Raw genomic sequence first — 1063447 nt, 5'->3', positions numbered from 1 at the left:
ATAAATTACTCTTGCGATCAGAATGTTTTGTTTTATGAGGCGGTATGGATGTCATCTAGGTACACACAATTGAATAGAACATCAGTGCCTTAATCACAGTACACTTTCTGAAGCATAAATATAAATGTATATAAGTGTCCTTCAACATGTATTGTAACCGAGAAGAACATAGCCTACGGTCTGTAAGAGAAACATAATGAGATAAGTATGGCAATTACATACCTTAATGCTGGCATCAAATTTTATAAGATCATCTCACTCTGACTTATATTCACTTCTCTAAAACAAAATATATAAAAAAGTAATAACTGCCTCTAAGGCCTTTTTGCCATTACTTTTGCAAGTCGGTAGTTCGTATCGTCAACAGATAAGTTCATTTTTACAGGCAATATAGAAACTTACAGGTGGTGAAGCTCATTCGCAATTCTAACTATCGCCAAACAAATTCTGCCATCTTCCTTTCCCGAACTGGTATTACAGCGAAGGTTGATGATCTATTACACCGGTTTATTGCGTTTTCGGAGGAAGAAACCCATTCGCCTGCAGCAAATCTAACTCAGGAAACGGCTGAAAGAGGGGCCTAAAAAATTTCTTTCGTGGGCAACTAAAATCGAACCTACATTCATCTTTTTATGCATCACAGATGTTATCAAGAAGCCACACAGGAACTGCTAAAAATTTTCATGTTTTTTGGAACTACTTGAGATTTTTGAAGGCAAACGTAGTTTCTCCACTATTACTAACTTTATCTCATGTTTGTTTCTAGCCTAAAAGTTATATCTGATATGAAATTAAAGGTGTGAGTGTGTGGGGGAGGGATATAGCATAAAGAGGCATGAATCACATGTAAGGTGAGGGAAGAACATACGAGAAACTACAGTTCTGAAGAAATTCGTGACGTTGAGGAGCGAACCACAGAGAGTTCAAAGTGAAGTAAAGAAATTATAAAATAATTCTTTTTGAACTGTGAGAAAGGGAAAAAGCAGAATATTGGAACTAGACAGGCAAAGGCAAAGGCAAGGAGAATGGGGCTGAGATAAACAGATAAGCAAAGGCAAATAGTTTGGCAATAAATTAGAAAGCTAGAAAAGAAGAGAAATATAATGATTGAAGGATGAGAAATCAGGAGAAGGAGTGGAAGTTAGAGTAGAGTTCTGTTGGTCGGAATTATGGATGAAGCAACATAACGGAATATTATGTATGTTTGTACAGAAAAGGAAAGAATGGCTAAAAAATTGTTTTGCAAACTAAAACTCATAGAGTTGAAAAGCTAGAAGAAGTAGAATGTATGTTAAGTGAGTGCATTCTCCAGCAATGTTCTTTATTATTATCATTATTATTATTATTATAATATATCGCTGGAGACCCAAACTATCCACACAATATTTATCATACCTCTTCTTGAACTCATTGACAGACGAAGCACTCACAACTGAATCAGGCAACGCATTCCATTCATTCACCACTCCCCAAGCAAAAAATCTAGTCCTCACATCATGTTCTTACAACACTACCCCATTGCTCAAATATAAAAATCTTTTAGTAACTTAAATGTTTCTATCATAACCCCCCTCTTCTCTGCCTATCAACTAACCTCTGTAATACACAAACGCTCAATTCGTCAATGTAAGGATATCCTTGCACCACTCACCAACTTGGTCACTCGCCTCTGAATCTTTTTTCACACTTCCTCATCTCCAAGGAATCCAGGCGAACAGACACATTAATTCAGATGTGGACATATCAATGCCTCATAAAGAGGAATAATAGCTTCTTTATCTCTGCATGTTAATGTGTTCTTCAATAATCAAGTAATCCTACGAGCTATCTTGGCCACCTTAGCAACATGCTTCTGAACTTCGACTCTCTATTCCCAAGTCCCTAGCCTCGTCAGTCTCTTGGAGTACAGTTCCATCAATGTGGTACACAGCTTGTAATCTTTTAATTCCAAAATGCATAACTTTACACTTTTCAACATTAAACTGATATCCATTAATCTTTTGCCCGTATTGCCAGCTTATTTAAATCATCTTGCATGCTTTCTACATCAACTTGATTAATTATTGCGCTACCCAACTTTGCATTATCAGTAAACATTTGAAATAAACATTTAATTATCTACCTTCAAGTCATTTCCTATATCATTTATGAACAAACTAAACAATAATGGTCCAAGCACAGAGCCTTGCAGCACACCACTGGTCTCCTGCTTCATCCTGGATTCTGCTCCTCCATAAACTACTTTTATCTTGTCTCTTATCCACATCAACAGTTTAATATCCATTCCCATTTGTTCTAATTTGCGTAACAGTATCCATATGGTATCCTGCCAAAAACTTTAGCAAAATCCAGCAGTATCACTGCGTAACCATCCCCCTTGTCCAACTCAGCTGTCACTCTATTATAAAAAGTTAATAAATTACTAAGGCAAGACCGACCTTGAACAAAACAGTGTTGGCCCTCCATATAGTATCATATTCTTATCCACCCATTCCTGAATTCTGTATTTAACCAACTTTTCCGATACTTTTACCACCACTCCTGAGATGGTGATTGGTCTGTAATTTTCTACCGCAGTCTTTGATCCTCCTTTATGCAAAGGAACTATTTTACGTTTCTTCCACTATCTAGGGATCTTTCCTGTTTAAAACTAAAAAAACGGCCAGTGAGAGATGATAAACCCTATTACCTCCGCATGGCTCAAGCATATAGAATTGGGTGAACGATTACAGTTTTTGGTAGAGGTAAGGTGTAAGGGCGAATGAGTAAGCTGTTGAGATTGTAATACAAAACCAGGAAATCACTCGTTTAGTATTCTGTTCTGCACAAATCGCAAATCATAGAAATGCCATTATGAAGCACAATGATGCTTAATGCGAATGACTTGAGAGTAAGTAAGAACCTAGCTGCAAACAGTTTGCGAACAAGTCAGATTGTGCAGAAAAAGAATGGAGGTAGAAAATAGAAAGCGAGTTGCTATAGCATGATGATACTAGCTGCTTGTAAATACATGAAATGAGAGCTAGAACAGGTAGGATAGAGAAGTTTAGAATATATGCAGTATGGAGTGCATTTGACAGCAGAAAAGTGCTATATGCAAGTGACGTATAGCAACTGAATAGGAAGGGTATAAGCATTTTAAGAGGTTGCTGCTCGGTAATATTTGGAGTCAGAAAAACTATAGTTGCTAGGGTAGAAGATGACATAGATGGCCACATATACTCGTGCTATGGCTTGGAATACAAGATATTGCACGGTATGTTGCAAAGAACAATAAATAATAGGAAAGTAATAACAGGTATGAAATTAAAGACTTCTGGCAATACACTTTATATATACAGGGGGAGAGAAAATGACGTGGCAATTTCTGCCTATTTTTATGACGAAACGATTAGCGACAGAAAAATGCAACATGCAGTAATTGAAAAAGAAAATCAGTTTCAGATCGCGCATGCGCAAGAATGCGTTTCGATAGCTACCACTAGAGCATTCGATCATTGATGAAAAAGACAAGATTGCGAGTGGATCAGAGCGTGCTTTTTGCGTTTTAGAGCTTCATAACTAAAAGTCTGTTATTATTGTGCAGCGAGCATTTCAGCTGCGAATTCCATTCGTAAGTGATACAATAAATTTCAAGAGACCGGCTGCATCTGTAAAGGGAAGAGTCCTGGTCGACCGCATGTGCGTGTGACCGAACAGTTGATCATGTTCGACAGTCTTTTCTTCGAAGTCCGATGAGGTCAACACGACTTCAGCAAAACTTACCACAGAAAACAGTGTGGCAAATTCTGCGGAAATGCTTTGCTCCATATCGATTACACTTACTACAGGCTAATACGCCAAATGATAAGCTGGTTAGCTTCTCTTTTTGCTCAGACATTAAGGCCTGCATCGAAGAGGAAGAAACGTTCATGTCAAGAATGCGTATCAGCGACGAAGCCGCATTTCATTTGTCAAAAAAAGTGAACCAACACAACATCTGTGTATGGGGTTCTGAAACCTCCACATTCAGCTATTGAATATTCAAGGGACAGTTCAAAGGTAAATTTGTTTGTGCCTTGACAGAAGATAAAGTTTATGGATCTTTCGTATTTGCTGAAACAATTGTACCCGAACTGTATACTGTGACATGTTGGAGATATGGCTATTGCCACAACATCTGAACGACAGACCCAGTACTGCCTTTCAGCAAGATGGGGCACTGCCGCATATCCATCATGAAGTCATATCCCTTTCGAACAACCACCTTCCTGAAAGATAGATAGGCTGAATGGATCATACAAACTGGCCTGAATGGTGACAGGACCTTATGCCCAAAGATGTTCTCCTCTTAGGGTATCTAAAGGAAAACGTTTATGTGCCACCTTGCACAAAACTTGGTTCATCTGAAGGAACGCATAATCAGTTTTAGAAACGACTGATTGCCAGATGTGGTTTCTGTGCTGCAAGAAGTCACGCGCAATCATTTTGAGGTGTTCTGTGCGACACGTGGGATGCACATCATAGTTTTATAAATCAGGTACAAAAATTCTCAGTTACTATTTCAACTAATGCAAGTTTCGCATTATTGTGTTTAATAGAGTTTGTTCAATAAATGTTTCTAATCACACATCATTTTGACTCACATTGTACACACACACACACACACACACACACACACACACACACACACACACACACACACACACACACACACACACACACACACACACACACACACACACACACACACACACACACACACATACTGCTTGGAAAGAAAAGAAAATACCCCTTTCCCCTCCACATGGGCAAGGTGCATCGTGAAGTGCGAGTCAAAGGATAAGTTTAGGGAATATGATGCATGCTCCCAATCAGTAAGACTGTCAGCGGGTGAAATAGCTGAGAGAAGGGAACTGATTGTGTATCAAAGAAATATTGTGATACGATGCCATGCTGCAGCCTACGTGTTCTGCAAACTGTTGAAAAATTGGGCCATCCAGGTCAACAAAAAGTGAACCATACTGGGATGAAAGCACAGGGTGTCAAATGTAAATACTATCCGCAGTGCATGACCCAGCACACTCAATAAACGTGACTTTAGGTTGCTAAGGATAATATGTAAAAATCGCCATTCATCGTCCGATACGTTGAATGCGGAGTTCCGCGCATCGAATGGAATACGAATCTGCACAAAAACATTCAGAACTAATGCTCATAACATGGGTTTCCATGGTAGGACCGCAATATGCAATCGCCACATTACTCGAACCAACATGCAGCGTCATCTTTAGTGGCGCAAAAAGTGTATACAGCGGGACGTGGAAGCTTGGAAAGCTGTCATGGAGTGAAGAATCACGCTGCAGCCTCTACCTACAGATGAATGGATGTGGAGATGCCCACTGAAAGTCTCTTGTTAGTGTGCGAAGGCGGTGATTGATGATATGGTCTTGTTTTCCTGGATTGGCTTTGGACCTCTGTTTGTGGTGTCGCGAACAATGAAATTCGAGACGTATCTGAACATTCTGGACAATGCAATGCCTCTTACTTTATGGCATTTCTACGGAACTGATCATTGTCTCTTTCAGCAAGACAATGTACCGTGTCATAAGACTATTGGTGTAACTGCGTAGTTTGTGTCGTGGACATGAAGGCCACCACACTCGACTGGCCGCGACAGAGCAGTGATCTCAACCCTACTGAATAAATACGCATAAATACCAAGTACTCCTATAGATATTTCTAGTGCAATCATATATATATGATTGCACTAGATATATATCTAGTGCAATCATAGATAGATGGGTCTCTGAAACCATGCAGTACTTTAAACAGAGATGACATCTCGTTCTGGATTCAAAAATGACATTTTGACTATAACACTGGACAGCCTCATTTAAAAAATCAAAACAGATATGTAAAAATCAATAATTGCTCCCAGGGAATCTTTTATTCCATAAAAAGTAATGGTGCAAAGTACAGTCATTTCCACCAACTGGATCTGTCTACTGTTACGCACAGAGTTTATTAAATTCAAGTTGCGTTTTAGCCTATGATGTATTTAAGGATTGTAGAATTTCGTTTTAATTAAACAACATGAGTATTCAACTGATCATGGAGCAGTTATGCTCACATATTTATCAAGAAAAGGTTGTTCGACATTAAGTTCAAGGATACAACTGCATCCGTTAAATATTGGAGACATGTCCTTCAACAGATAGAGGTTGTATCTACTTTTGCAGAAGGATTGCCGTTTCGATAAAGAAATAATAATGGGAAATTTAATTCACCTCGACATGGACATTTTTTTGGATAGTTACAACTAATTATCGTCTCCGTAGCTCAGTAGGTATAGACGAAGACCTTTGGATGGAACAACCTGGGTTTTAATCTTATTTAGGACGCGAAGAATTTATATCAGGTGTTTTCAACTGAGAGTGAGTTAGCCGATCTCATACGAATGTAATAGTCGTCCTCCTGGGAAGTCGTTTTTTTTGTCTGCCAATTAGCAAACTGGCTAGTCGAACACACGCAATTTACAGACAAAAGAATATTTGTAGGAATAGGACAAACCACCTTATCTGGAGTTATGGTTAAGAAATCCAAAGATACTTGGAAGGACATGGGCGCTTAAATACCTGTTAGACCCACTGATGGTGATTAGAACTAACTGTTTAGTTTGATTCTTTTCTCGATAACCATATCGTTCGTTTTGGGAATTCTGGATCTCGAAAGCTGTCATATTTTTCTAAAAAAAAAAAAAAACTCTATGAGACGAAATTTTTGATTTAATGACTAAAAAAAGTAAGAAAATCTATTTTTGAAGGTTTAAAAGAAGCTGGTTATTTTCATGTGTCAGTTTATGATCCACTTCCATGCCTCTGATCTTCTCATACACTGCTTGGAAAAAAGTCAACGGACATAGTATGAGAAACAAACAGCCATGGCAACTACCTTAATAAGACGTAGGACCTCCTTTCACTGCGATGCCCGCAGCAATTCTACGGAGCATAATATCCCCAAGCATATGATAGCGATCAATGGAAATTTTAGACCATTCTTCCTGTAGGCATATAATGAGGTCCTGAACTGTAGTGGGTTGGATGTCCCTTGACCTCACCCAACGCTCCAGTTCATCCCACAGATGTTCAATAAGGTTAATGTCAGCGCTCTGTGGAGACCAGTAAGTGTGGTGACGTTCATGTCCACAAACCACGCAGTTACAGCAGCAGCTTATCATAGAGTGCATTGCTTGTTGAAAAAGACAATGTTCAATTGCTTCTTCCACAAAGAAGGAAGACTGCAGTGTCCGAGAGATATCTGAACTCTGAAAGTTCAGATATCTCTTGGAGTTCAATTTTCGTGGTACCACAGAGGACCGAGGCTAAATCAGGAAAAACTGGATCCGACCATCACACCGCCACCTCCGAATTTCATAGTTGGGGTTACGCACTCTGGTAAGAGACGTTTACCGGGAATCTTCCATACCCATCCATCTGACAGGTTGAAGGTTTAGCGTTTTTCTTCGCTCCATGACACAGCTTTCCAAGCTTTCACGTCCCACTGTTGCACCACTGAAGACGACGCTGCATTGGTTTGGGTAATGTGGGGATCGCATATTGCGGTCCTACCATGGAAACCCATGTTGTGAGCCTTAGTTCTGAATGTTTTTGTGCAGATTCGTATTCCATTCGATGCCCGGAACTCTGCATTCAACGTGCCGGATGAGGAATGGCGATTTTTAGATATTATCCTTCATAGGACCATTCGGCCACGTTCGGTGAGTCGTCCACTGAGGATAGCACTTGCAGTTGACTCCTTGCACTTCCATCTCCATATGGTATTAGTAATCTCTGGTTCCCCTACTTTTCCTAAAAAAGCTTGCTTGTTCCTCGGGCATCTCTGCCTCAATCTTATTTAGCATGAGCTTTAATAAAATTTTGCTTGCATGAGATATCAAACTAATAGTTCTATAATTCTTGCATGCCTTCATATCACCTTTGCCATAGAAAAATATAAATTCAGACTCCCTCTGGTAATGTGTTTCTTAGATTACTCTACAGCTTTTGACTGTGTTGAGCATGTGAAACTATGGGAAGTAATGAAAAGAATGGGTTTTCCTCAACACACTATCAGGTTGATAGCCAACTTGTATAAGGAGCAAGAAGCCACAGTAAGAATAGGTGTTGGATTGACAGACTGCCTTCAAGTTGGAAAAGGAATTAGACAAGGATGTTTACTTTCTTCTCACTTGTTTAGTATATATGCAGAGGACATCATGCGTGAAGCATTGGATGAGCTCAGGACAGGAATTAGGATAGGAGGTAGATTGATCAGTAATCTGAGGTATGCTGATGATACAGTACTCCTTTGTAATGACATGGAAGAATTAGGACTAATTCTTAACAAAGTTAACAAGATCAGTAATACCAGAGGACTTCAACTCAATTCTAGCAAGACAAAGATCATGGTTCTCAAAGGAAAAACAAACAGAGAAGTTCTTGAGAAACAAATGTATCTTAATGGAGAAAGAATTGAGGAAGTCAGCAAGTTTGAGTACCTGGGATCCATTATTAATGTGAAGAATTGCTGTTCAGAAGATGTCAGAAAAAGGTTAGGAATGGCTAAAACAGCAGTCAGAGACCTGTCTAAAATCTGGAAGGATGGATCTATCTCCATGGGAACAAAGTTGAGGATTTTAGATGCAGTAGTTTTTCCAACAGCGACTTATGGATGCAAGACTTGGAACCTAAAGAATTCAGATAAGAAACAGATATCTGCTTTTGAGATGTGTGTTACAGAAGGCTGTTGAGGATATCATACACTGAAAGGCGTACAAATGAATGGGTGTTAGAAAAGATTAGTAGAACTTTAGGGCTCCTTAAGGATACTGACAGAAGAAAGTTAAAATATTTTGGATACATAGAAAGGATGGAAGGAGGACTTCTCCGAACAGTAATAGAAGGTAAAGTTCCTGGGAAAAGAGGCAGGGGTAGACCATCAATGAGATGGATTGATGGCGTGTGTGGAGCGGCTGATCTTCAGAGAGTTGAGGCTGTCAGAAAAGCAAACAACAGGACTACATGGCGTGGCGTTGTGTGGAACATCACCGAGCATCGGAGTGACCATACGGCATCTGTAGATGCCCAGTGAACATAGAGAGAGAGAGAGAGAGAGAGAGACCTGAGATGGCCCAATTTGTCAACAATTTGCGGAACAGATAGGCTTGCAACATGACATTTTAACACAATTCCTCTTTCAAACTCTGTCAGTTACCTTCTCGCAGCCATTTCACTCGAACGCAGTTGTACTAACTTGGGAGCATATTCCTACACTTTATACCAGTTACAAACACGTGACTCGTTAGAAGACGCGATGCACTTGTATCGTTGACTTCTTTCCAAGTAGGATATATTGATCAAATAATTCTTATTGTAAGATATGTGTCTGTTAATGTAAAATGGTCATCCTGGTTTAACTTCCAATCGAAAGTCATTCTGGAGAAAACATGACTAGTTCGTGTTTAAGTGATTTGTACTATTGCCATTTCGATGCGCCAGAGATGAAAGGAAGGTCGTGCGTAATATTCCATATCGGATCGTACTAAGACGTATTAAGAGTCGTATAAAGAGGCAAAAATTACTTCCTTATCCTTATTAAGGTTCATTTCAGTAATGCAGTTATCCAAATGAGTTGTATTTGCAGTATTTGCTATATAATCCTTATATGTTAACTTTCTACCAACTAAAACTCCTACCTTGATCAGTTTCTTCTAGCATAATTTTTGTGATCATTACACCAAAGTGCATAACTTTATATTCACTAACATTGAGTCAATAGCTATTTTCACATGCCAAGAATTCCAACCTGTTTAAATCATTCTGAAAGTATTCATATCAACCGCATTCCTGATTACCTTGCTTATCTTTGTGTCATCAACAAACAGATGTAAATCGTCTGGAAATTCCTTTCAATGTCATTAATATAAAGACTGAATAACAATGGACCAAGGATTGATCCTATGGAACACCACTGGGGCACCTTAAATCTTACAGACTCACACTCCAATAGTTTATAATCCAAACCCCCAATTCTCTAAGTTACGTCTTCCATGCAGTATCCAGTCCTTTAAATGCCTTTACGTAAGTCCAAATGTATCACGCTGTATTCATTTCTCTTGTCTAACTCAACCGAGACATCATTATAAAATATTAGCAAGTTGCTGAAACATGACCTTCCCTTGGTAAACCCATATTGTTCATTCCAAAAATATAAATATTCTGTCAACCCATTTTTGTAAGCGAACCTTAGAAATAGGTTGAAGAGCTCTTACTAACTTTTCCAAAATCTTACTACTCCAGAGATACTGATTACATCGAAAGTTAGACATGTCAGTCTTTGCACCACCCTTGTGCAATGGGATTACCATACACTCCTTTTACTCTTGTGGAATTCTCTCTTCTAAAACTCAGATTATATATCTTGGTCCAAGCAACATATAGTTCAGCTGAAGGCTCTTTTCGCATGCATAATGATATTCCATTAGCCTTTCTTGCCGAATACTTATTCATTTGGTGCAACAGTTCTCGTATCTCTCTCATCATAACCACTGAATTTCTTCATCCAGTGAAGAGTGAGGTCAATGTAACATATACCTGCTATCAACCAGGTGTTGTAACATACAGCTGGTTGATAGCTTTTAGCAAAATTGGTACTAATTAGTTGAACAATCTCTTCTGCATCTGACACCCACACACTATCCTAATTCAGCAGAGTTATTCTTTCCCATTCATTCTTTCTTCTACTTGCAGCATAACACGATAGAATTCTTTTGGTTTGTCTTTGGCTTGCAGAGCTAATTCCATTTCGCACTCAAACTTAGGTTTTTGTACAACAGTTGAAACTTCTTCTGACCTGCACCTTATAATTCACATAACTGACACCATCCTTCATATTAATGATGGAAATGCACAAGATATTGGCGATATTTCTTCCAGAGAAAAATTTGAGATAAAATATTTCATTCCTATTATAGGTAATTAGAAAGTCACTTACAAAGAAGGGCTGAAGTTTATAAGAATTGTTCTCAAAAAGTTCAATTTTCATATTAGATAGCGGGCTTCTGAATAGTGAAAGTACTACCTGTTGATTGCATTTCCCATTATCTCCAAGTTTTTGAACCTATTAAATTAGGATAGAGCAAAAGAAGAAAGAAAGAAAGAAAGAAAGAGATATCTGTCTTAGGGGCGGCTCGTGCATAGGCACTGCAGAACTGCAGCACCCCCAATTTTTCTCGATATATAAATATATTTATTAATTTATTTATATTTGCTTGTATTATTTAATTTTATCATCAACAATCCTACAATTCTCTTATTTTGTATACAAAATAATAAAAATCCATCTTATAGCACTAGGAGGGCGAAGGACGCTAGCAGCACTTTGTTTACCACAGTGTCATATTGCTAACGCGCGCAAGCATAGCACGTCATAGTGAGACGCAAGGTATTAGCATAATGCGGCACTGTCCGTCGCGTAGTTCCACTGTTGTTTATATGCAGTTTGCGCCAGTAGTAAAGTTTTAATAGTGCTTATCGTGTTTACTCTCTCTCTTTAAATATTTGGACATTACAATTAAAGGCATAACATTTGTTATAGTTTTTATTTTAGAACATTATTGGGGTTATGATAATGGATTTTATTTTTAAGTAATTTTGAATTATACTAAACTGCATAATTTTATCGATAATAAATATTTTTTCATGTTTAATTTTTTTTTTTAAATTTTTACCATAATTTTGATATTTTATCCAAACACCTATACACTGTACTTACTGTGTGTATGTATATTTCGAAAGTTGCAGCATCCCACGATTTGAAGCCACGAGTAGCCACTGATCTGCCTTCTCTAAGACAGACAACGCAGCTATTTCTTTCCCGTTTTAGACATAGGTGGGGACTAACTTCCAAAATATAAGTTGCACAACAGCAGAATCAGAGGCTGCACAAAGACGATATAAGATAGAGAATAATATAATTCGATCTCAAGTTTTGAGCAGAATACTCAGCGATTCTAATGGGATATGAAAACTTCCGTTCTGTTGAAGGATCAAAGGAATGCATCATTGACATCGTTTTGGGTATGGACTAAGATACTTTAAATGGATGCATGTAAAGTTAGAACAAAAGAAAGATGCCAGTAGGTCAGCTTCGTGTTTAAGTGATTTGTACTACTGCCATTTCGATCCGCCAGAGATGAAAGCAAGGTTGGGCGGAAGTTGCGATCAATGACCTTAACATTCAGAAGGTCATTAGAGACTTAACGTTTGGACAGGAGGGAAGTTTCCTGCTTTGTCTTTATAACTTGGATTTGACTTTAATTTATTGGTAGTTTTCCTGTAAGCCTATATAAAAGTATTAAACGTGTAAATGAGTAACCGTAATTGACTGCTTTGCAAATCAAAGTTTATTTTATCTTATTTATTTATTTATTTTTATTCAATTCAGGGACAGTTTGAAACAAATCATACAGCCATTCAGTGTTTTGAATTTCAACGTCAGATTTCATAAATTATAATAAAATTTAATACTAGTAGATTAGATATAAATTTTACACGAAACAATTTGATCTACCATCTTATATAATCGTGGTGTTCAACCTTTTTTACTACGCGAGCTACTTTTCTATAAAAAGTTATTCGGCGATCTACTCTCTTATATAGATCACGTTCCACCAATCTGATATCTGATTACGCACAAATAAACAACTAAAAATAAACAACTAAAAAAAATACACAACTAAAAACTTTATTTGTGTATTTAAAAATTTATTTATCACTTATAATTATTTTAATACAAATTTGAATAAAATATTTATTTCTCTATTTTGGAAAACCAAAGTTAGAAAAAAACAACAGATTGATTACAAACTTACAAGTTACAGGAAATGCTGGTTGATTTAAAAAAAAAAAAAAAAAAAAAACTTAATGTGAAATTTGGCATTGTTTGGACCTCGCAATCTTTTCATAGTCAAGTTGATATGAAGAAGTGGCCAATCGCAGACAATCATCCAAATGATCATTTGTAATTTGGTTTCTTAATTGATTTTTTATGACGGTCATATTTGAAAAAGCGGATTCTGACAAGTATGTCAATCCGAAACACGACAGAATTTTTCGCGCAATATCAGGTAATATTGGGAATTTTTCATGTGCATACTTCCAAATGACTTCATTGTTTATTGATTTTAAATGTAAACTGTTCTGAATGTTTATTATCTCAAGTTCTACTTCAGCTTGGTTTATATCACACAGCCCACTAATTTTATTTGAAATTTCTGTGATGTTCAAGTTTTCTTGAAATGGATTATTGATAAAAGATACAATCGTTTCAGTTTTATTAAAATCTTTAAATCTTGAATTTATTTCTTCCTCAACTAATTCTATTTCACGAATAAATTCTTTTAAATCATAGCGAAGCATTTCTTAATTTTTTTTTTCTTTAATAAAAGTAAGTATTGTTGGAAAGTTTTTATTGAACTTAACATGTCAATTAAATTTTTATCTCTACCTTGTAACTCTAAATTTAAATTGCTTAATTTCGTACAGAAATCTACTAAAAATGATAAGTATAAACCATCTTTTATCACTCAATCGTGGATAAATATCTCCTTTTTTCAAGAAAAATTTTTATATCGTTAATTAATACAAGAAATCTTTCTAAAAATTGACTTCTGCTGAGCCAGCGAAAACATTATTGTACAACAGAAGTTCCCTATCATCATCTGCCTATAATTTAAATAACTGGTGTTGCAGGGCTTTTCCTCGAACAGAATTTACAATTTTAAATGTAATATCCAAAACATCTTTTGTGTTTAATCTTTTGCTACACAGTACTTGTTGGTGAATAATACAGTAGTAAGTTTAAAAAACTGGATATTTGTCATCATTTTTACATAATGAAATGAAGCCTGATTCATTACCTATCATTGCAGGAGCACCATCAGTAGTAATAGACACAAGTTTAAAAAGCGGAAGTTTGTGTTGTTTCACAAATTCATCAAATGCCGAAAAAATGTCTTCTCCCCTAGTCCTTCCCAATAATGATATAATTTTCAAAAGTTCTTCTTTACTTGAATAATCTTGAAATACTATGCGAATAAATACTATTAACTGAGCAATATCAGTGAAGTCGTTAGATTCATCAAATTGTAATGAAAATGCAACACACTGGTGAATGTCTGACATTAACCTGGCCTGGAAACTTTTCTCCGGCAATTGGAACTCTTCCTTTCGGCAATTTGAAACCTTGTCTGCAGCATAGAAGTAGTCTCTCTCTAGCGACGTCTCGAACCGAGAAGCTCCTTTCTAGGAGTGGGAAACTCCTCTCTCAAGCAATGTGGATGTGGTCAGCCTCTCTGACGGCGACTCTGGACCGGGCGGTCTCCTCTCTGACAGCAATTCTGGAACCGGGACCACTTCTGCTTGCTTCAGTCCCTTTTTATTAGGCCTCCTCTGAGACCTCGCATGAAGTTTTGCAACCCCAAAAGAATCGGTATGAGTCTTACATCTTAAGTTTCAAGTTCGGCACGCCTTTGGTTCTCCTCCGCTTTCTTTTGATTGTAAGTTGCCGCCATCCGAAAGTTTGCTTGAACTCTTTCTGACTGACTTCGGAGATGTTTACACTTAGAGCCTGCAAGCCTTTCTCATACATACAAGTTTCAATAACAATCTTTCTAATGCCGACATGTACAGCTTCGGCGACAAAAACATTGCGTTTGTTTTTAACACTTTGACATATTCTTATTAAAGCAGTATATACAGTTAGCTTCAAAAGTATTATTAAGAAAACATCTAATACAAACTATACCGAGACAAAGAAAGTTTATTTTTTTACAATATTCACATGGGACTTAACCTAAGTAAAGAATCGATGTAATGTGCTTTGGAATATTTAATATTTAAGCTACAATCGAATTTTTACATTTTGCTTATAATCGTATTCACTCGGCTCGCTGTTTGTCTTCCACTGATCCAAATTTTACCCGGACTTATAAGAAAATTACTGATTTGACAATTTTAACGAAAAATAAATAAACAATAGCAATACACTTAAAGCGAATTAACAATAATACAAAATAATGATAAATAAATTATTATGTTTTCAGTTTTAATTAAATTTGTAGGTAAGGAGGAATACACAAGAGATTGACCAAAAATCGCTCGGCGATCGACGGGTTGAACACCCTGTAATATATAAGATCATTATTAACGACGTCATGGATATCTCTGTGACGCAGTCAAAAGAATGCAGCGCATTTCGACTGGAAAGATGCAAAGAACAGGTTTTAAAAAAAATATTTTCAGCCAAATCTGAGTAGCTGGTCTCAAATTCTTATCAGTTTTTTTTTTTTTTTTTTAATTGCACTTTAGACTTTTGGATTTAAATGAATTGTAGTTTTGGTGTAACTGAATTGTTCATATTAAACCTCCATAGATACACCAAGCAAGCGATTTTTGGAGTTTTTGAAATATCTAACTCATGCTTTATTCCCGTCATTACCAAACGAATTTAATTATAATACGAAGTTCAACTTTCATTCTTGTTTTGAATTGTCACTTTCTGTGTCCTAAGAACAAATAAAACATGTATTCTATTGATTTAAAACAGATGTTTCCATATGAGACACACTGTAGTGGGAAAGCAGGCATTTATTTTGAATATAATAAATGCTATTTTTATTTATTCGAAGCACTAAAAGTTAGTGATATTAGAGGTAATTTTTTTTTAAATTTCATCATTTGTATCCAATGTGCAGGAAATTAGATTATTTCAGATAATTTTTTTACATTTATCATTATGATTTATTCTAATAAAAAACGTTTATTTTACAAAAATCTGATACAGTAAACATAATTTGGTATACATGCAGAGATGAAAATCACGTTTCATTCATTTAGTTTCTGAGGTGAATTTTTAATTCGATACTTCAGAAATGTAACGAAATGTAATTTATATATAAATTTCAATACAATTAACGATTCATTTTTATTACGAGTGTGAAATCGAATTTTCAAATGTTTTGTCTATTGACAGGCATTTTTTAAACTTTGTTTTAAATTTCATTATTTGCATCCAATGTGCAAGAGGTTAGATTATATCAGATACGTTTTATACATTTATTATGATGATTTATTTATTCTAATAAAAAAAACATTTATTTTACAGAAAGCTAGATTTTTCTAATGACTACTCATACTTCATTCCTCCCTGTAACCCATTTATAGGGAGGAAAGGGCAACCACATTGTTGCATTTGGCTGAAAAGATTTTCCCGTCTAGGAAGGGAAATATTTTATAAGAATTATTCAACTGAAAGGGAGTTAGAGGGTGGCAGGGATTTTCCTCTTGGGAACTTCAGTTTTCTTCCTGCAAAACAGACAAATCGGTCAGAAAAACACAAACGATTAACATACATAATATAGTGGTCTGATAAAGTTGGGTTGTTTGGAATTACTTTGACTGCAATTTCAAACACTCTAACCAAACCAAAGCGTGTTATTGAGGAATATCCCGATAAATGTTTGGTGATGTTGAATTGATTTCATTTCGTAGAAAGCGTATTCACATAGAAAACTGTACTTCTAACCGGAGTTAATAGTTTATAGTACACATATGGGAGGGATTGAGACAGCCTTCCCGTGCCTCCCCCCCCGCCAGTAGTGTTGTCTTGTGGTACATTGTTGGTGCTTCAGACAAAAGAAGCCCCAGAGATGAATCACAGGCAACACGAAGATAATCTCAAACAAGGCGTCCAAAGGACTCAAAGCCTCCTGGACTATTCACAATTATGATGAATACAAAACATAAAAAAGTTCCATACTGGTTCGATCGTGCTCCGGAATAACAAGGATCGCGTTGCTTGTTTAGGTGGAGGGCAAGCTTCGAAAAATATGTTACAGTCCCCTAATCAACACTACCTCAAGATATGTTTCCTAAATATAGAAGGGCTATCTAAATCCAAAGCCGAAGTCATCGGCAAAATAGCCAAAGATAAAGCAATTAACGTCTTGGCTCTCCAGGAAACCCATGTGCCTGACATAGACTAAAGATCCCAGGACTCATTCTCGTGTCTTATAACTGCCACCTTAAGCATGGCCTAGCAACCTATATCCGGCCTGGTCTCAAGGATATAATTCAAAGTGTTCCTGATATAGAATACTCCATAGGTATTAAAGTTCAAAATATCACCATATACAATGTCTACAAACCTCCATCGCAATCCTGGTCTGATCAGATGGACCGACTTCCTCCTCACCCTGCTATCTATGTTGGTGACTTCAATTCCTATCACACCATGTGGGGCTATTCCTCTAACAACCAGGATGGTAATAATCTAGCTAACTGGATGGATACATATAACTTGTATTTGAATTATGATGCCAAGCAGGACGGCACTCTTTACTCAGCCAGAACAGAACAAAACCTACACCCCCAGATCTGTGCATAGTTACTAAAGACTCCGACGACCACCCTCTACCGTCAACCACAACCATCCTTAACAGATTCCCTAATAGTCAACATCGTCCTACATTAATAGAGATAGGAACATCGATCCCAGTCATCAGCGGAACGCCAATCGTTAGATGGAATCTCAGCAGGTCCAACTGGACTGCATTTCAGAAACAAATCGAGCAAACCATTCGAGCAATTCCACCCACTGCTAATTGCTATCATAGATTTGTGAAGCTACTCAAATCTGCAGCAAAAGCCTCTATCCCTAGAGGCTACAGAAAACAATATATCCCATGTTGGAGTAGAGAAAGTGAGGAACTCCTAGCCAAATATGAGGAAACTGAAGATCCAACTATTGCTAAAGAGCTCATATCAACCCTGGATAAAAATAGAAAGGAAAGATGGATCTCAACCATTAATGAACCTAATTTCGTCACATCTAGTCGGAGAAGCTGGTCACTTCTGAGAAAATTAGGTGGAGCAGAGCCAACAACACGCAAAACAACAGAGATAACTCCTGATCAAATGACTAACCATTTATTGAAACCTCCAAGATTTATCCCAGCTCTACCAGGAAAATTGCTGTAAACTTCCACCAGACAAATCCTGAAGATGGAACCCGAGCTTCATGAAATCGTACACCCAGTATCTCGGGAAGAGGTACAAATAGCCTTAAAACTTACCAAGAATGGCAAAGTTGCAGGAGTGGATGGTATACTCCCTGAGTTCCTAAAACATCTTGGTCAACATGGCCAAACATGGCTGGCTGCCCTTTTCTCAGAAATCATGACTGGTAAACTACCAAAGCTGTGGCGGGAAGCCAAAATAATTGCCGTGCCCAAACCAGGGAAAGATCCAAATGATGTGAAAAACATGCGACTTATCTCCTTGCTTTGCACCACCTTTAAGCTCTTTGAAAGAATTCTCCTTAAAATAATTTCACCACTCATCGAAAGAGAACTCCCGACTGAACAAGCTGGCTTCAGGCCAGGAAGAAGTTACTGTGACCAGGTCCTGGCTCTGACAACTCAAATTGAAGCAGGCTTCCATAAGAAGCTTAAATCTGGAGGCACTTTCATTGAGCTAACATCAGCTTATGACATATGGAAATATTATAAAGTGTAAAAAAACTTTCCAACTTTTTGATTCTATTCTCACCAACAGAAAGATCCGGGTCCATATTGGCGGAAAAAAGAGGAGGCCCAGATTCCTTCACAACGGTCTTCCTCAGGGCTCTATGTTATCCCCTATACTTTTTAACATCTACGTGTATGATCTACCTCATACCAGATCAAGCAAGTATATGTATGCCGATGACCTAGCGATCTTACATCAATCCACCTCCTTTACCAACCTAGAATCAACCTTAAATACAGACCTGAACACCTACTTTAAGCAATGGTACTTGAAGCCAAATCGAACGAAAACAGTGTCCTCAGTATTCCACCTGTACAACGCAGAGGCAAATCGACAACTCAACCTTTCATTCTGTGAAAAAATGGTAGAAAATGAGCCTCACCCAAAATACCTTGGGGTGATCCTGGACAGAAGCCTAACCTATAAAAGGCACATCATCAACCTCTCCAATAAAATTAAAACCAGAAATAATATCATTTCAAGGCTTGCTGGAACAACCTGGGGGTTGTGGTGCAGAAGTCCTAGGGTCGTCTGCACTAGCCCTCACATTCTCTGCAACAGAATATTGTGCCCCTGTCTGGGAAAGAAGCACACACACTGACATTATAGACACCCAGCTAAACTCTACCATGCGCACAATTAGTGGGACAGTGAGAAGCACCCCCTTTCTCCTGGCTGCCTGTTCTATTAACATTGCTCCACCACACATACGGAGAAGACAAGCCTCGATTAAGGAATTTAATAAAGCAGTGAGCAACCCACTCCTGCCCCTACATCAGACGCTCATAAACCCACCTAGTCTACACCTGAAATCTAGAAAGCCTCTCTGGTCCATGGACGAACTCTCTTCAGCTGCGCTGCCATCAATATCTGACATATGGAGAGAACACTGGTCCAACAATATACCAACAAACGGCTTCCTGGTAGAAGATCCCTGTGCTCCGCAGTCTGGTTCTGATCTTCCTAGGAAGATTTGGTCATCAATAAACAGGATCAGAACTAGTCAGGGTAGATGTGGCTACCTTCTACATAAATGGGGCTCTCAGATCACCCTTATTGTGATTGTTCTCCCGTGGCTCAGATGATTACTCATATTGTGTACGACTGCCTAAGGCGCCAATTTCACGGTGGTGGCCTACCGGACATCCACAAAGTGATGGATGAGGCCTTGAATTGGCTTTTCAGCCTGGACCATAACCACCGCCAAACAGTTGGTTTGGCGGTGGTTATGGAGGAAACAGAAGATCACGGTCCCGTCTCACCATGAAGACGTTATTCTCGTAGTCACTCTCATAATCCTCGTCATGGTATCAACAGAACTCCTCCTCATGTTAGAAGATGATGATGTAATGTGACATTCTCCCCCCCCCCCCTCTAATGGATCAAGTTTTCTCACACAAGACACAACTGCTCTCTAATTAAACCTAGGATACAGCTACATTTATGTTGTGAAGTGTGGTGAGAACATGCAGCCTTGTCATACTTGTTACACTAGGGCGATAATTGTCCCTGGCTTGATTATGACAAGTTACTTTTGCTTTATTTAAAAAAAAAAAGAGGAAAGACTTAGAAAGCTGGTTGTGCCTTTTATGTAATGAACTTTTATATGTTAAGATTTTCATCATTTGTTGCTGGAAATTGTGATTGTACTTTTCATTTACCATTTTCATGTAGACATAAGCATAAATAAATAAATAAGTACACATATCGCACAAACTGTCCTCTCACTTATTTTTATAGTCTTGATTCTTAAAATAATAATGTATATTGCTGGAGGTTACACCCCCTTTTTTTTCTTTGAAGAAAAAGTATTCTGAACATGAGAAAATTTCGTTAAAAATATCGCATCTGTGATGGATCGCATCAAGCTCAAAAAAGCTCTCAGGAAAGAAAGCAGAGCTTGATACGATCTGAAAGCTTGTTACCATGAGGTGAGAGAAAATCGTAATATGCCACTGCATTCCACAATGTTTCCTTTAAAAAATGAAGCGTTCTTGACAAAACTTCATCAGTGAATGTATTGCAGTTACTGGACATGACTGGTGCTAAATTTTGTTAACAGATATTCAGTCAGTTCTAAATCTGTATGATTCACAATTTGCATGACGTAAGTGCATCTTTTGCGAGGTACTGTGGTAATACTTCAAATGAGTCTGAATCTGAATGAAATGTCACCGAAGCAGTTTCGGATTCTGAAAGAGAGAGAGAGAGAGAGAGAGATTATACTGGTTAGTACTAGCTTTGTATGGATTTAGATGAAATTTGGCATTTCTATGTATGTCGGAATATGTGATGTCCATTCAATTCTATTTACTTATAAAGTGAATATTTTTAATGTAAAAAAAACAAAACGATTCGACATGAAAACCGCTATGATGTCGAATCATCACAATTTTGATTTCAATCGGACTCTTTGACACAAACAAGTATGGGAGTGGTCGTATATACATTCTTCTATGAATATTATTATCATGTCAAATCATTTTGTTAATAAAACGATCAAATTGTATCATTAAAATAAAAAAATCAATAAATCAACAAATCAATATACAAAACTAGTATTGAATGCAAGGCTGAAAGTTTGGCCAAATTTACAAACATATCAGTAGGTTCTTATAGATGATTACAGCGGCATAACTGGCCGAGTAGTTAACGTATCCGCTCTTCGGAGAGGTTAACTACTCGGTCAGTTAACAGGCAGCGGGTTCAAATCCAGCCGTGGCATGAATAGTGATATCTGATGAAATTCGAGATAGTGATATCTCGAATTTCGAGAGAAATTCGAGATATCACTATTACTATTGATGGTAAACCATCAAAACCATCAATAGTAATATTGATGGTTTAATGATCAGATTATTACATCACAATACGCAAAATAAGTTACTGCTTTATTATAAATATTTCTCCTCCCATTATTGCATTCCAAACAGGATTCTACCCAGGTCTTAACAATCGAAGTTGCGACATCTTCGAGATTGTGCTTATGGAAGCTTTCTCTCTCTCTCTCTCTCTCTCTCTCTCTCTCTCTCTCTCTCTCTCTCTCTCTTCTCTCTCTCTCTCTCTCTCTCTCTCTGCATTCCCTAAGGACAAGTATTAATGCTTGTAAATCTGTGTGTTCACGGGGCCAGCTTGCATGTTTTGTGGGACGAAAAACTTTTAGGGGGAAAAAAAAAACCTTCAATTCCGCATGAGATCGGCTAACTCATCATTTGATTGAAAGCACCTAATAAAGGTTCATCACATCATAGATGGAATTCAAACCAGGATCTTTCTAACCAAAGGACTCGTCTATACCAACTGAGCTCTACGGAGGCTCGAAGGATTTTAAAAAAATAAATAATAAATAAAAATCATAAAACCCCATTCATAAAGAGTGTGAACATATGTTCTGTTAATCGGTTTTTTATTTGATTTTATGTTTTATATTAATTTATTAACTGTGTTTGATGGATTTTTTTTTCCAATCAGCACGACTGCTGAAAACAGAAAAATTTACATTGGAGGGGTCTGATGCCACTAATAATTCTTTATTCCACTTTTTGAAAGTCAGATTGTGTGTGTGTGTGTGTGTGTGTGTGTGTGTGTGTGTGTGTGTGTGTGTGTGTGTGTGTGTGTGTGTGTGTGTGTGTGTGTGTGTGTGTGTGTGTGTGTGTGTGTGTGTGGTCAGGGATATTTTAAATGCTCATTTACAAGTGATTTGTACCTTGCATTTGTTGAATATTTTTTCAATATATTGATTCTTTCAAAATATCTCTAATGTAAAAGGCTGTTGTTGCTACTACTACCAACAGCCTTGATAGCAGTGGTAGTAGTACTACTACTACTGCTATCAAGTTCTCTGTTAAGAGTCAGTGATAGCAAAAAGGAAGCAAATTAATAATTTTTCTCTCTCCTCCTCTTTTTGTAAGACTTTAGTAGTGAAGCTAAGATGCATTCTAATCCGTTTTGGAGTAAATGGCTTTAGCTCTGGTTTATGTTTTTTTTTTTTTTTTTTTTTTTTTTTAAGTATGCTAATATTTCTAAGTATGACAGTATGGTTTAATATTTCGGTATCTATCTGCTATTCGATATGGTTTTTTCGTTTATAGTAAGAAAGAAAGAAAGAGAAAGAGCAAACAAGCCAGATATCTAGGAGTTTAATGACGTAAGCGTCTATAAACGATAAGTAGTAATTATTTTCTATTGACACTGTAAAATATATTCTATGGATCTATTAGGAGTGAATATCACAGTTCACTTTGATTTCTGATGTTATTGGAGCACATGCGTCAAACTCTGTGTGCTAGTTTTCGCAAAGCCATATTTCAGTGTATAATAATGTGAAATAATATTCCGGTTATTTAATCTTGTTTTGTGTTTTTTTTTTTTACATAACTTCGGAAATAATTGCATATGTCTCTCAAGATTATGGTGACTAAAATGTTTCGAAACGATAAGCAGTTTTTGTTTTCTGTTTCTACTGTAAATCTAGGATTAAAGCTGTTTAAGTGCATACACTAAATATCTAACCTGTCATTATAAATTTGTCGCACGGTCTAGACATGTCAGAACCGGGCCTTGTGGCCAAATTTATAAAGCGGAGTCAAGCATCTCTTCATTAAACCACTGCATTTGCGAGCGACCAGCATTATTAGCTTCGTCAAGTATGTTCGTCCACATGAAACAACTCGAGAACGGGTGAATCGATTTCACAAAACCTAATAGTCAAGAGAGGAAAAATTGTTGATAAATTTTAATTTTTGTAAAAAATAGGAAAAAAATAAATGTTTACATTTGAACCAAAAATAAACTTTTCACTTCCCCAATGACGCACTTAATGGAGTGCGTGATTTTTTCACGCCAGAAAAAAGTATCTATGTGGACTACTAGTCCTAAAGCGATAGCAGTAGGTAAATATTAGTATACTGAGTATAAAAGATGCGTTTGCTCAAATCCGTTTTGTAACGGACACCTGTAGAGAAGAGGGAGAAATGGGGAAAAAAGTGCAGACTTGAATTCAAGTTGATTAATCGAAGTTTGTTATTCACTGCATATTGTGTATACAATACGATAGATTTTTGATACATGATCAATTAAAAAATTATTTCGACTTGATGTTTATTTCGATTTCGACAGTGGACTAATTTTTATAATAGTACAAAATATTAATACGGGTTTATTAAATAAAGCCACCCTCTCCAACATCAGTTTGCTGTGAGAATACAATAAAGCTAAACGTATTTGGTTTCGTGGAGATTTTTGCGTCTATATGCCATCACAGTACCATCTAAATATCTCATTATACTCGTAGCATATAGAGATACATACTACTGTCGGAATTTTTTTTATTGCATCAATCATATATACGAAAGGTTGTAGCATCTTCCTCTTAAGTTCACACAGCACATTAGTATTGTGTAAACAAAAGATAAAAAGAAAGCAGTAGCATTCATATTTTAGTATTTCCGTGAAATTTTTAAGAGGAGGAGAAATAGAATAATCTCAATTAAAAGTGATCTGCGCTCTTAACTACCATAAATGCTAGAAAAGAAAAATCTCAGTAAAAAGCGCGCATTTTGGAAGATATACCCAATGTTAACAAAAATATTTTGACACCTAGTTCTGGTAAAAAAAAAAAAAAAAAAGCGTTTTAATTACATTTCTGCCGAGTGAAACCACCTTCGGCCTGAATGACAGCAGCTATTCTTCGGGGCATGCTTTCATCTAATTTTTGATACATGGCAACAGGAAATTTCTTCTATTCCTCTCGCAAAACTACTCCGTTGCTGATGCTGATGCTGATGACGGTCACTGTGGTCTGGAGCGAATTCGGCGTTCTAATTCTTCCCAAAGATATTCGATGGGGTTTGAGGTCGGAACTCCGGCCCATTCCAACACTTCAACGTTGTTTTGTGGGAACCAGTCTCGGACACGCAGTACAGTACGGCATGGAACTGCAAGGAATAAAGCATGCAAGGATCACTGCCAAACTACTTGCGCAACGTCGGATGCATAAAGTTATGCAGGATGTCCAGGTAGCCATCAGGCATCATAGTTTTGGGCATGTCTACCAATGGACCAACCCCTGTCCAACTGAAACACCTCCATACTATTACCAGGCCTCCACCAGACTTGACAGTTGGAATGATGCTATCTTTCCGGAACCGTTCCTTGGGCAATCCTCAGATCCAAAGATCAGTATCCAAACATGGCCATCAGAGTGAAACATTTGGAAGCGCGATTAGTCGCTCCACAGAACCCTTTTCCAATCATCTGTGGTTCAGGAATGGTATGAAAGACACCAGTCCAAATGTCGTTTGGCGTTGAGGGATGTGATGTGTGGCTTGTTCGCAGCAGCTCTACAGTGGTAACCTAAAGCATGAAACTCTAGGTGGACAGTTCCAGTGCTGACAGATCTCTCTGTAGCATTTTCTAGGTTGACTACGAAGTCCCCCACTGATGACATGAGTGATGTCGAACATTTCGAGAGAGAGCTCGTCGATCTCGGTCAGTGAGTGTCCGTTGCCTCTCAGGGCGTTTTCTTTGGCATGTCCACCAATGGACCAAGCTCCATCCAACTGAAACACCCCCATACCATTGCCGGGCCTCCATTGATACGTTGGGGCAGTGCCATCAACTTTCCATCTACGAATGATATAAGCAACGGTGGATTTCGATATACTGAGACAGTAGCAATGTCACGGACAGAAAGACCACTGATGTGACACCCAGCTACCATCTCACGTTGGACGTCTGTCAGTTCAGCTAAACGTGGAATCTTGACATCGAGTACATTGCAAAACATGCAACACTACCCACTTTTCATTACCAGACTTAGAGGCACTCCCTGAATATGTGGATGTGACAGGATCCGAAATTTTTAAGGTAGGTAAGGTGTCCAAATACTTTTTTCAACATTGTGTGTGTGTGTGTGTGTGCGTGCGTGCGTGTGTGTGTGTGTGTGTGTGTGTGTGTGTGTGTGTGTGTGTGTGTGTGTGTGTGTGTGTGTGTGTGTGTGTGTGTGTGTGTGTGTGTGTGTGTGTGTGTGTGTGTGTGTGTGTGTGTGTGTGTGTGTGTGTGTGTGTGTGTGTGTGTGTGTGTGTGTGTGTGTGTGTGTGTGTGTGTGTGTCAGATAGCAAAAGAGGATGGAATATCCATGCGCTTGTGCGACTTATTTTAATAACAATATAAACATGAGCACTTTGTAGCTAAATTTCTGTGCCAAAAAATGGAATTCATCCAGTATAGCACTGACATATTCGTCGAACTTTTTCTGTACGGCTTTTTTCATAATCTAGTATCAGTTCAGATACTTTTTTTTTTGAATATATCACGAAAAGATATATCTCTGCGTTATTATTATTATAACATCTAAAAGACACTGTAATACAACTAAGCCAAAAAATTGGCGCTTCCATTGAATCAAAAGATATCCAGTCAGTACACCGGTTACCACAAAAAAGAAAAAGATAAAATAATTTCCGTCCTCCTCCCGTCGTTGTGCGACTCACCTACAGCCCAACAAATATTACACTTATAAAAGCTAGCAGGATTAAAAAACCAATAGTCAAGGATCTGAAAGGAGCCCACGGCAATTCCCCAATATATTTGTCCGAATACTTAACGCCTTATTATCAGAAACTATTTTACCAAGCAAGGAAAGTAAAAACAGAAACAAAGTACCAGTTTATATGGATAAGAGACAGCAAAATATTCCTTAGAAAGACACAAGACACAAAACCAATCCAAATAAAATCCATAGAAGACCTCAACAAGCTGCCACATTAAAAGATATTGACGACTCGTAAAAAATGGAACAGCACACCAACCTACATGAATGAAGACCATCAAGCAGATGTAATCACCCATTAACATGATAATTGCCACATTCTGAAATCAATAACAGAATGGAAACAAGTGACTATCCCCAAAAAAGGAATATCTACTCTCCACATCAACATAAGAAGCATTCGAAAATACTGGCTGACCCTGCAAGCTTATCTGAAGGAAGATATAGACAACATAGACATTTTAATATTGACTGACTACGACAAACGAAGAGGCAACCATCTACCAAATGCCACACTTCCAACAACACAAACACTGAAGACAAACTAAACGAGGAGGTGGTATAATAATATTTACCAAACATAAACTAAGAGTAACAGAAGTAAATTATAAACTAGAATACGCAGAAAACATATGCATCGAAATTAAAAACATCAAACAAGAAAACTCCTTGACATTAACCGCAATATACAGACCACCCAACTTAAGCACCACAAATTTCCTAGATGAACTAAACAGATGGCTCTCAGCCACGAAAGAAGGCGCCTTAGAATAGAGTACGATAATAATAGGAGACATGAATATAAACATTAGGAACATAAATAACAACACAGAATAATACCTAGACCTCTTATCAGCATATAACATAATCCCATCCATACAGTCGTACACACGAGAAGAGATAGTCGGAAATAAAACAACCTCATCCTGTATTGACCACATAAATATACGGACCCCTCCAAACAGCCACACAGAAGCCGTCATAACATGCAGACCGCTACTTCACAGCATTACAGTTACACACTGAACCAGAACCCATAAAACTCACTGAGACTACAAAACAGTATTATAGCATTCTAAATAAAACAATAGTAAAATCAGAAAAACCGAGTGGATGCAGATAGCATCTTCAGACTCTGCTGAAGCTGTATATAATAATCTTAAACTTGCATTAAAAATATATATATAACAAAGTATTAACAAAAATAAAAATACGCTCCGAAACAAAATAAAATCCATGGATAACAGACAACATATTAACAGACACACAAAGAAAAGATGCCCTATGGAAACAACTTAAGAAGTCACCGAACAATATCGCTTTAAAAGCTGAATACAAAAGAAAACGGAATCTCTTAAGAACACAGATTAGAACTGCAAAAAGAAACTACTATAGCAACAAATTAACAACAGCTCAGAACGACATAAAGGAAACCTGGCACCTGATTAATGAAATGCTGGACAATATACACAGAACCACTGCCTCAGAAACAATAAAACACAGCTTTGCTTGCTACCCCAAATCCCTCAACAAGTTGGCAAACAACTTTAATCAGCACTTCGTGAACTCTGTCCAAAAACTACAAGAAACAACCTTTCCTCACACAAACAAACTCTCTCCACTAGGTCCACGAGCAACCCAGTAGATGTGGTTCCCCACAGTAACAAAAGAACTATCACTGGCAATTGAACAAATTAACCCTAACAAAGGACCGGAGATAGACGAAATCAGACCAAAAGACATCAAGAAACACTCAACCAACCTCCTTCCAGTTATACAAAAACTGTTAAATAAAATCTTCAAAACAGGACACATACCTGAAACACTAAAGACTGCATTAATCACACCCATACACAAACATGAAAAAGAAACATTATAAGTAATTACAGACCCATCGCCAAGTTGTCTGTAATCGCATCGTGCATCACAAACTCTCCACATATGTTGAAAAATTTCAAATCATACCCAAAACACAATATGGCTTTCAAAAAAAAAAAAAAACATACATGGACAACAGGAAGCACATTACACGTATAGGATCAGCGTACAGCAAAGAGGTACCGGTAACCTGTGGAGTACCGCAAGGAGCTGTCCTATCTCCCATTCTATTTAACATATACACACACGACATGAGCCATCTTCCCTTAAAAAGTAAAATCTTCCAGTACGTAGACGACACGGTCATAGCATCCATTCACAACAATGCAAATATCGCTTACACAAATATGCAACACGACATCAATCAAATCACTAACTGGTTAACCGAAAACGGCGTATATATAAACCCAGGAAAAACAAAGCTAATGATATTCAAAAACCCCTAAACCCTGCCCACAGAAACAAAATATCTCACTATCCGACATTCACCCACCTACAAAGCGCTGAGCCTTAAATCACAACCATCACACAGGTGAAAACAACAGGCTATCTCGGACTTCACTTCGATAATAGCCATATAAACTACCTACACACCAAGCTTAGGATAATAGCAAGCAAACTATACCGATTAAAAGACATAGCCCAGACACACATAAAAATACTAATCTATAAAGCATTATGTGAAAACATTTTAAGATATGCAATCATATCATATGCATTCTGCGCAGACTACAGACTTAACAGATTACAACGGTTGCAAGATAAAATGGTAAAACTGATATTCTGGGAACAATCCACACTTATGCAGCCAGCATGGACTCAACACAAAATATTTAAGGTGAAACACTTATGCCACTACAGAGTCATGTTAAAACATTACTACAGCCCAACCTATGGAGTAACCAGAACAACATATCAGATAACAAGACCACAGTCAACAAACTACATAACATATAAGTACAACAATCACCATGGCAGAGCCACCCGAAACTTCTATGTACCTGACATGATTAACAAACTGCCGTACGACGACAGAAACCTAGGGACATACAGAGAGCTTCAACACGCACTATTATAAATATTATAGCGAGAATGAAAATTAGAGAAATTCCTGTTTTTCTCTCTCTCTCTCACCCCCCCCTCCTATGACAAACCCCTCTCAAAAAAAAAAAAAAAACTGCAAGGACACAAACAAACACACCATGTCCAAATCCAACCCTACTTGCCAAAAAAAAAAAAAAAAAGTTAAATTTTGTAACAGCAGTTGAGGCCTTCCAAGCACGTACCAACAAACAGTAAAATCAACGCCTGGCTTGCGACCAGTATAGAAACATAACCACGAAACCACCACCACCATCTATTATCTTCCTCAGATAAGCTCTGCAAAGCTTCGAGGAAGAAATCAGAAATGTCTCCCAAATTATTATTATTATTTAAATATAAAGAGCCAATAGGCTTCATTTCGACGATATAAACATTATTTAAATTAAGGGGATATTAAATCCAACATTGTTTTAAAACCGAATAAGAAATTCAAAGATTGGAATTAGAGAGTTTCATGCCGAATATAGTACAATAAACTATAAAAGTATCCGCGACTACTAGCGTGAGCTAATGCAAGTAGTCCAAGTACATAGTTCAAACTCGGTCAACTCGCAGCAAAGGTAGTGAAGTTCTGATCGCCGTTCTTGGTATTTTCCATAATGTAAAACACATTTCCTAGGAAATGTATGCTGTTATTACATTATCGTGGGAGGTCACTACCCAGAACATTTTCAGCCTTTATTGAGGCTTCATCAGTGAGTAGCTTTAGTGAGTAAAACCTATTCGGTTTTAAAACAATTTGGGATTTAATATCCCCTTAATTTAAATATTATTATTATATTAGTTATTCACTCAAAAAAAATCTGTATAATCATCACTGTTAATATTAGAACACGCGTTGTAAATGCGCAATACAGAGGCAAAGAGTGTTATTAAAATTTTTAACTGAAATCCAATGTAGAAAAATTTTGTAAAATTATACCCAAGATAACTATTGTATATATATGTGTAAATATTTTAGCAACGAACAAAAATATTATTTATTAAAAAATAAACAACAAAATGCCACTAACAGCGACAGAAGATTTTAAAAAAGCAGCGATGCATTCAAACGTTATGCGCTAGTTCATTCTAACTGGATATTATTAAATGAGATAGCCTGCCAAAACATTTCGACTATTCATTTAGCAATTTAAATGTACTCAATCAATTAAGGTCAGGAGCAGAACACATTAAGAAAACCTGTTTAAATGTGCTGTACATAAGAATGTTCAATTCTGGTAACTTTACGCAAGGCATGTACTTACATAGAAAAGAAAAAAAAAGCGATTTCCCCCGTACCCTGTAATCCACTTTTATGAATTTTATTTTATTTTATTTATTTATTATTATTTTTTTGTTAGTTTTATTTGAAGCCAAACTATTATTAATAAGCAGAATAAACTGTAAGCTGTTACGGTTATCAATAAACATTGGAAAGACACCGCTAACTACCTTGCCTTAACATTTTTAATGCCTTCCCTCCCCTCTCTCTCTCAAACACACACGCAGACAAAAAAAAGTTATTTCTCTTCGTTCTTGATACATACATGTATTATTTTTCATATCGCTGTAGAGATCGCCTGTGGACAGTTCATTGTACGACAAACGTTTTCTTGAAACACGAAAATAAGCAGCAAACCAAAGAAGTGCAACATATCCAATCAAAATTAATAATAATACAAATGACAAGAGAAAGAAAAAGTGGGATCAACGTATGCATACAGTACGAATTATGACACAAGCATAAGGATAATTTATTATACCAGTGGTATGCAGACTACTTTGTTGACATGGTTACAGATTGTAACAGTAATAAACATTTGGGATGTTCTGTTTCGCTATTAGAATATCAATATATAATATAATAGAAATTATTTATTTCTTCCCCTTTAAACTTTTGCAGCATCGAAATATGCTTATCACATTCATCACACACACACACACACACACACACGCGCACATTTTATATGGCGTGTGTGTGTGAGAGAGAGAGAGAGAGAGAATGGAAACATTAACCAGTAGCTGAGATCAACAGGTAAAGACGCATAGTTTCAAGCGCGTGTGCACAAGAGAATTTATTTAAAGAAAAGCAATTCTCGTGATAAGAATAAAATAACCGAAACGCAGTAAAACAAATTACGGTTCAACTGAACTGATATCTCCTCGGAAACGCCTCACATATAATCCTTATTTTTAGGTGACCTGCATTATATATGACCCCCACAGGGAATTCTCGTTGCTCAATCCATACATTCCGATGCGTGTTTGATTTATATTAAAGTGTAGTACTTATTTTCTAAATCGGTTTATTTATTTTTCCATTTTCAAGACAATACTGCTCGTCCTGGAGTTTATTTTTCTAATATAGCTCGCTCGAATGATATCTAGAAGTGCCCAGCAATAGATCAATAAAAATACAAAAAGAACTGAAATCACGTCTTTGCTGCACGACACAAGTTTATTACTGTTTCGTCAGAAATAATCCGAAAGTTCAATCATCATAATACTTTTTGATTTCTTGCTAGAGACAAAAGAAGTTCTGAAAGACAGCTCGTCAAATAAGTTACAGACACTAAAAAAAATTAATTAATCAAAATAAAATAAAATAAAATAAAGGAACAAATAATTAAGAAAATAGCGTTACCTTTTTAAAATAAAATTTTGCTAAAGTTATAACAGCAATAGTTTTTAAAAACTACCATTACTACTACTACATTCTTAAAAATACTGAAATGCCACGGGATATTCACAAGCAAAAACTATGTTCATTGCAAAATATATCTTTAAGTATTATATTTAAAAAAGAAGACCATAACCAACCACATATGATGTCGCAATGAACTGAAAAGATTAAGCATAAATTAAGCAATTAAATTATAACAAAACTACCACACTGTTTTAGTATGCGTGACGAATTATCTTTGAAAAGGGAAGCAATTCTCATAATTAGAAATCACTACCAACCTGGATGTATTTGGGAAAGGACTAGGGCTTCATGTAGTTCGTTAACCGTAAATTTTATTGGCCAATGGGAAACGTTGCTTCCTGCATGTGAAATCTTTCTGAAGTTATAATGAACAGGATATGAAAGTCTACTTTTCTGAGTAAACTTTTAATTATACGTATGAACATCCTTTTAAACATGTTAGCTGCACTGTCTTAAAAGATTGATAAAAAAAAAAGTGTCTTTTTCTATCAATGTTATAATCAAAATCAAAACATGAGGGGGGAGTGTTCAGATTATCTCTAGTCAATTGAATTAATCATGTATCAGCTAAATACGACGATATTAAAGAATATGGAGGAAAAACAGGAAAACTAAATGATGGATGTGTTACTGAAGTAGATAAATACAGTCGAGGAATGACTGTGTTTATCTATGACAATAAATACATGAAAGTAAATATCGAAGGTGGAAAAACTTTTTGGAGATCTAGAAAAAAATACTTAAGTAAAGAAAGTAGAAGAAATCAAAGAAATAATATCGAAATCATTATAAAATCTATTTTGAATATCAGGCGTAGTTATTAAATACGGCGACAGAAACAGTGGAAAAAAACATCAAAGAGGAATGAAGCCATGAATGTACAAATGTACATTCATTTGTACATACTAAATGTACAAATTCCACTAGAAAACCGAAATGCGCGAAGGTTCAACTAAAGTTTTTAAGGTCGGAAAAATAATACTGAATGCAAGAATTTAAAGGACTTTCCTTACTGAGAATTTCACGAAAGATTTATACAGAGTATACATGAGAGGCAATGTTAGATAATAATTTTTGTGTGATTCATAACTTTGATAGTTTTGATAGTTTTTTAAAATAGAAATTTGCAGTATTTTTTATCCAATTTCGTTGGATCCACTGGTGGCGGGAAGAGACTAAGAAATTAAAGGCACAGTTAACGAGAAGACTAAGTTGTATTCAAGCCTTTAGTTGCCAAAACGATTTGTTACGTTAAGAAAACAATAAGAGCATGAGTAGAATTTCTATTTCCAAATAATATGAGAATTACGAGGAATGTTAGATGAGGCAGAACCAGCATAAAGAATAGAACTGTATGGAAAATGAAGATTAAAAAAAAAAAACTTGGTATTGTTAATTTCGTCTGGTTAATTATCAACGCACAAGCAACCAAGACAACGAATCCAGTATATAATGTTTTTACTTGTTCTCCGATCGGTGTGCTCTTGTAAAACCGAAGTATCCAGGAAGAAAAACTGAAAAGCACTCAACCGTTAGGAGAATAGGTTACTCTCCTTCAGCTGATTGGTTGTTTTTTCAAATTTATGGCAGAAACAAATAAGATTAGTGTATCACTCTAATGTATCACTAGGCATAATACACTGGAGGCTAGTGTATCATGTCTATAAACTGCGTGTGTTCTTCTAGCCGGTTTGCAGGAGGAAAATCCCTGCTACCTCTGTACAAGACTCCTTCAGCTCTAAAACTTGATGTAAAGGTCCTCGAGTCATCTCTGAGATTCGAACACATTTTTCTCAACCGAAAGGTAAATGTTGACCAAGATAATTACTGATATTTACTGCAGGTGGCGGCCTGGCTGGCCGAGTGGTTAGCGTATCCGATCTCTAATCAAAAACCTGCAGGTTCGAATCCCGCCGTGGGCATGGATGTTTGTGATTGTTCGTAGAAATACTAGTGGCGATGGTCGGCGGTAGATTGAGTGGTGAAGACAAAGCTGTAAAGTAGGTGCCCTCCCTCGATGAGTCTTTGGAGTCCTGGGAGGTGTCAAATAATAATAATTGTTAATATCCAAGGAAGAGTAAGCGGAGCTAGAAATGTTTTTTTTTTTTTTTTTTTTTTTGAGATACGTGTGCCATCAAGTCTTTGAAAATTAGCATGAGAACACAACAATCAGGAAATAAACTTTAATAGCTGAATATTTCAAACTGAAAATTACATGTCATCATCAATGGCATAAGGCTAACTTAATACAAAGTAGAACGGGAACAATGGATTATTTAAAATAGAGAGCAGCATGATGTTATAAACAGAACAACGCAAGTGGATGAGAGAAGACGCATTAGATTATTTTAAAAAAATATTAATGATGTTTGATTTAAATAAGACTTTCTCATATCTTAGATATAAACAATCGTTCGAACTTGTGGCTGCGTTAATGGAGTTAGCATGTTTCATACCAGAGGACATTGTGATCGGTATTAATTCCATGTTGTACCAAAACAGATTTTTTTATTAACGATATAAAATATGTAATATAATTTTACAACCTTTCATGAATGGATTCGTTCATAAAAATATAGATATATACACATACCGACCAATGAATATGCATATGTATGTAAACGTCACTTACGCAGCGTATATGCAGAATATTTGATCACATGCGTCACCAGGCGCTCTAGCCGACTATTTCAGAATTCTGCTGGTCAGTAATCGTTAACAGTTTTGGTCACAATTGGAAAATCAAAGGATCTTTCGGAGTTCGACAAAGGCTTATTGTGGGTGGAACTACGATTCTGAAAACAGCAGAGCTCACTGGTTTCTGAAAAAGTGAGAGATCCCGTATAAATCAGTGGAAAAATAATCCACACTGCTTGTTTAAGAGGCGTAACTGTGATCCTGATACAGTCTATCAGAAACGGGATCGCCGTCGTCTGAAATTCCTGTGTGCAGTTGACAAAAGCATTTAATGAAGGCTGTTCCCACCCACATGCGCAGGGAATTGAAGAGGATCAGTATTGGCAGTCGGTAAACATACTGTATATATATATATATATATATATATATATATATGCAGTATGTTTTTTGTTCTCAGCATTTCTGCATTATCTTTCAATGCACCTGTGCGACTTGTGCGACTTTTATTCCTATTTTCCATGGTCAGACTACTAATTTCATTCTTCTGATCCAGATACCTGTTGTGATCTTGTTACAGAAATTAATCCGTATTGGAATGGAAACGTTCTCCAACCCATTTTTAAACCATGATTCTCCAAAAAGTGAACCAGGACTGTCAAAGAAAAGCAAACAGCCTTTCACAAGTGGTTTGAGAGAAGAATATCCGCTTCATTCACAGGCTACAGAGTTGTCCGCAACACTTGCAAAACCACCACTAAAAGGGCGAAGTCTAAATTCAACAAGGATAAATCAAGAAAAGTCTCTGCATGTCCCGCCAGCAGTCGCTCCTTCTGGTCCCTCGCCGAAGCCGTCGGGCGCAACTTTTATTCATCTGTGCTTCCTCCTCCTCTTTCTTATCCTAAAGGTAGCATTGTAACATCACCTAAAGGCAGAGCTGATGTCTTGGCTTCATTCTTCTCATCTAACCCTTACATAGACGACCATAGCAAATTACTTCTTCCTTACCTAGAACATTCAAATGTTGCTCTTATCTATGGGATGGTGCGTCTAAGACCTCACTGAAAATTCTTGATGCTGTTCAGAAAAGGACAGTCCGGTTGATAAATGACACTTTCTCTCACAGGTTCTCTTCAGTCACTATTTCATAGAAGATCAGTTTCAACATTGTATCTCTTCTGTTCAACAAAACTATCATCCATTATGCCCCATATTTCTGCCAGATCGACAGGAACATGTGCAACAGCTGCTCAACATCATTTTACAGTCAAACTGCACACTCATGCAACTGCTATTCCCACTCATCTTCATTCTTTCCGCCTCAATTCTATGCAACAGATTTGAAGCTTTTCCAAAGGACTACAATCTTCAACAGTTCAAGAAGAATATCAACATTAGTGTATTCCAGACCCTGTCCTTACATGGTATCTGTTTGCTGCAGAGTCTTCTACCTTTCGTGTGTGGGATAAATAAAAAAAATACCTTAGGTTGGATCTCATATAACAAATATCATAAATAAAATATATCAAGAGAGTTCATAATAAAGCATATCATGAAAAATAAGAAAAACATGTGGCAAGGGTGGATGAAAATGGATTAGTTAAAAAAAATGTAAAGAATATCACCAAGGGGAATGTCTATACCCACCTTTCAAATCTCATCAATATTTCTGTTTTTTTTTTATTTTTTTTTCTCGAATAAGCGACTGCTGATGCATATAGTAGTTTTTCTCCTAAAAAGTTCAAATCATTTGTTTTTATCGCGGAATTTCAGAACAAACTGACAAACATAAGTTTAACACTTCATTGCCAAGCGCGAAGAACTATTCATTTTTTTTTTTTGTAGGATAAGGTTACCTCCTGGCTATTCGGGATCAGTTTAAGATGTGTTGAATTCTTAATGTTTAATAATTGTCGTGTTTGAAAACATTTTTTGCTTTTGAATGGCAATATTGAGATAATGACGGTTTATTCATGTCTCGCGGAAGAATATTAACTTCGATTTACTTTCCGTAACTTTTTTAGGAAATAAACTAAAACGCTTTAAAGTATTTTATCTTGAGAGAGAGAGAGAGAGAGAGAGAGAGAGAGAGAGAGAGACCTTGTTAATTCATCCATATCTTTCAGAATTGATTGCTTTTTCCTTGCAGTCATATCTGTTTCGTTTATATTTTCTGCATGTAAGTCCCAAAATTTATGTGATCCAGTTTCCTCTTCTGCAGTATGCAAGAGGGAAGAAAAGCACCCAAATTATTAATTATTGTGGTTTAAATGGCATTCATAATATTTTATATTTAAAGAAAATTCATAAGGAAATTTAATCATGGATTTAAGACCAACTAAACTTGTTTTCAACCGATTCGTTCTCATATAACTCATAACCATAGTTTAGCATGTTAGTAATAGTCTTGCTGAATTTGAATATGGAAGATAGAAGAGTTTCGTAATAAAGCTATCAATACCCATTAATAATATTCCTCCTTTAGACTTTTCACTTAATACGAGGAAGACAATTTATGTCTCATCTCTATCAATTATTCCCTATTTTCTGTTATCTCCAAAATTTACTCAACAATGAAATGGGCAAAATTAGGAAAAGTGATATAATTATTAGTATAAATAAAATTCTCTCATGTAGTAAACTGAACAATATGGGGTGGATTATTATTCTTTTTATCCCATTTTGAAAAAAAAAAAACAACCCGTTTTTTTTCGCTGCTTTTCTCCTAGCCATTATTTTGGATCTGCTAGAAGGAAAACCGACAATGTAATTAGATATTACTCATCAGGACATCTGCCATTTGATGCTTCACAATAACATTAGTGGAGTAATAATTTCATTCAAAAGACAGTTTTTCTTTTTCCTGCTTTCCTCCTATCCATTATTCTGCTAGGAGGAAAACTGACAATGTAATTAGATATTACTCAACATTACGCCTGCCATTTGTTGCATCAGTATATTTGCGTCGTCGTTTCCTTCATTTTTACAATGATAAGAATCCAGAATGGAGAAATAATTCTGACAATAATCTCAGTTGAGTAATAACTTCATTCAAAAAAAAGTATTTTGTTTCATTTCAAATTAAAGTTATTTCTTCAAGACAGCAGTTCTCTCCATACTTTTGCCATAAAGAATCTTTGTCATCTTTTCCTAAAACGTTTAAATCCTCATCCTTAATATAAAGATATTATGAATAAGAATCCAAGAAAAATGAAGATATTGTGAATATGAGTCTCCAAGAAAATGTAAAGATATTGTGAATATGAATCCAAGACATGTACGAGGGCGGGGTCTGGATAGTTCTGATAAACACCTAGAACAAAAACGATATTAAAGCAACTGATATAACCACAAGAAAGAACATATCTTAAAACCCTTTAACCCCCATGTTTCATCAAATTGTAATAACTAGTTCCTTCTCTTTCTTGAACAAAAATGATATCTTCAAAAATATCATTTTTGTTCTAGGTGTTTATCAGACCTTTCCAGATCCCCCCTCGTATAATACAGACTTCTTCTGATACACTGATGGATTATTTCTGAAGAAATTAATAAATAGTTCTACAGGATGTATTTTATATTTGCAAAATCATTTAGAAATTCAATTTTTTTTTTAACCCACTCACAAAATTCAGAAACTTACAGTACACGTGCCATGCATGAATCAAAAGCTCGTAAACAACAAAAACAAAAAGAAAACATTCTAGTAAACCAAGAGATTAAATATTGTCTTTTTATATAACTTCGCAAACTTATAATTCAGACCTCAATAGGCAAGCGGAAACTACACCCAAAAATTGCTAGGCAGAGACAACATGCCTACATGGGTGCAAGAACGTGTTGAATTTTATTTCAAGAAGTTTGCTTGGCTGGTTCATGTGACCGATACTTCGTGGTATTCAGTGCATCAAATAATCACGTTACATATTGATTATTTGATGAAAATCTTTCTTCTGCTGATCAAAATAAAGTTTTCTAGTTCTTAGAACCATGTAATCAATCGATCGGTTAATTCGCGTAGTCCAATAATTATCACTTGACATCTCAACCCTAGGATTAATTGTAAGATGACGTACACTTAACCATGTATTCTTGTCTGTTAATGGTATATGCTGTTTGGTCAGTTATCCTTCCCATATGGGAGGGAAAAATCCGTGTTTCTCGGAGAGAGAGAGAGAGAGAGAGAGAGTCCACTTTATGAGAGCGAGTAATTCACCTCAAAATGAAAGGGTGAATTAGTCGCTCTTAAATGAGATATAAACTCAGGTGCCTTTCAACTAAAGGGAACATGGCGATAATAACAGAATGAAAGTATCATTCTTATAAAGATCTTGCGTAGATCAGTATCGACGATGAACTTTGCATGGAAAGAAATTTGTTAGAAGTCTCTAGAACCCGAAGAATCTTATAAGGGATTTTCGGTTTAAAGTAAGTTTAGTCCATCTCAAACGGAGGTGGAAAGGTTTTCTTCGGAGAAATGCGTATCTTTAAAATTACAAACCAGCGAGAAGAACTCCTGCAACAATTAACAGGCATAATACATCTCATAACCATAGTTTCTTCGACCGTAAATCCAAACAACACAATAGGGTCCTTATAATAAGTTCGCATGATGAAAACTAGAAAACATATTTCTGTAGCAAGATGCAGAACAGGCTGAAGAAGCGATACATTCGATTTCAATGCGGAACTATAAAATTTACCTAAGGAAATCCCTGAAATAGGAAATTCACGAACTCTCCTATTCGTTGGAAGATTATGTTAATTATAAATGTAACCAGACACGGATTTATTTGTCAAAATAAGCAGAAGCGACTTCTGTTTATAGGTGAGCGAATGATTATTTTTTTAATAAGCAAGGAATTTCATATATTTAAAAGCACACGGTATGAGACTTAATTGTTTTCATTTACAGTTGCATTTGTATCATTTCTGCTTTAATATCAATATTAATATACCATTAATATCATTATTTAATATCAATATTTATGAAGGCCGCCAGAATATCTACCAATTAGTGCTGTTTTCAGCATGCTGGTTTCTAAATACGACAGTCGGTCAAACATTGAATGGGTATATATATATATATATATATATATATATACACAGTAAAACCCCTTTTTTTACACTTTTTAGGGGACTGATGAAAAAAAGTGCAAATAGCAGGAAATGTAAAAAAATCATTAAAAAAGGCTAAAAGATGATTTACTGTTAGTATGCGAGTCTACACATACTAGATTTCAAAATTTAATAACTGAAAATAAATGAATTTACAATTACTTACATTTATCTATTTAAAAAAATCTTTAATTGTTGATTGTTTTTTCTTTTTCTGCACGCTTATAAGTTCCGCCTGCCTCTCCACAGTGTATAAGGCATTAAATGCCCTATCGTCTCCTGATGCACTTGCAATATACCGCCTCAAAACAGAGATAGCTTCCATTGCTTTTTTACTAGTAGGGACGGTAGGTTCTTGATCACAGTCTTCTTCAACCACTTCTTCCTCTTTTTCTTCTTCACCAAGGTGGTTGGAAAGGATGTCTTCTACACTTGGTACCATTGATGTGATCATACCAGCATCAACATCAACATAGTCTTGAAATGAGGAAGACTCATCCATCACATACCAGTTGTTGGTACTGACATATCTTCTTCCTCCTGTAGTTGTTCCTCCTCTTCTGCAAACATAATTCCTGCCTTCCGGAAACAGTTGGATATAGTTTCAGGAGTAATATGCAACCATGCTTTGGCCACATAATGCATGGCATCAAGGATTGATATGGTCATTTGTTTTGGGTCCATACAATTATCATGCATAAACACAGCTTTTTCAACAAGCATTTTTCTATATTTCCATTTAAATGCATGGATCATGCCCAGATCTAATGGCTGAACTCACTTGTACAATTAGGGGGAAAGAACACTAATTTAATGTTTCTGAGCTGCAGATATTTAGGGTATGCAGGATATTTGTCTAGCAGTAGTAGTATTTTGCGGTGATTTGTCCCTATTTTAGCATCCAGAACAGCATGGATGTGAAGATGCTGCTAGTCATTCATGCTGTGCTGTTGGCATCATACTTAGTAGGCAGATTTTTCACGTTCTTAAAACACCTTGGCTTTTTGAATTTATTAATTACCAGTGGAGGTAATTTTTCTGATCCATCAGCATTGTCCATGAGCAAAACAGTTGCCCTCTGCTTGCTGAGTTTTCCACTGTGACACTTCTCTCCTTTAAAACACAATGTTTTACTTGGCAGAATATTATAAAAGAGCCCAGTTTCATCAACATTGAAAATATTTTTTGGTTCGTAGTCCTGAATAATAAGTCTTCAGTTCATGTTTCCACTGGTTTACAGTTCCCCCCTGCAACACTATTACTTTCTCCGCACACTTGATTATACACAAATATTGTGACGAGTCTTGAAACGAACAATCCATCCATTTGACGCAGTAAAACCATTAATCCCTAACCTCGCAGCAAATTCAAGGGCTTTCGCTCGGAGTATAGTACCATCGACTGGAATACCCGACGCTCTCGTAGAAACAAACCACTCCGCCGCAAGTTTATCCAATTCATCGTATGTCGATGTCCGGATATATTTTCGTTTTTTGACATAGCTCCAGATTGCTTTGCATTGAGTTCAATGATTGACCTGTTTTTTACTATCGTGTTCAAAGTGGACACGGAGAGACCAAGATCTTTTGCTAATTGAACACGGGTTCTGGCATGCCAATCTACATGTCGCAGAATTGCCATCTTTTCTTCTACCGAAATACATTTTCTGTCTTTTTTCTCCATGTTACTAGAATGGATAATCTACCACCGCAACTTGCAAGCAACTATCACACGCTAAACTACTTACCAGAAATTCTGCAATATCAATTCGTACTGTGATTGAAAAATCACGGTATCGCTCATCACTACTGCAAGCGTGCAACCACAGTCATGGCGGAAACGAAACTACAGCCGAAAGCAACGCCACCTGAGAACAGAAATGCGCAGATTTCCGCAGAAATCTATTCGAAAATTGGTATTGCCACCCGAAAAAAAAAAAAAAAAACCCGCAAATCACAGGAAATTACGTCCACATGAAGTTGTTAATGGCTGGAAAACAATACATCGTGAGAATAGGACTTAAGACAGGACCAACGGAAAATGACGTAAATGGCAGGAAAACGTAAATCGGGAACGTAAAAACGGTGTTTTACTATAAACATTAAAACCCCGTTTTTATAAAGACTATTCTCACGATATATTATTTTCCCGCCATTAACAACTTGATGTGGACGTTATTTCCCGTGATTTGCGTTTTTTCTTGGGTGGCAATACTGATTTCCGAATCGATTTCTGCGGAAATCTGCACATTTCTGTTCCCAGATAGCGTTGCTTTCGGCTGTAGTTTCGTTTTCGCCTTCACGGTGACTTGCACGCTTGCAGCAGTAATGTAGTGATGAGCGATAGCGTGATTTTTCAATCACAGTACGAATTGATATTGCAGAATTTCTGCTATGCAATTTAGCGTGTGAAAGTTGTTTTCAAGTTGCGGTGGTGGATTATCCATGTTAGTAACATGGAGAAAAAAGACAGAAAATGTATTTCGGTAGAAGAAAAGATGGCAACTCTGCGACGTGTAGATTGGCATGCTGGAACAAGTGTGCATTTAGCAAAAGATCTTGGACTCTCCGTGTACACTTTGAACACGATAGTAAAAAACAGGTCAAGCATTGAACTCAATGCAAAGCAATCTGGCGCTATGTCAAAAAAAAAAAAAAAACGAAAAGCAAAAACAATTAAGAATTAAAGATTTTTTTGAATAGATAAATGTAAGTAATTGTAAATTCATTTATTTTCAGTTATTAAATTTTGTAATCTAGTATGTAGATTACATACTAGATTACAAAATTTAGACTCACATACCAGCAGTAAGTCATCTTTTAGCCTTTTTTTAAAATGTTTTTTTTTTTTTACATTTCCTTGTCTGAATTCGTAATGTGTAGTGTTCGTGCAAGCTCCAGATAAGATAAGTATCATTTTCAGTTATCGATACAAATTACTTAATATTGTGTAGTTTTGTTTTGTTTGCCTTGCGTATTTTAGTGCGTCTATTTTTGGTGTGTTATAACGTATAATTTGACAAAACACGTTACAGATAAGTATGGCACGTGTGCGAAGGAAAATGGCGGCCAGTAATGAAGGTTCGCCATCGTTATCAAAGAACGGTAGCATAAAAGAAATGAGTCAGTGTACTAGATGTGAAATGTACGCTTTGCGGAGTGCGGTCGGAGTGTGGTTAGATGATAATAAAGGATTGAATGTGTGTAGAAAATGCAGGGAGAATGCGGAATTGAAGTGTATTTCGGATCGTGAGTGTGATATTTTTGTCAACCTTCAGAATGAAGGAAATAGGGATATGACAAGAAACGGCAAGGTTGTACATGAAAATTGTGAGAGTGTGAATGTAGAAAGTGTGAATGATAGTATAAATGGTTTCTCAGAAAACAAAAAAGATGAGATAGATGCATTGAGTGAGATCGCGTTGTTGAATAATGCGATAGAAAGAGCAAAACAGCAGCTAGAGTGCATGAACAAAAGTAGACTGAATGAACCAACCGATAATAAAAGGTATGACAGGAAAAATAGACGTATGAATGTAAACATGAACAAAATGAAGGATAGAGTGCTGTATGGAGACTCGTTAGTACGAGGTGTGTTAGTAGAGGATTTGACAAAATCGTACCAACCTGATGCGACCATAAAGGACGTAACTGCGTCTATTAGAGAGTAAAAGGAAAGGGTGAAAGAAATGATTGTTGTGGCAGGTACGAATGATTTGAAAGGAGATAAAATGGAAATGATAGAAGACCTGAATGAATTGTTTGAGGTAGCAAAAGAAAAGAGTGAGAGAGTTAGAATGATTAGTCTTTTGCCACGGTATGACAGTGAAATGTTTAAAAGGAGGGCCATAATTGCAAATGACTTTATGCGTGGGTTATGTATGACGAGTGGTGTGGAATTTGTGGATGTGTGGAGTGAGTTTGATGGGCGAAAGGATCTATATAAGATGGATGGCTTGCATTTGAATGGTTACGGTGTAAGAAGACTTGAGAAAGTATTGCTGAATGTAGTGGATGTGCAAATTCAGGGAAACTAGATTTGTTAGGGGGGGGGGGAGTAGAGATACAGTCCTTATGGAGGCAGTTGAATGTAAGAATGAATATAATATGCCAGAGCAAATAAGGACAACAAATCTGAGTGGGATAGTTAATATAAGGCATCAAGGTAGGGTTGGGGCTAATGGGTGTCTTAAATACATGTACACTAATACTAGGAGTATTAGGAACAAGAAGGAAGAGTTTTTGGCCATGGTTGGCACTTCCAGACCAGGTTATAGGTATTAGTGAAACATGGCTGACTGTAGATGATATAACTAGTGGGATTGAATGTGATGGGTATAGTGTGTTCAGGAATGACAGAGAGAATAAAATGGGGGGGAGGAGTATTGTTGATGATAGCTGATGAGCTCCAGCCAAGGAGAATAGATGTTGAATTGCAGGATAGAGAAAAGAGCACATTTGAGGCCATTTGGTGTGAGATTGTGGCTAGCAGAACTAAATATACAATTGGGTGCTGCTATAGACCAGGTGATGGAAAAGATGGTGGTGATAGTATGCACAAGCAAATAGAAGAAATGGGTGGAAGGAGGGTGATTATTATGGGAGATTTCAACTATGGTCGCATTGATTGGAGTGAGGAGAGGACACACGGGAGGAAGGAACTGGATTTTATGCGGTTATTAAGGGATAACTATCTGCGACAGCATGTAATGGAAAATACTAGGGGTCAGAGAGTGCTTGACCTAGTAATTACATCTGAGGATTTGGCTGTAACAAATATGACCATTTTGCCACCAATCGGTGAGAGTGATCATAGGGTCTTAACTTGGGAGGTGGCTAAAGGTGTAGAATTTTCAATTAAGACAGGGTACATGTGGAATTATCGGGCTGGAAAGTATGACAAGCTTAGGAGTTTGATTGGTTCAGTGCCATGGCATGTACAACTGCAAGGACTAGAAGTTGATAGTGCATGGGAGGTAGTTAAGAAGTGCTTGCATGAAGCAATGGCTGACTGTATACCTAGAGTCCGAATAATAAATCAAGTAGGGGTTAAATGGATGAATAACACCATTAAGCTTGAGTTGTAAAAAAAGAAACAACTATGGAGGGAATTTAAGGAGAAGGGTGACCGGCAGGCACATGAACGGTATAATGCGCAGGCCAGAAGGGTGACGAGTGTGGTAAGAAAAGCAAAAAAGGATTACGAAAGAACATTGGCCATGCAGGCTAAAGACAATCCTAAACAGTTTTTTAGATATGTAGCAAGTAAAAGGAAAAATGTACATGGCAGATTGATTTTAAAGAATGCCGATGGTAGGGAGGTAACTGAATCAGTTGAGATAGTGTTGAGTTACTGAGTGAGCACTTTGCAAAAGTATATCATCCAGGTGGTGACATTGCAGAAACGAATAAACCAGTAGATTATACGGGAATTGTGGTTAATGAAGTGGAGGTGAGTAGTCTATTGCATAACCTCAATGTCAATACATCTGTGGGATTGGATGGTATACCAGCTCGTGTTGTACGAGAAGCAGCTAAAGAATTGTCAGTACCCTTGACCATTTTGTTTAATTTGAGTCTCGGGTCTGGGTTAGTCCCGAGCGGGTGGAAAGAGGGGAAAATAGTTCCACTGCATAAAGGTGGTTCCAAGACTGCTGTTGTAAATTACCGACCGATTAGCATATCAGGAATCATTGTCAAGGTCTTAGAGAAAATAGTCAAGAGGAAAATACAAGATTGGATAGAAGAAAATGGGATACTGTATCGGGGACAGCATGGTTTTGTGAAGGGTAGGTCATGCCTCAGTAACTTGCTCACGTATTATAACACAGTGACGGCTGAACTGGATAACGGTAATGGGTTTACGGTGATTCTACTGGACCTTGCCAAGGTCCAGTAGAATCACCTTGACAGGATTCCACATGGAATAGACCTTGACAGGATTCCACATGGAATTCTAATCAGTAAATTGCAGCATATGGGAATGGACATAGGGTTGGTGAGATGGATAGGAGGGTGGTTGACGGAGAGATATCAGAGAGTGGTTTACTCGGGAGTAGAGTCCACAAGACGGCCTGTGACTAGTGGTGTGCCACAAGGATCTGTTCTTGGACCACTGCTGTTTAATTTGTTCATAAATGATATAGGAAATGATCTGAGAGGAACAGTTCATTTGTTTGCGGATGATGCGAAGTTGGGTAGGGCAATAGTGAATGCAGATGACGTCAAAATTTTGCAGGATGATTTGGATAGATTGGAGGTCTGGGCTAAGGAGAATGGATGTCAGTTTAATGTGGCAAAATGTAAGGTTATGCATTTTGGGGTGAAAAGATTGGCGGCAGTTTACTGCATTGGTGGAACCCTGCTCCAGGAAATTGATGAGGCACGAGATTTAGGAGTGTTGGTAGATAAGGAATTGAAATTTAGGGGACACATTGCAAAAGTGACCAAAACAGCTCATCAAATCACTTGGTTGCTGAAGAATACGTTGACAAGCAGAGACAAGCAGGTTATTGTTCCTCTGTATCGAGCCTTGATAAGACCCCATCTAGACTACTGTGCTCAGATTTGGTCACCTAGGTTTCTTCTTGATGGGGAAGAGGTGGAGAGGATCCAGAGGCGAGTGACCAAGATGATTGCAGGTCTGTGGAATGAACCGTATGAGAACAGGTTGAGGATTTGCGGGTTGCAAAAATTGGTTGATAGGCGGAGAAGGGGAGATATGATTGAGACATTCAAATTACTGAAGGGTTTCTATAAAATTAATTCAGAAGATATTTTTGAGAACAGGGCTGGTTGTGGGAGGACTAGGGGACATCCATGGAAACTGGGCAAAAGTGTGGTTAGTAAAGGTGTTAGAGCTGGGTTCTTTACTTTTAGAGTAGTGAATGAGTGGAATGCGCTCCCTGAGTCTGTGGTGGATGCTGTGACAGTGAATGAGTTTAAGGCGAGGTATGATAGATACTGTATGAATGTCAGTATCTATCATACCTCATATATATCATACCAAATCATATTCATCAAATAGTTGTGATGAATATGATTTGGGGCCTCCCTCGATGAGTCTAATGACTCCCTGGAGTTGCCCGTAATAATAGTAATAATAGTAATAGTAGTAACCATTTGTACCAGAAAAGGCTAGGGATTAGTATTAGTCTGAAAAGTCTTGACTGTTAAGCTGAACGTTATCAAGTGTAATGGAAGAAGAATTAAGGTCTATCTGCGCGAGGGCGCGCGAGAGAAAGAGAGAGAGAGAGAAGCGTTTTAGAAGAATGTACGGTAACTAAGTTGTTAACATCCCACTTAAGGATGGTATGGAGTGACGGAATGCTTGCAGATGAACCCTAAGATGTTTGTCGTATAAGTAGGAGGATAATGAATGCTATCACTGATCCTCTCTCACTGACCTCAAACACACGTCACAGTTTTGCGCATAGGTTTGAGGTCGGACCCTGTGTGCATAGGGTCTGATCTCAGTCGCGCCTAGGTTTGAAGAGAATGAGAGAATATCGTTTATTCATATGAGGAAAAGAGTGGATGAAAAGGTAATTCAATGAGAATAAGAGAAAATGGAAATAACATCAGGACAGTGCATAATAGAAGAAGAAAAGTTAGCGTATCTCGCGAGGCGCAAAGGAAATGGCAATAAAATCATTCTGTTCCACGACTATGAAGAGACAAGAAGGATTTCTTTACTTACCACTACTCCTAGTATTGTAAAGGATATGTTCAAATGAGTTGATATGCTGATATTGCTATTGTTAGTTATCAGTTCGTATTATAAGTTACTGATAATTAATATCATGAATGTCAAGAGATTAGCTAATCTGAAAAATAATTAGCACTGCTGATCATGCATGCTAGTATTGTTTTGTACATAAATAAAAATTAAAAAAATGAATAAAAGGATGGTAGTGATTGGGCTTGTGTTTTATTCACACTCCATCCGTACGAAGTAAGATGAGAGAAAGAGAGAGAGAGAGAGAGAATCGAGTTGTGTACCGGTTTTGTTGGACCACATGATAGTAAAGTTAGTATAAGTATCTCTTCGCTGTTTTTCTTTCCTCCAAGCAACTGGGTTAGTAGATCTACAATTGTAGTTTTAAGGTTTTCTCATGTGCTCTGTTACACACACATACACATATGAAGTGGCCAAGAATTGGAGAAAAATGAGATGACAGGACTTGCTCTAATGAATCTTCTAAATAGGTGTTCAAATCCATTTTGTAACGTAACGTTTACTTTCGTCCACTGTAGGAATTCGGATATTTACGAAACTCTGAATTTATTATTACCTTCTGGTGGAAGGTTGGAGTAATAATAATACTACTACTAATAATAATATAGTTTTAACTGTAATAATAATAATAATAACATAAGACGAGCTGTCGAAGAAAATCTATGTGACCCATTTAGACACGTTATTATGGTATTGTCTTGTATTTTTGTTGTGTGTTACATGGCAATATTTCTATTAAAATTTATTAATAACTGTTAGCATATAATTACCTGCGAAATTAAACTCTAATGTGTGGAGAGATCTTAACAACTGTTAGCATACTTTATCAAGAACTATTTGTAAAACCGATTTACTTGATAAACGGTCCTTATAACAAATAAATATTCATAAAATCAATATATTTTGTATCGCTCATTTTCAGCTGTAAAAGTAAGATTATGCACTTTGCTGAGTGACTTAGCATTCGGTTTGAAGTTATCAGTATTTACAAATATAAATTCCAGATTATATACAGTATATTCTTATAAAAGCAATATTTGTGATGGTGAAGTGAACAAGAGCTACAAATCGGGTTAATCTAGAATTAATATTTGGGAAGGAAGCAAAACATCGAACGAAAATATATAAATACAAGATCATGCTTGCAGAGGAAAAGAACTGTATTCTCACTAGTGTTCAAGATCAACGTTCGTCAACACGATGTTCGAAAATGTCTCCTATTGCCGAGATTGTATTGTACACCTATCTTCCCTATTGCGGATTAAGTAGATAACACATTTATGTTTTTGTTATTATAATAAGTAGAGGCGCGTTTCATTTATCAGCCGCTACTTCTTTTCGAAGGAATGCTTTTAAAGAGACGAAACAGCTGATCAGTCGATAGTACGGAAGCCTGATAGAAATGAGGTTACTATGTCACAAACGCAGAGAGAGAAACAATCCATCCTTATGGCGAACACTATTGCCCGTATTAACTAGTGTTGCGAATAAGCAACTACACGTACACATTACGCTGTTACGGTCGACTCCGTTGAAACAGTGCAACCATTCTGGACGTGCATCGCTTACTTGCCATGAACAGGACACCATTGGCACCGCGTAGACGGCGAAAAATATGAATCAATAGCTAAGACTACAAATAAGGGTGCTGTTGTATGCTCACAGAATCACAGTCTGCTGTCTCGTTAAGTGAGAAAATGAATCGCACGAGTTTTTAAAGCAGCAATTTACAATTCAAATATATAAATTGTAAAAATATTACGAATTATTAAAAAAAAATCTCACCCAGTAATCTTTTTTTTTTTTTCATAATGGTTAAGGAATATTAAAAATTACAGGTAATAAATCCGAACAGTGCTTAAGTATGAATTCGATTTTTGAACAAAGTATACTTGCTATCATTTGCTGAATCACGTTCGCATGACTAATATTAGATACTACATTTACAACGTCCTCTCATATTTAAATGCATGTCATGCCATATACAGTACGATTAAAATTTGCTGAGCCAATAGTGTCACAGCTTTCCAAGCGAAGCCTAGGTCAACAATCAACAAATAAAGAAACAGGCAGGAGAAGTGCAGTCATGAAAAAAAAAAAAAGAAAAAAAGAAACTTTAGATCCAATGAAAATATGTACGCCAAGTTTTGAATGATGGAAGAAAATACAATATTCTATTTTTTATTTTCATGGCTTCAAACACCAGAAAATATCAGTGATGAAAGACAGAACTCTAGAGTTTAGTACTGCATTTAGTGCATAACTTCATTGACGTATATTATTTTTCTCCCCTTGAAGTGTTACATTTGTTGCAAAAAGTACCCTCACGTGATAAAGTTCAATATATAGATTTCGTGATCATCGCATCTTTCGAAGAATTTCTTTTCATGGAAAACAGAAACAAAAATTAGCATTATAAACCTGAAAGGATTAAGGCAACTATCGCCACCGTTGATGGTGAGAAGAACTCGATGTCTGAAGCGATCGACTCTAAGTTGGGATTCCGAATAAACTCAACAATATGCTTTGATTTCCTTGTATATCCGAGTCAGTCACTCATCCGCAGTATTCTTCTCTTGCTACGTGAAGTAATCATGGTATGCCTTAATTACCGTGCGTAGAATCGGCCCTGGATTTTACAAGAGAAAATCTTTATCACTTCCGTATGAAATCAGCTAACTCGCCTTCACTTAAAAAGCTCTTATAAAGGTTCTTCGCATCCTAAATGGACTCGTAGAACTCGTTAGAACAAGGACTGAACTATACGGAAGCGCATACCCTCTGGACGTAAATGGATAGGACTTCGTATAATTTTTTTCTCCTCAATTCAGAGAACCTTGGAAAATATGGCTAGTGCTAAGATTTCTGACATCTGAAACTAAAATATAATTCAGTACTCTTTTTCTTTTTTGTAAATTACTTCATTTTATTTAACTGTTAAATTGCCGCTTAAAGTAATAATTTTATTTATATATTTACATTTTTAACAAATAGTTCGGGAATATTGTAATTAATATAATTTTAACTGGTATATTTCATGGAACTGACATAAAAAGTATAATTTATGTGTTGTTATTATTAATCATCATGATAGTAATTCATGGGGAAACTGTTTGCATTTAGAAATTTACATTTTACTATTACTTTTCTGTTAATATACAGCACAAAATGTAATTTTTTTTTATAATAATAGTTTGATGACAAAAAATACTGCCATTTCTTTTCAACAGTACTACAGACGGTTTTTTTTTTTTGAGCCTACAGTTGTAAATCATAGCTACAGGAAGAACAAAAAAAGAAAGGATGGGAGGAAAATAAAATAAAGAAGCATAAAAAGAGAAGACGGAAAATAATAAAATTTTATTCATTAATTAAATGACAGAACAATAATAAATTTTCTGTGGAAGGCAAGGAAAACAAATAATATGTACAGAAAGAGAGAAAAGTATATGTAAATAGGGATAAAATTCACTGTCCTAAGAAAAAAAATATATATTCGTTAACGATTTTTTAAAATTTATGTTAAGCCCATACATGAGAGGTTGGTTGGTCAACTTATAGTACGTTAGTACATTGTATGGGTGGTGGGTTGGGAGAGAAGGTACTTGTTCATATTTGATTTGAATGACTCTATATCCTATTCCTTGGGGAATACAACAAGGGGAAAACTGTTCCACAGCACAGCAGTTGCAGGGATGAAGGAGGCGGAGACGAAACTTGTTCTGTGGATTTCAAAGTAAACTGTGAAGGAATGTTGAGCAGCAGCTGCACGTGTTCCAACGAGCTTAGTACTAGGTGGGGGAATTATTGATGCTATTTCAGATGAACATTTTCAATGGAAATATTTGTAGAATACACATAGTGCGGAGACCGATCGTCTGTGCGAAAGTGAGGGAGAGTGAGTTAGTAAGAGACTTATTAATGACCCTCTTAATAATTATTAAGAGCGTCATTAATAAGTCTGATTGCTCTCCTCTGTATTGAGTAACGCATTTTGAGGGAGTTGTGAGAGCAGTACTCGATGGTTGGAGATTTGTGATTTGTATAAGGTTATCAGCTGTTCGAGGTGGAGAAGTAACATCTTGAGCGAAACAGAAATCCTAGTTTTTTTTTAGAGGCTAAGGATGCATGCAATGATTGTTATGTATTTATGCCAGCAGAGGCTTGAGGTCAGGGTAATTCCAAGAAGGAAAATCACAAATTGTCTGGAAATTTGGGTGTTGTCCAAAATAATACTGGGAGAAAATGGTTCTTTTTACTGAAAAGGGTAATTAAGGAAGTTCAAGGAAAAAGGTAATGAAAAGGATGGTAATTATATAAATATAAGGAAATGATATACAGCTTATACAGAAATGATCTGAATGTAATGGTAGTAATAATGCTATTCATACTGTAACATTATAATAATTATCTTAGAAGATTATTAGAACATTATAATCATCATCATCATCATCATCATCATCAAATTCCTGCCATTTACCCTCAAGGGGTGTACAGGATATCATAGTACTACATGAAAAAAATTACATCATTACTAACTTCCTATCTACAATTTTCCTCCAAATCAGTCTGTTACTTGTCAAGCCTCCAACATTATCAGATCTTATATTTCTATCGTCTAAGGCACTTTGTACCGTATCAATCCACCTATATCTTGGTCTTCCTCTGGGTCGTTTTGCTGCCAATCTGGCAGAGAACACTTGTTTTGCTAATCTTTCTTCGCCCATTCTGTTTAAGTGACCATACCACCTGAGATTAGCTCTGCTAACGCATTCCTGGATGTTGACAATGTCAAGTTCTTTCTTAATATCCTCGTTTTTAATATGATATTGCCATTGATGCCATCTGTTCACGCCTCTAATCTTTCTCAGGACTCTCATATCTGCGGTCTCTAGTCTTTGGTCAAGTGTTTTACTTCTGACCCAGCTCTCAGATCCATAAGTTAAAACTGGTTTGAACACTGTCTTGTATACAGCTAATTTAGTGTTCCGACTAATTTCTCTCTTATTCCATATGAATTTATTCAATTGACTTCCCACAATACCAGCTTTGCTGATTCTGTTGTCTATTTCTATATTTAATTTACCAACTTCACTAAAAATCATGCCTAAGTAACTGAAATGTTTTACTTGTTCCACAGGTTCTCCATTCACAACACAGTTTACATTTTCAACGATTCTGCCTATTTTCATTGTCTTTGTCTTTTTATTGCTGACCTTCATACCATACCTATTACTACAGCTATTCAATTTAGTCAGAGAATCTTGCAGACTTGCAGACTTGTAGCGGATTTATTTAGAAGTATAACATCATCCGCATAAAGCAAAGAGCTGACATTAACATCTCCAATTTTGATATCATGTTTAATACCACTTTCCTTCATAATGTGATCCATATAGATAATGAATAACAGAGGGGATAATGTACATCCTTGTCTCACACCAGATTTAACATTAAATCATCTTCCTGTACGTCCTTCAATTCTAACTGCTGACTTACAACTCAAATAAAGACTACGTATTGCTTGATATAATGCCCCATTGACACCGTATTGAATCATACGCCTTTTCCAAATCGACAAAACTTAAATACAGATCCCTGTTATATTCCCATGCTTTCTTGCCTATTTGTCGTAAAGTGAAGATCTGATCCTGACACTCTCTATTTGGCCTGAATCCAGCTTGTTCTTCACCAAGCTTTTCTTCCACAATTCTTCTCAACCGTTTCTCAAGTATACTTGCATAGATCTTGCCAGGAACACTCAGTAGGGAAATACCTCTATAATTTTCACATTCAGTTTTATTTCCCTTATTATATATAGGTACTATGAGAGCCCTACTCCAATCATCAGGAATTCGTCCCTCTGTCCAGGCTTTCTGAACTATGCAGTGCAGCCACTGTAAGACTCTTATACCACCATACTTCAGCGTTTCTGGTCGAATATCATCTACTCCTGCTGCTTTTCCACATTTCAAGCCTTTGATGGTTTTTTCTACTTCAAGTATGGATATGTATTCCCGCCTGTATGCTGGGTTGAGTGTTTTTAAACACTGTGCTATCACTGCTTGTTTCATTTAGCAATTTTTCGAAGTAATTACTCCATACTTCAAGGATATCTTTTTCTCCGGTTTTCATGTCACATTTATCATCTCTAACTCCTTTTACAGCACTCTTTCCTCCATTCCTAAGCTTCTTCAACAACCTCCAGAATATTTTGCCACCTTCTTGATATTTATTTTCTATATTCTTGCCAAAGTCCTCCCATGGCTTTTGTTTAGCTAGTTTTACACAGTGTTTAGCATTCTTACATTTGTCTCTGTATTCTCTAAGAGAACAAGCTGACTTATCTGACAGGAACTTTTGATATGCTTTCTTCTTTTCCTTCACTGCCTCTTTAACTTCCTGTGTCCACCAGGGAGTTCTGATTTTTTTATCCTTGCAGACAACCTCATCACATGCCTCTCTGGCAGAATCAATCAATGTTTTCTTCAGAGTTTGCCACTGAATCTCCAAGGTTTGATTCCTGTTCTCAAACTCTTTCATTTTTTCCTGAATAATCTTTGTGTATTTTAGTCTACAATTTACATCTGAGAGCTGCTTAACCTTTATTCGCTTTAAAACTTTCTTACATGTTATTCTTTTCAATATGAAATTCAATTTTATCCTGCTCAAGACTAAATAGTGATCACTTCCAATTTCAAATCCTCTGTACACTCTAGTGTCCTGCACCAGGGAGAAAACATCACTGTCAACAATAACATAGTCAATGAGACTTTTCTTATTCCTTGCCTCTTCTCTCCATGTGAATTTGTGCACATTTTTGTGTTGAAACATGGTGTTAGTAATAACCAGTCCATGTCTTGAGCAGAAATCCAACAGATATTTGCCATTATTATAATAATTATCATAATAATAATAATTATTATAATTATAATTATAATTATAATTATAATTATAATAATAAGAATCACTGGCCACAACACCATCATTAAAATGTATTTTGAGTAATTTTGATAATAACAAAACGATATTTATACATCATCTGCAACATTCACCATCACTATGGCTCTCACGTGAGCTGAATTTCATAACTGAAAGTCCAAGAGAGAGAGAGAGAGAGAGAGAGAAATTTAAGCATTGCTGTTATAACGAAAACATTTCTGTTGCCAGAAAGCCCATATTTATCCGAATGTTTTAAGTTGTGGAAGAATATTGGACAGAATGGATATGAGATGCTTTTTCATCACAGCTGAACGTGTGTATTACTGTAGTGCCTTGTCGAGTAGAGAGTTGTGGTAAGCTGTATTATGAGGTATGCATCTCTGCGTTAATCATTATTGAAGAACTGTTCACTATCATTACATAGTCTCAGGTTTGATGCGCTTAGAATTTTATGTGCGGCGATTAAATAGTCAGTGTTTCGTGTATATTGGAGTCACCAAAACATCGTAGAAATGATTTTTCTATGCAATGATTTTTCTAATTCTACAGAAAAAAAATAATAGTTAAGAATGGTAATTGTATAACTATAAGGAAAATATACAGATTATACAGAAACGTGAGCTGAATGAACAACTGCTTCTTAGAAGACTGTTTGTAGTGTATGCGGACTGTTATGCCATATCTTAGATTCACAGATTTCACGATAGATAATTTTTAGTATTATCTTCCATCATATCTTTTACCCGGAAGAATTTGGCAGAAATAATGAGAGGTCTCTTATGAAGGTAGAACAAGAGTACAACTGCTGCTATCCCTGAAGTTCTTGATTTTAATTCTTGTGATTACTAGTTATGGGGATTTTTCAAAGACCATGTATTTGTCCACTGGCCACAATACCGTTGCAATTCAGAGAAATAATAGTGGAAATGAAATATATCAGAGACTATAATAGTGAAAATTAAATGTGTCAGAGAAATAATTGTGTGAATTAGGCTATTTTGACTAATAGTGTAAAGCGGCCTTTGTCTCCGAGTGTTGTAACAATCTGATGCGTTGTTTGCACGCAGTGTTGGAATTGAAAGGGCAGCATACCAAATATGTTTTTCTTACAGAGCTTTTTTTCCTGACAAACCTATCTATCAGCAAATATCAATTATGCTAGGATATTTAATAAATTTATAATTTTGAAAAATAATAAAACTAATCATTTTATGGCCCATCTTGTAACTGTTTAAAAATCAATCTATTCCTTAGCTTTAATGTGCATGGTGTACTACTAAACTTTACAAATCCAATAATTATCTTCAATAAGAAACTGTATCATTTGATTCTATTAATGTCCGTTAATAGCACGTAGAACCAATAAAAAACAAAAACAAAATTTGGTACAAATCAATCACAAAAGACATCTGAACATCATCCGCAACACGATCAACATACTGTGGCCCTCTTAATGTTGTCAGTTAATTTTCTGTGGTTCTTTGAATTTTCAAACCTTAAAGACCAAGAGACCAAAAAATTCACTCATCGCTGTCATAAAGAAAAAGTTTTGTTGCCTGAATTTACTATATTTACTATACACTTGTAGAACGGATGATGTCATCATCATCATATACATTTAATATAACGACAATCACATCAGTGAAAAAAATAAACAAAATATGAGCCAATTATATATTGCTTTAGAATCGCACATGAACAAAGAAAAATGAGAAATGTTGCTCCCTCCTTTATTACCTGTCATATGGTGTGTTACCATAGTAGCAGTAATAATAATAATAATAATAATAATAATAATAATAATACTCCCCTATAAAATCAGAAAACTCAAGTCAATTTCGACAATGCTCTTTGGTAGTAAACAACTGGATTCGAATCCTGTCTGGGACATGAAGAACTTTTACAAGGCCTTTTCGACTAAAAAGGTGAGTTGGCCGTGAGGCAGTTTCTTCCCGGAAACTTGAGTTTTTTCATCCCATAATACACACAAACCGGCCAGAACAATATATTAAGAGACATGATACAGTCTTAGTTGCTTCGACAATAAGTCCGAATAGCTAAATAGTCCCTTGAAAACTATGTAGGCCAGCATTCCCTAAATGGGTTGTGACTTCTCTCAGAAAGAGAGGCAAACACCAAGAGAATTTTTCCTTCATTTTTTAAATACCGAAATTTAAATTAAATGCACTATTAAAAATAATAATATAGATTATAGACCATCTCCTTAATCAGGAGTAGATTAGAGGAAAATGAAAATACTCGTGCTAATTGGCGTGGAACGTAGTTCAAATAATTCAATAAGCTGTGTTGGAGATATAAATCGTGCATCAGACAGAGAGAAAAATTCAAGCGACCATAATTCATACTGCCAAAGGAAAACTATTTTCTGTATCAAATAAGATATTTCTTTTCTGATAATATTTAAATATATACTCAAGCATATTAAGTATATATTTAAAGCATATATGAAGTATGCTAGCATTAGCATTAGTATGTTAATTCTAATAAACGATACCAAAATACTGACAATTTAAAAATTGGCTAGCAGCAAGTTAATATTCTCAATCTGAAATATTGCGCCAGATTAAGAAATCAGAATATCGATTTAACAAAAAAATATAGATGTAGTTACAATAAAAGAGAAGTAAATACTTCTTTCATTTAATTAATCAAAACTGAAGGACATATTTCTCTTCAACTATAGTGCTTAATTAACTTAATTAATAAACATTAAAATAACGAACGATTATAAATAAATGATCTATATATTACCATTGCACATAACAACACATATTACTTTAATAACGATTATGAAATTAAATTATTTTAACTAGTATCAGAAGAGGACCAATAGACATAGAAACCATTACAAACCGATTCAGACATGCGTTAGAACGATGTGATGACAATAGTCAAATAAACACGCGATGTTTTACAATGAAGTTACTGTGATTGTGTGACTGGTGTTAAAATAAAATAATATTAAAAAAATCATGTTGCTTTTGCGGATGACAACTTTTCATATCCTTGAGATAGAGAATAATTTTTAGACTGTCGGTTTGAAGCAGCTGCAGTATAATGAGTTACGTGTTTCTGCTTTATTATGTGATCCGTAGTCAAGCCATAGTCCATAAATTAGATAATATCCATATATTCTTTCCTTCTAATTTTTACAGACTACCCCATCTTGTCCATGAAATCCTTACCCTATTTGTATAATATATTATATTTGCTATGAGCGACAGTTATATAAACGTTTCCGATTAATGGATCGTAGGAATCATTATGAACATATCTTTAAGTAAAAGTGGATTTTCTATAGTGATAGAGCCAATTACTACAACAGAAAGTTGATTTTTTTACGCCATCAAGAAATGGGAACGAATTATTAATTTTTTTTTCAATAGTGAACTTTATGCTGCGACATATACCATTGATTTTATTCAGAAATTTATCAAATTCGCTTTCAGATGAAGGCAAGACAACAAACCCATCCAGAAATCAAAACTGCTACGAGGTCGCGGAAAATTACTACAGCATAATTGTTCATCAACGTATTATAATATACGAGTAGTCGATGAAATAGAATTTCCTATTACAGTATTTTCTGTTAATTTATTTCCCCTTTATAAGGAAATAATTCTGACATAAATTACAAATCAAACAGATGAAAAACATCAACAGGAAAGTTCTGTTCCTTGTACAAATCCAAGCATGCCTTGTAAATTAAATGAGATAAAAGAAGCTATCAGGTAAGTTTTTAAAGATCAAAATACTGATTTAGAGAATAAATGATAATTTAGCATTCTCTCTCTCTCTGTGTGTGTGTGTGTGTGTGTGTGTGTGTGCGTGTGTGTGTGTGTGTGTGTGTGTGTGTGTGTGCGCGCGTGTGCGTGCGTGCGCGCGCGCGCGTTAAAATCATACCGCGTAGCGGCTTGCTTGCTTTCTGATAATTTTCAAACACCTGGCCTGAATGTTAGGAACTCCAAAAGTTCAGACATGCGAATTTTAGGATTGCCGAAAATATCGATGTCTTTCTGTGATCCTAATGCTGCCAAAAAAGCGAAAGCCATTGATGCTTATTTGCTTATTTGTTCTATGAATATGAAAGAAACTGGGTGGGTCTGCTAATTTACATCAAAAAGAGTTGTATTATGGCCCAGAAGACTAGGATTGGTGCTTTACCAAGTAGCTATGTTTCTATAATGCAGATAACATCAAATTTAAATTATATTGGCTGAAGTCATTTTATGTCAAGAATGACATTATCAACATTTTTAATCAGACTCATATACTGAAAAGAGAGAATTCTTAAACAATGATGAGTAACTCCACAGGAGTTACAGTTCAAATAAATTATTAGAGTTATGTAAATTGATCATGCGTACTTTTTTAATATTAATATATTAATGTATGAAGATAAGTTAAGTTGGTGCACTAAATGATTTTATCGGCATCTCAAAACCTATCAATTAACCAAAATCTACTAATATTTATAAGAAAGGATAGTGAATTTAACTCTTCATTCTTATAGATAACTTGATATTTCTTATTCAGACAAAAACTTTTATTTAGTTTGTTTTCGTTGCCTGGTATTATAAGTCGTTAAAATGAGGATAGTGTTCATTCACAATTTTCGCTTGCCTGAAGTAAAAAGTCATTTTTTTTATCTCACATTTTCTGGTATTAATTTTTTATGTTTAACATTTAAGTTACTGATGCAGGTAAACGTTCAGTTAATATAGGTGCATCTTTAAAACTTAGCAACGTCTAAAACAAGTCCAATTATGAGAAATGCAGAGCAAATAAGATCTTCTGCAAGATATTATTTTGTCTTTTTCTCGACCTCAAAATTTTCAGCAAGAAAGGTAAACCGTTTTTAGTACGTTCTCGTAAAATTATCTCAGCCACTCAAATTATGGCCCAATTCTTAGAAAATGATCGAGATCATGAGAGGGACACTAAAGGTCGCCTGGGTGTTATGGAAGCAATCATAAGCGAGCCTTAATGGCTACGTCTTCAAGATGCCGAAACGCTTTTACAAGACGCTCAGCCCAGTTCTGAATCTACAATGTAAAACTCTAATAAAGTTTATATGTTATAATATTTTTGTACAGAAGTTTAATACTGTCTTCATGTTTGTGTTTTTACTTATTTACGTAATTTAAAGTGGCCCCATTTAGTGCTGTTTCGTTTAGTTCTAAGAATCTATCCTGAATATTACCGGGGTTTTATTATATTTCAGAACATAGAAGAAGCAAGATGTGGAGTCAAAATTGAGTAAAAATGTGGTTATTATTACATAACACCTCCAGGGAGTCCAAAGACTCATCGAGGGAGGGCACGTGCTCTATGACTCCGTCTCCACCACTCCACTAACCGGAACTACCTTCATCATCTACACCAGCGCCATTTAATGCCGACCACCACTAATATTCCCACAGACAATCACAAACATCCGTGCCCACGGCGGGATTCGAACCCGCAGCCTTTTGGCTGGAGAACGGACACGCTAACCACTCGGACAACCAGGTCGCGGATGTGATGACTAGATTTTTCGCTCGGAGAGTAGTGAATGATTGGAATGGGTTGCCAGAGTATGTTGTAAGGTGCTTTGTTAGAGATGACTTCAAGAAGAGGCACAATAGATATTGCGTGGATTTAGGTCTTCGGAGATGAGTCTTTGGGCTACATAATAATAATAATAATAATAATAATAATAATAATAATAATTTTTTTTTATTTATAATATTCTTTTTTTATTATTTTATTTTTATTTATTTTTTAAACATTTTATTATGTCTCAGTATAAATTACATACAATAATAATATTTACAATAAGGTTTATACAGAATTTTTGAATTTAGAATATAATAATAATAATAATATATATATTTTTTTTTTTATAAACGACTTATTTGTTTTTGTTTTTACAATGAAAATGATAAGGTTTACTATCACACAGAGTATCTGCACACACACAATGAAAAACATATTATCTTTTCTGTACAGTACGAAAATTCGATATACAAAATGCAGAGTACATTTAATAAATATGAATATACATTTTTTTTAACTAGCTAAATATGGATTGGCACCAATGTGCACACAATTCACGATACAATGCAGTAATGCAGCATACACACAATTCAATAATAATAATAATATTTTTTTTTTTTTTTACATTTTATTATGTCTCAGTATAAGTTACATACAATAATAATATTTACAGTATTTACAATAAGGATTATACAGAATTTTTTTTTTTTTTTTTATGTCTCAGATGAATTGCATACATAGTTGCTGTAGTAATTATATGTATATATAATATTTATAACGCATTACAAGTGTGTATAACAAATACTTGCAAGTTAGTAATTTTCTTCCTCGAAGCTTAGCAGAGCTTATCTGAGGAAGATAATAGATGACAGAGGGTGGTGGTTTCATGGTTGTGTTCCTATAGTGGTCACAAGCCAGGTGTTGATTTTACTGTTTGTTGGTACGTGCTTGAAAGACTTCGACTGCTATTACAGTTTAACTTTTTTTTTTTTTTTTTTTTGTGAAAATAGGGTTGGATTTAGACATGGTGTGTTTGTTTCTTTGTGTTCTTGTAGCGGTAGTTTTTTGAGAGGGGGAGGGTTGTCGTAGGTTTGTGTGTGTGTGTATGTGTGGTGGGGGAGAGAGAAACAGGAATTGCTCTAATTTTCATTCTCGCTATAATATTTATATAGTGCCTGTTTCAGCTCTCTGTATGTTCCTAGGTTTCTGTTGTCGAACGGCAGTTTGTTTATCATGTCAGGTACGTAGAAGTTTCGGGTGGCTTTGCCGTGTTGATTGTTGTACTTATGTATATGTTATGTAGTTTGTTGACTGTGGTCTTGTTATTTGATATGTTATTCTGGTTACTCTATATGTTGGGCTGTAGTAGTGTTTTAACATGACTGTGTAGTGGCGTAATTGTTTCATCTTAAATATTTTGTGTTTTGTCCATGCTTCCTGCATAAGAGTGGGTTGTTCCCAGAATATCAGTTTTATCATTTTATCTAGCAACCATTGTAACCTGTTAAGTCTGTAGTCTGCGCAGAATGCGTATGATGTGATTGCATATCTTAAAATGTTTTCACATAATGCTTTATAGATTAGTATTTTTATGTGGGTTGGGGCAATGTCTTTTAATCTGTATAGTTTGCTTGCTATTATCCTAAGCTTGGTATGTAGGTAGTTTGTATGGCTATTCGAACTTTGATCTGCATCGAAGTGAAGTCCAAGGTAGCGTGTTGTTTTCACCTGTGTGATGGTTATGATTTTAGGTTCTGCACTTTGTGTATAGGAGGATGAATGTTTGATAGTGAGATATTTAGTTTCTATGAGCAGGGTTTGGGGGTTTTTGAATATCATTAGCTTTGTTTTTCCAGGGTTTATATATATGCCGTTTTCGGTTAACCAGTTAGTGATTTGATTGATGTCGTGTTGCATATTTTTGTAAGCGATTTTTGCAGTGTTGTGAATGGATACTATGGCAGTGTCGTCTGCATACTGGAAGATTTTACTTTTTAGGGGGAGTTGGCTTATGTCGTGTGTGTATATGTTAAATAGAATGGGAGATAGGACAGCTCCTTGCGGTACTCCACAGGTTACATGTACCTCTTTGCTGTGTGCTGATCCTATACGTGTGATGTGCTTTCTGTTTTTCGTGTATGCTTTAAACCACTGGAGTAGACGACCTCCAATTCCGATATGGGTAAGTTTCGTTAACAAGGTTTTATGTGTTAGTGTGTCAAATGCTTTTGTTAGGTCAATGAATACCACTAATGTTATTCTGTTTTTATCCAATGCAGCGTTTATTAGATCTGTGAAATCTTCCAGGAGTGTTGCTGTTCCTTTATTTTTTTGAAAGCCATATTGTGTTTTGGGTATGATTTGAAATTTTTCAACGTATGTGGAGAGTTTCTGATGTACAATGCGCTCCATGATTTGGTTGATTACAGGCAGCGTGGCGATAGGTCTGTAATTACTTATTATGTTTCTTTTTCCCTGTTTGTGTATGGGTGTGATTAATGCAGTCTTCAGTGTTTCAGGTATGTGTCCCGTTTCGAAGATTTTATTTAACAGTTTTTGTATAACTGTAAGTAGGTCGGTTGAGTGTTTCTTGATGTCTTTTGGTCTGATTCCGTCTATCCCCGGTTCTTTGTTAGGATTTATTTGTTGAATTGCCAGTGATAGTTCTTCTTTTGTTACTGTGGGGAACCACATCGACTGGGTTGCTCGTGGACCTAGTGGAGATTGTTCGTATGTGTGAGGAAAGGTTGTTTCTTGTAGCTTTTGGACAGAGTTCACGAAGTGCTGATTAAAGTTGTTTGCCAACTGTTTGAGGGATTTGGGGTCGCAGGCAAAGCTGTGTTTTATTGTTTCAGTGGCAGTGGTTCTGTGTATATTGTCCAGCATTTCATTAATCATGTGCCAGGTTTCCTTTATGTTGTTCTGTGCTGTTGTTAATTTGTTGCTGTAATAGTTTCTTTTTGCCGTTCGAATCTGGGTTGTTAGGAGATTCCGTTTTCTTTTGTATTCAGCTTTTAAAGCGATATTGTTCGGTGACTTCTTAAGTTGTTTCCATAGGGCGTCTTTTCTTTGTATGTCTGTTAGTATGTTGTCTGTTATCCATGGATTTTGTTTCGTTTGGGGGCGTATTTTTATTTTTGTTAATGCTTTGTTGTATATTTTGTTAAATGCAAGTTTAAGATTATTATATACAGCTTCAGCAGAGTCTAAAGATGCTATCTGCATCAGTCTGTTTTTCTGATTTCATCGTTCACTATTGCTTCGTTTACAATGCTATGATACTGTTTTGTAGTCTCAGTGATTTTTATGGGTTCTGGTTCAGTGTGTAACTGCAATGCTGAGAAATAATGGTCTGCTAGTTTGCATGTTATGACGGCTGCTGTGTGGCTGTTTGGAGGGGCCCTTATATTTATATGATCAATGCAGGTTGAGGTTGTTGTGTTTCCGACTATCTCTTCTCGTGTATACGACTGTATGGATGGGGTTATGTTATATGCCGATAAGAGGTCTAGGTATTGTTCTGTGTTGTTATTTATGTTCCTAATGTTTATATTAATGTCTCCTATTATTATCAAGTATTTTGAGGTGCCTACTTTCGTGGCTGAAAGCCATCTGTTTAGTTCTTCTAGGAATTTTGTGGTGCTTAAGTTGGGTAGTCTGTATATTGCGATTAATATCAGGGAGTTTTCTTGTTTGATGTTTTTAATTTCGATGAATATGTTTTCTGCGTATTCTAATTTATAGTTTATTTCTGTTACTTCTAGTTTATGTTTGGTAAATATTATTATACCACCGCCTCGTTTTGTTTGTCTGCAGTGTTTGTGTTGTTGGAAGTGTGGCATTTGGTAGGAGGATGCCTCTTCGTTTATCGTAGATACTTCAGTCAGTATTAAAATGTCTATTTCGTCTATATCTTCCTTCAGATAAGCTTGCAGGGTCAGCCAGTATTTTTGAATGCTTCTGATGTTGATGTGGAGAATAGATAGTCCTTTTTTGGGGATTGTCAGTTGTTTCCATTCTGATATTGATTTCAGAATGTGGCAATTATCATGTTAATGGGTGATTACATCTGCTTGATGGTGTGCATTCATGTTGGTTGGGGTGCTGGTCCTTCTTTACGAGTTGTCAATATTCCTTTCAATGTGACAGCCTGTTGAGGTCATCTACGGATTTTATTTCGATTGGTTTTGAGTCTTGTGTTTTTCTAAGGAATATTTTGCTGTCTCTTATCCATATAAACTGGTAATTGTTTTCTGTTTTTACTTTCCTTGCTTGGTAGAATATTTTCTGATAGTGTGGAGTAAGGTATTCAGACAAGTATATTGGGGTGTTGTCGTGGTCTCCTTTCAGATCCTTTACTACTGGATTTTTAATCTTGCTAGCTTTTATAAGTGTAGTTTTTGTTAGGCTGTTGGTGAGTCGCACTACGACGGGAGAAGGACGGGTATTATTTTCTCTTTTCCTTTTTTGTGGTAACCGATGTACTGACTGGATGTCTCTTGGTTCAATGGGGGAGCCGATTTTTTGGCTTAGTTGTATTACAGTGTCTCTTAGATGTTCCGTAGCTATTTCTGGGAGACCATTTATGAGGAGGTCATTTTTGTGCTGCTGTTGGTTTGAGAGCTCGTACTGTTTCTTTAGAGAGTTTAGTTCTTGCCGTAGGTCCGTTGTCTCTTTAATTAAATTATGCTGTCTTTCAGTTAGCTCTTTGATGCAGTTTTTAATTTCTCTAACGGTCTGTAACATATCTTCTATCGAGTTATTATTAAACTTAATAAATGCCTCGTATTGGTTAAATTTTTCTGTAATTTGTGCGGTATGTTTTTTAAATAGTTCTCCAACAAAATCAATTAAACAGTCTTTTAGGTTTTGTAATCTATTTTCAAGTAATGCATTTAAAGATGGCTCACCTGGGTTTCCGTTGTTGTTTTCTTTGTTTTTAATTCCCTCTGTTGTTGATAGCTGTTTACTGCCTGCGGTTGTTTTCTGCGTTGGCTGTTTTCCGCCTGCGGTCGAAGGCGACGTTCCTTTGTTATCTCTGCAATGGGGACACTTCCACTCGTCACGATTCTTGTTTGATTTTCGCTGCCAGGTAGTCTCGGACAATCCTAAACATAAAAAATGCATGTTTCTTTGGCAGTTCCTACATGTTACATGGTTTTCTTCTTCGCCCGTTAGGTCTTCTTGGCATTTGTAGCACTTCATACGTCTTGTTTGACGATCTTGCTGTATTTTCTAATATGGCGTCCTCCTTTGTTCTCTTCTCGCGTAGTTGACCAACGTATACTTCGAACTTTGAATACTTATATTTTACTTATTACTTAACAGATACTTACAGTTTTTACATCTATATGTTCGTCTTGAAGAACGGAGTTCACTGATGTACTTTAAATTTTAATTCACAAGAAAAGATCTACTTTGCAACTTAAAATATGGGAGCATCGAAATAGCATACTTGCGACTGCTATTGTAGTTAAATTTGATAAGCCTTTTAGAGCATGATTTTTTTTTTTCAGTTCTTTAATAGTCCAACCATTCTGACTGTTGTTGATATTTTAGAACGGCAGCAATTATACATATAATCTCTGGGGGGGGGTTTCCTAAGCAGTTTTGGGATTCCTTTAGTTTCGATAACTTTAATTCGATTTCCTCAATTACTGGACATTTCACAAGGCTAAATGCTTTCGTTAACTCTTACATTTCATGCTTAAATGCAAAAACTGGATTTTACACGACGCTTACTAGTCTCAAGGAGACATTCATAGAGCAACTGGTTTTTCCGAGGGAAACCTTGATATGAAAATATGCAATTACTGTTGTTTTTTAATGTTTTTGAAATTTTGATGGCATTTTATTCAAGGAAGAACCTTCAATAAAATCGAGGTGAATAAACTGCACAGATTACTTAGCACACATAAAGATCTCGTTTAAAAAACGAGACATGTCAAAGGTCATATTTTTCGTTATTTACAAATTATCGCATACACTAATTACATCTTAACAGAGATGCGTTTAATTTAGTGTATGCGTAAAGATGCGTATTAGTGTAAGCTAGTGTATGCGTTTTATTCAGGTTCCGAGAATACAGACAAAGACATCATTCGTTGCATTTCATTTCCATCCAGAACACACTATTGACGTCACTCTGATGAAGTCATCTTCCTCTGAAAACCTAATTATCTGAAAACAGATGTCACAAAATATAGAAAAAATGTTTAATTTAATACGACGTGTATATTCTGAACCAGAATCCATGTCAAATACATCAAACCTTAGAATATGTGGGAAAAAAAAAAACATCTAGTTCTCTCTCTCTCTCTTACTCCCACTTTTCCATCCAAGAACGGCTGATTGACTACCTTGCTTAGAGTTTTATCTTGGATGCAGCCAATTTGCCATTCTTCTACTGCGTCCTCTAATGACAGAAGCGTTTATGTTTGCAGATATGAGTTCAAGGAGTCTGTCTACTTGTGGAAGAAAATAACCTGAATTGCGGATTTATAGTCTAAGATATCATTACATGCCTACAGGAAGAACAGTCCAAAATTCCATTTATCGATGTCGTACGCTTCCGGAAAGTCATGGCGCCCATCTTAGTAAGATGTAGACCCTTCTCTTGCTGCGATGACTACAATCCTACAGGGCATACTTTCCACAAGCGTACTATAGCGATAAATGGGAATGTTGTACCATTCTTCCTGCAGACATGTAATGAGGTCCTGGACTGGTGTGGGGACGGACGTCCTTTGACCTCACCCGAGGCTCCCGTTCATCCTATAGATGTTCAATAGGACTGCGATCAGAGTTCTGTGGAGGCCAGTCAAGTGTGGTGACGTTCATGTCTACAAACCACACAGTTACAACAGAGCAGCCTTATGACACGGTGAATTGACTTGCTGAAAGAGACAATGGTCAGTTCTGTAGAAACGGCACAAATCAGAAAGCATTGCATCTTTGCAATGCTTTCTACTTTATAGAAAGTAGAAAGCTTTCTACTTTGTTTCTACTTTCTAGTCGTTTATGCCATTCTACTTGATGTTTTGTTTTTGTTGTATGTACTGCCATCCATGAATTGTGCTTTCTTTCATTTTCAACGTCCTTGAAGTGTTCTGATCGGCATATTTCACCCGATATGTCAGTCTCTACAATGTAGTGCAGACCACAACTGCAAATGACTTTGTAGACACCTGTTTTTTAAGTGACGAATGTGGAGGTTCGAGAGGTTTTAGGTGTTCAGAGATGTTGTTGATTGGGTAGAAGGCGACCTTCAAGTTTTGTTGGCGAAGCAACTTGCTATTTTATCTGTGACTGTATATAGGGAGGAATCACTGTTCCTTTGTAGTCTCAGTTCTTGTTCTGATTGTTTTGGAGGTTGAAATGGAATTTTGTTGGAATACTCAGTAGAGATCATTAAAAAAAGGAAAATAAAACAATGTAGGAATTCCTGTGAATTCTCACGTTGTTTTTCTTACTTTCTTTTTATCATTTTCTAATTCACTAAATAATTGACCCATAATAGCATCACTCGATTCTCCGTTATGACACTATTCTTCCACTTTTAATTTTAGAGCCTATATGTTCATTACAACACCTGTCTCAAATTTATTCCCACTACACTATTTAATGAGTCATTAATTACAAAATTAATGTCCTTCCTTATACTCACTCCTTCCCTTTTTTATTACTCGGTCTCTCCTGACAGTACTATAATTTCCCTAATGTAATTCTTAATCATGAAGAACCTTTCCATTAGGCCAAGTTTCCGTAACTCATTATATGCATTTAATATTCTTCATTTAAACAACAAAAGCTTATTTTTTCGAACTTCATGCTTTAGTGTAAATACATGGCGACCCCTCAAATGATATACTCATATTTGAAAAACGATTTCCTTGTTTTTCCACCATGCATCCTGGCCAACCTTTATCAATCGCTTCTTTCTCTTCTTGTCAGTTATGGTGACTAACTTTTCATTTCTCCTTTAAATTTATTGCGCACGTCACAGAAGTTATGACCTTTCCCAGCTTGGCAGAATCGACACTCAGGTGGCTGCCTTCTGTTTCAGTTTCTGCTAATAATAAAACGACACAATACAATGAAGAATTCACAATCATGCCTTGTACATAATCTACTAAATAACCAATCTGCTACCATTGCACTCACTACAGATTCTTAAACCTAGACAAAATCTTATGAAAGTTACTTCACTCTTGATTTTGCAGCCGAAATAGGTTTTGAAAAATCACCCCATAATGTCTTAAGTAACTCCATTTTAAGTCATTTATTCTAACTAATATGTATATCTCAGAATTTTTTTCATTTTCTTTATTAATTTGCTTCCAGACTCTTAACCTTCGCGTCGGACATATACTCAAAGAACTCTCATGGTCGTCGATTCTGGTTAATATACGAGTATATCCGATTCCAAGTATAATGAAATATCCATAAACGACAGAACCATAAATGGTTCTGCCTGATGTCTGATTATATTAACATCGATGTTAAAATCAATCATTACAAAACGATTCTGTTAAACTTGCATGTTAAGCCAGTTTAGTCTTTCAAAATCCAGCTGCTGATCGATATCAGCATTCGTGCCTTCTACTAACGATTTCCCTTCTTCGCAACAGTACTTACACCGAGTGATTTCTTGTTCGTAAATCTTACACATAGTTTAACTTCATCCCACCACGCCCCCCCCGCAGTGCATCAGTTGTAAAAAGGTTTTTACAATTGATGCACTGCGCAGAACTTCTTGTTCAGGGCATGTACAATTTGCTTTAATTCTTCAGACACTGTGCAATGTTACAAACACGTGGCGTTCGTTCCTTGTCAGTACCATTATTATGCTTCACATAATAATAATAATGATATTATTATTATTATTATTATTATTATTATAAAACAGAAAATACTACACGTTTCCGTGGACTAAGGATTCATAGATATTTATGAGACAGAATTTATATAACTTATATTTATATTTAAATTTATATAAAAGAGTTTATATAACTGCAAGAGAATCCTCCTACGCAGTCTACCAATATAGCATTGACTCTCCACATCCTTTAGAGAGCAAGATTTAAAATTAACATAGTATTCTCCTGCATTCAGCTTGTAACTTTTTCTGAATGAAAAATTCATATATTATATTTAGTCACTTACCAGGTCAATGCATACGATACCTGTCATCAAAGAGGGCGGGGATGAAAACAGTCACGTCTTTAACTGAAATCCCTCTAATACTATAACCATGTCTAAACTCTTTTACCTCGAATTTCTCCTATAAATTGCTGCTTGAAGAGGTTGTCGCATAACTCAATAAATTTGGCTTCATTCTTATCATGAGATTTCACCGCTACCAATCAATGTTCGGATAATTAAAGTCGTCCGCAATGATAACTCATTTAACACACATCAGGTTCATTTGGCAATACACGTCACCAGCAACTAATCTACTAGGTCTGTAACAACACCCCATAAGATTTAATCTTGTTATGCTTTACTTCACACTAGCTCAAACTCGATACTACTTGGAAAAACTCGTTCTAGCATTTACTTTCTTTCTTTTATTTTTTGTGTCCCCACCCAAGAAAAGGTTTTGCCACCAATAAGTGGGGAGTTGGTTTCACATCAGGTGATGAAATTCATCTCTCACCTAAAGACTTAAAAACATCCATGCTAATGATGTGACTTGAATCTCAGTCTTTTGGTTGGAGGGAGAGAGAGAGAGAGAGAGAGAGAGAGAGAGAGAGAGAGAGAGAGAGAGAGAGAGAGAGAGAAGACATTGACATTGCCACTCAGCTAACCGGCAAATATTTTAATATTGTAATCATACTTTTCTACCCTAGATGTACTCAAATTATCTGATATCATTAACAGCATACTCTTTCTCTCCTATCTGTCCTTCCTAGAAATACTGCACTTTTACGTTAGATTCCAGTTAGTATATCTGCTTCTGAAAGATAAATCTCACTAATACATAGAGTGGTGGCCATAACCTATTCACCAAGGCAACAAACTCCCCTCCCCCCCATTGCTCTTAGCACTTGTGTACAGAGACATAAGTTACCTCCAGGCTTTTTGTATACTGACCTTTGCAGTCTGCATAACCCAGTTGACAACTTGCAGATCTCTATTCTGTCTAATGTCTCACTCATGCAAATACTTAAATACGAACCCGACAAGCACACAATCATAATCCCATAATGATCACATTCGTGATAATTCAGTCGTATCATTAATACTGTTGCATAACTTAGTTACTCTTATTCAGATTGTCAGTTGTCTCGTCGTGATCTTGTTTCCCTTACTCTCGTAATAGATCTCATACAATACATAATTTCTCCAGACTCCTGATACTAGATGCATTCAAGTGCAGGTCATCCGTCCCTCTTGTATAAATTATTCTGTCATCAAACTCACTCCACACATCCAGAAAATCGCAGCCATTCCTTCTATACAGCTTGGTCATTAAATCGTTTGCCAGCATAGTCCTTAATTCAGTACTATGATATTTTGGTAACAGACACATTTACTCTCTCTCTCTCTCTCTCTCTCTCTCTCTCTCTCTCTCTCTCTCTCTCTCTCTCTCTCTCTCTCTCTCTCTCTCTCTCTCTCTCTCTTCTTCCTGCAATCATTTCGTATCCTCTCTTATACTGCATTTATCATTAGTTAAAGAGTTTGTACCTGTGAGAATAACCATGTCTTTCACTTTTTTTTTCAATTTCATTCCTCATATTTTGATATTTCGCGCGGAAAACTCGAAGTGGTAAGATGGTCTTCAATAGCATATTCTATAAGTGGATACATACCACAATACAATGTTTTTGCCAACCTTTCACGATATATAGCCTCGAACCCATCCTCAATAAGACTCCACTTAAACCCAAACTCGATATTCAAAAAGGCTTGTTATGTGACAATTATAACGCAGCTTTTCTCTTCCTCGCAGTCTCTGTCTTTGAAACCTCTCGTACATTTTTATCCTAATCTTTCTATCCATATTTAATGACACTTCAAAGGAGCATTTAGGTTCTACGTTATTTTACTTACTACCTTAAGTTTGCGCAAAAATTAGCATTATCGAACAGTAAGAAATAACAGTTATTTAAAATAATAGAAAGAAAATAATAGATGATCAGATAGTTTCTGTCGATCTATTAATCAATCAGAAGATTCAGATTGTGCCATTAGGAGAAAGGTTTGCACATGTTTTGTAACTATTTCACATTTCCTCCGTTAATATTTATGATATGAATGAATGTATATATGACCTAAATCTGAATGCCAATTTTTAACAACATTTTGGGGTATTTTTGGTATATATAAAAGTGCATTTAGTATATAAATTTTTTTAAAACTATAAAATCCGTTATTACGGTTTTATTTTTTTCATAATAAATATAATACTTTTACAATAATTTCACTCTCTGATTCCATTTCTTTCGTTTTTCTTCTTTTTAAATTTTGCTTTCTATTAAGAAATACCTGACTCAATAAAGATTTCCAAACCTCAAAGCTTAATAACATTCCACTTTTGATGTCATTCAAGACAAATGTGTAAATACTAAAAGCCAATGAAATTTTGAGAATAGAAAAGCTTCAATAGAGATTTCATATTCTCCATGTAGACTCCTTTTCACATCTATACTTTACCTATAACATTTTTATTCGATTTTATTTTTCTTATTTGCATATATGGAAACCAACAGTTTTTCACTTACAAAGATGACTTGCCAAGTTTCCAAAGAAACTTGATATTGATTCTCTGTTTGAAGAACACGATAACACAGCATGAATACTATTTTCCAAGGACACCAAGTGTAACTCGTAGGCATGTGCGCAGAATCGGTTTTGCTTAGTATAGAGAGTTGGATTTATGCTTTTAGCGCCCAAAGGCTATTTTTCACGTTTTCTTTTTCTTCTTAAGACATAATATGCAAGCTCAACATCGGTTATATATTTATAATAACTGAAGTTTACTACGCTAAATTAAAAATGTTTATTAAATATTTTAAATGACCTATTTAAAAGAAAATTTAAGCGTTTGGTATCCTAAGTTTACACATAACTTTGCGCATGTAGTTAACAGCAAAACTAAACTGACATGAATATAGTTCATGCTATTTCAAAACAGGGGATAAATATTTTAGATTAAATTTAAAGTTAGCTGTTCATTTTAAAAATTTATGGAATTTACAACCGTGTTAAAAAACTTTTTTATTATCCCGACGTTTCGATCTTCACATCAAGATCATCATCTGGAGCATACATCAATATACAAGACAAGCTGAGTTACATTATTAACTGTAAGCTAAGGAAACAATGATTTGATCACATGTTATTCTTTTGGCATGACCTCTAGTGAAAGAAAAAAAATTATAAATTACATCAAGCTAAATTCTATTTACGATGACAGGAATAAACATTCTTTCAGAAACAATGATGTCCTATTTTTAGTATTACAATTCTTATTTTTGCTTTTAAGATACTGGAAAAATCCAGTATCTTAAAATAACATTTTAAGATACTGGATAGAATAACATGTGATCAAATCCTTGTTTCCTTAGCTTACAGTTAATAATGTAACTCAGCTTGTCTTGTATATTGATGTATGCTCCAGATGATGATCTTGATGTGAAGATCGAAACGTCGGGAGATAATAAAAAAGTTTTTTAACACAGTTGTAAATTCCATAAATTTTTAAAATGAATGGTGATCACCGTGTAACTCTAAAAGAAATGATTAAAGTTAGCTGTATTACAAGTTTAGAAACATACAGCCGGGCAGTCAACTAAATTCCCTCTCTTAATAACTATCTATGATATGGACCACTTCGTGACTGCTAACATACACTCGTGCTTTAGAAAAACACCACAAACTGGATTTCCTAAGTAAAGGCCAACAAAATAAATTTCCTAAATTTGATCATGGAAAAAATATGCTACTTCTATTGAGAAAACTGCAGACTAATTCAGAGAAGAAATGTTTTAATATTACTTAAAAATTATTTAACATGTAAAATGACTGTTATGCTACATTACAAAATTCGTCCATTCTATAGAAATGCTTCTTGATTTTGTCAAATAATACATGAATTGCTTTTCTCACTTTTAATTTTGTCTCTATACTGAGCGAAGGACAAACGTTATTGACGTCAAATAGATGAACTACTGGTGTTCCCTGGAAAGTTCCGGATAACATTTTACAGAAGCTCTAAGTAGGACGGCAGAAAATCAATAACTGAGGACCGTAGAAACTTCATATGGCGTTATTATACGCCGCTTTGTGAGTTAGTTGGATCATTGTTCGTTTGTTTGGTTAGCTAGGTCAGGGTTGCTGATATAAAACTAGTAGGGCCCAGCTTACAACTTAACCATTTCGGCCCTGAAAACGTGTGCATTCTTATAGGAACATTCAACTCTGAAGTCGCAAAGAATGTAGCATTTCAAGTCTGATAAACACATACCAAGGCCAGGATATAACATGAAGAAATCAGATGCAAGCCTCTTTCGGTGACTCTCCAACAAATTTTGAATTGTGGCGACAATCAGTAGTAGCCTCAAGTATTACAGCCCAAGTGGCTGTTGCTTTTGACTCTCTCTCTCTCTCTCTCTCTCTCTCTCTATACGAAACGCACACCATGCTTTATGCTTCATACTTAAGAAATTTATTTATTTTTTAACAATGTTGGCAGCCGAATGGATTGCCAATTTTTTTCGTCTTTCTTTCTAACATCCAGATTTTGCTTGTCGCAAGCAATCACGCAATCTAAGAAAAAAATCTTTGTCGTTAGTAAATCAAGAACAATATGTTATAAAAACAAGTAAGCAACAGCTTACTCAACATTTCACTCGAATATAGTAGCTCAAAGACAAAACTGTTGAGTGAGACTAACTAAAAAAATAAAACCAACTGAACGTTAGATCGGGACCTTACGGTCCCGTTCTACACATCGAAATTACACACAATCCTATCACTTCAAGCAAAAAATATGTAAATAAAGAAAATGTCGCAGGAGAAATAACAGAATACATGAAGTGGGAATGTTTAAGAGTCAAGGAACTAAATATCGTGACGTTCCTAGTATACAGTTCCATATATAATATTAAAAATATATTTGGCTAGTTGCCGCTAGTTTTTATAGATTTAGGGGGAAAAGTAGGATTATGGATGCCAATTTGTTTGAACACAGCCCTAGGAGATAGTGAAAAACATAAGGCATAAAAATTGTCTATGTAAATGTATAAGGAAGATATAGGAAGCACTAATGTTGAACACAAGTAGACATAAATTAGCCATAAAGTAAACATAAAGTACACCATATCAGCAATGGCTTCTCTCTCTCTCTCTCTTTTTTTCTGGGTGTGTGTGTGGGGGGGTGCACGCGCAAAGCAAAATCGAATTCCGCTCTGACTTATTCCGTGCTACAAATAAGTACCTAATGTTGAACCACAACAGACATTACCTTACGTAGCCTAATACAGTCATTCCTCGACATACGTCCGTTCGAGTTACGTCCTTTCGAAGATGCGTCCGTGATCCCATAAGGAAATAAATAACATTTTCGGCTATTCTTTCGAAAAAGCAAGAGAGCGTAAGATAAAGCATGCACAGCGGCAACCTCCCTCGGCATTCTGCACGTGTCTTCAACAGGTCCTCTGTTGATTTTGTGTTTGAGAAATAGGTTATTTGTGTATTTATCGTTAAATATTTCGCGGTGTTTAGTGCAACATGGCCTCTATATGCACAATCAAAAAACCTAGTGAAGAATCACAGAAAAACAGGTGCGCAATTGATCTTGCAACGAAGTTGCAAGTTATAAAGCTACATGAAGCTGTTAAGCCCGTAAATGTGATTGCACATGACTTCGGATGGTCTCATTCTATAGTGATGACCATTTTGAAAAATAAGGAATAAATCGTAGAGGCTGCGAAAGGATCTGCTCCCATTAAATCGACGATAGTGACGAAGCAACGAGAAGGTCCTGTCGGTGATGTGGAAAAGCTACTTGCATCATGGATAGAGGACCTGAACCAAATGTTAGCACTGTGACCATAACCGCTAAGACACTAAGTCTCGGCAACATGAAGGAGAAAGTAAAACCCGATTATGACTACGAATTCAGCGCTTCTTCCAATTTGTTCATGAAATTCAAGCAGCGTTTTGCACTGCATAATATGAACATGTATGGGAATCTGCAAGTGCTGAGAAGGCTGCCAAAAAATTTGTGGAAAAATTGGATAAAATTATTACTGAAGAAAATTATTTGCCACAGTGTATATTTAATATGGATGAGACGTCTTTGTTTCTGGAAAAAATGCCCGAGCGGACATCCATCCACAAAAAAGCTAAATTCTATACCTAGTTTCAAAGCTCTTAATGCCCGTGACGGATAATGATGTGGCTGGATATAAACTGAAACCATTTGTGATATTGCACAGTGAGAATCCACGAATCTTCAAACAAAATTAGGAAGCATACTCCCAGTTCATTATCGGAGCAATAAGAAGACGTGAATGACTCAAAAATTGTTTGAGGATGCATTAATCAACTGTTATGCGAGTGAAATAAACGCTATTGTGTGAAAGAAAATGTAGAATTAAAATTTTATTAATTCTAGATAATGCTCCAGGTCATCCGTCTTATAGCGGTGATCTTCATCAAGTTCAAGGTCATGTTTCTCCAACAAAAACTACTTCAACTCCCTGATCCAACCGATCAGCGAGTTGAACACTACAAGAACTCCCTGATCCAACCGATGGATCAGGGAGTTCTTGCAATGTTTAAGGCTTATTATCGAAGGAAAACTTTTTCACAAGCCATTTCTGCTACTGAAGGAAATGACCAGACTCTCATGCAATTCTGGAAAGCATTCAATATTTATCATGCTATTAAAAATATTGGTGTGGCTTGGGACGAAGTGACCTCTCAATGACATATGGGTGGCATATGGAGAAAGACATTTAAAATGTTTGTGCATGATTTTGGAAGTTTGTAATTAATCTAACCTGTAATTAATCAAACAATCTGAATCTCTAAGTGAATGATGACGACATAATTCAACTCAGAGAAAGTTCCCCTGAAGAGTTGACCAACGAAGAATTGGTCGAACTGGAGGAAAATGTTGCAGAAGAGCAAAAACGAGAAAAGGAAGAGGGGAGAAAAGAGAAACAGGATAGGTAATTAAAGAACAACCCCAAACTTTACAGTGAAGGATCTTGCAGAACGGTTCTTTGTAGTTAGCGATGTTCCCAAAATGGCGAGTGAAATAAAAAGAAGACATGGACCCCAATCTTGAATGCTACTTAATAATAGAAACGAAAGCATGATGCGTTTGCTTGCTATGAACAAATTTATGATGAAGAGAAGAAGAGGATAAGCAAAGTACATTGGACATTTTCATCAAAAAAACAAAGGTTACACCAGAAGAGCCACAGCCTGATCGTTCACACAGGGAAGGTAATGAAGATGTGATTATGGAAGAAGATTTGGGATTATTCTCCTGTTTTATAGTGGCAGTAACATACAGTACAGTTTTATAATAAGGTTTAAAAATTAAAATGACAGTATACTTATTACGATTAAGTCCCTAATCCCTATAACTCTGTCAATTTAATGTATCGACTTACATCCTGCCGGATGGAATGGAACCTGGACGTAAGTCGAGGGATGACTGTATATCCGGATATTTTGTTACCACATATCATATGAAACTGCAGTTATACTGACTATGACTATGTGAGCAAAACGTTATAAGGCTTCAAAGTTATTTCATTTCGATGTAGACCTATCTGTATATGTAAATAGAGATACTGTATATATATGGCAGATAGGTTGGTCGAGTGGAGATAACAATAGATTTAAATCCCATGTGGATTTCGTTTGGTTTGTTTATTATGGCTGAATCAACTAAGTCTACGAAGCCAAGATTATGTTACATGTATTGTTTTCATCGAATTTGCCTGCTTTGAGGGATTAATCTTAAAAATAAAAAATGCGAGAGTAAATTGGAATTTAAGTGATTAAATCGATATAAACTATATATACTGTATACAAGAAAAAAAGCTGCACAAGAACATTTTATGTGATAGAGCTGAATAAATCACATTTAAAAATAGCAGATACATAATTAGTTGAAATTTTGCATTTGTAGAGATGAATATCTGAGAGTCTGGTAATATTGGTAAACTTTTTAGAAATTCGCAATAATAATTTAAATCCTTTCAAAACCATTCGTATTTTGTAGGAATTGTGAATCAGATTCATGCTTCACATGTGAATTCTATATAATAGAACAAGAGACACTGAAAGCAAATCATTGTGCTTGTCTCTATTCAGTAGTATTATGCTATTTGAATGGAGTGAAAAGATATGGCTAGAAGTTAACAGCGTTGAATATAACTTGATATTCGATGTTCTGTTTAGTTCTATTAACCCAGTGACAATGTGTATTGTAGAACAGAACTAAATCCCTTTTTATTCCTATTTATATTGTTTGAAAACTAACTTAATTTTACACTACTAAATTTTTATTACTTGTATTATGTGTTGACTTATCAGTAGGCAGAAGTAAAAGTACACAAAGTAACCCTAGATTTAAATTATAAAAGAAACATTTTCCTGTTTTGGTCGCGAAAAAGAAAAAGTTGTATTTTATGATTCCTTGCTTTGCATAATAATTCAGCCTATCTTTTCATAAAACTAAAGTCATAAATAAATATGTAAAGATTAAATTATCGGATTTCTGTTTAAAACATTCATGTTATTGTGTGTATTTCCTATTTTGTTATAAGAAAGATTTCCAAATAAAACATATTATTCGGAATAAATGCAATTATTACACAATAAATAACCCCCAACTCTCTCTTTTTTTTGTTAAGTATTTTGATTCTAAACTGGGGAAAGTTCGAGGTCAGAAACAGAGGAGTGACTTGACCTCAAAACAGAAAAATCAGTTTATCGGTGTGAGAGCGCATGAAACTGATGAACATAAAGTATTATCTTTCCACAAGACATTAAACATCGTTCCGATTGTAGAAAAATGAATGCGACTACTCAAAATGCAAATATTGTGACCTAAGATCGGGAGTTCGTTCGGAAGTCATTTCAGATTTCTCCACCAAAGGCTGAGTATACCTAAACCTAAAGAATTAGCAGTGCTTCACAGAGGAGTAAAATTATAACTCCCATGAGCTGAGAACACTTCTTGAGAATGCTGGTTACTGCAGCTCGCGTTCCGATCCCCCATGAGAGGGGGGGGGGAATTCCTTGAATTATCAGGAAGAACTGCAATCCACAAGCCTTTGTTAGAAGCAACGAATACACATCGTTAAATAGGTACGGTCCAAAATCTAAGGGTCCTCGGTCCTGTGGAGTGATGAGCGATACTTTGTTATTCCAGTCTGGTGGGAATATTTTGAAAATGCTTTTAACTGTCTTCTCCCAAGAATGAAGTTAGGAGGTAACTGTGCAATAATGTAGGAATTGCTTCTCGAGGTATAGATTACTTCCGCTGACTGCACAGATTCATAAATGCTAGGTATACATTGATTTTCAGGACAAATACGCGTGTCCTATATTATGGAAATTTTGGTCCGTACATGATGGAAATGCTGGTCTGTACATGATAGCACTTCATGGATTCAGCAAAGGAAATGTTAACACGGGCTCGAAGAGAATAACATCGGGATTGCAGTGGCAGTACAGATACCGGTCCTGAACCGGTAGGAAACCGTGAAATGCAGTCAAAATTAGGTCATGGCCAATAGGTTTTCTTCATTAGTGAAAACTTATTAATTCTTGAAAGGCCGCCAGATTATTTTCTTAGTGATAATTCCTTACGTAATTTTGTTAACTATCCTCAGCTGTACAGAGGCCTTTAATTATTAATTTATCGTTTAAAAACTTATGCAACGGAGTTATTACACAACATTTTCTCAGGTTTTTTTTGCTCTCCTGGAAAATTTAGAAACTCCGTAGCTCAGTCGGTGTAGACGAAGCCCTTTGATCGGAAAGACCTGGGTTCGATTCCCGTCCAAGACATGAGGAACCTTTATCTGGTCTCTTTCGACTAAAGGTGAGTTAGCTTGTCTCATATGGAGGTGGGGAGTTTTTTTCACCCGAAAATTCGGGTTTATCGCCCCCCCCCCAGAATAGGCAAATTGGCCCCGTGAACACACGCATCTACAGACATAGGACACACCGGCTTCGAGGATAACCACCTTACCCTCGAAACGGTCGCGGTAAATCGTAATAGGCCATGCCTAAAACGAACGTAACGGGCCACTAGGCTTAAATACGGGAAAGAAGAAGAAGGAGGAGGGAAGGAGAGATTTAGTGGGATGGTATGAAATGGAATGGAATCATATCACAATGTTTCTGATGCCCGCAAGCTGTACTTGGATCAAGGGGAGATTGGCATTTGTTTTGTATCTAAGTTTTACTGTGATCGATTCGTTTCTTAAAATGTGATTATGCAATCATAATTAAAAATGAATTCACTTATTCATCATGTTTGCATAGTGGTCTTGCCTAAAAAGCAGAATGGGAAATAAGTCATGAAATTGAGTTATACGATTTGTTTCGCGGTGTTTTTTTTCCAATAGTATCGTTGCCGCTGATGTAATTCTCTTTGTATTTATATTATCACTTTAATGAATATTAACGTAGTTTTATTAGAGAGGATTTTCCAGACATCGTCGTACTTTGATTCCTAATTTCAGTTTTTATAATTTGTCGTTCTTAAAAAGTTTTAATTTTTCATATTTTCAATTTATTTTATTTGTTTTTGTTCTATGAAAAAAAAAGTTTTTTTTTTTTTTAATTTTGTTTTTAAATTAGGCTTTTACATCTAACGACGCATGCAGGTGCAGTGTCATTTCAACCTACACTATTCAAAAACAAAGGGATGAGACATGCACCATATTGTGATCTATTTTTTTATTTTATTTTGTTGCGCTTTAATTTACTTTTAGTTTAATTTTATTATTTTAATAATTTTATATAAATTAACAATTTCTTTCTTCCATCTTACCTCCTTTTTTAAATGTCGCATTAACCATAACGAATTTATCGAATGGATAATTTTGGAAACTTGAGGCTTTGGTTACGTTCTATGATTAAAGTAGGATTGCACTTGAGTTTCATAGTTCTCGTTGTACAAAATAAAACTACTGGTGATAAGTACGGTGTATAGAATATCCATATAGTTATAACCGAGTCAAACTGATTACGCTGAAATTTATTTTTATTTTTATCATCCAGGTTTTAGGTTCCTCTAAGAAGAGCTTCAGGTTTTCATTAGGTAACCGTTGTGTGTGTGTGTGCAAACCATGTACTCATCACTTGGAGGAAAGCTGTAGATGAATGACGAAGGGGAGGCATCATTTTACGAAGGACAAAATTCATGTTTAGAAAATAGATCGTGCTGTAAGATTTAGGCAACTATGGACATGGTTAATCAAAGTAGGATTTGTTCGAACTTTAGATATTGAAACTTACAGTTTGCCTAAGACAAGACTTATGCTGTGAAACAGTTTTTTCCCCTCAGGAATTACGTAACCATTCAGTATTTGTGTGTATAATACCATAATAAATGGACGCAGAAAACCAAGGGACAACAATTTATACTATATAAAAATAAATAAATAATTAATTAAATTTAATTTAATTTAAAAAAATAAAAAACTTCATTACAGTATTAATTTATTCTGTTCGCGCGGTTAGCCTAGTGGCTATGCGCTTCGTAACCATATGCCTGGGGAAGAAGTGTCCTAGGTTCGATTTGCGGTACCTTTTTTGGATGAGGAGGTGGTTACGAAAGGGTTAAGTGTGTTTAGAAAATGTTGAGGATTATCTGATATTTTAATTCGGTAGATGAACGATTTTGTTAGTTGTTTACTTCCAACTTGATTCTTGAAATTAGAAAAGGAATGCCAACTGGAGTTGTAAACAAAGAGGATCGATCATTTGTGTGGGTATTTGGACTACAAAAAATCAAACTGAATTCAAATATATAGAGTGAAACAGATCAATATGCTTTTCAGAATTTCGAAATGAATTCAACAACTTGCAAAAGAAACTTTTGAGTTGGAACAGATTAATAATAATAATAAAGTTGATTTCGGGTTTGGTATTCTCTGACACGAGATGCCACATCTGATTGATAAACAAGTATCACCTTTGTGATGGATGGAATCATGTAGTGTAATTGAAGCAGACAACAGTAGCTGAAGCATAAGCTGGATTCTGTGAGAAATAATAAGTGATTTCGATACCTGTAATTAGTGTGAATATCGTTCATGTCTGTGTGAAGGCCACGTATGTTCAAGTGGATGTGGCAATGATTTTTTCTTATACACTTTTTGTTTTTGTTTGATTTTGGTTGAATTTTGTCGTGTTTTTTTATTTATCTTATTTATTTATTTTTTTTAGCATCTTTGATAGATTTTTTATGTAGGTGGAGATTTTTTTTTTCAGACCCACAATGATTTACGTTGTCTTTCATGGTTGATGATGGAAAATAGTTAATTTTAGAGTGGGAGATGAATATCATCGCCCGGTGTGAGACCACTGCCCACTTATCGCAGGCCTAAAGTGATTTGAAAATGTTCTACGTTTGGTCTTTATAACATGGTTTCTGGACTACGTAAAAAATAGAGAAGAAAATACAAAAAATACATAAAATTAGTAAAAATCGAAAAAATGTTTTGACCACTAACGGTACAGATTACTATAGGCGCACAGCTTTTCATGAGCGGGAGTCACATAAAATATGAGTAAGGGCATGCAGTGTTGAGACGAAAGACTCGCGCTTGGTTCTCCCACACCCCACCTCACATACACAATTGACCCAGACTCCTGTCCATGCGTGGCCAAGACAGGATTCTCCCATCCCCTAAATATTCCGCCATACGCATTCTTTTCAAGGCACAACAGCAAAATAACTGGCAGCAAAATTATTCGCTAGCTAGTCAGAGCCTTTCGATGCATTACTATCAGGTTCAGTCTAGTGTGGCATCCAGCGCTGCTTGCGGAACCTCTTTACTGCTGTATTCTAATGGGAACGGGTCTGAATCTTTACAGTGTGTGTTGTAATGTCCTTGAAAGGCGTCACCCTCACAGCATGTAAGTAGAGAGAGAGAGAGAGAGAGAGAGAGAGAGAGATAAAGAGAGAGAGAGAGAGAGAGAGAAAGAAGACGAGGGGGGAGTGGATAGGTCAGCAATGTCATTTAAGATGTATCATATGGAAATCATGCCTTTTTACTGCAGATCTCTAAAGTTTGGGAGTGAAAAAAAGGTGTGCTATAAGTCTTGATACATATGTTTTGATGCATATGGTGAGAAAACCATTAAAAGGTGTTTTCCATAAAAAAAATATCCTCAAGCGAAACAATATCAGTTCTCGCTCAAAAATATTCAATAAATGTAACTCACGATCTCCCCAAAACTTATTCATATTTATGTGATACACACAAATAACAGGGCACTTTAGAAAGGGAATCCTTCTCACCCAAACTAAGTTTCTTCCACAGCAATACAGTTTGCTCATCGTTTCTACCACTGTGCTGGGAACCATTTATAAAAATCGGTTTTCTGTATGAACGCAAATATATCACTGAATCTTGTTTTATGGTCTTAAACTGTTTCGGGCCATGCCTTGCGAATATTTGACGACTGTTATATTTATTGGGCTACGTTTTTGATCAAAACAACAGAACTCTGCGCGTATGAGTCGTGTTTAAACTTCGATTCAGGTTTCTTGATGAAAATTGAGTTGCATGAATCCATGAAAGTTTCAGCTTCTTCTTTGCTGCTCATTAAAGGTCAATCATTTTGAATGAAATTAGGCAAATTTCCCACAATTTTGCGATATACTGATATTGATGGTCATCGGAGCTCGAATCACTTTTAAATGAGGTTCACCTCCTTTTAATCAATTTTCAATTTGTAATCAATGGAGGCGCGTGTACTCGCCTCCATTGATTACAAATTCTTCGTCAGAGCATTAAAATTGTCAGAAATATTATGAAAAAACTCATCAACATGGCAAGAAACAACGTATATTCTACATCAGATTTGGTCATCTATCTGACCCTATATCGATTCATATATAAAAAAAAAACTTGGCATCCACAAATTTAGGATGACCAGCATTGCTGACTAGCGAATCATGATATACAGACGATAATATACGAATATTCTCTTCACCGTCGCCTCCTTCTACAGTTCTTAACGGGCCCTTAAGCGCCCATAACTGTCCAAGATATCCTTGAATTTTGTAACCATTATTCCAGGATAAGATTATTGGCCTTATACTTAAAGTTTATTTTGTTTGTAAATTGTATTTCCGGAGGAAAAAACACTTTCGCTTCCGTATGAGAAAGACTAACGGTCCTTTACTTGAAAAGCCCTGATAAAGGTTCTGTGTGTCCTAGAACGGATGTGAACCCAGGTCTTTTCAACTGAAGGGTATCGTCGAAACCGACTGAGCTACAGAGGTTCCACGTAATTTTCACCTAGTTAACCTAAGCCCTTCCCCGGAAGCGATGCAATGCGTTGCAACATTGTTATTATTGACATGATAAACAAACTGCCATTCGACGACAGAAACCTAGGGACCTACAGAGAACTGAAACAAGCGCTGTATAAATATTATAGCGAGACTGAAAATTAGACGGAAATTACTCTCTCTCTCTCTCTCTCTCTCTCTCTCTCTCATCTCCCCCCCCCCCAACAAACCTATAATAAATCCTCTCAAACACCATAACAAGGACACAAACATATTCAAATTCAACTCTAACTCTCCCTTGCAAAAAAAGTTAAACCGTGTTCAAGCAGTGGTAGTCTGGGCGCGTGTACTCGCCTGTACACATTAACCTGAAAAAACTATATATATATATATATATATTTTTTTTTTTTTTTTTTTTGACTGACTGAAACCGAGAAAATAGATAACAAGTTAATTTAATGTCATACAACATGTTTCGTCAAAACGACTTCTTCAGGTGTGGTAACACTTAAAGCAAATTTAAAAAAACAACAACATAAAAACAGTGTGCCATTATAATAACAGACGTAAACTGAATCTAAGTTTGAATTGTCGTTATAGTCCGTTCTGTAGTTTTGTTGTGCAAATGCGAGCGCATGAGTTCACGAGTACGCCAGTATCTAATGGCAGAACTATGCGAGTCAGGTAGACTATAACTGAGGTTGCTGTTGATGTGAGAAGGGTCTAGGACAATTTCTTGGGATTCAACTATGCGCAGTTCCACTTCATCGTGACAAATATGCCAATCCATATGTAAATACGGTGGATAAATAATTAGTTTTTAAAAAATGTATAATTATATTTATAAAGAAATAAGTACTCTGCATTTTGTGCTGCATCCTTGTACTCTACAAAAAATATATCTCAGGTATATATACGTAAATACTCTGTATGATAATAAACCTTGTCATCATAAAAAATTACTATTATTATTAAATACGTTTTTGCATTTCTTATGCTCAAATTTTACTGAGCGATTGATAATTGTGAAACATTCCTCAAAGAATTATCAATGGTCAATATTTAAATTTATTTACTTATAAGTTGCTAACTTAAAATAGAAACTTTAGTTGATTTTAAAATATGCCCTAAGTTTCATTCACTTAAGGTAATAATTCTGATATCTATTAAATATATCAATATATGTTACTAAAATTTTCTTATTATAATCAATTTACACTATTTTAAAATTGAAAAGAACATTGTGCTTGCTTTTGCCTTTGGAAAAACTCTGGATAACTCTGGATAGAAACTTTTTCGTCTATTTCTCGAAAAAAAAAAGAGTTCTTTAGTATTACATTCTTTTTCTCAACATGTTTGCACTTGTTAAAAATGAAACAAGTTAAACACAAGAATAACATAATACCCTATGTTAACATTCTCCAGAATTTAAAAAAAAAAGTTAAAAAAAAATTGATGTATCATCACACAGAACTCATGCCCTTTCGCGACAGAGTGAAATATCTCTCTCTAAACTTTCACAAGTTTAGAGAGAGATATTTCATTTGAGATCATACTGATATTTTGTTTCAATTATTTTTACTATAATATAGATCTTTTCTAGTAAGTGATAATATAGATCTTTTCTCCCCTTTTCTTGTATTTTTTCCAAGACTACTACCTCAGTCGAATTAAGTTTATTACATACACTCAATTTCAACTCTACACACTCTGATGAAATCCTGCTGGATTTTTTATTATTATTTTTTAAAACGAATTACCTTTATAATGCTTATTCGATGAATATGAAAAAAAAATTCTGAGGGCAATAACTTTCCAAGTGAGCTTTCTTTAAAGTCCATAAAATATTTAATCTGATTTGGATTATGTCGTGGCGTCATTGCTCTGGTGAAAGAAAAGATCGATTTTTGCTCCTTATTCTGTCATTCGAAATCTGTCGTCGAAGATTGATTTCCCTTAAACGCTCTCCATAATTGTGCGCCTTTCTTTTCATTATTCTGCCAGATTACATACAAAGAGCACCTAATTTACTGATGTCACTTATCCAGCTGTTAAGTATTTATTTAGTAATGTTCACAAGGTGCTTGATATATGTCGAATAATCCATTTAACAAATGCTGGAGTGGCCGATATGCATCTGAATCAATAACATGCACAGTTAATCGAAAGAGACATTTATTGCATTCAAAACGCAAGCACTACCTTGTGTGTATACAACATACACATAATTACAGCACGCACACAACAGCACGCTTTTAAAATATGATACAAATAGTTGTCAATTGAAACTGCACCTGTTTCCGGTGTATGTGTGACAGTTTTAGAAAAAATATGCCACGAGTCAGCCCAAAACTTCTGGAACAGTCAGATGAAATATGAAACATTTATGTCACCGAAACTATCTCATTTAAAGCGACACATCTGTTTACCAGCTGAAACTAGAGACTTGTTTGGTGTGGGAATGTAAAATATAAAAATGATATGAAATAATCAAGACTAATATTTAATCAAGTGGTGGTACTTTCGTAAGATCTTTCGTCTAAGATCTTTCGTACGAAACAATTACGTAATTTCATCGGAAAATGGAGTTTATGTGCAGTCTATAAATCGAAAATGTTTCCGGCAGTTAATGATATGCATTTTCGTACTCACGACTTCATCGGTTAGTTTTAATTTCTCTTTAAATTATCACCTTCACAAACTGTTAAATGCGATTGACATGTTAAATGCGATTTAATCCACAATACATTTAAATGGACAATTATCTCAAAATAGTGTATATTGTGCTTGCGCTTTTTTTAAAAATAAATAAATAAACAAATAACACGTTTTGTTCTGAGTTGTTCATCTCTCTCTCTTCCTAGATCTATAAAAACTTTTGTTTGTCATTTCCAGACAAAAGTAGCATCATGAACATTACTTTTTAATTTGTAATTTATCCTTTTTTACATTACAATTCTGATGTGCATTCTAAACCCAGAGAATACTTATTGTAATATATAATTACAGCACGTTGCATCCTGTAAAGAGGCTGATTAAAATGAATAGTGATACAGCTTGAGAATTTTTTGTAAGAGTTCCCAATATCAAATATTAATAAAGAAAAATCCATACAGCCAGAAATCAAAAATAACATGCGGCGCTGAAAATGAATCTAATTAAGGCGCTTAGCGTTTTCCGAAAAGCAACCAAAAATGCAAATTAGATAGAAAGCAAGAGATCGGGTCCAAAGTTTAAAAGAGACTGTTTTGTTAACATTATATAATGGTATTATTGTTGTTGATGTTATTTTAATCGTTATCATTACCAATACCCGTGAGTTCAGCGCCCGTAGCTACAAAAAGATTGAGTTGGTTCCTAATTATTTTCTGCATTATATTATCTTTCTGGTATAAATTTCTATATAGTTCTTCGTTCGGGTACCTTTTGAATCCATCAAATTCGTAGAAATTTCTTCAGCAGTGCCGATATTCCCCCGCAGAGCTCCTTGTTTCAAATGTAACTGAAAGGTAAACAGTACTCATTATACACTGCTTGAAAAGAAGTCAACGGACACCATTGTGTGATGAACAAACAGCCAAGGCGTCCACCTTAATAAGATGCAGGACCTCCTTTTGCTGCATGAGTGCAGCAATCCTACGGGACAAACTTTCAACAAGCGTACGACAGCGATCAATGGGAATTTTGGACCATTGGGTCATGTAGACATGTAATGAGATCCTGGACTGTTGTGCGGTGGACATCCTTTGACCTCACCTGACACTCCCGTTCATCCTACAGATGTTCAATTCAGTTGAGAGCAGGATTCTGTGGAGACCAACATGACAATTTCAAGTGTCATGTTGTTTACATCCATATACACTCATTTACAGCAGCAGCAGCAGCCTTATGACACGTGTATTGTCTTGCTGAAAGAGACAATGGTTAGGTCTGTAGAAATGCCGTGAAGCATTGCATTATACAGAATGTTTACATACCTCTTGGAGTTCAATGTTTACATGACCTCATGACATCACAGAGGTCAGAGGCCAAACCAAGAAAAACAGGACCGTACCATCACACCGCTACCTTCGAATTTCATGGTTGGAGGTTACGCACTCTGGTAAAAGACGTTCACTGGGCATCCGCCACACCCATGCCTGTTCACTTGCTTGGTAGAGGGTGTAGCGTCATTCGTCGCTCCATACCACAGTTTTCCAAGCGTCCACGTTCCACTGTACACGCACTTTGCACCGCTGAAGACGACGCTGCATATTGGTTCGGTTAATATGGGTCTTGCATATCGCAGTCCTACCATGGAAACCCATTTTGTGAGCCTCGGTTTTGAATGTTTTTGTGCAGATTCGTCTTCCAGTTGATACCCAGACCTCCGCATTCAACCTGCCGACCGACGAATGACGGTTTTTACATATCATCTTTCGGAGCATCCTACGGTCACGTCCGGTTAGTGTGATAGGCCGTATACTGCGGGTGGCACTTGCAGTTGACTCTGCGCTTCCATCTCAGTATGGCATCACTGACTGATGACCTGGGATAGCCCAGTTTGTCAACAATTTGCAGAACATGGCCTCCTCTCACAAGGCCTGTTTCAAACTCCGCATTACCTTCTCACAGCCATTTCTCCCGGACACAGTTACACTGACTTGAGAGTATAATATTCCTCCAATTATATTGGCTACAAACACGCGACTCATTACATTACATGACATGATGCACCTTGCCCGTGAGGTTGTTCATTGACTTCTTTACAAGCAGCGCATTAAACGTATGGAATCAACCATCATTTTTGATTCTTTGTTTCGATTTTTACATGGTCATACTCAGGAATGTATACACACTATATTAAAGAAATTAGCATCGTACTACTGTAGGCTACATACTGTTTAATACATTAATATATCTAGCCTTACCTCTTACAATGAAAAGAAAACAATCAGAAATTATGCCTGCCTGCTATTCAAAAGTTCCTATTTTTGACATCAAGTTATTAAAACCTCCTAATTAGTCCTTCCATTTTATATTAATGGAATTATTTCCTTACCCTGTAGTTATTGTATTTAGCATAGATCCTTAACAAACTTCGCTGTCTTACTGAGCTTTCTTTATTGATGTAAACTTGTCAAATTTCAGTAATCAAGAGCTTATGGGATCATTATTTTCGTTTACAGAGTTTCATGAGTTTCAGTTTAAAGTCACTGCAGTTTGGTACTCGAAGCAATCTGAGGATAAGCGTCGTTGTGAGTAACTGTATTTGTGTTTACCGACTCTTAGAAATTTTGAGACGATTATTTTTGTTTAAATTCGTTTATTTTATTATGATTTCACAAGCATCTTTAAATTTCCTTTTGCACTAGTTTCTTCTTTGATGTGCGAGGTTGTATATCTTTCCAATTAATCATACGGATTATCTCCAGAGCATGATCAGAAAGGCCTGTTTTCTCATGGTAGGTTAAACAGATATGGTTTGTGTTCTTTCCGTTCATAAGTGAAACTTATGAATGGAATGTAGTACGAGCACATTTAACGTGATAATTCCTGAATGTGAGGGAAGGGAGAGAGGGGCCCGAGATTTGACGAATAAATGTTTTAATTGTATAGGAAGTTTAAAAGTAGTCCTGGTGTTGTTTAGATTTCCGTAAATACCATCTTTTTTTTTCCCTTTCGAGTAGCCTTTTAATATACTGAAGAGATATATCTTTGCTGAAATCGTTACTGTTGTTGCTTTGGTTTGTTACCTTTTTCTTTTATCTGTGTTATATGGGTTATCAATTTTCTTTTTTATGTCCGTTTTTTATAAAGGATCTAATGCATTATAGTTCTGTATTGCAAACTGAAGCAAACTTTTTCGTTAATTTTCTGGAGATACAGGAGCAAACTGAAGCAAACTCTCACTTCTTTCTCGATAGTAACAAAAAAAAACAAAACTCCTTAACATCCGTCGGCAAGTCTCTCATTTAGCATATACCGCAAACCTAAGCATAGAGGTCAATATATACATACTCTTGTCATCACCCAACACGGAAATTAGTAATAATAAACACACTCAGAGAGAGAGAGAGAGAGAGAGGTAACAATTTCAAATTGCTCCAATGACAGCGAACGCAAAAGCAAAAACGGGCATAATAAAAAGAAAATGGATAATATACTGAACAAAGAGATAACACCAAAACCACAACGAGTTTCCGTCCTATCTCTTGCCCTTTTCACATTCAGGAATATGCCAAACTAAATGCACGTGTAACCTTCCGTATATATGTGTAACTGGATGCACAGTAGATAGAAAAGAACACATTTCCTTAACGCACCATACATAAACAAACTTTTTCGTTAATTTTCTGGAGATACAGGAGCGAATGGAAAGAAATCAAACAAGAAACGTGGCTCAAAAGAAAGTTTAAAGAAGTTTCTGAGACCATAAAACAACCAAATAATTTAAACAAGAATGATAGTTTCAAAATTTCTAAGATCTGTTCAACACAAATACGACCCTGACAATAACGCTCACCATCAGTTGTCTAGTGTACCAAACTTCAGTAACACTACGCTCAGGCTCATCAAACTCAACAAACGAAAATAAAGAAAATCACATCAGTTATTGACGATCCGAAATTTGAAAGAACATCAATAAAAAAAAAAGAACTGTAAGACAGACAATTTTAAATAACTCTAAATACTATAACTATAGGTCAGGCAAAGAATTAAGAGGACTCTAAACCAAAAATGATTACATCAATATAATGTAATCATTCCAAGCTTCGAGTCAGGAATAATTATATTAATATAAAGTGGTAGGACTAATTAGGAGGATTTAAGAACTTGATGTCCAAAACAGGAATTTCTGATGGGATAAGTTAATTTATGATTGTTAATGTTTTTTCACCAGAGGAGGTCGGGCTATGTAGGTTATTTAATATTACGTATTATGTAGCCAACAACAGCACGGAGCTAGTTGCTTTATAGTAGCGTGTATACAAGTATACATTCTTAAAAATCGAAACGTAAAATTCGATGTCATTAAAGTTATTTATATTTAAACGGTAAGTTGATTTCTTGAATCTAATATAATGGATTCACCGCACAGAGTGTTTGCCCACAAATATTTTTATTTTTAAGTAGATTTTTCTCAATTAATCTTAACATCAATATTTGGTGCATTGTACTCCTGTCTCTTCTGATTTCTGCTTACTCGTCTTCCATACTTTTTCCATTTCTTTCCTCATTTTTTCTATTAATATCGCCACATGTATACGTAACCTACTTGATTCGTTGGAGACTGATATCTATGCAACCTTTGTACTTCCTTTTTTATGAATAAGTATTTAAACTGCTCGCCCAATCTTTTGGCACTGTGTCTTCTCTTCATGCAATGTTACACGTATGATAAACCAGCTACCAACATCTCATCGCCATGATTCAGCTCCAGTCCACGCGAACTCAATATTCCCAGCAGAGTTTCTGATGCTTCCTCAGATGGCTTATTTTCTTTACTCTCTCTCTCTCTCTCTCTCTCTCTCTCTCTCTCTCTCTCTCTCTCTCTCTCTCTCTCTCTCTCTCTCTCTCTCTCTCTCCCTCCCTCCCTCCCTCCCTCCTTTATGTGCCTGGAGGCGATTGTTTGAAGGCGATAAATCCTATCAATTTATCGATAAACGTCTTTTGGAAATCCACATCTCCCTGAGTCTTTACATAACTCTGTGCAGCATCGAGTCCATCGCTTTCATTTTTCTTCCGTCTTCATCAAGAACTCAGTTTTTTTTGCTTTTTATGGTTCTCTGCATTGGTTCAATATGAAATGAGCTTCAATTTCTCATTTATATTTCTGGTCATTTGTGTACTTCTCTTGTTTTTGTAATATATAGTATTTGTAGATATCATCTCATTGCTCCTCTGAACATTTTCCTGTTTTCTGCCTTTTTTACTCATATTGCACTTAACACTATACCATTCTTCCTCTTCCAGGAAGATGTCTCTTCTAATCTTTAATGCTGTTTTTATTGAACTATTTTCAAAGTTTCTTGTGAAATCCACGTATGCTTTGACTACTCTGTTTCTGGGATCATTGCTACTGTTCAGTTCATTGCAAACACTATTTTGTTTCTTCCATAAAAAGTTTTTCTCAAGTACTTCCCTGTGATTTTCTTATTTCTTTGGCTTTGAATTTGTGCCTTCCCTTGTCATTTGAGCTCTTTTAGTTTGATATTAGCAAATCATCAAGCTATGATCTAACCTTCTGTACAGCATTCTATGTTGTATTTAATTTTATAGATATCTCCAGTTTCTATTTATGGGAGTAGATTTTGCTAATTATATGCAGATATGGAATAATTATAATAATCATTGTACACTTCATTAGATGCACATAAAATGGACACGGGTTCAGATTCTATGCATTCTGTGTGAATTCTAAGAGTATTTACTTATTTACTCTTAGAATGCATACACACTGTTAGAGAGCAATCGTCATATTTGTAATAAGTCGGACTCAAAGCAGGGAGTTTTTAAGTGGTAAGACTCGCTGCTCACGTATCTTATTCTTGAAGATCTAAGTTGGTTTTCATGGCAAAATGTAAGGATTATATTGCATTCATCTTAAACCAACAAGCAAATAAAAATGTTAAATTGTTGAATTCAGAGAAGAAGATAGAACTGGGGAAAAAATTAATCTATAGGAGAGTGAAATTAAAAAAAAAAGAAAGAAATGACAAATGAACAGAAATGTTTTTTCGGGTCTTAAAAGAACTAGGAGTCTAAACTAAGGCGATCTATACAGCATAGTTATTGAAAGATGAAGAGCTGGAGGAGGGAGGGAGAGAGAGAGAGAGAGAGAGAGAGAGAGAGAGAAGGTGAAATATTATTGGTTAGGCAGAGAATACGGAATATGTAGTATAACTGGGTGATCGAAGTATTTTTAATTTCAAAGTCATAAGTTCTTGGGAGTGAATTTATTTTCTGTCAAATGAATAAAAGACATCGATTTCAAATACTGGATGGCATTTCAGATAGTTGGAATTTAAAACAATTCCATAATATCCAACTGAATTACATTCTTGCCCAACATCCTCCCTCACTTTATCAATATATGTCAGCTTAGCATGGATTCTTGGTTTTTAAAATATGAACTGGGAAAAAAAACTAAACTTTATATTCGTCCAAATTTTCCTTCTCTCTGTCTTTTTCTTAATTTTTGTACTGTCCTTTTTTATTCCTCATCTGTCTTCTTTTTCCCCATTCTTGTCTATTTCTTTTTCTACCGTTAATATTTTTGTTTCTTTCTCCTCCTCTCCTCTCCACTGTGTTTTTCCTCTTATTTTTCGGTATCTTTATTTTCGGATTTGGTTCCGAACACCTGCACGGTAAAGTGTGGATTCAAGTAGCAAGCGGCGTAAATGAAGAAGGATTTTGAGTGTTGTATGACTCGCTTCTCACTATTCTTGATTAAACTACTTTAAATTGCTTAATTAAACACTTCAACTTTTTTTTTTTACTTGGATTCAAAATTATCACCTTTATTAGTACTCCTCCAAACATGAAGCCGATGTTCCTATATAACCGCGTAAACACCTTTCTTTTTTATTCCCATTTTTTTCTTTTGTTTGGAATGTATAATTGTTTGCTCTGTATGTAAATTTATTTTTTATTGTTGCTTACCTTACATTTAACTTGTATTTATATAAAAGGTAGTTAATTTTAATCGTGAAATCTTTCGCCAACAGTTAACAGAGTTCTTGACGGTCTATTTCATGAGCTTATTCGACCCATGTATAAATCAGCAGAGGTTATAAAATAATTATAAAAAAAAGTGCACTTATTTATCCTTTAGATCACGTATATAGATCTATCTAAAAAATGGAACACTGGAATTTGGAAACTGTATCGTTTCGTCGGCGTGTTATTTTCGGGAAACTTTCCTAGTATCTTCGCCACTTCGTACAAGAGGGTGACTGAGAGAGAAAAGTAAGGAAGTCAGCTAGAAAACGAAAGTTAAAAACTCGGAAGGAAATGTAAGTTATATTAATAGCCTGAAGCTGGACAACGTAAGTCCGACTCAAACTCTTTTCCATACTTCCCACTTTTTTGTGCTAAGTTCATTGTACTGTCACTGTGCGGATCGCTGCATTACATTAAAAACAAAAGATAAAAGCAATAAAATCTATGAATGCTGGTATTCGAAAAGTAAAAAAGGAGGATAAATATTTTGAAATTCAGTGTGTAATTTTTCTGAATAAAAAAGTAATATATATATATATATATAATGACAGATTTATTTTCTTATATCAGAGACAGTCAGAAAGAATGAAGCCGCATAATTTTGTGCGGCTTCATTTTTAATGAGGTTAAGATTTTTAATGAGGAAAATCAGCTAAAGTTTTATATTCTATCTATCTATCTCTCCCGTAGTCCTTAAATGACCGTTGGGTCACTTATGGCTGAGCCATGAATGTCTAATAGGCAGTGAATTATGACAGATGGCGCCCCTCTCCTCTTCTGTCTTCGTCTATATATCCTATGGCTGTATCGTGTATGTTCACGGGTCCGTTTGCCTGTTTGCGGGATGAAAAACCCCAGGATAAACTGGGGAAAAACCCTGCTGTCCATGCCCAAGACCGGCTGACTTGGGTATGGCTGAGAAAGATCCTTCAGCTCCTCACGTCACCGACGGGAATCGAACGAAGGATACTCCTTCCCCAGGCATATGGTTGCGAAGCGCACAGCCACTAGGCTAACCGCGAGGACAGTTTTATATTACTGCAGGTTAATTACAAGCGAGTGGTAATGTTCACAGTAAGCGATAAAGAAGTAAGTAAGAGAATTTCCTAAGTAGAATCCTCTTCGAGGAGTATATACAGGGAATGATGCTGTCAAACAAACTATTGATAGAAGCATATTTTAGATCTTCGTTTCTGTTCGCGTTTTCATTAAAACAAATAATATTTAGACATAAACTACAAGTATTATGTCCAGAAACGAAATTTTTAATATTCCTTTAGAGAATTTAAAATTCAGAATGTGACCTAGTTTTCTTGTACTCTATCCATTTGCAGATCAAGTTTAACACGATGGTTTAAAAGTTATAAGTTCATGCGAAAGTATAAGATGTAATTTCTGAACGAAATTGGTTACGTTGAATGCAGCTGGAAGATTCATGAAAACAAAATAAATAAACAAAAAATTAAATGGGAATTTTTTTCTTCTAATCTATTTTTTCTTCTCGGAAAACTGCACTTCTAGTCCTCGTTCCACATAATCAATCAAAAGGCGTTGTATTTTAAATATATTTACAATATCTAAAGCGTGACAAAGATTTCCATTCATGCCGAGGTGGTCAGATTACTAAAACTATCCAGTAAAAATTTACCAATTAATTATTAAAAGAGGAATATAATGGGTATGAAGGAAGACGTTGCTTGATTCATCTAGCCCCCATTGCAGCTGTTCTGATCTTGTTCAGAGAATCTGCTGCTCATCATTGAATCCGTTAGTGTAATTTGCGGATAAATAAAAACAATAGTCAGAAATAATCCATATTGTTTAAGAATTTCTTAGATGATATGCAGGCAAAAATTATTCAAGCTGTATAAAAACATTATAAATCTGTCGCCCGGTGTGAAACCACATCCCCACCTATTGGAGATCTGAAGTGGCTTGAATAAATTTGATCTCTAAAGCAGGATTTCCGGAATCTCTGATCCTTAGTTCAGTTCCAGGATTAGCACTGCGACTGAACTAAGGATCAGAGAATCTACCAATAATGCTAGCCTGGCTGATCGGGGTAAGTTCTCCAACTCACAGGCTGTAGGTTCGAAGCCCACCGTGAGCATGGATATTTGTTATTGTGTGTACGTGGTAGATGAATTTCACTGCTCCGTGTGAGATCGCTCACCCCCGCTTATTGGAGGCCTGAAGTAGCTTGAAAAAGTTTCACGCTTGGCCTCCAGAACAGGGTTTCCGGACTCTGTGAAAATTAAATTGTAAACAAAGGGAAATAATAAAAAAATAATAAAATATTCCACTCCACCCACAGTGCTTACCTTTTGTTGGTTGGGATTAACATAATAAATAAATAAAAGGAGCAGTGTCATTTGCTGCTGAAAATTTATTTATTATCGATCATTTCTGTATTTAAGCATGCCCAAAACATTTCAAAAAAATTAAAAAAAAAACTGTAAGCATTGAGGAAATAGAAACATTATATTCTTTGAGATGGGAAAAAACCTCTTTGACATAAATCTTAAATGTGTGCTTTTGATTGTGTAAGAAATTCTTTGGCGCCAAATGTACTTAACTGGTCTCCGAATGAAGAGATCAAGAAAGATCTTAAGTGCCTTAAGATCTTTCTTGATCTCTCCCCACCTTGTTACTAACTCTTCACAGAGATTAAAACACTGTTATTTTAATATATGGATTTCCACACCAAAATTTCATCGTTCTCTTTCTCTTCCCAGTATAGGTTTATGTTTATATCACCCAGAGTTACTGAAGTATGGATTCAGCCATGTTCACAAATAATTTCTTATGATAAGAAGAATGATCGTTGGGCGAAGTCATGACTGAATACGATTGGCCTAGTAACGACAGCATAAGTTGTCAAGCGTACTATCCCAAAACACCCAGAAGCTCTCATATAGCCTCGACTTCCATCTATTACTTAAATGTACGGACATTCGCATGCAAGTATGAAAAATCGCCACCTAAATAAAATTGATATATGTAAGATTCTGTAATTATGTATATAAGTGTAAACACAATTCCAATGGCTATGCAGTGATGGCGGAAAAGCAGTTCTGTTGACACACTCACATATATATCCTGTATATCGAAATGAGCACAAGTTACTTCTTAAAGGCATATTTTCGTATGAGGATGTGAGTGTGTGTTTAAGGCTGACAAGCTTTGGTGAAAAATTAGGACAAACTTAATTTAAAGGGCATTGCATCGGTGAGGGCTAGACAGGACATTCAACTCGTGTACGTGAAACTAAAAGAAGCGAACAAATTTCCTGTAGTGTACAACTAATAGAAGGATAACTTTAAATAATTGTGACGAAAGACCCAATTGCAACACATTCAGTAATGATAACAGTAATCCACTGATAATAGGAAGTTAAGAAAAGTGCAACATTCATGATATTTACCTGTCATATTAACTAAGTAACTTATACAAAACTAATCTTACAAGTGGGATTACAAGCATTGTCGTGCTTGTAGCTAACTTCCTCACTAATATATATATATATATATATATTAAGGAGGAAGTCCTGCCGCACTCCTCTTGTCTGTAATGGAATATTTCAGCGTCCTCATTGAATGAATGAACTAGTGACACCAAGGGCGCCACGTTTTTCAGACCACGGTCTTCACGGAGCCGAGTATTTGATGATGGTCGATAACGCCAGGTGGCTCCCTGACGTCATCCTGGTCGGTAGTATAATATCTTGCTCTCTCTCTCTCTCTCTCTCTCTCTCTCTCTGTTACTTACACAAGTACACTCGCATGCACGTCCGCCCGCACACGCACCTGTAGTGAAGGATATTATGTTTACTCTATATAGCCAATAGGTAGAGAATTAGCAGAAAAAAAATCTAGCAGTTGAAAATGGAATGAACAAAAAAAATTGTTGACTTAACGTTGCTAGGAGACAGACTAGTTAGTGATTTCAAAGTGATGACACATACACACACACACAGAACTAAATCTAAATACGTTTAGTAGAAAATGCTGTGTAAAAAGCTTTGTGAAGGTTCGATACTGAAATGTGAGTCATCATTACAAGGAATTGATTCTCCCGCTAGAACGAATGGATTCAGCTCACTAAATCTATTCTTCATAATGAGAGTAATGTGATAACATTGCAGTCAGCAGACGCACAAAATAGTTATAACAATATTCAGCAATACAGTACAGTATATATTGTAACTTTTAGTATTCGTGTAACTTGAATAAATCGTGAATGAAGTATATTTCTTGGAACTTTCGTCTTTCTTGAAGTTATTTAAATATAACACGAGAGAGAGAGAGAGAGAGAGAGAGAGAGAGATGTCGGGAAATGCTTAAAAATGCTCGAGAAACTACTGAAACATTTTATTATAAAATATCGAGAAAATTAAAATAAACTTAACTTAGAATGTTCAAGATGATTGAACACATCTCATCAGCAAGAAAATCAACGGGGAACACTTTTCTCAAGTGTTAATGCAAAATGCAGTAGCACAGGTTTGCAAGTGACTTTTTTGTAATTATTTACTTATTTTATTGTACTGTACTTATATTCGATAAGAATGAATGCATGCGATTCTTCCTGTGTTGTGATAGATCTGTGTGCTCCATGGTAACTATTATTGACGTGAATGCGGCAATCACGGCATTAAGTGTTGTATACAATGGTACAATTTCAAACACTTTCTGTATACTGTATAGTTTATGTACATGGTTTCTATATATAGTCTACAGAAACCATAATGATAATTCATGGACAGTTTATTTTCTTACGATTAGTGTTAGCTTCCACAGTCGTAACACAACGGAATATTTTAGAAACAAATTAACAATTTGTCCAATTTGTTCTGTTTATCTATAATACACAGCATTAGATCATGATCTAACATAAGCGTTTCCTTGAAAAATATAATAGTCATGCCGTTCACTGAATAATATCGGATAAATCAAAAGAAATCCTCAATAATTTTTATATAATTAGTTAATTTCTCCTGGAAGATTTATTCTACCACGGAAATACTATATAATTGAATGGTCAGATATGAAGAACACGCCAGTTAACAGTCCCTTTCATGTTCTTCGGACTAAGTGCGATATTTTTGTGGACACAAAAATATCTTCCACTCAAAACCACTTTCTCAACTCATGTTTACTCTTTCATCCGTACAAAACAGTGATAAGCGTGACTGGTCACTACACTGGCATCATATCACATGCTTTCACGTTGCATACTCCCAGTCGTGGATAAACCATGAAGCATTGCAAGTCTGCTTAGCGCGGAAATGAAAGATTTACAGATCGATACACGACAATCACACGTCTTTTCTTTCAAGGTCTTGTTCATTGTACCGGTAGAGATTGATAGTGGAGTTATTCTCCTATTACAGAACAAATCACTTAGTTTAGCACTCTGACTTTAGAAGTCGAACGAATAATCTTCTTCAAGACCTTTTAGCCATAGCATAGCCAAGGACTACTCTTTTATAGAATGAGGATTCAAAAGCAAAAGCTATTAAAAGTTTTAAATTAATACTGAAAATAACAAACATGTTTCAGTAGGATGTACATGTATAAAATGTTCCAACGTGTACATATTCTACGTTCTCCAGTCCTTGACTACTCTCAAAGAGCTTCACAATATTTAATACAATTAAAACATGATCACCTTAGCCACTTTACGTGATCTGATTTCGTGATTGACTTAATGGTAGTTTGAAACTCAAATACATTCTTTTATTTCGCTTAACTGCACATATAACAGGTTTCACGTATTTTCGTATTTTAATTCGAATATACATCGATTTCAAAGCGTCTCACAAGGTTATATAATCTTGTGAGACGCTTTGAAATTTTATCAAGTCCCAGTTAATTAAACAAGGAAAACGTTTTCGATTTTCCTGTTTACTACATTTGATTAATACGGAAGCAATTGGTTATGAACACAGTAAAAAAAAAGCATTTGGAAAACTAAAGTGCATACTTCTTTCGGCAGTTGTAAAATCAAAGGCTATTAAAGAACTTTAAAATATGGCATTAAGATCATCATCATTAAAATAACGTTAAGATTATGTATCACTCATTAAGAATGATATACAAAATACGTGAGAACTGTGTATCGTTTTGTATATCGAATTTCCTCGTTTAAAAGAGATTTTAATACTACCTGAACCGGCTCAAAAAAAAAAAAAAAAAGCGGTTCCATATTTGGTCTGTAGAGCAGGATTTCATATTATCTAGCCAAACGATGCAATTGTTCGTGGTTTCACATAAAATAAAGTATTACTTTCAAGTTCAAGAGATATCGGACCCGTAAGCCTGTTAAGGACACGTTACTTACGTGTAAAGTGGTAAATCAATTGTGCTTGTAAAATGCGTGTATTCTCTAGTCGCATTCTTTGTTTTTAGAAAAACCACCCGTTTAAAAGTCATTATCAATGTTCCTCTTGTATTAACGGAATTCGAACATAGGTTTTTCTAACGTAGATCATCGCGGTACCGATGTAATTATTGTCAAACGTTAAAGTGTCATGGAATTTTCTTCAGTAAAATATTTACGCACTTGCGCAATTCGCATCTTTCAGGAAAGTAATTTCGGAATTTTAATTACACCCTTCCCGCTCCAACATGCACAGTTCATCTTCCATGTATAACATGAACTCCGCTGCTTCTACTAGCAGGATATTAATGAACATCTTGTATTATCCTCTACCATTGAGTGATAATCCATGCATTTTTTATGACGCAGGATTTAAATTCAAATGAAGAAATTAAATTAAAATAGGAACAAATTCTGCTGACAGAGTTTTTATTTTATATTTAATTGCAATATGCACAAATATTGTCTGCTTAGCAATATACGACACTAGAGCGCAGAAAATAGATCATTACGGATTCGATTCCCATCGCCGACTAGAGGAACTTTTAACTGCTCATTTTTTCCATCCAATTTCAGAATTAGTCGATCTTTGGTGAAGACAAACAGTAGTTTTTCCTCCCAGAGCTGTGTTTATAATCTTTTAAAACTCAGCAAAATCGATTGCAGAACGCACGTAAGACATATCAGACACGTCACAGTGTGGTGGAGATTTGTTACCTAATGATTTCCTGTTGGGACTAAAAAAAAATACCGCCGCTCCATTTTATGAATAAAATTCGGGTTAACGATTTATTTATTTTATTCATATACCAATATATATCCTCCCTAGGCTCCGTATCTGGATTCGAATCCTGTCTAGAACGCGAAGAGTCTTTATCAGAGATTTTCAAATGAAGGTGAGTTAGCCGGTTTCATGTAGAGGTAGAAGGGTGTTGCTTCCGGAAACTAGGTTTTTATCAATAAACTAAGGAAACCGGCCAGGAGAATACAAGCAATTTACACACAAAAACATATATTTAGGAATAAGCTGGTCACCTTATCCTAAAATTATGGCTACGGAAGCCAATCTAGGCTGATTGTGGGTTGTAATAACTGGAATTATTATGATATACTGTATATGTATTCTGTCAAGCAGTTATAATCTTTAAATAAAAAGGGTTACTTTAAAATAAAAAAAGTTTGAATTAAATATTAAATCGTTATTCTCGAAAATCGAAAAATTTATGCTCCGAAACAACAGGAACCTGATATTGAAGTATGTGCTGGGCACATCTTATTTTCAGAAATAACATCACGCATCAGTGAAATTCAAACTTAGAGAACATCGCGATCAGTTCAAGAATAACTATTTCAAATAAACGAACAAACTTAAACTACTGATAAGCTTTCTGAGAAAATATGTTTATCTTTCCATTTCTGTAGTGAGAAAAACATCCCAGTATTGTTATTTTTTAAACTGTATCACACATGGATATCAAAATTTTCCGATATGATGAACTGTACAGAGTGAAGCTATAAACAACGAAGAAACACAAAAATAAAGCAGTAAAAAGGAGAATTTCTCTCAGAAAACTTTTGAATCGAAATATGAAATGTTTTTTTCCATGTTAAAATTAGTAGGATGCAATTCAGATTTTTTTAAAACTTGGGAAGGATGCAGTCTGAATTTTCACAACCTATAATCTGTATATTATCAGGAGAAGAATCGGTTTTTTTTCGGATTTCAGTCGAAAAGACAAGAAATCGAGCATTAATATTTTGCTTTTATTTTCCTATACTTCTTTTATTGAAAATTATTGAAATAATTAAAACATCATTTTTGTACGCTGTTTATCATGGATGCTTGATTCTATGCAGTTCTTACCGTCTCGAGCATAACAAGCTAAGAACAAATTTAAAGTTGGATTAAAATGAAAATAGTCACTAGCCAGATAACTATTTTCCTTAGCTGACGTGAGTAAAGAGTTCTCAAGAAGAACGCTTAAGAGTTCACAATCATCACCTTACTATGGTGTGTCACTGGATATCCACCTATACGGTGAATGAATGGGACTGCATTAGCTGACCAAATTGTATTTGGTTGTAGCTTAAACTGCTCTATATGATGATTCATGATCAAATATCATCCAGACTGTAACGTTACCAGATTAATTAAGGCCTGTGTTGTTTTCGTCAGGAAAAGAGGCATAATCAAAAAGAAGTATGAACGAAAAACAGGTGAAGCAAACAGAAGGATTACAAAAATACCATGTCGACATATTTGAGTGTTATCGAGACAAAGAATACTAAGGCAAGGAAGATGCTTCTAAAAATTTTAAAAAGTGAAATCGGACGATGAGAGACTTATTTGTGCCTATTGTCCTACACAATTTTGAAGAAGTCGATGAGTCTTCTAGTCTTTAGAGAATGAGTGATATAAAACTGAAAAATTCTTCGAGACCAAACCAGCAAAGATATGAATTCCAAACATACAGAAATGTTTTGGGAAAATAGGAAGAAGGCAGAGACACTAATATTAACGGTAAATACCTGATGGAGTTCTGTTCAAGTGAAGGGATACTTCTTAACAACATTTTAATCCCGTAAACATGTGCATAAATTCACATTCACGTGAAGATAACGCACAAGAAATAAAAAATGCCATATGGATTGTGTTATTCTAGTGATATTATTAGACAAGTATAAGATACCAGAACAAACAGAGTATTTGAAACAGGAAGTAATACCCTGTAAAGAGAAATAAGTAGAGAAGGTTAAAAGTAAATAAAGTAGAGAAATAAAATAAATAAAGTAAATAAATAAAATAAAATAAACAAATATTATTAGAAAAAAAGTGAAACGGTTCAAAAACGAGAGAGAGAGAGGGGGGGGGGGGGACTGTGGAGATTCAATAACAAAATTCGAAAATATTGCTTGATTGATTTAGCCAGAGAAGCATGCAATGGTGATGCGCATAACGATAAAATATTCAGAACTTCATGGCGGACTCAAGAAATTAAACAGAAAATCCTGAAAAAAAGAAGAAATCGTATCAAAAAAGCTAAGTTATGTATAAAAGTAACTAAACAAAAGTTTTGGGAATATTTTGGAAAGAAGAAAAAGAGATTGCCAGGATCAGATATAAAGAAACGGTAAGAAATCAAGGGAATGTAAAAAGAAGGTAATTCTGGAAAAACATAAAAACATGGGAATGTAATTCTGGAAAAACATAAAAACATGGGAATGTAATTCTGGAAAAACATAAGGTGCATAGTAACGTTTTGGAGTAAACATGTTAAATGGTTGAAATCAGATAAGTTTAGTGTATATATATATATATATATATATATATATATATATATATATATATATATATATATATATATATATATATATATATACACACACACACATCTATATATACACTGAAATATTGTTTAGTCTATATATATATTTCAAGTCAGCAGTACGAATGGAAGAGTGCGCAGAAGATGGCATCAGTGGTAAGACAAGGGCGCATGCTATCTCCTCTATTATTCATGAGATGTCTCCCAAAGTGTAATCCCAGGGGAAACGCAAAAAAGGTCTTCAGCGGTGCAAGGCACTTCTTTAAAATTTTGATTACCTTTTTTTTTGCTTTTATAATTTTTATCGCGCTAAATAAAATTAAACTAAATATGATCAGAATACAAAATGTCATTTTGGCTAAGCATTAATAATTATGAATATCCAGGTTTGTCAGCGAAGTTAGCCGAGTGGCTATGCGCTTCGCAAGCATATGCCTTGGAAAGGAGTGTCCTGGGTTTGATTCCCGTCGCTGACGTGAGGAGCTTAGGATCTTTCTCAGACATGGCCAAGTTACCCGGTCTTGGGCGTGGACTGCAGCGTTTTTCTCCCCAGTTTATCTGGGGTTTTTCAACCCATCAAGGAAAACAAGCAAACCAGCCTTGAGAACTCAACGCTTCTACAGACATAGGATACACCGAAGCATAGGGCTAACTACTTTTTCCTTGTATGCGGAAAAAGTAGTTAGCTAAAAAAAGTTAGAAAAAGTAGTTTTCCTTGTATGTACTGCGGTTAAATGAATAGAAAACTCTCGACACCGCAAGGTAAAAAGAGGGGAAAAGAAAGAAGAAGGTTTGTCAGAAAAAAACTCTGAAGTATCCTAGTTCATATCTTTGCAAAATACGTTTTTAGCGCTTGACCTAAAAAAAAAGAAAAAAAAACCGTCCTCTTGACCTGGAGCTCCATTGCGGCTGAAAATAACAAATAAAGAACCGGATTTCGCCAAAGTAACTTCTTCCAAACAGAAGCAATTTCACTGTCTCATTAAACTTTTTATTTATTTATTGAAAATATAAATTTCCTATTTTTTGTTTTGGATTCGTATAACTAACATGTATGTAATAATTAAAAAAATTATTTCACATATTTGTAATTTATTATACTGCAAATCACAAAACATAAATACGTTTATAATTATTCATGTTTCAACGAAATATTATTATTATTATAACTTTCCAATTGCCTTTGCCTGAGCGGGGTATGCCAATGTTAATAAAATTTTAAAACAGGTAAGCGAGTGCTGAAGGTTTAGGAAACACTGATCTACATGGATGGAATTCGCATTAATAAACACAAAATACCAGTGACAGCTAGTGGAAAGAGAGGATACATGCAGGTGTGTTAAGGAAAATTGCTAGTAAGGAAATGTTTCTATGTCTGCAGCATTTCTTTATTTGTCAGATGACGTTTAGCACAACGGAGATGATCGAGATAAATGGAAATGACTTGCATGTTGGAAGGAAACTGGGTTTCAGTACCAGGAATTGGGAATTGGTGCTTCTGGTACGCTGAAATACCGCTTGCATTTGATAAGTTGAGCAAAAAACTTCTCTTAAAAGATTGATTATATTACATAAATGAATAAATCTTCCATTAATTTTAATAATCTTACACATTTCATTACATTAAAATTACCAAATAGTAAACAAAAGTGTAAAAATATTCAACATTATGCATAGTTTGTTGCATTCGCGTTGCGGCTATGCGAAATGCTTATTTAGTATGATATGCGACACTCAAATTTATTTATTTATTTTGCAGTTATATAGCTATTGATGTAATAACGCAAAGTTCAGTTGACAACGATCACAATGGCGCACACGTCTGAGACCGACAGCGGGAACATTTTCGAAAGGAAAGAAAAGAGTTTTTTTTAAAAAAAACTCTTTTCGTCTTGGCAATAAACACCTGTTTATTTATTGCCAAGAAGACTCAAAGAAGATGAAGGTCTAAGTGGATTGAATGAGCCAAAAGCATTTAGAAGAAAGAAATGTTAGATACGAAATATAAACTAATAAACTAATTTGGATGAAAACTGTTGATAGCAAATTAATAATAATGTAAACTTAATCATGGACACCCTTTGAGGGGTACATATCAGGAAATTTCTGATGATGATGAAACTCGATCATGTTCTGTCACTTGCGCAAAAATGTCCTAAAAGGGAACACACACATGCATACAGACACGAAACGGATTATGTTCAGTGTTAAAAGACCCAAAGATAAAAATAAAAATAAGTGAAACATACATTTCAAATTATATTTTGGTTAAAAGTTCCCATGCGGATAAAAACGATAGTTTTCGCTAAAAGGACATTGAAAATATAAATATCATATATTTATATTTGTATGTTCACAAAAGTGAGGATATAAAATTAGCAAACCGACATATCAGGACGAAAGGGTAAAGACCTGTCAGACGGATGTCTAAAGTTTAATTATTATTATTAGTAGTAGTAGTATACAGGTATCTCTATGGAGTCAGAAAACTCATCGTGGGAGAGCCATCATTCACACAATACCTATCATATCTCTCCTTGAACTCATTCACTGATGAACCACCCGCAACCATCTCTAGCAACCCATTCGCCATCCTCCAAGAAAAAAATCTAGTCTTAACGCCGTTGCTGACTCTTAGACAACTTACACTGGTGAACCATTCTTCTCTCCTTTCTTGCCATGTATTGAAAGCAAAGTTTTCAGTATCAATCTAATAAAACCTCTTTAATAGCTTCAATGCTTCTATCATGTCCCCTTTTTTTCGCCTATCAGCTAATTATTGAAGCCTACAAACCCGTCAATCTATTTTCATAGGGAGAATAGATTAACGGTCTATTCTCATAGGGAGCATTCCACAGACCTGTCTTAGCTTTGTCACTCGCCTCTGGATCCTCTCTACAACTTCTAATTGCCATTATAAGATCCCTCCTATCCCGATGCTTTGAGTTGTAGCTTAAGGAAAATTTTATATATTATCTCCTGTACACAGTACTAACTGAAATAAGAATGAAAAATAGCATAAGTAGTCACTAGGAATTCTGCGATGTATAAGACTGTTTGACCATAGATATAGTACAAAATGTCTGGAGTACATAACGTAATTCACTTTGCTGCATTATTAAAAATATATACCTGATTGCAGTCGTCATTTTATAGTATATCAATAAAATGTATTGCTCAAGGTAATCTGCAATAAAAGCAACCTCAGATTTCTCAAAACTAGAATTTCTAAGTCATGTTTGTGATCAGTGTTTGTTTCTTTAGGCATTACCGCAAATGCACTTATGTAGTGTTTTCGTCGGTTTTTCTGTTCTGTGCGAGGAAAAATCCTTACGTTCCTGAAAATAGTTAACTGACCTTCAGCTGAAAGCATTTCTGTTCTTTGCTTGCTGAACGGGATTCGAACCCAGACCATTCCAGCCAAAGGACATCATTTATACAGGCGGATCTACGGAGGCAGCTATGATCAGTGATGAGAAATTTCATCATGGAAAAAATGAGTTTGCTGAAAGCGTGTTTGAATGCTGTAGGTTTTTTCGAATGCAGAATAGGCTAAGAAAGTCAACTCGGGTTGACTTTCTTAGCCTATCCTGTTATAAATACATCCACACGTCCACGGACTCCAATTTATTTTTTAATCTGAAGCCATTTTAAGTGAGAAAACATTTCAGCAATATTTTTCGAGTACTGAATCTTCCCCATAATACACATACCGACCACTGAATTGGGAACTTTTATTTAATGATGTGTTGGACCTCCTTTAGCGACTGTCAATACCGATCCTCTTCGATTCCCTGCGCCTGCGCATAGTTGTGAGATATGGGTCGGAACAGCCTTATTTAAATGCTTCGGTCAATTGGGGCACACAGGGTTTATCTGTACAAGCCTTCTCAGACGACGGCGATCTTGTTTCTGATCGTTTTCAAAATCATGGCTTCAGTCAGAGGAGCACTAACAGTAAGCCGTTTATCGAACTCCGAAAAATCCTTTGTTTTTTCCATTGTGATCAACACTACTGACGTTTACTGACCAACAGAACAAGCGATGCACGTGACCAAGTATTGTACATGTACGCTGCGCAAGTGACGTTTACACATTTGCAGAAAGGTTCCTAATTTAGAGGCCGGTATGTGTATGATCGCAACAAAAACTTCCTAATATACAAGTTGTTTTTTTACATCATTCTTATTCAGGAAAGGTTGTAACCTTACAGCACATTAGTAATAGCACCGTGTGTAGACTAAGTATAAGATAATCTGAAAAACCTGTTATAGCAACTAAATAGGGAAATTGGCTGACACTGGGAAATGTAATTCATCTACTATATAAAGACCTAAACATCCATACTTATAGTGGAATTCGAGCCCAGGTCCTGTTGGTTTGAATGAAAGTACTCTCCAGTCGGTCATTATGTTCTTCAGCTAAATTAATATTTATACATTAATGTAATATACACATACAGTCTATCTATACACGACACATAATGCACTAGTTTTTTCAATCTTGTGTTGAGATCCGAACACACACACACACACACACACACACACACACACACACACACACACACACACACACACACACACACACACACACACACACACACACACACACACACACACACACACACACACACACACACACACACACACACACACACACACACACACACACACACACACACACACACACACACACACACACACACACACACACACACACACACACACACACACACACACACACACACACACACACACACACACACACACACACACACACACACACACACACACACACACACACACACACACACACACACACACACACACACACACACACACACACACACACACACACACACACACACACACACACACACACACACACACACACACACACACACACACACACACACACACACACACACACACACACACACACACACACACACACACACACACACACACACACACACACACACACACACACACACACACACACACACACACACACACACACACACACACACACACACACACACACACACACACACACACACACACACACACACACACACACACACACACACACACACACACACACACACACACACACACACACACACACACACACACACACACACACACACACACACACACACACACACACACACACACACACACACACACACACACACACACACACACACACACACACACACACACACACACACACACACACACACACACACACACACACACACACACACACACACACACACACACACACACACACACACACACACACACACACACACACACACACACACACACACACACACACACACACACACACACACACACACACACACACACACACACACACACACACACACACACACACACACACACACACACACACACACACACACACACACACACACACACACACACACACACACACACACACACACACACACACACACACACACACACACACACACACACACACACACACACACACACACACACACACACACACACACACACACACACACACACACACACACACACACACACACACACACACACACACACACACACACACACACACACACACACACACACACACACACACACACACACACACACACACACACACACACACACACACACACACACACACACACACACACACACACACACACACACACACACACACACACACACACACACACACACACACACACACACACACACACACACACACACACACACACACACACACACACACACACACACACACACACACACACACACACACACACACACACACACACACACACACACACACACACACACACACACACACACACACACACACACACACACACACACACACACACACACACACACACACACACACACACACACACACACACACACACACACACACACACACACACACACACACACACACACACACACACACACACACACACACACACACACACACACACACACACACACACACACACACACACACACACACACACACACACACACACACACACACACACACACACACACACACACACACACACACACACACACACACACACACACACACACACACACACACACACACACACACACACACACACACACACACACACACACACATTTTGATGAAAACGGGTGAAAAATCGCTTACGGAATCCAATAATCTATCTACATACATATTTAAAATTTATGGACTGATTGCAATCTTTGTGAAATTCGTGGGATCAAAATTCCAAATGTTCCAATGATCAGCTTGTGAATATTATAAGTACGGCAGAGATAGAATATAATTTAAAGGCAGCTGAAGAGAAATTATAGGAAAAACAATAAGAATCGCTGCAGAAAAGAGTGTAATTACACTCCAGCAGGTAAGGATGAACTTAAACTGGAATGACTCACCGCATATGGCACAAATGGAACCTTTTTTTATATAATATAGTTAATACGATCAATATAATCCATTTTATAACATAGTAATTTTTTAATAATTTTTCAAGGGATTATTGTGATACTTTTGTTAATTGCTTTTAATAAATAAAGAAACGATACAAAACAAAAAATTAGATTGATAGCAAAAAATTAAATTTAATATTCGGATATTCTTATCATGTACTACTCAATTGCAAATTCCACAAAAATAATAAAGCCATGTAAGTGATTTTACAGAATTTTTTACAAAATAAAAAATAGTCATTGTTATGAATCTAATTGGTAATTTTCAGCTATAAAATTTGCTTATATCAGTTGGTCTTATTTGCTTCTTATATCGGTTACAAATAAGCGCACTTATTAAGCCTGTAACTCAGAGAACATAACTATATAATTAGTTCACAGTAATAATGAAGAGAAGCACGAGTTAATCCTTCAGAAATGGAAAATGGGACATCATTTTATTTGCTTTCATCATTAACGCTGTAATCAGTTTCTATTTCAAATCATATGGCAAATATTTCTGTTAAGGTCTGGTAATGATGTAGTGCTGCCATCTGGTGATTTCAAATGAAACTGATCAATATTACTTCCATAAAGCATTGCATTCAACTATTCAGAATTATTTCCAGACGAATACGAAACGGGGAAAAAGGCTATATATATATATATATATATATAGCCTTTTTTCCACGTTTTTATATAGTTCATATATAAATAATATAGTTTAATATTTAATATATTTAATATATATATATATATATATATATATATATATATATATATATATATATATATATATATATATATATATATATATATATATATATATATATATATATATATATACTGCAATGCATTATGAGTGGGGTCACTACCCAGACCGGTTTCAACCTTTTTTGAGGTCTCCTCAGTGAGTAGCTAGATCCCAATCCTAATCCCAAGTATGCAAACTTAATTGTTTGCATACTTGGGATTAGGAGTTAAAATAACAAAGTTTATAAAATAATTTGGTTATCCTAATATACAATATCCCCAAGGTAAAAAATTATTATATATATATATATATATAGAGAGAGAGAGAGAGAGAGAGAGAGAAAGTTTGTTTTTTATCTTGGGTATGTACTATGTTAAAGATACCAAGCAATTTTATAAGCTAGGTGTTAATCCTTTTTCCCAAGTAAGCAAACAGACAAGTAAGTCAAGTTTGCGCCTGCAAGTCTGAGGCAACTCGTGGTAAAGGTGGAGTAAGCTCCGATCACTTTCCTTAGTATTTTCCTCTAATGCAAAGCACATCCCCTTGCGGAGATGTATGATGCTATGCATCAGTGATTTTCAACCTTTTTCATAACACGGCACACCTAGACTAATTATTAAAATTCTGCGGCACACTAAAAATATATTCTTTTAATTTTTTTGATGATCTGGCAAAAAATAGGCATAATTTTGATTGATTTAAACACACAAGATGGAAGACCAGACACTATTAAATAAATGCGCAACTCACGACATTATTTCTTTCAATTAATTTGTTTTCATAAATCTCGCGGCACACCTGAAGACCTCTCGCAGCACACCGGTTGAAAATCGCTGCTATGCATTAAAGGCAAGGGTCACTACCCAGACCGATTTCGACGTTTATTGAGGTCTCGTCAGCGGGAGCCAGACCTAAAAATGCCAAGGTTGAAGTAATGCAGAGCTTATAAATTTTACCTAAACAAGTTGTCACCTTGTAGCAACTTGTTTAGGTAAAAGTCGTCCAATTGGGGCGAGTTGAGTCCCCTCATGGGGGGGTTAAGTATTTATGGCTGTAGATCCATGTGTTCAGGGGGTCGTTTTGCCTGCTTGTGGGATGAAAAACCCCAGATAAACTGGGGGAAAAACCCTGCTATCCACGCCCAAGACGGCTAATTTGGCTATAGCTGAGGAAGATCCTTAAGCTCCTCACGTCGGCGACGGGAATGGAACCTAGGACACTCCTTCCCCAGGCATATGGTTGCGAAGCGCAAAGCCACTAGGCTAACCGCGCGGAAATAGATGAACTGAAAGTACGTGACAGAAACTGCGAATATCGGCGAGTGTACCGAGCAATAAACTGCAGGCTTTCTTTCTCGGTACGCTCGCTGGTGTTTATATAAGCAAATACAAATGTAGCAAGTACAGATTAATGAAAGAAGTAAGGGTGGATCCGCACAGTATAAAGATTAATGGCAAGTGAATAGTTAAATACCAAAATGTAAGATTCGGATGAATACGGTGAGGATTTATGGCTAATAATATTATATTGTCATTCACTTCCATTCTTAATGTAAGAAACCGTTCTGCTAGCTTATGTTCACGTTCTGTAAATGGAAGCTGCAACTTTTCAGTCCCTACTTCAATGACGCTTTCCACATCTATTCACACAAATTTGTGTGGCCATGCAGTTTAGAAGTCAAACCAAGAGGTCGGGAAAAGCAAACTTAGCTATTTTTAGGATGAGTGAAATGGGAGGGATGAAATATTTGCTCTCATATACTGATTATATTAAATCAAGTCACTGTGACGATCGTCTAGTTATTAAGACACCACTCTCAACAAACAGTGTTTTGGTTGATGGCAGTTTAAACGTAGCTGTTTAAACCAACTGACTGATTCACCATTACTGATCAGATAGAAAGAAGAAAATATCAGTCGCCGACGAAGAGGGAAAAGTCTGAGGGGAAGAAAGTTGGGAAATATATTAATTTTACAATCAGTATATTAATATCATGGGCAAGCTAAAATAATCCGGAATCTCAATTCTAAATAACTCATGCTTTCTGAAATGCGTCTCCCGCATGATACAGGTCATTGAAACATCCACTGCACGCGTCCTTGGGTACAAGAAAGTGCAGCTGCACACGAGGGTAATATTTATTTCAGAAGATTGTATTTCCAATAGTACGTTTTGTAACTGTTTGTTAAATCAGCGATGACGAATTAATTCAAGAACGAGAAAAACTTACGCAATAAAACAAATGTTTCATTCATTTTTTCTATGTATTTTTTTATTGTATACATTGGAATATACAGGGTGTTCGGGATAAATTTGACATATTTATAATTAATTATATTTTTCCGTAAGTTACATGTATTAACACACACTTCTCTTCATTTAAAAGTTTGGACCCTTCTTCATTCATATACAAGATGTCAGAAAGGATGGATAGCTGGAACCCACCTGAATCATGGAAGAGAATAACTTGTATCATGATGATTCGTGCCCGCCATCAAAATAAGGATATTACGACTGCTGCCCAATGCTCCCTGAATACAGTAAAAACAATCAGGCATGAACTAGAGACTTGCAATGGTGACTACGAGGATGTAGCAAGAAGAAAGATCCCTAGCAGACGATCTGATTGCGTTCGTACAGCAGAATTCCTCGCAAATCTGCAGGAACAGGTGTTGAAGAACCCTGGCATTGGAATTCGGGCTTTGTTCGTGGAGTTGCTAACTGTAGTCAAGCCCTGGATAACAAGGGTAGCCAATGGTAGGCCGTATGTATGGCAGCAGGATTCGGCCCCTTGCCACACCTCTGGGAAAAGTCAAAAATGGTTGTCTGAAAATTTCTACGACTTCACCAGTCCAAATGTTTGGCCTCCAAACTCCCCAGACCTTAACCCCATGGATTATTTTGTATGGGGCGCAGTTGAAAAAGACACCAATCGCACTTCCAGTAATACAAAAGCCCAGTTAATGGATAAAATTAAAACAGTTTTTGCGGCCCTTCCCAGGGAGACTGTAGCATCAGCTTGTTCGAGGTTCCGAAGCAGAATTGAAGCTGTGATCGATGCTAATGGTGGTTATTTAGAGTAAATCTTGTTGATAGTATTGTAATTAACTCTGCCTGTAATGTTTTTTTGTCAATTCATTAAATTTAATAGATACAAAGAAGATTTTCTTTTTCCTTACGAAACTGTCAAATTTATCCCGAACACCCTGTATATATTTTTAATTATTAAATACGTTATTGTCTTTTTATTAAATAATACAGATTTTCCACAAAAGAATGCCGGTATAAATGGAAATATACCTTTTTCAAACCTTTTCAAATAAATTCTTCAGAATTATCTGAAGTGAGATAATTTTACGACACATCATAAGTACATCAACAATAACAAAAGGCGTGTATTTTATGTTTCGCTTAATGGTAAATTTAGCAAACAGTATAATCAATTTAAAGAAACTCGCAATATCGAAATACCAATGTCTACAGGAATGTCGAAAACTTCCCCAAAAGAGGTGGTTACACGAAAAAGTATCCTACCATATTGTACTTCCGATCACATAAAAAGGCAAATTGGAGATGCTAATTAGCTACAAGTACTAGAAATACTGGAGCACAAGTGGCAAGACTTGAGTTGCAGGTTGGATGCATGTCGAGACGCATAGGACGATTCCATTATAAACTCTGCAAACATAATTTGAGCAGTTAAATTTGTTTTTTTAAAAAATGACACTCCTTATATTGTAAAAATGTGTGATTTTATTTTTTCTTCACCCCTCCCCATGTATAGCTCTTGATCCAATAAAGTTTCCCTATACTCATCTCTAAACCATCTTGAATTACAGTTTACAGGTGAATGGCACCGAGAAAACGTTTTCATGGAAAATTTCCAGTTTTTTTCTTCTTTTTTTCACTGTGCAAAACAGGCAAACTGATTGTTTAAAGCCACGCAATTTACACTCTTCCTGCATGCTTTTGAGTTTGCGTCCTTGACGAAATTCGTGAGCTTCTCTGAAACGATTCAACCCACGCTATAAGTAAATATATATGGCACAGGCGGATGATCATCTTCTTGCTTGTTCATTATTTTCATCACTTATAGTGCTCTCGACTTGTTTTAAATACGTTTAAATGCTAATTTATATATCAACATCATGAAACAGGTAAAGTGCTCAACAGATCGATCATAAATTAGAAAAATTGGAAGTGACAAGCAATCTAAAATATCTACCTAGTAATATGAATACGACTCTGAAAATAAAATAAAAATAATGAAAATAAAAACAATAACAACATCAGTCAAGAATTTTGTAACTATGATCGACTAGTAGATTCTGGAATTTTAAAATGGAATGTTTCCCCCTGCACGCAGGGTTCATTGCTAGTAGTAAGCCAAAACATACGCTTAGCGAGATATTGTTCAACGATAAAAGATTTAAAAACATAATTATCAATTACAAAAAAGAATGTGTTTTGTAAAATGAATGAACAACTGTCAAAATATATGTATTAGAATATTATGCTATCTTTACAATAAATAAGAAACTTAAAAAAAAAAAAAAACTGTTGAAATACGCCCACTTAAAAGCGCATACAACATTGGAGGTCTCTGTGAAAAAAAAGCCACAATAGTTCGCCATTCCATTTCCCCCCGGTGTCGTTGCTCCATTATGTCTTGATGAAACAGTTCACTAACTTGCATCAAAGTTTACAAAAGAGAAGCCCAAGTGAGAAATAAGAAAGCGAATTCTTACCAACAACATGGTCCCACCATCATGTGGTGCTTTATTATAAATGAATCAACTTGCTATTTAGAATTTGAGAGTTTGATAGCTTTATCGTTGTCTCATAACGCTTTGATAATATCCGTGAACTGTTCTGTATTTTTTTGTTTTTTTGACCGATTTGCATGTCTTACACATGAAAAATCCGATCCGGGAGGGATAAACCTGCCACTACAGTACAAGACGAGCTGACTCACCTTAAGCTGAAAAAGTCATTATAAAGGTGGTTCTTTGCATTCTACACGAAATTTCAACCAAAGAGCATCCCCGTTACCGAATGAACGACAGGGTTCTATTTCCGTTCAAGCTCCATTGTTGAAGGCGAGAACTAAACAGTTGGGATGACTGTTCTGATAAATTTAAATATCTAACAAGATCGTTTAATTCCTTCTGTTCAATGAGATGAGATTTTCTGATTGACAGCTTCAAAAATGCTTTTATCTAATGATGACTTCTCCCCAGTGAAAATAGAAGATACGTAATCTGTCAGTATACCACATGTCTTGTGATGAATTAAAGCATGTACGTACTCAAGGATTGACTTCTACCAGTTTCTAAAGTTGGATACGTCAAAGGCAGTGGAGGCCGGTGAAAATTTTAAGTGGGGGGTGCTGCATATACAAAATAAAATAAAATAATAATTTTTTTCCTAATCAGTAACCAATTTATTAATAAATAAATTTACATATTAAAAAATTGCTTTATTAAAAATATTTCACCCTCACCACGAAAAAATACCAATAATAAAAGTTTCGTATCTCACAAAAAATATACGATACAAAACAAGCAGCGTCGGAATGGCTTTTAACGTGCAATCACAAGCGCAAACGAATATCGGCGAGATGGTTGCATTTGGCCAAACGCGATAATTCTGACACTGCGTTAGATCGCAGTGTATTTGTTTCCTGTAACGATAATTGAAAAATATAATTCTTTTCATATTTTCAACAGTGACACTCGTCATAATTCAGCCTTGTATCTATAATAAATAAATAATTATTATGTTATTTTAACAAAATAAAATAAGATTTGCAAAAAATAATTCACTCTCAGCACGGACACGCACCAGTAATAAAAGTTTCGTATCTCACAGAAAAAACGCGCGCAAGCATACGATACACTACTCAAACCAGAAGTGTCGGAATGACTTATAACGTGCAATCACAAGCGCAAACGAATATCGGCGAGTCCGGCTGCAATTGGTCGAACGTGATAATGTCGACACTGCGTTGGATCGCAGTGTATTTGTTTCGTAATCTAAAGCGTTAATGAACAATTCCAATTATTAACTATTCAATGTCAAACATAAGCTGTAACTTTTAACACGTTGTATTGCATTTATATAATGTTGTAAGCATTGTTATTATTTATAAACACAAACAAAATTTAAATTTTTCATTTTTTCCTTGGGGATACTGCAGTGTCGCAGTGCTTATGTACGGGCCGCCACTGATCAAAGGTTTATTTTTCATAGAAAATTGAGATAATTATTAAACAGAAGTGACAATCTGTTACATGTTCTTTTCGTTCTCCAAATCACTGGTACCTCAAATCATGGATCAGACGCCTCGAAGTGACTAAGTCAAATTAGCTTTACAATAGCAATAGTGAGGTGTCCACTTTTTTATCTATTTTTTTCACCCTGAAAGTAAAGATAGCATGCAGCCCTTGTCGCGTGAGCGACGTTGTCTGCTTAATACGTGTAACCGTATTAAGTACCTCACACACACACAGAGCGAGAGAAAGAGAGAGAGAGAGAGAGAGAGAGAGAGAGAGAGAGATAACCAGTAGTCAAGCTTGTTTTTACAGCCTCTTCCTTACATGATCGAATTTTTGGTCTCTAGACCTAGCTTTCAGGATTATGTAAAAAAAATAAATAAAATACAAAGGATTAAAAAAAATTAAAAACCTCTTGGACCACCCATGGAGTTATGTGTATAGTTTTGCAGCCTTTCGAGGGTGGAGACACAAAAAACATGTAGTATGTTATGGAGACGCAGGGCTGTCTACTGATTCCCGTTAAAAATTAGAATAGTGACCCCTTTTCCCTTTAGGGAGTGAAAAGGAGTTACAGGATTCTATTTTTATTTATGCCGAAGCGCTACTAATAATAGAGAGTTCTGCAAGGAATAGGAAGGTTTTTTTTTTTTTTTTACCTTCGCTGTAAAAGATTTAATATATATTTTATATGGATCTTATTTCCGAAAGATTGTAAACTTATAGTGCATTAGAAGTGGACAGATTTACAGATTAAATAATCCGTAAACCGTATTTTCGAGAAGACCAAACAAGGAAATTTTTTTTCAAGCCGCCTTATAACGCCGCTAAATAGGATAGCGGTGTTTCACAAGGGCGATGAAAATCATCTAACCTAAAAACCTTCACAACTATCGATACCATGGAAAGGGAAGTTTTGCTGATGAAATAGAATCCGAAGCTGTTGGGAAAAAGAAAATATCATTTACCGACCATGAAGAATTGTTAACACAATATTAATAAACATTATTTTGAATGTACATCAGTTCAAAAATGTTAACTGCATGCAGTGCGATTTGTTTTCTGCAGAAAGAAAGCTTTTTGTTTTATCTGATCCACACACGAAAGGCTATACACGGCACTGTTGTGAAGTGTGTGGCCAAGAGGAATAGAAGAAAGTTATCTCCACTCTGCTTTCCCCAAATATTTGGGGACAGGAGACTGTTCCAAAGGACAGAAGTAGATGGAATTAAAGAGGAGACAGTGAAGTTGGTTCGGTAAGTTTCAAGATGTCTGCTCTTGTTTTCAAGCAGTTGCTCTTGTTTTAATGATTCAGGAGAGAGGGGAGGAAAAATTTTGTCAATAATAGTATCTGTAGACGAGGCACAAAGCAGAAACTGAACGTCTGTGAGAGAGGGATCATTAATTAGCCGGATTGCCCTTTTCTGAGTAGAATCCAGCAATCTTAGAGAGAATATTGGTGCACCACCCCAAAAATGGGAGGGCGGATTTGGGCTTTTAATGCAGTTAGTAGCCATTGAGGTGTGGAGTAGTGTCTTGTGCGAAAAAGTACGCTAAGTTTTTTGGCGGCGACAGAGGCTACAGTCGAAATGTGGTTGTGCCAGGAAAGATTGGAGGTGCAGGTCAGTACAAGAAGAGAAATCTGATCGTGTTTGGATATCACAGTATTACTGAAGGCAAGGGGGAGAGAGAGAGTGTGAGCTCTCTCTTGCGAGAGATCAGATAGAACTCAGTTTTGGTGGCATTGAAGTTTACAAGGTTGTCCTTGTCCCACTGGGATATATAACTAGGAGATCTGAGTTCTGGTCCGTGGTCGTGGTAGCTCTTAAGCACTAACAGGTTCGTCGAATGAAAATGAGGAATGGAGTGTACTGTCATCAGCAAAGTTATGGATGGGATTGGAAGTCTGTGAGAACAGGTCATTTATATACAAGAGGAAGAGAGTGAATAAAAAGAATACAGAAAAAAAGAGATGAATAAACACTAAATTTTCAACAAAGAGATGCAATCACAATGTCTAAATGAGCTGTGGATGCCCCTTCAATATAATGTCGTAAATGTAACCAGAAGCTTACCAACCGCACCAATACCATCTTAAACAAAGAACGCACAACATTATTTGCATACGGAAAGCCACAGCACTAGCTCTCCGCATATTGCACGCAATCCAGCCAATAAATAGAGAGGTAGCGTGCAATCCATTAGCTTCCGGACAATATGTTTTAAAAATGCACTTATCGAAAGGTGAGTTAACACACACACACACACACACACACACACACACACACACACACACACACACACACACACACACACACACACACACACACACACACACACACACACACACACACACACACACACACACACACACACACACACACACACACACACACACACACACACACACACACACACACACACACACACACACACACACACACACACACACACACACACACACACACACACACACACAAAAAAAAAACTTACACGACATATTTGGTATGGATAGAACATTTACGGCATGCTTATTTGCCTTCTTTGTCTGCTAATGTATTAACCAGCATATAAAACATTAAAAAAAAGTGCAGTATATTGTCGATCTGCATTGCTAGGTTGGCACAAAAGTAAGCGAAATATTTTACAAACTGAAGGAGCAACGAATCGAATTTTCAAAGAGCAGAATTTGCCCATGTCTTCTATATTAATTACGGTTTCTTTAATAATAGACGGCAATCTTACTGAAACACTTAGTTCTTCGAATTAGTGAGTTCTGTTACCTAGTGAAGGTGGCATATAATAAGGGAAAAAAAGTTAAACTCAATCTGCAAGCAGTAATTGCTTTTTCAATATAAGTAGTAAGGAGAGTTGCGTTCTGTTTTTACTAATATGGAGATTCTTTTCACTTTGATTTATTTACAGCACAACACTGATATTTCAAAATATATTCCCATATCAAAACAAAAATGCCAAGGATTATATCATACACGATACGCAATTTAATTATAAAATAATTAACCGGATTTAATTATTTTATATTTATAAGGGGGAGAAATGAAAGTTACAGTCCATTTTTTAAAAACAAATTTCAAGGAATTTAGTACACTAACCGATTCGTAGAGGAAGGATTGAGGAAGAAACTGAGAGGAGGATAGAGATAGGAAAGGAAAGGATTGCATACGAAAGAGGATCTATCTGAAAAAGTAGCTTTTTACCTACCATGAAGACTGCTTAACAAAATATTAATAAATATTATTTTAACGTAAATTTATTAACGATACTGCGCAAAATCTATTGGAATTAAAATAATCCATAAGAAATTTAATGCTATAAAATGCACAACAAAACGAACAAGCTATATAGTGGATTATTGACAAAATAAACACTAGCTATGTTTATTTAGTTCAATAACTCAGTAGCGTATATTTTGTCATGAAAAATGAGCAAGTATTTTTTTGTCATTTTTCAAGAGGATAATACTTTGTTAACTAGAATTAGCGCTTCGTAACATGTAGCATTATCAGTTGTTTTCCACTGAATATCCGTTATCAGATATTTTTCTTCATTGTGGTTGAGATGAGGTATTGATATTGTTTGCTTAGCAGTTCCTGAACCTTTATTATTTTACTCTATTTTGTATTGGCACACGACTGTAAGATTTTTTTAAACAGAATAATACATAGCATGCTTTACTTAAACTGACGAAGTGTATGCTGTGATTGTAAGCTTCTTCGGTTGTTCAAAATGAAGAAAGAAAAAAAAAGAAAAAACGTATGAATAGGTTCCTTCTTTCTTCGAGACTAGTATCCGATACGGTAGTACGGATGTACTACAAGTTTTGCGACTTCTCGTGTGTAGAGATGTTATAAAACAAAACAAAAAAGAGCAAACTTTGGAATGTGAAGGTTGTGTTACGAGAACATTGTGCGACATGCACTTGTAAAATCTAAGCGGTTTAATTCTTGGTAGGAATTAATGAAATGCAATGCAAGTAGCATGAAGTAAAGTACTACCAGCTTATATTATTAACAGATCAGATTAAATTAGTGTAATTTAATAACAGAAAATTAATTATATAAAATCTTAATATTCCAAAAAAATCCTTAGGATCAGTTTCCTCTCCCGCCTTCATCTAGAAATTACGAATAAGTTCCTAGAACGTAGAGGACACAAAACATTATGAGGCTGTAAGAGTTAGTTTAGAAGATATAGCGTCCAAATTCACTTACTACACTTTTATGTCACTCCTACCACCGGAGTTTTGTTTTGGAATTCCAGCCGAAGCAACTAAGGTCATGTGATCAGCGTATCATATCTGTTAATCGTGGGTGTTCTTCTGGCCACTTTCTCTGTGTTGCTGGAAAAAAAATACTCTGTCACCTTCGTATGAGACCAGATATCTCTCCTTCAGTTGAACATTTTTCATACTACACGAGTTTCGAACCCAAGGCTTTCTCATCAAAGGGAATCGTAGTTACCGACTGAAATAACGGAAGAAAGACAGGATGTGAACCTGTATTATTAATACCATCATTGATTAGCGTATCCGCTTTCCAGCCACAAGGCTGTGGTATGGGCGAATTCTCCATGCATGTTATGTTTGCTGCGCAAGCTCATTAATTAAGAAAGAAGTTTATTAAGACGAGCCGATGCTTGCTCGTCTAGCCAAAGCTACCTTGGCTTGCTCGGTTGTAGGAGCTTCAAGGTCCTCGCAGCAGCATTGTGATTTCATGCGCGCGCATAGCCATTTCACGTCGTCTCACTCTGTTGCGTAAACACAAGGCCATACACAGTCAACGTAGCTCTAGCCAGTGAGCTTCAGCCAGCCTTTACAAGTGTGCGTGTTGCTTGGGAAAATTAAGTTACAACCAACTTTTTATGACGCTGTTATTGACCAGTTCATAAAGAAGAACTGTAGAGTAGAATTTGTATTCAAGTAGCTAAATTGAAAAAGATAGAATATCATTTGTAAAATAAATGTTGTATTTGTATGATTAAATGTACATAAATTTCTAAATATATAGTTTGAAATGGTCAGTAATTTATTATTCCGCTAATCAGACTTCAATCACACCTCTCACTCCCTGAATAATAACAAGAGCAAGCGTGAATTTCAAGACCGGCATTCCCCTCTGGGCTGTGGGTTCGAATCCCGCCGTGGGTGGATGCTTGTGATTGTCTTTAAAAATACTAGTGATGGTGGCGGTGGTGGGTGGTAGATGGTGTTGGTGTAGTTGGTGGATTGAGTGGTGGAGACAGAGTTGTAGAGTAGGTGCCCTCCCTCGATGAATCTTTGGACTCCCTGGAGGTATCATCATAATAATAATAATAGTAATAATAATTTTTTTATATTTTTTTTATTAATGTTTTTATTGATTGCTAAAATATTTATGCATACAATAGACATTTTGTGTGACATTACACCTTATAATTTTACAGAGTTCAGCACTAAGTGCTGCAATTCCTACATTGGATTTCAATTAAAATTTTTAATAATACTTTTTTGCCTTTATATTATGTATTTACAACACATGTTCTTCTAATATTAACAATGAAGATTATACAGAATTTTCTGTATAATTTTTTTCTTTTTTTATTTTATTTTTATTTTATTATTTTTTTTTAAGTTTGAAAAAGAGAAAGAATGATTATACATACAGATTTCTGCATTTGCTTATAAGGATTACTTGTAGATGAGTGAGGCAAATTAATCCCACCTACTTCGAAGCTTGGATTAGCTTTTATGAAGAGAGTGGAATTTAGCCTTCACTATTTGTGTTGTTGCTACTGTTTATGTATGGGATGTAGGCATTGGATGCTAGTGATTTGTGATGTGTATATTAGTGTTAATGGTTTCTTAACTTTGTTGGTATATTTTCCAGAGTTCGTTTTTTAATGTTCTGTCGTTATCTAACGTGTTTTAACTTTCTTGGTAGGTTGTTGAGTTGCGTGGGTATCTGATGTGATCTCACAAAAGAACCGTATGAGTTGTTGAAGGGTGTGGGGATGTAGAGAGTTGTTGTAGGTCGTGTTAAACGATATGTGTCTCTGTTGTTTCGATAGATGATGTTGAAGTAATTCCTTGTTAATGTCATGTAGTGTTTCAGGTTTTCAATGCTCAGAATTCTGTGTATCGCCATGTGCTTGTCGGATATTGGTTGTTGCGTGTAAGGTGTCCAGATCAATGTTGACACGATTTACCTGTGTAGTGTTTCTAATTTTGTTAGGTTGCTGTGTGATGTATTTGTATAGACTGTTATTCCGTATCTGAGTAGGGATTCGCAACCGTGATATAGGAGTTTATTTTATGTTGGGTAGAATAATGTCTTTAACTTGGAAGAGTTTTGCTGCGATGATCCGGAGTTTGGTGTGTAGGTATTCTATATGTTTTGTCCATTTAAGGTGGGAATCTATATAGAGACCGAGGTATTTTGCGTGTGTTACAGGTTTGATTTCGGAACATTGGCAGGGTATTTTTGTTGTTAATGCAGCGGTATGTGTATAATAATTTTTTTTTATTTTATTGTTCTTTCAAATATTTACATATGTACAATGATCATCTATTCAGTATATTATTTTACAAGGTTCAGCACTTTGTGCTACATATAATGAGATTTAAATAGTAATGCTGATAACAGTTTTTTTTAAATAACAATCATAATAATAATTTACAATTATATTGTTCAGAGTTACATAAGTAGTATTATATTAAATGTTGAAGTTTACTATTTTTTTTTTTTCAAATTTGAAAATTTGATTATATATGATACATTACTTACATTTGTTTACATGTGTTACTTACATTACGTACATTGGTTTACATATAATACATACGTTACATACATTGGTTTTCATGTGATACGTACATTACATGCATTTGGTTACATATGATACATCTTGGATGAGAACTAATTTCTTTGCTTTCATCCTCGAAGCTTATATGTAAGCTTATCTGAGGATGACACTAGTTGGTTATTATGAATTGTTTTTTTTTTTTTTTTGGCTGTGTTGGGAAGCTGCGAAATCTATGATTGAGAAATTCTCGCGCGCGCACTCACACATACAACACACGCACGCACAATAACTTGGAATACATTGATGCATCGCTGAACTGGAAGCCTGAACGAATATATTGTGTTTCATTAATTTTGTATGGTATTTTGGGTGCGTGTTTCTTGTTCATAGTATGTCCTTAGAGCTCTTTTCAGGCTATTGTAATTTGTAAGGTTTCTGTATTCAAAAGGTAATTTGTTTATCATGTTTGGGATGTAGAATAATGTTTTAGCAAAGCTGCATAGTGACATAAATGTTTTGCTGTCAGTATTTTGTGTCCTGACATTGCAATGTTTATAAGGTCATGATTTTCTCTTTGTTCCCAAAAGATCAGTTTTATCATTTTGTATTATAGCGACATTAATCTATTTAATTTGTAGGGTGCGCAGAAAGCATACGTTATTATAGCGTATCTTAGTATATTTTGGCATAGTGCTTTGTATATTAGTATTTTTAGGTGTATGGGAACTATGTCTTTTAACCTGTAGAGTTTGCCACTTATTGTTCGGAGTTTGTTGTGTAGATGGTTTATGTGGCTATTCCAGTTCATATCTGCATCGAAGTAAATTCCAAGGTATCGTATTGTTTCAACCTGAGTGATTGTAGTAGTTTTGCTGTTCTGTGTGTTTTGTATGTTGGATTTCTCGATTGACTCGAGTCAGTGGATTTCTGAATATCATTAATTTTGTCTTTTCTGAGTTTAGATGTATGGAGTTTTTCGTGAGCCAGTCTATGATCAGATTTATGTCATGTTGCATATTTGTTTGGGCTATGCTTGCGTTATTATGGATGGATATTATTGCTGTATCGTCTGCGTATTGGAATATCTTACCTTTGAGTGGTAGCTGATTAATACCGTGCGTGTAAATGTTGAATAGAGTTGGGGAGAGTACAGCTCCCTGTGGCACTCCACAGGTTACTGTTAGCTCTCTTTGCTTCGGTTTGACCTGATACGTGTGATATGCTTTCTATTTTGAAGGTAGTTTGTAAACCACTTGTGAAGAGGCTCGTCTATTCCAACATGCCTCAGCTTTTCTAACAAGGTTTGATGTGTAAGTGTATTGAATGCTTTAGTTAGATCAATAAAGACTACCATGGCAATTTTGTTTTTGTCTAAGGCGGTATTAATTACGTCTGTAAAGACTTCCAAGAGAGATGTTGTTCCCTTATTTTTCTGAAAACCATATTGTGTTTTGGGGATAATATGAAAGATCTCAGTGTATGCTGTGAGTTTCTTCAGTATGATCCGCTCCATAATTTGATTGATAATTGGTAATGTTGCTATGGGTCTGTAATTGCTGATTAAATTTCTTTTTCCATGTTTGTATATGGGTGCGATTATGGCTGTCTTTAGCATACTTGGTATCTGTACTGTTTTAAATATTTTATTTATTAGTTTTAGTAGGATAAAACTAGTTGCATGTTGCTTTATATCTGATACCATCTATTCCTGGGCATTTGTTTGGTTTGATTTGATTTATTGCAGATGATGATGATGATGATGATGATGATGATAATACAAGAAACTTGCTCAGAGACCAAAATGGATCTTAAAATAAAACGACTTCAAACCTTCGTTAAGCACAGTCGTGATTGGTTTCAAACTGAACGAAGTCTCACTTATTCTTGATCGAGTTGTTTGGAGAGTTTTTTGTTACTTATTTGTTTTATTTTTGTTTGTAATGGAATTTAATTATCACATGTTTTAGTTATCAAAACAACAAGGATTTCTAAACCAACCATCACAAAACATAGAGTTTTCTTTAAAACCCGAACGCAAAAACATATTAAAGTTCCTTGGTGATTACTGATAAACTTCAACATCCGGTGATACTTTAATTTCAGGTCACATTCACCAACTACGTGTTATCATTACAATCAACCATTACCATTTTCTATATTGCAAAATGAAAATAAGCAAAGGACTCGACTTCTTATTCAAGCAGCTAACCAATAATGAATATAGCAAAAAATATCACATACAAATAACTCAGCGTATAACCACACAGCAGGCAGATTCATATTAATGAAGCAAAATATTACTACTAATAATAATGCAACAGAAGTCGCTTCTTCGCTTGATAACTCATACCATATTGTTGTATAAATTTTCTCTCTACACAAGCACTATAATAGTCCCAATATCAGGGTCTTCTCTTTCTATACATGGTTAGACCACTGTTTCTATATTCTTGATCTAAACACTTTTTGGACGAGTTACTGAAGTTATTTTCGAATTCACTCCCTACTCTATTCATAAGCTTTCATTCACTATTTTATTCAAAAATTCCGTCCGCTATCCAAGCTATAAGTTTCACAACAGGTATGTCAATGAAGTCCAACAGAAAAATTCGGCAAGTGACGTAATACACAAAATCAATCTGCATTGAAGCATGAAAAATGCAAAATAATCACAAAGAAATCGAAATGTGATTGAAAGATCCAAATATAGAAAACTTGTCTCTTGTACGAATGGCATTCGTGCCAATTTGGGTACCTTATAAAAGGCCATCGGAAGTAATTTCTGCTCATCTGCGTTTCCATCCCATTCTCACCCAGATGGTACCATTGCAACAACATTTAAAGATAAAGCTAATAGCTTTTAATTCCTCTTCTCCAACTTCTGAATATACCATCAAGGCAAACCGCCTTCCACCATACCGAAAAAATGCACTACATATTCTGCGGTGTTTCGTCAGAACGACATTAAAATAATCGTAAACAACTTAGATACCAAACATTCTCCTGATCCTGATGGTATTTTTCCAGTTGTACTTAAACCGCTCCAGAACTAACACCTGTCCTACATCGTCTCGACATTAGTCAGCATTTTTCCCATACGAAGAAAGCATATATTCAGCGCATTTCAATACCAATTAATACCAATAATGGAAAAAAGTCATCAGCAATCAACTTCACTACTTGGAGATTCATCAGTTAGTCAAAGACATTACGAATTCCACACACTATAGATCTCTTGTTCTACATCGACTACCTCTGGACACACGTAACGGAAAGGTATGGTGAAAGCTGTGCATTTGATTAGATCTGTAATCGAGGCCTGCTCAGTAAACTGCCATCCTCTGGTTTAGTTTCCTCTCTCTGTAATTGGGTAGCCAGCTTTTCTCTCTGGTCGATCACGGCAAACATGTTCGATGGCTTGAGAGTTCCTCACCAATCCAAGAGTGCCCAAGACCCCGTTCTGTCACCCACCCTCTTTGTCCTATACATATACACAAATGACCGTTTCTCACTGAGCAATAATCCAATCTATAGATTGGATTATTGCTCAGTATATGACACTCCTAAACTCCATTCCTCTTATTCAATTAACAGACAACCTCGTAGTGCCCAAACATCTAAAGCTTCAAGAACTTTTACAGCTAGTGCCTTAGACATGCTATTCTAAGATGGAGTAAGGATAACCTTATCATCTTCAATGTTACCGAAACATAGTCCTGTATTTTTCAACAAAAGATTCTTAGTTCACATTCCCTCGCCCTTGATAATACACAAATCACCAGAGAGGATCAGATTTCTCTATTCTCTTATTGACATTTACTTCTTGTCTTTCCTGATACAAACAACTGCTCACATCTGCGTCCTCAGCTTCTCAGAAACATGGAATCCTTTTCCGCTGAGGCTACTCTTCATCCATCCATTTACTAACTCTTTATAAATATCAAATCCGTCCAATCTTAAAACACTGTTCTCAAGTCTGCGGCGGTGAGCCAAGGACCTCCGTAAAAATCCTTGATGCTGTTCGGAGGAGGGAAGTTAGGCCGATTAATGATTTCTCTCTCAGTGACTTACTTCAACCACTGTCTCACAGACAGTCAGTATGTCTTGTCTATTCTGGAAATATTTCCATGGACGATGCTCCACCGGACTGGTGGTTTCCATCATTCTTCCGCTTTCCACTAAGACTGTTAAAACAGGTGTAGTAGGTGCTGTTCAACATCTTTTTACAATCCGACTTCAAATTACAATCCGGCATTCCAAACGCACCAAGCCTCTTTCATTCAAGCTTCCGCCTCCATTTTGTAGAAAGCCTTCTCCATGAGTAATCCACCAACTACAACCTCAAAATAAATAAATAAATAAATAAAAATAAATAAACGTGCATTTTTGTATGTGCTTGTGTGTGTGCGTGCGCGCGCGGTGTATCACTTGGTGACCAAACAGTCACCAAGTAATACACCGTACCACAGCTTTCAAATCAATACACCTGCTGTTCATTCATGGCAAAGTCTGTCTGCGTTTAAGTATTACAGAACGTTCCTTGGAGTTATGATTAGATTGTAAGCAGCCCTTTATTGGGAATCAAGTCGCTGAATTCGTTGACAGAATTTTTTGATTCATGATGATCCACAGTGGATTCTGCACAATCAGAGTAACGTTGAAAAGAGACATTGGAACAAAAAAGGACTTTGAATGGCAATGCACAATCTTCTGCAGCATTCCACTGTCTCGTTCCGTTAATGTATGGTCTGCCTTGTGTCTTGGGTTTCTTTTCACAATCATGTTTCCATTTTTTTTCTTAATGGTATTCCAAAGTTGATGTCGGATTAAAATGAGCTGCAGTTGCACAAAGTGACTGATGACTAATACAGCAGCCTATGATAATACCTGTGTGGAAGCCAGCTAATTTTAAACCAAGTTCTGTTTCCGGCATTGTGCGCAGTAACAGTAATTTTTAATATCGCTTACGTCTTATATGCCACGTGGTTTTTCAAACAGTTTATGGGCATTATTTTGTATAACTGAAAACTATCTAATAGTGCCGAGAATTTCATGAGAATGGAATGCTTTGAACGACTGTATCACAGCTTCCTCTTAACGAGTTAGGAGCATGCCAGGACTGCTTAGTAATAAGTTATGGTCAAATAACTTGGTTCTATATAACTTAATTAATGCTACGATAGGATGACAAGTCTTATCTACATTGTCTGCTATATCTGACATTACACTTCCTCATCATGGCATCGTTTCCTACGCAATGGTATGGTAATTTTTTAAAACTTTTAAATGTTAAATGTTTTAAATTTAAATTTTAGATGTTCAGTTATCAACTATTGTTTTATTTATTTACAAGCAAATACAAAGGTAATATGGAATTAAATAATGGCGATACAAATAATAATAATAATAATGTGAAATTAATTTTGATTAAACTAACGGAATTAGTGTAGAGCAGGGGTTCCCAACCTTTTTGTTTCCTAGAGCACATTCTAAAATACCGATAGGGCGACGGGCACCATCTAGTTTTTCAAACAAATTTTTTGAATTCGTGTTAAATGAATACATACAAAATTTACATTATAATCAAATGTTTTATTACTTAAAATTTTACATTATATAAAAATTTAAATATATATATATATGTAAGTTAGTGTGATCTTTGGCATTGCATTTCATTGGCCAGTGCTTCATAATTAAGAGAATATGATGATATTCCAGTTCTTAAACTGGAATGAACAACTTCGAATGCGCGTCTACTTTACATTGTATGCGTTTAATACTCGTCATGTGTCATTAACGCATGCCATGAATTGTTGCGTGATTATTTCAAACTATACGGCACACGGTTGAACAGCGGCGGGCGCACACAAATTGGTCGACGAGCGCCATGGTGCCCGCGGGCATAGGGTTGGGAACCCCTGGTGTAGAGTAAACGTACGCGTGGCACGCGTGGCACGAATAATATCGTGTGGGAGGAAAGATGGAAACATGAGTTGATTTTACAAAATCAAGCCGAAGATGAATCAAGCTGAATTGATGTTGAATCGTATCGTATGAGTGGGCCAAACTTGCTTTTAGGGCATGATTATTTTATTTTATTTATTTATTTCAGGGCCGCCCCTAGGAATTTAGCCGCCTCGTGCAGTAGCATATTTTGCCGCCCCAAAAAAACTTGTCGCCCCGTGCAAATACACGTCTTGCACCGTCAGTAGAGCCGGCCCTGTTTATTATCAATGCATTTTGAATAGTCAACTGCTAGTTCAGTTCAGTCGAGCCAGATAACAGAATTCCTTTGATTTCAGTGACTGCTGAAAAATTTATCGCATAAGATGACTGAAAACATAACTCTCTGTAATCTTGCTAGTAACACATTGTACACAGAATTACTTTTTAACCCATTGACCAATTAATTAAAATGGTTCAATCTTATTTATTGAATTAACTAATTTAGTTGATTAAACTACATTAAAATAATTAAATCGAATTTTAAATAAATCCGAATTCGCAATCATTCAATCTGTAAATCGCAGGTGCTGATTCTTCTGTGTCTACTGATAATACTGGCACATTTGGAGAGTTAGAGAAGAGTCGTGAAGAATTTAAAAAATAAAAAGCATTAAATATTTAAACGCAATTATCTTATCGTAATGAATATTTTAAAGAATCAATGCTTGTTTGAACTCTAATGGCGCCTAGGATGTGGTCCACTATTTTATAACACTAACATTTTAAGGTGATAATGCAAGCATAAGCATATTGCCTAATTATGTTCAGCATTCTTTTTCGTTTATCCCAACTAACTGTGGAATTTATAATTTATCTATTACCGTGTAGGCTATATATAACAAATTATATATATATATATATATATATATAATTTGTTCATTAAGAAAAGTAGGTAATTAAAATTATTTCATGTTCCTAATAGGTATATACATCGTCCAACGATGTAGAAAGTAGACTTTCTACATCATCGTTGGACCGGAAACCACCTCCGACACGAAGCCAAGGGGACGCTTGAATACAGTGAGGCAGTTCTGGTAGCAGTGTAGTGTAGTCTGAGCGCCAAGATTGCTAACTTCTGGTAATGTAATTTCCGCAAGTTTTGATATGTAATGTCTAATTATAACCATGCAGTCTCAGCCAAAGAATTTGGGCAGATAAATAATCGTTTTTTATTGTTTAAATGATTGCAATATGTGAAACACTATCTTACTTAACGAAATGTGTTGGTACCTGTCGTGTGCAGACAGCGGTTGCTGTTACTTGTATATATATTATTGAAAAGTATTCAGTATCAGTTTTACGGTGCAGTATCAATTCCGAAGTTGTTTCCAATAAAATGTTCTTAATACTAAAATTCTGATGTTTTTTTTTTTTTTTTCAAAAGAAATTAAAAAATGCTTTCTGCTCTATAGCTTTTTGTATTCATTTACGCAGTACATTTTTGCCTTCTTCACGGGAAAACCTATATGTATTTGACTTATTTGTTTATTTATTTATTTTTTACTGCTCCTGAAAAGAGTCCAAACAAAACGAAAAGCAGCCCAGTTAGTGAAACCTCTTAAGTATGCTACAGTGAAAAAAAAAAAAAAAACGATGACCTCCATTTGAGTTCGGTTCATTTAATTACGGCAGTAGTAAAATACAGAGATAACTCTCATGCTGAAGGTATTCATATACAGCTATGGTTGTATCGAAAGTTTAATATCAAAAATATGTAATATCTTAATTGCTTTAGCTGGATAATTGCCATTATTAAGAAACTAGTTTTCTCTAGTCGCTTAAGGATTACAAAAAATACTTATTACATTTGGTACATTTTTAAGTTTACTATTTTAATATGTATTATTTTCCCGTTCACTATGTTCCCGTTCACAATGAAGATGTTTAAAATATCCAGAGAGAGAGAGAGAGAGAGAGAGAAACAAGAAGATGCTTTAATATTCACAGATTTTCAAAACTCGGATCTGTTAGCATGGTGTGTGTGTGTGGGGGGGGGGGGGGGTATTTAGCAAAGCAGAATAAACATCCATATTGTGAAACTGAACAAAGGAAACAAATATTTTCATAAAGACCCATGAGAACCGCTCTAAAATAATGCATGCAACAACTCGTAGAAAAGACAAGCTAAGTAAATTTCAATTGATATATCCGTTTCAAAATATCGATTTGCTTACCGATGCCTTAGGATGAAATATTACATAGCATTCCAATACACATACGCTCATGAGCCAAAACATTATCCCCATATCAAGAAATCAAGAAATCGCCACCCGATTGTGGCGGTATTTTTAACATGTGAATTGTTCTCATGGACATCACTGGCTTCTCTGATCTCCAATAAACAGACTTTGACCCCCCTGTTTCTTATATGGGGATTGTTTCGGACCAGGAATTCGTCCTATAATGGTGACAATACTGCTCGATGAATCTGTAATCATTCAGCAAAACAACGTCCTGTGTCACGAGGCTCATACTATACAAGAATGGTTGGAAGATTCTGTGTACACTCAACGCCACCTAATTCTAATTTGAATACCATCGAACATTTGTGGGATCATGTGAAGCGCAGCATTCGCCGGCTGACGCCAGTACCTCACTCGGTCGCTGACCTCTGGAACATTATTCTATCTAGTCGGTCAAGAATACCTCGACACCTTCCTTAGTGTAATGGAGTCAATGCCAAGACGAGTAAGCGGTTATCTTGGCCAAAGTAGGCCCAAAGCCACTAAGAAAGTGGATATCTTTTGGCGCATAAGTGTATATGTATATAACAGAGGAGAATGCTGGTCTTGTAATCATTCAGGGAGTGAGAAATATGATTGAAGTCTGATTAGCGGAATAATGAATTACTGACCATTTAAAACCATATATTTAAAAATGTGTGTACATTTAATTATACAAATACAACATTTATTTTACAAATGGTATTCTATCTTTTTCAATTTAGCTACTTGAATACAAATTCTATCCTACGGTTTTTCTTTATGAACTAGTCAATAACATCGTCATAAAAAGTTAGTTGTAACTTAATTTTCCCAAGCAACACGCACACTTGTAAAGGCTGGCTGAAGCTCACTGGCTAGAGCTACGTTGACTGCGTATGGCCTTGTGTTTAAGCAACAGAGTGAGACCACGTGAAATAACTATGCGCGCGCATGAAATCACAGTGCTGCTGCGAGGACCTCGAAGATCCTATTGGCTAGACGAGCAAGCATCGGCCTTCGATACACAACGCAAAGATCAATTATTACCGCGCAAGCTTAAGACGTCTTCTGTCTACAAAAATGAAAGCCTAAATGGAATGCTTATACATGCATGCATTTATTAACAAATAAATATTACTTCTTTCTCGAGTAATAAGCTTGCGCAGCAAGCATGGAGAATTCTCCCCTGGTATATAATCATTTAACGGCATTTCATTCTTCAAATGGAGAAGACAGCACTGTTTCGAAAGTCAGAAAGTAGTCAATTAACACCTTTCGTTATCAGCAATTTATAAATATGAGGTATTTCCTAAAACTAACAAATCCGTTTATAGGTACTCATGTGAGTTCTGCGTTTGTTTGATGAGACATGACATACGGAAGTGAAACGTGGATTTTGGCTAAAAACTTGCCCAACAAGTTCTGGATTACCAGGAAAATAGAAAGATTATTACTCGGTATTACCATCATGGATAGAAAGCACAATATTTGGGTCAGAGCTCTGACTGGGGTGAGAGACATTATAACACCCATTAAATGATCCAAATGGCAATGGGAAGACCATCAGGGGCAAATGCTGGTCTTGAAATTTACGCTTCCTCTTGTTATTCATTCAGGGAGTGAGAGGTGTGATTGAAGTCTGATTAGCGGAAAATGAATAACTGACCATTTCAAACTATTTAATCATACAAATACAACATTTATTTTACAAATGATATTCCATCTTTTTCAATTTAGCTACTTGAATACAAATTCTACCCTACGGTTCTTCTCTGTGAACTGGTCAATAACATCGTCATAAAAAGTTGGTTGTAACTAATTTTCCCAAGCAACACGCACACACTTGTAAAGGCTGGCTGAAGCTCACTGGCTAGAGCTACTTTGACCGCGTATGACCCGTGTTTAAGCAACAGGGTGAGATGACGTGGAGGAAGCGGAAATGGCTATGCGCGCGCATGAAGAGAGGACCTGGATGCTCCCACAACCGAGCAAGCCAAGGTAGCTTGACTAGCGTCGGCCTTCGATACACAACGCAAAGATCAATTATTGCCGCGCAAGCTTAAAACGTCTTCTGTCTACAAAAATAAAAGCCTAGATGGAATGCTTATAAACACATGCATTTATTAACAAATAAATAATACTTCTTTCTCAATTAATGAGCTTGCGCAGCAAGCATGGAGAATTCGCCACTGCAGACCATATTGCAAGACGTAACACTCAAGAATGAACAGAGTTGGTCAAAGTAGACCTGATGTCTGACTGGTGTCTAGAGATATCTGAATTGTATCTAGAGCTGGAAATAGACCTATAAGCAGACTAGAGACGGTGAGAGGATGAGATTAAAGAAATGGTTGGAACTCTGTGCCATAGAAAAGCACATGATAGGACTAAATGGAGGAATTTAGGAGAGGCTCCTTCGTCCAACAGTGGACAAAAAATGGCTGATGAAGAAGAAGATGAGACAAACATGATGTAAAATTTAGTAGCAACAATAAGTAGCAGAATAAATTACTTACATAGTTAATATGCGCTAATATTTGAAAATAGTGCATTTAAAATATAAATACAGATTTCAAAATATAAATATCCAGCTTCTAAATGAGGAATACTAGATATGCTAACGTCAATAACTAGCGCTCATATAATTAGCCGAAACTAGAACCAGTTTGGGCCAGTTATATGAGCATCTTACTCGTACTTCCTACAGAAAATATCTTAGGCTATTGATTATGACTCGTTTATAGTTGAGATGATTTTCATTCCAAAGAATGCTTCGAATTCTGAAGCTCTTTTCATCTTTCTGCTGCTGATAAGTTAATCACTCGATTGAAGTGCAACCTTTTATATATTTTTAAATATTTTTATTTTTATTTGTGAATAAAAGTAATGGATAAGTTTTTGACAGTAATGAAAACAAACCCTCAAACTGATCAAATTCAAGAAAGTGCTATGAGCTGATCATATATAATATTTAGTTTTAGAAGTTTGCGCAACCTCAACCAAAGAATAATTTCAAAGTGTGATGCTCCTAGATATATTACTATCCTAACGTTAAGCTAACATCATAACTAATAAGCTAGAGTATCATGATTCTCATATGAAACATTTTGATACTAAAGAGAAGCATCTATAATTAAAAAAAAAAGTTATTGAAAACTACCAGTTTTATCAAAATTGCTTCTAACATTGCATAAAATAGCTTATTATAATTTTAATAAGACAGCTTAATTATAAATCAAACTATAAAAATTAATTTCTATAAATTAAAACGTTGCTTTTCATTAGAAATTTATAAAATTATGATCACCAATTTTATGGTTATGTCAGTTCCGTCCATGAAATGTTTGGTAACCTATTTGATGTATGTCGAGAACACTGAGTAGGCTAAAGGTTAGATAATCCAGGGAAAATAAACATAATACTACTATTTTCAATCTACTTCAGGCGTCCAATAATCAGTGATAATTTCACAATAGGCGAAGATTTTCGTAGACCCCTGGGAAATATATTAAAGAAGAAAGGAAAGTTGAAAATTAGATAACTTCGCAAAGGAAAAGAATGCATTTGAAAAGAAAAAAAAATGAAATGTTTTAATTAGACTTAATACTGAAGTCATATATTGACACCATAACTCCAATTACTTTTACATGAGTTTGATGTGTTTTCAGTTTATTATTTTTATTTTCCCCCCCTTTTTAGATGGGTTGGTAAAGTTCTTCATTTTTGCGCGAAAGTAACTGACTTGACCATTTTTCTGTTGAAAATAGCCATTTACCAATTCAGTTATGTGAAAATCCTAATAAAAACAGTTACTGTCATGTGGTGTCACTAAACACATTCAATTTAGCAGTGCATTATGTGTGACACTATATGTTAGTGTTTTATTGTACAGGATTATTCATGTAAATATAACATGAAGACAATTACATAGGATTGGGTATAGCAATATATTGTTATTATTTTTACTACATTTTTTGTTAACACGACAATTTCGAAAACCAAAGAGAATACAGCTCAAAGCGTAACACATTTAAATGAAATCGAGAGTAATAAACAACACTCTGCTGTCACAGCAGAAGTCCTTGAGGAATGAGACGAAGAACGAGTTGTGTAGGAAGCACAAAGACATTATGAAGAAGATGCCTGAGACAATTAGTAGAAAGGGATGTTGCTAATAGAGAGAGTTAACGAGACGCGAAGTAGTTAGACACTGAAGACCAAACTATGTGCTGTGTGTGTGTGTGTGTGTGTGTGTGTGTGTGTGTGTGTGTGTGTGTGTGTGTGTGTGTGTGTGTGTGTGTGTGTGTGTGTGTGTGTGTGTGTGTTGCTTCGTTTTATGAATGGCAAAGCATAAACAAATAATGTAGCCTAACAAGATGATTAACCTCAACTAGCACAATATTCCAGCATATACTGTTGCCCTTAGCACATACATTTCTCACGACACTTAATAATAAATAATTACTGTAAACTTTCCAAATGGTTCTTGTCCTTGCGCTTAAACTGAAAAGCAAAATAATAATAATAATAATAATAATAATAATAATAATAGGAAGAAAATCTACTCGATCTATTACGAACTATAATTAGGAATATTTCGCATTTTTCCAATTGGCACTCAGGACATTTAAGGACATTTTATATATACTTGTTTTTGTTTACATTTGTTTGTTTAGTTCAGAACGAGATACAACTTACCCCCCCACCCCCTCTTAATCAAGCAGTTGCAAACAAAAGTTTGCACTATAAAACGAATAATTTGCATAAACGACCAGATACTACTCGACAATGTTAGTTTTTCTCAAAAATAGGTTCTCGGTATTACACTATAACTAAAGTGGCTTTTTTACATTCCTTGCTTGAATTAAAAGCACGTGCTTAAAAAGATGATACATTTTTTAACAAAATAGCTAAGCTCATTTTATGAAAAGTTTAAGTGGACTGTAATTACCAGCACTTTCTTCTAAATACGAAAGTGATAATAACTTTAATTATGCCACGAACTCTTAAGAATAAAATAAAATTTTCAATAAAAAAGAAAACTGTTATTCCATGTAAAAATCGGTGAGAAATATTACCATCTGCTACTTGATGGATATAGCGGAAATAGGCAAAGCATTCTGAGCTGAGTGGTATTGCATAAGTTAAATAGTAATGCATATAATTTAGAAATTACAAAGACATATATGTATTTTATTTTATTACTAATATCTCTAGGAATACTGCAAAGACAGAAATCTGCATAACATTTTAAGGTTACTCAAGGTTTCCGACACCACGCTTATAAAATGTTAAATATCCAAAGTTTAATTTTAAATATATATAAGTTAAACATTTTAGTTAAGTAGCTTAAAATTATATTAAATCAATCAATATATTATTAAAATATTATGTAGTATAATTGCTACATATTATTGAATATTACGTCTAAATAGCATATCATTATTATACAAATTATATCATAAGTATTTTTATTTATTTGTACAAATGAGAGGAAGACTAACCAAAAAATTGCCCGAGGGAGTGACAAAAGTAAAAATCCGCTGTATCTACAGGTTGATCTGTTATTCTACTAATTACTAGATAAACGCATAGATAAATCATAAATGGAGTTATGACAACTAGATGGCAGCACTTACTTATTCAAGGTCGTTGGTAATTTCGTTGTTTTGAAAGTTTTTTACATATTTAAAAAAAAGAAGCATTTAAACAACAACTTTTTGTTGTTGTTATTGTTAACTTGTTTTAAAAAATTAACAGAAACATTAAACGTTTTTCGAAAAAAAAAACATGCAAAAATTATCCTATTTTTCTCTTGCTGAGAAATTTTGAAAAATTAATTATTTTTCAAAAGCAAAATATATAATATAAAAAGAAATACAAGAAATATTAAAACACTCGTTTTAAAGTACTGTATTTGCTTTTTTATGTCACTCCTAAACACGATAGCGTGTTCAACGCATAGTAAAGAACCAGGTGTGATATGTTAAGTATAATCCACTTGCATTTTAAAGTACTGTACAGTATTTTAAAGCTTCATAATTTTGAAGACTGATTAGAAACAAACAATGAGCATGTATGTACCCTAAAGCTGAACGTGGCATGAATTTAATTGCTGAGATCCGTATACAACTTGAAATGCATTTCTCATACTACACTCAGTGATCCAAAGATTCATGCAAGTTTAAAGAAAATTGCTAACTACATTTTAATTGAAGATTTGTGGATTTATTTATTTTCCTTTATTTATTTTAAATTGAAGATTTGAATTGGAAATTTTTTGTGATGTAAAATTTTAAATGCATTTAAATTTAAGAAAAAAAAAGTGCTTTTGTCTGTATGGATATTTTGTCAGGACTTAACAATCTTCCATCCTTTCTTTCACAGAGTTTTAGATCTTATCCCACCTCCTGTAAATGCATGAAAAATTTTCAGAAAACTTTCGAACTTGATTATCTAGAGATAATAATAATAATAATAATCACAAAGCTAAACTTGCAATTGTGAAATAATCGTTGAAATCTTCCCGGATTTTTTAGAAAATGCATTGACTCATTTGTGAAATGACATCGTTCTTTATATCTATTACATTCGTCATGATATTCGCCATTACAGTTAGAGTTCAAGACAATCTTTAAGAATGAATAGTATTTAATGGTATATTAATTTAATCACATAAAAAAGTTCATGGATTTTTTGGGGAACTTTTTTTTTTTTAAATACGAATAAATATTAATATGTTTGACGTACGAGAAAAACTTAAGAAAAGAAATTGTCTGGAGGAGGGGTGTTATGGTTAATAAAGTTGTAAACTAAGTTGAAAAAACTTATAATGTTCGTACGTCAAATACATGAAAAAGCATCCATTCCCACGGCTGGATCTGAGCCTCCGCCTGTTGTTGGAGAGTGGATATGCTAATCACTCGCCAACCAGGACAGAAAATTATGATTCAAATTATTATCATCAGTGGAAATTGGAGTAAATTATATTTAAAAAAAAAAAAAAACGAGAAACGCTCCTTCTGATATTTGTTAATAATCCCTACGAAAACTATAATCGAATCCTCCACAGAAAGGAGTGAAATTTAGCTGTTATTTAAGTTTGTATTATTTACTTTTCTGTTGTTCGTATAAAAAAGATATTCATGTTCATTCTTGCAACGTTCATTTTTGTTTAAATTTCAGTTTAAACAAGAATGAACGCTTGTGATTGTCTTGAGGTGGGAGATTAATTTTATTAGCCTGTCTGACCCCCCACCCCCCAACACAACTTATTAAACGCCTGAAATGTCTTGAAAAAAAAAGTTTCACTATATATTCCTCACATATATATATTCCTCATATATATATATATATATATATATAGTTTTATGAAGAATTAAAACTATGTATGTTAACCGAGTCAATGATCATTCTGTCATATATATATATATATATATATATATATATATATATATATATATATATATATATATATATATATATATATATATATATATATATATATATATATATATATATATATAGAAAGTTTTTTATGGGTGTAATATATGTTAAAGATACCAAACTATTTTAAACCTGGTTTTAATCCAATTCCCAAGTAAGCAAACAGACAAGTAAGTCAAGTTTGCGCCTGCAAGTAGTGCAAGTCTAAGGCAACTCGTGGTAAAGGTGGAATAAGCTCTGATCACTATTCTTAAATGCAAAGCACATCTCCTTGAGGAGATGTATGATGCTATGTATTAAAGGCAAGGGGCCACTACCCAGACCAGTTTCGACCTTTATTGAGGTCTAATCAGTGGGAGCCAGGCTTAGAAATACCAAGGTTAAGAACAATTGCCAAGCTATTTTAAAGCTGGTTTCAGGTTTAAAATAGCTTGGCAACTGTTCATTAATTTTTACATTCTAGCTTATTTCTTTTCTTGTGTAATGTAATTAATATCGATTTTCCCATATTGGTGCATTTCCATAAGCATACTTTCGCAACCATATTTAATCGTTTCTCCAGTGGGGGGGGGGGGAACAGGTTTATATTTAAAATATAAACTATGTATGTTAACCGAGTCAATGATCATTCTGTCACATATATATATATATATATATATATATATATGTATATATATATATATACAGGGTGTTCGGGATAAATTTGACAGTTTCGTAAGGAAAAAGAAAATCTTCTTTGTATCTATTAAATTTAATGAATTGACAAAAAAACATTACAGGCAGAGTTAATTACAATACTATCAACAAGATTTACTCAAAATAACCACCATTAGCATCGATCACATATAGCTTCAATTCTGCTTCGGAACCTCGAACAAGCTGATGCTACAGTCTCCCTGGGAAGGGCCGCAAAAACTGTTTTAATTTTATCCATTAACTGGGCTTTTGTATTACTGGAAGTGCGATTGGTGTCTTTTTCAACTGTGCCCCATACAAAATAATCCATGGGGTTAAGGTCTGGGGAGTTTGGAGGCCAAACATTTGGACTGGTGAAGTCGTAGAAATTTTCAGACAACCATTTTTGACTTTTCCCAGAGGTGTGGCAAGGGGCCGAATCCTGCTGCCATACATACGGCCTACCATTGGCTACCCTTGTTATCCAGGGCTTGACTACAGTTAGCAACTCCACGAACAAAGCCCGAATTCCAATGCCAGGGTTCTTCAACACCTGTTCCTGCAGATTTGCGAGGAATTCTGCTGTACGAACGCAATCAGATCGTCTGCTAGAGATCTTTCTTCTTGCTACATCCTCGTAGTCACCATTGCAAGTCTCTAGTTCATGCCTGATTGTTTTTACTGTATTCAGGGAGCATTGGGCAGCAGTCGTAATATCCTTATTTTGATGGCGGGCACGAATCATCATGATACAAGTTATTCTCTTCCATGATTCAGGTGGGTTCCAGCTATCCATCCTTTCTGACATCTTGTATATGAATGAAGAAGGGTCCAAACTTTTAAATGAAGAGAAGTGTGTGTTAATACATGTAACTTACGGAAAAATATAATTAATTATAAATATGTCAAATTTATCCCGAACACCCTGTATATATACATATTTGATATTAGAGTGCCGCAAGGTTGCTAGTACTGTGGTTAGTTATATTAAACGTTGGGGAGAAGATAAAGATAATAAGCTGTCAGATTGATGAACATAAACTTTCTTTATAAAAATTTTAAGGTTCACTAACGAGCTATTGAAACATTATTAATGATCCGATTCAGCATTATCATGTATGCAGTTTCGAATACTATTTGTTTAAGTATCCAATTAGTTCCGTCAAAGTTCATATTTTTCATACGTTTTTTTTTTTAATATAAATTCCTCTGTTATTTATCTTCTCTTTTAAGTTAAGTGTTACTGTATATTTTTGCCTTTTCAAAGCATAATATAATGTAAACGAACAGTACTGATATTAATAATTATTTCTGCTAATAATACTAATAATTTCAGGGGCGGCTCGTGCATACACACTGCAGCACCCCCAATTTTTCTCGATATATAAATATATGTATTAATTTATTTATACTTGCTTGTAATATTTAATTTTATCATCAACAATATCCTATATAGAATTCTCTTATTTTGCATAAAAAATAATAAAAATCCATCTTGTATCACTTTGGAGGGCGAACGACGCTAGCGGTACTGTGTTTATCACAGTGTCATATTGCTAGTATTTGCTACGCGCGCAAGCATATGCAAGTCATAGTGAGATGTGAGCTATTAGCGTAATGCGGCACTGTCCGTCGAGCAGTTCCACTGTTGTTTATATGCAGTTTGCACCAGTAGTAGAGTGTTCGTAGTGCTTATCATGTTTACTCCGTCTCTTTAAATATTTGGAAGACATAACATTTGTTATAGTTTTTATTTTAGAACATTATTGGGGTTATGATAATGGATTTTATTTTTAAGTAATTTTGAATTATACCAAACTGTATAATTTTATCGATAATAAACAATATTTTTTCATGTTTAATTTTTTTTAAAAATTTTACCATAATTTTGATATTATATCCAAACACGTATACACTGTACTTACAGTGTGTATGTATATTTAAAGTTGCAGCATCCCCACGATTTCAAGCCATGAGCCGCCACTGATAATTATTACAGTCAAGGAAGTTAAAAATTACGAAAACAGTTGTCTATATTAAATAATCTTCATAAATTCACATATTAAGACGAGTGTTGGTTATGTTTTGCTACCTGGTATACAGGTTAACAGGAATGAACTTCGCAACGAATTTAACTAAGCAAAATTAACAAATTTTGTACTTAATAAAGGAAAGACAGTAGACTGTTGGATCCATGGGTAACCTTTAGTGCTGAAATTTTGACTTATTATAGCCTATTAATTGGCTTCATCGCCTCGCATCTCCCCGTTTATTTTATTTTTTATTTTATTTATTTATTTTAAGATATATGAAAACCTTGTGTCGTCCTCCATGATAATAGGTCTATAGACTAGAGATTACAGGTTTAGCTTTAGTTTTCGACTAAGGAAATTTTTTCTAGGTCTTATTTCAGCTTTTGAAACTCTTGTATTATTTATCTTTTGTTATATTCAAGATCATGTGTACATATGTTTTTGTAAAATTTGAAGGACGCACTGGGAGGAAGCAAAGGACGCAATTTACAATTGCGTACTTTGCTTCCTCAAGTAGGATAATAACATTATCATTAAGGTTGCCAGAAAAATAGCCTTTTGGCTATTTTTCTGGCAACCTTAATAATAATGAAAACATCAAAGGATTTGTATCCCCTTCATTAAAAAATACTGTTGGTGGTGGTGGGCGGTAGTGGCGTTGTGTTGTAATTAGAGAATCAAGTAGTAGGGGAAAAAGCGAGTATGTACTGGAGTAGGGTAGAGTGCACTCCCGATGAGTCTTGGGACTCCTTGAAGGTATCATGTTGTAATAATAATAATAATAAACTATGATAATAAAGAGTACTAATAATATTTCAAAAATGTCACTTAGGAGTAACAGATACCAGCCTATTTAGCAACACTGTTATCCTACTAATGAAAAGTGCTTAATTATCCATAGATTAAAAAAGGGGTTGATTCTAGACAATCCCTGTTCAATCAACAGGCATCGCTATTAACATAGATGAAAGGGTTTATTTTTCCTCTTAATATCATTAAGTGTGCGAGGAGATCAAAATATTGACTGTGTTTAAATTTTAGGCTGACAACGCCAGTTCATTTAGCTAGTAATGAAAAATAAATTGCATTACTAAAGCATTAGTTTATAAAGTGAAAAAATATAAAAAATGAAATATTAAAAACAAAAAAAAAGTATTTTTAAGAAAGGGTGCACAAAATTTGACAATATAAGAACGTGCCTCGATAATATGAGCAAGTCGCCCAAAGGGGTGGAAGTCTAAAATCCCCACTCCCTTCAAACTGAAGATAAACATTTCAGCGGGATGTTAGACCATAGTGGACTGCAGAAACTATACGATACAGCGTTAAAATGCCATTGCATTTTCCTCATAAAGCGAAAAAGTGTTGCATTTCTTTTACATTTAACACAGAAATTAAGCAAATTACAAATTAAGTATATTTAAAAAATGGATATTAAAATACTATTAAAGAAAAATCTGAAATAATGCTGACTAAATATCTTTTATAAATGCTCAACACGTATTTTTTCTATGAAATGTGATATTTCATCTACTTACTAAATTAATTAACTTTTTATATTTTCTAAATCGTAAAGTTTAATTTATGGTAGGCATATGTCCGTCTGTGTTTGTTTAGACGAGTAGGGAAAAAAAATAAGCCAAAGCTGATGGGCACAAAGTGCCGCAGGTTTCCCACCTCTATTCTTGACCTAAAACAAAAAAACAAACACGTATTATCTGTGCCTTATCTCAGTTCCACTACAAAGTCAACGTCTAAGATTCGTAAAAATAACACAAAAAAAAAAAAAACGATAGATGTTATGACTACGAACCTCTTCTTAACCGACCTGTTTCCTGGCGAAACACTTGTTTAGATTGTTTACATTCTGAATGCAAATAACACGTGCACATGAACTGTGGGGTAACATCTTTTACTAGATAACATAATGAAAGAGTTAGGACTTAGGCTTCTGTATGGATGTCACGCACATTTCTTGTGGGAAGAGAGAGAGAGAGAGAGAGAGCTATATACAAAGTGCCTAACAGCAAGATTTGCAAGTTCGACAAACAAACTGATAGACACAATTATTTAATTAAAATAAATAATATGAGGTAAAACTAAAACCGTTCGTGACTTACTCTGGATTAGAAGTCTCCCCCCCCCCCCCCCCCAATATGGAATGTTAGTAATATAAAGAGAAAATCATTCAAATAAATTTGATTCAACGAAATTTCAGGTCTGGAGCTGAATATTCTCATATCAACTTTCCAATTTGGTATGAGAATATTCAGGTCCCGAGCTGAACTTTCTGTCGCCTGAGGTAGTATAATTCTGCGCTTTTAAATTAATCGGAGCTTTGTTTTGTTTTAATTAATTTTTTTTTTATTTCTTAATTTGACAAGAAAAGCCCCTACGTATCCGTCTCCAGGAATACTAACTAAAACTGATGAATACATATAGTTGAATATCCTAATTAACTTAAATGATTAGCTCATTAGTTCTGTTCTTCGTACTCCAATGACACATGAAAGGTCAAGAAGAGTCGTGTAACAGCTTCACAGATTTTTAAATGGCTATCATAATCATATCAGTGATATTAGCACATCTGCACATTTTCTTTGGTTATTACAGTACTCAGTATTCCTGATAAATGTCATCAAGGGGAAAGAGGCCGGCCTGGTTGGCTGAGTCCTCTTTCCAACCAAGGGGCTGCTGGTTCGTATTCCGCCAGGAGCATGGATGTTTGTGAGAGGTTGGATGTCAGAGTAATTCCAAGAAGAAAAATCTCAAACTGTCTGGAAATTTGGGTGTCGTCAAAAATAATACTGCCTAAAAATGATTCTCTTTTATGAAAAATAAGACAGAACTGGGTTTTATTAGCATTGAAATTGATGACGTTATCTGAACGTCATCAATTTCAATTTATGACGTTCAGATAACGTCATAAATTGAAATTTATCCCCCATTGAAGGATGGTTAAAGATCAGAATTAAGGGTGGTGATGGTGGTTGATGTTCTGTAGGTTGGGGTGAGTTGTGTAGAGTATGGTTTATCAAATGAAAGGGGAGGGGAGTACAATGTACTGTCATCTGCGAAAAAACTGTGTATTGGTTGGAGATCAACAAAAGTAAGTCATTGATATATATATATAGCAAGAAGAGGGTTGGTGAGATGACAGAACCTTGTGGAACTCCGGCATTAGTTGAATGGTGAGAGGATAAGAGACCATCCACCATCACACACACAGTGTGCGTCCAGACAGAAAGCTGGCAATCCAACTACAGAAGTCATGTGTCAGACCGAATGATGGTGGTTTGCTTAGTAAGCCTTTGTGCAAGACCCGGTCAAAGGCTTGGAGATATCAAGTGCAACCACTTGGGATTCGCCAAACTTCTCCATGGCATTTGTCCAGAGATGGGTGACATACGTGAGCAGATCTCCTTGATCGTCAGCGATGGAAACCATACTGACGGTCATTTATTAGGCGGGTGCCTTAAAGGTAGTGTAAGAGTTAGGAATTGATGATTTTTTTCCATTACTTTAGACAGGACTGAGGTAAACGAAATAGGACAATAGTTTTGAGGGCAGTGACTTGTTGCCCTTCTTGGGAATGGATTGAATAGGCCAATTTCCAGGTTGTGGGATATCAGTGGAGTAAGAGAGTATATACAGGCAACATAGGATAGGAATCAGTTCTGGTGCACAAACTTTCAGAACAATTGGGGGAATGCCAGGAGACCTTTTTGTATCTAATTTGGACACTATTTTTCTGATCTTTTTCTGGTAAAAGGATATAGGGAGCATTGTATGTTGGGCATCTGGAATGGTTGGGGCATTTACCATTGTCAGTTATGCATGAATTGGAAGCAAAGTGTGAGGTCAGAAGATTGGCTTTTTCTGAGGGTGATGATGCAATAGAGTCATCTGGGTATGATAGAGGTGGGAATAGTGTTGAGCAGAAGTTTCGGCCAATAGCTTCGGCGAGAGACCAAAAGGCTCGGCTATCGTTTGGATAGGCTGCTAGTTTCCTGCTTTTTGCTTTTTCGAACTCTGTTTTGGAAGCATTGATTGTTTGTTTGTTTTTTCATCTATTTCGGGCTTCACTACAAGTTCTAAAGGAGGTTTGAGCCAGTTTAAAAAAAATGAAACATGTTTCATTTTTAATAGCCATGGCACATGAAATATGAATAGATACAAATATGGATTTATCTATTTCTATAGTTAAACCATTTTCTCTTTACTTATAACGTCATTATGAATTTGAAGCACGTATTAGATAAACTTATATGGCGGTGTTGATTTTTTTTAAAAATATTATATTAGCTTATTCTGAATTACGATGGAAGCACCAAATATAACACACTTATATATATATATATAGAAAAAGAAGTTCATTCAATGAACTTAAGTTTCTTTCTACTTTATCTTTCATTACTATGAAAGTAATTGCTCTAAGTCAGGTTCTTAGATGAACATTACATCTGCTGCTTTTATTCCACATACAACAGGACATAGTCTGCCAAATATGAAGCATTAACTGATGGATGAACTAATGAACCAACTAATAAAAATAAAAAATAAAAAAACTAAAGCGTTTGTGAAAACAGCGTCTTTTCTTCTTCGTTTCCTTCTTTCTCTGAAGATATGAGAAACCTCTACAAAGAAGATATTTCTGCGACACCTATACAAGTCGCATCGATTAGCCGATTTTGATCAAATTTGGAAAATAGTTATTTCTTATATTGCTTATTTCTGTTATTTCTTACAAGAAAACATTTCAACATAACTGGACCAAAATGGAGGACAACACTTTTGTAAATAAGGGAGAAATGTCGCTGCAGATTGAACTGTTTCGTTGAACACCTTAACTGGTTTACTGTTCTGTCTAAATATTACAGTAATATCATATAGCAGGACGCTATAATATAGAAGCAGCTATTTGGGTGGTATTACTGTTTTAATTGCTGAAAATTAACATTCCACTCTGATATTTAAGCAAATAATATAACGGCTGCGGTTTTCAATAAAATTTGCTATATATTTGTTTCTTACATAACTTAAAATATTATAAGAAAGTCAGTATCAATAGGACAAAACGATGCAAGGGAGGAGTTCTATGCGGAGGGAAATCACACCATTGAACAGTTTTCAACTAAATTAGAATATACATACTGTATTTCTTACGTTGGTTGAGGTCCCCTGAAGAAGAAGGAAGAAGAAGAATGAGAATTACCATAGATACCATTACAATACGCATCGTTTAACCGATTTCGACCACAATATTTCATATGAAAAGCGGAACTAAGTACTGAGTAATTAGGAGGTTGGTTGCAATTTAGTAGCGCCTACTTGATGGCATTAGTGCCTTAATTGTTAAGAACTTGAATTTCCCTCTTAAATTCAACTAGTAACAGCAACAGTAAAAATAAAATTTCTAATAAATATGGCAATAAAGTAGCTGTTTTTAAATTTAACTACATTAGCAGCCTTCTGTCTTCTTGGCTCTTTTTTTTTTTTTTTTCCATAAAAATCCATTTATTACCGAACTCACAAAGTTTCTAGATGAACTTACTAGAGAGAGAGAGAGAGAGCAATCAAATTAGTCTAGTCAAAATGAGAAACTAATGACATATTCTAATACATGAGATGCTTTGAAAGAAATGGACGAGTATTACTAGTATCAAGAAAGTACTAAGTATAAAGAATGAAATACTTTTACTGAATGTGAGAATTTTTTGTCTTATTTTGGAAAAATTACAATACAAGGAAATTTCATTACTTAAAACTTATTAGAAGTATAAAAAAAAGGATCCAGTTAAAATATTCTATCTATCTATCTCCCTTCCATCTGATTCAGACGGGTAGGGTCTCCTCCTAATGAGGAGTCACGGCGAAATAATGCAGCCGGTACGCCACTCCTCTGCTGGATCCATATGGAGGTATTCATGACTGTAGTCCGTGTGTGTTCACGGGGCCAGTTTGCCGGTTGAAAAAACCCAGTAAAAATGGGGGAAGGGAAAACCCTAGTGCCTGCGCCCAAGACCGGCTAACTTGGCTATGGTAGATCCTTAAGCTCTTCACGTCTCCGACGAGAATCGATCCTAGGAAACTTCCTGAGGCATGCGGTTGCGAAGCGCAGAGCCACTAGGCTAACCGCACGGACAGTTAAAATATTACGGACTGGATAATGCCGAAAGCAATAATAAAAGTTTATTCTCGAAAGGAAATAAGCATTAAATTAGAGAACAGTTTTGATTATACATTGCAAGTCAGTACAAGTAAATTACTCTGTGTATCCTCGTAGGAACATAAATGACGCTCCAACATCTGTAGGAGAGGAATTCCCCCCCCCCCCCCAAAAAAAAAGGTTTGATATTACTTTCAGGCCGTTTTTTAGTCGATTGCAGTCAGCCAATCCAAGACGCAGGACAAAATATGAAGTACAAAAAAGTACACGGACAAATAATTCTTGAAAATTAGGAACATTATCTTTCAATTTCGTGCAGCAGCTAGTATTTTTCTTTATTTATATTAAAAAAAGAAAACCGTGACTTTACAATTGCATTGCTTCATAAAGCAATACACCTGATTTTATAATTTAAAACCAATTGTGAAAATTACAGTTTAAATGTGTAATTGTAAAGTCGCTTATCGTACGCAAATTAATATAAAGTACAGCAAGCCAACTATGGTACACAATACATAAGAATTGATATCCAGATCATAAAATAGAAAGATGAGAATGTTTTCCTCATTTAAATTTTTTTACATCTTATTTCTTTATATGACTGATAGCTAAATATGTTTTTTTCCCTATTATTCCTATTTAAAATGCGACTTTAGAGAATTATAAGTGATTTTCAGTCCACTGATTTTTGGAGAATATAGGATCTTCATTTTTTTTTTAAAAAAAAAACATGATTTAACGATCTAAACCACAAAAAAAAAAAAGGATATTTCATTATATTCAGAAAGGATCCAGAATGTTGTTATTTATACGTTTTTTGATTATCTGAAGAGAAGGGGGAGAATAAATGCTGAATATGTGAAATACTGATATTTTGTTTTATACCTTGAACTGTCTACTGCTATAACATATTTTTGTTGCTGTTGTTGTTCTTTTTATTCTCTATTTTCAGCTCTTTTAAAATTCATAATTTGCTTATTTAAATATAAAGAGCCAATAGGCTTCATTTCGGCGATATAAACATTATTTAAATTAAGGGGATATTAAATCCCACATTGTTTTAAAACTGAATAAGAAACTCAAAGATTGGAATCAGAGAGTTTCATGCCGAGTATAGTATAGTATAATAAACTATAAAAGTATCGGCGATTACCCATTGGCTCCGAGTTGCCGGAGTTTGTACTACGTACTAGGACTACTTGCATTAGATCACGCTAGTAATCACCGATACTTTTATAGTTTATTATACTATACTCGGCATGAAACTCTGATTCCAATCTTTGAGTTTCTTATTCGGTTTTAAAACAATGTGGGATTTAATATCCCCTTAATTTAAATAATGTTCATAATTTGCTTTATTCGTTTTTTCGTTAATGGTTTTATTTCGCGTTTTTCGAATATCTGTAAAGCATTTTCAACTTGACAACTTCTAATTATATTCCGTCTCAACTCGAACAAGCATTATGCTTGTAATCTCATTTAACTAAGATCATTAGCCTAGTTGTGATAGAGGGGTACTCCATACTAAAATAGCTTTACTTTTTTTTTAGTTTGATATCAAATATTATTATGAACGTCGTGAATTTTTTAGTTAATATTCAGATAATTTTTTATTATTATATTTTTAACATGGAACGAACTTAAGATGTATCAGATTCCTGTCCTAGAAAAACAATATTACCCTTCTAAGAAAGTAGGTTTAATTGAATTCAGTTTTTATATAAGCTGCTCCTAGATGGCACCACAATCCAGAGGTTATCGGACGATAAAAAGAAAATTGCAAAATAAGTCTACATCCCTCGCAGACTTCATTCGATTGTGAGGCACTTAAGGGTGACGTGTATTGGAATAGCATGCTAGCAAACACATGCAATCCTAAGTGTGAAATTTAAATGATCCTCGATACGTGAGTCGACAAGATCTGTCATTTTGTCGCTGACAAGATAGGTCTATCTGCTGTAAACATGTGCATTATAAAAAATAAAAAATTGAGATTTTTGTTTCACTAACTCATCTGTCCATAAGTTAAATGCAAGTATATTAAAGAAAGAAAAAGCAGCAAACACCAGGAAACAATAATAAGAAACAAACTGATTTAAATTAAGAAAGAAAGAATTAATGAACGATTACAAACATTGCTATAAATTCTTTATGAATTGTACTTTCCTTGGTGGTAGATGATTTTCGTGTTCATGTTTGTTTTTTAAAGTAACATTCCCGAGTCACTTAACCCTCCGATACTAATATAAGATAGGCTTGTAGCCTTTTATGGATAGCATTCATACACAATAACAACAAAATTCCACTAAAACAGTCGATTTTACCAAGTTCCACATCGTAAAATGTGCACGTTATTTCCTTCTACTGAACATGTAAATGAAAATGTAAAATATTTCGATGGGATATCCAGAGGTAATGTCTCATTGAAACCTTCCACAACATGAATTCTGAAAGCTTTTTTTTTTAATTTTCAACGTTATTGTACAAGTTTGTATCACGATTTTGATTTCAAGATTTCGAATGCTAGCTATTTACAGTTACATTACTATTACAAACTTGAATTTATAAAATTATATTGCAATGCACGTCTCCCTTTAGTCAAACTTTCAAGCATATCAGAGTGTGTATATTATAATGCGACAAGCAAAAATGGTCGCATCGCTGTTTATAAAATATTACTGCAATTACATCATGTTGTTCCTTTTCTAAATTTTGGAGCAGGTTCGCTGATTTTTCTCTCTGTTTTTCGCTGACTCTCTGTTCTAGATACAGAAGCACATAAAGGGCTCAAGAATTTTAATGACACCTCAAAGCAATTGCCTAGAAATTTCTTTTGAATTCAGAAACAAACCCACTGATATATAACAATGATTACTGTTACCAAGCACAAAACTATATAATCCGGTAACGCTCTATTTCCGGAAAGTTAGGCAAGCTATTAAGTTTTCCTATTCAAAGGTAATACGTGACAGGCTTAAAAACATGTACATGCTTTTTAGCGATAAAAAAGGGAAATTGGTTATTAATTACTTTATTAACAAAAAAAAAAAAAAAAAAAAGCCATGCGCGTTCTGAGTGCTCGTGCAAGTTTCTGTGGCATCACCGATCTAATTTCATTTTTCGATTTCCATACCCTGAAATCGGCTGACTTATTAATTCTGTTTAACTTCCTGGAGTTCGAACATCTGTATGATGCCAAAGCATTCACCTTTTTTTGTAGCTTTTGAAAATAGTTTGGTGACAACGATGAAGGAAAAGAGGGCAAATCCCATGCCTTCCCAGGAACCGTTTAAGCAAGAATGAAGAGATTAGTTATACTGATTATAGTTAATAACTTATTACACAATTATATATAATCATTATACAGTTACATTATAACCAAAGAATCTAATTATACTGCAAATATATTTCTGCATACATTTGCAGTGGCATAACTATGATTTTCTCCTATTCAGGGTGCATGCCAATTGGACTAACCATTCTACATTTTCAATGTAAAATGAAAATGTAGAATGAATGAAAATGTAGAATGAATTCAGATAACCAGATAATAAAAATTCTCTTTGTTTTCTACAGTATGAATGCAGTCACAATTAGAATCTAATTGCACACAGGAGTCTACTTAATTTGCTTTTATTGTAACTTGTTTTTATTTTAATAAGCAACCGAATCCTGATAAAGCACATTATGCTAGTCTGAAATTCTGTTATCCGGTAATTGTAACATTTAAATATAGGAAAATGATTTCAATTTAAAATAACTATATGGAATTAAGAATTAAAGCACTCTGTATACGTAATCGTGAAAACTTAATTATACAGCTTTCTAGCATACACAGAGCGAAGTTTATTTTTAAAAAATCAATTGACGACTTCCTATTCGTCTTTAAGCCAAAGTATATAAACTGAAAAACAACGTATTTAGACGCTAGGACTTCAACAAACAACGAAGTGAATAGCCTATGATCAGGATATTTCCTGCCCAAGTAATTACTACTGCAATTGTAACTTAAAAACAACAAAACTACTTACCTGAAGAAGAATGCATATCCATATTCTGCTGTATTTTTAAAGCCAAATGTCAATACTGAAGAATATTTATAAGTACAGGATGATAACAATCCATTATCCAGCAAGTTACTCTAAGTCACATTTAAATAAAAATCATGTAGCGAATATACCAGATTTCCAAATAGCAAACTGATAAAAACTTATGAACAGCCATCGAACAGTAATAGCCTACGATGTTGGAACTATTTAGTAAACAGCATGCAGATTTACAATAAATAAATACATAATATTAAAAGTGAAGATTCACAAGACCTTAATTATATATGGGATCGTTTAAAATATAATAATTCAAAACATAACAATATAAAAAGCGCTCGTTTACAAAAATTAAATTAAAATAGCCGCATTTGTTTTTCTCTCGTCACTAGAGACGCTAGCTTCGGATATGATTATAACAGTTTAATTTTAAAAATAATAATTTAATATATATATATATATACATATATATATAAAGATTGAATGACTAGAACCGAGAGAAATGAAAACAAAGTTTATTAGTACTACACAACTAGTTTCAGCTTGTACCAGCCTTCGTCAGGTGCAAATTAAAAATGAAATAACCAGTAAAACATGGAGGAAATAACTGTAAACAACAGAAAATTAGTGTATATATATTTCAACGTTGAAACGTTGAAGTCTGCGCATTCAAAATTGTTCCATCGTTGGCTTCATTGTTGGGCGTATGCATGCGTATAGCATCTCGTGAACGCCAGTATTTGACCACAGCACAATGACAGTCTGAAGGTTGTAACTCAGGTTGTTGTTGAGATGTAGGGGATTGAGAATGATTTCCTTTGATTCTATTATCTTCCTTTCTACTTCACCATGGCAACTGAAAATGTTATTAGACCTGTCCCATAGGACTGTATGGTTAGGGTTTTCTTCGTTAGAATTAGCCGAGAATAGAACATGACTAGACAAAGCATTGGTTCGCGTTCTCTTGTAAGTAACGTCTCTCTTGTGCTCCTCAATGCGTAACTCGATTGACTTCTCTGTTTGGACAAAGTAAGATATGTCACAGTTGCACCAGATCTGGTAAACATATTTAACATTATGATGCTTAGGTTTCAGATGGCTCACTAGGGAGCGGATTTTAGGAAGAGAAGTAAATAAAGTTCTTATGTTGTATTTTCTAAGAACCTTGGCTAATTTGGGTGAGACAGAGCTTATGTATGGAATAGAAATATTACCTTTTACACTATTAGTCTCTTCATTACTGCGGCCGGGAGGATTAAATAGGAATTTATCAGTAGTTTTTTGAGAATAACCATTTAGTTTAAAAGTAGACTTGAGAAAATTGAGTTCTTCATTAAGTTCTATCTCATCATCAAGAAGAGAGCGAACACGATGTCCTAGAGTAGAAATGATTCCAAATTTTTGAGGAGGATAATGATGGGAATGAGCGCGGAGATATCTGTTAGTGTGTAGGTTTTCTGTAAATGGAGATTTTAAGTTTTTCTGAGGAACGAGTCAGTCTGACTTTCAAAATAGGAAGAGAACCATTAGCTTCAAACTCAGCCGTAAATTTTATGTTTTGGTGTTGACTATTTAGATGTTCAAGGAAGTTCAGAAGAAATTTACGGCCATGTCTCCAAATCAGGAAAATGTCGTCAATATACCTTCTTTAAATTCTTGGTTTTAAAGGATAGGAAGAGATAGCTTTAACTTCTAGATCTTCTAGATAGATGTTAGCAAGTACAGAAGACAACGTATTACCCATTACAAGACCATGATTTTATAGATGGTATCCTGAAATTTGAAGTATCCTGAGTTGATGCAATGAGTAAGGAAGGCCATGATCTTTTTAGATAATTTATCCTTGAGTAGAACATGAACTTCTTCTGTAGGAACATTGGTGAATATGGAGACTATGTCAATGCTTGCCATGATTTCATCTTCCTTAATAATGATATATTTTATACATGACACGAAATCCGCGGAGTTTTTAATAAAGGACGATCACTTACGGGAAAAATATTTGAGAGATTTTGCCAGATATCTGGAAAGGTTGTATGTTGGAGAGTCAATTCCTTCTACGATAGGTCGAAGTGGGGGTATTTACCTTCTGAATTTCAGGACGTCCATATAATCGTGATATAAGCGCATGGCGAGAACGAAGAGAAAGACAAATGTTTCTAAGTAGTTCAAAGGTAATTCTCAGTAAATTATTGGTCCGGTTGTGGAGTTCACGAGTGGGATCTCTCTCGAGGATCGAGTAAGTGTCACTCCGTAACAATTCCATTATCTTATTTTGATATTCATCAATGTTAAGAACAACTGTGGCACCGCCTTTATCTGCGGGAAAAATAATTATACATTTGTTGTTTTGTAACTTCTTAAGAGTCTATGGTTCTCATGAAGAGATATTGTCTGTAGGGGGTTTGGCGTTATTGATAATCAAAATGGATTCAATGCGGAGTAGGTTTGCCTCTTGGATAGGAAGAAGGAGGTAGCTTTTTCTATCTTAGTAAGTAATAATTCTTTCGGAATAGATCTAGGAGATAAAACAAAATTTAGGCTTTTACTGAGGATACTTTTCTCTGTATCTGAAAGATTACAAGTTGATTTGTTAATCACAACTTTGTCAGAATGGAGGTGTGGTTTCAAAGAAGTCAAATTGCTTTGTGTTTTTTAAGGGCTTCGAATTTTTTAATAAGTTTCAATTTATTATCATTTTGAATTTTGGCGGCTTGAGATCTCTCTAATAAGATTTCAACTGTCACTACCTAGAGATTATTCCATTTCCTGAGATAGCGTGGTTTTTTTTTGCTAAATAAAAAAGTGAGAGTGTGTTTTGTATCAAATATCCTCTCGGCGAGATCTAACTTTGCTCTCTGATAAATCCTTTTAGCTCGTTCTTTTAATGTTTTCTTTAAAGGGGATAAACTGGTGCAACTATGACATACCTTACTTTAGCCAAACAGAGAAGTCAATCGAGTTACGCATTGAGAGGAGCACAAGAGAGACATCACTTACAAGAGAACGCGAACCAGTGCTTTGTCTAGTCATGTTCTATTCTCGGCTAATTCTAATGAAGAAAACCCTAACCATACAGTCCTATGGGACAGGTCTAATAACATTTTCAGTTGCCATGATGAAGTAGAAAGGAAGATAATAGAATCAAAGGAAATCATTCTCAACCTCCTACATCTCAACAACAACCTGAGTTACAACCTTCAGACTATCATTGTGCTGTGGTCAAATACTGGCGTTCACGAGATGCTATACGCATGCATACGCCCAACAATGAAGCCAACGATGGAACAATTTTGAATGCGCAGACTTCAACGTTTCAACGTTGAAATATATATACACTAATTTTCTGTTGTTTACAGTTATTTCCTCCATATTTGTATTGGTTATTTCTTTTTTAATGTGCACCTGAAGAAGGCTGATACAAGCTGAAATTAGCTGTGTAGTACCTAATAAACTTTCTCTTCATTTCCATCGGTTCCAGTCATTCAATCTTTTTATAAAAATGTACAACAACCGAGAAAATCAATCTTCATATATATATATATGTGAAGAGCCGCGGACCAGTGCTTTTGGGACTGGTGATCCCATGTGAAAATATTGCCGTTCACCAACATGCACTTCTTGACCAGAGTTGTGAATTTATGGCCTAACCTTCCAAGATGAATCCGACAGAAATAAAATGGCCCTCAATCCCCGGAGGCCGGATTGTTACAACATATGGCAGCAGGCAGTTAAACATAAAGGCAGAGGGTGCTAAGAATCCCTGGGTGACCAGATCATGCTGCCATTGGAAACCAGACCTCGGAACATTAATCTGTAGGACTGTGAGCAGTGAAGCACAGCTAACTGAAGAGCTAAAGCGACTAAAATGAGACATTCTTAGACTGTGCGAAGTTAACCGTAATGGCGAAGAAATTCTTCAATTAGAAAATGGAAGCATACTATATTATAGAGGCCAAAATAAGTAAAAAATCAGTGTAGTTGGATTCTTGGTCAACAAAAAACTGAAAAACAACATAATAGAATTTGACAAAGGCCTGTGTAGCTCAGTGAAAGTGGCACTTGCATCCTCTGCGCTTGGCCGCTTGATGTTAGACCTAGGTTCTAGTCTAGTCGCTGACTGGAGGAACTTTTTCTAAGCCTATCTTCGACCGGTTCCCGAGTTTGTCGATCTCTGGCACTGGCAAGCGGAATTTTCCTCCTGGAAACTCGGGTTTTTCGTCCCGTAAACTCAAGAAAATCGACCGTAGTACCCACATTATTTCAGACAGTGACATATCTTGTTAGGGTTAGGTACCAAGAGATGGCAGCACTTGTTTTCTAGCCTCTTCATCGGTCGCTGCTATAATTAGTGATAGACATGGGTTAGCTATCTCTGATTGGCTACCGGTGGAGATTGAACTGCCCACTCAGTCTCCAAAAGCTAGATAGGGTATAAAGGCCTCGCCTTTATACCCTATCTAGGGTATAAAGGCCTCGCCTACTCCCTATTAGGGAATAAAAGGCGTTAGTTAATTTTTTTATATTTTTTATTAGAATTTGACACTATATCCGATTGAATAGCAAGTATTGTTGTTCAAATCTCCAAAAGATGCACTCTTAAGATCATCCAAGTATATGCACCAACAATAAATCATACTGACGAAGAAATTGAAGCCTTCTATCATGATGTGGCCCAACTCTACAATAATGGAAAACATCATTCAGAATTGTAATGGGGGATTTTAATGCTAGAATTGGTATACAACAATTAGATGAAAGCTCAATGGGAAATTTTGGATATGGCATGAGAAACAACAGAGGAGCAAGATTAATAGAATTTGCAGAAAAAGAAAACCTGTGTATCATGAATTCCTTTTTCAAGAAAAAAAAAACACATAGAAAGTGGACAGGAACAGTCCAAATGGAAAAACTAGTGAAATCGATTTTATCCTCAGCAATAAGAAGTCTCAGTTTTATTTCAAATTCCATTTGCTTCACTTTAACTATACATGTAGAATCCAAGTTAGCCTCTCTCTCTCTCTCTCTCTCTCTCTCTCTCTCTGTGTGTGTGTGTGTGAGGTAGAGAGAGAGAGAGAGAGACTCTTATTTCTTAAAATGATCACTAATGATATGTTCTTAATTTTTGGTTGCACTCTCTCTCTCTCTCTCTCTCTCTCTCTGTGTGTGTGTGTGTGTGTGTGTGTGTGTGTGTGTGTGTGTGTGTGTGTGTGTGTGTGTGTGTGTGTGTGTGTGTGTGTGTGTGTGTGTGTGTGTGTGTGTGTGTGTGTGTGTGCGCGTGTGTGTGAGGTAGAGAGAGAGAGAGAGAGAGACTCTTATTTTTTAAAATGATCACTAATGATATGTTCTTAATTTTTGGTTGCACTGTATGCTCAGAGGCTTAGATTCCACTTCGCTACCGTGTAATTTCGATGATAATTACAGTACCTGGAGTTTCCTTAAAGGCAGGATAACTTTCTTGAAAAATTTAACTGCCCTAGCAAATGAAATTACATTATTATTATTACAAAAATATTGCTATTGGCTGGTTAATATAACAACAGGAATGCTTGCTTGCTGCAGGCGAAGTCGAATAACTTTGTGCCTTTTCGCAGTGACATACAAAGTAAGAACACTAGAACACCAAATATAAAGCTCATTGTTTATGCACTATGTCGAAAAACAATTAAAATGATATTTATTATTTTCTCCAGAATTAATAATAAAATTATACATACCAGGCATCATTAATAGAAATATTTCATTTACATTAACTTAAAATAATTATATGAAACGAGCATATTTGTTTCAATAAATTATCTTGCAATAACTTTTATTATTGTTAAAGTTATTATTATTAACACAAATATTTTCTATTACATATATTCGTAATCGAAGACACACCGTGTGCGTTAATTAAGCGATAGCAAACAAACTAACAGGTTTAATAGCTCCCATATTGTTTATATCAAAAAGAAAATAAAAAAAACACGTATGCTTTGTTTTCTTACGAAAAATAAAACAAAACGATTTCTTGTTCTTATCTTCATTCCTCTTTCAATCTTTTGAAAAATATACCAGGTATCTATGTGATAAACTCCTACTAACTGTTTATGTCTTTATGATAATATTCCTTGTCCTTCTCTTTGTGAGTAACTACTGAAATATTTTTAAGGTTTGTTTATGTCGAAATCCATGCGATTAATTCTGCATGCAGTCGTCTACATGTAATCCAATTGAAGCTTTTTACAGTGGAACACTTATCTCTGGCAGTGTTCTTCTCATTATTGTAGAGTTTCTTAGTATTGCAATCATATCTTCACTTCTGCAGTATGTTCCCCCTAAACTTCAATTCTCCCTGTCAAACATTATCTTGAAACCCAATATCTCATTTATCTCTTACAATACCACCAATAAAGTCTTACATTTATTGAGTTTGCTTTTTTTTTTTTTAAAGAGAAGAGCCTATCTCTTTAAATCATTCCAAAGAAAAGCTACATTACTGTACTGTTAAATATTCTGGAAAGATGGATTTTTGGACCTGTTGTTCTTTATCCCGTTGTCGTATTTGCAACGAAATTTCTCGATTAATGAAGGAAATATTATTGAGCACTTTGCTCGCCCTTTGTGGGCTGTTGACTTTATTAACTACCAGTGAAGTTTTTTAACTACTAGTTCATTTTTGGGGGGGAGGGAGGGGAAGGGTGATCATTGTTCTGAAGTATTTGTTCGCTTTGGTCTACTGCTAGGTGTTAAACCTTAACGGATTTGGAATATTATTAAGCCTTTGTTTCGCCCATTTTGGGCTTCTGGCAGCGGATTTTTTTTTTTTTTTTTAAAAAACGTACTTGTTCAGTATTGTCTTGGGACGTTTGTGTTTTACAGAGTCATGCTCACTGTAGTCTACCGCTTGGTGTATTAGTGAGTTAGGGTGGATAACAGTATTTGCAAAGTTGCAGCCTTTCGCGTAGTAATTTGATATCAGGGATATGGGTTTCTCGGTAAAGGTGTATGTTTCGTAAGAATCATGGTGCGTTAAACGCTATATTCATAAACATTTATTTTGGATTATCTATAGTATGCCAATCCCTGATAGTTCACCCACCTAGAGTCAATCCGCTGTTTGACTCTAGGTGGGTGAACTATCAGGGATTGGCCTCACAAACATCTTATATAGGAACAGTTGAAGTTTCGTGCTTAGCCAGCTACGACGATTCAGTAACGGGGATGGATAGCTACCTCTTTGTCCTATTTGCTTTTGAGTATGTATATATATATATATATGATTGACATGAATTTAGAAGCTAACCCCTTTATCGAGTTGTTTCCCTAAGTATTTCGCTACCGGTTGCCATGGAATAGGGTGCCAAACATGACAACTTAGCTCTCCGAGATACGTGTCTTCTTGTGAATAGCTCTGCAGTGCTCTTGTGTGCATTAACTTCAATTCGCCATTTTTTGAGCCATTGTTCTAGTTCTGAGACTGCGTTTTACCGTTTTCAGTTGCCAATCTAGGTTGCAAGGAGCAAATCATTATTGTAGTATCATCTGCGTATAGAGTCATTTGTGATGGCTGCAAGTGGATGCCAACCATATAGATAGCAAAGATCAGAGGTAATAACAAGGAACCTGGAGAATGTTGCATTCAGACGATCTAATTCCATATATCTTCACTCGGAATGTGCGAACGCTGACGTGCGATTTGATAAGTTTGAAAAGTCCTAGCGGAAATTTGTCCTGCAGGAGTTTAAAAAGAAACTCATTGTGCCATATTTTGTCGAATACTTTGGCAATGTCCAGGAAGATTGCCCCTGTTTACTGTTTCCAATTGAACCCTACAATGATGTTTTCCACGACTGAGAACTTGCTCTTCTGTGGAGTGGTTCTCTTGGAATCCAGATTGCTCAATCAAGGATAAGATTTAATTCTCTAGTGACTTTCTGCAGTCTTATTAGTGTTGTAAGAATCGGTTATCAAATTAATTTTGAGAGAAAAATATATTATATAAATTAAAAATAAAAGTATATACAAGATATTTGAAAATTATCAATTCAGAATATTTTAGAGGTGAATTGCAGACCTTTTGTAGATATTCTTACATTATTCAAGGAAAAAATTAAATTTTTCAAAGCAAGAAACTTCGACCCCCGAGGCAAACTCCGGAAAAGCATTTCTATGAAATGCTTTCTTCAGAGTCTGCCTAATTTCTATGAAAAATTGCTATCGGGAAAGTGGATAAGAAATAACACAGCTCACGAAAGATTAGAGACTACAGTATGAGAGTACTGAAAAAAAAATAAACAGATTGTCTGAATGATATTATCATCAAAAATGATAGAATAATTAATGTATGGTAGAAAATATTCAAGAGAAGTGTAATCACAAGTAAATACAATACTTTGGGTAGAAATAGACATCAGAAATCAGAATTATAATAAAAACAGCTAGATTAATGATATTCATCTAGAAATGCTCAAAACATGGAAGTATAAAAGTTTTACCCTGTTATGTGCACTGCATCATTCAGAAGGCCTAGTCAACAGGTTGAATTCGGGATGACAGGATTTGAACTCTCAGAATACCTGATTCTAAAAGGGAATTTTTTATATGGTTCTCTCCTACGAAAAGCTATTTGCAAACCTATAGTATGTATCGTGAGTGGGCGGAGGATATTTTTTCATTTTTTTTTATCAATCTTTAATATATTTTTGTTTTATTTTTACACAATCTGTAAATCCTGCTTATGAGAACAAACATTAATCTTTTTCAAGCTACTTCAGGCTTATAAATATGCAGGGTGGTGATCTCACACCACGTGATGAATTTCATCACAGTACCTAAAGGCAATCACACATATCCATACCCACAGCGGGATTCGAACCGGAGACCTGTTGGTTGGAGAGCGGGTACGCTAACCATATTTATAACATATCAAGAGTTCAACAAACAGCCCTTTAACTGGCTCCGATTTGATGGAAGAGTACTTTGCTCAAGGAATTGTTTTACTAACATGTCTCGTATATTCTCAATGGGGTTCCGATCGGGCATTTTGATGGCAAGAGAAGAAGGTGGAAGTTGCTGTCATGCTCGATGAACCACTGCTGGACAATTCTTACGCAATGGACAGTAGCATTGTTGTCCTTGAAATAACCTGCTGGATAAAAAAGTCAACATTGCAGGACGGATTTGATCGGCAACAGTGTTCAGCTATTCCTTGGAGGACATCCGCCCATTTAGCAATATCAGGGTACCCATTCCATACCAAAAGCATGCCCCACACCATGACACCGCATCCAGAATCTTCAGTTGTGTTTACAAGACAAACTAGGTTCATCGCTTCATGGGGCTTCTGCCAAACTCTCTGCCGACCGTCGGTACAGAACAAGGTATATTCCTGACATCACTGTTTATGAATTTTCCGGTTCTTCACAGAAATCCGTGGTTTCCATATAATCTAATGAGGCTCTTAGTACCGATTCTCTTCAATTCCCTGCGCATAATTCGGTGAGATATGGTTCGGGAACAGCCTTCATTGAATGCATTAGTCAATTGCTGCATATTAGGAAATTCTGTTTGTCCGGAAAGCCTTCTTAGGACGTCGGCGATCTCATTACTGACAGTCTGTCTTAGGACCACAATTACTTCTCTTAGATTAACAGTATAGGTTATTTTTCCGCTGATTAAACATCCGAGATATCTCATCTTTTTGCGAAACCAGTCAGCTCTGCTGCTTCCAAAATCGTGGCAGCCAAACGGGCACTTACAAATAATAAACCGTTTATCGAACTCCGAAATATCCTGTTTTTCCCATTGTGATCAACACCATTGACGATTACTAACCAGTAGCATTCTTAAATAGTTGCCTAGAACATGTGGTGAAGCACATGACCAAGTATTTTGCTTATATGCTTTTCATATATGTTTCTAATTCAATGGCCAGTATGTGTACATGAATCAATTTCAAGGACAGCGGTAAAAAGATATTTATTTCTCACGAGTTTCGCTAGCGTCTAGCGTTATGTTCTATTATTTCTTCGAAAGATTATCTGAAAAATATCAAAAATGGTTTTGCTTTTTTAGTTTGCTATTATTTTTATTTTATTTTATTTTTTATTTTAGCGTATAATACATAATAAATGAGGGAAGAGGTCGCTGTTGTCGTCCTCAATAAGTATATGGTCTGTTGCCAAAAGATTTTTTTATTTTTTAAGAATTACGAATTTGTGGTTTTGCACGTAAATCTTACTTATCCAAATTTAATTAATTGATTCATTACGGTAAATATATTTATAATATACCTGTAATTTTATTTTAATATTATAAGCAACAATTTGATTAAATCAAATCACATATGTTCTTTTATTATTTATAAAAGTTACTTTCTTTGATGACAGCCGTAATTTTGTTTATATATTTGGGAGATTGCTTATGATATTGAAAACATAAGAATTATTTAAAAACTATCACTGGTTTGTCTTATTCAAATGGGAATGAACCCATGATTGCTAAACGAATAGTCTACTTCCGCATTGGTTTTACAATATTATGTAGCAAATAAGAAAGTAAATGTTAAATAGATCGTTTATCTACAGCGTTTAGTAATAAATTGTACAAGTTAAAAACTTGATTAGTACGTGTTATAAGTGTTCTAGCTTAAAATTAATGAATATGTTAACGGAAAAAATATACATATACATATATTACACACACACACACACACACACGTAAACATATATTCTTCAAAATAGTCCCTCTGCTTTTTTTAGGAAGGGGTAACCTATTCTGTTATTTTTAAAGTAAAACACTTATAATGCATATTGATTTATTATAATTAATATTAGTATTATTATAAAAATACCTCCTGGTGTCACAACTCATCGAGATAAGTAATATTTATGTTCGAATTCTTAAATGTCTCTCTAACCACTACTTAAAATGTGCTAATAACTGTGTTATTAAACTAAGAGATCTAATCAGATTTCTTCTTCTTCAACCATCTGTCCCTTAGGAAGTTATTATTCCTCTTTATAAGGCTTTGATACTACCACATCTTGGGGTGGGGGGGGGGGGGGGTGGGGGGGGGGGGGGGTGGGGGGGGGGGGGGGTGGGGGGGGGGGGGGGTGGGGGGGGGGGGGGGTGGGGGGGGGGGGGGGTGGGGGGGGGGGGGGGTGGGGGGGGGGGGGGGTGGGGGGGGGGGGGGGTGGGGGGGGGGGGGGGTGGGGGGGGGGGGGGGTGGGGGGGGGGGGGGGTGGGGGGGGGGGGGGGTGGGGGGGGGGGGGGGTGGGGGGGGGGGGGGGTGGGGGGGGGGGGGGGTGGGGGGGGGGGGGGGTGGGGGGGGGGGGGGGTGGGGGGGGGGGGGGGTGGGGGGGGGGGGGGGTGGGGGGGGGGGGGGGTGGGGGGGGGGGGGGGTGGGGGGGGGGGGGGGTGGGGGGGGGGGGGGGTGGGGGGGGGGGGGGGTGGGGGGGGGGGGGGGTGGGGGGGGGGGGGGGTGGGGGGGGGGGGGGGTGGGGGGGGGGGGGGGTGGGGGGGGGGGGGGGTGGGGGGGGGGGGGGGTAACTTTTCGAAAATGTTATGATAAAAATGATCCATTTAGAACAAATACTGAACCGTGCAGAGTGAGGAAGCAATGTTACTTTAATAGGAAATAACTATAGAACAATATGGTTTCTTATTGTCTTTCCTGTCCGATAACTGTTTCATGTCTTTTCATGGGACTGATTTGCCTGTTTCCGGGAGGAAAAGCCCAGCCTATGCAGGCTCCATTATTATTGTTACTAGTAGTAATATGCGACTTCAATACAGCAATTATTATGGGATGAATTTTATTCATCCCACAATAATTCAAATAGAATTATTATGGGATGAATAAAAGTTTGAAATAGCGAATCTGAATCAAATTCTATTTGAAACTTTTACAAGAAAATGTCGAACCGTTCCAGTTTTTAGTTCAACTATATTCGGGCAACAAAGAAATTTTAACGTGTCCAAATTATGCATTACAATAACTCTCTGACTTAGCGGAATTAGTAGAAGTTGTCGGTACAAGAAGCTGTCTGCACAGTTCAGTTTTTGTTCTAAATGGATCACTTTTATCATAAGATTTTCAAAAAAAGTTTCGAAATGATATTAGCAATTCAGCTTTGGCTGGATCAATTTAATGAAATTTTAGTTAAAATTTTCGCTGAATTGTTTTTTCGATGAACTGCATTTTCGACGAATTGTCGTTCGATGAAGTGTCTTTCGATTAACTGTTTTTTCGATGAATTTTCATGGAACCCAGAGGTACAGTATTCATTCCGGTAGTATGGGGGAGATTAGGATCTATTTATATATGGCTATGTTTTCTTCAACTATAATCACATCTTCTCCCCCCCACCCATACTACCGGAATGAATACTGTACCACTGGAACCGATAATTCTCTTGGAAAGGCTTAGACGGTGGTTATGCATTTCATGGAATGAGCTTCAGCCCAAAGAAACGATCTAAACCTCAACAAATTTGGCTGCATGAGACTTCCTCAAATTTGGGAAACCTACATCAGAAGACCTTCAGCCTTGTCGCCCAAGAATGCCAACATTGCCCACTAGAGGGCACAATCAGGACTTTATAGGAGAAATAACAGCTTCCTACTTCTTCCTCACTTACTGTTTTGTTGTGCCTGCGTGCACGTGTCTTGTACTTAAGTTCTTGAAAATGGCAACGTGACGTTGCCGAAATATTGAAATATATTAAAATTTATTTTAATGTATATCCTAGTACGTTGTAATTTCCTTAAATTATATAGTGAAAATGGAACCGATAATAAATCAAATTCTTAAATTAAAATGTACTGTTGTTGAAAAAAGTGTTTCTTTTTTGTTTCTTTGTTTCACTGACTTTTTTATTTCAAGTCATTTCTAAGTGAGGCAGAGTTAGTAATACATGGTACCGCGAGAGACTGAAATTCTATGAGTTGCTTCAGGAAACTCTTGTTCTTATTTTTTATAAACGGACAAGATGGATTCGAAATTCATTTCTTAGATACACTATAACAATCGGACGGTCTATTAATTTAGCACACCACGATCAACCTGTTAAAAAAATAAATCCTAGCTATCACTTCATTCCAGTAATTTCATTAATAGCCGTAGATTGCAGCAAATATATCATAAGCATTCAAAAGTTGTATGTAACTGTCACAGCTATGCAGTTAATAGTACAGCATAGAATACAATCATACACATAACATGACTTGGTAAGAAGAGTAACCAGAAGAGCAATGACTTTTACCTCTATATAGACGGTGCTACATCTGAATTGGCACTTTTTGAGGTTAATTGTTTATTCTAAAAGTCTTCAGGGACTTCAAATTAGATTTTAAGTCCCAGACAAGATGAAGTTATTTTCGAGTCTCTCAAACGCTCTTGTTCGGATATAGTCATTTAGCTCGTACCAATCTGCTTTGATCGGTACTGGTTGTGTTTAAAGTGAGATATGCTATACCGAAATAGCTAAGTCGCTTCTAGACTATTATCAGTGGCTTACACATGGAAGGCCATTGGGGAATCAGTATCCAGAGGTATACTGCACCCATCTACTGAAGAAGGCTGATGCATGCCTCTCGATCGAGAGATACAGTCCACCTTTTCATTACCTCATTTTAGCAGATTTCGTCATTGTACTAAATTTTTCTTACTACTTACTGATATACTGGTAGACAATAATAATAATAATTTTGCAAAGTCAGACGCTCTCCATTCACAATGACATATCAGATCAACAAAATTAGATACACTCGATTTCATCAGATTTCAGATCAAACAAAATTAGGTACTCCCCATTTCATCAGATATCAGATCCTATCGGATCAGATATCAGGACATATTGGATCCATGAACCTTGGGAAATTTTTGAGCGCACCGCTATTTTTTCTTTCTTATATTTATTGTCGCTCTTCATAAATCAGTACATACAATTTAGTATTTCCAGGGTTTACATTGTTAATATATGATTAACATTTTAAGTCTTCAGATATTATCTATATCTTGGAAACAAATAAAATTTTATCCATTATTCTTTCATGGTCTCTATAGTCTCTACTTCATGCAATGAGAGAAAATGTCTATGCTTCCGATGTAATAAACATTGCTTAATACCCATATGTATGCTATAAATGATATGAACAGGAAATTAATTAACTGTGGTATATTTCGTGCCGATTGAAAATTAAATATATTTATAAATTTTTAGAAATGTTATTATCTTATTCATCTTTCCTACAAAGAAAAATCTAATATCACCGTTTTCTTTGATTTCATGCAACCATTATTACATCTGACTAAGAATTTTCAGAATAAGTCTATCTCTCTCTCTCTCTCTCTCTCTATGATTTGTTGTTAGGCTGGTTGTTACTTGTTGCGATGAAGAATACGCAATATTATTGATTGCAACTAGTTCTCCAAGGTTATATTACAGGTTTTAATTATAGTAAACATATTGAAATTGTGAGATTAAAATATGAATTGAAAGATATATAAGTGCCAAATCTTCAATATTAGAACAATTAGCATAAGCTAACTGTTCTAATATTGAAGACACTATAAACTTGCACAAGAAGGAGACAGGTGGGGTTATTTTTCCAACTATGCTGTATTCGTAGAGAAACTCGTAGTGCAGTTAGTTTTTCTCCCCGCCCCCCGGCTAAAATGCAGGTAAACTTTATGTACATTTTGATTTAACAGGCTTATAATATGGAGGAACATATGATTAAAAGTATTAATAAATTGATTCTTTAATTGTTAGTTTGTTGACTTAAATTTTTCTCTAAATGTATTTCCCTGCTACCGCTTCAAAACAAAACAAATCACAGAATTGATGCAGGATGATGTTTTGACTGCTGGCATGTTAAAAAGATGAGCCTAACGTGCTCTCCGTTAAACTTGTCTGGCGCCCCATAGCCGAAAATTCTTTGGGAATTTTCCACTTTTCTTTGAAGCTGGGAAATTCCCAAAGAAGAAGAACGCTCCGCACATACCTTACCGTAATGGTAAGGTATGTAAGGAGCGAGACTGATTGCCAGAGGGAATTGAGTGCATTGTCAGCGGTTTAAAGAGAGATCTGATAGGCATGGTGAGAATAACGATCGATGCAGACCTGACGCAATGAGTCCATAGGACTCTAGAAATTCTGGGATAATATACTGTATATACATATATATTATTATTGATAATAATAATTTTCGTCTTCGAGAATAGTTACAAGTACTACTACTAATAAAATAATAGTATTAAGTTTTTTTGTTTTTTTTAATAATAATAACAACTTTATTATTATTCACATATAATATTTACAATACGTACTTGCACACTATTCTGCATACAGGTATTTACACGTACTACTAACATATTTTTTAAAATAATAATTTTTTTTTGTATACAAGTACATTCTGTATATATCCATATCCATTTACATTATATATAATTTTTTTTTACATTTTATTATATCTCAGATAAATTACATACATACAATTTTTTTTTTTAATCGATCAAAATTTTTATTGTTCACACATATATATATACACTATCTACAATGTATACACGTGCACATATGTGTATATAAGTAACATGGATATAGATTACATGCATACTACTACTACTACTACATAATAATAATAATAATATTTTTTTTATAACATTTTATTATGTCTCAGTATAAATTACATACAATAATAATATTTACAATATTTACAATAAGGTTTATACAGAATTTTTGAATTTAGAATATAATAATAATAATAATAATTTTTTTTTTTTTTTTTTTTTTATAAACGACTTATTTATTTTTACAATGAAAATTATAAGGTTTACTATCACACAGAGTATCTGCACACACAATGAAAAACATATTATCTTTTCTGTACAGTACGAAAATTCGATATACAAAATGCAGAGTACATTTTATAAATATGAATGTACATTTTTTTTTAAACTAGCTAAATATGGATTGGCACCAGTGTGCACACAATTCACGATACAATGCAGTAATGCAACATACACACACAATTCAACGATAATAATAATAATTTTTTTTTTTTTACATTTTATTATGTCTCAGCATAAGTTACATACAATAATAATATTTACAGTATTTACAATAAGGATTATACATAATTTTTTTTTGTCTCAGATGAATTGCATACATAGTTGCTGTAGTAATTATATGTATATAATATTTATAATGCATTACAAGTGTGTATAACAGATACTTGCAAGTTAGTAATTTTCTTCCTCGAATCTTAGCAGAGCTTATCTGAGGAAGATAATAGATGACAGAGGGTGGTGGTTTCATGGTTGTGTTCCTATAGTGGTCACAAGCCAGGTGTTGATTTTACTGTTTGTTGGTACGTGCTTGAAAGACTTCAACTGCTATTACAGTTTAACTTTTTTTTTTTTTTTTGAGCAAATAGGGTTGGATTTAGACATGGTGTGTTTGTTTCTTTGTGAAACAAACACACCATGTAGTGATAGTTTTTTGGGAGGGGGGGGTTGTCGTAGGTTTGTGTGTGTGTGTGTGTGGTGGGGGAAGAGAGAAACAGGAATTGCTCTAATTTTCATTCTCGCTATAATATTTATATAGTGCCTGTTTCAGCTCTGTTTCTGTTGTCGAACGGCAGTTTGTTTATCATGTCAAGTACGTAGAAGTTTCGGGTGGCTTTGCCGTTGTGATTGTTGTACTTATTATGGGTTGGGCTGTAGTAGTGTTTTAACATGACTGTGTAGTGGCATAAGTGTTTCACGTTAAATATTTTGTGTTTTGTCCATGCTTCCTGCATAAGAGTGGGTTGTTCCCAGAATATCAGTTTTATCATTTTATCTTGCAACCATTGTAGCCTGTTAAGTCTGTAGTCTGCGCAGAATGCGTATGATGTGATTGCATATCTTAAAATGTTTTCACATAATGCTTTATAGATTAGTATTTTTATGTGGGTTGGGGCAATATCTTTTAATCTGTATAGTTTGCTTGCTATTATCCTAAGCTTGGTATGTAGGTAGTTTGTATGGCTATTCCAACTTTGATCTGCATCGAAGTGAACTCCAAGGTAACGTGTTGCTTTCACCTGTGTGATGGCTGTGATTTTAGGTTCTGCACTTTGTGTATAGGAGGATGAATGTTTGATAGTGAGATATTTAATTTCTATGGGCAGGGTTTGGGGGTTTTTGAATATCATTAGCTTTGTTTTTATAGGGTTTATATATATGCCGTTTTCGGTTAACCAGTTAGTGATTTGATTGATGACGTGTTGCATATTTTTGTAAGCGATTTTTGCAGTGTTGTGAATGGATACTATGGCGGTGTCGTCTGCATACTGGAAGATTTTACTTTTTAGGGGGAGTTGGCTTATGTCGTGTGTGTATATGTTAAATAGAATGGGAGATAGGACAGCTCCTTGCGGTACTCCACAGGTTACATGTACCTCTTGGCTGTGTGCTGATCCTATACGTGTGATGTGCTTTCTGTTTTTCGTGTATGCTTTAAACCACTAGTGTGTCAAATGCTTTTGTTAGGTCAATGAATACCATTAATGTTATTCTGTTTTTATCCAATGCAGCGTTTATTAGATCTGTGAAATCTTCCAGGAGTGTTGCTGTTCCTTTATTTTTTTGAAAGCCATATTGTGTTTTGGGTATGATTTGAAATTTTTCAACGTATGTGGAGAGTTTCTGATGTACAATGCGCTCCATGATTTGGTTGATTACAGGCAGCGTGGCGATAGGTCTGTAATTACCTATTATGCTTCTTTTTCCCTGTTTGTGTATGGGTGTGATTAATGCAGTCTTCAGTGTTTCAGGTATGTTTCCCGTTTCGAAGATTTTATTTAACAGTTTTTGTATAACTGTAAGTAGGTCGGTTGAGTGTTTCTTGATGTCTTTTGGTCTGATTCCGTCTATCCCCGGTCCTTTGTTAGGATTTATTTGTTGAATTGCCAGTGATAGTTCTTCTTTTGTTACTGTGGGGAACCACATCGACTGGGTTGCTCGTGGACCTAGTGGAGAATGTTCGTATGTGTGAGTAAAGGCTGTTTCTTGTAGCTTTTGGACAGAGTTCACGAAGTGCTGATTAAAGTTGTTTGCCAACTGTTTGAGGGATTTGGGGTCGCAGGCAAAGCTGTGTTTTATTGTTTCTGTGGCAGTGGTTCTGTGTATATTGTCCAGCATTTCATTAATCATGTGCCAGGTTTCCTTTATGTCATTCTGTGCTGTTGTTTTGTTGCTGTAATAGTTTCTTTTTGCCGTTCGAATCTGGGTTGTTAGGAGATTCCGTTGTCTTTTGTATTCAGCTTTTAAAGCGATATTGTTCGGTGACTTCTTAAGTTATTTCCATAGAGCATCTTTTCTTTGTATGTCTGTTAATATGTTGTCTGTTATCCATGGATTTTGTTTCGTTTGGGGGCGTATTTTTATTTTTGTTAATGCTTTGTTGTATATTTTGTTAAATGCAAGTTTAAGATTATTATATACAGCTTCAGCAGAGTCTAAAGATGCTATCTGCATCCAGTCTGTTTTTCTGATTTCATCGTTCACTATTGCTTCATTAACAATGCTATGATACTGTTTTGTAGTCTCAGTGATTTTTATGGGTTCTGGTTCAGTGTGTAACAGCAATGCTGTGAAATAATGGTCTGCTAGTTTGCATGTTATGACGGCTGCTGTGTGGCTGTTAGGAGGGGCCCTTATATTTATATGATCAATGCAGGTTGAGGTTGTTGTGTTTCCGACTATCTCTTCTCGTGTATACGACTGTATGGATGGGGTTATGTTATATGCCGATAATAGGTCTAGGTATTGTTCTGTGTTGTTATTTATGTTTCTAATGTTTATATTAATGTCTCCTATTATTATCAAGTATTTTGAGGTGCCTACTTTCGTGGCTGAAAGCCATCTGTTTAGTTCTTCTAGGAATTTTGTGGTGCTTAAGTTGGGTGGTCTGTATATTACGTTTAATATCAAGTTTTCTTGTTTGATGTTTTTAATTTCGATGCATATGTTTTCTGCGTATTCTAATTTATAATTTATTTCTGTTACTTCTAGTTTATGTTTGGTAAATATTATTATACCACCGCCTCGTTTTGTTTGTCTGCAGTGTTTGTGTTGTTGGAAGTGTGGCATTTGGTAGGAGGATGCCTCTTCGTTTGTCGTAGATACTTCAGTCAGTATTAAAATGTCTATTTCATCTATATCTTCCTTCAGATAAGCCTGCAGGGTCAGCCAGTATTTTTGAATGCTTCTGATGTTGATGTGGAGAATAGATAGTCCTTTTTTGGGGATTGTTAGTTGTTTCCATTCTGATATTGATTTCAGAATGTGGCAATTATCATGTTCCGAGGTAATTACGTCTGCTTGATGGTGTGCGTTCATGTTGGTTGGGGTGCTGGTCCTTCTTTACGGGTTGTCAATATTCCTTTCAATGTGTCAGCCTGTTGAGGTCATCTACGGATTTTATTTCGATTGGTTTTGAGTCTTGTGTCTTTCTAAGGAATATTTTGCTGTCTCTTATCCATATAAACTGGTAATTGTTTTCTGTTTTTACTTTCCTTGCTTGGTAGAATATTTTCTGATAGTGTGGAGTAAGGTATTCAGACAAGTATATTGGGGTGTTGTCGTGGTCTCCTTTCAGATCCTTTACTACTGGATTTTTAATCCTGCTAGCTTTTATAAGTGTAGTTTTTGTTAGGCTGTTGGTGAGTCGCACTACGACCGGAGAAGGACGAGTATTATTTTCTCTTTTCCTGTTTTGTGGTAACCGATGCACTGACTGGATGTCTCTTGGTTCAATGGGGGAGCCAATTTTTTGGCTTAGTTGTATTACAGTGTCTCTTAGATGTTCCGTAGCTATTTCTGGGAGTCCATTTATGAAGAGGTCATTTTTGTGTTGCTGTTGGTTTGAGAGCTCGTACTGTTGCTTTAGAGAGTTTAGTTCTTGCCGTAGGTCCGTTGTCTCTTTCATTAAATTATGCTGTCTTTCAGTTAGCTCTTTGACGCAGTTTTTAATTTCTCTAACGGTCTGTAACATATCTTCTATCGAGTTATTATTAAATTTAATAAATGCCTCGTATTGATTAAATTTTTCTGTAATTTGTGCGGTATGTGTTTTAAATAGTTCTCCAACAAAATCGATTAAACAGTCTTTTAGGTTTTGTAATCTATTTTCAAGTAATGCATTTAAAGATGGCTCACCTGGGTTTCCGTTGTTGTTTTCTTTGTTTTTAATCCCATCTGTTGTTGATAGCTGTTTACTGCCTGCGGTTGTTTTCTGCGTTGGCTGTTTTCCGCCTGCGGTCGAAGGCGACGTTCCTTTGTTATCTCTGCAGTGGGGACACTTCCACTCGTCACGATTCTTGTTTGATTTTCGCTGCCAAGTAGTCTCGGACAATCCTGAACATAAAAAATGCATGTTTCTTTGGCAGTTCCTACATGTTACATGGTTTTCTTCTTCGCCCGTTAGGTCTTCTTGGCATTTGTAGCACTTCATACTTCTTGTTTGACGATCTTGCTGTATTTTCTAATATGGCGTCCTCCTTTGTTCTCTTCTCGCGTAGTTGACCAACGTATACTTCGAACTTTGAATACTTATATTTTACTTATTACTTAACAGATACGTACAGTTTTTACATCTATATGTTCGTCTTGAAGAACGGAGTTCACTGATGTACTTTAAATTTTAATTCACAAGAAAAGATCTACTTTGCAACTTGCAATAATAATAATAATAATAATAATAATAATAATAATAATTGTTTTTCATGTTTAAACATTTGATTATGTCTCAGATAAATTACATACATAGATACTGTAATAATCATAATACATTACAATTGTGAATAACAGATACTTGCAAGTTAATAATATTTTTAAATAATAAAAATTATATATATATATTTTTTTTTTTCTGTATAATTGTTATATTCTTTCTCTGGGAGGAATTTCTGATTTCTTCCTCGAAGCTTAGCAGAGCTTATCTGAGGAAGATAATAGATGATAGATGCCGGTAGTTTCATGGTTATATTTCTATACTGGTCGCAAGCCAGGTGTTAAATTTACTGTTTGTTGATACGTGCTTGGAAGACTTAAACTGCTATTACGATTTAACTTTTTTTTTTTGCAAGTAGTTGGATTTAGACATGGTGTGTTTGTTTCTTTGTGTTCTTGTAGTGATGGTTTTTGAGAGGGATTTGTAATATTTTTTGTGTGTGTGTGTGCGTGCGTGCATGCGTGCGTGCGCGCGCGCGCGCGTGTGTGCGTTCCTGCGTGGGGGGGGGTAGAGAGAGAGAGAAACAGGAATTGCTCTAATTTTCATTCTCGCTATAATATTTATATAGCGCCTGTTTCAGCTCTCTGTGTGTTCCTAGGTTTCTGTCGTCGAACGGCAGTGTGTTTATCATGTCAGGTACGTAGAAGTTTCGGGTGGCTTTGCCGCAATGATTGTTGTACTTATATGTGATGTAGTTTGTTGACTGTGGTCTTGTTGTTCTGGTTACTCTATAGATTGGGCTGTAGTAATGTTTTAACATGACTGTGTAGTGACATAAGTGTTTCACCTTAAATATTTTGTGTTTTGTCCATGCTTACTGCATAAGTGTGGGTTGTTCCCAGAATATCAGTTTTACCATTTTATCTTGCAACCATTGTAACCTGTTAAGTCTGTAGTCAGCGCAGAATGCGTATGATATGATTGCATATCTTAAAATGTTTTCACATAATGCTTTATAGATTAGTATTTTTATTTGGGTTGGGTCAATATCTTTTAATCTGTATAGTTTGCTCGCTATTATCCTAAGCTTGGTATGTAGGTAGTTTGTATGGTCATTCCAACTACTTTGATCACATCGAAGTGAAGTTCGAGATAGCGTGTTGTTTTCACCTGTGTTATGGTTGTGGTTTTAGGTTCTGCGCTTTGTGTATAGGAGGATGAATGTTGGACAGTGAGATATTTAGTTCCTATAGGCAGGGTTTGGGGGTTTTTGAATATCATTAGCTTTGTTTTTCCAGGGTTTATATATATGCTGTTGTCGGTTAACCGGTTAGTGATTTGATTGATGTCGTGTTGCATATTTGTGTAAGCGATATTTGAGTTGTTGTGAATGGATACTATGGCCGAGTCGTCTGCGTACTGGAAGATTTTACTTTTTAAGGGAATATGGCTCATGTTGTGTGTGTATATGTTAAATAGAATGGGAGACAGAACAGCTCCTTGTGGTACTCCACAGGTTACATGTACCTCTTTGCTGTACGCGGATCCTATACGTGCGGTGTGCTTTGTTTTTCGCGTATGCTTTAAACCACTGGAGTAGACGACCTCCAATTCCGATATGCGTTAGTTTCGTTAACAAGGTTTTGTGTGTTAGTGTGTCAAATGCTTTTGTTAGGTCAATGAATACCATTAATGTTATTCTGTTTTTATCCAATGCTGCATTTATAAGGTCTGTGAAATCTTATCTTCCAGGAGTGTTGCTGTTCCTTTATTTTTTTTGAAAGCCATACTGTGTTTTGGGTATGATTTGAAAATTTTCAACATATGTGGAGAGTTTATGATGCACGATGCGATTACAGACAACTTGGCGATGGGTCTGTAATTACTTATAATGTTTCTTTTTCATGTTTGTGTATGGGTGTGATTAATGCAGTCTTTAGTGTTTCAGGTATGTGTCCCGTTTCGAAGATTTTATTTAACAGTTTTTGTATAACTGTAAGTAGGTCGGTTGAGTGTTTCTTGATGTCTTTTGGTCTGATTCCGTCTCTCCCCGGTCCTTTGTTAGGATTTATTTGTTGAATAATTGCCAGTGATAGTTCTTCTTTTGTTACTGTCGGGAACCACATCGACTGGGTTGCTCTTGGACCTAGTGGAGAATGTTCGTATGTGTGAGTAAAGGTTGTTTCTTGTAGTTTTTGGACAGAGTTCACGAAGTGCTGATTAAAGTTGTTTGTCAACTTGTTGAGGGATTTGGGGTCACAGGCAAAGCTGTGTTTTATTGTTTCTGAGGCAGTAGTTCTGTGTATATTGTCCAGCATTTCATTAATCAGGTGCCAGGTTTCCTTTATGTCATTCTGAGCTGTTGTTAATTTGTTGTTGTAATAGTTTCTTTTTGCCATTCTAATCTGTGTTAGCAGATTCCGTTTTCTTTTGTATTCAGCTTTTAAAGCGATATTGTTCGGTGACTTCTTAAGTTGTTTCCATAGAGCATCTTTTCTTTGTATGTCTGTTAATATGTTGTCTGTTATCCATGGATTTTGTTTCGTTTGGGGGCGTATTTTTATTTTTGTTAATGCTTTGTTATATATTTTGTTAAATGCAAGTTTAAGATTATTATATACAGCTTCAGCAGAGTCTAACGATGCTATCTGCATCCAGTCTGTTTTTCTGATTTCGTCGTTTACTATTGTTTCCTTTAGAATGCTATAATAACTGTAATGCTGTGAAATAAAGGTCTGCCAGTTTGCATGTTATGACGGCTGCTGTATGGCTGTTTGGATCCTGTATTGATATATGATCAATACAGGATGAGGTTGTATTTCCGACTACCTCTTCTCGTGTATACGACTGTATGGATGGGGTTATGTTATATGCCGATAAGAGGTCTAGGTATTATTCTGTGTTGTTATTTATGTTCCTTATGTTTATATTCATGTCTCCTATTATTATCAAGTATTCTGAAGCGGCTACTTGCGTGGCTGAAAACAATCTGTTTAGTTCTTCTAAGAATTCTGTGGTGCTTAAGTTAGGTGGTCTGTATATTACGTTTAATATCAAGTTTTTTTGTTTGATGTTTTTAATTTCGATGCATGTGTTTTCTGCATATTGTAATTTATAGTTTATTTCTGTTACTTTTAGTTTATGTTTGGTAAATATTATTATACCACCGCCTCGTTTTGTTTGTCTGTAGTGTTTGTATTGTTGGAAGTGTGGCATTTGGTTGGTGGATGCCTCTTCGTTTATCGTCTATATCTTCCTTCAGATAAGCTTGCAGGGTCAGCCAGTATTTTTGAATGTTTCTGTTGTTGATGTGGAGAATAGATAGTCCTTTTTTCGGGATTGTTACTTGTTTCCATTCTGTTATTGATTTCAGAATGTGGCAATTATCATGTTCCTGGGTGATTACGTCTGCTCGATGGTCTGCATTCATGTTGGTTGGTGTGCTGTTCCTTCTTTACGAGTTGTCAATATTCCTTTCAATGTGGCAGCCTGTTGAGGTCTTCTACGGTTTGGATTGGTTTTGTGTTTTGTGTCTTTCTAATGAATATTTTGCTGTCTCTTATCCATATCAACTGGTACTTTTTTTCTGTTTTTACTTTCCTTGCTTGGTAGAATTTCTGATAATATGGCGTAAAGTATTCGAACAAGTATATTGGGGTATTGTCACGGTCTCCTTTCAGATCCTTGACTGTTGGTTTTTTAATCCTGCTAGCTTTTATAAGTGTAGCTTTTGTTTTTTTGTTGAGCTGTTGGTGAGTCGCACTAAGACGGGAATTATTTTCTCTTTTCCTTTTTTGTGGTAACCGATGTACTGACTGGATGTCTTTTGATTCGATGGGAGAGCCAATTTTTTGGCTTAGTTGTATTACGGTGTCTCTTAGATGTTCCGTAGCAATTTCTAGGAGACTATCTATGAGGAGATCATTTTTGTACTGCTGTTGGTTTAAGAGTTCGCACTGTTGCTTTGAAGAGTTTAGTTCTTGTCGTAGTTCCGTTGTCTTTTTAATTAAATTATGCTGTCTTTCCGTTAGTGCTTTAACGCAGTTTTTAATTTCTCTAACTGTCTGTAATACCTCTTCTACCGAGTTATTACTAAATTTATAAATTCCTCATATTGATTGAATTTTTCTGTAATTTGTGCGGTATGTTTTTGAAATAGTTCTCCAACAAAATCGATTAAACAGTCTTCTAGGTTTTGTAATCTATTTTCAAGTAATGCATTTAAAGTTGGCTCACCTGGGTTTCTGTTGTTGTTTTCTTTGTTTTTAATTCCCTCTGCTGTTGATAGCTGTTTACAGCCTGCGGTTGTTTTCTTCATTAGCTGTTTCCCGCCTGCGGTCGAAGGCGGCATTCCTTCGTTGTCTCTGCAATGGAGACACTTCCACTCGTCACGATTCTTGTTTGATTTTCGCTGCCAAGCCTCTGACAATCCCGAACATAGAAAATGTATGTTTCTCTTGCAGTTCCTACATGTTATGTGGTTTTCTTCCCCCGTTAAATCTTCTTGGCATTTGTAGCACTTCATATTTCTTGTTTGATGATCTTGCTGTAATTTCTAATATGGCGACTTCCTTTGTTTTCTTCTCGCGTAGTTGACCAACATATACTTCGAACTTACTTATATACTTATAGTTTACTTATTACTTTACAGATACTTACAGTTTTTACATCAATATGTTCGTCTTGAAGGATGGAATTCACTGATAAACTTTAAATTTTAATTCACAAGAAAAAAAATCTGCTTTGCAACTTAAAAATATGGGAGCATCGAAATAGCGTGCTTGCGATCGCTTCATTTGTGACCGCAAATGCACATTAAGAAATGTGCAATGAACATATTAACATGAATAGCAAGACAGCATATGATGATGTGCAATAACATTTGCATTGATAATGTAGTTATATTTTAACATTTGCAATTTGTATTGTAAATTACTCAGCTATTATTAACATATCAAAAGTAAAATTATCGTTTTTTTTTAAGTTTAAAAGTAGTACATGCATTTATAGTATTTATTGCACAGTATTTACATATATACAGTTAATATATTTTATTTTCTGATTAGTACAAACAAACAGTGTAGCGTACATTTATTATTTAGATAAATGTATATACCAGTAGCAATAATAAGTTATTATTATTATTATTATTATTATTATTATTATTATTATTCACCCTCCTATACGCAAAGCGCTGAACCTAAAACCACAACCATCACACAGGTGAAAACAACACGCTATCTCGGACTTCACTTCGATGTGATCAAAGTTGGAATAGCCATATAAACTATCTTCACACCAAGAGTAGGATAATAGCAAGCAAACTATACCGATTAAAAGACATAGTCCCGACATACATAAAAATACTAATATATAAAGCATTATGTGAAAACATTTTAAGATACGCAATCACATCATATGCATTCTGCACAGACTACAGACTTAACAGGTTACAGTGGTTGCAAGATAAATGCTAAAACTGATATTCTGGGAACAACCCACATTTATGCAGGCAGCACAGAAAGAACACAAAATATTTAAGGTGAAACACTAATACCACTACACAGTCATGTTAAAACATTACTACAGCCCAACTTATAGAGTAACCAGAACGACATATCAGATAACAAGACCACAGTCAACAAACTACATAACATATAAGTACAACAATCAGCACGGCAAAGCCACCTGAAACTTCTACTTACCTGACATGATAAACAAATATCCGTTCGACGACAGAAATCTTGGGACATACAGAGAGCTGAAACAGGCGCTATGTAAATATTAGAGCGAGAATGAAAATTAGAGAAATTCCTGTTTCTCTTTATCTCGCCCCCCCCCACAAAACCTATGACAAACCCCTCTCAAAAAACACCACTACAAGGACACAAACAAACAAACACACCATATCCAAATCCAACTCTACTTGCAAAAAAAAAAAAAAAAAGTTAAACTATGTAATAGCAGTTGAAGCCTTCCAAGCACGTACCAACAAACAGTAAGATCAACACCTGGCTTACGATCACTGCAGAAACATAACCACGAAACCACCGCCATCTATTATCTTCCTCAGATAAGCTCTTTGGAGACATTTCTGATTTCTTCCTGGAAGCATTGAAGACAATGCTTCCAGGAAGAAATCAGAAATGTCTCCAAAATTATTATTATTATATTAGCTATTCACTAAAAACAAATTCTGTATAATCGTCACTGTTAATATTAGAACATGTGTTGTAAATGCATAATCCAGAGACATTATTAAATCGATTAATATTATCGAGTGTTATTAAAATTATTAACTGAAATCCAATGTAGAAATACTTTGTAAAATTATACTCAAGATAGCTATTGTACATATATGTGTAAATATTCTAGTAATGAATAAAAATATTATTTATTTAAAAAAATTACTATTATTATTATATAAGCCTAATAGGAGATATTAACGTAAATACTCTTGACCATGCTTCTTCAACCACTAACACATACTTTGATATACTAAGTCAGTACAACATGAACCCTACCATAAACTCCCAACAAGAGAAGAAATACTCAACAATTCACTAACAATCATGCCTTGACCATATCAAACTGGTTTCCATCGATACATATACCTCATAAATAATTAACACCAAAATCGCTGATCAGTTTGTCGCAGCTTCGTTTCATTACTTCTTTCATTGTCAGAAGATGGGAACAAATCTGTATCTAATCATTTATTATTTGTAGACTTGGGAACTGCAGAAAATCTTGCAATGCTCTGCTTGTAGAGCATTGCAAGACGAGATACGAGCATTTATCATTTCCTTTGCTTTAATAAGATTCATGTTGCTTCCCTGCAATTCGATCATTTAATTTGGTGAAAATATCGAAAAGATACGCACCGTCAACCTTTTCCTTTTTTGGAACATTGCACATGTTCTCATCACGTGAATTAAGAAATTCCAAAATACAGCATCATAGAGATCATTAAAGCTTCGCAGACCGTTTCCATTTGAGAGCCATCTAGCTTCAGTGTGAAGCAAAAGACGCTGAAATTCTTCATTTCATGGCAAAGTTCCCGAGGGTATTCAATGACTGGGTATTCTTGTTGATACTGAACTATTGTTGAGAGGAATTGACAACGTCATATTACTTTTACTGAGCCAATCATCTTATCTAAAACTTCATTTATAGCTGGTAAGATGAGAGCTTCCTCGATAGCATGTGGCTTTCCACGTTTGGCAATTAATTTTGAAAGTTTGTGAGACACAGCAAATTCCTTCTCTTGTTGGTTACTCTGTTTTGCAACCAACACTTCAAGACCAGGACAATTTTTAAATTTAGTCATTAATTCGCGAAAGTACTCCACATCCTTTTTTGTTTTATTTGTATGCTTTGTTCTTAAATGTTCAATTATTCTTGAAACCTTCATTCCTTCGATTGAGAAAATTTTTTCACATATTAAGTACATTGATAACTGCTAATTATTTGTAGACAGAATAACTCCATATTTTAAATATTCGCTTGAATATTGTCGACACTTTTTTTTCATTCATTTTAATAATTAAAAAAATTGCTACAGTGCTATACAATATCAGCGAAGTGCGTCACACGATACCACGGGCTAGATGTAAACTGCAAACCAGGGCAGATAAGAGTTAGGAAAAATAGAAGATAAAGCTTATAAAAGTAGTAGATTCTGCTAAAAATAGTCCAAATTAATTATTTTCAATGTAGAAAATTTAGACCAAAAAATAGCCCAGTTACTTAACTTTCAATGTAAGAATTCTAAAAAAATAAGTAGTGAATAAATTTGAACAGTGTTGCCAAACATACAATATAAATAGGAATGCTAGATTAACTACGGAATTTTTTGCTTTTATTATATTTGTAGTATTATAACGCTTAGGGGCCCCTCAGCGTCCTCTAACGCTTACCTCCCCCCCTTATGGTTCACAGCGTCCCCAGTTAAGAACCACTACTATAAACAAAAACCCTCGATAAAAACAAGTACGCTGTTCTATACTTCTTGACCTAACAAAGCTTTTGATACACTTGAACATGACATACTGTTGACCAAACTATACATAGTCGGAATAAGAGGAACGCCGCATACCTGGCTCAGGAATTATCTCTCAAACAGAACACAAGTAACAAAAATAGGCACACATTACAGCCAGGGTATACAAATAAAACACGGTGTCCCACAAGTTTTTCTTGTTTTATCTCATATGCATGTTATATTTTGCTGTATCTTGTTACGGTAAACGTTACTGAAATATTTTCTTGGTACTATCACTAAGATTATAGTAGTTATATATATGATTTTTTACGTTTATTGGCATCATGTCTTTTTGCTTGGAAGAATTTTGCAGCAATGGCGTGGAGTTTGGCAATAATAATAATGATAAGAAATATCAAATACATGACTGAGGAAAGTCGGCCTTTTTTGCCAAAGTTGGCAACTTTAAATGGCACTCTTCGCCTTTGAAAATGGGCAATCTGATAATAGTTCGTAACTTGGGACGTTGAGAATAAATGCTAGGTATTTTATTTAGTAGTATTAATTATTTTCTAATAAATTGTCGGTATTGAATATTTCTTAATAAATATTAATATCAAAAATTTATATGAAAATTTTAAATGACTCGTGTTTATTTAGGCCGCCACATTGCATCTGAATATTTTTGGTGATAATTTTGATCTTACGTTTCTTGGGAATATCAAACTTAACTACTCACAGCATCTCTAGAATGAATATGAATTGTCGTTCTGGAATATTTTGATAAACATATAGATAAACATTTTTATCTCATATACGTCAATATTTGCGCGCGATTCGCAAATGTTAATCACTATTACATTCGTTTTGACTACCATCTGTACTCAAGATATTCCGGGACTCTGATTACAGGGATTTTATTGGAATTTTTACAAAACATTTATCGATTTTGTTTCAATCGAACTGTTTGGAGGGCCACACTAAGACAAAAACCTTTGGAAATTACATAATGCAAATAACTACATTTTTACCTAAATGCAATGTATTAGAAGTGGAAATTAAAAGGTACACAAGGCGATGTCATGTCATGTGGAGTCAGGAGCAGACGAGTAACTGTTTGTCACTCGCTCCCGATTTATACACAAGTACCACGGTAGAGTTCTTTGAATAATGTAGAATTGTAGGCATTATAACTCTTCGAAAACAGTGGAAATTTCAACTCAATTGCATTTATTCTAAACAATTATAAGACCAGGACTGCAGCCATGTGAATAGGCTGCAGTCCTGGTCTGGTTGGCGGAATGGTTTGCATGTCTTCAAACAACAGGCTACAGGTTCGAATCCCTGTGGGCGTGGATATTTGTGATCGTCTTTAAGTGGGAGATGAATTTCTTCGTCCTGTGTGACACTACCGCCCAGCTTATCTGAGGAATGATTTAGTTTGTCTATAGAGCCGCGTTTCTGGATTATGTACAAAATAAATAAATAAAAGTAAAATAGAATAGCATCCCTGGCTCACCTACACTACAATCTGTTGTTAATCCACTTCTAAGTTCAGAACTGTTCACTTATAGATTTTTTTTTTGTTCGTTATAATTCTGCGCTATTAGCAAAGCGACCTGGAATTGTTTTTATTAGTGAAAGAATCCTGATGATGAGTAAGGAAAGAATCCTAATGAGTAGTAATGGTGCTAGATTGATGAAAAGTAACACATTTTGGAATAAAGATAACAAATTTGTTGTTTTGTTTTTCCATTTTAATTGCAAAACTAGGGAAAACAGAATTTTTATCTACAGTACATGTCCTAGAAATGATTCTAGTCTAATTATAGTGAGAACAAACGGCCGCTATGAAGAATGTAATTACGAAATGTGCCTTTTTTATGAGTGTCTGTTATCATTTTCCATTTCTTTACTTGTTTATATAACATATGTAGAAGCATCAGGAAGTATTTTTGTTATTATTTACACTCTCTTTGAATAAAGTGTTTACTTTTCTTATGTTAATTGAAAAAAAGAAAAACAAAAGAGCAAATAGTATTCGCTTTTTAATGTTTGTTTTTCAATGTCTGCTTACAGTGAAAACCAGTACGATGCATTATTTAGGATATCAGTTTCATGCATGATAGGCCTTAGCGATCATATTGAATGAAATATTTCTTACTCGAAATTGCTGAAAGGGCTGATGTATTGCATTATTCTTTTATATGGCTCAACGGGTGCACGTGCAGATTTCTCTTCTGTGCTTTCAATACGTTACAGCAGCATTCATAGAAAGCCTGTAAGTAAAATCGATTTTTTTCGTACTTTTTTTTTTCTTTTGTAACTTGATTTTTGTCAATCCTCATTTTCAAAAGTGAAGCATGCGTGTGTGTTGGAGGACTTAAAATCAGGTTTTATTTTTTAGCATTAAAATTTAATATAATATGGATGTTTTTATATTTGAATTTACTGTTGACCATTTCTTGGTACGTGTGTGAGCGATAACAAAAGAAGGATATCTGTGTTCATCCGTATATGAGCTGAATAGAAGTTGTGTGCCCATTCGGTTTATCCTAAGTTGCCATTTTTTGAAGTATGTTACTATAAAGTGCCAGTGATATTTTTGCATTCAAATAACTTCATGTTATGTAGCACTCAAGAAACTCTGTCTTTTAATGGACACAGTTGGATGACATATTAAGAGTACCTAATATGTCATGAAAAAAGTCTAATTTATTTGTTATTTTTATATAACTAACCTAAATAGCTTCATTAAAGATCATAAATCAGCTTAAATGATCAGCAATATAGGGCCTGGCACACAAAGAAGTAATATTTCGATTCCAAGTAAATATTAGGAAGACTATTGTGCTGAGTCTCCCAACTTAACTATTGGAAGGGTGTGGGCACTAACATTTTTTAAGAACTAAAATGCCGACCCAAAATGTAACTCGAGGTAGCGACTACCTTCTCTCTTTTTTAAGACAAAAATAACTGTTTTTTTCTTGAATCAAATTAATGAGTATCGTTTCGCTCTCAAACACAGCAACAACAACAAAAAAAAAAATGATGTTCACCTTTGCGCTGCACCACTGCGAACATTCTATATTATTTGTTTCCTTTCTCTAGAAGTTGTATATGATGCTTATTAGAGATTAACTAGAATTTTACCAGTACTGGTTTATTATTGTACATTTGAGAACGTTGTTAACTGTATTGCTGTGTGAGCTGTTGACTTTATAAGATATGTCGGAAAAACGAAGTGCTTTTTTTTTTTCAAAGACTATGTCCTGCTTTCTTTATAGAAACTAAAAAATATAAAAAATGAATAAATCACATAAATAGGCATTTACATTAACCAAGCAATCAACTCTGCTTCAGTGGTTATCTGTACCAGTACATCTCAGCAGTCTTGACTTTCTGAAGCAATGTGAGTGACTGGTAAATGATGGTTACTGAGTGTCACGTAAAACCATACTTGACTGTTTTTCGACGACAAATGAATTTGATCTAAATAGCTGCACTCCACAATTTATTGATTTATTTTTTTATTTATTTACCAGGTAAGAAATGACATCATCCAGCAAAAATTGCTTCTCAAGTATTGTTTGCAAAAATAATACCGCCTATCGTGAACACGCATACATTGAAGCCACTGAAAAATGAAGGAAATTATTTATCATCCAAAACATTTGCTTTAATTAATATAATATATAAAAGTGAACTACCGGTTTATTTTTATTTATTAGTTAACCAGGTACTTGATTAAGTACCTGGATGAAGTCTTTGAGAGTGATATCGTCTATTAAGTTGATTGTCATATTTCTGTATGGTTGAAAATAATAATAATGCATGTATGGGGGAAGAAATGTAACATTCTGCTACTGGTGAGCATATGAAGAAGGACATCATGATGCAGTCGAAGTATATTTTAAAATTCATAAAAATACTAGAAAGAATTTATAATACCTACTCAATACAAATAGCAGCTAGTTATTGATTTATCCAGGTGAGTTCAATATATAGTAATGTGAATATTATCTTGTGTCATTTCTGGAAAATTTAAAGGAAACCTTGTGTGTTTTGTGCTTATTTCTTCTTATTATTATTTGTAATGACATGGAAGAAGGTAGGAAATGTAAGCTCTTTGACACCTTGAGACCCAGGGTACAGTGGGTTGAGAAGTCCCACATAACTATGAAACACCATATCAGGATGCTTCTTAGCAACAAAGTTCTCGCTGGCAATAGTGGCATATGCGAGGGTGGTCTAAAAAGTTCTCGGCATCGACCATAGATGGCAATACTATCGGAAATATTTTTTTTTCTAAATTGGTACATTTGGCATAAGCATCCATGTGAAATTGCAAGTGATTATATCAAGTAGTTTGTTTTATACAGCTGTCTGAAGCAAAAGTGTTGTCTGTGTCTGTCCCTTGAAATGGATAAAATTGAGTATCGTGCGGTTATAAAATTCTTTGTGAAAGAAGGTTTAACGCCAAAAGAAATTCATTCGAAGTTCATAAAAGTTTATGGGCACTCTTCCCCTTCGTTTTCGACAATTAAGAAATGGGCTGCCGAGTTTAAACGTGGCCCTGCTAGCCTTGAAGATGATCCACGTGAAGGACGTCCAAAAAGTGTAACAACACCAGAAATCATTGATCAAGTGCACGATATGGTATTGGATGACCGGCAAGTCAAAGTGCGTGAAATTGCTGAGACTATAGGCATCAAACGAACGTGTAGGATATATTTTGCATGAAGAATTACATATGAAACAGCTTTGCGCAAGATGAGTACCACGCTTGCTCATAGCAGATCAAAAACGCACTCGCATGAAAATCTCTGAACAGTGCTTGGAGCGTTTTAATAAGAATAAATCTGATTTTATGCGTCGATTTATTACTATGGATGAGACTTGGATTCACCATTACACACCAGAATGCAAACAGCAGTCAAAACAGTGGACAGAAGCCGGTTGTTCAGCGCCAAAGAAGATAAAGTCGGTTCCTTCAGCAGGAAAGGTCATGGCATCGATGTTTTGGGATGCTAAAAGCATTTTGTTTATTAATTATCTTGAAAAGGGTAAAATAATAACCGGGGAATATTATTACGATCGGTTAACCAGACTAGACGGAACAATTCGTGAGAAAAGACCCGGTTTGCAGATTCATCTTTCATCAGGACAATGCACCTGCCCACAAAAGTGTTTTGGCAATGGGAAAATTAAGGGATCTGCACTATGAATTGTTGAAAATTCACATTCCCCAGATTTGGCTCCCTCTGACTTCTATCTCTTCCCAAAACTAAAACTCTTCCTCGCTGGTCAGCGTTTTGTTTTTCTTCGAATTAAGAGGTGATTGCAGCTGTAGAGGGGTATTTTGCAGATCTTACTGAGAACCACTATAAGGACGGAATAATGGCGCTGGAGCATTGCTGGAATAAATGTATTAGTCTTAAGTGAGAGTATGTTGAAAAATAAAAATAATTTTGAAATTATAAATTTGTTTTTTCATTGTTATGCCGAGAACCTTTCAGACCACCTTCGTATATTTATAGGAAGAAAAAGATTATGAGAAGTTAGTTCGGAAAGTTTGGAATTAAACCGTGTGTGGATGTTGACCAGTGCCTGTCATATTCTTACTTGATTAAGTACCTGGATTGAGTCTTTGAGAGTAAGATCGTCTATTAAGTTAATTGCCCTTTTTCTGTATATCGAGAATTCTAAGGAGGCGCTTCGGGTGCACCATCCCGAATATGAGAACAATGTTCTAAGGTTGAGAGGATGTGGGATTTAAGTATGGTAAGATCACTATTTAAACTACTATTATAAACTATGAGGAGATCAGTGTTTAAGCTACTAATATAAACCGCAATAATAATATATTAAACGTTGATCTTCCCACCATTCTCAAGTTTTAAGATATTATGTGCTAATGGTTAAGCTATTAGTATATTGCATTATTAACATACTCCTCGAAATTATATATTGGGTAATTCTGTATGATTACAATTTAGCTTGAAAGCTTTTTGAAAGATTGATTTTTAGCTTCACACGAAGTTGACGTAACTAAACTAAAATAGATTAATATCTGCTGCTATTCATGCTACGTTCCTGATAAGTTTTTCTTTTATATATGAATCGTATTATTCCACATGTTAGCTTCAGTCACTGTAGTGTCGCTAATTTTTCTCCCCTGCGAAAGGCAGTGGAGCCTACTGTATCTTAGGACAGTTCAACGCCGCCTTTCATTGGGAACTCCATGACTCCGAAAACTGGTATTTTTAGCACCTGTGGTACAAGCGCGACCTAATTCGTGCTATCCTATTTTCTGCGTCTCCCACTTTCTTTATTGTTCATGATTACTGCATTTATGTAACCTAAACTCAACCACATTCATTTTTCCTGAGACTTTTTTTTACAGAAAATCTGCGAGGTGTCCAAACGATTTATTTGTATGCTCGTTCATCCATTTAATGGAATGTTTTCATTCCATTTAATGCAGAACCTTTGCTAATTCCATAAAGAAGAAAAGTTTTTGTATTTAGCACGTTGTATCTTGTTAACCATTGCATGATCTAAGCTGACATGTTTAACTTATAAGATTACTTTAAAATTATATGAAGCCATTAACACTGAAGTTTCATTATATTAATAAAATAAGGGGAGGACTTCAAACTTCAGATACGAATGATATATCACACAATTTCCGAACTAGAATCAAATTGAAATTAAAATTAGCATTTAAACCGTTCTTCCAATTAAAATGTCAAAAATGTTTAAGACAAAGATTATCGTTGAAAGACTATCCTTAAAAAATCTGCTTTCTGCAACATATATCATAAAATTATGCACTACGTTTCAAGACAGTAGAGAGGAAAACACACCATTGCTACTAAACTTACAACTATCTACAAATAAGCGATATCGAAAAAAATCCCTTAGCAAGATTACTTATCGGTGGCATAAGAAAGTCAGTGCATTTGAAACCTTTTTGGAAATTGAAAGGAGAGAATAATCTTAAAAGTTTTACTAGTTACGAAAAATTGTTGTTGTCTTAACATATCAAACATTTAAGAAAAATTAATTACAAGAACAAAATAAACTCATTTTAAAAGATTCTATTTCTAGATTTCACAGATGAAATCTAGAAATAAGAGAAATCGATTAATTAAATTAAATTAAATCGAGAGAGTCCTAATATATTTCAAGTAATAATAATCGATAAATCACAGAGTGAAACTACGGAACAAAGTAGCATTTAAATCATACGCCTATTGCATCTTAGTCGGCTCGGTGAACTGGGATTTCCTTCAGTTATTTCATTTTATGGTTGTGATTCGTATCACAGGCATGAAATGAAATAACGTTATGCACTATATCGTTTTTTTTTATTATTTGATACAAATATTGGTGCCGTGGAGTGGTATATGACTTTCATCACCCACTGAAACACCACTGTCACCTTGCTTGTTAGAGATTTGAAGTGACTGCCATATTTGTTCTCTACAGTAGAATTTCCGGCCATTTGTGCTATAGAGCATGGATGCGCGACATACCAAGCACACTGTGAAAACCGCGAAACTCTCCCATTCGAAATTACAGTAGTAAAGCAAATTATATTATTGTTTAATCCGTCATCCAAGTGTAAGCAAACGAAGATTGTGCGTGAAGTATCTCCACGACTGGGCTACTTGTGTATTGAGGCTGTTGACTTCACAGCCTCCATATACATTGTTCCGCGTTTTCAATTGCCTAAGTATCCTATAGCGCAAAACACACTTCATTTCGTACGTGTTGCCACGCATATACACGTCCAGACCGGACCGGACTTTCTGCGGATTTCATTACTTCAGTATCGTCAGGATTCCAAAAATTGATCAGTGACCTAAAACTTTAACAAAAACTCTAAAAATCTTAGTGACCGCTCTGTCCAGAGAACAGGGGATATTATCATGGCAGGCAAACATTATAAATATCATCATTTGGCGCTAGATCTAAAAAGACTTGTATGTTTTCCATATCCAAGGAGTGAAAAAGATGTATCATCTTATTATTAAATATTCTAGACCATAGTAAGGTATAGAATATTTAACAAAAACTCTTTTTTCATGTATTTACAAATTAAAGTATACTTGACAAGAAAGTATATTCTTGTTTAATCCTTTATCCAAGTGTAAACAAACAAAGATTGCTCATGAATTATCTTCATGACTAGACTACTTGTATATAAAGGCTGTTAGCTACCTTTCTGATGTATATATTGATGCGCATTATTGTAAGGGACTATATGGAAAATATATGACTTTAACATGAATTCAATCAAATTTAATTCAGTCTTTCACCGGCTAACTCGGTTAGTTCGTCTCATATAGGAGTGGCAGGGTTTTCCTCCCAGAAACTCGGGTTTTTCCTCTCGCATCCAGGAAAATCCGCAAGAAAAACATACGCAATTTACAGACAAAAGATTACAACCAATCGTAATATATTGGTTTCATAAGATGGTGCTGATTGCCCATGTGGACATTCCAGACGTTTATTTTAATATCATACGCTAAATGATACTTGGATAACGGAATAAAGAAGAATATAATTTCCTGTGAAGTATAATTTACCTTATAACTAACCAAGTGAAAAAAAAAAATTTCTGCAGCTATTTCTGATACAGTAGAGTTAAGTAATTCCGTTCCTCAAGCCTTTACTATAGTGCACGAAGCCTAGCCCGATAGCCTTAGACTTGCCAGCCAGATAGATATCTCGTTGTCCGGAAGGAGTCAGGTTTGCAGGGGGGGGAGGGGGAGAACAGGCAGATATCATACAATGATCAGGAGATGGGCATCACTGGCATGGATAACACGTTCACGAGTCTTTCGGACTCATTATATTCCCCTACTCTTTAATTAACTCTTCGGCATGGCCAGATATAAAAATGTCTCGCAAATCATTGCAATGCCACTGCGTATAAAAACCAACAAAGTACCAAAAATCTAAAAAAACTCAACATACATTGTTTTTTTTTATGTCTGATCCATACAAAAAGTATCACGATGGGGATGGTACATCATTGCCATTTATGAGCAAGTGTGTAAGAAGAAGAAGAAATAATCTGTTGACTTGTTTTTCAAACACTGTAGTCTTTGGTGGAATGAAAATGGTGGAAAAGAAGCTTGTTCGGAGCTGGACTGTAAATGAATTTTGATCAGCAGCAGTCCTTGTTCTTATAATGTTTGAGGAAAGTGAAGGAATGATGGTGGCTAGGTTGTTCAGAGCATTGTTTATGAAAGAAAGGAATTGGAGTGTGTCTGTTCGAGAGAGAGACATTATTCTGTACATTATCATGGGGAGTGTCCTGTTTTCAATCAAGCAAGCGTAGAGATGCTTCTGTTCACCACTCCAAATGTGTAATCAGTATTGTTACATGGTTTGGCAGATTTGTGATTTATACAGTGTTAGCAGTTGTATAAGTGAGAACGATTGCTGTGAGTAGAAAAGTACAATCGGGTTTTTTGGCGCTGCAGAAGATATTTCGTGGCAAGAAAAGCCCAATTTTATTTGCCCAATAAGAGACACTATGTTCTGATCATGTCACTTTCCGTTATTTATTTAGAGTAATGGGAAGTGACCTAAGAACTTACTTAAGAAATTACACAAACAATTACACCATCACCCTTCTCAACAATATGGCATTTTAAAAACGCTAACCCACAGAGCGAGAGCAATCTGTTCCAATGACAATGCTCTTGCTGCTGAACTGGCTCACTTACGCCACACCTTCTTGGTCAATGGCTATAATCCCCATAAGATAAACAAAATACTAAACGCCCCTAAGAAACCCCTCCCACTGTCCACAACATAGAACTACAACAAAACAGTCACCATCCCATACATTAAAGGCACATCCGAAAAGATTGCAAGAATTCTTAATAAACATGAACTACGCACCACATTCAGACCGTGTGGCAAATTAGCAACCCTTATCCGCTCACCCAAGGACAGCATTCCCCCTCTATCACATCCAGTCTACGGAGTACCCTGCCTACTACGGTCAAACAGGAAGAACTGTGAACATCCGCATCAGCGAACACAAAAGATACGTCCGGCATTATCACTATGGCAAGTCGGACCTAGCAGACCATGCTCTGAATACTCCTGCACAAAAGGATCAACTGGAAGAACCCAAAAGTACTGCACAGAAGCTCTTACAAGTCGGAGAGATTGTTCTTAGAGGCAACAGAAGCCCTGAAACACACTCGAAATCTAAACAAATATGGCTTTATAAATTTGCCTACAATCTGGGACAGTCATCTTAAGAAAAAACTAGTACCGGTTTTATCTCTGTTTAGGACTCTAGTCTTATGTGATAGCTGCATTTTTTTTTCAGATAGAGGGCACCAAAATCAGGACTCTAGTCTTTGTGTTGCTGTTACAATTTTGTTTATCTAGTCCGTTGATTACACCATGTTGTTATAGTCTCACGTATTGTAACAAACTGTGTTTTGTGCTCTGAAGATGCGGGCTATATCACCAGCGAAATATCAGCAATAAGTTAATAAATTAATTATTTACTTATTTTTCTGTGTTCTATTATATACCGTTAAGATATAAACAACATGTACGACGAACACATAAGTCTGTCCACTCGTTTATTGTTGCTAACTGTTCACTCCAGTCTGTGGCCTCCAGTCTTTGATTAAGTGTTTTATTTCTAACCCAGCTCTCTGATACATACGTTATAACTGATTGGAACACTTTATCGTATACAGATAATTTGGTGTTTTGAGTAAATTCTCTCATATTCCATATACTTTTTTCAGCTGACTTCCTACCATACCCTTTACTAATTCGGTTTTCTATTTCCATATTTAATTTACCATCTTCACTAATAATTGTGCCTTAATAGCTAAAATGTTTCAATTGCTCTATTAGATCTCCATTCAGGATGCAGTGGGTGTTTTCGATATTTCTGTCTATTTTCATTGTCTTTGTGTTTTTATTGCTGATTTTCATACCAAATTTATTACAGCTGTTATTCAGTTTAGTTAGGGAATTGTAGAGACTTGAAGTGGATTTGTTTAGTAGTATAACATCATCTGCGTAGAGCAAAGAGGTAAATTGGATATCTCCGATATCGTGTTATATTCTCACGATTTCTCAACTATTTGTCTTAAAGTGAAAATCTGATCTTCACAACCTCTATTTGGCCTGAACCCATCTTGTTCTTCTCCAAGTTTCTCTTCCACAATCTTTCTCAACCTCTTTTCAAGTATGCTTGCATATCTCTTACCTGGAACATTTAGTACAGTAATTCCTATGTAATTCTCACATTCAGTTGTATTCTCTTTTTTATAGATGAGTACTATTGAGAGTTCTACTCTAGTCATCAGAAATTCGGCTCTCTGACCAGGCCTTCTGCATTATACAGTGTAGCCACTGGAAAACCGTTACATCTCCATATTTGAGCATTTCTTGTTGAATATCATCTACTCCAGTTGCATTCCCACATTTCAGGTGCTTAATGACTTTTCTACTTCAGGTATTGACTGTGTTCCTGATTGCATTCCTGTTGAGTGTTTCACTGCTTGCTTCATTAGAAATATTTCAAAATAATTAATCCAGATATCTAGACTAACTTTATCTTTAATTTTTATGTCACCTTTACGATTACTGATTCCTTTTACGAGTAATATTTTCCCCATTTGTAAGCTTTTTCAATAGCCTCGAGAATATTTTGCCAGGTTCCTGATATTTCTCTTCTATGTTCATACCAAATTATTCCCATGATTTTTGTTTAGATAGTTTTGCACAGTGCTTTACTTTTTTACATTTGTTATCATATTCTTCAAGAGCTCAAGCTGATTTACTTGTCAGAAATTCGGTATGCTTTCTTCTTTTCATTGACTAACTCTAACTTCCTGAGTTCAGCAAGGATAGAAAAATCAGAAATCCATGATGACACCCTCACCACAAGGCTCTCTAGTGAATTAATCAATGTTTTCTTCAGGGTCTGCCACCGAATCTCTAAGGTTTGACTGTTTTCAAACTCTTTCATTTTTTTAATTTTTTTCTTGAATAACGTTTGTATATTTGAGTCCACAGTTCATCTCTGACTTTTGCTCAACTTTGATTCGTTTCAAAACTTTATTATATACTCCTCTTTCTTATATGAAATTCATTAGTAAAAGCTGCAGTTAGTACCACTTTTAATTAAAACTACAACTTGGTTAAAAGTGGTACTATGCATTTGTTGAGTGGAGTGTTTCGTTAGTAATGATTGACATTCAGTTCTAAAGGCGATGTTATATGAACAGACTATCAGAGATGAGTTGCATTTAATATACATAATGCTTATAAATTAGTATTACAATTTAAGCACAATTAATAAAAAACAGAGTACATATATCTTGGTTGGAGAGTGAAGGTGTTTCTTATTTTTTCCCCATATTCATATTCAAGTTATCACATACTACCATCGTAAACGCTCTAACTGTCGAAGCCAAAATGGCAATTTATTGGAACGGCGCAAGTTCATTCGGTATGTTTTTTTGATTAGAAGAAGCTGTGGTATGCAAGTTAAGAGAAACATTCGTTATCAATATGATAAGGATTTATTAGTGGCGAAAGAATTTGGTTTCGACAGGGGCTTGTGTCCGTCCTAAAAAAAAGTAGGCCATTTTTGAGGATAGAGTGGACCAGTTTTTAGAAAAGTTCTGCACAGAGTCATCTCAACACTATGGAAAGTGTTACAAATACGATTAATCTAAATCTATATAAATTTAGATTATTAAAATCATTACAGATACTAATGTAAAGCATCATCATGCATTTCTTGATGAGATCTTGCAGCAGAATAAAATTATGGATTGATTACTCGAGGCTGTTATTGTAGTAAAGAATGCATATTTCATGTCAATTTATATTTGGGGAAATGAATATTCTCATATACATGACATTCAATTAAGGACGATTATATGGTCTTCACATTCCAAATTTTTATTTTTAGTTTATTTATCTGTTTTAATTTTGTGCCACGAAAATAAAAATGCGTGTGGCTTCCTTTTCGTAAAGAAAAATATTACCGATATTGTGTAGCTGAACATTCTCCAGAATTTTCTCATCCCCACAAATTGATGAAGGTTGTCAAGACGTTATCATTAAGATTGTGCTCTTTCTCTTATGTATTCTGATGTGTATCAGCGCCTGTTCCCCTCATTACAGATGGAGTGGAGTGATGTGGTCGAACTAGTCCGATTTGGTGGGTACCTTTTTTCTAGAGTTAACTCAGCTAGACTTGTGCTTATTTGTAAAAGATGAAGCGTACGTGACACTTAATGATCATGATGATGTGAGAGCAAGAATCACAGGCGTAATTGTAGAAGTTTGCCTGGAATGAAATTTACTTTCCGTGGTGTTACATAAATGCGCATTTTATTTTTATGTAATTCATATCAGTAGGCTTATCAATCAATAGGCATCAAAAGTTCCCGTAAAGTTACTTTATAAACAATGTTTATTTTTGTTAACCAATTGTGTATGGGTGTTTTTAAATTCCGACGAATCAGAGAAGCTAGAGAAGCTACAGTTTTAAGTATGATATTATTAAAATGGGAGCATCATTTTTTACGATTAAAAGCCACATACGGTTCGCAAGCTACGAGTTTATTTCTAAATGTGTGTGTGTGTGTGTGTGTGTGTGTGTGTGTGTGTGTGTGTGTGTGTGTGTGTGTGTGTGTGTGTGTGTGTGTGTGTGTGTGTGTGTGTGTGTGTGTGTGTGTGTGTGTGTGTGTGTTCGTGCTTGCGCCCGCGCCTGTTAATCTCAAACTTTATGTTTGTTGTCTGTGCGTTTATAATAAGGATCCAGCTTTTAATAATATTGAGTTAATTAATCAATCTTAAACTCGAATATCTTTAAAATGAGCAAATATACACAGTCCAGTCCAAATATTATGACCACTACCCTAATAGTTCATAGGCCATGCGCTTGCTGTTAGAACCCGCTACTGGCAGTTACATAGACTATAAGACTTCTGAACGTTGCAGGCGGTAAGCTGTACCATATCGTCAGTATCGCTCTCCGTAGATCTGTAAGTGTTCGATATAAAGGATTCAAACACTGTATCTCTCGATCCTACAGGATTCAATGATGTTCTATAATATTCAGTTCGGGAGAAATTCTGGCGAATTCAGCGGTCGTGGTAAGTAATACCTGGAAATCGTTGACATGATCGGTGATCACTCTCGAACGATACTGGCAACGTGGCACGCCACATTATCTTGCTAGAACAAACTTGTGTCATCTGAGAAGACAATCACGACGAAGAGTGTACCTGATTAGCCCCATTGGATAGATGCTTTGTAGTATTCATACTAAGATATGTCTGCGGGTTTCGTTGGGAGGAATCGAAGAGATTCCCAGGATAAAATCTTTCGTGGTATCAGCGTGATTTCCATGTGCAGGTTTTCACGTAGCAACCATCCAAATAGCTTGTCCGCGCGGTTAGCCCAGTGGTTATGTGCTTTCCAACCATATGCTTGGGAAAGGAGTGTCATGGGTTCGATTCTCATCGCCGACGTGAGGAGCTTAAGGATCTTTCTCAGACATGGCCACGTTAGCCCGTCTTGGGCGTGGACAGTAGGGTTTATCTGGGGTTTTTCATCTCGCAAGCAGGGGCAAACCGGCTCCGTGAACACACGGATTACAATCAGGAATACTTAAGACCCAGCCTGATAGGCCTGATTCGTCAGCTTTGCCAGTCCCGAGCCCGGATAAAATTTGGGAGGATTGAGATGGTGCCATACTTCCCCGTAAAAGGGACCTCACGGCCGTTATATCCGGCCGAATAAATAAATAAGCTGGAAACGAGATTAATCAGAAAAGGACTGTTTTTCAGTCTTTAGCTCGACCAAGGGAAGGAAACACACACACACACACACACACACACACACACATATAGATATATATTGGTCGTATTTTAAATTTATTTTTCTTCCTCAGATCTCTCTCGCACTGCCATTTTTGAAATAACTTTTTACTTTTATCTCTTATATGTTCCATCCCGCAGCTACTCAAATGTGATGTTTTCCTAATATCCAGCCCATCTAGCGCTACTAGTGGTTTCAGGTCCAATCACTATTTTTATTCAGAATAACCATAAAATACACTACGAATATCGGCAATTACTGAAAAGAATAAATGTAATAAAATTTGTGTGGACACAATTGAGGAAAAACGTTTTCTTGTTAATAATAAACAGTTTATTATCTTTTTCATACATTGAAAATTTGCTGTTCACTTAACAGCTATGATGATGTGATAAAAAAAAATAGCAAGGCACAAAAGTTTACTAAAGTAACTCTCACCAACAGAACCAACAGCAAAATAAGTGAAAAGTATACAGTTATTTCTTTTCATATCCGAGTTGAGCGTTGATGTGCCTTCACGGAAACTGATATTCTTAAATTTGTCCATCAGTAAATTTGCTTTGACTTTCCGATAAAATATGAAATGAGTATGTATACTGACCATCTTACCGCCAATAATGATCATTGCTTTACATAAAGAATAGAACTCGTAATTTTTTTCCACATACCTTCTTTAGCATTATACTAGGTGGCTAAACTTACTGGCAAAAGAACATCGAATATTTGGCCACAGCATATCTTTGGGTAAAACCTAAGGACATATACCAGTTAACAAACAGAATATTGTCTCTAAAATAAAGCGCTGATTTAAAAGGTTGCCATTTGTCTATTTTAAATGTAATCGTACCATGTGAAAGCTAAAAGCCCTTCCCCATAGTAAAAGCAGGTAACACTTTGCAAACACAAAGTGATTTCCTCGTAATCATGCAGGCTGCCGTTGAAGTGAGGGATATAAATGACTTAATTTAATGCATTAAATGTAACACGTGTAATATACAATGAGTTGGTGTCGCATTTCCATTCATTCTTCTGATGCTACATCTGCTTTATCACACAATATATTTGTCACATTCGCACAGTAGATGACTAAATGCAACAACAGAAAATGCTTTTTAATGCAAACACATTAACTTTCTGGTTTGGATACCAATGTAAGTTGTAGAGTATATGGTATTGATCCTGAGGACAACAGATATTACCTATCCTTGTGTTAAATTCTTTCGACTGAACAATACATTCTCGAGTAAATCTGTCGAAAGAAGAGAGATATCATTAAGAGGTCTTACAATTCCGTACATCAGGTTAAGCTCTCGTTAATATACAGCCACTGACATCACTATCATCTGAGTCCCATTGTAAATATGAAACTAAAAAAAATTCCCTGATTTATCAACCTGGAAATCAACTAGTAACAAGTTGTCCTTCTCAACGGAATAAGAATCAACAATAATATAACGTTTGAGCTTATATAGGCCTTTAGGTAGATAAACCTCAATGATTTTTTACTTCGTTCTGTTTCCTGTGGGTAATAACGCCATTTGATGCACCATTCGACCAAGATGCTTTTCCATTTTGAACTACACCGTTCCTGCCATTACTTATTCCATTCTTCATATGACCATTACTGACACCATTTACTTTTACCTCTTCCTGTATTTGTTCTTTCTTTTGCGCTCCAATATAAGCTTTTCTATAGAAATTATAGAACATTATCCAGAATAGGACAGCATGACCCATAACGGCATAAGCGAATCCTGAATGGTATTCACACCAATCTAGAAACAATGGGAGCATGGCATGGAAGAACGCGATCACAAACTGAGTCTGAAATGAAATATCAAATTATTAAATAACATATTTATTGGTACATAGGCAATTTAATGAAAATTATTTCAACAACAGCAACAACTACAGTACTGACCAAAGTTATTGGAAAAAAGAACTTAAAATATTTGACTACAGATGTTGCCTGGGCGAAGCTTTGAAATTAAAATGATGTGCAGTGAAAATTACAGATTCTCTCCAGTCGTAAGCTTATAAAAATTCTCACAAATGCAATGTGTAGTTTGTAAATTAACTGAAAAAAAGAAGAAAAACCACAAAGTTCTGTGTATAATTTAGCATTTTATAATTCGTTTCAACTGGCAGAGCGCTGAAACGCCATGAAAATTTAATATAGTATTTATAGCTTAATTATAATATGCACAACTTAATTTATATTAACGTAATATACGCAACTTAATTTATATTATTTTATTCGATTTACTTCTACGAAATTTAATGAATTAATGATTTATGATGTCTTACCTTTGCGAGCAAAAGCAAATAAGTAGAGATCCTTGTATTATCTTATCGCAAAATAAGTAAAATAGTATTAGATTGGTTCGTCCGTCCGTACGCATATCACATCTTCAACATCTGAATAGATTTACGTTAAATTTGTGTTTGTAATCTCTAATACTAATTCCAGTGATTTAATTTTGATTTACATTGTAGAATTATTTCAGTGAAAAATAAGGCAAAACTATTCGAAATGGTGCAAGCGTTTGTTCCGAAAAACGTAACGAAATAAACTGTACAGTACATAAGCCAGACGATAAGTTCATTTGCTATAATACCGAATAAGGCCACCATAAGAATGTTATGGTTAATAAAATTTTTATTACTGTTTCAGATTTTTCCTATACTTGTTTTCTTTACTTCAAAATAACTCCATTATTAAGTGCAATTATATAGTTCCATGTTCGTTTCAGGAAAGTACCAACGAAATGAGATTTGGACATTATTCATCACATTTTATGTGCAGTATGTAAAGATCTTTCCCCGTTTAAGAAATAAATACTTTGATGAGAAGTTCTTTCAGCAGAAAGTTATTACTGTGATTTCCATAATTTTTGCTATTCGATGGTTGTGAGGAAAGAGTTACTCGTACATGGCGAATGTTAAAACAGCCACACGAGTTTAATGCCCTCTGCGATTCCCGGTAACATTGACTGTCTGACGGGAAGTGCATGATCAGTCATGATAAATCTGCCAGACAGGTTTGGTACAAAAGGATCCTTCTCCAAAAGAAAAAAAAAAAAAACACGCAAGTATAATACCATCATATTACACGCCAGATATTCAATTGTTTTAAACGCGATATTGGCTGGGGGTGTCATGGTTTGACGCTTTTTTTTTCCACTCGTTGCTAAAAGGATTAAATCATAAGAACCTCTTGAAAAACATGTAGAGAACTTTGTATTTTTACTATTTTTTATGTCAATTCCACCAGTAAAAGGATGAAACGCATAGAACATTTAGTAAATGAAGGAGTATAGATTTGATTTTATGTGAATTTTACAAGACAGGTGTTATTTAAAGAGTAATTAAGTACTATGACATTGCATTATAACATCGTTCTTAGATAACGATAACTGCTATTTGAATTTTCCATAATCAGCTAAGAGTTGAATCATTGAAATGTTTTAAGCTCCTTCTAGAATTCCAACATCAACGGAAATTTTTCTAAATCATTCTATTAATGGGATCGGTTTTATTGTCAGTTGATCACTAGCCACCAGTTATTTTCCTCCGGGATAGCCAGGATCGCAATTTCAAAAATAAATTAATTAATTAAAATAAATAAATTAAAATAAATTAAAATACAAAATTAGTATTAATATAAGAACATTGAATTTCATTAAGGCTCCATTTGGATTCGACTTTTCATGTCGTATTTGTATTTGTTATCATGATAGGAATTTGACAGTGAAATCAGCTCCAATTGTTGCTAACAGAAAGTAAACTCCATATCGTGTACAATTATAGTAATAAGTACTATTAGTATACAAGAAAACTGTTTTAGTAACTTAACAAAAATATATACATATTCATGATTTATGCGAAATCAGTAAATATTAGAATGTGCTATAATTTTGTGCCAAGATGTTTTGAATAATTATCTAAAATATATCGGAATTCCTTTTTTTATTTAATCAAAGGACGTGTGTGTGTGTATATATATACACGAATTTTTCTTAGCGTAATAGTTATAAATGCGAGCTCTAAACTTATTATTAGAAGAGCATCTCCATAAAGTTCGAGGACTCGTCGGTGACGACCCACTCTAACCATTTTTCGCATATTGCCTTTTAAACTGTTCTCTTCATAACCGTATTGTCTTACTAGTGTGACGGATTGCGCGAAGTATGATAAACTAAAATATATTATTTCCATTCGAAAATTATGAGATATTTTCCCACACCAGATGTACTTTCTAATATCACCCCAAGAGCAGCCACAGAACACTGAACATAATGGTGTAAATAAAACAATTAGTTTAAAAAATCTCTTAGGCTCCTCCATTTTTCTTTATGATTACTTTCATTGAATCTAATCGAGTGACGAATAATCTTTCGGCCAGAATTTGCAGTAAAACTACTATCCATATATTTTCGCTGCTAGATTACATGGTTTCATAAGTCAATTCTCTTATGTAAATATATCTGTAACTTCTTATTATGTACTTGTTCACTCTACTGATGGAACCATATCATTCAAACGTATAAAGAAATGTCATACATTTGAATTTCTAATTGTCTATAAACAAATCATTAAGTAAAGAACTTAAAAAAATTACAAATGTATTTACTAAAATAAAGAGCAAAAAAGGCTTCAGTTCGGCGATGCAAAAATTATAAAAATCAAGTGCATATTAGATCCAACATTATTTCAAAGCCGAATGTAGAAACTATGAAAGTTTCGTAAAGATAAACCAGAGAGCTTGCGGGAATACAACTGCCAGCATTTACGAGTCGCCCTAGCGCGAACCACTTTACAAACAAGAAAGCGAATATATGGACGCCTGGCTGCCCAGGCGTCCATATATTCGCTTTCTAATTGGTCCATTTTCTGATAAAGTTTCGCTGGTGTGACAGCTGTTTTGAACTGATTGGTTCTCTTCAGAGACCAGGCAGAAACCTTAAGAGCGCAAAAACTCTCTTTCAGTACTAAGGAACTTGAAACACCGGAGAAGTGTATTTTTCGTAAGCGAACTCTCGGTCGGTGCGTAAAAATATTTACTAAAATAAAGAGCTACAATAAAACTAAAACAAAGTGGTCCCCGCTAGAGTGACTCGTAAATGCTGGGGGGGGGGAGTGCATTCCCTTAAGCTCTCTGGTCAACTTATTTTTACGACACTTTCATAGTTTCTACATTTGGTTTTGAAATAATGCTGGATCTAATATCCATTTGAATTTTATAATTCTTGCATCGCCGAACTGAAGCCTTTTGGCTCTTTATTTCAGTAAATACTTTTACTCACCGTCCGAGAGTTCGCTTATGAAAAATACTCCTCTCCGACGTTTCAAGTTCCTTAGTATTGAAAGAGAGTTTTTGCTTTCTGATGGTTTCTTCCGAGTCTAGCTCCCGGTGAGAAGGGAGGGGACCTTAATATTTCGGGGGGGGGGGGTGCCTTGGGAGAGCAACTTGAGTCTCGGGAAAGTGCTTTCCAGCGTGGCTCGTGTGGGGTTTTTCCCTGGAATATGAGCGGTTCTACTCAGTGGTGGGGTGAACCAGTCGCTGAGTGGAACCAACGCTGAGTTGGACGATCTTTCGGTCACTCGTAGGGAGTGGTCAGGGGGGGGGGGATCGCCTAATTTTTAGAGAGGGTTTTACTGAAATATCTGCCTAATCTCTGAAGAGAACTAACCAGTTCGAAACAGCTGTCAGGCCAGTGAAACCTTATCAACTTATCAAAAAATGGACCAATTAGAAAGCGAATATATGGACGCCTGGGCAGCGTTCATGTTTTCTAAAGTGGTCCGCGCTAGAGCGACTCGTAAATGCCGGGGAGGGGGGGGGGGTATTTCCGTAAGCTCTCTGGTCAACTTATTTTTACGAAACTTTTATAGTTTCTACATTCGGCTTTGAAATAATGCTGGGTCTAATATCCACTTGATTTTTATAATAATTACAAATGTATTTACGTCTGTACGAATTTACTCAGCGTTATTAGAGTAACTTGACGTCGTTTTGCGAGCTTTGTTGCAACGAAATTTTAAAAACAACTCATGCATCAGTATAACATATAGGATATTCACAAGCCATGGATCTATTTTGTTTGTTAATAGAACTTTTCCTAGTCATCTTGCAGAGGAAATGCAGTCTCACATTTATCCAAAATGAGACTATTTGAAAGACTCAGCATATAGCGCAATCGAAAGTGACGACGGTCTTTAGTTGGATTCCAATAATATTTGCAAGGACCTTCATGTGAAGGTAAGTTAATCAGCTTCATACAGAGGTGGCAGGTTATGTCCTCCTATAACTCAGAAATTTCCATCATGTTTCCAGCAAAGGAGCAAATGCTGTTCTTAAAGTAGGCTTTTGAAAAGCCAACGTTAATTATAAAACCTACCAATTAAAAGCTATAATTAGTACTATGGATGAGTAAATCTTAATTAGATAATCCGGAAACCCTGTTCTAGACCAACCCGAACATGATACGTTTGGCCTGTGGTAAGTAGGATGATTGTAGTCTCACACTTGACAATGAAATTCCCCTGCTACTTAAAGACGTTCGCAAGAATCCATATCCACTGTGAAATTGGAATCCACAATTTGTTGGTTGGACAGCGGAAGCTCTATCCAGTCGGCCAACCAGACCGGCATTATTTGGCCTTAGAAGAGTTAGAATGTGGATCTTACACGAAGTATTTCATAATTTCTTTTCTATGCCAGTAGAAAAGAAATTATGAAATAATTTCTTTTCTACTGGCATAGAAAAGAAGTTGTAGGCCTAACTCAAGTGGCAGTTTTAGGCAATATATATATAATTATAATTTATTGTTATACATTGTTGGATTTTTTATGGCAGTTCCATTCACAAGGACCTTAATACTGTGAGTGGACAAATTGTTACATTATCAGGGAACGTTCCTTCCCATGCCAACTTTTTTTTTTTCATGCATATTCAAAATAAAGCCGATTGGCGGTCTCATACTGGACAACAACAACAACAACAACAACAAAAAAAAACCACCTAATGATTTTCGCAAACCTCCATATTACATTGCGATTCGAACCATTAACCTATTTAACAGAAAAGCAGAGGTGATTTGCATTCTGCCACCAATACCGGATTACAACAAAGATCTGTATCAATAGAATACAATTTCAATTCATCAATTAAACTATATAATTACCATCTGGAAAATTGTTAAGTATTTTTTCCACCACAAATACTTTCTCATACTAGGTCCAAGAGCAGCCAGGCAATAGTAACTGTACATAATCATGTGGACGAAACAATTGATGAAAGGAAAAAATGCGTTGTGACCACCTGTAAACAAATAAGTAAATAAATAGAGCGAGAGAAAATCAGTTAGATTAACTTTAGTTTAATCAGTTTATATATTAATTTTATTTCAGTTATGTAATTGATTTTAAAAAAAAGGCGCCATAAACTGAATGAATGAATGGCTGAACTTCACCTAATTTAAACTAAACTTGAGTACTAGATTACAAATTTTTTTCCCTTATGTGAAATTACTTAAATAATCAAATATATTATTCTTTCTTCCTCCCTCCCCCGCCCACACACACATGGCATCAATTTGCTATGGGTTCTAAAGACTTGTTTGACGATAAAAAAATACTCGTGAAAGTTTCCGAATAAACATAGTTTTGAGAAGTTTCCAAATGACCAGTGATCAATAAATTTTATTTCAACAATAATAATAGTTGTTTCCCTAATACGGAAGTGGCAGGTTTTCCCCTCTCGGAAACGCTGGTTTTTCATCACGTTGAACAGAAAACCCGGCTAGAAAAACACGTAATTAAATAGACAAGCCGGTTTCATAGCTTTCGTTACTTCAGCCATTGTTTAAAACATCCCAGCCCAATCCTAACACTAAGCCGTTTATTAAGATTATTAAGTATGATTTTGATGATATGTTGGTGAGGACCTATCGGATAGATATGGGAGAAATATTCCACAGAACAAAGTAGGGGTGATGGCGAACAAAAGGCCATTTCTGAAAGATACACGTGTCTTAAGGTTACGAAATGGGAGGGTAGGTGGGTGAGTGAGTGAGAAAATGCGTTGCCTGAGCAGACGAATTTTCAAAACAAGATACTCGTAGGCATTGTAGTGTAGAGAGTAAGGACCGTTAACAACGAGTCTGTAAATTCTTGGAGGTCTGAAATATCATACTGATATTGGTGAATTAATTTCAAATCACATCTTATATATTAACTATTACGATTCCCTAGCTCAGTCGATATCGACGATGCCTTTTGGTTGAAAAAGACCCGTTTGTTCGAATTCCGTTTAAGACACGAATAACCTTTATAAGGACTTTTCAACAGAGAGGTGCAGGATTTTTTCCTCACAGTACATCGAGTTTTTATCCTACAAAAACAGATAAACCGTCCATAGAATACATACTTTGATAAACATAGCAGATATATAACGCGAATAGGATTTCTCGGCGTATCTTTGACATTAAGGTTTTTATGAACGGTGAAAGAACACCGAACTTTACACGTTAAAGAGGAGATGAAAATATTAACAGTTCTTTGCTGAAAAAATATTGCAATGAATATTTTTACTTATCTGTAGATCTTAAAGTTATTCTAAGTATTGTCTCCTGTTGTTCACAAACAAATAGTGAAAAGTAAAGATTTAATAGTTTACTAACAGTTTAATAGTTTATTAAACAGTTCTGATCTTAAGGTCTCTAAATATTGTTGTTATTTAGAAGTCCGGCTGAAGTAACTAACGCTGTGAGCCCTTGTATTATGTATATTAATTGCCTTTTTAGGAGAAAAAAAAACGAGTTCCGGGAAGAAAATCCTTTCACCTCTATTGAAACCGACTAACTGAATTCATTTGAAATGTTCTTCTAAAAGGTGCCTTCGCCTCCTAACGGGACTCGAACCTAGGTCTTTTAGACCTTATGCATTATTGATTTCAAAGTGCTTGATATCGATTATATGAAATTTTCTCTCTAAGTCATTGCTACATATGAGACCAACTCCTAAGGAGAATTTTGTAAAAAAAAAAAAATTTCAAAATTCATCAGATATTTAAAATATCTCATTAACTTTTGTTTATTTAAAATTTTTGTTTATTTATAATTTCACAAGATAAACACCAGGAATTAACATAACATTAAAAACAGATTTTCATTAAATTCCTTAAAATAGATATTTATTTATGAGGAAAAAATGTGCCCTCACGTACACTGAGCCGTTATGTGCTATAATAAAAAAAAAAAAAAAAAAAAAAAAAAAAAAAAAAAAAAAAAAACTGGTTATACGAAGTTGGTGTCATGAGACTCCGATTGCTCTCGGCGGTTCTGGATTCGTAAACTGTTCTAGCAAGTCAATAAAATATGAAATCGAAGTATGCAATGACTGCGCGACATTCCTTCTTTCACCATTCTGCTTGAGCCAACCGCAAACAGAGATCAAGATATGCTTGATGGTCTTTGCCTAAAATAAGGACTAAAATTGCTGCAGAGCTCTGCAGCAATTTTAAGCTATAAGAATTTTGTAACCAATATTTTGTTACTTTCGGTAATACATCGAGTTCTTAAGATGAATGAACTTCCGAGAATATACCTCATCGACTAACCTGAATGAAATATTGATGCTGCTGTAATACTAAAGACAAAACCAATTAACAGACATCGCTTAAGAGAAAATAACTAAAGTTACTTACTCATATGTATCCTTCCGTTTTACTAATATTCATAATATGGTGCTGGAAATAAGTTCATGTGGTGGTTTTTCCTTATTTAATTCGAATCTTTATCTCAGAATAGACATAACTTGATCAAATTTTAGACGTAAAAGATTTGACATCAAATCATTAAATAGACCGATAAATGTGGTGAGAGTCTGTGAAAATTTTCTATTTTATTTTATCAGTATTTTTACATACAAAAGAGAAGGACTTATAGTTCATTAGTACCTCCCTCCACTTTTTACTATATATGCATTTAGTAAAAAGTGGGGGGAGGAATGCATTTATCGACTTTTTTTTTCTTGAATAGCTGTGGATTGTAATTACTCTTTATTTATTATTTTTTTTTTTTGCGGTGGGGTCGTTCTGAAAACCAGCTTGGAGGACACGAAAGAAACTGATTATAAGATGGGCTCGATGAATTTAAAGTTGTCCCAAGTTGAATTATATATGACCTTTTTATTGTTGTTTTTGTGTGCATGTTTATGAAGTTTTAAAGAACATGCAGGTATGTAAATATTAGTTCACTTAATGGGTGGTGTGTGTGTGTGTGTGTGTGTGTGTGTGTGTGTGTGTGTGTGTGTGTGTGTGTGTGTGTGTGTGTGTGTGTGTGTGTGTGTGTGTGTGTGTGTGTGTGTGTGTGTGTGTGTGTGTGTGTGTGTGTGTAAAAGACAAAGAATCGGAAAGAAAAACATCATCCTAGAAATACTCAGCTCACTTTATATATATTTCCAATCCTTACCTGCGCCAAATTTCATGCCAATCCACACACCCCAGGCTACTAAAGAATGATGTACAACATGTAGAACCGTGATATGACTAAATTTCTTTCTGAGCACAAAAAAGATCTGAAAAAAGGAGAAAATGCATTACATAAGGCAAATAGGATATTAAAACATAATTGAGTTATATGAGCAATAACAAATATTACATTAAATTATATTTGATAAGAAATTTCTGTTCAAGGGTTTTATTTTCTAAGTGAAAAAAAAAATTACAATTTATTACATGTCCGGAGTATTTTTCAATCAATAAAACGGTACCATATTTTAGTTGCAGCAAAATCTACCGTGTCGAAAATGCTATGAGATAAAACTTCATTTCTATATAAGCTTATTTTATAGCATTTTTTAAGATATTTCATAATCTTCAAATTTATTTTGGTCAGCTATCGATTGCAACTCAATCTCATCAGAAGCATATAACTGTTCGCAACTGAATACACGTCGCTTCCTAGTTTGTCACAGTTTTAATTCCTAGTTTGTTTCGCCTTGTTGATGAAAATGATTTTAACTTGGCACTGAAACAACTTGAAAGAATTCTGAAGTCCATCCTACCCCCTGTGTCAACATATTTATTAATACCAGTTATATTTATCTGCCATTTTCTATACACAAGTTGTATAACTTATATAATTTATATAAGACGGAATCAATCAAAAAAACATTTACAGGTGTAGAACCTGTAAAAGTTTTTTTGATTGATTCCGTCTTGGCCTGTTCATGTGTACTGATAGTCTTTGCTAATGCCTTTGCCTTTCGAAGTTTAAAAAAACTTCGAAGGCAAGCTGAAAAGTTCATTAATAATCACAAAAGTATATACCATATTGTAACATCATTTAAGGGATATTCTGTTATACTGTCAATAGGAATATGAGAGTTACATTGGAAACTCATTAAGAATTTATGAGTAGCTCAAAGTGGTCTAAACTCATTCTCTTTTCTAATTGATGGTCAAATATTACATCATCCTTGGTACTTCGCTACGTACACATTTAACCTGAATGGAAATATTCTTCCTCACCGTTAGGTATTATTAGCCAACAACCTCTTAATGTTTTCTGATTGTGTAGTTTTATTATTCATTTATTTCCATTTACATAATTTGTTTCTTCTTTTTCTTATGGTTTGGTAAGTCCTTATGTGTCTATAACCTTTAAGATAGGGTGATTGGCCCTATACCTGCTGTATAGTATATTTTGTAATTAAATTGCGTGTGTTCTGATGTGTTTGCCGGTTTTGTTCGATGAAAAATCCGAGTTCCCGAAATAAAAATCCTGCTGGCACCATACGAAATCAACTACTCACCTTCAATTGAATAATATGGATAACGATTTTTGCGTTCTAGACGGGATTCGAACCTAGGTCTTTTCTTTCCATCTGAAGAACATCGTCGAAACCGATTGCTTACGAAGGGCAATTTGCTTCTTGCTATTTCCTAATCAGATATTTAATGTCCAGATTGTAATAAAATTCAGGAAAGTCTGGAAAGAACGTGTTTTGAACGTGTACTTATTCAACTTGAATAGGTACATTCTTTAGACTCAATATTTCATTGGTGATAAATTGAATCCTTTCAATTATTTATGTTGTCTTAATTCTGATATTTAGTAAATTAAACATATAATAATAAGCAAATTTTTTATAAATGAAAAATAAAGATGATTAGGCTAAGATGAAATCAAAAATTTCATATATATACACATACGTACATAACATACCGAGCTTCCCCTTCCCCTTAATTACAGATGGATTTCTTTCTTTCTTTTTTTTTTTCTTTTTTTTTTTTCTTTGCTGATGGGGTGAGAATAAGGAAAAATCTTGCTGTACATATGTTACATATCAATAACTTAGTAATTTGTATATCTGTATTTGGGAACTGAAAAAAAAGTGTTAGCATACATCATTTTTTTTTTTTTTGTTTTTCGTTTTGAAATTCGGTTTAAATGCTAGACTGTCTTGTAACTTGTCAATTCATGTCACATCTGTTTTTATATATATAAAAAAAGTGAAGTGCCCTGAAGCACTCGGGAATGAAAATCCCGAGTGCTGCAGGGCATGAAATTTGTTGTGATAGACATTCATAAATACCGCATGGTTAATTTCACAGTTTCGTGATGCAAGAATGAACCGACTCAACAATTTTAGACAAAAGTCCGTATATTTTGCTCGGCAGATAATTTGGGACTTCCTACTGAAAATAATCTGGTCGCTGCGTCACTGTACATTAAAGCTCGCTCCATAATAATACTGCTTCCTTAATAATAGTAATACAGCCTTTTACTATAGAAAGCCCTTAATGTTATTTTCGTCACTCACCATCCGGTAGTCTACGACAATGCAGATTTTTTAGACAAATAGTCCAAAGACGGATATTTCAGGGCGTCTAGGGTACATAAATCGTTCGTTTATTATTTTGTACAACTGATGGAATTTTTAACTAGAAATGCGTTATCATTTCTTCTCGAAGATGTCACTAATGTTTTTATTTGGCTGTTCCGTTCAATAAAATTGCCAAAATTACTTCAAGGAGGAGTACTTAGTAAGCTTACTGCAATATTTAATCTGACTTCAAGACCAAACATCTTATAGCCTGAAATTTATATTTATAGTAAACAAAGAGACGTGTGCTCTGTGTTATGGGCGCATGGTAATTTGTAGTAAAGTCAACTGCTCTCATTATGCAAGTATCTCTGGACACGAAGATAATACTTAATGTACAAACTTTTATTGTTTGCTTTGAATTAGAGTAAAATATGAATGAAAACATGAATATAATTTCCTCCAAGTAAATTAAACTGCCCAACTTAGTGAAAAAAACCTGCTGGAATCTTACTTCATATTTCGATGAACTAAGTAACTTGTTTTTTCCTGTTGTCACTGTCTGCAGTTTAAGTGCAATGCTTCCATAGATAATTCGAAAATTGATATTACTAAGAGATAAATTTGATTATTTTATCGGATGTTTATTTTATCGTCTTTTTTGCATGAGAAAACCGCTGATATTTTATCTTTACCATTACGCTTTCTGTTTTATTCCTCCCCTTTTACTCTTCAAAATTCCAAATGCATACATAAGTATACTGGACATATATGAAATAAATATTTCATGGGGATGTATTGACTAATTGATTGATTGATACGCTGTATCTCTTTAATTGGAAAGATGTGAGATTGAATCGTGTCTAGGACGTGTACAATCTTAAGGCTTTTCACCTATCCCGATTTATGCAGAAATGACTAGTTTTTCCAGTCTGGAAATTAAGCAGCCTGCAGCAATATTTAATCTCACTTCAAGACCAAATATTTCCTACTATTAAATTCATATATTGTATATAGATAAACAACCAGACGTGTGCTTTGTGTTACAGTGGTAGTTTTTTCCTACGAAACAGACAATGCAGCCAGCTAACACATACTGATTGACAGACATAGCAGATTTTCGAGATAGAATCATCTTCTTCATCATGGCATATATTAGGTTTGGTCGTGACTAGCCGGATGCAACATGTTAAAAGAAGATGGGATAGTTAATCAATGCACATCGACAAACTATGCGCTGATTAATATAGCATTGCATCGCTAGTTTATTAGGTGGTAGATTATTTTAATTTCCTGGTGTGATATCACCACGTTGCTCAGAGGCCTGAAGTGGGTATTTTGTCTAGAGAGTAGGGATTCTGGCTAACTGAAAATTCTGAACTTTGCAAAACCTTCGCATTGATACAATTGGTATCAGCATTTCGATGGGCATTCAGCACTACAGATTATCTTAAATTAAAAAAAAAATATATATATATATATATATATATATATATCAAAACTTAAAAAATAATAATATCATCTACTGAACTAAATGGTCATTTTGAATTAAATCATTTTATTTATTTTAGAATGAAATACGTCAAGATTTTTTCATTGTATCAATGAAAAAATACATCACTGTGTTTTTATATAGCTAATAATATCTTACAGTATCGAGTAAAACAATACTGATTTCAATCAATGAAAATTAAAAATGGTCATTATCTCTATAAAACGTGTCTCGGCTTGTGTGCGTCTTCAAAGATTTCCAGTTTCTTACCCTATTTATATTTAAACTTTATATTCGTTTTTAAACTTTTTTAGTAAGCCAAGATGTAATGCGAATTATTTTAGGATGATAAAGCAATCTGTCTATCATTTTAAGAAAGCGTATTCTTTTGCTGATACAATACTTGTCATTTGTATTCGTGCATGAACTGTTTATAATATATAATTTATTTTCTTTTTAAATCCTGCTGAAAAACATACCTGATTTGTGAAGTAAGAATCTTATAGCTGTCTCAAATTATCATTATACTCTGAGAGATAAGCTTAGTTATTTGCCACACATACCAAACCTATTGCTATAGATTCGGGTGATGACACACACACACACACACACACACACACACACACACACACACACACACACACACACACACACACACACACACACACACACACACACACACACACACACACACACACACACACACACACACACACACACACTACATCGACATCATTACTTACTGTATCAGCAAACTCTGCTATCTTCAACAAAAGATACCACCATCCCAGCGTTACAAGCTGAAATATAAATAATAGCATCAATTTAAAAAGAGATCTTAAATTATAAAGTTTGTACATGCATTAACTATACGTTTTCATACAAAACCCATGATCACTTATTTAAACCACTAGTTTCTGAGTCAGAAAAAATAGGATTTCGAATTATGATGTAATGAAATGATAAAATATAATTTATATTAAATATGTATTATGTTAATTAAGTTAATTGGTTTAAAACACTTTCCTTATATAAATTATATAGAATATATGATATTAATGATATATATGTGATATAACTGACGGGATTTCAGCACAGGTGCTAAAAAAGTGTTCAGCTGAACTGGCTATTCCTTTGACCAGGCTGTATAATTTAAGTCTCAGAACAGGAAATATTCCGCAGGAATTGAAGGAATGTATGGTAATTACATTGCACAAGGGTGGTGCAAAGACCGATGTATCCAACTATCAACCAATTAGTATCTCAAGAGTAGTGGTGAAGATTTTGGAAAAAGTGGTTAGGGTTTGCATTCAGAAATGAGTTGACAGAGAAACTCTACTTTGCAATGTAAAGCATGGATTTACTAAGGAAAGGTGGTCATGTTTGAGCAATTTGCTCACGTTCTATAATAATGTTACCGTTGAAGTAGACAAGAGGAATGGATACACCATGATGCTTTTGGATTTTGCTAAGGCTTTTGATAGAGTACAGCATGGAAGAATTGTATCCAAACCCATATATTATAATCTGTAAGATTATAAAATGTTAGCGTGGATAAGAGAATGGCTGACTGACGGATATCAAAAAGTGGCATCGGTAGGATCTGAGTCTGTAAGATTTAAGGTAACTAGTGGTGTACCACAATGACCAGTCCTTGGTCCACTGTTATTCAATCTGTTTCTTTACAGGTATTTGCTGATGACGCAAAGATAGGTAGGGTAATCAGGAATGCTGCTGATATGCAGTATGTGCCGAATGATTTGAATTGGCTGGAATTGTGTACATGGGAAAATGGATGTCACTTCAATGTCAGTAAATGCACTTTGGCATGATTAGATATCCAGTGTCGTATTATATTGGTGGGATTATGCTAGAAGAAACTGATCAGGCTAGGGATCTTGGAGTGTTAGTAGATAGCAAGTTGAAGTTCAGAGGCCATGTTGCAAATACAACTGAAAAGATAATTGTAATGCTGAAACGAACTTTCACATGTAAAAATATGGCTGTCATTTTGCCTCTTTACAAGACCTTAATTAGACTTCACTTGGACTATTGTGCGCATGTATTTTCTCCTGGTTTCCGTTGTGATTCTGATATATTGGAGAGAGTGCAAAGGAGAGTGTTAAAATAATATCAGGATTGTGGAATATTGATTAAGAAGACAGATTAAAAATTTGTAGACTGCAGACACTAGCAAACAGGAGAAAGTGGGGTGATATGATTGAGACTTAAACTTCGGGAAAGGGTCATACAGAATTTCAGTTGATGGAAGTTTTCATTTTATGGAGGGTGGGGAAAGGACAAGAGGGCATTCTTGGAAGCTGAGAATGAATGCCGCTAAGAAGGGGATGAGGGCTAGATTTTTCTCTCATAGGGTGGTGTGTGATTGGAATGGATTTTCATTAGATGTTGTGTGTGCATGTGCAAGCAGTGTGAATGAATTCAAGAATAAGTATTATACCTGGTGTATGCAGTATATAGCCTCCCTCGATGAGTTCCTAACTCCCGAGAGGTCTCTCTTAATAATAATAATAATAATAATAATAATGTTATTATTAAATTAAAACCAAGCTATTTGTGCAATCTAGTAGCCTCCCCCCCCCCTTATCACAACTAGGTTAAAATACACATATATGTATTTTACCCATAAATATATTCCATTTAAAACATAAATTCAATAGAAGAATTTGCATAGTAGTATATATATGATTAAATGAGATTTATTTAATTAAGAAAGGATTATTAATTTGATATACCTTTATGCAATTTTGAAGGTAAAAATATTATATAACTTGCTACAAGATTATATAACTTGCTACTTTATCAGAGCTGAGATGGTGTATAATTACAAGTGCTGATCATAAGGAATCGATAACTGAGGGTAGAAATACATATCAGATAGCTGGAAAATTAATAAAACAAATAACGAAAAAATGAATCAAGCAAACGAATCTGAAAATAAACATTAAAAGAAACAAAAGAACCCCTTGCTATATATACGGCAAGCAACATGCTGGTCATTTCGTTTAAAACATCATCAGATGTAAAAAGTCGTATTGTACCGAGAAATGCACACAAGTATGCCCAATTAACAATCCTCCTTAATTAAAGACAACTCATTTAATATCTCTTTTAACCTAGTTGTAATAAAGGGGCTAGCTACTCCATTGCCAAAATAGCTTTACTTTTTAATTTAATATTAAATAATTAGGAGCTTCATGGATTCAGATAACTTTATGATATTAAATTTCTAAAGATTCCTAGAAACCGTTTATTGCAATAATGTGTGTAATGAATTTTATTTTATTTATTTATTTTTTTTTAAAATTATAATGTATTCTCTGCTTTGAACAACAAACTGAGTATGTATTCAATTTAAAACAGGAATTCAATGCAAGAATTTGCTTAGCATTAAGTTATTTCCTGCAAGTTGGTCTTAACGCTAAAATGCCATGTTTTAGTTATATGGTTACGTGTGTATTTGCATACATGACAGGTGACTACCAATTCAAAAGCATAATTCGTAATAATAAGTATTGATTTTGATTAATTGTATGAAAAAACTCAGTCTGACATTGCTGATTTAATGATTGAAAGAATAATCTCTGTGGTAATAAAATGGTCAACATTTAAAACGGCAGGTTGGTTATATCTTACGCGGTATTACATTCTTATTACTGCGTGATAACACAACGACTGTGGGGCCCATATGAGTAGGTATGGCTATATTATTAAGTTAATGTATTATTATTTATTATAATGTAATATTTCGTCTGTAAATTGCGTAAATACTCTACCGGTTTGTTTTAAAGATCAAAAAGCCAAATTTACGGTAGGAAAATCGTAAGCGACCAATTAATTCACCTTCATTTGAAGAAATCAAAAAAAAAAAAAAAAAACGGATAAAGATTATTTGCTTGCTAGATAAGATTCCAACCAAGATCTTTCAAGCCAAAGGCTGTAGTCATTAACTATAGATTCATGACTGCTACATTTGATGTGTAACAAAACCAAAAATATGCATGTGTGTGTGTGTGTGTGTGTGTGTGAGAGAGAGAGAGAGAGACAGAGAGAGAGAGAGAGTCAGGGACTGGATATTGAGAAGGAAGAACTACTTGACGCTTTTCGAGCTGCTGGATCAGCCACAAAAAGTTATAGAAAAGTTAGTCAGATGTAATGAAGTTAGGGAGAATGAAAGAAAAGAACTAAGTGATATGGGTTTTGAGCTTTTATTTCCCTTTTCTGTATTTGGATACTGGGTGACTTTCATAATAAACGATATATATCTTGGTAGAATAAAACCAGGTACTGAGCAACACCATACAGAGGAGCAATCTTTTAGTACACGTGCTTGGAAGGTATTATTGGAACAGGACTTTTTTATTTGATAATACCATAGCCAGTCAAGATTCATCTTATGCCTCTACTAAACCTAAACGAACTTAATATTCAGATTCCCACCAGTTATTTATATCTTATACGTATCATTCTAACAGTTAACAAACAAATCATAAAGATAGTGGTATTAAGGTACTTACAACTTGTGTATAATTAATACATAATTAATAAAATTACAGACATATATACGTATATTAATTTAAATTTTACTATAATAACACTTCATGTTAATATGAGTAGTATAAAATATTATCATATAACCAATCTGTGGCATATAAAAATGGATTATGGGGAGAGAAGGAGAGAGAGAGAGAGAGAGAGAGAGAATATTCTGAGTGTGATAGCATTATGTCATCTTGCAAAGAGCTTGCAGACTTTGGCATGAGAGCATTTGGTACTGCACTACCTTACAAGATACGATCCAAACTCTTGGTTTCTCTCCCTCTCTTCAAATAACTGTTTTCATTTGAAATTGATGGCAATATTTATTCATAACTAAGATGAAAAGCCAAACGGCTATTTTTCTGGCGAGGTTGATAAGTTAAGGGGATAAAAAAACACTATTGTTTTTCAGCCAGTAAGCGAAACTAAGATCGAAAACTACGATCTGAACGTTTCATGCCGACGAACTGTCGGCGGATCCAAGCGTAAGTGACCACTTGGTAGTGCCACAGTTCGTGGCACTACCAAGTGGTCCATCCGCCGACCAAGGAACATCCGCCGACAGTTCGTCGGCATGAAACGTTCAGATCGTAGTTTTCAATCTTAGTTTCGCTTACTGGCTGAAAAACAATAAGGGATTTTTATCCCCTTAACTTATCAACCTCGCCAGAAAAATAGCCGTTTGGCTTTTCATCTTAGTTATAATATGTTATAACATAATATAGTGACACACCTTTCTGGCATTCGTATAGCGAAAGTATGTAAGTTCTTTTCACTTAAATTCTAATATTCTAGGTCTAGCCACTCACTGATGAGACCTCAAAAAAAAAGGTTGAAACCGGTCTGGGTAGTGACCTCTCCTCATAATGTAAAGCAGTACTACATCTCCTAGGAGCTGTGTGTTTTTACATTATGAGAAAATATCAAGAATAGTGAGGGAGCTTGCTCCACCTTTCCAACGAGTTGCCTTGGTGTGGCACTACCAAGTGGTCACTTACGCTTGGATCCGCCGACAGTTCGTCGGCATGAAACGTTCAGATCGTAGTTTTCGATCTTAGTTTCGCTTACTGGCTGAAAAACAATAAGGGATTTTTATCCCCTTAACTAATCTTTATTCATGATATGATCTTCAAGTATTTTGAATTTCTACAGTTCAGTGTGCAGTTTAGTAAAAATGATGAAAATACGGTAGTCTCTAAGATATTATAATTCATAATTTTAGTACATTTTATGTTGGTTATTTTATGCTTCTAATAAAAATGCATTTTTATATCAATGTAACACACTCGAGAAGTTGCATGAACAATACACATCAGTGCATGTGCAAGTAGTTAAGAATATAGTGTCTTGATATGTTTTAGAATACCTGGAGGTCACATCTCCATAAAAACAGGTTGAGGAAGGCTGTGCCAAAGAACAAAAGCAGATGGAATGAAAGAGAGGGACGCGAATTTAGTTCGATAGACGTTAAGCAAGTAGTGAATGGATGTTGACCAACTAATTTCTCGTGTTCTTAAACACGAGTGGAAGAGGACTGAAAGAGAGGAATGGAAGAGGACTGTTCATCCGCTGCATCCCTCTTGGGTTGCAGCGGATGAACAGTCCTCTTCCATTCCTCTCTATCTCTTGCTTCTGTAAGACTCTTGTCTGTCCAGTCTTTGATGTTGTCTTTCGGGGTCTTCCTCTTCCTTTCTTTCCCTCCACTTCCTTGCAATATATTCTGGAGAGCTCTCCAGAAGAACTCCTCATCAAATATCCTGCAAATGCTATGTTTCTTCTTCTTTGGATACTAGCCATATAGTCTCTTTTCACCTTGAATCTTTTGAGAACATCTTCTTTGCTCACTCTTTCAGTCCAGCTGATACGATCCATTTTTATATCTTATTTATTTATATCTTATTTATCCAGTTATTTATATCTTATACGTATCATCCTAACAGTTAACAAACAAATCATAAAGATAGTGGTATTAAGATACTTACAACTTGTGTATAATTAATACATAATTAATAAACTTACAGACATATATACGTCTATATGTATGTAATAACTCCCCTGCAATATATTCTGGAGAGCTTTCCAGAAGAACCCCTCATTTTTCTTCTTCTTTGGATACTAGCCATATAGTCTCTTTTCACCTTGAATCTTTTGAGAACCTCTTCTTTTCTCACTCTTTCAGTCCAGCTGATACGATCCATTTTTCTCAAGCACCACATTTCAAACGCATTCAACCGGTCAGTCATCTCCGTATTGATCGTCCAGGACTCACATTTATATGTCCCCACGCTTCAGATCATTGTCTTGAGGATTCTTAACTTTTTGCTCAGATTTCTGCTTCCTAATATGTGGTATATTTGGAAAAATGCTACTTTTGCTTTTTTAATTCTGTTAATTTCATAATTAGATCTATTGTTATCTGATATCCAGCTCCTAAGGTATTTAAAACTTTTTACATTCTCTATTCTTTGTCCGTTTAAAGTGATTTCCATTCCATCATTTCCTTTCCTTGAAATCTTTATCACTTTTCTCTTTTGAACGCTTATTTTCATTTTATATCTCTCATTTCCAACCCTGTTCAGTCTATTCAAAATCTTTGCAAACTCTCTTCTGTTTCGCTCATAAGGTACAATATCATCTGCGTATCTCATATTATTTATCAGATGTGCATTTATCTTTATTCCATCCTTCAGGTCTTCCAAGGCCTCTATCGTGGTCCATTCACTATAGACATTAAAAAGGAGTGGGGACATCCCACAACTTTGCCTCACTCCCTTCCTTATGGGGATCCATTCAGTAGCATCTCATTCAAATCTAACCCTGACTTCTTGAGTTTTATATATTCTGAACAGCAGTCGGATGATTTTTTCCGTCTCTTCCTATTTTATGCATAATATCAAATAAAACAGAGTGATTAGCATTATCGAAAGCTTTTTCGTAAGCTACAAAGCATAGATATAAATCTTTCGATCGCCCTTTTCCCCAAGTATTGTGATAGCATCCTTAGTTCCCCTGAAATCAAATGATGCTTCATTTAATTCTCGCTTTCTATCATCTATATATTATATTGATTAGGACTTTTGCAACGTGAATAATCAAGCTGATAGTTATGTGAATATTGCAATCCATCGTTCTGTAGTCTTGGGAATAGGAACAAAATAGATCTTACGAAGTCTTTAGGTATTCAATCCTCCTCCAGACTTCTGTTAAAATGATGGATAGAAGTTTCATTCCTTTTTTTTTCAATGCCTTCAGCAGCTCCCCTTGAATATCATCCACTACCGGAGTTTTCTTATCCTTTATTCTTTTGATATCTGCTTCGGTTTCCCATTCCTTAATTTCTGGGGTATCATCAGTTTCTATCTGATCACATTCCAAATTATCTTCATCCCCATAAAGTTCTGTTACATAATTCCTCCACCTTATTATTTTTCATGTTTTTTCCAACAAGATATTTCCTCTTTCATCCTTCAAAATGCCGTTTTTTGTCCTTCTCTTCTTTCCTGAAATCAAGTTCAAACCTTCATAGGCCTTTCTCATATCCTTTGCTGTGTCATATTTCTCTATTTCTTTGCAGACCTAATTGCCATTCTCTCTTGGCCTTTTTATCCTTTTTATATGTCAGATATAAAGGGATCAATTGTTTATTGATCCCTTTATATCTGACATAGACTTCGTCGTTGTTCTTATTCTTCCAATTTCTTCTTTCGTCCATTTTATTTCTCACTTCCTCAGTAATTAAGGGCTTCCTCCCTCTCCTCTCCGCCTCACCCAAAAGACCTTTAGCGCATTTCTTGATTTTCTCTCTTAAATCAGTTCCGATTACTTCCAAGGATCTCTAAGTATCAATATTGCTGACCTTATTTTCTAGTTCAGCTGGATATTTATCTCTTTTCTTTTTAGTCCATCAATTCTTATTTTTCTAGTTGTACTTTCTTTATTTATTCGTTTTAATCTGATTGTACTTTAATTGTGAGCAGGTTATGGTCACTATTGCAGTCTGCTCCAGGATACGTGTTTGCATTTTTTATTATATTTCTTTATCTTGAGTTAATTAGTATATAATCAATCTGATTTCTCGCTTCTTCACCTCTCTGTCCAGGTACTCTTCTCTCATGTTGTTGAAACCAGGTGTTAGTCACTATCAATTTGTGTCTTCTACAGAACTCTACCAATCTGTTCTCCCCTTTCATTTCTTTCTCCCAAGCCCCAAGGGCCCACCAGGCCCATCCTCTCTTCCTTTTCCTATCTTAGCATTCATATATCCCATTACTATTAGTATATCTGTTCCTTCATCTATTTGTTCGTAGATCGCTTCGACTTCTTCGTCTATATGATCTGTTGTAGGCAAGTATACTTCAATTATAAGGATATTTTTAGATTTGGCTTTTATTCTCGAAGCAACTCTTTCAGATCTCTGCCAATATCCCTCCAACATATCGGCTATCCTTTTATCCAGCATTATTCCAACACCCCTCTGATGTTCTTCTCCTCCTGAATAAATAAATCGTGAAACTACCTGTGGAAAAAAAGCATAAAGGAAGCACAATGTCTATGAGAGCAAGATCGTCTCTTAACCAGATTGGCCTCTTCTATACAGCATCGAGAGGAGAGTCTTCAGTGGAAAAAGATAAAGTTTTTTTTTTTAGATATACATGTATCACATACATAGCCTCCGCTATATATTTGTGATTTGCGAACAGAAGAAAAGAGATCTGATGTCTGGAAATTTGAATACTATCAAATGAAAGGGAAAGTGAATGGGAATATTTCTTACTAGAAATAAGACAGCATTGTAATAAGTTTAGTTTAATCCTTTATCTAAGTGTGAGCAAACAAAGTTTGCGCCTGAAAGTATCTTCAGCATCTGCTTTGGTGTCTCCACTATTGGGCCTGGCTCCCACTGACGAGACCTCAATAAAGGTCGAAACCGGTATGGGTAGTGTCCCTTGCCTTAATGCATAGCATTGCACATATCCGCAAGGAGATGTGCTTTGCATTATGGGAGATACTGAGTTGGGAGTGATGAGATCTTTCTCCACCTTTGCAACAAGTTGCCCGGTGTTGTACTACCTTACCCCAGTCCTGAAGATATTTTCAGGCGCAAACTTTGTTTGCTCACACTTGGATAAAGGATTAAACTAAACTTATTATAGTCTAACCAAGTGAAAAATAAACTCTCAAGACAGCATTGTGTTTTGGAAACACTCGGGATTCGCTGTGAGGTTGTCCTCATCCCGCCGGATTGAATAATTGACCTATTCATAAAAAGTTAATTAACACAGGAATGAAAATATAATTAACCTGATATTTAAACATTTATAGAAATGTTTGCAACACATTACGTATCATTATCATTTCATTTCTGTATTAATTTGTGAATCCTGATTTACTACTAGCTTCCATTTGTTAATGGCATAATTATAACATAATTAAAGATAGTATATATACTTCATGGAACCAGTTTTCTTACCTTTAAAGACTTTGGATCGGTACTGTAACTAATTGGTTCACAAATCCAGTTAAACTTTCCACTAGGAGGAAGATAAGTGTAACTTCCACCCTAAAATATAAAACGTTTCAGGTTATAGCTGTATTATTATTACTATATATTTTAAGTTTTTTGGTTTATATAGCGCTTGGTTTGTAAAACAATAAATACCGGTATACATGATTGTTAGCTGGAAAATCTGAAATTTAAAACGATACCGCATTCATGTCACGTGTCACTGTTAATAAATGTGCCGGTACGACGCACCATCCCTCCAAAACAGCACCGTTACTATGTTTTTGCATTTATTCCCGTTAAAGGCTCCCCTAATTGTTTCCAGACTTCGCGTGATTCCTAAAGTAAACACAATATACTAATGTTTCAAGAGGACATTTTTCGACGCTTAAACATTGTCACATTCGCGTTAATAGCCTGAGTGTCCGTTCAAAATACATACACCTTTGAGCCCTTTGAAAATATGTACAGATAGCGCAGCGGGTCAAATTCTTAGCGTTCTAGTAGTTTTAAACGGCGCAGAAGGCGAGGCAGTGTGAGCTCTGAGATATTAGCACCTAGAGGCTGTGATTGGTTATTGTGTCAACCAATGCAATTGAACTTTGTCATTTGTCATAAGTTGCTGTTTTTGTTTTCTGAGTTTCACCTGTTTTGCGTGCGTGAAGTGTGAACTGACGTGGTAGGCAAGTTTTTACATATAATATAGACAAGTTTTTTAATATATAATTTGATAAATTTATAACTTTTTTTCCATATTTACAATGAGAAACAGTATTGTAGTCGAAGGAGGTAAGCTTCTTCCTCCTCTTCCGAATTTTACACCTTTGAGTAATTCAAATATAGCATTCTCCTTCATTATTGTTTTCTAATATACAGTATCTTAAAACAAACACAGTGTCCCCTACTCTGCACAGATTTGGTCACAATTAATTGATAAATTAAAGTATTCAAAGTTATCTTACAATTAATTTCATCGGACCAATTAAGATGAGCACTGTGATGTACTGTACACTCTTAAAACTTCCATACATCGATAATATACATATATATATATATATATATATATATATATATATATATATATAATTATTATTATTATTATTATTATTATAAAACAATCAAGTAAGAGATAATTCAGGGTTCAAAGTTGTATAGATTCTCAATCATGCTATTCTATTTAAATCGCATGCTTCAGTGATGAGCGATCATTAAACAGATGGTTCAACAGGTTCCAATAAACTTATAATCACTCCTCCATGCCCTCTCCTCTCCCTTTCCCTCCCCTCCCATATCCTCCGCACGCACAAGTAACTGAAAAGAGATTTATTTTGTATTCATTTGAAATAACAGTTTTAGTTATATAGGGTGGCCCATAAAACACAAAGGGGTTTAAAATATGAATAACTTTTTGGATTATTAATTTTTTTCATTATATTTTTTTCATGTATTCTAAGAAATATTGAGAAATTAATCATGGAAAAGTTCACAACCCAACAACAAACCAAAATCGTGCAATTTTATTTTGAAAATCAGCATTCGATATTCTAACAAAAAGAGCGGATAATTTCGCGAAGATCTGCAATTAATTGGCCTTCACGTTCTCCAGATCTGACGGCTCCTGACTTCTTCCTATAGAGTTGCCTGGTGTATATGAAGCTCTAGGGCATAGACAATCGAATAGCTAAAGGAGAACATTCGTGCAGAAATTAGGGCGCTACAGCCAGAAACATTAGCAGCTGTCATGGAACATGTTGTAGAAAGGGCCCATCTTTGTGAACAGAAAATGGAAGGCAGCATTTACGTGATGTAGTTGTCCATAACTAATAAAAAATCTCCAGGTTCTGTATTTCGTTATAACAAAAAATAATAATTAATAAATAAAAAGTTATTAAATGTTTAAACCCCTTCGTGACTTATAAATAAACTTTTAATAAGTACTAAAAGCACTTTTGAGTGCTTTTAGTACTACAGTACACCCTGTAGTACTAGTTCAAGCCTTTAAAAATAAAACATTATTAAGAATTCGGTATGTAAAGATTTAAGTAGCATTAAACCATCAATAAACTTTATCAATGAATGTTTAAAGTTTAGCACTTACATAAAAAAAGAAGAATGCACTAAGAATCACCATCAGAACATTATAAGCTACAATGATGCCTTCGATCTGGAATGGTTTTCTGTGTTTCATCCATGCTGGACCAATAACTTTGACAAAGTATACGTAAGAAAAAATTATTGATAGCATTGGAAACGGGCTTCCTAATAACGGCCAGCTGCTTGTCCTTGGATCTAAAGAGGGAAAACATTATCTATTATAAAATAAACAACTTATTATTCAATAACAGATATTTCAGTAATTAAGCATTACTATAGAGTGGGAAAATGATCTGAGTCCTTTCTTCTCATATAGTGTGAGAAACATTATTCAGGGTTTATGTGGAAAGTAGCAGATTTATTCAAGCCTGATTTGGTTACTATAGATTTTTATTTTGGTGAGATATAAACTACTGCACTTATAAATAACTTTCAAATAACACTAATCTGTCCTTTCAGATATGTTTCATAATTCAGCTAGAGAGAGAGGAAATTGAACCCATTTTAGAAATTATTCTCAGTTGTATTCTATATTTAATTACTGTATTAATATATGCATTTTCGTAGCGCGGAATGTAGAAATGTAGCATATCGGTTACTATTTTTGGATCTCATTTAATTTCTAGTTAGATTATAGAAAGCTATAATTATATACTTATTCTAAGTAAAACGTAAACGTATATAGAATACACGAACATAAAATTATTCTTTTTGGGATAATACCCAATCTCACATCAACGTTTTTAAACAGAGGCACTCCTAAACTGAAGCAGGCAAAATAGCCGTAATTATAATAATTCTTTAAGCTGTTCAGCAATAACTGGAATACAGTACGTCTATTTCTGAATTAGTCTTTACAACTTAACAAAGGTGCGAATAGATTTTTGCATTCACATGCTGGGCACAAACAGTCAGTGACTGAACTAGGCTATGTAATATACATTATATACAGCAAGAAACATTGAGACCCAAAATGGAATGTAGACAAACAAAAAATATATATATTTACATATTATTGACGAAGGTAAGAAAAATAAAACAAACATAATGAATAATCATAGTTATACAAAGCAAAAGAGGAATATAGGAACTGAGTTAATCAGATTATATGTTGCATATCGTATACGTTACATTTTCACAATATTTGTTTTTGTTTGTTTCAATATGCGTGATTGTCTTGCCAATTTGCTCATGTGTTTTATTACCGAGCTTTAATAATATTTTCTGAAGTAGGTTTGATGTTTTATTATTCAACCGCGAGATAAGAAAATACCTCATCGCACAAATCACCTAGCACTGAGACTTATTTACGTGGACAAGTTTCGCACTACCGACAAAGATCGGAATTGAGGAGAAACTGGGTAACAGCTTTACTCTCACCGTGTGCTTCTTTCGACATGGCATTAACAATACTCATTTGGCAAAAAGGGATATATTTTGAAATGAACACACACACACACACACACACACACACACACACACACACACACACACACACACACACACACACACACACACACACACACACACACACACACACACACACACACACACACAGTATTCTTTAATGTCATTAGTTGTTAATAAAGTGTTTGCAATTTCCATGGTAAAAGATTCTTTCTGTCGTTTGCTATCATGGAGAGATAGGTAGTTTGTGCATTTGTCACCAAAATAAACTAATCGACAGACATATTCATTATTAAATCCTAAGATAAAATACATTGTGATATAGCATCATTATACGAGTAAGTTAGTCGCTAATAATCACTGATAAGCAACTATGTTCACCCGCGTAAAATAATTTATTTTAATTATTTATATGGAGTTTCCTCCCTTTTCTTCCCCGTCCCTATTGGGACGAGCTGAGCCCCTCATGGGGGGGGTAAGTATTTATGGCTGTAGATCCGTGTGTTTACGAGGCCGGTTTGCCGGATGAAAACCCCCAGATAAACTGGAGGAAAAAACCCTGCTGTCTACGTCCGGCTAACTTGGCTATGGTTGAGGAAGATCCTTAAGCTCCTCATATCGACGACGGGACACTCATATCGAACCCAGGACACTTCTTCCCCAGGCATATGGTTGCGAAGCGCAAACCCACTAGGCTAACCGCGCCGATACGCGTAAAATAATAATAATAATATACAGTACTGATTCATAAAAATTTATCCCGATATCTTCTAAATGGAAGGGCATCAAGACAATAGTAGCCACATAATTCACTGATACTTATGCTTATGCTTAATAACCTCAGATATTCAATGAAAAATGAGCCACTTTTTACGATAAATCATTATTTGTCATTTAATCTTTAATCGTTTATTATGATAGATCAAACAAGCCCAATGGAAACTGAATCCTGGTTTGATACTTTAGTATAACCAAACGTGCCAAAGTTCATTAAGCATTTTTGAGAGGAGGAGGAGAGGGGTGGGGAGGAAGAACGTCATGAGTTTGAACTTTAAGATAATCACTTCAGATTTCTGTATGTCGTATTTTACTTTTGAAATCGTTGTCCATTTAAAATAAAACTTCTATTCAATTCCGAAGGTATTAACATGTGCCGTCAGAAAAGCAAGTTCTAAATTCCTCAATTAAAAAATAAGACATTTCAGAGATTTTAGACAGAGGGGGGGGGGAAGAGAGAGGTATTTATCACCATAAAAATGCTATGCATTGAATATTGATTTTTCTTCTAATTGCATTTTCTTGTCTGTATGTTTATGTAAATTTCACCCACGTACAATAGTACTCGAGTGTAATGTGGAATAAGGATCGCTTCGGAACCACTGTCATCAAACATAGAACTTTTTCAAACCACTTCAAGGCATCCAATAAGCAGCGTGGTCTCAAAGGGTAATTTAATTCATCTCCCACCTAAAGATATTTGCAAACATCCGTGTATGGGATTCAAACCCACTTCAAAATAAGTGGACTGCTTCAGACCTAATGCAACTGTAACTGTTTGTGAATAAACAGAATGAAAGGACCTTCATGGCTCAGATAGCTCAGTTTGTCTCGACAGTGTCCCTTGATTAGAAAGACTGGGTTAAAAATCCGTCCGGGACGTGAAGAACCTTTATAATGACTGCAACTTAAGATGAGTTAGCCAACCTCTTACAGAGGTAAAAAGGTTTTTCATCCCACAAAACAGGTGAACCGACCAGAGGAACAAACTCAACCGAGAGCATAATACGCTATGCAAATAGGATTAACCGCCCTATCAGAGCATTCATTAGGTTTCGAACTAAATTCCTTGGCTGTGAAAGACTGTTGACTTAACACGCAATGAGAAGATGGGATAAACAGAATAGATGAATACTTCCACTGAACCGCATGCTGTATAATAAAACACTGTATTAATGCTCGAAAGTGATGATTAAAATATATCTTATCTGGTCTGGTCTGCATCTGTTAAAAAAAATATGTTCTTCGGAACTCTCGTTCTGAAGAGATCTTGAAAATTACAGCGACAAAAATCTTCCAAATGTTTTACCTCTAATGTATCATTATCGAAACTCCCACTTAATCTGAAATGACACATTGATAAAGAACAAAACAGAAAGTGTTTCGTGACATTCTTTAACTGTGATAAAGAGGCGTGATCATAATTGCATGTTTGTAAAACCTCTTGTCCACATAACATGAAGCATTGACAGTAATAAAAATTTATCCTGGTTATGCTTAATGGGAAAACATTTTCCCCATGACCATCTTTTTAATCTTCCACATAAGTCATGATTAGCAACCATTTTCCTGTGATCTTTAAACCCTTTTTCTGAGGACGAATAATGTTTTGTTGCATAGCATTTATTTGTTCGAAATAAACTGTAAACACGAACATCAATGATATATTAGCTAGTGAAAGCTGAAAATATGAAGTTAAATATGTCGACAAAGATTTGCTTGGACATAATCATTATGATTATTCTAGGCACTTGGCAACAAGGATCAATAAATGCATCAATAGTACTTCAGAAGTTTTGTCACTTTGCGTACAGTATGTAAAACTATGATAAATATCTAATATTAATTGATCGCGTAAATCGTTTTTATTAATTAAATACATGCATATATGTTAATTATCGTATTTCTTCATTACTATGCGAAATTTAGAGCTAGTTGCTTATTAGTAGCATCAAAGTATTAATTTCGGCAAAATACTCCTCCATTACTATCTGTAATATTCAAAGCTTCTCGGTATATGAATAGTACCGGAATAGAAAAGTATGTTCCGCAACAATTTTTAACAGCGTAACTATCGTCCTAACTCAGAGTTAGATATACACGCTAGGAAAACATGAGGCAGCAAAGTGCAATGTCCTGTTTATTGTTTAGCTAACCGTGTCTTCCTTCCTTGTGGTCTCCTGATGATTAAGGAAGTTTCTGAAGCATTCATATGAGGACAAGTGGAAGGTGAAGGTTACCTATATCAAGATATACATCGCCCTACCACTGGATCTAAAGTTGGGTCAAGTACACACACACACACACACACACACACACACACACACACACACACACACACACACACACATGCAATTCAGCAGGACAAGAAACATAACTTTATCTTTCTTACTGCTTTTAGTTTAAAAAAGGAAAGATGTAGCGATAACAGCTAAGAAAGACATCTTAATTTTACTATCTATTTCCTTGTTTCATTTAATCTGTCTTCTTGAATGCTGTAGGCAACAATACCGAAGCGTAGTAGAAACAAGTTCCGTATGGTTGGAAAGACCCAGTTCAAATCCCGTTAATGACTCAAAATACTTTTTTCTTGGCTTTTTTCAGCTAAAATTGGTAACCTGTCAGTTATAGGCGAAAAACTTTTTTTCTGCTGAAAACTTGATTTTCTTCTTCCGCAGAACAGACAGATTACCCTGCGAATACACGCAAGTGATAGATCATTTCACTCACTTCATGACCTCGGTTTCCTCGTTGTTAATTCTAAAAAACATTCCTACACAGCTATAAGTAATACTAATTTTTTATTTTCCATTGCTCCCCAACTACTACTCTCTCTCTCTCTAGCAGTGAAGTATATCTATGTGCATTCTTTTTCATACCTATGATATCATCTTGATTTGCCTTCTTTCTTTCTCTCTGAGTGCACACCACCCAGAGTAAGAAACACATTGCTATATACTAGTGGCTTTGTTTATTTTTCTTCCAAAATCTAATATAAATCACTCCTCATGGATCCTCACAGCTTGCTTTGCTTAAAACAATTTAGTTCAGTATTAATGTAGTTACTGCAATTATGCATAATTGCAGTAACTACATGTTTTGTGATAAAAACATGTTTTCAGTAAATGATTTACTTTATGACAAGAGTTATCTTTAAAAAAACCAATTACTAGTAACTCATTAATTAGAAGATTGCACGTTTTATCTTCGTCCGATTTTCAGTTCTTACCATGAGGTGTCAGTGCGTTATGAGCATTGTCTGTGGTGTCTGTGGGTTAGACTTGTATTCTGTAGGGCTTCTCATATTTGGTTGGAATTGCATGTCGCGTATAGTAGCGTAGTAAATAACAGTGTACATATTTTAAGAGAATTTTTGGGTCAGTGAGAAGTGCAGTAGTTGTGCTGTATTTCTATATTTATCATGACAAAAAATAGAAAATAAAATACTATTTTACAAGAAAGTGTTGTTTAAAATATATCAAAAAAGTACATTGAATTAAGATTTTCATAACTTATTTTTTCTTTATTTGTTCTCGCAAACTATATATGAGCCTTCGTAGCTCAGTCGGTATAGACGAAGCCCTTTGGTAGGAAAGACCTGGGTTCGATTCTCGTCAGTGACGTGAAGAACCTTTATCTGGTCTCTTTCGACGATAGGTGAGTTAGCCGGTTTCACACGGAGGTAGGGTGTTTTTCACCCGGAAACTAGGGTGTTTCGTCCTCCCGAACAGGCAAACCGACCCCGTGAACATTTATATTATTATTGCCCTTAGGGAATGCAGTAAGTAGTGTCGAACCGGCCGCATTAAAAAATAAATAAATTCGTCCTGAAACCATCAATAGGGGACTCTACCCGTCCTAAAGGGATGGATGAGACTAATCAATCAAACTAGATATCCTTATGGATACTGCCTCTTTGTATTGTTCTGCTATCATGGATATGACTACTGTCCTTTCCAAGAGAAAATGAAGTATTCAAAAAATTTACTGGGGATCAAAAATTATATCGAAAACTGATAGGGCATTTTTATCGTGATTCTATTTTAAAATAACACAGAGTTTTCTAAAGCCATTTTCCGACGGATGTTGGTTCCCTCATAGAGAGGAAAACTGAAGATCTCTTTCGGCAGTCAGGATTATCACATAGTGACATATCGGACTTCCATTCTGTTAGTCTGCTGTGTCTGAAGATGCATTTATTCTCTGAAGAAAACTCGAGTTTTTCAGGAAGCCCTGCTATCATTATAGTATTAAACTGGTTACGCATTTTCACTTGAATAACCCCATAAAAGCTCCTCGCAAACTTTGCTTCTAATCAGCTTCAGGGACTCTTCAAATAGTAGCATTCCAATCATTAAAATAGTTTTCAACTTGTCCATGAAATAAACTGACTTTGAGTCTAAAATAACTCTGTCTTTCTTTCTATATTATTTGCTGTTTTATTGATGCTAAGGATAGGTGCTTCTTCTCGCGCTCTGAATACAACAGGTATTGAAAAAATATAAAGCAAAATTCTCGTCTCAGTAGTTTTTCATTGTTTTAATTAACTGAGGGCCTTAAAAGAGCTTCAATCAAATAATAAACAGAAAATTTCGGCATAATAATACGTCAATAATATCCGCGTGAATACTCGTGAATCTGCAATCAGAAGACGCGAAAAATAAGGGAGAATGAAATACGGTAGCTGTAAATGTAAATTTGAAGACTCTTAACCTAGGTGCACAGGTGGGAAGAGAAAAGCGGTATCATAGGAGTCTGGCTATAATTTGAACTTGATTCTGCTGGGAACTCCTGAATTTTCCAATGTGGCAAAAATTACACAGCTTGATAAACGCATCAGATGGGAAAGGTTTAATAACTTTCCAGAAGATGATGATGCAAAGCTGGAAAGTTAATCGAAATGTTCTTAAGACATTCGAAGAAGAGTAAAACAGAACCAACTGAAGTTGGTTCGCTCTTAATCTTCTTCGCCGTTGTTATTATCTATTAATTGCATTTGTTCTACTTTTGTTGGTTCATCTCACAAAACACTAAGACTTATCCCTTACCAGAAACTCTGAATTTTTGTCGATCTAAGTTTTCAAAGGGTTTCAAATTTTAAAATGCCAAGGGAATGAATAATCGATCCTTAGAAGAAAATTCATAAAAAAACTCAGCGAGTCTGTAATCTGCAAGTTTGTATTTTTAAGAATCTGTCTTCTAGACTCTGTTAAATTCATGTTCCTCCTTACTAATTTTCGACTAATTCATGACCTGACATTCTTGACTTCACTAATTCGTACTTCGATTGATTAACGGCGAATTTTAGTTCTTTTAATTTAATAATGTTCAAAAACGCTCGTTATATACCTACATATATATGCATATACTACGTTTTAGATAATAAGAGTACATTTTCAGTATATTTGTGTATGTATTTACTACTTGATAGTGAAGTAAATTAAAATTATTATTAAAATTGTTATTGTTTTAAACTTTAAAATTGTTATTAAACCGAATAAATAGTACAATGAAAATATAATACAACAGATGCAGCAAGTATTTATAATAATACAACTGATAAATATTATATTAGTAAAAAGTAATACTACATACAGGTTACTAAAAATACAATGTAGGCGATACAGTCACTAAACATTTAATGACTGTCTATGAAGACACACTAATACATACATAAAATAATCGAGACATAATATATAACAGTTAGAATACTTTTCTATAATATGCGTTTAAAATAAAAGTAAAGGTTATTTAGTCCCATGAGGTAGTCTTTTTTCTCAATCTTTTTCTAAAAGTGTAGCCTGATGTTACAGACTTTAATGCATTAGGAAATTTATTGTATCTGCTTGTTGCTAAGTGATCAAATGATTTGTGAAAAATTTCTTTGTTTGCCTTGGGAACTACCAGCAAGTTCAGGCTACAACGAAAACTATAGTATACGTTATAGAAAAACATTTACAGTTTTATTTCTTACATATAGTATACAATTATATTAATAAAGTTTCTATAATAGCAAGCAGGTTACTATTGAATATGCGAAATATTGGTAATGGCATAGCTGTGATTATTTTATTTTGTGTTCGAAGAATCAAATGAAGCAGATTATTGTAGTAATCTCCACCCCAACAGGTGATACCATATTGCAGTGAAGAATTTAACCATGAATAATATAAGCATCTTAGGAATACCGAATTGACAAATTTTTTAACATAAAATATTCTTTAATTACGAACCTCAACTTGTTTGTTAAAAATGTGATATGGGAGTTCCATTTCAGGTTGCTGTCAATATAGAGATCCAAATACTTGACTGATTTTGTGTTTTTGATTAAATTAAACACTTGCAATTTTGAGTACCACTAGAATTTTTTCCATGCTATATTATAGTTATATCATGATCTAGCGTATCAGTTAAGGTGAAATGTATGTATTATTATCAGTATTAATTTTAAAGCCATTATTGTTAGCATATCATAATTAATCCTGTTTTCTAAATTATCAAGGGTCGTTTCAGTATATTTTAATGCCATGTCATCAGCGAACGATATCATTTTACCAAAAAAGTTTGTACTCACATAGATCACTTACATAAAAATAAAAATAAAACAAATCTTTTCAGGCTGCGGTGTCATGACAAGAGACCACACAAAAACGTACCATACCTTTAGATAACATGATGAATGCATTTCATTCCCTCATTCTCAGGGCCGTACTTATGCAAAGGCGCATGAGACTATAGCTGGGAACCCCGAAAAATTAAGGCCAATTTAAGTGCCCCAAACAAAAAAGGGCCCCCATCCGCCTTGAGAAAAGTGTAAGTACGGCCCTGATCATTCTTTGCATTATAAACGTAAATATATACTTGAAATCTGTGAGCATTTCGCGAAGCCATTCCTCTCTGATTTTGCAGGAGTACTCTACTTTGTAATAAAGCAAATGTCCGAATGATAATAATTTGGAGCTGACTTCATCGAAAATAATTTACGGTGTGTTATATTTTTTTATCTGATAATTATTTTAATTAGAATGAACAGCATGGATCTAAAACCAAACTACAAATAGAATCTGTACTTTAATTTTTTTCCTTATTTTCCAAATCTGTTTGCAAAATGAAATAAGTACCACGAACTTTCATTCATATTTCAGAAGTAAACAGTTCAACTTATCTTGATGTATCACATTTCAAGATAACTTATCTCATTGAGAGGAGATAACTGTATGCCAAAAATATAGGATTATTTCTTAATAAATACTTTTGGATGCTTTTCTTTAGAAAAAATTACTATCATCTATAATCTTTTTGTCTCATATTTAGTTCTACAATTGTGTAACGTCAGTGCTTTGAAATATGCACTGACTTCGAAACTTTTTAAACCGCATGATGATCATCAGCAGCAGGTTTTTTTTTTCATGAACATTATTTCACAAGTTCTTTTCTTCTTTTTTTATGAATCTTCTCTTATCTACTCTCTTCTTCATTATCACCATCACCATCTTCTTCTCCTTGGTATTTTTTCTGAATTCAGTCTTTTTTACATTTTTTTTTCCAAATCGTTTTCTAAGTGCTAAATTAAAGGTTTAAGTAAATCACGTGTTATCATTTATCACGTGATAAATGATAACATGATTATCCTCCATAGATAACAGATTTCCAAAAATCCTTGCTTGAACAATTGTTTTAAATATCAAATCTTTATAGGTGGTATGATTTTTATGACTCCTTGCAATTCGACACACTACATTACTTATAGATAATTTTCGTTTGGAAATGATATGCAGTACTCGTTTAATGATTTATAAGTTAGATTGCTTTCCATTTCTTTATGTTTTAAATTTCCCCGAAGGAAACAGAGTTCCATATATTTAGGTAAGTGATTTTGGAAGGTACAAATGACCTTTCATAGCTTAAAATATTGTGAAGATTAAATTAAATATTCAAACGATGAGCAATTTACTTATAATTGTCTGGTGAATATATTAATTCCAGTGCTGGCAAAAAAGTTACGATTAAGAGAATTTCATTCAAGATATGAAAATTTAGAAACGCACGTACGAGAACACACACACACACACACACACACACACACGGTGTCCTAGAAACCATTCATCATTCTTTAATATGTATCAGGCACAAGTCAGTTACGCTACTTTTTGTGTTTTGTTTTTCTTGATGCATTGTTTCTTTATGTGAATCATATGTGCTTGCGTTCTAATCTTTTTAAATCGATTATTTTATTATGCGTGACTAACGTGCTGTGAATGTATTACAATGGGCTTAAGGAGTATCGATTTTACAGACAGTGCTGATTTAGATCAGGTTTGAGTATAACAGTGTGTTCTATTGCACATTCTAATAAACATGACTTATATACTTATGCTTAAATCGATTCCACAAATGGATTTAAGCATAAGGAGATTTATGTGAATTCAAGAATGCAGGCACTTGTTAAAAATATCTAATTTAAGAATTGTTTTCGATTTCTTAAATGTCTGCCTTTTTAAAGGTTTAAAATTACTTCAGAGATATGAAATATTGGAATGGAGCATAACGGATACAATGTGGAATTGATTGGCCTCTTTGTGATGAGTCTTAGTGGCTCCATGGAGGTGCCGGGTAATAGTACTACTTCTACTACTACTACTACTAATAATAATGATAGCTCGGAAATGCAATTATCAAGCATTTTTTTTATGGACCTGTCAAAAAGTTGTTTTTCGATGCATATTCTTAGATATTACAACTACCTATGCAAACGTTCACGTTGCGTATTTGCCGCAAGCATCTTAGTGCATTTCTGCAAGATGCATTCACGCTCTAGAAGATTACGTGGTTTTCCGTGTGAGGCATCCAAGCGATATACAGTGATACGTAATTTTGGGAAACAATTGAGATTTTCTTCCGGCTTCTTAACGTTCCAAGGACTTGCGTGTTTCGTGTACTTGAACTTTCTCTCTCTCTCTCTCTCTCTCTCTTGTGAACATGAAACCTTAAGAAACTATAACAGACTATTAGAGAAAATTAAGACAGAAAAGTAATTTTAGTATGAAATATTGAACTAATAATGACACAAATTGGTCATTATTAGTTCAATATGACATTTGCTGTTAGTGAGTAACAGTATATCTATTAAAATGTATCATTTAGTTCATGATGCATAAAAAAACGCCCAACGAACTGAATTTAATGTATTACATATTCATTTTAGCACTCTGACTAAAGTATTACGCAGCACGCAACAGCACGTTCAAGGACTCATCGCAGGAGACCACTCTATACTGTCGATGCACTCCACAAATGTATTTTTTTTCTGTCTGTTACTTGCGTACGTTTTCTTGTCATTTTGTCTATTTTAGGGAAAAGAAAACCTAACTGTTATGCAAAATACATTTCGATACTTTAGACATTTCATGATACTGAATGAACAGGCCGGAAAACTAATATATGGTGTCTAAAAAGGGCATAACAATGCATTCTCGAAATTAAATTAAGCTTGCCAAGAAATTATCATTCTTGTTTTATCCTTTATCAGAGTGTAAGCAAACAAAGTTTGTGCGTGAAGTACATTCATAACTTTTTATTCAACCTTAGTATGTCTTTTGGGTATGGCTCCCACGATGATAGCTCAATAAAGGTCGAAACGGATATGTGTAGTGGCCCTTCCCATAATGCATAGTATTATTCACTCCGAAAAGGTGTGTTTTGCATTATGAGATACAAAGGCAATTAATGTGAAGACATTGGCTCCGATATACAAGTAACCTGACGCGCAAACTTTGTTTGCTTACACTTGGATAAAGGACAAAACAAGAATATAATTTCTTGGCGAGTTTAATTTCATTTGTAACCAAGTGAAAAAAAAAAAAAACTTTCTATAGATGCATTCTTGAGTTATGCAGCAAGAATCCTCAAATGTCGGCCGCGAAAGAAATTTTCATATACGCCAGATGATGATGACCAAACTCAGTAATTTTTATATATATAAAGTCAATGGTTTTTGATTCCTCGTTCGGTATACCAAATGTGCACCATTTGCATCACTAAATTTTATAGAAGTTTTAGAAATTTTAGACTATGTCTGGAACTCAAAATTTTGATACCCTGTGAGAAGTTTTATCCCTCAATATGAATTTCTAAGTAGTGTAATAAAGCGTGTAAGCATTTGTTAGAATCATTTTGTCAGCACGCATGCAAATTGTTATTCCTGGCCGTAACTGAACGGATTTTGTTAAAATTTGATATTTAGAATCCTTATAAAACATTTTCTAGCCGTCTCAATTTTTGTTTCAGTCAGTGACATAATTTGCAGGTAGAAAAGTTTGCAAAACCAAGTCGAAATTATGTTAGTATTTCTACAACCAACTGGATGGAATTTAATAAAATTTAATATTTAATTTTTTATCGCAATTTTGATTTTAATCCGAGAGTTTTATAACTATAGACGTAATTTTTCTTGCAAAATTATATGTATATGTCTGTAGTACATATACCAAACTACTCTTGATTCAGTTGTCATGATAATGATGGTGCCATTATAACGAATTATCGTATTACGAAAATCACTTGCCGATCATTTCGTTGTTTATTGGCTGTCAATTGCTGTTCGGCAGTTGACATAGCTACCATTCAGTATTTCGCACAGAATTAACATTTCACTATAGGAAAACTATAAATGCTTGGACCCAAAATATTCGAATAATGAAAAATCAATATTTGTTGTCATTCATTAACGGACTTCAAAGTAGTTTTGGATATTCCTAAGAAGGGTGATAAATCTCTGAGATCAGTTCACTTTTCCTTCTGTTCTCTCATTTCTAGACTGTATGGAAACTTTTAAACTAGTAAATGATCTCCATTTGTCGCTCGACAAGGGATTATCTTGCCTATGTCACGCCTCTTTGGCCAAATATCATAGAAGAGTTTGGAAAATTAAAGCGATTGCACATTTGATCTGATTCGACAAAGGTCTGTAGTAATTCTTCATTGGAATGAAGTATATGAGTATAGATGCTCTGTATTTTGCAACTGGGTTGTCATCTTTCCCTCCTCCCCTCTGGTTGTGCTTTATACATCGTGTACATCTCTTTATGCTAAAACTTTGCAACTAGTAATGGAACCACGTGACTATTCTTTCACGTACTTGCTTCCTTTTGATGTTCTTATTATAAAGAAATACTCTTTTTTTGAGAAAGGATTTTTATATCAAACCCAAACACGAAAGGTTGAAAAATCTTTAGCATATTAGTATCGTATATGGAGGGAAGAAAATTTGTTTTTCTTCCCTTCCCCTAAAAAAACTTCCCCCTGTTTTCCAAAAGAAATATAATTTCTTTAGGAAAAAAACAGAGAGAAGAAAACTTTGTAAAAAAACAGAGCGAGGAAGGCTGCTTCAGCGAACAAAAGGTAGTGAAATAAAAGAGGAAGAGGAGAAGGTGGTTCAGTTGGTTTGAAGCCAGACAGTAAGTGGATTGTGAGTAGCATCTATTCATGTTCTTAGAGTGTTGGAAGAGACACATTTTGATTTCCTCATAAACTTTAAACAACAAACGTGAACAACTTTAGCTTTTTTGAGATGATTCCTTGTGCCTGTTTGGTTCCAAATGGGTCTTCAGAATTGTTCCAAATACTTTTTTTTCTGAAAATTATCTAGCCTGGATATTTTCTAAGCATTTCTGTATTTGTTCAACCGTTTGTTCGGCTTTTCTCTTGTCAAATGATTCATTGAAAATTATCAGGATGCTAAGCTGAGATAATTCCACTCTGCTCAGTGGGGATAATTTTTCTGATATGCAAGACTAACTACTCATTTTCATGGGCTGCTGCATTCAGGGGTCGTCAAAAAGAAGATTATTCTCTACTGATTGGCATTCTTATTTTGAATTTCTTAGCGATATTTTAGTGATCTTAGCGATCAAATGGATTCACCTTTAAATAATAATAAAAAAAAGATCATGATCATGGTAAGCTTCGATGTTACTAATTTATTTACAAACGTTTCAACTTAAGAAGTGGTAACACTATTGGAAAATAAACTTCCATAAAAGTTGTGGTACTCTTGAAAAAAATGTGTAAATCCAGATTGCTTTCTATACAAGGACGCTGTTCACAAACAAAACTCTGCGACAGATAATCCCTTATCTCCAGTGCTAGCAACTATCAGTAAGGAAACATTCGAAGAAAGGGCCTATAGCCCTTTCTTCGAATTACTTAGTATCAAGTCTCTGGAAAAGATACACTGGTGATTTCTTAATATGCAGTTATGCAGCATTATCGTAATCGAGTCACATCCAAAAATCAAATTCATGTCGGAGTTAGGAACCAATGGTTCTCTTCCCTTCTTGGATGAAATAAGTTGAAGATTACAATAATAATAATAATAATATATTTACATGCTCAGTCTCATCATTATGGATCGATGCCTAATTATGCATCGTATCAACACTAGGAGTTCGACCCTGCATTCTCATTAATAACGATGAAATAATAACCAAAGAATTCAAATTTCTTTCGGCGACATTCAAGAAAAATGGCTCACAAAAGACCTATTACTAGACTTTTGTTCTATTCACAATCCATGAAATTGATAATAGCGAAATAAGAGGAATATGTCCGTCTCCCGTAGATCAGCTCCGTTACAACCAGCTTATCGAAATTTTCAAAGAAATACAAAACCCGAACCACATGTACCCGTCTAACCAAAGTACGTGGACCAAGTAAATCAAATAAAGCCAAAACTGGAAGCCTGGAATAATAAGACTTTTATTGCATTTGATGTGATTGCAATGTCCCATACGAGATCAATCACATACGAGAGATTTAGGGCCTCAGCTCTATAGTCATGTACTAAATCAATCAAATCCATGCGATAAACAGTCTTATGGACATGAAGATTTATAATACTTAATCCTGATTATTTGAATGCACACCTCAGCCACACTTATCACGCCGATATTCAACTGTAATTTACATATGGAAATAACGATACCATTCACACGCGCTCAACAATGCTAACAAGTATCCTTTTGGGGATGCAATCTGTCACCGGACCTGTTCAATCTCACACTGGAAGAAGCAACCAGTAAGGCCTTAAACAAAGAAGACTCCGGAATCAAAATATATAACATATATTTTGATTCCGGGAAAAATATAACAAACTTAAAATTTGCAGACGATATTTCATTACTTGCAAGCACGGAAGAAGATCTACAACGAATTTCTGATAAAATAAAGGAAGAATGTATGAAATTTGGATTAAACCTAAATATAGACAAAGCAACACTTATGCAAATAGGAAACAGAAACACCAATCTGGAAATGGAAATTGATAGTAAGAATCTAGAGCAGGTAGGAAACTTCACCTACCTCGGAGGAGTAATTGACTACAATGGTGAAATTACAAAAGATATAAACAGACGAATTAGCCAAACATCGCAAACGTTTGGATGACTAAATAAAATAGGGAAGTCAAGAGACATCAAACAAGTAACAAAGGTAAGAATCTATGAGACAATGGTCCTCCCAGTACTTCTCTATGGAAGTGAATGCTGAAATCTCAAAAAAGCTGAAGAAAAAAAATTATTAACTACTGAAATGGGTTGGCTAAGATTGCTTGGAGTATCTCTGCTGGATAGACTAAGAAATGAAGACATAAGGGAAAGACTAAAACAAGAAATAACGATAACAGATAAAATCGAAGAAAGAAGACTGTAATGTTTTTGTCACGTGACCAGAATGGGACCAACTAAAGCCCTGTATACAACGATGGAAGGTAAAAGATCCAAAGGGCGACCCAGAATTAGAAAGATAGAAGTGGAAAGCGTTCATTCGGCCTCATCATCATTCAAATAGATGATGTAAAAGAGAAGTCCTTTTGGTAATAATGACAGTTATTGTATTTCTAATGGGTTTTTGTGTTTAGTTAAATCCTTTTTTTCTGTGTATATTTGCATCAAGTGAAGTCCTTGAGAGCAGGACGAAATTATTCACATTCTATTTTTTTAATAAATAATAGTTTACAGTATTTTTGTGTTTCTCTCTGGAGAGAAAGAAATACTCCTACTGATGCCACCATTGTTCATTGTGCATTGAGTGTTGTACCTAGGTCGTACAAACTGAAAAATGAATAAAGTTACGAACAGAACAATGTGTCGGACAGCGATGTGAACACCACACTTTCAGAACACTCCTTGATATAGAAACAAAATATAAAGTAAAATAGGAAATATCTCAAATACTAAATCGTTGCTATGATAACATGTAGAGAAAAATTCTTGAATCCGCGAAAACGTCTACTCGGAGAAAGTCCACAACATACATTCTAGATATATATATTCTAGATTTAATTCTAAATATATATTTAGAACTAAATCGGTACTTATAATTACTTTATCATCCATAAAATTACAAGTATATAAAAATCTGGTTATTAAATAGACTAGGTAATATTTTACTCCTTTTTTAGAGTGTTCATTTCATTTGGAGGTTAAAAATAAATGACCATATCCTTCAAGTTATATTTTGTATTGCTTACAAAATATTTTGTTGTGAGCACTGAATAAGTTTAATAATTGCTGCTTTTCCCATTTTATGAAAAACATTTTTTTTTCATACAGCAGAAACTACTCGGTTAAAATAGTTTCATGGCTGATGAATAACTTTTTGGATAATAGATGATTTAATTGCCTAGGATAACATTGAAATTTTAATTAAACGAAAAGAGTTTTGTCCGACCTTACAGCAAAGTTCCTAGTTGATCTCACCCTTGGCCCATCTTGAATACACTAACCACTCGGCCAACCAGGCCGGCACATAGTTTGTGTACCACATAAGATACATTGTATGAATTATCTTGAACTATACCTTTCAGTTTTTACAATTTTAAGAAAATTTACCAGCGCTATAAAAAATCTGTTGCCAGTAATACTATTTGAAGATCATTTTGGAACTTAAACAAAATGAGTTGTAATTTTTTTTAAAATTCATCTGACAGCTGGAAGCCCTTTTGTTTTTAATGGCTTTTTTTAAAAGTAAACTCTTGTTTACTTAAAATATGCAGTTGCAGAAATTATCAGATTAACCTATTAAACAGTATCCTCTGATGTAATCTTCACATTTATTAGTTGTTATGTGCTGCTCTAGTGAAAATATTGATAAATTGCAGACTAGCCTGTCCTTATCAAGCCTGCAGGATCCGCTTAGAGAGGAAAATTTCTCTCTCAATCTCACGCTAACAAAGGTTTCCAAACCAGTGTCTATCTGACGACCTAAGCTAGCAGAAGGCGCGACCTAAAGCTCACTTGTAGGCCACCGTTCATTTTCCTGCAGGGTGTGTGTGTGTGTATGGGGGGGGGGGGAAGAAGATGCCATCTAGCATAGCGGGAATAGTCGGAATTGTCTAGTACTGGAAACCGCAATGACCCGCTAGACAGGTTCCGCATGTGCTCATTCCTCCCCACTTCATCAGCATTTCATTTCCCCCGTTTCTTCGTCAACTTGACCTTATGGCGGATAATATATACAAACCTCCTCTGCTGTTCCCGAAACCAGTCACAGTGCTGCCGGAACTGTGCGGCCCCATGCGGAACTGACCTTTACTACTAAAGTACGAAAGGAACTTAGACTCCTTGGCTAAGACTGCAGAGTCAACGCGTGTTTGTTGAGTTAAAAGACGTGTCGTTTACTTACCGCCCTTGGAAATCATCCACTCATAGAACTGGAAGGGAGCTCGAAGGACTGTGATCACGTGTTCCATGGCGAGATATTCCCGTCACACTTCTGAGTTCTGCCGGGAAGTTGCAATCTCCTCAAATCTGTCCAAATAAAAATTGCATTTGCATTCCACGGTCTTAAATTGTATTAATAATTAAAGTTTATCACAAATACCTGCTAAATAAAATGTATAGAAAACATTTTGAAAAAATTACAAATGTAAAGAAGATTATAGAATATTTTAGTAATAGTGTTGTATTGATATACATGTAACCCTTATACATGCAATACAGAAATTTTAAAGCAAATTATTTACATATATTTTCCTCCGATTTTTTTCGAGAAATTAATCAAAGATATTTATGAAATATTCTAGAAATAAATTTTTAAAAAGTAGTTCTAGAATTTCAAAATCTGTATCAAAGTATTTGTCATTTGAAAAGTATTTTAAAAAAGTATATAAAAGTCGAATATTATGCAAAGTATAACGCTTGCTTTAACGAATGAAAACGCGAATATTTACTGCAGTTGGAATTCGAGTATATACTTTAAAGGTAATAACTATTAAACTGTTTACGTGTTTACCAATATATAATATATAGCGCATATTTAAAATAGATAAATAAACTAAATAAAATAGATAAATAGGTTCCTTCGTGGGAATAACTTAATCAGAATATGAAAGCTCAGCCACTGCCGAAATTCCTGAACTCAATGTCGCTGCCATCTTCTGTGTGTATACCAGCTAACAAGCGAAAAACAAAATATTGTGTGACTTCAACATATCGGCTTGCCTTTTCCTTGTGGTCTTCGTCTTTCATGCGAACTGTCAACTATTCTAAGGAGAATAAAAGCTAACTTTATGATTATGGAATCATAATTTAAGCTCTCTTTATAACAGATGTTAATATATTTCTTAAATTCTTTAAAGTATGGTCTTGATATCTGATGACATTAAGCAACATGAACTATGACATAGTTGGAAGAATAAGTATCAGTCGCTTGGGACCAGAATTCAAATATTAAATTTCGATTCTAACTTTGTCTGGATTAGTTTCAGGTGGAGGTAATATTCATTGTGACGAAATTCCGGTTCTTCCTTCACAAAAACAGACAAACCGGCTGGTGAACACACGTAATTGATTTTTACTCGTCTCAAAGATGTTGATTCTTTGGCGTTGATTCGAAAAAAAAAGTCTATCCAAAGCATTCTGTGTACTACGAGATAAAATACTTGCGATGCTACTTCTACCTGAAACATTTATCTAGATCTCAATCCTTTTCTACCGTTTAAGACAACTATCATTACCAAAAAGGCAAACTGAAAGGCTTACGAGCGAAGTATTCTTTCTAGTTCATATTCCAAATCACAGATCACCAAACTGAGATCGTTTATTTTACATTTAACAAGCAGTAACCATGTTAATAAAGTCAACAGTTAGTGATTTTTAAACAACAGCAGTAAAAGAATGCAAAATGAGTTGACCTACAAAGGAGGCACTGAATTTTTATGAGTTTTAAATTTGTTTTGAAATAAAAAAAAAAAACGTACACAAAAATGCAGCTGCACAGTACTTTACCCCTTGCTTGCGATTCTCATTGCGACATGTATTTATCAGAGCATTTAGCTACTGTTTGTGACTAACAGGCCATATTATTATTCTTTCTGCTTTTAAGAGTGAACTCTGTTTCAATGAACGTCACATCTGCTATTTTAAGGAATTCGTCTATTATATTTCTTTCTCCCGCTTGCGTGTATTTATTCAATTCATTTAAGCAGAGTAAGTTGACGAAAAAAATGCTTAAAGCAGGACGAAATGAAGAATAAAATGATTATAAATAATTTAATTTTTATAATTATACATGTAGGTTACTCTGCACTTTTGGTTCGACTGCGAGGTCATAGAGTTCAGTCCAGGCAATACAGTGTGTTTCCTGAATTAAAAGAAAGGAGTTCAGGCCTCCGTATCTCTCTCTCTCTCTCCGACTTGCACGAAAAAGGGAGGAAGCGGTATTATCACCCATCATGAGTCACGTGCCTACCGTTAATGGTAGAAACAGGTTTATCTCATTCCTTACACTGATGTGACTCCTCCCTTCTGGTTCTGGAAAGAATTTTCCAATATCTGTAATCGGTACATGATTTTAGGTTAACTAGAATAGTGGTAGTGTTGTTGTTGTTTTTCTTTGAGATATTTTTCATTCAGTAGTTGATTGATGACATTTTTTAAACAGTGTTTATATTGGTATCACTCGCAGCACTGTTCCATTTACGATATCCATCTGTATACAGCCAGATGATTCATACAGCCATATAAAGAATCAAATCATTTACGAAAATTATTAATGATCACCGGCATGAATATACATGAGCATGCATTTATAAACGGAAATCAAATTAGGTTAAAGTTATACTAAACATACGGAAACAGAAATTCTTTTTTACTCTCTCTCTCTCTCGTGTGTGTGTGTGTGTGTGTGTGTGTGTGTGTGTGTGTGTGTGTGTGTGTGTGTGTGTGTGTGTGTGTGTGTGTGTGTGTGTGTGTGTGTGTGTGTGTGTGTGTGTGTGTGTGTGTGTGTGTGTGTGTGTGTGTGTGTGTGTGTGACAGACTAATCCTTGAGAGCAACGGTTAACTGTTTAAGACTAATACATTTGAAACTTAGGATCTCAGAAATTATTCATCGGGTTGTTGATTATTCATCTCCTAAATCGAAAAGATAGAAATAAAGTGACCAACTATGGTTTGTTACCATATCTCTGAATATGTTTAAGCAATCTGTAGTGCATGATCAAAAATTCGATAAAATAAAAGTTATTTTGCCATTAGTGAAAATGGGGGTTTGAGAAATTGATGTCTTAATAGTTTGTTACTACCAAATAAATCATTTAGGAAAGTTTTTTTAATTATAAATGAGTGAATTTATGAATATGCATTTGTGAACGAGAATAAATCGAGCTTATAGTAAACATACCGAAACAAAGATATTTCCGTCATGAAACGCAGAACTTTAATTTTTTACTATTTTTTTTTCTGTAAAACTACTCGACAGCAAACGTGTCTTGTGGAATTTCGATATGGAATTTGAAATATAAAGCATGCTACTAAGATGGCTTAGTTGCTCAGCACAATTAATTATTAAGTTACACTGGAGAGACGAACCAAATAACCTGTAAATATTTTTATCGAGATAATATTGAGTACAACTTCTCACGTTTATACTATAATATTGTATATATGCATTTATTTATCATTTGTGCACATCTGAATAACATGGAAGGAACAATGGTCATTTGGTAATTAACTTTCTATCATATTTCCAGAAAATGTTGACGATTATTGGGATATTCCCATTGTGTTTGATATTACTGAACTCAAGACCAGAACTTTAAAGAGAAAAAAAGTAAACATAATTAATTATTGTACTTAATTCGTTACGGAGGAACTTACGTGAAAATATTTATTTCAATAAAATTGCGTGCAAAGCATCAAGGAACTGTCACTATGAAATTCAAATTAAACAAGTACAAGTGACAAAAGGAGCCTCTGTAGCTCAGTCAGTACAGACGAAGCCCTTTGGTTCAAAAGACCTAGGTTCGATTTTCGTCTGTGACATGAGGAAACAAACCTGCTCTCTTTCGACTAAAGGCGAGTTATCCGGTCTCGTACGGAGGTAGGGGAGGGGTTCACCCGGAAACTAGGGTTTTTTTTTGTCTCCCAGAACAGGCAAACCGGTCCCGTAAACACACATTGATTACAGTCATGAATACGTCCCAGGTATATGTTGGTCCCCAGTCCGGATAAAATTGGGGGATTAGGGAAAGCAATGGTGAACTACCCTACAAAAATCTGAGGATAGGAATACTTTGTGGGCAATACCTACAAAGTCACCTACGGTCGAAATGACTGAAAGGGAAAACCAGTGACAAAACGATGATTCAACATTGTAAACGTGTGATGCAAGATCTAAAGTGTTTAAAAATGGGGTTAGAACCTAAAATTACTTTCGACCTATCTATGTCATTTACATGTAGCTCACACTTTCTCATTGTTGAAATCTTCGTTTAGTCATTGTGTTTGTTTCATTTGAATTTGATAATACCCTTGATACTTTGGAAATTGTTATGGAAATAAAATTTTAATATAAGTTTCTCCCTTGATGATTAATGAGTTTAACTCAATGTCTACTTACGTTCCTATTCTTCGTTCGTAACTATCGAGTTTATCTGCTATTAGAGTATAGAGATTAAGGAATTGTTTAAACAGTATTCTTGAAAAAAGTGGATTCCTTCATCACCACAATTTTTCAAAATTGTTGCATACCTCATCAACAAATAGGGGGATTTCTTTCGCTTATCTTAAAAGTTGCGATACGCTAAACATCAACTGACAAGATACGCTAGTTTATGCATAACGACTGAAACTAATTTATAAAAGAAACAGAATTGATAATCTTACAATCGAAGCATTATAAATTTGGTAAAAAATTATTATATAAATGCGTGTTTCTTTCAAAAAGCATGGCGTAAAGCTCATGTTAATCAAGCGAGTGTCTTGAAGCAACTAAATCTATAAGGCCAGTGTGTGTTCTGTTTGTTGACTGCGTGTGTTCTTCTGCCAGTTTTAATTTCTATACGAGGAAGAACCCGAGTTTCTGAGAGGAAAATCTCCCGGCCAACTTGCCTTCAGTCGAAAAGCACTTACAGGGGGTCCCCCGTAGATAGGAATTGAGCCAAGGCGTCTTTCCGACCAAAGGGCATCATCATTAACTACTAAGCTAGGGGAGTATATCTGCATGAAGTACAACTGTACTGACTTGCATACATTTTGAACGATAATACATTAGAAGGTACTTAAATGTCTATGGCAACCTAGTATCATAATTTGCTACGAAATGTATGTACGCAGAATGTTGGTTAGTCTGTAAGTGAGAAGTAATTTGTATTAATATTCTCCAAATTATGTTTTCAGATCCTACAAAAAAGGAAAGGATTCATTAAAAAAATTAATCCTTTCCTTTTTCCTTTAGAATCATTGTTATAAATGTATTGCGAAGATTTAATTACTTAAAACCCATTTGCTAGGAAAATAGTGATTCTAATCTGATGTAAGATTATTTTTGGATAAGATCGTTCAAATAATGAACCTATATTTAAATTGTATGAAGCGTTCTCTTCTCTTTAGAATGCTAATTTATTCATATATGAAGTCAGCTATTTATGAATTGGAACTAATGTGGATGTAGGACTTCAAGAAGCGAAGTCGTGGGAGATGCGAAATTTAGCCTTCATTTGGAAAGATCTAGATTCGAATCCTTCTAAGACGAGAATATTTTATAAAGGTTTTTCAGCTTAAAGTGAATTAGCCGAACTCATAAGGAAGTAGCAAGATTTTTAGTCCTTCAAAATAAAATAACAATATGGAAACCAAGTGGCCTTGGTTGCCTCTGTCATAAGTGCCAGCTAATGTGGAACTAATAATCTAATATTTAAATGAAAAACTGGAACCGAAAAATTAGTGAAACTCTGGATACTCTTACATGAACATAGTAAGTTTTTAATTATAATTAAAGAAAACATATGATAAACAGTTGATATTCGAGTATAGTACTCTTTCAAGAGTCAGATTACGTCAGAATATAGAATAATGAGATAGCGTTTTTGAATTCGCTAATTAAAAAGATGCTTGCAATTATATGCCATGAAAAGCTTCATTATAGTGAAGCGTTTCGTGACATATATTTAATATTGCTGTATATATATTCAGCAATTTAATACAGCTGGCCTGCCGTTCCTCTAAGGGTAAGTATTTTACGCCTGTACATATGTGCGTTTACGGGGATGGTTTACCTGTTCGCGGGATGAAAAGCAGTAGTTTCCGGAAGTCAAAATTCTGCCAGATCCACGCGAGACGGATAGCTCACAAAATTCCAGATAAAGGTTCTTCGCGATTCGAACCCAGTTCTTTCCAACCAAAGGATTTCGTCTGTGCCAATTGAGCTACAGAGGCTTCGCAGATGCTGCCGGAAATGAATATTACAAATAATAAACAGAAAATATAATAATTTCTATGGACCTACCTTGAATCAGGAAGAAATACAAAGAATATGTGATTGATTTTCACTGGAGGTACACGATGCTATATACTATAAGGAATTGTGGGCACTACACGCTGCTTCACTGGACACACAGTCAACCGTAGTCACGAAATTCTTTTAACACTTTAAGAAACACCGGATGCTTTATCCTTACGTGAAAAGCCCGGGTGCCATAAACGCATGCGCGCTAACTTCTTAGATAACTAAGAAGAGTATCTTCAGCGTCTGTGCTTCTCATTATATTATGCCTGGGAAGCTGAATAGAGTTAGAGTATGAACATGACCTTGAATGCGATTGGACCTTAGGTTGAAGGTTCTGAACGTCATACGTGACGCCACACCTGTTCTGACATTTCACTTCTTTTTCACGTGCTACTGCTTCTGATAGTAATTTGTTGATATTTTGATAGAGAATGACATGTCACGGTCCGCTGAAATACTTCGGCAGTTAAGGAATTGGCATTCCTTTCTACATTCACTAATCTGGAACACTTACTTTACTTTTCAACATCAACCAAAAAAAAAAAAGTAACGTTAGTGTCTTGAAGAAATGGAGTGAAAAAACTTGACGGGCGTGTCTCTTTGCCGGAAAATATGCGTTTGATGTTACAGGGAGGTGAAGCCAAGACGGATATTTGTAAATCTCACAACTAGGACCTCACGTTTTAGAGAGACACATGCATCACTATTTACATATTTGTGGGAGAGAATGGGGAATTAATATTTATGAAATGTTTACATTTTTTAGCATAACACTACAAGTGAATAGAAAGAGAGAGAGAGAGAGAGAGAGAGAGAGAGAGAGAGAGAGAGCAGAAAAGAGGACCGTGAAAGAATAATTATAAAGCAAAAAAGGGTATCTGCTAATACATATTTAGCATTGCTGCACTTCTAGCGATTTATAATTAATACAGATTTCGATTATCTCATTCTATTTAACAATTTCTTAGTTTGTTCTTCTTAGGATAACCAGCTTTTCATTTTTTTTCCTTACTTAACCTCACATGGATCATTCTCTTAGCAAATCCAAGCCTGAGAACCATTATAAAATTCAAGTTGAACTAAATTACTATTTGTGGGAGGAAATTAATCAATGAAAGTAACAAGAATGATTTCATTAACATTAAAAAAAAAAAAGCTGTCGAAATACGTCTTGAAACATTTTAGTAACATAATTTGGGTTGTCAGAGTCTTGCACAATTAGTTATATAATACCGGTAATGTCCGGTTGTCAGAGAGCATCATACAATATCATATAATCCCCATACATATCATAATATTGGTCTGGACATTATGAAAACTGCAATACAGATAAATTAAATCGTAATATAACAAAACATAAAGGCGACTACGAAAATAAAGCATTTATTTTAAAATTATTAAAAAAAAATACTGAACTACTAAAGAAGTACTTGAAAGTTATTACGCCTAATCAGTTAGCTTTATTAAGCCAGTGGGCATCATTTTAGCATGTTTTGGTCTTGTGTATTTATTTATTTATTTATTTCGACAAAAGATCTGTGGCGAAAGACTTGCGATTCTAAAAGCTTTGCTGATAATCTTGACGCAAATCCCATTTATCTGTTCTACCCCTAAGGAAGAGGCCCATCACGATTGATGGGATATCCAAGGTCAGGAGGATAAACGAAGTTGGAATTAAGTGGATGAGTAGGGATATAAAGCAATATCTGCAAAAATAGAAAACATTATGGAGGAAATATAAAGAAAAGAGTGATCAACATACTCATGAGCAGTACAAGCAAAAAGGGTGACTAGGATGATAAGGAAGGCCAAGTCAGACTTTGGTTATGTCTAAGCTTCTATTGCGAAAGTGAATAGCAGCCGAATTGGTTTCTGAAAATTTATGCATTCTTTGCGATGGCATTATGATTTCATACCTGATGTTTATTTATTTAAATAAATAAACCATTTATTTATGGTTTTCATAACCATAAATAAATGGTTATGTAACCAAATTGACAACCGTTGTGACCTTATTTTATTTATATATTTATTTTTCAAAAAGAAGTACAGCCGTATAAAACTTCTACAGTGAAAATAACCATAACATTGAAAGCGGAACAAAGCCATTAAGCGTTACAGTAATTATGATCAACAATTCAGCTTTCTGTATAAGTAATATATTTCTGCAATGATTTATTATGAATTAAGAAAATTACATTTAGATGTCATAAAGATATTTCTCGCTTTGAAAGTTCTAACTAATCATATAAAACAATTTCACGAGTGCTGCGAACATCTTATTTCATTATATCTCGATATGCACAAAGTATTCGAACACGCCGTACATATTTAATTTGGTACAAACTCAATGAGTAAGAGGAATTCATTTTATTATGAAATTTGTGTGTGTGTGTGTGTGTGTGTGTGTGTGTGTGTGTGTGTGTGTGTGTGTGTGTGTGTGCGTGCGTGCGCGTGTGTGTGTGTGTGTGTGCGCGTGTGTGTGTGTGTGTGTGTGTGTGTGTGTGTGTGTGTGTGTGTGTGTGTGTGTGTGTGTGTGTGTGTGTGTGTGTGTGTGAAGATAGAGAGCGATCCCCCCCTTCTCAAGCAATTAATAATACTGTTTCTTCAATTTGATTCGATGTTTGACGTTTTATGGGTCATCTCTTCGCGCACTGTTAATGTTAATGGTTATGCCTGAACACATTCAATCACACGCAGCTAAGGATTTCGAGCAAAAGCAGTTACTCTACCTGATTTCTCTAATTAGTATTATTTTCGATAAGAAAAAAAATTGAGGAACTTCCATTTTAGTGAAATGTTTGATTTGGGGAATAAAAAGCGTTAGCGCATTATATTATTATATTATTATTATATATCATTAAATTATTATGGGAGACATTAACTATGGGGACATCGATTGGATGAAGGAAAGGGGGCCTGGCAAGATGGAAGTAGGATTTATACAGTTGCTAAGTGATAATTACATGAAACAACATGTTATAGAAGGGACAAGGGGGTTGAGGATGTTGGATCTGATGATAGTATCAGAAGATGTATCCATAACCGAGGTAAACTCTCTGCCTCCAGTTGGGGAGAGGGACCAGAGTGACCATGCGGTCTTGTTCTGGGTTTTTGTGGTCAAGAAGGGATTTATGTTCAACTCTAAGGCTGTTAATTATGAGAGACTCAGAAATCATCTTGGAATAGTGTCATGGCTTGAGAAGCTACAAGGAAAGAATGTCAGTAGTGCATGACAAGTGGTCAGAGATTGCTTGAGAGTAGCAGTATCAGACTGCATACCCAAGTTCAGGAGGATAAACCAAGTTCTAATTAAGTGGATGAATAGGGATATAAAGCAAGATCTGCAAAAAAAAAGAAAACATCATGGAAAACATAAAGAAAAGAGTGGTCAACATACTCATGAGCAGTACAAGCAAAAAGGGTGACTAGGATGGTAAGGAAGGCCAAGTCAGACTATGAGAGAGAGAATTAACCAAACAGGCCAAAGTAAACCCAAAAGAGTTTTTTCGTTATGTAGCAAGTAAGAGGGAAATGACTATGGTAGAATGACTTTAAACAGTGCTCATGTAGAAAGGTGACTGAACCAAAAGAAATAGATAGTTGCTGAGTGATCATTTTGCAAAAGTGTATCAGCCAGGTGGAGATTTTACAGTTGCTTATGTTACAGAGATTGTATATCAAAATTGAGATAGAAGAACAGGAAGTGTTCAGCATATTAAAAAATATGAATGTGAACACAGTAGTGGAACTAGATTGCATATCAGCTCGTGTAATACTTGAATGTGCAAGAGAATTTGCATTGCCCTTGAGTTGTTCAATCCATGTCTCAGCTCTGGCAGGGTTCCAAGAGAGTGGAAAGAAGGTAAAATAGTACCATTGCATAAAGGTGGGTGCAAGGCAGAGGTAGCAAACTATAGACCAATTAATATATCAGAAGTGATTGTTAAAGTATTGGAAAAGTTGTTGAAAGGAAAAATACAACAATGGGTGGATAGGGATGCAAAACTCTATAGTGGACAGCATGGCTTTGTAAAGAGGTAGGTCCTGTTTTAGTAACTTATTCACATGTTGTACTAAAGTGACTCCAGAATTGGATAAAGATAATGACTACACCACGATACTGCTCCACTTTCCCAAGACATTTCACAGAATATCACATGGGAAAACTATTAAAAAAAACTGGAGCAAATGGGAATGGACATGAGACTAGTTCCATGGGGTGGCTGACGGACAGACACCAGAGAGTAGTGTATAATGAAGCGGAGTCTAGGAGAATGATAGTGACTAGTGTAGTACCTCAGGGTTCGGTACTAGGACTACTATTTAATTTGCATATCACTGACATAGGGAAATATTTTTAAGAGCGGATATTCAGTTGTTTGCTGATGATGTAAAACTGGGAAAGCAATAGTTGATAAAGATGATGTAGATATCCTGCAGGATGATTCAAATAAATTGACATTGTGGGCAGAGGATAATGATTATCAATTTAATGTTGCAAAATATCAAGTTATGCGCTTTGGGTTGCATATGGTGTATCATATTGGTGGTATTAGTTTTCAGGAAATTGATGAGGCTAGAGACTTGGGGATAATGGTGGACAAAGAGTTAAAGTTTAGAGGTCATATTGCAAAAAAGTTGGTAAAATAGCTCAACGAATTACTAGGATGTTGAAAAATATGCTAACAAGTAAAGATAAGGAAGTTATTATCTCTCTTTATAAGGCTAAATTCGCCACATCTTGACTACTGCGCACAGATTTCGTGACCTGGGTTTCTTGGTGACCAAGAGGTGGTCGAAAGTCAGAGATGAGTGATCTAGATGGTGATAGGTCTGGGGAATAGACCCTACGAGGATAGGTTAAAGGTTCGTGGATTAAAACGTTTAGTTGATAGGCGGAAAAGAGGGGACATGATAGAAACTTTTAAAATATTAAAGAGGTTTTATAAAATTAATGCAAGTTCAATATATGACAAATAGTCAGAGAACTAGGGGCAATTCGTGGCAGTTGTGTAAGAGTGTGGTTAGTAGGTTTGTGTGGACCAGATTTTTTTGCGTGGAGAGTGGTAAGTGGAATGGGTTGCCAGAATTGGTTGTGAGTTCCCCGACAGTGAATGGGTTCAAGGAGCGGTGTGATATGATTTGCGTGTATGATGGTTGATTTGAGTCTCCCACGATGAGTCTCTTGATTCCATGGAGATGCCTAAAATAATAATAGTATTATATTTTTGTCCTAAGAAATTGGAGAAAAACATTCACTTAGTACATTTATTTTCCCTTTTATTAGGCACTCTTTATCAATAGCCTAATTGAAATGCTTGCAGTTATACTTTATAACCATATTCTTCAAACAGAAATGTTTTGATATTTATCCCTTTTCCTTGGTGCATTCAGAAATGTTCCGCTCCTAAACTTAGGTAATGTGCATCTAAATAGTTTAAAAGATGAGAAGGTAATAATGGGGGTATAAGACTTATGTAATTATGTGGCCCTGCTTTAAGCACTAAACAAGAAGAAACCTTTTCAAGCTATCTCAGGCCTCCAATAAGTGGGATGGTAGTCTCACGCCAGGCAATGACATTCATCTGCTAGATGAATTTGTCAATTACCGCCTAAAGGCATTCACAGACATCGTGCCCATGGTGGAATTCAAACACACAGCCTGTTGGTTGGACACACTCACAAGTAGCTACTAGCAATAGAATTTGAACCGATGACTTGTTCGAAGAGAGGAAACACTGCCCTCTCTGTCGACCAGGCCACATTACTGAACGGGGAAAAGTAAATTCCCATTCAGTAATGGGTAGATATTTCACTGAAAACAGCGCCTTTCCTTTTAACTTTATTCTGCAATTATACGCAATCATTATATATCATATATCAGTATATCATATCTACGGTTTGACCGCGCGCGCACATGCACACACTTTCGCCAATATTAATTTCTTGAATATGCCAGAAATGATTGTCTTCTTAATGGAACTATATTGTATCTTAACGTCATCTGACACGAACGAATGTCCTCTCAAATGGAAATAATATGGAGCTCTGGGCTGAAAATGGTGGGTGTCCAGAGAAGTGAAACTGAAGCGAGAATCTGCAGCTATTCGTGAAGCCAAACATTGTTAGGTTTGAGGAAACGATGCTACATGTCAGAACGAAGCCTTCCAATCTGTGCCTTAAATTTTTGCAGTTAGCATTCACTTACTAGAACGTAGTATGTCGTCAACAGAGGGTGTGCATTTTAGATTTAATGCACAATGTGTTGCCAGCACCAAATCTTGGGCTTTAAGTGAAGTTCAATTATAGCACGCTTATTAATTTTCTTTATTTATTTAACGTATGTTGATACTACGACCGAGAAGCTTATTCAGCGGGTGCGGTACAATTTTATGAAACCAATATAATGCTATTAGTTGTGATGAATTGTGTCTATAAATTGTGTGAGTTCTCTGGCCAATATTCCTGTAAGCAGGACGAAAAACCTGTTTCCGGGATTTAAAACCCTGCTACCACCGTTGAGATAGGCTAACTCACCTTTAGTTGATAAACCCAAATAACGATCCCTCTGGTCACAACGAGAATCGAAATCAGGTCTGTTCCAATTGGAGGGATTGCTGCACGCCGTTTCATTCGAGTTAGCGTCATATTCCGAACTCTACTGTTTTCACTAGTCCCGAGATCTCTAGCGAAAGTACTCTGAAATTCACTAAAGGTCAAGAAAGTGTAATGAATGAGAACAGGTTAGTTAACATCGCTGCGGGAATTTGTTTCGTAAAAAATTAAATTCAGTCAAACTTTGTTGTAACGAGCACGGAAATAACGAAATCACAGCTGCAATGAGCAAAAAGGTATAATAATTTTAATTTACGTATATTTCCATACAATTGCTAATTTTTATAACGAGCGTACTACAAGGATCAAATTTTGATAACTATGCAAACATTCTTAAAGTGCTCGGGTAGTTCTTGGAATAGACGAAAATGAAAAGAGTGGCTTAGCTTTTTTGACTACTTGCATCCGATTACTGACCGGCTTATAACTTAATGTTGTTCTTAGGGACCATCCCCTGTCTACCTACCTCTCCAGTGTCTAGCCTCCGGCCTTACTCCCTCACTTTATCCTAACACAGCAGCGACTATAAAATCAGTTAAAATCGAACCTTTCCTTCAGAAATACACCGTCTACTAAAAGAAAGTGTCTCTACATTCGCGAAAAAGTCAAAATTATTCGTGTGCAAGAACGTGGTCCGATAAATGTTGAGGTGTGTAAAAAGTTTTCTTTTTCCTCTTAAACAGCAACAACATTGTGGAAGAATAAAGATGTTTACATATCCGCACTGGAAAATAACATAACCAAAACTAAAAAAATTTAGAAAGTGCGAGCTTACAAACGTCGATTTGCGCCCGAATTATTTTGCTAAATAATTATGGACAAATAAATTGTGTTTAATATTAAGTGTACTGTAGTTTATACAAGCATATTCATACAAATGATATTATTTTAATCTATTTTTTATCGAGTTATTGAAAATTTAAAAAAAAAATAGAAAATAGATTTAACTTATCACTGATAGACTGATTAATGGTAATCAAGACGAAGTTTTGTCAATCCTGTGGTGCTCTTTATATCATGTTTGACTTTAAATAAATGATAAAATAAAAGGAGAAATTACTTTCCAGAATGTTTTATTATAATTTTTACAGTATTTATTTTGAAAAGTTTTGTTTGATTCCGAATATCAGCTAATTTTCCGGAATCCTAGCTAAAGCGACAAGCACATCCACTGAACAGGACCCTGGATTACCATCAGGGTCTTGTTCTGTGGTTAGGTCATTCAAGATAAGAATACAGCACATCAGAGTTTGATTACGGTCAAATTCTTTTCACTTTTGGCTTATGCTAAATAGGTTAATAATTCAAAACAAAATATTGCTGTTTTGTCTGGGAAAGAGTCATAAACAGAGAAATCTTACATTTAAAATAGCAGTAAGTTCTAATATCTTACCACTGGCCGCACTTTTAGTTCAATCTCAGATATTACAAATGAACAGCCAGATTGTTAGCATCCACACGGCTATATTATAATGACAGAGTATAAAGATTAAACTAGATTGCCTGAACTTCGGCTTCATCCCTTGGTTCAGTAATCTACGCATATCTCTTTGAGCATATACGAGTACAAAAAGCAATGTACTAGTTGTCCCCATTAATGCCCATATATGTCGAAAGACTGTGTTAAAGCGATTTACGTTGCTGAAGTGGATGCAGAAATATATTTTGGAGATTTGGATGTTTTGCTTTTTTTATTATATATATATATATATATATTTTTTTTTTTTATTTGCTTAAAATCGAGATTAGATTAGGAAGAGTATAGTATTTTCCCATAATGTAAAGCACATCTCACTAGAAGATGTATACTGCAATGCATTATGGGTGGGGGTCACTACCCAGACCGGTTTCGACCTTTTTTGAGGTCTCCTCAGTGAGTAGCTAGACCCTAAATACCAAGGTTTTAGTAATACAAAGCCTTATCAACTTTAATTATATAAGTTGCAACAAGGTGTATTAAGTTTTAATAAAAATCTCTGGAGGAGATATTGATGGGAATAAATGAATACAATGAGCTGCCCTGGTGTTGTACCATCTTTAGACTTGAACTTTGTTTCAGGCGCAAACTTAATTGTTTGCACACTTGGGATTAGGAGCTAAAATAACCAAGCATATAAAATTGCTTGGTTATCCTAATATACAATATACCCAAGTTAAAAATTTATTCCCATCAATATCTCCTCCAGAGATTTTTATTAAAACTTAATACACCTTGTTGCAACTTATATAATTAAAGTTGATAAGGCTTTGTATTACTAAAACCTTGGTATTTAGGGTCTAGCTACTCACTGAGGAGACCTCAAAAAAGGTCGAAACCGGTCTAGGTAGTGACCCCCACCCATAATGCATTGCAGTATACATCTTCTAGTGAGATGTGCTTTACATTAATGGGAAAATACTAAGAATAGTGATCAAAGCTTTAACCACCTTTACAATGAGCTGCCCTGGTGTTGTACCATCTTTAGACTTGAACTTTGTTTCAGGCGCAAACTTAATTGTTTGCACACTTGGGATTAGGAGCTAAAATAACCAAGCATATAAAATTGCTTGGTTATCCTAATATATATATATATATATATATATATATATATATATATATATACACATACTGACTATAACTGAGACTAGAATAACAATTAAATTTATTCAAAACGCAACATGTTTCATCGGATTGTCCAACTTCTTCAGGCGAAGAAGTTGGACAATCATATAGGAACATAGAAAGCAAGTAAACACTATAAGAAACATCGTATCACTATAAAACGACTATTATGAAATCAGTTAGCTTTGAACTGTAGCTACAGTCCGTGTTGAAGTTCTATTGTTAAGTAGCTGCATGCGTCTGATTTCACGCGTGTGCCAATATCGGATAGCAGAGCTGAAAGAGTCCGGTAGATTATATCTGAGATTATTATTTATGTGATGAGGGTCCATAACAATTTCCTTAGACTCAACTATGCGTCGCTCCACCTCGTCATGGCATATATGAAGGTTTGAGGTTGTTGTCCAGTTTATCTAATGTTGACGGCCTTCATCATTTGTGTTTACTGAAAACAGTACATGGTTTGACAGGGCACTTGCTCTAGTTCTTTTGTAGGCAATGTCTCTCTCTGATGTTCTTCTAGACGTAGGCAGATGGATTTTTCAGTTTGGCTATAGTATTGCTTCCCGCAGTCACACGTGATTTTGTACACTCCTGGGAATTGTAGATGGTTGTGAGCTTGTTTGTATTTGCTTAAAATCGAGATTAGGTTAGGAAGAGTAGAGAAACAGGTTTTATGTTGAACTTTCCTAAAATTCTTCTTAGTTTCGTGGAGAGCGAGCTGATGTATGGTAAGGAGATATAACCTTTTGGATTGTCTTGTGTTTCTGAGTTGTTTTGATGGCGGTGGTATAGATGATTATTATTAGTTTTCGACGAGTAGCCATTACTTATGAAGGTTCTTTGTAGATGTTGTAGTTCATTTTTTAGATCTTCATCATCTGATAGTATAGCTCTAGCACGATGTGCTAGGGTTGAGATGATACCCACTTTCTGTGCAGGATAATGATGTGAGGACGCATGCAGGTATCGATCTGTGTGTGTAGATTTTCTAAAGATTGATATTTTAATAGAATCAGATGACTTAGTAGGTCTTACGTCCAGGAAGGGAAGAGATCCATTTTCTTCAACCTCCATTGTTCATTTGATATCTTGGTGGAAGTTGTTTAAATGATTTTAAATACTATGACCAAACTGAAAAATCCATCCTCCTACGTCTAGAAGAACATCAGAGAGACATTGCCTACAAAAGAACTAGAGCAAGTGCCCTGTCAAGCCATGTACTGTTTTCAATAAACACAAATTATGAAGGCCGTCAACATGAGATAAACGACAACAACCTCAAACCTTCATATATGCCGTGACGAGGTGGAGCGACGCATAATCGCGTCTAAGGAAGTTGTTATGGCTCATCACATAAATAATAACCTCAGCTATAATCTACCGGACACTTTCAGCTCTGCTATCCGATATTGGCACACGCGCACGCAGCTACTTAACAATAGAACTTCAACACGGACTGTAGCTACAGTTCAAAGCTAACTGATTTTATAATAGTCGTTTTATAGTGATACGATGTTTCTTATAGTGTTTACTTGCTTTCTATGTTCCCACGCCTGAAGAAGTCGGACAATCCGATGAAACATGTTGCGTTTTGAATAAATTTAATTGTTATTCTAGTCTCGGTTATAGTCAGTATATATAAATATGAACATATCCTAGTACCGAGTTAATACTACAAATTGCTACATATATATATATATATATATATATGGTGATCAGCTTTTACTCGGTTGTTGTGATACATTTTAAAAAATATAGATTTAATGACTTCAAAAAACCGAGATAACTTATAAAGATTTTAATGAGATCTTTATAAGTTACCTCGGTTTTTTGAGGTCATTAAATCTATATTTTTTAATATATATATATATATTATTGTTCATAATTTTACTCGGTAGAAAATGCATGTAAAAAAGAATTTAAATGACTCTATACCGAGAAAGAAAAGTTTAATGTTAAGATACGACTAGTTTCGTTGAAAATTCAACTTCTTCAGGTATCACAGGCAAAGAATTAAATAAAAAATAACAGAGACATGATAAAATACATTAACAGATCTAGTATAAAACACACAAGTATTAAAAACAGGAATGCGTGCTTGAGTTCCAAATGAAGTTGACTACGTGCGTGAGCTGACACGAGTGCGCCAGTATTGGACAGTGGCAATGTGTGCATCAGAAATATTGTAGCTAAGACTGTTATCAATATGAGATGAATCAAGCGATATTTCTCTAGATTCAACTATTCTTCTTTCAAGTTCATCATAGCACACATGGATATTAGAAGTTTGTGGCCAGTCTACGAGGTGTTGACGGCTTTCATCCGAGTTGATAGAGAAGAGAACGTGACTAGAGAGAGCACTGGCCCTGGTTCTCTTGTAGGAAATGTCTCTTTGGTGTTCTTCCATGCGTAAAAGGATGGATTTAGCTGTCTGGCCATAGTATAGTTTGCCACAATCACACAAAATCTTATAGACTCCTGGATACTGAGTAGGAAGATGTTTCATTTTAGGTCTACTTAGTATGGATCGAAGTTTAGGAAATGTAGCGAAGCAAGTTCTAATGTTGAATTTCTGAAGCATTTTGGCTAGTTTTGGGGAGAGAGAGAGATGTATGATAACGAAATAAAAGCTCTTGGTGGAGAAGAATCTTCAAAAGCAGTTGAGCGATGGACAGAGAGAAATTTATTAATCTTTTTAAGAGAGAATCCATTGTTAACAAAAGACCTTTGAAGAAAATTGAGTTCATATTCAATTTCTGTTTCATCTGTTAATAAAGATCTGGCTCAATGTGCCAGGGTTGAAATAATACCAAACTTTTGTGGAGGGTAGTAATGGGAAGAAGTATGAAGGTATCTGTCTGTGTGAGTGAGTTTTCTAAAAATGGAGATTTTGATGTTTTCAGCGCATCTCGTAAGTTTTAAGTCCAGAAAAGGTAGACAGTCGTCGGATTCTAGTTCACATGTGAAATTGATTTTCTGATGAAATTTGTTGAGCTGGTCCAGAAAAAAGTTGAGGTTGTCGACACCGTGTTCCCAGATGAGAAATATATCGTCAATATAACGGTACCATACTTTAGGTTTAAGAGTCGAGGAATTAATTGCTTTTTCTTCAAAATCCTTAAGAAATATGTCAGCAAGAATCGGAGAGAGCGAACTGCCCATAGCTAAACCTGAGTTTTGTTTATAAATCCTATTATCGTATTTGAAGTATCCTGAGTTCACACAGTGAGAAAGTAAGGAAAAATTTTTTTGGATAGTTTCTTCTAGAGAAGGTTTAGGACTTCTTGAGTAAGTATATTCGTGAAGAGGGGAAACAATATCGAAACTTGCCATTAAATCTGATGTGTTGAGTTTGATGTCTTTTATTTTGGAGACAAAATCAGCTGAATTTTTTACATGAGAAAAGGAAGGACCACAAAGGTTTTTTAAAACGGATGCGAGGAATTTAGAAAGGTTGTAAGTAGGGGAGTTTATGCCCTCAACGATTGGTCTTAATGGAGAGTTTAATTTATGGATCTTAGGGTGTCCATATAACCTAGGGATTAGAGGATGAATCGACCTAAGGGAAAGACGGATGTTTCTTGGTAACTCTCAGGTGGTTTTCAGTAAATTGTTGGTCCTATTGTGTAGTTCTTTTGTAGGATCACTATTTAGTTCAGAGTAAGTGTCAGTGTTTAGTAGTTCCAAAATTTTGTTATGGTAATCCAACCTATTTAAGATGAGAGTAGCATTCCCTTTGTCTGCAGGGAGAATAATGATGTCATTATTGTATTTCATACTTTTAATAGCTGATCTCTCAGAATGAGAAATGTTATCAGAAGGCGGTCTTGCATGATTTATGGCGAAAATAGCTTCCATACGAAGAAGGTTTGCCTCTTGGATTGGTAATAAGGATGCTGCTTTTTCTGTCTTCGTTAAGAATAGTTCTTTAGGTATTGAAGTAGGAGCTATAACAAAATTGAGACCTTTAGCAAGTATACTTTCTTCAGCCGTTGAAAGTGGATGGGAAGAATTATTTATAACAACTATTTTTATAAAGGCAGAATTAAAATTGGAAGAGTGACGATCCTGCATACATTTTAGAGAATTAAGTTTTCTGATGAGATTAATTTTATTTGTATTCTGGACTTTAGAAGCTTTTAGAGCGCTAATATCTTTTAAATTGTTCCAAGATGAAGAGTCTAGAGAAGTAGATAAACGGACTTCAAGAGCGGTCTTCTTAGAAAAATAAGCAGCCAGACTACGTTTGGTATTAAAACTTCGTTCGGATAAAAGCTCTAATTTAGCTCTGCGGAAAATTCTTTGAGCTCTGGCAGTTGTAATGGATTCTTTAAAAGTAAGAAAACGGGGAATAATAGAATGGAACTTACATCTTTTGAGAAATATTAGTCTGTTAATGAATAATCGAATGGTCCTGAGATTTTTCTGATAAAAATTTATCAGAATTTGAGAAATTTATCAGATTTTTATCAGAAAAATCTCAGGACCATTCGATTATTCATTAACAGACTAATATTTCTCAAAAGATGTAAGTTCCATTCTATTATTCCCCGTTTTCTTACTTTTAAGGAATCCATTACAACTGCCTGAGCTCAAAGAATTTTCCGCAGAGCTAAATTAGAGCTTTTATCCGAACGAAGTTTTAATACCAAACGTAGTCTGGCTGCTTATTTTTCTAAGAAGACCGCTCTTGAAGTCCGTTTATCTACTTCTCTAGACTCTTCATCTTGGAACAATTTAAAAGATATTAGCGCTCTAAAAGCTTCTAAAGTCCAGAATACAAATAAAATTAATCTCATCAGAAAATTTAATTCTCTAAAATGTATGCAGGATCGTCACTCTTCCAATTTTAATTCTGCCTTTATAAAAATAGTTGTTATAAATAATTCTTCCCATCCACTTTCAACGGCTGAAGAAAGTATACTTTCTAAAGGTCTCAATTTTGTTATAGCTCCTACTTCAATACCTAAAGAACTATTCTTAACGAAGATAGAAAAAGCAGCATCCTTATTACCAATCCAAGAGGCAAACCTTCTTCGTATGGAAGCTATTTTCGCCATAAATCATGCAAGACCGCCTTCTGATAACATTTCTCATTCTGAGAGATCAGCTATTAAAAGTATGAAATACAATAATGACATCATTATTCTCCCTGCAGACAAAGGGAATGCTACTCTCATCTTAAATAGGTTGGATTACCATAACAAAATTTTGGAACTACTAAACACTGACACTTACTCTGAACTAAATAGTGATCCTACAAAAGAACTACACAATAGGACCAACAATTTACTGAAAACCACCTCAGAGTTACCAAGAAACATCCGTCTTAACATTAAACTTTTCTTTCTTGGTATAGAGTCATTTAAATTCTTTTACACACACACACACACACACACACACACACACACACACACACACACACACACACACACACACACACACACACACACACACACACACACACACACACACACACATGTATATATATACGTACATTTCGTGAGTGGGAGTCACATAAAATATAATAATAAAAATATTTGCCGACCCGAGGAACCACTTTACTGTTGCCTTCTCGGATGAGGGGAATGCACTAGTCCCAGGTTTATTTCAGTATTGTTATAGACTTGCCCTTGAATGGTGCCACCGAACTGAATGTAAGAAGAGAGGGGAAAACAGAAAGTTGGTCTAGTTCTGGCAACTAAACACAGAAACAGCCACTTCAGGGCTCCAATAAATACAAGGAAGTAGTATTTCACTAGTCGATGAACGTCATTTCTCATCTAGGGTTCTGGCTGGCGTTTCCTTCCAACAGTAGAAGAGGTGTGCTTTGCTTTGAACGCTTTTGTTTGTTTGTTTGGGTGTACTGGCTCAAGGACAGCAGTGGTCATACTTTGTCAATACGAAAGTTAGAGCGATACCCCAAGTTAAGCTTCGAAGGCTACAAGGTGGCTGAGTTGTTGCTGTGAAACAGAATACATTTGCTGCACATCACCAGCCTATTAGTGGTCCATTTAAAAATATTAAGGGCATAATGGGTATTTTCGTATTTTTTTAAACATAGGGTGGTGTGATAAGTATCACATTATGATATGTCATGAGATCACCGAGTTTCAGATCTCTCATCTAAAACTCAGTGATATATTTTGACAGAGATAGAGATGGTTTCAGGTAAAAACAGTGCGACTTTATTTAAGGATGACTTATTTGCTTGCTAGGCTTTTTTTTTTTTTTTTTTAGTTATTTCAGTTTAATATTCTACGCCCAAAACGAACAATTCTTGAAATATAACATGTTAAAGCATAAGTAAGCAATGGTTATTCTGGAAAAAGATATACTGTATATACATTCCATAACCGATGGTTACGCACTTCGCTTTTCCCCTGAGATGTAACCACAGTTTTAAGAGCATTCACACGTAGTCCATAGATTTCGCCAACAAATTTCAATATCGCTTCAGTCATGAGTATATTATTATTATTATTATTATTATTATTATTATTATTATTATTATTATTATTATTATTATTATTATTATCATCATCAAAGAGTAACAAGAAACTTGAAACAGCATAATGAAATCTTTGGCTTGCAAATGAGTCGAATTCGCACCTTATCCAAAGGCCTAGGAATCGACTAAATATCGTCGTAAAATGTGAAATGCCCCTAAAAGTGCCATTTTCTGGAGTTGAGATAGTGTTATATCTGGAAGGAGACTCGGCTTTTTCAGATATTTCATAAATTCTCTTGGTATTGCACCTAGCACTCCAATGACAATTGGAACTATTGTTGCTTTCTTATTGCAAAGTCGTTGAAGTCAATCTCCAGATCCCCTATACTTGGTTAGTTTTTCATGCGCGTTTTCTTCTACTCTACATGTTCCCCGGTATTGCACATCAATAAATCATACATTTTGTTCGACTACAGTGATGTCTGTGTTTTATGTTCAAAGCATGAATCGGGTGGCAAAAACTGTACGCTGGAGCTTGCATAGGACGTATGGTTTCCCAAATTGCAAAATCTCTTGGGGAACACATAGCTGACAAAGTTATTGAAAATAATTAAAATGCCAAGCTATTATTGGACACTTTAAAATTCAGATGGATAGACAGTTTGGACTTCAGAATTTTTCTAACTTTTTTCAGATATTCAGACTGTTTTATTTTGACTTCTGAACTCTTAATGTCCTCAAGAATTCCTAGGTATTTATAGGATTCATTCTGTGACAAATTTTTAATTTTCCAACCATCTGCAAATATGAATCCTTCCCTGTCTGTTATTTTTCCTAGAACCATGGAGAGGGTTGCGCATTTCTGAAGTTGAAATTCTACAAATATCTTCATGGCTCGAACTGTATGGAGCATTGACTCAATTTCTCTGAATGACTTTCAGTATAGTTTAAGCTCATTCATATATAATAAATGTTAGGTTTTTTCTGCTTGGTTTGAAGTTTGATATCCAAAGCTAGTTTTCTTTAGAATTACTGTTAGAGGAATCAGTGCTAGGATGATTAATAGAAGTGATAGTGAGTCACTTTGAAAAAATTCCTATCCTGATATTCACTTGTACCCAGATTATCTGCATTAACTCTTAACTGAGTTTTTCATGTAGTCATGATAGTTGTTATGAATTTTCTGATCATTTTACTCACTGCAAAATTTTCTAGACATTTTCTAATTCAAGTATGTGGCAAGGAATAGAATGCTTTCTGGTAATAAATCCATGGCATATATAAGTTGGCTTTATCCATCTTTATCCATCTGAATTCTATAAGCTATTGCTTTGAAGTTATGATTCTAAAAATCTTTTCGATTTTTTCAAAATCATTTTATCAATTAACAATTGGTCTTTTATTATTATTATATAACCCTTCCATTCAGTTATCGGAAGTTAATATATTTGATGAATTGCTAGCTACAAACTAAAGAAGATATGGGATTAAACTGAATTTCACTTAAGGAGATTTATGCTGCTTTACCTCGAGAATCAGAAACTGCTTGATTGACAAAACTTGTATATTTCGTTATATATTTACGATGTAAATAATTACCTTTAAAAAATCAAAAAGCGTGTTTACGAATTCATCGGCTAGAAAGCAAAATAAATGTTGTGTTTCTTCCGCGAATAATTAATAGTTAGTGAATTTTCTAATTAAATTTCAATTTTCATTCACAGGTCACTAGCTTCTGAAATACATGCTCTGTTACATACGAAATGAATCAGTTTGCAAGCCATGTGGAACAATTCAATAAGCTATTGCTTTGAAGTTATCATTCTGTAATATGTAACACACGTTATTTCATAATAGCGCCATCTGCTGACAAAATATTTTGTTACTCTTTTTACCATTAAATAATTGACGAGTTTATAATTAAATTATGTTAAATAGTATTATTCAAAATTTTACTAAATGAAAAAAAAAATGAATGAAAATAAATAATTGTGTGTGAGTGATGTTCTTCTGTGGAGTCGACTTTGTTGAGTTGCGGAATTTAGAATTTCTTCGTGAAGAAAAATGCCTATGCATAACTCTGCGGTCAGCTGAAAAGTACCTCTGCGGTCGGCTGTAAAACGACCTAGAAAAAGTTCCATTAGTCGGTAACTAGAATTGGATCAGTGCTATTTGCTATCCTAAGTACTGTAGTGTGAATGGAGGCCTGTCTGCGGAGACCATGTATGTAGTCACCAGTTATGTGAATTCCATCTTAAGGAATTCACAAAGCAAACCTCTGGTTTGTGTTAAGTTTTAAAATTATTATTTTTAATTATAATTAAAATTTCTAGGATAAAACGTTTAGGGAATGATATACAAGAGAATCTGTTATCTACAATAAATATAATGTTATTTATTTATTTTATTTTATTTATTTTTTAATAGGAATGAGTTGTAAACAGTTACACTGTACAACTCTGAAATTTGCCTTTAGATGAAAGTAGGTAGCATTAATAAATGTACTTAATACAAAAATGAAATACAAACATTCACGCTGTTCCACATTTAAAATTTGCATAAGGAAACGTCTTTTGTTCTACATAAATCAGTGGTATTCAGTTACATTAGGTCAAGTTTAAGGCTCGGTCTCTCCAAAGCATGCAAGTGCGTAAGGATTTCGTAATCGCATCATAACACTCCCGTGTGTCACGGTCACTCCCTAGTAGATAGCTTTATTCATATGTCTGGATTGCACTACCATATAAATAAATAAATTAATTAATTAATAATAAAACGAGTGCAGGCAAATATATGACTACCACTTTTGTGCCATGTCTAGTTTTGCAATACGTTTATCATTTACTTCCTCTTAACCGGCGTTTTGCATTTAAAGTACTTTTTGGAGTTCATTTTGGTATAGTTGCTCATTTATCAATGCACAATGGGTAAATATCGTAAGTTTGATCACTGTCTGATGCTGCTGTTTGTATAATATCTGGTAAATGTATGAACAGTGCAAACTTATTTTTTATGCGTGTGTCTAAATAATATTAAAATGTGCAAAAAAAAAAAAAAAAAGCTTTCGTTCTTCAAGTTTTCTTCTTTTTTTTAATGTGAGTTATACTTTGAGTGTATAGTGAAAGATCAAGACCAGACCTAGACTCCTCACATTACGTTGCGCCAGGTGTGAACGGTAACGGAAGCCTATAGATTACACAAGCGATTGCTATTTCTTTTTATATCTCTGGCTTTACTGCACAGTCCAAGCAAGTAATGAAATACACAAATGTTAATAAGTGATATCTGGGAATACACTTGTTTGTAGGATTAGGTCTTAAATATGAATAAAAAGATTACATTTAACATGTTTCGCCGTCCGACGTCGAACAGCATTTAGAAGTTTTAATAGAAAAAAAAAATTAAATAATCTCTGGGGATTCACAAAACCTCTGAGGATGTCAGTACAGTTAATCATGCGATATGTTTAAGCATACTTGCTGGTGCAATCCATTCTTACATATTTACATTTCACCGGCACTAGAGAAAGAGAGAGAGAGAGATCAAGAACAAAAGATTAAATTTACTAATCTGCATAAGTTTTGTTTACGCTTGGATCCGCCGAAACTTTTATAGTTTCTATACATATAGTTCTATATTCGGCACGAAACTCTTGTAGTTTCTCTATTCGGCTTTGAAATAATGTTGGATTCAATATTCACTTAATTTGAATAATTTTACATCGCCGAAGTGAAGCCTTTTGGCTCTCTTTTTTTTCAGTAATTTAATCTTGTTTTCTTAATTCGTTTTTAAGAGGCAATAATAAGAAAGGACAGTCATTCCCCACTTCGTAATTTTTCAATGAAAATATTACATAAATTCATATTCACATTCATATTGTATAAATAATTTTATAGTTGAAATTTGGTATTCTGAAAATAGCATATTAGAATAGAATTCGTTGTATTTTTAAAAAAAAAAAAAAAAAAAAAAAAAACGCCCTCATGATAAACTGGCGATGAAAGACTATTTGAAAGACCAAAAATTGCACATTTTTTATGGCTGTAATTGAAATTTCTAATTTATATGATTGGGTTTTTGCAAACGTTTCATGATAGTTCGATGAGCATTCTCGAAATACTATTCAAAATATCTGTATTATATGATTAATTACATTTTGTTGGCTTGGACACGCTATGTGATACTGTGTGTCATTTAGAAAGGGGCTACCACTGAAAAAATATATATCTTCTGGAATCGAAATTTATATAAGTTGTTCATGGAGAACAGTATACAAATATAACTAGTATTAGCAAATACTGTGTCAAATATGGTGATTCTAGTAATTTAAAACAAAACAGCTCTGTGCATGTGCGTGTGCATGCCTGTTGTTGTGTACATGCTCTCGCTTGAGAAGTTGTCATCATTTTACATCAGTCAGAAATATAAAGACTAGAATTTAAGTTCGAATGACTGGAATTTATGACTATATGATATCTATAGATTCTACGATTTTTCTTTTGGTCCCTTAGTAGTAGCACTGTATGAATGCTGATGTATTTCAGAATACTTGATGTTTTTCAGCTTTGTCCATTAAAATAGTAGGCTGTGGCGCCTAGACTGGTGTTCTGTATCGAACGACGTATCGTAGAGCAGATCAGATCCTCGGACCACATGCAATAAATTCCAGGATATTTTAATGAATAATTTTACATTCTGCATCAAGCTGACCAAAGATATCGTTAAGATGTAATTACCCACTTAACATGATTATGGAATTGAATAAATTTCAATCCTTCTTAATCCAAGGATATAGCTTCATGAAAAAATTACCAGCTTTTCTGTAAGTAGATGACTTTTAATCTAACAAAATCAGTTCTCGAAATAATAATAATATTATTATTTCAGGAACTGATACTATTAGATTCAAAATTTCATTTTTTATGGAAAACACTGCTATTTCTCTGTTCATTTTATTGTGAATTTATTATGTCACAACGACAGACTGGATTACATCTGCGCTTCAAGTTAGAACAACGAAATAGCAAAAGAGACCGGAAATCTCTTGAATATGTAATAGCATGATGCTGCCATAACATCTCCTAATATATTGAGGTACCAAATTGTTTTGCCTGTTTATCGCACAGTTGATCTGTGGTGATCAGTAAATGACTTAAGAACGACTGCCAAATTTTCCATATCTGGTAGCTTCGTTACTGAAGTGATCTTTATTTCCGCAACGATATTATTATCTTTTTAGTCCCCAAGAAAAATTCCGCGACATATTGCTTTATCTTTTCATACATTGGGAACCACTGCTCTAAAATATTAACTATTCTTTAACTTATTAAACTAAACGTGTGTACTCTTAAAATTGCAAATTCCAAACGAAAGAAATATTTAAACGTTAGTCTGTGTTGTTTCATTTTTTATTGCTTCTATGTTCTTTTGCATTGAACTTGCTTCACTAATTCAATTTATATACGACTCATTGTGATTAATAAACGAGAGGCGTCCATTGATCATGGGGTTTTCAAAAGGCAAAAACAAGTTTTTTTATATTCACTGGTATTCTTACTGCTATTTCTCTAGACAGAATGATTGATAGGTTCTCATAACGATTAATATTATTAATCTGGCCAGACATGATTCTACTGCAGTTTCTTTTATGTAAATTAGTTATCGAAAAATTATTAACTTTTACATCATTCATCGTGATTACCTATTTTGTATACTCTATTTTATTTAATTTTTTCAGAGAAGCTTTTCATAGAGAATTGTCGCTCAAGTATGGTTTGCATTATCATGGTCAATACAAAGAGGTCAAACATGTGGAGAGGAAGGGTTGAATTGTATTGTACTGTATTATATCAAAGAAATTTACTGATAGAGTTTTTCTTTTGCATATTAATAGGATATTAATAATGAAGCTGAATTTACGTATACATCCCGTGGTGTAATATTAGAATTAATCTTGCAGGTGCAGACTTCCGGATGTTGTCAAAATGTTTCCCAGGAAGAGATTAAATACCTCACGACATAAAATCTTTCAGACATCAGATTATACTTGCTTACAAATGGACTGTCTTATGTGGAAAAGAACTCTAATTTTGAAGGTGGGTAGATTTTTAGACACAACTCGGCAATATGCACTACATGTTTACTATTAAATATTATACTAATTGCAATTTACTAGAGTAAATGACGTCTTTTTCCAATGTGATTGTGTAATTGTTCAGATTTTAAACTAAGGTAGTTTCGAGGCATCTTTGTGTAGCAGAAAGGACCGACAGCCCATGTACCCATCGATTTGAAGAGATCTGAGTTAAAATCCTAACAATGAATCTTTATGGGGGAAGAGTTAAATGAAGGTGGGTTAGATGGTCTTCACAAAGACAACAGAGTTTTTCTTTGTGGAAATTCGAATTTCATGGGTGAAAATATCGTGTGAAACTCTTCCCATAAACAAAAAAAAAAAAAAAAAAAAAATAGCCCGCGCGCACGCGCACACACACACACACACACACACACACACACACACACACACACACACTAGTAGACATTGCCCCATCCTAATTCCGAGAAATACAAGTCAGGAAGTTTTCAGTTTATTGATAAATGCGACCAAGCTAAAACTGTATGTAAAAAGAGATGTTACTCAAATAAGAGGACCTAAATGTGTAGAGAAAAAATGGGAAATATGGTTATTCGTTCTGCAATTATTCTCTCCCTGTGGAAAACCTTTAATGTGTTTTTTTTTTCGAGCATTTAAAATTCAAAAATAATTGAATTACTCCGTAGTCCTGTTGAACGCATAAAATAAGTTTTCTGCTTTTAAAAATTCTATAATATTTCATATTTTAAAAATGAAATTTCACAAACTAACAGTAGAATTTCTGTTGTCTTATATAAATTTACACATCATACTCCCTTCCCCACGAGGACGCTCAAAAAGTACTGTATTCGGAATAGATATATACAATAAAACCCCGTTTTTACGTTCCCGCAATTTACGTTTTCCTGCCATTTACGTCACTTTCCGTTGGTCCCGTCTTAAGTCCTATTCTCACGATGTATTGTTTTCCCGCCATTAACAACTTCATGTGGACGTTATATCCTGTGATTTGCGTTTTTTTTTTTTTTTTTTTTTTTTTTTTCAGATGGCAATACCAATTTTCGAATTGATTTCTGCGGAAATCTGCCCATTTCTGTTCTCAGGTGACGTTGCTTTCGGCTGTAGTTTCGTTTCCGCCATCACGGTGACTTGCGCGCATGCAGCAGTACTGTAGTGATGAGCGATACCGTGATTTTTCAATCACAGTACGAATTGATATTGCAGAATTTCTGGTAAGTAATTTAGCGTGTGATAGTTGCTTGCAAGTTGCGGTAGTAGATTATCCATGTTAGTCACATGGAGAAAAAAGACAGAAAATGTATTTCGGTAGAAGAAAAGATGGCAATTCTGCGACATGTAGATTGGCATGCCAGAACACGTGTTCAATTAGCAAAAGATCTTGGTCTCTCCGTGTCCACTTTGAACACGATAGTAAAAAACAGGTCAAGCATTGAACTCAATGCAAAGCAATCTGGAGCTATGTCAAAAAAACGAAAATATATCCGGACATCGACATACGATGAATTGGATAAACTTGCGGCAGAGTGGTTTGTTTCTACGAGAGCGTTGGGTATTCCAGTCGATGGTGCTATACTCCGAGCGAAAGCCCTTGAATTTGCTGCGAGGTTGGGGATTAATGGTTTTACTGCGTCAAATGGATGGATTGATCGTTTCAAGACTCGTCACAATTTTGTGTATAATCAGGTGTGCGGAGAAAATAATAGTGTTTCAGGGGGAAACTGTAAACCACTGGAAACATGAACTAAAGACTATTATTCAGGACTACGAACCAAAAAATATTTTCAATGTTGAAGAAACTGGGCTCTTTTATAATATTCTGCCAAGTAAAACATTGTGTTTTAAAGGAGAGAAGTGTCACGGTGGAAAACTCAGCAAGTAGAGGGTAACTGTTTTGCTCATGGTCAATGCTGATGGATCAGAAAAATTACCTCCACTGGTAACTGGTAAATTTAAAAAGCCAAGGTGTTTTAAGAAAGTGAAAAATCTGCCTACTAAGTATGATGCCAACAGCACAGCATGAATGACCAGCAACATCTTCACATCCACTATGCATGTTCTGGATGCTAAAATAGGGAGAAATCACCACAAAATACTACTACTACTACTACTACTAGACAAATGTCCTGCACACCCTAAAGATCTGCAGCTCAGAAACATTAGATTAGTGTTCTTTCCCCCTAATTGTACAAGTGAGTTCAGCCATTAGATCTGGGCATGATCCATGCATTTAAATGGAAATATAGAAAAATGCTTGTTGAAAAAGCTGTGTTTATGCATGATAATTGTATATACCCAAAACAAATGACCATATCATTCCTTGATGCCATGCATTATGTGGCCAAAGCGTGGTTGCATATTACTCCTGAAACCATATCCAACTGTTTCCGGAAGGCAGGAGTTACGTTTGCAGAAGAGGAGGAACAACTACAGGAGGAAGAAGATATGTCAGTACCCAACAACTGGTATGTGATGGATAAGTCTTCCTCATTTCAAGACTATGTTGATGTTGATGCTAGTATGATCACATCAGTGGTACCAAGTGTAGAGGACATCCTTTCCAACCACCTTGGTGAAGAAGAAGAAGAGGAAAAAGTGGTTGAAGAAGACTGTGATCAAGAACCTACCACCCCTACTAGTAAAGAAGCAATGGAAGCTATATTGCAAGTGCATCAGGAGACAACAGGGCATTTAATGCCTTATACACTGTGGAGAGGCAGGTGGAACTTATAAGAGTGCAGAAAAAGAAAAAACAATCAACAATTAAAGATTTTTTTAAATAGATAAATGTAAGTAATTGTAAATTCATTTATTTTCAGTTATTAAATTTTGAAATCTAGTATGTAGGCTCACATACTAACAGTAAGTCATATTTTATCCTTTTTTAATGATTTTTTTACATTTCCTGCTATTTACACTTTTTTCATCAGTCCCCTAAAAAGTGTAAAAAAAGGGGTTTTACTGTATATATTTCGATGTTAGATTCATGCTCTCGTTTAGGTGAGCACCTGTAAATGTAGTTTCTGTCTATCCATCCAAACACCAGTGATTTCGAGATTCTCATTCGATGGGTGTTTACTCAAATATGATACTTGAAATCATGCATCGTAAATTGTGGAAGTTACGATAAGATCAGTTTTACGATAAGATTAGTTTTGACTTCATTTGGCACATTTTTATTAGAAAATTTTGGCAATAGAATTTCGAACTGATTTTAATAATTCCGTACCGTTTTTTCGAAGTCGCTTAAGGATCAAAGCTAGATGACTGGAAGGAAACATTTCCATAGCCTTTTAAAGAGATACGGCCAACCAACTGAGGCTTCTGAATTAATATCTAATTCTCACTTTATCGTGGTGCACGCTCCATTAATAAGTATCTACTTGGATACTTAATGAACGGGATCGCATAGCAAGTTTCAGATTTTGCTGATCAAACTGTATTCTGTATTAGTTTAAACCAAAAGCAAATAATGGGATGATAGAATGCCATGACCGATGGGGCGTTTTTCAGTTAAACCAGCTTCTCCCCCCCCCCTCCCTCCACATATATACTTTTTTCGTCAGGGGAAATTAGAGCGGAGAAGACAGTGAAAAGACAGCTGCTGTAACAAACTGAAATTCAGCATTACCACAATTAAAGATAGACACAATCAGCGTATGAAGAACGAAAGGAAAAGAAATGAAACTGGCAGAAGAATTAGAGAAATACCACACCAATGTAATTAGTATTACTAAAAAAAAACAGAACTAATTTTCAGACAATAGTGATTAGGATAAGAAATAGCTTTGGTACAGCAATAAACATACAGATAATTACAATGGCAGACCGTTTCAATTAGATTGATGTGGACAAACATGAAAATGGAGAAATTCGACAAAGAGACGTATTATCACAGCAAGTTCTACTAAGGAAGAAGCAGAAGAATTTTTTAAGTGAGAGATGGCAGCTGGCATAAAGAAAAAAAATGAAAAGTTGGTCCTTGTTGGGGATCTAAACAGCAGAGTAGGAAATGAATCCTAGGTATATACAAATGTTTTGGGAATGTTTGAAGAAAAGACCAAGTTCATCATAATACTAAGAATCTGTGGATTTCTGCTTGTTACATTGACTAAGCATCACTAATACCATGTTCATATAAAGATATACAAATTGCACAATGGAGAGAAGACACAAGAAATAAGAAACATATCGTTGACTATATTATTGTTGATATTGATATCAGCATGACAAATAAATTAAATATGGAAATTGGTAGTAGAATAAGCAAAGCTAATATAGTTTGGAGTCAAATAAATAAATTTATATGGAATAAGAGAGAAATTAGTCTAAATTAGCTGTGTAAAAGACAGTGTTGAAACAAATATATAATCTGAGAGCTAGATTAGAAATAACAATCAGAGAACTAGACACCACAGAAATGAGAGTTTTGAGAAAAAATAGAGAATTGACAGATGGCATCAGTAACAGAATCATATTAAACACAAAAAGTTTAGGAAGTTGACATTGTTAGCATTCAGGAATGTATGTGCACAGCTAATGTAAAGTGATATGATCACTTAAACAGAAATGGAGAAGTAATGCTAGCAAAATAGTGTTTGACAACAGAATAACAGGGGAAAAATCTAGAGGGAAAACAAGATCTAGGTTGATTGATGACTTGGAAGTGCCTTTAGAGGACTGAAATATAAGATCTGAGACAGTGGAGTCGTCGTGACAGATAACATTCATTTAGAGGAACATTGTTGATGGGATGTTAGTAATAATGTAAGTTTATCATGTAGTACCATCATAATCCTTGAGGTACATATCAAGAATTTGATGACGGTGATGGTATTTTTAATCATCATGTTGTACCATCATTTTGTTTAGGTCCAGGTAGAGTGATGTAGTTAGAAGTGCCTAAGGCCAAAATGTAAAATTATACAACATTAGAGTCCTGAGAAGTAACAGATTACTTTGGAGGAAAACCATCAGTAAGCAGTTAATGATAGTACAAATTAACATGTCGTACTGTCATAGTATTCTGTGCATCCTTTGAGGATACATATCAGAAATTGGATTATGATAATCATGATTTTTATGTGAATCCGAACCACGAAGGCCTTTTATAGTTCATTAATATTAGTACCAATGGACGAAGTTTGAATTCAGGCGGATTAGAAGCCACATCCTGTTCGTTGGAGAGCGGATACCAATAGGATCTCTGCTAAAATCTGAAAATCTGTAGAAGCATTTCATTTTTGGTTTAATTTGCCCATTTCATTATAGAAAAACTAGGTGAAACAAAAACTTTGTTCCTGATGCACAAAATTTTGAAAAGCTAAAGTAAATTCAATATCTTGAAACGTATTTCGATAAATTTTCCAACAGTGAAAGAAAATAAAGTAAATGTATTAGAAGTGAGTCCTAAAAAAAGGTAGGAGGTTACTTTACATTTAGAAGAGGCTCCACTTATTCTCCTTATTAGCCTTATTATCTCAAGCCTTCGCAACCCAGGCAGTATAGACGAAGCTTTGGTAGGAAAGACCTGGGTTCGAACCCCTTCCAAGACGTGAGGAACCTTTATCTGGTCTCTTTCGAATAAAGGTGAGTTAGCCGATCTCATATGGAGGTAGGGGAGTTTTTTTCACCCGGAAACTCGGGTTTTTCGTCTCCCAGAACAGGCAAACAGGCCCCTAACACACAAGCATCTACAGATACAGGACACACCGGAAGGCATAGGGTTAACCATCTTATCCTCGAAGCGGTCTAGGTTTCAAATCTTGATATATGTAATAATACGAACGTAACGTGATATGGCCTAATACGTGAAATGAGGAGGAGGAGAAGCCTTATTATCTTAGTTATTTGGAATTGACCTTTCGAATTCTTTCACTTTGTTCTTTCCTTGTTTGGTTAAATGAAAGATCGCACGACCTATAGCATATTAGTACCGCGTGTAGACAAGAAGAAAGAAGGAATCTGTTAACTTTATTTTAATGCGGAAAGCGCAGTCTCTTGTCGGAAAATAGAGTGAGCTGTTCCAAAGAACAGAGATCATTTTTTTATGTGGTTCCCACTCATAAGTTATTAGTAAATCTATAGTACTATTTAAATTATACATATTTCGTCATAAAATACTTAAAAACGAGACTTTTTGTGGTTATGAGACCATAGGTACTTTATTAATATAATCCCGCCTACTAGTTTCGCTAGCGACTGTCTAGCTTTGTCAAGGCTGAACAGTACACACAAAAAATATGAGAGCATTCAGAAGCGTTGCTAACTGTTAGGCAGTTAAGTTCGAAACTATGCGTGACAATGCGTGCATGTGTTGAGAAGCTTCAGTCAGTATCATGGACACGTGTTGTATGTACACGTGTTACATGATTTTTCGCGTATTGTAGTTCCGTTAAACTGAGTGAGTTGATTAAGTTTTTCCATATATCTTTCAGTATGGCACCCTGATTTCTGTTGAGGTTGTTACCCGTTCTTAATACCACTGCCGCTTCCTTGAAAATTCTGTAACCGTAATCATCATCCAAATACGGCATAGAGCTATTTTCCCAGTCAATTGCATGGTTGGAAGTTGCAAAGTGATGTACTAAGCCTGAGGAGACTGTCCTGTTGTGATTGACATCCCCAACATGCTCCTTCTAAACATCTAAACCATCGATATGGTGGAGATACGTTGATGATATTTTCATCATTTGAAATGAAAACATGGAAAACCTACAGGTGTTTTTAGAGAGAATAAACTCTCTTCACAACAATATTAAATTTACTCTAGAAGTTGAAAAAAACAGACAACTCCCCTTCCTAGACATACTGTTGAAAAGACAGGAGAATAATTTTAAACTTTCCATATATAGAAAATCCACAGATACTGGACGTTATTTACATTATTCTTCCATCATAGATCACAAAAACATAGCATCATTCACATGTTACGGAACAGAGCCAAAAAGTTTATTTCAGACGAAGAAAAGGTACAGACATTACTTTCTCAAATTGCTATAACACTATCGCAGAATGGTTTTCCTACAAACATCATCAACAAGTTCCTTAATAAAGACAACCTCCAACAACAAGGAACAGTCACCCAGTACGTTTCAACAGTAGTCATCCCTTATGTAGATTCAGTCTCTTCACGATTAGCGAGAATGTTAAAATCTCACAACATGAGAGTGGTATTTAAGCCTACCATTACCATCAGACAAGTATTAAGATCTCCTAAAGACAGTGTACTATTTTTCAAATATCCAGGTGTTTATAGAATTCCATGTACGTGCGGCCTTTCATATATTGGGCAAACTTCAAGAAGCCTGGAAATCAGACAGAAGGAGCATGTTGGGGATGTCAATCACAACAGGACAGTCTCCTCAGGCTTAGCATATCACTTTGCAACTTCCAATCATACAATTGACTGGGAAAATAGTTCTATGCAGTATTTGGATGATGATTACGGTTACAGAATTTTCAGGAAGCGGCAGTGGTATTAAGAATGGGTAACCACCTCAACAGAAATCAGGGTGCCATACTGAAAGATATATGGATAAACTTAATCAACTCACTCAGTTTAACGGAACTACAATACGCGAAAAATCATGTAACACGTGTGCATACAACACGTGTCCATGATACTGACTGAAGCTTCTCAACACATGCACGCATTGTCACGCATAGTTCCAAACTTAACTGCCTAACAGTTAACAACGCTTCTGTATGCTCTCATATTTTTTGTGTGTACTGTTCAGCCTTGACAAAGCTAGACAGTCGCTAGCGAAACTAGTAGGCGGGATTATATTAATAAAGTACCTATGGTCTCATAACCACAAAAAGTCTCGTTTTTAAACCTACAGTACATTTGTACCATGGATGGGCTAAGGATTTTTTTTCCCATTTTTATACATTTTATATATTTTTTGTAATATTTTATTTATTTTTACATAGTCAGGATGCTCTAGAGACCAAACATGAAACTTTTTTTCAAACCACTTTAGGCCTCCGATAAGCATGGAGGTGGTCTCACACCGGGAGATGAAATTCATCTTCCACCTAAAGACAATCAGAAACATTCCATTCCCAACGCGGGATTCAAACAACGCCTTGACCTGTTGGTTGAATAGCGTGTACGCTATCCACTTGGCCAACCAGGCCGGCAGATGGAATGGAATTGAGAAGGTAGAAAAGTTCTGAAAATTTGGAGCAAGACTATAAATGTCGACAAGTAGCTATTCTTGTTCTTACGGAATGGCCAGTTCAGAGAATACACTGCCCTGAAAGTATCTGTACAAAGGCAGAAACTGAAACATGACTCGTTAATAAGAGGGCTCATTAATGAGCCGTGTTTCCTCCCCCCCCCTTTTTTTTGATAGCATTAAATAATCTTATAAAAACCAAATGTGTGAGCAGTATTCCATGATTGGGTGGATTTGGAATTTGTACCAAGATAGCAGCTGTACAGATGAAAATTAGTGTCTTGATCGGAAAAGCACCGAGATTTTTACGGCTGTGTAAGCTATGGTGGAGATACGTTTGTGCCAGGAAAGACTAGAGGTTTAGGTCAGCCTGAAGAAAGGAAATCTTAATGTGTTTGGATATCTGGGTATTTATCGAAAGTTAGTGGAAGGGGAGAGATTTTTCTTGCAAGACATTAGATAGGACTGAGTTTTGGTAGCAGTGAAATCTACAAGTTTGTCCTTACCCCACTGATATGGGATCAGAGTTTAGGACATTGGTTATGGTAGATCTCTAACAATTGAGGACTGCAAGGTTTGTCAAACGAAAAGGGGGAATGGAGTGTATGTATGTACCCGTCATCTGCGAAGCTATGGATAGGATTTGAAGCCGGTAAGATTAGGTCATTTATATACAAAATATACAGGAGAAAGAGAGTAGGTGAAAGTAAGGAGGCCTGGGATAATCCTGCATTGGTGAAGAAATCTGAAGAGAGAAAATCATTCACTATCACTCGTAGTGAGCGAGCCGGAAATCTGCCGATCCAGTTGCAGACAGTGGAAACCAGACCATGAGATGATAGTGTGCTGAGTAGACCTCTGTATTATCCGAACAAATACTTTAGAAATGTTGAGAGTGACGACTTGAGTTTCTCCATAATTTTTCCATGCTGCATAAACTGCAGTCTTCTCTTCTCACTACTACTAAACATGTTATTATTGGTCTTTCTGTTCTCCTGTTCCTTCTGTTTACGTGTAATTATTGTTCCTCTAATTAGATCCTCCAATCATATATTATAGCTGATCTTGCCACATATAATAGCACACTGGCCTGTAGTCATCTATTCTCAGTTTTGTTTGTGACCTGACCATTAATTACCCCATTATTCTATAAAACTGCACCTAGGTACTCAAAATGATTTTTCTGACCATTAGACTGCTTAGAAGTTTAACCCAAATAATATCTGTATATACTTTGTATATACCTTACTTCAAAGACGTTCATTTTATATTCTAACTAATCTTTAACCCTTTAGTTTTCTACCTTTCCTTTCATAATTCCAACTTATCATTTAATTCTTTCTTGGCGTCAATCAATATCACAACTTCAGCAAAACCATCAAACATCACGACACGGTGTCTTATTAACTCAGTCAGCTAATCCTCCCCTATATAGATCCATCATAATGGAAAACACCTCCGCTTCTTCATAAGCACTTCCCACACTTCCCATGATGTCAATATATTTGCAGAAATTCAGTTGGTGAAAGAACTGGATCCCTTTGAAATTTTTTTAAAAAATCACTTTCTCCTATGTGTCTCATATCAGTTAACCAAATACGATCGAATTTGAAGCACAATAGATTCTTATTCTTACACTGCTTATGAGACTTTCATCACAAATAAATTTTTCTATTTAAAAATTTGATCATCCTGAAATTGTTAAATGGATAATAGGATTCCTTTCCTCATAGATACTTCTTCTAAGTGCATTGTTCAAGTTTCAGTCTGATTTGGAATAAACTGATTTCTTAATTAAGTTAAGGGATATTACATCCCATATTATTTCTTAGCCCAATAAGAAACTAAAAGAGTTTCATACCGAATATAGAAACTATATAAATATTGACGATTCCAAGCGTAAGCAAATACCTGGATAGTGCAACACCTGACCCATTTGGTGGTGCAAACTGAGGCAACTCATAGTAAGGGTGGAGCAAGCTCCGATCACTATTCTTGGTATTTACTCATAATGTGAACTTAGCTCCTAAGAGCTATATTACATTTCTTATGTTTCTCATAGTTCCACGAGAGTAATAAAATCAAAATAGAAAGGAATTACAGGAAGAGGAAACCTTTCGTCCCAGACCCCCAGACCACTACAGGCTGTTTCATTTGAAAACTAAATAAGAATAATGTAACCAAAATATTACTTGTAAATTTCAGGCAACTTCTTACTTTCTCAGTGTTTATCACCTTTTTTGTGCATATGCTTTTTAAAAGTTTCTTGTAGTACGAATAGGTCAATGACTGCACTATTTGACTTAAGAATCTTGCATTGATTCGGACATGTGCTGCTGTTTTATTCACTCTATTTTATTAACTTATATTTTAATAAGTTTCGTGATTTGCTTTTATTTTGTTATTCATTATGTTTTAATGCAGTTCATTTCTTAGGTTTTGCTTTCCAACAACAAAAAAAAAAAAAAGATTAAAACATACAAAAAAAAGTATTTCATAGTACAAAACATTTGAGCCAGTGACACATAGTGTAGTAAGAATTTGTGGAAATTTATGTGACTAACTCATCTAATGATACATGTATTAATCTGCAATATTGAGAAATGTAAATCCACAGGACGCGGAGAACTTATCAGGAAATAGTGATTAGATGCAAAATGATTTTCTGGCTACCTCCTACTTCTTCCGACCTTATACTTAGATTTTTTATTACCTTATGTAAATAATAAAACTATATACAACGAAAGTGACTTGACTACTAGAATTGATAAACAAATTAGATATAGTAGCTGCAGTAGTTACTCTGGAAATGTTGGAACATGTATGGCAATAGTTGAGTTGCAGGCTGGATGCATACCAAGCTATACGTGGCATACATCTAACATTTAACTTGTTCATATCAAAATGATGATGATGATGATAATAACTTTGTGTTCTAAAGTATCAATATTTGTTACTATGGTACTTAATTTCTTTCAATAAACTGCATTTAAAACACCGACAATTATTCCTTTCGAAAACCCTGTATAACAAAATTCAGCATAACATAACATAATGTGCTATCTTATATGAGTTTGTTGGTATTTTCAAAATTACACGATATTCATATTTTATTCATTTTTTGTTTTTTGTTTTTAACATCGTATTCTCTCTCTCTCTCTCTCTCTCTCTCTCTCTCTCTCTCTCTCTCTCTCTCTCTCTCTCTCTCTCTCTCTCTCTTCCTTTTTTCTTTTTTCTTTCTTTCTTTTTTTTTTGGTTAGGAACAAAGCAAAAGAAAAATCACAATCGCTTTTCAATATGAAAAAAAGTATTAAAATACGTGACGCAGTAACTCGACTTGAATTTCAAATATATGTCAAGGGAATATTTTGTGTTATCTCGTGGGTAAATTATCTCGTGTTTTGTAAACACGACTACTGACGTTTTGTAATATTCAAGAAGTCAATTTGCCGTTGTTCTTGAAAGTGGCATTGTTTACTGAAAGTAAATATTTTTTCTCGCTAATATATCTCTTAAGAGTTCCAAGAAATCTGTAATAGCTTGCGGTCTTGAGAAAGAAATTTAATAGCTTCGCTTGAGGGCGAGAAAGATTACCATTTCATTAGCAGTGGCAAAGATTAAAATTCATTACACTTTGTAACTAGAGCTTAATTTACAGAATTTTAACTCTTGGAGTAAAACCCTTGTAATAGGGAATTTTACTAAACTTTTCAGACGCATGCTTCTTAAAAGCAGCAAGAAATACGTTGCTCTAACTGACAGCGTTTTCGCACTTCTATCCTGCATTTCTTCACTGCCACTCTCAATATTAAATTCACCTTATTCTGTGAGCTAGCTGTTCTGCAAATAACAAATGAGACCCACTGCAAGAGTGGTGTGTCTGATAGCGCTCGCACGAAATTGAACATATTTTAATCTGCCATTGATCACACTGCCACCTGCCTTCCTTTTGGTCATTCAAAATTAAAGTTAAGAAACATCCGAAACCTTCCAAACCTGGCTCTTCTAGATTTGGAAGGTCCACTGAGCTGCGTTGGATTCTCCAGATTGCCAAAACAACGAAAATCAAACATCACCGTATGCATTTTTACATCGGCCACTGAATTAGAGCCATTTATTTAATACCGTGTTGGACCTCCTTTAACCTGAATTACAGCACATCTGCAGTTTGTCATAGATTCTACAAGGTGTTGGATTGCATCTAAGTCTGTAACATACCAGGCGCTTACCAGACAGTGCTTTAACTGGCTCAGATTTGACGGAAAAGGACTTTTCACCCAGATCTGTTTTTCTAACATGTCTCATACATTCTCAATGAGGTTCAGATATAGGCTCTATGGTGGAGAGGGAAGTTGGTGGAAGTGGATTTATACTCGCTGAACCCACTGCTGAACAATTCTTGCGCGATGAACTGTAGCATTGTCGTCCATGAAACAACCATCACTTGGTGGAAAAAAAGTCAACATTTTAGGATGTGCTTGACTGGGAACAATGTTCGGATATTCCTTAGAGCACATCAGACCGTCTAACAATATCACCGTTCCATACCAACAGAACATGCCCCACATCATGACACCACCTCAAGAACACTGAGTTGTGTTTACAAGACAAGCGGTTCGTTTCTTCATGGGGCTACCACCAAATTCTTCCCACCATCGGTACAGAATAAGGTGTACCCTGACTCGTTGGACCGCATGACTTTTTTTTCCAATCTTCCAGTGTCCAGTCACGATGTTCCTGACACCACTGTAGATTAATTTTCCGGTTCTTCGGAGAAATCAGCGGTTTCCGTATAGGAATGCGACTGCCAATAGCTACCCTCTTCGAATCCCTTCACAGAGTTCGGTGAGATGTGGCTCGGGAATAGTCTTCATTAAATATTTCAGTTAGTTGCTGCACATAGGAAATTCTGTTTGTCCGTACAGCCCTTCGCAGATGTTCTGACAGAAAGACATTCTGTGGTCCTAAGACAATCTGTCAGAAGCGTCTCGTTTCTGACAGATTATCTTCCGCTGATTAATCACTCGGGATGGCTCACCTTTTGAGAACCCCATGTATATATATATATATATATATATATATATATATATATATATATATATATATATATATATATATATATAGAGAGAGAGAGAGAGAGAGAGAGAGAGAGAGAGAGAGAGAGAGAGAGAGAGAGAGAGAGATTTATTCGGCATAATAAGTGATGGAATACCTTAAAATGGAATATCTTAAAAGATATTCCATTTTAATGGAATATCCTTTAAGTAGAGCTATTCCAAGGTCTCCCGTAGCAAAGGCAGAACAAAGTTTTTTAATATCAAAAGTACACAGAAAAGGTTTAAAAAAAAAAACTATAGCACATCGATTTCCTGTGTATATATCGACATAGTATCTTAATGCCACTACGAGTATTTTAAGAAATGTTGGTTTTCTTAGCTTGAATTTTAAGTTAGTGTACTTTGATAAGAAATACCGATATCTTATTCTTCACTGAAAAGTAAGTGAAATTTCAAACCAAAGCTTTTAATAGTAAGCAGTAATATTTTGAGGTAAGTCATCTAAGCACGTTGGGAACTTGAAAAAAAAACCAGCTGTGTGAATGGATAATTAAAATGTCAGATACCAGGAGACATATTATCTGAAATTTTAATCAGAAATCTCATCATCCTCAATGATATACCGAAAATATTTATTTCGTAGCATAATACAATAAATACATTTATTTTCAGAGTAGAATCTGAATGGACAGATAAAATAATATTCAAAAGAATGCAAGATCTTTGTAAATATATGCTAAGATAATTTTATTAATAATATATTAAGTGGACAGCGATTAAACATAAATGTCTATAATGAATACATTTTATAATAGTCATTAAAATATTCTACCTAATGTATACTAAATATTTTATTTTATTTTAGGAATACTTCTAAATACTACCTAATTAATATTTATAAACTTCCTATATTATTTTTCCATTCAATAAAACCGAAATCTGAAACAAACAAATCTGAAAACAAACCCCAATTCAACATCACCAGAGTTAAAGATCGGTACTATCAACGTAAGAAACCTGAATGGCAAAGAAATGGAGCTGGCTGAGGAATTAGATAAGTACCAGATCGACATAATAGGGGTGACTGAAACAAAAAAGACCAAAACTGGTGAGATCTTTCTGAGCAATAAATACAAAATGTTATATTCAGGCAATGACAATCAAGGAAAAGAAGGAGTAGCCATAGTATTCAACACAAAATACGAGGCTAATCTTCTTGAATGGCAGTCAGTCTCAAGTAGAGTAATGTGGGCAAATATGAGAATGGGGAACTGGACAATGAGACTTATTTGTGCCTATGGTCCCACAGAAGGTTCTACTAAGGTAGAAGTGGAGGAATTTTTTGAGACTTTAGAAAAAGCAACTGACACAATGAAAAAGGAAAAGTTGGTCCTTGTTGGGGATCTAAATAGCAGAGAGTAGGAAATGATTGTGAGACATACAAAAATATTTTGTGAAAATTTGGAGAAAAGAGCAAAGCTAATAATAATGGCAAATATCTGTTGGATTTCTGCTCAGGACATGGACTGGTTATTACTAACACCATGTTCCAACATACAAATGTGCACAAATTCACATGGATAGTGATGTTTTCTCACTGGTGCAGGACACCAGAGTGTACAGAGGATTTGAAATTGGAAGTGATCACCATTTAGTCTTGAGCAGGATAAAATTGAATTTCATATTGAAAAGAATAACATGTAAGAAAGTTTAAAAGCGAATAAAAGTTGAGCAGCTCTCAGATGTGAACTGTAGACTAAAATACAGAAAGATTATTGAAAAGAAAATGAAAGAGTTTAAGAACAGGAACCGAACCTTGGAGATTCAGTGGCAAACTCTGAAGAAAACATTGATTGATTCTGCCAGAGAGGCATGTGGTGAGGTTGTGTGCAAGGATAAAAAAATTAGAACTCCCTGGTGGACACAGGAAGTTAAAGAGGCAGTGAAGGAAAAGAAGAAAGCATATCAAAAGTTCCTGGCAAATAAGTCAGCTTTTACTCTTACAGAATACAGAGACAAATGTAAGAAAGCTAAACAGTGTGTAAAACTAGCTAAACAAGTCATGGGAGGACTTTGGTAAGAATATAGAAAATAAATATCAAGAAGGTGGCAAAATATTCTGGAGGTTGTTGAAGAAGCTTAGGAATGGAGAAAAGAGTGCTGTAAAAAGAGTTAGAGATGATAAAGGTGACATGAAAACAGGAGAAAAAGATATCCTTGAAGTATGGAGTAATTACTTTGAAAAACTGCTAAATGAAATAAGCAGTGATGACAGCACAGTGATAAAAAACACTGACCAGGCATGCAGTCAGGAATACATATCCATACTTGAAGTAGAAAAAGCCATCAAAGGCTTGAAATGTGGACAAGCAGCAATAGTAGATGATATTCGACCAGAAATGCTGAAGTATGGTGGTATAAAAGTCTTACAGTGACTGCACTGCATAGTTCAGAAAGCCTGGACAGAGGGACGAATTCCCGATGATTGGAGTAGAGCTCTCATAGTACCCATATATAAAAAGGGAAATAAAACTGAATGTGAGAATTACAGAGGTATTTCCCTACTGAGTGTTCCTGGCAAGATCTACGCAAGTATACTTGAGAAACGATTGAGAAGAGTGGAAGAAAAGCTGGGTGAAGAACAAGCTGGATTCAGGCCAAATAGAGGCTGTCAGGATCAGATCTTCACTTTACGACAAATAGTCGAGAAAGCATGGGAATATAACAGAGATCTGTATTTAAGTTTTGTCGATTTGGAAAAGGCATATGACAAGGTGCCAAGAGAGAAGCTATTCAATACGCTACAGTTATATGGTGCCAATGGGGCATTATATCAAGCAATACTTAGTCTTTATTTGAGTTGTAAGTCAGCAGTTAGAATTGAAGGAAGTACAGGAAGATGGTTTAATGTTAAATCTGGTGTGAGACAAGGATGTACATTATCCCGTCTGTTATTCATTATCTATATGGATCATATTATGAAGGAAAGTGGTATTAAACATGATATCAAAATTGGAGATGTTAATGTCAGCTCTTTGCTTTATGCGGATGATGTTATACTTCTAAATAAATCTGCTACAAGTCTGCAAGATTCTCTGACTAAATTGAATAGCTGTTGTAATAGATATGGTATGAAGGTCAGCAATAAAAAGACAAAGACAATGAAAATAGGCAGAATCATTGAAAGTGTCAACTGTGTTGTGAATGGAGAACCTGTGGAACAAGTAAAACATTTCAGCTATTTAGGCACGATTTTTACTGAAGATGGTAAATTAAATATAGAAATAGACAACAGAATCAGCAAAGCTGGTATGGTGGGAAGTCAATTGAATAAATTCATATGGAATAAGAAAGAAATTAGTCGGAGCACTAAATTAGCTGTATACAAGACAGTGTTCAAACCAATTTTAACTTCTGGATCTGAGAGCTGGGTCAGAAGTAAAACACTTGACCAAAGACTAGAGACCGCAGATATGAGAGTCCTGAGAAAGATTAGAGGCGTGAACAGATGGCATCAATGGCAATATCATATTAAATACGAGGATATTAGGAAAGAACTTGACATTGTCGGCATCCAGGAATGCGTTAGCAGAGCTAATCTCAGGTGGTATGGTCACTTAAATAGAATGGGAGAGGAAAGATTAGGAAAACAAGTGTTCTCTGCCAGGTTGACAGGAAAGCGACACAGAGGAAGACCAAGATATAGGTGGATTGATACAGTACAAAGTGCCTTAGACGATAGAAATATAAGATCTGTTAATGTTGGAGTCTTGACAAGTAACAGACTGATTTGGAGGAAAATTGTAGATAGGAAGTTAGTAATGATGTAATTTTTTTTCATGTAGTACTGTCATATCTTGTACACCCCTTGAGGGTACATGGCAGGAATTTGATGATGATGATGATGATGATGATGATGATGATGATAAAACCGAAATTTGTTCAAATTTTGACAAAACATTTTGGTTAGGAACTGACATTTTATTCACGCGTGTCATACAAGAATTCATCAAGTATGAAGGCACGCTATTCACTCCCTCAAGAGGGCCAAGTTTTTCAGGTCATCATAGGTGATTTTCCTTCTCACGATAAATAACTGCTTGTAACGAGCTCTCTCTCTCTCTCTCTCTCTCTCTCTCTCTCTCTCTCTTACACTAGATATCTTCATAACACATTTTTGTTTAATGAATTTAACGAGTAAATTGAAACGTGCAACTCATTATTTTTAGTCTGATACGAAACTTTTAAAAAATTTCAAATTGAAAATCTTGTGCTTTTCACAAAATACTATTGATGGATAGCACAACATATTTATAAGCAGGTTGTTGCTGTCAAATAATGCCAAATACTAACAATCTAAACTGCGTTTATATTTGACTAACAGACATGGGTGAATGTCAACTTAAAGTCAACCATCCTAAAATTATTACAAAATCAAGCGTCACATTTCGATTTTTTAACAACTTAAGATTTTGATCGAAGCAATCAAATTCTAGGATGCGCAGTATAGTACCTTGTTTATGTTAACTGATTATTCTGTATCAAGCATTCTTCATTATATTATTATTATTATTATTTTGTATAAATATAGATAAATTACCCATTGAAAGGCTACAAAATAGTTTATTTTAAAGTTTTAAAAAAAATGGATACACCAATTTATGTAAGAACATAAACTTCGGCATTCGCTGCCTCTTCATCACACTGATAAAAGACATGCTCCTAAGCGTCCGAATACTGTAATTTCTGATAAGTTTCTAAATCAAACTTTGCTGGACGATCGCTTTCATACATATGTTATTCATATTAATATCAACTGTGTGTGTGTGTGTGTGTGTGTGTGTGTGTGTGTGTATTGTTTCGAGAGGTATTTTTGTTTTTGTCACCGAGGTTAAATCAGAATTTCCAGGAGTAAAAAATCCTCGCAATCCCCTTAAAAACCGATTAATTTAATCCCTTTAAAAAAAAATAAAAGAATATAAATTCTCATCCATGACGGGATGCAAACCTGTCTTCTATCGAAGCCGCCCGAAATGCTTCATTTGAGCTTTTAGTGAAACAAAAGCATCAAAAAGGCAAAATATTTCAATGATTACTTCCACAGTTGATTTTATCGTTAGTCTAGTGTAATAGAATGATCGGGGAAAAATCCTAGCCGAAACGAGAAGAAATCTTAGTTCTAATATGCACCATTGGTTAAAGAGATTAGTATTGGGCAATAAAAGTGGTTTATGCAGTATGTAGTTTTTCGCTTTGGGATATGATGGAGAAAGTACAATAATGATTGGGGATCATGTGCATTCTTGTGCACGCCGTTAAGTGATATCGACAACAATATTTAAGTTTTAAAAAACTAGCAGTTGGTGAAGCCAGCCTTATATGAGTTCGAACGAAACTCATTGTAGCATGGAAGTTTGTGAATGTTTTTAGGTACTCACTGCCCCGACTTATTCCTATTTTTAGCTTATTAAAGTCCTCTGTTTCCTCTGTAGAATGTTATTTGTGGGTAACATTTCCTTAAAAAATTGTTTAGTTTCCCCCACCTCCCACACACACACGTTCACGCAGCACTGAGATTTGCGATAGCACTGAAATAATGCCTCATATGAAAGTTGCAGCAGTTAATAATCACCTTTAGCTCTACATAAATTAAGAAGCATTTAGAATTATCGTAAAGTAAAATAAAAGTATGAAAACTGTTCAACGTTCTTACATTTCATGCATCTGATCTCGATACATGTAAATAAAGAGCAGAGGTTTAATCTCAGACATAATTTTCTTTATTGAATATGAAGATTTTATTGTGATTTCGTAGCGATAAAAGAGCACATTGGTATCTTGGACTTTTTTGTGTGGAGGGAATCAAAAGCTTTCTTAAACCAATTTTATCAGAGTGCTAATTAAGGTTCCAATATTAAACCAATGGCAGTATTGCTCTGTAATGAAAAGTATCGCTTTTTTTAAATCGTTCGATATGCATTATTATTCACGTGTGTGTTAGTCTACTTAATATTAGAAAATAAACGATCATTTTTATTAATTAAGAGGGAGATGTTAAATCCCGTTTTATTTTATAGCCGGGTACGAAACTCGGGTCGAAATCCATCGACATCTTGATCATTTTTATTTTTCAAATAAAGTGTCGTAAGACAGATTTTCTCACATGCTTAAAGGTCTTTACACAGAGCCCTTATTCCTATCTAATTTAAAGGTAAGAATATTGAGAGAAATGCTGCATAATACGTTCAGTGTACTGGCTGTCGAACATTGACAGATCAAGTTGATAACACTAAACGGAATAAAAATTGCTTTTACGACCTTCAAAACAGTCTCATAAGATATGGTTTTCCCTACTTATGAGATTGAAAATGGCATCTTTCTCACGTACAACTCATTTGTAGTAAAAATATAGTAATTAATATGAACACTTCTGCAAATAAACAAGATATTTGTTGGCCTTATATTTAATTAAATCTGTTTAAAATTCTCATTCTCACCTCCCTGCTGCTTATAGTTCTCGTAACTAATGAGTGATGACCTTGGAAATAGTTGGATTTTATTTCCAAGTTCTCTTATCCCCCTACCCCCAGTTATTATCTTTCATTTGTGATCTTCAGTTTTAAGTAAACAACCTCGTGAAAACCCCTCTCTGTTCTTGACAGTGTAAGATTTCCTTAATAAGGGTGAGGATTTGTTATACTTTCTAGTTAGTAAAATTTCAGCTTATGGAATATTTTTTACGAAAACAGTAGGGCCCGCAAAAATGCAATTCGCTTTAATGAAGCATTCCATTTAAACAGCAACAAGAAGAGAAAAGAAAAAAAAAGTTATGCACGCATCAAGAAATTCCCATTCTTAAATAATATTAACTGGAAACTTGTACCCACAAGCATTTACATTCTACACTGGTGTCCAAAAGCTAAGGACGAACAGTATTTCTGAAGATTACAACTGCAAATTCAGACCAATCAACTTGTGGAAATTTGTATAACTTTCTACTTCGAGTAGAAAGCTGGTATACATTCAAAATTTCGAATCTCACGCAAATTGGTCATGTGGTAGCACTTAACAGGAAAAAAGGCAAAAGACTGCGTTAGGCAAATTGTTTTTGAAAGACACTCTTTTCGTGAAGGAATAAAGTTGCAAACTCGGATGTCTTGTAATGTCTCAGAGACATCATCTAGATCAGGGGTCGGCAACATTTTGAGGCTCACGGGCCGCATTCAACTTTTATTTTTAATAATCGGGCCACAAGCGTTTAATTAAGAGAAAATAGTGAGTGAAAAATACTTAAGTCATCAATTTTTATTATATCAATCTTAAAAAAAAAACGCAGAAATATTTAAAATACGAGATATAAAACAAGCATGAAAATGAAGCTCAGTGAAAATTATTATCACGTAAAAACAAAGTAACAGAGTTTATGCATCACAATATGTGTGTCTCCCTGCTTAATGTGACTTTTGTGATTGTTTTCCCTTAGCCAGATTATCTAGATCCACAACCTGAGGTGCAAATTCGAGTCGAAGCATGCAAATGTTCATCAGTCAATCGAGAAAAAAATTTATTTTTTCTAAAACTCATGGCAGAAAATGCTTGTTCGCAAATGTATGTGCTTCCAAATGCAACTATCATCTTTGCGAAACTGATTAATCCTTCACATTTTTTTGGTAAGCATCGATAAAATGTTTGGATATTTTCTAACGAAAATGCGTTCTTTAATGTTTCATTTTGTTGTAATTCCAAAACTTCCATCTGTAGTTGGTTTGGTACGTCATCAATGTCGACATTAAAAGGGTTTAAAAAATAATCGCATTTCGATACTATTTTTGTGAAAATCCTCAAATCTTGTTGATTATTCCTTTTGTAAATCTTCAATGATACCAACAAAAGTTTCCTTTTGTGTTTGTCATCCAACTGTAGATGCAGATTTGCAACATATAGAATGATGTAGATTTTCTTCCATCATATGTTTCTTCAACAGACATAGTTTGTTGAAAAAACATTTACGTTGGCCCTGCAGGTTCAAATTAAGTTCATTCATTAAATTAGGTTGTAATGTCTACCATAAATGCAAGAGACATAATACATTTTTTTATCAGATAGTTGGGTAACGTCCTTATACTCAACCGATTCATTATGAATACTTTGCTTCTTAAATATGTTTTGCTGAGCAATCAAAGAAGCTTCTAATTTATTAATGATTTTTTCTAAGTTCACAGTTCAAACCCTTGTATTGGCTTTCATGTTCATTCTCGTAATGAAGTCCGATATTATATTCTTTCATAACAGCAACACTTTTATGACAAATAAGACAAAGGGGCTTATCCCCATTTTAAACAAATAAGTACTTGCTGTTCCATTCATCATTAAACCATCTTCCTTCATCTGCAATTTTACGTTTTCTTGAACCCATTTTTGAAATTATTTTTAACAAATATATATATCCTCTGAAAATAATAGTTGATGTTATTGAATTATATTAAAAGACGGACCAGGGAACGCGAGTGCAAAAGTGCGCCAAAATCTCGGTTGTCGTCGTCTTTGTTATCCCAGCTCGTAATGATTGACACGGTTGACTCGCGCCAAGTTGCGGGGAGATATCACGAAGTATCGGTATCAAATTATTTTTAATTTATTATTCATATTATAAAATGTATTATTTAAATAATTCAACATACGGGCCACATGCCATGTAAGTATGGTCAACCTTTTGCGGGCCGCATGCGGTCCGCGGGTCGCCGGTTGCCGACCCCTGATCTAGATGATTTCACGCCGGGAAGAAATATTAGGAAGCTTGAACAAGGCCGCAGAATTACTGATATCGCAAGATAGTTTGGAATCTCACATAAGAGTTGTATCCAGGCTCTGGAACAACCAATGGAATGTTGTTACAGACGTTTGTTAAGAGTTCGCCCTCGCTCTACTACAGAGCATGAAGACAAGTTTTTGGTAATAACAGCAAAACGTAACACCATGGCAGGTCACCTTGCAAATCTGCTCCATTCAAGCAAAAGTACGCAGATATCTCGACAGACTGTGGCAAGACGTCTGTGACAAGTAAGCCTAGACGGCCGAAGGCCTGTAGTCTGCTTCCCCTTATCCACAGCTCATCGTAAGCACCTTTTCAGTGGTGTTGTATCCATAAAAATTGAGGCTAATAGGCTAATGTATGCTTTACGGATGAGCCATTTTATTCTTTCCTACGATTCTAGACGACACTTGATCTGGTGTGAAAGTTGCACTACTTACCATCGCGAGAATGTTCTTGAAAGGGATAGATAGGTGGTGCTGGGGTCATGGTGTGGGGAGGCATTATACTTAATGGATGCACTGAGCTACAATTGCTGGAAAAAAGGGACTATGACTGGTGAACGATATTGCAACGAATTTCTTGAACGTCATGTTCGATTTGTTCTGTGGTGCTCTAGGCAAATAATTCTTTTTTTATGAATGACAGTGCCACACTGCAGTGGCGCACCAGAGGGGGACCAAGGGGCTCTGCCCCCCCCCCCCAAAGAAAAAGGAAAAAACACTAGAACATTTTCCAAAAATATTTTCCTAAGTAATGAAATTCATTTTTTTTATTTATGTTGTGTCGTGTCTTCTATTTCTATACTACTTATGAATTAGCGATCATTGCAGATGCATGCTCAGTCATAGGTCGTATGCGATGCGTAGTGTGTATTCTCAAATCGTCTACTCAACTCGGCCTCCCCCAAGATTAAACCTTGAGTGCGCTACTGCCACACTGCATCTTACACGAACAGTGGATATACTTCTGGAAACCGAGGATATTAATCCAATCGAGTGGCCAGCACGTCCCCAGATCTGAACCCCATAAAACACGTTTGGGATACAATATGGAGACGCATTGCTGCTCGAAATTCTCCTCCAGAAAACAAACTAGGCTTTATCCTTGCTCTGAACGAGGAGTGGGCGAGTTTGCTTCAAGAACGCCTGAATCACTTACTGCTAAGCATGGTACGTCGTTGTGAGAGCTGTATCGCAGTTCGGAGTGGATATATTCCATACTGAAATGTCTCTCTACATAGTTTCCTATAAGCGCTGTACATTAATTCCTTAACTACCTCTTTAAGAAATTTGTAACTTTTGCTAAAAACGTTAATTTATGTGCACATGAATTTATGTCCACATTTGGCTGTAATCATGAAAATGTTTTCATATACAGGTAAAATGTAGTTCGTCATTAGCTTTTAGACACCAGTGTTTAATGCTTTAGCATCGAAAAAGCTGAAGCTGCCCTTTTTCTCATCCCATGGAATAACATAGTTCCATGGGGGTGAATGGGTAACTGGTATACAGTATATCATTATTTTTTGTTTATTTACAAGCGTGACTTGCATTTCTTCTCCTAGCATTGTTCTTTGGTTGGAACGACGTGTATCCGAATTCCATCTACGACGCCAGGAACAGTTACAACCCTCGCGGCTGAAATCTGTGAAGTTTGAATATAGCGATCTCTTGTGAAAGCGGCAGTCTTTACTCCCAGAATTCTTCCATTCCCACAAAACAGACAAACTTATTAGAGAATACACGAAATTCACGAAGTAATCGGATTGTTACGATTTCGGATCTTGCAAACTAAACAGTGCATTTCAAATGAAATGTAATGTATTCGTATAATTATATACGAATTCTCAATTAATTATATCCCTTGTAATTTTAAATATCCCAATGACACATGTGCTTTATAGTTTTTGTTTTATCACGTACACCCACCACCTCTTTTCTCGACTGTTCTTGCTAACCACTATGACTGCTTTATCAACTAGTTTGCCATTTTGATTTTAAAAACCGTATTTTTGTACTTTATCATTTACTTGTAAAAAAAAAAAAACTTCCTAATCTCTTCAGCATCATTTATTTTTCTGATAAACCATGTATTAACTGTATAAAATTATAGTTTCGTTGAGGATTTTTTCCCCTCAGCATCAGCTACATTAATGTGATTTAAGGACTAACAATATCGTCAACTGCCAGAGTCACCCTTAGGAATGTGCGAAATATTTTCTTCAGGAGAAAGCTCACCTCGGAAGAAAAAAAAAATCGCTTTTCAGGTATGATTAATAAGCTCTAGCGCGCGCGCGCAAAATCGCATTAGAAGAGCTGATACCTTCTCCTTCCGGGCAACTTAAATGCTCTTCGATGCGGAAAATATAGATTTTTACACCAGGTAATCTCACTCAATAAGTAGCCAAATCCTACTATTTAACTTTGCACTTAATGGAATTTGAAATAAAGTTCTTAACAAAACTTATGGTATACTTTCATCTCGTGAGTTCCTTGCTTTATTCCTCATCCAAGTTGTAGTACGACTTTGTCTTTACACTTATTAGTGTCAATAATAATAATTAAACAGTTGCATATACTGCGCTATACTTTTAAAGCGAAATGTTTATTTGTTGACGTAGAGGTACAACTTTTGATACCATACTGGTTCTTGTATCTGAACTATCTCGTTGAGGTCAAGATATCAAGGTCAAATAAAAAGCTTATCTTATTGTATGTTTTTTCTTGGAAATGTGCTGGGAGTTATTATTGGAAGACGGAACTTCATTAATTGACCTCTATTATATAGTCACTGCTTTTGTATTATATGATGAGACTTCATCATGGTATGATATGCTAATATTTCTAATTTTGTTTGTATTTTCTTACGGTTTGTGGATTTTAGGTAAACCATATATCTAAGGGGGGGGGGGACAAGAACTGAAATGATTCATGTTTTTGTAACATCTGGCAGTTAGGAAGATACTTTTTTAAGTAAGCTTTTTAATTTTTTTAACCTGCATTTTGGTTTGATCATAATCTAGTGGGATGTAGGTAGCACAATTTCAAAGAATGATATCCATGCTATAATACAATAATATCCACACATACACAATATCCATCTTGGGTGACTTTAGTCACCGACATGTTTCATTAAATGTTATGTTTGTGTGTTACAAGTGTTATTCACACTCCCTGAAGATGTCTCACTGACAGTCAAAATATTGGAAGCATTAAAATTTAAGAATATGCATAATGGCAGAAAGTCTTGCGTGGAAGTAGAAGTAGATGGAATACTTACAGACTTCTTTATCATTGAAACTGGAGTTAGACAAGGTTGTGCTCTATCTGGTCTATTATTTATAATTTTAATTGATTGGATTATGAAAAACTCAATTAATCATCAAAAGAGAGGAATATGTTGGGACTTTACATCTACACTGGAAGACCTTGATTCTGCTGATGACATAAAGCACAAAATTGTTTCAGGTCATTAAATAAATTATAGAAAGCATCAAATATTACACTTAAAGTGAAAATTAATATCTATAATTCTATTGAGCGAGCAGTACTGTTATATGGCTCTGAAACTTGGAAACTTACCAAGGCACCAAGTAATAAATTGGACATTTTCCAAAACAAACGTTTAAGAAGAATTTTAAAAATCTTCTGGCCAAATGTAATCACTAACGAGGAACTTTTAAAGAAAACTTTCTCCAAGTCAATAGATGAAGAGATTCACCTAAGAATATGGAAGTGGACCGGACACGTTCTTCGCATGGGGATAAACAGAATTCCCCAAGTAGCACTGAGTTGGGCTCCAGAAGAGAGACGCTCTAGAGGTCTCCCAAAATTAACTTGAAGAAGAATGCTGGAATCCAAAATGAAGGAGGCAAGATGGGCGAGCTGGGCAGAAGCAAAAGCAGCTGCGAGGAACAGGGGAAGATGGAAAACCAGCATTGCAACTTTATGTGCCAGTAGGCACGGAAAGAGTTGATGAAGAAGCAGCTGATAGCACCGTGCGTTGGACGATTAGAGTAAGAAAACTTGGTAATCTTTGCTCTAGAGACTTAACATGAAATTTTTCACTTCATTTTAGGCATCCAATAAGCTGGCGATCTTCATCCATAGGGTGAAAATTATTATCTACCACCTAAACACATTTAAATATTTCTCCTTTACTAAATTTCAACTCAACGGCCTGTGGATTGAAAAGCAGAGACACTCTTTGCTCGGTCAAATCTAGATGAACCGATGACATGTGAGACAGTATTTATTAGCACGCATTTTCCACCACCTTGTCCACATGAATAAAGGGAAAGATGACTGGAATTCAAGGATTCAAATACAGATCACTTGTTTTTTGGTGAAGAATTTTTGTGGGTATGTTAGATGAAATCTTTGTAAATAATGCGATGCTATGCTGGGATGTTTTTGGCACGTTAGGTACGCCTGGAGAAGGTTAAATCGATTTTCATAATTTATTCTGAAATAATTGTTTACTGCTTAATGGTGAAAAACTATCAGAATAAAAAAAAATAAAACCTTCCAGCTCCCGATCGTTGTCAAGCACTGTTTTTTTTTTTTTTTTTTCCAAAGCACTACTATTGTCTGTAATTAAACTTTGCTACTCATTTGGTGTCTTTTTAACTGAAACGATGCCTCGCAATTGGATTTTAAAATAACAACAGTAGTAATAATAAAAACAAGAAATATACGTACTTTCTTTTAGAGAAACTTGTTCCATACTTTTATGAATTATTTTCATAAAACACAAGGTAAAGACAAGGTAAACACAAGGTAAAGGTAATAATTTTCATAAGTTATTGCCTTTTTAGCTATTATAAATACTTTCTCATATCAAATTCACTATCGAAATCGAAAAATACAACAAATTATCTTTTCTAGACATTTTTCTCATCCACTCACCATCAGGTGATTTAAACATGTTGGTTTATCAAAAGCTCACTTTCACTGGACGCTACATTCTTCAAAAATCTGTACACCATCCTTCTCAAAAGACAGGAATCATAAAGTCTTTAATTCGACAAGCTTTAATTCGAGGAGTCGAACAAGACTAATTGTTCGACTCCTCATCAATTACAGGAAGAATTCTCAAATATCAAACAATATATGAAATTAAATGGCCTCTCAGAAAGGACTACACAACATTTCTAAAGATATATGATTTAATAGCTACTTTTATCATCAATAAACTCTCAACTTATTTCTCCTCTTCAAAAGATAAACACTCTCCGATGTTTCTCCCGGATGTATACCAAGTTCTTTGTGACTGCCGTCTTCGGATAAACTGGACGCTCCGTAGAAAAAAATAATACAAGAACATCAGTCATATATTCACCACAGGAAATCCGATAAATCTGGATTGGCTCAACATGGATTAGACACAGACTACAACATTCTTTGATCTTAAACACGCCTACTACATCGCTGTTGATACAAATTTGAACGTTTATTTATTATTTCAGGAGAGTGCTGAAGCTTTGTTTCACCGCCCGAACTTGAATCGGAATAACTGCCTATCGTTATCAAAAATATGAGAAAGTCTGGTTAGAATAACGCATCGCTTTTTTTTTTAACCTTCTCCTCAGAACATAACGCTACTGGAAATATAACATCACGCGACTTTCCATTTCAAATAAATCCATTGTTTGCATTCTACTACCTTGTATCAACTGCTTTTTGCCACTGAAGATGGACTGTAATTTTCAGACTGAAATATATGGCCGTATAATAAATTATTACTTTACCTTGTGTTTACGTGTAAATAATTCATAATATACGTACTGTCTAACTTCCAGGGGCGTTCGAGATATGGTGACATATTATTAACGACTCTTACATAATGGACAAATAACAACAATATGGGTGTGAGATTACGTTCACTGCTTGCGATTAATATCCTGAAGAAGCCAATAAAATCACCGATGCCCAAAAGTAGCTCCTCTGCATATGCATCATTGGCGCAATGAAAACTATAGTTTAGTTTTCACAAACCTAATGTTGCGATACAGCAATTAATCCTATCTGCAAACACTGTATTCTGTGAATTGCGTGTATTCTCCGTCCGATTTTTATCTCTATCATTTTATCTTTTCAAATGTTGAAAAGCCATTTCTAACATCTCCTACGAGACTGGTAACTAACTTTCGGTTGAAAAGCCCTTATAAAGGTTCTTGGCGTGCTGGACGGGATTCGAACCCATGACTTTCCACCAGGGTGCATCGTCATTACCAATTGAGCTACGGAGGTTCATATATTCGTTATTAAATCTTAAAATAAGAAAAGTAATTTCGAACAGCTATGTTTTATTTCCCTTAATGGATAAATTTGGGCAGTGTTTTCATCCAGTATCTCCATGTGAAAATTGCATGATTCAAGCAACTATCTATAGAGACAGTATCTTAAAAAGTTTTCATAAGACACTATCTTTATACTAGTATAATATCGTACTAGTATCATGAGTCAAAATCAATACATCTCATTATTCGTCTATAATCAAAGAAATCGGTTAAGAAATGTCTAGGTATATAAGAAATAGTCCTGTGTGCATTAAGTTATATATTCTCACTATAGTAATTTGTGCTAACCACTGGAATATTTTATTATAGTATATATCATTTTTGCCCCTAACAAGGCTTTGTCAGACGTTTTGTTGGCTATAACGGTGTTTATTGCACTGAGTTTTTTTTTTTTTTTAAATGTGATTCCTACTCAGGAAAGGTTGTTAGCCTAGAGTACATTAGCACCATGAGTAGGTTAAGGATTTTCTTCTTTTTTTTTATTAATTTTATATATATTTTTTGTAAATTTATTTTTTTATTTTATTTTTACATAGTTCGGACACCCTGCTCTAGAGACCAAACAAGAATCTTTTTTCAAGTAATTTCAGCTCTCCAATATGCAGGAAGGTAGTCTCAAACCGGGCAATGAACTGAGTATTGAACTGAGTATTGAGCAGCTTAGATGGATATGATGATATTAGGGACACATTGCAATGCCTGAGCATATAAATGGTCTATCAATAAGAGAATTCACCTATGACAAAGTATAATTATTAACTATCTGATGATCGCAGGAGTTCCTTCTGTGATTTTAGAACACCATATTAGCGAAATGTTTTGGATTACGCGGAGCTAGCTTAGACCAGTGTATTGTCTGTCAACTGCGTGTTGGTTTTCCAGCTGGTTTTTCTGATTTGTGTATATGTGTGTGGTTTACACAAGCTTTAATGGGAAACCTTTATCCTCCTATTGAGATTAGCTAATTCCTTTTCAGTTGAAAAACCCTTATAAAGTTTACTTGCTAGACTGAATTCAAACTAAGATTTTTCCAACCAAATTTGAGGCATGTGACCCTACCGACTGTTAACGAGTGCGTGTAACATCATTTTCACTTAATGCATTTTTATTTTCATTAAGCTTCGATTCAGGTCCTTCCAAAAACCACCCGGTAATTTATAGTGTATGTGCTCAAGATTTTCGCTATCGTCTTAACATCACCATCTTGCTTATTGAAGCATGAACCGGAATGATAATGATCGTGTAGAGTCACAACAGGATTTCTGGTTTATATAACCATTGGTCCATCCAAGGTACTAATATGCTTACTTTACGCTGGTTGACGCGAATAAAATGACATTTCCACTGAATTTTAAGTTTACGCTCTGATTATGAAAACTCTGTTGGTAAAATTACAATTATGTAGTTGACTTCGCATAACGAGTTTGCGTTTCATACAAACAGGTCAGAAAATGAAATTATTATAACTGGTAATTAGTTTACGGAATTAACAACGCATATAAAGTATATTAATTAAAGGTAACTTTAATAAATAACTTCTATATTTCGGCTACGTCACGGTGCCATCTTCAGGAACATAAAGATATGGTATGTGCACGCAGGCACTAACAAAAGCAAATGAGGAAGAAAGCAAGAAACTAATATTGTTCCTAAAGTCCTAATGGTGCCCTCTGGTGAGCTAATTTGGTTGACTTGGCAGTTGGGCTGAAGTTCTCAAAATGTAAGTCTCCCAAATTTGGGGTAGTTTCATGCACCCAAATTTGTTGAGGTTAGGAACGTTTTTTAGAGCTGCTGAAGATTCCTTGAATAATCTCTCGTATTTAAACTTGCTGCGGTGTATTATTTTTGTTTTCTTCCAACGAATTCTATGGTGGGTATCTAAGGCATGGTCTGCCAGCCCAGAGCAGCTGTACTGGTGGAACCGGATGTAGTCTTTGTGTTCTGAAATCCTGATATTTGTTGTTCTGCCTGTTTGGCCAAAGTAGGACAATTTGCAGCTGCAAGGGACCTGGTATACACCACGTCATAAAGTATCGTCCAAAGATCATGGCCGAGTGTATTCGAAAGCTCTTCCTCTAGTGCCCATACGGTTTTTTACCGCGATGCGCGTTCTCCTTGCCGACGTAAACAAAACCGTACGGGCGCTAGAGGAAGAGCTTTCGAATACACTCGGCCATGAACTTTGGACGATACTTTATGACGTCTCATGCGCATCGACAAGAAAAGAGTTCGAAAAAATACGAAGTCGGCACTTGAAAAAATACGAAAACCTGACAAAGAATTCTACTTCCTTACCACAGCCGCCACTCAACACAGTAGTCAACCTCTCGTCTGTAGTTTTAAAGTCTGAGGCACTCACCGCACTTTCACGTGGTCACAATTTCGCCCTAGCTCCTAAAAGAATACCTGCCGAAGATATCATGATCCAAATAGAACGTGGGATTCGCAACCTGCCTAACCATATCGCCAACAACGTCAGAATGGATGTAGTCGGTGTTCTCACGAAAGCCAAACCTCCAAAAACCAACCTATCCAAAGACGAATATGCAGCCCTACAAGAAATGAAGAATAACAAAAAAATAGTAATCACCAAAGCGGATAAGGGAAACGTCACTGTGGTGCTAAATCAAAAGGACTACAAAGGTAAGCTTAATGCTTTAGTACTAGACCATACTACTTACCTCCCTATTGAATATAATCCTACCAGCTCTCAGATTAGAACTCTCCACAGACTCCTTAAGAAAGTCACTTTTTGGCCTGTGGAAGTCACTAATAAACTAAAACCTTATAACTCTAGACCCCCCGATTATATGGACTCCCAAAAATACATAAACAAAATGTGCCATTACGTCCCATAGTGGATGGCATTGGTTCCCCCACATATAATTTAGCCAAACATTTCGCCAAAACGCTCACACACTATACTGGCAACACACCATCACACATAAAAAACTCAGCCCACTTTAAAGCCAGTGTAGAAAACTTCTCACTACAACACACTGACATAATGGTCAGTTTTGACGTCTCCTCCCTATTCACTAATGTCCCACTCAAAGAAACCCTAGAGCTAATCCAAGCCAAGTTTCCTCCCGATATCTCAGCCCTATTTCAGTTCACAATGAACTCAGACTATTTCGTTTGGCAAGGAAAGATCTACAAACAGATAGAGGGGACAGCCATGGGTTCACCACTTTCCCCACCCTTGGCCAATTTCTTTATGGAGACCTTTGAAGAGAAAGCCTTAAACTCTGCCCCACAAAACCCCACTATTTGGCTTCGTTACGTGGATGATGTGTTCGCTATTTGGCCACATGGCTCAGACTCACTCCACTCCTTCCTAACACACTTAAACAACCAACACCCCAGAGTCCAGTTCACCTTAGAAAAAGAGGAAAACAACACCCTCCCCTTCCTAAACACTTTAATTACCTGCCAGCTTGATGGGTCTTTGGTTTTCTCTGTTTACAGAAAACCCACCCATACTGGCAGATACATTCACCAGCAATTCCCCCCCCCCCCTCACAACAATATGGGGTTATAAAAACACTATATAACGGCAAAATTAATCTGCTCAGATGACAAGGCCCTAACTACTGAACTAAACCACATCCACAACACTTTCTTAGCCAATGGCTATAAACTCAAACCAGTAAACCATCCCCCCACCCCCCCTCCACAATAAAGATTACACCAAATCTATCACCATCCCCTATATCCAGGGCACCTCTGAGAAAATAACCAATATACTCAGAAAATATGACCTTACTTCCTGTTACAGACCATATAAAAAGTTGCCATCCCTTATCCGCTCTACCAAAGACCAACTACCTGGTGTATACCAGGTCCCTTGCAGCTGCAAATTGTCCTACTTTGGCCAAACAGGCAGAACAACAAATATCAGGATTTCAGAACACAAAGACTACATCCGGTTCCACCAGTACAGCTGCTCTGGGCTGGCAGACCATGCCTTAGATACCCACCATAGAATTCGTTGGAAGAAAACAAAAATAATACACCGCAGCAAGTTTAAATACGAGAGATTATTCAAGGAATCTTCAGCAGCTCTAAAAAACGTTCCTAACCTCAACAAATTTGGGTGCATGAAACTACCCCAAATTTGGGAGACTTACATTTTGAGAACTTCAGCCCAACTGCCAAGTCAACCAAATTAGCCCACCAGAGGGCACCATTAGAACTTTAGGAACAATATTAGTTTCTTGCTTTCTTCCTCATTTGCTTTTGTTAGTGCCTGCGTGCACATACCATATCTTTATGTTCCTGAAGATGGCACCGTGACGTAGCCGAAATATAGAAGTTATTTATTAAAGTTACCTTTAATTAATATACTTTATATGCGTTGTTAATTCCGTAAACTAATTACCAGTTATGTATGACCAACGTATAAGCCTTGCTATTAGAAATTGTTATAAAGTGACGAAATGCAAAATGTCATCCATGATAATACTAGTAAACAGTTTAGTAAGAATCTTTTTTTACTAAGTTTTTTTTTTTTGAAATCCCAAGCACCTCCTTCCTCCCGAACTTCTTGGGCGTTTCATATAATACATACGTAAGCATATTTCATATTATACGAAATATGAAAATATATATCATATCATATATCAACCCAAATAGAATCCAAAATTAATCGATTTGCTAATGGAACAGAAATCAATAATTCGCTAGAATTTAAACTATTGACAAAAGAATAATGCATATTATTATTTCACAGAAAGCTGTATGACCATTCACTCGGACACAGAACAGAAAACATTATCCAAGTACTTTCCAATTATTCGAATCGTTGTTAATTTTAAACTGGGATTAGAGATATCTCCATTACTTCCCTCGCAGACATCATATAAACTGCATATTAGTTCCTGACATATTTAAGCATCAAACGTTAGAGGGCAATTTATGAAACTTCGATCTTTGATATTTATTGAAACCAAGTTTCAATAAAGTCAATTCAGGTAAAGCCAAAATAATATGCGTTAAAGATGGACGAACAAAACGAATCTAACAGATGCTTAAGCATTTTGAAAATGCACCTAAAATTTGGTACAGTTTTATGCATTTTGCAAAATTATTTAATTGGTGTTGAATTGAGCTTAATAAAGCATTTCATTAAAACAATTACTAATGTCATTGATAATTTCAGGTATATTATTATTACATGTTTTAGTACCAGTGACGCAAAAACCAAAAAAAACAACATTGTAATATATTGTGGACCAATATATTACAATATTGGTCCACAAATAAGATATGTGAAAGCTCTGAATCAGACGCTTAGATATCTTGTCGAATTTCAGTAATTCTTTAGGTAAAAAAAAAAAAAAAAAAAAGAGGCTACCAGTCGATCATGAAGATATGAGTAATGAAAAATTCAGTTACGATATTTGTATCATGGAGAAAAAATATTAAAGGATATGGAACCGAATACGTCAAACAGAGTGCTGCTAGTCGTTGACCACAGGTGCAAGGTAATAGTAGTCAGGCCTTCCTCTTTAGAAAGATTAGCTAAGCTTTATATTCAAGTGCCATATCTAAGCGCTTAGATATCTTGTAGAATTGTATTTTGTAGTACATGTGTGTGTATGTGTGTGTGTGTGTGTGTGTGTATTGTGTGTATTATTGCCGGCTTAGTTATTCGATTGATTAACGTATTTACTCTCCAACCAATAAGGTATGGTATGAATCCCACTGTGGGCAAATGGTTTTTAAATGTTCTCAGGTATGAAGATGAATTTCATGTATATATGAAAACTATAATAATTTATATTCTAGTTTTCAAAATGAATTTCACACACAGATACATACATACACATACACTATCTACCAATACTTGTTTTGACACTTTAGCAATTTGCAATTGTTACTAGCAGGCGAACCTTAATATCGGGTATGTCCACCTATGGCTTTGATCATCTCCTGCACCATTTGATAGAGGCTTTCACCAATGTGCGGCAGACATCAGGTGGAATTTATCTCCATTCCTCCATCAAAGCAGCACTGAGTTCAGCAACAGATCGAGGACGTGCTGCTTTGGACCTCAATCGCAGCTCCAATTCGTCCCACAGGTGTTCAATGGCGTTGAGGTCAAGACTCTGCACAGGCCAGGGCAAGTCGTTTAACATCCTTCATACCATTCCATAATAGCTGCAGCTTTGTGGAATGAGGCATTGTCTTCCTGATAGTAACACGGATCCGTTCCATAAAAACTCCACAGTTTAGGCAGCACCTGATTATCCAGAATATCATGGTACTGAGCTGCCTTGGAACTACGGACGACCAGTAGTCCCACTCCAAATCAGCTGAATGCACCACACACCATTATTCCTCCACCACCAAATTTTACTGTGGGTACAACACACTTTTTACAGTGGTAAAAAGCGTTCACTGGGCTACCTCCACACCCTGCCATTTGACTAAAAACAGGTGAACCTTGATTCATTGCTACCGTTTTCCGGCTTGTGTGCCGCTGCTCTTCCATGGAAAACCAGCAAATGGAATCCTTTCGTACAGTATTAGTGCTCACCATGGTGTTACTGGCGTTCTGGAACTCATCACGGATGGTCTATGCCGATTGTAGCCGATATTTGTGTGCCACCCGTTTTAATACCATCCTATGCCTATCAGTAATTTTGGGCGCCGCCGTGGCTGTTTTCCTGCATTAGTGATGCCAGAACGCCTCTATTTATGTGGCATATCTATATGCCACCAATGTGACAGCTCACGATGACACCTCTCTCGAAGTCACTGAGTTCACTTCGTGTTGCCATACCACCTGTATTCACCTGCGACGACGAAATATGCTTTCTACTATCTGTATACCGGTTTTTATGTTATTAACAAACCTGGACTGTTCCATAACTTCAAATAACAGGGATGTCCAGACAATTATTGGTATTGGTAGTAGTAGTAGTAGTAGTAGTGTGTGTGTGTGAGAGAGAGATTCATTTTGAAAACCAGAATATAAAGTATTCTGGTTTAAAGAATTTATACCATATAAAGTATTCTGGTATTTAAAAAAAAAATAAAAAATAAAAAAAAAATTGAAATAATCTCATAGTGGAGAGAGTAGTTCTTCAACCTTAGACACTGCGTAGTTAGAAACGAAAATATTATAATATAATGATAAAAAAAAAAAAAATTCTAGTGTCATGCTCAGCTTCAGAATTTTAAAATTCATATAAAACTTCGAGCGTAATAAAACTTAAAACTTATATGCAATTCTTCCGGTAAAAAATAATTATAATTTGCTGTCCAGCGTTAATTTAGTTTGTTAAAATAGAAGTGAAGACTACCATACTTCAAGAAAAAACTAATCAACAGCTTGCAGTTATTAGTAGTCAAGCGACCTTCCGCATTCTCCTTTGTCCTACCTGTTGCAAGGTGCTCGTGTAACTAACCGCCTGCAGGCATTCGGTAAAATCTACCGAAATAACCACGACCTAGGCGAAGGTCGATGACCGCTCACAGGGCGTGGAGTAAGGTCCATTCTTTCCCCCTCACAGCTTGCTGCGGGGGAATTTCTTTCTAGTTTAAGCGACCACATGAAAAGTAAAATTATTACAAGTGAGTCAATCAGTTTATCTGTCTGTGTGCCTGGGAGTTCCTTGCCCCCACGCATCAGGCGCTCATCCCTCGTGATTCATACTTATTCAACACTAGTGTTTAAATATCCTAGTAAGTTTTCTGCTTCAAACTAATTTTAAAAATTGCGAAAAGAGAGGGAGGAAGTGATAGAGACGAGTTGGTCAGTATTTATGTCAGAAAAGAATGGAAGACCACACTGTTAACAGAAAATCACAGGGAAGAACCATCATAAATGAGCCTCCTTCACGAAATGCAATGTGCGAATTAAGTAATCTCATCTGCTCAGCGTTTTGCTTCAATGCACATGCTAAGGACTTTTAAACAGCGCATGTCTCGCACATGCTTTCATAACTGGGACTGCACTAATTGCTGGTGTGTCATATGGTACATTTTAAGTGAACCTCAGCGCGTACCATACTAACTTTTTGAAACTTCTGATTACCATATATCTGTAAGATTTTTAAACATACTAATTGTAAATAGTGAGTCATTTTGTTGGGATTCAATTGACATTCGTTCTGTTTGTATATATTGGTAACTTGCGTTTTTTTTTTTTTTTTTTGGCTGGTTTATATATATTTCTTATGTGAAAGAACACTTCCACTCAGTATGAGCTTGCTCACCTTTAGTTGAAATATAAAAATCCTTTATAATATTATTCTGCTACTTCGAAAGAAACTAAAGTCAGACCTTTACAACCAAAAGACGTTCGCTACCAATTATGCTACGCCAGCACATACATCAAAACGAAAAACCAAATTCTTCTTCTTCTCTTCAAGGATTAGGCATTGGCCTGTTCGGGCTTCACTGGTCTTTCCATTTTGCAGTTGGTCTTCCTCTCACTCTCTGTTTCCATTTGGTTTGTATCTATCCGCTTCTTTTCGTAGCCGATATCTTTCCATCCCAAACAGACGTTCTTTCCATTTCTCTCTATATTTCTTGATCCTTTCATTTACTTGGTAAATATCTAGTTCTTTTCTGATGTCTTAATTTCTTATATGGCCCAATTTTGTGCATAACTGCAGCTTGTATTTTACTTTCATGTTTCTGAACCACGTAGTAGAGTGGGAATGGCCATGACTTTATAAAATTTTACTTGAGTTTCTCGGCTTTTTTTCTGTTTTTTTTTTAATTCAGTGTCCTTTTACAGAGATTTTCTGAAATTCCTTTATTTTTTTAAAAAAATCTATATCCTCATCTTTTAGATATGTTATTATGCAGCCTAAATAATTAAACTCTGATATCTGTACAATTATTTTATTTATTTTTGAAGGTCATCTTCATTGTATTGATAATAGTTCTTCTGGTTAACTGGATACCTTGTTTTTTTGTTGTTTTCCATATTTTAGCAATCTGATCAATTTATATATTGAATAGAGTTGGAGATAAGCTAAGAAACGCCAAATTAAAAGTGCGTTTCAGTAAACTGAAGATTAAATATCTAGTTTAATTTAATTAATAGCAATAAAATAAATACTTTACAATTTAGTGATCGACGCAGCTCTATCCCCCCCCCCCCGTTGTACTGAATTTTTGTCATTGTGCAACCTGCTCTCCCTGTCAAGATTGGAATGTGATGTGTACAGTGGTATTATCAAATGTCGCTATACTTTTTTTTAAAACTATTCGACAGATTGGTAAATTATACCAGATGATTAAGAACATGGCCCGGTATAAGACGATAAAATTTATCTTCCCCCCCCTTCAATAAACATGAATTCTTAGTCGTTGTATTAAGTGGTTAGCACAAATTTGAAAAGGAAAGTGGAAGTGACTAACAAAACCAAAACTTTAACTATAGTCTCCCCCTCCCCCGAATATATGCACTACCAAAAATCCATAAACAGAATGTGCCATTACGTCCCATTGTGGATGGGATTGATTTCCCCACATACAAATTAGCCAAAGTGCTCACACAACGTCCTGGCAACACGCCTTCACACATAAAAAATTTAGCCCACTTTAAAGCCAGTATAGAAAACCTCTCACCCCTATACACTGACATAATGGTCAGTTTTGATGTCTCCTCCTTATTCACTAATGTCCCACAGAAAGATACCTTTGGACCTCATCCAAGCCAAATTTCCTCCCGATGGCAATGAAAATTCTACAAATAGAAGGAACAGCCATGGGTTCTCCACTCCCTCCACCCCTGGCCAACTTCTTTATGGAGACCTTTGAAGAAAAAGCCTTAAACTCGGCTCCACTTAAATCTACAGTTTAGCTACGCTATGTAGATATGTTCGCTATTTGGCCGCATGGCTTCGATGCACTCCACTTCTTAACAAAGGAAAAACAATAACAATCTCCCTTTCCTAGACACTCTAATTACACGCCAGCCTGAAGGGTCCCTGACTTTCTGTTTGCAGAAAACCTACACATACAGGTAGATACATTCACCAGAAATCACCCCCCCCCCAACAATACGGGATTATAAAAACCTATATAACATAACAGGGCAAAATTAATCAGTTCAGATATCAATGTTCTAACTACTGAACTTAACCATATTCTTAACAACCCCAAAAAAATCCAAAAAATATTAAAACCAATTAACCACAATCCCCTTTCATAACAGAGATTACTCTAAATCCATCATTATTCCTTATATCTGGGGTATTTCTGAAAAGCTAACAAAAATCCTAAAAAAATATGGCCGGAAAACTTGTTACAAACAATATAAAAAATTGGCATCTCTTATCTGCTGCACCAAAGACTAGCCACTTCCCATAGACCTACCTGGAGGTCTAGGGGAAGGCCCCTGTAGTTGCAAACTGTCATACTAGGGCCAAACAGGCAGGACAGCTAATATCAGGATATCTGAACATAGACAATATACGGTTCTACCAATACAGCCACTCAGGCCTTGCTGACCATGCGTTGGACACCTGCCACAACATACACTGGAAGAAAGCCGCTCTACTACACTGCAGCATGTATAAATATGAGAGATTATTCCTGGATCAGCCTCAGCTCTAAAAAAACTCCTCAAACCTCAATACATTTCGATGCATGAGACTGTCCCAAATATGGGAAGCTTGCATTCTTAGAGCTTCAGCCCAACAGCCAAGACAATCCAATTTAGCCCACTAGGAGTGACCTTTGGGACTGACTTCAGTTGTTTTCTTCAGCCATATTTTTTTTTAGTGTTAGTGCCTATGTGCACATATCATTACTTTTATGTTCCCTGTAGGCAGTAATGTAACATTGCCGAAATATAGGAAGCATTAATTCAAGTTTTATAATTAATATTTTAGTATACTTTGTCTTTCCCTAAAATCTGACAGTTATGTAACTTGGAAAATAATAGTGCAGTAGATAGAAGACAGGGGAGTTGAGAAAATAAGGAGTCGAAATTAAAAGATATGTTGTAAAAGTGGTGAAATTAGCATAAAAATGTGCTAGTATAGATTGGGTGAGAAAGAATGAAATGCTAAGGACTATACTCTAAGTGGAGAAGGCCAAACCAGTGCAATAATCACAGGAAAGTTATACGGAAGAGGCTGACTACATCATCACTGTATGATGTCTTAGTTGTACTTGGTTCTTGATATGAGCGGGATCTGAAAATTTCTAATAAACACCTAGAACAAAAATGATATTAAAACAACTGATATAACCAAAAGAAAGAACATATCTTAAAACCTTTTAATCCCCATGGTAATAATTGTAATAATTTGTTCTTCTTTTAGGATAGAGGTTTTGAAGAAATTCGAAGACACAGAGGTGCGGGGCCATCAAAGTTTTCGTGCTGTGAGAAAAGTCCGCAACTGAGACTCACCAAAATTTGTCAGAGACTTTAGAGGACTGTACCACAGCATATCCAACACTTGCCAAATGGGTAGCCAAGTTTCAAACTGGACATCCTGAGACAACAGATGCCAGACCTAGCACCATCTGACTATTTCCAATTCCCAAATTTATCACAGGAAGACCTCCACAGCGATCACATGTGAAAACATCGATGCAGTGCATGCCATGATCCTTGATGATATACGAATACCAGCCAAAACATTGCAAAATCTCTGGGGATATCTAGGGAATGAGGAGGAATCATTATCCACTAACATCTGGGCATACAGAAGCACTCAATGAAGTAGTTCCCCAAATGTTTGAATGCTGACCAAAAGAGAGCATGTGCTGTCATCTCAAGGGATTTGGGGTCATTTTGAGAAATCAGGCATAAATATTTTAGCTCTTATTGTGACTTGGTGAAACATGGCTTCATTAATATGACCCAGAGACCAAACAATCAATGGAGGAGGAGACACAAAGGTTCTCCACAGCCAAAGAAGTTCCGAACCCAACATTCAGAAGGGAAAGTTCTTGCCATTGTCTTTTGGGATATGGTGTAATCTTTTCAAGAAAGATGAATCTGTTACAGCAATTTATTCAACAACTCTGAAGGAAAAATGCTGCGGGAAACTGAGTAGAGGCATGCTGCTTTTGCAGGACAACGCACCTAGTCACACTGCTCATGAAACCCAACAGACAATACATAACTTGGGCTTTCAGTGTGTGCCTCACCTACCCTATTTGCCAGACCTAGCACCATCTGACTATTTCTAATTCCCAAATTTACCACAGATGAAGTCATATCTGCAGCTGAGGACTGGTTTGTGCAACAAGACTTTTTTTCTCAAAGGGCTGCAAATGATGCAGAAGCATTGTATTCCCCCATGAAGATTAATGTGGGGAGTGTAGAATAATGTTTAAGTTACATGGTTCTACCTCAATTCCTTTATGGTGATTATCACTTTTCAGCACACTCTCATATATTGAGCACTATACGAGCATAAAGAACTGGTCAGGTAAAGCTACCATCCAAATCTTTTATAGATGCACAAGACAGAAATGAGAACCATGATCTCTATTCTATTTTTTTTTACAGATGGCACTAAATGAGTAAAGAATGACTAAGAAACGGCCATTCCTTACTTGCCAAGTAAGGAATGTGAGCATAATGAGGAATTAGCCACTGCCAAGTAAAGTATCTGTGCCGCATGGATTTTAAGATGAGCAAACCTTTGAAAGGGTTCCAATGTGGATTCCAATAAAAGTTTGGATCTGCAATGTTGGCTATGAACATAGGTTAAGCAGATGTAATTTTCAGTCTAGTGAATAGAATGAGGAGAGATGGTGTGACAGAAGCTTAAATTTTGAGATGTAGAAATTGTGATTTGCAGACAGATACCGTGATATTTTTTGTATGGCTAAAGAAGTGGAGAGGATATGGAGAAGAGACTATTCCTGAGAATTGTATAAAGTTGTGCTGAGTGCAGCATAAATTTTGTGCATGGAATGCAGCTGACTAGTGGACTGCATTGTCCTAGTGAGAGACAGATTGCATATCAGTTTCAGGCAAGGTGTCATAGATATTGTGCCTGTTAGATTACTTACTTCTCTAATAATCTCCCACACTGTCTCTGATTACAAATGATTATTTGTAATAGGTGGAATGTGCACATAAGCAGGTAGTTGAAGATGGATAGAACCTCAATGGTTTTTTTTATTATTATTGTGAAATGTAAATGTTATTGTTCTAACTGGGCAGTGCTAATTTGTTAGGTAATATAGACAGTAAGTAAAATAGAAATTTTGATTCAAACTATTATTAAGTATAGGTATGGAGAGAGAGATCAATAAAAGAATGCACAAGAATTCTTTTCATTTTCATGCAACATAGATCGTATTAAATATGTAAACATAATGAAAGTATTCAGGAGGAATGTATGCTATTTATAAGCAGTGTACAATAAGTGAAGAATTAAACATAACTGCTGACCTGGTTGGGCGAGGGGTGGATAGCGTCTTCCAGATAATAGGCCGTGGGTTCGTATTCCGCTAGCCTGTATGTTTATGGTCAGAGATGAATTTCTAAGAACTGCCATCCTGCTTACTGGAGGCCTATAGTGGCTCGAAAATGTCCAACGTTTGGTCTCTAGAGCAGAATTTTTGGATTTAAAAAAATAATAATAATGCCCACCCAAAGTACTAATGTAATTGCAGGTTTACTTTTCATGGGCAGGACATACATAAAAAAATGGTCAGATCTAAAGAAAGAAGCTGACATTGTGCAGCGCAGTAGTTGTCAACTTTGAGAAGAAGAAAATTCTTATTTTGAAAGAAAAAAGATTGCTAATATTTCTGGCTTTATAAGTAGCTAGAGTTTAAAGACAAAAATGGAATAAAACAAATGATAATTTAAATTGTTTATAACAATGTAGATTTTAACATTGATGTTAACATGATAGATATCATAGTAGATAGAACTATTATAGTTTAAAGATTCTGTGGTATGGGCAGTCAGAAATAAGAGAGTTGCTTGGGATGCGAGCCAAATGCTGGGTAAAAGATCCAAAGGATGTTATGTCTAAAAGCAGACTCAGGAAGTTTAATAAGAAGTTATGAAAAAGAAAATGACCAAACAAACAAAAAAAAGCATATTGAAAGTTCCTAGCAAGTAAGTCAGATATGTGTGCATAGAAAATACCGAGAAAAAATGTAAGAAAGAATTGTGCAAAAGTAGCTAAATAAAGTTTACGGTAAGACTTAAGATATTGTCAGTGCATTGGATTAAAAAAAATAAATAAATAAACTTAAAACGATGCCAGTAACTGGAAAGTGTCCCTAGAGTGTGAAAAATAAATAGGGTAGGAGTGAAATGGATATGATATATTATTATAATATTAAGCAAGAGATTCATAAGAAATAGACAATGTGGAGGAAACATGTGCACAAGGATGACTCAAGTTATGAAAATTATAAGATACAGGCCAGAAGGGTTAACAAGTATTGTATGGAAATTCTTATAATGCTTATAACTCTTGGAAAGTCTTAGTATGAAAAGAAATTGGCTGTGCATGGCAAACACAATCCCAAAGAATTCTATTGTTATGCTGCAAGTAAAAGAAATAATGAATGTGAAAGAATTCGATAAACTACATTTGGTCCTCAAACAACACAAAATCAACAGTTTATAGACCTCTGAACAGAATCTCCACTTTCCTCAGACAAACTAAGGACCAACAGGATCCTCTCTTCTTCCAAGGTGTTTGCAGCATCCTCCTATCAATGTGGGATCCAGTACATTGGACAGACAGGACGTACCATCATGATAAGAAAAAAGAATATAAACAAATTTGATATCAAAAATCACAAACCAAAAAGGGGACTAGAACAACATGCCTTATATGAAGACTGTTCCCAGAAGTGGCTCATGCTACAGAATTCAGTGAAATGTAACAAACGATTTATGTAATGCTACATAAATTTTGCACACTGCTTGTCAGCAGCAATCACAGAACATCATTGCACAGACCACCACTGTTACCCTTCATACTCGACTGGACTTGCTCTGGAGGTCATTTTAAGTTTAGTTTTCACTGAGTGCATGTTTTTGATAATGCTAGATTGAGATGGTAAAATGCCAGGTTGTAAATATCTAGTAAGTAAATGATTTATTTCATTCCTGTTTCTCTGTAGTTTTTTTTCTTTTTTTCTGGAAATTTCAACATGAATGTGAAAAAATAACTACTGAATTCAGATAGTATGCTGGTAGCAGGTGCTGAAGAGATTGTTCAACCAATGAGTGCCTGTTTTGCTAAGAGCTGTCAAACTTTGTGTATGCAAGCTGGATCTCAATGATTCCTCCACAATGGATCAGAAACTTCTCATGTATGAAGAGAAGATACTAGAGCAGCTACATAAACTGAATAAGAATGCAGAAAAATAGGGGCTGATGGGATATCAGTAGGGATGCTAAACAAGTGTCCAGCTGAAATGGCTATATCTTTGAATTCAGTTTCAGGGCAGGGAAGAGAAGATTCCACAGAAGTGGAAAGAATGCATGATAATCCTATTGCACAAAGATGGTACGAAGACTGTGTCTAAGTATCAGCTTATAAGTATCTCCTTACAAACTTATAAGTATCTCTGGAGCAGTGATAAAGATTTTGGAAAAGTTAGTGAGAGCTCACATGCAGACATGGATTGACAGGGTATCTATACTTTGTAGTGAACAGTCTGGGTTTTCTAAGGAAAGGTTATACATGAATAACTTGCTCACATATAATAGCCAGTCAAAAGCTTCAGCTTTTGACAAAATACAAAATGGAAGACTGTTGCATATGTTGAGGGATATGGGATTGGATTATAAACTATTAGCTTGGATACGTGAATGGTTGACTGAGAGATATCAAAACATGAAATATGGAGGATGAGTCTGCAAACTATAAGGTGACCCATGATGTATCTGAAGGATAATTCTTGGTCCATTATTATTATTCAATCTTTATATTAATGATGTTGGAAAGTATTTGATAGGAGACATACAGTAGCTTGCTGATGATGCAAAGATAAGCAGGATAATCAGGAATGCAACCTGACATGCAACACTTGCAGAACTGTTTGAGTAAGCTGGAACTGTAGGCATGTGATATGGTTGTCAGATATGATGAGATATCCAATTGTAGATTACATTTGTGGAATTATGCCAGAAGAAAGAAACTGATCTGACTAGGGATCTTGGAGTTTTGGTAGACAAGAAGTTGAATTTCAATGGTCATATAGCAAAGATTGTAAATATGATTAACATATGATAATGTGTCAAGGGAAAAGCTATTCAAAACTACAATTCTGTGGTATCAAAGATATGCAGGAAGATGGGTCATATTTTAGCAGAAAGTGGCACTATATCAAAATTGGAAATTTTGATCTCAGTTCTTTACTTTATGCAGATGATATCATACTCAAATCCAGTATAAGTCTCCAGGATTTCTGAACTAACTTGAATAACTGCTATAATATTTGGTATGAAAAGCAGCAATACAAAAAACAGGCAGGAACACTGAAAAACATCACCTTCACATGAATGGAAAGTAAAATATTTTTCAGCTGTTTTGCACAATTTTTAGTGAAAATGTCAAATTAAATATGGAAATAGACAAGAGGATAAGTAGTGTTTGTATAATAATGAGTGAACTAAATCAATTTATATGGAATAAGTGCAAAATTAGTCAAAACACCAAACTAGTTGTATAAAATAATGTTCAAATCAATATTAATTTATTGTTTTGAACTGGGTTAAAAGTAAAACAGTTGATCAAAGATGTAGAACATCTTTGATCTCCCTCACCATACTTTTCTCATTTTTCAAATTCATTTCAGCCAAAACAATCCACTGTTTATACTCTTTTGCTTAATTCCTCTCTCTCTCTCTCGCTTTTCATTCATTCACCTTTCTTTCTGTTCTCAGCTGAACCACTTGGCAGACTTTACTGCATTTGCTCTAGCTCACACTTCATCATGTGTTGCAGCTCCACGTAGCTGTGCTATCTTCAACTTTATGGCCAACTCTTCATTTTTCACATCTATCATGCTATTATTCTTTGAAATGTCACTTTCACTCTCTCTCAATCCTATCTTCTGCTGCACTGTCACACACATATTTCCTGTTACTCCATTGCTTCAATCACTTGACTCGCATTTCTAAAACTCACTTTTGTAACATTCTTGGCACACTCTCACCACCCTTGCTTTCGAAACAAAGCCCATTCATCTTTGATAACGAGTATATTTTGTAGACACTGCAACGAATGACGTCCCTCTAGTTGAATTCCTTGAACAATGATGCTTTGGATGCCATTGTTCTGGTTTGCATCGGTGCTACACTAACTCACTGCACAAAATAACATATACTTAAGGATAAATTTAACTGAAGTCTGATTAACACAACAATACAATCAACTTCTAATACAATCCCTAAATAATATTGATAGTTTTTCTAAAATAAACAACTCAGCTTTTGGAGCTCTCTCTGGACACAGAACTGCTATGACTGTATTTACTGGTAGTATCCCATAATAGAAAGCAGACATCCATTCAAGTGTGTATAATGTTGGGAAGGACTACTATCCAGACCATTTATGACTTTTATTACGGTGTCATCAGTGGGAGCCAGATCCAGAAGAGATAACATGGTTCAAAGTGATGTAGAAGTCATTAGCCTTTTTATAAGTAACATGGTCAGGATACTATTTCATGTACAAATTTTGTTTGTTTACATTTGGATAAAGAATTAAACAAGAATTTCTTGGTAAGTTTAATTTTTATTATAAACAACTGAAAAAGTCCATGTGGTTAGCCTAGTGGCTCTGCATTTTGCAACGATATGCCTGGGGAAGGAGCATCCTAGGTTCAATTCCTGTTGGTGACATGAGGAGCTGAAGGATCTTCCTCAGCCATAGCCAAGTTAGACAGTCGGGCGTGGACAGTAGGGTTTTCCCCCCAGTTCATCCTGGGGTTTTTCATCCCACAAAGCAGGCAAACTGGCCTTGAGAACTCAACATAGAATAACCGGGGTTATTCTATGGTGTAGGGCTGACCACCTTAATCCTGTGAATGGTTTTGAGGTCCGATGATTAATAAACCCTTGACACCGCAAGGTAAAAGAGGGTATAAAGAAGATGAGATGAGAGAGGACAACTGAAAAAACTGGATTCCACTAGTGCTAATCCAGAGTATTCTAATAATAGGAGAAAGGATTACACAAGAATATAATTTCTTGGCAAATCTAATTTTTATTATAACCAAGTGAAAAAACTTACTACTATTAGCTCTAACCCCAACTATTTTAATAATAAGTGTGACACTTTTTCCCTACTTGTATATGGGAAATACATGACTTCTGGATTACTTGAACTTTGTTATCACTTCTGGCTCCCACTGAGAAGAGCTAATAACGTTCATCTTTGGGTTTGCTTACTTCCTGGGGAGTAGAGAGACTCTGCTCGGTGTCAGGTTTCTGCCTTACCGAATGGAGCCACCACTGAGTTTCTTCTGTCCTGGAATAATTCAGGTCAGGAGTGATGAGTTTAGTAGTGATCCTTTAGGGTCAACTCAGTGAGATTATTATTAAATCTCACTGATATATTAAAACTCTGAGTGATCTTACAGCTCACTCAGTTTTTGGAGAGGTATCCCTGCACTTTAACATACCTCAATAAAGATGGAAATCAGTCTGGGTAGCAGCCCTTCCCATAATGCCTAGGATTATACACACTTGAAAGGATGTGGGCTTTGCATTATAGAAAGCTAAGGCAATTAATGTGAGGTAATTAGCCTCTATATATATATATATATATATATATATATATATATATATATATATATAAAATAACCAAGCATATAAAATTGCTTGGTTATCCTAATATATATATATATATATATATATATATAAGTAGCCTAGTCATGAAGATACTTCACATGTAACATGGATAAATGTTTAAACAAGAATATAATTTACATTTAAGATACCAAGTAATTTTATAAACTTGGTTTTAATCCTTTTTCCCAAGTAAGCAAACAACAGACAGGTAAGTCAAGTTTGTGCCTGAAGTATTTTTAGGTCTGAGGCAACCGTGGTAAAGGTGGAGTAATTGCCTCAGACCTGAAAATACTTCAGGTGCAAACTTGACTTATCTGTCTGTTTTGCTTACTTGGGAAAAAGGATTAAAACCAAGTTTATAAAATTACCTGGTATCTTTAACATATATTTCTTGGCAAGTTTAATATAAGAAATGCAATTTGGTTAGCTAAGTTTCATCCTTGTTTGTTCAGAATCTATGTAGATATCTAATAATGGAGCACCACAAGCAAATAAGGACTGGATATCAGATCAAACATGCAGTTCATTCTCTATGTAGAAAGGCTTATACGTTGGCAACACATGACTGTTAAATTATTTAAGGAATTTACGATGTATATTGGAATATTAATTAAAAGAAATTTTAATAAATACTTCCTGTATTTCGGCAATGTCACATTGCCATCTTCATGGGAACATACAAATATGGCACGTGCATGCAGGCTCTACAAAAAGCAAATGAGGCAGAAGATCAGAAACTATTGTTCCTAAAGTCCTAATGGTGCCCTCCCTAGCAGGCTATATTGGGTTGTCTTGGCCATTGGGCTGATGTTCTCATGATGTAAGTCTCCCAAATTTGGGGCAGTCTCATGCACCCAAATTTATTGTGGTTTGGAATGGTTTTTAGAGCTGAGGCTGATTCTATGCATAATCTTTCGTACTTAAACTTGCTGCAGTGTATTACTTTGGCTTTCTTCCAATGTATTCACCAACGCTTTGACCAGTACAGCCCAGAGTCGCGGTACTGGTGAAAGCGGATGTAGTCCTCATGTTCTGAAATCCTGATATTTGCTGTCCTGCCTGTTTGGCCAAAGTGGGACAGTTTACAGCTGCAAAGGACCTGGTATACCCCAGGTAAGTCTAGGGGGAAGTGGTTGGTCTTTGGTAGAGTGGATAAGGGATGCCAACTTTTTTATATGGTCTGAAACAAGAAGTCAAGTCATTTTTTTAAGGATTTTGGTTATTTTTTCCAAGGTGCCCCGGATGTAGGGAATGGTGATAGTTTTAGTGTAATCTTTATTGTGAGAGGGTTGTGGTTTACTGGTTTTAATATTTTTTGGGGGTTGTAGCCATTGGCTAAGAAAGTATTAAGGATGTGGTTTAGTTCAGTGGTTAGGACATTGTTATCTGAACAGATTAATTGTCCTTGTTATACAGTGTTTTAATAACCCTATATTGTTGTGAAGGGTGTGTGTGGGGGGGAAATTGCTGGTGAATGTATGGCTGGGTTTTCTATAAACACAGAAAACCAAGGATCCATCAGGCTGGTGAGTGATTAGAGTGTCTAGGAAAGGGAGGCTGTTGTTTTCCTCTTTTTCCAAGGTGAACAGGACTCTGGGGTGTTGGTTGTTTAAGTGTGTTAAGAAGGAGTGGAGTGTATAGTTCACTATATTGCCACATGGCAATATAGTGAACACATCATCTATATAACGAAGCCAAATAGTGGGTTTTTGTGGGGCAGAGTTTAAGGCTTTCTCTTCAAAAGTCTCCATAAAGAAGTTGGCCAAAGGTGGGGAAAGTGGTGAACCCATGGCTGTCCCCTCTATCTGTTTGTAGACTTTTCCTTGCCAAACGAAATAGTCTGAGTTAATTGTGAACTGAAATAGGGGTGAGATATTGGGAGGAAATTTGGCCTGGATTAGCTCTAGGGTTTCTTTGAGTGGGACATTAGTGAATAGGGAGGAGACGTCAAAACTGACCATTATGTCAGTGTGTTGTAGTGAGAAGTTTTCTATACTGGCTTTAAAGTGGGCTGAGTTTTTTATGTGTGATGGTGTGTTGCCAGTATAGTGTGTGAGTGCTTTGGCTAATTTATATGTGGGGGAATCAATACCATCCACTATGGGACGTAATGGCACATTTAGTTTATGTATTTTTGGAAGTCAATATAATCGGGGGGGGGGGGGGGGTCTGGAGTTAAAAGGTTTTAATTTGTTGGTAACTTCCACAGGCCAAAAAGCGACCTTCTTAAGGAGCCTATGGAGTGTTCTAATTTGCGAGCTGGTAGGATTATATTCAATAGGGAGGGAGGTTAAGGCCCGATCTAATAATAAAGCATTAAGCTTACCTGTGTAGTCCTTTTGGTTGAGAACCACAGTGGCGTTTTCCTTATCCGCTTTGGTGATTACTATTTCCTTGTTTTGCTTCATTTCTAGTAGAGCTGTATATTCATCTTTGGATATGTTGGTTTTTGGTGGTCTTGCTTTGGTGAGAACACAGGCTACAATTTTGCCTTATCTCAAAAAAGAATACCTGCCAAGGAAATAATGATCCAAATAGAATGTGGTATCCACAACCTTCCAAACCATATCACCAACAATGTCAGACGATATGGTTTGGAAGGTTGTGGATACCACATTCTATTTGGATCATTATTTCCTCAGCAGGTATTCTTTTTTGGAGATAAGGCAAAATTGTGGCCATGTGCAAGAGTGGTGAGTGCTTCAGGCTGCTGCAAATTTGGGAGACTTACATCATGAGAACATTAGCCTAATGGCCAAGACAACCTAATATAGCCAGCTAGGGGACACCATTAGGACTTTAGGAACAACAATAGTTTCTGATCTTCTGCATCATTTGCTTTTTGTAGTGCCTACGTGCACGTGCCATATTTGTATGTTCCCATGAAAATGGCAATGTGACATTGCCGAAATATAGGAAGTATTTATTAAAGTTTCTTTTAATTAATATTCCAGTATACATTGTAAATTCCTTAAATAATTTAATAGTTTGTTCTCTATATTCCTTAGAGGATACATGGATGTGTTTTCTACCTGTTATCTAGTTTTAATCTTATGCAATCCACAAATGAAAATCACACTAACCCAATTCTAGAGTTATTAAAGAGTTATTATCTAACTACATGTCAGTGTCAATGCAGTCATTATATCATGATTTTTTTCAGTATCCATTGAGTAGAGAAATGCGTCAGAGAGTAAGATGGGACATTAAAAGAAAACAATGATCAGAGGATACAAAATAATATTATGCCGTGATTATATTTCTTTGTATTGCTCATGAGTCCATGATTTCCAAAATTATTGAAAAACATAACAAATGTTTTACCGCATATTGGTTTTTTTTTTTTTTATTTATTTACAAAAATAAAAGGACAGCTTTAGCTTTTCATCAAGGTTTTTCACTCTATTGTTCAACTTACAAAAAATATTTTCAACAAGTCACAAAAATACATAAAAACATGTTTTAAAGATGACCTGGCCACAATAAAATTTACCATATAAAATTTTAATAGCATTTTCTCACATGTCTATAACTTACAGGAGTCAAAACATTTATTACTTTACAGACCAAGAAATGAGGTATGAAGAATTATGAACCTAGTTTCTCTTTCTGAACTTAGTTAAAAATATCTTGGTTTAACATGATGTGATGGATTGCAAAGTTTTGTGAAAAATATTAAATAATACAAGCTAGACATTTATGATTTCATCTTGCATAAGAAACGAAGTTGAAGCATTTTAATATCCCCTTGATCAAGCTTAACTACCCTTCACTGCCATCAAGGCTTATTAATGTTCCTGTGGATTCTCTATCTTCACCCATTATCACTTTTACCTGAAATGAAAATAATAATATAACTGTTAGTGAAGCTACAGTAATTATGTTCTCGAATTAATAAGTATGAAAGTAAGTTTGGATATGTAACAAAAGTTTTAATATACATGAAAGTTTTAAAAATAATCAAAGCTTTTAGAAGTGCATTTTAGACTTAACATAAACAAAAGAATGAATGCTTGTTTATTAACCAAGCATTCAAACTTTTGATCAAGAAAGCATGAGATATACTCAGGAAGCGGAAAATCAAACTAGACTTGTGCTTTCTCCAGGTGTTGACAGTATTTAAGTGGATGGTTAAGGGCTTCATATTGTCAATGCCATTGCTATGCCAGTGGTATGAGAAGAGCCTAGAGACTATGCAAATGATTACTATTTGTGTTTAGCAAATATCTCCAATTTTACTACAAATCTAAATGTAATCTGCCATGAAACATGGATGGTAGAAAAGAAAACTCTACCAACTAACACAAAATTGTAGCACTGTGACGTGTTTCTCATCAAAAGAGTTCAGATTTTCAAATGTCAGTTATGGGATGGATCTCATTTAATAACCCAAGCCAAGTAGGAACCAACCTCAAAAGAGGGCATGCATATTATTTTAAAAGCATCAGCCTACTATTATTTTTTAGATTTTAATGTTGTGTTGCCATGGCAACACAACAAATCTACCTTTTGGCAACAACAGACAAACAATTGTATCAAATTGCACTGCACAAAATCACTTTAAATATCCAATATCATTAAGAGAAAGCCAATGTTAAAGTGCGCAGGCACAAAACCAGCCATAGCACTTAGAGGGAGAACCATACATCTGCTTACTCTTCATGGTCACAATTGCTGCATATCAAAACATGATCACAGAAGTAGTACTCATAGGAATGATGCTATTACATCACATATTAACCCCCCCAACCGGCCAGGATGTATATATACGTCCAGATAAATCGGGATACGATTCTGTAACACCTATTGAATAACATGACAAGAACTTGCAAGTTGGTCTCACTATTTCATCCAGCTCAGCCAGTAGAGAGGTTAAACAGTAGCATGTACCACACACACAATAGATAATAGGATCTTTGCACACCTGCATATTCTGAAAAAGTGTCAACCTTAAACCTAGTTGATATTGTAGTCGACTCTCACTACAGTAAACTGAGAGGGACCATTGGAATGATTTATTATAGTGGATAGTTTTCTATAGCACTGCATTTCATACCAAAGATCCATAGGTATAAACTTTTCAGTAGTTGTTACAGTGAGTGAGTAGGCAATGTTTGCCTATCACAAGTTTGTTGTAGTGAGTGTTGATTGCAACTCAATGCTACTAATTTATGTCGTAGCATTAAGTAATTTCTCAAGTGAACTGCAGAACAATATAGGTGTTCTTCTGGTATTCAGATACAGTTATGTTAAAAATAACCCTGCTTTTGGCTAAATGCAAATTTAAGTGTTGTACTAAGTAATGCATGCTAGTTCAACACCCAAAAGTGTATGATTATGAATTTCAGATTGCACGCAGTGTGTGTGTGTGTAGGCTGAAGAATCTAGACTCCATGTGTTAAGGTTTAAGTGCTGGGAGGAACTAATGGTAACCTCTCCTTTTCAGGGTACATGAAACCCACTCACACAGGTAGATTCACAAATTTTCCCATCACTCCCCTTCTTAACAATATGATATCATTACAACACTAACTAACAAAGATTATAACTTTTGTTGTTCCAATGAGGCTTCTCTTGCAGCAGAACTCAATCATATACACATACACATTTCTATCTACAATTCCTACAGAGAAAAAAAAAATCAATCTATCAATCCTTCCTCCAATCCATGGCCTTCTCTTCGGAAGGATTTTAGTAATGCTATCACCATTCCTTATTAAGGGCCAACTCCTCCTCTCTCAGTTCCTGGTGTATATAATTTCCTGTTCCTCTGAGTCGGCCTACTATAGACAGACAAGAAGATAAGCCACCATCTAGATAGACAGGCAAAAAATGCATCTGCACTCATGAGTATGGTCAATGGAGCCTTGTCATGCTTTGGATAGTTCAGACAACCAATTGGAAAAACACCACCTGCTCAATTGCAGCATATTTAGATGAGAAAATACTGTTTTGGAATTTGCAGCTGCTCTCAAAATTCGGCCCAACCTAAATAAAAATGGTTGCATAAAACTTCCCAAAATATGGGAAACACTAATACTTTGAAATCCCAGTTCACATATGAGGCCTCCAACAGGTGCTCACAGAGGGGTTTCCTACCTAGGTAGGACTCATTAGTCTTTCATGATGTTTCACTTAGTTTTGGGCTGCCTTTGTGAGTGTCACAAGTCCCATTGTATTTCTGAAGATGTCTCTGCGACTGAGACAAAATATTATTTTTAATCCTTTCTCAGTACTGTGCATGAGATATCTAGACTCAGAAAGATTGTGGACAGGAAGTTCAAGGGGCAAATTATGAAAGAGATAAAAATAATACAAAGGATATCTATAATGCTGGCATATACATTGACAAGAATGGATAGAGATGCTACTGTGCTTAGATTTGGTTGCCTGTGTTTTTGTGAAGATGATGAAGTTGTGGAAAGCATTCAGAGGATTTTAGTATATAGGGAAAAATAAGGGGGATACTATATGCACACAAAAAGTTAGTAAAAGAATTTTATAAAATAAAGATGAAGGAGAAACCTTTCAATATATTGTGGGTCAGTGGGGAGAGAATAAAGTAACAGCACACTTAACAAGAGTTGGGAGGACTAAATTTTTTTTCTTTTTGTAAACAAATAGAATGGGTTGTCTGAGGAGTGATTTGGTTTAGTTGGGATTATGGCAGAAGTAACTAAGGCTATGAGAGCAGTGTATTACGGAAGCAGTTCTCCCATGGAAGTGTCTGAATAATAATAGTAGTAGTAATAATAATAATACAATGGTTACATAAGAATATTCTAGGTGTGACAATTACATTCCTCTCTTCCTCACCAATTATTTAATGTTTATTTGGTGAATGATTCTTCAGCCATGATGAGACTTTATTCAGCAGTTGTGCACACAAAAAATCCTGATGAATAATAAACAAACTGCTGTCAATATAGATCAATATCTTATCAAAAAAAGCATAAAGAACTAAAAGTTGTCAAGAAATAAAATACAGATAATTATATTTACCCTATCTCCTTTTAAAGGTACTACTGGTTCTAGGTGCTCGCTCATAATGTTTACTACTCGATCTTCTTTTAACAGAAATACTGGACACATGCCACCCTGAGAATACATGGAATTGTATGTACATCATGCCAATACATAAATACACAATTCATAAATAAAAAAAATAGCAATAAAGAAAAATTCCCTTTACTAAATGTTTTTAGTAAAGGAGATATACTTTCATATATATGGCAGTTTCCTTTAGATTAGTAGATGCTATTGCACATTTTCAGATTCATTCAGGAAAACAACAGATTTTCTCCATATGGTACTGGCTTTTGCAGATGGAAAGTTAGGATACCCTGCTTTATTTTTGCTTCTTCTTGAAAAACCCTCAACTTCTGTAAGACAGAAATGGCATTCTTCAAGGTGGCTGGTTTATGCTAGATAATGGGACAGCTAATGGCAGGCTGGCTCTTCTACTCTCCTTTTATCTATTATATTAGGTGCTGCAAGTTATGAATTATGTGTGCGCATGCACACACACACAATCTTGGTATCTCATATGACAAAAATTCAAATAATAGGCTTGTTCATTTTTTTTTTTTTGTGTGTGTGTGTGTGTGTGTGTTTTTTTTATAGATCAACATTGTGTTTTCTGCTATAAAATGTCCATACACATAGCATAAATTATCTGTCAAATGCATATAGTAGAATCATGTATTTTCTCTATTTCACAAAGTCAGAGAAAAACAACTGAACGAATACAGAACCAGCCTCAACTTCACATGATCTTGGCATCAGTTTATTCTTCCAACTCCCTGAGAATACATCTTGCCCTTCCACAAACTGCTAACTGCATGCCTCCTCTGAACTTTTGCCAGAAAACCCCTCATTAATTTTGATACTAATAATCCTGATCCAGATGGCATTCCTCCAGAATGGACCATTCTGGATCACCTATATAAACTATCATATTCTACTGGCATCCACCCAATGTAAGCAAGCTTACAATGCATCCACTGCAATGTAAGCTTACGTCCAGCCTGTAACCAAAAAGGAAGACAAAACTCAGTCATCTAGCTACTGACCCTTTGCCCTCAACTCAGTACTTTCAAAAGTGATGAAGAAAGCTATCAACAACCAGCTTCTCCATTACCTGGAGACTCACCAGTTAATCGGCAATCACCAATATGAAATTCCTCCATTCTTGTTTTACAGCCAACCTCCTAGATAATCTCACCCACCTTTGGACATAGGCCATGAAAAGATTTAGAGAAACTCGTTATCATTCTCAATATTTCAAAGGCATTTGATCATGTCTGGCACCAGGGCTTCCTGAACAAGCTACCATCTTATGGCCTTCCTTTTACACTCTGTGACTGGATTGCCACCTTCTTCACTAGTTGTTCATTGTGTGTCATAGTAGATGGTTTCCTGTCATCAGATTTCATCACCAATACTGGAGTGCTTCAGGGTTCTGTGCTCTCACCGATGCTCTTCTTCCTTTACATCAATGACCTCCTTTTGGTGACTTCAAATCCTATTCACAGCTTCCCCAATGATAGTACTCTTCATCCCTCTTCCTCATTCGATAAACCTTTTATTATAAGCTTTTATTATCAACTCTTTATAAAAGAGTTGATAATAAAAGTGACATTATAAAATCATTTGAAAATTGACAAAAACAATAACTGATAATTTCATTTTAATTACTCTTGATGTAAATGTTCTACTGGCATCAACTAGTAATTAGATATGCAACTTATACTAGAGTGGCATAAATAATTTAAGTTATTTTATAAACCATGCTGCAAATGCAGGTATCTTCAAAATGATTATTTCTAATAAAGCAAAACCAAATAATAATAATAAGCTAATACAAGTAAGGAAATTTAAAACCAAGTGTGTTTTGTAAAAGCATTCTTGTATAGTGCTGTCATTATATTATCATAAACAAGTGAACTTAGAGCCACATGTAAATAATTTTGTTCAAAACAGTAACATAAGACCCTTTCTGGTATATTATTTTATAAGGTTGTGCATCCATTTACAGTAATTATCTAATACTAGCAAACTGGTAAAGATCAAAGAAATAGTTTGTTATAGTTATGGTAAGAACTCACATACAGAAATGGGTAGACAGACAAGCTATATCCCACAAGGAACAGCATAGGTTTACTAAAGTAAGGCCATGTTTTAGCAACCTGCTCATATTTTATAACAGTGTTACAGCTGAGTTGGATCAAGGGAATGGATCATCATCATTGCCCATGGGTCCAATGCCCATTGGTATCTTATTTCACTTCTCTCTGTCCACTGCCAGATGAATTAAATCCTGCAAACTCTTTCCACACCATTTACCCACTCTCACCTTGGCTATCCTCTTCTATTTATTCTAAGCATCAAGGTTTTGATTATTTTACTGTTATCCATTCTGCAGATATGGCCAAAAAACCTCAGTTTCTTTTGAATTATTTCTGCATTAGATTTCCTGTGCAGTTTTTCATTTGTTACTTTTTGTACCTATCCAATTCAAAGAATTTTTCTATAACATGTTCTTTCAACAGCCAATATTCGTTTCATAGTGTTTTTGACCAGTTACCCATGATTCATACTTTTGTTATGCAGGATCTCATTTTTTCTTACAATCTAAATAATGCACCATGTTGCTCCCTAGATATGTGATGCTCTTAACCTCTTCCAGCTCTTGTCCACTGACCTTTAATTTCCTTTTCATCCTCTTCTCTCTGAATATTATTATTTTGTTTTATCAATGTTCATTATCAACCCACATCTCTTTCCTTCTTCACTTAACTACAACACTGTTCTTTAATTTTCTTCAATAACGACTATGTCATCTGCAAATCCACAAGTTGTTTATCTTAGTACCTTGAATTGAAATTCCCTGTATATTATTCTTTATCACATCCATTGTTCTTTCTAAAAGCAGGACAAAGATGTTTGAGAATATTGGGTCTCCTTTTAAAAGCAGCCTCTCATATCATATTCTTGTCCATTCCATAAGATTTGAGCACAGTCCATGCCACTTTTTGATCTATATTATTGAACGCTTTCTGAAAGTTAACAAAACAGATATAAACATTTTTATTTTTACGTAGAAGCTTTCTCCACAATTAATCTTAACATTAGTATGTGTTGCACAGTACTTCTGTCTCTTCTAAATCCTGCCTGCTCATCTTCCAGATTTTCTTATATTAGTTTCCTTATGATGATATTCTGTTAATATCATCATGAGTACTTTTCCCCACATGATTTATTAGAGCTATTATTCTGTAATTTTTGCAGTCCATTTTGCTTCTTCTTTTTTTTTTTTTTTGTGAATAGGTATTAAGGTATCTTGTCCATTATTTTGGTATTTTGCTTTCCTCCCATGCCATGTTACATAACTGGCACAGTTTGTCTATTATAACCTCGCCACCATGTTTCAACATCTCTCCAGTGATCTCATCATTCCCAGGGCTTGTATAGTTTTTCAGATGTTTCACTGCCTTTATAACCTCATCTACCTCATACATTGCAGAATATGGGATTGGAATATAAACTCTTGACTTGGATCAGTGGATGGTTGACAGAGAGAGGGAGAGATCAAAAAGTCATATTCGGTGGGTGTGAATATGCCAGATTTAAGGTAACCAGTGATGTACTTGTTATCTTAAATCCTTAAAGTCCTTGGGCCATTGTTCTTCAATCTATACATTAATGACATTAGAGAGGATCTAACAGGAGATATACAACTGATGAAAATAGCTATTGGTAGTAAATATCACTTTGGCATGAGGAGATTTACAGTGACATATTATATTAGTGGGGTTATGCTACATGAAACTGATGAGGCTAGGGATCTTGGTGTAATGGTGGATAGGAAGTTGAAGCTTAAAGGGCCCATAACAAAAATTGCAAATACAACTTAGAGAATAACTATGATGTTGAAGCGAACCTTGACATGTAAGGATAAGGAAGGTCATTTTGCCACTTCATAAGGCCTTGATAAGATTGCATCTGGACTATTGTGTGCAGATTTGGTCTCCTGGGTTCCAAGAGGATAAAGAAGCCGTGGAAAGGATGAAAAGAAGAGTTACAAAGATTATATCAGGATTATAGGATTTAGATTATGAGGACAGATTGCGAATATGTAAATTATGGACTCTGATTAACAGGAGAAAGAGGAGTGACATGACAGTGGTCTATAAATTTCTGAATGGGTATTATAGGATATCATCTAATGAAATTTTTCATTATAAGGAAGGTGGGGAGAGAATATAGGAGTGTCCATGGAAGTTAAGTTTGTTCACAGTCGAGAAAGGGCAAGAGCTAGGTTTTTCTCTCACAGAGCATTGAGCGAGTGGAACAGTTTGCCTTTCAAGGTAATGAGTGCATCTAATGTGAATGAGTTTAAGGGAAGGTATGATAGTTGATTTGGGTGATGTATAGCCTCCCTCGACAAGTCCTTGACACCCAAGGGGTCTCAGATAATAATAATAATAGTTTATTAAAGTTCTAAAAAAAACAAATCTGCTAACTCCTTTTATTTCCTTATAGGGAGTAGATGAGGCTGCTTTAGCTCTATCTCACTTTTGGAGAATGAGTGGGCAATTCAGTCTTCACTGATATCCAATCAAAGATAGCTGACCCAAGACTATCACTAATTATAAATGCCAGCCAATGAAGAGACTGGCAAAGAAGAGCTGCCATTTCGCAGTCCCTAACATGATATGTTATTGGCTGAAATAGTGTGGGTTCTATGGTCAATTTTTTTTAGTTTACTGGATGAAAAACTGAATTTCTGAGAGAAAAAAACTACTTTCCTGTGCCAGAGATTGGCTAACTCAGGAACCAGTCTTAGAAAAAGAGATATTTTTTCTAAGCTATTTCTAAGAATGGCTTAGAAAAGTACCTTTAGTCAGCAACTAGACTTAAATTTAAGTCTGTTTTCAGGTGGCCTAGCATGGAGGATGCAAATGCCACTTCCACTGAACTACATGGGTGTAGTTTGTTAAAGACAGTGCAAAAGGAAAACTGAGAACTGATAACTTATAGTACCCTTGAAGTTATCTTTTTACGTATAGCAAGCTGAAGTCCTAGTTTTCAGAAGTGTGATTAATAAGTCAATTCACTGTAGATAGTAAACACAGTCTTGTAAATAAAGTATATAAATATAGTGGAATTCAGATAATTATACTAGGTATATAGTGAACTTAGAATCCTCTATAGCAGGCATGGGCAACCTTTCCTAGTTTGGGGGCCAAATTATCATTCTGTCTCCGAGTCAAGGGCCAGATCAAATTATTAAATAAAATAAATTAATATTAAATGAATTAAAACAAGTTGCTACTTCATATTTCATTTATTTATAATATAATGCTTTGGTATAAAGCTCTACATAAATTTTATAATATAATGAATGACATAACAATTTAATGCGAAGATTGGCCTTGTACTTCAGCTATGAGACTATCAATATTGACGTTAATATTACTTGAGGATAATCGCATAGAATTTTTGAGATTTTCGTCTGTTATTCTTGTCCGAATTTTTGATTTATTGTATTTCATCCTCGAAAAAAACTGTTCACATATATATGTGCTGCCGAAAAGACAAATGATTTTTCTTGAAAAGGCGTGTAAATTTGTATATTTTTCTTCCACCAAATAAAATTTATAAAAATCTGTCAAAGCAATGTTGTTAAATTGTGATTTTAGCACTAAATCCGCCTGAAGCTCAATAAGTTCCATCTGTAAGTTTTCTGGCACATTATTTACATCAGCATCCATCAGACGAGCAAATATAGCAAATGTGGAGTCTTTATTTTTGAAGTCAGCAAGCCTTGTATCAAATTGCTCTATTAGTGCCTTCAGTTCATCTCCATAACAATTATAAGGGATATTTTTATGAGTCGCTAGAGTAGGAAAATGATAACAATTTTTAGCTCTTATCTGACTTTCCAACAATCTTAGTTTATTACAAAAAGCTTTGACATGTCCATGCAGTTCATGAACTAATTGTCCTTGTTTTTGCAATTTAAGATTCAGTTCGTTTAGGTATCCAGTGACATCTACAAGGAATGCTAAATCACACACCCACTCATCTTTTACTTGGTTAATTGTGTTTCCTTTTATGTCCATAAAATCTGCAATCTCTTGTCTCAGATCATAAAATCGTTTTAACATTTTACCTTTACTCAACCACCTCACTTCGCAATAATAAGACACATCTTCATAATCCGAAAATAGGTCTGCCAAATACCCCTTAAATTGGCGGTGATTAAGTGCATGTGACTTGATAAAGTTAATACTGGCTACTACAACTTCCATAACATTTGTGAATTTAATCGATTTTGCACACAGATTTTGTTGGTGGATAATGCAGTGAAAATTTGCTAAATTTTCCAGATGGATCTGTAGTTCTATTGCTCTTTCATGAACTATTCCAATAAATCCTTCTGTGCACCAACCATTGCAGGGGCTCCATCAGTGCATATGCCAGACAGTGAACTCCATTTAAGCCCAAATCTCTCATAGACTGTGTTGACTGTTTCAAATATATCTTCACCGGTAGTTGTTCCTTTTAACGGCTGAATTCTTCTGTGATGTTGAAATTTGCATCAACTCCTTGAATAAATATTGCTAGTTGTGCTGTATCGGAGGAATCGGTGCTGTCATCCAAAACAATTGAAAATGCTTCCAATCTAGCAATCTTCTCTTTTAAACTTTTTTTGGTATCATCAGCCATAATTTCTATCTGTTGCACAACAGTCCGTCTCGACAAACAAATATTCTCGAAGTCTTTTTTCTTTTCAGGACATATTATACTTGCAACATCCAGCAGACATTCTTTGATAAATTCTCCTTCACCAAATGACTTAGAATGCTTAGCGATTTTTTCGCTTACCACAAAGCTGGCTTTGACAATGCTGTGGTGCTGCGTTCTTTGCTTGTTGAACATTTGCTGCTGGTTATCCAAGTTCTTCTTCAACTTCCGTTTTTCATCTTTCCGCGGTTGTCCATCAATTTTTGGGTGATCCGCATGTCTCGAAGTAAAGTGTCTCTTCAAGTTGTATTCTTTGTTGACGGATACGGATTCTTTGCACAGCAAACATACAGGCAAACCTTTATTCAGAATAAAATAATAATCCTCCATCCAGTTGTCTTGAAATTGACGATTCTCTGCATCTACTTTTCTTTTTTTTGCAATAACCCCTAACATTGTCCCAAATTTATAAGCGATATTCAGAACTGTCAAACAAAACTGTCTTCTACACTGCAGGCACTGAACAGAACACAACATGAACGCAGGAACCAAACAGAACATAACATCAATGTAGGCACTGAACAAAGCACAACACCAACGCAAGTACCGAACTGACACGTCGTAACACGTTCACACATGCCGCTAGTCAAAGTGAGAAAGAGACCTTGGTTGGAGAAACCATAGTGTGGTTTGCGCAAGTCATATGACGTCAACTTAATGTGAGTTAGTAGAACACACCATGTTTTCTCCCACCATGACTCAGACAAACTTCACTGAAATAGATTAGGGCCGGATCAAAAGAAATAGAGTGCCGGGGATTGCCCATATGTGCTCTACAGTATCATGTGGAGTCAGAAAAAGCAACAACATATTCTGGGATTCTAGGATATTGTAAATGATTAAAAGCAATCCCTGAAGTTCTGATTTCAGCATGCAAAACACTACTGTGATGTCCTAAGTCCTAAATTTTCTTGATTATATTGTGTACTAAATACAGCCATTTTTCTCTTAATTACTGAAGCTGGTCAACTGATTGTCATTATAGTGAATTAAAGTTGAGGTTCAGATTCAGGTCCAAATACTAGAAATTTTTAACACAGCATTTTTATATACTCAGCCTAAATAAAAATAACAAGAGTAATTAAATTAAGCAATTAATCTTTCATCTTTGCAGAAAATAAATATAATATAATAGTAGTATAGTAGTAGAGTGAACTTTGTACACAAATAACTGATCTTTAAGAAGAAAATAATCTTACTGATATTCCTCGAATAATGCCCCGCTGTCCAATAAGACCATCATCATCATGCGTTTCCCTAATGCATACTTCAATATCTGTTGTCTGCCACTCAACTGACATTGGTTCTATTCCTGAAAATTAAGATAATTAATAGTAAAAATCACAGAGAATAAAAATCCACATGAATAACATGAGAAAAAAAATTCAATACTAATACTGATTTTTATTAAATCAGTATGAGAACATTGCTAGTTCATATTGATACGGCAGTCATTCCTTACTGCCCGAAAGACTTCTAGTGGATTTATTTAAGAATATAACCTGTTATAAAGTAAAGAGCTGACATTAACTGATAACAGGTTTTGTTTAATCTAATTTTCTTCATAATGTAATCCATGCAGATGATGAATATTATGAAATCTGCACCCTTATTTGCCACTTGATTTTACATTAAACCATCTTCCTGTACATTCAATTCCATTTCTGACTTTCAAATTAAGTATAAGCTACATATTGCTTTTTATGATGTTCCATTTACCCTATATAACTGCATTACAGGTTGTTTGAAATTAAATTAATTACTCCTATTCAGGGCAATCTGTAGAGAGAATCAGTAGATTGATGAAATAGCCTCAAACATGGTGGGCCTTGACCAGATCATGGGGAAGAGATTTTGACAATAAAAAAATTTGGTTAAAAAATGACTGATAGAGGAAATATGGCACTGTGAGCGATAAAAGATAGTGAATTTTGCATACATATGAGCTGTAAGGTGGTATAAATGAAGCGAGACTGACTTTACAGTCATCCAACTTGAATGATAGATCTCACTTTGCCTGAATGTGCCTTGCTTGTCAAGTGTTTCTATAGGAATGGTGAAAATGCTGCAGTAATACTTTGTGAGTATAGACGCTCATGACTCAATGATACCAAATGCAATGTGATGCATGGTTTGTCAATCTGGCATGACCAGCAGTTGAAGAGGGCAAAAATATGAAATTTGGAAATGATTGAAGATGTTACAACTGAAGTTGATGAGCAATCAAAGGAGAATACTCTAAGTTCATGCAGTGAATGTTATTATTATTATTATTACGTGACACCTCCAAGGAGTCCAAAGACTCATTGAGGGAGAGCACCCAGCACTAGTCCACAATTCTTGGTCTCCACTACTTAACCCACCAACTACAGTGAACCACAACTACCATCATCATCTACACCAATGTCATCTGCTGCCCACGGCGGGATTCGAACACACAGCCTTTTGGCTGGAGAGTGGATACGCTAACCACTCAGCCAACCAGGTTGGTAAAATGTGCCACAGAAAGTCATTAGATTTGCCATATACAATGGTATAGAGAATCTTATGTAAAGCGTTGCAATGCTATCCATATAAACTCAGCCAAATCCAAGAGCTGTGAGTGGGAGATGTCAGTTTCCAAAGATTGGCCTTGGAACATCCTATGGAATGATAAAGTGGAACTCAAAATCGTCTCATCTGGGCTAGAGAATCCTCATGCATTTCAATGTAAGTCCCCTCACATTTGCTAAAGGTTACAGTATAGATAGGATTTATAGCCAAGTTTGTCATTGAGGTATTTTCCTTTGAAAAATTCATGAAATCAGGACTACGAAATGCACAGTCCCAACTGCACATTATTAAGACATGTTGAGCAGTTTCATTACCCTGCAACTTCAGCAAAGGGGATGGCTGAATACATGTTGATGCAAGATGGAGCACCCCCCCCTGCCCCCCAAAAAAAGACTTTTGTGGTCTTACACAAAGGCCAATACATTGATCATCCGGATCCCTTCACAACATGTCAGCTTGATATGTTGTTCTCTGTACCATATTATTTTATGAAATTAGTGAAATAAAAAACATCATCGAATAACTTCACAATCATTCACATTAATGTAATTTTCTCCCACTCACAGCAGCATATTTCCCCTATCAGTCATTTTTGAACTTTTTTTTTTTTCTTTTGTCAAAATATCTTCCATATGATTTGGCTAGGGTACCTACCAAGTTCGAGGGTATTTCATCAACTGGTTCTCTACATATTGCTCTGAATAGGGATACTTTACTTTGAAACATCCTATATTTGGAAGGGCATTGGTCCAAAGGAAGAGCATTTCTTTTGGCACTTTATCAAATGCCTTTTCAAGATCAACAAATATTAAATACAGATCCTTATTATATATTCTCATGATTTAATAACTATTTGTCTCAAAGCAAAATATGGTTTTAATTATACGAAGGACGTCCAGAAAGAAAGTTCCGTTTTTAAATATTTTCGCTGCGATCGCAATGGTGCACATGTGTGCTGAGTTTGTTGATTTGTTAGCAAGGCGCTGGTGCCATTTTCAGCCATTCTCGCAGTGCGCATATTCTTGGTGTGTGTTTATAATGTCTAAGAAAATTGAATACACCTTCCCCCCCCCCCCACTCCATATGTGAAATTAGGTCAGTTATCCATTTCTTGAAAGTGAGGAACATTAAAGCAGCTGAAATTCATCGGCAAATTATTGAGGTTTATGGGGAACATGCCCGCCTACACACAGCCGGAGTAACACAACTTCTCACCACCTTCGGCTGGGAACAATTTTAACATCCCCCAAATAGTTCTGACCTCGCGCACAAGTAACTTTCACCCGTTCAAACATCTGAAATCTTTTCTTGGTGGCCGGCGGTTTCAAGATGCCGACGAGGTCAAAGAAGCAGTCAATATGTGGTTTGCGTTACAGACGGCAACCTTCTACGATGAAGGTATACAACTCTTGGTGCTCCATTATGATAAGTGCCTGAACAATGGCAGAAATTATGTAGAAAAGTAGAAAGATGTCTACTTTAATTTCCAATAAATTTTTTTTGTAAGTATATTTTTGTTTCTCTGATAGTCCATCGGAACTTACTTTCTGGACGTCCCTCGTACATATTTGACCTGTGCTCAGCTTGCAATTCCCAGGCTTCATTTCCATAATTTTTTTCAGCCTTATTTTCAGTATGCTTGCTTGCATAAATTTTACCTCATACACTAGCATGGATATCTGAATCACATCAATATACACCCTCTGTCCAAAAAGAACAGAAGAAACTAGTGGCGCCACCTGTTGCATCTTTTTGTTGTCGAAAGTGACAACCTTCATTAGTGTTGTGTCAACTGTTTCTGACATTTGTTTCATTAGAAGCTGAGTTACAGTGCCAAGAGTGACAGTTTTATCTTGCTTCAAAACTTCGAGATAAAACTCATTAATTAGCTTTTTGGCCAGGTGGAACGAATTCTTTGTGGATAATGCCCTTGGAATTGTAGAAACAAATCAGCATTGTCTTTACTTTTGACTTTTTCAAGCGACTTTTTTCGGATGCTCCTCTTCTGGTGGTCTCCACTCAGCACTCTGGTGCTTTGTTTCTGGCTCATACTTAAAACACCATGTTTCCAGTAACGATCATTTCAAGGAAGTTTGAGTCCTTATGAGGAGTTTTAATGAGGTCCTTGCAGTGTTCAATTGGATACATTTTTTGGTCGTTGGTCAACTTGTGGGGAACAAATCGCGAATTCAATTTATGAAGGCCCAAACTCTCAATCAAAATGTTGTATACAGTTGATTTTGGAATCCCCAATTCATCTTCAATCAATCTCATGGACGATTTCGGGTTTTCTTTGATGAAATCACGCATTTTGGAAGTTAACTTTTGCTCGGTCCAGTTTTTGGAAGGCCCGGCTTTTCATTGTCCTCAAGCGTCTCACAACCACTTTGAAATCGCTTAAACCACTCGTAAACTTGAGTACGGGATAAGCATTCATCACTGTATGCTTTTTGAAGCATTTCACGCGTTTCAGTAAAACTTTTACAAGTTTAACATAAAAGTCAATCGCAGCTCTGTTTGAAACTCATTTTCTGACCGTTCATCAAAACACAGTCACTCTTGGCACTATAACTCAGCTACTAATGAAACAAATGTCATAAACAGTTGACACAACACTAATGAAGGTTGCCGCTTTCGACAGCAAAAAGATACAACAGGAGGCACCACTAGTTTCTTCTATTTTCGAAAAGTTCGGTTTCTTTTTGGACAGAGGGTGTATATATATCACTTTATTAATAAGGCACACAGATTCTTGATCCTGTCTTATTTCATGTAATATACTCCTGATATATTAACAGGCCAACCTGCACACTCCTTTTGGCTTCTATTTTCACTTTATCCCCAAATGTAGAAGATTATTTAAAGGCTAATGAGTGGCTGTTCTTTCCTCTTCCACTTTCTTACAGTTTTCCTTCTTGTCTAATCCTTAAAAATGGACTCTATGCAACACATAACTGACCGGCCAGCTGCAATATTTTGCCTATAAATAAAAACAGTCTTAGAATGTGTTCAATATCATTGTATTCATTCTATGCAAGTATATTAGCTCTCTACTACTGACCGACCTAAACATGTTTAGATTGGTCATCGTTAGTATGGCGACTCAAACTGTGAATCTCTGTAGGTAGTACTGGTTTCACGAGAATTGTGTTCAGCAGCATCATGCATGCTTTTCTTCATGTAATTCCCGACTCTCCAAATTCAACAGAATGAATGTTATTGTATTAAAGGAATTAAACAGGTCTCAAAAGACTACTTTAGGGGATATGAGAAGTGGTCAGTAAAGAACATTACTAACACCCTATTATTAAAATGCTCTGCATTAGAGACATTGAAAGTTTTTTCTCTTGGTTATACTATAAATTAAAGATGCTAAGAAATTATATTCTTGGTTTCATCCTTTATCCATGTGTAAGCAAACAAAAATTTGTGTGTGAAGGCACTTCATGACTGGGTTACTTGTATATAGAGGCCAATGACTTCACATGAATTGCCTTTGCACTCATAATGCAATGCACAAATCCTTAAGGAAATGTATAATGCTATGCATTATGAGAAGGGCCACTATCCAGACTGGTTTCGACCTTTACTGAGGTCTAATGAGTAGGAGCCAGACCCACAATTGATACCAAGGTGAAATAATGCAGAAGTCATATTTCCTTATACAAGTAGCCAAAAGGTGTCACATCCTATTACTAAAATACTACGGATTAGAGAGAGATGCTGAAAGATTTTCGCTTGCTTATACTATAAATTAAAGATGCCAAGAAATTATATTCTTGGTTTCATCCTTTATCCATGTGTAAGCAAACAAAATTCATGCATGAAGTCACTTCACAAGTGGATTGCTTGTATATATAGAGGCTAATGATTTCATATCAGTTGCCTTAGTATCCCATAATGCGACACGCATATCCTTACCGACATGTATAATATTGTGCAAGTTCAAGTCTCTCATCATTCGCTTTTTTGGGAATAAAAGTGGTGCTGAGATTCAGCAGAGAGAGAGAGAGGAAGATCAAAAGATAGAATGAAATATGAGGCATGTTCAAAAAAAGACCAAACATTTTAAATTGTGTGCCAACTCGCACAGAGCATAGTACAGCTACTGAGTGCACCTAGCAGCAGGTTTTGATCACAAACTGCCATTTGTCCCGTTCTGCTACGAGCATTAGTCATTGAGCTACATCCACTGAAGTGAGCACATGCACAAGCTGTTTCATCAGATCAGTGACAAAGTGAAAATGAAAGATCTTGAAGAACAACGTGTGTGTGAAATTTTGCTGCAAAATTGGTAAAAATTTTGCAGAGACATTTCACTTGCTTAACCAAGTACATGGAGAGGACTGTATGAGCTGAATGCAGTGCTTTGAGTGGTTTAAGCGTCAATGGGGAGTCGGTCAAAGAATTCACATCAGTTTGCGTAAGGTGATGTTGGTTGTGTTTTTTTATTGGAAAGGCATTGTCCATTATGAATTTGTATCACATGGTCAGATGGTAAACAAAGAGTTGTACCAGGAAGTTTTAGCATCACAGTAAGTGCATTCCAGGAAGTACGTTGGGAACGGTGTATTGCCAGTAGAGTGGACTACTCTGAAGAGGACATTGTGATCTGTGTTTTCTACAAGTACTTCAATAGTCAATACTACATTGAACTGGCAACCATCATTTTCCACTCTCCACTTTCTACTGGACCTGTTAAAACAAGAGCAGCAGCAGCAGCTGCCCAGCATTCCTTTTCAGTGCAACTACAAACATATCAAGCATCACACACATGGCACTGATGTGTCATAGATTCTTCTACCTCTCATATATATATATATGCCATAATGGATTTACTCAGCTGAAAGACATATTTTTTAAAAATATTAATAACTGGAAGCCGAGAGATAGAAATAAAACACTGTTTTTATTCAGTATGACTAGTTTCGTCTTTAAGAAGACTTCTTCAGGTGCACAAAAAAGAGAGAAACAACCAAGAAAAACTGTAAAGGAATAAAGTCTAAACAACAAAGCGTTAGTGTGAAAAAAAGTTTAATATTAAAGCGTTAGTGTCTGAATATTCAAAGCTGTTCTCTGTATAACCTCACTGTTGGGCATGCGCATGTATTCAAGATCTCATGAATGCCAAAGTTGGATGGCAGCACAATAACAGTCTGAGAGATTATAACTAAGGTTGCTGTTAAGATTTATTGGATTAAAGGAGATTTCTTTAGATTCTACTATTCTTCTTTCAAGTTCGTCATAGCAATGAAAGATATTATCAGATTTGTCCCATAAAACTGGGTGGATGAGGTTTTCCTCATTAGTGTCAGAATTTAAGATTGTCATGCTTTTGTTTTGGCCAGCTCAGTAAGGAAAGGAGTTTTGGAAGAGGAGTGAATGAAGTCCAGATGTTGTATTAAAACTAAAAAAGCTACCTTGTTCCTTCCTACTCCAGAAGCTTACCTTCTCCGTATGGAATCTATTTTTATTATCAACAATGCAAAAAACCCCTGCAGGCAATATCTTTCCAACAGAACATTAAGCTATTTAAAAACTACAACAGAACCAATACAATCATCCTTCCAGCTAATAAAGGTAATGCTACTGTCATTCTAAACACTGAAGATTATAACAAAATATTACAATTACTGCAATCAGATACTTACTCGATCCTTGATAGAGATCAACTCAAGAACTCCACAACCATACTAATAACCTTCTTAGAACAACTACAGAATTTCCCAGGAATATTCGATTAGCCCTTCGCTCACTTCATCCAATAATTCCTAGATTATATGGATTACCAAAAATCCATAAAGAAAATGTTTCATTAAGACCTATTGTAGAAGGAATTGATTTGTCCACTTATAAGCTTTCAAAATATTTAGCTAAATCACTTAAATGTTTTTCCAGCTCGTCCTCTTCTTTCATTAAAAATTCTGTTGATTTTGTCTCCAGTACAAAAAACATTAATATTAAAAAAGAAGAAATTATGGCCAGTTTTGATATTGTCTCCCTGTTTACCAATGTTCCTACAGTTCCTACAGAAGAAGTCCTTATGTCTTTATTAACTCACTGCATTAATTCTGGCTATTTCAAGTTTAGAGACACTATTTACAAACAGAAATTTGGTTTAGCCATGGGCAACCCATTATCACCAATACTAGTAAACATATATCTAGAATATTTTGAAGAGATATATAGACAACATCTTTTTAATCTGGAGCCACAGTCCTGAATCTCTTCAGAACCTCCTTGACCACCTGAACAGTCAACACCCACATATAAAATTTACTATTGAATTAGAAGTTGATGGCTTCTCCCTTTCTTAGATGTTAGATTCACACTCATCTCTGAAAAATTAAAAATATCAATTTACAGGAAACCAACTCACACAAATAGATACCTCCACACACAGTCCCACCATTATCTACTACATCAAAAATTCCTACAGAAGAAGTCCTTATGTTTTTGTTAACTCACTGCATTAATTCTGGCTATTTCAAGTTTAGAGACACTATTTACAAACAGAAATTTGGTTTAGCCATGGGCAACCCATTATCACCAATACTAGTAAACATATATCTAGAATATTTTGAAGAGATATATATATATACGACATCTTTTTAATCTGGAGTTGATGGCTTCTCCCTTTCTTAGATGTTAGATTCACACATCTCTGAAAAATTATAAAATTGAATTTACAGGAAACCAACTCATACAAATAGATACCTCCACACACAGTACCCACCATTATCTACCTCAAAAATTTGGAATCATCTCTACACTAGGCAATTGTGATCGCTCGCTCCTAGGTGAAGAAGAAAATATCAACAAAGAGCTTAGTTTCTTCTTACTACTTTTCAACAGAATGGCTATTCCAAGAAAACAATTAATACATTTCTTTACTAAAATAAAGAGCCAAAAGGCTTCACTTCGGCAATGCAAAATTATATAAATTAAGTGGATATTAAATCCAACATCATTTCGAAGCCAAATACAGAAACTATAAAAGTTTCATGTGAAAACAGGCCAGAGAGCTTGCGAGAATACACTCGCCGCCATACTATGAGTTGCCCTAGCCAAACCTTATAGGAGCAATGGACGCTTAAAGCACCCGTATATTTGCCTCCTATTGGTTCATTTTGATAAGGTTTCACTAGTCTGACAGCTGTTTCAAACTCACTGGTTTTCGTCAGAGACTAGGCAGAAACCTAAGAGAGCAAAAACTCTCAGTACTAAGGAATTTGAAGAGTTGGAGAGGTGTATTTTCCATAAGCAAACTCTCAGACAGTGCGTAAAGTATTTACTAAAATAAAGGGCCAAAAGGTTTCAACATCGGCAACACAAAATTATATAAATTAAGTGGATATTAAATCCAACATCATTTCAAAATCCAAATACAGAAACTATAAAAGTTTTGTGCGAAAACTGACCAGAGAGCTTGCAGGAATACACTCACTGCCAAACTACGAGTTGCCCTAGCCAAACATTATAGGAGCGACGGACGCTAAAAGCGTCCATATATTTGCCTCCTATTGGTTCATTTTGATAAGGTTTCACTAGACAGTGATTTCAAACTCATTGGTTTTTGTCAGAGACTATTATTATTATTATTATTATTCAGGCCTCCAAGGAGTCAAAAGACTCATCGAGGGAGGTCCTTCCTAAGACATAAATACTGTCAAGACTCATCGAGGGGAAGTCCCCCCCTGAGAAACACAAAGTTTATCATACCACTCTTTAAAGTCACTGACCGTTCTCGCTCCCACCACTCCATCAGGCAATGCATTCCACGGCTCAACCACCCTCCACACAAAGAAACCACTCCTTACCCTCTTGCTCACAGTTTCCTTTCGTAACTTCCAGGGATGGCCTCTTGTCATCACTCCTTCCCGCTGATCAACCAAGCGAAAGAACTCCCCAGTGTCAACCCTGTAACCACCTCTCAACAGTTTAAAAGTCTCAATCATATCACCTCTCCTTCTTCTATCCGCCAAACTCTGCAGTCCACATTCTCTCAGCCGATCCTCATAACTATCATTGTACAGTCCTGAAACCATCTTTGTCATCCGTCTTTGTATCCTTTCCACAGTTAATTTATCCCCTTCAAATCCTGGGGACCAAATCTGAGAACAATAGTCCAAGTGTGGTCTGATCAGAGACTTATACAACGGAATGATAACCCTCTTATCTCTGCAGGTCAGTGTCCTTCTCATAATAGCAGCAATCCTCTGTGTTACCTTCACCACCTTTGCAATATGTCCCCTAAACTTCAGGTTTCTATCAATCATCAACCCCAGATCTCTTGTCTCCCCTACTTCCTCCAGCATAACTCCTCCCATAGAGTATGCAGCATCCCATCGATGTTTCCCAAACCTCAAGACCTTACATTTTGCTGCATTAAACTGACACCCCCATTCATTTGCCCATCTATCTAGCTTATTTAAATCCTCTTGCAGGGCTACCACATCTGCGCTATTACTAATAATCCTTCCCAGCTTCGCATCATCCGCAAACAACTGAATATCCCCCTGCAATCCACTGGCTATGTCATTGATATAAAGGTTAAACAATATAGGTCCTAGTACTGAGCCCTGTGGGACCCCACTTGTAACCCTCTGCCTCCTGGAAACTGCTCCACCATACACAACTCTCTGATACCTATCAGACAGCCAATCCTGAATCCAGTTGACCAATCTGACATCCAGACCCATGTGCTGCAACTTAAATATCAGCTTATCATGTGGCACCCTGTCAAATGCCTTCGCCAAGTCTAAGAAAATTGCAGTATATGCCTTTCCCTCATCTAATGCTCTTGTAACTTTATTATAAAAGGCTAGCATATTGCTAAAACAAGAGCGTCCTTTCACAAATCCATGTTGATTCTCACAGATAACATTACCCTCATCTGCCCAATGCTGTACACGGTCCCTCACTACTTTCTCCAAGATCTTAACAACTACTGATGACACACAGACTGGCCTATAATTAGACACTTCCAGTCTGTTACCACCCTTATGCAATGGCACTATCTTACCTTCCTTCCATTCCCTGGGCACCTTTGCCAAGCAGAAACCTAAGTGAGCAAAATCTCTCCATACTAAGGAACTCGAAGCGTCAGAGAGATGTATTTTCTGTAAGCGAATCTCGGAAGGTGCGTAAAGTATTTACTAGAATAAAGTTCTCTCCTCGTCCACCATAAACTGAAAAATTCCATCAATTGAAGTCTTGTATGAGCTTTCAAAAGTTTGTAAGTCTCAATCATATCATCCCTCTTTCTCCTGTTTGCTAGTGTTTGCAGTCTACAAATTCTCATTCTGTCTTCATAACCAGCATTCCACAATCCTGATATCATTTTTTAACACTCTCCTTTGCACTCTCTCAAATAGATCAGAATCACAATGGAAACGAGGAGACCAGACCTGCACACAATAGTCCAAGTGAAGACTTGTAAAAAGGCAAAATGACATCCTTATCTTTACATGTGAATCTTTGTTTCAGTATTGCAATTATCTTTTGAGTTGTATGAGGGTGGTCTGAAATGTTCTCGGCCTAACAATGAAAAAACGAATTTATAATTTCAATATTATTTTTATTTTTCAACATAATCCCCCTTAAGACTAATACATTTATTCCAGCGATGCCCCAACGCCATTATCCTATCCCTGTAGCAGATCTCAGTAAGATCTGCAAAATACCCCTCTACAGCTGCAATCACCTCTTGATTTGAAGAAAAATGCTGAACAGCAAGGAAGAGTTTTAGTTTTGAGAAGAAATAGAATTCAGAGGGAGCCAAATCTGAGGAATAGGGTGGATGTTCCAACAATTCATAGTGCAGATCCCTTAATTTTCCCATTGCCAAAACACCTTTGTGGGCAGGTGCACTGTCCTGATGAAAGATGATTTTTTTCTTCTACAAACCGGGTCTTTTCTCACGAATTTTTTCGTCTCAAAAATATTTCTCGTTAAAAGATCGGAATAATATTCTCCGGTTATAGTTTTACCCTTTTCAAGATGATTAATAAACAAAATGCATCCCAAAACACCAATGCCATGACCTTGCCTGCTGATGGAACAAACTTTGTCTTCTTTGGTGCTGAACAACTTGCTTCTGTCCACTATTTTGACTGCTGTTTGGCGTGTAATGGTGAATCCAAGTCTCATCCATAGTAATAAATCGACGCAGAAAACCACTTTTAACCTTGAAAAAATGCTCCAAGCACTGCTCAGATATTTTCATACGAGTGCGTTTTTGATCTGTTGTGAGCAAGCGTGCCACCTATCTTGCACAAAGCTTTTTCATTTGCAATTCTTCATGCAAATATATCCTACACGTTCTTTTGAAATGTCTATAGTCTCAGCAATTTCATGAACTTTGACTCGCTGGCCATCCAATACCATATCGTGCACTTGATCAATGATTTCTGGTGTTGTTACACTTTTTGACATCCTTCACATGGATCATCTTCAAGGCTGGTACGGTCACGTTTAAACTCAGCAGCCCACTTCTTAATTGTCGAAAATGAAGGAGAAGAATGCCCATAAACTTTTATGAACTTTGAATGAATTTCTTTTGCTGTTAAACCTTCTTTTACAAAGAATTTTATAACTGCACGATACTCAATTTTATCCATTTCAAGGGACAGATGCAGACAACACTTTTGCTTCAGACATCTGTATAAAACAAACTACTTGATAGAATGACTTGCAATTTCACATGGATGCTTACAACAGATGTACCAACTTAGAAAAAAAATCTTGCTGATAGTGTTGTCATCTATGGTCGAGGCTGAGAATGTTTCAGACCATCCTCGTATTTGCAATTTTGCTACATGGCCCCTGAACTTCAACTTCCTATGTAGTAACGCTTCAAGATCCCTAGCCTGATCAGTTTCTTCCAGCAAAACCCCACCAATATAATATGACACTGGATATCTAATCACACCGAAGTGAATGACTTTATGTTTACTGACAACATTTTCCCCCCATGTCCACAATTCCAGCCTATTCAAATCATTCTGCAAATACTGCATATCAGTAACATTCCTGATTACCTAGCTATCTTAGCATTGTCATCAAATAGCTTTATGTCACTTGTCAGATCCTTCGCAATATCATTAATGTACAGATTGAATAACAGTGCACCATGCACTGATCCTTCGGTACATATACCACTACTTTAAATCTTGCACTCACATCCCCCATGTACCACTTTTTGAGATCTGTCAATCAACCATCCTCTATACATGCAAATATTCTATAACCCAAACCCATACTTCCAATTTATGCAAAGTAACAAATCCAAAAGTATCATGATGTATCCATTCCCCTTGTCTAGTTCACTGGTAAGATTGTTATAGAATGTGAGCAAGTTGCTAAAACATGACTTTCCCTCAGTAAACCCATGTTGCTCATTGCAAAGTAGAGATTCACTATCAACCCATTTCTGAATGTTAGCCCTAACCAATTTTTCCAACACTTTACCACCACTCCTGAGATACTAATTGGCCGATAGTTGGATACATCAGTCTATGCACTACCCTTGTGCAATGGAATTACCATATATTCTTTCCATTTCTGTGGAATCTACCCTGTTCTAAGACTCATATTAAACAGCCTGGTCAAAGGAATAGCGCCAGTTCAGATGAACACTCTTTTAACACACGTGCTGATATCCCATCAGTCCCTATTGCTGAATTCTTATTCAGTTTTTTTTAGGCAACAGCTCTAATACCTCATCCTCATACACGTGAGCTTCATCCAGTGAAGAGGTAGCAGTGAGCTCAATGTCATGTACACCAGGTTGATAGCTTTTAACAAAATGGGCACTCATTAGCTGAACAACCTCTTCTGCATTTGTAACCCTCAAGCCAACTACATTTAGAAGAGTTATTCTTTCATATTCATCCTTTCACTTGCAACATATCGATAGAATTCTTGTGGGTTGTCTTTAACATGCAGAGCCAGTTTCTTTTCATACTCAGACTTTGCTTTCCGTACAATAGTTGTGACTATTCTAGCCTGCTTATAACGTTCATAACGAGCGTCATCCTTATGCAAACGGTATTCATTCCACATCGTCCTTTTCTTATGAATCTCTTGCTTAATAAGATTACACATCTATTTGACTCCTACCCTATTTATTCTTTGAACTCTTGGGACACATTCTGATATCGCATCATTGAAGTATTGTTTAAATGCTTCCCATGCATTTTGATATTCTTTCCATGCAGCAACCGATCCCATTCCACTGAACTCAGTATACTCCTCAGTTGGTCATAATTTCCTCCTTTGTAGTTCAGCCTGTAACCTTTTCTGAGTGGAACATTCATAAAGTTAGGCACTTACCAATTGAGTATTGTATGATCACTGTCACCAATTGGAGGCAGAATAGTTACATCTGAAATGCCCTCTGACACTAAAATCAAATCTAACACTCTTTGACCTTGAGTTCCTTCTGTGAAATGCTGTTTGAGGGAGTTGTCCCGCAATAGCTCAATAAATGCATTTTCATTCTTCTCATGAGATTCTACTGCTACCCAATCAATATTTGGATAATTAAAGTCTCCCATTATGATTACTCTTTTCGCGCTCATCTTTTCTATTTGGTGATGCATTTCTTCATCACTAGCAACTGATTCACCAGGTCTGTAACAACAACAACACCCCACTATGTAATTGATCTTGTTAGATTCCACCTGATGGCTTCAAACTCACTGCCACATAAAATACTGTTAGTAGTAGTATTACAATCATAGGTCTAGGTCTCACCTCAAACTGAATTCAAGCCATCCAATATCATTATCGGCATGCCCCCTCCTCTCCTATCCTCTTTATCCTTTCTAAAAATAGTGTATCCTTTACACTATTTTTACCTGCATGTTCTTTTGTATATGCTTGTCTACATCTGCATGACACAGTTGGACAACTTGCAGATCTCTATTCTTCTCTAGTGCCTTATACATGTAGACATCATTGCACACGTTTTGACGGGTCTGAACTGGAAGAACACAAAGTCAAAATTATTCTCTCCTCATCAACATTTCCATGACAAAGCCCATTCTAGTCATCAACACAGTTACATAACATTGTCGCACTTACACTCACATTCTCACCATTCCTCCCTTTATAATTTAATTTCCCAATATATATAGTTTACTCTTATATCATAAGGTCCTTATAATTTATAATTGTAGTTTTAAAGATTATTAATGCTAGGGTGAATGAAAGATCCCATGTTTGTATCATTCATACTAAATTTTATATATATATACAAAGAGTTGGTTAATGTAATTACTTGTAGAAATAAGCTAAAATATTTAATAATATGGATTTATGTTCATAATTTCTAATTATATGATGCATCGGTAAATACACTGATTATGATAACAGTTTCAGCTTTAGCAATATCATGCTTTCATATGCTTATTTTAACACTATTAACAATACCAAAGAAACTATTTTATAAACAAGTTATTAACTGACTTATATTTCACTGAATTTCAAATCAACAGCTTCAGAGCACAAAGCAGCATATTATAATTTACAAGTGATAATAAGTAAGTGAAACAGTTCAAATTGTAATGGACAAAAGACCTCAAAGTCCTAATTTGGCATTCTCTAATGTTGTCAAAAAAGAAGTACCGCAACTATGTAGGAGTTAAGATAAGTCGCCCAAAGTTTTGGCAAATTAATGTAACCATATTTGTTCAGGTTAGGAGAATGTTCACAGTGCCATGGCTGACTCTTAAAAATAACTTTTCTGATCTGAAACAACTTCTAAATAGCACATCATTTTTCTTCCATCTAATCCTGTTTTAAGGGGTATCTAAAGTGTGGTTCTGCTAGTCCTGACTTGCCATAATAATGGTAGTGAATGTATTTTTTATGCTCTCCAAGGTGGATATTAACAGATCTTCCTGTTTGCCCATAGTAGGCCAGGCTTGTCTATTATTTAGAATATAATGCTTATAAAAAATGAAAAATGATCCCTTTCTCCTTTTCCTCACCTATTTCCAAATTATAATTTGAAAATATGAAAAAATATGAAATAAGTCAGGAGACATTTAATAATTATTGAATGTCTCCTGACTTATTTCATGCAAGAAATACCACACTTTACCTATCCTCTTTCATAATATCCAGATCTCCATGCAAGATCAGATATCTCTTTTTGGAATGCCTTGCACCTACACCTCTCCTGGCATAAATATCACATTCACAGCCTCCTATACTCCCCGCCCCCCCCAAAAAAAATTATGTTTCCTTTTCTGCTCAAGACATTACTTTTGCACTTGCAGAACTCTGAACACTATTTCTTCTTGACCCACCTGCTCACACATATCTACAGGTTCTGCTACCTTTCATGTGTATGGAGTCGGTTTTTATAAAAAAAATAAATAAATAAATAAATAAAAGTAGCATTGTATCCAATTCAGAGGACTTCCACAATGATAAAGCCATCAAAGGATTCACATCCATTTCATAACATCCAGTTTACAAAATCTGATGTATATTTGGATCAGACAGATCATTCAATGAAAATAAGAAAAACAAAATATAAAGAATATTTCCATAAAATGAGGATGATAAATTAAGGTTTCACATCATCCCACTATACAGATGCATCATTGTTAAATGGAATAACACTACCATGCCTTAGTTTTGCAATCTAGAAAAGCTGCATAATGTTAAGAAAACCTCACCAAATGTTGTTATACAAGAGAGCACACTAATGAGATATTCAGTGTATATACAAGCAAAGGAATGGACTATTCGGGGGGTGTGGGGGGAACTCTTCAAATTATACAAACTGATTTTTTAATTCAAAAACTATTATAACAATTTTGCAGATCTTATGTAGGATTATATTCAAGTCTTTCTAATCAAAGGGAATGATTATTTTGCTGTGCAATGTTATAATGCAGATATTGCATAACAGTTAATGTAAATGGTCACCACCAGTTAATTAAACAGTATAATAGTTTGTTATACAAGTCATATTATCACATTATTACGACAATCAAAAAATAAAAGACATTCATCAATTTCTTCAACATTCCCTCACCAATATTTGTGGTATAAACATACCACAAATATTGGTTGGTGAGTATAAATACCACAAATATTGAAAAACCAAAAACTTAAATGTGCATCATCATTACCTGTAGACATTCAAATCTGATAATCCAGTTTCTGGCCAAACCCCAAATTATTGCCACAAGAACAACCAGAGCCCATCTTAAATGTTCAGACTAACTAAACCCTCTACAATTCCTTTTGCCACAAGGATAGCAACTTATATAAAACTGTCATGAAATTTTATTCTTGTTTAATCCTTTATCCAAATGTAAGCAAATGAAGCGTGCACGTGATGTTTCTTCATGACCAGGCCACTTGTATACAGAGGCTATATATAACGACTTCACATTAATTGCATTGGTATCCCATAATGCAAAACACACATCTTTTCAGGTGAGTGTATAATGTAAGCATTGTGGGAATGGACACCACTCAGACTGGTTTTGACCTTTATTGAGGTCTCACTGGTGGGAGCCAGATCCAGAAGAGATACCAAGGCTGAAGTAATGCATTAGTCAAACATATCCCATATGCAAGTAGTGAAAAGGTGTCATACCTTATTATCAAAATACTTTGGATTAGAGTGAATTGTAGCGCTAATGTGAAGTCATTAGGCTATATATACAAGGAGCTTAGCTATGAAGAAACTTCATGTTTTTTTTTTTATTTATAACCAAGTGAAAAAGTTTCTACAAGGATAGCAAATGTGCTTTTGTGCAATTCAGTATTCCTTTTCAGAGTGTGCCTAATACCGAGTCTGTGGCTTAAGGTTTCCTTCCCTCATTATGTATTATTCACAATACATAATTCTGACCTCTCTGACTTTTTATTCCTGAAACTTGATTTTACCCAATTACCCTAACAATGAAGTTATCTTTCTTGGTGCCCTTTTAATGTCCACAATCCCAATTGGCTCCCTGTTTTCAATTCCAGTGCCACGGTGCAAACTGTGCATATCTCTCTCTCTCTGCTCACCTAACATACTAAGGAACATAGATGATTGCTTGTATTGACAATTCAAATCACAATCACATCTAGAGTTCACCTTTAGTGGGATCTGCTGCTCCCAGCATTCACAACCTCATGTCCTTTAGCACCTAAAGAACTCTAAGTGGTAAGATTTCTGAGACTTTTAACTTTCCATAATCAAACCACTGTTTCCAGACCTGTGATCTTGTTACAGAAATCTTCTGTGTTGGAATAAGGTCCTTCATTAGCTATTTTATTCAAAATTCCCACTCAACATCCAAGCTATGATTTTCAAAAAAGTGTGCCAGGGTTGTTAAATACACCTTATCACAAGCAGCTTGAGAAAAAACTCCAACTTCATTCACTGCCTACAACACAAGAACATTCATCATCAATAGTGCTAAGTCTGACTTTGAAAGGGCTAAAAAAAAAAAAAAAAAAAAAAAAAAAAAAAAAAAAAAAAAAAAAAACCTGTCTTGCCTTCTAGTCCCTCGCAAAACCATTGGGGGCAACTTCTGTCTACCTGTACTCCTACCTTTCTCTCACCCAGATGGTCGTATTGTAACATCACCTAAATATAAATTTGACTTCCTGCATAGATGACCAAGACAAATAACCTCCTCCTTCACATGGAACATTGTATCACTTGCCTCCTGTGGCCTTCTTGCAGAAAAAACATCAGAATAAACTTGAACAATCTGGATACCAAAAAGGTTTCTGGTCTTCATGGTTTCCTGCCAACTGTATCCAATGTGCTTTGAAATAACATCTGTTATAATTTCTGCAATATATTATACTCAACTGGCATCCAATGGAAGTAAACCCATGTACATCCATTTCCAAAAAAAGGTAAGTTTCTATCATTAAACTATCAATTGCTCTTACTTCAGTATTATCTAAAGTAATGGAGAAGGTCATCAACTAATCAGTAACCCCCAATATGGATTCTGCCAATCAAGATGCACAGCAGATCTCCTTGTCTATATCATCCACCACTGGACATGCCATGGAAAGGTTTTGAAGAAATCTATGCTGTTGTACTTGGCATTTCCAAAGCATTTGACAGGGTTTGGCATCTTTTGCCTGCCTTCCTCCCTTTGTAACAGAATTGCATGAAATAACAGGACTCTGTTATTTCATGCAATTTCACACACACACACACACACACACACACACACACACACACACACACACACACACACACACACACACACACACACACACACACAGAACAAAACATCAGAGATATGGATTATGGGAAGTTGACACACCGGCATCTCCATGCAGAGTGAAACGTATCCAAACCAAATGCAGACGGTAAATAGGCAGACATCAGGGCTTCCCAACAGCATATCGCAATTGACAAACATGGGTAAATGTGGCAATCTTAGCAAATTTGATTGTGGATGTATAACTGGCACAAGATAGATAAGTCATTCTATCACCCTAGGGTTCTTGAGGCAACCGTATCAAGGGTCTACTGCGAATATACCATCAATGAATAAACCAGAGCCCAGCAAGCAAGTGGTGACTCCATGCCACTGATGACCAGTGTTGAAGTAGACTGTCCAGGCTCGTACAGACCAACTGCAGGGCAATGACAACACAAATCACATCCAGTTTCAATGTCGGAGGTCCAAGCAGCATCAGCGAGCAAACAGTACAGTGTATCCTGCATACCATGGGCTACAGGAGCTGATGCTCTAATTGTATACCACTGTTGACAACTTGTCATTGGGCATTGTGTCTCGCCTGGTGTCTGGACCATCAAAACTGGACCTCTGCAGAGTGGACCAGAATCATGTGGTCTGATAAATCCTATTATCAATTGTACCAAGCTGACAGGAGGGTGCAGATATGGCATCAACATCATGAAGCCATGGTCCTGTCATGCCAGTCTGCTGCATTCAAGGAGGTGGTGGTGGCTCTGTGATGATTTGGGGAGCATCCTCATGTGACACATTAGGTTTCTTAGTGTGTCTGAAGAGGTCCTTAAATGCTATGAACTACCAGAATGCAGTGGTTGATCATCTACACACTTTCTACAGCCTTTACCATCCTGCAACCAATGGCCTGTTTCAGAAGGACAATGTGCTTCCCCATCAGGCTGGAACAACCCAGGCATGGCATGAGGAACGCTCATCTGATTCTATACTTACAGCAACATGAGCAACAGCTGCCCAACATCCTTAACTCACTGAACTTACTACTCTGATTCATCTTTCATTCCATCTACTTCAGTTCTGTGGAACATCCATGAAGTATTCCGCAAAGATTACAACCTTCACTCTTCAAAAAGAATATCAGCAGATTACTTTGCACTTAACCCCAGTTCACAGATAGTATTTATTTACTATAGGCCTTGAATCCTGTCATCTGTGGTAGTGATATTAAAAAAACTAATAAATAAATAATAATAATAATAGTGAAATTTGTATTATTTTTTACAAATTTATAAATTGCTAGAGCCTAAATCTCAGGATTTGTCTTTTGCTTGATAATTCTAGTAATTACAAGTCAAGAACTATCTTCTCCACTATCCAGTTATTTCAATGAACCAATTCCACATACCAAACTCTTACTGTAAGTGATACGAACCTGCTCCTGGAGTTTGTGGATGAAATGGTGAGGGAGCTCCAGGTGTCATGGGACTGTATCCATAACCTGAAGGAGAAGGCGTTGTTTGAAATCCTGTAGGACTAGGTGTGGGTACATAACCAGATGGACTCGGAGTACCTGTTTGTGAAAACAGACATCTTTCATTAGAAGAAATACACAACAAGATTTTCTTTTATCAAAGCTGACATTTTCATAGACATAACATATAAACAAATCCAAACAATTATTATAATCAAACAAAAGTTTAATTTAAGCAAGCCAAAACCAACTGATTTTTTAAATCCTCCACATACATTTCTTAAGAAAATTACACTACCCCTGCCAAACAAAATTATGTCATTAAGATACAGCAAATTCGATTTGAATGAATGAATATATATACACATATATATTTTTTTTTCATGAAAGGTTTTAAAATACTATATTATTACTATGAGTGGAGTAAGTATTTTTTTTAAAAATATTATTTTATTATTTTTTTACATAATCATGAAACTCCATACTACAAACCAAAGATGGAAATTTTTGAAGCTACTTCAGTCTGTAATATGCAAGATGTTTGCCTCAACACTGGCTGATGAAATTCAACTCCCACCTGAATGGCATTCATAATCATCTTTGCCCATATTGGGAATTAAACCTGCAGTCTGTTGGTCGGAAAGTTCGAGGCTTGCCACTCAGTCAACCATGCAGTAGTTAGATCATAATTTATACTGCAATGTAAAGCAATCAAACTAAAGCCTTCTTCTTCTTCTTCTTCTTCTGCAGCTTCTCCCACTTAAGTGGGGTCACTGTTTATTAAACTAAATCAAACTAAAGCCTACAAATTGCAATTGCTCTTTCATTCATGGGAATAGCAACTGTAATGAATAATATTTGTGATCTTATTTTGTTCTAAGAAAATTAACTTAAGTACTAGTTATTATCATCATCATAGTTACTAGTTATCCTGTGTACTGCTATTCTAAATTAACTAAAAGTAACTCTTTAAAAATAAACAAAAAGCAATTTAGAAAATTACATTAGGATTCAATACTTATTTATTGAATCCTAATGTAATTTTCTAAATTGCTTTTTGTTTATTTTTATACTTACAAATGTTTCAAACTTAAAAATAATGAAACCAACTTGGTGATATGTTGAATAATTAAAAATAGATATTAAAAATTTTTGAACACATTGACTTAATTTTAAATCATCAAAATATTTGTTATATTAAGTATGCAGATTATACTGCATACTGTAATAAAGATGTGTTAATATGAATTTAATGCTGAAAATACAGCTTTGTCAATGTATGACATAAAAGACTGATTTATTAATCATCATACATAATTAAATAAAAGAGAACAAAATGGTATTTTTAAAAAAGAATTATTTGCCTCAGTGACTTTATTTCAGTAGATGTATCCAAAATTACAGTTACATGGCCAAAAAAGTGTTAAGATTTATCCTGAAGTGAGCAGCTCAGAATTACCTCAATGATAATTCCAGTGGAAAGACTTGTAATGGATTGCTTTGATACATAGAGGTGTTGTACCAGAAATGACATATTGGGAACAACTGTGTGCACATTTTGATTTAAATGTATTTGAAAAAATGTTTTTTATTTTATCAAGAGAAAAGCTTAGAAAGACAGAAAAGATACCTATAAATTACACTTTTGTCTATTTGATATTTAGACTAATGCAATAAAAACTATCGTGTTCAAATGGAGTACAGGTAACCCTCGTATAATGTGAATATTAGGTTCCATAGAAATGCTGCGTTATATAAATCACGTTATGCGAGATTCAGATCATATAGAAAAAGTTGGGTTATGTTCCGAAATCGTTTTTTTTTTATAGTCATATAAACAATGACATATCCAAAAAATATATTTTTATTTAATTCAGGTAATTCAAGTAAGTTAAGAAAACATATACACTATGAAACAAATACATAGTATTGTTATAAAGGGGGAAAGTCTTTATTTACTATTTTATTATTACTAGTGTTGTTGCACCATCAATTCTCTCGCATATATGTCTCTATGTTGAGTAGACTTGCGTTGTAGTTATGCGTTCCACATTAGTAAAAACAAACTAAGCCTTATGTCGCGTTATGATTTTCTCACTTAACTTAATCTTTAGGAACACCAGAAGATTATCCTTTCCCTGAATCCTATATATTATCCTTATTACTGAAACAAATTTATTTTTTGCTGCACCAGCTTGAGCATTAAAGTTAGGGATAGATTCTAGCTTTAGGTTAACTATAGAATCACAGGTGTTACTGGCAATATAATTAAATTCCTAGAAACTTGGAATCTCTGGCATAATCTTATTCTTGTTTGCAGTCGTGCCCTTACTTTCACTTACGGTATTCCCGCACACTCACACTTACTCAGGTTCGATTTTTATGAAGGGTCGGAGTCAGTCAACATGATCAGATACACATAAATTTAAAGAATCAAACATTTATTAAATCCAATTGATGATACTACACAAATTAAATTGATTATCAAATTCTAAGGTTAAATTATTGCCTCTCATTCACTCTCTCAGTCATTAATCAATTTCAGTATTCTACCTTAAAGTATCAGCAAGTCTATGTCTCAATATCTCAATACATAATACACTTACGACTACAATGCATTATTAGCACTAAGTTCAGAATACAAGCAAAATTTCAATATCTCAATGACTCAGAACATGTTACTCTTAAAGTTTACAATTTACTTTGTACACTAAATTCAGATTATCAGTAAAACTCAACACTTCATTAACTCAGTATACGTTACATTTAAATTTACAATTCATTTTTCTCTCTAAGGCACTTTAACACACTCTTCAAATTCTCTTAGAACAATCAATGCAGAATCTTTATCGGGTTGAAAATTCCAAAAGTTCGTCTCAAGAAAACGTAACCATTTACATTCAGATTTAAACTTTTCACTCTTTCCTGTAATGCAATCTTAAATTCCACTCTCTTAAATATAAGTCAATCTCAAAAGGCTAGAATAAGTGAGAGTACTTATCTAATTCTTTTATCTTCGGTTCTTGCCGTCCTTTGTTTTCGAATCTGGATTTTCTCGATACCAATGCCACGCGGTTTACACGTGCTCGTTGGGGTGGACGCTAGTCTCCTGCCTAGATTTTACGTAGTATGGACTTCTACTACGGCCTACGGTTTTATCTTGCCGATTCTGCTACGGTGACATACTGAGCTCTGTCGAAAGTCAGCCCTCAAATATGAGAGCTGAGCCGCGAAGACTTCTTGAAGCACACGAAACTCAGGAACAAGAAAAAACGGGGGGGATTTCCTTCCGTGTTACGGGTTATACAGGGTGTTCGGGATAAATTTGACAGTTTCGTAAGGAAAAAGAAAATCTTCTTTGTATCTATTAAATTTAATGAATTGACAAAAAAACATTACAGGCAGAGTTAATTACAATACTATCAACAAGATTTACTCAAAATAACCACCATTAGCATCGATCACAGCTTCAATTCTGCTTCGGAACCTCGAACAAGCTGATGCTACAGTCTCCCTGGGAAGGGCCGCAAAAACTGTTTTAATTTTATCCATTAACTGGGCTTTTGTATTACTGGAAGTGCGATTGGTGTCTTTTTCAACTGCGCCCCATACAAAATAATCCATGGGGTTAAGGTCTGGGGAGTTTGGAGGCCAAACATTTGGACTGGTGAAGTCGTAGAAATTTTCAGACAACCATTTTTGACTTTTCATAGAGGTGTGGCAAGGGGCCGAATCCTGCTGCCATACATACGGCCTACCATTGGCTACCCTTGTTATCCAGGGCTTGACTACAGTTAGCAACTCCACGAACAAAGCCCGAATTCCAATGCCAGGGTTCTTCAACACCTGTTCCTGCAGATTTGCGAGGAATTCTGCTGTACGAACGCAATCAGATCGTCTGCTAGGGATCTTTCTTCTTGCTACATCCTCGTAGTCACCATTGCAAGTCTCTAGTTCATGCCTGATTGTTTTTACTGTATTCAGGGAGCATTGGGCAGCAGTCGTAATATCCTTATTTTGATGGCGGGCACGAATCATCATGATACAAGTTATTCTCTTCCATGATTCAGGTGGGTTCCAGCTATCCATCCTTTCTGACATCTTGTATATGAATGAAGAAGGGTCCAAACTTTTAAATGAAGAGAAGTGTGTGTTAATACATGTAACTTACGGAAAAATATAATTAATTATAAATATGTCAAATTTATCCCGAACACCCTGTATACCATCTTCAAGAGCACCACCTTTTCGCATTTGAAATTTTTCCACCGCTTCGCCATTGGTCTCTGTTTGGGTGACTACACTGATTTACGTACGGGACTTTTTGGTTCGGGGAACATATGAGTCAGCGTGCTTTCTAAGATATAGTGCCCTCAGGTATTTTTCTGACCTTACTGCATTTAGGGTGATCTTTGCCCTATATCGCTGAAATAGTTCGCATTCTTTTTTTGCATTATTTTGTTAATAATTCTCTCTTATTCTGACCTATATTTATTCTAGACACTCAGGTATAAGTTTCAAAATTCACAAAAATCATTATACAGAGAGTAGTTAAAAACAAGAAACACATTTTTTCTGCTAAAGGATAGGTATGTAACTCTGTTTTAATATAAATTGTTAGATTCTGGAATGGTGATGTTAGAAAATTCTGAAGGCGCCGATTTCAGATCTAGCAGGTATAAACATATAAAAATAGAAATTGTGTGTAAACTTCCTTGCACATAATGCATAAATGTTTTAGGCAAAATAAAATGAAGTGCATATTTTAATCATCATCACTGTCTTCAAAAATAACATTTCATAGATGTTCTTTATTTATGAGTGGGCCGGACGTTGTCATCACTTGGACATCATTTGTATAATTCTCATTGCGTACTTCGACTGGTTTAGTTATCAAGAAGTCAGTAATAAGACCTTACTTACCACTATGCTGCAATTTTTTTATGTTCAATATTTTTCAATGTGACAAGGTGTTCAATGCGGATTCATCCGCATTGAACACCTTGAATATCGCCTACACAAGCAATGCGCTTTGCACTTACCGCTGACTCAGCAATAACACTTTCTCAGATTTTATGTTCACTTTGTTTGATCGTTCGAATTATCGATTCATTTAAATTCAGTCTTTGCAACAACTCCTGGTCCATTTTTCAACCAATCCAAAATTTTAATTTTTTCTTCAAGAGAAGTGAATTTTCTTTTCAGTGTTGGTTTTTTCCCTTTCATTGCAGTTTTAGTGACCATTAGTATAAAAATATTTTTTTTATATAAAAAAAGCATTACATATTAATTATGTATGTAACTCATCAGAAAATAAAGTGATCAGCTTGAGATTAATACACTTATGATTTTTTAATGCACTTTCCTGGCAGAAAACGAAGACAATTTTCAAAATTAAATGCTTTATACGGTAAACAACTGATGTACATGCATGCTGAAGGGTATTTTCCCTAACATAAATTTTCGACTTATAACTACATGCGCAATATGGGCAGACGCAAAATTAATGAAGATAAAATTTGTTTTTAAGTCACGTGGTGAAAAATATATGAAAAAATAAAGAGTTACTAAAAAAAAAAAGTTACTACAATTTGTAGACCGTGTTATATTGAAACCGTGTTGAACAAGGGTTACTGCAATTTGTAGACTGTGTTATATCAAAACCGCGTTGTATAAGTACTGCGTTATATGAGGGTTATCCGTACTTAATTTGTTTTTCTGTATTCTCTGAAGGTTTTTCCTCCCTACTTAGTGACAAATTAAATTAAACTTGCCAAGAAATATTCTTGTTTAATCATTTATCCAAGTGTAAGCAAACAAATTTTGCATGTAAAGTAGCTTCATGATGAGCTACTTCTATACAGAGGCGGATGACTTCATATCAGGATTAAACAAGAATTTCTTGGCAAGTTTAATTTAAACTGTATTCTCTATATTTTCTAGTTCTTTGGTGCTTGAACTGGTTAACTGACTTAATATCAAACATTAATGTTCATTGGAAAAAAAAAAAAAAATTCAGGACAACTATTTATCTTTAAATTGAATTAGCTAAATTCTTATCTGTAATTTTATAATAGATGTTTTATAGTTTTGGGTGTCTCCATGGCATAATTGGAAGAATAGCAGAAAATTGCACCCTTCAACTGGCAAAGACTGAATTCGATTCTCATCGTGACGAGGGGAATCCTTATATGGGCTATTTCAATTGAAGGTGAGTTATCCGATTTAACTCACCTTCAATTTCATCCTGTGTACAGACAAATTGGCTTTCAGAACACATTAAAAAATTTGTCTGTAAATTTCATGTTTTCATGAAATTTACAGACAAATAATACTACTGTTGGTGATGATGGGAAGTAGATGGTGTTGATGGTAGTAGTGTCACAGTAGGAGATAACGTGAGATGTATTTAGCAAAATAGAGTAGAGTGCCCTCGCATGTGAATCCTTGGATTCCCTGGAGGTTTAATGTAATAATAATAATTATTATGAAAAACTACCATTCTCATGAAATTAGATTTTGAGCCATATCCACAGGTAGATAAGATTCTACTGATACAGTAGGAACTCATCACCAAATTCCTGATATGTACCCTCAAGGGGTGTACAGGATATGATAGTTCATGAAAAATTTACCTCATTACTAACTTCCTAACTACAATTTTCCTCCAAATCAGTCTGTTACTTGGCAAGACACCAACATCATTACCAGATCTTATATTTCTATCGTCTAAGGCCATATCACCTGAGATTAGCTCTGCTAATGCATTCCTGGATGCTGCCAATGTCAAGTTCTTTCCTAATATCCTCGATTTTAATATGATATTGCCATTGATGCTCTGTTAACACTTATAATCTTTCTCAGGACTCTCATATCTGCGGTCTCTAGTCTTTGGTCAAGTGTTTTACTTCTGACCCAGCTCTCAGATCCATAAGTTAAAACTGGTTTGAACACTGTCTTGTATAAGCTAATTTAATGTTCTGACTAATTTCTCTCTTATTCCATATGAATTTATTCAATTGACTTCCTACAATACCAGCTTTGTTGATTCTGTTGTCTATTTCCATATTTAATTTACCATCTTCACTAAAAATCGTGCCATCTTCTTCTTTCGCTATGCCTTATCCCATGTTAAACGGGGTCGGCATTCCCATCTTTTATCTTCTTCTTCCAGATCCAGGGCATCTTCCCGACTCCATCCGTTCTCCCTAAGATCCTCTGCCACCTTATCCCTCCATCTGAGTTTGGGCCTACCTCTTTTCCTCCTTCCCTCCCTCCATCTCCATATGCTCCACTCATTTACCAACATACTTGTCACTCCTTCTTTCTACATGACCGAACCACCTCAATCTGCTTTCTTGTACCTTCTTACCGATCGGTCCCACCTTGATCGTCCCTCTGATGTAGTCATTCCTTATCCGGTCCTTCTTTGTCACACCACTCATCCATCTCAACATCTGCATCTCCACCACCTCCATCTTCCTCTCCTGTGCCTTTGTTATAGACGTCTCTGCACCATGGAGCATCGCTGGCCTCACCACCATCTTATACAGCTTTCCTTTCATCTTACAACTCACTCTCTTGTCGCACAGGACCATGCTTATCATCCACCAGTTCATCCAGCCGCATGTTATTCGGAGCTGTATTTCCTCATCCAGGTCACCATTCCTCTCGACGACTGACCCAAGGTACTTCAATTTCTTCCCTGAAGTCGTATGATCATATCCTCGTCACTCCACATTGACATATATTTGGTCTTTACCCGATTAATTTTCATGCCTCTCTCCTCCAACACCTTTCTTCACTCTTCCAGGGTCTTTTCAAGCTTCTCTCGGGATGATTAGTAGAGAACAATATCATTATCAAACATCATGCTCCCTGGTGCCTCCTTCTTGACGCCCTCCACTAGTACATCCATGGCCAGATCAAAGAGGTAGGGCTCAAAGTTGATCCCTGATGGAGCCCAACGACAATGGGGAACCCCCCCCCCCCTGTCATGCCGACACTAGACCTGACCCGAGTTTTCGCTCCCTCATACATCTCCTTCACCAACCTCACGTACTTTTCCGACACCCCCTTCTTTCTCATACACCTCCATACCTCCTGTCTGGCCACTCTGTCGTACGCCTTTTCCAGGTCTATAAACACCATATGTAGCTCTGCCTACATCTCCCTATATTTCTCCATAAATCGCCTTAGCGCAAATATTGCATCTGTTGTCCCTCTTCCTGGCATAAATCCAAACCACTCCTCACCAATTTTTGTTTCCCGCCGTATCCTTCCTTCAATTACTCTTTCCCATATCTTCAACGTGTGTGACATAAGCTTGATCCCTCTATAGTTGCAACAATCTTGAACATCTCCTTTTCCCTTGTAGATTTGGACGAGAATGCTTTTCCTCCATTCCTCTGGTATCTTTTCCAGTTGGGTTATTTTCCTCGTCAGATCCCATAACATGTCTATGCCCTCACTGCCCAAGCTTCTTCAGGTATCTGGTCCTCACCCACAGCCTTTCAATTCTTCGTTTTTCTCAGTGCCCAATACACTTCCTCCCTGCTTATGTCCTGCACCGATTCTTCGTTTGCCTCTCCATCCTTACACCTCTCTCTTGGATTCTCTTCATTTAGTATATTACGAAAATATTCTTCCCATCATGCCTAAGTAGCTGAAATGTTTTGCTTATTCCACAAGTTCCCCATTCAAAAGACAGTTGACATTTTCAACGATTCTACCTATTTTCATTGTCTTTGTCTTTTTATTGCTGACCTTCATAACATATCTATTACAACAGTCATTCAATTTAGTCAAGGAATCTTGCAAACTTGTAGCGGATTTATTTAGAAGTATAACATCGTCTGCATAAAGCAAAGAGCTGACATTAACATCTCCAATTCTGATATCATGTTTAATACCACTTTCCTTCATAATGTGATCCATATAGATAATGAATAACAGAGGGGATAATGTACATCCTTGTCTCACACCAGATTTAACATTAAACCATCTTCCTGTACTTCCTTCAATACTAACTGCTGACTTGCAACTCAAATAAAGACTAAGTATTCTTGATATAATGGCCCACTGACACCATATAACTGTAGTGTATTGAATAACTTCTCTATTGGCACCTTGTTGTATGCCTTTTCCAAATCGACAAAACTTAAATACAGATCTTTGTTATATTTCCATGCTTTCTCAACTAATTGTCGTAAAGTGAATATCTGATCCTGACAGCCTCTATTTGGCCTGAATCCAGCTTGTTCTTCACCAAGCTTTTCTTCCACAATTCTTCTCAACCGTTTCTCAAGTATACTGGCATAAATCTTGCCAGAAACATTCAGTAGGGAAATACCTCTGTAATTCTCACATTCGGTTTTATTTCCCTTTTTATATATGGGTACTATTAGAGCTCTACTCCAATCATCAGGAATTCGTCTCTCTGTCCAGGCTTTCTGAAGTATGCAGTGCAGCTATTGTAAGACTTTTATACCACCATACTTCAGCATTTCTGGTCAAATATCATCTACTCCTGCTGCCTTTCCACTTTTCAAGCCTTTGATGGCGTTTTCTTTTCAAGTATGGATATGTATTCCTGACTGCATGCCTGGTCAGTGTTTTTTATCACTGTGCTGTCATCACTGCTTATTTCATTTAGCAGTTTTTCAAAGTAATTACTCCATACTTCAAGGATATCTTTTTCTCCTGTTTTCATGTCACCTTTATCATCTCTAACTCCTTTTACAGCACTTACACTCTTTCCTCCATTTCTAAGCTTCTTCAACAACCTCCAGAATATCTTACCACCTTCTTGATATTTATTTTCTATGTTCTTGCCAAAGTCCTCCCATGACTTTTGTTTAGCTAGTTTTACACAGTATTCAGCTTTCTTACATTTGTCTCTGTATTCTCTAAGAGCACAAGCTGACTTATTTGCCAGGAACTTTGATATGCTTTCTTCTTTTCCTTCACTGCCTCTTTAATCTCCTGTGTCCACAATGGAGCTCTGATTTTTCTATCCCTGCAAACAACCTCACCATATGCCTCTCTGGCTGAATGAATCAGAATTTTCTTCAAGGTTTACCACTGAATCTCCAAGGTGTGGTTCTTGTTGTGAAACGCTTTCATTTTTTCTTCAATAATCTTTGTGTATTTTAGTTTACAGTTTACATTTGAGAGCTGCTCAACTTTTATTCGCTTTAAAACTTTCTTACATGTCATTCTTTTCAATAGGAAATTCAATTTTATCCTGATCAAGACTAAATAGTGATCACTTCCAATTTTAAATCCTCTGTACACTCTGGAGTCCTGCACCAGGGAGAAAACATCACTATCAACAATAACATAGTCAATAAGACTTTTCTTATTCTTTGCCTCTTCTCTCCATGTGAATTTGTGCACATTTTTATGTTGGAACATGGTATTAGTAATAACCAGTCCATGTCCTGAGCAAAAATCCAACAGGTATTTGCCATTATTATTAGCTTTGCTCTTTTCTCAAAATTTTCCCAAAACATTTTTGTATGTCTGACAATCACTTATTATAACTAATATTTAAGGAATTGACAGCGTATACTAGAAATATAGATTAAATAAACTTTAATTTATACTTTCCGATATTTCGGCGAACGTCACGTTGCCATCTTCTTGGGAACTTACTACTAAGACACGTGCACACAAGTACTAATAACAGCAAATGAGACTAAAGCTAGGAAGCTAGCATTTTCCTAAAGGCCTCATGGTGCCCCCTGGCGGGCTATATTGGTAGTTCTTGGCCTTTGGGCTGAAGTTCTTCTGATAAACGTTTCCCAAATTTGGGGCAGTCTCATGCATCCAAATTTGTTGAGGTTTGGCATGTTCCTAAGGGCCGAGGCTGATTCCATGAATAGTCTTTCATACTTGAACTTGCTGCGGTGTATTACTGTGGCTTTCTTCCATCTTATTCTGTGGCGAGTATCCAGAGCGTGGTCTGCAAGCCCAGAGTGGCTGTACTGGTGAAATCGGATGTAATCCTTGTGTTCTGAGATTCTGATATTTGCTGTCCTGCCTGTTTGGCCAAAGTAGGACAGTTTACAGCTGCAAGGGACCTGGTATACACCAGGTAGGTCTAGGGGGAGTGGTTGGTCTTTGGTGGAGCGGATAAGGGATGCCAGTTTTCTATGTGGTCTGTAACAAGTGGTCAAGTCATGTTTTTTTAGGATTTTATTGATTTTTTCCGAGGTGCCTCGGATGTAGGGAATGGTGATGGATTTAGAGTAATCTTTATTGTGAAGGGGAGGGGTGGTGGGTTGTGGATAACTGGGTTAAGTATTTTTTGAATTTTTTGGAGGGGGTAGCCGTTGGCTGAGAAAGTGTCACGGATGTGATTTAGTTCAGTGGTTAGGGCTTGATCATTAGAACAGATTATTTTTGCCCTGTTGAATAATGTTTTAATAACTCCATATTGTTGTGAGGGGGGGTGGTGGGATTGTTGGTGAATGTATCTGCCTGTATGGGTGGGTTTTCTATAAACTGAGAAAACCAAGGTTCCATCAGGTTGGCGGGTGACTAGTGTGTCTAGGAAGGGGAGGTTATTGTTTTCCTCTTTTTCCAGGGTGAATTTGATTCTAGGGTGTTGGTTGTTTAAGTGTGTTAGGAAGGAGAGGAGTGAATCTGGGCCATGTGGCCAAATAGCGAAGACATCATCAACGTAGCGAAGCCATATGGTAGGTTTTTGTGGGGCTGAGTTTAAGGCTTTCTCTTCAAACGTCTCCATGAAGAAGTTGGCCAAGGGTGGGGAAAGTGGTGAACCCATGGCTGTCTCCTCTATCTGTTTGTAGAATTTTTCCTGCCAAACGAAATAGCCTGAGTTCATTGTAAACTGAAATAGGGCTGAGATATCGGGAGGAAATTTAGCTTGGATTAGCTCTAAGGTTTCTTTGAGGGGGACATTCGTGAATAGGGAGGAGACATCAAAACTGACCATTATGTCATTATGTTGGAGTGTAAGGTTTTCTATACTGGCTTTGAAGTGGGCTGAGTTTTTTATGTGTGATGGTGTATTGCCAGTATAGTGTGAGAGCGCTTTGGCTAAATGCTTGGCTAGTTTGTAAGTGGGGGAATCAATGCCATCCACTATGGGACGTAATGGCACATTTTCTTTGTGTATTTTTGGGAGCCCATAGATGCGGGGGGGGTCTAGAGTTATAGGGTTTTAGTCTGTTGGTAATCTCCACAGGCCAAGAAGTGACCTTCTTAAGGAGCCTATGGAGTTTTCTAATTTGTGAGTTGGTGAACCGCGTGTAGCGGTAATTCATCTCACAGAAAGCTCTCCGTATTTACAAACCGCGCTAGCCAGGCATTACTAAGGGAGCAAATTACCGCTACACGCGGTTCTCTAGCCGACATAAACAGAGCTATTTCAACGCTAGAAAATTAGCTTTCACTTACGCTGAATCACGAGCTTTGGTCGATCCTACATGACGTCTCGTGTACGGCAGCTAAAAAAGAATTTGAACGAGTACGGAGCCGACATATCAACAAGTTTGATAAATTAATAAAGAACTCGGCGTCCAAACCTAAACTACAAACCAACACTGTTGTTAACCTTTCGTCAGCTACCTTAAAGCCAGAAGCACTCCACGCTCTGTCACATGGTCACAACTTCGCCATTGCTCCTAAGAAATTACCGGCCGAGGAAATAATGATCCAAATTGAACGCGGGATTCGCCAACTTCCACACCACATCGCCAACGATATTAGATTGGATGTAGCCTGTGTTCTCAATAAAGCAAAACCTCCAAAATCCAACATATCCATTACTGAATACAAGGCACTACAAGAATTGAAGAGAAACAAAAAAATAGTGATCACCAAAGCGGATAAGGGGAACGCCACTGTGGTACTCAATCTTAAAGACTACACAGGTAAGCTCAAGGCTTTATTATTAGATCGTTCCACTTACCTCCCCATTGATTACAATCCCACCAACTCACAAATTAGAAAACTCCATAGGCTCCTTAAGAAGGTCACTTCTTGGCCTGTGGAGATTACCAACAGACTAAAACCCTATAACTCTAGACCCCCCCCGCATATATGGGCTCCCAAAAATACACAAAGAAAATGTGCCATTACGTCCCATAGTGGATGGCATTGATTCCCCCACTTACAAACTAGCCAAGCATTTAGCCAAAGCGCTCTCACACTATACTGGCAATACACCATCACACATAAAAAACTCAGCCCACTTCAAAGCCAGTATAGAAAACCTTACACTCCAACATAATGACATAATGGTCAGTTTTGATGTCTCTTCCCTATTCACGAATGTCCCCCTCAAAGAAACCTTAGAGCTAATCCAAGCTAAATTTCCTCCTGATATCTCAGCCCTATTTCAGTTTACAATGAACTCAGGCTATTTCGTTTGGCAGGAAAAATTCTACAAACAGATAGAGGAGACAGCCATGGGTTCACCACTTTCCCCACCCTTGGCCAACTTCTTCATGGAGACGTTTGAAGAGAAAGCCTTAAACTCAGCCCCACAAAAACCTACCATATGGCTTCGCTACGTTGATGATGTCTTCGCTATTTGGCCACATGGCCCAGATTCACTCCTCTCCTTCCTAACACACTTAAACAACCAACACCCTAGAATCAAATTCACCCTGGAAAAAGAGGAAAACAATAACCTCCCCTTCCTAGACACACTAGTCACCCGCCAACCTGATGGAACCTTGGTTTTCTCAGTTTATAGAAAACCCACCCATACAGGCAGATACATTCACCAACAATCCCACCACCCCCCCTCACAACAATATGGAGTTATTAAAACATTATTCAACAGGGCAAAAATAATCTGTTCTAATGATCAAGCCCTAACCACTGAACTAAATCACATCCGTGACACTTTCTCAGCCAACGGCTACCCCCTCCAAAAAATTCAAAAAATACTTAACCCAGTTATCCACAACCCACCACCCCTCCCCTTCACAATAAAGATTACTCTAAATCCATCACCATTCCCTACATCCGAGGCACCTCGGAAAAAATCAATAAAATCCTAAAAAAACATGACTTGACCACTTGTTACAGACCACATAGAAAACTGGCATCCCTTATCCGCTCCACCAAAGACCAACCACTCCCCCTAGACCTACCTGGTGTATACCAGGTCCCTTGCAGCTGTAAACTGTCCTACTTTGGCCAAACAGGCAGGACAGCAAATATCAGAATCTCAGAACACAAGGATTACATCCGATTTCACCAGTACAGCCACTCTGGGCTTGCAGACCACGCTCTGGATACTCGCCACAGAATAAGATGGAAGAAAGCCACAGTAATACACCGCAGCAAGTTCAAGTATGAAAGACTATTCATGGAATCAGCCTCGGCCCTTAGGAACATGCCAAACCTCAACAAATTTGGATGCATGAGACTGCCCCAAATTTGGGAAACGTTTATCAGAAGAACTTCAGCCCAAAGGCCAAGAACTACCAATATAGCCCGCCAGGGGGCACCATGAGGCCTTTAGGAAAACGCTAGCTTCCTAGCTTTAGTCTCATTTGCTGTTATTAGTACTTGTGTGCACGTGTCTTAGTAGTAAGTTCCCAAGAAGATGGCAACGTGACGTTCGCCGAAATATCGGAAAGTATAAATTAAAGTTTATTTAATCTATATTTCTAGTATACGCTGTCAATTCCTTAAATATTAGTTATCATGTTTATCCAGCATATAAGCCTCTCAACAAGAATAATCACTTATTACTCTGCTATTTAGATCCCCAACAAGGACCAACTTTTCCTTTTTCATTGTGTCAGTAGCTTTCTCTAGAGCCATAAAAAATTCCTCGGCTTCTACCATACTAGAGCCTTCTGTGGGACAATAGGCACAAATAAGTCTCATTGTCCAGTTCCCCATTCTGATATTTGCCCAAATCACTCTACTTGAGACTGCCTGCCACAAGAAGATAAGCCTCGTATTTTGTGTTGAATACTATGGCTACTCCTTCTTTTCCTTGATTGTCATTGCCTGAATATAACATTTTGTATTTATTGCTCAAAAAGATCTCACCAGTTTTTGTCTTTTTTGTTTCAGTCACCCCTATTATGTCGATCTGGTACTTATCTAATTCCTCAGCTAGCTCCATTTCTTTGCCATTCAGGCTTTTTATGTTGATAGTGCCGATCTTTAACTCTAGTGATGTTGAGTTGGAGTGTGCTTTCAGATTTGTTCCAGTAGCTGATTTTTCGCTGTTCGCCCTGGTTCCCTGGCGAAAACAACGGGGGCCTTGTTTAACCAGGCGACGGCCCAGCTGGCATGAAATTTTGTCATGTTGTACCATCATTTTATATATTGGTTTAAGCCAATAAGAATACAATTTGGTCGGCTAAATCCCAAATTGCCAGCCCATCCCCATTCGTTCAGTATCCAGGTAGATACTCAACAGGGTGCATCACGAGAAGGTGAGGATTGGACATTAGGTCAGAAGTCCTGGTCGGTTCTCTGCATTCCTTTAAAGGCTATGTGGAGGTCTCCTCTCAGTTATACACCTTTGACCCTTAAGCACCCCACAGTAGGAACTGGATAATTTTAATTCCCTGAGCTCCTATTTACTGCTATTCTAGACAAGTTCATCAGCTGAGGGAAGGCTTAGAATAAGTTCCTCTCATCAAAAAATAAAAGAATTAGCTAACCTTCAGATTCTTACTGATTAAAAAGATATCTATATGGCCATTCTAAGAATAACAATATGAGCTCAATATATAATCTTTCTCTTACATTAATATGTCTTCTCACAATTAAATTTGTTGTCGAGAGATTCAATTAATATTCAGAAATAAGGAATACAGTATTTAGCTGAAAGTTCTGTAGTTTAACTATTTATGAAATTTTTTATACTCTATATTTTAATACTGTAAAAAAAAAACATGAGTTATCTGGAAGAAGAAGACAAAAAACAGGTGAGGTGCTAAATGATAAATATAAAGTGGGACATATTTTGACAAAAGTAATCAGGGACAGAAAAGAGGGCCTGTAAAATATTCAGCACTAAACATGAAGTTCTTTGAATGAAAGATGATTGAAGACTGTGCAGCTAGAAGGAGACAGCTACAATTTCCTCAACTTTTGGAAGTTAAATAAAAACTATTCCAAAAAAAAAAAAAAAAAATTTAAGACTGTTACTTGAAACATTTTGCCAACATAAAATATTCATATAAATACACCTTTGAGTACTGTTATTAAGGTAAAATCCTTTTTCCTCAGAGCTGGATGAATTTTCAAAATTTGGGACCCCCCCGTTTTGCATCAAATTAAGGTAAATAATTAAAATAAATAACAAATATATGATTATTTAATTATGATTATGTAATTCTGATTATCCACCTAAATCAGAATTATGGAAAAGCAAGTTAACTGCATTAAAATCATCAATAAATAGCCAGCAGACATCATTGAAAACGTTCAGTATGGGAGCCAACACAACAAATGAAGTTGATTTAGTCTCATGCTAAACACCCACATTCTGATGATCAATTTGTTAAGGATATAGATCAAGTTGTTGCAGTGATAGATCCAAATAACACAAAACTTCAGCAACTAATAGCACAAACAACTGCTTCACGAACACTGCCTGCAACACAGAACACACACATCACAATCACGTGATCACAAGCCACGGCCATAAAACTAACATTGTCAGCACCAGCTTGTACGATTACTGATTCTCCAGCATAATTCTTCTGTAATCCTTGCTGATTTGAAATTTCATTAATCCCTAAATCTAGCATTAAAATTACTATTTAAATTCTTAAATCATGCTAAACACCCATATTCATCATCATCAGAATATGGGTGTTTAGCATGAGCAATATTCCATGATATAACTAAACCAATTTCATTCGTCCTATTGGCTCCCATACTGAATGCTGTCTTCTGGCCAATTATTGTTGATTTTAACACAGTTAACTTGTTTTTCTGTAATTCTGATTCAGGTGGATAATCACATGAAATGTTTTTGTGATTTGTTTCATAGTGGGACATAATGCAGGATTAACTGCACTTATGAAAAGTGATCCCAGCTTTCTTGTTCACTGCATCATTCATCATGAACACCTGGCAGCCAGATATTTTAAGCATGAAGATATTATGAAATCTGTTCTTGAAATTATCAATTTCATATGCTTAAATGGGAAGATCCAATGACAGTTCAAAAATTTTATTGAAGAACTGGAGCATGAAGATAAACCCAATAATGTATTTCTTTTTCTGCATCGTGAGGTCTTAAATAGGTTTGTGAATCTGTTGGAGCCTATTATTATTTTTCTTGAAGAAAAGAAAAGATTTTATCCTCAACTGGAAAATGATGAACGGATGCAAGATCTAATGTTCTTTACTGATATAAATAATCATCTACAAACTCTCAACTTGGCATTCCATTGAAAAGATAAGATTGTTTCTAATCTTATCTTTCTCAGAGACAATTTTCAGCATTCAGAATAAAATAAGTTTTTCAAAGAGAGATATTGTCAAGAAATTTCAGTCGCTTTCCCAGTCTCAAAAGAAGAATAAATACATTCCCTGATATTGAAATAAAAGACCACAAACCAGAAGAATACAGAGATAAATTACAATAACTGTTTGATAATTTCATAGACAGGTTTGAGGACTTGCAGAAGCTGAACCTGCTTTGCCTTTCTTCTAAATTCATTCATGGTTGATGTGATCAATGACGGTTGTCCAATTCTCTAGTTACAGAATCATCTGCTGTGAAAATGGAACTAGGAGAATTAAAGGAAGACCTCAGTCTAAAGATGATCCATAAATCCCAGTCTACAATTGAGTTCTGGAAGCAAGTTCTGGAAATAAAATACCCTAAACTGAAGCAAACCAGTATGTGTGTATGACTCATTTCAATTTTCAGCACAATATACTGCTGTGAATTACTCTGTTGAAGTTTATGAAGTCAAAGTATCATGCAATCCCTGCAAATCAACACCTGACAGAGCTAATTCGTACATCCTTGACAACATATCAGCCAGATTTTCAATGACTCACAAGACCTCTACTACAATAAATAGCTAGATAATTGTACCAATGGCTGTTTGTGTCATAAAAATATTACAATAAGACTATAATTTCGTAATGCAGTGTCTGATTAAAATATCTCTAATTTTATTTGTTTATATATTTTCCTCCATGTTTTGACCAGATATTTACTAAGATAAATAAATATCATTAAAAATATCTGTTTTTGCCACTTTTAATTTTATTTTTGGCAGTCTCATTTAAAGTCAGGTTCCATAAAGGCTTTAACACACAATTGATCATATTCATGCAGTAAAACAAATAACAGAAAAAGCAGAAGAAAACCAATTGCCTCTCTGTTTAGCCTTTATTGATTATGAAAAAGCATTTGATTCCATCAAAACTAATGCAATAATCTAAGCACTCCAGAATCAGGGAGTTCCTGGAGAATATATGAACCTCCTTCTCCAGGAAATATATCACATTGCAACAGCAACAATCAAACTTTACACGAGTAGCAATAAAATATCAATTGAAAAAGTGTCCAACAAGGAGACTCTCTATCGCCCAAAATCTTTAAAGCAGTCCTTCAAGAAATATTTAATAATATAAACTGGACAAACCTTGGTATAAAAATTAATAACAGAAACTCAACACACCTAAGATATGCAGATGATATCATAATTTTTTCAAGCACTCCAGAAGATCTTAATATAATGATAGAAGACTTATATCATGAAAGCAGAAAAGTTGGTCTAAAAATAGACAGAGAAATAAAACTAAAATCATGTTTAATCATTTTATAACACCAAAAAACATAATAATAGAAAAAAATTTCTTGGAAAGAGTCTCTTCATATACATATTTAGGTCATCTCATTGATCTAAACTGCGGACTCCAAAAGGAAATAAATAGAAGAGTTCAACTTGCCTGGAGTGCATTCAGAAAATTGAAAAGCATTTTTCAAAACAATGATGTCCACTCTGTTTAAAAAGGAAGACATTTAACCAGTGTATACTTCCAGTCATCACATATGGTTGTGAAACTTGGTCGCTAACAAAAGCACTGACAAATAAACTAGTAACAACTCAAAGAAAAATGGAGAGGCTGATGCTAGGCATCACATTAAAAGATAAGAAGCGAAACACCTGGATAAGAAGCCAGACTCACATAACTGACATCATTCTGCACCACAAGCAACTAAAATGGAAATAGGCTGGACATCTATCCAGAAGAGAAGATGAGTGATGGACCACCATACTAATGAATTCCAAAAGAATGAGGCCAAGGACGTTCTAAAAGAAGGTGGAGTGATGAATTGTCAAATTTTGTTGGGAAAAATTGGTCAACCATTGCCAAGAACAGAGAAAGGTGAAAGGAACTGGAGGAGGCCTTTGTCCAGCAATGTACAGAAAATGGCTGAAAAGAAGTAGTAGTCTCATTTAATGTTCATGAAATGAATTTGTATATTTTTCTTAGATGTTTCCACATTTCATTATTGTATTAAATAAGCTCAATATAATTAAAACAATGATCAGTCAGGATTTTGGAAACATTTGGCACATATATGTGTGCGTGTACTTGGTGATTTTTGAAACCAATACAGATTAACAGTTTAAAAACTACATACATGAATAAATATTATTATGTATATGTATTTCTTAATATTTGTATAAAGTTTTTGTGAAGATTCATGTTCCAGTCAATGCTCGGAACTCTACATTTAACATGTCAGCTGATGAATGGCGATTTTTGTATATTATCCTTTGTATCACCTTTCGGTCATGTTTGGTGAGTGTGGTGGTCATCCACTAGAGGTAGCACTTGCAGTTGACTTTCTGCAGTTCCATCTCAGTATGATATCACTGATTGTTTACCTAGGACGGACAAATTTGTCAACAATTTGCCAAACATACAGGCCTGCAACATGGCATCCTATCGTAATGCCTCTTTCCAACTACAACAGCTTCCATCTCACCAAAAACACAGTTGCACCAACTGGGGAGCATCATATTCCTCCAGTTTATACCAGCTGTAAACATATGATCATTACATGGCACATAATGCACCTTACCCATAACAGTGTCCATTGGCTTGTTTTCCAAGCAGTGTGTGTATATATGTGTGTGTTTATACACCACATACATATATAAAACTTGAAATAATTTTGAATTACACTTGAGATATTCGATATTATCAAGGCAAATGCTAATTTTAGAAATACATTTCTACCAAAAAAAAAGGTGCAACTACTATGATCTTTGTGAAAATGCAACTGCCTAAAGTGGAAGCAGTATACATTCACTAAAGCTAGTTGCTGGCAGCAGTTTATGCAAATGCAGACACTGTCTGGTGTGAATGTTAAGGATACTGCTATTACCAAGAGTAGTAAGATGCTCACTAGTTAATGTTTGTTACCTTGGTGGGATTCATTAATAATATGAAACTGATTTCTGATAAAATTCAAAATAGTTCTGATAAAAACGGTTTTCAAAAGCACTGCTTTGCAATGATTTAAATAACACAGGATTTATTACAATTATCATTTATTACTTTTCTGTTCACTAGAAATTAAATATATCATTTATACCTTGAAAACCAGTAGGTGATGGGGTTGGTTGATAAGGGGAATAGGTATGATCTGAACTGTACATCCCTGTACTTCCTGGTGTTTGTGGAGTATAAGGTCCCTGTGGGGTTTCAGGCTGGTAGCCAGGAGTTGCATGGTTATAACTTGGAGATGGAGAAGGTTCATCAAAATGATAATCCTCAAAATCACCAGATCTGAAAGAAAATAAATGTGAAAATTTACAGTGTAGCTTAAATAATGAATAATAGACAAACAATGTTATGTAAATGAGTATGATATAACATCTGAAGAATAACTCCTAAGATAATAACTGGAAAGTTTCAGCAAGAGATACTACACTAATAAATAAGGACTAAATGTCAAAACTGACCATGATGTCAGTAGGCTACAAGAATAAGTTTTCAATTTTTGTGAGAAATTCTGATGCAGTTTTCATAGAAAGAGCATGAGGGGGTCTGTAGTTAATTTATATCATATCTTAGCATTTCATATGTTGTCACTCTAGTGAGTGGCTCATGTCGATTGAAGAGAAAAACAATTCATTGGTGTTGCTCCACCTTTTGTATTCTACTGTGCACTCATGATCTCTTAGATTCAAATTGAAATATCTTTACATTTATTAATTTCTTGTGTCTATGTGTTTCTATACCATTACTATACCATGAAAAATTCATGAATGAATGAATGGTTTAAAAAAAAACAAGGGGAACTAAATTAACTTTTATGTATAGGTACATAAAGCAACAAATGTCTAATCAAAGGAACTCTAATTTAATATATAATTTAATTGCTTTTACAATTAACTTCATTTCATATGCAGGAGAGAATTCCATTTTAAAACAATATGATTACTGAGGGTTCTATGACCAATGTGATTTTAAAATCAGAAATGGTAATAATATAATCAAGCAAAGAGTAGGATATGAACAGGAATTATATAAAAACACTAAAATTCTCATGTTCAAACCTATTAGTAGTGAGTACAAGTAATTCTATTATCTAGCTAAGTAAAATGGGATAAAATAGAATAAAAATTTATAAGCCCTTCAAACTGCTGCAGGGCACTGTTCTTTGAAAATGTAAGCAATATGAAATTACATTCCATGCATAGCTAAATTACCAGAAAAAAAAAAAAAAAATTAAAGCTTTATTCTACTTTTACATTAATGATGTGATATGTAAAAATTCTCAGTATGATTATTTTTTACTTTTTGCTTACTTGATTGACACTACTTTAGTCCTCCTAAAAAAAGTATGTCTTGATAAGTGGATGTACTCCTAAAATTGCAGGTATTTTCATTTTCTAACGAGTGTCTAAGCTGAAGAAATGAAAATAACAGAATGTAACAGAATGGGTTAAATTTTTTTTTGTAGCCACCTATCAAGAGTATCGCTCACAAAAATTTTATTTGGTTTCCACACATAACTTTTTTTTTTGGGGGGGGGGGGAAGAGGCTCACAGTGGTAGAGCATGGGGAAAAGAATACTTGACACATCTACCTATCTATCATGAAAAAAATTAGTTTTATCTGGAAATGAAAATAAAAAATCAAAAAGTACATACCTTGAGTATTAATAATCAAAATTTGGACAATTTGGAAATAAGCTGTGATTAATTTTAAAGCTGCCTGAAACTGAAAATTCTGTAGATCCAGTGAATAAAAATAACCATCATAATTAACAGGATGCCAGAAAAATGCTTTAAAAAATTTCATCCATCAGGGTGAGAAAATAACTTATTTTCAAGTTATGCAGTGCCCTGATCATTTCATTTGGAATGACATAAGATATAGGAAAAATCTTACTTTGTTCATATGAGTATACAGGAGATATGAGACAGAAAGAGATTAACTTACACACAACTAAATTAGTCAAAACACTAAATCTAAGACAGTGTTTTCTAATCAATTTTTATTTATAGATCTGAGCAAGGTTAGAAATAAAAAAGTTAACCAAAGACTAGAGACCACAGCATACTGTGGTCTCCAGTCTTTTTATCAGAACTCATAAGTTCTGATAAAAATCAGGTGAGTGAAGCCTTCAATGGCAGAAACTTGATATGGTTAACATGTGATCGAAGCAAATCAAAGACACTGGTGGTCATGTAAACAGACGGAGAGGAGAAGTTAGAAAAACAAGTATCTGTTGCCAGAATGGCAAGAAAAATACCCAGAGAAAGAATTTCAGAAGACTTAAACGTAAGTTGTTACAATATGGGAGTCCTCACAGACAATGTCTTAATTTGGAGGGAAATTGTCGACATGAAGTTAGTAATGACGTAAACAATTTGTGTGTCACTATCATAATATCTTGTATACCCCCTGATAGTACACATCAGGAATTTGATGATGATTATTTTGATTAATACACAGTGTGAAGAGATGCAGAAACCATAATATCATTCCTAAGTTTCTTATTTTGAGAGAACAATTCCATTCAAGACGAGCTAAGCATATATACTTCAAAACATCTTTGGCACTTTTATGTGAGCGGATACAAAATATCAGATTTGAACTAAACCAAATAGACATACAATGCTATCAGATTTACGAGGATATCTCCAGTACTTTAGACCAAAACCAAATAAAAAAATTTAATATTCTTTACGAAAAACATTTTCGGTCAAAACCTGCTTTACCGGACAACACGGTGATATGTAATTTATCTGATCACATTCTATCAAAACGGAAGTGAGTATACTCAAAAAAGGCTTCAATTTTTCTATTACCCCCGATCTAATTCCTAAAGTGGACATCTTATGCAGTGTAGAAAAGGCCGTTTCATCGCTACCAGAGCCCATAGCTAATGATCTCAGACTAAAAAGCAGTATCATTCTCTCTTCTGCAAGAGCTCCCCACAAAAACATCACTCCTCCAGAGAAAAGAGCTATGTTTAGGTTAAAGAAAGATAAAGAAATCATCATATTAAAAGCCGATAAAGGTAACTGTATGGTTATCTTAAACACTAGTGATTACAAAGATAAGATTGCCAACTTACTATCTGATACATCTACTTAACGTGTTCTAGATTCGGACCCCACTTTAAAAGAATCATAATGATACCAACGATTTATTATGTAATATGGATAGCTGGCCAACAGATTTCAAACGAAGATTGAAGTCTGTGCATCCACTGACGTTGAGACTATATGGCTCTCCAAAAGTTCACAAAAATGGTATACCGTTACGTCCCATTGTTGACAGTATTAATTTGCCTACTTATTTATTATCTAAACACCTTGAAAGTCTCCTCAAAGCACACATCTGCAATTCAGATACTTATATACAAAACTCACAACATTTCGTGGAGAAATTAAAAAACATCTTGATATCCAAGACAGTTCTTTTAGCAAGCCTGGATGTTACATCTTTATTCCCCAACATTCCAGTAGAAGAAGTGATCGATATTTTAGGAAGCTTATTCCCTCAAGACATCACTTCTTTATTCCATCATTGTTTAACATCTAACTTTTTCCTATGGAATAAAACTATTTATCAGCAATTAACAGGCCTTGCAATGGGAAGCCCTCTTTCACCACTGTGTGCAGATCTCTTTATGGAGAAATTTGAAAATAAAATTTTATCTCAACTAGACCCTAAACCCACAGTTTGGTGGAGATACATTGATGATATTTTTATCATTTTAAAAATACAGAAAAGGATCTGTTCGATTTTCTAAGCAAGATTAACTCTTTTCATCAAAAAATTAAATTCACTCTAGAACTTGAGAAAGATAACCAATTACTATTTCTGGACATTTTAATCAAGAAACGAATAGATGGTTGTATCAGCCTTACAGTTTATCGCAGACCCACCAATAAAGGTAGATACTTGCACTTCACTTCTTCACATCATATTTCTCAGAAACTGAGCATTGTACACATGCTAAAAAATAGAGCCTCTCTCATTATGACAGATGATCAAGACTTCCAAGATGAACTGTCCCTGATATCAAATAACCTTACGAAGAATGGTTATCCTAGAAAATTGATAAACAAGATTCTTTTCTGTGATTCCCCACAAAGACAACCTGATGATATACAATAGAATTCTACCATAGTGATTCCATTTATGGAGACAATTTCCAATAAGATTGTCAGATTCCTCAAGCTGCATGGAATACGAGTGGCTTTTTAAACCTGCACAGACCATTTGCCAATTTTTACGATCTCCAAAAGAGAGTCATCCATTTTTTAAATATGCCGGTGTTTACAACATACCCTGCTCGTGCGGCTTGAACTATATTGGCCAGACTTAAAGAAGTTTTCAAATCAGGAAGAAGAAACACATAGAGGATGTCAATAATAATAGAGAAGACAAATCGGGGTTAGCCTTTCATTTTGCTAGGACTAACCATATGATAGAATCGGATAAATGCTCAATGCCCTACTCAGAGGAGGACTTCCGCTCCCGAATTATAAAAGAAGCCACAACAGTTCTCCGTTCAGAACAAAACCTTAATAGAAACCAAGGATTGATTTTGCCCAAGATCTGGAAGAACCCTCATTAGATCTTTCAACATGCCAGAATTAAATTTTGCTGCCAACTACAGAACGTTCCTACATAACAACTAGTAGATCATACACGCGCTATCCATGTGATGTACGCGTTCTTCTGCTTTTATAAAAATGCAATTGTATTCAGTTCATTTTATGGTTTTAGTGTAAACAGTTTTTAGCATTTAAGTGTTCTTATTTTTTATAGATCTTTTACCCTGATGAAGCCAACAGCCACAGTTGGCGAAACTAGTTGGTATAACTTAGTTTTTAAAATAAATTTGATCAAAAAAAAAAAAAAAATAGTAGTCATTCATTCTCCTATAATTCTTGTGGTCAAAAATAACCGTTTTATCATCACACAGTGTGCCTGTTAAGAAATGAGATTGAATTTTTATAGGCCTGCCCTTTGAATAAAAGTAACAAATGTGTTTATAGTTCTGACTGCTGGAGTGTGTTGTAATTGCAGGTGCAACTTTCATCTGCAATTATGACATTCAGGTGATGCAGCAGTTTTTGTGTGTCAACCATTGAAGTAAAAGTGTGTGAGTGGAGTGTATCAGAAGTTGCATCATGGAGCAAAGAGCTGTGATAAAATTTTACTGTAAATTAGGAAAGACTACTACAGAAGTGTACCAAGACCTAAAAAAGTTTATGGCAATGACTGTCTGAGCCAGGAACAGGTATTCTGCTGGTTTTCAATGTTTAAAGAGGTGAGGGAGTCTCTGGGGGATGAACCACGCTATGGACGGCCAGTTTCTGCATGGACAAATGAAAATGTGGTGAAAGCTATGGAAATTGTTGCCCATGACAGGTGAATAACCACTAAGCTACTTGCTGTACAGTGTCAGTAAGGAAACAGCGAGATTAATCTTATAAAGCGATCAGCACAAGAGGAAGATTTGTTTGAGGTTTGTGCAGCACACAATGACACAAACAGAGGACCGAGTTGCATGTTGTCAAAATTTCATCGATGCAGTTGATCAAGATCACAATGTGTTGCAAAAAATTGTCACCAGTGATGAAAGTTGGTGTTTTCTGTTGGAATGGCATGGAACATCTCCCCGGCAGAAGAAAGGCAGGTTGCAAAAAATTATGTGTCATTGTTTTATTTTGATACTGCTGGAATTATCCACTGTGAATTTGCTCCATGTAACATGGCAGGAAAGAACTGCTCCACAACAACAATTGGTTTCTGTTGCACAATAATGTGCCCATGCTCTGCCCTGTTTGTGGAGCACTTTCTGGCTTCAAAGTTGATCTGTATGATCAACGCCCCCCCCCCCTTTCTCCCATTCACCAGATTTGGCTCCTGCAGACTTTCCCAAAGATGAAGTGTGCCTTGAAAGGGGAGTGCTTCAGTGACATTGAGGACATCACGGTGAGACCCAGACACTGAAGTTCCCATTCAGGATTTCCACTGTGCCTTCAAACGCCTGTTCAACAGATGTACATGCTGTGTGAAGTTGGAGGGAGATTATGTTGAATATGTGTAATAGACAATTCCAAATATAGTTCTTTGTTTTGATATAATAATTGTTGATTCATTACTTAAAGGTTGAACCGTGTATGCTACAAGTCTTCAAAAGTTGGTCTTTAGCCAAATAATTATTCTGACAAAATCAGTATGAAATTCAGTAATACAGAAATTGGATAAGAAAACAGAAAATATCAACTGCAGTCTCAGTAATAATGTCTACAGAACAAGTTAGATATTATAACAATTCAGGATTAGTTTTTAGTAATGATGGCACATTAAATATAGAAATAAACAACTAGCTAGTACGGTCAGAAACAAGCTGCATAAATTCATATGGAACAAAGAAAAATTCTGTCACAACTTCTTCAAGTCGGTAATATAAAAGATAGCGGTGAAACCAATTTTAATTACTGACTGGAGAGAGCTGGGTTAAAATACAAGTCTGGAGACAACAGCTGAGAGAGATATCTAAATTAAAATGACAGGAAAAAACAGAAGACATCAATCCGGGACACCAGATATGGTTGATTAAAGAGAATGATACACAAGAGCAGCAAAACGAGAAAGAGAAATAGTAGCATAAAGATCCAGAGGCAGACCAGTATAGGCATCTGCTGTACTGCTAACTACAGATGTGATTCATATCAAATTTCATTTCATTCATTTCATATGAATGAAATGAAAGCTGTTCCAATCAGCAACACCTAACAAATAATAGACCAGTTTGAAAGAAATTGGCTGACAGGAAATCAGTATGAAATATTGTTGGACTAATAATAACAAGGAACTATTTTTTAGGAGAGAAAACAATCCCACATAAATTAAAGGCAACTAGTGATGCATGGCACGTGTCACCTGTCTCTCTGTAAGTTTACACTAATTGTTGGAGAAGTCTGAAGTACTGATATATGTCAAGAGATCTGATTAGTAATTTTCAGACATTATTGAGGATAAATCCTTGGTTTTCGTTGAGGAAGATGTGAGCAAATTTCTCCTGTGGATTCCATAATCAGTTGAGGAAAAAACGTTTTCTTCTAAATAGGGCATAGTGGCTGTATCCTAGTAGCAGTGTGATTTGTAGTTGAAGTATAATGAGCTAGCTTAGACTTTTCTTCCCTTTTGTGATCCACATCGCCAACACATTCTTTCTTTCTTTCTCACATCCAATCTTCAAGCTTTAGCCTATGTGGGCTTGACCAAAGGAACATGGTGTCCTATGAACACCCAATGACTGCAGAAAGGAATATCATCCATTGAAGATCTGTGGAGGCTACAAATAGTTTAAACGCTCTTTGAATGTTGTGATCTTTGAGTAAGACAACCTTTATGAGGAGATTACCAATATATGGGATGGAAAATGAATCCCTGTACTAGTGGATATTCTAAATTTGGCAAGGATTACACAAAAATAATATTTTGTTGACTGAGTTTTGGGAGTATCCATTAAGAATGAAGAAATGGACAAGGTTTGCACCTCCTCCTCAAGTTAGTCTTCATAATTCAGAACAGAGGTTGTCCATTTCTTAAAGGTGTGGATATGTCTTAGTTTTCGAGATGGATGGTGAAGGAATGAAGCATGAAGATAGAGTCCTGCATGAGAAGGCTAGCAGAAGACCTTTAAAGAAACACGATCTGGTTCTTATCACAATGAAACCAGATAATGAAACATTATCTGGTTTCATTGTGATAAGAACATCCCGAAAGCGAAGTTTGCTTTCTTTCTCTAACTCTGCTGCCAAATTTATATTAAAATTGCACGAATTAAGAAATTAAAAAGGTTATATCCTCCTCCATTTCCATGAAGGTGGTTCAAACTTTTTCCATTCCTTGATTCTTAGGGGGGGGGGGGTGAAGGAAGATAAGGGACTACCCACTGCTAATCCAAACTGTTATCTATAAAGACCAGTGTTCCAAAAGAAGAAGTCAGAGAGAGAAAGAGAGACAATGTTCGAATAGCCTACTGATATCCAGTGAGAAGAGATCTAGAAGGACAGCATTCTCTTCTACAAGCATCTCAGTGTTTGACTATCATGCTCCTGTGGTCTAGCTTACATAGGCCAGAAAAGCTGAAGTAATTTCGAGGTGAGAAAAAAAGAAGATGTTAGCAATGTGAATGACAAAAGGGAAGTAAAGTCTGGACCATACTTTGACTAAAATCACATTACTGACTAGGATACATCCACCACATCCTATTTAGAAGAAAATACTTTATTTTCTTCTAAATAAAGTATTTTCTCGAACAAAACCAAGGGTTTATCTTAAATAATATCTGGAAATCACTAATCAGATCACTTGACAATCAGACTTGAAATTTTTCAACAATCATCTACAAACTGTACAGAGAGAGAGAGATAGCTGACACATGACATGTATCAACAGCCATATTTAATTTGTGTTAAGTTATTTTGTCTTCTAATGATTTCTTTAGGTTTTTAACAACTTCTTTCTTCATTTCTCCCATACAAAAAAAAAAAAAAAAAAAAAGCTCTAATTGAAGCCACCAGATTATAAGTGTTTGCAGAACTTATCAGTTATGACTGTTTCTAGTGTACTGTCCAACGACTAATTAAAAACGTTCATACTACTTAAATACATTCAAAAAGTTGTGTTTTGAGTTATCATAAAATAAGGATTTTTGTTTTAAACATTGAAAACTGTCAAAAATTCACTGACATTACATTCTAATTGTCACAAAAAAAAAATCATTCAACAATGAATCGAGCATGATTAAAAATGAAAAATGAATGAATAGAGCATGATTAAAAAACAGTCTTAAAGTAGTAAAAACAATTAATTTTTAAATAAATCTGACACTCACCTAGCTGGAGTATTAGAATTTGAAGGATCCCAAGCACCACCATGGCTAGGAGTCCGGCTACCTTCATGAAGTGGGGTCTGGCTGCCATAATGTGGAGTACGATTACCAAGGTTACCTATATATAAATCAGATGTTTTTATTATGAACATGAATAACAAAGCTTACTTTTCCATGAGGTGTCTGCTTGAAATCTACTTTGATTTGCAATACAAATAAAAATTGAGCTGTTACATATTAATCCTACTGATTTGAAATGTTTCCTTGTTATTCATCTTGTGGGCATTACTTATGTTCTAAAAACTGACAGTGCAGCTTACAACTTATTATTTTAAGTAAGCAAAAATTATAGACACCTTGATAAGAATTCAAACATTAAAGAAACTCGCATTTTACAATTGGACTCCTGTATGTGTGCAGGTACATACGAGGGTGGTCTGAAAAGGTCAGTGAATGATCTGATATCTCAATGGCAACATGGGCAAGGTGCACATACATGCACGTGACTATCCAGAGGCACGTCGAGAAGCGTTACCTAGATGGTGTACCCGTGACCGTCAGGGTAAACCCGCCGCGGGCAGTCGAACGTAGTCAGTGTGAGAGAGGTAGGGTCACAGTGCAATGGAGTAACGAGTGAACATCAAGTTCTGCTACAAATTGGGGAAAACGGCAATGGAGACACATGAAATGTTGGTGCACATGTACAGGACGGAAGCCGTGAGCAGAAAATGTGTTTACGACTGGTTCAAACGCTTTCGCGACGGGAGAAAAATGACTGAGGATGAGCCACGTTCGGGTTGGTCGTCGACAAGCAGAATCCCAGACATGATCGAGCGAGTGCGACAAAATGCTGGCACGAGATTGGTGACTGTCTCTACGATTACTGGCAGAGGAATTGGGCATTAGCAAGGACACAGTGCGCACTATCGTCCTCAAAGATTTGGGTAAGCGGAAGATCTGTTCCTAGTTTGTGCCACACAAGCTGATAGACGAACAGAAAGCAAAACAGATGGAAACCTCTAGAGATTTCATTACCATGTGTGACCAGGATCCATCCTTTCTGCGAACCATCGTCACAGGAGACGAGACCTGGTGCTACCAGTTCGATCCGGAATCCATGCGTCATGAAAGGCGCACGTTTTGCAGACATGGCGGCAATCCAAGAGCGTGTGAAAGCAGTTCTGCGATTGATTCCTAAAGAGGCATTTGCTGACAGTTTCCAGAAGCTTTATGAACGTTGCCAAAAGTGTGTTGTGAAGGATGGTGATTGTTTTGAAAGCCAGTAAAGGTAATTTGTTTGTATCTTCTGTTTTGTTTGTTTTCTGATACCATTCACTGAACTTTTTAGACGCACCTCGTACACATACACTTTACTTTTTTTGTTATGTTAATCAAAAACTTACTTCTATTAATAAAGCTACTTGAATCCTAATTTTGCATTAAAGTTAAACAAGTTAGTCATAAATAATTTGTTTGTTTCTGAATAACCTCTATTTTAAATCTGAAAGTAATAACTGCAATAAGTTACATGCCATCCAATCTTCCAGTTCCAACTGAAGATGAGTAGAAAAGTTGATGTTCAGTTAATTCGTGAAATTACAAATGATAAAACCATTAGGAGGATACATTTTCAGGCTTTCCTAATATTAGGTAAGGGTTTCATGTTTGGATAATAGATAAAACTGCAAAGAATGACATCTGGAAAATAAATTTTCAGACGTGGGTCATAGTTAGAGAGGAGAAAATTTATTGAACTTACTAATACTTTGCTAGTTTTCTAGTTGAGTTCTTGTCACAAATACTGTGACAAGAACTCAACTACATCATTGTAGAAACCATTCAAATTATAACTGAAAAAGAGTTTTGTACTGTTGTGGTAATTTTCAAATGTCTAGCAAAAGCAAGTGATGTAACAGTGAGTCCAGTAAAAAGAAAACATTAATGGATAATCCAGTTAACATTACTGGATGAATTTTTCTATTATAACTGATTCTCACTATAGGAAGTACCATTGTTAAATGTGTTTATTTTAAAATGTTATCAAATGTTTTTCAATTATATCTTGTCTTCTGCGCCTTTGTAAAAACTATAGTTTTATCGTTTTAACCTTTCTTCTTAACCCTTACTATACTTCTGACTTATGGCTGCAAATAATATAAAGCTCACGTGTGCAAAACTTACAGAACAAAGAAATCGCCTCTGGCTGGAGCCAATCTCTTTGTCTGACCCACTGGTGTTTATTCTCAACTGAATTTGGAAAATTTATTTAGTTTCTAGCCTCACCACCAAATTCGTGGGTGGGAGGTGAATCTCCCTCCAAAGAATAACACACAGCAAACCACACGGAACTTTTCTCTCTTATTTCTAAGTAAATCTATCAACTAAAATTTTCTGTTATGCAGTTGTGACAATATTTATTTTTAAGGCTCACACAGATTCGAGTTTAATGAGTAGTGCATTGGATTAGAAATCAGGCAAGTTATTTAAACACGAAAACAATTTATTTAACATCAATGAAATGTACAATGGGTCAATTTTAAGTACTAAGTAAATTAGCATCTATGCTTCAAATCATAACTAATGACTACGTTTACAAATTAGTTCCTCATCATATTCAATTCTAGTAAGACCACGTGTCTATAATTTTCTCTCATTAAACTTGGTTATACTCAGATTAATCTTACATAATATTCCACAGGCTTAGGCAATAGCTATAACATAAAATACATGATATTTCACTTTAAATTTTTTTACCAGACCTTCTCTCACATATAACAAAATATCTCAACTATCAGCATAAGGCCTAAAGTCCTTAAGTATCATAAATCAAGTTCCTTAATTAAATCACCGTCACACCTTCTCTAGCTAAACAATGAAAAGATCTTACTTGAACAGAAGTCTGTACCTCTCTGAATGATCCTTGAAATTTCCTTCTGTTCCCATTTGACTTTAGCATTGAACTGGGGTACCTTTTTCTGGGGCTTGTGAGATCCTTCTTAATTATCAGCGGACATCAGGAACTTGGCGGCATGGAAACTCGACATCTAAATTCTTCTAAAACAGCTTATCTTAGTCGCGTCAGTCCCTCGGCATTTTTCTATCTGGAACACAGGCCTCCGATGGCAATTATAAATTATCTCCAACGATGTTAGCAAAACTCTGCTGCCGCAGCGTACATCGTAACTTCAGGTCAGAACCCCAAGTGACCTCGAAACAGGAATGCATACTGGATCGACTCAAACTCGTACTCCAAGAAAAAGGCAAGACAAGACCCATTTCGACATGGCGAACTGCTATTTTTATAGTCTCCTGATGACCTTCATTTTTGCTTATGTCATCGTCCGCTGGGTACCGTAAATTTTCTGCACCCGACACCCACATCTATCGGTGCAATTAGATGGGAGACCCCTGTGTAACATTGCACTGCACGTGTACAGCAGCCTGAGGTCATGACTTAATCTTAATCATGTCTGGAATTTTTTTGTTCACTATGGCATACTTAGCCACAATACAATCTCCTTTGTTCTTACACAAAACTATTGATAATACATTATTCATAATTAAAAAAAACAAACATTTTTTCTATTACAATTACACCAAGTTTGTTCATTGATATACAAGTATTTTAGCAAGATTTAGTATACTTGTAAAATCTGAATAAAAGGTATTATATTACTAAAATCCCTTTTATTCAAGATTTAACACCATTATAACATACTAATGAAGAGTCTTTACTGAAGTCCCACAGGTCTGATGCTATTTTAAATGAAATTCAGTATTGAAAACTCAATACTGAATTTCATTTAAAATAAAACTCAACTGTATTTGCATCATGATTTAACATTTAAGCAGAGAAAACTACATCTACAGACATCTTGCAGAAGACAATAATATCACACTTTTTTTTGAAGAAGTATGATATTATGTATCACACTGGCGAGTATAGATAAGGAAGTTATAATTCCTCTTTATAGGACCTTGATACATGCAAATCTGGATTATAGTGCTTAGGTCTGGTCTCCTAGGTTTCTTGGGGATGAGGACGTGGTGGAGAGGATTCAGAGGCAAGCAACCAAGATGGTGAGTGAGTTGAGGATGTGTGGCTGCAGAAGTTGGTTAATAGACAAAAAAGAAAGGATATGATAGAAATATTTAAGTTATTTTAGGGTTTTATATAATTTATGCAGGGGAAATGTTTCAGCACTGACTACAGGGGAGAACAAGTGGTCATCCTTGGAAGTTGAGTAAAAGCGTGATAAGTAGGGATGGGAAGACTAGATTTTTCACTTGGAGAGTTGTGAATGAATGGAATGAGTTGCCAGAGTCAGTTGATAGTGCTCTGTCTGATAATGGATTCAAGGAGAGGTATGACAGATTGTGTGGGTCTCATGAGTCCTCGGGCTGGAGGTGCCCATACAATAATAATAATAAAGAGGAGTAATGAATGTTGGAAATGAGACACTGCTGACACTATTCGCAACACCAGAGAACTCTGGACAATAGCCATAGCTATTCAAGCAACATCTCATCACACAACCTTTCACTCTATACATGTCAAAAAAAAAAAAATCGGAATGAGTTAGTTTATGATTTCAATGTATTTCCTGATATCTCTGACAAACTGAAGTGAATCATGAAATTAGTCAAAGAAGTCAGACAGCATTTTGAAGAGGCTGATATTGACAGGATCAAATTGCAAAGAGGCAACTAACTTGAATAGGCCTGTTGCAATAGTGAATGAGAATTCAGAAGTATGAACTCAGCTCAAAATCAAGACATGGTGAAAGGTCTTAAAATGGCTAATTATTTCTTCCAAAAGGATGACTTAATGAAGGGAAGTATAAGTTCAAGAGAGCCATTTAGGTTGCTAATGGAACTACTGGATGATTTATAAAGAACACAGGAAATTAAAAAACTCAATAAATAAAATCAGTCATCTCATTCTTCAGAGACAATTGTTTTCAATATTTTTTTTTTATGTGTGAATCCCACTTACAAAGGTTTGTAAACCTATTGCACAATGCTCTGTAATTCTCAAAGATTTTGTGGTGGGATTCACTTAAACAAATAAATATAAATAAAGCTTTAGTGGTGTACATAGGTTGAGGGTTAAATAATTTTGAAGTCCATGCTCAGATATTAAACATATTTTTTCATGCCTGCTTCATGCTTCTAATAAGCAATATAGTGGTCTTTCATTAGCCATTGATAGTCATTGCCCACTTCATGACATTAATAAGTGCCCACACCACAGCAGGATGTAGGCATATAAGTTGGAGGGTTGAGACACTATTGACTTGCCATCAGGCTGGCAGTTTTGCTCCATATGATAAGAGGCTTTAATTCTTATAAAGTACTGCATTGGGTATTTTCACATCTCATAGCATTTAGAAAAATCAATTTAAAAGGCAAAATCTATAGGGCAGTAGTGAGACCAGCTATGATGTATGCTATGGAAACTGTGACCCTGAGGAAAAATAACATCAGCAGAATGGAGATAGCAAAGATGAGAATGCCTAGGTGGATGTGCAATGTGACCAGAAAGGATCGTCTGAGACATGACTATGTGAGGGGAATGGTGAAAGTTATGAACTTAGGAGTGAAGATACAGGAGGCAAGGTTGAGATGGTTTGGTCATGTGATGAAGAGGAAGAACAAATATGTGGGAAGAAAGGTCATGCAGATGGATGTGCAGGGGAGGAGGAAGTGCAGGCGGCCAAAGAAGAGATGGAGGGAGCTGGTGGAGGACTTGAGGATGAAGAACTTGGATGTGGTTACAGCCCAAGACAGGAGGATGTGGAGGAGACTCACCAAAAACAGCAACCCCACTTAAATGGGACAAGCTGCAGAAGAAGAAGATAGCATTTAGAAAAATATGCTTTGCTGTGCACATGTTGGTAATTTTTGTGCCCCGGTGATGGGCAAGTTCATAGCGCACAAATAAAAAAACCGAGTTTGCAAATCAAGAAACTAATCCATGTTTCCAATCTTTCATTTGTGTATCAGTTTTCCAGGAATATGATCTCCACAAACAGCAAGGTCTATTGAAGAAGTTAATCTATTATCTTTTCTGCAAGCTTCAGACTGCAGTATGAACAGTTTATTTAGTTTATTGAATTACTATAAGTTTATTTAATTTTGTTTCTTTGTTTAATGTAAAATAATATCAGAATCATCATGAATACTTTTAATAATGTTTTAGATAAGCAGTTTAAAAATATTAAATGGATGTAGAAATTTATTTCACATGGTTATAAATTAAAGTTACTCAGAAATTATATTATTGTTTAATCCTTTATCTAAGTGTAAACAAAGTTTGTGCATGAAGTATCTTCACAACTAAGCTACTTGTATATAGAGGCTTAATGTAAAGCACACATCCTTTGGGGTATGTATAATGCTATGCATCATGGGAAGGGCCACTACCCAGATTGGTAGTGATTTGATCCAAGTTCTTTGCTTACAGCACCTGAACTGTCAATAACTTGATTTAAATTCAAATGTGTGCAACTTGGATCTTCTTTTAATCAAACAGTATTCTCTGAGCCTTCTCATCAATAATTTCTGCTGACATATTTGTATCTTTTTCATGCCTATCTACAAATCATTTCAGCAGCTTTTTTTCAAGAAGAAGTAAATTTTCTTTCTCTAGCTAAACCACTGTTATGGAACTTTGTACATGCAATGAGCAGGGGGGGGGGGGATAGACTAAAAAGTTCTGATAAACACCTAGAACAAAATGATATCAAAGCAACTAATATAACCACAAGAAAGAACATATCTTAAAGCCCTTTATCCCTCATGTTTCATCAAAATATAATAATTTGTTCTTTTTCATTTAGAATATATAAGAAGCCATGTCAGAGGTTTAGAAGAAATTCAAAGAGAGAGGTGCGAGCTGTCATCAAGTTTTTTGTGTTGCAAGAAAAGTCCGCATCTGAGATTCACCAAACTTGGTGTGATGATTTTAGGAGACTGTGCTCCAGCATATCCAACAGTTGCCAGATGCCCCCCCCCGGTCAGGAAGACCTTCCACAGTGATCATACCTGAAAACATCGATGCAGTGCATGCCATGATCCTTGATGATAGATTAATACCAACCAAAAACATTGCAGACTCTGGGGATATTCAGAGAATGAGTTGGGATCATTATCCACCAACATCTGGACATGATGAAGCTCTAAGCAAACTGGGCACCCAAATGTTTGAATGCTGTCCAAGAGAGAGAGAGAGCGAGAGAGAGAGAAAACGTGTGCTGTTATCTCAAGGAGTTTTGAGTCATTTTGAGAAATCAGGTGCAAATTTTTTGGTTGTATTGTGACTGTTCATGAAACATGGCTTCATAACTATGACCCAGAGACCAAAGAACAGTCAATGGAGTGGAGACACAAAGGTTCTCCATGGCCAAAGATGTTCTGAACCCAAAATTCAGCAGGGAGAGTTCTTGCCATTGTCTTTTGGGATATGGATGGTGTAATCCTTACTAAGTACATCAAAAAAGGTGAAACTGTTACAGCAGCAGTTTATTCAACAGCTCCGAAGGAAAAATGCTGCAGAGAAACTGAGCAGACGCATGCTGCTTTGCAGGACAATGCATGTGCTCACACTGCTCATGAAACCTAACAGACACTACACAACTTTGGCTTTCAATGTCTGCCTCACCTGATTCCGTCTGATTATTTCCTATTCCGAAATTTAGAGAAACACTTGAAAGGAACAAAATTTACCACAATCATCAGCATCATCAAATTCCTGCCATGTACCCTCAAGGGGTGATACTAATTTCTTATCTACAATTTTTCTCCAAATCAGTCTGTTACTTGTCAAGACTCCAACATTATCAGATCTTATATTTCTATCGTCTAAGGCACTTTGTTCCGTATCAATCCACCTATATCTTCGTCTTCGTCTAGGTCGTTTTGCTGCCAACCTGGCAGAGAACACTTGTTTCGCTAATCTTTCTTCACCCATTCTGTTTAAGTGACAATACCACCTGAGATTAGCTCTGCTAACGCATTCCTGGGTGTTGACAATGTCAAGTTCTTTCCTAATATCCTCGTTTTTAATATGATATTGCCATTCATACTATCTGTTCACGCCTATAATCTTTCTCAGGAATCTCATATCTGCAGTCTCTAGTCTTTGGTCAAGTGTTTTACTTCTGACCAAGCTCTCAGATCCATAAGTTAAAACTGGTTTGAACACTGTCTTGTATACAGCTAATTTAGTGTTCCGACTAATTTCTCTCTTATTCCATATGAATTTATTCAATTGACTTCTCACCATACCAGCTTTGCTGATTCTGTTGTCTATTTCTATATTTAATTTACCATCTTCAGTAAAAATCGTGCCTAAGTAGCTGAAATGTTTTACTTGTTCCACAGGTTCTCCATTCACAACACAGTTGACATTTTCAATGATTCTACCTATTTTCATTGTCTTTGTCTTTTTATTGCTGACCTTCATACCATATCTATTACAACAGCTATTCAATTTAGTCAGAGAATCTTGCAGACTTGTAACGGATTTATTAAGTATAACATCATCTGCATAAAGCAAAGAGCTGACATTAACATCACCAATTTTGATATCATGTTTAATACCACTTTCCTTGATAATGTGATCCATATAGATAATGAATAACAGAGGGGATAATGTACATTCTTGTCTCGCACCAGATTTAACATTAAACCATCTTCCTGTACTTCCTTCAATTCTACCTGCTGACTTACAACACAAATAAAAACTAAGTATTGCTTGATATAATGACCCATTGACACCATATAACTGTAGCATATTGAATAGCTTCTCTCTTGGCACCTTGTCATATGCTTTTTCCAAACCGACAAAACTTAAATACAGATCTCTGTTATATTCCCATGCTTTCTCGACTATTTGTCGTAAAGTGAAGATCTGATCCTGACAGTCTCTATTTGGCCTGAATCCAGCTTGTTCCTCACCAAGCTTTTCTTCCACAATTCTTCTCAACCGTTTCTCAAGTATACTAGCATAGATCTTGCCAGGAACACTCAGTAGGGAAATACCTCTGTAATTCTCACATTCTTTTTATATATGATACTATGAGAGCTCTATTCCAATCATTGGGAAATCATCCCTCTGCATAGGCTTTCTGAACTATGCAGTGCAGCCACTGTAAGATTCTTATACCACCATACTTCAGAATTTCTGGTCGAATATCATCTACTCTTGCTGCCTTTCCACATTTCAGGCCTTTGATGGCTTTTTCTACTTCAAGTATGGATATGAATTCCTGAGTGCATGCCTGGTCAGTGTTTTTTACCATTGTACTGTCATCACTGCTTGTTTCATTTAGCAGTTTTTCAAAGTAATTACTCCATACTTCAAGGATATCTTTTTCTCCTGTTTTCATGTCACCTTTATCATCTCTAACTCCTTTTACAGCACTCTTTCCCCCATTCTTAAGCTTCTTCAACAACCTCCAGAATATTTTGCTACCTTCTTGATATTTATTTTCTATATTCTTGCCAAAGTTCTCCCATGACTTTTGTTTAGCTAGTTTTACACAGTGTTTAGAATTCTTGCATTTGTTTCTGTATTTTCTAAGAGCACAAGCCGACTTATTTGACAGGAACTTTTGATATGCTTTCTTCTTTTCTTTCACTGCCTCTTTAACTTCCTGTGTCCACCAGGGAGGTCTGATTTTTTTATCCTTGCAGACAACCTCACCACATGCCTCTCCGGCAGAATCAATCAATGTTTTCTTCAGAGTTTTCCACTGTATCTCCAAGGTTTTATTCCTGTTCTCAAACTCTCTCATTTTTTCTTCAATAATCTTTGTGTATTTTAGTTTACAGTTCACATTTGAGAGCTGCTCAACTTTTATTCACTTTAAAACTTTCTTGCATGTTATTCTTTTCAATATGAAATTCAATTTTATCCTGCTCAAGACTAAATAGTGATCACTTCCAATTTCAAGTCCTCTGTACACTCTGGTGTCCTGCACCAGGGAGAAAACATCACTATCCACAATAACATAGTCAATGAGACGTTTCTTATTCTTTGTCTCTTCTCTCCATGTGAATTTGTGCACATTTTTATGTTGGAACATGGTGTTAGTAATAACCAGTCCATGTCCTGAGCAGAAATCCAACAGATATTTGCCATTATTATTAGCTTTGCTCTTTTCTCCAAATTTTCCCAAAATATTTTTGTATGTCTCACAATCATTTCCTACTCTGCTATTTAGATCCCCAACAAGGACAAACTTTTCCTTTTTCATTGTCAGTTGCTTTTTCTAAAGTCTCAAAAAATTCCTCCACTTTTACCTTAGTAGAACCTTCTGTGGGACCATAGGCACAAATAAGTCTCATTGTCCAGTTCCCCATTCTCATTTTGCCCACATTACTCTACTTGAGACTGACTGCCATTTCAAGAAGATTAGCCCCGTTATGTTGAATACTATGGCTACTCCTTCTTTTCCTTGATTTTCATTGCCTGAATATAACATTTTGTATTTATTGCACAGAAACATCTCATCAGTTTTTGACTTTTTTGTTTCAGTCACCCCTATTATGTCGATCTGGTACTTATCTAATTCCTCAGCTAGCTCCATTTCTTTGCCATTCAGGCTTCTTATGTTGATAGTACCGATCTTTAACTCTGGTGATGTTGAGTTGGGGTGTGTTTTCAGATTTGTTCCAGTAGCTGACTTTTCGCTGTTCGTCCTGGTTCCCCGGCGAAAACAACGGGGGCCTTGTTTAACCTGGCGACACCCCAGCCGGCATGAAATTTTGTCATGTCGTACCATCATTTTTTATTTTGGTTTACCAATAAGAATACAATTTGGTCGGCTAAATCCCAAATTGCCAGCCCTTCCTCATTCGTTTAGTATTCAAGTAGATACCCAACAGGGTGCACCACGAGAAGGTGAGGATTAAATATTAGGTCAGAAGCCCTGGTCGGTTCTCCGCATTCCTTTAAAGGCTATGTGGAGGTCTCCTCTCAGTTATACAGCTTTGACCCTTAAGCACGAAGTCATATCCACAGGTGAGGACTGGTTTGTGCAACAAGGAAAATAATTTTTTCTCAGAGGATTGCAAATGATGCAGCAGCATTGTAAGAAGTGTAAGAAGTGTAAAAAAAAAAATTTATTTGTTTAATAATGTGTAAGTTATATGGTTCTAACTCAATTCCTTCATGGTGATTGTCACAACTTTTCAGCACACGCACCCTCATTAGCATAATGTCTTTCATAGTTGATACTGATGCACATCTCTTTGTACTATGAATGCAACCTCCTGACTGAGAGTGGCCTGTGTAGCACATAATGGTAGAATATTTTCTTTCATTTCTTTTTCACTTTGCCACTACCCATATGACACTTGTTAACTTGTTATAATTGCTACTTCAAATTCATATGGATTTTCTGATAACTATATAAAAAATGATTTCATTGCATTTTGTTCTAATGGAGTTAGCGTAATGTTAGGAAACAAATCAGGTGTTGCAATCAAACTTCTAGAAAAATTTCCCAACGTTGTGGCTTGGCATTGCGCTCATCGTTTACACTTAGCATTAGACGATTCGATAAAAAACATTAAAGAAATAAATCATTTTGAAATATTTATAGATAAATTATATGCTTTTTATCATCAATCACCAAAAAATCAATGAGAATTAAATACGATTGCAAAAGATCTTGGTATCGAAATTTTAAAGATCAGTCGTGTGTTTGGACCACGATGGGCAGTTTGCAGTTTATGAATGGCTCTTGCTTTGTGGAGAAATTACCCAGCTTTATGCAAGCATTTTGCATCGATATAAGGGCTTTTTAAACCGACTTCTCAATTTGGAATTTTTAAAAGATCTAGTATTAATCATTAGCATTAATGATTGATATCCTACAGGAATTACCATATCTGTCAGAAGCTCTACAAAGTCGCAATATAAATGTTATAAGGGCTGAGTTCGGCTTTTTTTTTTTTTGCTCGACGATGCGAGCCCTTTGTTAAAATTTCCGTATCTCACCACTGCTCCTAAGTATATATCAGGTCATTCCAAAAGTAACATCATTTTTAACATTAAATTTTGAAAGGATATAAAAAATAAATCACTTGCTAATTTAAATCACTTGACTCAATAATGCTCTTCCAACATTGTGAAAGCTGCATAACGGCATTTCTATAGAATTCGGGAAGCTTGGAGACAAAGAAGTCGCATAGACTCAATTTCAGTGTTTAATGTATCGTATTGTTTTTCATTAATGAAATGTTGCGAACTTCAAAACAGGTGGTAATCTGACGGTGCAAGATCAGGAGAATACAGAGGATATGGAAGCTTTTCCCAGTCGAGTTCCTCAATCTTGGTACAGGTAATTCTTGCACTATGAAGGCATGTGTCATTATGGTGAAAAACAACACCCTTTTGAATGACCAGAGAACACCTCTTTTCTTTCAGTTTTTCATTCGATCGATCGAGTTGTTCACAGTATACTTCAGCTGTGATTGCTTGGTTTTGTGACAAGAGGTCAAAGCATATAATACCGGCCATATCCCATCAAATGCTTAACAAATCCTTCTGAGGATGAAGGTCTTGTTTTGGCTGAGGTTTAGCTTGTTTCCCCCTGAATGAACCCACTGCCTTGTAAAGTATCCACTTTTCATGACTGGTGACTACACGTCACAAAAATGGAGATTGAACCTCCCGAGAATGAAGAGCAGTGCAGATGTTGACGTGTTCTTTCGATTGTTTTCATCAATTCATGAGGAACCCACCTGCTGAGCTTAGACATTATTCCAAGTTCTTGCAAATGATGGATAGTCGACTAATGATGATAAATTAAGATCTTTTGCTAAATCTTCAACAGTTGAATTGGCATTTCTTTCAATCACAGCTTCCAGCATATCATTATTGAGAGAAACAGGGCAATCAGAGTGAGCGGAATCTTTCAAACAAAAGTCCCCTTGTCGAAATTTTTGAAACCATCACTGGCACTTTCATATGTTCAAAACATTATCACCATACACTTCTTGCACATTTTTACAGTGTTAGCAGCATTGTTGCTTTTTTAAACTCATCAAGCACAATGTGCTCTTCAGAGATTATTTTCATGCGTTTTTTTTTTTTTTTTTTCCTATTTCACTTCTACATGCCAGCCTGGTTGGCCAAGTGGACAGTATCTGTATTTTCTGTTTAATAGGCTGTAGGTTTGAATTCCATTGTCAGATAGTGCAAATATCTGTGAAGGTTTTTCAGTGCTAAATGAATTTAATCATCCAATATGAGATAACTTTGTTTACTAGATCCCTATTAGAGTTTTATGCTTGATCCTTTAAAGCAGAGTTTCAAGATTACTAACCCCACAGCACTAATGTACCATGACAGATTTACAACCTGGAATTTATATGTAGATAAGCTTATATGTTGGTTATACATAGCTTCAAATTTTTCAGGAAATGACAACATATACTAGAATACGGCCAAACAGGCAGGACAGCCAATATCAGGATATCCAAACACAAGGACTACATCTGGTTCCATTACTACAGCCACTCAGGTCTTGCTAACCATGCATTGGACACCCACCACAAAATATGCTGGAAGAAGGCCACTTTATTACACTGCAGCAAGTACTATAAAAATATTCTTTATTATGTTATGAATATTTAAGATATTGTGGATGTGCCATTTGTTATTCCTTTACACGTGTGCTTTAGGCTTAACTCACCTCTTCTACTTTACGCTAATAAGACAAAAATCTGCCTAAGATAGACCTCGCTTTTAATCCCTTATAATTTCCTTTATGTTCCCACTGTTATTAGATGACCTTTGTCATTAGTCTATCAACGATAAACAGGGTACCAACTCTCAAACTATGCAATTTAGAAAAATTTATTTGTTTAATGACTGCAGCATTCTAAATATATAGCTTGAGAATTTAGGTATGGAACATATGCAGAAATCAAACTTAATATGCACAATCCTTTATAGCTAGTCATGGTGATTCTTAATCAAACAAGCATGCAGGTTCACTAATGTTTTTGGAGACAGTGCTTGGCAATAGATCAGGCAAGATAGTTACACAAACAAATAGCAGACATTAACTCTCTAAGGCCTTTTACATACAAAATACACAACTGAACATTATGCACACAACACTTAGTTAACTCTGTCACAATGCTTAGTTATCTAACTTAGACATGTAGCTGCTTCTTATGTTACACTTAGCTAAACTTCATTCACTACATGTATAAGATAACATTCTTCCTCCTTTTCATTACCATAACTTATTACCTAACTAAATACTACCAATTCCCTGTAAGCATACATACAATTCTCAGTTGTAAGCTTTCAAGACATTAACAAAATTGTGCTTACTTCCATTGACTTTTTACAAACACAGTTCAATCAACTTGAACAAAGCTCAGCTAGTTAGCTTAATGTTGCTTCTTCTTCCTGGGTACTGGCTGTTGCCTGGACGATCCTGGAGGTTCTGCTGTAGAAGTTTTTCAGAAGTCATGTACCTGGAACCAAAATCTAGAGACAACAAAAACCGAGAGCCCCTAGAGACCATCTTAGTCCGCTTTTATATTGTTGCAAATCCTTTGTTCTCCATGCTGTAGTTTCCAGGATTACCCGTCAGCACGATTGCGTCACTTCGGCTCCCTCCGTTCTTGGGCGCATATTCTATGTTCGCAAGACCTTGCAAACTATTGTTTTTACTTCGTGATTGCTATAATCTGGTTTAATCCTCTATTACTTTCAATTTTACATATACTCCAATGTACATTAAATTATGCATTTTAACAGTAGACATATAGCATTCATTTTATTACATTATAATTTCTATATGTTCAGAAACCTCTGTAAAATCGATCTCGAAAATTGAATTAATAAAATTTATCACGAGAGATTTTTCAGTACAAGTACGAAAGATTGTTCCTTGAATCAGCCTCAGCTCTGAAAAACTTCCCAAACCTCAACAAATTTGGGTGCATGAGACTGCTCAAAATTTGAGAAGCTTACATTCTAAAGTCATTGGCCCAACTGCAAGACAACCCAATTCAGCCCACTAGGACTGACTTCAGCTGCCTTTCTTCAGTCTCATTTGCATAGTGTGAGTGCCAGCATGCACATATCGTTTTGTGATCCCTGAAGATGGCTTTGTAGCATTGTCGAAATATAGGAAGGTACTGATTAAAGTTTTTAATTAATATTCTAGTATATGTTGTCATTTCCTGAAAAATTAAAACTATGGAATTTATATGGAAAAATATTCACACATTCACATAAGAAAATATACTTTGTACAGCTTCAAATTAACTGTATACGAGGTACTACAATTTCAGATTTTTGTTTTCTTATGTAATCGAAATTGCATATATTAATAAGAACTTACCTGACAGAAACATAAAGAAATAAGATACTATTCATTGTAGTCTTTTGAATTCTAAAAAGCGAACAGCGAGTGCAATTAACCTTTTGATAAAGAACCATAACTGTTGCAAATAATAAATAAAAAATACTAATACCAACTTTGAACAATCCAAATTAACTTAGATTTCCTAAGTGTAAGTAAGATCTCTAATGCAAATATTAAAATTTCATTTATTTTTTTCTTACCATCATATAAAGGTGTATGAGATCCATATATAATGGGAGTTTTTGATCCAGCACCATACATTGGAGTCTGACTACCATAGACAGGAGTACGGCTATAACTTGATAATCCGCCCTTGGTGGGACCACTATTAAAAACAACCAGTTTGTGATTTTTCTCTTCATATAACATTATGTATTAAAATGAATTATAGCACTATAGTGTAATTTATATATTGAAATAACTGTACTACTAATATTATTACTGTGTAATCCAAAATTAATATTTTGAATAGTTCAAAGGGTTAAAACTATCTCTTTGTATAAACAGGAATGATTAGAGACAATTACCAAAAAGATGCATTCTATAATAGCATTTGTCTATGGCAGGGGTGGCCAACTACATGTCTTTTTGGAGCCAAAATAATTCCAATAAGACTTAGAAGAGCCACAACCTTTGACTGATGGGATGGTACGGAGTAAGTGAATGTGCACATGGTAAGGTGAATGGTGGGGATATAGAAGCTATGTCTGCCTGCCACAACACGTTAGACTTCTGGCGCTCATCTATCGGTATTCCTCAACATAGTGTTGTGTGAGTCCACTGACAGCGCCTGTTATCGTTGAAATCTTTTTCAAGTGCTTAGAAATGTCGCATAAAAAACGTAAATGTGAAGAGGAACACAGAAGTTTTAGGCCAGAGTGGGAAGAAGAGTTTATTTTTGTAAAACGACAAAGCAAACCAATGTGTGCTTTGTCGTTTTGTGTGCCAAATAACACTTGCGCAATTCAAAACCAGCAATCTCAAGCGTCATTATGACAAGCATCACAGTAATTTTAGTAAAGAATTTCCTCTTGGCTTTGATCTGAGGCAAACTAAACTTCAACTTTGAAAGAACAACTCCATGGTCAGAGTAAATTGATGTCCGTGTTTACTAAAGAGGCTAATGCTACTACTGAGGTTGGTTTTATTTTAGTGTTTAATATTGCACAGGCAAAACATCCATACACGGAAGGAGAATTTGTCAAGAATATTGCACAAATAATTTCAGTTTTAGACCCGGATAATAAAAAAACAACTCAAACTGATTGAACACATGCCAGTCTCCAGGCATACAACTGAAAGGAGAATTTCCATGATAGGTGCTGACATTGTAAATAACTTACAACATAACCTTGCAAAACTGTGCTGCATTTAGTCTGGCTTTGGATGAATCTACAGCTATTAAGGACAAACCACAACTAATTATATTTGTCCGCATTGTATCTCACGACCTGGACATCAAGGAAGAGCTATTGGACTTGACAGCGTTAAAAGATACAGCATGTAGCTCTGACATCAAAGAAGCTCTCAATGTTGCACTTACAAAAGCTTTGGTATCGCGCAAAAAATTCATCAGCATTGCAACTGATGGTGCTCCAGCTATGAGGGGTAAAACTAAAGGGTTCATGGACTCCTTGAAAACAATTAATCATATCCTGCTTTCCTACCTGTGCATTGCATTATTCCCAGGGAACATCTAGTTGTCAAGTGTTTTAAATTTGAACACATAATGGAAGTAGTTCTAAATTGTCAATTTTATTCATTCAAGTGCTAAAACACACAACAATTCAAAAGCATTCTCGGTGAGTTGAATTGTAACAAGATTCCTAATGATGTATCATGGTTTAGCTTAGTAAGGTGGCTCTCAGTTAGCAATGTATTAAACATTTTTTTTTGTTGTTGTTGTTAGACCCAATCAAACAGTTTCTCAGAGAGAAGGAGAAATTTTTTCCTCATCTCGAAGACACTCAATGGTTGTTAGACATGGCATTTTTCACCGATGTTTTCCAACATCTACAGATATTTCACTTCAAGGGAAAGAAAAACTAATAACCGATCTCGCACAGACCATGCTAAGCTTCCAAAGCAAACAAACTGTAACTTTTCCAGAGAGACTTCGAAAATAAAACTTTCAATCACTTTGTTTGTCTGATGAAAATACTGACAAATTTGCCAGAAGTGGCATTAGAAACAGCATCTTATGTTAGTAAATTAAATGATCTGGCCGAAGAAATCAACAATCGATTTTGCGACCTTCAAGAACTTAAGCCAACATTTGCATTTTTTTGGAAAATCCTTTCCTCACGAATGTACCTGAGCACGGTTGTCCTATTTCAAAATGAGTTGTGATGGATGTCACAGCTGCAGAACTGGAGCTTTTGGAACTTCAAGAGGATAAAGGACTGAAGTTAGTGAAGCAAAGTGGATGTTCCATAATTGAGTTTTGGAAGCAAGTTCCAGACCAATGGTATTCAACAATTGAATCAATGTGCCAGAAAATCGATTTCCATTTTTGGGACCACGTACTCCTGTGAAGCGCTGTATTCGACTCTTAAATTTATTAAATCTAAATATACATCTGTTTTTAATGATTAACATTGTAACAAGCTTGTAAGAAATGCTTTGACTAATTACACCTAATTTTAAGGAGCTTACTAAGAAAATGGATACAAGGAAGGACTCTACTAGTAAATAAGTAACTAAAATTATTGTGTTTCTACTTTAAAATTATTCTAATTGTTCAAGGTAAACGTCATTTAATGTGTTTTGAATTAAACTTTTTTATTATTAACTCTGTTTATCTCTACCTCTTCTCTCTTTTTTTTTTAATTTTGTTCCTCTTTTTTGTCGTCTCCTCTTCTCTTTTTGTTTATTTTTTGTCTGGTGGAACGTGAAGAACCACATGACGGGTGCTTCATGCAGCACATGAGCTACGTTGTGGCCACCCCTGGTCTATGGTAACAACATTAATAATACAACAATTCTAGAGTTATTTTTTTAATAAGTTCAGTAGACACAATTTTGTCTTTTCTGAGAGATTTTTTAAAAGGTTCTACCACTTAGTTCACTGTTGTGCTTATGATCAGCTGCAGCAATGACTGGAAAGCAATCAGAGAAAGCCAACTCAAGGCAGTTAACATACATAAAGCCAACCACCTGGATACCAGTCATCTCTGGATTTTAATTTTCAACTGGTCTTTTAGTTGTCAGGTGCCATGAGATTGATGAAAAAGGAAAAATGATAGCCTTTGGCTACATGATGATATAAAAGAGCTGAGGCCTTTCTATCTCTCTCATTCTTTTTCTTAATACTACTGAACTCTGCTGCATGATATTTTTGCAATATGGAAAGGTTCATCATCCAAATTAAAACTATTTATTTCAAAAATAAATATGCTTTATTCAATAATTCAGTTTATCTTAGAAGCAGAGAAAAACAATCAACTAGCCTTTTTAGATATTTTAATTCTTCAATAACCAGATGGTGGTTTACAATTTTTAGTTTTTAGAAAAGAAACTCATACTGATTGTTATATCCATGCTACTTGTCATCATTCTAGTCAAAAGGTTGAAACCATTAGAACATTATTACATTGTGCTCATAATATTTGTTCCACTGAAGGCCTTATACAGTAAGAATTGAATTATATCAAATAAGCATTTATGAAAAATGGATTTAATAAACCCCCAGTCTATAGATCTCCTGAAGATATCACTCGGATTCCACTCCCATATATTAAAGGAATTTCTGAATGGGTGAAGTTAAAAAACCTTTTAATAGTACAGTATCCTTTTGCTTTTGTCCTGCCAAGAAGATTTCCATCTTCCTTTCATCACCTAATGACCAGATTTCTCCGCTCAGCCTTGCAGGTATCTACCAGATCTTCAGCTGCCATGAAGAATATAAATCTTATATCCACTATCTGGAACCTGAGCAGTCTAGCCAGCAGAACATGCCATCTCAACTTAAACAGATCTGATGGTCTTCATTTATCTCCTCTATGGGAAATATTATGTCATTTTTATGCAAATTCCTGATTATTATCTATTGTATTTTTTTTTTTTTTTTTTTTTTTTTATAAGTGGAAATTTACTATATATTGTCCTATTCACAGTGCAGTGACGCATTTTTTTTTTTTAAATGATTCTTTTATCATCTCATCATCTTCAAATCCCTGATATGTGCCCTCAAGGGGGTGTACAAGATATGATAGTACTACATGAAAAACTTACATCATTACTGACTTCCAATCTACAATTTTCCTCCAAATCAATCTGTTACCTGCAAAGACTCCAACATTATTAGATCTTATAATTCTATCTTCTAAGGCACATTTTACTGTATCAATCCACCTATATCTTGATCTTCCACTGATTTTTTTCCTGCCAACCTGGCAGAGAACACTTGTTTTGCTAATCTTTCCTTTCCCATTCTGTTTAAGTGACCATACCACCTGAGATTAGCTCTGCTAACAATGCTAAGTTCTTTCCTACTACTGTAGTTTTTAATAAGATATTGTCATTGATGCCATCTGTTCACACCCCTAATCTTTCTCAGGACGCTCATGTCTGTGGTCTCCAGTCTTTGGTTAAGTGTTTTATTTCTAACCCAACTCTCAGATTCATAAGCTGAAATTGGTTTCACCACCGTCTTGTATACAGCTAATTTTGTGATTTGACTAATTTCTCTCTTATTCCATATAAATTTATTCAGTTGACTTCCTACCATACCAGCTTTGTTGATTCTGTTGTCTATTTCCATATTTAATTTACCATCTTCACTAAAAATCATGCCTAAGTAGCTGAAATGTTTTACTTGTTCTATAGGTTCTTCGTTCACAATGCAGTTGATATTTTCAATGCTTCTGCTTATTTTCACTGTCATTGTCTTGTTATTACTGACCTTCATACTAAATCTATTACAACAGTTATTCAATTTAATCAGGGAATCTTGCAGACTTCTACTGGATTTATTTAAAAGTAAAACATCATCTGCATGAAGTAAAGAGCTTAGATTAACATCTCCAATTTCGATATCAGCTTTACCACTTTTCTTCATAATGTGATCCTTATAGATAGTGAATAATAGAGGGGATAATGTACATCCTTGTCTGACCCCAGATTTAACATAAAACCATCTTCTGTACTTCCTTCAAATCCAACTGCTGACTTACAACTCAAATAAAACGTAAAGATTGCTTGATATAATACCCCACTGACACCATACAACTGTAGCGTTTTGAATAGCTTTTCTCTTGGCACTTTGTCATATGTCTTTTGCAGGTCTGCAAAACTTAAATACAGATTTTTATTATATTCCCAAGATTTCTCAACTATCTGTCGTAAAGTTAAAATCTGATCCTGACAGCATCTATTTATCCCTGAATCCAGCTTGTTCTTCACCAAGCTTCCCTTCCACAATCCTTCTCAACAGTTTCTCAAGTATACTGGCATAAATCTTACAAGGAACACTCAGCAGGAAAATACCTCTATAATTCTCACATTCAGTTTTATTTCCCTTTTTATATATGGGTACTATGAGAGCTCTACTCCAATTATCTGGAATTCATCCCTCTGTCCACAGGCCTTCTGAACTATGCAGTTCAGCCTGTAATACTTTTATGCCTCCATACTTTGAGCATTTTTGGTCGAATATTATCTACTCCCACCGTCTTTCCACACATTTCAGTTTTTTGATGGTCTTTTCTACTTCAAGTATGGATATGTATTCCTGATGCATGCCTGTTGAGCGCTTTTTTACCACTGTGCTATCACTGCTTGTTTCATTTAGCAATTTTTTGAACTAATTACTTCATACATCATGGACAACTTTTTCTCCAGTTTTCATGTCACCTTTATCATCTCTAATTCCTTCTATAGCACTCTTTCCTGCATTTCTGTGCTTTTTCAACAGCCTCCAGAATATTTTGCAGCTTTTTGAAATTTATTTTCTATGTTCTTACCAAAGTCTTCCCATGACTTTTGTTTATCTAGTTTTTACACAGCGTTCAGCTTTCTTACATCTGTCTTTGTTTTCTCTAAGAGCACAAGCTGACTTATTTGCCAGGAACTTTTGATATGCTTTCTTTTTTTCCTTCACTGCCTCTTTAACTTCCTGTGTCCACCATAAGGCTCTGAATTTTTTATCCTTGCAGACAACCTCACAACTTTGCCTCTCTGGATGAATTTTTTCTTCAGGGCTTGAATCTCCAAGGTTTGGTTTCTATTCTTAAACTCTTTCATTTTTTTCTTGAATGATGTTTGTGTATTTTAGTCTACAGTTCACATCTGAGAGCTGCTCAACTTTTATTCGCTTTAAAACTTTCTTACATATTCTTCTTTTCAATATGAAATTCAATTTCATCCTGCTAAAGACTAAATGGTGAATCACTTCCAATTTCAAATCCTCTATACGCTCTAGTGTCCTGCACCAGTAAGAACACATCACTATAAACAATAACATAGTCAATGATACTTTTCTTATTCTTTGCCTCTTCTCTCCATGTGAATTTGTGCACATTTTTATGTTGGAACATGGTGTTAGTAATAACCAGTCCATGTCCTGAGCAGAAATCCAACAGGTATTTGCCATTATTATTAGCTTGGCTTTTTTCTCCAAATTTTCCCAAAACATTTTTGTATGTCTGACAATCACTTCCTACTCTGCTATTTAAATCCCCGACAATGACCAAATTTTTATTTTTCATTATGTCAGTTGCTTTCTCTAAAGCCTCAAAAAATTCCTCTACTTCTACCTTAGTAGAACTTCTGTGGGACCACAAGCATCTTTTACCTTTCATCCTGGCATAAAACACCTGTTTTGCTATCCTTTCCTTTCCTTTTCCATTCTGTTTTGAAGAGAATATCATCTGTGATTAACACTACCCACAAATTCTTGAATGTTAACAACGTCTAGCTGCTTGCTAACTTACTTCTACATTTTTAATATGATTGTGCCAATGATGCGATCTAATCACTCTCCTAATTGATCTTGGAATTTACATATCTGTAATCCTCAGTCTCTGATCAAATGTATTATTTCTAATCCATCTCAGTTCATTAAGTTCAAAACTGGTTTGGGTATTGTCTTGTATTGTTTGATGAATTTCTCCCTTCGAAGAATATAAATTTATTCAAGCTACCTCTCTGCTATATTTAATTTGCCACCTTCAGTAAAAATTTTGCCTAAAAGAGCTAAAATATTTCTCTTGTTTTATAGGTTCTCCATTCAGGATTCATCTAATTTTCATACTCTTCGTCTTGTTATTGTTGATATTCATATCAAATTTGTTACATAAGTTATTCAGTTTGGTTAAGGAATTGTGCAGACTTCTTCTAGATTCACTTAGGAGTATAACATCATCTGCATAGAGTAGAGGACAGAAATTCAAATTTATGTCCAATTTTGATATCTCCTCCGAATGCCATTTTCCTTCATATAATCCCCAATGATGAATAAATAGAAATAGTGTGCACTCTTGTTTCTTCCACTGATTTTACATTAGATCATCCTTCTCTACCTCCATAAATTCTAATTTTGACTTAAAACTTAAACACACATTACTTATTGCTGAATATAACATCCTCTTTACACCATATAAGTGTAGTGTTTTGTTCCACATTGACAAAATCTAAATAAAGATCCTTGTTATATTCCCATGATTTTCCAACTATTTGTTTAATTCCATTATTCCTCTACAATTTTTCTCAGCCACTTCTTAAGGAAGCATACATGCATAAATCTTACCTGTAAAACTCAATAAGGAAATTTTTCTGTAAGAGCCTGTCTAGCTTAGTGGATGTGGCATTTGCACACCACAGCACTTGACTGCACAAAGGAAGACTTGCTTTCGAATCTATTCGGAGACTAGAGGAAATTTTTCTAAGCCTTTTTTCAACTGGTTCCTGAGTTAGTCAATCTCTGGAAAGGGCAAGTGGATTTTTTCTCCCAGAAACTCAAGAAAATCGACCATAGAACCCACATTATTTCAGACATTAAATAAATTGTGTTAGGGACCAAGAGATGGTGGCACTTGTTGAGCCATCTCTCTTCACTGAGTGCTGCTTAATTAGTGATAGCCTTGGGCCAGCTATCTCTGATTGGCTGCCAGTGGAGATTGAACTGCCCACTCAGTCTCCAAAAGTTAGATAGGACTAAAACGGCCTTGCCTACTCCCTATATGGGAATAAAAGCTGTTAGCTGATTTTTTTTTTTTTCACACATTCAGTTGAAAACACTCATATGAGGCTTCCTTCCTCACATTACAGATGAGATTCAAACCAAGGCCAAATATCATGATGTTCTCACGACTGCATTACAGAGGTGCTTGGTAGGAAAGGATGAAACTGGTGTTTAGTAAAGAGGTTAAACTGAAGCTAAACTAAAGCAAAGAGCATTATGCATAACTTAAAGCTCACCTGCACTTCTAGCCCCCCCTCCAATGGCATTACTCCACTCCTCAGTTCCTGCATAGATGCCTGAGGCAAATCACCTCTTATCATACCAGAAACAGGCACTCCTGTGGTTTTTTTTTGCAAAAAATACACTGAAAGAATGTTAATAACTTCGATACTAAAATTTCATCCAGTGTTGATGGCATCTCTTGAACTGTGCTCAATAAGTAACACTTATCCTGTATTATACATCTCTACAATATTTTATACTCAACTAGCACTTAATATTAACAGTTGTCATTAACAGACAACTTCTCCACTACTCAGTGTCTACCAGTTAATCAACAACAATTAATCAGGTTTCCACCCTCTTATACCTTCCAGCCTATTACAGTTTTTTATTATTTTTTTTTTTTTTATTTTACACAGTTTTATTTATTTTATTTTTAGTTATTCCATATAAAATAATTCAACTGACCTGCCCACCATGTAGGCTTTGCTTATTTTGTTGTCTATTTTTATATTTATTTCGCAATTTTCACTAAAAACTGAGCCTAAATAACTGAAATATTTTACTTGTTCTATAAGTGTTCTCCATTGAGAATGCAAACGAAATTTCTCAATTATTTTTTTAATTCCTGATTTTCATGTTAAATTTGTTACAGCTGTTATTCAATTTAGTTAGAGAACCCTGGATCCACCAACCACCACTGGATACATGCCATAGAAAGATTTAGAGAAGTATGCTGTCACTCTTGACATTTCCAGAGGATTTCACTGTGTCTGGCCATAAAGGCCTGATAAGCAAATTGCCATCCTTCAATCTACCTGCAATCTTCAGTAACTGAGTAGCCAGCTTTACCTCTGGTCATTCACTGCCTGTGATAGTCAATGGTTCCTTCTCTTCAGGCTTCTTCACCAATGCAAGAGTGCCTAAAGGCTCTGTTCTATCAGCTAAACCCTAACTTATGAACATAATGTGCTCCATACAATGTGTTCGGAAGTTGGACATTTTTATGCTGAATTTTTTTCATAAGTAGAATCAATTATATTAAATTTGTTAATGTGTTTATGAAATAAACTAACTTTATACACAGATAGTAAAAATGCATAATTAGAAAAGAAATAATTTGTTCTAAAAAAAAAATACACAAAAGTTTATTGTAAAAACATAATCTGAAAAGAATTATCAGACCCAATCAAGTTAGAGTTCTTTTCTACTTTCTAGAGGAAAGTCTCAAGAGAACAGCTGCACAAAACACTTCAACTCGCTCATTTCTATGTACACTTGTTTGTAGCAAGCCAACTATATTAACACCTTTGAAGACCGTACATCTTTCGTCATTTTGGTCCTTATTTTACAGTGCCTTTAACGCAATCTCAATTTGATTTAAAGAATCAGCAAGAAGTGTGTCAAAATCTCGTAGGACGATTCATTCTGCTTCTTCTCTGAGCTGTATTGCAATTAGCTCATCATTTGTTAGTTTAATGTAATAAGAATCAATTAATGCTTCTACATATGAAGATTCCATTTCCAACTTCAATGCCATTTCTATAACTTTCTAGGCAATTTACTCAATAATCTGTTCAGTTCAACAGTCTAACATTTCTGTCTTCTAGGGCAGCGCTTCCCAAACTGTGGGTTTTGTTGAGGGGGGGGGGGGGCGTGAAATAATGAAAACAAATTTAAATGTTTTAAGACTAAGTATATTTTTTTTTTTTTTTAAAAGAAACGTATTTAACTTTTATTATTTCTTTTTTGTTATTTTTTATATTTTAATGGAAAAATTCACACATTGGTGTTGGTTCACAAACTTTGCTTCCTGCGTATTTCGGCGCTTAACGAATATTAGTAAATATTGCTTATTCATATGTTTCATTTCAAAGCAATGGTTAATTGTATTTACTTCGAATGTTCTCCAGGGAAGTTCCAAATCTTTCTGTCCCTTTCATAATGCGTTCGTAATCAGGGACTGTTGATATTGACTTTATATACATATCAAAACTCGTTTTATATTATCACTGTCATCCGAGCTAGTTTTCTGTTACCAATAAAAGTTTCGCATATACTTCACATGTGAAAAAAAAGCTTAAACAAGTTCATGTGGGGAGATAGTAACTCGCTTGCAGTGGTAAACAACACGCCCTCCCTAAGAGCCACTATACTGCAGAGGCAATAAAAATAAGTACTTTTATTATGCCAGTGAATAAGGTATGAGGAGTCTGTGTAATATATTTCTCAACAAATAGTGCAATTAGAGACAACTGGGATAAAAACACACTAATTAATTAATGAATCACATGTCCCCTCATACAGAAACTATGCTGTACAGACTGAAACAAAACCATATGTTGCATGGGCAAACATAGTATCTAACTAAAAACTATTGTTATTAATTAGATGTATGTGAGTTCGATTTCCCAAGGCAGCAATAAAATTCAACTGAACGTGTTAAAACTAAGTAATATATATATATATATTAAATGTTATGGCAGTTTCACATATGGAATTCGGTTGAAGAGAGTTAGCATTTCAACTCAATTGTCAGCTATGCTTTTATCTTTCGGCTGCGCGATCTTTTGTTAATACCGCACCAATCATATGCACGTTTTAATAAACAGACTGCCTTTGCTGTGTTTCGCGTTAGGCTTAATTACCGTAAAAGGAGAAAAGTCACAAAAGTGAAAAATGTTCCTGGTCCGGGGATTCCCGTATTCAGGTAATATTCAATAATTTCATGTTATCAGTGGTGTGCCAGTATTGGTAAGTGGTGATATTATTTGATCTATTCTACGTTAAAAAATTTAACCCTGAGATGGATAAGTGGTTGATAAAAAATAAAAAAAAAATCCCGCGAACAATCAGAAGAAGCAGAAACAGACTAAAAAAAAAAAAGGACAGTATTTCATATTTTACCAGAACAGCCCGCATCGTCTTCAGAACCAAACGGTAAGAGGCAAAAAATGTAATACATGCATTTGATTTTTGCAATATTCGCTGTGCATGTTTTGTATTGAATATAAATACAATAAATATAATGATAACATATCTTTATTACGATTTTTTTCGAGGGGGGCCGTGAAATATTTTAATTTTTGCAAAGGGGGCCCTGACATCCAGAAGTTTGGGAAGCACTGTTCTAAGGTACTTCTCACCGAATTAATCCACCTAGATCATAGTCTTCCCATGTATTCTTTCCTACCATGTTAGCATAAAATACCTATCTTGCTAGCTTGCCACTTTAGATTAGCTCTGCTCATACATTCTTGAATGATGTGTTGTTGTTCCTTCCTAATATCTTCATTTGTTAGGGTGATTTTGCCATCCATACCATCTGTTCAGTCCTAATTTTTCTCAGAACTCTGATATCTGTGGTCTCTAATCTTTCTTCAGGTGCTTTATTTCTAATATAACTCACAGATCCATAGGCTAAAGCTGGTTACAACACTGTCTTATACAGTGTTAGATAAACATTTTGGCTAAATTTTTAGTTATCCCATATAAATTAATTCAACTGACTGCCCACCATGTGAGCTTTGCTTATTCTGTTGTCTATGTTTATATTTAATTTATTTAATTTGCAATTTTCACTGAAAACTGAGCCTATATAACTGAAATATTATACTTGTTCAATAGGTTCTCCATGAGAATGCAAATGAAGTTTTCTCTATTCCTATTTTCATAGTTTTTTTTTTATTTAAAATTCCTGATTTGCATGTTAAATTTGTTACAGCTGTTATTCAATTTAGTTAGAGAATCCTGGAGACTTGCACTGGATGTGTTTATTAGTGCAACATTATCTGCATAAAGCAAAGAGCTAAGTTTGATATCTCCAATCCTAATATAAGATTTAATGCACTTTGTTTCATGTGATCCATGCATATAAGGAATAATAGTGAAGTAGTGCACACTCTTGCTTACATCTGATTTTAATCAAACCATCTTTCTGTATTTCCTTCAAATCCAAATGCTAACTTAAAACTTAAATACAGATTACGTACTGCTCTGTACAATGTTCTATTCAGCCCATAATTTAATTGAAGTGTTTTGAAAAGCTTTTCTCTAGGCACTTTTTTCATATGCCTTTTCCTAGTTCTACACAAAGTATGCAGATTACTTACTTAGATCCTAATTATATTCCCATGATTTCTCAATGATTTGTCATAAAGTGATATCTGATCTTGCCAACCTCTATTTGGTCTGAATCCAGTTTGTTTTTCTCCAAGTTTCTCTACCACAATTATTCTCAATCTCTTTTCAAGTATGCTTGCATAAATCTTCGCTGGGGCACTTAGTAAGAAATTCCCCTGTGATTCTCATATTCGGCTTTATTCCCTATTTTACAGATAACGACAATGAGAGCTCTTCTCCAATCATCTGGAATTCGACCATCCAACCAGTCCCCCTGAATTTACAATGTAGCCACTGCAAAACTTTCATACCTCTGTATTTGAGCACTTCAGTTTGAATATCAACCACACCAGCTGCCAATTCCACATTTCAGTCTTTTGATAGCTTTTCTGCTTCAAGTACTAATTTATTTATTTTATTTATTCGTGTGGAGACACTGCCAATTCAGGCAGCCTGTCTGGAAGGTTCCCTGAAAACTGTCAAACAGCCTTCAGAACATTTTTCCACCTTCCTGATATATATATATATATCTTCTATATTCTTACCAAAGTCTTTCCATGACTTCTGTTTAGCTTCTTTTACACACAGCTTAGCTCTCGTACATTTTTCTTTACATTCTTCGTACATTAGAGCATCAGTTGACTTATATGCTAGGAACCTTCAATACTTTCTTCTTCTTTTTCAGGACTGCTTTAAATTCTTGTGTCCAATATGGTGTTTTTATTTTTATATCCTTGCAGACAACTTCATCACGTCTTTCTACATGAATCAATGTTTTTTTCAGAGTTTGCCACTGAGAATCCAAAGTTTGGTTCTTGTTTATGAACTGTTCAATTATTATTATTATTTTTTTAATAATGTTTGCATAATCTACAGCTTATCCATAAAAGCTGCTCAAAGTTAATTTTTTAAAAACTTTTTTATATATACTGTTCTTTTCCATTTGATATTCGTTTTTCTTCTATTTAAAATTAAGTGATGGTCACTTCCAATGTCAAATTTTCTGTATACTCTTGAATTCTGAATCAGTGTGAATATATAACTATCAATAACAACACAATGAGACTTTTCTTATTTCTTCTATCTTCCTTTCTTCATCTTTATGATGGAACATGGTGTTAGTAATGCCTAGTCCTTATCCTGAGCAGAAATCCAGCCAGTACTCTTATCACAATTATTAGCCTTGCTCTTTTCTCCAAATTTTCCTGAAATCCTTCTATATATGATCAACCTGTTTTCTACCCACTATGGGGGTGAAGGCCTCTCCCTTTCTATATGCCTGTGTGTGCTTAATTTCCTATTGTGCAGTTTAAATCTCCAAGAACCACTTTCTCAATTTTCTTTATGTCTTGTTCTAATGACATGAAAAACTCATCTACCTGTATAATGTAAATCAAAGTGTTTGAAGACTGCAATTATTGTTTCGCCAACAGCAAAAACACCACACTTACATTTAGATTTAAGTTGGTTAATGCTGAATAATGTGGGTGTATTGTCAAGGAACAACAAAACTTTTTTTTGAATGCTATATTATTCTCTGTGCAATATTTTTCAGTAAATGGAACAAAGTGATTTCAAATTATTCATGGAAGGTTGTCAATGTTACCCACAATTTTTGTATTAGAACTTCAAATAATTGGCAATGTCACCTTGTCCATACCCTTCAAGTTCTCAGATTTACAGAGTAGTAAACTACAAGTTGCTGTAGTTTAGTTTCCCAAAGAATTCCCATTAAGCAGCAGGGTAACAGAGTTCTTCAAAATTTAGAATCCAGGAAATTTTGTCTCCTCAAGTTGCAATAAAAGTCTGTGACAGCTTTCTCTTCAAAAATTTTAGATTACATCAAAAAAAATTCTTCTGCTGCATCATTATTCAGCACTTGCAGACTCACCAGATAATGAAAATTTTTCAAATTTACTATTTTCTTGAATCTAGCAAATCACTCAGCCCTAGTCTTATAATTAACAGAATGATGTGCCATTCCTCCCATGCAAATTTTAATCTTGAAAAGTACTTCTAACATTATCCTGAATTAACTTGGTATTGATTTTTTTCTTCTTATTTTGATTATGAAATCAAATTGTTAAATAGTATTCCATTTTCTGAATTTTTTTTTTTTTAAAGAAATAACAGATGAACAGAGCTTGAATTGGAAGCATAGTCTTTTAAAATCATTGCAACTGTAGAATGAATGATGTAAATGTGACCAACCGAAGCAAAGTAAGCAAGCAAGTCATCATATTCAGAATGATTATGTCTGTTTTAGCTTTTGCAAACACTATATTTTTTGTTTATTTTCAATATTTCAAGGGTAATAAAAACTAGAATTAAACATTTTCATTTGTGCATCATGAAATATTGTTACAAGTGAACTTCTCATATTTGTATGTGATTCACTTGATCTGCATTAATAATAAATAATTAGGTTTTAACTTGTGTTTTTTTTATAATTTATTTATACTAGATATATTTCTTCGACATGGTGGTTCATTGTCTATGTGGCTAACAGCAACTTTAGGAGGTTACTTAACATAAGTAAAAAACTAACAAAAAAAAATTTGAATGTTCCCAACAGCTGCTAATATCACATCATCAAATTCCTGACATGTACTCTCAAGGGGTGTACAGGATATGATAGTACTACATGAAAAATTTACATCATTACTAACTTCCTATCTACAATTTTCCTCCAAATGAGTCTGTTACTTGTCAAGATTTCAACATTATCAGATTTTATATTTCTATCTTCTAAGGCACTTTGTACCATATCAATTCACCTATATCTTGGTCTTCCTCTGTGTCGTTATCCTGCTAACCTGGCAGAGAACAACTGTTTTGCTAATCTTTCCATGCCCATTCTGTTTAAGTGACCATAACACCTGAGATTAGCTCTGCTAACGCATTCCTGGATGCTAACAATGTCAAGTTCTTTCCTAATATCCTCATTTTTAATATGATATTGCCATTGATGCCATCTGTTCACGCCTATAATCTTTCTCAGGACTCTCATATCTGCAGCCTCTAGTCTTTTGTCAAGTGTTTAACTTCTGACCCAGCTCTCAGATCCATAAGTTAATAAATTAACATAAGCTAATTTAGTGTTCCGACTAATTTCTCTCTTATTCCATATGAATTTATTCAATTGACTTCCTACCATATCAGCTTCATTGATTCTGTTGTCTATTTCCATATTTAATTTACAATCTTTACTAAAAATTGTGCCTAAGTAGCTGAAATGTTTTACTTGTTCCACAGGTTCCCCATTCACAACACAGTTGACATTTTCAACAGTTAATCAATTTAGACAGGGAATCATGCAAACTTGTAGCAGATTTATTTAGAAGTATAACATCGTCTGCATAAAGCAAAGAGCTGATATTAACATCTCCAATTTTGATATCATGTTTAATACCACTTTCCTTCATAATGTGATCCATATGGATAATGAATAATAGAGGGGATAATGTATATCCTTGTCTCACACCAGATTTAACATCAAACCATCTTCCTGTACTTCCTTCAATTCTAACTGCTGACTCACAACTCAAATAAAGACTAAGTATTGCTTGATATAATGCCCCATTGACACCATATAACTGTAGCATATTGAATAGCTTCTCTCTTGGCACCTTGTCATATGCCTTTCCCAGATTGACAAAACTTAAATACAGATCTTTGTTATTTCCCATGCTTTCTCAACTATTTGTCGTAAAGTGAAGCTTTTGTTCCACAATTCTTCTCAATCGTTTCTCAAGTATACCTTCATAGATCTTGCCAGGAACACTCAGTAGGGAAATACCTCTGTAATTCTCACATTCAGTTTTATTTCCCTTTTTATATATGGGTACCTATTAGAGCTCTACTCCAATCATCGGGAATTTGTCCCTCTGTCCAGGCTTTCTGAACTATGCAGTGCAGCCACTGTAAGACTTTTATACCACCATACTTCAGCATTTCTGGTCGAATATCATCTACTCCTGCTGCCTTTCCACATTTCAAGCCTTTGATGGCTTTTTTCTACTTCAAGTATGGATATGTATTCCTGACTGTATGCCTGTTGAGTGTTTTTTTACCACTGTGCTATCACTGCTTTTTTCATTTAGCAATTTTTCGAAGTAATTACTCCATACTTCAAGGATATCTTTTTCTCTCATTTTCCTGTCACCTTTATCATCTCTAACTCCTTTTACAGCACTCTTTCCTCCATTACTAAGTTTCTTCAACAGCCTCCAGAATATTTTGCAGCCTTTTTGAAATTTATTTTCTATGTTCTTGCCAAAGTCCTCCCATGACTTTTGTTTAGCTAGTTTTACACAGTATTTCGCTTTCTTACATTTGTCTCTATATTCTCTAAGAGCAAAAACTGACTTATTTGCCAGGAACTTTTGATATGCTTTCTTCTTTTCCTCCACTGCCTCTTGTGTCCTGTGTCCACCATGGAGTTCTGATTTTTCTATACTTGCAGACAACCTCACCACATGCCTCTCTGGCTGAATCAATCAGGGTTTTCTTCAAGGCTTGCCACTGAATCTCCAAGGTTTTGTTTCTATTCTTAAACTCTTTCATTTTTTTCTTGAATAATGTTTCTGAATTTTAGTCTACAGTTCACATCTGAGAGCTGCTCAACTTTTATTTGCTTTAAAACTTTCTTACGTGTTCTTCTTTTCAATATGAAATTCAATTTTATCCTGCTCAAGACTAAATAGTGTTCACTTCCAATTTCAAGTCCTCTGTACACTCTGGTGTCCTGCACTAGGGAGAAAACATCACTATGAACAATAACATAGTCAATGGAACTTTTCTTATTCCTTGCTTCTTCTCCCCATGTGAATTTGTGCACATTTTTATGTTGGAACATGGTGTTAGTAACAACCACTCCTTGTCCTGAGCAGAAAGCCAACAGGTATTTGCCATTATTATTAGCTTTGCTCTTTTCTCCAAATTTTCCTAAAATATTTTTGTATGTCTGACAATCATTTCTTACTCTGCTATTTAGATCTCCAACAAGGACCAACTTTTCCTTTTTCATTGTGTCAGTTGCTTTCTCTAAAGCATCAAAAAATTCCTCCACTTCTACCTTAGTAGAACTTTCTGTGGGACCATAGGCACAAATAAGTCTCATTGTCCAATTCCCCATTCTGATATTTGCCCACATCACTCTACTTGAGACTGCCTGCCATTCAAGAAGATGAGCCTCGTATTTGGTGTTGAATTCTATGGCTACTCCTTCATTTCCTTGATTTTCCTTGCGTTTTTTACGTTTGAAGCTAAATTATGTCTACAATATAAATGTCATTTTATGATTAACTGTATTTTGCTTACTTTTTTGGTCTCTGTCATAAGATATTTATGGGATAGGGGAACATTAATGTTATTTCCCTAATTTAGGATCCCTCTCTCTCTCTCTTTCTCTCTAACATAAAAAAAAAAAAAAAAAAAAACAGGAAAAAAAAAAACAGTAAATAATATTTCATTCTTATGTGTTTATCTCTTGTGTGCATGCATTTTCATTATTCCTTTCATCATTTGCTGTATTTACTCTATTTGCACAAATCTCTTCTTTCAAATGGTTTTATTAAATATAGGAATATTTAATAAAACCATTACATAATAATTACAACTACCCAGCCTCCTTTCCTCCCCTATCCAAATAAATTAATAGTTTTCCAAAACTGTATTTGTTATTTGATGCCACACCTTACATTTCTGTTTTATTAGATGAAGATCTCAATCAGTATCAATTCACAAATGCTCATATCATGTGAAAACTTAATATACTAATACATACCCAACAACTGCAATTCTTGTCCTATCAACAGATATTGTCTGACATTTGGAGTGAAGTTCTACCCTTGCTGTTGATTCAGTTGCATCCTTCACAATACCAATATGACCTGTACACAAACACAACAAAAAAATTTTTTTTTTTAATAAATAAAATAACACTTTTTAAAAATTTAAAATATAATTTTATTACTATAGATAATCTTGTTTACAAAGTATATTAAACGATGTATCCCTTCAACACAAACAGTTCTCTCTATTTTCATGTGGGGCAAGGTATACATTTTAATAACAGATTTATAGAGTATAAGGACTTTAAAAAGCCATCTAGCAATTCAAGTATACACTGAGCAAAAGTATGCCCAGTAAGTAGATAAAGCAGTATACTGCAATGTACCTAAAGGAAGGCCAATTAATGGTATGGGGGTATTTTATATACTGTCACAGGTACACCATTTATGTTAATTTACTTATTATTTATCCTGTGATGGATGTCATGGAATATATAAATAACTAAACAGGTTCATATCTCCAGGCTTGTGCATATGGTCTTCCATTATGCTACATATCGAAAAATTAAGTTTTCAGGCATTTAAATGAATCAAACTAAAATATGTCTTTCAAGAGTATTTTTATTATCAAAGTATATATGAGAATGAATCATAGCAAAAAAAATATTAACATTATATAAAATAACATCTTTTTACTCAGTCACACACATATTCAAACCTTAAAATTATGGATCAAGCTTTTTGAATTAGTTCTAATATGTTTGCAGAGACAAAAATAACATATTCAGTCCATGAATGAATGAATTATACACAAAAATAGTCAAACAGTAAAAGAAAACATGACTAATCTTGTCCTTGAAATATGTGATTTTCAAAATGGTCCTTGAGCAATCTGAATTAATGGAGACTTTCCAAAGGAAACAGCAAACAGCAGCAGTTCCTTAAACACAATCAGAAAAAAAAAAATAAATAAAAATAAAATTCGGACATACCTTTTTGGGATTTTGTTGGCTTTCTTCTTATTCAGTGGCATCCCAATATGTGACGATATACATTCATTTGCTGTTTAGGGAAGGGAGTATGATTGAAAGGAATGGGGTTTTGGAAACGGTGGGGAAGAATTAACAATGTGGGAGAATTATTGGTGAGGCAAGGGGTATGTGAATCTTAATGATGAACCTATCCCATCATATCCTTCCTCTTCTCCAAAAAATCGTTCCTATTTCCACTCCCCTCCCAAAGTATTCTCTGCCCCACCCTTAATAATAATATATATAAAAACTCAGGTTTTTCAAAAAGATTCACATATCCCGCCTCACCAATAATTCTCACATTGCTCTACCCCCACGGTTTCCAAAACCCCCTTCCTTTCAATCATACTCCTTTCCCTAAACAGCAGATGAATGTAATCGCCACACGCTGGGATGCCACTGAATAAGAAGATAGCCAGCAACATCCTAAAAAGGTATGTCTGAATTTTCCCTGTTATATTCTTCATATATATATATCTATGTAAGACTTCAGTAATGCCCTAAAACTGAATGCCAATGACATCATAAAAAGGAGCATTCCTAAAGAAAAATAGGCTAAATTGCCATAAAATTAATATTTACTCAGAGGAGTAACATGGGAATTTTTCCAGACATCCATGCCCACAGCAGAATTCGAACCCACAGCCTTTTGGCTGGAAAGTAGATATGCTAACTTCTCGGCCAACCAGGCTGGCCATTTATATACATTATTTATTCCAATTTAATAACTAAAAAATATTTCGTAGACAAATTATGTAAAGATGCTTAAATTAATTCAAATGCTGGCAAAGAATACTACAAAAACTGCAATTTGTGGAGGAGTTGCGTGAAATTTTTCACATGTATGGCAGAACAAAAGCAATCTATTAGAGCATATTCCATGGGTGGTGGTGGGGGGGGGGGGGAGTGAAAGTAAGGAAACCACTGCTACACCTCAATTTGTTTAAAGAGCTGGTTGTTCTAGCTAAAATACCCTGATTTCAGATAAAGCTTAAAGAGTTTGAAATGTCAAGGGGATAACATTCTGAAAAGGAGAACTAATGTTGTTTATAATAAATTTAGTTTAATCCTTTATCCAAGTGTGAGCAAACGAAGTTTGCACCTGAAAGTATCTTCAGGACTGGGGTAAGGTGGTACAACACCAGGGCAACTCGTTGCAAAGGTGGAGCAAGATACCAACAACTCCTGTCTCAGTATCTCCTATAATGCAAAACACATCTCCTTGCGGATATGTCTAATGTTATGCATTAAGGGAAGGGCCACTACCCAGACTAGTTTCGACCTTTATTGAGGTCTCTTAAGTGGGAGCCAGGCCCAAGTTGAGATACCAGGCAGAAGCTGAACTGAGAGAAATTGGATTTTTAGATGATCAGAAGTGTTTTCTTGAAATTCATTTAATCGTCTTAGCATCATACAATGTGTTTTTAAAAAATTGAGCTTTGAGAATGCAAAAAAGTCTCATATAGTCTAATTCACAAATATGGTATTTGAGAATTCCATACTCTCATTTCCTCTAAAGCATTTGTGAAATGTTCACACATTCAGCAAAAATTTCCTCACTGATTTCTTTGGTGTTGAACATATTCAAGATGCACAACCTTTCACTACAGAAACTAATAACATGAATTATGGGCAGAACTTGAAAAATTTCATGATCGCTAACTGGTCAGGCAAATATCTCACTTGTCAGATGTTAGCGTAGGCGTACTTTACCATGGCTAATATATCATAGGCATATGTTTATTCCTGGATCCCATCAATTTATAAGCTTTTATTAATGCTTATGTTTACTTTTAGCTCTGTATAACTACCAGTGTTGAAGCGGATATGTTAGCTACTTATATAATGGCATGCTTATTGATTTGTGAAAAAATATTCATGCATTTTATAAGTGATACAAGACCATTTATTATTCTTTTTTTATTAATAATACCTCTTTTTTTTTTTTTTTGCTTCTAACATCTATAATGGTTCGAATAGCCTTAATGGAAAAAAAAAGCCAACAATTTATTCTCTATGATTAAAAGTAAACACTGAAAATTTTCAATATCATAAAAACTCTCAAGAAAATAAAACCCTTAGGTATCTGATTGGTGCAGATACCTAAGGGTTTTACTGGCCCTATCAATCCACTGTTGGATTGATAGGGCCAGTAACGTCATATGACATGGTGGAAAGTCAGAAAACATTTAGGCTAGAATCAATATAATGAAATATTTTGGGAAAATATATACTTCTTTCTCAACTGTCCAAGTTTAAGTATTCACTATCAATAGGCAATTACTGCTGTCTGTTGCATATCTAGTTCAGGGGTTGATATTTTGCAGTTATCTTATGCTGAGTACTCTTATAAGATAAAATTATGCATGCATATCATATCCTCTCACTGGTTGTATTCCACTCATAATACAATTTAATGAGATAACTACAATACAAAGAGAAATAATTAAACAGTAGGTTTAATCATTTAAATATTTCATCTCTGTCACAGAGGCCTTTTAGAGGAATACAATGTTAAAATTGTGATATCACACACAATAAGTGGAAGGAATGAAATTAGATTATATAAAGACCAAAGTCTTATGAGAGGTGCCCTGTATGGATGCTTTTGGCTAACTTTAGTTGATGGGTGGGAGGTCTAAGAATTAGTTCCCAAATCTTGGGGGAATTTAACACAACTGTATTTATTAAGATTAGGCTGTTTCTTTTTTTTTTTTTTTAATCTGTTACTGATTCTAAAATGAGTCATGTTTGTATTTACTGTAATGGAGCATAACAGTTTTCTTCTCATCTAATTCTGTGTAAGGTATCAAAGGCATAGTCAGCTAGACCTGATTGATCATAGCTGTGGTGGCGGATGTATTTTTGTGTTCATCTAGGAGGATGTTAGCAGATCTCCCAGTCTGCCCTAATATGATAAGTTGCAAGAACAACATACCTTGTAAACACCTGGAACAGAGAGAGGAGGCAGTGAATGCTTAGGAGAGCAGAGAAGGCAAGCCAGCTTCAAATGAGATTTGAAAGCAGTGCCAAGATTATATTTCTTTAAAGTTCTGGCTATCATGCATTGCATTAAAATTTCTAAATTTCCAGGGGAATGATCAGACTGCATTAATACAATTCTAAAACATGAAAGAGAATCGGCATTATGTAAATAAAACTAATGATTAAAGTAAAACTTCTCAATTTTTTTTTATTTTTTTTTTACTTAACTAAAAATTTTCATTCATCACAGACAAGAGCATTTTTCAAACTCTGATTATGAGCAAACATTGCCCATTTGTTGATGGACGATGATACTGTGACAAAGATAGAATGTAACTATACTGTATTTTCAGGGAGGATAGAGAAAATGGGATGGGTTAGGGTACTAATGACAGTAACAGAACTGCAACCAGCAAAAGCAATTCAGAGAAGTTAAAGGAAGCAGTGAATTTAAAGCTATCTGGTATAAGATAAGAGCTAATAGGAGGAAATATAAGATTAGCTGTTGCTATAGGGTAGGGGTGCAAAAGAAGATGTGGTTGATAGTTATCAACAATTAGCTCAAACATTATTGAGGGGCAGGGGGAGGCGCTTCAGATACAGATACATGGATTGGAAGAAAGGAAAAGCACATGGTGGAAATGCAATGAAATTTATGCAGCTACTGAGAGAATATTACCTAAAACAGCATATAACAGAAGGGACACCAGAGGTTCAATAGTGTTGGATGGTGATAGTCAGAAAATTTGTCCATAACCACTTTGCCTTCAGATAATGAGGGTAATCATGTAATCTTGATATGGGAAGCAGCTAAAGTATGTGGAATTTAGCTGTCTCTTTATACCTTATAAAAGACAAATTCAAGAGACAGCTTGGAGTAGCGATGAAACATAAACTCCGAGGGAATGGTATTAGTAGTGCATGGGAAATGGTCAAGGAGTATTAAACGAAAGCAGTACCATATGGTAGGTAAAAGGAAGAATGATTAATGAAAGAATAACTTTAATGAATGCGGATGATAAAGAGGTAATATAACCAGAAACAAACAACTGGGTTGGATTATTTTGAATGATGACTAAAGCAACAATAGCTATGAAGGCATTACATATTTAGGCACACCAGCTGGAAGAACACACAATATATATATATATATATATACAGGGTGTTCGGGATAAATTTGACAGTTTCGTAAGGAAAAAGAAAATCTTCTTTGTATCTATTAAATTTAATGAATTGACAAAAAAACATTACAGGCAGAGTTAATTACAATACTATCAACAAGATTTACTCAAAATAACCACCATTAGCATCGATCACAGCTTCAATTCTGCTTCGGAACCTCGAACAAGCTGATGCTACAGTCTCCCTGGGAAGGGCCGCAAAAACTGTTTTAATTTTATCCATTAACTGGGCTTTTGTATTACTGGAAGTGCGATTGGTGTCTTTTTCAACTGCGCCCCATACAAAATAATCCATGGGGTTAAGGTCTGGGGAGTTTGGAGGCCAAACATTTGGACTGGTGAAGTCGTAGAAATTTTCAGACAACCATTTTTGACTTTTCCCAGAGGTGTGGCAAGGGGCCGAATCCTGCTGCCATACATACGGCCTACCATTGGCTACCCTTGTTATCCAGGGCTTGACTACAGTTAGCAACTCCACGAACAAAGCCCGAATTCCAATGCCAGGGTTCTTCAACACCTGTTCCTGCAGATTTGCGAGGAATTCTGCTGTACGAACGCAATCAGATCGTCTGCTAGGGATCTTTCTTCTTGCTACATCCTCGTAGTCACCATTGCAAGTCTCTAGTTCATGCCTGATTGTTTTTACTGTATTCAGGGAGCATTGGGCAGCAGTCGTAATATCCTTATTTTGATGGCGGGCACGAATCATCATGATACAAGTTATTCTCTTCCATGATTCAGGTGGGTTCCAGCTATCCATCCTTTCTGACATCTTGTATATGAATGAAGAAGGGTCCAAACTTTTAAATGAAGAGAAGTGTGTGTTAATACATGTAACTTACGGAAAAATATAATTAATTATAAATATGTCAAATTTATCCCGAACACCCTGTATATATACTGTGTGTTCTTCTGGTCGTTGTGCCTCTTTTGTAGAATGAAACAGAAAAACAGAATTTCCAGAAGGAAAAAACAGTCCTATTTCTCTCTCTCTCTCTCTCTATATATATATATATATTTTTTTTTAATATTTATTTCACACATGAGAGGTACATGGACCTATAGCACACTAGTGCCGTTTGAGGTGCAGAGGTAGATGAAAGAAATGAGGAAGAGAAGTAGGTTTGATGAGTTTGCAGTTGTTCTGTAAAGGGATGTTGGACAGAAGCTACTCTTATTTTAACAAGTGAAACAGCAAGTGAAGGAATGATGTTTGCCAATTCACTGGAGCAGTGACCATGGAAGTATCTGCAAAAGTGACATAGAGCTGAAACATTGTGTCTGTTAGATAAAGGTTGAATGAGTCTGTGAGGGAAGGGTCATCTATGAGCCAAACTGATCTTCTCTGAACAACATCGAGATTTTTAAGGAGATTTTAGATGCATCACCCCAAATGTGTGAACAGTACTCTAAGGATGGACAGATTAGGGATTTATACAGGGTCAGTAGCTGGGTGGGTGTAAAACAGCTTCTCAAGCGAAAACTAATGCTTAGTTTTATAGAAGTTGAGGAAGCTATTGATGTGACATGTTTATGCCAAGAGAAGTTGGGAGTAAATGTCAGTCCAATAAGACGTAGTTCATCTTGTCTAGTGGCATGTATTACTGAGGATGAGGGAAGATTAGCTGAGATCTATTTTGTGAGAGAAAATGCAGGTCTGCATTTTAGTGATATTGAAGATGACTAGGTTATCTTATCCATGTCCCACTGAAGGGTGATATGGAGATCAGTGTTTAAGGTACTGGTTGCAGATGATCTTGATGTAAGGGATGTCTGGGAACATAGTTATTCTCAAAGGAATAGGATAAATGGAGAATGCTATTGTCAGCAAAACTATGGATAGGATTTGTAGTGATTTAGAGCAGGTCATTTATATATAAGTGGGTAGATGAGAGAATGGAACCCTGAGGAACTCCTGCATTGGTGGAAAAGCTTGAGAAGATACCATCTACCATGAAATTATTATTGTTGGCGTAGTTGCAGTTAGTCTTTGGACTAACCGCAACTACACCAATGCCATCTACCGCCCACCACCATTAGTATTTTCACAGACAATCACAACATCCATGCACACGGCAGGATTCGAACCTGCAGCCTTTTGGCTGGAGAGCGGATACGCTAACTACTTGGCCAACCAGGCTGGCAAATGCAGTCAACAACCAGATTGACGGAAGGTGGTTTGCAAGGCAGGCCTTACAACTGCCTTCCTTCAATCTACCTGCCAAGAAAATCAAGAGAACCAAGACAATATTTACTTATAAATATGAAACTTAAAAAAAAAAAAAAAAAACACTAACAACAATTATTTCAAGTGACGAAGAACAAAGTAATGAAATTACTGAAGCAACTTATAAAGTAGCATATATATACTAGGGAGAAAAGGTAAGTTATATAGTGATGTGGAAATCATAAAACAGTGCATTGTCGAAGTTGTAGCATGTCTGGATTAGCATAAAGTTAATAAACACAAACAACTACCTCTTTCATGAAGAACTATAACCAAACAACAACAACAACATGAATTAGCTGTCAATGATACTGAACAGCTTCAAAAAATATTTGCCAAAATGAAGATACTTATTTTTTGATTGTTCACCGATATTACTGACCCAGCACAAATTTTATTTTATATTCGTGTTATAACTGCAGATGTTCAGTGTTATGAGGGGTTACTAAAATTGGCTACTCTCATGGGGAGAATATGTGGAATTGATGTTCTTAATATTTTTAAAGATAAATGTCAGGAAACAAAGCTTAATTTGTGTCATTTAGTAAGTGTATGCACAGATGGTGCTCCATCTATGGCAGGAAAACATAAAGGATTTGTTACATTGCTACAAAATGAAATACAAAATTCTGATAACTCTGTTGCATTTCATTTCATTGCATATTACATCAACAGAATCTTTGCACCAAATTTACTCCTTTAAAAGACACATTAAGGAAAGTTATTGATATTGTTAACTATAAAGAAGCAAATATTTCAAAGCATCACCAGTCACACAAAAATGTAGCATTTTTATGTGACTAAATGCTAAAGCAAAACCAGCTAAATGTTTGTCTACAAGGTAAGACTAAATCAATATATGATATGTGGCAAAATATTCATGCATTTAGGAAGAGTTGATTTTTTTTTCCCCTTCAAAACTCTTCTTTACAAACCTGTAATTTCATCCAAACATTTTCCTGAATCGGCAAAGGTAGCTAACGAAAGTGCACTAAAAAAACCTTAAGAAACTGTGATATTAATGAATACATCAGTGTCTTAGACTAACTGATCAAAGAATACAATGGCAGGTTTAAAGATTTAAGAACCATGATCTCACACTAAAACTGGCTTTCCAACCACATTTGGTTGATGCCTTTAGTGCACCTGCAAATTTACAAATGAAGCTGATTGTCAGAAGACAATATTCATCATCATCATCATCAGATTCCTGCCATGTACCCTCAAAGGGTGTACAGGATATGACAGTACTACATGAAAAAATTACATCATTACTAACTTCCTATCTACAATTTTCCTCCAAATCAGTCTGTTACTTGTCAAGACTCCAACATTATCAGATCTTATATTTCTATCGTCTAAGGCACTTTGTACCATATCAATCCACCTATATCTTGGTCTTGCTCTGGGTCGTTTTCAGAGAACACTTGTTCTGCTAATCTTTCCTCTCCCATTCTATTTAAGTGACCATACCACCTGAGATTAGTTCTGCTAATGCATTCCTGGATGCTACCAATATCAAGTTCTTTCCTAATATCCTCATTTTTAATATGATATTGCCATTGATGCCATCCGTTCATGCCTCTAATCTTTCTCAGGACTCATATCTGCAGTCTCTAGTCTTTGGTCAAGTGTTTTACTTCTGACCCAGCTCTCAGATCCATAAGTTAAAACTGGTTTGAACACTGTCTTGTATACAGCTAATTTAGTGTTCCGACTAATTTCTCTCTTATTCCATATGAATTTATTCAATTGACTTCCCATCATACCAGCTTTGCTGATTCTGTTGTCTATTTCTATATTTAATTTACCATCTTCAGTAAAAAATCATGCCTAAGTAGCTGAAATGTTTTACTTGTTCCACAGGTTCTCCATTCACAACACAGTTGACATTTTCAATGATTCTGCCTATTTTCATTGTCTTTGTGTTTTTATTGCTGACCTTCATACCATATCTATTACAACAGTTATTCAATTTAGTCAGAGAATCTTGCAGACTTGTAGCGGATTTATTTAGAAGTATAACATCATCCGCATAAAGCAAAGAGCTGACATTAACATCTCCAATTTTGATATCAGGTTTAATACCGCTTTCCTTCATAATGTGATCCATATGGATAATGAATAATAGAGGGGATAATGTACATCCTTGTCTCACACCAGATTTAACATTAAATCATCTTCCTGTACTTCCTTCAATTCTAACTGCTGACTTACAAATCAAATAAAGACTACATATTGCTTGATATAATGCTCCATTGACACCATATAACTGCAGCGTATTGAATAGCTTCTCTCTTGGCACCTTGTCATATGCCTTTTCCAAATCGACAAAACTTAAATACAGATCTTTGTTATATTCCCATGCTTTCTCGACTATTTGTCGTAAAGTGAAGATCTGATCCTGACAGCCTCTATTTGGCCTGAATCCAGCTTGTTCTTCACCAAGCTTTTCTTCCACAATTCTTCTCAACCGTTTCTCAAGTATACTTGCATAGATCTTGCCAGAAACACTCAGTAGGGAAATACCTCTGTAATTCTCACATTCAGTTTTATTTCCCTTTTTATATATGGGTACTATGAGAGCTCTACTCCAATCATCGGGAATTTGTCATTCTGTCCAGGCTTTCTGAACTATGCAGTGCAGCCACTGCAAGACTTTTATACCACCATACTTCAGCATTTCTGGTCGAATATCATCTACTCCTGCTGCCTTTCCACATTTCAAGCCTTTGATGGCTTTTTCTACTTCAAGTATGGATATGTATTCCTGACTGCATGCCTGGTCAGTGTTTTTTATCACTGTGCTGTCATCACTGCTTGTTTCATTTAGCAGTTTTTCAAAGTAATTACTCCATACTTCAAGGATATCTTTTTCTCCCGTTTTCATGTCACCTTTATCATCTCTAACTCCTTTTACAGCACTCTTTCCTCCATTCCTAAGCTTCTTCAACAACCTCCAGAATATTTTGCCACCTTCTAGATATTTATTTTCTATATTCTTGCCAAAGTCCTCCCATGACTTTTGTTTAGCTAGTTTTACACACTGTTTAGCTTTCTTACATTTGTCTCTGTATTCTGTAAGAGTAAAAGCTGACTTATTTGCCAGGAACTTTTGATATGCTTTCTTCTTTTCCTTCACTGCCTCTTTAACTTCCTGTGTCCACCAGGGAGTTCTGATTTTTTTATCTTTGCACACAACCTCACCACATGCCTCTCTAGCAGAATCAATCAATGTTTCCTTCAGAGTTTGCCACTGAATCTCCAAGGTTTCATTCCTGTTCTCAAACTCTTTCATTTTCTTTTCAATAATCTTTCTGTATTTTAGTCTACAGTTCACATCTGAGAGCTGCTCAACTTTTATTCGCTTTAAAACTTTCTTACATGTTATTCTTTTCAATATGAAATTTAATTTTATCCTGCTCAAGACTAAATAGTGATCACTTCCAATTTCAAATCCTCTGTACACTCTGGTGTCCTGCACCAGGGAGAAAACATCACTATCAACAATAACATAGTCAATGAGACTTTTCTTATTCCTAGCCTCTTCTCTCCATGTGAATTTGTGCACATTTTTATGTTGGAACATGGTGTTAGTAATAACCAGTCCATGTCCTGAGCAGAAATCCAACAGATATTTGCCATTATTATTAGCTTTGCTCTTTTCTCCAAATTTTCCCAAAATATTTTTGTATGTCTCACAATCATTTCCTACTCTCTGCTATTTAGATCCCCAACAAGGACCAACTTTTCCTTTTTCATTGTCAGTTGCTTTTTCTAAAGCGTCAAAAAATTCCTCCACTTCTACCTTAGTAGAACCTTCTGTGGGACCATAGGCACAAATAAGTCTAATTGTCCAGTTCCCCATTCTCATATTTGCCCACATTACTCTACTTGAGACTGACTGCCATTCAAGAAGATTAGCCTCGTATTTTGTATTGAATACTATGGCTACTCCTTCTTTTCCTTGATTGTCATTGCCTGAATATAACATTTTGTATTTATTGCTCAGAAAGATCTCACCAGTTTTGGTCTTTTTTGTTTCAGTCACCCCTATTATGTCGATCTGGTACTTATCTAATTCCTCAGCTAGCTCCATTTCTTTGCCATTCAGGCTTCTTACATTGATAGTACCGATCTTTAACTCTTGTGATGTTGAGTTGGGGTTTGTTTTCAGATTTGTTCCAGTAATTGACTTTTAGCTGTTCGTCCTGGTTCCCTGGCGAAAACAACGGGGGCCTTGTTTAACCGGGCGACGCCCCAGCCGGCATGAAATTTTGTCATGTTGTACCATCATTTTTTATTTTTGTTTAACCAATAAGAATACAATTTGGTCGGCTAAATCCCAAATTGCCAGCCCATCCTCGTTCGTTCAGTATCAAAGTAGATACCCAACAGGGTGCACCACGAGAAGGTGAGGATTGGACATTAGGTCAGAAGCCCTGGTCGGTTCTCTGCATTCCTTTAAAGGCTATGTGGAGGTCTCCTCTCAGTTATAAAGCTTTGACCCTTAAGCACCCAAGACAATATTCTGAAATCTCTATTTAACAGCGAAGATCTCATTGAAATATGGAAGAATGCTGTAGAGTATCTAAAAGTATTTAATTTGATATTTTATGATGCAAAGACATCAAGGGCCAAACTGCACCTGGACACAGGTCACAGTACATATGGTAATTGGTTAGTAGGACTATCGCAAACATCTCTGACCTTGGCAGGATTCAAACCTGCAGCCTTTTGGCTGGAGAACTGCATAGTTCTCCAGCCAAAAAGCATACTTCAATAAACAAAAAAGCTTCAAAAGCCAAAAGCATACTTCAATAAACAATGTGAATCTGAGGAGTCACCTTCAGTGCTACTTTGTTTCAGTAGCACTGAAGGTGACTCCTCAGATTCACATTGTTTATTGAAGTATGCTATGGAGATCAGTGTTTAGGACACTGGTTATAAATGATCTTGAAGTAAGGGATATTTGAACACAGCAAAGTTTGCAAATGTGAGAGGAGAAGGAATTGAGTATGTTATTTTGAGTAAGCATTCACCCTCTCTTATGCCTGATAAACACCCAGTTCTAAAGATAAGACTAGATCTCTCCTCCCATTCCTGCACTAACATTTCGTTTCCTGGCAAAACACTTATCAGCAGATTCCTCGGTCTCTAAAAACTTGGCATCCTCTTCCTCTAAGATGCTACTTTTGACCATCTAGCTACTGTTGCTGTAGAAAGCTAAAATCTAGCAAGACTTAGAACTGCTCTAGAGTAGGGCACAAAAAAAATTATGCCCCCTCATTTGCAAATGCACTCTTTCTGCTGTGTGCCTTTTTTAAGCACTTTCACGAGTGGAAATATGGTGGAATAATTGATGCCAGGACTGATATTAATCATTTCTCCTGTTTCTACTAGGCCTAAGGAAAGCACAGTAGCTACCAACATGCACGTACAGTTCAGCTGCTAACCCACCAACCCTGCTTCTCTTTAATTCCATCTCCCTCCATTCTTGGAAAAATTCTCCATTAAGTGTTCCTCAAGGATTACAACTTGCAGTTGTTCCTCTTTCTCTTAAGGCTACTTCACTATAGACTCCGAATCCTCGCATGTGTGTTTGTGTGTGTGTGAGGGGGGATATGACACACACATAAGCAATCATTTTATTGTAGGGATGCATATAATTAAGCACTTCAGGAATGAGAGATATTAAACATGTACTTGCAATGACTTTTACTTAAACATTGTCTACAATGTCTTAAACAGTTTAAGACAATTTGGTGAGCTATTCATCAGAGGAGAAGGTTTTATATAACTATAAAAAGAACTTGCCTTTATATGGTCCTTGAGTAATTTTAATGGTCTGCCCAATGAGCTCATTGTCTCTTCTGCCACGGCCTCGACCTGCACCTCCTCCAGCACCTCCTCCAAAGCTTGGACTCCTGCCCCCTACTCCTGATGGATGCATAGGACTGGATATACGTGGGGACATTGGACTAAATCCCCCAATTGCAGGCCCAGCTGAAGGCTAGAATATATAAATTACTAAAACTAATTAATTAATATAATAAAATGTAATAAATTAATGTATGTAAAACAACATGATAATCAACATTTAAGCTTCTATACTAGATAATATGTTTAACTAGAAGTTCGAATGAGTCAGTCATCTCCAACTTTGTTTAAAACAAGGCTGATGTAATAAACAATAAGTGTGCTGCTTAATATCAATAGGAACCACAACACTTTTGTTTGTATTATAGAAGAACACACTATTTCATAATGCTGTGAAAGTTAATATTTTTAAATGAATGGATTTGATGCTTTAAGGAAAAAGAATATGGTGAAGAAAAATTGCATGATAAAAAAGTATTTCTACTGATTTTCAGTTAAATCTCAAGATTAGTTCTAGTAAAAATAAAACTACTGTGAATGTGACAGTTTCAAAAAGTCTAGTGTTCCCTCATGTGCAGCTAAGCAAAAGACTGATGAGCATATTTCCAACATGTTCTGTTTTTGTACGTAGTGATGAACATAAATTTTATATTGAGTATCTTGAAGCTGAACAATTTTGCTTTGCTGATCATACCATCTGTAATAATCACATAGTCCAGTGGAATAAGTCAGAAATTCTACATAAGTGCTAGATTGTCCACATTTAAATAGATCTGATAGCCTATATATGTATATAAAACTTCTTGTCTTTATAACAGCATCTTCCTGACATCAATTTGGATGTTGGGAAGATGCTATTTGACTTTGAAGATTTGTCTTCTCAGTTCGTTTTAGGAGTCATAGAAGAAAAGAAAAGGAATTCTTTATTCATTTTCATTTGCCCACAGAACTAGTTTGTTCAAATCAGTCTGCAAATCTTCATCAGTGGCAAATAACAATATTACTATTTCGACTAATCCCAATATCTACTGATTTGGAGGAAAACTGTAGATAGGAAGTTAATAATGATGTAAATTTTTCATGTAGTACTATCATATCCTGTACATCTATCTCTTGGACTGGTTAAAGAACTGATTCTTTGTCTTACTTCAAAATTTTGATATGATAGGAGTTGTCTATAGCACCTCATTTCAAATGCCAGCAAATACTGCTTGTAATTATGCCAATTTGCCATTAACTTTTTATTTAAATGAATTGGCTTTAAATTGGTAGGAAGAAAAACTCAGCATAAAAAGTGAGGAAAATTTGTTTCAGTTGCTAACAATAGTGATCTCTTATTGGAAAGACCTGGATTCAACTCATGTCCAGGATGCATAGTACTTTATACATAGATCTTTAGAGCTAAGGGTGAAATAACTCCTCTCACAGAGGAGGTAAGATTTCCTTCCCAGAAAGTTAGGTTTTTTCATTCTGAAAAAGAAAAAATCATCCAGAGATTATACATTCCACCGGTAATAACATCTGTTGCGCTTTATCAGATCTTACTGGTGGCATAGAGCGACTGCTCTATAACACCAGCTAATTAGGATAAACAATTCTATAATGCAATTAATTGGCTGTGATAACAGGTGAGTGCAAATTGTGAGTAAAGCGATGGCCTTTATTTTCATCAAAAAGGGAGTAAAACAAAACTTAATACATACCCTCTGGCTTCCTGCAAGTACTAAATGACGAGTCTTGCATACAAAAATGCCACCATTTTCCAACATCATGCGAGAATGAAGAAAGGCAAAATTCCTATATAAATGTTTGATCTCTCCTTGTCGACCCTAAAAAATAAATAAAGATAAAAATGAATAAAAACATACTTTTATTCATTATCATGAAAATAAAGTCAAAAAATAATTAACTGAGAAGTCCACGATTAAGAATTATTGGAATGCAAGTAATTACTAACACAATATTAAATGACAAAATACTTACAAAGAATATTTTCACTATTGTGGCAATAAATTTCTTCAATACAAATTACTACTGCAGAGTGATTCAACAAATTATTTGTGATTTTTATTAAAGCTACAAAGACTGTCGGGCATTTTTTCCAAGAAAGTTGCATGATTTATTCATACTCACAAATAATGAAATATAAAACACTTAAATTTCTTAGATACATTTCAACATGCCCTAATATTCAGGACATACGAGCGTGGTCTGAAAAGTTCTCGGCCTCGACCATAGATGGCAATACTATTGGCACGATTTTTTTTTTTTTTTTTCAAAGTTGGTACATCTGTCATAGCATCCATGTGAAATTGCAAGTCATTCTATCAAGTAGTTTGTTTTATACAGCTGTCTGAAGCAAAAGTGTTGTCTGTATCCCTTGAAATGGATAAATTTGAGTATTGTGCAGTTATAAAATTCTTTGTAAAAGAAGGTTTAACGCTAAAAGAAATTCATTTCAAGTTCATAAAAGTTTATAGGCACTCTTCTCCTTCATTTTCAAAAATTAAGAAACGGGCTGCTGAGTTTAAACGTGGCCGTACCAGCCTTCACGTGGATCATCTTCAAGGCTGTACCAGCCTTGAAGATGATCCATGTGAAGGATGTACAAAAAGTGTAACAACACCAGAAATTATTGATCAAGTGCACAATATGGTATTGGATGACCGACGAGTCAAAGTGCGTGAATTTGCTGAACAATAGCATTTCAAAAGAACATGTAGGATATATTTTGGATGGAGAATTGCAAATGAAAAGCTTTGCACAAGATGGTTAGACGCTTGCTCACAGCAGATCAAAAACGCACTCGCATGAAAATCTCTGAACAGTGCTTGAAGCATTTTAACAAGAATAAAACTGATTTTGTCCATCGATTTATTACTACTATGGATGAGACTTGGATTCACCATTACACACCAGAATCCAAAATCCAGCAGTTAAAACAGTGGACAGAAGCCAGTTGTTCAGTGCCAAAGAAGACAAAGTCGGTTCCATCAGCAGGAAAGATCATAGTACCGATGTTTTGGGATTTAAAGGCATTTTGTTTATTAATTATCTTGAAAAGGGTAAAACAATAAACAGGGAATATTATTCCGATCGGTTAACCAGACTAGATGAAAAAATTTGTGAAAAAAGACCCGGTTTGCAGAAATAAAAAATCATCTTTCATCAGGACAATGCACCTGCCAAAGGTATTTTGGCAATGGGAAAATCAAAGGATCTGCACTATGAATTGTTGGAACATCCACCCTATTCCCCAGATTTGGCTCCCTCTGACTTCTATTCAGAGGGAGCCAAATCCTCCCTCTGTTCAGCATTTTTCTTCGCATCAAGAGGTGATTGCAGCTGTAGAGGGATATTTTGCAGATCTTAATGAGAACCACTACAGGGATAGGATAATGGGAGATTATGTTGAAAAATAAAAATAATTTTGAATTATAAATTCGTTTTTTCATTGTTAGGCTGAGAACTTTTCAGACCACCATCGTATAATGCATGATATTTCCACAAGCTGATAATTCACTTAAAATCATCATTTTAATATTCAAAATAAACTAAAAATAAGGCTTTGTATTATGTAAACCTATTGTATTATATCATAAATCAAAATAATTACATACAATAATATCCCAAATTAATCAAGTGATATTATCATCATCAAATTCCTGATATGTATCCTAGGCAGGTGTACAAGATAATTATCATAGTACTACATGAAAAAAGTTACACCATTGCTAACTTCTGATTGACAATTTTCCTCCAAATTAATCTGTTATCTGTCAAGATTTCAATATCATCAGCTCTTATATTTCTGTCTTTTAACTCAATTTTAATGTATCAATCCATCTATGTCTTGGTCTGCCTCTGGGTCTTTTTCTTGCAAATCTGACAAGGAACACTTCTTTTGCTAATGTTTCATCTCCCATTCTGTTTACGTGACCATATCACCCGAGATTAGCTCTACTATGCATTCCTGCATGCTAAGAATGGCAAGTTCTTTCTTAGTGTCCTCATTTTTAATGTGATACTGCTATTGATGTCATCTGATCTCCACTAATCTTTCTCATCTCATATCACAGGTTCACCATTTGGGATATAGTTTAGGTTTTCAATGTTTCTGCGTATTTGCAATGACTGATTTTCATACCAAATCTATTACAACGGTTATTCAATTTAGTTAGAGAATCTTGCAGACTTCTGCTGGATTTATTCAGAAGCATAACATCTGCATAAAGTAAAAAAACTAAGATTAATATTGTAAATTTTGATATCAGATTTAAAACCACTTTCATTCATAATATGATCCATATAGTTAATAACAGCAGAAATAATGTGCACCCTTGTCACACACCTAACTTAACATCAAACAATCTTTCTGTACCTACTTCAATTCTAACTTTTGACTTACAACTAAAATATAGACTATGTGTTGCTCAATATGAGTATAATGTCTCATTTACACTGTATAACTGTAGCGTTTTGAAAAGCTTTCCTCTTGGCACCTTTTCATATGCCTTTTCCAGATCATTGCCACAGTTTATTCACAATATGATACAATGTGAAAATGGAAAAGAGATTTACATAAAAAAAATTAAAGATTGCAAATTATGGTCTTCCAAGTCTCTCTCTCTCTACCTTGAGCTAACTGGTAGACGTTAGATGGAGTTTTACAGTTCTGTCTATTGATGGTTTCACAGATGTATTTCTAAAACTGATTGCATGGTCTTCCTCTATGGCAATTACCATCTTCTAGTTTGTACAGAATGAGGGATTCCAAAAAGAGTGAGACTTCAGGATGTCCAAGCCATCAGAGTTGTAATTCTTTGGCTGTATTGACAAGTGGTTTTTGCTTAATCAGACTTAGCAGTAGAGATAGTGACACAGTTCATCCAAGCGTATCCAAGGATCAGTCTGAAAGAGTTAATAAGATCTGTAGTTTTTTTTTGGTGCTTATTGTCCAGGTTTGAGAACCATAGAAGAAGATGGATCTGCTGATTGTATGGTATACTATTAATTTTAGTTTTGAAGGAAACTTGTGCCATAGTATTATAAATTATCAACACATAAACAAAAGGAAAAGTATTATTTATTAAATATACTGCCAGTTTTGGCATTATTAGCATAATGCTATTAGCAATTAGGCTGTTCTAATGGTAAAACCAAGTCTTCTGTGTTGATGGACCAGAAGATGTAGTCCATCTGCTACATCTACAAGATGTAGCATACCAAGAACAAATTTGCTAGCACATCATCTTGAAGGCCTTCTGTTGTCATCAGAAAGATTCAGATGTTTCTGTTTTAAAGATTACTGTAGCATTGTAATCTTTTCCAGATCAACAAAACTTAAATACAAATCCTCATAATATTCCCATGATTTCTCAACTATTTGTCATAAAGTGAAAATCTGATCCTGACAACCTCTATTTTTCCAAAATCCAGCTTGTTCTTTACCAAGTTTCCCTATCATAATTTTTCTTAGCTATTTCTCAAGTATACAAATTTGCTAGCACATCATCTTGAAGGACTCCTGTTTCTCAAGTATACAAATTTGCTGAGTGTTCATGGTAAATAAATCTTACCATGAACACTCAGTAGGGAAATACATCTATAATTCTAACAGATCAGTTTTATTTCCCTTTATACAGATGGGTGCTATGAGAGCTCTGCTTCATGCATCTGGAATTTGACCCTCTGACTGACTTTTATACCTACATATTTGAGCATTTGTAGCCAATTTTCATATATTCAAGTTGCCTTTTCACATTTCAGGTTTATGATGACTTTTTTTTACTTCAAGTATGAATATGCATTCCTGACTACATTCCAATTGGGAGTTTTTATCACTGTGCTGATACTGCTTGTTTTATTTAGTAGTCTTTCAAAGTAATTATTCCAGGCATGTAGAATATCTTCATCTTCAGTTTTCATGCCACTTTTATCATCGCTTATCCCTTTTACAGTACTTTTTCCATTTCTAAGCTTTTTCATAGTCTCTAGAATATTTTGTCTCCGTCCTGATATTTATTTTCTATGTTCATACCAAAGTCTTTCAATGACTTTTGTTTAGCTAGTCTTACACAGTGCTTTGCTTTCTTACATTTTTCTCTGCATTCTCTAAGAGCACAAGCTAACTTACTTGCCAGGAACTTTCCATATGTTTTCTCCTTTTTCTTCACTACCTCTTTAACTTCCTCTGTCTCCACATGGAGTTCTGATTTTTGTATCCTTACAACTTCACCACATGCCTCTCTGGCTGATCAATCAATCAATATTTTCTTCAGGATTTCTCATTGAATCTCCAAGGTTTGGTTCTTGTTTTCAAACTCTTTCATTTTTTCTTCAATGATGTTTGTGTATTTTAGTCTACAGTTTACATCTGAAAGCTGCTCAACCTTGATTCATTTTAAAACTTTCTTACACACGCTTCTTTTCAATATGAAATTCAATTTTATCTTGCTCAAAAAGAGATAGTGATCACTTCCTATTTCAAATCCTCTGTATACTCTTGTGTCTTGAACCAGTGGAAAAAACATCACTATCAACTAATCACATAGTCAATGAGACATTGCTTATTTCCTGCGTGTTCTCTCTATGTGAATTTGTGCACACTTTTATGTTGGAACATGGTGTTAGTAATAACTAATCCATGTCCTGAACAGAAATACAGCAAGCATTTACCATTATTATTAGCTTTGCACTTTTCTCCAAATTTTCCCAAGGCATTTCTATATGTCTGGTGATAATTTCCTACTCTGCTGTTTAGATCTCCAAGAAGGACCTTTTCCCTTTTTTCAGCTGCCTTCCTTAATGCCTCAAAAAATTCCTCCAGTTCTTTCTTGGTAGAATAATTTCTGGTAGAACTATAAGCACAAATATGTATCATTGTCCAGTTTCCCATCACTCTACTTGATATTGCCTGTCATTCAAGAAGATTATCCTCATATTTAATGCTGAATACTATAGCTACTCTCTTTTTTCCCTGATTTTTATTGCATGAACATAACATTCTGTATTTGTTGCTTAGAAAGATTTCACCTGTTTTTGTCTTTTTTGTTTCAGTCATGCCTATTATGTCAATCTCTTCTTATCCAATATTTCTGCTAATTCCATTTCTTTTCTATTGATGCTGCTTATGTTGATAGTACCAATCTTGAACTCTGTTGATGCTGAGTTGGTACGTGCTCTGGGGTTTTTGCTGTTCGTCCTGGTTCCCTGATGAAAACAACAGGGGAGGGGGGGGGGGGGCTTGTTTAACTGGGTATACGATTTGTTTGTCTAAATCCCAAATTTCCAGCCCATCCTTGTTCATTCAGTATCTGTGTAGATACCTAACAACCACGAGAAAGTGAGGACTGGACATTGAAGAAGCCCTGGTCACTTCTCTGGATTCCTTAAAAGGTTTTGTGGAGGTCTCCTCCCAATTATACAGCTATGACCTTTAAGCACCCCAGAGCCTATGTTTGATTGAGGGAAAAAATTATAATAATAAATAAATAAAATAAAAAATTAGCAGTTATGCCTCATGTATACCAGCACTTCATAAGTGCTGAAGATAATCAGATATCTTTGGAACTTTTGTCTTCTCTCATCTTGTAGTGCAGACTTGGTTTTTTTTCCCTGTATTTACCATGCACTTCTCAAATCTAAACTAAGTCATGGACCCCAGGTCTGTGCTTATGCTAAAAACCTTATCCTCAAATGGTTTTGGATCATATCCATCATCCCTAGCTAGTCCTTTTGTGAAAGCAAATGAACAGTCACTGGTGCTGCTTTGATTGCAGCAGCTGTTTTTGCAATATGCTACCAAAATCCTTGCCAGACCATTCCCATCCCTTAGACCAAAAATATCTGTCCCCACTAAGAAAATTCTGTGCCTCAGGTCAGACTGCCATATATTCCTTTCTTTCAGCCTGCATATTAAAAGAACTGCTACAAGCTCTAAACATAGTAAAATGTAGGCAACAAGACACACACATCACAAAATTTTCCACCTTAATATACCTGTATTCTATCATGCGGTTTTATGGTGATGAAGAAATGGCATTTCCTGCCATTTAATAATGTCATAGTAACTTAATCCAGAGATACCAAGTTGGCAGAAACAGTTGCAATTTATATGTTCTTGGTGCATAACCTACACTAAGTGACCCAGTTTGACCATATTAATTGGGGCCACATGAGTAAAGTAATGCAAGTATACATCAGGAAGAGATCAACAATGTTTTTTAGAAGGAAAAAGAAAAGGAGATTTTGAATCTGAGGAGAAGATAGTAATCTGGAATTTTGGAAAGACTTTTTTTAATCTGGAAATTTCTTAGAATCCCAGTGACTTTTTCAGAAATATTATTAACATATGGAACCATTGTAGAAAGTTTTTCTCACTTGGTTAGAAAGTGTATTTCACTAAGCCAGAAATTATATTCTAGTTTGAATCTTTTATCCAAATGTAAGCAAACAAAACTGAACATGTAAAGTATCTTCACAACTAGGCTACTTGTATATAAAGGCTGTTGACTTCATATTAATTGCCTCATCCCATAATGCACAGCACTTCTTTTCAGATATGTATATTGCTATGCATTATGGGAAGGATCACTACTCAGCCTGGTTTGACCTTGGGATCTTATTATTAGAAACTAGCTAGACTCATGGAGATATTAAAAGATATTAAAAGCTGAATCAAAATCATTTATTTTCTGTCAGGCAGCAAAATGATTTATCACCTTATCATTACAATATTCTGGATCTGAGATGGATATGTACATTATACTAGACCAGTAGCCTAGAAATTTTTGTTTGCTTATGCATAGTAAAGGATTAAAACAAGAATAATATATCCTCATTTTAGTGTATTAATATACCCCCATCAGAGCAGATAACACAGATTTTCCATTGTAAGAGTTTTAATGACAACAGATTTATGGTTGAAGAGTTGATGAGAATCAATATAAATATCTGGTGAAAGTAGGCTTTCTATAAATGAAAAAAAATTTAATGATCTACCAGAAAGACAACCTATGAGACAATAAGATAAGGTAAAGAGTTATTTTCAAGTTCTAAAGTAAATTTGAAACATGATGGTGAAATTCTGATGTTTAAAATGAATCACAAAGAAATTGGCCAAATTAGGTGAGTAGGGATAAACTCCAGCCACACCTCCCAGTAGGCTAAAGAAGCATGTTAAGGCCAATCACCTGATATGTGGATTTATTACTGATTAATAAAGGAATAAGAAATGCAGAAAAATCATGTAGTGCAAGAAGAGGTGGAAGCTCAAAACATCAACTCTGGAGAAATCCACTCATATATCCACTTACAACGTTTGTACCCTCTTGAAAATTTCATGAACTTCACACTGAAGCAAAGTTAGCAAGCAGTGATGCAGTCTGCATTCAAGAATGAGGTGAAATGATTTTGAATGGAATGACGTCACATCAAATTACAAAAAATAGACTTTCATTTTTATGAGCAGACAAATATAGTAATGGAGGAATCAGAATCCTAGTCAACAAAAGCATCTATAGTCACATCTATCTCCAATGTCTCCAAGAGAATAATGGCAATAACATTAAACTCTAACCCAAAGGCAACAATAGCCTGTAGCTATGCACCCACTGAGACTTCAGATGATGACTCCAAGAATGCTTTCTACAATCAACTCTCAGACTTTCTCTACACTGTCCCAACACATAATTTTCACATCATCGGGATGATTTTAATGCACACTAGGATCAGATGTTTCAGAAATCAAAAAATATACAACTTTTCATCTATGACAATGCAGCAAATGAAAATGATATCATCTAGCTGCATTATACAACTCATAACCTCAATCTATAGAGCAAATTTCTACACAAACCTGGAAAAAAATTGACCTGGGAATATCCAAATGGAACAAGATCACAAACTGATCATGTCATAATCAATGGACAGTGACGAGATCAGCTCAAAAATTGCAGAGTTAACAACAGTGTGGAACTAAATGCAAACCATAGAATAGTAAATGCACATATAAAACTTTGTCTCAGTGCTTTTAAACCTAAAAAAAAAGTATAACAAATAAATATCACTGGAATGACCTAACTCTTCCTACTATAAAAACTCAGTATGAAGTAGCAATACAAAACAAACTAACGGAAGGCCCAATGCTTGAAGAACCATCCCAGAGCCTTTGTTCATATAATTCATCCATGAAGTAGAAACAAAATTCTAGTCACCAAGAATTCTCAAAGGAAATGGTAACACAAACCACTGAAGAACTAAAGAAAGATGATTATATTAAGCAGCAATATAGGAATCAAAGCAAGCACAATCTATATACTCAACTAAAAGAACTAGTATATATATAGCCTTTTGAAATGACAAGAAGAACCACATCAAGGGCTAAAACTATATTAAATCACCTATAAAACCAGAGAAATCAACTAGGTAGCTAATTCCTTATGCACCTAGGAAAGGAAGCCTAAATGACTAAGAAGAAAAGCTAAAAATGACAAGAGATACCTGCAGACAAAAATGAACTCCTAGTGTGGAACCATTTCGAAAAACTATTGAACAACTCATCAGTAAACTTCACTACAGGTGCTTTGCCAGAAATAATGTGTTTGAAACTGCACTAAAAATCCAAAACATCAAGAAAGCACCTGGATTGGATGGTATAACATTAGAAACCATTAAACACAGAGGAAAATAGCTTTGGAAACAACTGTTAAATATCTGTAATACAGCTCTAACTTCATCCAATATTCCAGTGTTTCTCAACCTGTGGTATGCGACGATGGGACAGGTGGTCCGCAGCCAGACTTAAATTAATTAAATAAATATTTTTTTTAAATTATCCAAACAAAACAAATTAAAATTGAATAAGTAAGTAAAAATTATTCAAATCAAATGGAGCCTTAAAAAACAAACAAATAGCGTCAGAATCTTCAAATGCATAAGCAATAAAATTATATTGTTTTTTTCACTTCACCCATTTTATTATTCTTCATTCTGCCGCTAAATTTGTAGCTGCAGAATGACGAATAATAAAAGAGGGGTAAAGTGAAAAACAATTTAGTTTATTGCTTCCACCTCCCCTTGCTGTTTTGTCAGATTTGAAGTGAACATGTGTTATCCACATTTCAACCAATTGCTTGTGTATTGATTTTTATTATTGAAGGTTTCCTTCAACCAAGGCTCAGTATATCTTCAGAAGTGTTAAGTGATACTTGAACAAAGTGTGTCGTGAGTTAACCGCAATATTTATATATTTTTCAGAAAGTTTTTTAATAATGGAAAAGTGGCTTAGAACTAGGACTTTGAAAAGAAGAGCAAATGAAACAGGTAATGCTAACCCTAATTGTAATACACGTATTGTAACGGCCAGTGAATCTGATACTATTAAAGTAGAAGAAATAAGCATTTCAAAGAAAAAATACAGTAGGAAATATAACAGTGTATATTTGGAATTCAGGTTTACTTGGTGTGGAGATGAAAGCGAACAGAAACCTCAATGTGTTTTGTGTTATGAGGTGTTGTCAAACGAGTGCATGGAACCTGCGAAACTCCGATGACATTTAGAAACTAAACATTGTGATGTGAAAAATAAGCTAATTGAATTTTTTCAGCGATGCTTCATCATCATCATCATCATCAAATTCCTGCCATGTACCCTCAAGGGGTGTACAGGATATGATAGCACTACATGAAAAAAATTACATCATTATTAATTTCCTATCTACAATTTTCCTCCAAATCAGTCTGTTACTTGTCAAGACTCCGACATTATCAGAACTTATATTTCTATCGTCTAAAGCACTTTGTACTGCATCAATCCACCTATATCTTGGTCTTCCTCTGGGTCATTTTGCTGCCAACCTGTCAGAGAACACTTGTTTTGCTAATCTTTCCTCACCCATTCTGTTTAAGTGACCATACCACCTGAGATTAGCTCTGCTAACACATTCCTGGATGCTGACAATGCCCAGTTCTTTCCTAATATCCTCGTTTTTAATATGATATTGCCATTGATGCCATTTGTTCACACCTATAATCTTTCTCAGGACTCTCATATCTGTGGTCTCTAGTCTTTAGTCAAGTGTTTTACTTCTGACCAAGCTCTCAGATCCATAAGTTAAAACTGGTTTAAACACTGTGTATACAGCTAATTTAATGTTCCGACTAATTTCTCTCTTATTCCATATGAATTTATTCAATTGACTTCCCACCATACCAGCTTTGCTGATTCTGTTGTCTATTTCTATATTTAATTTACCATCTTCAGTAAAAATCGCCTAAATAGCTGAAATGTTTTACTTGTTCCACAGGTTCTCCATTCACAACACAGTTGACACTTTCAATGATTCTGCCTATTTTCATTGTCTTTGTCTTTTTATTGCTGACCTTCATACCATATCTATTACAACAGCTATTCAATTTAGTCAGAGAATCTTGCAGACTTGTAGCAGATTTATTTAGAAGTATAACATCATCCGCATAAAGCAAAGAGCTGACATTAACATCTCCAATTTTGATATCATGTTTAATACCACTTTCCTTCATAATATGATCCATATAGATAATGAATAACAGAAGGGATAATGTACATCCTTGTCTCACACCAGATTTAACATTAAACCATCTTCCTGTACTTCCTTCAATTCTAACTGCTGACTTACAACTCAAATAAAGACTAAGTATTGCTTGATATAATGCCCCATTCACACCATATAACTGCAGCGTATTGAATAGCTTCTCTCTTGGCACCTTGTCATATGCCTTTTCCAGATCGACAAAACTTAAATACAGATCTCTGTTATATTCCCATGCTTTCTCGACTATTTGTGAAGATCTGATCCTGACAGCCTCTATTTGGCCTGAATCCAGCTTGTTCTTCACCAAGCTTTTCTTCCAGAATTCTTCTCAACCGTTTCTCAAGTATACTCGCATAAATCTTGCCAGAAACACTCAGTAGGGAAATACCTCTGTAATTCTCACATGCAGTTTTATTTCCCTTTTTATATATGGGTACTATGAGAGCTCTACTCCAATCATCGGGAATTCGTCCCTCTGTCCAGGCTTTCTGAACTATGCAGTGCAGCCACTGTAAGACCTTTATACCACCATATTTCAGCATTTCTGGTCGAATATCATCTACTCCTGCTGCCTTTCCACATTTCAAGCCTTTGATGGCTTTTTCTACTTCAAGTAGGGATATGTATTCCTGACGGCATGCCTGGTCAGTGTTTTTTACTACTGTGCTGTCATCACTGCTTGTTTCATTTAGCAGTTTTTCAAAGTAATTACTCCATACTTCAAGGATATCTTTTTCTCCTGTTTTCATGTCACTTTTATCATCTCTAATTCCTTTTACAGCACTCTTTCCTCCATTCTTAAGCTTCTTCAACAACCTCCAGAATATTTTGCCACCTTCTTGATATTTATTTTCTATATTCTTGCCAAAGTCTTCCCATGACTTTTGTTTAGCTAGTTTTACACAGTGTTTAGCATTCTTGCATTTGTCTCTATGTTCTCTAAGAGCACAAGCTGACTTATTTGACAGGAACTTTTGGTATGCTTTCTTCTTTTCCTTCACTGCCTCTTTAACTTCCTGTGTCCACCAGGGAGTTCTGATTTTTCTATCCTTGCAGACAACCTCACCACATGCCTCTCTGGCAGAATCAATCAATGTTTTCTTCAGAGTTTGCCAATGAATCTCCAAGGTTTGATTCCTGTTATCAAACTCTTTCATTTTTTCTTCAATAATCTTTGTGTATTTCAGTCTACAGTTCACATCTGAGAGCTGCTCAACTTTTATTCGCTTTAAAACTTTCTTACATGTTATTCTTTTCAATATGAAATTCAATTTTATCCTGCTCAAGACTAAATAGTGATCACTTCCAATTTCAAATCCTCTGTACACTCTGGTGTCCTGCACCTGGGAGAAAACATCACTATCGACAGGAACATAGTCAATGAGACTTTTTTTATTCCTAGCCTCTTCTCTCCATGTGAATTTGTGCACATTTTTATGTTGGAACATGGTGTTAGTAATAACCAGTCCATGTCCTGAGCAGAAATCCAACAGATATTTGCCATTATTATTAGCTTTGCTTTTTTTCTCCAAATTTTCCCCCCCAAAAAAAAAAAAAAAAAACGCTTAGGGACATTCAATCATGGGAAAGATATAATTTCAGCCATGGGTTCCATTAATAGCAAAGCTCTGGAAGCATCCTATCTCTTAAGTTTGTGCATAAAACAGGACCTCATTGTATCAGGGAAAATTTACTACTTCCAGCTATAAAAGATGTGGTAAAAACTATGTTTGGCAACAAGTTACTAAAAGATGTTGATTTCATTCCTCTTTCAAATGACACTGTTGGTCGCAGAATTTATGATATGTCAGGTGAAATAGAATCTCAGTTAATCGAAAGAGTAAAGAAGAGCCCTTATTATGCGTTACAAATAGACGAGACTACTGATGTTACAAATGATGCGCAGTTAATATGATACATAAGATATGCGCATGATAACAACATTCATGATGATATTCTGTTTTGTAAAACTTTATCATCCCAAACAACTGGAGAAGAAATATTTCACACTCTCAATAATTACATAATACACAAAGGGATCCAGTGGGAAAAATGTATAGGCTTCTGTTCAGATGGAGCTCTTACAGGCAGGCATAGTAGGGTTGTTTCTAAAGTCAAAGATGTCATCATCATCATCATCAACTTCCTGCCATGTACCCTCAAGGGGTGTACAGGATATGATAGTACTACATGAAAAAAAATTACATCATTATTAATTTTCTATCTACAATTTTCCTCCAAATCAGTCTGTTACTTGTCAAGACTCCAACATTATCAGATCTTATATTTCTATCGTTTAAGGCACTTTGTACCGTATCAATCCACCTATATCTTGGTCTTCCTCTGGGTCGTTTTGCTGCCAACCTGGCAGAGAACACTTGTTTTGCTAATCTTTCCTCTCCCATTCTATTTAAGCGACCATACCACCTGAGATTAGCTCTGCTAACGCATTCCTGGATGCTGACAATGTCAAGTTCTTTCCTAATATCCTCGTTTTTAATATGATATTGCCATTGATGCCATTTGTTCACACCTATAATCTTTCTCAGGACTCTCATATCTGTGGTCAAGTGTTTTACTTCTGACCCAGCTCTCAGATCTATAAGTTAAAACTGATTTGAGAACTGTCTTGTATACAGCTAATTTAGTGTTCCGACTAATTTCTCTCTCTATATAGGTCAAAGAAGTAGCTCCAGATATGAATTGGGTGCATTGTTTCATACAGAGGGAAGCGTTAGCTTCCAATGGAATGCCACCAGAATTTAAAACTATGCTATAGAACACTGTCAAGCTAGTTAATTTTATTAAAGCTCGACTGTTAAATAACAGGTTATTTTCAGTACTCTGCGATGAAATGGGCAGTGAATATACACAACTTTTGCTTCATTCTGAAATTCGCTGGCTTTTCAGGGGCAAAGTACTAACAAGGTTATTTCAATTAAGGCACGAAGTTTTATTATTTGTAAATGAACGTAATTCTGATTTTGCATCACTTTGACGAAGCATGGTTATCAACACTATCCTATCTTTCAGACAATTTTTCGAAATTAAAGGAACTAAATCTCTCCCTTCAGGGAAATTTTTTACCTGTTCTTGATGCCTACGACAAAATAAAGGCATTCGAGAAAAATCTGGTTTTATGGATTAATTATGTAAAAGACAGACAATCTGCACCTTTTCCAACATTGGAATCCTTTTTAGTGGAAAATAATATTTTTGTTCATTCTGAGTTTGTGGAAAGGGTTTGTGACCACCTCAAAAACCTGAAAAGGAATTTTGAAACATATTTTCTGAATAACTTTTATAAGAAATTTCTGTGGGTTCACGATCCATTTCAGGTTTGCAGTCACGAGAACGATCTTTCGTTATCGAAAAAGGAACAGTTAATTGAGCTTTCAAGTGACAGTGGACTTAAAATGCACTTCCGTGATCTTGGTTTGGCTCGATTTTGGATCTCGCCTTCAGTGAGAAGTGAATTTCCGAAATTATCTGAAGAAGCAGAAAATCGTCCTGCAGTTTTCTACAACCTGTCTTTGTGAGAAAGGATTTTCATCGCTCCTTCAAATAAAAACAAAATACAGAAATTGTCTTGGTGTGTGTGTGTGTGTGTGTGCCGATCTTCGACTGAAGTTGACCAATATTGAGCCAGATATCCAGCAACTCTGCAAGGGCCAAGAAGCTCAACCATCTCATTAAAAGTAAGTAGTATTATAATTATATCATCTTATTTATTTGTTTAATAAAAATTAAAACTTTGTTCAATGATGATACACTCTTAATCGTTTACTTCCAATTTAATTATGTTTCCATACGTATTCGAAACATGCTTTTAGATTTATTGTTATAAATGGCACAGTTTTTCCGAACTTTGGTAATTCCTACATAGGTTTTTTTAAAAAAATTACAAAAAAGTCAAAACGACGTATAGGGAAATAAATTAAAAACACTATGTTTATTTTTGAAGTAAAACTTTAATTCCAACATTCTAAAATGTTATTTTTCTTGCTTTTCTGTTGCAAAATCGTCGATCACATTGTCGAAATCTATTTCATCACTCAGTTGCTGTTTTATAGACAATAAGGCAAGATTTCATAAACGCCAAAGAAGGCACTGCCAGGGGTGGATTCCCCCCCCCCTCCAGCTACGCCTCTGTAACTTAGTGGTCCGCAGAATTGTTTTAGGCATTTTACAGTTGAGAAACGCTGCAATATTCCATCACAATGGAGAGAAGGCCTCATAATACCCCCCCCCCAAAAAAAAATCTGAACAACGCAGAAAATTATAGAGAAATCATGCTACCTACTACACTGAAAATCTACAATAGGTTGCTCCTAAACTGAACGAAAGTTATGTAACACCTCTTCTACTCAAAAAATCAGGCAGATTTCTTGAAAAAGAGAAACACTATTAAACACATCCACTGCCTTAGAAGGTTGCTAGAATGATCATTCTAGCAACCTCAAAAGCCTTCGATTCAATCAACACAATGGATGTTAAAAATTCTCACTTATTATGGAATATACCCCTAACAACAATCAAAGTAATGGCATAACTGTACCAGAATTATCATGGAAGAGTTAATGGAGAGATGACTGAGAGCTTTCTTTCCATTAGATTCTTCAGGGAGACTCTTTGGCACCATATCTTTTTTATTATTACCCTTGATTATGTATTCAGATTCACAGGAAATGAGTATGGAATAACTTTTGAAGAATGCAACTTAGAATCCACCTTCATCTACATTCAGTGCTCTTGTTCTCTACAGGCCAACTAATGGACACACAGAAAGACCAAGAAAACAGTTTTGGCAATACATAAGCGAACTTCTTTTTGAATATGAGACTCTTGAACTATCTTCTATACCATTCTTTAAACATTGTTTTAGAAGCAATCACAGGAAATATTTTTAGCACAAGAGTCAACAAACAGTACATTTAAAAAGTCCTACATTCTTTTTTTATCATAAAGTTTTGAGATAAAAAATTTGTTAAAATTTTTTATAATGTATTAGTAGATTTGTTTTAGTAATAACTGTAAACCTGATTAGAGAAAAGATTAATCAAAAAGTATAAAATGCTTACTGAATGTGGGCCATCAATAACTTTGACAATGTCACGTACTTGGATATTATTCTGTTCAGAATCAAGAGCAACAGCTCGACGAGTATCTTTTTTCTTTGTAACTGCTTGATGTTTGACAGTCACTTCCTGAAATAAAGACAGGTAACTGAAAAATAACAACTACTAACAGTAATAAGTCTACACAGCCCAGTTAATAAATTCAAGTTCCTTTCATTGAAAAAAATCTAGGTTAAAATTCTATCCAGAATGTGAAAGGCCTAAGGACTGCTGAAAATGAGTTACCCTGTCTTATATAAAGGTGGCAGTGTTTTTACCTCCAGGGAATTTTAGTTTTTTTGTTTTGCAGGAGAGCAAAACTGATAAATGCAACTGGTAAGCATAGTAGAAAGGCATAACCATGCTATCTCAATAATTAGATGAATACATATAGTCAGTTACTGAGCCATCACAATCCACCGAGCCTAACACACACATTCAGGTGAAGAAGATGACATAATAATATATATATAGACAAGATAAGCTATTGGCAGTGCTTCATCTTACAATCAGCATTAGTAAAAACAACATCGTAAGAAAAAGTACTGTATTTAGCTGCTAATATTAATGGATTTCTAGCATCTTCAGAGAACAATAAACTGGCATAACACACATAGGCACTAACAATTACAGAGTAGTGCAAACAATTGAAAACTGTAATGGTCATAAGAAAAAGAAATAACATCCTATTCCGGTGAAGTGAGATAAAAAAAAATCCAAAAGATAAGACAAAAATCAAAACTGCATTCTGATTTGGCTAAATTGTACTATTATACATTATAATAGTACAACATAAGACATTGTACCCAAATATGTTGTCACCAGGTTACATAACTCTCATGTCTCCATCAAAGAACTAGGCAAACACTGAAAAGTCAGCTACTAGAACAACTTCATACTCAACAGAATCGAAAATAGTTACCATCGATGTCATTAACAAAAAGTAGTGGCGCTAAAAAAGAAACTTTCTTTTTTAGCACCACATTGATAAAAAGAAACTGTAGATAAAATACTAAGTCAAGAGTGCTACTCTTTAACACTATAACATGTTATAAATGTGATAGCATAAACAGTATATTCCAAGTAGCTTAATAACAGATTCCTAGTACCATCTTTTAAACATTGTTTTAGAAGAAGTTGCAGGGAATATAATTACTTCTTCAGCAATTAATATTCCTCAATATAGCTTTTATGCATGATGCATAGAGTTTCTGAAATATTCCTTTCTCAGCCAGAATAAATGGTGAGGTCTTGCTAGAAAATGGCTACAGTGATCAGCAGTAAATAAATAGATACATTTATTGAATGGTAACCACTTTCATGTACAATGATGTGGCAAAATTTAAAAAAATTGAATTTGAAATAATGTAATATTCAGATTTATGGTCCCATGAATGGTTGTAATATAGTAGACAAATTTTTTTATTACAGAGGACATAAAGAAAAAGGAAGTTCTTGTTGGAAACCTAAACAGCAATGTTTCAAAGACAAAATGTTTTGGGAAAACCTGGAGAAAGGGTAGGGCTAATAACAATGGCAAGTACTATCTTTGTTAGATGTCTATTCAGAGCATAGCTCTTAGGACATTATTAATACCATATTCTAACTTAAAAATGTGAATAAATTGATGTGGACAAAGCATATACAAAAGAAGAAAAGTCATATTGAGAAGCTACTTTACTTTGCTCAAAATTTCTTTATTGTATAAGTGGATATTAGATCCATCATTTCCTTATTGCATTTTGTAACATTAATTTTTTATCCTTATCCAACAGGAACAACATCTGGTATTTATTGATCTGGAGAAAGCGTATGATAGAGTGCTAAGGCAAGAAGTCTGGAGGTGTCTGAGGGAGAAGAAGGTATCGGAGAAATATATCAGGTTGGTAAAGCAGATGTACAGAAATGTGAAGACAAGAGTTCAAACCTGCTGGGAGAGACAGAAAGTTTTCCAGTGACAGTTGGCTTGCATCAAGGGTCAGCATTAAGTCCGTTCCTGTTTAATATTGTGATGGAGGTGGTGACGGAGGAAGTGAGAGAAGACGTGCCTTGGACTATGTTGTATGCAGATGATATCGTGCTGTGTGCAGAATCAAGAGAAGAAGTGGCAGCCAAACTGGACAGTTGGAGGAAAGTATTGGAAGAGAGAGGTATGAGACTGAGCAGAAGTAAGACCGAGTATATGTGCTGCAAAGTGGATGGCAGCCAGGAGACAGATCTGGAGCTGGAAGGAAATGTCATCAGGAAGGTCAGTGACTTTAGATACTTAGGTTCAACAATGAAAGAGGATGGTGAGGCTGAGAAGGAAGTGGGATGCAGGATACAAGCAGGATGGAGGAACTGGAGAGAGATGGCTAGAGCGCTATGTGATAAGAGGGTGCCAATCAAACTAAACGGCAAAATCTACAGGACAGTAGTGAGACCAGCTATGACGTATGCTTTGGAAACTGAGGAAAAATAACATCAGCAGGATGGAGGTAGCAGAGATGAGAATGCTTAGGTGGATGTGCGGTGTGACCAGAAAGGATCATCCGAGAAATGACTATATAAGGGGAACAGTGAAAGTTATGAACTTGGAGCAAAGATACAGGAGGCAAGGTTGAGATGGTTTGGTCATGTGATGAGATGGGAGGAAGAGTATGTGGGAAGAAAGGTCATGCAGATGGATGTGCAGGGGAAGAGGAAGCGCGGACGACCAAAGAAGAGATGGAGGGAGATGGTGGAGGAGGAGGACTTGAGAATGAAGAACTTGGATGTCGCTACAGCCCAAGACAGGAAGTTGTGGAAGACACTCACCACAAACAGTGACCCTACTTAAGTGGGAAAAGCTGCAGAAGAAGAAGAATTTTTTATCCTTATCACTCTCCGAATTCTGAGAAGTGATCACAGAGACTTATCTTTCACACTTGATTTTCTTCATTTCAAACCTCCAGCATGCAGTTTTTTGGGAACATTTTTTTCAAACAACTACTTGGACTTACTAAGTACACAAATACTTAGTAAGTAATTTGAACTAACTGGTTAATAAACAGAACTGTTCAGTTTTTTTTTTTTTTTGAATAGGAGCACCAAAAAAAAAAAAAAAAAGTAAATAAAATAAAATACTGAGACATGAGAGTGCTGTGAACTGAGAAAGTTTGGGAACCTCTGAATTCAGCATGTCCTATGATACTTAGGATGAAATATTTACTTATTAAAACTTATTACTGTGGTTACGTGTGTTTGTTTAGTTATGAATTCTCCACAGGCTTCATTGTACAATAAATGAAATGAAGAAAATTAAGTGTTGACACAAGGACTACATCCGTTTTCACAAGTAAAGCTATTCTGGTCTTGCAGACCATGCTCTGGATACACGCCACAGCATACGGTGGAAGAAAGCTACAGTCATACACCGTAGCAAATACAAATTCAAAAGACTATTTATGAAATCAGCCTCAGCCCTAAGAAACTCTCCAAACCTCAACAAATTTGGTTGCATGAGACTGCCCCAAATTTGGGAGGCTTACATCAGTAGACCTTCAGCCCAACGGCCAAGAACACCTACTTAGCCCACTATAGGGCACCATCAGGACTTTTAAGAGAACAATAGCTTCATCACTTCATTCTCAGTTACTGTGTTGTAGTGCCTACGTGCACGTGCCTTTTTTTGTAAGTTCCTTTTGAAGATGGAAATATCAGAAATATTTATTATAGTGTAATTTAATTTATATTCGTATCTACATTGTCAATCCCTTAAGTGATTTAGTTATACAGTAATTAATTTAACATTTTTATTCTAGTCATTTCTTTATATGTATGAATTGTGAAGTTCTGATAACATATAATGTGTGTTTATACATTATTTAATTATTTAATTATTTCTAGTCTCGTTTCTGTACTACTTTTGCTAATACCCCAGATGATGTCAGTCTGATGACTCGTGAAACCTTAGAGTTATATTTTATTAAACTCGTTAATTATCTTAAAACAAGTGATCTCAATACCGGCAACTATCTACGGAATCTGAAATCCTGCTCCAAACATCCATCTTTTTCAAGATTTCAAGCCATTTCAAGATTCCAATAAGCAGGATGGTGATCTCGCACCAGTGTATCGCCCACCTAAAGACACTGATAAATATCTGCACTCGTAGTTTGTTTGATGGAAAGCAGGTACTATTAAATCAGCCAACCAGGCTAGAAAACTTGACATGGTAATATGATAAAATGTATGTAAAGGGTCATTATTGTTATAGCAAGCAAAACACCTTTAGTCTCTTCAAAAGCAACCTCCTTATCATTCTGCAGTGGGATCAGAACAATCCAGAACTTCAATGCTACCAAATAACGGTCCTATAACACTTCTCATAAGAAACAGCTCATTTCACTCTCCTTTACTTTTGACAATATTCAGATCTCCAGTAAGGATCAGATTTATCTTTTTGGGCTGATTTGCACCTGGGTATTTCCTGACATGAACATATTAAATCCACAGCCTCCTCAATCTTGAAAACATTTGGTGTCTCTTTTGTTCAACACCATACTCTTACTCTGTATACAAGGGTTGTTTGGAAAGTTGGATAAAAAAATAACTTAAACACATTTTTTTGGAAAAAATTGTCGTGAAAATACTAGCATGGTGTCTATGAAAACTGTAGTGGTGGTGAGCAGTAGATGGCGTTGGTGTCAATGATGCAAGTTGTTGTGGTTCATTGTAGTTGGAGGATTGAGTGGTGGAGACAAGAGAATTGTAGAGTAGTAGAGTAGGTGCCCTTCCTCGATGAGTCTTTGGACTCCCTGGAGGTGTCATATAATAATAATAATAATAATAAAATAATAATAATTTTCTCCAAGTCCTATGATAAACCACCAGGTGTTCATATAACACTTCAGATTTCTTCTATCTTTCTTCCTTCCTGACCACACATAGTACTCTTATTCATAATAGTGTTTTGTAGTATAAACACCACCATTAGGGAAAAAAAATTATTTATTGAACTTACTAATATCTCGCTAGCTTTTTACATGGCATCATCAAAGCATAAATTACAACTGCAACCAGCATATAGTACAAGAATAGATAATAGTAGAAACAATTGATATTGAAACTGAAAAAGAACTAATGTCCTAAAACCACCCTCAAAGAGCAAATTAACCATAAAGTTAATTTGGAGAAATCAGGTTATATTTGGTCTCAGAATGACTTTTCCCAGATCCTGGGCAAAATAATACAGCTATGGCAGTTGAGGGAGTGCTTATAGCTGATGTTGATTCTAAAAATAGTCTCGAGACCTGTAGTAACTTCTTTATAGCACAGATGTCTTCTTCCATTTAATCTTGTGTGAAAAAATATCAAGAGCATGGCCTACCAGTGCTGACTTGCCATGTGGATGATTCTGGTTGTAGTTTGTGTTCTTCAGGGTAGATGTTAACCAATCTACAAATCTGTTCAAAGTATAAGAAACTTTATGCACTCCAGGATGTGCAAGAAGTTAAAGATGATTCTTAGGAGAAAGGATGAAGGTAGCTAGCAAAATAAGTGGTTTGAAAGTGGCATGGAGATTATATTTCTTGGAAACTTGAACTATCTTTTCTGATGTACCTAGAATATAAGGAATTATTTTGCTGTGATCTTGTATTAGTTCTAAGGAGGATTTTTTTTTCTTGGGAGGGAGAGTGACCTATGAAAATGTGTTTCATAGGTATAGGTACCTGAGCTCATTTCCAAGAGCTGTGTCATTTGAACAAATAGCCATAGCTCAAGCGTTAAGTTTTTTGAGAATGCTATACTGTTGGGCTGAGGGGTGATGTAATTGCTTATGTAAATATCTTCCCATATATATGGATTTTTTTTAAACAGAAAAGGATAATGAATCATTTGGTAATCAAGTCAGTAATGTCTAGAAAAGGGAGACAGATCTTAAACAACAAAATTATATGATAACACAGTAATAAACTGAAAACAACAGTACATCATCAGTGTGCAGAAACTAGCAAATCAAAGAACAGGAATACATGGTTAGATACAACAATTGGTTTACCAATTAAACATGATTGCCACAAGCTAGAAATTAATAAAAAAATGTATTTTTAAAAAATATTTTTAAATATTAATAAATTTAATATATCAAAAATATTAAAACTATTTTTGATGTTTACATTGCGTAGTAGTGGAGAGATTGGGGATATTTATGTCCCGGTGGATCTGGGCGTTCCCCTGATGAACCACGGGGCATCCAGTATCATTCGCAGGCACTTGTTCTGTAGTCTTTGTAGCTTGAGGATGTTTGTCTTGGAGGTATGGCTCCAGGCTGGGGAGGCATATATAATTGTGGGATGGATCACTGTCTTGTACAGTAGAATTTTGTTTCTTGAGCTTAGTTTGCTGTGTCTGTTGATCAAGGGGGTATAACTGGGCAATAACTTTTGAAGCTAATCTCCCAAAATTTTGGGACAGAGACAATCGTTCTGATTCAGGTCAGGCCGATGTAAAAGGTCTTCACAACTTTCTATGAAAAGGCATTCATATTTAAAATTGCTTCTATAGAGAAGATGAGCTTCAATCCCACCAGATACTGTGTTTAGCATCAATACTAAAAGCCAGACCTGACTTTTGTGGTTTCACATATTCAATGTAATAGTGATGTCCATTATTTTTTTTCCAGAGAATGGCCTGTCTGTCCAAAGTATGTCAAATTACATTCACAAGGAATATGGTAAACATGGCCGATATGATGTAATAGATGTGAAATTTTGTTCGTAGAATATGGGAGAATAAAGTGCTACTTCTTCAAAATTCTACCAATGACTTCAGAGATACCAGAAATATAAGGGATCCCTTATTTCTGGTATTTTAGCTGACGTTTACCAGATTCCTTGTGAGTATAATATAATAAACTTTGGGTGAATAGGCTGTTCTATGGAAAAAAGAATAAATGAACATCATTACAACACTAAATACATGAAACCTCAAAAGTCTGGTCTGGCACAGCACAGTACTGATCCTAAACACAGTGGGATGAAGCTAGTCTTCTTCATAGGAGCAGTTTAAAATATTGCCTTTTAAATGAACACCTTTTAAAAGAAAGTTGTGAAGCCTTTTTAGATTGGCATAACCTGAATCAGAACAATTCTCTCTCGCTCTCTCTCCCAAAATTTTGGGAGATTTATATAAAATGAGAATGTTCAAAATAGTTTTATTATTTATTAACATTAATTTTGATATCTAGCTCACAGCAACCATTTTTAATTGGTAAACCAACTGTTGTATGTATCTTGTATTCCTGTTCTTTGATTTGCTTGTTTCTATACACTGATGATGTACTGTTATTTTCAGTATTAAACTTTAACCATGGTCATCATGTAATTTTATAGTTGTTTATAGTTATGCCATAGGTAAAGAGGAGATGGATGTTGCTTTCTTTTTCTATCTTAAAATGTATTATTGGATGTTGGTTCTTTAAATGGGCTAAAATTGTATTTAATGCATCAAAGGCCATAAAGCAAGTAGAAAACTACATCATCCATACAGCAAAACCAAACTAATGGTTTATTTAATATGTATTGAGTGCTTTGTTTTCCAAATCTGATTTTGAAAAGGTGAATTGTAGAAAATGTGCATCCTGCCCAGACACAGTTGAGCATTTAGATCCCTTCATGGCCCAGGCATAAGATTGACATCCTGGCATGATCATTACTGGAATCATGGCTTATGAACAAGCTAGGTTCAGAACAAATAGGGGGTTGTCAGGATAAGATTTCTACTTTAAGACAAACAGTTGAGAAATCATGAGAATACAACTGGAAAATGCATACAATAAGGTGACAAGAAAAATGATCTTCAGAACATGACTATCATGTTTTGTAAATGAGATATTATACAAAGCAATATCTACTCTACATTCAACATTATAATTAATTAACAAATTAGTTATAATTAACAGTTATTTAACAGTTAATTAGCAATTATAATTAACAAATATAAAAAGCTTTAATGTGTTTACATGTCAATAAATACACAAATGTGAGTTGTCCATTGAAATTAATATAACATGGATACAAAATAATTATGCATGAAACATTTAATATATTTCATTATTATGTCTGTTTGGGTGATTAAAGGATGTGCAATGAGGTGTATGACAAGAATAATGCTAAATAAATCTGGTACAAATCACCACAACCTTGTTAACTAAATAGAATAACTGCTGTAGCAAATTTGGAATGAAAATCAGCAATAAAAAGACAAAATCCTAGGAAAATAGAGAGGGGGGGACATCGAAAAATTGACTGCATTTTAAATGGAGAACCTTTCCTATTTAGACAATTTTTCTGTTAAAAATGGCAAATTAAATATAAGAAAACATGCAAAACATAGAGTTGCTGCTACTGATGTAAATACGAGGGTGGTCTGAAAAGTTCTCGGCCTCATCCATAAAGGCCAACACTATCAATACGATTTATTATTCTAAGTTGGTACATCTGTCATAAGCATCCATAATAAAATTGAGTACCGTGCCGTTATAAAATTCTTTGTAAAAGAAGATTTAACGCCAAAAAAAATTCATTTGAAGTTCATAAAAGTTTATGTGCACTCTTTAAACGTGGCCATACCAGCCTTCAAGATGATTCACGTGAAGGACGTACAAAAAGTGTAACAACACCAGAAATCATTGATCAAGTGCACGATATGGTACTGGATGATGACAAGTCGAGTTGAGTGAAATTGCTGACACTATAGGCATTTCAAAAGAATGTGTAGGATATATTTTGCATGAAGAATTGCAAATGCAAAAAGCTTTGTGCAAGATGGGTGCCGCACTTGCTCACAGCAGATCAAAAACGCACTCACATGAAAATCTCTGAACAGTGCTTGGAGCGTTTTAACAAGAATAAAACTGATTTTGTGCATTGATTTATTACTATGGATGAGACTTGGATTCACCATTACACACCAGAATCCAAACAGCAGTCAAAATAGTGGACAAAAACTGGTTGTTCAATGCCAAAGAAGGCAAAGTCGGTTCCATCAGCAGAAAAGGTCATGGCATTGGTATTTTGGGATGCTAAAGGCATTTTGTTTATTAATTATCTTGAAAAGGGTAATTGGGGAATAATATTCCCCGGTTACACTTTTTTATTTATTATTCCGATCTTTTCACCAGACCAGACAAAAAAATTTGTGAGAAAAGACCTGGTTTGCAGAAGAAAAAATTCATCTTTCATCAGGACAATGCACCTACCCTCAAAAGTGTTTTGGCAATGGGAAAATTAAGGGATCTGCAATATGAATTGTTAGAACATCCACCCTATTCCCCAGATTTGGCTCCCTCTGACTTCTATCTCTTCCCAAAACTAAAACTCTTCCTCGCTGTTCAGCATTTTTCTTCAAATCAAGAGGTGAAGGTGATAGCAGCTGTAGAGGGGTATTTTGCAGATCTTACTGATAACCACTACAGGGATGGGATAATGGTGCTGGAGAATCGCTGGAATAAATGTATTAGTCTTAAGGGAGACGATGTTGAAAAATAAAAATAATTTTGAAATTATAAATTCGTTTTTTCATTGTTAGGCCAAGAACTTTTCAGACCACCCTCGAATTATCTTTTTTTCAAAGTTGTCTTTTTAATGCAGAAAATCAGCAAGAAAAAGACAACTATGCAAAAGGGCTGGAACATATAAAATATCAGTTGCATTCTCAATTATTTATAGAACTAGTTTAATATTTCACTTAAATTAAGTATGAAAATACCAAACAGAATATTCAGAGAAGTCATGTTAATTAATTAACACAGAATAAAGATAAATCAGCAAAAACACTAAACTATCAGTGTATACAAAAAACCTTGACAGTAATTCTCACTTAAAGATCAGAGGTGGGTTAAAAAAAAAAAGATCAAAGATTAGAAACCACTGATATGGAATGATGCAGTTAGTAGTATCTTAGAAGACTGAATTGTATAACCTGATAATACTTGAGATATGACAAATAGCAGATTAGTTTTGAACCAAATTGTTGGAAGGAAGCTAGATGTAAACTAAATTGTGTAATATTATCAGAGTATCATGTACACCCATTGAGATTATGAGAACCATGTAGCTGTACAGCTACACAGTTCTCATAATCTCCCCACTGTATGTTAACCCATACAGCTATACAACTCTCTCTCTCTCTACTGATAAACATGCAAATATTGGCTGCACAGCACCACTAATGGGGTACAAAAACAACCTACTGATCCCAAGTGTTTTAAGTGTGAGAAAACAACAGGTTGTTGTATTCCAACTTTGTGAAGTGTTATTACAGCTACACAGTTCTCATAATCTCCCCACTGTATGTTAACCCATACAGCTATACAACTCTCTCTCTCTACTGAAAAACACACAAATGATTGGCCATCTGGAAGTCCTGATCCACTGGAGTTCAAAAATTGTGGTCAGAGCTTGAGAGAACAGCCTGCAAGAAATAGCATGCCAGTATTGCTAGCCTGAAGGTGGATTTGGAGTGAGCAGTGGCAGGATGTAAAGTTTTATTTTTTTTTCTTTTTTATATTATATATGTTATATGTCCTATGTATTTGTAAAATTGACTAAAGTTTTTACCTTTATTTCTTCACTCACTTGCGTTCTATTAACTTTCCCTTTCTTCTACTTCCTACCTTGCTTTAATCTCTATCGCACGTATGGTCGACTTTATTTTTGATCGCCGTCAGCTTTATGTTTATGATGTGCCCAATCTCTCACACTCTACAGTCTAGCAAAATTTTTTTTTTTCCCAACTGCACCAGCCAGACTGTACTTTTGAGAGTGAGTGATCGGGATATAGATTAATGACAATACAGGGATGCGAAACCTTAGTCGGAGCTATCTCTTTATCTTATTGCATCATTATATCAGTTGTGACAACATAATACTAGCACACAGGTTTGCAATTTTTTTGAGATATTTTGGAGATAGTGCATTGACAAATATCAGATCAGCGTGGCACCAGATTCCTCGCTGGGTTCGAGTATATTGACCTTATCAGGACGAGGATCAATGCCCTACCCACTCGAGTCTGCATAACTCGATGGGGTAGTGACGACTCAAACTGTAGGGCTGGCTGCCACTACAGTGAGACTTTGTCACACACAGCCTAGTGCTGCTTCCGCACCCATGGGGTCCACACGTGGAGGCACGACGCTGTGGTCTCCATTCTGAACAACCACTTTAAGAACAAAGGTTGGGAGACCACGGTGGAACCACATTATAGGACCTCCATGGGTTTGCATAAGCCAGACTTGGTGATTAAAAGAGATGGTGATGTTTAGGTAGTTGATGCACAGGTGGTGGGAATAGGGTGCCCACAGCCTATAGCCACAATAATAAGGTAAACTATTATAAGAATAACCAAGATCTAGTTAGTAAGAGACAGGAGGAGCATGGATCAACTCCGAGGGTTACCAGCGCCACCATCTCTTTACATGCCATATGGAGCGCAGATAGTTAGAAGAAGGAAAGATAGCACAGAAGGATATAAAAGTTCTTTCCTTGAGGGCCCTACAGGGCACACTGGTGGCATGGCGTTGCCACCAGAGAATGACTACAATGATAACCAGAACAGGCATAGGTTAAAACACTTGTAAAGGCATAGGCCTATATCAAATATGGAAGAGATGTCTGGCCGTAATGTAAGGGTAGTACTGCCCATAACCAGTACAAAGATTAATATAAAAAAAAATAAAAATAAATAACAAGTGGTGTACCACAAGGATCTGTGCTTAGTCCACTATTATTCAATCTATACATTAATGACATTGGAAAGGATTTGGCAAGCGACATACAGCTATTTGCTGATGATGCAAAGCTCGGTAAGATAATTGGGAATGCTGCTGATATGCAGTACTTGCAGAATGATTTGAATAGGCTGGAATTATATGCAGAGGGAAATGGATCGTATTATATTGGTGGGATTACGTTAGAAGAAACTGATGAGGCTGGGGATCTTGGAGAGTTAGTGAATAGGAAATGGAAGTTCAGGGGCCACGTGGCAAAGATTGCAAATACAACTCAAAAGATAATTGCAATGCTGAAACGTTCACATGTAAGATAAGGCTATCGTTTTGTCTCTTTACAAAGCCTTGATAACATCTCACTTGGTCTACTGTGCACAAGTCTGGTCTCCTGGTTTCCGTTGTGATTCTGCTATATTGGAGAGAGTACAAAGGAGAGTGCTAAAAATAATATCAGGAATGTGGAATACTGATTATGAAGACAGATTGAGAATTTGTAGACTGCACACACTAGCAAACAGGAGAAAGAGGTGTGATATGATTGAGACTTACAAACTTCTTAAAGGGTCATACAGGATTTCAATGGATGGAATTTTTCAATTTATGGAGGGTGGGAAAGGGAGAAGAGGGCATCCTTGGAAGCCGAGAAGGAAGGCCACTAAGAAGAGGATGAGGGCTAGATTTTTCTCTCAGAGGGTGCTGCGTGATTGGAATGAATTGCCATTGGATGGTGTGAATGCAAGCAGAGTGAATGAATTCAAGAATAAGTATGATAGCTGGTGTGTGTAGTAAGTGGCCTCCCTCCATGAGTCTGATTCCCTGGTGGTCTCTCTTAATCTGAATAATAATAACTGCCTTTGTTAATGACCTTCTGTTTGACCATAGGTACACATTGTCCAATTCCCCATTTCGATGTTTGATCATATCACTCTACTCAGCATTGCTTGCCATTCAAGATGATTATTTTTAATACAGAAAATATGTTAACTCATCTCTTTCTATCAATCTTTCTCCTGTTTTCTCTTCCTTTCTATCAATCCTATTTATAACACTGAACAGCAAGATGAGAAAAAGAAGATTTCACTTATGGTGTTACATGACTGTAGTTAATAAATAACATTTTCAAGCAGAAAAAGAAATTCAGATAGAACTATCATTAACTTGACCAGGGATCTTTATTAACTCAATTTGGATTTTCATCTGCTTGTGGAGCTTTTCCATTTTTCATTTGGTATATAGCTTCATGTACTTCTTTATAGATAATTGGTTGTTCAAAATTATTTTCAATATTGGAGTTACTTCTATTGTCCCATACAGTGTTATCTGATTGATCTTTATGAAGTTCTTTGTAAAATTCTTCCAGACTTTTGATAATTCCTTTTGGATTTCTTGTTACTGTACCATTATTTTCTTTTATTGCTACTAAGTGTTTGTTTCCAATCATCAGGCTTCTGCTTAGAATTTTTATATTTTTGTTATTTTCAGTGATTAGTTCGATTTTCCTAGTGTTATAAGTTCTGATTTCATGTTTTACTCTTTTCCTGATAGTTTTGCGTAATTCTGATTATTCTATTTTTGAATTAGAGTTTTTATCTTGTTTCATATCTCTTCTCTTTTTCATCATATTTATGGTTTCCTGTGAAAGTTTCTTTTCTTTTATTCTTTCATAATGAAATTTCTTTCATCATCAAATTCCTGACTTAAACCCTCAAGGGGTGCATAGGATATAATAGTACTACATGAAAAATTTACATCATTACTAACTTCCTATCCACAATTTTTCTCCAAATAAATCTGTTACCTGTCAAGACTGCAACATTATCAAAGCTTATATTTCTATCTTCTAAGGCACTTTTTACCATATCAATCTACCTATATCTTTGTCTTCTTCTGGGTCTTTTTCCTGCCAACCTGGCAGAGAACACTTGTTTAGCTAATCTTTCCTCTCCCATTCGGTTTAAGTGACAATACCACCTGATATTAGCGCTGCTAATGCATTCCTGGATGCTAACAATGTCAAGTTCTTTCCAAATATCCTCGTTTTTAATATGATTATTGCCATTGATGGCATCTGGCAATCTCTAGTCTTTGGTCAAGTGTTTTATTTCTGACCCAGCTCTCAGATCCATAAGTTAAAATTGGTTTGTACACCCTTTTGTATACAGCTAATTTAATGTTTTGACTAACTGCTCTCTTACTCTATATAAATTTATTCAGTTGACTTCCTACAAGACCAGCTTTTGTTGATTCTGTTGTCTATTTCCATATTTAATTTACCATTTTCACTAAAAATTTTGCCTAAGTAGCCGAAATGTGGAGAACCTGTAGAAGAGGACTTGTTCTACAGGTTCTCCATTCAAATTGCAGTTGATATTTTCAATGCATCAACCTATTTTCATTGTCTTTGTCTTGTTATTGCTGACCTTCATACCATATCAATCATATCATATCAAGGGAGGAATGGGAAATATGTGTGTAAAAGTTCAGCTATGGTATACAAACGTGATAATGATATAAATGCCTCTGAACATGGTTATGAATGTGGCAAAGGAGTGGAAAAATATGCTTTGGGTTCGGACCTTTTAAGTATGTCTGGGGAGGGAAAAGAGAAAATTCTAGAACAAGACCAAATACACTGCATATCAAATTATAAGAAGAGGCTAGGTTGTAATTTATTATGTCTATACACAAATGCCAGGAGCATTAGAAACAAAGGGGCTGAGTTTGTTGCTTTATTGAATACGATGCGGCCTAAGATTGTTGGCATTAGTGAAACCTGGCTATCAGAATCATATATGGTAAGTGAGATCGAGTGTAATGGATATACTATTTTTAGGAATGACAGAAGAGATAGGAGAGGAGAAGGAGTGCTACTAATGATATACAAGAAAACAATGATGCTAACACTGTCCCATGTAGCGATGAGTTTGAGTCTATTTGTGTGAAGTGGAGGTTAACAGAATGAAATATATGGTGGGTGTTGCTACAGACCTGGTAGCTCAGTTGCAGGGGACGAAAAAATGCATCAGCGATTTACCCTTATGGGTACCAGGCGAATGATCATTATAGGCGACTTTAATTTTCCAAACATTGCTTGGTTAGAAGAGAAATCTCATGATCAGAAAGAACACGAATTTATTGAATTATTTCGAGATAGCTTTCTCAAGCAGCATGTGAAAGAAGGAACTCAAGGTCAAAGAGTGTTGGATTTGCTCATAGCATCAGAAGGGATCTCTGTCAAGAATATGGCTATTTTACCACCAATTGGTGACAGTGATCATGTTGTTCTTTCTTGGGAAGTATCTACTTGTATTGAAGCTCTGATTAAATCAGGCTACATGCTGAATTACAAAGCTGGAAATTATGATCAACTCAGAAAAATACTATCTTTGGTCCCATGGTATCAGTTACTGAATGGAAAAAATGTCAGCAATGCATGGGAATCTTTGAAAAAGTGCTTGAATAAGATGGTATCTGAATGTATCCCTAGTGTTTGAAGAATAAATAGGTTGGAAGTGAAATGGATGTGCAACCTTATTAAGCTAGAAATCCACAAGAAGAAGATGATGTGGAAAGAATATCGTGAGAATAAGAGTGAGAGGAGTTATGAAATATATAAAGCTCAGATACAGAAAAGTAATGAGTACTGTGAGAAAAGCTAAAATGGAGTATGAAAAGAAATTGGCCATGCAAGCTAAAGGCAATCCAAAAGAATTTTATCGTTATGCCACAAGCAAAAGAAAGAATGAATATGGAAGAATAACTTTATTGAATGCAGATGGTACACGAGTGTCGGAAGCTAAGGAGATTGTTCAGTTAATGAGTGCTCACTTTGCTAAAATATATCAACCAGGTGTATGTAGTATGGTGCATGGAGCTACTGCTACGTTGGATGAAGAGTTAGAGGTTCATGAAAATGAGGTTGAAGAGCTCTTACATAACCTAGATAAGAATTTGTCAATAGGGACAGAAAGTTTAAAGGAACGTTCAGCTGAATTGGTTAGGTCTTTCACACATTTGTATAACTTAAGTTTTGGCTCAGGAATGATACCCAGGAATGGAAGGAATGTATGATAGTTCCATTGCACAAGGGTGGTGCAAAAACTGATGTTTTGAACTACCGACCTATTAGTATCTCTGGTGTGGTAGTGAAGATTTTAGAGAAGTTGGTAAGAACTTGCATACAGAAATGGATAGACAAGCATTCTATACTCTGCAAGGAACAGCATGGGTTTACTAAGGAAAAGTCATGTTTTAGCAATTTGCTCATATTTTATAACGATGTTAGGGCGGAGTTGGATAAAGAGAATGGATACGCTATGATAATGTTGGATTTTTCTAAGGCATTTGTTAGGATACCACACGATAAATTGTTGTGTAAACTGGAGAATATAGGATTGGAACATAATCTATTGACTTAAATCAAGGGATGGTTGACAGACAGATATCAAAAAGTGGCATACAGTGGGTGTGAATCTGCCAGATTTAAAGTAACCAGTGGTGTACCTCAAGGTTCAGTCCTTAGGGCATTATTGTTCAATCTATACATAAATGACATCAAGCAGGGTCTATCATCAGATTTCCAATTGTTTGCTGATGATGCAAAGATAGGCAGGGCAATCAGGGATGCTACTGATATTCAGCAATTACAAAATGATTTGAATAGACTGGAAATCTGGGCAAAGAAAATGGCTGTCAGTTTAATGTTAGTAAGTGTAAAGTTATGCACTTTGGTGTGATTAGAGTTCCAGCAGCATATTATATTAGCGGGGTGATGCTACAAGAAATTGAAGAGGCAAGGGATCTTGGTGTATTGGTGGATAAGAATTTAAAGTTCAGAGGTCACATAACAAAAGTTGCAAATAAAACTCAGAGGATAATTGCTATGTTGAAGCAAACCTTGACATGTAAGGATAAGGAAGTAATTTTGCCTCTTTATAAGACTTTGATAAGACCACACTTGGATTACTGTGTGCAGATTTGGTCTCCAGGTTCCAAGGGGGTAAAGAAACTGAGGAAAGGGTGCAAAGAAGAGTTACAAAGATTATATCTGAATTATGGGATTTAGATTATGAGGACAGATTGTGAGTATGTGGATACAGACTCTCTATAGTTTATAGAGGTCTATAAACCTTAGAATGGCTGTTATAGCATTTCAAATGATGAAATTTCTAGTTATATGGAAAGCGGGGAGAGGACATGGGGACATCCATGGAAGTTAAGGTTGTTCTAGAAAGGATTAAGAGCTAAATTTTTCTCCCGGAGAGCAGTGAGTGAGTGGAATAATTTGCCGTTACAGGTAGTGAGTGCATCTAGTGTAAATGAATTCAAAGGAAGATAGCTGGGTTGGGTAATTTACAGCCTCCCTTGATGAGTCCTTGACTCCCTGGAGGTCTCAGATAATAATAATACTATTACAACAGTTATTCAATTTAGTTGGAGAATCTTGCAGACTTCTAGTGGATTTATTTAGAAGTATAACATCATCTGCATAAAGCAAAGAGCTGATGACATTGACATCTCCAATTTTGATATCAAGTTTAATACCACTTTCCTTCATAATGTGATCCATATAGATAATGAATAACAGAGGGGATAATGTACATCCTTGTCTGACACCAGATTTAACATTAAACCATCTTCCTGTATTTCCTTCAATTCTAATTGCTGACTTACAACTCAAATAAAGACTATGTATGGCTTGATATAATGCCTCATTCACACCACATAGCTGTAGCGTTTTGAATAGCTTCTCTCTTTGCACCTTGTCATATTCCTTTTCCAGATCTACAAAACTTAAATACAGATCATTGTTATATTCCCATGATTTCTCAACTATTCGTTGTAAAGTGAAAATCTGATCCTGACAGCCTCTGTATGTCCTGAATCCAGCATGTTCTTTACCAAGCTTCCCTTCCACAATCCTTCTCGACTGTTTCTCAAGTATACTTGTGTAAATTTTATCAGAAAAACTCAGCAGAGAAATTCTCTGTAATTCTCACATTCAGTTTTATTTCCCTTTTTATATATGGGTACTATGAGAGCTCTACTCCAGTCATCCAGAATTCATCCCTCTGTCCAGGCATTCTGAACTATGGAGTGCAGCCATTGATCGAATATCATCTACTCCTGCTGCCTTGCCACATTTCAGGCTTTTGATGGCTTTTCCTACTTCAAGTATGGATATGTATTCTTAACTGCATGCTTGGTCAGTGTTTTTTTACCACTGTGCTGTAAATGATTATTTCATTAAAATTTTTTCAAAATAATTACTGCATACTTCAAGGCTATCGTTTTCTCCAGTTTTCATGTCACCTTTATCATCTCTAACTTCTTTTACAGCACCCTTTCCTCCATTTCTGAATTTCTTCAACAACCTCCAGCATATTTTGCCACTTTCTTGATATTTATTTTCTATGTTCTTCCCATGACTTTTGTTTAGCTAGTTTTACACAGTGTTTAGCTTTCTTACATTTGTCTCTGTTTTCTCTAAGAGCACAAGCTGACTTATTTGCCAGGAACTTTTGATATGCTTTCTTTTTTTCCTTCACTGCCTCTTTAACTTCCTGTGTCCACCATGGGGTTCTGATTTTTCTATCCTTGCAGACAACCTCACCTCTCTGGATGAATCAATCAACGTTTTCTTCAGGGATTGAATCGCTAAGGTTTGGTTACTGTTCTTAAACTCTTTCATTTTTTCTTGAATAATGTTTTGTATTTCAGTCTACAGTTCATCTGAGAGCTGCTCAACTTTTATTCGCTTTAAAACTTTCTTACATGTTCTTTTTTTCAATATTTCAATTTTCTTCTGCTCAAGACTAAATGGTGATCACTTCCAATTTCAAATCCACTGTACACTCTGGTGTTCTGCATCAGGGCAAAAACATCACTATCGACAATAACATAGTCAATGAGAGTTTTCTTATTCCTTGCCTCTTCTCTCCATGTGAATTTGTGCACATTTTTATGTTGGAACATGGTATTAGTAACAACCAATCGATGTCCTGAGCAGAAATCCAACAGGTATTTGCTATTATTATTATTATCTTTGTTCTTTTCTCCAAATTTTCCTAAAAGTATGTTTGACAATCATTTCCTACTTTGCTATTTAGATCCCGAACAAGGACCAACTTTTCCTTTATCATTGTGTCAGTTGCTTTCTCTAAAGCCTCAAAAAATTCCTCTACTTCTACTTTAGTAGAATCTTCTTTGGGAACATAGGCACAAATAAGTCTCATTGTCCAGTTCCCCATTCTGATATTTGCCCACATCACATTAGCCTTCAATTTAGTGTTGAATACTATGGCTACTCTTTGTTTTCCTTGATTTTCATTGCTTGAATAAAACATTTTGCATTTATTGATCAAAAAGATCTCACCAGTTTTTGTCTTTTTTGTTTCAGTCACTGCTGTTATGTCGATCTGATACTTATCCAATTCCCCAGCTAGCTCCATTTCTTTGCCATTCAGGCTTTTTATGTTGTTAGTACTAATCTTGAACTCTGGTGATGTTGAGTTGGGGTGTGTTTTTGAATTTGTTCCAGTAGCTGACTTTTGATGGTTCACCCTGGTTCCCAGGCGAAAACAACGAGGGACTTGTTTAACCGAGTGAAGCGCCAGTGGCATGAAATTCTGTCATGTTGTACCATCATTTTATATTTTGGTTTAAGCCAATAATAATACAATTTGGTTGGCTAAATCTCAAAGTACCAGCCCATCTTTGTTTGTTCAGTATCTAGGTAGATACCTAACAGGGTGCACAATGAGAAGGTGAGGATTGGACATTAGGTCAGAAGCCCTGGTCGGTTCTCTGCATTCCTTTAAAGGCTATGTGGAGGTCTCCTCTGAGTTATCAACATCCACTTCAAAAATTTTTTTATTTATTGTGTTTCTATATTTTTTTGTTTTTTAATTATTGTCTTAGGGTCAAGTTTTTTGGTTGTATTTATTAATTTCTTGCATTCTGATTTGATGGGCATCATAACTTTAGCTTTTACTAGTCTATGATCACTTCCTGTTCTGAACTGATTTATGACTGATACGTCATGTATTATGTATTTCCTGTTGCAGAGGATATAGTCTATTTCATTTATGGCTTCATCATTTGGACTTCATATCCATTTTGGGTGTTTCTTAAAGAATGTGTTATGAAATTCTTCTTTATATAACTATATGTAGGTATACTTGCTATTTCTTCCTCTACTCCTTAACTGTTCAAAATGCTTCAGAAAATGTAAAGTACATTGTTTGTAATTAAACCTGCCATATACAACTTTGCAAAATTTGCAATTTACAGTGAAAGACAAGACTTTAACATTACCAAATGATTTACTGTCTTCACCAAATTTTTTTTAATGCACTTTTTTTTCCCAACAATTCCAAAACAATGTGTGTAGTATACACTGATAACGTAAGTCACAAAATAAAATTTTGATGCAAAATGCCCAAATTAAATTTAAAATATACCAGAAGTAAACAAATGTCCATTTTTAACAAGCTAAGAGATGTTACTTGGGTACAGACATTGCCACCTGGTGAATATATGGTAAACTAGAGGTGGTTTACCAGGTGAGAAAATTTAATGCAAATGTAGTTACTGAGGATTCTAATGTATGATGTAATTTTTGCAAGATATTTTTGTCAGGAGTACTAGGACAAGCATATTTCTTATGATATATCTTGTGAGGCAGTCAAAGTGAATGCACCTATCATGACACAGATTCTGTGTTAATGCTAGAAATACAGATTCTGTGTCATCACACACACACACACACACACACACACACACACACACACACACACACACACACACACACACACACACACACACACACAGAATCTGTTCAATGCTAGAAATTCGTATTCCAGCTAAGATCCATCAGAGAAGATGAATATTCGGGGGCTCAAGGCATCAATGAGCTGAGTCTACAGCTTCACAAAACAAAATCACATATCCACTACCGTTATTGACACTAATATCGTCCAAAAACTACCTGAAGATTAGGAACAACTTTGAAAGGGATAAATGCACCTTGTTAGTATGTTTTAATATCTAAATGTTGATTTTTTTGATTAAGATATTTTGAAATTTTTATGTAAAATTTATAATTTCCTACTTTATTAAGCTGTCATCCTAAAAAATGGTATAATAAATCAAGTACCAGATCTAAATTGACTTTACTGTCCTCATAATACACTGGCAATGCTTAAAATGGCATCACTTCAAAACTTGAAAGCTTATGGTGTAGGTTTTTAGATGTTTTCAGGCCTCATTATTTTATCTCTGGGATTCACCTTTCAAATTACAAATGCATTTTTATATATATGAGGGGAGGTCTAGAAAGTTCTGATAAACACCTAGAACAAAAATGATATTAGATCAACTGATATAACCACAAGAAAGAACATAATGGATATAAAAATATAAGAACATAAGTAACCTTCATAACTCTGCTACTAGCATGATCTTTCTTGTTGCTTTAATATCATTTCCTATGGTACATGTTTATCAGAACTTTCCAGATCTCCTCCTTGTAGGTATGTACTGTACACAGCTGAATATGGTAATACTTTTATGCTTGTTTCTTGGAGTTAAATGTTAAATCTATGTCACTCCAGACTTTCTGGGAATTATCAAGAAAGGTTGGCCTCACAATCCTGCCACCCACCCTCACACATATACTTAAAAGTATGAAAATGTGTAAAAAAGTTTTCCCCAAGTTGTTAGGAAACATATTTCTTCTTTCTTATAAACCACCTGCTTACACAGCATTAATGTTTTAATAGGCTTTTACATCCTCATGCATGGGTTGTTATTCAAATCTTGAAAAAAGACAAAGACTGCTACAATGTACGTATTGCAAAAATGAATAGATGGAAAAGAGATGAAAAGCAAAACATGTGGCAATTTACACAGACTATCTTAGCCAACAAATGATATGACTGGATGGTCTGACACAATGGTAGTGCATTCTGCCCTAACAATATCTGATGATGGGTTAGAATCAGCTGTGGCATAGATGTTTGTATTTCTGATTTCTGTTTTACTTCTATGCATTTTCAAGTAGCATCTAGCATGTGCAAAAATTATAATTTTCTTTAAAAAGTAAAATGTCTTGCTTAGAATTCATAATGAATAAGATTATCTTAATATTATTTAAAAAAAAAACTTTACAAGTGATCAATCACTTTATATCAGTTTTGCTCAATATATTGGATTAACTTATCAATTTATAAAGTTCTGTCTTTTGGCAATGTCTTACCTTTCCATGCATATTCAAGATCTGGAAGTTTTCTTTTTCTAGTCGTACAATGACACCAACAGTCTGAGGACTATAAAAGAAATTAAATTAAAAATACTATAATTAAAACTATGTATTTCTTATCTGAACTTGTACTTTTAAATATTCAACTCAATGTACAATGCCTAAGCAAGAAAATGAAAAACTAATTCTCTCAAAGAAACTGCATAGATAACTATCTGTTCAGTGCATTATAATAATACAATGAATGGATTAATTAAAAATGCATATCACACAAGTACAGCATTAGAGGAAGAAAGGATGGCAAATGTCATATGAAGCAGCAGAGCACAGCATATTGCACGGTCTTTAAACAAACCTAAGCATGGTTATATTCTGTTATTCTTTCTAGATTTCCTATGTTCAGCAATTACTTAATTCCGATCAAGGTGCACAAGAAACATTTGCCCTGCAGTTTCTTGCTGAGACTGAACTGGATGACGACAGGCCATGAAACATGTTCTGGATTGACGAAGGTCACTTCCATTTGGAGAGTGCTATGAATATGAACAACAACAAACCTACACATCGTGCGACAGATTCCTTCATTGAAAGTTCACTGTTTGGTGTGGCTTTACAGCAGAATTCATTATCAGACCATTCTTTTTTAAGGAGCTCGGTCCCACTGTCTCATTTCCTGCACTGTTAATGGCCAGCAATATGCATCTCTCTTAGCCAATCAGGTAATTCCAACATTTCAACAGTTTTTATGCAGGATGGTGCCCCTCCTCACATTGCCACCTCTGTCAAACAGTTGCTTCAGACACATTTTACTGAGGTCAGAATCATCAACTGCTGTTTTCATACAACGTAGCCAGCACACTTGCCAGATCAAAGCCCCTATGACTTTTGGCTGTGGAGACATCTTAAAGACACTGTCTATCGCAGACACATAGCCAACTTAATGGACCTCAAGATCAGTGTTACATGTCATATCCACAACATTTTGAGTGAAACTCTGTGGTTGAGCATGCAATTTTAGCATGTTACCAACAACGGAGGCATCATCATCTATTGCATCATCACCCACAGAAAAAGCCAATCTCCTGGCCAATCACTTTGCTTCCAATGCATGCATAATTGACAATGGTAAATGTTCCCCAACCATTCCAGATGCCCAACATACAATGCTCACTATATCCTTTAGCCAGAAAGAGATCAGAAAAATACTGTCCAAATTAAACACATAAAAGTCTAATGATCCTGATGGCATTCATCCAATTGTCCTGAAAGTTTGTGCACCAGAACTCGCTCCTATCCTATGTCGCCTGTATATACTCTCTTATTCCATTGATATCTATCCTACAACCTGGAAATTGGCCTACACACAACCCATTCCCAAGAAGGGTTACAAGTCACTGCCGTCCAACTACCGTCCTATCTTGCTTACCTCAGTCCTGTCTAAAGTAATGTAAAAAATCATCAATTCCCAACTCCTACACTACTTTGAAGGAACCCACCTAATAAATGACTGCCAGTATGGATTCTGTTGCTGACATTCAAAAGGAGATTTGTTCGCATATGAAACCCAATTCTGAATAAATGTCATGGAGAAGTTTGGAAAATCTCAAGTGGTTGCACTTGATATCTCTAAGGCATCTGACTGGGTCTGGCACGAGGGCTTACTAAGCAAGTTGCTATTCTATAGTTGGATTGCCAGCTTTCTGTCTGGAGACAAGCACTATGTGTGGTGGTGGATGGTTCCTTATCCTCTCACTATTCAACTAATGCTGAGATTCCACAAGGTTCTGTCCTCTCATCAACCCTCTTCCTGCTATATATCAATGACCTACTTCAGCTGACCTCCAACCCAATACAGTTTTTCAGATGACAGCACATTGCACTTCTCCCTTTCATTTGATAAACCTTACTATACACCACTCATCTCAACCTACAGAACATCAACCACCACTGCCCTCAATTCTGATCACCAAGCCATCCTCTAATGGGGGTTCAGATAACCTCATAAATTTCAATGCTAATTAAACCCAGTTCTGTCTTATTTCCCATAAAAAAAAAACCATTTTCTCCCAGTATTATTTTTGACAACACCCAAATTTCCAGACAATCTGAGATTTCTCTTCTAGGAATTACCCTGACATCAAGCCTCTCCTGTCATAAACACATCACAACCACTGCACCCTCAGCTTCTAAAAAACTAGGATTTCTCTTTCATTCAAGATGTTACTTCACCCCTGAACAGCTGTTTTCTATACAAATCACAAATCTGTCCAGCTATTGAATATTGCTCTCACATATGGGGTGGGGCCACCAAAAGCTCCCTCAAAATGCTTGACTCAATACAGAGGAGAGCAATTAGACTTATTAATGACCCATCTCTTATCAACTCACTCCTCCCACTTTTGCACAGATGATTGGTCTCTGCAATATGTGTATTCTACAAATATTTCCATGGAAAATATTCATCTGAAAAAAAAAAAAAGCATCAATAATTCCCCCACTTAGTACTAAGCTCGTCAGAACACGTGCAGTTGCTGCTCAGCATCCATTAACAGTGCACCTTGAAACCCACAGAACAAGTTTTTTTCCTCCTCCTTCATCCCTGCAACTGCTGTACTGTGGAATAGTCTTCCCCAAGGAATACAATATACAATCATTTAAATCATATGTGAACAAGTACCTCCTTTCCCAACCCACTACCCATACAAGGTACTATTGTACTATAGGTTGATCAACCAACCTCTCATGTATGAGCTCAAAAGTAAAGACATATCAAACATGCTGTTATGTAACCATACAATGCACAGTGTGATCTACATTTTACGATGTTTTGAATTACCCACTATGGTTTATTTATTTATTTATGCTTATGGCTACATGAAACTGGTAAGTGTACAATCACAATTTCCAGCAACAAATGATGAAAATCTTAACATATAAAAGTTCATTACATAAAAGACACAACCAGCTTTCTAAGTCTTTCCTTTTTTTTTTTTCTTTAAATAAAGCAAAAGTAACTTGTCATAATCAAGCCAGGGGCAATTATCGTCCCACTGTAACAAGTATGACAGGGCTGCATGTTCTCACAACGCTTCACAACATAAATGTAGCTGTATCCTAGGTTTAATTAGAGAGTAGTTGTGTCTTGTGTGAGAAAACTTGATCCATTAGAGGGGGGGGCCCCATTTCACATTACATCATCATCTTCTAACATGAGGAGGAGTTCTGTTGATACCATGACGAGGACTATGGTATGGTATCAACATGAGGAGGAGTTCTGTTGATACCATGACGAGGACTATGAGAGTGACTACAAGAATAACGTCTTCGTGGTGAGACGGGACCGTGATCTTCTGTTTCCTCCATAACCACTGCTACACCAACTACAGGTCAAGGCCAGGCTGGAAAGCCAATTCAAGGCCTCATCCGTCACTTTGTGGATGTCCTGTAGGTAGGCCACCACCATGAAATTGGCACCTTGGGCAGTCATACACAATATGAGTAATAGCCTGAGCCATGGGAGAACAATCACAACAAGGGTGATCACAACCCCCATTTATGTAGAAGGTAGCCACATCTGCCCTGAATAGTTCTGATCCTGTTTATTGATGACCAAATCTTCCTAGGAAGATCAAAACCAGACTGCAGAGCACAGGGATCTTCTACCAGGAAGCCGGGTGGGGTGGGGTGGGGGTTGAGACAGCCTTCCTGTGCCCCCCCCCCCCCCCCCCCCATCACCAGTAGTGTTGCCTTGTTGTACATTGTTGGTGCTTCAGACAAAACAAGCCCCAGAGATGTCTCAAACAAGGTCCAAAGGTTTCCACTCCTGGACTACTCACAATTATGATGAATACCGACTATGGTATTGCAGTATCATGCATCATCCTAGTGGCATCTTTTAGAACTATTGGTTTCTGTAGAAAATAAAATTCCATTGCTGCACACATCATAATGTTAAATATTAAATTGTTCCACTGAGTAGTTACCCAGTTACAGCCTTTCGAAATGTGAACTTTAATTATAATCACCCTGCATATGAATCACTGAAAAAAAATTCTCACTTATGAAAAAGATTCATTTTCTATTTCACTTTAAATTCTCTCCTTATTTAAGCTTGGTTCTTCAAGAAATGTGCCAAGGCTGTTTAAAAAGAAAACCAAGCATATTGCAATTGGCTTTCATTGAGTTCTCTTTCTTTATTGTTATTTTAGATTTAGGATTCTGGATTACCTACAGTCCTGTTTAAAGTTGACTCTTAGAGAGAAAGGTTCCGTGGGTAGAATATGAGCCTTCCATATGCTTGGGATTTTTAGACCATCATTATTGTTCAGATTGGGGTGGTTGATAAGAATCTCACAGGCTTCCTTAAATTTGCATTCATACCATGTTTTGGGGTGATGTAAACAACTGGTGCTTTTCCAGTCAATTCTATATAAAGTGTTCAGGACACGATCAGAAAATCAGATTTCTGATCATGCCATTACCAGGACTCTTGTTGTGTTTTACCATTCTATTGCTTTTTTCTACCTCTCCTCTTAAAATGTCCATATCATACTCATTACCTGGTGGTGATATCTGCTTCGATTCTCAAGTCAGTTTCCCAACAGTGTCTAAATCTAGTTTTTCTTCATATAACTCGCTACAGTATCTTGTCCATCGCTGTACAACTTTTTTCTTTACTCATCAATACTTTGCCTTTTTCATCTTTAATTGTGGTCAGTTTTGGCTGCCACCTTCTATTAATGGTTCTCATCATTTTGTATACCTCCCTAGTTTTATGCTCTCCATAGTGCTGTTCTATATTATTGCACTGGACTTCTAACCATTTCATCTAATCCATTCTGACTGCTTTTTTCACCTCTTTACACTTTCTATTTGTTCTGACGTATCCCTTCTTATCTTCAACATTCTTTTCTCCTGTACTAACTTCAGCATTTCTTGTTTAATCCACATCTTGATCTTCTCTTCTTCTGGTACTGTTTCTTCAACTGCATCTTCTATCGCCTTCATTACTACTTTCACTCTTAGATTTGTATTTTTTCTTTGTCCACACTTTTAAATTTCTCTTCTAACACTGTTCTGTACCTTTTTCCTATTTCTACTTCACTTATTCTTGCTGTATCTCTTCGTTTCTGATGATGGGGGTTTATATTTTTCTTTTTAATTTCAACTTGATGTTTGCAATCACTAAACTATAATCTGAGTCTATTCGCTCCTTGAAAAGTTGGACACTGCTGTACTGATCTTATCCATCTTCTTTTAATCGTAATCATATCAATCATGTTCTTGGTTTTCCCATCATTTGATCGCCACATCCATTTTCTATAGCGCTTTTGTTGGAATCTTGTGTTACAGATCATAATCTCGTGGTCCACAGCAAATGCTAACATTTTTTCACCTCGTTCATTTTTTTCTCCAAAACCATATTTTCCCATGAAGCTTTCCCAACCAGACACAGGAAGTTAAAGAGACAGTGAAGGAAAAGAAGAAAGCATATGAAAAGTTCCTGCCAAATAAGTCAGCTTGTGCTCTTAGAGAATACAGAGACAAATGTAAGAAAGTGAAACACTGTGTAAAACTAGCTAAACAAAAGTCATGGGAGGACTTTGGCAAGAACACAGAAAATAAATATCAAGAAGGTGGTAAGATATTCTGGAAGTTGTTGAAGAAGCTTAGAAATGGAGGAAAGAGTGCTGTAAAAGGAGTTAGAGATGATAAAGGTGACATGAAAATGGAAGAAAAGATATCCTTGAAGTATGCAGTAATTACTTTGAAAAACTGCTAAATGAAACAAGCAGTGATGACGGCACAGTGATAAAAAACACTGACCAGGCATGCAGTCAGGAATACATATCCCTACTTGAAGTAGAAAAAGCCATCAAAGGCTTGAAATGTGGAAATGCAGAAGAAGTAGATGATATTCGACCAGAAATGCTGAAGTATGGTGGTATAAAAGTCTTACAGTGGCTGCACTGCATAGTTCAGAAAGCCTGCACAGAAGGACGAATTCTCAATGATTGGAGTAGAGCTCTAATAGTACCCATATATAAAAAGGGAAATAAAACTAATTTTACAGAGAATTACAGAGGTATTTCCCTACTGAGTGTTCCTGGCAAGATCTATGCAAGTATACTTGAGGAATGGTTGAGAAGAATTGTGGAAGAAAAGCTGGGTGAAGAACAAGCTAGATTCCGGACAAATAGAGGCTGTCAGGATCAGATCTTCACTTTACGACAAATAGTTGAGAAAGCATGGGAATATAACAAAGATCTGTATTTAAGTTTTGTCAATCTGGAAAAAGCATATGACAAGGTGCCAAGAGAGAAGCTATTCAATACGCTACAGTTATATGGTGTGAATGGGGCATTATATCAAGCAATACTTAGTCTTTATTTGAGTTGTAAGTCAGCAGTTAGAATTGAAGGAAGTACAGGAAGATGGTTTAATGTTAAATCTGGTGCGAGACAAGGATGTACATCATCCCCTCTGTTGTTCATTACCTATATGGATCACATTATGAAGGAAAGTGGTATTAAACATGATATCAGAATTGAAGATGTTAATGTCAGCTCTTTGCTTTATGCAGACAATGCTATACTCCTAATAAATCTGCTACAAGTTTGCAAGATTCCCTGACTAAACTGAATAGCTGTTGTAATAGATATGGTATGAAGGTCAGCATTAAAAAGACAATGAAAATGAGTAGAATTGTTGAAAATGTCAACTGTGTTGTGAATGGGGAACCTGTAGAACAAGAAAAACATTTGAGCTACTTAGGCACGATTTTTATTGAAGATGGCAAATTAAATATGGAAATAGACAACAGAAACAACAAAGCTGGTATGGTAGACAGTCAACTGAATAAATTCATATGGAATAAGAGAGAAATTAGTCAGAACACTAAATTAGCTGCACACAAGACAGTGTTCAAACCAGTTTTAACTTATGGATCTGAGAGCTGGGTCAGAAGTAAAACACTTGACCAAAGACTAGAGACCGCATATATGAGAGTCCTGAGAAAGATTAGAGGCATGAACAGGTGGCATCAATGGAAATATCATATTAAAAATGAGGATATTAGGAAAGAACTTGACATTGTCAGCATCCAGGAATGCATTAGCAGAGCTAATCTCAGGTGGTATGGTCACTTAAACAGAATGGGCGAGGAAAGATTAGCAAAACAAGTGTTCTCTGCCAGGTTGGTAGCAAAACGACCCAGAGGAAAACCGAGATATAGGTGGATTGATACAGTACAAAGTGCCTTAGACGATAGAAATATAAGATCTGTTAATGTTGGAGTCTTGACAAGTAACAGACTGATTTGGAGGAAAATTGTACATAGGAAATTAGTAATGATGTAAATTTTTCATGTAGTACTATCATATCCTGTACATCCCTTGAGGGTACATGTCAGGAATTTGATGATGATGCTTTGGTATTGTTTCTATTGTCTCTGTCAGATCTTTGTATAATAAGTGAATATCCTCATCTGTGCTGTCAGATGTCATCATCATCATCATCATCAAATTCCTGCCATGTACCCTCAAGGGGTGTACAGGATATGACAGTACTACATGAAAAAATTAAATCATTACTAACTTCCTATCTACAATTTTCCTCCAAATCAGTCTGTTACTTGTCAAGACTCCAACATTATCAGATCTCATATTTCTATCGTCTAAGGCACTTTGTACCGTATCAATCCACCTATATCTTGGTCTTCCTCTGGGTCGTTTTCCTGCCAACCTGGCAGAGAACACTTGTTTTGCTAATCTTTCCTCTCCCATTCTATTTAAGTGACCATACCATCTGAGATTAGCTCTGCTAACGCATTCCTGGATGCTGACAATGTCAAGTTCTTTCCTAATATCCTCATTTTTAATATGATATTGCCATTGATGCCATCTGTTCACGCCTCTAATCTTTCTCAGGACTCTCATATCTGCGGTCTGTAGTCTTTGGTCAAGTGTTTTACTTCTGACCCAGCTCTCAGATCCATAAGTTAAAATTGGTTTGAACACAGTCTTGTATACAGCTAATTTAGTGTTCCGACTAATTTCTTTCTTATTCCATATGAATTTATTCAATTGACTTCCCACGATACCAGCTTTGCTAATTCTGTTGTCTATTTCTATATTTAGTTTACCATCTTCAGTAAAAATTGTGCCTAAGTAGCTGAAATGTTTTACTTGTTCCACAGGTTCTCCATTCACAACACAGTTGACATTTTCAATGATTCTGCCTATTTTCATTGTCTTTGTCTTTTTATTGCTGACCTTCATACCATATCTATTACAACAGCTATTCAATTTAGTCAGAGAATCTTGCAGACTTGTAGCGGATTTATTTAGAAGTATAACATCATCCGCATAAAACAAAGAGCTGACATTAACATCTCCAATTTTGATATCAGGTTTAATACCGCTTTCCTTCATAATGTGATCCATATGGATAATGAATAATAGAGGGGATAATGTACATCCTTGTCTCACACCAGATTTAACATTAAATCATCTTCCTGTACTTCCTTCAATTCTAACTGCTGACTTACAAATCAAATAAAGACTACATATTGCTTGATATAATGCTCCATTGACACCATATAACTGCAGCGTATTGAATAGCTTCTCTCTTGGCACCTTGTCATATGCCTTTTCCAAATCGACAAAACTTAAATACAGATCTTTGTTATATTCCCATGCTTTCTCGACTATTTGTCGTAAAGTGAAGATCTGATCCTGACAGCCTCTATTTGCCCTGAATCCAGCTTGTTCTTCACCAAGCTTTTCTTCCACAATTCTTCTCAACCGTTTCTCAAGTATACTTGCATAGATCTTGCCAGGAACACTCAGTAGGGAAATACCTCTGTAATTCTCACATTCAGTTTTATTTCCCTTTTTATATATGGGTACTATGAGAGCTCTACTCCAATCATCGGGAATTCGTCCCTCTGTCCAGGCTTTCTGAACTATGCAGTGCAGCCACTGTAAGACTCTTATACCGCCATACTTCAGCATTTCTGGTCGAATATCATCTACTCCTGCTGCCTTTCCACATTTCAAGCCTTTGATGGCTTTTTCTACTTCAAGTATGGATATGTATTCCTGACTGCATGCCTGGTCAGTGTTTTTTATCACTGTGCCGTCATCACTGCTTGTTTCATTTAGCAGTTTTTCAAAGTAATTACTCCATACTTCAAGGATATCTTTTTCTCCTGTTTTCATTTTACCTTTATCATCTCTAATTCCTTTTACAGCACTCTTTCCTCCATTCCTAAGCTTCTTCAACAACCTCCAGAATATTTTGCCACCTTCTTGATATTTATTTTCTATATTCTTGCCAAAGTCCTCCGATGACTTTTGTTTAGCTAGTTTTACACACTGTTTAGCTTTCTTACATTTGTCTCTGTATTCTGTAAGAGTAAAAGCTGACTTATTTGCCAGGAACTTTTGATATGCTTTCTTCTTTTCCTTCACTGCCTCTTTAACTTCCTGTGTCCACCAGGGAGTTCTGATTTTTTTATCTTTGCACACAACCTCACCACATGCCTCTCTAGCAGAATCAATCAATGTTTCCTTCAGAGTTTGCCAATGAATCTCCAAGGTTTGATTCCTGTTCTCAAACTCTTTCATTTTCTTTTCAATAATATTTGTGTATTTTAGTCTACAGTTTACATCTGATAGCTGCTCAACTTTTATTCGCTTTAAAACTTTCTTACATGTTATTCTTTTCAATATGAAATTCAATTTTATCCTGCTCAAGACTAAATAGTGATCACTTCCAATTTCAAATCCTCTGTACACTCTGGTGTCCTGCACCAGGGAGAAAACATCACTATCAACAATAACATAGTCAATGAGACTTTTCTTATTCCTAGCCTCTTCTCTCCATGTGAATTTGTGCACATTTTTATGTTGGAACATGGTGTTAGTAATAACCAGTCCATGTCCTGAGCAGAAATCCAACAGATATTTGCCATTATTATTAGCTTTGCTCTTTTCTCCAAATTTTCCCAAAATATTTTTGTATGTCTCACAATCATTTCCTACTCTACTATTTAGATCCCCAACAAGGACCAACTTTTCCTTTTTCATTGTGTCAGTTGCTTTTTCTAAAGCCTCAAAAAATTCCTCCACTTCTACCTTAGTAGAACCTTCTGTGGGACCATAGGCACAAATAAGTCTCATTGTCCAGTTCCCCATTCTCATATTTGCCCACATTACTCTACTTGAGACTGACTGCCATTCAAGAAGATTAGCCTCGTATTTTGTGTTGAATACTATGGCTACTCCTTCTTTTCCTTGAGTGTTATTGCCTGAATATAACATTTTGTATTTATTGCTCAGAAAGATCTCACCAGTTTTGGTCTTTTTTGTTTCAGTCACTCCTATTATGTCAATCTGGTACTTATCTAATTCCTCAGCTAGCTCCATTTCTTTGCCATTCAGGCTTCTTACGTTGATAGTACCGATCTTTAACTCTGGTGATGTTGAGTTGGGGTTTGTTTTCAGATTTGTTCCAGTAGCTGACTTTTCGCTGTTCGCCCTGGTTCCCTGGCGAAAACAACGGGGGCCTTGTTTAACCGGGCGACGCCCCAGCCGGCATGAAATTTTGTCATGTTTTACCATCATTTTTTATTTTGGTTTAACCAATAAGAATACAATTTGGTCGGCTAAATCCCAAATTGCCAGCCCATCCTCGTTCGTTCAGTATCAAAGTAGATACCCAACAGGGTGCACCACGAGAAGGTGAGGATTGGACATTAGGTCAGAAGCCCTGGTCGGTTCTCCGCATTCCTTTAAAGGCTATGTGGAGGTCTCCTCTCAGTTATACAGCTTTGACCCTTAAGCACCCCGCTGTCAGATGTGGGGGTAATATATCTGGACTATTGATATATTAAATGGTTTTGCTTGAAATCTTGCTACTAGTCAATGATTTGTTCATTGACTAGTTTGTATCCTAATAGTGCTTCTCTAGCTCTTTTGTTAAGAAGGAAGCCAACTCCTGCTTTGTGCTTGGTGTCATGTCCTGACAATATGACATTGCATCCATTTATCTCTCCTGATGATATCCATCACATCTCTGCCACTCCTAATATATCACACCAATATCTCTTCATTTCCTCGCAAAGTAGTTCTAGTTGTCCTGATGTCCAAAGTGTCCGTACATTCCATGTTCCTATTGAAAGTATATACAGTTATACAAATTTGACCCTTAAGCACCCCGTGATGGTATCAAGGTGGATGAATTGGTTATTTAGAGTTATGCTAAGGTAGTTAAGTGTTCACTGACTGGTCATATGTTTAGTGAGTGGAAAAATCTGACTTTCACAAATGGGAGAATCCTGCCACACCACATCAGACTGGATAAATTACCTTCCGTTGAAAAGACTTTATTATATATTGCTTGTATCACAGATGATATGCAAACCCTGGTCATTCCAACCAAAGGGCACGTTATCCAGCACATGCACTATTTAAAGCACTTTCAACAAACACTGAAAATCAACTCCAAATTCAATCTATAACCTAAACATTTACGATTAGAAGATGGACTTAAATAAACTTTTCCATCATTTGGATCAATCTCTAGCTTTAAAAAAAAAGATCTTAATAAGTGCATTTAAAAATCAGCTTTAATCATATATGCAATAAAAATCTCAGCCCAATATCCAAGGAAACATTCAACTGAATCTAACCTAAAATTTATTCATCGTTACTTCAATAAAATTTCAAAGTTATGTAAATATGCAATCTTTGAAATATAATTAATTCGCTACTTACTCTAGCTGAACAAGATCACCCCACTGGAACTGGCCAAGGGAATCTACACCTGTAGCCATGTCGGAACAAAGCTGTAAATCTCTCGGAAGAACTCTTAACTGAAATAACAACCAACTATCTTTAGACATATTCAGCCATTACAAGTAACTTCTTAAACATAACACACATAATGTTGAAATATGTATTAGACACCCTCATTCAGAATGAAACACACTAATGTGTATTCCTGTGGGTATGTGTGGTCCACAGGAGCCAAACACACACACACACACACACACACACACACATTATTATTATTATGTGATACCTCCAAGGAGTCCAGGGACTCATCACAAGAGAATGTTCCACTCCACACAACCCACCATCTCCACTACTTAGCTCTTCATCTACAACAAAGCAGCATTATTCAATCATAAACATCATTATCGACCCATAATATTTTTTGTTTGTAAACTGCATGTGTTACCTGACTGATCTGTATGTACATGAGATTAAAAATCCTGCTACCTCCATTTGAGATCGGCTAACTCATCTTCAATTGAAAAAGCATACCCGTTAAATCTAATCCTCCTTCCCCCTCACTGGATGTTTTTGAGTTTATTTAGAAGAAGAGGTTACCTGCTTCTTGCTTAACACCCAACTCAGAAGATCAGAGTATATCTCTTAGTTTGGCATCTCTTCCTTGTTCATAATGATTTTCTGGTGTGTGTGTGTGTGTGTGTGTGTGTGTGTGTGTGTGTGTGTGTGTGTGTGTGTGTGTGTGTAAGTAAGAGCCTCTGTAATGCATTTGGAAGAACAATAGAACACTGCACCTTTTGATCAAAAAAAGACATAAGTTTGATTCTCATTGTAATCAGAGGAATCTTTATTCACTATCTACCAATAATTGTCCAGATACTCCTGTTATTTGAAGTTATAGAACATTCCAGGTTTGTTAATAACATAAAAACGGGTGTACAGATAGTAGGAAGCAGTATTCCATCGTAGCAGTTGATTACAGGTAGTATGGCAACATGACATCAACTTGGTGACTTCAAGAGAGAGGTGTCATCGTGGGCTGTCACACCGGTGGCATGTCCATATGTGCCATTGTCGCTCAACTGGAACATCGAAAATCAAAAGTTGGCGATGTAATCAACAAATGGAGATGTTCTGGCATTCACTAGCACAGGAAAACACTCAGTGTGGCTGCTGAAAATGACTGACAGGGACAGGAGGGTATTAAAATGGGTGGCACGCAAAAACCGGATTCAACTGCCACAGACCATCCATGATGAATTCCAGAGCACCAGCAATACTATGGTGAGCACTAATACTCTACGTAAAGAACTCCATTTACTTGGTTTCCACGGAAGAGCAGTGGCACACAAGCCGAACATCACAACGACAACAAACAAGGTGGCTCGTCTGGCCTGGTGCAAAGAGCATGTGAAAATATAAACATTAGTTGCAATAAATATATGCCTAGCATTCATAAATATGTCTTCAAACCACATGGGTAGCTATACAATATAGTACTACTGTGCTAGTAGTATCATGCTGTAATTGGAGAACACAGGTTTTTTTTTTTTTTTATTTATTTATTTTTTTTAAATGTAGCTTCCACTCATGAAAGGCTTCTATAAGCCTATAATACATGGGCAAGCTAAGAATTTTTTTTTTTTGATTAATTTAATATTATTTGTGTATTTTTTCATTTATTTTTACATAGTCTGGAAACCCTGCTCTAAAGTACCAAACACAAAACTTTTTCAAGCCACTTCAACAGTCTCAACGTCAGGTGATGAAATTTATCTCCAATCTAAAGACAATCATAAACATCCATGCCTGCAGTGGGATTCAAACCCACAGCCTGCTGGTTGGAGAGCATATATGCTAACTATTCAGACGACCAGGCTGGCTTTGTACTTTGTTCTCAGTTTGTTAATAATTTTAGGAAGCAGCAGAGATCATACAAAATGGAACTGAAGCAGTTGTTAATATTGCTAACCAATAGCAGCTTGAGGGCTCTACAGCTGATGTTGCTGATCTGCTCCAATCATACCATGGAGAGCTCACAAAAGACCTCCTTGAAGTGGTAAAATATGAGGAAGCTAAGGAAGAAGATTCAATAGCTGAAACTCCTCTTTGTTCTTCACTCTCAAGGGACTTGACAAAGCTTTTCAACACAGAAAAAGCAACTGAGATTTCGGAATCACAAGATTCAAATTCGAGCACACTAGAAACATTACTAAGATTTAAAAAATGCTTGCACACATGATCATGAAATTTATAAAGAAAAGAGAAGACTGTCTCGGAAACAAATGACTCACATAATTTGCTTGATTTTAAAGGCTGTTTTCATAAATAATTCACTGTTTTGTTGACCTTTATTTAACATTACTATGATCAAATTCCTGTTGAGAACATAACCTGTTTTTAACATTACAGCAATGGGAAATAAATTCATTAACTACCTCTGTGTGTGTGTGTGTGAGAGAGATCAGATAGTGTACGAAATATTATGAAAGTCCAATACATTTAATGTAGTTAATATTTTATGATTAGTTTCTGAGCAATCCATTTTTATCAACTGATTACTATTGGTTGGTTCTCTGATGTGATCAAATCTTACATCCTGATCTTAGCAAGCACCCATAACTACATTCAACATAGTAATTAAATACCTGAAAAATCTGGTATGAGTCTTCAAGAATCTTGAAGACGTACCATATTTATTGAAGAGAATAACATCATCTGCATAAAGTAAAGAAATAAAATTATGTCTGATTTTTCATTTTTAATACCACTTTCTAATGGCAGAGACCATGCCACTTACCTTTATTCTTGACAGGATCTTCAAAAGAATGGTACTGGTACTAATCAGAAAGTTCATAGAAGTTTTAAGATAAAATTAAAAGACCAACTCCCACAAACCAGTCAATTTTAAGAAGCAAAGAAATTATTCAAGTCTGTTTCCAATATCTATGATTCAAATCAATGAAAGCATATATGATTATCATAGCCACCATAAGAAAATGTGATAACCAGATATTCGGAGAATATGGAAGGTGGGACATAATTTCCTAACAAAGGCTGGTATGGCTGTCCTACATTTGCACTATATCAAGTTATGTATCAAACTATATCATGGTCCTGAAGGAACACAATGTCATTCTGGTTTTATTTATGCAGAACATCCTAAACTCACTTCTGTGGTGGTAATAAGACATTCTCCCCCATGATCATATGATAAAAGCTCATAATGAATAATACCAACTATATTCCACAGATGCATAGCAGGCAGTTCACCTTCTAACGCAAATTTTTGGGCCACTTTTTTTTTTTTTTACTGTACATATTTTGCTGGTTACTTGCAAAGCATTTGTGATTAGTCTGAGTTATGTTTACTTCATGAATAGAAATATCTGTAACTGGAATAGCCTTATTTTCATTACTTTTTCACTATTTTACAGAACAGTATTTCATGCTTAGCAAGTATTATCTTTATCTGACTCAATTACATTTCTTCTGAAGTGCATCAACAAATATCAGAAAAGAAGATATGACAAAAATGTGCAAATCATTAAAAAAGTTCTACAGAAATGATGCAGAAGAAATTTTTCAGTAGATAACTACAGGGAGAACAAGTGTTCGATCTTGGAAAGTGAATGAGACTGTGGAAAGGCAGGAGCCAAGACCAGATTTTTTCGCTTGGAGAGTGGTGAGTGAGTGAAATAGTTTACCAGAATGTGTTATCACTGCTTTATCAATGAACCAGTTCAAGGAAAGGTATGGTAGGTACAGAGTGTCTTTGCCATCCATGAAGCAGTCCATCTAAAAATTCACAGCTTGTTTTTTAGAGTTTCCTAAGATGAAAGAATAAAATTGAAAGTAATAGAATATGTCCTTCATACTTCAATAACAGTAATAACATGCTCTAAAGTAGATGCAAATGGAATAATATTTCTTCTTCTTTTGTTAAATTTCACCCAGCAAAAGATTGTAGACATATAGTGCATAGGTGGAATGGATGGGTTAAGAATTAGATAATCTGGAATGTGATCAAACATGGAACTTTTTCAAGCCACATCAAACAACTTGCAATAAGAAAGGTGGTGATTTCACAATGAGTGATCACTTATATGCCACTTAGGGTCATTCACAAACATCAATCAATGTCTGCAGTGAAATGGATTTAAGTATCAGCAAACTGATAAACATTTCTTGTAATACAAGTTAACCTATGGACATTCCATAATGAGACATAATTTTGATTTCTGGAATAGCATATTCTATGAAAATTGAGCTTTAAGTTCTTTCATGAAATATATGCATTCATCAGAGAAGGAACTGATCGATTTTCACTTACCAAAAACAGGAGTAACTGAATCAATACACTTACCTCTGCTTATTTTGTCTTTAGAATTCAGTATTTCCCAACATGGAGCGTATGCCCCACATGGGAAAATTTGAATATTGGATTGATTAGAAAATAATTGGATTGATTGGGGGATTAGAAACTGATGTTGTATTCATCACCTCATCACTGATATAGTCAAAAAATCACCATTGTCGACAATAAATTATCGATGTTGCAACCCTGACTTTCCAAGAAAAAAAGCTGGCAACACTAGTACAGCAGTGAACATAAATACAGGTAGTCATCGACTTACAACCTATGGGCTTTATGACTGATCGACTTATGACTGCATCTCGCACCACGTTTCAGTATGAACTACTGTAACAGATTTTCTACTACACTCGCACGCCCTATCCGTGTGGTCCCTGTAGCCCCGAAGCCTAGTGGGAACAGTTGTGTGTGTGTAGCATCAGCCCACTGCCCAGTAATGTGTGTTTGCTGCGATTCATGCGTCTCAATCTCTGTTTGCATACATATTACATTCACTATTTTAGGTTCAGTTATAATTTGTGTTACAATTAGCATTTTTTTAAAACCCCTAAATATGTCAACCAAGAGGAAAGTGCCTTTGTCTACTCCTAGACGTGTCAATAAAGCAAGAAAGGCCATTGATTTAGACACAAAATTGAAAGTGATCAAGTAGCATGAAGAAGGAAAGAAGTTGAACGTGATCACATGTGATTTTAAGTTATCTCTTTCTACAGTGTTGACGATTCTGAAAGACAAAGAAAGGATTTGTGAAGTTGTTAAAGGTTTGGCACCCATGCGAGCAACAGTGATAACGAAACAACATACAGGGCCCATCCATGAAATGGAAAAATTATTGTTTCTTTGGATGGAAGATTAGATACAGAAGAGAACACTCTTAAGCCTTCTTACAGTGCAGTCGAAGGCTAGAAGTCTCTTTCAGATGCCTGAGGAACATGCCAGAAAAGATTACACTCAGACATTTATAGCAAGTACAAGATGGTTCAAAAGATTCAAAAGAAGATTCAACCTTCATAGGGTTTGAGTCACTGGAGAATCAGCAAGTGCGGATGTGGAAGGAGCTCAAGAGTTTGTTAAAAGTCTGGATGAAATAATTACGGAAGGAGGGTATCAACCAGAGCAGCTTTTCAACAAGGATGAAACTGGATTGTTGTGGAAAAGGATGCCAGAACGCACTTACATTCACCAAGAAGCCAAAAGCATGCCTGGTTTTAAGGCACTTAAAGATAGGCTGACTTTGCTCTTTGGCGGGAACATCGCAGGTTTTAAACTGAAGCCTTTTTTAATTTATCATTCTGAAAATCCCCGTGCGTTCAAGAATGTAAACAAGCACACTCTGCCTGTATACTTCTGTTCAAACTGAAAAGCCTTGATGACTCAAACATTGTTTTTTTTTTGAAGACTGGTTTCTAAATTGATTTGTACCTCAAGTTCGTGAATATTGTTTCGAGAAAGAAATTCCTTTCAAAATTGTATTAATCTTAGATACTGCACCTGGCCATCCATCTCACCTAGACCACCTCCATCCAGATGTAAAAGTTTTTTATTTGCTGCCAAATACAACTCCACTCATTCGGTCTATGGACCAAGGGGCGATTGCCACATTTAAGGCGCACTATCTTCAAACCGCTTTCACCTAAGCTATAGCTGCAACAGATGCCGACCGAGAACTATCTTTGCGAGAATTTTGGAAACAGTACGATATTTATAAATGCATCAAAAATATTGCAGCAGCATGGGAGGCTGTGACAAAGAAATGCATGAATGGAATCTGGATAAACTGTGTCCAGTGTTTTGTTAATGATGAATTTGATAGTGAACATGAACTTGAAATGGTTACAGAAACACTGACAAATGGATTTTCTTTAGACATTGAAGTGGAAGATGTTGAGGAGCTGCTAGAGCAAGAATCTAGAGAACTTATGAATGAAGAACTTATTGCTTTGGAAGAAGAAAAAATGGCTGAAGAAGAAAGGAATGGAAGAAGAGAAAAATGAAGATGAGGAAGAACCAAAAAGAAAATTCACCACTAGAGGATTATCTGAAGGTTTTTCTCTACTAAATAAACTTCTTACATATTTTAAGGAAATGGACCCAAACATCGAACGATTTGCAGGAATTGAACAAATGGAATAAGATGCTTTTCGGCCATACCGTGAAATTTATGAGCAGAAAAGGAAACAAACAATTCAGACAAAAAATCAACATGTTTATGAGAAAAACAACTCCCACTACATCAAGTGGCAGCACTGATGACCCGCAGCCGAGCACGAGTGGTCAGTAAAATATTTCTTATCTATTTTCTACATATGTTTTGTTTAGTTCTTTAAGATAAAATATTTTTTAAGTTTTATGCAGTATTTGATATTATTTTTGTAAATAGCAAACCAATTGTGTTGTACACAGTGTCTGATTTACCTAAACTGGTCCGACTTATGTCCAGATCGCTTTATGACATGGTCGTAAGTCAACGACTACCTGTACTTGACAGCCTAAGTATTTTAAGGTTGTATCATAGCATCTGTCACTTCTGAAAAGTAAATAGTGCCAATTTAACTTAGTGCAGTTTTTGTTGTAGAAACAACGAGGCAGGTTTGTTTAATTTGTTTATGTATTGTCAATGTTTTTTATGATAGCAGGCATTTCTTTATGCAACATTTTTACATGTTGTTAGTTTTCTGGTTACTCAAAATTTGCGCTACTATCAATTTAAATAAAATAAACACTTTGCCACAATTGTATTAGGTTCATTTGACAGTTGAAAACATAATCTCTCATATTTTGTTGTTTCTTTTTCTTTGCTTGTGACATTAGACTTTTAAAATTTTACTTTATTAGTTTAACTTTTTATTTATTATATGTGTTTGTAGTAGTATAAATACATGTTATACCCCATTAAATTTCTTGTATAATCCACACATGCATACAGCACACTTTATAAACCTATTTTTTTCCTTTCAGTTGCTAACCTCATGCATAAAATGAGTAGTGCAAGCAAGAAAAAAAGTTCGACAGTATTCAGATGAGTATTTGAAGTTCAGTTTCATACTTGCAGCTCAGGATGAATGGTCACCATTCTGTCTATTACGTGAACACTGTTTGACCAACAAATCAATGAAAAAAGGTTGTCTCGAAGCACATTTGAAGGCGAAACATGGCACTTATGTGAATTATGATTTGAACCAATTTAAGTCTCTAAAAGAGAAGTTTGAGAAAAGATCAAAAATAGATTCATTGTTCTCTGTACATACTGTTACCCAAAATCATACTCTTGAAGCTAGTTATGAAATTCCTTTGCTCAGAGCTAAATCAGGAAAAAATCATACTACAGGGCATTTTTTAAATTTAATTAAATTAAATTAATTAATTAAGCAAGCAATATCAACTTTTCTCAAAACAGTTCTGGAGAAAGATGACAAAGATGTCAAAGGAATGCCACTGAGCAATAACACTGTTAGCAAAAGAATAAATGAGATGGCTAAATAAGTGGAAACACAACTTGTTGAAAAGTTGAGATCAAAGAAATTCTCAATACAGATGAATGAATCAACTGTAAGAGACAATGAGGCTGTATTGATGGCCTATGTAAGATATTGATATATATAGTAAACTCAAAAATTATTTAGATGAAGCTCAAATATCAATGAAAAATATTACATCTTGTGCTACAGATGGTGGTCCTGTTATGATGGGCAAGAAATGTGGCTGTTTAAAATTACCGTATTCTTTGATAGATAACACGTGCGTTATCTATACAAAAAAAGGCTAAATTCATTAAAAATGAACATGCGCGGTATACATTTGAAAGGTATGAGAGGTAAATCAAGTGTAATAACAAAATTAAGGCAGAAGTATTACTTAATATTTATTGAGCATTACACTATTCAAATCCCAAAAATTCTTCATCAAACTCAATATTGAAAGAATCAATTGCATTAAAAATTTTCTTTGATATTTCTTCAGCTTCATAATCAATGACGGCCAATTTGGAATATTACTTACAATTGTTTTAACTTCTGCTGTCATGTGTGCCCTACATGAATCCAACACTAACAAAGACTTTGGGTTGAAAATTGCCATTTTTCTCTTTTGCCACACATTCTCCAACCAAAATTTCATAACCTCAAAATTTATCCAATCTTTATCATTAGCAGTAACAATAATATCTTTGGAATCACAACCTTTCATTACAGTCTTTCTTTTGAAAATTGTTTCTCTTCAACAATTTTCTTGTAACTTCAACTAATTACAAGAGAACGATGCAACCCACGCAAGTTATCTTTCGGGTCACACAAAAAGTCATAGTAATGTCACAGTGCTCTCCAATAATGTGAAAATTGTAAAATTTTGAATTTAAAAAATCAACCACTGCTACTAGCAACACACGTGCTTTTAAAGAATTCCTCTGTCCTCTGTCTGTACTTCCTAACTCTATCACTAGTTGGCACATGAGCATTATCTATATAGCAAAAGGAGTAATGAAAATGTTGGGGGGTACGCATTATACATTAGGTGCGCATTATCTATCCAGAAATACAGTAATGAAGGATGACAATCCTGAAATGTTGCTTGTGCATTGTGTTATTCACAGAGAAAATTTAGTTTCCAAAAAACTTTCACCTGTTCTAAATGTGATATTGAATTCAGTTATAAAATATATCAACACTATCAAAGCTAATGTCAAATGTGAGCATCTCTTCAAACAATTTTGGATAAACTGCTGACCATGTAAGACTACTGCTTCACGCCCAGATGAGATGGCTGTCACAGGTAAATTACCTGAGAAGAATCATGGAACTATTTGATATTCTTAGTGAGTTAGGAAGTACACTATTCAAATAGTGTACTTCCTAACAAAGACTTTGGGATCAATGCTAGTGACAAACTTGAAATGAAACTCCTACAAACAGTTGATGGTCAAGCATTTGTGAGTTATTTGACAGATATCTTTGAATGGCTGAATATGTTAAATAAACAACTGCAGAGAGAAAATAAGACCCTTGTTGATGCAAAGGCTAAGATATTTGGTTTCTGCATTTCTACAATTATGTCAAAAGAATGTTTCAGCCAAAAAATTTGACCAATTTTATTGGCTAAATAAGTGTGAGGTAATTGATGCTGCTGTACTTGTTACTGCAGATCACCTGAGCAAAATGACCTGTGATTTAAATGACTGATTTTCTGATTTAAAAAAAATCGATTTTCCATCTTGGATATTCATCCAATGCTAGTGGACTTTGTTGTGGTCATGCAGTATCAAGAAAAACTCTCAGAAATGCAAAATGACGAATCTATTAGAACTTTATTCAACATAAAAGGAAAAGTGGCATGGCTATGTGATGAGACAGAAAGGAACATCCAAATTCAAATAGTTTTGCAAGAAAATTATGTTGCCCTTCCTGTTGTCAGATTTAGATGAATGTGACTTTAGTACTGTAAATGACTGGTTACTGAAAAAAAGAAATCATCTGGATATCACAAACCGTGGGAATTTGAGATTGAAATTGACTAAATTAGAACCTTAAATAAAAACTCTTTGCAGCAGACATCAAGCTCAAGGATCACATTAACTTGGATTTTATTTTCCCAAGTTGAGTTCAATTTATGTTTTATACTATACACAAAGTGTAATATAAAATTTATATTAATTGAAGAAAGTCAAATTAAAAACAGTTTTACCTATGTTCCTTTTTTATTTGAAGTACTTATTTATATTATACTTTTTCAGAACTTGGTTGACTATTATGCTAAAGGAGGCATCAAAATCTTTGAGGTGTTGAGGCAAGACATGATCCAAAAAAGGTTGGGAACTAATGCTTTAGATGATATTATTGTGGTGTCATTTTGGAGATATATGTTTATGGGAGGGTAACTAGATCAGAGGAGTTCTTGATCATCATGAAATTCCTGACATATACTCTCAAGGATGTACAGAATTTTATGATAGTACCACATGAAAAGTTACATCATTACTAACTTCCTATCAACAATTTTTCTCCAGATTAGCCTGTTATCTGTCAACATTGCAATATTATCAGATCTTATATTTCTGTCTTCTAAGACACTTTTTGCTGTATCAATCCACCTACATCATGGTCTTCATCTGGGTCTTTTTCTTGCCATCATGGCAAAGAACACTTCTTTAGCTAATCTTTCCTCAGAACTCTAATATATCTGTGGTCTCTAGTCTTTGATCCAGAATTTTATTTCTAACTCAGCTCTCAGAACCATAAGTTAAAATTGGTTTGAACACTGCCTTGTATATATACAGCTAGTTCAGTGTTTTGACTAATTAGCTCTTTTATTCCACAAAAATTTATTCAGTTGACTTCCTACCATACTAGCTTTGCTAATTCTGTTGTCTATTTCAAAATTAATTTGCCATCTTCATTAAAAAAAAAAAAAAAGTGTGCCTAAATAGATGAAATGTTTTACTTGTTCTATAGGTTCTCCATTCAGGATGCAGGTAATGTTTTCAATGCTTCTGCCTATTTTCTTTTGTCTCTGTTTTTAATGTTGATTTTTATGCCAAATTTATTACACAAGTTATTGAAGTTGATCAGGGAATCCTGCAGACTTGTCCTGAATTTATTCAAGAGCATAACATCATCTGCATAAAGTAAAGAGCTGAGATTAACATCTCCAATTTTAATATTAGGTTTAATACCACTTCCCTTCATAATGTGATCAATATAGATGATAAATAATAGAGGAGATAATATACACCTCCGTCCCACACTTTTTTTTTTTTTTTTTTTTTTTTTTTTTTTTTTTTTTTTAAATATTGAGCCCATATGCAAGAGATTGGTTGATCAATGCATAATACATTAGTACCATGTATGGATAGTGGGTTGGGAAAGAAGGTACTTGTTCACATTTGATTTAAATGACTGTATATTGTATTCCTTCGGGAAGACTGTTCCATAGTACAGCAGTTACAGGGATGAAGGAGGAGGAGAAGAAACTTGTTCTGTGGGTTTCAAGGTGCACTGTGAAGGGATGTTGAGCAGCAGCAGTTGCATGCATCCAACGAGCTTAATACTAAGTGGGGGAATTATTGATGCTATTTCAGATGAACATTTACCATGGAAATATTTGTAGAATACACATAGTCCCATTTACACCATATAACTGGAGCATTTGGAACAACTTTTCTCTTGGCACCTTGTCATATGCCTTTTTCAGATCTAAAAACCTTAAATACAGTTCCTTGTTATATTCCCATGATTTCTCAACTATTTGTCTTAAAGTGAAAATCTGATTTTGACTGTTTAGCCTGAACCTAGCTTGTTCTTATCCAAATTTCTCTTCCACAATTTTTTTAGCTGTTTTTCAAGAATGCTTGCATAAATCTTACCAGGAACACTCAGTAGAGAAATTCCCGTTTAATTCTCACATTCAGCTTTATTCCCTGTTTTACAGATGGGAGACTATGAGTGCTCCACTGAAATCATCTGGAATTTCACGTTCTGTATTAATGACAGAAGTCTGAAAAAGAAATTTCAAGAAGTTTCTAGTCCAAACTTTAACAATGATTACATCCACTTTTTAATTCCTGAATTGAGTCAGGATGTGTTTTTGTTTACAATGTTTATGGTCAGGTTTTTAGATTTTCACTAATTCTTCATGTTTCTCAACCTCCAACCCATCCCTACAAAAAAATTTCAGAGGTTGGAGTGTATTCCATTTGGCATTGGTTCTTGCCATCACTGTATTATACTCATGATTCCATTTAGATTCCATGTAAATCATGCAAGAATAAAGTGATAAAACCTTTACAATTATGTCTTTATTTTCTTTATATAAGTAAGTTGTTTTCATTTTCTTTTCTCAGTCTACTAATTCATTAAACAAATCCTTTATTTATGCTGTCTACAGAAAACCAGTGCATACTACAAGATACCATTATACTATATTCCACCACCATCTGGTGTGAGCAATTGCATGCACACACAAAAACATTTCCCAAACCCTACATGACAGTGCATACAAAATTTCAAGTGACAATGATTGTCCCGCTACACAGAACATAAAGATCACTATAGAAAAATTCTCATGACCAAACACACCCATAAGGATTAATCTAACTGGCCAATATTACTTACAATAGTTATATATGGAATTCAAAGAGGTATCTGAAATGTTATGCACTTTCACCCAATGCATCAATGATTCATATTAAGACATACTTTTCATTTCAATTTCAACAAAATGATACTGCTACATGTATATAGTTGTTTAATAAATGGTCCCACAAGAAACCCAAACCTAGCAAAATTAATAACTTTTTAAAGAAAATTAACTGCTTAATTTGATAGCAATTAAGCAAACCAGAAACTAAATAAATAAAAAAAAGATCTCATGTACTGATGATACAATAAAAGTAGAAACAAAAATTAATTACTGTTATGCAAGTAACAAATAACTATTTAGTCATGGAAAAACACAATATTGCATCACTTCAAAACAAAAACTTTTTTTTTATTAATATAAAGACAACTTTCCCCTCCTCAATAAGCTCTATTCCTATTTTCAAATGACTGCTACTTCAATCTCCAACTGATCACATTAATCTACTTACATGCTTTTTCTGTATATCACATTTTAAACATTTTCTTTTAAAGCTTATATTTTTGTTGACATTAAAATATTGTATGATATGTACATAATGCAACGATAGTGATTTAGAGTGCTGCTACTAGTCCACATATATACTAAAATACAATATAGGTATGCTAAATACAATACAGGTACACATATAAGTGTATCTATCCTTTTCCTGAATTCAAGATTTCCTGAATCAGCAAAATTCATGTGGTAATACAATATTTATGAAAACAGTTTTTAATAAAATAAGTCTACTCACCTCGTGCATAGTAAGATCTGAAAAGAGAACAACTATATTTTCTTCGACTCTTACAATTAATCCAGTATCACCTTCATACCTTCCTGCGATGACTTTCACATGGTCTCCCATTTTAAAATATTTTCGTAGTTCATGGGATTGGAATTCTAATGGATCCTGAATAAATTAATAGATATTGAAAATTATTAATACAGAATAATCACATGTTTAGATCTGCTGAACAGAATTAGTTATGTGCAGCTGAAGATTAGGTAGCATTAAAAATATGTTTTAAAAACTAAGTTAATTTTTTTAAACTTGAAAAACAACATGCAAAAATTTAGTTGGTTTAATAAATTATATTTATTAAACCAACCAGCTTCGTTACTTTAGGCAGTATTTTCCAAACACTTATAACTGTACATATCCTTTTAAATTTTAGTAAAGATGGCATATCCCCTCTAAAGCAAAAGCAACTGGAAGAAGTTATGTTTCATTCAAACACAAATAATTATAAAGGTGTTTATTTTTTAATATTTGCATTATAATAAATTACAAACACGTGAAACAATTAAAGATGCCAAGAAATTTTATTCCTGGTTTAATCCTTTATCAAAGTGTAAGCAAAGAAAGCTTGCATGTGAAGTATCATCGCAAATGGGCTACTTGTATACAGAGACTGATGACTTCACATAGATTACCTTAATATCCCATAATACAAAGCACATCCCCTTTTGGATGTGTATAATACTATGCATTATGGGAAGGGCCGCTACCCAGACTGCTTTTGACTTTTACTGAGGTTTCAATCTGTGGGAATGTGAAACAATTTGTTTTTAAAATTAATTAATACATTTTTAGTTATATGAATTCAATATGCATACAGTAGAAACAAAAATTATGAAATTTAAATTTTCAATAATAATAAATAAAAGTTGGCTAAGAAAAAGGAAATATAGCAGAGAGTTTCTGCCATGTAGTTGAAAATATTTGAAAATGTAAACTTTTAATGCTAACAGCTCAAACCATGGTAACAGCTGTTCGAATATGATCATGCCATCAACCAGATGTATGAGGTCATTTGATACTTGCCAAGAGACATTTGGTTTAGAACTTCCTTTCAATTTTTTAGTTATTAAAAAATTAATTACAGAGTAGACTTTCACTTATTTATAACAATATGATGAGTAAACAAAATTTTAAAAAAATGGCCTTGTACTCCTTAAAGACCTTTTGCACCCCCCCCCCTCCATCATTGGTACACATACTACACTTCAGGAAACACTGGTTTAGGATGTGTAAAAAACCATGAACACACACAGTAAAGTACGGATTATATTTAAGAATTTATGAAAATAATCACTATTAAAGTAAAATTCAACTTTATTTATGGTTTAAAAATAAAATTGCCTCTGTGCTGAGATTATTTTCATTCAAACCTTCAATAATACATCTGGTACCAAGTGTTGGCATGTGGTAACATTTAAATTATTAACATGCATATCCGTGTAGTCCAAAGATTCACTGTGGGAGGTGATCACTAACCATTATTCACACAATGTTAATCATATCTCTCCTTTGAGTCATATACAAAACAAAGAATGGCCATCTATTCCATTCATTTATCACTCTCCAAGCAAAAAATCTAGCCATTACACCATTGCTAACCACACCACACTCTTGCACAACCTTTTATTCTCATCCACCAAAGCAGATGAGAATAAAAAAGTTGTGCAAGAGTGGTCATGTATTGAAAAATTTAAATTTTTCAATAAAAATTTCAATAATTTTAAATTTAATTTATAATAATAATAATTTTCAAAATAATTTTAATAACAACAATAATTTTCAAAAATTTCAATGAAAGTTATGCAAGAGTGTGGTCATGTGTTGAAAAGTTTAAATAAATTTTTCAATAAAGTCTTTTAATAATTTATGTTTTTCTGCCTATTAGCTAAACATTGTAACCATAAACTAATTGCCATTTTGGTCACTAGCCTCTGAATGCTTTCTACCACTTCCACATCTCCAAGAAACCAAGGCAACCAGATCTTTACCTAAGTCTAGTTCAATAGTTTGCATTAAAGCTATAATAAATAGCAATAAGGTAGTGTTCACCCCCCCCCTCCTGAAGTGCATAACTTGATATTTTGGCACAGTGAATAGGCAACCATTATCCTTTGCTAACTATATTTGGCAATCTATTTATATCCTACAGAATCTCCACATCTTCACTGACTACTGTTCCTCCAAGTTCACAAGGGTGGCAATTCTTCCATGGGCAGGTCCATCCAAGTTCTATCATTATGAATAATAATAAAATGCACAAGATGGTATTCTTTAGGTTTTGCATCTTTGCCAGACCATGATACATTTATCCATATTTTGGCAGAGTCACAAATTCAGCACAGTCTCTAACTGACGTAAGAGTTAGTTACGTTCCACAAACTTTATGTAACTTGAATTTAATATCACTTAGATTTAATTCCTTCACCAGTTAATCACATGTGTGGCAGTGCATTAACGTTTTAAAGGTTATTTTTATTAGTTATTCCTTCACAGGGTGCACACATAAGTTAGATTTCAGTATGTGATTACTAATGTAAAGTAACATAATAAAGTATAAATCTTCTTCTTCAGCTATCTGAACCTCTAATGTTCTTTGTTGCCTTTACCAACTTCTTCCATTCCTTTCTGTCTTGACCTTGATTCTGGAAAGGAAACTAATTTTAGACATTTGGTCCTTTAAAAAACAGATTTAAATTTGTTTCAAGATTTTCTTGCATGTGTTACAAGATGCATTGTAAGCTGAATGCAAAGTTAGAGATCTGACCTTATCACACTTGTCTGAGAAGCAATGACTGAATAGCAGTCAGAAATTGTAGTAGTGTGCTGAGGATATTATTTAATCTGAGGTGTTTGGATCAGGAAAGTATAAACAGCAATCTGACCTTGGAGAAGAAGATCAGAAGTTGGAAAATAACTTGGTTTGGTAAATTTGGAGATTATATTTTGCATCTTCGTAATTCCAAAAGGCATGAAACAGAATCAGTTAGTGAAATATGTTCTATAATAAAGAAACTTCAGTGAAGTTGTGGTATGAGTTGCTAAGTGGTGAAGTGACATCTGCAGTGTATCTGGAAGGAGAGCTGGCTAAGAAAAGTCAAGAGTGAAGAGAATTATCTAGTATTCTGGCATGTAGATGAACTACTTGTGATAGTTTGTTATTAACAGCAAATAGCACAGCATCACCCCCGCCTCAGTCTGATAAGTTAAATTAAAGAAGGAAATCCAGATTAAATAGTGGTTCAATGACATAAAGACAGCAAAGATCATAATGCGTCATTTGAAAGGTTACAGCAGTACATGAGGTAAAAAACATTATGTAGTTAAATTAGTAAATAACATGTTTATTGAACAAGAAACCAAGAAACAAATTTAAAAAAAATTAGCAATGCCATCCCTACATATGAATAGGATTCATGATCGAACATGTTGGGATAAATTAACCCTTTGTAAAAGTTTAAAAACTATATGCAATTCGTTCAAACTGACAAGATTTGTGTGAGCATACAGTCAGTCCTTGACTTAGATGGAGTTCCATTCTGACATCAAAAGCTAAGAAATCATCCAAACTTTAACTACTCTGATTGCATTCTAATCTCCAAGTTAATTTCTATTAACTGTTCATAATTTTTTAATTCCTTATTTATTTTTAATCTGCACAAACTTTTACAACCCTCACAACCATCAAAAAGGTTGGAATCAATAACCATAAGGATATGTTAAAAATTAACATGCCTGAATGAAAAATGTGTAGGTCCATTTTGCTATATTTTTTTAACTAATTTTACTTCCTTCAAACCAGCTTGGGAACTATCTTCTTTCTTATCTACAATGGATATATTACCATCTAAAGTACCCTACTCCGTCATCCTTGCTATTTTAGACAGACTGGTTGCTCTGATTAGAATCCATGAATATCAAAGACTACACTGAAGTTTCAGAAAATCCAGCCTTGCTTCTCATGCTTACTGACACCAGGCACAGAGTTCTTTGGAATGAAACAAAGATTGTTCATTCCAACAAGTTAAAATTTGATAATTTTCCTCAATTGGAGGCAATGTAGCCACCTCCAATTGAGGCAAATGATCAGTGAGGGGTCTTCTGATCCTACAAGATATGACACTCAAAGTACGAGTCCCTTCCTTCACATTCTGCTTCAATTATCTCTCAGTAAGTGTATAAATTCTATTTCCTTCCTGCCATGTGATTTTCCTCCTCCTAATCTATGCTTCTGAAGTTGAAGTCCACAATAATAATTACTCGACTTGTACTCTCATACTGATACTGATCTGTTGATGGATGCCTCCTGCATCATCCCTGGTACCCCAAGCTTATAATAGCAACCAATTTTATATTTTGTTCTATTTGCCTCCATCTCTCACCATATTGACTCAAAAGAACTGCCATCTGCACAACTGACTCCTACTCTTGTTGGCTGTAATTCATTTGTCATAAGAAGTACCCCATCCCCTGTCCTGTCTACTCTATCCTGGAAAATACTAAATTCATCACATTCTATTCCTGTAACTACATCATCTGCTGTTAGCCAAGTCTCACTAATGCCTATATCTTTTGATGAAGTTGCACTAACCAATGCCAAAATCTCCTGCCTCTTATTCCTGATTCTACAGTATACAGAAACTGTAACATTCCCTTAGGCCAGGTCTGCAACCAACTCTACATCATGAATTGACTAATCTATTCAATATTGTTCCCTGAGGGACTAGATTCTGGAATTTTTCTTCATTCACATTATGACAGAGGTGAGAAGGACTGAGAACAGAGGATGATGAATTAGAGGTACTTAGGATATTATAACTATTTGCTGATGATATACAGTACTTGCAGAATGATTTGGAATGAAGGAAGGGACTGAATAGGCTGGAATTGTAGGCATGGGAAAATGGATGTCAGTAAATGTCAAGTCATTCACTATGACATGATTAGATATCCAAAGTCGTATTATATTGGTGGGATTAGGCAAGAAGAAACTGATGAGGCTAGGGATCATGGAGTGTTAGTAGATAGGAAGTTGAGGTTTAGGGACTATGTAGCAAAGAATGCAAATACAACTCAAAAGATAATTACAATGCTGAAACAAATGTTCACATGTATAAGGATGTAATTTTGCCTCTTTACAAGGCCTTGATAAGACCTCACTTGGACTATTGTGCGCAGGGCTGGTCTCCTGGTTTCCGTTGTGATTCTGATATATTGGAGAGAGTACAAAGGAGAATGTTAAAAATGATGTCAGGATTCTGTAATACTGATTATGAAGACAGACTGAGAATTTGTAGACTGCAAACACTAGCAAACAGGAGAAAGAGGGGGTGATATGGAGGGTGGGGAAAGGACAGGAGGGCATCCTTGGAAGCTGAGAATGAATGCCACTAAGAAGGGGGAGCTAGATTTTTCTCTCATAGGGTGGTGCATGATTGGAATGGATTTCCATTGGATGTTGTGAGTGCAAGTAGCGTGAATGAATTCAAGAATAAGTATGATAGCTGGTGAATGTAGTATGTGGCCTCCCTCGATGAGTCCCTGACTCCATGGAGGTCTCTCTTAATAATAATAAATCTTGATGGCTATAAACAAATATTTTAAGAAGAAAAAGAGTATTAAAAATAAACAAAGTTTTACATACCTTTAAATCTTCATGTTTCGGTATCATAGTAATTTTGTTACCATCTATGCTGATTATTCTTCCTTGCAAGTGGATTAATTCTCCTTCCGACACCTCTACATTGTCACCAGGTGAAAAATTATGACCTTGATCTTCTCTGCCACGACCTTCAACCACTAATGAAATATTTAAGTTAAGGCATACCCAAAATTAAAATATTTTCAGCTTATCTTATGAAATTAAGAGCAAGTGTCATTACTTATAAAACAAGTCCCTATAGATACTACATTTGCAAAAAAAAAAAAAAAGGATGTGGCAATGGGCTGATGTCGTATTCTCTTTCTCTGTCTCTCTTTCATGCACATATCCCATTTAACATCAACTCATAGGTTGGTTTTTGATGGTTGTAGACTGGATGTAGTCAGTGTTCTGACCAAAGCAAAACCATCAAAAACCAACCTACCCAAGGAAGAATATAAAGCTCTACAAGAAATGAAGAGCTACAGAGAAATAGTAATTATCAAAGCAGATAAGGGAAATGCCACTGTGGTTCTCAACCAAACAGACTATACAGGTAAGCTTACTTCTTTATTGTTAGATTGGTCTACCTCTCTATTGAAAATGATCCCACCAGCTCCCAAATCAGAACACTCCAAAGGTTCCTTAAGAAAGTTACTAACAAACTAAAGCCTTTTAACTCTAGACCCCCCCCCCAATTATATAGACTACCAAAAATCCATAAACAAAATGTGCCATTACATCCCATAGTGGATGGCATTGGGTCCCCAACATACAAATTAGCCAAACATTTAGCCAAAATGCTCACACACTAGAGTGGCAACACACCATCACTCATGAAAAACTCAGCCCACTTCAAAGTTCAGTATTAAAACACCTCTCACTCCAACACTGACATAATGGTCAGTTTTGATGTCCCCCCCCCCCAGCCAACTTCTTTATGGAGACTTTTGAAGAAAAAGCCTTAACCTCAGACCCACAAAAACCCACTGTTTGGCTATGCTACGTGGATGATGTGTTCACTACTTGGCCACATGGCTCAGATACACTCCACATCTTCTTAACACACTTAAACAAGCAACATCCCAGAATCCAGTCCACCTTGGAAAAAGAAAGACAACAGTCTTCCTTTCCTAGACAATCTGATTATATGCCAGCCTGATGGAGCCTTGGCTTTCTCGGTTTACAGAAAACCAACCCATACAGGTAGACACATTCACCAGCAATCCCACCCCTCCCCTCACAACAATATGGAGTTATAAAAACCCTATATAACAGGACAAAATTAATTTGTTCAGATGACAATGCCCTAACCTTTGAACTAAACCACATCCTTAACACGTTCTTAGCCAATGGCTACAATCCCCCAAAAATCCAGAAAATATTAAAAACCAGTTAACCACAACCCCTCCCTCCCTCCCTTCATAACAAAGATTACACTAAATCTATCACCATTCCTTACATCTGGGGCACCTCTGAAAAGTTAACCAAAATCCTAAAGAGATATGACCTGACAACCTATTAAAAACCATATAAGAAATTGGCATCCTTTATCTGCTCTGCCAAAGACCAGCAACTTCCCGTAGACCTACCTGTAAACTGTCCTACAATGGCCAAATAGGCAGGACAGCTAATATCAGGATATCTGAACACAAAGACTACATCTGTTTCCCCAATATAGCCACCACAGAATACGATGGAAGAAAGTCACTTTACTACACCGCAACAAATATAAATACTAAAGATTGTTCATGGAATCAGCCTCAGCTCTAAAAAACTTCCCAAACCTCAACAAATTTGGGAAGCTTGCATCATGAGAACATCAGCCAAACAGCCAAGACAACCCAATTTAACCCACTAGGGGGGCACTAAAGTCCTAAAAACCAACTAAGGGCGCCTTTAAGACTCTAGGAACAACGTTCCTAGACTGTTGTTCCTAGACTCCTAAAGATACTCTCTTCAGCCTCATTTGCTCATTGTTAGTGCCTGTGTGCACGTATCACAGTTTTATGTTCCCATGAAGATGGCAATGCAACATTGCTGAAATATAGGAGGTACTGTTTAAAGTTTTCTTTTAATTAATATTTAGTATACGATGTAATTTCCTGAAAGAAGTTAATAGACAGCATTATATTAAATAAAAAGGAGGGAGGGGGGGCATATGCCATTGGTTACAAATTTAATTTTAATTTTGGCTTTAATTGTAATCTTATTTTATAACTACCAAAAAGGTAACATTCCAGCATGTCGCTCAGCAATGTAAATAGGATTAATGTTTTTTCTTCTAGCTTCACCTTGTGATTATCCTAATGCACTTATGATGGTCAATTAGTTTCTAATTAAAATATTTGCAACAATTTCTGGCTGAGTTGCATTAACTCAATCAGGAAGGATAATCAAATAAATATTACTGTCACTATGGTTATATTAAAAAAAATAATAATAATGATAATAATCACAAATAATATCAAAAATACAGAAAAAATGCAACATTATTTATTTAATTATCCTTGTGAATATTTGTGTGTCTAATAAACTACTGTCACAAGTGCTAATAAAAACTCATTGAATGCTATACAGGAAGCATTTTGGAAATGAAATACTGATACCTTAAAACAAAACTATAACCTAAGCACCAATACACTATTTACAATTAATTAGTCTTTAGTAAATGACATATGCAAGTTGTTGTTGCTGCTGCTACACATCATCTAGTCATTTCTGACTAGTAGTGACTTGTGAATATGGACCTCTCTGTCTTTTATTTGTTCTTTTAGCAGTTGTATTTCTTATTAATAGGCTAGTTTATGTTGATTAAGCTCTCATGGTCTTCTTCTCTTTTTTATGTCCTCAACCTTTTCTAAACTGCTTTCAATAATTCATTTATTTACATGTGTCCAAAGCAAATTAATTTCTATACAATAAATGTCTCAATGAGCATTTCATCTTCGTATTCTCTAAAATTTTCTTGTTAGTCGCTCTTACTGTTCACATCCATAATTCAAACGAGTCAATTCTCATTTTGTCTTCTTAGTGGTCCAGCATTTACATTAATCTGTCACCAAGGGAAACACCATTGCTGTAATTTTCATGTCCTTACTAACATCTCTATTTTTCAGAATTTTTGTCAAGTTTAACATACCTTTCTGCCACAGCTATCCTTTTAATTTCAATATTTAGAGCAGTGGTTGCCAAAGTGGTCAATATAACGTTGTTAGGGATCGATTCGGGCTCAGGGGTCGATAGAAAAATATAAGACATCATTGTACAGGTAATATTTAATTCGGTAAACTTGGATTACCTCCATCCTGAATGACAACCCAATTAAGAGTGAATCGTGGGAACAGTGACATGAATATGACCTGTAAGATGGAGCAAGGTCATGAAAATAGTTACGGAGGCCAATCGTGTAAACCAAAATGACGTATTTACCAATAAATGGATGTCGGTGGTTTCGGCCTGGCGGGAGAGGGATTGCAACAAGTGAGTGGTTGCTTATTTATTTATACTTACACGTATTCGATCCCAGTTCTCATTTTTGCGCATCGACATACAAATGAGCGTTAATGTTCTAAAATTCATCAACATACATATTATAATTCAATCGTTATTCATTCACGAACTAAACTAATCTATGTTGAAGAGTTGAGCAGGGCTGGTAGTTTTGTACATCCTATATATATCTATAGGAAGATTGTATTATTGTTATATAAATTAAATTTTATATTTTATATATATTATTTATCTCTCCTATCAAATATGCAATGTTAAGAATGACGTCAAAAACAAAAATGTATCTGTTTGACGTTAAGCCAATATAATAATATATACTATATTACACATACAAGAAACACTGCAACTATAAAATAAACAATCTAAAAACTCACATAAGCGTCTTTTCTGCTTGTCCTATTATAATTACGTAATAGTAAAATAGAGGGGGTCGATAAAAAGTAAGAAACTCTTAAAGGGGTCGACGGTTAAAGAAGTTCAGCGACCCCTGATTTAGAGTGTGGCATCCATTTTAATTCCAGATCACAATAAATCAGAACTCTCAGCCACCTCTATCTTGTCTCTCTCAATCATCAATTCATCCAAGACGTTAGACAACCATAAATACAGGAATGCAGCTTGATAGTTAATTTGGATCTATAAATTCATAATATGTTTTCAAAGTTACTTGTTATAACTCTCATCAGACTACCATACTTCTCTATCAATGTTTTTCTTGGAAGGCACAGTTTTGCTGCTTGAATTCCTATCTCTAGAAATAAGAGATGAAGTATAAGTAATTATCTTACTTCTTCAGATCGTATTTCAAAAATTAGAGAGCAGAAAAACAAACTGCACTCAACTAACATAAATCCATCTGTTTCTTTTGACATATGTTGCTGTCTAATTTAAACGATATTCTACCATCTCACCCCCCCCCCCCCAAAAGGCGATGCACAATATATAGCTTCCTCACTCTTAAGTTAACACTGCCTTTCTATATAGCTTGTTCTGCAAACATGTTCTGGCAAGGCAAGTACTGCCATCTTATAAGCTTATCTTCCACAGTTTGAAGAAATGCCAACTAGACAGCGGAATAACTCATCAGCCAGTGACACACCACTGTCCTGCTTATTGGAGGAATGAAGTGGTTCCTATCCCTCCCACTTTTCTTTCTTATATGCATTGTAGTGGCCTTGCTGGACATTTTGAACACACTGTTATTAATAAATTAGGGAACCAGCATCTCCCCCACTTGAAGTTAAGCAGAATTTTACATAATAAAGTGATTTCCACAGGACAGTAACTAGACATGATAAAAAGATAATGCAGCTGGAGGAATTCATTCAGCTGGAAAATAATCATGTTACTGGTTATTTGGCAAGTTGTACCCAAAGTGAAGTAAAGGAACATTATAGAGGCCAAGCTGGAACTGAAGTCTGGGCACTTCCTGCATGGGAGTTATGTGCACAAGTCCTTAATCTCTGCTGCATGATATTTTCCAGCATTAACTCAACCAGGAAAGATAATCAAATAAATACTAATGTCACTATGGTTATATTAAAAAATAATAATAATGATAATCACAAATAATACCAAAAATACAGCAAAAAAACAAAAAATGGCACAAAATAATAAAAATATACTTAAAAATTTCAAAAGTAACAAAAATATATCTAAACCAAAATTTCACACTACAAAAAGCATTTCATGTTCATTTCAGCAGCATTCAGGGGATCAGTACCAATACTAATAAGGTACACTAACACTTACAGATCTGCTGTTCCTAACAGAATTCAAAATGGCATCCACTATAACTAGCTCACCTCAGGCTATTCCTTTCTGATTATCTTCTAGGAGACTTTAATGTTCAAAACTCAAACTTGCCACTCTTCTCTAACTTCACAGATCAAGATGGAAGGAAAGTCAAATCATTTGCTAAAAGCCATGATCCACTGCAAATTGTTAACCTACCAATCCAAATAACAGATAATCATTATCATTCCTCCAACACACACTAGACCTTTTCTTAATCAGCTTTCCCTCAAAATACACTGTAAACTTTGCCTCTCCTCTTGGCAAATCCAACTATAACCTTAACTGTTTCCTTTTCTACAGATCAATATCCTCCCAGTCAATCTGTGTCTCAGACCCTATTATACACTAAAAACAGTACAACTTAGATGACTTCTAGGATTTCTATGCTTCTTTTCCATGGTTTGATTATTGTGTCTGCCTCTCCTAATCCAAGTAATAATTTCAGTAAAATAACTGAAAATTATTCTTGCTGGGTACCTTTGTTTCCCACCACATGACTCCCTCTCTCCAACCACAAAAGTCCTATCCAAGAATTGGTTCATCAAAAAACATGCCAAAGCAGTTCAAGAAAAATATTTAGCATGCATTCAATAGTTAAAAACTACAGCTTCTCACTCAAACTCATAACAACAACAACAACAACAAAATCAGAGTAGATTTAATAAGAGCCAAGCAACAGGCTTGCCTTCTACATAGTGGCAATCAAGCCTTCTAGACCCTCACTAAGGTTGTTCGACATAACTTCTACTCTTCCTTGTTGCCATTTCTCTGTCACACACCTTGACGGTACCATGATAACATCATTTGCAGATAAGGCATCAGCTTTTCCTCCATCTGTTGTACAGATAACCAGAAGAAAGCTCCTCCTACAATACCATAAACTGCTCACAAAATGTCTCTTCTTGCCTTGTAACCAGAAAATAATAAAAAATCCGCACTATCCAAAATACCTATATCTATCCAATTCTTCTCAACACTTGTACTTTAGAATTAAAACCCATCCTGTATTTCCTATATAGCTTCATATTCATTTAGTGCCTACCCAACAACATGGAAGCAAGATTTTATCCAGTAGTCCCTAAAAAGGGAGAAAAGTCATCAAACACTTATCATTTCACTGCCACCTCAATACTCAAAGTGATGGAGAAGGTCACCAGCAACTAGCTTCTTAACTACCTGGTGACCCATCAGCTAGTAACGACCAGGCTATGGAAAGATTTGGAGAAACTCATGTGGGCACTCTTGATACTTCCAGGGCATTTCATTATGTGTGACATCGAAGTCTTTCCACCAAGGTATCATCTTATCTTCTGCCAATTTCCTCTCTGGTCATTCATTGTGCATCATGGTGGATTGCATTCCCTCATACATTTCTTTATCAATGTTTGAATATCCCAGGGTTCTGTACTCTGGCCCACATTTTTGATCATAGACATCAATGACCTTTTCTCTGTAAATTCAAGTCCTATTCAGTTTTGCTGATGACAGCAATTTCTATTCCGCTTCTTCATTCAAGGAACCGTGTAGTACTCAAATGATTCAAGTTTGATGATCTTCCATAACTACTATCTTAACCACTGATCTACTAATCATTATAATGATTAGTATTATTCATTGGTTAGTATGATTAGTATTATAATTCAGTAGATTATCATCATCCCACTTGATAATTATCAAGTGGGATGATGATAATCTACTGAATTTCGGTGCCATAAAAACAAAGTCCTGCCTCATTACTCAGAAGAAAGATCCTGCTCACTCCCCCACTATCACACACACCACTTTCTTTTGATATCAATCTGATTTCCAAACAAGATCAGTTTTTCTTCTTGGGCTGACTTTCACTCTTGGCTTTCCTGGCAAAAACATATCACATCCATAGCCTTCTCAGCCTCCAAAATATATTATTTTTATTGCTACATAGCATTTTTGCTATAACCATTATTTATAAATATATTGCTAATAATTTGCAATTCTTGTTTAAGAGCTTACTCATTAGAGAAAATTGTTTTTGAGATTGTTAATGACTCCAAGGGTGGTGATATAAGTTAGCATGTATATATTGGCCGGTATGTGTAGACTTGCAGTAAATAGTGAAGGATAAACTGCCAGAGGGAAGATGTGTAACCAGTGTACCCAGGAAAGGAAGGGAGTTCTGATTTTCAATTTTAATAGTAAATTATATGCACTCATGTTGTTTGTATACTCCAGATGATGACCTTAACGTGAAAGTAAAAACATCAAGTGATTATTTTGGTTTATATTAAACTGAAGATTTACACTCTAACACGGTAGTGTTTCCATAATTTTTTATAATGAATTATGATCACCATGTAACCATGAAGGAAAGGATTCTCATAATCCATAGAGATGTTACTTACTGTAATAATTGTGTCACAATTATTACAGTAAGCTAAAGATACGTGTTTCACTTTTGATCAGTCAGTTGGCAAGAAGCGTAGAAAGCAATCTTATTCCTAACTGCATTAAGCTGAAAGAGAAATTTACTTCTGCCAAAGCACTTCATATCTACGCATGTACAGAGAAAGCAATACTTAGGGAACAAATTCAAACAGCCTGCAAAAACCTAGCAATGACTCCAAATTGACCCCATTACATCTATAATCTGCATTCTCTAGTTATATGAATCCAGATATTTTGAATGTGGTTGAAAGAATCACTGATAATTCAGGTAAGCATATTCTGGTAAGTATTAAAGAAAAACTTTAAGCTAAATTTCATATTTTAAAACAATAGTGAAATATGAATGTCAATCACATGAATCTAACCAATCAGGATATCTCTTCCCTGGCAAATAACTCTAAAAGTGAACAACAAACAAGTGAGATGAGGAGTGACCAATCAAATGCAGGCAATATTCATGTGATCAACCTATCTAGCCACACTCGAAATAACAGTGAACTTTTACTACTTAATAAAGGCATAAACTTTGCAGTAGCACCTAGAACTGTTAATAAACTGGATGTTATATACCACACAGAAAAAGGCATTAAGTCTCTTCCAAATAATATAGCTGATAAAATTAGTTTAGAAACCAGCAATGTTTTGAATAAAAAGAAAGCCATATGTAGCAATCTTACAAAAACAGAACTAGCAGCTGATTAGCATTGAAAGCTAATCAGGATATAATTGTAACAAAATTGGACAAAAGTAATGCTACGGTTGTCTTAACAGATCAACATATATTTATTAGATGATCAACTAGTCTCCAATAACAGCACTTAACAACCTGAGAACTATAATCTGACTAACAGAATTAAGAAAAAAAACAGTTAAATTACTTAAGTCTGTTACTTCTTGGCCTTCAGACACTGTTAAAAAACTATTACCTCATTATACCCGTTCTACTAGAATATATGTGTTCCCAAGGTACACAAATAATGTTCTGCTTTAGCTGATAGTTGAGGGTATAGACAGCCCAAATTATCACCTAGCCAAGAAATTAGCGTCAACACTCAAGGAATTTGTAGGTCATTCACCCTCCTATATAAAGAACACACAACACTTCATAAACAAAATTAAAAACATAACACTCAGCAAAGATGATTTATTAGTCAGTTTTGACATTTCTGCCCTTTTCCCCATCCCAATCAGTGACACAATTCTTCTCTTACAGAACAAATTTGCACTCGACATTACAGCTCTCTTTGCCCACGTCCTACATTCCTGTTACTTTGTGTGGCAAAATAATTTTTACCTACGAAGGTACAGCCATGGGCTTACCACTATCCCTTCACAATTGATAACTTTTATATGGAAGCCTTTGAGCAACATGCCCTAGATTCCTCTACTTTAAAACCTACAGTTTAGCTTAGATACATTGGTGTTTTTGTTATCTGCCCACACAGCTGCCAAACGTTAAACATCTTCCTCAGCCACCTGAACAAACAACATGAACACATACAATTTACTTGGATACACTGGTCACACATCTTCCTTGAGGCAGTCTATCTCCTTCACTGTTTACTGCAAGCCTGCACATATTGGCCAATATATACATGTTAACTCATATTGCCACCCTTCACAAAAGCTTGGGATCATTAACACACGCAAAAACAGCTATAACAATTTTCTCTAATGAAAAACTTTTAAACAAGAATTACAAATTATTAGTATATATAGCAAAAATACCATCAATAAAGTACTTCAAAAATATATATAATATAGATTACATTAAAGGGTTATCAGAAAAATAAACAGAATTCTACACATTATAATCTTGATGCCACTTTTAAACTACCTATGAAATTAAAAAACATATTCAATTTCTCTAAGGATCCTTTCTCTCATTAGCTCACCTTGGAGTTTATCATATCTATTGCACCTGTAACTCATCTGATATTAGTGAAACTGGACATACAATTCCTATCCATAAAAAAGAACACAAATGACACATTAAATTTGACAATTTTGGTGAAGCAGGCCTCTTAGATCATGCTTTTAACACCCTACACCAAACTGACTGGAAAAACCGCACGTTCTTTACATCATACAAAAACTTGATATGAACAGAAATTTAAAGAAGCCTGTGATTTTGATTACCCATCCTAATCTTAACAATAATGGTGGCATAAAAATCCTAAGAATTTTTATTACCCACAAGTTTTCCAGCAAACCCCAACTTTAGGACACTAAGCAATTATGTTTTAGTGGCCGCCATCCAAATGGTTTTATTTTAATTTAATTGTATACTACTAATAATAATAACTGGACTATCATTCATGTAGTACGGTTTTTTCCCCACCAGAGGTCAGGCCAATAGTTTTAACAGTTGACTAAATCAATGTAACTTTAGCATACCATATAGACTGTAGTCTATATGGTATGCTAAAGTTACATTGATTAAAACCGCTTATTTCTTTGTATATGTGTGTATACTCCAGATGATGACCTTAATGTGACGGCTGAAACATCGAGTGATTATTTTGGTTTATATTAAACTGAAGTTTTTACTCTAACACTGTAGTTGTTTTCATAATTTTTTATAATGAATTCTGATCACTATGTAACCATGAAGGAATGGAGGAAGTGTTAACTAAACTATTAGGTGGTAGATGATCTTCATCGCCCAGTGAAAGAGCACCACCCAGCTTATTGGAGGCATGATGTGGCATTCAATTTTTTTTATTATTTGATTGGAATTATAAAGCTTTATTACGACATGTTCATATCATTTGCTCTATGCTGCAACAACTTTTAAATAACAAACAATATATGAAACTCAATGACTTCTCAGACTGGACCACACAACATCTTTTGGCCCTATATTCCTAGTTCAATTAACAAGGAAATGGTACATAGAGTACCTATCCCAAACATTACTGGCATTTCAGAACCAGTTTCTAGAATTCTTATGTACAATCTGGTGGCTGCATTTATCCCAATCAATAAACTATCATCATCATGGTTCCAATCTTCTAAAGATAAACAATCCCCTCTTACTCTTCCCATGATCTAACAAGTGAGTGTAACCTTTCGTATTTTGAATGAACTAGATGTTGGTGGAAAAAAGAATAGACAGAAAATCCGAGAAATTGGGCTCAAAATATGGACCACAATATCCTATGGTCTGAAATACACTTACTCCATCATTGTCACTATAAATTTGAATGGTTATTTAAAGAAAGTGCTGAAGCCTTACTTCATCACCTGAACTTGAATTGAAATGACTGCCTCTCAATATCAAAGACATGGGAGTCTTATTTTAATTACACATAATTAAAGTTTTAATAATACAGTTAATTATTAACTGATATAATGTTCCTTAGTTAGGTCTTTGTGCTGTGTCACGTATATCATCACACAGCTCTCACCACTTCAAATCACTCCACTATTCGCGTTCTACACTGTATTAAACTACCTTCCGCAATAATGATATGGTAATTTTCAAGCCAAACTATATGGCCTTTGAATAAATATTATTCACTTATTATTTTGTGTTTTTGTGTGAAATGGAGAAACCACATGGCACAATTATCTTTAAAAGAAAGAAGCAGCAAATGCCATGTTTAAGTCTTCAGAGCAATGATTTCAATTTGTTTTTTGCTTCCCATCTACTCTGTGCACTGTGAAGGATATCTTTCTAGGTCATGCTAAACACACTTAGAGACCCACAGCCTCTTCCATTTCGGGGACATATCAATTAAAATGGCAGTGCCACAAGCCAACTAACAAATTTTGCATATGCTTGAACCTGTCAGTAATGAGTCAGGAGGCTTCCTGGTCAGCTGGTGCATAATCCAGATGTCGCATACTCTGCCAAGTCATGCCTAGAGAGGAAATCCGAGTAGTAGTATGTAGGAGGCACGACCTCACCACTGACTATTTAGCCTTACATGCTGAAGGTTTAATGGAATAAATACAGCACATATAAATAAATAAACAACACGTTTAATCACTCCTATATTTCATCCCAGTCACTGAGACATTGTGAGGGAAACAATATTAAAATTGCAAAAACACATACTAATTTGTACAAACCAATAAGTGGAAAAGATTAGACTGAAAGCCTCAAGTTCTATGAGGGGCACCCTCTCGGGTACTGTTGGCCAACCTTAGCTGTGTTGGGACCTAAGAATTAAAGTTTCTCACTTTTGGGGAAGTTTAATACAACCATATCTGATTGAGTTCTTAAATCTGCCGCTGATTCTAAAAAAAGTTTTTCAAATTTGTATTTTCTGCTGCAATTATCATTCTCTAAACCCTGATAACCACGTGGACCTCTTCACATTTCTTTCCAGGAAACTTGAACCTATAATCCAGCTATTCAAATAATGAGGTTATCTTTCTAGTGATCTAAATGTCCACAATTCCACCTGTCTTCCCTTCTTCAACACCATACCCAAGCCAGACAATTGCTTATGGCAGAGACGGATATCTTTGCCATAAGCAATGATCTCATGCAAATTATATATCTACCTACATGAATTCCTCATAACCCTCTTCACTTCAATTCTGGATCTTTTTTCAAACAATAGTCCTTGTAGAAACATCATAGAGGTCACACCTCTCCTCACAGCAATTCAGGTAACAATTTTATGGGAGTCTCCTCCCACAGATTATTTTTCTTCAACCCACTCCCCACTTTGCACACGCTGGCACTACAAAGGTGCCAATGGGATAACCTCTGGAATTTTTACTCCTTTTCTTCGTTTGATTATTGCTCCACTCATCTGACCCTAACACCTACATAAAACGAGTCACAAAAATTATCCTCACTGACATGAAGGCCTTTATCCCTCATTCTACCCCAAATCTGCTTGTGAGCCCTGATACACAGGAAGTTTATTGAAGCAGTTGAAGAAAAAATTCAGCTTTCTGTACATGGCTAACATCAAGATCCCAACTTACATACATACACTGCCTATACCAAAGCATTCAACAAATGCAAAACAGTCATCAGCAGATCTAAATCTGATTTCATAAAGGCAAAGAGCAGAAAACTTGCCTCCTGTCCATATGAAAGCCATGCCTTCCAGTCCCTTGCTAAGGTCATTGTACATCTTTGTACAACTTCTTTGTAAGGTCATTGTACAACTTTTGCTCATCTGCACTTCTACCTCTCGCTCTCCCTCATTTAAATGGCACAACTGTTACTTTACCCAAAGTAAAGCTGATCTCCAAGCATCACTCAATTAGTCCATAGATCACCAAGTAATGGTCATCTATGGAGAAGTTCAAAGATGACCTTCGTGGGGGAAAATGGACTTTTCCCACAAGCTCCAAAGACGACGCAATGTTGAAATGGTTCACACCCCATTACTCCCATCCCTAATCTTGTTCCATCATATTCTATCCTCCTTTCCCCAAAATATTTTCTATTTTTCACCTTCTTCCCAAAGAATTCTCAGCCCACCCTTAAAACCCAGGTTTTAAAATTCACACACCTCTTGCTTCACCTGCAATTCTCCCCATCTTTCCATCTTCACATTTCCAATCCCCCCCCCCCTTCCTTTCAGTCATACTTCAGCTGTAGTACAAATGTATATCACTATACACCAGATACTGCTGAATAAAAAGACAACCAGGAACATCCTACAAAGGTATGTCCAAAATTATTCTTCCCATATATTCTTCATGTATCTGTCTTTAAAACATTAGTAATGTCTTAAAAAATTGAGTAAAAAGCCAATGACATTATAAATAGGGTTACTCCTAAACAAAAATAGGCAAAAATAGCCATAAAAATTAATTAAAAGGATATTAAATCCCACATTGTTTTAAAACAGAATAAGAAACTCACAGATTGGAATCAGAGAGTTTATCTTTGAGTTTCTTATTCGGTTTTAAAACAATGTGGGATGTAATATCCCCTTAATTTAAATAATGTTTATATCGCCGAAATGAAGCCTATTGGCTCTTTATATTTAAGTAATAAAAATTAATATTTATTTACAGGAGTAATATGGAAAATTTTCCAGAAATAATACCTGAAAAATAAATATTTTATGTTATGACTACTCTGATGCAAGTAGTCTGACACATTGTTATCCCTTGAATTTCTATAGAAATATTTATATTCATTCTTATTATTGAACTATGAGCAATAAAAAAGAGGATACACTCTAACTCTATGCCTTCTGGTTGCTCTTCAAATTTTTCAAGTTCAGAAAGCGTAGGTTTCACCCCATCTGCAATCTGAAACAAATAAAATTAGTCCATTATTGTTATAACATATTCATGAATACTTCATATGCATATTCAAAGAATTTACACCAGTTTGCATAATATGTATAACAGTAGAGGTGGAAAAGTTTTGAGAATTTCATGAATTTCAGCATTGGATAATACTCTGAAGATTGCATGCAGATGGCAGATTACGTTCGGTTTTCAAAGTATTCTGAACTATATTATATTTCAATGTCACTGAATCAAAATAACTCATCATACTGAAATATTGTTATCCCTTGAGTTACATCAGAGTAAATTGGTGTTCATGAAATGAATTTTTTTAACATTGAGTTAATCCTTTCTGCCACAGTTTGCTATATCTATTAATTCCATGCCATAACTAAAAAGTCCAATAAAGTTCCACACACTGACCAGGATTTAAACCAATTATCTTTCCCAGGCACATGGCAAAACCACTCAGAGGAAGGTTTAGCATCTTGATTACACTGCACATGCACGCATTTATGTGTGTGCATGTGTGTATGTGTATTATACAGGTATCCCTTGATTAATGTGGTTAATTAATCCCTCAATGTTACCGCATATATCAAAAACCAATGATAAAAAGTACAATTCGTCCACAATCGATTACTGTATTAATAGTTCGTTTTATATGGTACTCTTTTAGGAAAAATAAAAAATGAATGCAAAGTAAATGTTTAATAAATGCTTGTACCTACATTAGTTACTGCAATTTTTTTATCAAAAGAAGTTATCAAGAGTCGTTTGAACAGTTTTAGTTTTTTTCTTATCGGCATAAATTCTATGATAACAAGCAAAATTACTCTCCAGACCTCAGCAAACAAGCATTCTTCGATTAACATCTGGATCCATATCCATTACTTGCTGCTTAAGTGATTCTAAACTGCGAAATATTCCATTCAATTGTTTGACTGTTATCTCCTTTGGAACTTCATCTTCACATTCCATTTGTTCATTGTCTTCATATGAGCATTGTTGTTCAATTTCAAGAAGATCGTCGTCACTGAAATCTTTTGAATTTGAATCCAATAATTCTTTAATATCTTCTGCGTCAACACCATCAAAATCAAGGTCTTCACCAATTGCAATGAATTCTTCAACCACGTTGTTCACAGGATTTTGAAAACAACCTAAGTCATTAGCGCATTCTGGTAAAAGGTTTTTCCACACAGCTTTCATGCAGCTAGAAGACACTTGCTCCCACAAGTCATGAATGTTTTCAATTGCGTGATTTACGTTCAATTTTTTCAAAATTCTTGGAGCGTAATTGCATTTTCTCCCGTTGTTGTTTCTACCGCAACAAATTATCAAAGTTAATCTCAAAATTAATTTGAGAATGTCATTTTAAGAAAATAGGCTTTGAAAGTTGCAATGACGCCCATGTCCATAGGTTGTAGCAATGATGTCGTATTTGGTGGGAAAAATAAAACGTTCACATTCTCACACAGATCATTGAGAGAATTTGGATGACCAGGTGTGTTATCTAAAAGCAAAAGAGCTTTCAAAGCTAAATTATTTCTCTTGCAATAAGCTTCAACTGCCGGGACAAAATAAGACCTAAACCAATCTTCGAATAGACTTTGGGTAACCCAAGCCTTCTGATTCGCCCGCCAAATTACAGGTAAAGAGTTCTTGTTACATCCTTTTATTAAAGTCCTTGGGTTCTGAGTTTGATAGACAAGCAGCAGCTTCAATTTAAAATCTCTATTAGCATTCCCTCCAAGCATAACAGTTAAGGGATATTTTGATACTTTATAGTCAGGCTGCACTTCTTTTTTTGATATAAAAGTTCTAGATGGCATTTTTTTCCAAAAGAGTCCAGTTTCATCTACATTGAAAATTTGGCGGTAATTGTAATCATTTTCTTCAATAATTTTCTGCAGCTCAGCAGGAAATGTGGATGCAGCATCTTCATCAGCACTTGCAGCTTCACCTGTTATTTTTACATTCTTTAGTCCAGCCCTAAATTTAAAATTTTCAAGCCAGCCTTTGCTAGCTGCGAATTTTGAATTGTCTTCTTTTTATTTAGTCTCTTTAAGTCTTGAAAACAGGCTCAGAGCTTTGGCCGTGATATTATAGGCACTAATTGGAATGGAAGACTGCAAACAAACTTTTGATTGCAGTCTTCCAGCCTAATCAACAGATCTTCCATTTCAACTATTATAGCAGTCCGGTTACGTGTGCATTGCATACTTGCAGATGTGGATGCAACTTTACCTTGCTCGCAATACTCATCAGCTTTGGATAAAATAGTCCGTACTGTAGACTCGTTAAAACCAAATTCGCTTCCGATCTTACTTTTACTTTCATCATGTTTAAATATTTTAATTATATCAAGTTTTGTATCTAAGGTAATTACTTTCCTCTTCTTTTTTTCACTTAATGACCCAGTTGTGGGATTGCTCTTATTCTTCGACATGATTAATGGGCTGTAAAATTTATGAAGAATGTAATTTGTTAATACGTACAGCAAAACAACTGGAGCTTGTAATACACCCACTCTTAATGCTGGCAGCAAAGTAACTGGCTGGCACTCAGGTTCTGGAAGCACAACTGCATGGGAGAAATGACATCATCATACTCACGCCACAAGGCGTGCATGTTTTTGGGTGGCAAATTTAAAAGCGCGTCAATCAAAACTCTTGCCATGTATATCAAGGGACTGCCACAATAATCAAATCCTGCATTAAGCAAGGGATACCTGCATATATTATGCAGAAATCAAGAAAATGGATGAAGTAATTTATATAATTAAAATTACTGTGTAGGTATAATCAAGAAACAGATATTAAAGAGCAGTTTATGGGGGAATTGAGTCCAGGAGGAAGGCAAGTGACCAGTATCATACCACAGGGCTCAGTAATTAGTCCTCTGTTGTTTAATTTGTACATCAATGATATAGAAAATGATTCGACAGGAAATATTCAGTTGTTTGTAGATGATGCTAAACTGGAAAAAGCAATGGTAAATGAAGGTAATGCAGAGATCCTGCAGAAGACTTAAACAGACTAACATACAGTATGGACAAAGATAAATGATTGGCAGTTTAATGTGGCGAAGTGTAAGGTGATGCACTTTGGTAAGAGATCACAAGCTGTGTATTATATTGACAGAACTAAACTGCATTAAAATGATGAGGCCTGGGACTTTGAGGGGTGGTTGTGGATAGGCAGTTGAAGTTTAGAGGGCATATTGCAAAGGTAACCAAAACAGCACATCAAATTACCTGGTTGTTGAAGAACACACAAAGTAAGGATAGAGAGGTTATTGTTGTCAGCAAAGACTGTGTGGAGTGTGGTTATCAAGGATGTTAGAACTAGATTTTTTGCTTGGTTGGCAGTGAATAAGAGGAATGGGCTACCAAAGGTGGTTGTGAATGCTTCATCAGTGAATGAGTTTAAGGAGAGATATGATAGATATTGTGTAAATAATGGATGCCCCATGATGAGTATTTTGCTTCCATGAAGATACCTGTATAATAATAATAAACCAAGAAAATGAACTTTAATATTTTATGGGAGGAAAATGCTTATTGGATAATAACACAGTGGTTGCTGAATAAAAAAAAAAATAAAATGTTATTATTTATTTTTTTATGGTAATTCCAGTTCAAACCACAGTACCTTATCATTATGGACAGGCAAAAATATCAAAAGAACAAAGAAACTTGTTAATACTCCTTAAAAAATGTGCAAGTCAGAAGACTGCATCCAAAGGACAACAACAGAAGAAATGAAGAGGTGTTGAGTGGTCTCCTCTGCATAGATGTTTTAACAGTTTTAGAAAAGGTGCAGAAATTACTGATGCAAATAACAATTAACAGTGTCTGTGGAAATATTTGCAGAAATGAACATAGCATGAAGTGAACATCGGTGAAAGAGATGTGAAGAAAATTAATGACATATTTGATATGATTATTTGGTCAACTGGAAAAGCAGCAGTTATATTAAGCAATGTAATTGCTCCTTTTAACACTGAGCTAAAGATTCTTAGGAGCTCTTATAGAAGCACTAGAATTATCCTAAATGTAAGAATAGTTAATGACTGGATAAATTTGTAAACTGTATAGAATTAATAGCTGTTCACCTATCACACATTCAGTGAAAGAGAAAACCTACTTTATTGTATGCTGAGGAGATGATACTTCATTATATTAAAGATTGGAAGTTAAGAGTTCTCCCAAGAAGAGAAATTTCAAAATTAAGCCTGGAAGAATTTTTTTAGAGTAAGATTCTGACAAATGTAAGCACTCAACAAGCACTTGTTGAATATTTGCACATCACGCTTGCATTTGTCAGAATCTCAATGAAGAAACAGTTGAGAAATGAGAATCTGTGTTAGCAGAAGTAGATAATATTTTGGCAATGTGTGTACTGTTAGATTTGTAAAATGATAAAAATGGAATGTCATCTATGGGGGGGGGGAACTATCTTGTATGAGACCAGCGGTATGTTTTATCCATCCACCGGTCTCATACAGAAGAAGGGTTTTTTCCCCACCTGGAAACTCAGGTTATTCGTCCCCCAGAATATGCAAATCGGCCTTCAGTCAGGAATGCTTAAGACGATTCTTCCAGCCATTGGTCTGATTTGTCAATGCCAGTCCTGAGCCTGGATAAAAATAAGGAGGGATTGAGATGGTGCTGTACCTCCCCAAAAAGGGGCTCATGGCCAATGAATCATCATACAAAATAAATAAATAAATAACCTGCCTCTGACAAACATGGAGTTGGAGAAACTCAAATGACCCTTAGTCTGTTCTCTGACTGAGTTGCCAACTTGCTCTTTGGTCACACATTGTTTTGTTTGATGGTCACTAGAATTTTCTGAAGCTTTCAATTAATTCTAGAACAAAAGCAAAAGGCTTAATGACTTAAGCCTTTCAATTTCTCTCCTCTGTCTGCACATCAGTGACCTTTTCCAGTCAACCAAATCTAATCCATCGGATGACGTTCCAGGTTTATCATTTGAGTTTCTCCAACTCCATGTTTGAGAAACTCAAACTCTGATATAAGAAAAGATTCCCCCTCCCCTCCTCTGCCAAATTAATTGAGAATGATAGAATTCATACTGGTGATATTTGTTAGCTGAGAAATTTCCAGGTTACATAAAACTTGACAGGTAATGAATTTCACCGTTACATTGGAAATATTAGAAAGAGAGTAACAGGCTGAATATAGATTTAATCCAAGCTGCATCATAAATACCAAATGCAGAAGTACTAGTATAAAAAAAAAAGTCTGCAAAGTAAAATAATCTTGAAAAAAGAAGTCTTTTCCTCATTTGGATAGCCCAGACATTAGGAAGCTTGCAAGCAGCTTGTGAAAGAAGGAACTAAAGATCAAAGAGTGTTAGATTTGTTCATAGCATGAGAAGTGGTCTCTGTTAAGAATATGACTTTTTTACCGCCAGTAGGTGACAGTGATCAGCTATGCTTTCTTGGTATTCTGAATGTATCCCTAGTGTTTGAAGAATAAATAGATTGTGAGTGAAATGGATGTGCAACATTATTAAGCAAGATATCCACAAGAAGAAAATGATGTGGAAAGAATACCATGAGATAAGAGTAAGAAGAGTTATGAAATATATAAAGAGCAGGCCAGTAAAGTAACGAGTATTGTATGGAAAGCTAAATTGGAGTATGAAAAGAAATTGGCTATGAAGGCTAAAGGAAATCCAAAAGAATTTTATCATTATGCCAAAAGCAAAAGAAAGAATGAATGTCGAAGAATAACTTTATTGAATATCGATAGTACTTTAGTGTAAGAAGCTAACGAGATTGTTCAATTAATGGGTGCTCACCTTGCTAAGATATATCAACCAGGTGTATGAAACATGGTGCACAATGATACTGCTACATTGCATGAAGAATTAGAGGTGCAGGAAAATGAAGCTGAAGAGCTGTTGCATAACCTGGATAAGATTTGTCAATAGGGACAGATGTAATATCAGCATGTTTGCTAAAGGAATATTCAACCGAATTGGCTAGGACTTTCACATGTTTGTATAATTTCAGTCTCAGCTCAGAAATGATACCACAGGAATGAAAGGAATGTATGATACTTCCATTGTACAAGAGTGGTGCAAAAACTGATTTGTCTAACTACCGACCTATCAGTATCTCTGGCGTGGCAGTGAAGATTTTAGAGAAGCTGGTAAGAACTCACATAAAGAAATGGATAGACAAACAAGCTATACTCTGCAAGGAGCAGCATGGGTTAACTAAAGGAAGTTCATGTTTTAGAAATGTGCTCATATTTTATAGCAATGTTACAGACAAGTTGGATAAAGGGAATGGATACACCATGATAATGTTGGATTGTGCTAAGACATTGATAGGATATCACACGAAAGGCTGTGGAATAAAATGGAGAATATGGGATTGGAATATAAACTCTTGACTTGGATCAGTAGATGGTTGACAGATATCAAAAAGTGGATAGGAATTTGAAGTTCAAAGGGCACAGCAAAAGAAGCAAATACAACTCAGAGGATAACTGCAAAGCTGAAGCGAACCCTGACATGTAAGGATGATGAAGTCATTTTGCCTCTTTATAAGGCCTTGATAAGACTGCACCTGGATCTCCCACATTCCAAGGGGATAGAGAAGCTGTGGAAAGGGTACAAAGAAGAGTTACAAAGATTATATCCGAATTATGGGGACAGATTGCAAGTATGTGGATTACCGACTCTGGTTAACAGGAGAAAGAGTGATATGATAGAGATCTAAAATTTTCTGAATGAGTGTTAGAGGATATTGTCTGATGAAATTTTTCATTATATGGAATATGGAGAGAGAGAGAGAGAGAACATGGGGGGCATCCATGGAAGTTAAGTTGTTTGCAGTCAAGAAAGAGGGTAAGAGCTAGGTTTTTCTCTCACAGAACAGTGAGTGAATGAGTGGAATAGTTTGCCTTTAGGAGTAGTGAGTGCATCTAGTATGAATGCATTTAAAGAAAGGTACGACAGCTGGTTTGGGTGATGTATGATCTCCTTCAATGAGTCCTTGACTCCGTAGAGGTCTCAGGTAGTAATAATACTAATAACATGGGATGGTCTGCAGGAAATTTATTTTGGTAATGTATAAGAGGCAGATGCTCACATTAAAGCAATGAGGGTAGCTTCATTTGCTGAAACATAGCAACCAAGGAGCAGTGAAGTTTGAAATGCTCCAGTTTGCAATTCATATGGCTTAATGAAGAGCAGGGTTCAACCATTGCAGTCTGCTCTCTTTCTGTCTCTGGCAGAAGCACAGACATGGTAACATAATTTGGTCTCGATATAATCAGTACAAATGGAGCAAACAATCCAAGAGGTGGAAGATAGGGTGCAAAAGATGTTTATTGCTTTATGGCACTTATCTCTTCAACTGACATATGTAAATGAGAACATATAAGTCCCAATAACTTGGCTTGTGGTGTAACCAAGATTATGTGTGACATGTGAGGCAGAAATGCATGCAAACTGTCTTCTGCTATGAAAATCTGAATCCATTTGCAAGCATCCATTTTGAAAGATGGTTAATGGTTAATGACACATATTATTTCACAAAGACAGAATTTTTATGAGGGTCATAAAAATTCTGTCTTTTTATGACCCTCATATTACTTGAATAACAGAAGATCGTGAAGTCATCCACATAGAGAGCATTACTTACATTTGGAGGAAGTTGTACCTCTATCGAGTTAATCTTGACTGCAAAAAGCAGGACACTGGAAAATGAACCATACAGGGCTTCCTCCTCTTGAGTATGCAGTTGGGACAATGTGGTTCCCACCCAAGAACGATTCAGTGATAAAAAATGGGAATTACCACTGAGACCAAAGTTGGGTAGGTCTTTCATTATTTCAAATCTCCAAGCAATGTAATATGCTTTTTTTCACATAAAAAAAAAAAACTATACGAATTGCTTTCGTATAGTTTTAGGAAGGCATTTCTAATGAATGCTTTCATTCAGAGCAGATGATCAGTTGTTGGGTATTATTTGCAGAATACTATGTTCTGGAAGGAAGAGAAAAAAAAAAGAAGAACAAAAAAAAAACGTTAATCTCCAGAAATCATAAAACATAAGAAGTTGCCATTTTTTACCCAAAATCTTACACAAGCAGGTAGTCAGAATTCAGAACAACTGGTGATAGTGCGGATTTTGAATCCTTCCCTGGCTCAGGAAATTCAATAATGATCACCTTTTACCAGTTATCTGGAAATGTTCTCAAAGAAAATTCTGTTGAATAGGTATAGCAGTTAATCTGTGGAAGATGTCTGATCACCACATAATGGATGTTATCTGGTCCACAGGCTGCTAGACAACATTTAAGCAAAACAGCTTTCATTTCTTGTTTTGTGAATAGCCTGTTGTAATCTTCTACTGGTTGAAGAAAACAGAATTTGTTCTTTCTCTGCTTCACATTTCTAGTCAAGGAACTCCAGAGGATAAGAAGATATTACTGATGTTTTGGAAAATATTTCCACTAGTGTCAGCAACTGTGATTGGATATGCAAAGTGTGTGGATAAAAAATCTGTCCATTTTCAGAATTTATCTCAGACTTCTTTAGTGTTGGTTGCTCTTGTTAAAGAAAAATGTATACAGGATCTAGGATTCCCCTTGCATTTGATGATGTATGTTGTTCAGGCTCAAGTATGTTTGAAAGCAACATTTATTGTTGTGGAGTATCCTTAGAAAATACCCCAAGCTTTTTTTTTTATTATTGTTTTTTACTTTCTTGGTTGTCATGCGTCAACATTTTGCATTCAGTTTCTACATTTAGGGAAAATGTGGAAACCGACTAGATGTTTTAGGAATTGCAGCTGTGGCAGCTAGTATAATACAACTGTCACATGATTTGTTGCATCACTGATAAGATATGAGCTGACCATCACAGAACCCAATTCTCCTAAGGAGGAGAAGGTGAGTCATTCAGCCTGATCAATTTTCCATTGGGATATCTGTAATATAGTACATAGCTGCCTAAGAAAAAAAATTTTGATATCACGAGGAAACAATCACTCCAGGATAAGTTATTGTCAGGCTCTTGCTTTAATAGTGGGAGGGTAAGCAGACAGTTGAGTCAATAGCAGTGAATGTTGGGTAGGCACATAGAAAAATATGTGGCTTTCTGTATTGAAGTGGGAGAGACTGTCAAGTAAAACTCTACAAACTTTCCTCTGATGTAAGTTCAGGCACTATTCCACAGTGTTATGTCTGTTTAAATCTCCCCATGAGGGAGTAAGTGGGATGATCCCCTTCACAATTAAATTTTGTCACTAAACTGAAATTAAATTTCAGTTTGCGTATGTTTGTGTGTGTATAGATGTTTTTCATTTCTTCCTGAAAATGAGACTTGACATGACAGATACTGCAACAATACGGCAACTTGTGGCGAAAGCATTGTGCTTTCCAAAATATCAGTTTTAATATATTGGAGGTTTTTCTGCTTTTTTTTGGGAGGCACATTGGGATTGCTCCACCACTGTCAACAGTTACCAAGTTGTCTATAAACTCATTCTACTTGGGGTACCACTTCTTGGTTGTATATACATATATCTACTCTATAATATAAAATGATAAGCCTCTTTTGTAACATTTTTGTCTCACGTTTTTTGTCAAGTTATTTGAAACTCAGGGGTTACCCTGAGTGTAGAGTCTTCAAAATTCGAGTCATCAGAATTCAAGGAGAACTGGCCTACCAGTCTAGAACTCGGGGTGGGGGAGACCCTGTACGAGTCTTCAAAATTTGAGTCATCAGAATTCAAGGAGAACCGGCCTACCATTCTGGAACTCGGAGGGGGGGTTGCTGTAGGCGCCGGGGGGGGGGGGGCTTGTGTTTGTGTGGGTGTGGGTGTCTACACACACACACAGTAAAGGAGATAAGATGTGTATGTGTTGTTACATTATGAATGATCAAATTTGGAAAGGAATTAATTCACTCAGAGTCTAACAAGTCAAAAATGTAGACAATGAGAAACGCGTGCTTGGGCGGGAAAGTAGATACACATATATTGACCTTAAGTAGAGCTGAAAGAGCATTGATTTAGAGATGTGAAATTGGTTCTGTTTACACAGGGTCATGAGGAGAACTTTGTATAGAAATGTGGTTAAAATAGAATGTCCTATGGGGTGTGTGTGAGTTAATTAGGTGTGGGCTAGGGTCTAAAGGTCACGTCTTGGCCGTCCAGTGTAACTTGTGGCCTAAGGCAGAGAGAAATTATATAGAAGATGAAGCTCGAACGCATTCTCGGAAGAGGCCATGTGCGGAAGATGCGTGCCATGCGGAAAACCGTAGTGAGAGAGAGTGCCAAAGGAGGTGATATAAAAGGGATTTTCCCCTCCTCTTTCAAGGCTTTTTGGTTCCTGGTTTCTGTTTTTTTTTCGTGGACGTTGGCTCTCTCTCCTCCCGCCAGCTGGGTGATTCTGGATCGGCCATAGAAGTTATGCGTCGTCTCCCGTAGATCGAGTGTCCTGACTAGCTAACCCTACATAGCAGGGCAGCTGAGCAAGACCGAAGAACCAGCAATACTGAAAACAGTAAACGGTAACAGAGCGAGACCAGGGCGGCACATCGCCATATCGTTTCGGAACGACCATATCAGGCAATCATCGTAAGTGACCACGTTGGTGAAACCCAGCGGAAAGATCGAGATGTCTAGACAAAACTGTGAATGTACCAGATAATCATTCCAGGGGATGGTAAAGTAGAGAATTTATTTTGTTTCCAGTTAAAGAAATGAGTGGACACTATGTAATTTAGAGTGTGAACATTTGATAGTGAACTTTTAAGAGATTACCATATTTGGCAGCGACCTGTCCCAACTGGAAAGAAATGTCTGAGAAGGAAATTGTATGTGATATAACAATGATAAATGTGAGAAATATTAAGTAACTCAGAAATGATTGAGGTGATAAAATTATAAACTAGAAATTTTGTATTTTAATGTGCAATACAGTAGAGCGAGTTATTATTCATGTTCAAGAGTATTTAGCTGTGTTATCTAATTCTTTTACTTAGAATGAAATTGAAATAACCATGTGTTTGGTGCATTCCTTGTATATAAATTTTAGACCTCAATAAACATGTTTTGTATTTTATAACTGATATTGGCCTGAGATATGAATTCAAATTACCACTCATAAAACTGAACCTAAGCAGGAGGGATATAGAAGTATAGTTGAGATTTATGAGCTACAACTGCATACTAAGTTTGATATAGGTGAATTGAATTAGATTATATATGAGTATAAAGTCCTAGAACTTTCACCGCTGTATATTATTCTGAGAAGGTCTCCTTGGATAAGGGTCTCATCTATCCAAGGATATTGGCTGAAGCAGCTTTAAAAAATAAATGCGCCAATTATTATAATTACGGCTATTTTGCCTGCTTCAGTTTAGGAGTGCCCCTGTTTAAATGTCATTGGCTATTTACTCATGGATTCTTAGGTCATTGTAGATGTAAATTTACCAAAAGGTATATGTAGCATAAGGAAGAGAAATTTACACATACCTTCTTCTGGGTGTTGCGGCTTTTCCTTCTTTCTGCGATGTCCAAAAACTACTGAGTGTGTGGAGGGGGGGGCAGGCAATTTGGGAGAATTAAATTAGAAAAGCCCGGGTTTTTTCCCAGTAATATATATATATAAACATATATATTATATTACTATATTATATAGGGTGGGGGAAAAGGTGAAAGGGTTATTTTTTATATAGGGAAGGGGAAAAAGAGGGTTGACAGGGTGTGGTCCATTTCGACTAATTCTTGGTCGTCATCTGAACACATTGAGAAAGTGGATACTATGTCAGGTCGGGTAGGTGCTTCTGTTTTTGAAGTGTTTGCGTTATTGCCTATTGGTCGGAGTTGTGACCTCAATTTTATGTTGTGAAGCTTCCAAGCCTCAGAGATTATGTAGGGCCTGTGTATGTTGATAGAGTTCACGTCACATTTTATGGCTATTGTTTCCGATATTCTTAGCATTGTTTCATTGTCTTCTCTATCAACTATGATGGCCTCATCGATCTGCGGGGTATGTTTTTGTTCAAGGGCGTGAACAGCTATTTCCGTTTTTCCTGTGCTTTGTATTCAATTTTTCTTTTTGATGTTATTTTTTAGTGATTAAATGTTCTGGAATAGGGATGCTACAATCACGGAAGTGTTCTTGTAGTCTTGCCCATAAAGACCTGATGGTGGAACCTGTGTAGGTGATATCACAGCCTTTTTTGGCAGGGAAATTTATAGACTACATAATCTCCGAGGTTTGGAAGCTTCACAACATAAAATTGAGGTCACAACCCCAACCAATAGGCGATAACACAAACACTTCAAAAACAGAAGCACCTACCCGACCTGACATATTATCCACTTTCCTAATGTGTTCAGATGATGACCAAGAATTAGTCGAAACGGACCGCATCCCGTTAACCCCCTTTTTCCCCTTCCCTATATAAAAAATCAACCCTTTCATCTTTTCCCACGCCCTATATAATATAGTAATATAATATATATGTTTATATATATATTACTGGAAAAAAACCCAGGTTTTTCTAATTTAATTCTCCCAAATTGCCTACCCCCTCCACACACTCAGTAGTTTTTGGACATCTCAGAAAGAAGAAAAGCTGCAACACCCAGAAAAAGGTATGTGTAAATTTCTCTTCCTTATGCTACATATACTTTTTGGTAAATTTACATCTACAATTCCCTGCCAAAAAGGCTGTGATATCACCTACACAGGTTCCACCATCAGGTCTTTATGGGCAAGACTACAAGAACACTTCCGTGATTGTAACATCCCTATTCCAGAACATTTAAACACTAAAAAACGTAACATCGAAAAGAAAAATCAAATACAAAGCACAAGAAAAACGGAAATAGCTGTTCACGCCCTTGAACAAAAGCATACCCCGCAGATCGACGAGGCCATCATAGTTGACAGAGAAGACAATGAAACAATGCTAAGAATATCGGAAACAATAGCCATAAAATGTGACGCAAACTCATTCAAACATACACAGGCCCTACATAATCTGTGAGGCTTGGGAGCTTCACAACATAAAATTGAGGTCACAACCCCGACCAATAAGCGATAACACAAACACTTCAAAAACGGAAACACCTACCTGACGTGACATAGCATCCACTTTCCCAATGTGTTCAGATGATGACCAAGAATTAGTCAAAACGGACCGCACCCCGTCAATCCCCTTTTTCCCCTTCCCTATGTAAAAAATCAACCCTTTCACCTTTTTCCCCACCCTATATAATATAGTAATATAATATATATGTTTATATATATATATTACTGGAAAAAACCCGGGTTTTTCTAATTTAATTCTCCCAAATTGCCTATCCCCCCCCTCCACAAACTCAGTAGTTTTTGGACATCGCAGAAAGAAGGAAAAGCCGCAACACCCAGAAAAAGGTATGTGTAAATTTCTCTTCCTTATGCTACATATACTTTTTGGTAAATTTACATCTACAATGCCCTAAGAATTCATGAGTAAATAGCCAATGACATTTAAACAGGGGAACTCCTAAACTGAAGCAGGGAAAATAGCCGTAATTATAATAGTTTATTAAGAGGAGTAACATGGGGGTTTTCCCAGAAATAATATACATAAATGTGCCAATATTTGATCAGGAGACAGTCTCAGATAATAGAATTAAGGGTTTCCTTATGCTACATATACTTTTTGGTAAATTTACATCTACAATGCCCTAAGAATTCATGAGTAAATAGCCAATGACATTTAAACAGGGGAACTCCTACACTGAAGCAGGGAAAACAGCTGTAATTATAATAGTTTATTAAGAGGAGTAACATGGGGGTTTTCCCAGAAATAATATACATAAATGTGCCAATATTTGATCAGGAGACAGTCTCAGATAATAGAATTAAGGTTTAGTTCCTAACTAAGATAAAGCCTCTAATATTTAAAGAATATACGTGACTGGTCTAAGAAATGGCCCAAATTATAGATTTAGTAGAATACAGGCAGTGATAGATGCAAATTGAATTGATTGTTAAAGATAATCGAGAATTAGAAGAGAGTTAATTATAGTATAGTAAGGCAAACAAAATAGAACTAAAATATAGAAAAGTATGAACTACGACATAACAATGGCACAGCCGGTAGGATGTGATTAGATCCCGTAAATTTAGTAAATAGATCAATCACAGTGAGTTGGTCTTGAATTCATATCAGGCAGTCAGGAAATTATTGAGGAAAATAGAAAATTTTGAATATTTCTGTGAAATTTTATTGTAAGCTAAAATACAAGCATATTTCTACCTACAAGCTCTAACATGAATGACGAAGAATTTTTTAGAACAATAAATCCCCAGCAGGTTTCCTCTCCACAGTTTTCTGAAGAGGAAACTGATGTGGTCGCATTTTTTGAGTATATTGAGGAACTGAGGAAGATTGGCCGATGGAGTAACTTCCAACAAGTTGTTTTGCTACGCAGCAAGTTAGTGAGGAATGCCAAAACATACTTCTACTCATCTCCAATCCTGAAAGAGACCCTTGACTACAATAGGTTTAAAGAGATCCTACTCTCACAATTCTCCAAGGTAAGAATGTAGGGCCAAACCTATGGAAGCTCCAGAAGATGGTACAAGGGGATAGGGAGAGTGTATCTGATTTCCATGACAGATTACTAACTCTCTCTCAAATACCTTGAACATCTCCAGTGAGAACAAACACCACTTGGACTGGGCAGTCTTCCAGCATTTTAGGATAGGTCTGAAAAGGGAACTGAGGGAAACAGCCTTTGGAGGAGAGATATCCAACCTGAAGGAGTGTTATGCCACAGTAAAAGAGAGAGAGCAACTGCTGGGATACATCTGTCCCGCAGCCAATGTTGGATCCGTTAATATGATCAAAGAAAAGAGAGATAGTAATAGGGATCCTAGTACCGTAAAGGAGTGTCAAGAAAGGAAGGAAAGACCGAAAGCACAGAAAGAGAACGAGGAAAGTAGAGCCAAGTCAGTTTGCCAGGTTACTGCTAGCATTCCCAATCTAAGCGAAATTCGCTCATTGATCAGACAGGAGGTGGAAAAACTACAGCGACCTATGATGGAACGCCTCAATGCAGTGCTTGGCCAACTGATGACATCCTCTACGAGAATCCAGGAGAATTCTTTCCCTAAGGATGAGAGAACAACTGATCTAGTTCACAGGGAAGTTGAAAATGGATTCTGTAATGCAAAGATTGGCAGAGTTATCCACCAGAGAAATTCTCTGGTGGATAACTAATTCTCCTTTGTCCTTGGACGGAGATTATGAGAAGGGTTATCACAGAGAGCCTCCAAGGTGCTACAGTTGTAATAAGCTGGGGCATCTTGCACGGAATTGTTTTGCCAGACAAGGGAACTCGAAAAGGGATTATCACACAGAGTATAAGTCACACATTTGCACCAAGCAAATATGAAAAGGGAATCGACGAGGTCAGGGACACTTCCCTGGAATCACTGTAGAAGGAAGGATCTGCAAAAGAAGGTTCAGGGCTTTGGTAGATGCCAGTTTCCAAGCTTCTTTCATCTCAGAAAACTTCTTCAGGGATGTGAAGGGGAGGGTCAAACATCTGAGAAGACATAAATCTATTGGGAATATCCCCCCCCCCCTCTATTATTCATGTGACAAAATCTGTGAGATTGAAGGCACAATTACCTGATTTTGGCATGTATGCTTGGCATGAGTTTTTGGTCTTGCCAAGAAACTCTCCCACGCATCCAAAGTTGATATTAGGAAATTACTTCTTGACAAAATATGAGTTCTCGTGTGATTCTTCCAGAAAGGAAATACGCTTTCTAGGAAGAAAGAGAGATACGAAAGGATGAAAGGGGTCACAAGCCCTGAATGCTGGAGTTGCTCCTATGAAATGGAAATCCCAAAGAACGAATAAAGAGAAGCCCTCTGAGGGAGATGCTAAACATACTGCATGTAACAAAACCTAATGAGGTCTCCTGTTCGAAGGATCCAAATTTAGGCAATCAAGTAGATGAAGGGTTACTCGCAGATCAAGAAGTTACATGTGAAAGTGAGCATGAAAAATGTAAAGAGACATTGGCAGTTAGCTACATTTGTAATGAAAGAAAGACAAAATCTTCCCTCAAGCTACAAAAGGGTGACAAGTATATAACTCAAGAAAGACAAGGCAGCCTTGACAGTACAAACTGCAAGTATAAGGAAGTGAGAAAGGATACAGAGCATGTCCTGCCTGAAATCCAGAAATTAGACCCAAGAAGTGCCAGGTGGTTACTCAAAGAGAAGTGGAGGGGAAATCTATAAAAAAAATTTTGAAAAAAAAATTTTTTTTTTATTGAAAGGGGGACCCTTTGTTACATCCTGAATGATCAAAATTTGGAAAGGAATTAATTCATCCAGAGTCTAACAAGTCAAAAATGTGGACAATGAGAAACTTGTGCTTGGACGGAAAAGTAAATACACATATATTGACCTCAAGTAGAGCTGAAAGAGCGTTGATTTAGAGATGTGAAATTGGTCCTGTTTACACAGGGTCATGAGGGGAATTTTGTATAGAAATGTGGTTAAAATAGAATCCTATGTGGTGTGTGTGAGTTAATTGGGTGTGGGCTAGGGTCTAAAGATCACTTCTTGGCCATCCAGTGTAACTTGTGGCCTAAGGCAGAGAGAAATTATATAGAAGATGAAGCTCGAATGCATTCTCGGAAGACGCCACGTGCAGAAGATGCATGCCATGCAGAAAAACATAGCGGAGAGAGAGTGCCATAGGAGGTGATATAAAAGGGATTTCCCCCCTCTCTCAAGGCTTTTTGGTTCCTGGTTTCTGTTTTTTTTTCGTGGACGTTGCCTCTCTCTCTCCCGCCAGCTGGGTGATTCCGGATCGGCCATAGAAGTTATGCATCGTCTGCCGTAGATCGAGTGTCCTGACTAGCTAACCCTACATAGAAGGGCAGCTGAGCAAGACGGAAGAAACGGCAATGCTGAAAACAGTAAGCGGTAACGGAGCGAGACCAGGGCAGCACATTGCCATATCGTTTCGGAACGACTACATCGTGCGATCATCGTAAGTGACCACGTTGGCGAAAGCCAGCGGAAAGATCGAGATGTCTAGACAAAACTGTGAATGTACCAGATAATCATTCCAGGGGATGGTAAAGTAGAGAATTTATTTTGTTTCCAGTTAAAGAAATGAGTGGACACTATGTAATTTAGAGTGTGAACATTTGATAGTGAACTTTTAAGAGATTACCATATTTAGCAGTGACCTGTCCCAACTGGAAAGAAATGTCCAAGAAGGAGATTGTATGTGATATAACAATGATAAATGTGAGAAATATTAAGTAACTTAGAAATGATTGAGGGGATAAAATTATACACTAGAAATTTTGTATTTTAATGAGCAATACAGTAGAGCGAGTTATTATTCATGTTCAAGGGTATTTAGCTGAGTTATCTAATTCTTTTACTTAGAATGAAATTGAAGTAACTATGTGTTTGGTGCATTCCTTGTATATAAATTTTAGACCTCAATAAACATGTTTTGTATTTTATACCTGATGTTGGCCTGAGATATGAATTCAAATTACCACTCATAAAGCTGAACCTAAGCAGGAGGGATAATGACAAGGTGAATTGAATTAGATTATATATGAGTATAAGTGCTAGAACTTTCACTGCTGTATATTATTCTGAGAAGGTCTCCTTGAATAAGAGTTTCATCTATCCTAGGATATTGGCTGACGCAGCTTTAAAAAATAAATGTGCCAATATTTGATCAGGAGACAGTCTCAGATAATAGAATTAAGAGTTTAGTTCCTAACTAAGATAAAGTCTCTAATATTTAAAGAATACACGTGACTGGTCTAAGAAACAGCCCAAATTATAGATTGAGTAGAATATAGAGAGTGATAGATGCAAATTGAATTGAGTGTTAAAGATAATTGCGAATTAGAAGAGAGTTAATTATAGTATAGTAAGGCAAACATAATAGAACTAAAATATAGAAAAGTATGAAGAGCTACGACATAACAGTGTGTATATCAAATCCTATACATATATATATATATATTTGATATATAGGATTTGATTACCACACATGAGAGACATGTGGTGAAGTTGTCTGTAAGGATAGAAAAAAATCACAACTCTATGGCGGACTCAGGAAATTAAAGAGGAAGTCAAGGAAAAGAAGAAAACATATCTAATGTTCCAGCCAAGTAAGTCAGTTTGTGCTCTTCGGGAATACAGAGAAAATTATAAGATAGCAAACCTCTGTGTAAAACTATGTCATGGGAAGACTTTGGTAAGAACATACAAAATCAGGGGGCTATTGAAAAATCATAAAAATTGAGGAAAGAGTACTGTAAAAGGAATCAGAGATGATAAAAGTGACATGAAAATTGAAGATAAAGATATTCTAGATGTCCGGGGTAATTCTTTGAAAGACTACTAAATGAAACAACCAGTATCAACATGTATCATCCATACTGAAAGTAGAAAAAGTCATCAAAAACCTGAGATGTGGAGAGGCAAATGGAGAAGGTGAAATTCTGCCAGAAATGCTCAAATATGGAGGTATGAAAGTTTTACAGTGGCAGCATTGCATAATTCAGAAGGCCTGGTCAGAGGGTCGAATTCCAGATGATTGGAACAGAGCTTACATAGCACACATCTATAAAAAAGAAAATAAAACAAAGTGCAAGAATTACGAGGTATTTCCCTACTGAGTACCTGGTATGAGTTATGCAAGTAACTTCAAGTAATAAAAAAAGCTGGATTCAGGCTAAACAGAGGTTGCCGGGATCAGATTTTCACTTTAAGACAAACAGTTGAGAAATCATGAGAATATAACAAAAAGAACTATATTTTAAGTTTCGTAGATCTGAAAAAGGCATATGATAAGGTGCAAAGAGGAAATATGTTCCAAACGCTACAGTCATATGGTCAATGGGGCATTATATCAAGCAATACAAAGTCTCTATTCTGCAGATCTTCAGAGCCCTGTTTTTTAGAGTATTAATGATACCTAGTTTTTGTGCTGAGTGGTGGTAGGAGTTTATGTGTTTATGTGTCATTAATACTCTAAAAAACAGGGCTCTGAAGATCTGCTCCAGTGAACATGCACTGAAAGACAAATTTAAATTTATCAGCAATACTTTTCAAAAAAATTGGTACAGCTAAAACACTATTAACAAAATTCTCTACAAGACCTCAATAAAAAAAAAAAAAGACAAACCAGACAACAATAAAACTATAACCATTCCTTACATTAAAAGGGACATCAGATAAAATAAAATAAACAGAATACTACAAAAATACAACCTCAAAGCCACCTTTAAACCTCCCAAAAAATTAAAAAGCTTACTCAACTTATCCAAAGACCCACTCCCTCCACTGGCACACCCTGGAGTATACCGTATTTATTGTGCCTGTAACATACCACATATAAGGGAAACAGGATGCACAATTCCTATCAGACAAAAAGAACATTAACGACACATTAAATATAATAATTATGGTGAAGCTGGCCTTTCTGATCATGCCCTGAACACCTTACATAGAATTGACTGGAAAAGCACTAGTTGTCTACATCACACCAAAACATGGTATGAACGCAAATTTAAGGAAGCCTGTGAGATTATTATCAACTACCCCAATCTCAACAATAATGATGGTTTAAAAATCCCAAACATATGGAAGGCACATATTCGACCCACGGAACCTTCCTCTCTAAGAGTAACTATAAACAGGACTGTAGTTAATCCAGGATCCTAAATCAAAAATAACAATTGTAATGCTAAAAATAGGACATCATTGTTACTAAAAGAAAACTATCTATAAGAAAGAATATTTATTCATGTCATCATAAATAGAATTTAGCTTGATAATTTCTAAATAATTTATTTATTTTTATTATATTTACGGCTATTTGCCTGCTTCTGTTTAGGAGTGCCCCAGTTGAAATGCAATTGGCTCTTTTCTCATGGATTCTTAGGGCATTGTAGATGTATATTTATCACTAAATATATGTTGCATAGAGGACAAGAAATTTACACATACCCCTTTTTCTGAGTGTTGTGGCTCTTCTTCATTCACGTTGTCCAAACTATTGTGTGTGTTGGGGGGGGGATGTTGGCAAGTGGGAGAATTGAAATAATAAATGGAAAAAACCCGGGTTTTTTGAATACCATATATATACATACATATTATAAAGGATGGGCGGAGCATTTTTTATATTTATATGAGGTGGGAAAGGGTGAAAGGGGTTGAAAACAGCAACTGATTTTTAGAGAGTGGGGGGGAAGGGGGTTGACGGGGTGCAGTCCGTTTCGACTATTCTTGGTCATTGTCTGAACACATGGAGGAAGTGGATGCTATGTCAGGTTGGGTGGGTGTTTCTGCTTTTGAAGTGTTTGTATTATCGCCTATTGGTCGGGGTTGTGACCTCAATTTTATGTTGTGTAGCTTCCAAACCTCAGAGATTATGTAGGACCTGCGTATGTTGATAGAGTTCGCGTCACAAACCCACAAAGACGAGTACTATCAATGTACACAGGCCCTACATAATCTCCGAGGTTTGGAAGCTACATAACATAAAATTGAGGTCACAACCCCGACCAATAAGCGATAACGCAAACACTTCAAAAAGCAGAAGCACCTACCCGACCTGACATAGCATCCACTTCCTCCATGTGTACAGACGACGACCAAGAATAGTCGAAATGGACCGCACCCTGTCAACCCCCCCCCCCCTAAAAATCAGTTGCTGTTTTCAACCCTTCACCTTTTCCCACCACATTTCCCATATATATGAATACCATATATATGTATATATATGGTATTCAGAAAACCCAGGTTTTTTCCATTTGTTATTTCAATTCTCCCACTTGCCAAAATCCCCCCCACACACACACGTACACAGTAGTTTGGACAACGCGAAAGAAAAAGAGCCACAACACCCAGAAAAAGGAATGTGCAAATTTCTTGTCCTCTATGCAACATATATTTATTGATAAATATACATCTACAATGCCCTAAGAATCCGTGAGAAAAGAGCCAATGGCATTTAAACTGGGGCACTCTCCTAAACAGAAGCAGGCAAATAGCCATAAATATAATAGTTTGTTAAGAGGAGTAACATGGGAGTTTTCCCAGAAATAATATCTATTATTGTATTTTTTTTTTCACCAGAGGTCATACCAGTAGAATAACCTATGATCAAATCATTGTTTCTCTAGCTTACTGTATGTAATGTAACCCAGCTTGTCCTGTATATTTGTATATGCTCCAGATGATGATCTTTTTATTATTATTATTATTGTTGTTGTTGTTGTTCCGGGCAACTCCAAGGAGTCGACAGACTCATCGAGGGAGGCCCTAACATCATGTCAAGAACAACTATTCGACATTGACACAGTATCTATCATACCTTGCCTTGAACTCATTCATGGTCGTAGCACCCACAACAGACTCTGGAAGCTTATTCCACTCGTTCACTACTCTCCAAGTAAAAAACCTAGCTCTAACACCCTTGTCAACCACGCTCATGCCCAGCTTCCATTCATGGCCCCTAGTCCTCCCACCACTAGTCATATTTTCAAAAATATCTTCTGGATCAATCTTATAGAAACCCTTCGGTAATTTGAACGTCTCAATCATATCACCCCTCCTTCGCCTATCGACCAATTTCTGCAACCCACAAATCTTCAACCTATTCTCATAAGGTTCATTCCACAGACCTGCTATCATCTTGGTCACTCGTCTCTAGATCCTCTCCACTTCCTCCCCATCACAAAGAAACCCTGGTGCCCATAACTGGGCACAGTAGTCCAGATGGGGTCTTATCAAGGCTCGATAGAGAGGAACAACAACTTGTTTGTCTCTGCATGTTAAAGTATTTTTTAGAAGCCAAGTGATTTCGTGAGCTGTTTTAGTCACTTTTGCAATGTGCCCCCTAAACTTCAATTCCCTATCCACCAACACTCCCAAATCCCTGGCCTCATCAATCTCCTGGAGTATGGTTGCACCAATGCGATATACTGCTGCTATTCTTTTCACCCCAAAGTACATAACCTTACACTTTGCCACATTAAATTGACATCCATTTTTCCTAGCCCAGTCCTCCAAACTATCCAAATCATCCTGTAAAATTTTGACATTCTGTGCACTCACAATTGCTCTACCCAACTTTGCATCATCAGCAAACAAGTAACACTTCCTCTCAGATCCTTTCCTATATCATTGATGAACAAATTGAAAAGTAGTGGTCCAAGAACAGAGCCCTGCGGCACACCACTAGTAACAAGCCGTCTTTTAGACTCCACTCCTGAATAAACCACTCTCTGGTATCTCTCCTTCAACCACCCTCCTATCCATCTCACCAACCCTATATCTATCCCCATCTGCTCCAGTTTACTGATTAGGGTTCTATGTGGTATCCTATCAAAAGCCTTGGCAAGGTCCAGTAGTATTACTGTAAACCCATTACCCCTATCCAGTTCAGCCATCACTGTATTATAAAACGTGAGGAAGTTATTGAGGCATGATCTACCCTTCACAAAACCATGTTGTCCCCCATACAATATCCCATTTTTATCTATCCAATCCTGAATTCTTTTCTTGACTAATTTCTCTAAGACCTTGACAATGATTCCCGATATGCTAATCGGTCGGTAATTTACAACAGCAGTCTTGGAACCACCTTTATGCAGTGGAACTATTTTCCCCTCTTTCCACCCCCTCAGGACTGACTCAGACGAGACTCAAATTAAACCAAATGGTCAAAGGTATTGACAATTCTTTAGCTGCTTCTCGTACAGCACGAGCTGGTATACCATCCAATATCACAGATGTATTGACATTGAGGTAATGCAATAGACTACTCACCTCCACTTCATTCACCACAATTCCTGTATAATCTACTGGTACATACGTTTCTGCAATGTCACCACCTGGATGATATATTCTTGCAAAGTGCTCACTCAGTAACTCAACTATATCAACTGATTCAGTTACCTCCCTACCATCGGCATTCTTTAAAATCATTCTGCCATGTACATTTTTCCTTTTACTTGCTACATATCTAAAAAACTGTTTAGGATTCTCTTTAGCCTGCATGGCCAATGTTCTTCCGTAATCCTTTTTTGCTTTTCTTACCACACTCGTTACCCTTCTGGCCTGCGCTTTATATAGTTCGTGTGCCTGCCAGTCACCTTTCTCATTAAATTCCCTCCATAGTTGTTTCTTTTTTTGCAGCTCAAGCTTAATGGTGTTATTCATCCATTTAACCCCTAGTTGATTTATTATTCGAACTCTAGGTATACAGTCAGCCATAGGCTCATGCAAACACTTCCTTACCGCTTCCCATGCACTATCAACATCCCTTGCAATTTTACATGCCATGGCACTGAACCAATCAAACTCCTAAGCTTGTCATACTTACCAGCCCGATAATTCCACATGTACCCTGTCTTAATTGAAAATTCTACACCTTTAGCCACCCTCCCAAGTCAAGACCCTATGATCACTCTCACCGATTGGTGGCAATGTGGTCATATTTGTTACAGCCAAATCCTCAGATGTAATTACTAGGTCAAGCACTCTCTGACTCCTAGTATTTTCCATTACATGCTGTCGCAGATAGTTATCCTTTAATAACTGCATAAAATCCAATTCCTTCCTCCCATGTGTCCTCTCCTCACTCCAATCAATGCGACCATAGTTAAAATCTCCCATAATAATCACCCTCCTTCCACTCATTTCTTCTATTTGCTTGTGCATACTGTCACCACCATCTTTTCCATCACCTGGTCTATAGCAGCACCCAAATGTATATTTAGTTCTGCTAGCCACAATCTCACACCAAATGGCCTCAAATGTGCTCTTTTCTCTATCCTGCAATTCAACTTCTATTCTGCTTGGCTGCAGCTCATCAGCTATCATCAACAATACTCCTCCCCCCATTTTATTCTCCCTGTCATTCCTGAACACACTATACCCATCACATTCAATCCCACTAGCTATATCATCTACAGTCAGCCATGTTTCACTAATACCAATAACCTGTGGTCTGGAAGTGCCAACCATGGCCAAAAACTCTTCCTTCTTGTTCCTAATACTCCTAGCATTAGTGTACATGAATTTAAGACCCCCATTAGCCCCAACCCTACCTTGATGCCTTATATTAACTATTCCACTCTGATTTGTTGTCCTTATTTGCTCAGGCATATTATATTCATTCTTACATTCAACTGCCTCCCTAAGGACTGTATATCTACTCCCCCCCCCCTTAATAAATCTAGTTTCCCTGAATTTGCACATCCACCACATTCAGCAAAACTTTCTCAAGTCTCCTTACACCGTAACCATTCAAATGCAAGCCATCCATCTTATATAGATCCTTTCGCCCATCGAACTCACTCCACACGTCCACAAATTCCACATCACTCGTCATACATAACCCACGCATAAAGTCATTCGCAATTATGGCCCTCCTTTTAAACATTTCACTGTCATACCGTGGCAAAAGACTAATCATTCTAACTCTCTCACTCTTTTCTTTTGCTACCTGAAACAATTCATTCAGGTCTTCTATCATTTCCATTTTGTCTCCTTTCAAATCATTCGTACCTGCCACAACAATCATTTCTTTCACCCTTTCCTTTTGCTCTCTAATAGACTCAGTTACATCCTTTATGGTCGCACCAGGTTGGTACGATTTTGTCAAATCCTCTACTATCACACCTGGTACTAACGAGTCTCCATACAGCATTCTATCCTTCATTTTATTCATGTTCACACTCATACGTCTATTTTTCCTGTCATACGTTTTATTACTGGCTGGTTCATTCAGTCGACTTTTGCTCATATGCTCTAGCTGCTGTTTTTCCCTTTGTATCGCACCATTCAACAACGCGATCTCATCTTTTTTATTCTCAGTAAAACCATTAATACTATCATTCACACTTTCTACATTCACACTCTCACAATTCTCTGGTACAACCTCGCCGTTTCTTGTCATATCCCTATTTTCTTCATTCTGAAGTTTGACAAAAATATCACACTCACAATCCGAAATACTCTTCAATTTCTCATTCTCCCTGCATTTTCTACACACATTCACTCCTTTATTATCATCTAACCACACTTCGACCGCACTCCTATCTTAATATGAAATTCGAAACGTCAGGAAATTAAAAGAGTTATTTATAACATGGTTGTAAAGTCCATAATTTCTAATATGAATGCTGATCACCATGCAACACTAAAAGAAAGGGGGTATACTATCATCAGCAGTTGTGGATAGGATTAGTTGTGATTAATCTAATAAGAGAAAGAGAGTTGGTAATAAAAATAGCCCAGTCACCATCCTTCACTGGTGGTGCAACTTGAAGAGAGGGAGCCATTCACCATGACACATAGTGAATGACCAGAGAGAGAGAGAGAAATCCAACTACCAAACGATGGGAATTTATTTGGAAGGCCTTGATGCCAGACATGATTAGAAATTAAAAACTCTGGAAATGTCAAGAGTAATAACACATTTCTTTGAACCTTTCCATGACACATGTCCAGTGGTGATGGTGATGGAGGCTAAGAGGTTAGCCATGGATCTATATTACCAGAATCCATGCTGGTGGTCAATGATTAAATGGTAGGCTTCCAGATAACAGAGAATTTGACTGTTGATGATTTCTCCATTATTATGGAGAGGAGTGAGATGATCACAATTGGTCACTATTTGGATGGAGAGTTTATCTACCTTTATTTGGAATAGGTTAGATACATGTGTGTGTCAAACACTGGGAATAGTGCCAGCTGAGTATTGAAGACTGTACAGATGATATAGGAAAAGTTTTAGTCTGGAGCATGATGTTTGAGTACAATTGGAAAGCTGCCATGAGGAGTAGCATTTTTTTATTGTCTAAGTTTTTTAGTATTCTTCTGTCCTTTTGCTGAAACACAAGAGGAGACATATGATGCTTAGTTTGTAGTGTAGAAGATATGCCTTAGTCATCTATGCAGGAGTAGGAAGGGAAAAAAAGCTATGCCAGGTTAGTTTCATCTTTAGGTGCTGTAAAAGAGGTACCATCTGGATATGAAAGATGTGGAAGAGCAGGTGAGCAGATGTTGCATCCCATAGCCTTTTCATAGGTCTGAAGCACATTTGGAAAGGAGGCAAGTTTTCTCCTGCTAACCTTTATTAAGTCGAGTTTTGATTTGCTGATGGTTGTTTTGCATTTATTGCATCTTCATCAGAGGCTGAGTGTGAAGTGGGGTTCTTCCTGCAAGCCACAATAAGCTGAGTTCGTCATCAACTGCTCTGGTATGCCTTCTGCTGACCCAGAGATCTTCAAAGTGGACAAGAATTCTGGATATTACAGGGAATAAAGGCTTACAAACAGTAAGGATAAATTCTGTGGTTCATTAAGAGCATGTGTTTATCACAAGAGTCTAACCATAGAAAGGAAGAGAAAAAATTCTTCACTTGTATAGCACCATTTGTATAGCACCAGAGGACATGAGGTTGAGAGTGGTTGGACAGAGGGCATTCTGGAGTGGAAACTTGCACATTTTGATCTGAGTTACTGAGAGGAGAGGTGGCCTTTATGGTGTATCTGGAAGGAGAACTGTTAAAAAGATATTAAGGGTAATTGGAGAGGAGGTGGGAGGAGGGAAAATTTTCAAAATATAGGTTGGTAGATGTATGATTGAAGCAAAAACTTCCACATCTCATCCAGCTTGAAAAGTGGTTTTGGAATAGGAAGAACCTATTGGAGTTACAGACATTAAAGTTGCTTAGGAAGATGACTTTACCACAGTAATCTATTGTATATCTGAACTTCAAAATAATGATTCTTCTCTTAATTACTCTTGTATGTCAACCAAATTCTGGTACAGAACTATGAAAATATATCTTGATTAATCTGACATTCAGTTTTATCTGAATGGCAAATTACTTTTCAGCTGTGTTCAGATAAATGGTGAATTATTGTATTTGGATAGCTGAATTGCACAATGCATTTCATAGATAGGAAGGTGAAGAAGTCAGAGTGGTTTTTGGAATCTGAAGAATGGTACATACAGCAGATGAATGTTACTGAATGGGACAAGGAAACCTGGAGCCAGAGAATTCCAGTAAAAAGCAGGGGGATTCTAAATCAGGCATTCTCTGACAATGTGACATCTGGATTATTATAACAATTAATTTATGCTTTGTATTCATGTTATTTTAATAGCATATCCAAATATCATTTTAATTTCGATGGGCACTTTGCATCCATGTAATTATTCATTGTCAAGGCCAGTAAGGGGGTTACATCCTCTACAAAACTTAAGAACTTATTTAACTTCTCCAAGGATTCTTTTCCTCCTTGGCCCACTTTAGGATCATTCCCTTGATACACCAAACTGAGTAGAAAGATGATTGTTCCTTTTAGTGTCCTGAAATATGATATGAATGCATATTTAAAGAAGCTTGTGAAATTCTAATCAATAATCCTATTTTCAACAAAAATGTTGCCTAAAAATTTCAAGATTATGGAAGGTACACAGTCAATCCATGTGACTTCTGTTTCAAGTTCTTCAGTAATTCCCTACTTCAGGACCCTATTTCAGATACTGATTTGGCCACCACTAATGCTGTTTTTAAATTTAACTGATAGTGATCACTAAACGTGTTAATAACAGGATCTAGTTTTTTAATATTTTTTTTCCACCTGATATCAAGCTAGTAGTGTTAATTAATGGTTAACAAAATTAATTACACTGTGGCATACTGTGTGTATTGTAATGTTTGTCACTTTGTGTATATGTATGTACTCCAGATGACTTCGATATGAAGGTCAAAACAAGGTAATTATCTTGGTTTATATTAAAGTTATTACTCCTTGTGGTAGTTGTCTATAATAAATGCAGATCACTGTGTTACTAAAATAAAGGATTTTAGTGGTTTGTTATAGTGGAATTCATTTTAGTGCATGGGTGCTGTATTATTATTTTATAACATTTACTTTATTTTTTTAGATCAACAGAGCTCAACTACTGGTATATCTAGATGACAACATTCCAAAATTGTGTTGTTGGAGTTATGAAATGAGCTTAAAATAGCACTTATAGAAATTTTGATGATTTGTTATAGTGAATTATTTTGTCACAGAAAGGTTCACTATAGCTTTATTTTCCTCAAGAATGCACTTGATGTTGGACTAAAGACAAGCTTTTTCCAAGGAAGAAATCAAGAGGTTTTTTTGTGTTTCATGGAAGTTTTTGTGTTACATTTGGTTAGATGGAAGCATTCAATAGTTCTATTATTTGATACATATGATTTAATCAGTCATTATATTTCTATTTTCAAAGGAAATTCTGGACTCTAATCAGTTATATATTCATCTTTTTTTTTTTTTTTTTGCATTATTTTCTTGAAAACTTCAAACAATACGTAAGTTATATACTGTATTTGCCAGCGTATAAGACATACTTTTTTCTTTGAAAATAGGTCTGAAAAACAGGGTACGTCTTATATGCCGATACTCAGTTTTTTATTATTTTCATTTCTGGAAATTTTCTCTGTTCCGAGTTACATGATTTCTTTATTGCTTCCTTGCAGTGTGTGTGAAAGCATTCCAGTTATGTAGAGCAGTGTTTCTCGAACTTCAGACATCCACATTCATATGATTGGTGTTTCAGATATTATAAAAGATCGTGCTACTAAATGACAAAGACAAGCCGACAGTTGAGTTGAAATGCTAATTCTCTTCAACTGAATTCCTTATATAATATCTGAAACACATTCATTATATATTTCTTCGTTTTAACACGTTCACTCAAACAAAACCATATGTTGCAACGACAACATATGGTTTTGCTTGAGTCATGCAGCATTTTCTGTGGGAGGGGGACATGCGATTCATTAGTTAGTGCTGTTTTTATCCCAGTTGTCTCTAATTGCACTGTTTGTTGAGAAACATATTACACAGCCTGCAGATGTCTCTGTACCTTATTCAGTGATACAACAGGAACGTTTTACGATCTTGAACTTCACGGACACATTGAATTTTATTCTATGCATTATGATGCATAGCCGAAAATTGCCACGGACCCCCTGAAGACCTTTCACATACCCCCGGGGTAAGCGTACCACACTTTGAGAAACACTAATATAGAGTTCAGTGGATGCGCATGCGCTGTCATCGACGTTCATAGCTGTGTCCTGTTCGTTTCAACTTTCCAATTGTTGTCGCAGTTGTGAACGGTGATAAATTTCTGCCATTAAATTTTCTCTAAATTTCTTGGCAAATTATGGCTGAAAAACGTCGGCATTGTTACAATATTACATACAAGCTACGTGTGATTGTGTATGCTAAAGAACATGGAAACAGGGCTGCAGAGAGGCATTTTGGACCACCCCAACTGAGAAAATGATAAGAACTTGGCAAAATCAGGAAGAGGATTTAAAAAAAGCAACTCACAGTAAACATAACCTATGAAGTGGAACTGCAAAATGGCCAGAACTTGAGGCAGAACTGAATACTTGGATTTTAGACCACAGAAAAGCGGGACTTTCAGTGTCTACAAAAATGATCATTCATCAAGCGAAAGCGATAGCCACTAATAGAGGGATCGCCAACTTTACTGGATCAACATCATGGTGTTCAAGATTCATGAAGAGAAACCAGCTATGTATGCAAACTAAAACAAAAATATCACAAAAGATGCCAGCTGAATATGAAGAAAAAATTATTGAATTTCATCGATTCGTCATTAACGCAAGGAAACGAGAAAATTTTGAACTTGCGCAAATAGGAAACATGGACAAGGTTCCGCAGACTTTTGATGTGCCCTCAAACAAAACTGTAGATTACAAGGGCACTAAAAGTGTTACTATTAAAACTTCGGGGCACGAAAAAAACTCACTACATGGTTGTTTTATCCTGCTGTGCTGATGGGACAAAATTGCCGCTACTATTGATTTTTAAAAGGAAGACGCTACCCAAAGAAAAACTGCTTAAAGGAGTGTTTGTACATGTTCATGCAAAAGGCTGGATGGATGGAGGAGGAATGAAGTTATGGATAGATAAAATTTGGTCTAGGAACCCTGGTGGACTGTTGAAGAAGCTTGCCATGATAGTATAGGATCAATTTCGTTCTCACAGAACAGACGATGTTACAAATAAACTCAAGGAATTGAAAACTCGGTTAGCTGTAATTCCAGGAGGTCTAACTAGTCAGCTTCAACCTTTAGATGTCTGTATTAATAAACCATTTAAGGGATTTATGAAGGAGAAGTGGAACAGTTGGATGCAGTCTTCAGATTTTGAGGTTACGCCATCAGGAAGAAGCCTAGCATTTCACAAGTTTCTGAGTGGGTCAAAGCTTCATGGGATGCTATGAAAACTGAGACAATGGTTAAATCATTTAAGTGTGGAATTAGTAATGCACTGGATGGTACAGAATGCAATTTGTTGTATAAGGACTCAGATTCTCATTTAGAAGAGGTTTCAAGTTCTCTTCATTTAGCTCTGGAGATGAATTTCTGGGTTTTGATGATTAAAAGGTGGGTACTCTTTCCTAGTTAGATTAGGTATTTGTTGAAAGTAGACCTACTTATTACTTTATATTTGAAATACTGTAAATTCATTATAATATTCGGTGATAAAGTTTTTTTCCTAAAAAATGTGTACAAAAAAGGGGATGCATCTTATACGCCGGCAAATACGGTATATATATTTAAAAAAGATTAAATGACTGAAACCCGAGAAATAAAAAGTAAAAAACACTGTTTAATTCAGCACGACTAGTTTAGTCTTCAAAAAGACTTCATCTTGAAGAAGTTGGGCATGTGTTCAAAATCTCATGATCGCCAAAGTTGGATGGCAACACAATGGCAGTCTGAGAGATTATAAATGAGGTTGTTGTTAGCATGTATTTGATTAAGGACGATATCTTTAGATTCCACAATCCTCTTTTCTAGTTCATCATAACAATGAAAGATATTAGTGTAAGCAGAATTCATTACATGATTCGACAGAGCACTAGCTCTTGTTCTGCGTATGTGATGTATCTTCTATGTTCCTCAAGACATAATTCGATGGATTTTTCCGTCTGGCCAAAATAAGGTTTATCGCATTTGCACCAAATTCGGTAAATGCTCGGATATTTAAGGTTATCATGTCTTTGTTTGGGCCTACTTAGCAAGGAACAGAGTTTCAAAAGAGGAGTGAGTGAATGAAGTCCAGATGTTGTATTTCTTAAGAACTTTGGCCAATTTGGGCAAAACAGAGCTAACTATGGCTCTTATTGTTTGTTTCAAATAACCATTTTGTTGAAAAGTAGTAAGAAGAAACTGAAGCTCTTTATTAATATCTTCTTTTTCACACAGGAGTAAGTGAGCACATTTTCCTAGCGTAGAGATAATACCAAGTTTTTGAAGTGGATAGTGATGGAACTGTGCATCGAGATATCTATTGGTGAGTTGGTTTTCTGTAAATTGAGATTTTTAATTTCTCAGAAATGCAAGTGAGTTTAACATCCAAGAATGAGAGAGCCATCAACCTATAATTCTGCAGTAAATTTGATATTTGGGTGTTGACTGTTGAAGTGGTCAAGGAAGTTCTGAGATTCAGGACCATGGCTCCAGATTAAAAATATGTCATCGATATATCTTTTCCACATTTTTGGTTTCAAAGGAAAGGAAGTGATAGCTTTTTCTTCAAAAGATTCCAAATATATGTTTGCCAGTATGGGTGATTACGGTTACCCATGGCTAAATCAGATTTTTGTAAATAGTGTCTTTAAACTGGAAATAGCCAGAGTTAATACAGTGAGTTAATAAAGACATCTTTTTTTTTTTTTTTTTTTTTGATAATTTACCTATAAGCAGCAGCAACAGCATAAGAACTTTATCTGTAGGTACATTTGTGAACAGGGAGACAACATCAAAACTAGCCATAATTTCTTATTTTTTAATATTTTTATTTTTTTTACACTTCAATCAATGGAATCTTTTGAAGAAAAACCTATCTCTCCTTTCCTTTCTGTTATGTTCTCAGTAGATAGGTAGACACTGCACAACAGTTCGTCTGCAGTTTAGACAATTTTCCCAATATTTAGATGTGTTAATATAATTTTTCCGTCTCTTTGCTGTAATTCACCATTTCCAATTTTTAACAATTTTAAGGAAAAGGAGACTCTAATGTGCATTAATCTCTCCTTTTCATGTAAGTGAACATGCATATTGGTTTTGAGAGAAAACTTCTCTATATCATGTCATATTGATGATTTCTTAAGGCAGGCATCGACTTCGTCCGACTTGGTTCCACAGGATACAACAGGCAGTGTTTGTTGAAAGTCACCCGCAAATAAAAGTTATTCCACCCATTCTTTGATCATCTGATCTGATATCCTCAGTGTTCTGTCAATCACTTCAACAGATGTTTTATGGGACATTGTACATTCTTTCCAAACAATCAAAGAAACCTTTTGTAATATCACAATATCTAACAATAGAATTTAACAATATCTGGCCACAGATATTGTTAAATTCTGTTAATAATATCCGTGGCCAGTAATCACAATATCTAACAACAGAATTTAACAATATCTCAAAAAATGTAACAATATCATTGTTACATATTTTGAGATATTGTTAAACTGCAGTAAGGGCCGTGAAGGGAGGTAAAAAAAAATTAATCACTGCTCCATAATCTGGAGGTGTACATTGATGAAAATGCATCGATATATATATATACATATATACACATGCATACACGCTTTCTGTAGGGGAAAGATTTCAGACTGAATGTCTATTCATTAGGATATTTAAAAACATCCATACACCAAAATCAATTTTTTAACTGTTAGTATGAAAAAACTTAGACATTTTTTAAGTATTTTGTTTTCTTTTGAGAATAGTTTAGTAATCAAGAATACAAATACTCACAATTGCAGACATTGCAAAAACCTTGTAAAGGAATCCTTTACGGCTGTATCTGTTTCCCTCAAATATTAAGAAATCACCATCAGTAGTTACTTCTCCACCAATTGCCCTAAAATCAAATAAACTGTTTCTAAAACACTATAAGGAAAATGGTTCAGAAGAAGCACTTCTAGATTAGGTTGTTTAGATAATCCAACACAGTTATATTTTCTCACTGATTTACTATCAACAATTTTATTCCAAACTGATCTATTGTTTTTTGGGTTCCTAATTTGATCACTCCTTTCTCTTTCATATTTTGGGGAAACCTTACATCTTACTAACAATCTGCCTTTGAAGTAGAAGAAAATTAATGCACAAAAAAGAACACAAGGATATGCTAAGCAAAAGCTACTGGTGAAGTTCAAATGAGACTCTGATTTTAATAATTTATTATTTCATAAAAATAACAAATATAGAGTCAATTTTGATTATGGAAAACCCAATAAAGGTCACAAAAATAATTCGTCAGAACAGATAGTTTGCTATATATTAATTTCATTCGGAGCAACATTGTGTATAAGAGGTATTGTTAGGACTTTCTGGAAGTCTGTTACATTGAGAGACTTTCTTATAATCATATTTTCTGTACTGAGAGATAACTGCAAATTTCTTTGAATCAAAAATGAACTTGAACACTTATTATCATCATACCTGCCTTCTAACAGAATTTAACCAGGGATGGCAATGGCATAAATAACACAAAATTACTAAAATTCACATTGGGAAAATATATGTAACTACTATTAAATGTGTTTAAAGTCTATTGTATTGTTTGTTAGAAGAAAAACCAATCCATCAGACACAGTTTGAGACCAAATAATTCGATGCTCTGAGAGAGAGAGAGCAACTGGACCATATATTAAGCAATTATCACTGTGGTCAAACTGATATGTGTAGTGTGAGATCTGCCACCAACAGGGCTGGCTTGTGAATGTTCACTTGCAGTTCTTATCTTGTCTGCCTGCTTCACTCTTTCATTCTATTACATTTTTTTTTTTTTTATATATATATATAATTTATTTATTTTGCAAACATTTATCCTAAGACTATTCAGTCCATTGCCCAAGAATGCCCAATCAGGCCCCCTAGGTGGTGCAATTTAGGAGTTCAGGCATTGCATTTCTTGTATTTATCCTTGTATTTCCTTGTATATCCTTGTATTTCTTCCCATTCATTTCTCTTACTCTGTATACCTGCTCTTGATAATGCTAATCTGACTTTGGTGAAATACAGAAAACAGTGGTAAAATTATTTTAACATTACATCATCTCTGTTGTCACCTCATTCTTAAATTTACTAATATGAGCATCAATCACTGCACACCTAAATTAATATAATGCAATGAAAACATGACATCATCAGAATAAAATGAGATTAAATGTTTTAACAAACTATTTTTTTTTAAGAATCCTAATATTATAATTCATATAATCAATTAGTATATGGGTATCCAATGGAGTAAAAAGACTGATCAGAGTAGATCCACATGACTCACCATGTCTCTCCTTCAGCTTAATTCATTGACAAAGCTCTCATAACCATCTCTGGCAACCAATTCGCAATCATTCACCAATCATCCAAGAAAAAATCTTGTCCTCACATCCTTCTTAACCACACTCTTGTTATAAACTGCAGGGATAACACCTTGTTCTCTTTCTCTCTCCCTTTTCTTAGCACATACAGAAAAATATTTTGTGCATCAATTCTGTAAGATCTCTTTAGTACCTTACATTATTATCATATCCCTCTTTACCACTTATCAATAATTTTGTGACCGAAAAACCTGCAATCTATTCTCATAAGAAGTATTCCACAGAAATGTTATTGTTATTCACCTATCCACCATTTACTCATCCCAAAGAAATCCAGTTAACCAAACCTGTACACACCAATTCAGAGATGCCTTATAAAGAGGAGAAACTCATCTACTTTTTTGTATGTGAATCCTCACCACAAAAAAGGATGTAAAATGTGGTACATTAGTTTGCTATTTAGAAGGTTGTGTTTTTTGTGCCATTTCATGATACATAAAAACATCTCTGCCCTCTTAACAACTAGTCAACTTGTCAACTCCATAATATATTAAGCATTGCTAATCTATTTGTGACAGTTTCCTCTGTCGCATCCAATGCAAGTATCCTCCTCCCACACACAGCACCAAATGACTATATACAAGGGTGGTCTGAAAAGTTCTCAGCCTTGACCATACATGGCAACACTATTAGCAAGATTTTTTTTTTTTTTTTTTTTTTTTTGTACATGACAGATGTACCAACTCAAGTCATAAGCACCCATCTGAAATTGCAAGTCATTCTATCAAGTAGTTAGTTTTACACAGCTGAAGCAAAAGTGTTGTCTGTATCCCTTGAAATGGATAAAATTGAGTATTGTGTGGTTATAAAATTCTTTGTAAAAGAAGGTTTAACACCAAAAGAAATTCATTCAAAGTTCATAAAAGCTTATGGGCACTCCTCTCTTTCGTTTACGACAATTAAGAAATAGGCTGCTGAGTTTAAACATTGCTGTACCAGCCTTGAAGATGATCCACCTGAAGGACGTCCAAAAAGTGTAACAACACCAGAAATCATGAATCAAGTGCACGATATGATATTGGATGACGGGTGAGTCAAAGTGCGTAAAATTGTTGAGACTATAGGCATTTCAAAAGAACATGTAGGGTATATTTTGCATGAAAAATTGCAAATGAAAAAGCTTTGTGCAAGATGGGTGCTGTGCTTGCTCGCAGAAGATCAAAAATGCACTCGCCTGAATATCTCTGAACAGTGCTTGGAGCATTTTAACAAGAATAAAACTGATTTTGTGCTTCAATTTATTACTATGGATGAGACTTGGATTCACCATTACACACCAGAATCCAAAATCCAGTAGTCAAAACAGTGGATAGAAGCCAGTTGTTCAGCCCGAAAGAAGACAAAGTCAGTTCCATCAGCAGGAAAGGTCATGGCATCGGTGTTTTGGGATGCTAAAGGTATTTTGTTTATTAATCATCTTGAAAAGGGTAAAACAATAACCAGGGAATATTATTCCGATCTTTTAACCAAATTAGATGAAAAAATTTGTGATAAAAGACCCGGTTTGCAGAAGAAAAAAATCATCTTTCATCAGGACAATGCACCTGCCCACAAAGGTGTTTTGGCAATGGGAAAATTAAGGGATCTGCACTATGAATTGTTGGAACATCCACCCTATTCCCCAGATTTGGCTACCTCTGACTTCTATCTCTTCCCAAAACTAAAACTCTTATTCGCTGGTCACCATTTTTCTTCGAATCAAGAGGTGATTGCCTCTTGATTTGAAGAAAATCAGACATTATCCCGTCCCTATAGTGAGAACCACTACAGGGATGGGATAATGGTGCTGGAGCATCCTTGGAATAAATGTATTAGTCTTAAGGGAGATTATGCTGAAAAATAAAAATAATTTTGAAATTATAAATTCGTTGTTTCATTGTTAGGCCAAGAACTTTTCAGACCACCCTCGTATATAGTCTGTAAAAATTTATAAGATAATATGCATTCTATACAATGTTTGCTTGTTAACTGTTTGGATATAGATTTTCCATTTTAGATTATAATCCATGTGTATGCCCTGATACTGGTAGCTGGTGACACTCTGAATAGTTTTGTAACTGCATTCACTTCTGGAATCACAGGAAGTGGTATGGTATGATATTTAATTGGTAGGATTGCTTTTCTACTCTTCAGTTCAAATAGGATAAAGGTAGTTTTCTGAATGCTCATTTGGATTTTGTTATCACCGAACCATGTAGGCTTAATAAATGAGATTCCATGTTATACTTTAAGGTTAGCATGTCGCTTGATGAGGAAACTATTGCAGTATCATCAGCATAGCTCATTAAATTCCCTTTTGATTCCAGTGAACAGAAATCATTTATATAGATCACATTTAAAAAAAAAAAAAAAAAAAAAAAAAAAAAAAAAAAAAAAAAATGGTATTTGCTAAAGATAATGTTTATCTGAACTGTTTGCCAATTGTTTTCTAAATAAGTTTGAAACCGTAGGTGATGGAAATTCTCAATAACAATTTTTCTTTCTAATCTAATTTAACTGAGAAGTAACCTAATCAGAATAAAAAATATTTGCTAGCAAGCAAAAACTGCGATAGAGATAAATTATTCAAATGCATACATTCAGCTTACATAACTGGGAGTACTTAATTAAACAACTTTACAGCTGATCATAGCAGTAAGCATATGGCTAAGCAGTTACAAGCAAACTACAGTGTAACACTACGGCTCCTGGTATGAGAATAAACCTTTTATCCCCCACTTGGCAGTCTATAAAAGCAAAGGCAGAGCATGCTGTTTATTTTCTTAAAGGGATTATAGTTCAGAAATTAATTAGAAGTACAGGTATTTAGAAGATATCTACATACGGTGAGAACCAAGGAAGGTAGTGGTGGAAAAGTAAATCCAGTGCACTGAACAAATCTCTTACAATATATAAAAGGGCTAAGAAAAATTGTGAAAGGCAAGCTTAGTGAAGAATAAGCGAGATTCAGTCCAAACAGAGGTTGTTCAGGATCAGATTTCACTTTAAGACTGAAATAAATCAATGTAAAAGGCACATGACAAGGTGCCATGAGAAAAATAAATTAAAAACATTACAGTTATATGTGTAAATGGGACATCATATCAAGTAATACTTAATCTATATTTGAGAATTATAGGTCAGCAGTTAGAACTGAAGGAGAGGAGGAAGATATTTCCATGTTAAATCAGGTGTGCAATATGGGTACACATACACTATTATTCATTATCTATAAGGATCACATTATGAAGAAAAGTGGTATTACACCTGATATCAAAATTGGCTATGTTAATCCTTGCTTTTTACTTTATGCAGATAATGTTATAATTCTAAATAAACCCAGTACAAGTCTGCAAGACTAACTAAACTGAATAACTGTTGTAATAATTTGATAAAAAAATCAGCAATAAAAAGACAAAAAAAAATGAAAATAGGCAGAAACATTAAAAGCATCAACCATATCCTAAATGGAGAAAAGTAAATTACTTCAGTCATTTAGGCATAATTTTTAGTAAAAAATGCCAAATTAAATATGGAAATAGACAACAGAATCAGTAAAGTGGGTAAAGTAGGAAGTCAGCTGAATAACTGAGTCACATCCAGAAAGTATGGTCCATTCAGAATTTACTGCCAAATAACATACGGGAGAGGTGTCGTGCATTCGTGGTAGCATAGAGTAACTCATTAGCACTGTTGATCATTTTACTTTCATTCCATTATCATTTGTTGTCTTCTACGAATATTTCATAATGAGCGCTGTAATAAAAAAATCCTGCCAGTTGCGAGATTCGTGGTGTGATAGAGATTTTGCTAGCAGAAAAAAACAGTGCTGTAGAAATTCACCAACAATTGTATAAGGTTTATGGGCCTAATGTAACGAGTAACAGTAAAGTTAGACAATGGTGTTGTTTGTTTAAAGAAGGATACAACAATGTTCACAATGAAGAGCGCAGTGGTCAGCCAAGTGGTGAAAAATTATTTGGTGGACACAGTGAACATGAAAGTTAATTGTGATTCCTTGCTGAAGAAAATCAATGAGAAAGATCAATTTTCTGTCCCAGACGACAGTGGCCAACATTTTTTGAATGAGAATAACTGATTTTTTTTTTTTTTTAAATAGGTGATGAATGGCACTATTGTATTGTTCTTTTGATTCGACGTTTGCATATGAAATTTCACCACAATATGAGAAAAATGTTTATTTCTTTCATTTTCGTAACACTTCAAACATTTTGGAACTGATTCTACTCATAGCTGTTGATGCGCATTGGTCAGCATTTGTGGGACATATCTGGCATAGAATTTCTTATATCCCAGCTTTTTTGTCACAATTTCATGAATGACTGAAACTTCTGGGAATTCAAAAGAAAGTTCAATAATTGTGAAACGACGATCTCGCGAATTTGTGTTCACTCTTTCCACCACATTCTTTATTGTGAACATTATTGTGCTCTTCTTTAAACAAATGACACCAAAGCCTAACTTCTTCTGTCATGCATTACATTAGAGCTGTAAACCTTACACAGTCGTCAATGAAGTTCTGCAGCACTATTGTTTTCTGCTAAAACAAACCATATCACACCATGAACCTCAAAACAGACAGGAATTTTTATCACAGCACTCATTATAAATTATTCACAGAAGACAACAAAGAATAATAGAACAAAAGTAAAACAGTAAACAGCTAGCTAATGAATCATGCTATGACTCATTGCCGTTTATGGGCTTACAGGCTTACCCATAATTCTTAACCTTATATCTTATTTGGCAGCAAATTTCGAATAGACCTTACTTTTTTGTATGTGCCCTGTATATGGAATAAGAAAGAAATTAGTCAAAACATTAAATTAGCTGCATACAAGGCAGTGATCAAATCAATTTAAACTTATAGATCTGAGAGCTAGTTTAGAAATAAAACACTTGATCAAAGACTGGAGATCAGAGATATGAGAGTTCCGAGAAAAATTAAGAGTGAACAGATGGTATCAATGGCCATTAAAAATGAGGATATTAGGAAAGAACTTGCCACTATTAGCATTCAGGAATGTGTCAGCAGAGCTAATCTCTGATGGTATGGTCACTTAAACAGAATGGTAGAGGAAAGATTAGAAAGGAGCAAAACAAGTTTTTTTTTTTTTTCAGGTTGGCAGGAAAAAGACCCAGAGTAAGACCAAGATGTAGGTGGATTGATACAGTAAAAAGTGCCTTAGAAGACAGAAATATAACATCTGATAATTTATCAGATCAAAGCAATCTATTATCTTGGAAGATAACAATTACTTTGGAGGAAAATTCTCAATCGGAAGTTAGTAATGGCTCCAACTCAACATCTAAAAGAAGAATAACCCCAATATTAGATGAACTGAGGATAGATAACATCAATATAAGAAGTGTTAATGGAAAGGAAATCAAACTTCCAGAAAAAATTGAAAAGTATCATGTGGACATAATTAGCATTACTTAGACAAAGACGACAAAAAACATTCAAATCTTACTAAATAATAAGTATAGCATGTTATATTCAGGAAATAATGTTCAAGGAAAAGAAGGAATGGCGATAGCATTCAACAGCAAACATGAAGATAACTTTCTTGATTGGAAGGCAGCTTCAAGTAGAGTTATGTAGGCACTCTTCAAAATGGAAATGGACAAAGAAACTTATTTGTGCTTATGATCTCACTGAAAGTTCTTCTAAGAAAGAAAAAAATGGAGGAATTTTGAGTCATCAGAACAGGCAGCTGACATAAAGAAAATAGAGAAAATGGGTCCTTAGAGATCTGAACAGCAGAGCAGGAAATGAATACAACCAGGCATATTATGAACATCTTGGGAAAATTTGGACATAAGGGCAAAGATGATAATAATAATAGTAAGTATTTATTGAACTTCTGCTCAGGACAATGAATAATCATTACTAACACTATGTTTCAACATAAAGATATGCACATCTTTATGTTGTTCATAAAGATGTGCATAGAAAGAAGACAAGAAATAAGAAAAGCCTCATTGACTACATCATTGTTGACAGTGATATCATCATGCTGGTTCAGGATACACTCTTGTATCCTGAACCAGCATGAGGATTTGAAATTAGAAGTGACCATTATTACTTAGTACTAAGCAGGATATAAATGCATATCACATTGAAACAAACAGTAGGTAATAAAGTTTTAAAAAGAATTAAAGTTGAGCAGCTTTTACAGGTAAATTATAGACTCAACTATACAAACATTGCTGAAGAAAAAATGGAACAAAATTGAAAACAAGAACCAAACCTTGGAGTCTCAATAGTAACTTTGAAAAAGACATTGACTGATTCAGTTACAGAAGTATGTGGTGAAGTTGTCTGCAAGGATAGAAAAATAAGAATACCGTGGTGGACACAAGAAGTTAAAGAAGCATGCCTGGAAAAGAAGAAAGCATAACCAAAAGTTCCTAGCAAATAAGCTGACAGATACCCTAAAAGAATACAAAGAAAAATGTAAGAGAGCTTAGCTATGTGTAAAAGTAGCTAAACAAAAAGTCATGGGAAGACATTGATAAGAGTATGGAAAATAAATATCAGGAAGGCAACAAAATGTTCTGAAGGCTAATAAAGAAGCTTAGAAATGTATGAAAGGGTATTGTAAAAGGAATCAAAGATGATTAAGGTAACACGAAAACTGAAGATAAGGATATCCTAGACTGTGAAAGGAACCAAGTAGTGAAAGAACCATGCTAAAAATTTTCAAGAGGAATGCAAAAAAGGGGTATATATCAATATTTGAGGAAGAAAAGCCATCAAAAACTTGAAATGTGAAAAGGCAGCCGGAGTAGGTGATATTTGACCAGAAATTCTCAAGTATGGAGGTATAAAGGTCTTACAGTGGCTGAACTGCATAATTCAGATGGTCTGGTAAGAAAGTCAAATTCATGATGATTAGAGTAAAGCTCTCATTGTGTCCATCTTTAAAAAAACGGAATAAAGCTGAATGTGAGAATTACAAAGGAATATCTCTACTAAGTGTTTCAGGTAAGATTTATACAAGCATACTTGAAAAGAAGTTGAGAAAGATTGTGGAGATTCTACAAACATGGAGAAGAACAAGCTGGGTTCAAGCCAAATAGATGTTGTCAAGTTCAAATTTTTACTTTATAGTTGAGAAATCAAAGTTGGGGCTTCTGACCTAATGCCAGTCCTCACCTTCTCGTGGTATGCCCTGTTAGTTGAGCAGCTTTTACAAGTAAATTGTAGACTCAACTATACAAACATTGCTGAAGAAAAAATGAAACAAAACTGAAAACAAGAACCAAACCTTGGAGTGTCAATAGCAAAACTTTAAAGAAGACATCGACTGATTTAGTTACGAGGATGGGCTGGGAATTTGGGATTTAGCCGACCAAATTGTATTCTAATTGGCTTAAACCAAAATTTCAAATGATGGTACAACATGACAGAATTTCATGCCGGCTTGGGCTTCGCCAGGGAACCAAGTCAAACAACAAAAACTCAGCTACTGGAATAAATCCTAAAACTTACCCCAACTCAACATCACCAGAGTTCAAGATTGCTACAATCAACATAAGAAGCCTGAATGGCAAAGAAATGTAATTGGATAAGTACTAGATCGACATAATAGGAGTGACTGAAACAAAAAAGACAAAAACTGGTGAGATCTTTCTGACCAATAAATACAAAATGTTATATTCAGGCAATGACAATCAAGGAAAAGAAACAGTAGACATAGTATTCAGCACTAAATACCAGGCTAATCTTCTTGAATGGCAGCCAGTCTCAAGTAGAGTGATGTGGGCAAATATCAGAACGGAGAACTGGACAATGAGACTTATTTGTGCTTATGGTCCCACAGAAGATTCTACTAAGGTAGAAGTGGTGGAATTTTTTTTAGGCTTTAGAGAAAGCAACTGACACAATGAAAAAGGAAAAGTTGGTCCTTGTGGGGGATCTGAATAGTAGAGTAGGAAATGATTGTCAAAGATACAAAAATATTTTGGGAAAATTTGGAGAAAAGAGCAAAGCTAATAATAATGGCAAATACCTGTTGGATTTCTGCTCAGAACATGAAATGGTTATTACTAATACCATGTTCCAACATAAAAATGTGCACAAATTCACATGGAGAGAAGAGGCAAGGAATACGAAAACTCTCACTGACGGTGTCATTGTTGCCAGTGACGTTTTCTCCCTGGTGCAGGACACTAGATTGTACAGAGGATTTGAAATTGGAAGTGATCACCATTTAGTCTTGAGCAGAATAAAACTGAATTTCATATGGAAAAGAAGAACATGTAAGAAAGTTTTAAAGAGAATAAAAGTTGAACAGCTCTCAGATGTGAACTGTAGACTAAAATACACAAATATTATTCAAGAAAAAATGAAAGAGTTTGAGAGCAGGAACCAAACTTTGGAGATTCAGTGGCAAGCCCTGAAGAAAACATTGATTGATTCAGCCAGAGAGGCATGTGGGGAGCCGGAGAGGTTGTGAGCAAGGATAGAAAAATCAGAACTCCATGGTGGGTATAGGAAGTTAAAGAGGCAGTGAAGTAAAAGAAGGAAAACTTTTGTATCAAAAGTTCCTGGCAAATAAGTCAGCTTGTGCTCTTAGAGAATACAGAGACAAATGTAAGAAAGTGAAACACTGTGTAAAACTGGCTAAACAAAAGTCGTAGGAGGACTTTGGCAAGAATATAGAAAAGAAATATCAAGAAGGTGGCAAGATATTCTCGAGGTTTTTGAAGAAGCTCAGAAATGGAGGAAAGAGTGCTGTAAAAGGAATTACAAAATTTTCTTCCTAAATTATTCTGCTGTATTTTCCTTTAAAATACACTTATATTGCCCTAAAAATTTTCTTGAGTAATAAAAGCCAATGTATTTAAAATAAGGGACACTCCTAAACAAAAACAGGCTAAAATAGCCATAAAGGTAATGTTAGATATGACAATATCCCAGTGATCACATACAGAAGATTAATTTGGAAGCAAATTGTTGATAGGAGATTAATAATATTTAAACGTAATCATGTAGTTCTCTCAATAGCAACCAGCACACCCTTTAGGAATACACATCAGAAGATTGATGGTTTTTTCCTCCTTTGTATTTTTATTTATTTTTTAAGTCATCATCATGCTTGTCAAGGATTTAGGCCTAGAGCAGCCTGTTCCAGTCTTAGAAGTCATCATTGACTCTCTTAAGAGGATGTCCTGGTTTTCTTTTTGTTTTCATTCTTTCAACGTGTTCCATCCATTTATGTTTATATTTTTTAATTTTTTCTATTACTCATTCTTGAATTAATTCTTTCATAATTTCTTTTGTGATCGAATACAGTGTGCTTGGAAGTTTTTTTTATAAACTTCATTTCAGCTGTTATTAATCTTTGTCTTTTTGTTTTATTACTTATTTTTAAGTAATCTGGAATTGCTATTTGAAAAACCAGTCACGAAACTTTTTCGTTGTTTGGTGTCTAGAGGTAAGGAAGCTTCAAGTAATAAAAGGTCAAAACAGAGAATTCTATCTTTTAAATTCTCCAGCGTGGAACAGCAAAGCTTCACATCACAAGTGTAGTTTGTACTAGTGATATGTATTGTAGTTATTGAGATTGAAATTTGAGATTCAGTCATCCATATTTTGTTTCGTTTTTCCATAATTTACTTCACCCATACCAATGTGGATGAAGAGAATGTGGATTTTTTTTTTTAATCAGTCCCATACATAAGTGGCTGCAAGGACTACAGCAAATAAATGCCATGTATCTGCTAAATTATACTGAACCTATGGCTGATTGTAATTCTGTTTATGGTTCATTTTCAAGAACATATGAAATAAAGTAGGGATATGCAGTGAGAATCTGAGAGAGTGTGGGGTTGATATAAGATACCCTCTTGCACATGTATTCATTCAAAGAGGAAACCCCATCCCAAGCATATATGCACACACATTAGTGCTCAGACTTCTCATCATCAAATTCTTGACATGTGCCCTCAAGGGATGTACAGGATATTATGATAGTGCTACATCAAGAACTTACATCATTACTAACTTTGTATCAGTAATTTTCCTTTAAATCAATCTGTTATCTGTCAAGACTCCAACATTATCAGATCTTATATTTCTGTCTTCTAAGGCACTGTTTACTGACTCAATCCACTATTCCTTGGTCTTTCTCCTGCCAGGCAGGCAAAGAACATTTGTTTGGCTAATCTTTCCTCTCCCATTCTTTTTAAGTGACCATACCACCTGAAATTAGCTCTGCCAACACATTCCTGGATGCTAACAATGTCAAGTTACTGTCTAATATCCCAATTTTAATATGATGTTGCCATTGATGCCATCTGTACATGCCCCTAATCTCTCTCTGAGGACTCTCATATCTGCAATCTCTAGTATTTGGTCAAGTGTTTTATTTCTAACCCAGCTCCCAGATCTATTAAGTTAAAATTGGTTTGAACACTGTCTTGCATACAGCCTAATTTAGTGTTTTGACTAATTTCTCTCTTATTCCATATACGTTTATTCAGTTGACTTCCTACCATACCAGCTTTGTTGATTCTGTTGTCTATTTCCATATTTCATTTACATCTTCACTAAAAATTGTGCCTAAGTAGCTGAATTGTTTACTTGTACAGGTTCGCCATTCACGATGCAGTTGATATTTTCCATGTTTCTGCCCTATTATCATTGTCTTAGTTTTGTTATTGCTGATTTTCATACCAAATTTATTATAACAGTTACTCAATTTAGTCAGGGAATCTTGAAGACTTGTACTGGATTTATTTAGAAGTATAACATCGTCTGCATAAAGCAAAGAACTGACATTAACATCTCCAATTTTGATATCAGATTTAATACCATTTTACTTTATAATGTAATCCATATAGATAACGAATAACAGAGAAGATAATGTACATCCTTGTCTGACACCAGATTTAATACCAAACCATCTTCAAGTACTTCCTTCAATTCAAACTACTGACTTACAACTGTAATAAAGACTAAGTATTGCTTGATACAATGCCCCATCGACAGCATATAACTGTAGCGTTTTGAATAGCTTTTCTCTTGGCACCTTGTCATATGGCTTTTGCAGATCTACAAAATTAAATACAGAACTTTGTTATATTCTCATGATTTGTCGTACAGAGAAAATCTGATCATGACAGCCTCTATTTGGCCTGAATCCAGCTTGTTCTTCACCAAGCTTCTCTTCCAAAATAATTCTCAACCGTTTCTCAAGTATACTTGCATAAATTTTACCAGGAACACTCAGTAGGGAAATACCTCTGCAATTCTCACATTCAGTTTTATTTCCCTTTTTTATATATGGGCACTATGAGAGCTCTACTCCAATCATCTGGAATTCGTCCCTCTGTCCAGGCCTTCTGAACTATGCAGTGCAGCCACTGTAAGACTTTTATACTTCCATACTTGAGAATTTCTGGTCGAATATCACCTACTTTGTCTGCCTTTCCACATTTCAGGCTTTTGATGCTCTTTCTGCTTCAAGTATGGATATGTATTCTTGAATGCATGTCTGGTCAGTGTTTTTTACCACTGTGCTGTCACTGCTCGTTTCATTTAGCAATTTTCTAATTACTCCAAACATTAAAGATATCTTTTTCCCCAATTTTCATGTCACCTTCATCATCTGTAATTCATTTTACAGCACTCTTTCCTCTATTTCTGAGCTTCTTCAACAACCACCAGAATATTCTGCCACCTACCTGATATTTATTTTCTATATTCTTACCAAAGTCTTCCCATGACTCTTGTTTAGCTAGTTTTATAGAGTGCTTAGCTTTATTTCATTTGTCTGTATTCTCTAAGAGTACAAGCTGACTTATTCGCCAGGAACTTTCAATATGCCTTCTTTTCTTTCACTCCACTTTAACTTCCTGTGTCCACCATGGAGTTCTGAACTTTCTTACTTTTCAGACAAATCACCACATGCCTCTTCAGCTGAATCAGTCAATGTTTTCTTCAGGACTTGACACTGAATATCCAAGGTTTGGTTTCTGTTCTCAAACTGTTTCATTTTCTCTTGAATAATGTTTGTGTATTTTAGTCTACATTTCACATCTGAGAGCTGCTCAACTTTTATTTACTTTAAAACTTCTTACATGTTCTTCTTTTCAATATGAAATTCATTTTTATCCTGGTTCATGACTAAATAGTGATCACTTCCAATTTCAAATCCTCTGTACACTCGTGTCCTGCACCAGTGAGAAAACATCACTATCAACAATAACATAGTCAGTGAGCTTTTAGTATTCCTTGCCTCTTCTCTCCATGTGAATTTATGCACATTTTTATGTTTGAACATTGTGTTAGTAATAACTAGTCCATGTCCTGAGAAAAAAATCCAACAGGTATTTGCCATTATTATTGGCTTTGCTCTTTTCTCGAAATTTTCCTAAAAGTATTTCTGTATGTCTAACAATCGTTTCCTACTCTGCTATTTAGATCCCCAACAAGAATAAACTTTTCTTTTTTCATTGTGTCAGTTGCTTTGTGTAAAGCCTCAAATAATTCCTCCACTTCTACCTTAGAAGAACCTTCTGTGGGACCAAAGCACAAATATGTCTCATTGTCCAGTACCTCATTCTGATATTTCCCCACATCACTCCACTTGATATTGCCTGCCATTCAAAAATCTTAGTCTCGTATTTAGTGTTGAATACTCTAACTACTCCTTCTTTTCCCTGATTGTTATTGCCTGAATATAATATTTCGTATTTATTGCTTAGAAAGATCTCACCAGTTTTGGTCTTTTTTTGTTTCAGTCACCCCTATTATGTCAATCTAGTACTTATCCTATTCGTCAGTCAGCTCCATTTCTTTGCAATTAAGGCTTCTTATGATGATAATACCAATTCTGAACTCTGGTGATGTTGAGTTGGGACGTGTTTCAGGATTTGTTCCAGTATCTGAAATTTTGCTGTTCATCCTGGTTCCCTGGCAAAAACAACATGGATCTTGTTTAACTGGGGGACACCCAGCCAGAATGAAATTCTGTTATGTTGTACCATCACTTTATTTGTGGTTTAAGCCAATAAGAATAAAATTTGGTCAGCTAAATTTCAAATTTCCAACCGATCCTCGTTCGTTCAATATCCAGGTCGATACTTAACAGGGCGCACCACAAGAAGGTGAGGATTGGTCATTAGGCCAGAAGCCCTGGTCAGTTCTCCACATTACTTTAAAGGCTATGTGGAGGTCTCCTCTCAATTATACAGTTTTGACCCTTAAACACCCCATGCCTTCATTATGATATTATAAATATTTGTTTTACATACACGCACGATCATCAAAATAAAAAAGCACTATTCTTTTCACTCTTTATCATGGATAAATAAAAAAGTCAAGGGATTCTTTAGAAGCAGGGTTTTCTAGTGTTTTTTGAAACATTCTTCAAAGGTCTTTAATTATAATTCTAAAATCACAATATGTAGAGCAATTAATCTGAAATCTTAAACATTTAAGTTACAAAATGTGCCAAAGAATCAATGTCTACTTAAATCTTTATGTGAAATTTGCAGAGTGTCTGGCAGTAAGATTTTACATCAGTTGATTGGAAAGCTTCCTAATACATTACCATCAGGACTGGTCCTATCATATCTGAAAGTGAACCTAAGAAACTGCTTTACTGCTATAGACTAGAACAGATGAGGCCTGGGTTTTCCATAGCATGTTCAACATGTCCTTGAACGAATCCACACCCCATTAAAAATCAAACAGGAGGAAGAGGATAAAACTGAAACTCCTGTTCTGGAGACAAAACATGGCACTAGCCACTTCAGGCCTCCCCAGTATGGGGTGTGATGGTAGTGTTATTGTAATTTCAGCAGGTGATGAAGACATTATTGTAGATGGTGCCTGCTCCTATGAACTGGTTCTAAGGAGCAAACACCCTCTACAACTAAGAAAGTTCTGATTAAGGCGTAAAGAGCAGTCCACCTCTTTCCAGAAGAGTGTAACAACTGTTTCATCATCATCAAATTCCTGACACATACCCTCAAGGGGTGTACAGGATATGATAGTACTACATGAAAAATTTACATAATTACTAACTTCCTATCTACAATTTTCCTCCAAATCAGTCTGTTACTTGTCAAGACTCCAACATTATCAGATCTTATATTTCTATCGTCTAAGGCACTTTGTACCATATCAATCCACCTATATCTTGGTCTTCCTCTGGGTCGTTTTCCTGCCAACCTGGCAGAGAACACTTCTTTTGCTAATCTTTCCTCGCCCATTCTGTTTAAGTGAAAATACCACCTGAGATTAGCTCTGCTAACGCATTCTTGGATGCCGACAATGTCAAGTTCTTTCCTAATATCCTCGTTTTTAATATGATATCGCCATTTATATCATATCATATTTTTAATATGATATTTCTCAGGACTCTCATATCTGCAGTCTCTAGTCTTTGGTCAAGTGTTTTACTTCTGACCCGGCTCTCAGATCCCCAAGTTAAAACTGGTTTGAACACTGTCTTGTATAAAGCTAATTTAGTGTTCCGACAAATTTCTCTCTTATTCCATATGAATTTATTCAATTGACTTCCTACCATACCGGCTTTGTTGATTCTGTTGTCTATTTTCATATTTAATTTACCATCTTCACTAAAAATGTTTCACTTGTTCCACAGGTTCCCCGTTCACAACACAGTTGACATTTTCAACAATTATACCCATTTTCATTGTCTTTGTCTTTTTAATGCTGACCTTCATACCACATCTATTACAACAGTTATTCAATTGAGTCAGGGAATCTTGCAAACTTGTAGCAGATTTATTCAGAAGTATAACATCGTTCGCATAAAGCAAAGAGCTGACATTAACATCTCCAATTCTGATATCATTTTTAATACCACTTTCCTTCAAAATGTGATCCATATAGATAATGAATAACAGAGGGGATAATGTATATCCTAGTCTCACATCAGATTTAACATTAAACCATCTTCCTGTACATCCTTCAATTCTAACTGCCGACTTACAACTCAAATACAGACTAAGTATTGCTTGATATAATGCCCCATTGACACCAATATAACTGTAGCATATTGAATAGCTTCTCTCTTGGCACCTTGTCATATGCCTTTTCCAGATCAACAAAACTTAAATACAGATCTTTGTTATATTCCCATGCTTTCTCGACTATTTGTTGTAAAGTGAAGATCTGATCTTGACAGCCTCTATCTGGTCTGAATCCAGCTTGTTCTTCACCCAGCTTTTCTTCCACAATTCTTCTCAATCGTTTCTCAAGTATACTTGCATAAATTTTATCAGGAACACTCAGTAGGGAAATACCTCTGTAATTCTCACATTCAGTTTTATTTCCCTTTTTATATATGGGCACTATTAGAACTGTACTCCAATCATTGGGAATTCGTCCCTCTGTCCAGGCTTTCTGAACTATGCAGTGCAGCCACTGTAAGACTTTTATACCACCATACTTCAGCATTTCTGGTCGAATATCATCTACTCCTGCTGCCTTTCCACATTTCAAGCCTTTGATGGCTTTTTCTACTTCAAGTATGGATATGTATTCCTGACTGCATGCCTGTTGAGTGTTTTTTACCACTGTGCTGTCATCACTGCTTGTTTTATTTAGCAATTTTTCGAAGTAATTACTCCATACTTCAAGGATATCTTTTTCTCCTGTTTTCATGTCACCTTTATCATCTCTAACTCCTTTTACAGCACTCTTTCCTCCATTTCTAAGCTTCTTCAACAACCTCCAGAATATCTTTCCACCTTCTTGATATTTATTTTCTATGTTCTTGCCAAAGTCCTCCCATGACTTTTATTTAGCTAATTTTACACAATGTTTTGCTTTCTTACATTTGTCTCTGTATTCATTGCGAGAAAAAGCTGACTTATTTGACAGGAACTTTTGATATGATTTCTTCTTTTCCTTCACTGCCTCTTTAACTTCCTGTGTCCACCATGGAATCCTGATTTTTCTATCCTTGCATACAACCCCACCATATGCCTCTCTGGCTGAATCAATCTGGGTTTTCTTCAAGGTTTGCCACTGAATCTCCAAGGTTTGGTTGCTGTTCTCAAACTCTTTCATTTTTTCTTTAATAATCTTTGTGTATTTTAGTCTACAGTTCACATCTGAGAGCTGCTTAACTTTTATTCGCTTTAATACTTTCTTGCATGTTATTCTTTTCAATATGAAATTCAGTTTTATCTTGCTCAAGACTAAAAAGTGATCGCTTCCAATTTCAAATCCTCTGTACACTCTGGTGTCCTGCACCAGGGAGAAAACATGACTATCAACAATAACATAGTCAATGAGACTTTTCTTATTCCTTGTCTCTTCTCTCCATGTGAATTTGTGCACTTTATGTTGGAAGATGGTGTTAATAATAACCAGTCCATGTCCTGAGCAGAAATCCAACAGGTATTTGCCATTATTATTAGCTTTGCTCTTTTCTCCAAATTTTCCCAAATATTTTTGTATGTCTTGCAAACATTTCCTACTCTCTTATTCAGATCCCCAACAAGGATGAACTTTTCATTTTTCATTGTGTCAGTTGCTTTTTCTAAAGCCTCAAAAAATTCCTCCACTTCTACCTTAGTAGAACCTTCTGTGGGACCATAGGAACAAATAAGTCTCATTGTCCAGTTCCCCATTCTCATATTTGCCCACATCACTCTATTTGAAACTGACTGCCATTCAAGAAGATTAGCCTCGTTTTTTGTGTTGAATACTATGGCTACTCCTTTTCCTTGATTGTCATTGCCTGAATATAACATTTTGTATTTATTGGTCAGAAAGATCTCACCAGTTTTTGTCTTTTTTGTTTCAGTCACCCCTATTATGTCGACCTGGTACTTATCTAATTCCTCAGCTAGCTCCATTTCTTTGCCATTCAGGCTTCTTATGTTGAAATCTGAAAACAACTGTTTCTTCTTAAGAAAATAATCTAGATTTCCTGTTGGGAATGGACGTTCATATTTTTCTTTTATCTAATCCATTCATTTGTAAATGCATTTAGTGTAGATTATTTAGCATCCTTTGTTTTTTTCTAGTTATAATTTTAATTAAATTATTGTATTTTTAGTGATTTGGTGGGAGTAGGAGGGCTAAAATACAGAAATGCTTCTTTAGTTTTTTATGATAACAAGTTAATGATAAACTTAAGAAATATATACATATACATACATACATACATGTGGGGAAGGGGGCTTAAAAGTTCTGATAAAAACCGAGAACAAAAATGATGATTGCACAGTTAGCCAAGTGACAATGCACTTCGCAACTATATACCTGGAAAAGGAGTGTTCTGGGTTCGATTCCCATCGCTGATGTGAGGAGCTTAGGATCTTTCTCAGATACAGCCAAGTTAGCCAGTCTTGGGCGTGGACTGCAGGGTTTTTCTCCCCAGTTTATCTGGAGTGCTTCATCCTGCAAAGCAGGCAAACAGGCCTTCAGAACTCAACGTTCTTACAGATGTAGGATACGCTGGGAGGCATAGGGTTAACCACTTTATCCTTGTGTACGGTGTGGTTAAATTAATAGAAACCCTCGACATTGCAAGGTAAAAGGCAAAAAGGAAGAAGAGAAACAACAAAGCAACTGATATATCCACAAGAAAGACCATATCTTCAAACCCTTTAACCCCCATATTTCATCAAATTGTAATAATTTATTATAATTTCTTTTAGGATACATAAGAAGACATGTCACGTCAGAGGTTTTGAAGAAATTCGAAGACAGAGAGGTGCGGGCCGTCAAGTTTTTCGTGCTGCAAGAAAATTCCACAACTGAGATTCATCAAACTTTGTGTGAGACTTTAAGGAACTGTGCCTCGGCATATCCAACAGTTCCCAGATGGGTGGCCAAGTTTAAAACTGGGTATCTTAATACAACAGATGTTCCCAGGTCAGGAAGACCTTCCACAGCAATCACACCTGATAATATTGATGCAATGCATGCCATGATCCTTGATGATAGAAGAATACCAGCCAAAAATGTTGCAAAGACTGGGGATATCCAGGAACAAGTTGGGGGTCATTATCCACTAATATCTGAATATGAAGAAGCTCTCAGTGAAGTGGGTCCCCAGATGTTTGGCTGTCCAAAAGAAAGAGAGAGAGAGAGAGAGAGAGAGAATGTGTGCTGTCATCTTAAAAGATTTTGGGTATTTTGAGAAATCAGGTGCAAATTTTTTCATGAAATATGGTTTCATCACTATGACCTATAGGCCAAACAACAGTCAGTGGGGTGGAGGCACAAAGGTTCTCCATGGCTGGAGAAATGATATTCCAAACCCAAAAGTCAGCAGGGAAAGTTCTGGCCATTGTCTTTTGGAATACGGATAGTGTCATCTTTAACACGTATCTCAATATAAAGATGAACCTGTTACAGCAGCAATTTATTCAAAAGCTCTGAAAGAATTGAAGATGGCACCGAAGGAAAAATGCAATGGGAAACTGAGCAGAGTTGTGTTGCTTTTGCAGGACAACACACCTGCTCACACTGTTCATGAAACCCAATAGTCAATATAAAACTTGGGCTTTCAATGTTTGCCTCACCCACCCTATTCATCAGACATAGCCCAATCTGACTATTTCCTATTCCCAAATTTAAAGAAACATTTGAAAGGAACAAAATTTACCACAGATGATGAAGTAATATCTGCAGCTGAGGACTAGTTTGTATACCAAGGGAAAGACTTTTTTTTCCCTCAGAGGGTGGCAAATAATGCAGCAACATTGTAACAAGCTTATAACACTTCGTGGGCAATATATAGAATAATATGTAAGTTACATAGTTTTACCTCAATTCCTTCATTTTGACTATCATAACTTTTCAGCATACCCTCGTATATATATAAAATATTTTGCTAAACATTAACATTACTGTTGATTAAGCCATGATCAAAACTGATTATCTAAATAATCAATCAGAGGTAATTCAAGAAATGTTTTTGCTTTCCAAAGTGAAAATAAGTGGATATTAGATAGAATACTGAACAACTCAGAGGTGCTCCCCCCTTTCAAAAGTTGTGTTATTTGCAGATTTTTAATTTCTAGATATTCTATACAAGTTGCTCTTATTCTATTTCAAAAAACCAAAATGTTGAAGTTGTGAATAAGGAAAGAGAAACTGACACTTCAAAAGTATTACAGAAGCAAGCATAAACATTGCTCTATGGAGTACATAGCCCTTGAAGAGTACATGTAATAGCAATACAGTTTCCTTATAAAAGTTATACTATTGAGGAATCATGCATTATAGAGTCTGGAAATAGCTGACTGAATGCATGTACATGGATAATTTTCATCTTGGAAACAACAAACTCAGTTTAATAAAATTGAGTTTCCACAGTGAGGGAAAGACTCTTAATATATAGGTATTATTTTGGGGAAAATCCCTATCCCTGATCTTATCCCATCATATCCTTCCCCTTCTCAAAAATTTCTATTTTCAAACCCTCCCAAAGTATTCTCTGCCCACCTTTAATAATAAAAAAACCAGAGTTATTTTATAAAGTTCACATACCCTTTGCCTCGCCAATAATTCTCCCACATCTCTCCAACCCCCATTCCTTTCAATCATACTTCCTTCCTTTAACAGCAGATGAATGTATATTGCCATATGCTGGGATGCTGTTGAATAAGAAGACAGTCAGCAATATCCTACAAAGGTATGTCCGAATTATTCCTCCTATATATTCTTCATACATTTGTCTATATAAAACATCAATAATGCCCCAAAATTTGAGTAAAATAGTCAATGACATTATAAAAGGGGCACTCCTAAACAAAAATAGGCTAAAGAGCCATAAAAATCATAATAAAAAAAATCAGCAGAGGGAAGACAAAGTGAGAATAATAAGTCAAAACACAGACAAGAATTAACACAATTTTGCCAATGCTTATAAGTTACTAGTAATCAATGTGAATGACAATTGTATACATGCTCAATGTTTCCATGCCTGTCATCCTACAGGCATGAATAGTGTAAGAGATGCGCACAGCAATGAAAAAACAGCTATTTTTTACATGTGTATGTGAAAAGAGAATGATATAAGAAGAAATGACACGAGAGAATTATAACTGTAAACTAGTATACTAAGAATTCGTTTAAGTTTTAAGTCATAAAACAAGTACTCAGTTATTTCTAAATTCTAATATTATAAACAATGATCTGATTGTTTACAAGATGCAATTAATGTCAATATTTAGTTTATCAGATTTAAAATAAAACATACCTGATTGCATCAACAACAAACAACTTAGATGGTGGCCTTTTATTCCTCTTTCTTTTTTCAGGTTCCTTAAATTAAAAAAAAAATAATAATAAAATAAAGAAATGTTTAAAATCAAACCACAATGGTTATTATTTATAGGATAAATACAGGAATTCAGGCTTATAAGCACCTCATGTGATTTTATAAAAACAATTCAGGTCTTTCCATAATAATTACCTCAATTTTATTTATTTATTTTTATATCAACCCTGCACAGCAGCAGGCATACAACCAAAGACATGAGTGACATGTGTGGACTAATGGTTAGAGAGAAAGAAGAAATCTAATACAGCAATCCCTTGATTAGTGCACCTAATGCGTTCTTTAAAATAGGTGTATTAATCAAAAACGCACTAATCGAATATAATAACCTATAGGAAAAAGTATAATTTGTTCCTCAAATTTCTTTTTTTTGAACCTTAATTTTTTTATAAAAGTATTAAGGTATGTCTCAGGGCCTAGTTAAAGGAAAACCATGAAGCTGAAAGACAATAAAACATATTCAGAATATAAATTTTATTATTCTACTTCTTAAAAAGGAATTGAGCTAACATAGTTTGGCAGGCATTTTGTTTCTTTTTTTCATACAACCGACAGTATGGCCCTATTGCCTCTTCTGCAAATTTTACTGATTCTCTCTTCATCACGGTCAGCCTCTAAGCATTGCTGCTTAAAAACTTGGTACGAAAAATATTTTCAAATTGTTTCTGTGAAATCTCTTTTGGCTGACTATTAGTGGTTAAATTTTCTTCATATTCTTAGGGATCTTCCTGCTGTGCATCTAAATTTAGCAGGCCAGAATCGCTCAATTCTTCAGAATGAGATTTAATTAACTCTTGGATGTTATCATTGAAATGGAGAAAGAATGAAGGAAGTACGAATTGGTCACCAATACGCGAAATCACGTGCTTTATAGATAACATTTCCCAACTGTTATACAAGCAAAATAGTTACCACTTTAAAAACTACAATGATCATAAAAGAGAAGTTAATTTTCTGACATGTAATAATAAGCAACTCATCCCAGAAGATGGATTGATTACCCTATTATTAGAATGGATTCTCCTTTTTGTGACATGCGCAGAAGTGTCAAAGGGTCTTGAATCTGTGGGCGTACTATAGCAGACGACACAAATTTTGGCAGTAAAAATTCGGAACATAGTATACCATTAAAAATAACTTTGTAAATTGTTTTAAATCGGTAACTAAATTATTTCATTCTGGTGAGTGATTTTTTAAAATAGTCAGCCATAAAAATGTATAGATAGAAAATTTTTAAAATCTGTAACATTTATTTTTAAGATGAATATAGGCACACTAATTGATCCTTTCTTTTAGGCTTACATGGTGATCCGAATGCATTTTTGAAAATTATGGAGACAACTACTGTGTTTGAATAAAAACTTTAGTTTAAGACTGCCTTCAGGCAGTCTATCCTTCACGGTCTACCGAAAACCGACACACACTGGCCAATACATACATGCTAATTCATACCACCACCCATCACAAAAATATGGAGTCATTAACACCCTTAAAAACAGAGCCACAACTATTTGCTCTAACTAGCAAGCTCTGAAACAAGAACTAAAAATCATTAGTGACACATTCATAAATAATGGCTATAACAAAAATACTGTTAATAAAATACTCTATAAAACTACAACAAAAACGAATCTAGATTACAGTAAAACCATAGCCATCCCATATTAAAGGGTTATCAGAAAAAATCAACAGAATCCTACAACATTATAACCTCAATACCACCTTTAAACCACCCACTAAACTTAAAACCATATTCAACTCCTCTATGGATCCTCTCCTCACATTAGCACATCCTGGAGTCTATTGCATCCGCTGCACCTGTAACTTACCGTACATTGGTGAAACAGGAGATGGACAATCCCTATACGCAAGAAAGAACACATTAGACACGTTAAATATAACCATTATGGTGAAGCAGGCCTCTCAGACCACGCACTCAACACCTTACACCAAATTAACTGGAAAAGCACCTGCTCCTTACACTGCACAAAAACCTGGTACGAAAGGAAATTTAAGGAATCCTGCAAAATCCTGATAAATCATCCAAATATCAACAACAAAGATGGCATGAAAATTCCAAGGATCTGGATGGCACACATTCAGCCTACCTAATATGAAAGATCCAGCATAAGTCAGGACTCTAGCCAATCCTTAGCTAGTATTAGAAACCATTCCATACCAACTGGCTGGAATGATGTTAATATATGTATATAGTAGACAACACTAATAATAGGACTCTAGCGTTGATGTACAATTTTTTTATTTTATTTTTTATTTTATTTATTTATTTTTTTGTTTTGTTTTTGTTTTTTTTTTCTCACCAGAGGTCAGGCCAACAATTGTTGTAGCAGTTGGTCAGTGTCTTTAACAAACCAGTTTGATTGTAGTATAGCTTGTTTCCTGTGTATAGTTGTATGCTCCAGAAGATGACCTTGAATTAAAGGTCGAAACGTCGAATGTAGATTTTAGTTAATTTAAACTAAAGTTTTTATTCAAACACGGTAGTTGTCTCCATAATTTTCAAAAATGCGCACTAATTGAATTTGGGTATCGAAAAAAAATGACGCACTAATCGAGGGATTACTGTAGTGTTTTTTGAAGAGATGGAAGTTGTATTCATTGCAAAAATGGTATTGTGGAGGAGTTCTTGCTATTCTAAAGGCAACTAGAATAATGAAGGATGAGAACTTGGTTTAATAAGTTCAGAGCAGAACTAAGTACAAATGAATACTAGTGGCTGCTCATGTTCTTATATGATTAGAGAAAAATAGAGGACTGGTAGTGGCCAATTCAATGTAGAAGCACCAATGAAAATACCTACAAAAAGACATAAGAGACATATGAGAAAGTTTGAGAGGGTGATCTATTAAGATGACTGCATTCTCCTGGATAACTCTGCCATAGGTAGAGCTTATACTCATCCCTATGTTGGTCCTAAGCCTGGGCAAAAGAGGAAAGTTGAGATGGACTAATCATCCATTCTCGTACAACAATCCCCAATTACAGAAACCATAAGTGAAACAAAAAATCCCTCGGAGCAGGGTGCTACAACTCGTGGCTCCCGAACAGATGACTATTTACAGGACTTTGGAGAGGAGCTAACAACTATGGTGCAGGTGGGGGCAGAGCTTTATGAAACTTCACTTGCGGATGAGGTCAATCACTCACCCAAAAATTAAACTTAAAATCGGAACATGGAACGTTCACAGAATGTATCAAATTGGAAAAACTAGGCTGACAGTTTAACGAAATGAGTAAATACAGTATTGATATCTTAGGAATTGCTGAATTAAGATGGACAGGCTTTGGCGAGATAAAAACAACCAACAAATACTGCATATTGTATTCTGGAGATGATGAAAGACATGAGAAAGGAGATGCAGTGATTATAAGTGAGAAAACAAGGAAAAGTCTGATGGAATGGAACTCAGTAAATAATCAAATAACTAAAGCTAGATTTTTCTCCAAGTTCCCGAAATTAACCATCGTACAAACATATGCACCTACAAAAGATGCTGAAGAAATAGAGAAGGCCCAATTCTATGATCAACTCCAAAAAGTAATTGACAAAGTTCCTAAACACAACCTACTAATTGTGATGGGAGACATGAATGCACCAAGTAGGAAAAAGAAAGACGGATGATGAACGTGCTATAGGAAATGAAGTAAGCGGAACAAAATGAAAATGGAGAACTTTTTTACATCCTTCTGTGAATTGAATAACCTCATCATAGGAGGCAGTATCTTCAAACATAAGGAAATTTACAAAATAACATGGATCTGTCCTGATGGAGAAACAAAAAAACAGATCAATCACATTGCTACATGTAATATATTCGAGAGGATATTACAAGATGTAAGGGTCAAAAGAGGAGCTGGTGTAGCTTCAGACTATTTTCTGCTAAATGCAGTAATTAAATTAAAGCTAGCAAGAAATTCAAAACTAAGAAAGAATAATAAAATTAAATAAAACATTAATAAACTGAAGGAAAAGAAAACAAAAGAAAAATTTACCAATGAACTGAAGAATATTCTCAGTTTTGGAAGAATCAAATGAAATGACGAGGAAAACAAGATTGAAGCCAACTGGGAAAAATGTAAAGAAGTCTTCAAAGAAACTGCAGAAGATATTTTAGGAATAGCAAGTGGGAAGCACACAAAGAATGGATTACAGGAAATACATTAAAACTAATTGAAGAACAGAAGAAGATAAAAGAGAAAATAACTCCAAGTCAGAAAGATTACGTGGAGAATATCAGAAGCAATACCAAGAAATACATAAGATGATGAAGCACCTCTGCAAGGAGATGTGCTTTGCATTATGGGATACTAAGGGCAAGTGATGAGAACTTATACCACCTTTATCACAAGTTTCCCCAGTCCTGAAAGTACTTCAGGCACAAACTTTGTTTGCTTACACTTGGATAAAGGATAAAACCAAATATATATAATTAGTAGCATAGCCAAGTGAAAAAACTTCCATAAAGATGGTGAAGCACTCGGCCAGAAATGACAAGAGAAACTACTATCAGCTGTTGGCTGAAGATGCTCACAGAGTGAATGATACCAGAAATCTCAGAGAAGTTTAGAAAATTATAAAGCAACTTGGAGGAACCTACCAGAACAATGAATATGGGGTTGAATAAGTAGTTGACCGTTATAGATGAAAACGGTCAACTACTAACTAAAGAGAAAAAAGTCCAACAAAGATGGAAAGAGTACTTTGAAGAACTATTAAATGTTAAACACGATTCTATAAATCCAAATATTGAGTCCCCTTTTGAAGAGATACTAAATGAATTTGATGTAAACATGGGCGAGATCACAGTGCAAGAAATCATGGAAGCAATCAAGATCCAAAAGAATAGAAAAGCAAGTGGAAATGATAACATTAGTGCTGAACTGCTTAAAGCTGACCTAAAAACATCAGCACCATACCGTATAAACTGTTTAATTTCGTATGGGCATTTGAGAAGGTTCCAAGTACCTGGAAAGAATCACAAATAGTCAAAATTGCAAAAAAAAAAAAAAAAAAAAAAAAAAAAAAGGTGATCTTTGGAGAGGAATCAGCCTATTATCAGTAGGCTGATAATAGGCTGATTATCAGCCTACTATCAAAGATCTTCACTAGAATCATAACAGAATAGAATAAAAGAGAGCACTGAGAAAATACTGAGAATAGAACAAACAGGTTTTAGAAATGGAAGAAGCACACTGAATCAAATTTTTATCCATAGAAATATAATTGAACAGTGTTGAAGTAAATTCAACTATATATCTCAACTTTATTGATTTTGCTAAAACATTCGACAGCACAGACAGAGAATGTCTATGGAAAATCCTGAAGATTTATGGATTTCCTGACAAAATAATAATTATAAAAGATTTGTATGATGAAAGTAAAGGATAAATTCTAGTAAATGGAACAACTTTTGAAAGTTTTGACATCAAAACCGGTGTTAAGAAAGGCTGTGTCATGTCTAGAACACTTTTCATCATTGTCATAGATTGGATAATGTGGCATACCCTGAAAAACCTGAAAACTGGAATAAGATGGAACACTGTCACCACATTAGAAGAATTGGACTATGTTGACGACACTGTACTACTATCATCAAGATTTGAAGACATAAAACTTAAGACAACAAAGTAGGAGGAAACTGCTAAACAAATAGGCTTATACATCAACGAGAAGAAAACCAAAATATTAACAATTAACAGTAATAAAGAATGACCCAATCTTTATAAATGGAAATCAAGTAGAAGTGACAAACATTTTTAATTACCTCAGAGCAACTGTCGACACAGAGGGTGGTACCAACGAACACATTGCAATAAGAATTAAAAAATCTTGCTACGCAGAGAAAATTTGGAAATCAAATATAAAAACAAACTTAAAGGTGCAAATTTTAATTCAACTGTTAATTCTGTACTACCTTATGGAAGTGAATCATGGAAACTAATCAAACAAGAAAATAAAACTGATGCCTTCCAAACAAAATGTCTTCTCAAAATTTACTGGCCAAATAAAATCTCAAATATTGAAAAATACAATAAAACAAAAACCAAACCCATTACAATAGAGTTAAAGAAATGCAGATGGACATGGGTAGGCCATGTACTGAGAATGCCAACATCAGAACACATAAGAACAGCATTGACATGGGAACCTGATGGTAAAAGGAAGCGTGGAAGGCCTAAAATGACATGGTGCCGGATAATAATCGAAGGACGAAACAAACTAGGATGGTCAAGTTGGGGGAGAGAAAGAAAAGAGAAGCAGCAATGGACCAAAGGGGGAAATGGCACACTAAACTCAAGGCCTCATACATCTCATAGGTGCATAGAGCAATAAGGAAGTAAGCATTCTCCTGGATATAAGGAGGCATTCTGCAATTGAGAACATATGAGATTTATAGTGTTGAGAGTTGTACAGAAAAGGAGCAGTGGTTTGACTTATAAAGAACAAGTTTCATGCAGGCTGAGGAAATTAGATGTGATGTGCTTTTGCACAGGACAGATGTACTAAACCAAGAAGAGAAATATGTTTCAATGGATAAGACTGATGCAAGATCTTTCTTCTGAGAAATAAGTCAGGACTGTGTTTTGATAGCATCAAGAGCTTTTGTAACTGATGCTTCAGAAACTATCTTGCCAGTCTCAAGTGGATGAACATAATTTAGTGAATTTCAATGCTATCAAAACATAGTCCTGTCTTATTTCTCAGAAGAAAGATCTTGCATCAGTCTTATCCATTGAAACATATTTCTCTTCTTGGCTTAGTGTTGAGAACTGAACCGTACACACAAGTTTTATGTGCTTGTGCACAGGACAGATGCACTAAGCCAGGGATTGCCAAACTTCTTTGACCGTCAACCCCTTCAAGAGTTTCTTGACTTTTTATCGACCCCCTCTATTTTACTATTAAGTAATTATAATAGGACAAGCAGAAAAGATGCTTATGTGAGTTTTTAGATTGTTTATTTTATAGTTACAGTGTTTCTTGTATGTGTAATATAGTATATACTATTATACTGACTTAACGTGAAAGGGATACCTTTTGTTTTCGACGTCCTTCTTAACATTACATATTTGATAGGAGAGATAAATAATATATAAAATATAAAGTTTAATTTAGATAACAAAATAACAATAATACAATCTTCCTATAGGTATATATAGGATGTACAAAACTACCAGCCCTGCTCAACTCTTCAACATAGATTAGTTTAGTTCGTGAATGAATAACGAGTGAATTATAATATGAATGTTGATGAATTTTAGAACATTAATGCTCACTTGTATGTTGATGCGCAAAAATGAGAACTGGGATCGAATACGTGTAAGTATAAGTAAATAAGCAACCACGCACGTTTTGCAATCTCTCTCCTGCTGCGCGGGAACCACCGACATCTATTTATTGGTAAATACGTAATTTTGGCCTACATGATTGGTCACCGTAACTATTTTCATGACCTTGCTCCATCTTACAGGTTTTATTCATGTCACTGTTCCCACGATTCACTCTTAATTGCATTGTCATTCAGGATGGAGGTAATCCAAGTTAACCGAATGAAATACTACCTGTACAATGATGTCTTATATTTTTCTATGGACCCCTGGGGGTCGATATCGACCACTTTGGCAACCACTGCACTAAGCCAACTTGTAAAGGTTTTGAGAGAAATAGGAGGTAAAAGTGTGAGAGTAAAAGCACAGATCCTGGGATACCCCATCAGTGACAGAGAGATATCATGAGAGGAAATTGTTCACCATGATGTGCAATGAATGACCAGACAGGAAAATGGAAATTCAATCACATAGGGCAGAACAGAGTGAAAACTATAAGAAGGTGCCAGGAATATCAAGAGCAACCACATAGAAGGGCCTCTAGTCTTGGTAACTCAGATCACAAACTTATGTCTCGTCTCGTCTCCTCTCTCTCTCTCACACACACACACAGAATGCCTTTCCTCCAAAAGTAAACACAGAAGCAGTGGCTCTTTTCTCAACTCAATTCACAAATATGTGCAAGTTTCCTCTCTATTTCACCAAATACCTTTGCTCCTGCCAATCCCAACCTCACGCCCTTTGGTACAACAGAAGTACCACGTGTGATGACCTCATGGAATTGTTGCTCTTTCCTTCCATGGTTTGACTTTTGCTTCCCAAACACCTGCTCCAAGGGAGTCAAAGAGACAATCCTCACTGGCAAGAAGGCCTTCATTCCCCATTCTACCCAAACTTCAAATCCACTTTCCAAACTCTGGTTCAACAGAAAGTGTACCAAAGCAGTTGATGGAAAAAAGCAGCTTACATCAAAATGCACAGCTCCATATACTTATACTTATTCCATACTTATGCTGAAGCACACAATAAATGCAAAACAGTCATCAGTAAATCTAAATAGGACTTTATAAAGGCCAAAAGCAGAAAACTTGTCTGCTGCCCAAATGAAGGTCATGTCTTCTGGTTTCTTGTTATTGCCATCAAACCCAAAGCTATCACACACAAAGATAAGGCTGACATCACTCTTTTCCTCCAACTCTTGCACAGATTAAGGCAAATCACTTCCTCCGACAATATGAGTACTGTATGCCACCATCATCATCATCAAATACCTGCTATGTACCCTCAAGGGATGTATAGGATGTGATATTACTACATGAAAAAAATTAAATCATTACTAACTTCCTATCTACAATTTTCCTCCAAATCAGTCTGTTACTGGTCAAGACTGCAAAATTATCAGATCTTATATTTCTATCGTCTAAGGCACTTTGTACCGTATAAATCCACCTATATCTTGGTCTTCCTCTGGGTCGTTTTGCTGCCAACCTGGCAGAGAACACTTGTTTTCTAATCTTTCTTCGCCCATTCTGTTTAATGACAACAACACCTGAGATTAGCTCTGCTAACGCATTCCTGGATGCTGACAATGTCAAGTTCTTTCCTAATATCCTCGTTTTTAATATGATATTGCCATTGATGCCATCTGTTCACACCTATAATCTTTCTCACGACTCTCATATCTGCGGTCTCTAGTCTTTGGTCAAGTGTTTTACTTCTGACCCAGCTCTCAGATCCATAAGTTAAAACTGGTTTGAACACTGTCTTGTATACAGCTAATTTAGTGTTCCGACTAATTTCTCTCTTATTCCATATGAATTTATTCAGTTGACTTCCCACCACACCAGCTTTGCTGATTCTGTTGTCTATTTCTATATTTAATTTACCATCTTCGCTAAAAATCATGCCTAAGAAGCTGAAATGTTTTACTTGTTCCACAGGTTCTCCATTCACAACACAATTGACATTTTCAATGATTCTCCCTATTTTCATCGTCTTTGTCTTTTTATTGCTGACCTTCATAACATATCTATTACAACAGTTATTCAATTTAGTCAGAGAATCTTGCAGACTTGTAGCAGATTTATTTAGAAGTATAACATCGTCCACATAAAGCAAAGAGCTGACATTAACATCTCCAATTCTGATATGATGTTTAATACCACTTTCCTTCATAATGTGATCCATATAGATAATGAATAACAGAGCGGATAATGTACATCCTTGTCTCACACCAGATTTAACATTCAACCATCTTCCTGTACTTCCTTCAATTCTAACGGCTGCCTTATAACTCAAATAAAGACTAAGTATTGCTTGATATAATGTCCCATTGACACCATATAACTGTAGCATATTGAATAGCTTCTCTCTTGGCACCTTGTCTTAATGCTTTTTCCAAATCGACAAAACTTAAATAAAGATCTTTGTTATATTCCAATGATTTCTCCACTATTTGTTGTAAAGTAAAGATCTGATCCTGACAGTATCTATTAGCCTGAATCCAGCTTGTTCTTCACCAAGCTTTTCTTCCACAACTCTTCTCAAGTATACTTGCATATATCTTACCAGGAACACTCAATAGGGATATACCTCTGTAATTCTCACATTCAGTTTTATTTCCCTTTTCATATATAGGTACTATGAGAGCTCCACTCCAATCATTGGGAATTAGTCCCTCTGTCCAGGCATTCTGAACTATGCAGTGTAGCCACTGTAAGATTTTTATACCACCATACTTCAGCATTTCTGGTCATATATCATCTACTCCTGCTGCCTTTCCACATTTCAAGCCTTTGATGGCTTTTTCTACTTCAAGTATGGATATGTATTCCTGACCGCATGCCTGGTCAGTGTTTTTTACAACTGTGCTGTCATCACTATTTGTTTCATTTAGTAGTTTTTCAAAGTAATTACTCCATACTTCAAGGATGTCTTTTTCTCCCGTTTTCATGTCACCTTTATCATCTCTAACTCCTTTTATAGCACTCTTTCCTCCAATCCTTAGCTTCTTCAACAACCTCCAGAATATTTTACCACCTCCTTGATATTTATTTTCTATATTTTTGCCAAAGTCCTCCCATGACTTTTGTTTAGCTAGTTTTACACAGTGTTTAGCATTCTTGCATTTGTCTCTGTATTCTCTAAGAGCACAAGCTGACTTATTTGCCAGGAACTTTTGATATGCTTTCTTCTTTTCCTTCACTGCCTGTTTAATTTCCTGTGTCCACCATGGAATTCTAATTTTTCTATCCTTGCAGACAACTTCACCACATGCCTCTCTAGCTGAATCAATCAGGGTTTTCTTCAAGGTTTGCTTGCCACTGAATCTCCAAGGTTTGATTCCTGTTCTCAAACTCTTTCATTTTTTCTTCAATAATCTTTGTGTATTTTAGTCTACAGTTCACATCTGAGAGCTGCTCAACTTTTATTTGCTTTAAAACTTTCTTACATGTCATTCTTTTCAATATGAAATTCAATTTTATCCTGCTCAAGACTAAATAGTGATCACTTCCAATTTCAAATCCTCTGTACACTCTGGTGTCCTGCACCAGGGAGAAAACATCACTATCAACAATAACATAGTCAATGAGACTTTTCTTATTCCTTGTCTCTTCTCTCCATGTGAATTTGTGCACATTTTTATGTTGGAACATGGTATTAGTAATAACCAGTCCATGTCCTGAGCAGAAATCCAACAGATATTTGCCATTATTATTAGCTTTGCTTTTTTCTCCAATTTTTCCCAAAATATTTTTGTATTTCTCACAATCATTTCCTACTCTGCTATTTAGATCCCCAACAAGGACCAACTTTTCCTTTTTCATTGTGTCAGCTGCTTTTTCTAAAGCCTCAAAAAATTCCTCCACTTCTACCTTAGTAGAACCTTCTGTGTGACCATAGGCACAAATAAGTCTCATTGTCCAGTTCCCCATTCTCATATTTGCCCACATCACTCTATTTGAGACTGACTGCCATTCAAGATTAGCCTCGTATTTTGTGTTGATGGCTACTCCTTCTTTTCCTTGATTGTCATTGCCTGAATATAACATTTTGTATTTATTGCTCAGAAAGATGTCACCAGTTTTTGTCTTTTTTGTTTCAGTCACTCCTATTATGTCGATCTGGTACTTATCTAATTCCTCAGCTAGCTCCATTTCTTTGCCATTCAGGCTTCTTATGTTGATAGTACTGATCTTTAACTCTGGTTATGTTGAGTTAGAATGTGTTTCCAGATTTGTTCCAGTAGCTGACTTTTCGCTGTTTGTCCTGGTTCCCTGGCGAAAACAACGGGGGGCCTTGTTTAACCAGGTGACGGCCCAGTCAGCATGAAATTTTGTCATGTTGTACCATCATTTTTTATTTTGGTTTAACCAATAAGAATACAATTTGGTTCGGCTAAATCCCAAATTGCCAGCCCATCCTCGTTTGTTCAGTATCCAAGCAGATACCCAACAGGGTGCACCATGAGAATGTGAGGAATGGACATTAGGTCAGAAGCCCTGGTCGGTTCTCTGCCTTACTTTAAAGGCTATGTGGATATCTCCTCTCAGTTATACAGCTTTGACCCTTAAGCACCCTATGCCTCCTATGGTTTATCAACAAAAGGTATCAGATGAAAACTGAACAACTTGCAGACTAAAAATTCTTCTGGTCTTGATAGCATTTTTCCAATTGTGCTCAAAAACTGAACTCCAGAGCTAACACCTGTCCTGCATCATCTGTGTAATCTTCCATACTTAGCTGTCACTTCTTCCAAAACATGGGAGCAAGCATACATCCAGCCTATGCCATAAAAAAGGAGACAATGGGTCAGTAGTTTGACTACTGTAAAACTACTGACCAATTTCCATTTCAATCTTCAAGATAATAGAGAAAGTTATCAATTGTCAACATTTATTTAAACTTATCTCTCTTTCCGATATTATTATCCCCCCCCCAATATTATTGATCTCTTTAATTTTACTGGCTACTTCTCTTGGAAAGTTGGAAGGACACATCATATAAACAGAAGGTACATCCACTGGTTCTCCTCTCCTTTGGCCAATTTCTATATGGAGCATTTTGAAAAACAAAATCTTGATACTACAATTCTCAAACTAATATATATTTGGATAATATGTATATATATATATATTGATGATGTGTTCCCAATTTGTCCACATGGCTCTAGATACTCCAATCACACATCTACCCAATGGTATCCTTTCTTACTCGGTTTACAGAAAATCCATACAACTTTCCCATCATACTCCTTTTCAACAATATGGTGTTATCAAAACCCTTGTCAGCAGAGCCTCCAACCTTTGTTCTACCCAAGCTTCCCTTATAGCTCAGCTCTCCTTTATTCACTAGACCTTCCTGTACAATGGTTACAATTTAAAGAAGATCAATAAGTTACCTGTTCCTCGCATCCCTCTCAATATACAGACTACAGTAATACTATTGCTTTTCCCTATATACAGGATACCTCAGAAAAAATAGCCAGAAAATGTAAAATGTAATCTCTGTATTGGTTTCAAAGTTGAAGCTGGCTTCACTTCAATCCTCTTCCTCCCCTCTCTGTTCCTTGGTCTTGCAAATTATATTATGGTCAAACTGAGAGATCTGCCAACATCCATCTTGGAACACAAGATGGATGTTGGCAGATACATCCACTGTCACAACTATGGTCAGTCAGGTCTAGCTGACCATGCTTCATCATAGCAAATACATATTTGAAAGACTCTTTTAGAATCAGCAGCAGATTTTTTTTTATAAAAAAAAGCCTACTCTAAATATGGTTCTGTAGGCTTTTTAAAAAAAAAAAAAATCTGCTGCTGAGAGACCTAATTCTTAGGCCTCTCAACAGTTATGGTTTTTTCACATTTGATGTCGTTAGACACCATAAGGCAGTGGTGTTCAACCTTTTTTACTATGTGAGCTACTTTTCTATACTAAGTTATTCGGTGATCTACCCTCTTATATAGATCACGTTCCCCCAACCTGATATCTGATTACGCACAACTATGCAGTTAAATGCGCTCAATCACTTCGAAGGACCTACTCTCCCAGCCCTAAAAACTTCATTTGTGTATTTAAAAATTTATTTATCACTTTTAATTATTTTAATACAACAAATAAGACAAACATATTGGAATAAAATATTTATTTCTCTAATTTGGAAAACCAAAATTAGAAAAAACAACAGATTGATTACAAACTCACAAGTTACAGAAAATGGTTGATTAAAAAAAAGTTAATGTGAAATTTGGCAATGTTTGGACCTCGCAATATTTTCATAGTCAGGTTGATATGAAGAAGTGACCAATCACAGACAATCATCCAAATGATCATTCATAAGTTGGTTTCTTAATTTATTTTTTATGACGTTCATATTTGAAAATGCGGATTCTGACAAGTATGTCGATCCGAAACACGATAGAATTTTTCGCGCAATATCAGTTAATATTGGAAATTTTTCACGTGTATACTTCCAGATGACTTCATTGTTTATTAATTTTAAATGTAAACTATTCTGAATGTTTATTATCTCAAGTTCTACTTCAGCTTGGTTTATATCAAACAGCCCACTAATTTTATTTGAAATTTCTATGTTGTTCAAGTTTTCTTGAAATGGATTATTGATAAAAGATACAATCATTTCAGTTTTATTAAAATCTTTAAATCTTGAATTTATTTCTTTCTCAACTAATTCTATTTCACGAACAAATTCTTTTAAATCACAGTGAAGCATTTCTTGATTTTGTTAAAAAACTTTTAATAAATGTGGGAGATGTCTAAATTCGTGGTCATTTATATTTTTCTTTAATAAAAGTAAGTATTGTTGGAAAGTTTTTATTGAATTTAACATGTCAATTAAATTTTTATCTCTACCTTGTAACTCTAAATTTAAATTGCTTAATTTCGTACAGAAATCTACTAAAAATGATAAGTGTAACAACCATCTTTTATCACTCAATTGTGGATAAATATCTCCTTTTTCATCAAGAAAAATGTTTATATCGTTAATTAATACAAGTAATCTTTCTAAAAATTGACTTCTGCTGAGCCAGCGAACATTATTGTATAACAGAAGTTCCCTGTCATCATCTGCCTGTAATTTAAATAACCGCCGTTGCAGGGCTTTTCATCGAACAGAATTTACAATTTTAAATGTAATATCCAAAACATCTTTTGTGTTTAATCTTTTCCTACACAGTACTTGTTGGTGGATAATAGTGGTACGTTAAAATATCTGGATATTTGTTATCGTTTTTACATAATGAAATGAAGCCTGATTTATTACCTATCATTGCAGGAGAACCATCAGTAGTAATAGACACAAGTTTAAAAAGCGGAAGTTTGTTTTATTTCACAAATTCATCAAATGCCGAAAAAATGTCTTCTCCCCTAGTCCTTCCCAATAATGGTACAATTTTCAAAAGTTCTTCTTTACTTGAATAATCTTGATTCAAGTAAATTTATTCGCATGGTATTTCAATAAACTTGAAATACCATGCGAATAAATATCACATTAACTGAGCAGTATCAGTGAAGTCGTTTGATTCATCAAATTATAATGAAAACGCAACACACTGGTGAATGTCTGACATTAACTGAGTATTCAGATTGGCACTTAAAATTTCAACTCTTCTCATAACCGTTGTTCTGGAAAGTTGTAAATCATTAATATTTTAAATGATTTCATTTTTATTTTTAAAATCAGAAAATAAAGATTCTGCTGCTGCAAGAAACAATTCTTTTATTAACTCTCCATCAGTAAAAGGCTTTTTTGCTTTTGCTAATAAATGACACACTTTCAAAGATGCAATTGTGGCTGATATTGGTTTATTTATCGAAATCATATTTTGTTGTCCAGAAAGTCCTGCCTTTAAATTTATAATTTTTGATTCACGTTCGGAATTTTGGGGAAAATCTTCATCATATTTTGCATGTAGCGATCGAAAATGTCTCTCAATATTACCTTTTTTTTGGAATTGCTACAGATGAATTACAAATCAAACAACAACACTTTCCATTTACCATTGTAAAGAAATAATCCATTTCCCAATCCTTGTGAAAATGATACATCTTCGATTTCTTTGATACACTCATGATTATCCTCAAATTAAAAAAAAATAACTTTTAAATATTTTATTAAAATAAAAAATGTTTATAACTTATCAATTAGTAAACAAAATAATGGTAAATCCAACAATAAATTTAGAGCAACTGAAATTCTAACAGTGGGAAGTGTGTGATGTAGTTACGAGTAAACATGATTATAAACAAAACGCATACGATGTGCTTTGCTTATAATCGTATTCACTCGGCTCGCTGTTTGACTTCCACTGATCCAAATTAATGCATTTACCCGGACTTATATGAAAATTACCAATTTGACAATTTTAACGAAAAATAAATAAACAATAGCAATACACTTAAAGAGAATTAAAAAAATTATACAAAATAATGATAAATAAAATATTATGTTTTCAGTTTTAATTAAATTTGTAAGTAAAGAGGAATAAACAAGAGATAGACGGGCTGAACACTGCCATACCTCATATGGTTTTGGCAATGATGTCTTCTACTTGAATAAGTGGTAGAGTCACGGATTCCCTTTCCATACAAAGTATGTAGGACAATCACAGACATTCATGCCCGTGTCAGGATTCGAATCCACAGCCTCTTGGCTGGAGAGCGGACAAGCTAATCACTTGGCCAACCAAGCAGGCAAGTTATGGTTAGCCAACAGCTAATTCCAAATCTACAGTCTTATGAGGGCACTTCTCATATGACTTCATGCTCAAAATAGTTTAATTTCTTCCACTTATTGTTTTGTGTGTGTTATTACAATTTCAACATTGTATTCCTGAATATGTCTCTGTGGCAGACAAAATATTAGAACAATTAAACCTGTTTTTTAATTATTTCTCTGTGATGTATTTAATCTATTAAATTTAAGTATGATCATCAATAGTCAGCTTCTCCATCATTGAGAGATCCACCAATTAATCACTGGTGACCAGCATGGAATTGCCTTTCTAGTTGCAAAGCTGATCATTTAACCTACATCCTCCACCACTGGACACATGCTATGGAAAGGTTCAGAGAAAGATGCTATCACCTCTTAACATTTCGAGAGGTTATGTCTGTCCATCATTGAAACCTATTCCAATGTATTTAAGATAAGATAGGATAAATAGGATAAGCTTAAATACATTCTCTGGTTTGAGAATCGTAGTATCAAGTGTTTGTATTTCAAAATTGGCCAATGGAAAGAAGAACTAAAGGATATGCCCTTCATAAATACGTGTCCTGCTTAAATACATGTTGACTATTGATAACTTTCTCCATTATTTTGAAGAGGATTGAAGTAATGGCAATTGGTTAGTAGTTTTACAATTGTCAAACTACCGACATATTACCTACCCTTTTTTTGGGATAGGCTGGATATATGATTGCTTCCATGTTCTGGAAGAAGTGCCAGCTAAGTATGGAAGATTATACAAATGCTACAGGACAGGTGTTAGCTCTAGTCATTGATGGCAAAGCTTGTAGAGAAGTAGCCATAGGGGATGACTACTTCTCTACAAGCCTTGCCATCAATGCAAGAGTGCTTCAGGGTTATGTACTATCACCTACCATCTTTCTCCTACACATAAATGACCTACTGTCAATCACCACTAATCTTATTCACAGTTTTGCAGATGACAGTACTTCCCACTCATTTAATGTATTCATCTGAAAAAACCAGGCAGGATTCAGACATCCCGAGCTTCAAGGTCATCTTCAACTGGTGACTTAAACACTGATCCCCATATCATCCTTCTATGCCACAAAAAACTCTTCCCCCCGCTCTTTTTTTTTTTTTTTTTTTTGTAAAATGGATCTCAGCTCACCTACCCTAACCCTCAGTAATACAAAAATCATCAAATAGGATTGGCTCTCTCTCTCTCTCTGTCTGTGTGCTTGGACTGACATTTAATATTATGTGCAGTTCTAAAATAGATAATCTGGTAAGTTTGGAATAATTACTCCAGATATTCCAAACATTCTTGTCATTAATTTTAATATCATTACTACTGTATTTGATACTTTTCCTGATATACTCCTCCACTGTTAAATACACTTTTTTTCCCTAAATTGCTAAAACATTTTACTCCTGTGCGATATTTTTCTTTATAATATTCCTAAAATCATGTCATCAAATTTGTTTTAACTACTTTAGCATGCTTTCTTATTTTTCTCAACATTCTTTCACAGTACATGCTGTTTATCTGCTCCCCACAGACCAGAGATTTCTGATTAAACTTCTGATTAAATGGCAGCCTTAATTAAATAATAGAGAGAAAGAGAGAGTTTGGATGATAACCTTTGTACTACACAACTGTCCACAACAATAAAAAAATAAAAATAAAATAAAACCACACTATGGTGTTAAAAAGACCACTGAATTAAAGTGTGCTAAATTGGTAAAGCTATGAGCACCTCAATTGAATGGGTACACTAAATACTAAACCAAGAAATGGGTATATCAAAGTCATCTGCAAAGAGACACTGGAACAAAAACATGTCGAATGTCAAATTTTGAAAGTCTGTTCTCTAAAGAATCGATTCAACTTTCTGAGGAGATTTGTGACCACTGATGAGAGATGAAAAGGCAGTCAAAACAATGGAAACATCCTGAATCTCCATTTCTGAATAAAGCAAAGGCATTCACTACATGAATGCCTTTGCTTTATTCAGTTTATAAATTTCATCCAGTTTATAAAATTTCTATCTTTCTTTCTTTACCTAAAGATAAGCTTCCTCCATCAAACTTGCCACTAGTCTACTGATTTCTTTCTCATTTGACCATGTCATATTTTGGACAATTCTGGAAGATATACCTCTGTTTGTTACAAAGAACACAAACTCTCACATCAGTTTTCATGAGGATAAACATTCAAGCCTTGCAGAATATGTCATTTGCAAAAGCACAAAAGGTGCTTCGGAAGAAACAAAATATTGCACAAAAGTAAATTCCTTATTTCTTTATTTCTATTTTTATAATTTTTTTTGTATTTTTTAAAAGATTTTTTACATAGTTTCTGTGTAAAAGAAACCCTGCAGAGACAAAATATGGAAACTTTTCAAGTCACTTCAGACTTTCAGTCTCTCACTTGGCAATGAAATTCATCTCCCATCTAAAGATAATCACGAAAATTCATGCCCACAGTGGGATTCAAACCTGCAGCCTGCTGGTTGGAGAGTGGATACACTAACCATTCTAGTTGTTATATGGACAATGTCACACCTGTCCCTAACCCCATATTCTATTTATTTCCTGTTTCTAATTCTTATTCACTCTCATTTTCAAGCAATCAATTGTCCTACCTGGCTATTATTTAAGGCTGATCAGTCTTAAAAATCCTAAGCAAATCCCAAGAATAAATCAAAATATAAACATATAAGGCATTCCTCTGGTGACCACCACCATCACAACATCCATCAGAGAAACAGTCAAGGTGGAAAAAAATTACTACTCTTTAGATATTTAATTAGGAGCCTCCATAGCTCAGTCAGTATAGACGAAGCCCTTTGGTCGGAAAGACCTGGATTCGATTCCCGTCAGTGACGCGAGAAACCTTTATCTGGTCTCTTTCGACTAAAGGTGAGTTAGCTGGCCTCATATGAAGGTAAGGGGTTTTTTCACCTGAAAACTCCAATTTTTCATCCCCCAGAACAGGCAAACCGGCCTCATGAACACATATGGATTACAGCCAGGAATACATCCCAGCCATATGCCGGTCCCGAGCTTGGATATAATGGGGGAGGGAGCAATGGTGAACTAAGTTGTAAAAATCTCACCAGGAATATTCCAGCTCAATCGTCACCCGGAATAACAAGGATCACGTTGCTTGTTTGGCTGGAGGACAGGCAAGCTTCGAAAAATAAGTTACAGTCCCCTAAACAACACTCTCTCAAGATATGTTCCTCAAACATAGAAGGAAGAAGGACTATCTAAATCCAAAGCCATCGGCAAAATAGCCAAAGACAAAGCAACTGACATCGTAGCTCTCCAGGAAACCCATGTGCCTGACACAACCCTCAATAGACTAAAGATCCCAGGCATAATTCTCATGTCTTATAGCTGCCATCCCAAGCACGGCCTGGCTTGGTAACTTCAACTCTCATCACACCACATGGGGCTATTCCTCTAACAACCTGGAAGGTAATAATCTAGTTAACTGGATGGATACATAAAACCTGTATTTGATTTACGATGCCAAGCAGGAAGGCACTCTCCACTCAGCCAGATGGAATAGAACCTACACCCCAGATCTGTGCATAGTCTCTAAAGACTCTGAAGAACACCCTTTGCCAACAACCAGAACCATCCTCAACAGATTCCCTAATAGTCAGCATTGTCCTACACTAATAGAGACAGGCACATCAATCCCAGTCATCAGCTGGGATTGATGTGCCACCAATCGCTAGATGGAACCTTCGCAGGTCCAACTGGAATTCATTTCAGAAACAAATCGAGCAAACCATTAGAGCAATTCCACCCACCCCTAATTGCTATCCAAGATTTGTCAAACTAATCAAAACTGCAGCCAAAGCCTCTATTCCTAGAGGCTACAGAAAATAATACATCCCATGCTGGAGTAGAGAAACTGAGGAACTTTTAGCCAAATATGAAGAGACTGAAGACCCAACTGTTGCTACAGAGCTCATAGCAACACTGGAATTAAAAACAGAAAGGAAAGATGGATCTCAACCATCCATGAACTCAATTTCACCACATCTAGCCAGTAAAGCTGGTCACTTCTGAGAAAATTAGGTGGGGGCAGAACCAACAACACACAAAACAACAAAGATAACGCCCGATTAAATGGCTAATCATTTAATGAAAACCTCCAAGATACATCCCAGCTCTTTCAGGAAAATTACTGTGCAATCTTCCATCAGACAAATCCTGAAGATGGGCCCCCGAGCTTCCTGAACTTGTACACCTAGTATCTCGGGGAAGAGGTACAGGTAGCCTTAAAACTCACCAAGAATGGAAAGGCTGCAGGAATAGATGGTATCCTCCCTGAGTTTCTAAAACATCTCAATCAACAAGGCCAAATATGGCTGGCTGCCCTTTCTCAAAAATTATAATGACTGGAAAACTACCAAATCTGTGGCAGGAAGCCAAAATAATTGCCGTGCCAAACCAGGTAAAGATCCAAATGATGGCAAAAATCTATGACCTATCTCCTTGCTTTGCTCCACCTTTAAGCTCTATGAAAGAGCTTAAAGAATTTTACCACTCATCGAAAGAGCACTCCCGATTGAAAAGCTGGCTTCGGGCCGGGAAGAAGTTGTGTGAACATGTCATGGCCCTGACAATACAAATTGGAGCAGGATTCCAGAAGAAACTTAAATCTGGAGCCACTTTCATAGACCTAACATCAGCTTATGACACAGTCTGGATCAGGGACTTCCTCCTAAAGCTAGGAAATATTATAAGGTGCAAAAAACTTGTCATTTGCACCTTATAATACACTTATAATATATAATAATGCACCTTATAATAATGCCAGCTTTTTGAATCCATTCTCTCTAACAGAAAGATCTGGGTCCATATTGGCAGAAAAAAGAGCAGAGCCAGATTCCTTCACAACAGTCTCCCACAGGACTCTGTGTTATCCCCTTTACTCTTTAACATCTATGTGTATGACTTACCACATACCAGCTCAAGCAAGTATATGTGCGCTGATGACCTAGTGATCCTACATCAATCTACCTCCTTTGCCAACCTGGAATCAACCTTGAACACAGACCTGAACATCCTGGAAGAGTACTTCAAGCAGTGGTACTTGAAGCTAAATCCAACAAAAACTGTGTCCACAGTATTTCACCTGAACAATGCAGAGGCAAATCAACACTTCAACTATTCTTTCTTTGGAAAAATGGTAGAACACGAGCCTCACCCGAAATATCTTGGTGTGAGGGACAGAAGCCTAAACTATAAAAGGCATCACCAACCTGTCCAACAAAATTAAAATGAGAAACAATATCATTTCAAGGATTGCTGGAACAACATGGGGGTTGTGGTGCAGAAGTCCTAAAGTCGTCTGCACTAGCCCTCGCATTATCTGCAGAAGAATATTGTGCTCCTATCTGGAAAGAAGTGCACAAACTAACATTATAGACACCCAGCTAAACTCTACCATGCATACAATTAGTGGGACAGTGAAAAGCACCCCTCTCTCCTGGCTGCCTGTCCTATCTAACATTGCTCCACCAAACATATAGAGAAGACAAGCCTCGATTAAAGAATTTAATAACGCAATGAACAACCCAATCCTGCCCCTGCACCAGACTCTCATAAATGCACCATCTTCTCCTAAAACCTAGAAAGCCTTTCTGGTCCATGGACAAACTCTCTTCAGCTGCTCTGCCATCAACACCTGACATGTGGAGAGAATACTGGTCCAACAATCTCCCAACAAACGACTTCCTCGTAGAAGATCCCTGTGCTCTGCAGCCTGGTTTTGATCTTCCTAGGAAGATTTCGTCATCAATCAACAGGATCAGAACTAACCAGAGCAGATGTGGCTACCTACTACATAAATGGTGGCTGTTAGACCACCCTTACTGTGATTGTTCTCCCGTGGCTCAGACAATTACTCATATTGTGAACGACTGCCCAAGGCGCCAATTTCACGGTGGTGGCCTACAGGACATCCACAAGGTGAAGGATGAGGCCTTGGATTGGCTTTCCAGACTGGATATTGACCTGTAGCTGTTCTGTATTCCTTTTGCCATAAGAATAAATAAATAAATAAACCAGGAATACTTTATGGGCAATGCCTACAAAGTCACCTATGGTCGGAAATGACTGAAAGGGAAAACCAGGGACCAGACCACCAGATACTTAATTACTTCAATAATTACAGAAAAGTAACTAAAATTCTTTTAGAAGTATTTTACTATTAAAGACGAGTAAAATGAGAAATAGAGTAAGGTCTGATTTTTTTTCTCAATTTTAGCTTAAATCAAAATTCAAGTTAATGCAAAATTCAATTTAACATATGTTATTCTTCAATTAATAAGTATTCCCTCAAGAACAGAGATGGTGTACAATTTTAAAACCAAGCACAGTGCTTTACTTTATATAGAATTCAAGAGAAGTTCTTTTTGAATGTATCAAAACATTAAAAAAGAGATTGGGACTTTTTATTTTTTTTATTTATTTTTCCAACTCAATATTATCATTATAGTTGGAATAATTTCATACTTACATTCGATGTTCGAAGAGCTCCACGCAATCGAGTATAATCTATTCGTGGAACCAGTTTTAAATGCACCTGATTCTGTGCTGTGTCTACATAATCCACCTAAAGAAAAGTAATTTATAGTAAATTTGCCTGTAAATATATGTAATATACATATAATGAAATTGTCTGAAACTGAAAAATCATTTCCACAATTAATGTGCAGTTTAAAACTATGATAGGCCAACAAGATGTTTCATAACAGCAAATTTACAAATAGCTTTGCAAAGTTGCAACCGTGTGAGAGAGAGAGAGAATTGGGGTGTTTTATGTTTATTTTTAAATTCTGATTCTGAATACAACCTGTTTTTTTTCCCTCCCTCATACAACAGGATCAAGAAGCATAAATTAGTGCACGTACAAAGTATAATTGATTAATATTATTTTAAAGCAATATTATCTTAAAACTTAAAGATTTTCATTAGTGTTGTTACACTTTCATTAAAAGTGTAACAACAATCTGCTAAAATATGACAGTTACACTTCCCAAGATAATGTTTTCCATTATGCAAGAAACTTGACAGAAGTATTCTTATATTCATGTTTGCAAGATTAGCTAGGAAGAAATCTAGCTGATAATGAAAGGAAATAAGCTTAAAGTGAAATATTGCAGAGACCTTTTTTTTTCTTTATACTCAATCATAAAGATATATATATGTGTGTGTATATATATATATATATATATATATATATATATATATATATATATATATATATATATTTTTTTTTTTTTTTGTTTTAAACAGTTTCGTCTAAATTTGTTAAAATCCAAACCTTTACATCCAGAGTTCAAAGTACTTTTCAAAACATTATTTTCCAATACTCTTATTTAGAGGTCAATATACAGATTCAAAGATGGATGAACCATTCCCATAGTGAATTTCCCTCACCTTTCTTTTTAGCCTGATGGAATATAACGAGGCCAGTTTTAATCTTATAATAGGATTTTTATCATAGTCATTCCCTATAAAAGCCTAGGTATCCATATTGTTTTAGTACCATAAAAGTCAGGGTTCACCATCAAACTGATTAAACATGGCTTTATTCATTCCTCTTCATTTTTTTTTCATGATATTAAAACACAAAAAACAATAGATCATATAAAGATATTAACTTGCTTATATTTCACTGGGTTTCAAACCAACATCTTCAGAACATACTACAGGAAAAAAAATGAATTCAGAAAAATACAACAAAAAAATTGCAAGATAACTTCTAGATGGCAATTTACAATTACCAAAATACGGACTGCGACCACATTAATTAGAAGAGAGGGTTGGAATATAAATTGAATACGATAGTGGCTGATGGACAGGCATCAAAAATGATATACTGGATGTGGGCCAGATTTAATGTGATAGTAGCATTTCTCAGGAACCAATCCTTGAACCATTGTTATTCAGTCTGATACTGGAAAGGACCTCACACCAGATATCAAGGCATGAAAACTCATGTGAGGGTGCCATTCTTTGCAAGTTTTTGACTTCTGGGGGTTTTTGACAGTAATAATAATATTAAATATCATAATACTTGCTATAATTTTCACTTGTTATTCCACTTTATTTTGCCTACCAGTGCCATTGTACTTGCAATGTTGAACTTCCTACATTTTGTTTGATGTGTGAGTGTGTAGTTTTTTTTTTTTTTTTTTTGTGATGATGTTGATTGACAGTGAACACTCTAGCAGTATGTTCACTGTTTTATTAATTCTTCCAATTTAATTCAGAAGACTGTATTCTTTGCACACAGGTTTGCAGTTGTGTATACAAATGTTGCAATTATTATTATTATAATACGGGTATCTCCATGGAATCAAGACTCGCTGCAGGAGACCCACGCTAACAATTATTCATACAATACCTATCATACCTCTCCTTGAACTTATTCATTACTGGGGTACTCACAATTACCTCTGGCAATCCATTCCACTCATTTGCCACTCTCCAAGCAAAGAACCTAGTCTACACAACTTCCAGGAGTGACCCCCTTGTTCTTCCCCAATTCAATCTTATAGAATCCCTTAGTAACTTACAAGTTTCTATCGTGCTATCTTTCATTCACCTGTTAACTGAACTCAGCACCCCCACACACACACATTCTATCTAGCATCACAGAGAGCATTCTATAGACATGTCACCAAGCTTGGTCACTTGTCTCTGAATTCTCTCCACCATCTGATCTCCAAGAAACTCAGGTGACTAAATCTGTGCAATTTGTAGTCAAAACATGGCTGAATCAAAGAGGGATAACAACCTCTTTATCATAATTTGTCAGTATATTTCAATATCCAAGTAATCCTTGTGGGACAAGTAAAACATTTCAGCTACTTAGGCACGATTTTTAGTGAAGATGGTAAATTAAATATAGCCATGGACAACAGAATCAACAAAGCGGGTATGGTAGGAAGTCAATTGAATAAATTCATATGGAATAAGAGGGAAATTAGTCGGAACACTAAATTAGCTGTATACAAGACAGTGTTCAAACTAGTTTTAACTTATGGATCTGAGAGCTGGGTCAGAAGTAAAACACTTGACCAAAGACTAGAGACTGCAGATATGAGAATCCTGAGAAAGATTAGAGGCGTGAACAGATGTCATCAATGGCAATATCATATTAAAAATGAGGATATTAAGAAAGAACTTGACATTGTCAGCATCCAGGAATGCGTTAGCAGAGCTAATCTCAGTGGTATGGTCACTTAAATAGAATGGGCGAGGAAAGATTAGCAAAACAAGTGTTCTCTGCCAGGTTGGCAGGAAAATGACCCAGAGGAAAACCAAGATATAGGTGGATTGATACAGTACAAAGTGCCTTAGATGATAGAAATATAAGATCTGATAATGTTGAAGTCTTGACAAGTAACAGACTGATTTGGAGGCAAATTGTAGACAGGAAGCTAGTAATAATGTAAATTTTTCATGTAGTACTATCATATCCTGTACACTCCTTGAGGGTACACGGTAGGAATGTGATGACGACGTAATCCTTTGACTATTTTGTCAATTTTTGCAATATGCCCTCTAAACTTCAAACATTTATTCATCATATACCCCAAATCCCTTCTTCAATTACCACCAGAACTTTAATTTCTTGTAATCCAGTACAATTAGTATGATACAAAGTATGTAATCTTTTCATCCCGAAGTGCATTACCTTACATTTTGAAACATTAAATTGACAACCATTCTACTTTGTCCACACTGCCAATTTATTTAAATTCATCCTGTAAGATATCTACATCACCTTTATCAACTATTACCCTCCTTTTGCATCATCAGCAGTTATCTGAATATCCACTTAAATCTTCTGCTGTATCGTTAATATACAAATTAAATAGTGATCTTAGTGCACAGCCCTGGTGTACTCCATCCCTCATTCATCATCCTTAGAATACTGTACATACATTTGCAGTAGTGCACATAAACCTTAATAATTCTTGATGCTGTCCAGAGGAGAGCAATTTGGCTAATATATGACCCTTCCCTCACGGCTCACTTTAACTTCTATCCATCAGATGCAATGTTTCAGCTTTGTCTCTATTCTACAGCTGCTCTTATTTTAACAGACCTAACAGCAAGTGAATTGGCAAACATCATTCTCCACTTGCTGTTAGATCTGTTAAAACAACAGCAGCTGCTGTCCAACAACTGCTCCCTTTACAGTATAACTACAAACTCATCAAACCTGCTTCTACTGTCTGTTCCTCATTCATTCCACCTACCTGTGTTCTCTGGAACACCCTTCCTGATGATTCCCAACAATTTCAACCTACAGTTGTTTAAGAGGAATGTCAATAGGTTTTTTCTTTCTCAACCCTATCTATACTTTACACACACGGCACTGATGTGCTATAGATTCTTGTCTCTCATGTGTGGGATAAATATATATATATATATATATATATATATATATATATATATATGGTTGAAGTTCTTTAGCTGTCGGGACATCCAGAAAGTAAGTTCCGATGGGCTGTCAGAAAAACAAAAATATACTTACAAAAAAAAACTTAATTGGAAATTAAAGTAGACATCTTTGACTACTTTTCTACATAATTTCTGCTATTGTTCAGGCACTTTTCATAACAGGTCACCATAACAGGGAGTTGTATACCTTCGTCGTAAAAGGGGTTGCCGCCTGTGACGCAAGTCATGTATTGACTGCTTCTTTGACTTCATCGTCTTGAAACCACCAGCCATCAAGGAAAGATTTCAGATGTTTGAACAAGTGAAAGTCACTTAATGCGAGGTCAGGACTATATGGGGGGATGATGGAATTGTTCCCAGCCAAAGGTGGCAAGAAGTTGTTGTGTTATGCAAGCCGTGTGCGGGCGGGAGTTATCATGAATCAAAACAACGCCCCCAAGTAAGCATGCCACGTTGTTTATTCTGGATCGCATGACAGTTTCTTAAGGGTTTGGCAATACATACTCGTGTTGATTGTGGAGCTTTGACCCAAGAAGTCTACCAGCAAAATTTCTTGTCTGTCCCAAAACACAATACACATGATTTTCTGAGTGGAAACTGTTATCTTCAATTTTGTCTTCACTGGTGATGAAGTGTGTCTTCACTCCGTGGATCCAAGTGTCGTCCCCGATGACAAGACTACTCAGGAAAGCATCGCCATCCTTGTGGTGGCATGTCAAGAATTCCAACGTACTGTCCAGCCAATTCACTTTGCTATGAGCAACTTCGGCACCCAGCATGTACACAATTTCCGATAATTCAGCTTCTCTGATACCATTTCATGAAGACATGAACATGAAACTTCTGGAAATTGCAGCAAGAGTGACATCATAGTGAATCCTCTAAACTGTCGAATCTTCTCTTCAACTGAACGCACCAAATCGTCAGCCACTAGATCCATTCATCATCGTGCACACCACAAGTCTTACTCATCTTCATACCATTCAATCACTTATTGCGTGTTCTCCATAAAACTCAATAATTTGCCAATGAATTTCAGCTGCTTTAACATTCCTCGCATTAAAGAAGCGGATAACTGACCTAATTTCACATGTAGCAGGCAATTCGATTTTACATGCGGCAGGTGATTCGATTTTCTTAGACATTATAAACACAGACCAAGAAGCATGCGCACTACGATAATGTCTAAAAATGGCACCAACGCCTTGCTAAGGAATCAACAAACTCAGCACGCATGCACACCATTGTGATTGCAGCGCTGCAGTGAAAATATTTAAAAACGGAACTCACTTTCTGGACATCCCTCGTAATATCCCTCCTCTTTCCCTATTTTCTCTGTCTTCTCTGAAAATACAATATCTTTTACATTCTTCCTATCCTATCCCTCTCGTCTGTCCTAGGACGGGTTATTGGCATAATGAGGGGTTATTGGCATATTAATGCATCCCCTAAGGATATTCATGGCTGTAATCTGCGTGTGTTCACGGGGCAGGTTTGCCTGTTTGCTAGGGGGGGGCCCTGCTGTCCACACCCAAGACCGGATAACTTGGCTATGGAAGATCCTTAAGCTCCTCATGTTGTCAACGGGAATCGAACCTAGGACACTCCTTCCCCAGGCATGTGGTTGCAAAGCGCATAGCCACTAGGCTAACCGCGCGGACTTTACATTCTTAATATTTATTAATGAATAAATTAATTAATATGTATTAGCTTTGCTCTTTTCTCCAAATTTTCCCAAAATATTTTTGTATGTCTGACAATCATTTCCTACTCTGCTATTTAGATCCCCAACAAGGACCAACTTTTCATTTTTTATTATGTCAGTTGCTTTCTCTAAAGCCTCAAAAAATTCCTCCGCTTCTACCTTAGTAGAACTTTCTGTGGGACCACAGGGCACAAATAAGTCTCACTGTCCATTTCCAAATTCTGATATTTGCCCACATCACTATTTGATATTGCAAAGTTATTCTTCTACTTTCAATTCCTTCCTTTACTTACAGCATAAACTAGAAAATTCTTTTGGGTTGCCTTCAGTCTGCATGGGAAATTTCTTTTCATACTATGACTTTGCTTTCCATACAATACTCAAAATTTCTGGCCAGCTCTATATATATATATATATATATACAGTAAAACCCCTTTTTTACACTTTCCAGGGTGCTGATGGAAAAAGTGTAAATAGCATGAAATGTAAAAAACATTAACAAAAGGCTAAAAGATGGCTTACTACTAGTATGTGACTCTATGTACTAGATTACAAAATTTAATAACTGAAAATAAATGAATTTATAATTATTTACATTTATCTATTTAAAAAAATCTTTAATTGTTGATTGTTTTTTCTTTTTCTGCACTCTTATAAGTTCCACCTGCCTCTCCACAGTGTATAAGGCATTAAATGCCCCATCATCTCCTGATGCACTTGCAATATACTGCCTAAAAACAGAGATAGCTTCCATTACTTCTTTACTAGTAATGACAGTAGGTTCTTGATCACAGTCTTCTTTAACCACTTCTTGCTCTTATTCTTCACCAAGGTGGTTGGAAAGGATTTCTTCTACACTTGGTACCATTGATCTGATCACACCAGCATCAACATAGTCTTGAAATAAGGAAGACTCATCCATCACATACCAGTTTTTGGGCTCTTACATATCTTCTTCTTCTTCCTCCTCTTCCACAAACATAACTCCTGCCTTCTGGAAACAGTTGGATATGGTTTCAGGAGTAACATGCAACCATGCTTTGGCCACATAATGCATGGCATCAAGGATTGATATGGTCATTTGTTTTGGGTCCATACCATTATCATGCATAAACACAGCTTTTTCAACAAGCATTTTTCAATATTTCCATTTAAATGCATGCCCAGATCTAATGGCTGAAACTCACTTGTACAATTAGGGGGAAAGAACACTAATCTAATGTTTCTAAGCTACAGATCTTCAGGGTGTACAGGACATTTGTCTAGCAGTAGTAATAGTATTTTGCAGCGATTTGCCCCCATTTCAGCATGCAGAGCATGCATGGTGAATGTGAAATTGCTGCTGGTCATCCATGCTGTGCTGTTGGCATCATACTTAGTAGGCAGATTTTTCACATTCTTAAAACACCTTGGCTTTTTAAATTTACCAATTACCAGTGGAGGTAATTTTCTGATCCATCAGCATTGACCATGAGCAAAACAGTTACCCTCTGCTTGCTGAGTTTTCCACCATGACACTTCTCTCCTTTAAAACACAATGTTTTACTTGGCAGAATGTTAAAAAAGAGCCCAGTTTCATCAGCATTGAAAATATTTTTCAGTTCGCAGTCCTGAATAATAGTCTTTAGTTCATGTTTCCACTGGTTTACAGTTTACCCTGCAACACTATTACTTTCTCCACACACTTGATTATACACAATATTGTGACGAGTCTTGAAACGATCAATCCATCCATTTGATGCAGTAAAACCATTAATCCCCAACCTCGCAGCAAATTCACAGGCTTTCGCTCAGAGTATAGTACCATCGACTGGAATACCTGACGCTCTCGTAGAAACAAACCACTCAGCCATAAGTTTATCCAATTCATTGTATGTCGATGTCCAGATATATCTTCATTTTTTTTGACACAGAGCCAGATTGCTTTGCATTGAGTTCAATGGTTGACCTGTTTTTTACTATCATGTTCAAAGTGGACACGGAGAGTCCAAGATCTTTTGCTAATTGTATTTTTGCACATGTATTCCGGCATGCCAATCTACACGTCGCAGAATTGTCATCTTTTCTTCTACCGAAATACATTTTCTGTCTTTTTTCTCCATGTTACTAACATGGATCATCCATCACCGCAACTTGAAAGCAACTATCACACGCTAAATTATATAACAGAAATTCTGCAATATACCACGTGCTTCTGAATTGCGACTACGAACACCAACTCTGCAAGCTAGTGAAGCGATATTTCACGAACTGCGGTTTATTCACTGATATCTAATATTCACAATTTGTGTATGATCACAATATGTTTTATACTGCTTAGTATAGATAAGGGTTTCTGAAGTGATTTCAATGGAATGCTCTACTTTGTTTGTAGGTCAATGAGCTAATATCTTCAGTGAATGCTTGGGGATATTTTTGGAAAAGTGATAGAATGAATTTCCTTATTTCTACTCTATTGATTTTTGATTCTACTAAATTGATAGCTTCTTGCATCAATTTTCTTTTCTTATCACTTAATCCGTCTTCAAGGTTTAAGGTTTCAATCTCCACCTTGTTACATAGTTCCCTTTTATTGTCTTCATTGTATGTTGACTGATAACTCACGCCACACAAGGAAATGGTTTCGGAAGCAAAGTCACACATGAATTTATTTTTCTCTAGGAAATCAAGTCCTAGTATGATCTGGTCATTCGTGTCAGCAATTTTTGGAAGGATAATGAGTTCATGTGAGAACTCTATCGGAAAACAAGGTATGGAAATTTCAACATTTATTTTCCTTGTGGCAATTAGTTCAATTTTGGCAACTCCTGTGATTTTTATTGGTTTCTGAATTAGGATGATGTTATTAGAAAAATCATCAATAAGCTTATTTACCATGGAGTTAGAAATAACTGATATATGGGCTCCAGTATCTAAAAGAATATTGCATGGAATCTTCCCAATTAGACCTTGTACAAGAGTTAAAGGTAATTTACCATTCTCTTTGGCTATTTTCACACTTTGCATTCTATGGGAATTGTAGTCTAGTGAATCTGGTTTGTTATTTAAGGTGGTAGAGTTATCTACATTGACTTCCTCATTCTTAATCTCCTTCCTTTTTTTACAGTTTGGAAAGTATTCAAGAATTGGTAAAGGTGTAAGTTGATCATTATAGTCCTGCATAAGTGATTGTTTCATGGAGTATATTTGTTTCATTTCTTCCAATATTTTCTCTCTTTCTTTAGCCAGACTATAACATGCCTCTAAACTGACAGCCCTTTTTTTGTAAACTCTTAAATTTTCATGTAATCCCAGTCGAAATTGTTGAAACATAATCCAATCTAAATGAGGTTTTTCTGTAGGGGACACTTTCATAGATTTAGCAATGTTTACCAATCTGTTAAAATAATTAGTCACATCTTCCTTGTCACTTTGTATGCATTCATGGAGCTCTATAAGGGTTCGAAGGTAGCACTTAGTACAGGAAAATTTTGAGATTAGTTCGTCCTTAAATTTCTTGTATTCTAATGCTTCTTTAAGAATAGGGGATGAATTTAAGAATGTTTTTGCTTTACCTATTAATTTATTTCTAAGCAACATTAGTAACTGAAAGTCAGTAGTCCAATTTGCCTTTTCTCTGAGTTTCTCAACATAAGTAAAATATGATAACACATCATCTGATTCCTCTCCTGAAAATTGGGGAATTAACTGTTGGGGGTTCACCATTTTAAAAAATTCATCATCTTCCATTTTCGTGCTGGATGTAACAGCCATAGTAATTAATGAATTACTAATTAAATTAATACAATTTTTACCTTAAAACAAACTTTTTTCTTTGCCTGACTCTAGTTCATAACCAGTTCACTGTGATTTACTTATTTTACTTTTAAGATTTCAGGGATTATTTCTACGACTATTATCACAAAGCTAAATTCAATTTCTTAATTTATATTAGTTAAATCACATCCTGTCGACTGCGCCATTTTGTTGGAACGTACATCCTAGTTTCGAATCCGCCATTTTGTTGTAACGTACTCTTATTAATAAAATCTATTAATTGCAAATTGATCACTAATACAAATATAGAGAAATTTATATTTATACTGCACCACCCTATATTTAGATTAGTCTATATAAAATAGTAGAATCAATTTTCAATTAAATTAGCAGTCTCCTTACTCATTCAGGCCGAATTCAATATTTTTCACTTGAGGCCACCGCTAGATTCGAATTATTTATGAACGGTGCAATAAAAAAGAATCAGGCAAACACAGTATTGAAATTAATAAAACAAAACATTTAATATAAGGTTATATGATAAATACATGAATTCCACTTCTAAAATGAGACATTACAATTAAGTTAGTACATCGGGTCTAATCATTTATATTAATTCAGTCTTCAAAATCTTCACATACAAGTTTCACAGTTTTCTCAATTACAAGATTCCTTACTCAGATTAATACAACAGAATTTCTTGTTTAATTAGTTTGCTCATATTTCTCAGTTATATTCCACACTTAACTCTCAGCTGGCACTTATCATATCATTAAACACGGCAGATATTATTTCAAGGCAAATTATTTTTAACTTCTAACTTCAGCGATATGCCACAGTAAATGTTAGTATGAGCAAAATGGAACTATCACTCAAGTCTTCATACACAGAAACAAATAAAATATGACTGTCCTTAACGGAATTAATCTTCAGCACGTCAGATTTAATGTGAGCACATCTTCAAATTATATTTATTATACCTATGGAACACATTTAAAAAGAATTCTTCAAGGTCATAACTAGATTATTATTTGTTGCGCTTCACAATTCTCGACGGCAACTATAGGGCAGATTGATATCCTTGTATACTACTTCACAACAAACTAAGCTCCGTAAAATTCTTTCTAAAAGCGATATAGAAATAAGAAGTAATTCTAAGCTAACTGGATCTATTCTGAATCCTTCATTAACCTTCCAGTCCTTTAATTAACCAAATACGGCACCAAATCCCTGTTAATGCCACTGCTGACTTTACTTTCAGCTATCTATAAGTTTTCACTTTGTCTTAGCACACTTTTAAATACTACTCTCTTGAATTCCTGCCCTTCAGTCCTCTTTATTTACTTTCACCCCCTTGCTTATATCCTTCCTTTTTCCCGCTTCCAAAAACTCTCTCTTCTTTCTCTTATATTACCACTCATATATTTTTCTTCTCTCCTCGTTATCGAAGCTCATGGTCTACCCACGCGCGTTCCATTTTATTTCTCTCTCCATGGCAACGAACAAAACGTAAACATTCGCGTTAATGTTACATAAGGCTATACTTTTACATTGAGCAATGAAAAATATTAATAAAATATTACAGTTACTTAATTTTCTGTTTCATTTCATTTACAATTAATAATAATAAAATATATGTTACAGTATATATATGAGGTACAATAATTATATACATATAATTTCTCATAATATTATTGAAGGAATAAAGTAAATAAGATAAATGATATTTATCACTGGGTCCTTCCAATAGTAAAATATACATTGAAATTATTTAATCAAATAATAGCTGATGAAATTCAGGAATAATACATGAAAAATAATTCTTAAGCAAGGGATCAACAAATAATTTTTGAACAAGTCACGCTTAATATATGATAGGTTATGTTAAATGTGAATGAAGAACAAAATATACATAATAATTTCATTCACAGTTTAACAACAGTATCAATTCGTACTGTGATTGAAAAATCAAGGAATAGCTCATCACTACATCACTGCTGCAAGCATGCAAGTCACCATGATGGTGGAAATGAAACTACAGCCGAAAGCAACACCATCTGGAAACAGAAATGCGTAATTTCCACAGAAATCGATTCGAAAATCAGTGTTGCCACCCAAAAAAAAAACCGTAAATCATGGGAAATAATGTCCACATCAAGACTTTAGACAGGAACAATGGAAGATTATATAAATGTCAGGAAAACATAAATTGCGGGACCCTAAAAACAGGGTTTTACTGTATATATTTCTTAACTCCTCATAAATAATCCTCTTATGGATCTCTTAATATAACTGTACATTACATCCATTTCACTCCCACATATGTATTCTTTCAACTCTGTGGACATATTCAAATACTGCATCATTTAAGCATCTTGCATCTTTTCACTGCTTCCCACGCATTTCTGATATCATTCTTATTCAGTCATTGATACCATCAGATCAAACAAAGTATTCTCCTGCCTGTCATAATTATAACTTTGCAGTTCAGCATGTAACCTGTCATAAATGGAACATCCACTTACTTTACTATCCAGGTCAGTATGGTATGATCACTGTCACCAACTGGTGGTAAAAGAGTCCTTTCCTTAACTCAGATCCCTTCTGATGCTATGATCAAATTTAACATACTCTGACCTTGAGTTTCTTCTTACATATGATGCTTGAGAAATTGCTTCACAACAGCTGAATAAATTCTCCTTCATTCTTATCATGAGTTTTCTCTACTACTCAATGAATATTTGGATAATTTAAGTCACACAAAATGATTAATCATTCTGTACCAATCAGGGAAACTGGGCAATGCATTTCATCATCCCCCAACAAATGAACTGCTAGGTCTGTAACAACATCCCACTGTATGTCTCCACTTCAAGCCAGAATTCAAATGCACTGCTGTATGGAACATTATTAGTATTACTGCTTTCATGAGTTTCTATCCAAACTGAACTTAAAAAATATCATTAGTAGTAACCACCCCATCTAATATCTCTTCTGTACTTCCAAAAATATTACATATACCCTATACATTCAATTCCACTTACTACTTCTGATGTTGAGAAACCAGCCAACTAATGCCAATAATGCCAAGAAAAACTCAACTCCCTTTGTTCTTGAAGCTCCTATCATTTGTGTATACATAACAAGTTACTCTCCTGGCTTTTTTGTGTATTTACATCTGTCTGGCAGATGCAAGCATGTTTTTCAACCCTATCCCCTTATTATTATTATTAGTCTTTCTATTCCAAATGGCTACCACTGGGATAAAAGTTTGTATTTGATAAATCTGCTGTGTGTGTATATATCAGTGAATGTGTGTGTAGAACAGGAAGATGGGGGGGGGTGCTTTGGAAACGAGGCTGCAATATCTGCATCCTCGTTTCCCTTAATCCCAACATGACTTGGAATCCAACAGTAGCATACATCTAAGTGTAGCTTCCATAACTGAAAGAGAAGATGTTGGATTCAAGAGAGAGAGACATGGATGTTTCCATAACTCTAGAATTTTTGCTTGCCTAAAAAGAACTTTGTGAGTCTGAATACAAGCAGCCTGATGCATTATTAATGAGCTCTATCAAACCTTTATTCTGATAGACAGAATAAAGCCATATTACTCCCTCAAAGCTATGCTCATCAAGCAAAAATTGTCATACTTTGGACATATTAAGCAAGCAAATGACAGTCTGGAGATGATGCTTGCTAAAGTTGATGGAAGCAGGAGAAGAGGAAGACCAAGAATTAGATGGTTGGATGGAGTTAAAGAAGCAACTGGAGTGTGCTTGAAAATTCTGAAAGACATAGTCAGGGACAGATCTGAATGGAGGGTGTATGTTCGTGGGATCACCAGAGGTCGAAAACGACTCGATGGAACATAACCTTACCTTACCTATCCTCTTCACTCCCTGCAGAGCATAGGGCCTCAACCACTGACTTCCATCTGACTCCATTCAATGCTTCTTTTATGATCTCTTTCCAGGAACATCCCACCTGTCTTGCCTCTGTTTCTAGTTCTCTTCTCTATGTTATCCTGGGTCTACCTCTTTTCCTCTTGCCTTGGGGATTCCATTCTGTGCAATTTTTGCTATTTCTTTATCTGGGTTCCTGATTGTGTGACCTATCCAGTTCCATTTTCATTTAGTGATTTCATTTCTGATGCTGGTTTGACCTGTTCTCTCCCAAATTTGTATGTTATTTTATTTGGCCAGTATATTCCTAATATCTTCCTCAAGCATTTGTTTATGTAGACCCATATTTTATTTTTGTTTTCCTTTGTTAGTGACCATGTCTCAGCTCCGTATAGTAAAACTGGTTTAACATTAGTGTTGAAGAGTCCAAGTTTGGTTTTTAATTTTATTTCTTTGGACCCCCAAATTTTCTTCATCATACTGAATGCAATCTGTGCTTTCTGGATTCTATTTTGTATGTACTATTTGGTTCCTCCTTATGTGCTGATCACTGATCTCAGGTAGATAAAGTTATCTACCTGTTCCAGTGTTTTCTCTAGTATTTCAAAGACTAGTTCTTGTTTGGGGGTTTATCTTCATTACTTTAGTCTTGTTATGATTTATTTTCAATCCACATTTATTTGCTTCCTGGTTTAAATTGATGAAACATAACACACACATCATATATGTGTTGGATTCTAGTGAGATCTGTACAAACATAATGCTGTCTGGAAAGACAGCAGATGATCCCACCAAGTCCTCAAATTTTGAACTGTTTTCATAGACAGTTCAAAATCAGACTATTCCCTCTTGTGTACATGAACTGTTAGTAGACAACAGGAGGAGTGAAATATTTTAGGAGCTTGAAAGACAAGCTACATGGCTGCATGCATGAAGAGTGGAAAAAAGGGAGGATAAACATAAAGAAAAGTCCATGACAGCTAATGTTTGGATAGACAAGAGACTGTGTTGCTTACTGTGTCCAGGAGGGAGAGATTATTGTTATTGAGCACATGCTCAACAACCTTTCCTCTGATGTTTGTTTAGGCACTATCTCACAGAGTGTTGAGACCATTTAAATTCCTCCATTAAAAATAAAGGGGGTGGCAATTGCAATATGACAGCATCAAGATCATCTGGAGCGATATCTGAAGAAAGAGGAATGTAGATGCAGCATATTAAAGGTTAGCCATGGCCAACCCTCTATCACCTGTACTTACAAATATAAATCTAGAAGTCTTTTGAAGAAAAAGCAATAAACTCCTTTCCATTAAAACAAAAGATTATGGAAAAGATATATAAATGATGTTTTCATGATTTGGAGCCATGGTCGAGATTCACTTCAAGAGTTCTTGAATCACCTTAACAATAAACATCCTAGGATAAAATTTAAGTAGAACTGGAAGTTAACAGTTCACTTCCTTTTCTTGATGTGAAATTTACTCGTATGTCTGGAAAACTAAAAATCTCTATCTATAGAAAGCCTATACATACCAACAGATATCTTCACACACAATCCCATCATTATCCACCTCAAAAGTTTGGTATTATTTTCACTTTAGAAACTTGTGCGTGTACTCTCATCAGAGATGAAAAAGAGATCACCAAAGAATTGAAGCTGCTTTTATCAATTTTTCAGAAGAATGGTTACCCTAAGCTGATATTTTCAAAACTTTCGTTTAATTATTCTTTGCACCATACTGAACAGAGTAATGATGTGAAAGGTTATATCACCATTCCATATATCAGCTCTATGTCTAACAAAAATCCTCAAGAAATATAAAATTCATACCTTATTCACTCCTTTAAGAAAGCTTCGATCATGGCTTTGTTCAGTAAAACCTAAGCATAACAGTTTGAAATAGCCAGGTGTTTACTGTGGCTGTAATTCTCCATCTTATGGACAAACAGAAAAATCTATTGAGCTTCATCTCAGAGATATCACCTATGGTAGAACCAGGGTCACAGCCTTATCCAGTCATGTGCTTAAGTCTTCTGATCTAATGGAATCAACAAAAATTGCACTAAATACTGTTTATCTTAACGTCAACCTCAGTCACAACCTTTCTGATTGTACTCATCTGTTATTCAGCTATGGCGGTCTCAACACCACATCTTTGTGTATGAGAACAACAATGCAGCTAGTCCACGAATCCATTCTAATGTGAGCAATCCATTAATAATTTAGAACTTTAGTGATGTACCAAAGTATTGTTTTTTTGTATCTCTTTTTTCTTCTATGTACTAAACACCTGATGAAGTCTTCTAGAAAGACAAAACTAGTTGTGCCTTTGAAAATAAATTAGTTATATTCTATTGGAAGTTTTTGTCCTGAAGATACTTCAGACACAAACTTTGTTTGATTACACTTGGATAAAGGATTAAACTAAATTTTTTATAGTTATATTCTAATTTAACATTCAGCTATATAGTCATATAATAAGTGATTTTCCTTAAAATATGTACAATAGTCATGAAAACCTATTATATGAAAGATATATATATAGAAATATATGAAATACACACACACACACACACAAGTTTTAGATGATAACTCATTTGAGAAAAAACAAAATCTATGGGTTGGATGAGATATCTCATCACAGACAAAAAAATATTCAACTGCTCTGTGGATGATCTAAAAATAGATTTGCTATTTTTTTTTTTAATTAGATTTGCTATATAAGTTAAATGATACAAATTAACTTACTTGTGCAAGATCATCTTTAAAGATACCACGTTTCAATCGTACCCACTGTTTTGGCTTCAGCTGTGCCTGTTCTTTAGTCACTCTTAAAACATCTGTCATTTCTTTAATTGGCACCATCTAAAAATTAATAGTTTTCGTAAACCACTTTAATGGTATTAACTGATTAAAATGTTACTTGAATTTAATATTAAATGCTATAGGAAAATTGCAATCTTAGAATGCCATTTGAAATTAGAGGAGAATGAAGATGCTTCTCATGCAAAATACAAAAATAGAATGTTCGATTATAGAAATGCTTACAAAAAAACTGTCAGATTTATTGCAACAATGCATGAAAACTTTAAAGACATTATCAAAAAATAATTGGATCAACCATATAGTTAATTTCATATATACAGTAAAAGTGTATAGTGCATTTCAAAATAGTATACAGCCTGTAACATTTAAACATTTATTACAAAATTTTTCCAGTTAACTGCATGACACTGATCTGCATATGATGCTTTTTAGCATACCTAACTGAGTCAAATTTCACATTTTCGACATATTTTGTAATGGCTAACTGAACTGCTGTATTTTCTAAAAACATTATTTTTTCCCCTTCAGAAATTCAACTTGAGGAATTTTTTGGTATGCTAGTTCTTGAAGTTATTTCTAACATAAGGTCATTTCTTATATTGCAAAGAGGCTGCAGACAAATAGACAAAAGTTAGCTGAACTTTCTTCAACCAAAAATTTTATTTTTATCAAATGATGTTACAAAAATAGAATTACTTATCAGTTAGGGAACTAGTCACTGTTATCAAGGGCTTAGCCAGTATTATGTTGCAAAATGAAATAACAAAGTAAGGAATATTACAATCGAGTATTGCGAAACTTGTACCACCCCCACTTATCTGTGGGTTTGCTATCTGCAGTCAACTCATGTCTGAAATATTAAATGGAAAATTCTAGAAATAAACAATTTATAATTACATAAGTAAAGTGGATATTAGATCCAACATTATTTCAAAGTCAAATGTTTGTAGAAACTATGAAAGTTGCATAAGTTGACCTGACGAGAATAAGCTTAAAGCTTACGAGAATACAATCCTTGGCACTCCCAAGTTGCCTTAGCTACTTAAGTCAAGTAGTGCAAGCTAAGGCAACTTGGGAATGCCAATTGTATTCTCGTAAGCTCTCAGGGCAACTTACGAAACTTTCATAGTTTCTACAAACATTCGGCTTCGAAATAATGTTGAATCTAATATCCACTCTGCAATGCAATTTTACATCGGCAAAATGAAGTCATATAACTATTTCTTTTAGTAATAGACAATTCATAAGTTAAATTGCGTGCTGTTCTGAGTAGTTGTCAGTTATCAGATCAAGTGTCACGGTATTGCAGTGCTTGTGTTCAAGTAACCCTTATTTTACTTAATAATGTCCCCAAAGCACAAGTGTAGTGATGCTGGCAATTTGGATATACCAAAGAGAAGATGTAAAGTGCCTCCTTTTAAGTGAAAAAGGTAAACGTTCTAGACTTCATAAAATAAATAAATAATAATAAACATATGCTGAGGTTGCAAAGATTCCATTCACATTCGGATAATTTTTATTACCGCATATTGTTATAATTGTTCTATTTTATTATTGTAATTATTATTGTTAATCTCTTACTATGCCTAATTTATAAATTAAACTTAATCATAGGTACATATGTATAGAAAAAACATAATATATATAGGACTTGGTACAACCCACAGTTTCAGGTATCCATGGTCATGGAACGTATCCCGTGTGGATAAGGGGGGGGGGACTACTGTACTGAAGTCACTATAAAGTATTTGCATTCTGGACTTGTTTCCCCATCCCTTTCAAGAAACAAAAGATGGGACATAATTTATTTATTGCATAAAGGTATCCATATATCACTGCATAAATGAAGATATGCTCATGCACATGGAATATATGATATCCAAACTACCAATACATGTATGTTTATACCATATTAACTCTCAATCGTTATTCTCTTAAAGGTCTGTCTTGATAACTGTATTTAACAGATAATCTCATATTTTACTTTGAAAAAGTCACTATGCAATTAAGTGTTGCAGTCTGTATAAAGATACTATCCTTATAAGTTTTATTTATTTATTTATATATATATATATATATATATACAGGGTGTTCGGGATAAATTTGACATATTTATAATTAATTATATTTTTCCGTAAGTTACATGTATTAACACACACTTCTCTTCATTTAAAAGTTTGGACCCTTCTTCATTCATATACAAGATGTCAGAAAGGATGGATAGCTGGAACCCACCTGAATCATGGAAGAGAATAACTTGTATCATGATGATTCGTGCCCGCCATCAAAATAAGGATATTACGACTGCTGCCCAATGCTCCCTGAATACAGTAAAAACAATCAGGCATGAACTAGAGACTTGCAATGGTGACTACGAGGATGTAGCAAGAAGAAAGATCCCTAGCAGACGATCTGATTGCGTTCGTACAGCAGAATTCCTCGCAAATCTGCAGGAACAGGTGTTGAAGAACCCTGGCATTGGAATTCGGGCTTTGTTCGTGGAGTTGCTAACTGTAGTCAAGCCCTGGATAACAAGGGTAGCCAATGGTAGGCCGTATGTATGGCAGCAGGATTCGGCCCCTTGCCACACCTCTGGGAAAAGTCAAAAATGGTTGTCTGAAAATTTCTACGACTTCACCAGTCCAAATGTTTGGCCTCCAAACTCCCCAGACCTTAACCCCATGGATTATTTTGTATGGGGCGCAGTTGAAAAAGACACCAATCGCACTTCCAGTAATACAAAAGCCCAGTTAATGGATAAAATTAAAACAGTTTTTGCGGCCCTTCCCAGGGAGACTGTAGCATCAGCTTGTTCGAGGTTCCGAAGCAGAATTGAAGCTGTGATCGATGCTAATGGTGGTTATTTTGAGTAAATCTTGTTGATAGTATTGTAATTAACTCTGCCTGTAATGTTTTTTTGTCAATTCATTAAATTTAATAGATACAAAGAAGATTTTCTTTTTCCTTACGAAACTGTCAAATTTATCCCGAACACCCTGTATATAGTGTGTGCAATTCTTAATAGGCAAATATTTACCTTTCTCTATCTTCTTAATTCTTATTAGAATACAATGTATAATACATATATTTAGAAATATGTGATTATAAATATATATATGTGATTATAAATATATACGAAGGCATAACAATGAATCTGATCCCTTCCCAACATCATGTTGAGCTCCCTTCCAAATGAAAATTACCTGTACTTACTGGTGTAGCAATAATTCCACTAGTTGTCTAATGGCAGTGGGATGGAAGTGTCTGCAATGCATCCATCTCACAATCACTGAATAAGAGGAGGAAGTCACAGTCTATATATCCAATAGTATGTTATGTTGCAAAACATCGTACAGGTGGTTGATTAAGTTAAGATCCAGTGAGCTCCCTGACAACTCAACTCGGGTATATATTCATTTAACCAATTCTTTACAGGCTGGGTGACATTATGAATTATCATTGTGGAAAACTATCTTTGGTTGAGAACAAGTATTTAGCAGAGCACACAGCTGTTCCCATGGTCTTTTGAGCTCTCAGAAAGCTACAAAAGCCATCAATTGGTCAGTATGTGCAGGAAGTTTTAAATCTGACCAGTGAAACATAATCCGCACATGATATCATCTCCACTAACTTGGATGATGGCAACCACATAAAGAAGAATCAATTAACTCATGCTGTTTGTACACATAGTAATCCATTCACATAATGCAACCAGTGTGCAGCTGACACCAAAGCAACTACTTTCAACCATGACTTTCAATATGAAGGCATTTTAAGGTTACAATTATTATGAATTATGGCTTAAGTAACTCAGGTTTATGAGGCCTATGTATTATGTTTCTTAACTGTTTGTAGAAATCAAAGAAACTCAAACTTACATGGAAATCATTTTAATTGATTAATAAATGTTAATAAATGGAACATATATGAACATTTTGAGAAAATCTGTAGAAAAGTGCAAAGCTAATAATGATGGCAAGTATTTACAGGACTTCTACTCAGGACACAGACTAGTCATTACTAACACCATATTTCAACATAAACATGCACACAAGTTCACATAGAGAGAGAAGACACAAAATTTAAGAAAAGCCTCATTGACTACATCGCTGTTGATAGTGATATCATCATGATGATTCTGGATACAAGAATGCACTGAGGATTTTGAAAATGGAAGTGACCATTACTTAGCACTAAGCAGGATAAATATGATTATAACATTGAAAAGAGCAGTTTGTAAGGAAGTTTTAAACAGAATTAAAGTTGAGCAGCTTTTACAAGTAAATTGTAGACTCTACTATACAAACATTATTGAAGAAAATTTAAAGTGGTTTGAAAACAAGAACCACACTTTGGAGTCTTTCAGCTTGGGAGGTATATAATGCATTACTTTTGTAAATGTTCTAGTATCGTTCTGTCACTGCTTGTTTTGTTTAGTTGTCTACAAGGATAGAAAAATAAGAACAACATAGTGGGCACAAGAAGTTAAAAAAGCAGTTCTGGAAAAGAAAAAAAAAGCATACCAAAAATTCCTAGCAAATAAGTCAGTAGATGCCCTAAAAGAATATAGAGGAAAATGTAAACAAGCTCAGCTTTGTGTAAAAGTAGCTAAACAAAAGTCATGGGGAGACTTTCGTAAGAATATAGAAAATAAATGCCAGGAAGATGCAAAATGTTCTGGAGGCTATTGATAAAGCTTAGAAGTGGAGAAAAAAGCTCTATAAAAGGAATTGAAGATGAGAAAGGTGAACTGAAAACTGAAGATAAGGAATGTCTGGAGTAATTTCTAAATCCTAGATGTCTGGAGTAATTTCTCTGTAAGACTGTTAAACGCAACAAGTAGTGACAGAACAATAGTAGAACATTTACAAAAGTAATGCAAAGGGGAGAATGTATCAATACTTGAGGTAGAAAAAGCCTTCAAAAATTTGAAATATGGAAAGGCAGCTGGAGTGGATGATATTCAACCAGAAATGCTAAAGTATGGAGGTATAAAAGTTCTGCAAAGGCATAATTACACTGCATAATTCAGAGGGCCTGGTCAGAAGGTCAAATTCCTGATGACTGGAGTAGCTCTTATAATACCCATCTATAAAAGGGAATAAAGCTGAATATGAGAATTACAGAGGAATCTCTCTATTAAGTGTTACAGATAAGATTTATGCAAGCATACTTCAAAATAGGTTGAGAAAGATTATGGAATAAAAACTTTGAGGACAAGCAGGGTTCAGGTCAATTGGAAGTTGTAAAGATCAGATTTTCGCTTTAAGACATATGGTTGAGAAATCGTGCAAATAGAATAAGGATATGAACTTAAGTTTTGTACATTCAGAAAAGGCATATGACAAGGTGCCCAGAGAAAAGCTTTCCAAAGCACTACAATTATGTGGGTGAATGGAACACTGCACAGAGCAATACATAGTCTATATTTAAGTTGTCAGTCAGCAGTTAGAATTGAAGGAAGATGGTTTGATGTAAAATCAGGGATAAGATAAGGATGCACAATCTCCACTCTTAATCATCTATATCGATCACATTATGAAAGGCATAATGTTTTAGTTAGAGAATCGCTGTCAAGATTCTCTAACTAAATTGAATAACAGCAGTAACAAATTTGGCATGAAAATCAGCAAATAAAAAGTTCAAAACTATGAAAATAGGCAGGAGCATAGAAAACTTCAGATGAATTCTGAATAGAGATCTGATAGAACTAAGTAAAATATTTCAGCTATTTAGGCACAGTTTTTAGTGAATATGGCAGGTTAAATCTAGAAAATAGACAACAAAATAAGCAAAGGTGGTATAGTAGGTAGCCACTGAATAAATTTATATAGCTACCAACTGCAGCTACCATAATTTAAAACTGTGTTCAAACCAGTTTTAAATCATGGATCTGAGAGTTGGGTTGGAAAAAAACACTTGATCAAAGACTAAAAGCCAAAGATATGAGGGTTCTGAGAAAAATTAGGGGAGGAACTGATGAAAGAATCATATTAAAAATGAAGATATTAGAAAGGAACTTGACATTATTAGCATTCATGAATATGTTGGCAGAGCTAATCTAAGGTGGTATGGCCACTTAAACAGAATGGGTGAGGGAAGTTTAACCAAACAGGTTTTTAATGTCAAGAGGCAGGAAGAGGTCCAGAGGAAGATCAAGATCTAGGTGGATTGATTCATCAGCAGATTAACTCAACAGCAGCATTATTATAAAATGCTAGCAATTTGCTAAAACATGACCTGTCCTTAGTAGACCTATGATGTTCATTGCAAAGTAAATATTCTATGTCCACCCATTTCCTTTTCCAAAATCTTCACCTCCACTCCTGAAATACTGATTGGTCAATAACTGGATATATCAGTCTTTGAATCACCCTAGTGCAATGGAATTACCATAACATTCTTTCCACTTCTGTGGAATCTTTCCTGTTCTGAGACTTAAATTAAAATTATATAGTGTGGTCAAAGGAATAGCTGCTTCAGCTGAACATTTCATCTGGGCTGACATCCCATCAGTCCCTGTTGCAGAATTCATATTCAATTTGTGCAACAGCTCTAGTACCTTCTCCTTATATGACTGAGTTTTTTCATCCAGTGAAGAGGTAGCAATAAGCTCAATGTTGCATACACCAGATTGATAGCTTTTATCAAAATGGCCACTCATTAGTTGAACAATCTCTTCTGAATCAGTCATCCTATACCATCTGCATTCAGTAGTTATTCTTTCATATCCATTCTTTCTTTTACTCGCAGTATAATGATAGAACTCTTTTGGGTTGTCTCTAGCTTGCAGATTCAGTTTCTTGTCATACTCAGACTTAGATGTCTGCACAACAGTTGTGATTCTTCTGGGTTGCTGCTTATAATTTTCATAACTGACATCATCCTTGTGCACATGATATTCCTTCTGCATCACCTGTTTCTTACGAATCGCTTGCTGAATTAGATTACACATTCATTTCACTCCTATGATATTTATTCTTTGAACTCTTGGAACACATTCTGATATTGCATCATTTAAGTATTTTTTAAACACTTCCCATCCACTGTCGATATCCTTCCCATCCAACAATCATGATACAGAATCCTGCATACACCTCAGTTACTGATAATTTCCAACTTTGCAGTTCATCACACAACCATTACTGAATGGAATATACATAAACTTAGACACTTCCCAAATGATTACTAAATGATAACTGTCACCAATTGGAAGCAGAATAGTCTCTCTCTGAGACTATAATCAGACCATTTCATTTCCTCCTAGACTATGTTCATTTCTTGCCCTCATTTCTAGAAAATGAAAGTAGTCTAGCTCCTAACAGTATAAAGAACATCCAAGAAACAAGAAAACCTTTGTGTGTGCGTGTGTGTTAAATGGGAGGGGGGGGTGTTCTTGTTATCTACAGATTGTTCCAAATATAAAACTGTACAAGTTATTTGAAATAAGATCACTGTCACTATGTCATTGAGCCTTCAAACTCCATTTGTTAAGAATAATGTCCTTCAGTTACTTGGGTTTGAATCCCATATAGAACCTGAAGACTCTTTGTAAGGGCACTTTTAAGTTAAGTAAATCAGCTGTTGTATGATAGCACTTTTTTCTGTTAACTTTTTTTTCTTCCATTCTGTAAGACTGAGAAGCCAGCTGTAGAAATTAACCCACAAAATGCATTTCAACCAATAGGCTCTACCTTGCCTGTATGGTTCACAAGACTTATGTAATCATTAGCTAATCAATTATCTCATTATAAGAGGATGAAAATAGTGTTAAACAAATTGAGAACAACGAGCTGTCTGATGTCACTTGCAGCAGCAGAGACAAATACAGTACTGTCCGACCACAGATATGAGAACCTCAGTTGGCTTGGTGCCAAGAAGAGTCAAATTCATGTTGAAGGGGAGAAAGAAATAAGGCGATGTACGAATTGGTCACCAACATGCAAATCACGTGCTTTATACGTAAAATTTTCCAACTGTTATACAAGCAAATAGTCACCACTTTAAAACTATAATGTTCATAAAAGAGAAGTTAATTTTCCGACGTGTAATAATAAACAACAAATCTCACAATACGGAGTGATTACCCTATTATCGGAATAGATTCTCCTTCTTTTGAAGTGCTGAAGGGTCTCGCATCTGTGGGCATACATTATATACATGTTATTGGGGGGGGGGGGGATATTTAAAAATAGAAACACAGTGTTGAATAGTAAAATCTTAATTTTGGCTGATTCTCAGCAGATGAGAGTTTCCCAAAGGCAATTTGAGAATATTTATCCAGGATAGGATAGATCAGGAGGACTGCAGCAGATCTGAGAAAAATCCTCTCAAATTTAAACTTGATTCAGTGGAGTATTGTGGCTTTTTTATCCCATCAGATCCTGTGATGGATATCCAGGGCATGGTGTGCAAAGTGAACAGCCATAGTGAAAATGGATGTAGTCTTGGCATTCCTGGCCATAGTATGAACTGCTGCAGCTGCAGGATTCCTGATAGACCCTAGGTAAATTCAGAGATTGCAGTTGGTCTTTAGGAGAGCGGATAAGGGATGTTAATTTTCTGTATGGTTTGTAGGTAGTCACAAGACTGTGCTTTAAAATCTTGGCCATGGATATAAGGAATGATGATGGATTTGCAGTAATCAATATTTTGGAGTGGGCACAGGGTGTTAATATTCTTTTTATCTGGTGGGAGGAGTGTACACATTGGCTAAAAAGGTCTTTTGTATGTGGTTATGTTCTCTGGTGAGTGCAGTGTTATCAGAGTTAGTTAATTTTATCCTATGGATTAATGTTTTTATAATACCGTATTGTTGGGAGGTGCATGATGTGGCTATTGATGAATGTATTTACCTGTGTGTGAGAAAGAGAGGAGGAAGCTTTCTATAGATGTGCATCTGTAGAAAACCCACATCTACAGACATTCAGCCCTATGGTCAAGAACACCAAACCAAAGTCAATAAGTGGTGTAGTTTAATCACTATGGGCCTTCCTGCATTTCTCCTGTTCCATATCATTTACTAAAGTGTGTACCTGTGTGCAAATGTTGATACAACTGTATTAATCCATGAAAATGACAATTTAACTTTGGCAAAATATTGGAAATAAGTATATTTTGTTGATTACCTGAAACACCATCATATATCAGGGGATTTCTTTTTACTCTTTAACTACAATCAAGGAAAAGAAGGAGTAGCCATAGCATTCAACACAAAATACGAGGCTAATCTTCTTGAATGGCAGTCAGTCTCAAGTAGAGTAATGTGGGCAAATATCAGAATGGGGAACTGGACAATGAGACTTATTTGTGCCTATGGTCCAACAAAAGGTTCTACTAAGGTAGAAGTGGAGGAATTTTTTGAGGCTTTAGAAAAAGCAACTGACACAATGAAAAAGGAAAGGTTGGTCCTTGTTGGGGATCTAAATGGTTGTGAGACATACAAAAATATTTTGGGAAAATTTGGAGAAAAGAGCAAAGCTAATAATAATGGCAAATACCAGTTGGATTTCTGCTCAGGACATGGACTGGTTATTACTAACACCATATTCCAACATAAAAATGTGCACAAATTCACATGGAGAGAAGAGGCAAGGAATAAGAATAGTCTCACTGACTATGTTATTGTCGATAGTGATGTTTTCTCCCTGGTGCAGGACACCAGAGTGTACAGAGGATTTGAAATTGGAAGTGATCACTATTTAGTCTTGAGCAGGATAAAATTGAATTTCATATTAAAAAGAATGACATGTAAGAAAGTTTTAAAGCGAATAAAAGTTGAGCAGCTCTCAGATGTGAACTATAGACTAAAATACAGAAAGATTATTGAAGAAAAAAATGAAAGAGTTTGAGAACAGGAATCAAACCTTGGAGATGCAGTGGCAAACTCTGAAGAAAACATTGTTTGATTCAGCCAGAGAGGCATATGTTGAGGTTGTCTGCAAGGATAAAAAAAATCAGAACTTCCTGGTGGACACAGGAAGTTAAAGAGGCAGTGAAGGAAAAGAAGAAGAAAGCATATCAAAAATTTCTGTCAAATAAGTCAGCTTGTGCTCTTAGAGAATACAGAGACAAATGTAAGAATGCTAAACACTGTGTAAAACTAGCTAAATAAAAGTCATGGGAGGACTTTGGCAAGAATATAGAAAATAAATATCAAGAAGGTGGCAAAATATTCTGGAGGTTGTTGAAGAAGCTTAGGAATGGAGGAAAGGGTGCTGTAAAAGGAGTTAGAGATGATAAAGGTGACATGAAAACAGGAGAAAAAGATATCCTTGAAGTGTATGGAGTAATTACTTTGAAAAACTGCTAAATGAAACAAGCAGTGATGATAGCACAGTGGCAAAAAAACACTGACCAGGCATGCAGTCAGGAATACATATCCATACTTGAAGTAGAAAAAGCCATCAAAGGCTTGAAATGTAGAAAGGCAGCAGGAGTAGATGATATTCGATCAGAAATGCTGAAGTATGGTGGTATAAGAGTCTTACAGTGGCTGCACTGCATAGTTCAGAAACCCTGGACAGAGGGACGAATTTCCGATGATTGGAGTAGAGCTCTCATAGTACCCATATATAAAAAGGGAAATAAAACTGAATGTGAGAATTACAGAGGTATTTCCCTACTGAGTGTTCCTGGCAAGATCTATGCAAGTATACTTGAGAAACGATTGAGAAGAATTGTGGAAGAAAAGCTGGGTGAAGAACAAGCTAGATTCAGGCCAAATAGAGGCTGTCAGGATCAGATTTTCACTTTACGACAAATAGTTGAGAAAGCATGGGAATATAACAAAGATCTGTATTTAAGTTTTGTCGATTTGGAAAAGGCATATGACAAGGTGCCAAGAGAGAAGCTATTCAATACGGTGCAGTTATATGGTGTCAATGGAACATTATATCAAGCAATACTTAGTCTTTATTTGAGTTGTAAGTCAGCAGTTAGAACTGAAGGAAGTACAGGAAGATGGTTTAATGTTAAATCTGGTGTGAGACAAGGATGTACATTATCCCCTCTGTTATTCATTATCTATATGGATCACATTATGAAGGAAGTGGTATTAAACATGATATCAAAATTGGAGATGTTAATGTCAACTCTTTGCTTTATGCGGATGATGTTATACTTCTAAATAAATCCGCTACAAGTCTGCAAGATTCTCTGACTAAATTGAATAGCTGTTGTAATAGATATGGTATGAAGGTCAGCAATAAAAAGACAAAGACATTGAAAATAGGCAGAATCATTGAAAATGTCAACTGTGTTGTGAATGGAGAACCTGTGGAACAAGTAAAACATTTCAGCTACTTAGGCACGATTTTTAGTGAAGATGGTAAATTAAATATAGCCATGGACAACAGAATCAACAAAGCTGGTATGGTGGGAAGTCAATTGAATAAATTCATATGGAATAAGAGAGAAATTAGTCGGAACACTAAATTAGTTGTATACAAGGTGTTCAAACCAGTTTTAACTTATGGATCTGAGAGCTGGGTCAGAAGTAAAACACTTGACCAAAGACTAGAGACCGCAGATATGAGAGTCCTGAGAAAGATTATAGGCGTGAACAGATGGCATCAATGGCAATATTAAAAAGGAGGATATTAGGAAAGAACTTGACATTGTCAGCATCCAGGAATGCATTAGCAGAACCAATCTCAGGTGGTATGGTCATTTAAACAGAATGGGCAAGGAAAGATTTGCAAAACAAGTGTTCTCTGCCAGTTTGGCAGCAAAACGACCCAGAGGAAGACCAAGATATAGGTGGATTGATACGGTACAAAGTACCTTAGACGATAGAAATCGATAGAAATATAAGATCTGATAATGTTTGAGTCTTGACAAGTAACAGACTGATTTGGAGGAAAATTGTAGATAGGAAGTTAGTAATGATGTAATTTTTGTCATGTAGTACTATCATATCCTGTACACCCCTTGAGGGTACATGGCAGGAATTCGATGATGATGACTACCACACCCACTCTCGGTGTTGCCAACTGACATTATGGGTTCATTCATTCAACCACCATCTTTAACTACCACACCCACAATTGGTGTTGCCAACTGGCATTATGGGTCCATTCATTCATGACTCCATCACGATATCGTGTAACACAGGATATGGTAATGGAATCTAGAATATACACTTCTATTCACTCTTCAGATGTCACATCAATGTTCCTGCATTTGCTGTAACTCAGTTTTTGGTTGAAAGGCAGAGCTCATGGTTAAGGTATGTCAGAAGATATGCTTTTATACATTACCTATTATGTTACTATTACTTCACCATTTGCAGCTATTTCATACACTGCACAATTCTTGTCACCTCAGTTACTTTACTCTCTCATATCAGCCAACTTTCTCTACTATAATGCTCCAGTAACAAAGTCTAACAACCAGAAAACATACAGACTTTGGCAAGTTGTTTTTGAATGCTACCATTGTTAGGAAGGACAATGATCACAATCACTGTCCTCCTAATATCCACTATAATGCTCAGTAGCAGAAAGTCCAACAACCAGAAAAACATCCAGCCTTTGGCAAGTTGTTTTTGAATGCTACCATTGTTAGGAAGGACAATGATCACAATCACTGTCCTCCTAATATCCATATTCTTAATTTGATTGACATTTATGTCAACTTATTCACTCTTCTAATTTTTTCTCTTTCATGTCTCTAGTCTTTGATCAACTGGTTTATTTCTAACCCAAAAATCCATAAGTTACAACTGGTTTTGAACATTATCATCTGTACTGCAAGTTTAGTGTTTGGGCTAATTACTTCTAATACATTATGAATTTATTCAGTTAGCTCCTCACCATACCAGCATTAAAAATCAACAATAGATTTTTTATCTATTGTTGATTTCCATATTTAATATGCCACCATCTCTAAAAATTGAACTTAAATAGCTGAAATAGTTTTTGTTCTATAGAAAACAAGTGTTCTTTTTGTTTTCTACCTATTTTCATAGTTTTTCTTTTTCTTTTTGATTTCTCATATCAGTTTTATTTTTATTATTATTAACATTTGACAGCCATGAAGTCAGAGACTAATTGTGAGAGATACATTGCAGGCAATGCTCATCCAACCATGCTTTAAACTGATTCAATATGTCTACACCCACAACACACTCAGGCAATGCATTCCACTCACCAATCACTCTCCACACAAAGAAGCTATCCTCACTCCTCTTCCCACACCCTCCTTATATAGTTTCCAGCGATGGCCTCTTGTTCTACCCCTCCCACTCTCCCATTTTATGAAAAATCTCTTCCATGTCGACCTGATAACAACCCCTGAATAACCAGCTTATATGTGTCAATCATATCCCCCTCCTCCTATTCACAAGGATCTGCAACTTACATTTTCTCAATCTGTCCTCGTATTCCACATTCCAAAGACCACTGACTACCTTTGTGAATCTTCTCTGGACCCTATCCTAGTCCATTGAGCCTTTCCAATATATCCTCATCACCATGAAAATCCAGCAACCCAAATCAGTGAACAAAGATCCATATGAGGCCGATCAAGGTCTTATACAATGGAATCATGACCTATCTATTTCTGTATGTCAGGGTCCTCTGCATCATTGCCATTATCCGATGTGACGTCTTCACAACTTGTGCAATGTGGCCTCTGAATTTCATGTCCACTATCACTCCTAGATCTCTCATCTCTACTTCCTTTAAAGTTTCCCCACCAAGTGTATACTTTGCATCCCATTGTTGCTTCCCAAATCTCAAAATCTTACACTTTGCAACAATGAACTGACAGTTCCACTTACCTGCCTGCCCATTCATGCAATCTATTCAAGTCCTCTTGTAAGGCCATAACATCTGCATGCATTGCTCCCCCCAGTTTTGCACAATCTGCAAATAGCTGCATATCACTATTTAAATCCATCCCAATATCATTAACATACAAAATGAACAAAAATGGCCCTAAAACTGACCCCTGTGGTCACAAAAACCATTTACCTTTCTCTTTCGGGATACTGCACCTCCCCCCCCCCCCATATACAACTTTCTGATACCTATCCAACAGCCAGTCACTGCTTCAACTCAGACATCTGTTATCCAATCCCATCTGTTTCAAAAAAGCCTTTGCAAAATCTAAGTACACTATTATACATGCATCTCACCTCTCTAAGATATTTATCACCTTGTTAAGTAAGTTAGGGAAACATGATCTCCTCTTAACAACCCCATGCTGATAACCACAGAGAATACAGCTGTTATCAACCCATTTCTGTATCCTACCTCTCACCATTCTCTCCAGTACCTTTGCCACAACTCCAGCTATACAGAACTGGCCTATAATTTGAAGCTACAGCCTCATCACCATCTTTATGCAGTGAAACAAGACTTTCATTAAACAGGCATGCCAATGCTACTGCCAATTCCCTGGAACATTCCCTTACGATGCTTGGTGATATGTCATCAAATCCTATTGCCTTATTGACATCAAGGTTATTTATTTCCTCAAATATCTCCTGCCCAATCACAATTAAGCTCCTCATGATTCCACCCTGATCAGAATGAAATAAATTATAAACACCCTTATAAATTGATCAATGAATACCTCAGCAATATCTTCTGCAGCAGTTACCATTCTGCCACTTTCATCCATTATCTTTATCTTACCATGCTCATTCTTCCTTCTACTTGCAACATATCTAAATAACTCTGTGGATTTTTTTTTTTTTTCCTGCCAGATTTGCCAGTTTCTGCTTATACTCTACTTTTGTTTTCCTTATTGTACTTCCTCTTTCATCTTGTATCTCCTCTAAAGTACTTTTTTTCTGGATTTCATGCTTAAGCTTCACATTTATTCATTTTACACCTACCTTATTCAGCCTTTTAGCCTTTGGAATACATTCACACATTGACGCTGTTATGTATTTCTTTTTCCCATGCAGCATTTATTTCCTTACCACTGAACTCCTCGTTTCATGTTATAGCTCCAAGCTGTCTCCTAAACTTGTCATAATCACCAGCCTTATAATTCCATATATATCCTTTCCTCACAAGAGTCTGCATATGACTAGCCATAATACAGGTGATTACTTTATGATCACTTTCACCAACTGGAGGAAAGTGTGAAACCTCTCTCACATTTGCATTCTCTGATAAAATGATCAGATCTAGAACTCTCAATAATCATGTGTCCTCTTTTACGTGCTGCCTGAGATATCTCTCAAGAACTTGAGAAATTCATTTTCCTTATTCCCAAATTATCTTCATTCTGACCTATACCACCATAATTAAAATCACCCATAACAATTACCCTTCCTTTGTTCACTAATTCAAGTTGTTTATACATTTCTGCATCACCACCAACCACATTCCCAGGGCTATAACAACATCCATCTAAATATGTCTTCCTCTCAACCTCCATGGTACACCACACTGCCTCATAACCATTGCCACTATTTCCCTCTTTCATGTCTACCTTATGTGGACTCAATTCCCCTGCTATTATCTGCAGCACTCTCCCTCCCTTCTAGCAAAAAATACTGTATTCTTTCATTTCTATTCCCATTATGATATCATCTTGATTCCATCATCCTTCATTTCATCCTCCCTATTTCTGATACTTCTGGCATTTGTAAACAAACAGAGCAGTTTATTTTTAGGTCTATAGCCATGTGCTCAGTCTCAACTTCCCTACCCACATCACAATATGCTCCATCTTCATACACACATTGACTGCCACTTTCAACATCCACTCTCCCTATGTCATGTCTCCCTGTCCACTTGAGCTCACCCCATTTTCCTGTTCCTCTTGCATTTCTGTTCTCTCTTCATCTCTCACACTACTACTGTTTCCACTGCCAAGCACTTCTGTCTCTTCAATACCACTCTCCTGATTTTTCCCTTCATCTTAATTCTGATCTCTTGTACACATCACACACTGTACTTTCATCCAGTAACACTTTCTCCAGTACACTCACTCCAAAGCCATTTAAATGCAACCCATCATGCCTGTATGATTCCATTCTTTCCCTCAAACACATGCCATAAATCCACAAACTTCACTCCCTTCTCCTCACACAGCTCTGCTAGCATACCATTCATGATTTTGTCTCTCTGTTGCAACTCATCATCGTACCTAGGCAACACACTGACAACCTTTCCTACTACACTGTAATCTTTCACTCTTCTCAACAGTCTCCTGATATTCTTCCTCACATCCTTATGTTAACTTAGATCATTCGTTCCTACAATCACAACTAACTCTCTTGCTTGTTTCTTCCTTAATCGTCCAACACCTTAATTATTCTACTCATTCTCCCACCTGGATAGCAGACCTTATGGACTCTCTCAGTAACTAGCTCTCTAATTATGGAGTCTCCATATACTGCTATCATAGAATCAATCATCACCTCTCTTTTACTCTTTTTTTTTTTTCATAATGTTCTCTTGCACACTTTCATTAGTTTCCACTAGACGTCTAACATCACTCCACATATTGCTCATTTCATTTTCAATAACTGTTTCATTAAATCTTACATTCCGACAATTTCATTTTCTATCACTCCTGCAATCTCACTACTTCTCGTTTAGCCACATCTTACTTCCATTTCCTCATTCATACTTTCTTTTGCTCTGTTATCATATCACTGACTTTCACTTCTACATCTTTGCATTTTATTACAGTTTATCAGTATAGTCCTGAAGAGTAGACTGGATTTACTTAAAAGTGGTCTCTCAGATATCTGACCTGAATGAGTGTTAGTCTATCAACCAACATCTGTTGGTTGACAGGCTATTGCTCATTCAATTATCCAGCCAAGACATTTGCTTTCCCACTGTAGTCAGATGCTTGAGAGATTACTATATAACATAATTTGCAGAAATTTAGAGGCACTTTTATGGCTTACACATGTAGAAAAAATATCGAACTTTATCCAAAAATTACAATATATTTCATCCAGTGTAACATGAACATTGTCAAGGAGACAGAGAGGTAACCACATTCAAAACAATAATCAAAAGAATAAGTCATGAAGCATGTGCGCTTACTAGCTTGTGTCTCGGTCACAGCTGAGTTGATAGGATTATACTGTTAGAGTTCAAAGGAACACCTGTAAAAGTTGCATAGATTAAAAAAAGTGTTTTTTCATATAACACTATTTAGGAAATAGGGTAAGAATGAAATGGATGTGTAATCTAATTAAGCAAGAGATTCATAAGCAAATGATGATGTGGAAAGAATATCGTGTATGGAAGGATGTTATAAGTTATGAAAATTATAACCAGCAAGCCAGAAAAATCACAACTGTTGTAAATGAAATTGTAGTGTATATCAAATAATCTATGCTTTATATCTATGTTATCTCAATAGTATCCAAATGTTATTTTGATTTGACACTTAACAATCCAGATATTTCTTGACATGTAAACACATCAAGGCTGGTATGGTAATTGATCTTTGTCTCAGTACCCCATCTACAGTAGCGAACAAATTAATCTGAACAAGTTGAATTTTCACCAAGTTTTTGGTTTGGGTTTGGTTTTTTTCAGTTCACAATAATTTTGGTTTCAGTTTACAATATTTTGTTTTGGTTCACTATTTTTGTTTGGTGCTACATGTTTTAACTGTTGCTACGATGTTTATTAATAGTGTTGTGCATTTTTAATAGCATAAACAAGTTGCCATGCATAGTGTTTTATTCATTTTGTGTAGCTATAAAATTGATACATCTCCAAGAAAGTGTTCAAAAATATGTACTCTTTCTCAGCACACATCCATGGCTCAAAGACAAATTGCCAATGAGTGTGGTATCAGTATGAGTACTGTTAATGCAATTTTAAAGAGGGTTAGGTACCTGAAAAGGTGCCTAAATCCCTTTAATATCACATAAGCAGGTACCTTTTCTCCTGACAGAAAAGAAAAATGTGGGCAAAAAAGGAAAACTACACTTACTCAAGATCGTATACTAGTTAGGAAAAGCAAAATGAATCCAAGCGTGTCTGCTGTAGACTTAGAGACTTGGCAGTTAGTAGGATTATGTTTCTGACATGACAGTCTGTCAAAGATTGTTGGATGCAGGGAAGACTGTCCAAAGACCAAAAAAGAAACAACTGTTTGATGAAGGCTATGCAGAAAAAGAGGCTCCAGTGGGCAAAAGTGTATAAAGATTGGACTGTTGAGAAGTGGAAGAAGGACATATTCTCAGAAGAAAGCCATTTCTTCATCCAAGGAGACCAAGTACCCTATGTTTGCAAATCAGACTTCTCCTGCTCACCTTCAACAAGCTGTTAAACACCTAGCTAAAAAGATGTTCTGGGGTTGTTTTACACATGACAGTCCAAAATCACTTGTGCCTGTTGATGTTATGATGAAAAGTGACCAATACATAAAAATATTAGAGAAAAGAGTGATCCCACAGATAGAAAGAGAAAGAACTCATCTTCCAACAGGATCTTGCTCCATGCTACACTTCAAAAAAAGTGAGAGTTCCTCAAAAATTAAACATTCAATTCCTTCAGTGGCCAGGAACTCTCTTGACATTAACCCAATGGAAAATTCGTGGGCTATAGTGAAAAAGAGACTTGGAAAATTAAATTGTGGTACAAAGGATAAGTTAATACAATTCATTATAAAAGTATAGTTTCAACATTCAGAAATAAGAAAAATGTGTTCTTCGTTGGTAGCGTTCAAACCTACATGAATTAATGAACTTATTAGAAACAGAAAAGCACATAAAAATTATTAGGTAAAGTTGGAGTTTAATTTTTGTACTTATTTTAAATTAATTAGAATTATTTGTTCGCTACTGTATGTACAAATGCCACCTTTACAATTCTTCTGTTGGGTATCTCCAACTCTTTACTGTTGATGCTTCATATATTTATAATACCTATATTGAATTTCAAGCTTGTTTCATTAGATTTTTTTTTTTTATCTGATCCACACACAAAGGGCCACAAGACCTACAAGCATGTTAGTGCTGTGTGTGGGGTATGAGGAAGAGAAAAAAGGAAGAATCTGTTCACATTTTGCTTGATCAGCTGAAGGTTGTAATTTTTGGGGAAGGCAGGGTGGGGGGAGACTGTTCCCAGTGAAGTAGACTTTCACTGTTACTAGTTTTTGAATACAAAGAACCTTGTATAACTGGGTAGCCATTCCCGCCACCATGATATCTGATTATGTTTTTCTATCATAATGATTATATAGTTTCAGTCAATCATCATCAAATCCTGATATGTACACTCAAGGGGTATATGGCTTACTATATGACAGTACTATATACCTAAGTTTACATTATTACTAACTTAATATCAACAATTAACTCAAAATTAGTCAGTTTGCTTAGATTACTAGGAGAGTTACAAAACCATCCATTTTCCTATTCCCCCCCCCCTTTTTTTCCATTCTGTATAAGTGCTCTGCTCACACATTCCTGTATGGTAATTTACATCAATTTCCTTCCTTCCTAATATCTTCATTGTTACTATGATTTTGCCATTGATATTATCTGTTTACTCTCCTAAGACCTCTCCCATATGGTCCAGTCTTTTCTCAACTATTTTATTTTATTTCAAACCCAACTCTCAGAACCATAAGTTAAAATTCAAAGTTTCCTTCAATATGAAATGTAATTTGGTCAATTATGTTCTAAATTTCTAGCTCATCCATTGACTCAGCATTCAGGGATGACTTCTAGTTACAGAATGAACCCAAGAGCTGATATGGCCTATTATCTGATCCTCATACAGAGGATGGAGATAAGACAAAAGAGCCAGGAGCTTCCAGTTGTTCTCGGCATTCCTTATAGGCAATGAGAAGATCTCCTCTCAGATATACTGATATTAAAAATTAAGTGATCCAAAGCATCTGTATATATTCATATTAAAAAAAAAGAATTCTTCTGGCTGAATATCATCAAGTGAATTTTCCATATTTCAGGTTTGTAAAACGGCTTTTACTACTTTCAAAACTGAATATTACTCATGATTGCATTCCTCCTGATTATATTCTATAATTGTTCTATCATAGCTTCCATGTGTGGTTATTTTTTGAATTACTGCAGATATCCAGAATAGCCTTTTAGTTTTTGTATTAATTTTATGATCTGTGTGATTTCTTCATTGGCACTCTTTCCTCTGATTTTTTTTCGGTAACCTTTCCAAGGTTTTCCCTAGACTTTGAAAGTCTTTCCAAAATATTCCCATGAAGATTTTTCATTTTTCTATAAAACTCATCTTTGCTATATTTTCTGTAGGGGATTGTGCTAACCTAACCTAATCTAATGTCTCATGCTTCTAAAGCACTTCTCTCTGAATCAATCAGAGACCTTGGTTTTACTCTGGGTCTTTTTCCTGCCATCTTGGCATCAAACGCCTGTTTTTGCTAACCTTTCCTCACACATTCTATTTAAGTGGCCATATGACTCTAGATTAGCTCTGCTGACATATTCTTGAATGCTAATAATGTCATGTTCCTTTCTAACATCTTCATTTGTAATATGATTCGGCCATTGATTACATCTGTTCACTAACATCACATCTTCCTGTGTTTCTTCAATTCTAACTGCTGACTAACAACTTAAATATAGACTGTGTAGTGCTCTGTATAATGTTCCATTCACCCCCATGTAACTGTAGTGTCTTGAAAAGCTTTTCTCAGGGCACTTTGTCATATCCTTTCCCAGATCTACAAAACTCAAGTACAGATTCTTGTCACATTCCCACAATTTCTCAACTAGTTGTCTTAAAGTGAAAATCTGATCTTGACAACCTCTATTCGGCCTGAGTCCAGCTTTTCCTTTTCCGAGTTTCTGTTTCATAATCTTTCTCAACCTATTTTCAAGTATGCTTGCATAAATCTTACCTGGAACACTTAGTAAAAAAATTCTTCTGTAATTCTCATATTCAGCTTTATTCTCTTCTTTTATAGATGAGTATTATGAGAGCTACTCCAATCATAGGGAATTCGATCTTCTGACCAGGGCCTCTGAATTATGCAATGTAGCCACTGTCGAACTTTTATACCTCCATATTTAAGCATTTTGGTTGAACATCATCTACTACAGCTGCCTTTCTCCATTTCAAGTTTTTGACAGCTTTTTCTACCACAACTACTGATATGTATTACATTCCTCTTAAAAATATTTTAGTACAGTTCTGTCACTGCTTGGTTTGTTTCACAGTCTTTCAAAGTAATTACTCCAGACATCTAGAATATCTTTATCTTCAGTTTTCAACTTATCTACACCTTTACCACTTTGATTCCATTTACAATACTTTTTCCTCTATTTCTAAGCTTTTCCAATAGCTTCAAGAACATTTTGTCATCTTCCTGCTATTTATTTTCCACACTCTTAGCAAAGTCTTCCCATGACTTTTGTTTAGCTACTTTTACACATAGCTTAGCTCTCTTAAATTTTTCTCTGCATTTCTTTTAGAGCATCTGCCGACCTACTTGCCAGGAACTTTTGGTATGCTTTCTTCTTTTCCAGGACTACTTCTTTAATTTCTTGTGTCCACCATTTTGTTCCTACTTTTCAATCTTTGCAAACAACTCCACCATATACCTCCCTAGCTGAATCAATCAATCAACATCTTCTTCAGAGTTTGCAACTGAGACTCAAAAATCTAGTTCCAATCTTCAATCGGCTTCATTTTTTCTCCAACAATCTCTGTATAGTCGTGTTTACGTTCACCTTTAAATCTGCTCAATTCTAATTCCTTTTAAAATCCTCTTACACACTGTTCTTTTCAATGTGATATCCATTTCTATCTTGCTCAGTACATCAAGTAATGGTCAAGTCCAATTTCAAACCCTCTATACATTCCTGTATCCCGAAAAGTGTGAAGTAGCTTGGCCGAGTGGCTAACGTATCTGCTCTCCAGCAAAAAGGCTGGGGGATTCGAATCCCACCGTGGGAATGGGTGTTTGTGATTTTCTGTGAAAATGCTAGTGGTGGTGGTCGGCAGTAGATGATGAAGGTAGTTGCCGTTCATTGTAGCTGGTGGAATTGAGTGGTAGAGATGGAGAGATGTAGAGTAGGTGCCCTCCCTCGATGAGCCTTTGGACTCCCTGGAGGTGTCACGTAATAATAATAATAATAAAATTTGTTTAGTCCCTAAAGAAGAGTTACTTGATTATGTGAAATAAGCAAAGTGATATTTTAAAAATTAAATTAATAACAAAAAACTTCTATACAAGATTTCATGGGTGAGAGAAACATTAAAAATAAATAAATAAATAAATGTTGTAGACATTATGACAGTTAAAAATATATAAAAAAATACCAACAACTGAAAATGCAATTCTGAAATCCTGCAATGCCATAATTTTTATTGTTAAAAAAAATTATAATTTCTTTTTGGCTTGATGGAATTTAGTGAAACTTGGTATTCAGGATCAAGATTAATATTTACTGTTTCAACTAGACCCCTTTAATGGGAAAAAATATGTCAAAACATTTACAGATATTTACAAAGACAAATACAATAAGAAATTTCTTACTGTATTTGTCTCCTACCTTACCAGACAACCCTCACTACTTTACAAAATCTAGACCTCTTTCCTTACTAGTAACTCATCTAAGTACATCATGAACGTTGTCTATCCTTTTAGGCAGTTCAGAACACAATCTAGACCAGAATTTTTCACATCTATATGTTATATGAAAACCAAATGAGATAATCCTCACAACTACTACGCCTCATTTCCTTGGTTGAATTACTGTTTCCAGCCATCTGACCTAAACCTTTGCATTGAATGTATCACCAAAATCAGTGGAAACATTTCTCATTTCATCCTAAATTCCATCCAGTATCTAAGCTTTGGTTCTTTCCTCAAAGATGTAGCAACATATACAAGAGAAGAATTAAGCATGCAATAACTGGCTTCACCCAAAACTCCATCTGCATGTGCATCCTGTCCAAATGGTACCCATGCTTTCTGGTCTCTAGTCAAAGCACTTGTGCATAACTTCTGCCCAACAATGCTCCCACCACTATTTTATAATCACTCACAAACAAAAAAGACCAACCACCTGGCTCTCTACTTCTCCTCCAATTCCATCAATGTCCCATCTGATCTTTCACCAAAAGCACCAAAAGGAGATTAGAAAAATGCCAAAACTGAATATCAAAAAAAAGTCTCCAGATGATGATGGCATTCATCTGATTGTGATAAAGGTTTGTGCACCAGAATTGACCTCCACAGTATGTTATCTTTTTTATGCTCTGTTATTCCACTAGCACATTCTGCAATGCAGAAATGCCCACGCAAAAAACTCATTCCTAAGAAGGATGAAAAATCTTAATGTCTCAAACTACCATCTAATTTCTCTCACCTCAATTCTCTCAAAAGTAATGAAAAGAACCATCAATGCTCAACTCCTACACTGCCCTGAAAGTTCTCAACTAACAAATGACTACCAGTATGGATTAAGTCACTATCACAAGGAAATGGAGGAGGGGGGATCTACTCATTCATGTCACCTATCTCTGGATAAATACCATGAAAAAATTTGGCAAATCTCAATGGTTGCCATTGATATCTCCAAAGACTTTTGACTAAAACTCCAATCATGTGGTCTGGCCCCAGACTGCATTTGGGTTGCCAGCTTTTTAACTAGATGTGCAGTTCGTGTGATGGTGGATGGTTCTTTATTTTCTAACTGTGCAATTAATGGTGGGGTCCCACAAGGCTCTCAGTTCTTTTGCCCTGGCTATTGGATTGGTAGTCAATGATCAACTTCAACTGACTGCAAATCCAATATCCAGTTTTGCTGATTACAGCACTTTTCATTTGACAAACCTTGCAATGCACCAATCATCACAACTTCCAGAATCTTAACCTCTATTACTCTAAATTCCAATCTCCAAAACATTTATCAATGGAGTTTGGATAACATTATGAATTTCAATGCTAGCAAAACATGATTCTGCCTTATTTCCGATAAAAAAAAGATTTACTTTTACTTTTGCTTTTGACAACAATCTCTCAAGATGAGGCTTAGCCTTTTGGGATTGTTCTAACCTGAACATATTAAAAATACTGCCTCTTCTGCATCCAAACAATTAGGTTTCCTCTTTGTTCAAGTCTTACTTTACATCCAAACAGTTTCTAACATTATGCAAATCACAAATCCATCTGAACAATAAATTACTGCTCTCACATTTCGGGTAATGCCTCTGAGTTTTCTAAAAATATAATTCTTTTCAGAAAAGAGTAGTTAGACTGATTAAGGATCTCTACCCCTCTCTCATTAATATACTTCAATCACTTTCACACAGGCATTCAGTTTCTGCTGTTTGCATCTTCTACAACCAATGTTCATCAGAATTTGCATCAATAATTCTCCCACTCTCTCTCTCTCAAATTCATTCAAATACTTGTGGCAACTAATCAGCACTCCTTCCCAATTCAACTCCAAATTGACAGAACAAATTTCTTCTCCTCTTCATTCATCCTAGTGGAAGGCTGTTTTCAGGGACAGTCTCCCACCTTCTGTGTTTCCCAAGGAATAAAACCCACAGCTCTTCAAGTCATATGTGAACAAGTTTTTTCTTGCTCATCTACCATACTATAGGTTTACAAACATCCTGTGAATGAGTTCTCCATAAAAGTTCTCACTGTATCAAACTTATAGGTACCATAAGCAATAGTTTGTTATGGTGGATAGCTTGCCATACGGTATTTCTTTTCACAGAACACTGTGTACCTGGCCTTAGTAGGGTCTTGTCAGTAGTTTGTTACAGTGTGCATATATTAAACATATTAAAAGTTTTGTAATAGTATGTCAAATGTACATTAACAATATCTATAGCCTGCATAGTCATGTATGTAACAAAAATAAGCTGCACATCTGAAACTTAAATTACAAGACCACAATAAATACAGTAAAATACACTTATACTTAACTGTTTGCTGATACTGTCCCATCCGAAGATTACCCACACCTTGAATAGCTTGTTTAACGTGAGTCTGTTTATAAGCTTCAATGTAAATGTATCCTTTTACTCCTTCAGGTGCAACGATACTTTTGATTTGCAGAGGCTGTAAATATAAGAAAAGGAAATATCAAATTTATGCTGGTAAAATGCATGGAAGTCGTAAGTTTAACTGTTCTATTAACTTCTAAAGGTTCCGAATCCCTCCAATTGTTTGAAAAATCTGTACACCAGCCCAACTAACTCCTATCTTCTGACTGTCTTTTATTTTTGGCAGTTTATTACAATTCTATCTAAACACAAAAATTAACTAATATACAGCTTATCATAAAACATCATCTAATTAAAGCTCACTGACAATCTCAGCTCATTACAGAATGTGGTAAAATAAACACATATAAAGCATAAAAATCTGATAACACAAACTCAAAAAAACTACTTTGATATAATTCTTTGCTGACAGCCACCATTTATATACAGAGTCCTTACAGAAGACTTGTCCTCTTTCACCTCAACCTCAGATTTCAACTTGACACAATTCTGCACTTATTTCCCATATCTATTCTTGTTTTATCCAACTTCTTTGTGTTATCTTGGCTAATCCATCTCTCTCTCTTTTAAATGAGATCATATCTTATTAGTTTGCTTCATTTTTTCTCTAAAGTTTCTGGTAGTTATTTCATGAAGTCATTTTATCTTTACAAGTTTGCTCAAGCATTTAATTAAAAAAATTGCTCCTTTTCTAAGCATATTTAACAGCTATGTTTCTGATCTATAAAACAATATAAACTTAGCATTTGTATTAAACTATCAATCTCCATCCTGCAAAAAAAATAAATAAATAAATAATCTATGCGTGTGTGTGAACCAGGTTGTAGATTAATGAATTGCCCAATAAAAGAAATGCAAAAAAATTTAAGAAAAAACTAATAGTAACATAATAGAAATCATTATGTTACATAGAGAATTATGTAACAGAGACAGAGCAGGGGAGTGTAGAATACAAGAAAAGTAATTGTACATGTAAAACAAAGGAGGAATGGAACTTTGTTTTTAAAAATATATATGAAAGGGAAGGAAAAAACGAATCCAAGAATTTAAGAATATAATCCCAACATGATAAAAGAAAATAAATATGTAGGCAATGTGTGTGTGTGCGCATAGCAGTTCTGAACAAATCCCAAGGCATCAATGAAACTTTAGAACAAAAATCTGCAGATGAGAGCAGAGAAAGCATATGATAGGAAAGTTCTCACAGGATTAGCAACTAATGAGCAGAAACTAATTAAAGTAAGATCAGCTAAAGAAAAGATCAGCCAATGAACCCAAATGAGTAGAAATCAGAGGTTGTAGTGTAGGTTAGACTGAGTTATACCATATAGTGGAAAAGACACCAAATGAAGAGGCGTTCAATTAAAACTCAAGGGAGTGCAGCCTAGAGCAATTCATAAATGATAAAAATTGAGGAATAACAGAATGAGTAAAAAACAACAGTGGACTGCAATTATAGAGTACAAAAGGGAAAAAAAATGAAGGTAAGAATGTGTACGATTGAAGTCTATGTGTTATTGTAGATGGGGGTATTAACTCTTTATTCTAATTAGCAGTGCGCTTTTGCTTTCGTAACCTTTCTTACTTATTCTGTTGCATACTATGTTTATCCGCCTTTCGTATTTGCTAGTCATATGCCTATGAACACTGGAAAATTTATTTGTTAAGACTGCGCCACCAGTATTTCTATATTGGCATAAGATCTCTCTTACTAGCATAAATTCCTTCAACAAAGTTTACATAAACAGTCGTGGTTTCTCAAGTACTTAAACAACGCTTTTAATGCCTTAGTTGTTTCCAGCTCACAGATCCGCGTTTATTTAGGAACAGTGCATTGTAAAATAAGAGATCAGGTGGCACTCTATTGACATATACATAAAACACATTTATTTACATTAATAACAAAGTACATTAATTAAACGATAGGGAAGTTATTCTCTCTATCTATCCATTAGACTTTTAGCATAAAGAAACAAACTTTCCCTTTTCAGTACTAAATGACTATACAATATAATTACTCAATTACTTCTCTGCTTAATAGATAGGGGGATGGTAAATCCCTTTATGTTTTAAAAGCCGGGTACGAAACTCGGATCGAAATCCATAGAGTTTCATGCCGAAAAACTATCAGCAAGCCCAAGTGTAAATGATCACTTGGGTAGTACTACACCAAGGCAACTCCGAGCAAAGGTGGAGCAAGCTCCCTCACTAACTTTAATATTCTCTCATAATGTAAAAGCCAGCTCCTAAGAGATGTATATATATTGTTTTTTACATTATGAGAAGAGGTCACTACCCAGACTGGTTTCAACCTTTTTTGAGGTCTCATCAGTGAGTAGGTAGACCTTGAATATCAAGGTTTTAAGTGAACATGAACTTACTAAGCCTTTTGGCTTATTAAAAATAAAAAAAAATAAAAAAAACTTCTCTGCTTATTAAATCAAATTATTGAAACTAATTTACTCACAAAGAGGTTAGCTAGCTATGCCAAGTTATGCCACAAATTATATTCTAATTAATAACAAATCAGAGGACTCTCTTATAAGCACTTCTTATTACTATTTCTTATCAGTCCATCTATAACGTATCTCCTAGATTACAAAAGGAATGTACAATAAAAGATGGAGCAAACTTACAGAGGCTCTGTGTCGCACACTCATCCAAAAGTCCTGCACTAAAGTCCCTATGCTTTTCCTTTCATCTTGGGCCTTAGGCTTCCATCTGGAGTCTTGCTTCAGGGGACGTTCCGTCGGGATATTGGCAGGCTTCGACTGCAATTTTCCAGTACTCGAAAAGCTCAGGCAAGAGGTTTCAGCATACGGGCTTGAAGATTGCTCTGCGGCTTTTAGCTTCGGTTGACCTCCCACGGCAAAAAGACATCCGACCGACACTGCCTCGGGTATTTACATCGGCTGTTCTCTCGTCATTCCAATCGGCTTCTCCTCTGGCATGGCTCGCCATAACATCCTGTCCTCTGGATCCTACTTCTGGAACTTCTGCCTCTAACTGTCGACCTCTCTGGTTCTAACTGCTGACCCAGATGTTTCACTCAGTCCCTTTTTATTTCACGACCCGTTCTTTCTTCTCCTCTGTGCACTCCTTTAATTCTATCTTGTCGGGCAGTGGAAACTTGTCTGAACCTTGTCGATCTCTTTGAGACCTAAAAGGTGTTTATATGCAGAGCTCGCAAACAACGTTCTCATACTTAATTCGTAAACAACTTTCTTGTGCTCTTATACATAGCTCCGGTGACAAAGCATTACCCTTGTTTTTTACATTCTAGAAATTTTTGTTAAAGCAGTAAGTACAGTCAATTCCCATAGGGTTATTTACATTAATATTTAGCATAAAATATATAGAGATATACAAGGTTTTTTTTAACAATCTCATGAGACTTGACGTCTGTAAAAATCGATGTAAAGCGCTTTGGTATTTCCAAGCTACATCAAGTTTTACAAATGCATGCTTACAGACCTGTCAAACAAAGCTCACTGTCAGTGGAACAGGACTCCAAAGACAACAACCACAGAAAAAAATAAAGTGAGCAAAACAAAACAAAAAAAGTAATAATATAAAAGAGGTCAAGTTTCAAAACTGAGCAAAGAAAAAAAAAAAGCAATAAGAAAAAAAATAGCTTCTCTATCATACAGATGTGGTACATTTAAAAATTTATAATATTCAGTTAATTTTTTAAATTTTTTACTTGTTTACCTAATATGCAAATAAACTTATTTTTTAATGAAATTTACATTTTTCACTCATTATTCTTAAGATATATAAAATTTATCTTATTTTGTTATATAAAATTTTTATTAACAATTATCATATACGTACTTATTTTTTATATACTTATAATAAATTTATGTTTAATAAACTGTTATATACTTATTTGCTGTTTTTATTCCAAATACATTATCACAATATGAAGTAAAAATATCAGTAAATAATTTTTTTTGTAGTTTTCTTTTCATATCCTTTTAATTTTCAATTTATCCTGCTAACAAAGCACTGGCACCTATTCTTTTATTAAAAAAAAAAAAAAAAAAAAGCAGTGGATAAAGATAAGAGATATATCTCAACATCGTAGCAACTATGTGGAGCAGAAAGAGAAATTAACTAGAATCAAGAAAATCACAGACAAAGCACTCACAATTGACCCTGGCAACTCATTCTATTAATTCACCACTCTTCAAGCAAAAAATCTAGTCCCCACATCTCTACTAACTACACTCTTACTCAACTTCCAGAGATGATCTATTGTTTATAATTGTTTATATTGTTTAAGTACGAGCAAACAAAGTTTGCGTCTGAAAATATGACACTGTTTATGATATCTTCAGGACTGGGGTAAGGTAGTACAATACTGGGCAACTTGTAGCAAAAGTGGACCAAGCTAACATCACTCCTATCTCAGTATCTCCCATAATGCAAAACACATCTCCTTGCAGATATGTATAATGTTATGCATTAAGGGAATGACCACTACCTAGACTAGTTTCGACCTTTATTGAGGTCTCTTCAGTGGGATCCTTTTGCCAACTCCTACAGGTAAAGATGACCTCACCACTGCTTCTGCCTGGTATCTCCACTTCTTGGCCTGGCTCCCACCAAAGAGACCTCAATAAAGGTCGAAACTGGTCTGGGTAGTGGCCCTTCCTTTAATGCATAACATTATACATATCCATGTATAATACAGTGAAAATCAGAGTATAACTCTGCCTTATACCTGATTTAATATCGAACTATCTTGTGGTACATCCCTTTATTCTGACAGTTGGTTTGTAATGTAGTATAAGGACATAATATAAGCTACATATTACTCTACATAAGATTCCACTTACACCACAGAGATTTAGTGATTCAAACAAGTGTTTTCCTTGGCATCCTACCATATATTTATTTTTGGCATTACCAAAACCTAAATAAAGATCATTATTAAACTTCATGACTAATCAACTATATCTATAATCAGTTATCATAGATCTAAATATCAATGTGTAAGCAGACGACATAATGATAAAATTATAATAGAGTAACGAAATAACATTACAATTAGGAAAAAATATTTATTATTTTTATTTTTTATAATAAATTTAGTTCAATCCTTTATCCAAGTGTAAGCAAACAAAGTTTGTGCCTGAAGTATCTTCAGGACTGAGACAACTCATGGTAAAGGTGGACCAAGCTCTCATCACTCCTTGTCTTAGTATCTCCCATAATGCAAAGCACAGGGCTGGCGGAAGCAGGCCTGCATTGCAGGCAGGCACCACTACAAGGTGGGTGCCACTTCGAAGTGTTAGTATGAAGTTTCATTTTTTCTTTAAATTTTTGTAAACAAATTAAGTAATAATTATTAGGCGAGTCAATATAATGTGCAACGACCCTATCCCATAATGTATTTTCTATGGGACCTTAGAGTCTCACTGTGCTGATTTTGTCACTGGAATTCCTATTCGGCCCTTGTCAGCAGAATAGGATTTTAAGATTGACAACTATAACGGTCCGTTTCATCCCCGTGGCTCAAAGTATGATTCACTTACTCTTGTTAATCGAACAGTATTCATAAGACAGTGGTGAAATAAAGACAAATTATTCGGAGTTTTCTTACATTTGGCATTTAAAATCAGCATATCTGTAATTGTAAACAGTTCCTCTTGGTAAGTATTATTATTAATTATATCATCGATTACCTGTTGTAATTATGGAGTTTTTATAAAGGTTTTATTTTTATTTTTCTTCTAATAAATTCAAATATAGAGCTGACTGTTTTTTTTTTTTTCAAAAGTTATTCTGTAACCCAAAAAATTATTATATTATTTATTACTATAAAAATTTTAAATCTAATTTCTTAAATTTCAGTTTATTTTGAAAAATAAATTAAACAAATGGATATGAAGAAAAAGTTATCTGGTGCAAAAAATCGAAAACGAAAAGCTGCAAAAGAAGCACTAGCTCAAAAACAAGTTGGAGCTCTTAGTACTTTTCTTAAAAAAATTAAAAATTCTTCTGATGATACCGACTAGTAAAACAAAAGAGAAATCGACTAGTAAAACAAACGAGAAATCGATGTTGACGAACCCAGGTCATCAACAAGCTCTTATAATGATGTAATTGGAGAAGAAGAAGAAAGTCAAACGCAGGAATTAAATGAGAAACACTTGGAACAAGTAACTGACAAGAGAGACAAGTCGTTAATTTATGAAAATTTAGAAGATATAACCAAATGGCCAAAAATTAATGATAAATTACAAGTAGTTTTAACTCAAATGGGACCTACTCAAAAGAAAAATATACAATATCCAAGAAATATCAATGGACGTACATTTAGTGATGTTTATTATAACAGAAGAATGGAAAATGGAGAGACCGTTTTGAGAACATGGTTAATTTATTCTGAATCTTTAAATTCTGTTTTCTGCTTTTGTTGTAAGCTTTTTTCATCTATTGAATCTAGCAGTCTAGTAAAAGGTACAATGATTGGGGAAATTTATTTAAAACTTTAAATAGACATGAAACAAGTTCAATTCATATGAAAGACTTCTTAAAATGGAAAGAATTAAATAAAAAAAAGTTAAAAAACAAAAGTACTATTGACTGTCAGGAGCAAGTTATGTACGATATGGAGAAGAAACATGGGCTAAATGTTTTAATAAGCTTAATAGAAATAATAAAATTCCGTGGTGGTCAAAATTTAGCATTTCGAGGATCATCAGATAAATTACATAACAAAAATAATGGAAACTTTTTAAAATTAGTGGAATTATTTGCTAAATTTGATCCTGTTATGGAAAATCATATTGAAAGAGTCCTTCGAAAAAACAACAGCATACACTGTTTGAGTAAGGATAGTCAAAATGAAATAGAAATGTTGGGTAATGCAATAAGGAATAAAATCTTATTATCAATTCGAGAATCCAAATATTATTCGATAATTTTGGACTGCACCCCTGATGCTATTAAAACAGAACAGATGACTATTATCATACACTTTGTTTGCTGTACTAATGAAATAGTCAAAATCAATGAAAACTTTTTAGGCTTTGTAAGCGTTGATGATTCTATAGGCCGTGGTTTATTTGAGACAATAACTGCACAACTGACCAAATGGAACATTCCTATTGAGGACATGCGAGGTCAGAGTTATGATAATGGAACAAATATGAAGGGAAAGAAAAATGGGCTTCAAAATTTACTTTTAACTAAAAATCCTCGGGCTTTCTATGTTCCATGTGCTGCGCACACTCTCAATTTAATGATCAACGATACAGCAAAAGTAAATGCAGATACAATTAGTTTTTTTTGCAACTGTACAATATATAATTTTTTCATCATCTCCAAAGCGTTGGACAATTCTTTTGAAATTTATATCAAATATAACATTAAAACAGCCATCGGAAACTCGTTGGGAAAGCAAAAGTAAAGCAATTCGCCCTCTATGTTATCAATTAGGTGAAATTTATGACATGCTTTTTGAATTTTTAAATAATGACAACTTCAATAAAGAAATTCAAAATGAAGCAGAAGTTCTGTCTTAAAATTAAAGACTATAAATTCATCTGCTCTTTAATAATATGAGACTATTTGCTTAACAGAATAAATCCAGTTAGTAAAGCTCTTCAGGATAAAAATATGAATATATCACTAGTCTTAAGATCCATTGGAAATTTTAAAAAATTCATATCAGAATATCGATCAGATACAAATTATAAAAAAGTTCTTGAAATAGCAAAACAACTAAGTGAAGACGTGGATGGAGAAACAGAGTTTAAATTTGTATTAAAAGTTCAATAACGGAAGAAAAAACGTCAGTTTCAATACGAACATCCTGATGAACAGCCACAAACACCAGAAGATAAATTTAAAGTTAACGTATTTTATACACTTTTGGATACTGCATGGACTTCGTTAAACGAACATTTTGAACAACTTAAAACTCACGTTGATAATTTTAGTTTTTTGTATAGACTTTTCCAAATTAATACTGAAGAGTTAAGAAAAAACTGCAACGACTTAGAAATTCTTTTGAAAGATGGTAAAATAAAGATATAAATGCCATGGAACTCTTTGACGAGATACAATCTTATACAGATATTTTCTGAAACGATACTTCAAAAATTGAAAATCCTCTCGATATTCTTAAATATATTGTATTGAATAATATATCTTTTCCGAATTTTGCAATTGTTTTAAGAATATTATTAACAATACCTGTTAGTATAGCAAGCGGTGAGCATTCGTTTTCAAAACTTAAATTAATTAAGACTTATTTAAGAACAAGTATGTTACAAACAAGGCTTGAAAGTCTAGCATTAATAGCTATTGAAAATGATATATGTGAAAACTTAGACATTAAGAATATTATAGATAATTTTGTTAATATCAAAACTAGTAAATTTAAATTTTAATTAATAAAATGTTTTCAAGAACAAATGTGTAATTTAATTTCTTTCTTGTAAATTCTTTCCACATGATTATGACAAAAATAAAAATAAATAAATAAATTGCCATTTGTTTGGGGGAGCCCATTTCAGCTTTGCAGGCGGGCAACATCCAGCATAGCGACGGTCCTGGCAAAGCACATCTCCTTGCAGACATGTATAATGCTATGCATTAAGGGAAGAGCCACTACCCAGACCGGTTTCAACCTTTATTGAGGTCTTGTCAGTGGGAGCCAGATCCAGAGGTGATGATACCAAGGTGGAAGCAATGGAGAAGTCATCTTTACCTATATGAGTTGCCAAAAGGTGTCTCACCTTATTATTAAATTACTCTGGATTTAGATTTAGGCCCCTCCCTTAATGCATAGCATTATACATGTCTGCAAGGAGTGATGAGTGCTTGGTCCATCTTTACTACGAGTTGCCTCAGTCCTGAAGATACTTCAGGTGCAGACTTTATTTGCTTACACTTGGATAAAGGATTAAACTAAATTTATTATAGTCTAACTGAGGAGAAAAAATTTCCAATGTTTTTATTTTTTATTTAGTATTTATCATTATATCAACTATTTATCATAAGGTTAAGATCTGGTCATGGAAATTATTTGGCCTAAATCCAGCTTGTTGTCCAATTTTCCCTTTAACTACTTTTCTTAATATTTTCTTATATATGCTTTGCATAACTCTTACTTGGAACACTAACTACAACATTATTCTATAACTGTAACTGTTTTATTTCCTTTTTTTTTTTTTTTTTAAGAAATTTGTATGATGATGACAGTCAATCTCATCTTCAGGAGGAATGTGATTTTTGCTTAGGAGTACAGGTCTTGCTTCTTACTGGGCCACAACATGGGGCAGAATTGCCACTATTAGGTAGGTGGAAAAGAGGAAGACTTCACAATTCAAATAAATGTATAAAGAAACAGGTGAAGTCAAGAACCATAGAGGTAGTATCAACAGGAAAGCTTGAGGATATTAATGAGAAGGCAATGTCGATCACAAGAGAACGAAGACCTGAGTTCTCACCACTTAACCATCCATTAACTCAAGCTTTTTTTTAAAGTCATTCATGTATAAACACCAGAATGACTAAGAAATCATTTTCTAATGTGTCAGTGTTCTGCAATGGTGGATGGATCACTACCCAGAAAAGATACAGTTATCAAAATAGTTACCACCATTAACACAGATATTGACAACAAACAGTTACCTTCTGATGCGCAGCATCAAGAAGTATTTCAGATAACAATCAGCCCAAACTTACCATTGTTGAATTACTTCACACTCTTCCTCATCAGAGGCATGTGAAGATGGTTGAGCATTAGTCAATTATTCTTGACTCCCTGATTTTTTAACATTTTTAACATTATCAGAGGCATGTGAAGATGGTTGAGCATTAGTCAATTATTCTTGACTCCCTGATTTTTTAACATCCATTCAAATACTTTTAGCAATAGTACAGATATTTCTGAGGTACGTGCTAACACTGAGCCAAGTAACAATCAGATATCTGATAAGGATATTTCTTCTATCATTCTGTATGTCAAGATTAGGGATTGCCATTTCCTTCACCTTCTAGATTAAATTCAACGTAACTGGAGAAGTAGATACAGAAATCAGTCTGCCTTTGGAAGGGTGTTTGAAGAACTCTGCAGTGGTCAACAGTTCGTTCTGTATTGACAGTAGTAAAGCATAAACTTTTACTGTGGATTCTAAGACTTGTGAGATTGCCTATCATTTCTCAGTGGCCCTACATTGCCTATGCTTCTACCATGGAAAAAGAAATAGAGGTATTCAGAAAGGAAGTAGAAGATTTGAGGACTTAGATAAAGACAGTGGATGGAGAAATTAAAATGCTTAAGATAAGCTAATATAAGAAGTTCAAGAGGAAATATAAGAGAAGAGAGTCAAGAGAATGAGAAAACAAATGAAAGCTTGGCCAGGAGAAGTATAATGATAAGACAGGACATAAGAAGTTTCCAAGAATATGTGAAGGAGAGGTGAATGGAAGACATGATGATGTAAGAGCAATATGTGAGTGTTGGAGATGCACATCCAGAAGGATGCTAGTGTAGGTGAAAATAAAAGCATGGATGGTGTAGAGAATGAAGTTAGATGTAATGTGAGAGATATAGTATGCTTGCTATCTCTCTCTCTCTCATTACATTTTTATTCAGACTGAATAAACATTTGGTTAGTGGTGCTGCTGAAAAAAGAATGAAAGAAGAGGTATAAAGGAAAAGAAAGAAATATTTATAAAAGAATAATAATGAGAGCGAGGTGAGAATTTTGCATATTTTTTTTTCAAGGATAAGAGGAGTGCTTTGTGAGGGAATGACAAAATCGTTTCAGAGGTGCAAAGATTAATGATGTTAGTGATGCTATTAAGATGCAGAAAGGTAAAGTAAAAGAGTTGACTGTTTTGGAAGATACAAATGATCTGAAAGGAGAAAAGTAGTATGGTATGAGGGAGGATATGAAAGAGTTAAAGAGAAGATAAGCAAAAGAGAGGAGTGAGAATAAAAATAGTGAGCTGCTAAGAAGGACCATGGATACATGGGTCATGTAGGAACTGCTCTCTGTTCTTCCTACATAACCCATGTATCCATGGTCCTTCTTAGCAGCTCACTATTTTTATTCTCACTCTTCTCTTTTGCTTATCTTCTCTTTAGCTCTTTCATATCCTCCCTCATACCATACTACTTTTCTCCTTTCAGATCATTTGTATCTTCCAAAACAATCAACTCTTTTACTTTTACATTGCACATCCAGAAACTGGATGTGCAGATCGAGTCTGATGACTGCAAGACTTATACAGGGTGTCCAAAAAAGTACTTCAGGGTTTTCAATGAAATTTATTTTGTGACATTTTGAAGCATAAATGTATATAGCATATATTATCAAAGTACAATGTTACAAGTTTGATTACCTGTTAGTGGAAATCAATGTGTGCACCATTTACAGCCCTACAGACATCAAAACAGAATTCCACCTCAGACCATAGCCATAGGAATTGCTTCTATAGTTGCTGTTATTCTATGGCGCAGTGGCCAAGGGACTGGATTTTTCCTTTGATACACAATGCCTTTTATGTAGCCCCAAAGGAAGAAATCCATTTGTGGTCAAATCAGGACTGAACGGTGGTCAAGCAATGAGACCTCCTTTGCCTATCCATTTGCCTGGGAATTGGTTGTTGAGCACAGTCTGCACAATCACTGCATAATGTGACAGAGCTCCATCCTGTTGAAAAATTAGGCCCTCCACATTCTCAATCTGGGGGAAATGCAAAGTTCTCTAGCATATCCAGGTATGCTCCACTCGTAATCATCTTCCCATAGAAAAATAATAGCTCAACAATGAGATGATGTGATGCTGCACCAGACAGTGACTTTCAGACTGTTACGGACAAACTCCACCAGTTCATGAGGATTTTCCGACCCACTCCCACACACACACCCGACAATTATGGCAATTCATAACTCCATGCACATGAAACATTGCCTCATCCGAAAATAAAATGCTCTAGAAGTAGTAGTAGTAGTGTTCATGTTCAGCAACGAGGTCTAACATAGTGGTCACAAACTGAACTCTTTGTGGCCTATCAGTAGGCTTGATGTGATTAACAAGCTACAGTTTATAAGCAGGAAGTCTCAATCTCTTGTAAACAAAGTCACGCACTGCGCTTTTAGGAATGTTCAATTAACGACTCACACTACGAACCGAATGTTTCGGGCAACGCTGGAAAGACAGTCAAATTTGTTCCACATTTTCCACACTTGTAGACCTACCTGGTGAATGTCCTTTTAAAACACTTCCTGTTTCCAAGAGCTGTTGATGTCACTTAGGGGTGTTTTTGTCACTCAGAGCATTCCTCAAAAGACCATCGTATGGTGGTCCAATAGAAAATGCTAGAGAACTTGGTATTTTCCCAGATTGTGGAGGGCCTTGTTTTCCAACAGGATGGAGCCCCGCCATATTATGCAGTGATTGTGCAGACTGTGCTCAACAACTGATTCCAAGGAAAATGGAAAGGCAGAGGAGGTCCCACTACTTGGCCACTGCACAGTCCCAATTTGACTACAATGGATTTGTTCCTTTGGGGCTACATAAAAAGCATTGTGTATCAAAGAAAAACTTCAGTCCCTTGCCCACTGCACCATAAAATAACAGCAACCATAGAAGCAATTCCTATGGATATGCTTATCCAAGTGTGGTCTGACGTGATATTCTGTTTTGATGTCTGTAGGGCTGTAAATGGTGCACACATTGAGTTCGACTAACAGGTAATCAAACTTGTGACATTGTACTTTGATAATATATGCTATATACATTTATGCTTCAAAATGTCATTAAATAAATTTCAATGTAAACTCTGAAGTTTTTTTTGGACACCCTACATAAGGCGATGGTTTATACATGAATGAATATGGTGTTAGGAGTATAGAAAAATTGCTGCTGACTATAGTATAATTGGATGTGCAAAGTCGGAGCAACTAGAGCTGTTGGGAAGCAGATGAGGATAATACATGCAAGCATCAATAAAGCAAATAAGTGTGTGATTGGAGGGAAAATGCTGACTTCGGTTCCTGAGGTAGCAAATAAGAATGGGATTGTGAGTACAAAGGATAATGTTAATTATGGGCCTATGAGGATTATATCATTTATATATAATAATACCAGAAGTATTAGGAAAAAGGAGGATTTTTAGAACTGATTCATTCCTATTTGACAAAAGTTATTGGTATTAGCAAGATGTGGCTGACAGGATGATAAAATTATTGGCACAGAATGTGAAGGTTATAGCATTTTTAGGACAGACAGAAAAAATGGGAAAGCAGTATTACTGATATCAGACGAGTTGCATCCTAAAAGTGTGGGAGTACAACAGGAGGACAGCAAGATGGAAAGCAATGCATCTGAGGTTGTCTGGTGTGAGATACAGGCTAACAAGACAAAATATTTGGTTGGCTGCTGCTATAGGCCATGGAATGCAAAGGATGATGTGGGTAATATGTATTAGCAAATAAATTCAATAACTGGAAGGCACGAAATTATTATGGATGACTTTATTTATGAAGATATAGATTGGAAGGAGAAAAGGGCATGTGGGTAGAAGGAAGGAAATGGACTTTATGCAACTTCTTAACAACAATTACCTAAGTGAGCATGTAATGGAAAGCACTAGGGGAGCATGAGTACTAGACCTTGTGATTACTAACATAGATGTATTGCTGACAATAGGCAAAAGTGATCATTCAGTTTTAACTGGGAAGGGGAGGGGGGCAAGCATGTGAAATTTTCAGTAAAAAAGGGTCATCATCATCATCAATTTTCTGATATTTATCTTCAAGAGGTGTTCAGGCCATCTATAACAGCAGAGCAAGATTAATTTTACATCATTATTAATCTCCTATCCTCTGATCTGTCTGCACGCCAATATTGTCATATCTAACATTTCATGACTGTATAGCACTAATCAATCCACCTAGACCTTGGTATTCCACTGCGTCTCTTCCTTGCCATCTTGGCATCACATACCTGTTTGGCTAACCTTTCTTCTCCCATTCTGTTTAAGTGACCATGCCACCTGAGATTAGCTCTGCTCACACACTACTGAATGCTAACAATATCAAGTTCCTAACTAATATCGTAATTTTTAATATGATTCTGCCATTGATACCATCTGTTTAGTCTCCTAATTTTTCGCATAATCATCAATGGCCTCTAGTCTTTGATCAAGTATTTTATTTCTAACCCTCATATCCATAAGTTAAAATTGGTTTGAACACTGTCTTGTATACAGCTAATTTAGTGTTTTGGCTAATTTCTCCTTTATTCCATAAAAATTTATTCAACTGGCTACCAATGACATCAGCTTTGCTTATTCTGTTGTCTATTCCAAGGTTTAATTTGCAGTCGTTACTAAAAATTGTGCCTAAATAGCTGAAATGTTTTACTTGTTCTATAGGCTATCCATTCAGAATGCAGTTGACATGTTAAATGTTTGTACCTATTTTTCATAGTTTTGGTATTTTTATTGTTGATTTTCATGCCAAATTTGTTACAGCTGTTATCAATTTAGTTAGAGAATCCTGGAGACTTGCACCAGATATGGTTAGGAATTTCTAGCACAAGATGTGTTTAGAAATCATCTATTCTTGAGAGACACTTGTGAAATGAAATTAAGAATTATCAACACATTAGCACAAGAATATTTTAATATCTGCCAAACATTTCAGTCTGAAATTAACATACTATCATCAGTGGCTTGATAGGAACAGTTTTTACAAGGTGGAATACAAACAATTGATCATTCAAAAAGTAGAACGAGCCGCGTGATGTTACATTGCTAACCACTAAAGAGAGGTAAATTTCATCAGAGTGATGAATAAATTATAGGTATTAATTCACAATTTCTTACAACAATCTTAATTTATAAATTCAATTAAAGATAACATTAGACTAATGTAAGAATTAGAAGGTCTCAATTGAAAAAACTTAGTGCGTTATCCAGATTAAACTTTCCCATATTTTTGACAAGGATAGGCAACCATTTCGATTCAAGTTAGAGCGTTGAAGTAAGACCTCAGCACTCTCTTTGAATAAGCATTCGAATTTATAGAGACATCTGTGTAGAAGGAGGGTCCTGGACCAGAGAATGTTGTGGCGTGTCTCTATTCCATGTTGCGCCAATCCAGACATTGGATTTGTTGTGAAGAATTATTCCTAACTTTGCTAAGATAAAAGAAACCATTAACTCCTAGAGCTCATAATATCTAAACAGGAACACCAGCTTAGCTTTAATCCGTAATCAACTCAAAGCAGCTAAACATGATCTTGCTATTAACATTCATCAAGTTGCTGATCTCCAAACTTTTATCTCTGCAAACTTAGACCCACAACTTTCCAACATAGTTCTTAATGTGGCTAAATGCTCTATTCAACTTTCATTTTAAAAACAGAATCGACATCTAAACTGCAAATTCGATGTCCTTGTTTCTAGACAAATCAAGCCTTTCCATGTTCTAGATAATTGGGTCGTCAACTTGTCCAGTCGCCCTTTAACTAGTAGTGAAATACTCATCCTCTCAAAAGGACGTGATTTTGCTACAGTCTCTAAAAAGATTCCTTATTTAGATTTCCTTGTTAACATTGAACGGAACCTATGTCATCTCTCCAGTGAAAAGGCTAATTTTCTCTGCCTAGAAGTTGCTTCTACGTTACTTAAAGCCAAGCCTCCTCCTTCCAACATATCTCCTTCTGAAAAGAAAGCGCTACATTCCTTAAGAAGCAACAGTCACCTTGTTATCACTAAAACAGACAAGGGAAAAGAGAAGTAATTATGGATTATTCAAACTACAGAAGAAAAATTTCTCTGTTACATCGAGATCGCTCAAAGAACTTGATCACAAACCCACTAACAGACAATTGAAGAAATTAAATTTCCTCTAGATGAGGTTATAAGTTTAGATGCAGACATTATAGAAAGGTTAAAATCATATTTTGCAAGACCATCTAGGTTTTATGATCTACCAAAAATTCACAAGACAGCCATTCCTCCCCATCCTATAGTTGACTGTATTGATTCACCTACTTACTCCATAGCCAAATTTAGCGAAATTATTGAAATCACATATAGGCAAATCACACTCCTTTCGGAAAAACTCTTCTGATTTCTTAAACAAGTTAAAAAATATCTCATTACAGCCTACTGATCTTATGGTGAGCTTCGATGCAGAATCTCTATTCTCTATTCACGAATGTACCTCTCAAAGAGACATTTACTTGCTGACATCTTCCTACAAGTAAAATTATTCGATTTCGTGATGCACTCTGGATATTTCTTGTTTCAAAACAAATTCTACAACCAAATAGAAGTAATGGCCATGGGAAGTCCACTTTCACCTGCTCTAGCCAACTTTTATTTGGAGTATCTAGAGGACATCCTTTTTTCATCTATACCCCCAACCTTCTTTTTGGGTTAGATATATAGACAACATTTTTTCAGTGTGGCCTCACAACAGAGTTTCCTTACCTTCCTTTTTAGTCCAAATCAATTCTTTACACCCTCATATCAAGTTTACCATGGAGACTGAAAAAGACAACAAGTTATCCTTTTTAGACATCCTTTTCATCTACTCGCCTTCACGCATTCTGACAACAACAGTTTAGAGAAAACCCACTTTTACTGGACGTTACATTCTCAAACAATCTGTTCATCATCCTTATCAAAAAACAGAAATCATAAAATGTTTAATTCAATGAGCTAGAACTAATTGCTCAACTCCCCATGAATTACAGAAAGAACTTTCCACTATCAAACATTACATGAAATTAAATGGCTTCTCCAAAAAGACTACAAAACATCTGTTCAATTCCTACAATCCAATCCAGAACAACAAAGAATCAATACGTCGAGTTCCAATTCCATATATTTCCATAATTTCAGAGCCAATTTCAAGAATTCTGAAGAAATACGATTTAACAGTCACTTATATCCCTATTAATAAAACATCCAGCCACTTCCCCTCTTCTAAAGATAAATGCTCAACTATGTCACTGCCTGGTGTACATCAAGTTCTGTGTAACTGTAATCTGTTGTACTTTGGACAAACTGGACACTCTCTAGAAAAAAAAATACTAGAACATTAATCGTACATTCTTCACAACAAATCCAATAAGTCTGGATTGGCACAACACAGGATAGAGACAAGTGACAACATTCTCTGGTCCAGGACTCACCTTCTACACAGACGTTGCTATAAATTCAAATGCCTATTCAAAGAAAGTGCTGAGGCCTTACTTCAATGCCCTAACTTGAATTGAAATGATTGCCTATCCTTGTCAAAAATATGGGAAAGTTTATGTTAAAGATACCAAGTTATTTTAAACTTGGTTTTTACTCCATTTCCCAAGTAAGCAAACAGACAAATAAGTTAAGTTTGAGCTTACATGTAATGCAAGTCTAACTGACCGTAAAGTAGTACAAGTCTAGGCAACTCGTGGTAAAGTTAGAATAAGCTCTCATCACTATTCTTAATATTTACTCTTAATGCAAAGCCCATCTCCTTGAGGAGATGTATGATGCTATGCATTAAAAGAAAGGGGCCACTATCCAGACCGGTTTCGACCTTTATTGAGGTCTCATCAGTGGGAGCCAGGCTAAGAAATACCAAGGTTAAGTAATAGAGCTTATAAGTATTTTACCAAAACAAGTTACCAAAAGGTGCTTTGATCTTATTAAATAAAAATCTTAAGATGAGAGATAGATGTAGAAAGTTTTTTACCTTAGGTATAATATATGTTAAAAATACAAAGTTATCCGATAACACACTAAGTTTTTTTTTTCTTTTTTCAATCGAGACCTAATTCTTACATTAGTCTAATGTTATCATTAATTGAATTTATAAACTAAGACTGTTGTATGAAATTGTGAATTGATTCATCACTCTGATGAAATTTACCTCTCTTTAGTGCTTAGCAATATAACATCACGTGGCTTGTTCTACTTTTGAATGATCAATTGTTTGTATTCCACCTTGTAAAAACTGATCCTATCAAGCCACTGATGATAGTCTGTTAATTTCAGACTGATATATTTGGCAATTTTAAAATATTCTTGTGCTAACGTGTTGATAATTCTTCGAAATCATCTGCATAAAGCAAAGAGCTAAGAGTTTGACATCTCCAATTCTAATATCAGGCCTAATGCCACTGTCTTTCATAATGTGATCCATATAGATGATGAATAAGAGTGGAGATAATGTGCATCTTTGTCTTACTCCTGATTTTACATCAACCTATCTTCCTGTATTTCCTTCAATTCTAACTGCAGACAGACAACTTAGACCACTTATTACTCTGTATAATGTTCCATTTAACCCATATAATTGAAGTGCTTTTGAAAAGGCACCTTATCGTATGCATTTTCCAGATCCACAAAACTAAAGTACAGATCCTAATTATATTCCCACAATTTCTCAACTATTTATAAGACTATTACACTTTTTTTATAATCTTTGTCAAGTAGCTTTATTTTATCCTCCTACATGTTTCGCCAATCTTTTTCTATTGGCATCTTCAGGGAATACAAACTAGTAAGCTAAAATGAAGGTTACAGACTAGGTTATAACTGATAATTCTAATTCATACAAAAAATTGGTATTGTGCGTGACAATGTGCGTGTCTCGTTAACGTGATTTATTCGTTATGGCTCATTATGTAATTGTTATGAAAGTTCATTTCTTTGATGTTTAATGATCTGATAAAAGTTTTCCAAATTTCTGGTAAAATTAGACCTTGATTCTTGTTTAGGTTTTCAGTTTTACGGGTGACTGTAGCTGCTTCTTTAAAGGTTCTTGAATGGTAGTTATCTTCTATGTATGGCATAAGGCTCTTATCCCACTCAATATGATGGTTAGTAGAGGCAAAGTGGCATGAAAGGCCTGAAATGTCTTGTCTGTTATTTCTGACATATCCTATGTGTTCTTTCTTTCTCGTTTCAAAGCTTCTAGAGGTCTGACCTACGTAACTAATACCACATGAGCAAGGTATATTATATACTCCAGAGTACTTGTAGAATGGGTGAGGATCTTTCAGTGATCTTAAAAATTTCCGAATAGTGTTGATTGGTTTGAATGCTACTCTGATCTTATGTGGTTTTAAAAGGTTAGCTAATTTTTTGGAAAGGTTGCTGACAAAAGGAATCGTAACTGTACTGATGTATTGGACGTCATCATGTTGTTGATGTGGTATATTAGTATAATTTATATTATATTATATTATATTATAATATAATATAATATAATTTACTGTATGATAATCATAGCAACTGCAAACCGTCTCTCTACCAGATAACCAAGTGATAATTAACCTATCTAAGCACGTTTTAAGTAAACCTGAGATCTCTATCCTCAAAAAATGATTCAATTTTGCTTTAAAACGCACTGTCATTCCTAAAATAGAGTTCATCTGCAACTTAGAAAAAGACTTCTCATTACTACCAGTTCCAATAGCTAATGACTTACAATTAAAAAGTAGCATAATGCTTTCAGTTCAGTCAAGATCTCCTAACACCAACTCTAACCAAATGGAAAGAAGAACGCTTCTCAAATTAAGGAATAATAAAGATATCATCATACTCAAAGCCGACAAAGGTAATAAATACAGTTATTTTAAATACTTCAGATTATGAAGAAAAAATTAAAAATCTATTATCTGACAGGTCTGTATATGAAGTTCTCAGTAGAGATCCTACCACTAAAAACCATAATGACACCAATGAATTATTACGTAGAATGAATAACTGGCCTATAGAAATTATAAAAAAACTAAAATCTATGGACCCACTTACTCCTAGATTGTATGGCCTTCCAAAAATTCATAAAGAAGGTATACTATTATGCCCAATAGTTGATGAAATCTATTCTCCCACTTACCAACTATCAAAGTATCTTGCGAAGATTTTACAACAACACATTCACGTCTCTGATACTTATATTAAAAACTCAAAACATTTTATAGATAAAATAAAAAACATCCCTATTTTTTACTTTATTGGACATTACTTCTCTGTTTACTAACATTCCAGTGTGTGAAGTCATCAACATCTTAGACAACTTATTCCCTAAAAACGTCACTACTTTGTTCAATCACTGTTTAACTTCTAACTATTTTATTTGGCGAAAAACAAATAACTCACTGGATTAGCTATGGGCAGCCCCCTATCACCTGCTTGTGCTGACTTATTCATGGAAGATCTAGAGAAAAAAATCTTAACCCAGATCATTCCAAAACCGAAAATTTGGTACAGATATGTAGATGACATCTTTATCATTTGGGATCATACGAAAGAAGAACTAATGAATTACCTCAACCAAATCAATAGTTTCCACAATACCATCAAATTCACATTAGAAATGGAAAAAGATAAAAAACTGCCATTCCTTGACATTTTAATAAAGAAACAATCCAATAATAGTATCAACCTATCTGTATACCGAAAACCTACAAATACTGGACGTTACCTCCATTTCAACTCAGCTCATCACATAGCTCAGAAACTTAGCATTATCCATAGTCTCAAGAAAAGAGCTATACAGTATACGACAGACAAGGATGACCTACTAACGGAATTAACCACAATATCCAGAGAACTTTCTTTAAATGGTTACCCAAAAAGACTCTATAACAAGATTCTCTTTACTGATATACCACATCAACAACGTGATGACGTCCAATACATCAGTACAGTTACGATTCCTTTTGTCAGCAACCTTTCCAAAAAATTAGCTAACCTTTTAAAACCACATAAGATCAGAGTGGCATTCAAACCAATCAACACTATTCGGAAATTTTTAAGATCACTGAAAGATCCTCACCCATTCTACAAGTACTCTGGAGTATATAATATACTTTGCTCATGTGGTATTAGTTACGTAGGTCAGACCTCTAGAAGCTTTGAAACGAGAAAGAAAGAACACATAGGATATGTCAGACATAACAGACAAGACATTTCAGGCCTTTCATGCCACTTTGCCTCTACTAACCATCATATTGAGTGGGATAAGAGCCTTATGCCATACATAGAAGATAACTACCATTCAAGAACCTTTAAAGAAGCAGCTACAGTCGCCCGTAAAACTGAAAACCTAAACAAGAATCAAGGTCTAATTTTACCAGAAATTTGGAAAACTTTTATCAGATCATTAAACATCAAAGAAATGAACTTTCATAACAATTACATAATGAGCCATAACGAATAAATCACGTTAACGAGACACGCACATTGTCACGCACAATACCAATTTTTTGTATGAATTAGAATTATCAGTTATAACCTAGTCTGTAACCTTCATTTTAGCTTACTAGTTTGAATTCCCTGAAGATGCCAATAGAAAAAGATTGGCGAAACATGTAGGAGGATAAAATAAAGCTACTTGACAAAGATTATAAAAAAAGTGTAATAGTCTTATGAATAATTGTCAAGAAAAAATTCAACACAATCTCAACTATTTGTATTAAAGTAAAAATCTGATCTTGAGAACCTCTATTTGCCCTGTGCCCAGCTTGTTCTTCTCCAAGTTTCTGTTCCATAATTTTCTTAACTTCTTTTCAAATATGCTTGCATAAATCTTACTTGGAACACTAGTAGAAAAATTCCTCTGTACTTCTCTATTCAAATCATCTGGAAACCGACCTTCTCACCAGGCACTCTGAAGTGTAGTGACTGCAAAATTTTATGCCTCCATATCAAGCATTTATGGTCAAATAAAGCTTCTCTTCTGCATTTCAAGTTTTGATTACTTTTTCTGTATCAAGTAGAAAAAGTATTTCTCTTGAAAATGTTCTAGTATTGTTCACTGCTTCTTTCATTTAAGTAATTACTCCAGACATAGGATATCCTTATCTTCGGTTTTTGTGTCACCTTTTAGATCTTTCATTCCTTTTAAAATACTCTTTCCTCCATTTCTAAGCTTTTTTTAACAGCCTTTTTTAATAGCTTTATTAATTAAAATTTTTAATTGTAAAGTTTTTTATTTTTATTTTTAGAGGTACCTGTGGCATAGTATAATTATTAAAAGAACACGTAAGACCACAGTAATCACTTTTAATTAATAAAAGGTACAGATATTTCATACTAAAACTAATAGCACATCTTCAGTGTCACACAAACAGTTATAGGAATGGAATACAAGTAACGAACATTCGGTGGATCACCTATCAAAATACAACTGTTGTCACGTGCTAGGAAATGATAGAAAATAATAATTAATCTTTAAGATAATTGGTTTTTTTATTGATTACATAAAATAAAAGTCTCCCAGATCTTCGAGAGAGAGAGACAATCATTTCGATTTAAATTCGGGCAGTGTAAAATAGCTTCACAACTTTCTTTAAAAAGGCATTCATATTTGAACCTGCATCTATGGAAGAGAATAGCTTTATCCTACTGGATATTACGAGTAGTGTTAATACTGTGTTGTGCTAGACCAGACTTCTGAGGTTTGTTGTATTCAATATAATATTCATGTCATTTAATTATTTTTTCCACAGAACGGCCAGTTTGTCCAAAATAAGAAACATCACATTCACATGGCATTTGGTAAACGCCAGCCAAAGATAGAGATGACAGTTTATCCTTTGTAGAAGGCAATAAAGAGGAAATTTTGTTAATAGGAACATACGTGGGAATCAATTGGCACTGTTTCAAAATTCTACCTATAGGTTCTGATATTCCTGGAATGTAAGGGATTGGAACTCTGCAGAGTGTTGAAGAAATCTTGGGTATTGAAACAACAATTTTTTGTATCTTGATTTTTTACATAATATAGACAATGTGTAAGGATTTTCTAGCAACGATGCTAACAAACTTCGTTATTATTATTATTATTGTTCCGGGCAACTCCAAGGAGTCGACAGACTCATCAAGGGAGGCCCTAACATCATGTCAAGAACAACTATTTGACATTGACACAGTATCTATCATACCTTGCCTTGAACTCATTCACGGTCGTAGCACCCACAACAGACTCTGGAAGCTTATTCCACTCATTCACCACTCTCCAAGTAAAAAACCTAGCTCTAACTCCCTTGTCAACCATGCTCTTGCCCAGCTTCCATGCATGGCCCCTAGTCCTCTAACCACCAGTCATATTTTCAAAAATATCTTCTGGATCAATCTTATAGAAACCCTTCAGTAATTTGAACGTCTCAATCATATCACCCCTCCTTCACCTATCGTCCAATCTCTGCAACCCACAAATCTTCAACCTATTCTCATAAGGTTCATTCCACAGACCTTCTATCATCTTGGTCACTCGTCTCTGGACCCTCTCCACTTCCTCCCCATCACGAAGAAACCCTGGTGCCCATAACTGAGCACAGTAATCCAGATGGGGTCTTATCAAGGCTCGATACAAAGGAACAACAACTTGTTTATCTCTGCATGTTAAAGTATTTTTCAGAAGCCAAGTGATTTGATGAGCTGATTTAGTCACTTTTGCAATGTGCCCCCTAAACTTCAACTCCCTATCCACCAACACTCCCAAATCCCTGGCCTCATCAATCTTCTGGAGTACGGTTCCACCAATGCGTTATACCGCTGCTATTCATTTCACCCCAAAGTGCATAACCTTACACTTTGCCACATTAAATTGACATCCATTTTTCCTAGCCAATTCCTCCAAACTATCCAAATCATCCTGTAAAATTCTGACATCCTGTGCACTCACAATTGCTCTACCCAACTTTGCATCATCAGCAAACAAGTGAACACTTCCTCTCAAATCCCTTCCTATATCATTGATGAACAAATTGAAAAGCAGTGGTCCAAGAACAGAGCCCTGTGGCACACCACTAGTCACAAGCCGTCATTTAGACTCCACTCCTGCATAAACCACTCTCTGGTATCTCTCCTTCAACCACCCTCCTATCCATCTCACCAACCCTATATCTATCCACATCTGCTCCAGTTTACTTATTAGGGTTCCATGTGGTATCCTGTCAAAGGCCTTGGCAAGGTCCAGTAGTATCACTGTAAACCCATTACCTCTATCCAGTTCAGCCGGTACTGTGTTATAAAACGTGAGCAAGTTACTGAGGCATGATCTACCCTTCACAAAACCATGTTGTCCCCCATACAATATCCCATTTTCATCTATCCAATCCTGTATTCTTTTCTTGACTAATTTCTCTAAGACCTTGACAATGATTCCTGATATGCTAATCGGTCGGTAATTTACAACAGCAGTCTTGGAACCACCTTTATGCAGTGGAACTATTTTCCCCTCTTTCCACTACCTCGGGACTAACCCAGACCCGAGACCCAAATTAAACAAAATGGTCAAGGGTACTGACAATTCTTTAGCTGGTTCTCGTACAACACGAGCTGGTATACCATCCAATCCCATGGATGTATTGACATTGAGGTTATGCAATAGACTACTCACCTCCACTTCATTCACCACAATTCCCGTATAATCTACTGGTTTATTCGTTTCTGCAATGTCACCACCTGGATGATATATACTTGCAAAGTGCTCACTCAGTAACTCAACTATATCAACTGATTCAGTTACCTCCCTACCATCGGCATTCTTTAAAATCATTCTGCCATGTACATTTTCCCTTTTACTTGCTACATATCTAAAAAACTGTTTAGGATTCTCTTTAGCCTGCATGGCCAATGTTCTTTCGTAATCCTTTTTTGCTTTTCTTACTACACTCGTTACCCTTCTGGCCTGCGCTTTATACCGTTCATGTGCCTGCCGGTCACCCTTCTCCTTAAATTCCCTCCATAGTTGTTTCTTTTTTTGCAACTCAAGCTTAATGGTGTTATTCATCCATTTAACCCCTACTTGATTTATTATTCGGACTCTAGGTATACAGTCAGCCATTGCTTCATGCAAGCACTTCTTAACTACCTCCCATGCACTATCAACTTCTAGTCCTTGCAGTTGTACATGCCATGGCACTGAACCAATCAAACTCCTAAGCTTGTCATACTTTCCCGCCCGATAATTCCACATGTACCCTGTCTTAATTGAAAATTCTACACCTTTAGCCACCTCCCAAGTTAAGACCCTATGATCACTCTCACCGATTGGTGGCAATGTGGTCATATTTGTTACAGCCAAATCCTCAGATGTAATTACTAGGTCAAGCACTCTCTGACCCCTAGTATTTTCCATTACATGCTGTCGCAGATAGTTATCCCTTAATAACTGCATAAAATCCAATTCCTTCCTCCCGTGTGTCCTCTCATCACTACAATCAATGCGACCATAGTTGAAATCTCCCATAATAATTACCCTCCTTCCACTCATTTCTTCTATTTGCTTGTGCATACTGTCACCACCATCTTTTCCATCACCTGGTCTATGGCAGCACCCAATTGTATATTTAGTTCTGCTAGCCACAATCTCACACCAAATGGCCTCAAATGTGCTCTTTTCTCTATCCTGCAATTCAACTTCTATTCTCCTTGGCTGTAGCTCATCAGCTATCATCAACAATACTCCTCCCCCCATTTTATTCTCCCTGTCATTCCTGAACACACTATACCCATCACATTCAATCCCACTAGCTATATCATCTACAGCCAGCCATGATTCACTAATACCAATAACCTGTGGTCTAGAAGTGCCAACCATGGCCAAAAACTCTTCCTTCTTGTTCCTAATACTCCTAGCATTAGTGTACATGAATTTAAGACCCCCATTAGCCCCAACCCTACCTTGATGCCTTATATTAACTATTCCACTCAGATTTGTTGCCCTTATTCGGTCGGACATATTATATTCATTCATACATTCAACTGCCTCCCTAAGGACTGTATATCAATTCCCCCCCCCTTAATAAATCTAGTTTCCCTGAATTTGCACATCCATTACATTCAGCAACACTTTCTCAAGTCTCCTTACACCGTAACCATTCAAATGCAAGCCATCCATCTTATATAGATCCTTTCGCCCATCGAACTCACTCCACACATCCACAAATTTCACACCACTCGTCATACATGACCCACGCATAACGTCATTCGCAATTATGGCCCTCCTTTTAAACATTTCACTGTCATACCATGGCAAAAGACTAATCATTCTAACTCTCTCACTCTTTTCTTCTGCTACCTCAAACAATTCATTCAGGTCTTCTATCATTTCCATTTTATGTCCTTTCAAATCATTCGTACCTGCCACAACAATCATTTCTTTCACCCTTTCCTTTTGCTCTCTAATAGACTCAGTTACATCCCTTATGGTCGCACCAGGTTGGTACGATTTTGTCAAATCCTCTACTAACACACCTCGTACTGACGAGTCTCCATACAGTATTCTATCCTTCATTTTGTTCATGTTCACACTCATACGTCTATTTTTCCTGTCATACTTTTTATTATTGGTTGGTTCATTCAGTCGACTTTTGCTCATACGCTCTAGCTGCTGTTTTGCCCTTTGTATTGCACCATTCAACAACGCGATCTCACTCATTGCATCTATCTCATGTTTTTTATTCTCTGTAAAACCATTAATACTATCATTCACATTTTCTACATTCACACTCTCACAATTCTCTGGTACAACCTCGCCGTTTCTTGTCATATCCCTATTTTCTTCATTCTGAAGTTTGACAAAAATATCACACTCACGATCCGAAATACACTTTAATTCCCCATTCTCCCTACATTTTCTACAAACATTCACTCCTTTATTATCATCTAACCACACTCTGACCGCACTCCGCAAAGCGTACATTTCGTTTTGAAGTTGCGACTTCATTATTTAAAAGCAAATTACCTCCATGCAACTTATCAAATGCTGAAATCAAAGGGCTAATTTTTTTAAGGAGAGATAATAAAATATCTATTTCTAAGGCCAATAAAGGAAAAGCCATTGTAATCATGAATAAGACTGACTATGAGACAAAAGTATCCAGCCTTTAAGAAGACACCTCTACCTACCAAGAGATCACACATAATCCTACAAATTCACAAATTAAACAATTAAATTAATTGATGAGGTTATCAGTTGGAACCCAAATTACGTGGATAAATTACGCACCTACTTTGTAAGAACTCCCCGTCTATATGGACTCCTGAAAACCCATAAAGAAGGCTATCCAGTGCGAATCGTGAATTGCATTGATTCTCCTATCTATCGAATTAATGGTGAGATGTGGATAAGATGGAGTGGATTCAGAAGAGAGTGATCAAGATGGTGACAGGTTTTAGTTTCTGTGATGTTTTATATGAGGAGAGACTGAAGTTCTGTGGGTTACAGAGGTTGGTTGATCAGCAGATAAGGGGGAGGATATAATAGAAACATCATAGTACATGAATAATGTGGGGAAAACAAGAGGTCACCTGTGGAAATTGAGTAAGGGTTTGTTTAAGCAAGGACGTGAGGTCTAGATTTTTTGCTTGAAGAGTAATGAATGAGTGAAATGGATTGCCAGAGTCAGTTGCATGTGCTTTGTTGGGGAATGATTTCACTGCAAAATATGACAAGTATTGATGGGTAATGTTTATGTGTATGGACATTCCACAATGAGTCTACAGAGTCCATGGAGATGCCCATATAATAGTAATAGTTCTAATACAATCATAGTTCACCATTTCAAATCAAATATCATCTACTCCAACTGCCTTATCACATGTTTCTGTTGGCTCTTTCTAACTCAAGTATTGCAATGTGCAGGATAAAATCCTAATAAGTTCTACAATCGGTTGCCTTACTTAATAAATTTACTCATTTATTAAGATATCATCCTAGAGAAATTCTGTGACATTTTCCAAAACCTTCACCCATCCCCATATTCCCACCACTAAAGTCTAAATAAACATTATTTAATGAACACTTGCAAAGTACTAAAAAAATAAAAAAACACAAAAAACCCTATTTTAACTATTTATGCCATTTTAAGGACACACACAATATACACACTTGCAATGAACAACAATGAAAAAAAAAAAAAATATATATATATATATACATACACACACACACACACACACACACACATATAGGAGTGCTGATGTGAGTCATGACTTGAGATCTTAACTTTTTGCACTGTTGAATATTTGTGAGTTAAAAAATTATTCACTTTAACCGGTAATTATTAATAATAACTGGTAATTATTAATAATAACCGGATTTATCACTTTAACCGTAACATATATATAAAAAATTAAAAAAAGATTGTGATTTCTCAAATTTCTTTGTAACAATATATTCACTTCAATATATTAAGAAATGATTAATTTATTTCTCCTAACACCCTAGAGGGACTTACATCTCATGGTAGAAAGGTGAAATAATAACTATGATAAAGTTAACCCTGATCCTTCTAAATAAGCAACAAAGATCATCTCCATTGCACATAATGACACTTTTTAGATAGAAAGACCTTCAGATCTCATCTAGGATGCAAAGAACCTTTATAATAACTCTTCAACTGAAGATGAGTTAGCCTTCTAACCGAGACGACAGGGGTAAAAAAAAAACTGGTGATTCATCCCACAAGCTTGAAAACCAGTTAGAGCAACAAATTGTGGGCAGGATTTACTACACTTTCATAAAAAAATCACATATGGAAAGAGCAGTGATTCTTTTCCTAGAAACTCAAATTTGCATCCTGCAAAACAGACAACCAGGACAGAAGAACACATACAATTTACAGACATAATCAGCCTCATAGCCTTGACACTTCAGCAGCAATTTCAAACAATTACATCATATCATACCATTAATTAGGTTTTCAGTAATGGTTAGCATTATACTTGTCTGTAAGGATATGTTCTTTGCATTCTAAGGCAATTGATGTGAATTCATTAGCCTCTATATACAAGTAGCCTGTGAAGTTATCTCACATGCAAACTTTGTTTGCTTACACTTGGATAAAGGATGAAACCAAGAATATAATTTCTTGGCTATGATAAGTCACTAAGCTTAATATGTTATGGAAAAGATGAAAAATATGCTTGATAATAACAGCTCAACCACAGACTTCAGTTTTCAGTTGTATACCACATCCCGGCAAACTATCTTTATTAATCATTTATTATATATATAAAGGAACAAGATCTAAACTGAATAGAACGAGTTTAATTCTCTCTCTCTCGATCTCTTCATTTAACCAAGGAATTTTAAGGATGTACTTGCATTACAAAACTGCTATAACCACAAAACTGTAATTGGCTACTTGACAAAAAAAAGAGATATATATATTCAATCAAAATCCTGAAGCACTGATATAATTGTTACAAATCTCTAATGTACTAATCTCATTCAAATTTCATATTAAATTTACTTACCTCATCAGTATACTGATAAGCAATAAATTTTCTCATCAGCTGAAGAACTGTTCCTTTCTCTTCTCCAATTCTACACTTAACCATCCAAAGATTTGGATCTCTGTTAATAGTATTCATAGTATTAGATCAAAAAAATAGTTTCATATGTCTTCCACTACTTACAAAACCTCTCAAAATCAGTTTCATACAAAATTTCACAACTTTACAAGCAGATGAATAATTCAGGCTGGTATTCAAAACTTCAAATCAGCAAGCTATATAGAAAAATATTAAAATAATATAAAATAGTTCTGAAGTGTATATAAAAAATGGGAGGCTGATTAATCAAATTAATTTTTCTTATGGATATATATATATATAGGTAACCAAATACTCTTTAGCACATGTAAGTCAATTGTTTACCGTATAAAGTGTTAATTGAAAGTTGTCTTTGTTTTCTACCAGGAAAGCACATTAAAAATCATAAGTGTGTTAATCTCAAGCTGAGCACTTTATTTTCTGGTGAATTACACATAATATGTAATGCTTTTTTATGTAAAAAATTTATTTTTATAGTAATAGCCACTTAGAAAGCTTTTATGATATGGTTGAAAATGAAATTAGTGAATTAATTGATGGTGAAATAGATTTAAATTAGGAGGAACTGGAACAATTAATAGATGACGTTGAACCAAATGGCGGGGAAAGTTCTGCCGAAGATTCTGATTTTGATCTTACCTTGATTTGCTTATTCAGCTAAAGATCAAAAATCAATAACTGACTACTTGATAGACAATAAACTAGCAAAATTAAGAAGTGATGTCAATCAATTATTACAAATACAAATAGAATTACATATACAAATAGAAAAAAACAATGAATACCAAGAAAACAAAAAATGCATACTTAAAAGAAACAGAATGAAAAGAAGAAATATATAAAGCACTAAATTTCTTACAGAAAGAAATAAACAAAGAATAGAAAATGGAGACACATAGATGACCAACAATGGATAGATTATTATAAATTCTGAAAAGGTAACAAACAGCCGAAATTATTACTGAAAATGTTTTTAGAAAATGTACCTGATAGGAGATAGAAGAGTGGAAAAATCTGACACTGATTATACTTAAAGTAGCAAAAAAAAAAGTCTAGGAAAATGAAAGAATGGGATGATGAAATCAAGAATATAATTAAAAAAAAAACATTTGCATAGATTATATGGTTTACCTCAAGAAAACTAGAAGAAGAAATAAACTATAAGAAGAAAAGAGCAATAACAAAAAGAAAAACAAGAAAACCTCACAAAAAAACAATTGGGATAATTATATTAGTAAATTAGAAATATATATAAACTGCAACTCAAAATCTATAAAGCACTGAATTTCTTACAGAAAGAAATAAACAAAGAATAGAAAATGGAGACACATAGATGACAAACAATGGATAGATTATTATAAATTCTGGAAAGGTAATAAAGAGCCGAACTTATTACCGAAAATATTTTTAGAAAATGTAACTGATAATAGCTCCGAATAACATTACATCAGAAGAATTAAATAAAAAACATTAAAATAAATGAAAAATGTAAAATTACTAGGATAAGATAAAATCCCAATATAACTTACATGCATGAAATAAATTTCACCAACAATTTCTTATTGAATCATAGTGAAGAATTTATGGAGAGACAACACATGTGTTAGAATAATTACTTTACTTATCATTAAGAAAGTAACATTCGACGTTTTGAACTTTGTATTATTGAGGTCATCATCAGGAAAATATACATATGTACATGAAACTACACTATACTACACAAAAGTAAGATGAATCTAAATGTTTTTTAATCATTTATCCTAGCCTGGCCTCTGATGGAAAAAAAAAAAAAGTGGTATGCTTTCTTCACATCCAGGAATGCTTCTCTAACATCTTGTGTTCACCACGGTGTGCTTATTTTTCTACCCTTGAAGACAACTTTACCATACATCTCCCTAGCTGAATCAATCAATGTCTTCTTCAGAGGAGACTCCAAGGTTTGACTCTTGTTTTCAATTTGTTTCATTTTTTCTTTAATAATGTTTGTATAGTCAAGTCTGTCTGTGAGGTTAGCCCAGTGGCTATGTGTTTTGCAACCTGGGGAAGGAATGTCCTAGGTTCGATTCCCATCGACGACTTGAGGAACTTAAGGATCTTCCTCAGCCATAGCCAAGTTAGCCAGTCTTGGTGTGGACAGTAGGGATTTTCACTCCAATTTATCTGGGGTTTTTCATCCTGCAAGCAGGCAAACCAGTCCCGTGAACACACACGGATACAGTCATGAATAGGGGATGCAGCAGAGGAGTGGCGAAATGGCTGCATTAATATACCAGTAACCCCTCATTAGGAGGGGACTCAACCCATCCTAGACGGATGAGAAGGATAGATAGTCGAGTCTACAATTTACTTGCAAAAGCTGCTCAACTTTAATTCTTTTTAAAACTTTCTTACGTACTGTTCTTTTCAATGTGATATCCATTTTTATCCTGCTTAGTACTGTCATGGCAACCTCCAATTTCAAATCCTCTGTACACTCCAGCATCCTGAATGAGCATGAAGATATCAATCACTATTAACAATGACATAGTCATGATGCTTTTCTTATTTCTTGTGTCCTCTCTCCATGTGAACTTGTGCACATCTTTATGTTAAAACATGGTGTTAGTAATGACTGGTCCATGTCCTGAGCATAAGTCCAGTAAATACTTATCGTTATGATTAGCTTTGCCCTTTTCTCCAAATGAACCCAACCTTTGATTCAAAAATAAATTTTATGTTATCTGAAGATTCAAAATGCAATGTATGGTAAAGGCAATAAAAAACCATATTAGGCAGCTACTTACTATCATCTTTATAATAACACCAAGTATCTATATATTAACTTCATACTGTCTTCTAAACTAGAAGTACTTACTTAACTCCTGGAAGTAAGGTCTGCTGAGCGATTTCGTCTGATAATTCCACATCACCTTCTCCGTAGCCTCGTTCTGTTGCAGAAGTTTCAGCATATTTTCGTCTATAATAATCTTCAATCTCATCTTCCTTTTGAGATCTACAAAAACAGCAAAATATCTCTATAAAATATCTCAACATTAAATAGAATAATATATCTGCATTAAAACAAAATTAGATTTTTTTTTTTAAATGGATTTTCTGTTTAAATTTAGCAGAAATAAGCTGAATGAATAGCCATGCAAAATATTACAAAAATACAGTAATAATGAAAATTTATTCAAACACAACATATTTATACATAGGCAAGGAATGATGAACACTTAAATTCTGTGCAATGAAGCTGAAGCTTTTTTATTGTTTTTATTTATTATTATAATAGTATTCAACTGAATATAAGTGTGCATAATTACTCTATAAATTTTTTTTTAAATAATTCTACATTATACACATGGCATTTATGTATAATATAACTTTTTTTTTAACTCAATAAATTTGAATGCAACTTAAATATTGTTGCTAGAAACAAATATAACTTCAGATGATAGTTGCAAATGTTAATTTTTAAATCTGAATTTATTTATAGCTCATACGATGAAAAACACTTATTTTGCTCAAAGTATGATAGTTTTCTGTTTTCCAGTAGAGTGTATCGACGATAATGAATAATGGCAGTTCACTTATGACTGGAAACACCACATGTTTCCAGTCAAACTTCCTGGTTACTGTGTTTCCTAGTTATTGTGTTCTTTCTTGTATGAACAAAAGAATAAAATAACTAGGAGATCATCTGTGCAGAGAAGAGAGAGAAACAAAATAAAAGAATTTTAGAAGTGATAATGGATATCTTTGATTGAAGTCTTTCATATGGAAATAAAAGGGTTTAAAAGTGAACTTCCACATTATTATGGTTACTAGGGGATGTGTGAGAAGTGAAAAAGAAGGGAAAATATACAGATTTTTATATACACTATCTACCAATGATTGTCCAGACACCCCTGTTATTTGAAGTTATGGAACATTCCAGATTTGTTAATAACATAAAAGCCAGTGTACTGTTAGTAGGAAGCAGTGTTTTGTTGTGAATGTTTTCTTGTCTTTTATTCTATTTTATTCTATCTTCTCTATTTTCTAACCTAGGCCTCCTTCAATAATAATCCTACCGGCTGCGCCATTTATGTTGTGACGTTTTCTTCCTTATTCTTATTTTTTATAGGTACAACTATTTTATATAGTATCTGCTGCGCGATTTATGTTGTAACCCTTCTTCTCAAATACAACTACTTTAACCTTTTACTATATCTCCTTGATACACTCTATCAGGTAACACGTGGTACCTCTGAGGGACAATGGAATTTCCTCGAGATCGAGGCAGTACCAGAGTATCAGAGTGTCTGAGATTTACCTCTCATAAAACGCCAAGAAATTTATTTGTTTCGCTGCGCCACTTAGCGCTATTAGATTATTTAATATTAAAAACCAAGAGGTAATCTCAGGACAGTACTTAATGATACCAATTAACTCTGCAGACGTGACCAAAATTTACTCTTTTCAAATATCCCTTTTAATATCCCGCATAGGTTCGCATTAATATTTTTATAAGCGGTGCATCGGATTCCAGAAATCACAGAAAGTCTTTGTTAGAATCAAAAGCAAGGTTTATTATACTCAAAGGTTGATACACATTAGAACACTAAAATAAATCCCATCTTAAGGGAATTTCAGACAAGGTATATAAAATTCAAACACTACTGTTACACATATAAATTAACATACAGTAGCTTCCTAAAGTATGAATTATATTAACCTTCGCTAATGCGTTATTCATGTACTATTTTCACAATCGATCTAAAACTCTGTAGCTCTGTCAGACTACACAAGATAACATTCATATCTTTCACAATCTCTTAATATTATGCCAATTCTTCACTCTAAACATATCCTTAATTTCACTCCTTATAATGGCGAACTTAAACACAATGACAGATAATCAACATAAATTCAATATCCTTCTAAAGTCCTAGCAACATAATCCTATCCTAAATCACAAATGTCCCTTTTACAACATGTTAACATGACACAAATCTTTCATTGCCATTCAGTATAACACAAACAAAGTTTACTTATCTTCCCTTTTCAATTCTTTAGAGCTTCATAGGTTCACAGGAAACTTCTTTTCGTGGCGAATACGGCCACCAAGACTGTAACTGCCTATCGGGTCCCGTCCTCCGACATCTAGGCCACTTGCGACATCGAAGAGACTCGCGCCCCATGCCACCGCACAGGAACCGGACACCAGGAAATCCAGGGAAGAAAAAGCCCTGTTTCAGGGTCGCATGATCCTTATATTTCCCTCCTATTTCTCGGTGTTTCTCGCCCCTTTCGGTGTCCAGCAAACTACTACGTCATAGCGACCATTGTTTGCCCTGCTAATCGCACGTACGTGGAAGTGCTAGTCACTCCACCGCGTTACGACCTTTGAACTTGACACCCCCCCAACTGTTGGATTTGTGCTTACATTTTATAATTCTTTTACACAGGTTAATTTCTAAAGCTCTGGTAATGCTTTACATTTTCAAAACTAAATTAAACACGTTCGTGAATGGCACAAAATACATACTTAATTAACCTTTTCACAGCAGAACATACTTGATTTATATATACATAATACTTATTCTACACTTAGAGGCAATTTACTGTATTTATCTCATTCTTTTGTTTGAAAAAGCATGTTAGACTGTGATAAGATAGGAATACATAAATTTCCACTCTATCACAATCTAACAATTTCATCGTCGCAGTTGAATATAGGTGGTATGGCAACAGGACATGAACTCAATAACTTTGAGAGATGTATCATTGTGGGCTGTCACATTGGTAGCATGTCCACATGTGCCATTGCTGCTCAACTAGAGCATCCAAAATCAACAGATGACGATGTGATCAACAAATGGAGACGTTCTGGCATCATTAGTGCAGGAAAACACCAGGGCAGCCACCAAAAATGACTGACAGGGATAGGAGAGGTGTTAAAATGGGTGACATGCAAAAACCGGCTACAGTCAGCTCAGACCATCTGTGATGAGTTCCAGAATGCCATGGTGAGCACTAATACTGTAAGAAAAGAACTCGATTTTTCTGCGTTTTGACAGAAGAGCAATGGCACACAAGCCAAGCATCACAACTACGAATAAGGTGGCTTGTTCGTTGTTGGCTTGGTGCAAAGAGCATGTGAACTGGACAATTGACTAGTGGAAAACAGTACTCTGTAGCGATGAGTCAAGGTTCACCTGTTTCCAGTCTGATGGCAGGGTATGGGTGTGGAGGCAGCTTGGTGAATGCTTGTTAACAACAGTGTGTTGCACCCACAGTATAAAGTTTGGTGATGGAGGAGTAATGGTGTGGGGAGCATTCAGCTGGTTTGGAGTGGGACAACTGGTTGTTCTCCGTGGTTCCATGAAGGCATCTCAGTACCTTGATATTCTAGATCACCACTTCCCAACCAGTGGTATGTGTACCCCCCGGGGGTATGTACTGGGCCGTTCAGGGGTACACGAAATGCAAAACGTTAGTTATGGAACAATAAATGTTAAGTTTGAATCACCACTTTTACGAATATTGTAAAATTAAATCTGTGGTTTGTACTTTTAGCGTAGTACTTTTCCTTTCCCAACTTATTACCTCATTTTCACAATTTTACATAGGCACTGAACAAAATTGTCAGTATTTAAAGTGGACATACCCGATATTAGGATTCACCTGCTGGTATCAATTGTAAACTGCTAGTGTCCGGACAATTATTGATAGATAGTGTTTTTTTTTTTTTTTAATATATATATCAATATATACCATATCAATGTCTGATACTTTTGTTCGAAGTCTTTCACATAAAGAAAAATGCCCAAGTTATGAATTTTTAAATTATGATAAAATGAAATCAACAGTTATAGAATCAAGTTTTCATGTGAATGCTAAGAAACACTCAGTTCAATAAATGACTTTTGGAGTTCATAATAATGTTCTATGGATATAAACAACACCAAGAGAGGAAAATATATATATCTATTAAAATCAGTAATATTTTGATGGTTTTCTAACACCAGCAATCATCAGAGCACAATTACAACCATGATAGGCACAGAACACTAAACACTACATAACTGAGCACTAAACTACATAATTGAGGCAAACAATTTAAATTGTAATTGACAATAGAACTAATGTCCTTACATGGAACCCTGTATGGGATGAATAACAACAAAGTTAATTTAGAGAAGTGAAGCTAACATGTCTTAAAATGAGTCTCCCAGATCAATGGTAAATTAATGCAACCATACTAGTTGAGGTTATGTTGAGATTTTAAGACCCGATAGCTGACTGCTCTAAATTAACTATGTGGTTATCCAACCAACAGAAGGCACCATGTAAGGAGATTAGTTTTGTTGCCAATTACAATTTAAACTGTTTTTCCTCAATTATGTAGTTTAGTGCTGTCTGCCTATCACAGTTATAAAATTGTACTCTGATGATGCTGGTTAGAAAACCAGTGAAATATTAGCAAGTTTAATAAATATATATTTTAACTCTCTTGGTGCTATTTATACCATAAAACATTATTATGAATCATCGCCTGCACCTAAGATTTTCTATAAACAGGCTTTTGGAACGTTGGGCATTGCATTTGTTTTTACTGGAATATGCAACAAACGTTTCAACTAGAACAAGTTGTTTTTTTCAGCTTAGAGTATTATCGTTATGGAACGATAATACTTTAACATTCCATAGCAGAAGGAAGTGAAGTCTATTATCAAGCATAAACTAAGAAAAAACAATTGCCTTCCTAGTTTTATTTGTTATAAGATGGAAGCTACAATTAACTACCAAACATGCTATCAAGGATTTAGTGATCGCTAATGGACATATCAATGGATATGCTAAAGTAAAGGTGGTCACTGTATGAGAAGAAATTTTCAGGTATGAGAACTTTGCTACTTTAATGAACAAAAGAAAAGAACTTGTTTTCTTTGCAATTCAAGCAACAGAAAAAAAAATACCTCAATTTTAGTGAAACGAAATTTCCTGACCAAAAAAAAAAATTACATGGTTACATTTAATTTAAGCAATTATTATTATTATTATTATAAGAGCACCTCAAGGAGTCCGAAAAATCATTGCAGGAGACCCAATCTATCCTACCTCTCCTTGAACCCATTAAGAGACAAAGCACTCACAACTGACTCTGGAAACCCATTCCACTCATTCACCACTCTCCAAGCAAAAAAATCTAGTACTCACACCCAGTGGTGAGCTATAAGGGGCTTGCCTGAGCCCTTTGTTAAATTTTTCTCAAATTTGCAAGTCCCTTGTTCTTCTTGTTTACTTTTTTATTTTTTCAAAAAAAAAAAAAAAAATTTTTTTAAATAATATTATTATTATACAAGGTGCCTCCATGGAGTCACAAGACTCATCGTGGGAGACCCAACATTGACATACTAACCGTTATTCACACAATGCATGTCATGCTTCCCCTTAAACTCATTCACAGATTCACATATATTTGTTGCTTAATATATATATACGGTAACCTAACAAAGTGATTTTACTAAATAAAATATTATAGTTACTGTTACTATCATTTAACAAATAAGAATTCACTTTTGGTAATTGCATATAAATATATAGGACTATAAAATAATGCCCCTTGATTGGTACCGTTGATTATCACTTGAAGTATAAAAACAAAAGAGAAAGAGATATTAATGTATTTCAATATTATTGTGTTTAGAAAATATTTATTTATTATTTATAGACTGTCTGTCATAAAAACTTCTAGTGCAAACAAAACAAATTTATTTTGTTTATGATAGCCTTTACAGGTTGATTGTCCCCTCATACTTTTTGATTAAGGAGTACACAAGCTGTATTAATACAAGTTGTGTGAAATACGGCTCTTTTTTGCCCGACAATGCGAGCCCTTTGTTAAAATTTCCATAGCTCACCACTGCTCACACCCTTATTAACCACACCTTTATTCAACTTCCAGGGATGATCCCTTGTTCTGGTCCCTCTAGCCAAGTGCTGAACCATTTCCCCTGCATCTACCCAATAAAACCCTTTAAGCAACTTAAATGTTTCTATCATATCTCTCTTTTTCTCCTACAATCCATATAACTTCAATCTATCCTCATAGGCAGTGGTGAGCTATGGAAATTTTAACAAAGGGCTTGCATCGTCGAGCAAAAAAAATAAATAAATAAATGGCCTAACTTAGCCCTTATAATACTTATATTCCGACTTTGTACAGCCTATGACAGATACGATAATTCCTGTAGGATATCAATCATTAATGCTAGATCTTTTAAAAATTCCAAATTGAGAAGTCGGTTTAAAAAGCATATTATATTTGCAAAATGCTTGCATAAAGCTAGATAATTTCTCCATAAAACAAGAGCCATTCATTAACCATAACATAGTGGTCTAAACACACGGCCGATCTTTAAAATTTCGATACCAAGGTCTTTTGCAATCGTATTTAATTCTCGTTGATTTTTTGGTGATTGATGATAAAAAGCATATAATTTATCCATAAATATTTCCAAATGATTTATTTCTTTAATGTTTTTTATCGAATCATCTAATACTAAGTGTAAACGATGAGCGCAATGCCAAATCATAATGTTGAGAAATTTTTGTAGAAGTTTGATTGCAACACCTGATTTTTTTCCTAACATTACACTAGCTCCATCAGAACAAAATGCAATGAAATGATTTTTTATACAGTTATCAGAAAATCCATATGAATTTAAAGTAGCAATTATAGTAGCATGTATACATTCCACGGTGGTATTTTCTAGTTCTACAAGATTATTAAACAAGAAGAACAAGGGGCTCGCAAATTTGAGAAAAATGTAACAAAGGGCTCATGCAAGCCCCCGTGAGTCCCTTATAGCTCACCACTGCTCATTGGGAACATTCCATAGGCCACTCACCTCTGAATACTCTTCACAGCTTGCTCATTACCAAGAAACCAAACCCAGGAGACCAGACTTGAGCACTGTAATCCAGATGTGGGTATATCAAGGCCTTATAAAGAGGAATGACAACTTCCTTATCTCTACTTGTTAATGTGTTCTTCAATAGCCAAGTAATCTTGTGGGCTATCTTAGCAATATGTCCTTTAAACTTTAACTCTGTCTACCACAACCACTAAATCTCTAGCTTCATCTATTTCCTGAAGTACAGTGCCATCAATATGACACACGGCTTGTAATCTATTTATCCCAAAATGAATAACTTTACATTTCTCAACATTTTCTGACACCCATTAACTTTTGCCCATACTGGCCTATTTAACTTGACCTGCAAGCTCCTCACATCGCTTTGATTAACTATTACTCTACCTAATTTCACATCATCAGCAAACTGAATATTCTTTCAGATTATTTCCTATATCATTTATGCACAAATAAAACAAGCAATGATCCCGGCACTGAACCTTGTGACACACCACTAGTCACCTGCTTTTGTCTTGATTCTGCCCCTCCATATACCACTTTTTGATATCTGTCCAGCAGCCACACTCTCATCCACTTAACCAGTGTCATATCCATCCCCATTTGTTGTAATTTGTAACAGAGTTCCATGTTGTATTCCTTCAAATGTCTTTGCAAAATCATCGTGTAGCCATTTCTTTTATCCAACTAAGCTATTATAAAAAGTTCCTAAATTACTAAGGCATGACCGACCCTTCACAAAGCCGTGTTGTCCCCTCATACAGTATTATATTTTTGTCTACCCATTCTTGAATAATATTTTTTTTACCAATTTTTCTGGTACTTTTATCACCGCACCTAAGATACTGATTGGTCTATAATTTGCTACTGTAGTACAAAACTTAGAACTTCTTAGAACTTCCCTTATACAAAGGAACTATTTTGCCATTTTTTCCCACTCCCTTGGAACTCTACCAGAGCTGAGACTTAAATTAAACAGCCTAGTCAAAATCATTGCAAGTTCCCTTGCACATATCTCTCAAATCCCTAGCTGATATCCCATCTAATCTCATAGCTGTATTTACATGGAGATTTGGCAATTTCTTAAGAACAACCTCCAATTCATCCACCTCTGGTCCCACATTAGTGTCTGTCACATAGATTAAAGCAGTAACCTCATTAAGGATGATATATCCTTGCAAAATGGTCACTCAGTAACTCAATTATTTTATCTGCTTCTGTCTCATCATGACCATCATCCCTCATTAAGGTTATTCTTCCATAGTCATTCTCCCTCTTACTTGCCATATAACAAAAGATCTCTTTGGAACCTTTGGCCTGCTCGGCTAGATTCTTCTCATAACCTGATAATTTGCTGGTCACCGTTCTCTTTATACACCCTCCACAGCATTTTCTTCTTCTGCAGTTCATGCTTAATGATATTTCCAATCCATCTAACTCCTACCTGATTAACTCTCCTTACCCTAGGTATACAATTTAATACTGCTTCCTCTAGATGATCCTTAACTATATTCCATGCACTACTAACATCTTTACCTGCAGTGTTTTATGCCATGGTACAGATTTAAGCTTCTTCCTAAGCATACCATAATTACCTGTCTTGTAGTTCCACAAATACCCCTTCTTGATAGAATATTCCGCATGTTTTACAATCTTCCAAGTAAAGACCGCATGATCACTTTCACCAATTGGAGGTAATGTTGTCACCTCAGTTATGGAGAGCTCTTTTGATCCTATGACCAGGTCCAATACTCTCCTACCCCCCCCCATCACATGCTGACTTAATTATCTCTCAGCATGTGTATAAATTCTGTTTCCTTCCTTCCATGTGATTTTTCTTCCTTTCAGTTTATATCTCCATAGTTGAAGTCCCCCATAATAATCACTCAACAAGTACTCGTACTAAACTGGCGATGCATGTCTTCCAGATCATCTGTGGAACTCCCTGGCCTATAGCAACAATCGACTGTATATTTCGTCTTACTGGCCTTAATCTCACACTAGATTGCTTCAAATGAACAGCCACCTTACCACTTGTCTCCTATTCTTTTTGATTGCAATTCATCAGCAGTATCTGCCCCCTCCCCATTATAACCTATCTTCCCTGAAAATAATAAACCCTTCACATTCAATCCCTACAACTAAGTCTCACTAATGCCTATAACCTTTGGCAAGGTTACACTAACCAATGCCAAAAACTCCTCCCTCTTGTTCCTCATATACTTTTGGCATTAGTATACAGAAACTGCATCATCCCTTTAGTCTCCTAACATTATCAATAATCAATATTTTTGCTTGAGAGACTAGATTCCTCACTTGGTCATTCTTACACTCACTCATTTCATGGGTGCCTTCACACAAACTCACTTGCTTCCACCTCTAATTGATTAAATTTCCTTAAATTTGCATTTCAGCATGCTCGGAGAACAAAGCTCTCTCCAGACCCAAACACCAAAACCATTTAAATGCAATCTAGGGATCTAAGTTGTGCACTCCATTTTGAAGGAATTTCATAACAAAAATTATCATTCTCAGTAGCAATTCATAAAAAAGAATCCCAGTCAAAAGTTTTATAAAACTTCATCCTTTTTAGAAATGCATGCTTGTTTATGCCTCATACCATATAAGTTTCAGTCCAAATTAGATCTTTAGTGCCTGCATTATAATACTAAACTTGATGGCAGTTCTTTGAATAATGTATATTTATTTTACTAATGCATTTGAAGTTATTAAAATTAATATTTTAATTTCCTTAATTATTACAGATGGTAAGAATTTTTATGAAAAATAAATATAAAGGAATTATCACAATAACATACACCTAGGATCAAAGTTATGCATTCCATTTTGAAGGAATTCCATAACAAAAATTATTACCACTCTCAGTAGCGATTCATAGAAACGAACCCCCAGTCACAACAAAGGAGATACATAAAGGTTTTATAAAGCTTCATCCTTTTTACAATTGCATGCTTGTTTATGCCTTATATCATACCAGAAACAACAGGAGCAGGGGGGGGAATCAGTTCAATTTGATTAAAATTTAAAAGTATTAGCAAGAACTGGTTGACAGAGCAAGATATGGACATTACAATAAAATGTAAATAGAAGAAGAACAGTTTCAGATTTTCAGGATGGAGTGAGGAGAGAATCAGTAACCTGATAATACCAAAAGAAATGCAACCAAGAAATGGAAATGTGGCATGAAAGCAAGCAGAGTATAAGAAGCAGTGGACTCAAAACACTCTATAGAGGCCAGCAAGACAAAATACAGTACACTCACTAATAAACATCACTATATTGAATTCACTCACTATAACAAAGTAACTGAAAAGTTTCAGCCACAGTCCAACAGTCAATGCTGTACTAAAGAAAATTCACTATAGTTAACCTTCACCTTCTACTTTAACAAACTATTTCTTTGGCCCCTATGAGTACTGCAGTGAGATTCGACTGTATAAAGTCTGGTACTATTATGAGCCTACAGGAGGAAGAAAATGAAATGTATAGTTAAATTAGCTGATTGAACATAAAATAAGTAATCAGAGAAAGGATACAGAATTTGGTGTTAATGAAGGATAACTATCTGAAAGGAATCCAATGTTAGTATAGAGAATTTCTCTATAAGCAAAGAAAACAGGCATGTGGGGACTTTCAATTCAGAAGAGATACAGTAGTTAGTTATAACAAGCATAGAAAACAGATATTTCCTGGATCAATACAGAAGCATTAGAAATATGAAAGGAATGCTGTTTTGTAAGAAAGCAATATCAAACTAAATTCTCACAGTTTGAAAGAAAATCACAGAGCTGGAGCTCCATAAAAATAAATAAATAAATAATAATTGTGGAAGAAATACATGGCAAAATGTAACCAAGAACAAAAAGTGCAAAGTACAAAAAAACCTGAATGGAAATCTGAATGATTAAGGAAAGCAAAATTGGGTTATGACAGAAGTTAGCCAAGCAGGCCAAAGGGAATCTCAAGGATTCCTTTCACTTATGAGCACAAAAAAGAAGTAGGGAAAAATAATAAATAATGGATGCATATAGTGGTGGAGAAAAAATATAGCTACATTCAGAAAAAGAAAGTAAGAGAATATAATACTTTTAGAACAGGGGAAGTCAGTTAAGGAAAGTGATTAGGCCAAGACACTGCTGACCTTGCAAAAAAAAGCATTTAGCAGAATACCTGAATGCTGTACAGAAGGCCATTAAATTAATTGAGAAAAACAGGAAGAATATTTAACTGATGGAATGGACAAGAGGATGAATGAGAAAGCATTAGTTAGTATACAAGGGTGGTCTGAAAAGTTCTCGGCTTGGACCATAAATTGCAACACTATTGGCAAGATTTTTTTTTCTAAGTTGGTACATCTGTCATAAGCATCCATGTGAAATTGCAAGTCATTCTATCAAGTAGTTTGTTTTATACAGCTATCTGAAGCAAAAGTGTTATTTGTATCCCTTGAAATGGATAACATTGAGTATCGTGCAGTTATAAAATTCTTTGTAAAAGAAGGTTTAACGCCAAAACAAATTCATTCAAAGTTCATAAAAGTTTATGGGTACTCTTCTACTTCGTTTTCAACAATTAAGAAATGGACTGCCGAGTATAAGCGTGGCCGTACCAGCATTGAAGATGATCCACGTGAAGGACGTTCAAAAAGAGTACAACATCAAAAATCATTGATCAAGTGCATGATATGGTACTGGATGACCGGCAAGTTAAAGTGCATGGAATTGCTGAGACTAGGCATTTCAAAAGAATGTGAAGGATATATTTTGAATGAAGAATTGCAACTGAAACCGCTTTGGCAAGATGGGCACCATGCTTGCTCACAGCAGATCAAAAATGCACTCGCATGAAAATCTCTGAACAGTGCTTGGAGCGTTTTAACAAGAATAAAACTGATTTTGTGCATTGATTTATTACTATGGATGAGACCTGGATTCACCATTACACACCAGAATCCAAAATCCAGCAGTCAAAACAGTGGATAGAAGCCAGTTGTTCAGTGCCAAAGAAGACAAAGTCGTTCAATCAGAAAGAAAGGTCATGGCGTCAGTGTTTTAGGATGCCAAAGGCATTTTGTTTATTAATTATCTTGGAAAGGGTAAAACAATAACCGGGAAATATTATTCCGATCTTTTAACCAGACTAGATGAAAAAATCCGTGAGAAAAGATCAGGTTTGCAGAAGAAAAACATTGTCTTTCATCAGGACAACGCACCTGCCCACAAAGGTGTTTTGGCAATGGGAAAATTAAGGGATCTCCACTGTGAATTGTTAGAACATCCACCCTATTCCCCAGATTTGGCTCCCTCTGACTTCTATCTTTTTCCAAAACTAAAACTCTTCCTTGCTGGTCAGTGTTTTTCTTCAAATCGAGAGGTGGCTGCAGCTACAGAGGGGTATTTTGCAGATCTCACTGAGAACCACTATAGGGATGGGATAATGGCACTGGTGCATTGCTGGAATAAATGTATTAGTCTTAAGGGAGATTATGTTGAAAAAAAAAAAAAAATTATTTTTTTGAAAATTTATAATTTTCAAATTATAAATTCGTTTTTTCATTGTTAGGCCGAGAACATTTCAGACCACCCTCGTAGTGTGGAGGAGTCTAAGAAAATGCAGGTAACTAGTCATGTGCCAAACAGTGCTCTGTGCTTGAAGCTTGAACCACTGCTGTTTTATCTTGCATATTAATAATATCAGAGATGAATTATAGGATATATCTGTTTGCTGATGATGCTAAGATGTAAAGAGCAAAAGTAAACAAACATATGGTAGTGATCTTGCAGTAAAAATTGAAGACTCTGCTTGAGTGCATAATAATGAATGCTAGTTTAATAATGCCAAGTGTAAAGTTATGTATTTTGGAATAAGGATTGCACTCAAGAAATTCATGAGGCTAGGAATCTCGGAATCATAATGAGTTGAAGTTCAACAGGCATAATGCAAGATGGTCGAACAGCACAACATTGTTACAATTAAAGATGTTGCAAAACACATTGATTGCAAAATATATTGATCAGCTGAAATAAGTTATCATATGTACTTCCTGTGTTCATATTATTATCATATTATGTTACCTTGTAACATAATATGATATTATTGCATCCAATTTTTTTAATTCGATGCAGTAGGAAATTTTTTCTTAACTTTGCATCGACTTTTACAGAGGTCACAAACATTGTATATAGAAGGATATTGTAATTTAACACTGATTGTGCATTTTTTATTTCGAATTTTGCATATAATGTTTATATTAATTGTAGTTATAATAGTTATAATAATTTTGTGAGTTGGAAAACCATGCAAGTAGATATTGAAACGATAGGAATGTTAAAACTGTATATTTCAAGGGCAATGCCTCAGAAAGCGGCCCATTATTTGAAGTGGTTCCAATTTCGAAGAAAGAGCAAGCTTTGTTTATAAAAGGTAAAGTGCCTTCAATTGTTCAAACTTAACCTAATGCATGTCTCAAGGAGAGTGCAACAAGAGGCAGTGAACATCTAAGGATGGCCTGCGGTTTGTAAATAAGATTGTTTTTGTGTGTTCTGTGGGAAACAGAAGTAATCAACAACTGAAGGTCACATCTCCTTTTTCAGGGGAATGTTAGGGTTCTCAACCCTTAATCCAGGGACCACAAGAGGAAGTATAAGAAAAGATCAAGAAAAACTGGGGGATATCGAGAGGCAGTATGCAGCAAACACAACGGCAGTATGCCAGTATCCAGAAACACAGAAGCAAATGCAGTCTCCTCTTGTAGTGTCTTGGGATCCAGCATCGCGGACTCAGGTCCGTAAGATGTCTGGAGAGAATTAGGGAGATGTCGAACCGTAAAATGCATCAAGCCCCGGGAATTCTTCACGATGCAATGGTGCTAAAGGAAAGAAGCCCGCACAAATGTTGAGGCCAGATGGAAAAGCAGTTAGTATTGGTGAGATATGATCCAAGCCCCGAAAACACTTCAAGATGAGACGGCGCTAAAAAAAAAAAATAGAAGCCTGCACAAGTGTTTTGGCCCAGGACGAAAAAGTAGTCAGTGGAACCAGATATGAGATGAAATAGCCAGTTCAGATATATGTGTCAAGAGAAGAACTGTGAGTAAAACATTTATTATCATCATCATCATCATCATCAAATTCCTGCCATGTACCCTCAAGGGGTGTACAGGATATGACAGTACTACATGAAAAAATTACATCATTACTAACTTCCTATCTACAATTTTCCTCCAAATCAGTCAATTACTTGTCAAGACTCCAACATTATCAGATCTTATATTTCTATCGTCTAAGGCACTTTGTACCGTATCAATCCACCTATATCTTGGTCTTCCTCTGGGTCGTTTTCCTTCCAACCTGGCAGAGAACACTTGTTTTGCTAATCTTTCCTCTTCCATTCTATTTAAGTGACCATACCATCTGAGATTAGCTCTGCTAACGCATTCCTGGATGCTGACAATGTCAAGTTCTTTCCTAATATCCTCATTTTTAATATGATATTGCCATTGATGCCATCTGTTCACGCCTCTAATCTTTCTCAGGACTCTCATATCTGCGGTCTCTAGTCTTTGGTCAAGTGTTTTACTTCTGACCCAGCTCTCAGATCCATAAGTTAAAATTGGTTTGAACACAGTGTTGTATACAGCTAATTTAGTGTTCCAACTAATTTCTTTCTTATTCCATATGAATTTATTCAATTGACTTCCCACGATACCAGCTTTGCTGATTCTGTTGTCTATTTCTATATTTAGTTTACCATCTTCAGTAAAAATTGTGCCTAAGTAGCTGAAATGTTTTACTTGTTCCACAGGTTCTCCATTCACAACACAGTTGACATTTTCAATGATTCTGCCTATTTTCATTGTCTTTGTCTTTTTATTGCTGACCTTCATACCATATCTATTACAACAGCTATTCAATTTAGTCAGAGAATCTTGCAGACTTGTAGCGGATTTATTTAGAAGTATAACATCATCCGCATAAAGCAAAGAGCTGACATTAACATCTCCAATTTTGATATCAGGTTTAATACCACTTTCCTTCATAATGTGATCCATATAGATAATGAATAACAGAGGGGATAATGTACATCCTTGTCTCACACCAGATTTAACATTAAACCATCTTCCTGTACTTCCTTCAATTCTAACTGCTGACTCACAACTCAAATAAAGACTAAGTATTGCTTGATATAATGCCCCATTGACACCATATAACTGCAGCATATTGAATAGCTTCTCTCTTGGCACCTTGTCATATGCCTTTTCCAAATCGACAAAACTTAAATACAGATCTTTGTTATATTCCCATGCTTTCTCGACTATTTGTCGTAAAGTGAAGATCTGATCCTGACAGCCTCTATTTGGCCTGAATCCAGCTTGTTCTTCACCAAGCTTTTCTTCCACAATTCTTCTCAACCATTTCTCAAGTATACTTGCATAGATCTTGCCAGGAACACTCAGTAGGGAAATACCTCTGTAATTCTCACATTCAGTTTTATTTCCCTTTTTATATATGGGTACTATGAGAGCTCTACTCCAATCATTGGGAATTCGTCCCTCTGTCCAGGCTTTCTGAACTATGCAGTGCAGCCACTGTAAGACTCTTATACCACCATACTTCAGCATTTCTGGTCGAATATCATCTACTCCTGCTGCCTTTCCACATTTCAAGCCTTTGATGGCTTTTTCTACTTCAAGTATGGATATGTATTCCTGACTGCATGCCTGGTCAGTGTTTTTTATCACTGTGCTGTCATCACTGCTTGTTTCATTTAGCAGTTTTTCAAAGTAATTACTCCATACTTCAAAGGATATCTTTTTCTCCTGTTTTAATTTCACCTTTATCATCTCTAATTCCTTTTACAGCACTCATTCCTCCATTCCTAAGCTTCTTCAACAACCTCCAGAATATTTTGCCACCTTCTTGATATTTATTTTCTATATTCTTGTCAAAGTCCTCCCATGACTTTTGTTTAGCTAGTTTTACACACTGTTTAGCTTTCTTACATTTGTCTCTGTATTCTGTAAGAGTAAAAGCTGACTTATTTGCCAGGAACTTTTGATATGCTTTCTTCTTTTCCTTCACTGCCTCTATAACTTCCTGTGTCCACCAGGAAGTTCTGATTTTTTTATCTTTGCACACAACCTCACCACATGCCTCTCTGGCAGAATCAATCAATGTTTCCTTCAGAGTTTGCCACTGAATCTCCAAGGTTTGATTCCTGTTCTCAAACTCTTTCATTTTCTTTTCAATAATATTTCTGTATTTTAGTCTACAGTTTACATCTGAGAGCTGCTCAACTTTTATTCGCTTTAAAACTTTCTTACATGTTATTCTTTTCAATATGAAATTCAATTTTTTCCTGCTCAAGACTAAATAGTGATCACTTCCAATTTCAAATCCTCTGTACACTCTGGTGTCTTGCACCAGGGAGAAAACATCACTATCAACAATAACATAGTCAATGAGACTTTTCTTATTCCTAGCCTCTTCTCTCCATGTGAATTTGTGCACATTTTTATGTTGGAACATGGTGTTAGTAATAACCAGTCCATGTCCTGAGCAGAAATCCAACAGATATTTGCCATTATTATTAGCTTTGCTCTTTTCTCCAAATTTTCCCAAAATATTTTTGTATGTCTCACAATCATTTCCTACTCTACTATTTAGATCCCCAACAAGGACCAACTTTTCCTTTTTCATTGTGTCAGTTGCTTTTTCTAAAGCCTCAAAAAATTCCTCCACTTCTACCTTAGTAGAACCTTCTGTGGGACCATAGGCACAAATAAGTCTCATTGTCCAGTTCCCCATTCTCATATTTGCCCACATTACTCTACTTGAGACTGACTGCCATTCAAGAAGATTAGCCTCATATTTTGTGTTGAATACTATGGCTACTCCTTCTTTTCCTTGATTGTTATTGCCTGAATATAACATTTTGTATTTATTGCTCAGAAAGATCTCTCCAGTTTTGGTCTTTTTTGTTTCAGTCACCCCTATTATGTCGATCTGGTACTTATCTAATTCCTCTGCTAGCTCCATTTCTTTGCCATTCAGGCTTCTTACGTTGATAGTACCGATCTTTAACTCTGGTGATGTTGAGTTGGGGTTTGTTTTCAGATTTGTTCCAGTAGCTGATTTTTCGCTGTTCGCCCTGGTTCCCTGGCGAAAACAACAGGGGCCTTGTTTAACCGGGCGACGCCCCAGCCGGCATGAAATTTTGTCATGTTGTACCATCATTTTTTATTTTGGTTTAACCAATAAGAATACAATTTGGTCGGCTAAATCCCAAATTGCCAGCCCATCCTCGTTCGTTCAGTATCAAAGTAGATACCCAACAGGGTGCACCACAAGAAGGTGAGGATTGGACATTAGGTCAGAAGCCCTGGTCGGTTCTCCGCATTCCTTTAAAGGCTATTGCGGAAGATTGAGTGATATTCGGCGGGATATTTACAAAATTAAATTGTGATTATATCTTCCAGACTAAGAGGATAAAGAAAAATTGGTATAATTTGGATATGAGAAATTTGTTGATTGAAGTATATATATATAGGGATAGGGCAGGTTCGAGGTTTATAAGTATAGGGATAGGGCAGGTTCGAGGTTTAGAGGTGCAGGAGGAGAGTGTGTTCCAAATACTGTACTACTCTGGATGTCAGTAAAGCTGTGGAACTGGATGGTATTTCACCACAAGTTTTGAGAGAATGTGCTAGGGAACAGACAGTGCCTTTGACCTGGCCTTTCAATGAAAGTCTCTAGCTACGGTAAAGGTTCTTACAGGTAATCTTAATTATATTTAATACCCAAAAAGGGGAAACTTGGTGGTGCAGTTGTAACATTAAATAAATTTTTCAAGGTTCCCAAGGTATAGAAAATTAGATAACCTGTATTAACTTAGGTAAAAGTGTAAAGCGTAAGAATAGAGTATAAAGTAAAAAAAAAAAAAGAAGTAAATAATAAAGATAAAGTAAATAGAGCATAAAGAAAAATAAATAATAGCATAATATTACAAAGGAGCTACGAGACATACATTTACAACCTGATCTCAGCAAAGTAATTAAGCAGCACAATGAAGCAGAGATTTTGAGCAATATACTCATGAGTGGAGATAAGGATGTTATTATCATATGTTCTTAATATCTGTGACTGAATTACTTTATTATGAGGAGGAAACGATGGAGGATTCAGAGGCAGGTAACAGGTCTGGAATTCTTAATATGAGGAGAATTAAGGGTTGTAGTTATAAAAGTTTAGTAAACAGGTGAAAAATAAACATGCAATACAAACATGACTAGAGGAGAAAGAAGAAGAAATCATCCCTGAAAAGTGAGTAATCATCGTCATCAAATTCCTGCCATGTACCCTCAAGGGGTGTACAGGATATGATAGTACTACATGAAAAATTTACATCATTACTAACTTCCTATCTACAATTTTCCTCCAAATCAGTCTGTTACTTGTCAAGACTCCAACATTATCAGATCTTATATTTCTATCGTCTAAGGCACTTTGTACCATATCAATCCACCTATATCTTGGTCTTCCTCTGGGTCGTTTTCCTGCCAACCTGGCAGAGAACACTTGTTTTGCTAATCTTTCCTCTCCCATTCTATTTAAGTGACCTGAGATTAGCTCTGCTAATGCATTCCTGGATGCTGAGAATGTCAAGTTCTTTCCTAATATCCTCATTTTTAATATGATATTGCCATTGATGCCATCTGTTCATGCCTCTAATCTTTCTCAGGACTCTCATATCTGCGGTCTCTAGTCTTTGGTCGTGTTTTTCTTCTGACCCAGCTCTCAGATCCATAAGCTAAAACTGGTTTAAACACTGTCTTGTACAGCTAATTTAGTGTTCCGACTAATTTCTCTCTTATTCCATATGAATTTATTCAATTGACTTCCCACCATACCAGCTTTGCTGATTCTGTTATCTATTTCTATATTTAATTTACCATCTTCAGTAAAAATCGTGCCTAAGTAGCTGAAATGTTTTACTTGTTCCACAGGTTCTCCATTCACAACACAGTTGACATTTTCAATGATTCTGCCTATTTTCATTGTCTTTGTCTTTTTATTGCTGACCTTCATACCATATCTATTACAACAACTATTCAATTTAGTCAGAGAATCTTGCAGACTTGTAGCGGATTTATTTAGAAGTATAACATCATCCGCATAAAGCAAAGAGCTGACATTAACATCTCCAATTTTGATATCAGGTTTAATACCACTTTCCTTCATAATGTGATCCATATAGATAATGAATAACAGAGGAGATAATGTACATCCTTGTCTCACACCAGATTTAACATTAAACCATCTTCCTGTACTTCCTTCAATTCTAACTGCTGACTTACAACTCAAATTAAGACTAAGTATTGCTTGATATAATGCCCCATTGACACCATATAACTGCAGCATATTGAATAACTTCTCTCTTGGCACCTTGTCATATGCCTTTTCCAAATCGACAAAACTTAAATACAGGTCTTTGTTATATTCCCATGCTTTCTCGACTATTTGTCGTAAAGTGAAGATCTGATCCTGACAGCCTCTATTTGGCCTGAATCCAGCTTCTTCTTCACCAAGCTTTTCTTCCACAATTCTTCTCAACCGTTTCTCGTATACTTGCATAGATCTTGCCAGGAACACTCAGTAGGGAAATACCTCTGTAATTCTCACATGCAGTTTTATTTCCCTTTTTATATATGGGTAATATGAGAGCTCTACTCCAATCATCGGGAATTCGTCCCTCAGTGCAGGCTTTCTGAACTATGCAGTGCAGCCACTGTAAGACTCTTATATCTGATGTGACGTCTTTAAACTTGTGCAATCTGGCTACTGAATTTCAGGTCCTTGTCTGCCATCACTCCTAGATCTCTCATCTCCTCTACTTCTGTTAAAGTTTCCCCACTAAGTGTATACTTTACATTCCCTCATTGCTCAAAATCTTACACTTTGCAACATTCAACTGACAGTTCCACTTACCTGCCCATTCAATGCAATCAATTCAAGTCTCCTTTTGTAAGGCCATAACATCCACTTGACTCTGCATTGCTCTACCCAGTTTTGCATCATCTGCAAACAGCTGCATATCACTAGTTAAACCAATCCCAATATTATTAACAATGATATTTAATGATAACAATATTATTAACAATGAATAAAAAATAAAAAAACTACAAATTGAACAACAATGACCCCAAAACTGACGCCTGCGGCATACAAAACTAGTGACCTTTCTCTTTCGGGATACCCCCACCCCCAATACATAACTTTCTGATACCTATCCGACAGCCAGTCACTGATCCAAATCAGAAGTCTGTATCCAATCCCATCCGTTTCAATTTATTTAAGAGCTTGTCGTGCGACAGTCTGTCAAAAGCTTTTGCAAAATCTAATAACAGCCACTATATGTCACCTTGTCATAGTACATTAGTAAGTTAGTGAAACATGATCTCTCCTTCACAAACCCATGCTGATAACTACAGAGAATACTGCTGTTATCAACCCATTTCTGTATCCTACTTCTCACCAATCTCTCCAGTACCTTCACCACAACTCCAGATATACACACCAGCCTATAATTTGAAGCTACAGCCTTATACCACCTTTATGCAGTGGAACAATTTTACCCTCCTTCCACTCCCTTGGATTTGATGACATATCACCACATGCGTGGTGATATGTCATCAAATCCTATCATCTTATTGACATCAATCTTATTAATTTCCTCAAATACCTCCTACTCATTCACAATTAAGCCATCCCCTCCTACGTCCCCTACACTTAAGTTCTTCATAATTCTACCCTGATTAGGATGATCACACACTTATAAATTGATCACTGAACACCTCAACAATGCTTCTACAGTAGTTACCATTCTGCCACTTTCATCTGTTAACTTCATCTTACCATAATCGTTCTTGTCACATTTCTAAAAAAAAAAAAAACTCTCTAGGGTTTTCTTTGCCTGATTTGCCAATTTCTGCTCATAACTCTACTTTTGTTTTCCTTACTAACTGAGTCACTCTCTTGATTTGTTCTTTATAGTCTTCATATGATTGATTATTACTATCAATCTCCATGTTACATCATACTGCCTCATAACCATTGCTACTATTTTCCCCTTTCATGTCTGCCTTATGGTTATTTAATGGTTACAAAATATAAATGATGGTACAACATGACAAAATTTCATGCGGCTGGGGTGTCACCCGGTTAAACAAGGCCCCCCTGTTGTTTTTGCCAGGGAACCAGGGCAAACAGCAAAAAGTCAGCTATTGGAACAAATCTGAAAACACATCCCAACTCAACATCACCAGAGTTAAAGATCAGTATTATCAACATAAGAAGACTGAATGGCAAAGAAATGGAGCTAGCTGAGCATGTCTACCTTGGTTATTTAATGGTTACAAAATACAAATGATGGTACAACATGACAAAATTTCATGCCGGCTGGGGCATCGCCTGGTTAAACAAGGCCCCCTGTTGTTTTCGCCAGGGAACCAGGGTGAACAGCAAAACGTCAGCTACTGGAACAAATCTGAAAACACATCCCAACTCAACATCACCAGAGTTAAAGATCGGTACTATCAACATAAGAAGACTGAATGGCAAAGAAATGGAGCTAGCTGAGGAATTAGATAAGTACCAGATCGACATAATAGGGGTGACTGAAACAAAAAAAGACAAAAACTGGTGAGATCTTTCTGAGCAATAAATACAAAATGTTATATTCAGGCAATGACAATCAAGGAAAAGAAGGAGTAGCCATAGTATTCAGCACAAAATACGAGGCTAATCTTCTTGAATGGCAGTCATTCTCAAATAGAGTGATGTGGGCAAATATGAGAATGGGGAACTGGACAATCAGACTTATTTATGCCTATATTCCCACAGAAGGTTCTACTAAGATAGAAGTGGAGGAATTTTTTGAGGCTTTAGAAAAAGCAACTGACACAATGAAAAAGGAAAAGTTGGTCCTTGTTAGGGATCTAAATAGCAGAGTAGGAAAAGATTGTGAGACATACAAAAATATTTTGGGAAAATTTGGAGAAAAGAGCAAAGCTAATAATAATGGCAAATATCTGTTGGATTTCTGCTCAGAACATGGACTGGTTATTACTAACACCATGTTCCAACATAAAAATGTGCATAAATTCACATGGAGAGAAGAGGCAAGGAATAAGAAAAGTCTCATTGACTATGTTATTGTTGATGGTGATGTTTTCTCCCTGGTGCAGGACACCAGAGTGTAAAGAGGATTCGAAATTGGAAGTGATCACTATTTAGTCTTGAGCAGGATAAAACTGAATTTCATATTGAAAAGAATAACATGTAAGAAAGTTTTAAAGCGAATAAAAGTTAAGCAGCTCTCAGATAGTACTGGTAGACTAAAATACACAAAAATTATTGAAGAAAAAATGAAAGAGTTTGAGAACAGGAATCAAACCTTCGAGATTCAGTGGCAAGCTTTGAAGAAAGCCCTGATTGATTCAGCTAGAGAGGCATGTGGTGAAGTTGTCTGCAAGGATAGAAAAATTAGAACTCCATGGTGGACACCAGAAGTTAAAGAGACAGTGAAGGAAAAGAAGAAAGCATATCAAAAGTTCTGGTAAATAAGTCATCTTGTGCTCTTAGAGAATACAGAGACAAATATAAGAAAGCTAAACAAAAGTCGTGGGAGGACTTTGGCAAGAACATAGAAAATAAATATCAAGAAGGTGGTAAGATATTCTGGAGCTTGTTGAAGAAGCTTAGGAATGGAGGAAAGAGTGCCTGTAAAAGGAGTTAGAGATGATAAAGGTGACATGAAAAAGATATCCTTAAAGTATGGAGTAATTACTTCGAAAAATTGCTAAATGAAACAAGCAGTGATAGCACAGTGGTAAAAAACACTCAACAGGCATACAGTCAGGAATACAAATCCATAATTGCCATCAAAGGAAAGGCAGCAAGAGTAGATGATATTCGACCAGAAATGCTGAAGTATGGTGGTATAAAAGTCTTACGGTGGCTGCACTGCATAGTTCAGAAAGCCTGGACAGAGGGACAAATTCCCTATGATTGGAGTAGAGCTCTAATAGTACCCATATATAAAAAGGGAAATAAAACTGAATGTGAGAATTACAAAGGTATTTCCCTAATGAGTGTTCCTGGCAAGATCTATGCAAGTATACTTGAGAAACGGTTGAGAAGAATTGCGGAAGAAAAGCTTCGCGAAGAACAAGCTAGATTCAGGACAAATACAGGTTGTCAGGATCAGATCTTCACTTTACGACAAATAGTTGAGAAAGCATTGGAATATAACAAAGATCTATATTTAAGTTTTGTTGATCTGGAAAAGGCACATGACAAGGTGACAAGAGAGAAGCTATTCAATATGCTGCAGTTATATGGTGTCAATGGGGCATTATATCAAGCAATACTTAGTCTTTATTTGAGTTGTAAGTCAGCAGTTAGAATTGAAGGAAGTACAGGAAGATGGTTTAATATTAAATCTGGTGTGAGACAAGGATGTACATTATCCCCTCTGTTGTTCATTATCTATATGGATCACATTATGAAGGAAAGTGGTATTAAACATAATATCAAAATTGGAGATGTTAATGTCGGCTCTTTGCTTTATGCGGACGATGTTATACTTCTAAATAAATCCGCTGCAAGTCTGCAAGATTCCCTGACCAAATTGAATAGCTGTTGTAATAGATATGGTATGAAGGTCAGCAATAAAAAGACAAAGACAATGAAAAAAGGCCGAATCGTTGAAAATGTCAACTGCGTTGAGAACGGAGAACCCGTGGAACAAGTAAAACATTTTAGCTACTTAGGCACGATTTTTAGTGAAGATGGTAAATTAAATATAGCCATGGACAACAGAATCAATAAAGCTGGTATGGTAGGAAGTCAACTGAATAAATTCATATGAAATAAGAGAGAAATTAGTCAGAACACTAAATTAGCTGTATACAAGACAGTGTTCAAACCAGTTTTAACTTATGGATCTGGGAGCTGGGTCAGAAGTAAAACACTTGACCAAAGACTAGAGACCGCAGATATGAGAGTCCTGAAAAAGACTAGAGGCATGAACAGATGTCATCCATGGCAATATCATATTAAAAATGAGGATATTAGGAAAGAACTTGACATTGTCAGCATCCAGGAATGCGTTAGCAGAGTTAATCTCAGATGGTATGGTCACTTAAATAGAATGGGCGAGGAAAGATTAGCAAAACAAGTGTTCTCTGCCAGGTTGGCAGGAAAACGACCCAGAGGAAGACCAATTGATACTGTACAAAGTGCCTTAGATGATAGAAATATAAGATCTGATAATGTTGGAGTCTTGACAAGTAAAAGACTGATTTGGAGGAAAATTGTAGATAGGAAGTTAGTAATAATGTAAATTTTTCATGTAGTACTATCATATCCTGTACACCCCTTGAAGGTACATGGCAGGAATTTGATGATGATGATTATTTAAACTTTCAGTCATTGTAATGGAAGAAAATTTAGTATTAGATTTTTCTGTTTATAATATTACATACATTCATTAAAGCATATTACTTAGGTTTCATACTAAATCACTTTGTAATAGTGGAATTTTTTTTCCTTTCTTCCCGATCTCCTTCTTCCACTTCATCGTCTACTTCAGTTTCATCTGAGATGAAACCTCCAAAACAGAGTTTCTTACATGTTTTTGTGAAAATAAATTATATACCAATAGATTTCATTAGGCAGTAATACCCTGCCTGACACTTTGCTTTACAATGATCTACTAATATGATGCTTTTCAATATGACCAATGCCAATTTATACAATGCTGCATTTGCTCATATGACAATTTTAACATCGTGACACTCTCATGAATCAACTGATGATGCACAGTTTCACGAAACTGTTTGTTTACAATGTCATTTCTCGCTGCATCTCACTCTCTATGTGTGTGTGTTTTGCCATGAATTATAAACTGTTTATAACTATTCTTTTATTTTATTGTTAATAATGGCAGATAAAACTTAAAATAAGAGTGCAGAGTACTTCCAGTGAAGAGAAGAGATGTGTACACCTATTACATTACATGCTCAGATTAAAATTATTAAATTTAGTGATGATGGTGGATCGAATACTGAGATAGGCCACTACTGTTGCTGTAGTTGTTAAAAACAAAGATAAAGCAAAAAATGCTACACCAGTTAATACTATAGCTATCCATAAATGTGACAATCTTATTGCATAAATAGAGAAAAACACTTAATGGTGTGGAGCAGGGTTTCTCAAACTTTTTCTACAACGGAACACTTTACAATTCCTGAAATTTTCACGGAACACCTTGGTTATTTTGTAATGTATTAATTAATAATTAATTGGTAATTTAGCTGATTTTTTATTATTATTAATAATTGATACTTAATTATTAATTAAATCATCATTAAATTAATTTGTGCTGATTTTCATTGATATATCCTATCCTGATCACCAAAAATTTATATTATAAGTACTTACGAGTGAATGTAGACTTTTTCTCCTGTGTGCTGGTTTTGTAGGGTAGGTAAATATAAATAATAAATAAAATAAATGAGTAAATCTAAGCATTAAGAAAAAATAAACATTTATTGTGAAATGTTAATTATTAAAAACAAAACACATAAAAATAGTAAAATAAACTAGGGTATATACATACACGTATATTGCAAATTAGGTTCTTAATGACTCCGATGTTTTTGGGTCTTTGAATTGCAAATTCTTTTGATATCAGGCACAATATTAGAAAGTTGAATTCTCATTTTTGGTGTAGCGTTGAGTCTGTTCCTGGAGTTTGATTTGGTTGCAGCATAATATGAAAATCCTGCCTCGCATAAATATGTCGTTGTAAAAGGAAGTAACACAAGAATAGCTAGTTTTGACATGCTGGGGGGTACTCTTCTGTTAAATTTGTCCAGAAATCATTTATTGGCATTTCCTTGTATTTTTGTTTTAAATCAGAGTCACTAATTAAGTCAATTAGATTTTCATAATCACTTGCGCTGAAGCCTGCTGGCTTAGCTGTCACTGTAAATGAATTCAGAACCCAGGAATTGTCCTCGCTGGATTTTGGAAAATATTGCAAAAGGGTTGATTGTAAATCATGCAAGTGTTCTAAAATTACGTTAGAAACTTCTTCATTTACTTTAGTATTTATTTCAGTCAAAAATTCATGCAAGGTGGGAAAACAATCAAAATTATTCTGTTCAACTGTAGAAATCCAGAATTTCAACTTCCTATCAAAAGATGCAATTTTATCTCTTGTATTAAAAATTGTAATATTCTTTCCTTGTAATGACGAGTTAATTTTATTGCACTTTGTAAAAATATCAGACAGATATGCAAGAGGGTTACTCATCAACCATGAAGAATTTCTTAATAATTCAATAAAATTTTGTCCTAAATTATGTGACGTCAAGAAGACAATTAACTCACTATGAAGTTCAAAAAGCCTCAATAATGCTTTTCCTCTGAATAGCTATCTCACTTCAGTATGTAATAAAAGTGCGTTATGTGCACTACCCATTTCATTGCACAAAAGTTTAAATAATCTAAATTGAAGTGGTCGAGATTTTACATAGTCGATCATTTTTATGGCTTCATCCTAAATAGTTTTTAAATATGTAGGAATTCTTTTTGTTACTAGTGCTTGTCAATGCAAAACACAATGACTTTTGGTGGCTCTTGTAGCTACTTGCAGGATATGTGTTACATCTCCCTTCATCTTTCCTACCATTGCTTGAGCACCATCTGTACAAATATCAACACACTTCTCCCAACCGATTTCCTGTTTTGTAATATAATTATTAATACAGTTGAATATATCTTCTCCAGTAGTTTATTCTTGTAGATATTCGCACGTGAGTAAATTTTCTTCAATACTTTTATCAAATATGTAACGAACAAACACTAGTAATACAGCAAGTCCTGCAACATCTGTAGATCCATCAATTTGCAATGAATATTCAGTGCAAAGTCTAAGTCGATGAATTAGCTCTTTCTCTATGTCAGCAGAAAGATCTTTGATGCGGCGTGAAACAGTATCATTTGATAATTGTTCTGCATCTATTTTTTTAGCAAGTTTTCTTTTCAAGGGGCATCTTTTCAAGTGAGTTACCGCATTTGCACTTCATGGTGCAAATGCGGTAACTCATGTGAAAAGATGCCTCTGTTGCATTTTCAGTTGTAGTGATTGTAGCCATTTGAAGTTTAGATTTTTCTAGCGAGTCACGTCGTCTCTTAAAAAAATGGATATCTTTTCCTTTGTAATCAGTGTATTTCATTTCGAAGTGCTTACGAAGTTTAGCTGGAGCCAAAGAACTGTTTACTAGTATTTTATTACATAAAACACACATTGCATCAGGAGCATGTGTATTGCCAATACACATGTTCCTGATGCAATGTAAATTATGTAAATCCATAATTTAAATAACTTTCATGGTACTTCTGTTTTTGTCTGTTCTTAGATGACTCTTGTTCTTTAATATTAGCTTTTGAAGAAACCACAGCTTGTAATTCCATATCTTCTCCAATCATATGAGTAGATGTTGTCAGCAGAAGTACTTGCTCCTCCTTGTATTAAAGTTCCTGTCTTTAAACAAGAATCCATGGGTAATTTTTGAATATTCAAATTCTAATATTTGTCAAGGCTATAATAAAAACAAATAGAATTGTGTTGTAAAGGTAACTTTAGTAAGAAAAACAATAAGATTATAAATAAGAAATGTCGAATAATATAAAAGTAAATGAATTATGCAAAATAATAAAAAAAGACTGCAACACAAAAGTAAATATGAATTGTAACAATACTTGTAAACAATTGTGTAAAAGCAATTGTAATAAGAATGATTTGATAAAATGTTCAGTAACAAAAATTAAACAGTTCGAAATAAATCAGATATATTAATTATAAAATTAGTTAAAAGAGTAAGAAGAATTTTTTTTTTAAAAGCTGCCTTGCCTACTCCCTATATACGGGAATAAAAAGGCGTTAGCTGATTTTTTTTTTCTTTTTTCGAGGGCCCAGTTCCAACAAATTTACTCGTAAATACCTTTCCAAAATTTTTTAAAGTTCATACATTAACATAAGTATTAATAATTAATTATGGCATAATCATAAAGAGTATTAGTATGCTTATGTATACGGTGTGGCATGTTGACAAATATAAAATTACATTTAAATTAGTTATCAATCACTGGACTAATGAAATCTTGTAGCATGTTGTAGTTTCCTTGGGCAAACCATCATTAAATTATTTGTGCTGATTTTCATTGACATATCTCATTCTGATCACCAAATATATTTATAATATTATTATAAGTGAATGCAAATTTTTTCTCCTGTGTGCTGGTAGTTTTCCCCTCCTTTTGTACATCCTGGAGATCTTTGTAGGCTTGAGATAGATGACTCACTATCTGTTCTATTACAAACACCTTCAATAAAAGATTTCTTAATACCAAAATTAAACAAAGCAGCACTCCAGTATCAGAACAAGCACTTACACACTGCAATACGAACTTGCGAAGAAAATATTCAGTATTAATAGATTTGAGAACCGGATACAGACTACCTTTATCTTCAATTTCAGTGGAAAAATTTTCTTTATACTTCCTTGCTGATTGGTCACTGACATTTGCAACACAGATGTTATTTCGTTCAGTTTTGAGACCACGCCGCCCATTGTTGTAATCGGCTTGCAGGCAATTTTTATGATCGGTCATAAACGGCGGTATTCTCTTTCCCAATTGTTGAAAGATTTCGATGTGTGAAAATATAATGATAATTCATGAATATTTCAATGTTTAAAAATATGCCACTTGGTCACTGACATTTGCTACACAGATGTCATTTCCTTCAGTTTTGAGAACAGAGGATATGCCACCAATTGTTGTAATGGGCTTGCAGGCAATTTTTATGACCCGTCATAAACAGCAGTATTACTTTTCCCAAATGTTTAAAGGTTTTGATGTGTGAAAATTAACGATACACAGATGTTATTAGGCGTTCTGGGTCTGAGCTTTTCGACATATTCACAAATATTATTCCCCTCAGAATATTTCTACTATAAAATATTTATTCATGAAAAATGCTTAGAAAACTAAAATGACAAATTCCAGAACTTCTCGCGGAACACCTATTCACCTTTCCACAGAACACTAGTGTTCCGCGGAACACAGTTTGAGAAACCCTGCTGTAGACTGATGACCAAACTAGTTGGCATGCTTCCTTAAGTTAAATGTTTCAGAATAATGTCAGTTATGCTATACAAATAAAAATTCTAAATTTTTCATTTGCATATCTGACATATAAATGCTTTACTTATGCCATTTAGGACTGCTTAAAAACATTATTAAGTGGTCTTCACTGGTCTGGAACCTAACATCTGATATGCTATTGAGTGAATAAAAAGTGACAATCTTCCTTAACTGTGTTAGTATACAAATAAGTTAATGCTTGAAGTTAGACCCCAAGAATACATATTTGAAAATATTTCCAACTTACGTCCACATCATCTGAAGACGTCGATGGCTATCAATATCTCTAGATGTAGTTTCCTCACTAGGTCGTGTTCTATCAATTATATCCTCTGCTCCTTCTTCCCAATCTTCTTCTTCTTCCACTTCATCATCTACTTCAGCTTCATCTAAAATGAAGCCTCCAAAACGAGGTTTCTTACGTTTTCTTTTTCTCCCATCTTCTTCCTCTTCATCATCTTCATCATCATAGTCATCCTGCTCACATAATTATAAAATATGTAAAATTATTTAGTTATCAAAATAATTTTTTTTAAAAAAAAAACAAGTTTCATTTGGTTACTATTTTTTTTTTTTGTTACAAACTGCTAAACTGTTTTTGAAAATTTGTCTTAATAAAAGAAGAATAAAGATGAATCGGCATTAAACTCATTATCTTTTACTGATTTTCTATTATTTGCTAGAAAAGGCAAACTGACCACTGTACTTACACTACTTTTCTAAATTGCAGTCTATAGCCTTATATTCTGCTCAGTTTAGTTAGCTCTACATGAAGAAACTGCAGCATAAAAGGAAAAAAATTACCATCCCCTTACCTCAAATACTATAGCATTTGGGGAGGAGCTCTTCCCTCCCCAAAAAGAGAAAGAAATAGAAGAAACGAGAAGAGAAACTAGACTATAGGTAATATAACTGGTGCATATTATAGAAGCAAAGTGTAGTCCAGTAGGAATACCTTAAATGTTATGTCATACTCACTGGTATGGGCACCTGAAGCAAGTTAAATTATAATACAAAAGACAAGAAAAGACCAAGACTCACACCAACAAAAAAGATTATACTTATTTGTTTAAACCTTGAAAAATGAAGAAACTTTTGCTCTCTTTTCATTGAAACATGAAAAAGAGAACTTTACTTGCTTCTACAGTATTTCAGAGAGAGCAATTAAAACTCTGCAATTTTTGGACAACATGAAAACCAGATATAATCCTTAGTAATTTTGAGCATGTACATAAATAAAAAAAAGAATAATAAAGTTGAGCAGCTCTCAGATGTAAACTGTAGACTAAAATACAGAAATATTATTGAAAAGAAAATGAAAGAGTTTGAGAACAGGAATCAAACCTTGGACATTCAGTGGCAAACTCTCAAGAAAACATTGATTGATTCTGCCAGAGAGGCATGTGGTGAGGTTGTGTGCAAGGATAAAAAAATCAGAACTCCCTGGTGGACACAGGAAGTTAAAGAGGCAGTGAAGGAAAAGAAGAAAGCATATCAAAAGTTCCTGGCAAATAAGTCAGCTTTTACTCTTACAGAATACAGAGACAAATGTAAGAAAGCTAAACAGTGTGTAAAACTAGCTAAACAAAAGTCATGGGAGGACTTTGGCAAGAATATAGAAAATAAATATCAAGAAGGTGGCAAAATATTCTGGAGGTTGTTGAAGAAGCTTAGGAATGGAGGAAAGAGTGCTGTAAAAGGAATTAGAGATGATAAAGGTGACATGAAAACGGGAGAAAAAGATATCCTTGAAGTATGGAGTAATTACTTTGAAAAAACTGCTAAATGAAACAAGCAGTGATGACAGCACAGTGATAAAAAACACTGACCAGGCATGCAGTCAGGAATACATATCCATACTTGAAGTAGAAAAAGCCATCAAAGGCTTGAAATGTGGAAAGGCAGCAGGAGTAGATGATATTCGACCAGAAATGCTGAAGTATGATGGTATAAGAGTCTTACAGTGGCTGCACTGCATAGTTCAGAAAGCCTGGACAGAGGGACGAATTCCCGATGATTGGAGTAGAGCTCTCATAGTACCCATATATAAAAAGGGAAATAAAACTGAATGTGAGAATTACAGAGGTATTTCCCTACTAAGTGTTCCTGGCAAGATCTATGCAAGTATACTTGAGAAACGGTTGAGAAGAATTGTGGAAGAAAAGCTTGGTGAAGAACAAGCTGGATTCAGGCCAAATAGAGGCTGTCAGGATCAGATCTTCACTTTACGACAAATAGTCGAGAAAGCATGGGAATATAACAAAGATCTGTATTTAAGTTTTGTCGATTTGGAAAAGGCATATGACAAGGTGCCAAGAGAGAAGCTATTCAATACGCTGCAGTTATATGGTGTCAATGGGGCATTATATCAAGCAATACTTAGTCTTTATTTGAGTTGTGAGTCAGCAGTTAGAATTGAAGGAAGTACAGGAAGATGGTTTAATGTTAAATCTGGTGTGAGACAAGGATGTACATTATCCCCTATGTTATTCATTATCTATATGGATCACATTATGAAGGAATGTGGCATTAAACCTGATATCAAAATTGGAGATGTTAATGTCAGCTCTTTGCTTTATGCTGATGATGTTATACTTCTAAATAAATCTGCTACAAGTCTGCAAGATTCTCTGACTAAATTGAATAGCTGTTGTAATAGATATGGTATGAAGGTCAGCAATAAAAAGACAAAGACAATGAAAATAGGCAGAATCATTGAAAATGTCAACTGTGTTGTAAATGGAGAACCTGTGGAACAAGTAACACATTTCAGCTACTTAGGCACAATTTTTACTGAAGATGGTAAACTAAATATAGAAATAGATAACAGAATCAGCAAAGCTGGTATCGTGGGAAGTCAATTGAATAAATTCATATGGAATAAGAAAGAAATTAGTTGGAACACTAAATTAGCTGTATACAACACTGTGTTCAAACCAATTAACTTATGGATCTGAGAGCTGGGTCAGAAGTAAAACACTTGACCAAAGACTAGAGACCGCAGATATGAGAGTCCTGAGAAAGATTAGAGGCGTGAACAGATGGCATCAATGGCAATATCATATTAAAAATGAGGATATTAGGAAAGAACTTGACATTGTCAGCATCCAGGAATGCGTTAGCAGAGCTAATCTCAGGTGGTATGGTCACTTAAATAGAATGGGAGAGGAAAGATTAGCAAAACAAGTGTTCTCTGCCAGGTTGGCAGGAAAACGACCCAGAGGAAGACCAAGATATAGGTGGATTGATACGGTACAAAGTGCCTTAGACGACAGAAATATAAGATCTGATAATGTTGGAGTCTTGACAAGTAACAGACTGATTTGGAGGAAAATTGTAGATAGGAAGTTAGTAATGATGTAATTTTTTCATGTAGTACTGTCATATCCTGTACACCCCTTGAGGGTACATGGCAGGAATTTGATGATGATGATGATGGTAATGACATCACTTGTATCACTGTTTGATACAAGTGATGTCATTATTATGCTCCACCTCTACTGTTTGTAGAGGTGGAGCAAACAACAGAAAAGATTCTGAAAGACTGATGAAATTGAGAAAAAAAATTAAAAATAAACCTGTAACATTTTATAATAAAAGGCAGTATATAAATAAGGACTTCAGCCCATTTATACCACCACATAGGAATTTTTTCAGTCTGGAATAAATTGGTGAGATATTCTGGGAAAGATAAAGAAACTGTTTTATAGTTTAGAGAGAAATGGACATCCAGTCAAGTTCTGTTCTACAAGCTATGAACTATGATAAAAATTTTATTAGCATAGCTAAAGATTCTGTGCAATTCAAAGAATTAAGAGTGTATTCAGAATATTCTAGTTAACTGAAAGTCAGTTTCATTATTAAGTTTCTCAGCCTGAAAATATGTTCTAAAGATTATTATTATGACAGAGAGACTCATATTATTCCTTTGGAATAATATGAGTTTGTTAACCCCACACATAAAATATTCTATTTGAAATCTATGAAATTTACTTATGAAAATATAGATCTTTTCAAAAAACACACCAGTTTTGCAACATTGCAGTCAGGAGAGGAGCATGAGCAACCCTTTTAATGCAAAGTCATAATGCCAAACAAAAAGAATAATTATTATTTATTAGTTCATTTTTAAGGTTCCAATATAGACAGCACCTTTCTCAACTACTGTTATGTAGGAAACCACTGATATTAGTAACCGACAAGTCAAAAGTTAAAACAGCATAAGTGGAAATGCAAAAAAGTAGTATAAAGTGAAAGAAAAAACATTGTAATCCTTATTATTATAAAAATTTAACTATAATTATAATTCTACAACATTCTATTCCTGTAGTACAAAATTTGCATTATAAAAAATAAAGAATAAAATATATCATTTGAAGTACAACAATATTCCATAAATATATCCCAAACTCTGCAACTTAGTGAACTAGTTGCTTTTAATCTATTACTTATAAGCTCATTACTTCAAAACAGCACTACCTGGTAGCAGAATATTAAAAAAAAATTATGATTATTATACGTGTCTTTAGGCTTGCATGCTGGTTTACTCATAATAAAATTTATCGGAATGAATACAGCACAAAGAGAAATAATTAAATGCAAGTTTATTATTCCGATATTTTGTCTCTGTCACAGACATCCTCAGGAATATTATATTTTTGTAATAATACACACAAAAACAATAGGTTGAAGAAATTACACTATGTAAAGTCTCAAGTACTACTCAATGAACAAAACATTAGAGATAGGGGTGATAGGAAGTTGACACTGGCATTCTCTGCACAGAGTGAAATGTACCCAAATTGAATGCAGAAGAACTCAGTTCAGAGTTCCTCTGTGTGTTCTTGAGTTTGGGACCATCCAGTGGCCCCAAGGTTTTCCTAGATTTAAATCTGACTGAATCTCTCTCTGGAATGCCATAGAGAAGACATCAGATCCATGTATCCAGGACTGACATCTAAGTAGATGATTAGCAATAAAGCAAGAGCTGCAAGAAAAGAAAACATTGTAGAAGGAATATAAACAACATGGTAATCAGCATGCTCATGAGCGATATAAAGCACAAGCAAGAAGGGTAACTAGTATGGTAAGGAAGGCTAAATCAGATTTTGAGAGAAAATTAGATAAGCAGGCAAATCCAAAAACTTTTTTTCACTAAGTAGCAAGTAAGAGAAAGAATGAAGAATGAAGTGACAGAAGCAGAAGAAATAGTTCAGTTACTAACTGATCACTTTACAAGGGTATATCATCCAGGTGGTGAATTTGCAATTACTGACATGACAGAGATTGATGTGAGTATTGAGGTGGATGAACTTAAGGTATTCAGTATATTGAAAAACATTAATGTGAATACAGCAGCAGACCTGGACAGCAAGTCAACTCGTGCAATGAGAATGGGCAAGCAAACTGACAGTGCCTCTGACGAAGTTGTTTAATCTAAGTCTCAGCTCTGGCAAAGTTTGAAGGGAGTAGAAAGAAAGTAAGATAGTTCCATTACATAAAGTGGTGTGGTTAAAATATTGGAAAAGTTGGTTAAAAGTAAAATTCGGAATGGGTAGATAGGAATATGATGCATAAGGGACAGCATGGCTTTCTAAAAGGTAAGTCCTGCCTCAGTAATTTACTCACATTTTATAATAAGGTGACAGCAGAACTGGATCAAGGGAATGGCTACACCATGATACTGCTGGATGTTGCAAAGGCATTTGACAAAATACCATATGAAAAACTATTACATAAATTGGAGTAAATGGGAATGGATATGAGCCTCCACTACTCACCCTTTGATAGACATCAGAGGGTGACTAGTAGAGTGCCCCAGGGCTCTGTACTAGGATCACTACTCTTTAATTTGTACATGAATGATATAGCAGAAGATTTGAAGGGCGATATTCAGTTGTTTGTCGATGATGCAAAACTAGGGAGGGCAATAGTAAAGGTGATGTATATATTTTACAGGATGAATTTAAATAAATTGGCAATGTGGGTGGGCAAGGACAATGGTTTTTAATTCATTGTAAAATGTAGGGTAATGCACTTCTGAATGAAAAGATGTATCACAATGATTTACAGGAAATTGATGAGGCTAAGGATGATGGTGGATACAGCTTTAAAATTGCAAGAGTTGGCAAAATAGCTCAGAGGATTACTTGGATGCTGAGGAACACACTGACACATAAAAATAGGGAGGTTATTATCCCCTTTATAAGGCTATGGTTTGACCACATGTTGACTACTGTGCACAGATTTCATCACCTGCATTTCTTGGGGATCAGGAGGTAGTAGAGGATTCAGAGACAAGTGACCAATTTGGTGACAGGTCTGTAGAATGTTCCCTATAAGGATTGACAGTGTATGTGGGTTGCAGAGTTTAGTTAACAGGCAGAGGAGAAGGGATATGATAGAAACTTATAAGTTACTAAAGGAATTCTATAAGATTGACACAAAAGAAAATTTTCAATACATGGGAGAATAAGGGTGGGAAAAAGGGGTCACACTTGGAAGTGCATTGTTGGTAAGAGTGTGCAACTAGGTTCTTTACTTAGAGAGTGGTGAATGAGTGGAATGAATTGTCAGAGGTGGTTCTGAGCACCACAAAAAAAAAACAGTGAACCGGTTTATGTATGACAGGTATTATGTTAAGGAATAGAGTGGATCTCTCACAATGAGTCTTTTGACTCCATGGAGTACCCATATAAATAATAATAATTCATCTTCTAGCATCAACAATACCCCTCCCTTCTCCTGGCATCCTATTCTCTCTGAAAATTCTATATCCCTGTAACTACATCATCTGTCATCAAAATATGTCTCACTAATATATTCATTTGGCAAGGTTGCACTAACCAGTGACAAAAAAGTTCTCCCTCTTATTTCTGAGGTTTCTGGCATTAGTATATAAAAACTTTAGTGTCTCTTTCAGTCCACAACTATCTTCATACCTGAGAGACTAGCATCTGCATTGTTCAATCATTCTCACACTTACCTGAGTGACTGCACTCTTTCTGGATGCAATTCATCTGAATACATACACATTCACTTTCCATCCTTCCTACAAAGAGCTCTTAATTTCTTTAATTTGCACTTCCACACTCTCAATGAATGGTTTGTCCACACACCAAATTCAAAATCCATTCAAGTGCAATCCATCAGTTACATATATCCTTCTGTTAGGACATAGTAATTTAGTAATTAATAAATGTTTGTGCCATTGTTAAATAACATTAATTATTTAAACTTAATTAGGACTTAACTTTACTTTTTCCAACTACTTCTTTCAACTTCACTAGGTTAGGCCTATAAACTACTTTAACATAAAACTCTCAAGGTTAATCTTACCATGACCAATTTCTGTCCCCCCGTTAAATAAAGTTTGTAATATAAGTAAATTTAATGTGTGCAATTCTCCACTCTCATATAAATCAAATTAGAAAATTTATTTTTTTATTATCGACTGTGCCATGTAATTTGGGTAAATTTTGTTAGAAAGTTAGGGTGAGGAAAAACAGGAATTAATCACTAAATATATCCGAATTTTCTATGTGCAAGTCGTGACTATTAGTATCTTATTAAGCCTGTGGGTTCCCATTTTTTTTTTTTTTTTTTTTTGGAGATAGTGCATTACCCAAAGGAACAGATCAGGTAGTTACAAAACGAAAACATTTAATTTTACTAGACAAGAAGTACATTTACACTAGAGAGACTTTGCAATTATCACACTTGCACGCTGCATAAACAGATTAAACAAAACCCTTCCCTCAAATACTGACATAAATATAGCCTGGCTATACATCAATTCTTAATAGTATGGCTCCCTATATTAACTAAGTGCACATTCTCAGTCTTAACAGACAAGTTCTCTTAATATTCCCACAAAACTTTGCGACTTAGTTACTGCCTTATATACACACGTTTTCTTGTAGGCACATTCAAGAACCTGAGATTCACTTTCTAACTAATTACAAAAATACTGCCTACTTACATATTCACCATAAACAAAGAGTCCAATATACAGCATACTTCTTCATCACTTTAGCGTCTTCTTTTGATAAACTTCTTGGCTGATTGGACATCATAGACGGTGGCTAGTAGATCTTTGCTCCGTCAGACATTCAATATGGAATCAGCCATAGTTACCGCTGGACTTGCGTGTTAGTGCTGAGGAAATCAGTCTGCTGTGATCTGGAGATGTAGGTCCTACAGCATTCGACAGGAGAAAAGCCTTGGCAATGAGCAAAAGGAAAAGCCCCGAAGCAAGGGCCACAATCTCCTTTTATACAAAAATGTCACCCTTTGTTCTCCATTGCTGTCTTTTCAGGATTAGCCTCCAGCGATGACGTCATTTGTGCCCAATCGGTCAAGAGCGGTTGACCTTGCAACCTTTGGTTGGTGTTTCGTCATCGCTAATCTGGCATAATACCTACTTACAGCTTTACAGTCAATGTATATGCACTTTTAGTAACATCTATTTAGCACATTATATTTTCTTCATTACACTTTAAATATTACTAAATACTGAAAAAATAAAAAATTTTGAAAATCGGTTGTGAAAAAAAAAGCACAGCAAAAACTTTTCCGCAAGAGATTTTACATAGGCCACACTTTCCTCAAAAAAAACGAACTTAAAGGTTTATTTTTTTTCTTACATCTTACTTTCCTCGCTCTTCGGAGATGACCATGATTCATATTAGGTAGTCCTTTTTTTTTTCACTTACAGTTTCAATATTTCCTCTCTGTGATTTTGTCTGACTTCTTATTCTTTACTTTGCTTAATTGACCTTTGTTCATTACAGTGTTTGACTTGTGCCCTTTCCCTCATCATCAGATTTTAATTGACACACACAACACAAAGACACATACCTTGCGACATCGCTTTTCATTCCTTTCCAAGTAATATATAATCCATGGTAACATGACTTTCGGAACCAGAATCCTTTCCTTCCATTTTCCTGAGACTTTCTGCTTGGACAAAAGAAGTCCGTCTTCATCTAGGTGAAGAGTCTTGAGGAATAGGTAGTTCTCAGGAATTTGATCACCTCTCTTAATTGTGTTGTAAACACTCCTCCACTCAGGATCCCTTTCCTGAGCCTCTATAATACGGGGCTTGTCCTAGTTTTGGAGGTGAGGTTTGTACATGACGCTTTCCATTGTCTCAGCACTGCTTAACCACCTTACCGGCCATTATGGATACACATCCTCATATGCTTCGTATCCATCATATATTTCAATGTAATATCAATGGTATTACAATTTTAATATGCACTTCGCATCCATGATAACCTTGACGTCTTGGCCAGTAGCATGGTTAACTTGACTTTATTACTGTCTTCCCTTACAAGGTCTGCTAGTGCTACACTGGAAATTACATATGAATCAGTAAAATTTTCCTTTTTGAAACTTTCATTTACTACAGGATTATCGGAAGAGTCACTCGTGTCAAATTGGCACGTCTTTATCCTTCTTTCTTTGTCTACTTATCTTATTTCTATTCTTATTCACTGGCTTGGTTCTTTTGTCAAACTTTACTGCCTGAAACTTTGGGTTACTGCTGCCATTAGATGAGTATTCAATTCCCATTAGAGAAATCTTCTTTTTATTAAAATCACAGGAGAAGCTGCATCTCTCCAGGAAATATGGTCCCAAAATAATTTGAACGCTCGTACGAGAGGATTAGGAAGAATTAGTAATTCTTGGGAAATGTTCAAATTAAACCCCCATCTTCTCTTCCTTCTAAGACAGGTTGAGTCTTCTCTTGAGCAGGATCTTCCAGTCTTCTCTATTCCTTGCTGTTCGAAAAAGTTCCTTATATGTTCTGCATCCCGAGATGCTCTTTATTAATTTCAGCCTACTTCTTGGTCTTCCAGGTCTTCTTTTTTCAGTTGGAAAAGTATTGATTAGGATGTTAGGAAGTCTGTCTGCGTACAATATGTCCAAACCATCTCAGTTGTTGTTTTCTAATTTTTTCTATTATTGTATTTTTATACAATAGTTCTTGTCTGACTGTGATGTTTGTTTTCTTTTCTATCCAACTTGTTCTATTTATTTTTCTTAAGCATTTCATTTCAAATGCCAGCAGTTTTTCTCCTCTCTTTTTTTTTTTTTTTTTAACTGTCCATGCTTCTGCTCCATAGATGACTGTTGGTATAATTATTGCTTCATATAATTTGATTTTGGCTTGCTTAGATATCTTGTTTGTTTTCCAGATTTTCTGTAATTTTCCCATGGTGGTCCATCCTATCGCTATTCTGTGTTTGATTGTTTTGAGTTCATCTATTGTTTCTGTTAGTTTTGATCCAAGGCATATGAAGTGGTCTACTTGTTCTATTTGTTCTCCATTTAGGGTGGCTGAGATGGTAGTTCTGTTCCTCCCTATTTTCATCACTTTTGTCTTTTGTATATTTATTGTCATGTCATATGTTTTACAGGTTTCATTTAGCTTGTTGATCAACTTTTGTAGTTCATTTGGGGTTCTTGCAAGAAGGATGAGATCATCTGCATATTTGATATTATTTATGTTTAAACCATTGACATTGATTCCAGGCTCATTGCCTATTGCCTTCTTTACAACTTCTTCTAGATATATGTTGAATAGGCATGGGGGATAATGGGCATCCTTGCATTACTCCTTTTTGGATCTCTATGGGTTCTGTTGCGAGTGTGTCCTTTTTAATTATTGCATTTGTCTTAGAGTAATATTTTATCAGAAACTGTATTATATATTTGTCTATTGCTTTTTCTAGTAGAATTTTATGAAGGATTTCTCTGTTGATGTTATCGAAAGCTTGTTTAAAGTCCACAAAATAACAATATAGTTCTTTATGGTCTTCCCAGCAGAGCTCTGCTAGTTGGTGCAATGTGAAAATTTCGTCTATTGTTGAAATAGTTTCCTCGGAAACCAGCTTCTTCTATGCCTATCATTTCTTCATAGGTGTTTTTTAATCTATTTTGTATAATTCTTATGAATATTTTATAGGTGTGAGGGAGTAAACAGATTAGTTTGCAATATCTGCAGTCTCTTTTGTCTCCTTTCTTAATGATATAATCATGTAATCACAAGAAAGATATTTATTTAACCAAATATTTCGGTCTGGAAATAGCAGACCATCGTCAGTGGTATTACAAGAACAGTTTAAAAAATACAAGCTAGAATACTAACAATAGATCGTTAAAATTAGAACACGCTGTGTGATGTTATATCACTAAGTATGAAACGGAATATTTCCAGTTCTCCAGTCATCTGGGATCTCTCCTGTTTGTAGTATTTTATTGAATAGGATTGTTAAATATTCTATTGATATGCTGCCTCCATATGACCACAGTTCAGTAGGGATAGTATCAATGCCTGGTGCTTTATTGTTTTTCATTTGTTTTATTGCGCATCTAACTTCTTCTTGTAAAATTTTTGGGTGATCATTATTTTCTTCTATTGTTGGCATTGTAGTTTTGTTTCCTTGGTGGAAGATTGTCTTAAAATGGCTTGACCAGATTTTTCTTATATATTCAATATTCCCGGTTCCAATCATCTTGTTGTTTATCATTGTTACTGCTTTTGCTGAAAATTCCTTTGTAATTTCTCTTACAGTATCATGGAAGACTTTATTGTTTTTTCTAACCATTTTTCTTTGGCTTTTTTGCATAGGTTATCAACTTTATTTTTTAGTGCTCTGTATTTTTCTCTATTCGCGTCATTGTTTTGTTGGCTTACAAGTATCTTGGCCTCTCTTTTCTCTTCTATGGTTTCTTGGGTTATCCACTGTTTGTTTATTTTGGGTTTGGAACCTAGAGTGTCTTTCGCAATTGATAACACTGTTTCTTTTCCTTCTTCCCAGTATTTTCCGCTGTTCTGGAAGATGGAGGGTTTTAATTTCAAGCACATCTGTTCTACAAATCGACTTCTGCTTGAGCTATCTTTAAGTTTTGATAGGTTGATGTTTTCTTCTTTTCTGATATTGTTTTTCCTGTTGAATTTTATCTTCACTTTGGTAGTTAATATTTCATGGTCAGTATCAAAATCAAAACTTCTTAATGTTCGTACATTATTTACTGATCTTTTCCATTGTTTGTTTATGATGATATAGTCTATGCAGTTCTTTATATTACCATCTGGGGATGTCCATGTATATTTATTATTAGGATATTGATAGAACAATGTGTTTGTAATCATTAGATCGTTTGCTTTACAGAAGTGGAGTAATTGTTCTCCTCTGCAGTTAAGCTCTCCGTATCCAAATTTCCCCATCACATCTTTTTTCTCTGCTGTAAACTGTCCTATTTTAGCATTAAAATTTCCCATCACTATCATGAGTTCTCTATTTTTGGGATTATCTATTTCCTGTTGTAGTTCTTCATAGAAATTTTCTATTTCTTCCTCTGAATGGTTACTGTCTGGTGCATATATTTGGATTATTTTAATTATTTGACCTTTTTCTTTTGCTTGAAGTTTGGCTGTGATTATTCTAGGAGACACTGGGTTTATTTCAATTACTGAGTGTGTAAGTTTCTTTTCAATTAATAATGCAACTCCTTCTCTGTGTATGTTATCTTTTCTTCCTGAGAAGTACAGTCTTCCTTCTGGTAAATCCATGAATCCATCTCCACACCAATGTGTCTCTGATAAACCTAAAATACTCCATTTCAGTCTTTTTAAATTTTCCTGGACTAATTGCAATTTTTCAGGTCGGTATAGTAATCTTATGTTGAGGGTGGCTACATGTTTCATATCCTTGGCTGACCACATTGCTGATTTCTCACCTACTCTATGTGGTCTTCGAGTAGGTACGTCAGTTATTTAAATTAAACCCAGGCAGCTTAATATTAACTTTCACTTTTCTTGGAATGCATATCTCAGTCTTTGAGATGCCCATTAGTTTGACCAGTTTTCTCAGCTCTATCACATCATTTGTGATATGGGTTCTTACTTTCTTGAAGAATGACCTGGTTATTGCTAAGACTTGGGACCCAGTATCCAGTAGGATATTACAAGATGTCCTTTCTATCAAGCCTTGAATGACTGTCAGAGAATTATCAGATCTCTTTCTGATGTAGTCTTTTCTCTTTCTCGGTTCATTTGCTGAGCCCTTTCTAGGGAGCATAATATTTGACTCATATCTTATTCTTCTAGGGGGGAGGGATTTCTCTTCTTATAGCAATTACTAGCCAAATGCCCAACCTTGTTACAGTTGTAACATTGGGGAGGCTTTCTTCTGCCTTTTTCTTCGCTATGCCCCCCTATCCTGACATGAATTAATTTTGGAGGCCATCATATAGAACTCACCTAGTTCACTGATAATGGCGTCTAGTTGCTCCATTACTGGTTGATGTAACCTTTCTACCTCCTGTATAAATAACAATCTTACTGCCTCCACGTCAAAGGAATCAGTTAATGTAGGTTTGGTGGTCAATTTTTCTTTGTCCATAACCTTGATACGAGTCTTATTCTCTAGGTCTACAAACTTTTCTTCCCTATCCCTTAGGGATTTTTCTTCCTTCAGCATATCAAGAACTTTCTTAGAGTTACAGGTAGAATCACCTAACTGTTTAATTGAGTGTACTTGTTTGGAGGTAGAGGCAGGATGAATATCACCAAGTCTCTTCTCTCTCTCTGACTGCGAGGTAACACTCCTCTAAGTTCTTTATTTTCTTTTTATATGCTGTCTCTTTTAGTTCGTCCTTTAATCCCAATCGAAACTAATGGAAAACTGAACAATCTAAATGCGGCTATTCTTCTTCAGAAACACTCAGACTACTTGTAAGGTTTAGCAATCTATTATAGAAGTCTGTAACACTTTCTTTGTTTCCTTGCTTGCATTTCTGTAATTTCCAAAGATTAGGGCTTACATTCCTCACCCTGGAATAATGTGATATCAATGTATCCTTAAATTTTGAATATTCCAAGGTGTCTCTAAGAATGCAGGATGAATTTAAAAAATTCTTGGCCTTTCCAACCAGTTTGTTTCTAAGAAGAATCAGTAACTGGAAGTCTGACCATCTACCAATTTTTCTTAACTCTTCTACAAAACTAAAATAGGAATGAATGTCATCATTATCTTCTCCAGACAACGATGGAATAACAAGGTGAGGATTTATCATTCTAAAGAACTCCTTGTCTTCCATCTTTCAATCAGTCTCGTTAGTACTCATATTTTTACAAATTCCAAATTGCTTAAATTCTAACTACAAGTTCTTTTAGCTAAATCCACTTTACTAGATATTAAATATGTGGATTTGATCCTGTCGACTGTGCCATTGTAAAATAATATGTTAATTAAATAAATGTCTGCGGAATTATTAAATAATGTTAATTATTTAAACTTAACTCTGACTTAACTTTACTTTTTCCAACTACTTCTTTCAACTTCACTAGGTTAGGCCTATAAACTACCTTAGCATAAACCTCTCAAGGTTAATTTTACCATGACCAATTTCTGACCCCCTCCGCTATCAAATAACTTTGTATTATAAGTAAATATAATGCGTGCAGTTCCCCACTCTCACACAAATCAAATTAGAAAATTTATTTTTATTATCGACTGCACCATCTAATTTGGGTAAATTTTGTTAGAAAGTTAGGGTGAGAAAAAACAGGAATTAATTACTAAATATAACCAACTATTCCATATGCTAGTTGTGACTATTAGTATCTTATTATACAAGCATGTTCGTTTTTTCTTTTTCTTTTTTTTTTTTGGAGATGATGCATTAGTCAAAGGAAGAACAGATTTTAAAACCAAAACATTTAATTTTATTAGACAAGAAGTACATTTACACTAGAGAGAGAGAGAGACTGCAATTATCACACTTAACCCTTTTTCAAACAGGCAATGCAATCTGTATGACAAAACTCACAATTACTGGGTAAACTCATTACACATAAGCTATGTACATACTTGCATGCTGTGTAAACAGATTAAATAAAATCCTTCCCTCAAATACTAACCTAAATATAGCCTGACTCTACATCAATTCTTAATAGTACAGTTCCAAGTGCACATTCTCAGTCTTAACAGACAATTCTCTGATAATATTCCCACAAAAACTTTGTGAGTTAGTTACTGCCTTATATACACATGTTTTCTTGTAGGCACATTCATGAACCCGAGATTCACTTGCTAATTATAAAAATATTGCCTACTTGCATATTCACCATAAACAAAGAGTCCAATATACTTCTTCATCACTTTAGTGTCTTCTTTTGATAAACTTCTTGGCTGCTTGGACATCGTAGCAGGTGGCTACTAGATCTTTGCTCTGTCAGACATTCAATACGGAATCAGCCGTAGTTGAAGCTGGACTTGCGTGTAAGTGATGAGGAAATCAGTCTGCTGTGGAAGGAAGGAAAAGTCCCTGACGACGACCAGAAGAAAAAGCCTTGAAGCAAGGGCCACAATCTCCTTTTATGCAAAAATGTCACCCTTTGTTCTCCATTGCTGTCTTTTCAGGATTAGCCTCCAGCGATGACGTCATTTGTGCCCGATCGATCAAGAGCAGTTGACCTTGCAACCATTGGTTGGTGTTTCTTCATCGCTAATCTGCCATAATCCCTACTTACAGCTATACAGTCAATGTATATGCACTCTTAGTAACATCTACTTAGCACATTATATTTTCTTCATTGCACTTTAAATACTACTAAATAGTGAAAAAATAAAAAATTTGGAAAATTGGTTGCGAAAAATAAGCACAGGAAAAACTTTTTCCCCAAGAGATTTTACACTTCCATCCATCAAATTCAGTCAACAGGTCTACAGGTCTAGAAGAGAGGAAGCTGAACAGCTTCCTCTCTTCATTTGGCAAGTCCAGCATACTTTTGGTGGATACAAAAGTATTCATTTTTTCTATGGGGGTGTCTGGGTTTATCTTTAGGTGACATCTTTGCCATAATTTTCTTGACAAGTGGGTTCTCATCAAATGGAATCATTGCTGGAGTTGTTTCAGAAGCGAGATTATTGGTGGTATAACTGACAAGCTCCACAGAGAAGCACTCACAATCATAAAATTCAGATAAAAGGGAAATTATCAAATGATGGAATAGACATACAAATTTGAGTTGCTATTGATATTTTCTTAATTGTCACTTTTTAGCATAAGAAGCTTTCAGGATAGATGTGGTGGTAGTGACTACCTTCCTTTTTTTGCATTCTGATATATATGCTGTTCTGTTTTAATCTTTTGTATATCTTTTTCATCCTTCCACCTATGGCATGCATGGGAGTAGGCTGGATAATCTCTGACAGCGTATTTAGCTTTCTTTGCAGAGCAAGATATATTAGCATGTTGTTGACTACCACATCAGGCACAGGTGGTAGAGGCATGCCCAAACTGCCTGTCATGGTAGTTTGGGCATGCCTCTACCTATTTCTGACATAAGCATCTTGGTGGATTATGGATGCACAACCTAACAGGAGAATTACGATACCCTGCTTTTACAGATGTTGGTGGTTTAGGTGCATCAAAAGTAAGATGATGTTCCTGGTCGGAACCAGGTGACCATCTCTACATATCAGGATGCACCTCATACCAGTCACTACCTGATCTAAGCTCTGAACATATTGAACATATTTCATCAGTTGGAACATCAAGCAGATCCCATTCTGATATCACTCCTCTAGAAGTTTAGCAATAAATGGTCTCCATCCACTGATGTTGCATTGAGTGATTTTTCTGAGTGTTGCTGACATGATGTTTCCACAAGGATGTCACCAGATTTTTTTCTCTTCTAACTGTGCTGGGAGATCCTGCTAGTCCTAAACTCTTTTGAATAGAAAAAAAAGGTGACATTTTACCTACTGTATTTTCACCTGTCATGAATGATGAGAAAAAATGATACATTTATACTGTTGTCACATGTCTTTTGTTTTTTACTGCTGTAATCAAGTGATGCATCTACAGTATCCAATACTTGGTTTGGACAATGTGAGGGTGCCAGAAAAATTTGAGGATGAAAAATTCATGCTCGAAGGATTTTTTGCAATGACTGTATTTGGGAGAAGAATGCCAGGGCCACCCTGGATGCTATATCAGTACCACAGCAAGCCTTGGGCCCCCAACCTCAGACAATGAGGTTGAAGATTTACTGCAACATCAATGACTCTTGCAGGCAAGTCCACTAGCCAAGTGATCCTGGCTTGGCCATCCAGGACCATCTATCTTGCCAAAACAGAAATGAAAGTATTGCAAGACTACCAAGATTCCTCCCGTCCGGATGTCCATGGATCACACAGCATGGCAAAGATGGTGGCAGGGCAATGGTTCCCAGCGATGGTGATCTGGAAGACAGGATAGTGTAAAAACTCAGAAGTAGAGCAAAGAATATGGAAAGAAAAGCAAAGAAACAGGAAGAATGAAAAAGGCCAGTACCATTACTGGGAGCCCCAAGAAGAAAAGTTCCTAATGACTGGAAATTGGGAAGAGTAATTCCCAATTTCAAGTCATTAGGAACTCCTTTTTATGTGCACTGACTTCCAGTCAATGCACATAAAAAGGGTGTGCATAGGAATGTGCAAATTATAGACCAATCACCTTACTGAGTCACACATACAAATTATTTACAAAACAGAATTAAAGCAACTTATGAGCAACATTCAGGAGATAGGCAAATGGGATTTAGAAGAGGTTAAAAAATTCAATTACTTTTGCATACTGATTAGACTGGCTAAATTATAAAGAAACTATTACACAGAATAAATCTCAAGTAGTCTACTATGACCAAACTTATAAATATGGATAAATACACATTGTTCCAAAGAACTTAAAATCCTTCTACCACAGCTTAGCTCTCTTACATTTTTATTTATATTGTTTTAGGGTATCTGCTGACTCATTTGTTAGGAACTTTTGGACTTCTTGTGTCCACCATAATGTTCTTATTTTTCTATCCTTGCAGATAACTTCACCACATATCTCCCTAGCTGAATCAATGTCTTCTTTAGACTTGCAGTGATATAATAAACATATACTGAATTTTTGTCTTTTATAATAAACACAATAAAAATCAAAACTGCCTCAAGATCTACAGCAAACAATCTCATAAGGCCAGGATATGGCCACCACTGCTATAGTAAGTTAGTATTATGGGTAGGCTAAGAATTTTTTTTTAATCTATTTTTGTAAATTTTTAGACTAGACTGGCTAAATTATAAAGAAACTATTACACAGAATAAATCTCAAGTAGTCTACTATGACCAAACTTATAAATATGGATAAATACACATTGTTCCAAAGAACTTAAAATCCTTCTACCACAGCTTAGCTCTCTTACATTTTTATTTATATTGTTTTAGGGTATCTGCTGACTCATTTGTTAGGAACTTTTGGACTTCTTGTGTCCACCATAATGTTCTTATTTTTCTATCCTTGCAGATAACTTCACCACATATCTCCCTAGCTGAATCAATGTCTTCTTTAGACTTGCAGTGATATAATAAACATATACTGAATTTTTGTCTTTTATAATAAACACAATAAAAATCAAAACTGCCTCAAGATCTACAGCAAACAATCTCATAAGGCCAGGATATGGCCACCACTGCTATAGTAAGTTAGTATTATGGGTAGGCTAAGAATTTTTTTTTAATCTATTTTTGTAAATTTTGTATTTTCATTTATTTTTACATGATCTAGAGCCACTGCTCATGAGACCAAGCAAAGCATTTTGCAAGCTGCTCCAGGCCTCTAATAGGCATGATAGCAATCTCCCACTGAGCAATGAAGTTTATATACATAAATTGTAATATTTTATACTATTTAAAGCAATTATGAATGAATATTTTCTTAACATTACCTCTTCTTCCTCTTCCTCCTCCTCCTCTTCTTCATCCAGTGCTTCACCTTCAGGTTCTTCATCACCATCATTTTCGGCTTCAGCTTCTGCTTCTGCATCTGGAACTTCTTCAGCTTCATCTTCTCCAATGCCCTGGCTTCCTGCATCACTACCCACTTCACTTCCTACATCACTTGCCGCATCATTTATTTCCTCTTGTTCAACCTGCAATCATGTTAACAATTCTCAAACAACTTCTTGTATTACCATTAGTCATAAAAATTTTTATTTATAAAAATTGCAAAATATAATTTTTTATATAAAGAGATAAGCAAAGATTTTATTTCATGAAGTACCCTTGGATCAGAACTTTTTTTTTAAATGCAGTTGTTTTTAAATTAAAAATTTAACAAAATGATCAATATATATATATATATATATATATACACACACCAAATTCTCCATTTACATGGTTAGATTGGTTCCAGAAATAACAGTGTAAATGAAAACTGTATTCTGTGTAAAAAAGAATACAGTGCATATGAAAAATTATAAGAATGGTTCTAGATATGAAAACCCGATACGAACAATAAGTTATTTTCAAACAAAACATGAAAATCATTGAATAAAACTCTATTTAATTTTAATGGAATATTTTTTTATTTAAATACTTATTTAAAGTATATACATATGTATCTTTCTTAAAGAAAATAGTGTGTCACTAAAAAAACAGAAATTTGAAAAGGCCTAAATACACCTGTGCATATGGTTATTAGTTATTAAATTTTATTCACCATCACTTTCTGATAGTAGCCACATTCTTTTGTGTGAGACTGGAATTAAATCACTTCCATCACTTGAAACACTTTGGCCGTCCTGTTCATACTGCAATGGTGAAACGTTTCCTTCAGCAAAAGAAACTAAATTAGCACTAATTTCCAATAATTCTGAAGGTTGATTTTTTTTTTTACCACAAACTCTGTAATTAATCATTGAGATCCTATTTTGACCAGATCTTTGTATAATTCTTCATATCGCACCATACATGACTTCGGTTCACGTTTAAACTGTTCAGCTCGTTCAGTATTTGGATCATTGTAAGAAATTGACTTTGTAATTTTGCTAGCTATTTGAAGCCCTTCTTTAATTAATCCTGCAGTGAGTAGAATCTCTTTATCATCATCACTTTTTTTCTTTTTCATCGAGATTCTCAAGGACAGCCTCTATCATTTCGTCATCACTAACAGTCTTGTCAACCATCAATTTCGTCTTCAATATGCAGATGAAAAATCATCAACTCCTTCTCTGCCAACTGCATGTGCTAATCTGATGATATCGGGATATTCAGCTGTATATAAAGCTACAGGGTTTTTCTTTTTCACACATTTTGGCCAAGTAGCTTTCCAGCATGCATTTAAAGTTGATGGTTTCAATTCTGATAATGGCAACTTAGCAAGTTTGATGCAATCCAAAATAGAAAATTTCTTGCACACATCAATAACTGTCAGTAAATTATCCTCATCTAGTTTATCCAAAATGTATTGGAACGTTCTTCTTATGTATTAAGTTTTGAAGGTAGTGATCACACCCTGGTCTAGTGGTTGTATTAAGGATGTTGTATCAAGTGGCAGAAAACAAAATTCCACATTCGGGTGTTCTAAAACAGGTTAGACAGTCACATTGTCTATAATCAATAAAACTTTCAAGTCCAGATTTTTTTTCCATTAAACAGCGTTTAATTTCTGGAACAAAACATTAATGAAACCATTCATTAAACATTTCTTTTGTAACCCAATCTTTTTTATTTGCCTTCCAGTGCACAGGTAACGTGTTAAAATCCACACCTTTTATTGCCCGAGATCTTATGGATCGGATTAATGAATAAAATTTTAATATAAAATCTCCTAAAGCATTGTTGCAAAATAATAGAGTCACACTATCCTTAGCTGCTTTAAAGCCACCAACACTTTTTTTTGATTATATAAGTTCTACTAGGCATTTTTTTTTACAAAAAATGCCAGTCTCATCTGCATTCCAAACTTGATCAGGAGCATAGTCACCATTTTCAATAATTTTGGACTGTTTTGAAAGAAATTCCCTAGATGCCAGCTCATCTGTAGATGCGGCTCCTCCTTTTATTTTTACATTATGAAGTGCATATTTTTTGAAAAATTATGTAAGCCAACCTGTGCTTGCAGAAAAATCACAATTGTTTGATGTTGTTGGCTCCTTTTCTCAAATCTGTTTGTACAACTGTAATGTTTTTTGTTTGATGACATTTCCGTCTAAAGGTATTCCTTTTTGTGAACAATCTTCTATCCACATCACTAGGGCCTCTCCACCTTCACTTTTATAACATCTCTCGTATACGATGATGATTTGGCACCTAATTCTGTTCCTTAAAGAATAGATTTTCTAATGGCCTCTTCATTTTTCTTAACAGTGCTATTGGTAGCTTCGTTCAATCCAAAATATTTCTCTAAGGATGCTGAACCTTCTCCAGCTGCTAAACGATCTAAAATTTGGATCTTAGTTTTTAAAGAAATAGCTATTCTTTTCTTCTTCTGTCTAACTGAATTATCTGACATTGTGATTAATGGGGTAATGTTATGAAAATATTTAAAAATAATCATTAATTAATTTTACTAACTTGATATTATGTGTACCAAACTTCAAAATTTAATACATACCTATATAACTCTTGCACGAACAAAACTTTCATGAACAAAACACAAGACGTGTAAACATTTTGAATTGTAAACAAAAAATGACATGTACATATGATTTTTTACATATACATATCATTACATATGCACATATTTTAACAGTACATATGTACCATTCTTGGAAATGATAATTATAATGGAAATACCCTTTTTAACAGAACTGAATTCAAACAGAAATTTTAAAAATAAACGCCATTTGAACCATGTTAAATCAAAATATATCACATAAAAATAGAATTGCTTTTGTTTTCTGAACTGTGTTATTTCGAATTTGTGTAAAAAAAGCCATGTAAAAAGAGAATTAGCTATATATACTTCTTCTTTTCAGAATCCATTTTCTGTCCATTGCTGGACGAAGGCCTCCTCCAGTTCTTTCCACCTTTCTCTGTTCTTGGCAATGGTTGATAAATTTTTCCCAGCAAAATTTGACAGTTCATCACTCCACCTTCTTTTAGGATGAAGGGAAATGGATATATAGATATGAAGGGATCATATATATATATATATATATGAAGGGATCATATATATATATATATATATATATATATATATATATATATATATATGATCATTTTGTTAAATTTTTACTTACTTACCTTTGCTGTATCCAGTGCTGCATCAGATTTAATTTAAATAGAGTTGCAGTCAAAAAAACACATTTATATATTTATTTTTATAAATAAAAGCTCTGCTTATCTCTTTATATTAAAGATTACAAAAGAAGCAACATGATCCGGAGATAACATAGTTGATATTTTATAAAACTATACTATTATTGGCAACATGGCACAAAGCCTGAAAATAATCTTATGATATTTATAATATAGGCTGGAATGAGAGCCTCTGTAGCTCAGCTGGTATAGACAAGCCCTTTGGTTGGAAAGACCTAGATTTGACTTTTGACTATGATCTAAAGAACCTTTATCAGGTCTCTTCAATTGAATGATGAGTTAGCTGGTCTTGTTAGATCCTAAATGAAGGAATCTTGGAAAGAAATCATTCATTTAGGGTCTAACATATAAAAATTGCAAACATAGAGAAATACCTGCACATTAGTTGTAATTAAAAGTGCAACTTCCTCACTTTATGTAAAAATTTGTATTCTTTATTTAAGCTATTGTGATTAATTTGAGATTTCATTTTGTATGTCTTAAAAAAGAGGGATAATGTGAATTAAATTTAAGCCTTACTTAAGCTATGTAAAATCTATTGTGAGTCATCATAAAGCTGTTAAGTATTAATTCCTGGAAGGCCTAAAGCTACACACGTACGACGTAATGCTGGCGGGTATAGCTTATTCGGAAAATCACATAACTATGTATTCCATGAATCCGAGTATATCAGCGTCGTAGAAACGAAGGATAAGCCAAAGGGAGAAATTAGTAAGGATCGTGTGCAAAAAGGGACTGAAAAAGAGGGCGCTCTATAGGAGTATAAAAGGGGGTTGAGCCTGGAACACAAGAGCCTTTTTTCTTGATCTCTTGTGATATTGTTTTCCTGTTGGGTGGTTCGGAAGTTGGCGGGCAGTTTCGCGTAAAGGGGGGGGGGGGGAGTCTGTGATGTCGGGCAGCGAGCGTTCGTAGAAACGAAGCTGGATTCTATGCAAAGCTGAAGGAAGAAAATTCCAGTCTTAGCAGAATCAAGCCATCGCTGAAAAACCCCATCGAGTTGTTCCTGAAACGCAAAGATTTTGAGTCCGTTTCTGGCAGAAAGAATGAAGATAGTGTAACCCCTACATTGGCTTATAGACAGCCAAAATAGATGAGAAATATACAGACAAACACGTGGTGCAGAACGACGCAGAAAAAAGTCGGTAAGGTGCTATTGCTCTAATTTTGTGTGAATGTTCATTAGAAGAAAGAAGATTGTTTACGATTGTGAAATTAAGAACTTTATAGTAAGGAACTCTGTGGACAGTCACTATTTAGAAAGTTAACCTCGTTTGTGAGTAAGAAGAATTGTTTAGGAGAGATCTTTTGTAACTTGTATGTGATAGGATTAACTTGATGCGATATGAAAGGTAGAATTTAATGTCTCAGTAACATTAGAATGGTTGATAGTTTGTTCTTACGAGTAATACTGCTAGAAGGAATTTAGCTTAACTTATTATCATTTGATTTATATCCCAATGTGTAATTACTGTGTTTAGCATGCCTTATAAGTTTTAATTAGTTCGAATGTGTTAATCTCTTAGTTCGAGTTTATTTAGTATTGAACATAAATGAGTGTATGAATTTTGTATTGTGTTTTAGACATCTCAATAAACATGTCATATTTACCTGAACCTGAGTCATGCCTGATCATGATTCCAAATTACCACTTATAAAAATAGAACCTAATTTTGGCGGGAAGGATTTAGTGAGTGAAGATAAATATACATTTAGGTCACGACTGCAATAATCTAGATCTATAGGGCAGTTAAGTAAGATATTGGGTAAGAAAGCTACAAATCTAGTATTGTATCCCTGAACAAGGATCTTTTCTGCTATAGGATACTGGCTGGCACAGCAAAATATAAATTTGCCAGTATCCAAAGAGGAAACAATCCTAGATATAAAAATAAGATTAAAATTTAGTATAAAGATATAAATAAATATAGAACATCGATATAACGATATAAAACAACTTTTATAACAGTCTCATATGGGAGTGCAGGATTTTAGAAACTCAGGTTTTTCATCCCTTAAAACAGGCCAACTGGCCCATGAACACATATCCAGACACAGAATACTCTCTTTTCCCATCTTAACTGTGTAGAACCATATATGGTTTTAGGAGTACAGTCACAGTACTAGCCCCAATGTATAAGTATGACAGTTTAGAGATACAGACATACTCTGGCATACAATGATTGCTAACCTCAAACTCTGAAGAAGCTAATTAAACAATAAAATGAGAACCTGTAAGTTTTTTTTTTTTTGAGGCAGCTGAGATAGATAGATCACTACAATCTGAATATATGATGAATTTCATTGAACTTGAGTTGATTTGTAACAATAAAATCTTTTGCCTATACTTTCAGACTGGTAGATAAACTATAAGTTCCCAATATATGAGTTAACATGTGTTAAACCATCAAAATAGATTGAACCATATGTAGTACCAGGGAACCACGAAATATCAGATGATTTTCTTCAACCAGTTTTAACACAATCATTGAACTTGCTGATGAAAAGCTTAAAGTGTCCAAACATGGTGTTCAGATTCAAGCAAAATCACTTTTTCCATTTTCTTTAAGCAAAGCTACTTTTATTTTTTCTTTATTTATCCTAATTGCATGACAGGCAATAGTGGACATCATAGAACCAACTTTTTTCATTTTTTTTTTCTTTTGAGGGTACAGCTTTAAAACAAATATTCTATGGACGGACTAACCTTTATATAGAATACTGGACTGAATCTAACAGTGTTTCTGAAGCATTCCAGGTTAGCTAGGAAATAGCTAACCTGGTAGGTAGTCTTCCTCACCCCAAGCATTCAATGCTAAAGGAAAGAGAGCTAATGAAGCAATATGTGAAAAGCTAAGAAAAATTTCTTATATAATGATTTTCTCCAGTGTCCTAACCTACCTCAGAGTGAGTAATATTCCCAACTTCATGTGCACTGATAAAGCAGCCTGATATCTCAGGCATTTGCTTTCAATAATGATCTCACACAAATTATTCACATGCCTACAGAACATCAAATAAAACCCAGCTAGAAGCCACAGTCTCTTGATCTCTTCATCAACAATGACCTTTTTTTTTAAGTAAACCATGAAATAGTGATTATACTCTGGGCAATTTATATCACAACCTAGTATTGATTTCCTCTGCCACAGAACAACTCACACACAGTTCCTCTTGTCCTGATGTTGTCTAAGCACTAAACCTATTATAAGTACATCAAGAGTTCAGGAGAAAAAAAAAGTGCAGAATATCACTGGCTTCATTTAAATATCTGCATTCTCTTCTGTGTAAGCTGAAGTTCAAAGTAGTAGAAAGTAAACTATCAGTGCAACAATAATTACTTCTGAGAGAGAGAGAGAGACATCATCAGGAAACTTATATCATTTCCAAATGGCAATCATTATTCTGGTTCCTTGCTAATAGCCATAACTTTTTCTCAATCCTGCCCTCCATTACTTTTACATTCAAATGGTTCTATTGTATCATCATACACACAAAAGCATTTTGCACTGACAATCTAAACAAACATTTTTTCTACAATTCCAGATTCAAAACATATATCCATGAGCTTCTGATTTTTTTTTTCATAGGAAAGAGATCAGAAAAGTAGTGTCCAACGTATATATCAAGGTTTCCCAGACCTCATGGCATTTCTCTGATTATTCCAAAATGTCTTTATATAATAGACAAAAAAAAAAAAAAACAAGAGTCAGAGTGGACTATCTTAAAGAATAAAATTAGCCCATATACAACTTATTCCTATGAAGGGCAACAAATCTTTACAATCAATTTAGCATTTTTGTATATTCTCACTTTAATTCTTTCTAACATAAATAGAAAAATCCAATAAGAGTCAACTTTCACACTACCTAGAAACCTTTCAATCAACCAAGAAATGACTGCTAATACAGATTCCATTACTGCTGATCAACTGCAGCAACAGTGACAAAGGAATCACTTAAATGAAGTGTTAAAAATTAATGAACTTCTTCCTTAATTCGTTAATTAAGAAAGAATTAATGAACATGTTTCCTTGGAACTTGGCCCAAACTGTATAGAGAAAGTGACAAATCCCATAGAAAAGTTTACAAAAACTCACATGCTCTTAATACATCTCATCACATGTGGCACAAAATATGCCTATTATGGTCTGCTTGTGACTTTTGAAAGTGGAGAACCCATGGAGAACCCATCCATGGAGAACCCATCCATGAGAGGTTAGTGAACCCATAGTATGATGGGCAATACGGAATTTATTCACATTTAACTTGAAAACTAAGGGTTGTATTCCTCAGGAAACATGTGGTAAGAAACTGTTCCAGAAGGTAATAGTGGAAGAGATAAAAGAAGAAGAGGAGAACTTTGTTCTGTGGGTATGGAGGAGATGAACTGTGAGAGGGTGTTGGTTAGCTGTTGCAAGCGTATTAATGGATTTGCGATAGGGTGGGGGAATAATTGATGCCAATTCTGATGAATAGCAGCCACACAAGTACTATTTACAGAAGATGCACGCTGCAGAGATTGAATGCCTGTGCAAATTGAGTGGAGTGTATTAGTGAGAGAGGGATTGTTGATCAATCTAACTGCTCTTTTCTATACAGGATCCAGTATTTTCAGGGAGCTCTTAGGGACACAACTCTTCAGATATGGGAGCAATATTCAATAGTTGAGCTGATTTGTGTAGGGTTAGAAACCATTTGGAGTTAAAGCAATGTCTTGAGCAAAAGAGAAAAAACAATTTTTTTAATGTAGAGGAAGCAATATTTGTGACATGTTTACCAAGAGAGAGAGATTTGAAAGTTGTTAAATCCAGAAGAGACAACAGGAAAAACCAAATCATAAGAACAAGATTAAGAGTTTAAGTGTTTTAAGCACTTCTAAAGAAAAATAGATGTGGAGAACAACTGCATGAGGAATATAAGATAAATGACTCTAATGTTCCAACACCTAAGGATTCTTCAACCACAGGGTTCCAATCTCTTCTATTTCTGATATCTTTGAACCTACTGGTAGAATTTTGAAGAAGTATCAGCTTATTCTCACATATTTTGTTATGAACAAAATTTCTCATCTGTTACCATCTTTAAAGACAAACTCTCACTTCTATCGTTAGGGTGTTTATCAGATTCCTTGTGAATGTAATTTGACATACTTTGGACAGACAGACCATTCTATGGGAAAAAAAAGAATTAATGAACATTACTATGAATACTGAATATGTGAAACCTCAAAAGTCTGGTCTGGAACAGCATAGTATTGACACTAAACACAGTATCCAGTGGGATGAAGCTCATCTTCTCGATAGAAGAGCAGTTTTAAATATTAGCATTTTTTCAAAGAAAGCTGCGAAGTTCTTTCAAGTCCTAACCTGAATCGTAACGATAGTCTTCCTCTCCCAAAAGTTTGGGAGATGTGCTTTTATGTAAACGTCAAAAATAGTTTTAATATTATTTATTAATACATTAACATATAGCTAGTGGCAACTGTTTTTAATTGGTAAACTGATGGTTGTATGTAACTTGTATTCCTATTCATTGATTTGCTTGTTTCTAAACACTGGCAATGTGCTGTTATTTTCGATATGAAATATCTGTACTTTCATTAAAGTTAATTACTGTGGTTATCATTTAATTTGTTGTTTATAAGACATTTCTCATATAATTTCACCATATATTTTGCCATGGTTAAGAAACTGAATTATTTTAGTGAAATGAGCACTCTACAAATAATAACAACAGCAATAATAATAATCTATTATTATTATTGCTGGTATAAATTTGTAATGTCGTAAAAATTAGCCTTAAAATAATGCAATTTAACATAATTCTTGTTCAGAAAAACAGAAAGAGATGTTCACAAACAACAACAGCATAACTAAATCTGTAAGCATAATGATATGACATACATATTTCATATATTAGAAAAGTGCAAAAAAAAATAATAATAAATAAAATAACCATATTTATTTTAATAAATGTTGCTTGAGCATCTTTTTTCAGAATATTTTTAAATAATTTCCACAATATTTTCAGGAACACATCTTCCAATGTGAATTATATCTCTTGGAAACAAACAAAATGTTTGCTAAATTCTGTAATAGAGAGAATTCCAGGTAAAACAAATCATTCTTCAATTGAAGAGATCATAAAGATTGCAACTCCACTAAAGTAATGTCATGCTTATAATTTCTGATGTTCAGTTGACAAAAATAGCAAGAAAATAGTCACATGCACTTACCTTTCAAAAAACAACCAATAACATTTCATTCTAAACCTCAATGAAAAAGAGATTTCAATTTTTAAGTATGAATGTTAATCATTGTGCAGTATTCTGTTTACATGTTCTATCCAATTTGTTTAGTTTTCTTCTATTTATTTTATTTCTAGTTCTTTTAAAACATCTTCGTTCTTTTTTTGACTAATACTTATGAATTTATTATTATCATTATTAGCATCTGACCTTCATGGAGTAAGTGACTCATCATAGGAGGTACATACTACTGCACACAATGCTCATCCAGCCATGCTTTAAACTGGTGCAATGTGTCTACCTTCACAACACACTCGGGCAGTGCATTCCACTCACCAACCAGTCTCCATGCAAAGAACCTTCTCTTCACTCATCTGGTCACACCCTCTTTATACAGTTTCCAGCAATGGCCTCTTGTTCTATCCCCATTTTCCATTCTATGAAAAATCTTTTCTATGTCAACCTGATAACAATCCCTGAGTAGCATATATGTCTCAATCATTAACCTCCTCTTTCTACTATTCATGAGGTTCTGCAACTTACATTCTCTGAATCTGTCCTCATACTCCACATTCCAAAGATCATCGAGCACCTTTGTGAATCTTCTCTGGACCCTTTCCCACATATACTCGTCACCATGAAAACCAGGTAACCAAATCTGTGCCCAATGATCCATATAAGGCCTGATCAAGGCTTTATACAATAGCATCATAACCTCTATTTCTGCATGTCAGAGTCCTCCACATCATTGCAGAGGACTGATGTAGGACAGTGCATCATTGCCATTATCTGATGTGACGTCTTTACAACTTGTGCAATCTGGCTACTGAATTTCAGGTCCTTGTCCACCATCACTCCTAGATCTCTCATCTCCTCTACTTCTGTTAAAGTTTTCCCACTAAGTGTATACTTTGCATTCCATCGTTACTTACCAAATCTCAAACCTCACACTGTGCAACATTCAACTGACAGTTCCACTTAAATGACCATTCAATGCAATCAATTCAAGTCTCCTCTTGTAAGGCCATAACATCCACTTGACTCTGCATTGCTCTACCCAGTTTTGCATCATCTGCAAACAGCTGCATATCACTAGTTAAACCAATCCCAATATTATTAACATACAAATTGAACAACAATGACCCCAAAACTGACCCCTGTGGCACACAAGACTAGTGATCTTTCTCTTTCGGGATACCACACCCCATACATAACTTTCTGATACCTATCCAATGATCCAAATCAGAAGTCTGTTATCCAATCCCATCTGTTTCAATTTATTTAAGAGCTTGTGTTGTGGCAGTCTATCAAAAGCATTTGCAAAATCTAAGTACACCACTGTATATGCATCTCCCCTATCCAAGGTATATGTCACTTTGTTATAGTACATAAGTGAGTTAGTGAAACATGATCTCCCCTTCACAAACCCATGCTGATAACTACAGAGTGCTGTTATCAACCCATTTCTGTATCCTACTTTTCACCAATCTCTCTCCAATATCATCACCACAACTCAACTCCATATATACAGACTGACCTATAATTTGAAGCTACAGCCTTATCGCCACTTTTATACAGTGGAACAATTTTACCCTCCTTCCACTTCCTTGGAATCTGTGCTGCTGCAAGACTTTTATTAAACAGGCATTCCAATGCTGCTGCCAATTCCCTTAAGACGTGTGGTGATATGTCATCAAATCCTATTGCTTTATCGACATCAAGTTTATTTATTTCCTCAAATACCTCCTGTTCACTCATAATTAAGCCAGAACACTTAAGTTCCTCATGAATCCACCCTGCTCAGGATGAAACACCCTTATAAATTTATCAATGAATACCTCAACAATGTCTTCTGCAGCAGTTACCATTCTACCACTTTCATCCATTAACATCATCTTATCATGATCGTTCTTCCTTCTACTTGCCACATATCTAAAAAATTCTCTAGGGTTTTTTAGATATAGATGAAAAAAAAAAAAAAATCAATGGTTTCCAAAGTTTGAAAGAACAAAAAGCAGAAAACTAGCAGCCTGTCCAAATGGTAGCTGAGCCTTTTGGTCTCTCACCAAAGCAATTGGCAGTAACTTCAGCCCTATTTCCACCCCTATCATACCCGGAGAGCTCTATTGCATCATCACCCACAGAAAAAGTCAATCTTCTAGCTTCACACTTCGCTTCCAATGCACAAATAACTGACAATGATAAATGCACCCCAACCCATCGAGATGCCTGACTCCCCTATATCCTTTTGCCAGAAAGAGATCAGAAAAATATTATCCAAATTTAGACACAAAAAAAATGCCTCCTGGCCAGATGGTTATCCTCCAATTGTCCTGAAAGTTTGTGCACAAGAAATGACTCCTATCCTATGTCGCCTGTATAAACTCTCTTACTTCACTAGTATCTATCCCACATCCAATGGGTTGAATCTATATTCAACCCATTCCCAAGAAGGGTGACAAATCACTGCTGTCCAACTACTGCCCTATCTTGCTCACCTACGTCCTGTCTAAAGAAATGAAAAAAAATCATTAATTCCCAACTCCTATGCTACCTTGAAGACACTCACCTAATAATTAACTGCCAGTATGAATTCCATCACTGCCGATCAACAGGAGACCTGCTCACATATGTCATACATCTCTGGACACAGGCAATGGAGAAGTTTGGTGAATCTCAAGTGGTTGCACTTGACATCGCAAAAGCTTTTGACCGGGTATGGCACAAAGGCTTACTAAGCAAACTTCCATCGTTTGGTCTATCTCAGAACTTCTGTAGATGGATTGCCAGCATACTGTCTGGATGCACTATGTGTGATGGTGCATGGTTCCTTATCTTCTCACCATTCAACTAATGCTGGGGGTCCCACAAGGTTCTATCCTCTCACCAACCCCTCTTCCTGCTATATGTCAATGACCTACTTCAGTTGACCTCCAACCCAATACAGTTTTGCAGATGACAGCACACTGACTCCTCCCTTTCATTTGATAAACCTTACTCTACACAACCCACCTCACCTCAACCTACGGAACATCAACCACCACCACCACCACTGCCCTCAATTCTGATCTCCGAGCCATTCTTCAATGAGGTTCAGATAACCTCATCGATTTTAATACTAATAAAACCAAGTTGTCTTATTTCTCATAAAAAAGAACGATTTTTTTCCAGTATTATTTTTGACAATACCCAAATTTCCAGACAACTTGATATTTGTTTTCATGGAATTACCCTGACATCAAGCTTCTCCTGGCATAATACTACTCTCACATATGCGGTGGGGTCCCTAAAAGCTCCCTCTAAATGCTTTACTCAATACAGAGGAAAGCAATTAGACATTAATGGCCCATCTCTTACAAACTCACTCACCCCACTTTCAAATGGATGTTTGGTTTCTGCAATATGTATATTCTATAAATATTTCTATGGGAAATGTTCATCTGAAATAACATCAATAATTCCCCCATTTAGTACTAAGCTTGTTGGAACACGTGCAGTTGCTGCTCAACATCCCTTCACAGTGCACCTTGAAACCCACAGAACAAGTTTCTTTTCCTCTTCCTTCATCCCTGCAACTGTATTATGGAACAGTTTTCCCCCCATTGTGTTTCCCAAGGAAAACAATATATCTTTTAAATCAAATGTAAACAAATTCCTCCTTTCCCAACCCACTACCTATATATGGTACTAATATATTATAGGTTGATAATCAAACCTCTCGTGTATGTGTTCAACATAAAAATAAATAAATAAAATAAAAATAACTGAATCACTCTCCTGGCTTGTTCTTTATACAATTCATGTAACTGATTATTATCATTATTCATCTTGAAGTACCTCTTTTTCCAGATTTCATGCTTAAGCTCAACATTCATTCATTTTACACCTACCTTATTCAGCCTTTTGGCCTTTGGAATACATTCACAAGTTGATGCTATTATGTATTTCTTTGTCAATTCCCATGTAGCATTTATTTCCTTACTGCTCAACTCCTCATTCCATGTTATAGCACCAAGCAGTCTCCAAAGTTTGTCATAATCACCCGCCTTAGAATTCCACATATGTCCTTTCCTAACAAAAGTCTGCATATGACTAGCCACAACACAGGTGTGGAGGAAAGTGTGAAATCCCTCTCACAATTACATCCTCTAATGAAATGATCAGATCTAGAACTCTCGAACCGCACGTGCCCTACTTTACATGCTGCCCGAGATAGCTATCTTGAGAAAACTCAAGAAATTCATTTTCCTTATTCCCAAATGCTATCTCTTCATTGCAATCTATACTGCCATAATTAAAATCACCCATAATAATTACATTTCCTTATCACATTTCCTTATCCTACTAATCCAAGTTATTTATACATTTCTTCATCACCACCCTCCACATTTCCAGACCAATAGCAACATCCAACTAAATATGTCTTCCTCTCAACCTCCATGTTACACCACACTGCCTCATAATCAGTGCCACTATTTCCCTCTTTCATGTCTACTTTTGTGGACTTAATTCTCCTGCTATTATTAGCAGCAGCACTCCCCCCACCACCCTTCTTGCCCTTTCTATCCTCGCAAAAAATACTGTATCCTTCCATTTCTATTCCCATTATGATATCATCTTCATTCAAGCATGTTTGACTTATTCCAATGCTCAATCATCTTTATCACCACTTACCACATATCCACATATATCTGCTCAGTCTCAACTTCCCCACCCACATTGCGATATATTCCATCTTTATACACACATTCATTCCCACTTTCAGCATCCACTCTCCCTATGCCATGTCTCCCTGTCCACCCAGGCTCGCCCATTTATCTGTTCCTTTTGCATTCCCATTCCTTCTTCATCTCTCACACTACTACTGTTTTCACTGCCAAGCACTTCTTCCTCTTCAATATCACTGTCCTGATTTTCCCCTTCATCTCTTTCTTCTGATCTCTTGCATGCATCACACAATGTACTTCCATCCAGCAACACTTTCTTCAGTACACTCACACTCCAAAGCCATTGAAATACCTCACAAATACTTTCACTTGTTTCTATTCTTTGTTTACCTTGTTTATTTATTGCCCTAATTTCACTGCCATATAATAATGTAGTATTGCAAAAGTATTGTATATTTTTAAACATTTCTTTTTGAACAATATTCCAGATTTCATGCTTAAGCTCCACATTCATCCATTTTACACTTAGCTTATTCAGCCTTTTGACCTTTGGAATACATTCACAAGTTGATGCTATTATGTATTTCTTTGTCAATTCCCATGTAGCATTTATTTCCTTATCGCTCAACTTCTCATTCCATGTTATAGCTCCAAGATTGAGCATTCTATTCATAAGGCCTATAACCTGTAAAAATTTTGAAGTTCTTAATTTTATGTGTTTTTCTCCTTCATGTATCTCACATCGGAGGTAATTAAAAGTATTTATTTGTTTATTATTTTATTATTAATAACTATTTCACTTCTTGCTGGAGTCTGCCCATAAAATGTCATTGTTTTACTTTTATCTATGGATATTTTCATTACAAACTGTTCTACTATAATGTTTAAATTATATATTGCTCTCTGTAAATTGTCTTCCTTATCTGATATTACCTGATCATCTGCAAATAACATATTTATTTTATTATTTTGAGAAATTTCTATACCTGGGTTATTTAAAGGTTCAACTGTATTAAGTATTTTATTAATATAAATATTAAAAAGTGTTGGAGACAGAGGAGAGCTCTGACTTACTTACTAGATTGTTATTCAGACATTATTGCATTTATTTTTATTTTATTATTTTTGTATATATTCAATATTACCTATAGTAAAATATTGGGTATATTTATTCTTTGTAATATATCAAACAATATGTCTTTTTACTTCATCAAATGCTTTTTCATAATCTATAAACAAACAAAAAAAAAGTTGCATCTGAACATCCTTTTCTAAATCCATCTTGACATTATAACATGTTTTCACTACATATATTCAATTTTTCATTAAATATTGTACTATATATTTTGTAGCAAGTATTCAATAAACTAACATACCTCTGTAATTAGCAAGTTTACTTTTTATCCTCTTTTAGGTATTACTATACTTGTATTCCATTATATTGATAGCTGTCTTTGTATATATTTTATTTTAAAATTTTAATAATCTCTGATGAAAATTATTTCCAGCAAATTTATACAGTTCAGAATTCATTCAGTCTTCTCCTGCTGATTTACCATTTTTTATTTTACTTAGGTTGTTCTTTAATTTTTTCATTGTTATTATATCATTTATAAAATTTTGCAAGTTCCTGGTGTAATATTTATTTGATGTTATCATTGAAGGAGGCAACATACTACACACACACACACTTGCTGTCATATTTGTTCTTGAATTCATTCACACTAGTGGCAACACTACATCCAATGGCAATCCATTCCAATCACACATACACACCACTCTATAAGAGAAAAATCTAGATCCCATCTCCTTGATGGCATTCATTCTCAGCTTCTAAGGATGCCCTCTTGTTCTTTCCCAATCCTCCCCCATAAAATGAAAAATTCCATCAACTAAAATCTTTTATGACCCTTTCAGAAGTTTGTAAGTCTCAATCATATCACCTTTCTCCTGTCTGCAATCCACAAATTCTCAATCTGTCTTCATAACCTTCTTCTTTCTCATCCATCAGACAATGGGTTGAGTCCCCTATGTGCAAATCTTTGCCATTCGGTTCTATCTTTGGCCATTTCTGTCATCGTTCTGAAGCTTGATAATAGTGACCTTTCTTTCAAAGACTGTAGCTAAGTTCTCTGTGGTTTGTCTCTTGATCACCTTCCTTCAATGATTCCATTCAAAACTATATTAGGTAAACTGAGAGGACATTCTCTGGAAGTGTCCAAAACCATCTTAATTACTGTTTAAGAATTATAGCTATGATATCTTCACTATAGTTTAATTCGTGCCTGACTTAGTCATTTGTTTTGCGTTCCAACTAATGAGTCTTATTTATTTTTCTTAAGCATTTCATTTTGAATGCTCTGATTTCTGGTACTGCTTTCTGATTGAGTGTCCAAGTCTCAGCTCCATATGTTGCTGTAAGTATAATATTGGTTTTCTAGAGTTTTAGTTTGATGCTTTTTGAAATGCTGTTGTTTTTTCGTATTTTGTTTAATTTATTCATATTAGACAATCCTTTGTTAAGTCAGTATTTTACTGTTTCTGTGTAGTTGAGATTGTGAGTAATGAGACTGCCAAGATATATAAATTGTTTTACTTGTTCAAGTATGTGATTTTCTAAGTTTATAGAACGTTTTTCCTCATCTCTTCCTGTTTTCATTGTTTTAGTTTTACTTAGATTGATTCTCATTCCAAAAGTTTTGCATTCTTCATTTAAAATTTTATTGTTTTTTCCAATTGTCTTCATAATCATTGTTCTAAAATCCTGATATCATTTTCAACACTCTCTCCACTGTATCAGAATCACCAGGAGATCACAACTGCATACAGTAGTCCAAGTGAGGATTTATCGAGGCCTTGTAAAAAGGCAAAATGACATTGTTATCTCTGCATGTCAAAGTCATTTCAGCAGTGCAATTATTCTCTGAGTTGTATTTGCAATCTTAGCTATATGGGCCTTGAACTTCACCTTCCTATCTACTAGAACTTTATGATCCATACCCTGATCAGTTTCTCATAATATAATTCCACCAATATAATACAACAATGGATATCTAATAAAATCAAAATTTACTTACTGACACTGAACTCTCATCCATTTTCCCATACCCACAATTCCAGCCTATTCAAACCATTCTGCAAGTATTGTATATCAACCACATTCCCAATTACCATACCTATTAAGTTAAGGGGATAATAAATCCCTCATTATTTTAAAGCTGGATACGAAACTCGGAGATCGAAATCTAAGAGTTTAATGCCGAAGAACTATCAGCGAGTCCAAGCATAAGTCAACACCTGGGTTGACTTACCTAGGTATTGACTTATGCTTAGACTCGCTGATAGTTCTTCGGCATGAAACTCTTAGATTTCGATCTTCGAGTTTCGTATCCAGCTTAAAATAATGAGGGATTTATTATCCCCTTAACTTAATTTATGCCACCAGCCAAGAGGCAGTAAAATAGCCTCTTGGCTCTTTATCGTACCATACCTATCTTTGCATCACCAGCAAACAGCTGTATGTCACCTGTCAAATCCTTTCCAATGTCATTAATGTACAGACTGATGTCATTGATGTAAAGATGTAGCAATGAGTGCAATATTGCATACAACAGGTTGATAGCTTTTAGAAAAAGCTATCAACTAAATATCCACTATCTTCAATAATTTTGGCTAACTTCTCTTGAAAATATTTGGCTGCAACTTCACCTGTAATCTTCACGTTATGAAGTGCATTCCTTTTTAAAAACCCGGTTTACCATCCCTTGCTAGCCGAAAATTCTTTATCAGTCTGGGAAGAGGAAGTAGAAGGCTCCAATTGGTTCATCTGTTCATAAAACCGAAGAGCTATTTGTTTAATTAAATAACCACCTATGGGAATTCTTCTTGGAGTTAATTCTTCAATCCAAATTATGAGCACTTGTTCCGTGTTTTCTAATCAAGCATCTCTCGAGTACGATGATAATTTAGCACTTAGTTTTGTGCTAGAAATGACAGATTTTCTTATTGCAACTTCATTCTTTTTAATTGCTCATAGTAGATTCGCCTAAATTAAAATGTTTATCAATCACCGTAGATCCCTCTCCTTTTGCTAAGCGATCTAAAATTGCAATTTTCGTTTCCAAAGAAATTGCTTTTCTTTGGTGCTTTTTTCCCTCCACTGGGCCAAATTTAATTAATTAATAATTAATGATAATTATTAATTAATAATAAAAAATCAGCTAAATTAACAATTAATTATTAATGAATACATTACAAAATAACCAAGGTGTTCCATGAAAATTTCAGGATTTGTGAAGTGTTTCCGTTGTAGGAAAAGTTTGGGAAACGCTGGATTACCCTATTATCGGAATGGATTCTCCTTCTGTTGACATGTGCAGAAATGTCAAAAGGTCTCATACCTGTGGGCGTGCACCGCATAACTTTAAATCCACATAAAAAGAGACCCGAGTGTAGTCTATTATTAATTTTTGTCCTGTTATACTCTATATATATTTATAAAACATATTCATTATTTTTAAAAATTATAATATATTATGTAATTAATGAGTCAGTTTCCTTATTTTTTTTTTAATTTATTCCCATTCTGGCATTAAGATCTCCAGCTATAATTATATTATCTATTTTATTTAATTTTTCATATATTTCTTGTGTTTATAAACGTCATCATTTCATTCTTCTTTTCCTTCTTCAAAGGCATATACTCCATCAACTGTTAAATTGCTTTATTTAATTTTAATTGCACTTTTAATATTCTTTTATTCTGGTATGTATAATAGTTATTTTTTGCTTTGATTGATTTATGGATCCAAATCATTATGCCGGCTTTCACATGTTCCCTCTATATGCTACTTAACTGCTGTTAATTTCTGAAGATTACAGCAATTTCTTGTTATAGCTAAATATGTTTGATTATATATTATATTGTATATACCATTATAACAAACTACTGAAAAGTCCTAACTGAAATCCAATTAGGCACAATTCTACCACCAATGGATGTTTGCTATAGCAGACTCTCCACTTCAACAAAAATTCCTGTTGTTCCTAGAGTTTGTTATAGTAAGTCAACTGTATATTACACATCTCTCATCTCATCTTCCTTATCCCTCTTTTACCTTGCAGTGTCGAGAGTTTATTAATTATCGGACCTCAAACCATTCACAGGATAAGGCAGTTAGTCCTATGCCCTGGTGTATCCTATGTCTATAGTGTTGAGTTCTCAAGGCCGGCTTGCAGGATGAAAAACCCCAGGATAAACTGAGGAAAAAACCCTACTGTCCATGCCCAAGACCGGCTAACTTGGCTATGGCTGAGGAAGATCCTTCAGCTCCTCACGTCACCGATGGGAATCGAACCTAGGACACTCCCTCCCCAGGCATATGGGTGCAAAGCACACAGTGAGTTAGGGAGGTAGGCATCCTTGCTAACTCCCTAAAGTTAGCAAGGATGTGAAGTTACAGGCTCGAGAAGGCAACGAGGTCAGCGAGGGTCGAGCAGTTACTGGGATAAAATGTACATTACGACGACGGAGTTTCGCTAATCATCGTAGAAGATGATTCGCAATCACCAACAGGACCTGCATTCCAGCCATTAGATGCCAGAAGTGCAAAACAACTAATTTAAGTTGTTCCTAGAAGAAAGTAGATACCGGAGTTCAATGCCGCCAAGTTCCCGACGCTTGCAAAAAGTAAGAGGAGATCTAGATAATCCCGGAGAAAGTACCGTTTTCGTTGCTTAAGGTCGGAAGGTAATAGAAGGAAGTGATTCCAAGGATCAATCAGAGAGGACCAGACAACTGTTTTAAAGTAAGATCTTTCTATTGTTTTAGCTATAGGCAGAATTGTGATGGTGACTTGTAGAGTTTGTTTGTTATGATACTTGAGGACTTTAGGTTTTATAATAACCTTTGAATGGTGTTGTTAAATTATATGTAAGAGAAAACTTGGCTAATTGTTAATGTGAAATATAGCGTGTTTAATATTATTGCTAGTAGCTATATGCCTGAGTTTGTTTAAGTGAGATTGCTTTAAGTGTGATAAGGTGTTAACAAAGGAAATATTATAGACACGTGGTCTTACAAGAATTGCCTTCATAAGAGTAGTAATTGTGAATTGTATTGAGAATTGTCTTTGAAGCATAGAACCCGATTTACTTGAATCTTTAGTTTTAAGCTTTTGTACATTTCCTTAATGATAAATAAATTGTTTTCATGTTTAAATTACTTGCCTAATTTCTATTTCCAATGCACTACTCATTAATTTGAATCTGTGTATCCTAAAGTTAGATTGCCACGACTGTAGATTAGTAAATATACATTGAAAGATTTAGTGATAGATAAGAGAGGAAAGTTCCATACATTTTACTGTGTGTTATTCTTTTGGAAGGAGATTCAACTCCTGCCAACGAATTTAGTGGCGCAGCTGGAAACTAAATAAATTTTCCAAATTCAGTTGAGAATAAACAGCGGTAGGTCAGACAAAGAGATTGACTCCAGCCAGAAGCGATTTCTTTGTTCTGTATGTTTTGCACAAGTGAGCTTTATTATTTGCGGCCATAAGTCAGAAGTATAGTAAAGGTTAAGAAGAAAGGTTTAAAAAATAACTATAGTTTTTACAAAGGCGCAGAAGACAAGATATATTTAAAGATTGGATAACATATTTAAAATAACAACAACATTTTAACATTAGCATTCCATTTCTTGTGAGTTTTTAGTGCTATTTTAAGCAATTCGATAATACAATATCTCAATAAAAATATGCTATAAATACACTAAATGTTCTAAAAACACAAAAATCTCCCTCTAATATACCATAAAACATCGATTTTTCTGAGGAAAAAACCGCAATAAAACACCATTTTACATAAGCACTAAGTAAATAAACCACTCACAATGTAGCCTCAAACCTAATATTTTGCATCAATAATCAATTTTACATCTATATGTATTGGTGTTATTAACATATTAACATTTATATTTTTATATCTACATACTATTTTACACTATATAATCCAAACATTATGGGGGTAGTTTATATTACATTGCAACAATTGGAAGCTGATCCTACTGGCAAAATTAAATAATTTTGAGTAATTGGATAAGTCTCTATTTTGACAGTGGTGATAGTCTCCTGAAGTGATAATGTGTCGTATTCTTGTATTACAGGCATCCAGATGAAGTCCAGTAGCTTACAGTCAGAGTAAGTGATCGACAGTCTGAAGGTTTGGACAACAAATGCATAATGGCAATTCCAGAATATACAATCTATGTAGGTAGTGTCTTAATATTTTATGTCCTATTAATAGCATAGCTAAACCTGGAAAGACAGCATCTATTTTCAGCCAGAATCTGCATCTGGTACTTTGCATGAACTCTTTTGCTGTTGATCCATTTTTAGATGTTTTCCATTCTTATTCCCACAAGTTTAAGCTTATTTCTTCTCCAAGTGTTTTTATAGCTGATTTTGAGTACTACTGGTAACTCATTTCTAACCATTCATTTAGAGTTGGTTAGAAATGAGTTACCAGTAGTGTGTGTGTATGAATCCCATCCATGAAAGGTGTTAGATTATTTGAAAATCATGCTCTAGAGACCAAATCAGACCTCTGACAAGAAGGATGTTACCTATTGAACATTGTATTCACTTATCCACTTAAAGACTAACATTCATGCTACCAGTGAAACTCAAAACCAATAGCATTGGTTGGAAAGCAGATATTCTATCCTATTCAGCAGCAGCCAGGCAAGGAATGAAGCAATATTTAAACAGTTTGTCTGATTTCAATGACACTTGTAAAAGTACAAGCAAGCAAGCTGGCACCCTTATAACAAAAATGCCAACATTAAAATATTTATCAACATAAAAATTCACATACATGAAGAGACAAAAAATACTAAACAAAAGCAAAGAAACATAATTAACTAGGAAACATCCTGTTTAACATCTTAAACTGTGCAAAGAGAGCAAACTACTCTGGAAATTTAAGATATTATGGAAATAATATATCACACACCCCAAACATTTATACTAGACATTCTAAGATTTTTTTTTTCAGTTGAAAAACAAATTACGAAAACATTTATTGCAAAAAAGTATTAAAATTATATCATCCAGGTGGTGACATTGCAGAAACGAATAAACCAGTAGATTATACGGGAATTGTGGTTAATGAAGTGGAGGTGAGTAGTCTATTGCATAACCTCAATGTCAATACATCTGTGGGATTGGATGGTATACCAGCTCGTGTTGTACGAGAAGCAGCTAAAGAATTGTCAGTACCCTTGACCATTTTGTTTAATTTGAGTCTCGGGTCTGGGTTAGTCCCGAGCGGGTGGAAAGAGGGGAAAATAGTTCCACTGCATAAAGGTGGTTCCAAGACTGCTGTTGTAAATTACCGACCGATTAGCATATCAGGAATCATTGTCAAGGTCTTAGAGAAATTAGTCAAGAAAAGAATACAGGATTGGATAGATGAAAATAGGATATTGTATGGGGGACAACATGGTTTGGTGAAGGGTAGATCATGCCTCAGTAACTTCCTCACGTTTTATAACACAGTGACGGCTGAACTGGATAGGGGTAATGGGTTTACAGTGATACTACTGGACCTTGCCAAGGCCTTTGATAGGATACCACATGGAACCCTAATCAGTAAACTGGAGCAGATGGGTATAGATATAGGGTTGGTGAGATGGATAAGAGGGTGGTTGAAGGAGAGATATCAAAGAGTGGTTTATTCAGGAGTGGAGTCTAAAAGACGTCTTGTGACTAGTGGAGTGCCACAGGGCTCTGTTCTTGGACCACTGCTTTTCAATTTGTTCATCAATGATATTGGAAAGGATCTGAGAGGAAGTGTTCACTTGTTTGCTGATGATGCAAAGTTGGGTAGAGCAATTGTGAGTGCACAAGATGTCAAAATTTTACAGGATGATTTGGATAGTTTGGAGGACTGGGCTAGGAAAAATGGATGTCAATTTAATGTGGCAAAGTGTAAGGTTATGCACTTTGGGGTGAAAAGAATAGCAGCAGTATATCGCATTGGTGGAACCATACTCCAGGAGATTGATGAGGCCAGGGATTTGGGAGTGTTGGTGGATAGGGAGTTGAAGTTTGGGGGGCACATTGCAAAAGTAACTAAAACAGCTCACCAAATCACTTGGCTTCTGAAAAATACTTTAACATGCAGAGACGAACAAGTTGTTGTTCCTCTGTATCGAGCCTTGATAAGACCCCATCTGGACTTCTGTGCCCAGTTATGGGCACCAGGGTTTCTTCGTGATGGGGAGGAAGTGGAGAGGGTCCAGAGACGAGTGACCAAGATGATAGCAGGTCTGTGGAATGAACCTTATGAGAATAGGTTGAAGATTTGTGGGTTGCAGAAATTGGACGATAGGCGAAGGAGGGGTGATATGATTGAGACATTCAAATTACTGAAGGGTTTTTATAAGATTAATCCAGAAGATATTTTTGAGAATAGGACTGGTGGTGGTAGGACAAGGGGCCATACATGGAAGCTGGGCAAGAGCGTGGTTGACAAGGGTGTTAGAGCTAGGTTCTTTACTTGGAGAGTGGTAAATGAGTGGAATAAGCTTCCAGAGTCTGTTGTGGGTGCTACAACCGTGAATGAGTTCAAGGCAAGGTATGATAGATACTGTGTGAATGTTGAATAGTTGTTCTTGACATGATGTTAGGGCCTCCCTCGATGAGTCTGTCGACTCCTTGGAGTTTCCCAGAACAACAACAATAATAATAATAATAATAATAAAATCACTACTGTATTCAACAACCAAGGAACAATTTACCTACCTCACTTTCTGCAAAGCTTTTTTCACTTTCATTATCTGAGAAATTACTTCCCTCACTATCAGACATCCTTATTTCTGAAATTCAAATTAAGAAGGGGAAAAAAAATGTTTTAGAAGATATTATACTGAAGTTTAAGATTTTAAATTATAATTAATATAATTTATCATTTAAAAAAGTCGACAGACATTAATTAGCATGTACAGATGTTTAATCCATTATCCCAGTGTAAGAAAACAAAATTTGCACCTGAATATCTTTATGACTAGGCTACTTGTATATAGAAGCTGATGAGTTTACACCAACTGGCTTAGTATCCCATAATATAAAGTACACTTCCTTTCAGAAGGGTATATTATTATCATTATCGGACCTCCATGGAGTCATGAGACTCATCACAGGCAGTTTCAGGTCCCACTCTAGCAACACACACACACACACACACAATACAGCTCATCGCATACAGTGTGATTAAATTCATTCACTGTCTCTGCACTTGCTACACTTTCAGGCAATACATTCTAATCACCCACATTATTCTGGTAATTACTCCCTTACGAACTTACATGTCTCAATCATGTCCCCCCCCCTTTCCTTCTCCTATCCACAGGACTCTGCAATTTTGCATCATTCTCTCAATCTATTGCCGGCCTGGTTGACCAAGTGGTTAGCATATCCACTCTGCAGCCAAAAGGTTGCAGGTTCAAATCCCTTAGTTCAATTGCAGGTTCGAATGGCTTAGTATCCCATAATACAAAGCACACTTCCTTTCAGAAGGGAATATTATCCCTCCATGGAGTCATGAGACTCATCACAGGCAGTTTCAGGTCCCACTCTAGCAATACACACACACACACACACACACACACACACACACACACACACACACACACACACACACACACACACACAATACAGCTCATCGCATACAGTGTGATTAAATTCATTCACTGTCTCTGCACTTGCTACACTTTCAGGCAATACATTCTAATCACCCACATTATTCTGGTAATTACTCCCTTACGAACTTACATGTCTCAATCATGTCCCCCCCCCTTTCCTTCTCCTATCCACAGGACTCTGCAATTTTGCATCATTCTCTCAATCTATTGCCGGCCTGGTTGACCGAGTGGTTAGCATATCCACTCTGCAGCCAAAAGGTTGCAGGTTCAAATCCCTTAGTTCAATTGCAGGTTCGAATGGCTTAGTATCCCATAATACAAAGCACACTTCCTTTCAGAAGGGAATATTATCATCATCATCAGACCTCCATGGAGTCATGAGACTCATCACAGGCAGTTTCAGGTCCCACTCTAGCAATACACACACACACACACACACACACACACACACACACACACACACACACACACACACACACACACAATACAGCTCATCGCATACAGTGTGATTAAATTCATTCACTGTCTCTGCACTTGCTACACTTTCAGGCAATACATTCTAATCACCCACAATTCTCCACACAAAACAGCTTCCAGGGTGGTCTCTTGTTCTATGAAAAATTTCATCCACATTATTCTGGTAATTACTCCCTTACGAACTCACATGTCTCAATCATGTCCCCCCCTTTCCTTCTCCTATCCACAGGACTCTGCAATTTTGCATCATTCTCTCAATCTATTGCCGGCCTGGTTGACCGAGTGGTTAGCATATCTGCTCTCCAGCCAAAAGGTTGCAGGTTCGAATCCCGCTGTGGGCATGGATGTTTGTGATTATCTGTGAAAATACTAGTGGTGGTGGGGTAGATGGCATCGATGTAGATGATGATGGTGTTGGTGGTTGCGGCTGGATTGAGTGATGGAGAGTAGGTTCCTTCCCTCGATGAGTCTCTGGACTCCCTGGAGGTGTCGCGTAGTAATAATAATATTCTCATACTTAATATTCTACAGATCCAAAACAAACTTAGTGGATTGTCTCTGGAAACCAGGCAATTAAATCTGTGCACAGTAATGCATGTGCAGTCTGATCAACATCTTGTACAATGGAATCATAGTATTATCCTTTCTTTTAGTGTTACACGGTGATCAGCATTCCCTTTTGAAATTATGGATTCTACAACCATATTAAAATAACTCGTTTTATTATCCCGACGTTTCGATCTTCATATCAAGATCATCATCTGGAGAATACATAAATAAACAAGACAAGCTGCGTTACATTTCAAACCGTAAGCTAGAGAAACCCTGATTTGATCACATGCTACTCACTGGCATGACCTCTAGTGGAAAAAAAAAAAAATTACATCAAGCTAGATTTAATTTATGATTAAATGAATAAACATTCTTGCTTACAGATGGTTTTTCCTTCCAGTAACAGTGATGTCCTATTTCTATTATTACAATTGTTATTTTTGATTTAAAAAAAAAAAAAAAATTATAAATTACAACATAAATAAACATTCTTTCTTATAGATTTTTTTCTTTAACAGTGATGTCCTATTTTTTTAGTATTAAAGTTATTTTAGATTTAGGATCCTGGATTTTCTACAGTCCTGTTTATAGTTGTTCTTAGAGGGGAAGGATTCGTGGGACGAATATATGCCTTCCATATGTATGGGATTTTTAGACCATCGTTATTTTTTAGATTGGAGTTGTTGATAATGATCTCACAAGCTTCCTTAAATTTGCATTCATACCATGTTTTGGTATGTAGACAACTAGTGCTTTTCTAGTCAATTCTATGTAAGGTGTTCAGGGCATGATCAGAAAGGCCAGCTTCACCATAATTATTATATCAGATGTGTCGTTTATGTTCTTTTTGTCTGATCGGAATTGTGCATCCTGTTTCTCCTATATATGGTATGTTACAGGTGCAATGAATACGGTATACTCCAGGGTGGGCCAGCGGAAGGAATGAGTCTTTGGATGAGTTGAGTAAGCTTTTTAATTTTGCAGGAGGTTTAAAAGTGGCTTTGAGGTTGTATTTTTGTAGTACTCTGTTTATTTTGTCTGATGTCCCTTTAATGTAGGGAATGGTTATAGTTTTACTGTAGTCTGGTTTGTCTTCATTTTTTATTGAGGTCTTGTAGAGAATTTTGTTAATAGTGTTTTGGCTGTATCCATTTTTTTGAAAAGTATTGCTGATCACTTTAAATTCGTTTGTCAGTGCCTGTTCACTGGAGCAGATCTTCAGAGCCCTGTTTTTTAGGGTATTGATGACACCTAGTTTTTGTGTTGGATGGTGGTAGGAGTTTATGTGTATATATTGGCCAGTATGTGTCAGTTTCCGGTAAACTGTGAGGGAAAGATTGCCTGAGAGAAGACGTGTGACAAGTGTATATAGAAACGGCAGTGTGTTATGTTTTTCAATCTCAATTGTGAACTGTATACATTTGTGTTGTTTGTTTAGGTGGCTAAGGAATGTGTCTAGTGTCTGGCGGCCATGAGACCAGATCGCGAAAACATCGTCAACGTATCAAAGCCAGACTTTGTTTTTGATATAGGAGGTGGAATGACCTACCAGCTCCTCTTTGACAGGAATATCTTCTCTAAGATATTCCTGCCAATCTTATACTCTGCATCCGACATCTTAGCTTCTCAAATTTTAAAACCTACATTTTGCTTTTGCTACACTGGTAACCCCAATCACCCAGTCTATTCAAGTCCTCTTGCAAGGCTACAACAACTGTTCTACTCCTCATAATTTAGTCAGCTTAAAGGTTAAATTGCAATGGCCCTAAAACAGGTCCTTGAGGTACACTACTAGTGACTTTCCTCTTCTGGAATATCGCCACCCCATGCACAACTAACTGGTACCTATTAGATAGCCAATGTCCAATCCAATAATCTATCACCCAAACCCAATTGTTCCAATTTACTTACAAACTTGTCATGTGGCAATCTATCAAAGGCCTAATTATATGATGAGCCAAAGGCTTCAATACCAAGAACAGTGCTCGGAGCTTGCTCCACCCTTACTATGAGTTGCCCCATGTTGTACTACCATATGGACTATCCAGGTATTTGCTCACGCTTGGACTCGCCGAACTTTATATAGTTTCTATATTCGGCATGAAACTCTTTGAGTTTCTTATTCGGCTATGAAACAATATGGGATGTAATATCCCTTAAATTAAATAATATCAAAGGCTTTTTGAGGCCTGTAAAAATCTAAATATACTACTACTATGTATGCATCCCCCTTGTCCAATGCATTTTGTTATAATAAGTAGATTACTAAAGCACAATCTTCCATTAACAAATCCATGCTGCCCATCAAAGAGAAATCTACTGGTGTCAACCCAGTTCTGAATCCTGGTTCTCACTTGCCTCTCAACCTTAAGAACTCCAGGCAAGCAGATTGGTCTATAATTCGAAGCCTTAGTCTTACCATCCCCTTTATGAAGTGGAACAATTCTGATCTGTTTCCATTCATTGCTACATATACATACTTAGAGCTGGCCTGGTTGGCCAAGTGGTTAGCGTATCCAAGAGGATGCGGGTTCGAATCCCATGTAGGCATGGATGTTTGTGATTATCTTCTCCCAATATGGACTGGGTCATCATGGGAGTAATAGACCCAAAACCTCCTGTAATGGGAAGGCCTTCACCCTGCAGTAGGTAAAAAAAATAGGCTATTAATTTTTTTTTAATTTTTATACATACATACAGGATGATCAAAATTAAGTATTCCTGTTTAAGGGATACTTTCTGGAGCATCACCCAGTGATCCAAATGCTGCAAAACTTTGCAGGAATATACTGTGCATCATGCAGGAAACAATATCTGAAGAAAAAAGTTTCAAAATTCACCACCAGGGGCATCGTAAACACCAAATGCATGGAATTTGCATATCACACAACTCAGCAGGTGCCAGGAGGGTTTAAAAAGATGGATGTGGGATATTATCCACAATGGTGGCACTAATCTTGCCCAAATGTGCTTGACTCATGAAGCTGTATATACCTAAACAATTGCAATGCTGTTGCTGCACTCTGTGAATTTCATCACCTGAACAAATGTTGATGAACTCCACTATCTCCACGTGCTCTGTGACAAATGATTAGTCGTTTTGAAGAAACAGGATTGTTAGCAGTTAGACTTGGCAGAGGTTGCAAACCAATCAGTTCACAACAAGCGAATGAAGCTGCTACTGCCAGTGGAGCAGCCCATGAATAACAGCATTGGTTGCTGCAGTACATGTGCCTTGCTGTATCAAGGCACAACGATGTGCCTTGATACAACAAGCATAACGATATGTCGTACACAACTGCCTGGAAAATTCTGCATTTCTACCCATTCGAGATAACCCTGACACAAGAGTTGGACCCACAGGACTTTGAAAGTCAACTGAAGTTGGACACTGCGTGGCATGGATGATTTTGTGGGGAAGATAAGGCTCACCTTCACATGAATGGGGCTGTGAATACCCACAATTTCCAGGCATGGGCTATGCAAAACCTGCATGCAATCCAACAAATTCCTTTGCTTTCACCCAAAATTACTGCCTGGTGCAGGTTTGTAGTTTCATTTATCACTGAACAATTCTTTTGAGGACATTCACCAGTCAGGCCCTGTGTAACTGCCAAGAGGTATCACAATGCTATTATTATTATTACAAGACACCTCCAAAGAGTCCACAGACTCATCGAGAGAGGACACCTACTCTACAGCTCTCTGTCTCCACCACTCAGCAACTACAACTAACCACAACTACACCAACGCCATCTATCATCCACCACCACCACTATTATTTCCAGAGACAATCACAAACATCCATGCCCATGGCAGGATTCGAACCTGCAGCCTCTTGGCTGGAGAGCAGATACACTAATCACTTGGCAAAGAAGGCCAGTGATAAACAATTTGTTGTGCCACAGTTACAGCAGTGCATGGATTCAGTCATTTTCATGGAGGATGGGAGGGGGGCCCTCTGCACACATTGGTCAACCCATACAGGAGGTTCTTCAAGAACATTTCATGGAAGCCAGAGCGATCAGCCATGTGCTTCCCACTGCATGGCTGCCTTGTTCACCTGATGAAAGCCAGCAAAGCACAACATGTGTGCAACATCAGTCCTATTCTGGCATTGAACATACTGTGCAAAAGATGCAATTCGTGGCATACTGGGAAGAGCAGCATTAAACAGTACAGCTCATAAATGCATAATGGAAGTGAATAAAGATGTGCTATTTATGCTAGTGTTGCTTTTCTCCTTATATCCACACACACAGAAAAAAATTACTACATCTACATTCAGCACATCATACAACACCCCTTGGGGATGAATTTTGCAACTATTATTTTTCTCACTGTATTTCACAATGTATTTCTGCAAAGTCTTACAGCATTTGGATCACTGGGTAGTGCTCCACAAGGCCTTAAACAGGGATACTTCAATTTTGATCACCCTGTATACATATATATATATATATATATATATATATATGTTTAAAATTATTAACTGACTTAAACACTGAGATTTACAAGAGATTTAATAAGGTTTCACTACTAGTTTCATCGGAAATGCCGACTTCGTCAGGTGAATTTAGTACTATGGAGAAAACGTAAAAATATATTGTACTTTAGACAAAACAGAGTTTAGAACAAGTAGTAGTTGTTTGAAATTGAGTCTGAGTGTTAGTTCTGGCATGAAGCACTGTGCATGTGAATGATATCATGAGTGCACCAAAACTGGATTGCAGCACTATGTGAATTGGGCAGACTGTAACTGAAATTGCTGTTTAGATGAGCAGGGTCAAGAGCTATTTCTTTGGATTCCAAGATAAATCTCTCTAATTCATCAAAGCATTTATGGATGTTTGAAGTTGAGTTCCAGTCTATTTTATGTTGTCAACCTTCAACATTGGTATTGGCCGAGAATAAAACTTGGCTGGATAGGACATTAGCACGGACTCTGTTATAAGAAATGTTACGTTGGTGTTCTTCTAGGTGAAGAGAGAGAGAGAGAGAGAGAGAGAGATGGACTTTTCTGACTGGCCATAATATGGTTTGCCACAACTGCAAATAATTTTGTATACTCCTGGGAACTGAAGAAGGTTGTGTTTTACTTTAGGTTGACTGAGATAAGATCAAAGTTTTGGAAAGGTGGAGAAATATGTTTTAATATTAAATTTCTTCAGGATTTTCGCTAGTTTAGGAGAAAGAGAACTTATATACAGTAAGGAGAAGTAGGCTGTTGGGTTTGAGTTATCTTCATTACTATGTTGATTACATACACTAAGACGATTATAGATATTTTTAGGAGAATAACCGTTATTTAAGAAAGTCCTTTTGAAGTAACTAAGTTCTTGTTGAAGTTCCTCTTCTTCTGACAACAAGGATCCCACCCGATGAGCTAGTGTGGAAATAATTCCTAATTTCTGAGGGGTGTAGTGGTGAGACGAAGCATGTAGGTATCTATCAGTGTGTGTTGGCTTTCTAAAGATAGAAATCTTGAGACCATCCTTTGTTCTAGTAAGTTTTATATCTAGAAAAGCTACAACATTAACTTCTGGTTTGGATGTGAAGTTTATATTTTGATGAAAATTGTTTAAATGATACAGAAAAGTTTGTACATTTTCTGGGCCGTGCTCCCAAATTAGGAAAATGTCGTCCATGTAATGTAGCCAGATTTTGGGTTTCAGTGTTGCTGAGGAAATGGCCTTTTCCTCAAAATCTTCCAGAAAAACATTGGCTAGCAATGGAGACAACGGGCTACCCATTGCCAAACCGCTGTTCTGTTTTGTAGATCTTGTCTTCAAATAAGAAGTAGTCTGAATCTACACAATGCACAAGTAAGGCAAAAATCTAATCTTTTTAGATAACTTGTTATTTTAAAAGACTAAGGATTTCCTGGGTTGGAACGTTGGTGGACAGTGAGACTATGTCGAAGCTTACCATTCTGTCTGCTTTGTTAAGTTGGATGTTCTTTATCTTCGAAACAATATCAGCCGAGTTTTTAATATATGAAAAGGATTTTCCTGTGAGATGTTTTGAGGAGGAAGCAAGATATTTCACGCGATATGTAGGGGAGTCAATGCTTTCAACTAATGGATCTTCGGATTTTTCTTTGTGGATCTTCGGAAAGCCATATAAACGGGCAATAAGTGAATGAAGAGAGCAGAGCGATAGGATATTTCTAGGTAATTCTCAGGTGGATTTTACATTATTTGTCCGGTTATATAGTTCTCTCGTGGGGTCTCTTTGAAGTTCAGAATAAGTATTACAATCTAATAATTCACATATCTTGAGGCGATAATCAGATCTATTCAGGATGACAGTGGCGCTCCCTTTGTCAGCTGGCAAAATGATATCTTTATTACTCTGCAGTTGATGAATAGCTTTTCTCTCCGAAGAGGAGATGTTGTCAGTGGGAGGTCTACTGTTGTTGATTGCAAATATAGTTTCTATCATAAGTAGGTTTGCATTCTGTGTTGGTAGATTAGAGGCAGCTTTTCTATTTTCATAAGAAAAAGTTCTTTAGGAATAGATCTAGGTGAAGGGACGAAATTAAGCCCCTTTTAGAGCACATTTATTTCTGCAGTTGTAAGAATGTTGAAGGACAACAACATCAAATAGAGTGGAACTCAACTTCAAACATCCATAAATGCTCCAATGAATTAGAAAGCCATATCTTGGAATCCAAAGAAATAGCTCTTGACCCTGCTCATCTAAACAGCAATTTCAGTTACAGTCTGCCCAATTCACATAGTGCTGTAATCCAGTTTTGGTGCACTCATGATATCATTCACATGCACAGTGCTTCATGCCAGAACTAACACTCAGACTCAATTTCAAACAACTACTACTTGTTCTAAACTCTGTTTTGTCTAAAGTACAATATATTTTTACGTTTTCTCCATAGTACTAAATTCACCTGACGAAGTCGGCATTTCCGATGAAACTAGTAGTGAAACCTTACTAAATCTCTTGTATTTTTTTCTCAATGTTTAAGTCAGTTAATAATTTCAAACATGTCATTTAACCGAGTCAATTACTCTGTAAATATATATATATACTGTGATACATTATAGGAAGGGTCACTATCTAGACCGGGGTTGATGTTTATTGAGGTCTCATCAATGGGAGCCAGATTAAGAAGAGATACCAACATTGAATTAATGCAGAAACCATGTATTTCCCATGAAGATAAAAGCAAACTTAGTTTGGTTACACTTGATGAAAGGATTATACTGATTATAATTTCTGGGTGAGTTTAATTTCTAAGCAAGTGGAAAAATATTCTACAAATATTTTATATGTTGTACATAACAGAGAAATACCTCTATAATTTTCACAAACTGTTTTGTCATTCTTTTTACATATCAGACAGATTAGAAACCTTCATCATTCTTCTGGCATTTCCTCTTTTTTCCAGGTAGTTAAAATAAATTTGTATATTTTGTCTTCTAGTTCCGTTCATCTTGCTTTCAAATGCTCTGCAATAATTTTTTTCTATTCCTGTGAATTTGTTCCTAAATGACTATACTATATCACTAAAGTCTTGCCTTGATGGTGGCTCTACAGATTCTTCTTCTTCTAGATCCTAGATTTTTTCTGCAGAAGAAACTCTAGGATTTAAATATTCTAGAGTTTTTGCATTGGTTAGTCCAACCTCATCAAAAGTTAGTCATTAGTGAGACAACTACCAATAGATGATGTAGTTACAGAAACAGAATGTAAATTTTGTTTGAAAATTGGTTTAGTTGTAAATTGGTTTAGTATTTTCAGGGAAGATAAAGAAGATATGATGGGTGGAGGGGTAATGTTGATGATTAGCAGAATTGCAATCAAAAAGAATAGGGGACACATGAGAGAATAGCAGTTCTTTTGAGGCAGCCTAGTGAGACTGAGGTCAATAAGACAAAATATATATAGTTGGTTGCTGGTATAGGCTGGGGGGGGGGGTTCCAGGGATGGTGTAAATGATGTGCATCAATAAATTTGTATGAGTGCTGGTTGAGTAACTATTAAATAACTTTACATTTCTTCCATGAAAGATCACATGGCAGAAAAATGGAATTTATATACCTACTGAGAGATAATTACTTCAGGCAGCATGTTTTGGAGGTGACTTGGGATATGAAAGTGTTGGATTTAGTGACACGATCAGAAGAGAAATGTTGCCTCCAATTAGGCAGAGTGGTCATGCAGTCTTGACTTGGGAGGTTGCAAACCATGGGAAATATTCTGCCAAGAAGAGGTGTATATGTGGAACTACAAAACAAGTGATTATAACAAGCTTAGGGGGATACTTGAAGCCGTGCCATAGCATTAAAAGCTGCAAGAGAAGAATATTAGTAATGCATGAGAGATAGTTAAGGGGCACCTGGAGGAAGCAAAACTAGACTCCATACCCAAGGTCAGGAGGGTTAATTAGGTAGAAGTTAATCTTTAAAAGGTATCTGTGGCATGACTATAAACAACAAATTACACGATAACCACAGTAATTAACAGTAATTAATTTCATTAAAGTTAATTACTGTGGTTATCATGTAATTTGTTGTTTATAGATAGAAGTTAGATGAAAGAGTACTTTCATTAAACAGGAGCTACGAAGAAAGAAAATGTTGTGGAGGGTATTATGAGGAGAAAAGAGACCAGCAAACTCATGAGCGGTACAAGGTGACCAGCATGATAAGAAAGGCAAAATCAGATTATGAGAAAAGACTAGACAATCAGGCCATGGAAAATCCCAAAGAGTTGTATTATTGTTATTATGTAGCAAGGAAAACAAATAATAACTATTAAAGAATATCTTTGGTAACAGGAGCAGATAAAATACTTGAGTTCCTGTGATAACTTTACAAGTGCATATTATCCAAGGGAGGTTACTGCTGTGACATATGTGATAAGGACTGATGTGGGAACAATGGTGGTTGAATTGGAGGTTCTTAGGATATTGCAGAATTTGAATGTAAATTCTGCCATGAAATTAGATGAGCTATTAGCTCACATTTTACAAGAATATGCAAGGCAACTCGCAATACCTCTAACTAGGCATTTTAAGCCTCAGCTCTGGTATAGTCCCAAGGGAACGGGGTGAGAGGGCAAAATCATTTCTTTGAATAAGGGAGGGTTCTAAGACTGCAGCAGAAAATTATAGACCAATCAGTATCTGGAGTGTTGGTAAAAATGCTGGAAAAGTTTGTCAAAGAACAAATTAAGGTGGATAAGAATATATTATACTAAATGAGGGGGAGCATGGCATTGTGAAGGTCATCATGCCTTAGAAATTTACCAACTTTTTATACTAGAATGACAGCTAAGTTGAATAAAGCAAATGATTATATGATAATTCTGCTGGATTTTGCAAAGGCATTTGACAGAATACCACATGGAACTTTGTTATACAAATTAGAACAGGGAAGGATATGACACTGGTTATATGGATGTGAAGGTGGCTGATAGACTGACACCAAAAAGTGATATTTGGAGGAGCAGAATTCAGGAGAAAGCAGGTGAATTGTGGTATGCTGCAAGGTTCTGTGATTGGACCACTACTGTTTAATTTGTACATAAATGATATAAGAAATAATCTGAAGGAATATACTCAGTTGCTTGCTGATAATGCAAAATTGGATAGAGTAATAGTTAATTAAGGCAAAGTGGAAAGCTTTTAAGATGATTTAAACAGGCTGTCTGCATGAACAAAAGGTAATGGATATCAGTTTAATGTGGAGAAATGTAAAGTTATGAATTCTAGGATAAATAGATTACATGATGTGTACTACTATTACACTGATGGAACTGTACTCCAGGAAATGATGAAGCTAGGAATTTGGGAATATTAGTAGACAGAAGATGAAGTTTAGAAGGTATATTGGTAAGGTTGCCAAGGTAGCTCACAGTATTTCTTGGCTACTGAAGAACACACTAACATAAGTTATTCCTCTTTATAAGGATTGATGCATCTGCATCTGGATTACTGTACTCAGATCTGGTCACCTAGGTTTCTTGGAGATGAGGAAATAGTGGAGAGGATCCAGAGGTGAATGGTCTATGGAATGCTCCCTATGAGGACAGATTGAGGTATGAGTTGCAGAAGTAGGTTGTTACACAAAAATTCGAAGATATGATAGAAAATTTAAATTACTTAAAGGATTTTATAGAACTGATGCAAGGAAAATATTTCTTAAAGAGGTCATCCCTAGAAACTGAATAAGAGTATGGTTAGAATAAGAGTGATGAAAGAATGAAATGGGTTGCCAGAGTCAGTTATGAGACTTTGTTAATGGACTAAAGGAGAGGTATGATAGATACTGTGTGAATAGTTTGGGTCTACAATGAGTCTTCAGACTCCATAGAGTTGTCCATATAATAATAATAATCTTGGGATATCCATGTTCGTCTATGGATGTCTTTATGAGGAAAATGTGTGGAGAATATAATTATATTGTTACATTAAAATCTATTAGTTTCTCCTCATTATCATTATGCGGGATGTATACCATGTTTTCCAATTTTTCCTTTATTCTTATCTTCCTGTGCAACTTTTGCAATGAAATCTCCAATAACTATTTTTATGTCATTTGATCATATACAACCTCGCCATTTTACAGAATTGAATCCCTTTTTGCCATACTTTTTTCTTTTAATGGTTCATGAACATTTATAACCCATAAATGAAAAAATGTTCTGATTCCTACTGTGCATAATCTTTCATCCACTGGTCTAAAATCTACAACATTCTATTCAGTGTATCTATCTACTATAAACACTAGTGCAAATTGATTTTTTGTCTTTTTTCAGTAGCTTACGCCTTCAACATCTCCTGCACCTACTATAAAACGCAACTAGGTTATTGAAACAATATTACGCATACATATTTCAATAGAGTAATAGCAGTACGTCAGTAACCCAAAACGATAATATCACACATCTGCTAAAACATATTGTCACCAATACTTCTAATTAAATATATACTGCCAAGCTACTAGCTCATAAGTGGAAAAAAAAAAAAAACTTTATTCTGCAGTACTTTCAATCACAATTAATGAAAAAGAAGGAGAATATTCCCAATACACTGATTTACCTTATTTTAGCCAAGATAAGATTACACACAACATGGATAAATTCAGTTAATCAAAAACATGATAGTTTCCAATCACAATCATGTCACGGCGACATATGTGTTCCTGCAGTTTCGTATTTCTTAGAGTAAATTCCTACAAATTTTTATTATCTAGTGTTTTTTATTATTTACAAGAAAAGTGTAATTCTTTTTGGAAAAAAATGAGCTGAGAGATACAGTGGGAACTTACATGTATAAATATTACGTCATTTTATTTGATATTTTAGTCTTGCAAAATAAATTAATTTTAATGATATCAGAGCATTCTAGTAAATATTTTATCTCTACCACAATTTTTTTTATTAAATTTCAACTGTTTTTTTCATACGTTATAATTAACATATCTTTTCCACATACCCCAAATGCCAGGTCAGCGATGTGACGTCATTACCGTATTCAACACTGCGCCATTGCAGTTAAAAGTGGACTGAATGAGAGTATGTGAAGTTGTGTTGGAGCAGGATATTGGACATAATCGTAACAAATTTTATTATTTCTACATTCTGAAACGCCACTAAAGATTAGACCTCATCTTTTTGACGTCTTACATGCGAAACTCGCGCTAATGGCCCTTGAAAGTGTGTTTGCCAAAGCCCCACCTTTGATCGGTGAGGTAAACAAAGACACACAGATTGGAGAAAAAGAAAGGTCGAGTATTCAAACATCATCGGGCCAACGTGCCCTTTTAAAATTTCACTTTTGTGGTTTTAGCATATATTATTTTCAGGGAATAAGCCTAAATGTACATGAAAAGGTAACATCTGCTAATAGGAGTGGGGGGGGAAAAATGAGTAGATTAAAATATTAACTGATTGACAGTCGCGCGTTATATATATATATAAATATCAAAAGCAAAGTTTAGTGGTATCTTTGTTAGTCTCCTGCATGCCAAGTGTAACATGTTGTTCCTAGTGTGAACGAGAATCATGATCGCCCTTGTCGTTCTAATGCATCATTGCAGTGTCATGGCGGAGGTGCTCTTTCGTTTCGCTTCCTTTTCCTAAATTTAGATGGTGGCGGTGTAACCCATCCTTTGAGAAGCGATATGTTCTTTCCATTGTTTCTTTGGCAATTAATGGCGCGACTTTAATTGTTTCTCCATTGAAGTTTTTTTTTTTTTCAAACTAAATGGCTACCATTGAAACATTTTATGTTTTGCTTGTGCAGTTTGTCATATATTATATATATAAAGTTGTTAGCGAAGTAAACTTTCTCTGATTAATTTTTAGATGCATTTCAAGGTGCATCATATTTTAAGTTATCTTGTGGAGTAAAACGACTGTTGCATTATGTTAATCTGACTAGTATTTGCGATTTTATTAGTGGTTAACTAAATATTATTATGAATAGTTTATTTCCTTATTGGAAATCTGTTACGGCTCGTGTTCCAAGTGAGGCAACCCCGTACAACACTTTCAGCGCCATTGGTGCATGCGCTCCTAAAATATTCTTGCAACTGCCTGGGCAATCGCGTGGAGATACGTGGGTTTATCATATAACGTGAACAGTAACCTTACGCTCTTCATGGAAATGGGTTCTGTGCACGTGCTTTTTTTTCCCCTTCTTTTTAATGTGTATATATATATACTTATTGTTATATTTCTCTTACTGTTCAGTAACTGCGTTAGACTATACTTTCACCCAAATATAGTATTAAGTATTTGTATTCGACAATTTTTTTTAATATAAGCTGATTACTATCACAAAAGCTAAAGCAAATATAACATTCACAGTAATAAAAAATTATAATAATGAAATAAATAATAGTAACAAGCGTTATAATTTTTTTTTCGATTCACTGCAGACTTGTATGTAACATGCGACATTTTTGTTGCAGTATTTTAACGCGTCATATCCGAATAAAATTTCCTGGAAGGATTCTCTTGAATGTACGTTTTAAACAAACAACAACAAAAAAAAAAAAAAGATTATTGGACATTATACACGTAGATGCTTGAAGCGTATCCGTTACGCATATATGTATCGATAAGATTCCAAACCAAATCACAGCGATGATATGAGTTAAATCTTGTTTTGGAGAGATAGATCCACTTGGATGATGTAGATCGTGATGCGAATGCCCAAAGAATTTGTTTTACATGCTGTCTAGATCGTCAAGTATCGGTAGAACCAAGAAGCTTTTTTTAAAAAAAAAAAAATTTGTGGGGGGGGGGACAGTAATAAATTATACGTGTGTGCAGGAATAAAAGTACATCCGTGCTTGTGATTTTGTAAAATAATATGTTGACTTGTACAAAAATTCGTTATTAATGCTTGATATTATCTTAATATGAATAAAATAGTACGAAATTATTAGTTTGTGGACAAAGTAACAATTTCGTGGTTGCGATTCCTTAAAAAAAAAACGAATTAATTATGCGATTTAATTGTTATTACAAATACCTCCTGGAGTCAGGACTCATCAAGGATTGAATATTATTTAAAAATTGGTTGGGGGGGTGCATACATACACCAAATTATTAGTTTGTTTATAGTGATAAGCGAAAAATTGTAACGAAATCTTTCCTAAAGAGTTATTTTACAGAGACGAACAACAAATTCCCCCTCTTTTTATATTTCCCAGAGCAAATAAATTCCCTGTATAACAAAGAACGTTGTTGCAATAATACACATTTTTCCTGTGGCGCTTGATTTAACACAAACCCCGCATTTTTTATTTTGTTTTGTTTGTTTTCACCATAAAGATTGAATTTCGAAAGTTATGTAATTCAGTATACAAATAACGCCAATTCTATAATAATAATAATGAAGAAAGAATAAAATGTCTTCAGCCCTTATCTGCATAATATATATATACGATCGTCAGTTATATTTACTCGGTTTCAGTCAGTCAAAAAAACATGAATATATATATATGCGCACACGCATATATATGACTCGTATTGTTTGTTGTCCACGCAACGTATGTCACGTGGTTAATATATCGTTTCCGTTGAACTGGCTAGATTATCCTCCAGTTCACTGATACGTAATAGTTCCATTTCCACTTCTAAGGCCATTTGCAGTGTGTGTGTGTGTGGGGGGGGGGAATGATGAGGCTTCATAAAAAATTGTCGTGTATAATACAGAACTTGCTAATTCATGAAATAATATAAAATAATAATGTAAAAATATTTTTACTCCTCTTTGGTATAAAGGTATCGCTTACTGTACCGATGCATGGTACTGTAGATTCATTTTAACATACCTAATTCACGAATATAATTAACGTTCGAGAATTTTTATGTGTATTACACGAGCGTTTCAAAATCGGTATGACAATTGTGATGGTTTAACTTTTTTTTCCCCTCTCCCTGATATTTAATGAGTTTTTTTTTTCCTTTCGCACTGTCTTAGAACGGCTATTTTTTGAGAATCAGGAAAACAGCTTCCGATTTACTTTTGCCACGGAGAGAACATCTTTGCTAATAATGTCTTTATTATTTTATTTATTTTTGTAATTCATTAAACAAAGTACATTAGTTTCCGGTAGACTTGTAAAAACTCTCGAACCAGTATCAGAAAAGCTTTTGAAATGGATTTCGCGCCAGTTTGACTAAAACTGACAGGTGTTATGGTAATACGGGGCAAGTTGTGTATTGAGTTGTGCCTCATGAAAATTTCAATTTCATAAATGTTACAGCATTCCATTTGAGTATGTGATAGTATAAAACGTGGGTTCCTCCCTCCTTTCTCTCTCTTTCCCTTCCTTTCAGTGATTAATTCCTCTTTTAGATTTCCGCGTGTAAAATATACTTGATGTGAAGTAGTCGTATACTCGTCTCATGTTCTGTGCTCGGTAAATTTTCGTAAGGGTAATTAAAAATAGCATGTTTTCTGAACGAAACATGCTGGAAAAACGTGTGTGGTTGTCGCTGCAGTTGTAATTTCACAAATGCCGATCCTATCACACGTTTTTTTTTTTAAATAAACATTTCAGTTCTTAAATGTTAATTAAATATTTACCAAATGATTGTTGGCTAAATTGTCATTATGGTAAATAATGACAATAACCAAAAATAGCATTCAAATTGGCATATTATTCCCAGCAATTATTTTCGTTACTATATAGAAAATATTTTTAATTATCGCAGTTTTGAGATTAAAGTGACTTATTAACTACTAATATATTCCTGAGTTGCATTACAAATACGCGAAATATCGAAACTGCGATAATTAAAAATATTTTCTATATAGTAACGAAAATAATTGCTGGGAATAATATGCCAATTTGAATGCTATTTTTGGTTATTAGTTAAAGCTTTTGCTTCTAGAAAAACACAATCGCTATTTTGCCTAGAATTCCTTGACGTTTTCTTGGGAGATATAGCCAATGGATCACAAAGGAAGAGTAAACAAGTAGTGCTAGTAGTAAAACTGTTTACGTTAAGGAAAACATTCGTACGTGGGAATGATGGGTCTTATCCCCTCTCCCTTTACTCCAGAATAGTAAAATATATAAATTATTTTTTTTTTAAAAAAATCATGTTGTAAAGCTGTTGCTGTGAGTGAAACACTAGTAACTATAGCTTATTCTCCATGTGAGGAAATTTTCAGAGCCACTGGTTATGTATTTAACAAAGAATTAAATTATATAGAAAACATTTTACCCTTTCCAACTCAGTCCCACTATAATAGTTTAATAATACTTAACATTACTTTCTGCACACTAAATAATTGAGCCAGCATTTTCAAATATTTCAGATTCTGAAATATATTTGAAATATTCTGAACTTGCATTTTGTGATATTTAAGTTAAAATCCCATTTAAAAATCATAAAACCTTGATGCATTGTAGCGAATATAACCATATTACAATTTTCACTTTAGGACTATTTTTGACAATTACTTCACATTCTAAAACACATTATGCTGGATAACCTGTTATTACAGCCAATTTTGTAAACTTTTTATTATGATAAAAGGTGTTTTCCACATGGTCTGCCAATTAAACTATGTTCTCTGGCTTTTTTTTAAGTTGGTGCTGTCACCTTTATATTGGCCTTATTCTCAGTTGAAAAAGTCCTTAAAACTGTTACATAAGAATTAAAACCTTGATCTTTTCTATCAAAGGGAACAATTTGCATCATTCCCCCCACAACACAGGGTTGAGCAGGTTATGGGTGTGATATGATTGTGGTAGGATAAGCTAGATGTGGAAGTTGACCCAAGAAGAAAATTCTGAATCTTGACCAGTAATAGATCACTTCCTCAAATATAAGGGTGGGGGGGGGGGTGAAGCAACATATTTCTTCTAAGAAATATTACAGGATTGCATTTTGATAGCATAGAAATTTGCTAGTTTATCTTCGCTACTCGAGAATTATGAGGACATCAATGTTTTAAGCCATTGGTTATAGATCTTGTAGCTTGAATTATTTTGATCACTAAGGGTTTCTTGAATGAAGTATGCTGCTATCAGGAAATCTGGATGAGATTTGAGGTCAAGAAGAAAAAATATTATTTTAGGAGGAAGAATGTGAGTGAAAGTACTGAAGGCCCACCCAGGTATCCTGTCATTTATCAAGATATCTGATAAGTTACTATCCACCATGACAGTGAACAACCAGAGGAAACTGGTCACTTAGTCACAAAGGAAAATAGAGAGAGAGACCACAAGATAGAATACTTGTCTGCTTGATGACAAGAACATATCTGAAGAAAATATGATTTATATCATTCTACATGTAATTTCTCATAATTACATGGAGAATGATATAAATTGGACATTAAATAAATATTAAATAAATGCTTATTTAACAAGACCCAGTTGATATTCCCCCTCCCCCATATTGATACCATACAAAAGAGGTCAAAGGACCTATGAGTACATCAGTGCCATATCTGGGATGCATGTGAGAAGTCAGAAGTTAATCAACCAACTTTTTTTTGAAAAGTTGCAGATTATAGCTGTTTGGAAGGCTGCTCCAGAGGACAGAGATAGTTGGAATAAAAGAGAAGCAGGTTCAGTGTGTTTGCACAGTAAAGGGGTTCTGGACAGCTGTTCCTCTAGTATTAACAGGTGCAACAGAAAATAGAGGAATGATGCTTGCCAGTTCAGTGGAGCAGTGACCATTTAAGTACCTGTAGAATAGATGCAGAGCTGAAACACTGCTTCTCAGAGATAAAGATTGACGTGTATCTTTAAGAGAGAGATTGTCTGTGAGCTGAATTACTCCAGACAGCATCAAGAATTTTTAGAGAAGTTTTAGGTGCTTCACATCAAACATGTGAGCAGTATTGTGAGCCTGGTTTAATTTGGATTTGTATATTGTTAAGAGTTGGTTGGGTATAAAATAGCATTTTGAATGAAAGAGAATGCCTAGTTTTTAGATACTGAGGAAGCTAGTGATTTGAGATGTTTGTACCAGGAGTGGCTGGAGGTGAATGTTAGTCCAAGCAGAGAGAGATCTGATCCTGTTGGGTGATTTTTGTATTACTGAGGATAAGAGAAGAGGCAAGATTGCATTTTGGTGGCATTGAACGTGACCAGATTGTCCTTGCACCATTGAAAGATAGTATGTAGATCAGTGTTTAAGGCACTATTTGTACTTATGCTGATGCTTGGGATGTCTGTGTGCATTGCTTGTCAAATTAGTAGGATGAATGTAGAGTACTGTCTTCTGCAAAGCTATGGATAGGATTGGTGGTGAGTGAGTGTAGACCATTTATGCACATGAGAAAAGGGTTAGGACAGAGCCCTGAGGTACTCCTGCATTGGTGATGAAGAGAGAAGACAGCAACCCAATTACAGAGGGTGGCAGGTGGACTGAAGAATAATAGTTTGTTTAGCAGTGGATCTTGTGTGGTGGAATCTTTATTAGTGGTTGCTGATGGCCCTGTATATAGTGGAGAAGTTGGATATGGATGACTTTCTCCATTGTTTGGGAGTGAGTGAGGTAATTGCAGTTGATTGAAGGTATGACAGTACCTTCAACCAACTGCAATTACCTCACTACTTAGACGTCTACTTCCTTTTTTAGAATTGGATGGATATGAGATTGTTTCCACACATAGGGATAAGTACTAACTATGTATAATAGATTGTAGAGACTGCAGAAAGGGTTTAGCTCTGAAGCACGTTTCAGAACAAATGGAGAGATGCAGTCAGGACCAGGACGCTAGTAGTTTAGCAATTTTCTGATGGGTTTTTTTGTCAAAAAACTACAAGGGGCATATAGTGCTTGGATTCTGGTATTGTAGGCGATGATTTTCCTTGGTCATCAGTGCAGGAGTTTGTGGAAAGAGAGATGCTAGGTGGTCAGCTTTATCTTTTGGTTAAGTAATAGTGATGTCATCAGGATTCTCAGAGAGAGGTGGAAGTACAGATGAGCAGAGGTTGTGTCCAACAGCCTTCTGCAAGTCACCTGCAGTTTCTTCAACTGTTCTGATACACTTTCTGCTGAACCAGGGTTTGGAAAAATGGATAAGGATTCTGAGTAGATTGGAAGAGAAAAGCCTTCATGCTGATGAGGATGATTTCTATAACTTGTTCAGAGCAGGTGTTATGGTTGAATGAGCTGAAGCAGTAATCTGACCATAGAAAGGAGTAGAAGTTCCAGAGGTCATCCCATTTAGTGCTTTTTGTAGTGTCAAAGGATGCAAGGTCTGGAGTGGCTTGAGGAAAGGTGTTTTGTGAGAGAGAGGAAACTTGAACAAGATTGTGATCTCAGTTGCCAAGAGGAAGGGTGACATCTGTGGTGTATTTGGTGGGAAAACTGGTTAAAAAGAGATCCAAAGGATTGGATGAGTGAAGAGAGTTGTCATGAATTTGTGTAGGTAGACGAACGATTTACAATAGGTCATTACTTATGGTAAAGATTTCCATCTCTCATCCAGCTTGGTAAGTGGTGGTGGAAAAGGGGAGTCAGAATTATGGACTTTGGGGTTGCCTAGGAAGATGGTCCCACTGTTTTGGAGGGCTTGATTGCAGATGGTCGAGTTTTGTGGACAGGAATGTGAAGAGGTCTGAGTATTTATCAGAGTTTGAAGAATGGTAGTTGTTACTAAAAGTTACGTTACTGCTGCTGATGTTGTATTCATTAAAAAAAGCAAAGTTTAAACAAACTAGCTTTGTATATCACATAGTAGATGAACAAACGTTTTCAATAAACTGTACACAAATATAATGGGGGGGGGGATAATATTCTCAGAATGTTAGATTTATTGAAAGGTATCCAAATGTAACTTTGTTTTTTTTTTAATGTTGATATTTTGACATGCAGCTGTTTGCCAATGATCCAAAGTTGGGAAGAACTCTGACAAGCAGAGCATATGTTGTGGCTTTGCAGGCAGGACGATCTCAGGTAAAGTGGAGATGCAGAATATATCTAGTTAATAAAGAATTTTGAATGAGGTGGAAGAGATGAGATATCTAGAAATGAAGGTGGACTGGTCATACTTGAAGTTTAAGAGGTCATATTGCTAAAAATGTAAGAACATCAGTGGCTTATAGCAGTGATGAGGAGGCTCTTAACATGCAGAATCAAAGAGGTTATGGTTCTCTTGTATAAGGTATTCCCTGATTTTTAGAGGGTTGAGGATATCTCCTGCAGAAGAGGTTTAGTGTGTCAGTGTCAGGTGTATTGATTGAGGGAATGCAACATCCAGGGTTTTGTGAATAGGAGAGAGGATATGATCTACAATTGGCAAGAGATTATTACCAGATTAATATGGAGGAAATTTTTTATAGAGTACACGAAGATGAGTAGAACAAGAGCCTGCCCCTGGAAGTCTCTTGTTCTACTAGCAATGAGTATTAGGAGGTTGAGGGTAAGAACATGTTCTTTGCATGGAGAGTGGTTTGCAAGTGGAATACAATGCCTGAAAGTGTTAAATGCAGAAGTTATTAATGGATCTGAGGCATTAAAAACAAAAGTCTGACACTTTTGAGAGAATCTATTTTATCACATATAAAATAGGCTTTTATACCTGTGAATGTTAGTAAAATATTGTGTAGCCAATCATGTCATTCTAAAAGGGGAAATGAAGTTCAGTGCTTACCTACTCATCAAGATATAGTTACAGGGAATAACTATGAGGTTTCCTCATTTATTAATGAGTACGTGAAAAGGATGGTGGTGCATTGCTCCTGTGATGAGGACACTGACAAGACAATTCACACACATCCTATACACACGAGGGGGTTGCAAAATCTATAGCACATCACCATATGTGGAGAGGTGGTCAAGAAGAAAGAAAAAAACCTGTTGATGGGTTTATTTGAAATGAAAGTGGTACACTCCAAATCAAAAAATTGGAATAATCAAAGAAAATACATTGAATGATTTGCAATTCTAATTTATTGCATAGAAAATAATTAGTACCAAATATGAATTAGCATAATCTAAATCTACATACTTCGTAGATTATATAACCATGTAAACACATGAAAATGTAATGGAAATTATAAGAAAACTGTTATTTGAAAACATTCACAAAATGAGAAATTTTAATGTGGTTCAAAATATTAGAATAATGCAAAAATTACGGTCAAAGGGAAACATGGTAATTAGTACTTTGTTGCATCCCCTTTAACTTTTATGACCATTCATAAATGGTTGGCTGTATTATTTACTAGCAGTTCACAGTCTCTTTTTATCAAAACATGCCCATATAGGCTGCAGACTAGTGACAAGTTAATTTTTGTCTCTTGGGGGCAACTTCTTGAAGACGTTTCTTCATAATTCCTCACAAATTCTCAATGAGGTTCAAATCTGGTGAGTTTGCTGGCCAAGGAATTGCATTGATTTGCCTTTCTTTGAACCATCTAGTAGTGGTCTTGGAAGTGTGACAAGAAGAGCTGAATCTTGCTGAAAAAGGGAATCACCATACACAGCCTACCTGGACTCTCTGTGGTCATACAATATCATACCATGACAGAGGTTGTAAATTTCAGTGACCGTTTCATACATTCTTTATCAAATGCTTCTTGCTTTTGCTTGGAAGTCATAAGTGGCTTCATCTTAGGCACATGTGATTTAAAACCCAATTTGTAGTCTTCTCAACATCGTAAATTTAGACACATTCATACCTAGTTCTTTCCATCTCCTGTGAAAATATCTTGCCCTTTGGAAGCAGTTTTTCTTAACGATATTCTTCAATCTCTTCTCGCCTTTTGTTGTAGTTGTTACCTTTTGACCACTATTGCAGCAATTATTTTGAAAACTCCTGTTATTAGAATACTGTCTCAATACTCTACTCACGCTTGCTTGAGAACATTTCAATTCCTTAGCTATAAACTGTTGAGTTTAGCCTTCTTTGTGTAGAGACACCATACAAAACTTCTTAGCTTCCATTATGTCATTCAGCTCATGTTTAGCAAATGATTAATTGAAATCCACGTGCAAACGATTCCTCACCCACAAGTCAGTTTCACAGCTACTAAAATATATGCTATTTCTATGCTCTTCTCAAAACCAATTGGGAAAATTCTGATATTTTGAACCATATTAAAAATTATTCTAATTTTGTGAATGTTTTCAAATAACAGTTTCTTATAATTTCAGTAAATTTTTATGTGTTTACATGGTTATAGACTCTACTAAGTATGTAAATTTAGATGATGCTAATTCATTACCTTGATGGACCTGTGATTTCAGTCAGGATTTCTCCATGATTGCAGGTCTTAAAGAGTCCAGCTATTCCTATCTTGGGCCTTTCTTCTCCATTTTCTTCCAACTTTCTTAATCATTGGGTCTTCCCACCTTAAGGTTGGTCTTCCAGGTTTCCTTTTGGTATCTCTCGGATCCCAGTTTGTAACTCTGACTGTCCATCTGTTGTCTCTCATTCTGGCGAGATGTCCTGCCCATCTTCTTTTGCTGTTGTAGATCTTTTATTATATCCGTGAGTCCAGACTTCTTTCTGATTTCTGTGTGTCTTACATGGTCTATTTTGTTTATATTGCACATTCTTCTTTCTATTGCACGTTGAGTTGTTATTTAGGTTTGTTCTTCTTTTAAAGTTGTGTTCACTGCCATAAGTTAATGCTGGTAAGAGTGACTATTGAAAAGATGGGCTCTTATTTCTATATCTATGTTTTGGTTGATAATTGTTGATTTTATTTTGTTGAAGGCTATCCAAGCAGCTCTTTTTCTCCTTGCTATTTCATTTGTTATATCATTATTCATTTTTATGGACTGGCTGCGGTAGATGTATTCTTCAACTTTTTCAATGGTGTGAGATTCTAAAGTGATTGTATGATCTTGACAGTATATGTTTTTCATCCATCTTGTTTTGTACAGGTGTATTTCCAATCCAATTTTTTGGCAGTTTTGGCTTATGCCATTCAGCATTGATTCTAAGAGTTTGGGTGAGTGAGATATTAATACCACATCATCGGCAAATAATAGGATATTAATATTTCACCATCAATGTTTATTCCATCTTTCATGTCAAATTTTCGAATGATGCTGTCCAGAGTAGATGTGAAGAGATTAGGTGATAAGACATCACCCTGACGTACTCCTCTACTTAAGTTAATTTTAATCGGGTGATATTTGTTGTGCCTTCTTTGTAGATATCTTTTATGAGTTGGATGTCTGCTTTTTCTATGCCTTGTTCTATTAAAGCTTGGAATACTGCGTTATGCTCAACAGTGTCAAATTCCTTTTTAAAATCTATAAAGTGGAAGCTGGTATTCTCGACATCTTTCTGTTAGCTGAATAATAGTTTGAATGTGATCTATTGTTGAAAAGCCTTTTTTGAAACCAGCCTGTTCTTTGCAGCTATTTTCGTTGATGGAGATTTGTATTCGGTTTAGGATGACTGGCGAATATTTTGTGTGTGTGTGTGCGCGCTAATAGACAGATGGGTCTGTAGTTACTGATGTCTTCTTTATTACCTTTTTTGTGCAGAATTATGGTCTTTGATGTATTCCATTCAGTAGGTACTTTCCTTAATTGTATACATCGGGTAAACCTTTCTACTAGAGCTTTAAAGAGTATTTGTCCACCCATTTTTAATTCATCAGATTTTATACCATCAATTCCTGGTGATTGGTCATTTTTCATATGGTGGATTTTTACTTCCTCAGGTAGGACAGATGGTATTTCCAAATTTTCATCTGGTACTGGAGCTGTGATTACTTGTTTAGATGAGTAAAGGTTCTCATAAAACGATTTTACTATTTTTTCCATTTCACCTCTGTTTGTGTGTCTGTTTCCTTGATTGTCTATGAAGGCTCACGGTAGTGGTTACTTTAGATTTATTTCTTTTTCTACTTTTTTTTAGGCTACTGCGGAGCTTAGCTGCTTCTGCCAGTTTTGTTGTTCTGTATATGTTATAGTCATCTTTGATATTCTGCCTCAGTTGTTTACAAATAATTTATATTCTAGATGGTCTTTTCCTGTATCTTTCAGTATTCTTTTCTTCAATTGTTCTATTGTTCTTACTGATAGGCGTTCACTGATCTTAGGAGGAAGTTCATACGAGGTTCTTTCTTTGCAGTTCATTAATTGATTGTTAAAGTTTGTTAAATCTTCATCGATGTGATTTTTTAATTTCCAGTCAGTTTCTTCCACATTTTTCCTAAATTCTTCTGGGTTTATCGGTTTTGAGCATTTTTTATGGTTGGACTGTGCTCATATGCATTCTTCATTGTTTTTATGTATTTTGAGGGGTGGCTCTTATTGGATGGTGGTCTGAATGTATGTCACAGTTGGTTTTTCCAATGACTTTGACATTTTTTATTATTCTTTTGCAATCTGTTAGGATGAAATCAATTTCATTTCTTGTCTCTCCATTTGGAGATTGCCAAGTCCATCTTTTTGCAGTTCTCTTTTTAAAGAAACTATTCATAATGTACAGCCTTTCTGCTTCTACAAATTCTGCCAGAAGTTCACCTCGTTCATTTCTTTCCCCCACGGTCCAATGTATTTTTATTCAATAAATCCTGTACCAATATTTGTTGAAATCTCCACACACTATTGTGTATGTTGTTTTTTTCTGTAATGTTTCTTGTAGGTGTTCATAGAAATTTTCTTTCTTCTTTGTCAGCTGTTGAGGTGGGTGCGTAGGCTACTATTATTTTTATTGTTACGGATTCTCCAATTTTTAATTTTAGTGTTCCTAGTCATTCAGAATGGATTGTGCAAGAAATAATATTTTTAGTTAGCTTTTCATTTATGATGAAGCCAACTCCTCCAGCCCTTGTAGCGTTATCTGAAGGTCCCAGGAAAATTTGGTTGCCATTGTTCCATTTTGCTGTTAATTCAGAGCTTCTTCAGGTTTCACAAATAGCAAGGACATCAAACTTTACATTTTACATGCTAATTCATATTTAGTAATAATTATTTTTTATGCAATAAATTAGAATTGCAAATCATTCAACACATTTTCTTCGATTATTCTAATTTTTCGATCCAGAGGTTTAGTCCTCTCAAAAATTGTGTGGAGTAGACTGTTTCAGAGCACAGAGGTATGAGGTATAAAAGAGTTAGGTGAGAAGTTGGTTCAGTATGTTCAGAGCTGGACAGTAAATGAATGCTGAACAGCTTCTCACCTGTTTAAAGGAAACTGGAGGAATGGTTTCACTCAGCCCGGTAGAATAGTACTCATGAATGGTGACCCTACTCTCACAGACTCGCTTCATTCACCATCCCATGTGTGAACTGTGAAAGAAGGGTCACCGTTTAACTGAATCACCCTTTTCTGGACAGCATTAAACATTTTTACGGAAGGTTTTTGGTTCATTACCCTGTATGTGAGAGTGGTATGCTTATAAGATAAAACAGATTTGAGATTTTTACTGTGTTGAGAATTGCACAGGTGAAAGTTAATGTTTTAAGCAGAAGAACACACCCATTGTTTGGATGCACAGGAAATTAGGAGAGGTTAGAGGTATGTCTTGTGTGGGGATTTTGATATCAAAGGGAAGGACAAGTGTCTTTCTTGTGTTAAATAAGGCCAGATTGTGTTTTTATGGCAACAAAATTGATAAGGTTGTGTTAAGGAGATCAGTGTTTAGGGCATTGTAATTATTGAAAAATCCTATAGTATAGGATTTTTCATATATAGTATAGGGATATGGGAACATGGTGAAGTTTGTCAAATGAAAAAAAGATTGGGTATATTGTGCAAATGTATTGAGACTTGGGGTGCTGGTTAAGCTAATTCTTCAGGTTTAATGAAATAATTAAACACAGGTTTAATAGTTCAATTATTTAGTCTGTCAGAGAGAGAGAGATCATATGTGATACAACATAAAAATTGTAATAACACACACACACATGCACATAAAGTGGAAGAAGTTAAGCTTAGTCTTAAGAGGGTTACCCTGTATAGGGTGCTGGTAGCTAGTCTTGCCTATTGGGGGTGTGAGGTCTAAGAATTACTTTTTCACACAACCATACATATATATATATATATATATATATATATATATATATATATATAAACTTCTAATTCCAAAAAAAAAAGTCTCAAATTATATTTGGTATGGTGAAGCTGAGAGCCTCTGTAGCTCAGTCAGTATAGACGAAGCTCTTTGGTCTGAAAGACCTGGGTTCAATTTCCGTCAGTGATGCGAGGAACTTGTATCTGGTCTCTTGTGACTAAAGGTGAGTAAGCTGGTCTCATATGGAGGTAGGGTTTTTTTTTCACCCATAAACTCAGGTTTTTCATCCCCCAGAACAAGCAAACCAGCCCAGTGCACATGCTTCTATAGACATAGGACACCTCCAGGAATAAGGAGTAACCAACCACTCTGTAGTATTTTGTTTCCGAATACCTACATGCTAAAATGTGCAAGTCTATGTGTGAGTGTAAATTAGGATAGGATAGGATGGTGAAGCTGAGTAGGGTCCCCCCCCACACACACACACTGGATTCAGTGTATGGTGGCCAAGGTATGGTCAGCGAGACCTGACCGGTGATAGTTGTGGCAACAGATATGCTCCTTGTGTTCAAGGCAGATGTTAGCAAATCTCGCAGTTTGTCTGTAACATGACATGACAAGTTGCAAATGCGAGGGACTTTGTACATACTTAGAACAGAGAGGGGAGGGACTTGAGCAGATAAGGACCAGCTTCATGAGGCAGCGTGCAGAAATTATGTCTTTAATGTTCTGTTTTTTTTCTGAATCATCTCAGATATAGAGAATAGTAACAGCATTACTGTAATTTGTCTGTTGAGAAGGTGATGGGAGAAACAATTATTTTTGTATTGTAGCTATTTGGATAAGAAGATACAGTGAGTAAGAGAGTTCAGCTGTGAGGTAAGCCTGGTTAGAACAGATGTTGGAGGCTCTGTTAACAAGGGTTTTATATAATTGGGAAAGGAAAGAGGAATGATGGCAAAATTTGTGTATATATCTATCTGTGTGTGGATATGTTTTCTGTAGACCAAGAAAGCTCATCTCACACATTTTCCCAATGGAAAATGTGTGAGATGAGCTATATAACTTAAGAAAATAGCAATAATTTATCTTTTCTAGACACTAATCACACATTTTCCATTGGGAAAATGTGTGATTAGTGTCTAGAAAAGATAAATTATTGCTATTTTCTTAAGTTATAGTGAACTGGATTCTGGAGAACTGATTGATGTCGAAAAGAACCTGTCTGAGCCATGTGACCAAATGGAGAACACATCATTAGTGTATCTTAATCAGATAGGTTTGAGATTAATAGTATCAAGAGTATGTTTTTCAAAATGCTCCCATGGTTATATATTGTGCCCTTCTGAGTGAACTAACCATTACATGGTTGGCAAAATTGAAGAGATCAGTGATGTTAGGAGGAAAAACATTTTTAAATGAAGTAAGTGTTGAAAAAGTAGATATTGTTGAATAAACCAGTGATGTTAAAACTATATCTGTATTATTTAAAACTAAAAATCTTAAAATGGGTGGAATTTTTTATTTAAAGTGAAATATAATCAGGGAGGGAGGTGTTAAAGATTTAGTTCTTTGGTTACTTTTAAGGAAGGAGAGAGAGGTCAGTAGCATCTGCTATAGGATAAATGGTTATTTGATTTATGAATTTTAAGAAAACCATACATCCAGGTGAGGAAATTAAAAGGTTTGGAGTTTTAACTAATTCCAGGGATCAAGATATGACATTTTAAGCACACTTTTAATAACACATTCATTTTCCAATTGTATACACTGGTATTGAGGACCACTGTAGCATTCTCTAATTTGATCTGATATTATATTTTTGCCTTTGCATAATTTATAAAGAGGCTGTTGGAACAATTTCTTTTCTTTGGCAAAACTTGTGTGAGGATGTTAGTTGCATTTAGCCTGATGTTGGCAGTATTTACTAGACCCCTTGTATGGTTTACCTGAAATCCATAAATCCAGTAACCCTCACCATTCTATATTGGCCGTACTTCATCTTATATAAAAACAGTTCCATCCAGCTTGAATCTTTAATCCAAAATTTAGTTTTCAGTAATACTAATAACATGATTAGTTTTGGTATCACTTCTTTATTCACCAGTCACCCTTCTTTAGTCGCATCGAAGTAATACGCGGACCCTGCATAGGAAGCAGGAATAACGCAGTGAAAGAAAGATTCACCAATATCCCCCATCTTTCTGACACCTGAACTTAAAAATGTTTCTTTTGCTAATCTCTTAAAATGTGGCCATGCATACTGGTTACTTCACTTAGAAGAACACTATATATAAACGGATAGTTTAATTTAAATAAGTTTAATTTCTCACTAGTATACAACCATCAGCTCTCTCTCCTGCTCCAGCCAGTTTGTATGGAGCATTTTGAAAAACATGCACTATTAGTGTATGGTAAACTAGGTTCAGCACCCTAGAACCTAGTTCTATAGAAAAAGAAAATAACTATAGTCTCTCCTTTCTTGACACTAATCACCTCTTCCCAATGGCATTCTTTTTCTCAGTTTGCAGAAAACCCACCACACGGATTAGATACATACATACACAAACTTTCCCATCATTTGTCCCCCTCCTCCCTCAACAATATGATGTCATAAAAACCCTTAATGGGTCGTTTGTTTGGACCAACCATTCTTCTTTCACAGCTGAGGGAAGCCTTGTTGGAACAGATGTTGGAGGATCTGTTATGACATTGTAATTCTCTTTTAATTACAATGTCATAACAGATCCTCCAACATCTGTTCCAACAAGGCTTCCCTCAGCTGTGTTGTATGACTTTACATCAATTGCCTTAGTAGAGCCTCCATAGCTCAGTTGGTATAAAGCCCTTTGGTTGGAAAGACCTTAATTCAATTCCCATCTGTGACATGAGGAACCTTTCAACTAAAGGTGAGTTAGCTGGTCTCATATGGAGGTAGAGGTTTTTTCCACCCAGAAACTCGGGTTTTTCGTCCTTCAGAAAAGGCAAACTGGCCCCTTGAACACACATGGATTTACAGTAAATCCATGTGTGTTCACGGGGTGATGTATATGTGTATATATATACATATAAAATATATATGTATATATACACCTAATCCCTAACCCCCCCCCCCCCCCCAAAGAGATGAGAAAGAAAGGGGGAACCTCATGAATAAATAAATTAATATAAAAAATATAAAATATTTTACCTTTATAAAATTAATTTATAAAATATAGAAAATTACCTTGTTTATCATATGAAGGTAAAATACAGCGAGAAGTATGACTACTAAAAGCCAATAAAAGAAAGTTTTACAAAGAAATTTTCAGTTTTTCAAGCCAGTTTATAACTTCTGTTGTAACATTATGTATATCTTGTATAGCGCTCTCAAAAACATATATCAGGCAGTCCAGTAAAATATGGTCAATAGTTTAAGAGTGATAGCTGCAGTCACAAGCAGGAGAGTTGGTCCATTTATGTAAATAGTGTTTACCTGCCATGACCAGTTCTAATGCATTTTAAGGTTGTCCAAAGATGACGTGTTAGTCCAAATCCAGGTAGTTTAGATGTTAATCTGGGATTATTATAGTGTTGGTGCCATTCATCTTCCCATCTATCAGTCAAGTTGAAAAATTTGCCTATTAATTCCTTTGCTATTCTCCAGTTAGGATTTCTTGATTTCAGTCTCGTTGTATAAGGATTTTGTATGTCTTTGTGGGTAGGTAGGTTAATGTTGTTGATTAAATTTGTCCATAATTTAGCAAGAGCTGTTTTTCTGCATAAATTAGGAGGTGCGATGTTTTGTTGACAGGGAGCCAATAATTTGGTGTAGATCTTATAGTTCCTGTTATTATTCTTATTGTTTAAGTTGAGTGTCCACCTTAGAAGTATGAACACTGTTGAACCAAACTGAGGAGCAGTACTCTGCAGTTGAATAAACCAAAGCCAAAGCTGATAGATGTAAGAGGGAAGATTCCCTTCTATACCCTAAGTTGAACCAGCCAGCTTCTGAATTATGTTATTACGAGTTTTATTTTCTGAGCTACTTTCACTAGGTATTCTTTAAAGTTGAGTGTTCTAACTAGGATAACACCTAAATATTTAGGTGTACTGTTCAAGTTCAGTAATGTATCTCTGAAGAAGACAGTAGGGTTGAAATTAGCCTGATGATTATTAAGATGGAAAGTAGACACTTCAGTTTTTGTTAGGTTTGGATTTAAGTGCTACTGCTTGAAATATGAGTCCAGAATTTTCAAATCATTTGTAATTATTTTTTCGGCTTCATTAAACTTAGTGCTTTGTGTGATTATTGCAAGGTCATCTGTATAAGCAAATTTCCTTGATTTGGTTTGAGGGAGATCATCAACATATAAATTAAACAACAATGGAGAGAGTAGTAGATAGCCTTGAGGAAATCCATTATTAAGCTTGTGTGGTCGACTTTTTGAATTGCTTACAAATACCTGTATCCATCTGTTATTAAGCATATTATTCAATAAGTTGGTGAGTCTTCTCCATGGAATCATTTTCTGAAATTTGAATAGCAAACCCTTTCTCCATACTATAGTGTTATAGTGTCATATGCTGATTAAGTCAATCACAGCAATAGATTTCAGGTCTCTCAAAACCATTCTCATTCATTGATGTAAGAGCCAGTACTTGTTCACAACATTCTCTTCCTGGTCTGAAGGCTGCTTGCTCAGGAGGTATTAGGTTGTTTATAATGGGAGATATTCTGTTGTATATAATCCTTTCCATAAGTTTGGGAGTAACACTCATAAAAGCTATAAGTCAGTAGTTAGATCTTAATGATGGATCTTTGCCTGGTTTTAGAATGGGTATTGTTTTCGTTCTTCTAAAGAGAGAGGGAAGATTTCCTGAAACCAAGATTTATTATATAGGTTAGTTAACCATTTTATAACATCCTTGCCACAATTTTTTTTTAAGAAATTCAGGAAAAATTCCATCTTGTACAGCAGCTTTGCCATTTTTAAGTATTTTAATACTCTCATTTACCTCTTCAATGGTAAAATGGTCTGGAAAGGGTAGGGTTTGATTTTAAGGATGTCTTCAATTTAAACAGTTGTGTGTTGATGTCTTTTATAGACTGGAGATCATAAGGGTGTTTAGAAGTCGCAACTATATGATTTGCCTTATCTTCGACATCAATAGCTTGCTGTCTCTTATATGCTATTGCACCAGGATCCAATCTCTATAACAAGGACCATGCATGTTTCCTTGAATGTGTAAAATTGATATTTTTAACTTTCTCAATCCATATCTTTCTCCTTGCATCATCCTAGGAGTGCAGGAGATCCTTAGCTACTGTCTGGTCTTCTTTTTTTATAAATTTGTGATAGTTTGTTGCTGTTCTTTCCTGTAACCTCTAGGGATAGTTCTGTTTGCAGCTCCTTTAATCACTCCTATACATCTGCCATAATTGTTAGGAATAGGTTTTATCCATATGCCTTCTGAAATGAATAAATGGGATGTGCCATCTAATATTGGCATCTACTTGTTCAGCGAAGTTCTTCCACTTTGCCTTATTGAAATCCCAACTAGGATTTGGGACAGACAACTTAAGTGGTATATGAATTCATAGAGAATATAAGATCGGCCTGTGCTAACTACTTGGGAAAGGCCCAAGAACTTTTCTATTTATTTTGAGACTTTGATGATCCTTGGTTACAAAGCAAAGATCTGGAGTGTATTTTCTATGCCATCTAGCCAAAAAAAAAATAGAGGTATCTGTATTGCTGTATAAGTTTCTAGTCTTCCATCCATTCCAACAGCTTTTTTACTGTTACTATCATTTTTATCATAAATTGTGATGGCGATTGAAATCTCCCAGATATTCGTGACTATGGTGTCAGCCATTTGGATAGTTGTTGAGAATATGCTGTTACTCATTGTCATGGACATGTACATTGTTTTGCATTATGGAAAGGGTGATTACTCAGAGCCAAGTAGATACCAAGGGTAAATAATGCAAAAGTCATTTTCCATATACAAGTGGAAAAATTAGGTATCGTCAAATTTTCTTGGGTGTAGCTCCCACTGAGATGACAATAAACAGTTGAATTTGGTCTGGGTAGTGACTGTGATACTAACCGATACTAACTTTCCATTATGTGATACTAAGGCAATTGATGTGAGGTCATCAGTCTTTCTATACAAGTAGCGTAGTCCTGAAGATACTTTCATGCAATATTTGCTTACTTATACTTGGATAAAGGATTAAACAAGAATATGATTTATTGGTGAGTTTAATTTCTAACGAAGTCGAAAAACTTTCTACAACTGTCTCTGATGCAGAGTATTTTAATAATAAGGTGATACACCTTTTTATTACTTGTATATGGGATATGTAAGACTTCTGTATTAATTCATTCCCTGGTATCTCTTTGGGACTGACTCCTACTGATGCCAAAACATGCTTTCTGGGAGTAGAGCAGTTCTGCTAAGTGGTAGATATTTTGCATCACTGGATAGTGCCACTGCTGAGTTTCCTGTCCTGGAGTTCAGTAGTGATCATTCAGTGAGATTCTGAGTTTACAAGATGAGAGTTTTTGGAGATCATCCCCCCTCAGCACCTTAACAGGACTTCAAAGGTTGAAACCAATCTGAATAGTCGCTCTTCCATACTTAGCAGTAGGCACATCTGAAAGGACGTGTGTTTTGGATTATGTGATACTAAGTCAATTGATGTGAAGTCGTCAGTCCCTATATATAAATAACCCAGTCTTCTTCTTCTCTTCAAGGATTTGGCATTTGCCTGTTCCAGCTTTGCTGGTTTTTCCATCTTGCTTCTGGTCTCCCCCTCCTCTCTCTCTCTCTCTATATCCTTTTCCCTTTAGTACATATCTATCCACCTCTTTAGTAGCTGATATATTTCCATCCTAAATAGTATCTCCACCTTAATGCACTAAGGAGACTTGCCCGTACCGATGACCTCAACAGCTGAGCTACTTGTAAGGCCTCCCTAGCTGGACAGGTCAAGTGGTAGGGGACTAGACTAAGAGAAAGATATCCTTGTCCTCCAGGTTATCTCCCTCTTTAATCAGACCAAAACAAGTAACCAAGTCATGAAGATTTCATGTGCAGATTGTGTTTGCTTATGCTTAGATTAAGGATTATATAAGAATATAATTTCTTTGCAAGTTTGATTTAATTTGTAACCAAGTGAAAAAACTTTGTATACATCTTTATGTTGGAATGTGGTGTTAGCGATGACTAGTCGTGTCATGAATATAATCCAGCAGTAAAAATGCTGATTTTTAGAAATTATATTTTGCCTATCATTTTTTGATGAAGTACTACATACTACCGTATGCTCAGTTATGTGTCACATGCAAACTTATGGGTTAAAATTATCCTGATTACCTCTGATAATGAAGTTATTCCTCAGAGATTTTAACAATTGATTCTAACCATCGTTCTGTGCATTGGTTCAGCAATTAGAGATACCATGTTTATTATTATATGGTATTCATGCCTAACCAGATAATCGTCGTTCTCTCCAATTACGACTTCTCTCATTGGGTGAGCTGGTCTTATGTGGTGGTGTTAAGAGGCGGTGACCTCTACCCTTTACCCTAACACTACTAAAAGATACTGGGATAGTGAAGAGATGATCAGGAATTCAACCTTAGGTTATTGCTTATGACAAAAACTTTCATTCGCATCATATTGGTATTGGAAAAGCAAAGCCAGTTGGAGTTGTGAACATCTAGGACCATATCTTTACTATTTGGATAGCTGAATTTTTGGAATTTGGAGAATAGTAAAGAGGCAGGTGATTCTGAATTAGGCATTCACTGGCAGACAGGCATCTGATTTCACATAGGCACTGGTGCTTGTATCCAAACTGCACCCTTCAAGATTTGCATCATGACAAATCTTGAAGGGTGCAGTTTGGATACTAAAGGTTTTCTTAGGGGGTTCTGGCAAGTTTGTAGATTGTGTTTTGTATTTGGTTTCACATTTATGTTGAATTAGATTTTTGAGGGAGATTTATATCAGCTGCAGTAGTACTACAGTATTATTGTTTATTATATGTTTCATTTATGATTCAAGTTAGGAGAAAGCATGGAGTAAGGACATGCAGTCTGAGGTGATACTCTTGCACAATGAAACCCATGCAGAGAACAAAAAATCCTTTCCTCTTTTGTATGTTTGTCATATGCTTTCTCCAAATGAATAAATGAAGTTGCCATCTACGTAATCTTTCAACATATCCATCTTCAATGTGACGAGGATAATCTGGTCACTTATTGTCTCAAATACAGTGTTACCTTTTCTCTCTCTCCTTCAAAAGGAACTTCAGATTACATTTCTGTACCCTCAGTAATACACGAATCAGCAGACAGGATCATATTTCTCTCTTTCTCCTTAGAATGACATTTACCTCATATTTTATAATAAGCTGAGTTGGATTAATAGAATGGATATGCTATGATACTGTTGGACTTTGCTAAGGCATTTGATAGGACACCACGTGAAAGGCTCTTGTATAAACTAGAGAACATGGGATTGGAATATAAAGCTACTTGTACTATACAAATCTCAAAGTCACCCATCCTTATAGTGTTCACATGTTTGGTGCTGGGCACCTGCTGTCCAGAGGAGAGCAGTTTGGCTCATAGATGATACATACTTCATAGGCCCTGTTTCAGCTCTTTTAGAGGTGGGTGATACAGGGAACTGCAAGCAGCCATTATTTCTCCAGTTTCTGTTGGGCCTGTTACAAGAGCTACAGCTATCCATCATCCCTTTTCACTATGACTTCAATAACATTGAACCTGCTTTTCCTCTTTCTCATTTATTTTATTTACCTCCATCTTCTGGAAAACAGCCTTACTCATGAGGTGTTTCTCAACAACCACAACCTCCAACTCTTCAAGATATCAATAGATTTCTTTCTCAATCCTCACCTGCATCTCACACATGCCACTGATATGTTACAGGTTATTTTACCTCTCATGTATGGGATAAGGATTTAAGGATTAAAAAAAAAAAACTTAAATGAACATTCATTACATTTTTATGATTTTTTTTCAACTATTTGTTGTAAAAATGAAAATCTGATCCTGATCACTTCTGCTTGGTCTAAACCCAAACTGTATTTTCTCAAGTTTCTTTTTCAGTGTTTTTTGACCCCTTCTAAAGTATACTTTTCCAGAACACTTAGTACAAAAATAACTAATTTTCATATTCGATTTTTATTATTTTCTTTAAAGATGGGTACTATGAAAGCACTACTGCAATCATCTGAAATACTGCGTAATTTGAATTATTGTCTATAAAACTTACTTAACCTCTATTTTCAAATGCCATCTACTCCACCTGCCTTTAAAACCACATTCACATTTCAGAATTTTATGGCATTTTCTGCTTCAGTTGACATTTACTACCTAACTGGATTCCTCTTGAATATTTCCTTCTCCCATTCTGTCATTTGTTTTCATTTAACATTCTTTTGTGATAATTACTCAAGACATCCTAATTGATAAATAACATAAAACAGCTTTAACTTGTGCATATGTTTTTATTAGTATAAAATTTATTTACTTTTTTATTATATTTTTAAAAATCTGGTTAAAGTTATTTTTAATAGAACCTTAATATAATTAAACCATGATGCTCTACATTATTATTTATGTGCAGTTAGAATGTTTCATCATTGAATATACCAGTTTCTGTTCTTGTTAATTTGGAAGTGATACTGAAGATGCCCTTGATACTAGGGTGAAAATGTTATATTCATAAAAAAATATATACAGGAGTTAAATTCGTTTTATGTTGTTTATTAATTATCATACTTTCTTTTCTATACGTAAAATTACATCCCAGTTATCTTTATGTGAAGTTTTTATATTATCTTTTATCTCTGATAAAGATGATATAAAAATTGCAGGTATAAAGGTAATATAAAAACTTTCGACAGTTATCAGACTATTTTGCCACTCGCATGATATTTATCCTTACCGACATCTCATGACTTTTGTTTAGCTACTTTTACATATAGCTTATTTCTTTTACATTCACAAGTTGATATATGATTAATTGGAATTAAAATGCTATTGGATAAAGACTTCAGTTACTAGCTTTCAGTATGAAATACTATTTTGGTTCTTCCTAAGACTCTACAGTCGAAATTGAGACTTGGCTTACTGGATTTGCCATATGATTTGCTATCTTGACTATCTATGCATGTATCTATCCATGAATTTGATTAAACTAGATGTTGTAGATTATTTATCAGGTTGATTTACCCATGGTTATATCTTATCTTCCAGAAACCATTATCATTCACTGGGCCAAGTATTTTTTTAGGGTTTTCCTTTCAAAAGCTGAAATCAAATCCTCTACTTCTGATAACCTTTGGTTATTCTCAGTTTATAGGTGACTAGAGTACCTCATTTTTCCTCCACAAAAAAAAAATTAGTATTTTGTCTTTTTTTACAACAAGGATTTTTTAACACAATACATGCCTCTTTTTTTTTTTATCAGCAGGATTGTTTTGCTTTGTGTAAAGGGTTCATGCTGCAAGAATTTACTCACTTTATGTTGAAAGTTTTTTCACTTGGTTATACTATAAATTCAAGATGCCAAGAAATTATATTCTTGGTTTAACCACCCAATCAGCCATGTAGATCAACTATATTAAAAATATATGCTTTGTATCCATATTTTTTCTGTCCTATTCAGAGATTTTATTGACCTCAATGGGCACTTCGCATCTATGTAATTATGGACATATATACATGTCCAGGCCCAGTACGGTGGATTATCCTTTATCCAAGTGTAAGCAAACAATATTTGCACTTGAAGTATCTTCACAACTGAGCTACTTGTATATAGAGGCTAATGATTTCACATCAAGTGCCTTAGTATTCCATAATGCAAAATACATACCCTTTCAGACATGTATAATGTTATGCATTGTGGGACAGGCCACTATCCAGACCAGTTTTGATCTTTACTGAGGTCTCATCAGTGGGACCCTGACCCAGTAGAGATACTAAGGTTGAATTAATGCAGAAGTCATATATTATCCATATTCAAGTAGTCAAAAGGAATGGTTTGAGCTTTGCTGAGCTCTCATCAGTGGGACACATATCCAGAAGAGATATCAAGGTTGAATTAATGCAGAAGTCATATATCATCCGTATACAAGTAGTCAAAAGGTGCCACACCTTATTAGCAAAATATGCTGAATTGTTGAAATACTCTGGATTTCAATATCTATCTCTAATCCAGAATATCGATAAGGTGGTCCTTCCCATAATGCATAGCATTATACATGTCATTATACATAAGGTTGTGAGGGGGGGGGGGCTTTGCATTGATGTGAAATCATTAGCCTCTATAGTAGCCCAGTCATGAAGATACTTCACACACAAACATTATTTGCTTATACTTGGATAAAGGATTAAACCAAGAAGATAATTTCTTGGCATCTTTAATTTATAATTATTCACTTTATATAATAAGGTAACAGCTTATCTGGTTAGGAGGAATAGCTACCCAGTGATACGTCTAGACTTCTGCAAAAGCATGTGCGAGGTGCTGCATGGAATTCTTCTACATAAATTGGAGGAGGTAGGTTGGATATGTAACTGGTGATGTGGATAAGTTGGTGGCTAATGGATAGATATAAGGAGTTTGTAGAGGAGAATCCAGGAAAAGATATGTGACTAGCAGTGTGCCATAGGGGTTCTTCATTTGGGCCATTGCTATCTAAGTTGTACATTAAAAAAAAAAAAAAAAATCAGCCAACACCTTTTATTCCCTTATAGAGAGTAGGCATGGCCTTTATACCCTGTCTAGCTTTTGGAGACTGAGTGGCAGGCAACTATCTCTGATTGACTACCGTGGAGAATCAGAGATAGTTGCCTGCCTCTTCATCGGTGGATGCTATAATCAGTGATAGACATGGGCCAACTATCTCTGATTGACTACCGTGGAGAATGAACTGAGTGGGCAGTTCATTCTCCACGGTAGTCAATCAGAGATAGTTGGCCCATGTCTATCACTGATTATAGCATCCACCGATGAAGAGGCAGGCAACTATCTCTGATTCTCCACGGTAGTCAATCAGAGATAGTTGCCTGCCTCTTCATCGGTGGATGCTATAATCAGTGATAGACATGGGCCAACTATCTCTGATTATAGCATCCACCGATGAAGAGGCAGGCAAGCAAGTGCTGCCATCTCTTTGTGCCTAACCCTAACAAAATATGTTACTGTCTGAAATAATGTGAGTACTACAGTCGATTTTCTTGAGTTTCCGGGAAGAAAAACCCGCTTTCCCAGAGATCGACTAACTCGAGAATCGGTCGAAGAAAGGCTTAGAAAAAGTTCCTCCAGTCGGTGACTAGACTTGAACTTAATCTAACTTCGAGCGACCAAGCGCAGAGGACGCAAGCGCCACTTTCACTGAGCTACACAGGCCTCTGTTGTAGGAAATAATCTGAGGGAAGATACTCACTTAATTGCTGATTATGTAAAACTTGATAGATCAGCAGGTAATAAAGGTGATATAGAACTCTTGCAGAAAGATTTAAAGATTGACAGTGTATTATATTATAGGGAAAGGAGAATCAGAGATAGTTGGTAGTCAATCAGAGATAGTTGGCCCATGTCTATCACTGATTATAGCATCCGCCGATGAAGAGGCAGGCAAGCAAGTGCTGCCATCTCTTTGTGCCTAACCCTAACAAGATATGTTACTGTCTGAAATAATGCGAGTACTACAGTCGATTTTCTTGAGTTTCCGGGAAGAAAAACCCGCTTTCCCAGAGATCGACTAACTCGAGAATCGGTCGCAGAAAGGCTTAGAAAAAGTTCCTCCAGTCGGTGACTAGACTTGAACTTAATCTAACTTCGAGCGACCAAGCGCAGAGGATGCAAGCGCCACTTTCACTGAGCTACACAGGCCTCTGTTGTAGGAAATAATCTGAGGGAAGATACTCACTTAATTGCTGATTATGTAAAACTTGATAGATCAGCAGGTAATAAAGATGATATAGAACTCTTGCAGAAAGATTTAAAGATTGACAGTGTATTATATTATAGGGAAAGGAGAATGGTATCAGGTTAACGTGCAAAGTGTAAGATTATAGATTTTGACATGAAAAGATTACCAGCTATGTGCTACATTGGTCGAACTGGACCACAATAAATGTGTGAGGCTAGGGATTTGTGGTTGCTGGTATTGTGAATTACAGTTGAGATCATATTGCAAAAGTGACAAAAATTGTTCATAGGATTATTTAGTTATTGAAGAACACACTGACAAGCAAAGATTATACATGTTTATAAAGGTTTAATATAGTCCCATCTTGATGATTGTTGTGCATGGTTCTAGTCACCTGGGTTTCTTGGGGAGATGTAAAGGATCCAGACGCAAGTTACCAAGACTTTGGCAGGCCTATAGAATGCTTCTTATGAGGACAGGTTGAAAATTTTTGGGTTACAGATATTGATTGATAATCAGAAAAGGGAAAGTTTTGATATGGATATAAATTACTTTAAAGATTTTATAGGATTGCTACAGAGGAAATTTTTTCAGTACATGACTAGTGTGCAGACAGCTGAGTGCATCCAAATTCAGTATAGTTAGCAAGGTTGTGAGGAGTAGATATTTGCTTGGAGAGTGATGAATAAGTATACGAGTGTAAGTATCTCATAATGGATTGGCAGTCAGTTGTAAGCTCTTTATAGTGAACAAGTTCAAGGTGAATTATTACAGGATTCTGTGGATTGAAGATTAGTGTTTGGTGAAATATTAGTATGCCTTTTGCAAATGAATCTGTGGACTCCATGGATATGTCCATATAATAATAATAATTCTGCAATTACAATCAGCATTTTTATTTTTGTTTATTCTCTCAAATATTTTTGAAAAGATAAATGAAAATGTAAATAAATGATTAATGTACACGTATTTTGTAAATGGCCCTGTTAATTTGTTGTCTGGTTTATTCCTTTAGGGGAAAAAAAATAATCTAGACATCAAATTAGCAGTTTGTTTAATTTCATTTGTTCAAACAAATTCAAATTCTACTACTACAGTAACTTTGAATATAATTCATAAAAATATGAAACTTTATATATTAGGTATTATTTAGATAAATAATAATGTGTTTCCTATATTTGCATTTTTTTTTAATAGTGAGGAAAAGTTTGAAAATGCAGTTTCAGAAGCTGATCTTGAAGAAGGAGAGATATTAGATTCTGGAGAGGAAAATATTCATTGTAGTGATAGTGAAAGTTCAACAACACAAGGTACAACCCTTTTTTTTTTGTTTATTATTTATTAATATAAATTTTGTTTATAAAAACTATAATTGTATTTATTAAAATAATAATAGCATTTATTGTTATTGTGCACACACAGATGCATTCAGACCACAGTGAAAAGATATGTAAATTTCATTTTTTTGCTTAATATGTAATTAAATTTTGGACAGCCTATGATTTTTTCTAATTTGCATTTACTAATTTTTGTTTATTACAAATTGTTCCTGGCATCACAATTACAGAGCTAGACTGCTATAATCCTAATTTCCTATGGAATATTAACAGAAACATATAATCATGATGTATGACTTTGTTTTAACTCTTATTCATGCTTGTTGGATTAATGCTCATTTCAGTAACATTCTAATCGTCTTATTTAATGAACTGGTTTTCTCTTATTTTTGACATTGCAAATATCTAGTCAACTCTCACTATAGTAATCTTTAGGAACCACAGCATTAGTTCATTATAGTAAATTTCCTTGAGTGCAAACTTGAACTGTGAGACTTCTACTGGTTTATTAGAGTAAACTCATTATAATGATGTTTACTATAGTTAGATTTGGCTATGATTGATGGATTCAGCCAGGGAGACCTGTGGTGAGGTCGTCAGCAAGGATAGAAAAATCAGAACTCCACGGTGGACACTTGAAGTTAAAGAGGCAGTGAAGGAAAAGAAGAAAGCATATCGAGAGTTCCTAGGAAATAAGTCAGCTTGTGCTCTTATAGAATACAGAGACAAATGTAAGAAAGCAAAAGTTGTGGGAAGAGGGCGGCAAAATATTTTGGAGACCGTTGAAAAAGCTCAGAAATGGAGGAAAGAGTGCTATAAAAGGAATTATAGATGATAAAGGTAACGTGAAAACTGGAGAACAAGATATCCTTGATATATGGAGCAATTACTTCGAAAAATTGCTAAATGAAACAAGCTGTGACAGCACAATGGTAAAAAGCACTCAATAGGCATGTAATCTGGAATACATATCCATACTTGAAGTAAGAAAAGCCATCAACAATCCATCTCAACCATTTCTCAAGTATACTTGCATAAATCTTACCATGAGTAGATGATATTCAACCAGAAATGCTCAGGTATGGAGGTATAAAAGTCTTACAGTGACTGAAACTTTATAGTTCAGAAAGCCTGGACAGAGGAATGAATTCCAGATGATTGGAGTAGCACTCTCATAGTGCCCATATACAAAAAGGGAAACTAAACTGAATGTGAAAATTACTGAGATATTTCCCTACTGAGTGTTCCTGTTAAGATTTATGCTAGTATACTTGACAAATGGTTGAGAAGAATTGTAAAAAGGGAAGCTTTGAAGAACAAGCTGGATTCATGCCAAATAGAGGCTGTCAGGATCAGATTTTCACTTTATGACAAATAGTTGAAAAATTGTAAGCATATAACAAGGTGCCGAGAGAGAGAAACTTTTCAATATGCTACAGTTATATGGTGTCAATGGGGCATTATATCAAGCAATACTTAGTCTTTATTTGATTTATAAGTCAACAGTTAGAATTGAAGGAAATACAGGAAGATGGTTTAATGTTAAATCTGGTGTCAGACAAGGATCTACATTATCCCTTCTGTTATTCATTATCTATAATCACATTATGAAGAAAACGGTATTAAACCTGATATCAAAATTGGAGATGTTATTCTCAACTCTTTACTTTATACAGATAATGCTATACTTTTAAATAAATCCAGTATAAGTACAAGATTTCCTGACTAAACTGAATAACTGTTGTAATAAATAGACAACAGAATCAACAAAGCCAATATAGTAGGAAGTCAACTGAATAAATTTGTATAGAATAAGAGAAATTAGTCAAAACACGAAATTAGCTGTATACAAGATGGTGTGTTCAAACCAATTTTAACTTATTGGATCTAAAAGCTAGGTTAGAAATAAAACACTTGACTAAAGACTAGAGACAACAGATATGAGAGTCCTGAGAAAGATTAGGGGCATGAACAGATTGCATCAATAGTAATATCATATTAAAAACTAGGACATTAGGAAAGAACTTATCATGGTTAGCATCCAGGAATGTGTTAGCAGAGCTAATCTCATGTGGTATGGCCACTTAAACAGAATGGGAGAGGAAAGATTAGCAAACAAGTGTTCTCTGCCAGGTTAGCAGGAAAAAGACCCAGAGGAAGACGAAGATATACGTTGATTGATACAGTAAAAAATTGCCTTAGAAGATAGATATATTAGATCTGGTAACAGATTTAATAACAGATTTGAGAGGTAACAGATTGATTTGGAGGAAACTTGTTGATGGGAAGTTAGTAATAATGTAAGTTCTTTGTGTAGTACTATCATAATATCCTGTATACCCCTTGAGGGCATATATCAGGAATTTGATGGTGAGATTTTAACTTTGTATAGAGTAGCATACATACATAATCCAGTAATCTAATCTGCCATTTATCCATCAACATTCGGAAGGCAGTTTGCTGTTCTGATAACTGTCTTCTGATAATTGAAGTGCAATTACATAATGCTGTACCAAAGGTTGATCAACATAAAAGGACCAATTAATTGAAGATCAGATAAATGTTAGACCACCGTACATATATTCTAAATTTTTTACTCCAGTCTTAGCACTTACAAACTACAACTTCATATATTCACATAGGAGCAGAAGAACTAGCTTGAATTGAAGATTTTAACTATATCAGAACCTAAGAAATGAGTGGAAAAATGGTACAAAACAATAGCAGCACTTTAACAGTATTTCCTTATGTTTTGAACTAAGCTTTGATACAGTAGCCATATCTGGCATAATGGTGTAATATTTTAATTATTATTTGACTGGCTTCAAAAATATGATTAATTTATTAAAATTTAGTTAATTGTTCAATCAACAAAAATTATTTATGACCTGCAATACCTAATTAAGCTTAAAGGAATTTAATTACAATCAGTTCTCAACTTACAACAGGATTCTGTTCCAATGATCCTGCCATAATTCAGAAATCACTATATGAATTGTAAGTATTCATTAATAATTAACATGCCTGAATTCTAAATGTGTAGGTATGTTTTGTTATATTTTAACTGATTTTACTCTTTGTTTACAGTGACAATGTACAAATTATAACATAAAATTACTGTATATAGTCTTCTACTATAATGTAATGAAATGAGTTTATAGTGCTTCAAAGCTACTACTTTAATAATTGGGTGATTCATCATAGGAGGAAAGGGAGGCTATTTTATCAACAACAAATTCCTCAAATTCTTGAAGTGTGTGACCCTCAAACTTACATTCCTCCATTATGCCAAGATCCTTAGCCTTAGCTGATTTTGTGGCATAACCCCACTAATATAATATGCTTTCATCAGGCCAAAGTGCAAAACTTTACACTTATTAACATTGAACAGAAAGTCAATTTCATTTGCCCAAATTCCAGGATATTCAAATCATTCTGTAAATGCTAGATATCAATGGCATCTCTGTTTAATATCATATCATGTTTAATGTTTTAATACCACTTTCCTTCATAATATGATCCATATAGATAATGAATAACAGAGGGGATAATGTACATCCTTGTCTCACACCAGATTTAACATTAAACCATCTTCCTATACTTCCTTCAATTCTAACTGCAGACTTACAACTCAAATAAAGACTAAGTATTACTTGATATAATGTCCCATTGACACCATATAATTGTAGCGTATTGAATAGCTTCTCTCTTGGCACCTTGTCATATGCCTTTTCCAAATCGACAAAACTTAAATACAGATCTTTGTTATATTCCCATGCTTTCTCAATGCCTGAATCCAACTTGTTCTTCACCAAGCTTTTCTTCCACAATTCTTCTCAACCTTTTCTCAAGTATACTTGCATAGATCTTGCCAGGAACACTCAGTAGGGAAACACCTCTGTAATTCTCACATTCAGTTTTATTTCCCTTTTTATATATGGGTACTATGCGAGCTCTACTAAAATCATCGGGAATTCGTCCCTCTGTCCAGACTTTCTGAACTATGCAGTGCAGCCACTGTAAGACTCTTATACCAACATACTTCAGCATTTCTGGTCGAATATCATCTACTCCTGCTGCCTTTCCACATTTCAAGCCTTTGATGGCTTTTTCTACTTCAAGTATGGATATGTATTCCTGACTGCATGCCTGGTCAGTGTTTTTTACCATTGTGCTGTCATCACTGCTTGTTTCATTTAGCAGTTTTTCAAAGTAATTACTCCATACCTCAAGGATATCTTTTTCTCCCGTTTTCATGTCACCTTTATCATCTCTAACTCCTTTTACAGCACTCTTTCCTCCATTCCTAAACTTCTTCAACAACCTCCAGAATATTTTGTCACCTTCTTGATATTTATTTTCTATATTCTTGCCAAAGTCCTCCCATGACTTTTGTTTAGCTAGTTTTACACAGTGTTTAGCATTCTTGCATTTGTCTTTATACTCTCTAAGAGCACAAGCTGACTTATTTGCCAGGAACTTTTGATATGCTTTCTTCTTTTCCTTCACTGCCTCTTTAACTTCCTGTGTCCACCAGGGAGTTCTGATTTTTTTATCCTTGCAGACAACCTCACCACATGCCTCTCTGGCAGCATCAATCAATGTTTTCTTCAGTTTGCCACTGAATCTCCAACGTTTGATTCCTGTTCTCAAACTCTTTCATTTTTTCTTCAGTAGTCTTTGTGTATTTTAGTCTACAGTTCACATCTGAGAGCTGCTCAACTTTTATTCGTTTTAAAACTTTCTTACATGTCATTCTTTTCAATATGAAATTCAGTTTTATCCTGCTCAAGACTAAATAGTGATCACTTCCAATTTCAAATCCTCTGTACACTCTGGTGTCCTGCAACAGGGAGAAAACATCACTATCAACAATAACATAGTCAATGAGACTTTTCTTATTCCTTGCCTCTTCTCTCCATGTGAATTTGTGCACATTTTCATGTTGAAACATTGTGTTAGTAATAACCTGTCCATGTCCTGAGCAGAAATCCAACAGATATTTGCCATTATTATTAGCTTTGCTCTTTTCTCCAAATTTTCTCAAAATATTTTTGTATGTCTCACAATCATTTCCTACTCTGCTATTTAGATCCCCTACAAGGACCAACTTTCCCTTTTTCATTGTGTCAGTTGCTTTTTCTAAAGCATCAAAAAATTCCTCCACTTCTACCTTAGTAGAACCTTCTTTGGAACCATAGGCACAAATAAGTCTCAATCTCCAGTTCCCCATTCTCATATTTGCCCACATGACTCTACTTGAGACTGACTGCCATTCAAGAAGATTAGCCTCATATTTTGTGTTGAATACTATGGCTACTCCTTCTTTTCCTTGGTTGTCATTGCCCGAATATAACATTTTGTATTTATTGCTCAGAAAGATCTCGCCAGTTTTGGTCTTTTTTGTTTCAGTCACCCCTATTATGTCGATTTGGTACTTATCTAATTCCTCAGCTAGCTCCATTTCTTTGCCATTCAGGCTTCTTACATTGATGGTACCAATCTTTAACTCTGGTGATTTTGAGTTTGGGTTTGTTTTCAGATTTGTTCCAGTAGCTGACTTTTCGCTGTTCGCCCTGGTTCCCTGGCGAAAACAACGGGGGGGCCTTGTTTAACCGGGCGACGCACCAGCTGGCATGAATTTTTGTCATGTTGTACCATCATTTTTTATTTTGGTTTAACCAATAAGAATTCAATTTGGTTGGCTAAATCCCAAATTGCCAACCCATCCTCGTTCATTCAGTATCCAAGTAGATACCCAACAGGGTGCACCACAAGAAGGTGAGGATTGGACATTAGGTCAGAAGCCCTGGTCGGTTCTCCACATTCCTTTAAAAGCTATGTGGAGGTCTCCTCTCAGTTATATAACTTTGACCCTTAAGCACCCCCCAAAAAAAAAATATATATATATATATATATATATATATATATATATATATATATATATATATATATATAATATTTATAAAAAAAGAAATATATATATGTATATATCCTCAGCCTACTCATTGTACAAAATGTGCTATAGATTTTCAAATAACCTTTCATGGATGGGAGCAAAATAAAAAAAAAAAAAACTTCTTGATACCTGTCTGTCAACCATCCACCACTTATCCAAATCAAGAGTTTATATTCCAAACCCATGTTCTCCAGTTTACGCAAGAACCTTTCATGTGGTATCCTATCAAATGCCTTAGCAAAATCCAACAGTATCATAGTGTATCCATTGCCTTTATCCAACTTGACCATAACATCATTATGAAATAGGAGCGAAATGCTAAAACATGATATACCAATATCTATGCGAGTTCTTATCATCTTCTCTAAATCTTCACCACCACAGATATACTGAACTGATATTTTGTTAGTTAGATATCTTGGTTTTTGCACCATCTTTGTATAACAGAATTATCATACATTCTTTCCATTTCTGTAGTATGTTTCATCATCTGAGACTCGAGTCATACAAACATGTCAAAGGCCTAGCCAATTTAGCTGAACGTGCCTTTAGCATACATGCTGATATTCCATCTGTCCCTATTGCCAAATTCTTATCCAGTTTAAAATAGTATTCTCTTAAGTTGGTCATAATTTCCAGCCTTGTAGTTCAGTAGGTAACCTGTTCTAATTGGAACATCTATATAATTTTCTGCTTTCCAGTAAAGTATGGCATGGTCACTGTCACCCACTGGTGATAAAATAGTCATATTAGACCCCTTCTGACACTATGAACAAATCTGATACTCTTTGACCTCAAGTTCCTTCTTTCACATGCTTCTTGAGAAAGGTCTCGCCAGAACTCAATAAATTCAGCTTCATTGTTATCATGAGATTTCTCTTCTACCCAATCAATGTTTTGATAATTAAAGTCACCCATAATGATCATTCATTATGGTAACCATTATCTGCCAATCAGGATAATTTGGTGATTCATCTCATCGTCTCCTTCAACTGAATTTCCAGTTCTGTAGCAGCAACCCACCATATATTTCATTCTGTTAGCCTCAAACTCGCTGCTACCTGGGACATTATTTGCTATCATGCCATTTCTACCCTAAATGGACTCAAATCATTTGATATCATTAGTAGTAGTCCATTTCGTCTCCTATCTCTTCTGTCATTCCTAAAAATACTATACCCTTTATACTCGATTCCCATTACATCTGATAACCAGGTTTCGCTAATGCCAACAATCTTAGGCCACAACACATTCAAGTTCTGGCCTTTCCTTATATTTATATATGCAGCCTACTTGGTCTTGTACATCTTTCTCTTGTCCCTCCCCATACACACTCAAAAGGGTCTGAACCCAAAGCATACATTTCTACCCATTCACCAGATGCATAACTATGTTCAGTACCATTTATATCTTTATCATCTCTGCATAACATAACTAGCTGAACTTTCACACACATTCTTGCCATTTTTCCCATGATGATCTAGTTTTCCTGACTGCATTAACCAGAAATATTGAATCAGTAATAATGAAATATGGAGGTATTAAAGTTTTACAATGACTACATTACATAGTTAAGAAGTCCTGGTCAGAGGTAAGTGACAAGCATGATCGATCATATACTTCATCTTCTTTATAGTATGTTCAAAGTTAATGACAGTGAATTAGAAATTCTGAAAGCAAAAATTTGTGTATGCAGCTAATGCATGCATGCATGCTGCCTTTTTTGGGCTGGAGATTAAGTGAAGATTAACATTTTTTTTTTTTTTTTTTTCAATAAAAAATACCAACTGATTATTATAGATTTCTGTATCATTTCATATAATTTTGAAATATCTTTAATTATATTCAGAAAAATATATCATGACAAAAATTAAAAAATAAATAAAGATTTCTAAATGACAAAATTGATTGAATTCTGATCAAGTCAAAGCAAATAACTTCTTTTGAATCATACTAGATGAAGACTGAGGTTTTATGCACTAATCAGATAACTTTATTTAGTAGATGCTACATTAGCCATTAATTATGGAATATTAATCTGGAGAGGGTGGAATGATTCCTCTGTTATAATTAAAATATAGGAAAGTCTTTCTCATACAAAAAATAAAAACCAATCATTTAAAAGTGAAAAGGTTACAAAGCATTCACCCTTGACCAGAGGAATAATGGTCATAAATACTTTCACCTTTTTACTTTTTAAAAGGATTGGTTTTTATTTTTTGCATGAACAACTTTCGTTTCATTCCTTAATGAATTATGCTCAAAGACCACTTTACATAAATAATTTGGTTTCTCTGATATAGAGCAGTTATATTCTTTGCTGTGTCTATCAGCTGCATTCATTCCTAGGTGATTTGCCACTTCAGCAGGTGAAAACAGTTCTGCCACCTTTAGGATACTGGCTAACGAACTTCAACTGAAAATCCTTATGGGATTCAAACCGAAGTCTTTCCAGCAAAGACAGCATTGTTATAGTCCGACCACATCGTTGGAAGACTGCCAAGAAGAGTCAATTCATGTTGAAGAGGAAAAAGAAATAAGGCGATGTACGAATTGGTCACCAACATGCGAAATCGTGTGCTTTATACGTAAAATTTTCCAACTGTTATACAAGCAAAATAGTTACCACTTTAAAAACTGCAATGATCATAAAAGAGAAGTTAATTTTCCAACCTGTAATACGGATTGATTACCCTATTATCGGAATGGGTTCTACTTCTTTAGACATGCACAGAAGTGTCGAAAGGTCTCGTATCTGTAGGCGTACTATATTGATTATGCTACATGGGTGCTATTTGTTATTATTAATTATTATGGTTATACTCTCATTCCTTGACTTACAACCACTCATACTTACAATATTTGTTCCTTTAACATGTTCATAAAATTCCACCTCGGTCTAGAGCAGGGTGTAACTGGTGCCTTCAAGACCATCATCATCACATTCCTGATATGCACCCCAGAGGATTTATAGGATATTATGATAGTACTACATGAAAAAAGTTTACATCATCACTAACTTCCTGTCAACAGTTTTCCTCCTTGTCAATAATTATTCTGTTATCTGTAACTCCAGTATTATGGTGTCTTATATTGGTCTTCCCTGGCTCCTTTCCCTGTCATGCTGGCAAAAACACTTGTTTTGCTAATCATCCTTTAAGTGATCATAACACTTAAGCTCTTCTTGCACATTCCTGAATGCTGACATTATCAAGTTCCTTCATTAATATCTTCATTTTTAATGATTCTGCCATTGTTGCCATCTGATCATCACCTTAATTTTGCTTTGAGCTCTCATATGCGTTTTATTTCTTTTCATATCTGCATTTTATTTCTAACCCAGCTCTATACTGAAGCTGTATAGAAGGAAGTATTCAAACCAATTAAAATTGGGTTGAATACAGTCTTCTGTATAGCTACTTTAGTGTTTTGATAAATTTCTCCATTTAAATTTATTTATTTGACTCCCTACTATACCAGTTTTGCTTATTTTGTTGTCTGTTTCCATATTTAATTTACCTCATTTTCTAGAAATTGTACCCAAATAGCATAATGCAAATATTTTGCTATTCAGGCACAAAAGTTTCCATTCAAAATGCAGTTGATGATATTTCCTCTGTTCCAGTCTCTTTACATGTATTTTATTGCTGATTTTCATGCCAAATTTGTTATATTAGTTATTCAGTGTACTGAAGAATCTTGCAGACTTGTACTAGATTTATTTAAGCTCTTTATACAGTATGGAACTGAAATTTATACATGCAGTTTTAATATTCGGTTTAATGCCATTTCTCCTAATGTGCTCCATATCTGGTGAATAACAGATAATGTTCACCCTTGTCATACATCTTCCTCCATCTCTGTTTTCATCTGAAGGTGAGTTAACTGGTTTCAGGTAGGGATGACTGGGTTTTCTCTGCTGAAAATTAGGGTTTTTCATCCTGAAAAACATGCAAACCAAGAAGAAAACATGTAACTAATAGACATTGATATGCTGGCTTCATAGCCATTGTATTACAAGGGGGGGGGGGTGAAAAGTTTTCAGCCTCGACCATAGAAGTCAACGCTATCGGCACGATTTTTTTTTATCTAAGTTGGTACATCTGTCATAACCATCCATGTGAAATTGCAAGTCACCCTATTAAGTAGTTTGTGTTGTCTGTATCCCTTGAAATGGATAAAATTGAGTATCGTGTGTTTATAAAATTCTTTGTAAAAGAAGGTTTAAAGCTAAAAGAAATTCATTCGAAGTTCGTTAAAGTTTATGGGCACTCTTCTCTTTCGTTTTCAACCATTAAGAAATGGGCTGCCAAGTTTAAATGTGGCCATACCAGCCTTGAAGATGATCCACGTGAAGGATGTCCAAAAGTGTAACAACACCAGAAATCATTGATCAAGTGCATGATATGGTATTGGATGACCAGTGAGTCAAAGTGCATGAAAGTGCTGAGACTATATGCATTTCAAAAGAACGTGTAGGATATATTTTGCATGAAGAATTGCATATGAATAAAACTGATATTGTGCATTGATTTATTACTATGGATGAGACTTGGATTCACCATTACACACCAGAATCCAAAGAGCAGTCAAAACAGTGGACAGAAACCAGTTGTTCAGTGCCAAAGAAGACAAAGTCAGTTCCATCAGCAGGAAAGGTCATGGCATCAGTGTTTTGGGATGCTAAAGGCATTTTGTTTATTAATTATCTTGAAAAGGTTAAAAGAATAACTGGGGAATATTATTCCGATCTTTTAACCAGACCAGACGAAAAAATTAATGAGAAAAGATCCGGTTTGCAGAAGGAAAAAATCATCTTTCATCAGGACAATGCACCTGCCCACGAATGTAATTTAGCAATGTGAAAATTAAGGGATCTGCACTATGAATTGTTGGAACATCCACCTTATTTCCCAGATTTGACTCCCTCTGACTTCTATCTCTTCCCACAAACCTAAACTCTTCCTCGCTGGTCAGCGTTTTTCAAATTCTTCAAATTAAGAGGTGATTGCAGCTGTAGAGGGGTATTTTGCAGATCTTACTGAGAATCACTACAGGGATGGGATAATGGCGCTGGAGCATTGCTGGAATAAATGTATTAGTCTTAAGGGATATTATGTTGAAAAATAAAAATAATTTTGAAATTATAAATTTGTTTTTTCATTGTTATGCCGAGAACCTTTCAGACCACCCTCATAACATGAGGCTGTGTGGCCTCAGTTGATTCATCTGAAATTCTAAATAATCACCAGTAACAATCCTGTATCTCTTTTATTTTTAACTGCTGACTTACACTTCAAATATAGTTTTTTAATATCTGATTCACACAGGAAAGGCCACAAGACTTATAGCACACTAGTGCCATACATGGGCAAGAAGAATAGAAGAAAATAGAAGTCCTTTTAAGTTTTGCTTGAACAGCTAGTCTTGGAGGATAGGAAGGGGGGGGGGAGACTGTTCTAAAGGACAGAAGTAGATAAAATAAAAGAGTAGGCAGTGAAGTTGTTTCGATCAGTTTTAAGACGGACTGTAAAGGGGTGATGGTTAGCAGTGTTTTAATGATTTTGGAGGAATAATAGTGGCCAATTCAGCAGAGTACTGGTCATGAAAGTATCTGTAAATGAGGCACAAGGCAGAAACTAAATGTCTGTGAGAGATGGAGGGAGGGATTGATCGTTAATTAGCCAGATTGCCCTCTCTGGATAGAATCGAGCAATCTTAGAGATGATTTTGGTGCACCACCCCAAATATAGGAGCAATATTCCATGGCTGGGCAAATTTGGGCTTTGTATAGAGTTAGCAAATGAAGAAGATATAGTTGAAATATGGTTGTGCCAGGAAAGATTAGAGGTGGAGGTCAGTCCAAGAATGGAAATCTGATTACGTTTGGATATCTCAGTATTACTAAAGGCACAGGGAAGGGATGGGAGTTCTTTCTTGCGAGAGATCACACAGAACTGAGTTTTGGTGGCATTGAAGTTTACAAGGGTGTCCTTGCCCAACTAGGAGATCTGAGTTCAGTTCCCTGGCTGTGGTAGATCTTGAGGATTCTAATATTTGAGCACTACAAGGCTTGTTGAATGAAAATGAGGAATGTAGTGTACTGTCATCAGCAAATCTATGGATAGGATTGGAAGTCTATGAGAGCAGGTCATTTATATACAAGAGGAAGAGAGTGTTTGAAAGAACAGAACTCTGGGGTACTCCTGCATTGTTGGGGAAAACTGAAGTGAGTAAGCTATCTGCCATGATATGTGAGCAACTAGTGAGAAAGTTGCCGATCCAGTTGCAGAGTGAGGAAGGCAGACCATATGATGGCAGTTTGGTGAATAAGCCCCTGTTCCGAACCCAATGAAATGCCTTATAGATGTCAAGAGCAACCACATGAGTTTTTCCAAATTTCTCCATTGCCTCTGTCCATAGGTGGGTGGTGAAAGCAAGAAGATTAGCTGTAGATCGCGAGTGGCAGAATCCATACTGCTGGTCACTGTTAGTTGGTATGTCTCTAGGTGGTTCAAGAGTTGGTTGTTGATGACGTTCTCCATAATTTTGAGAGAACAGAAATGAGAGCATTTGGATTGTAGTTTGATGGTTGACTTTTATCTCGTTTTTTTTTGGGATGGGCTGGATGTGGACCTGTTTCCATGTTGTCAGGTAAATGCCAGTTAAATACGATAGATTGAAGAGATGATACAGGATAGGTGTTAGCTCTGGGACACAATTTTTAAACACAATAGATGGGATACACAATAGGCAGGTCATTGTCCTGATGACAGGCCTTTTCTCATGAATTTTTTCGTCTGGTCTGGTTAAAAGATCGGAATAATATTCCCCAGTTATTCTTTTACCCTTTTCATGATAATTAATAAACAAAATGCCTTTAGCATCCCAAAACATCGATGCCTTGACCTTTCCTGCTGATGGAACCGACTTTGTCTTCTTTGGCGCTGAACAACCGGCTTCTGTCCATTGTTTGGACTGCCGTTGTCTCATCCATAGTAATAAATCGATGCATAAAATCAGATTTATTCTTTTTAAAACACTCCAAGCACTGTTCAGAGATTTTCATGCGAGTGCGTTTTTGATCTGGTGTGAGCAAGCATGGAACTCATCTTGCGCAACGCTATTTCATATTTAATTCTTCATGCAAAATATATCCTACACGTTCTTTTGAAATGCCTATAGTCTAAGCAATTTCACGCACTTTGACTCCACCGGTCATCCAATACCATATCGTGCACTTGATCAATGATTTCTGGTGTTGTTACACTTTTTAGACGTCCTTCATATGGATCATCTTCAAGGCTGGCAGGGCCAGGTTTAAACTAGGCAGTCCATTTCTTAATTGTCAAAAACGAAGGAGAAGTGCCCATAAACATTTATGAACTTCGAATGAATTTCTTTTAGCTTTAAACCTTCTTTTATGAAGAATTTTATAACTGCATGATACTCAATTTTATCTGTTTCAAGGGATACAGACAACACTTTTGCTTTCGACAGCTGTATAAAACAAGCTACTCAATAGAATGACTTGCAATTTCACGTGGATGCTTATGACAAATGTACCAACTTAGGGGAAAAAAAATCATGGTGATAGTGTTGCCATCTACGGTCGAAGCTGAGAACTTTTCATACCACTATCGTATATATTTTCACAATATTCAGTATATTTTATTTGTTGAATATTGTGAATCTAGAATGATGGGAAATGAAATATAACTCTTCCAGTTGAAGAGTTCATTATCCATCATTCTTCCAAAAACTACTTATTTAACCTATAAATAAAACACTTTCCTCAGCGAGTCTTCTCTGTATATTTCAAGGCAGTGGTTTTCAAGCTGCTTTGAGTGTCCCTGAGAGATGTGAGATCTTCTCAGGGGTGAGGGGAAGCAATGATCAATATTATCGTTTATTTTTGACCATAATTCGGCCTGATTGGCTGAGTGGTCCACGTATCTGTTCTCCAGCAAAAAGGCTGCTGGTTCGAATCCTTGCTGTTGCCATGGATGTTTGTGATTGTCTGGAAAATATTAGTGGTGATGATGGGTGGTAGTTGCAGTTCATTGTAGTGGGTGGATTGTGAGCGGTGGAGACAGAGTTGTAGAGTAGGTGCCCTCCCTCAATGAGTCTTTGGACTCCCTGGAGGTATTACGTAATAATAATTCCCTCATCTACTTCATATTTCATCCACTTATTTCAATATAATATAGCAATAAAAAGACTTGCAACACATTAATATACTAAGTTAGAAATTTAAAAGTTTTAATTTTTAAAATAAAACCTGTGTGCTGTTTTTCTTAGTTTGATTTGAAATATAATTTTGAGTCAGTTTTGTTTTATGAAAAGTTTAGAAGTGCAGGAATTTTTTTGACAAGAAAACGATGAGGTATCACTTTAAAAAGTTTTAAGTCATGTAATATTTTTTAAATTAGATCTGTATTTTGAAGAAAGTATTTCAAAATAAAGAATTTTTATTACCAATTTTTAATCAAATTAAATGGGGGTTCTTAAGGGTCAAAGCTGTATAACTGAGAGGAGACCTCCACATAGCCTTTAAAGGAATGCAGAGAACCGACCAGGGCTTCTGACCTAATGTCCAATCCTCACCTTCTCGTGGTGCACCCTGTTGGGTATCTACTTTGATACTGAACAAACGAGGATGGGCTGGCAATTTGGGATTTAGCCGACCAAATTGTATTCTTATTGGTTAAACCAAAATAAAAAATGATGGTACAACATGACAATATTTCATGCCGGCTGGGGCATCGCCCGGTTAAACAAGGCCCCCGTTGTTTTCGCCAGGGAACCAGGGCGAACAGCGAAAAGTCAGCTGCTGGAACAAATCTGAAAACAAACCCCAACGCAACATCACCAGAGTTAAAGATCAGTACTATCAACGTAAGAAGCCTGAATGGCAAAGAAATGGAGCTAGCTGAGGAATTAGATAAGTACCAGATCGACATAATAGGGGTGACTGAAACAAAAAAGACCAAAACTGGTGAGATCTTTCTGAGCAATAAATACAAAATGTTGTATTCAGGCAATGACAATCAAGGAAAAGGAGTAGTCGTAGTATTCAACACAATATGAGGCTAATCTTCTTGAATGGCAGTCAGTCTCAAGTAGAGTCATGTGGGCAAATATGAGAATGGGGAACTGGACAATGAGACTTATTTGTGCCTATGGTCCCACAGAAGGTTCTACTAAGGTAGAAGTGGAGGAATTTTTTGATGCTTTAGAAAAAGCAACTGACACAATGAAAAAGGTAAAGTTGGTCCTTGTTGGGGGATCTAAATAGCAGAGTAGGAAATGATTGAGACATACAAAAATATTTTGGGAAAATTTGGAGAAAAGAGCAAAGCTAATAATAATGGCAAATATCTGTTGGATTTCTGCTCAGGACATGGACTGGTTATTACTAACACCATGTTCCAACATAAAAATGTGCACAAATTCACATGGAGAGAAGAGGCTAGGAATAAGAAAAGTGTCATTGACTATGTTATTGTTGATAGTGATGTTTTCTCCCTGGTGCAGGACACCAGAGTGTACAGAGGATTTGAAATTGGAGGTGATCACTATTTAGTCTTGAGCAGGATAACATTGAATTTCATATGGAAAAGAATAACATGTACGAAAGTTTTAAAGCGAATAAAAGTTGAGCAGCTCTCAGATGTGAACTGTAGACTAAAATACAGAAAGATTATTGAAAAGAAAATGAAAGAGTTTGAGAACAGGAATCAAACCTTGGACATTCAGTGGCAAACTCTCAAGAAAACATTGATTGATTCTGCCAGAGAGGCAAGTGGTGAGGTTGTGTGCAAGGATAAAAAAATCAGAACTCCCTGGTGGACACAGGAAGTTAAAGAGGCAGTGAAGGAAAAGAAGAAAGCATATCAAAAGTTCCTGGCAAATAAGTCAGCTTTTACTCTTACAGAATACAAAGACAAATGTAAGAAAGCTAAACAGTGTGTAAAACTAGCTAAACAAAAGTCATGGGAGGACTTTGGCAAGAATATAGAAAATAAATATCAAGAAGGTGGGAAAATATTCTAGAGGTTGTTGAAGAAGCTTAGGAATGGAGGAAAGAGTGCTGTAAAAGGAGTTAGAGATGATAAAGGTGACATGAAAATGGTAGAAAAAGATATCCTTGAAGTATGGAGTAAATACTTTGAAAAACTGCTAAATGAAACAAGCAGTGATGACAGCACAGTGATAAAAAAACACTGACCAGGCATGCAGTCAGGTATACATATCCATACTTGAAGTAGAAAAAGCCATCAAAGGCTTGAAATGTGGAAAGGCAGCAGGAGTAAATGATATTCGACCAGAAATGCTGAAGTATGGTGGTATGAAAGTCTTATAGTGGCTGCACTGCATAATTCAGAAAGCCTGGACAGAGGGACAAATTCCCGATGATTGGAGTAGAGCTCTCATAGTACCCATATATAAAAAGGGAAATAAAACTGAATGTGAGAATTACAGAGGTATTTCCCTACTAAGTGTTCCTGGCAAGATCTATGCAAGTATACTTGAGAAACGGTTGAGAAGAATTGTGGAAGAAAAGCTTGGTGAAGAACAAGCTGGATTCAGGCCAAATAGAGGCTGTCAGGATCAGATCTTCACTTTACAACAAATAGTCGAGAAAGCATGGGAATATAACAAAGATCTGTATTTAAGTTTTGTCGATTTGGAAAAGGCATATGACAAGGTGCCAAGAGAGAAGCTATTCAATACGCTACAGCATATGGTGTCAATGGGGCATTATATCAAGCAATACTTAGTCTTTATTTGAGTTGTAAGTCAGCACTTAGAATTGAAGAAAGTACAGGAAGATGGTTTAATGTTAAATCTGGTGTGAGATAAGGATGTACATTATCCCCTCTGTTATTCATTATCTATATGGATCACATTATGAAGGAAAGTGGTATTAAACCTGATATCAAAATTGGAGATGTTAATGTCAGCTCTTTGCTTTATGCGGATGATGTTATACTTCTAAATAAATCTGCTACAAGTCTGCAAGATTCTCTGACTAAATTGAATAGCTGTTGTAATAGATATGATATGAAGGTCAGCAATAAAAAGACAAAGACAATGAAAATAGACAGAATCATTGAAAATGTCAACTGTGTTGTGAACGGAGAACCTGTGGAATAAGTAAAACATTTCAGCTACTTAGGCACGATTTTTACTGAAGTTGGTAAATTAAATATAGAAATAGACAACAGAATCAGCAAAGCTGGTATGGTGGGAAGTCAATTGAATAAATTCATATGGAATAAGAGAGAAATTAGTCGGAATACGAAATTAGCTGTATACAAAACAGTGTTCAAACCAGTTTTAACTTATGGATCTGAGAGCTCGGTCAGAAGTAAAACACTTGACCAAAGACTAGCGACCGCAGATATGAGAGTCCTGAGAAAGATTAGAGGCGTGAACAGATGGCATCAATGGCAATATCATATTAAAAATGAGGATATTAGGAAAGAACTTGACATTGTCAGCATCCAGGAATGCATTAGCAGAGCTAATCTCAGGTGGTATGGTCACTTAAATAGAATGGGAGAGGAAAGATTAGCAAAACAAGTGTTCTCTGCCAGTTTGGCAGGAAAACGACCCAGAGGAAGACCAAGATATAGGTGGATTGATACGTTACAAAGTGCTTTAGAGGATAGAAATATAAGATCTGATGATGTTGGAGTCTTGACAAGTAACAGACTGATTTGGAGGAAAATTGTAGATAGGAAGTTAGTAATGATGTAATTTTTTCATGTAGTACTGTCATATCCTGTACACCCCTTGAGGGTACATGGCAGGAATTTGATGATGATGATTATTTATTAATACATAGATTATTAAAATTTATTTTGTAGTGGAGACTAAAGCAGAAGAACTACATGATGTTCAAGAAGCTGAAGTACCTGAGTCTGTAGATAAAATGATTACAAATAATGAAGATAAGAAAAAGAAAAAAAAGAAGCGTAAAAGTATACCAACTGTTCAGCCAGATGAAGAAATACAAGCAAAGGTAAGCACACTGAAGATATAAATATTGTTCTATTAATTCACTGAACTTGTCAGAGTGGTTTTTGTGTGCTACATTCTAGTTACATTAACTTTCCTAGTATCAATTCCATTACTGTTTGATTCATCTTTTTACATGTCTACTTTATATAAAATGCTATTGAAGTGAGATAAATTTGGATAATCACTCTGTTTATTACAAAAACATTGTTTTCAAACTTGCATGCTAATTGATTTTTATTATTCCTCATGAAAAGTTGGGAACCCAGCACATATATCATGAATGGACTGAGAGTAATTCATAACCTTGATTTAAAGGCCATTTAGATTTACTGATGTGATCTTTTCCATTTTATACTACTAAAATTCTTCAGTTGCTTCCAATTAATATTACAAGATGCAGTGGTGGATCTACATTTTAAACATTTTATAATTATGTAATTTTTCCTGCCTTGAAATCTAATAACATTTGCTTCATATTAATATTTTCTCATTTAAAAATTAATAAGAGACTGCCTGAATGTTGATATGGCACACTTGAAAGCTGCATAGTTTGTAGACCATGTAGTTTCCTCCTGAGTCAGCAGAAGTTGGGGATCAGAGTCCAGTTGGTTTTGGACTAACAAAAGTGGTTTTCCTCATTGCCAGGTGTATGAGACTACCACATCACTTATTGAGATTTGAAGTAACTTTATAAAAGTATTGATGTTCTATAGAACAGCATTCTTGAGTTGCATAATCTTAACATTGATGGTAATAGGTTGCCTAATGTTTCATGAGATTATTATTAAAAAATAATAATAATAAATCGAGATGGCATGTTCCCACAGAGGGCAATGGAAATGTTTTTTACCTATCTTCTGTTTATAGTAAATTAATAATTATGTTACGGTACTCACCATTGCCTTGCACGTGATGTTTTTATAACACTGAGTATAGCCAATAGAGCATTCCATTTATTCTTTGGAGATTCCTTGCAAATGGGAGTGTTTGAAAATGTTTTCATTTTTAATGTTTACATCATGAAAACCAAAAAGTTCAGCAGCTCATCAAGTAAAGGACCCACTCTAGCTTAAATATCTGAATACTTATATTTATATCTACCTTCAACACATTCACTGAAGACTCATTATAATACTCATCAGTAACCCATCCTGCTCATTGTCCATATACTATCAGAAGAACTTGGACCCCACATGCTTCCATGAGTTGCAAATTCTCTTGTCTCTGCTGTAAACTCTTCCCTCTGTTTCTTACACTTTAAAGATCACATATGCAAAATACAGTGTTTTAAGCCAGATATCGTCTTCCTTTTCTGTCACTGAATCTTTTCAACCCATTTCCACAGAATCCAGTTCACCATATCTGAACACAGTAGTGCAGATGTGGTCAGTCTTATCAAAAGCTTGTAAAGTGGCAGAATAGCTTCCTTATTCTTTTTAGGCTGGACTGATTTACCAAATGGTAAGCATACTGCTTTCTAACCACCAGCCTGTGAGTTGGAATCTAGCAAGAGATGAATTTTATTGTCCGTTTGGAGACCACTGCCCCCACTTATTGCAGGCTTGAAGTTTCTTGAAAAAGTTCCATGTTTAGTTTCTAGAACAGGATTTCTAGGTTATAAAAAATAAATCTTTAGCCCACCCACAGTATTCTAATATACTATAGGTTTACAACTTTTGGTGGGTGGAGTCGCATAAAAAAAAAAAAAAATAGCGTTAAGTCTTCTTGTCAAGTCAGATAACCGCAATGTTCAAGATTAACTAGCAATGTGGCCTCTAAACTTTACTCTCCAACCACCATCACATCCAGGTCTCCAGCTTCTCTGCCTGTAATATTCTCAGTCCAAAATACATAACTTGAATCTTAGTAGCATTAAACTCACATTTATTATCATTAAAATTCCTAAAACAATTCTACGGAACACTAAGTTATGTAATTTTTTTAAAAAACCTATCTGATGATTACCAACATTTGAGAAAAACTATGTCATTTATAACATAATAAATCTAAAAGCATGTTTCGAATACATATGGAAACATAATTACCATATTTTTCAGACCATAAGATGCACCTTTTTACATAAAAAAATCGACTTAAAATTGGGATGCGTCTTATGGTCCGAAGGTAACATTAAAATACGAATCTTTACACTGTACCGAAGCTGTTAGCGAAGTTCAATTACTGGCGCAATATGTTAATAAAATTAGTAAGCACGCCACTGAAGGTAGGTACCCAAGTTATCTCGCTGCATGTGGGTGAATCACCAATTTAGAGCGTCAATAGTCATTAATGTGTAAACATACGTGCTTTTGTACGGTTCATTTGAATTATTTTTTATAAGTCGTTAAAATTTTTATCTTAAAATTAGAAAAAATTAGCGTAAAACAAAAAAGACTTTCATATAACGTGAGTTATAAATTAAATGTAATAAATTATGCAAAACAATATGGAAACAGAGTAGAAGAAAGACATTTTGGTCCACCACCAACAGAAAAAATGGTTCGCGAGTGGAGAAAACAAGAGTAACAATTAAAACTGCTATGTAAACACAAGAAAACATTCCATTCGCACCTAGAAAAATTACCAGAATTAGAAGTACAAATGAAAAATTGGGTAACAAATCATCGAAACATGGTAATACTGTTTCTACGAAAATTATAATTTTTGAACGAAACAATGGGCAACTACTAATGGAATTTTGGATTTTTCCTGATCACCGTCTTGGTGCTTTAGATTTATGAAAAGACACGGGTTATGCATGCGCACAAAAACCACTCTAGCCCAAAAAATGCCTACTGACTATGAAGCTAAAATTATAGAATTCCATAGATTTGTCATATCAGCGAGAAAGAAATTTAACTTTGAGCTTAATCAAATTGTGAACATGGATGAAATTCCTCTAACTTTTGATGTTCCTTCAAATCGGACAGTAGATTCAAAAGGCACCAAATCAATAGAAAATAACCTGTTATTTAACGGTCAAAACAAGGTCACGGAAAAACTCGCCACACTTAGCTTGTTACGTGGACGGAACAAAACTATCCCCCATCTTAATCTTCAAGTGACAAATGTTACCAAGAAATGAAATTTCTCGTGGCATTATTATCCACGTTCAAGATAAAGGCTGGATGGACGAAACAGGAATGAAATTATGGATACAAAAGATATGGGCAAAACATCCAGGTGCATTGTTTAAAAAGCCTGTGATGTTAGTGTGGAATCAATTCAGAGTGCATGAAACAGAATCAACCAAAAAACTTCTAAAAGAAAACGAATACAGAATTAGCTGTCATCCTTGGAGGCCTTACAAGTCGATTACAAGCCTTTGATGGATCTATTAATAAACCATTCAAAAATTTTATGCGGGAAGAGTGGAACAAATGGATGACAAAGCCAAATCACAATGTTACAAGCAACAGGATGTATGAAACGGCCAACAATTTCAGAAGTATGTACCTGGATGAAAAATTCATGGGAAGCTGTGAAAGAAGAGGCGATTATAAAGTCATTTAAGAAATGCGGGATAAGTAATGTGATGGATGGTACCGAAGATGAAGCAGTTTTTGAAGGAAGTGACAACAATAGTTCAGACAAAAGTAATATGAACAGTGACATTAACAAGACCAGTGATAGTACCGAGAGTGGAGATGAACTGAATATTGCTAATACAAATGATTGTAACAATAAATAAAAATTAAGTAAGAATTTGTATAATAAGATTTTTTTTTTCTAAAAATTGTCTCATAAATTTGGGGTGCATCTTATCGTCTGAAAAATATGGTAATTAAATTGGAAGTAAACGATTAAAAGTGTATCATCATTGAACAAAGTTTTAATTTTTATTAAACAAATAAATAATATGATATGATTATGTTACTACTTACTTTTAATGAGATGGTTCAGCTTCTCAGCTCTTGCAGAGTTGCTAGATATCTGGCTCAATATTGGTCAACTTCAGTCGAAGATCAGCACACACACACACACACTAAGACAATTTCTGTATTTTGTTTTTATTTGAAGGAGCTATGAAAATCCTTTCTTGCAAAGATAGATTGTGGAAAACTGCATGACAATTTTCAATGCTGCTTCAGATAATTCTTGAAATTCACTTCTCACTGAAGGCGAGATTCAGAATCAAATCGAAGATCACAAAATTGCATTTTAATCCCACTGTCACTTGAAAGCTGAATTAACTGTTTTTTTTTTTTTTTTTTTTTTTTTTTTTTTTTTTTTTTTTTCCCCGATATCGAAAGGTCGTTCTTATGAGTGTAAGCTTGAAATGAATCGCAAACCCACAGAAATTTCTTATAAAAGTTATTCAGAAAATATGTTTCAAAATTCTGTTTCAGAGTTTTGAGATGATCACAAACCCTTTCCAGAAACTCAGAAACAAAAATATAATTTTCCACTAAAAAGGATTCCAATGTTGGAAAAGGTGCAAATTGTCTGTCTTTTACATAACACCAGTTTTTTCTCAAATGCTTTTATTTTGTCGTAGGCATCAAGAATAGTTAAAGAATTTCTATGAAGGGAGAGATTTAGTTCATTTAATTTTGAAAAAAATGTCTGAAAGATAGAATAGTGTTAATAACTATGCTTCTTCAACAAGGAGTGGTGCAAAATCAGAATTATGTTCATTTACAAACAATAAAACTTCGTGCCTTAATTGAAATAACCTTCTTAGTACTTTGCCCCTGGAAAGCCAGCGAATTTCAGAAAGAAGCAAAAGTTATATATATGTTCAGCTGCCCATTTCATCGCAGAGTACTGAAAATAACCTGTTATTTAACGGTCAAGTCTTAATAATATTAACTAGCTTTACAGCGTTGTATAGCATAGTTTTAAATTCTGGTGGCATTCCTTTGGAGGCTAACGCTTCTCCTCTGTATGAAACAGTATACTCAATTCATATCTGGAGCTACTTCCTTGACCTTAGAAACAACCTTAGTATGCCTGCCTGTAAGGGCAAGAACTCCATCCAGACAGAATCCCATACATTTTTCCCACTGAATCCCTTTGATCAGTTATTATTATGCGAATATCTTACATAGCATATTAATTCCACATCATTTGTAACATCAGTAGTCTCGTCTATTTGTAAAGCATAATAAGAGCTCTTCTTAACTCTTTCGATTAACTGAGATTCTATGTCACCTGCCATATCATTAATTCTGTGACCGACAGTGTCATTTGAAAGAGGAATCGAATCATCTTTTAGTAACTTGTTGCCAAACATAGTTTTTACCACATCTTTTATAGCTGGAAGTAGTAAATTTTCCCATCTGAATGAGGTTATATAGAATGAGATTTCCCTGTTTTTGCTATGCAAACTCAAGAGATATGATGTTTCCAGTGACTTGCTATTAATTGAAACTATATCTTTCCCATGATTTAATGTCTCTAAGCGTCACTGAAAAATTCAGTTGGCTTATTTTTCACATCACAATATTTAGTTTCTAAATGTCGTCGGAGTTTTGCAAGTTTCATGCTCTCGTTCGACAACACTTCAAAACATATTGGGGTTTCTGTTCACTTTTATCTCCACACCAAGTAAACCCGAATTCCAAATATGAATTATTATATTTCTTACTGTATTTTTTCTTTGAACTACTTTTTTCTTCTGCTTTAATAGTATCAGATTTACTCTCTGTTACAATACGTGTATCACAATTAGGGTTAGCATCGACTGTTTCATTTGCTTTTCTTTTCAAAGTCCTAGTTCTAAGCCACTTATCCATTATTAAAAAATGTTTCCAAAAAATATATAAATACTGGGGTAAACTCACGACACACTTTGTCCAAGTATCACTTAGCACTTCTGAAGATATCCATTGTCGCAGAGCACAGGTTGAGAAACACTGCTATAAAACCAGTTCTGTTCAGAACAGTCCATATCAGATATTTCGCTCATTGCCCCCCCCCCAACTTTGCATCATTAGATAGTTGGATATTATCCTCTAAACCAGTGTTTCTAAAACCATATTCTGCAAACATTTGTGAAATTTAGAATTTGTATTAGATAGTTTCCAAGAGGGGGGGAGACAGGTGATTGAGGAATGAGAAAAATATTATCAATTCAGAATCTACAATTCTTTCCCAACAAGATACAAGTTTGTAAATTCTTCTTTTATAAAACGTTTTGTCTTTAAAAGTAATAAACCTAACAACCTCTGCTTCAATCTCTGTTTTTTGCGGAACTGTCTATTTTGCATGCGATTGTCTGGTGCCAAGAAAATATGATAATTGCTTGGAGAAATGGCAGAAGAATATGGAGGATTAGGGAGTACTCTTATCCTAAAGCACAAATCTTCTCATGATAAGTTTTTCAGTATGAAGTTTTGTGTTGTCCTGTAAGAATAGCACTTTCTTCTGATTAACTAGTCTTGGCTGATGCTGAAGTAATGCATCCTGCACACGCTCGGGTTGCAGTGAGAAACTCGTAGTGGACAGTACCGGCTCCAGTCCACCGCACATGAGCATAGTTTTCTGGGGATGAAGCTGTTCCTTTTAAGTGTGCTTTACTACTGGATCGTTTGGTTACAACCAATGATAAGTTTGCTTCCTCTTAGAGTACAAGATCCATTTTTCATCACAAGTAATCCAAAAAGGCTTGTTTTTACGATGTGAAAGAAGTAAAGAACAAATTGATAGCATTTGAAGTTTGTTATCTGATAATGCATGTGGGACCCATTTGCTTAGCTTCTGTGATTTTCACAGTTGATGCAAGTGTAAACAAATTGTTTCACCGCTCATGTTAAACATTTGTGAAAGTTCTTGACATGTTAATCTTGAATTATTCTTAAAAAGTAATTACTCCAGACATAGGATATCCTTCTCTTCAGTTTTCATTTCACCTCTATCACTTTTGATTGCCTTTACAGTATTCTTTCCTCCATTTCTAAGCTTTTTTTAATAGGTCTCCAGAACATTTTGCCATCGTCCTGATATTTATTTTCTGTATTCTTACCAAAGTCTTCCCATGACTTGTTTAGCTACTTTTACATGTAGCTTAGCTTTTACATTTTTCTTTGTATTGTTTTAGGTCACCTGCTGACTCATTTGCTAGGAACTTTTGGTATGTTTTTTTCTTTTTTTAGGACTGCTTCTTTAACTTCTTATGTTCACCATGGAGTTCTTATTTTTCTATTCTTACTGACAACTTTACCACATACTGTCCTAGCTAAATCAATCAATGTCTTTCAGAGTGTGCCACTGAGACTCCAAAGTTTGATTCTTATTTTCAAGCTGCTTTAAATTTTCTTCAATAATGTTTATATAGTTGAGTCTTGTATAGTGTGCAGATTGAAAAGATAAAGTGAAACATGCCTTCTGAAATGTAAAAACTGATCAACTTTGATTCTTTTTTAAAACTTTCTTGCATACTGTTCTTTTCAATGAAATATCCATTTTTATCTAGCTTATCGCTAAGTAATTGTCACTTCCAATTTCAAAATCTCTCACTCTTCTATCCTGAACTAGCATGATGATATCACCATCACCAATGACATAGTTAACGAAGCCTTTTTTATTTCTTGTATCGTCTCTCCATGTGAGCTTGTGCACATCTTTATGCTGGAACATGGAATTATTAATACAAGCTAATTAAAATTTTTGACTCCTATTTGAAAACTACATGATCAGCATTTAAAACATTCACAACATTGAGTATCTAGTAGGAATCTGGTCACCTGCTTGCAAAATGCAAATGATGGATCACAGCATAATAACTTACTTTTAAGTGTATCTTTATACCAGATTAAAATTTGAGATGTTGAGTAAATGCATGAGTTTCTGCAGCCTTGCTTTATAGTAGTTGTTCATTGATGGATAGTGACTGTAGTAGGATCCTCCTGGATCAAAAGTGAATTCGGAGTTCACAAATCATTAATTTGGCTGAGGACATCAATTTCCTAGCTATACAAAAAAGAAATAGACTTTTAATAAATAATTATAATACTGTTTTTCCTGGGAATGACTGAAAGGTGTTTTGCAGATCTAGCTTTCATTAGAGAAATATTAAGCATTCTTTCCATCTTACATGTCTTAGAAACTGCAATGTAAGAAGTTTGGCAATGGACAGAACAGAATATAATTTCATTTTTAATGTTTAATAATTCATATATATTGCAATTTAATAAGAAGACATTTAAATTTGTGCAATGTTTTCTTTACAGAAGAAAAAGAAAATAACTAAATACGTAGATCATGACAGAGTTGAAGATAATGAAAACTGGTTCAAATCCTTCAGTCCCACTCGATTTTCACATCGAGATCATCCAATTGATTACACCAGAGAATTAGCTGAATACCGTGGTAGTCCATATAGCTCTCCTAGCAGGTCGCCTCGTGGTCCATATGATAGTCCTGGTTATAGTCCAGATTACAGAAGGTAAGTAATAAATAGATACTAAACATTAAAACACTGATATCTAGAATTTTTCATGTAATGAGAATATACAAAAATTATGTTGTTTTTTTTTAAAGTAGATGTCTGATATTATTGATCTAATATAAAATATAAAATTAAGAAAACTTTAAAATATCATAGAAGATATAATAAAAATATCACTAAAACAGCTTCATTTGCAATCAAAACTATTAAAAGAAAGGATAAGTCATCATGAGTTCCTGATAACTATCTTCAAGAAGTGGATAGAATACTGCATAATATATATATAATATATTTTTTTCAAATTAATCTTATTTGTTTGGTCTCCATTATTCCTATCTTGGAATACCTGTTTTTCTAACCTTTCATCTGCATTTTAAGTGACAATACCACCTTGAGCCTCCATAGCCCAGGTGGTTTCAATTGTGCTTTTCAGTTGGAAAGACCTGGATTCCAATCCCATCTAGGATATGAGGAACCTTTATCAGAACTTTTCAACTGAAAGTGAGTTAACCAGTCTCATATGGAGTCGGCAGGGTTTTTCATCCTGCATAAAAACTGGCCATAAGGACACACAAAATTAACATACGAAGTATACTTGTAGACATGGGACTAACCACCTTATCCTGGATTAAACAGTTATGGGTGCTTAAGGGTCTCATTAAGAACTATAGGAGAAGGTGGAGAAGAAGAAAACAGTACCATCTTAGATTTGTTCTATTCACAGATTCTTGAAAGCTGATTATGTCAGGTTTCTTTCAGTATCTTTATTTTTTAATATGATTTCATCATTGATACCATCTGTTTTTCCTTCTGCAAGACACAACAAACAGGACAATACATGCAATTTACTGACTAGCAGACTATATAGACTAATGGTCTATATAAAGAACCCCATGGTGGACACAAGAATTTAAAGAAGCATTAATTGAGTTTCTATGAATCCAAGTTACTTGGCCATGTCATGCCACTGAGCTTAGTGTGTCTAAGAAGAGGAAACTTAATATGGGCTATATGATGTCTCATTTGCACCAGGTAATGTTTAGAAAAGTTTTTTTCTTTAGTCACCTTATCACATACTTGTTCCAGACTTACAAAAATTTTAATACAGAGTCTTAGTATTTCTATAATACCTCAGTTGTTTGTTATAAAATTTGATTCTGATCACCCATATTTAGACTGTTCCTAGCTTCTTTTACTGAAGTTTTGTCTACAATTCTTACCTAGAACACTCAATAATGAGAAATTTCCTTGTAGTTCACACTTTTTTTTATCTGGGTACAACTATAAAAATCTCCATTTATCCATTATCTAGAATTCGACCTTCTGAACTGTGCAGGCCATAAATCTCTTTATATGAACATTCCTAGTGAAATATCATCCACTGTTGCTGTTTTACTCTTTTTTTTTTTTTTTCAGTAGTTCCATTTTGTTACTTTTGTGATATTTATCTTCTTCATATATTCTTTTTGTGACATGGGCAACTTCAAAATGGGGAAACGGATGGTGAAAATTATTTGTGCCTATAGTCCCACAGATGGTTCTTCTAAGGAAGAGGTGGAAGAATTTTTGAGTCATTAGAACAGGCAGCTGACATAAAGAAAATGGGAAAAAGTAGTCCTTGTTGGAGATCTAAACAGCAGAGTAGGAAATGAATCCCACTAGGCATATAGGAACATTTGGGGAAAATTTGGAGAAAAGGTGCAAAGCTAATAATATCAGTAAAGATGTGCACAAGTTCACATAGAGAGGAGACACAAGAAATAAGAAAAACCTCATTGACTACGTTATTTTTGATAGTGATATCTTCATGCTGGTTCAGGATACAAGAATGTACAGAGGATTTGAAATTGGAAGTGACCGTTACTTAATACTGAGCACGATAAAAATGTATATCACATTGAAAAGAACAGTATATAAGAAAGTTTTAAAAAGAATTAAAGTTGATCAGCTTTTACAGGTAAACTGTATACTTGACTGTACAAATATTATTGAAAAAAATTTGAAGCAGTTTGAAAACAAGAACCATACCTTGGAGTCTAAGTGGCATACTCTTAAGAAGACATTGATTGATTCAGCTAGGGAGGTATATGATAAAGTTGTCTGTAAGGATAGAAAAATAAGAACCCCATGGTGGACACAAGAACTTAAAGAAGCAGTTCTGGAAAAGAAGAACACATATGAAAAGTTCCTAGCAAATAAGTTGCTATTTGGGACTTATTTGCTAGGAGCAATGTGTAAAAGTAGCTAAACAAAAGTCTTGTGTGTGAAGTAACTTAATGTGACTGAGCTACTTGTATATAAAGGCTAATGACTTCACATCAATTGCCTTAGTATTTATCCCATAATACGAAACACATGCCCTTTCAGATGTGTATAATGCTATGCATAAAGGGAAGGGCCACTACCCAGACTGTTTTTTTTTTACTTGTACTGTTCCCCTCTAGCATTTAGTTCATATTTTTTTAAATCTATGTTATTCTACTTTGTTTTGTATTGTGAGTTCACTGAAATTATCAATAAATATCACATTGAAATATCTGAACTGTCTAATAAAATTCTTGTAGCTATGTGTTTGAAGATATTTTTTTTTACCTGCTAGGCTAATACTAATAACCAGGGCCAATGCTACCATTTAGGCAATCTAGGCAACTGCCTAGGGTGCAAGCCATAAAGGGGTGCAAAACTTCAAGCTATGCTTTATTCATACTTTACTAAAATATCAAAATTAAATAGTGATTTTTTTTTTCTTTTCTAAATCACTTAGGGAATTGAACAACGTAGATCCGAATATAAATTAAATTATACTTTAATAAATATCTCCGATATTTCGGCAACGTCACATTGCCATTTTCAAAAGGAACTTACAAAAAAGGCACATGCACGCAGGCACTACAACACAGTAACTGAGAATGAAGATATGAAGCTATCGTTCTCCTAGAAGTCCTGATGGTGCCCTCTGGCAGGCTTAGTAGGTGTTCTTGGCCGTTGGGCTGAAGGTCTGCTGATGTATGCCTCCCAAATTTGGGGCAGTCGCATACAACCAAATTTGTTGAGGTTTGGGGAGTTTCTTAGGGCTGAGGCTGATTCCATAAATAGTCTTTCGAATTTGTATTTGCTACGGTGTATTACTGTAGCTTTCTTCCACCGTATTCTGTGGCGTGTATCCAGAGCATGGTCTGCAAGACCAGAATAGCTGTACTTGTGAAACCGGATGTAGTCCTTGTGTTCAGAAATTCTGATATTCGCTGTCCTGCCTGTTTGGCCAAAGTACAACAGTTTACAACTGCAAGGGACCTGGTATACACCAGGTCCCTTGCAGTTGTAAAGGAAAAAGAATCAATACCTAAATCATATATCACTATTTATTCTCGTAGACAGGCTTATACGTTGGTTATGCATTTCTAAATCACTTAGGGAATTGAACAACGTAGATCCAAATATAAATTAAATTATACTTTAATAAATATCTCCGATATTTCGGCAACGTCACATTGCCATTTTCAAAAGGAACTTACAAAAAAGGCATGTGCATGCAGGTACTACAACAATTTAAAATTCAGTTAAGATAAATGTTTTAAAATATTAAATTTCGGTATTTTATAACTTTTTTTTTGTAAATGAATTATAACAGAGAATTTTCAAATTAATTAAAAAAGAAAATAAAAAAGGCCCTATTAATTTAACCTGAAAGACAATTTTATTTTGTTTAATGTCAATTAGAAACATTTTAGTTTATGAAATAAGGGGTGTACTTGTAAACTTTGCCTAGGGCGCAAACTAACCTGGCACCAACAGTGCTAATAACAAAAGGTTTCTACAAAAGAATGTGATGCTTTAAATATAAATATTTGTTGAAAATAAGATTAAAATATAACAAAAATGCAGCATAAAAATATTATGAATGACAATGTGGAATAGTAATTTTTAGTTTGGATAAACCATTTAGATATTTTCTCCATATATAGCTCAGCACAACTAATTGGAAATAAAGCTCTTGCCAAGTGTGCTGCAATATTTCCTTGAAAAACTTGAACAATATCATCTCTGGTTTTATCTCTTATAATAAAATCATGTTTAACACATTGATTGCAGACTACAGGATAATTCGTAACTGCCCATCTACATTATGGCACCTACTATGTGAGTTTTCTTGTTATTTATCAGCATACTATGAGATGATTCATAAAGCTGTGATGCAGTATTTTAATAGGGGAAATGGAAAAATTGTTATACAGATTAATTATAGTGAAATTGAGCTAAATACGTTTTACAAGTGAATAAATGAGAGACATAATGGAACAGATTTTTAAAATAAAGTCAAAAATGGCAAAAACAGACTTGTGTTAACATAATTTCAGTTCTTGTATGTTTAAATTATTGGTTCAAAGTTTCTAGACCCACAGAGGGAAGCGAGCATCTAACTCATTAGCAGTGACTGGCACCAAAGTCCTACTGACATCAACTCAAAGTTACCATATTTTTTTTGTAGGTGTAAGCTAATTTTTTCTTGGAGCTGATATACAATATAACTTGTGGAGAGATATCTTGTAGATGGAGTATATAAAAGAAGTATTCATCCATATGTCAACAGTGAGATAGTTCAGTTCTTGTGGTTTGCCAAAATGTTTGTAGCTACTGTGATGCAGTGAAAACAATATACAGTGGTACCTTGAGATACGAGTGCCCCAACATACGAGTTTTTTGAGATACTAGCCATCACTAGGTCGATTTTTTGCCTTGAGTTACGAGCCAGAATTTGAGATACGAGCCTGCTTCGGTGACCTCATAACCACCACTCTGCTCAGATTCCTGAGTCTTGCACGTCATTCAATTCACATGTTCACCGCAGAAGCATTTCTGTCGTATCGAGTTTTAATTTTGTGTTTTTTTTTTTTGTATATACAGTTAATTAGCTAATTTTTTTCGTATAACCATGAGTCCAAAGAAGGTGAGTGTAAAGAACAGTGGTGAGAAAAGGAAAAAGCTGATATCCATGGAATTAACGCGTGAGATAATAGACAAACATGAGCAAGGCGTAAGAGTAATAGACTTGGCAATGCAGTACGATTGCACTACTTTTACGATACGTACTATTCTGAAGCAGAAGGACTCGATAAAGGCTATAACTCCATCTAAGGGCATTAAAATTATTTCAAAGATATGCAACTCTGTCCATGAAAAGATGGAGAACCTGCTGATTTTTTGGTTGACAGGGAAGCAGCTCGCAGGAGATACTGTGACAGAGACTATAATTTGCAAGAAGGCATGAGCCATTTATGCAGATTTGCTGCAGCAGACCCCAGATACTTCAGTACACGAGGCTTCACAAGAGCAGTTTAAAGCCAGTCGTGGGTGGTTCGAAAATTTCCGAAAAAGGACCGCATTCACTCCGTTGTCAGGCATGGTGAGGCAGCGAGCTCTGATTCTAAGGCAGCTGAGGAATTTATAAAAATCTTTGCTGAATTGATCGAAGCCAAAGGATACATCCCCCAACAAGTTTTCAACTGTGACGTGACAGGGCTCTTCTAGAAGAAGATGCCAAGCAAAACTTACATAACTGCAGAAGAAAAGAAGATGCCAGGTCACAAGCCCATGAAGGATAGGGTGACCCTCGCACTGTGTGCAAATGCGAGTGGCGACTGCAAGATCAAGCCGCTGCTCGTATACCACTCAGAAAACCCCAGAGCCTTCAAGACACATAAGGTTTTAAAAGAAAAACTGCAGGTTATGTGGAGGGCAAACCCAAAGGCATGGGTCAGCAGGCAGTTTTTTGTGCAGTGGGTCAACTTGGTCTTTGGTCCTGCCATTAAGGAATACCTCGAGGTCAATGACTTACCCCTGCAAGCCCTTCTCATCCTTGACAATGCTCCTGCCCACCCACCAAACCTTGAGGACGACATCCTCGAGGAGTTCAGCTTTATAAAGGTTCTCTACTTTCCACCCAACACCACCCCTATCCTCCAGTCCATGGACCAACAGGTGATCTCGAATTTCAAGAAACTTTTTACCAAACACATGTTTCGATGCTGCTTTGAGGTTACGGAGAGCAGAAACCTCATCCTTCAAGAGTTCTGGAAGGACCACTACAACATTTCGTATGCCTCAAAATTACTGATATGGCCTGGCAGGGTGTTACAAAAAGGACCTTGACCTCTGCATGGAAAAAGCTGTGGCTGAAAGGGATTTGAAGGATTTAGACCTGAACAGGAAGTGCTGGAGGAGATTGTGTCCATGAGCCTGGAGGTGGATGAGGGAGACATCGAAGACCTTGTCGCTGCACATTTTGAGGAACTGACGACGGAGGAGTTGGCGGAACTACACACGCAGCAACAACGGAGGTTCTGCAGGAGATTGGTACAACTGCAGAGGAGGTTATCTCTTCAAGTGAAATAAAGAAAGTGTTGGCAATGTGGGAAAAAGTTTCAGACTTTATTGGAAAGAAACACCCTGAAAAAGTTGCAACTGGTCGTGCAGCGGCGCTATTTGATGACACTTGCCTAACTCATTTCAGAAACATTCTAAAAGGGAGGAAGAAACAAAGCTCCTTGGACAGGTTTCTATTGAAATACCCTGCGGATGAAAGTGACGAAAGCATGGTAAAAACGAAAAAACTAGTGAAGAAGAAAATTAAGTTAAGCAAAAGTGAAGTGAAAGAAAAAATTAATACAATACGCTAATCGGCTCGGCCAACATCTGTTTATTTCTTTAGATTCTCTTTTACATGTATGTATGTATGTACAGTATTTGGTTTTATTTTGTTTGTATACAATATTTGTTCATTATAAATACATTATTATAAAAAAATTGGAGTGGTTTTTTGGGGGCTGGTACAAATTAATCTCATTTTAATTCATTTCAATGGGGAAAATTGATTTGAGATACGAGCATTTTGACTTAGGAGCTCGGTCATGGAATGAATTAAACTCGTATATCAAGGTACCACTGTATATATATTTTATTATCATCATCATCAAATAGTACTACATGAAAAACTTACATAATTACTAACTTCCTATCTACAATTTTCTTCCAAATCAATCTGTTACCTTTCAAGACTCCAACATTGTCAGATCTTATATTTCTGTCTTCTAAGGCACTTTTTACTGCATCAATCCACCTATATCTTGGTCTTCCTCTGGGTCTTTTTCCTGCTAAAACAGAACACTTGTTTTGCTAATCTTTCCTCTCCCATTCTGCTTAAGTGATGTACAACCTGAGATTAGCTCTGCTAACACATTCCTAAATGCTGACAATGCCAAGCTCTTTCCTGATATCCTCGTTTTTAATATGATATTGCCATTGATGCCATCTGTTCATGCCCCTAATCTTTCTCAGGACTCTCATATATGTGGTCTCTAGTCTTTGGTCAAGTATTTTATTTCTAACCCAGCTCTCATATCCATAAGTTAAAATTGAATTTAACTTATGAATACTGTCTATACTGTGAATTTAATTTTGAATACTGTCATGTATACAGCTAATTTGACTAATTTCTCTCTTATTCCATATAAATTTATTCAGCTGCCTTCCTACCATACCACCTTTGTTGATTCTGTTGACTGATTCCATACTTAAATTACCATCTTCACTAAAAATCATGCCTAAGTTATATTTTTGAAGAGAAAAATACTAAACTCAGTAGTGGTGACCTAATGAGCCTGTTGCTTCCTTCTCATGCAGTACTAGAAGCTTTCATCTGATAATGTCTGTACCATTGAGGTGGGCACCATGTCCAGTTTTCACCAAAACTTAAATTTTTACATGGTGTTCATGTTTCACAAGGACTATCTAATAATAGTAATAATAATAATAGACTATCTAACATTTCCTTTCTTTTAGAAAGCTACATGTTTAAAACTAACCTAATCTGCAGCAAAAATCAAGAGTAATTATGAAAAATCAATGCTGAAAGATTATTCTCCTGTCTCTACTGAAAAATTGCTATTTTGCAAAATAGCATCCTATGCTTCTAAGGTAGATATAACCATGCCAAAAACGTTTTTATTAAAGAAAAGTTTATAGTTAACTGACAAAATGAAAAATGTAAGAGCAGTTATATATTTTTCAAGAGAAAACACTAACAACCTATTGGTACCGGCAGCAAGTTTACACATTAGGCCAGTGGTAGTCAAAGTGTTAATGTGTATGCTTAACCTCATAGAAAACAGTAGAGATGTGAGTCAAGGCTATGATGTGGCCAGGAAATCGGTCCTTTCCTACCCAACCAACCACCTACTCAGGAATGGACGTCAATTTCCTAAGTAGATGACTGATGACTGGGTAGAAAAAATGTGAGCTTGTCTCACCTTGCTTCCAATACAGGGGTGCTTCCTCTAGCTAGAAAACTATTCAAATACACAAAACTGGAAGAATGCAATTTTCTAACATATGCAATATAACAGAACTGTTTATTTTCTTTGCAGTTGAAAATGAGCCTAGCAATTTTATATTTATAAGTAGAAATGTATCTGATGATACATGAGATATACATCACATTTACTTAAAGGAATCTCTTTCAGGATCCGGATGTTATTGAGTAAATTAAAACTGCAGATTCAACAATTATGCCTGTTTACATTCACTGAAATGATTGATGTGTCCTCCTCCTCGTTTGTCTTTTTACATACAACAGTAGTGAACTTGAAATGGACTTGCTAGCCAGTAATGCTGAATGATTTGCAATTTATAGAGGTTGTACCAATTTTTTTAAGTACCTTGTGAACATGTTCATGTAATGTCTACTACAAACTAGCATAGTAATCTTTTTCAGATAACAGAAATGACTCGGATGCATTCAGGAGTTTGAGTTCTTAAGCATTAGATTGTTTATTCTATCTTGAAACATTTAGCCTGATAAATTCACTTAATTGCTTGCACGCAAATCCAGTGGCTCAAATTTTGATTTGAGCATTTTGTCAGTGTCACCAACTTGACGCTGATTAGAATGGGATGGTTGCAGTTACTTACAAGACTCTGAATAGGTGAGCTTTATATTCGCTAACTGTCAACAATCTGATTTAAAATCTCTACATGATTCTTTTGTGGAAAATACTATAAATTCAAGGCAATTTGGCATAAATTTTGTAAATAAAATAATATTCACCTTCTGTTACTTTGGCATCAGAGATAAAATGATTCATAAAAAATGAATGGTTTTATGAGTTCTTGAGAAATCTAGGAACTATATTGCTTCTTCCTTTCATAAAGGACAAATTTCTGTTTTCTCACCTGGAATTTTGAAGCTTCACCCCCAAGCTCAGTTTTTAATGGCATTGTCCTTTGATTGAAAGGACCTTGGTTTGATTCCTATCTTGGATATGAAGAGCCTTTATCAAGACTTTCAAATGAAAATGAGTTTGTTCATCTCATAGTGTTGGTGGTAGAATTTTTTTCTCTTGGAAGCATAGGGTTTTCATCCTGCGAAATGGGAATGTGCACTTATGCATGTGTACCTAATTAACAGATATAATATGCTGGCTGCATAATCGTACTTGCTTCAGCTCTAATTCCATAATTCCCAACAACCTGCCATCACCTGGAAAGTGACATAGATTTCTCATTCCTGTAATGTGGTATTTGCCAACTTGCCAAATCTACAGGAATATGAATATTTGAATATATGTATTGTGATAAATTTCTTCCATTCTGACAAATCACAGCTTGCCAATCTTGCATTATCACTAGCCACAGGATTCACTGAACGAAACAAAAATCCTCCATAGAAGTTCTCCAGCAAGTCAACAACTCTTCAAGCAAAGTTTTTTTGAAGCATTAGGAAACTGTCTAGACCACAATCAGTATAATTTCAATTTATATGAACTCTGTGAAGTGATCACCTTTAACATTTAATTTTAAAAAAAATCTCTTAAATCATTCCTAACCATTAATTTTTGTCTGTATCCTAAGGGCATTCTTGCATAACATCCATCAGAAGCTGAAACAGTTAGCTTTGTATCATGCACACTTCATTCCACTTGCTTTAAAATTGACTGCAAACTAGTTCACCTTCTCCAAGGACAGCTGATATGAGAAATCAGTGATTATTAAGTTATTAAATTTAATGATAGATGTATATGTGTATACTCATTGGAACACCTTCAAGCATTAACTTGAACTTTTATATGTCAGTGGTCAACCTATCCAAAACTGTTACTACTATTAGTAGTAACTAAAAAAAGTTACTACTAATACTACTTGAAGATTTTCACTAATATGTCCCTTCCCAATCACCATAAATTAAGGAACAAAAAGAAAATCACAATAACTTAAAAACTATATGATGAATTTTTATGCAATTTGGCAAAAAGCAGTATGATATATGAAAGAAACATCCACAAAATTTGTAAATAAGCAGTTTACTTTTAATAAATGGGTATATGAAGACAATGGTCAAAAACAATGTCAAAATGAGATTATCAGAGCTCCTCAATAAAGAATATGGTTGGTTACTGCTCACAGCAATATAGTGCTCACAACAATATTTCATACTATAAAAACTGAGACAAGGAGAGTGATGAGAACTTGATCCACCTTTGCTATGAGTTGCCAAGGGCTGTACCACCCTACCTCAGTCCTGAAGATATTTTCAGGTGCAAACTTTGTTTGCTTACACTTGGATAAAAGATTAAACTAAATTTATTATGGTCTAACCAGGTGCAAAATAAACTTCCAACATCTTTCTCTAAATCCAGAGTAATTTAATAATAAGGTGGTACACCGGTTGTTAACTCGTATAGGTAAATATGACCTCTCCAATGCTTCTGGCTTAGTATCACCACCCTGGGTCTGCCTCCCACTGACGAGACCTCAATAAAGGTCGAAAGCAGTATACATGTCTGCAAGGAGTTGTGCTTTGCATTATGGGAGATACTGAGACGAGGAGTGATGAGAGCTTGATCCACCTTTGCTACAAGTTGCCAAGGAATGTACCACCTTACCTCAGTCCTGAAGATATTTTCAGGTGCAAACTTTGTTTGCTTACACTTGGATAAAGGATTAAACTAAATTTATTAAGCTTTCAATATTTCATACTGTTTATAATGTTGTTTCAGGAGCTTAGTTGGCAATAAAAACCATTGTTCTTGCAAAGCTTAGTATCTCAAGAGTTTTTTTTTTGAGGTGGGGGGGGGGAATGAGAGCAGCAATGCATCTCATCTAGAGCCTTCTTGACATGCTCAGTAGGATTAAGATCAGGAGATTTAGCTGGCCAGTTCATACATATGATAGTCTCCTCTTGAGAATTTTGTTGATGGACTTCACTTGATAAGAACAAGCATTATTGTCCTGTAGGATAAATGTTCCCCCATTGCACCTGCTTACAGACAAATATAGGGTCCGGGATCCCGTCTAAGTTGCAGCATTCGTGCTTCTTCTAGGAAGCACATACAGGTCTCGGTACCACCCGATGAGATACTTCTCAAACTATCAGACTATCTCTACTATAAGTGTCCCTTTCACAGATATTAAAAGGATCATAATGTTCCCCTGGTTCTCTCAAATCAGAGCATGCCTTGTATCACTTCGCAGAGCAATTTAGGACAATACAGCTCCCCCATTAGTCTTAGGTCCAGTTGACTTGGAGCCTGGGCCTTTTCAAATGTTCTCTCCTGTGATGTGGGGATAGGGGCATGCAGACCATCAATCACCTAGCATATGGACCACCTTTGTGGAGCTTTTTGTGCACAGTAGAAGCAGATATCACTATAGTAAACGCAAGGTCAGATCATAGCCGATTTGGGGTAGCACTCCTGTTTTTGTAAGAAGATAATTAGAGATATTGGTCACCCACTGCTTTGTCACCCAACCTTTCTTCACTGCACCACTGGGATGCTGTGTATGACCATTAGAATTGGGTTCTGCAGTCTGTGAATCACAGAAGGACTCGCATGCAATCATCTGGCCACCTCTTCCTGACTTTGGCTGGTCTCTCTCTCTCTCTAGCCTTATCATGGCTTGCACTTAAATTCATTGGTTAAATGATGTCTTGCAGCCATATCCAAGAAGTTTGTTATCATGAAATTTCTTGTTGTCATTCCAAATGCAAAATGGAAAACCATGCCAAAACACCCACTTTTATTCTGTGGCTTATCTTCATATACCACCGACAGTGCTACTCATTTGTGTAGATAACCAAACTTAGTATCACTTTTTATGCAATGTACTTTCATATGTTTTTCAATCAAATTATTGCATTTTTCTCTGTTTCTTAATTTATGAAACCATCATAGATCTTAACTTCTGCCATATCTGTTCTATCTCAATTTCTTAAATGATAGAAAGTAAATTTTATTTGTTTTACTTTTGTCTAAAACATAGATCTCACAGTCCTTATAGCTCACCTTCATATGGTGAAGAAGATGAAGATCAGCAAGAGGACCGTAAAAAGAAGGACCGACTGTTACACAATCATTCCAGATCTAGAAAAGTATCTGCAAGAGGAGGTAAAAGGAAAAGAATATGTGATCCCAAAAAAAGGAGAGGTGGTGGTCAACCAGGAAGAGGAAGGAAAAAAGACCAGAGAATGAGACCAGTGTGTAAATTTTTTGCTGAAGGAAAATGTATAAAAGTAAGGATTAAATCTTAATCCACTCTTGGGTAATTACTTTTTATACGAGTTTTTTTGAGTTCTATTTAAAATTGAACTGAACTCCATATAGGTTGAATGTGATATGTTAAAATGCATTATGTGAAATGAATTAATAAGTAATATAATATTCAAACAAGCAGTTCACATTTAATTTTCCAAAGAACCTATAGCATATCAGTGCAGTAAGGTACAGGTAAGGACTAAGAAAGAAAAAAATCTATTGAAATTTTTTTTAAAAGAACTGGAGGTTGAAATTGTTGGGAAACGTGATGAGGGCTGCTCCATTATAATGGAACATATATAATAATATGGATATAATAATACATTGGTTAATGCAACCTTGTCAAAAGGTATAAGCATTAGTGAGACTTGGCTAACTGCAAATGACATAATTATAGGGATAGAATATGATGGATATAGTATTTTCAGGGAGGCTAGATTGAAAAGGACAGGGATGAGGTACTGTTGATGATAGCAGATGAATTGCAGCCAACAAGATCAGGAGTCAGTCAGGCAGATGGCAATTCTTTTAAGTCATCCTAGTGTGAGATGGAGGCAAATAAGACAAAATGAAAACTAGTTGCTGCTTATAGGCCAAGGAGTGCCAGGAATGATGTGGAAGATATGCATCAGCAGATTAATACAATGAGTGCAAGTCGAGTAATTATTATTGGGGACTGCAACTTTGGAGATGTAAATTGGAAGGGGGAAAGATCATGAACAAGAAGGAAATGGAATTTATACACTTACTGAGAGATAATTATTTGAAGCAGAATGTGACTGAAGGGACTTGGGGTATGAGATCTTGTTATAGGGTCAGAAGACTTATAACTAAAATGGCTACATTGTCTCTAATTGGAGAAAGTGATTATTTGGTCTTGACTTGAGAGGTAGCAAAACGTGGAAATTGCAGTTAAGGAGTGTATATGTGAAACTATAAGTCAGGTGATTATGGTGCACTTAGGAGGCAGTACCATGGCATAATAGTCTGTAAGGGAAGGATGTTCACAGTGCATGGTGGATATCTGGAGGAAGCAACATCAAGGTCAGAAGGGTAATTCATGTAGGAGTTAGATGGACAAGTAGCATCATTAAGCATGAGCTGCAAAAAAAAAAAAAAAAAAATTGTTGTGGAGAATATATATAGAGAAAGATGACCAGCTAACTCATAACACTTCAAGGATCAGGCAAGAAAGGTGGCAAGCATGGTAAGGAAGTCAAAATCAGGTTATGAGAAGAAATTAGCCAAAGAGGCAAAAGGAAATCCCAAAGAGTTTTTTTGTTCTGCTGGAATCTATATTATTTCCATTGTTAGGTATAGTTTTGTGAAGAATTTTATTGATGGTATTTTTGCTGTATCCATTGTTTATAAACATGTTGCTGATAATTTGTAATCTTATTTATGAGCTTGTTCATTAGAGCAAATTGCTATAGCTCTGTTTTTGAGAGTATTAATGACTCCAGATTTTTGTGAAGGGTAGTTGTAAGAGTTAGCATGTATTGGGGGGGGGGGGACTGAAAAGTTCCGGTAAACGCTTAGAACAAAAGGATATTAAAGCGACTGATATAACTACAAGAAAGAACATATCTTAAAACCCTTTACATCGAGGCCATGTTTCATCAATTCTTTTTCCTCGTGGGGAATATGTAGAATAATGTTAAGTTACATGGTTCTACCTTAATTCCTTCATGGTGATTGTCACAACTTTTCAGAACACCCTCGTATGTAGTGGCTGGTATGTGTGATCTTATGATATGAAAATCAAAATGTTGAATAATTATTTTGGTTTATTTAAAGTGAAGTTATCACTATAGAATGGTAGTTATCTCCATAATTTATTAGAATGGAAGTTAATGAATGTGATAATTAATCAACAAAAAAAAGGAAAGTCATTTCTTTTTAAACATAAAATTTAAACATTGAATCAAATATAGGTCTGGTCATTGCTTGTGCTTATTTAGAAAAGAGAACTGCTTTTGAAAAAATTCTGTATTTAAGAATAGATAGTAGAATAGACTGTTTCATGCCTGTGCAGTTTGATAGTGAATTCCATGATGGTAGGTATAAGAAAAATCAATATAGGTTTGATTCTAGTTGCTGACTGGAGGAACATTTGTTAAGGTCTTGGTTTTGCATAACTTTTTGTGCCCTGGTAATTTATATACCAAATCACACCAGTAAATAGATCCACTAATGCCTTTTATTTCCCAAGAGGAAGTAGGTGATGCCATTTTAGCCGTCTGACTTTTTTGAAGACTAAAGGGCAGTCAGTCTCTACTTACAGCCAGTCAGAAATAGCTGGCCCAAAATAAAAATGATTTTAAGCAGCATCCAGTGAAAAGAGTAAACAAGAAAATTATTGCATTTCTTGGTTCTTAACCCTAATGCTGTATGTTATTGTCTGAGTAGGTCTTGCATTGATTTTCAGGAGTTTACGGAATGGAAAACCTTCTTGCCGATACCAGAGATTAACAAACTTGGGAAATTGCTAAAGAAAGCGTTAGAAAAAGTTCCTCTAGTCAGTGACTAGAATCAAACTTAGAACAGTCGTTCTTCAGGTGGTCTATCTAGCATTATTGACCATTTCCACAGAGTTTTGCAGGCCTTATGTATGTCATTAATTTACAGTTTAATGACTTTCCTTCAGTGTTCTTTCTTACACTTTCCTTCAGTGTTCTTTCTTACACTTTCCTTCAGTGTTTACTGTGCATGTTCAGTAAAATAAAGCTGTGCATTCAGCTCAACAAAGTTAAACTCATAATGAGAAAACAAATGGCCTCACACAACATTGATACTTTATTCTGGATTTTGTAAATGCCTGGTCATGACATAAGAATTAAATAAAAAATTAAATAAGAAATTTAATTTTTTATTTAATTCCTAACCCATATGCTTTTGAGAGAGAACATTCAGTTGCCATATAAGCTTGAACTTTTAAATGAACAAAATCGAATATATTATTGTTCTTTCAATGAAAGGAAGTGTTGTTGAAAAAAGAAAAGTAATTTGGAAGTTTACAATTGACTTTCACTGTAAGAAAAATGTGTTTTATTTCCCACAAAGAGTACCCAAGGCTATTTTAGCCCTGTCTAACTTTTTTGGAGACTGAGAGGGCAATAGCTAGTAAGAGAGAGCTGCTCCAAACTATCAGTTATTTTAAGCAGCATCTGATGAAGAGAATAAGGCAGACAATTGCCTCCCCTCATGGTCCCTAATCTTAATGCTCTGTCAATTTTCTTAAGGTTTCATATCTGTTGATTCTGGATTTTGTGAATGCCTGGTAATGATTGAATGATATATGCACATAAACACAAGAAAGATATTTAATTAACCAAATATTTCGGCTGGAAATAGCAGACCATCCTCAGTGGTATTACAAGAACAGTTTTAAAAAATACAAGCTAGAATACTAACAATAGATCGTTAAAAAATAGAACACGGCTTGTGATGTTATATCACTAAGTATGAAACACAATATTTTGAAGTAGAGACATGATTGAAAAAAAAAAAAAAATTAATGAGTAATCTTGATTAGACCTTCCCAGATTTTTGATATAGATACACAGTCATTACGATTTAGGTTGGGACGATGGAGCAAGGCCTCTATGCTTTCCTTGAACAAACGTTCAAACCTATAATGGAATCTATGCAAGAGGCGAGTCCTGGACCAAAGGATGCTGTGGTCAGTTTCAATCCCGTGTTGAGCCAATCCAGACTTTTCAGGTTTGTTGTGAAGAATGGAGGATTGATGTTCTTGGATTCTTTTTTCAAGAGAACGTCCAGTCTGTCCAAAAAATAAACTCCAGGAAGAGATAAAGTTGAGCATTTGTCTTTAGGAGAAGGAAAATGAGAAGACAATTTGTTAATAGGAGAATACGTAGCTGTTAAATCATATTTCTTTAAAATTCTTGTGATAGGTTCTGAAATACCAGAGATATAAGGAATAGGCACTCGACGTATTGAAACTTTGTTGTTTTGTGGAGGATTACAAGAATTGAGATGTTGAGTACTTTTTTCAGAAAAGCCATTGAGTTTCATGTGTTGTTGGATAGTAGAAAGTTCTTTCTGTAGATAATCAAAAGTATTGCAATTAGTTTTAGCTCTTCTGATGAGGCATTTTATAATTGCTGTTTTTTGACATGGATGATGGGCTGATTCTTTAAGAATATAACGACCTGTGAACGTTGGTTTCCTGTCTACTGTAGTTGTAAGAGTATTTGAAGGTGACCGGATGAGGAGAACCTCTAAAAAAGATAACTGGTTGTTTTCTTCTATTTCCATAGTAAACTTTATACGATGATGCAAGGAATTGATACTGTTTAAAAAAGAAGGTAAAGAGTTTTTGCTGTGTGGCCAAATAGTAAAGATGTCATCTATATATCTTACCCAAAAGGATGGTTGAGGGAAAATAGATGAGAAGAGGACTTTTTCTAAATGTTCTAAATAAAAGTTGGCTAAAGCAGGAGAAAGAGGACTTCCCATGGCTGTTCCTTCTACTTGGCTGTAAAATTTATTTTGACGTACGAAATATCCAGAATGTATTACGAAATCGAATAGTTTTATAATGTCTTGAGGAAAGATGTCAGCAAGTAATTTTAAAGTTTCCTTGAGAGGTACATTGATGTATAAAGATTCTATATCAAAGCTAATCATAAGATCTGTAGGTTGTAATGAGACATTTTTTAATTTTTCTAAGAAAAATTAAAAAATTTCTCATTTTCTGAGGAATTTTTTAATTCCTCAGAAAAAAAAAAGGAATTAGAGTTTCCAATGTAAGATTTCAATAATTTAGCTAGATATTTGGCTACATGGTAAGTAGGAGAATCAATACAATCTACTATTGGACGAAGAGGAAAGTCAATCTTATGTATTTTAGGAAGACCATAAAATCTAGGAGGTCTTGCAAAATGAGTTTTAAGTCTTTCAATTGTGTCTTTATCTAAACTGATGACTTCATCTAAGAGAGAATTTAATTTCTTTAGTTGTCTGTTGGTTGGATTATAATCAATTTCTTGATATGTGGAGCGGTCTCGAAGCAAAAGAGAAAGTTTTCTTCTGTAATTTGCTGAGTCCATAACTACTGTTGCTTTTCCATTGTCAGCTTTGGTGATAATGAGGTGATTATTTTTTCTCAAGGACTGTAAAGATTTCATTTCAGAAGGAGATATGTTGGAAGGAGGAAGTTTGGCCTTAAGTAGAGAAGAAGCGACTTCTAGGCAAAGAGCATTAGATTTATCACTAGTTAGATGATTGAGATTCCGTTCAATGTTAGCTAGGAAATCTAGATATGGTATCTTATTAGGAACAATAGAAAAATCATGTCCTTTTGGCAGGATGAGGCTTTCAGTTAAAGGACGTCCGGATATATTGACAATTCAATTATGTGGAGTTATGAAGGGCTTGGATTGTCTAGATGAAATAGCTTCATATTTACGGGTTAGATGCTGACTTAGTTTATTATAAGCATGTTGAGTAGAACATTTAGCCACATTTAGAACTATGTGAGAAAGATGTGGATCCAAATTTGTGGAAATATAGGTGCGTAGATCAGAAATATGATGACTGTGAATAGCAAGGTCATGTTTAGCAGCTTTAAGTTGGTTACAGATTAGAGATAAACCAGTGTTCTGGTAAATATTATGAGCTCCAGGAAATTTTATCATTTCTTTAATCTTAGCGAAATTGAGAATAATCTTGTTGTTGCTGCATTTTTTTAAGAAATTAATCTTTGCTCGTAACCTACCTTGTATAACTGAAAGTTTTCCTAATTTAGCGGTTATTTTGGTAGCATTTTCCCCATGAAGGATGAGAATTTGTTGTTTTAAGGATACTTGTGACATAAGACTGAATGATATATATCTACAGAAAGAACTTTCTACTATCCAACAACACATGAAACTCAATGGCTTTTCTGAAAAAAGTACTCAACATCTCCTCAATTCTTGTAATCCTCCACAAAACAACAAAGTTTCAATACGTCGAGTGCCTATTCCTTATATCTCCGGTATTTCAGAACCTATCACAAGAATTTTAAAGAAATATGATTTAACAGCTACGTATTCTCCTATTAACAAATTGTCTTCTCATTTTCCTTCTCCTAAAGACAAATGCTCAACTTTATCTCTTCCTGGAGTTTATCAAATTCCTTGCAACTGTGATCTCTCCTATTTTGGACAGACTGGACGTTCTCTTGAAAAAAGAATCCAAGAACATCAATCCTCCATTCTTCACAACAAACCTGAAAAGTCTGGATTGGCTCAACACAGGATTGAAACTGACCACAGCATCCTTTGGTCCAGGACTCGCCTCTTGCATAGATTCCATTATAGGTTTGAATGTTTGTTCAAGGAAAGCGTAGAGGCCTTGCTCCATCGTCCCAACCTAAATCGTAATGACTGTGTATCTATATCAAAAATCTGGGAAGGTCTAATCAAGATTACTCATTAATTTTTTTTTTTTTTTTTTCAATCATGTCTCTACTTCAAAATATTGTGTTTCATACTTAGTGATATAACATCACGAGCCGTGTTCTATTTTTTAACGATCTATTGTTAGTATTCTAGCTTGTATTTTTTAAAACTGTTCTTGTAATACCACTGAGGATGGTCTGCTATTTCCAGATGGAAATATTTGGTTAATTAAATATCTTTCTTGTGTTTACGTGCATATATCATTCAGTCTTATGTCACAAGTATCCTTAAAACGGCAAACCTGGTAATGATTGAAATAAGATATTAAATTTCTTATTTAATTCCTGACCCCCAATGTTTCTGTGAGTTCAGTTGTCATATACAAAATTGAATTTCAAATTGAGCAAAAATACTAAAATGTATATGTTATTGTTCTTCCAGTGCAATCAAGTGTTGCTAAATAAATAAATAAAAGTAATTTGTTGATTTACAGTTGACTTTTACTATAGAAAAAGCCCACATATTCACTCACTATAACAAACTACTGAAAACTTGATGAATGTTTGATATGTACGATCCTATTCCTGGGATTTTTATGAGTTTACTATAGTGTATTATTTGCTGGTTTTTGTCCAAGATATGACCTGATGATCCTATCCTAATTTACACTCACTTGTAGACCTACACATTTTACCGTGTAGGCATTCGGGACTGAAATCTTACGGAATAGGTTGGTTACTCCTTATTCCTGGAGGTGTCCTATGTTTGTAGAATCATGTGTTCACAGGGCCGGTTTGCCTGTTCTGGGAGATGAAAAACCCATGTTTCCAGGCGAAAAAATCCTACCTCCATATGAGACCAGCTAACTCACCTTTAATCGAAAGATACCAGATAAAGGTTCCTCGTGTCACTGACTGGAATCGAACCAGCTCTTTCCAACCAAAGGGGTTTGTCTATATTGACTGAGCTATGGAGGCTCAGACCTGATAATATCGAACATCATTTATTATTCCTGTTTTGAATGAAATGCATTTCAGTTGAATTAATTAGTTATGTTGTGTTAAATTGCATGAAACATTTTTTTAAAGACTGAAGAGAGTAAGAAGTGGATCCATTTCTTGCATCAGATGGGTTAAATCTTACATTATTTCGATTAAATAATTGAATATATTGACAACCTTATGATTTAAATGGTCTGCATTAAATTTGGACTCTCCCCCTCCCCTCTTATTGGTTTTTTTCAGCCCAGCTAAGTAGTTTAACATATAATGGTTGATTTTTTTTCATCCAGATTCTTGTGACATGACGTTTACTTAAAATCAATACATATGACCTCATTTCAGCCTCTGCACATGACATACAAATACATAATATATGCTGCTTCAAGGTGGAATACATCATGATCTCAGTTTTGTTTCTGTACTAATTTCAAATATCATAATATCACAGGAAATAAATAATTTTTCATAAGTGTTTTTGAAAGAACTTATTAATGTATTAAAGATTTTTTCTTTCTCTTTAGGGTTCTGATTGTCCATTTACGCATGCTGGATCTCCCAAAAAAAAGAAAGAATTGTGCAAATTTTATTTAAATGGTTATTGTGCCAAAGGAGAAGTTTGTCTTTTTATGCACCATATCCTTTTATCTAATTACATTTAAGAATTTGTCATTGATTGTATCAGAAGCCAAGTGTAAAATGTTAAATTTTCTAAAATGGTGTGTAAATTTGGCTTTTTTGTTAGTAGTAAGAAATCTGGTGTTCTCTTTTTTAGTTATTTGACAGATTTGAACTCCGAAGTGGTGTCACATGATCTCTGCTCACCTTAGTAGTTTAATATACAGCAGCATCAAATTCCTGATATGTAATACTCTTGGTGGATGGGAGGGGGGACAGGATAATATGCAACTAATCTTTAAATGTCATCCATATTTTGAAATTGAATGCTTTGAGTGATAAGTCAAATTTTTGTCTGATTTACAAGTTATTTTATTCAAAAAAGCTGGGTGGCAAGAGGCAAAATATATGATGACAAAATTGCAGTTGCTTATGTGCTGTGTTCTGTTATTATGATCTATAATGATAATAACTCATATAGTAGTCCTAGATATTAACATCATAACCACTACATTAGTTTCCCCTTATCTGCAGTTTCAGTTATCCATGGTCAACCTCAGTCCAAAAATATTAAATGCAAATTCCAAAAATATACAATTCATTAGTTTTAAATTGCATGCTGTTCTTGAGTAGCTTGGTGAAATCTCACACCATCCTGTCTGGGACATGAATCATTTCTTTGTCCAGAGTATCCACGCTGTACTGTATACACTACCTGCCCATTAGTCACTTAGTAGGCTTCTCAGTTATTAGATCGTCTGCTGTGATATTGCTGTGCTTGTGTTCAAGTAACCCTTATTTTATATAATAATGGCTCCAAAGTGCAAGAGTAGTGATGCTGACAATACAGATATGCTGAAGAGAAGCTGTAAAGTGTGCTTCCTTTAAGTGAAAAGGTGAAAGTTCTAGACTTCATAAGGAAAGAAAAAAAAAAATTGTATTCTAAGGTTGCTGAGATTCCACTCGCATTTCCATAACTTTTATTAATGTATATTGTTTTAATTGTTCTCTTTTATCATTGTTAATCTTTTACTGTACCTAATTTATAAATTAAAGTTTTATCATAGGTATGAGGGGGAGAGACTGAAAAGTTCTGTTAAACACCATTATCAGTTTCATGATATGTACCCCCACGGGATGTTCAGGTTACTATGACAACAGTACATGATTGAGTTTACATTATTATTAATCTCCTGTCAACGATTTCCCTCCAAATCAATCTATTACTTGTGAGTGCTCCAATATTGTCATATCTACCATTCTGTGTTTCTAAGGCACTTCTGACTGAATCACTTCAATCCACCTTCCTCTGGATCTCTTTCTAGTCATCTTCACATCAAACACCTGTTTAGCTAACTTTTTCTTCACCCATTCTATTTAAGTGACTATATACCATCCTAGATTAGCTCTGCTGACACATTCTTGAATTCTAATAATGTCGCGTTCCTTTCTAATATCTTCATTTTTAATATGATTCTGTCATTGTTGCCATCGGTTCACTCCCCTAATTTTTCTTAGAACCCTCATATCTGTGATCTCTAGTCTTTGATCAAGTGCTTTATTTCTAACCCAACTCTCAGAATCATAGTTTAAAACCGGTTTAAACTCTGCCATGTATACTGCAAGTTTGGTGTTTTGGCTAATTTCTTTCTTATTCCATATAAATTTATTCAGCTGGCTACCCACCACAACTGTTTCCAGATTTAACCTGTCATTTTCACTAAAAACTGTGCTTTAAATAGCTGAAATATTTTATATTTCAGCTATTATATTTTATTTGTCTGTAGGATCTCCATTCAGAATGCAGCTAAAGTTTTCTATGCTCCTGCCTATTTATATAGTTTTGGCCTTTTTATTACTGATTTTTATGCCAAATTTGTTACAGCTGTTATTCAATTTAGTTAGAGAATCCTTGAGACTTGATGATGCACTAGATGTGTTTAGGAGTTCGATATTATTTGCATAAAGCAAAGAGGGGTGATTAAGGGTCAAAGTTGTATAACTGAGAGGAGACCTCCACATAGCCTTTAAAGGAATGCGGAGAACTGACCAAGGCTTCTGACTTAATGTCCAATCCTCACCTTCTCGTGGTGCACCCTGTTGGATATCTACCTGGATACTGAACGAACGAGGATGAGCTGGCAATTTGGGATTTAGCTGACCAAATTGTATAAGATCTTATTGGCTTAAACCGATATACAAAATGATGGTACAACATGACAAAATTTCATTCTAGCTGGGGCGTCACCTGGTTAAACAAGGCCCCCAATTGTTTTTGCCAGGGAACCAGGGCAAACAGTGAAAAGTCAGCTACTGGAACAAATCTGAAAGCACAACCCAACTCAACATCACCAGAGTTAAAGATCGGTACTATCAACATAAGAAGCCTGAATGGCAAAGAAATGGAGCTAGCTGAGCAATTAAGTAAGTATCAGATTGACATAATGACTGAAACAAAAGAGACAAAAACTGGTGAGATCCTTCTAAGCAATAAATACAAAATATTATATTCAGGAAATGATAATCAAGGAAAAGAAGGAGTAGCCATACTATTCAACAAAAAAAATGAGGCTAATCTTCTTGAATGGCAGGCAGTCTCAAGTAGAGTGATGTGGGCAAATATCAGAATGGGAAATTGACCAATGAGACTTATTTGTGCCTATGGTCCCACAGAAGGTTCTACTAAGGTAGAAGTGGAGGAATTTTTTGAGGCTCTAAAGAAAGCTACTGACACAATGAAAAAGGAAAAGTTGGTCCTTGTTGGGGATCTAAATAGCAGAGTAGGAAATGATTGTCAGACACAAAAATATTTTGGGAAAATTTGGAGAAAAGAGAAAAACTAATAATAATGGCAAATACCTGTTGGTTTTCTGCTCAGGACTTGGACTGGTTATTACTAACACCATGTTCCAACATAAAAATGTGCACAAATTCACATGGAGAGAAGAGGCAAGGAATAAGAAAAGTCTCGTTGACTATGTTATTGTTGATAGTGATGTTTTCTCCCTGGTGCAGGACACCGAAGTGTACAGAGGATTTGAAATTGGAGGTGATCACTATTTAGTCTTGAGCAGGATAACATTGAATTTCATATTGAAAAGAATAACATGTAAGAAAGTTTTAAAGCGAATCAAAGTTGAGCAGCTCTCAGATGTGAACTGTAGACTAAAATATACAAAGATTATTGAAGAAAAAATGAAAGAGTTTTAGAATAGGAACCAAACCTCGGAGATTCAGTGGCAAGCCTTGAAGAAAACCCTGATTGATTTTTATTCCGTTTTATTCCCTGTTTTTATAGACTGGTACTTTGAGAGCTCTACTCCAGTCATTGGGAATTTGTTCTTCTGACCAGACCCTGTGAATTATGCAGTGTAGCCATTGCAAAGCTTTTATATCTCCATACTTAAGCATTTCTGGTTGAATATCATCTATTCCAGTTGCCCTTCCACATTTCAAATTTTTGCTGGTATTTTCTACCTCAAGTATTGATATGTATTCCTCTTGAAAATTTTCTAATATGATTCTGTCACTGTTTATTTTAACAGCCTTTCAAAGTAATTACTCCAGACATCTAGGATATCCTTATCTTCAGTTTTCATGTTATCTCTATCATCTTTGATTCCTTTTACAGTACTCTTTCCTCCATTTCTAAGCTTTTTTCAGTTATCTCCAGAACATTTTGCCACTCTCCTATTATTTATTTTGTATATTCTTACCAAATTCTTCCCATGACTTTTGTTTAGCTACTTTTATACACAGCTTGACTCTCTCCTACATTTTTCTCTGTATTCTTTTAGAAATCTGCTGACTTATTTGCTAGGAACTTTTGGTATGTTTTTTCTTTTTTAGGACTGCTTGTTTAACCCAGCTTTAGTAAGGTGGGGGGTCACAGACCCCAAAGATTTTAAATTGACGATGACTTTTTAACAACACGTGGCAGCGAGTCATGCCTCAGTATAGCTTCCCCTCCCATAACCCGCTACTTGATGCCATAGACAACCGACTGTTGCATGCAAGCAACTTTAGTGTGCTGGGGTCCACCATACCCCACCTTACCAAAAGTGTTACTATGTTTACTTCAAAATGTAAGTTGTTTTCATGTATTTCTACTAAAATATTATCGTTACTGCTGCGTTTTCTATATTTTTACATTCCAACTATAAGCAAATACATTTTCATAAATATATAGAGGGTATTTTGAGAATATCTTTTTTTTACCAGATGAATTACGAGCAGGAAGAACATAGGTTACGTCAACTTATAGATGATACTTTGACGGACGAGGAGCCATTTAGCGGAGATGATAATAGTGAAATTGATTCAGAATTAGTCAGTAACCATGAGTCCGATACAGAAGACTCTGAGGAAGAATCTTAAACAATACTTAATCTAATATTGATTAAAAAGATATGGATTTCTATAATACACTACATTATTTGGGTGGTTCTGTGGTACCCCAATATACCTTTTGTTACATTTTCCCACCTCACCAGTGCCGGGTTAACTTCTGTTGTCCACCATGGTGTTCTTATTTTTCTATTCTTACAGACAATTCCACCACATACCTCCCTGGCTGAATCAGTCAATGTCTTCTTCAGAGTTTGCCACTGAAACTCCAAGGTTTGGTTCTTGTTTTCAAATTGTTTCATTTTTTCTCCAATAGTGTTTGTATAATTGAGTCTACAGTTTATTTGTAAAAGCTGATCAACTTTAATTCTTTTTAAAACTTTCTTACATACTGTTCCTTTCAATGTGATATCCATTTCTATAGTACTAAGTAATGATTACTTCCAATTTCAAATCCTTTGTACACACTTGCTTCCTGAACAAGCATGAAGATATCACTATCAACAATTACGTAATCAATGAGGATTTTCGTATTTTTTATGTCTTCTCTCCATGTGAACTTGTTTGCATGTTTATATTGAAACATGGTGTTAATAATGACTAGTCTGTGTCTTGAGTAGAAGTTCAGTAAATACTTACTATTATTATTAGCTCTGCCCTTTTCTTCAAATTTTTCCAAAATGTTTCATATATGCCTGGTGGGATTCATTTCCTACTCTGCTGTTCAGATCTCCAATAAGGACAACTTTCTTCATTTTCTTTGTCAGCTACCTGTTGTTCTAATAACTCAAAAATTCCTCCACTTCTTTCTTGGGAGAACCTTCTGTGGAACCATAGGCATAAATAAGTTTCATTGTCCATGTCCCCATTTTGAAATTTGCCCACATACTCTACTTGAAACTGCCTTCCAGTCAAGGAGTTTATCTTTATGTTTGGTGTTGAATGCTGTTGCCACTCTTTCCTTTCCTTGATCATTATTGCCTGAAAATAACATCGTATGCTTATTATTTATTAAGATCTCACCTGTTTTTGTCTCAGTAATGCCAGTTATGTTTACATGGTACTTTTCCTATTCTTCTGCAAGTTCAATTTCCTTTTCATTAATACTCCTTATATTGATTTTTCCTAAAATCGGTTCTTCTGATATTGGGTTTCTTCTTCTAGATATTAGGTTGGAGCTTGTTCCAGTAGCTGACTTTTCACTGTTCACCCTGATTCCCTGATGAAAACAACAGGGGGCCTTGTTTAATGGGATGATGCCCCAGCTGGTTTGAAATCTCGTCATTTTGTGCTATCATATGCATCTGTGGTATAAACAAATAGAGAGTATAATTTGCTTGGCTAAGTCCCAAATTGCCAGCCCATCCTCATTTGTTCAATACCCAGTAGATATCTACTAGCAGGTATTCCACATGAAGGTGAGGATTGGACATTAGATCAGAAGTCCCAGTCAATTCTCCACATTCCTGAAAGGCGATGTGGAGGTCTCCACCTAGTTATTTGACTTTGCCCTTAAATGATCCCTCTGATAAACACCTAGAACAAAATTGATATTTAGAGCAACTGATATAACCACAAGAAAGAATATATCTTAAAACTATTTACCCCCACGTTTTTCATCAGATTATAATTTGATATTTTCTTTTAAAATATATAAGAAGACATGTCAGAGGTTTTGAAGAAATTCGAGAATTAAGAGAACTTTTCAGCACACCCTCATATATGTATAGGAAAAAGCATAGTGTGTGTGTGTATGTATATATATATATATATATATATATTTATATATATAGGGTTTAGTATTATCCACAGTTTAAAGTATCCACTGGGGTCTTGGAATATATCCACCGTGAATAAGGGGAAGAGAACTACTGTACTTTTTCAAATGGTGATGATGTCAATCTTAATAGATGTTAGAGTAAGTTAATATGATATCCTCTTTCATATAATATATATCTAATCATATACAGAATTGAAATTCCATAACCTGAGTATCCTCATGTTGGGATTATTTGTGATAAAAATGTGGTCCTTTGTGCATTTCAGGATCAATGTTGGTATTGCATGAAGCTATCCTGAAAAGTTCTTTACTCTGAAAGAAATTGCGATTGTTGTTTGTAAGAAGTCTCAAGACAGTCAACTGTTTCCTGTGCAGCTCTTAATGATGCCTTGTTCCTTTCTGTTCTAATATATACCTGCAGATTTTGGTGTCCTTAGGACACCACCTATACTTTTGATGCTCCTTTTGTAATTTGCTGGCTAATATTAGCAGTGGACTGCTTTCGTGTCTTACATAGTACAGAGTGAAGCATAAAAATATTTATAACTAAATTCTTAAATCTCTAAACTGTTCTTCACTGGCATGGCATTGAAAAATAATGACATCAACTTTAGTACTATGAAGAGTTAGGAAAAAATATGTCACATGATTTATCTTTTTTTGGATGATTTCATCCAGTAGGTCCATGAGAACAAAAATGATATTTAAAACTTGAAATGATAACTGAATTTTTCTTCATGTAAATGCATTTGTCTACTGCCATTGTATACAAAAAAAAAAAAAAAAATTCCTTGTAGCTGAATAAGAAAGGCTTAGCTTTTCTTATTCAGCTACAAGGAGTTTCCGAAAAGTAAGGTAACATTTTTTTCTTAATGATGGTGAAAGGGAACGAGATAAAACACGGTGGACAGATATACCAATTAATAATGCGGAAAGACCACCATTGCAGTGCAGAGCTCCCATGGTGACATTGAAGATCAACATTGGGCAGCCAGGTCTTCATTGAGCAAGACAGAATACCACATTTCACACATTAAGGGTATCATTCTTGTAGACCAGTGAGTGAAATTGCACAAGTGGCGAACTTGAGTAAGTCCACTGTTTATAAGATTGTGCACAATGTCCTTGGCTTTCGAAAGGTGTGCTCCCATTGGGTGCCCCAACAGTTGTCAGAGGAGCACAAGGCAACACACATGGGGAATGTCTGGTGATTTGTTGCAATACAGCAACAAAGGCAAGGATTTTCTTGCCTAGTCACAGGAGATGAAACATGGCTTCATCACTTTACCCCAGAGAACAAACAAGACTCCATGACCTGGAAACATCCAGTCTCCTGTGCACAAAAATTTCAAAACTGTTTCCACTGTGCAAAAAATCATGGCCACTGTGTTCTGGGATCACCAAGGTATTCTGTTGGTGGACTTCTTGCTGAAGGGAGGAATAATCAGTGCAGAGCTTTACTGTGTGATTTTGGACAAACTGAAAGCCAACATTCAACACAAATGGCAAGGGCTTCTGGCAAGTGGCATGATAATGCTTTTCCACACACACAACTTGTGAGTGGTTGCTGGGAAACTCTGCCACATCCTCTCTACAGCCCAGACTCAGCACCTTTAGACTTCCATTTGTTGTTTGGCCCCTTCAAGAAACATCCTTTCAGAAGGCATTTCACTGTAAATGAAGAAGTTCATTAGGCGATGCTTGGGTTTTAGGCATGGACTTTGTCAGTACTGGTATCGATAAACTAATCCATCGTTGGGACAAGTGCATTAATAAATTTGGAGACTTTGTGGAGAAGTATTAAACATTCTCGGGAAAAAAAAAAATGTGTTACCTTACTTTTCAGAAACCCCTCATATTATTCTTACCTAAAGTATAAATCTCAGAATCCATTGTACTCGTTCAGTATTACTACCTAGGCTGTAGGCATTCTCCATGTCTTCAAAAAAAAAAATTTTTTTTTTTCACTCTGTTGAAAAAAGAGTAGTCAGGCTGGTTAATGAACCCTCTATCCTTTACTCACAACATTTCCTCCCATCACAAAGTGCCATTCTCTGTGGAATAGAGAATTTTCACCATTCCCATCTTGGAATAGATGATCATTGTTCATATGACTTGTTAGTCTCACTACTCTCTTCAGATACTATTAAAACCCAACTTACATGTAGTCATTCATTCACAGTCCAGTGTTTTTCATGGAACGAACCTTTCCTCCTCTTTTATTCATGCTCTCTCATATTAATATTTATTACCATTATTTTTTCCAAAAATATTAAACATCAGTTGTGTAAGTCAGATATTATTATATAAACAATCCATACAATATTTAATCTGCTCTCAACATTATATGCTGTAGAGTTTCAAATCTTCAAGTCCTTTATTTTAAAAAAATAAAAATACCTTTTTTGGCTTGATTGATCAGTTGGAGTTCACATCTAAAAAATATAAACTGCATTTAATATATTAAAATAAGGTAGAATATTTGGTTTACAAGTTGTCTTACACACTGCTATCTTGGCTGTTTGGTTTCTTGTTCTGTTATCTATTTTTATATTTAATTTGACAACTTTTACTAAAACTGTGCTTAAATAATTAAAATGCATAACCTGTACTTTCATTCACTATTGAGAATACAATTGATTTCTGTTTTTATACCAGTTTCCCACAAATTATAAATAACAGCTGAAAAGGTATACAGTCATCCTTTATTCTTCCTGAACATTCTACATTTTAACTGACAAACTGCAACTCATGCATAAGCTAAATGAAATTTATAATCAATGAATAAGCAATGTATCATCTGTATGAAGTTCTGTTTACACTATACAGATAGTTTTATGAACAGTTTTTTTTATCAGTGTCTTATGCCTTTTTGAGATCAACAAAGCCTAAATTAAGTTCTTTATATTTCCATTTTTCATTTGTTTGTTGCAAGGTAAAAATCTGTCTTGGGAATCCCTATATAACCTTAAGAAATCTAGTTTAGTTTTAACCAATTTTATCCTGAAACGATTTTTCAAGCTTCTTTTCTGTGACACTTAGTATGGAAATTCCTTAACAGATTTCATTTCCCGTTTAATAAATTTATATGACTGAAAGATATACTGTAGTCATCAGGGATTTAACCTTCTGGCCAGGCTTTGTGAATTATACAGTATAATCACTGAAAAATTTTATGCCACTATTTTTAAGAATTTCAAGTTGAATATCAACTACTCCAGCTCCCTTCCACATGTTGAGTTTCTTAGGATCTTTTCACTGTCTCAGATATTGAGTAATTAATTGACTTTTAATACAGTGAATTTCACATGTCATGTTATTAATGCTGTTAAGCTTTGACTGAGACTTTTTATGAATAAATTTCACTGTTGCTGGTGACTATTTAAATCCCCTGTACATCTTCTGTCTTGGACTAGTCTATCCAGAGTTATAGCATGCATAATATCTAATTATACTGCACTGTCATATTAGATGTATATAGTTTCAGCCAATATAGAAATACAGTTTAGTTGGTTATGTCCCAAACTGCCAACCCACCTTTTTTCAGTCTGTATCAAAATTGGTATCTAATAACTTGAACATTTAAATCAGAAGTTCCAGTGAGATTTTTGCATTTACATTTTGCTGCATTAAACTGACATCCCCATTCATTTGCCCATCTATCTAGCTTATTCAAATCCTCTTGCAGGGCTACCACATCTGCACTATTACTAATAATCCTTCCCAGCTTCGCATCATCTGCAAACAACTGAATATCTGCTTGCAATCCACTGGCAATGTCATTGATATAAAGGTTAAACAATATAGGTCCTAGTACTAAGCCCTGTGGGACCCCACTTGTAACCTTCTGTCTCCTTGAAACTGCTCCACCATACACAACTTTCTGATACCTATCAGACAGCCAATCCTGAATCCAGTTGACCCATCTGACATCCAGTCCCATGTGCTGCAACTTAAATATGAGATTTTTGCATTCCTTATATAGGTTGAAGGTATTTTTTCCAATAATCTTGCTTTGATCTTCAAACAATCCCTTAACATGCTGTTACATAATACTAGTTATGTATTCTAGGAAAAAAATGTACAATATGCTTTATTAACATGTCTCTCTTTACACCTCATGTCTCTTTTGAAACAGATTTTGTAAAAGTTGTAATAGCATATATAATGCACATAAATATTTTGGATATATACCTTAATTGCATTATACAGGAATTTCCATGCAAGTTTTATCACACAGGTTCAAAATGCTACTCTGAGCAAAATTGTAGGTTCTCCCATGATCCATTATCAGATGAATCAAGAAGGCTACTTGATAAAGTAAGCAACAATTTTACAATTAATTTAATGAACTTAGTTTGGATGTGATGAATATATAAATTTATTGATGTTAAACATGCTGCTAAATTTGTTAGAAAAAATATCATAATTTGCAATATATTAGTTAGCATCGTTATAACTCATCACTACTACTGATGCACTGTATATCAACAGTACAAATTTTGATATTTTTTTTTATCAAATAAGTTATCATTTTATATACCTATCAAAAAATAGCAAATTATCTCTCCAGCTCTCCTAAATACACTGAACATGGCAGTACTCTAGATTTGCACAGGACCAAAATATTATCATGCATTTTCTCATTTGCAGAACAACATTCTGTTACCCACACTCAGCCTAATGTCCCTTAACACTACAATAATATGATATGAAATGGGATGACATCATCTATTACTAATACTTACTGAACTAATTTTTTAGTGGAATGGAAGCTTTCTTTCTGCAGTTCTATTCCAATCCCCAAAGAGTGCCGAAGCAATCCAAATGGGGGGGGGGGTCAGTACATGACAGGTAGCCTTGAACAAAAACTCCAACTTAACATTTAGCAACACGAAACTTGCATCAGTGTTGTAAGTTTCAGTATATGCTGAATGTTAGAAAGAAGTATTCTTGAAAAAAATTTCAAGAATACTAGATGTAACTTTATCTATCTATGGCTCCACATCTGTTTTTCAAATGTTGTTTAAGTTACTTGTGCCATGAGAGGTTTCTTTAAATTAATACGAAAAAAACACAAGGAGTAAGTAATATTATTTAAGGCCATATATTTCAATCTGAATATTACAGGCCATCATCAGTAGCAAGACAATAATTAATTATGAAGTAGAACATGAACAATGGATTGATTTGAAAAAGTAAGAGCAATTTGATGTGATACATAACGCAGTAGTGTGAGTTGATGTCCCATTGTAAAAGCACTGTGGTTAATGTCCAAGTGTTCTGTCCATAGGTACAGACAGCATACCTAGACTAGACTTTTATATTGCATTTCTTTAAAAGACTGGTAGTCCACAGGGACACCTCTCTCTCAGATATACACAGAATATTTACAGCATAGTTATTTTCTGCAGTAACCATATTTTAGGATCACTCCCTGATTAGTTCAACAAGATTCTTAATGACTGTGAAATGTTTTAACATTCTTAGAATGTTGATTTCTGGTTTTCCTCAGGGGGGGGGGGGTTGGAGCATGCAGCAATCTCTAACATGTCACAGGAAGACTGCACTATTCATGCCCTTCATTTTGTGTTAATTATTGTACCTCGTGTGTGTGTGTGTGTGTGTCCTTACTCAACACAAATTGTTGAGTGAGGACTCCCCAAGCATAGTTAGTAACTTAAATCTCTGGAAAAAATAAAAAATGACTTTATTGAGCAGACCAGATTACTCTCAGAGCGGCAAACATTTTGATAATATAGAAACCAGATTGTATTTGCTGCATGCATTTCTTATTTTCTCCAATAAGCAGCAATATTTGAAAGTATAATAATTGCTTATTTGTATTTCAGTATTTAGAGTCCTGTAGGCAAGAGGAAGAACGTGATGCAGGTAGTGGTGCAGAAGATATAATATCATCACCTCCTCGACATCAGCATAAAAGACCTAGTCTTCTAGGATCACCACCTCGTCATGTTAAAGAAGCAGCAGAAACCATACGTTGGCAGCAGGAGCTTTTACAAATGCAAAAGAGCAAAGGCCATGGTCCTTTTGATAGACATTTTGCATCTCACTCACCAGCTCTGCTTTCTTCAGCATCTCGATTTACAAGGTATATTTTTTTATCCAAGACTTTTTTATTTCTAATGCTTTTAATAAAAATATTCGTGTGTAAAATAGATTCCATATGCAACTTGTTTATTATTTTATAATACATCAGAAATTGTGTTAATTCCTGCATTTGCATATTGATTATAAGATGTAGTGATGTGTGATGTATCAGTAGTTACATTCCAATACTGGAGTTAGAAAAAGCTGTCAGAAACCTGAAATGTGTAAAAAAAAAAAAAAAAAAAAAAAAAAAAAAGTAGCAATAAAAGATGTGAGTTAAGAAGGTATAAGGTGGTATAAGGTTTGACAGTGACTGCAACTGCATAATTCAGAAAATTGAATTCCAAATGATTGCAGAACTCTCATAGTGCCTGTCTATAAAAACGGATGTGAAAATCTTAGTGTCGACAGAAAATAATACAAGGAATACTCAATTGAAGATATGGAAAACTCATTTAAGAATGACTTAAAAAAAATGATTAAGTTGGACCTGAAATTTTTGTTACTGTTTTGTCCTTCAATTGAATAGTTCATCATCATCAAATTCCTGCCATGTACCCTCAAGGGGTGTACTACATGATAGTACTACATGAAAAAAATTACATCATTACTAACTTCCTATATACAATTTTCCTCCAAATCAGTCTGTTACTTGTCAAGACTCCAACATTATCAGATCTTATATTTCTGTCGTCTAAGGCACTGGGTACCGTATCAATCCACCTATATCTTGGTCTTCCTCTGGGTCGTTTTGCTGCCAACCTGGCAGAGAACACTTGTTTCGCTAATCTTTCCTTGTGCATTCTGTTTAAGTGACCATACCACCTGAGATTAGCTGTGCTAATGCATTCCTGGATGCTGACAATGTCAAGTTCTTTCCTAATATCCTCCTTTTTAATATGATGTTGCCATTCATGCCATCTGTTCATGCCTATAATCTTTCTCAGGACTCTCATATCTACAGTCTCTAGTCTTTGGTCAAGTGTTTTACTTCTGACCCAGCTCTCAGATCCATAAGTTAAAACTGGTTTGAACACTGTCTTGTATACAGCTAATTTAGTGTTGGGACTAATTTCTCTCTTATTCCATATGAATTTATTCAATTGACTTCCCACCATACCAGCTTTGCTGATTCTGTTATCTATTTCTATATTTAATTTACCATCTTCAGTAAAAATCGTGCCTAAGTAGCTGAAATGTTTTACTTGTTCCACAGGTTCTCCATTCACAACACAGTTGACATTTTCAATGATTCTGCCTATTTTCATTGTCTTTGTCTTTTTATTGCTGACCTTCATATCATATCTATTACAACAGCTATTCAATTTAGTCAGAGAATCTTGCAGACTTGTAGCAGATTTATTTAGAAGTATAACATCATCCGCATAAAGCAAAGAGCTGACATTAACATCTTCAATTTTGATATCATGTTTAATACCACTTTCCTTCATAATGTGGTCCATATACATAATGAATAACAGAGGGGATAATGTACATCCTTGTCTCACACCAGATTTAATATTAAATCATCTTCCTGTACTTCCTTCAATTCTAACTGCTGACTTACAACTCAAAAAAAAAAAAAAATGGGGCATTATATCAAATATTGCTTGATATAATGCCCCATTAACACCATATAACTGCAGTGTATTGAATAGCTTCTCTCTTGGCACCATGTCATATGCCTTTTCCAAATCGACAAACCTTAAATTCAGATCTTTGTTATATTCCCATGATTTCTCCACTATTTGTCGTAAAGTGAAAATCTGATCCTGACAGCGTCTATTTGGCCTGAATCCAGCTTGTTCTTCAATAAGCTTTTCTTTTCTTCCACAATTCTTCTCAACCGTTTCTCAAGTATACTTTCATAGATCTTGCCAGGAACACTCAGTATGGAAAAACCTCTGTAATTCTCACATTGTTTTATTTCCCTTTTTATATATCGGTACTATGAGAGCTCTACTCCAATCATCGGGAATTCGTTCCTCTGTCCAGGCTTTCTGAACTATGTAGTGCAGCCACTGTAAGACTCTTATACCACCATACTTCAGCATTTCTGGTTGAATATCATCTACTCCTGCTGCCTTTGATTGCTTTTTCTACTTCAAGTATGGATATGTATTCCTGACTGCATGCCTGGTCAGTGTTTTTTTATCACTGTGCTGTCATCACTGCTTGTTTCATTTAACAGTTTTTCAAAGTAATTACTCCATACTTCAAGGATATCTTTTTCTACCGTTTTCAGGTCACCTTTATCATCTCTAACTCCTTTTACAGCACTCTTTCCTCCATTCCTAAGCTGCTTCAACAACCTCCAGAATATTTTGCCACCTTCTTGATATTTATTTTCTATATGCTTGCCAAAGTCCTCCCATGACTTTTGTTTAACTAGTTTTACACAGTGTTTAGCATTCTTGCATTTGTCTCTATATTCTCTAAGAGCACAAGCTGACTTATTTGACAGGAACTTTTGATATGCTTTCTTCTTTTCCTTCACTGCCTCTTTAACTTCCTGTGTCCACCTGGGAGTTCTGATTTTTTTATCCTTGCAGACAACCTCACCACATGCCTCTCTGGGAGAATCAATCAATGTTTTCTTCAGAATTTGCCACTGAATCTCCAAGGTTTGATTCCTGTTCTCAAACTCTTTCATTTTTTTTTCAATAATCTTTGTGTATTTTAGTCTACAGTTCACATCTGAGAGCTGCTCAACTTTATTTGCTTTAAAATTTTCTTACATGTTATTCTTTTCAGTGTGAAATTCAATTTTATCCTGCTCAAGACTAAATAGTGATCGCTTCCAATTTCAAATCCTCTGTACTATTTGTCGTACAGAGGATTCGAAATTGTGATGTGATAGTGATGTTTTCTCCCTGGTGCAGGACACCAGGGAGAAAACATCACTATCAACAATAACATAGTCAATGAGACTTTTCTTATTGCTAGTCTCTTCTCTCCATGTGAATTTGTGCACATTTTTATGTTGGAACATGGTGTTAGTAATAACCAGTCCAAGTCCTGAGCAGAAATCCATTATTATTAGCTTTGCTCTTTTCACCAAATTTTCCCAAAATATTTTTTTGTATGTTTCACAATCATTTCCTACTCTGCTATTTAGATCCTCAACAAAGACCAACTTTTCCTTTTTGATTGTGTCAGTTGTTTTTTCTAAAGCCTCAAAAAATTCCTCCACTTCTACCTTAGTAGAAACTTCTGTGGGACCATAGGCACAAATAAGTTTCATTGTCCCGTTCCCCATTCTCATATTTGCCCACATTACTCTACTTGTAACTGACTGCCATTCAAGAAGATTATCCTCGTATTTTGTGTTGAATACTATGACTGCTCCTTCTTTTCCTTGATTGCCTGAATATAACATTTTGTATTTATTGCTCAGAAAGATATCACCAGTTTTGGTCTTTTTTTGTTTCAGTCACCCCTATTATGTCGATCTGGTACTTATCTAATTCCTCAGCTAGCTCCATTTCTTTGCCATTCAGGCGTCTTTACGTTACTCTACTTGTAACTGACTGCCATTCAAGAAGATTATCCTCGTATTTTGTGTTGAATACTATGACTACTCCTTCTTTTCCTTGATTGCCTGAATATAACATTTTGTATTTATTGCTCAGAAAGATCTCACCAGTTTTGGTCTTTTTTGTTTCAGTCACCCCGTTATGTCGATCTGGTACTTATCTAATTCCTCAGCTAGCTCCATTTCTTTGCCATTTAGGCATCTTACGTTGATAGTACCAATCTTTAACTCTGGGGTTTGTTTTCAGATTTGTTCCAGTAGCTGACTTTTCGCTGTTCACCCTGGTTCCCTGGCGAAAACAACGGGGACCTTGTTTACCGGGCGACACCCCAGCCAGCATCAAATTTTGTCATGTTGTACCATCATTTTTTATTTTGTTTAATCAATAAGAATACAATTTGGTCGGCTAAATCCCAAATTGCCAGCCCATCCTCGTTCGTTCAGTATCCAAGTAGATACCCAACTGGGTACTCCACGAGAAGGTGAGGATTGGACATTAGTTTAGAAGCCCTGGTTGGTTCTCCGCATTCCTTTAAAGGCTATGTGGATGTCTCCGCTCAGTTATACAGCTTTGACCCTTAAGCACTCCAATTGAATAGTTGTAGAATAGTAAATGAAGAGAAATTTTGTGGAGTTTTTTTTAACCTGGACTTTTATTTTCGCTCCCTATCAAATAGGGATAAGATATATACTTTTATAAGTACTTGTGAATGCAATATAAAAATGAAAAAAAAAAAAAGTTTCTACATGTTCCTCTGTCCTTTTGATTGGAAAGATTCAAGTTCAAATCCCATGATCCCATGGGAGTCTAGAGGAACATTGTATCACCAGAGGATAACATAACTGGTGACAGGGTCTTTTCTCTTAGCAAGTCTGGTTTTCTTCTTTATAAAACAGACATATCATTGCATTAATAGAGCTAGCAGACTATTTGTATAGGCATTAAACCTACATTCCTAAATTGATTCATAAGAAGCCAAGTTACTTGGCCTATCTACAGTGGATTCAGAAAGGAAGAAAGAGCTAAAGCAGAAATAATAATTTTTATTCATAAATCAGTTTTAATAAGAATAAATGAGTATATTCTCTTATAAATAAATAAGAGAATTCTAGAACTAAGACTATAAGTAAGTTGTGGCATCCTGACTGTTATTGATGTCTATTCTCCAGAAGAAGGAAGAGAAGAAAATGCCTTCTGTTCACATTTGCAAAAAATAAAAGATAAAATAAACCAAATGACTATGTTTTAATAATAGGATATTTCAATGCCAGAGTAGTGAACATTCTGCTTGATACAAATTTAGGAACAAATGGCAGTTGCATATAATAGAAATGGATGATGCTGACTTAAGATATTACTCCACATATAATAACTTAAAAATTGCTAATTGTCTTTTCAAGCATGAAGATTGTTATAAATTCACTTGGGAAACAAGAAACCTGAAATACATAATAGACTAATATTCATGTTAGTAAAACAGATAACATATTACCAGATAGCAGTGTGTTCAGAAGTGCATAAATATAATCATATCATTGTCTATTGTAAGGAATATTGAGGATATCTCCCATGATAGTTTAAAATTAAGATGCAACAAGAAATCCCCTCCCCCCAAGGAATCCTTTCAAGTTTAACTCTTTGACAATAAAAATATCTCCTTTTGCCAAAGAATAAATAAAATAAAATTATGATTAATACTTTTAATGGGACATGTGCACTCGACATTATAAAGTAACTTTAATTACTTTAGTAGTAGTTCTCATGGTGTAGTGGTTATCCCTTGTGCTTTATGTGCGCAAGGACCTCAGTTCGATCCCAGGTGAAACCTTTGGGGAGCTAGCATTGTCCTTAGTAGCAGTTGCTATAAACTTGTTGCTCAGCTAAGTTATATTTTTAGTAGATATTAGCAATATTGTTATGTACATTGGGTGGTATTTTGTTTATTTTTGACTGTATTGTTAATAATGCAACCCAATAGCTCAGTGTTTCCATTTTTTTGTCCATTACCTGTATCTTCCCATGCCTAATATCCTTTCCATGAAGACATCACACTGCTATACTCAACTATATGAGACTATCTGACAGAGTGAACTGCAGCAACAGGTGATTGTCTGCTAGGTCATGAGTAAGCTGCATGATACATTACATCATGTTTGGTCCAGGCTTGTAAAACATACTCCTTGAATTAGGAAAGTTTTGAGTTTCAACATTGTGCTTGGATGCCCTTGTAGGATCTTGTTATATTCAGTGGCATCGCATGCACATTTCGGTTGGGTGTGCTGTCGTGTGAGTTATGCAACCCGTGCTACAAATTTCCGTCAGTTTGACCGTATGCATGGGGTGCGTCCACAGAACATTTTCCAGGAGGGAAGGGGGGCAAAGCTTGGAGACAAATAATTACATCAATAAATTTTTATAATTATTGATTTAATTAAATAATTACATCAATAAACGTCTTTTAGCTTTTTATTTATTTGATGTAATTATTTGTCAATGTAAACTATAAATACATTAATTTTCGAAATTATGGATTTTACAACTAACTCTTTTTATTATCCCAACATTTCGATCTTCATATCAAGATCATCATCTGGAGCATACACAAATATACAAAAAGACAGGGCTCTGAAAATCTGCTCCAGTGAACAGATACTGAAAGATGAATTTAAAGTGATCAGCAATACTTTCCAAAAAAAATGAGTACAGCCAAAACACTATTAACAAAATTCTCTACAAAACCTTAAAAAAAAAAAAAACTATAACAAGACTACAACAAAACTATAACCATTCCCTACATTAAAGGGACATCAGACAAAATAAACAGAGTACTATAAAAATACAACCTAAGCCACCTTTAAACCCCCTGCAAAACCCGACACATTAAATATAATAATTATGGTGAAGCTGGCCTTTCTGATCATGCCCAGAACACCTTACATAGAATTGACTGGAAAAGCACTAGTTGTCTACATCACACCAAAACATGGTATGAACACAAATTTAAGAAGCCTGTGAGATCATTATCAACCACCCCCAATCTGAACAATAATGAAGGTCTAAAAATCCCATACATATGGAAGGCATATATTCGACCCACGGAACCTTCCTCTCTGAGAACAACTATAAACAGGGCTCTAGTATATCCAGGTTCCTAAATCAAAAATAACAATTGTAATACTAAAAATAGGACATCATTGTTACTGAAAGAAAACTATCTATAAGAAAAAATGTTTATTCATGTTATCTTAAATTAAATCTAGCTTGATGTAATTTATAAATAATTTTTTTTTTTTTCATTTGAGGTCATGCCAGTAGAATAACATGTGATCAAATCATTCTTTCTCTAGCTTACGGTTTGTCTTGTATATTTTTGTATGCTCCTGATGATGATCTTGATATGAAGATCGAAATTTTGGGATAATAAATAGAGTTAGTTATAACACGGTTGTAAAATCCCTAATTTCGAAAATGAATGCTGATCACTATGTAACACTAAAAGAAAGGATTATAAATACATTATTGCATCGATTTTAATGATCTTTAATTCTTGGGGGAAAAAAGTATTCAGAATTAATAGTTTTTAGCACAATTTCATATATAAAAAATTGACCGGCATATTTTATTAAAAATCAATTAATTAATCCTAAATTAAATTATTTCAGTTTAAAAAAAATTGACTGGCATATTTTATTAAAAATCAACTAATTAATTAATCCTAAAATAAATTATTTCAGTTTAAAAGCAAAAAAAATCATAAAACTAACAAGTAAAATAATATTAAATTACATACACTTACCTCTTAAAAATGTATTTTTCTGTTTAAATTTCTTTCACTATAAATTTACAATTCATACCTCACTCAGTGACTCACTAGACACAGAGGGCAAACTAACTGGTCACTGTTCATAAATCAAAAAAAAGATGAACTAAAAACAGGAACATATGTTTTATTGCTGCAATAAAAATGCGTAACAACATGTGTAACATAACATTTGTTTGTAATACAGCCATCGGATGCAGTAATCGCTCAACTCATGACAAGTGACAATGTTCAATTGGATTGGTTGACACAATAACCAATCACAAACGTTAGGTGCTGGGTGAGCTCAAAATGTTAGCTCACCCAGCCACACCTCAGCAGTGTAAAAATACTAGAAAGCTAAGAATTTGACCCACTGCACCCTCTTTACATCTTTTCGAAGGGCTCAAAGGTGTATGCATTTTGAAAGCACACCCGGGCTATTGACACGAATGTGACACAATGTTTACGCATCGAAAAGTGCCCTCTTCGTGAAGCACTAATGCTTTATTACTCTCGTGAAGAGGATAATGAAGCATTAGTATATTGTGTTCAATTTTAAGTTTGCAAACAATTGGGGGAATCTTTAACGGGAATAAATGCAAAAATATAATATAGGTGATACTGATATTTCGTGGATGAGCACCACACACCTAGCACACCTGGAATATTTGCCCTGCTTATGTTGTATATAAAAGGGAAATAGAATATACTCTTGCAAACTATCATTCAGAATACAGTAAAATTAAAATTTACAAATAATAGTATCATTGAACCTAAAAAAAGTAGTACATTTAATAGCAGTAATGTTCATTTATTGGAAAGACTGTAATTCAGATTTTATTACGGCATGAATGGAATATTTGTTTTAAATGTTTTGCAAACTAGAGATGAATTAGCCAGTCTCCTCTAGAGGTGACAAGGTTTTTCCTTCCATAATCTTGTGTTTCTTACCCAGCAAAACATGAAAACGAGATAATATGGAGGATTTCAGGGGTTAATATACTTGACTTGTAATATTAGTTACTTCACTTTAATCTAAAGCAGCCTTTCAACCGTAACATGGAGTTATAGAGTAATACTTCTGCGGATATATGGAATGTTATGTTAAAACTTATTTTATTCTTATTTGTGTAGCTCGGTTGAAGTGATGCTTGATCGCACAAAGGAAGACTTGGGTTCAGATCTAATCGCTGACTGGAGGAACATTTTCTAAACCTTTTAGCCAGTCTAGTTGGCCTAGTGGTTATTGTATCTACTCTCCAGCCAAAAGGCTGTGGGTTCGAATCCCACCGTGGGCATGGATGTTTCTGATTGTCTGTGAAAAAATTAGTGGTGGTGGGCAGTAGATGGAATTGGTGTAGATGATGATTATGGCTGCAGTTCGTTGTAGTTGGTGAATTGAGTGGTGGAGACAAAGTTGTTGAGTAGGTGCCCTCCCTCGATGAGTCATTGGGCTCCCTGGAGGTGTCGTGATGATGATAATTTTTTTCCTCATTGCAAAGGTACTTCTTTTCCTGTGTTTTGCCATTTACATTCTAGTTATTCAATTCAAAGGTCAATAAATGCTGTGCTTTTTGTAATCATAAAAGAAAAAAAATAAGACTTGGTTGTTTTCATAACCAACAGTTTTACTTACAGCAGAGTTTCCCAAACTATGTTCTGCAGAAAGTGAATAAGTGTTCCATGAAAAATTATCAAAATTAATATGAACCTAGAATGGTTTTAAATGCTGCGACAAGTTCAAACATGTTTGAAAATCAGGCGCTCCTCACTTTGCATGTGGATTGTGCTATTAAGGCCGTGCACTGGCCTTGACTCAGCCACCCACTGTTGTCGACACTTCCCAGTGCAAGTGAAGTATGGGGGTATCTATTCTAGGAAATGTCACAAGCAAGTCGACACAATGTGGCCTGGCATGCCTGTAGTGTGTGCTGTCGCATTTTTGCAATGTGATACAGCCTGCCGGCGGTAGTGTGCACTTAGCTTTACATTGAATACGAGACCGATGATATTCGACTCTAACCAAGATGTTGTTCCATTAAAATTTCAAGATTTGTGAAGTGTTCCGTCGTAGGAAAAGTTCGAGAAATCCTGACTTAGAGAATCACACAATTTTGATATAACTGGTGTCTTCTTTTTGTTCCCAACTTTCACTGATCAGTGATACTAGTAGTTTTATATTTTTCTAGAAGATTTACATTTAAAAAATGTTTATTGATATTTTTAAGTGTGGGGAGTCCTTTTTATAAGAATGGCCTAAAAACATTTGAAAATTAGTTGTAAAGTTGGGGAAGATTCCTTTAGATTTCAGTATGTAGTCACATTTCATCAAAACTCTGAAATTTCGGAATCAGAAATAGGGGCAATAGTGTTTTTAGATTAGAATAAATACAAGATAACTGCTATCAAACATAGGCAAATCAAATAATTGTCTGACAAATTTATTTCATATGGGGGTTTCCCCTTTCCTCCTCTATCCCTTAGGAGAGGTTGAGCCCTCCTAATGAGGGATTAAGTATGTATTTTATGACTTTCCGTGTGTGTGTTCACAGGGCCGGTTTACCTGTTCTGAGGGATGAAAAACCAGAGTTTCTGGGTGAAAAAACCCTCTACTTCTGTATGAGACTAGCTAATTCACCTGTAGTCAAAAGAGACCAGATAGATTCCTCATGTCATGGACGGGAATTGAACCCAGGTCTTTCTGACCAAAGGGCTTTGTCTATACTAACTGAGCTACACAGTAAACCACAGTAACATAAGGTGTTAAGTAAGGTATTTAACATTTCACAAGATAAAATTCTGTAGAGAAAGGAGTGAAGTACTGCTGTAATAAAGGCAATCCCATATTTCATGAAACCAACCCTCCGCGATTCTTCGCAAGGAATCTCACCCCCCCCCCCCCCCAAAAAAAAATCTTATTCCTCAGGTCCTCCTTGAAATCAGTTAATTTATTGTTATGCCTTCCATCAGCCTTATTTAACAACTCAGAATATTTGAATTACAGTTAACTCTTTATATCGAGCTCAAAGGGACCACACAAATAATTTGTTATGATGGATAGTTTGCTATAGTGAATTCTCTTCTAAATTGTGTTGCCCACAAGGAATTTTAGGCTGTTGATTATGGTGAATGAATTTATTGTAATGGTGTTTGCTATAGCCAGTTAAAGTGCCAAGCAGGTATTAGATGATAAATTTTTCTGTGTGTATTTATCTTAGCACACCAGGAAAGTAATTTACCATTCTGATAATTGAAGTACAGTAGTCCTTGCCTTATCTGCAGGCTTGCTTTCCACAGTTTCAGTTACCCATGGTCAACCCTGGTCGAAAAATATTAAATTAACTTCACAACTAGGCAGCTAGTATATAGAGGCTAATGACTTCACATCACATGCCTTAGTATTCCATAATGCAAAGCACATATCCTCACGGACATATATAATTCTATGCATTATGGGCAGGTAATTACCCAGACTGGTTTCAATTTTTATTGAGGTCTCATCAGTAGGAGCCAGATGCAAAAGTGATACCAAGGTTAAAGTAATGCAGAAGTTATATTTCCATATACAAGTAGCCAGAAGGTGTCACACCTTATTACTAAAATATTCTGGATTAGAGATAGATGTTGAAAGTTTTTCCACTTGGTTATACTATAAATTAAAGATGCCAAGAAATTATATTCTTGGTTTAATCCTTTATCAAAGTGTAAGCAAACAATGTCTGCATGTGAAGCAACTTCACAACTGGGCAACTCGTGTGTGTGTATATATATAGAGGCTAATGACTTCACATCACTTTCCTTAGTATCCCATAATGCAAAGCACATATTCTTATGGTTGACTTCTGCATTACTTCAACCCTTGGTATCACTTCTGGGTCTGTCTTCCACTGATGATACCTCAATAAAGGTTAATACTGGTCTGATTAGTGACCATTCCCATAATGCATAGTATTATACATGTCTGTAAGGATATGTGCTTTGCATTATGGGATACTAAGGCAAGTGATGTGAAGTCATTAGCCTCTATATACGAATTGCCTAGTCATGAAGTTACTTCATGTGCAGACTTTGTTTGCTTACACTTGGATAAAGGACCAAGAATATAATTTCTTGGCATCTTTAATTCATAGTATAACCAAGTGGAAAAACTTGCAACAAAAACAATTCATAAGTTTTAGATTGCTCAGTGTTCTGAGTAGCATGATGAAATATCACACTGCCATACTGTATACGCTACCTGCCCGTTAGTCACTTACGGCCATCTCAGTTATCGGATTCTCTGTCATGGTTTTGCAGTTCTTGTGTTCAAGTAACCCTTATTTTACTCAATAATGGCCCCAAAGCACAAGAGTTGCGATGCTGGCAATACGTATATACCAAGTAGAAGCCATAAAGTGCTTCTTTTTAAGTGAAAAGGTGAAAGTTCTCGACTTCATAAATAAATAAACGTATGCTGAGGTTGCTAAGGTTCCATTCACATAACTTATTACAATATGTTCTTATAACAGTTCTAATTTATTATTAGTCGTTAATCTCTTACTGTGCCTGATTTATAAATAAATTAAACTTTATCATAGGTATGTATGTATAAGGTCCACGCGGTTAGCCTAGTGGCTGTGCGCTTTGCAACCATATGCCTGGGGAAGGAGTGTCCTAGGTTCGATTCCCGTCGGTGACGTGAGGAGCTGAAGGATCTTCCTCAGCCATAGCCAAGTTAGCCAGTCTTGGGTTTTTTCCCCAGTTTATTCTGGGGTTTTTCATCCCGCAAAGCAGGCAAACTGGCCTTGAGAACTCAACACTACAGGCCATAGGATACACCGGGGCATAAGGCTGACCACCTTATCCTGTAAATGGAGTGAGGTCCGATGATCAATGGACCCTCGACACTGCAAGGTAAAAGAGGGTATAAGGAAGATGATGATGATGATGTATGTATAAGAAAAAAAACATTATATATATATATATATATATATATACTGAGTTGAGTACTATCTGTGGTTTCAGGTATCCACTAGGGGGGGGGGGTATTGGAACGTGTTCCCTGTGGATAAGGGGGAATTATGTAGTACTCTACCAGAAGTCATTGCTATGTAAGGGTTGGTTAAGTGAAGTGCCATTGTTTTGAAGGTCAGATAAATGGTAGATTACTGTATACATTCATGCACACACGCTTATGTAGAATATACATAAACTGCATCCTTTTTTTATATTATAGCAAAATAATATATGAACCATGAAATAGTTTAATAAGTAGTGGTAAATATCTCTGAATTATTTGGTAGTTGGTTTGAGTGAGTGAGATCACTATAGTGAGCGTTTTCTGAATATCTTATGTATGAATAGTGCATACACAAGAGTATAAAAATTAAAATACAAGCATGCCAAAACACCCTTCATGTGTGAATAGTGTTTTTCTCTCATTGAACATTTCTCATTTTTATTTTTCAGGCCAAATTTTTATATAGACACCATGAAATCTCCAATGAAGTCATCTAGTAAGCAACCAATCTCTTCATCTGTTCCAAATATACCTAACTTCAATTCTGATGCTTTGTTTAAAAGACTGGATAAAACGAAACAATCTTTTGAACAGGTATTACCTGAAGGCGACAGTAGTGGTCAAGAAGAATGGCAGAACAACGGATTGCCTGAACAGAATAATTTTACTAAGAGCGAGGATGAATCCATCATGAGAGAAGATGGTAAGTACCTTTTGCACATCCATATACTTAGTCAGTTACTGAGAATTGTCCATTTTTATGATAACCCCCACACATGAAAGGTCACAAGACCTATAACACTACACTGTCGTGTGGACAAGTGACTAAGGAGAAAAATGTAGCCTGTTGATATGTTTCTTAACACTTTCATTGCCAAGCTGAAAATTGGAATTTCGTGTGGTGGCCAAATTTTTTTAATTTTTTATTTAGTTAGTGACGTCCACGCGATAACGCGTGATCGGCCTTTTGGTGAGAACTCGCATCGCGTGATCGTGCGATATCGTTCGTTGCCAAGCTGAAAATTGGAATTTCGTGTGGTGGCCAACTTTTTTTTATTTTTTTTATTTAGTTAACGACGTCCACGCGATGACGCGTGATCCGCCATTTGGTGAGAACTCGCATCGCGCGCTATCGCGTGTTTGGCAATGAACATGTTAAAGAGCAGGAGGGTGTACTTAGTGAGAAAAGCAGTATGGAGGGAGGTTGTCCCAAAGAATAGAGGTGGATGGAATGAAGAAGGATGATGAGAAATTAGTTCAATGTGTTTGGAGCTGGACAGCATATGGGTGTTGACCAGTAGCTGCTCTGGTTCTTACGTGGCTAGAAGAAAGTGAAGGAATGGTAGCAACCAATTCAGAGAAGCAAAGCCTATGAAAGAACCTATAGAAAAGTCACAGTGCTGAAACAGAATGCCTATGGTAAAGTAACTGTAGGGAGTGTAAGGGAAAAGTCATCTATTAAGTGGAATGCCCTCTTCTGAATATGCAAGAATTCTTAAGGATGTCTTGAGTACTTTGCCCCAAATGTGGGAACAGTACTCCAAGGTTGGCAAGATCAGGGATTTATAGAGTGTTAGGAGTTGAGAGTACTGTGGATGCAAAGTACATATTAAAATTGTAATACCATTGATATTACATTGAAATATATGATAGATATATTTCAATGTAATATGAGGGGCGATGTATTTTGTCCATATCGACGTTGATGTGGTTAAATCTAATATGTGATTTATCGTTAAACTGTTTCTCATCCTTATACAAATTATCTTTATTAAATTAGCTCTTTCAGCTTTAGCACTACTGATTGGCAGCAAAGATTCCATTATCCTATGTAGCTTGGAATAGCAAAATGATAAACAGAAATGAACAAATACTCAATGCATATGCCACCTCCAACAATATAGCAGTAGCACAGGCCTATCCAAATCCACACAGATTACAGTAGTGCTAACTATCTTTTTAGCTTTTTGAATTCTTGCAGAAAAGAAACATTTTTTTGATGCTACATTATTTATTATTTACAAAATCCCAAAAATCATTCAAATCAATTTCATGTTTTAAAATTTTAATTGGTTACCCTGTTTTTTTTTCTCCACCAGCTTTTCATGGCAAGGTTAGTTCTTCATAAGGCCAAGTAGATATTTCTAATAAATCAGATTTTAAAATATTTTCATCATCTGATTAAAGACATTCATCTTTTTAATTGTATTTTCTAGTAATGTATTCTTAGGAACCATTTTGAAGTTATTATTTTTATTAAATTGAATATCTTTAAGATTATCTGATTTAATCAGATCTTTAACTTAAGATTCATGTTTTCTAGTAGTAACTTTTTAAATTTTCCAAACCTCTTCCAGTTGACTGTTGGATTGGTTAAGTTCAGTGCTGATATTTTGCTTGTAATCCAAAATATCAGCTCTGTAATTCTGCAAATCTAAACCTTGTTCTTCGGTAAAGAATATTCATACAAAGAGTCGTGGTGTTACAGACAATTATAGTATGAATGGAAGCAATCATTCTTCATTTTCCCTTCCCCGTCCCTATATAGTCTACTGCATGTGGGGGGGGGGGGGAGAAAAGTGCAAAGGGTTGTGAAATAAGTACACCCCAACTGGATTTTCCAAGTCTCTGTACAAGCTTATCAAACAAATACTGCTAGCTGTTATGGATTGAAGGTGCACCTTCAGTTCATAACTGGTTTAAATATACCAGTTTATAGCTGCTCTCAGTTTAACAACTGGCTTGCAAAATGTTTGAAAATTTAAGCCGGCTCCACCACCCTACTGCTCTTAAGTATATGAGTACTACCGAAGGCAGTATCATATATCTCAAGTTTTATGATAGTACTTCTTCCATAAACCTGTTTTACCAAGAATTTTTAGGCTCTATTCAGTTTCATAATAAAAATTCACTTCTGATTGCAACTATAGGTGCAGTCAGAAGTGAAATTTCTGCACAAAACTGTTTTTAGCTGGAATTTTTCCAAGGTTGATAGGCAGAACACAACTCAGCATCCTTCAGCACTTTCATTTGGTTGATCAAGGTGGGGTTATTGAAATCAAAAACTGATTTTTTTTCTGCAAATTGTTATTCTTAGATCTGACTGGTCTGCTATTAGATGGATTATTGCATTTTTTTTCCTCTTCTTTTCAATATTAAGACCTAATTGCTTGTAGTGTTGCTATTTTCAAGATCTTCCTGTATCTCTTTGTCATTGTATCCAATTCTTTACTTTTTTTTTTCTTTTTGCTTGCATCCTAACTGATTTTTCCATTCTTCTTTTCAGATCCAAACATTTATTTGCTATATTTTACAGTTCTCTTATTTGTGTGTTTCTAATTTTGTTTATTGTTAGGCTTTCAACTTTGCTTAATGTTTTCATCTCAATAGTTCATTCATTTGTTCTGGTTTTTGTAGTTCTTGCATGTTTCTGTTGCATATATTAGTACTAGTCTACAACTCATTTATAGATTATATTTTCTTTTTGTTTCTTTACTTGTGTTTTTATTTTTCCAGATAAAGCTGCTAAGAGATCCAGATATTCTACTTGATTTTAATGCCTCTTCTTGTGCTTCATTTTATGTAATACTATAATTTTAATTCTATTCCTAAATATATCTTACTAGCTTTTATTTCCCTTTAATTTCTGATTTATATCTTTACATTATTTTTGCTCACTAATGAAAATAAGTAATCAAATTAAATTTAGAATTTTTTTACATTTTTATTTGACCATTAAAGTCATCCAAAGTTGAATAATTTGATGTATAATTTTTATAATAATAATAATTCAAATTTAGACCATGATGATAATCAAAAGCTAATTCAGCATTCCATTTTAGATGACTAAAGAAGTTTTGTATAACATATATTTATTGACTGTATATTATGCACATTCCCACTAGGTGAAGATGGAATGAAAACAGAAGAAATCGATGCAGGTGATATGGGAGATACATCAGCAAATGTCCAAAACCCTGAATCACTCTCAGAAGCTGGTATTACCTGTGAAGAACAAACAGGTGTAACCACACATTCTCAAGAATCATGCGGTGATTCTCAGTCTCCTCCATATATTGATATGTCTAATACTGCCTCTGGTATTCCTCAAAGTGCTATATCTATACCAAGTCACCTGCCCCGTAAGCAAAGGGAGCTTTTCCTTCGTATCCAACAACATCAAAAAGAGGCAGTTAGTGGTGATAGTGGAACAGATGGAGGTGAAGCTTCAGATCATGAACTTAAACCTGAGGAAGATGAACAAGAAGAAATTATAGAGAAAGAAAAGGAAGAAAAATGGTATAGTAGTGATGATGATGATGACGATGATGATGATACTGAGGATAAGCCACTGACAGCTGTTCTTAAAAAGTTGCAACAAACGGTAATGTTTTTATTATAATAATTTTATATAAGAAAAAATTTTAATTAAAAATAGAGATTCTTATCAACACAATAATTTTCAAGGAAATTGCTAGAAGAAAAATAGTAACCATGATCAGTGAAGTTGCTCTCTATGAAAAATCATATGTAAGCAGTATTGCTTATTCTAGTTGTGATGATTTCAATATTATAGTATGTGGAAGTTGTTTTACAAACCTCTCCCTGAAAATGCAAATTTTTTATTACCTCTGAGGTCTGTAAAGGATTGATTATTAAGTTATTACAGAATCTTTGAACTTAATTAGTAAATTAGGTATAGTTTCTGGGAAAATATATATATACCCCTTTTTTTGAATAATAATAGCCAATGTATTGAAAATAAGGGACACTCCTAAACAAAAACAGGCTATAATAGCCGTAATTATAATAATTAATTAGTAAATATAAATATGCATTAATTAGCATGTTAAATTACTTTTTAACATATAAATTAATTCTTTCAACAAAATTAATATAATCTAACTTCAGCTGTTTATTTAGTCATTCTTAACAAATGCTCAACCAAGTTCCATAATAAATTCTGCTTGAGATTTTTCATTGTGGACATAATTTTCTTTGGCTAATGAATATTAGACATTTTAACGATAGTTATTGTTTAAACATACCATGATATGGATTTTGCAAATGAATATCATTTACTGCCTTTAGGTAGTAAATGATATTCATTGCCTGCTGGGTTGAGATTATATTACTTCTTATTAGAGATCTGAAATGGCTTGAAACTATACTTTAGATCAAATGCTATGTTTGGTCAAGCAGGGTTTCTGTTATATAACCCTTAGCCCATCCACCCACAATATCATTTAAAAGCAAAAAGTGTGTGTGCGCGTGCGCACACTCTCATATATTTCAGGAGTTCTGCAAACTAATGTGTAGTCGTTGGGATAATATAATAGTTTCAAAATGTAATATAAAATAGCTGAAATGAGTTTTATTAGGCCATAATATGTGGTAAAACTAGTCGGTATAATCATCTGTACTATTACAGCCTAATGAAACCCAATGTCGGTATTTTACATCTTATTTGTTTTTTGGTCGAAAATTCTACATGCTCGTTGTAATAGTTTCCACTTTTACATCATTGAAACTAAACATCAAGTAAATACATCACATACTCATTTTCTGTTTTTTAGTGTTTCATGAAATAAGACTTGAAAAGAAATGATACAATAGGATGAAATCTCAAGCCAGCTGGAGCATTTTCCAGTTAAACAAGCCCCCCACCCCCACACACACACTCCTTTTTTTTTCTTTTTTTTTTTTTTTTTTTCAGGGAATTGTACAGTGAAAAGACAGTAGCCCAAACAAGCTCAAAATCAAAAAAAATTAAAAATAGTTACTAATGGTGTAAAATGCATCGGTGAAAAAGAAGCAATATATTAAAATATTTTTCTTGTGCTAACATGTTGATAATTCTTAATTTCATGTCACAAGTTTCAAAAGTAGAAAAAGAACTATAACTTTCAGAGAAAAATTAGAGTAGTGCCATATCAACATAATTTTATGATTAATTTTGGTTGTTTAGTAGTAAATTCTGCTAAGAATTTATTTTTAATTTCACCAATGTAAAATTGGTGAAATTAATAGGTGAATTCACCTACATAAACATTTGATGAAGATAATGAATTTGAACTGTTTTATATTTCCCAGATGCTAGAATGTGGTGGTATCAGTTTGTAATGAAATATCAGCAGTATTCACTCTGACTCTTCATATATTTAACAAATGTTAATTGCACTTGCATATCAATTTTACTACATATTTCAGATTTAATTTTATTTTTATTTTTTTTTTTTTTTTTTGGATGATCATCTGAAGAAATATTAAAAAAAAAAAACCTTGTAACATAACTCACTCCTAGTAAATGAATTTGAAGCAAGCAGCTTTTTTTTTTTTTTTTTTTTTTTTTTTAAATTTTGAAAATATTCCAAACCTTTGTCAAGTCTTGTATTTCTATATTAATGAAATACATTTCTTTGCAAATGAAAGAAACAAGCACATTGCCTAAAAATTCACTATGGCATTCTTAAATTTTCTATAATACTGTAGCATTATTAAATATAAGCACATAATCATAATATTAGAAACTAATTCACAATATAATTTGGTATTTCTTTATTTCAGCCTCTTCCATCAAAACCTCAGTTCAGTTCAGCACCTCCTATCGATATCGCAAAAATGCTAAACACAATTCGTCAACAGGCAAGTCAAGTTGTGGGACCAAATACCAGCAATTTTGGTAATCAACAAAATGAGTTTTGGCAAAATATCTTATCAGGCACATTACCACCACCTTCTGGTGGCTCTTCATTTATAACAGCATTATCTAGGAATATAAATGATGCCACTAAAGATAGGCCTAGTAACGCTGTCCAAAGAACACAAAATCCAGATAGGCTGTCAATCACAAGAGATCCCAGACTTCAGAGCCGTGATCCTAGGATTGCAGGAGCTATCACTAGAGATTTAAGGACAGGTGGATCTAGTATAGTTAATGAACATCCTGCAAGTAATATCTTTAGTGATTCAAGAAGTGGAAATAGTGATAAATTACGAGATTTGCGTAATGTATTACAGAATAAACCTGCAGTTGTTGTTGAAGGTGGAAAAGGAAATGGAAATATTCCATATAAATTAAGAGCTATAGCTACTTCTCAGCCCAATTATTCTTCATATATTATAGCTAGTCAGTCTGATCCTAAGCTGTTAAATGATCCACGCTTAAAAAAATATTTTGAGCAGTTACAACAACAACAAAAACAGTTTTCTGCCGATAAGAGTATGACTGGATTTCAGAATAAAGGTTTAATAGGAGAGAACCAAGGAAACAGTTCCAAGTTGCACAATTCGGCTATAGCTGCAAGTGGTCCTGAACCGTGGCAGCTTCCTGATATAAAGTTACCTGCAGTGCCAATTGCTGACCCAAGAATATCAAAGTTTGTTTTGTCAGATCCTCGTGTAGCTAGACAACAGGGAAATTTAACTCCACCTCAGAATTGCACCATAGAATCTGGTTTGCTTCCCCTTCCTCCTCCTATTCCTCCTATTTCTGTTTCTTCAGTACCAGCTTCTCTTATAGTAACATCGACTCATCTTCCTCGTGCAATAACTGACCCACGTCTTGCAAGGTTACATCATCCTCTAGATCCCAGAAGAGTACGTCATGCAACTGAACCTAATCAACAGATGGAAAGTTCTTCACATCAACCTCTAAGGAAGAAAACTAATACTTCAGGTGATAATTCTCGTGATGTGCTGTCCTCATCATCATCTTCCATTCCTGTTGCAAAGGACAACAGTTTTTCTTCAAGAAAACTGCCTTCTGACACACAGTTAACTCATGTTCAGAATAGTAATATAAGTGAAAATAAAAACTCTCCAGATCAAGAAAAACTTGAGTCCCTAAATAAAGACGATGAGAAGAAGCAAAAAGTAACACCTACTTATAACAGGAAAAGTAGTATGGATTATGCTTCTCCTTTGAATTCATATGATGACTCTAATTCCATTAGTTCAGGTTATAATAATTATAATAGAAGACCTAAACAAAGGGTTCAGAATTCAGTTGCAAATTTGCAAATAACCATTCCAGAACCACTTACTTCTGTCAGTTCATCAACAGATTCTCAGCCATTGTCTTCCCAGGAATCACTTAGTCTTAATCATCCTGCTTCATTTGCAGATAGTGAGATTCCTGTGTCTGCAGTTAATTCTCTAGATGAAACTTCTTCACTGAAAGATATGTTTAAAACTATTGATCCAACTGCATCACCATTTTGTTAGTAGTTTCATTATGCATAAGCAGAAGGTGAATACATAAACAGTTTGGTCATTTAAGCAGCTGGCATATGAGGATGGATGAACTGACATTTTGGTGCTCGTAATGATAGTTAAATCCTCTCATGCCAATGTATTTATGTATGTATGTAAGTATATACTTGTTTCTGATACTTTTGTACTTCTAAAAGTGATATCTTTTGTTTGTTATTCATGTAAAATAATCTTGTTAAATGATGCTACTGTTTACTTGTGAAATACTTGTTAAGTTGCGATTTAGTTCCTGGTGATCGGGAGTTAAAAAAAATATCATGATTGTAATATAAATCTGCTCTTTATTTACCGCTGTGATGAAAATCGCATACCAACCTCACTGGCTCTGTTTTTTGATGTAAAGGAAAGGTCACTTTTGTAAATATAATCATACTAACTTATGTATAAATCAGATTAATATGATTCAAACATTCTGAATAATTTAACTCTAAGTCACAGCTTGACATCTATATATAGGTAACGATTACTTGTCCTGCTAAAATGCTCATTTAGGTTCCAAACACGTATGTTATATTTTGTTTTGGTTACAGAGGAGCATTAAGTATTTCATATGTGTAACTCAACACTGTTGTCCTTGTAGCATAAAACTGTTGTCCTTGCCACAGTTCATTTTACTGTATTAATTATATTACTTTGAATTTTTTTTTATTTGCCAAGGTAATATACTGCATAATATGGAGATAGTTTTTATTAATTCTACAGGTTTGGCATTGACTTGGAAGATTTCATGAGCAGTTTGATTTCATTCTTATAAACTTTTTTTGTGATAACTCAATTTAGATTTTGTTTTTAACTTGCTTAATTACCATTTAGCAATGGTATAATTTTTTTTTTTTTTTTCCTTTCATAATTTGGATGTTCACAATATAGAATACTCTCATTAAATTACTTGTATTTCTAAATACAAATTAGGAAATGGAAGGGAAATCACTAACTACCATGGTTCATACTAATTACAAAACAAACACGAGTAATGTTTACCAAACACTAAATATGCATATATTTGCATAAATAAAACATTCAAATTTATTCCTGTACTAAAGTGCCTAAAGACACTAGTCACCTGTTTCAAACAAAAATAAATAAGATAAAATACAGTTTACTTTATGCATTGCATATGTATAGTTAAACTAGGAACCTTTTTTTTTTAAGTCCTTATTATAAGAAATCCTGTTTGTGGAAGGATTGTACTGAGCATTTTCTAACTAATGTGAAATACTTTAAATGAAGTGAATGAGTACATTTTTGCACAAAGCAATGTAAAAGATCATACCCTTTACATTCCTTTAAAGTTGTTGTGTTCAGTTAGTTTGGAACAAAATATACCCCAGATTTAGTTGGGTTAAACATTCCTTTATCAGCAAATTCATGTAGTATCATATTCTTTCTAATGCTTAACCCCGCATGATGACTTTTAATTTGAGATATGTTTGAGAAACATACGAAATGTATGAAATAATATGAAATTCATGGGTGTGAAATTCAGCAAAACATTTGCTCTTTGTATCTGTATTATATCAAACCATATCATAAAGCTTAAGAAATTCTATGCTGCAGTTTTTATTTAAGAATGCTTGGGTAAGCAATCTAAGATGACTTTCCAAAGAATAATTTTCAGTTGGAGGTATACCTCTTCATCCTTTTTGTTTTTCATCTTTCTGTTTAGTTAAAATGACAAACGTTTGAATGCTTCAGTATTACGATGATTCTGTTGTCATGGCAGGAGTTATTATATTGATAGTGTGAAAAATAATATTAATGTTTGCACTTTCACACTTACCTGAGAAAATGCAGATATCTGAATAGTGTATTTTTAAGAAACTGTGTTTTTTAGTTTTTAATTTAATTCTATCTTGACACTTTGAATAAATAATTCCATCTGGTAATGTATAAAATTTTTTCTTAAGATGAACATTCATATTGCAATCTAATGTTAAGAATACTCTATTAACATTTTTAACATGTTAAATATTTAACTTTTTTTTTTATTTCATAAAAATCATTAATATGAATGTATGTGACAAAATTTAATCAGAATTACTATGATTTCAATTGAAGATACAATTCTTCAGATTTAATGGTTCAATATAATTATGTAGGTTTTGTTTAATTATTTTAAAATACACCACAGTGTTGTTATTTTTTATTTTATTTTTTTTCATATTGATGCATTTAGTATAAATACTTTTTAATCCAAACCATGAATGGAAAAATTAAATTAGTATCAAGTTAGTTAAAATTAATTAGACTATAAACATCATTATCTTTAAATGATAGAATCAGAAATAAAATAATTTATAAGTGAGTTAAAGTGCATGCCAGATTCATGGGAAACAGCATGAAAGACAAATTCAGAATTAAAAATTAATGTCTGAAGTTCTATAAACAAGAAGTATTTCACTTTCTTCTTAAACTCAAGAAACACAGGCACTTTCACAATTGTAAGTTCAATCATGATATAGTACATTTCAAGTTTTTAGCATTATTATTATTATTTACATTTCAGTTATAATAAGAATTTTGTTGGATTTTTTATACTCTTTAATACAATCATGCATGGAGAACATCACTAACATCTTTTTTTTTCTCTCCACATGCACATTTTAACACATAATAAATGACTTATGTAATTTGTAATGTCATGAAGAAACAAAAAAGAGCATAATAGAACAAGTAAAATCTTCCAGTTATTAAAATATATGTTTCAAAAATAAATAAATCTGGCATATAAATTTTATTTTTCTTACGTAATCATACAGTTTTTTTTTTTTTTTTTTTATCTGAAAACGTAACATTTTAAAAGTATATTGTTACTTTATATATTCTCAATCAGGGTATGATAAACTCAATAGCAGTAATTATAAAAACTTTAATTGAACTGAAGATTTCTACATCACTTATATAATTCATCAATGATTTTATTGACAGTTCTTTCATACTGAAATTGTGTGTGATGAAAAGCATTATATTATACTACACAGAAAAACTATCTGATTTTATAGTTACATGTATGAATACAGACTGAACCATGTTTAAAATACTTTTTTTTTGTACTTTAATTGTGCTGTTTTGTGCATCTAATTATCTTTAAAATGCATTACTGTATGTAACTCATTATTACATTGTAGATAAAGATTTTCTTTTTACCAGTATAGAATGGCATAAAAATAAATGTTCATATATTTAGTTTTATTCAAAAATGCATTTATATGTGGATTAAAAAGTGGAGGAATGGCACATCATTTTTTCATCAGATTAAAAACTAAAAACTAATTTCTCATATGAAGATTTTATTAATAAAAAATACAAAAATAATAGATTGACAACTTAAAACTTCTTGTATGTTATTGAAATTATTTAATTTAATGAAAAGTCGGTTTACTATGGCTGCTGTGTTAAAATTTTTGTATATCAATTAGCAAAGTGTAAATTAAAAACTTCAAAATTCATTAAAATGCTTAAATTTATATATTTTGTGTATAAGTTAACTCATTCATTTCATTCATTTAAATAATATTCTAATGCTTTCTTAAATTAAGTAATAAATGCTCATAGAAATTATGTATATATTATATGGATGTAAAGTTGTTAACTGGGAGACAATTCCCAAATAAATTAGCATAATTGATCATTCTCAACAATACTTATTTGATTGCATTTTTTTACACTTTACATATATAATTGATAAATAAAATTATGAGGCAATACATAAACATTCTGAATATCTATATTTTACAAATGCACTGTATAACAAAATATTTTGGGTATATAGAAATTTTTTAATCATTTTCTGTGGTAAACATCAAAAATTATTCATGCAGTAGGCATATTGATGTCTAAAACTTCTTTATATTTTTTTTTTCATTATGTATAATCGAGAAATAACGAGTTGTCACATGTCTAGGTGCCACATAGTCTTCTGGCATTAATGTATAGCTGTGTCCTAGGTTTAATCATTATTTTTCCATGTCAACAAGCATGCGCCACTTGTCCTTTTCATTTTTTTTTTTTAATATTTTAAGAAATGGCAGAGATCTGTTGCCAATTTGTTTGAACTACTTACATTTTATTCTGTGATACAGTTGTATTGCACACCCCAGAATAAATGTAAATATGTCTTTGATTTTGTTGCTGTTGTGTATTTCACATGGAAATCTCTAAGTTGACAATGTACTCAAGCACTTTTCGCAGTTAACCTATTAAGCTATAATTTTCCATTGAGTTTGCACTGTTATAGACATTCCATAATAGAACATGTTTCGTTGTTCACTAAATTAAATGACATGTATGGAATTTCTTGACTTGAAATAGTCATCATTAAGTTGAATTATTGAAGTATATCACACAGTTAATGTCTGTATGTATTTTATTTTTAATTAAATATTTGCTGATGAAATCATCAATTTCAAAGTACAGTAGAATCTGCTTATTGTGATCACAGGTAATATCAATTGGCTATTCAAAATCAGTCAGTCCCAAAACACACCATTTAAAATGAATTTAAAATAATCCATCTATAAAGTTCCAGTTATTGTTATCAAAATCCTCGAATATTTAGCCTTTTACATCTCGGAATTAAGAACTTTAAGGGTTAATCAGGAGAAAAATTTGTCAAAATCTGACTTTTGTCTTTTGTGTTAATCTTCTGTAAATCTTATATCTTCCAGGCAAATGCAGGTGGGTATCTTTGCATGATCTTAATCTTCCATAAATCTGAATTCCAGGCAAATGCAGGTGGATATAAATACAGTGAAATTGTAATTTTTCGAGTTTATTTTCATGCTCTCTTTCAGTAAGTGAATTTGACTTAAAATGGTCATTAAAACAGCCCTTAGTATTTATGGCAGAAACAAATAAAAAAAAAGATTTATCTTTTCAAGAAAAGCAAAGAATTTTGGAGTGCTATGATAAGTTGCCCAAAATGAGTCAGCATAGTGTGACTGTACATTTAAAAATTTCACAACCACTCTTGTGAAAGAACTTAAAAAAAAATAGATTAAACATTGAAACTTCAGCTCTTACTAATGAGAACATGGATTGGAAGAGAGCCCAATCTAGTAAGGATACTCAAGTTGAATCAGCATTAAAAATTTGGTTTAGTAAAGTTCGTGAAAAGAATGCTTCAATTAATGGGCCTTTGATATGTCAAAAAGCAGAAGAACTTGCAAAAACAATGGGCAAAGAAAATTTCACTGCAACTGATGGATGGTTTAACAGGTGGAAAAAGTGAGAGAATATTGTGTATTCATGGTAAAGAAAAAAAAAGTGCTGATTTTTTATCAGCTAATGCATGGATTAAGACCAAGTGTCCAGAAATTATTGCTGAATATTCTTCCGAGGATATTTGTAATGCAGACAAAACAGGACTCTGTTTTTGTGCAATGCCTGAGCATACTTGTTTGTTTAAAAATGAAAATACTGAAGGATTTAAATGAGAGCACCTAGTAATTGGAAAAGTAAACATCCTCGGTGTTTTAAAGGTATGAAAAGTTTGCCTGTTGACTACTGTTCTAGTACAAAAGCCCGGATGACTAATGCCATTTTCAACAATTGGTTAGTTAAGTGGGATCTTAAAACAAAAAATTATGTAGACAATTTTTGCTTTAATTTTTACTTTAGTAGACAACTGCACTGCACACAAACAGTTTACATTAAAGAACATCAAAGTAATCGTCTTGCCTTCAAACACTACATCGTTAATTCAACCATCTGACCAAGGTATCATACAAGCTTTTAAAGTTTATTATCACAGGGAAGTTTGTTCTTTTTTGCAATTGCAAAAAAAATTTCCCTTCCTGATACATTGCTTTTGATAGCAATGTCATGGAAGCAACTCTCAGAGAAGACTATTGAAAACTCCTTCCAAAATGGTGGATTTTATAAAACAAACTCTAAAACTCCAAAGAATTTGAACACCTTACAAATGAAATTTTTGATAAAACCCCAGACGGTATGTCAAAAGAAGAATTTGGAAATTGGTTGGATATTGATAACAACATTGAAGTGGTGGCTACAATGACAGTGTTGGAAATATGTCGAGCTGCTTCTGATGAGAACTTGAAACTAGTAGAAGAAAGTGAACCTAATACAAGTATAGAAGAACAAATTTTAGAAGCTCTTCCAACCAATGCCCAGATGCAAGAAGCTCTATGAATACTTTGTCATGGTGTGCAACATAGATCAACAAACTTCGAAATGTATTATGAGTATGAGCAATTTATTCATGAACTACTATATTCAATCACACAACAGACAACACTAGATAAGTTTTTAAAATAAATTTTATGTTGTTGCTTATTTACAGAATTGTTTAGAACAATAAATTAAATAATGTTCATGACAATAAATTGAAATAAATGATGCAGTTTTTTATATCCTTTGCTTAATGTTATCAGCTGGTTATTGTTATCGAAAAGCGACTGTTCCAAAGTGATCATAATAAGTGGCATATACTGTATTAATATGTCTATTCTTTGCATAATGAAAGTATTACTGGATTATATGTAAAAGTAAGCATTTTTTATATTAAATAAAAACTAATAGAGTGAGTTAGTGGGTTACCTTGTTTAATATGAAAATCATCATTGAATTCCTGAGATGTACTCTCCAGACTATGACAGTACTATACAATTTAGTTTGCATTATTGCCTGGCTTCCTATCAAAAGTTTTCTTCTAAATTAATCTGTTAGTTGTCATATTCTAATACGGTTGCATCCAGTGCCTTTTTTTTTTTTTTTTATAAACAATAGGTTCCAGTACTCATTCATGCTAGAGGAAAAATTTTAAATTTAATGAATATGAAAATTAAAAAACAAAATAATTATTTACTGATATTTTTACTTCAGTGTAATAATGGTTTTGGCATAAGAGCAGCAATTAAGTATATAACACAGCTTCTTTTTTTCCTTCTTTTCAAGGATTAGGCATTTGCCTGTTCCAGCTCCAATGGCCTTTCCATCTTGCAGCTGGACCTCTCTCTCTTTACCCCTTTGGGCTATATTTATTCACCTCTTTTGGTAGCCATATCTTTCCATCCTAAACAGATCTTGATCTTTTCATTTACATCTCTTCATTTCTTATGTGGTCCAATTTTGTGCATTCTTTAACAGCTCTTAAAAATCTCAGTTTCTGCAGCTTGTACTTTATTTCATCCTTTTTTTTTTAACAGTCCATATTTCTAAACCATATGGAAATTCTTTATTTTTTCATCTATATCTTTATTTTAGATATGCTATTATGCAGCCTAAATAATTTAACTGTGTCACCTGTTCTATTATTTTATTTTCTGACTATTTTTGATCTAACCTGATCTTGACCTTTAAATGCCATGACTTTTATTTAGTTTTTTTGTTAAATTTTTACTTTGTATTGTTGGCTTATTTTATTTAACTCGAACTCATTTTAGAAGGTATCTTAATTTGTCAGGAGCCTGTGTAGCTCAGTGAAAGTGGCACTTGCATCCTCTGTGCTAAACCATCTGAAGATAGACTTTAGTTCAAGTTTAGTCACTGACTGGAGGAACTTTCTTCATCCAGTTCCTGAGTCCTGAGTTAGCTAATCTTTTCTCTCAGAAACTCTGATTTTTCATCCCATAAACTCAAGAAAAGAATCTCAAGAATGCACATTATTTCAGACAAAATATCCTGTTAGGGTTAGGTGCCAAGAGATGTGCAGTGTGTGTGTTTGCCCATCTCTTCATCATTTGCCACTTATAATTATTGATAGTCTTGGGCCAGCTATCTCTCATTGGCTACCAAGTGGAGATTGAACTGCCCACTCAGTCTCCAAAAGCTAGATTGGGTTAAAAAGTCTCACCTACTCTCTATAAGGAAATAAAAGGAATTAGCTCATTATTATATTATTATTATTTTCATTGTCTTGTAATGCAATCTGATCTGCATACAGCATTGTATTAATAACAGTTCTTCTCATTAATCAGATACATTGTTTTTTTGTTTTCTATATTTTAATAATCTGATCGATATATATATGGAGTAGCATTTGGAAATAAGCTACATCCCTGTCTAATGCCTTGATTAATTTCAATCTCTTCTGTTAATTTATTACCTAAGTATAACTATTTTTGTTACTTTATATAAACTTTGTATAGTTTTTACCAAACGTAATGGATATCCTTGTTTTTCATTATATTCCATAAGTTTTCTGTGCGTATTTTATCAAAAGCTTTCTTGTAATCTATAAAGGCCAGATGACTCTTTAAATTAAATTGTCATCTTCTTTCAATAATTTGTTTTAACACATAAATATTGTCCTTTCTTTTAGTGTTGCATGGTGATCAGCATTCATTCATTTTAGAAATTATGGAATTTACAACCGTGTTATAAATAACTTTTAATTTCCTGACATTTTGATCTTCATATTAAGATCTTATACATATATACAGGACAAGCTGAGTTACATTACATACAGCAAGCTAGAGAAACAATAATTTGATCACTGGTTATTCTACTGGCATGACCTCTAGTGAAAAAAAAAATATTACAAATTAATTAATTATTTAGAAACTACATCAAGCTAAATTCTATTTATGATAACATGAGCAAAAATAGTTTTCTTTCAGTAACAATGATGTCCTATTTTTAGCATTACAATTGTTTTTTTTGATTTAGGATCCTGGATTATCTACATTTCTGTTTATAGTCCCTCTTAGAGAGGGAAGGTTCTGTGGGTCGAATATGTGCCTTCCATATGTTTGAGATTTTTAGACCATCATTATTGTTCTGGTTGGGGTGGTTGATAATAATCTCACAGGCTTCCTTAAATTGCGTTCGTACCATGTTTTTGAACCCAAATTTAAGGAAGTTTAAATTTAAGAATTATTGTTTTCTGTTATTAAATTTGGGTCATATCATAAATTCTTATAATGTTCTATCCATCCATAATATTTTGTAGGCTATGTATTGTCGTTCATGTATTCTTGTATTTTATTAATAAATCTGTCCCAGGAATCTTGTGTACTTTAACAAGGTGACAAATATCTTGGACAAGGAAAAGTCATATATAGTGGTATACTTAGATTTTGCAAAAGCTTTTGATAGGCTATTACACGACAAGCTTTTAAATAAATTGAAATATTGGATAACAGACTTCTGAGTAATAAGTGACTGGATGTCATATAGGTATCAAAAAATTTTATATGTGGGTTCACTATCCCAAAAGAGGATCGCTAGTGGTGTGCCACAGGGGTCAGTTTTGGGACCATTGTTTTTCATTTTGTATATTAATGATATTGGGATGAGTTTAACTGAGAACAATGCAGAGTCAAGCAGATGGCCTTATAAGTCAGTTCAATGTGGCAAAGTGTAAGGTTTTGAAATTTAGTAAGTAGTGAGGGGATTGCTTACATTGGTGGAAAACTTGAAAGGGGGTAGAGGAGATGACAAATTTTTGAGTGGTGGTGGTGTACAGGGACCTGAAATTCAGGAGTCGCATTATTCAAGTTGTGAAGATGTCACATCAGGTAATGGCAATGATGCATAGAGCCCTGACATGCAGAAATAAAAAAAAAAAAAAAAACTGGGTTTTCATGGTGACAAGGATATGTTAGAAAGGGTCCAGAGAAGATTCACAAAGGTGATCTTGGGAATGTAGAATACAAGGACAAATTGAGAGAACATAGATTGCAAAGCCTTGTGAATATGAGGGGGGGGGGGATATGATTGAGACATATAAGTTAGTCGGGGTTGTTATCAGGTTGATATGGAAGAGATTTTTCACAGAATGGGAGCGGGAAATAGAACAATAGGCCAGCCCTGAAAACTGTGTAGTTTGAGGAGCAGGTTCTTTACGTGGAGAGTGATTGGAATGCAGTCACATTGAATGAATTTGCAGTATAGTTTGATGAGCTTTGTGTGTGATAATGTGCACCACCTGTTATGAGTTATGCGGTCTGTAAGTGGTCAACTTTACAACCACTTGTTGTAAGATTGTTGAGTAACCAACATAAAAGCCTATATACCAGAAAGACTGCTTTATGAATTATCTATTAAAGTTTTTCATTCTTCTACAACTTCATTGATTTTGGCTTCTTTTAGGTAATCAGTTATTCATGATTGATAGAGAATTCTAATGTTTTTTTCCTTGTAATAAATTATCATTGTATACTTGTTCTATTTTTTTTTTTTCCTTATTTACTTCCTTTCTTCATTTTTTTAGTATTTCATTTTTAGGAACTATTAAGTAACGATCTGAAAAAAAATTTCATTTCCTCTGTAAACAGGTGAGCGAGTTCAAGACAAAGTATGATAGATACTGTGAGAATGTCGTATAGTTGTGTGGACATGATGTTTAGGGCCTCCCTCGATGAGTCTAAGGACTCCCTGGAGTCGCCCAAAATAATAATAATGTACATCTCTCTTGCACGTGGAGCTAGTTTCTGATTAGTAATGATATAATCAATTATGGATCTTGTTCCTCTGCCATTTCAAGTATATTTATGTTCTTTTTTTTTTTTTTTTAATTACTGAAAATACAGAAGTCTGATAGTTCTTAACCATTATTATTCTTGCAGAGTTCTCCATATTTTCCTAAGATATTTGGATTGGATTATTTCCAACTCTCATTAAGATCTCCTACTATTAATATATGGTCATTTTTATTACATGTATTTAACTGTTTTTGTAGTTTCTCAATTGTTCAGCCTTCTTTACTATCTTCTTCAGGGCCATATACCCCTATGATATTTAAGTAGCTTCTGTTTAAACATAATTCTATCATTTATAAAATTGTACTTTCATATTCTATTTTTCCATTTATTGTCGATTAAAATTGCCACTCTACTAGAAGCTCTAATATGTTGATCCACTCCACTATATAAGATAGTAAAATCATCTATATCTTTTGTTCCCTTTAATTTCGTTTTTGTTTCTGTAATCATAGCTATATTAATGTTTTTAGTTGATTTGCTAATTCTAATTCCACACAGTTTATTAAGCATAAATTTATAGAATAAGTATCTAAAAAATAAGTAAAATGTATGTGATAATAAATTTTAATAAACTTATTTGCATACTTAGTAAACTTTTAAAAAAATTATTGAATGTTATAAATTTCTCGTGTACCACACTTGTATGTTACACATCACTTTTAATAAAGGTGCCAGTATGCTGATGTACTGTTTCAGAAAAAGGGCTTGTAACATTTAATATTTCGGTCTTCTACAGTGCTGCTAACTATCAATCGACCTAGATCTTGCCTTCCTCTGGATCTTTTCCTGCCATCAAACAATGTTTCACTAACTTTTTCCTCTCCCATTCTCCTTGCAACTTTTTCTCTCTTAGATTCTGCTCTCACATTCTTGAATGATAGCATGTCAAGATGGGGATGTCTTCATCTTTACTATGATGCTGTCATTAATGCCAGCTGTTCATCATCATCAATTTCCTGACGTGTCCTCGAGGGGTGTACAGGATCTGATAGCACTACATGAAAAATTTACATCCTTACTAACTTCTTATCTACAATTTTCCTCCAAATCAGTCTGTTACTTGTCAAGACTCCAACATTATAAGATCTTATATTTCTATCGTCTAAGGCGCTTTGTACCATATCAATCCACCTATATCTTGGTCTTCCTCTGGATCATTTTCCTGCCAACCTCGCAGAGAACACTTGTTTTGCTAATCTTTCTTCGCCCATTCTGTTTAAGTGACCATACCACCTGGGATTAATTCTGCTAACGCATTCCTGGATGCTGACAATGTCAAGTTCTTTCCTAATATCCTCGTTTTTAATATGATATTGCCATTGATGACATCTGTTCATGCCTATAATCTTTCTCAGGACTCTCATATCTGCGGTCTCTAGTCTTTAGTCAAGTGTTTTACTTCTGACCCAGCTCTCAGATCCATAAGTTAAAACTGGTTTGAACACTGTCTTATATACAGCTAATTTAGTTTTCTGACTAATTTCTCTCCTATTCCATATGAATTTATTCAGTTGACTTCCTACCATACCAGCTTTGTTGATTCTATTGCCTATTTCCATATTTAATTTACCATCTACACTAAAAATCGTGCCTAAGTAGCTGAAATGTTTTACTTGTTCCACAGGCTCTGCTTTCACAACGCAGTTGACATTTTCAACGATTCTACCTATTTTCATTGTCTTTGTCTTTTTATTGCTGACCTTCATACCATATCTGTTATGACAGTTATTCAATTTAGTCATGGAATCTTGCAAACTAGTAGTGGATTTATTTAGAAGTATAACATCGTTTGCATAAAGCAAAGAGCTGACATTAACATCTCCAATTTTGATATCATGTTTAATATCACTTTCCTTCATAATGTGATCCATATAGATAATGAATGACAGAGGGGATAATGTGCATCCTTGTCTCACACCATATTTTACATTAAACCATCTCCCTGTACTTCATTAAATTCTAACTGCTGACTTAAAACTCAAAGACTAAGTATTGCTTGATATAATTTTCCATTGACACCATATAACTATAACATATTGAATAGCTTCTCTCTTGGCACCTTGTCATATGCCTTTTCCAGATCGACAAAACTTAAATACAGATCTTTGTTATATTCCCATGCTTTCTCAACTATTTGTCATAAAGTAAAGATCTGATCCTGACAGCCTCTGTTTGGTCTGAATCCAGCTTGTTCTTCACCAAGCTTTTCTTCCACAATTCTTCTCAACTGTTTCTCAGGTATACTAGCATAAATACTTACCAGGAACACTCAGTAAGGAAATACCTCTGTAATTAATTCATTTCTTAGATCTATAAGTTAAAACTGGTTAGATCACTTTTTGGCATAAAATTTAGTTTTTGACTAATTGCTCTCTTATTTCATATAAATTTATTGATCTCACCATACCATATTTACTTATTCTGTTATGATGTTATTATTTCGAAATTTTAATTTGTAATATTCACTTAAAATTGTGCCTAAACGACCAAAATATTTATTTGTTCTAGACAGCACAAGTTCTTAATTTTTGTTTTCTTTTTTATCCACAACCTTTTTTTTTTTTTTTTTTTTTTTTTTTTTTTTTTTTTTTTTTTTTTTTTTTTTTTTCCTGCAAGATGAAATTATTAGTGATCCTGGTAGTATGGTTAGGTTAAGTTTGTATGATCTAGAGTCAGTTTTAAATAAACTGAGAAATAGCAGCAATGAACATATTTATTGGAACCCACAGTTTTAAGAATCACTGTTCTATAGATTCACTGTTGAGAATTCCATTCATATTTTCCATGTTCCTGCTGTTTTTATAGTTTCTTTTTATTGCTAATTTTCATCCATATTTGTTACAGAAGTTATTCAGTTCAGTTAATCTTGAAAACATCTATTACTAGTATAATTTGCATACAGTAAACAGCTGAGTTGAATATCTCCAATTTTATTGTCAAGTTTAATGCCACTTTCCTCCTTCTCCTCATCATTAAATTCCTGCCATGTACTCTCAAGGGGTGTGCATAATATGATAGTACTACATGAAAAAAATTACATTGTTACTAACTTCCTATCTACAATTTTCCTCCAAATCAGTCTGTTACTTGTCAAGACTCCGACATTATTAGATCTTATATTTCTATCGTCTAAGGCACTTTGTACCGTATCAATCCACCTATATCATGGATTTCCTCTGGGTCATTTTCCTGCCAACCTGGCAGAGAACACTTGTTTTGCTAATCTTTCCTCGCCCATTCTATTTAAGTGACCATACCACTGAGATTAGCTCTGCTAACACATTCCTGGATGCTGACAATGTCAAGTTCTTTCTTAATATCCTCGTTTTTAATATGATATTGCTATTGATGCCATCTGTTCACGCCTCTAATCTTTCTCAGGACTTTCATATCTGCGGTCTCTAGTCTTTAGTCAAGTGTTTTACTTCTAACCCAGTTCTCAGATCCATAAGTTAAAACTGGTTTGAACACGGTCTTATATACAGCTAATTTAGTGTTCTGAATAATTTCTCTCTTATTCCATATGAATTTATTCAATTGACTTCCCACCATACCAGCTTTGCTGATTTTCTATTTGTATATTTAATTTACCATCTTCACTAAAATCGTGCCTAAGTAGCTGAAATGTTTTACTTGTTCCACAGGTTCTCCATTCACAACATAGTTGACATTTTCATTGTCTTCGTATTTTTATTGCTGACCTTCATACCATATCTATTACAACAGTTATTCAATTTAGTCCGAGAATCTTGCAGACTTTATACCTGATTTATTTAGAAGTATAACATCATCTGCTTAAAGCAAAGAGCTGACATTAACATCTCCAATTTTGATATCATGTTTAATACAACTTTCCTTCATAATGTGATCCATATAGATAATGAATGACAGAGGGGATAATGTACATCCTTGTCTCACACCAGATTTAACATTAAACCATCTTCCTGTACTTCCTTCAATTCTAACTGCTGACTTACAACTCAAATAAAAACTGAGTATTGTTTGATATAATGCCACATTGACACCATATAACTGTAGCGTATTGAATAGCTTTTCTCTTGGCACCTTGTCATATGCCTTTTCCAAATTGACAAAACTTAAATACAGATCTTTGTTATATTCCCATGCTTTATCGACTATTTGTCGTAAAGTGAAGATCTGATCATGACAGCCTCTATTTCCCGTGAATCCAGCTTGTTCTTCACCCAGCTTTTCTTCCACAATTCTTCTCAATCATTTCTCAAGTATACTTGCGCAGATCTTGCCAGGAACACTCAGTAGGGAAATACCTCTGTAATTCTCACATTCAGTTTTATTTCCCTTTTTATATATGGATACTATGAGAGCTCTACTCCAATCATCAGGAATTCGTCCCTCTGTCCAGGCTTTCTGAACTATGCAGTGCAGCCACTGTAAGACTTTTATACCACCATACTTCAGCATTTCTGGTCGAATATCATCTACTCCTGCTGCGTTTCCACATTTTAAGCCTTTGATGGCTTTTTCTACTTCAAGTATGGATATATATTCCTGACTGCATGCCTAGCCAGTGTTTTTTTATCACTGTGCTGTAATCACTGCTTGTTTCATTTAGCAGTTTTTCAAAGTAATTACTCCATACTTCAAGGATATCTTTTTCTTTCATTTTCGTGTCACCTTTATCATCTCTAACTCCTTTTACAGCACTCTTTCCTCCATTCCTAAGCTTCTTCAACAACCTCCAGAATATTTTGCCACCTTCTTGATATTTATTTTCTATATTCTTGCCAAAGTCCTCCCATTACTTTTGTTTAGCTAGTTTTACACAGTGTTTAGCATTCTTGCTTTTGTCTCTATATTCTCTAAGAGCACAAGCTGACTTATTTGCCAGGAATGTTTGATATGCTTTCTTCTTTTCCTTCACTGCCTCTTTAACTTACTGTGTCCACCATGGAGTTCTCTATCCTTGCAGACAACTTCACCACATGTCTCTCAAGCTGAATCAATAAGGGTTTTCTTCAAGGCTTGCCACTGAATCTCCAAGGTTTGATTCCTGTTCTCAAACTCTTTCATTTTTTCTTCAATAATCTTTGTGTATTTTAGTCTATAGTTCACATCTGAGAGCTGCTCAACTTTGATTCTCTTTAAAACTTCTTACATGTTCTTCTTTTCAATATGAAATTCAATTTTATCATGCTCAAGACTAAATAGTGATCACTTCCAATTTCAAATCCTCTCTACACTCTGGTGTCCTGCACCAGGGAGAAAACATCACTATCAACAATAACCTAGCCAATGAGACTTTTCTTATTCCTTGCCTCTTCTCTCCATGTGAATTTGTGCACATTTTTATGTTGAAACATGGTGTTAATAATAACCAGTCCATGTCCTGAGCAGAAATCCAACAGGTATTTGCCATTATTATTAGCTTTGCTCTTTTCTCCAAATTTTCCCAAAATATTTTTGTATGTCTCACAATCAATTAGATCCCCAACAAGGACCAACTTTTCCTTTTTCATTGTGTCAGTTGCTTTTTCTAAAACCTCAAAAAATTCCTCCACTTCTACCTTAGTAGAACCTTTTGTGGGACCATAGGCACAAATAAGTCTCATTGTCCAGTTCCCCATTCTGATATTTGCCCACATTACTCTACTTGAGACTGACTGCCATTCAAGAAGATTAGCTTCGTATTTTGTGTTGAATACTATGGCTACTCCTTCTTTTCCTTGATTGTCATTGCCTGAATATAACATTTTGTATTTATTGCTCAGAAAGATCTCACCAGTGTTTGTCTTTTTCTGTTTCAGTCACCCCTGTTATGTCGATCTTGTACTTATCTAATTCCTCAGCTAGCTCCATTTCTTTGCCATTGAGATTTGTTATGTTGATAATACCAATCTTTAATTCTGGTGATGTTGAATTGGGGTGTGTTTTAGGGTTTGTTCCAGTAGCTGACTTTTCGCTGTTAACCCTGGTTCCCTGGCGAAAACAACGGGGGCATTGTTTACTGGGCGATGCCCCAGCTGGCATGAAATTTTGTCATGTTGTACCATAATTTTTTATTTTGGTTTAACCAATAAGAATACAATTTGGTCGGCTAAATCCCAAATGGCCAGCCCATCCTCGTTCCTTCAGTATACAAGTAGATACCCAACAGGGTGCACCACGACAAGGTGAGGATTGAACATTAGGTCAGAAGACCTGGTCGGTTCTCCGCATTCCTTTAAAGGCTATGTGGAGGTCTCCTCTCAGTTATACAGCTTTGACCCTTAAGCACAATGTAATTCATATAGATTCTAATAGATGATTTACAACTTAATTACAGACTCTATATATATATATATATTTCTCTGTATAAGAACCCATTTACACCATATTAGATTTTTGAATAGCTTTAAACTTGGTGTCTTGTGTGCCTTTTCCAGATCTACAAACTTCATTACAAGCCCTAATTGGTTTAAACTCAGCTTATTCTTTCTCAAGTTTCTCTTTAAGATTTTCTTTATGATGTGAGTATGCTTATACAGTCAGGTCTCATTTTATGCGGTAGATACTTTCCACAGAAAACCACACAAAAAAAAAAGACCTAACTTATGTTGAAAAATTAGGATATGTTCCATAATTTTCTAAAACCGCATAAAACCAAAGCAATGAATTAAAATAAACCTAAAATCGCATTAAAAAAGTTAATAAAAATTCAGGAAAATAAGAATGCCTAAATTTGTTTTAAAGCTTTATTCATTTAATTTTAATAAAAAGTAACAATTATTTTTACATTTTTTCATCACAATTATCGTTGTTATTAGACAATATTCGACAATGTTTGCAAACTGATGTGAAATCACTTTCATCACCAGAAGAGATAGTCAGTGCATCAGATCTGTATGTTAAAGGCAATGGTTCTTCACAAACAGAATTAGCTTCACCCTCGTTCTGTGCTGATTTTTTTCTCTTGACAATGTAATCAGTGATTAGACTTTGTGATTATGATTTTACTAATTTTTTATACAGCTCGCGATATCCAGACATGCAGTTCTTCAGCTCACGTTGGAATTTAAAGGCTTGTTCAGAATTTGTGATTAAGTTCAAGACCACCTCGAATTATATTTGCAGTGAGGGAGGACAGGTTTTTCTTCCACTTCACTATCGTTTTCTGGATCTTCGACGATATCTAATGTTAATCGATACCCAATAATATCATTGTCACTTAAGTCATTATCCACAAGCAATTTTTCTACATCATTCTGGCTAAGTGTATCAAAACCTCCACCAATTTCATCTGCCAAAGTAATGATTTCTGCTGATAATGTAGATGTTTCAATGGTTGCACTATTTGCAATACATCCAGGCCAAGCTGCTTTCCAGCAGGCATTTAAAGTTTGTGGTCTTATTTCATCAATAGCAGATGCAACATGATTTAAGCAGTCCAAAATAGAAACATTTTTCCAAACGTCAGTTACTATTAATGATTAATTTTACTGATTTTAATAATATTAATTTTAATGATAATTTTATCCAATAAAATTGAAAAGTGTGCTTAACGTAATATTTTTTTATAAGTAACAATGCCTGTGTAGCTCAGTGGATGTGGCGTTTGCACACCACTGCGCTTGGCCGCACGAAGGAAGACTTTATTTCGAGTCTAGTCGGCGACTAGAGGAAATTTTTCTAAGCCTTTTTTCGACCGGTTCCCGAGTTAGTCGATCTCTGGCACGGGCAAGCAGGTTTTTCCTCCTGGAAACTCGGGTTTTTCGTCCTGTAAACTCGAGAAAATCGACCGTAGAACCCACATTATTTCAGACATTAAATATATTGTGTTAGGGATGACCACGAGATGGCGGCACAGTTGAGCCATCTCTCTTCACTGCGTATCGCTTAATTAGTGATAGCTTTGGGCCATCTGTCTCTGATTGGGTACCAGTGGAGATTGAACTGCCCACTCAGTCTCCAAAGTTAGATAGGGCTAAATGGCCTCGCCTAGTCCCGTATACGGGAATAAAAAGGCGTTAGCTGATTTTTTTTTTTTTTGAAGTAACAATTATGCCTTGATCTTATGGATGAATAATGCTTGTATTGGGTGGAAAAAACACTACCTGCACATTTGGATGTTCTAAATGAGGATGACTTGGTGCATTGTCAACAACTAATAAAACTTTAAAATTGAGACCTTTTTGCTTCATATATGTTTCCACTTCTGGTACAAAGCAATTATAGAACCATTCAGTAAATACAGTAGTTGTTACCCAGCCCTTTGTATTAGCCATCATGGTCTTAGAGATTAATTTACTAGAAGGGGTTTCAACATTTGATCCCCTGATGCATTGCTACAAAGTAACAACTTACTCGATCTTTGCTTGCTTTAAACCCACTTGCTTTTTTCTCAGATTTTGCAATGTAAGTTTGACTAGGTATTTTCTTCCAAACTAATCCTGTTTTGTCAGCATTAAACACTTGATTGGGACAATATCCACCATCTTCAATAATTTTGGCTAACTTCTCTTGAAAATTTTTGGCGGCTGCTTCATCTGCTGCTGCTGCAACCTCGCCTGTAATCTTCACGTTATGAAGTGCATTCCTTTTTAAAAACCCTGTTAGCCATCCTTTGCTAGCCGAAAATTCTTTATCAACCTGGGAAGCAGAAATAGATGGCTCCAATTGCTTCATTTGTTCATAAAACCGAAGAGCTTTTTGTTTAATTAAATAACCACTTATAGGAATTCTTCTTTGAGTTAATTCTTCAATCCAAATTATCAGTGCTCATTTTGTTTTTTCTAATATAGCATGTCTTGAGTATAATGGTAATTTGGCACTTAGTTTTGTGCCTGAAATGACAGATTTTCTTAGTGCAACTTCATTCTTTTTAATTGCTCTTATAGTAGATTCGCTTAAATTCAAATGTTTATCAATTGCCATAGATCCCTCTCCTTTTGCTAAGCGATCTAAAATTGCAATTTTCATTTCCAAAAAAATTGCTTTTCTTTGGTGCTTTTTTTTCCCATTGGGCCAAATTAAATCTTTCAAATAAAAATTAGCAAAATTTAAACTTACGATAATGAAAAGACAAACACTTACTCACATGCAAAATTAAACTTCACGGACACTCACTGCTTACACATTACTCACGTTTTGCCAGAATGTGCTGCAACATGCTGTTCATTATGTACAATGGTACATAAGTTTTGAAGTTATGCACCGCATAAAAAAGAAACCCGAGTGTATATCAATCTTACCTAGAACACCCAGTAGGAATGAACTGCATTTTATTCAGTTTTCTTTGCCATTTATTAGCCTGAATTATGTATTACAATACCTGAATTATGTATTGTAGCCGCAATAAAAATTTTATGCCACCATACCTGAAAATTACTATTTGATTTCATCTGAATCTGCTTTTTTATATTTCTGATTTCATTTCTCTTGAATATTTTTATACTGCTAGTTTCATCTAATAATCTTTCGAAATAATTACTCCAAACATTCAGAATATCTTCAGTTTTTATGTACTCTTTATCATCTTTGATTACAATACAATCTTAACTATATTTCTAAGTATTTTCAGTAGGCCCCAAATATTTTTCCACATTGATATTTATCTTCTGTGTTCTTACCGTAATCATCCCATTGCTTTTTCTTTTTTTGCCAGTTTTATATATAGCTTTCTTACATTTTGTTCTGTATTCTCTGAGAATACCTGCTGACTTGCTTGTCAAGAGCATTCAATATAACTTCTTTTCCAGGACTGTTTCTTTAACTTCTTAACTATACCATGAAATTTGGATTTTTTTTTTTTTCTTTCCTTGCAAACAACTTCACATGCATGTCTAGCTGGATCAGTGTTTTCTTCAGAGGTTATTACTGAGATTCTTAGGTATGGTTTTTCTTTTAAACTTTCATTTTTTTTTCTTACTTTTTATTTTTGTGAATTCTGTTGATGAAAGGCTGTTAACCTCTAGTATATTAGCATAGTAAATTAACATTATGCATGGGTTCAAGATGATACAGAAACTTGAGTCTCTAGAGTTAGGTTTCTGTATCATCTTTAACCCATGCATAATGCTAATATACTAGAGGTTAACAGCCTTAGACTTTTTTTTTCAAGCTACCTCAGACCTCCAATAATTATCAGAAGTCTCAGATATGCTTTATGCTTATAAGCAGGGTGACATTATCATGCATGGTGGTGAAATTTGTTTATCTGCCTTGAAAACATTCACAAAACATGCATGCCCAAAGTGATCTGGAGACTGGTTACATTAAGCAGGCCAGAAAAATATGAATGTTTCTTATGTGTTTGTAATGATGACTAGTGAGTGTTCTGAACAGAAATGTATCGTGTAGTTATCATTTATTGTTAGTTTTCTCCAAATTTTCCAAAACATTTCTCTGCGTCTTGTGTCCATTTCCTACTTGGCACAAACAAGTCTCGTCCAATTTCCTATTTTGAAATTTGTGTACATTATTCTACATAATTGCCTGCCATTCAAGAAGTTATCTTCATGTTTAATGTTGAACTAGCTCTTTATTCTTTTCCCTGATTACCATTGCTTGATATAACATCAGTCATGATACTTCTGTAATTCTAAAAGTTTCACTTCTCTTCCAGTGATACTTATTACATTAATAGTTCCCATCCTCAGTTCTGCTGAGGATTTTGTTGTAGTTGCTGACTTTTCACTCTTTGCACTGGTCTGGTTCCTTGAGAAAAAAACAGCATGATCCTTATTTAACCGACCATCTATGTTATCGCCATAATTTTTATTTCTGTTTAAGCCAATACAGAATCCAGCTTGGACAGCTGGCCACCCAATTATACCCCATTCTCGTTTGTTTAATATTCAGGTAAATCTCAGAATATACCACAAGAAGGTATGAGAATTGAACATAGAATTAGAAGTCTTGGTCATTTCTCCGTGTCTCTTACTGGCTATGTGAATGCCTCTTCTCAGTTGTCTAGCTTTGACTTCAAAACTTCTCATAGGAAGTAGCATGGTTTTTAGCACTACATAACATGCTTTCCAGAGACCCACTTGCAGTTAGCAGGCATAATACACTAATCTCATGTTCTTAATGGCCTCAGTAATTATAATTAAGATTAAATCAGCAAACCATCTCTTCTGAGCAAAAGTATTAAATTTGGAATATTTCTTGTATTGGAAAGGTTTCTTATAATCTGTAATTATCCTAATTCTTGATTTCTGAATCCTGCAGTTCAGTGATCTGAATATCTTAATGTTTCCACATAGCATTCAGTAAGGAATCTATTTTTTTTTTTTAATCTTGCATTTCAATCTTGTAAATTAAGAATCCATTTTAATAAAATGGAATTATTAATAATTCCATTTTAATAAAATAAATAATATTAAGAATCCAATTTATTAAAAGATTTTCAATCATCTGTGAATGAATCATAGGCAATTCCATCATGACTTAACTGTGTGAAAATTAAGCACTTTCCTTATTGTCATAGTTCATGGCTTATTCAGTCCATATATCCTATGAAACTAGCTGTCCTTGAGGTTTACTATATTAATTTATATTTGTTTTAATGTAACATCTACAATTTATTTCACATAACCAGTTATTGAATCTGATTGTCATACTGAGCTTTTATTTCATGGCTCTGAAAATAACTTTATCATTCAGTGTAAAGTCACTTAGCATCCATTCTTTCAGCTTGCTCAGCATCCCTATTTGTTAAAAATGAAGTCCACAATAAAATTTATGCAAATTCAGAGTTGAAACCACATAGTAGTGTTTTCTTCATTTTGGATAAATTTTTATCAATAAGCCAATTTGTACATTTCTGGTACAGTTGATTCACTATGACAAACACCATTATAATAAACTTGCTTGCTAGAACCAACTGCTAAAAATTCTTGATGAAGCGCAAAGCTTTAGCAAATTTGCAATAGCAAACTATCCACTTATTAACAAACTATTTGTGCATATAAATTTGCTGTAGTGAAAGTTGAGTGTTATATAAAAATGAAATGCATGAATATTTATCTTTTATTTGACTGGGGCTATAATTTGTTAAAATATTTCTAAGCCTTACCAAAATGCTACAATGCTTTTTGCTTGAATGTCCATCATTCAAGCCCTTGTTTATGATATAACTGTTGCTTGTTAATATGTTGTCGCTCCTTAAACTCATTCACTGTATACACATTTGCCATCCTCCCAGCAAATATATTCTTTACCTACCTTGAAAACTACTTTTCACTCTTTTACTCAATTTTCCCTTGCTCAGATTGCAGGAATGACCTCCCCTATGTTGCCCTTATCTATCCTTCAAAAAATTTTTCTAGTGTCCACTAGTAAATATCTCTCAACAGCTTAAATGTCTCACTCATAGTCCTTGAATTTCTATCTACCAAACTATTCTGATGACATACCCTCGATGTATCCTCAAAGTCAATGTTGTACAGCCCAGATTATCATTTTGGGTGCACACCTTCATGCCCTCTAAAGTTTTTTTCAAGCTGATGACCAGATCTAAGCAATAGTTCAGATGTGATATGTTCAATTTCTTATATATGATGGAGTCATCACACTCATTTCTGGTAGTCAACTCAACATCCATTGCAGTATATATTGCATCACTTTTCTGTGTTGTATCAGCTATCACCTCAGGATCTTCCCCTTCCAACACTGAAAAGTATTCTGACTTCCATCTAAGGATTTCACATTTCAAAACCTTGCACTTTGCCAATAGTCATGAGGGCTATGGTTGATTTTGAGTATAGGAAGAAAAACCCAAGTGTCCTGGAGAAAAAAAACTTGCAAACACATGCCAGTCATTGATTCGCTCATGTACTGGTTAAAGGAAAGCTTAGGAAAAATATCGTCATTGACTACAATTGAACTTAGAGAAGTCTTTATCTAAACTAGTGCTATGGGTGCAAACGAAATTTCCATAGGACTATACCGGACCTATTACACAGAATTTTTTTAGCTTTAAATCAAAATTTCTGGTTTGTCTAATGATTATCTATACAAAAGAACTAGTATAGTGTACTTTTGCATAGATAACTGTATCCTTCGTTGCTTTAGTGTAATCTAAACAACCACCCATTATCTACTTTTAACATACTATAATGTGATACATAACTATCAATTCAAATAGCTTCATTGATAAAGTCAATTAAAAATGCAATATAAATCTTGTAAAATGATCCCATTCATTTTAACTAATGAAAATGCTATACAAAAAATGCAAGAAATCTTATTTTCAATCCTGTGGCTTAATTTTGCAACTAACAATTAACTGATTTTAACCATGATTGAGATGATAAATTTAATGAATCATCATCCATAACCATCTAAGACTGGTTTAAATCATCATGAATGTCACTCTAGTCTTTTTGTTGAAAGTAGTAGTCTTTCAACCATATTATTTAGAGTTCTGTTCCTTGTGATCTTGTGATGATTTCCATTTCCTTGGTATAAAGGCAGTATCTTTCCTTATAACTTTTTTTTTATATAACCCACACCATCAAAAGGTTTTTTTGTACATGTACAGTACATTTGTAGTGTAAGTTTACGAAAATTCATTTTATACCTGGTCTTCTAGACCAGGTATTAAACCTTTTTGAGCCACTTCAGGCCTCCAATAAGTGGAATAGTACCAATCTGACAACGGATGATGAAATTCATCTACCACCTAAATACAATTCATAAACATCCATTCCCTCGTTGGGATTCGAACCCATGACCTGTTGTTTGCAAAGCAGATATACTATAACTACTCGGGCAACCATTTAAAACTAGTGGCCAGCTAAACTATCTTTTCCCATCTAAAAAGTTGAACAGATGAGTAATAATGATTTTGAAGTGAACAGACAAGCTTACCCCTAACACTCATGCTATTATCTGAAGGAGTGCAAATTCTATTTTATTGAGATGCTGTATTAAAAACATGTTTCCTGAAAGAAAAAAAAAAAAGTATGTACAAGGTCAGCTGCACGGTTAGCATAGTGGCTATGCACTTTGCAACCATATGCCTGGGGAAGGAGTGTCCTAGGTTCGATTCCCGTCGACGATGTGAGGAGCTCAAGGATCGTCGTCAGCCATATCCAAGTTATCCAGTCTTGGGCATGGACAGCAGGGTTTTTCATCCCGCAAACAGGCCCCGTGAACACACGGATTACAGGCATTAATATTGCCCTTAGGAGGTGCAGCAGAGGAGTGGCGAATCGGCTGCATTAATACGCAAGTGACCCCTCAGGAGGGGACTCAACCCATCCTAGGATGGACGAGAGGGATAGGCTAGGACTAGGGTCAGAGATCAAGTGATGTCTTCACACTAATTGCTGATGAGGAAAGATTGGTATGCTGTGTCATCTATGCTAGGTGAGTGTGTGGCTGTGCAATAACTAAATTTTTCCTGCAATGCTGCTGGTGGACATGGGCAAAAAAAAACTATTCAAACATCTGCACTCCCACACCTTAAATCATTTCTTATATTTTATTAATACAGAAAATTAAACAATGGTGGACCTAGTATGGAACCTGAGGCACTCCATTAGTCATATTTATTCTTCTAGATATAGAATCTATATCACCATACACTATTCATCATGGGATGAGTCTTGACTGCATGGAGGTTTGCTGTTAACAACAATATACTACTCGCTGGTCTATCAGATCCCTTTCTATGCCATCTACTTTATTCTCATGTACTTCGACTTTTGTAATAATTTGCCATGAGGCATTCTGTCAAATGTCTCTGCAAAGTCCAGCAATATTATGGCATCCACTTCCCTTATCTAATTTAGCTATTACTATTGTAAAATGGAAATAAATTACTCAGGCGTACCTTTTACAAAGCCATGCTGCCCTCCATAGAGCATTGTATTTCTTATCCACCTATTGCTCGATTTTACCTTTAATCAACTTTTCCAACATTCTAATCACCACTTCTGAGATATTAGTCTGTAATTTACTACTTCCATTTTGGAGTCATCTTTATGTAATGGAACTATCTTACCCAGTTTCCCCTCCTTTGGAACATTGTTACTGAGTCTTCAACTTTTGGGGATGACAATTTTCTTGCATATTTGCATAGCACACATTCTGACATGTCATCAAGCCCAACTGCTGTATTCAAATTTTTCATTAGCCAGCAAATGTTGGTCGATTTGTATACTACTAAGGGCTCAGTTAAGTAAGTTTGAGCGTGGTCAATAGTTGGAAGGGAACCAATCGTTCGATGTTGTTGACACACTCTCCCTCGACGAGTCTTTGGACTCCCTGGAGGTGTCAAATGATAATAATTATGCTAAGCGCTTCATGTTCATCGACTTATTTTTTAACATCAGTCTATCATATCAGCAACTACAAAATGTCCACCTGGATGATATTACCTTTGCAAAGCTCTTCAGCTTATTCCTTTTGCATGTCACCTTCCTACCATCAGCGTTGATTCAAGTCATCATTCCATAATCATTCTTCTTACTAGCTACATAATGAAAATCCCTGATCACTTCTCATGTACTACCAAAATTCTTTCCTTGCAGATTCTCAAGCCCTGTCATTGCTACAGGTTGCCTCTAAGCATATGCCATATATATAATAATTACCAGCTTTATAGTTCAACAATCTCTTAACAATTCCATGTCACTTTTCCCGACTGTTTCTGGTAATTATCCTCTAGCAACTGTATAAATACCACTTCCATGTCTCCTCCCTCCCACCAGTCTAAATGCATGATGATGATAATAGAATCTCACCCACAGAGAATTGCACAATAGGACCAACAATTTACTGAAAACCACCTCAGAGTTACCAAGAAACATCCATCTTTCCCTCAGATCGATTCATCCGCTAATCCCACGATTATATGGACTCCCACTGATCCATAAATTGAACTCTCCACTTAGACCAATTGTTGAAGATATAAACTCCTGTACTTGTAACCAATCTAAATACCTCACATCTTTCTTGAGAAACCTATCTGGTAATTCCTTCTCTCATATAAAAAATTCAGCTGATATCTCTACGGTGTTCATCCAAACGTAGAAGGATGGATTTAGTAGTCTGTCCATAGTATGGCTTTCCACAATCACACAAAATCTTGTACACTCCTGGAAACTGGGTAGGAAGATGTTTCTGTTTATGTTTGCTAAGTAAAACTGGTCAAGATTCTCAAGAAATTTAACTTCAAAACGTGCTTCACTACGCTTCCAAAACTTCGTTCATTACTTAGCAAACATAAACATCTTCCTACTCAGTTTCCAGGAGTGTACAAGATTTTGTGTGATTGTGGAAAGCCATACTATGGACAGACTGCTAAATCCATCCTTCTACGTTTGGATGAACACCGTAGAGAACAGGACTAGAGCTAGCGCTCTCTCTAGCCACGTTCTCTTTTCAGCTAACTCAGAAGAAGGCCACCAGCACATTGTAAACTGGACTCAAACTTCCAACATCCATGTGTGCTACGATGAACTCGAAAGAAAGATTGTTGAATCTAGGGAAATTTCTCTAGATTCCTCTCATATCAACAACAGCCTGAGTTACAATCTCTCTGACGCACACGTTGCTTCTGTTCAGTACTGGCGCACTCGCGACAGCGCGTAGTATTCGTTTGTTTGGAACTCATACTTGCATTTTTTTCAAACACGCTACTGTCTTTTTATACTTGTTCTGTTATTACAATTTTAAGTCTCTGTAATTTTTTATATACTTCTTTGATTGTGATACCTGAGGATGTTCATGTAACGAAACTAGTAAACTAGTAGTATCTTTTTTAAATATATCTTGTCATCTTTTTATCTCTCGGTAACAGTCATTAAAGTTTTTTTTATAATGTTCCAAGTAAAAATGAATTTTGAAAAAAAAAAAAAAAAAAAAATATATATATATATATATACACACACACACACACACATGTATTATTTAACTAAATAAAATTTATATTATATATATAGTTCATTTTTTTATCAATAAATTTTTTATGTGATTCCCACTCACGAAAGGTTGTAAGCCTATGGCAGATTATTACGATGAGTGGGTTAAGGATTATTAATTTTGTAATTTTTTTTTACGTTTTTTTATTTATTTTCTTTTAAATAGTTCAGAAACCCTACTCTAGAGACCAAACATAGAACTTTTCCAGGCCACGTCAACCCTCCCATGAGTGGAGCAGTGGCCTTAAACCAGACAACGAAATTTATTTCCCACATAAAAAAAAATCATTATCATAACTCTAATTACGGTATAGACCATGTTGGTCTGTTCTGGTCTCATTACCCATCCAATATCCTTTTTTGCGGTCTACCCTACCTTCTCTTTCCAATTGGCTTATATTTTAGATTTCTTTAGGATGTCGGGTGTTGGCCATTTGGTTTACATGTTCAATCCATTTTTGTTTATAATTGTTTAGTTTTCTTCTATTGATATTGTTTTTAGTTCTTTTAAAATGTCTTCGTTCCTTTTTTTGATCTAATAATGAGTATTTTGCAGTTCTTCTTATGAATCTCATTTCACTTGTCTTGATTCTTTATCTTGTTTGTTTATTGCCCATATTTCACTGCCATATAATAATAATGTGGGCACTGCTAAAGTATTGTATATTTACAAGCATGTTTCTTTTTGTACTATATTTGGGTTGAGTGTTTTATTTATCAGGCCTATAATCTGTAAAAATTTTGAAGTTTTTAATTTTATGTCATTTTCTCCTTCATATGATATTTCACATACAAGATAACTGAAAGTATTTATCTGTTCTATTATTTTATTATTAATAACTATTTTGCTTCTAACTGGAGTTTGTCCACAAAATGCCATTGATTTAGTTTTATCTATGGAAATTTTCATTCCAAACAGTTCTAATAGCTCAGTGGATAGCCAGAGACATGAACTTCATCGAGCAACCACACAAAGACCAAGAACACATAACCCTTGCTCCACAAAAGTACTTCACCAAAATCTTTACCAATGCTGGGCTGTCCGATGTATATCGTATACTATACCTAAACAAAAACACATATTTCGCCCCAGAAAAGACTGTACATACAAAAATTCAGAGGCATTAATGCTTATTCAGTACAACACATACCCGTAATCTAAGAGTTTCATGCCGAAGAACTTCCCCACCTTTGCTCCGAGTTGCCCTAGTGTTGTATTACCCAAGTGATGACTTACGCTTGGACTCGCCGATAGTTCTTCGGCATGAAACTCTTAGATTTCGATCTCCGAGTTTCGTACCCGGCTGTAAAATAATACGGGATTTACTATCCCACTTAACGTAACATACCCATGATGTTCAGCGACCACCACATGGTGATTGCTGAAATCCTACATGAAGATAAACAATTAACAGTAAAATTTTTCAACAGAACCTTCCAACTGTGAAAGTTCAACAAAACTCTCAAAGATGATGAAGAATTCAACAGCACCCTGAAAAAAATTAGCCGAAATAGATACAATCCCAAATCCAGTCTCAGCATGGGAGACTTTGAAACATAACACTAAAACAGCTGCTATAAAAATAAGCAAAAAACGGAAGCAACAGAAGAGAGAGGAGCGCAATGCAGACCTCGAAAATTTAACAAAACTATATCACCTACAGGACAGAAATACCCCAGAAATAAAAACTCAAATATATGAAATCAGAAATAGGATTTACTGCAAAACAAATCAAAGAAATAGGAGGAGCATGGCTACGTGAGAATAAAAACCACATGTGAAGGCCAAACTCTGAACAAAGATTCCGAAATAATTCGTGCAGTACAAAAATACTTTTCAACGATGTTTGAAGAAAAACCAAGCAATCAGGACGAAAGAGAAAAATTCCTTTCACTCCTCCCCAAAATCACCCAGAAGGAGGCTGAGGAGATCGACGCACCGATCACCTTAGCAGAATGCCATTTTATTGTAAAACACCTCCCAAATAACAGATCACCAGGCGAAGACGGACTAACAAGCGAATTCTGCAAACAATACTTCCTCGAATTTGAACATATCTTTATCAAAATAATCAATACGATGATTACAACACAGACAACGCCAACAAAATTCAATACCGGGCACATTGTACTACTACCAAAGGATAGCGATCAACAGAAGATACAAGACAAAAAACTGGAGGGGCATAACCCTATTGAATACTGATTACAAAAGATTATCTAAAATACTCACTAACAGAATACAAAAACACCTCCATAAGCTTATCTCACCAACACAGTCATGTGCAGTGAAAGGAAGAAATATTCTTAACACAATAATGCACCTCCAATGTATTTGTGAATACTACAACCTCACAGACAAACCATGTATTGTAATGGGGCTAGATATCCAAAATGCATTTGACACAGTTAGCCACCAATACTTGTTTGAAACATTAGACTGAATAGGAGTTGGGGCAAACTGGAAAAAGATGATTAGGCTTTTGTACAGAAAAGTGGAAAGAAGGCTGATCATTAATAAAAAACAGTCAGCCTCTTTTCCAATTAAATGTTCTGTTCACCAAGGAGACCCACTCTCCATGGCTCTATTTGTTCTAGTCCTCTATAAAATATAGGACTAGAACAATAACACACATACACGGAAAGTGACGCCAAAATTTTGGCATATGCCGATGACGTCATTCTAACACTAGGAACACAAAAAGCTTTAGACACAACACTAAAAATAATACACGACTTCAGCAAAGCGTCAGTACTAAAGGTGAATCTGGCAAAATCCCACTGCAAAATAATTGGAAAGTGGGAAAATGAACTCAAGATCCCTTCAGGAATAACAATCAACAATTTTTCAGTACTGGGAATCAAAATCGGTGGCACTGAAACACACGAATCACAGTGGAAGGACCTCCATGTTGGTATACAGAAAACCATAAACACAGTGCATCTTAGACAGCTGTCAATCAGAGGAATAGCTAGGATATGTAAATTTACCTAACCTCTAGGCCAGGGGTTGAATTGCGGAGCGATTTTTGGTCGATCTCTTGTGTATTCCTCCTTACTTACAAATTTAATTAAAACTGAAAACATTATATTTTAACAAAATAGTATATTTTATTTATCATTATTTTGTATTATTTTTAATTGGCTTTAAGTATATTGCTATTTATTTTTCCTTAAAATTGTCAAATCAGTAATATTCTTATAAGTCTGGGTAAATGATTTAATTTGGATCAGTGGAAGTCAAACAGCGAGCCGAGTGAATACGATTATAAGCAAAGTGTAAAAACTCGATTGTAGCTTAAATATTAAATATTCCAAAGCATATTACATCGATTTTTTACCTAGGCTAAGTCCCATATGAATATTGTAATAAAATAAACTGTTTGTCTTGGTATAGTTTGTATTAGATGTTTTTGTAAATAACTCTTTTGAAGCTAACTGTATATACTGCTTTAATAAGTATATGTTAGAGTGTTAAAAAGAAAGGCAATGTTTTTGTCGCCGAAGTTGTACATGGCAGCATTAGAAAGATTGCTATTGAAACTTGTATGAGAAAAGCTTGCAGGCTCTAAGTGTAAACATCTCCGAAGTCAGTCAGAAAGAGTTCAAACAACTTTCCGATGGCCGGCAACTTGCAATCAATAGAAAGCAGAGGAGAACCAAAGGCGTGCCAAACTTGAAACTTAAGATGAAAGACTCATACCGATTCTTTGGGGGTTACCAAACTTCATGAGAGGTCTAATGAAAAGGGACTGAAGCAGAAGGGGTCCCGATTCCAGAATTATTGTCGGAGAGGAGGCCGCCCGCTCCAGAATCGCCGTCAGAGAGACTGCCCAGATCCACGTTGCTTGAGAGAAAAGTTTCCCACTTCCAGAAAGGAGCTTCTCGGTTCGAGACGTCGCTAGAGAGAGACTACTTCTATGCTGCAGACAAGGTTTCAAATTGCCGAAAGGAAGAGTTCCAATTGCCGGAGAAAAGTTTCCAGGCCAGGTTAATGTCAGGCATTCACCAGCGTGTTGCGTTTTCATTACAATTTGATGAATCAAACGACTTCACTCATATTGCTCAGTTAATTTATTCGCATGGTATTTCAAGATTATTCAAATAAAGAACTTTTGAAAATTATACCATTATTGGGAAGGACTAGGGGAGATATTTTTTTGGCATTTGATGAATTTGTGAAACAACACAAACTTCCGCTTTTTAAACTTTTGTCTATTACTACTGATGGTGCTCCTGCAATGATAGGTAATAAATCAGGCTTGATTTCATTATGTAAAAACGATGACAAATATCCAGATTTTTTTAACGTACCACTGTATTATTCACCAACAAGTACTGTGTAGTAAAAGATTAAACATAAAAGATGTTTTGGATATTACATTTAAAATTGTAACGGCGGTTATTTAAATTACAGGCTGATGATGATAGGGAACTTTTGTTGTACAATAATGTTCGCTGGCTCAGCAGAAGTCAATTTTTAGAAAGATTTCTTGTATTAATTAACGATATAAACATTTTCTTGATGAAAAAGGAGATATCCACAATTGAGTGATAAAAGATGGTTGTTACACTTATCATTTTTAGTAGATTTCTGTACGAAATTAAGCAATTTAAATTTAGAGTTACAAGGCAGAGATAAAAATTTAATTGACATGTTGAGTTCAATAAAATCTTTCCAACAATACTTACTTTTATTAAAGAAAAATATAAATGACCACGAATTTAGACATCTCCCATATTTATTATTCTTTAATAAAACTGAAATGATTGCATCTTTTATCAATAATCCATTTCAAGAAAACTTGAACATCACAGAAATTTCAAATAAAATTAGTGGGCTGTTTGATATAAACCAAGCAGAAGTAGAACTTGAGATAATAAACATTCAGAATAGTTTACATTTAAAATCAATAAACAATGAAGACATTTGGGAGTATGCACATGAATAATTCCCCATATTAACTGATATTGCGCGAAAAATTCTGTCGTGTTTCGGATCGACATACTTGTCAGAATCCGCCTTTTCAAATATGATATGATTGTCATAAAAAATCAATTAATAAACTAAATTATAAATGATCATTTGGATGATTGTCTGCGATTGGCCACTTCTTCATATCAACTTGACTATGAAAATATTGCGAGGTCCAAACAATGTCAAATTTCACATTAACTTTTTTTTTTTTTTAATCAACCAACATTCCCTGTAACTTGTGAGTTTGTAACAATGTGTTGTTTTTTCTAACTTTGGTTTTCCAAAATAGAGAAATAAATATTTTATTCCAATATATTTGGTTGTTTTTTTGTTGTATTAAAATATTTGTTGTATTAAAATATAATTAAAAGTGATAAATTTTTAAATACACAAATAGAGTTTTTAGTTATTTTATTTATTTTTTTTGTTGTTGTTTATTTGTGCTTAATCAGATATCAGGTTGGGGGAACGTGATCTATATTAGAGAGTAGATCGCCGAATAACTTTTTATAGAATAGTAGCTCGCGTAGTAAACAAGGTTGAACACCACTGGTATAGTATATATATTTAAATATAAGTAGGTATATATAAATATATGTGTATGTAAAATATACCTACATATTATGTTATGGAGAAAAACTCAATGATTAAATAACAAACAGCTGTTACAATAACGCAATACATATTTGAGATATAGAACGAATGTCTGCAAGTTAGAAAGAAGATTATTATTATTATTATTATTATTTGGACTCCAGAGAGTCCAAAGACTCATCGAGGGAGTGTGTGCCAACAATATCGAACGATTGGACCCCTTCCAACTACTAATCGCACTCTAACTTACTTGACCGAGCCATTAGTAGCAGAGGCTCTACCAATCGACCAAAGATGTAAATATTTAATCCACCCCAAGTGTATAGCTGTCGGAATAGAAATGACTGATGTAAAACAATGCATAATATATATGTATATATGGGTATATAGAAATATATGGGTATGTGAATGTATATGAATATATATGGTAAGGATATATTATTAAATGTGCCATTAGCAAAGATTTGTTACAATAACGCAATGTATGTATATTAATGGTATAAAATTAATGCCTGCATATTCGAATCTCTTCTTCTTTGGTGCATCAATCCGAAAATTGGTAAATATAGCAGCACATCACAACATCCTGTCTTGTGACTTCCTTTTTATCTCTTCATAACACCAGCTGTATAGCTGTGGGAATAGAAATGAATGATGTAAAGAGTAAAAATAACATGCAAATACAAAAAATAATAGAAATATAGAGCTAATGTAATTGGTTAGTAACATATATGAAAATAAGATATATCTAAAATATTATGTATAAAAAAAAGGAAAAAAAATGTTAAGTGACATGTTAATGAAGTAAAAAAAAAATGTATTTGCAAACTGATATTATCAACATATTAGAATAATATGTAAACAACAACCATGCTATGTAAATATTGTGCATAGCATGTTGATTATACAAATATAAAAGCTCGGTGGATGTGGCGTTTGCACACCACGGCGCTTGACCGCACGAAGGAAGACTTCTTGGTTTCGAATCTAGTCGGCGACTAGATGAAATTTTCTAAGCCTTTTTTCAACTGGTTCCTGAGTTAGTCTATCTCTGGCACGGGCAAGCGGGATTTTTCTCCAGGAAACTAGGGTTTTTCGTCCTGTAAACTCAAGAAAATCGACCGTAGAACCCACATTATTTCAGACATTAAATACGCGTGTAAGGGTTAGGGACCACGAGATGGCGGCACTTGTTGAACCGTCTCTCTTCACTGCGTGCCACTTAATTAGTGATAGCCTTCAGCCAGCTATCTCTGATTGGGTACTAGCAGAGATTGAACTGCCCACTCAGTCTCCAAAAGTTAGATAGGGATTGAAACGGCGTCACCTACTCCCTATATACTGTATACGGGAATAAAGAGGCGTTAGCTGATTTTTCTTTTTTGATAGTTCTACTATAATGTTTAAATTATATATTGCTCTTTGTAAATTGTCTTCCTTATCTGATCATCTGCAAATAATAGCGTATTTATTTTGTTATTCCAGGAAATTTCTATATTGATTGTTTAAGATGTTCCACTGTATTAATATTTCATTAATGTAAATATTGAAAAGTGTTAGAGAAAGAGGGCATCCTTGTCTTACTCCTTGGTTTATATTGTTTTTCAGACAACTTTTCATTCGTTTTTATTTCATTATCTTTATATATATTCAATATTGCATGCAGTAAAATATTAGGTATATTTATTCTTTGTAATAATATAATATATCAAACAGTATATATCTTTTTACTTTGTCAAATGCTTTTTCGTAATCTATAAACAAAAGATGAGTTTCCAAATTAAATTCTCTTCTTTTTCTATAAGTAGTTTTAAACAGAAAGCAGCATCCTTTTCTAAATCCATTTTGACATTCTAATATTTTTTTCACTGTATATTTTTAGTTTTTCATTAATTATTCTGCTGTATATTTTGTAGCTGTATTCAATAAACTAATACCTCTCTTTTAAGGTTACACGATGATCAGCATTCATATTTATGAATTTAGGGACACAAAACACGTGTTGAAAAGATACTCTTTTCAGCACGTACAGTATATAATACCTGTGTAGTTAAGTTTTGTTTTATCCCCTTTTTTAAATATAGGTATTACTATGCTTGTATTCCATTCTATTGATATTTGTCCATTTGTATATATTTTATTCAAAAATTTTAGTAATCTTTGATGAAATTTTTTCCCAGCAAATTTATACGGTTCGGAGTTTATCCCATCTTCTGCTGATTTGCCATTTTTATATTTTATTTAGGTTTACATAAAAAATAACGCTATTAATAATTATGTCTTGTTACATCCTAGCAAACAATGATTTCAGTATAACTAGATGCATTCGATCAGTCTGTGGGGCCTAAAAACGAGTGACAGCTTCATGTGGACCAGTCGCTAATAATTCCTCAGAGCACTCATCTTACTAATGATATACCAATGAATTGACAGATTAGCACAATGGTATTTACATCTTCCTTTGAATCCCTGGGGGTGTGTGTATAGCAGCAACCACAATATATGTTGTGTTGGCCTCTATCTCACACTGAGACAGCCTCAAATATAAATAAAATTCTCATTAACTTTTGTTGATGTTCTTCAGCTATCATCAGCAATACCTTGTCTTATTTCATCTATCCTCCTTGAAAATACAATACCCTTTACCCTCTGACTACATTCTATCAACCAGGTGTCATTGATGCCTATAAATTTTTGAGTCTAATAGTCCATCAAAAACTTTATTTCTGCATTGGTGCACATGCATTTCAACATCATCTTGGATCCACAGTCATGGCCTCAAGGGGGGGGGTACTCTTACTGGGCTCAGGAGCAATAAAAACAGAATGACTAATGCAAAAGGACTCAAAAGAGTCCAATAAAATTCCTCCCAAGGGCCCTGTCTACAGTCAAGTGTAATGTCATTCGAACTCATTTGGATTTGAAACTGCAGTCAAATACTTTGTTTCCCTGATTTTGCACATCCAACTTCTCAATTAACAGCTACTCCATACTATTCAAACGTAATCTAGGCATATACAAGCCCTTTCTTCCATCAGATTCACATCACAACTGCATCCCATTCCTCCTGCATAATCTTCTCATTCACAATCATGGTTCTTCTCAATTGTCCCATTACAATGAGAAAGCAAGCTCATAACCTTTACTTTCTCATTCTTTTTCACTTCTTTAGCAACTCCATATCTTCTGTGCATATTCCTTACCTTCCAGATCATTCATACTAGCCAAAACAATTCTATTTCTTCCCTCTGCAAACTAACAGCATCAAAAAAATGCCACTCTTCCTCATTACCATTATTCACTACATTAATATTGAATTTTTTTTTAATTTTTAATAACTCAAAACAAAAAATATTAAATATTAAAAATTACTAGGGAAAAAAACTGGATATCTGTATGAATATTATTAAGAGAGACCTCCAGGAATTCAAGAACTCATCACAGGAGGCCATAATATTCACACCATCTGTCATACGTTCTTAAATTTATGCATGCTGCTTGCACACACATCCAATGGCAATCCATTACAAGCACAAATACCTCTACAAGAGAAAAATCTAGCCATAACCTCCTCCTTGACAGCATTCATTCTCAACCTCAATGGATATCCTTGAGACCTTTCTCCACAAAATGAAAAATTCCATTTACTGAAATTCTTCATAACCTTTCAGAAGTTTGCCTCATTCATATCATCACTTCTCAATCTATCTTCATAATGTATTTCACAATCCTGATTGCATTTTTAATACTCTCTCCACTGAATTAGACTCATCGCAGAAACCAGACCTGCACAAGTCTAAGTGGGATCTTATCAAGGCCTTGTAAAGAAACAAAATAACTTCCTTATTTTTATGTCAATGTTTGTTTCAGCATTGATGGCCATTATTCTCCGAGTTCTATTTACAATTTTTGCTATATTATCCTTGAACTTCCCATCTACTAAAATGCCAAGACCTAGCCTCATCAGTTTCTTCTGGCATAATCCCAACAATATATGACATTGGATATCTAATTACACCAAAGGGCATGCTTTTACATTTACTAACTCCATAGCCATTTTCACATACCCACAATTCCAATCATTCTGCAAGTAGCGAATATCAGCAGCTCCTGATTACCCTATCTTTGCATCATCAACAAACAGCTCTATGTCACATCAAATCCTTCCCAATGTTATTAATGTGCAGATTAAATAACAATAGACCAACGACTGATCCTTGAAATACACCCCAGATTACCTCGAATCTTGCAGATTCACACCCCCAATATACCACTTTTTGATATGTCAGTCATCTATCCTCTTATCCATACTGAATTCTGTCAAAAATCTTAACAAAATGCAAAAGTCTTATGGTGTATCCATTCCCCTTCTCTAAGCCAGTGGTAACATTATTATGGAATGCGAGCAATTTGCTAACACATGACCTTCCCTTAGTAAACAGATGCTGCTTATAATTATAATAACCGACATCATCCTTATGCACGTAGTATTATTCCTTCCACATCATCTTTCTTTTACGAATCTCTTGATTAATTAGATGACTCCTACCCTATTTATTCTTCGAACTCTAGAGACACATTTTGATATCGCATCATTCAAGTATTTTTTTTTAAACACTTGCCATGTACTGTCAATATCCTTCCCACCCAATAACTGATACCATGGCACAGAACCCAGCATATTTCTCAGATAGTCATAATTTTCTGCACTGTAGTTCAACATGTAACCTTTTCTGAATGGAACATCCATAAACTTAGCCACTTCCCAAGTGACTACCGCATGATCACTCACCAACTACAGACAGGATAGTTAAATTTTTAACTGTACCCCCCCCCCCCCCCGGACACTATAATCAAATCTAACTCTTTGACACCGAGTTCTTTCTGTCACGTGCTGCTTAAGGAAGTTACCTCATGACCACTGAATAAAAATTCAGTTTCATTCTTCTCATGCAATTTCATAGCTACCCAATTAATATTTGGATAATTCAATTCCCCCACTGATTACTCTACACACCTATCATATTTATTTGTTGATGTATTTTGCCATCAGCAACCAATCCATCAGGTCTGTAACAACACCCCTAGTGTATTTAATCTTGTTAGTATCCACCTCACACCAGATGGCATCAAACTCGCCACATGAAAAATTGGTATCACCCCTAACTGGATTCAAGACATAACCTTAGCAGCATGCTTCCTAAAAATACTGTGCTCAATACCAGTAAGTACGCCTGCTTCTGATAACTAAGTCTCACTAATGCCTACAACACGAGGTCCCTATATTAACCAAGGCAACAAAACCCAAAGAAACTCCTAGCATTCATGTACAGACAAATTATCTGCATGTTTTTTTGCATATACTTGTGTGGTCTGCATGACAGTTTGCAGATCTGTTCTTATCTAGTTCCTTTACTTATGCAGACATTGTAACACATGCTTGAGAGGTCTGACCACACAATCATTCTCTTCATAATCATTTCCATCATTAACAGTTACAGATTTCTACTATTCCACCCATCAGAATTCAGTTTCTCTGTTAGTTCTTATATCAATTACTTTTTCAAGACTCCTGATGTCAAATGCATTCAAGTATAGGTCATCCCTCTTACATAAATCCAATCCTTCGTGAAACTCACTTCACACATCCATTTCTTCTACACAGCCTACGGATCAAATCATTTGCGATCATAACCCTTCTTAATTCATTTTTTCATATCAAGATAATATACTTACTATTTGCACTTTCTCTCTCACCTCTTCCATCAACCCTTTCATATAGTCTCTCATACTGAACTTATCAATAGTTAAGTCATTAGGCCTACTACAATTACAATCTTGTTTACTTTTCTTCTGTTTTTGTATTACTTGCATTATATTTTTATTTTTTACAGCAGGGAAAACTTCACATTATAATCAGCTCATCAATGGCTGTTTTATGATAGTCACCATACCAAATAACATCCTTTTTATAACCAACTTTACTTACCGGATTTTTGTTATTACGCACCAACTTACCTGATTGCATGCTTTGTTTGCTGCTGAACTTTATTCTTCCTGTGTTCCTCTAAACGGCGCTCGCCTTTTTGTAGTTTCCCTTCTGTCTAATAATCTGCTTTAGCCTAGCAATCTCAGTCTAAATCATTTTCAATATCCTCTTTAGTAAATAAAACCTTCTTCACTTTCTTGTTAGTGTTTCGTTCCTTCTGCATTTTTAGCACCATTTTATACCGTTATTTAATATTAAAATAAAAATGCTATACTATAAAGACACGAAAATCAACTCTAATTTACTATATAAAACTACTTTTCTACAAAAAAAAGCACAATAAAAGAGATAAAAATCAATTTTGCGAGCGCTAAATTACACCGACCACTCACAATATAACCTCTGACTTGAATATTTTTGTGTAAACTTCAATACACTTAATATTATTAAACACAATTTATCCATAACTTTAAAACCTTAATACTAAGCACAGTTTACTTCTCTGTAATGAAAACCAATACTGGTAAATAAACGATTTCAATTAGTCGTTTTAAAAACCACCATAACAACGTTATGTCGGTTTTTAAATCAATCCAGCCAAGTGTTGTTACATACAAAATAGTTGTCCAAATTGTCTATCAAATTTTTCAACTTTGGCCTTCAAGATTAGACTGTCCATCGACAATCCTGCACTTTTGTGTAGTGAACCATTGAAGCAGTGCTTCGACATTTGTAAATGCAGACTTTCTTTTTTTCAGTTATGGTATTTTCCAGTGCTGATATGTAAACATCTTTATTCTTCACACAATGTCGAAACTGTTGAATAGATACAAAGTAAACCTTTTACATACTTCAGTATTTTTTGCACCACATTCTAACCTGAGAATAATTTCAATTTTTCATGAACCGAGAGACACTTTCTTTTAGCAGACATGCTTTAATAGAAGGGTTTGTTTTTCAACTGATTTGGTAAAGTGAGGGAGGAGGGCAAAAGCCAGACATAGGAAAGGTGAGGGTTGGTTTCCAAGGACAAGATTAGGTTTTAAATCAATTTAATCCAATGTGTAATCTGATGCAGGTGGTCATATAAGCTAAGGCACTTATTTCATTTTTGTCTATTCAAAGAACTACCTAAGCAATTAAGAATGTTTGCATAGTTACAAATTTGTGCGGTATAACCATATAGTACGATCATCGTAAAAGTGAGCAATTGCATGGGAATATGCATAAAATAACATTATGGCTTTTTTGCTCATCACAGCTGTGATCTTATTTTCATGCACATTACAACAAAGTTTGACTGTATTTTGAAAATGTTTTCTTCCCAGTCATTCATTCATTCATTGAAGTCTTCTTGTATTGTACTTGTAATAGAATAAAGCTACCGCAACTGATAGCATCGCTCTTGGGAACATACGAGCATGTAAGCATCTTCATCACCATGACAAGATAAAAGTTTATAAGAAACTTATATATAGGCAAGATCATGCTAAAATCTGATATAGTGAACAGTATAGTAGTATTCCAGGAGTGAGATTTTACTTTGTAAATCACACTTAGAATACTGCTTTAGTTTGAGATTTATTTCATAAATAACTTTCTTGGAATATGTGATTTTAAATTACTGCTTCCATAGCTTCACTAACAGCTCTCTAGGCCACAAAAATTCATATGAATATGCATTTTTGCTGGATTGCCAATAAATGCCAATCTTATCAACTAATTCAATGACATATGCCAAAGGAAATTTTAGCAACCCATTATAACTTTTATTAAATTACAAAATTTAACTTTTAAAGTACAGTTTCATAATTACAAAGATAAAAAGCTTAAAGAGGCAGTAGCTTTATTATACAACCTTGTTCAAAATAATACAAACTGTGGAATGTATACTCTATATTCAATTAGACCCAGTAAAGTATAATTTACATCAAATAAGAAATCAAATTTACAAAATTATAAAGAACAATTTCATAGAAGTTCAGACCTCAATTATATCAAAACATCCCAAACCAATCTTTATTACAGTGAATCAACACAAGTAATGCATACTACACTACTTTATGCTTCTGTGATATATATATATGAAATTCAACTGACGTAGACATAATTTCAAAAATCTTGAAAAAATTCAATAATTGATTTTGAAATGATAACAGTGATCATGTGAAATTTAAGAATGAAATGATTGTACTGCTGCTTTTTATACTAAGTTTATTTACCCAGAATGGTTAATAAATTATATTCAATAATATTATAAATAAAAGTGATGCATGTTTGGCATGAAAATTATTTTATATAGTGCACAAAGAAATTGTGTATTCTGGAAGTTTGCTTAGCATACTCTATATAACACTACACATAAAAGGGAAGGAGAGAAAAAGGAAATATTTTAAATGTATTTAAATATCTGTTATAATAAAATTTAATAATTTTTTTATAGTTTTTAACCTCCTACCACTTCGGACTACAATTCTGATAATTTTATGAGTATGTATATATACTTATGTTATTCTGTTATTACAAAGCAAAGAAATATCAGTTTTAACTTTTTTTTTTTTTTTGGTTAGCTTTGTGTAAAAGACAGCATGTAGTCAAACTGAAGGAAGTGCAGTTACAATAATTCAATAACTAACTTTCCTACATTTTTGTGCCTTACATTATTTACATATAAAAAACATGAAAATGTTAAAAATTATCCAAATATTGAGAACTTATAATAATTCCCCCCCCCCCCATTTGATTTTGTTATAATTTAGTGAACTTAGTTTGACTGTTCTGGTTTACTTTTATGCAATGCATGACACCATCCTACAATCTTACTATTTTTAAAGAGAATGAAATTATATTGAAACCTAAAATTAGAATTAATCAGGATCAGGGATTAAGAAACATTAAAGTCAATGCTAACAAGCACATCCAATGATTACTGTTGCATTTTAGGAAAGGCAGAGAGAGAGAATGTTTTAATATCTATGTGCCAAATCGTGTTAGCTTAAGAAAAAAAAATAAAATTACACTCGATACAGATTAAAGAATGTTCTACTTATCCCATATGTAATACAATCAATTTTATTGAATAGCAAAAAAGTACTGTATATTTTATTATATTCTAAATATTTGAGACATTTTTTGAAAGAAAGAATATTTAAAATTTTCCTGTTTATAATTATAGAAAATATCTAAAAACTGAAGTAATGTAATTTGCATAATACAAAACTGTGCACTTTAATTGTAAACAAGAAAATGACAGAAGATTTCTGTCAAATTTTCAACAATTTCCAACAATGACACCAAATTTTTGAAGTTCTGCAAACATATATACCATTTAGCTTATTGGCTATGATAGGTGCTGCCTGTCATAGGCTGTACATATGAATTACATAATTATGCTTTCTGGGTCTAATTACAATTAACAAGTATCTTTCATTCAAGAAGCAGTCAAAATAAATAGAGTCCTTATTTCTGGGACTGGCACTTGTGGTGACACAGTGACTAAATCTGTCTGCAATGAGATGTTTAACATGATACAAAAGACAGTAGACAATGATTTCACTATATACTGTACAGTCACTCAATGTTCTAAAAAAAAAAAAAAAAAAATCCCAGAAAAGAGCTAGATAGCACTTTGTGTTAGGTATATTACAAATAAATTTCATACGTGAACGTATTCATAAAAAGATGTACATAAACATAACTATATTACAAGATGTGAATATAATTTCCTCCCCTGCCCTATAGAGAGAAATTCCACGTATTTGTACAGGAATGTGCTTCAGTTGTGACATTACTAAAAACAATTTCCAATTCATCTCTCCAGATAGTTTTATTTAATGCCTGATTAAAATATGGAGGAAATAATTCAAGTTAAATTATAAATATTGGTCCCAAGGTGTACACATTTCACTGACTTAGTGGGTAGAGAGGTTGCTCAGTAGCATATGTAGTTTGTGGAGCACTGGTGAGACTAGTTTTTTCTGTTGGATTAGAATCAGATGGGTAAGGCAAAGGAATAGCTGCTGAGCTATGAGAATGAGGTTGAATTGTTACTGGAATATCTGCTTTATCTGTAGCAACAGCCTGTTCTTCTTGCTACAAAGAAATCAATTAAAATGAATTTTTTTTATATATAATCCTTCTAAAGAATAAAAAGGTTTTCAATTATAACTTGACATTATTACACAAATGCATAGAAGCTAGAAGCAGCTTGAAAAGTATTAGGTTTGGTTTGTAGACTATTTCACAACTATCTAATCCTTAGAACACCAGTACTAATATATAATATGTTTATAATCACGTGTGGGTGTGATGAGTTCATATAAAAAAAAAATGTTAATGAAATTATCATATTATTATTAGTATTCCAGGTAACTCCAAGGAGTCGACAGACTCATCGAGGGAGGCCCTAACATCATGTCAAGAACAACTATTTGACATTCACACAGTATCTATCACACCTCGCCTTGAACTCATTCACAGTCATAGCACCCACAACAGACTCTGGCAGCTTATTCCACTCATTCACTACTCTCCAAGTAAAAAACATAGCTCTAACATCCCTGCTAACCACATTCTTTCCCAGCTTCCATGTATGGCCCCTTGTCCTACCACCACCAGTCCTATTCTCAAAAATATCTTCTGGATTAATCTTATAGAAACCCTTCAGTAATTTGAATGTCTCAATCATATCACCCCTTTTCTGCCTCAACCAATTTTTGCAACCCACAAATCTTCAACCTGTTCTCATAAGGTTCATTCCATAGAGCTGCTATCATCTTGGTCACTCATCTCTGGATCCTCTCCACCTCCTCCCCATCAAGAAGAAATCCTGGTGCCCATATCTGAGCACGGTAGTCTAGATAGGGTCTTATAGGCTCGATACAGAGGAACAATAACTTGTTTGTCTCTGCTTAAAGTAATTTTAAGCAAGCAGGTAATTGGATGAGTTGATTTAGCCACTTTTGCGATGTGCCTCCTAAACTTTAACTCCCTATCCATCAACACTCCCAAATCATTGGCCTCATAAATCTCCTGGAGTACGGTTCCACCAATGTGATATACTGCTATGTATATTGATAGTGATATAAATGCATAACCTTACACTTTGCCACATTAAATTGACAACCATTTTCCTTGGTCCAGTCCTCCAAACTATCCAAAATCATCTTGCAAAAACAGGATACTGTGCACTCACTATTGCTCTACCCACTTTGCATCATCAGCAAACAAGTGAACACTTCCTCTCAGATCCTTTCCTATATTGTTAATGAACAAATTGAAAAGTAGTGGTCCAAGAACAGAACCCTGCAGCACACCACTAGTCACAAGCCGTCTTTTGGACTCTACTCCTCAATAAACCACTCTGATATCTCTCCATCTGCCATCCTCCTATCCATCTCACCAACCTTTTATCCATCCCCATATGCTGCAGTTTACTGATTAGAGTTCCATGTGGTATCCTGTCAAAGGCCTTAGCAAGGTCCAGTAGAATCACTGTAAACCCATTACCCTTATCCAGTTCAGCCATCACTGTGTTATAAAACGTGAGCAAGTTACTGAGGCATGATCTATCCCTCACAAAACCATGTTGTCCCCCATACAGTATCCCATTTTCATCTATCCAATCCTGTATTCTTCTCTTGACTAATTTCTCCAAGACCTTGACAACGATTCCTGATATGCTAATCGATCGGTAATTTACAACAGTAGTCTTGGAACCTCCTTTATGCAGTGGTACTATTTTCCCCTCTTTCCATCCCCTTGGGACTAACCCAGACATGAGACTCAAATTAAACAAAATGGTCAAGGGTACTGACAATTCTTTAGCTGCTTCTTGTACGACACGAGCTGGTATACCATCCAATCCAACAGATGTATTGACATCGAGGTTTTGTAATAGACTACTCACCTCCACTTCATTCACCACAATTCCCGTATAATCTATTGGTTCATTCATTTCTGCAATGTCACCACCTGGATGATATATTCTTGCAAAGTGCTCGCTCAGTAATTCAACTATATCAACTGATTCGGCTACCTCCCTACCATTGGCATTCTATAAAATCATTTTACCATATACATTTTTTTCTTTTACTTGCAACATATCGAAAAAACTGTTTGGGATTCTCTTTAGCCTTCATGGCTAATGTTCTTTCATAATCCGTTTTTGCTTTTCTTACTACACTCGTTACCCTTCTGGCCTGTGCTTTATACCGTTCATGAGCCTGCCGGTCACCTTTCTCCTTAAATTCCCTCCATAGTAGTTTCTTTTTTTGCAGCTCAAGCTTAATGGTGTTATTCATCCATTTAACCCCTACTTGATTTATTACTCGAATTCTAGGTATATAGTCAGCCATAGGCTCATGCAAACACTTCCTTACCGCTTCCCATGCACTATCAACATCCCTTGCAATTTTACATGCCGTGGCACTGAACCAATCAAACTCCTAAGCTTGTCATACTTACCAGCCCGATAATTCCACATGTACCCTGTCTTAATTGTAAATTCCACACCTTTAGCCACCTCCCAAGTCAAGACCCTATGATCACTCTCTCACCAATTGGTGGCAACGTGGTCATATTCGTTACAGCCAAATTCTCAGATGCAATTACTAGGTCAAGCACTCTCTGACTCCTAGTATTTTCCATTACATGCTGTCGTAGATAGTTATCCCTTAATAACCGCATAAAATCCAATTCCTTCCTCCCATGTGTCTTCTCCTCCTTCCAGTCAATGTTACCATAGTTGTCATATCAGTCATAATAATTACCCTCCTTCCACTCATTTCTTCTATTTGCTTATGCATACTATCTCCACCATCTATTCCATCACCTGGTCTATAGCAGCACCCAACTGTATATTTTGTTCTGCTAGTTTCAATCTCACACCAAATAGCCTCAAATGTGCTCTTTTCTCTATCCTGAAGTTCCACTTCTATTCTCCTTGGCTGTAGCTCATCAGCTATCATCAATAACACTCCTCCCCACATTTTATTCTCCCTGTCACTCCTGAACACACCATACCCCTCACATTCAATCCTACTAGCTATATCATCTTCTGTCAGCCATGTTTCACTAATGGCAATATCCTGTGGCCTGGAAGTGCCAACCAAGGCCAAAAATTCTTCCTTCTTGTTCCTAATACTTCTGGCATTAGTATACATGAATTGCAGAAGCCGATTTGTCCCGTCCCTATTTTTATGCCTTATACTAACTATCCCATTCTGATTCGTGGTCTTTTGTACTCGCTTGGGCATATTATACACATTCATACACTCAACTGTCTCCCTAAAGTCTGCATATCTACTTCTCCTCCCACTTAATAAGTCTAGTTTCCCTGATTCTGCACATTCACTTCCACTACATTCAACAACACCTTTTCAAGTCTCCGTGCACCAAATCCATTCAAATGTAAACCATCCATCTTATATAAATCCTTTCGCCCATCGAACTCACCCCACACATTCACAAATTCCACACCACTCATCCTACATAATTCATGCATAAAGTCATTAGCAATTATGGCCTTCCTTCTATACTCTTCACTGTCATACCATGGCAACAGACTCACCATCCTAATTCTCTCACTCTTCTCTTTTGTTACCTCAAGCAATTCCTTCACATCCTCACTCATAGCCATTTTGTCTCCTTTCAAATCATTTGTACCTGCTACCACTATCAATTCTTTCACCCGCTCCTTTCGCATTCTAATTGACTCACTTACATCCTTAACGTTCGCACCAGGTTGGTACAATTTTGTTAAACTCTCAACTAACACACCTCTTACTAAGGAATCTCCATACAACACTCGCTCTTTCATTTTGTTTACGCTCACTATCATTATTTTTTCTATCATACGTTTGCCGTTTATTAGTCGGTATGCTTGGTAAACACTGTAAATATTTACACTGCAGTTTCTCTATTTTTGACAACTGATTAAGTTTTTATCTAATTTAAAGAGAAATAAAAATCGATTAGGTGAAATTAAAGTCAAAAGTGATCTTCTGACTACAGATATAAACTGGAGTTATGCTGGAGTTAGCATTATATGATACCTTAATTGAGTTTGAAATGTCATTATAGGAGACAACTTTACAAAACATTACATGACTGACTGCCGCTACCATTTATGCTGTGCGATCCATCTTCTTCACAACACTGTTATCTGCCATCCAATCATTTTTGATAGTAGTGTGGTGATCTTGTGAACAAACACGCTCCAATTCCACTCGGCCTCATGTCCTTTCTTTCAGCAACTGTAAGTTCAAGTTAGTTCTTTTATGTTGTCCATCCAACTCTTTTGCCGTCTTCCTCTTCTTCTCATTCTCTCAATCTTCACTAAAATAACTGCCTTTCCAATGATTCAACAGCCTCACATAATATGTTCAAAGTACATCAACTTCTGTTTAGCAATCATTGCTTCCAAGGAACATTATGTCTTTATACTTTCTAAAACCTTATTGGTCATTCTTGCAGTCCATGGAATTCTTAGTCTCCTCCACACCTATTATTCAAATGAATCAATTCGCTTTCTGTCTTTCTTAATAATCCAGCTTTCACATCTATACATCACTATTGGAAATATCATTGCTTTGACAATTCTAACTTTTGTGGCCTTACTCACACCTCTACCTTTCATATTTATTGTCAGGCTTAAAATAGCTTTTTTTTTCTTCACTGTATGATTATCCTCCTTTTCATTTCATCTTCACATTTACTCATTTCTGATCCTAAACCCCAGTAAATCATCTTCAATGATTTCTATTTTATCTCTATTAAAAATTTATTTAAATTGCCAAAAGCCACCATATTTGTTTCGCTGATGTTTAAATTAAACCCAGCTTTGTTACCTTCCCTCTTAACCAATGGAATCAACTGCCCCAGACCAATTTTAATTCCAGCTGGGTCTTTGTCTAAGTTAGCCATTCTCATAATATATTCACTATAAATATTAAAAAAAAGGTAAGGGGGCAGTATACAACCCTGCTGCACCACTTTTTTTTTTTTCCACTTGGACACTGTTTCTCCAAAGACTGTTTTTACTGAAGCTTCTTGGTTGTCTTACAGCTCTCTTATCAAGAGAATTAGATGCTCAGGTATTACCATTGATCTTATTACAATCAAAAGCTTTCTTATAATCAATAAAACAGATGAATACTTCCTTCTGAAATGTTCTTGTTCTTTCCATAATCCATCCCATGTTTGCTATCTGGTCTCTAGTTCCTTTACCAACTTCTAAAGCCTACCTGTTCTTGTGGCATTTGTCTATACACATATAGCTCCAGCCTTTGTTGAATCACTTTCAACATAACTTTACTTGCATGTGAAATTAAAGCAATGGTTCTATAATTCTCACAATCTCTGGGATTTATTTTTAACTGGGATGAATATTGATGTTTTTCAGTCTCCAGGCCAGTATATTTTCTTCCAAACCTGTTAGAAAATTTCAGCCAATATATTTACTACTTCATCTCCAACTGCTCTCGGTACTCCATCAGCTCCAAGAGCTTTTCCTTTGGTAGCTGTTCCATTGCTGATATCACTTCACCTTTTCATTATCATGGATTTCTCAACAAATTCTCTCCTTTCAAATTTCCTTCAATATGATTATCTTTCTTATACAAATCCTCTACATACTCTATCTTTTTTTTTTTTTTCCACTGCTTCTTTCATCAGACATTTTCCAGAATTACTTTTTACAACTCCTAATCTAGGGATAAACTTCCCTGCAACATCATTTATCTTTCTAAACAAATCTCTTGTTCTGCCTGTAATAATGCTTTCTTCAATTTCCTTGCACCTTTTGTTTAGATGTTTTTCCTTATCTTTCCTAGCCTGTCTCTGGAAATCTGCACTCAATTGTCTAACCTTCTGTTTCTCTGAAGTTTCATTTTTCTTCTATCTGAACTTCTCATAGTTCTTCTAATTCTCTCCTTGTCTTCTCCAAACTTTTTAATTTCTTTCCAACTTCTACTTTAAATGCTTCATTTATATGCTTTGCATTATGGGATACTAAGGCAAGTGACGTGAAGTTTGTCCACCTTTGCCACGAGTTGCCCCAGTCTGAAGATAGTTAAGGTGCAAATTTTGTTTGTTTACACTTGGATAAAAGATTAAACTAAATATATAATTCATTAATTTTCCATATACCGATCCCAATTTTAAATTTACATTTTTTTTTAAATATAAATCTCACACGACAGGATGCAGTGCCTATAACACAATGGTCTCGTGTGTAAGGGGGACCCCCCCCCCGCTTTTTTTTTTAAGAGTTGGAAGGGGTAAGGAACTTTGTGAGGATTGCTGTTAGAATGAACAGAAGGAGTAGTAATGAATGCAAAAGAAGACTCATTGCATTTGCAGCTGGACTGTAAAAGGATGTTTGACAACTACTTCATGTTTTATCAGGTTTAGTGAAAAGTACAGAGAATGATGGATGCCTTCATTCCATGAGTAAAGTGAAGCAGCACTCATAGAAGTACTTATAGAACAGAAAATAGGGCTGAAACAGACATTATCTAAGAGGCAATGGCTGAAATCAGCTGGTGAAAAAGCAATCGCTGATTAGCCACACACACCTAACCTCTGCACGGGATCATAACACAAGACCATGGTGCTCTTGTGTTATGTTCTTATGTGTTATGTTTGTGTCAAGACCCAAAAATATGAGAATAGTATTCTCATATTATATATGTGGATGAAAAGTAGAACTATGATGCCAGATTTATTAGAGGTTGAAGAGGCAACTGATGATTATGCTAGGAAAGACTACAGGTAAATGTCAACCAAAGAAGACCAATCTGATCCAGTATGGTGATGTATTATTAGTGGTAAGTAAGATAAATAGAGATACTTTTTAAAGAGCCAGGACTGTGTTTTGGTAGCAGTGAAGGCAACAACATTACTCTTATCCCAAAGAATAAGATGAAGATCTGCATTTAAATGTACTGAAGGCTTGGAATGTTTGGATATTTCATGATTTATCAAATGGGTAGGAGGAATATATGAACTGAAAAAAAAATAGACAGGGTTATTCTTCAGTGAAAGAGATCGTTTATACATTGGAGATAGGTGAGAAAACAGAACACTCAGGCACAAATAAGTCTCACTGTCCATTTCCCCATTCTGATATTTGCCCACTTCACTCTACTTGAGACTGCCTGCCATTCAAGAAGATTAGCCTCATATTTATTGTTGAATACTATGGCTACTCCTTCTTTTCCTTGATTGTCATTGCCTGAATATAACATTTTGTATTTATTGCTCAGAAAGATCTCACCAGTTTTTGTCTTTTTTGTTTGTCACCCCTATTATGTCGATCTGGTACTTATCTAATTCCTCATCTAGCTCCATTTCTTTGCCATTCAGCCTTCTTATGTTGATAATACCGATCTTTAACTCTGATGTTGAGTTGGGGTGTGTTTTCAGATTTGTTCCAGTAGCTGACTTTTCGCCGTTTGCCCTGGTTCCCCGGTGAAAACAACGGGGGGCCTTGTTTAATTGGGCAACGCCCTACCTGGCATGAAATTTTGTCATGTTGTACCATCATTTTTTATTTTGGTTTAATCCAATAAGAATACAATTTTGTTGGCTAAATCCCAAATTGCCAGCCCATTCTCATTCATTCAATATCCAGGTAGAAAGTCAACAGGACGCACCACGAGAAGGTGAGGATTGGGCATTAGGTCAGAAGCTCTGGTTGGTTCTCCACATTCCTTTAAAGGCTATGTGGAGGTCTCCTCTCAGTTATACAGCTTTGACCCTTATATCAACAGAATCTTAAATAACCTGGATACTAAAATCTTCTCTTCCTGATAGTATCTACCTTGTATTCAAAAGTTGTACTCCAGAACTAACACCTGTCTTGTATTATTTCAACACTCTTTTATGCTCAGCTGGTATCAGTCCTATTCATTAAAACAAGAGCCTTTATTCCATTCTAAAAAAAAATGAGAAAATCTAACTACTAATTGTCCTTACCTCAATCGTTTCTAAAATAATGAATATCGTTACATTCAACGCCTCACTACTTGGAGACATGTCAGCTAATCAGTAACCACTAGTGTGGATTCTACTACTCCAGATCCATAGTAGATCTAGCTACTTTACCTACCTCTCAATGCATGACATGACATGGAAATATTTTGAGGAACTTCTGGAGTTGCTGTTAACATTTCCAGAATGTTTAGTCTGGTTTGGCATTGATGGCTGTTCAGCAAATTACAGTCATTTGGTTTACCTTTAAGAAGGTTCTACTAAGGTAAAAGTGGAGGAATTTTTTGAGGCTAAAGAGAAAGCAACTGACACAATGAAAAACGAATCATTTCCTATTCTGCTATTTAGATCACCTTGTTGGGGATATAAATAGCAGAGTAGGAAATGATTGTCAGACATACAAAAATATTTTGGGAAAATTCGGAGAAAAGAGCAAAGCTAATAATAATGGCAAATACCTGTTGGATTTCTGCTCAGGACATGGACTGGTTATTACTAACACCATGTTCCAACATTAATATGTGCACAATTTAACATGGAGAGAAGAGGCAAGGAATAAGAAAAGTCTCATTGACCATGTTATTGTTGATAGTGATGTTTTCTCCTGGTGCAGGACACCAGAGTGTAGAGAGGATTTGAAACTGGAAGTGATCACTATTTAGTCTTGAGCAGGATAAAATAGAATTTCATACTGAAAAGAATAACACGTAAGAAAGTTTAAAAGCGAATAAAAGTTGAGCAGCTCTCAGATATGAACTGTAGTCTAAAATACACAAAGATTATTGAAGAAAAAATGAAAAAGCTTAAGAACAGGAACCAAAATTTGGAGATTCAGTGGCAAGCTTTGAAGAAAACTGATTGATTCAGTCACAGAGGCATGTGATGACGTCTGCAAGGATAGAAAAATCAGAACTCCATGGTGAACATAAGAAGTTAAAGAGGCAGTGATGGAAAAGAAGAAAGCATATCAAACATTCCCAGCAAATAAGTGTCAGCTTGTGCTCTTAGAGAATACAGAGACAAATGTAAGAAAGCTAAAGAAAAGTCATGGCAGAACTTTGGCAAGCAAATAGAAAATAAATATCAAGAAAGTGGCAAAATATTCTGGAGGTTGTTGAAGAAGCTTAGAAATGGAGGAAAGAGTGCTGTAAAAGGTAAAAGGAGTTAGAGATGATAAAGGTGACATGAAAACAGGAGAAAAAGATATCCATGAAGTTTTTAGTAATTACTTCAAAAAATTGCTAAATGAAACAAGCAATGATAGCACAGTGGTAAAAAACACTCAACAGGCATACATATCCATACTTGAAGTAGAAAAAGCCATCAAAGGCTTGAATTGTGGAAAAGCAGCAGGAGTAGATGATATTTGACCGGAAAAGCTGAAGCATGGTGGTATAAAAATCTTACAGTGGCTGCACTGCATAGTTCAGAAGGCCTGGACAGAGGGACGAATTTCCGATGATTGGAGTAGAACTCTCATAGTACCCATATATAAAAAGGGAAATAAAACTGAATGCGAGAATTACAGAGATATTTCCCTACTGAGTGTTCCTGGTAAGATTTATGCAAGCATACTTGAGAAACAGTTGAAAAGAATTCTGGAAGAAAAGCTTGGTAAAAAACAAGCTGGATTCAGGCCAAATAGAGGCTGTCAGGATCAGATCTCCAATTTACGACAAATAGTTGAGAAATCATGGGAATATAACAAAGATCTGTATTTAAGTTTTGTCGATCTGGAAAAGGCATATGACAAGGTGCCAAGAGAGAAGCTATTCAATACATAACAGTTATATGGTGTCAATGGGGCATAATATCAAGCAATACTTAGTCTTTATTTGAGTTTTAAGTCAGTAGTTAGAATTGAAGGAAGTACAGGAAGATGGTTTAATGTTAAATCTAGTGTCAGACAAGGATGTACATTATCCATATAGATCACATTATGAAGGAAAGTGGTATTAAACATGATATCAAAATTGGAGATGTCAATGTCAGCTCTTTGCTTTATGCAGATGATGTTATACCTCTAAATAGATCCGCTACAAGTCTGCAAGATTCCCTGACTAAATTGAATAACTGTTGTAATAGATATGGTATGAAGGTCAGCAATAAAAAGACAAAGACAATGAAAATAGGCAGAATCAATGAAAATGTCAACTGCATTGTGAACGGAGAACTTGTGGAACAAGGAAAACATTTCAGCTACATAGGCTCAATTTTTAGTGAAGATAAATTAAATATGGAAATAGACAACAGAATCAACAAAGCTGGTATGGTAGGAAGTCAATTGAATAAATTCATATGGAATAAGAGAGAAATTAGTCTGAACACTAAATTAGCTGTATACAAGATAGTGTTCAAACCAGTTTTAAGTTATGGATCTGAGAGCTGGGTCAGAAGTAAAACACTTGACCAAACACTAGAGACAGCAGATATGAGAGTCCTGAGAAAGATTAGAGGCATGAGCAGATGGCATGAATGGCAATATCATATTAAAAACAAGGATATTAGGAAAGAACTTGACGTTGTCAGCATCCAGGAATGCGTTAGCAGAGCTAATCTCAGGTGGTATGGTCACTTAAACAGAATGGGCGAGGAAAGATTAGCTAAACAAGTGTCCTCTGCCAGGTTGGCAGGAAAACGATGCAGAGGAAGACCAAGATATAGGTGGATTGATATGGTACAAAGTGCCCTTAAACAATAGAAATATAAGATCTGATAATGTTGGAGTCTTGACAAGTAACAGACTGATTTGGAGAAAAATTGTAGATAGGAAGTTAGTAATGATGTAAATTTTTCATGTAGTGCTATCATATCCTGTACACCCCTTGAGGGTAAATGTCAGGAATTGGATGATGTTGAATTTTCTCTCTGACTGCCTTAGCACAACTGTTGTTAAACTATATCTTAGATCAGTGGTCGCCAAAGGGGTCGATATGACATTGTTAGGGTGCGAGTGGTCAGAAAAAACAAATGAGACCCACGTGGGAGAAATTATAAATGTTGGGTGAGCTACAGTGATTGCCAATGGGGAAGATGATATAAAAGGGCTAGGACCCCCCCCACACCCATATGGCTTTTTTTTTTCTTCTCTCTTGGCTTGTTGTCTCGTGTATTATTCTGGTGGCTAGATGGTTGCACTGAGGAGTGTCTCTGTCCAGGAGTGCTCAGACGAAGGATCAGCGAAGAGTTCTGTTAGGAATCCCGAGGGCAGCAATAGGATATGCTGCTTATGAGTTGGAAGGATCACGCGCTCCTAATCGTACGATGAAAGAACACATCTCTGTTCGACTGGCAGGCAATCCATGGAAAGGGCTCAGCATTTAAGCAACAGGCCTCACGGAAGCAGAATTGCCTTACAGCATTGTTATATCTGGAGTAAGTTAGTTATGCTGGGATCGTGTGGACTTACCTTTGACCAGAGAAATCCATGCAATAGCACCGACTAAATGAATCAGAAGGGAGATCGATCAAAGAACGGCAGTCAGAAGTTGAAGGAACAAGTATGAAGAACCAATGTGTACAGTAACATCGAAAATTATACACATTATATAGACTTTGTCTATAGAATGTGTACAAGAATATTAAGATTTTATAAATGAGATTAAGGGAAATTGAGGATTCAGGACTTTCATATGATTAAGACATGTTTAACTTAATCCAATAGCTTAGGTGGCACAGCATAAAAATATAAATATTCCTAATGCTTTAAGAGAAGTGAGATTTCAAAGACTTTGCCATGCTGGTTTTGGCTTGACCCTGAGGCAATTCCTTTGTGTTTTAGAGGTACCACGTGACTCCTTAGGAAGGACCCAGCATATAGTACATATATACGCTGGTAGAAAGTCAACTGACTAAATTTATATGGAATAAGAGAGAAGTTATTCAAAACACTAAATTAGCTGTATACAAGACAGTGTTCAAACCAATTTTAACTTATAGATCTGACAGCTGGGTCAGAAGTAAAACACTTGACCAAAGATTAGAGACTGCAGATATGAGAGTCCTGAGAAAGATTGGGATCATTAACAGATAGCATCAATGACAATATCATATTAAAACCGAGGATATTAGGAAATAACTTGACATTGTCTGCATCCAGGAATGCATTAGCAGAGCTAATATCAGGTGGTATGGTCACTTAAACAGAATGGGAGAGGAAAGATTAGCAAAACAAGTGTTCTCTGTCAGGTTGGTAGGAAAAAGACCCAGATGGATTGATATGGTAAAAAGTGCCTTAGAAGATAGAAATATAAGATCTGATAATGTTGGAGTCTTGACAGGTAATAGACTGATTTGGAGGTAAATTGCAGATAGGAAGTTAGTAATGATGTAAATTTTTCATGTAGTACTATCATATCCTGTACACCCCTTGAGGGTAAATGTCAGGAATTGGATGATGTTGAATTTTCTCTGACTGCCTTAGCACAACTGTTGTTAAACTATATCTTAGATCAGTGGTCGCCAAAGGGGTCGATATGACATTGTTAGGGGTCGACAGAAAAATATAAGACATCATTGTATGGGTAATATTTAATTCGGTTAACTTGGATTACCTCCATGACAAAAGACATGGAGGTAATGACAACGCAATTAAGAGTGAATCGTAGGATCAGTACCTCCATCTTACAGGTCCATGAATAGGACCTGTAAGATGGAGTAAGGTCATGAAAATAGTTACTGAGGCCAATCAAGTAGGCCAAAATGACGTATTTACCAATAAACAGATGTTGGTGGTTCCTGCCGGCCGGCGTAGTGGGAGCGAGATTGCAACACGTGCGTGGTTCTTATTTACTGATACTTACAAGTGAGCGTTAATGTTCTAAAATTCATCAACATACATATTATAATTCAATTGTTATTCATTCATGAACTAAACTTCTCTATGTTGAAGAGTTGAGCAGCGCTGGTAGTAATACCAGTGATATTAATATCACTAGTAATACCAGTGATATTACTAGTGATAGTAATAGTAGTAGTAATTTAATAATATATACTATATTATACTTACAATAAGCACTGTAACTATAAAATAAACAATCTAAAAACTCGCATAAGCATCTTTTTTTGCTTGTCCTATTATAATTACGTAAGAGTAAAATATAGAGGGTCGATAAAAAAAAGTCAAGTAACTTGAAGGGGTTGACAGGCAAATAACTTTGGCGACCCGTCTTAGATGGTGGAAATTAAATTTTGAACAGTGAGAATAAAGACCTTCAACTGCAGCAAACACAATTTCATAACTGATTCATAGCAAGTGTACCGAGAATGGAAGCAGTAGCCTAAATAAATTATACTTGAAAAGAAATTATATTCTCGTTTTATCCTTTACCCAAGTGTAAGCAAACAAACTTTGTACATGAAACATCTTCACAACTAGGATACTTGGATATAGACTCTTCACTTCACATCAATTGCCTTAGCATTCTATAATGCAAGGAACACTTCCCATAATACATAGACTAGTTTCAAACTTTAATGAGATCTCAGCACTGGGAACCAGACCCAGGAAGATACCAAGGTTGAATTAATGCAGAAGTCATTTTCCATATACCAGAAGAAAAAGGTATATCACCTTAGTAAAATGAGGCTGCCATAATTAATAATAATGCAGACAACTGATGTGAAGTCAGCAGCTTCTATATACAAGTAGCCTAGTTGTTAAAGATATTTCATGCACAAACTTTGCTTATACATGGGTCAAGGATTACACAAGAATATAATTTCTCATTAAGTATAATTTACTTTACTTAATAAAATTTGGAAAAGCAACTAAATTAAATTCTCACAATTTTAAAATAAAATTATAAAAAAGTATAATACCATCACCAGCTCTCTATAGGGCAGAAACTTGGACCTTAAAAAAGAAGCAGAGAGGAAACTTAACTTTTGAAATGAAATGCTTCAGGAAAATAAACAGAACTCACTGGACAGAATATAAGACTAACGCACAAGTGCTGCAAGATTTGAGCGTCCCTAATTCAACAATTCTTAACACATTTAAAAAAGCATAAATTCCATTGATGTGGTCACATTGTGCAAATGAACTGGACAGACTTCCTTGCCTAGGTATTTGAGGAAATTATGGCAGGGGTATACATGACCCAGTGGAACACCAATATTAACATGGGAAAAAACCTTTAGAACTGCACTGAAATTTCATAGCTGTTGGCATATGAAACAGCTTGCTTTGGACAAGGGACAGTGGAAGGCTCTTATTTATTTGGGACTCAACCCATCTTGAGGATGGATAAGAATAATAATTTACTTCGTAACCAAGTGAAAAAAAACTTTCACTGGTTACAAAGTACTAGTCAGTGAAATCGGAAAAAAAAAGCTAGTTTGCATTGTAGACAGTGAGATCACCTAAGAAAATGGCTTCACTGTTTGGGTAGTTGTTTACAGTTAATCAGGCATCAGTGATAAAGTCGAATATTTCACATTGTGAATATTAAATGGTGAGCCTCCATAGCTCAGTCAGTATAGATGAAGCCCTTTGGTCAGAAAGACCCAGGTTTGATTCCTGTCAGTGATGTGAGGAACCTTTATCTGGTCTCTTTCGACTGAAGGTGAGTTAGCCGATCTCATACGGAGGTGGAGTTTTTCCTCACAGAAACGCTGGTTTTTCGTTCCTCAAAACAGACAAACCGGCCAGTAGGACACATGCAATTTACAGATAAGAATACTTAGAGGCATAGGGGTAACTGCTTTATCCTTGTATTACGGTTGGGAAATGCAAATATACTTGGAAGGCTATGGGCGCTTAAGTTCCTTAAAGCCACCGATGGATGGATGGAATATTAAATGATAAAAATCAATGCTAAAAATTTAACATTAGCTTCTCCTGTCAACATGTTGACATTATCATTGGAGGGGTGTGCAGCTAATGCAGAATACTACTAAAAAGAAATAAAAATAAAATTAAACAAATTTTTTGGATTAATTAATTCAAAAAATTCTTGTAAAGAATATATTACCATATATATTCTTTATTTTGTTTTGGCACTTATTACAACTAACTGTATTCCTCTGTGTTATGCTTTATTTCCTTCAAACTGTCACCACAATAAGAAAAAAAAGTTTCTTACAAACTTTAATTTTTAGTTTAGTATAAAATAAAACAATTTGTTAGCAACATACACAAGGAAGGAGTTTATTGATTTCACTAATCAATAAAAAATTGCTTCCTAATGTACATGTAAGCTATAATAGATTACTCATATTTCCATATGTCAGCTAAATAAGTAAATTAATAAGATAACAAAGGATGTGTTATGAATATTATTATTAGATAAATCTGAATGACAGCAACTTTATAATATGTAGTTGATACAGACATTTAAGAAATACAGTGAATGTTAAAGACACTGATAATTAGCAATGCTGAACATGTTGCTGTGCGCTTGCATGCACACACACACGCACGCACACAGAAAGGGAATGAGAATGGAAGGAAGTGAGAATGCCATGAATGTGATAAATGCATAATATTCTATCAACGCTGGGAATTAAGGAAGCTGAATTACATGTTTCAGTTAATGGTACAGTGGCAATCCAGTACACAGCTCAATTGTTGGTATTTTGGTCCCCCCCCCCTCTGGTGCTCAGGTTTTCCCCCTCAAATCCAGCATAAGAATACTTAGTGTTTAAAAAGTTAATATAATTACCACCCTTGGAGTTAAGTCTCCTGGTGAAAGCTGAAATAATAATGAAACTTCTGTCTCTTTATTTATTTTTTTTTTATTCACATTTGTTAAATATGATTTACAGGAAACCTTACCAACAGACTCCAACATGTCAATAATACTTGATCACTACATTTGTATCAGTGCCTTTTCCATGCACTGATACAAATACCTTCTCTTAACAAGGGAAGTTCTATGACTGCAGTAGCAAAATAACAGACCAATCAGTATCTCAGGAGTGGTGGTAAAAATACTGGAAAAAATGTTCAAAATTTGTACATAAGTGATAATATAGGAAATAGTCTGAGAGGAAATATTTAGTTGTTTGCTGATGACACAAAATTACATAGAATAATAGTGAATCAAAGCAATGTGGAGAGCATGCAGGATGATTTAAATAAGTTGTCAGTATAAGCAAAAGATAATTGGTGTCAGTTTAATGAGAAATGTAAAGTTATGCATTTTGGGATAAATAGCTTACAAGCTGTGTACTACATTGATGGAACTGTACCAGAAAATAGATGAAGCTAGGGATTTAGGGATGGTGGTAGACAGAGAGTTGAAGTTTAAAGAACATATTGCTAAGTAGCTCCTTAGATTACTTGGCTATTGAAGAACACACTAACAGGTAGAGATAAGGAAGTTGTTCCTCTTTTATAAGGCCTTGATCCATTCACATCTGTATTACTATGCTCAGGACTGGTCTCCTGGGTTTCTTGGAAATGAAGAACTGGTGGAGAGAATTCAGAGGTGAGCTATCAAGATGGTGAGTGGAACATTCCCTATGAGAATAGATTGTGGGTGTGTGGAATGCAGAAATTGGCTGATAGGCATAACAGAGAGAACATTTAAGTTACTTAAAGAGTTTTATAGGACTGATGCAAGAGAAATGTTTCATCACTGAGCTAGAGAGAGAGCAGAATGAGAGGTCATCTCTGGAAGATGAGTAAAAGTGTGGTTAGTACAGGCATGAAGACTAGAGTTTTCACTTGGAGAGTTGTGAATGAATGGAATAAGTTGCCAGTGCTTTGTCTGTTAATTGGTTCAAAAAGAGATAAGATAGATTGTGTGCATAATTTGGATCTCCTGTGATGAGTCTTCAGACTCCATGGAGGTACTTGTACAATAATAATAAAAATCGAGGATTCTGCACTGTCCCATATAGTTAGTTCCAGGAAAATCTTATACAGGCAAGCATGGTTTTGCCTCCTGGAAGACTGGGTTTATAACTTTGCACTCAGGAAAAATGACAGAGGAGCTTTCAGACAACAATGCAAGTGGTTTAGCGTTAAGTTAAGGTTTAGAATCGTGGCATGATGGTAGTTGTCTGCAGTACTCTCACCTTCATGCCTTGAAAATCATGAGTCAAGTTATGTGATGGCTAAAGGCGAGACCATACCCAATTCCAATTTTTTTTTTTTTTTAAAATACACTACAGAAGTAATTTTAAAATTGACACCATTTTTGGTATGCAATAATAATGATGTGTGAAAGGTCTCACTCAACACGTTTATCATACCAAACCTTGAACTCATTCATACTTTCAGCATTCACAACACACTCCAACAGCTATACAAACTTCATCTACCACTCTATATGTCAAATATTTACTCTTAACTTGCTTTCAGCTCTAAAATTTCCATAGTCTCTCTCTGCCTCTATGACTAAACATTCACTGAATCTTAATACTACTTTAATCACTAAATAAAGTAAATTATATTTGGCTGCTTGTATATAGAGGTTGTTGATTTCTACATTAATTCAAACTTGGTATTCTCCTAGATTTGACAATACCTCAATAAAAGTCTAAACTGGTCTAGATAGTGACCTTTCTCATAATGTTTTTGCATTATGAAATACTGAGGCAACTGATACAAAGTGAACAGCTCTCACTAAATAAAAGTAGCCTAATCATGAAGATACGTCACGTGCAAATTATGTTTGCTTAAACAAGAATATAATTTGTCAAACACAATTTCCTTGGCAACAAAAAAAAAAAAAAAAAAAAAAACTTTCCGTGACTACTTCAATCACTAATCTCTGCACCCTCTTCAAAAAGTGTCGTCATAATGGAAACTACGGAACCAAATATATGCTCAATAAAGCACGTATGGTCTGGTCAAAGCCTAGTACAGTAGTACAACCATTTTCTTATCTCTGCATGTCAGTGCCCTCCTTTATAACAGCAGCAATATACTGTAGTCTTTCCAACTGTTATGATGTACTGTGAGACTTCAACTCTAGATTCCAAATCTTACCCATCTCTGAAGCAGAGCAACATCAATACAGTATACAACCTGATATTTTTGCAACATCTTGTTAACATTAAAACAGCAACCTCATTCATCTGAGCTAGAAGTCTCTTTAATTCATCCTAAAAAGGAAATCAACTTCAGTATCACTCCTTAACCCTCCCAACTTCATAATTCACATGAAATAGAATTAAAATATAAACTCAAAAACAGAACTCTATAGCATGCTATTGGCTCTACCAGAATTATTGTTTCTTCCTTTTTCTGGAATACTTCCCCACAACCAATTCGACTGACTGCTTATCCATCACCACCTTCCTAATACATCAAATTGCTACACAGCAATTCGGATGTTTTAAATGTTCAAAAATTACACTATATGCAGCCTACTTATCCAGATATGCTACTCAAATAGAAGGCTGAAGTACTGACTATTGCAGAGAATCATGCCTATCAATCTAATCCTCTTCTCTATCGTAATTATGTTTCCAATACTTCCCACTGCAGACATACAGACTGGTGTATAATTAGAAATATCTGTCTTAGCAGCATAATTTTTCCTCTCCTTCCATACCCTTGTCAATTTCCTTATTGCAAAACATTCAACAATTAAGGGCTTATCAACTCTTTTTTTTGCAAAAATTTAATACAAAAAAGAACCTGATATAAACAGAGTAATACCCAGCCTTATAATCATCCACTCACACGATATTGCATTTGCTCACATGACTGTTTTAGCAACATGATGCTCTGGTGAATCAACCAATGCACAGTTTTCCTGAAGTGATTTCAAGACATCATCATTTGCTACATCTCTGATTTGGTGTTTCACTGTAAATTATAAACTGTATATAACTATTATTTTTTTGTTAATAATGGCAGATAAAATTCAAAGTCAGGGTGTTGTTGCTCCAGTGAAAAGAACAAGACACATAAAAAAAGGTAAAATGATAAAATTTAGTGATGATGGTGCATCAAACACTAAGAAAGGATAGGCTGCAGTCTGAACTTGCTTCTCAGTAAGGTTGTTACAGTTGTTAAAAACAAAGGAAGTTTTCAGTGAAGAAAAGTGCAATAACAGTTAATACTATAGGTGTCCATAAACATGATCTTAGTGCAGACAAAGAAAAATTTTAACGGTGTGTTCCCTTAGGCCAAGGTATTTAGAATAATTTTTACATTTTCAAAAATTATTCAAAATTTTTCATTTGCATAACTGACAAATTAATGCTTTATTTACATCATTTATGCACATGCATGACTGATTAAACACGTTATTAAACCATTACATGCATCTAAAAAAAAGGCAATGATTTTCTATATGACAGTAGTCTGGAACCTAATGTCATGTGACCAGGATATGCATGTGTGTGCAACAGAACTAGCTATCTGGAAACTAATAATAAAATGCTTGGCTGTAATATTTTCATTGAAATGCTTAAAAAACATAGTTTTAGACAGGCCTCTATATCTTTGCTTTATTACCAGTAGTGAAACACTGAAAAATTGAGATAAAATTGGCAGAACAAAATTTAAACCAAATGAAGTTGACTGTTTCATATATCTGGTAAAGATAGGTCTTACAAGAAAGAATAGTAGAAAAAATTTGGAAACAAAAGAAATTACATAATATATAATAATCAGAATCTTGGAATGTTACAAAGAGAAAGAAAAAAGTCCAGTGAAAGTATTATTAATAAGATAAAAAATTTCATGTTAAAGCCTTAATGGAATGAAAACAGCAGAGAAAGAATTAAATCAATATTTTTCTGCAGTCAGAGACATCAGGAAGTACAACTAGACTTCTTTTAAAAGATGTATGGATACAGAAGGGTTATCAATATGCATTAAGTTTAAAATCAAGTTTTATTCAAAAAGGCCTCTACATTTACAAGCATGCCAGTGTTGCTTTGTTACAAAAATAGATACCTGCTACTCAGCCACGCTGCAACTAATGCTGCCATAAGCTCATTATAATCTGATCTTTAAGCTAATATCTGAACCCTGAGTTCTTAATGCTCCACTCAAAGAATTCATAAAAGTTAGAAAGAGACATAAGATAGTATAAACAGCCTTTTAAATTCAAAAGGCTAATCACAGGTTCAGCCTCTTCATGTTGTAGTTAACATATGACACAAAACTAAATGAAGCAGCTGTCAGGAATTTAGTGCAGGATAATTTTGCTGAAGTAACTAAACAACTACTGACATCAAATCAACGTTTCATGCAAAATGTGTCCAGAACTTAGCTACAGATATTGCTAACAACATTTGGCTTGATGTCACTAATATTCTTTTTCAAGCTTCACCTCCAAAAGTAAACTCCTGTCAAGCAAAGTCAGTGCCCTTCAAGAGTAGCAGGGCTATTGGTACTGTAATTCTCAATGCCAGTGAATATAATTGCAAAATGAATGTTATGCTCAGAGACCAATCTATTACTCAAGAAAGTGACTTCTTGGCCTTCTGAAATCATCCCCTTCCCCAAAATATATGCTTTGCCAAAAAAATCCATAAGCATAATATTCTCTTAGACCTATAGCATATGCAACTGATTCCCCCCCTCCACACACACACCTTACAGATTATCCAAATCTCTTAACCCACCACAATGACCATACCTCTTTTTACATAAAAAATTCTTCCCATTTTAAATCTTATATTGAAAGTTTAATTGTAAATAACTTATAATAACCATCTTTTACATCACCTTCACCAATGATTTTGAATGATGCTTTAACACTTGTTTCCTCCTGATGCGGAGATTCCTCTTCCTTTGCTATCCCTTTTGGTTATTTCTCTTGGAAGAAGAAAATTGACAAACAGAGGGCAACTACAATGGATCACCCCCCCCCCATCCCCTTGCCTATTTTTCCATGGAAAGACTTCAAAAATATGCTATTGTCGCAGCCCCATTAAGTCTATCTGTCAAAGTTATGTAATGATGTTTTTGCCTATCTGCCCTCATGGCCTCTACATTACTTTGCTCTGTCATCTCAATAGTCAACATTATGGAATGTTTTATTATAAAAAAAGACTAACGATAGTCTAGTTTTTCTAGGCAGACACTTTAGCAACACACACTTCCATAATGGTAACCTTTCTTTTATTGTATATACAAGGTAGCCATATTCCCTCTTTGGAGGCATCTGTAGGTAAAACGAATAACGGAACAAGACCAAATTTTACATTGAGACTTTTGAAGGCATGGGAAGATGATTTTCGCGAAAAAAAGATTTAGTACCAAAAATCGCAGATAGGGGAAATTTTGGTGCTGGTAGATCCGAAAACAAGCGGATAATTACATTAAAGGCAGATAAAATGGAATAGTAACATTTCGATGGTGTAAGTGACAGCCGCGTCACTCATTCCAGCTGGATATGTAGCACGTTACAATGATGATAATAATAATAATAATAATTAAAGTAAAACAACAACTTGTGAGAGAGACAGAAATTAACGTAGTAATTGAACTCACAGGAAATAATGTTTTATTCATCAGAATCAGGGTCCCCTGAACCACATACACGATTTTCAATGTGCTGACCTTTCTTGTGTACAACAAATTGCATTCGGTGAGCAACATGCTCTACAGCTGAGTGTAAGGAGTCTGATTGGATGTTCATAACATCCATTTTATGTTCTCTTTCAAGACATGCAAGCTGAGAACACTACCAACATACACAACAGATTTCAAATACTCCCACAGATAAGTCACATGGAGTGATGTCTGGGGATCAAGGCGGCCATGCCGTCGGAAAGAACTGACTGATAACCCTCTCATTACCGAAATGTAGGCTTAAAAGGTGCTGCTGAACGTTCAATGTGTGGCCATGCTCCATCCTGCATAAAAATTATGTCATTCAATTCAGGAATGACAAAATTTTCCAGCATTCATTGATAAATCTCACCAGTAATGAAGCAGGTTACAGGACCTGTAGGGGTAATATGCTTAAAAAGTATGGTCTTATTGGCTGTGAAGCCACACCACACGGTTATTACTTTTGGAGAATGCAGTGGTACTTGCTGGATCGCTTGGGGATGTTCAGATGCCCAAATTCTGCAGTTGTGAGTGTTGACCGACCCATTCAGATAAAAATGAGCCTCATCACCCCACAATATTCTCCAAGGCCAGTCATTGTCGATCTTCATTCGGGCAAGAAACGTTAGCGCGAAGGTCATGCGCTTATCATAATCTCTGGTAGTTAGCGCTTGCACACGACTGAACTTACATGGATAGAAGTGAAGCATTTTCCGTAAGATTTTCCAGACTGCACCCTAAGTCATATCAAGTTTGCAAGCTATGGCACGAGCACTTGGACCAGTACTGGTCCCTGTGTCATTGAACACCGCAGTAGCAACGTCTGTTACTGTCTCTTCTTGCACTGCTTTCCGTCCTCTGGCAGGTCTAATTCCTAGTGATACAGTTTCTTCAAACTTCATCATAGCACACAGTGCTATAGCTGACATAGAACCTGTACACAGGTTATGAAGCCTTCTAAATTCCCAAAGGGCCGCTACGGCATTGCACTGCTTAAGGTAAAACAACTTAACAAGTAAAGCATGCCGAGGCAAGGTAGGATGCATATTGAGCACAATTCGTCAGTCATTCGAATAACTACCTGAACATTCCCAATCCCCTTTTAAGTGAAATTAGTGGCGCTGCCGTCACGTACGCACAGTAAAATTTGCATAATCACTTTTACCTGTGTTTACTGCAAATATTAGACTGCTTTCCGTCAGCGGCATAATTTCCCCTATCGGCGACTTTTGGTACTAAATCTTTTTTTTTTTGTGAAATTCATCTCCCATGCCTTCGAAAGTCTCGATATAAAATGTGGTCTCATTCCGTGTATTAGTTTTAGCTACATACCTCCAAATAGGGAAAGTTAATTTATAGCCACCCTGTAGAAATACCTATTCACATAAATAGATACATTCACAAATTTTCTCGTCGTTCTAACCAACAGAACCATCACTGTCTTTTCCTATAAAGCTTCCATTACAAATGAACTTATCCATATATGTGCCAGCCTTTCCTAGCTAATGGCTACAATTCCAAAATAATGTCTCCACCTAATTCTCAACCTTTCCTTCACAAAGATTATTATCATCATCATCAAATTCCTGACATATACCCTCAAGGGGTGTACAGAATATGAGAGTACTACATGAAAAATTTACATTATTAATTTCCTATCTACAATTTTCCTCCAAATCAAGACTCCAACATTATCAAATCTTATATTTCTATCTTCTAAGTCACTTTTTACCATATCAATTCATTTATATCTTGCTCTTCCTCTGGGTATTTTTCCTGCCAACATGGCAGAGAACACTTGTTTTGCTAATTTTTCCTCTCCCATTCTGATTAAATGACCATACCACCTGAGATTAGTTCTGTTAAAGCATTCTTGGATGCATTAGCAGATTTATCATTTTTAATATGATAAATCCCATTGATACTATCTGTTCACACCCCTAATCTTTCTCAGGACTCTCATATCTGTGGTCTCTAGTTTTGGGTCAACTGTTTTACTTCTAACCCAGCTCTCAGATCCATAAGTTAAAATTGGTTTGAACACTGTCTTGTATACAAGACAGTGTTCAAACCATCAGTTATTCAATTTATTCAGGGAATCTTGCAGACTTGCAGCAGATCTATTTAGAGGAATAACATCATCCGCATAAAGCAAAGAGCTGACATTTATATTTCCAATTTTGATATCAGGTTTAATACCACGTTCCTTCATAATGTGATCCATATAGATAATGAATAACAGAGAGGACAATGTAAATTCTTGTCTGACACCAGATTTAACATTAAAACCATCTCCCTGTACTTACTTTAATTCTAACTGCTGACTCACAACTCAAATAAAAATTAACTATTGCTTGATATAATGCCCTGTTGACACCATATAACTGTAGCGTTTTGAATAGCTTCTGTCTTGGCACCTTGTCATATGCCTTTTCCAGATCTACAAAACTTAAATACAGATCTTTGTTATATTTCCCATGATTTATCAACTATTTGTCGTAAAGTGAAAATTTGATCCTGACAGCCTCTATTCAGCCTGAATCCAGCTTGTTCTTCACCAATCTTCTCTTCCACAATTCTTCTCAACCGTTTCTCAATTATGCTTGCATATATCTTACCAGGAACACTCAGTAGAGAAGTACCTCTGTAATTCTCACATTCAGTTTTATGTCCCTTTTTGTATACGGGTATACTATGAGAACCCTACTCCAATCATCCGGAATTCGCCCCTCTGTCCAGGCCTTCTGAACAATGCAGTGCAGCCACTAAGACTTTTATACCTCCATACTTGAGCATTTCTGGTCGAATATCACCTATTCCTGCTGCTATTCCACATTTCAGTATTTTGCTTTTTCTACTTCAAGTATGGATATGTATTCCTGACTGCATGCCTGATCAGTGTCTTTTTTTACCACTCTGCTGTCATCACTGCTTGTTTCATTTATTAATTTTTCGAAGTAATTACTTCATACTTCAAGGATATCTATTTCTCCCATTTTCATGTCACCCTTATCATCTATAATTCCTTTTACAGCACTCTTTCCTCCATTTCTGAGATTCAACAACCTCTAGAATATCTTGCCACCTTCTTGATATTTATTTTCTATGTCCTTACCAAAGTCTTCCAATGTCTTTTGTTTAGCTAGTTTTACACACAGTGTTTAGCTCTCTTACATTTGTCTCTGTATTCTCTAAGAGCACAAGCTGACTTATTTGACAGGAACTTTTGATATGGTTTCTTCTTTTCTTTCAGTGCCTCTTTAACTTCCTGTGTCCACCATGAATTTCTGATTTTTCTATCCTTAAAGACAACCCACCACATGCCTCTCTGGCTGAATCAGTGTTTTCGTCAGGGCTTGCCACTGAATCTCCAAGTTTTGGTTTCTGTTTTCAAGCTCTTTAATTTTTTCTTGAATAATGTTTGTGTATTTTAGTCTAAAGTTCACATCTGAGAGCTGCTGAACTTTTATTCACTTTAAAACTTTCTTACATGTTATTCTTTTCAATATGAAATTCAGTTTTATCCTGCTCAAGACTATATAGAGATCGCTTCCAATTTCAAATCCTCTGTACACTCTGGTGTCCTGCACCAGTGAGAAAACATCTCTATCAACAATAACATAGTCAATGAGACTTTTCTTATTCCTTGCCTCTTCTATGTGAATGTGTGCACATTTTTATGTTGTAACATTGAACTAGTAATAATCAGTCCATGTCCTCAGCAGAAATCCAACATGTATTTGCCATTATTATTAGCTTTGCTCTTTTCTCCACATTTTCCAAAAATATTTTTGTATGTCTGACAATCATTTTCTACTCTGCTATTTAGATCCACAACAAGAACAACTTTTCCTTTTTCATTGTGTCAGTTGCTTTCTCTAAAGCTTCAAAAAATTCCTCCACTTCTACCTTAGTAGAACTTTCTGTGGGATCATAGGCACAAATAAGTGTCAATGTCCAGCTCCCCATCCTGATATTTGCCAATATCATTCTACTTGAGACTGTCTGCCATTCAAGAAGATGAGCCTCATATTTAGTGTTGAATGCTATGGCTACTACTCCTTTTTCTTGATTGTAATTGTCTGAATATAACATTTTGTATTTATTGCTCTTTTTTTGTATTATTATTATTTTTTTTGTTTCAGTCACCCCTACTTAAGTGGGAAAAGCTGCAAAAGAAGAAGTTTCAGTCACCCTTATTATGTCGATCTGGTACTTATCCAATTCTTCAGCTAGCTCCATTTCTTTGCCATTCAGACTGCTTTTGTTGATAGCACTGATCTTGAACTCTGGTGGTGTTGAGTTGGGGTGCGTTTTAGGATATGTTCCAGTATCTGACTTTTCGCTGTTTGCACTTTTACAAAGATTATAGTAATATTATTACCATTGTCTACGTGTGGGCTACATAAGAAAAAAAATAGCCAGAATTAAAAAATCTCCACAATGCCTTCAAGTCCCACTTGAAACTGTCAGCCTTTCTTTGTTCACCTAAGGACCAACTCTCTTTCTCGGTTCCTGGTATGTACGCAGGGCCGGTGCGAGAGTATCTGACATCCCTAGGCAAAGAAAATTCAGGCACCCCTATACATTGTCTCTATGCAGTAAGTGTGTCATTTTTTTCGATACCTAAATTCGATTAGTGCGGCTATATACATCTTAAAAATAAATGTTACAGATTTTAAAAATTTTCTGTCTATACATTTTTATGGCTAACTATTTTTAAAAATCAATCACCAGAATGAAATAATTTAGTTACCAATTTAGAACATTTTACAAAGTTATTTTTAATGGCATACTACACTACTTCTATGTACACTATGTATACCAGGGTTTCCCAAACTGTGTTCCGCGAGAAGTTCCTGGAATTTGTCATTTTAGTTTTCTAAGCATTTTTTATGAATAAGTATTTTATAGCAGAAATATTCTGAGGAGAATAATATTCAAGAATATGTCGAAAAGCTCAGACCCAGAACGCCTAATAACATTTGTGTATCGTTAATTTTCACAGATCGAAACCTTTCAACATTTGGGAAAGAGAATACCGCTGTTTATGATCGGTCTTAAAAATTGCCTGCAAGTGGATTATAACAATCGGCGGTGTCCTCTGTTCTCAAAAACTGAAGGAAATGACATCTGTGTAGCAAATGTTAGTGACCAAGTGGCATATTTTTAAACATGGAAATATTCATGAATTATCGTTAATTTTCACACATCGAAATCTTTCAACAATGGAAAGAGAATACCGCTGTTTATGACCGATCATAAAAATTGCCTGCAAGCCTGTTTACAACAAACGGCGGCGTATAATATTTTTTGTACAAGCGAAGTTTTTAAGCAGCAATGAAGAGGCTGACCCTGATGAATAGAGAAGCAGTAAAATTTGCAGAAGAGTAGAAAAGACAATAGGGCCATACCGTCAGTTGTATGAAAAAAAGAAACAAAATGCCTGCCAAACTACGTTAGCTCAAGTCTTTGTTAAGAAGTAGAATAATAAAATTTATATTCTGAATATGTTTTATTGTCTTTCAGCTTCATGATTTTACTTTAACTAGGCCTTGAGACATACCTTAATTCTTTTATGAAAAAATTAAGGTTCAAAAAAGAAATTTGAGGAATGAATTATACTTTTTCCCATAGGTTATTATATTTGATTAGTGTGTGTTCGATTAAAGGGTCTGTTTTAAAGAATGCATTAGGCGCAATAATCGAGAGATTGCTGTATATATATTTTGTCATACTCACACAAGCACACGTACGCCTACACATGTGGATATTTATAAAAATAATATCATTATGAACATTTATATATAAATGTTTATATATAAAATTTATTAATCAAAACCAATACATTTGTGTATATATATATATATATATATATATATATATATATATATATATACATACAAATGTAGTTTTATGAAAAAAATTGAATGACTAGAACCGAGATTTAATTAAAAAGGTTTTAATATAAACACACTACTAGTTTCGGCCTGTAACAGCCTTCTTCAGGTGACATTATAAAAGAAAAAACACTAAACATTGAGGGTTAAAAGACTATGAACAACATAGACAGTCTTTATACATAATTAGCATTAAAACGTTGTAGTTGTATTTGAAGCTGTTCTTTCATTTGTTGCATTGTTGGGAGAGTGCGTGCTTGCTGCATCACGTGAACGCCAGTACATGATTACAGCTGAATGACTATCCGGGAGGTTGTAGCTTAAGTTGTTATTTAGATGAACAGGATTGAAGATGATTTCTCTCAATTCCACAATTTTTCTCTCTATTTCGTCACTGCAACGGAAGATGTTTGTAGATTTTTCCCAGCAGACTTTGTGACTTTGGTTATCATCATTAGGATTAGCCGAGAAGAGGATATGACTTGATAATGCACTTGCTCGCTGTCTCTTGTAAGTAATGTCTCTCATGTGTTTTCCATACGCATTTCGACAGATTTGTCTGTCTGCCCGAAATAAGGAATATCGCAGTCACATAATATTTTATATACGCCAGGGTATTTGAGTTGATGATGACAACGTTTTGGGTGGCTAATTAAGGAACGGATCTTTGGAAGTGGAGTGAACAAGGTTCTGATATTGTATTTTTTTAGAACTTTTGCTAATTTATGTGAAACAGTACTTATGTAAGGAATATATATATTGCTTTTGAATCTATTTGTTTCTTCTGAGTGATGTCTGGGAGGATTAAGAAGGAATTTGTTAATGATTTTCTTGGAATATCCATTAACTTCGAAAGAAGTTTTCAGATGGTTTATTTCTGTAAGCAGTTCATTTGGATCATCAAGAAGAGAACGGGCTCTATGTCCCAAGGTGGAAATTATTCCAAGCTTATGAGGAGGGAAATGATGGGATTGACTGTGCAGATATCTGTTGGTATGTGTGGGTTTTCTATATATCGATATTTTTAGTTTACCAGCAGAAGAGCGAGTCAGTTTGACATCAAGAAAAGGCAAGGAATTATCCGTTTCAAGCTCAGCAGTAAACTTAATACTTTGATGTCGGCTATTGAGATGTTCGAGGAAAACCATAAGGGATTCATGTCCATGGCTCCAAACAATGAAGACATCATCCACATAACGTTTCCAAACTTTAGGTGTTAAAATAAAGGAAGAGATAGCCTTGGTTTCAAAATCTTCTAAGTAAATATTTGCAAGAACAGGAGATAAAGGATTACCCATAGCAAGTCCATGATTTTGTTTGTATATATTATCTTATTTCGGGCAGACAGACAAATTTGTCTAAATGCGTATGGAAGAACACGAGCGACATTACTTACAAGAGACAGCGAGCAAGTGCATTATCAAGTCATATCCTCTTCTCGGCTAATCCTAATGATGATAACCAAAGTCACAAAGTCTGCTGGGAAAAATCTACAAACATCTTCCGTTGCAGTGACGAAATAGAGAGAAAAATTGTGGAATTGAGAGAAATCATCTTCAATCCTGTTCATCTAAATAACAACTTAAGCTACAACCTCCCGGATAGTCATTCAGCTGTAATCATGTACTGGCGTTCACGTGATGCAGCAAGCACGCACTCTCCCAACAATGCAACAAATGAAAGAACAGCTTCAAATACAACTACAACGTTTTAATGCTAATTATGTATAAAGACTGTCTATGTTGTTCATAGTCTTTTAATCCTCAATGTTTAGTGTTTTTTCTTTTATAATGTCACCTGAAGAAGGCTGTTACAGGCCGAAACTAGTAGTGTGTTTATATTAAAACCTTTTTAATTAAATCTCGGTTCTAGTCATTCAATTTTTTTCATAAAACTATGTATGTTAACCGAGTCAATGATCATTCTGTCATATATATATATATATATATGATTACTCCTAATATCTGTATAGCAAGAAAATTATTACATCTTAAATACAAAAATTAATCTTTTGGACTTTTGCTTTGGCAAAGTTTTTGTAGATACAATTTCATGCTCTATAGATATTATTGCGACTAGCGAGTCGTTCCTGAGCCATCGTAGAGCAAGTGTAAGTTTTTGCAAGTATTAATTTCGAGAAACTCCTTTCTGAACTTGCTACCAATGTCGAAAAAATTCTCAGAGCAATAAACACATTTGGAACACTATTTTCTAAATTATTTTTGCATATGTATGACAGGACATCTAATGAGGAAGTATTTTCTGGAATTCGCCTTGCTATTATTTGTAATTCACTACATAAACATAAATCTGTTCCATCAATATCTCTAGAATTATCATGTGTTAAATAATTTTCCAATATCAAATATTTTTTTTAAGCAGTTCTGCTGAAGTAATTTTTTGAAATTCATATATATTTAAAAGAAAACTTTTAAATATAAAACCAAACTTTTCGTTAATTGTAGACCTGTGCTTGAATTTTTCATCAACAGATGCAATTGCAGTATCAATAATTGAGGTAGATTTTAAGGTAGATTTTAAACAAAAATCTACCTTAAATTTTTGTTTAAAATCTATTATGAATTCATCCTCTGCTTCATACACAAATTGTTTCTTTTTTTTTTCTAAGTCTAACTGTTTCTTGTTCAAAATTAGGCGTTACACCTAAGACCCCAGCGATTTTTTCCACCTTTGTTAACATATTTTCAAATTCATCCTCATTTTGGATTTTCATTAAAAAATTCTTTGTATGATTAATACAATTTATGGCACCATTTATATCAAGGCTCATATTCTGAAGTTGTTTACTTGTAAAGTTTATTTCAAAAAGTATATTATACCACATTACTAAGGATGCGATAAATTTGAACTTCCTTAAAATTTTAATAAGACTACTTGCTTCTAATTTCATGGTATTTCCACTTAATCCACATAAACTATCATCTTGAGATATTTCTTGCAGTGCTTCACACTGCAAGTGTGAAGCTTTGAACATCGGACAAATTATATCTTAGGGGCTTTAATGAGTCAATTCGACTCTCCCATCGTGTATCACAGACTGGTTTGAGTGTAAAATTACTTGTGTCTTTTGAGGTATTCCCATCGACGAGTCGAACTGGAAAAAAAATACATAGACGTTGTACCGCATCAAAATATGCTGTAGCATCTAAAGTATTAGCAGTGCAATTCACTACTAAATTTAATGAACGTGAACTACAGGGTACATACATTGCTCTTGGGTTAATATTTGAAATTCGTCGCTACATACCTTTTACATCACCTTTCATATTACTGGTGTTATCGTATCCTTGACCACCTCGTAAATCTTGTATTGGTAATGAAAATTTGTCTAGAGTTCCTAGTATTTCATTTGATAAAAATTCTCATTACCAATACAAGATTTACGAGGTGGTCAAGGATACGATAACACATATGTATCTTTATCTTTTATTCTTCGAAGATGTTCATTCATTATTGAATCAAACTTGGCTAGAAATTCGACAAATTTCAAAAAATTTCCATGCGAAAACAATGTCTCATTTGTTCCTCGAAATGATAAATTTTGAATAGCTAACATCTGAACTAAAGCAAAGAGTCGTTCTAATACTTGCACCCAATGTTTCTCCTCTTTTCTAATAACTAGAAAGTTCTCTTCATCAATGGTTTTCTTTTCTTTTATTCCAATTTCTAATTCTTTCCACTTATGGTAATTTTCAACGTGTCTTTGACTTTTTTCATGCGCAGCTAAAATAGAAGAAGCATTTTTCCAGTCCCTCAATCCAGAATCAGCAAGGTTAATCTGCCATTGATCAAATAATAAACAGCAGAAGCAAAATGCAGAATCCGTGGATTTTGAACACAATAACCACAAACGCTGCATTGTCTCGCCGTTAAATAGTCTTCGAGTATAATGAGTCATTGAAAATCGATTATTATCATCTTTCGGAAAATCAAAATTATGAATCTGTTCAGGTCCATGTTCGACTAATAGTTGACGTAATTGATTGATATTGGAAAATTTTACAGGACATCAAGTTGCTGGATCATTATAATTTAAATTTGTAAAATCAAATCCTTTTATGATTGGATCTGTAGAACAACCAGCTTCAGAATCAACAATACTCAATATGATCTGCAGATTTCCCCTTCAATGTTTTAATCCAATTTTTGGAATCTGCAGAATTCTCCTCCAATTCATTAATCAAAACTACGATTAATGAATTGGATCAATTGAATACGATTAATTGGAGGAATTATCCAACGAATAATCTTGAAGATTTTCTTCTTGTATGCGATTACGACCTTCTCAGCAAAGATATTTTAAAAATGCACCTTCTTAATTTTTTAATCTTTCTTCCTTTTCCGCTTTACTTTTGCGATATTGAAAACCCGATTACTTTTTATCCATATTCAAAATCCAGTAACTGAAATATTTATAAATAAAAATAAACTTAATTATAAAAAATATGGACTTTAAACTATTCAGTAATTCACAAATAAATTTTTATACATTTACTTAATGAAGTATTTATCAATTATATATACCTTATAAGTTATAACTATATAACTTATCTATTATGCATTTATAATCTAATAATTCAGCAATATCGTTTTCTATGAACATAATTAACAAATTTCTCAAATGCATCTGACTTAACGAATTCTGTAAATATTTTTAACGCATTTAAGTACAGAAAATGAGCGTTCACTGCTAGTATTACAAACAGGCAGTGTCCAGGGGTGCATTTATGCTTTTGGAGGCCCGAGGCACATCATTATGAGGCCTCAAAAATAAGCACTTTTTTTTTTAGTTTATTGAAAATAAAAGTCAACATTTGCATAATTAACTAATTTTAATAGCACAAGACAACATTGGTATACATATATTTGCATTTTAAAAAAAGAAAAATAAATCAGTTCAAATTTAATTTTAAAAAATTAAATAACTAAAAATTTTTTTTTCTGGCTTTGGTTTTAGCAAATATATCTATAATGTCATCATAATTAATTGAGTCCATTATATCTGATTCAATGCATAATAACAACATGTCACTTGTTTTATTTTGGTGCAAGTTGCTTCTTAAATAATTTTTTATTCGTTCAACACTGAAAATGATCATAGTTGCTACAAAAATTCTGAATACTGAAAAAATATTAAAGGTATGGTAATAATTTAATATAAGGATAAAAGTTATTTAAAAAAAAAATTAAATGCAAATCAAATTAAGCTTGCTAATCAAGGTAAAAATAGAAACTTCATCAACTGCAAAGTTCAGATATTCTCACTAAAAATAAAAATTTTGAATTTACAGTAATAAAAATTGTAACAAAAATCATATTTATGGAATTACAACATGGACCTAAATATAAATATAAAACGTATCAGTTTGCAGTAACATGCACAGTATGCCTCCCTGGTTGACAGAATGGTTAACTTATCTGCTTTCCAACCACCCAACTTTAGGTGAAAGGTAAATTTTGTCACCTAGTGAGAGACCACCTTACTTACTTACTGGAGGCCTGGGATTCACATAAAAAGCATATAATATATATATATATATATAGGATTAATTCAACTCCAGATTTGATTTTTTTAAGTTGCAGTAATAAGCATAATAATTCCAGCTTTAGTTCAAATGTAGAGGCAATCAATAGTAATGATAACTTGCTAAACTCGCTAAAATCCACTTTTTTACTCGACATTTTACCCTAAAATAACTAGAATCTTGATGCACAAAAAAATGAACTGCAAAATCAATTTAATTTATAAATAATAAAATTTGAAAATCAAATGCTCTGTTTATGTGATATAGAAACTGCTCTTACCCACTAATTAATACAAATAGCAGCAGCACACAAAAAAAAAAAACCACTGTTGTCTCAGAAACGTGTTTCAAAATGATCGAAAATTAAACACTCAGCGATCTATTCTTTCCTAACAGGATTCTGGGAAATCACAGGGCGATATATTCTTAAGAATGCTATGGATTAAACTGACCATATATTTAATCTCTAGATTAAACTGCTAAGTCAGTGATTGGTCAACACAAGTCAAACATTTACTAAAAAAAATTTCCAGAGAAGGAGATTAGAATTTAGTAATATTGATAAGAACAATAGTCCAGATAGTATAGAAGCGAAAACCATCTGTGACAAAACAAAACTAGTTTATTTAATTAAAAACACAAAAAATACAACCAATTTATTAAATATATCTTTATAGAGTTCATAATTAAAAGGACTCTAATAATAATAGATTTCCACAGATGTGTCTCATCTTGTTTTGGTGTTATCAAAATTATCAAGTTATTCTGAAGCATTATGAATTTTGCTATTTTATTATTATGCCGCTAATATTTCTTCAAATGCGGCACTTTTTACAACAAAACAGACTAAGTTATGTTGAATATATCTGTTTGCAAATATACTCAAAATCCCTTTGACCTAATAAAAATGTAGAATGCTGATGAAACTTCACCAACATTCTATCTGTTAAAATGCAATTATCCCCCCGTTAACAGATTATCGTCTTTAAGTGCACTGTATCACATGGAATTTCTTTACTGTCCTACGATATTTGACCCTTTTTTGCTGCACAATTTATTTATTGCGTCTCTTCCCAAACAAAAACGAATTTCACATGTGCGAAAATAAATAATCAAAACGTTTGTTTACATTGGAAATATTATGTTTCCAATGTCAAATATTTATATTTTTTAAATAACATTTATTGAAATAAATATGACATTTTGCTATCTTTCCTTGCAAAATAAAATTATATTATATGGGTCACACATTTCAATTTTAGGAACGATTTTTTTTTTTTTTTTTAATGAACAACAAATAATGTTAAACTGCATTACTCGGGGTTTTCGATTGCGAGTCTTTTTAATATCAAAAATTTATATCCAATGGTATTTTATCAGAGATTCTTCGCATTTGTCTTTTGCTTAAAACTGCAACAGTACAATCACTTTGGAAAAATAACGAATTCAAACAAAAAGAAAGTGCACATATGTTATCTAGCAGTATTTTGTGTGTGTGTGTGTGGTGATAATTTTGGGAGGGGGGGGGGGAGTTAGCCGTTAAAGGAGAATTAATTCTGTTATGAAAATTTTGGAAATAAAATTTCATTTTGACGCATGCACCTACACGTTTTGAAAGATAAAGTGTAGGGAAAATATCGCTACTTCAAAACTGCCGTTTATTTCGATTTGTAGGGAGTGATTGGGGGAAACCAAGAAAGTTGAAATGCAAAAACCTACAGATTACGTTTATAAAAATTATGTATTACATGATATGGTTCAAGATTTACATGTGATTCTCTACAAAGCAAAATTTAAAAGCGCGAATCTTTGCGCAATCTGTGAACTAACCTTCGAACTAAGATTATGAATAAAAAAGAAAACTTAATTTGGAACAGATGGAGGCTGTATTCATTTTTAGATTTGGATTTTCATGAATTTATAAAATAATTGTTTGACAAAAATAATTATCTTCAATCAAGTTCTGGGAGAATTTTAAAATGTATTGGCGATTAAAATAATTAGCAAAAAATTGATAGTGACATTGATCTTCCAAAGTGATACCATATGAAGTGAAGAAAGTATGAAAGGATTCATTTTGCACTGACATTAAAAACCATAATTATACGATAAAAACATGCAGCAAAATGAATATAACTCATAGGTATTTAGTCTGATATAACTTAGATTCCGGTTATCGAGAAAACAGCTAGCAATTGCGTTTCTTGATATAGGCAACTGAACATAGCTATTATGTATGCCAGGTAATCCAGTTTAGTGTTCTTTTCAGCGTGAAGGATTATTGCCTCTTCTAATGGACATGACGGTCAAACTACACTTCTTATCCATGTTCTTTTAGCAGGTGGACAGAATATTATTCAGGTTTGCTGGACGTGTATATACGTCCAGAAAAGAAATGGTACGCTTACATACATGAATTTTATGGAATACAGGAGTTCCTGTTTAGTTTTATATGTAGCAAAATCTGGCGCCCTGAAGTCTTAGTGCCCATAGGACTAGGTTCGCCTAATGATAAAACCGGCCCTGTATGTACGGGGGGGGTCTGGAAAGTTCTCAAACACCTAGAACAAAAATGATATTAAAGGAACTAATATAACCACAAGAGTATAAGAAAAAAAAATTATCTTCATAACTCTGCTACTAGTATGTTCTTTCTTGTGGTTATATTAGTTGCTTTAATATGATTTTTATTCTAAGTTATCAAAACTTTCCAGACCTCAGTCATATAGTTCTTGTTACTGGAAGTTATTTTACTACGGACAGACTGGAGTGACCAGATATTTGGAAAAACATAAAAAATATGTCTGTAATCATGATTATGGTCAGTCACATCCAGCAGACCATGTCATGAACATTTCACACAAAATCAAACGTGAAAAACCCACAATGCTCCATTACAACAAGTTCAAAGACTTTTAGAATCTACAGTTTCACTAAAAAACTGTCATTATAAAATTCCTGACATGTACTCTCAAGGGGTGTGCAGAATATTATTATTATTATCTGAGACTTTGAGAGAGTCAAGGATTCATTGAAAGAGGCTATAAATCACCTAAACTAGCTGTCATACCTTCTCTTAAATTCATTCACACCACATGCACTCGCTAGCCCTAAAATGAAACCATTCTACTCACTCACTGCTCTCTGAGAGAGAAACCTAGCTCTTGCCCCTTTCTTGACTGTGAACAAACTTAACTTCCATGGATGCCCCGTGTTCTCTCCCCATCTTCTATATTACGATTCATCAGACAACATCCTATAACACCCATTGAAAAGTTCACAGGTCTGTATCATATCACCGCTTTTCTCCTGCTAATCAGAGTCTAATCCATATACTTGCAATCTATTCTCATAACCTAAATTCCATAATTCCTATATTATCTTTGTAACTCAATCCCGGTAGACCAAATGTACACACAATAATCCAGTTGTGGTCTTATCAAATCCTAATAGACAAAATTACTTCCTTATCCTTACATGTCAAGGTTCGCTTAAACATCCCAATTATCTTCTGAGTTGTATTTGCAAATTTTGCTATGTGACCTTTGAACTTCTAATTCCTATCTACCAAAATGCCAAGATCTCTAGCCTCATCAGTTTCTTGTAACAGAACCCTGCTAATATAATATGCCACTGGAAGTCTCATCACACCAAAGTTCATAACTTTACACTTACTTGCATTAAACTGACAGTCATTTTCATTTGGCTAAATTTCGTGCCTATTCAAATCATTTTGTAAGTGCTGGATATTAGTAGCATCCCTGATTGCCCTGCCTATCTTTGCATCATCGGTAAACAATTGCACATCTCCTGTTAGACCCTTCCTAACGTAGTTAATGTATAGACTGAACAACGATGGCCAGGGACTGAACCCTGAGGTACAACCACTGGTCACCTTAAATCTGGCAGATTCACATCCACTGATCCAACTCAAGAGTATATATATTCCAATCCCACATTCTCCAGTTTATGCAACAGCTTCAAAAGGCTGTTGCATAAACTGGAGAATAAACTGGTATCCTATTAAATGCCTTAGTAAAATCCAACATTATCATAGTCTACCTATTCCCTTTATCCAACTTGGCCATAACATTGTTATAAACAGAGTATTGTTGTTATTATTTTATTGTCTACATATTATTATTTAGCACTTTTTCAAGATGTCTAACTACTGACCTATAATGATAGGTCAGTAGTTAGACATCGGTTTTTGCTCCACCCTTGTAAAATGGAACCATCATACATTCCTTCCATTCCTGTGGCATCATTCCTGAGCTAAGACTCAAGTTATACAAATGAAAGACCTAGCCAATTCAGCTGAACATTCCTTTAGCAAATGTGCTGATATTCCATCTGTCATCTTAACAAAGTGAGCATTCATTAACTTCTGCAGATAAAGTTATTCTTCCACATTCATTCATTCTTTTGCTTGCAACATAATGATAAAATTCTTTTGGATCGCCTTTAAGCTTGCATAGCTAATTTCTTTTCATACTCTGATTTAGCTTTCAGCACAACACTCATTACTTTTCTGGCCTGAGCTTTATATATTTCATAATCTTTCTCACTCTTATTCTCATGATATTCTTCCCACATCATTTTCTTCTTGTGGATCTCTTGTTTAATAAGATTGCACATCCATTTCACTCCAACTATTCATTCTTAGAACATTCGGGATACATTCAGATAATGCATCATTTTAGCAGTTTTTCAAAAGATTCCCATACATTGCTTACATTTTCCCCATCCAGCAACTTATACCATGGGACTAAAGATAGTATTCTCCTAAGTTAATCATAATTTCAAGCTTTGTAATTCAGCATGTAACCTGTTCTAATGGGAACATCAATATAATTAGATTACCAAGAAAGCACAGCATGACCACTATCATCAACTGGTGGTAAAATAGTCATATCTTTAAAAGAGATCCTTCTGATGCTATGAACAAATCTAACACTCTTTAACCTCGAGTTTCTTTCACATGCTGCTTGAGAAAGTTGTCTCGCAACAATTCAATAAGTTCAGCTTCATTGTTATGAGATTTCTCTTCTACCCAATCAATGTTTTGATAATTAAAGTCACCCATAATGATCATTCATTATGGTAACCGTCAGGGTAATTTGGTGATTCATTTCATCTCCTCCAAATGAATCTCCAAGTCTGTAGCAACAACCCACCATATTTCATCTTGCCTACACTTCACACTAGATAGCCTCAAACTTATTGCTACATGATATACTGTTACCATCATTGTTTTCTTGCATTTCTACCCTAATTGGAATTAAGTTATCTGATATCATTAGAAGTGCCCTCCCCCTCCTATCATTCCTAAAAATAATATATCCATTACACTCGATCCCAGTTACTATAGAATTTCAATAATGCCAACAATCTTAGGCCACATTGTATTGAATAAAGTAACGAACTCCACCACTTTGTTTCTGATGCTCCTGGCATTTGTGTACACACATATCAAATTACCACCTACCCTATTTTTATAATTAGATATGCAATCTATTTGGCCTTGTTGTAGAACTTTCTCTTTTCCCTCAACAGACATACTGAAAGATCTGAACCCAGAGCACATAATTTCATCCCTTCACTAGATACATAACCATGTTTGAAACCCTTCATATCTATCGCATCTGTATACTATAGCTGAATTTTGATATACAATGCCAAATAAATAAATAAAAATGCTAAATGCCAAATAAATTCAAGTGCAGGCTGTCCCTCTTATATCTTTTCTGCCATCAAACATACTCCACACATCTAAAACTTCACATCCATTTATTCTCCACAGCCTGCACATGGAATCATTTGCTATCATTGCCCTCCTTAACTCAGTATGTTGCATCTGGGTAGCAAACCTACAATTTTTACTTTCTCATTTCTGCAACAGACCTTCCATATCTTCTCTCATATTATATAACAAGATAGCTACATGAAACTACATTACTAACTTCCTATTGACAATTTTCCTCCAAATTAATCTGTTATCTTCCAAGACTTCAATATTATCAGATCTTACATTTGTCTTCTAAGGCGCTTTTTAGCCTATCAATCCTGAATGCTAACAATGTCAAGTTTTCTTTCCTAATATCCTCATTTTTAGTAAGATATTGCCAGTGATGCTGTCTCTTCATTCCTTTACTAAAAAAACACACGTACTAACCACAGTGATAAGTTTTAATACGTAAATATTTAATCCCAAGTATCTTGGGACATCCTCAGTACAGTAATTCAAGCAATACTAGGTATAACATACAGTTAGGGTGCATGATTACAATGGAATCTCAATATGTGTGCAGTAGCATGTTATAAAATTAAATTAAAATATAACTGGAAAAAAAAAAGATAACATATATAAAGAGATTATTTTACACAATTTTGTATGATAATTTCTCATACTTTAGGAATAGCAAGAACGTCATTGTGGTTTAAATTTGGTCTGTGTAGTAGGTCTTCAGCACTTTCTTTATATAAACGTTCATGTTTATATAGAGATTATGTAAAAGTTTTGTCTTTTCCCAATGGATCCTATGGTTTGGGTTTTCAACTCCGTGTTGAGCGAGACCAGATTTCTGCAATTTGAAAAGACAAATGTGGTCCTGATGTTCCGAAATGAGTTTCTGAACAGATCTACCTGTCTGTCCAAAGTAAGACAACTTGCAGTAGCATGGGACCTCATACATGCCAGGTAACATCAGAGGTGAGAGTTTGTCTTTAGGAGAAGATAACAAGTTATAGATCTGGTTGATGGGTTTGTAGGTAGTGGCAAGATTGTATTTCTTCATAATTTTTGAAAGACGTTCGGAGATGCCCTTGACATAAAGTATTGGAATCCCCTATGGGCCTCCAATAATCTCTTGTCTAGGTTGATGTGTGGGAAGTGACTGACGATTTTTTGAGTTGTTTAAAAATTGCATCTATTTAATATGGATGTATTTTTGATTATTTCTAGTTCTTGGTTTAGAGATTCTTCAAAGGAGCAGAATCTGTGTGCTCTGGTAACTAATGATTTAATGATGCCAAATTTTTTAATACGTAAATATTAAAATCTCCTAGATTGATGATGAGTGGAAGAATTGTGAATGTAGCGACCTGAAAATGTAGGCGTGCGATAAACAGACATGGCAATGGAACCATCTTTTATTCTTTGAATGTGCAAATCCAGAAAGGAGATATGCTGTGGAAGTCATAAATTTGCAATTTCACCTAAATGTTTTCCATATTTAGATTTTATACATAACACTGAGAGAAACATCGGCCATCTTTCCAGTATTGAAGCCAACAAACTTTGTTTCGAAGTAGCAAAAATAATCTATGATGCTAAGCTTTCGGACTTAAATATCCCACCATCAGAATTGAAAGCTCTTACCTCCTTAAAATGTAATAAAAACATAATCATCACCAGAGCTGACAAAGGAAATACCACTGTGGTTCTAGATAACAATTCATATGACCAAAAAATGAATTTACTACTCCGAGATCAAAATACTTATGTCAAACTGGATTATGATCCTACAAAATGACAACTCAGGAAACTAAATAAGTTACTTGATGAAACCTCTTCCTTAGATGAAGAAAAAATTAAAAAACTCAAGACATACCATGCTAGACCTCCTATGGCTTATCTAAGCTTCACAAGAATAACGTTCCACTGAGACCAGTCGCAGATTCTATTAGCAGCCTGACTTACAAGTTATCAAGATTCTTATCTAACCTTCTCCATCCTCACATAGGCCACCCAGCCTCATCAATTAAAAATTCCACAGAGTTTCATGCAAAAATAACAGACATTCAACTGTTAAAAACTGACATGTTAATTAGCTTTGACATTGTCTCTCTCTTCACTAACATTCCCCATAAAGAAACAGTAGAGTTATTAACTCAAAAATTTCCGTCTGATATTGTTGAATTATTCAAATTTGTTATTACATCCGGTTACTTCACTTGGAAAGGTAAAATTTACAAGCAAAAGGAAGGAATAACAATGGGGTCTCCCATATCGCCAAACTTAGCAAACCTGTTTCTAGAATACTTTGAAAAAAAAATTTTCACATTTGAACCCAAACCAAAAATATGGCAATGATATGTCGATGACATCTTTGCAGTCTGGGATCATTCCGAACAAGAATTACACCTGTTTCTAGATAAAATAAATCTTCTTCACCCTCGCATCAACTTTACACTAGAAAAAGAATCTCCACATGTTATCTCCTTTCTGAATTTACACATTCAAAGAATAAAAGATGGTTCCGTTGCCATGTCTGTTTATCGCAAGCCTACATTTTCAGGTTGCAATCTTCACAATTCTTCCGCTCATCATTCATCTCAAAAAATTTGGAATCATTAGTTACCAGAGCACACAGATTCTGCTCCTCTGAAGAATCTCTAAATCAAGAACTAGAAATAATCAAAAATACATCCATACTAAATGGATACAATCTTAAAACAACTCAAAAATCATCAGTTACTTCCCTACACATCAATCTAGACAAGAAGAAGCCCATAGGATTCCCATTCTTTATGTCAAAGGCATCTATCTCCGAACGTCTTTCAAAAATTATGAAGAAATATAATCTTGCCACTACCTACAAACCCATCAACCAGATCTATAACTTGTTATCTTCTCCTAAAGACAAGCTCTCCCTCTGATGTTACTTGGCATGTATGAGATCCCATGCTACTGCAAGTTGTCTTACTTTGGACAGACAGGTAGATCTGTTCAGAAACGCATTTCGGAACATCAGGACACATTTGTCTTTTCAAACTACAGAAATCTGGCCTTGCTCAACACAGAGTTGAAAACCCAAACCATAGGATCCATTGGGAAAAGACAAAACTTTTAAATAATCTCTATATAAACATGAATGTTTATATAAAGACAGTGCTGAAGACCTACTACACAGACCAAATTTAAACCGCAATGACGTTCTTGCTATTCCTAAAGTATTCTTATTTTTAGAGGGACCTGTGGCATAGTATAATTATTAAAAACAACACGTAAGTCCACAGTAATAACTTTAATTAATAAATAAGGTAGATATTTCGTACTAAAAATAATAGTATATCTTCAGTGTTACAAACAGATAGAAATAGAATACAAGTAACGAATATTCGGTGGATCACCTATTAAAATACAACGTTGTCACGAGCTAGGAAATGAAAGAAATTAATAAATAATTAATATTTAAGATAATTAGTTTTTTAATGATTACATAAAATAAAAGTCTCCCAGATCTTCGAGAGAGAGAGAGAGGCAATCATTTCGATTTAAATTCGGTCAGTGTAAAAAAGCAACTTTCTTTAAAGAGAAAAGAAAGTTCGCAGAGTTCCAATCTCCTACATTCCAGGAATCTCAGAACCTATAGGTAGAATTTTAAAAAAGTACCAATTGATTCCCACTTATATTCCTATCAACAAAATTTCTTCCTTATTGCCTTCTACAAAAGATAAACTGTCATCTCTGTCTTTGGCTGGCGTTTACAAAATTCTTTGTGAATGCGATGTTTCTTATTTTGGACAAACTGGCCATTCTATGGAAAAAAGAATTAAAGAACATCAATATTATATTGATTACAACAAACCTCAGAAGTCTGGTCTAGCACAACACAGTATTACCACTACCCATAATATCAAGTGGGATAAAGCTATTCTACTTGATAGATGCAAGTTCAAATATGAACGCCTCTTTAAAGAAAGTTGTGAAGCTTTTTTACACCGACCGAATTTAAATCGAAATGATGGCCTCTCTCTCTCTCTCTCTCTCTCTAGAAGATCTGGGAGACTTATTTTATGTAATCATTAAAAAATTATCTTAAATATTAATTATTTATTAATTTCTTTCATTTCCTAGCTCGTGACAACATTGTATTTTAATAGGTGATCCACCGAATATTCGTTACTTGTATTCTATTCCTATCTGTTTGTAACACTGAAGATGTACTATTATTTTTAGTACGAAATATCTACCTTATTTATTAATTAAAGTTATTACTGATGTGTTGTTTTTAATAATTCCTAAAATATGGGAAATTGTCATACAAAATTGTGTAAAATAATCTCTTTATATGTGTTATCTTTTTTTTTCCAGTTATATTTTAATTTAATTTTATAACATGCTACTGCATGCATATTGAGATTCCATTGTAATCATGCACCCTAACTGTATGCTATTCCTAGAATTGTTTGAATTACTGTACTGAGGATGTCCCAAGATACTTGGGATTAAATATTTACGTATTAAAACTAATCATTGTGGTTAGTACGTGCATTTTTTAGTGATGAATTCACCACAGGTTTCATTGTATAAAAAAAACTTCATTCCATTAATCTTTCTCATAACTCTCATATCTGTGGTCTAATATTCAATGAAGTGTTTTGTTTCCATTGCAGCTCTCAGATACATGAGCTAAAATTGGTTTGAACATCTTGTACACAGCTAGTGGTATGTTTTGACTAATTTTTTTTTTTATTCCACACAAATTGATTCAGTTGACTTCCTACCACACCAACTATGCTAATTCTGTTATCTATTTCCATATTTAATTTACCATCTTCCCTTAAAATTGTGCTTAAAAAGCTGAAATGTTTACTTATTTTTAGGCTCTCCAATTCAGGATACAGTTATTTTCAATGCTTCTGCCTATTTTCATTGTGTCTTTTTATTGCTCATTTTCATACCAAACTTATTACAGCATTTGTTCGATTTAGTCAGGGGATCCTGCAGATTTGTACTAGATTTATTTAGAAGTATAACATCATCTGCATAAACTAAAGATCTGAGATTAACATCTTCAATTTTGATATCAGGTTTAATACCGCTTTCCTTCATAAGGTGATCCCATGTAGATGATGAATAATGGTGGAGATAATATGCATCCTTGTCTCATCTGATTTAACAACAAACATCTTCCTGTTCCTATATCTCTTTCACTTCTACAACTGCTGACTTACAACTCAAATATAGACTAAGTATTGCTTGATATAGTCCATTAACATTATATAACTAGTGTTTGAACAGCTTTTCACTTGGCACCTTGTTACGAGTCTTTTCCAGATCTAAAAATTTTTTTCCGGAGAAATTTAAATACAGACCCTTGTTATAGTCCCATGATTTCTCAACTTTGTCTTAAACTGAAAATCTGATCTTGCAAACTTCTGTTTGGCCTGAATCCAGCTTAGTCTTTTCCAAACATCCCTTCCACAATATTTCTTAGCCATTTTTCAAGAATAATTGCATAAATCTCACCAGGAATACTCAGTAGAGAAATTGCTTTGTAATTCTCATTCAGTTTTATTTTTTCTTTTTATAGGTGGCTATCAGGAGTGCTCCAAACCAATCACCTGCAATTTGATCCTCTGACCAAGTCTTCTGAATTATGCAGTGTAGCCACAAACTTTTATACCTCCAGATTTGAGCATTTCTACTAGAATATCATGTACTCCAGCTGCTTTTCTATTTCAAGTATTGATATGTATTCCTGATTGCATTCCCACTGAGTGCTTTCTATCACACCATGCTCTCACTATTTCATTTTGGAACTCCACGGTAGACTCAGAATATTTTGAGATCTGGCATGGAGTGCTGAAAGGCATCCAGAATGCTTTGCCCCATTCATGATATTTATTCTCTATGTTGTTACCAAAGTCTTCCCATGACTTTTGTATAGCGAGTTTCAACACAGTGCTTTGCTTCCTTACATTTTTCTCTGTATTCTATAAGAGTGCAAAATCAGTCTGTTATTCAAGTTAAAGTATTGAAGTCAAATATGTCAAGATTTCAACATTATCAGATTTTATATTTCTATCGTCTAAGTCACTTTTTACTGTATCAATCCACCTATATCTTGGTCTTCCTCTGGGTCATTTTCCTACCAACCTGGCAGAGAACAATTGTTTTGCTAATCTTTCCTTGCCCATTCTGTTTAAGTGACCATACCACCTGAGATTAGCTCTGCTAAAGCATTCCTGGATGCTGACAATTTCAAGTTCTTTCCTAATATCCTTGTTTTTAATATGATATTGCCATTGATGACATCTGTTCGTGCCTTCATCTTTCTCAGCACACTCATATCTGAGTCTCTAGTCTTTGATCAAGACTAGAGACTTGATCTAGTCTTGATCCAGCTCTCAGATCCATAAGTTAAAATTGGTTTGAACACTGTCTTGTATACAGCTAATTTAGTGTTCCGACTAATTTCTCTCTTATTTCATATGAATTTCTTCAATTGACTTCCTACCATACCAGCTTTGTTGATTCTGTTTTCTATCTCCATATTTAATTTACCACTTTCATTAAAAATCGTGCTAAAGTAGCTGAAATGTTTTACTTGTTCTATAGGTTCTCCATTCACATTGCAGTTGATATTTTAAATTTTAATAATTTAAATAATTAAATATTTTAATTTAATAATTAAAAAAATTTAAATAAATAATTAAAATTTTTTTACATTGAATAACTATTTTAAATTCTTCTACCTATTTTCATTGTCTTTGTCTTGTTATTGCTGACCTTCATACCATATCTATTAAAACAGTTATTCAATTTAGTCAGGGAATCTTGAAGACTTGTAACGGACTTATTTAGAAGTATAATATTATCTGCATAAAGCAAAGGGCTGAAATTAACATCTCCAATTTTGATACCATGTTTAATACCACTTTCCTTCATAATATGATCCATATAGATAATGAATAACACAGGAAATAATGTATATCCATTAAACCATCTTCCTGTACTTCCTTCAATTCTAACTGCTGACTTAAAACTCAAATAAAGACTAAGTATTGCTTGATATAATTTTCCATTGACACCATATAACTATAACATATTGAATAGCTTCTCTCTTGACACCTTGTCATATGCCTTTTCCAGATCGACAAAACTTAAATACAGATCTTTGTTATATTCCCATGCTTTCTCAACTATTTGTCATAAAGTAAAGATCTGATCCTGACAGCCTCTGTTTGGTCTGAATCCAGCTTGTTCTTCACCAAGCTTTTCTTCCACAATTCTTCTCAACCGTTTCTCAAGTATTCCTGCATAAATCTTACCAGGAACACTCAGTAGGGAAATACCTCTGTAATTCTCAGATTCAGTTTTATTTCCCTTTTTATATATGGGTACTATGAGAGCTCTACTCCAATCATCGGGAAATCGTCCCTCTGTCCAGGCCTTCTGAACTATGCAGTGCAACCACTGTAAGACCTCCACTTCTGGTCGAATATCATCTACTCCTGCTGCCTTTGCACATTTCAAGCCTTTGATGGCTTTTTATACTTCAAGTATGGATATGTATCCTGGACTGTATGCCTGTGGAGTGTTTTTTTTAACCACTGTGCTATCACTGCTTGTTTCATTTAGCAATGTTTCGAAGTAATTACTCAATACTTCAAGGATATCCTTTTCTCCAGTTTTCACGTCACCTTTATCATCTCTAATTCCGCTTACAGCACTCTTTCCTCCATTTCTGAGCTTCTTCAACAACCTCCAGAATATCTTGCCACCTTCTTGATATTTATTTTCTATACAAAGTCTTCCCATGACTTTTGTTTAGCTAGTTTTACACAATGTTTGGCTTTCTTACATTTGTCTCTGTGTTCTTTAAGAAAACTGAGTCCACCATGGAATTCTGATTTTTCTATCCTTGCAGAAAACCTCACCACATGTCTCTCTGGCTGAATCAGAGTTTTCTTCAAGGCTTGCCACTGAATCTCAAAGGTTTGGTTCCTTTTCTCAAACTGTTTCATTGTTTCTTCAATAATCTATGTATTTTAGTCTAGAGTTCACATCTGAGAACTGCTCAACTTTTATTCGCTTTAAAACTTTCTTTCATGTTATTATTTTCAGAATGAAATTCAATGTTATCCTGGTCAAGACTAAATAGTGATCACTTCCAATTTCAAATCCTCTGTACACTCTGGTGTCCTGCACCAGGGAGAAAACATCACTATCGACAGGAACATAGTCAATGAGACTTTTCTTATTCCTTGCCTCTTCTCTCCATGTGAATTTGTGCACATTTTTATGTTGGAAGATGATGTAAGTAATAACCAGTCCATGTCCTGAGCAGAAATCAAAAAGGTATTTGTCATTATTAGCTTTGCTCTTTTTCTTTTCTCTTTGATCTGGAGGTGGAAGAAAATGTCATCAGGATGGTCAGTTACTTTAGATATTTAGGCTGAACAATGAAAGAGGATGGTGAGGCTGAGAAAGAAATGGGATGCAGGATACAAGCAGGATGGAGAACTGGAGAGAGATGGCTGGAGTGCTATGCGATAATAGGGGGTGCCGATCAATCTAAAAGGCAAAGTCTACAGGACAGTAGTGAGACCAGCTATGATGTATGCTATAGAAACTGTGGCCCTGAGGAAAATTACATCAGCAGGATGGAGGTAGCAGCAATGAGAATGCTTAGGTGGATGTGCATTGTGACCAGAAGGGATAATTTAAGAAATGACTATGCAAAGGGAATGATGAAAGTTACGAACTTGGGAGCAAAGATACAGGAGGCAAGGTTGAGATGGTTTGGTTATGCAGATGTGCAGGGGAGGAGGAGGAGGAAGCATGGACGGCCAAAGAAGAGATGGAGGAGGACATGAGGATGAAGAACTTGGATGTGGCTACCGCCCAAGACAGGAAGTTGTGGAGGAGACTCACCATGAACAGTTACCTTAAGTGGGAAAAGCTGCAGAACAAGAAGAAGAATTGGCTTTGCTCTTTTCTCCAAATTTTCCAAAAATATTTTTGTATGTCTGACAATCATTTCCTACTCTGCTATTTAGATCCCCAACAAGGACCAACTTTTCCTTTTTCATTGTGTCAGTTGCTTTCTCTAAAGCCTCAAAAAATTCCCCCACTTCTACCTTAGTAGAAGCTTCTGTGGGACCATAGGCACAAATAAGTCTCATTGTCCATTTCCCCATTCTGATATTTGCCCACATCACTCTACTTGAGACTGCCTGCCATTCAAGAAGATTAGCCTCATATTTAGTGTTGAATACTATGGCTGCTACTCCTTTCCCTTGATTGTCATTGCCTGAATATAACATTTTGTATTTATTGCTCAGAAAGATCTCACCAGTTTTTGTCTTTTTTGTTTCAGTCACCCCTATTATGTCGATCTAATTATCTTATTCCTCAGCTAACTCCATTTTTTTGCCATTCAGGCTTCTTATGTTAATAGTACTGATCTTTAACTCTGGTTATGTTGAGTTGGGGTGTGTTTTAAGATTTGTTCCAGAAGCTGACTTTCCGCTGTTTGCCCTGGTTCCCTGGCGAAAACAACGGGGGCCTTGTTTAACCGGGCGACACCCCAGCTGGCATGAAATTCTGTCATGTTGTGCCTTCATTTAATAAGCCAATAAGAATACAATTTAGTTGGCTAAATCCGAAATTGCCAGCCCATCCTCGTTTGTTCAGTATCCAGGTAGATACCTAACAGGGTGCATGACGAGAAGGTGAGGATTGGACATTAGGTCAGAAGCCCTGGTCGGTTCTCCATGTTCTTTAAAGGCTACGTGGAGGTCTCCTCTCAGTTATACAGCTTTGACCCTTAAGCATTCGTCAGTTAATTTCCCTTTTGAATTTTTCGTGAAAAATGATGCAACATCTTGGCCTGAACTGTGAGCAACAGCTGCCAATTTATGTTTTTGCTTTTTCAAATGCTGTTTTATATCAGAATGGCTTCCATGTTCAATTGAAAAAACTGAATGACACACAGTACATTGCAACTAGTTTGCTGTTTCATTGTCTTTCAAAAAGGGATATTCTTCTTTTAAATCCCAAATGAAACTACACTTACTTTTTGGCATGATAAAATCTGGATGAAATATCGCCATTCACAATATATACTCGCTTTAACAGACTGGCATAAGAAACACAAAACAATGGTATGGTGGTAGACAAAATAACCTTGTTACTGCCTGGATGCAACATTTTTGTCCTATTGCAGAGAGAGAGTGTTCATAATTGTCATAGCATGCAGGTTTTCAATCTCAAGCTATCACATGTCACCAGCAAAAAAATTATCATCATCAAATTCCTGCCATGTACTCTCAAGGGGTGTACAGGATCCTTTCCATATTCAAACATACAAGAATGAAGTCATGCCACGAATTCAAAAAAGAGATAAAATGGGACTAAAGTTAAAAGGGGATAAAAAGGGACAATTAACACATCCCGTTAAGGCTTTGTAGGGACAAACAGGACCAGAGTCTAAAAAAGGGATGTCTGGTCACCCTACATTATGGGATACTAACACAATTAATATGAAGTCATTAGCCTTCACATTAATTGCCTTAGCATCCCATATATAAAAGTAGCCCAGTCATGAAGGTATTTCATGCATAAACTTTGTTTGCTTAACTTGGATAAAGGATGTGACCAAGAATATAATTTCTTGGTATCTTTAATTTGTTGTACATTGTGGACTGAAATATTTTTAATATTTCATGCAAACACTTGTAGGTTTCATATAAGAGATAAAAAAAAAAAAAATCAGAAGAGTGGTAGATACATTTAATTGCAAATGACTTTATGCGTAGGTTATGCAGGAGGAGTGGTGTGGAGTTTGTGGACATGTGGAGTGAGTTTGATGGGCGAAAGGACTTATACATGATGGATGGTTTGCTTCTGAATGGATTTGGTGTGCAGAAACTGGAAAAGTGTTGCTGAATGAAATGAAAGTGGATGTGCAGAATCAGGAAAACTAGAGCTATTGGGAGGGAGGGGAGGAAGTGTATATGCAGACATCAGCGAGGCAGCCTGAGCTAGTATGAAGGACAACAAATCAGAATGGGATAGTTAGTATAATGCATCAAGATAGGGGTGGGACTAACAGGCCTGCACTTCATGTATACTAATGCCGTATTAGGAACAAGAAGGAAGAATTTTTGGCCTTGGTTGGTTCTTCCTGGCCACAGGTTATTGGCATTAGTGAGACATGGCTGACAGACGATGATGTAGCTAGTGGGATAGAATGTGAAGGGTATAGTGTGTTCAGGAGGGACAGAGAGAAAAGAATGGAGGGAGGAGTGTTATTGATGATAGCTGATGAACTGCAGCCAAGTAGAATTGAAGTTGAACTGCAGAATAGTGAAGAGAGCATATTTGAGGCTATTTGGTGTGAGATTGAGACTAGTGGAACAAAATATACAGGGTTAGCCTAAAAGAAATAGACATTTCCAAAGTTTTACAGAAAGAAGAGTTTTAATAGCATGGCTGAAATACTTACATGGTTTGAAGAGTACATCCTGAAGTTTACATGGGTAAGTTAGAAGTGTTCTATGTGTGACTCTTTTTTTTGTAACACAAAAAATATCAACGCAATAGTCCAGTTCTTTCCAAACACTTCTCAGCATGTCCATGTCAACAGTCGCAGCAGCTACTGTGATGCGTTAAGATCATCCACACTTGTGTAAGGAAGGGAGCAACAAAAACTCTGTCCTTTATGTACTCCCATAAGAAGTAGTCACAGGGTGTTAAATCCTGACTTCTTGGTGGCCAACATGTAAGAGCCATGTTCTGGGCGGCTGAACGTCCAATCCAATGCCGAGGCAAATTTTCATACAGGTAATTTCTAACTTCAAGGTGACAGTGCGGCAGAGCACCATCTTGGACATATATGAAATTGTCACTGTCTTCTTGTAGTTGAGGCATCAACCACTCACGTAACATGTCTAGGTAAGTTATTCCACGCACTGTTTTTTCCTGGAAAAAGAATGGTTCCATATGCCTTTTTATGGGATAAAGCGCAAAAAAACATTCACTTTGGGTGAATCCTCCTCACATGCGCCACTACAGCTCTCGGGTTTTCAGTTCCCCACGTTGTGTTTGTTCACTGTACCACTAACGTGGTACAGTGAACCGAAAATTAGTCGGTCAAAGAAATCATCACTTTCTTCACTCTGTTGCTGCATGTACATACAGAATGAGTGACGGAGGATTTTGTCGTTTTCACTGAGGTTCTGCAGTAATTGCAACCAGTAAGGGAACATTCATAAACGTTTACGCAAGATATTCCACACAGTCTTTTGTGGAACTCAAAGTTCTAAACTTGCACGTCTTGTTGACTTCTTTGGGCAGCGCTTGTAAGTCTCATGAACACGAGTCAGTGTTTCCTCAGATACAGGTGGTCTCCCAGGACTTTTCCCCTTGCACAGACAACCAGTTTCCTTAAATTTCTTGCTCCAATCGTAGATTGGCTGCCTTGTGGTTGGTTGTTTACCATACCATGTTGTAAAACAACGCTGCACGACAATAACAGAATTTGTTTTTGCAAATTCAATCACGCAGAAAGCCTTCTCCACCTGGCTAGCGGCCACACTGCTCAATTTACATCAAGGGTGCTCACATGATGCCGATGTCATGAAGACAAACGAAAAGCGGAGGTCGTAAACTTGAGGACTTTTTCTATAAAACAGTACTAAATGCTTTCTGATGTAATAAACAAATTTCAATTTAAGCATTTAAACTGTCTATTTCTTTTAGGCTAACCCTGCACAGTTGGGTGCTGCTATAGACCAGGTGATGGTGGAGATAGTATGCATAAACAAAGAGATGCAATGAGTGGAAGGAGGGTAATTATTATGGGGGATTTCAACTATGGTAACAATGATTGGAAGGAGGAGAAGACACATGGGAGGAAGGAATTGGATTTTATGCAGTTATTAAGGGATAACTACCTGAGACAGCATGTAATGGAATATAGAAGGGATTCAATAGTGCTTGACCTAGTAATTGCATCTGAGAATTTGACTGTAATGAATATGACCATGTTGCCACCAATTGGTGAGAGTGATCATAGGGTCTTGACTTGAGAGTCAGCTAAATGTGTGGAACTTTCAATTAAGAAAGGGTACATGTGGAATTACTGGGCTGGTAAGTATGACAAGCTTAGGAGATTGCTTGGTTCAATGCCATGGCATTGAAACTGCAAGGGCTGGAGGTTGATAGTGCATGGGAAGTGATAAAGGAGCGTTTGAAGGAGGTAATGGCTGACTGCATACCTAGAGTCCGGATAGTAAATCAAGTAGGGGTTAAATGGATGAATAACATCATTAAGTTTGAGCTGCAAAAAAAGAAACAACTGTGGAAGGAATTTAAGAAGAATGGTAATCTGCAGGCACATGAACAGTATAAAGCACAAGCCCGATGGGTAACGAGTGTGGTAAGAAAAGCAAAAGCGGATTATGAAAGGAAATTAGCCATGCAAGCTAAAGAGAATCCCAAACAGTTTTTTCTGTTTGGGAATATGCTGCAATTAAAAGAAAAAATGTATACAGCAGAATGATTTTAAGGAATGCCGATGGTAGGGAGGTAACTGAATTAGTTGATATAGTGGAATTACTGAGTGAGCACTTTGCAAGAGTATATCATCCAGGTGGTGATATTGCAGGAATGAAGGAACCAATAGCTTATACAGGAATTGAGGTGAATAGTATATTACAAAACCTTAATATGAATACATCTGTGGGATTGGATGGTATACCAGCTTAGGTTTTACGTGAAGCGGCAAAGGAATTGTTATTGCCCTTGACCATTGTTTAATTCGAGTCTTGGGTCTAGATTAGTCCCGAGGGGGGGAGCGGAAAGAGGGGAAAATAGTACCACTGCATAAAGGAGGCTTCAGGACTGCTGTTACAAATTACCGACCAATCAGCATATCAGGAGTCATTGTCAAAGTATTGGAGAAGTTGGTCAAGAGCAAAATACAGGAATGGATAGATGGAAATGGGATACTGTATGGGGGGGGGGGCAGCATGGTTTTGTTAAGGGTAGATCATGCCTCAGTAACTTGCTCACATTATATAATACAATGACAGCTGAATTGGATCAGGGTAATGAATTTACAGTGATACTGCTGGACTTTGCAAAGACCTCTGACAGGATACCACATGGAATTCTAATCAGTAAACTGCAGCATATGGGAATGGACATAAGGTTGGTGAGATAGATAGGAGGGTGGTTGATGGAGAGATATCAGAAAGCAGTTTATTCAGGAGTAGAGTCCAAAAGACGGCTTGTGACTAGTGGTGTGCTGCAGGGTTCTGTTCTTGGACCACTACTTTTCAATTTGTTCATTAACAATATAGGAAAGGATCTGAGAGGAAGTGTTCACTTGTTTGCTGATGATGCAAAGTGGGTAGAGCAATAGTGAGTCCACAGGATATTAAAATTTTGCAAGATAATTTGGATAGATTGGAGGACTGGGCTAAGAAGAATGGATGTTAATTTAATGTGGCAAAGTGTAAGGTTATGCATTTTGGGGTGAAAAGATTAGCAGCAGTATACTACATTGGTGGAACTGTGCTCCAGGAGAGTAACGAGGCCAGGGATTTGGGAGTGTTGGTGGATAGGGAGTTGAAGTTTAGGGGGCTCATTGTAAAAGTGGCTAAATCAGCTCATCACTTGGTTACTGAAGAATACTTTGATGAGCAGAGACAAGCAAGTTATTGTTCCTCTGTATCGGGCCTTGATAAGACACCATCTTGACTACTGTGCCCAGATCTGGGTGCCATGGTTTTTTCTTGATGGGGAGGAGGTAGAGAGGATCCAGAGGTGAGTGACCAAGATGATAGCAGGTCTATGGAATGAACCTTATGAGAACAGGTTGAAGATTTGTGGGTTGCAGAAATTGGTTGATAGGCAGAAAAGGGGTGATATGATTGAGACATTCAAATTACTGAAGGATTTCTATAAGATTAATTCAGAGGATATTTTTCAGAACAGGTCTGGTGGTGGGAGGACTAGGGGCCATCCATGAAAACTGGGCAAGAGTGTGGTTAGCAAAAGGTGTTAGAACTAGGTTTTTTACTTGGAGAGTGGTGAATGAGTGGAATAAGTTGCCAGAGTCTGTTGTGGGTACCAAGACTGTAAATGAGTTCAAGGCAAAGTATGATAAATACTGTGTGGAAGCTGAACAGTTGTTCTTGACATGATGTTTAGAGCCTCCCTTGATGAGTCTAAGGACTCCTTGGAGTTGCCCATAATAATAATACATTAACAATGAAGATACTAGAAAGGAATAATTTTTGATCGACTAGAATCATACATTATTTCTACTTAATATTCAATAATGTATTAAGCAGAGATACTTTACAATTCCTAGTCACTTAAACAGGATGAAAAATACTCCAGAAAACAGACCCAGATGAACACCATTATACTTATCTACTTGTGGATTTTACACTACCAAGTAATAAAAAAATAAAAAAAAAAACTGGTACAAAAAAACCTACAAGCAGATGGAAGGCATAGCTATGGACTTCCTCCGCTTCACTGTCAAACTTTTCATGAAAAAGTTTGAAAATCTGGTTCAAAATTTCATCCCTCTCAAATCCATAATATGGCTATGTTATGTTCGATACATTTTTAGCACATTTCACCACTGAAATGGAAAACAATAACTATCTACCTTTCGACATATTAGTCACCTGACTATACAAAGAATCCTATCTTTTCCTGTCTACAGAAAACCTACTTGCACCGAAAGGTACATTTATAACATCACACCTCCCAGCAGTATGGTATTATCACAATTTGAGTAAATAGAATTATCTGCTAACAACCGTAGCCTCTCCACTGAACTCCATCATCACACCACGACACTTTTTCAGCCAATATCTTCCCATTTCACAAAATCATCAGCGCTCTCTACCCATCCCCCAAAACCTAGAGTGCACACAAAAACCAATCCACTGCCATTCCTTGCTTCTGAGGCACCTGAGAAAAAATTTCATACATTCTTAAAGAGGTATAATATACACTAACTTCAAGCCATACTAAAAATTAGCTACCCATATCACTTTTAAGATCATCTATGTCACAGGTTCTTAAACTTCATCTACGACTCCTTTTTCTAAGACAAAATCATTAGCAACCCCTGTAAGTACTGGTTAGGTTTTTAAGTACTGTAGCGTCAGGTTATGAACAGTTTTAAATAAAAAGAGAAATAAAAATAATGAACATATTTACTGCAAAAGATTACACACAGTTATATTTAATATAATTAAATTTTTATAGTTATCAAACTTTATGTAGGCAGATAAAAAAAAGAAACCAATAGAAGTCATTACTTTATCTTAGTTAATTATATAAATGATTATTGAAATCGTGTTTGTGTAATCGCGTTTGACATTTATTTAAGCAATAAACTAAATAAATATAGAATGAAAGGGTGTAGTGTATAACAATTTCAATAGTTCTATGATAAATATAAAATTTATATTTATCAATGTTTGCACCAACCCCCAGAATCTTTTTTTTGTTTTTTTTGTGACCCTCCAGGGGTTTGTGACCTACAGTTCAAGTACTACTGCTCTATATCATCCAGATCACCATATCTACAGTACCTCTTGTTCCTATAAACTAGCATACTTTAGACAAACTGGAATAACAGCTAATATCCATTGGAGAAACACAGAGACTGTTCATTATCTACACTTTTGTAGATAACAAACTCTACAGTTACTCTGTGATGGCAGACTACACAATAGATGTAAATCATTTCTCCCTGGGATGGGAGAAATCTCTCTTTGATGCAGAAGCAAACAAATCTGAAGGACTATTTCTAGAATGCGCCATAGCATGGTAACGTTCTCTAAATCTAAACAAATTTGATTCCCTCAATTACCAAAAATCTAGAAAATCGTCAACCTTGAGACCAGCACGTTCCCATCACTTAACCCATAGAAGGGACCAGTTAGGATGCTAGCATTCTACTTAATTATACTCAGTCTGCATTTGCCTTCTTGCTAGTGTGCCTGCATGCATGTGCTTAGTGCACATCTTTTTGTCCACGAAGATGTCTTGGTAACGAAGGCAAAATATTGGCCAAATAATTTATAACCATATAGAAATATAAAAACTGATCAAATCATTTATTAAATAATAGACCACTTAGAAGAAAACTGCTGCCAAGAGATTAGTAGTGAAATTTGAATTGCACCGAATTCTCATAGTGCTCTAATACATTCCTTGAGAGAACATATTAGGAAATTATATGAGACTAATCACCTAGGCTAATCTGCAGGAGAAAAAAAATGCAATTTTTTTTTCTGCAGATTCATAAAATTCATAAATTTATTACTCTGAAACAAAATATTCAGGGTTTTAATTCTTATAGACTGAAAAATATATTGCTTGTCTTTTCATTTACTGGATCTTTCAGGTAAAAGATTTTCCACTTATTGACTACACAACTGGTCACTGAAATTCAAAACTATGATTAAGCATGCTGTTAACATACCTCTACTTTAGCTGATATAGAGTCAATTCCACTGCCACCTTTTTCATTATCTGTTTGACTTCCCTATTAAAAAAATGTATATACTCAGGAAATTGCTGAACTATTTATTAAAGCATGTTAATTACGAATATAAAATGGATTTTTTTTCAGTAATTCCAAATGCAAAAAAAGCCAAATCTCACTATATCAAATAAAAAAACCCTACTGAAAAGTCTCATAGGTACAATGCTATTCTAAAAAAATCACCACAGAAAACTGCATAATACAATAAACTTTTTCTGGTTCCTATGAGTTTTTTTTTTTTTTTTTTGAGAGTTAACTGTACTAATAATAAACATAATTATCAACACTGGGTCAACAGATGGGTAAAATGCATGGTGAAATGCTAACATACTTTAGTAACAAATTTAGAAGAAATATGGCAAAATTAAAGATGCCAAGTATTCAAGAACTGAGACAATTAATTACCTCTTCTCAACAAATTCAGGATTTCTGAGATTTAAAGACACTTTCACAAATGTGGAAACAGCATTCTAAGGGATGTAAGAAAATAAGTAGTGCTTCTTCAAAGCCAAAGTATTAAAGGTATTATTAAAGACATTAAAGGCAAACAGATTATTACAATGAAATAAAATCTGCACTCCTTAAGATCCATAACAGGAATTTGATAACAAAATTTAATTGAGTACAGCATTATACATTTTTGGTCTGTATAGAGAGATTGTTTCTTAAGCATCAGTAATTAGAATGTAACAAGATAACAGTCTGAAAACTATGTATCAATACAGTATTCCCCCCACCCATATGTGGAGGATAAATTCTAAGATTCCCCCCTATGGATGCCTCAAACTGCAGATAGTACCAAATCCTATACTGAAATAAAGAGCCAAAAGGCTTCACTTTGGCGATGCAAAATTATTCAAATTAAGTGGATATTGAATCCAACATTATTTCAAAGCTGAATAGAGAAACCATAAGTTTTGTGCCGAACATAGAAACTATAAAAATTTCGGTGGATTAAGCATAAGCAAACCTTTCATTCATGACAGGGGCGACTCGTAGTAAAGGTGGAGCAAGATCTGATCACTATCCTTAGTATTTCCCATAATGAAAAACACATCCAGCAGACATGTATGATGGTATACATTATGGGGGGGGGGAGAGGTGTCACTACACAGACCGGTGTCGACCTTTGTTGAGGTCTCGTCAGTGGAAGCCAGACCCAGATGTAAATACTCAGGTTGAAGTGATGCAGAACTTATACTTTACCATACGAGTTGCTAAAAAAGGTGTCGCATCGCAAAAGGCACCAAGAATTACTGAATATGATAAAGTTCAATTTATAAATTAGGCACAGTAAGATATTAACAATGATAACTAATAATAAAATAGAACAAATATACTGTAATAAAAGTTAAGTGAATGTGAATGGAATCTCAGCAACGTCAGCATACGATTTTTTTTTCTTTCCTTTATGAAGTTAAGAACTTGCACCTTTTCACTTAAAGGAAGCACTTTACGGTTGGCATATCCGAATTGCTAGCATCACTATTGTTATGCTTTGGAGCCATTATTAAGTAAAATGAGGGTTATTTGAACACAAACAGTATGATACCACAACAGTCGATCTGATAACTAAGATGGCTACTAAGTGACTGATGGGCAGGTAGCATATAGTACAGCATGAATATGCTGGACAAAGGAATGATTCATTTCCTGGGCAGAACGATGTAAGATTATCATGCTGCTCTAAAACTTTTAAAACTTACGAATTGTTTATTTCTGGAATTTTTATTTATGCTTTTGAGGATTTTTTGTTCAGCACCAGAGCTTCCCCATCCACTACAGCACCACTGCTATATAACTGCTACAGAGCCCTGCTATATAAGTACCACAGCAAGCATTGGGCCTTTTCCCTGGACCATGGGGAAGGAGACTTACTGGCTTTGACTCTTGCAGTCAAGCCCACAAGACGAATGATCCTGACCAGGCTATCCAAGAGCACCTGTTTTGCTGAAGCAGAGATTAAAGTAGCACAAGACTACAAGACCCTCCCCTTTCCGAATGTCCATGGATCGCACAGCATGGAGGCAAGGTGTTTAAATCTCAGTGATGGTAGTCTGGACAATAGGATAGTAAAAAAGACTCAGGAGAAGTAAAGTGAAGAAAAGCAAAGAAAAAGAGGATGAATGAAAAGGACCAGTACCATCAATGGGAGGTCCCCTCTACAAAGAACAGGTGCCCCAAATGGAGGGTTGACTGATGAACATAATACTTTTACAGCTCTCAGGATACAATATAGGTTGCTAGTTTATTTTTATTTAAAATTACTTAAGTCTATAATATCACAAGAAAGACTGTCAAATCTAGTGATCATTTCTATAGAAAACAAGGTATTGAAGAAAGTACAACAGTAATGAAGAATTTCCCAATTCTAAGCAAGATATTAGTGACTGAGTTCCTAATTATTGTGATTAAAAATTTGAATTTTCATGCTCAATTTGATGTATAATATATACAGGATGGCTTTATGGTTGTTAAAATTTTAATTACTGAGAAATAAATAATATATTTAAGAATTTTTACTTGAAGGGGTGCCTTTTTTCTAAATGCACAAAAGCGAGGCTAGCAGCAGACTTGGCTGCTATGTTAAAGATACCAAGCAATTTTAAACCTGGTTTTACTCCATTTTTTCCAAGTAAGCAAACAGACAAAATGTCAAGTTTGCGCCTGCAATTTATGCAAGACTAGCTGATCCCACAGGTAGTGCAAGACCAAGGCAACTCGTATTTTGTCTGTTTGCTTACTTGGAAAAAATGGAGTAAAACCAGGTTTAAAATTGCTTGGTATCTTTAACATAACTATATCCAAGTTAAAAATACTTTCTAGACTTGGCTGCTACTCACACAAAGACCTATAATATTTAAGCTAGGACTTAGTAAAATTACCTAGTGCTTGTTTTCTGTTTCCAGTGTTCTTGTTCCACAGAATAAGACAAAAATGGAGGAAGAATCTGACTCAGGTCAGATATCACGAAATGACCAGCTGATGGGAAAAGAGCTTTATTCCTCCCATGCTGAAATTATCTGTTCCTTAAGTTAAAAGAAAGAACCATTTCATTGGATATGCTTCAGTGCCACTGCCAAATGCATCAATAAAAAAAGATTTCATTACAGATATAAGATTTACCCAAATGGTGGACAGCAGTGATAAGGAAGAATACCAATTATGTTGAAGTATTGTAAGAGTGTTTTGTCAAATGATGTTCAGTAAGTAAACAGCTTTACCCCCCCCCAAGGCACTGTTATTATAGTAGCCAAACACACTTTACCAGAAATATAAAAAAGGGTAGCTAATTTCATAATGTCATGACTATGTACTTCAGAAGAGAGTGATTGTTCTTGTCAAAAAATTTCACAATAATGAGTGGGTTAAACAGAAAGATCAAAGATTTCAAAGAGAGATTTAAAATAATATTAGCAGGAAAAATCCACTAGGGCTATAAATTGTCATTGTTTTGTGTATATTAACTGATTATATTCTTGGACCAACTGGTCTCTCTGAAGAGCAAAATATCCTGCCACTACTGAGACAGGACAGCTCAGCTTCAGCTGAAAAAGTATGAAAGAAGTTCCTTGTACCTTCAAATGATATCCAGCCTTTGAATTATTCCTCGGAGACAATAGTTAAGAAAGAAAAAAATGGTAAATCCTATGATTCAGAGTCAAATCCAGTTATTGAAATGATTAAATATTTCGAGATTTCTGGAATACTGGTTTGGATATTAGATCATACTGGGTAAATAACTTATGTAGCTCTCACCCATTGAAGGTTTATTTGTAAACCTATAGTACATTCATACCATAGAAGGCTTAAGGAATTCTTTTTTTCTATTTTTATTGATTTTACACACACACACACACACATTGTAATTTTATACATTTTTTACATAGTCTGGAAGCTCTGCTCTAGAGACCAAACATGGAAAATTTTCAAGCCACTTCAGGCCTCCAATATGTGGGCAGGTGATGATATTCATCACCTGGTGAATATACTATCACAAACATCCATGCTCATGGCAGGATTCAAACCTATAGCCTGTTGGTTGGAGAGTTGATATGCTAACAGCTTGGCAAAATTCAAACAGCTTAGTAAAAAACTTATATAAAAATAACAGATGATAATCAACACATACCTCAACATTACTAAAATCTTGAGGTTCCTCAGGAGGTGATGGTTTGCATTTCCCACAGCAAAAATTGAAACAGCAGCAGCAGCAGCAACAGCAGCAATAACAACCAGTAAGAATTGCACAGCATATAAATAAAGCCTAAGAAAAGAAAAACATTTATCAGGTGATGTGACCCAACAACGTTGCTTATGGTCTAAAAGAAGTTATCAAAAAATTGTATGTCTATACAATTATCCTTAATTAAAGTCCAAAGATTGTCCTATTATTATCTGCTAATAACACATTTCCACTGTGTAACCATAAGTGAGAGAGAGAGAGAGTGAGTGAGTGTGTGTGTAGAGATTAAGAAAATTAATTATCAAATTCACATAACACTAATTCAAGATCACATTGAAAAGGTTCTTGAGCTTCACTATAACTGTAATGAGGGGGACAGGGGAAAACTGGTGATTGGCTCCATTTTAGGCATTCAACAGGCCTAAAATAAGCCTGTTGAATGCACAGGTCATGGAATGGTTTGCTAAGACATAGCATCATTCACTCATCTTCGACTGTAATAACCTACGACCACTCACACAGAACATCTTTTCACGTAGACCGAAACAGGACCATTTCAAAATCACTCATCTCATCCCATGTAAACTTTGAAGACAACAATTTCTTATGCACCTTTCCAATTCATCCCATATTCAACTGCATTAAGAAACATCAAGCCTGCTGGTTCACTGGACCAAGTTATATTCAAAGAAACTCCTCAACACATCTACATTTATGATAAACTTTGTTCTACTGAAGCATTATGCATTTTGTCTCATAAATGCAGATCAAACTACTGTGATATTCTAGAATCTCAATATAATGTTCTAGTCATTCTAATGCTAACAAATGCTAGCAATAGTGTATGACATCAGAAAAGCATCTCTGAAGCAACATACTTTTATTATTATTATTATTATTATTACGGGTATCTCCATGGAGTCGGTAGACTCATCGCGGGAGACCCAAACTAGCAAAACAATATCTGTCATATCTCTTCTTGAATTCATTTACAGACGAAGAGCTCACAACTAAGTTAGGCAATGAATTCCACTCATTCACCACCCTCCAGGCAAAAAACCTTGTTCTGACACCTTTGTTAACCACACTCTTCTTTAATTTCCAGAGATGACCTCTTGTTCTTCCATCACTATCACACAGCTGAAACATTTCCCCTGCATCAATCCTATAAAAACCTTTTAGTAATTTGAATGTTTCTATCATATCCCCTCTTCTTCACCTATCAACCAATCTCTGCAATCCACAAGCTCTCAATCTATCAATGTAGGGAGCATTTTTTATATCACTCACCAACTTGGTCACTCTTCTCTGAACCCTCTCCACAGCCTCCTCATCTCCAAGGAATCCAGGTGACCAGACCTGAGCACAGTAATCCAAATGTGGAAGTATCAATGCTTTATAAAGGGGAATAATAACCTCTTTATCTCTGGATGTCAGTGTGTTCCTCAACAACCAAGTAATCCTATGTGCAATCTTGGACACCTTAGCAATGTGTCCTCTGAACTTCATCTCCCTATCTACCAATACCCCTAAGTCCCTAGCCTCATCAATCTCTTGGAGTACCTTTCCATCGATGTAGTACACAGCTGGTAATCTTTTAATCCCAAAATGCATGACTTTACACTTTTCCACATTGAACTGACATCCATTTTCTTTTGCCCATTTTACCACCTTATTTAAATCCTCCTGCAAACTTTCAACATCACCTTGATTTTTTATTGCACTACACAACTTTGCATCATCAGCAAACAACTGAATATCTCCCTTTAAGCCGTTTCCTATATCATTTATATACAAATTAAACAACATTGGCCCAAGCACAGAGCCCTGAGGCACACCACTGGTCACCTGCCTCATTTTGGACTCGGCTCCTCCATACACCACCTTATGGTATCTCTCCCTGAGCCATTCTCCTATCCATATCACCAATTTAATATCCATTCCCATCTGCTCCAATTTGCGTAACAGTGTTCTATGGGGTATCCTGTCAAAAGCCTTAGCAAAATCCAGAAGTACCACTGTGTAGCCAGTTCCTTTGTCCAACTCAGTTGTTATTCTATTATGAATAGTTAATAGATTGCTAAGGCAGGATCTACCTTTAACAAAACCATGTTGGCCTCTATAGAGTATCATATCCTGATCCACCCATTCTTGAATTTTGTCTTTAACCAACTTTTCCAATACTTTTACCACTACTCCTGAGATGGTGATTGGTCTGTAATTCAGTACTGCAGTTTTAGAGCCACCCTTATGCAAAGGAACCACTTTGCCTAACTTCCACTCCCTAGGAACCATACCAGAGTTCAAACTTAAGTTAAATATCCAGGTGAGAGGGGTTGACAATTCATTTGCACATTCACGCAACACCCGAGCTGATATTCCATCTAAGCCTGATCACTCAGTAACTCAACTATTACATCTGATTTTGTCACCTCAATACCATCAGCACCCACTAAGGTTATCCTTCTGAAGTCATTCCTCCTCTTACTTGCCACATAGCGGAAGAACTCTTTGGGATTACCCTTGATCTCTTTGGCTAAGGTCTTCTCATAATCTGATTTAGCTTTTCTTACTATGCTGGTAACCTTCCTAGCTTGAGCCTTGTACTGCTCATGGGTGTCCTGATCGCCTTTCTCCTTGTAAATTCTCCATAACATTTTCTTTTTTTGCAGTTCAAGCTTGATACTACTGCTCATCCATCTAATGCCTGCCTTGTTTGACCTCCTAACCATGGGGACACAATCTGATATTGCTTTCCTCAGATACCCGCTGATTTTATCCCAAGCACTGCTAACATCTTTCCCTTGCAATATGTTCTGCCATGGGATGGCTGCAAGCTCACTCCGAAGCTTGTTATAATTGCCTAACCTGTAGTTCCGTACATACCCCTTCTTAATAGAAAAATCCACAGATTTTGCAACCTCCCAAGTCAATACCACATGATCGCTTTCACCAACTGGAGGTAACGAGGACACCTTACTTATGCATATAACCTCTGAACCAATAACCAGGTCCAACACTCTCACACCACGTGTCCCTTCAGTTACGTGCTGTTTCAAGTAATTATCTCGTAGAAGATGTATGAATTCCATTTCCTTTTTGCTACGTGATATTTCCTCCTTCCAATTGATATCACCGTAATTAAAATCCCCCATAATAATCACCAAGCCTTTACTCATTGCACTAAGTTGCTGATGCATGAATTCAATATCTCCCCCCGTACTCCCTGGCCTATAGCAGCATCCAACTGTATATTTGGTTGCGTTGGTCACTATTTCGCACCAGACTGCCTCAAATGAACTCTCATTCACATGTCTATCATCATGATATACTACTTTCTTTGGCTGCAACACATCAGCTATCATCAACAGTACTCCTCCTCCTGTTCTATCTTCTCTATCCTCCCTGAAAATACTGTACCCATCACATTCAATTCCAGTGACCACATCTTCTGCTGAAAGCCAAGTTTCACTAATGCCTACAACTTTTGGTGAGATTTCACTGACTAATGCCAAAAATTCTTCTCTCTTATTTCGAATGCTTCTAGCATTAGTATACAAAAATTGCAGATTCCCTCTAGATCTTGTACCGGCTTTAGAACTGATATATAAGTCACTAACTACTGTAGTCCTATGCCGATTTTTATCCCCTCTCTTCTGCAATTTATTCAGCCTATAAGGATCAATAAATACACAATCAGTGCTAAAGTTTCTCTCTCTTACACTCAACCTTTTCAATATTAGTTTCCCTGCCCAATAACTTCAACCTGTTCAGAAAACAATAACTTCTTCAATCGCTTATGTCCTTCCATGTTAAGATGCAGTCCATCTCTAGCATACAACTGCCTTTTTCCTTCAAACACACTCCAAACATCAACAAACTCCAGACCTCTTTTTCTGCACATTCTTGCAATCATATCATTCATTATCATTGCTCGTCTACTTAACTCGTAATTGTCAAAACGAGGCAGCACACACACTATTCTCCCATTGACACTTTTCCTCTTCACAATATCTAATAATGTTCTTAAATCTTTTCCTACCCGATTTATACTACCTCTCAGGTCATTCGTACCCACCATAACTATCATCTTGTCTGCTTCATGCCCTCTCTTTATTGCTAAAGCCACTCTTTCTATTGTCCCATCAGCCAAGCACTCCTCATGCATACCACTCTCCATACCCTTAATCATAGAATCACCATATATTTTACCACTCTTAACTTCATTCAAGTCCACACTCATGGACTCATTCTCTACACTATTCAGCATGACTCTCCCAGCTTCATTACTCAACTCTCTATTACTTACCCCCCCCACTCTCACTACATCTCATTTCTTCTAGGCCACTTGTGGTTTTATTATGTTGACTCCCAATCACTCCCATACTATTTATTACTGAATCATTCACCAAAGACTCATTGTACATGATGGAAACTCATTGTACATGATGGACATGATGGAAATTCCGAGTTCTAGACTCTACCTTTCTATTTCTCCATCCTCCAGTTGTTGCAGGAAATACATCACTCTACTTCCACCACCAAGCTTCACTAAAACAGTGTAATAGCCCTGTAAGCTATGGCCAAACAAGATAACAATAAGGTGAAATTAATAAGAAGGGTCAAGGCTGGATAACTGGGAGGAGACCCCCACATGGCCTTTTGGGGAATGCAGAGAACCGACCAGGGCTTCTGACTTGATGTCCAATCCTCACCTTCTCGTAGTGCACCTTGTTGGGTATTCACCTGGATACTGAAACGAACAAGGATGAGCTGACAATTTAGGATTTAGCCGGCCACATTTTATTCTTTTGGCTTAAACCATAACTCAAAATGATGGAACAACATGATGGAAATTCCGAGTTCTAGACTCTACCTTTCTATTTCTCCATCCTCCAGTTGTTGCAGGAAATACATCACTCTAACAAATGCCGAAAACTTGTGATCAGTGGTTTGTGACCTGTATCCAGTCCACAAAATCTAAAAGGTACATTTCACAGATTTCTTGGGCAAGCATGTTAAGTTCTATATTTACCAAGCCAAATTGCAGCCAGTTGTTTGTTCAAAATCTGTAATGCATTTTGGACAAAGAACTGGATTAGAAGTTCTAATCCAGCATGAAGGTTTCTAATTCAGATGAAAATCAGGTTGAGGATTAGAAGGTTTCTAATTCAATTGTGTTGATCGCAATGAAAAAAAAAAAGGATCTTTCAGAGTTTGATAAAGGGCTAATTGTGAGTAACCACAATAAGCCCTTATCCACGTCTAGCTGGAGATACGATTTTGAAGACAGCAGAGATGACTAGTTTCTTCAAAGGTGAGATATCTTGGATGTTTAATCAGTGGAAAAATAACCCACATTGCTTGTGTAATTGTCATGCTAAGACAGTCTGTCAGGAATGATATTGCCATTCTGAGAAGACTTGTGCAGATAAACAGAACTTCCTGTGTGCAGCAATTGACCGAAGCACCCACATCTCACCAAACTATGCACAGGAAATTTAAAAGGATCAGTATTGGCAGTTGCATGCCTATATCAGCTTCCTTCTCTAAATGTCTCAAAAAAATTCTTCCACTTTGTCCTTAGAAGAACCTACTGCATGAACACAGGCACAAATATGTCACATTGTCCGATTCTCCATTTTGATGTTCTTTATAGTCTAAAACAGTGTCTTCAGGGGGGTACGTGGCAATTTTCGGCTATGCATCATTATCAATGTCACCACGACATTCACGTCCTGGCGATAGTAACTCGCCAGGATGTTCCATGCGGTAAACAACATGCCCTCCACAACAGCGTCACTGTTGAGTTGTGATCAATGGAAGTATACTTAAGACACAAGAAAAACAAGTAGTTTTATTGTATCACTGAATAAGGCACAGTGACATTTCTCAACAAATAGTGCAATTAGAGACAACTGGGATAAAAACGGCACTAACTAATGAATCACATCTCCTCTCCAACAGAAACTGCTGTTAAAGACTCAAGCAAAACCATATATTACCGGCACAACATATGGTTTTGCTTGACACCCAGTCGTGAACGTGTTAAAACTAAGAAATGTACAGCGAATGTGTTTCAGATATTATGGAATTCGGTTGAAGAGAATTAGCATTTCAACTCAATTGTTGAAATGCTAATTTGTCTTTGGTTCGCATGATCTTTTGTTAATACCGCACCAATCATATACACTTCTTCATAGCTGCTCTACATATCTCAAGTCTTGTAAATTACTAGTGATTTTTGCTTGAAATATTGGGAAAGAAGATTAAGCTATTTGGGTAGATGACTTTGATGCACACAAGGAAACTGTTCTCGATGCCAAAAGTTGCAATAGCGAGTAGGAACTTCTTGGTAAGTCGCACCATTCTCATTTTTTTTCTGAAAACTTTAGTTTCCGAAAATCCCCACATATATCTCTCACTACGATTTTTTACCTTTAATTTTGGGAAAAAAACGAGTTTGAGTAAATATGGTAATTTTTTTAGCTTTCAAATTCTTAAGAATAGATCATTGGTTAAAGATTGGATTTATAAAACCCACAAAAGAGAGCAAATATAGCAAATACAAGTAGCTGTAAGCAACACAAAAACGTTGACATTGTATCTGGATCAAATGAAATTGTTAAGGGTGTGTCATCTGACATCTCTAGAGAACGAACTAGGAAGAATATGAAAAATCTTCGTCAGTATGATATGAATTACTTGAAATGTGGATTTTCATGGACGGGAAATGAAGAGGAACCGATTCCAAGTTTTGTTCTATTAAAAATAAATCATATTTTTTGTTTACATGAACATATAAATTCAAATAAAATAGACATTTACAATGAAATATACTTTATTATTTATTTATTTATTATTTGATAAGGGAGTACTTGGTAATAATGAAAATTTAAGAAGGGGTACGCAGATATCTGAAGTTTGAGAAACACTGGTTTAAAAGGTAAGAGAATTAGAAGCAAGCTGTTCTAAAGCTTGTAAATGGAAATTAAGCTTGCTGCAGTTACATCTTAGCCATGCATCTTGACAAAATGAATTTGCAATTTTGATAATTTTTCATTTTTTTTTAAATTGAAGACCTACTCATTTGTTTTGAATACCATATTTCATTTCAAGAGAATATGAAGGGCTGAGAGAGAGAGATAAGAAGCTCATCGTTTTGGTTTCAACCAAACACACGGCAGGAAATACATGAGCATGCACACTTACACCCACACACTTTTGGCATTGTCTGCATGCCACACAACTTCTACCACTCATAACAGGTGGTAAAACAAAAAGTTAAAAATTTATGTCCTATGAGAATTTCTAGATTGAAAGTAACTCTAGACAATCCTGTTCTAAATGGAACATATTCAAGGAACAAATGCCATGTGAAAATGACAATTATTTCAAGCATTTTATTGTTTAATACATAAAAATCAACGAAACTCACATCAACTAAAAATGATGTGTTGTTTTCTCTCAAGCAGCCTGATGTGATACAAACAAAAATGGAATGACAGAGGTTGAGGTTCCCTAATTTCAAATATAATGCTCACTTCATTTTTAGAGAATTAATTTTAATTTTTTTTTTTTTAAAGTGTTAGTAATTTTGAGGAAATTACTAATTTTGTAACTTGGAATAGTTACTGTAAGGAAAACCTCTAGACTGCTGGGAGCAGTTAAAATTATAGCCAAAACAAGTGAAGTGAAGCTACCACTAACCTGGTTATATTTTATTAGTCATTATGACAGTAAACCCATTTTAAAAATTAGTTCTCAAAGACTTTGTAAATATAACTTTTTCTAAAACTATAATACGCAATTTAACCAAAATTTGCTAAAAACTACCTGAAATCCAGTGTAACAATAGTGATAAACAGTTTTGCTCCTTGTATACAAAAAAAAAAAAAATTCTGTCATAAAATTAGTTACCAGCAATCACTTAATGTTTAGTTTCCTGCTGATGAGAAAAATGTCATATTGTAAACCGTTGCTATTTATAAGCCTGCTTGGTTACTGCGCCTTTGTAGCGAATAATGTCTAATGTGTTTTTTTCTTTATTCTAATTAGCAGTGCGCTTTTTGCTTCCATAACCTTCCTTCTTATTCTATTACGTCCTATGTTTATCCACCTTTCATATTTACTAGTCGTATGCCTATGAACACTGAAAAATTTATTTGTTAAGACTGTGCCACCAATATTTCTATATCGGCATAAGACTCAGTAATGCGCCGGTAGATCTCTCTCTCTCTCTCTCTCTCACTAGCATAAATTCCTTCAATAAAGTTTATGTAGACAGTCGTGGTTTCACAAGTACTTAAACGACACTTGATATGCCTTAGTTGTTTCCTGCTCACAAGTCCAAGTTTATTTAGGAACAGTGCATTGTAATTTAAAGAATCAGAAGGCACTCTATTAACATATAAATAAAACACATTTATTTACATTAATATCAAAGTACTTTAATTAAATGATAGGGAGGTTACTCTCTCTACCTATCCATTAGACTTTCAGCATAAAGATACAAACTTTCCCTTTTCAATACTAATTAACTATACAATACAATTACTTCTCTGCTTATTAAATCAAGTTATTGAAAACTCTGATTTAATCATTAAGAGGTTAGCTAACTATGCCAAATTATTTCACAAATCTTATGCCAATCATTACCATTCCAAATGACTCTCTCATGGACACTTCTTATTACTATTAAGCTTATTCTTATCAGTTCATCTATAACATATCTCCTAGATTATAAGAAGAAATGTACAAAAAAAATAGAACAAACTTACAGAGGCTCTGTATCGCACATTCAATCATAAGTCTTGCACTAAAGTCTCTATGACTTTTCTTTCATCTCAGGTCTTGGGCTTCATTCAGGAGTGTCTTGCATCAGCAGTATTTTGTCAGGAATTGGCATGCTGTGGACTGCAACCTGCAGTACTCAAACAGCTCCGGCAAGATGTTGATCTCCCACAGCAAAAGGACTTCCGAGTGAAATTGCTTCGGGTATTTACATCGGCTGTTCTCTCGTCATTCCAAATTTTCTCCTCTGGCGTGGGCTCGCCGTAATGTCCGGTTCTCTGGACCCTATTCCCGATATTTCTGCCGCTTCTGATAACTCTCTGCTGACTCCTTGATTGCTGACTCCGATGACTGTAACTGCCGCAGACTGGCTCCTTTCGATGTTTGGCTCAGTCCCTTTTTATTTCAAGTTCTCCGGGACCTTGCACGAAAGGTTGTAACCTCCCGAAGAATTCGGCATGACTCCTTGATTTTCTTTTAAGACCGACCCGTTCTTTCTTTTCCTCCGTGCATTCCTTTGATTGTATCTTGTTGGGCAGCGGAAACTTGTTTGAACTTTTCAGATCTCTCAGGCACCGACTTTGAAGGTGTTTATGCGCAGAGCTCGTAAGCAACTTTCTCATACATTAAAATTGTAAACAACTTTCTTATGCCCTCATAGAACTATTATATAAAGTTCCGATAGCAAAGCATTGCCTTTGTTTTTGACATTCTAAAATATTCTTGTTAAAGGAGTAAATACAGTTAATTCCCATAGTTTTATTTACAGTAATATTAAGCATAAAACAGAGACAAACATGGTTATTTTTGTAACATTCTCATGGGATTTGACCTCTGTAAAAATCAATGTAAAGTGCTTTGGTATTTCCAAGCTACATCGAGTTTTACAATATCACATAGTGCCCTAACGTATGGCAACATACATCTCCTATGACATTTGCTATTCATTATGGGATACTTAGTACAAACTAAGTTGATGTTCACTGTCCACAGTATGTGAACAACTAGTTATAAAGAGAGTTCACATCCAAACTTTTCTTGCTTGTGGATGAGCTAGAGTAAAATATGGATGAAAAAGAATATAAGAATTTCATGACAAACATAACATAATTAACCCAAGTTAAAAATTCTTAATAAAACCATTTTACATTCTCTCCATCTCATGTGAAATCCACAAATCCTCTGATCCTTAACAAAGTTTCCAAAAAAAAAACAGTGCCAAAAAAAAAACAAAAAACTTTCATCTTAATCAAACTAATCAAAAATTAACCATACAGTAATTACATGAGATACTCAACAGACCTAATATCATTGTGATTCATCTCTGAAATTCACTCCACTATTTTGCTGCTATAGGCTAGAGCAGGGGTCGGCAACCTTTATGGATTGAAGAGCCATTTTTAAAATTATATCTGTTAAAAAAAAATTTAGGGAGCCGCACGCTGTGATGAGCAACCAATACTCCGCTGGTTGCATACGACCCTCTCAGGTTTTTTCTGCGGTCCACAGTGTTCGTTTTGTATGGCAGAATTAGTATATTTTAATTAAAAATCTATTTTATGAATGTTGATTTTTACATGTGGATTTATTTGTGCAGGTTAAAAAAATTAAAATATAGCTAAATAATGGAAAATAAATTAATACTTTCTTATCAAAGAAAAAGAAAATATTCTTTATGCGGATCGAACCGAGTATTTGATTTATTATTTAATTGCTCATCACTGCTTTAAATTTAGAAACTACATTGAAAAATATTATAATTAAATTATTTATTCAGGATTTTTTTTATTTTTTTTATTTATTTATTTATTTATTTATTTATTTTTTTTTTTTTTACAGTAACACGTTATCATTCTTGTAAAACACAGGGGTATGCCGGCATGTTACACGAAATTATATGATATTTTTAAATATTAAAACAAAGATTTGCTCCTCCTTACAAAAAAAAAAAAAAAAAATATGTATAAAATCCAATAACATATCTACTTCTTTATTTTTTTTTAATTTAAAATATCTTCTTAGGTGCGACTTTTTTACTGTTGAACTTCTTGGGATAGTTTCTCAATATGCGGCGAATACGCAGTAATTTTCATTTTCAAACATGATGAAAGACTCATGTTGTTTAGTAGGTTTCTCAACTTACTTTTAATAAAAATCATATTAGAAAATATTTGCTCACAGAAATATGCCGATCCGAAAATCAATAGAAGTCCAAATGCGTATATTTGAAATCATCGAATGTAAGTGTCCGGTAAACAATTCCATGTGTCAAATACAATCTGATCTTGCTTTTTAAGATCTTCTATTTTAGACCATTTTTTTGTATTGCAAAGATAGATTTTTATCTTTCCAACTCCTCCAGGTCAGCTTTAAGATTTCTAAATTTTGAATTCCACAAATCCTGGGTTTTCAGGTCCTCTAACTCAAGTTGAAATGTGGCCTCATCAATTCCAGCAAAAGGTGAAAAATTTAATTCGGCAGGATTAATTTCAAGTGGTCACAATAAAAATGACATAGTTGCCTTGTTCTTTCTAAATTCCTCAAATCTACCATTAAATGCAGATCACATATTTACCACAATTTCTTTGAAAAAGGTTAAATTTATGGAATTATTATCAACTTGTTATTGTTGATATTTCTTCAACATAGGAAAATGTAATAATGATGTGCCTTTCTCTAAGTCTGTCGCAAACAAATATAATTTTTGTTCAAACGAAATCACTTCTAAAAGCAAAACTACTGTATTTCCCTTTCCCTGTAGTTTCTTATTTAGTGCGTTTAAATGGAAAGTCATATCCACCATAAAGTAGGATTTTTGTAAAATGTAAATAGAATGTAAAGAAGGATTATCGCATATGATTTCAAAGAGTTCAAACATGAAAGTATTAAATTTTTCAGCATCGCATGTACTATTTTCAATTGTAAAATATCCTTGACTTAATGTAAAATGTCCTCGATTAAATATAAAATGTCCTTAATTTATTGAAAATGCCAAATTTAGTGTTTTTAGTTTCTAATTTAATAAATAACATTCATTTTGCATTATTCAAAAATAGATTGTTTAATAACGAAAATAGCTGCAATTATTCATTCAAAGAGCCGCAGGTTGCCGACCCCTGGGAAAGAGGAATACCAAGGATGACATGAAAGACATGCATCAACAAATTAACACGAGTGCAAAATGAGTATTATAAGGTATTATATTAAACTTCAACTATGGAGGACAGATTAGGAGGAGGAAAGATCACATGGCAGGAAGGAGATGGATATCCAATTTATATACCTAGTATAAATTGTTTGATACTAGGTGTATAAATCAGCATGTGATAGAGGGCACTCCGGGTATGGCAGTGTTAGATCTGATCACAGGATCAGAAGATCTGTCCATAATGATGGTAGCAACACTGCCTCCAATCGGGAGAAGTGATCATGACTTGGGAGGTTGTGAGACATGGAATTTTCTGTTAAGATGGGACATATGTGGATCTACTAAGCAGAAGAAATTGTGAAGGATATATAAAGAAGGCAATGATCAGCAAACTCTTATGAGCAATATAAGAGGCTAAGGCAAGAAATGTAACCATTGTGTTAAAGGATGGCAAATCAGATGAGAAGAAATTAGCTGAGCAGGCCAAAGTAAATTCCAAAAAGTTTGCTATGTGGCAAGTAAAACAAAGAATGACTAGAAAGATAACATGTGTAGAGGCTTAAGTGCTGTGAGGACATCATGTTATAGGCTTAATGGATTTTTTTTTTTTTTTTTTTTTTTTTTTTTTTTTTTTTTTTTTCTCAGCCCCACTCAAACCTTCTATCTGGCTAAGATATGTAGATGATGTGTTCTCTATTTGACCTCATGGCCCACACACGTTAGACTCCTTCCTCAGTCATCTCAATAGTCTACATCCAAGAATCCAGTTCACTATGGAAAAGGAAAAGAACAATTGTTTACCCTTCCTAGACACCTTAGTCACACGCCTGCCTAATGATACGCTTACCTTTACTGTATACAGAAAACCCACACACACAGGCAGATACATTCACAAACTCTCCCACCACCACCCCTCTCAACAATATGGCATTATTAAAACTCTTACCAAGAGAGCCCACAATCTTTGTTCCAGTGGAACCGCCCTCACTACTGAGTTTAACCACATACATAGCACTTTCCTCTCCAATGGCTACAGCGATCACAGTATCAAAAAAAAAAAAATAATCAACTCCTCCCCCATTCCCCCGTCCTTCTCGTCAACAAGATTTTAAAAATGCCATTACCATACCCTACATCCGTGGTACATCCGAAAAAATAGCCAAGATACTAAAACAGTACAACCTACACACAGCATATAAGCCCCACTGCAAACTTGCTACCCTTATCCGTTCTACAAAAGATCAGCTCCCTCTTCTCTCTCTGCCTGGAGTTTACAAAGTACCCTGTTCCTGTAAGCTGGCGTACTTTGGACAGACAGGCAGATCAGCATCCATCCGTCTAGAGGAACACAAGTCTTACATCTTCAAACACAACTACGGCCATTCAGGCTTGGCTGACCATGTTTTGGACACCACCCACAGGGGATCATGGAAGAAAAACACCATGCTCCACCACAGCAAATTCAAGAAAGAGACTTTTCTTAGAAGCAGCAGCAGCTCTCAGAAACCAACCAAATCTTAATAAATACGGTTGCATTAAGCTTCCGAAGATTTGGGAAACACTCATCACCAGAGTTCCCACCTTACATTCCAGGCCACCTACTACTGCCCTTAGAGGGTGCTCTACCTAGATAGGACTTTAGTGTCACCCACGTGGTTGGGCTTAGTATTGTTTGTTATTTGTGTATATGTTACATTAATTGTTTTTGTAATCCCCGTAGATGTCCCAGTGACTAGGACGAAATATAGGAAGTATTAAATTCTATTTTAATTCTTTTTGAGTGTTGTAAAAAATCCATTAAGCCTCCAACATGATAGAAAGATAACTTTAACAAGTACTGATGATAATGAGGTGAGAGAAGCAGACAGAATGATTGAATTACTGGGTGACCACTTTGCAAGGGTCTATCCTCAAAGTGAAGATACAACTGTGACAGGAACTGATGTGAGAATAAAGGCTAACAAATTGGAAGTATTCATGATATTGCAGAATCTCAATGCAAATATAGACATGAGAATGCATAGAATATCAACTCACATTTTACAAGAATGCACAAAGGAATTGGCAGTGACTCTGAGTACACTCTTAAGTCTTAGCTCTAGTAGAGTCCCAAAAGAGGGCAAAATAATTCCTTTGCATAAAGAATGCTCTAAGACAACGATAGCAAACTATAGACTAATTGATAGCTAGGAAGTAGCGGTAAAAGTATTGGAAAAGTTGGCCAGAGACAAAATTCAGGGATGGGTGGATAAAAATGATACTTTATGAGGGGCATGGTTTTGTGAAGGGCAAGTTGTAGCTTAATTTACTCACTTTTTATAATAGCAACAGCTGAATTGAATAAAGGGAATAGCTACATGACTGCTGAATTTTGCAAAAAAAGCATTTGACAGGATACCACACTGAACTCTGTTAAGCAAACTGGAACAAATGGGAATGGACATGAAAGTGGGTATATGGATATGAAGGTGGCTGATAGAGCAATATAAAAAAAGTAGCATACAGAGGAACAGAATCCCAGAGAAACCATACGACGAGTGGTGTTCCACAAGATTCTATGCTTGGACCACCATATATTAATTTGTATATAAATGATATAGAAAATAATGAGAAGAGAAATATTTTTTGCCAATGTTGCAAAGTAATAGTAAATCAAGGCAATGTAGAGAGCTTGCAGGATGATTTAAATAGGCTGACTGAATGGACAAAATATAATGGATATCAGTTTAATGTGGAAAAGAGAAGTGTAAAGTTATGCATTAAAAAAAAATAATTAGCTAACATTTTTAATTCCTTTATAGGGAATAAAGTGAAGTCTTTTCAACCCAATCTAGCTTTTGGAGACTGAGTGAGCAGTTTAATCTCCACCAGTAGCCAATCAGAGATAGCTGGTCCACGACTATCACTAATTATAAGATGAAGATATATAACCGATGAAGAGACGGGCAAGCAAGTGCTGTCTTGGTACCTACCACTAACAAGTGAAATAATGTCGGTTCTAAGACCAATTTTCTTGAGTTTATGGGACAAAAAAACCAAGTTTCCAGAAGGAAAAACCTGCTTGCCTGTGCCAGAGATCGACTAACTCGGGAACCAGTCAAAGAAAAAGTTCCTGTGTCTATCTTCAGGCAGCCTAGCTGTACTCCAGGAAATTGATGAAACTAGGAATGGTTAGTAGATACTTGTTCAGAAGGTAGACTGCTAAGGTTGCCGAGGTGGCTCATAGAATAACTTAGTTATTGAAGAACATGCTATTGAGCTGTAATAAGGACATTTTAATTCCTCTATAAGGCCTTGATACATACACATTTAGAATAGTGTGCTCAGGTCTAGTCACCTGGGTTTCTTGGGAATGAAGGAGTAGTGGAGAGGATCCAGAGGCAAGTGACCAAGACTGTGAGTGATCAGCGAAATAGTCCCTATGACAACAGACAAGAGTGTGTATTCATAGGTGAAAAAGAGAATATGACAGAAACATTTAAGCTACTAAAAGTTTTATATGATTGATGCAGAGGAAATGTTTCAGCATTTGGTTAAAGGAGGAAGAACAAGGAGTGATCCCTGGAAATTGAGTAAAAGCATCATAATGGTGTGAGAACTAGGTATTTTACTTGCAGAGTGGCAAATGAGTGGAATGGGTTGCATAGTTGTGAGTGCATTGGCTATCAATGAGTTCATTAGACTATGGATGTTCCTGTGCAATAATAATAATAATGCTCTCTCAAAATCTAGGAATTTAAATTTATTGTCATCATAATAACTATTAGTAAAAAAAAATTAAACCTGGTGAATAAATTTAGAAAAGCAATTAAAGTAAGAAACTACAATTCAAATAAGGTTATCTATAATACATACTTTACACCATGGACTAGTAAGAACAAAGTAAGTGTTAACATTCTCTTCTCCGATTTGTTCAGCTATGTACAAACCCAAAGAGCCATAAGTGTCATAGATGTTTCTTTTTGTAGGGTCAATCAAAATAGTATGAGCATGATTAATATCTTTGAACTGAAAAAACATCAAAAATACAAATTCGTCAAGTTACTGATATAAACCCTCAAGGATATAGTAATATGCAGACATGTGCAATTATTTTTTGATAATATTTAAATAATCAAAGGATAAAAGTAAGTTAAACTAAGTAAATTATATACTCAGAAATGCAAAACTAACTGATTTTGAGGTATTTTTTCTCAGACATATAAAAACACACATTTATAATCTCAAATATTTGAAGGATTAAAAGTTATGATGAACAATGTATGAATCAGATAACTTTTGCATCTTTAAACATTGAATATAGAATACTATCTGAAAACTTAGAGAAGTACTCATATAATCTCATCAGAGAATACAGATTAACCATGTAAAGTTCACAGTAAAACTATATTTCATTCTATATAATTTCTAGGATATGTTAAGGATGGTGCACAGGTAAGTCAGTGAAAGTAATTCAATGAAAGATCACCAAATGAAAATACACTGAAAAAGCAAAGTCATCAATATATATATATATATATATATATATGAAAATAGAGTTGAATGACTTAAACTGAGAGTTAGGTTAAAAAGGGGTTTAATAGTAAAACACGACTAGTTTCGGCTTATAACCGCCTTCATCATAGGTGACATTATAAAAGAAAAAACACTAAACACTGAAGGTTAAAAAAAACTATGAACAACATAGAGTCTCTATACATAATTAGCATGAAAAAGTTGTAGTTGTATTTAAAGCTGTTCTTTCATTTGTTGCATTGTTGGGATAGTGCGTGCTTACAGCATCACGTGAACGCTAGTACCTGATTACAGCTGAATGACTATCTGGGAGGTTGTAGCTCAGGTTATTATTTAGATGTTCAGGGTTAAGGATGATTTCCCTAGATTCTACGATTTTTCTCTCCAATTCATCATGGCAATGAAAGATGTTAGTAGATCTGTCCCAGCGGACTGTATGACTTGGGTTTTCATCATTAGATTCAGCCAAGAACAGGATATGGCTTGATAAGGAACTGGCTCGCTGTCTCTTGTAAGCAATGTCCCTCATGTGTTCCTCCATACGTAATTCAATAGATTTGTCCGTCTGGTCAAAATAAGGAATATCACAATCACACCATATTTTGTACACACAAGGATATTTAAGATAATGACGACAAGATTTTGGGTGGCTTATTAAGGAGGGGATTTTTGGAAGTGGAGTGAACAAAGTTCTGATATTGTATTCTTTTAGAATCTTGGCTAATTTTTGTGAAACTGAACTTATGTAAGGAATAGATATAGTGCCTTTAAATGTATTTATTTCTTCTGTGTGATGACTAGGAGGATTAAGAAGAAATTTTTCAATAATTTTTTCAGAATATCCATTAAGTGTGAAAGTGGTTTTGAGATAGTTTATTTCTTTTTGAAGTTCATTTGGGTCAACAAGAAGAGAGCGAGCTCTATGTCCCAAGGTAAAAATTATTCCAAGTTTTTGGGGAGGGAAGAGATGGGACTGACAATGAAGATATCTGTTGGTATGTGTAGGCTTTCTATACATCTAAATTTTAAGTTTATCAGAAGAACAGGTCAGTTTTACATCTAGAAAAGGCAGGGAACTATCAGTTTCAAGCTCTGCTGTGAACTTTATACTTAGATGTTGACTATTGAGATGTTCCAGGAAATCCATTAGGGAATCATGTCCATGGCTCCAAATGAGGAAAATGTCATCCACATAACGTTTCCAAACTTTAGGTGTGAAAGGCAAAGGAAGAGATAGCTTTCGCTTCAAAATCCTCCAAGTAAATATTTGCAAAAACAGGGGATAAAGGATTACCCATTGGCAGACCATGATTTTGTTTGTATATAGAATCTTGGAATCTGAAGTAACTGAAAATCTGCTCCTTAATAAGCCATCCAAAACCTTGTCATCATCATCTTAAATATCCTGGTGTACAAAATATGGTGCGATTGTGATATTCCTTATTTTGGCGAGACAGACAAATCTACTGAATTACATATGGAGGAACATATGAGGGACATTGCTTACAAGAGACAGCGAGCCAGTGCCTTATCAAGCCATATCCTTTTCTCAGCTGATTCTAATGATGAAAACCCAAGTCATACAGTCTGCTGGGACAGATTTACTAACATCTTTCGTTGCTATGATGAATTGGAGAGAAAAATCTTAGAATCTAGGGAAATCATCCTCAACCCTGAACATCTAAATAATAACCTGAGCTACAACCTCCCAGATAGTCATTCAGCTATAATCAGGTATTGGCGTTCACGTGATGCTGTAAGCACGCACTATCCCAACAATGCAACAAACGAAAGAACAGCTTTAAATACAACTACAACGTTTTCATGCTAATTATGTATAGAGACTTTGTTGTTCATAGTTTTTTTTTAACCTTCAATGTTTAGTGTTTTTTCTTTTATAATGTCACCTGATGAAGGCTGTTATAAGCCGAAACTAGTCATGTTTTACTATTAAACCCCCTTTTTAACCTAACTCTCAGTTTAAGTCATTCAACTCTATTTTACAATATGTATTTCAACCGAGTCAATGAATCGTCATATATATATATATATATATATATATATATATATATATATATATATATATATATATTAGGGTTACCAAGTAATTTTATAAACTTGGTTATTTTACTCCTAATCCCAAGTAAGCAAACAGTTAAGTTTGCGCCTGAAACGTAGTTCAAGTCTAAAGGTGGTGCAACACCAGGGCAACTCATTGTAAAGGTGGGTAAAGTTCTGATCACTATTCTTAGTATTTTCCATAATGTAAAGCACATCTCACTAAACCTTAGTATTTAGGGTCTAGCTACTCACTGAGGAGACCTCAAAAAAGGTTGAAACCGGTCTGGGTAGTGACCCCACCCATAATGTATTGCAGTATACATCTCTCAGTGAGATGTGCTTTGCATTATGGAAAATACTAAGAATAGTGATCAGAGCTTTAGACTTGAACTACGTTTCAGGCGCAAACTTAACTGTTTGTTTACTTGGGATTAGGAGTAAAATAACCAAGTTTATAAAATTACTTGGTAACCCTAATATACATTATTTCCAAGGTAAAAAAACTTATTTACATATATATTTATGAAGAATTGAATGACTAGAACCGAGATTTAAGTAAAAATGTTTTAATATAAAAACACGACTAGTTTCGGCCTGTAACAGCCTTCATTATAAAAGAAAGAAAAAAAAAAAGAAAAAACACTAAACACTGAAGGTTAAAAGACTATGAACAACATAGAGAGTCTCTACTCTATACATAATTAGCATGAAAACGTTGTAGTTGTATTTAAAGCTGTTCTTTCGTTTGTTGCATTGTTGGGAGAGTGCGTGCTTGCAGCATCACGTGAACGCCAGTACATGATTACAGCTGAATGACTATCTAGGAGGTTGTAGCTCAAGTTATTATTTAGATGAACAGGATTGAAGATGATTTCTCTAGATTCCACGATTTTTCTCTCTAGTTCATCATTCAATTCTTCATAAAAATATGTATGTTAACCGAGTTAATGATCATTCTTTCATTCATATATATATATATATATATATATATATATATATCTGACCCACAAATGAAAGGCCACATAACCTATAGAATTAGTGCTGTGTGTTGGGGGGGGGGGAGCAGAGGAACAGAAGAAAGTAGGAACCTGTTCACATTTCACTTGAACTTCTGAGGGTTGTAATCTTTGGGGAAGGCACTGTTACAAAGGACAAAAGTAGATGGAATGAAAGAGGAGGCAGCGAAGTTGGTTCAGTGAGTTTCATGATAGACTGCAAAAGGCGATTGGTTAGCAGTGGTTCTTGTTTTAATAATTTTGGAGGAGTGGAGTAATAATAGTGGCCAATTCAACAGACAAGGCAGAAACTGAACATCTGTGAGAGAGAGAGAGATCATAAATTAGCTGGATTGCCCTCTTCTGGACAGAATCAAGCAATCTTAGAGAGGATTTTGGTGCACCACCCACCCCCAAATATGGGAGCAATATTCCATTGCTGGGCAGATTAGGGCATTGTACAGAGTTAGCAGTAGTGAAGTACTGTCTTGTGTGAAAAAAGTACACCAAGTTTTTTGGCAGCTGCAGACGGTATAGTTGAAATATGGTTGTGCCAAGAAAGATGGGAGGTGCAGATCAGTCCAAGAAGAGAAATCTGATTGTGCTTGGATATCTCAGTATTACTGAAGGTAAGGGGGCTCTTTCTTGTGAGAGATCAGACAGGACTGAGTTTTGGTGGCATTAAAGTTTACAACATTGTTCTTGCACCACTGAGATATAGCTAGGAGATCTTAGTTCACATTGCCAGTTGTGGTAGATCTTGAAAATTATAATATTTGAGCACCACAAGGTTTGTTGAATGAAAAGGAGGAAATGAATGTACTATCATTGGCAAAGCTATGGATAGGATTGGACGTCTGAGAGAGCAAGTCATTTATATACAAGAGGAAGAGAGTGAGAAAGAACAGAACCCTGTAGTACTCCTGCATTGGTGGGGAAATCTGAGAAGAATAAACCATCCACCATGACATGTAGCAAACAACTAGTGAGAAAGTTGGCAATCCAGTAGTAGAGTGAGGAAGGCATACCATAGGATGGCAGTTTGTTAAGTAGGCCCCATGCCAAAGTTTGTTCAAATGCCTTTGAAATGTTGAGGGCAACCACATGAGTTTCTCCAAATTTCCGCATGGCTTGAGTCCAGAGGTGGGTGGTGAAAGCAAGAAGATTAGCTCTAGATCACAAGTGGAGGAATCCACACTGCTGGCTACTGATTAGTTGGTATAACTCTACGTGGCTCAAGAGTTGGTTGTTGACCTTCTCCATAATTTTAGAGAGAACAGAAATGAGAGCAATTGGACAGTAGTTCATTGGTTGACTTTTATCACCTTTTTTTTGAGATTGGCTGGATGTGGATCTGTTTCTATGTTGTAGGGTAGATGCCAGTTGAATAGGATAGATTAAAGAGGAGATAGAGATACAGGATAGGTGTTAGTTCTGGGACACAATTTTTTTTTTAAACACAATAGGTGGGATACCATCAGGACCAAGGTCTTGTTTGTGTTCAGGTTACTGAGGATTTTTTGGATTTCTTTTTGTTGGAAGACTATGGGCGACATGAAGGGAAACATTTATGGTAGTGTAGAGAAAACTTTACCAAGGTCATCAATCCAGGAATTTGAAGAGAAGAGTGAAGCCAATAAGTTGGCCTTATCTTTAGAAATATAACTACAGTACCATCTAGACGTGAGTGGTGGAAACCTGGGTCAGCAGAAGTTGCACTCAATGGCCTTGGCAAGCGACCAGAAGGAGCGACTACCATTTCGGCAGGGCAGGAGGTGAGTTTGTAGCATTTGGCCCTTTCAAAGTCTGACTTGGACTTGATTCTTTTGCAACTGCTGCAGGCCACAGTGTAGGCAGAGTGGACAACTGGAGTTTTAGACTTGAACCATTTGTAGTAAGCAGAGGTTTTTTTCTTTTACAGAATTCAAACACTTTATTGAGGACCAAGGCTCGGATGGTAGCTGAAGTTTGGAGTAGAATAAGGAATGAAAGCTTTCATTCCTATGAGGATGATTTCTGTTATTTGGTCTGAACAGGTGTTTGGATCAAAAAAAGTGAAGCAGTAGTTGGACCATGGGAAGGAGGAAAGAAGTCACGGAGATCTTCCCCGTTGGCACCCTTGTAGTGGCAAAGGACATGAGACTGAACTGGTGAGTGAAGGAAGTTCTGTGGCAAAAGAGACTTGTATGTGGTTGTGGTCTGAGTTACCAAGAGGAGAACCAACAACCACAGTATACCTAAAAGAGGAGCTTGTTAGGAAGAAATGAAGTGTAGTGGCAAATTGAAGAGGTTTGACAGCTATTCTGGTCAGAAGAGTGATGATCTGAGATAGGTCATTGCTGATGACAAACGCCTCAGCATCCCTGCCCGCGTGATAGGTGAAACTGGAGAAGGGGAGCCACTGTTAGTTGTGGACATTGAAGTCCCCCATGAGGGATGACCTCACTATTGGGTATTTCAACTGCAGAAAGTCAAGCTTTAGAGAGAGAGATAGTTGAAGAGGTCAGAGTTTGGAGAGTGATAGAGGGAGCACGTGAAAAGGGTAGGTTGGTTTGGTTGAGAAATTTTGAGCCAAAGTAGATCAAGCAGTGGGAATTAAAGAGTTTACAGTCTCTGGCATGGTATGTCAGTTCTGATGAATGCACAAGTGCTGAATATACCTGGGTTTGAATTTCACCAAGATGCAAGGAACCTTTTATAGGAGCTTTTTTTCAGTTTAAAATTAATCAACTAGTTTAATATGGAGGTGGCATGACTTCCCAAAAACTGGTTTGTTCTTTTACAAAAGAGAGAAAGTGTGTGTAAAGTGTGTATCAAAGAACATACACACTTTACAAAAAACTATAGTAGCTTCCTTATCACTGCATTAATTGGCTTTACATAAAGCTAAGTAAATAGGTGTGACAAGCCATTAGTTCCTAACAAGATATATCAAATGAATCAGGCTACAAATTAAAAAAAATATATATATTACTTAATTGGTAAAGAAAAGCTCTATGTTATGAGTGACAGCATATCCAACCTCCACAGAAAATTAGCAAGGAGAGTTATTCTCATATGGATGTGGCAGAATTTTTCTACCACAAACTGAAGTCCCCCCCCCCCGCCATATAAAAAAAAATAGCATAACAAATAATTAACCATGCTACAGGCCAGGATGTATATATACGTCCACATTACCATGGATGCGAAGTGCATATTAAAATTGTAATACCATTGATATTACATTGAAATTTATGATGTATACGAAGCTTTTGAGGATGCATATTTCATCTTTAATGGCTGATAAGGTGGTTAACAGGCATAATAACACTGGCCCACCAGAGTCTTCGTTGCAATTCGAAATAACAAAACACAAAATTAGTTTTCTCTCTGTTTCAATATATGTACACAAAGAGAAATTTATGTCTTTACATTATACTGAATTATTTACCTGGCACCTCCAAAGAGGAGTACAAAGGACTCATTACAGGAAGGCACTTTCCACCGCAACCGACCATCTACCACTACCTTGACCCACCATTTACACACACTAAACCACTATCTACACGCACTATGTAATCAATTGCTCAGGTTTTCTGGCTGATAGGACTATATGCAGGATATAAAACTAGAGCTTCAGGGAGTGAGTGCCAGTTGTGTAGAGAGAGAGAGCATATAAAACATGATACCATAGTAGAGAATACTGACAAAAGTTTGGAAAGGTTGGTGTCAACAATTTTGTTGAAGGTGAAGTAGTGGAAGTTCAGGAGAATGAAGAGGACATCATGCAAGACAATGATTGTATAAAACATCGTGCAACTGATAGCGATGGGTATATAAAAAAATAACAAAAACATGCAAGAAAGAGGAACATATAACTAAGCAAGAGAAGAGAAGTAAGGAGAAAAAATTTATTGCGATTTGAGAGTAGTGTGACAGTCTTCTTTCCCTGGTGCAAAAATTAATATTAGTGAAGCCGTCAGGATGCAAAAAATAAATAACCGATTGTTTTGGTATACTAACAGCTTCAAAAAGGTGAAAAGGCATTGCTACCTCTCTGTGATATTAACTAATATCTCTAATTGAAAATGCCTATGTAAGATTCCTTTCACTGTGAAGAATCAAACTCCCCAACTGAGAAGGGAGCAATGTGTGAAACCTTGTTATATCACAACTCTCCTTATGTCAACAAATCTCATCAGCTATAGCAGTGCAACAGCACTAATGGTGCTCGTGTCCCAGGCACATATCCTAAGGTGTGCACAATTTGGAGTCATGGAGAAATTTAGGGATGCCAGTTCTGATCTCTTCTACAGGTGCTGATTTGTCATGCTACAGCAAGTTATTCTCAATGTCGTTATGAATAAGTTATTCTCTTTGTCAGAACCATTTTCTTTAATGCTGTGCTCTAAGTCAGTGCATTCCTCTCCCCCACCCCAATCCAACATTATTAGGACTTACCATGCTCTAACTAATCAAAACTAATCCTGTTTTTACTAAGACACTCTTACTGTTTAATATTCAGTTAATGTTTGCTCGTGCCTTTATTCCAATATTTTAAACGTCCTGAGGATGCCTTTGATATCTACACAGAAAGTCTATCAAATCATTTAACTAATCCATTATTTCTTTACATAAATTTCTATAAAGTTTTTTTGTTGTACTACATATAATACAGATCTACAAATTACACAGGATGAAGTGTAACATGCACTGTATTTATTAAACTTATACCATTTTAAAATTCAAATTTTATTGCTAAAAAAGGCCTAGAGATTATACTTTCCCACATAGATATTCTTGTGGTACCATTAAGTTTGCTCTCATTAGAGCAAACTTAATGGGACTACAAGAATTTGCTATGCTGGATTTACTTCAGAACAGCACGTTGACTATGGGCTTTAGTTAAGACTTGGATACTTTGTTGTAATAGTGCTTGCAATTAGTAAAAAGTCAACTGCATATATGGCAAGCAGCACTTGAAAAGATTTCTTTTCAACTACTGCATCTTGCCATCTGCTGTTCACATAAAGTTTCACCTATGCTCTTGAGAATTTGAAAGTTTGTTTTCCCTCTTTCTTTTAGCACCGTGCCATTCACCTAATGCAATGTAATTAATATTCCACATAAATTAATGCCAGTTTTGTTAACATTCATTACTTCATATCTTTAATATGAGGAAACTGAAGATCCAGCTATTGCTAAGGAGTGCATATCAACCCTGGATAAAAACAGAAAGGAAAGATGGATCTCAACCATCAATGAACTCTATTTCGTCACATCTAGTCGGAGAAGCTGGTCACTTTTGAGAAAATTAGGTGGAGCAGAGCCAACGACACACAAAACAGAGATGACTCCTGATCAAATGGCTAACCATTTATTGAAAACCTCCAAGATTCATCCCAACTCTACCAGGAAAATTGCTGTACAAGCTTCCGTCAGACAAATCCTGAAGACGGAACCCGAGCTTCCTGAACTCATACACCCAATACTTGGAAAGAGGTACAAATAGCCTTAAAACTGACCAAGAATGGCAAAGCTGTAGGAGTAGATGGTGTACTCCCTGAATTCTTAAAACATCTTGGTCAACATGGCTGGCTGCCCTTTTCTCAGAAATCATCATGTCTGGTAAATTACTAAAGCTGTGGTGGGAGGCCAAAATAATTGCCGTGCCCAAACCAGGGAAAGATCCAAATGAAGTGAAAAACCTACGACCTATCTCCTTGCTTTGCACCACCTTTAAGCTCTTTGAAAGAATTCTCCTTAGAAGAATTTCACCACTCATCGAAAGAGTACTCCCAACTGAACAAGCTGGCTTCAGGCGAGTAAGAAGTTGCTGTGATCAGGTCCTGGCAATTCAAACTGAAGCAGGCTTCCAGAAGAAACTCAAATCTGGAGCCACTGTCATTGACCTAACATCTGCTTATGAAACTGTCTGGATCAGGGGCCTCCTCCTAAAACTAGGAAATATTATAAATGTTAATATATATCGCTATCAACAATAACAGTGTCAATGAGACTTATTTCATGTATCTTCTCTCCACATGAATTAGTGCACATTTTAATGTTTGAACATTGTTACTAACATGTTCTGAACAGACATCTGGGGTACTTATTATTAGCTTTGGCTGTTTCTCCAAATTTCCCAATATAGTTAGATCTTCAACAAGAACCAACTTTTCTTTTATCATTGTGTGACTGTATATACAAATAAGTGTAATTATCAAGTTCCTCATTCTGATATCTGCCCACATCATTCTATTTGATATTGCCTGCAATGCAAGATTATCCTTTTATTTAATGTTGAATACTAGAGCTACTCCTGTTTTTCCCCGATTATTATGGCCTGAATACAACATCTTTTGTTGCTTAGAAAGATCCCAATTGTGTCTTTTTTGTTTCAGTAGCACTTATGTCGATCTGGTACTTATAAAATTCTTTTGCAAGTTCCATTATTTTTTTTTCCCCTGATGTTTCTTATACTGATGGTGCTAATCTTGAACTTTGCTAATGCTGAGTAGGGATATCTTCTGGAATTTGTTCCAAGCTGACTTTTTGTTGTTCACCCTGGTTCCCTGGCAAAAACAATAAGGGGTCTTGTTTAACCCTATGTGGTGCTTTGAAGAAAGTCGACCTAAATGTGAGCTCCTTGTTTTATCGTTTTGAAAAGTGATTTCCCCACTTAAATTTCACAGGTGAAACCATAATAGCAATTCTCCAAAGGATTAATCATTGATGAGTCCCAACTCCCCGGAGGTCTTTCTTAATAATATTATTATAGTTTAGAGCAGTCACTGATCACTGCTTGATAAACTAAAGCCAACAATGAACCACTGTTGGAGAAATCATTCATTTCCAAGTCAAACCACAAGATTCTGATAAAACTTAAAGCTAGATTTGGAAATGAACTTTAGATGTAGAAGAGTTAAGTGATTCTCATTCAGCTGAAATGAAAAAAGATGAACTAATTTAAATTCAGAAGAGGCATATATATATATATATATATATATATATATATGAAGACAATGAAAATAGCAGGGATGCTTAAGGGTCAAAGCTGTATAACTGAGAGGAGACCTCCACATAGCCTTAAAAGGAATGCGGAGAACCGACCATCCTTCTGACCTAATGTCCAATCCTCACCTTCTCGTGGTGCACCCTGTTGGGTTATCTACCTGGATAATGAACGAACAAGGATGGGCTGGCAATTTGGGATTTAGCCGACCAAATTGTATTCCTATTGGTTAAACCAAAATACAAAATGATGGTACAACATGACAAAATTTCATGCTGGTTGGGGCGTCGCCCACTTAAACAAGGGCCCCCCCCCCATTGTTTTCGCCAAGGAACCAGGGCAAACAGTGAAAAGTCAGCTACAGGAACAAATCTGAAAGTGCACCCCAACTCAACATCACCAGAGTTTAAGATCGGTACTATCAACATAAGAAGCCTTAATGGCAAAGAAATGGAGCTAGCTAAGCAATTAGATAAGTACCAGATCGACATAATAGGGGTGACTGAAACAAAAAAGACAAAAACTGGTGAGATCTTTCTGACCAATAAATACAAAATATTATATTCAGGCAATGCCAATCAAGGAAAAGGAGTAGCCATTCAACACAAAATACGAGGCTCATCTTCTTGAATGGCAGGCAGTGTCAAGTAGAGTGATGTGAGCAAATATCAGAATGGGGAACTGGACAATGAGACTTATTTGTGCCTATGGTCCAAAAGAAGACTCTACTAAGGTAGTAGGGGAGGAATTTTTTGAGGCTCTAGAGAAAGCTACTGACACAATGAAAAAGGAAAAGTTGGTCCTTGTTGGGGATCTAAATAGCAGAGTAGGAAGTGATTGTCAGACATACAAAAATGTTTTGGGAAAATTTGGAGAAAAGAGCAAAGTCAATAATAATAATAGCATATACCTGTTGGATTTCTGCTCAGGACATGGACTGGTTATTACTAATACCATGTTCCAACATAATAATGTGCACAAATTCACATGGAGAGAAGAGGCAAGGAATAAGAAAAGTCTCATTGACTATGTTATTGTTGATAGTGATGTTTTCTCCCTGGTGCAGGACACCAGAGTGTATAGAGGATTTGAAATTGGAAGTGATCACTATTTAGTCTTGAGCAGGATAAAATTGAATTTCATATTGAAAAGAATGGCATGTAAGAAAGTTTTAAAGAGAATAAAAGTTCAGCAGCTCTCAGATGTGAACTGTAGACAAAAATACACAAAGATTATTGAAGAAAAGACGAGAGTTTGAGAACAAGAACCAAACCTTGGAGATTCAGTGGCAAACCTTGAAGAAAATCCTGATTGATTCAGCCAGAGAGGCATATGGTGAAGTTGTCTGCAAGGCTAGAAAAATCAGAACTCCATGGTGGACACAGGAAGTTAAAGAGGCAGTGAAGGAAAAGAAGAAAGAATATCAAAAGTTCATGGGAAATAAGTCAGCTTGTGCTCTTAGAGAATACAGAGACAAATGTAAGAAAGCTAAACACTGTAAAACTAGCTAAACAAAAGTCATGGGAGGACTTTAGCAAGAATGTAGAAAATAAGTATCAAGAAGATGGCAAGATATTCTGAAGGTTGTTGAAGAAGATTAGAAATGGAGGAAACAGTACTGTAAAAGGAGTTAGAAATGATAAAGGTGACATGAAAACAGGAGAAAAAGATATCCTTGAAGTGTGGAGTAATTACTTCGAAAAATTGCTAAATGAAACAAGCAGTGAAGCACAGTGTTTAAAAACACTCAACCAGCATACAGGCGGGAATACATATCCATGCTTGAAGTAGAAATAGCCATCAAAGGCTTAAAATGTGGAAAGGCAGCAGGATTAGATGATATTCGACCAGAAATGCTGAAGTATGGTGGTATAAAAGTCTTACAGTGGCTGCACTGCATAGTTCAGAAGTCCTGGACAGAGGGACGAATTCCTGATGATTAGAGTAGAGTTCTAATAGTACCCATATATAAAAAGGAAAATAAAACTGAATGTGAGAATTACAGAGGTAATTCTCACATTCAGTTTCTGTTATTTATTTTGTGTGTATATATATATATATATATATATATATATATATATATATATATATATATGCTCACACTCAGTATTTCCTTACTGAGTGTTCCAGGCAAGATTTATGCCAGTATACCTGAGAAACACTTGAGAAGAATTGTGGAAGAAAAGATTGGTGAAGAACAAGCTGGATTCAGGCCAAATAGTTGAGAAAGCATTGGAATATAACAAAGATCTGTATTTAAGTTTTGTCGATCTGGAAAAGGCATATGACAAGGTGCCAAGAGAAAAGATATTCAATACGATAATACGATACAGTTATAAGGTGTCAATGGGACATTATATCAAGCAATACTTAGTCTTTATTTGAGTTGCAAGTCAGCAGTTAGAATTGAAGTACAGGAAGATGGTTTAATATTAAATCTAGTGTCAGACACGGATGTACATTATCCCCTCTGTTATTCATTATCCATATAGATCACATTATGAAGGAAAGTGGTATTAAACATGATATCAAAATTGGGGATGTTAATGTCAGCTCTTTGCTTTATGCGGATGATGTTATACTTCTAAATAAATCCGCTACAAGTTTGCAAGATTCTCTGACTAAATTGAATAACTGTTGTAATAGATATAGTATGAAGGTCAGCAATAAAAAGACAAAGACAATGAAAATAGGTAGAATCTTTGAAAATGTCAACTGTGTTTTGAATGGGGAACCTGTGGAACAAGTAAAACATTTCAACTACTTAGGCACAATTTTTACTGAAGATGGTAAATTAAATGTGAAAATAGACAACAGAATCAACAAAGCTGGTATTGTAGGAAGTCAACTGGATAAATTCATATGGAATAAGAGAGAAATTAGTCGGAACACTAAATTAGCTGTATACAAGACAGTGTTCAAACTAGTTTTAACTTATGAATCTGAGAGCTGGGTCAGAAGTAAAAACACTTGACCAAAGACTAGAGACTACAGATATGAGAGTCCTAAGAAAGATAAGAGGCATGAACAGATGGCATCAATGGCAATATCATTAAAAATGAGGATATTAGGAAAGAATTTGAAATTGTCAGCATCCAGGAATGCGTTAGCAGAGCCAATCTCAGGTGGTATGGTCACTCGAACAGAATGGGAGAGGAAAGATTAGCAAAACAAGTGTTCTCTGCCATGTTGGCAGGAAAATGATCCAGAGAAAGACCAAGATATAGGTGGATTGATACGGTACAAAGTGCCTTAGACGACAGAAATATACGATCTGATAATGATGTTGGAGTCTTGACAATTAACAGACTGATTTGGATGAAAATTGTAGATAGGAAGTCAGTAATGAAGTAAATTTTTCATCAAGTACTATCATATCCTGTACACCCCTTGAGGGTACATGTCAGGAATTTGATGATGATGAAAATAGCATAAACTCTCTGACAAATGTTTCGACAAGTCAGACCTTGCAGATTATGTAAATCAATCTCAAAAAAAGTGGCTAGTGGATAATGATTCAAATGCCAAAAGAAGTTCTACAGTCCACAAAGGCATTGCATTGATAAGGTTGAGCTGCTAAAAAAAAATTATATGAAGAAATTTTGAATTATGCATTTTTTACTATATCTGTATAAAGTTAATTTCAGCAACACATTAAGAAATTTAATAAAAACATATCCTATGAAAAAAGAAAACTTCAACTTACAAAACACATTTCAACCAGAACATTATGTTTGTAAATTGGGGTTCATCTGTGTGTGTGTATATATATATATATATATATATATATATATATATATATATATATATATAAAATTGACATATTCCATCTTCTCCACTTCCAAAATTTCTCCATTATTATACAGGTATCTTCATGGAGTCTGAAGACTCATCAAGGGAGATTCATTACATGTAATATAATGAATCTCCCATAAAAAAAAATAAATAAAATAAAATAAAATAAAATTTAAAAAATTATGCATTAATGTTACATACCTTTTCAGATGCTTCAGGATTATCAGGATTTTTATCTGGATGGTATCTCAAAGCCAGCTATAAAATAAATAGCAGAGAATCAAAAATTTTAAAAGAACATTTTTTTAAAATTAAATTATTAAAAGGACCTCACATATTGTTAACATCCGACCACCATATAGTGAAAAGGACATCGTGGGAGGTCTATACTCTCTCTTGCCAAAAGATCATTGAACTGTGCCTTGAACCCATTCAGTTTCCCCACTCACCAAACACAGGCAATGCATTCCATGTACTGTCACTCTCCATGCAAAGAACCTGCTTCTCACTCTGCTGCTCACACCCTCCATGGATGGCCTCTAGTTCTACTCTTTGAAATATCATCCCCACATTAATCTGGTAACAACCCCTATCTTAATTATATCCCCCTATTCTTCTATTCACAAGCTCTGTAAATTGCATTCCCTCAATTTCTCCTCGTACCTGACACTAACTTAGTAAACCTTCTCTTGACCCTATCTAATGCATTCTCATTCCCCTGAAAATCAGATGACCAAATCTGTGCAGTAGTCCATACATGGCCTGATCAAAGCCTTATACAAGCGAACCATAACCTCTTTGCTTCTGCATGTCAATGTCCTCCTCATTACTGCCATCACCCATTGGGATGTTCTTACAATTTTAGAATGTGATCCTTAAACTAAAAATCTCTATCCACCATCACTCTCAGATCTCTCATCTTCTCCACTAATGGTACTCTGCATCCCAACCTTGCTTACCAAATTTCAAGAGCTTGTTCTCTGCAACATTAAATTGACAGTTCCACTCATTTGCCCACTCTGTCTATTCAGATCCTCCTGCAAGGCCACAACATCTGCTCTATTTCTCATAGCCCTTCTTCAATCAGCACCCTCCTTATACAACTGTTGTCTCTTAAAAACTTTACATCATTGGCAAACAGCTACACATTTCCAGTTAAGCTGTTCCCATAATGTCATTAACGTGCTAGTTAAACAACAAAGGTCACAAAACAGAGATCTCTATGACACTCCACCAGTGACATTCCTCTTTTGGAATACCACTCCTCCATATACAACCTGCTGATACCTGTCTGACAGCCAATCAGCTATCCAACTTACTAGTCTGTGACCTAATCCTCTGTTTCAGTTTCGCAACTTATTATATGGTGGCCTATCAAAAGGCCTTTGAAAAATCAAAGTACACCACCATATATGCATCTCCTTTATGAAGCGAATTTATCATCTTGTTATAATATGCAAGTAGACTGCTGAAACATGAACTCCCCCTAACAAACTCATTCTGCCCATCATAAAGAACACTGCTATGATCAACTCACTTCTGAATCTAGTCTTCACCAACTTCTCTAATACCTTAACAACAACCCCAGAGACTGGCCTATAATTTGTAGCCTTAGTATTATTCCCACCCCTGTGAAGTAGAATGATTTTTCCAGCTCCAATTCCCTGGGACTTGTCTGTTGTAACTCATGTTAAATACTGAAGTTCTGCCATTAATTCCGTAAAGCATTCCCTCAAGATACATGGTGATATACCATCAAGTCCTATTGCCTTATTAATATCAAGTTTATTTAATTCCTCATATACTTCCTGCTCATTCACAAATCAATTCCTCCTCCACCATACCCTCTACACTCCACTTTTTCCTCATGTTGGCATCAGGAGGATGAAATACACTTACACTGATAAACTGATCATTGAATAATTCAACTATATCCTCTACATTGGTTACCAATCTGCCAGTGTCATCATCTTCCCACAGCATGCATCATCTTCCCACAGGCATTTTTCCTTCTACTTGCCACATATCGAAAGAATTCGCTATGATTTTGCATAGGTTGATTGGCTAACTTCTCATACTGCACTTCTGCTCCCTTTACCTTCCTAGCCTGCCTCTTTGCATTCTTCATGCAAATGATCATTACTAACATTTATCTTGTGCTACCTCCACAATGCCTTCTTCCATATTTCATACTTCATTTATCCATTTTAATCCTACTTTTGTAAGCTTTTTACCTTTGGGATATACTCAGACACTGTTGCTATTAAATAGCTCTTGATCAATGTCCATGCAGCATCTATATCCTACCTACTCAACTTCTCTTTTGACACACTAGCTCCCAGTTGTCTCCTAAGCTTTCCATAATCACCAGTCATATAGTTTAACATGCATCCCTTCATTATAGAAGTTCTGATATGACTGGCTGTAATGCAGGTGATCACTTCATGGTTACTCTTGCCAACTAGGGGAAGATTAGACACACCATTCACAATCACATCCTCTGATGATATAACCAGATCTAAGTCTCTTAACCATCATATGCCCTCCATTACATCCTAAAATTGTTGTCTCTTAAGAACTCAAGAATTTCATTCTCCTTATTCCCTGATGCTATCTCTTCTTTCCAATCAATACTGCCAAAGTTGAAATCACCAATAACATTCACCCTTTGCTTGCTCACTAAGACAAGTTACTTATAGATTTGTTCCCGCCTTCTGAATTTCCTGGCCTGTAGCAACACCCCCACTAAATATCTCGTTCTATAAACCTCCACTTCACACCATACTGCTTCAAGGCCACTGCCACTTTTTCTCCTTGTATCGCAAACCTTACATGGACATAATTCTCCTATCATCAGCAATTCTCCCTTCCTTACCTTTCTTATCTTCATGAAAAGGATCATATTCCTCCATTTCTATTCCCATCAAGATGTAATTCTCATCCAACTATGTTTCACTTATTCCAACTATTTTGGGGCACATAAACTCAAAGCAATCATTTTGTCTTCCTTATTTCTGATACTCCTGGCATTCATAAATAAACAAATTCATTTCTTGGTCCATAACCAATCCTACTTATACTGTTCCCCACCTATAACTTCTCACCTACTCATGTCTGCTCACCTTCTGCCCAACATAGCCCCTCCCCACTCTGAGTATTCCTGACCATTCCATTCCTATGCTGACCATCCACATGTGCATTCATTACCACGTTCAGAATCTACTCTCATTACAATGACTCTCCCTGACCCAACCCTGTCCAACTAGCATTCTTGTTTTCACATTCTCTTCCACTGATTCCATATTATTATTATTATTTTGGTAACCTCCTTGGAGTCAACACTCATCATGGGAGACCCACTCAACCAGCAACGTGTATCATAATGACCTTTGAAGTTCTTTATACTACCTGCATTCACAATGCATTCCATTCACTAACGACTCTTCACATAAAAAATTTACTCTTCACATCCTTCTTCACTACATCTTTATACAACTTCCAGGGATGGCCTCTCGTTCTTGCCATCTTTAAATCCACTCTTTTTATAATTCCTTCTACATCAATCTGACAGAATCCATTAACTAACTTGAAGGTCTCTATCATAATTCTTCTTTCCTCCTATCGTCTAACCTCTGTAATCCATATTCCTTCAAATGCTCTTCATAACCAACAGTCGAATCCTGATATCACTTTGATCACATGACTTGCATTTCCTGCACTCACTCATTCACACCACAAAGCATTCACTCTTGGCAACAAGTACATTTAACACACATACACTGCATCATAGAAAATTCCTCATGCTAAACTCAGTGAACAAGGAAACCTTGGCTGCCATTTTCTTAGTATGCCTTGGTACTACAAGAAAAATGCTTTCCAAATGATATATTAAAATTCACACACGCCAAAATTTTTATTTACACACATCACACATACAAAATCAATTTTACAGTCAATTAAAATCAATTTTAAAATAAGTAAAATGCTACCAAAAATAATTTATAAAATTATTAATATTCACCAAAACAAAATACATCTGCAAGCTACATTCAGCACTGCATCTACTGTGAACTGCAAACATCAAACAATGATCATTAATCTACCAGATCTGTTGTTATCCCTAGATAATTTTTTTAAAAGCTTCTAGGGAGTTTAAGCGAGCTAGCTCCTTAATCAATATTTCTCTGAATATTGAGATATCTATATTATAATCCAAGTTTAATATTAGCACTAAGTGTTCCATTTTAGATCTTATGTTTGAATGCAATACTTGCAAAGTAGGTTCATTGTAGAAATGTTAAAAACTTCTAATCCATTAGGTCATTGCAAACCATGCATTTACCAATATCCATCATTCAGGTAAGTAGATATTCATTATTTTTATTTTATAAAATTCTAGGTCACTCTTCTAGCCTGCAACTTAAGTTTCATGAATTTAGTCACTGACTGACAGCCATTATAAACCTATCTTATTTAGTTTCCAACACAACATAAACTTTCAACATACAGCTATTTGCTGATTATGGAAAGATAGGAAAGGTAATCAGAAATGCTGTTGATATGCAGTACTTGGAGAATGATTTGAATAGGCTGGAATTGTGGGCATGAGAAAATGGATGTCAGTAAATGTAAAGTCGTTCACTTCGGTGTGATTAGATACCCAATGTTGTATTACGAGGGTGGTCTGAAAGGTTTTTGGCCTCGGCCATATATGGCAACACTATCGGCAAGATTTTTCTTTTCTAAGTTGGTACACCTGTCATAAGCATCCATGTGAAATTGCAAGTCATTCTATCAAGTAGTTTGTTTTATACAGCTGTCTGAAACAAAAGTGTCTGTATCCCTAAAACTGAGTATTATGCAGTTATAAAATTCTTTGTAAAAGAAGGTTTAAAGGCAAAAGAAATTCATTCAAAGTTCATAAAAGTTATGGGCACTCTTCTCCTTCATTTTGACAATTATGAAATGGGCTGCCAAGTTTAAACGTGGCCGTACCAGCCTTGAAGATGATCCACATGAAGGAAGTTCAAAAAGTGTAACAACACCAGAAATCGTTGATCAGGTGCACGATATGGTATTGGATGACCAGCGAGTCAAAGTGCATGAAATTGCTGAGACTATAGGCATTTCAAAAGAACATGTAGGATATATTTTGCATGAAGAATTGCATATGAAAAAGCTTTGTGCAAGATTGGTGCCATGCTTGCTCACGGCAGATCAAAAATGCACTCGCATGAAAATCTCTGAACAGTGCTTTGAGCATTTTAACAAGAATAAAACTAATTTTGTGCATTGATTTATTACTATGGATGAGACTTGGATTCACCATCACACATCAGAATCCAAACAGCAGTCAAAACAGTGGACAGAAGCCAGTTGTTCAGCACCAAAGAAGACAAAGCCGGTTCCATCAGCAGGAAAGGTCATGGCATCAGTGTTTTGGGATGCTAAATCTTGAAGAGAGTAAAACAATAACCGGGGAATATTATTCTGATCTTTTAACCATACTAGACAAAAAAATTCGTGAGAAAAGACCTGGTTTGCAGAAGAAAAAAATCATCTTTCATCAGGACAATGCACCTGCCTACAAAAGTGTTTTGGCAATGAGAAAATTAAGGGATCTGCACTATGAATTGTTGAAACATTCACCCTATTCCCCAGATTTGGCTCCCTCTGACTTCTATCTCTTCCCAAAACTAAAACGCTTCCTTGCTGGTCAGCGTTTTTCTTTGAATCAAGAGGTGATTGCAGCTGTAGAGGGGTATTTTGCAGATCTTACTGAGAACCACTACAGGATGGAATAATGGCACTGGAGCATCGCAGGAATAAATGCATTAGTCTTAAAGGAGATTATGTTGAAAAATAAAAAATAATTTTGAAATTATAAAAAAGTTTTTTATTGTTAGGCCGACAACTTTTCAGACCACCCTATATTAGTAGGATTATGATAGAAGAAACTGATGAGGCTAGGGATCTTGGAGTGTTAGTAGATAGGAAGTTTAAGTGCAGGAGCAATGTAGCAAAGATTGCGAAAACAACTCAAAAGACAATTGCAATGTTGAAATGTTCGTTCACATGTAAAGATAAGGACGTTATTTTGCCTCTTTACAAGGCCTTGATAAGACCTCACTTAGACTATTGTGTGCAAGTCTGGTCTCCTGGTTTCCTTTGTGATTCTGATATATTGGAGAGAGTGCAAAAGGAGAGCGTTAAAAATGATATCAGGATTGTGGAATGCAGTATTTGTATTCCACATTATGATTATGATGACAGACCGAGAATCTGTAGACTGAAGAAACTAGCAAACAGGAGAAAGATAGGTGATATGATCGAGACTTACAAACTTCTGAAAGGGTCATACAGGATTTCAATTGATGGAATTTTTCAATTTACGAGGGTGGGGAAAGGACAAGAGGGCATCTTTGGAAGCTGAAAATGAATGCCTCTAAGAAGGGGTTAAGGACTAGAATTTTCTCTCATAGAATGGTGTGTGATTGGAATGGATTGCCATTACATGTTGTGAGTGAAAGCAGTGTGATGAATTCAAGAATAAGTATGATAGTTGGTGCATGTAGTATGTGGCCTCCCTTGAGGTCTCTCTTAATAATAATTATCGCACATACACACGTTATATATATAGAGAGAGAGCAAGAGAGAGAAGCTTAAGCAGTGAATGTTATTCATAACTTTTTTAAACAGTATTATAACACCCGACAAATTATATTATAAAAAAGATGTATATTATTTCTGGGAAAACTCCCATGTTACTCCTCTTTATAAACTATTATAATTACAGCTATTTTGCTTGCTTCAGTTTAGGAGTACCCCTGTTTAGATGTCATTGACTATTTACTCATGGATTCTTAGGGCATTATGAGTGTAGATGTACTAAAAAGTATATGTAGCCTAAGGAATAGAAAATTGCACATACCTTTTTCTGGGTGTTGTGGCTTTTCCTCAGTCTGCGATGTCGAAAACTGCAGAGTGTGTGTGTGTGGGGGGGGGTAGGCAGTTTGGTAGAATAAGTTAGAAAAACCCAGGTTTTTTTCGTAATATATAGAAACATATACTTTTATATAGGGTGGGGAAAAAGTGAAAGGGTTAATTTTTTTTTTTTTTTTTTAAATAGGGAGGGGGAAGGGGAAAGGTGGTTGACGGTCTTTATGGGCAAGACTACAAGAACACTTCCGTGACTGTAACATCCCCATTCCAGAACATTTAAACACTAAAAAACGCAACATCAAAAAGAAAAATCGTATACAAAACACAGGAAAAACGGAAATAGCTGTTCACGCCCTTGAACAAAAACACACCCCGCAGATAGACAAGGCCATCATAATAGACAGACAAGACAATGAAACAATGCTCAGAATATCGGAAACAATAGCTATAAAGTGTGACGCGAACTCTATCAACGTACACAGGCCCTACATAATCTCCGAGGTTTGGAAGCTTCACAACATAAAATTGAGGTCACAACCCCGACCAATAGGAGACAACACAAACACCTCTAAAGCAGAAGCACTCACCCGACCTGACATAGCTTCCACTTTCCCAATGTGTTCAGATGACGACCACGAATAGTCGAAACAGTCCACACCCCGTCAACCACCTTTCCCCTTCCCTCTCCCTATTTTAAAAAATTAACCCTTTCACTTTTTTCCCCACCCTATATAAAAGTATATGTTTCTATATATTACGAAAAAAACCCGGGTTTTTCTAACTTATTCTACCAAACTGCCTACCTCCCCACACATACACTCTGCAGTTTTCGACATCGCAGACTGAGGAAAAGCCACAACACCCAGAAAAAGGTATGTGCAATTTTCTATTCCTTAGGCTACATATACTTTTTAGTACATCTACACTCATAATGCCCTAAGAATCCATGAGTAAATAGCCAATGAAATTTAAACAGGGGTACTCCTAAACTGAAGCAGGCAAAATAGCTGTAATTATAATAGTTTATAAAGAGGAGTAACATGGGAGTTTTCCCAGAAATATTATACATAATTTTCTTGTGTCTTATAACCATACAACCCCTAACATTGGCTCTCTACTCATAACTCCCCCACCAACACCCAACACCCCCCCTCGATCACAAACACCATTAAAAATATCCTTCACCTAATGCACATACCAACATAAGCATATGTCATGGTCGCACGTCACATGTTCAATGAGTGCATAAACTTTACAAAAAGTACATACCAAAAAACCATCCTAACATACACCGCTCAAAAAATACACATAACTTTCCTCAAAAAATGCCTCGATCACAACATCACACCAAAATTCGCGACGGTACACGGCAACAGCACGATTCACGGAAACAAAAAAATCTGCTACCGAGCCCGTGCCCTCAGAAAACAAGCCATAAACAACATATTTAAAAAGAAACAACAAGCATATTCATACATTCACAAAACAAAAAACAGATTGAAAAAGCTACTAACCACTAACGAATGGGCAGATTTTTGGGATAATACCCAATCGCACATCAACGACTACACGCTATTATTAGAAGATCGACACGCAAAGAAATGGTACACACTAACAAACACCCAATACAACAATCGCGTTGCTTCCAACCCTTCGGATATTTCCGCCCTAGAACCAACAAAAAACAATTCCATTATCAGTCTATCACACCACAATCTCATGCCCTACGAAATCACCATCCTGAACAAAGGATTAAACTTTGGTGTTTCCCCAAAATACATACAAAACAGAGACATCATTACCGAAATGCAAGCGAAATTAGAGTTTGACCCTAACAAAGAAACAATATTCCACAAAATTAACAACATCATAAACAGTAAAATAATAATTAAACCCAACATCACCCCCAACTTACAAGAAGCCCTTTTATCCCTAAAGAAGAACCCGAACATTATTATCAATAAAGCGGACAAAGGGGACACCGTAGTCATCACAAACCAAGCCGATTACCACAACAAGATAACAGCCATCTTAACCGACCCACACACCTACCGAAAAATACAAATTGACCCCACCTCCGACCTCATAAAACAAATCAACGATACCCTAAACATCCTAAAAAATGAAAATAAAATTGACAAAACCACACTGAAAAACACAATCCCCCGCACCACACGCACCCCTTGTATGTTCGGACAAATAAAAACCCACAAAGACGGGTACCCGATGAGACCAATAGTCTCCTACAAAAATACCACCACAGCCCCTTTATCAAAATTCGTAGTGAAACTCCTCAAACCTTTAACCACAACGTCTAACTTCATGATAATAAACACGGACGACCTTTTCAAAAAAATAAAAAACCTAACCCTATCCCAAGAAGACATCCTCACTTCTTTGGATGTGGCCTCTTTATACACTAACGTGGACGTCCCCAGAACTTTAGACATCGTACACACACTACTCACAGAAGACCACACCCTACACTCTCGTACTAAACTAACGCCCATTGACATTATTAACTTAATAAAACTAGTAATCTCGGCAAACTTCTTCAAGTTCAACAACAACATGTACATACAAATCTTCGGACTCCCCATGGGCCAAAACATCAGTGGACAACTAGCGGAATTATTCCTGGCACATATAGAATCACTTCTACTCCACCCTTCCCTTCCCCCCGGCATCACCTTTTATGGCAGATACGTAGACGATATTCTGTGCATTGGTAATCCCACACACATCACCACCTTAAAAACATCCCTAAACAGCTACAGCAACAGATTAAAATTCACCACAGAAACCGAACAGAACAAATCCATCAACTTCTTAAACTTGACATTAACCAGAACACACAACAAAATAGCCACGAAAATATACCACAAACCCTCACACATCGGAAACTACCTCCATTTTCACTCATACCATCCATATTCTGTTAAAAAAAATCTGTCATCTTATCACAATTCATAAATGCTTACAAATTTTCAACCAATCAAAATAGTCTAAACGCTGAAATAAAAAAACTAACACAGATCTTCTTAAATCGCAACTATCCTACACAACTGATTAACTACGCAAACAAGACGGCAAAAAACCGCCAAAACAACCCAAGTACCAAAACGAACTTCCCTACACAAAAAATTATCAAACTACCATACACCCAAAACACATGCAAAGCCTATAAATACATCTTCAAACATACTGACTACAAACTGGTATTCACCCACAAGCCAAAAACTGGCAAACCTCCTAAAATCCACCAAACCTCACACACAAAAAGAAATATTTGAACAGCACAATGTAGTCTATAAATTTCCCTGCCAAAAAGACTGTGACATCACCTACACAGGTTCCACCATCAGGTCTTTATGGGCAAGACTACAAGAACGCTTCCGTGACTGTAACATCCCTATTCCAGAACATTTAAACACTAAAAAACGCAACATCAAAAAGAAAAAAAATCGTATACAAAACACAGGAAAAACGGAAATAGCTGTTCACGCCCTTGAACAAAAACACACCCTGCAGATAGACAAGGCCATCATAATAGACAGACAAGACAATGAAACAATGCTTAGAATATTGGAAACAATAGCTATAAAGTGTGACGCGAACTCTATCAACGTACACAGTTCCTACATAATCTCCGAGGTTTGGAAGCTTCACAACATAAAATTGAGGTCACAACCCCGACCAATAGGAGACAACACAAACACCTCTAAAGCAGAAGCACTCACCCGACCTGATATAGCTTCCACTTTCCCAATGTGTTCAGATGACGACCACGAATAGTCGAAACGGTCCACACCCTGTCAACCACCTTTCCCCTTCCCCCTCCCTATTTTAAAAAATTAACCCTTTCACTTTTTTCCCCACCCTATATAAAAGTATATGTTTCTATATATTACGAAAAAAACCCGGGTTTTTCTAACTTATTCTACCAAACTGCCTACCCCCCCCCACACACACACACACTCTGCAGTTTTCGACATCGCAGACTGAGGAAAAGCCACAACACCCAGAAAAAGGTATGTGCAATTTTCTATTCCTTAGGCTACATATACTTTTTAGTACATCTACACTCATAATGCCCTAAGAATCCATGAGTAAATAGCCAATGACATTTAAACAGGGGTACTCCTAAACTGAAGCAGGCAAAATAGCTGTAATTATAATAATAATTATAAAAAAGAAGTTTATTAATTGGCTTATATTTTGCTGGATTTCTTATGAGTTGATCTTAAGATCATAGTCTCCCAAATGTTCAGGAAATTAATGCAGTGATACTTGTTCAGGATAAGAGAATGCTTTGTAGCTATAGCTGACTCCAAAAAATAATCTTTCTGGCCTGTAAGACTTCTACATAGCACACTGGTTTCTTCCATTTAATCCTGTGTGAAGGGTTATCCAAAGTCTGCCAGTCCACACTTACCATAGTAATGGTAGCGATGTATTTTGTATGTTCTCCACCCCAAGACAGATGTTACAAGATCCTCCCGTCTGTCCATAGTAGGCCAAGTCACAGGGAACTTCATAAGGATGAACTCCAGGATATGGAGTTCATCCTTATGAGAGTGGATCAGAGTTGCGAATTTAACATGTGGTTTGAACGTGGCATGAAAGTCACGTTTTATTAGTAGTTTGGCCATCTTTTCATGGGACATGGGGAAAGTGGCATTTTGTTATTGTATGTTTGGGGAGGGAAGTAAGTGGGCCATGTAGTATTTTATCTATTTTGTAAGGTAGCTGTTGGCCATGAAAAACGGCAAAGATATTTAAGTTCTGTGGAAAGAGCTGTATCATTAGGGGAAAAAAAAAGCCCTGGATCTCTGTATAAGTGTTTTTAGTATACCATGCTGTTGAGCTGGATTATTATTACAGGCAGCTCCAAGGAGTCCTCAGACTCATCGAGGAAGGCCATAAACATCATGTCAAGAACTATTCAGCTTTCGCACAGTATCTATCATACCTTGCTTTGAACTCATTTACAGTCATGGCACCACAACAGGCTCTAGCAGCTTATTCCACTCATTCACCACTCTCCAAGTAAAAAACCTAGTACTAACACCCTTGCTCAGTTTACATAGATGGCCATTAGTTCTCCCACCACCACACACCCCTCAGTAATTTGAATGTCTCAATTAAGTTACCCCTTTTCTGCCTATCAACCAGTTTCTGTAACCCACGAATCTTCACCCTGTTCTCGTAAGGTTCATTCCATAGACCAGCTACCATTTTGGTCACTCACCTCTATATCCTTTCCCCATCACCAAGAAACCCTACACCAGATAGGCACAGTGTAGTCGAGATGGGGTCTTTTCAAGGTTTGATAAAGAGGAACAATAACTTGCTTATCTCTGCTCATCAAAGTATTCTTCAGTAACCAAGTAATCTGATGAGCTGATTTTGCCACTTTTGCTATGTGCCCTCCTAAATGTTAACTTCCTATCCACTAACATTCCCAATTCTCTGGATTCATCAATTTCCTGGAGTAGAGTTCCACCAATGTGGTATACTGCTGATAATCATTTACCCAAAAATGCATAGCCTTACATTTTGCCACATTAAACTGACATCCATTCTCGTTAGCCCAGTCTGCCAATCTATCCAAATCATCCTGCAAAATTTTGACATCATGTGTATTCACTATTGCTCTACCCACCTTTGCATCATCGGCAAATAACTGAACAGCTCCTCTCAGATCCTTTCCTATATCGTTAACGTACAAAATAAACAGTAGCAGTCCTAGAACAGAACTCTGCAGCACGCCACTAGTCACAGGCCTTCTTTTGGATTCTGCTCCTGAATAAACTACTCTCTGATATCTTTTCATCAACAACCCTCCTATCCTATACCAACCCCATTTGCTGCAGTTTACTGATTAAAATCCCATGTGGTATCCTGTCAGAGGTCTTTGCAAAGTCCAGCAGCATCACTGTAAACTCATTACCCTGATCCAATTCAGCTGTCATTGTATTATAAAATGTGAGCAAGTTACTGAGGCATGATCTACCCTTCACAAAACCATGCTGCCCCCTCCCCCATACAGCATCCCATTTCCATCTATCCATTCCTGTATTTTGCTCTTGACCAACTTCTCCAATACTTTGACAATGACTCCTGATATACTGATCTGTCGGTAATTTGTAACAGCAGTCTTGAAGCCTCCTTTATGCAATGGAACTATTTTCCCCTCTTTCCACCTCCTTGGGACTAACCAGAGCTGAGACTTAGGTTAAACAATATGGTCAAGGAAAATGACAATTTCTCTGCCGCTTTACGTAAGACTCGAGCTGGTATACCATCCAATCCCACAGATTATTCGCATTAAGGTTCTGTAATATGCTAGTCACCTCCATTTCATTCACTTCAGTTCCCGTATAAGCCATCGGTTCCCTCATTCCTACAACATCACTGCATGGATGATATACTCTTGCAAAGTGTTCACTAAGTAATTCTACTATTTCAACTTATTCAGTTACCTTCCTACCATCGGCATTTCTTAATATCTAATTAGAAATATATACACGTTAGCACAAGAATAATGTTTAATTTGCCAAATATTTCGGTCTGAATATTACAGACCATCTTCAGTGGCTACACAGGAATAGTTTTAAAAAACAAAGTGGAATACGAACAATTGATCATTCATACATAGAACACGGCACGTGATGTCATATCGCTAAGTATTAGAAGAGTAAACATTTAAAAAAAAAAAAAAAAACATAATTAAAGATATTAATTCAGACATTCATATAATGATATAACATTATACTGATAAAAAATAAAATAAAATAAAAAAATTAATGTGTTATTCTGATTAAACTTTCCCAAATTTTTGATATAGATATACAGTCATTACAATTCAAGTTAGGACGTTGAAGTAAGGCCTCTACACTTTCTTTAAATAAATGTTCAAATTTGCAGCGACATCTGTGTAGGAGGAGAGTCTTGGAGCAAAGGATGTTGTGGTTTGTTTCTAATCCATGCTGAGCTAATCCAGATTTCTCAGGTTTGTTGTGATGAATTGATGACTGATGCTCTTGAATTCTTTTTTCTATGGAACGTCCAGTTTGTCCAAAGTAAGAAAGATTACAATTACAAGTAACTTGAAATTCAGAAATATTAATTTAGAAATTCATTATGAATTTCTAAATTAATATCTTTAATTAGGTTTTTTTTTTTTTTTTTTTTTTAAATGTTTACTCTTCTAATACTTAGCGATATGACATCACGCGGCACGTTCTATGTATGAATGATCAATTGTTCGTATTCCACTTTGTTTTTTAAAACTATTCCTATGTAGCCACTGAAGATGGTCTGTAATATTCAGACCGAAATATTTCGCAAATTAAACATTATTCTTGTGCTAATGTGTATATATTTCTAATCATTATGTCACAAGTATCGTTAAGAAATCAAATTCCTTAATATCATTCTGCCTTGTACATTTTTTCTTTTACTTGCAGCATATCGAAAGGACTTTTTGGGATTCTCCTTAGCCTGCATTGCTAACTTCCTTTTATAATCTGCTTTTGCTTTTCTTATCACACTACTGTTCTGGTTGCATTACCGTTACCGTTCTGGTAACGGTAACACAACCAGAGTTACTGTTATCAGAATCTAGTTACCGTTCTGGCCTGTGCCGTGTACTGCAGGTCACCTTTCTCCTTAAATTCCCCCCACAATTTTTTTCTTTTTTTTTTTTTTGTAGCTCCAGCTTAATGGTGTTATTCATCCATTTACCTCCCACTTGATTTATTCTCTTGACTCAAGGTATGCAGTCAGCCATTACCTCTCTCCAACACTCCTTTACCACTTCCCATGCACATCAACATCCAGTCGTTGCAGTTTTACATGCCATGACACTGATCCAAGCAATCGCCTAAGCTTGTCATATTTACCAGTCCAGTAATTCCACATATACCCTGTCTTAACTGGAAATTCCACACATTTATGGATGATGCAATTGTTTATGTAGTTGTGTGTGTGTGTGTGTTCTATAAATGAAAAAAGATAGTGAATCATCTGAAAGCTGGGTGACTAATGTGTCAAGAAAAAGGTAAACAGCTATCATAATCTTTTTCTATTGTGAAATGAATTTTGGGGTGTTGGTTATTTAGGTAGATATCAAAAGAATCCAAAGTGTCTTGCCCATGGAGTAAAATAGCAAGTACATTACCAACAAAGTGTAGCCACACTAAAGGCTTGTATGTAGATGTGGTAAGCAGTACAGCTAATTCTCTTTTTACACATTTTTTTTTTTTTTTTACATGATTTCAAAATAATACTGTTTAGAAAACAAAAGCATTTATATTTTTTATACTACATATTTTGATTTAATATGACTCAAATGGCAGTTATTTTTAAAATTTCTGTTTGAATTCGGTTCTGTTAAAAAGAGTATTTCCATTATCATTTTCTAGTACAGTCCAATGTACTTAAACTTGAATTTTGAGGAATCTCCTCGACGTTTTATCAGGGATTAGTCTATGCTACAGAATGTAGACAAATGCAAAGTAGAACTTATATAGCGAAATCACAAAAAAAAAAAAAAAGTATTGATGGCTTTAAAGCAGCTAAGGATCATGTGACTATTATTTTGCAGCAATGCTTCAGGAGATTGTATATTAAAACCATTACTCATTAATTGATCCCTAAAACCGCAGGCAATGAAAGATGTGGAATTTAACGTTACCAATGCACTGGAAGGCAAATAAAAAAGGTTTGGTTACAAAAGAAATTTTTAATGAATGGTTCCATCAATGTTATGTTCCAGAAGTTAAACGCTACTTGATGGGAAAAAAAATCTGGACTTTATAAAGTTTATTGATTATAGACAATGTGCCTGTCCATCCTGTTTTAGAACACCCGAATGTGGAATTTTGTTTTCTGCCACCTAATACAACATCCTTAATAACAACCACTAGAGCAGAGCATGAACGCTACCTTGAAAACTTACTACATAAGAACATTCCAATACATTTTGGATAAACTAGATAAGGATAATTTACTGACAGTTATTGATGTGAGGAAAAAATTTTCTATTTTGGATTGCATCAAACTTGCTAAGCTGGCGTTATCAGATTTGAAACCATCAATTTTAAATGCCTGCTGGAAAGCTACTTTGCCAGAATGTGTGAAAAAGAAAAACCCTGTACTTCATGCAACTGAATAACCCAATATCATCAGATTAGCACATGCAGTTGCATGCGCTAATCTGATGATATTGGGTTCATCATCTTCAAATATCATCTTCAATATCTGCAGATGATATTTCGTCTGCAGATATTGAAGACTTGATGGTTGACAAGGCTGTTAGTGATGACAAAATAATAGAAGCTGTCCTTGAGAATCTCGATGAAAAATAAAAAAGTGATGATGATGAAGAGAATCTACTCACTCACAGGATTAATTAAAGAAAGGCTTCAAAAGGCTAGTAAAATTGCAAAGTCATTTTCTTACATATGATCCAAATAATAAACGAGCTGAACAATTTAAATGTGAAGACATATATGGTGAAATATGAAGAATTATACAAAGATCTAGTCAAAACAGGATTTCGACGATTAATTACAGAGTTCATGGTTAAAAAAAAAAAAAAAACTATAATTATTAGAAATTAGTGCTAATTTAGTTCCTTTTACTGAAGAAAACATTTTGCCATTGCAGTATGAATAGGATGGCCAAAGTGTTTCCAGTGAAAGAAGTGATTTAATTCCAGTCTCACAAAAAAGAATGCGGCTACTGTCAGAAAATGACTAAACCATATGTATGTGTGGGTGTATTTGGACCTTATCAAATTTCTGTTTTATTAGTGACACACTATTTTCTTTAAAAGATATATATATGTTTTGTTTGAAAATAATTTATTGTTCATATCAGGTTTTCATCTGGAACTATTCTATTTTTTCATATGCACTGTATTCTTTTTTTTACACGGTTTTCATTTACACAATTTTTTCTGGAACCAATCTACCATGTAAATGGAGAATTGGGTGTATTTTGTTTTCGAAGTGCCATGTAAAAGTTAGCTAAAGGGGATGCGAGGGGGGAAAACACAGCAGTATTTTTCCTTGCCATGTAAAGTAAACTCAATAATTTGAATATATTGGGGGGGGGGGGGTTAAACTTTATTAAATTAAAGAGCGTCTATTAATGATATGTTAATGAAATTTTAAGGATGCAATTTTTAACTAGCAATTTGAAATGGACAGAATTTTTTTTTTTTTTTTTTTTTTTAAATAAAAAGGAGTTGCCAGTAAGGGAGGAACAAGTGACTAAGCTAACTGTTGAGCAAGTTTATAAGTAGGCCTATCTATGCTATCAACCACAGAGGCTTAGGGAAATTTTAGATTTGTGAATTTTAGATACCCCATAAATACAGGATGGTTTAACATGAAGTTTTATTTTGTTAAATGATTTCTTTGGGCCAAGAAGTCACTTTTTTCAAATGATTTGCAGAGTTTTTTCTTCTGAGATGTAGTGGGGTCTCAATCTATAATTTGTTAAGTAGAACTATCACATAACAGATCTTGCATTTTTTTTTTATTGTAATCCTCTTGAATCAAGATAACTGTTGCATAACATTTTTAAAGCAGCTATTTCATTCCATGATTATTACTTTTAGGTGGTTTAGATTTGTTTAGGATGCTTGCTATGTCTAAACACATTATTAGCTGTTGAAGGTAAAGGATTGTAGATGTCCCATTCTACATTCATCATAATTTCATTCTACATTCATCATATCTTTGCTGAAATTTTAAATTTCAGCAAAGATATGACCACAACTGGGAGTATTCTTAGCTTCTGTAAGCACCTGTGATGATAAATTTGACTACATGTTCTCACTGAAGTTGCAGTCGGAGCAGAGTATATTTACACTGTTTTGGATTTCAAAATTTCTTCAAGTGCCTGCTTTTAACTTTTCTTAATTCTTTTTTAGCCAAAACTTCAGAGATGTGATATAGGACAGTCCACAGTTCAGGATTTAAAACATTCAACAGTTCTTCGTGTAGAGCTGTTATAGTGCTGTTTAACTTGGTAAGCTCTATGTGAGTAGCAGCAATCTGTTCCCATAGGAGCATTAAACTTGCCTGTTGGTAAATACAATGTGGATCAGCCAAAAGTAACTTTTCTTTGAATTTGAGAAAAGCAGGAATAATATTGCTATCATGGCATCATTTGAGGAAAGCTAATCTGTTCAACTTTCTGGCCAATTTCAGTTTCAATTTGCATATTAAACCACTCTGTATTTAAGGGATACCTAAAATCCACAAATCTAATGTTCCCTATGCCCTATAATTGATAGCATAGATAGACAGCTCTACTTATCAACTTGCTCAACAATTAGCCAAATTGCTTGTCCCCCCCCCCCCCCGCCACTTCTGACAACTCCTCTACTTTTATAACAAAATTCTGTCCATTTCAAATCACTAGTTAAAATCACATTCTTAAAAATTCAGACAATGGTTAGTTTTGATGTTACTTCTTTACCACTAACAGATGCTCTTGATATAATAAAGTCTACTCTCCTCCCCACAATATCTTCAAATTATTCAAATTTGTTATGTATGCAGGTTACTTTACATGCAAGGAAAAACCTACAAACAGATTAATGATACCACTATGGGTTTCCCCCCCCCCCTTCTCATCCCTTTTAACTTTTACATGGAACACTTTGAAAACAAAATAATTACCACAGCTACATACAATCCCTTAGTGTAGTTACACTTGGTTGATTTGGTTGATATTTGGCCTCACGGGCAAAACACTTTGGATTCTTTTGATATCTACCTAAACAGCCAATACCTCAAAATTCACTTCACAGTAAAAAAAGAATCTAATAACTGCTTGCCTTTTCTTGACACATGTCACCTACCATTCATATGGTTCACTGTCTTTTCCCATTTATAGAAAGCCAAGTCAACACACACACACACACACACACACACACAAAGATAACAGAGCTCAGGCTATTTGTTCTAATGATGCAGCTCTTTCCACAGAACTTAAATATCTTTGCCATGTTTTCCTGGCCAATGGCTACATCTCCTACAAAACAGATGAAATACTACATAGCCCTCTTACTTTCTCCTCCTTAAAATGCACAAGGCCACTACTATTCCTATTCTTTTGTCTGAAGTACTTCTGAAAAAATAGCCAAAGTACTAATAAAATATGACCTTCAACACCACATGTTAAATAAATAACTCTCAGCCACTCTCCTAAGGATAAATTCCATCCCCTAGCATATCCTGGAGTATATGAAGTTCCTCATGAATGACTTGGCCTACTGTGGACAGACACGAAGAAGATTTGTTAACATCCTTTCTTGGAGAATAAAAAATACATTCGTCATCCTTATTATGGCAGGTCAAGAATAGCAAACCACGCTTTGGACACTTCTTCACACAGGATTACATGGAAGAAAACTAATGTGCTATATATAAGTCAGAAAGATTATTTTTAAAGTCACCCATGGCTGTGAAGCATTCTCCTCATCTGAACAAGTTTCGGGGCATTAATTTTCTGAAAATTTGAGACTTATCTAAGATCAACTCTTACATAGCTATAATACATCTTTTTTACAATATTAGAGAACACCTAATTAGGACTTGAGATCTTTTGCCCATTACAATTTGAATTGTTTTACTTACTCATTATCGTGTATAAATTGTAACATGTTTTGTGCTCTGAAGATGCTGGTTTGAAATATAAGCTAGTTAATAAACATTTTTATAATTTAGTTCATTTGGCATTCTAATACCATTAAAATAAGTTCTGCACATATACATATACACACACCATATTTACTCGAATATAATTCGCCCTCGTGTATATCTCGCACCCCTGATTTTACTATACAAAAAAAGAAATTAAAAAGTTTTGCATACCTCGCACACAAAAAAAGTTTAAAACTTTAAGAAATAGATAGTGAATGTTATTACAGAAATAGTAAAATAACTTTCAGAGTGAAGACCAATATGGCCATTATTCCTGATGGTCTTACACCTTGTCTACAGCCCTTGGATGTATCTGTCAACAAACCATTCAAGGACTACAAACGAAAATTCCACATGGAATGGATCACAGCCAGCAGCTATATCCTGACTCCAGCAGAGAAGATTAAGTGATCATTTAGAACTGTTGTGCAACTGGATTTTGAGAGCTTGGGACATGATTTTGCCAGAAATAATTGCCAAGATTTTTTAAAAAAATCGACATCTCTAATGCCCTGGATGGGAATGAAGATGATGCTACAGTAAAACCAGTTTTTATGTTCCCGTACAGCATGGATGACCAGCAACATCTTCACATCCACCATGCATGCTCTGGATGCTAAATCTATGTTTAGCAGGATAATGGTATGGACCCAAAACAAATGACCATATCAATCCTTGATGCCATGCATTGTGTGGCCAAAGCATGGTTGCATGCTACTCCTGAAACCATATCCAACTGTTTCCGGAAGGCTGGTGTGATCACATCAATGGTACCAAGTGTAGAAGACATCCTTTCAAACTATCCTGGTGAAGAATAAGAGGAAGAAGTGGTTGAAGAAGACTGTGATCAAGAACCTGCCATCCCTACTAGAAAAGAAGCAATCTCTGTTTTGAGGCGGTATATTGCAAGTGCATCAGGAGACGATGGGACATTTAATGCCTTATACACTGTGGAGAGGCAGGTGGAACTTATAAGAGTGCAGAAAGAGCAAAAACAATCAACAATTAAAGATTTTTTTTAAATAGATAAATGTAAGTAATTGTAAATTCATTTATTTTCAGTTATTAAATTTTGTAATCTAGTATGCAGAGTCACGTACTAGCAATAAGTCATCTTTTAGCCTTTTTTTTAATGTTTTTTACATTTCCTGCTATTTACACTTTTTTCCATCAGTCCCCTGGAAAGTGTAAAAAAGGTGGTTTTACTGTATTTGAGTAGTTTGACAATGGATACGAGGAAACTGCTCGAGACCAGAAGTAGCGATAGCAAATAGGAGATTCTTGGCAAGTCATTACTATTTTCAATTTTTTTAAATTATGGCGATTTATGATTCCGAAATGATAAAAGGACAAGCAATAATGAAAACCATTTGTTTTCATTTAATTACAGAAGCATTGTCGCTAAAGATTCAAATATATCGCGTGATGAAGGTGAATGGCCTATCATAAAAAATGTTGATAATTAAATTTAAATGCATTCATTTTATAAATAAGTGAGCAACTTATCTATTCATTTGTATGGGGGTTTACTCCCCCTTTTTCCACTGTCGGTTAGAACGGCTTGAGCTCACTTAATGAGGGACTAAGTATATGTATTTTATGACTGCCGTGTGTGTGTGTGTGTGTGTGTGTGTTCAAGGGCTAGTTTGTCTGTTTGAGGGATGAAACACCTGAGTTTCCAGTTGAAAAATACCCTCTACATATATCTCGCACTACAATTTTTAACTTTAATTTTGAGGAAAACGCGCAAGTTAAATTTGAGTAAATATGGTATATATTCCAATAATGGCAAGTATATACCAACTGAATATAATACAAACTACATTGTGAAAGTAATGATACCTAGTCTTGTTTTATAATTTCGCACATAGTGGTATACAAATGAAGTTGCATTTCTCATGTTATCAAATGCATAACAGAAATCTTTTTTTACAAGTTTGTTGAAACATGTAAAATAGCAAGCATTTTTGACAAAACAGCAAGTACCATTGAAATTCAATTCCAATTACAAGATTTTTTTTTATATTGAAGAACTGTAGATCTGATTACTGAACACTCAGCATGAAGAACAAGAAAAAACAATGGTGGAGTTGACACTAATGACTCATCACAAAGTGGACAGCCAAAAATTGCAACTCATAACTTCCATAACCAGAACGCTTGTTCTGCTTGTGGAAAATCAGAAATAATTAGCAAATCAAATCAAATCACCAGCACTGAAAATCAAAAGTTATAAAACTGGGCTCAGAAAAAGTGTGCCCATGTTGGATGCACACATCAATTGAGCAATGAAAAGGAACGGATGAGACGTGGTTTGTCGCAAACTGTTTTAACATTACCAAAGGGAAAGCAATGCTTTTCTTCACAAAATTACAGCTGGATAAAAGTTGGGTCCATCACAATAACCGCAAAATAAAAATGGAATGTTGCCAACACACTATTCCACCATATCACAAAAAAAAAAAAAAAAGTTCAAATTCAATCTTTGTGGAAAGCTCGGGTCAGCTGTCTTTGGAATGACAAATGTGTCATTTATTAGAACATAGTGCAAAGAACAACAATAAATTTAGAAATAATTGCAATGATCTTGAGAAAGTTCTAACACTTAATTAATAGCACTCAATACTAAGGAATAGCCACTGTTTTGCAATATGATAAATGTGAGGCGGCACATTCTCTTCAATGGCAATCAAAGTTGTGAAACCTCCCAATAGCTTGGATTTGGCTGCATTGAATTTATAGTTATTTTCTAAATTGAAGAATCAAAAAAGGTATCCATTTTGAAAATAACAGAGATCAAAGCAGCAGTGAAAATATAGTTCTAAAAATAAACTGAACAGTTATACTACAACAGCTTTGAAAAACTTGTTATGCAGTGGAAAAAAATTAATTAAAAAGGAAGAGAGATTATGCCAAGAAATAGGATTTGAAAATAAAGTAGAAACCTTTTTTTTTTTTTTTTAAATTCACTGACATCTCTTGTGTATCTACCAGCAATGGAAGCATTAATTTCAGAATGTCTCCTCCCACCAATGTCAGTTGCAAATATTTCCCTTTCTGAGAGAGATTTTTTTTTACCTGAATCAGAAGTGAAACAAGTAGAATTAAGTTGTTACTGAATTTGCATCTAACAATTTTCAAGAGCATGCTGGATGTTCATTGAAGTGTGTTACTGAAAACAATCTAAATATTGATTTTCTGAAAGCAAATATACATACCCTTCGGTAACTTTTCTTTACCTCATCTTCAGTTGCAGTTTTTGGTAACTCTAGTATGTGATACAGAGAATCACCTGAAGTCCTTGAATAGATAAATTAATTAATAAGTACATATTATAAAAAATAGTAATAAAACATTGCAGAACTAAACAATACTGTACCCACAGATAAAGATACTTCCTAAACAAATATTTAGTTATTTTTAACCAAAGTTTGACAGTTAAACATGAACAAAATTTTCAGAAGGTTCAAATTAGACAAATGCTTCAAAGCTAATGTACACCCACAGATACGAGGCCCTTTGACTGCGCATGTCAACATAAGGAGGATCCATTCCAATAATAGGGTAATCAATCCGTATTGTAGGATGAGTTGTTTATTATTACACATCAGAAAATTAACTTCGCTTTTATGACCATTACAGTTTTTAAAGTGGTAACTATTTTACTTGTATAACAGTTGGAAAATTTTATCTATGAAGCGCATGATTTCATGCGTTGCCGACCAATTCGTACATCATTTCTTTCTCCCCTTCAGCATGAATCAACTATTTTTGGCACAAAGCCAAGCGAAGCTCTAGCAAGTTTAGGCATACATACTAGAAATGTTTTTTTATTCAGCACACTTTCTAGCCTTGGAATGGCAGCATATTCACTTTTCAACCAACAAGCTGTCTGCTTGAATATTTTTTTTTTTTTTTAATGTTGAGAGGCCCACACATAACAGGTTGGTTAATCAACCTCTGAATCTGACTGTGAACATTAAGTTTGAGCATGAATTTAATTGCCCAGTGTGAGACCACCACTACTTATTGAATGCCTAAGATGACCATAGGGAAAAAAAGTTTCATATTTAGTCCTGAGAGCAAGGTTGCCACCAGAAATCTAATCCTCAGCTTGCCCACAATATTATACTATTTGACTATAAAGGCTAACAACAAACATTTAGTGAGTGAGATTCAAATAAAACACATATGACCAAGAAACCTATGACATTTTTCTATATTTGAAAAACAAGATGGTACACTTGAACAGGGTCTTATCTTTAACACATTAAACTCAGCCTGTCATGACAAAGTGGCTTGGCCACGTATATATCTAACACCATGATGGGTGTAATTAATAATCGCCAGCTTTTTAGATCTCTTTGTGAGAGGGGAGGGGAATCATTGAGTACCCAAAAAGAAAAATGCTGCCATAATGAGACCAGCTTATTCAATTTCAGTTGAAAATAATTTAAAAAATACTTCACATATCCTAGACAATGATTCATATCAGGATATTTCCTTGGTATGAACTATTCTACTTACTGCATTAAAGAGATACTACAGAGTACAAGATGTCATCTTATGCTGCACTGAAAGGAAATTAAAAATTTGCTCTTACTAACTAACTTATTTGATGTCCTTTCATATTTTTATTATTATCTGAGACCTCTGTGGAATTAAAATACTTATCAAGGGAGGCCATACATCACTGACACTAGTTGTCATACCTTCTCAACTCATTCGCAATGGATGCGCTCACTTCAAAATGCAAATGGTATCACTCACTGCGCTATAAGAGAAAAAATCTAGTTCTCATCCCTTTCTTAACTGCACACAAACTAGGCTTCCATGGATAACTTCCCTGCCCAAGTTTTTCTCTCTCTTCCCATCTTCCAATATAATGAAAGATTTCATCACTTAATATCCAATACAGACTTCTATATCATCTCTCTTTCTCCTGTTTACCAATGTCTGCAGTCAATATGCTGCTTTGATAATCTATATTCCATAATCCTGGAATCTTTGTCACTATGCTTTGCACTTTTTTGAAACCTCTTTACCCCATCTCTGAACTCAGATCAAATCTGTGCACAGTAGTCCAGGTGCAGTCATACCTAGGCCTTATAAAGAAGCATAATGACTTCCTTATCCTTACATGTTTTATTTTCATTTCAACATCACAATTATCCTCCGAGTTGTATTTGCCAATTTTGCTATATAACTTTTGATCTTTGAATTGCTATTCCCCCTCCCCCAATAACTCAAATTCCTAATCTCATCAACATAATAGACTGCTGGAAATCTCATCATGCCAAATTGTATAAGTTTACACTTACTAACATTAAATTAACAACCATTATCATTTGCCACACAGTTCCAGCCTATTCAAATCATTTTGTAAGTGCTCTATATCAATAGCATCCCTGACTGTCCTGCCTATCTTTACAACACCAGTAAATAACTGAATATCTCCTCTCAGGTCCTTCCTGATTAAATGTACAGATTGAACAACAATGATTTAAGAACTGGATTCCCAGGGTACAGATTCATACCCCTCCACATACCATTTTCTGATACCAGTTTCTCAGCCACCCACTTATTCAAGTCAATAGTTTATATTCCAATCATACATTCTTCAGTTTATGCAACAGCTGGATAGAATACCACATGAATACGTTTCGTGTGGTATTCTATCCAATGCCTTAGCAAAGTTCAGGAGTATTGCAGAGTATCCATTCCCTTTATCCGACTCAGCCATAACATTATAAAATACGAGCAAACTGCTAAAACATAACCTCCCTTTAAAGTAAACCTGCTGTTCTCTGTTAAGTATAGCTTGTCTGTCAACCCATATATTCTTACCAACTTCAAAATATTTACCACCACTGAAGATTTACTGATAGGTTGGTAGTAAGATCAGTTTTGGCACTAGCCTGTAGAAGAAAAATATTAAGTATTCTAGTGAGCCAAGCGCTACGGACGCGATTTGAAGAGCTCCTGATTCAAATAAGTTTTACTAGGAATAATTAAATATATAAGCGTAATTGTTTAAGTAAGAACGGCTGTAAACGTTGTACGCTACCGATATTATTAGTGTGGGGGTTTTTTCTTGCCTAAACTAAATTACGAAATCGTTATTATTAGACCTAGTAACCTGCAGAGAAAAAAAAAAAAAAAAAAAAAATGGCGGCGGCATTGTCATTCCATGATTTTAATTTGGATTTCAGTCGTTTCGTTAAGTGTGAGGTCTGTTATATGTATTCCTTCGATTACATAAATGATTTGTGGATGTTTAGTGTGGATGGAAGAAGGGTGTGTGCGAAGTGTGACCTGAATGAGGAACTGATGAATGCGAATATGAAATTGATGACAGAAAGTGCTAGTACTGACTGTGTCGCGAGTGCACGTTTGCAAGAGAAGGATGGTGAGAAAGAGAGGCGAAAAAATGTTAAAAAATTAGGAAAAAAGAAAAAGAGCGATTTGACAACCATAATGGATGATAAAAGTGACGAAAGTGAGGCGGAAAGAAACGAAATTGAGAGAACGAATGAAAGTAGAAATGGCGTGATGCAGAAATCGCAAGTAAAAAAAATCGAAAGAATAAATGATAGCGAAAAAAGAATGAATGCTGGCGAAAGTTGGACGCATGTTGGAACGAAAGTACTGAACCAAAGAAGGATGAATGACAGTAAAAGTGAGAAGAATGATAGCGAAAGTTGGACGCATGTTAGTCCGAAAGTACGGAAACAAAGAAAGATAAATGAGAGTGAAAGTGAGAAGAATGATAGTGAAAGTTGGACGTATGTTGGACTGAAAGTACGGAAACAAAGAAGGATGAATGAGAGAGAAAGTGAGAAGAGGGGTCGAGAGTTAGAAAGATTTAATGATAGAGAGAATGTGTCGCGAGGTTCGGAAGGTGAATTAGATTGGATGAAGCAAGAAATGAAATGGATGCGGAATGAAATTAAGAGGATTCAGGTTAAAACTATTAAAATAAATCATGATGGCATGAAAGAGTTAACAAAAGATGAGCGAGTGGCGTTGTATGGCGACTCCATTATTAAATGTGTGCTAGAGGATAAAATGCACAAGGTATGTTTTCCAGGCGGTAAAATGAGTAGGGTGATTGAGGCATTGAATATGAGGCAGGAGCAAGCAAAAGAGTTAATTGTATTAATTGGTACAAATGATTTGAGAGAGAACAAAGAGCATGTCAAAATGAATGTCAGGAGACTGCTTGAAAAGATAAAAGAGAATAGTGTGACAGGAAGGGTAGTCAGTGTGTTGCCTAGGTATGATTGTGGTGAAATGAGGTGGAGAGCAAGGATTATGAATGATATTCTGGCTGAAATGTGTGAGGAGATGGGAGTACAGTTTGTTAATGTGTGGAATGAGTTTCAGGGACGAAGTGAGCTGTATGGGAGCGATGGACTGCATTTGAGTGGTTATGGTGTGAGTCGCTTGGAGAGACTGCTGCTGGAAAGTAGAGAAGTGAATAGAGAGAATGAATCAGATCAAGAGGGGAGTGATATGGAAGAGCAGGAGAGTAAGACAGGAGAGATTGAAGAAGTGGAAATAAATGGGGAAGTGAGAGGTATGAGCATAGAAAATGAGAGAATGGGTGTTCAAGAGGAGCAGGGAAACGGGGAGGCTCAGGGTGGACAGGGATACACAGCGTGAGAAAGGTGGATGCTCCAAGAGGAGGTGAGAGCATGTGTAGGCAGGAAAGTAATGGGATGACCAGGGATCAAGAGGAAACAGATGGAATCACAAAGGGTTCTAAAATGAAGAAGCAGAAAGGGAAATGGCTCCAGTCCAGCATGGAGAGATCACATCGAGTGAGTGGTATCAGTGGAAATAGCTGTAGATCGAGAAATGAGTTGTTGTGTTTGTATACCAATGCTAGAAGTATAAGAAACAAGGCGTATGAAATGGTTGCACTAATTGCGTCTGTGCACCCAGAGCTTGTCGGAATAAGTGAGACATGGTTAGATGAGGACGACACCCTGACAGGAACAGAGATGGAAAGGTATGATGTGTTTCATGAGGATAGAAGGGGTAAAAAGGGAGGGAGAGTGCTATTGATGATAGAGAAAGAGTTATGTCCATACAAGGTAGAGATGCAAGAGGGAAATAGGGCCAGTGGTTTTGAGGCAGTATGGTGTGAGATAGAGGTGAATAGAATCAAATACTTGGTGGGATGTTGTTATAGACCTGGTAATATGGATGGTGGTGATAGTGAAATGTATAGTCAAATAAGCCAAGCAAATAAGAAAAGGGTGATCGTTATGGGTGATTTTAATTATGGCAATATAGACTGGAATGAAAAGATAGCAACCGGAAGTAAAGAAAATGAGTTTCTTGAGTTTTTGAGGGATAACTACCTCAGACAGTATGTAACAGAGGACACACGAGGAATAAGGGTGTTGGATTTGGTCATCTCATCGGAGGATGTAATTATCAATGAGGTGTCAAATCATCCACCAATTGGTGAAAGTGACCATGAGATGATTACCTGGGTGGTTGCCAGCAGTGCAAGGACCCCTGTGAAAAAAGGGTATATGTGGAACTACAAGGGGGGTGATTATGAAGAGCTCAGGAGACAGCTTGCAGGTGTAGCATGGAATGAGGAGTTAGCTGGAAAAGAGATCAATGCAGCTTGGGGGATTTTCAAAAACTATTTAGTAGATGCAATGTCTAAATGTATACCATGGGTGAGAAGATTAAATAAGGTAGGTGTGAGATGAATGAATAAAGAGATTAAGCATGCAATACAGAGAAAAAGGGCATTGTGGAGGCAGCATAAGAGAAGTGGAAGTAACCAATTTCATGAGGTCTACAAAGACCAGGCAAGGAGGGTGACTTGGTTGGTGAGAGTAGCTAAAGAGAGGTATGAACAGCAGTTAGCTAATGAAGCCAAAAAGAATCCTAGGGAGTTCTTTCGATATGTAGCCAGCAAAAGAAAAAACGATTATGGAAGGATGACATTGATTGGAGGAAATGGTATAAAGACAGCTGTTGCAGAATGTGTGGTGGAGATACTTAATGAGCAGTTCATAAAGATCTTTCAATTTTGTGAATGTGACTTCATGGAGAGATTAAGAGCAGTTGATGATGGGGAGGAGAGACTGACTGTCAGTGAGCAAGAGGTGTTTTGGGAGTTGAGTAAACTAGATGTAAATAAGGCTGTGGGACTTGATAATATATCACCGCGTATTCTGAAGGAATGTGCCAGAGAGTTGACACCTGCCTTGACATATTTTTTTAATACGAGTCTTGCACTTGGTCAAGTTCCTAAAGAGTGGAAGGAGGGCAAGATTGTGCCACTTCCTAAAGGAGGTGATCGAACTCAAGCATCAAATTATATGCCTATCTCTCTGTCAGGTGTTGTGGTTAAGTTGTTGGAGAAGCTTGTGAGAACTAGGATCCAGAGTTGGGTTGAGAACAATGGCATTATCTTTGATGGACAGCATGGATTTGCTAAAGGGAGGTCATGTTTTAGTAATCTACTTACTTATTACAATAAAGTGACTGCTTCCTTGGGCAGAGGAGAAGGATACACAGTAATATACTTGGAGTTTGCAAAAGCTTTTGATAGAGTACCTCATGATAAGTTGACAGTCAAACTAGAGCAGATGGGGTTGGATATTAGATTAGTGCATTGCATTGGAGACTGGCTATCTGATAGGTATCAACAAGTTGTGTATGGGGGTGCAATATCCAGGAAAAGGAAAGTCACTAGTGAAGTGCCTCAGGGGTCTGTTTTAGGGCCATTACTATTTAACTTGTATATTAATGATATTGGCAAAGATTTGGATGGAGATATTCAGTTGTTTACAGATGATGCAAAGTTGGGACGAACCATAAAGAGTAGTGAAGATGTTGTGGCCTTGCAAGAAGACTTGAATAAATTGAGTGATTGGGGCAAGCAAATGGGGATGCGAGTTCAATGTTGCAAAATGCGAGGTTTTAAAATTTGGAAAACAAAGATGGGATGCAGAATTTATGCTTGGTGAGAATGTATTGTTGGAAGTAGAGGAAATAAGAGATCTGCGGGTGATAGTGGATAAGGATCTAAAATTTAGGGGACACATTCCAAAATTGTGAAGACAACACAAAGACTTCTGGGAATGATGCGGAGGACACTGACGTGTAGAAGTAGGGAGATTCTTGTTCCATTGTATAAGGCTTTGATTATGCCACACATGGACTATTGTGCTCAGATTTGGTCACCTGGTTTTCAGAAGGATGAAGAAATGTTGGAAAGGGTCCAAAGGCGACTGACTAAGGTAGTTTCTGGCCTCTGGAATGTCGAGTATGAGGAAAGATTGAAAAGATGTAATTTGCAGAGTCTAGTGGAGAGAAGGAAGAGGGGAGATATGATAGAGACCTACAAGTTGGTAAGGGGTTGTTATAGGATCAATGGTGGAGAAGTTCTACAGAGAATAGTGGGAGATCAGGGAGAACCAGAGGTCATCCCTGGAAACTGTATAAGGAGGGTGTGAGTAGGGGAGTGAGAGGCAGGTTTTTTTCGTGAAGAGTTGTGAGTGATTGGAATGCCTTGCCTGAGAGTGTGGTGTCTGCAAAGAGTTTGAATGTGTTTAAGACACGGTATGATGAGATGTGTGTGAGATAAAAGGATCTCCTAGATGAGTCTTTGACTCCATGGGGTCTTGTTTAATAATAATAATAATTCTTTCCATTCTGTAGAAGCTTTCCTAAGTCGAGATTCTAGAAACATGTCAAGGAACAATTCAACTGAACATTCCTTCAGCAAACATATTGATATCCCATCAGTCCCATTTACTGAATTCTTATCCAATTATGCAACAGTTTGAACGTCCCTGTGCACCTCAATCTCTTCCAATGTGGCGGTAGCATTGTATATCATGTTGCATATACCTGGTTGGTAGATCTTTGCAAAGTGAGCACTCCTCATCCTAACACAATCTCAACTTCTACTGACATAAGCTCTGCTACATTCATTTTTTTTAATTTTTTTTTTTTTTTAAACTTGCAGCATAACAAAAAAATTGTTTTGGGCTGCATTTAGGCTAAATGCACAGTTAATTTCTTTTTATATTTCAAAATTCTTCTCACTCTTACTCTCACAATATCTCTATGAATCACTTGCTTAATATGGATGGAAATCCATTTCACTCCCATTATTTTTTTGTAGTGTAGATACATTAAGATACTGCCTCATTTAAATACTACCTATTCAAAACTTTCTCGTGCACTGAATATCCTTCCCATTCAGTAAATGATACCATGGAACCAAACATATTCTCTTGAGTTTGTCATACTTCGTTTTGTAGTTCAACAGGTAACCTGTCCCAATTCGAACATCCATACTTAACTACTTCCCAAGACAGTACAGCAGGATCACCATCTCCAAATAGTTGAAAACAACAATCACACTCTCAGCTTAGATCCCTTCTGACGCTAATCAAATTAACACTTTTGGCTTCAAGTTCCTTTTTCCACATGTTGCTTGAGAAAGTTATCTTGCAACAGCTCACTAAATTATCCTTTGTTCTTATGAGATTTCTGTTACACAATTATTGTTTGGATAATTTATTCATCACAAATAACAGTTATTTGTTTAGTACCCATCACGGTAATTTGCCTATGCATTTCACCAACTGAACTACCAGCTTAGTAGCAACACCCCACTGCATATTTATTATTATCACTACACCTTCCATGGAGTCTGCAGGCTCATCGCTGAAGGTTCATTCAACTGACATATTTATCATACCGAATCTTAAAATCCTTAACACTCCTTGCATTAAACACATTCTGGTAATGCATCCCATTCACTGACATTTCTCCATGTAAAAAATCTAATCCTCACATTCCTCTTCACCACGTTCTTACAAAACTTCCAGGGATGGTCTCTAGTTTTTCCCATCTCACCTTCTACTCTTTTTAAAATTCCATCTCGATTAATCCGATAAAATCCTCTCACCAACTTAAATGTCTATCATATCAAATCTTTTCCTCCTATCCACTAAACTCTGCAATCCACATTTCTTTAACCTCTCTTCATAGCCAGCATTCCAAATTCCTGATATTGTCTTAGTCACTTCTCTCTGGACCCTCTCCAATGTTTCCACATCACATTGAAAACCAGGTGACCAAATTTGAGCACACAAAGTCCAAATGTGGTCTGACCAGTGCTTTATACAATGGCAGAACCATTTCCTTATCCCTACATGTTAGAGAACTTCTTATAGCAGCACTACAATATGCAGTCTTTGCAACACTTGCAATATGCTCTCAAAACTTAAGTCTACTGTTAACCATCACTCCCAAATCTCATCCACTTCCTACAGTGTGGTACTGTCAATATAGTACACAGTCTTATATTTCTGCACTGCAAAATGCAACACCTTGCACTTATTAATATTAAAACTACAACCCCCACACCTTTGTCCAAGTCAAAAGTCTATTCAAATCTTCCTGAAGGGAAATAACATCAGCAATGCTAATTCTTCCCAACTATGCATCATCATCAGCAAAACAAACAACTGAAGATACCTCTGCAGGCCACATGGTGTATGATTTACAAAACTTAAACAGCAAGGATCCAAAAACAGAACCTGGGCCATGCCACTGTTTACCCTCCTTTTTTCAGACACTACTCTATCATTTGTATATGATGGAGTAGAGCCATCATATACCAATCTCTGATCCATCTAACCAATATCTATTCCCATCCTCTGCAGCTTGTACACCAACTTATGTGGTAATCTATCAAACACATTTGCAAAGTCCAAGAATAAAACGTATATGATTCTCCCTTATCTAACACACTCTTTACCTTAACATAAAATGCAAGTAAATTGCTAAAACAAGGCCTATCCTTTACAAATCCATGAACTATCATAAAGAATGCTATGCACTATCAAACCAATTCTGTATTCTATTCCTAATCAATCTCTCCAACACACCTTGACAACTGCAGTTATACAGACTGGTCTATAATTGGAAACTTCTATCCTAGAACCATTCTTGTGGCTATTTTACCTTCTTTCCACTCCTTAGGAACCCTACCCACTGCAACACTTTCATTCAAGGTCAAGGGCATAGCTAACTGTTGTGCACGTTGCTTAAGAACAAGCGATGATATGTCATCCATTCCCATAGTTTTATTATGCATCTAACCCAGTGAAAACAATTCTTTGACCTCTAATTTTCCTAATACTTGCCTTCCTTCTCTATATTGCACAGCATCATATATATCAGTATGATGTACACTAATAAAGTGCTCCTTCAATATTGCCACTATGTCAAATCATTCACGTGCGGGGCATCTCGCTTATACAAGTCTTTTCTACCAAACTCATTTCACATATCCAAAACAAAATCGATGCGTCCAAGCACTCTTTAGAGGTGTCACATAATAATAAGGTATAAAATATAATGGAGGATATTTAGTTTTACCATCCTTATCTCTCCAAAAGACAAATAACCTCTTCTATCTTATCCTGGAGTTTACAGAATCCCCTGTTATTATGGCTTATGTTATTATGGACAGACTGGTCATTCTGCACATATTCGTCTTGAAGAATATCAAGAATATATTGCACTTAAAAAGCCAAAAATCTGGTTCAGCAAGCCACTCTTTATCTACAATACACAAAATTCAGTTGAATAATACCAAAAGTTTTCTACACGAAAGCTACTTTCTTCTAGAAAGACTGTATGAAGATAGCTATGAAACAAACATTCACAATCCTAATCTTAACAAAAATTACTGCTTTAAACTTTCAATTTTGGAAAGTTATCCTAACTAATATAATTCATGTTTTTCATAAACTAATTAATTATTTAAGTTCAAAATAATTAATTTTATTTTTTATTTCTTAATACCTATTAATGCAGATGGAAGATATTCTCCTGCAGTTGATAGTACATATAACATCACAATTTCAATTTAATTGTTGTTCTCTCTTTTTTTTGGGGGGGGGGGTATCTTCTTGTAGTGTATTGAAAATGGATATGAAACATAGCCAAAATTTTACAAATAACCAGTTTTATGTAAGTGACTTTTGTAATTATTTAGTATTATATATAAATTGATGATTGCTCTCACATATCCATACTAACATTTAATTTTGGCCTATTCTACAGGAATATTTTCATGAACAATGTACTGTTCAACTCCTTCCTCCACTTTCTTCCAAAACTGCTTGTCAACATTTAAAATGTGGTTCAAAACTTACCAAACCAACTTCTTCCACCTCTTTCATTCTATCTATCTTTGGAGAAGACAGAGTGCAGCTGTAACAGCTGCACTCTGTCTTCCCCACATACTACAGCCTTCAGCTGTTCAAATAACATGTTGGATTCCTCCTTTCTTCTTGCCCTCTTACTCATACAAGGCACTGATATACTAGAGGACTTGCAATCTTTTATATGTAGGTCAAACATAAAAAAGGTAAAAGAACAGAGCCCCGTGGAACATCAATATTAATGCAAAGTCCGGGGGTAAAGATTCATCCACTATCACAATGTACATTCAAGACAAAAAATTGACAATCTGGTTGCATGAGTTAGAAGAAAGACTATATAATGAAAGCTTACTTAATATGCCTTTGTGCAAAACCAAATAAAATATCTCAGAAATATCAACAGTAACTATTTGAGATTCTCCATGGCTTTTGTCAAAAATAAGCAAGAAGGTTCCCTGTTGATGGATTAGGATTAAGTTGAATATAGGCTATGTTTAGAGAGAGAGGAAACATAAAATTTATTTAGCTATATTTTTAGATAAAAAAAAAAGAAGTAAAAACCCATCAAGGATTTTTCATAGGTACAAAGATTTACACTAAGCATGTGAATACAGACACAGCCTAAGTGTCAAAAGGCAGAATACTACAATCCAGCCAAGCATCATTTATGGTTGCAGTGATGGGATCTTTCTGCTAAGTCAAGGTGACAGTCTCCTAGATTTCTGGTAAACAAGGCAGCTCAATATATTTACATTTGGAGAATAACATAGGGATGTGGTAGATTCTAAAAACATCTCTCAGATTTTTATCTGCTTCTGTATAAAAAGGGAAGATTTTTCCTCCCACTGAATCCAGTGACCTGTATCCATGCAATGGTGTACCATGGATAACCTACCCATACTAGAAGGTTCATCAATCATATCATCCTCTCAGCAGTATGGTATTATAAAAATCTTAACATGTAGAGCTATAACTATTTACTATGACAACAGCAGCCTCCCTACTGAAATCAAACACATCCAAGACACTTTTTTTTTCATTGCCAATAGATTCTTCCCTTCACAAAATTAAAAAAACTTTCAGCATTCCCCAAATAACCCTGACTACATAAAATCCACTGCCATCTCTCGCATGTGGATAATGTTAGAAAAAATTACGTTCATTCTAAGAAGATATAACACACAGACCTTCTTCAAGCCAGGGAAAAATTTGAATTTATTAACCCATAATTATATACCTCACCAAAACATCCATTAGCTAGAAAATTCCATATATCTACTGTCTGCAGACCAATATACTTTGAACGTACTGGAAGAACAGCCAATAATCTGTCAGAAAGAACACAAACTATGTCCATTACCTACACAATTGTTTCAGAGGAGCACACCATGACATGTACAGAGATTATTATTATAATGTAATAATTTAGTAATTCTTTGAGCTATGTTGCCAAATTTTGCAATATGTCCTCTGAAATCCAAACTCTCTGTCTACCATTATCACTAAGTTTCTAGCCTCATAAATTTTCTGCAATCCAGTACTGTCAATGTGATACACAGTATGCAAACCCAAATTCCATAACCTTACGTCCTGCAATATTAAATTGAGAATCATTATCCTTTGACCACAATGCCAATTTATTTAAATCATCCTGCAGGATATCTACATCACCTTTATCAACTAGTGCCCTCTCCAGTTTTGCATCATCTGCAAACAAACTAATATCTCCCTTTAGATCTTTCCTATCTCATTGATATACAAATTAAATAGTGACCCTAGTATAGAAGCCTGAGGTACTTCACTAGTTAGTCACTCCTCATTCTCCTAGATTCCACTACACCATATACTACTCTCTGGTGTGTCAGCAGCCCCCCCCCCCCCTCCTCCCATTCAATGCAACTAGCTTCATATCTATTCTTATTTGCACCAACTATTTTTTGTTATAATAGTTTTCTAGATGGTATTCTGTCAAATGCCTTTGCAAAGGCCAATACTATCATGGTGTAGCCATTTCTCTTATCTAAGTCTACTGTCACTATTATAAAATGTGAGTAAATTACTAAGGCTGGACATAACTTTTACAAAGTCATGCTGTCCACTATAGAGTATCATACTCCTATCCAGCCACTGCTGGATTTTACCTGTAACCAACTTTTTAAATACTTTAACAACCACTCCTGACATATTAATTGACCTGTAGTTTGCTACTTTTATCTTGGAGCAACCTTTATGTAAAGAAACTATCTTATTATTATAGAAACTATCTTATTATATTATATAATTATCCGCTTTCCACTACCTTGGAACTTTGCCAGAGCTGAGACTTAGATGGAACAACTTCAGAGGCAATGCCAATTCTCTTGCACATTCATGTAGTACACAGACTGACATGCCATCCAATCCTATTGCTGTATTCACATTGATATTTTTCAATATGCTGAACACCTCCTGTTCATCTAAGTCAATTTGGACATGCATCTCTGTCCAGTGGCACACTCAGGATTTAATCTTGGAGGGAGCCGAGCACTCAAGATTTAATCTTGGGGAGGGGAGGCCAAGTTAAGTATACGATTTGAGAATACACACTACGCATTGCATACAACCTATGACTGCAGTGATCGCCAATACATGATACCCATGATCTCTTTTGGCCCGGCTCAGGCAAACGAAGTAGCGCTTGGTCCGATGGAGCAATACTCCGTTTGCCTCGCGTTCAACAGTGGCCGAGATTCCCGAGAGCTATAGGGTATTCCCACATTATGTGACCGCTAATTCATAAGTAGTATAGAAATAGAAGACATGAAACAATATAAATTTTAAAAAAATAATTTTAATTATGAAAAGATTTTTGGAAAATTTTCTAATGTTTTTTCCTTTTTCTTTTTTTTGGGGGGGGGTCCCTTGGCCCCATCCCCAGGTGCACCACTGTCTCTGTCACATCAGCAACTACAAAATATCCACCTGCATGATACACCTTCACAAAATGATCACTCAGCAATGCAACTATTTCTTTTGCCTCGGTCACTTTCCTTCTACCGCAGTCATTTCCCCCCCACTTACTTGCAGATAAGGTTTCTCGGAGGGAATTCCTTCCCGGCTGGTAGACAGAAAAGTATGTAGTTTGCCAGCCTAGGTGGCTGAGTGGGTAGTGTACCCACTCTCCAAACAGATTGCAGGTTCAAATCCTGCTGTGGGCATGGATGTTTGTGATTGTCTTTAGGTAGGAGATAAATTTCATTAACCAGTGTGAGACCACTTCCACACTTATTGGAGGCCTGAAGTGGCTTGAAAAAGTTCTATGTTTGGTTCTCTAGAACAGGGTTTCTAAACTATGCAAAAATAAATAAAAAACTTATACAAAAATATATATATAATTGATAAAAATGGAAAAAAAAAACTTAGCCCATCCATGGTACAAATGTACTATAGGTTTTCTACTAACCTTTCATGGATGGAAACCACATAAAAAAAAAAAAAAAAAAAAAAAAAGGGAGGTGGGGCATTGCCAATGATAGCTGAAAAACTTCAACCAACAAAAGATAAGAAAGCTAAGGAAGATTTTAAGTGTGGGGAAGATGACTTGTTTGGGGCTATCTGGTGTGGAATAAAAGCGAACAGACCAGGCAGCTCACAGGAAGACGTAGATGCTGTGCATTGGCAGATTAGCACAATGAATACAGGCTAAGCAATTATTATGGGAGCGTAGACTGGCAAGATGGAAGTGAAATTTAAACAGGTACGAAGGCAGGTTGCTAAACAGGCAGAATTCTCTGCAAAGAAACAGTTTATGTTAAACTATAAAGCTCATAATTATGACAAACTTAGGAGACAACTTGGAGCAGTGCCATGGTTTAAGGAGCTACAAGAAAAGAATGTCAGTAGTGCATGGGTAGTGGCCAGAGATTGTTTGAGAGAAGCAGTATCAGCCTGCATACCAAAGGTCAGGAGGATAAACCAGTTGGGGATTAAACAGATGAGTAGAGATAAATAGTAACTACAAAAATAGAATGCACTGTGTAATCTAAAAAAAAAAAAACAACTGATCAGCATATTTATAAGCAGTACAAAGTGCATTTAGTAATTTACTCACAGTTTAATAATAAAGTGCAACAGAATTAGATCACAGAAATGGCTACATCGTGATACTGCTGAACTTCGCAAAAGGCATTTAACAGAATACTACATGAAAAAAACTATTACAAAAGTTGGAGCAAATGGAAACAGAATATGAAGATGGTAGCACAGATGAGGGGGGTGCTGATAGACACCAGAGAGTAGTACACAGAGATATGGAATCTAGGAAATTAAGGCTCTGGACTAAAGCCACTACTTTAATTTGTATATTAATAATACAGGAAATAATTTAATTAGGAGGTGGATGTTCAGTTGTTTGCTGACTATGTAAAGTGGAAAGGGCTACAGTTGATAAAGATGATATAAATATCCTGCAAGATGATTTAAATAAATTAGCCTTGTGGACGAAGGATAATGGTTGTCAATTTAATGTTGCAAATTAAATGCAAATGAAAGATTATCAGGTTGAAAAAGAGGTTGTATTATTGCCAGGTTGTATCACTGGAGAGTCAAAATAGGTATGATGTTACAATGCAACAAAGTTCTTATAGGCAGAACCTCATAGTCCCTATTCCAACTCCATACTCACCTACAAGTGAACCCTGTTGAGCCAAATAACCTAATGGCAAGTTAGGTCAGGCTAAAGCCAGAAATCAGGCCAGTAAGCAGACGAGTAACAGAGGGCCAGATCAGGGTAGTAGTCTAGCACTATACTGGAAGAGGTCCTTCCTATCTAGATGTCATCAGGGACATTAAAAATGTTGGTTCTTAACATCTTTTGGTCAATGGTGGCATCCACAGCATCGGTAAGTGAAGATTACTATCCTCCACAGTTCAGAATCTCATCAAGAGAAGTGGGATATTTGACCAAAAATAATTTAAAGAAACAAATGGTCCCAGTCCTGTGCAGCTGTTGTAAGAAACAAAAGGTGGCAATTTTGACTCTTTTAGAGTAAATGGTAATAAGAATTTCACAGGAGATGATATGAAACCATGGAAATATGGGACCTTGTGATTTGGAACATTCAACAGGAGAACTTTAGCTAAGGACTTTCAAGCAAACTTTCTTCTAAAAGAGAATAAGTTAAATTTGATTTTCTGGCAATATGTGAAACAAAAAAACACAATGGAAGATCACCAGGTCTTACAGAGTGAGTTGCATCCAAGAAATAATGTTGGGCTAAAACAAACCAAGATGTATTATTTGGCAACATTTTATCAGAAAGAGTAGGAAAACTGATTGTTCAAGAGGACCAAACAGAAATATTAAAAATAATAGTCTGCTAAGCACCAACTTCCAGAGCTGATGAAAAATGAAAGATTTATACAAGAAAACAGAAGACAGCTTAAAAGACAAAAGCACATATACAATAGTATGCAGGGATTTTAATGTCAAAACTGGTAATGGTCAGTGCAGAGTGAAATATGTGAGACCACAGGGGAACAGAAAAGAAATTAAAGAGGAGATCATCTGGCAAGTTTGCTGAAGTAGAAAGGCTTTATAAAGTGACTACATTATGACAGATTGCAAAAGAATGATAAAAAATGTTGAAACAGCAAAAAACATATTGTGACATGCACTGTTCACAGACCATTAAGACCCATTCTTATAGACAAAAGACGGGAAGCAAAATATGAGCAATATCAAGCCATAAAGAACAAAAAAGCAGACTGACTGAGCTTAGAAGAAAACACAAAGACAGGCCAAACCAACAAACAAAGTAATATAAAATGCAGGCAGAGTTTGCAACAGAAAAGAATCGCAACAAGCATCTTAACCAAGAAACTCGAACTGCTGATGAGAAATATGGAAACATCAACCTCATCTTCAGAGCAGGAACAGAACATAAAAAAAGCCTATACCTAAATTGTTCAGACGACGACTCTTGAACTGCTACATAAAAGAAGAGAAATTTATACTAAATTTAGTATAAATGATTAGCAGGTTACTGAGAATAAAGATACAAAAAAATATTACACCAAATTTAGAATAAATACCCCTACAAGTGGAAGAAGGGGCCTAAAAAGATAGAAATAGAATTAAGGGTAAATAAAACACACAATACCAACTCTACTAGATGAACAGAATATCAGGATAACAAATAGAAGAAAAATGGAAAAAATCATCCAGGATTACTACAGTAAGCTCTATTCATCCACACAAAATGTCACTCAATGACCCTGACATGAACTGGTTGAAAGACAAATATTGTCATGACCATCATCCAACTGCAAAATGAAATCAGAGTGGAGAGCTACATTTATTTAGGACAAGCAATCAAATGGACGATATATCGATGAAATAAATAGACACAAAAAAAGTTGCTTGGAAAACTTTCAACCAGATAAAATATACTATCACAAACCGAAAAATAGACATCAAAATAAGATCAAACCTCTTTAACACGTTGTCAATCACGCGATATCACGTGATGGGAGTTCTCCCATGCCGGCCGATCACACGTTGTCGCGTGGACGTCGCTATCAAGTAAAAAAAATTTGGCCACCACACGAAATTCCAATTTTCAGCTTGGCAATGAACGTGTTAACAGTATTATTCTACCAGCAAACCTATGGCAATGAGACATGGAACAACAATAACAACAAAAAAAAAAAAGTAGACCAAAACCTAATAACAACCCAAAGGGCAATAGAAATGAGAGTCTAACATAAGCAAGAAGGATCATATAAGATGCACTAAAATAAGGGGGGAAAAATCTGGATATAAAGATGTGGTAGAAGTTATCTATAACAACAATAAAGATAAAAGTAAATGGACTTTGGGAATAACAGACTGATATCTCTGACACACAAAAAAATAAAACCTAAGAGATGGAAGGATCATACATTAAAGTCATTTGGTGGAAAATGGAGAAGACTGGCTCAAGATCTAGAAAGTTGGCAACTTTGCAATCTGCAGTCATGGAGAAACAGACAGAACCATAGGTCCATCATGGAAACTATCATACTGATGGTACTGGACCGTAAGAAATTGATGATGCTAGGAACTTGGGGTAATGGTGGACAGAGAGCTGAAGTTCAGAAGGAATATTGCAAAAGTTGACAAACTAGCTCAAAGGATTATGGATGTTGTTAAAAAACACACTGACAAGTAAAGACAGGGAGGTTTATCCCTCTTTATAAGGCTATGATCTTGATGCACCTTGACTACTGTGTACAAATTTGGTCCTCTCCTGGGTTTCTTGAGCAGGAGGTGGTGAGGATGCAGAGATGAATAACCAAGCTGGCAACAGGTCTATAGACCACTTCTTATGAAAACATCATAGAAACTTAAGTTATTAAAAGGGGTTCTATAAGATTGACACAAAGGAAGTTTTTTAATATGTGATGAATAGAGATGGAACTAGGGGTCATCCCTGAAAGATGTGCAACAGTGTGGTTAGTAAGGGCATGCAGACTAGATTTTTTGCTTGGAGAGTGGTGAATGAGAGGAATGGGTTGCCAGAATTAGTTGCAAGTGCTACAGTGAATAAGTTTAAGGATAAGTATGATTGGCAATATGTGTATAAAAGGTTAGTGTAGGTCTCCTGCGATAAGTCTGACTCCATGGATAGATCCATATAATAATCATTAGCTAATGATCTCCTAGTAGCAAAGGATTCGGAAAGCTTCATGATTTGAAGCAAATGAATGATGGCTTGTTGGTTCACTTGACTTTTTTTTTTGGTGGTGGTGGTGGTGGTGGAATGGGTTGAATATACTGTCCGACCACAGATGCGAGACCCCTCAACACTTCTATGCAAGGCAGAAAAAGTCGGATCCATTCCAATAATAGGATAATCAATGACGAGCATTTTTTTATTATTATATCGGAAAATTAGCTTTCTTTTATGAAAATTCTAGTTTTTAAAGTGGTAACTATTTTGCTTGTACAACAGTTGCAAAATTTTACGTATAAAATACACGATTTCACATGTTGGTGACTAATTTGTACATCCTTTCTCCTTTCAGGGTTCTCGCATGTGTGGTCAGACAGTAAGCTGGCTTCCATGCTGTACAATAGAAAAGACAAGACTAAAAACATAATATAGGATAGGTGTTAATTCTAGATGATCTGTTGACACTCAAGCTATTTGTGTTTTTCATGTCAAAATCTTTCTGACATAAGACCAGAACAGGCATGTAGTGAGGTGTTCTTGGTAATGTGAGAGGTAATTTGGAGTAAAACGATGCCAGTCTGTCTTACCTTAGGGTGATATAGCAATGCAATTACTGTATCACCCTAATTAATGCATACTGTCAGGATGAGTCAGAGGTGTGAACATTAAAGGGCATTAGTTGCAACAACAGTCCAGGCAAGACCAGAAGACTCAACTGCCAGTTGAACAGATGACTAGCAGGAGTTTAACTATACAGGTAACAGAGGCAGTGACAGACTATGTTCTGTTCATTTATTATCCAATTAACTTTATTTTTGCATGTATGAAAACTTTGTATAGCATGCACTAAAAAAAAGGTACTTGATATTCTTGCTGTTTCATTATATTCGATATTAGTTTTGCTTCTTATTAATCATTATCATTTTAATCCCATTATGATTAAAATTATTATGCACCATTTCCAAGCTGAAATTCTTCTGTTCCCAATTCAACTTGATTGCATATATTGGTCAATCGGTAGAGCCACTGTTACTAATGGCTTGCAAAAAGTTAAGCAAGTTTGAGCATGGTTAGCAGTTAGAAGGGGGTATTCATTCAATGCTGTTGGCACAATCTACCTTGATGAGTCTTTGGACTCCCTGGAGGTGTCACATAACAATATTTTAAAGGTTTCACTCATGGAGGATACATCTTTTATTCCATCTATCTCCATAATCTGAAATAGCCTATCACAAGAAGTATTCCCAAACTATAACTTGTAACTCTTTAAAAAGAAATAAACTTCTGAGTTCTTACCTACACCCTTCTTTTTACCATATCACTGATTCTTTCTTACAAAGACATTTTTTTAGGATAATCAGGAACTGGACAAGAGGTTTCAATGGAATTTTCTCTCTCTCTCTTTTTTTTTTTTTTTAAGAAAAAATTATAATTAACTCAATACTTCAGTGAATAAATTATATACATTTGGCATGGGTTGGGTTTGTGCAAATAGAAAAAATAAAAAGTGAATAAAAATCACAAATTTAAGTTCAAGTTGTCTCTAATCCATTGCCATCTGGGCAGGTCAAAGCCAGGGACTCTATTGTGGGGTCTGTAATGATGTGTTCATTTTTTATTGTTGAAGTAAGCCAGCAATTCTTCCATTCAGTTTCAGGAGAATATGCACTGGTTGCCGATTTTTCTAGATTGGGTCGCAGGACTAAGTGAATAGATGGTAGAATTTGGAGGTCCTCATGGATGGGCAAGTTATTTCCCATACATTTTATCCACTCTGTGGAAGCTTTCCTCCTTATGTCTAGTGGTATGATGTTAGTGTTGGTAGCCACTCAAGAGGTGTAGACTTTATGCAATCCATGATGATTCTCATTGTATCATTAAGTTGTACGTTGACTTTGCTGACATAATGACTCGAATCCCACACTAGATCATAGTATTCTGCACAAGAGCATTGGTGGCGAACCTGTGGCACACGTGCCAGAGATGGCACGCCCGAGAATTTTGTTGGCACGTAATGATTTACATATGATATCCTTTTATACGCTTATAAATTATTCCACTTTTTAATTGTTACAATATGTACATGTTAAATTTTGTTTTACAGAAGAGAGCAGCTATGAAGATATGAATTGAATTGGTGCAGTATTAACAAAAGATCACGCGACCCAAAGACAAATAGAACCGACAATTTTTGAGTTGAAATGCTAATTCTCTTCAACCGAATTCCATAACATCTGCAACTGTCATAACAACATTCACTATATATTTCTTAGTTTTAAGACATTCACGACAGGGTGTCATTTATCGTTCCGACAGAACTTCTCATTACCGGTGAGCTCAACTCACACAAAGTTTCAACCCTTGATTTTTTTTTTTTTTATTGAGCTAGAAGGGGAACTCGCACAAGCATTATATGGCATGTTTCAATTTGTGGTAGAATTTTATTTGAAGTTAGCCTTTGTGATCTGTCACAATGACATCGAGAATATCAAATGCAATCAAACAAACTCTTATTTCATGTAATTGAAAAATTGGACAATAATTTTAGTTAGATACTGTGTTTCTGGTGCAACATATGGTTTTACTTGCCTATACAGGGTAATATCTGTGAGAGGGGTACATGTGATTCATTAGTTAGCGCTGTTTTTATTGCAGCTGTCTCTAATTGCACTATTTGTTGAGAAATATATTACACAGACTGCAAAGCCTCTGCACCTTATTCAGGGATACAATAAAACTATTTTTTTTTTCTTGCATCTACAGTATATAATGGCTTTTGGGGAGGGCATGTTATTTTTTGTGTGGGAGCTATATATGCAAAACATTTTAATGTCATTTTTTATAATGATGATGGTTTATTATATGGATTAATGATTTATTATATGGATGAAGAGATGTTGGAAAGGGTCCAAAGGCGAATGACTAAGGTAGTTTCTGACCTCTGGAATGTTGAGTATGAGGAAAGATTGAAAAGATGTAATTTGCAGAGTCTCGTGGAGAGAAGGAAGAGGGGATATGATAGAGACCTACAAGTTGGTAAGGGGTTGTTATAGGATCAATGGTGGAGAAGTTCTACAGAGAATAGTGGGAGAACAGGGGAGAACCAGAGGTCATCCCTGGAAACTGTATAAGGAAGGTGTGAGTAAGGGAGCGAGAGGCAGGTTTTTTTCGTGCAGAGTTGTGAGTGATTGGAATGCCTTGCCTGAGAGCGTGGTGTCTGCAAGTAGTTTGAATGTGTTTAAGACACGGTATGATGAGATGTGTGTGTAAGATAAAAGGACCTCCTAGATGAGTCTTCGACTCCATGAGGTCTTGTTTTAATAATAATAATAATAATAAAGCGAAATCAAGGGTGCAAGTTATATTCGACAGTAAGCGTTTGCCGATAAGTCAACATCCTTCTGCTGCTTCCCCTGCTCCTCTGACCTCTATGGTGAGTTACAATGCATAAATGTTTTTCTCACTACCATTTTTTTTTTTTTTCAAGCCAACATCATTAAAATCAATTTAATAATCCAATAATTAATAATTTTATACTGAATAATATTATAAATGTTTGGTGATCAGAATGGGATATGTCAATGAAACTTATCACAAGTTAATTTAATGATGTTGGCCTGAGGAAACTACAATATTGTAGCATTAGATTGATAACTAATTTAAATGCGTACTTTTTTATATTTGTCAACATGCTACGCCGTATACATAAGTGTATTAATACTCTTTATGAGTATGCCATAATTAATTTTCTCTTCTACATATGCTTGTGAGTCATTATTTTCCGAAATGAATTTTATAAAAGACAGTTTAAGAAATAGAATGACTGATGAATATAGTTCCGCATGTGTATTACTAAAAGTGAAAATATAAATCTGATATAAAGCATTTGGCATCTAATGCCAAATGTCTCAGCAAAAATCTCATTAATAGACTGATATTGAGTTGTATATGACAATGTGTATGTCAAATTATGAGTTCATTTTTATGGAATTCTATGTTAATTTTTAAACTTGCCTCAATAAAATTCTGCAATTTATTTTGTATTAATTATGTTAATTAATTAATTAGTGTTGTATTAATTAGTTGCTGATGTTCCCGGCACATCGGCAACTCGATTTGTAAACATTTAGCACACAGACATAAAAAGGTTTGCCACCACTGTACTAGGGCATGGGCAGCAGTTTTCAAAGTGTTGGAAGAAGCCAACACTTTGAAAACTAAACACACAAGCTACCTGATGATATTATTCCTAGTTCTTTAAGAAACACCTAGACATTTTCTAGGTGTTTCTTAAAGGTTAAAGAGCAATCGAAGGTGACTCCGAGATATTTTGGGTTTGGGTTGTACTTCAAAGTTTCCTCCTCTGAATGACACCTTCAGCTGTTTATCAGCTTGATGATTGTTCAAGTGAAATATGCAAATTTCAGTCTTAGAGGGATTTGGACAGAGACGCCATTTGGTGTAACAGTTGTACAGAACTAAACAGGCTCAGCCTCTTTCAGGTGTTTAGTCCAAGTTGCCAACGGCAGATCATCTGCGTACGCAAACTTGAGGTGTGTGGCATGTCACTAATGTATAAATTAAAGAGCAGCAGAGCTAGCACAGAGCCCTCTGGTAAACGTCAGTTGTACCTTGAATTTGTGCTTTAGAATCTTAATCATCTTTGGCTCTTGTATTATGGTTGCAAATTTCAGTATGAGCCCATTCACCCAAATTGTATCATATGAAGTGGACATATCTATGAATGTTACTGAGGTATTAAGGCCTTTTTGGAAACCAGCTTCTATATGTGTAGTAAGGGCAAGTACTTGGTCACAGCAGCTGCAAGAGAGTCTCTTAATTCAATGCCATAGTACACTTCATTTGGTACTATGGCATTAATCAATGGGTAAATTTGATTATAGGAGTAATTGTTCAAAACGTTTATAGGGAATATTTAGTAAAGATATTGGCCGATAGTTTGCTGCATCAGTAGGCTCTTTTCCAAGTTTTAGAATGACTATACCTTTGCTCCTCGGGAATTCCTTTCATATGTTCTTGCTTTCTAGAATTTTACAGAAAACTGAAAAGCCACTTACGAGCATTACTTCCAAGATGTTTAATGATCTCAGGGTATATACTATCCAGGCCTGCTGCTTTGTTATTTTTCAGTGATTTAAATGCTTGAATCAATTCGTTTTCAGTGAATGGCACTGAGAGGTGGTTATTTTGTTTGACACATCTATAAACATGGATATATTTGGTCCTAATTTCTTTAGAATAGGATGTACTAATCTATGTGTTAGAAGTTTTCTGGATTCTAGTTGCTATGTCTTTAGGAGTGATCTGTGAGACTTTCTGCTTAGAAATTGATGCAGTTCTGAGTTTTCGGAGCAAGGCCCAAGCCTTGCGGCTAGAGTGGGTGTCTAAATTTTTGATTGTGGTTTTCCAACTTTGTCGTCGTTATTCATTAAGCATTTCTAAAAAACTTTTTTTTTAATAGTTCCTCAGTTTCAGGAGACCACCATAGGGTGTACTGTTTCTGGAAACCTCTTAGTATACATCATTTTGCACCACCTATCAGTACTCCTACAAAACATTTGTAACTGTCGGCTTCAGGTTGGATCCAACAGATGTTTGATTCAATTTGTTTAGAGTACTGTTCCCAGTTAGCTTTGCAAAAATTCCATCTTGGTCTTTCCACAGACTGTATAATTGGGATTTGAGTTCCTATAGTGAACATAACAGAGCTATGTTGAGATCATAGAAAGTTTTCATGTACTTTCCTATCAGTGGGTAAAGGATCATATCAGTTGCAAGTGATAAAGCAGAGGTCAAGGTTTAAGTCTTTCTTCCATCTACCTGATTTAAAAGTTCCAGAGTCTTTTGCATCAAAAACCAGCGATAGCCCAAGGCTTTTTGGCCATTCCGTCAGTCCAGTACCGTTAATATCATTTCTACAATAGCCCCAGGAGTAATGTTGACTGTTAAAATCTCCTATGTAGACTGCTGGATGTTGGTGAACAGGAAGAGCTGGGAAAGACCAAGTTTGTTTTGGTGGTTTGTAAATTGATACTATGGTTGTGCCAGCTGCCTTTGCTATGATGATCTCAATTTTATTATGATTAGAAAAAGGTAGTATTTTGCATTTTTCCAGGTTCTTTCGCACATAGATGGCAGTACCATATATTAGTGATAGGATGTAGCCCAGTGATATTAGCTCTTGTGGTAATCTCATCTTTGCTGATATGTAGTTCCTGGACAGAGATTACATCAATGTTATTTATCCTGCAGATTTTTCCAAGTAGTTCACTTTTGGCTTGGGAGGCACCCTTTATATTAATTTGCAGGATCCACAGGGTGAGTTCAGTTTCCCTTATTGTTTGGCCAGTTTTGGAGCCTTTTCAAAACAGGTCTACTTTGTTTCTTCCTATTATACTTTCATTTTGTAGATATTAGCCAGGAGGTCAAAAAAATGGCATGTTCAGCTCCCAATAGTCATGAAAGCTTAGGGTTGGGGCCTAAGCCAAAGACGTTGCCCAGGGTGCACCACAAGGAGGTGTTTTACGACAATTCAGCACCCCAGTAAATAACTTGATAGTTACTGACAAGAGCACTTAAAATCATTTTAAGAAAAGTGGATGATAGGATATTATTATTATTTTGTTACCCTCCATGGAGTCAGACTCATCATGGGAAGGCCCACTCAACAAGCAACGCGTATCATAAACTTCAAAGTTCTTTACACTACCTGCATTCCCAATGCACTCCACCAATGCATTCCACTCACTAACAACTCTTCAAATAAAAAAATCTACTCTTCACATGCTTCTTCACCACATCGTTATACAACTTCCAGGGATAGCCTCTCATTCTTCCCATCTGAACATCCACTTTTTTTTATAATTCCTTCTGCATTAATCTGATAGAATCCCTTAACTAATTTGAAGGTCTCTATCATATCTCCTCTTTTTCTCCTATCCACCAACCTCTATAATCCACATTCCCTCAAAATGTGGATTACAGAGGTTTGTGGATAGGATAGATTGCTCTTCATAACCAACACTCTGGCATCCTGATATCACTGTCATTTGTTTTTGGACCCTCTCTCATGTTTCACATCAAAATGAAAATTAGGAGGCACAAGATTAGGTGCATACACACACACACACAATAAATGTATATCAATGGCTAAAACATTGCTTTAAAGACACACACACACACACACACACACACATTAAATGTATATCAATGGCTAAAACATTGCTTTAAAGATATAAAAAACAATCACTGAAGATTCTCCAATTGTTTCACAGAGTCTGATCAAAGGTTACATAAGCAGGCAAAATTTTCCAGCTGTCTGTCAGTCCATCCGACTCTCTAGTTAACATGCTACATGTCAGAATCTTGTCTTGCATTTTAGTGGGAGATAAATGCCACTACTTGGAGCAAGACCAATACCTCACTTACTGAAAGTCTGAAGTGGCTTGAAAAAAAGCTGCATGTTTAGCCTTTCTGCAGCAAAGTTTCTGGATTATGTGGAAAATATATATCAGTTGAGAGGTTTTCAAATAATGCTGAAATGGACTAATAATGAATTTCTTTATTACCTTAAAAATGACTGAAGGGAAGGCAACAGGACAGTAATTTGATTTATCTCCTCTTTTAAGAATAGGTTGAATGTGGACTAATTTTAGAGCTGCAAGATAATAACAGAGTGACTGATGCAAAGGACATAGTGGAGTTCTTCAATGAACACTTCATTACAGTATTTCATGTTGGAGAAGTAAGTTTTAATACTAGAGAGAGAGAGATAGGACAGGTTCAAGGTTTAGAAGTGCACGAGAGAGTGTTTCTAATACTGAGTACTCTGGATGTCAAAGCAATGAATGGGATTTCACTATGGGTTTTGAGAGAATGTGGTCAAAAACTGACAGCTCCGTTGACCTGGCCATGGGAAAGGTAGCCAAGGAGTGAAAGGAGGGTAAGATAGTGCTATTGCATGCGGGTGGTAACAGACTGGAAGTGTCAAACTATAGACCAGTTTGTATTTCATCAGTAGTTGTTAAGATCTTAAAGAAATTAGTGAGGGATCAGTAAGCATGCATTTGTTAAGGGGCACTCTTGTATTGGTAATATGATTGCCTTTTATAATAAAGTGACAAGAGCGGTTGATGAGAGAAAGGTATATTCTGCTTTTTCTTTTTTTTACAAAAAGGCATTTGACAGGGTACCACATGATAAGCTGATATTTAAGTTGCAGCACATGGGTTTAGATGTCAGGTTAGTGAACTGGATTCAGGATTGGCTATCTGGTAGAATCAGAGAGTTTTGTATGGAACAGTATAAAAGGAGGCAGAAGGCTACATGTGAGGGCCCAACAGGGCTCAGTAGTGGGACGTATATTGTTTAATCAAAATATCAATAACATTGTCAATGGATTGCAGGGGAATATTCAGTTGTTTGCATATTAGTGATAGTGCAGATGTGGTAGCCCTGGTTGAACTGTGGAATGCATTGAATAAATTGGACAGATGGACAAATGAATGGATTGGGGGGGGGGGGGGGTCAGTTTCATTCTGCTAAACGTAAAGTCTTGAAGTTTGGGATACATCGATGGGAGGCTACAAACTTTGTTGGAGGAAGTGGGAGAGGCAAGAGATCTGGGGGTGATGATTAATAGAAACCTGAAATTCAGGAAACGTATCACAAAGGTGGTGAAAGGTAACCCAGAGGACTGCTGCGATACTGAGAAGGACACTGACCTACAGAGACAAGAGTTGTCATTCCACTGTATAAAGCTCTGATCAGATCGCACTTGGACTATTGTTCTCAAATTTGGTAATCAGGATTTGAAAGTGAAATTGACTGCGGAAAGGGTACAGAGGTGGATAACAAAGATGGTTTCAGGATGTACAATGCTATGAGGATAGGCTGGCTGAGGGAATGTGAAGTTTGGTAGATAGAAGGAGAGGTGATATGACAGACTTTTAAACTGTTGAGAGGTAGTTACAGGGTTGACGCTGGGAAGTTACATTTCGTGGAACAGGGCCATCCCTGAAAGTTATGAAAAGAAGTTGCAAGAGGTTAAGGAGCGGTTTCTTTGCATGAAGGGTGGTTGAACTATGGAATGCATTACCTGATAGAGTGGTGAGAGCAAAAATGGTCAATGAGTTCAAGGAGTGGTATGATAATTGTTTTCTAGGGTGGGCCTCACATGATGTGTCTTACAACTCCATGGAGACTTGAATTATAATAATAATAAAATAATAAGACTGGACAAAGTTGCTATTAAAAGAAAGCAATTAACTAGAAAGCCTATTGCCATCTGAGTATGATGTGCAAGTTTCCTGTTTTTGTCCTTTTAAAAATCATTATGTGCTGATAACTCATATTGTTTGCAAGGGAGAGACCTAAACAACCACTGGGAGTGCGAGCATTGACAGAGAGTTTGTGAATAGATGAGTAGGAGTAGAAAGATTCATTACAAAAGGAAATAATATGAACTGCAGAATTAAAAGGAGATGCTTTCATTAATGAATATTTCTGTTGCTCTAAGAAGTCCATGCAGAATATAAATACAAACAGAAGTCCGGATATAATCAAAATTCTATAAACAATGGAACCATAACATTCTTATCTCTGCTGGTCAACACTCAACATATTTAATTATTTTTCATTTTTATATATGGAACTGACTGTGCCATTAACTTTATGTTTAATGAAAGTCTTGCGATGGGGCAATTTCCTAGAAAGTGGAAGGAGAGTAAGGGTGGTGGTAGAATGGAAGTATTAAACTATAAGCCTGTTTGTATTTCTTCTGTGGTTATTAAGATTTTGAAAAAATTGGTAAGAATCCAATACAGAATTGGGAGATGAGGATAATATTATTTATGTAGGCCAGTATGGATTTGTTGAAGGTAGTGTTTCCAAATTCCCGACATTTTGGAACCTTCGGGAATCAAGAACGTCAAATCGTATTTCCCGAAATAATCTTTTTTATTTATTTTTGTTGATCATCTATAATAATGGCTATAACAGTAAATGTTAATAAACAGAAAAACGGTAGAGAAGGTGGGGTAACTAGGGTTCGTGGCCTAGGAGCAGCTTTCAGAGGTTTCGAGACACTTCTATATGTAAAAGGTCGAAACAAAAAAATGAGTAAATGAAATTTCCTAAATGGAGGTCGACCGGAATTTCATGAATAGTGCATCTCCTGCCTCGAGCGCTAAACAGGAGTCACTACGGTATCATTTTGGCTAGGTTTCTGTTATATTTCAGGTGTTCTCAAAATATAAACAATGTAATTAACAAACTTTATTTATCCAGACCAAGTTTTTACATATATCGCACAATGTATTAACATTCTCAATCTCATTTAAATATTTTATTTATTAAATTAAACATTAATAGAAAACAAATGCAAATATTTTTCATTTGAAAATAAAAAAATACTTGAAATAGTTTTTATTTGTCATTTTTAAAATGAAACTAAGAAACAGAGCATTAATTGCCTCATCAGACAATCGTGATCTTCGCTTTGTAACAAATATACTTAATGTGGAAAAATTTCTTTCATTTTCTGTAGACGTTGGTCGAATTGTTAAGAATGTGTCTAAAAGCATCTTAAAGTTGCAAGTGAGAGAATGCGTTGCTTCATATAAGCTCATTTACTTCCTTAGAGAAGCGAATATTTTGTCTGCATGCATAGGGCTAGGCTTTGATGTCGAAATTGAATTGCTTTATTCTGAAGAGTGAATTGATATCAATTCACTCTTCAGATCAGATTCTGATTTAATGTCAGAACTCTCTGTAAGGACATCCTTTATTTCTTTAATTGGAACTTCTTCTGCTGTAAATGTTCCTTTAAAAAGTATTTTCATTGATGACTTCACCAATCGTGCAATTTCATTCTTACTTGACAAGGCAAAAAATTCATCCTCTTCCATCTCACATAAACAACTAACGTAGTTCAAGTACTTTGTGAGAGACACAAGATCTCTATTGCTACGTTTAACCAATTCAAATTTTATTTCCTTTAAAAGCATTTGGCTCATTGAAGAATTCTGTTTTTCTAAATTACTGAACAGGAACTTAAAAATTCCTTCACTTGTGAAAATATTAGCTTCTCTATTGCTTAAGGCTTCAACTGCTAATCTTACAGGTTGTAAGCAATTCGACATACTCTCAATATTTCATAATACTCTTCTTTCCATAAGTGACCGAGTTTCAGCTCTCATAAAACAGTCTTAATCAGATTTACGATCTTTAAAAATCTCTCCATCATTCTCTCCAGTGTGTTTTACAGTCCAAAATGACTTCTAGTTCCCTCTTTTCACTTCTTGCTGCAAAAGAAAATTTTTTACTGGAGAATATTTAAATATTTTCATAATTCTTCGTACGCTGCTAACTGCCGAAGACAGATCATCTCACAAATCATACGATCAGCTCGGGCCACACCATCTAACTCAGAATCACTGTTATCATCTTTATCGTATTCAGAATCTTCAGAAAGTTTTCTAATCTTTCCTGAAACAAGGATAACACTTTTTCCACAGAACAGTTCCCATGTATTAAACCAAGGTTCATAGAGGTCTCATTGCAGCATACATGAAAATTCATGTATCTGCGATTCTTGCAACTGGTCCACTCGTCTACTGAAATACTCGGTTTTTATTATCACATTTGAATACTTCCAATTTCTGGATGTACAGTTGTTTCACTTTACTATAATAATTATGTATTAGTGTCATAACCGAAGATGGACTTCTTGACAACTGCATTCCTTTGCTTGTGAAACTTTCTGTAATAAACTCACTTTCTGTGATGGTGTTGACTGATATCCCATCCAAAGCTGTTAATTTGCTTGCGGTTTCTTCTAAATCCAGTCCTTTGACATAATGTAAAATTGTCATTTGTCTCTTAGAAGATGAAGGCATTGGCTCATCATTATTCAATTCAGACTGTTTTTTTTTCCTTTTCATTCCATGAATGTATACTATGTGCCTATGTAGACCACTGGTTGATGATGCTTTGCATTGCAAAGTTTTGGAGCATATCTGGCAACAAGCTGATTCATTATCTTTCCTAAAATATTCCCAACATTCTTTATACTCTTTACTCATTGTGATGGCAATCTATAAAAAATATGATTTATGATTTAATAAAAAATAATTTATTAAAAATTTTCCCGATTTCCAGACCAAATTTTCTCGGGATTCGGGAAAGGGAAAACGAAAAAATTCCCGAGAACGGGCGGGAATTCCTTCCTGCCTGGAAACCCTAGTTAAAGGGCACTCTTGTTTTAGTAATCTGGTTACCTTTTACAATAGAGCAACTAGAGCAGTAGATGAAAGTAAAGCATACACTAATTTTTTTTTTTGGATTTTTCCCAAAAGGCATTTTGACAGGGTGCTACACGACAAGTTGATTTTTAAGTTGCATCATATGGGTTAGGATATCAGGTTAGTGGAATGAATTGGTGATTGGCTCTGACAGACATTAGAATTGTATATGGGGGAGCAGTATCAGGAAGTAAGAAGGTTACAAGTGGAGTTCCACAGGATTCAGTCCTGGTGTTCAATCTTTATGTCAATGATATTGCCACAGGACTACAGGAAGATGTTTAGTTGTTTGCATATGATGTGATGCTTGGGAGGGTTAGTAATAGTGCTGATGTTCCGGCTCTTCATTTGGATTTGAATAAGCTGGAAGGGTGGGCAAAGACATGAGGACATCAGTTTAATGCAATTAAATGTAAGGTTTTAAAATTTGGGATCCACAGAAGTGATGTTTCATACTCACTTAGTGAAGTTATACTGTAAGAAGTGGAGAAATCTTGGGGTGATTGTGGATAGAGATTTAGAGTTCCAGAGACATACTGCAAAGGTTGTGAAGACATCTCAGAGAATTGTGGCAACATTGAGGAGAACATTGACCTCAAGAGATAAGAGTGTACTGGTCCCATTGTATAAAGCTTTGATCAGATTACATCTTGATTTCTGTGTTCAGATCTGGTCACTGGGATTTGAAAGGGATGGAATAACCTTGGAGTGGGTGCAGACAGATAACAAAAAATGTCAGCACTGCAGGACTGTACAATGTTGATTATGAGGATAGACTGAGGGCATGCGGACTGCAGAATGTGGTGAATAGAATTCAAAGAATGGATATGATTGAGACATTTAAGCTGTTGAAGAATTATTATTGCATTAACAGTGAGGAGATTTTTCATATGGTAGAACGAGGGAAAGAAACAAGGACAAGAGGCCATCCCTGGAAGTTGCAAAAGGAGCTGGTGAGTAAAAGGGTAAAAAAGTAAGTTTTTTGCATGGAGTAGTAAGAACATGGAATGCATTACCTGAGGAGGGTGATGAACATGCAGACCAGTGTCAGCCCATACATAAGCACTGCGACACTGCAGCACCCCCCAAGGAAAAAATGAAAAAATTAAATTTTGATTGTGTTTATAAATAATAACAATGGTTACAACATTATATAGATGCAGTACAACATGTTAAAGGTTACAGCTTATGTTTTGACATTGATTGAATAGTTAATAATTGGAATTATTCGATTAACGCTTTAGATTACGAAACAAATGCACTGCGATCTAACGCCGATATTCGTTTGCTCTTGTCATTGCACGTTACGCCATTCTCAACTGTAACTGCTCAAACAGCAGTGTATTTTTAGTATGCTTATGCGCCTTATTTCTGCGAGATATGAAACATTTATTATTGGTGCGTGTGGTGGTGAACTATTTTTTTGTAAATCTAATTTTATTTTGTTAAAATAACATAATTATTTACTTATTATAGATACAAGGTTGAATTATGACGAGTGTCACTGTTGAAAATACGAAAAGAATAATATTTTTTCAATTATCATTACATGAAACAAATGCACTGCGATCGAACGCCGATATTCGTTTGCTCTCGTAGCACATTACGTCATTAGATACACTGCCCAAGCAGCACTGTATCTTATGCCTGCGCTCGTTATTTCTGTGAGATATGAAACGTTTATTATTGGTGCGTGCTCGGGTAAACTATTTTTTTGTAAATCTTATTTTATTTTGTTAAAATAACATAATTATTTACTTATTATAGATACAAGGCTGAATTATGATGAGTGTCACTGTTGAAAATATGAACAGAATTATATTTTTTCAATTATCGTTACACGAAACAAATGCACTGCGATCTAACGCTGATATTCGTTTGCACTTGTCATTGCTACAAAACTTTTATCATTGGTGTCTGTTCGTGCTGAGGATGAAATATTTTTAATAATACAATTTTTAATATGTAAATTTATTTATTAATAAATTCGTTACTGATTAGGAAAAAAAAGTGTTTTTTTTTTTTTTTTTTTTTTTTTTTTTTTTTTTTTTTTTTTTTTTTGTATATGCAGCACCCCCACTTAAAATTTTCACTGGCCACAACTGGTGCAGACTGTGGATGATTTTAAGAGTGGTATGATAGATTGTGTTCACTAGCATGTAGACCCCCCCATGATGAGCTGAGACTCCATGGGGCCAGAAAAATAATAATATATCATGTCATGAGCAAGCATGCACACACGAGAGATGCCAAGCTATGATATGACAGTACCATGTATGGAAAAGTGATTAGAAGAAGACATGCTGATGTGTTTCTTGAAGGTTATAATTACTGGGAAAACTGTCCCAAAGAGCAGCAATGTAAAGAATGAAAGAAGATAAAAATTTGACAATAGTGTTAAATATTTCTAAATGAGCATAGATCCTAGTGATGTCTCTTCAGTTCCTAAGTTATTATAAATTAGCATATAATTTCACATAAAAATTACCTGATCATCCTCCAAACCAAGGCCACATAATCCATTTGCCAAATGAGAACAAAGAGCATCTCATCCAATATCAAATCCAACTCATGATTCTTTTATTCCCATCCCAACACTCTGCTTAAGATAATCGCTCAAAAATACCTGAAACTAAGTTTATTATTATCTGTTGTTTCTTTTGTCTAATCTATAGCATGTAGATGAAATCTCCAATACTACATGCTCCAGTTGTGCCAAACTAATCTGCCTGAACATTTCCTGTTCATCACTCTCCACATTTTTACTTGTAACAATTTTCCATTAGATTTAGATAGCAGATAAATTTCACTTATTGAAGGAACTGACTCTCAAAGTCTGAAGTGGCTTCAGAAAGCTCTATGTTTGATCTCTATAGCAGGATTTCCAGATGTAAAAAATTTAAATATATACATACAGTGGTATCTCGCTAATCCGAATCCTCCAGTAATCCGAACTGCGGTTTGAAAAAAAAAAAGATTTATTGCGTATTATTATTTTGTGTACTATTATTTTTATTTAATAATTAATATTTTAACTATTATTATTTTATTATTATTATTATTATTACAGTATTTTTTTCATACTGTCGATTGTACCGTTATACTGGAGGCATATTTTCATTTATTGTGTGTTCACATTTGCTTTTTTATACTGTACAGTACGTACTGTATTATCGGCATGAATCACAAATACAGTATACACAAAAAGAGGAAATTCGAAAGGTGCATAATTTGGTTAAAAATATAAATTCAGATATTGAAATTTCACAAACAGATGTTACGGAACAGGTTACAGGTAGAACCGAAAGTGAATTCGAAATCAAATCAGATGCTGAAATTATAAATATGATGCTACAGAATGAATTAGAAGACAATGATGATGAAGAACTCGTAGAAGAAAAGTAAAACATGAAGAGGCAGCTGACAGTTTTAATGTGTGTATAGAATGTGCTAAGCAGAATGATACACCATTCCACAAAATTTTGTTGCTAATGCAGCTCCGAGAAGAAGCATTCAAAAAACGTTTAGCTTCCAAGAAGCAAAAAGAAAATCAGTGACTTTTTTTTTTTTTTTACAAAGAAATAAAGAACTTTTTTTTGTATTGTGTACAAGAAATTGATATTTTTTTTTTATGCAAATTAAATTACCTACTAAACTATGCAATTTTATTAAATCAGAATCCTCAACAATACAGGTACATACAAATTAAATTTTTTTACTAAAATAAACTTATGTATTGTATTATTATTTTTGTTTTACATTACAGTAGCTTTTTTTTTTCTACCAGTTACTTCATTTATTTACAGAATTAAATTCATATACCATTAGAATCTGATTATTTTTGTCTTAAACGCTAGTTATTGTTGCCTCTTGGAGGAAAATTCGCTAATCCGAACTTTTCGATAACCCGAATGTGCACGGTTTTTATTAGTTCGGATTAGCGAGATACCACTGTGTGTGTGTGTGTGTGTATGTATATATATACATATATATATAAAAAATTGTATTTTTTAATGTAATTTATTAGCTTTCAATTTTAGGAATACAAAATACAACTGATTGTGGTAACTAAAATATGAGACAGACCTGCAATTGCAAATTACATAATCTTTACTGGAAACAAAAAAAAAAAAAAAATCTAAAAACGCCACTTATTATTACTGCTACAGCAAGATCGGTATTTATAGTGAGATTTAATTCTCTTTTAGAAACTTGAGAATGTCCTGTGAATTAGGATCAGAGAAAATCAACATTAAAGTAGCCAGTTAGATTCTATGGTATTCAATCATTTTTCTTCAATAGTGCAGCAAAATCACTAGCATAAGAATGAAGTGAACAAAATCTATAGTATCACAGAGAATTTGGAAATTTGATCCAAAGTCATTTAACGCTGAATATACATTTTTCAAATACAATGCTTGTCAGTTGACCCACGTCCATTCACTAATCCATCTGTTTAAATCCAAACCTTATCTAAATGCAGACATTTGTGGCAAAGAATATGGTTTGCCAGCAATCAAGGAAATTTCACACAGTAGACCATCAGTCTCTAAGACATTTTGAAAATTGAGGGGGGGGGAGATAGGGTTCTTATGTTCATGTAAAGATGTTTCAGATAGAACACTGTTTGCAAATGTATGTTTTTCTCTTTATTTCCTTCATGACTTCTCGGAATGGTGGCAATGTCTATCAGGGTGGGGTGAGGGGGGAGGACAATAGCTAGAAATGAGGAATTTTCTCCATTTGTTGTTTGGGCAGCATACAGAACAGGTTGTTATAATGCAATATGCCTTTGTCATTCTGATCTTTTGCCCCTGTGGTCATGCAACAATTAGTTAATTCACTGGAACTTTCCCTCACCTTTAATTATCTTAACATATACTACAGGGCAAGTTTCCTCTTTTCATGGCTCAATGTGTCTGAACTATTAATTGATTACAAAACTTTGCATTTTTGCTTTTTATTTTGATGAGATATTTGTAATAATTGTATTACCCATGTGTTACAATTTTATGAAACTTCATAAAATTTACAAAAAAGAAATTAGTTATGTAGATGACAGTATGTTTTGCTTAGTATTACTCATATGGTGTTTATATTTTGTTTGGATGCTTTCTTTTAATACTGTTGTTTTTCTTTTTGTGTTTTAAGTTATGTATTGTGTGATCTTTTGAGGGGTTTTTTCCCCCCTTGAAATTTTCAAATTTACTTACAGGTATAGGATTTAGTTGCCTGCTTAGACACCACATGGTGTCACGTGACCAGAGTGAATGGATATAGTCACAAGTGGATCGTGATCTTCTAGAATTCAGTTAATAGGAGAGAATCGAGTCTCCAACTTATACAGGAACTACACGCACTCTCATAGTTACTTCCAAGCAATGATATAGTCACTTCTGTCGGGAATATGTGATAAACATCTTCCAAGTTTACTCTTATACATGCAGCCCACAGTACAAATGTGCTATCGGTTTAGCAATCTTTCATTGGTGAGAGTTACAAAAATAAAAAAAAGTCACCACTCTTTGTGATAATATACTGGCCTTGTAGCCTTCATTGTACTGGCCATAATTCCAATCAAATCAACTTCATATGAGGCCATATCTGTAACGATAGAACAAATGTCTTTCCCCTTTTCTGATGCAATCTCTCTCTCTTGCATACTAAACAAACATATGAAACCTACAGCGTAGTAATCAAAACACAAGGAACCACATAAAGCTTTATAGAAAATCAGCAAACAAATATTTCATACCAAAACTATCATTCCTATGGAGCAAACAATTCAAAGAATACAAAAGCAAATACAATCAGTTAATCTATAACAGTAAGTGCTGCATACTAATTATCTGACATGATCCTTCCAATCATTTCTGGATTAATACATAGGATGAGAAGCTCTCAAACTTTTGGGATAGAGAATCATTAATGGTGCAACAGAACCTCTGAAAATACATATTTAAAAAAACTTCCTATGGAGAAGTTGGGTGTAATCTAACATAATAAAAAACATTAGTGGACATCACTATAACATGGCTGAAGGTGTCAAATGGTTTTGAAGTTTAAAACATCCACTATAATAGTGATGTCCACTAATGTTTTTTATAATGTTAGATTACATTCATAAGGAATATGGTAAAAACCAGATAAAGATGGGGGGGGGGGGGATTCCTTTTGTAGTTGGTACGAGATTAGCCAGATGGACGAAGTTTTGTTGACTGGAAAATACTATATGTGGATCAGGGGAAATTTCTCTGGATGCAATCTCTGCCTTGTATTATTATTACCATCCCAAGACCTCATGGAGTCAAAGACTCATCTGGGAGGCCCTTTTATCACACACACAGCTCTTCATACCATGTTTTAAACACATTCAAACTCTTTGCAGACACCACATTCTCAGGCAAGGCATTCCAATCATTCACAACCATGCACGAAAAAAATCTGCTTCTCACTCCCCTACTCACACCCTCTTTATACAGTTTCCAGGGATGACCTCTGGTTCTCCCCTGATCTCCAACTATTCTCTGTAAAACTTCTCCAGCACTGATCCTATAACAATCCCTTATCAACTTGTAGGTCTCTATCACATCTCCCCTCTTCCTCCTGTCCACCAGACTCTGCAAATTACATCTTCTCAATCTTTCCTCATACTCGACATTCCAGAGGTCAGAAACGACCTTAGTCAGTCGCCTTTGGACCCTTTCGAACATCTCTTCATCCTTTTGAAAACCAGGTGTTCAAATATGGGCACAATAGTCCATGTGTGGACTATTGTGCCCATATCAAAGCCTTATACAATGGAACAAGAATCTCCCTACTTCTACACATCAGTGTCCTCCGCATCATTCCCAGAAGCCTTTGTGTTGTCTTCACAATTTTGGCGATGTGTCCCCTAAATTTTAGATCCTTATCCACTATCACCTCCAGATCTCTTATTTCCTCTACTTCCAACAATATATTCTCACCAAGCATAAATTCTGCATCCCATCTTTGTTTTTCAAATTTTAAAACCTTACATTTTGCAACATTGAATTCACATCCCTATTTCCGTGCCCAATCACTCATTCTATTCAAGTCTTCCTGTAAGGCCACAACATCTTCACTACACTTCATGGTTCGTCCCAACTTTGCATCATCTGCAAATAACTGAATATCTCCATCCAAATCTTCAGCTATATCATTAATATACAAGTTAAACAGTAATGGACCTAAAACAGACCCCTGAGGCACTCCACTAGTGACTTTCCTTTTCCTGGATATTGCACCCCGATACACAACTTGTTGATACCTATCAGCTAGCCAGTCTCCAATCCAATGCACCAATCTAATATTTAACCCCATCTGCTCTAGTTTGACTGTCAACTTATCATGAGGTACTCTATCAAAAGCCTTTGCGAAATCCAAGTATATTACTATTATCCTTTTCCTCTGTCCAAGGAAGCAGTCACTTTATTGTAATAAGTAAGTAGATTACTAAAACATGACCTCCCTTTGGCAAATCCATGTTGTCCATCAAAGATAATACCATTGTTATCAACCCAACTCTGGATCCTAGTTCTCACAAGCTTTGCGACAACTTAACCACAACACCTGACACACAGATAGGACTACAGTTTGATGCTTGAGTTCGATCACCTAAAGTACACTAAACAAAACGAAACCTACAACATAGGTTTCATTTGTTTGTTTAGCTCAAAGTTCTAACAGGTCTGGAAATGTTCAAAATAAGGGATCATAAATGTAAGTATTATCTATTGAATGTGATAAGGGTTATAGCCATTTGATTCCATTTGAGATTTGATTGCATGGAGCCGTTTTTGTAAAAATGAAGGAGTAGAACATGTTATGTGCTTTGCCAATTAAGGATTTAACAACTTGTTTTCTGGGAGATATTATATATAGAACTTGGATGTACATATTGGCCTGTAAAAGTAGGTGGTCCGACATATTCTGGGTGACAAGGTACAAAAAAATTAGGATGTCCAAGAATGGTAAACTCTCAGATATTAATACCACGTGTTATATAGAGACATGACAAGCAGTATTGCATAGCTACAGGCAAACCGAGTTTCATTTCTAAAACTCAGCTCTATTAACAAAAACTGCAGTGAAGAAAAAAATTCTCCTATCAATCAGGTTTTTCCAAAATTTGATGCTAATAAAGGCTGTGAGGAGCCTCTGTAGCTCAGTCGGTATAAACAAAGCCCTTTGGTTGAAAAGACCTGGGTTCAATTTCTAGTCAGTGACGCAAGGAAAACTTTTATCTGGTCTCATTCGACTAAAGGCAAGTTAACCAGTTCTCATAAGGCGGTGGAGGGTTTTTCTACTGGTAACTGGGGTTTTTCATCCCTCAAAACAGGAAACCTGGTCACATGAACACACACGGCTACAGTCATAAATATACTACATCAAGGAAGGCAACTGGAAACCACCTAGCTCATAATCATCTCACTAATATGGTAGCATATAACCACCCCCCTACCAGCTGTATGGCTGAGGGAATAGGATAGGATAAAGGCTGTGGGACTGGATGAGATATCACCACGTATGCTACAGGAACGTGCAAAAGAGCTTGATTAGATTGTTTCTGTTACATCTAGTGTAACAGAAACAATCCCAGAAGAGTGGAAAAAGAGAAAATAGCGCCACTGCATAAGAGAGAATCCAAGTTAGTAGTATCAAACTACAGACCAGTGTATATATCAAGTGTAGTGGTGAAGGTGTTAGAGACAGAATACAAACCTGGACTGATGAAAAATGGAAATATTTTGAGAGAGCAGTATGAATTTGTTAAGGGGGGGGGGGGTTATGCTTTAGTAACCTGGTTATATTTTCTAATAGTGTGACTAGTGTATTGGACAGAGGAGATGCTTATATCAACTTATCTGGATTTGGCTAAAGCATCTGATTGAGTACCACATGATAAAGTATTGTTGAAACAGTAGGATGGAGATGGATAATCATTTGGTAGGTGGGTTGCAGGGATGATTAATTGACAGGAGCCAGTGAGTTGTGTATGGAGGCCCACTGTTACAAAACAGGAAGGTGACGAATGTGGAACTGTTCTGGAATCAACTGATGCTCAACTTATATCAATGATTTTTAGGTTTTTTTTTTTTTTTTTTTTGCTCGGAGGGCGATGAACATGTAGAATGCATTGCCAAGGGCTACGAGTGTTTTGTCTGTGAATGAGTTTAAGGAAAGGTATGATAGGTATTGTGCTAATATAGGTTTAGTTTAATCCTTTATCCAAGTGTGAGCAAACAAAGTTTGCGCCTGAAAGTATCTTCAGGACTGGGGTAAAGTGGTACAACACCAGGGCACTCCTTGCAAAGGCGGAGCAAGCTACCAACACTCCCATCTCAGCATTTCCCAAAATGCAAAACACATCTCCTTGCGGATATGTCCAATGTTATGCATTAAGGGAAGGGCCACAACCCATGGGTTGTGGCCCTTCCCTTAATGCATAACAACCCATGGGTTGTGGCCGTGGGTTGTTATGGCCCTTCCCTTAATGCATAACATTGGACATATCTGCAAGGAGATGTGTTTTGCATTTTGGGAGATGCTGAGATGGGAGTGTTGGTAGCTTGCTCCGCCTCTGCAAGGAGTGCCCTGGTGTTGTACCACCTTACCCCAGTCCTGAAGATACTTTCAGGCACAAACTTTGTTTGCTCACACTTGGATAAAGGATTAAACTAAATTTATTATACTCTAACCAAGTGAAAAATAAACTTTCAACGTGCTAATATAGGGTCTTCTGCAATGAGTCTCTTGACTCCATGGAGACATTCGTTACAATAATATAGTTCACAGTGTTACAGGATATTCAGTTATTTGCTGATTTATTAGGTTTGCACTTTCAGCTGAAGAATGGGGATGTCATTTCAACATTGCTGTATACAGTTATGCAGTTTGGCAGGATATTCGGCAAATCAGGTTTACCATATTACAAGAACTTTGCTTCAGGAAGTGGAGGAGGCATGGAATCTTAGTGGATAAGGAACAGTTCAGGAGGCACATTGCAAAAGATGTAAGGGTTACCCAGAAAACTACTGCTATAATGCAAAGAATATGTAGATAAGATGATAGCTCCACTGTATAAAAAGGCACTAGTTAGGCCTCATCTGGATTTCTGTGTACAAATCTGGTCACCTGGATATATTGGTAATAAGGAAACACTGGAAAGAGTGCAGAGATGAATAACTGTCTTAGGACTGTAATGTTGAGTATGAGGAGGTCTTCAAAGCTTGGCAGAGGAGGAGTGGTAATATGATTGAGTTATATAAGTTGGCAAGAAAGGCCTATCAAATAGATACAAAGGAATTATTGCACAGAATAATGGGTGATGTAAGAATGAGAGGTCATCCCTGGAAACTGTACAAAAGGTCATAAGGAGGTGAAAAGGAGATTTTTTGCTTCATGGGTGGTTAATGAGCAGAACACATTGTCAGAATGGGCGACGAGTCCTCTAACATTGAATGTATTCCAGGTACAGTATGAATTATTGTGGTCTGTAAATGTTCACTATCCTGCAATGAGTCTTTTGACTCCATGGAGGTTTGAAAGTAATACTAAATCCAATCATTGTAATCTATTTCAAAAAAGTACTTTACTATGTTATTTTACCATGAGGTAGCTGTCCATCTACATGTGACCATTTTTGTTATCGACTTCCAATCTGTGGTAGAGATACATTCACAAATTGAATTATGATTAAGAATCACATTGATTTTTGCAACAACATTACGCTTAAGTTTTTCAGGACTTCAAAGAATCTTAAATCAGGTCTGCAAAAAAAAAAAAAAGTAAAACATGATTATTGCATCTCATTCTCAACATTTTAACAAGCTCAAATCCTTAATACAGTTGTTCATATCCAAGCCAAGATTCAAACCCAAGACTTTCCAAACAAATGGCATTCTTACAAAATGAAGTGGTAGATTAAATATGAGATTACAAATAACCTTAAAATATTAATACCATGTGTGAGTAAGTGCTTAATAAGAAAGAAAGATCTCATTGATGTTTTTCTTTATCACCTAGAGTTTGTAATCCTTGGGAAACTTAAAAGAAGAAAGGCTCTTCCAGGAGGTATATGGAATTAATAAAAGATAGTTGAGCAAATCTGAAGGTAGGCTACCAATGGATGTCGATTCATGCTGTTCACATTTTAACGAGAGTTGAAACTCCCCAATACAAGTTTTTCAAATCCAAGACAAGACTAAAACCCAAGTGTTTCCAACCAAATAGCATTCTTCCAGCATGCAATGGGGGGGGGGGGGGGATTATAAAAACCAATTCAGTAAAAACTTGTTTTCAAGATTCTCTGAAATGGGAAGGGGAAAGGGATTGGAACACGTTCTTATGAATTACGGGGGAAAAAAGGCCTAAACATAATTGTCAAAAGAAAGATCACCTAAAAGAAAAAGAAAAAACCTGGATATTGAATAGAAATTACTAGGCCATATATTTTAATGTATATGCAATAAATACTTATAAACATATAATTGAAAAATATCAAAATTTTATTGGTTAAAAATTAATAAACAGTAAGCACCTGTTTATAATAGAGAACATATACCATCTGTTAGCACTGGTGTAATGTTAGATAAAATTATATCGAACAGCAAAGAAAAGAAGGGATCATATAAAGAGTTGCCTCTAAAAAACACAAGAATAGGATAAGGTCGATAGTTAACAACAAAACAGGGAATGAAACGTGTTAAAAATTGATCGACTTTATACCAGTGGGATAAGGGGGAGGGGTAATACTAAGACGAACATTCGCTATCATAGTGAACATTCTGGGTTCAATAACATAAAATGTAAATTTATCCGCTAACTCTGAAATTGGTAGTCCGTTCTCATTCACAGTTGCATCCTTGTTTGTTTAGTATCCAAGTAGAATGCGAGAAGAGAAATATCGGTTAAAAAGCATTGTTTCTCCACATTCTGTAGAAGATATACAGTCATCATATTCTCTGTTCACGATATATCTGCCATTATCTCAAAGTTGTGATGTGGCATAATGTGCACAATCCTTGCTTCGTGAAGGAGAAACAACAATAGCAATCGGACAAACGGAATGTTCTGTGATCAGAGGAAAGAAACGGTGGGGAGTTTTCGTGACAGCCCCAAATCATGACAAGTAGATCTTAAACAGTACACTATCCAAATATGATAAGCGACACTACTCATGTGCCGTATGATAATATCCTGCGCATTCATGACTGCTAGAACACCTAACACGAAGCGAAATCCAAATAACTTTCTGAGAGGAGAGAGCTGGCTTTCGCCACTCTGGACTTTTTCCAAGCGAAGTCTGCACTTAAAACTCTTACATGTGTTTTCCTAGCAGCATATAATGAAACATTTTTTTAAACTAGAGAAGCTTGAATTAACAACATATTTCTCCACACCTCACACACAAAATTTTCACATGCTAATTACTGATTACGTATAAGAAAAATCAATAAATGTCAATATACTCACGATAACTTTCGTGAAGTAGAAGCCATGAGCCGGGAAGAATTAATTTAGATACGATCCCAAAACTGGAAGTTAACAGTTATTTCCATGCGCATATATGAGCTACGTGAGCTTCCTTTTTCAAACTTACTATCACTTTAAGGTGGAAATAAATAACACCCATTAGTTTAAACACCGCGCTTCATTCAAAGAACCTCAATGCATAACATTTGCATACAGGTAGATTAGCATACAAAATTCGTCGAAGTAACTTAAACACTTCCAGTGATATTACACCCATGCTAATACTGACGTTACACTTCAACCATGGTTCAGTAGTATAATATTTATCGCTGTGGAGTCGTTTCCATATCACGAAATGCAAGGGTGTAAATTGAACACATCTGAAAATAAAATAGACATTTTTATCACATAATAATATAATACAAAGTTAGTAAGATTCGAATAAAGCATACAGTTCTTATATAATTTTAACTAATCCATTTTAACTTACGAATGTTATATAAATAAAAATCATAAATAAATAAATCCACTCCTTAATGCATTCAGAAGAAGTCTAAGAGGAACATAACTCCTTAACGGGAAAAGATGAGTTTCGCCATTAAGACAAGAATCTTTATATGACCTTTTCAAATGAAGGTGAATTAGTCGATTTCATATTGGGATACCAGGTTTTTGGCTCCAAATTCGATTTTTCATACCGCAAGATAGGCCTAAGTTCGATTCTCGTCGCGACGGGAGGAATCTTTATCTGGTCGATTTCAATCGATGGTGAGTTAGCCGATCTCATACGAAGGTAGCAGGGTTTTTTCTCCCGGAAACTCGGGTTTTTCATCCCGCATACATACAAATCGGCCCTTCAGAACACACGCAATTTACAGACAATTACTAGGTGTGGTGGTGTTGGAGGTGGGCGGTAGATGGCGTTGATTCGTAGTAGAGGTAAGGTGTACAGACAGTTGAAGATGTCCTCCCGCGATGAGTCTTCGGACTCCTTGGAGGTATCAGGAATTATAATAATAATAATAATAATAATAAAGATAGGCACACTGGCCGGAGAATACGCGTAGTTACTCGATAAAAATACTGGGTAGTAAAGAGCAGATGTATAGTGCAAACAGTGGATTGCACAGTTCATGACTCGCGTGATTTTGTGTAGCGTAGAATGCCCTTCTGTGATGAGTCCTTGGACTATATCATGTAATGATATTTTTAAAAAAAAAAATTTTTTTTTTCATTTTTTTCATAACACCTTTCGTTCTCAAAAATGATTAAGCAGCTCAGAAATAACAGAGCAAGTTCTACAATTGATTTTGTTCAGTTGCAAGCAATAAAAACCTTAGTTTCCAGTAGGAAAAACACTCTATATGTCTGCATCAAAGATCGATTAACTCAGGAACTAACTCCTTAAGAAAGACCTAGAAAACGTTCTTCTAGTCGGACACTAGAATCTAAGCTATAACAATTTCTGACTGTTCAAAAATGGTTCTCTAGTCATCGTCGTCATCATGAATTTCTTGATATGTATACCCCTAAAGGTGTTCAGTTACTATCAAAACACCACATGATTAAGTTTACATTATTATTAATCTTCTATCAACAAATTTCCTTAAACTCAATCGAATACTTGTGAGCACTCCAATATTGGCATATCTAACATTTTGAGCTTCTAAGGCACTTCTGACTGATCAATCCACCACCAGGGTTCGGCAAACTTTTTAGACCATTGACCCTTCATGGAATCTTTGATCCCTCATCGACCACCATAATGTTAAATAAATGAATAAATGTTATCAGTAATACATTTCTCAATTTAAAAAGAATAATTCCTTCAACCTTTTACTTCATTATTGCTTCTCGACAAGAAATATTTAAAGAAATTTATAAAGAGCATTAAAAATTTACTTACCTTTTATTGATTTTCATGAAATGGTTAATGAGAAGGATGTGTTTGATGAACAGTGGCTATTGAATCAATATTTGGTTGGATATTGGTGACTTACTAGCATGTTTACTAGGTGTTACTCAAAATCGTTTTAGGTGTTTATTGACCTCCTAGACCAGTGATTCTCAACCTTTTTTTCGTCACGGAACACTTTTAATAATTTTAAAATTTGGCAGCACACTTTTCGTGATCCAGATTTAAAAGTCTGGATCTTTTTCGTTTTTATATCGGTCAAAGCCGAAAATCCGAATTGGCACAAATAAGATGTGGAAAATTGTAATAACACACTTAAAGCTTTTTTGTGATATTGTTGGATAATCGTATCTAAGATTAATCCAGAACGAATTAATTCATTCTTATGAATGTTTTCAAATTAAATCTCGGTTATTACACACAGAAATCAGTTCTTCTTCTTTCAAAGTTAATTCATACACCGATGTGTCGTTTATCACAAATGGATTCCGAATCCAATCAAATTTTTTTATTTCTAAATTTAGAAAGTAATGAACAATTTTTTGCTCTAGTATTGTCAAATGATCAATAACTATTCTATGAATTATTTTATAACAATCTTTTGGAACTGACTCAAACTTTTCCAAACTACCTTCTTGTGCTTTATTCTTCCATAAAGTAATTTTTTTTTTTTTTTTTGAAATCCCAACAATTTATCGGTTGAGTTTAAAATATTTTCTTTCGGTCTTTGCAAACTCGTATTTATGTATTAAAAATAGCAAAAATATCAGATAAGTAAGCCAGCTTAGCACACCATATTTTGTCATCCAACAAACCAACAAAATCATTATTATCTTGTTCAAAAAATACCTTCATCTCGTTTTTTAATTCAAGAACGCGAGACAAAACTTTCCCTCTGGATAACCACCTGACTTCCGTGTGTAGTAACAATGATTCGTATTTAGACTCCATAGCCTGGCATAATTGACTAAACAGGCGACTTTTTAATGGTCTTGATTTATATAATTAATCATTTTAACACATTGTTCCAGCACTACTTTCAATTCTGGTGGTAATTGTTTTGTAATGAGTGTTTCCCGATGCAAAAAACAATGGGTAACTAATATATCTGCATTATATTCTCTTACATGTGCTACAAATCCTTTTATAGATCCTGTCATAGCCGGAGCACCATCTGTACAAATGCCAATGCACAAATTCCACGAAATTTTAATTTCTTGTAAATAAGAATTAAATTCATCGAAAATATGTTTTCCTTGTGAAATCAGATAATTCACGACAACTTAAAAATTGATTAATTATATCATTTTCGTGAATGAATCAAACTAATGCAATTGTGTGCTTTTCCCGTAATATCAGTTGTTTCGTCGATTTGTAAAGCAAAATTTGAATTTGCAAGAGTTTTAGCAGTATTTTCTTCAATATTTCGGGATACGTCTATAATTCTGCGATGAATTGTGTCTTTTGAAAGTGGCATTTTACAAACATCAATTTCTGCTGATTCACCGATCATTTTTTTTACAATCAGGTAATATAATTTCTTCAGCCAAAGAAATTATATTTCTTTGGCTGAAGAAATTATGCCAAATTATGAGATTTTAATTTGAGAGCAATTAATTCAGCCACTTCATAAGAAGCTATCTGAGCTTTTTCAGACACACTAATTTGCTTTTTAAAAATCTTTAATTGTTTGGATCTTGCAGATAATGAATTTTGAAAGTAGGCTTTGTCTTTTGATGCTAGTGAAGGATGATTAGTGAGCAGGTGACGTTGGAGAACCAAGCACTATGCTTGCTCAGAACCATAGCACTGTTTGATAATTTACAACCACATACCCCACACTCGGGAACAGTTTTATCATTTTCCATTCTGGCTGTAAATCCAAATTTTAAGAAGTCATCATTATACTTACGATGAACATTACATATTTTTTGGAGGAGAAAACATCTTTACTTGTACAGGGCTCGTTAGCATGATCGCTAGCATCATCATTATCGTCGTTAAGCTTTCTTTTTTTAATCCATTTATCCATTTTAGGGGGTTCATTGAAAATAAAAATAATTTTGTCAAAAAATTATTAAAAACGACATATTATATATTGCCTTTGAATCCATTTTAATTAAATTTGACTACACAATATTGTGGTATTGCACGTACGAAAACGAATATATAAGTTGTAACTAACCATATGCACACATCAAGCGGGCGACTAGTAGACTAAACTAATATGTAGCTTTGTCAGCCAGTAGCCAGAACTATAATAGGCATGCGCATAATAGCCATGCGCATTGGTTCAGCCAGTTCCGGCTAGGAAGGTAGAACTGATTGAACCACTTGTCTGACGTCGCTTATGTATGGGTATTCGCAGTGGCGGCACACTTAAAAAATCTCGCGGCACACCAAAGTGCCACGGCACAGTAGTTGAGAATCACTGCCCAAGACATTTATCAACCCCTTGGATACCGACCCCCAGGGATCGAAATCGACCATTTTGCCGACCCCTGACCTAGACCTTAGTCTTCTTCTGGGTCTATATCCTGCCATTTTTGCAAAACGCCTGCTTTGTACCTTTGCTCACCCATTCTATTTAAGTGGCCATACCATTTTAGATTAGCTATGCTGAGACATTCTTGAATGCTAACAATTGTCAACTTAATATGATTCTGCCACTTATGCCATCAGTTCACTCACTTATTTTTTTCCAGAACCCTCATATCTGTGGTCTCTAGTCTTTGATCAAGTGCTTTATTTCTAACCCACCTCTCAGATTCATAGCTTAAAACTGGTATAAACACTCTCTTGTATACTGTTGGTTTGATGCTTTGGATGATTTCTCTCTTATTCCATAAAACTTTATTCAAAACTTACCATATTATCTTTGCTTATTTTGCTGTCTATTTCCATATTAACCTACCATCTTCCCAAAAACTGTGCTTAATAGCTGAAATATTTTACTTGTTATATAGGATCTCCATTCAGAATGCAGCTGAATTATTCTATGCTGCAGCCTATTTTCGCAGTTTTGGTATTTTTATTGCTGATTTTCATGCCGAATTTCTTACAGCTGTTACTCAATTTAGATAGAGAATTATGGAGACTTGCACTAGATGTGTTCAAGAATGCAACATTATCTGCAAAAAGCAAAGAGCTAAGTTTGATATCATCTGATTTAATATCAGAAATAATACCACATATTTTCATAATGTGATGCATATGGATGATGGATAAGAGTGGAGATGATGTGCATCCTTGCCTCGACCCTGAATCAAACGATTATCCTGTATTTTTCCTTCATTTCTAACTTCTGACCAACAACTTAAATATAAGCTGCCTTGCTCTGTATGATGTTACATTCACTCCATATATCTGTGTTTTGAAAAGCTTCTCTCTCTCTCTCTCTTGACACCTTGCTGTATGTCTTTTCAGATCTACAAAACTTAAGTACAGATCCAGGTCACATTCCCATGATTTCTCAAATATTTGTCTTAAAGTGAAAAACTATTCTTGACAACCACTATTAGCGTTAACCCAGTTTGATCTCCAAATTTCTCTTCCACAATCTTTCTCGACCTCTTTTCAACTATGCTTGGATAATTATTACCTGGAACACTTAGGAGAGAAATTCCTCTGTTATTAATATTCACATTCAGCTATATTCCCTTTTATATATATATATATATATATATATATATATATATATATATATATATATATATATATATATATATATATATATATATATATATATATAGATTGGTACTATGATAGCCTTCTCCAATAATCGAGAATTTGACCTTCTGGCTAGGCACACTGAATTACGCATCGTAGCCACTGAAAAACGTTTACATCTTCGTACTTAAGCATTTCTGTTTGAATATCATCTATGCCACCTGCCTTTCTACATTTCAAGTTTTTGACATCTCTTTCTACCTCATGTATTGATATGTTAGCATTAAAACATATATATATATATATATATATATATATACTTGATATGCATTTCCCTTTGCAATCCACTTGAAAATTTTCTAGTACGGTTCTGTTACAGCTTGATTTGTTTAATAGACTTTCAAAGTAATAACTCCAGACATCTAGGATATCCTTATCTTCAGTTTTCATGTCACCTTATCATCTTTGATTCCTCTTACAGTACTCTTTCCTCCATTTCTAAGTTTCTTCAATAGCCGCCAGAACATTTTGTCACTTTTCTGATATTTATTTTCTATATTCTTACCAAAGTCTTCCCATGATTTTTGTTTAACTACTTTTACACATAGCTTCGCTCTTCAACATTTTCCCAGTATCCTTTAGGGAATCTGCCGACTTATTTGCTAGGAAAATTTGGTATGATCTCTTTTTTCCATAACTGCTTTTTTAATGTCTTGTGTCCACCGTGATGTTCTTATTTTCTATCCTTGCAGACAATTTTACTACATACTTCACTAACTGAATCAATCAATGTCTTCTTCAAAGTTTTCCACTTAGACTCCAAGGTTTGGTTCCATATTTCAATTTGTTTCATTTTTTCTTTAATAGTGTTTGTATAGTGGAGTCTACAATTTTCCTGTAAAAGCCAAGGTTTGGTTTTATATTTTAATTTGTTGAATGTTTTCCTTTAATAGGGTTTGCAGAGTCAAGTTTATAATTTTCCTGTTAAAACTGCTCAACTTTAATTCTTTTTAAGACTTTCTTACATATTGTTATTTTCAATGTGATATCCGTTTTTATCCTGCTTAGTACTAACCAGGATAAAAATGATGTGGTCATTTTTATCAACAATGATGTAGTCAATGATGGTCTGAGTTCTCGCTCCATGTAAACTTGTGCAGAATTTTTTATGTTGAAACATGGTGTTAGTAATGAGTAGACCGTCCTGAGCAGAAGTCCGGTAAATATTTACCATTATTATTAGCTTTTCCCTTTTCTCCAAATTTTCCCGAAATGTTCCTGCATGCCTTATGGGATTCATTTCCTACTCTACTGTTCAGATCTCCAAGGACTACTCTTTTTATTTTCTTTATGTTGGCTGCCTGTTCTAATGACTAAAAAAGTTCCTCCATTTCTTTCTTGCAAGTACATGCTGTGGGAATATAAGCACAAATAAGTTTCATCGTTCATTTCCCCACTTTCTCTAGTGAGTAACTGTCATCGAACCTATAATAGTTGTAATAGTCTTTCATTTGCAGACGAGTGTCATGAAAATTGCACAAGGTTATTGCAAAGAATGTTATTAAATTCTTACAGTATTATTATCGAAGTAATTATAAGAGACGACTTATTACTAAAAACATCTGCTGAGGCCGTTTATTCCTAATGGAGATGATATTCAACTATCAAAAAAATCAGCTAACACCTTTTATTCCCCTATAGTAGGTGAAGCCTTTTAGCCCTGTCTAACTTTTAAAGATTGAGGTGGTCAGTTCGATCTTCACAGATAGTCAATTAGAATAGCAGGCCCAAGACTCTCACTAATTATACACGACAGCCAATGAAAACGGGAACGCTGACAAATGACGCCATCTTGTGTTCCCTAATCCTAACTGTATGTTTACTGTCTGAAAATAGTGTGGGTTCTACGGTCCATTTTGTTGAGTTTAGGAACGAAAAACGCGAGTTTCTGATTGAAGAAAACCATTTCCCCTTACTAGCCATCTACTAACATCGACTAACAAAGGCTTAGTAAAAGTTCTTTAGTTGGCAACTATAATTAAATTTAGACTCTCTTTCTTCCGACAGTCTAGTGCCATGGACTGCACACAATTTCCACTGAGACAATTTCCACTGACAGACGCTTTAAAAAAAAAATCAGCTAATGACATTTTCCCTGTAGGGAGTAAAGGACGCAGTGTTAGCTCTACGTAACTTGGAGACTGAGGGGGGGGGGAAGTTGAAATTCCATGGTCAGCTATTACTGATTTCAATACGCATCCGAGAGAAGAGAACACAGCCAGAAACTGCTGACATCTAGTGGCCCCATAAAACTATATTTCATTGTCTGAAATAGTGTGACTTTTTCAGCAAATAAATTTTAATTCATTAATATCATATAAACAAAATATATACAGTAGATCTAACATTTTCATTCACTCAGTGATCGGGAAGCTCTCTTCAAGCGCTAACAGTTTGAAAATTTTGAAAAAGACGGCCAACATTTCTATCACTTTCTGAGACTCTGCTGCTAGATAACAGTCAGAAGTAGCTCTCTAATTAATGCAGATATATACTCCTAAAAAATAACAGGACAGATATTCTAGATGCCTTAACTAAACATATCGAGTATTTACAATCTTCCTCTATGCCATTTAACATCACTCACAGTCTTCCGCGGTCTACTTTTGATTACCTAAGGGCAAAATTCCAAAAGTTAGTTATCACTAAACTGCCTAGCCCCTCTCCCTTAAGGAACCTTTTGAAGACATTATGACAAAAGTGGATTTTATTTAGAAGTCTGTAAATAATTTATATGTCATAACTAGTCAAGGGAAAACTGTTCAAAATGCAGGTGCTTGCATCCT

At 35.4% G+C, this 1063447-nt stretch overlaps 4 protein-coding genes across 4 annotated transcripts; 1 reads left to right on the top strand and 3 right to left on the bottom strand.

Annotated features, from left to right (window-relative positions):
- Positions 1-59274: 59274 nt before the first annotated feature.
- LOC150096666 (very long chain fatty acid elongase 7-like) lies at positions 59275-245840 on the bottom strand. Its single transcript, XM_090408676.1, has 12 exons — positions 245714-245840; positions 239612-239736; positions 221751-221941; positions 219620-219709; positions 210333-210389; positions 205739-205844; positions 202451-202587; positions 196861-197086; positions 153756-153988; positions 151655-151764; positions 127336-127423; positions 59275-59349 (listed from the first exon to the last, which is right to left on the bottom strand). The coding sequence occupies exons 2-12, from the start codon at positions 239676-239678 to the stop codon at positions 59275-59277; spliced, it is 1380 nt and encodes a 459-aa protein (XP_090264802.1). The 5' UTR covers positions 239679-239736; positions 245714-245840.
- Positions 245841-318109: 72269 nt separating this feature from the next.
- Positions 318110-746543, bottom strand: Spt5 (Transcription elongation factor subunit Spt5). The gene is given in 28 exon segments (XM_090408290.1): positions 318110-318392; positions 318395-318458; positions 321627-321722; positions 329636-329748; positions 349626-349763; positions 370255-370448; positions 379048-379162; positions 394649-394773; positions 412763-412868; positions 426011-426206; positions 427777-427902; positions 443730-443855; positions 465779-465848; positions 477562-477659; positions 490818-490973; positions 496507-496661; positions 510396-510471; positions 543406-543511; positions 565250-565314; positions 587944-588039; positions 604021-604137; positions 628987-629121; positions 658323-658422; positions 661255-661392; positions 690851-691080; positions 709382-709585; positions 733477-733550; positions 746470-746543. Coding segments are annotated over 27 exon segments (3282 nt in total). The 5' UTR covers positions 733543-733550; positions 746470-746543; the 3' UTR covers positions 318110-318321.
- Positions 746544-746965: 422 nt separating this feature from the next.
- LOC150096664 (uncharacterized) lies at positions 746966-858628 on the top strand. The gene is made up of 11 exons (XM_090408289.1): positions 746966-747156; positions 775005-775117; positions 792980-793134; positions 801308-801522; positions 813841-814090; positions 822045-822157; positions 832477-832585; positions 834118-834377; positions 847163-847416; positions 850619-851097; positions 853281-858628. Exons 1-11 carry the CDS (start codon positions 747074-747076, stop codon positions 854937-854939), a joined length of 3690 nt encoding a protein of 1229 aa, XP_090264415.1. The 5' UTR covers positions 746966-747073; the 3' UTR covers positions 854940-858628.
- Positions 858629-895708: 37080 nt separating this feature from the next.
- LOC150096663 (dnaJ homolog subfamily C member 5-like) lies at positions 895709-1055313 on the bottom strand. Its single transcript, XM_090408235.1, has 7 exons — positions 1055018-1055313; positions 1011496-1011577; positions 988809-988865; positions 974100-974252; positions 958250-958384; positions 954055-954117; positions 895709-897977 (listed from the first exon to the last, which is right to left on the bottom strand). The coding sequence occupies exons 1-7, from the start codon at positions 1055041-1055043 to the stop codon at positions 897789-897791; spliced, it is 705 nt and encodes a 234-aa protein (XP_090264361.1). The 5' UTR covers positions 1055044-1055313; the 3' UTR covers positions 895709-897788.
- Positions 1055314-1063447: the final 8134 nt, after the last annotated feature.

Source organism: Typopeltis vanoorti, chromosome 18 (genome assembly GCF_054136105.1).
Source record: "Typopeltis vanoorti isolate ZY-2024b chromosome 18, IOZ_Tvanoo_1.0, whole genome shotgun sequence".
NCBI classification, from domain to species: domain Eukaryota; kingdom Metazoa; phylum Arthropoda; class Arachnida; order Uropygi; family Thelyphonidae; genus Typopeltis; species Typopeltis vanoorti.
This window is presented reverse-complemented; position numbering and strand designations above follow the sequence as displayed.

What these genes read in the sequence shown, in the direction of transcription:
- LOC150096664 (XM_090408289.1), top strand. Translation starts at nt 747,074, where the DNA reads ATGGCCCTTGAAAGTGTGTTTGCCAAAGCCCCACCTTTGATCGGTGAG. An exon ending in TGAAAGTTCAACAACACAAG is followed by an intron (nt 775,118 to 792,979) that starts GTACAACCCTTT and finishes TTTATTTTGTAG; the next exon opens with TGGAGACTAAAGCAGAAGAA. An exon ending in TCAGCATCTCGATTTACAAG is followed by an intron (nt 834,378 to 847,162) that starts GTATATTTTTTT and finishes TTTATTTTTCAG; the next exon opens with GCCAAATTTTTATATAGACA.
- LOC150096666 (XM_090408676.1), bottom strand. Translation starts at nt 239,678, where the DNA reads ATGGAACACGTGATCACAGTCCTTCGAGCTCCCTTCCAGTTCTATGAG. An exon ending in ACTTAACAATTTTCCAGATG is followed by an intron (nt 197,087 to 202,450) that starts GTAATTATATAG and finishes ATTTCATTTCAG; the next exon opens with ACTCAGTTTGTGATCGCGTT. An exon ending in GGATATGCATTCTTCTTCAG is followed by an intron (nt 127,424 to 151,654) that starts GTAAGTAGTTTT and finishes TTGAGGTTGTAG; the next exon opens with TTGGTGGATTACTCATGGAG.
- LOC150096663 (XM_090408235.1), bottom strand. Translation starts at nt 1,055,043, where the DNA reads ATGGCTTCTACTTCACGAAAGTTATC. An exon ending in TCTACTTCACGAAAGTTATC is followed by an intron (nt 1,011,578 to 1,055,017) that starts GTGAGTATATTG and finishes TATCTATTCAAG; the next exon opens with GACTTCAGGTGATTCTCTGT. An exon ending in TAAAGAAAAGTTACCGAAGG is followed by an intron (nt 988,866 to 1,011,495) that starts GTATGTATATTT and finishes TTTATTTTATAG; the next exon opens with CTGGCTTTGAGATACCATCC.